The sequence below is a fragment of the Hemiscyllium ocellatum genome, chromosome 3, assembly GCF_020745735.1.
Source record: "Hemiscyllium ocellatum isolate sHemOce1 chromosome 3, sHemOce1.pat.X.cur, whole genome shotgun sequence".
Lineage (NCBI taxonomy): Eukaryota > Metazoa > Chordata > Chondrichthyes > Orectolobiformes > Hemiscylliidae > Hemiscyllium > Hemiscyllium ocellatum.
Window position 1 is genome coordinate 86,162,643 of NC_083403.1, and position 1,059,997 is coordinate 87,222,639.

The window sequence follows — 1,059,997 nt, forward strand, 5'->3', positions numbered from 1 at the left end:
TAGTTCAAGAAGGCAGCTCACCAATACCGTTATTTCACCCCAACCTCATTGAAGGGCAACTTGGGATGAGCAATAAACACTGGACCAGCCAGCACCACCCAGATTCCACAAATGAATAAAAAAATCTAGCCTTGCTTGTAATAATAACATATTAGTTCTTGTTACTTTTTTTTTTAAAAAACAAGTTACCGGGTTACAAGCTCATGACTCCTGTAAAGGAATATTTAGTTGCAGTATTGCTACACTGAAGCAATGCACTGAGGTATTTAAGCAAGTTATGGAAACAGTGTGTTTTAACGATCTACAACAAAGGCTTTTAAGTTAGCAAACATTTAACAGGGAAACACTGCACAACCTAAAGCTTGCGTGTTTGGATATGAATCATTGTACAAATTCAAGTTAACAGTAACATAAATGTAAGCTGAAAATTAAAAATGGTGGAATATATTCCAACATGCTGTAATTTTTAAGAATTGTCTGCTCTGTGTAATATTATTTAGAATAAAATATCACCTAAAACAATCCAGCATAAAAAAAAATCAACTTAAGCAATTATAGTTTCATTTTGAAACTTGCCAGGTATTTTAATGTATAAAATAACGCAACAAATAATGTACAACCCACTCAGTGTTGCTTTTGGAAACTAAAGTTGCAAAATCACACCAGCTCAGCATAACATGTGCAAAGTTGAATTTCGAAATACACTTCCATTGTAATGAATATTTTTTTGACTAAATTAACAAGATGTCCAACAGAGATGCACCATGTCATGACAGCTGAGAGGGCACTTTCTGGAGACAAAAATATTCTTATACACAGTATGCAGAAGGCACTTTCATGGCATTTTCTCATTGATTTATTTTCTGCCAGCACAAATTGCTGTTGGCACTAGAGCACAATCTTCTGAAATTCAGCGCAACTGGTAGGCTTAGGTCATTGGTAAGTCCTTTGGCTTTCTAATATAGGACTGAACACAGAAAATTGAATGTGACAGAGAAATGTTTTGAGACCTAAATTCACATTAAATTGTAAGTAGTTTCAGCGACATAAGAATGAAAATACATGCATGATTTGAGGTGCTGCAATAAATAAACCTTTTGCTTCAGTAGCCCAACAAATTGTTTGTAGCTAAGTATGTTGGTACAGTCCTTCTGTGGCTGTAAAGAAGTCCTCCAGAATACTCTGTAAATATTCAAATGTAGGTCTGTCTTCTGGAACCTTTTTCCAGCAACTCATCATGATATCATAGAGTTCATCTGGGCAATGGTCTGGGCACGGCATTCGATATTCACGGTCTAAATTCCGAATCACTTCAGGGTTACTCATTCCTGGAAAAAACAGAAATGCAGCCAATAAATACCTGGCACAGTAACTGTTCCAGTATTTGTATTCAAACTCGGCATACTTCCAGTCAGCTTTCATAAATGTATTGATTGAATGAAAGTTGAAAATTTAGCCTGGCAAAAGTGGTGCTGTGGTGGGCTGGGCTTCTGTCTGGATTCTGTCAACCTTATCTCTGCCCTGATCTAAATCCAATGGATTTCAATGCAATGCACTGCCATTTCATTGAGGTTAATTGGAGGGGAGTTAGAGTGAGGGACAGTGGTGGTAAACCGACAGGTCCAACTGGCCAAAACAATCCTGCCCTAAAAATCCTGAGTTCACAGGACTGCCATCTCTTCAGTTGGTTTGACTGTAAAAAATAAAAATTAGAGTTAATCGTATTAAACCAGAAGTAACTAACTTATCTCCAGTCCTATACTGCATGAAACAATTTTACAAATTGACTACACCTCACTGGCATACTTTAGCTTTTTGGTTCAGCCTAACACATTTTCATTTTATTGTACTTGATATGATAAATATAAAGAAAATATAAATGCAAAACTTAATGTATTTTTTTTAATTGTATTGCATTAGGGAGTGGTAGGTTGTGGGTTCACACTTGTCACTCCTATCACAGTGGGGGAGATTGTTCATTAACTATTCATTAGTAATGGTAGCTGAATGATAGCATTTTAGACATTGCCTAAAAGAATGGAATCTAAACACTTAATCGAGAATAGCTCTATTTTTCTTAAAACATAATGAAATGTGAAATAAGAAACAACCATTTGGCCCACCAAAATTAAATAAACTCAATGGTCTGCATTTCTATCAAACAGGACTCTACAATAGGGATGGAGTCACACTATTTCTGGAATTAATGAATTCCCCAACTATCAGCATTTGAATGGATTAGACAGAGAAGAAGGGTATCTCAGATTACAACAGGATCTTGATCAGATGGGCCAATGGGCTGACAAGTGGCAGATGGAGTTTAATATAGATAAATGTGAGGTGCTGCATTTTGCGAAAGCAAATCTTAGCAGGACTTATACACTTAATGGTAGGATCCTCGGAAGTATTGCTGAACAAACAGATCTTGGAGTGCAGGTTCATAGATCCTTTAAAGTGGAATCACAGATCGATAGGATAGTGAAGAAGGCGTTTGTAATGCTTTCCCTTATTGGTCAGAGTATTGAGTACAGGAGTTGGGAGGTCATGTTGCGGCTGTACAGGACATTGGTTAGGCCACTATTGAAATACTGTGTGAAATTCTGGTCTCTTTCCTTGAGATGTTGTGAAACTTGAAAGGGTTCAGAAATGATTTACAAGAATGTTGCCAGGGTTGGAGGATTTGAACTATAGGAAGAGGTTGAATAGGCTAGGGCTGTTTTCATTGGAGCGTCGGAGGCTGAGAGGTGACCTTATAGAGGTTCACAAAATCATGAGGGGCTTGGATAGGATAACTAGACAAAGTCTTTTCACTGGGTGGAGGAGTCCAGAACTAGAGGGCATAGGCTTAGGGTGAAAGAGGAAAGATATAAAAGAGACCTAGGAGGCAATTTTTTCACACAGAAGGTGGTATGTGTATGGAATGAGTTGCCAGAGGAAGTTGTGGAGGCTGATACAATTGCAACATTTAAAAGGCATCTGGTTAGGTATATGACTAGGAGGGGTTTGGAGGGATATAGGCCAGGTGCTGGCAGGTGGGACTAAATTGGGTTGGGATATCTTTTAGATTAGATTACTTACAGTGTGGAAACAGGCCCTTCAGCCCAACAAGTCCGCACCGACCCGCCGAAGCGCAAACCACCCATACCCCTACATTTACCCCTTACCTAACACTACGGCAATTTAGCATAGCCAATTCACCTGACCTGCACATCTTAGGACGTGAGAGGAAACCGGAGCACCCGGAGGAAACCCACGCAGACACGGGGAGAACGTGCAAACTCCACACAGTCAGTCGCCTGAGTCGGGAATTGAACCTGGGTCTCAGGCGCTGTGAGACAGCAGTGCTAACCACTGTGCCACTGTGCCACCTATCTGGTCGGCACGGACGAGTTGGACCAAAGGGTTCGCTTCTGTGCTGTACATCTCTATGACTCTCATATTAATTTAAGACTCAGGTTGGAATTTTCCCCATTTGAAGTTAAATATTGGAGGTTAGTGTTTAGGGTGGCCAAACATTCATGTGCACCAGGAGTGAATTATCTCATAGGATCATGTGCTTCTCAGCTCATTCCCTATGCAGGCAACATGCTGCTTCGGTTACTCAGCAATTCACATGGTGAGCAACCAGAAATTCTCACTTTGCCTGGGACCTTCTGAGGTTCAAGACCACAACAGCATATTGAAAAGCCTTTTGGACACGACTTCAGATGCTGCAAGCTGTAAGGATCACATCAGGCTGTGATGGGAACCATGAAACTAAACGTCTGACGTGAATCTAAATTAGCTCCAAGGTTTATGTTCAGGTATTCCTCGACTAAGTTTCTGACAGGAAGTTAGTACTCTTCCTGAATCACTAGAGATGATTACTAGATATCTCATCAGACATGTTCAGCCTGATCAGAGATTGCAGCATAATTCAATGCTATGGCTTCACTAAAGAAAGACAGGCAACAGTGCCAAAAGAAAGTGAATAACTTGCTGTGCTTTTTAAAAATTTACTCAAAGGATGTGAGCATCACAGGCCGGGATTCATTGTCCATCCCTAATTTCCCAGAGGACAGTTGAAAGTCAACCATATTGTTATGGGTCTGGAGTCACATATAGGCCAGACCAGATAAGGATTTCTAGTTTCCTTCCCTCAAGGACATCAGCCAACCAGATGTGTGTCTTTTTTTACCCTGACAATCAACAATGGTCTCATGATCTTCACCAGCGCTTTAAATCCAGATTTTCATCAAATTCAAATTCCAGAACATTGTCTGGGACATCAAATTTATAGTCCAGCGATAATAACATTAGGCCCTCGTGTCCTCCCTAAAGTAGCTCCACAAGAGAAATCAACTTCATCAATATCACATGCAAAATGCCCCCTCAAGGGCTCACACCCATCACTTCCTCAAAAATTATTAACCCTTCCTATTCTCTGCTCTTCCTGCTCACTACCTGCAACTGCCTCACCATCTTAAATGGCTATGATCGTGCACCCATTTCCATCACACTTAAGACTTCTCACATAATGGGCCAATCTTCACTGCAATCTGGTGATGAATGTCAAGACCAATAGAGGAACATAAGAAATAGGAGCAGGAGAGCTCCTGGACCAACAAAGGAATGGCAAACAGCAGGATTGTCACACCATTTTTGTATTCATACAGTTCTGGTCCCCTTACTTGAAGAAGGGTAGAACTACACTGGAGTCAGTTCAGAGAAGGTTCACTCGATTAATTCTAGCTATGAAAGGCTTATCGTATAAGGAGTCATTGAGCAGTTTAAGGCTGTTGTTGCTAGAGTTTAGAAGTATGGAAGATTTAATTATGGTATGTAAGATGTTAAGGGGGACACAGTGGATGTTTCCCCTTTTGGGACAATCTAGAACAAGAAGTCATAGATTGGCAGATTTAATACAGAAATAAGAGGAATTACTTTTTTCAAAATGCCATAAATCTGTAGAATTCACCACCCCAGAGTACGGCAGATGCTGGGACACTGAATAAATTTAAGGAGGAGGTAGACAGATTATTAGTAATAATGGGTTCACCATCAGGTGCGCCAGTGGCCCTTAGTTGACTGAAACAAAAGATACAGGAGTTCATCATGTTCTCAACACTGAGGTAGCTCTGGTATGTAAACACATGGAAAAGACAGAGGATGCTTTGGAGACCAGGTCCAGCTGTATATATTCCCTGTCTGCCAGTTATACACTGTAGCTCATGTTCTATCACTTTAAACATGGGTATTCACATCACTGACCAGGCGAAAGGGGGCCAAGGTATTCAATCCCACTCCATGTGTGCCTCTTCTATTTCGTTAGGCAGACTGGTGACAGACCAACAGATAAACACCCCAACAGCCTCTTCTCTTAAAAACTATAATGGTGCCCAGCCCCTCCAGCTTCCCCTGCTCATAACCACAATGTTTGCAATGAGTCAACATATGGAGGTTGAACTTGCATTTAGGCAGAAGATTCCCAGCAAAGTCACAGGTTAAAAGCTTTCTAGGACCAATCACCTAAATCTTCAAAGTTACCAAGGGATATTACACAGCAGGTTCTCTCCAACCCCACTGCAAAACTTGAGCCTGCACCAAGAAATGGTGGGAAGGCGAGGGAGGATAAGCAAGTTTCAAGGACACAACTGCAATTCAATCATTATCTAAAAGCAGCATTTTTATAAATATATTTCCCTTGTACTATTTATAAGCCTGCTGTACTATCACATTGTCACAACAGAACTGGTTTAATTGAAACAATGTGAGCATCTGCAAACTAATAAAAGGACATGCTACATTGCAATCACCAAACATTAATTGTTCCCTCAACCAACTGCAGATAGCCTCATCGTCTGAGGGCCTATGAGCCTAGGACTGCAACCAACCTACTCTAAATGAGTGTCAGAGACACTGAGACCAAAGGCAAGATGTAAGAGTTGTCCCCAGACATGTTGTTAGACTACTTTTAGTGACTGTACTGAGGTCAGCCAGGTGGACCTCATACAATATGAGTTGATTGGGCCAATTAATAGAATCCCCAGAGTGTGGAAGCAGGCCAATTGGCTCAGTAAGTCCATATCAATCTTCCAAAGAGCATCCCACCCCAATCCATCCCATCTCTGTAATTCCATATTTCCCATGGCTAAACCACCTAACCTGCACATCTTTTGACAGTGAGAGGAAACCGGAGCACTCAAATGAAACTCATGTTGTCATAGGGAGTTCATGCAAACTCCACAAAGACTGTCGCCCGAGGTGGAATCAAATCTGGATCCCTGGCGCTGGGGGGCAGCAGTGGCAACCACTGACCTACTATAGCACTCCAATCTGGTCCAGTCAGGGAGTCCCAGCTGACAAGCAACAACAGGAATATCAGACTTCTGGCTCTGACAAACCTGGATCAGTGTCAAGGACTCTTCATGTGTAAATAAAGAATGACTTACTGACAGGATACTAGCCTCTGTAGATTCATTTCAGTAGTGTGGTCAATCCCTGGATATTACATGGCGCAGCCCCTAGGACTAATTGTGCTCGTACCCACTGATTGACTAGACTCCAGTTTTATCCCACTAGACATTCTTTCTCTTTGATTTTCACTCACCAATGTTCTCTTTAAGCATTAACATTATATTTACTGCATCAGCATTACATTTGCCACATTATCTGTTGGCATATTCTGCACCTCTGAAGTTAACATGCAGTGCCCCAGTCCCTCCTGACTATTATGTGTTCTCTTCATTGTTTCCTACTGTCACAGGCTGCCTGCCTTTTATGGATGCTTAAGTTTAAGTTGGCTGCTTTTCACTCTGCACTAAAGCACGTCCTCTGAGTCAGAGGCTGCTGGCTGCTCCTGCTTACAAAAGCTTTGTATGATAGAATAAGTGCAGTCTGAACCTGTTGATGCCACCTATGTAACCTGATGTTCTGAGGCTGATGTATTGCCATTACCCAATTATGTGGGTAGAGGGTTCAGGGAGATGCTGTCCCCAGTAACCATGGAGGCACTAACTATAGTTGTAGCAGGTCCACTTAAAGTAAAAAGAAGAAAGATTGCTGACACATCCATGAGCTCACCCAGACTCGAAGTAGAGGACCTGACTCAACTGGTACTCAGTTTGTTTCGCTGTTGAGATTTGAAACGAGTGGCTTTCTCAACTGAGATTAAATAAATTTGGAAGGTAAAGTAAATATGACAACTTATTTAATTAATGAGATGCAAATAGGCTTCATGCCATCTAATGGCATGAATCTAATCTTCCTTTTTGTGGAATGAGGACTTGATTGCAAAGGTTTTTCTCTATGGTGAGAATTTAATGCTCAAACTCTCACTGAATTAAATCCTCACATTCAAAATTATTTTCACTATCTCAGGGAGGGGAAAATCATGCTAAGCAATTTAATTTCCTGTTACATCACAAACATCACCACGGACTGGTTGGATTGAATGACCAGTTTCTGTGCTAAGAAATTAGACAGGTTTGTATTGATATGACACTTTCCATGACCACAGGATGTCTCAAAGCACTTCATGGCCTAAGAAACACTTTTGAAGTGTAATTTTCTGAAGTGCAACTTTGAACTGAAATCACAGAGCCAGTTACCGCAAACACTAATGTGATAATGGCAAGATAACTTGTCTTAGTAATAGTTCAATAAGAGGTAAGTACTGGCCAAGATAACTTCCCCATTCTTTATCAAAATAGATTAGATTAGATTCCCTACAGTCCCAACCAGTCCATACCAACCCTCCGAAGAGTAACCCATGCAGACCTAATTCCCTCTGACTAATGCACCTAACACTATGGCAATTTAGCATAGCCAATTCACCTGACCTGCACATCTTTGGAGTATCATAGGATCATTTACCCAAGCAGGGAGATGGGACCTCAGTCTAATATCGCAACAGAAAGACAACACCTCCAACAAGATAGCATATCCCCAATGCTGAGCATCATTCTTGACTTTTATAATCAAGCTAAACTTGTTTTGTAACAAAGTTAAGAGAGCTGATCGAGACATTTACAATTAGAAGGGATTTTAATAAGGTATCACAAAATCACAGAATGGTTGCAGCAATGGGAAGGATAAATAATTAATAGTCACTGTAAAAAACAAAAGGTTATTGTAGGAGGTTTTTTTTAAAATATACATGTCCAATAGTTTATTAGGACATTAGATGTGAAAACTTTCTGTGAAAAACAAATCCACATAAACTCCAGTAAAGAGACTAGATGAATATGTGAAATGGAAAAATAAAGGGATTTGGAAAAGGATGTGGGAATGACACCAAGTAGAGAAATATTAGACATGGCTGAGATTGGTTACAATGAGTTAAAGGTCTCCCCTGAGCTGTAAAGTTAAGGGTGTAGCCAATTATTTGCTGAACTGTGCACTGTATATTTGCACATGGACTATAGCATTCCATGATTCTGAGGACCCATTCACACATTTCAAACCATGGCTTGACAGAGTCAGAGAGCACTATCTAGATATTGAGCTATGTGTCAGAGCATGCATCTGTTTTTAAAAGTGCTGTTTCAGCTCTCGCTGGGATTAACATGACATTGCCAGCTTTAAGTCACCTGTTTAATAAGTATCATTAGGAGTGGTGTTCAGCTACTCAATAGTACATTATATTACCGAATGCATGCTGTCACTGTTATCATTTCAATGTAAAATCAATCATACATCAAATCCATAAAAATCCAGAAATCCAGTGCAATTGCTACACTACCTGGATATGGCACTCTCCCATATGTTACAATCTCTGTTAAAAGTATTCCAAAGGACCAGACATCAGACTTAATTGTGAACGTGCCATAATTAATAGCTTCTGGTGCTGTCCATTTGATAGGGAATTTGGCACCTGTGACAAAAAGAAAATAAAAAATGTAAAAATTATTTTTCTTGCCACCAATTTTCATCTTTTCTTTCCAGAAGGTTTTAACTTATTGTGCATTGTGCTCTGGACTCAGGGGCAAGTGTTGTTGACTACCAAATCAGCTGTTCCAAAGTTTGTCTTTTGAGTGAAAATAACTGTATATCAAACAAGAATGAGAATATTTCCCGCCCATACTGTGTATATTGCATCAATAGAGCTGGGAACATTAAGAAAGAATAAGCCAGAGAAACTAGGATGTTCTTGAATGACTCAGTTCGACACCAGAAAATAAATTGACTTACTGAAGCAGAAGAAGCATTTGTACTTAATAAAAATAAATAACAACCATCCTCTCATTGAATTTTTTTTTTCATTTTATTAGAAGGAAACATCAACTAGACAGTGTGAGTGTATCTGATAAGCTGAACCACTTGAACTGCGATTTTTGTTCAAAACTTTCCAAGTACAGATAAGACACAGATATAGACACAGTTAGATCAACTCCAAATATAACACCAAACAATCCATCATCCATACAAAATTCTTTGACGCATCAATGGCCCAGAGCAGTGGTGAAAAATTACAATGGGGAAGTGGAGGTATTGAGGAATTCAGAATTATAGGGATTTCAGAAATGGGGAAAGCAGAAACAATGCTAGGTATATTATTAGCATTCTATACATTAGCATTCTTAGCATTCAAAGGCTTAGGAACACATACTCCTTGAAAATTTGTGAATACAAAACAAAGCCTTACCTTCTCTTGCTGTGTATTCATTATCTATAAGCCTGGCAAGACCAAAGTCTGCAATTTTACAGATCAAAGCATCTGATACTAGAATATTGGCAGCTCGCAAGTCCCTGTGGATGTAGTTTTTCTGTTCAATGTATGCCATCCCCTCTGCAATCTGAAAAATAGACATTCCAGTACTTAAAAATTGACAATAAATGAAATATCAGTTCTTAAAATCACTGGTTCTCAATGTTTTCCTTGATGTATTGCCAAATTTGGGATAGTCTCCTTTCAATCTTGCACACTTTCAACCCGATCTAAATCCCTTCATTACAGTTCAAATATACCTGTGAATTAAACCATCCAATTCACACTCTGGTTCTGTAAAATCCAACCCACCATGCTGATCAGATTAAAAGGAACACAAAACCTTCCCACACCCACAAACCTGGTCGACACTTACTTTTACTGCATCTGTATGAATTTAGTGTAAATTTAACAAAGGTGGCTTTCTACACCACTTTCTTATGAATTTCTCAAGTCCATGATAATGTAAAAATTATAGGTGCTTCAGAAAATTATGATATACTCAAACTCCTGTTACTTGGATCATTTCTCTCCAAACATTGTGCTGTGCATACCTATTCAATGTCATGATAATTCTTGCTCTGAATCACAAGGAATCTTGCTCAGCTTCTTCAGTAAGATTTTCAAGTAAAGTATGCTTTTACTTGAGTTACATACTTTTTTACAGCTGCCATTGTGCCTCAGCAATCCAGTACAACATTACAACCATGCCTTCCAATGAATCTCAATGTATTGTTCTGTTCCAAGTGCACCAAAACTCCATTCCTCACAGCTTAATGGGTGTGCCTTCATTACATGGACTGTTGTGGTCAAGAAAGCAGCTCAACGCAGTCATCTTAAGGGCGATGAGGGATAGATAATAAATGCTAGCATTGACAGCATTGCTCACAGATGAACTTTGTCAGTTTATGTATGTTCACCCAAGTCACATACACCAGAAAGAGTTGGGTTCTTACGTGACAGATGTCTTGAAGTTTATTTCCGAGACTAATTATTTACACAAACTGGTACACATTCTGGGTTTTGTGCTTACTGATATTACTATGCATTACACAGACCAAATATATTTTGGTGTCATGCAATTGTCTTAAAGGTACAGACCTATTTTGGCATTTAATTTGTGCTAGATTAGAACGCTTATAGCCCACAGATGAATAAAAAATATATATATTATGGCCTTGGCCACAAGTATTTCATCTTCATATATGGTTCCCAATAAATCAGTCATTCTACATTCTACTGGAACATCATTCATGGCCTATTCAATTGTATGATATTCTAAAAGCTGGGATACAACACCAAACCTTTCCTGCCACTTTGCAATAAGAGGAAGTAAGCACAGTTAGTGCACAGTCATTCTAGATTTAGGAGATGAATGAAGTTGTTTCTTAGTAGACTTTTCAATCCTATAGCATTGTATTTAAAAAATCTTTTCATCCTGTGGCACAAATGCCTGCACTCCACTCTGCAATCCAATGGGGCATTATATTGGTAAAGCCAATGAGCTAAAGAACTATATTTTACAGGAAGAATAAGTGAATTTTAAAGAAGGCCTCCAAGGACAAGATTGATCTGAAGTGACAAAGTGGAGTTTAAGAAGAGAATGCCAGATAGTCCATTTGTGGGAGCTGTACATAATGCTCCAGCAGGTGACAGAGGCAGAGATGGGCTGACAGCTGGGGAATTTTTTTATGTGAATATGTGTCTGTTGAATCAAGCCAATTGCCAACTCATCAGTGAAAATCCTTCAGTCTGAATTGACTAAGGTATGGATCAAGATCTCAGAGAAAAACAAGTTAAAATGAAGGCAGGAACAGGCAACCTTACAAAAGGGCAAAGTAGGCAATTTTCCTGAGGAAGGAATAAGGAATCGGAAATTCAACTTGGGCAATGAGAAGGTAACCAAGATTACAAAGAGTTTGATTCAGCCTGGAAGCTAAGAATTGTCTATCATGTCAGGCAGGAATCTTCCTGAACTAGCAAAAATACCATTTTCTCATGGTCAGCACACTTCAAGACCAATTAAAACAATTTAATTGGTCAATCATTTTATTACTGCTTGTGACATTCTGCAATTTGAAAACTTACTGATGTGACTTCAGTACAAGGGACACTGCCTTTGTTTTCTTCAGGAAATTGTCTTAAAGCTCAACGAAATAGTTACTGTTTTTCAACCTCTTCCAGAACATTGTTATAACTTTTGTTGTTTACTTGCAAACGGAAAATATTCCTTACTTAAATTCAAAACCTACCATAGCTTTTGGAAAATTGTAAAAACTCATCTTGTGACAAGGAGCTTAACTGTTGCCATAGCAATCAACTTGATGAGTATAATGGAATTCTACATTTTGGAGTGTCAGCACTGGGAATTCTGACACTCTATAACATTTGTGCAAATTGCTCCCCAAATCTTAAACAGACAGATGTCTGCATTATTTGATTTCTTCTCCTCAAGGCATTTTTTTTTCAAAATGTGCTTATCACAGTGGAAAATGGAAGCAATGAATTTATTTCCTCTGCTGATCTCACAATTGATAAGGAGCCGTAATAAAGCAGCAACAGCAGCAGCTTTTTCTGACAGACCGCTACTTCCTAACCTGTAACTTATCTTACTGAGAGCAGACTTCTAATTTTAGCAACACTGTAAATTAATTCTTTACATAGAGTCATAAATTGGATTACTGTGATGCAGTGCAAATTGAAATTACTCTTTTAGTAGATTCAATGATAATTATAAAAATATTCTTTCATTACTTTCTTACACACAATGTTAACCTGTTTTAATCAGTTATTCACTGCAACTGTGGGTGTTTGTCTCTCGCTCCTATTTTCCTCCGACCACTAACAGCTGTAGTAGTGTATTGATTTGAACTGACTCTCACACCTACTCTCTAACCCCAGAAACTCAACACAGCTCGAACATCTTACATACATGATTAAACTAAATATGTTGGGCTACGGAAAATATCATGCTCAAATTGCAAAGAATTCTAACTGCACAGATCGTTAAAAGTCGCAACTTTGAAAATCTTATGAATGTCTGACACCTAGGAAACAGGAAATCACCAACTATCAATAGGAAATGATCTTGGGGTCCTATTCCTTAATGACTATTTGGCCCAATAAGCCTGTCCAATTTTTGACATCAACCTCATCTTATCATTTTCTGACCATACCAAGCAATCCACTCTCACATTGATTATATAGTGGGTTTAGAGAGTGATAGATCTCGCACTAAACCATGATTTACTTTCTCCTAAGCCACCTCACATTGTTGATGAAGCTTCAATATGTAATCCATTATTAGTCTCCAGGTCACTTTTCCAATCCATTCCATTTAACAGATATCACAGAACATGTAAATTTGCCTGCTGTTTTATCCCCCACATTAAATGCACAACACTTTCTTCCTCATCTATCTAAATCAATCTGTGACTTTTTCAGTTGAAGATGGTTCCTTTATGCCAATATCTAAATTATTAACAAAACATGAGAAGAAGTGATATGAAACATTAAACCCTTCCTTTCTCTCGGCATGGATGTTAGCTAACCTTCTGAATGCTCCCAGAATTTTTTTGCTTTTATTTTAGAATTCCAGAAACACCAGTATTTTAATAGTTGCCTGTGTTTGAAGTCAGTCTGATCAATAAACCTGACTTCCAGGCTAAAGGGAAGGGTGGTACAACAAGAGGAAGGACAATGGAGGAAAACTTGCTGCTACTCACTGAGGGTGGGTGGGAATTGGGAGATCTGATCCTCATCCCAGGGTAGGTAGGAAGTCTAATCCCCGATATCAGATATTGAGTATACCTTGACGCCTTTGCAGTGAGAGACTGGGTGGTGCAATTGGAGACCAATGGGGAAGGAAGTCTACTTTCTTTTCCACCAATAATGCTCCAAAAACACAGAGTTTCTGTCTGATGCTGTCCTTGGCTATCTTTAACTGCCAGGTTTCCAAGAAGCCTGCAGAGTTGGTTAATTCAGAGGCTGCCAATCTTATTGGAATTGTGAAATATTCAACACAGTTCCCAGGAACAGGCTGGTGACCTGCCCATTGTCTAGCTGCCATTATATTCAGAAACAAGTATTCAAGATAATGGTTTTAGATTTTAAATCTATTAACTTACATGACCCAAACCCAACCATTTGGGGGATTAAGATTCACTTCATGAAGCAAATTTTAATAGCATACTTCCCACGAAGTGAATTTTATACACACATTTAATGCAAAGATCATGCTAATAAGGAGGTTCATTTCAATCTAGATTGTAATGAAAACCACTTTGTTTTATGCAATTGATAATTTGCAAGCTAGCAAGGTGTAGAAATTGCAACAGTCAAGGAACAGAAAATTCCAAGAGATTCTGCATTTATTTGACTGTTAAAAATATTAGCTCCATTCAATATTGCCTAGGAGTAAGGGCAGGTCTTCCTATCGGGTCTACACCGAACCTCTGGGGAGCATCTGATCCAGACCCAATACTCCCACCCTATCCCTGCATTTACCATGGTTAATAAACCTAGCCCACCTATATGAAGACACTGTGGCACAATTTAGCATGGCCAATCCACCTAGTCTACATATCACTGTCTGTGGAAGAAAACTGGAGCACCCGCACAGATCCAGCGAGAACATACAAACTCTACTCAAGCAGTCATCAAAGGATGGAACCGAACTCTGCTAGACAGCAGTGCTAACTCTGAGCCATTGTGCCACCCTACTTGATGCAAGGTTCTCAATGGATCACTCACAAAGCTCAAAGGTCAGTAAGGATCAATTCAATGGTTAAAGATAGTTGGTAATGTATGAGAGACAGACAAGCGGACAAAAGTAGGCTTCATGTTAAGCAGTGTTGTCATTTAGCTAGAAAGCTCAGAAAACAACTGAACTAAGTTGCTACTCAGGAACAAGTTCTAAGAATAGTTGTGAATTTCTGCGCTCCTAGGACTCACAAAAGAGTCTTAGGAACAACTTGATACAACTGAGCAATACTAGATCTCAGGGAAAAGTAAAGGGCAGGCCCTGCTTGCTGAAGCTAACTATTGATGGAAAGTTATCATTGTGAAAGTGAATAAGTACTAGAGTTCTAGTTCTCAAAATCCAGGGAAATGTACACCCAGGATAGGAAGGTGATCCATCAGAACTTCAGCAATAATTAAGGCAGTCCATGCAGCTCTTAGAGGACAGATCGTCAGAAGAATTGTGATTTATTGTGAAGTTTTGTTGAGATTTCAGACCTACCATATCATAGAGTTATAGATCATAAAGCATGGAAACAGACCTTAAGTCCAATTTGTCCACATCAACCAGACATCCCAATCTGACTTCATCCCATTTGCCAGTATTTAGCCCTTCTTATTCATACACCCATCCAGATGGCTTTTAAAAGTTATAAGTTTACCTGCCTCCACCACTTTCTCTGGCCATTTGTTCCATAAATGCACTACTCTCTACTTGAAAAAGCACCCTCCCTCACCCCCGCCCCACTTAAGCCCTTTGTAAATCTTCCCCCGTTCACTTTAAATCTATGTCCCCTAGTTTTGGACTCCTCCACCCTTGGAAAAAGACTTCAGCTGTTCACCATATCCATGCTCTTCATGATTCTATAAACCTCTAATGTCACACCTCAGCCTCTGCACTCTAGGCAAAATTGCCCCAGCCTATTCAGCCTCTCTTTATAACTCAAACTTTCCAATCTCAGCAACATCCTCATATATCCTTTGTATACCTTTTCAAGTTTAGCAACATTTTTCCTATATAAGGGAGACCAGAGTTGTATGCAATATTCTAATAGTAGATTCACCAGTGTCCTGTACCAATGAAAAGTGATATCTCAACTTCTATGTTCAATTTTCTTACCAAGGAAGGCAAGTGTGCCAAATACCTTCACCACCCTTTCTACCTGTGATCCCACTTTCAAGGAACTGAGCATCTGCACCACAGGTCTCTTTGACCTGTAACACTTCCCAGGCCCCATACCATTTACTGTATAAATCCTGCCCCGGTTTGCCTTACCAAAACGCAACTCCTCACATTTATCTAAATTAAACTCATCTGCCACTCCTTGGACCATTGGCCCTTCTAATCAAGGCCCATTGTACTCCAAGATGATCTGCTTCACAGTCCACTACTCCATCTATTTTGGTGCCATCTGCAAAGTTACTGTCCATGCCTTCTATATTCACATCAATATGACTTATATAAATGATGAAAAGCAGTGAGACCCAGCATCAATTCTGCCGCATACCATTGGCCACAGTCCTTGAGTCCAAAAACCAACCCTCTATCACCACCATCTAACTACTGTCTTTAAGCTCCCCCTGAATTCCATGTGTTCTCACCTTACTAACCAGTCTACCAAGCAGAACCTTATCATTAACATCCAGGACTGTTGAGAAATTTGATTTTTGATTGAATTTGCCATTTGATGTGCTCTGCGGGGTGTTTTATTTGTCTCAATTTGTCTCAATTTATTTTAGATGGGTATATTAATTATTTGTCTCAATTAATTTTAGATGAGTATAGTGCATTGTTCATTGAAAGTGGAGTTGCACGTAGACAGGGTATTGAAGATGATGTTTAGCATGCTTGCCTTTATTGGTCAGAATATTGAGTGTAGGAGCTGAGCTGACATGTTGTGGCTATACAGGACATTGGTGAGGCCAATTTTAGAATACTGCATTCAATTCTAGTCTCCCTTCTGTCGGAAGGATATTGTTAAGCTTAAGAAAGTGCAGAAAAGATTTACAAACGTTGCAAGAATTGGATTGTTTGAGCTATAGGAAGAGCTGAATAGGCTGAGGCTTTCTTCCCTAAAGGCTGAGGGGTGACCTTACAGACATTTATAAAATCATGAGGGATGTGGATATGGTGAATAACCAAAATACTTCTCCCAGGGTAAAGGAGTCTAAAGCTAACAGGCATAGGTTTGAGGTGAGAAGGGAAGGAATTCAAAGGGATTTGAGGGGAAACATTTTCATGCCAAGAGTGGTGCATGTATGGAACAACCTGCCAGAGGAGTTAGTGGAGGCAGCTACAATTACAATGTTTAAAAGGCATATGAATAGGAAAGGTTCAGAGACCAAATGCTAACAAATAAAACTCAATCAGCTTTGGATATCTCATCGGTGAGAACAAGCTGCACTGAAAGGTCTGTTTCCATGCTGAAAAAAAATCAATGATCTATGTTAGAAAATGATTTTTATATACTAGATTATGGAACTGTTCTAACTTTGGACTTAAACGTTTATTGTGGAATGTACTAAACCACTGAATCTGTGGCTTTAATCTGTTAGTAAGTATCTGGCATCTCATATTTTATGAACTTTACAAAAAGGATAGATCGCAATATAATTTAGGGCCCTTCTGGGAGTTGAAATCCATAGTTAAATATGAATGTTGGGTTGGGTCTTGCTACGCTTAAAGCTGAGAAGATTTTCATGCTGAAGTTAGTTGCACATATTGGAAATCAAAATGACTGGCTGTTGCTATGTCTTTTTCTGGACAGAAAAGACTTATCCTCAAATGATTTGCAAACAATGACCAAGGTTGTGCTAATCATTAGCAAGAAATTTGGAGTTAGAATTAAAAACAGGGCCTAAGAAAACATACACAGTTGAGTTAATAGCACAACATCTGGGACTAAAAGAAAAAGAGATTAACTCAAGGTGTCCACAGCTTGAATTAGCCAGAATGCAGTTGCAGATGAAACAGATTGAGGTAGAAAGGGATGCAGAAGTGAGAACAATTGAAATTGAAAAAGGCAAAATGTTTGAACTTGAACTCCAGAGAAACGTTGACTTGAGAGGAAAGTGATAAGAGAAAGAAAATTTCAAAGAGAGAAAGAAATCAGAAAACATGAATTCAAATAAGTTGAGGGCTGAAAGGGAGTCCTGTTCCATTTTAAAATTAACATAAATAAATCTTAATTTAGTTCTTAAATGTATTAAACAAAGTGTCAAGAAATATCTGCAAAAACAAGAATAGAAATTGCTGTAGAAACTAAACAGCATTGGTGTACAGAAAGTAGTGTCAATGTTTCGAGACCCGAGACCAGAATCCTTATTCCGGGAGATACTTTTTCTCATTTCAGAAAATTGCTTTAAAAAAGTTGAACTGACTAAGGGACTCACAAACCTTCTGCTACAAAATATTCTGGGCGGTAAGGCAATGGATATTTATTCAAGTCTTTTAGAAATACAATCCTCAGAGTATGAAACAGTTAGAAATGTGGTACTTAACACTTAGAAACTTAATCCTGAAGTTTACTAAGTAAGGTTTTACAACAGCAAGGATAAAACATTTATGGAATTCACTATGAAAACAGAAATGTAATCAGATTGATGGCTTTGTTGATTGGAATTAGAGCAAAGCTTTGAAAATGTGAAGGATATCATGATTATGGAAGAATTTAGGAATGGAATTTTAATGACAATTCAGTCCTATTTGAATGAGTGTCTGGTATCTTATCCATACTTGCCTCATGTTAATTTTGGATGTTAGGGTACAAATTAGTAGATTGTGCGAATATTCTGCCTGTGTATAGTAGGGTGTATAGTCAATTATTCAAAACAGTGGAATCATGTAACTTTATTCTCTTGGTTAGTACTTGGAATCTCACACTTTGTCAACTTTTTATAAAGTTCCTAATTCCTACCAAATTGTAACAAATTTGGAGACCTGGCCCAGAACCATTAACAAGCTTGAAGCCCCTATTCATTGGATAGCCTGCTAACAGAAACAATTAATGCATGGTCCAGTTCTGGTACTCACTGAATACAAGCAACTTGATAATCAAAACAATTTGCTTGATAATGTGGGCATATCCTTTATTAAGCTTCAACTTTTTTTTTGCATTAGAAATTAGAATTGGTACTTTTATCAGTCAGTTCCATAATGGTCTCACAACATTTATCCTATGATTTCTTTATCAGGTCAAAGTTAGGATATATTGTATTACAAAAGTTATCTTGCTAATCCCACCAATATCAGGTACAAAAAACATTCCAGGTGCTCAATATCTAACCTTAAACCAACATCTACATTTTTGCCGCACTGACCAAATGCACTTATGATAAAATCTTCGGATATCCGCTTCAATCAAATTATTAATTGCAGAATCTCAGAATGTCAGGTGCTGCAAGACTCATGAGCAAACTATGAAGGGGAAGGCCATTGGTGCTGCTTTTTCCAGTGTACAAACTTCTGGATATGGAAGAGACCATCTCTAAGTCAGAGACTAAAAGAAAAATTACATCTTCCAGAGGTACATCCTTTAAAGTGGGGCCCATGATGAATCATGTTATTCAGTCTTTGCAAGGAAAGGTACTCCTAAGGTCGGATGGTAAGTTCACTCAAGCAAAAGATAAACTGCTTAAAAACACTTTTAAAACAAACAGTTCAGAACTTGTCTCTAGAGTGGGTGGCCAACCATTCATCCTCTCTACAAGTAATGCTTGCTTCTCTCAGGGCAAGGAAAAATATAATGTTGTGGAGTTGAAGGTGTTGTACTGTACCTTTAAGAGAGAGTGATAAATTGAAAAGTTGGCAAGCCTGTCATGTAACTAACTGCAGGCACTGACTGTGCTGGATAATTTGAAGATGCAGTATGGGCTACCCAATGAGATTCAGTTAGACTAAGGATCTAATTTTACTGTTAGGCTGTTTAAGGAAGCCATGGATAGCTAAGGTATACAGCACTTTAAGTCAAGTGCGTATCTTCCTGAATCCCAGGGAGCTTTGGGAAGGTGACATCAGACCCTGAAGAGCATGTTAACAGCATACTGTCAGAATTAGCCGAACGATTGGGATAAAGGTATCCCACTTGTAATGTTTGCCATTAGAGGTGTCCCAAATGAATCTACTCAGTTTACTCCTTTTGGGTTAATAATTGAACATGAAGGGAGAGGCCCTTTGAAATTATTAAAGAGAAATTGATAGGGCCAAAGTCGGAGATTCCACAATTGGATTATGTATCAGTGATGAGGAAGAGATTAAATTGGATAGTTGAGTTAGTGAAACAGCACCTGAAGAGGGCACAGTATGGAATGACACAGGTGGCAGATAAAAACTCTAAAATATGGACATTTTCCTGTGCAGAAGATATTGTTACCAGTGATAGGTGATCCCTTCAAAGCCAGGTTTAGCGGTCCCTATCAAATTGTGGAAAAGTTAAGTCAGGTGAACTATCTGCCAGATAGGAGAAAACTGGTAATGTCATGTAAATATGTTGAAACCCTACTATAATAGAGAGAAGGGACTGGAGAAGCAGGTGTTAATTCTGCATCTCAGAGTGAAGAATCAAATCCAAATGTTATGAAATTTGATGTGCTTCAAAATATGTTAACCAATGAGGAAGTCCTTGAGGAGTGGGATAGGTTGGTAATCTATCTGTCTCAGGAGCAAAGAATGCAGTTGAAATGTTTGTGCACCAGTATGAGGACATTTTCAGGAATACGTTAGGGAGGATTAATGCTATCGTGCAAGAGATAGAAGTAGGGAATGCTGTTCCGATAAAATGACACCCCTACTGGCTTAATCCTTTCAAAGCCAGACAGGGCTAGAAGGAAGTGGAGGCAATGCTCAACGAAGGTATCATTGAACTGAGTCAGAGTGAGTGGAGTTTGCCAATCGTTAGTTTCCAAACCGAATGGGGACTCAATGATTTTGCGTGGATTATTGGAAGATCAAAGCCATAACCAAATCAGACTCATATCCTATACCAAGATTGGAGGACTGTGTAAAGAAAGTTGGACTCACTGCGTGGTTATTGGCAGGTATCTTTATCAGAGAAAGCAAAAAAAATTTTCACATTTGTAACCCCAAATGGGCTATATCAGTTCAAATTGATGCCTTTGGAATGAAGGAAGCACCAGCCATATTCCAAAGACAGAGTTGTGGCTGGGTTAACAAACTGTACAGTTTGTTTGGACGATGTAGTGATCTTTAGGGAGTCCTGGAATGATCACATGGTACAGTTGACAGAGTGCTTTAAATGATTAAGAGAAGCAAACTGGTAATAAACTTAAACAAAACTGAACAAAACTTAACCAAAGCTTTCTTCCTGACAGGAAGCGAAGAGTAGTGATAAACGGGTCCCTTTTGGAATGGCAGGCGATGACCAGTGGGACCGCAGCTATTTACAATATACATTAATATAGATGAAGGCATTAAAAGTAATATTAGCAAATTTGCTGATGACACAAAGCTGGGTGGCAAGGTGAAATGTGAGGAGAATGTTATGAAAATATAGGATAACTTGGACAGGCTAGGTGAGTGGACGGATGCGGATAAATGAGTGGTTATCCACTTTGGTGGCAAGAACAGGAAGGCAGATTACTATCTAAATGGAGTCAAGTAAGGTAAAGGGGAAGTATAGTGAGTTCTAGGTGTTCTTGTACATCAGTAAATGAAAGCATGCATGCAGGTACAGCAGGCACTGAAGAAAACTAATGGCATGCTGGCCTTCATAATGAAAGGAATTGAGTATAGGAGCAAAGAGGTCCTTCTGCAGCTGTGCAGGGCCTTGGTAGGAACGCATCTGGAGTACTGTGCGCAGTTTTCATCTCCAAATTTGAGGAAGGACATTCTGGCTATTGAGGGAGTTCAGTGTAGGTTCACAAGGTCAATTCCTGGAATGGCAGGACTATCATATGTTGAAATTTTGAAGCAACTGGGCTTGTACACACTTAGGTTTAGAAGGATGAGAGGCAACTGATTGAGACATAGAAGATTATTAATGGATTGGACACACTGGAGGCAGGAAGCATGTTTCCGTTGATGGGTGAGTCCAGAACCAGAGGACACAGTTTAAAAATAGGGGTAAGCCATTTAGAACAGAGTTGAGGAGAAATTTCTTCACCCAGAAGTGGTGGATATATGGAATGCTCTGCCCCAGAAAGCAGTGGAGATCAAGTCTCTGGATACTTTCAAGAACGAGATGGATAGAACTTTTAAAGACAGTGGAATCAAGGGTTTTGGGGAAGAGGCAGGAACAGGATACTGAGTGTGGATAATCAGCCATGATCATAATGAATGGCGGTGCTGGCTCGAAGGGCCAAATGGCCTACTCTTGTACCTATTGTCTACTGAATTCGCAAAAGCAAAGGTGATGTTCTTGGTCATGGAAGATTGATGCTAAGAAACACAAAGACGAAGGCCATTGCGGAATTTCCACGACCAACCTTGAAGAAAGGGATGCTTCAATTTTTGCGACTAAGAGGATTCTACCTGAAGTTTGTTTCAAACTTCAGCAGTGTAGTGGCACCATTAACAGATTTGCTGAAGAAGAACACAAAGTTTCTGTGGACAGAACATTACCAGGAGGCATTTGACAATTTAAAAGCAGTATTGACCACCGTACCAGTTTTAGCTACACCAAACGTTTTGAAACCCTTCTAAGTTGCAATCGATGCCAGTGACATAGGAGTTGGAGCTGTACTGCAACAGGAAGATGATGATGAAATCGAACTGCCAGTTAGTTACTTTTCAAAGAAACTCAATACCCACCAGAGAAAATATTCTACAATTGAAAGAGAATTACAAAATTTTAATGTTTATGTCATGAATAATGTGTCGGAGATGGTTGCGTACATGGATCACACTCCTCTTACATTCTTAGAATGATTTAAAGGCAAAACTGGGAGATTATTTCATAGGAGTCTTATGTTACAGACTTTTAATTTACAAATCGTACATGTTGTAGGTCATAAGAATGTAAAAGCAGATGCATTTTTGCAGATTTAACCAATAAACTATAGATGCGATTGACTAGATACAAATGTTTTATGTGTGCATGGACAGAAGTTACAATGAACTTAGATTAATGTCCTATGTATGTCATGGTAATGTGGTGAACAAATTGAAAAAAAATGAAGCCATCTTTTCATTATGATGATTCATTGTTTTTTAAGGGGGGGGGGAAAGCAAGATACCAAAACACAATCAAATTTGAAATGTACTGTTTTGACAACATCAACCAATGAGATGATCCAATGTTTTAGAGTATAAAAGCAGGCATTTTTGACAGTCAGAGGAAAAGCATTTTCTGCCATCGAATGACAGCTATCCAAAATCATTCTCTCTGAAAGGTACCTTTTTCATATGAAATATCTTTGAAGCAGAAAACCAAAGACAACCCAGGGAAAATCTGCAGAGGAGGATCGACACAGCTAGTTGGTTTTGAAATTTGATTTGCTGTAAATTTAATAGGAGCTTTATCGGACCAGTATATTGTTATAGAGTGGGAGGTAGATAAATCATTAAGACAAAAGAGGCTTACAGTTGTAGATAGTTGTTGTCTAATGTTCTCTTTTGGAATTAAAGAACAAAATTGTTATTTTTTTTCTGTATGTCTGGTTTAAATTAGCAGGGGGATTTACCATGTGTCGTAACAATACTTTATCAGGTGAAGCAAAGTTCTGTGTGTACAATCTAAGGGCTAAGTCATGGACTTTCTGCCTTTCCAGGGGTTCCATCTCTAGCCCATCACATGTTAATAGTCATGCAGAGGCTACATACTAAGAAGGCCATCATGGAAAAAAATCTCCTTACATCTAGGGGCTGACATCACTGTATCCTAGGTGAAAGTGACAACTGCAGAATGCTGGAATTATCAGAGTCAAGAGCGTGGTGCTGGTAAAGCACAGCAGGTCAGGCAGCATCAGAGAAGCAGGAAAATCGATATTTCAGGTAAAAGCCCTAAAGTTCACCTGAGTGGATATGGATTCCTCAACTGCATTCCTTTTTTCATTTAATATTTGACTTTTTAAACACATTCCATTTAGTGATATACCCACTGATGAACAAGCATTACTGCATTCAACCAGATTGTCATGAAATGAAACAGTCACCACTTGCATTATTAAATCTAATGCAGTTTATTTGAGCTTTTCACCAAACTCAATGCAATTGATCAGCAGAATTCCCAGTGAAGATATTGTCACTGACATTTATTTCTTGTCACAATAATATGGAAATATAAAAACTTACAGACCTCGGGTGAAAGAACCAAGAAGAGGAATTAATGAAGTAGCTGTATCAGAAATGTCATGAGCTAATTACATCCTTCTTTGATGTATCATTATATCATAGTTGCTGCCATGTCTCTTCCTTGAAATCTCTTGTCCATAGCTATTAACTAGACATTGAATGTTAAATTCCAGGTTCACAATGTTTGCCAAGAAAGCACAGAAAATAATCAGGTTAGGCTGGGTGCAACTTGAGCCACCCACTTTTCTACAGTCCTGGTCACAGTGATAGAGCAAAGTGAAACAGTAGTAAAAACATAATTCCAGCAGACTTACCTGTGCAGACATGTCAATTAATTTTACTAGTTGAAGCTTACTTCCTTCATCTGTCTTTAAGAAGTCGAGCAAACTACCTGCAGTAGAATAAGTCACACAGTGAAATCACATTACAGTCACCATCCGTGACAATCAAGGAAGAGAATGCCACATGATCAATAACACACTCCACCTTCATTCTATTTTTTTCAGGTAAGAAGTTCTATATTGGCAAGTAACCAAAAATTGGAGCACACATTGTAGAACTCACACTCATTGCAAAATAAATTGCAGCAAAATTTGGACTTCATTGAGCTTCATCGGCAGAAATCATGTGCAGCAAAAGTCAATTCTGGGAAAAGGAGTCCATCCAATGGGATGCCTGAAAAACACTTGACCAGATACTGAGTCAAGCCATATGTTTGTTATACCTGTCAGCTACCTACTGCAGGAGCCGAACCTTTACATTTGTAAATGGCAAATCCTGCTCTACATTTGCTTCCTCAAACTGGTTTCAACCTGAGGTGCTTCACTGACACAACAGTAATGTTGATCATCAATACCCTTCCTTTTGCCAGTGAGGAAAATGCCCCCAGATTTATTTATAGCAAGTGAGCAAACTTGCTGTGGAGGTGTGAGAGGTGCCAATAGTTCATCCAGATATTTTCAATAAAACTAGAGAAGGTCCTCTTGTGATACTGTGGTAGTATCCATATCCCTAAACCAGAAGACTTGGGTTCAAGTCCAACCTGTTCCAGTGGTGTGTAATAATATCTTGGAACAGATTTTTAAAAAGCATCAAAGAGGCTTGAGGCACAATTTCAAGTCTCTCAGGGCACATGCCCTATACCTAGTGCCAATATTTAGTTCCTAAACAAACCAACAGAAATCCCACCCCATTTCAATAGCTTTGTGCAAAATGACAGGGAAATAACATACAATTTGTTTAACTCCAATTTACAATGAAGTACAGCTACAAACCTGTGCATAAAATAAATATGTTAATTAATCAATATATCATAGATCAGGAAAATCACAGTTAATACAAAAAATGATAGCTATATTCAGCTTAATATGCTTCCACGGTTGCGATTGCATTAGATATCAGGCAGCAGCATCTTCACTATACCTTTCGCCATATATTCTGTCACTATGTAGATGGGTTCTTTCGTTACAACGGCATACAGCTGCACCAGCTTGTCATGTCGAAGTGTCTTCATTAGGTTGGCTTCTGCCAAGAATGCCTCAGGAGACATGCTACCTTCCTTCAGCATTTTAATAGCAACCTTGATGTTGTCCTTATAGTGGCCTGGGATTTGAAAAACAAATGCAGTCCTGAAAATTCAATTCAAGTATTTTTTGGTTACAGTCTTCTACAAACTTTTATGACTTAGGGATAGGAGTAAACCATTTAGTCCCTCATACCAGCTCCACCATTCAATAAGACCATGAGTTGCCATGAATACTTTACATTCCAACCATCTACTTTAAACTTTTACTACAGGAATATCAACAAACTAATTACCTTTATATCGAAAATAGTCAGCTTTTTGATGACGAGAGTTCCAAAACCTCACAAGAGTCCATGAGAAAGACTTATCCTTACCTCTGTCTTAAATGGATGCCCTCTTACTTTTAAACAGTGATTCCTAATTCCAGATTGTCCGACAGGACTGAACATCCTTTCTGCATCCACCCTACCAAGATCTCTCAGGAACTTTTATATTTCAGTCAGGTTATCTCTCACTCTCCCAAACATTAATGACAACAAACCCAATCTGTCCAAATCTTCCTTAAAAGACAATCCACTCATTCCAGTTATTAATCTGGGAGGCTTTCTCAAACAGTTTCCAACAAATTTACTTCCTTACATAAGGAGATTAATATTTTACACAGTACTCCAGATGTCGTTGTAGAACTGCAAAATAATATCCCTATCTTTGCATTCAATTTCCCTCACAATAAATGATAACATTCCTATTGAAATGCAGTTCCTGTACGCTAACCTCTTGTGAATCATGCGCAAAGGCATCCAGATCACTCTGCATCTCAAAACACTGCATCTTTCACCACTTAGATTTTATGTTTCTTTATTTTTCCTGCCAGAATGAACAATTTCACATTTTTCCACATGATACTCCATTTACCATTGCCCATTTACTTAACCTATCTATAATCCTTTTAAGCTTCTTTACATCCTCTTCACAACTTAGTTTCCTATTTATCTTACTGTCATTAGGAAAGTTAGCAACATAACCTTTCTCCTTTTCATCCAAGTCATTGATATGCATTGTGAAAAGTTAAGACGCCAGCAGTGACCCCTGTGGCACACCACTCATTACGCGCTGCCAATGAAAAAAAATGACCCATTTGGACATTTTCTCAATTTCCCGTTAAAGAGCTAAATTCTACCTATACCAATATATTGCCCTCTACACTATGTGCTTTCATTTTCTGTAATAACTTTCAACGTGATAGCTTATCAAATACTTTCTGCAAATTTAAGTACAGCACATCCACCAATTCCCCTTTAACCACACAGCACATATACCTCCTCAAAGAAATCCAACAGATTGTTTTCAGGAAGAGAAATCACATTCAAGTAATATTGACTCTGTCTGATAACCTTGGACTTATCCAAAGGTTCTACTAAAATTTCATTGATATCATCTTCCCCATGATAGATGTTAAGCTAACTGGACTATTGTTGCCTGCTTTTTGTCTCCTTTTATTTAATAAAGGACTTACATTCATTATTAAACAAATGGTTCCTTCAATCTAAGAAATTTTGAAAAATTAAAGCCAATGAATTAAGTGCTTCACTAACCACGTTTTTAAAAAATCTTAAGTGAAGTCCAGCAGGGTCTGCAGAAACATCGCCCAAAGCCAAAATTTTGTTCAGTACCAATTCCCTAGTGATTGTAATTTTCTTGAATTCTTCTCTCCCTTTTCTTGATTTACAGTTTTGTTTGTGTCTGCTATAGAGGAGACTCATGCAAAATATCTGTTCAAGTCATCTGTCATTGTCTTTTTTTCCATTATTAATTCCCCAGACTCATTTTCATGGGCCAATGCTCACATTGTTAGCCTTTTCCTTTTTAAAATATCTTTAGAAACTCTTACTACCTGTTTTTATATTCCTAGCTAGGTTTATCTCATATCCTAATCTTTCCTTTTTAAAGTTATCATTTGCTGTATTTTATATTTTGACCAATCTTCTGAATTGACACAATTTTCTTTTGTAATTATATGTTTTTCCTTTAAGATTGATTTTTCTTTAGAGTTAATCATGAATTGCGAGTTTTCCTCTTAGAATTTTCTCTCATTGGAATGTATCTATTCTGTGTATTCTAAAATACACCCTTAAATATCTGCCACTGTATTATTATTGATATTTGTATTCACTAACTTGTAAGTTCAGTTTAGCCAGCTCTACATTCATGCTTTCATAATTGCATAAAAATATTAGACTTGGCCACATTTTTCTTGCACTTCATTCACATTATGGTCAGAACTACCTAGTGGCACTTCACTACAATGTCATTAATTACTCCTATCTCTTGCACAATGCTAAATACTATGCATCTAGTAGTGCTGTGGAGGGTTCCAGAGGAATCAGCTTTTTCTCCTCTGTCTGGAATGCACAATCAGGCCAATCCCCACTTCACAAATTCAATCTAGAGAAAGAAATTGTTCCAGAGATTCAGATGCTCATTCTGGGTGGCATAGTCTTCATGGGAGTTGTGTTTGCTGCCTCAGGAAAGAGTTTAAAAGAAGTCACAGGGGCTGACGGATGCAGATGTGGCTGTTTGAACTGGCCCACCCCATCACCTTGCACGTTGTCATGGATATAAAATAAAAACAACAAATTTCCCTCAACCCTCACCCATTCCCCATGTCTCGTCAATGCTAAAACAAACCCACCTCATGTCCCCGCCTGTGATATTGTGCTAGATGATCACTTTGGTACTTTGTGGCATTTGCCGCCTCTACTAATATGTTGCACCAGCTTAAGAGTTGTTTGGGAAGTTCATTGCCGTTAATCCTCCTTTTTCTTTGTTTTGTCTTGGACAGATCTAGTCATTAGTGAGAGAGGATATACTACTATACAGTAATAACAAGAAGGTTTAATCAATGACATCAATTGGTACAACTACATTGGGTCAGGCACTATTACAAGGATGTTATGGAGCTCCTCTATCTGTATCTGTTCCCTCTAAAAGCTTGTAAGTTTGCAGATGATATCAAAATTGATACAGTGGACTGTGAAGAAGGTTATCTAAGATTACAACAAAATCTTGATCAATTGGGCAGGTGGAAATAAATTTGGATAAATGTGATGCATTGCATTTTGGTAAAACAAACAAGGGTAGGGCCTTGAGTAGTGTAGAACAGAGAGACCTTGAGATTCAGGTACATAATTCTTTGACGTTTGTGTCACATATAGATAGGGTGGTAAAGAAGGCATTTAGCATGCTTGCCTTTCTTGGTCAGACCTTTAAGTAAATGACTTGGGACATTATGTTGAGATTGTACAAGATGTTGGTGAGGCCTCTTCTGAAGTAATACTCTAGTTCTGATTGCCCTGTTACATAGGTGGGATTTTTTAAGGTGGAGAGGGTTCAGAAGAGATTTAACATGATATTGGTGGGAATAGAGGGTTTGAGTAATAAGAAGAGGCTGGATAGGCTAGGACATGTTTTTCACTGGAGCTTAGGAGGTTGAGGGGTGACCTTATAGAACTCATGAGGGATATAGATAAAGTGAATGGCAGGTATCTTTTCCCTAGGGTGGGTGATTTCAAGACAAATGGGCATATTTTTAACATGAGAGGGGAAATATTTAGAAAACCCACAAGGGCAATTTCTTTTATACAGAGAGTGATTCATGTGTGGAATGATCTTTCAGAGGAAGTGATGAATGCAGTTACAATGTTTAAAAGACATTTAGATAAGTACATGAAAAATAAATGTTTGGAAGAATATTGGCCAAGTGCAGGAAGGTGGGAACAGTTTAGTTTGGGATTATGGTCGGCATGGAGTGGTTAGACCGAATGGTCTGTTTCCGTGCTGTATGACTCTATGACACAACTCTACTTTTTTCCACCCACAGACTATATGACATCACTAGAAGCAGTGCTGCCAATGTCACATGAATATTAACTACTTCAGAACGAATTCTATCAGCAGCACCGCAAATTCCTCATGATCCCTCACAGCCTCCAAGCCAATGTATGATCCCTAACCACACTCCACAGATCTTCATATCGTCCTCACTCATGCCCCAGCTCTTTACAGTCTCTATATCAACTTAGTGCCAAAGTATGCCACCACCACCCCCCCCACTTTGCCTTAATTCCCCCAGTACCAACTCTCAATATCTATCACAACAGATCCCAAGAACAATACTGTGATTAAACAAAGTTAGTTAAAAAGATTTCATTGACTAAAAACTTACTGACAGCTGCTTGGAAATTCCACATCTATTGATTGGTGAGCCAACACACTGGTTTCTACTTTCTGAAGATGCTGCTGTAAATGAAACTTGCGCATGGGAATTACAGATTCTTGCAAGGTGTCATTTTCACTAAGACAAGAACCTCTCCATCTGATCAAAAGATCAGGTTTGTGTCTCTGAAAGTCCCAGCAAGTTGTTGTGGGTATCAGCTTATAGGAACTCAGTAACAGGACTAAGCGATTCACCCCCCCCCCCCCCAAGCCTGTTCCAACATTTATTGAGATCATGGCTGATTTGTGGCCTAATTCAATATTAGGGATACAGGTCACAAATCAGCCTTTGGCCTATATCCCTCAGTATCTTTGCTTAACAAAAAAACTATCTATCTCAGATTTAAAATGAACAACTGATCCAACATCCACTATTTTGGGGCGGCACGGTGGCACAGTGGTTAGCACTGCTGCCTCACAGCGCCAGAGACCTGAGTTCAATTCCCGCCTCAGGCGACTGACTGTGTGGAGTTTGCACGTTCTCCCCGTGTCTGCGTGGGTTTGCTCCGGTTTCCTCCCACAGTCCAAAGATGTGCGGGTCAGGTGAATTGGCCATGCTAAATTGCCCGTAGTGTTAGGTAAAGGGGTAAATGTAGGGGTATGGGTGGGTTGCGCTTCGGCGGGTCGGTGTGGACTTGTTGGGCCGAAGGGCCTGTTTCCACACTGTAAGTAATCTAATCTAATCATTTATAAAAGAGAGTACTAAGCATCTACCATCCTTTGTGTGTTGAAGAGCTTCCTAATACCTCTCCTGAGAGATGGGCTGAATGGGCTGGCCCTAATTCTTGTGTTATGCTCCTTACTTCTTGAATCCACAACCAATGAAAATAGTTCATCTTTATCCTACTTTGTCTCTTCCTATTAATATCTTGAAGACTTTGATTCAGATCACTCCTTAACTTGCTAAACTCTAGAGAAAACAATCTCTTCTCTGAACTTTATAATGAAGTCCAGGTATCATTCTTGTAAAGTTATGTTGTACTCTCTCCAAAGCCAATGTATTCTTTGTAAGATGTGGCACCCAGATTTGCTCATAATATACCAGATAAAATCCAACCAGGTTTTTGTATAACTGCTGAAAATGTGTTGCTGGTTAAAGCACAGCAGGTCAGGCAGCATCCAAGGATCAGGAAATTCGACGTTTCGGGCCAGAGCCCTTCATCAGGAATGAGGAGAGTGTGCCAGGCAGGCTAAGATAAAAGGTAGGGAGGAGGGACTTGGGGGAGGGGCGATGGAGATGTGATAGGTGGAAGGAGGTCAAGGTGAGGGTGATAGGCTGGAGTGGGGTGGGGGCGGAGAGGTCAGGAAGAAGATTGCAGGTTAGGAGGGCAGTGCTGAGTTCGAGGGAATCGACTGAGGCAAGTTGGGGGGAGGGGAAATGAGGAAACTGGAGAAATCTGAGTTCATCCCTTGTGGTTGGAGGGTTCCCAGGCGGAAGATGAGGCGCTCTTCCTCCAACCGTTGTGTTGTTATGTTCTGCCGATAGAGGAGTCCAAGGACCTGCATGTCCTCGGTGGAGTGGGAGGGAGAGTTAAAGTGTTGAGCCATGGGGTGGTTGGGTTGGTTGGTCCGGGTGTCCCAGAGGTGTTCCCTGAAGCGTTCCGCAAGTAGGCGGCCCATCTCCCCAATATAGAGGAGGCCACATCGGGTGCAGCGGATGCAATAGATGATGTTTGTGGAGGTGCGGGTGAATTTGTGGTGGATATGGAAGGATCCCTTGGGGCCTTGGAGAGAAGTAAGGGAGGAGGTGTGGGCGCAAGTTTTACATTTCCTGCAGTTGCAGGGGAAGGTGCGGGGAGTGGAGGTTGCGTTGGTGGGGGTGTGGACCTGACGAGGGAGTCACGAAGCAAGTGGTCTTTGCGGAGTGCTGATAGGGGAGGGGAGGGAAATATATCCCTGGTGGTGGGGTCCGTTTGGAGGTGGCGGAAATGACGGCGGATGATACGCTGTATACGGAGGTTGGTGGGGTGGTAGGTGAGAACCAGTGGGGTTCTGTCTTGGTGGCGGTTGGAGGGGCGGGGCTCAAGGGCGGAGGAGCGGGAAGTGGAGGAGATGCGGTGGAGAGCATCGTCGATCACGTTTGGGGGAAATTGCGGTCCTTGAAGAACGAGGCCATCTGGGCTGTACGGTATTGGAACTGGTCCTCCTGGGAGCAGATGCGGCGGAGACTAAGGAATTGGGAATATGGGATGACGTTTTTACAGGGGGCAGGGTGGGAGGTGGTGTAGTCCAGGTAGCTGTGGGAGTCAGTCGGTTTATAGTAAATGTCTGTGTTGAGTCGGTCACCCGAGATAGAAATGAAAAGGTCTAGGAAGGGGAGGGAGGAGTCTGAGACAGTCCAGGTGAATTTGAGGTCGGGATGGAAGGTGTTGGTAAAGTTGGTGAACTGTTCAACCTCCTCGTGGGAGCACGAGGCAGCGCCGATACAGTCATCGATGTAGCGGAGGAAAAGGTGGGGGGTGGTGCCAGTGTAGTTGCAGAAGATGGACTGTTCCACATATCCTACGAAGAGACAGGCATAGCTGGGGCCCATGCGGGTGCCCATGGCACCTCCTTTTGTTTGGAGGAAGTGGGAGGATTGGAAAGAGAAGTTATTCAGGGTGAGGACCAGTTCAGTCAGTCGAAGGAGGGTGTCAGTGGAAGGGTACTGGTTGGTGCGGCGGGAAAGGAAGAAGCGAAGGGCTTTGAGTCCTTCGTGATGGGGGATGGAGGTGTTCAGGGACTGGATGTCCATCATGAAGATAAGGCGTTGGGGACTGGGGAAGCAAAAATCCTGGAGGAGGTGGAGGGCGTGGGTGGTGTCCCGAACGTAGGTGGGGAGTTCTTGGACTAAAGGGGACAGAACCGTGTCGAGGTATGCGGAGATGAGTTCGGTGGGGCAGGAGCAGGCTGAGACAATGGGTCAGCCGGGGCAGTCAGGTTTGTGGATTTTGGGCATGAGGTAGAAACGGGCGGTGCAGGGTTGTGGGACTATGAGGTTGGAGGCGGTGGATGGGAGATCCCCTGAGGTGATGAGGTTATGGTTGGTCTAGGAGATGATGGTTTGGTGGTGGGAGGTGGGGTCATGGTCAAGGGGGCAATAAGAGGAGGCGTCCGCGAGCTGGCGTTTGGCCTCAGCGGTATAAAGGTCGGTGCGCCAAACTACTACTGCGCCTCCCTTGTCTGCCGGTTTGGTGGTGAGGTTGGGGTTGGAGCGGAGGGAGTGAAGGGCTGCACGTTCTGAGGGTCAGAGGTTGGAGTGCGTGAGAGGGGTGGACAGGTTGAGTCAGTTAATGTCGCGGCGGCAGTTGGCTATAAATAGATCGAGGGCGGGTAAGAGGCCAGCATGGGATGTCCAGGTGGATGGGGTGTGTTGGAGGTGGGAGCAGGGGTCGTCAGAGGGTGGGCGGGAGTCTTGGCTGTAAAAGTAGGCACGGAGGCGAAGGCGGCGGAAGAATATCTCATTAATCCGAGGGCGTAGGGGAATGAAGGTGAGGCCTCTGCTGAGGACTGATCTTTCATTCTCAGAGAGGGGGATGTCTGGAGGGATGGTGAAGATCTGGCAAGGCTGGGAGCTAGGACCTGGTGTGGGACTGGAGCTGGGGGTGGGGGCGGGGTTAGGGGCGGGGACATGGGCGGGGTCAGAGATCAACGTAGGGGCGGGGTTAGATGTGGTGACAAAGCTCGGTGTGGGGGTGGGGTTAAGTGTGGGGGGGTCATGCGTGGTGACGGAAGTAAGCGTGGCGGCGGGATTACGCGTGGTGGTGAAAGTCGGCGTGGGGGCGGTGTTACGCGTGGTGACGAAGGTCGGCGTGAGGGCGAGGTTACGTGTGGTGACGAAAGACGGCGTGGGGCGGAGACACCTGAGGCGTTGTGGTCGTGCAGGTTAGTGATGTCAGTGTGGGCGGAAGTGGCTGCGGCTACGGCAACCGAAGGGGTGGAAATGGTTGTGGAATCCATCGAGGACATGCAGGTCCTTGGACTCCTCCATCAGCAGAACATAACAACACAACGGTTGGATGAAGAGCGCCTCATCTTCCGCCTGGGAACCCTCCAACCACAAGGGATGAACTCAGATTTCTCCAGTTTCCTCATGTCCCCTCCCCCCACCTTGTCTCAGTCGGTTCCCTCGAACTCAGCACCGCCCTCCTAACCTGCAATCTTCTTCCTGACCTCTCTGCCCCCACCCCACTCCAGCCTATCACCCTCACCTTGACCTCCTTCCACTTATCACATCTCCATCGCCCCTCCCCCAAGTCCCTCCTCCCTACCTTTTATCTTAGCCTGCCTGGCACACTCTCCACATTCCTGATGAAGGGCTCTGGCCCGAAACGTCGAATTTCCTGTTCCTTATTTGCTGCCTGACCTGCTGTGCTTTAACCAGCAACACATTTTCAGCTCTGATCTCCAGCATCTGCAGACCTCACTTTTTACTCTTTTGTATAACTGCAGCATAACTTCTGTATTTTTATACCCCAGTGCTCTAGACATAAAGACCAACATTCCATTAGCTTTCTTGATTATTTCTTTATCTGTTCATGACATTTTAGAAACTCATGCCCTTGAACCCCCAAGTCTCTTTGGATGTCCATAGTATAAACAGTTATTCTATAAACTATCCACTTACTTCTGAGATGAAAAGGAATTTTTATCAAAGAGCTCATTAGCATTTCTACTTGGATGTCAGTCATAGAGTTATAGTATCACACAGCACAGAAACAGACCCTTTGGTCCAACTAGTCCATGTTAAATATAATCCCAAACTAAACTAGTCCCACACCTGCCTGCTCCTGGCCCATATCCCTCCAAACCTTTCCTATTCATGTACTTATCCAAATGTCTTTTAAGTGTTGTAATTATGCCCTAATCCACCACTTCCTCAGGAATTTCATTCCACACACGAACCACCGTCTGTGTAAGGTTAACGTGTTTCATGTTGCCATAGGACAGAAGATAAAAGAAATCATTTTCAGGTTACAGGCTTTCCTACAAACCAATGGATATCTCAGATAGATAGCAGAGGTTCTGTCTAGTTATGGACCGCCTCAAAATATGTTAAGAAGATAGCCTAGATGTTAACTTTTCATATTTTAAAGGCAAGTGCAAGGTTTTGCATTCCAGATGCAATTTTATTGGTCAAACTACTCAACTTTAAGCAAAACAGCTGCAAATGTGTTGCTGGTCAAAGCACAGCAGGTTAGGCAGCATCTCAGGAATAGAGAATTCGACGTTTCGAGCATAAGCCCTTCATCAGGAATAAGAGAGAGAGAGAGCCAAGCAGGCTGAGATAAAAGGTAGGGAGGAGGGACTAGGGGGAGGGGCGATGGAGGTGGGATAGGTGGAAGGAGGTCAAGGTGAGGGTGATAGGCCGGAGTGGGGTGGGGGCGGAGAGGTCAGGAAGAGGATTGCTGGTTAGGAGGGCGGTGCTGAGTTGAGGGAACCGACTGAGACACGGTGGGGGGAGGGGAAATGAGGAAGCTGGAGAAATCTGAATTCATACCTTGTGGTTGGAGGGTTCCCAGGCGGAAGATGAGGCGCTCCTCCTCCAGCCGTCGTGTAGTTGTGTTCTGCCGGTGGAGGAGTCCAAGGACCTGCATGTCCTCGGTGGAGTGGGAGGGGGAGTTAAAGTGTTGAGCCACGGGGTGATTGGGTTGGTTGGTTCGGGCGGCCCAGAGGTGTTCTCTGAAGCGTTCCGCAAGTAAGCGGCCTGTCTCACCAATATAGAGGAGGCCACATCGGGTGCAGCGGATGCAATAGATGATGTGTGTGGAGGTACAGGTGAACTTGTGACGGATATGGAAGGATCCCTTGGGGCCTTGGAGGGAAGTGAGTGTGGAGGTGTGGGCGCAAGTTTTACATTTCCTGCGGTTGCAGGGGAAGGTGCCGGGGGTGGAGGTTGGGTTGGTGGGGGGTGTGGATCTGACAAGGGAGTCACGAAGGGAGTGGTCCTTGCAGAACGCTGATAGGGGAGGGGAGGGAAATATATCCTTGGTGGTGGGGTCCGTTTGGAGGTGGCGGAAATGGCGGCGGATAATACGTTGTATGCGCAGGTTGGTGGGGTGGTAGGTGAGAACCAGTGGGGTTCTGTCTTGGTGGCGGTTGGAGGAGCGGGGCTCAAGGGCGGAGGAGCGGGAAGTGGAGGAGATGCGGTGGAGGGCATCGTCGATCACGTCTGGGGGGAATCTGCGGTCCTTGAAGAAGGAGGCCATCTGGGCTGTGCGGTGTTGGAATTGGTCCTCCTGGGAGCAGATGCGGCGGAGACGAAGGAATTGGGAATATGGGATGGCGTTTTTACAGGGGGCAGGGTGGGAGGAGGTGTAGTCCAGGTAGCTGTGGGAGTCAGTCGGTTTATAATAGATGTCTGTGTTGAGTCGGTCGCCCGAGATAGAAATGGAAAGGTCTAGGAAGGGGAGGGAGGAGTCTGAGACAGTCCAGGTGAATTTCAGGTCGGGATGGAAGGTGTTAGTAAAGTTGATGAACTGTTCAACCTCCTCGTGGGAGCACGAGGCAGCGCCGATACAGTCATCGATGTAGCGGAGGAAAAGGTGGGGGGTGGTTGCTATCTCGGGCGACCGACTCAACACAGACATCTATTATAAACCGACTGACTCCCACAGCTACCTGGACTACACCTCCTCCCACCCTGCCCCCTGTAAAAACGCCATCCCATATTCCCAATTCCTTCGTCTCCGCCGCATCTGCTCCCAGGAGGACCAATTCCAACACCGCACAGCCCAGATGGCCTCCTTCTTCAAGGACCGCAGATTCCCCCCAGACGTGATCGACGATGCCCTCCACCGCATCTCCTCCACTTCCCGCTCCTCCGCCCTTGAGCCCCGCTCCTCCAACCGCCACCAAGACAGAACCCCACTGGTTCTCACCTACCACCCCACCAACCTGCGCATACAACGTATTATCCGCCGCCATTTCCGCCACCTCCAAACGGACCCCACCACCAAGGATATATTTCCCTCCCCTCCCCTATCAGCGTTCCGCAAGGACCACTCCCTTCGTGACTCCCTTGTCAGATCCACACCCCCCACCAACCCAACCTCCACCCCCGGCACCTTCCCCTGCAACCGCAGGAAATGTAAAACTTGCGCCCACACCTCCACACTCACTTCCCTCCAAGGCCCCAAGGGATCCTTCCATATCCGTCACAAGTTCACCTGTACCTCCACACACATCATCTATTGCATCCGCTGCACCCGATGTGGCCTCCTCTATATTGGTGAGACAGGCCGCTTACTTGCGGAACGCTTCAGAGAACACCTCTGGGCCGCCCGAACCAACCAACCCAATCACCCCGTGGCTCAACACTTTAACTCCCCCTCCCACTCCACCGAGGACATGCAGGTCCTTGGACTCCTCCACCGGCAGAACACAACTACACGACGGCTGGAGGAGGAGCGCCTCATCTTCCGCCTGGGAACCCTCCAACCACAAGGTATGAATTCAGATTTCTCCAGCTTCCTCATTTCCCCTCCCCCCACCTTGTCTCAGTCGGTTCCCTCAACTCAGCAGCGCCCTCCTAACCTGCAATCCTCTTCCTGACCTCTCCGCCCCCACCCCACTCCGGCCTATCACCCTCACCTTGACCTCCTTCCACCTATCCCACCTCCATCGCCCCTCCCCCTAGTCCCTCCTCCCTACCTTTTATCTCAGCCTGCTTGGCTCTCTCTCTCTCTTATTCCTGATGAAGGGCTTATGCTCGAAACGTCGAATTCTCTATTCCTGAGATGCTGCCTAACCTGCTGTGCTTTGACCAGCAACACATTTGCAGCTGTGATCTCCAGCATCTGCAGACCTCATTTTTTACTTTAAGCAAAACACCCTTTATTTTTATACTATAATTAAAATACAGACAAATCAGAAAAAAAAATTGGCTTACCTGTATCTCTATCAAAATGCTTAACAAAATAACATATATATTAACTACTAATTAATTGTTGCAACATAGTAACACCCTATAAACACACCTTTGGCAAAGGCTAATTCAATAACATAGATGGTGTCACATACAATACCAGCAGCTAGAAGAAAACCTTAGTTTTTAGCTGTAACAAAGAGAGAAATAAGAGATTCCACATCCAGCTTCTTGACCCCAGCAACTACAGAAAGCTAAAAGTAAAAATCCTGATTCTGTGGGAACTTGACACCATCCATTCAGGCTGTTTCAATTGTTCCAACTTAAAAAATACCTAAGGCCTCACAAGCTGTTTACTTAATTGGTTTTGTGCAGACCGCTCTCTACCTCTGTCTCAGGCTTCCTTCACATAAAAAAAACTAGGACAACATACACCTCTTAAGCCATAGTATTGTCATAGTAGAGTGTAAAGGTTGGTGGACTTTGTGAGCTACCATTGCAAGATGTGGGAGGGAGAAAATTTCTAGTCCAAAAGCTACATTGTTCAGCCTTCTACAGATCCTGGGAAATTTGTTCTGGTATAACCAGGGACGAAGGAATATCAGTACAGGTTTTACTGCTGTTGGTAGATGTAAGAAGCTTTTCACAAACTGAGAAATGCATGCAAAGATGGTAACTCAAACTTATTACAGTACTTGGCTAATCAGGAATACAGGAACCCATTGGAAGATGCAAGTAACTGCAAACAGTTTGCTACAATAGTGTGATTCTGTGAAGAGTGAGTTGGGTAATAAGTATACAAGCAAGCTGTCATTTTCTGCTGTTTAAGTATAAATATCCTATAGTAGGAAAATAGTGCTTAGGTAACAGTTATTTTTCATCATTTATTATTGTCGAAATATTAAAGAATGAAATCATTCCAACCCATTCCTTCATCTAATAACTGGAAGATCAAATCTCTTTTTAAAAGCTACCAGCTCCAATTAGCTAGCATTATATCTATTTAACAACTTTCAAGGTCACAGGATGTTCCAATGTGCCTCGCATGTAGAACACAGAACATAGACCAGTACAGCATAGGAACAGGCCTTTAGCCCGTCATGTCAACGCCAAGCATTATGCCATTCACACCTGATGCCACACACATAAAGGGTGTTTTCAACTCACTTCTGGAAGTGTAGTGCTGCCAGAGAAAGAGCAGCTCGGGGAACAATCTTGTCCCTGGGTTCAATTCCTAGTCTGTTCTGCCACATGATGCTAATTGGAAAAGGAAGAGTATTACAAATATTGCAACACATCCTTGAATTGTGCAGGGGGAATCTCTGTAGTCATGCTCTTCATCATTATATGGTGATACCACTGGCTATGTGCATGGATGGATGCAGTATGAAAGCTGTATCTGCTTCAAGTGTCAGAGAATCAAACATGTAAATCATTGTCAGGACTCTGATGTAGCACTGACCATTGGACAAAATATGTTACCTATGGAACTATATCTCAGTGATTGGCTTAATGCTTGCAGGAATAAGAAGAAAAATGCGTGTTTTTTTTAAACAACAGGAATGGTAACGTTCTCGTGAGTTATACTGCAAATTGGAAGAAGGGTAAACAATGTGGGAATGCTTTGTAAAGCTGTCCCTCTCAAAATCCTACCTTTTTAGTTATAAGATTGATTATAGCATCGGGCTTACGCATAAAAGCGATGTAACTTTAATGGAATAATAGAATCAGCTTTGCACACATCAACATCTGTTAGTGGTAGTAGCATCCATTAGTTATCTAATCAGAACGTAAGATATTGGTCACATCATTTTTTTTAAAATCACTTTGCAGAAGGCAGTCTACATGTTCTATTGATGAACACTCTAATTTGGTTGATAGTTAAATGAAATACATATAATTCTTTGCACTTGATTGTGTACAACATAAACATCTTTGTTTGAACAAATTAAAGATGATAAACATCATCTAATTTGAATCATGAAATTCATTTAATTATTCTACGCATTCTCTTGGAACCAACATCAAGAAACATGTATTTTGTGATACTATTCTCAATAAAGAAAATACATTACATATCTCATATCTGACCAAGAACTGTTCACTATTAGTAAATAAACATATTTATCCAAGGACCAGGAGAGTCGATGTTTCAGGCATGAGCACTTCTTCAGGATTCCTGAAGAAGGGCTCCTGCCCGAAACGTCGATCTCCTGCTCCTCGGATGCTGCCTAACCTGCTGCGCTTTTCCAGCAACACATTTTCAGCTCCATGCTTATAAGCCTGCTTATTTTAGCTTTTATTTTAATTTAGCTGTATTTATCCTTACCACAAGAGGGTCATGAATATGATTATAAACATACAGATCAAATACCTTTACAAAAAGCTACAAAGAGTAATGAAGATGATTTTTATTTCCAGACACATACTACCCGATGTAATTTTCAAGTCAACTATAAATATAAGCTGTCATTCCTTGCTAAATAGTTCGTTCCCTGTTTATTTACTGATGACAAACTTTGTTGTTGAAGCCCTCTGCTAACTTGATAAGTGGTTGTGCTCTTCATTTCATATGTACCATGGAAATACTTGAATAAACCACTAACCAGATAAGCTGAATACCATTACTTGTAAGCAGAGCTTGTGGCTTTTTGCATCATGTATTTCTAAATATGTTCTGAAGAAAATCTACCAAACTCTCTAAAAACAGGAAATGAGATCAATACCAGCACAACATTAATATATAAGTGTATTTTTTTAAATGGTCAAATAGTCTGCTACATAAGGACTGATCATTGTTTTTTTTTCTCTCCTCAGTAATTTAATTGTTATTTACAATTTTTTTTCCAAGTTTACCATTAAAGTTACAATAATCAAAAGCCCAGCAGCAATTATATATTCACAGCATCATGAGTTATTGAAAAAGCTTGACATATCATATCTTACCCACTCCGTTACCTGCAATCACATCAATCTAACTTCTCTACTTCAAGTACTATCTATCCAAACGATGTACCTTTAATGAGACTATCAAATTCATTCAGATCTGACCTGGTAGACGTATATAAAATTATGAGTGGCATGAATAGGGCAGATAGTCAGAGACTTTTATCTCCTGGACGCAAATATCAAATATTAGGGACAAAGGTTTAAATTGAGAGAGGGAAAGTAAAAAGATGAGATAATGGATTATGGACCAAGTGCAGACAGATGGAATTAGTTTAGAAATGAGTCATGGTCAGCACAGAGGTGTTGGGGCAAATGGCCTGTTCTTGTGCTGTACAGAACTGTTCTGTGTTCTGCTGACTAGCATCCACTGATAGAGCAACAATTGGGAATTCCAATGTTGGGTTTTCCTGATCAGCTTTCACAACTGAGAACAATCGAGGTAGTGTCCTACTGGATGTATTCTATAGGGCAACAACTAGTGAGAAATATATAGAGAAGAGGGTGTACAGGGGAAACACAGAGATGATAAGTGGGGACTTCTATTGACCAATAATGGTAATATAGTAAATGCAGAGGTAAGGAGGATCTTTTCAGGTATATTAAGGAGACATTTCTTGATCAGTTTTTTTTAGTTCATGAAGGAAGAGACATTGTTGGGATCTGCTCCTGGTGAATGAGGAGCATTGAGTGAGTCAAATGTCAATAGAGTAATATTTTGAAATTGCAATCATAATATCTTAAGACTTTGATTAGCTATGGAAAAAGAAAGGAGCAATCCAGAGTAAATAGACTTAATTGCAGCAGGGCCAATTTCAACCAATGAAAACAGATTTGGATCAGAGCTCTGAGGATAATAATTGTTATAGAGAACAAGGTGCATAAGAAAATAGGGGAATGGCTTAGGTCAGGCTGACAAACCAAGAATCAAGCTCAATAAAGGCAATTCAGGGGGAATGTGGAATAAGCAATAAAAGGGACTCAGAGTATGAAAATAGACTGTTAGCTAATATAAAAAGAATCCAAAAGTCTGTAAGCAACTTGGATAGTGAAAAAAATAACAAAAGGAGGAATCAGCAGATTAGGGACCAAACTGAACTCCTATTGGTAGATGTAGGCAGTATGTCTGAGTTTCCAAGTGAGTAATTTGAGTATAAAACCCTGAGCATGTTGACATGGTGGATGTGGAAAGGATGTTTCCTGTCATATATGAACTATGTGGCACTGTTTAATAAATAGGAGTTGCCCTTGCAAGCCAGAGTCAAAGAGAATTTGTGGTCTCGGGGGCTGTGTGACTTTTCTGTCTCATAAACTGGATATTTTTAAATCAAAGGATAAATAGACCTAGTGAGGCAAGAGAATCATAGCTTATCAGGAACTAATCTAATTGAATGGCAGAACATGCTTGAGGGGTTGAATGGCTGATAGCTGTTCATTTTTTGTCTGCCTAATGGTGTGATGGAGGCTGATTCAATAATGGCTTTTGACACTCATCATATTTTTGAATGAGTACCTGAAGGGCAAAGAAAATCCAAAGCTATAGGAAAAGAATAGGAAATGAGATGAGCTAAATTGCTCTTAAAGAGAATTGGTGACAGTTGATGGGCAGAATTGTTTCCTTCGTTGCTATGACTGGGTCTATGATTCTATAGTTCTAACTTTTCCAGAACATTAAGAAAAATTATGCTGTTTCTCCCAATATCCTACACAAGGCAACATTAGCAAACACCAAAGATTATTGTACTCTGTTAACAGACACCATCTAATATTGTTGCGTCTCCATAGTCCATGTTGTAGAGTGACACAATTGCTCACTGTTTAGCACTGCTGCCTCAGAGCGCCAGAGACACAGGTTCAATTCCAGTCTTGGATAACCGTGTGGAGTTTGCATATTCTCCCCATGTCTGTGTGGGTTTCCTCCGGGTGTTCTGGTTTCTTCTTACAATCCAAAGATGTGCAGGTTAGGTGAATTGGCCATGCTAAATTGCCCACAGTGTTCAGGAATGTGTAGGATAGATGCATTAGTCAAAGGTAAATGAAGATTAATAAATTAGGGGTATGGGTGGGTTACTCTTTGGAGGGTCATGTGTGGACTTTTTAGGCCAAAGGGCCTGTTTCCACAGTGTAGTGATGAGCAACACTGCAGAGGTAGAAGTAGCTAATTTGATGATGGAGAGGGTATTGGGTCAAAAGTTCGAGATCAAATAGGTAAACTAGATTACTATCCAACAGCATAGATATGGTACAGCAAGAAAATGGGTCAAAATTGTATTTATGTCAGTTAGAGGTAGGCGGAACTGACCTTCTTGTAAGAGGGAGGAACCTATTAGTCACTCAATTTCTGAAGTAAATGCATTATATGGGCAAATAATGACGTCAAATCAAAATGATAATTTTTAATGCCCTAAATATTTTTTTAAGTTTCTTATGTTAATTTATTTCTTTTAGAGTCACTCATCCAAACATTTACTAAGCTAATTCTGAAAAGGAGGTCAACAACCCTCCCACATCAGCTAATATACCCTGTAATTGGATCATTCTCAATAAGCCAAATAGTCAGCAATCTACATAACACACCTGAGACTATCAGTTACCAAGATACTCTGCACATGCCAAACTTTTGTCAATAAACAGCATCAGAGATTCTGAATGAATAATTGCAAACAGGGCTTGTGGTGAAACAATGGCCTTGATATTCAACAGCTGCAAATGTGTTGCTGGTCAAAGCACAGCAGGCCAGGCAGCATCTCAGGAATAGAGAATTCGACATTTCGAGCATAAGCCCTTCATCAGGAATAAGAGAGAGTAGCCAAGCAGGCTAAGATAGAAGGTAGGGAGGAGGGACTAGGGGGAGGGGCGATGGAGGTGGGATAGGTGGAAGGAGATCAAGGTGAGGGTGATAGGCCGGAGTGGGGTGGGGGCGGAGAGGTCAGGAAGAGGATTGCAGGTTAGGAGGGCGGTGCTGAGTTGAGGTTCTGCAGATGCTGGAGATCACAGCTGCAAATGTGTTGCTGGTCAAAGCACAGCAGGCCAGGCAGCATCTCAGGAATAGAGAATTCGACGTTTCGAGCATCTGCAGACCTCATTTTTTACTTGATATTCAACAGTCTTTTTTTAACATTTTAAGTTCCAATGTTACAATTTTACAGTTTCCCTATCTCAATACCCATTTCATATCTTTCCAGCAGGAAGCCCCATTCACTGGTAAAATTCATGGAAAGAGCATGCCATGATTGACAATAGGTAATCCCAGTGGTTGAAGGCAGAAGTGTATATTTGTGAAATTACTTCCAATGTTTGCTGTGAGGAAGAACTGATTGATTCATCACTGACTTGATTCATGAAGCAGTGGCACTAGTACAGGGAAAAATCAGATTAATATCATTGGGAACATCGTACACCTGAATGGTGCTAGTGCCAGTGATCTAGCATGCCACATATCTAGTGAAGTAGAGAGTGCTTTAAATTAAATAGTGTGTGCAGTGGAGCAAACTTGGGAAGATGTAGTAAATCAAAGAATAGAGCCAAAGGTAGAATGAAAGGTATTAAAATGCGAAATGGTAAACAGTCCATAACAGAAAGGGATGAAGAGGACATAGAGTCATAGAGATGTACAGCATGGAAACAAACCCTTCGGTCCAACCCGTCCATGCCGACCAGATATCCCAACCCAATCTAGTCCCACCTGCCAGACCCGGCCTATATCCCTCCAAACCCTTCCTATTCATATATCCATCCAAATGCCTCTTAAATGTTGCAATTGCACCAGCCTCCACCACAATCCTCTGGCAGCTCATTCCATACACGTACCACCCTCTGCGTGAAAAAGTTGCCCCTTAGGTCTCTTTCATATCTTTCCCCTCTCACCCTAAACCTATGCCCTCTAGTTCTGGACTCCTCGACCCCAGGGAAAAGACTTTGTCTATTTATCCTATCCATGCCCCTCATAATTTTTTTAACGTCTATAAGGTCACCCCGCAGCCTCCGATGCTCCAGGGAAAACAGCCCTAGCCTCTTCAGCCTCTCCCTATAGCTCAAATTCTCTAACCCTGGCAACATTCTTGTAAATCTTTTCTGAACCCTTTCAAGTTTCACAACATCTTTCGGATAGGAAGGAGACCAGAATTGCACGCAATATTCCAACAGTGGCCTAACCAATGTCCTGTACAGTTGCAACATGACCTCCCAACCCCTGTACTCAATACTCTGACCAATAAAGGAAAACATACCAACCGCCTTCTTCACTATCCTATCTACCTGCGACTCCACTTTCAAGGAGCTATGTCTAAGAGTAAATCATCAGGTAAAGTTGGGAGATTACAAAAAGTATAAGAGGACAAAATTAAAGGCTATCTGAATGCATGTAGCATTCTGATTAAAACAGACAATCTGATATCACAAGCAGAAATTTTAAGCTTAAATATGTATAATTGGATAACCATTATGAAGACCTGACTGCAGAATGGCATAGCTTGGGAACCAAATTTTGAATGGTGCAATGCATTTTACAAGAACAAAAAGTTAGTGAAGGTGAATGAGTGGCTCTGTTAATGAATTACCATATTGGTGTAATAGATGGGAAACCAGAATATAGAAGTGGTCAGTGAGAGATAAAAATAATAAAAGCTTCCCTTGTCTATTAGGAGTGATGCACAAGGCTGTTAACAGTAGCCACACAAAAGAGTACGAAGGGAGAAAAATGGTAGTGCAGGGCAAATAATCAGGCCGTCTTATTCAATATATAGACTGGATAAATTAGACAAGAAAAGGTCACCTGTAGATACGTTCACAGGATGTTTCAGTTTATTTTTTTAGAACAGCTGACCAGACTAGTATTATGTAATGAAGTAGGATTAATTAATGACCTCACAGTGAGAGTACCTCTAGGAAGCAGTGATCCTACTATGATTAAATTTTACATTCAGTTTGAGCAAGGAGTCCAAGACTAATACTTTAGATAAAGGCAATTATGATAGCATGAAAACAAAGCTAAAGTTAACTGAAAATTACGTTAAGGGATATACCAATAGAAATTCAGTAGCAGACACTTAAGGGATGTTTCAGAATGTAGAATAGATCATTTTCAACAACAAAGGAGTATTCTAAGGATAAATCGCACCATCTACAGTTCAGCAAAAAAATGAAAGACAACACAAACATTAAAGAAGCTCACACTTGCTCAAAGATGGGTTGAAAGGCAAAGGGTTGGACAGAATAGAAAGAGAACAGCAGCAGATGATAAATAGATTAATAAGAAGGAAAGTAAACTTTGCAGAATTATAAAAAAGTCAGAAAGTTAAAAATCACACAACATCAGGTTATAGTCCAACATGTTTAATTGGAAGAGCACTAGCTTTAGGAGCGCTGCTCCTTCATCAGGTGATAGTAGAGGGCTCAATCCTAAGATACAGAATTTATAGCAAAAATTTACAGTGTGATGTAACTGAAATTATACATTGAGAAATACCTTGATTGTCTGTTGAGAAAGACTCAGCAGACAATCAAGGTATTTTTCAATGTATAAATTTCAGTTACATCACACCGTAAATTTTTGCTAAATTCTGTGTCTTAGGATTGAGTCTTTTTTTTAGATTAGATTACTTACAGTGTGGAAACAGGCCCTTCGGCCCAACAAGTCCACACCGACCCGCCGAAGCACAACCCACCCATACCCCTACATTTACCCCTTACCTAACACTATGGGCAATTTAGCATGGCCAATTCACCTGACCTGCACATTTTTGGACTGTGGGAGGAAACCGAAGCACCCAGAGGAAACCCACACAGACACGGGGAGAACGTGCAAACTCCACACAGTCCTCCACTATCACCTGATGAAGGAGCGATGCTCCAAAAGCTAGTGCTTCCAATTAAACCTGTTGGACTATAACCTGGTGTTGTGTGATTTTTAACTTTGTACACCCCAGTCCAACACCGGCATCTCCAAATCAAAAAAGTCAGAGTTTGTGTACATATTTTAAAGAAGCTGAAAACAGTGAGCATTGGTCTTATAGAAAGTGATTTTGGGAGTATAAAGTGGGAAAAAGTATATTTGTCCATTTTGGCAGGAAGAATATAAATAAGCATACTATCTATTTGGTGAGAGATTACAGAGCTGTGAAATGCAGAGAAATTGAGGTGACCTAGTGCATGAATCAAAAAATGTTAGCATGCAGGTACAGCAAGTAATTGGGAAAGCTTATACAATATTAATATTTAATGTAAGGGAATTTAATATAAAAGTACAGAGTGGTTATTTGATAATACTTGATTATTGCTGAAAAGAGACATATTTTGTCAAAACTTTTTGTCATAAAATCATCAGGACAATTCACAAGAATAACAATTCAAAGGGAAAACAACATGAGGAAACAGTGTTTATTGGTTTGCAAGTAGATTCTGATTGGCAGAGATGTTGCCACAGTGAATGCACCAATTAGCTGCCAGGTTTTGCTTAAATTTTAAACCATGGAAGGTAGTCTCTAAAATTGCTCCCCTTAACAGCCTTCAGATATGTCCTGTACTTATGAAATCTATCCTGGTGAATCTTTTCTTTCTCTTTGCAGGATTTATATAGGCCAAATTTCCTCAATCTCACGTTTTTTAATTTATTTACAGTAGTATTTGCTCAATCTGAGTTTGTTACTCTTGGCTATGCATATATCCTGCTTGAATTTAGCCTGCATATATACAGTGTTTTTCAGTACTTCTGGATATTTCAAAGTACTTCATGACCAATTAAGCAATTTTAAGTGCTGTCAATGTTACACTGTAAGAAACACAACTATGAACATGCACATGGCAAGACAACAAATATCAGTTAATGTTTAAATAACTTTATTTAGTAATGTTGATTGAGGGATAAATATTGGCCATGACACCAGGGTGAACATTTTGTTCATTTTTCAAAAGCGCTGTGACACCTTTTACATCAGCCTGAGAGTGTAGACTTGTCCCATTTGGGGTATTTGCCTTGAGTTCAACTCCTCACACTTTATGCTTTTCACCACATTTACTAGCATGTAATACCTTGTAAGGGTTGTTTGAGGTAGTTTACTCCCACCAATCCTTCCTTGGGTGCGTTTTGTCTTGGGCCTAGCTAGTGATTTGTGGTAAAGGATACATCATCACAAATTATCTACAGAAGACATACAGCTCTGAGGCGCCAAGATGGTTTATTGCATGATAGCAATAATACAACCAGTTTTGATAGATGTATCTGCTCTTTCCAAAAAATAGAGCAGAACACTTTGTCTCTATCCATAGACTGAGACATTAATGAAATGTGTGGACCCCCATGTAATATTAGCAGTTATTCATTCAGAACCATTATCTTATTCCACAAGTTTAATTTCACAGTTTCAGAACCTGAATTGTTCCACAGCTCGACAAGGTCATTATTGAAAATCATTCATTCAAAATCATCAGCAGCCTGGATAGATACAGTAAATAGGGAGAAACTGTTTTTGCTCATGAACAGAACAAGAAGAAAAAGGCACTGATTTGAATTGTAAACAGAGCAAGGTGAAGCAAGGAAAGTCTTTTTCACTCAGTGAGTAATTAGAGTATGGAATGCACTATCTGGAAGTGTGATGGAGGCAATTTAACTGAAGGGGAGTTCTTGAGAGGGAAGTATTCAAGAGGGAATTGAATAATTATTTGGTTAAAAAACAATGTGCAAGGGGTTTGGCACTAGATGATGCTTATTTAATGACCCAGAGTGGGCACAATAAATCAATTGGCCCCCTACATCATCATAATACTTCTGTGGCTCTGAGTGCAGTATTAAACTGCTGCGACAAACTGTTGCATATTAGTTAATTTCAGCCTGGATCTAATTGGCATCAGAGCAGATAAATAGACAAGAGTTTTTTTTCTCTTGTCACTTGTGTAGCTGTGAGAGAAGAGAATTAACGACTCAACACTTGCTCAGTCCATGAAATTATGGCTGGGTGGGCATCAATGGTACAGCACCAATGATACAGCTCCCTATTTTACAGATTGACATTTACCCAGTTGCAAGTGGCTGACAAAATTCAGCCAACAGATTCCATTGACTCTTATCAGCACTTTTGAAATTAATGATGTTGCCTGAGATCATCAGCAAACTTTCTTCTGTGTTGAGAAGTAGGGTCCAAACCTATACTTAACAAGAAGCCTAAAAGTGCTTTCACACCATAAATATAAAAATAGATGTGGTTTCACACCAGTGATGCTAACATGAGATGAGCGGTTGAGGAAATTAGAGGAGTTAAACAGTAAGCTTTTTTTTTCAAAAACAAAGCTGTGTACCTAAATTTGATTCAAGTCATAAGTGGACAAAAAAATAAAAAGGACAAGAGGTGGGACAACAGAATTTCATATCACATCAAGACTACAGTGTATGGGACTTTGTGGACAACGAGATTACATGGATTCCTAAATGTGCATGAAATAGCTGACTTTGGTCACTCTGTCTCAGATTCTTTGGGTGAGAAATTTCTCTCTCTGGAAGTGGCACAACACAGGATATGCATCACTAACCTGTGGCACCAAGGTGTCTCCAGGGAATCAATATAACTCTGCTTAGTGCCACATACGAACAAGCTAATTTTCAACTGAGAGTGAAGTAAAAACATTCCAACACCGTGGCCAAGATTTTTGAAGGGTTGTAGGGCTGCAAATTCCCACTGCTGGACAGCTTGACAATTTGCCATCATTTTCTTGCCTCATGGCTATTCACCCACAGGCAACAGATTGACGTTTAGTCCTAAAGAGCCTGTTAAGGGCACTCTCCTGTGATTGACTGGCATATGGGAATGACTATTCAGAGGCCAAAGCCTAGCTGAGAGATTGATGCGGTCTCTTGGCAGTACAACAGGGCCTCCACTGTGAAAGAAATGGAGGGTTATGTGAACAGAGTTCGATAAAGAAGTATAGGAGGAGCTGGTTATATTGCAGCAACTGGTTGGGCCAGCTTCTGTGCTAAATATTTAAAATAGTTCTATGCAAAAATGGAAATTAGCATCTAGGCTCATGCAATTGTGAAGTGAAGCGGAATGATATTCATATCTCTAGGTACGATTTGTGCTGTATTTATATTGCAACGGATGGATGCTAAAGATCTGAAATAAAAACAGTCAATGCTGGTAACTCAATCAGGCTGATTATATCTGTAGTGAGACATCAAAGTTCACATCTTAGATACATTGGACTTAAAATATTAACTATTTTTCCCTCCCCACAAATACAGCCAGACCTGCTGTATGTTTCCAACATTTATTGTTTTTAATTTCGAATAACTCTTAACTTACATTTCCATAGATGAATGGATTTATCTATAAACAAAGAAGTGTAACTATGTTTCTGTTGAAAGCTTTGGCAACAAACAGCAAATTAAATAATTCGAATCAATTTCCACTTACAGTGTGCCTGCAGAATACTTAGGACAAGTTTCTGTCACACTATTATTTCCTGCACATTTACAGGGGTTTGCATTACGCAGGTATTGTTGTGTCGGAATGATATTAACATGTTTATTATCTCATAGCAATAGATTAGGTAGCAGTTCTCATAAAATTCCTGGTTACTGTATGTGAAAACAATGGAGCTTCAAATACATAATACAGTTCCCCCTTTAAAGGTAAAGTCACGATAATTTTACCAGACCGTAGAGTTACTTCTCATGAGAGAGAGATGACTGATGATGGTTTAAGCTAAAGGTCACCATGCCTAAGACAAGGGAGGGGTTGAGAAGAAGAGTCTTTTATGGTAACCTCAACTGGTGCAGGAATTGCTCCCATGCTTTTGGCAGCACTCTGCATTGCAAATGAGCCATCCAGCCAACTGAGATAACTGGAACGTTGCTATTCAGTAAAGCATATTGAAGGTATGGGTCATGTGAATATTGGCCTGGGCAGATGCAACTTCAGCAATACTCAGAGAGTTCTACACTCCCCAGAACAAATCAGTCCACTTAACTGCCATCTCATCCATCACCTTAACATTCACTCCCTGCACCTGTAAGGCACAGAGGTTGCAGTGTGTACCAGCTTCAAGAAGACACTTCAGTAATTTACTCAGGTTTCTTTGACACATCTTCTAAATTTAAGACCACTACCATTCAGAAAGAGAACAATGGCAGCTGCACAAAAACATCATCATCTGCGAGTTCCCTTTCCTACTGCATACCATCCTGACTTGGAGCTATATTGCCATCCCTCCACTGCTGCTGGATCAAAATCCTGGAATTCCCATCCTAAGAGCACTGTGAGTGTACCTATACTACGTGGACCACAGCAGTTCAAGAATGAAATTCCCCAACACCTTCTCAAGGGCAATTAGGGATAGGCAATAAATAAGAACTAGGCCAAGCCAGTGACACCTGAATCACATGAATAAATAATTAAAAACTTACCCATCCAGACTTCTCCAAACTGTCCAGCACCCAGTTTAGTTAACATTGTCAAGGATTCTCTTGGGATTTCCCACTCATCAGGCCACCATGGCTTCTGAGGAGTGAGCATTGGGCATGGTTTAGTCAGACGTTGGCACAAACCATCTGAATTTTCTGAAGATATAGCATAAGAGATCAATCAATAAGAGCAGGCTGATAGAATCAGAATGAAATTCTTGCATTAATGGCTGACATACTTACTTGAATAATAGGAAACAAGTTTTTGTAAATTCGGGAATGTGACTCTGGGAGTGATATAATAACCACCAGTGTCAAGGGTTCTAATCTTGTAGTGCTTCACTATATCACCATGTTTCGAGTCACAATCCTTGATAGAAAGTGAAAAGCCACCTGTACATGATAGTCAAAGAGATAGTAAAACTCTTCGTGAGTGAAATATAATAAAATAAAGCTTGTCTTATACATTTCCCCTTTTTTAAATCATTTAAGCATTTTTAAAGTACTTTTGAAATATAAAGCCAGATTTTCAGGGAGATTCTTTAAAAAGGGCAGTCAGAACCCAAATCCAGACGTCCTGCCATCATTTCATGACAGATCACTTTTTTGCGAGGGGTGAGATGTGACTCAGATGTAATGGAAATGCAAAATCAGCCAGACTATTTGAACTGCTTAAAATAACAGCAGGGTGATATTTAACATTTTTGGAGACCAAAAAAGGCAAAAGAAAATTGAAACATTGAATTTACATAATCTTAAAGCAATCTTTCCACCAGTTATGGCACACTTGCAAAATGCTCAGTTTCAACAATTCCATATCTCAACCCAAAGGGTTGCAAAATATGAAACTTTTTAAACACCAAAAGACAGATTAGCAGAGAATACTGTGGAGAAAAGTCTGAGATGAAATATTCAGCAACATTTCAAGCCTTTTTTTTTATTACAGCTTGAATGTAGAATTTGAATTTTTATCTAATGAAGTATCAGTATGCTGACAGGAAATTTACGAACAATCTTTTATCACTGTATTTTCAGAAATAGCTTTCTTTTGTGAACCAATTACAGATCTTATACAAAGTAAATCTCACATTAAAGTTTCATATGCAGTCTGTATAAAGCAAATTCATATATCACCAACCTTTATTAGTTTCACTCGCTCGGATTAGAAAAGATCCTAACTTATTGCCTGGTGCTAACAGTTGCCTCTCAGCATCTTTGCGGGTTATTTCTCTGAAGAACCATCTGAAAATGAGTAAACAGAACATCTTTAATGCATATTTAGCCTGAGGATAGTCTCCCCTGTGTCTTGCGCTGAGAAAACCCTCACACTATTTTATTTACACCTCCTAACAGAGAGGGTAGCTAAGAGGGCACTGTAACAACATGCTCAGATCTTGTAATATACACTTTTTTTAAAAATTTGATTTGATTGTCTACAGTGTGGAAACAGGTTATTTGACACAACATGTCAACAACGACCCTCCGAAGAGTGACCCATCCAGACCCATTCCCCTACATTTATCCCTGACTAATACACCTAACACTATGGGCAATTTAGCATGGCTAATTCGCCTAACCTACCTCTTGCCCATTTTTAAAAAAGCTTGCACATTAAAATGTAAAACATGGCAGATATGTAATTTACTAGCCATAATGTCAATCAAATCTAAACTTTAACAGGTTAGATTGTATGTTTGTTGCTACTTTAATTACATCTGACACATAACAAGTATGACCAATATCACCATATTAATTTACATGATGTTTTTCCTTAACACTACCATGGAGGCCCTTCAGGAGTAAGGACAGAATAGGGGCTGCTTAATAAAGAAAGTAGGAGGGCAAAGAGAGGCTATGAAATATTTTTGGTAGAAATTACTAAGAAAAACCCCAACCATTTTACAAGTATATTAAGAATAAGAAGATTATGAGGAAACAGTGGCGCCTATTAGAGACCAATTGGGCAACTATACAAGGAGTCAGAGGATGTCTTGAATGACGAGAGCTCTTAAATGAATATTTCTCATCTGTATTCACAGAGGAGAAAGACATTGTATCTGGCAATTTTAGCTGGGATGGTGAGGTTCTAGAGCAAGTTAAGATTAATAAAAATAAGGTATTAAACGCTTTAGTGGGCATAACATAGAACATTACAGTGCAGTACAGGCCCTTCGGCCCTCAATGTTGCGCCAACCTGTGAAACCAATCTGAAGCCCATCTAACCTATACTATTCCACTTTCATCTACATGTTTATCCAATGACCCTTAAAATGCCCTGAAAGTTGGCAAATCTACTACTGTTGCAGGCTGGGCAGTCCACACCGTTACTTCTCTCTGAGTAAAGAAACTACTTTTGACATCTGCCCTATATCTATCACGCACTCAATTTAAAGCTATGTCTCCTTGTGCTAGCCACCACCATCCAAGGAAAAAGGCTCTCATTGTCCACCTTATCTAATTCTTTGATCATCTTGTATGTCTCTATTAAGTCACCTCTTATCCTTTTTCTCTCTAAAGAAAACAGCTTCAAATCCCTCAGCCTTTCCTCATAAGACCTTCCTCCATATCAGGCAACGTCCCAGTAAATCTCCTCTATACCTTTTCCAATGATTCCACATCCTTCCTATAATGCAGTGATCAGAACTGTATGCAATACTCCAAGTGCAGCCACACCAGAGTTTTGTACAGCTGCCACATGACCTCATGGCTCCGAAACTCAGTCCCTCAACTAATAAAAGCTAACACACCATATGCTATCTTAACAATCCTATCAACCTAGATGGCAAATTTCAGGGATTTATGCTCATGGACAGCGAGATCTCTCTGCTCATCCACACTACATTAGCCTGGTACTCTGTATTCTTGTTACTCTTTCTGAAGTGAATCACCTCATCCTTTTTCACATTAAACTCCATTTGCAGCTTATCTATCCCTCTGCAACCTGCAACATCCTTCCACACTATCCAAAACTCCACCAACTTTAGTGTCATCTGCAAATTTATTAACCCATCCTTCTCTGCCCACATACAGGTCATTTATAAAAAATGACAAACAGCAGTGACCCCAAGACAGAATACAATACACAATACAGTACACAATAGCAACTGAACTCAGGATGAACATTTCCCATCAACCACTATCCTCTGTCTTCTTACAGCTAGCCAATTTGTGATCCAAACCATTAAATCATCCTCAATCCCATGCTTCTGAATTTTCTGCATTAGCCTACAGTGGGGAACCTTATTAAATGCTTTACTGAAATTCATATACACCACATCAACCGCTTTGCCATCATCCACCTGTTTGGTCACCATCTCAAACAAGTCAATAAGACTTGTGAGGCACAACCTACTCTTCACAAAACCATGTTGACAATCCCAATCAACTTATTCCTGTCTAGATGATTATAAATCCTATCTCTTATAACCGTTTACAAGATTTTACCCACAACCAAAGTGAAGTTCACTGGTCTATAATAACCAGGGCTGCCTCTGCCCCCCCTGCTCGAACAAAGGAACAACATTTGCTATCCTACAGTCATCTGACACTATTCTTGTAGACAATGATGACATAAAGATCAAAGCCAGAGTTCTGCAATCTCCTCACTAGCTTCTTAGAGAATCCTAGGATAAATCCCATTCAGCTCAGGGGACTTACCCATCTTGATACTTTCCAGAATTGCTAACACGTCCTCCTTATAAACCACAATCCCATCTAGTCTAAGATTGTATCGCGCTTTAAATCACACAACACCAGGTTATAGTCCAACAGGTTTAATTGGAAGCACTAGCTTTTGAAGTGCTGCTCCTTCATCAGGTGGTTGTGGAGTACACAATTGTAAGACACAGAATTTACAGCAAATTGCTATAAATTCTGTGTCTTACAAATGTGTTCTCCACAACCACCTGATGAAGGAGCAGTGCTCCGAAAGCTAGTGCTTCCAATTAAACCTGTTGGACTATAACCTGGTGTTGTGTGGATTTTTAACTTTTTACACCCCAGTCCAACACCAGCATCTCCAAATCAAGACTGTATCTCAGTATTATCCTGAACAACATTGACTTTTTCCTGTGAGAATACTGATGATCCTGTCTCTTCAGACTTCATGCACAACTTTCCAATACTGTCCTTGACTGGCCTTAATCTTACTCTAGTTGCTGTTTTATTCCTGACATACCTACAGAAAGCTTTAGGGTTTTCTTTGATCCAACCTGTCAAAGACTTCTCATGTCCCCTCCTGCCTCTTCTTAGCTCTCTCCTTCAGTCCTTCCTGGCTAACTTGTAACTCTGAAGCATCCTAGCTGAGCCTTCTCATCTTTACATAAGCCTCCTTCTTCCTCTTGACAAGAGATGGCTGCCACATTTACTTCAAAAGGGTGACTACGGTTCAAAATTAATTTAAGGACTTTTGGATGTTTCTAAAGGGCATAAATAGAGGCATTGTGAAATCTACCAACTTAAAAGTTAGGGGCTATTATTACAGTACAGTGAAAGCCATCTAGACTTCTCATTTCAAATCTTATAATTTTTTAAAAATCTAATATCTTATACAGTTGTACTTAACAGTCCCAGTCTGCATTGCTGCTATCATGACTAAAAAGGATTCTTTCCTCTTGACCAACAAAAATAGTTTGAGTACAATTAAAGAATGTCCCTAGTTTCACTAATAAATATTTTACATGTTAATAGATTATTTCTCTATTTGGTGTTTAAATGAAGTGATTTAAGTGCCTAAATATATCCAACAATTTCCAACAATGTTCAGACTTTATTTATGCACTAGGATACAGTTTGCAAATGCTACACATTGTATTGATACTGTGAATAACAAAAATTTCTAAGTTGACTCCAAAAATGTCTTAATGCTGAGCAATTCATGACATTATTCAAATAATGTGGGAGGATGGACTTCAGCTTTGCAATGTATGATAGAAAAATGTCGAACCATTTAAAGAAGTGTTCCATTACTTCATTACAAAGAATGACAAAGTTTTGGCAGAAACAAGTCATTCTGCCCAACATTGTTCCATGTGAACCTCTTCTAACTCACTTCACCTTAGCCAGTTGACATTACCTTCTATTCCTTTTCCCCTTGTATATTTATCTAGCTTCCCATTAATTACAAGGAAATCTAATCACTCTCTGGCATTATACATAACACAAAGGATGGTTAGGTACACCTGACAAACTTGTACATTGTTCAAATTTGTCTATGTGAATTTAAGGTTCAGCCACAATTATAACTCTGACAAAAAAAACTTATCCCCAAAACATTATCACCATTTCTTAGATGCTAATGGATTTGCTGTGGATTGCCAAATTTTCTGGTATATTTTTGTTTTTGTTAACTTATAATCTTGTTAGATTGCACATAAATTGAAGAAAATCCATGAGGGACATTAGATGCAGTATATATAGTGAGACTGAAATAAAACTTAAAAGCAGCAAAATAAGTTTCAATTTCCTTACAAATAGACATATTCAAATTTCACATTTTCATCAGTGTTCTAACATTTGCAATGACTCTCCAATTAACCTTTAATGATTGTAACTTTTCCGGCCCAAGAATGGAAACAGTAAAACAGAATTTAAGAAATGGTGTTAAAATGTTCCACAATGATAAATTGATAATAAAATTGGAAATATTTACTTTTCCACTTCTAATGATGCCACCCTGGCTAGAAAGTTACTGGGGACAAATCCTTCTTTGCCAGAAACCAATGAAATTGCCTTCCACCAATCTCCTTGTCTGAAAAAAAAGGATAGTTCAGTCATTTTTGGAATTATTATGAAAACATTGAAATGCGTAATAATAGTTAATTCATCTATGAAAGTAATGTCAATATTATCTTTTCACAGTCTTAATATTTGCAACAGATATCTTGCTGTAATTTATTGTGTATTTTTGTAAAAAAAAGGACATCATTTAAAACATTAAGTAAATATCTGAGGGTGTTATATTTATGCCAAAAATCTTTATGTTTGTTCTTCAAGCCTCCCCAGTTAAGGCATGTTTAATTCACTTGACTTCACTGTGAGTTGCCATGCAAACTGATATTTTATAAAATTTATTGCACATGATACATCAATACATGCGCAGGAGGGCTCTTGAGGTTAGTGCCAAACATCACTGTCCTTCCTCTATTTCCTATTTTCTCTCAATTTAGCATTTTATATTTAATCTCTCAACAGTAAAGTGCTCTGGGTGCTTAACCTTCACAAGGAAACTAAAACACTGCAAAGTAACAAGTCAACAGTAAAGTCAACAGTCATAAGTAAACTACACTTTTTTTTTCTGAGAATCTAAACTTAAGCTTTAGAGATGCACACAACTGTGTAATTGGCAAATACATAGCAGCTCATATTTTTCTTTTAAAAAGTTGATAAATCTTGATCATGTACTGTTCAGTTCTTTAGGAAGTGTATTTAGGAAACATCAACCTTGCTGTTGTAAACTCACAGCAGGAACACAAGGACGGACAACACAGAATAGGAAATTGTCACAGCAATGCAAGCTTCCAACACCAAGGTCCGAGTTTATTGTTGATGCACAGCAGATGCAGTTTGCTGTTTTCTGTGTTGGATTATATGTGATCATGGTGTAAGTGAATCTGATGCTAGCAGCAAGATGTAGGAATAAGATGCCTCATCACCTTCTCTTGAGATTCACCTTGATCTTCTTCACCTGAGGGTGGCATGGTAGCTCAGTGGTTAGCACTAACGCCTCACAATGTCAGAGGTCCAGGTTCAATTCCAGCCTTGCGTGACTGCACAGAGTTTGTATATTCTCCCCATGTCTGAATGGGCTCCCTTTGGGCGCTTCAGTTTCCTCCCATAGTCCAAAGATGTATAGGTTAGTGGCTTTGCCATGCAAAATTGCCCATAGTGTCCAGGGATGTGCAGGCTAGGAGGATTAACCACAGGAAATGCAGAATTTGGGGGTGGGTCCGGGTGGGATGTGGTATCAATGGACTGAATGGCCTGCTTCCGCACTGTAGGGACTCTGTGCTTGGGAAGAATGACATATTATATGGGGTTTATTTTCTAGTCTTAAGCATTTAGATTAAATGAACTGCAGATCCATACAGGAAGGATTCATCCTTCCCAAACTACTTTCCATTAGAACACCTTTTAGATTAGATTACTTACAGTGTGGAAACAGGCCCTTCGGCCCAACAAGTCCACACCGACCCGCCGAAGCGACAACCCACCCATACCCCTACATATACCCCTTACCTAACACTACGGGCAATTTAGCGTGGCCAATTCACCTGACCCGCACATCTTTGGACTGTGGGAGGAAACCGGAGCACCCGGAGGAAACCCACGCAGACACGGGGAGAACGTGCAAACTCCACACAGTCAGTCGCCTGAGGCGGGAATTGAACCCAGGTCCCTGGCGCTGTGAGGCAGCAGTGCTAACCACTGTGCCACCGTGCCGCCCTACCTTTGTATAACAAAGCATTTCAGTCAATGACAGTAGCTATAAAACAAACGCATTCTTCTTAATTAATGTACTGATCTCAAAGATCAAATAGTTTTACCCAAAAGATCTTGAGATCTCCAGACATGGATGCCACCTTTGCCAAGATTACTTTCAATCTGCTGGTACACCAAGGAGATCTGCAGGCATCCAGCAACATTATTTCGTCATATCAGAGCAAACAATCAAGTCGAACAATTTTCAGTCAGTAAACCAGAAGGTTAATTGCATTGATTGTCTAAATTGTTTTATTAAATTTTAACAAGAGCGAACAATTAACTGGACTACACAAATTATACAAGTTGTTCTTTTATCACGTGCATTTCATCAGCATGCATTGGCTATAATGCAATTGATGAATTGTGGACATTATTTAGACAACTCAAACTTTCTACTGAATCTATATTTGATTAGTGATCTTCTTCAGCTTGATGTTCTATAGTGTGAGGTTGCAGAGGAAGGTAACTGTCGTGTTATAGCAGAACAACCTGTAATCTGAAAGACCATAAACTTTAACAGAATTTAAAACAATCAAATTCTATCTTACTGGAAACACAATATGCACAGAGAGACACTTTATAAGTAGTTATAGCATAGCATTGTTGGTAAAAATCCAGTTACTCCTCAGTGATAAGAATTAAATTTTTGTGGGATATTTATTTGATATTGCAATGTCCAAGAGGAAGTTCTCATCAGTTTAATGATTTTTTAAAAATGATATCTGTGGGGATTTCATCAACATATACTGGGATGGAGGAAGGAATGGATTTTTGTGTTTAATTCAGTGCTCTTCATACTTTTTCCCACTGTGGCCATGTTCTGAGGCTTGAAAACAATTGCAATCCCTAAGTAAACAAGGGAGAGCAGGAAAAGACTTGCTAAAGCAGGTGGAAAGGAAGCTCAGTGATTGCTACTTCATGGCTCAGAACTGCATAATTTCAGTTCTCAACCCCCACTTTGGGAAACACTGCTTTAACTGTTCATGCACTGATACCAGAAGTTGTCAGTTTTCCAGTTGTAACAATGGCAACCATAGACAGTTTTGCTGATATTGCACAGCAAAATCTGGGCCAATATTTCTTCCATATTGTACTGGACAAATACTACATCCATAACTAATGCAGCAATATTGTCTGATAGCATTAGTAAAACTTCAGGAATATGCTAGCAGTAGCTTGAATTGCATGGAGTACCTCATATTAGAAAGGTGAAGGAATGGTGTCATCACCATTGTCTCTTCATTATCTAAGATGTGTTAAGGATTACATTCCAGAGACTTAGGAACAAGTTGCATCTATTTAACTAAAAAGAAACTTACTCTGTTATGATGATAAGTTGTTCACCTTTCTTTAATCTTAGATCACGTTCACTTGTTGGTTCATAGTCATACAATGCTATAACTCTCTTTTCAGCTGGAAGAAAGACCATAAAATTGAGTTACTGCTTCACTGGTAAACAATTCTATTATCCAGTTTGTTAAGAAAATTTCTTTATCTTCTGAAAGCTCCCTTGACATCTCATAAGGAGTTCTCCCATGCCTCACTACTCCACACTTTTAGATTAGATTACTTACAGTGTGGAAACAGGCCCTTCGGCCCAACAAGTCCACACCGACCCGCTGAAGCGCAACCCACCCATACCCCTACATATACCCCTTACCTAACACTATGGGCAATTTAGCATGGCCAATTCACCTAACCCGCACATTTTTGGACTGTGGGAGGAAACCGGAGCACCCGGAGGAAACCCATGCAGACACGGGGAGAACGTGCAAACTCCACACAGTCAGTCACCTGAGTCGGGAATTGAACCCAGGTCCCTGGCGCTGTGAGGCAGCAGTGCTAACCACTGTGCCACCGTGCCGCCCTAACCCTAGGTTGTTACAAACTTTCCGCACGAGCAAAATTAAACAAAGAATGACAACTTGGAAATTTGGTGGTGGTAAGTTAATGAAAGTATCAACAAAAATCACACTTATAACATTCAATCAGATGTTGAAATGAATATTTTAAGGGATTCACTTCATGAAAAATGATTGTCGTGTTTTATTTTCACCCCCACAAGCTTTGTTCTCCAATTTATTTATTTATTCAACTTATTATTCAATTTATTCAACAAATGTCAGATCATTTCCTGATGATGTCATTTCCAATTCTAGCACCAAAACAATTGAATTGGAGAATGTCAGTACTATCATGAGGGCATTTTGGTGTTAACCCTAATATAATAGTCATGGCACTGAAGTTTACCAAGAGATAGTGCAAGGACAAGCCTTAAATCAAATAAATGCAGTTTAAGAGTTTTGGAGCTGAATCTTATGTTTGTTTGGCTAAAAAAAGTATAAGTTGTGTCGAGTTTCTTTTTCTCAGGAAATTCTGCCATAAGGCCTAGCAAGTTTTCTCACCATAACTTACAAACATGCTGTCTTCAATATCAACCTCACACTTAGGCTATCCATCATGTCTGACTCTGGCCCCAACCTGCCACACTATTCCCAAGACAGCTCACTAGTCAGGGGATATTTGCCAAATGGCTGGCATCCCTTATGCCTCTGTCATCTTCAAAAAGCTGCTATGACCACCCCCAGGGGAGTAATAATATTCCAAAGCTGCCTCACTTAGTCATGGACTGATTCTGAACATGTTTGACAAGGTGATAATGGCACTGTGATGCTCTGACAAGAGGTTTGGTGGATTGGCCATGCTAAATTGCCCACAGTGTCCAGGAATCTGTAGGTTAGGTAAATTAGCCATAGGAAATATAGGGTTACAGGGATAGGGTAGGGGAATGGATCTGGATGGGATGCTCTTCAGAGAGTTGTTGTGGGCTCGATAGGTTGAATGGCCTGCTTTCACACTGTAGGGATTCTATGATTCTATGACGAGGACCTGGAGGTCCTGGTGGAGGGGTGATGGAGAGGACAGTTGTCCAACTCTAGTAAAATGAGCAGAGGAGGCAACGCTACCAAACCCTAACATTGTGGTCTGAGGTCACCCACCTAGGTCAATTCCATCTCGACTACACAACAGTACCATGAGAAAGACTTCACTGCTGTGCCAGGTTAAGTTCCACCCTCTTCGCTCTGCCATCTCAGATTCAATATATGTCTGTTATTGTAACCACCTTCCGTCAACGTTCATGCTTTGCAATTCTCACTGTAGCCTGCAATGTCATCTCTCTCCCGCAATCACCCACTACCACATAGCACTTTCCACACCACTAACTCTGCACAGACTTTGCACCAGCAGGGTCACCATCTCTGAGATGAAACATCTGCACGCTCCCGACCCCACCTCCTCGACATCTGAGGATGTAAGTACCAAGGTCTCAGAGGGAGCATGGAAAAAGCTGCCTCCTGCAACCCTCTCCAATGCAGATACTGGAAATAAAGACGAAACATTTAGAACCAGGAATGTGGAATCAAATCTGGTGAGCACCTTGCTGCGAAAGGTCTGCAATTGGGTGAAGAAGAAATGTCCCAGTCGACTGACATTGGAGGATTAGAAGACTGAAGGAGAACAGGCACTTGACCAGGAGAGGACCCTGTGCTGTTGGAAATCATGGATTTCATTCACACCAACAGGGAGGAACAGGAGGTGAAGTATAATGGCCCTTACTCCCCAGAAGCTGCAGGACTGCAGCAAGTCATGTGACTGTCTGCCCCGGTGGCAGCCATGGAGATCCAGGTCCAGCCCCACCTCTGAGTCAGCTGGAGAGGCATAAATGCTTGCACTTCATTGTGCCAGCATTGATCCTGAGGACTGATGGCATAGCAACAGGGAGAACGGGGAGCATGGCATGCACTCCAAATGACCCTTCCTCACAAGTAGACAGGTTAATGCCAAAAGGTACCCAGTCAGCAGGAGGAACCACATATAGGCCCCTCAGAAGAGTCCAATCTGGATTTTTCACTTCTCTATTTTTCTAACAACTGTAGCTTAAGAAGCTGTATCTAGGGATCTTTGTTTCAAAGATGGTGCCGTAAGCGGCAACTTGTACATTTTTCACTGTACTCATTTGAGTACATGGGACAATAAAGCTAATTCTAATTCTAAAATTGAAGAGGTGGCTAAGACATTGACCTTCAAACTGCCTGCCATTTTGACCTTTGAAAGTTAGTGCTGAGGTGGGTCAACTTGCATCTGGCAATCACTACTGGGATCACCCATCCAAACCTTCAGGCCCAACACGTTCTACTGCAGCTTGCTATGGAACATGGGAGTATACTAAGATGTGGTATGGAAAGGAGAGGCAAACAAAAATTCACTGAGGGCACTTTAATGGCATGGATAACAGTGCACTGTGTGCTACTTGGCACTTTTTTGCACTTCCTCATATGACATCCCTGCTATTTTGTGGCCTCAGTGTCCAAAGATGTTCTGATATGAATGACTTGGTCAGTGATGTCATGGCCTGGAGTTGCAATATAAATAAATGGGGATGATGATTAGAATAGCCAGGGAATAGAGACCCCACTGGGGTTCTGTGTAGTGCATGGTCAGTGTGCCATGTTCTTTCCCATTGAAAGCCCTAACATTGTTTATTCTTGCAGCACACACCGTCACAGGTCAAGCCAGTAATCCTGTCAGTGCAAATGTAATTGCAGCCATTTCTTTCATCAATGCACACTTTCAATTTCCAACAGAGTGAAAGGCCATATTGAGCACTGCTCAGCCAGTGGCTCCAACCACCTTGTTTAATGTGTTCATTAGCCCAAGAACTGTCAAACCTCCTTCTTTGTAGCCCTTCCTATAAGCCCCCCTTGCCACCAAATCTCCCCAAACCACAAGCACATTTTACTCCTAATTTCTGCAGACAGAGCTACAGAACTGATCAAGATCCACTACCCAGACTTCAGAGACATTGACTCTCTTCATCAAGGCCACTGCAACTGGAAGCTTTACCATAGTCAATCTCCTGGACTGGTATCAGAGAGTGCCCTTGACTTACAGTACCAGGACCCCTTGACTGATGGGTCCCTCCGTGAACTTTGATTAGGACTACATCAAGACTTTGGGACATCACTGGGTGTTTGCTGTTCATGCTGTTTGTTTGCTGTGTAAGCTACTGGCCACATTTTGCAGGTGTGAGATTGACGTAGCAATGTGCCATATGGTAAAATATCTAACCCCTCTCCCCTGTGACTGAAAGTAACCAACTGGCAGGGCAAGCTAGCTGGTTGTGTGACTGTGCTATTTGGCATGGCATGGAAAAGCACAGTGTGAACATGCAGATCAGTGTTAAGTGAGTGAGTGCTAAGAGAGCAAACCTGCAGCTCTGATGTGTAGCCTAGTTCCATCCATGAGCTGGATATCTCTTTCTGTGTACAAAGCATCCCTGCTGCACCCTCTCAATGCTAGTTGCTAGCGCATCCTGCAATACAAGTCTGTCATTCCAGAGTGTCCTGTCAGTATATCAGAAAAATGCCATGATGGTCATGAGGGGTTAGTGAATACAGATTGCCAATTTCCTTGAATAAAAGATGAATGTTGCTGATGACCGCATAGGTCAGCCACATGATGTTCTTTGTTTGAACATATGACTGAGGTCCTTTGAAGAATGCAGCAAGCTGAATCCACCAGGAAGACACTCTGGTTTCCATGCCTGCTTTATCAATGTCTCGCTTGTAGAAATCTGAATATTAATGAGGTAAGTTGGGTCATCAATAAGGTACTTAACAAGCTATAACCCCCTTAATTAGTAACTCTCCAATGCCTAACAAGAAATTAGCAACAACTCTTGTCAAATACTAAAAACGTTACATGAGGTGTTCCTGACGTCAAGATAGGCCTTGCCAGACTTCTTGTCCAGATCTGCCCCATATCTCACTAGAGCCCATATCTGCCCCATATTTCATTATAGCCCATATCATTCAAACTCCTGTAAGATTCTGCCCATGATTATTGAAAGCTGAAGAAATGAAATTTCTGCTTTGAATGAATTGCATTCAAAATGCAAATTAAGATGGGCTAATTACATTTCAAGTACCCACTAACTGGGTGGCATGGTGACACAATGGTTAGCCCTGCTGCCTCACAGCGCCAGAGACCTGGGTTCAATTCCCACCTCAGGCAACTGTCTGTGTGGAGCTTGCACATTCTCCCGTGTCTGTGTGGATTTCCTCCAGGTGCTCTGGTTTCCTCGCACAGTACAGAAATGTGCAGGTTAGGTGAATTGGCCATGCTGGATTGCCCGTAGATTTAGGTGCATTAGTCAAAGGGAAATGGGTCTGGGTGGGTTGCTCTTCGGAGAGTCGGTGTGGACTTGTTGGGCCAAAGGGCCTGTTTCCACACTGTAAGTAATCTAATCTATATTCTGCAATTATACGAAGGGCCTGTTTCCACACTGTAAGTAATCTAATCTAATCTAAACATAACATATTCTATGAACCAGAGCAATTAAATGTATAGATGTAATTAAACTTGTAAAAATGACTGAGTAATAGTTTGCCTTCCCAAACTAATGAATTCTGAGGTATTCTAAATCTTCAAGCTGGTGCATATGCACTTAGTCCTTAAAAAAACCTTAAAGGTTCACAGGAAAGAGAAGAACAAGTGATTTCAGATGTAACTTTGATTTTGTTTCTCTAATCTTTCGTGCTGACTTTGTTGACTTCTGTCCTGATTGTGCTAATGGAAACAAACAGAAATATGTCCACTCAGCCTTCAGAAAGCTAGTCCAGCACACTGTCACAGGAAGTTCAGTGGAAATCCATCAGAAAGGCCAGAATTCAATATAATTATAGACTTAGAATCATAAGAAATAAGAGGAGTAAAGTATTCAGGACTTTGAGAATGTTCTACCATTCAATGATACCTTGGCTGATTTGATTACAGCCTAATACAACTTTCCTGCATGTCCCCCCTTAACACTTGGCTCCCCTGTCAATGAAAAATCTGTTTAACTCAGTCTTGAATGTACATATTCTATGACCCAGCTTTTACTGCTCTCTGGGAAACAGATTACCATTAAACACTGACAACAATCCAGTGGTGAAATTCCTCCTTTGTTCCATCTCAAATGGGAAGGCACTTATTTTCTCCTGTTCACATTTCAACATTCCACCAGGAAACTTTCCACCATAAAACATCTCTCTGCTTCTCATCTGTCAAGATTCCTCAGAATCTTATATTTCAATAATATCAGCTCTGATGCGTCAAAACTCTCCTGAGAATGCATCCAGCCTGTGTAACCTTTAAGGCAAGTCCATCATCTGAGGAATCTGTCTAGTGAGCTTTCTCTAATTCCATGTCAAGTCTATCCCTTTGGAAGTATGGAGATGAAAGTTGACACAGCACTATAAGTGTGGCCATACCAATGTCCTGCACAGCTGTAGCAAGACTTCCAACTTTTATTCTCCATCCCCTTGTGATAAAGACCAACATTCCATTTCCTAATTGCTTGCTCTATCTACGTGCTGATGTTTTGGTGATGTATGTTCAGGGATAACCTGATCCCTCTGTACTGCAATATCGTCTCTATTTAAATAATATTCTGCTTTTGTATTCTTCCTATGAAACCAGGCAACCTTATATCTTCCTACATTAAGTTCCATCTGCTTGTGACCATGTTCTATTTGGGTTTGTAAAGGATAAAAGCCAAGATAAGTGAGCTCAGCCTGTCAGGTAGTGGAGTCAGCAGTGATAGCTGATACACCAGATGCATATCAAACTGTTGAACATTGGATCTGAAAATTATTTTATTCGATCAGGGATATGGACTGTGTTTGCTTGGCCAGCATTTATTTCCCATGCATAGTGGCATTGAGAAGGTGGTGATGGGCTGCCTTCTTGAACAACTACAGACCATTTGCTGTAGGAACACCCACAGTGATATTGGGGAGGGAATTCCAGGATTTTGATCCAGTGACAGTGAAACAATGGCAATGTATTTCCCAGGTAGGGTGGTCAGTGGTTTGGAAGGGACTTTGCTCATCATGATGTAATGTATTTGTCGCTCTTGTGCTTCTAGATCCAAAGTAGTCGTCGTAGACTTGGAAGGTGCTGTCTCAGGAGCCTTGGTGAAGTTCTCCTGGCTGAAATTATGCAGAAAGCCTCTAAAGAAGTCCTTGAAATCAGGTTGCAGATGTCACTTCTACTTCACTGACAAAGTAAGCCACCGGGAGCAGTTTTCAGCACCCTTTCGTTTGCACATTAACCTTTGGACAGATCAACTGCACTAACAAAAACTGAAAGAACTGTGTGCTGGAAATTAGAAACAAAAATGGATATTGCTGGAAAAGCTCAACATCTGGCAGCATCTATGAAGAGAAATCAGAGTTAATGGTTTGTGTCTAATTCTGACCTGAAACATTAACCCTGATTTCTCTGTACAGATTCTGCCAGAACTGATGTGCGGTTTCTGTTTTTGTTGGCTTCACTAACAGCAAGCACCTTATATACAACCTCAATGGTCAGCTGTCATTGATACAGAGAGCAAGGACTTTGTCCTGACCCCATGGAAATTAATGGAGTCAGAGGTGCAGGACCCACACTTGCATATCTCCACACTTAGAATAGGATGCACCAAGTAGGATATAATAATTTAAATGCATGTTGCTATTTTTATAAAGATCATTGCAGACAAACAAAAGAAGGAGAAAAAATAAATGTGAAATTGGGAAAGAATGATCAGGGAGAGCTCGCAGTGCTCAGATTACACCTAACCCTTCGCTTTTTGAGACACCCAAGATTGCAAGAGAGCTCTTGTGAAAACCTAACTTCATGACCCAGCTGCTCCAGAATTATAACACTTCTGAACAGGATGATTTTTTAAAAAAATTGTACAAGATTGTAAATGTAAGATAACCAAGGCACATAACCAATCATCAATGTTAATATTACTTACACATAAATCACCAAACAATAGTATTCCTTGCAATTAAAAGGCAGGGAATTACTACGATTCAGGGTACTGAACTGAATAAATGCGTCCAAGAATCCTGAAGCAATAAGTTTGTTTGGAGTGCTTCCTATAAAATAGTTTAATGACTATCACAGCAATACTTAATGATACAAAGAGTATTTGTTTTAATTTGTTTTCATTTTTTTCTGGATTGGCAGTGATTGCTGACCATGACATCAGGATTAATTTAAAGTATTTACTGATTATGATCAATATCTTCACACTGTCCTGCTATCACCAAACAACATTATCTTAAAACAAATGAAATTTGGCTAGTCCAATCGCAGGAAATTATTGGCATAACATTAAAAAACATTTGATGTTATCTATGAGATAGAACCATTAAATTATGCCTTAAAGTAAAACATTATGTTTCCAACATCATCAAAAGCAATCCAGCAAAATTGTGATGATTTATGTCATGGTGCAGATTCCCAAACCACTGCAGCATCTAAAAGAAGCTAGTCATGCATTTCACATCAGTTTTCCAGTCTGCATGACTGACTTTGCTAATCTCATTGACTTTTTTCAGTAGGAGAAAGTGAGGACTGCAGATGCTGGAGATCAGAGCTGAAAATGTGTTGCTGGAAAAGCACAGCAGGTCAGGCAGCATCCAAGGAACAGGAGATTCGACGTTTCGGGCATAAACCCGAAAGAAGGGCTGAAGAAGGGCTTATGTCCGAAACGTCGATTCTCCTGTTCCTTGGATGCTGCCTGACCTGCTGTGCTTTTCCAGCAACACATTTTCAGCGACTTTTTGCAGTAGCTGAATTTTACAATTCCACCTTATATAAGACAGATGGAAATATATTAAATTACGAATCAGTGTTTTGTACATTTGAAAGACAATATTTGAAGGACAATATTAGCAGATAATTTTCCAATGATAAACTTAACATAGCTGTAATCATAATGCAATAATATTTGCAAGGAGCACAAGTTTCATAAATATTGGGTGAAATTCCAGATCAGCTAACACCCACAACCCACACACTGTCCTCACATCTATTTCCAAGCATCTTGCAATAATTCCTGGTGAAGTTTCCAGTGCCTTACTGGCAATGGCCATCACACCAGGTTGCAAAGCTGATAATGGAGAGCTGGTTTCCCAGCAGCTCTTAGGTGCTCTATTCTACTAGGAAATAAATCTAATGTGAAACCATACCATGAGTGAAGATTATGACCAGCAAAAGGGAATAAATGCTGGAAGTTGAGCTACGTGTACAAGTTTAAGCAAGTAGGAGAGGGAGACATTGCTGTGTCTTGTTCTGGCCATTTGTGCAAGTGGCTGCTTTATGGTCAAAATACTGCTGGTTATATCCAGGAGCGGGCCGAGGGGATTACCAGGCTTTGTTGAGGAGGGCGAACAGCAACAAGGAAATGGTAAGGTAAGAGCTTTCTTTTTCCCTCAATCCACTAGTTGTTAAAGGTGCAGTTGACTGTTAAGTGCATGGCAAGGAATGAGAGAAGACTGATGAATTAAATTGTACTTATTTCAATGCAAGAGGCCTAACAGGTAAGGCAGATGAACTCAGGGAATATGGGACAGGGATATTATAGCTATTGCAGAAACATAATTGAGGGAGAGAATTGGCAGCTCAATGTTCCGAAGGATAGCTGCTATAGAAAGGATTGGGGGGGGGGGGGTTGCAAGAGAAGAAGGGAAGTGGTTTTTTTTGATTGTGGAAAACATGGCAGCAGTACTTAGACAGTATATTCCTGGGAGATCATCCAGTGAAGCTATATGGGTAGAACTGAGAAATAAGAAGTGGGTGATCACTTTGATGGGACTGACAGTCAGTGGGAAATTAAGGAGCAACTATGCAGGGAGATCACAGATGGCTATGAGAATAATAGGGTTGTAAGGTAGGGGATCTTAATTTTCTCAGAAAATAGACTGGGACTGCTATTGTGTTCAGGGCTGGGATGGGGAGGAATTTGTTAAGTGTGTTCAAGAAAACCTTCTCAATCATCATGTAGATGATCCTACTAGACAAAGGGAAAAACTCAACCACCTCATGGAAAATAAGGCAGGAGAAAAGATGTTAGTAGGAAAGACTTTGACACTAGTGACCATATGTGAATTGGTTTCAAAATTCTTATGGAAAAGGATAAGCGTGGTCCACATTTATAGTTATAAATTGGAGCAAGGGCAATTTTGATGATAATAGACAGGAACTTTCAAAAATTGTTTGGAAGAGGCTGTTGACAGGTAAACGGATGCCTGGCAAGTGGGCAGCTATCAAAAGCGGGATAATGAGAGTTCTCAGAGCCAGCATGTTCCTGTCAGTGTGAAGCGCAAGGCTGGCAGGAGTAGGGAATGTTATCTGGCTAGAGATATTGAGGCTCTGGTCAAGAAAAAGGAGTTGTATCAGTTATAAGCAGCTGGGATGAAGTGAATCCCTTGAGGAGAATAAGGAGTATAGGAGTACAATTGAGAGCAATCAGGAGAGTAAAAAGGCAACATGATGAGGTTTTGGCAAATAAAGTTAAGAAGAATTCAAAGAAGTTCTAAAAATATATTAATGGCAAAAGAGTAACTAGAGGGTGAATAGGTTCACTTAAAGAACAACAAGGCCATCTATGTGTAGAACCACAGGAGATAGCTGAGATCCTACAAGAGTAACTTGTAACATTGGTAAGAGTAACAGGCGACTGTCTATGTGGAGTTTACACATTCTTTCCGTGTCTGCGTGGGTTTCCTCCTGGTGCTCTGGCTTCCTTCCACAATCCAAAGATGTGCAGGTTAGGTGAATTGACCATGTTAATTTGCCCATAGTGTTCAGGGATGTGTAGATCAGGTGCATTAATCAGGGGTAAATATAGGATAATAGGGTAGGGAAATAGTTCTGGGTAGGTTACTCTTCGGAGGGTTGGTGTGGACTTGTTGGCCCAAAGAGCCTGTTTCCACACAGTAGGGATTCTATTCTATGGAATAGTATTTACTGTGGAGAAAGATACAGATGCGAGAGAACCCATGGAAGCAAATAGTGATATCTTGAATAGAGTCCACATATCAGACTAGTAGGTTCTGGAGGTCGTAAAATGCATAAAGTTAGATAAATCCCTTGGACCTGATCAAATGTATCCCAGGACATTATAGGAAGCTAGAGAAGAAATTGTAGGGCCCCTTGCACAGATATTTGTATTATCAACAGTCATGGGTGAGGTAGTAGAAGACTGAAGGGTGGCAATATTTAAGAAAAGCTGCAAGGAAAAGCCAGGGAACTACAGATTGGTGAGCCTAACACCACTAGAAAGTATATTGTTGGAGGGGATGCTGAGAGAAAGGACCTACATGCATTTGGAAAGGCAAGGACTGATTAGGGATAGTCAGCATGGCTTTGTGCATTGCAAATCATGTCTCACAAATTTGATTTAGTTTTTTGAAGAGGTGACCAACAAGATAAATGAAGGCAGAACCATAGACATTATCGGCATGACCTTTGGCAAGGCCTTTTTAAAGGTTCCAAATGGTGGACCGGTTAGTAAGGTTAGATCATATGGAATCCATAGAGAGCTGGCCAATTGGACACAACATTGGCTTGATGGTAAGAAGGTAAAAACAAGGACTGCAGATGCTGGAAACCTGATTCTAGATTAGAGTGGTGCTGGAAAAGCACAGCAGTTCAGGCAGCATCCGAGGAGCAGGAAAATCGACGTTTCAGGCAAAAGCCCTTCATCAGGAATAGAGGCAGAGTGCCTGCAGAGTGGAGAGATAAATGAGAGGAGGGTGGGGGTGGGGGAAAAGTAGCATAGAGTAAAATAGGTAAATGGGGGTGGGGATGGAGGTGATAGGTTAGAGAGGAGGGTGGGAGAAGGTAGCAAAGAGTACAATGGGTGAATGGGGGTAGGGATGAAGGTGATGGGTCAGAGAGGAGGGTGGAGTGGATAGGTGGAAAGGAAGACAGGCAGGTAGGACAAGTCATGGGGACAGTGCTGAGCTGGAATGGTTGATGGTAAGAGACAGAGATTGGTAGTTGAGTGCTGGTATTCAAACTGGAGGCCTGTGACCAGCAGTGTGTTGCAAGGATTGGTGATGAGTCCACTGTTGTTCATCATTTAAATAAATGACTTGAATGTGAATGTAGGAGGCACGGTTAGTAATTTTGCAGATGACATGGTATTGTGGACAGCAAAGATGGTTTGTAAGAGTGCAATGGGATTTTGATCAACTGGGCCAGTGAGCCAAGGAATGTCAGTTGGAATTTAATTCAGATAGATACGAGGTGTTACATTTTGGAAAGACAAACCAGGGCAGGACTTACACAGTTAAAGGTAGGGCCATAGGGTGTGTTGTCAAACAGACAGACGAGGGGTGCAGGTACATAGTTCCTTGAAAGAGGTGTCATGGATAGGGGGATGAAGACAATGTTTAACATACTTGCCTTCATCAGTCAGAGCACTAAGTACAGGAGATCAGACATCATGTTACAGTAATATAAGACATTGGTAAGGCCACATTTGGAGTACTACATACAATTCTGATTCCCCTGCTATTGAGAAGGGTATTATTAAACTGGAAAGGATATAAAAATGATTTACGAAGATGTTACCGAAACTGGATGGTTTTAGTTTTAAGGAGAGATAGGCTGGGACTTCTTTCCATGGAGCATACATGGCTGAGGGGTGAACTTATAAAGGTTTATTAAATCATAAGGGGCATGGATGAGGCAAATAGTCCAGGTCTTTTCCCAGCATAGGGAATTCCAAAACTAGAGAGCATAGGTTTAAGATGAGAGGAGATAGATTTAAAAGGGACCTGAGGGGCAACTTTTTCACACCCAGTGTGGTAATTATATGGCACAAGCTGCCTGAGGAAGTAGTAGATGCTAGCACAATTTAAAAGACATCTAGATAAGTACGTGGATTGGAAATGTTCAGAAGGATAGGGGCCAAATGCAGGCAAACGGGATGAGATCAGTTAAGAAACCCTAATCAGCATGGATGAGTTGGGCCGAAGGTCTGTTACTGAGTTGTATGACTGTATAATTCCTTGGGTCTAAGAGAATGTTTACCTTACAATTGAATTATGCTTCCCTGAGAAAGCAATGTAGGATTCCCACCAGTTCTCAAATTAGTGGGTGGGATCCCCATTGCCATTTTTATCTTCAATAGTAACCTCAACTACCCAGTGCACAAAGAAAGGAAAAACAATCTTACCCTGAGAGTGTTCGATTAATGAAGTCTGATTATTAAACTGCACCTGCAAAATAAGCAATTAGTTTAATAGGAGAGGTCCTCAGTAAAATTATTTTATATTAAAAGAAAGCAAAATAAACCAGAATCTCCAGGAGCACAATTGGTATTTCAGATACAAAATGGTAATGCAAAGTAACCTACAGGCAGTTATTGTAGTGCAAACTTATATCTAATGCTAAAACACTGACAGGCAAAAGTTAATCTAGTACTAAGGAAAAAAGAAAAAGAATTTGCATTTGTATAGCACTTTTCACAACCTCAGGATATCCTAAATTACTTTACAGTGAATGAAATACTTTTGTAATGAGCATACTGTTCTAATGCAGGAAATGTAGCAGCCATTTTTTCCACAAAAACATCCTACAAATAGCACTAGTATAATGAGTAGATCATCTGTTTAAGTGTGCTAGTTGAGAAATAAATATTGGTCAACACACTGGAGAAAGGTCCCATGCTCTTTTTAAAATAACACCACGACATATTTTACCAGAGAAAACAGCTTGTGCTGGTGTTGTGTTCAAATGACACAGATAGCATCTGAAACCTATAGTCTGCTGATTCAAAGCCAAAATTGCGACCAAGGCTAATACTTATTGAGGGTTTAGGCAGTTCACCTAAAAAAAGGTAAAATATCTTCTATTTTATCCAAAAAAAGATATTTCCTAAAATCTATGTTTGTAATGTAGAATGAAGAGAAGAGGGCCCCTATTTTATGCTGATCAAATATCTTCACTAGATTAAACAAAATGGTCATAGGGCTTCTTTCTTTCTCTTGGAGGAAAAAACAAATTTCTTCTGTTTTCCCAACCTCAGTCTAATTTCTGTGTAGCCTTTGTGTAGATTGGGCTGAGATGCAAACACACATGCACTCTGTCTGAGGTTGGAATCCCCATTTGCAAATGTCTTTTTATTTTTCTGTACTTTTGATTGTGGACTGAAATGCAAAAATAACTTTTTAAAACTAAGGGTTGCTGAAGGACAACTATATGTTTTTGAAAAGAAGCAAGCTGCACTGTTTACAGAGCTGCTGGTTCTTCTAGTAGACAAAATTACAGACCAAATGGAGCATAGGTGTGAACAAATGGAAATTCAGCCAGTAACAGATAGCTGATTGACATGTGGATTGTGGTCAGTTATTGTTGACAAAAGCCTTCCGCATGCCATCAACTATGTGATTGGTTTTCAGGTATCTGAACAGGTTGGGGCTATGAACGGGATTTCTACCAGCCTAGGAGCTGTGTCTGTTATTTGCAGTAAAAACTAAAAGCTGCTTAAAGAAGAAAGAAAAACAGTTTATTTTCCCTTCAGCAGCTGCTGTAAGCTGTGACTTTTCATTAATTAGAGACCGTTTTCCCTCTCCCCATAACATCTATTTTTCTTCCTGTATGTGCATTTCTATGCAAGTACTTGTGTTGGGGAGGTGTATGAGTGGGGGGGAGGGGAGGGGGGGTTAGAGTTTTAACTGCCAGAGTGATTATTTTTCATAATTGTTGACCTATTACTAGAGTCTCATTACTTTTAAAAGTAATAATTATTGTTTAGCACAGAAACCTGGCCCTTGCTTTCTGTCAACACCTTGGTCTGACAGTCAGGAAAATTGGGGAATTCTGCCTACTTTTTACAGTCTTCAACTTTTGTAATGGCTCTGAGAATAGTTTTATTTTCAACGCATTACCGCAGTGAGATCTAACAGAGGGTCACAGGAAAATTGTATATTCTCCCACACATTTTTAGAAGATGGTGCAGAATTTGGGAAGGTCTAAAATAAATTTCTTACAAATAAATCACAAAGTAAAATTATTCCAACAACCTAAAGATGTTAGTCAAACAAAATTAACAGTTGTCTAACTTATCTGTTTGTCAAAACAAAAACCTCAAAATAATTCACTTACGAGTTTGAGCTCTTGGCTAAACACGCATTATGAAAACAGGTGTGAGAATTTTTTTAACTGTGATAATGAATTATTTTTGTGAATTTTTTTGTCAACGTATTGGAGGTGTGGTATTATCCCTACACTAGGAATCCAGAACTTCAGACTAATACCCTTGGACATGAGCTTGATTCCCACCATGGCAAATGGTGAAATCTGAACTACAATAAACAGTTAGTCTAATGTCAGCCATGCAATACTGTTAAATGTTACAAATATATATTTGATTCCACTCGTTATTTAGGGAAGGGAATCTGGCCGACATGTGACTACAAACCCACAGCAATGTGGTTGACTCTATATAATTCAGGATGGAACATAAATGCTGGCCCAGGCAACAAAGCCCATGTCCTGTGACTGAATGGAAAGAAAATGTCTCAATCTTTATTCATACAACACGAAAAGGTGCAAAGTGTTTCGAGCCTGGGGCATTTGGAGTTCAATCTGGAGAAATGCAAGATATTTTAGATTAGATTACTTGCAGTGTGGAAACAGGCCCTTCGGCCCAACAAGTCCACACCGACCCGCCGAAGCGCAACCCACCCATACCCTTACATTTACCCCTTACCTAACACTACGGGCAATTTAGCATGGCCAATTCACCTGACCCGCACATCTTTGGACTGTGGGAGGAAACCGGAGCACCCGGAGGAAACCCATGCAGACACGGGGAGAACGTGCAAACTCCGCACAGTCAATTGCCTGAGTCGGGAATTGAACCCGGGTCTCAGGCGCTGTGAGGCAGCAGTGCTAACCACTGTGCCACCATGCCGCCCACAAAGTAAAATTATTCCAACAACCTAAAGATGTTAGTCAAACAAAATTAACAGTTGTCTAACTTATCTGTTTGTCAAAACAAAAACCTCAAAATAATTCACTTATGAGTTTGAGCTCTTGGCTAAACACGCATTATGAAAACAGGTGTGAGAATTTTTTTAACTGTGATAATGAATTATTTTTGTGAATTTTTTTGTCAACGTATTGGAGGTGTGGTATTATCCCTACACTAGGAATCCAGAACTTCAGACTAATACCCTTGGACATGAGCTTGATTCCCACCATGGCAAATGGTGAAATCTGAACTACAATAAACAGTTAGTCTAATGTCAGCCATGCAATACTGTTAAATGTTACAAATATATATTTGATTCCACTCGTTATTTAGGGAAGGGAATCTGGCCGACATGTGACTACAAACCCACAACAAGGGTAGTGCTTATATAATTAATGGGAAAGCTTTACATAGCGTTGTAGAACAGAAGTACCTCGGGGTTCAAGTACACAATTCTTTGAAGTTTGGGTCACATATAGACAGAGTAGTTAAAAAGGGGGTTTGGCATGCTTGCCTTCATTGCTCAGCCCTTTTAGTACAGAAATTGGAAAGTCATGTTGAGGTTGTATAGGACATTGTTGAGGCATCTTCTGGAATACTGTGTCCAGTTCTGGTCGCCCAATTATACGAAGGATATCATTAAGCTGAAGAGGGTTCAGAAGACATTTACTAAGATGTTACCGTGTATGGAAGGCTTGAACTTTAAAGAAAGGCTGGATAGGCTGAGGCTTTTTTTCACTGGAGCATACGAGGTTGAGAGATGAACTTATAGAAGTTTATAAAATAATGAAGGGGATAGATGGAGTCAATGGTAACTGTCTTTTCCCCAGGATGGGGCACATGTTTAAGGTGAGTGGAGAAAAATTTTTAAAAATACATGAGACATTTCTTTTTTTACACAGAGGGTAGTTTGTGTGTGCAATGAATTTCCTAAGGAAGTCATGGATGTGGGTACAGTTACAGCATTTAAAAAGCATTTGGATAGGTACATGAATAGAAACTTTTGGAGGGATATGGACCAGGAGCAAGCAGGTGGGATTAGTTTAGTTGGGATTATGTTCAACATGGACTGATTGGACCAAAGGGTCTGTTTCCATGCAGTATGGCTCTATGAATGTTAACATCCTCACTATTTGCCACACAATAATTTGGAATTATTGCAAATTTTGAAATTTTACACTATGTCCCAATATCCACGTAATTTTACTAAATCAAACAAAAAAAAGATCTGGCACTGATCCTTGAGAACACTACTGTCTACTTTCCTCCAATACAATAGCTGGTTTATAACAAAATGAAATCAATTGTATTTACATATACTGTAGTACTCTTACACCCTCAAGGTATTGTTCACAACTATCGCAGCATTTTTGAAGTATCATTTTGTATTGCAGGCAGGCTCATAAGCCACAACATCACATAAACCAGAATAAGATCAATGTCTAGTTAATTTATTGTGTAAGATGTTGATTGAGAAGTAAATGTTGACCAATTCATCAAATGTTAGCTTACTAGCTCTGCATTGGTCAGAATGCTTGATGAACTGCCCGACCTTTTTGCTAGAGCAGCATGGGCTGTATGGCAGTAGCCCTCAGTTTAAAAATTTATTTGTTTGTGTTATAATGTAATCTTTTCTCAAAATTGCAGTGGACAGAATACAAAAGGCCAAAGTAAAGTTTAGGATCCACAACTGTCTAACTCAAAGCAAGAATGCTATTTCTGAACCAATGTAGGCACCTATTAATACTAACAGAACATCATCATATTAGCCATGCTGATGCATTGTTAATTTGAAGTAGTAATGAGAGAAATAGAAAATAAAATGACATGAATACAAAACAAAAGATTGTTTCAAAAAAATTAAAAATGCTGAAAATACAGGACCACAATGCACTGTTCTTAGAGGAATGATCGGTTAATTATTAGGACAGAGAAATCTTCAACACACTGGAATAGAATACTCCCCATTTGCAGAATGAGTGCAACTCCCATCAAACTCAAGAAGCTTGACACCATCACATCCATAAACATCCACCAACATTACCAACATTCAGTAGCAGTAGTGTGTACCATCTACAACATGCACTGCAGAAATTTACCAACGATCTTCAGACAGCATCTTCCAAAGCCACAATTACTTCCATCTAGAAGAACAAGAGCAGCCAAATACATGGGAACACCACCAGATCCAAGTTCCCCATCAAGCCACTAACCACCTTGACTTGGAAATATATCGCCAATCCTTTGCTGTCACTGGGTCAAAATCCTGAATTCGCTCCCTAACAGCACTGTGAGTCAATCCACAGTAATGGAGTCCAATGGTTCAAGAGGTGGCTCACCACCATTTTCTCGACGGCAACTAGGGTTCAGCAATAAATGCCCGTCCAGCCAGTGATACTCAGACCCATGAGTTATTAAAAGAAAAGCACTGTAACTCATCCATCTTCTTTTTCTAGATGTTAAATGACCCATTGTGCATTTTCAGTATTTCTCTGCTATTATTTAAACTCTTCTGTGTTTTTCCTTTAAAAGTCTGAGTAAAAGTGGAGCATGTTGTAGTTCTACTCACTTGCTGAAGCGTAGTTTCACCGGGCAGCTGATTCGTCTGGTCCTTGAGGGTAAAGCTATGCCTTCCCTGTGCACTGCTGGTGGCACAACCCATTTTTTCTGAAACAGAAGAAACAGAACATCAACTTGATCTCAATTTTGTCAAACTTAAAGTCCTCCAGAAATGCATTTTTCAACAACTTAAAAACTCACAGCAACTAACATCCATCATGTCTTCACCCAAATGGCAGTTATTAATGCTACCATTAATGACCCCCTACTTGTATGACCCTTTTCTCTCCCATGCTCTATTCTCACTGCCATTATTTACTGATTTGCTGCCCGTCCCCTTTTATGATTGTAATCCTCTCTGCATCCCAGGAATCTGCCTCCAGTTCCCATGCTTAGTTCCCCAACTACCCTTCCACAGCACTGGACATTTCTTAACTCTTCTTGACTTTTAGTGCACTCCCAGCCTAACTGTGACCAACTTATTGAGCAACGTAGCTGAAAGATGTGTTGCTGGAAAAGCGCAGCAGGTCAAGCAGCATCCAAGGAGCAGGACAATCGACGTTTTGAGCATAAGCCCTTCTTCAGGAATAAGGAAGGTGTGCGAAGCAGGCTAAGATAAAAGGTAGGGAGGAGGGACTTGGGGGAGGGGCATTGGGAATGCGATAGGTGGAAGGAGGTTAAGGTGAGCGTGATAGGCCGGAGAGGGGTTGGGGGTCCTTCGCCTCCTCCATCGCCAGACGACGCGAAGCGCAACACGACGCCTGGAGGAAGAGCGCCTCATCTTCCGCTAGGAACCCTCCAACCACAAGGGATGAATGCAGATTTCTCCAGCTTTCTCATTTCTCCTCCCCCCACCTTATCTCAGTCCCAACCCTCGGACTCAGCACCACCTTCTTGACCTGCAATCTTCTTCTCGACCTCTTTGCCCCCACCCCTTCTCCAGCCTATCACCGTCACCTTAACCTCCTTCCATCTATCGCATTCCCAATGCCCCTCCCCCAAGTCCCTCCTCCCTACCTTTTATCTTAGCCTGCTTGGCACACCTTCTTCATTCCTGAAGAAGAGCTTATGCCCAAAACATCGATTCTCCTGCTCCTTGGATGCTGCCTGACCTGCTGCGCTTTTCCAGCAATACATTTTTCAGCTCTGATCTCCAGCATCTGCAGTCCTCACTTTCTCCTTTTTGAGCAACTTAATCAGACATCCTTGAACAATGAATGACCAAACTTATATCTGTAAAACTTCCTAAGTGTGTTTACATGATTCCCCAGCACTGGACCCAGAGGGCTGACCGTGACCCCACTGTCCTGAAATGAAGAGATATCGGCACCCTGACTGTCACCATCCTGACTACACCCAAGCCCCTTGACCCACTGCTCCAGAACACCCTGACTGGAGGCTGTGTCCCCACACTTGATTAAGGACATGGCCAATTGGTTGTAACACATGCAGTGGATTAAAATGCAAGATGCTGTAGCAGTACTGCGAGCCTTAAAGCTTTGGCTGAGGGGAAAAGCTCATGCAGGGATGCCATGAGTATTCAGGTGGATGCAAAATGAGTGAACATTCAGAACACAAGCAAGCAGCCTTGAGATGCAGTCTGATCCAGGTGGTGAGATGGCTACCTGCCCCGTGTGCAAAGAGTCCTTGCAGCAGCATTACAAAGAGATGCTAATGCATTCTAAAGTGTAGCATTAAAGTGCAGATGCACACTGTAAGTAGATCAAAGTGGATGGTTGAGAAGAGGCTGGAACATGTTGAATGCCAATTTTGGTATATACGACATTCATGTAGCTGCTGCCCAAACATGCCAAGAGGCATTGATGCCATGTGTCCAAGATGGAGGTCCAAAGGAAGAAGTAGTGAACTAGAGTTTCCAGTTTCCATGACTTATATATCAGAAATTGGTGGCACGCAGCCCTGGAAAGATTCCACCCACAGACTTCCTGACATTGTAGAAATCTCATTAATTTATAATTTCTTCAACACGATATGCATATATATTATCTTATGTATGTTAACAGTTGACATAGAATTCTTGAATTTCTATCCATTTGGGACACTAGCTTGCAGTCGAGTGCAGACACAAAGCCAGGCAGCTTGTCAACTTTTGATACCCCTGAGAACAGCTGTAGTGAAATAACATACATTGAATGGTCTTCCTCATCTGGATGTAAAGATACTAGTGAGAGTGGGTCATGTCTCTTTGTAGCTAGTTGATGTTCATGTATCCTGGTGGCTAGTTTTCTGCCTGTTTGTCCAATGTAGTGTTTGTTACAGTTCTTGCAAGGTATTTTGATACATGAATATTAACTAGCCACAGAAAGACATGACCCACTCTCACCATTATCCTTACATGCAGATAAGGAAGGACACCACTTCACCTGGGATAACACATCCATCCTAGAACAAGGATGAGAATTCCTAGAAGCATGGCATTTCAACCAGAACTCTAACAACAAGCACATTGAATTGGATCCCATTTACCACCTCCTGAGAAAAATAACAGGAAATGATGTCACCACAGGAACTGACATCACCAACCCAAAGAAACCTAAACACATAATAAAAAGCAGGCCAGTGCTTCATCCGGAGGCTCACTGATGACGTTACCTAGTATGGCGACGAAACGTCTGAAAAATAATCCTTCCAGCTCAGCGAGCAAACCTCCATCCGGAACCTCAATTTAAGCTACAAATCTTCTCAAAACTCATTAGCATATTATACTCTCCTGGTCTCATATTAAATTTATGCTATGATAGCGCTAAAAATGAACTGTACGTTTTCAACTTTCATCATCTTATTTTAATACATATGACTTCTCATGGGCTAAGATGGTTTAAAAAAGTGAAAAACACTTACTTAAAATGACTGTAATGATAACCTGTCCACAGGTAATGCAACATCATGGAGCTCTCAATAAATAAGAATCAGCCTATATTGAAATTAACATTTTATCAAATTAACTAAATGTAGTCACTTAGATGTGTATCTCTTGTTTGAGTCACATCTTTCTTGAATGTTCACATAATGCAATGTAAGTCTAGCCTATTGTTTATCCAGTTGGAAGAAACAAGGAAGTCAGATACAGGAATACACACAGGAATGGTATTTTGGGAACTATTTTTGGGCACAGCAGAAAAAAAAGACGATAGATTTACAACATCAGAAGTGGAAGGTTTGTTCTCTTTGTCTCTCCCTGTTTATCTCCCAGCCTCTTGGTAAATAGAAACATCCATTGAATGAGAACTCAAAGTTGTCTTTGAAATTTTGCCACTGCAGAGAATATGTCATCATTTAAACAACTGTAATCTCAAGTTAATACTGACACTCCTCTTTTTAAACTTCATACCTGTGTTTGTAAGCATGTTTGATGTTGTATTGTATTGTTGCTCCAGGATTAATAAGCAATAATATTTATCTTTCTTTCACTAAAGAAAACATTGCAACTGACTCCTTCATTTTAAAACTACCAAATTTCTTTTTAATTAAATATGATGCATGCTAAAAGTCATAAAAAAATCTTTATTTAAGCAAACTGAAGGGTGTTTAAAAGAGGGGAGCTGATTTTCAATCCTCCACACCTGGTTTTAACAGCAATTATTGCAATTTAAAAATGAGCACAATTCACACAAAAAAACCTATCTGCTTCATCAGAGTTCTGAGTTCATTCAGATTTGAGCACTATAAACATAGAAAACATGCAGGAGGATGCCATTCAGCCCTTCGAGCCTATACCACCATTCAATATGATCATGGTAGATAATGCGATCTCAGTAACCCATTCCCACTTTCTCTCCATATCCCTTGATCCCTTTGGCTGCAATGGCCACATCCAGCTTCCTGTGGGAGAGAATTCCACAGGTTGACAACTGAGTGAAGAAATACTTCCTCATCTCAGTCCCGAATGGCTTACTGTTTATTCTTAGACTGTGACCCCTAGTTGTGGGCTTCCTCAACATCGGGAACATTCTTCCCACATCTAGCCTGTCCAGTCCCATCAGGATTTTATATGTTTCTATGAGATACCTCCTCATTCTTCTAAATTCCAGCAAGTACAAGTCCAGTCAATCCAATCTTTCCTCATATGTCAGTCCTGCCATCCTGGAAATGGATCTGGTGAACCTTTGCTAAATTCCCTCAACAGCAAGAATGTCCTTCCACACTACTCAAGATGTGGCCTCTCCAAGGCCCTGTATAACTGCAGCAAGACATCCTTACTCTGATACTCAAATCCTCTCACTATGCAGGCCAGTATGCCATTAACTTTCTTCACCACCTGCTGCACCTGCAAACCAACCTTCAGCAATTGTTCTACCATGACACCCAGGTCTTGTTGCATCTTTTCCTAAACTGCTGCCATTGATAATAATCTGCCTTCCTGTTTTTGTGATCAAAGTGGATAACCTCATATTAATCCACATTATATTGCATTTTCCCACTAGCCAGTCTGTCCGAGTCACCCGGCAACTTCTTATCATCCTCCTCACAGCACATGCTGCCACCCAGCTTAGTGTCATCTGCAAATTAGGAGATACTGCATTCAATTCCTTCGTCCAAATCATTAATGTATATTGTGATCAGCTGGGGTCCCAGCACTGAGCCCTGCAGCACCCCACTCACCACTTCCTGCCACTCTAAAAAGGACACATCTATTCCAACACTCTGCTTCCCTTCTGCCAACCAGCTCTCTATCCAAAAGCATGACCATTTGACACCAAATTGATTAAAATATATATGCTTTTTTGGAGATTCATTGAATAGTAAATGTCACTCCATGCATCCAAATAAAAGTAAAACTAAGTCCATAATACAGCATTTGTTAAAGTATATGATACATAACCAATAATAATGTCACTGTTTGCTGCACTTCTGTTTATACTCACTTGGTCATACATAACTTGAGTAATGCAAATAGACAAATGGACAAGCTTATCATTTTGCACACATCAGGACAAAATCTTAAGAATACCAAGGGAATCTCAAAGGGAACAACCATTTGTGTGGCATGGGAAGAAGGTGCTGATTAATTGACAAATGGAGTGTGTTTGACAGAGGCATTTCCTTGGAAAATGCACTAAGGAAACAGTTAACTGTCATTGTTTAATTTTAAATTCAATACTCTGATTGATCAACGATTTGCCATGAGGAACATACCAGCAAATGGCTGTCCCTCAAGCTTTGTTTACATGAAGATATGTTTTTCTGTTCACAAAAAAAAAGGCTCTGGCTGTAATTATAAGTAGTATCTAGCATATGCTGGTGTGCCCATACTGTGAGACCAACTGATGATCTAAATTTGTTGCTAATGTAATTCTTCAGCAGATACCAGGATAACAGCATCCTGTTAGAGGAGAATACCACCCGTGTTGATCGTGTATCGTAGCAGTGTGAAATAGCTAGCTTATTGCGGGTGAAGTTAGCATTTAACCAAGATGTTACTATGCAGTGTATTATTCTCCCCTAATAGGTCATTGTTGTCAAACCAAAAAGATATGCAGCCTGCCATACAAATTAATAATGCGGTATATGATTTCAGTACCAGTATGATCACAGATCATATTGAACAAGGTATTTACCAACACAGTTAAAACAATAAACAATGGGAGAAAACATTTCACATCAGATGGGCAATTGTATTATTGATTTGTTTATTCAATGCAATTTAAATTTTGAGATACCAATTGCCCAGACCATTTCCAAATTCAGAATTATGAGGTGTGTGGCTCTAGACCTTCTGCGCAGCATTTCTCCCTTTTAAACTCTAAAATTTACACATAAAAACAGATCATTGTATAGACATTTGTTCACTTCTACACTTTTTAAATTGTTTTTGGCATTTTGATTCCAACTAAACAGCATTCACTCAGTTGATAAACAACAAGGTAAAGCAGCATTGCCTGCACAGAGGATTCACATATCCTAATCCAAATGATGTCATTAATTGTGTATTTCTGAAAATTGATCATATCATCAAAATATGAACAGCCTTCTCAACTGAACCAAGTCCTTGAAATTCAATAATTTACTCAATTCACAATTCCTTATATTCAGAAATGTGCCTTGTGTTTGTCACAAAGTCCTCACTGCTTTCTTTCACTAAAATGGTTTTCTTCCATAGTGGTAAAAATCCAACTACTGACCTAAAAATCTCACCATTTAAAGTACATCAACTCTGAGTATTTTTTCAGAAGTGATATCAATTTTAAAAAATGATTCAAATACCTCCTGGTCTTTGATTGAATTTCCGTAAGCCTACTTAGTAATGATGCCTTAAACCCTGCAGTTGTGAAGTGGCTTTCTCACAGCACATTGTAAATCTAAGTAAACCACATTACTGAGACATTTGTCTCAATAAATTACTACTTGGTTCAAATTTAAATCATAAAACAAGCTGGCTGGAAAACTGATATTAAAGGCAGGTTTCCTGTTTTGTTTAAATGCTGCACTTGTGTCTTTAAAAAGCTCACTTTGCTCTTTACAATGGTATTTGAACTGCCTACCCTTCCTAGAAAAAAACTTTCCATTTAAGTAACTGCATTTTTACAATACCAGATAACAAAAATTCCTAAAAACAACATTGTTAGATTAATTTTTGAATTGTAATTAGTTGATTGGTTTTCTCATTGTGTGGGGTCTAGGGAAGTAACTTTCAGTTGGACAATGATTCAAGAGAAATTTATTTTCAAGAAAATGTAAATAAAAGGATTCAGAGTGCCATACATCCAAAACATAAGTAGAACATACTAGAAATGTTTACTGAATCAACCAGTATCTAAAAGAGAACAATAGGTAAAACTTCAGGCACAACGTTTCATATGAAAACAAGAGGACTTGAATTATAGTTTCTGATCTGGATAAATCCAATTTTACAGCAGAAAATGGTGTCTCTTCAGTGGACGTTATGAAGAATGTCTTAAAGGTGTCTTCATTCAGCAGGCAACCTTTTTTTAATAAAGGTTGCTCATTCTAATAATATCCTTAGAAATCTTTCTTCTTAAGAAAGCAATGGCTCGTGAAAACAAATCACCCTGGTCAAGAAGTAAACATTCATCTCATCAAGTTAGCTCTTTCCAAGATCACACATAATTTACCCCATCATGTCCTATCTATTGAATCTGTTTAAGGTTATTTAATTATTCTCTAAACCACAAAAAAACCCAATAAAAATAAGCACATTAGCTCCATCACGATTCACGTTAGCTTTAACCTGAAAAGGTCTCACTCTCTCTTGTCTAGTGCTGTGAAATACATACATTCATATCTGATTTTTCTTCATATTATAAACATACCATTGACAGACCCTTCACCATCTAAATAGTGCAGCAAAATACTGCATTTAAAATGCCAAGGCATAACAGGACCAAGCACAGGTAAATGGGCTTCGTAAAGTTTGGTATTGGTTGGTTGGCATAGACATGGCTGGCTGCAGGACCTGTTTTTGTGCTACATGACTCTACGACTAATGATTGGAACATGCAGGGAATTTTACAGAAGTGCCAATACCAAAAATCAAAGAACTCAAATGTTTGTTAAAAGCAAACACCTTGGGATGTAAACCCATTAATGCAAAGCTCAAAACGGGTTCAGTGAAAAAAACGATAAATTTTATAAACCAACATATTGCTAAGTTTGCAAAGTATTTATCAATAATTTTCATTACAAGAAACAAAAGGTGAGTACAATATGAAATTCAGTTTAATATATTTGACAAGTGTGGTAAAGACAATGAAGAGGAAAAGAAGTGACTGAAAAATAACTTTCCTGAATCTATCAAAGCCATTTTCCAATGTCATAGAATGGGCAACATTGAATATACTATGGCCATGCCATTGGAGAAAATGGAAAGGAAAATTAGACATGATAATCTGGTTAATTCATTATCATTACTTTATACACATTTCTCCTCCTTGAGTTCACTGCTTGAAGGTAGGTCTAACTCACAGCAGCAAATCCTCCACTACTGAAGGCAGGTATTGAATCCACTCTAGCCAGAATGGGGATTGAACCCTGTGGAGTTAGCACCAACCTGAATCACACTGGTCATCTATGACACTTTCTGTTGCCTGGCTAACCAGGCGCTTGATCCTGCTCTGATAGCTTGTCATCATAATTTATAAGGATTTGGAATTTGATATTCAAACTGTTTGGCTGCGTTATGAACAAATCTGCCTTGCCCTTATATCCTGGAATAGTCTTAAACACACATTCTGGCTCAGAGGCAAAGAAACGAGATCTCCTTTTTACGCCATTGCCTAATGGTAAATTAAGTTATAATTAGATTTAACGAAGAAGAAATCATTTGAAGTCTTTAAAATGAAGCTAATCTTTATGTTTCTGTGAGATTCCAATAAACTTGAGATTATGTAATTAGGTCACATTGAAATATGTACCAAATTAACATTTATATCCATGCGATTTCCTTCACAACCTCAAGTCTCAAAACACATCATAGCCAAAGTAGTGTTGCAATGCAGTAAAATGCAGTGACTAATTTCCATATAAAAGAATCCATAAGTAACAATGAGATAAATAACTGGATAATCAGTTTTCTTGGTATTGTTTGTGAGATACATGTTATCCAAGACAAGAGAAGAATTCCCCTGCCCTTATTCAAATAGTGCTGGAAGAAAGCAAAGTGGGCCATGTTTTAACCTAGTGACTGGAAGTTAGTACTTTCTAAACTGCAGCACTCCCTCAGTACTATACTGAAATGTCTGGATTATATCTTCAGATTCTGGTGTGCATACAAATCTATATTCTACGAACCCAAGGCTGAAGCTAACGCCAAAATACAAGATATTCTCACTTAAAGTTTTGATGGCTTTGTGATTATTTTACTGATGTAAAACATGCCTTAAATATCCAACATGTGAGAAGAATCCAGAAGAACATTCCACATCTGAAACTCACCATCCATTTTATTAATAAAAGCCCTTGCATTGAGGCCCAGATTGAAACCTGAAATAGGTGTAGGTCCTTTGTATATTTAAAGAATACACATCTGACCATGAAATGCGCTCTTAATATTGCACTGAAATGTCGGCTCAGATTGTTTGCCTCTCTTTCTGGTGAAGAGGTTTCAGCCTACAACCTTTTGATTCAACATCGCTTTCACTGAATCAAGGTTGTCATCTATATGTTCTTATTTTCTTTTTAAAGACATTTTAAAATTAAAACTACTCAAATTGCTTCATGTTAATACTTGATTGTCAAACAATATGATCGTACAAATAATGAAAGGAAACTTGTGGAGAACTCTGAAAAGATATTAAAATCTCCATAAAAATTAGAATGCTCCCCATATTTAAAAAAAGATATAATGTATGTAAAGAATGTGTCTTAGTTTATTGTTCACCAAACACAAATTTACTTCAGCAAAATTATAAAAGAGGAGAAGGTCAGGATGATACGTTCAGCATCAAGATTCTATGTGTAAAAAGTTTAGTAGACAACAGAGTTAAGTGAGATTCATTCTTTGCAGGTGCCATAGAAGTAGCGTATATCAATCAAACAATCAAAGCCAAGACAGACTGATCGTTTCTAAAGATCTAAATCATGTACACAAGCTGAGAGCGTAATTAGTGGAATTGGAATTGGGCTGTATGTAAGTGGAAGAGAATTTCAAAGAAGAAAAACTGCATTTATTACAAATGGAGTAAGATATTTATTTATTTTAAAAACTGTCATGTGAAATATACTTTGGCAGGTACAAATGAAAGGTATTATGGAAATATTTTGTACGGTGTGAGAGGATAGACCATATTCAGTGGCTAAAAGATCAAAAATTCCTTTGGGTGCTCACACTGCTGCTATCTCAGAGATTTTCAGGTAGAAGCTTGGTATTTAAGAACCAATCATTGGAATTTAATAAAGTACTAAATCCACGTGGAAATAAGATACATATTCAATGTTTACCTTTCAAAATTTTATGTTATAACTTTACAAATAAGACAATTAAATAATTTATACCACTGCAACCCGGAGAATGAAAACAGCATTGCGCACCCAAAATATGGGGTCAACTGGAGGCTAATTTGTGAACAATCAAAAATGCGACAGATATCAATGGCACATGCAAAGTTTAACAGATAAATAGGTTAAATTAAATTTTAAAAACAGGATCCAACAAATACTTCTACTAGTCTGTAAATGTCATTGAGTGCTGGTTGTGCATCTGAACATCTGATTTGCACTCCAGTTTGTGTCAGTAAGATATTCGGTTATGAAATATACTAGTTACATTAAAGCACTATAGAAAAACTTTTGAAAAATATTTTTGCACTAGCAAAAACACAAGAGAGGTCTCCTCATAATACATGCAGGGATGGCCTTTTATGAGAATTGAGTGATCAAATTATTTTTCAACGAAGGATAGATTAATCTTAAAGGATAGATTCATTATAAATACAGTCGGAAGAATTTTCATTTGCATCACATAATAAATAACTTCAGGCACATCCAAATACCAGAGATCGAAGGAAGGAAACAAGCTATTTTACAACTAGTTAGTAAAACAGTACCAACATTAGCAGTACATTTGATATTATGGAATACATCATACATTTTCCATACTTATTTTCCATTTCACTTACCTTTTCAAATTCCTCTTTTTCCCTTTTATCCAGAGTATCAATTTTAAACACACCTAATTTCTTTCAAATTCTGAAGCATTTAACATCAGGAAGAAAATCTTCCTATGCACCAGCTCTTCCTGACAGACTAGAATGCTTGCATATGACGGTTAGTTCTTGTCCATGTCAGAATTTCGCACAATAGCTGAGTCCTCCCTCAAATGAAGAGGTTAAGAGACATTTATCTATGATTTTAACCCAGTTCACCAGTTGAGGTACAATGTATGTAATCTTGTCTTGCACCATAGACCTGGACTCCCAAGATCCCACGTCTGGGTAAATGTCACAACGAATGTGTTGTTTTATTTGGTTTGATCTGAAACTGGCTGCAACCTGATAGCATTTAAAACAAATGTGACAAACTATTTAGGAACGTGCTTCCTGCTGTGAAACATATAGCATGAGTCTTGAAGGTTGGTGGTGGCAGAACAATTGCAAATAAAATCTACAGTACTTAGAGTCCAAGATCTTTCCATAGTAACCATTAATGGGGAAAAAAAGAACTGATAAGCTCACTGATGATCATATCACTCATATGTTTGACGGATCATTTGGAGATGATAAGCTATGTTGCGATGTATATGAGGAGAAATTGATAAACAATCATGTCTTTAAACAACCCAGCCAGTTTAAAGTAATTTCCCTGGTCCCAGCAAGCAAATTTAATTTTACATCATAAATAAAAGCAAAACACTGCTAATGTTAGAAAACTGAAAAAGGCTTAGAAACTCAATGGGTCTGGCAGCATTTGTGGTGAGAGAAATGAAGTTACAAATGGAGAGTCCTTTAAGGTTTTGAAGAAGAGCTACATCAGACTTAATACACTAACTCTGGTTGACAGAATTACTGTTTTGAGTGTGATATGGCTTTTCATGGTCATTAGATGCCTCATTGCATTTTATATTTTTTGTAGACAATGTGGTAGTATAAGGAATGCAGGAGCTATTTTGTGTATCATAAACTCACACAAACTGCAATCTGATAGTGACCAGATAATCTGTTTTGTGATGCTGATTGTGAGATAAATACTGGCTAGGACCCAAGAACAACTTTTCTGCACTTCATCAAAATAATGCTTTAAAATCTTACGCAACCACCAAAGAATTCAAAAGAGAATTAAATATTGGGAGTTGGTGATGTCGTAGCAATGTCACTTGGCTCAAAATGCAGTTCACCTACTCTCTTGAAACAGTATTTTGCGACCCAAAAGAGCAGATGGTGAAATTTAGAATTACAACTTAATGACACTTGACTATGATTTATTGTCACAAAAAACTTGGGACCTCAAGAGGAAACATAATTGATTATCCAGTTGGCAATTGTAGTTGAAGGTGGATGCTTTAGCTTTATCTTTTGTACTGATATGCTGGACTCCCCTGTAGACTCCTTCCTGATGTTCTTTAGGAGAGGAAATTTGCCATTCTAATGTGGTCTAGCCTACATGATTCAAAAGCCCTACATGGATCAACTGTTTTCTGAAATAGCCCAGTAACCCATTCAGCTGCATCAAACCACTACAATGTCTAAAGAAAGCAATGACTTGGATGGACGAGCCAACATTAACCATGAAGGCTTATGTCAAACATAGATTTGTTAACACTGAAAAGTACTCTGGGGTCTTGTGCCAAAATTAGCAGAGTTGTCCCACAGATTAGTCAAGCAACATTCTGATATAGTCATGTTTACAGAATCATGTCGCAGTCACACCATTATCATCACTCAGTATGTCCAGTCCTACTGGCAAAATTGCCCACCATAGGAAATAGTACATTGGTATATAGTTAGGACGGAGTTGACCTGGGAGTCCTCAACATTGACATCAGATTCTATAATGTACCATGACATCAAGCCAAACATGACAAGGATACTGATTACCTGATCCTGCTGATTACTGCATATCACATTCCTAACCTCTTTTGACTGATGATTCATTACTTCTCCATTTGAGAATAAGCCACTGTGGACCATCAGCAGCAACAGAAATTTTTCAAACTATAATTTACAAGCTACTATGAGCATTTCCTTCACTCTACTATTACCATCAAGTTGTGAAACCAACTCTGATTTAATGAAGATAACAGGAGAGCTTGCCTGGAGCAGCATCAGGTATACCTAAAAATGAGCTGTTAACCCAGTGAAGCTACAATGCACAACTAATTGCAGGCCAAATAGCAAAAACAGAATGTAACAGACATGGCTATGGGGTCAAGATTAGAGTGGTGCTGGAGAAGCACAGCAGGTCAGGCAGCATCTGAGGAGCAGGAAGATTGACGTTTCGGGCAGCTAGATGTAGCACTTGGGGTGAATGAGATCAAAGGTCATAGGGAGAAAGCAGGATTAGGCTATTGAGTTTGACAATTAGCCACGATTGTGATGAATGGCAAAGTAGACTCAAAAGGCCAAATGACCTCCTCCTGCTAATATAATTCTATGATTCTATGTTTCATGCTCATCTAGCCAATAATGCTGAATCAGTCTATTCGTGAACATCAGCAACAAGTCATCATCTATCAAACTGCACTTGAAAAGGAATAACTTACTCTGACACTCAGTTCAGATTCCACCAGGCTAATCACCTCCTGGTCTTATTATATCCTTCATTCAAACACGAGTAAAAGGGTTGAACCCCTGGTGTGAGATAAAATAGAATGGCTCTTGGCATCAAGGTTAACCTTTTACCCAGTATGGCATATGGGAGTTTCAGCAAAACTGAAGTCCATGGGTCTCAGGAAGAAAACGCTTCCCTGTTTGGACATATATTTAGCACAAGGAAGATGCTTGTAGTTGTTGAAGGTCAGTCATCTCAGTTCCAGAGCATCTTTACAAGAGTTCCTCAGGGTAATGTTCTAGGTGCAAATATCTTCAACTGCTTCAACAATGTAAGGTCAGAAATGGAGATTTTTGTGGAAGATTGCACAATGGTCATCACGATTCACAATACGTAGATGTTGAAGTAGTATGTATCTAAATGCAATAAGACCAGGAGAATATCGAGGCTCAGACTGATTGGTGAGAACTAACATTCACACAATACAAGTGCCAGCTAATAGTCTTCTTTAACAAGAGAGAACTAGCCATCATCCCTAGATCATCAATGACATTACCAACACTAAACTTCATATAAAACACCCCAATTGATTGACACCCCATTCACTACATTCAACCCTTCAGTAATGATGCACAGTGGCAACAGTATGTACCACCTACAAGATACACTGCAGTACCTCATCAAGACTCCTTCAATAGCACTGTCCAATCCCATGAGGTTTACCAAACAAAAAGAAATAGCTACTGAAATCCGATCACCTATAATTCCCTTCAAAGCCACACATCATCTTCACTTGGAACTATACAACCATTCCTTAATTGTTGCTAGGGCAAAATCTTAGGACTTCCTCCCTAACAGCAATATGGATGCACTTACCCAATCCAGTGGTTCAAGAAGGCAGTTCACCTCCACCTTCTCCAGGGTAATTAGGGGTGGAAATTGATTTTGACCAAAGCAGCGACACCCATATTTCATGAATGAATTTTTAAAAAACCATGAACTATTGCTCTAACTCTAAGCCCCATTCCTTAAATATTGAATTCATTCATTTTTCTGGCAATAGTTTGTAAGCAAGTTAGTCTGTTCACAAACTTAGCATTACATTTAACTCTGAAATAAGTTTCAACCATTATCACACCATGAAGGCCACCTACTTCCATTTCTAAGTTCTCAGCTCATTTGTCAATGTAATTATCATTCTTGAGTTTTACCTCCAGATTCAATTATTCCAATGCACATCTGACTGGCCTCACATAGTTTCCCACAAAAAAAACTTAAGGTCAAGAAACCAATCTTGGCTTAAATTGCAATAATTCCTGGTTCAGATACCACCCATGTGTGTGCTAACTTACACTGGCCCCCAGTCAACCTCTTGATTTCGAAAGCAGAGGTAGAAGGTCTCTTATTAGCAGAATAAATGTTTGGTCAATAACATCACCAATAATCTCACAAAAAACAGTAAACAACTCTCATACAAATTTCAATCATTCACATTTTTGTGCTGCATTAATTAATTTCAGCATTTAATCATTCGACATAATCTCTCCATCTATGCTTTAAAGTCATATTGTTTTCTAATGTTCCTGTGAAGCACCTTGAGACATTTAATAATGTTAAAGCTACAGTACTCCTGTTACTGTTAATTCACGGGTCTGATGAAGGGACACACCTAAACATTAATCTGTCTCTGTGTAAAGATGGATTGGCCTGCTATATATATCTATAACTTCCATATTACATTTTTCATCTCAGCAATAGCTATTCAATCTATGTAATTCAGATGTCATTGTAACTCTTTACCTCAATCTAAGGAACTAGATAGGAAATTAAACCACATTGTTCAAAATGATTTGTTGGGTGTTTAAATTATTTGTTGGGATATGGGCACTGCTGGCATCTGTAGCCCATCCTTAACTGCTCTGGATCTGAATAGACATTTCAGAAGACAGTTAAGGGTTAATCACATTGCCATGGGTCTAGAATCACATCTAGGCCAGATCAAGTAAAGATTACAGATTTCCTTCCTTTATAACTATTGACGATGGTTTCATGGTCAACCTTATTGATATTTATTTTGAAGATTTATTGATTGAACTAAAATTCTATCAGCTTGGGCTTTCGGATTACTAGTATAGCAACATTATTGCTATGCTGCTGTTTCTGCTTAGTTCTGTCCAGATTTCATTACTGAAAACTCAACCTAACTATTCTAATTCCATTTTCCATTTTCCAGCACTTGGCTCATTGTCTTGTATGCCTTGGCATCCAAAATATGCCTTAAATATTATGAGGGTTTCTGCCTCTATCATCCTTACAGGAAGTGAGTCCCATCAACTTCTGGTGAAAAAAATTTCCTCGCATCTCTTCTAAACCTCCTCCCCCTTATCTTAAATCTATGCCCCTTGGTCATTGCTCCCTCCACCAAAGACAAAAAATCCTTCCTGTCTATTATATCACAATTTTATACAACTCAATCATGCTTCCCTCGGTTTCCTCTGCTCCAAGGAAAACAACCCCAGTCTATTCAATCTCTTTCCATAAGTAGAACTCTCCAGTCCTGAAAACATTCTGGAAAAAAAATAACCGCAGCTGCCTCCCTAGTGTAATCACACCCCTCCTAAAATGTGGGTTCCAGAATTGCACACAATACTCTAGAGCTGTGGTCGAACCAATCTTTTACACAGTTTCAGCACAACATGCCTGTTCTTAAAATCCATGCCTCAGCTAATAATGGTATGTATCCTATATGACTTCTTAAACACTTCATCTACCTGTCCTGATGCCTTAAGAGACCAATGCAATTCATAACACTAATCCTCAGTCTTCACAAGGTCTTATAAAGTTATTAGATTATTATGGTTAGAGATCTACCAAAAGCTATCCATGAAATGGTTTCTTCCTCTATGAAATTATTTTTCAATAAACGGCCTATTGCGATAAGATGATAGCCATTTTAATGAGAAAATAATTTTTACAAACTGTACATAGATTACACATGATATTTAAAATGTAACTATTCATTCTAATAAAAAGATCATAGCATTAAATGGCTCATAAATTAAATCCATTATCAAATAAGGTGCACAGGGCTAAAAAACCGATGGTGATGTAACAGCACGTGGTTCATGTTTTATATCAAGTTCCTAACTCGCCCATTTGAATTGAATCACTTCTTCTAGACAATAGAGATCACAAAATTAAAACAGAAAGCGCTGGAAAAACTTAGCAGGTCTGGCAGGTGTGGAGAGAAAAAGAGAGTCACATTTTTTGTCTGATATGATACTTTTTGTTTCCCAGGAAATCATACCAGATTCAAAACATTAACTTTGTTTCTCATAGATTCATAAACACTTACAACTCAGGAGGGCGTCATCGTGTCAGTAGAGATCCAGTTATACTAACCCATTTCCTGGAGGCTATGGCAATGCAAATTAATCTATAAATGCTATTTAAATATTATGAGAGTTTCTGATTCACTCATTCAGCCAGTTCCAGGCTCCCACCTGACTCTGAGTGAAAACATTTCACCTCAATTCTCTGCTCCCTACCTCTTAGCTTACTTTTATGACTCTTGGTTATTGATCTGTCTACTTTTTCTCTCCACAGATGCTGCCCACACCTACTGAGTTTCTCCAGAATTTTGCGTGCTTATTTCACATCTCCAGAATCTGCAGTACTGTGCTTTTAAATGTAGAGGTCAAGATTTAGAAAGTGCTATCAAAGAATTCTTGGTGAGTTACCACAATGCATATCACAGATGGTACATTTACTGGTACATCAATGAAGGGAGTGAATGTTCAAGGTGGTGGATAAGGTGCTAATCAAATGGGCTGCTTTGTCTTGGATGATGTCAAGCTTCTTAAGTGTTGCTGGAGTTGCACCCATTCAGGCAAATGAGGAATATTCCATCACACTCCCGGCCTGTGTCTTGTAGGTGGACAGGCACGAGGTATATGGAAGATGAATTACTCGCTGCAAAACTTTTAGCCTCGGACCAGCTTTCATAATCACAGTGTTTATTTGGCTAGTCCAGTTCAGTTTTTGGTCAATGGTCAACCATTGTTCAATGGTGTGGGCGGCACAGTGGTTAGCACTGCTGCCTCACAGCGCTAGAGACCCGGGTTCAATTCCCGACTCAGGCGACTGACTGTGTGGAGTTTGCACATTCTCCCGTGTCTGCATGGGTTTCCTCCGGGTGCTCCGCTTTCCTCCCACAGTCCAAAGATGTGCAGGTCAGGTGAATTGGCCAAGCTAAATTGCCCGTAGTGTTAGATAAAAGGGGTAAATGCAGGGGAATGGGTGGGTTGCGTTTCGGCAGGTCGCTGTGGACTTGTTGGATTGAAGGGCCTGTTTCCACACTGTAAGTAATCTAATCTAACCACAGTGATGCTGACATCATTGAACACCAAGAGGTGATGGTCAAGATTCTTTCTCGTTGAAGATGGCTGTTCACTGGCAATTGTATGATGTGAATGTTACTTACCATATTTTTGCCCAATCCTTGATGTTTAGATGAAGCAATGCAGGTCAGGCAGCATCAGAGGAACAGGAAAATTGATCTTTTGGGCAAAAGCTCTTCATCAGGAATGAGGATGGGAGCCTTGGGGCTGGAGACATAAATGGGAGGGGGTTGGGCTAGGGAGAAGATAGCTGAGAATGCAATAGGTGGATGGTGGTGAGGGTAAAGGTGATAGATTAGAGAGGAGGGTGGGAAGGAGGATTGACAGGTAGAACAGGTCATGAGGATGGTGCTGAGCTGGCAGGTTGGAACTGGGATAAGGTGGGAGTAAGAGAAGTGAGGAAATTGGTGAAGTACACATTGATGCTATGAGGTTGAAGGGTCCTGAGGCAGAAGATGAGGCATTGTCCCTCCAGGCGTTGAGTGGTGAGAGAGTGGTGATGGAGGAGGCCCAGGACCTGCATGTCCTTGTCAGAGTGGGAGGGGGAGTTGAAATGTTCGGCCACAGGGCTGTGGAGTTGATTGGCACAGGTGTCCTGGAGAAATTCTCTGGCACGCCCTGCAAGAAGGTGTCCGGTCTCCACAATGTGGAGGAGACTGCATCGGGAGCAACAGATACAATAAATAACGTGTGGAAGTGCACATGAAACTGTGGAAGGCTCCTTTGGGGCTTTAGACAGAGGTGAGGCGGGAGGAGTGGGTGCAGGTTTTGCAATTCCTGTGGTGGCAGGGGAAGGTGCCAGGAGGGGAGAGTGGATTGGTAGGGGGCATGGATCTAACCAGGTAGTCACTGGGGGAACAGTCTTTGCGGAAAGCAGATAGGAATGGGGAGAGAAATATGTCCCTGGTGGTGGGGTCTGTTTGTAGGTGGCAGAAATGTCAGCGGATAATGTGATTTATGCTGTGGTTGGTGGGGTGAAAGGTGAGGATCAAGGGGGTTCTGTCCTTGTTACAGTTGGAGGGGTGGGGTGCAAGTCGGAGGTGCAGGACATGGATGAGATGCGTTGGAGGGCATCTTAACCACTTGGGAAGGGAAATTGTGGTCTTTAAAGAAGAAGGCCATCTGGTGTGTTCTGTGGTGGAACTGGTCCTCCTGGAAATTGGGAGGAATTGGGAATACAGATTAGCATTTTTGCAGGAGTTAGGGTGAGAGGAGGTGTAATCCATGTAGCTGTGGGAGTCGGTGGGTTTGTAGAAAATGTCAGTGTTGAGTCAGTCATCGTTGACGGAGATGGTGAGGTCCAGGAAGGGGAGAGAGGTGTCAGAGATGGTCCAGGTAAATTTAAGGTCGGGGTGTAATGTGTCGGTGAAGTTGATGAACTATTCAACCTCCTCGTGGGAGCACGAAGTGGCGCCGATGCAGTCATCAGTGTAGTGGAGGGAAAGATGGGGAGTGGTGCCGGTGTAACTCCAGAAGATGGACTGTTCTATGTAGCCGACAAAGAGATAGACATAGCTGGGGCCCATGCAGGTGCCCATGGCTATCCCTTTTGTCTGGAGGAAGTGGGAAGATTCAAACGAGAAATTATTGAGGGTGAGGACCAGTTCAGCCAAACGAATAAGCATGTCAGTGGAAAGGTACTGGTGGGGATGTCGGGAAAGGAAGATACAAAGGGCTTGGAGGCCCTGGTATTGGCGGATGGAGGTGTAGAGGGACTGGATGTCCATGGTAAAGATAAGGCGTTAGGGGCTGGGGAAATGGAAGTCTTGAAGGAGGTAAAGGGTGTAGGTGGTGTCCTGAACGTATGTGGGGAGTTCCTAGACCGGGGAGAATAGGACAGTATTGAGGTAGGTGGAGATGCATTCAGTGGAGCAGGAATAGGCTGAGATGATGGGTCAGCCAGTGTAGTCAGGTTTGTGGACATCCATGAAAGTTTCACCTGCACTTCCACATATTATTTATTGTATCAGTTGCTCCCGATGCAGTCTCCTCAATTTTGGGGAGACCTGGCGTCTTCTCGCAGAGCACGTCAGAGAACATCCCAGGGACACCCATGCCAATCAACCCCACTGCCCTGTGGCAGACCATTTCAACTCCCTCTCCCACTCTGCCAAAGAGATGCAGGTCCTGGGCCTCCTCCATCGCCACTCCCTCACCACCCAACGCCTGGAGGAACAACAGCTCATTTTCCACCTCGGGACCCTTCAACCCCATGGCATCAATGTGGACCACCGGTTTCCTCATTTCTCCTACTCCCACCTTACCCCAGTTCCTACCTTCCAGCTCAGCACCGTCCTCATGACTTGTCCCTACTGTCAATCTTCCTTCCTACCTATCCGCTTCACTCTCTTCTCTGACTTATCACCTTTACCCCACCTCCATCCACCTGTTGCACTCTCAGCTACCTTCTCCCTAGGTTCACCCCCGTCCCAATCATCTCTTCACCCCAAGGCTCCCAGCCTCATTCCTAATGAAGGGCTTTTGCCTGAAAGGTCGATTTTCATGTTCCTCAGATGATATCTGACCTGCTGTGCTTTTCTAGCACCACTCTAATCTTGAGTAAAAAGTGAGGTCTGCAGATGCTGGAGATCAGAGCTGAAAATGTGTTGCTGGTTAAAGCGCAGCAGGTCAGGCAGCATCCAAGGAACAGAAAATTCGACGTTTCGGGCACAAGCCCTTCATCAGGAATCTGACTCTAATCTCCAGCATCTGTAGTACTCATTTTTGCCAAACCTTGATGTTGCCCAGACCTTGCAGTATATATGGACATGAATTCCCCAATATTGAGGAGTTTGGAATGTTGTTGAGTATTGTACAATCATCATCAAACTTCCCTACTTTTAAACTTATGGAGGGAAGTAACTAAAGATGATTGGTCCGAGGACATTATCCTTAGGAAGGTGATCTTGAAGCAGCATGGTAGTGTCCCTATCTGTGAGCTAGGAGGCCTAGGTTCAAGTCCACCTGCTCTTGGGTACAATAACGCCCCTGAACAGGTTGAAATATAAAATACAGCGAAGAACACCTGAAATGATGTCCTGGGGCTGAGCTGACTCACCTCGAATAAGCACAAATTCTCCTCTATATTGGATATGACTTCAATCAGCAGAGAGTTTTCCCCATGTTTCTCATTGACACTCGTCGATGGCACGCACAGTCAGAGAGTCATAGAGTTATACTAACCCTTTGGTTCAACTCGTCCATGCTGATCAAATATCGTAAGCTAATCTACTCCCACTTTCCAGCATTTAGCCCATATCCCTCTAAACCTTTCCTGCTTATGTACCCATCCAGATGCCTTTTGAATGTTGTAATTGTACCCATCTCTACAACTTCCTCTGGCAGCTTGTTCCATAATGCAACAGATGTCTTTTAAATATTTCCCTTCTCACCTGAAACCTTTGCCTTCTAGTTTTGGACTCTCCTATCCTGGGAAAAAAACCTTGACTGTTCACCCTTTCAATGACTCTCATGATTTTATAAACCATTATAAAGGCACCACTCAGCTTCCGCTTCTCCAGGGGTAAAAGGACCTAGTGTATTCAGCCTCTCCCTCTACTCAAGCCCTTCAAATTTGGCAACATTTTTGTCAATTTTTTTTAACTCTTCCAAATTTAACAACATCTTTTCTACAGCAGGGAGACCAGGATTGAATGTAGTATTCTAAAAGTTGCCTCACCATATTCCTGTAAAGCTGCAACATGATATCACAATTCCTATCCTCAGTGCACTGACAAATGAAGACAAACGTGCCAAACACCTTCTTCACCACCTTGTCTACCATTGACTCCACTTTCACGGAACCATGCATATGCAACCCTCGCTCTTTTGTTTGGCAACACACCCCAGGGCTGTACCACTAACTGTATAAATCCTGCCCTGGCTTTCCTTACTAAAATGCATCACCTCACATTTATCCAAATTAAACAGTCCATTGGCCCACCTGATCAAGGTCTCAATCTACTCAAAGATAACCTTCTTCATTGCCTATTACACCACCAATTTTGGTGTAATCTACAAACTTACTCACCACCCTTCCAGTATTCACATCTAAATCATTTATATAAATGATGGAAATGTTGTATTGATATCAAGGCCAATCACTCTTACATCACTTCTGGAATTCAGTTCTTCTGCCCATGTTTGGACCAAAGCTCTAATAATTGCCACTCATCTTATGACCTTATGGAACCCAAACGGAGCATCAGTGAGCAGGTTATTCTTTTGCAAAAGTATTTTCACAGCAAAGTCATTGACCGATGCCAATGCTGTAGTTGTACTGGATAGCTTGCCTCGGGACATGATTAATTTTGCAACACATCTTCAGTTCGTTTGCCAGAATGTTGTCCGGTCCCTTAGATTTTGCAGTATCCTGTGTCTTCAGGCATTTGTTGATGCTTGTTCATTATTTGTTCACATGGGGTGAATTGGATTGTTTGAAGACTGACATCTGTGATTCTAGCAACCTCAAAAGGAGGCTGAGATGTATCATCCACTCGACACATCTGGCTGAAAATACAAATGCTTCAAAGTTGTCTTTGTACTGATCAGTTGGGACATCCATTGCTGAGGATTGGGATATTTGTGGAGCCTCCACTTCGAAATAGTTCTTTGCTTGTCTATCACCATTCATGACAGAACTTCAATCTGATCTATTGGTTGAGGGATTACTTAGACCTGTCTCTTGCATGTTGTTTTGGCATGTAAATCATCCTAGATTGCAGCTTCTCTAGGTTGAAATCTCACTTTTAGGTATGCCCGGGGCTGCTCTTGGCAAGTCCTTCTGTTCTCTTCCCTGAACCAGGGTTGATCTCCTGGTTTTATGGTAATACTTGAGTGGATCATATATCGGACCTTGAGGTCATAGATCGTAGCTGAATACAGTTCTCTAGTGGGTTTCCTCTCTCAATGTTATGCAGCTCACCTCAGTACATAAGCACCATGCCTCCATGAGGCCACTCACATAATGTTGCCACCACTAGGGCCTTGCAGGATTCCCATTACCAGCACCATATTCAAATTCCAGCTATGCAGCTGTTCAAATGCTGCAAACCAGGTAAAGCATGTCATATTTGTCTGGAAGATGACCAATACAGAAAAGTTGTCACTGAACTTTACTAACAGAGACTTGGTGGATGGTGTGGTTCCCTCTGCATTCCAGCATACTACATCACCCCAGTTAATTTCTTAAAATTTCCCACTACAGTAGTGGCCCATGATAAATTATTTGGCTTCAATGAACAAATTGACTCCCTCCCATCCAGGGACAGACTGTAGCCCAACACCCAACCCTATTCCCCCCACCCCACCCCACCCCCAATCAAATGGAATGACAGCTTCAACTAAAGACCCACCAGTCCACTCATGCAGACCTGTGAATTTTCACCTATCTCTGGACAATGATATAGAACCCCAGGCCTTGAACACACCGAAAGGCCGATTGACTGTGCCTCAACTCCGGACTCATATCATACAATGCCCTCAACTAACATTGTCAATACTACCTAACTGACAACACTCCCAGTACACATAGACAAAGAGGACCACCAATTTGACTGAGACAATATAACCATCCTAGGACAAGCTAAACAAAAATATGCACGGGAATTCTTACAGGCCTGGTTTGCAACTTGCAATGCCATCAACAAGCATGTTGATATAGATCCCATATACAAACCACTGCAAAGGAAAACTAGATATGATACCACCTATCTTAACAGACCAGGACATATAAATATCAAGCAGAGTAGAGCAACAACGCTTCACGGAAGTCACAATGATGGCGTTATCTAATATAGTGACAAAACATTTGCATGATGACCCACCAGCTCATTGAGCTAATCTACAACCACAAACAAACAACGACACTCCCAGTGGACTAGCCTGAGGAGTATGGCCCTTAGTCCTTGAGGCATGGCCATTTGGCCAAAGAACATTCAGTGTGTTTGCCATATGGTTTACAGGCATATGCTGCAGATGTGGCACTGACAAAAGCAACACACAACCCCACCCTCACTTGGCTGATCACTGTTGGCAAACGCATACAAATGAAATTGTCCTCATTTCAGGCATATAGCTTAAATATAAATGGAAATAGTTATTTACCAACCCATGCCTGAATGTTGTCTCAGTCTTGCCATTTTCTGGCCACAGATTGCATCAGTATCTGAAGAGTTGTGAATGATGCTGAACATTGTGTATTCATCAGCAAACATCCACACTGTTGACCAATGTTGAGAAAAGATTTCTGATGAAGCAGCTTAAAATGGCTGGGCAAAAGAAATTTCCCTGATGAACTCATACTGAAGGTTCTGAAGCTGAGATGCTTGGCCAGCCAAGAGGGAATTGGATTTATCAAGTCTAAAGGTAACAAAGGCAAGAATACAGATTTTAGTAACACATGAGCTGAGGCAGGAGCAAAGTCAGGCAATGTTACTGAGGTAGAAATAGGCATCTTTCGTGATCACACCATTTCTAGGCTGGAGAGATAAAAGTTTAGCAGTTCTAACATTGAATTAACTCTAGATCAATGAGTGAGCTAATTCTTAGCTGATCAGTTTTATTTCATAGTGGAAAGTTTGTAAGTAGTTCAAGCAGAGAAAAATAGAAGATTATGGGCAATGAAATTACTTTTATATTGCTATGTCAAACAGCTGGCATTGACACACTGACTTCAACACAAAATAACTTAAATACCTTAATATCCCCCACGACTCAGTTAGGGAATGACACAGCCAGACCAGGTACACCTTCCACTATTGTTGTACAATGGAAATGGAATGAGGAGGGTGTGCCAAGCAGGCTAAGATAAAAGGTAGGGAGGAGGGACTTGGGGAGGGTCGTTGGGAATGCAATAGGTGGAAGGAGGTTAAGGTGAGGGTGATAGGCTGGAGAGGGGGTGGGGGCGAAGAGGTCGGGAAGAAGATTGCGGGTCAAGAAGGCTGTGCTGAATCCGAGGGTTGGGACAGAGACAAGGTGGGGGGAGGGGAAATGAGAAAGCTGGAGAAATCTGCATTCATCCCTTGTGGTTGGAGGGTTCCTAGGCGGAAAATGAGGCAGAATATGGCAAGACTTCGACAACATTCAGGCATAGATTGGTAAATAATTATTTCCATTTATATTTAAGATATATGCCTGAAATGAGGACAATACTTCCTCCAGGCGTCGTGTTGCCATGGTCTGGTGATGGAGGAGGCCAAGGACCTGCATGTCCTTGGCAGAGTGGGAGAGGGAGTTAAAGTGTTCAGCCATGGGGCGGTTGGGTTGGTTGGTTGGTGCAGGTGGCCCGGAGGTGTTGCAGGGGAAGGTGCCGGGAGTGGAGGTTGGGTTGGTGGGGGTGTGGACCTGACGAGAGAGTCGTGGAGGGCGTGGTCTTTCCAAAACGCTGATAGGGGAGGGGAGGGAAATATATTTTTGGTTATGGGGTCTGTTTGGAGGTGGCGGAAATGACGAAGGATGATGTGATGTATCTGGAGGTTGGTGGGGTGGTAGGTGAGGACCAGTAGGGTTCTGTTCTGGTGGCGATTATAGGGGCGGGGTTAAAGGGTGGAGGAGCAGGAAGTGAAAGAGATGCGGTGGAGAGCATCGTCAACCACATCTGGGGGAATTTGCGGTCTTTGAAAAAGGAGGCCATCTGGGTTGTTCGGTATTGGAATTGGTCCTCCTGGGAGCAGATGCGGCACAGGCGAAGGAATTGGTTATATGGAATGGCATTTTTACAGGGGGAGACAGGCCGCCTACTTGCGGAACGTTTCAGAGAACACCTTTGGGACACTCGCACCAACCAACCTAACCGCCCCGTGGCTGAACACTTTAACTCCCTCTCCCACTCCACCAAGGACATGCAGGTCCTTGGCCTCCTCCATCGCCAGACCATGGCAACACGATGCCTGGAGGAACAGCGCCTCATCTTCTACCTAGGAACTCTCCAACCACAATGGGTGAATGCAGATTTCTCCAGCTTTCTCATTTCCCCTCCTCCCGACCTTATCTCAGTCCCAACCCTTGGACTCAGCACCGCCTTCTTGACCTGCAATTTTCTTCCCAACCTCTCCGCCCCTACCCACTCTCCGGCATCACCCTCACCTTAATCTCCTTCCACCTATCGCATTCCCAATGCCCCTCCCCCAAATCCCTCCTCTCTACCTTTTATCTTAGCCTGCTTGGCACACCCTTCTCATTCCTGAAGAAGGGCTTATGCCCGAAACGTCGATTCTCCGCTCCTTGGATGCTGCCTGCACTTTTCCAGCAACACATTTTTCAGCTCTAATCTCCAGCATCTGCAGTCCTCACTTTCTCCCAATGGAAATGGAAGCAAATTACTACCATAGCAAAGCTAATGATTCAAAGAGGTAATTAATTATTAGAGGATGCAATTGTGCAGAAGACATTTGTGGTTGAACATATTTTTATTGTAATTTCGCATTTCAAGAAGCTGAGTTTCAAAAATGCTTTTCAGTATAATCATGAATTAATATTTACAACTTTGGCGTAAGAAATAGCCGATCATAATTTTAATTTCCATGATGGAATATGTTTATGAGACTAAAACAAAACTTTTGCTGGTCAATATAGAATGAGACATGAATTTAATTAAATAATGTTTTAATGATGTTTCTCATCACTTTCCAATATTGTACACTGTACTTGTGTTATACAACTCATTACAATATACTGCACTGTCGTAGCCACCCCACTAACCAATAAATTGCTACTACTATTATCACAGAAATGGCAGCATGTTCATACAACATTTCTCTACCTGCACTTTTAACAAAGGCATTAATCTGTGATGCAAATATATCAATTATTGATCCATTGTGACCAATAGGAATTCTTGGGCTCATAAATTTGAGTTTGCTATTGTGTTTAAAAGATACAGCGTTAATACAGTGGTTTTCAAGGAGAAATATAATAAACAAATCAATCGAAATCCTTTTGAAAATGCTTTCAAAACAGTCCAATACTATTTCTACATTAATACAGGATATCTCTTTGGAAATAAATTCTGAATCAGCGCTTCATTGTGCAATAACCATAGAAATAAGAAATTAGATGCAAGTACTCTTTCTTTAGAATTTTAACACTATACTTTTGGCCAATTTTAAATTCAACATAACTTTTCAGAGCAACCTAAAATACCATTAGTTCTCATCTACCTGTTTGTAGCATTTACTTGCCTGGCATTCTAAAGCCAGGTCGCTTTCAATATCTATACTAAATGGCTGCATCTTTCACAGCATGTTCTATAGTTTTATAAACCACAATGGAAAGTGTGCAATGGTGGACAAACAGTTCAGCATACATGACAAAATGATGTGTTTTTTAATTTCACCAAACCACTAAGTTTAAGAATAACTCAAATTTTACAGATAAAAAAGCAGCAGATATACTGCAGCTTATAAAGCAAGTTATTAACAAGATGAATAGAAAGGGGTTGTGGAAAGTAATTCTCATCAGAGTCAGCAGTGGCAAAAGTGTAATTTGTATATTTATAGTTTCACATTTCCACTTTATTTTCAGTAATACTGAGCTCCTGCTTTTTCGGTTCCTGACAACAAGATGATGGAAGCTGTTTGTTTGATTTTCCTCAGGATGTCATGAAAATGCAGAAGCAGCACTGCTGTCAAACATATTGATTCAGGAAGTTAACATTTTACAACTATGCTGCATGCTGTAATGTTATGCTTGTAATGAAGATGCAAAAGATTTACCAAATGTTGCAAACCTGTACATGGATAAAATAATTCACCTTCTGTTACAATGATACCTTACTTCTATTGACTTTTAAACTATATATCTAAGGTCAGGACAATTAGTAGACAATTTAATGAAGGAATGGGTTTATAATGAAGGAGTTCTGGTTCTTCAGAAACCATTGCAAAATCAATAAATGTCTGATATATACAGGAGTGACTGGAATTAATTGAACCTGTGCTGATGGAAATGATTTGAATTTTTGAACCAGAACTATTATGAGTACCATACAATTATTATCAAAATCAACGACTAAGCAAGTTATAAACCACAATGGAAAATGTGCAGTAGTGGACAAACGGTTTTTTGTTTTTATTTTCATCAAACCACTAAGTTTCAGAACAACTCACGTTTTACAGATGAAAAAGCAGCAGATATACTGCAGCTTAAACTTCCACCCGTAGGCATTACTGGCATGGCTAGTACTTGTTACTTTTTCCTATTTGCCCTTGAAATGAGTGGTTTGGTCAGCCATTTTAAATAGCATTTTAGAGGCAACCACATGCCTCTAAACACATGTAGATCTAGTGTAACATGTAGGTCAAACAGCAGATTTCCCTCCCTAAAGGGCATTGGTGAACGAGATGCAATTCTATGACAATCACTTCCATGGTTAGTACTACTCAGATTAGCTTTCAATTCCAGTTTTTCTTCATTAATATAGAACATAGAACATAGAACAATACAGCACAGAACAGGCCCTTCGGCCCACGATGTTGTGCCGAACATCTATCCTAGATTAAGCACCCATCCATGTACCTATCCAATTGCCGCTTAAAGGTTGCCAATGATTCTGACTCTATCACTCCCACGGGCAGCACATTCCATGCCCCCACCACTCTCTCGGTAAAGAACCCACCCCTGACATCTCCCCATACCTTCCACCCTTCACCTTAAATTTATGTCCCCTTGTAACACTCTGTTGTACCCGGGGAGAAAGTTTCTGACTGTCTACTCTATCTATTCCTCTGATCATCTTATAAACCTCTATCAAGTCACCCCTCATCCTTCGCCGTTCCAACGAGAAAAGGCCGAGAACTCTCAACCTATCCTCGTACGACCTATTCTCCATTCCAGGCAACATCCTGGTAAATCTTCTCTGCACCCTCTCCAAAGCTTCCACATCTTTCCTAAAGTGAGGCGACCAGAACTGCACACAGTACTCCAAATGTGGCCTAACCAAAGTCCTGTACAGCTGCAACATCACTTCACGACTCTTGAATTCAATCCCTCTGCTAATGAACGCTAATACACCATAGGCCTTCTTACAAGCTCTATCCACCTGAGTGGCAACTTTCAAAGATCTATGTACATAGACCCCAAGATCCCTCTGTTCCTCCACCTGACTAAGAACCCTACCGTTAATCCTGTATTCTGCATTCTTATTTGTTCTTCCAAAATGGACAACCTCACACTTGGCAGGGTTGAACTCCATCTGCCACTCCTCAGCCCAGCTGTGCATCATATCTAAGTCCCTTTGCAGCCGACAACAGCCCTCCTCACTGTCCACAACTCCACCAATCTTCGTATCATCGGCAAATTTACTGACCCACCCTTCGACTCCCTCATCCAAGTCATTAATAAAAATTACAAACAGCAGAGGACCCAGAACTGATCCCTGCGGAACTCCACTTGTAACTGGGCTCCAGGCTGAATATTTACCATCTACCACCACTCTCTGACTTCGACCGGTTAGCCAGTTTTCTATCCAATTGGCCAAATTTCCCTCTATCCCATGTCTCCTGACTTTCCGCATAAGCCTACCTAATGGGATTTAAATTTCACTGGCTAACATGGTGGTGTTTTAATTTGTATTTCCAGAGCATTAGATTACTAATTATGACTATATCACCTTCTAATGCAGGAAAAGAAAAGATTTAATGTAAAAACCATGAATTCTGGTGATCTCATCAATTCCTTACATTATTTGTAAGGAATTCATTTTCAAAGATGAATACTTAAGAAGGTTTGCTCTGCTGAATTTATTACAATCATAAAATACTCATTTTTAAAGATTTTATTTGTCATTAACCTACTTTTGCAATTTCTAAGGTTTTTTTTAAATTTAACTCTACAAGTCAATCAGTTTCTTGCTAAATAAAAATATATTGCCATTGCAATTGCATACAAGTGTGGGACTTGAAAAAGTTGTAGACATGTTATGATGGCTTCAAATTTAATACTTCTTGTGGACTTGAGTTTGAAGAATTGTGAAGGATTATTCCATATAAGGAAAAGTTAATGAAAAGACAAGTTAAATTTATTCTTAATAAGGCATTTCTCAGAAACCATGCAATTCCAGATAATTACTAGTCTTTGTTGCTTGAACTCACTTCAGGGAAAACACCTGGCTTGGAGTTTGTCTTTGGAGAAAGTCTACTAAAAGCAAGCGACTCATTTTTGTCTCCTGCTTCTGAAGCAGCTTTGTTGTGAAAGCAGTGTTAAATCTAATTGTCCTCTTGAACAGTGATTGGAAGACTTCTCAATACACAGATTCCCCAAGCAAGTTGCACCTGTCAATATCCCAAAAACATCGATGTACATTGATGACACTAGTCTACACATAGCAGAATATCAGATTAACAGCCATTTGAACACTCCACACCTTAATCCTTTTGCCTTCAAAAACTGTTATACCCAAAGCTTACCGCTGCAGAGAGAAATCAGTGATTTTCTGTTTACTCAATATGTATATTTTGAGCTACTTAGAGAGGTAAAGATTTATATTTTCATACTACAACAGGGGGTCATACTGTAATGGTAATATCTCTTCATTTGTAATCCAGCAATCCTAAGCTTATGTTCTGGGGATGTGGGTACAAACCCTAGCATGGTAGATGGTGATCTTTGAATTCACTAAAATTATTGCGACAATTTGCAAATGGTTCACTAATGTCATTTAAGGACAAAGATTTGTTATCATTACATGGTCTGACTCCAGACCTAAACCAATCTAGTTGACTTTTAACTGCTCTGGGCAACTAGGTCTAGGCAATAAACACTGAACTAGCCAATGATGCACACATTCCATGAACTAATAAAAAATATGGGGTTGTCAGTTTTGCATCTTCACCGAATAAGTTCTAGTTTATACCAAATCAAATATTCTATGTTATTTGAAGAAGCATGTTTAATGCATCATTTTATTCTAAGTTGAATATGCATAACATGTATGACTGGAATATCATGAACAGGAAAAAACATATTACATTTATGTTGTTACCCACAAAGTGGTGAAACTAGAAAAAGACAGTGCACTACCCCATCTTGGTCATAACAACATTATAACATTTTCTGTAAAGTTATCAATCTAGCTGTTAACAAAGTAAACAAATGGTAATGTGAAATCAAAATACAAGATTTTACCTGCAATAGTTTGGTCTAAAAACGAATGGAAACTAACTTCTTAAATAAGTGTTATTTTAACCAGTAAGCTATTAATCAGCCTGTAAAATGACAAATTAAATCAAACCGTTATTACCTAGGTCCCCTTTGTTTGCACAGGATGTTAAAGAGCAAAGAGAATATTTTACATCAAAAAATGATTTGAAATGGTTCACAAATTTCTATCTGAGTGAATTTATAATAAGTGATTTTTTTTGTGCTTGTAACATGCATGGTATCTCTCATCAACGTGAGGGCAGTAAGAGTTAGCATGTGGTATGGAACTGTAATCTCACATACGTAAGATTGGAAAGCATTGATTTTTTTTTTCTCCCTGAAGGACATTTGATTTTTAAGACAACACAATAACTTTCATAATTATTAGATCTGCTGCAAAAATCAGCACACAAGTCACTGAATTTACTGAATTCAACTTTAGAGTTTACCATGGTGGAACTTGAATGTGTAATCCCAGTTTTTTTTTCTAATCCTGTATTATAACCATTTGCAATATCTTGCAAATGTGTAGTTTTTTTCTTTATTCTTTCTTGGGATATAGACACCACTGATAAGGCCAACATTTGTTACCTATTCTGAAGTGCACTTGAACTGAGTGACTTGCTAGGCCATTTCAGTGAGCAGTTAAGTGTCAATTGCTGATGTTGATCTGGAGTCACATATAGGTCAGACCAGGAAAGGATGGCAGATTTCCTTCTGAAGGGGTCATTAGTGAATTAGTTTGCTTTTTATAACAATCAATTGTAATTTCTTGGCATCATGAGACTAGCTGTATATTCCAAACTTATTCATTGAACTTAAATTCTGCCAGAATTAGTCTGGGTCTCTTAATTACTATTCAAGTGCCATTACCACCATTATCTTCCCCATTCATCTAAATAACCCATCTATATAAAATCTACTGACCAAACAGGGTTCCTCTCAGTTTCTTTCACCTTGTGAATTTATAGGCTTCCGTAAATTAAATGTTATTAAGAGGGCCAGCTCCCATAGCCCAACTTTATTAGTTGCCTACAATTAGCACCATTTTTTCTACTGAACCAATTTAACTGAAACGCTATCTTATCTTTTCACTTTGAAGTATTGCAGTATTCTTCATTTCTATTTCAGATTTCCAGATTATATTTTAACCACCCTAAAACTCAAATTATTGAAATAAAATCATTAAACCCTCTGTGCAGATTTAGTTTTTAAATGACTTTGAAAATCCTATATTAACAATTTTCAAATTATGAAATGGTCATTATTTTAATAGATATTATTTATATCTATTAAATCTAAGATAGTTTCTGACTCTAGAGAACAATTTACAGCCTTAGTTTCTTAGAACTAACTTTGAAGACAGGCATTTAGAGTCAGAATTATACGGTATGGAAACAGACCCTTAAGTTCAACTCATCCACACTGACCAGACTTCCTAATCTGGCCTACGCTTATTTGCCAGCATTTAGCCCATATCCCTTTGAATGCTTCCTATTCATATATCCACCCAAATGCCTTTTCAATGTTGTAATTGTACCAGCCTCCACCACTTCCACTTGCAGCTTGTTCCATACATACAGCATCCTCTGTGTGAAAAAGAAGCTCAGGTCCTTTTTTAATCTTTCCCCTCTCCCCTCAAACTTGTATTCTCTAGCTTTAGATTCCCAGACCATAGGTAAAAGACTTTGGCTGTTCATCCTATCCATACAATTAGAGAGAAGCAAGCACAAAACATTGTGAATAGAACAAATTCCTGGAGTTTTATTTACTTTATTAAAGTGTCAAATGCCTTCTGTATTTTTATTTGGTTTACTAAGTAAAGGTAAAGTCACCATAGTCCCAGAGGATCATAGAGAGACAAGACTGGGGCAAGGTTGAAAATGTAGGACTTTCCTGGCAACCTCAGACGGTGCTGGAATAGAACCCATGTTGCTGGTATCACTCTGCATTCACTCATATCATAGTCACAGAATAATGCAAAATAGCAGACAATGATTCAAACCATCACTTCTTTTCCAGCTCTTTGAAAGAACTATCCAATTTGTTCAATTCTTTTGTCTATTTCCTTATTGTTATTCTGCCTTCAAGTAATTGTCCATATCCTTCTTGAGGTATTTGACAATGGGAAAAAGTACAGGTACACAGTTTGATATGAATGCAATATACTCTGATGAAGAATCATCTTGACACAAATCATTAGTTTGCTTTCTCTCCATGGATGCTGAATGAACCATTGTGATCTCCAGCATTTTTTGTTTTCAATACAGATTCCAGCATCTATGGTAATTTGCTCATACAAAGGTTAGCAACTGCATTTTCTATAAACTTTGTTTTCTATACCAACAAAATTTAGTGAAGTTTTTTTTCTGTTGTTTAAATCTCTAAGTGAGTCACTTATATCCATTATGTAAGAATCTAAAATTTTGTCAGGAATATCAGACTGTTTCTTAGACTTAAACTTGCCCATAGATTTTCTGTAGCATTTTGCAAGGTAAGTAGCTGCCAATCAAATATCTAGCCAGTGCGGCGGGCATTGGGAACTCTAAGGACAGGGACAACTGTGTGTCCATTAAACCTGTCAGAATGAACAACAGTTGGTGTACAGGATGTAGCCTGAACAAGGAAAGGTAAGCTGGAATCTATGAACATTGTATTCAATGTTAAATCAGGTACTGAAAGTGGAATGAAGGGAGGAAAGCATTTGATTCAGAGAGAGGATAAAAACAGTTTTAAAAATTACTTTTCTTAGAACTTCAACTACATTAAAATCTTAAAGAATGAGATTGAATGGTTGTGAACAGTTAATTTTCGAAGTCACACAGGTTATTTGAGAGGATTTGTTAAGATACATTTGAATGGAATGAATTGACAACGTTAACCTTTTGTGACGAATATAGTACATGTATCATGCAAGTCCAGGAACCTTTTGTGTCGAATTTAGTATATATATCATGCAAGTCCAGGAACTTTACACCAGTCAACAACTTTGATGGAATATCGGACATAGTTGGCACGAGTACTTTAAAGAGAGATAGTGAATCCCAAGCAGCAACCTTCGGATTTTCATGTTTAATTGCCTGAAGTTGCTGTTCAATTTAAACTTGCCCGCTATTTGGTCTCACTGCTATTTTTACAGCAAAAAAAAATGATCATAGATTACCAACAATAATCGCAGGAATTCCAGATTAGTGACGAAGTGTTTAACATAGATGTTCAGCTGGACAGAGTAGAACAGAGAATAATACAGCGCAGAACAGGCCCTCGATGTTGCGCCGACCTGTGAACTATAAAAATGCAAAAATCTCACGGAGTTGTCCAGCCATTCAGTTTCCATTCATTTCCAGTTTTTTTTTCAATACAATTAACAATAAATATGTAAAGTTTCATACTATATTTATTTTACAGAAAGTCGGCATCTCTCCCCACTGGCAATTTCTTTAGTTTGGCTTGGTGCGTGCCGATTTGAAATGCTGGTGAATAACCAGATCAGAGATGGCATTTTTTTATATATAGATAATGCGTCAATTGGTGGAGGGTGCAGATTTCAATGAAATTTCACCGAAACTGCAAAGTGAACATCGTGAGACATTGCGTGAACTCTGTGCAACTTGGATGGGAGGGTGAAAGCTCGTTATTTCTTAGCTCTATAATAAACTCCATGGAGCATCCGAAACACTCAGAACGCAACGTCCAATGACATCGCCGCAACTTACCGTCAGGTTTTGAGTTTCCTTGGAAAATATTACTGGCAGTAAAACCCTTCATTCATGGTGACGCTGGCCAAGGGGAACGCTGGCGATGAAAAGGGGAAAAGCTGAAAGACGGTGTTGTAATATTAATGCTGGTCACACAGGCTTTCCATCAGCTGCACCAACACGCTTTACAGTTCTCGGAGCAATGGGTTACGGCGCTTTCGCAATGCTAACATCACAAGACCACAGACAGTAGTGTGTGCAAGATGATCCTCCTCAGTTCCATATCTACCGACCTTCCCCCTTGACCGCAGCCTGTAGGGGTTGACTCCTCTCTCGAACAGCCTAGCTGCTCACCCACGGTCTCTCTGACATATTGCTGATATGTCGCTTGCTGAAGCAGACACAGTTTTCCGCATCTACTTCTTATTTTAGTATCAGAGAAGCTCTCAGACTGCCACACAGCCGCTGACCGGAGGGAGGATGTTCCCCGTTTATTTGTGGGATGATACTCGTTGTAAAAATTAACATTCCTGAAGAGCTCATGTCCGAAACGTCGACTCTCCTGCTCCTCTGGTGCTGCCCGACCTGCTGTGCTTTTCCAGCACCACACTCTCAACTCTGATTCCAGCATCTGCCGTCCTCACTTTCTCCTCGTAAAAATTAACCCTTAAAGTCAGCGTACACCAGGGGTGGTACAAATCCCCTTGAAGAAAAATCAGTAAAACGAGTGACTGAGACATACTGGTGCTGCAATTTGGAGCTCCTGCGTGATCAGAATATTCATTTTCAGATATTACTGGGGGTTTTAAGAGCTTGTTTTTTATATATATAATTCGGTTTCCGTTTTCCCTTAGTGAACTGGAGATATTTCCACAATTAGAATGTTCCAGTGTTTAACAAAACACTGTCCATGACAAGGGAATAGCGAGTCTCAGAGAAATAGACCATGAGACTAGAGGACGAAATGTTGCAGGAGAAGAATTAGGCCATTCGGCCTATCAAGTGTGGTCCACAATATGATCGTGTCTGATATCTTCCTATTCTTGTTTTTTTTTCCCCCTGTAACTCTTGATCCGCTTACGAATCAAGAACCTAGCTGTCTCTGCCTTAAATAGACTCAATGACTTGGCCTCCACAGCCTTATGCAGTAAACGAGTTCCACAGATCCTGGAAAAGTTGCTCCTCATCTCAGCTCCAAAGTGTCATCCCCTCACTCTGAGCCTGTGCTATCAGGTCCTAGTCTCTCCTACTAATGGAAGCATTTTATTCAGGTCTCTCAGTAGTCTGGCATTTCAGTCAGATCCCTCATATGACAAGCCCTTCATCCCTGGGATTATTGTTGTCAGGCTCCTCTGGACAGCCAATAAGGCAAACGCATCCTTTTTATAGCCATGATTGAATGGCAGAATGGGCTCGATGGGCCAAATGGCATAATTTCTCATCCTGTGTCTTATGCTCATAATATTCAAAAGGATTTCTGACCAGAACCTCATACAGCATCAGCAGTACCTCATCTTGACAAGTCCTTTATCCCTGGGATCATTCTTGTAAACCTCCTCTGGACCCCCCCTCCCCAAGATCAATACATTCTTTCTAAGATATGGGGCTTAAAGTTGCTCACAATATTCTAAATACAGTCTGACCAGAATCTTATACACCCTCAGTAGTACAAACCTGCTCGTGTGTTCTAGCCCCCTCAAAATTAATAAAAAGTGAAGTCTGCAGATGCTGGAGATCAGAGCTGAAAATGTGTTGCTGGTTAAAGCACAGCAGGTTAGGCAGCATTCAAGGAACAGGAAATTTGACATTTCGGGCCAGAGCCTGCTGATGAAGGGCTCGAAACGTCGAATTTCCTGTTCCTTGGATGCTGCCTAACCTGCTGTGCTTTAACCAGCAACACATTTTCAGCCCTCAAAATTAATGCTAACATTGCAATTGCCTTCCCAAGTGACAACCAAATCTGTATGTTAACCTTAAGAGAATCCTAAACTAGGACACCAACTAGGACAACAAATTCCATTTGTGCTTCAGAATTTCAAAGTCTTTCCTCATTTAGAAAATAATCCATGCCTCTATCTGTCCTGCCAAAATGCATAACCTCAAGCTTTCCTATCTTCCACTACCATGCCCACTCTCCTTGCCTGTCAAAGTCCTTCTGCAGCCTCCCCACATCCTCAACACTTCTCTCACCACCTATATTTGTGTAAGCTTAGCAACAATGCCTTCAGTTCCTTCAATCAGATTGTTAATATATAACATAGATTGTTTTGGTCTCACCACTGAACACTGGCAAAACTCCTGTAATTTCCCATCTTTTGCCTCTTTCCCTTCTGAAACAAGAATATTACATTAGCTGTTTTTCAGTCCTAGTGATTCCTGAAATATCACCACCAAAACCTTCACAATCACCTCAGTAAGTCTCTTTCAGAACCTTGGGATGTCATCCATCCAGTCCGGTTGATTTATCCACCCTCAGATCTTCCCACTTCTCTAGAATGTTCTTTTTTAGAAATATTACCAACTAGTCTACCCTCATATTTCATCTCCTCACCTTTTATTGCTTGATTTATTTGTCCTCTGCTGGTTTTTAAAGACTTGCCAAATCATCGATTTTCCCACTAATCTTCACAGCATTGTATCCTTTCTCTTTTACTTTTATGCTATTCTGACATGCCATCCGTCAGCCATGGTTGCCTCTTCTGTATTTAGTATGTGTCCTTGTCCTTGGAGTGAATTTCTGCTGTACCTTCTGAATTACCCCTAAAAACTGTTGGCATTATTGGTCCACTGTCTTCCCTACTAGGCTCACCTTCCTATCCACTCTGACCAGTTCCACCCTTATGTCCTTATAGTTATCTTTACTCAACTGTAATACCATTATATCTGATTCAAAGCTTCTCCCTCTCAAACTGCAGGGGGAATACTATCATTTTATGGTCATTGCTCCATGGGGAGTTCCTTAACCTTTAGCTCCCTCATCAACTCAGCCTCATTACTCATCACCAAATCTGGATTCACTGTTCCCCAGTGGGTTCTACCAGAAGCTGCTCCAAAAAAAAACTATCTCAAAAGCATTCCACAAATTCCTTAGCTTGGGATCAACTCCCAACTGTTTTTCTCAATCCACTTGCATTTTGAAGTCCCCCATGATTATCGTAAAAAGCACCCTTCTTTTGTGCCTTTTCCATCTCCTGGTTTATTTCTGCCCCACATCCTGACTACTGCTCAAGAGGCCTGTACACAACTCCCATCATGGTCTTTTATCCTTGGCAGTTCCTCAACTCTGCCCAAACAGATTCTGTACCTTCCAACTCTATTTCACTTCTTGCTCTCAATTTAACTTCATTTCTCACCAACAAGTTTACCCCACCACCTCTGCCCACCTTCCTGTCCTTTAGATGGAAAGTGGGTCTTGAATATTTAATTCCCAGCCCCAATCCCTGAGCAGCTGCATCTCTGTAAGACTCATAATATCAAGGCTATTTACCTTGGTTTGTATACCTTGCACATTTATGTAAAATACTCTCAGTCCTGCATTGACTACCCCACTTCTCATACTTGTGCCCTTCACTGCCGTTCCTGAAGTTTCCTGACTTTGTCTATACTCTCTGCCCTATTACTTGTTCTGGAAACTTTAATAACTTACTGAGCTCTCCCCCTTTTAATTAGTTTGATGTACTTTAACCTTCAGCTACCTCAGTTTGCAGTCAGTTCAACTACCTTATTCTGAATGCTTATACATTAAGATACAAGATTAGACTTACAGTGTGGAAACAGGCCCTTCGGCCCAACAAGTCCACACCGACCCGCCGAAGCGCAACCCACCCATATCCCTACATTTACCCCTTACCTAACACTACGGACAATTTAGCTTGGCCAATTCACCTGACCCGCACATCTTTGGACTGTGGGAGGAAACCGGAGCACCCGGAGGAAACCCACGCAGACACGGGGAGAACGTGCAAACTCCACACAGTCAGTCGCCTGAGTCGGGAATTGAACCCGGGTCTACAGGCGCTGTGAGGCAGCAGTGCTAACCACTGTGCCACCGTGCCGCCCAAGGCGATTAATTTTGCTCTATTATCAAGTTTCACTATACTTTTATTGTTCCTTGGTCCAATAATGATATCCAGTCTATCCCCTGCTTTTATTTTGTGCTAACAATCAATCCCATCACTCACCTGCAATCCTATCTTCTCCTTTAACTTTGATTTTATAATTGTCCTTGTAACTGAATCCATTCCCCCACTATTTAGTTTAAAGTCTTAATTACGTGATTCGGGAACACTGTCTCAGCATGACTCAGGTGACGTTTGTCCCATCGGAATGGCTCCCTCCTGCCCCTGTAATTATACTAATGTCCCATGAATTTAAAGATTTTTCTCCTGAACCCATTTTTGAGCCATATATTTGCCTCTTTAATCTTGTTGACCCTATGTCAATTAGTTCATGGGTTAGGTAGGAATCCAGAGAGTACTACCTTTTCAAATCTGCTGTTTAGTTCATCCCCTCACTACTCATAATCCCTCAGCAGAACCTCTTTCCTCTTTCTATCTATATTGTCAGTATCTATATGGACCACAACAACTGGATTTTTCCCTTCCCACTCCACATTCTTCCGAAGCTCAGATGAGTGAATCCAGGCACCATTGAAGCAACACAGCCATCTCCATCCTAGCCACAGAGAACAGTGTCTATTCCTCTGACTGAATGATCCCCAATTACAAATAAATTTCTCTTTTCTCCACCCTCTTGAATGGCTCCCTCTACCATGGTGCTATGGTCAGTTTACTCAGCCTATGCTCTCATCCACACAGGGAGCAAGAATCTCAAAACTCTAAGACAAGCTCAAGGGCTGAGGTTCCTTCAGCACGATTGCCTGGATTCCTCTAACTGCTTCATTCTTGGCCCTCCTTTCACTGACCATTGATTGAATTCGAAGTAAATATTCTAAGGGGTCTGACTGGTCCCTGAAGCATAACATCGAGTTAATTCCCCCCTCCCATCTGCCCATCTGCCATCCTTACCTGGTCTGGCCCATGTGTGACTACAATGGGTTGACTCTCAATTGTCCTGTCAATGGAAACTTTTTCAATAGTATCTCAAAACAATTAAACCAGATGGACTATCCAGGATCAACTTAGGCATCTGAAACAATGGAAAACTTGCTCTGTCCATCCTGCAAATCTTTCTATCGAATATATGAGCACTAATGCCAAAATTAGGAAAGCTATCTTATGGACTAGTTAAGCAACAGCTGACATAGATATATTTAAAAACATACCTTGCTTAGGCATGTCCTGTCCCAACAGCAAGTCAGACTGGGCAGAGGTGGCAGCACAGTGATATATTATCAGGAGGGAGTTCCTCTTGCAGTCCCCAACATTCACTATGGACAGCATGAAGTGGGCGGCACAGTGGCACAGTGGTTAGCACTGCTGCCTCACAGCGCCAGAGACTCGGGTTCAATTCCCGCCTCAGGCGACTGACTGTGTGGAGTTTGCACATTCTCCCCGTGTCTGCGTGGGTTTCCTCCGGGTGCTCCGGTTTCCTCCCACAGTCCAAAGATGTGTGGGTCAGCTGAATTGGCCATGCTAAATTGCCCGTAGTGTTAGGTAAGGGGTAAATGTAAGGGTATGGGTGGGTTCCGCTTCGGCGGGTCGGTGTGGACTTGTTGGGCCGAAGGGCCTGTTTCCACACTGTAAGTAATCTAAACATCATACAGTCATACAGCATGGAATCAAACTCTTCGGTCCAACTAGTCCATGCTGACTATATTCCCAAACTAAACCAGTCTCACCTGCTTGTACTTGACCCATGTCCCTCCAAACCTTTCCTATCCATGAGCTTATCCAAAAGTCTTTTAAGCATTGTAACTTTACCTGCATTCACCACTTTCTCTGGCTGTACATTCCATGCATGAATCACTCTTTGTGTCAAAAAGTTGCCTCTTATGTCCTTCTTAAGTCTTTCTTCTCTCACCTTTAATATATACCCCCCTAGTTTTGAACTCCCCCATCCTAGGAAAAGGCCTTTGTAATTCACATTATTGATGCACCTCATGATTTTATAAACCTCAATAAAGGCACCTCTCAATCTCCTACACTCCAGTGGCAAAAGTCCCAGTCTTTCTAGTCTATTTTTTATATCTCAAACCTTCCATTCTCAGCAACGTCCTGGTAAATCTTCTCTGAACCCTCTCCAGTTTAATAATATCCTTCCTAAAACAGGCAACTAGAACTGGACACAATATTCCAAAAGAAGTCTCAACAATGTCCTGTACAACCTCAATATGATGTCCAAATTCCTATACTCAAAGGTCTGAGCAAAGAAGGAACATGTGCAAAATGACTTCTTCACCATCCCATCTACTTGTGACACAAATGTTAAAGAATTACGTATCTGAATCCCTACATCTCTTTGTTCGAGAACTCTACCTAGAGACCTATTGCTAATAGTATAAGTCTGAGATAAAGAGAATTTCTTTTATGTAGAGGGTTCTGAACCTTTAGAAATCGCCACCAGAGGGCTGGGGAAGCTTAATGTTTGACTTTGTTTGAGATAGTGATTGATAGTTTTCATATTTCCAGTGGTATTAAGGTTATGAGGACAGAGTGGGTAAAAGGCTTTAAATGTTTGATCAGTCGTGTTTGCTTTGAATGGCAGGTAATGGCTGAATGACCTACACATGTTCGTTTTACTGATAGAAAATCAAACTGGTCAAATATAAAGGTCATAGCTGTTAGACTGGATCTGCAATAGATGTGTTTTTTTTTGTCATACTGACCCTTATCCTGACCACTGCAGATGCATCTGACATGACAGAATTGGTGAAATAACTGCACAGAGGCCAATGTCCTGTCACCGTCACCCTTTATTTATTAGTGCACTGTACACTGACTGTGGCCAGCCAGCTCAGAGTCAGTCCTCAACTGAGGAGATTCAAGTCTCCTGGTCATGTTTTTCTTTATTTTTTCCTTTTTTGAAAAAATGTATCAAAACTGTACAAAAATACTAACAGTTAACAATAATCAGCAGTTTGCAAGAAACAGCAATTTACAGGGGAAAGGGGTGGTAAGGCCAAACACCAATCCCCACTCTACAGTTCACAGGGAAATGCAGACAAACCCCAAATCCCATCTTATTTTATCAAAACGGAAACAATAGGCAAACACATACAAACAGTCCAATCAACTGATCAATAAAACAGTGCGTAAAACAAACTCATCCCTGGCAACCTTAAATTCCTGCCGCTACACCCGTTCCACTTCTCTGTCCACCCCGTGCCCACTCCGGCTATTGGTCTGCCCTGACACACCTTCCAGCACGTCAAGGACAAAAACCTGTCTTATTCCCCCTGCCCCAGCACCCCCACCAGTATCAAAGATTTTGCAACTGGTGCTGAACAATGTGCAAACATCCACTTTTATGACTTTAAGGAGTGGTCATTGATATAGTTGAAGATGATTGGCCCTAGGAAACTGTCCTGAGGAATTCCTGCAGTGATGGCCTAGAACTCAGACAAATGGACTCCAAATACCATAGCCGAGTTCTTTTGTGGTAGGGTGATCCCCACTAGTTGAGAATTTTCTCCTGATTCCCATTCTCTTCTGTGGTCTCCTTGATGCCAACTCTTTCAAACAATGCCAAGGTCAGTCACTTTCCCTTCTGCTCTTAAATTCAGGTTTATTTGTGGATTCCAGTGGCTATATAGACAAATACTCAGGCTCAAGGGCACTCAGAATGTTTTTTGCAAATAGAACAGGATAATAAGTATGATCATATTTTAGATGTATTGATAGTTTAGGATTTTGTTCACCTTTTGCTTTTTTTGCCATTGCTTCTGATCTGTATTCACTTTCTAGGAGGACCACAGTTTTTTGTCATCTCATTAACATAAACTGAAGCACAGGCCAAGATAGGCAATATTGTGGGATTAGAGGTAAGTGCTGTCATGATAGGATGACTGGCCTTCTTCTGTGTAGAATTAATTATATGACTTTGTGAAGTTGGGAATCTTGATGGTGGAGGTCAGACACTCAGCTCAATGTTAAACAGGAAAGTGACGATACACGCAATGTGGTTCAGTCTCTGACAAAGGCCAAGAACTGGATAGCGTTGGTGACTAGGGAACAAAACATTGAATGGGAGTCAAAGACAATGGCTGTGGTCATTCTAATATTTAAGCAAAAGCAATTTCTAATTATCAGAATCTGAAACCACGGTGAGACAGCATATGGAGCAGGGCAATAACCTTTGCATAAAAGCTGTGGACACAGTATGGTGAGGGACACATAACCCTTCCATATAACATTTTATAACTCTGCTCAGAATATGTTTTCCAGCATGAACCACTGGCAAGTTATTTTTCAATAGTCTGCCACAGGCAGGAATATTAAAAGTAGACAGGCAGGAGCCTGAAAGAACACAGCAAACCAGGCATTGACAGGAGGTACAGAAGTCAATGTTTTAGGTGTAACCCAATCGAAATGTCAACTTCTGCACCTCTGATACTGCCTGTCTTGCTATGTTCTTCTAGCCTCCTGCCTGTCCACTTTGAATTCCAGCATCTGCAGGTTTTTTTTGTCTCTAACCAGGCACAAATACTGACAGTTTTGGGGAACCTTCACATTTTTAACCATTTCAGAGGCCTCCTGCAAGCAGCTAGGTACTTCAGGAGACCCCATCAGTTATCCAAAGAAAAGTATGCTTTCAGAGTAGAAAACAGTGCCCTTTTGTCCTCTATGCTTCACATTCATGTACCTACGCTTTAAGATCCACCCTTTTTGGTGGCCTGCTGCAGCAGCAGTTCCTGTAAGGACCACAAGATAGGCTTCAATTAGATATGGCTTTCCTGAACACAGCTACCACTGATTGTTATAAATGTGAGAATCTATTGGTGCACAGTTTATTTTTCATAAAGGTCCTGAGTAAGCATGTGGAATAGGATTAAAGTCTGGAATGACTGAAAAACCAAGATTTCAAAAACAGATTGACTTAAAGAAATAGAAAAATCTTCAACATAATGTAATACTGAACATTAGCCAAATGGCACAAACTTAATCAAATGCAGGCATGAGAAATATTAGTGTACAGAATACTTAGCGTAATATCTATTTTTAATTTTATAAAAACAATCCACGTTTATAATGGACGTCACTGTCAGTTGAAGAGATTCTATTTGTAACAAGAATCAACCCCATGTAAACAGGACATGTTCTGCTCATTTTATCTAAACATATTTTTAATTGTTTACATTACACTGCATGAGTGCACCACAAAACAGTTTGACACAGATTTTGCCATCATATTGAGCAATTGTCAATGTTGTCAAATTGTTTTTTTTTAAATTGAGTAAGTCACCTGACCTTTAAGCATTAATTGCAAAGTCACTTTGCAAACATGTATTCACTTGTTGTGTTGTTAAAAAAAGGCTGTGAAATAGATAGTGATGAAACCTTTCAAAGCACCAAATAAATAAACATTAAGTAAAAAGGATGGAAAGAAACTCAAAATGCAATTTATTATGTAGTTTCACCATGTGTAATGACATGGATCTGAGTCTTCTAGCAGTGGAAGGAGAGTGTATGCTGCTGACTGGGATTTGAACCACCCAATTATATTTTATGTTACATCTTTGGACTTTCTGGTTCCAACTCCAGCTTGGAACCAAACATGAACAGCCTAATTAAGTGTGGCCAAGTGTAACTAAAACAAAGTGAAGACCCATCTCATTATTAGGGTCTGTCCTCAGCTCACGGACCTACAGGATTTTTAAATTGACCTGTAAAAAGCTGGCATTGACCAGCCTCCACCTCTCAGCAAATGCTCAACTCCACCAATACTCCAAAATGCTCACCCACCTAACCCACCGAGGATCATCTATCCACTACCTTCCTGACATTGCTCAACCATTCCAACCCGGCAATACCAACAGAAACTCATTCAGTTTTGCATAAAGCTGTCAAGTACTGTAATTGTTTTGGATAAATTATGGTGCTATGATAATTAGAATGACTAAGTACTGGACATGATTTTAAAATGGTATAAATGTCTAAAATCAACAACAGTCAAAGAGACAGTCACTTCATGAGTTATGTCTCCTGAGTGCACATTTGCAGAATAAAACTGTTGTTTGTTCAGACCCTCAACTCTAATATCATTATGACTTAAACACTGCAATGGAGCAAACTACAAAATGCGATTACCCAATTGCAGTTGACTCTGAAACTGCCACTCAGTTAAACAGTAATTACGGATGGGCAACAAATGGGCCATGCCAGTGACAACCATATCCCAAGCAAGAAAAAAAGTCAGTGGCCGTACATCAATTTATCAGTTCTGAGACTCTTCTGTGTACAGGTCATTCTGCTATAATGTGTGTTTCATTAATGCAAATTTTCCATCACGTGATTGAACTGGGGACACTGAACTTTTAAAGCGTGTTGGATGTAATGCAATTACATCACCAACACTTCAAGCACAGTTTCTAAGGTGCGAATTTTTTGTAACACGAGGTTGCACAAGAACACAACCATCATGTTATAGAAGAACTACCTGTACCCAATAATGATGATAATCATACTTCAAAAGAACATTATCTAAAGTATGTTGGGAAATCATAAGAGCTATACTAAATCACAATTCAAGTTTACTTGTCTGGAACATACGATCATGTGTAGGCCATTGAGTCATTAAGCCTGTGGCTGATCATCTACCTTCATGCCATTTTTCCAGCAATATATGCATATTCCTTGGTCATTCATCTCCAGAAATCTATTAATTTCCTTCTCAAATATGCTGAAGAATTGAATTTACACAGTCCTCTGCAGTAAGGCATTCCAAACATTCACCATCCTCTGAGTGAAGAAATTCCTCCTCATCACAAATTTTAAATAGCCTACAACTTAATCTAAGATTGTGTCCCCAGTTCCACAATTACCAACTAGTGAAATATCCTATCAACTAGTGAAATATCCTACTAACTTGTGAAATTTTTACAGAATGTGACAGGGCAACCAGCCTGTCACACCTTGTAAAAATTTTATAAGTTTCAATTAGATTAACTCTGAATCTTCAAAGTGCTAAAGATTAGAGGCCTAGTTTCCTCAATCTCTCCTCATAATGTAATCCCACCATCCAAGGGATTAATCTGATAAATCCTGTGTTGCATTCCCTCTTTGACAAGGGCATCTTTTCTAAGGTAAGGAGATCAGATCAGTATTTAACACTCCAGGTGTGGTTCTACGATAGTATTATACAACTGCAGAAAGGCATCTTTACAGCTGAACTGAAATCCCCTTACAATGAAGACCAACATACTATTTGCCTTCCTCACTGATTGTTGTCTCTGCATGCTAGCTTTTAGTGAATTGTGAACAAGGACCTACAGATCCTTTGGGCACCAACAATTTCCAACCTTTCACTATTTCAGAAATATTTGTTTTTCAGTGTTTTTTTTCCCATTTAGTCACACCATTAAGTTAGCCTGTCCATGTCTGTTTGAAGCCTAGAGTAAAAAATGAGGTCTGCAGATGCTGGAGATCACAGCTGCAAATGTGTTGCTGGTCAAAGCACAGCAGGTTAGGCAGCATCTCAGGAATAGAGAATTCGACGTTTCGAGCATAAGCCCTTCATCAGGAATAAGAGAGAGAGAGCCAAGCAGGCTGAGATAAAAGGTAGGGAGGAGGGACTAGGGGGTGGGGCGATGGAGGTGGGATAGGTGGAAGGAGGTCAAGGTGAGGGTGATAGGCCGGAGTGGGGTGGGGGCGGAGAGGTCAGGAAGAGGATTGCAGGTTAGGAGGGCGGTGCTGAGTTGAGGGAACCGACTGAGACAAGGTGGGGGGAGGGGAAATGAGGAAGCTGGAGAAATCTGAATTCATACCTTGTGGTTGGAGGGTTCCCAGGCGGAAGATGAGGCGCTCCTCCTCCAGCCGTCGTGTAGTTGTGTTCTGCCGGTGGAGGAGTCCAAGGACCTGCATGTCCTCGGTGGAGTGGGAGGGGGAGTTAAAGTGTTGAGCCACGGGGTGATTGGGTTGGTTGGTTCGGGCGGCCCAGAGGTGTTCTCTGAAGCGTTCCGCAAGTAAGCGGCCTGTCTCACCAATATAGAGGAGGCCACATCGGGTGCAGCGGATGCAATAGATGATGTGTGTGGAGGTACAGGTGAACTTGTGGCGGATATGGAAGGATCCCTTGGGGCCTTGGAGGGAAGTGAGTGTGGAGGTGTGGGCGCAAGTTTTACATTTCCTGCGGTTGCAGGGGAAGGTGCCGGGGGTGGAGGTTGGGTTGGTGGGGGGTGTGGATCTGACAAGGGAGTCACGAAGGGAGTGGTCCTTGCGGAACGCTGATAGGGGAGGGGAGGGAAATATATCCTTGGTGGTGGGGTCCGTTTGGAGGTGGCGGAAATGGCGGCGGATAATACGTTGTATGCGCAGGTTGGTGGGGTCCCCCGGCACCTTCCCCTGCAACCGCAGGAAATGTAAAACTTGCGCCCACACCTCCACACTCACTTCCCTCCAAGGCCCCAAGGGATCCTTCCATATCCGCCACAAGTTCACCTGTACCTCCACACACATCATCTATTGCATCCGCTGCACCCGATGTGGCCTCCTCTATATTGGTGAGACAGGCCGCTTACTTGCGGAACGCTTCAGAGAACACCTCTGGGCCGCCCGAACCAACCAACCCAATCACCCCGTGGCTCAACACTTTAACTCCCCCTCCCACTCCACCGAGGACATGCAGGTCCTTGGACTCCTCCACCGGCAGAACACAACTACACGACGGCTGGAGGAGGAGCGCCTCATCTTCCGCCTGGGAACCCTCCAACCACAAGGTATGAATTCAGATTTCTCCAGCTTCCTCATTTCCCCTCCCCCCACCTTGTCTCAGTCGGTTCCCTCAACTCAGCACCGCCCTCCTAACCTGCAATCCTCTTCCTGACCTCTCCGCCCCCACCCCACTCCGGCCTATCACCCTCACCTTGACCTCCTTCCACCTATCCCACCTCCATCGCCCCTCCCCCTAGTCCCTCCTCCCTACCTTTTATCTCAGCCTGCTTGGCTCTCTCTCTCTTATTCCTGATGAAGGACTTATGCTCGAAACGTCGAATTCTCTATTCCTGAGATGCTGCCTAACCTGCTGTGCTTTGACCAGCAACACATTTGCAGCTGTTTGAAGCCTATGTACAACTTACAATTCTACCCAGTTTCTGTCATCAGCAAATTTGAAGATATTACAAATGGTAACTTCATCCAAATCATTGGTATTAATTGCAAGCAGTTGTGACCTAGCACTGATTCTTGTTCTGGGAACCAGTGTTCAAACCCCACTATGGAAGATGGTGGGATTTGAATCCAAAACTAATCTGGAATTAAAAGTCTAATGATGACCATAAACCACTGGCAATTGTTGGGGAAAAACGATCTGGTTCACGAATGTCTTTTAGGGAATGAACAAGGGTAGGCCATTCAGCCCCTCAAGACTGTTCCACCACCACTCAATGAGATCATGCCTGATCTGTAGCCTAACTCCAAATACCTCCCTTTCACCCAGATCTCTTCATACTTTTACTTAACAAAATTTGTCAATCTCAGATTTAAAATTAACAACTGATTCAGCATCTGCTGCCACATCTACCTCACTTTTTGAGTAGAAGTGCTTCCTAACTGTCTCTCGAACAATCTGGCCCCTAACCAGTTCTCGAACAATCTGGCCCCTAACCAGTTCTAGAATCCCTAACCAGTGGAAGTACTTTATCTACCTTATCTTTTCCTGTTAATACCTTGAAGATTTTGATCAGATCACCCCCTTAACCTTCTAAATTCTAGAGACAATGAGCCTAATTTAGATAATTTCTCCTCATAATTTAATGCCTGAAGGTATCATTCTTGAAACCTACACTGTATTTCCCATCAAGGCCAATGTATTGCCACCTGTCCTTACCTGCCATCTTTACCTGGTCTGGCCTACATGTGACTCCAGACTCGCAGCAATGTGGTTGCCAGTTAACTGCTCTCTCATCAATTAAGGATGGACAATAATTGCTGGCCAAGACAATGATGCCTACATCCTGTGAAGATTTTATTTTAAAAATCCTCAAATTCAAGAAGCTTTAACTAGCTTCTTAACCATGATTTGTCTTTCATAAATACAAGTTGACTCTGCCCATTTCTAAATGTCTGGTTATCACATCATTCATACCATATGCTAACATTTTTCCTGCATTGATATCAAACTAAAAAATCTGTGGTTATCCATTCTTGCTGTCTCCCTCCCTTCTTGAATAGTGGAGTTGTATTTGCCATCCTACAACATTTTGAAAGATTTTATCACTGTTCCTTCAGTCGCTGAGTCAAAATACAGTAGGTTTGCCCCATTGAGGTAAGGAAGGGATAGTCGGGAGAAGGAAACTTGGATGACAAGAGATGTGGAACAACTAAAGAGGAAGAAGGAAACGTACTTAAAGTTGAGGAAGGAAGGATCAAACAGGGCTCTAAAGGGTAACAAGGTAGTCAGGAAGGAACTGAAGAATGGACTTAGTAGAGCTAGAAGGGGGCATGAAAAAGCCTTGGTGAGTACAATCAAGAAAAGCCACAAGGTGTTCTACGCTTATTTGAGGAACAAGAGGATGACCAGAGTGAGGGTATGGCTGGCCAGGGATAGTGGAGGGAACTTGTGCTTGGAGTCGGAGGAGGTAGGGGAGGTTTTTAATGCTTCAGTATTCACCATTGAGAGGGACATTTGTGAGGACAGCGTGAAACAGACTGATATGCTTGAACAGGTTGTTATTAAGAAGGAGGATGAGTTGGAAATTTTTAAACTCATAAGGGTAGTTAGATCCCTGGGCCAGACAGAATACACCAAGGTTACTACAGGAAGTGAGAGAAGAAATTGCTGCACCTTTGGCGATGATCTTTGTGTCCAGATGATTGGAAGGTAGCAAATGTTATTCCCTTGTTCAAGAAACGGAATAGAGATAACCCTGGGAATTACAGACCAGTCAGTCCTACATAGGGATTGTTGGACAGGAGTCTTACAGACAGGATTTATGATCATTTGTAAAATCATAGTTTGACAACAGATGGTCAGCATGGATCTGTGAGGGACAGGTCATGCCTCACAAACCTGCTTGAATTCTTTGAGGATATGCCAAAATACATTGATGAAAGAAAAACAGTGGATGTGGTGTATATGGATTTTAGCAATGCGTTTGATAAGAGTCCCCATGGTTGGCTCATTCAAATAGTAAGGAGGCATGGGATACAGGGAAATTTGGCTGCCTGGATGCAGAATTGGCTGGCCTCTAGAATACAGAGGGTAGTAGTAGAAGGAAAGCTTTCAGAGTCAGGAGTACGATGCTGGAAGAGCACAGGTCAGGCAGCAGGAGATTCGACGTTTCATGCATAAGCCCTTCATCAAATGAGGCTTCAAGAAAGTATTCAGTCTGGAGCACAGTGACCAGTAGTGTTCCAGAAGGATCTGTTCTGGGACCTATCTCATTGTGATTTTATAAATTTCTTGGAAGAGGAAATGGATGGGTAGGTTAGTAATTTTGCTGATGACATGAGGTTGGTGGAGTTGTGGATAGTGTGGAGGGCAGTTGTAGATTGCAACAGGACATTGACAGAATGCAGAACTGGGCTGAGAAGTGGCAAATGGAGTTCAACCTGGAAAGGTTTGAAGTGATTCATTTTAGAAGGTCAAATTTGAACACAGATTACAGGCTTAAAGATAGGATTCTTGGTAGTGTGGAGGAGCAGAGGGACCTTGGTGTCCATGTCTATAGATCCCTCAAAGTTGCTACCCAAGTTGAGAGGGTTGTAAAGAAGGTGTACGGTGATTTGGCTTTCATTAGCAGGGGAATTGAGTTTAAGAGTCATGAGATTGTGCTGCTGCTCCATAAGGCCCTGGTCAGACCACTCTTGGAATATTCTGTTCCATTCTGGTTGCCACATTATGCGAAGGATGTGGGAGCTTTAGAGAGGGTGCTGAAGAGATTTACCAGATGCTGCCTGGAATCGAGGGCATGTCTTATGAAGAAAGGTTGAAGGAGCTAGGGCTTTCTCATTGGAGAGAATAAGGAAGGGAGGTGACTTGATAAAGATATACAAGATGTGGAGAGGCATAGATAGAATGGATTCCCAGGGTGGAAATGGTGGGAAGGGTGCATAATTTAAGGTGATTGGAGGAATGTTTATGGGAGATGTCAGAGGTAGATTCTTTACACAGAGAGTGGTGAGTGCATGAAATGCACTGCCAGGAATGGTAGTTGAGTCAGATACATTAGGGACATTTAAGCAACTCTCATATAGCACATAAATGATGGTAAAATGTAGGGTGTGTAGGTTAGTTTTGTTTTAGAGTAGGACAAACGGTCGGCACAACATCAAGGGCCAAGGGGCCGATACTGTGCTGTAAAAAAAACTTGGAATTCCTTCCCCAGTGGCATTGCGGGTCAACCCGTAGCAAGTGGATTGCAGTGTTGTGGGGAAAATCATCAGTCTCGGAGACAGAGTCGGGGTTCAATGACAGAGTTTATTGCACAAGGAAATACCAGAGCTCCGGTGAAGGAAAGACACCATCAGCACAGAAGTCAGCTGCGAGTATTCTCTTGACCCGAAAGCACATGTCGAGAAATTTTTATCCATCTTGTGATACAATAGGTCAATGATGAGATTATTGTCTTTGTACATGGTTTGTTTATATTAATTGTTACAGAATCATTGATACATTTCAATGCAGTCATTGTCAGTTTCAGAGTAGACATTGTCAGTTTCAATGTCTGCATGGAATTCCAATGCTGTAGTAATGGGCACTAATTACTTTTCCAGAGGACAATTACTGCAGCCCTGGCCATTAACATTTTGTATTGGGTCTATATCAAGTTGTTAGCATTTCTGTAAGAGGTGCTGGCTGGACCCAGACACTTCAGCAGGCAGTGTTCGTATCTGCTCATATTAGCCTTAAACTAATCAAGTGCATTGTGCTGGCATTCTGGTGGCCTCAGGCTGTGTTTATATCTACTCTGCTGTTTCTCTCCATGTTGTGATCTGGTAGTCATCTTATGTGTCAACTTAGCCAACTGATGGCTCAGCGGCCATCTTGTGTGTCCGTGTGCCTAGTGTCACCCTGCCCCACACCATCTCCCTCTTCAGCAGCAAATCAAGAAGGGACAGGCAAGCTGGCCAGCCAGAGATGCCTACATCCTACAAATGCATAAAATATAAAGACAGTCATCTTTACACCCGCTATTCCTGTGGTCATCTCCTTCAACACTATGGGATGTAGCTCATTTGATCCAAATGATTTATCAAGCTTCAAACCAGTTACCCTTTCAAGAACTATCACTTGACTAATTAGATTAGACTTACAGTGCGGAAACAGGCCCTTCGGCCCAACAAGTCCACACCGACCCACCGAAGCGCAACCCACCCATACCCCTACATTTACCCCTTACCTAACACTACGGGCAATTTAGCTTGGCCAATTCACCTGACCCGCACATCTTTGTGACTGTGGGAGGAAACCGGAGCACCCGGAGGAAACCCACGCAGACACGGGGAGAACGTGCAAACTCCACACAGTCAGTCGCCTGAGTCGGGAATTGAACCCGGGTCTACAGGCGCTGTGAGGCAGCAGTGCTAACCACTGTGCCACCGTGCCGCCCATAATGCCACCGTGCCGCCCATTGTGCCACCGTGCCGCCCATAATCTTCAGTTTCACAAGTCCTTTGGTAGCCTAAAATTTATGGGACATTATCATCCTTCGTGTTGACAAGTACAAATTAATTGTTTAGATTCTCTGCCATTTCTCTGTTTCCCATTATAAATTTGCCTATCTCAACATAAAATTGCAGCATATAGGTGCATTCATAGATGATTTCATGAATGGTCTTTACAGGCTATTGGAGAGATGTGACCATGGTAACTTAAAGTCTGAGTTCATAAAAGACCAAATTAGTGAAACTCTCCAACAGAGACACTAGAAAATCTTTACACAGGAATTCTGAGTAAAATGGTGTACATTGCCTTTTGTATCACTTAAAAGTTGAAAGAGGTTAAACAACAAAAGGTGAAAGAGAAGACTGTAGAATATTTTGCTGGGCTTTGTAAGTTTACCAAGCAGAAAATCCTGGAGCTAGTTACATAGGATTAAGATGTAGTTTTGTGACATCCATGAGAGGGAAAACTGTACTCATCATGGTTTGGCTGAAATGTTTTCCATTCCAATCAAAAATGAAGAGCTTCCAGATTCCAAGTGACAAAGTGTACGCAAGGAGGCAGCAGCCAAACCAACCACACCAATCATGAGGATGTACAGTAATAGATAGACGTGCCAGGGACTGATATCATGGTGCTGGTCCTGGCCCTGACTCCCAGCCATGCCCCAAACCAATCACAACAGCCTCACCACCAATGTAGACAGCAAGGACCCATCCTGATTCTAACACAACAACCCGACATGTCAATTTCGCACAACAGCAGCCCCTCCCCCATAGTCCCTAATCCCTGATGCATTCCCACACCATCCTTCACCCCATCTCAGTGAATGGAAGTATCTACAACTCAATTAAATCAGTTTGCTAAACCCTACATTGGACAGGTATCTGCACAGACTTGAGGCCTGCCTTTTGGGGCTGAGGTGATTAGGAAAGCACATGGTCAAGCAAAATGTTCAATCTTCCCACCTTTTCCTCATTAATAAAACTTAGAATACTGCATGCTTTATTAACTGTTCTCCATCTAGCCTAAAACCTTTAATTACTTGAGAAAATCCAGATCTCTCACTCCTGCTAGCCTTTAGAATGGTTTACTTTATACTATCGTCCCATGTTCTACCAAAATATGAACCTCATACTTACCTATACTGAACTTAATCTATCACAAATCTCTGTCAACTTGTCAATGTCCTTTTGAAGTTCTACCCTCATAGTTTTCAATGTTTTTACTAGATCACTTCTGGTTTGAAATAACCTATGTACTCAGTAAGCAATTCAGAATATCCATACACATACTGAAGCAGACCAGGTCCAAATACAACAAAATCTATACAATAGCCAGGCTTGCGCTGATCAGTCTCAAGTAACGTTAACACCACACAAATGCCAGGCATTGACCATCTCCAATGAGATAATCCATCCACTGCCTCTTGACTTTCAGTGGTCCCCCACTAACAATATCCTAGGGTTACCATTGACCAGAAATTCAACTGGCTTTAAGAGCAGGTAGAAGCTATGAGTACTGCACAAAGTTACTCACGTTCTGACTTGCCAAAGCTTGTCCGCCATTTACAAGGCACAAGTCAGGTTAATGGAATACTCCTCACTTGCCTGAATGAGTGCAGCAGCAAGAGCACTCAAGAAGCTTGACACCATCCAGGGCAAAGCAGCCCACTTGACTGGCACCACATCCACTTCCTCCACCACGGAAATTCAGTAGCAGCAGTGCGCATCTGCCAGACGCACTGCAAAAATTTACTAACAATCCGAAGACATCTTCTGAACAATGGCGACTTCTGTCTAGAAGAACAAGGGTAGCAGATGTATGGGTACACCACCACCTGCAAATTCCCCTCTAAGCTACTCAATCTTGACTTGGAAATATATCACTATTCCTTGACTGTCGCTCATTTAAAATTCCTGGCACTTTCTCGCTAATAATATTCTGAGTCTACCGACAGAATAGGGACAGCAGTGTTTCAAGAAGACAACTCACCATCACATTCCCATTGGTTAACTAGGGAATTGGCAATAAACTTGAGCCCAGCCAGCAATGCCCACGTCCCACGAATGAATTTTTAAAAAAGTTTCAAAAGTGAGACCCGGGCTTTGAGATGGTGCGGTTCAGAAAAGTGTGATATAAAGACAAATCTTTCTCTTATTAGAAACGTTTATGTTTATTTTTCAATAAGTGAGAATCTATGAGAGCTGAGAAATACTTGGCGCAGACAGAACTGGAATGATTCAACAACTGGAACTAGTTCAGCAGCAAAAAGCCACGTAACCATAAAGGGATTTCCTCATACTGTGGGCAGGGAAGTATTAAGCAGCCGGATCCATCAGAAATTGTAGGAAGGTAAGTATTTCAGAGAAATGGTGAGGAGGATAGCATGCTGAAGTGTAGGAAGTATTAAGGTCTTGCAAAAGTACTATCGGTTGGAAATCGCTGATACTGATACTGGGAAGTACTAGAGCCTTAAGCAGTTACTACTTCCTGTTCCCAGCCTGCATGGCTGCAATGTTGCTGAAGCCGAGAGCAAAGCGTTGTGTTTGCAGCACCTGAACCCTGGAGGTTAGGGATCAGCTGCAAGTTCCAGAGTACAGTGCAGACAGCTGGCAACCTGAGCTGTCTGCGGGACTCGGGTCTGAGCCTGAACCCTGTTTGAATGGGACCGAAGAAAAGGAAAGTGGTGACTGCCCGGCCTGGGGCGAGGGAAAGAAGGAGCGGGCTGTCTGTGCAGCTGCAGCCTGGTGTGGGACAGGGAGCGGAGCCGGAGCCCCGGGGCCATCTGCAGCAGCAGCTCCCGGAGGAGGCTCCGGTCACCAGCGTCTATTTCAACAAAGTGGCCCACCGCAGGCTGTCCTCGGGCTTCTTCAATCGGCCTTGTGTGACTTTGGCCAAGGAGTTTCTGGGTCAGGTCATGGTCCGAAAGTTTCCGGATGGTAGTGAAGTGAAAGGCAGAATAGTAGAGACTGAAGCTTACCTGGGCGGTGAGGACCAAGCGTCCCATTCCTGCGGGGGCAAACAGACTCCGAGGAATGCCGCTATGTTTATGACTCCAGGCACCATGTATGTTTATCAGATTTATGGGGTGTATTTCTGCTTAAATGTGTCCAGTCAGGGAGATGGTGCGGCCGTTCTGGTACGATCGCTGGAACCTCTACATGGATTGGACACAATGAGACAACTTCGCAGCAAACGGAGGCGAGAAGCTGGGAAGCCCCTGAAAGACCATGAGCTATGTAACGGACCCTCGAAACTGTGTCAGGCGTTAGATATCACCAAGATCTTTGACAGGGGAGACTTGGCTACAGGCAATGAAATCTGGTTGGAACCTGGCCCTGAAGAAATAAATGGAGCAGATATAGTGTCCACCAGCCGCATTGGGATAGGCTATGCAGGGGAATGGGTTAACAAACCCCTGAGATTTTATATAAAGGGCAACAAATGTGTGAGTGTTGTAGACAGGGACGCTGAAAAGGAGAAAGACTAGTTGGGTTATGCCGTTACGAAATCACTGTTATGGTGCCCTAATTTTTCATTGTCTGTTTCAAAGCTTTTATTTTTACTGGCAAAAGCTTCAGACATTGTTAACTCTAAGTAACTTAGTCTGTTCAAAACACCACGTATAGTGCAATATTGCAAAAATTCCGAACGTTCTGTTTTGCTTTTTACAGTCCTCATATTGATTGGCTGCAAGGGAGTTGAATTGAAAACATAGAAAACACAGATTAGTTCAAACCCATCATTGCGTTGAAGCCTCTTCTAAACCACCCTGAACAAATAAAATTATTTCATATACAACTGCATAATGATGCAGATTTCTGAGAAAATACTTTGAAATATGTGTATTATATATGTCTTAATTAATTTTCACAATAAAATACCTTTTTTTTGCAATGCTCTATTATGTGACTACAGAAGCCCTTTATCCCAACAGGTCTATACTTTGTCAAGCAATTCAAAATGGCAGCAGGGTGGCTCAGTGGTGAGCACTGCTGCCTCATAGTGTTTGGGCCCCAGGTTCAATTCCAGCCTACCCGCAGTGCTATGAGCTAGTGAGGGTAGGAACAGGAGGATAGAGCAGATGAATGTATGGCTGATGAGTTGGTATATGGGAGAAGGATTCACATTTTTGGATCATTGGAATCTCTTTTGGGGTAGAAGTGACCTGGACAAAAAGATTGGATTGCACCTAAATCGAAGGTGACTGATATAATGGCAGGGAAATTTGCTAGAACTGATCAGGAGGATTTAAACTAATAAGGTGGCAGGGTGGGACCCAGGGAGAATCTGAGACTAGTACAATTGAGAACAAAAGTGAGTCAAACAGTCAGGGCAGGCAGGGACAAGGTAGGACTAATAAACTGCATTTATTTCAATGCAAGGGGCCTAATAGGGATGGCAGATAAACTCAGGGCATGGTTAGGAACATGGGACTGGGATATCATAGCAATCACAGAAACATGGCTCAGGGACAGGTAGGACTGGCAGCTTAATGTTCCAGGATGGAAATGTTACAGGAAGGATAGAAAGGGAGGCAAGGTGGGGGGTGGCATTTTTGATAAGGGATAGCATTACAGCTGTGCTGAGGGAAGATATTCCCGGAAATACATCCAGGGAAGTTATTTGGGTGGAACTGAGAAATATGAAAGGGATGATCACTTTATTGGAATTGTATTATAGACCTCCTAATAGTCAGAGGGAAATTGAGAAACAAATTTGTAAGGAGATCTCAGCTATCTGTAAGAATAATAGGGTAGTTATGGTAGGGGATTTTAACTTTCCAAACATTGACTGGGACTACCATAGTGTTAAAGGTTTGGATGAAGAGGAATTTCTTAAGTGCATACAAGACAATTTTCTGATTCAGTATGTGGATGTACCTACTAGAGAAGGTGCAAAACTTGACCTACTCTTGGGAAATAAGGCAGGGCAGGTGACTGAGGTGTCAGTGGGGGAGCACTTTGGTGCCAGTGACCATAATTCTATTAGTTTTAAAATAGTGATGGAAAAGAATAGACCAGATCTAAAAGTTGAAGTTCTAAATTGGAGAAAGGCTAATTTTGACAGTATTAGGCAAGAACTGATACTTATTGTACTGACAGTATTAGACAAAAGCTGATTGGAGGCAGATGTTCGCAGGTAAAGGGACGGCTGGAAAATGGAAGTGGGCGGCACGGCGCAGCAGTTAGCACTGCTGCCTCACAGCGCCAGAGACCCAGGTTCAATTCCCGCCTCTGGCGACTGACTGTGTGGAGTTTGCACGTTCTCCCCGTGTCTGCGTGGGTTTCCTCCAGGTGCTCCAGTTTCCTCCCACATTCTAAAGATGTGCGATTCAGGTGAATTGGCCATCCTAAATTGCCCGTAGTGTTAGGTAAGGGGTATATGTGGGGTATGGGTGGGTTGCGCTTCGGCGGGTCAGTGAGAACTTGTTGGGCCGAAGGGCCTGTTTCCACACTGTAAGTAATCTAATCTATTCAGAAATGAGATAAGAATTCAGAGAAAGTATATTCCTGTCAGGGTGAAAGGGAATGTTGGATGACTAAAGAAATTGAGGGTTTGGTTAAGAAAAAGAAGGAAGCATACGTAAGATATAGACAGGATAGATCGAGTGAATCCTTAGAAGAGTAAAAAGTAAGTAGGAGTATACTTAAGAGGGAAATCAGGAGGGCAAAAAGGGGACATGAGATAGCTTTGGCAAATACAATTAAGGAGACTCCAAATTATATTAAGGACAAAAGGGTAACTAGGGAGAGAATAGGGCCCCTCAAAGATCAGCAAGGTGGCCTTTGTGTGGAGCCGCACAAAATGGGGAAGATACTAAATGAATATTTTGCACCAGTATTTACTGTGGAAAAGGATATGGAAGATATAGACTGTAGAGAAATAGATGGTGACATCTTACAAAATGTCCAGATTACAGAGGAGGAAGTGCTGGATGTCTTGAAACGGTTAAAGGTGGATAAATCCCCAGGACATGATCAGGTGTACCCGAGAACTCTGTGGGAAGCTAGAGAAGTGATTGCTGGGCCTCTTGCTGAGATATTTGTATCATCGATTGTCACAGGTGAGGTGCCGGAAGTCTGGAGATTGCCTAACGTGGTGCCACTGTTTAAGAAGGGCGGTAAAGACAAGCCAGGGAACTATAGGCCAGTGAGCCTGACCTTGGTGGTGGGCAAGTTGTTGGAGGGAATCCTGAGGGACTGGATGTACATGTATTTGGAAAGGCAAAGACTGATTAGGGATAGTCAATATGGCTTTGTGCATGGGAAATCATGTCTCACAAACTTGATTGAGTTTTTTGAAGAAGTAACAAGATTGATGAGGGCAGAGCAGTAGATGTGATCTATATGGACTTCAGTAAGGCGCTCGACAAGGTTCCCCATGGGAGACTGATTAGCAAGGTTAGATCTCATGGAATACAGGGAGAATTAACCATTTGAATACAGAAGTGGCTCAAAGGTAGAAGACAGAGAGTGGTGGTGGAGGGTTGTTTTTCAGACTGGAGGCCTGTGACCAGTGGAAGGCCACAAGGATCGGTGCTGGGTCCTTTACTTTTTGTCATTTACATAAATGATTTGGATGCGAGCATAAGAGGTACAGTTAGTAAGTTTGCATATGACACCAAAATTGGAGATGTAGTGGACAGCGAAGAGAGTTACCTCAGATTACAACAGGATCTTGACCAGATGGGCCAATGGGCTGAGAAGTGGCAGATGGGGTTTATTTCAGATAAATGCGAGGTGCTGCATTTTGAGAAAGCAAGTCTTAGCAGGACTTATACACTTAATGGTTAGGTCCTAGGGAGTGTTGCTGAACAAAAAGACCTTGGAGTGCAAGTTCATAGCTCCTTGAAAGTGAATGCAGGTAGATAGGTTAGTGAAGAAGGCGTTTGGTATGCTTTCCTTTATTGGTCAGAGTATTGAGTACAGGAGTTGGGAGGTCATGTTGCAACTGTACAGGACATTGTTAGGCCACTGTTGGAATATTGCGTGCAATTCTGGTCTCCTTCCTATTGGAAAGATGTTGTGAAACTTGAAAGGGTTCAGAAAAGATTTGTTGTTAGGATTGGAGGTTTTGAGCTATCGGAAGAGGCTGAGCAGGCTGGGACTGTTTCCCCGGAGTGTCGGAGGCTGAGGGGTGATGTTATAGAGGTTTACAAAATTATGAGGGGCATGGAGAGGGTAAGTAGGCAAAGTCTTTTCCCTGGAATCGGGAAGTCCAGAACTAAAGGGCATAGGTTTAGGGTGAGAGGGGAAAGATATAAAAGAGACCTAAAGGACAATGTTTTCACGTACGTGTATTGAATGAGCTGCCAGAGGAAGTGGTGGAGGCTGGTACACTTGGAACTTTTAAAAGGTATTTGGGTGGGTATATGAATAGGAAGGGTTTGGAGGGATACGGGCCGGGTACTGGCAGGTGGGACTAGATTGGGTTGGGATATCTGGTCGGCATGGCCAGGTTGGTCTGAAGGGTCTGTTTCCATGCTGTACATCTCCATGACTCTATAACTGTCTGTGTGGAGTTTGCACATTCTCTTCGTGTTTGCGTGAGTTTCCTCTCACAGTCCAAAGATGTGCAAGTCCGGTGAGTTGGCCATTCTAAATTGGCAATAGTGTTAGGTGCATTAGTCAGAGGGAAATGGGTCTAGGAGGGCCACTGTGGGCCGAAGGGCCTGTTTCCCCACTGTAGGGAATCTAATCTAATCCCATTGCTCTCTTTTCACCAAAATGCTTTGGTTTTTTTCTCTTTTTAAAATTTTTATTCAATTATCCTTAAAAGATGAAATAGTTTCTACCTAAAATAAGCAACTCCATTCCACATAATTATGCACATAAAGAAATTTCCCCATCCCCTCTGTCAATTTTAACTTGATTCTACTTGCTCATTGTTTTCAAGAGATATTCTTTCCCTATTCAATGTCCAAGTACAACAATCTTAAAAGATTCTATTGTTTCTTCCTCTTATTCATCTGTTCTTCAGTTAAAATTGACTCAGAATCTCAGGTTTATTTTCTTCATAACTGCAGCTTCCCATTTCGAGCATAATTGTTATCCACCACACCTATATTCTCAATGGATTTAATGTTTATTGCATGATATAATTGTCCTAAACTGTACACAATATTAAGTGGCCTAACCACTACCTAGTATCTGCTTCTTATTTCCATATTTATGACTGTATCTTCCTCCTCTGACTTTCAGAAAATTATGTATTTAAACAAGCAGCCTTGTTTATCCTACATCTTTCCATTATGTACCAACTCTCATTTTTTTGTTTCTCTTTGTAAAATGTATTTCATCACATTTCTACACCCTAATTGCATCCACCATGTCTATCCATTCATCTAAGCTGTCACTTCCCTGAATCTTTAAACTTGCTGCTTACAAAATCTGTATCCTGTAATGGATATAAACTGAGAACCATATAAACTTATTAATGCATATAAACTGGGAAGAATATAAACTTAGTAATGCATATAAACTGAGAACAAAAGTGGATTCAGCACGACACCCTCCTTTATTAAACTTTCGGCATTACTAAATCAGAGGAAATGTTCATAACCCTCTTCTCCTGTCAAGCAACCTTATCTTAATCCATTGTTAAATCTTGTACCACAAATCCCCAGTGTTTAACCCTTTTCAGACAGCTTATAAATGTTCATGACTGCCGTTCTCCTTTATTCCAATTCGTCATTTCACCAGAATTATTGCCTTTCATAATTCTGTTGGGTATTTCACCGAATTAGGCTGCTGCTAACTTTGCTTTTTGAGGCTTTTCAGTGCAGGCCTGTAGTTGATCTTCATGAAACTCACTGCAATTTGGTTGTTTTTTTAATTCTCAGGATAAGTAGAATAGTATAATTACTTGGAAATGTTTGACTGGGTTGTATAACTGTAAGAATTATGACTTATCAAGCCACAAATATGTTGTCTCCAATGAAGGAGTAATGGTGATGCAAACTGTACATCTGTTCTACTGTGTCTAGGGATTCCAGAGGGATGAATGGTTTATGGAAATACATATCCTTGGTCTCCCAATGTCTTTATTTGCTCATGTGGCACAATGGACTGATGTTGCTGAAGAATTGGCCATCCATCTGCAATGGAGAAAGTGAGATCTGCAGATGCTGGAGATCAGAGTCGAGTATGTGTTGCTGGAAAAGCACAGCAGGTCAGGCAGCATCTGAGGAGCAGGAGAATCGACCTTTCGGGCCACAGCTGCCTGACCTGCTGTGCTTTTCCAGCGACACACTCTCGATATCCATCTGCAATATCCAGTGTTGACATCTAAATGTAAATGTGTTTCAAACTTACGGCTGTTCCATTGTGCAAGAGCTCATAGTTCCATTAATGACATCCTGGGCTTTTGACAATTATGCCATTTGCTAGCTTATGAGAGGTCTCTAATGTTTTCTTCCTCAGAGGGATAGTGGTAATGTATTTTTTGCTCTTTCAAACAAATGGTGGCACAAATAGCTAGAAATGGTGGCACAGTGCTATCATCTCTCCTTTTAGAGCCAGAGGCCTGGATTCAAGTCCCAATTGCTATCCTTATGAACACATGAATTAAAAACATCTCCAACTTTACCAGATTGACACCTCATTTTAAGGTATACCTGGTGCTGATTCTGGAATGCCCTCCTGCACATTCATTGAACCAGAATTGATTCCTTTCCTTGACGTTGATGGTAGACTGTTGAATATGTTCAGGTGAGTTTAAAGATTGTGACTGAATACAAGTATCCTGCTTTTTGGCCTGCAGCACCTAATGGATGTCCAGTTGGAGTTGTTAGATCCTTTCAAAGTCTGTCCCATTCAGCATGGTGGCCTCAGAACACTTCAACTACAGGGAATCAATGTGGACTTCACCAGTTTCCTCATTTCCCCTCCCTCCACCTCACCCCAGTTCCAACCTTCCAGCTCAGCACCATCCTCACGACCTGTCCTACCTGCCAATCTTCCTTCCCACCTATCCGTTCCACCCTCCTGTCTAACCTATCACCTTCATCCCCACCTCCATGCACCTAGTGTACTCTTTGTTCCCTTCTTCCCAGCCCCAACACCCTCCCATTTATCTCTCCACCCTGGAGGCTCCCTGCCTTCAGTCCTGATGAAGGGCTTTTGCCCAAAACGTCGATTTTCCTGCTGCTCGGATGATGCCTGACCTACTGTGCTTTTCCAGCACCACTCTAATCTAGACTCTGATTTCCAGGATCTGTAGTCCTCACTTTTGCCTTCTTGTTTGGCATCCAATCCAACATTTTCAATATCTACTCCTTCCATCACTAATGCACTGTAACAGCAGTGTGTACTATCTTTAAGATGTACTGCAACATCTGATCAAAATTCTTAAACAGCACCTTGGAAACTCGAGATCTCTGCCATCTAGAAGGACAAGTGCAGCAGATATATGGCAATGATGCTCATTTGAAGAGTCTGTACAGGCACAATGGACTGAATGCTTCCTTCTGCACCATAATAATAACAATCATTACAGTGGCCAAAGGAAGCCATCTTTTGATTTTGGGACTATTTACACACTGTCACATTTACATACATGATAATATGACTCCACTTTAACAATATATTCATTACTGCTGTGAAACACTTCAGCTTATCCTGAAAACATAAGAAAGCATTAAATAAATGCAAGTTCTTTATCAGATAAGTTACCTGAAATTTATCACAGATTGACTACCCATTTGGAGACTTAGTGCACAAGGTTACATTGGTCAATCAATTGGACAATCTCAATGGCCATTCCTTACCCTTCTTTTCACAGAGATAAAGATTCTGTAGAACTTTATCGTTACAGAGTCCCATCAAGCAGGCAGATCAAACCCTCCATTCACAAGGTTCTGAAACAACCTGACAACAGTGTGTAGCAGTAACTAATCTGCATAAAATTATCAGTAGCAGAATGTAAATCATTTTAAATATATATGTGTAGACACTCACGACTTGACCTACTGTTATAAAGTCATGTTGCACCATTTGATTGTATTGCAGAGAAAACAAAGACTTTCCATAATGTGTGAGATGCGGCATTTTGGACAAAGAGATCTTGGAGTACAGGTTCATAGTTTCTTGAAAGTGAAGTCGCAGGTAGATAGGATAGTGCAAGCGTCATTTGGTAAGCTTCATTGGTCAGTGCATTGAGTATAGAAGTTCAGAGTTCATGTCATGGCTGTACATTGCATTGGTTAGGCTACTTTTGGAATACTGCATGCAATACTGGTCTCCGTGCTACAGGAAGGATATTGTGAACTTGAAGGGGTTCAGAAAAGATTTACAAGAATATTGCCAGGTGAAGGGTTGAGTTGTAGGGAGAGGCTGAATAGTCTGAGGTTATTATAAGGTTGACCTTATCGAGGTTTATAAAATCATGAGGTGCACAAATAGGATGAATAGATGCAGTCATTTCCTCAGGGTCGGGGAGTCCAAAACTGGAGGGCATGGGTTTAGGTGAGAGGAAAAGGATTTAAAAGAGAACTAAGGGGCAATGTTTTCATGCAGAGGCTGGTGTATGTATGGAATGAACTGCCAGAGGAAGTGGTGGAAGCTGTTGCAATTACAAATTTAAAAGGCCTCTGGATGGGTATACGAATATAAAGGGTTTAGAGGGATATAGGCCCAAATGTTGGCAAATGGGACTAAATTAATTTAGGATATCTGGTCAGCATAGACGAGTTGGACCGAAGGCTCTGTTTCCATGCTATACATCTCTATGACTCTATATGTTTTCCGAAGAAGAAATTACACCAATAAATTGAAACTTAATGCATGTTTTAATGTGACCAGGACCTGCACTTAAACATGTTGTGAAGAATTTCATTAGTGGCATTATAGGTATTATGGGATGAGTAGCCAGGGAAAACTATAAAGGATTGTATTGCTGACACCCTGAGGCCAATTGAGTAACAGCATGACATAATATGAACATGGTTATGTCCTTTCAGTTAGGGAGCTGACTAACTTAGTTGGCCAATTTGCAATTCAGCAAGGGTTTCATCCTATTCCTATTTAAGAAAACTTTGTACATGTTTCTTTATCCTGTGCCTTGAGAATGGAAGAGAATAGCAAAACACAACTGACAAAACTGTCAAGAAAATAGCTCGGAATGAAGCATCAGCAAATAAGTCAAAGGCATACCTCGGGGCAGACCATGAATAGAATTGCAGATGATTTTAACAAACCAAGCCTCTCGAACTGAACAAGGCCAATTGAAATGTTTTTCCTGCAATGGTCAGTTCATTAATGCAGCCCCTAAAATTAGCTATCTAGCACGCCTGCCTGATTACCAAAATATTCCTCCAGGTTCTCCAGCAGTTCTAACTAGAACAGGCTTCAGTGTGCATGGCACTCAATCAGATGCAATGTGACCATTATTTCCCCTGCAGTTCAACTGATACATTTGATCATTTGGTTGATTTTGCAGAAATCAACCTCACTGAGCAACATCTCCTTCTGGAAGAAGTGGATTGGTGAGATCAACTACTCATCACAGATCTAACTCAAAAATATTCCTGAAGAGAAGAGGACTTTTGTTATGCAGTAGTAATGCCCCTAACTTTGATCCAGGAGACTTGGGTTCAGGCCCCATGTGCTCCAGAGGTCTTTCATAACATCTCTGATCCAGGTTGATTGGAGGAATCTGTCTTTGTCTATGAAATAACAGTCCCTGTTGATCTCGGTAAGTACCATGACATTAATCATGGAAAACAGGTTTGTCAGCATGGAAACGGAGATGACTTTTAGGATGTACGTATTTTATGACTTGATTATCCCAATTTTAAACTCCTCTGGCATCAGATTTTGTGTTAATCTATGAGTGAAATCTCTGAGTTAAGTCATGCTGCAAGGTTGTTTTTGTATAGGAGAAGGATCAAACAAGCTCAAGCAAATTGCAGTAATAATTCACACCAAGTGACCACAAATATTATTTTTATACTACGCATTATACCATAACTTGGGTCTAGAATTGGCTGATTTCTTTCCATTGAAAGGTTAATAGTAATCCTTTCAACAACAATCCAATGGGATCATAATCACTTTGACTGATATCAGCTCAATTCAGTATCAGGTGTATTAAGTATAAAAGTTGGCAAATCATGTTATAAGACCATACACCATAACAGTGAGGAGTAAACTTAGGCCATTTGGCCCATCATATGTGCTGCACCATTTGGTATGGCTGATGGGTTTCTCAACCCCATTCTCCTGCCTTCTCCCAGTAATCCTTGACCCCCTACTAATCAAGAGTCTGTCTTAAGTGCATTCAATGACTCCACATCCTTCTGCAGCAATGAGTTCCACAGATTCACCACCCTCTGGCTGAAAAATATTCATCCTATTTCTAAAAGGTTGTCCCTTCACTCTGAGGCTGTGCCCTCAGATCTTAGTCTCTCCTACTAGTAGAAACATTTTCTCAGGTGCACTCTAACCAGGCATCTCAGTATTCTTTAAGTTTTAATGAGATCCCCCTCATCCTTTTAAACTCCATTGGCTAATGACACAGAGTCATAGAAATATACAGCATGGACACAGACCCTTCAGTCTAACTCATTCATGCCAATCAGATATCGTAAATTACTCTAGTACCATTTGCCACAATTTGGCCCATATCCCTCCAGACACTTTCTATTCATGTGTCTTTTAAATGTTATAATTGAACCAGCCTCCACCATTTCCTCTGGCAGCTCATTCCATTCGCGTACCACCCTCTGTGTGAAAAAGTTGCCTTTTAATTCTTTCCCCTCTCATCTTCAATCTATGCCCTCTAGTTTTGGACTCCCCTACCCTGGGAGAAAGACATTGGCTATTCACTCTATTCATGCCTCTCATAATTGTATAAACTTCTATAAAGTCACCCCTTAGCCTCCGACAGTATAGGGAAAATAGTCTCAGCGTATTCACCCTCTCCCTCTAGCTCAAACCCTCCAACCCTGGCAGTCTCTTTGTAAATTCAGAATTTTCAGAATTCTTTCAAGTTTCGCAACATCCTTTCTATATTAGGGAGACCAGAATTGACAGCCTTTATCCCAGGAATTGTTCATGTAAGCCTCCTTTGTGTGCAGTTTTGGTCCACACACTGCAAGAAGGATGCGGAGGCTTTGGAAAGAGTGCAAAAGAGATTTAACAGCCTCTGTCTGGGTCAGAGTGTACTAGCTATAAGGAGAAGTTGGACAAGTTTTGATTGTTTTTGCTAGAGCATTGGAGGCTGAGAAGTATATAAAATTAAGAGAGGCATATTTAGGGTGGATGGTCAGAGACCTTCTCACAGTGTGCAAATGCCAAATATAGGGGGTATGGGTTTAGGGTGAGGGGGGAAAGTTAAAAGAGATGTGCAAGGCAAGTTTTTTTTCACAAAGAGAGTGGTAGGTGCATGGAACATGCTGCCATGGGAATTGGTAGAAACAGAAACAAAAGCAATGGTTAAGAGGCATTTAGACAGACTCATGAATAGGCAGTGAATGGAGGGATACGGACTTTGTGCATTTTAGATTAACATCATGGTCAGCGCAGACATAGTGGGCTGAAGGGCCTGTTCTGCATTCAATTCTAGCTTTTTAGCTTAATTCAGTTTCTCAAACTGGATTTAGAAGTAATGTCTGAATTCCTACCTCTCGATTACTAGTGCAATATTATATCAATTACACTGCAGCAACCTATATGACGATGCTTATTCTAGATTGTCTGCTGTTTTCCTCTTTTCCATTCCTTAATTAAGAATTACCACTCATACTGGATTGATAAGTAGGATTGATAAGTAGCATATGTTTGATCTATTTGAACATCTCAAACAGCTTTACATAATAGACAAACTAATCACTTTAAGTTACAGAGTGACTTATATATACATCTTTGGTCTCACATGCTATTGCTTGGACTCTCATGGCTTTTGATCATGGGTCATCTTCTTCCTTGGCTTATTAGCATCATCAGCTCTTAAAACCATAAAAAAAACCTCTTTTTTCCCGCAAGTTAAAACTAAGTGCACGAAGAGTGAAAATACATATACATCAAGGAGTTTCAAAACTATTTATACATATCAAGGATTGAAGTTTTTTCAAGTTTAAGAGTCTAAGAGCTGAATTTTCCCAAAATGTATCCAAATTTCAGGGAATTTTATGGAGAGTTTCTCTCCTTGAGCCCTAGCAGGTTTGTCAGCTCAATTTTATGGCTCACCTCATTAAATATGCACGATGCCTGCAAGACAACTCTCGCACTACCTTATGCTTACCAGGCTGGAAATGTCTGATGCTGCTGGGATCTTCGGGCTTTTCTGTCACCAGCACCACATCTGGAGCCCAGCTGTGCACCAGTTCAAATATTTCAAGCTAGGAATCTAGGTTCATCCCTTGTTCATCCCAAGGGATGAACCTAGATTTCTCCAGTTTCCTCATTTCCCCTCCCCCCACCTTGTCTCAGTCAAATTCCTCGAACTCAGCACCACCTTCCTAACCTGCAATCTTCTTCCTGACTTCTCTGCGCCCACCCCCACTCTGGCCTGTCACCCTCACCTTGACCTCCTTCCACCTATCGCATTTCCAACGCCCCTCCCCCAAGTCCCTCCTCCCTACCTTTTATCTTAGCCTGCTGGACACACTTTCCTCATTCCTGAAGAAGGGCTCATGCCCGAAACGTCGACTCTCCTGCTCCTTGGATGCTGCCTGACCTGCTGCGCTTTTCCAGCTACACATTTTCAGCTTTGATATATATCAGGTCAGGATACTCTCAGTATGTCTGACCTCTCTAGCCATAAATGCCTTGAAGTCATCTGCCCAAAATTACAAAGCCAACAAGGCCCACTATCAAGCAGGGTCCCTACACTCCAAGCTACAGACCCCGGGTCTAAGCTTAGATGTAGTGAGAGCAAAAGGAACCATATGATGATACACAGTTGACTCTTTATTGCACACAGAATCTCATATTTACAAATATATTATAATTTTACCTCATCACCTGTCTGATCAACAGTCATTCTAGATGTGATTACAAGAATTAAACTAAACACACTAGCCTTCCTTAATACTGCACAATGTTATAGCCCTGTCTGAAGGATTGCTATCCTTTTCCTAATACACATACTAGCATAAAAGCCTTCCATTAGTTTGGAAGTTTAGCTTTTACTATTTTGCAATAAGCATTTAGAAACAAAATCAAGAAACTACACTTGACATTGAGAATAAACAGAAACTGCTTCCTTTGCAGAATAAATACATTTACAGCCAGTGAATGATAACTTCATCTCAATTGCATGAAAAGCAGTTGCAAATTAAGATCTGTCTGTCTTATGTCTAACGCTGCTTTACTTTATCACGGTGAGGATGATGGTTTTCCTAACCAATATTCTGAGACCTGGGCCTCATGCAAAGGAAACCAGCAAACTGCACATCTCAAGCAGGCATCCAGATGTAGCTCACTGGTTCTGGGCTGACATGTTACTGAAGGTCAACTGCACAGAGTCGTTAGGAAGATGCTCAGGAGGATTTGGGAATTTGGAAAGAGAAAGATACTTCAGTGGCAGCAGCCCAGACTATTTTTGATGGGCATGACAAGTTGTTTGCTCTTCCAAATTGCACAAATGTTACATTTTTGTTAGTTATTTTAGAGACTGTTCGCTTCCAGTACATTTACAGAGCTGTTTGCTGCATTCACTCCAGTTGCGAAAATTATCTCAGCAACTCTCCAGAACTACAAATAATCGTAAACCAAGAAACTCAGGCGTTAGGCATGTTAGTTTAATACAGTGGTGGACAGGAAAAAAAGCAAATAATGGACTGCTGTATATAACTTCCATAATGCCAATGGACAAGATATAATCCACACACTGAATTATTTTTCCACCCATTTTCTCACATGATTACTCGTAAATGACCACATGGTGGCAGCAAGTTACACGCCTCATGCGACTGTATGGAGTTTGCACATTCTTCCCTGTCTGGGTTTCTTCCAGGTGCTCCGGTTTCTTCCTACAATCCAAAGATGTGCAAGTTAGGTGAATTGGCCGTGCTAAATTGCCCATAGTATTAGGTGCATTAATCAGGGTAAATGTAGGGTGGTGGAGTGGGTCTGGTGGGTTATTGTTTGGAGGGTTGGTGTGACTTGTTGCGCCAAATGGCTGTTTCCACACTGTAGGTAATCTAATCCCTTCATCCTCTCAATTTCCTGCATTGTTTGACATTCAGTCTTGGATGGTTTGCAATTTCCTCATATTAGACCTTAGCAAAACAAAAGCTAAAGTTTTTGGCCTCTGAAAACATCCCTTGTTAGTCCATCCCTCTTCCTAGATACTGTCTCACTTTGAAGCTGACTGTTTAAAAGCTTCATGTTGTGTTTGGCGCAACCTAAGTTTCCAACCCCATGTTCCTCTCAATTAAAAGTAATTCTTCCTCCTACTTTCACCACATCAGAAATTTCACAGTCCACGCTGATGAAATTATACCTTTACTACCTTTTAGTGTGACTATATCAATTCTCCCTTTGACAGGTCTCACATTCTCCATAAACTTTAACTCTTCAAAACACTGCATCTGTCATTTACTCTGCATCATGTCATTCTCACCCATCGCCTCTCTCCTCCTGATCTCCAATACCGTGGAGAAATATTCGGGAGAATTCTTGGGACCTAGTCAGTGTTCATCTCTCAACTAGGACAATTAAAGCAGATTGTCTGGCCATATACTTTAGTTCTAGGAACTTGCTATCCCAAGGGTCAGCACACTGATGTATAAGAATATTTGAATTTAGTCTACTTCTGACCATTCTTCTGACTGGACAAACATTTAGCAGCAGCACAAGATTGTAAAATAGAGGACACAAAATATTATTAAAATTAAAAGAAAACGCTGTGCCATAAAAGAACTAGCTATATGTACAAATCACTTTCAGAGAATTAAATCAGACTACACGTGGGCGAATTTTCCCTCATGAATGATACATCAGTGAACTCCTTGATTATTCTGTGTAGTTTAGAGTGATTGATGTTACTGATGTCCCATTTGGCAAACCTAAGGCATAGAAAATAAGCTGTGGTTACTCTGACTTTTGCAAATTGTGTATGATTATCAGATTTGAGCAGAGGTGGCAGAAGGCTGCCGAGAATATCATTGGTTCAGTGAAACCTGGAAGTGGAAAAGGTGTGCACGATGATTTCCGATGCAGTCAATGTAAACTCAGATTATGTTTTACACATATGAAAGTTTTTAAGATAGAATGGATATAACATTGAAAGTTCAGCTCACAATCAAATAAAACACAATTACAAACAGCCTGGATCAAGCTGAGATAGTGGCCAGATTAGTAATTGATGCTAAGAATATGAAGGCTATAGCGCAGAATGCAGGTAAGTGCTTCATTAAGAAGATTACAGACCATGGAAGACCACGAGTCAAAGTAAACTTGACAATACCAAGGCAGTACAAAGGAGAAGGAATATGTTGTAGAGGCAGAATTGGATGTCATCAGCAGAATGGATCAATGATGACCAGAGGTAATGGTATGGAAGTTACTATGCTGAATAATAGATCTAGAAGCTTTCCTGGTGTTGTTCTGTCTATAATCAGAGATGTAAGAGGGTAACCAGGTGAGGGTAATCACATCTTGCTTGACAGTCAGAATGATCACAACAGGATTAAGTAATATAAGACCATAAGACATGGGACAGAAATTAGGCTATTCCACCCATCAAGTCTGCTCCACCATTCAGTCATGGCTGATAAGCTTTCTCAACCCCATTTTCCCACCTTCTCCTCATAACCTTTAATCCCCTTAACAATCAAGAACCTGCCTAACTGTCTTATATATACTCAATGACCTGGCCTCCATAGCCTTCTGTAGCAATGAATTCCATAGGAATCACCACTCTCTGGCTGAAGATTCCCCTCATCTCCATTCTCAAGGGTCTTCCCTTTATGCTAAGGCTATGCCCTCAGGCCCTAATCTCTCCTGCTAATGGAAATATCTTCCTAACATTCACTCTATCCAGGCCTTTTGGTATTCTATACATTTCAATTAGATTCCTCCTTATCTTTCTAAACTCTGTTGAGTATAGACCCAGAGTCCTCAAACATTCCTCATATGTTAAGACTTTCATTCCTGGGATCATTCTCTTCACCCTCCTCTAAATCCACTCCAGCGCCAATATATCCTTCCTGAGATGTGGGACCCAAAATTGCTGGCAATATCGAATGTCTTCCATTCATGAAAAAAAAATCAAGTGTCAATGTGTGGTTCAATAATGTGCAAAACACACTCCATTTATTTTAATTGGGTAAATGTTCTGTCCAATAAATTATCAAACAACTGGGTTTGATTCTCATTCTATGTTAGCTGATGTCAGGTAGGGCAATAATGTTACCATTTAAGATAGCTTCAGTACAAGTGGATTAGGAAAGAAGAAGATCAACTGTATAATAAAAGCATGGAACTGCAGATGTTGGAGATCTGAAATAAAACAAAAAGTGCTGGAGAATTCCAGCAGGTTTGGCAGCAGCTGTGGATAGGTACACAAAGTGAACATTTTGTGTTGGATATGAGTCTTCTTCAGAGAGGGGTAAATTATAAGCAATGTGGTCCCCTTGCATGTGACAATATAGGAGGATAAATCAATAACTTATTTTATTACAAAAGAGCAAGAAAGAAACTGATGGAATTGTTAACTGCACCACACCATTATTAAACTATACAAATCTGAAAACTTTTGGTTTCTTAAGCAGGTAAAATATATGGAATGTTTTTTACATCTTGTCAACCTGTTAATACAACAGTTGGACATGACAACCAACCTTAGTCTAGTCTTGGGCTGACCCTTGCCAAAACAAAAGCATATTTGAAAATGTCAGATAAGAACAGTATCTGGGCTAAGTCTTTATGGTGTATTAGGCTGCAGGAGTTCATTCGCAGGGCTTGTATGTGAAGATTGATTAGTTAGGTGAAAAATCAGAGTGGTTACCAGCATCATGCAAAATCAGACATTAGGAAAAGTGGGGAAACTAGCCAGAAAGAAGTACACAGAATCATATTCTATGTGAGACTGAACAATGTTCATGTTATACATGTTGAATGACAAAACATCCCATGACCCTTCATTGTTGAAAGTTGGATCCAAGCAAGAGTAAAAATGGCCCTCACTTGGTTACATTCTTACATTTCTCAACGCTAGAACAGGGGAGGACATGAGAGCTCTGGGAGGCTGCTAAATTATATACAGGAGGTAAGTTTGAAGGAGAGTTTCAATATCAATTTAATTGAATTGAATGAGTTTTATTGTCACATGAGGGAGTTTGATGATAGAGAGATCAGGAGTCTAAAAGATGCATAGTTCCAACACTGATGGGTGCAGCAGTAAGAGAGGGAGAGTGTGGTCAGTCAGAAGAGTGAGTGGTTCTGGAAAAACTTGAGGAGGTTCTGAAGGAGGAGCAGTGGGGCTGTCAGAAAATGAGATCAAGAACTTTTTAAAAATGTGTCCAGGGATAGAGAATTGGCAAAGGACAGGTTAATTAGGTGGCAGGAGTTTGTGTGGAATAGAACATATTAGCATGGCTTAATAATGGTGTCGTGCACATTTGTAAAGTAAAAATATGAGACTTTAGGAAATTTTAAGAGTTAAATTAGGAAGATTTAATTAGGAAACTTCAAACAGCTGACAATCCATGAGAGGGTGTTAAGGTGTTGAACAATATTTTACAAATACTTGGCGCGTTGTAGGAATACCTCTTTCTGCAGACAGTTTCAGTGAACAGACTGGCGTGTAAATAAATCGGTAGCACGAGGACCCAACCAGACAGCTGCTGTTGCATTCCCTGACAGTGGCAGAGAGCAGAGAAGGCACAGATAGGAGTCTGCACCAGTCACAAGGAGCAGGAAGGAACTGGCTGCAAAATATCTTTTATGGTCTCCTAGCAACATTCCTGACGCAGAAATCCCAGCTTTTCTCCCCCCACCCCAGAACGTGCGACTTGCATTCTGATAAAGCCACGGTGCTGACTGCAGGTGAATGGTGGGCTGAGTCAGTGCAGAAACCTGCAGCATGGATAACTGGAGCAGGACTGATCGGCTGCGTGCGATAATTCATCGGTTCATATCTCGGTAAATACAGGTGAGCAGAGCTTCTAACCCGTGCTATGTGAATAGAGGTTTACGTTTGGTTGAATTTACTGGTTCATCAAAACAGGCGTCCCATTGTAAGGGAAAAGTGGGTTTGTTTTCTGACTGTTTTTGCACCTACCTGAACGAATGGTGTCGAATGTTAGAGAGGGTGAAACGAAATGGGTTGGCGGGGTGGCATTTAACCCATTAAACACCCTTCCCGGAATCTGCGTCTGATTTCTTGAGTGCGCCATTTAGACGAACCACGAAGGATTCCCCTCTTTGGAGTATTTATTACAATGATAAGGATATGAACTAGTCAATTAAAGATCCACCAGTCTTAATAACTCCGAATTGTCTAATATTTAAAATATGCTTTATATTTAAAGTATAAATATATATTGTCTGTAAAGAAGCAGACTCTGAAAAAAAATCTTTAGATTCAAAATAGGAAACTAGTTATCTTGATGAGATATTTGAGGAGTACACCAGTCAGACAGCCCTCTTGACCAGAATATTCTGTTCCTTAGGATTGGAGAGCTATGAACCCACATAATGGTTACAATACGGGAGGAAGCCACATATCCCGCGGAGTTCTGTACCAGTTTTCTGCAAGAATAACTCAGCCAGTCCCATCTCTCCATTGTTACCATGTAGCCCTGCAAGAATGTTCACTACAGGCTCTTACCAAATTCCCTTTTGAAAGTCACAATTGAATCTGCTTCCACCACCGTGTGAAAGTGCATTAATCACTCACTGGGTAGTTTTTCCTTACACCACCCTTGATATTTTTGTCATTCGCCTTAAAACGATATCCCGAGCTTTTTGACCTTCTGCCAGTGAGAATATGTGCTCTCTAATCTGTCCAGATTCCTCATGATCTTGAATATCTATAGTATATCCCTCAGCTTTTCTTAAGATAACAACCCCAGCTTTCCCAATCCATTCATGTCTTGAAACTGAAGTTTCTCATTCCAGGAATAATTCTTGTAAATTTCTGTGCCTTAGAGCCAAAGTTCTAGAACTGGGCATAGTTAAAGCCAAACCAGTATTCCATCAAGTTTTACAATAACTTGCTTGCTTTTATGCTCTGTGCTTAATTTATAAAACCCAGGATCCTGTGTGCCTTTTAACCACTTTTCAATCTGGCCAGTCTCCTTAAAAGCACTCATAGCAAAAGGTGTTTCAGTATACACTGAGTTCTGCCCTTTATTTTGTATTGCCTTTCCTCATTCTTTATATTAAAATTTGTCATTGCAAACTTCACTATGTTAATCTGCTGAGTTTCTGCCCAATTCACCATGCTTTCTCTGTCCTCTTGAAGACTATCACTATCCTTCTCACCATTCACAATATTTCCAGCGACTAGTGGTAGTCAACACTTTCATGTAGCTATTTCTCCAAATTTTCAGGCAAACTTCAGGCAGCTCCAGTCAAAAACAGACAGAAACCTCATTCATAAATGCTAGTGAGACATTAAGGCCTCTAACACCAATCAGCAGCACAGCAGATGGGTGGCACAGTGGCTTGGTGGTTAGCACTGCTACCTCATAGCACCAGGGACCTGGCTTCAACTGCAACCTTAGGTGACTGTATGAAGTTTGCAATTTCTCCCCATGTTTCTGTGGGTTTCCTCCCAGAGTCCAAAAATGTGCCAGTTGGGTGAATTGGCCAAGAGAAATGCAGGGTTACAGGAATGGGGTGGTGGGTCTGGATGAAATGCTGTTCACGGAGTTGGTGTGGACTCAGGTCAAATGGCTTGTTTCTTGTTTCCACACTGTAGGGATTCTATAATTTTACTAATGTTTCATCCAGCCTCAGTACTCCTGCTCAAACATGTGGTGGAAGTCTCAACTGATAATTTTCTGAAAATTAGAGGGAGTCTCAGCTGCAATCAAGTAAGACTGGATACATGTTTCCAATTTTTTATGAATTTTGCATCTTAAAGACTTTCAACCTTAATATTTTAGTACTGTAGGTTCTATACATAAAGTACCTGCAACTCTAAGTGCTGCTTCTTTTCCTTATTGAAGCCCGTGCTGCTGTCCTTTCAGAAATTGGTGAAAATCTTCACTTTCAGTCATTATACATTAACCCACCCAATTGTCTACCACTAGATCAGCAAACTACCTACTAGGGAACACAAACAAAAACAGAAATTGCAGGAAAAAACTCTGCAGGTCTGGCAGCACCTATAAACAGAAATCAGAGTTAATGTTTCGAGTCCAGTGATCCTTCCTCAGAACTGGGGAGGATATTTTTGACTGGCAGCTCACCAACAGTTTTATAATAAAATAAACAAACTAAAATGAGTTGGGATTCACAATGATATTCATCATTCAATACCCTGATCACCTCTGGCCTTGACCATCCCATACTCTAGCCATCCTATGTCACGACCACTCTCTGACATGACCACATCCTACCCTGACCAGCTTCTTCCCTGACCATCCCATGTTCTGATCAACCCATGCCATGATCACTCCCTGCCCTGATCAACTCCTTTCTGATGCAATAAAGTTAAAATTTCACTTCTGTCTTCTAATAATTATCTCTCACTGTAATAAAAACTCTAAATTCCCCTCCAGTTTCTATTGATAATTCTGACATTGGAAATCCAAGCACTATTGTTCCGAATGTAAATGCTGGGGTCCACTGTAAGACGTCTCTAGATCAGGATGTGCTACTCCCTTTTAAATATTGCACTGCAATTTAAGAGTGCCATTTGGAAAGATCTCAGCTGCCTTAATGAAGACATAAAGTTTATTGCAGTGAGACTTGCTTCTTGAAAGAATTCCAGCATCAAGCTTATTGCTTTAGGCATCATTTCCACCATTCCTTGAAGTGTTCTGTCTGCAAAGCTTGGGTCATGTGGCAGGTCCCGATCACTGGATGGGCCCTACTTCTGCTACTCGAGAGCACGACACTTCCTTTTACCTGACAACACGGCAAGCAGCTCTCAACCTGACCAGGGAAATTCCCAGCTTGTAAAGCTGTCCTCCTCTTGCTTGATTTGGAGGTGTCAGTGTTGGACTGGGGTGTACAAAGTTAAAAATCACACAATACCAGGTTATAGTCCAACAGGTTTAATTGGAAGCACACTAGCTTTCGGTGTGACGCTCCTTCATCAGGTGTTAGTGGAGGGCTCAATCCTAACACAGAATTTATAGCAAAAATTTACAGTGTGATGGAACTGAAATTATACATTGAAAAATTGATTGTCTGTTAAGCCTTTCATCTGTTAGAATACAGTGATAGTTTCACTTCTTTCATGTGTAAATCACAAAATCTTTTTTTAAAAGAGTTACATTCACACTAGTTGCAAGCTAGTGTGCTTCCAATTAAACCTGTTGGACTATAACCTGGTGTTGTGTGATTTTTAACTCCTTTGCTTGTTCCATTGACACTGGTGATCATGATTTGACAGACTTAGGTTTTTCCCAAAGCAAGGCCTTGTAAAAATTGGCTGCACAGGTCAGGATTTGGTGTGCCTACATTTCTAGGCCTTCTGTACATTCCCACCTGACTATGGCTGGTAAATGTCAGAACTGACAGAGTTTTTCAGACCATACTTTATTAACAAATCACTAATATTTTCTTTACCCTTTCAGAATGTCTTCAGAGGTACGGTCTCTCATTTATGGCATTTTGATCAGTTATTTGCAGTATGTTTTCCTTGCCTCTCACATCATTCCTATAATGAAGTGCCTAGAACTTATAGAATACTTCAAAAGTGGCCCAGTCAAAGTTTTGTATAATTCAGAAGTCTAATTTTCCATTATATTCAGTGTTACTTTAAAATTCATAATCCAATCTGTCTTCTTGTGCACATCCATAATAAAAGTCTATGCATTTTCCATCATCTTGAATTGATAGATTCCATCATTTTAATAAGAATCTGACCATTTAGAATGTTCTTCCATTTACTATTATTTTCACATGAACAATATTTATAGCTTTGTGTGATGGCCTTGTGGAGCATTGGTCAGCATTCCCGCTTCTGAACCAGAAACTCTGGGTTCAGATCTTATCCATTACTTGATGGCCTAGGGAGGTGTGTCCATAATGAAGCTAAACAGATTGGATATTAATCTGCAAATCCTTCCAGCACAGACAGTAGGAGTTGAAAAGATTCCAGGTCAGCCATCTGATGGAAAGAATCTTGGACGCTCCATCATAGATGTTGCCACAGCACTCCGAGTGAACTGTAATATGCCACTGCCATATCACAGTTCTCTGTATTGAACTGTATATGCCATCCACCTGTCCAACAAATTAATCTATTTAAGTATTCTGTATTGTTACTCATTGTTTTTCTTGCCCTCAGTTTAGTATTACTTGCAAATTTTAATATCATTCTTTTTTGTGCCTATATTTGAATAATTTATATAAATGAAAACCAGATGAGATACCAGTGTACCTAAATTGGATGAACTGAAAAATTATCCTTTTAGCTTTTTTTAAAAATCTTTATTCTCTGAAGCGTGTTCTGCTCATTTCCATTTGGCTATATATTTTAATTTGTGTTTGACTGTCAAAGCAAACTGATTTGTAGCACAAAGTTCTCTGAAAGTGGATATATTAACCATTACACTGTATTTCATTTTGTGATTTCATCCAATTATGGTCATGATAAATAAAATTAACCAAAGAACTGCAGAAATCAGAAACACAAACAGCAATTCATGGCAAAATTCAGCAGCCCTGGCAGAATGTGTGGAGAGAAAGTAGAAAGTGATCCTTCTTCAGAACCTCATTGACAAGCAAGAATGATATTCAGTCATGGGAGGCAGTGCAGAAAAGAATTGCAGAACTAATCTCTGATGTCAAATGACTGAGCTGTGAGGAAAGGTTGAAATATATTAGGATTTTCAGCGGGAAATGAATTGTCCTTTCAAAAAACATTTAATAGGGGATCACAGAAAGCAAATCAAGAATTTGCTTTAAATCACATTGCAAGAGAAAAACAGTGGGTCACAAGTTAAAGTGAGTAAATTTAGGATCCATATCCAGAAATTCTTCTTTACAGAAATCGTGACCAAGGTAAGGACTGTACTGTCAGATTAGTGGAGGTCGAAATCCTCAGAAGTCTGCTTTTAAGTGCTGTAATATACAACCACCTTTGAAAAATGCCAAATGCATGGGCAAGGGTTATTTTCATCAAGTACTTGCAAGGCCATGATAGCAGCAGCTTTCCTGGCCAAATGTTTAGCTCTCTTGAAGATCAGCTTGGCTAAAGAATTTTATCAAACTGTAACCTCTCCTAAAAACATGCGATAAAATATAAAGCAGTAATAAAATTTGTTTTACTAATCCAAATGCTGTATCTTCCATATTTCTTCTCCCAAAATAATACACCAAAATAATGCAAATACTATTGAGGTGATGCATGAGTCTGTTCAAAATACAAAACCCAAGAAACAAGAGCAAGAATAGACTGATTTGTCAAGGCTTCTCCACCATTCAATAAGATATGGCTGATGTGATTATAGCCCTAACTCCACTTTCCTATCTGTTCCCTCAAAACACTCAATCCAATATAATCTGAATAATTCAGTCCTGCACATGCTGAATGACTACAGCACACTGGAGAAAAGAATTCCAAACAGTCAAAGAAGAAGAAATGCCTCATTTCTACCTTAAATGGGATACTCCTCATTTTGAGGAGTGCCCCCTAGTTCTAAATTCCCTCCATGAAAGGAAACATTCTCTTAACATCAAAGCAATGGAAAAAGGGGAGGAAAGTTTCACCAAGTGGACTACTCCTTTGCAGGACCAGCATGGTCTGAGTGGCCTCCTAGCTGTAACCATTCTGTGTTTCTAAGAAGCTCAACCACAGTAGTTGAATCCACAACTTCATTCAATGCACAGATTCAGCAGCTCAGAAGTGTTCCTGCCAACCAGGCAAATCTTCTTTCTTGTTATTATCAACAGGAAAGAAAGCTAATTAAGAACTAGCATGTCCAGACTACATAAGATAAGACTTGAAAGGTGATCAGATTGGCCTAGAGGATCCAGATCTAACTTTTATGGGAGGAGGCAGGCTGTGTACAAATGTGCAGCATTGATATCAAAAAGGATTGTTAACTTGATCAAACATTGGTCTGAATTGGATGATACTCACCAAAGGCCACAGTCAGGACATTCTCAGCTTTGAGTTTCACTGGACACTGTAGGGACAAGGGGCTGCCTGCCTTCCACTTTAATAGAAATTCAATTTCAGGCAGAAACATTGAAAATAAATGGAGTGAAATCTTCCCAGCTACAGCATGGGCAATGGTGAGAAAGGAGAATCACATGAAGTGCTTCTTGGCACTACGAGCCAGGAGTCCCATTTTCCAACCAAGCAGCAAGATGATTTTCTCTGTGATAAATGGTAAGAAGCTTATTAACATGCATTAACATCCTCATTATTAAGTCATGTCCCCTCACTTTTATGCAGTTTTCCATTTTCATGCCCATCAGATAGACAGTGACAATTCCCGACATGGAAGTCAGAACGATAACCTGGTGACTGCAAATTGCTCCTTGCCCCTTCAGGTTTTCAATTAGGACATGAAGCATCAATGTCTTTAGGGCATACTCCATGGACGGTGACCATGTATCCCCTGCCTACCCACACCTCCACGTTTCTCTGACAAAGCAGGTTCCCAGTTTCCTTCTGTCCCATATATCTGAGGCAGTTGACACAAATCGTGCAGAATAGCTGTAGATGTCTATAGCAGCGCACATACAGCTGGAGTTTAAGGATGGCACTGATGCCAGGAAACCTGGAAGGTGCTGGACATGTCCTGTGATGAGTGAGACGCCACAGAGGCTGACGGACAGGTGATGAGGAACACGTGAGAAGATAATGTGAGAAAACTCTCAGAGAGAAACTCTCCTTGAAACTCATTATAATTGACAATTAGCTGATTTCTGGTAAACTTTAGCCCAGAATTCCTTTCCGGAACAGTCTCCAGCAATACTTGTTAAGGGGAGGCAATTGTCTGATCGTATTATTGCTAGGCTATTAATCCAGAACCTTAGCTAACGTTCTGAGGATCCAAGTTTAAATCCTACCACAACAGATGGTCAAATTTGAATTCTTTTTTTTTAAAATGTCTGAAATTAAGTATCTACTGATGACCATGAAATCATTGTCAGGAAAAAAATCCATCTAGCTCGCTACTGTGCATCAGGGAATGAAACCTAGCATTCTCACTTGGTTTGGCTGACATGTGATGCTCAACTGCCCTCTGAAATGGCCTAGCAAGCCACTCATTTGTATTAATAGGGTGTCAGCAAAGAAATGAAAATGACTTACTACCTGGCCTGATCTAAGCACTGGCATCAACGACAGCAGAAACAACCCTGTCAACCCTGCAAAGCCCTCCTACCTAACATCTGGGAGATAGCTCTCCCAAATTTGGCACTATCTCACAGTCTAGTCAAGTAACAGCCTGTCATAGTCATATTCACAGAAACATATCTTACAGACAAGGTCCCAGACACCACCATCACTATCTCTGGATATGTCTTGTCTCACTGATAGGGCAGATCCACTCAAGATGGCATCATAGGTAGTGTCCTAGTGGTCCTAAACATTGACACCAGACACCATGAAGTCTCATGCTATTAAGTTAAATAAAGGCAAGGAAAGATCCTGCTAATTACCATATATCCGCTGATAAAAACAAATGGCCACCAGTACTGTTCCAGAATGTAGTGTGGGTACAGGACTTCAATGTCCACCACCAACAGTTGTTCAGTAGCTGACCAACTTGGTCAGGTCATAAAGGACATTGCTGCTGGACTGGGTCTGCAGCATGTGGTGATGGAAAACCATACTTGACTTCATCCTCACCAATCTGCCAGCTGCAGATGTATCTGTCCATGACAGTATTGATCAGAGTGACCATTGCACAGTCATTATGCAGAAAAAATCCCACCTTCACATTGAAAATAACCTCCATTGCATAGTGTAGCACTATCACTATTGTAAATGAGGCAGACTTCGAACAGATCTAGCAACTCAAGACTGGCGTCTATGAGGTGCTGTGGGTCGTCAGTAGCAGCAGAAACATACTTCAGCACAATCTGCAACCTCATGGCCTGTCAAATCCCCCACTCAACCATTAACACCAAGCCAGGAGATCAACCCTGATCCAATGGAGAATGCAGGAGACCATGCCGTGAGCAGCACCAGGCATACCTAAAAATGAGGTATCAATCTGGTGAAACTACTAAATAGGATACTTGCATATCAGCACATACAAAACTAAGCAATCACACAATAGATCAAATGTAAGCCCTGCAGTCCTGCCACTTTCTTTTGTGAATGGTAATGGATAATTAAACAACTTACTGAAGGTGGAGGCTGCACAAATATTCCCATCCTCACTAATGGAAGAGCCCAACATATCAATGCAAAAGATAAAGTTGAAGCCTCATCAAGTGATGCTCAGCATCCCCAGATGCCAGTTTTCAGCCAAGCCAACATTCCACGAGTGATTTAAGAAAACTTGTTGGTGGACCATTCAACAACCAGTAGAACTGACAACATTGTACATATTGCATTCTCTGCCCACTTGTATATTTAAATCATAATCAGTTTCTGACATCCAGCAGAGTACTCTATTTTCTTATTTAAGCAGCTGCAAACCTGCTTGAAGCAAGACAATTAAGAAGCTATTTAAAGGATTGTCTGAAAATTGAATCTACAGGGGGAATGGGTTTACAAAGTGCCAAAGTGTCATTTACTCTTTAAATGAAATGTAGCAGCTGGCTGTTGAAAATCCCTGACCTCTGAATCGTGGTGCTGACAGATAAGGTGGCAATTAACAAAGAACGAACTGCCTGTCAGAAGCAGGGCATCACATACATCTCATTCTGTGTGATCTGCTGTTGGTGAATCCAGAGATTCAGCATCAAGATAACAATTAATGCAGTGAATGCAGTGTATTCTGGTTTGGTGGTGGTGATGTGGGGGGCTCTCTTTATTCTCTGTTTTGTACCAATCACTTAAGCTGAGAACAATATCTACACAGCACAATGCAATACCTGCCAACTGTTTTGAGGCAGACAGTTTATCGCAGTCATTTTTAGTGGCCATGAATTCCACTTTTCATATTCCAATTTTCTTGAGTAGTTTTCATTTGCAGTCAGTGCAATATAGGTGGAAATCCTTGATGGTGATAAAAACATTTTCCAGCAATCCTTTATTGAATTGTGGAATTCTCCCAATCAACTATAGTAGCTTCAGCATAAAACCCAGTTATAGACATAAACAGGGTTTTCAACCATCCCCTGCCAAGTTTCTAGTGGCTGAATGGAAGAATCCACAAGTAAATTCATGATGTTCCTCAATGTCCACAGTGTGTTTTTTATATATCTTTGTTGTAACTGCACTGGTACTTCCCAGCAGAAATGCTGTATTATAACTAATGACTTTGTGTTTATTAATTGTATAGCTAGATCCGGTATTATTGTAACATCGGCAACCAAAGATGGTTAATAAAAGGGCTTTGAATTTGATAACATGTATTTACACCAACTATATTCTATTGTGTAATAATATCTGAATTTTGACTATCATTTGAGAGTTCATCATTATGTTGGGCAATCAACCAGCAATTTCAGTGTTCACTTGGAAATGTGCTGTGTGGAGAAGCACACAGCCTTACAGTGTGGCACTTAAAAATGCCAAGGGAAGTAACGCTTTGTCATTTGTATAGTATCTTTTCATTCTGCTTCAATTGATATCAGGATTTTTATCAGAACTTTTAGAAATCTATATTTAAAGAAATTAGCAAAAAATATTAAGCTATCATTGTAAAAAGGAAGTTATTTTAGTTCATAGCTAGGGTGGCACGGTGGCTCAGCAGTTAGCACTGCTACCTCACAGTGCCAGGGACCTGGGTTCAATTCCCGCCTTGGGCAACTGTCTGTGTGGAGTTTGCACATTTTCCCTGGGTTTCTCCCACAATCTAAAGATGTGCAGATTAGGTGAATTGGCCATGCTAAATTGCCCGTAGTGTTAGGTGTAGGGGAATGGGTCTGGGTGGATTGTTCTTCGAAGGGTCAGTATGGGTTTGGTGGGCTGAAGACTGTAGGGAATCTAATCTAAATAAGACAGAACTGTGAATGCTAGGAATCTGAAACAAAAAGTACAGGAGAAACTCAGCAGTCTGGCAGCATTGTGGAGCGAAACTAGAGTTGACATTTTGAGACCAGTAACCCTTCTTCAGATGTAGTTATTTTACTTCATGCTGTATTGTGAATAAAATGTTGCACTATAAAGAAAATAAAATGTTGCCACTAAAACAAACTCATAATTAAATCTTGTTTCTTCAAGTAATAGTACATTAATTGAAAAGAATTTTCAATACTAGGAGTTTGAAAATTTTCTAAACACAGCTCATCAGAATAGGATTTCAGAGAATCTGTTCTCTTTTACAGAAATCAGTTATAGTTTAACAAAGACACAATGGCTACGCAGTCTGTGCCGAAACTTGAAGTAAAGCTTTTCGAAGATGGACAGGACAACCCAGACAGTCAGAATGATGACCATCTGAGGAGTCTGAAAGCACTTACTCAAAAACTGAGGCTTGAAACCAGAAGACCTTCCTATTTAGAATGGAAAGCCAAACTTGAAGGGAAAGACTGGAAAAGCTCAAAGCTGGAGGACCAAGGGCTCATAATGACAAAGAAGCCTGGTGAGGAGCCCAGTAACTTCAAGAAAACACAAAGACAGTTCAGTGGGAGTTCTGTCAGCGATGGCAACTTGACTTCAGGAAAACTTAGTGGCTTTGAGAATATGGACGAAGCACTGAGCTGGCTCCGGAAGGAATTGGTAAGTTCAAACATGTTCTGTTTCCTTCTTAAGATTAAAAAGACATTCTTTTCTTTTCTGGTTCTCCTAAGGAACATTTCAGCAAAGTAGATAATATTAAGATGAACTGCTGTAATTATTTTTGCCCTGTTTTACTTCAGTTCAGTTTACTTCAGCTTTAAATGTTACTTCAATAATCTAATTACCGACTTGCCTCAAGTATTATGCTATTCATCAGTCCCTATTTTTGCCAAAAAGCTGATTGACACGTACACAGGGCTCAATAAATTTCACAGTAAAATATTTGCATCAGTGCATCATAAAAAGGATTATTTATCAGAAAAACACTGTTTACACACACCAACGCAGCAGCAACTTTGCATTGAAAGAACCCACACATTTGTAGCACGGTGGCTCAGTGGTTAGCACTGCTGCCTTACAGCACCAGGGTCCCAGGTTCGATTCCAGCTGCGGCGACTATCTGTGTGGAATTTGCACATTCTCCCCATGTCTGCGTGGGTTCGCTCCGGTATCCTCCCACAGTCCACAGATGTGCAGGTCAGGTGAATTGGCCGTGCTAAATTGCCCGTACTGCTAGGTGCATTAGTCAGAGGGAAATAAGTCTGGACGGGTTACTCTTCCAAGGGTCGGTGTGGACTGGTTGGGCCGAAGGGTCTGTTTCCACACTGTAGGTAATCTAATCTAATCTAAAGTTGCTGAGCAGTGGCCATTCATTTCAAAGCAAATGCCAAAATGGTAATGTAAATTCAAACATATCAATGGGTAGTGAAATATAAAATAAGGCTGCGTTCACGAACATCTGCATGCATGGCTTTAATAACGTGAGATAGAATACTCCATAAATGAGTTCAGCTCTAACAATGCTAAAGAAGCTTGACACCATCCAGAAACAATACAGTCTGCTTGATTGGCAACACATCCACAAATAACCATTCCCTCCACCTCTGATACACAGTAGCAGCAGTGCACCGTTGATAAGATGCAGTGCAGAAATTCACTAAAACTCCTTTGACAGCACCTTCCAAACCCAAGACCACTGCCATCTTGAAGGGTAAGGACAGCAGACACATGGGGGCACCACAAGCCACTCACCATCCTGACTTGAAAATATAACCCAGTTCTTTCAGTGTCACTGGATCAAAAGCCTGGAACTCCTTCCTTAATGGCATTATGGGCATACCACTGCCAACCCTCTTGAAGATAGAGTGCTACTCACCCTGGACCAAACCCCTGGCCCCCATTACACTGCTCCCACCCATGTTTTCCCATGTCACCCCTTTGCAAATCTTGCTGCCCCCTCCCCCCACAGTGGTATTGCTGCCCTGCTGACCCTGAAGCCCCAATCCCCAAGATTGACCTGCCACACTGTCCAGGTAAAAATGAGGACTGCAGATGCTGGAAACCCGAGTCTGGATTAGAGCAGTGCTGGAAGAGGTCAGGCAGCATCCAAGGAGCAGGAAAATCGATGTTTCAGACAAAAGCCCTTCATCAGGAATAGAGGGTCTACTCCTGATGAAGGACTTTTGCCCGAAATGTCAATTTTCCTGCTCCTTGGATGCTGTCTGACCTGCTGTGCTTTTCTTGCCACACTGTCCTGCAGCAGAGGCCATACGCTCCACCTCCCTTTAGTTTCTATGGACAGATCCAACAGACTGACTGTGGCCACTCCCTTGAGTGACAGAATCAGACATCCACGGGCAAGGTGTGCCCAGAACCCTGTTTGCTGCACATATTTTCCCACAACATGTTAGCCCAACCTACGAACATGTTGCTACAAAGCCAAAGGACTCACCCACTTCCCAGACTGCAGAGAGACAACTGCTGACCAGTAAAACACTGACCAGATTCCTTACCATGGCCAATTCCCTAGGCTGGTATCCGGGTCTATTCTTGACTTAATGTGCCAGAAACTCCCGTCTCCATGTAATTCAATAAGGATCAGTCCTCTAAGATTTTGAAACATGGCTATCTACTTGCAGCATGTTTGCTGCATAACCTCTGGTACATGACACAGGTCTGAGATTAATGTAGCGAAGTGCTATACAGCAATATGTGCAGCCCCCCAGGCTGAGAATTGCTTATTTTTGTGACTGCACTAATTGGCACAACAAGGCAAGGCAGAGATGGCATGAGCAACATTCCCCTAAACTGTACAGCTTCTCAGCCACTTGGAGATTTTTTTACACATCAATCTGTGTATTGGCATCCAGATCCAGAAGCTGCTGATGCATATGGTCCTCAGGATTCTATGCATCAACATGAAAATTAGAGGAAATGTATGCTATGAGCATGCATGTGGATTCTAAGTGAGTGAGGGCTAAGATGTAGTCTGATCCAGTCTGCAAGCTGGTGCCTATCCGTGCATGCAAAGTGTCAATGGCGTTCGATGTCAGTTGCTGATGAGCCCTACAGTTCAAGTCTGTGTATCCAGAGCATTCTGCCAATGGGTATTGCAAGTGGCAGTGTGATGCTTTTCAGAGGGTCGGTGTAGACATGATGGACCAAATGGCTTCCACACTATAGGGATTCTATGATTCTGTGACTGAGGGTCAGGCCTCCTCCACTCAGTAATAGAGTAGTGGAAGAATGCCCTTCAAGACATGCTGCAAGTCTGCATGTAAGTAAGGCTTACTGCAAGTAAGCCTATAAAGATTGAAGATGGGCACCGAATCGAGATAAGTTCCACACATTTTTGGTAGGGAGGAAATAAGGTGCCCCAGAGATGGGTGGGGCTGGCAGGGGGTATTGGAGTCAAGAGTGCAATGCTGGAAAAGCACAACAGGTCAGGCAGCATCTGAGGAACAGGAAAATCGACATTTTGGGCAAAATTCCTGATGAAGGGCTTTTGTCCAAAATGTCGATTTTCCTGCTGCTCGGATACTGCCTGACCTGCTATGCTTTTCCAGCACCAGGTTCTTGACTCTAATCTCCAGCATCTGCAGTACCCACTTTCGCCTGGCAAGGGATATTAACTGAAGTAGCATGTTTTATAAGGGAGGCACAAATAGTCAAAACTTTGTATGGGTGGATATGCAGTGAGTGCATTTCTTAAAGGGTTGCCCACAATATGCACAAGGTCTCCACAAAAGGATAAAAAATGGCATTCTCACTTGTGGCATCTCTCATGGTTTTATGACAGTGGACGTCTTAAGTGGGCAATAGCTGACCATGTAAGGACCTCATTAGACCTAAGGGCATGAAAACTAATGGATACCTTACCCATTCCTCGTATTCTCTGGTGGGCAGGAAGTGGTGATGTACCAGTATGACATATTTTACAAGCCTCCTTTCCCTCACACCCTGAAAACGCACGCATCGGCTGGGACTATAAAATCCAGCCTGTACATTTTCACAACCTTATTAATGCAAACATTTCGTCATATTGATTTGTGTCCCATCAATTAAAACTGATGTGAATTTGCTTTCTATTAAATTGATGCCAAATATTCATAAAAACTATAATTCAGCTACATTTCAACCAATCATTTTTTAATCATTCAGCAGATGTCCTTGCTATTGGCTGGCCCATTATCTATTGCCCATCCCTAATCACTCTTGAAAAGGTCATGATGAGTTGCCTCCTTGAACCATTGCAGTACATTTGGTGTTATGTGTGCTATTGCCAGGAGGAGGGGTGTGGGTGGGTAGAGTTTCAGGACTTTGACCCAGCGACACAAAAGGAACAGCAATATGTTTCAAGTCAGGATGTTGAGAGGCTTAGAAGGGACCTTGCAGATGATGATAGTCTCATGTATGTGCTGCTCTTATCTTTCAAAATTGTAGTGGTCTTGTGTTTGGAAAGTGCTTTCTAAAAAGCCTTGGTGATTTCTACACTGCGTCTTTTAAATGGTGCACACCGCTGCTAGTGTGTTTCGATCGTGAAGGAAATATATGTATTGGGGCTTTGGGGATTCAGGAGGCATGTTACTAGCTACAGGATCCCTAGCAACTGACCTGCTGTTTTAGCCATAGTGCTAGATTTATATGGATAGTCAAGTTCTGGTCAATGGTAACCCCCAGGATGTTGATAGTGGAGGATTCAATGATGGTATCATCATGGGGAAGTGGTTAGATTACTCATTTTGGAGATAGTCACTGCCTGGCATTTGCGTGGTATGAATGTTACTTAGCAGTTATCAGCCCAAGCCTGATATTGTCCAGGTCTTGAAGTGCCAGAACATGGATTGCTTCAGTGTCTGAGGAGTTATAAGTGGTGCTATACATTATGCAGCCATCATAGAATCCCTCCACTTTTACCTTAAGATGGAGGAAAGGTCATTTTTGAAGCAGCTGAAGATGGCTGGGTCAAAGGACACTACCCTGAGGAACTCTGGGTGAGTTGTCCTGCAGATGAGATGATTCATTTCCAACAAACATAACCTGAAAAAAAATCTTGAAGGATCTCAAGACCTGAAGACAAAAGGCATCATCAGTCGATGAACAGTGACATTGGGATAATTTAATGAATTTGAATATAGGCAAGGATAATAGACAGCAAACTGTTTGGAAACAATGAGGGTATGGAGTAAGAGTTCGATCATTCCAAAAAGGAGTAAGTTTATTCAGATGAGTGAATACTTGTATTTGGTTCCACATACAAGACTGATGAATCAATAGAAGGATTGACAGTTAGTGTTTGGCCTTACTGTTCAATTAAACTGCCCACCTTTAAAAATCACACAACACCAGGCTATAGTCCAACAGGTTTAATTGGAAGCAGTAGCTTTCGGAGCGCTGCTCCATCATCAGGCGGTGGTGGAGAACACAATTGCAAGACAGAATTTATGGCTAAAGTTTACAGTGTGATGTAACTGAAATTATACATTGAAAAATACCTTGATTGTTTGTTGAGTCTTTCATCTGTTCGAATACCATGATGATTTCATTCTTTCATATGTAAATCACAAAACCTTTTTTTAAAAAGTTGCATTCTCAGGTTAACTGCAACAATTGGTGTTAGCCAAACAATATGTTGAAGGTGTTAGCCCCCTGTGTTCTCTGTCTGTGCCATAATGTTTAGACTGATTCTAATCTAAAAAGTGAGTTAACAGAGTCTAATATGAATGCATGCAGTTTTTGAGCAAAGTACAATGTAACTCTGCAAATATAAATTCATCCCACAAACATATATGTATATGTGTGCATGTGGATTTGTGTCTGTCTGTCTGTCTGGGGTGGGGGTTTGTGAGTGTGAGAGAGAGTGTGTATGTGAGTGTAGAATGTCTAAGTCTGTGAGGGGTGAATGTGTGAGTGTGGGAGTGTGTGTGTATGTGTCTGAGGTGGGGAGTTGTGAGTGTCTGTGGGAGAGTGTATATGTGTGTGCGTGAGTGTAGAATGGTCTAAGTCTGTGAGAGGATGCATGTGTGAGTGTGTGTGCCTTTAAGGGTGTGTGTGCGTGTCTGTATGTACGTGTGTCCGTGTGTATGTGTGTGTGTGTGTATGTATAGTGCAATGGTGGTCACCCGTAGTGTGACATGAACCCAAGGTCCCGGTTGAGGCCCTCCCTATGGGTACTTAACTTAGCTATCAGCCTCTACTCGGCCACTGTTTGCTGCTGCCTGTCCCGAAGTCCGCCTTGGAGGATGGTCACCCGAAGGTCCGAGGTTGAATGTCCTGGACCGCTGAAGTGTTCCCCAACTGGGAGGGAACACTTCTGTTTGTTGATTGTTGTACGGTGCCCATTCATCCACTGCCATAGCCTTTGCTCGGTTTCCCCAATGTACCATGCCTCAGGGCATCCTTGCCTGCAATGAATAAGATAGACAATGTTGGCTGAGTCACATGAGTACCTGCCATGTACATGGTGGGAGGTGTCCCCACGTGTAATGGTGGTATCCATGCCCACACTCTGACACGTCTTGCAGCACCTCCTGTGAAAGGGGTTGTATGGAGTTTTGTGATTTACATATGAAAGAAGTGAAACTATCTTGGTATTCAAACAGATGAAAGAGTCAACAAACAATCAAGCTATTTTTCAACGTATAATTTCAGTTAATCACACTGTAAACTTTTGCTATAAATTCTGTGTCTTACAATTGGGTCCTCCACAACCACCTGATGAAGGAGCAGCGCTCTGAAAGCTAGTGCTTCCAATTAAACCTGTTGGACTATAACCTGATGTTGTGTGATTTTTAAACTTTGTACACCCCAGTCCAACACTGGCATTTCCAAATCATGACTGCCCACCTTCAGTTTGATAAGGGTAAGTAGCACACAAAGCCCATTCCCATTTGAGAATGTAATCTGCCAGAGGTAAAATAGTGAATTTTAAATGACCCCAAACATACTTTTCTAAATATACTTGCTTATGGCATGGATTTTATCAAGGGTGGAAGGCCCTTTCAGCTCATCTAATTTATTCCTGTTAACAGTCCAGGCATAACTCAAGATAGTGGCCCAATATTCGATGCTTCTGCTAAGAACAGCAGTTGAGAAAATGTGCCGGTTTACTGAACTCATGTGACTCTGTTTTTGCTGCTTGTACTGATCCACAGGGTTTATTTTTAAACCAGACAGAAATGCGTCTGCAAGACCAGCAGCTGGCAAGACAACTGATGCGTCTTCGTAGTGACATCAACAAGTTGAAGATTGAACAGACCTGCCACCTTCACCAACGAATGCTTAATGATGCCACCTATGAACTGGAGGAGAGGGATGAACTGTCGGATTTGTTTTGTGACTTCCCAGTAACCAATGCCTTCACTCTATCAGCACCTCTCAAACTTATTGGCGTTACTAAAATGAACATTAATTCCAGGAGATTTTCTTTATGTTAAAAATACTGAAAGTACTGTGCACTTCAGATTGTCAGCAGTTTCTCTTTGGAGATGACTACAGTAAGCTTCAGAAGTACAGAGAAAGTAATCTGAATTATTTCTTTTCTATGCTTTTATTGCCTGTTTTTTGCAATTTTGTTGTTTCCTTTTTATTCTCCCAGCCTTTTCTGAGCACAACTGTTGCTGTTGTATCGGACCATGTGTAATGGAAACACTCCAAATAGGGTAACTGCAGGCTATTTGACCACAAAGTCCGATCTCCTCCAATATAAGAGTAAAGGCTCTCATCATTAGAGATGAGAAGCGTGAAACCTGGGAAGACTTTTCCACTTTTCTTTTCCAGAAATCCCACAATCAATTGTGTCACCGCAGCCAGGTTCCTGTGATAAAATATCCAACCTTCTTTGTAATCAGGAGAGAAGGACCTTCAAACTGAATGCAGTACAGTAAGTTATGCTATAACACGTATTTCCTCAATGCAAATTGGCTTGACGTTGGTGAAGATTTTAGACAGTTATTTGTAGAACAGGAACTTTCCTTATCTATATTGGCTGTAATGTGATTCTGGTCCCATAATGTAAATGGGACAGCTGTTGTGTGGAACAAAAGCAAATTATTGCAGGTACTGGAATCTGAAACCAAAAGAGAAAATGCTGGAAATCTCAGCAGGTCTGGCAGCATCTGTAAGGAGAGAAAAGAGCTGACGTTTTGAGTCTAACTGCCCCTTTGTCAAAGCTCTTGTGTGATTTTCTTAAAACACAAGAACAGCATATCGTATTATATCAGAATCAACTGTATTAGAATATTCATGGAAAAAAATGTAAACAGTTGGTAGTTCCAGCTGGTGTTTGTAAATTTCTTGAAGGGTGTAATTTACAACTCTAGTATTGATAGAAACACAGTTATGGATTGGCTGCTCATTATACAGCCTGCCAAATTTTCCAATCTGGTGAAGGCAATAGGAAGAATAATTAAGCATGAGCACCAGTTTCCCTCATTGGTACTATAGCAAGCCAAAGCATATATGGTCAGAATGCCTGTAAATAGAACCACTGGGTTATCATGGCCCAACATTGATTTATAATTTTAACTAACACTGGGTAGTGCCCCTAAGAATTGTAGAAAATGCCTTGTGACACCATTCTTGCAGTCTCTGCAAAAATCGCTCTCCTCTTTACCCAGATCTAATCAGTCGGATTGCGAGCTCTGTTAGGGTACAAATTGGGATCCAGTAATGTTCACATGATTCAATTTTGTTACTGGAGTGTACTGTTAGAAAGCTGGAATTTTCAGAGCATTGTTCATGTCTAGAAGCAAATAATTTGCGTGCTCCTCAGATGTCCGAACTAAAATCTGAAAACGACAAACATACCTTGAAATGAGACTAGATCCCATAAAAAGGTTAATTAGTCAAATCTCTGAGAGACATTGCAGTAAAAATTCAAGTTAGATATATGGAATCAAACATTTAACAAATCCAATGCACTATAGTAATTATAAAAGGAAAGCAGTTAGATTAATTCACTTGTTGAGCATGATCCTGACAGTTGTGAAACAAAGGGAGTTAAAACATCAATGCATTGTAATGTGCAATATAGTGAGATGCAATTTTACAAAATGAAGAATCCTAAATTGGGTGGCAAGGTGACTCAGTGGTTAGCACTACTACCTCACAGCACCAGGGTCCCAAGTTCAACTCCAGCCTCAGGCAGCTGTCAGTGTGGAGTTTGCACATTTTCTTCTATGTCTGCATGGGTTTTCTCTGAATGCTCTGGTTTCCTCCCACAATTCAAAGATGTGCAGGCCAGTGAATTGACAATGCTAAATTGCCCATAGTACTGGGTGCATTAGTCAAAGGGAAATGGGTCGGTGTGGACTAGTTGGGCCGAAGGGCTTGGTTCCGCACTGTAGGTAATCTAATCTAAAATCTAAATTTTCGTCAAGATTTCAATACTAGATTGCCAACCATTGCCAAGGAATCACTAAGATCCTGTTGTCATAATCTCCTAAATAACAAGAAACAGGCAAGCATTAACCAAGGCTCGGGAAAGATTTGCTCGCCTTTGTTTGTCACCTGAAGGATGGGATATGATGTGTTAAAAAAACCAACAAAGTAAAGGTAAGAAAGTACAAAGCAGTGAACAAGAAATGTAAAGAAAGCTAATCAAATTAATCACTGATTTGATGCACATTTGTCTCAACTTGTGAAGTATTTCAATGCAAAGAAAGTCAAGATCTCTTGCGGACTTCACAAGTGTTTAAATTGATTCATTAAAGTTAATTTAATTAACAGGGCCATAGTTTTGCTGGGAAACAACTCCTTGAACCGTAAAGGCAGATAATAGGATGCAAATTAAGGAAATACCTCCTTTGTCATGGTAGAACAGAAAGCCTGAGTAATCATTCACAGAGAATTATTGCATAAGCCAAAATGGAGCAGTAATTGTATGCATAATTTTGGCTGTTTGTAGTACAGCTAGTGCAGAAGGGTGAGTATTCTGCAACTGCTGGTGGAAGATCTAGGCCATTATTTTAAGTTCCCATAAAACTTCAGTTTCCATTCTTTTCCTAGCTTTTCTCTGTCTTCTGAAAGCAGTGATTTATGTTGGAGAATGGTTCCCGTGGGATTAGTAACCATTCAGTTCATTTTAACTGGCTACTCTTCATGAGCCAAAGCAGAGTATTTGTTCAATCAAGCCTAATGCCCATACAAAACTTCTGGCAGTGTTAAAGTTCACTGGAAACTAATTAATAAACTGTAATGTTCCTAATCTGTATGGTTCAGTACCCAAACCATTGAACCTCAGGAGAAAAATTAACCTGAAATGTCATATTTTTCTCTCATGATTAGTACTGCACCAATTTCAATTCTTGATCCAGTTTTATATCATATTCTTACTGCATGGATAAAAATGGACATAGACAGTCATGTAAGATCAGGCTTGATGGGGGAAACTGATTGCAGCCTTATTTGTTACTGACTGACAAAAGGAAGCAAGAGTGAACACGTTCCAAATGGATATACCCTTCTCTGTATGACAAAATGCCTTCTGTATGTAAGTGTTCCAGGTGTTTTATTTAGATTTACATGGATAAAAAGTGAATATTTAACAGAAATGTCCTTGGAAAATTAGCATAGGTAATGCTAAATTAACACATAATTAAGAAATATTTGATAGAAAAAAGTGCATTAGAGAAACAAACGTCATGTAACCAACCACACCGTAACATCCTGATACAATACACTGCTGGCTATGGGTAAATGCTGTTATGACATTGATGTTCAACAGTGGTATTTCATGTCAGATTGTATTTGTTTCAAGTTCAGAAAGTCAATGACCAGCAGCAATACCTTGCTTTTTTTTCGTTCTTTGATGCCATTAGTAATTGTTTGGCTTCACACCAAAAATAGCATTATACTCTGACATGATTCCCACTGAAGAATCAAAGATCATTTCCGTTTCTCATTTTAAATTGATCAGTTATTTTTTAATGTCAATTTCCATTGAATAAAAACAAATTCCACCTCATCAGTAGCTTTAACTTTGTTGTACCATCATTGAAACTAATAAAATCTATGAGAGGAAACCAAAGTCAATTTGAATTTTTACTGATTCTGATCAAAGGTGGTTGGATTTTCCATAACTACAGGAAGAGAGAAATTCTGCACTGCTTGGATAAGTTCTGCAGTGTTGAGGCCTTCACTAAGCACAGAGTGAAAACTCTGCTTTCTCTCAGCAGATTTTGAGTTCTGCTGGACCACATAATTCCGTGGTTAACCCAAAACATTGCCAGGCAGCCTTAAAGTACTGATACTAATGCAGTGAACAGAGTCATCATCCATATCCCCCAAATCTGACTTTCTTGGAGATTTCATACGTGCTGGAAATTTGTGGTTCCAGGCCCTGAACTAAATTCCAAGCTCCCACAGGTTTTATCTTAGAACTACAGTTTCACCCTCATTATGTCAATCTGTTAAATTGTAGTTTTCTCCAGAAAGCGAGTTTTCTTGTACTTCAGTCCTGATGAGTACAAGGTACAAAAATTTGACTTCCAGTGTTATGGGCAATGTTTGTGCTGTCAAAATTATGCAAGATTCATGAGCATTTTTCTTTAGTACTGTAAATTACGTTACAACTAACTGTGTATGGCAGAACTGATGTCAAATAAGGATAAGGTTCCATCCATACAGCATGTAAACAGACCCTTCGGTCCAACCCATCCATGCCGACCAGATATCCCAACCCAAATCTAGTCCCACCTGCCAGCATCTGGCCCATATCCCTCCAAATGCTTCCTATTCATATACCCATCCAAATGCCTCTTAAATGTTGCAATTGTACCAGCCTCCACCACTGTTAAACAAAAGTTGACACCAAAGAGGACATTAGGAGGAGAGAAAGAAACTCGATCCAAAAAACAGACTTCTGTGCAACAAGCCATTCCTGCCTGCACTACTGTTCAACAAACATCATTACATGGGAACACCACCATCAGCAAGTTTCCCTCCAAGCCACTTACGAGTTGAGTTGTAAATATATCCGTTTCTTCACTGTCACTGAATCAAAATTCTGGAATTCCCTCAAAGGGCATTGTCGGTCTACTTACAACAAACGGACAGTAGCAGTTCAATAAAGCAATAATTGCCTTCAAGTGCAACTAGATGGGTAATAATTGCTGGCCAGTCAGTGAAGCCCACATTCCATGAATGAATAATAAAGTTTATTACGTTGTGACAATCTCCTGCTTTTCCACCATTCCCTTGCATACTATTCCTACCCAAAACTATAAGGTAGAGTCACAAGGGTCAGTCTAGAATTGAGACCCCTATGTTTCTGGCCCTGAAGGAGCTGACAGCATCCCCCATTCACTCAGTTGGTCTAGAGTCCTCACCAGTCCTACCTCCAGGATCCTGCTGGAGCTGACAGTCTATCCCACCAATCCTTGCTGGAGTCAACACCTCTTTGCCTGTCCCAGTTCTGCTGGCTGTGACAAATCCCCAGCCCTGCTAAAGCCACTGTTCTGACTGAACCTGATCCTGCTGAACTCAGCATACTGCTAACAGCACCGACTCCTGACACAATTCAACTCCTCTATGGCACACTCAGCACCTTATCTACCCACCACCCTACCCTCCTCACCCACTTGCCACGCTGTCTACCTGGCACACCACCCTTTAATCTATCACATAGTACCCTAACCACTCAGCTTCTCTAACACTGTGAAGGTGACTCTGGGATTTTTAACTCCTGAAGTACAGCAGTAAGTATTGTGAAAAGAAACATGTCTTGTCCTGAAACGTTACTTCAGCACTGAATGGATTTGTCCCTGATATTTCCAACTGATGCATTCAGGACAGGCTTTCTTTGGAATCTTGCTGAAAAAAATCAATGACTGGTAACTGGATAATTTTAAAGATTATTATTGTTGGTCAAATCTGATCCCACAGTAATTGGTATTTTGAGCCAAGAGAAGTCGCCAGTACTTCCAGCACCTTCTGCCTTTATTTCAGACTTTCATCTGCAGTAGTTTGCTTTTATTTAACTGGGGAACTTATAAATCATACCAGCACCAAGTGTCAGACAAGCAGCCTGACACAGTTGGTATTGAAACAGTAGAGGGTTCGAAAGAGGTGGCAGAGAGTTGAGCTGAGTGTAAATCATTAAAAGTGCTTTGTAAATACACCTTGTTGCTGTGGTAGGTGGTATTAATTGCTAAGGCTCAGGAGCAGGAACACAGATGTGTTTCTTTCTTTCCCCATTTGTCTCAATTATATATTGTATTTGATAACTGAGTGATGGGTGAACTTAATTATCTGTTGTTAAGATTAAAATATAAAAGGTGGTTGTTATTTTTAAGTAGAACTTTAAATCCATGCAATTCCCAACTGTGGTATTAAAACCATCACCTAAACATCTGTCACGGAACAGATAGTACCTTTGGATTGTACTTTGGAAACCATTACTTTCAGGACGGGAGTGAAAAAGAAAATATCTCTGTGGGATTGCTTTTGTTATGATGATGACCAAAATAATTGTCAGTATTTATACCATTAATTTTACCTTTGGATTGGGTTTAGCAAACGTTTTGTAGCTGCATCATCCTGTTTTGAAATTCTTTGCAATCAGGATCTATAACCAGCAAATTTTTTAGGTAAAATTGCCTACAGTATGGAAACAGGCCCTTTGGCCCAAACATGTCCACACTGTCTCTCTGAAGAGCAAACTGGCCTGCACATCTTTTGGATTATGGAAGGAAACCCACACAGACACGGGGAGAATGTGCAAATACCACACAGACAATTGCCCGAAGCAGGAATTGAACCCATTTCCCTGGCAATGTGAGGCAACAGTGCGAGCCACTGTGCCACCCATTTTAGGGAGCGCAACAGATTGGAGACATATGAGTTAAATTCTATCAGTTATAGTCTATATTATGATTCCATGCATGATATATCACTAACATGAAGCCAACATTTAATGTTTCAGAAGATGCTTTCATATTTCATTGTAAAGCTGCTATTGGCATTCAAGCATAAATATAAAAGGAGAGAGTCATACACAAAGAGTTGATCTGTTGGTGGCTTGGCTCAGTGGTTAGCACTGCTGCATCACAGCACTAGGGACCTGAGTTTGATTCCAACCTCGGGCGACTGTGTGGCATTTGCACATTCTCCCCGTGTCTGCGTGGGTTTCCTCTGGGTGCTCCGGTTTCCTCCCACGGTCCAAAGATGTGCAAATTAGGTGAATTGGCTGTTCTAAATTGCCCATTGTGTTAGGTGCATTCGACAGGGGTAAATATAGGGTAGGGGAATGGCTGCAAATGTGTTGCTGGTCAAAGCACAGCAGGTTAGGCAGCATCTCAGGAATAGAGAATTCGGGTCTGGGTGGGTTACTCTTCAGAGGGTCAGTGTGGACTTGTTGGGCCAAAGGGCCTGTTTCTATACTGTAGGGAATCTAATCTAATTAGAAAAGCAATAACATGCTTTGTATGGCATTGTAGCATTACTTGGGCAAATGGTCTCACATCAGAGCAACAAATGTTGAACTAGTCTGTTGCTGCAAAACAAGATATGTTTAGAGCTGCTCTATTAATAGGATGCAGTTAAACATGTCCTTGCCTGGTACCAGTATTGTTACAGCTGAGGTGTCTGTCAAGCAGGATATTGGCAGGAATATGTGGCAACAGTAAGTCACTGAGGGACGGAATGTGCAGATGCATGAAAGAAAACAAGTTGGCATACGAGGTCCAGCTGGTGTAAATCAACAAGTTTAAACATATAGGTTCCCAGGTCTGCCACTTCCAGTTGTACTTTAGGAGATAGAATGATCAGGAAATTATCTCATTAATCTTACCATTCCTGATATCAAATTTACACTTTGGGGTTATTTTCTGTCGGCACACCTCACTCTGACATTGCTAAGTGTATTCATATACTTTGTGATGCCCTGGTCCACTCCTCCATCACTGCTAAGACTTTTTCTCTCCCCACGGTACCATCACATTCAATCATAGACTGTACATTACATACCCAAACACCTCCCCCCACCTGACTATCCAAGACCCCAAATCTTCCACAGGTAGCAGCATTTCACTTGTACTTCTTTCAATGTAGTCGACTGAGTTCATTGCTCACAATGCGAACTCCTTTACAGTGGCAAGACCTAATGAAGACTGGGTAACTGCTTTAAAAACACTTTTGCTCTGTCTGTAGGAATGACCCTGACCTCCAGCTGCTTGCCAGTTCAATAAACCACCATTCTCTCATGTGAACATTTCTGTCCTGAGCTTGCTGCTAAGTTCCAATAAGGCAAGCTCAAAGAATAACACCTTATTTTTCACTTCAGCACCTTACAGCTTCTAGTACTCAATACTGAATTCCATAGCTTCAGAAACTTTCCACATTATATCTGTTCTCTACTCTTCTTACATTCTCTTCTCCTGCTCCCTCCACATTCTTGTTTGTATGCAAAAACAGAAATTGCTTGAAAAACCCAGCATGTCTGGCAGTGATCTTTCTTCAGAACTGATGGTAGCCAGGAAAGAGTTGCTTTTATGTAGAAGGTAGGGTGGGGGGAGGGGGTAAAGAGTAAACAGTAGCGCACAGTGTAACAGTAGTAACACAGAGTCCTAAGAGACCGAAAGAGAGTTGGATAGACAAAGAAGTGCATAACAGTTAGCCTTAGAGAATGAATGGCTGCTAATGGAAAGACTATTAGTGGTTAACAATGGATTGTGTGTAATAGCAAACCATGTGATCCAAGGCCCTAAAGGAGCCTTCCACATCCATCAAAGTTTTACCTGCACATCCACCAATATCATTTATTGTATCCGTTGCTCCGATGCGGTCTCCTCTACATTGGGGAGACTGGGCGCCTCCTAGCAGAGCGCTTTAGGGAACATCTCCGAGATACTCGCACCAATCAACCACACCGCCCCGTGGCCCAACATTTCAACTCCCCCTCCCACTCTGCCGAGGACATGGAAGTCCTGGGCCTCCTTCACCGCTGCTCCCTCACCACCAGACACCTGGAGGAAGAACGCCTCATTTTCCGCCTCGGAACACTTCGACCCCAGGGCATCAATGTGGACTTCAACAGCTTCCTCATTTCCCCTTCCCCCACCTCATCCTAGTTTCAAACTTCCAGTTCAGCACTCCCCCCATGACTTGTCCGGACTTGTCCAACCGGCTTATCTTCTTTGCCACCTATCCACTCCACCCTCTCCTCCCTGACCTATCACCTTCATCTCCTCCCCCACTCACCCATTGTACTCTATGCTACTCTCTCCCCACCCCACCCTGCTCTAGCTTATCTCTCCATGCTTCCAGCTCCCTGCCTTTATTCCTGATGAAGGGCTTTTGCCCGAAACGTTGATTTCGCTGCTCGTTGGATGCTGCCTGAACTGCTGTGCTCTTCCAGCACCACTGATCCAGAATCTGGTTTCCAGCATCTGCAGTCATTGTTTCTACCCTGTTTTAACCATGTGATATCAAGGCCTGGTGAGTGGGGGGTGAGGGAACATATGGCGAAGGTGCTCAAGCCCTAAAATTGCTGAACTTGATATTGAATCCAGAAGGCTGTACATTTCCCAAGCAGAAAATGATGAGCTGTTCTTGCAGTTTGTGTTGAGCTTCGCTGGGGCACTGTAGCAAGCCTGAGATAGAAATGTTGCACAAGTTCAGGGGCAGGGAACCTGCAGTCTTCTAGACCATTGTGTGTGGCCTTTTGAATGATTCCAAATTTTGCAGAACAAATCTTTTATTTTTTATTATTATGTTTTTTTCATCCTTTATTATTTTTATTTTAATCTTAAAATGAATATTTAAAATACCAGAGAGTAAAAGAAAATTCAACAAAATAATCCTCACAGACTGACCGCCACAACTAAAAAAATTGGTAATTCATAAGGCTCCTAAAGAGCTACAGATGGAATTGATTGAGTTCTCAGAAGATGCCTTTTTAAAGTTCTTATTTGACGCTAAGAAAGATCCAATAGAAATATGGAAAAATGCAATAGAATATCCATGCCTTCAGCAACATGCACGAAAAATGCTTTCTTGCTTTTCAACCACTTATTGCTGTGAATCTACATTCTCCTACTTAACCAAAATTGAGACACCCTTAAGGTCACAAATGATGGATACCCATCTAGAGGATCAGCTAAAACTGCAGACCTCCATGCTGCAACCAAATATTCAAATGCTTTCCTTCAAAAAGCAGTCACAACAAAGTCATTAAAAGGTTAGTTAACTTTAGAATTAACATTTTTTTTCTTTAGTTAGTACATTGTAGTTTGATTTTTACAAAATAATGTGAATTTTGAAGAATATATAATTGTAGTTTCTTGGATGCAGCCTTATTAGATTACAACTAACATAATGTGGCCTCCCAACATGAAAAGGTTCCCCACCTCTGCACAAGCTGTTTTCGTCACCCAGCTATAGGAGAGATGTTATTAAATTGAAGAGGGTTCAGAAAAGATTTACCAGGCTGGGAATGGAGGGTTTGAGTTGTAAAAATAGGTGCATAGGCTGGGACTTTTTTCACTGAAGGGTAAAAAGTTGAAGGGTGACCTTATAGAGGTTTATAAAATAATAAAGTGCATGGGTAAGGTGAATAACTAAGGTCTTTTCCATTTGGTGGGGGAATTCAAAACTAGGGGGCATACTTTTAAGGTGAGCGGAGAAAGTTTTAAAAGGACATGGGCAACTTTTTTGACACGAAGAATAGTTCTTGTGTGGATTGAACTGCCAGAGGAAGTGGTGGATGCAGGTACAGTTACAATGTTTCAAAAACATTTGGATAAGTACATGAATGGAAAAGGTTTGGAGGGACATGGACTAGTTGGACTGAAAGATCTGTTTCCATTCTCTATGACTGACTACAAAACTACAAATGAATAAAAATGAAGTTGGCTGACAAGTTGGAGATCTTAGGTTGCAAAGGTTTCTTGCTCTAAGCACAAAGAACTTCATTAAATGGATGTGCCAAACTGTTTTTCCTGGACAAAATACTATTTCCCGTTCTCTTCTCATTTCAAACTATGTTTTGTTCTGCTGGTTATGGATTCTGATTGCATAGAATTTCAAATCAAGATCACAAAACTACAATAAACTTTATTTAAGGAATGATATACACAATCTGTGATATAAACACTGATGTGATTATTTTGGCTGTCATTATAAACAGTCTCTGGGAGATAATTCCTCCCTCTATTTTTCACTTTTATCCTGAAACCAATGGCTCCTATAATGCAAAAGTTATCTAGTAATTGCTTAGATGGCTGTCTAAATCATGATGGCTAGGAGTGAGCTGCTCCTGCCTCACCATACATCAACATCAACCAGGTTTCCACTGCACTTCCAATAATGTTGTAGGAGCACAATAGAAGTAGCTTCGTGGAAATTTACTACCCAAATATCAGATAATCAGCAGGTCATTTATGATAATCTAAAAGCAAGCATTGATTGAGCGTCATTTGAAAATGTTGCTGAAACCAAATGTGTGCAACTGCAGCTTATCAGGATTTACTTTGGTCTTTTCTCATGGGGCCCCTCTTATATCTCTTGTTTTATATATTAAAAAAATTCTAAAAGATATGAAGCCTTTAATATTAAGAACAAAAGTTGAGTGATCAAAACTGAAGTCTCATGACACCACACAAAGCTCTGATGCCTCAAAGTTATGTAGATGTTGGCAAACCTATTATTTTGATGTCTGACATAACTACATTTTCATTAGACTTTTTTATATTGATTTCAAAGAAAAATTAGAGTAAGCATCTATGTGAAGGAAGCTGCTCCAAAAGAAAAGTGATCAAGTGAAGTCTTCTGGCTGGGAATATTCTTTCAGCATTTTCCTCACTGTCAGCAATTTCTAAATGCACAAATTCTAAATGTACAAATGCTATGTTCTACAAATACTGTAAACAGTTCTTCTGTGCATTTGGGTGTTTTCTCTATTCATTTGAGTTAATAACGCTTACAGCTTAAATTACAATAAGCCTATGTTCCTCTATCTCTCCAAACTAACTTTTTTAAGGCAAACCATTACTACCAGTTATTTTTATAAGTTTAATTACATCTATACACTTAATTGCTCTGTTCATAGAATATGTTATGTCTATAATTGCAGAAAATAGATTAGATTACCTACAATGTGGAAACAGGCCCTTCAGCCCAACAGGTCCACACTGACCCTCCGACGAGAAACCCACCCCCTATATTTACCCCGACTAATCCACCTAACACTATGGGCAATTTAGCATTGCCAATTCACCTAACTTGCACATCTTTGGACTGTAGGAGGAAACCAGAGCACCCGGAGGAAACCCACACAGACATGGGGAGAATGTGCAAACTCAACACAGACAGTTGCTCGAGGCGGGAATTAAACCCGGGTCCTTGGCGCTATGAGGCAGCAGTGCTAACCACTAAGCCACTGTGCCGCCCCCTCTATGTGTCATACTTTCTATATTTAATATTATTGTTTGAATATTTTGAATTTAATATTTAATATTATTGTTTGAATTGTTACTCTGTTTTTCTTAATTTTTTAGTTTAGTATGTCTATAACTGCCTCCTTATAAATACCTTAGTTTAACGCTGATCATAGGTTCACTTTTGTTAATAGGTCCTTAAAAAGGATTGAACACAACAGGCAATGACACAATAAGAGTAGTGTACTATTTTCTTGGACATTATAATAAATAAAAAGAGAAGCAAACAATATCGTCCTTTGAGCCAAATCAGATAATTTCCCACATTTTACTCACTTACCAGGCCTGTATCTAGTTGTAAGTGAGGACTGCAGATGCTGGAGATTAGAGTCGAGAGTGTGGTGCTGGAAAAGCACAGCAGGTCAGGCAGCATCTGAGGAGCAGGAGAGTCGACGTTTTGGGCAAAAGCCCTTCAGCAAGAATATAGATATATCTAGTTGTAACTATTATGCTCTCCTCAGAATTTACCTTCCTGCGTATCTCTCTCAGTGAACTTAGATATTTTATATTCCAAACCATTGCATATGTCACGAATACAGATTTTTAATACCTACATTCCAGGCCCTGATCCTAATAAGACTTCACCTTTACAACCTAACATCCTAATGAATATCTTCTGAAAATCTGAATACACTACATGCACTGGTTCCCCCCTAAGTAGTTGGCTTGCTGCACCCTCAAAGAAACATTAATAAATTAATCTAACATGATCTCCCTTTTGTAAAATTAAGCTTGGCTGTAGCTAACCATATTATGATTTTACAAGTGCTCCAGAATTACTTATTTGTCCTATAACTCATGTTGGGCAAATCGACCTAGAGTTCTCTATTTTCTATTCCTCTTTTCTTGCTAACTTCCAACCCATTGTATCTTGAAGGATCTTATGTTTGTTTTTGATAATCCCTTCCTTTTAACATACTTGTAAAAATGCCTGCTGTCTATTGTTGTGTATATCTGTTGCTAGTTATTCAGCATTTATCAGTTTTTGGGCATAATTTGCTTTTGTTTTTAAAATGCTTTTAATGCACATTTTTTGTTTGAATTGGAAACCTAATCTTCTAATCTAATACTATTCTTTTCTCTATACAGTCCTTGGCCTAGTCTTCCAAAGAAAAATCACATTAGCTTTGAAACATCAACTCTTGTTTTTTCTCTCCACAGATGTCGCCAGACTTGCTGACTTTTGCAAGAATTTTCTGGGTTAAATCTCAAAAGTGGGCTATAGTGGGAAAAGACACAGAATCGTGCCCGAAGTTCTTTGAAGCCTATCTCAATATTGGGAACAACTCACTGCACCTTATAATGAAGTTCTAGACTTCAAGGGGAGATTTTCACAAAGTAACAGTGAGTTGTCTATTAAGGGGGGATTATTGTTTGGAATGCAGATCTCACTTTATTAATATACAGTTCTCTATTATTCCACCGACTGTGAGCAAACTAGATGCCTAAAATTTTCAGTATGGAAGTCAAGGCAAGCAGCTGATGACTTTTACCACTATCTGCTAAGAGTTTCCATGCTGGTCACCAGACAACAGAATCTCATGGTCATGAGCTGCACATGGAAACATAGAAGATAAAAGCAGGAACAGGCCATTCAACCCCTCAAGCCTGCTCTGCCATTCAATATCATCATGGCTGATCATCAGGTTCAATACCCTAATTCTGTTCTCTCCCATATCCCTTGACCCCTTTAGTCATAAGAACTATATCTACCATATTCTTGAAAACAGTGTTTTGGCTTCAGCTACTTATATGGTAGTGAATTCCACAGACTCACCATTTTGGATGAAGACATTTTTCATCTTAATCTGAAAAAAAAACTCTTATCCTTAAACTATGACTCCTGGTTCTGGACTGCCCACCATTGGGAATATCCTTCTTGCATCTAACCCGGTCTAGTCCCGTTAGAATTTTATAGTTTTCTATGAGATACCATCTCACTTTTTTAAATGAAAACAATCTTAACCAATTCTAAATAATTCAATTGCTCCTTTTTAATCAGTCCTGCTGTCCGAGGAGTCAACTTAGTAAACCTTAGCACAAACATCCTTCCTCAGATAAGGAGACCAAGGCTCCACACAATATTCCAGGTATGACCTCACCAATGTCCTCTATAATTGCAGTTGTACATCCTTGTTCCTGTACTCAAACCCTTTTGTTATGAAGGCCAACATACAGTTTGCTATTTTTACTTCCTGTTGCACCTGTACATTTACTTGCAGTGACTGGTACATGAGGAAACACAGATCTCATGGAAGATTCTCCTCTCTCAACCTACAGCCATTCAAATAATAATCTGCCTTCCTATTTTTGCTACTGAAGTGGTCACTCTCATATCCATCCAGATTGTACTGCATCTGCCATGTATTTGCCCACTCACTCAGCCTGTCCAAATCCCATGGTAACATCTCTGTATCCTCCTCATAGCTCACCCTTCCATCCAGTTTTGTGACATCTGCAATTTTGAAACGTTATGTTTGGTTCCCTCGTCTAAACCATTAACATATATTTTGAACAACTGGGAGCTTACTATTGATCCTTCTGGTATCCCACTAGTGATTGCCTACCATTCAGAAAAAAAAAAGATTGCTACACTTCGTTCCTGTCTGGTAACCAATTCTCTTTTCATTTAAATGTACTGTCCCCAACCCCATATAATTTAATTTTACACATTAATTTCAAACATGAGGCTTCGTTGAAAGCCTTCTGATGGTCCAAATAAACCACATTCACTGGCTTTCCAAAATAACTCGACCTGTTATATACTTGAAGAACTTCAAATAAATTTGTCAAGCATGATTTTCCTTGTGTAAATCCATGCTGACTGTGTCTGATTCTACAATATTTTTCTAAGTGCTCTGCTATAAAATCCTTGACTGAAAATGTGTTGCTGGAAAAGCGCAGCAGGCCAGGGAGCATCCAAGGTGCAGGACAATCGACGTATCGGGCATGAGCCCTTCTTCAGAAATGGAAGGTAAGAGGCCAGCACGGGGTGTCCAGGTGGAGGCAGGCTCATGCCCGAATCGTCAATTCTCCTGCTCCTTGGATGCTGCCTGACCTGCTGTGCTTTTCCAGCAACACATTTTCAACTCTGATCTCCAACATCTGCAGTCCTCACTTTCTCCTATAAAATCCTTGATAATGGTCTCTAACATCTTCCCCACTACTGATGGCAAACTTTCTTGTACTTGTTTTCCCTCTACCACTCTTGTTAAAAAGTGGGGTTACATTGGCTACCCTCCAATCTGTATGAACTGCCCCAAAATCTAAAGAATCTCTTCTGTTTAAGAAGGATGGACAGCACCTGAATTGGAAGGAGATTAATATATTGTCAGGGAGATTTGCTAGAGCTACTCAGGATGATTTAAACTAGTAAGATGAGGGTGTGGGACCCAGGGGGAATAATGAGGAAAGTGATCAGTCTGAGATTGGTACAGTTGGGAAAAGGAGCAAGTCAAATCATCAGGGGAGGCAGGAACAAAACAGCAAATGAGTAAGGACTGATAAATTAAACTGCATTTATTTCAATACAAGAGGCCTAACAGGGAAGACAGATGAACTCAGGGCATGGTAAGGAACATGGGATTGGGATATCATAGCAATTACAGAGACATGGCTCAGCGATAGGCAGGTCTGGCAGCTTAATTTTCCAGGGTACAAATGCTATAGGAAGAATAGAAAGGGGGGCAAGAGAGGGAAAACAGCGTTTTTGATAAGGGATGACATTATGGCTGGACTTAGGGAGAATATTCTTGGGAATATGTCCAGGGAAGTTATTTGAGTGGAACTGAGAAATAAGAAAGGAATGATCACCTTATTGGGATTGTATTATAGACACCCTAATAGTCAGCAGGGAAATGAGAAACAAATTTGAAAAGAAATTGCAGTTATTTGTAAGAATAATATGGTGTTTAGAGTAGGGGATTTTAATTTTCCAATCATAGATTGGGACTGCCATAGTGATGAGGTTTAGATGGAAAAGAATTTGTTAAGTGTGTACAAGCAAGTTTTCTGATTCAGTATGTGGATGTACCTACTAGAGAAGGTGACCATAATTCTATTTGTTTTAAAATAGTGATGGAAAAGGATAGACCAGATCTCAAAGTTGAAGTTGTAAACTGGAGAAAAGCCAATTTTGATGGTATTAGGCAAGTACTTTGAAAAGCTGATTGGGCACAGATGTTTGTAGGTAAAGGGACAGCTGGAAAATGGGAAACCTTCAGAAATGAGGTAATAAGAGTCTAGAAACAGTATATTCCTATTAGGATGACAGGCAAGGCTGATAGGTGTAGGGAATGCTGGCTAGTTAAAGAAATTGAGGTTTTGGTTAAGAAAAAGAAGGAAGCATATGTAAAGTAGAGACCGCAAAATGAATCCTTTGAAAACTATAAAGGCAGTAAGAGTATATTTAAGAGGGAAATCAGGAGGACAAAAAGGCGACATGAGCTAGCTTTGACAAATAGAGTTAAGGAGAATCCAAAGGGCTTTTATAAATATATTAAGGAAATGAGGGTAATTAGGGAGAGAATATAGCCCCTCAAAGATCAGCAAGGCAGCCTATTGTGGAACCACAGGATCTGAGGTATAATAAATGAGTATTTTGCATTAGTGTTTACTGTGAAAAAGGATGTGGGAGATATGGAATGTGGTGAAATAGATGGTGAAATCTTGAAACATGTCTGTATTACAGATGAGGAGGTGCTGGATTTTGTAACATGAATAAAGATGGATGAATCCCCAGGACCTGATGTGGGAAGCTAGGGAAGTGATTGCTAGGCCTTTTGTTGACATATTTGGATCATCAATAGTAACAGGGGAGGTGCCACAAGACTGGAGGTTGGCTAACATGGTGCCACTACTTAAGAAAGGTGGTAATGAAAAGCCGGGGAATTATAGACCAGTGAGCTTGACATCGGTGATGGGCAAGTTATTGGAAGGAATCCTGAGGGACAGGAGTTACATGTATTTGGAAAGGCAAGGTCTGATTAGGGATTGTCAGCATGGCTTTGTGTGTGGAAATCATGTCTCACAAACTTGATTGAGTTTTTTGAAGGAGTAACGAAGAAGATTGATGTGGGCAGGGTGGTGGACCTGATCTATATGGACTTCAGTAAAGTATTTGACAAGGTTCCCCATGGGAAACTGGTTAGCAATGTTAGATCTCATGCAATACAGGATGAACTAGCCATTTGGATACAGAACTGACAATGCAAAACAGGGTGGTGATGGAGGGTTGCTTTTCAGTCTGGAGGCCTATGACCAGTAGTGTGCAACAAGGATCAATGCTGGGTCCACTGCTTTTCATCAATTATATAAAAGATTTAGATGTGAATACAGGAGGTAAGGTTAGTATGTTTGCAGATGACACCAAAATTGAAGTTGTAGTAGACAGCAAAAAAGGTTACCTCAGAATACAATGAGATCTTGATCAGATGGGCCAATGGGCCAAGGAGTGGCAGATGGAGTTTAATTTGTGTTTTGGGAAAGCAAATCTTAGCAGGACCTATACACTTAATGGTAAGGCCTAGGGAGTTTTGCTGAACAAAGAGACCTAGGAGTATAGATTCATAGCTCCTTGAAAATAGAGTCAAAGGTAGAGAGGATAGTAAAGAAGGCATTTGGTGTGCTTTCTGTTATTGGTCAGAGCATCAGATATAGGAGTTAGGAGGCAATGTTGTGGCTGTGTGGACATTGTTTAGGCTACTTTTGGAATATTGCATGCGATTCTGGTCTCCCTCTTATTGAAAAGATGTTGTGAAACTTGAAAGGATTCAGAAAACATTTATAAGGATGTTGCCAGGGTTGGAGGGTTTGAGCTATACAGAAAGGCTGAACAGACTGGGGCTGTTTTCCCTGGAGCTTATCTCTATCTACCCTGTCTATACCCTTCTTGATTTTGTAGACCTCAATGAGATCAGTCCTCAATCTCCTTTCTCCTAATGAAAACAATCCTAACCTACTAAACCGCTCATCATAGCTAACACCTTCCATACCAGGCAACATCCTCGTAAACCTTCTTTGCACCCTCTCCAAAGCGTCCACATCCTTTTGATAATGTAGTGACCAGAACTGTACATAGTATTCTAAATGCGGCCGAACCAAAGGCTTGTACAATTTTAACATGACCTGCCAGCCCTTATACTCAATACCCCGTCTGATGAAGGCAAGCATACTATATGCCTTCTTGACCACTCTATCCACCTATGCAGCCACCTTTAGGGTACAATGGACCTGATCTCCGACATCTCTCTGCTCGTCCACTTTTCCCAAGGTTCTTCTGTTTACAGTATAGTTTGCTCTAGAATTAGTCTTCCCAAAATGCATAACCTCACATTTGCCTGGATTGAACTCAATCTGCCACTTCTCTGCCCAACTTTCCACTCTATCTATATTCTCCTGTATTCTTTGACAGTCCCCTATGCTTTCTGTTACTCCACCAATCTTTGTATCATCTGCAAACTTACTGATCAGACCAACAATGACCTCTTCCAGATCATTTATGTATTTCACAAACAACAGTGGCCTCAGCACTGATCCCTGTGGAACACCACTGGTCACCTTACTCCATTTCGAGAAACTCCCTTAAACTACTACTCTCTGTCTCGTGTTGCTCAACCAGTTCTTTATCCACCTAGATGGAACATCCTGCGCACCATGTGACTTCACTTTCTCCATTAGTTTATCATGGGGATCTTTATTAAACACCTTACTAAAGTCCATGTTTAAGACATCTACAGATCTTCCTTCATCTATCAACTTGGTCACTGCCATAAAGAACTCTATTAAGTTGGTAAGGCGCGATCTCCCCTGTGCAAAACCATGTTGCCTATCGCTGTTAAGCCTGTTCTCTTCCAAAAATAAATAGATTTTATCCCTCAGTACCTTCTCCAGCAACTTTCCTCCCAGTGACATCAGATTCACTGGTCTGTAGTAACCTGGAATATCCCTACTACCCTTCTTGTACAGGGAGACAACATTAGTAACTCTCCAGTGCTCTGGCACTTCACCTGTGTTTAAGGATGCTACAATGATATCCTGTCAGGGCCCCAACTATTTCTTCTCTCACGTCCCTCAGTAAACGAGGATAGATCCCATCCGGTCCTGGGTATTTGTCCACCTTAATATCCTTCAGCCTACCCAACACATTCTCCCTCCTTATATCAATGTGATCCAGAGTAAATAAACTTCTATCTCTAATCTCAACATTCAACATGTCCCTCTCCTCAGTTAACACTGATGCAAAGTAATCATTGAGAATCTCACCCATTTTCTCAGGTTCGACACACAACCTTCCTTCCTTATCCTTTAGTGGACCAACCTTTTCTCTAGTTACCCTCTTGCTTCTTATGTATGAATAAAAGGCCTTGGGATTCTCCTTAATTCTGCTCGCTAAAGTTATTTCATGACCCCTTTTAGCCCGCTTGATTCCTCGTTTAAGACTGGTCCTACTCTTCCAGTATTCCTCCAGGGCCCATTCTGTTCTGAACTGCCTGGACCTTATGTACATCTTCCTTTTTCCCTTTGGCTAGTTGCACAACGTCTCCTGTCATCCACAATTCACGAATCTTGCCTTTCCTATCCCTTGTTTTCAAAGGGACATGCCTATCCTGCACTATGTTCAACTTATCTTTGAAAGTCTCCCACATATCAAATGTGGGCTTCCCTTCAAGAGGGATATGGGTCAAGTGCTGACAAATGGAACTGGATTAATTTCAGGAATCTGGGTGGCATGGACGAGTTGGACCAAAGAGTCTGTTTCTGTGTTGTATATCTCTATGACTCTAAGCTGATATTCAGGCCATTGAGCTGTAAGCTTCCCAGATGAAATATAACATATTGTTCCATCAGTTTTCATTTGGCCTCACTCTGCCAATGGAGGAGGCCAAAGATGGACATGCTGCCTGGGGAGTGGGAGGGGGAATCAAAATGGATGGCATTTGGAAGGTCTGGTTGCTTGCTGCATGCAGAGCGCAGATGCTCTGTGTCGATCCCCAAGCATGTTTGTTCTCCCTGATATAGAGAAGACCACATTGGGAGGTAGGTATAGGTGGACTGATTTGCAAGTTTGCAAATGACACTAAGATTTTGGAATAGCAGATAGTGAAGAGGACTGTTAGAAAATACAGCAGAATATAGATAGATTGGCGAGTTGGGCAGAGAAATGGCAGATGGAGTTCAATCTGGGCAAATACAAGGTGATATATTTTGGAAGATCTAATTCAAGAGCGAACTATAAGGTAAATGGAAACATCCTGGGGAAAATTGATGTACAGAAAGATTTGGGTGTTCAGGTCCATTGTAACTTGAAGGTGGGCAACACAGGTCAGTAGAGTGGTCAAGAAAGCAGACAGCATGCTTTCCTTCATCGGATGGGATATGAAGTATAAGAGTTGGCAGATCATATTACAGTTGTATAAGATTTTGGTTCAGCCACATTTGGAATACTGTGTACAATTCTGGTCGCCACATTACCAAAAGGATGTGGATGCTTTGGAGAGGGTGCAGAGGATGTCCACCTGGACGTTGCCTGCTATGGAAGGCACTGGCTATGATGGGAGGTTGAGTAGATGAGGATTATTTTCATTAGAAAGATGGATGTTGGGGGGGACCTGAGTGAGGTCTACAAAATCATGAGAGGTATAGGCAGGGTGGATAGCAAGAAGCTTTTTCCCAGAGTCAGGGACTCAATTACTAGAGGTCATGAGTTCATGGTGAGAGGGGAAAAGTTGAAGGGAGATATGCTTGGAAAGTTCTTTACACTGTGGGTGGCGGGTGTCTGGAATGCTTAGCCAGCAGAGGAAGTAGAGGTGGGCATGATTGTGTCATTTAAGATATATCCAGACTGATATATGAATGGCCAGGGAGCAGAGGGATACAGATCCTTAGAAAACAGGTGACAAGTTTAGATATAGGACCTAGACTGGTGCAGGCTTGAAGGCCTAAGGGCCTGTTCCTGTGTTGTAATTTTCTATGTTCTTTGTTATTTAGGAGCCCCGCATGCATTAGATGACATTAGATGAGACCTTCAGGAATGAGAGGTCATTCTTTCTGATGGCTGTGAAGGTAACAGCCATTGTAAATGTAGCAACTCGCTCCTTCCAGTGAGTGACATTTCACCTGCATGGAATCACTCAGTCGTATATCTATAAATATATCAGAACACTGATCAGTGCAATGTATGCAGCAACACACTGGTTTGCTTTGTTTCCCAATGACAAGATCTTTGCTACAGCCTGGGTAGTAGTATTCAGGAACATAGTTGGTGTCCCCCAGCTACAGAGTGCCATTAGCTATGTATACATGACGCTAAAAGGGCCATATCACAGCACTGCAGAATGCGTCAACAGGAGGGGTGTCCACTTGATTCATTTTCATGCGATCTGTGATCACCACTACCACTTCCTGGATGCAGCTGTCACGACTCCTAAAAGCTGGAACACTCTGCATACCAGTATGTTTGAGGATCTAGGAGTCTTACAAAGATTGGTCATTAGGGGAAGCAAGGGCTCCCCACTGTAACCATGGCTGATGACACTATTGTATAAATTCCTGACTCATGTGGAGCACAGATACAATGCTGTTCATGCTTCAGTCACAGCGATGTTAGACCAGACACTGGGGCTGTTGACAATGTAGTTCTGCTGCTTGAACCAGACTTGAGGGAGGCCAACAGTAAAGTTCAGACACAGTTTGCTGCATCATCTACTGCATCATCTTAGTTGAGGCAAAGAGGAAATGTGATAGATGTTAAGAAGCTGGTGAAATGGGAATAGTCTTCCAAGGAGGCAGACAAATACACTGAGGACAAGAAAGCTTGCCTTGCCCATGATGTGGCCCAGCTCTGTCAGAACTACAAGCCAGCCAAGACCCAAATGAGAGCTGAGTGGAGCTGACCACCATGAAATGTAAAAAAATGTCATTGGTGCCAGCATTTGATTTGCATTGTGGAGGCAAACCACAACCACTATTCAATTCATTGTGGTTACTTTTGCTGGTTTTAGAGTCATAAAGTCACACAGCATGGTAACAGGCCCTTTGGTCCAACTTGTCCATGCCAAACAAGTTTCACAAATTAAACTAATCTCACTTACTTGGGTTTGGCCCATTTCCCTCTAAAGTTTTTCCTCTTCATGTACCTGTCCAAATGTCTTTTACATGATGTAACATTACTCAGAGAGTGGTAAGGGTGTGGAATGCCCTACCTGGCAATGTAGTTAACTCTGCCACATTAGGGAGATTTAAACAATCCTTAGATAAGCACATAGATGATGATGGGATAGTGTAGGAGAATGAGCTTAGATTAGTTCACAGGTCGGCACAACATCGAGGGCCGAAGGGCCTGTCTGCGCTGTGTCATTCTATGTTCTATATAACTATACCTGCATCTACCACTTTTTCTAGCATTTGATTGGAATTGTCTGATTGCTTCCTAGGGTGCCCAACTATATGGCCACACAGCCACTTTGTGGGTATGCACACTTCGATGGACATGCCAATACCATTCCTAACACTGACCTCCACTTTCAGGCAGCCATAGTTATGCAGGGATGTCAGACGTTCATGAAGAAGAAAAATGTAAGAGAGAACATATCTTACCTGGATGTGATATTCTTCCACTCGACAATGAAGCTGCAAGTCTTCAAGATGCACTGGGGACAGAGGAGCTGTGACTTAGAGAAGGTGTTTGGATGGGCTATAGCAAATGGCAGGTTAACTGTGTGGCCCATTGGCTAAACTAGGCTGACAGAAAGGAGTCAGATGTGTAAGGGAGTGTTGATCAAGCTGGCTTTTTGCCAAAGGTAGCATAGCTTTGTGGCTGCTGTGCCATTACATTGTGGCTGCTGTGCCATTACGTTGCCAGTGAAGAGTAATGCCTGACTGTCAATGCTTGCCTGGTGCTCTGCAGCCTTTTAAAGATGTCATGAGTGCCAGGAATTCTGGACATTTGAGGAACATCTGGTGAATGGCAGGTGGTCAGATGTGGTTAGAATCGGACAAGGGAGAGTCCAAGGAGCAGGGTGGATCATTATTAGACAGGATTGATAAGATACAGTAAAAAAGATCAATAGACCTTATGAGAGAAACTCTCTGGAAAACCTGACAAAACTGGCAGCCAAAAAACAAACGTAAGATTCAAGATTCTGGTTTTTGTTTTTCTCTGGAAACTATAATACTTTGCTTTTATTTGCAGATTTAAATGGGTTGTGAAAAGTCCTTCATTATTCTAAGTCACTCTAATGCAACTCCTAAAACACAATCATTAAAGAGATTTTAAGGCCACTCTGATTGAGCTTTAATGTTGTTAAATCACATTATTCTTGGGCCTTTGTTTTGAAGGACATTTATCGACATTTTCTCATTTTTGTTACTTGTCCAGCCATTAGTAATCAGTTTGGTTATGACATTATTCTGAAACTTTTTCCTAAATATCCTTGTACAATAACATTCCTATTATAGATGATGATGTCACATAAATAATTAATAATCAAATAATTAATAATTAATTATCAAACTGGAAAGGGCATCATCAAATGAGCAAAGACATTGCAGTGATGGCCTCCAGAAAGCCACTTCAGTGATTTATTCTTGATGTCAGTACTAAAGAATCTGGCCTGCACTGCTGGCATTGCTTCAAATTTACATATGTTTCTTTGATCATTGTTACTATGTTGAGACTTTCAGCTGTTAAGATGAAGTATTCAATAAAAACTTTGTCAAGTATTTTGGAGAAGAAAGAAAATGGTGGAAGCGAAGTGTTAAATTCATTAAGGTGATGTTACCTGTTTCTAACCTATTCTGTTTCATCGCATCGCAAGTTCTGTGTTTATTCTGATTCTTTTAAAATTCAGTTTTCTGAACACGCTCCCTGAGCCATGGTTAAGCCAAAAATAATTCTTTCTGAAGTGTTTGTGTTTTGTGAGTTTGTTTCGAATCTTCCCCCTTTCCAGTGCCTCAGAGAGCAGCAGGTGCTGCAGTAGCTACTGTGCTCGCTGTCGTTGTGATCTTCCTGCTTTGGCATATTTTTGTAATACTGCCATAACTCTGTTGTCCTTGTTCCACAATGAAATCTGCCACATTGCCATTCAACATTTTACAAAACATCTCAAAACCATGGAGGAATGATATCTCCATCAGCCGTCTAAATTTTAGAGCCATCTGAAGGGCTAGCTAAGGATCCCCGTGAGATATTCAATAATTGTTATGGTCGTATCTTGGCTCTTAAAGTTAAGTTCAGTTTCTTTATATAGTTGATGTAAGGATTTCACCACTCATGGCAATAGAGGGCATCTATGTCTCCAAGGAACTCTTTTTTTCTGCATCTTCAGGCTATCTCATCTGAAATTAAAGTAAAGGCAAAATACTGCAAAAACTGAAATGTGTTCCCATGTTCCTATCTGAAAATAAAAAATAGAAAGATCTGGAACAGGTCAAGCAGCATCGCTAGACAGAGAAACAAAGGATGGAATCTTATCTGGTTCTAAGCAACATGAACTATGGTGAGAAGGGAAGTATAATCAGGCAAGATTTAGGACATCAAGTGGCATGGTGAGTCTCCAATTAACACTCATTATTGTTTGTGGAACACCTTGCTAACAGCCCATTTTGCCACAGATTACATTCTTACCAAACTCACCATACAATCTAGCCATCAGGAAAACTCGTAGGTTCCACTTGTGACTTGCTCCAAAGATGCTGGGCATTGGATAATGGGCACCAATGTCTTGGGCATATTCAATGGGCACCAGCTATACCCCATGAACATTGGCATCCAACATGTGCCAACTACTTTAAATCCTCATAGAACATCTATGATCCACTTGTATATGCCCCTGCCCCTCTTGGGCTGCACCCGCAATGATCATTGCAATACTGCTGCAAGGAAACTTGACACTGAGGACCTGTATTCATCTTATGGCTTGAATCAGGCTGCATCTCCAAGGCTTTTTATTCATTGTCATCACACTCAGTCATTCTGAGCCTACCTGGAATCTCTCAGCATCCCTACATTGCATTGCCTTGCCTCTTTGCACATGGCTCCCTCAGCCAGAGCTATCAAGCTCATATTGCTACTGACTTGCCATGCCATTTAATGCAACCACTAAGCAAGAAAGCTTACTACAGTTGTCAGCAGGCCTCCGTCCAATCAGGAGGGCCTTCAACAAGGCAGCCTTTGATACCAGTCTAGGGCCTTCTTGGGTGTCAGATTCAGGAGGTTCTGTGGATCCCTTTAACCTAGGAGCTTAACAGTTTGTGATAGTCTGTTTTCGAACCATAGACTGGGGAACATCATCTTGGATCTGGTTTTAAGAAGATATTTGGAACATATACAAATTGACAGGCTACAACTAGCAGGATACTTTCAGGATTCGTGGTAGGTGCTCAGCTATTCCAATCTGTATAACTGATTTAGACAAAGATTTACAAAAGGTCTCCATATTTGCTGGTGACACATTGGCTGGGTAAGCTAAGTAAGAGTGTAAGCTGTGAGGCAGATACAAAAGGCTGTAAAGTAATATAAATGAGTGAGTGAGTACCAACACACCAAGATTATTTACTTTGTAATAAGAACTGATAAGCGGAATGTTTTTAAAGGCCTTGAAACTTCTAAATAGTCATTGTCAGAGGAGATACTCACACAAGAAATGCAGAAAGCTGGCAGTGATGTATAGCAAGCAATTAGTAAGTTTCAGATGAAAAATGAGGGAGAAACATATTAATTTTTGAAGATTATACAATTTGCTATAAATTTAAAATGATCATTCTTAAATGTTTTGTTCCATTCTTCACCTATGTTATTACAACTCTGGAATTTGGCTCTGGAGCTATTTGGAGTTTTAAATATCATTGTGTATGTAAAGTGTTCCTCATCAGTACATTCATTTGTCAATTGTCTATGGTTTTATAAATCATGTTTTCTTCATTCTCATTAACAACTTGCATTTTTATTGTATCTTTAACAAAGTAAAACATCCCAAAGTAGTTCAGCAACATTCCATACCAAGATAATTTCTAAGCAATCAGTTCAGAGATATTATTGTTCCCCTCTGGAGAAGTTGGGGTTTGGCAGTTACTGGTTATCATTGGATTCCTGATTTTTTTAAATGATTTCCAATCCACCATTATTGGCAGTGTTTTGACTAAATCCTCCAGAACATTATTGGAATCTCTAGATTAATGGTTTAGTGATAAAACTACTTGACCATCCCCTCTCCTTTATGTTCCATATCAAACATCAAGAGATATAGACAGGTGACAAAAAGCTAATTGAATAAATAGACTTTAACATGAGTTTTAAAGGGAAAGGAGAGAGAAACAGAGAGGTTTAGGTAGAAAATTCTGAAGCCTTGGGCAGTTAAAAGTACAGCTGCAAATGGTGGAATGATAAAAATCAGAGATATACAAGAGGAGTGAGAATATGAGGAGTGAAAGATTTCAGAGGGTTATAGGGCTGAAGGAAGTTATGGGTGTGTGGGGCAGGGGGATGTGCAGAAGTGTGGGGGGAACAGTGAGTGCTGGTAATGATTTGAAACCCAAAATGAACATTTCAAAATGAGAGCCAATATGAGCCAGCAAATACAGAAGCAGAGGGGATGGTCAAGTAGTTTTATCACTAAACTATTAATCCAGAGATTCCAATAACGTTCTGGAGGATTTAGTCAAAACACTGCCAATAATGGTGGATTGGAATTCATTAAAAAAAAATCAGGAATCCAATGATAACCAGTAACTGCCAAACCCCAACACTTCAACTCCCCCTCCCATTCCACTAAGGACATGCAGTTCCTGGACTCCTCCATCGCCAGACCATAGCAACACAACGGCTGGAGGAAGAGTGCCTCATCTTCCGCCTAGGTACCCTCCAACCACAAGGGATGAACTCAGACTTCTCCAGTTTCCTCATTTCCCCTCCCCCCACCTTGTTCCAGTCCCAACCCTCGAACTCAGCATCAACTTCCTAACCTGCAATCTTCTTCCAGACCTCTCCGCCCCCACCCCCACTCTGGCCTATCACCCTCACCTTATCACCCTCACCTTATCACCCTCACCTTAACCTCCTTCTACCTATTGCATTACCAACGCCCCTCCCCCAAGTCCCTCCTCCCTACCTTTATCTTAGCCTGCTTGGCACACGTTCCCTATTCCTGAAGAAGGGCTCATGCCCGAAACCTCGATTCTCCTGCTCCTTGGATGCTGCCTGACCTGTTGCGCTTTTCAGCTCTGACTTCCTGCTAACCCAAGGACTGAATCTGCAGGACTGATTCCTCGACTGTATTGGTACAGAGCACAAGATTCTGAATGCTCCAAGTGAACGACTGATTGTGTCCAGGACCTTGGACTGGCATTGGATGATATCCTTGAATGACTGTGCCGGTACCTCCAATTGACTACGATCCCCCTGGTCTTGATTGTGGGCTAGTCCCTTTGGATTTTGAAGCATGGCCATTTGGTTAAAGCACATGTGACAGGTATGACAGTAATGTAACAAGGTGCTGTACACCTGCCACCTTCACTGATTACTGCTGGCTAACATGGCAATCTGCCTGGGTTTACATCTGTGCTATAAGGCAAATCAAGACAGAAGTGCTGTGAGGCTGCAAATCATGAATGAGGCAATAATCCACTAAAAGGTAAGGCAAGGCAGAGATGCTGTTAACATCCAACCAGATGCAAAGTGAGTAGTCACTAAGAAAGCTAGTGAAAAGTCTTATGATGCATCCTTTTCTGATACATCAGCTAGAGACCTATCCCTGTGTGCAAAGTGGCCTGGCATTAGCATTACAGTGAATGGTGTTGTTGAGCTTCAAAGTGCAGTATGGAAATGCTGAACTGTATTATTAGTGACCTATGCACAAAATTCAACTGTTTTTACTTGATGTGAGAATCTAATTTTTCAGTTCTTGCTATATTTTCTTAACTGAGTTGCCATCACCCGCATCATTCAAGTTTTGGGAATATTCCATCCATCTTTTTTTTTAATCAAAGCCAGAAAATAGAAACAGCATGATAGCTGCATGGACTTGGAGATTACAAAGTGTATTGACTGATCCCTCACTAGACCACTCAAGCCATGTGGAGATTCTCCCCATTGTTGTTTTACAGAGATCTTCCTTCAGCATCAGGAAATTGTTTAATCAGATTAAACAAGTTTTATGGTAATGTGTTTTTTTTAACCTTGTACATGGGATATGGTGTTGCTGACTAGGCCAGCATTTATTGCCCATTTCTAATTGCCCAGAAGAAGGTATTGATGAGCTGCCTTTTTGAATATCTGGTAAGATGCCTGAGTAGCCACCACTGTGGCAGCTTGTGGTTAGCAATGGAAGGTTGCCACCAAACCTCCTTCCTCTGCTAGTCTACATGACTGGTCAATAGTCTGTGATGGCTTTGGCCATGAATAAGTCTCAAAGGTTGAGACTTTTGTTTTAGAAAACAATTTGTAGTTTATTACAGAACAATGTAACAAAACAAGCTATATTGACTCAGGCATATTAGTTACGAGTACAAGAGGTAGAGAAGATACCTTTGCATCCATTGGAAGATTGAGCCAGAGTCCAACTGATTCTCCACTCAGATAAAGTAAGACTGTACGGAGTTCAGCACAGCTCAAACATTAACTCTTTCAAAGGTATTATCTTAGATAACAATATCTGCAACATTTGGAATGCATTTCACACAGGCGTTGGGACCCCAACATCAGGGCCAAATGTGGGTCCTGGACCCACCCTTGCGAGCAGGCCACCAGAGATGCAATCATCCAAACGGTATTATCCTAACTAGTCAGCTCTGTATTTGCCATCCTTAATGCTCTAGATCCAACCAGAGGCCTGGCAGCTCCTTCCTAGTGAAGGGCTTTTGCCTGGAATGTCGATGTTCCTTCTCCTTGGATGCTGCCTGACCTGCTGTGCTTTTCCCGCTCCACTCTAATCTAAGCTCCTAGAGTCTTAGCAGCCCCAAACCTCTGCATAACAAAACACTGTCAAAATGACAAAATCACCCGAATGATATTAACTGACTGCCCAAGTCCATGAGTAGTTTGACAATCCTAACTGCAGCTTGATCTCCAAAGATTTTCCAGCCAACCTAATGTGACTCCATTCTACTTGTCCCATATCTCAATTACTCATGTTTGTCATCATGGCGCTGGAAAATTTCAGCTCAAAATTTGAGTTTGCACTAGAAAGTCTCCTGAATTCAGGAGACCCAAAAGAAGCTATTGCTTTCCTTGCAACTGATACTTAACTTTTTTCTCGAGAAACTAGAAACTAGAAATATTGAGCATTGGCAACCAAAGCAACAAGGTCTCTCAAAGTTTGAATGATCAGATCCTTTAAGTAAGTTTTTCTCTCCTGTCTTCTGGAAGATAAATGTCAAGGTAAGGTTGAGTTAAATCTTAGAATCAGAGAGATGTACAATATCTTAGAGTCAGAGAGATGTACAATATGGAAACAGACCCTTCGGTCCAACCCGTCCACGCCAACCAGATATCCCAATCCAATCTAGTCCCAACTGCCAGCACCCGGCCCATATCCCTCCAAACCCTTCCTATTCATATACCCATCCTTGTAAATCTTTTCTGAACCCTTTCAAGTTTCACAACATCTTTCTGACAGGAAGAAGACCAGAAGTTCACGCAATATTCCAACAGTGGGTGAACCAATTTCCCATACAGCCACAACATGACCTCCCAACTTCTGTACTCAATACTCTGACCAATAAAAGAAAGCTTACAAAACACCTTCTTCACTATCCTACCTACCTGCGACTCCACTTTCAAGGAGCTATGAACCTGCACTCCAAGGTCTCTTTGTTCAGAATAACTCCTGAGGACCTTACCATTAAGTGCATAAGTTCTGCTAAGATTTGCTTTCCCAAAATACAGTGCCTCGCATTTATCTGAATTAAACTCCATCTGCCACTTCTCAGCCCATTGGCCCATCTGATCAAGATCCTGTTGTAATCTAAGGTAACCTTCTTTGCTGTCTACTACACCTCCAATTTTGGTGTCATCTGCAAACTTACTAACTATACCACCTGTGTTCACATCTAAATCATTTATATAAATGACGAAAAGTAGACGACCCAGCATCAATCCTTGTGGCACTCCACTGGTCACAGGCCTCCAGTCTGAAAAACAACCCTCTACCACCACCCTCTGTCTTCTACTTTTGAGCCACTTCGGTATTCAAATGGCTAGTTCTCCCTGTATTCCATGAGATCTAACCTTGCTAACCAATCTCCCATGGGGAACCTTGTTGAATGCCTTACTGAAGTCCATATAGGTCACATCTACATTCTGCCCTCATCAATCCTCTTTGTTACTTTGTGAGACATGATTTCCCACGCACAAAGCCATGTTGACTATCCTTAATCAGTCCTTGCCTTTCCAAATACATGTACATCCTATCCCTTAGGATTCCCTCCACCAACTTGCCCACACCAATGTCAGGCTTACAAATCTATAGTTCCCTAGCTTGTCCTTACTATCCTTCTTAAACAGTGGCACCACGTTAGCCAACCTCCAGTCTTCTGGAACCTCACCTGTGACTATGGGTGATACAAATATCTCAGCAAGAGGCCCAGCAATCACTTCTCTAACTTCCCACAGAGTTCTAGGTTACACCTGATCAGGTCCTGGGGATTTATCCACATTTATGCGTTTCAAGACATCCAGCACTTCCTCCTCTGTAACATTTAGCAAGATGTTACCATCTATTTCCCTACAGTCTGTATCTACCACATCCTTTTCCACAGTAAATACTGATGCAAAATATTTATTTTGTATCTCCCTGTTTTTTCAGCTCCACACAAAAGCTGATCTTTGAGAAGCCCTATTCTCTCCCTAGTTACTCTTTTGTGCTTCATGTATTTGTAAAAACTCTTTGGATGCTCCTTAATTCTATTTTCTAAAGCTATTTCATGTCCCCTTTTTGCCCTCCTGATTTCCCACTTAAATATACTCCCACTGCCTTTATACTCTTCTAAGGATTCACTCGATCGATCTGAATGCCTTACATATGCTTTCTTCTTTTTCTTAACCAGACCCTCAATTTCTTTAATCATCCAGCATTCCCTATACCTGCCAGCCTTTCCTTTCATCCTAACAGGAATATACTTTCACTGGATTCTCATTATCTCATTTCTGAAAGCTTCCCATTTCCAGCCATCCCTATACCTGTGAACATCTGCGCCAAATCAGCTTTTGAAAATTCCTGCCTAATACCATCAAAATTAGCCTTTCTCCAATTTAGAACTTCAACTTTTATATCTGGTCTATCCATTTCCATCACTATCTAAAATCTAATAGAAGTATGGACGCTGGCCCCAAAGTGGTCCCCCACTGACACCTCACTCTGCCCTGCCTTATTTCCCAAGAGTTTTGCACTATCTCTAGTAGGTACATCCACATAATGAATAAGAAAGTTTTCACTTCACAAATTCCTCTCCATCTAAACCCTTAACACTATGGCAGTCCCAGTATATGTTTGGAAAGTTAAAATCCCCTACCATAGCCACCCTAATATTCTTGCAGATAGCTGAGATCTCCTTACAAATTTGTTCCTGAATTTCCCTCTGACTATTAGGAGGTCTATAATACAATCCCAGTAAGGTGATCATCTCTTTCCTATTTCTCAGTTCCACCCAAATAACTTCTCCGGATGTATTTCCAGGAATATCCTCCTCAGTACAGCTGTAATGCTATCCCTTATCAAAAATGCCACTTCCCGTCCTCTCTTTCCTCCCTTTCTATCCTTCCTATAGCATTTGCATCCTGGAACCTTAAGCTGCCAGTCCTGCTCATCCCTGAGCCATTGCTATGATATCCCAATCCCATGTTCCTAACCATGCCCTGAGTACATCTGCCTTCCCTGTTTTTGAAATGCCACTGGCATTGAAATAAATGCAATTTAATTTAGTAGTCCTACCTTGTCCATGCCTGTCCTGACTGTTCGACTTGTTTCTGTTCTCAACAGTATCAGTCACAGCTTGATCTCTTTCTTCAGTATCTCCTGGGTTCTAACTCCAACTCCCACCCCCCCCCCCCCCCGCCCCCCCCCACACCCCACCTTACTAGTTTAAATCGTCCTAAGCAGCTCTAGTAAATCTCCCTGCCAATATATTAGGAGAAAGTGAGGACTGAAGAAGGGCTCATGCCAGAATCATCGCCTCTTCTGCTCCTCGGATGCTGCCTGGCCTGCTGTGTTTTTCCAGCACCACATTTTGCAACTCTGCCAATATATTAGTCCCCTTCCAATATAGGTGCAAACCGTCCTTCTTGCACAGGTCACCTCTACCCCAAAAGAGATTCCAATGATCCAAAAATGTGAATCGTTCTCCCATACACCAACTCCTCAGCCATGCATTCATCTGCTCTGTCCTCCTATTCTCGCCCTCACATGCTCATAGCACCAGGAGTAATCCAGATATTACTACTCTCGAGAACCTCCTTTTTAAATTCTTACCGAACTCTCTGTAACCTCCCTTTAGAATATCAACCTTTTCCCTTCCTATGTCATTGGTTCCAATGTGGACAATGAACTCTAGCTGGCCCCTCTCTCCCTTCAGAACATTCTGCACTCTCTCTGAGACATCCTTGATCCTGGCACCAGGGAAACAACACACCATTCTGATTTTTTACTGCTAGCCACAGAAACATCTGTCTGTACCTCGGACTAGAAAGTCCCCTAACACTTAGATCTCTTAGAACCTGACATACCCCTCATTGCATTAGAGCCAGTCTCAATACCAGAAACGTGGCTGTTCGTGCTACATTGCCCTAAGAATCCATCACCCCCTACACTTTCCAAAACAGCATACTTGTTTGAAATGGAGATAGCCACAGAAGGCTCCTGCACCAGCTGCCTACCTATCTTACCTTTCCTGGAGTTAACCTAACTTTGTGACTGTATCTAAGACTTTTCCCCCTTCTTATTACTGCCAATCATCGCATACTGTTGCTGTTGCAAATTCCTCATTGCTTCTAACTGTCTCTCCAACTGATCCATTTGATCTGCTAAGATTTGCAACCAACTGCATTTATTGCAGATATAATCCACAGTAACCTTTAAACTTGTGGGCGGCACGGTGGCACAGTGGTTAGCACTGCTGCCTCACAGCGCCAGAGACCCGGGTTCAATTCCCGACTCAGGCGACTGACTGTGTGGAGTTTGCACGTTCTCCCCGTGTCTGCGTGGGTTTCCTCCGGGTGCTCCGGTTTCCTCCCACAGTCCAAAGATGTGCGGGTCAGGTGAATTGGCCATGCTAAATTGCCCGTAGTGTTAGGTAAGGGGTAATGTAGAGGTATGGGTGGGTTTCGCTTCGGCGGGTCGGTGTGGACTTGTTGGGCCGAAGGGCCTGTTTCCACACTGTAAGTCTAAGTCTAATCTAATCTAAACTCCTACATCTGACAAGAAGCACATATCACTCTATTAAAGACCATTTTTGCTCCTTCACAATCTACAGACCCAGAAAATAATGCTGTCTTATTCCTCTACAAAACACTGCCCCAGGTTTCATTAATAGTTATGGCTTATATTTTAAGTTTAATCACGAGACATATCTCAAAAAAAAATCAAAAAGAACCCACTCTACTCACTACTGCAGAGTTTTTGAAGGTCACATTTAAAAACAATACACTTATCTGCTTCTGTGCTATGAACTTCACCCAAACAGTTCCTCCAAGAGCAGTTGTGAATTTCACTGTTTGTTAATTTTCCCAGCCGCACTCCGTTGTCCAACAATACATGAATTCAAACAGCAAAGGCAGTAACTGTGCAGGTTCACTGCTGTATCCGTTTCTTTTTCTTTCTCTCTCTCTCTCCTGCACTGACTTTACCATGTGCTTCCTTTGTCTGTTCTTCTCCCTTTTAAAACTGCTGTTGTTTTATCTTTTTCTTTCCCCAAAGTTCCAAAACAATGCAACAGCAAAAAAAAACAGGAATTGCTGCTCCTGGAATTTGAGGAAATCACCTCCAACACCTAACATATCTCAATAAAGGAGCAGCTGTTACAGCCAGAAATTTTTCCCATCTTCTATCTTGGATTACCCAGAATCCAGCCTCTAGAATAGATTTATTTGATGTTGAAAGTTGAATGAAAAAAAACTTTGTGAAACTTCACCCAATTTTTATTTATTTTCATCACACTTAAGGAGTAAACTATATGTATATGGCTAGCAAGATCCAGAATTCAACCAGTCATTAGTTTTCTGCTGGCTATTGGTTTGTAAATAGCTTCCATCAAGTGTTTGTATTATGTTCTGAAGAGGTCATATTGGACTCAAAACATTAATTATATTTCTCTCACCACAGTTGCTGCCAGACCTCTTGAGTTTCTCTAGCACTTACTCTTCTCATTTCAGATTTCCAGCATTCACAGTACTTTCCTTTTATTATATTGTGTGGTTGTTTCTGTGGTCAATTCAATTTCCCCAGGACAATTGGCAAATTCTCAAAAGATGGTGATGTGCCACGTAATGAAAGCTCTCAAAGGAATGACTTCATTGGTAAAATTAACAAATGAATAAACTAAAATACTAAACAGAAGATGAGGAAAACATTCATTCCACATGAAATTAACTTTCAACAGATTTGATGATTTAAAAAAAAACTCATTCTAGGTTATGGGACTAGTTTGCAAATGCCCTGAACTTTTATTGCCCAACCCTAGTCACACTGTGGAGGCAGTTGTGTCTGTCACTACTGTGATGGAACAAACTGAATTTTAAAGCCATTTTAGGGAGCCTCTGAAGGCAGTGTTAAGGCTTTTGACAATTGTTTTAGGCATTATTTTTAAAACTGCTTTGGTCACATAATTGAAAGCAATGGAAGCAGAGGTTTAGTCGCTTTAAATGGTTGATAGGTTATAGATTGTAGCTCAGAAGGTCAAGCAGTCACTTTGCCCACATTTTACTCCTAGGCCCCACTGTCTGTCTTTTTCAAAATGCTTTCAATGTATAATCTAATAGAAGCAGTTAATGCCCTGACCTGATACTAACCTTCTATCCAACTTTCCCATGACATGAACAGTTAATTAACAATGGATGTTTTCTTCTCTGGTATATCCACTGTTAGCTATTTCTGTCTTCCTAGTAAGATGAATTATCAATCCCAGTGAAACTGTTTATGCTGCTGAGTTGCTAATCTTTGCAAACAACCTCTTCAGATGGTAGTTTTTGTTTTATAATATGTAAATATTGATTATTAGAGTTCTAGTGTTTTGAAATTAGAAGGTTAAAGAGTTATTTGATTCAAATTTTCAAGAGATTGAGAAGAACAGAGATGAGAGAGAGAAATGATATCCTCTTCTTGGGAGATCAGGGCTAGGTATCATACCTTTGAGATCATCAAGAAAGTTAGGAAATGATTTTCAATCAACAAAAGCAACTTATATATGATATAGTTTTGTTAGGAGATGTATTTTAATTGTTGATTTTAAATCAGATTGATAGATTTTTGATTTTCTTTAAGCGATATGGGTCAAAGCAGATCATTGAAAAGCAGTCAGCCTTTATGTGGTTAAATGGTCTGCCCCTTAGACTTTGTATAATGCAGACTATTTCTGTAAAGCATGCTATGAGAAATGGTATTGTTAGTATTATTAGTTACTTTTGCAGAAAGCAATTTCTCTTAAATAATTTTGAACTTTAGTTAAAGTAAATTGAAATTAAAATGAATATTGCAGTCATATGTGAATAAATAGCTCTATTAATCTTTGCCCTTATTATGGATTGTTCCCTCCCATATTCCACATTTTTCTTTAGTTTATGGGTGTAAAATTGTACAGAGTTTTACAAAATCTAATCTGTGACATGAAGTTTGCAATAGGGCATGAGAAATATGCTGCTTTAATGAAAGTGTCCCACAATGACATGTCACAGTGGCTTCTCATATAGTAAAACATTAAATTGCACACAAGTTACCAATATGTCATATGGATGTTTTTAAAATGATTATTCATGTTTCTTTTTCAGGAAAATATCAAAACTAAAAGTACAGATGGCACTGCGAATGATAAATCAAGCATAATGGAAGAATTGTTCAATAATCTGTTAATAAAAGAAGGCAAATAAATTGTGGAGCTCTGACCTCATGTAGCTCTCCACTTGTCTCTCAATCTATGATCATTTTTCCTTTCAAACTGAGTTATCCTCTTCCTTGTTCTCTTACATTTGTAATGTTGTTCCTTACTGCCTGTCTTCTGACAAGATGTTGAAAATGTGACACTTTAGCAGAAAATGATGAAAATAAGCAGTAAGGTCGGTGGAGTTGTGGATGGTGATGAAGGATGTTGTAGCTTACAGAGGGACATAGATAAGCTGCAGAGCTGGGCTGAAAGGTGGGAAATGGAGTTTAATGTGGACAAGTGTGAGGTGATTCACTTTGGTTGGAGTAACCGGAATGCAAAGTACTGGACTAATGGTAAGATTCTTGGTAGTGTAGATGAGCATAGAAATTAGATTAGATTAGATTACTTTAGATTAGATCACTTACAGTGTGGAAACAGGCCCTTCGGCCCAACAAGTCCACACCGACCCGCCGAAGCGAAACTCACCCGTACCCCTACATTTGTCCCTTACCTCACACTAGTGGCAATTTAGCATGGCCAATTCACCTGACCCGCACATCTTTGGACTGTGGGAGGAAACCGGAGCACCCGGAGGAAACCCACGCAGACACAGGGAGAACACGCAAACTCCACACAGTCAAGTCGCCTGAGGCGGGATTTGAACCCAGGTCTCTGGTGCTGTGAGGCATCAGTGCTAACCACTGTGCCACCGTGCCACCCACTAAATCTCAGTGTCCATGTACACAGATCCTTGAAAGTTGCCACCCAGGTTGACAGGGTTGTTAAGAAGGCACGCAGTGTTTTAGCTTTTACTAATAGAGGGATCGCATTCTGGAACCATGAAGTTATGCTGCAGTTGTAAAAAACTCTGGTGCGGCCGCACTTGGAGTATTGTGTACATTATAAGAAGGCTGTGGAAGCTTTGGAAAGGGTGCAGAGGAGATTTACTAGGATGTTGCCTGGTATGGAGGGAAGATCTTATGAGGAAAGGCTGAGGGAATTGAGACTGTTTTCATTAGAAGAAGTTGAGATGTGACCTAATAGAGACATATAAGATAATCAGAGGGTTAGATAGGGTGGACAGATAGCCTTTTTCCAAGTATGGTGATGGCCAGCACGAGGGGGCATAGCTTTAAATTGAGGGGTGATAGATATAGGACAGATGTCAGAGGTAGTTTCTTTACTCAGAGAGTAGTAAGGGTACGGAATGCTTTGCCTGCAACGGTAGTAGATTCGCCAACTTTAAGTACATTTAAGTCGTCATTGGACAAGCATATGGACGTACATGGAATAGTGTAGATTAGATGGGCTTCAGATTGGTATGACAGGTCGGCACAATGTTGAGGGCCGAAGGGCCTGTACTGCGCTGTAATGTTCTATGTTCTGAGTTTGCATTTGGTGGCTGTCCTACTATACATTTGTTTCTGCCACATACAATTCAGTTAACATTGCATCAAGCATTTTGATTTTGTTTTTCAGAATGTTGTAATGCATCCTTCAGGATGTTTACTATCGTGCATTGTCTTGTGAAGAAAGATGAACAACTATATTATACATTGTGCAAGACTTCAAATGACGTGGTGATATTGGAAGACATACTACCTGTGATGAACAGTGAAACATATTTGGTGCAATTCCTTTAAAAACAATCTATGCATTCTCAATTTTCTGGTGCTGGTGTTGGACTGGAGTGGACAAAGTTAAAAATCACACAACACCAGGCTATAGTCCAACAGGTTATTTTGAAGAACTAGCTTTCGGACCATGCTTCTTCATCAGGTGGTTGTGGAGCAGAATCATAAGGCACAAAATGCATAGCAACAAGATTGCAGTGTCACAGAATGTAATATTAAACAAATTTAGCTAAAGTCTTTCATCTTTTAGAATGATCATGTTAGTTTCAGTTCCTTAATATGTAAATCCCAGAACTTTTTTAAAGTTAATTTCTCAAGATAGCTTTCACAATAGTTGCCATCTCAGTTCAGATAATGCATCGAAGGTGTGAGGTTAAAGTCTGTCTGTGTCCCAATGTTAGGTCAAATTGATTCTATTTCTAAAGTGGATTTACAGAATCTTACATGGATTTATGCAGTTTTTGAGCAAAATAAAATGTAATTCTATAAGTACAAATTCACCTCACAGACTTATATAGGTAAATATACTATTCTATGTATTGTGCAGACAATAGCATGGTGAGGGAGAGCCAAGAGACTGGAAGGCCTTCCGACCTATGCTATTGACAAAATATTTATGGGAGTAATCTACTGTATGCAACAGCTAAAAACAACTATTCAAAGGTTAATTACATGGCCAAAAATACCTTGGTTCATAAGCTTTCCAAACGAGCCAAGTGAAGTATGCTTAAAGCATAGTTATGGTTGAATTACTGGCTGTTGGAGAGAGATCGCCTAACTCTTGGATATGTACCTTGTCTTTGATAGTGTTCACCTCTTAAGGACTCCATTTGTAATCAAGAAATTATTCTATGATTCTAGACTCCATGTGGTATGTGTCCACAACATATGATTCTGCCTGGAAATTAGTCTGCTTTGGTTTTGTAAGCTGTGCACACATGAATCAATTAGTTTGCTACAAAGTCTGCTTTATTATTCATAATTTGTTTTACTGTTTTAAACAAACTAATTCATGGAATTAATCAATTCCTGATGACTGACTGCTTAATAGACCCTCATCATTGACATGACAAAAACCAGCACAGCTTGACCCATAGGTTTCTGAGCAGAATTATACCAGTGGTCAATCTACATAGTTACTAGCTCTCTCTCTCTCTCTCTCTTCCCATCCAACTACCACACTTCTACCCAGTCTACAACTGTGACATTGTTTCCAACCTTCAATAGTCAGAAACCTTTTAAAGAACAAAGTTAGTTCCACAACACAATCTCTAGATGGACTGAAAGGTCAATAATAGCTTTAAACCATCTCAACTGCTTTTACCTGCATACACCAAACAATGTACTGTGTTTGCAGTACGCACTACCATATAGAGTTGCACAGACAGTCGCCCGAGGCTAGAATCGAGCTCGGGTCCCTGACACTGTAAGGCAACAGTGCTAACCACTGAGCCACTGTGCCACTTTTCCTGGTTCAGTTTTGATGCAACTGAAATAGTGTAACACAGAACAAGGATAAAAGCTGGCAATTTCTGATCTATATAGCTCAAAACAACAATACAACTTCTCCACTTACTGAATAATTTCTGATGTAGAAGCTTGACCTCTAATTCAATTATAGGTAGTTTGATGATAAAGATTTTGCTGCTAAAACCATGTGTGGATGGCTTAAAGATCTGCCTTTCTTGTCTATTTCCTTGTTTGAATACAATAAGTTCAGTTCTGCTTTGGATAAGGATATCTTTATCTGTTTACTACACACTTGTCTGCATGGGTTTCCTCCCACAATCCAAAGATGTGCAGTTTGGTTGAATTGCCCATGCTAAATTGCCCATAGTATTCAGGGATGTGTAGATTATGTGCATTAGTGAGGCGTAAATGCAAAGTAATAGGATAGGGAAATGGGTATGGGTGGATTACTCTTCGGCTTGGTCTTGTTGGGCCAGTGGCCTGTTTCCACACTGTAGGGATTCTACAAATAAGTAATATGTTTGTAATTCCAGATGTGGGCAGTGTCTGCATTTATTGCCAATCTCCTGTTGAACTGAGAATCTGATTTAAGATGTTTCCTCTGCAATAGCAGTACACATTGATGAAGTTCTTACTGCAATAATGTACACTTAAGAATTTTTATAACTGTTCATGGTTTGGCAAAGTCAATAAAGATAAACTACTACACATGGATTGACAGACGGAGTAATAACTCTTTTTAGGAATAAATTGCTTCTTGAGATGATAGGAACAATGAGAAACTGTTATAAAAGAAGTTACAGTAACATGTGAATTGACCATCCTTGGAAAAAGGAGTCACATCCCTGGGAAAGAGGAGATAACACGGCTTGGTAATCTGCTGCCTTATGACAGATGGACAAGTAGACCTGTCATATTCTGGAGTTAAAAGGTTAATTGTAGGAAAAGTTTTGTTTTGAACGGACAGCTAACTCCAAATAGTAACAAGGAACAAAGGAATTATTTTTGTTGAGAAGTCAAACTGCAGACTTCAGTGTCCAAAAATATAATCAGTGGCGTCGATGAAAGAATCTAAAGGACATCAATAATGTCACACCACAAACTTGAAGGAGTGAAAATTGTATAAAAATCCAGCATCAAAACAATTCAGCAGCAAAATTTTGAAGAACACTGGACCAAGTCCTGGAAACTTCCAGAGGCAGATCACAGTCGGTTGAAATCCTGGCTCGAGTTCAGCACTAATCGGATAATAGGTAAATTGGATCGTAGGCTTATATTTGCTTACTTGAGAGGTCCTAATAAAGTTTAAATCATTGTTTCAGTACTTCATTGCCTGTGAAAATTCTTAATAGGTAGCTGAATTAAAGGTGACTTGTGGTGATTTATCCACAACATGATCATGTGAGAATTCAAACCTCTGAAAAGGTTTGGTGACATTTATCAAAATCACAGCACTCCATGATTTCCAGGGGAATATAAAGCTGGTAGTGTTTCCATGACATTGCAGCTAGTATCTTTCTTTGTGGTAGAGGTCACAGTGCAGGAAAGTGCAGTTGAATCTTTAGATTTTTTTTCTACAACAATAAAGCATAAACTCAAAACATTCTCAGCAACTAAGAAATTTTCAAAATCACAACCATACAAAAAGAAAAATGATGTCATTTATTTCTAAGTTATTTTGCACAAGAAAGAAAAGACCCCATGCACCCATCGATCAAGAGTCAAAACATGTTCTTGCTTGTAGCTCAAAAACAAAATCAATTGATAATTTATAAAGGAATCTAACATGTCTATAATGGCAACATATTACAAAGATCCAGAGCTCAGGAAATTAAAGTTCTCAACGATGTAAAACAAAAAATAACCTTAGAAAAATGATTTTGTATGTTGCTCATGGTTATTTTAGAATCATCATAATCAGTCTTTGTTGTGATTTGGAGATGCCGGTGTTGGACTGGGGTGTACAAAGTTAAAAATCACACAACACCAGGTTATAGTCCAACAGTCTTTGTTGGTTCTTGACACTCCATCGAAGGAAACAGGTTTTCTTTATGTTCTCCTGTCTGACCACTCAGGATTTGAATATCTCTATCAAATGTCCTCTTAACTTTCTTTTCCCTAATTGGAATGACCTGATGATAAGTACCTGAAAATTTTTTTAAAAATTGCTGCATCAAAAAGAAAGGATGGGGATGTAGGACTAACTGCATTGTTTTTATAGAGACACTGTGCAGTCTGGCCCAAATGGCTTTCTGCTGTGCTGTAAAACCAAGTGTATAAACTGAGAGGTAAGAAAATGCATGACGCGATTTCAGAAAATCTCTTTACATGTATCACATAGAGATTACATTCAACAAATAGAAGTACATAGCAGAAAATGAACAGTCAACTGATATTTGTAAAGAAAACACAACTAGACGCAACACTGGGAAATGGACCAGAACCTGATAGAAAACATGTTTTTTGTGATGCCTTGTTCATTAACATGTTCACACTTTTTTAAATTCTTACTTAGAAAGGAGCCATCAACAAGAATAGCAATTAATCTATGCCAAATCTTCTGAAGGAAGCTTTACATCATTGACATTATAGCATCAGTCTAATGTCAATGATACCGCAGCATGAATGAAAATGGGAAGTAAGTGTAAGAAGTATGAGAAAGGACAAATGATTTGGAAGAGATTGTCAAAGAAAAGGGACAGATTTACAGGATTTTAAAGTGACCTTAATATCAACTCTTGAGTGAACCCAATAATGCTGGTCAATGATGATGGAATTGTTGAAAAACTCAGTGTGTGAGGAACTTTGGCGTTATGTTTTTGTAGCATTCCATTTTTTCAGAGGTAGGCAGATGATCAAAAGATATATTGAAATTAAAATAGAAATTTCTGGAGAAACTCAACAGGTCTGACAGCATCTGTGGAGAGATTTACAAAATTAACATTTTGGGTCCAATGACTCTTTGGAGTCCAGAATTCATACTTCAGAATTTATTTCAAGTATCCAGCATCTATAATAGTTTGCTTTTAATAGAGATATTGTGATTGTTGTACAAAATGGCACCAAAACACTGAGGCTATTCTAGCTGAGAGTAGCGTTCTGGAGGGATAAACAATAAGGCAGTATATTGAGGACATGGTGATAATTTTTCTTCTAATCTGGAGTGAAACTTTGTGACAAACAACTGATAAATAAGAAACTGATTGGACAGAGTCCTGTTGATAAAGGAAGCCTCAAGAGATCCTGAGACCATGTACCATGACAATTGAACAAATGATTAGAAGTTTTGAATAGTAAATCAACCTGACAGGCTTGGTTAAGTGAGCAAGGAGAGCAAAGAATCTTCTTCAGTGAAATCAGATGAGCTAATGGAGTAGAAATCAATGACAAATGCGAAGTGAAATGATTCAAACCAATTTAGGAAACTATGAAAATGTACAGAAGTTATTTTGTTTATGCTTAAACTGTATTTCAGAAAGATAAAGAATGATTGAAGTAAAACAGTTGCAAAATATAAATGATAAATTTGAATATTTAAAAACTTTTTGATTGAAAGTGAAGAACCTTGGTGCTAAACTGTAGGGTGTTTGGGATTTTACAAGTGGCAGAAAAGTAGAGGGGAGCATAGAATGAGTCAGATTCAGGGCAGGCATGGTGTGTATTTGAGTGTCAGAGGGCAGGTGGAATGATGTGGAAAAGTTAGTCAGATGTCCTTGATAGGATAAGTGTGTTTGGATGTTTACGACAGAAGAGGTTGGATTGGATGTCCAGGAGAAATGAAGGTTCTGTGTAAGGATTAGGGAACAGTGTTTGCATGGAAGTTCAGTTTATAGGTAACCAGAGTTAGAGCAGGTTTTAAAATCCCAACCTTTTCCTGATTGACTATTAAGGTAAATTGTAAGTGTCCAAAGGCTCTGACTCTAACTCAGAGCTGGGGATCTTTTCAGAGGATTCGAGTGTTTGCCTATTGGAAGTTTCAACTTTTGCACCTTCTAGGATAAATCTGATCTCCAATTCCCTGGAGACTGGAGAGTCCTGGCCATTGTTGTAGCATGGATGGAGAAAACAGGAGAGAGGTGTTTACAAAAACATGCTGCATAATAAGGAGAAACTGCTTCCAAAAGCTCAAGGATTGAGATCTAGGTAAACAATTTCTATAATTAACATCTGTACAATGTAAAACAATACAGTGCAAAGGTTATAGTGTAAAAGTTTACAAAGTGAAGAGGGCATACCATTTCTAACAGTTTGAATTACAATTATCCACTGGACTTTTGTTGCAGTCTTTATACAGCTGTAAAATCTGCAGGATTTCTGTACATGAACCTCTAACAGTTACTGGAGTTTGATTATTCGGCTCCTGGGCACACTCAGCAGTGACCACTGCCTTCATTGAGACAATGATTTCTGCTGACCAAGTCATAACAGTTACATTCAGCTGAGAAGCTTATTTTGTTATGTCAATAACTAATGAAACAACTAGAAGAATGGTAGCATTTACTCCCACAATCTGAGAAACGAACAAAGAGAAACAGCCTCTGATATTATAAAATATATCATACCGACACAACTGAAGAATAAAACTACATCAAAAGAAGGATAAGCTTTGCTTGACATTTACAGAGTTACACCTGTGTCTTCCGACGAACCACTGGAGGAAAAGCCAAATAGCAGCATGTGGTAAACCACCAACATCCATCTCTGTATCAACAAGATAAAACTGTTGCTGGCAAAAAAAAATTGAGGCCATGGGTTAGCAGTATGGGGGAGGGGAAATCATTTGTTCTTGAATTCAAAGGTTTTTAAAGGAGCAGAATTCCTAGGCTGAAGGCAGTTGGAATTGGATTTGTATTTTTGAACACATTTGATTATTTTTACAGGCAGCATTATTTTCAGCTGTCAAAATCTTTGCGACGCTATATAGGCATCAATTTCAGCAGAGAGAATCATATTAAAAACAAGAGAGGATGAATAGTTCCTTAAAATGTGGTGGCTGAAATCATCAGTAAATGGGGCTTTACATCGGAATTACCTGCTTATTGCCCAATGATGTGTTTAAGTTAATATGTGCATAACCTAAGTAAATTCAATCTATAAATAACAATTATTGACTTAAGTTTAATGAAAATGATTATAGTGTCACCAGAGAAATAAAAGGCAAAAGATTTAGTTACAGTCCTGTCACATCCAGCCATGAATAGTGATGGATCATTAAACAACTCACTGGAGAGGGGGCTCCACAAATATCCCCATCCTCAATAACGGAGAGGCCCATCACATCAGTGCAAAAGATAACACTGAAGCATTCGCAGCAATTTTCAAACAAAAGTGCCAAGTGGATGATCCATTCTGGACATCTTCGATGGTCCCCAGCTCTACAGAAACCAATTTGATTCTCTCTAGATGATATTAAGAAATAGTTGGAAGCATTGGATACTGCAAAGGCCAGGGCTCCACAACATTCTAGCCACTGCTGCCTCAAAGCACCAGGGACACAGGTTTAATTCCCACCTCGGGCAACTGTCTGTGTGGAGCTTGCACATTCTCCCCATATCTGCATGGGTTTCCTCTGGGTGTTCCGGTTTCCTCCTACAATCACAAAGATGTGCAGGTTAGGTGAATTGGCTATGCTAAATTGCCCGTAGTGTTAGGTGCATTAATCAGGGATAAATGTAGGGGAATGGGTCTGGGTGACAAATCCAACCCAGCCAGTAACCACCTCATCAGTTTACTCTGATCATTAGTAAAGTGATGGAAAGTATCAACAGTACAATCAAGCAGCACCTGCTCAGCAATAACCTGATCACTGATGCCCAATTTGGGTTCCACCAGAATCAGACAGCTCCAGACTTTGTTACAGCCTTGATCCAAATAAGGACAAAATAGCCGAATTCCAGAGGTGAGATGAATGCCAGCTCTTGACATCAAGGCAATATTCGACTGAGTGCAGCATCAAGCAGTCCTCGCAAAATTCAAATCGATAAGTTTCATTGGCAAACTCATACCTGGCACATTGGAAAATAGTTGTGGTTATTGGAAGTCAGTCATCTCAGTCCAGGACACCTCTGCAGGAGTTCCTTGGGAGTGTCCTAGGCCCAACCATCTTTAGCTGCTTCATCAATGACCTACATTGGGCATATTCACCAATGATTGCACGATGCTCAGCACCATTCGCGATTCCTCAGATGCTGAAGCAGTCCATGTTCAAATGTAACAAGATCTGGACAATATCTGGGGCTTGGGCTGACAAGTGGCAATTAACATCTGCACAACACATATGCCAGTTAACTAAATCTCCAATAAGCAATGATTTAATCACCACCCCTTGACATTCAATGGCATTACTATCAATGAATCCCTCATTATTATCATCTCTGTACTTAAGAAAGCACATGCAATGTGCCTTACTGACTACCACCCAGTGGCTCTGACCTCATCATGGCCCAGTTCAACTCCAGTCTCCCAGCCTACAATTTGCCTACCAATGTAACTGGTCCACAGTGGATGCAGTATTCCTAACCCTGCACTCATCCCTGGAACATTTGGACAACATGGACATTTATGTGACCAACAGAGTGCCACAAGGATCGGTGCTGGGTCCTCTACATTTTGTCATTTATATAAATGATTTGGATGTGAGTATAAGAGGTACCGTTAGTAAGTTTGCAGATAACACCAAAATTGGAAGTGTAGTGGACAGCGAAGAGGGTTATCTCAGATTACAACAGGATCTTGACCAGGTAGGCCAATGGGCTGAGAAGTGGCAGATGGAGTTTAATTCAGATAAATGCGAGGTGCTGCATTTTGGGAAAGCAAATCTTAGCAGGACTTATGCACTTAATGGTAAGGTCCTAGGGAGTGTTGCTGAACAAAGAGACCTTGGAGTGCAGGTTTATAGCTCCTTGAAAGTGGAGTCGCAGGTAGATAGGATAACGAAGAATGCGTTTGGTATGCTTTCCTTTATTGGCCAGAGTATTGAGTACAGGAGTTGGGAGGTCATGTTGCAGCTGCACAGGACATTGGTTAGGTCACTGTTGGAATACTGTGTGCAATTTTGGTTTTCTTCCAATCAGAAAGATGTTGTGAAACTTGAAAGGGTTCAGAAAAGATCTACAAGGATGTTGCCAGGGTTGGAGGATTTGAGCTATAGGGAGAGGTTGAATAGGCTGGGGCTGTTTTCCCTGGAGCGTCGGTGGCTGAGAGGTGACCTTATAGAGGTTTACAAAATTATGAGGGGCATGGATAGGATAAATAGGCAAAGTCTTTTCCCTGGGGTCGGGGAGTCCAGAACTAGGGGTCATAGATTTAGGGTGAGAGTGGAAAGATATAAAAGAGACCTAAGGAGCAACTTTTTCACACAGACGGTGTATGTGTATGGAATGAACTGCCAGAGGAAGTGGCGGAGGCTGGTACAATTGCAACATTTAAAAAGCATTTGGATGGGTATATGAATAGGAAGGATTTGGAGGGATATGGGCCGGATGCTGGCAGGTGGGACTTGATTAGGTTGGGATATCTGGTCAGCATGGACAGGTTGGACCCAAGGGTCTGCTTCCATGCTGTACATCTCTATGACTCTATGTCAGACACCTACTCATTGATTATAGCTCTGTCTTCAAAACCATCATCCCCTCCAGATTGATATCAAAAGTCTGTGACCTTGGACTCAGCTCTGCCTTCTGCAACTAAATCCATATCTTTCTGATTCACAGAAGATAAGTTAATATGTGCATAGCCAACCGCACCTCCTCCATAATAACATTCAACACTGCAGTCCCCCAAAGAAGCGTCCTCTGCCCCCTACAGTATTTCCTCTACACTCACAACTGTGTTGCCAAATTCCGAGTGAACACCATCTGCAAATTCACTGACGACATCACAGTAGTAGGACAGATATCTAACAACAAGTCAAATTACAGAAAGGAGGTAGAGGGCTTGGTGACATGGTGCAATGAGAACAGCTTCTCTCTCAACATTAGCAAAACTAAAGAACTGATCATTGACTTCAGACAGAAAAGAGGAGAACGTGCCCTCAGCAGGATATATACCAGGGTGCATATCAGCCTGGTATGGTAACTGCTCTGCATAGGACAATAAGAAACTACAGAAGGTGGTGTACACAGCCAGACCATCAGGAAGCCAACCTTCCATCCATGAACTCCATTTATGTGGCATGCTGCTGTAGAAAGGCTGTCCATATCATCAAAATTCCATTGCGCCCCAATACAACCTCTTCCATCAGGCAGAAGATGTAGAAGCTTAAACACACACACACACACACACACCTGAAAGGTTCAGGGATAGCTTCTTCCTGGCCATTATTAGACTGATGAATGGATTCTCTAGCATCAATTAATGCTTATTTTGTTTGCATTGATCTTGCTTAGCGCATGCCCTGTTGCAATGTAACCTGCATGCCTATTTCTTAGTCCTTAGCAATTTGAATGACAAGAACAATAACTTGCATTTGGATAGAGTCTTCAATACTAAAGAACAGCTCACAAAGTTTTACAAATAGGCATAAATAAAACTGATGCTAAATCAGGAAAACAGCATAGGAAGAGAAACTGCAAGATTAGTTAACCAATTGGATCTTGAGTTGGAAAGGGAGGTACAAAAAGAAGAAAGTTTAGACAGTGAGATCCAATGACTCAGGCAGCCTAAAATTTTGCCATTAATAATGAAGCAAAGGGAGAAAAAAATGGTATTCATGACCAGAGTTACAAGAATGGAATGTTTGGGTGGGGATATGGTGGGGAGATGAATTAAAGTCAAAGAGAGGTATACTGTGCCACTGTAGTTAGCATTGCTGCCTCACAGTGCTAAAGACCTGAGTTCAATTCCAAACTTGGGTAACTGTCTCTGTGGAGTTGATATGGTTCTCCCCATGTCTACATGGGTTTCTGCAGGGCTTTGCTTTCCTCCTATAGTCCAAAGATGTGCAGGTTAAGTGGATTGGCCATGCTAAAATGCCCCATAGTGTCCAGGGATGTGTTGGCTAGGTGCGTTAGCCATGGCTAATGTTGGATTATGGGGATAGAGCAGGGGCATGGGTTTGGTTAGATGCACTTTGGAGGGCTAGTGCTAATTCTTTTGGCCAAATTGCCTTTTCTGCACTGGAGGGATTCTGATTTTATATGTATTGGGAAAGAGTTTTGAGGCCAGGATTGAAAGGGATGATGGACTAGGAAGATCTAATGTGAGGCAGAATGTTCATGCTATAGACTTGAACAAGCTGAATTTAAAGTTGGACATGCATGTTAAGAGTTGTTAAGTTTAGAGGTAAAGGATGTAAGGTCAGTGTTAGTGCCACCATGTCTTCATGAAAGAGAAATCGTGCCTGACTAATTTATTAGAGTTTTTCACGAAAGTCTTAACCAGAGTGGATAGAGTAGATGTGTTATGTTTGGACTTCCAGGAGCCATTCAACAAGATACCTTACAAAAATTTAAGTTAGATGACAAGAGCTCATTGTGTTGAAGCTAGGATATAGACATTGATTGAGAACTGGCTAATGGGTAGGAAACAGTGAGTAGGGATAAGAGATTCTTTTTCTGGTTGGTAACCTGTAACCAGTGGTGTTCCACAGAGATCAATGCTGGGAGTGCAACTATTTACAATATATGTTAATGATTTAGAAGAAGGAAGCAAATGTACTGTAGCCACATTGCAGGTGACACAAAAAAAGGTGGAAAGGCAAGTTGCGAGAGGATTACAAATAGTATGCAGAGAGATATTGACAGGTTTCTCTCAGTGGACTATGAGTCTTTTGAGCTCTTTGCTATAGAGAGCTATGGGAAAAGTAGGGTGGGCTTGTCTATAAAGAACATAGTACAGGCCTTTAGGCCCTCGATGTTGTGCCGCTTTTATCCTACACTAAGATCAGACTAACCTACATATCCTTCACTGTGCTAACTTCCACATGCCTATCCAAGAGTCACTTAAGTGTCCCTAATGTATCTGACTCTGCATTCCACGTACCCTTCCAATCTCTGTGTAAAGAACCTGCCTCTGATATCTCCCCCAAATCTTCTTTCAATTACCTTAAAATTACACCCCCTCATGATAGACATTTCCACCTGAGAAAAAGTCTCTGGCTACCCACTCTATCTGTGCCTCTCAACATCTTGTACAGCTCTATCAAATTATCTCTCATCACTCTTCGCTCCAATGAGAAAAGCCCTAGCTCCCTCAACCTTTCTTCATAAGACATGCCTTCTAGTCCAGGCAGCATCCTGGTAAGTCTTCTCTGCACCCTTTCTAAAGCTTCCACATCTTTCCTGTAATGAGGTAACCAGAACTGAACACAATATTTAAGGCTGAAATAGATAAATTCTTCATCAGTAGAGGAATCAAGGATTATGGGGAAAGAGCAGGAAAGTAGTTGAATGGAGTGTCAGAATTAATGGTGGACCATGCTCAAGGGGATGAACGGGCTACTCCTGTTCCTATTTCTTATGGTTTGGTCTTATGATATGGCACAGACAGGGAATGGTAGAAAATGGGAGTAACAATTGTATCGATAGTGAATGGGAGAGATATCAAGGTCAGTTCAGACTCAAATAACACACGTTATAAGCAGATGTAGCATGATAATATGGTTTAAGAAGTCAGTCGATATTAAAGATGAGAAGCCAGTTGTAATGATCTGAAGTAGTTTGCAATTCTGGAAGTGAGAATGAGATTCAATAGTACAAAATGTCTAATTCCAAATGGGATTTGAAGATTTGTGCAGGGGACATTTTCTAATAAGTTTAATAGTCTCCAATACTGCTGTGATTTCGTACAAAATTAATTGCTTATGCATGTCTAATTGATGAATATATTCTGGAGAAGGTATTCTTTGCAATTCCAGGGCTTTATTTGTGAAATCCACGATAGTTCATTTGTATTTCTAAGGAATTCAGCACATATTTTACTACAGAAACATTAAAGGAGGCGCTGGGTAGTGCTGAATACTAATAAGCAGTTTCTTGTCTTACTGTTAATCACATGGGTGAAGTTGACATAGTAACCTATTCATTTTGAATGAACACCCCAGGAAACGGTGCTACAATTGAGCTAATAGGAGCTTTCTTTTCACATCCCAATTTGAATGGAGACAGCCTTACTAGTATGTTCATATTTAGCTTTGTATGGTTTATATACTAGAAAGATATGCAAGCTGTATTGAATTCTAGAAAGCAAGTCATATGTTGAAGCAGCAGTACTTTTTCTAACAAATGGCTTATAATAATGAACTCTGGTAACTGGTTGGAGCAATTTATAGACTTCCTAACATTAGCTACTGCAAAAGATCTTAAATTAAAAAGGGCAAATTAGAAAGTGAGGGTAAGCTAATAATAAATATAAAAATAGACAGCTACACCTTCTATTTTAGATTAGATTATCTAGTGTGGAAACAGGCCATTCAGCCCAACAAGTCCACAACGACCCTCTGAAGAGTAACCCACCCAGACCCATTTCCTTCTGACTAATGCATCTAACACAATGGGAAAATTAGCATGGCCAATTCAGCTAACCTTCACATCTTTGGAGGAAACCAGGGCAGCCCCATACAGTCAAAGGGAGAGTGTGCAAACTCCACACAGACAGTCACCTGTGATGGGAATTGAACTCAGGTCCCTGGCACTGTGAGGCAGCAGTGCTAACCACTGAGCCACCATGCATAACCAATCTAGTGAACCCCCCTCTGCATCTTCTCTTGTACCAGTACATCCTTTCCCAAGTAAGGAGACCAAAGCTGCACGCAGTACTCCAGGTGTGGCCTCACAAGCACCCTGTACTCCTGCAATATAACCTTCCAGCTTTTAAACTCAATCCCTTTAGCAATGAAGGACAAAATTCAATTTATCTTCCTAATTACCTGTTGTACCTGCAGACCAGCATTCTGTGATTCATGCACAAGGACACCCAGGTCCCTCTGCAGAGCACAACACCACAACTTTTGAACATTCAAGTAATTGTGCCTATTACTGTTACTCCTACCAAAATGGATGACTTCACATTTATTAACATGGTATTCTATCTGCCAGACCTTTGCCCACCCACTTAAACTATGTTCCTCTGCAAAGTTTCAAAGTCCTCTGCACACTTTGTTCTGCCACTCACCTTAGCATCATCTGCAAACTTTGACACACTAAACACGGTCTTCAACTCCAAATCATCTGAGTAAATTGTGACTAACTGCAGTCTCAACACTGATCCCTGAGGCACACCACTAGTCACTGATTGTCAACCAGAATAAAACACATTTACTCCCATTCTTTGCTTCCTGTTAGTCAACCAATCCGCTGTCCAGTCTAATATTTTACCTGTAGCACCATGCATCTTTATCTTATGCAGCAGTCTTTTGTATGGCACCTTGTCAAATCCATCTAGAAATTTAGATACACCATATCTACTGGGTCCCTGTTGTCCACCGTGCTCATAATGTCTTCATTGAGTTCCAAAAGATTAGTTAAGCATGATCTGCCCTTTATGAACACATGCTGCATCTGCCCAAAGGGACAATTTCTGTCCAGATGTAGTGCCATTTCTTCCATGATAACACACTCAAGCATCTTCCCACTACAGAAGTTAAACCAACTGGTCTATAATTCCCCATATTTTGTCTACTGCCCTTTTCAAACAGTGATAAGATTCACCATTGCTGTTCCAGTACTGCCATAGGCACTAAACTGCCTTGATTTAATCATTGGAATATATAGAAAGAGAGTAGCCAGCTCACTTCTCTGGACTTCTGAATCACAAAACCGATGTGGTGCAGAAGGAGGCCATTTGGTCTGTTGTGTCTGAACCAGCTTTCTAAATGAGCATTATGACTTATAGAGTAATAAAGTCATAGAGCTGTACAGCATGGAAACAGACCCTTCAGTCCAACTCGTTCACGTCGACCAGATATCCCAACCCAATCTAGTCCCATCTGCCAGCACCCAGCCCGTATCCCTCCAAACCCTTCCTATTCATACACCCATCCAAATGCCTCTTAAATGTTGCAATTGTACCAGCCTCCACCATTTCCTCTAGCAGATCATTCCATACTGGTACCACCCTCTGCGTGAAAAAGTTGCTCCTTAGGTCTCTTTTATATCTTTCCCCTCTCACCCTAAACCTATGGCCTCTAGTCTGGACTCCCCACCCCAGGGAAAAGACTTTGGCTATTTATCCTATCCATGTCTCTCATAATTTTGTAAACCTCTATAAGGTCACCGCTCAGCCTCTGACACTCCAGGGAAAACAGCCCCAGCCTGTTCAGCCTCTCCCAATAGCTCAAACTCTCCAACCCTGGCAACATCCTTGTAAATCTTTTCTGAACCCTTTCAAGTTTCCCAATAACCTTCCGATAGAAAGGAGAACAGAACTGCATGCAATATTCCAACAGTGGCCTAACCAGTGTCTGTACAGCCACAACATGATTTCCCAATTCCTGTACTCAATATTGTGACCAATAAAGGAAAGCATACCAAATGCTTTCCTTTAACTTAATCACTGGAATATATATAAAGACAGTAGCCAGCTCACTTCTCTGGACTTTTGAATCACAAAACTGCTGTGGTGCAGAAGGAGGCCATTTGGCCTGTTGTGTCTGAACCATCTCTACACTAACCTATCTACCTGTGACTCTACTTTCAAGGACCTGCATTCCACTTTGTTCAGCAACACTCTCTAGGACCTTACCATTAAGTGTATAAGACTAAGATTTGCTTTCCCAAAATGCAGCACCTTGCATTTCTCTGAATCAAACTCCATCTGCCACTTTTCAGCCCATTGGCCCATCTGATCAAGATCCTGTTGTAATTTGAGGCAACTTTCTTCACTGTCCACTACACCTCCAATTTTGCTGTCATCTGCAAACTTATTAACTATACCTCTTATGCTCGCATTCAAATTATTTATATAAATGACCAAACGTAGAGGACCTAGCACCGATCCTTGTGGCACTCCACTGATCACAGGCCTCCAGTCTGAAAAACAACCCTCCACCACTATCCTCTGTCTTCTACCTTTGAGCCAGTTCTGTATCCAAATGGCTAGTTCTCCCTGCATTCCATGATATCTAACCTTGCTAACCAGTCTCCCATGGGAAACTTTGTTGAACGCCTTACTGCAGTCAATATAGATCTCATCTACCACTCTGTCCTCATCAATCGTCTTTGTTACTTCTTCAAAAAGCTCAATCAAGTTTGTGAGTCATGATTTCCCACACACAAAGCCATGTTGACTATCCCTAATCAGCCCTTGCCTTTCAAAATACTGTCCCCCAGGATTCCCTCCAACAACTTGCATCAGACTCACCGGTCTATAGTTCCCTGGCTTGTCCTTACCACCTTTCTTAAACAGTGGCACCACGTTAGGCAACCTCCAGTCTTCCGGCACCTCACCTGTGACTATCTTAGCAAGAGGCTCAGCAATCACTTCTCTAGTTTCCCACAGAGTTCTAGGGTATACCTGATCAGGTCCTGGGGATTTATCCACCTTTAGGCATTTCAAGACATCCAGCACTTCTTCCTCTGTAATATGGACATTTTGCAAGATATCACCATCTGTTTCACTACATTCTATATCTTCCATATCCTTTTTCCCACAGTAAATAGGATGCAAAATATGTTTGGTATCTCTCCTGTTTTCTGCAGCTCCACACAAAGGCCACCTTGCTGATCTTTGAGGGGCTCTATTCTCTTCCTAGTTACCCTTTTGTCCTTAATGTATTTGTAAAAACCCTTTGGATTCTCCTTAATTCTATTAGCCAAAGCTATCTCATGCCATTCTTCTGTCTTTTCATTGTAAAATAATAACTCCTGCCTCAACAAGATTGTTGAAGGTTGAAGGACACAGCTCTAACTCAAAGGCGACTGGGTATCATTTCAAATAAAAAAATCCAAGAATCTGATTAATGTATTATAATAATACAAGTAGTTAATGAGAGTGGTTTAGTACAGCTGTTTAAAATATTTTCATTTACTATTTAAATTCAGGCCACTCATGGACACTTTTATAAATCTCATATTTTGCTTTAAACACAATTTCAACTGTATTATTAAAATTGTACTAGGTCACCATCAGTCAAGGAATATTTAATAAATGGAGAAAAAAATGAATAATTTCTTACTATTATATTTCCAGATGATTCATGGAGGATTCTTTACAGTTTGGGCAAAGCAGTTATTGCAGAAATGTAGACCATATCTCACTTTGGAATTTGAGCACAATTTCAAGTGTAATTTTTGTTGAGATTTCTGGTTGTGTCCAAAGTAGAAGCTCAAAGCCAGGATGTTGGTATCAGATAAATATAATTCAAGCCCAGCACGTCATTTTTGTTTTCTTCGAAAGCAAAATAAAATAATATCAGAAACTAAAATACTTCTGCAAAGAAGAATATGATACTCAGATCAGTTGTTAGAATAGATAGTCATTTTTAACTTACTCTGTCAATCTGAATTTTCTGTGCTGACGGAATGGATGAGAACAGAGATTTCTTCACTTGAAGGGACAGTCTAGTAGGTAGCCCTATGCTTGGATACATCCTAGCAGTAGCCAGTCTTAATGGCTAGGAAAACAAACTCATTTGCTTTGTTGGCTAGCTGTTGGGTTGGTGCAGTTCATGTAAAGAAGGACATGAAAAATTCTTATTAAATTATGCAACATGTTTTGATGGTTAAACATGGATGGGTTACTCTTCAAAGAATCGGTGTGGACTTGTTGGGCCAAATGGCCTGTTTCTATACTGTAGGGATTCTATGAAAAGAAATATGCATGCGCATCTGCAAATGGAACACAGTTCTTGTGGGCAAGAAAATTGCAGAATTGATCATTAGTTTGTGCTAAAATTGACTGTTTGAATTTGAGATTTAAGTAGATTGGATTTGAAGGAGAACATATATTTCACATTGGAGCATGTAGACCATAAAACCATAAGATGCAAGAGCAGAAGTAGGCCATTCAGCCCATTGAATCTGTTCCACCACTCAATGACATCATAGCTGATTGGGTTATCCTCAACTCCACTTTCATGTGTTTTTCTGGGTTTTTTTTGCTGCAGTAAAGATTCCATAGATTGCCTTCACTCCATGAGGAAAAACATCACCTTCATCTCTATCTTAGATTTGCGATCCTTTAATCTTCGATTATGATCTCCCCCAAAAAGGACAACAACAACTTCTCTGCTATTATCCTGTCAAGCATCCTAAAACTCTTATCTGTTTCAATAGGGTCTACCTCATTCTTCTAAACTCCAATGAGAACCAGCCCAACTTACTCAATTTCCCACCATAAGAAAAGTCTTTAATTCCTGGGATCAACTTAGTGAACATTCTCTAGATTGCTTTGAATGCTAGTTTGTCTTTCCCAAATAACAGAACCAAACTGTTCAGAGTGTTCCACATGTGATTTGGCTTGCGCTTTGTATAGTTTTAGCAAGACATCTGCATTTTAGGATACCATTGTATTCAAAACAAGAGACAACTATGTATTTGCCTTCCCTATTATCTGCTGAACTTGGATACCTGTTCATTGTGATTCATGCGCGAAGACCACCCCTCCCAAATCCCTATGCTGCAGTTATCTGTATTCTTTCTCCATTTACATAATCAGCCCTTCTATTCTTTCTGCCAAAGTCCACAGCAGTACATTTTTTCACATTGCTACCCATCTTCCAAGCTTTTGCACACCCTGTTAACCTGACTATATTCCTCTGTAGGTTCTTTTTGCCTTCTAATTGCCTTCTAACCAGAGACCTGATAGAGGATTATGAGAGACATGAAAAAGGATAGAAAGCAGCTGTTCCCTTAGTTGAATGGTCAAAAACAAGGGGAGTAATTTTAAGGAGAAAGGCAGGAGATTCAGATGGGATTTGAGAAAATGTGTTTCACGCAGAGGGTGGTGGGAGTCTGGAATGCAGCTTGGGAGGGTAGTTGAGGTTAGTAACCTCACAGCCTTTTACAAAGTACTTGGATGAGCACTTGAAATGTTACGCTGTGGACCTAGTGCTAGAAGGTGGGACTGGTGTCATTTTAGTGTAGCCATGACAGTACGGACCTTTTGGGTTAAAACGCTTCTCCTAACTGTATGGTTCTATGATTCTATTTTTGTGTTATCTACAAAATTGTACATAATACTTTCACATCCATCATCCAAGTCATTTACATCTATCTTAACAAATTGTGGCCCCAGCATGTGGCACTAATTATAGGTTGCTATCGTGAAAATGGCTGCAAATGTGTTGCTGGTCAAAGCACAGCAGGTTAGGCAGCATCTCAGGAATAGAGAATTCGACGTTTCGAGCATAAGCCCTTCATCAGGAAATCCCCTTTCACCCAACTCTCTGTCTTCTGTTAGTTAGCCAGTCCTCTATTCATGCTAATATACTACTACCAACATTTTGCGCTCTTGTTTTATTAAATAGTCTCAAACGCCTTTTGAAAATCCAAAAGTATTACATCTTTATCTACCCTGCTTGTTACCTCCTCAAACAGCTGTAATAAATGTGTCAGCCATGATTTCTGTTCATGAAGTCATGCTGACGCTGTTTGATTTTATTATGCATGTTTAAATGCTTTGCTATAATATTCCTTGTAATAGACTCATCCCTATTTTCTAAATTGCAGATGTTAGGCTGTCTGATCTTTAAATGCCTGGTTTGAGAATTGCAACCTTTTTGAATAAAGGTGGCACATTTACCATTTTCCAATCCACTGGGACGTTTTGTGAATCTAAGAATTCTTGAAACACTACTACCAATGCGTCCACTACCCCGTAGTTATTTCCTTTAAAATCCTAAGATGCATCCCATCAACTCAAGGGGACAAACAGGGCTTTAACTTCATTAGCTTTCCTGGTAGATTTTTTTCTAGTGAAGTCATTGCATTTAACTCTTCACAGACTCCTTGGCCTCTTGATTATATAGTATTCCTGGAATGTTCTTAAACTCCTCTACAGTGAAGACCACATAAAAGTACTTATTCTAGATTAGATTAGATTAGATTTACAGTGTGGAAACAGGCCCTTCGGCCCAACAAGTCCACACCGACCCGCCGAAGCGCAACCCACCCATACCCCTACATATACCCCTTACCTAACACTACGGGCAATTTAGCATCGCCAATTCACCTGACCCGCACATCTTTGGACGGTGGGAGGAAACCGGAGCACCCGGAGGAAACCCACGCAGACACGGGGAGAACGTGCAAACTCCACACAGTCAGTCACCTGAGTCGGGAATTGAACCCAGGTCCCTGGCGCTGTGAGGCAGCAGTGCTAACCACTGTGCCACCGTGCCGCCCTTACTGTGCCACCGTCAGTTCCTGGATCCCTATTAATATTTTCCCCAACTTTGTTTTCTAATGCGGCTTCTCCTTTCTAGATGTTTAAAGAAGCTTTTACTCTCCACTTTAATATTGCTTGTTTGCCCCCAGCTTATTTTTTCCCTTTTTTAAAAATAATATTTTGTTGGCTTGTAAAACTTACCTGGCCTTCTGGTTGATTACTAATCTTCATCACATTGTATATTTTTCTTTCAATGGGATGCTGGCCTTAACTTCCCTGGTTAACAATGGTCAGTTTATGCCCACTCTTGACCTCTCTGTCTAACAACACCACCTCATACTGTCACAGAGCTAACCTGCCCTGTGCCTCGATCCCACTTTATTTTCTAACTTGTTTGATGTTCTAACTTTCACCTACTCATTGTCCCAGCTACCAGCTTTTCTCCTTCTTTGGTTTACTACTAGCCATCCCTTTGTTTGCTTTCCCTGGACTCTACCGTGTCCTGTCCACTCACTCCTTTCCCCCACCCACCATCATCAGCATTAGTACCACCTTTTCCTCAATATCTTGAATTTAGAAGAAGGGGGCACTGGACTCAAAACATTAATTCTGCTTGCTCTCCATAGATGCTGCCAGACCTGCTGAGTTTGTTTGTTGTTGTTTTATATTATTATGAATAGTTTATCCCTTTCTAGTGTCCTTCTTCTTCACTGGAGTATATCTTTGCTGTCAGTCATAACCATCTCTTCTGCTAAGCATGTCTTTCAGTTCACTTCAACCAATTCAAAGAAGCCCATTAACAGTGAACATTTTAATGCATTAATATCAACTTTATACCTAACAAACTATTTGAAAGAAAAAAAAAGACGAGAGACCTAAACTGGAATATAAAAAAGGTCTTTAGTTTAAGAACAGAAACACTCGCTAATCAGCTGCTTTAATCAGGTAAGCACAACAAAACCCATTTCTCCTTCGAAGGATTAATGGATGTAATTTTATTTCCATGCAGTTCAGTTTGACTTGCTAACAATCTAGCTGGAAAGGAGTATCGTTCTTGGGGAGATTTTGGTTAAAATTGATTAGGTATTTAAATCTTTTGAAAAGTGAAGGACTCTTCCAGCACAAGCTAAACTTCTGGGATAGCCAAGGTGTGTGAGTGTGAGTGAGAGTGTCAGACAGTGAGAGAGAGAATGAGAGAGAGAGAGAGAGAGAGAGTGTGAGAGAGTGAGAGTGTGAGAGAGTGTGAGTAAGAGAGAGAGAGAGAGAGAGAGAGAGAGAGAGAGAGAGAGAGATCTTAGATGCATTATTGTAGAGTTAAAGAGCAGTAGAACCAAAAGATTCCTGAAGCTGATAATTTTCTCCAGATCATTCCAATATTAGCATAGGTGCTGCTGAATCATAGAATCCCTACAGGTCATTCGGTCCATCAAATGTACACTGACCCTCTGAAGAAATCCCACCTAGACCTCACCCCACCCCCGAACAACCCCCACCCTATCATACCACATTTCCCATGGATAATCCACCTAGCCTGTACATCTTTGGACTGTTGATGAAGACTTATACCCAAAATTTTGACTCTCCTTCTCCTTGGCTGCTGCCTGACCTGCCACACTTTTTGACTCTGACTCTCCAGAATTTGCAGTCCTCACTTTCTCCATCTCTGGACTGTAGCAGGTGTATGGGAGAACATGAAAACTCTGCAAGTAAAAAATGAGGTCTGCAGATGCTGGAGATCACAGCTGCAAATGTGTTGCTGGTCAAAGCACAGCAGGCCAGGCAGCATCTCAGGAATAGAGAATTCGACGTTTCGAGTATAAGCCCTTCATCAGGAATAAGAGAGAGAGAGCCAAGCAGGCTAAGATAAAAGGTAGGGAGGAGGGACTAGGGGGAGGGGCGATGGAGGTGGGATAGGTGGAAGGAGGTCAAGGTGAGGGTGATAGACCGGAATGGGGTGGGGGCGGAGAGGTCAGGAAGAGGATTGCAGGTTAGGAGGGCGGTGCTGAGTTGAGCGAACCGACTGAGACAAGGTGGGGGGAGGGGAAATGAGGAAACTGGAGAAATCTGAATTCATACCTAGTGGTTGGAGGGTTCCCAGGCGGAAGATGAGGCGCTCCTCCTCCAGCCGTCGTGTTGTTGTGTTCTGCCGGTGGAGGAGTCCAAGGACCTGCATGTCCTCGGTGGAGTGGGAGGGAGAGTTAAAGTGTTCAGCCACGGGGTGATTGGGTTGGTTGGTTCGGGCGGCCCGGAGGTGTTCTCTGAAGCGTTCCGCAAGTAAGTGGCCTGTCTCACCAATATAGAGGAGGCCACATCGGGTGCAGCGGATGCAATAGATGATGTGTGTGGAGGTACAGGTGAACTTGTGGCGGATATGGAAGGATCCCTTGGGGCCTTGGAGGGAAGTGAGTGTGGAGGTGTGGGTGCAAGTTTTACATTTCCTGCGGTTGCAGGGGAAGGTGCCGGGGGTGGAGGTTGGGTTGGTGGGGGGTGTGGATCTGACGAGGGAGTCACGAAGGGAGTGGTCCTTGCGGAACGCTGATAGGGGAGGGGAGGGAAATATATCCTTGGTGGTGGGGTCCGTTTGGAGGTGGCGGAAATGGCGGCGGATGATACGTTGTATGCGGAGGTTGGTGGAGTGGTAGGTGAGAACCAGTGGGGTTCTGTCTTGGTGGCGGTTGGAGGAGCGGGGCTCAAGGGCGGAGGAGCGGGAAGTGGAGGAGATGCGGTGGAGGGCATCGTCGATCACGTCTGGGGGGAATCTGCGGTCCTTGAAGAAGGAGGCCATCTGGGCTGTGCGGTGTTGGAATTGGTCCTCCTGGGAGTAGATGCGGCGGAGACGAAGGAATTGGGAATATGGGATGGCGTTTTTACAGGGGGCAGGGTGGGAGGAGGTGTAGTCCAGGTAGCTGTGGGAGTCTGTCGGTTTATAATAGATGTCTGTGTTGAGTCGGTCGCCCGAGATAGAAATGGAAAGGTCTAGGAAGGGGAGGGAGGAGTCTGAGACAGTCCAGGTGAATTTCAGGTCGGGATGGAAGGTGTTAGTAAAGTTGATGAACTGTTCAACCTCCTCGTGGGAGCACGAGGCAGCGCCGATACAGTCATCGATGTAGCGGAGGAAAAGGTGGGGGGTGGTGCCAGTGTAGTTGCGGAAGATGGACTGTTCCACATATCCTACGAAGAGGCAGGCATAGCTGGGGCCCATGCGGGTCCCAGCCTTGCCGGATTTTCACCATCCCTCCAGATCTCCCCCTCTCTGAGGATGAAAGGTCAGTCCTCAGCAGGGGCCTCACCTTCATTCCCCTACGCCCTCGGATTAATGAGTTCAACACGCGGCGAGATATTGAACAATTCTTCCGCCGCCTTCGCCTCCATGCCTACTTTCACAACCCAGACTCCCGCCCACCCTCTGACGACCCCTTCTCCCGCCTCCAACACACCCCATCCACCTGGACACCCCGTGCTGGCCTCCTACCCGCCCTCGACCTCTTTATAGCCAACTGCCGCCGTGACATTAACCGACTCAACCTGTCCACCCCTCTCACCCACTCCAACCTCTCACCCTCAGAACGTGCAGCCCTCCACTCCCTCCGCTCCAATCCCAACCTCACCATCAAACCCGCAGACAAGGGAGGCGCGGTGGTAGTTTGGCGCACTGACCTGTATACCGCTGAAGCCAAACGCCAGCTCGCGGACACCTCCTCTTATCGCCCCCTTGACCACGACCCCACCTCCCACCACCAAACCATCATCTCCCAGACCATCCAGGACCTCATCACCTCAGGGGATCTCCCATCCACCGCCTCCAACCTCATAGTCCCACAACCCCGCACCGCCCGTTTCTACCTCCTGCCCAAAATCCACAAACCTGCCTGCCCCGGCCGACCCATTGTCTCAGCCTGCTCCTGCCCCACCGAACTCATCTCCCAATACCTCGACACGGTCCTGTCCCCTTTAGTCCAAGAACTCCCCACCTACGTTCGGGACACCACCCACGCCCTCCACCTCCTCCAGGATTTTCGCTTCCCCGGTCCCCAACGCCTTATTTTCACTATGGACATCCAGTCCCTGTACACCTCCATCCCCCATCACGAAGGACTCAAAGCCCTCCGCTTCTTCCTTTCCCGCCACACCAACCAGTACCCTTCCACTGACACCCTCCTTCGACTGACTGAACTGGTCCTCACCCTGAATAACTTCTCTTTTCAATCCTCCCACTTCCTCCAAACTAAAGGAGTTGCCATGGGCACCCGCATGGGCCCCAGCTATGCCTGCCTCTTCGTAGGATATGTGGAACAGTCCATCTTCCGCAACTACACTGGCACCACCCCCCACCTTTTCCTCCGCTACATCGATGACTGTATCGGCGCTGCCTCGTGCTCCCACGAGGAGGTTGAACAGTTCATCAACTTTACTAACACCTTCCATCCCGACCTGAAATTCACCTGGACTGTCTCAGACTCCTCCCTCCCCTTCCTAGACCTTTCCATTTCTGTCTCGGGCGACCGACTCAACACAGACATCTATTATAAACCGACAGACTCCCACAGCTACCTGGACTACACCTCCTCCCACCCTGCCCCCTGTAAAAACGCCATCCCATATTCCCAATTCCTTCGTCTCCGCCGCATCTACTCCCAGGAGGACCAATTCCAACACCGCACAGCCCAGATGGCCTCCTTCTTCAAGGACCGCAGATTCCCCCCAGACGTGATCGACGATGCCCTCCACCGCATCTCCTCCACTTCCCGCTCCTCCGCCCTTGAGCCCCGCTCCTCCAACCGCCACCAAGACAGAACCCCACTGGTTCTCACCTACCACCCCACCAACCTCCGCATACAACGTATCATCCGCCGCCATTTCCGCCACCTCCAAACGGACCCCACTACCAAGGATATATTTCCCTCCCCTCCCCTATCAGCGTTCCGCAAGGACCACTCCCTTCGTGACTCCCTCGTCAGATCCACACCCCCCACCAACCCAACCTCCACCCCCGGCACCTTCCCCTGCAACCGCAGGAAATGTAAAACTTGCGCCCACACCTCCACACTCACTTCCCTCCAAGGCCCCAAGGGATCCTTCCATATCCGCCACAAGTTCACCTGTACCTCCACACACATCATCTATTGCATCCGCTGCACCCGATGTGGCCTCCTCTATATTGGTGAGACAGGCCGCTTACTTGCGGAACGCTTCAGAGAACACCTCCGGGCCGCCCGAACCAACCAACCCAATCACCCCGTGGCTCAACACTTTAACTCTCCCTCCCACTCCACCGAGGACATGCAGGTCCTTGGACTCCTCCACCGGCAGAACACAACACGACGGCTGGAGGAGGAGCGCCTCATCTTCCGCCTGGGAACCCTCCAACCACTAGGTATGAATTCAGATTTCTCCAGTTTCCTCATTTCCCCTCCCCCCACCTTGTCTCAGTCGGTTCCCTCAACTCAGCACCGCCCTCCTAACCTGCAATCCTCTTCCTGACCTCTCCGTCCCCACCCCACTCCGGCCTATCACCCTCACCTTGACCTCCTTCCACCTATCCCACCTCCATCGCCCCTCCCCCTAGTCCCTCCTCCCTACCTTTTATCTTAGCCTGCTTGGCTCTCTCTCTCTTATTCCTGATGAAGGGCTTATGCTCGAAACGTCGAATTCTCTATTCCTGAGATGCTGCCTGGCCTGCTGTGCTTTGACCAGCAACACATTTGCAGCTATGAAAACTCTGCAGACAGTTGGCAGAGGATGGGATTAAACATAGGTCCCTGGCACTGTGAAGCAGCAGTACTAACCATGGTACTGCCCAAAGGACATCTGGACTGAAATGGGAGATTACAACCATGGGATGGTCCATGACGATTTGAAGAGACAACTTTATCAGCCTAGGAGGAAAGCCCAAGAATTCTCAGCTTTTATACGAACCTTTGAACTTGTACTGAGACCACACTGTTAATCTTCCAGATTCTGATAGTATTGGAGTAAGTTTTTTTGGGGCAGTTGGAGAGCAGGGATTGTTGCACGCTGCATGCATAGACAGGAAACTTGATTAAGCAGCTTGGTTTAGAGTAAACGTGACTGTTCATTGCCATTTGTGTACAAAAGTACAATTTTAGATTGTCAGCTTTCATGTTCTTTGATTTTTGTATTTCTTTTTGGTTCAAATCTTTTCGTAAATAAATGAGTTTTCATTTTTCCACATCCATGCACCCACAAAGATTAGTGCTTTTGGTCAATATTGAAATTGCAACAGTAGAAAGATCTGATGTAATGAATTGATGGCACAAATCATAGAGTCCCTCCAGTGTGGAAACAGGAGCTTCAGCCCAACAAGTCCACACTGTCCATCCGAAGAGCAACCCACCCAGACCCATTTCCCTACCCTATTACACTATAATTACCCCAACCTAATGCACCTAGCCTACACATCACTGAACACTACAGGCAATTTAGCATGGCCAATTCACCTAACCTGCAAATCTTTGGATTGTAGGAGGAAACTGGAGCACCTGGAGGAAACCTGCACAGACACAGGGAGAATGTGCAAACTCCACACAGACAGTCAATCGAGGCTGGAATTGAACCTGGGTTCTTGGTGATGAGGTAGCTTTGCTAACCACTGAGCCACCATGCCACCTCTTAAAATACAGGTTTTTATTGAATTCATATTTAGAATCTCTGTGGGATTTGAACTCCTATCCCCAGCATATTAACCTAGGGAGCTAGATTACTAGCCCAATGACATTACCACTTCACCATCATGTTGCCAAATCACTAATTTAGCTGTAGATTTCACTGCGCATAATCAGATGAAAACCTATTTAAGTGTTCTCTGACACTGAAGATGAATGGATGTAATGGACTGAACTTTTTTTCTTCTTGAACCTTTAGGATTTGAGGGTTTTTCACTCCAAGGCTTAACAAGCTTTCTCACCATAACTGACCAAATGAGCATCATTAATTACCATACCCCATTGACAACTCACATCCAATTCTGATTTAATCCTACCATGAGCCGTTCCCCCAGCCACTCACCACTCAGGATATCACAAAATTCACTGGCATACCTTGAGCCTGCACCATCTTAAAAAGCCTGTTGTGCACTCAGACAAATATTATCCGTCAGAGCTATCCTATATGTTTCCTGACAATTACCCAAGGCATGGAAAACTGACAACCACAGTGGAGAAAGAGACTGGAGGACCTGCTGGATGGCATAGTGTAGATTTAGATCATCCTCTTTTCCCAGGATCAGAATAGATCACAATAGATTGTTATCAGTCTGGTCCAATATTGCTGTAACCCTAGTGGCAGTCTCAGCTGTCTAGAGAAATGTACAGCATAGCAAGAAAAGGGTTAATGAGCTTCTACACTAACCATTATAAGTACCACTCACTCTCTCCTTTATTGTCTCCCAAAGCTTATGCTCTATCACTCACTATTCCTTGCAAAATTCTCTACTTCCTGTCACACTCACGTCACTCTGCATATCCTTCTCTGCCTACTCACTCACTCAGGACACCTTCCCAACAGCACCAAACAAAGCAGCTGTACCACCAACTTTCATCTACCTTACTTCCTCCTCTCTATTCCAGGAGGAAAACAGCCCATAGTATGACACAAAGAGTCAAGGTAGGTGGTAGGTTGCCCCCCACTTTGAATCCTCACCCCTTCTGTGGAGAGCTTCTCTGCTTTGGCAGGTCCTAAAGTGGCATTTATGGCTGTTGTTGAATTATTCTGCCAAAACCTTCTCAGTGAAGGCAATCTCCCTTGCCTTGACTGAGCCATGTTGACAACCATTCCCTTGTTGTCCACATTAACTGGTAAGGCAGACAGAAGTAATAAATCTGTTGTCTATGGCTGAGGGAACAAAGCACTATTATAGCAAGTTAAGAGCCCAGAGATGTAGTTTGGCTCTGTCTGGGTGCACACCATTCAGCACAGGGTCCTTGCTGGAGTAATGATAGTTACTGGTGCAACCCGAGCTGCAACATTGAAACGTCCTGCAAGTAGATCAGTGTTAGACCACACATTCTTAGAATCTGGCAAATATTGGAATCCAATATCTGTGGATATGAAGAGCGTATGGTCAGTGGCCACAGTGTGGCCTTAATTGGTGGTGTCTAGTGTCCAACAGATACAGATCCTTTGGAGCAAGCAGTAAGCTGGATCACCTAATAGCCTAAATTTTGCTCAACATCTAACTAGCACACTGATACTTAAATGGAGGTGTTTTGGGCAATTAATCAGGCATTTAACAAGGAATTAGTCCCCTTAATTAGCAACTTTCCAAAGAAAACTCACCCTGCCACTTGACAAAAACATAGATGATGGTAAGAGATGTTTACAACATAGCATGTGTCCGACTCACTCAAATCTTGCCATAGCCTACATCACTCAGACCCCTATAGCATACCAATTGTTAATTGTTTACCTGTGACTAATAATCTCAAACTAACAAATGGATTTCAACAAAACATGTTATGATCCAGAAATTTTAATTTATCTATCCAGTAGTATTATCAGATAGAGAAAATTGATATCTTTTTAAAAAAGTTTGTTTTACTTTGAATGTTGTTTTGTTATATCAGGTGGTTATAGATCATCTCAGCTGTTGTTGTGGAATTTGACACAATTGCTAACGTGTGAGCAGAGTTTTTTTTAAGAGCAGACAATTGGATGTGGATTTGTCTGAAGTCTCTGTATGGTATGAAAGCTCTTAATAAAAATATTTATTTTCTTGGCTATACAATTAGAGAATCAATTAAGTAATGAACAGCCTCCGGTAAAAGGTACAGAATCATAATATTATTCAGTTAACAAAGCATGTTGAAAATGTGCTATTGTGTGCCCTCCTTTCTCGCTTACATGATTTTAATCTAAGACGTAATATGTTGCTAAATTACTATCTGAGCTATTTTAACAAAGATGTTTTTTTAACCGGAGAAATTGAAGATTGCAACTTAGATTCATATGGCATTCTAAATTTAACAGACATTTTTGATGTTAAAATTTTATAACTATCAGGAAGTTTAATAGAAGTGATACACTATTATTCTAATATGAATTGAGAAAATAAAGAATAAACAATGAATGCACTTTTAGCAAGTTAATGTAAGGTTGCAAAAAAGGAAAGAATGCTTGTTAATCATACCTCCCTTGTTTATTTTTTCCAACACTAGCAGCCACATAATAACAAAATGAACTGATACATGGGAATAATATGTCATGACCTGAGGGCTGATAACGCTGACCTTGGACTTGTACTTTCAGCAGATAACGCATACAAGATGCTTAGCGTTGAAAGACCAAACATTCTCAATAAAGCAGACACTAGTGAGTTTTGTTTTTTTAAAAAAAACTAGTCAGCTTCTATAATTAAGCAGTACAACCTTTTTGACATAAAAGACTTTGGACTTTACTGAGTCAGATATTCATTCTAACAGTATTGAAAATTACTAAAATGAAGCCCTGTACTGTTTTAACTGAACATTAGAACATTGGAAAGTAGATCCTGAAGTCTGTCTGTTATTGAGTGAGATAATAGCTGATAATTGTAGCCCAACTCCATGTGTCGATCTTTCCAGCATTTCAATTTGGCTAAAAAAAATGTAAGTGTCAATTTTAAAAGTAACAACTGGTCTTCCATCAACTGCTATTTGTCAAGAGAGGTCCAAACATATTTTCACTTTGTGTGAAGAATATTTCATAATTTGGCTACTAAAACACTAGCTTTAATCTTTTGACAATGCATCCTAGCCCAAATGTCTCAACAGTAAAATCCTCCAATCTCCCTTAACCTTAGAGGTATAAATATGTAGAGAGATCATAGAAAGATGTAGGAGCTACAGGGTGGGAGTAATAGGAGATTTTAATTTTCTCAACATTGACTGGGATTCAATCAGTGTTAGAGGTTGAGATAGAGGAGAAGTTGTAAAGAGCACACAGGGGTGTTTTTATAGAGCAGTATGTAGATAGTCCAACTCAGGAAGGGGCCATACTGGAGCTGGTGTTGGGGAATGAGCCGAACCAGATGGTTGAAGTTTCAGTGTGGGAGTACTTGGGGAATAGTGGTCACAATTCCATAAGTTTTAGGATACCGATGGCCAAAGATGAAAACGGTCCTAAAGAAAGGGTGCTAACTTGGAGGAAGGTCAACTATACCAAAATTCAGCAGGAGCTGGGGAATGTGGATTGGGAGCAGCTGTTTGAAGGTAAATCCACATTTGATAAATAGGAGGCTTTTAAAGAGAGGTTGATTAGAGTGCAGGACAGACATGTCCATGTGAAAATGAGGGATAGAAATGGCAAGATGAGGGAACAATGGATAATAGGTGAAATTGTGAAATTAGCTAAGGGGAAAAAGGAAGTATACATAAGGTCTAGGTGACTGTAAAAAGACAAAGCTTTGGAAGAATATCAGGAAACTAGGACCAATCTGAAACAAGGAATTAAGAGGTTGAAAAGGCGTCACGAAATATCTTTTGCAAACAGGGTTAATGAAAATCCCAAAGCCGTTTATTCATATATAAGGAGTAAGAGGGTAACTAGACGAAGGAGGAAAGGTATGCTTGGAGTCAGAGAAGATGGGTGAGACTCTTAATGAGTACTTGGCATCAGTATTCAGCAAGGAGGGGGAAATGACGATGTTGAGGTTAGGGATAGTTGTTTGTTTACTCTAGGTCAAGTAAGCATAAGGAGGGGGGAAGTATTTGGTACTTCAAACGGCATGAAGGTGGACAAGTCCCCAGGTCCAGATGAGATCTATCCCATGTTACTGAGGGAAGCAAGAGAGGAAACAGTTGGGATCTTAACAGATATCTTTGCAGCATCGGTGAACATGGGTGAGGTCCTGGAGGACTGGAGAATTGCTAATGTTGTCCCCTTGTTTAAGAAGGGGAGCAGGGATACTCCAGGTAATTACAGACCTGTGAGCCTGACGTCAGTCATAGGGAAGCTGCTGGAGAAGATACTGAGGGCTAGGATCTATTTACATTTGGGAGGAAAAGGGCTTATCAGTGCTAGGCAACATGGTTTTGTGCAGGGAAGGTCATGTCTTACCAACTTAATAGAATTCTTTGAAGAAGTGGCCAAGTTGATTGATGAGGGAAGGGTTGTAGATGCCATATACATGGACTTCAGGAAAACATTTGACAAGGTTTCCCATAGTAGGCTGATGGAGAAAGTGAAGTTGCATGGGGTCCAGGGTCTACAAGCTAGATGGATAGAGAACTGGCTGGACAGCAGGAGACCGTAATAGTGGAAGGGAGTTTCTCAAAATAGAGAACTGTGACTAGTGGTGTTCTTACTGGGACCACTCTTGTTTATGATATTTATAAGTGATCAGGAGGAAGGTATAGGTGGTCTGATGAGCAAGTTTACAGATGACACCAAGATTTGTGGAGTAGCAGATGTGAAGGGGTCAGAGAATGCAACAGAATACAGTATAGATAGATTGAAGAGTTGGGTGGAGAAATGGTAGATGGAATTCAATCTAGACAAATGCAAGGTAATGCATTTTGGAAGATCCAATTCAAGACTGAACTATACAGTAAATGGAAAAGTCCCAGGTAAAATTGATGTACAGAGGGATCTGGGTGTTCAGGTCCATTGTACCCTGAAGGTGGCAATGCAGGTCAGTAGAGTGGTCAAGAGGCATACAGCATGCTTTCCTTTATCGGACAGGGTATTGAGTACAAGAGTTGGCAGGTCATGTTTCAGTTGTATTGGGCTTTGGTTCAGCCACATTTGGAATACTGTGTACAATTCTGCTCATCACATTACCAAAAGGATGTGGATGCTTTGGAGAGGGTTCAGAGGTGGTTCATCAGGATGTTGCCTGGTATGGAAGGTGCTAACTATGAAGAGAGGTTGAGTAGATTAGGATTATTTTCATTAGAAAGACAAAGTTTGAAGGGTGACCTGATTGAGGTCTACAAAATCATGAAAAGGTATAGATAGGGTGGATAGCAAGAAGCTTTTTCCCCAGAGTGGGAATTCAATTACTCAGGGTCACAAGTTCAAAGTGAGAGGGGAAATGTTTAAAGGGAGATATGCGTGGAAAGTTCTATATGCAGAGAGTGGTGGATGCCTGGAATGCATTGCCAGTGGAGGTGGTAAAAGACACCATCATGCCCGCCTCCAAGTTGTATCTAGACAGATACATCAATGGGCAGAGAGCAGTGGGATACAGATCCTTGGAAAATAGGTGACAAGTTTAGATAGATGATCTGGATCGGTGTAGGCTTGGAGGGCTGAAGGGCATGTTCCTGTGCTGTAATTTTCTTTGTCATTAGCTTTCTATTCTTCCTAACATTAGGTTGTTACAATCACCACCTTGTGCTCCCAGTACTCCAGCATGGTCTGCCTAGGGCTGTGTATCACTTGAGCATGATTCCTACAACATCATAGATGGAATGGTCTCTTATGCTGAAAATTTTCTTTACTCCTGTACAGTTTAGATATAATCACAGCATCCCTAGAATGCAGAAACAGGCCATTCAGCCCATCAGGTCCATAATTACCCTCCAAATAGCATCCCACCCAGACCCAGTACCCCTAACCTATCGCTTTAACCATGGCAAATTATCTAACATGTACATCATTGGATACAATTTAGAATGACTGATCCATCTGAACATCATTGGATTGTGGAAAGAAACTGGAGCACCTGGATGAAACCTAGAGGAGCAGCCCCAAGTCATGGTCCACATAGGCACCAACAACATAGGTAGGAAGAGAGATGGGAATGTAAAGCTGAAATGCAGGGAGCTAGGGAGAAGCTTAGAGCTAGAACAAACAGAGCGGTTATCTCTGATTTATTGCCCATGCCACATGCTAGCGAGGTGGGGAATAGTGAGCGAGAGGAGTTTAACACATGGCTATAGGGATGGCACAGGAGAGAGGGTTTTGGATTCCTGGATAATTGAAGCTCTTTCTGGGTTGGTGGGATCTCAACAAACAGGATGGTCTTCACCTGAACCAGAAGGGTACCAATATGCTTTGGGGGGGGGTTAAATTTGCTAATGCTCTTCAGATGGGTTTAAACTAGTTCAGCAGGGGCATGGGAACCTTAATTATAATACAAGTATACAGGAGGTTGAGAGTAGCGAGGTCAGAAATAAGGTTTCAAAGTCACAAGAGGGCATCAGCAAGCAAGAAATTGGTTAGAAGTGTGTCTACTTCAACATCAGGAGCATTTGGCATAAGGTGGGTGAATTTGCAGCATGGTTTGGTATCTGGGACTTTGATGATTTGGCCATTTCAGATACATGGATAGAGCAGGGACAGGAATGGTTGTTGCAGATTCCGGGATTTAAATGTTTCAGTAAGGACAGAGAAGATGGTAAAAGACAGGTGGGGATTGATGGTGTGGCATTAGTAGTCAAGGACAGTATTACTGTTGCAGAAATGATGTTCGAGGACTCGTCTACTGATGCAGTATGGGTTGAGGTTACAAACTGCTGGGAGTTTTGTATAGGCCTCTGAATTGTTCTAGAGATGTAGAGGAAAGGATAGCAAAGATGATTCTCAATAGGAGCAAAAATAACAAGGTAATTGTTACGGAGAGTTTAACTTTCCAAATATTGACTGGGAATATCACAATTGAAGTACTTTTAGTCAATGTGTATAGGAGGGTTCCCTGACACAGTATATAGACAGGCCAACAAGGGATGAGGGTCACATTGGATTTGGTACTGGGTAATGGACCCAGCCAGGTATTAGATTTTAAAGGTAGGTATGCACTTTGGTGATAGTGACCACAATTTAGGTATGTTTACTTTGGCAATGGAAAGGGATAGGTATGTATCACAGGGCAAGACTTATAGCTGGGTGAAAAGCAATTACGATACATTTAGGTAAGATTTAGATTAGAATCCCTACAATGTGGAAATAGGCCCTTCAGCCCAACACGTCCACACCGACCCTCTGAAGAGCAACCCACCCAGACCCATTCCCCTAACATTACGGGCAATTTAGCGTGGTCAATTCACCTGACCTGCACATCTTTGGATTGTGGGAGGAAACCGGAGCACCCGGTGGAAACCCACGCAGACATGGGGAGAATGTGCAAACTCCACACAGAGAATTGCCTGAGGCAGACACATAAGATGGAGAAGGAAACTGCAGGGGATAGGTATAACTGAAATGTGGAGCTTATTAGCTTGATAAGTAACATATCTGTCAGGCAGGGACGAAGTGGTTGAGCGTGGGAGCCGTGGTTTACTAAAGAAGTTGAATGTCAAGAGGAGAAAGTGGCTTATGTTAGGATGAGACGTGAAGGCTGTTAGGGTGCTTGAGATTTACAAGTTAGCCAGGAAAGACCTAAAGAGAGCGCTAAGAAGAGTCAGGAGGGGACATGAGAAGTCACTGACGGATTGGATCAAGAAAATCTAAGGCTTTCTATAGCTAGGTCAAGAATAAAAGAATGACTAGAGTAAGATTAGTGCCAATCAAGGATAGTAGTGGGAAGTTATGCATGGAGACAGAGGAGATAGGGGAAGTGCTAAAGTGAATATTTTAGTTAGTATTCACACTAGAGAAAGACAATGTTGTCAAAGAGAACATGGAAATACAGGCTACTAGATGGGATTGCTCACAAGGTGGAGGTGTTAACAATCCCAGAAAGTTTGACAATAGATAAAGTCCATTAGGCCAGATGGGATTTATCCTAGGATTCTCTGGGAAGCCAGGGAGGAGATTGCTGAGCCTTTGTCTTTGATCTTTACATTGTCATTGTCTACAGGAATAGTGCCAGAAGACTGGAGGATAGCAGATGTTGCTTCCTTGTTCAAGAACGGGAATAGAGACAACCTTGGTCATTATAGACCAGTGAGTCTTACTTTGATTATGGATAAAGTGTTGGAATAGGTTATAAGAGATAAGATTTATAATCATTTAGAAAAAAATTGATTAGGGATAGCCAACATGGTTTTGTGAAGGGTAGGTCATGTCTCACAAACCTTCTTGAGTTTTTTTGAGAAAGTGAACAAACAGGTGGATGAGGATAAAGCACTTAATGTGGTGTATGTGGATTTTAGTAAGGAGTTTTATAAAGTTCCCCATGGTAGGCTATTGCACAAAGTACAAAGGTACAGGATTGAAAGTGATTTGGCAGTTTGGTTCAGAAATTGGCTAGCTGAAAGATGACACAGGGTGGTGATTGATGGGAAATGTTCATCCTGGAGTTCAGTTACTAATCCTGAAACCAAGGATCTGTTTTGGATCCAATGCGGTTTGTCATTTTTATAAATGTCTTGAATGAGGATGTAGAAGGATGGGTTAGTAAATTTACGGATGACACTAAGGTCGCTAGAGTTGTAGATCGTGCCAAAGGATTTTGCAAGTTGCAGAGGGACATAGAAAAGCTGCAGAGCTGGGCTGAGAGATGGCAAATGGGAGGTGAATGCAGAAAAGTGAGAGGTGATTCACTTTGGAAGGAGTAACAGGAATGCAGACTACTGGGCGAATAGCAAGATTCTTGGTAGTGTAGATGAGCAGAGAGATCTTGATGTCCATGTACATAGATCCCTACAAGTTGCCACCCAGGTTGATAGTGTTGTTAAGCTGGCATACAGTGTGTTAGCTTTTATTAGTAAAAGGGATTGAGTTTGGATGTGGAAGCATGGGAAAGGTTCAGAGAAGATTTATTAGGATGTTAGTTGGAATGGAAGAAAGGTCTTATGAGGAAAGGCTGAGGGACTGGAGGCTGTTTTTGTTGGAGAGAAGGTTGAGAGGTGACTTAATAGAGATAAGATAATCAGAGGGTTAGATAGGATGGACAATGACAGCCTCTTTCTCCAGATGGTGATGGCTAGCATGAGGGGACATAACCTTAAATGGAGGGGTGGATTTAGTTAGAGGGTAGTAAAGGTGTGGAGCAGACTGCCTGCAACAGTAATAGACTTGCCAACTTTAAGGACATTTAAATCATCTATATGTCTATCCAATGATCAAGGTTAAATGGGCTTCAGATTGGTTTCACAACTCGGCACAACATGGTGGACCAAAGGGCCTGTATTCCACTGTAATGTTCTATGCTCTAACATGCAAACTCCACAAAGCCAGTTGACCAAGGGTGGAATTGAACCCAGGTCGCTGTTGCTGTGAGGCAGCAATGCTAACCAATGAACACTGTCCCACTCCATTCCAGAATTGTTTTCTGGAGCTTGGTCTATAAAGTACTAGAAGCGTTTCTTGAATTGTCAAGCCATTCCATTGGGACTCATCTGAACCTTTGCAGTTGGATGGTGTTCTCCCTTTTTTTAGCTCCACATTCTATAACTGTGATCATGGTAGACTGCAGCAGTGCAAGGTACAGAAGATCTATTGGAATTTCTTTTGTGGTGAAGGAAATAATTTTATAATGATCATCCAGTGCAAAAGAATATCAAGCTTACATTATTGCAATCGTTACACCTCTTTCAGCCAAAAGTATTCGAACACATTAAACGTAGGACTCGGTTGGCTATTTATCTCAGAACCACAAGTCTTTGAACTATTCATTGCAATAGGCTGTATGGTTACACTCCAGACTGCTGCTAACTTGACCTACTCTTGGGAAATAAAGCAGGGCAGGTGACTGAGATATCAGTGGGGGAGTACTTTGGGACCAGTGACCATAATTCTATTAGTTTGAAAATACTGATGGAAAAGGATAGAGTGGATCTTAAAGTTGAAGTTCTAATTTGGAGGAAAGCCAAATTTTGACAGTATTAGGCAAGAGCTTTCAAAAGTTGATTGGGGGCAGATGTTCACAGGTAAAAGGAGATGTTTGTAAAATGGGAAGCCTTCAAAAATGAGATAACGAGGGCCCAGAGACAGTAAATTCCTGTTAGGATGAAGAGCAAGGCTGGTAAGTGTAGGGAATGCTGAATGACTAGAGAAATTGAGGTTTTGGTCAAGAAAAAAAAGGAATCATATGTCAGGTATAGACAGCAGAGATTGAGTGAATCCTTAGAAGAATATAAAGGCAGTAGGAGTATACTTAAGAGGGAAATCAGGACGACAAATAGGGTTAAAGAAAATCCAAAAGGATTTTATAAATAAATTAAGGACAAAAGGGCAACTAGGGAGAGAATGGCTGCCTTGCTGATCTTGGAGGGGGAACTGCAGGAGATGGGGTAAATATTAAGCTAATATTTTGCATCTGTGTTTATTGTGGAGAAGTATATGGAAGATAAAGAATGTGGGAAAAGTAGATGGTGACATCTTGAAAAATGTTATTATAGACGAGGTACTGGATGTCTTAAAACACTTTTTAAAAAAACCCAATAAATTCCAGGACCTGGTCAGGTGCACCCTAGAACTATGTGGGAAGCAAGGGAAGTGATTGCTGGGCCTCTTGCTGAGATATTTGTATCATTGATAGTCACAGGCAAGGTGCCAGAAGACTGGAAGTTGGCTAATATGGTACCACGATTTAAGAAAGGTGGTAAGGAAAAGCCAGGGAACTAAAATTCGGTGAGCCAGATATTTGTGGTGGGCATGTGGTTGGAGGGAATCCTGAGGGATAGCATCTATATGTACTTGCAAAATGCAAGGACTGATTAGGGATAGTCAACATAGCTTTGCGCATAGGAACCCATATCTCATGAACTTGATGGAGTTTCTTGAAGAAGTAACAGTATTGATGAGGGCAGACTGGTGGACATGATCTACATGAACTTTAATAAGGTGCTCGGCAAGGTTCCTCACGGTAGAGGGGTTGGCATAGTTAGATCTCATAGAATATAGGGAGAACTAAGAACTAGCCATTTGGATACAGAACTGGCTTGAAGGTAGAAGACTGAGGGTGATGGTGGAGGGTTGCTTTTCAGACTGAAGGTCTGTGACCAGTAGTGTGTCATAAGGATTAATGCTGGGTCCACTGCCTTTATATCAATGATTTGGATGTGAACATAGCAGGTATGGTTAGTAAGTTTGTACATGACACCGAAATTGGAGGTGCAGTGGACAGCAAAACTTACCTTCGAGTACAATGGAGTCTTGATCAGCTGGGCCAGTGGGCTGAGGAGTGGCAGATGGAGATGAATTCAGATAAAATGTGAGATGCTGCATTTTGGAAAGGCAAATCAGAGCTGGACTTACATATTTAATGGTATGGTCCTGAGGAATGTTGCTGAACAAAGTGGCCTTGGAGTGCAGGTTCATAGTTCCATGAAAGTGAGGTGACAGGTAGATAGGACAGTAAAAACTGTGTTTGGTATACTTTGCTTTACTAGTCAGAGTATTGAGTATTGGAGTTGGTAAGTCATGTTGCGGCTGTTGAGGACATCGGTTAGGCCACTTTTGGAATGTTGTGCACAATTCTTCTCCCCCTATCGGAAGAACGTTGTGAAACTTTAAAGGGTTCAGAAAAAGTTTTCAATGATGTTGACAGGGTTGGAGGATTTGAGCTATAAGGAGGCTGGGGCTGTTTTCTCTGGAGTGTCGGAGGCTGAGGGGAGGCCTTAGAGGTTTATAAAATCATGTGGGGCAAGGATAACTCTGTGTGTGTGTGTGTGTGTGTGTGTGTGCGCGCGCGTGCGTGTTGGACGGAGTCCAGAATTGGTTTAGGATGAGGGGGAAGAAATTTAAAAAGGGGCAACTTTTTCACGCAGACCTTGGTGAGTGTATGGAATGAGCTGACAGAGGAAGTGGTGGTGGCTGGTTCAATTACAAAATTTTAAAGGCAACTGGATGGGTATATGCATAGGAAGGGTTGAGAGGCATATGTGCCAACAGCTGGCAAATGGGATTACTGTAGTGATATCTGGTTGGCCTGGACGAGTTGGACTGAAGGGTCTGTTTCAGTGACTCTATGGTGGGGGAATTAGTGTTTGGGTAGACTTGAGGTGGACCCTGAATCCACCATAATCTGAATGGGAAATTAAAGGTGTACTAGTGATATCAATCTGACAGTCAGCACCAAGTCAGTCCAGTTGGTACCGCAACATACACTTTGAAGCTTTTACTTGGAATGGTAGAGGTGTCATTTTTTAAGCCCAGGAAGCCCTCCAGCTCTTATTGTACCTTGGAAGAATTTACAGGTTGAGGAGCAACCTGCTTGCACATTACAAATAAATTTTCCTTAGTCATCAAGTCTTTCAGTAGGATACAAATCCATAACTCTGCCTCAAGAGGTAGGAATGCTGCTCAAGAGCTCCATATCTCAACATTTGAGAAAAAAAAGAGTAACTCATTTAAATTGCACATGGTGGCAGATGAAAAACAACTTTCAGTTCTACTGGAAAGACCAAGATTAAAGGGTAATCACAAACAATGGTTTGGATAAGAAATTACAAAAAATATAGAAAATGCAGGAAAATAATTCGCAGAGATTGACACATTCACCAAATTTCTAGTGAAGCAGCACCCACAAGTTATTTTTCAAGAACTAGACAGTTGCCTGAAAAGAATAACTTCAAAAGTTTTGCATGTAAGTAAATGGGATTGACTAAGTAACTGTAAGGGGGAAAAACACTGCAGACCCCATAAGATTTACTGTCCTTTTGAAAACAAAAATACTTGCATTACCTGTTATGAAACATTGGTGATCCAAAAAATCCTGCCCAATTATTCAACAGCAGCAATGTGTGTTGATACATATTATTTGAAAATACTCACAAAACTAATGCAAAATTCCTTTTGAAATAGCACAAAAATTAAGGCACAACCTAATGGGGACACAGTAATAGAGCATGCATGAATCAGCCAATTTTACCTAACCTGTGTGTTTCACTGAACTCGAATACATATCCACAGAAATCAGTGTAATGCCTGCTCTGGCAAATTGAAAACGATATCCCTATGCAAGTTCAAAGTATTAGGGCACCTCATTTGCAATTGAAACCTTAAGTACGAACGTTTTGAAGATTCCCCAATCATGACGGAAAATGCTCCTTTGCTGCACTCAGCTGGAAGTGCTTTAATACTGCAGTTTGCTCCAGGGGCTGCTAACCCAAGAATAACTTCTTTAAATTCTAAATTTATTTCACAGTAGTGCTTTGATTTTTCTTTTAAAATCACTAGGTTAAAGCACAATACAAAAAATGCAAACTAAATTAGCAATTGTGTAACTTAAACGCAGCTGGAAATTATTAGCACTGATATTTTACAATTGTCTATATCTCCCAGTAACTTTTGTGAAATCATAAAACTCCATGCATGGAAACATTTAGGCATTTTCCCAAAGTTTATGCAGATTTCGAACATCACAATAGGAATGTAGCGTAACTTGTAGAAGTTCCGAATTATTAATTGTGTGTGGGGTTGTCTAGTGCAGCCAAACCAATCAGTTGATAATTTGCAGAGTATAAAAAAAATCTTTATAGACTCTAACTGGTTTATGATCCAAGACATCAATATTGTGGAACCTGATCGAAGTAATAGTTCATCACATGCAAGTTTCAGCATTAGCTGTCACCCGCCTAAGAAAATGTAGCAGAACAAAACCACCTCATATTCACCTGCTATGGTGCAGCAGCATTCCTACCTCTTGACCAAGATGGCCTAGGCTTAAGTTCCTCCTGCTCCAGAAATGTATAACAACATTTCTGAACAGGTCAATTAGAAAACGTCCACAAGGGTGTTCCGTTATAACGCATTTTGTCAACGCGAACTAGCTATAACACAATTGACAAATTAGGGACACTGTTTCTAAAGTGCAAACTTTTAAAGTGTGTGTTGGCTGGAATGCAAATACAGCACCAACACTTTAAATGCTGCTTCTAAAAAGCAATTTATCTGGAACATTGGGTTGCACAAGAATGCAACCATTGCATTATAGAAGAACTGACTGTATTCATCAAATTTTTTTGTGGGCAGTTTGCAATGCAAGTCTGAATTCAAAAATGTGGTCAAGAAACTCAGCAGGTCTAGCCAAGTTTATTACTGCTCTCCCCACAAAGGCTGCCAGATCAAATCCTCCAGCACTGCTTTTATTTAATATCTTCATCTACAATATTTTGCCTTTGACCCATTGGATAGTAAGTAGGGACCAGACAATTAGAGTTTTTGCAGGAACATTGCTGGTTCAGCAATTAACTCAAATCATACACACTTAATGCTATGGTATTATGTTACATGCTGACACAATGAATTGTTAAAAGGTCAGTTGGAGATGGATTACAAGAACTGTTCATAAGTTCACTACTGCCTTCTACTTATGCTTTCTCCTAGTTTACGAATCTCAGCTTCAGCTCAGTATCATTCAAGCCGAGCTTTGCAGAAAATACAATAAAGATTATGGGAAAGCTGAGAAATAAGGTTGGTGTAACACTGCTATAAAGGTCTTCATATTAAAACAGAAAAAAATGCTGAACTCTTTTTTGAAGGCTTCTTACGTGAGCATAATACACTGGGCAGGAATTATCACTCCATTCTGCTGGAAAGGCAGCTTCGTTAGTGGAAATATAAAAGTGGCACGCTCTTACTGATGCAATCATTTTGCTACATTAGACTATACCAACAGAGTCTCACAAAATTCACGTCATAAGAAAATAAGAAATATGAGCATGAGTAGGCTATTTGGGCTCAAATTTGTTCCACCATGCAAAATCATGGCTGATTTAATTGTGACTAACTTCAATTCCCTGCCCAACCTCTTAACATGTAATCCCACTGTAAATCAGTAATATGTATGGCCTGCTGATTCAACAGACTTGGACTCACAATCAAAAGAATACAATTTCTGACCTAGATACTGTTGGGAAAAAAAAATCAGTTTCGATAGGATTTTTACTTTTTAAAAAATAGCAGAATTTTTTTTTCCTTTCCCTCTTGCATTTTTCAATTTGTATACAGGTTCACAGTAATCATACAATGCAGGGATAGCAAGATTGGCAATAGGGTAAGTGGGGAAGGTAACAAACGGTTAATTGAAGTACACATTAGCATTGATTGATCTCGAGTTGATGAGACGTCTGTTATGTTGCATTGTAGCATTTTGAGACAAGGAAAGTCAGAGATGCCAGTATTGAGACCTGACATTGTGGCTTTTTAACGATGCTTCCCAGTTGAGCTGGCAGAATGATGACCGGGGTGGAGTTTGGTTAAGTGTAGATCACAATACTGATTTGTAATCAGTTGGATACACACACTCCCAAAAGGATTATGCTATAGTCATCTAAGGAGGAACGCAAATATTTTCCAACTAATCCGGTCAGAGATTTATTGTACACATTACACTGGAGCAGGTGGAATTGAGCTTGGGCCCCCAGGCCAGAGATAGGGATACTATCACAAAGGTACCAAGAGTGACTGCATAGAATAGGGCTACAATTAGCACAGTGGGCAGTTACGTACATGGAATTAGATGTGCTAATGTATCAGGTGATAATGCAGCCAGTTAGGTTGCAAAGCACGATTTAGCACAGGGTTCTAATCAAAGTTAAAGATCACAAAATTAGGTTATAGTCCAACGGGTTATTCAGAAGCACTAGCTTTTGGAGCGCTGCTCCTTCATCAGGTGGTTGTGGAGTATAAGATCGTAAGACATTGAATTTATAGCAAACGTTGACAGTGTGATGAAACTGAAACTAGATATTGAAAAAGACCTAAATTGCTTCAGTCTCTCATCTTTTACAATGATCATTTTGGTTTGTTCTTTCATATGTATATCACAAAACTTTGTTAAAGTTCATGTAAGAATGTAACATTAACATTAGATGCCATGTTGGCCCAGATAATGCATTGAAAGTGTGAGGTGCCCTGTGTATAGCAGAATATCCTGGACCGCTTAAGTGTTCAGATGGATTCTAATCTAAAAAAGGGATTTACAAAATCTTATATGGATTCATGCAGTTTTTCAGCAAAATAAAATGTAATTCTACAAGTACAAATTCACCCCACAAACTTGTGTTCACGCCGGGGTGGGGTATGAGCGTCTATACGAGACGGTGTGTGTGTAACAGAGTGTAAAGAGGTGTAAGTCTGTAACAGGGTGTGAGAGTATATGTGTGAGCTATGAGAGCTTGCGTACGAGGGGGTCTGTAGGAGTGTGTGTCTTTGGGCACACATGTGTATAGTGCAGTGGGGTCACCTGTAATGCAACATTAACCCAAGGTCCCAGTTGAGGCCATTCCCATGGGGACCAATCTTGGCTATCAGCCCCTGCTCGCCCACATCGTGTTGTTGCCTGTGCCTTGGAGGATGATCACCCGAAGGTCCAAATCAGGATGTCCTAGACCGCTGAAGCGTTCTGACTGGGGAACACTCCTGTCTTGATTGTTGTGTAGCATCCATTCATCCATTGCTGTAGCCTCTGCTCAACCTCACCAATGTATCATGCCTCAGGGCATCCTTGCCTGCAGCACGATACAGGCGTGGCTGAGTCACACAAGTACCTACCATGTACATAGTGGGAGATGTCCCCATGTGTAATGGTGGTGTCCGTGTAGACACCCTGCCACATCATACAGCGTCTACTGTGACAGAGGTGTACAGTGTTACCCTGAAAGCTAGGCAGTTTGCTACAAACCTTGTTTGAGGTAGTTGTTTAAAAGGTGAGAAGTGGAGGCCTGAAAGTGGTTTTGGTGAGGTGCTCCTCTGCATTGACAGTATGTTGCATGCTGTAAAGAACATGGCATAGTTTTTCGGCTCCTGGGAAATACTGGACAATGAAGGGTACCCTGTCAGTTGCAACGTCTCTTCTGAGGTGGTGAATATGGTTTTTCGCTGTGGCAAGTCAGAACTAATGGTTGATGAGTTGAGCATTATACCCCATTTTTATGAGGGCATGCTGGAGTACTTCTAAAGTTCCGATCGTGTTGCTCCTCATCTGAACAGATCCTGTGTATGCATAGGGCTTGACTATAGAGGATGGCAATTTTAATGTGTTTCAGATGGAAGCTGAAGTGTAGCATTGTGAGGTTATCCTTGGGTTTGCAGTAGAGTGATGTGCTGAGGTGCCCGTCCATCAAGGACAGGCATGTGTCCAGGAATGAGACAGATACTGCAGAGTAATCTATGGTAAGTTTGACGGTGGGATGAAACTCATTGTTAGCATGTAGTTGCTTCAGTGACTCCTCACCATGGGTCCAGAGGAAGAAAATGCCGTCGACATACCTGGTGTATAGCACTGGTTGGAAATCCTGCATAGAGAAGCAGTCTTGTTTGAATCTGTGCATAAACATGTTGGGGTACAAATTTGGTCCCCATGGCTGTTCCATGTGTCTGGATGAAGAACTGATTGTCAAAGGTGAAACTGTTATTGTTGAGATAAAACGAATGAGCTGTAAGCGGTGCTCAGAGATTTGGCAGTTGTTGGTGTTGAGTAGAGGCTGTTGCCACAATGCTCTCATTGTGGGGGATGCTAGTATAGTGTTGAAACGTCCATTGCGACAAGAAATGTTCCCGGTTTGACTGGTCCATGGGTGCTGAGTTAATGCAAGAAATCTGAAGATGGGTTTCAAGATGCCTTTGACGTAGCCAGAGAGGATCTCACACAGGGTCCCACTGCCTGATACTGTGAGATGTCCTGGCATGTTGACTTTGTGCATCTTCAGAAGGCAGTAGAAGTCACTTACGCAACAAATACGTGGGATCCCACGTTGCCCCATGGCCGAACACTTCAACTCCCCCTCCCACTCCAAGGACATGCAGGTCCTGGGTCTCTGCCACCACACCCTAATCATGTGACACATGGAAGAACACATCATCTGCCTTGGCACCCTCCAACCACAGTATCAATGTGGATTTCACCAGTTTCCTTATTTTCCCTCCCTCCACCAACTTATCCCAGTTCCAATCTTCCTACTTGACACCACCCTCATGACCTGCCCTACCTGCCAATCGTCCTTCCCACCTATCCACTCCAGCCTTCCGTCTACCTATCGCACTCTCAGCTACCTTCCCCCAGCCCCACCTCCCTCACATTTACCTCCCCACCCCCTCGGCTCATCAGCCTCAGTCCTGACGAAGGGGTCTTGCCCAAAACATTGATTGTCCTGCTCCTCTGATGGTGCCTGACCTGCTGTGCTTTTCCAGCTCTCAACTGACCTCCAGCATCTGCAGTCCTCACTTTCTTCTAATGAAAGGTGCAGAGGAACAGGAAGAGTGGCAATGAAGACACTTGACATTTTTCTAGACAGAAAATGCTGCACAGCAATCAAAATACTCAAACTTCAGTTCTAGGGCAATATAATCAAGTGTGCATCTGATATAGTACAAAGGAATGAAAAACGAACAATTGCAGCTAGTGTTATTTAGTTGCTGGTTTCATTTGGAAACTTGAGCGCTGTAGACATCACCAAATATCAATTGATAAATGGGTAAAAGAGCAACCCACGCCGAGAGTACCAATAAGAACTCAGACTGATTCCATGAAAATATACATTACAAACTAAAAAAAGTCACATCCAGAAATCCATATTAAAATGACAGCAGTGTCATAACACTTCAGGATTGAAGTGTTTAAATATCAACTAAACCCAAAGTCATACACTTAATGTATTGTAAGCGATCTTGCTGGCACAGAAGGATTATTGCATGGTTACAAAGTGTGTTTGAGTTACACTTCCAAGATTGAATGACGAGTAGTACTTCAGAATTACACAATTTTATTACACATCAGTTGGAGTTGTCTGATTCTAAGGAGGTCAATAAACGGTACGCAGGTAACCTGAATGACAAGAGATCGGGAAGGGGTGTGGTTAAAATGAGATTAGGATATCTTAACACACCATTTACTGAAGCAAATATTTAAGCACATTAGGTGCTGAAGGCAACAAATAGTTTATTGGCCTTTATAGAGAAGATTCGAGTTTGGAGCAGATACTCTATCAACAAGACATTGTTGAAAGGACATCTGGAGTATTGTGTATAGTTTAGGCCTGCTTATCGGAGGATGGGTATGTTGGCTATGGGAGGGGGGGGGGGTATATAAAAGATTTAGCAGACTAATTCCTGAGGAGTTTGATGGGTTGGGGTCCAAAACTAGGGATCTCAGTTTAAAGATTCTTCAAGTGTGGAAAACCTGTGAAAGCAGTTGAGACCAAAACATTGAATGCTTTCAAGGAAGGCATTAATTTTGCCCTAAAAACACATTGTGACTGCTGCCAAATCTCAAATGTTCATATTTATATAACACAATTCCAAACATCCCGAAGTGCTTTTCAAACACTGGATCCTTCAGCCCTCTAACCTGTTTCAGCAATTAGGTAACAATTCATTTATATCTACCCACTTGACCACATTCCTTGAATACACTGAAAAATTGTCAAACGTTTGAAACATTCAATTCACAATCAACCTCGAACAGTTGATAGGTTCATTTCCAGATGTTTCGTTACCTTACTAGGTAACATCTTCGGTGGACCTCATGAGAAGCAATGCTGAAAATTCCTGCTATTTGTATGTTTGGATTTCTTTGGGTTGGTGATGTCATTTCCTGTGGTGAAGTCACATGGATAAGTTTTTTTTAAATCCATGCTTCTGCATTATCATTTTTGTTACTTTGTGTAAGTTTGTTTAGTCTTTTTTGCAGGTCTAGTTTTTTTCATTTTCTGTGTTTGTTGTGGTCTAATATCTATGGCTTGCTGTACTGTGTCTGCCCATTCATGGTCTGTTATATGACCAAGTAAAGATTTTTAATGCAAAATCTCCCTGTTGTATTTACTGAGTCTGTTGTGGGCATCATTAATCATTTGTCTAAGTGTTCTGCGGCCGTTTTGCTCTGCTATTCTTATGACTAGTAGGGTGTTAAGGGGAGGTTTGTATTGAAGACATTCTGGTAGTACCTGTTTCCTTAGGCATTTGTGCAGGAAGTACAGCTGTTCGCGGGTGGCACTCTGTCAGATGGCATTTGTTTCCCGTTTTCGGGCCAGTTTTAATGTTTTGCGCCCATTGGTCTTAGCAAGTTTCGAGAAAATTTGTAGTGCAAGTTGCGGTTTTGGATGTAGGTTTGTTCGCTAAGCTGAAAAAGGTTCATTTTCAGACATTTTGTTACCTTACTAGGTAACATCTTCAGTGGACCTCATGTGAAGCAAAGCTGAAAATTCCTGCTTTCTATTTATATGATTAGGTTTTTGGGGTTGGTGATGTCATTTCCTGTGGTGAAGTCACTTCTTGTTCCTTTTCTCAGGGGGTGGCAGATGGGATCCCAGTCAATGTGTTTGTTGATGGAGTTCCGGTTGGAATGCCATGCTTCTAGGAATTCTCGTGCATGTCTTTATTTGACTTGTCCTAGGATGGATGTATTGTCCCAGTCGAAGTGGTGTCCTTCCTCACATCAAGTTAGTGGACCTATGTTTTACTACCCACTTCACCTTCAACAACAAAATTTACAGACAAACCAACAGAACACCCATGGGATCTCCAACATCAGGGTTCTTAGCAGAGGCAGTAATGCAATGACTTGAGCAAACAGCTCTGCCAACCATCCAACCCAAACTCTGGGTCCACTACATGGATGACACCTTTGTCATCACTAAACAAACAAGTTAGAGGAAACCTTCAAGACCATCAATAACACCCTTACTGGCATAAAAGTAATTAAAAGAGGCAGAAAACAACAAACTGCCATTCCTAGATGTCACAGTACAGCGAACAGCCAGTGGGGAACTTCAAACCAGCATCTACAGAAATCAACACATACAGACTAAATATTGAACTACAGAAGCAATTATTCCTACATCCACAAATGAAGCTGCATCAGAACATTATTTCAGCGAGCCAACACACTACAGCACAGAGGAACTACGCAGAGCAGAGGAAATCACCTATAACGTGTATTCAAAAAGAATGGGTACCCAATTAACACAGTAAAAAATGAGGTCTGCAGATGCTGGAGATCACAGCTGAAAATGTGTTGCTGGTCAAAGCACAGCAGGCCAGGCAGCATCTCAGGAATAGAGAATTCGACGTTTCGAGCAAGACAAAACACGTCCAGAAACCCTAGCCACTCTCCCCTGCAAAGACATCCCAGAAATGACTGCCAGACTTCTCAGAACCCTTGGCATCATGGTAGCTCACAAACCCACCTACACACGAAAACAGCAGCTAATGAACTTGAAAGACCCTATACAGACGAACAAAACTAATGTCACTTAGAAAATACCATGCAAGGACTGTAACAAAAAGGCATAAAAGTAGCCAATAGGATACATGAACACCAACTAGCCACAAAAAGACATGACCCTCTCTCACTAGTATCCTTACATACGGATAAGGAAGGACACATCGACTGGGACAATACATCCATCCTAGGACGAGCCAAACAGAGACACGCACAAGAATTCCTAGAAGCATTTCAACCGGAACTCTACCAATAAACACAGAGTTAGACCACATCTACCACCCCGAGTAAAGGAGCTGGAAGTGACTTCACCACAGGAAATAACATCACCACAGGATATGACATCAACAACACAAAGAAACCCAAATATAAATAGAAAGCAGGTATTTTCAGCATTGCTTCGCATGAGGTCCACTGAAGATGTTATCTAGTAAGGTAAAGAAATGTCTGGAAATGAATCTTTCAGCTTAACGAGCAAACCTACATCCAAAACCTCAACCTGAGCTACAAATCTTCTCGAAACTCGCTACAACCTCTAATATTTTGATGGAGAAAGACCCAAATTTCCCCTATTCTTTGGTAATATCAGGAAATATTTCATAAAAACCTAACTAAAATTTTTGGACTTTGTGCCCTTGCTCAAGGCTCTTTACCATGGGAAAGTAGTTTCTTTATCTAGTCTGTTAGATGCTTGGATCATTTGGAAAACCTCATCTACATCAGTACTTAATCTTCTATTCTCAAGGGACTATTATGGCATCTGCCTTAATAAAGTAGACAGGAGGTCATTCTAGTGAATTCACAGTATGCCCCCTCTGAAGTGCAAGCACTACTGCAATGTAGGAAATGCTGCAACCAGCCTTCACATAGCAGGATCCCACAAATAGCAGTGCTCTAATTATTAAATTCCAGGATAAATGTTACTCAGGAGTGGTGATTGAGGACACGCATAGCTTCCCTGCTCTCCTTTGCAATACTACTATAGGACATCACATGTTAAAGATGATGTCTGATGATGCAGCAACCCCCAAACCCTTCACAGAACCCCAAGTCAAAGTCTTTATGCCAATACACTACCTCTCACTCCCACATCCTTCATTTCCATTGCTATCAAATCCTACCAAGTACAACCCCAAATGCTTCAAGAACTTGTTTTTCAAGGCCATAGAGCTAATTATGTCTTTCATAAAAGGTGCACTTTGTCCAAGTGAAGAAACTTCATTTACAGGTGAGATGAGTTTCAAATGAGGAAATTATTTTCTTAGAGGTATAAAGAAATAATGACTCAAAAGGCCCATTTAAATAACATGGAAAATTATCCATGATATTAATAAATTGGACTCACTGATTTTTTAAATATTAAATGATCTGTGAAACATGCACATTCCAATTGAAAACAAGAATAATTTAGGTTAGACCGAATCAGAGAAGTAGATCACATTCCCGACCTCTAATCAGAACTGGAAAAGGGTAAGAACTGCACAGATTTTAATCAAGTATGGGGCAAAAATGAAATGAAGGGGTGGAGAAGAAAGTCTATGATGGGATGAAAGATGGATCAAATTACAAATTGGATGATGGTGCAAGGAAAAGTGGTAACAGAACATCAAAAATTGATGTGTCGAGGGGCTATCACCAAACTGAATCATGACCACTACAGCTGTTTGGGGATTAAATGCAAAAGTAAGTGATTAGAAGAATTGTTGAACTGAACAGTAGAGTTTTCTGGATTCAAATTGCCAGAGGAGGTGTTATTTCTTAAGCTTCTATTGAACTTCACTGAAAAGCAACTATAAAAGACAACTGGAAGCTTAGAACCACATCTTCAGATTGCATGGAAAATCAAGTAAACAAGCATCCATCTGTACTGATCTCCCACTTCGGAGGGCGTGACACTCTTGACAGCAAACAATATTCAAAGCTTAAATAATTATTTTATCTGGAAGATGCACTTGGAAACCCAGTGTGATAGAGAAATAAACCCAAAATGTCATTTAGCATTTTTAAAAAAAAACATTTGCTCAAAGAGAAAGGGACAAGGGAAAAGGAAGACAATATATTTAAACGGTGGCAGAAAAGAGTGATGTGAATAAGGATACTGGCAAGATAGGAGAGGATAATGGGAAACTCAGGTCACAGATCTGGGAGGGAAATATATCATCAGAACAGATGCGATGGGGAAAAACGAGGAGGATGGGGAGAAAAGTCTTCAACAGGAAACAAGATGAAGTAACATATCTATAAAGATATAGTGAAAGGAATCAAAGGGGAGAATTAATGATAAACCAGTTGGTGAAGTAGAGGGGAAATCTGAAACAAAGTTGGTGACATTTTCCAGTTTGGCAGCTGAGGAAGAGTCATTAATAAATGTTAGGACTGAAAGAGTTTTTCCACATATCCCATGAAGATTCAGGCCAGTTACAAGACTAAATTTATTTTCATTGCAACATGTCTTATTTGGGGGAAGAGGACAACTAAAAAAGAACCTGTCATAAAGCAAACATTCACATCAGACAGATGGTAGCAGAGGGGACTGGGTGCAGATGTTTCCTGTGGATGTCCCAAGATGGTCAATTGTTTTCAGGTGTCTACTTCTTTTATGAATGCATACTTATTAATTGTTTATTATATCAGTTTGTAGATTGTTTAATCCACTTTATCATTGTATACTTCACAGTTTATAAACTGAACCAACAAATAAGCAAAGAGATGCATTTGGAGCACTGCGTTCAGTTATGGTCACCTTGCTTTAGCAAGATGTTATTAAACAGGAGAATGCAGAAGAAATTTACAAGGTTGTTGCCAGAACTTAATGGTCTGAGCTATTAGGAGAGGTTGGCCAAGCGAGGACTTTTTCCCTTTACAGCGTAGGAGACTGAGGGGGGAACCTTATAGAAGTGTCTACGGTTATGAAAGAGTGACCATCCAACCTTTTTCCCAGGGTTGGGGAAATCGAGGACTCAAAGGCATTAGTTTAAGGTTAGCAGGGAAAGAATAAAAAGGGAGCCCGAGAGGCAACTTTTTAAAAAAAAAGTGTGGAATGCATAGGAATGAGAAGTAGTTGAGGTGGGTACATTAACATTTAAAAAGGTATTTGAAAAAATACATGGATAGGAAAAGTTTAGAAGGATATGAGCCAAGTGCAGGGTAATGGGGTTAGCGTGGATGGACATGTTGGTCGGCTTGGACCAGTTTGGATCAAAGGGATTGTCTCTGTCCTGTAGGACTCTAACTCTACACTAAAACTATCAATATTTGATAAAGGTTTGTGCGAAGATTTGTAGCTCGGGTGCTTGTTGTTGTGGTTCTGTTCGCCGAGCTGGAAGTTTTTGTTGCAAACGTTTCGTCCCCTGGCTAGGCGACATCATCAGTGCTCTGGAGCCTCCTGCGAAGCGCTTCTTTGATGTTTCTTCCGGTATTTATAGTGGTCTGTCCTTGCCGCTTCCGGGTGTCAGTTTCAGCTGTCCGCTGTAGTGGTTGGTATATTGGGTCCAGGTCGATGTGTTTGTTGATGGAGTTTGTGGATGAATGCCATGCCTCTAGGAATTCCCTGGCTGTTCTCTGTCTGGCTTACCCTATGATAGTAGTGTTTTCCCAGTCGATTTCATGTTGCTTGTTGTCTGCGTGTGTGGCTACTAGGGATAGCTGGTCGTGTCGTTTCGTGGCTAGTTGATGTTCATGTATGCAGATTGTTAGCGGTCTTCCTGTTTGTCCTATATAGTGTTTTGTGCAATCCTTGCATGGTATTTTGTAAACTACATTAGTTTTGCTCATTACACTATATAGGACAAACAGGAAGACAGCTAGCAATCTGCATACATGAACATCAACTAGCCACGAAACGACACGACCAGCTATCCCTAGTAGCCACACACGCAGACAACAAGCAACATGAATTCGACTGGGAAAACACTACTATCATAGGGCAAGCCAGACAGAGAACAGCCAGGGAATTCCTCGAGGCATGGCATTCATCCACAAACTCCATCAACAAACACATCGACCTGGACCCAATATACCAACCACTACAGCGGACAGCTGAAACGGACACCCGGAAGCGGCAAGGACAGACCACTATAAATATCGGAAGAAACATCAAGGAAGCGGTTCGCAGGAGGCTCCAGAGCACTGATGATGTCGCCTAGCCAGGGGACGAAACGTTTGCAACAAAAACTTCCAGCTCGGCGAACAGAACCACAACAATATTTGATAAAACTGACTTCCTGCACACTGTGATCAAGGCACTGCAGATTTCTTTGGATTGTTATGGCTATAAAATTAAAAAAACAATTTTAAGGTAAATTCCTAGTACAGATATAAGCAACATGAAGGAAGGAAACATGGAGTTATGTTAAGAATTTGGCCAATAGGTATAACAGAAACATGACGAAGATGCAAAGTCTCCTTTATTAAACAGATTGGACATAAATAGACCCCAAAATAAATACGCATTTGACCTAAAGTGGAATATTACAGCTCTCGTACTTGTGCTAAAGACAGTCATAGTCCCTATGGTTAGGGAATAATATTGACCTGATTAATATTTTTGGCAAACATGGCCGGAATTTGCATTAAGCAAATAATGGATATTGAAAGCAAATCTGTACGAAGTAAAATTCAAATTATTGCATTAACATGCCTCACTGACAAATTATATCTATTTTATACTTGCAATGCGAAATGTACTGCTGTCCCAAAATACCCTGCAAAGATAAATTCAGTTCTGTCATCATGCCTTTTAACAGGCATCAGGAATAAATATTACATGAAATGTGCTGTTTTACTGTGTTATCCTTTATCACAATTATAATACTGCTACTTTTAAAGCAAAACAATTAAACTATCAAAATATGGAAAGAATTGTTCCACTCTCACTCACCATTACACCTACCTCTCCAGTTATCCTGAATTCATGTTATATTTATAACAAAGTGACCCCATGCAGAATGGGACAGGTGATTAAAATTAAATGTCCTGCATTCAAAGTAACAATTTCCATGTTATCCTTGTCCACCTCAATGCTCAAGTAATTATATACCAAGAGAAAATTTATTACCAATGCTGGAGGAGAAAATATAGTCAAAAAGTGTGGTGCTGGAAAAACACAGCCTGTCAGGCAGCATCCGAGGAGCAGGAGAGTTGACATTTTAAGCATAAGCGCTTCATCATTCCTGAAGAGTTTATGCTTGAAACATCGACTCTCCTGCTTCTCAGATGTGCGCTCTTCGACGCCACACTTTTTGACTTTGATCTCCAACATCTGTCGTCCTCACTTTCACTCAGGAAAGTGATGATATAGCTTGACATTCAACTTTTACAATAGCCCAAGCTAAAGGCTTTACTATTTGAACAAGCCAGATCATGAAACCGAAATGGTGCTGCACTACTGATATACAAGTCAAATGACAGGTATGTTTGTAGTAGCTTTCATGGTTAGAGTGCTTTTTCATTGAAGCAAACTGGTGTTGGAATCTCAGCTTTGGCTTATCTGTATTTTTAACTTCTGGGCTGTGTCAGATAAACCAGATGATTGATTGAGAATAGTTGGAAGTAGTTGGCTGATGGAACAAACAGTAGACTGCACTTTGAAAAAAGTAAAGCATTACAAAACATGCACAGGTCCTTTCCTGCTACAAATGTGAATTGCTTTTGCAGATATTTCTATACAGTGTAAAATGATAAATCACTAACAAGTCATACATATTTGTACATAAAGTAAATGGGCAACTTTCTGAACAGACTGGAGGAAACAAAAGATCAACTTCAGTCAAATGGAGAAATGGAACAAAACATCCAAGTAAAATCATGGCAAGTGATGCAGAAAACAACATCTAATATTCATATCCAAAGAGGGTAGCTTGATATCCCTTGTACCTGAAAAGTTCAAACATTTACATCTTCTTGTACTTGAAATATTTCACTGATATACAGTTGTATTTTACCCTACCTCCATCCTAATATTTAAAAGACAACAATCACCATAACGACATGGTACACACAGCCACTTCCTTCGGTAAGTACAATTAATTGAGCATCCAAATCGGGAAACCCACCATGCAGTCTGCCAGTACAATGCCAGTGGTTTTCAACTCATTAATATCTGAATTTACGACACTAAAATATTTTGAAAGGGACACTGAAGTGGATTTAAAAGATCTTGCTAGAGTATAATATTACATTTAGGTTTACAAACCAAGCATAAAATTAAATCACCTGAAGCACTGTTACCAAGTTACTTCACTACAAACGAATGAATGGGATATTGAAGCATCTGACAACACTCCATAAAAGTTAGTGGCTCCAAAGACCATTATACTGGCAGTAATAGCAAATCCATTCTTTCAGATTGATCTTGAGGTTTTCTTGTTTCCACATGCTATGCATATTAATTTCATACATTCTACCCACTGCACACTATCACATATACATACAATACAGTACATCTATTGGTAAAATGTTGAGTCATGCCAATAAACAAATAGAATATTTAAGAAAGGTTGTTTAAATGCAGTATAAATACAGCATCCAAATTGACTATTAACCAAAATTTGAAATTGCATCTCCAGTTTCATGAACATTTTTCTTTCTTTTAAATTTCATTAAATGGGAGAGTAAATACAGCATATTACATGAAAAATTTGCACGGGCTATGATTAAATAGCCCTTATTTTTTAATTAGAATTTAAAATTTAAAAATCCTTGCATTGGGTGTGCAGAAATAGAAAGGACATTTTGAAAAGTATCAATATACAGACACACCATTATGGTGCACCTTACTGTTCATTTCACCAGAACATTAAACCTTTGTATAAAACTCTACAAGTTTAAATGATAATGCTTTCCCTTATTTGAAAATGGAAGTAGAGCATAAATATTGCAGGAATAGCAGACAACTGCAGGAATTTTTAAAGCAAATATTTGAAAGCAGAACATAAAATCTGCAGCATGGTTCTCTGCATTTAAGAAAAATGCCAATTTTTCTTCTTTCAATTGTCTTTACCAAAATTTTAGTTATTTGCAATCACAATAATGCACTCCAACTATATACAAGCTCAACTTTCACAATCACATACCAGCTTTTCTGCACCTCCCATGAGAAGAATGGAAATATGTTGCCTTGTTTGGTCACAAGGCAAATTTCAGCAGCTACATTTGAACATGCAGCCAAGATTTACAGGAATTCAAAGTGTGCAGTATTATTTGCAAGCACCAGACATCACCTCATGCTGCAACACCATAGAGCAGAAATGGGACATAAATTTCAACTTCTTGGATTGAAAATAAAAAATCTGTCCAGAAGTGAATCAAATCATCCCTGACATCACAGTATACTGCAATATGTAACATTGTGCAGTTCAGATACAAAACCACGTGATATGACAAGGAAAGTCTTGCTCACGACTGGGAGAAGCAAGCCTAACAGGTATTTGCTTTGTTACAAAAGGTTTCAATACAAATAAGCAGTTTTTCAGCGATAAAAAAGAGTTATGGCCTGATTTCTTCATTTTTTAGAAATGTTTTAACAATCCATTTAAATATTCACATTGTAGTAAACTTCATTTAAGAACACATCGGTATAAGAAGGAAGTTTGACGGCTACTAACTGGATGTGCAAATTTCATTTCAAGATGAATCATGGTCCATACTGCAGCCAAGGGCCTCTATATCATGGCTAATATCAGAGATCATTCTATCCCATTCATCACCTTCAGAAGGCACAGACTGATCATCTGAGCCTGCAGTTGCTCCATTGCCATTTGTAGTTGAATTGGATGCATTACTCAAAGTCCTTCTGTATCGGCCAAAACTGTCTGTTATAATGCCCCTTCCATCCTTGACACCAATAGTTTCAAGGAAATTTTCAAAGTGTAAGCTGTCTTTTTCTGGAATGAAAGGTCGGAGTCCTGGAAAATAAACAACATGACTTTGTCACCAAAAAACAAAACAGAAGCAAGCCTCTTAGTAGAATTTTGAATTAATTTTTCTTTTATATACCCAACACCTCAACCCACATTTCTATTGAAGAGGAAGACAACTAAATCAGTCTGCATGCATTCAAATTAGTATTCAAATGTCTAAAATTTACAAATTGGACTTAAATATGGTAGAATGCATTGTAAAAATAATCAGATCTGCAAGTACACTTCCAGCGTTGCTAATTGTCAATTGTTCAAGACGAAGTCAGTCACTACAGTGCAGTGGTTGCCTTCAATTTACACTTGAAGGCTTCCCCACAATTAAAGGATCAAACTATATCATCACATAATGCTGCTATATCTTTTCATTATAATTACCTCAAGAGAGACATGCAACACTTCCCCTTTAAATTGATCCCAAATGAAATCCAAGAGAATTCTTATACAATCATCAGATACAGCAGCTCTAATGAAAATAAAGTTCAGGAACAACAACATTCACAAATAAATTATATAAATGCCAGGAAAATAAAGTTGAAACGTGATTTGCAACCAAAAAAAGACCTCTCTGAAATGATATTAAGTCAGGATTCCCAAACGTGAAAATTAGAACTCAAAGTGGGCTAACATTTAGTGGCCACGAGATCTGAAACAATAATATAAGGTGGAATTCAAACCAAGTTTAACAACCGTACTCCTGCTCTAATAGGTTCTCACTGAGGGGGTACAAAAACATTTAAGCTTTGAAATGCGGTTATATTAGGAAAAGATTTGGGAAGTGCTGTATCGAAGAAGGAAGAACCAAATAAAATAAGAGAAATCTTGGTGAAAAAGGAAATCATGGAAAATCTTTAAGTGAGCAAGAGAGTCCAACAGGAATTTATTCCATTAACAACACGATGATTATGATGTCCAGCTTGTTCTGCTATAACACATTTCGTCAACCCGAATTTGCTGCAATTGAATCAGGGACATTGTTTCTAAAGCACGAAGTCTTAAAATGTATTGGCTGTAAAACTATTACATCACCAACACTAAGTGCTGTTTCTGAAACACCATCTGTCTATAACTCAGGATTGCACAAGAACTTAACCATCAGGTCATAGAAGAACAGGCTGTACCTGCAAAACTAGAAAACTCAAATGGAAAATTAAATCTAAAAAGGAAGACATAAAATTCTTAGTATAAAATAGTTTAAAGGAATGCAACATAAGTCAGTCAAAAGGTGAAAACATTTTTCAATAAAAGTCACGTAGGGTAAAAGCCAGATAAACCCAAAGGAAAACTGACTAATGATTTTACCTCAGTACTTAAAAGATAATGGAACGTACATTTCATTAAATGACTCGATCAGACGATGAGTTTAAAAGGTTAATAGTGGGACAGGGGAAAAAAAAATACTGAAACAAAACTAAAGAGGCCAAGTCCCCAGAGTTCAGACGATATCCATAAGTGCATACTGAAGGAATCTAGAGAGAGGAGACAGCAGAGACACTAGTTTACAAATACAGAAAAAAAGTTCTGTAGAATCAATTGTATTGTTTTAGGAAAGGCAGATAATATCATTTTGATATTTAAAGGAAGGGGGAAGCCTGAAATTATTGGCCAATTAATTTATCATTTGTAGAACAGATGCTAGAATCCATATGAAATCAATACTAATATATAGATGGAAAATCTATGGATCAACATAATTCCAAAAAGCTAGTTTCGCTTAACTAACCTGACAGGATTTCTTTTGAAGACTTAAAATTGGCAAGAGTGATGCAGCAGATTGCAGTGTGTGGACTACCATAAAAAGAGCAAGTCAGGTATCTGAGTCAGGCTTGGGATAAAGGCTTGAACAAATGGAGGGAGAGAACAAATGGTTGAAAATAGCAAATTGGATGAAAAAGAAAATAAACAAGTGCAGAGTAAAGTCTAATTATCTGTTTTGGAATGCAGTAATCAGTGGTTCACAGAGATTAAACTTAGTCAGATTTTGCAAGTGATACTGAGTGACTGCTCCTCAAACAGTTACGCAATTAAGCTTAATACAAGCCAACATTAGAAAACTTGCAGAATAGGCAGTTAAGTGGCAAATGAACTTTAATATAAAACAAGAAATTTACTGCTTAACTGCAAAATTGGATGAAAAACTATTAAAGGATGTAATAAAAGCATAAATCGGATTTAAATTTAATATTGCATTAAAATGCAGTGCTATTTTAGCTCTAAAGTTAAACAAAGAATTGCAGATGTTGTTAGTAAGACAAAAACAAATTACTGGAGAAACTCAGCAGGTTTGAAAGTATCTGCAGAGAGAAAGCAGAGTTCATGTCACAAATTTAATGACCCTTTTCCAAATTTCCAATAACTAGGAAATAGTGGTACTTGTGCGGTGGCAGGCCTGGGGGAAAAGAAAAAGGGGAGGAGTGAGAGATGGAACCCACAGGGATACAAGGCAACGTAAGTAGGAGACAAAGCTCAGTGGAAAGAAAAAGTGGATAATGGGTACCAAAATAATGATGGAAATAAAGATTGGCATGCAGACAGAATGCAGATGTTTCACAAGGCAGTTGCTCAGGTCTGCGTTTCACCTCCCCAATGCAGAAGAGATTGCACTGCTCATAATGTGGTTTCAACACCGCCAATCCTTTTTCACCTACTTCCAGTCCCCATGATCAGGTTTTCTTTCTTCTGAGCATACAATTACCATCGCTCTATCTCCCTAACAGGCATTCTCTCTCTGGGCTCCATCTTCAACCATCACACACCTCCAACCCAACTGAGAATTCAGATGGAACATCATTTTTCAAACTTAAAATTAAGAGGAACAATATGGAAAGCTAGTGAAACAATATGGATAGTCATGTTTCTTTAGTGAAAGTAAAGAATTTTTAAAAGTGTCAACAATAGGGTGGCATGGTGGCTCAGTGGTTAGCATTGCAGCCTCACAGCACTTGGGTCCCAGGTTCAATTCCAGCCTCGGGTGACTGTGTGTGGAGTTTACATATTCTCCCAGTGTCTGCATGGGTTTCCTCCGGTTTCCTCCCACAGTCCAAAGATGTGCAGATCAGGTGAATTGGCCAGTGTTAGGTGCATTAGTCAAGGGAAATGGGTGTGGGTGGGTTACTCTTTGGAGGGTCAGTGTGGACTTGTTGGGCCGAAGGGCCTGTTTCCACACTGTAGGGAATCTAATCTAAAAAATAATGGAGGACATAATAGGTAAGTTGATCATTAAACATGACCTTTGTCATTACTCTTCGTAAATAATAGTTGGGACATTTCTTAGTATAGCTTCGTAAGTTGTACAGATATGAAATAAAAAAGCATGAATACTAGAAACATTCAGCAAATCAAGCAGCAACTGTGGAGTGAGGAAACAGTAAATGTTTCAAGGCTGATGACCATTCAGAACTGAAATTGCTTAAAAGATGCAACGGTTCTAAGCTGGAAGGATAGAATAAATGAAAAGCATCGTTTATGCAGAAGGCAGGAAACATTAAAATGACAGATAAATATTTTTCATTACTATTTTCCCTACCATCTATCCTGTTCCCAAAGTTTCCACTTCTTCCAACAGTCCCCTTTCTTGCTACTAGATTTCCAAGTACTCCACCACTGCAGATAAGGGATCAACGGAAATATTCTCATCTCTCTCTCCCTTTCCTCCCACCCCTACTCCACCCAAACCCCACCAAACTCCAAAACAGAGAAACTGCTAGAACTATCAACTACTTCAAATATTTTGTTCTTATTTCATAGTTAAAACCTCTGCAGTATTTTGTTCTTGGTGAGCCTGACCAGAAAAAATATAGACTAAGTTTGTTTCTAATGAAAGGTTAAATTACTTCGTGAAAATTATATTAAAACTAATATTTCAGTACCCCATTCAGTCGGCTTCTGCACAATTTGAATTATAAAAGATACCTGCTTTATATAGACATGGCTAACTTCTACTTCGAGTAAAAAATGAGGTCTGCATCGACGATGCCCTCCACCGCATCTCCTCCACTTCCCGCTCCTCCGCCCTTGAGCCCCGCTCCTCCAACCGCCACCAAGACAGAACCCCACTGGTTCTCACCTACCACCCCACCAACCTGCGCATACAACGTATTATCCGCCGCCATTTCCGCCACCTCCAAACGGACCCCACCACCAAGGATATATTTCCCTCCCCTCCCCTATCAGCGTTCCGCAAGGACCACTCCCTTCGTGACTCCCTTGTCAGATCCACACCCCCCACCAACCCAACCTCCACCCCCGGCACCTTCCCCTGCAACCGCAGGAAATGTAAAACTTGCGCCCACACCTCCACACTCACTTCCCTCCAAGGCCCCAAGGGATCCTTCCATATCCGCCACAAGTTCACCTGTACCTCCACACACATCATCTATTGCATCCGCTGCACCCGATGTGGCCTCCTCTATATTGGTGAGACAGGCCGCTTACTTGCGGAACGCTTCAGAGAACACCTCTGGGCCGCCCGAACCAACCAACCCAATCACCCCGTGGCTCAACACTTTAACTCCCCCTCCCACTCCACCGAGGACATGCAGGTCCTTGGACTCCTCCACCGGCAGAACACAACTACACGACGGCTGGAGGAGGAGCGCCTCATCTTCCGCCTGGGAACCCTCCAACCACAAGGTATGAATTCAGATTTCTCCAGCTTCCTCATTTCCCCTCCCCCCACCTTGTCTCAGTCGGTTCCCTCAACTCAGCACCGCCCTCCGAACTTGCAATCCTCTTCCTGACCTCTCCGCCCCCACCCCACTCCGGCCTATCACCCTCACCTTGACCTCCTTCCACCTATCCCACCTCCATCGCCCCTCCCCCTAGTCCCTCCTCCCTACCTTTTATCTCAGCCGGCTTGGCTCTCTCTCTTATTCCTGATGAAGGGCTTATGCTCGAAACGTCGAATTCTCTATTCCTGAGATGCTGCCTAACCTGCTGTGCTTTGACCAGCAACACATTTGCAGCTGTGATCTCCAGCATCTGCAGACCTCATTTTTTACTCGAAGATTTTAACCTACTGCGAATCCTCTTACAAGGATGCCTTCCTTGAAGAAGCTCTCTTCCTCCCTCTACAAGGATTTCAGTGAGTCCCTCTCTCACTGCACCCCCCAGGTCATCTCCTCTGCACAGAAGCTCTTCAGCCACGTTCTCAAACAGACCCGTTACCACAGCCACATCTCCTTCCTCAGCACCTGCCTAAGGAACCGACTGATCCCACACGGACTCCGAACTACATTCCAACCAACAAAATTTGGACCCAACCAGGACAACCTGTACCTACAACAAATCCGAAGCCTCCAGCAACAGACCTCCCTCCGGATCCTCCGCTCCACCCTTGCAGCCATGCGTCGCTACCTACACTCCCTGCAATCAGCCCTACCCCAGCTCAGGACAACACTCTCACAGACCTGCAAAGGACCCCTGCTGTTCTTCATCTACAGAAGAATCCACAAACTCAACAAACAGTTCTTCCTAGCCCTATCAGAGATTAAAGACAGTAAGTACCAAAAACTTTCATGTACTTACCCCCACACTCGTGGCCCCTCAACTATTCCAGAATCTTCCACAGGCCTGTCGGACGCCATTACACATGTGGCCTCCACAGCGCCCGCGGCACCAAAGGCCGCCGCCGACCGTGACGTCACTTCCGCCCCCACCGACCTCGGAGCCCCCGCGATCGCCGCCCCTACAACTGCCCCGGTGACCACCACACACACAACCGCTTCCACAATCGCCGACGGACCCGCGACCCACGCGGCCACCGGGAATGACCACCACTCCTCCGTCGCCGCAACCATTTCCGCCCCTCCGGTTGCCGTCGACGCAGCCACTTCCGCCCCCACTGACATCACTAACCTGCAGGAGCACAAATCCTCAGGTTTCCCCGCCCCCACGCCGTCTTTCGTCACTACGCATAACCCCGCCCATAACCCCGCCCCCACGCCATCTCCCGTCGCTTCACGTAACCCCGCCCCCACGCTTATTTCCGTCACGACGCATGACCCCGCCCCCACGTCGAGCAACGTCACCACGTCTAACTCCGCCCCTACTTCGATCTCTGTCCCCGCCCCTAACCCCGCCCCCAGCTCCAGCTCCAGCTCCAGTCCCACACCAGGTCCTAGCTCCCAGCCCTGCCGGATTTTCACCATCCCTCCAGATCTCCCCCTCTCTGAGGATGAGAGATCAGTCCTCAGCAGGGGCCTCACCTTCGTTCCCCTACGCCCTCGGATTAATGAGTTCAACACGCGGCGAGATATTGAACAATTCTTCCGCCGCCTTCGCCTCCGTGCCTACTTTCACAACCAAGACTCCCGCCCACCCTCTGACGACCCCTTCTCCCGCCTCCAACACACCCCATCCACCTGGACACCCCGTGCAGGCCTCCTACCCGCCCTCGACCTCTTTATAGCCAACTGCCGCCGTGACATCAACCGACTCAACCTGTCCACCCCTCTCACCCACTCCAACCTCTCACCCTCAGAACGTGCAGCCCTCCACTCCCTCCGCTCCAATCCCAACCTCACCATCAAACCCGCAGACAAGGGAGGCGCGGTGGTAGTTTGGCGCACTGACCTGTACACCGCTGAAGCCAAACGCCAGCTCGCGGACGCCTCCTCTTATCGCCCCCTTGACCACGACCCCACCTCCCACCACCAAACCATCATCTCCCAGACCATCCAGGACCTCATCACCTCAGGGGATCTCCCATCCACCGCCTCCAACCTCATAGTCCCACAACCCCGCACCGCCCGTTTCTACCTCCTGCCCAAAATCCACAAACCTGCCTGCCCCGGCCGACCCATTGTCTCAGCCTGCTCCTGCCCCACCGAACTCATCTCCCAATACCTCGACACGGTCCTGTCCCCTTTAGTCCAAGAACTCCCCACCTACGTTCGGGACACCACCCACGCCCTCCACCTCCTCCAGGATTTTCGCTTCCCCGGTCCCCAACGCCTTATTTTCACTATGGACATCCAGTCCCTGTACACCTCCATCCCCCATCACGAAGGACTCAAAGCCCTCCGCTTCTTCCTTTCCCGCCGCACTAACCAGTACCCTTCCACTGACACCCTCCTTCGACTGACTGAACTGGTCCTCACCCTGAATAACTTCTCTTTTCAATCCTCCCACTTCCTCCAAACTAAAGGAGTTGCCATGGGCACCCGCATGGGCCCCAGCTATGCCTGCCTCTTCGTAGGATATGTGGAACAGTCCATCTTCCGCAACTACACTGGCACCACCCCCCACCTTTTCCTCCGCTACATCGATGACTGTATCGGCGCTGCCTCGTGCTCCCACGAGGAGGTTGAACAGTTCATCAACTTTACTAACACCTTCCATCCCGACCTGAAATTCACCTGGACTGTCTCAGACTCCTCCCTCCCATTCCTAGACCTTTCCATTTCTATCTCGGGCGACCGACTCAACACAGACATCTATTATAAACCGACTGACTCCCACAGCTACCTGGACTACACCTCCTCCCACCCTGCCCCCTGTAAAAACGCCATCCCATATTCCCAATTCCTTCGTCTCCGCCGCATCTGCTCCCAGGAGGACCAATTCCAACACCGCACAACCCAGATGGCCTCCTTCTTCAAGGACCGCAGATTCCCCCCAGACGTGATCGACGATGCCCTCCACCGCATCTCCTCCACTTCCCGCTCCTCCGCCCTAGAGCCCCGCTCCTCCAACCGCCACCAAGACAGAACCCCACTGGTTCTCACCTACCACCCCACCAACCTGCGCATACAACGTATTATCCGCCGCCATTTCCGCCACCTCCAAACGGACCCCACCACCAAGGATATATTTCCCTCCCCTCCCCTATCAGCGTTCCGCAAGGACCACTCCCTTCGTGACTCCCTTGTCAGATCCACACCCCCCACCAACCCAACCTCCACCCCCGGCACCTTCCCCTGCAACCGCAGGAAATGTAAAACTTGCGCCCACACCTCCACACTCACTTCCCTCCAAGGCCCCAAGGGATCCTTCCATATCCGCCACAAGTTCACCTGTACCTCCACACACATCATCTATTGCATCCGCTGCACCCGATGTGGCCTCCTCTATATTGGTGAGACAGGCCGCTTACTTGCGGAACGCTTCAGAGAACACCTCTGGGCCGCCCGAACCAACCAACCCAATCACCCCGTGGCTCAACACTTTAACTCCCCCTCCCACTCCACCGAGGACATGCAGGTCCTTGGACTCCTCCACCGGCAGAACACAACTACACGACGGCTGGAGGAGGAGCGCCTCATCTTCCGCCTGGGAACCCTCCAACCACAAGGTATGAATTCAGATTTCTCCAGCTTCCTCATTTCCCCTCCCCCCACCTTGTCTCAGTCGGTTCCCTCAACTCAGCACCGCCCTCCTAACTTGCAATCCTCTTCCTGACCTCTCCGCCCCCACCCCACTCCGGCCTATCACCCTCACCTTGACCTCCTTCCACCTATCCCACCTCCATCGCCCCTCCCCCTAGTCCCTCCTCCCTACCTTTTATCTCAGCCGGCTTGGCTCTCTCTCTTATTCCTGATGAAGGGCTTATGCTCGAAACGTCGAATTCTCTATTCCTGAGATGCTGCCTAACCTGCTGTGCTTTGACCAGCAACACATTTGCAGCTAACTTCTACTTCACCAGACTGTGCCTTACAAATGGAAAGCTTCCCAACCAAATGTACCACATGGGAGTCCTTGGGCAAGTCAAAGGAGCCAGCCTCCTGATCAACACCTGTTGGTACTCTGACAGGATGACCCTGGTCAGTTACTATGCTGTAGACTTAGAACATCTAATGGTAAAGTGCTGACCCTACCACCTGCCACGGGGAGTTCACTTCTGGATGGAGTGGGATGTAAACTGCTGTCAGGATAGCAGAAGTAAAGAGGACACAATGAAATATACACTACAATAAAATAGCTTACTCATAGTAGCCAGGGGCTTCAACCAGTCCACCTCAAGAAGGTACTACCATGTATCACCAACAGGAATCCTGTCCCACCAGAGGCCCAAACACCCTGGACCTTTGCTATAGAACCAAAGATACCTACTACTCCATGCCCCATCCACATTTTGGTAAATCAGACGACAAGGCTATGCTCCTTCTCCCAGCTTACAAACAGGAACTGAAGTGCAAGGATCCAGAACAAAAAGTTGTACATTAATGATCTGAGGTAAAGGACGAGCATCTAATATGACTGCTTGGAGTCAGTAGACTGGTCTACATCCAAGAACTCAGCAGCCAATCTGAGTATGTCACTAGTTATGGACTTCATCAGTAACCATCTAGAGGTCTGTGTGCTAAAGAAATTAATCCAAGTGTTCCCCAACTGGAAATCACAGATGAACTGGGAGATCTACCCTCTACTGAAATCCAGGTCTGAGGCATTAAAACTGCGTGACCCTGACCCACACAGGATATCTCGTTATGGTCTTCACAAAGCCATCAGGGATGCCGAAGGACAATACCAAACTAAAGTCCCATGCTGACATACATCAACTGTGGCAAGGCCAGCATGATATAAACAGGCTATAAAAAGTGAATTTGAGTAGAATTACTGACAACAATGCAAGCCTCCCTGATTAGCTCAATGCATTCTATGCTTATTTTCACTGCCCTTCTGTTCAAATGAATCCACAGCCACTGATGTCAGATTGGCCTTCAGGTGAACCCACAGAAAGCAACTGACTTGGATGGACCCCCGACTAGGTACTTAGTTCTTGTGCGGACCACCTGATGGGAGTAGTCGCAGACATCTGTAATGTCTCCTCACTATAATGTGGTGTGGCCACCTGCTCCAATAAGACCACTATCATCCAGTGCCTATGAAAACTCAGACAACGTGCCTTAATGACTACTGCCCAGCAGTTTTGACACCCATCATTATGAAATGCTTTGAGAAGTTGGTCGGAGCACACATTAACTCCAGCCTTCCAGACTGCCTTGAGCCTTTGCAATTCACCTACTGTCACAATATGTCTGCAGCAGACACCATCTCCCGACCCTACCTTCAGCCTTGGAACATCTGGATAATAAGGACATCTATGTCAGGCTCCTATTTATTGACTATGACTTGGATTCAACATGACAGTTCCAATAAAACTCATCTCCAAATCAGGACCTAGGACTCTGCCTGCCACTCTGCAACTGGATCCTCTAACTCCTGAACTGCAAACCACAATCAACAAGGATAAGCAACACCATCTCCTCCATAATGATTCTTGACACCAGTTGTCTGCAAGGTTGTGTATTCTGCCTCTTTCAACACTCCTTACACAGTCACCACTGTGGCGAAATTCAGCTTATAAATTTGCTGATGACATCAACCTAAAAAGGGTTCATTGGACCTGAAACGATAACAGATTTCTCTCCACAGATGCTGCCACACCTGCTGAGATTTTCCAGCAATTTCTGTTTATGTTTTAGATTTCCAGCATCTGCAATTGTTGTTAATCTCCCTCTCAATGTCAGCAAAACAAAGGAGTTGGTCATTGACTTCAGGAAGCGGAGCGAAGGACATGTTTCTGGTTTGCATCCATGGTGCTGAGGCGGACGTGGTTGAGGGCTTCAAGTTCTTGAGACGGCATATCGCCAATGATCTATCCTGGTCCATCCACATCAATGCTACAATCAGGGAAACAATGACTCTACTTCCTTATAAGGAATTTTATAAGGAATTTTATAAGGAAATTCTACATCTCCACAGTGACTTTTATGTATTTTTAAAAGATACACCAAAAGAAAATACCCTATCTGGATGCATCACAATTGCTTTGTCTAAGACCACGAGAAATTATACAGCATTCTGAATGCAGCCCAGTCCGTCATGAAAACTAGCCTTCCACTGAATGTCTACACTTCCTGGTAGCTCAGGAAAGCAGCCAACCTAATCAAATACCCCTTCATCATGGTTATATGCTCTTCCACCCCTTCCAATCAGGCAGAAGATACAAAAGTTTGAAAAACACATACTAACAGATTTAAGAACAGCTTCTTACCAATGGTTCTCAGACGTATGAACATACCTTAGTTGGTTTTTCTCTGCGCCTTTTCTGTAGCTATAACACTATATTCTGCATTCTGTTTTATTACTCTGGTGTACGTAAGGTAGATATGATTTGTCAGGTTAGCATGCAATACAATACTTTTCACTATGTATCTGTACATCTGACAATAAATCCAAGTATCAATGAAACATTTACGACTTTATTAAAATTGAATTGGCTTTGTCAATGCGTGAGAAACACAAATTCTCATTACACACCAAAGCAAAAAAACATTAGTGTTTAACTCTAAATGGGACATGTAACTTACCAAGCAAAAGAAACTTTCTACCATCACCATACAACTGTCGAAGACTGATGCAAAATTCATGAATTGAGGCACCATTGCGGTACTCGTGTAGAAGTGTAGCAAACTTCTGGATTTCTTCAGATGTTAACTTCGTTCTCAGCTGCAAAACAGAATTGACAATTAACTACATAACAGCTCAAAATTTGTGACAAGAAACTATCAAATCATCCCTACACACCTTCCTTAGCAGAACCATACCTCCTTAGTTTGGCACACACTTTTGTACACAAACATGACTAAGCAACTAGAGCTGTAGTGGCAACTAAAGAGATGCAGATTCTGTAAAACAAATGTTTTCTGTTTCACTGCAGTGATCCTGACGCGAGACTTCCTATGGTCTTGCAAATTCTTCAGTCCAGCAATAGGTTCACTGTCACTGGATTACTGAAGTACAACGTGTAGAAGATTAACTTTTCTCAGGCACATTCAACCAAAAATCACAGAACTGGATAACTGTTCATATGACAATACAGCAAATCTATTAGATTATAGACAAGTATATGTCCATAAGCAACGAGCCTCAAATATTACAACTTTATTTCCAAACAAAGCCATTCAAGTTAACCAAAACCAGTATTACCTACGACCATTTGTCATCTTCCTTATTTAAAAAAATTGCACGTTGAATTTACATTGTACCCAGTTTAGGGTGGGTGGCTGCAGTACTGATTTGCCAGGTTAGTAGTATGAAGGTTTCACTGAAAAGAATTATACTTTCAAATAGCCAAAGTTTTCTGCATACAGAATATGCAGAAGTAGACCTCCTCTGCCAAATACTAGAATTTAAATACTTCTAGTAATAGCAGCAGTATACATAATTTCAAATATCTAAATCAACTCCAAGTTTTTAAAAACAGGAGAAAAATATTCAATGCCTTAAGCTGGATTCACTGTCACAAAGATAACTGTCAAACAATTGTGCAATAATGGTCAAGTTACAATATGAACATCAAATCATTTGGAGAAAAGTATTCTTTTGGAGAAAGAACACCTGGGCTCTTAAGATTCCTCAATTACAAAATAATAGTGTAAAGGTTTTAAGGCATTTATTATTGTTGGGTTTATTGAAACTGCAACTATTATCAATTGCACGTGTTACCAAATGATTTTGACTGTCTCATTAAATACAATTTGTGAGCTATAGCAAGCATGTCAAACCAAAAACACAACAATTGAGTGATTTAGAGGTGTTGGTCATTACAGACTGAATATATCCAGTTTAATGCATTTCCAGACTTTCCTACACTGCAAAATATTAACAATAAAAATCAAAATGGAGCATGATTAGACTTAGTCCATGAAAAAGGTAAAAATTACAGAATTCATAAGTCAAAACACCATATAACATTGTCATTGCTATGACTCAGATAACACATTGTACAGACATCCATCTCGTTTATTTGCACGTTAAAGAGATCAGATTTCAGAATTTCTTTAGCTTTTAATTTTATAAAAAAAAAAGTTCCAATTTCTCAGCCTACTTAAAAAAGGGAGACTATACCTTGAGTATATTCCCCAAATCAAGGCGAAGATATTTAGTCTGCTACACTAAATACCTATAGATCTTAAGCAGTGAAGCAGAAATATCCCAAAAAGTACAAGATCTATGATGTACAAAACATGCAATAGGTGAATGACAAACACATGACAACTCGCATTTCTTATTATTTTGTGAATGATTTACACCAAGTAGAAACAAGGCAATCAAATTTCAGTGCATGAAAAAATTATAAAGTTTAATCTAGAATGATGAGCAAAAAAACCCAGTAAAAATTGTTTGTAAACATCCTTTAAAACTGAAGGGTTTACATCATTGTTCTCCATGTCTTCATGTTTTCAGGACTATTTGAACGTTCTTGAATTTAGCATAGTACAGCTCCCCTTTCTGCTGGATATATTGAGGATGAACCAGGAGTCCTTCAACTCCATTGACCTTAAATGATAGGCAATTAGATAAACCACTACCACAAAAGTAATAATTTCAGTATGAAAGAGTATTTCGTTTTATCACTATAACCAAAAACTAAAATGTTTGTTTTGACATCAGGAGCAGCAACTTACTGTCATCATGTAATCCTGAAGCAATTCAGCTGCAGAAGTACTGAGCTCACTGTCACTGACATTTTTGATCTGAGGTGATGGTAGAGTTGAAGATGGTGAATTTCCTCCTGTATCTGAACCCTGAAAAGACCTGAGTGAACCAAAAGAAACTTGTTTAAAAATGCAGACCTAAACAGCCAAGAAGAATGAACTTGAATCAAAATACATCTAATTACCAAACTTTGACATTTAACTGTGATAAGCAAAACTCCAAGTACAAAATTACATAGAAAATTTCACAAAACTGCATAATGGGTCAATTGGCCCTATTAGTCCATGCCAATGTTTATGTTTCATATGAAACGTCCTGACCCAAGTCTACCATACCAATCAATGCTTTCTTCTTTCTTGCTTGACCAGGTTCCCCTAAATATCTCTGTACACTGTGCAACCATTCTGTAGTAGCAAGTTCCACGTTCTCTCATGTATTATACATTTCCAATTGGATTCCTCAGTAACTTTCTTAGACTGATGGCCTCTAGTTATGTTATTTCCCACAAAAGGCAAGATTTTCTCTGTACACAAAGAAAGCTGTTCATAATTTTAAATACAAGATCAGCCCTCTTCTCCCATCGAAGTCAGCTTGTCAATCTTTTTCCTATATATATGCGTGTTGAAAGTCTTCTCTGCGTCCATACCAGTATCTCTACATCCTTTTTATTGTACGTCTAGAATTGCACAACATGAAGCTCAGTGTTGGTTTACTTCTGTTTAAATGTCCATACTAACCTATGGCACAACTGTAGCAATTGCTGTATTTGAACCTCAACTTGAAACGTGCAAGCAATAACTGACCTTCCTATTCTTTCCAAAAGTCTACATCACAAGTGATCCTTTAAATTTAATTTTGCAATTACCTGCCAATTCACAATTATTAACTGCTGTCCTTCTCAGTCTGGACAATCATACCAATTTGGTGTCGTCCACATTTATTGTGTTTTTGATTCCAAAGTCCTAATCATTAGTGTAAATTGTGTACAGACCTTCTTCCTCCCTTTCTGCCAATCTGAGTAACTCGACTTCTGTCTCATCTGCTTCATCTGGAGGTCAGCTAGCCATTCATTCTGCCACTTGTTACCAATTCTACATTTACTGCCTAATTCATTAGCCCTTTGTGGGGGTTTTGAAGGAAAACATTCTAGACTAAATTGCATACAGATACAGGCTGCAGAGAATTTTATTCACAAAAAATAATTTTAAGCCTGTTTCAGAAGGCCAAGGAGGAGGACTGCCTTCATGATATGGAGGAAGTGACGACTGCAGATGCTGGAGATCAGAGTTGAAGAGTGTGGTGCTGGAGATCAGAGTTGAAGAGTTGAAAAGCACAGCTGGTCTGGCAGCATCTGAGGAGCAGGAGAATCAACGTTGAGCATAAGCTCTTCATCAGGAGATATGAAGATTTTCCTGCTCCTCTGATGTTGCCTGACCAGTTATGTATTTCCAGCACCACCCTCTTCGACCCATGTCCATATACCTCTACTTGCAGCCACCTTATACTTAACTGCTGAATTAGCAGCAAACTTGTGTTGGTATTATTTTGATACTACTTGCCCTACTGAATTTAAGCAGGAACTTCAGTCCCCACTTTTCAATTTCCATGCTCTATCTATTGCTAAAACAGTAGCCCTGTAAATTTCATTTCAAGCGTTCAGTTCCCCTCAAAAGTCACAAATGAACCTGCTCCCACCACATACGGTGCATTCCACTGGCTGCATAAAAATGGTTTTCCTCATGTCATCTTTGGTTCTTTATCTATTCAGCACAATCAACATTCCTGACAACAGGAACAGTTTTGCTTTATTCAATGTACAAAATCTTATGATTTGAGCACTGATAACAAATTTGCTCTGAACTTATGTAAACTCAGCTTTTCTAAATTGACTTAATTGACTTCATCCCTCAAAAGATTTTTGTTTCTTGCAAGCTTCAGGTTTCAAATTCTACCTAAATTTTGGTTGTCAGAATTCTATGCAAAACTCCAGTGGAGACCAAACTAGTGTTAAGAGTCAGTTATCACAGTATAGACAGGGACTTTATGGTCCATCAATACTATGTCAATTCTCCGCTGAGCAATGGAGCCAATCCTATTCCCCAACTGAGCATGGAAGTTTACTTCCTTTGAAACCATTTGTCTCTGGCTCCACTATGTATGGAGAGTTCTTGGTCATTACAATTCACCAAACTAACAAAAAAAAGTTATTCACATCTTCACTGCCTGTGTTGCTTAAAAGTTTAAAGTTTGTGTCTCCAGAGTGCATCTACCATTAATTAATAGGAACAATTTTTATGTCATTGTCTCAACAAGTTGTAATCTTGTACATTCAAATTCCCCCGACCTCTTTTGCATCAAAGAAAACAATACCAACTTCTTCAACCCAAGTCCTTCTTCCTGGAACAATTTCATTAAAGCTGCCTTGCACCCTCACAAGGTTGCATATAGCCTTCCTAAAATGTGACAAAAGTAGGCTGAAAAATGCTAGCTTTCACCTTCGTGCTTCATCAGGCTTCAATAGAACTCCTTGCTTTGTACTCAATGCCTCTACTTAAATGCTAATTGCACTCCAATATTTCCTTCATCTTTAAAAGGATCTATGCACATTAAACACACATCCCCCACTCCTGTATGATTAAGTCTATTAAGTCTCCAATTCTTCGCTCTTGCGCTTCTGACAAAATGCAACACCTCAACCATTGCAAATTCCACCCATCATGCTTTCTCATTGTCCTATATAATCTACGCTCATGGGCGAGGGGGAACTGATGTTGGATCCAAATGAAGGGAGAGACATATTGGAATTTCACAAGCTAGGAAAAGCGTGGTGGATGGTTCTGTTAATTATAAGGGAGGTTTAGTTCAGTACTGACTTCCTGAAGAAATGGAATGTAGAATCAGTTTGAATAGAAATAAGAAATAAAGATAGAGGTCATGCACACATTATAGGTCCCTTAACAGTAGTTAAAGTGCAGTAAATAAAGAAATAAAAAGTGAAAACATTTCCTGGAGAAATGTGTTTTCAAGCCAAGCCACCAGAAAGTTAATCTAGATCAGTTAATGTGCAATAACAGACAATCAAAATCTCAGTCAAGGAGCGTCTAGTCAATATGACAGATTTAAAATTCTATATCTATGAGCAAACAAGAGTTATTTGGTCCATCAAAACTGCTCCACCATTCAATCAGGTTTCTTAACCCACTCACCTGTCTTTTCCATGTAACCCTTGACCCCTGATCATGTAAGGACTGTTTAACCTTAATACACAATGACTTGACCAAGTAGGTTCGATATGGCCACCCTCAAATGCCAGCATGTTTCTTTAGAGAGGAGGCTCAAAACTGCTCAATATTCCAAATGTAGTATGACCAGTCTTATGCAGCCTCAACAGTACATCTCTGCTCTTGCATTCTAGCCCTCTTGAATTGCCTTCCTAACTGCCAACTGAACCTGCATGTTAACCTTAAGAAAACCCAACACTGAGACTTCAGATTTCTGAAGCCTTTCACCATTTGGAAAGGAGTCCATGCCTCTTTTCTTCCTACCAAAGTACACTAGCTTATACTTTCCCACATTGTGTTCAGTTCCTCATTACAGGAAAGCTTTAGAGAGGGTGCCGAGGAGATTTACTAGGATGCTGCCTGGACAGGAGGGCATGTCTTATGAAGAAAGGTTTGCTTTTCCCATTGCAGCGAAGGAGGATGACTTGAGAGAGGCGTACAAGATGATGACAGGCATAGAGAGAGTGGACAGCCAGAGACTTTTTCCCATGGTGGAATTGTTTATCATAATTTTAAGGTAACTGGAGGAAGGTTAAAGGGAGATGTCAGACGTAGGTTCTTTACTCAATGGTGGGTGCACGAAATGCATTGCCAGAAGTGGTAGTAGAGTCGGATACATTAGGGACATTTAAGCGACTCAGATAGGCATGTGGAAATTAGTACAACGAAGGGTATGTAGGTTAGTCTGATCTTAGAGTAGGATAAAAGGCCAGCACAACATTAAGAGCCAAAGGGCCTATACTGTGCTGCACTGTTCTATGTTCTATTACACTCCATTTGCCACTTCTTTGTCCACTCTCATCCGTCCTTCTGCCACCTCCTATTTTCTCAACATTACCTGTCCTTCCACCTTTGTGCCATTCACAAACATAGCAACGTTTGCCCTTAGTTCCTTCATCCAGATTAGTGTAAAACATGACTAGCTGTGAACTTAACACTGACTCCTGTAGAACTCCATCAGTCACTGGCTGCCATTTTAAAAGAAAAACACCCTTTATCCCTACATTCTGCCTTCTGCCAGTCAGCCAATCTATATACGCCAGCACCTTGCTCCGAACACCATGGGGTCCTGTTTAGCAATCTCACCAGCAAACGGGGTCCGGTTTAGCAATCTCACCAGCAAACCTGATGTCAACCTCTAGGGAAAACAGTGTCTTCCGCCAGCTGAAAAACTGTTAGGAAGACTTCAATGTTCAAGGACTAGTGGAAGCCTGGAGTTGTTCTTGCGAGCATAAATTGCTGCTTGATCAACGACAGATTTCAACAAAGTTCACTCAACTTATATTGACCCAAGCTTTAAAAGGATACAGGGCACAATTAGTTGTGTTGAGTTAGGTGACGTTTTCAGTATAATCTCACTGAATGGCGAAACAGGCTTGAGGAGTGAAATTCAAAAAAGTGAGTCTTTTGGAGCAACAGCAATTACATCACTCTTAAAAAGCTGTCACACAAATATGGTCAGTGAGGAGTTTGAGGGTTATCAATAGGATTGAGCAAAAGCATTAAGAAGTGTTTTGTGTATTTGGGTAGTACAGCCCAGCTCACAAACCAGACCCAGAGCAGAGAGTTAGGGCATACTTATTTAAAAAGATCTAGATACAAGAGCAGAAACGTACTCCTGAGGCCGTATAAGGCCCGGCAGCATTTGGAATATTTCACGCAGTTTTGGGCTCTTTGTCCAAAAGGATGCATGTGCTGCATTGGAGGGGGTCCAGATTATTATCTAAAGAATCCAAGATGGAGGACCGGAAAAATTTCTGTCTGTGACAGTGCTCCTTTTATCAGGTATTTTAGGGGCTGGAGGTGATTTCCTCAAATGCCAGGAGCAGCAATTACTGTTTTATATGTTGTTGTATTGTTTTGGAACCTTGGGGGAAAAAAGTGAAAACAACAGCAGTTTTAAAAAGGGAGAAGAATAGACAAAGGAAGCACATGGTGAGGTCAATGCAGGGGGAGGGGGAAAGGGCGAGAGGGGAGGGGGAAAGGGAGAGAGAGAGAGAAGGGGGAAAGGGAGAGAGGGAGGGAGAGAGAGAGAGAGAGAGAGAGAGAGAGAGAGAGAGAGAGAGAAAAGAGGGAGAGAGAGAGAGAAAAGAGGGAGAGAGAGAGAGAAAAGAGGGAGAGAGAGAGAGAAAAGAGGGAGAGAGAGAGAGAAAAGAGGGAGAGAGAGAGAGAAAAGAGGGAGAGAGAGAGAGAAAAGAGGGAGAGAGAGAGAGAAAAGAGGGAGAGAGAGAGAGAAAAGAGGGAGAGAGAGAGAGAAAAGAGGGAGAGAGAGAGAGAAAAGAGGGAGAGAGAGAGAGAAAAGAGGGAGAGAGAGAGAGAAAAGAGGGAGAGAGAGAGAGAGAAAAGAGGGAGAGAGAGAGAAAAGAGGGAGAGAGAGAGAGAAAAGGAGAGAGAGAGAGAAAAGAAGGAGCGAGAGAAAAGAAGGAGCGAGAGAAAAGAAGGAGCGAGAGAGAGAAAAGAAGGAGCGAGAGAGAGAGAGAAAAGAGGGGGAGAGAGAGAGAGAGAGAGAGAGAGAAAAGAGGGAGAGAGAGAGAGAAAAGAGGGAAAGAGAGGGAGAAAAGAGGGAGAGAGAGAGAGAGAAAAGAGGGAGAGAGAGAGAGAAAAAAGAGAGAAACTGCATAGTTACTGCCTTTGCTGTTTGAATTCATGGATCTCTGGACATCAGAGTTCATCTGGGAAAATTAACAAACCGTGAAATTCACAATTGATCTTGGAGGAACTGTTTGGGCAAAGTTCACAGCACAGAAGCAGGTAAGTGTATTGTTTTTAAGTGGGACCTACAGAAATTCTGCAGTAGTGAGTAGAATGGGTTCTTTTTTCATTTTTCTTTGAGATAGGTCGCTTGATCAAACTTAAAATATAAGCCATAACTTATTAATTTAACCTGGGGCAGCGTTTTGTAGAGGAATAAGATGGTGTTATTTTCTGGGTCTGTAGATTGTGAAGGAGCAAAAATGGCCTTTAGTAGAGTGATAGCGCTTCATGTCAGATGTGGGAGTTTAAAGAGAGTTTAAGGGCTACTGCGGATTATATCTGCAATAAATGCTTTTGGTTGCGAATCACATCAGACCGAATAGATCGGTTGGACAATTAGGAGTAATGAGGAATTTGTAACAACAACAGTATGCGATGGATGGCAGCTATGGGAGGGAGGGAGGGGGGGAGAAAGTGTCTCAGCCACACATAGATTGGTTAACTCCATGAAAGGTAAGAGAGGTAGGCAATTAGCGCAGGAGCCTTCTGCGTCTATACCCATTTCAAACAAGTATGCTGTTTTGGAAAATGTAGGGGCTGACAGATTCTCAGAGGAGCGTAGCACAAACAGCCAAGTTTCTGGTATTGAGACTGCCTCTAATGCAATTAACAGGCTCCAAGAGATCAATTGTGTTAGGGGACTCTCTAGTCCAAGGCACAGACAGACATTCTGTGGCCAGCAGCGAAAAATCAGAATGGTGTGTTGCTTCCCTGGTGCCAGGATCAAGAAGGTCTCAGAGAGGGTGCAGAATACTCTCAAGGGGGAGAGGAGCCAGCAAGAGGTCATTGCCCACATTGGAACAAACGACATTGGAAGGGAAAAGGTTGACATTCCGGAGGGAGATTACAGAGAGTTAAGCAGGAATTTTAAAAAGGAGGTTCTCGAGTGTAGTAATATCTGGATTACTCCCAGTGCTATGAGCTAATGAGGGCAGGAATAGGAGGATAGAGCCAATGAATGCATGGCTGAGGTGGTGGTGTATGGGAGAAGGATTCACATTTTTGGACCATTGGAATTTCTTTTGGGGTAGAAGTGACCTGTGCAGGGAGGATGGTATGCACCTAAATTGGACGGGGACTAACATACTGGCAGGGAGATTTGCTAGAGCTGCTCTGGAGGATTTAAACTTGTAAGGTGGGGGAGTGAGACCCAGAGAGATAGTGGGGAGAGAGATCAATATGACACTGGCACAGTTGAGAACAGAAGCGAGTCGAACAAACAGTCAGGGACAAAATAGGACTAATAAATTAAACTGCATTTATTTCAATGCAAGGGACCTAACAGGGAAGGCAGATGAACTCAGGGCATGGTTAGGAACATGGGATTGGGATATCATAGCAATTACAAAAACATGACTCAAAGATGGGCAGGACTGGCAGATTAACATTCCAGGATACAAATGCTATAGGAAGGATTGAAGGGAGGCAAGGGAGTGGCGTTTTTGATAAGGGATAGCATTACAGCTGTGCTGAGGGAGCATATTCCTGGAAATACATCCAGGCAAGTTACTTGGGTGGAACTGAGAAATAACAAAGGGATGATTAGATTATTGGGATTGTATTATAGACCCTATAATAGTCAGAGGGAAATTGAGAAACAAATTTGTAAGGAGATCTCAGCTATCTGTAAGAATAATAGGGTGGTTACGGTAGGGGATTTTAACTTTCCAAACATAGACTGGGACTGCCATGGTATTAAGAGTTTAGATGTAGAGGAATTTGTTAAGTGTACACAAAAAAATTTTCTGATTCAGTATGTGGATGTATCTACTTGAGAAGGTGCAAAACTTGACCTACTCTTGGGGGAAAAAAAAAGGCAGGGCAGGTGACTGAGGTGTCAGTGGGAGAGCACTTTGGGGCCAGTGACCATAACTCTATTAGATTTAAAATAGAGTGATGGAAAAGGATAGACCAGATCTATAAGTTGAAGTTCTAAATTGGAGAAAGGCCAATTTTGACAGTATTAGGCAAGAACTTTCAAAAGCGGATTGGGGGCAGATGTTTGAAGGTAAAGAGATGACTGGAAAATAGGAAGCCTTCAGAAATGAGATAATGAGAATTCAGAGAAAGTATATTCCAGAAAGATTTCTGGACCTCTTGCTGAGATCTTTGTATCAATAGTCACAGGTGAGGTGCCAGAAGACTGGAGGTTGGCTAACGTGGTGCCACTGTTTAACAAGGGTAGTAAGGACAAGCCAGGAACTATAGACCAGTGAACCGGACGTCGGTTGTGGGCAAGTTGTTGGAGGGAATCCGGAGGGATAGGATGTAAATGTATTTGGAAAGGCAAGGACTGATTAGGGATAGTCAACATGGCATTGTGCATGGGAAATCATGTCTCACAAACTTGATTGAGTTTTTTGAAGTAACAAAGAGGATTGATAAGGGCGGAGCAGTAGATGTAATCTATATGGACTTCAGTAAGGCGTCAACAAGGTTTCCATGGGAGACTGGTTAGCAAGGTTAGATCTCACGGAATAAAGGGAGAGCTCGCCATTTGGATACAGAACTGGCTCAAATGTAGAAGACAGGATGGTGGTGGTGGTGGATTATTTTTCAGACTGGAGGCCTGTGACCAGTAGAGTGCCACAAGGATCGGTGCTGGGTCCTCTACTTTTTGTCATTAACATAAATGATTTGGATGCGAGCATAAGAGGCACAGTTCGTAAGTTTGCAGATGACACCAAAATTGGAGGTGCAGTGGACAGCGAAGGTGGTTACCTCGGGATTACAACAGGACCTTGATCAGATGGGCCAATGGGCTGAGAAGTGGCAGATGGAGTTTAATTTAGATAAAGGTAAGGTGCTGCATTTTGGGAAAGCAAATCTTAGCAGAACTTATTGTAAGGTCCTAGAGAGTGTTGCTGAGCAAAGAGAACTCAGAGTGCAGGTTCATAACTCCTTGAAAATGGAATCACAGGAAGATAGGATAGTGAAGGCGGCGTTTAGTATGCTTTCTTTTATTGGTCAGAATATTGAATACAGGAGTTGGGAGGTCATGTTGCAGCTGTACAGACACTGTTGGAATATTGCATGCAATTCTGGTCTCCTTCCTATCGGAAAGATGTTGGTGAAACTTGAAAGGGTTCAGCAAAGATTTACAAGGATGTTGCCAGGTTTGGAGAATTTGAGCTATGAGGAGAGGCTGAACAGGCTGGGGCTGTTTTCCCTGGAGCGTTGGAAGGTGAGGGGTGACCTTATAGAGGTTTACAAAATTATTAGGCGCATGGATAGGATAAATACACAAAGTCTTTTCCCCGAGGTGGGGGAGTCCAGAACTAGAGGGCATAGGTTTAGGGTGAGAGGGGAAGGTACGTGTATGGATTGAGCTGCCAGAGGAAGTGGTGGAGGCTGGTACAATTGCAACATTTAAAAGGAATTTGGATAGGTATGTGAATAGGAATGTTTTGGAGGGATATGGGCTAGGTGCTGGCAGGTGGGACTAGATTGGGTTGGGATATCTGGTCGGTATGGATGGGCTGGACCGAAGGGCCTTTTCCCATGCTGTACCTGACTCTTACACATTACTTTTTTTAAAAAAAAAGTTTAGATGAGCAATTATAACGCACACTCAAATGAATTGAAATAGACCCATGCACACAGTGGTTAGCACTGCTGCCTCACAGCGCCAGAGGCTCGGGTTCAATTCCCACCTCAGGCAACTGTGTGTGAAGTTTGCACATTCTCCCCGGGTCTGTGTGGGTTTCCTCCAGGTGCTCTGGTTTCCTCCCCCATCCAAAAACTATGCAGGTTAGGTGAATTGGCCATGCTAAATTGCCCATAGTGTTAGGTGTAGGATAATGGGTCCGGATGGGTTGCTCTTCGGAGGGTCGGTGTGGACTTGTTAGGCCGAAGGGCCTGTTTCCATGATGTAAGTAATCTAATCTAATCTAAATTATGGAACACAGAATAGCATACGAATCCCAGATCACTAGTTGGGAGGCTATGTAACTGATCCAAGTTCTAAAGGATCATTTAAGTACCGGCAAAAAAGGGCAACGTACATTCCAACAAAATGAGTTTGCAAGTCAAACTACTTTACTTGTTTTCTGAAAAAAAGAGACCTTTATAGTGACCAACAGTTGGCAATAGCTCTGGTTGAGCAACATGTCTGATTAAGATTTTAAATATCTCATGTCTTTATTCAGGAAAAGGAACATTTGACAGCATGAATTTAATTGACTATTTCTCATTCAATCTAGTTGAACAAAGGCCATGTAGTTCATCAATATAACAAATATACTTTACACAAAAACTAGGTTCCCACAATATGCAGATGGTCAAAGAGAGCTAAATTATGGGAAATACTTACAAGTTACTGATTTCTGCATCATACGGCTCTTTAACGTCCGCTTTACTTGAATCATCTGTTTCCAAAAGACACATTAAATTGAGTGCAAATCAAATATGAAGTTCAAGCCTTGGTGTGAAATATGTAATCAAAGCTTCATCTTTTGCCAGCTGGGTAAAGACATTTTTTGGTACTGTACTTGGCCATAACATCATCAAATCCAGTTCGAAAAACAGAACCAAATGATTAAATTTAAATTGGAGATAACTTTCATTTTGTATGATCTGTGGGATATGGTGTAAATTAGTAAGGTAATTCAAAATGCTTTAAGAAGTAAACATTTCATATTGTTTTGCTGCATCAGATAATTACTTCAAAATTACATTGGCCATCATTTTTGCCTCACTATAAATCACTGCAAAAAAGGCATAATAGCTTCTCTCAGAAGTATATTAAGGTAAGGGCAAAATATCTTCTCATCTGATCTTTAATTCCAGGTATAACTGCTAAATTAGTTATCAGATGAGGAGGTTGATTCAGTGAAAAAAGAGGGGACAGGATGAAAACATTAGCATAAACAAAATGCATAACCTAAATTACCATTCAATCGCTTGCCAGATTTACTGGAAGTAAAATGTAAGATTTTCGCTTTAAGAAAATCTTTCAATGAAGAAATTGAGTAAGAGAATACTTTATGTAGAGAGAAACTGATTGGAGACTCAATGCAAAAAGGATAAGGATCCAATATACCTGTTTGGAATATTATTAAGGTATGGACAGGACATGGTACCATTTTAATAAAATATAAAAGAAAGAAAAAGAAGGTAAGATATGATTAAGGCTGCCTTTTTACTCAGCAGACAGAAGTATCATTGGCCAATTAGCTACCTCCTTCTGCAAAATTCTAAAATTACATTTAGTAACTCCAGTGATGGCCAGTGAAGGCATGCTTAATTTTAACGACACTAGGACTGAAAGTCTTAGCAACTTTGAAGTTCACCAAGTATGGTTACATGGAATAGAAAACTTCACCTTCAAAAGCTAACTTCTTTTCATTCTAGTAATTGTTTTGTGAAAGAATTCTGGTCCTAACAGATTGCTGGGCCATGCTAAACTGTGATTGCACTAGTGAGGAGACTGCATTAGAGACAGAAGGAAGGAATGCCGATTACTTTAAAAAAATCTCTCAACACTAAGTTATAATCCAAAAGGTTTTTTTTGGAAGCACTAGCTTTCAGAGCGCTGTTCCTTTACCAGGTAGCTGAAGCAGCGCTCCGAAAGCTGAAGCTTCCAAATAAACCTGTTGCACTATAACCTGATGTGTTATTTTTAACTTTGCCCACTCCAGTCCAACAGCGGCTCCTCCACATCATTCATACACACACACACACAAACACACACACACACAAACAAAAAGCACAAGTCATGTTTTTCAAAAAATGTTTTAAATTAGTCACACAGCATTCTGACATTGAAAATTAGTTTAACTGCTGAATCTCACTCCTTCACATTTTAATAACTGGAACACAAAAAAAAAATGCAAGTTCCATAAAAAACCTTTAAAACATATGTCGCTCACCACATCCACTTATCCCACCTTCTGGACCTGATGTGACAAGCAAATATTCTACTTCTACTTACTGTAACATACTCTGCAGTATGAATTGTGAAAAGGCCAAAGTAACCTGCCCTGTTTAAAAAGATCATAGACTTAGCCAAGAATGACTTACAAAAAAAAGGTTTTCTAATCCTTGTAAGTTTCAGTACAATATCCTTTACAAAAGCTATGCACATGTGCAAGTAACAATGGTGCTGTTTGAAAAGGCCAATATATTAAGAGTATAGGTTACCATCAACAAGTCTTTTTCAGGTTAGACAGCTGTCCAAAATAACTCTGTTTTCTACTGGGTACCTTGTCAAGTTTGCTACTTTGAACATTACTGAGAAATACAGGCCAATTTGATCTCAATAAATGTTAGCCATTTCAGGAGTGAAAGTACTGAAATACTTCTCAGATTACCAATCCAAGGCTGAAGATGCCAAGGATGCTTATAGTCATTGCAATTGCTGGTGGAAAATGCACATTCAAGTGGTATGCCAGACCGGCGAAAGCTCGGACTCCACCCACCTCCAAACCCAAGGTCAACACAGATAAAGTTTATTTTAAAGTAACCAAACACTAAAATAACATGATCTGAAAACTTCTAGACAATCCAGCATGGTAGCAAAAAAAATCCTGAAAACTTCAAAATACCGTGACAAGGACATAACTGTAACAAAAATTAGTAACGATCAGTTGGAAACTTGACTAAATCTTGGACAGTTTATTACATGTTGATTCTGACTTGCCTTTGTGGTATTCAATGGAATAAATGGTGTAACAATTTACAAAACAATAATATTAACCACAAGGTAAAGTTGACTTGTTAACTGTGTACATACTTAAAACTGTACTTCATAACGGATTACATTAAAGTTTCTGTTAAGAAGCATTTTCCAAACGGAACTAAAAGCATAAAATCTTGATCAACGCCATTCTAACAGCAACCACGAACCACTGTGGATTACCGTAAAGACCAATCTGGATCAATGTCCTTTAGGGAAGGAAATCTGCCATCGTTACCTGGTCTCGGATACATGAGACTCCTGACCCACAGCAAGATGTTTGATTCTTAACTGCCCTTTGGAAGCCCTTACATAGAAATCAGTAGAAAAGGCAACTATGATGACACATCAATGGTAACTGACTGCTCTTTTCGGTGAAAGATGAATAAAGTAGTTAGATCTGGCCATGAAACACTTGTTATACATGATTTTCGTTTGGCCAGCACTCGTATATTATTTCTGGAGTCCAGATGAATGACACTAAAATATCAGACTGGGAAGAATTTAAATTGTCTGCTGATGTATCATTTTAGCAAGCACAAATTTAAATACCAATTGTTTGTCAGGGTGACATACCCTGAGTGTTTTATTTTCATCCCAGATGCTGCCATTATAATGGCTGGGTGGCACATATTGTATGGTTTCCTGATGTTTTTGGTACTCTCTCTCTCATCCACGTTTCCACAAATGTAAGCAATTCAATATTTAAATCCAGCACCCCAGCTGAGCTCCAGCTATACAAACTAGAAAATCTATGGATTTTCATAACTGTGCAAAGCAACCAGGATTAGATTTTTGAAATAAATGAACTCCAAATTTGATGTTCAATATACTTTATGTGGACATTACAAAATGCTCAGCATGGATAAATTCAGCTAGAGCCAAAACCTCAAGAACGCAGAATTCTAAATACTTACCACTGTATATAGACATGTGCTTAGTTGGGGTAGATGCACCATCAAATATTGCTCTGTCCAAAAAGTCTATTGTGGACTCTGTGTAAACAACTTGGAAGACTTGACTAAGAAGAGAACAGAGTTCTTCTGCAGCTGCCTACAGGAAAAATGAATGGATATATTAAAAAAACTGATTAAAAAGGTGACAAAATTGTTTCTGGTAGCATAACATACCCTCATCCTTAATATACCAATGTGCTTCAAAGAATTTCCTTCTATGCACAAACATTGACTTGCTAATATTAAATATCCAAAATGTTTGGATTAGGCAACAAGAGTTTATTCAAAACTGACTGCTTGATTTTTGAATATTACAAAAGGTCATTGAGAAATTTGGGCACAGTGGAGGAAGACGGAGTTGATCTGGATCTGTCATGATCATTCCTGATGAAGGGCTTCTGCTCGAAACGTCGAATTCTCTATTCCTGAGATGCTGCCTAACCTGCTGTGCTTTGACCAGCAACACATTTGCAGCCATGATCTTTAATGACCAGCATAGAGTGTTAAGGACTGAAAGATAGACATATTTATGTCCTTCATTAAATTTTACTGGCTTCAGATTCAGGAAGGCCATCTAAACTTTGTCACTTCAAACATTTTAATGTTTAAAATGTTATAGTGGCATTCATTAAAAGAATGCACATTATTACTGAGAAATGGAACTCACTCTCATGAAATCTATACCAGCATTATGTATGCATGCTTCAAAATTGCTTATGTGGAGAACAATCTACTCCAATATGCACTGACCTTTAAAAAAAAATCTCTGCCAGCAGAAAACAGATAAAGCCTGTCAAGATTAAATTTCACATCCATCAATGCAGCCAAATCTGATCTCACCTGGATTTAAACCCTTACCTACAGATGAAGATACATCTGAAGCCTTAAGTCAAGCAATTTTACTAAAATGTCTGTTTAACAGCAAAAAACATTCTATGCAGTCTGAAGTGGATGAAACACATACTGTGTGTTGTCAGGAAGCCTGACAGTCCTTAGTTTGTGAATACTAAGCTACCACTTGCTGATTGCAAACCTCTTCTGCAAGTTACTCATGAAGTTCATTTTGTCCTGGCAAATTTTGTAGCCTATTTTAAGTTAAACAAATGCTCAAATTAAAGAGTTTAAACAACCTTCAACAAAAGCAAAACTTTTTATTTCAGATCTCTAGCATCCATGAATTGGAGAAACTCCATAGGTCTGGATGTACCTGGACAGATTAAAAGAATCTTTCTGAATTGAAATGTATATGGCATAGCCATGAGGCAGTCCAGCATTTTGCCCTTCCCTTTTAGTGCCAAATTGGACTCAAATTAAACCAATTCGCTCTTCCCAGATGCCACTAGACCTGCTGAGCTTTGCCAACATGTCATTTCTATTATTTTAGAAATATCATAGTCTGACTTCATCAAGTTGTTACATAGCCGTCGACTGTATGCAAGATGGTAAACCCTCTCACTTCCCTAAGCTTCCCACAGAGTTCTAGCGTATACCTGATCAGGTCCCAGGGATTTATCCGCCTTTACACATTAAGACATCTAGCACCACCTCCTCTGTGATATGGACATTTTTTGAGATGTAGCTATTTATTTCCCCACATTCTCTATCTTCCATAAGCTTCTCCACTTAAATACGGATGCAAAATATTTATTTATCTCCCTCATCACCTGCATTCCACACAAGCTACCTTGCTGATTTTGGAGGGGTCCTATTCGCACCCTTAGAGTCATAAAGTCATAGAGACGTACAGCATTGTTACTCTTTTGCCCTTAAAAGTATTTGTAGAATCCCTTCGGATTCTCCATAACCCTACTTGCCCTCCTGATTTCCCTCTTAATTATACTCATACTGCCTTTTTCCTCCAACCAAAACCTCAATTTTTCTAGTCATCCAGTATTCCCTACATCTACCAGCCTTGCCCTTCACCCGAAGAGGAACATATCATCTCTGGACTCTCGTTATCTCATTTTTGAAGTATTCCAGTTTTTCAGCCATTCCTTTACCTGGGAACATCCATCCACAACCAACATCTGAAAGTTCTTGCCTAATGTCCTGCCTCCAATTTAGAACTTTTAACTTGGATCTGGTCTATCCTTTTCCATCACTATTTTAAAATAACAGAATTATCGTCACTGGTCCCAAAGTGCTCCACCACCTCAATCATCTGCCCTACCTTATTTCTCCAAGACTAGGTCAAGTTTTGCATCTTTGAGTCAGTATATCCACATACTAAATCACTTAAACAACTCTGCATCTAAACCCGAAACACGATGGCAGTTTGAGTCAACGTTTGGAAAGTTAAAATCTCCTAACATAACTATCCTATTACTTGTACAGATAACAGATTTCCTGTCAAATCGGATTCCCATTTTCCTGCTGACTACTGGGGGTTGGGGGGGGGTGGGTGGCGTGGAGTCAGGTCTATAGCACCCTCCCAATAAGGTGATCATCCTTTATTTCTCAGTTCCACCCAAATAATTTTCCTGGACATTTTCCCAGGAATATCTTCCCTAAGTTACTAGCAGTGTTCCGCAAGGATCTGTTTTGGGACCATTGCTGTTTGTCGTTTTTATAAATGACCTGGAGGAGGGACTAGAAGGTTGGGTGAGCAAGTTTGCGGATGATACGAAAGTCGGTGGAGTTGTTGACAGTGAGGAAGGATGTGGCAGGTTACAGCGGGATATCGATAAGCTGCAGAGCTGGGCAGAAAGGTGGCAAATGGAGTTCAATTTAGGTAAGTGTGCAGTGATTCACTTTGGTAAGAGTAACAAGATGGAGTACTGGGCTAATGGTTGGATACTTGGTAGTGTGGATGAGCAGAGGGATCTTGGTGTCCATGTACACAGACCTCTGAAAGTTGCCACCCAGGTAAATAGTGCTATGAAGGCGGCATATGGCGTACTGGCTTTTATTGGTAGAGGAATTGAGTTCCGGAGTCCTGAGGTCATGTTGCAGTTGTATAAGACCCTGGTGCGGCCACATCTGGAATATTGAGAGCAGTTTTGGTCACCATACTATAGGAAGGATGTGGAGGCACTGGAACGGGTGCAGAGGGAGTTTACCAGGATGTTGCCTGGTATGGTAGGAAGATCGTATGAAGAAAGACTGAGGCACTTGGGGCTGTTCTCACTGGTGAAAAGAAGGTTTAGGGGAGATTTGATAGAGGTGTACAAGATGATTAGGAGTTTAGATAGGGTTGACCATGAGAACCCTTTTCCACGTAGTCAGCCATTACGAGGGGGCATAACTTTAAATTAAGGGGAGGTAGGTATAGGGCAGATGTTAGGGGTAGATTCTTTACTCAGCGGGTTGTGAGTTCATGGAATGCCCTGCCAGTAGCAGTGGTGGACTCTCTCTCTTTATGGGCATTTAAACGGTCATTGGATAGGCATATGGAGAACAGTGGGCTAGAGTAGATTTGGTGGGCTTGGATCGGAGCAACATCGATGGCCAAAGGGCCTGTACTGCGCTGTATTTTTCTTTGTTCTATAAGTACAGCTGTAAGGCTATCCTTAATCCAAAACTCCCCTCTTTTCCTCCTTTTCAATCTTTCCTATAGCTTCAATACCCTGAAACATTATGCTGCCTGTCCCATCCAACCCTGAGCCACATCCCTGTAATTGCTATGATATCCCAGTCCCATGTTCCTATTCAAGGAGTTTGTCTGCCTTACCTGTTGTTAGGACTCTTGCATCGAAATAAACGCAGTTTAATTTATCAGTCCTGTCTCGTTCTCTACTTTGTTCCTGTCTGTCCTGTTTGACTTGTCCCTTTTTTCCAACTGTACCAGTTTCAGACTGCTCTCTTTCGGAGACTTCCTGCCTCCCAACACCTTATCAGTTTAAATCCTCATGAGCAATTCTAGCAAATGTCTCGACCAAGGATATTAGCCCCCTTTCAATTCAAGAGCAACCAGTCCTTCTTATGCAAGTCACTTCTACCCCAGAAGACATTCCAATGGCCAAAAAATGTGAATCCTTCTCCCCCGCACCAGCTCCTTAGCCATGCATTCATCTGCTCTATCCTCCTATTCCTACCCTCACTAGCTTGTGACACTGGGAGTAACCCAGATATCACTATCCTTGAGGACCTCCTTCTTAAATTCCTGCCTAACTTTCTATACTCTCTCCACAGAATCTCATCCTTTTCACTTCCTATGCTGTTAGTTCCAATGTGTATAATGACCTCTTGCGGATCCTGCTCCCCTTTGAGAATATTTTGAACCATCTCGGATATCTTTGATCCTGGATCCAGATAGGCAACAGACCATTATGATACTTTGCTGCCTGTGCCTCGAGAGTCACCGATCACTATTGATCGCTTGGAACCTGGTATACCCCTCATTATATTAGAACATGTCTTGGTTCCAGAAACCTGACTGTCAGTGCTACATTAGAGTCCATCATCTGCTACTTGTTCAAGATATGGATAGCCACAGGAGATTCCTGTATAACCTGCTGCCTTCTCCTTTCTTTCCTGGAAGTTACCTATGTACCTGACTGTACCTTTGGTTTATCTCCTCCCTGCAACTGCCACCTGTCACAACCCCTAGCTCTTGTAAATTCCTCACTGCCTCTAATTGCAGCTTCAACTGACCCGTGCAATCTGAGGATTTGCAACCAACACCAAAATAAATCAGTAACATGGAAACTCTCCATATGCTCCCATTTCCAACAGGAAGAGCATTTCACTCTACTACAGGCCATCTTTGCACCTTAATCTACAGACCCAGAAAATAGCATACTCTTACTGTTCTAAAACAAGTGCTCCAGACCATCTTAGTATCTATGTTTTCATTTTTTAAAGCTTAATTAAGACATAGATCTCAACAACATATAATCAAAAAACCCACTCACTCTATTGTAGATTTATAAAAGAAAGCCAGTAGGGTTACACTTTAAAAAGCCACTGAAGTTGCTCCCTTGCTCAGAACTCCCACAGACAGATTTCTCCAATGTCAGCTGTGAATTTTGCTGTATATTTTTCTCAGAATGAACTCCTCTGTCTAGAGACTTAAAAGCAGGCAAATGGAGCAGCTGTGCAAGTTACACTGCTGTGAGCCAGCAGTATGTTTTTCTTCATTTGCACCACTACCTATGTAGTCACATGACAAAAAGCAGTGGACCAAACACCGATCCATGTGACACATCATTGGTCACAGGCCTCCAAGCCTGAAAAGCAACCCTCTACTACCATTGTCTTCTATTTTCGAGTCATTTGTGAATCCAAATGGCTAGCTCTCCGTATTGCAGGTGATCTAGTCTTGTTAGTCAGTCTACTATGAGGAAACTTGTCGAACACCTTACTGAAGTCCATGCAAATAATATTTATCAATCTTTCATCAATCATTTTATTCACTTCTTCAAAAAAATCATGTCAGTGAGACAATTACCCACACAAAGTTGACTATTCCTAATTAATCCTTGCCTTTCCAAAATCTTGTCCCTCAGAATTCCCTCCAACAACTTGGCCCTCACCAATGTCAGGTTCCCCAGTCTATAGCTCCCTGGCTTTTCCTTACCAAATTTCTTATAGAATGGCAACATGTTAGCCAACCTCCAGTCTTCCAGCACCTCACCTGTGACTATCAATGATACAAATATCTCAGCAAGGGGCCCAGGAATCACTTCTCTAGCTTCCTAGAGTTCTTGGGTACTTTCAGCAGATCCTGGGGATTTATCCAACTTTATGCATTTAAGTAGTCCAGCAGCTTTTCTTCTGCAAGATGGACGTTTTCCAGATGCCACTATTTGCTCATGTTCTCTATCTTTTATATCTTTCTCCACAATAAACAATGATGCAAACTACTCATTTAGTATCTCTGCCCCTACAACATCGCCTGGGTTCTGGATTAATAGTTTAGCGATACTATCACTAGGCCATTGTCAACTCTTATGGTCTAGTGGTTTTATTTTTAGGAGTGGATTAGTCTGCTATTGCTCTCATTTGAATATTTCAGGAAAAAAAAGCTGGCTTTTTCTCAGTAAGTGAGATTGCGCGGAGATTTAGATTTAAAGTTGAAGACCAACTCTTCCCACAGACAACACAAAGACCATAAGTAATTTTTTTTAAGTCAAGAAGTACAAAGAAACTGCAAGAATTCTGTTTTGTACAGCAAGTGGAAATAGCCAGAAACTTTCTATCCACAGGAGTTGTGTGGATAGAAATAAAATTTCCAAAGAAATTGGATGGGCACTTGAAGAAATAAACCTGCAGGGCTACTGGGATGGAATAGGACCGTGACAATGACTGGATTGCTCCATGGGTGCTGGCAGAGTTATTTGTTCAAATGACCTGTGCCATAAATGATTATGACTTTAATGATATTGCAATATGAAATACAAGATCAGCAGGGAAACAATTTTAAGCTACAAGTGCAATTGAATGCGCAAATAGGATCAAAACCAAAACTGTTTGGCATAATGGGGCCTCCTTTACAACTGAACGTCATTTTAAAAACACACTGCAATTCAATTAAAATCATGCTTCAATCTCGGATACTTTCCATATCCTGTAGGCACTATAGAAAAGTGTTGTTGAGAGAGTTGTACAACAGAAAATAGCCATTCAGTCCATGAGTGCAGTGGCTAAATAATTTAGTCACTTATTCTAATTCTGCTTCCCAGTTCGTAGTCTCGCACTTTGGTGGCAGATCTGTTTGTTTTCAACGAGCTGAAGGTTTCTGCCTCAGCACAAAGTCTTTTGACTCATAATAATGGACAGTCCACTAAATTATTGACAAACAAAGCTAAGTTACTAAATTAGCTTTTAATTAACAGGTAAATCCTTTGAAAGTTTCCTGGTATCATATCTAAAGTATAATTTTGCATCAATTAATCTGGACACATTTCTAAATATTTGGACAAAAAAAAATTACTTTATTCTCTACAACCACCACCACCAGACTACACGGTTCCATGGTTCCTGCTCCACTTTCTGACACCGACATCTGTATTTTAGTCGAATCTTCAGTGCTTTGATTGGTTGAATTCCCAGATTCATTGGCTGAAAAGGAAACAAAATATTTGTAATTACTTCTGTTGCTTTGAACAGTTTGTTCTATTAGAATGACATTTGTTTATATAGTAAATACTTACTATGGAAGGGTTATTGGATTCAAAATGTTAACGTCTCTCCACAGATGCTGCCAGCCCAACTGGAGTTTCTCCAGCAAATCAGTTTTTTTATACTATTAGTTGCCTTAGTATTCCAGTAGAAAATTACAGTGCATTCCAGAACTAAGAACTTCCACCAGGAAGTAAACCATATAACATTTTATTTTCTACAGTGCTTTATTTACCAATGTTTTACTTGACATTTGGGTGTCAGCATTCTTTGTGGCTGAAAGTTCTTGCATTTCTGGTATGTAGCTACCAGTTTGCATCATCTTTGCACAACGATGAGTGGACAATGAATTACCAACTACAGCACAGGATGACAATTACTAGTACATTGGAACAGTTAAGAATGGCAAATTCTTTTGCCAGAGAATATTATGATCTGCCAGACTTAAGTTAGCTTCACAAATTGTGCAGTGTTGTTAACCTAGTGAATAAGACGAGGACAGTCTTATGGCAATTCGTAGGTAACATTTCACTTTTGTTAAAGCTACCAAATTTCTTTAGTCATATCACAGAAGTTCAGAATCACTGAAGTGTAGAAGCAGGCCATTCAGCCTAGAGTCCATACAGACCCACTCCCTTCATAAAATACTGTGCTAAGAACTAGACTTAAACTGGTTTAAAAACCTCAGATAGGGCATTAAATTCATAATTAAAATTTCCTTTCTTGCAGTCGATATCTCACTTTACAAGGCCCAGGATGCCATACACCAATGATCTGGTCTCCCAAGTCCTTGCATCACTAATTATACCCTTCATTTACAAACAGAAGGAGTAGAATACATAAGCCAAACTGCTTTCATACATGATCATGGCTCAACTACTTCCTCAATTCTACTTTCCCACCTTATCCTTTGGCTTCCTGCGATTAAAAGTATGTCTCAGTCATAATTATACTCAATGAAATTTCCATACCCCTACTGGGTAGAGGATTCCAAAGAATTCAGGCAGTAAAGAAATTTCTGATTTCAATCCAAAAATGATAAGCATAGCTTCCAGACACACTGTCCACATCATGTGATACTGTTCTTGGATAATCGCATTCCCCGTTGTCTTTAATGTTTGCTCCAAAATCTTACCAACACTCACTTCTGTATCAAATGTCATTAGCCACATATCTGCCCATTTCACTAACCTTCCATGCCCTCACTTACACTCATCCAACATTGGGTGCTGGTCCAACATGAATAATTAGCATCAATGAAACATCAAGAGGGATTTTGACATGATGGCGCTAGGAGATTGTCAGTGCACATATGAACACCTTTTGGATCATGGGACATTGATATGGCCCAACTTCTCGTGGGCAACTGTGGAGAGGACAAAATCATGTTGGCCAGCTAGCAATATCCATATCACACAACTGAATCAAAGTAGTAAATTTAAAGTTCTATAGTTCTGCCGTAAGTTATGAACAACAAACAATTATGAGACGAACAAAAAAAATTTGTTTAGATAACACAGTTCTCTCCATAACTGACCGCTATCTGCACTGGATATAGTGAAAGCTATAAGTAAAAACAACATCCCAGATGTATTGAAGACTGTATGCCAAAACTAACTGGACTTCTGGCCAAACCATTTCAGTGCAGCTAGTTACAAAACTGACATCGACCCAACAAAGTAGAAAATTATCCAGATATTCCCAAGTCCCATGGGGGAGTGATGGCTTAGTGGAATTATCGTTGGACTGATAATCTAGGGACGCCATTAATACATCGTGGGGAATCTGGGTTCAAATCCTGATGGAGGAATTCAAATTCAGTAAAAATCTGGAATGAATAGTCTCAAGATTATGAATCCATTGTTGATCATCAGAAAAGCCCATCTGGCTCACTAATGTCCTTGGGAGAAGGAAGCTGCAATTCTTACTTGGTCTGGGCTACATGACTCCAGACTGACAGCAATGTGGGTGACTCTTCACTGCCCTCTAGACAATTTGGGACAGGCAATCAATACTGGCCTTCTAGTAATACCTACATCCCATGAAGGAATTAAAAAATACAATTCTTAAAGCAAAATCAAAGACAGAGCCATACAGATCAGAAACAGAAGAAACTTTGGTGGCCAAACTCAATGCCAGCCAAGCTTCCTAAACTGAACTATTCCCATTTGCCATACCCATCTAAAGCTTTCCTATTCAAGTAGCTGTACAAATGTCTTTCAAATGTTGTAATTGTACCCATCTCTTCCACTTCCTCTGGCAGTTTGCTTCATATACACACCACCCTCAGAGAAAGTTACTCCTCAGGTTTCTTTTACATCTTTCCTCTCACCTTAAACCTATGCAACTTCAGACTCTCAATCTGGGGAAAAGACCTAGGCTATTCACCTCATCGATGCCCTTCATGATTTTATAAACCTCTATAAGGTTATTCCTCAGCCTCCTCTGTTCCAACAAATGTCAGGTACAATTCTTTAACAGGATGTCCCAATTCCTATACTCAAATGCTCTGAGTATTTCTAAGTGTGCCAACTGTATTCTTCACCACATGACACCACTTTCAAAGAACTAGGTACTTGCAGCCTTAGGTCTCTGCTCAAACTCTAAATCCTGTTCTGGTTTGTTTTAAAATGTAAAATCTTTACAATTATCAAAATGAACCTCCGTCTGCCATTCCTTGCCCCCCCCCAGCCCCAGCCCAAGATTTCTGTTCACTGTATCACCAACTTTGGTGTCATCTGCAAACTTACTAACCATGCCTCCTATATTCTCATTCAAGTTGTTCACATAAATAATGAACAATAGTGGACTCTGCACCAATCCTTGTGGCATACTGGTCATAAGCCTCCAGTCTGAACAATAACCCTCTATCTCTTAGCATCAAGCCATTTTTGAATCTAATTGGCTAGGTCTCCCTGGATCCTATGCAATCTCACCTGTGTCTAGCATGCTGTACCTTGTCAAAGGTCTTGCTAAGGTCCATGTAGATAAAGTCTACAACTCTGCCTTCATCGACCTTGTTGGTCACCTCTTCAAAACATAATCAAATTTTAGTGACAATTTCCCATACACAATGCCCAGCCTTCTGAACCTAATCAGTCTTTATATGTAGACCCTGTCTCTCAGAATCCCCTCCAACAACTTACTTAACACCGATGTCAGGCTCATCAGGCTGTAGTTCCTGGTCTTTTCTTTGCAGCCTCTCTTAAATAATGGAACAAAATTAACCAATCTCAGTCTTCTGGTACCTCACCAGTGGTGGCCAATGATACAAATATCTCTGCTAAGGGTCCCATAGTTTTGCCCCTCACAATGCCCTGGGATACACTTAACCAAGTCTCAGGATTTATCTACCTTTATGCACTTCCAAGACCTCCAGCAAGTCCTCTACAATGTGACTGTTTTCAGGACATCAGTATTTATTTCAAGTTCCCTAACTGCCGTATCTTTTTCCATAGTAAATATTGGGATCTCACCCATCTCTTGTGGTTCCACAGGAAGATGGCCTTGTTGATCTTTAAGGGGCCCGATTCTCCCTACTTACTCTTTTGCTCTTAATATACTCAGTCAATCTCTTTGGATTCTCCTTTACCCTGTCAAAGCTCTTGCCTGAACCCTTGAATTCAAGGGATTCACTTGATTCCAGTTGTCTATACCTGACTTCTGTCTTTTTCTTGATTAGAACCTCAACGTCGCTAGTCATCCAGCGTTCCCCACTCCTTCTCTTCACATTAACAATAACATGCTGGCCTGAACACTCATTATCACGCCATGAAAGCCTTCCAAGTCCACATTTTCCTTTAACTGTGAAAAGCATCCACTCATCAACTATTGAAAGTTTCTGTCTTATACTATCAGAATTGATCTTGCTCCAATTTAGAATTTTAACTTGTGGACCAGGCCCATAGCCAACCAGAAAAATACCCATTTATCCTCACTTTGCTTTCAGTTGGTTAACAGGTCCTTTATCCGTGCTAATACATTACCTGTAACACCATGCACCTTTATCTTACACAGCAGCCTGAATGCCCCCGTGTAAATCCAAATATACCACATCCACCAATTCCCCGCTGTCAAATCCAGTAAATTAGAATAAGGAAAAATACAGCGCAGTACAGGCCCTTCGGCCATCGATGTTGTGCCGACCCAAGCCCACCTAACCTACACTAGCCCAGTATCCTCCATATGTCTATCCAATGACCATTTAAATGCCCATAAAGAGGGAGAGTCCACCACTGCTATTGGCAGGGCATTCCATGAACTCATGACTCGCTGAGTAAAGAATCTACGCCTAACATCTGTCCTATACCTACCTCCCCTTAATTTAAAGTTATGTCCCCTCGTAATGGCTGACTCCATATGTGGAAAAGGATTCTCATGGTCAACCCTATCTAAACCCCTAATCATCTTGTACACCTCTATCAAGTCACCCCTAAACCTTCTTTTCACCAATGAAAACAGCCTCAAGTGCCTCAGCCTTTCCTCATACGATCTTCCTACCATACCGGGCAACATCCTGGTAAACCCCCTCTGCACCCATTCCAGTGCCTCCACATCCTTCCTATAGTATGGCGACCAAAACTGCACACAATACTCCAGATGCGGCCGCAACATGACTTCAGGACTCCAGAACTCAATTCCTCTACCAATAAAAGCCAGTATGCCTTCTTCACAGCACTATTTACCTGGATGGCAACTTTCAGAGATCTGTATACATGGACATCAAGATCTCTCTGCTCATCCACACTACCAAGTATCCGACCATTAGACCAGTACTCCATCTTCTTGTTACTCTTACCAAAGTGAATCACTTCACATTTACCTACATCGAAGTCCATTTGCCACCTTTCTGCCCAGCTCTGCAGCTTATCTATATCCCGCTATAACCTGCCACATCCTTCTTCACTGTCAACAACTCCACCGATTTTCGTATCATTCGCAAACTTGCTCACCCAACCTTCTAGCCCCTCCTCCAGGTCATTTATAAAAATGACAAACAGCAATGGTCCCAAAACTGATCCTTGTGGAACACCGCTAGTAAGTGCACTCCAAGATGAACTTTACCGTCAACTACTACCCTCTGTCTTCTTCCAGCCAGCCAATTCCTAACCCAAACCTCTAACACACCCTCAATGCCATACCTCCATATTTTTTGCAGCAGCCTACCATGGGGAACCTTATCAAACGCCTTACTAAAATCCATATACACCACATCAACCGCTTTACCCTCGTCCACCTCCTTAGTCACCTTCTCAAAAAATTCAATAAGGTTTGTGAGGCACGACCTGCCCTTCACAAAACCATGCTGACTATCCTTGATCACATTATTCCTATCCAGATGTTCATAAATCCTATCCCTTACAATTCTCTCTAAGACTTTGCCCACAACAGAAGTGAGACTCACTGGCCTATAGTTACTAGGGTTATCCCTACTCTCCTTCTTGAACAAGGGAACCACATTTGCTATCCTCCAGTCTTCTGGCACTATTCCTGTAGACAACGAGGACATAACAATCAAGACCAATGGCTCTGCAATCTCCTCCCTTGCTTCCCAGCAAATCCTAGGATAAATGCCATCAGGCCCAGGGGACTTATCTATTTTCACCCTTTCCAGAATTTCCAACACCTCTTCCCTACATACCTCAAAGTCATCCATTCTAATTAATTGTGACGCAATATTCACATTGGCAACAATGTCATGTTCCTGAATGAATACTGACGAAAAGTATTCATTCAGTGTCTCTCCAATCTCTTCAACCTCCACGCACAACTTCCCACTACTATCCTTCACTGGACGTATTCCTACCCTAGTCATTCTTTTATTCCTGACATACCTATAGAAAGCCTTTGGGTTTTCCCTAATCCTGCCAACCAAGGACTTTTCATGTCCCCTCCTTGCTGCTCTTAGCTCTCTCTTTAGATCCTTCCTGGCTACCTTATAACTCTCAACTGCCCCAACTGAACCTTCACGCCTCATCTTTACATAAGCCGCCCTCTTCCTTTTTAACAAAGGACTCCAATTCCTTATTAAACCATGGCTCCCTCACACGGCCCTTTCCTCCCTGCCTGACAGGTACATACTTATCAAGGACACTCAATAGCTGCTCCTTGAACAAGCTCCACATATCGATTGTGTCCTTCCCGTGAAGCCTACTTTTCCAAGTCATGCATCCTAAATCATGCCTCACTGCATCATAATTTCCCTGCCCCCAGCTATAATGCTTGCCCTGCAATGCACACTTATCCCTCTCCATCACTAGAGTAAAAGTCACCGAATTGCGGTCACTGTCCCCAAAGTGCTCACCTACCTCTAATTCTAAACACCTGGCCTGGTTCGTTACCCAGAACCAAATCCAGTATGGCCTCACCTCTTGTTGGCCTGTCTACATATTGTGTCAGGAAACCCTCCTGCACACATTGGACAAACACCGACCCATCTAACGTACTCGAGCTATAGCTTTCCAAGTCAATATCTGGAAAGTTAAAGCCCCCCATAACAACCACCCTATTACTTTCACTCTTCTCCTGAATCATCCTCGCAATCCTTTCTACATCTCTAGGACTATTAGGAGGCCTGTAAAAACTCCTAACAAGGTGACCTCACCTTTCCTATTTCTAACCTCAGCCCACCTACCTCAGATGGCAAGTCTTCATCCATTGTCCTTTCCACCGTTGTAATACTATCCTTGACATTAGTTGAACATAACTGTCTTTCACAAGCCCATGCTGTGACTGTCCGATAGGACAATGTCTATCCAGGTGTCTCATTAGTTTCAAGCATTTCCCCACTGCACAAGTTATCAGCTGTAATTAGCCTGTCATTTGTTTACCTCTTAAAAACCAGTGGCCTCACTTTTGCGGTTTCCCAATCTACCAAAACCACCCCAGAGCCCACTGAATTCTGATAAATTACGAGTGCATTTGCCAATGACCCATGCCATTTGTTTTAGTATCCTGGGATGCATTCCAACAGGGCAAAGAGACTTAACCCCATTCGCTTGCCCAAAATTATCCCTTTAGTGATAATGACAGTTTCTAGGTTCTCATCTGCCATCGCCTCCTTGTCAGTTATTGGCATGTTATTTGTACCTTCCACTAAGAAAACAGACAAAATACCTGTTCAATGCCGCAGCCATTTCCTATTATTACATCTTCTTTCTCATCCTCTAAGTGAGGAATGTTTACCTTAGCCACTCTTTCATTTTATATATTTGTAGAAACTTTTCCCCGTTTTTAATATTCTGAGTTAGCTTACTCTCAATCTTTCCTTTCTTTATAGCGTCCGTAGCTGTTGACCTTAGTTAAACATATAGGTAATAAAAGCCCTTTCCTACAGTCCATCCTTTTGCTGATCACTGAAAAGTCACTTTGAAAGTCCTCTACTGTTCCTCAATTGACCCACCATATTGTCTTTGCTAAATAAAAACCAAAAGGACTGTGGATGCTATAAATTAGAAACAAAAACAAATTGCTAGAAAAGTTCAGGAGGTCTGGCAGTATCTATGGAGAGAAATTAAAGCTAACATTTCAGGTCAAAAGACTCTCAGGGGCTTTGTTCCCAGTCTACTTTAGCCAACTTTGCCCTCATCCCATTGTAGTTCCCTTTGTTTAAACACAAGACACATTGGATTTTAGCTTCTCACTCTCCATCTGTATTTTAAACTCAACCATACGGTGTTTGCTCTTTCAGAAAGGATCTCCAACTAGGATAATGATTAATTATTCCTGTCTCATTACACAGGACCAGATCTAGGACAGCTTGCTCCTTTGTAGATTCCATTACATGTTGATGAGGAAACTATTTCAGATACATTCTATGAACTCCGTCTCAAGGTTTGACAGATTTGATTTAACTAAATATGTAGATTAAAATCCCTCATAATTGCTCTATCAGTTTTATTATTTCTTTGTTTATTGTCTGTTCTACCATGAGGTTATTACTTGGTGGCCTATAGACTATGCTTATAGATATTTTTTCCTCCTTATTATTTCAAATTTCCATTCACATTTTTCTCCTTTGAACCTATATCATTTTTCTGATGCCATCTTTAATTATCAGAGCCAAACCTCCCTGTCTGCCTTTCCCAATGGTTAGAAATCCCTGAATATTTAACTCCCAGTCATGACCACCCTGCAACCACATCTCTGTAATAACCACTACACCACACCCATTTGCAATGATTTGTGCATTAACTTACCTTGTTTGGAATGCTACAAGCATTCAGGAAAAGTACCCTTATACCAGTTTTTAAAGTTTTTTTAAAATCTTAAAACTGCCACAAGAAGAACCTTTGTTTTTAAACATTCGCTCCTTTTCTGGCACTACCTGGTTTCCACTCATTTTGTTGCTGACACTGATCAACTGCTCCTTGCTTTTTATTTACTATAATTCCATTTTGCCTGAAAACCTCACCCACCCTAGCTCACTCAGAGCCTTCCCTTAGGTTCCCAAACACCCTGCCAAACTAGTAACTACCCATACCACAGCATACCAATAACCTCTTCAGATGCCCAGTTTGGTTCTGCCAGGTCAATTTGAAACCAGATCCCATCACAGCTTAATTCCAAGCAGATTAAGTAGCTGCATGCAGAAGTGATAAGGAGAGGATAACTGCCTTTCATAAGATAGCTACAGACAGAACACAATAGTAAGGAACTCCAGTAAAGCCGAAATTGACTTTTTTAAAAAAAAAGTTTTTCAGCAATCTTGTCGGGAATTTCAAATAGTGGAAATGGAGGTTAGGGCAGTTCAACATTCCTCCTGCAGAATGTGGGAGGTAAGGAATACTAGTAGCGTCCCTGCTGACTGCACCTGTTGCAAGTCCACCCAACTCCAGCTTCTCAAAAAGCGCATTAGGGAACTAGAGCTGGACCTTTAACTTCGGATCAGTTGGGAGGTGGAAGGGGTTATTGGCAGGAGTTAGTGAGGTAGTCACACCTCAGGTAAAAGAAAACGGTAGATGGGTTACGGTCAGGGGATGGAAAGGGAACTGGCAGACAGTGCAGGGATCCCCTGTGGCCATTCCCCTCAAAAACAAGTATACAGATTTGGATACAATTGGCGGTGACAACTTACCACGGGTAAGCAATGGGGGACAGGTCTCTGGCAGTCTGTCCCTGTTGCTCAGAAGGGAAGCGGGAAAGAGGATCAGAGCACGAGTCATTGGGGATTCCATAGTTAGAGGGACAGCTTGGTGGTTCTGTGGAAACTCGAGAGACTCATGGTTGATGTGTTGCCTCCCAGGTGCCAGAGTTCACTATGTCTTTGATTGTGTTTTCAGGCGGAGGGGTGCAGCCCTAAGTCGTGGTCCACATAGGCACAAATGACATAGGTAGGAAAAGGGATCAGAAAAGCAGAAATTCAGGGAGCTAGGGTAGAAGTTTAGAGCTAGAACAAACAAACAAACAAACAAACAAACAATCATCTCTGGTTTGCTGTTGATGCCACGTGCTAGCAAAATGAGGAATAGGGAAAGCGAGCAGTTGAACGTGTGGCTGCAGGGATGGTGCAAGAGGGAGAATTTAGGATTCCTGGATAATTGGGGCTAGGTGGGACTTCTATAAACAAATTGGTCTTCACCTGAACCATAGGGGTACCAATATCCTGAGTGGAAAATTAGCTAATGCTCTTCAGGTGGGTTTAAAACTAATTTTAGCAGGGGGATGCAAACCAAAATTGTAGTTTGAATATATGGGAGGATGAGTTTACTGAAGTCAGAACTAATATTTCAAGATCGCAAGGCGGCACTGGCAGGCAAGAAATTGGGGTTTGAAGTGTGTCTGCTTCAATGCCAGGAGCATCCAGAATAAAGGTGGGTGAACATGCAGCGTGGGTTGATACCTGGGACTTCGATATTGTGGCCACTTCGGAGACATGGATGGAGCAGCGACAGGAATGGTTATTGCAAGTTCCAGTAAGAACAGAGATAATGGTGAAAGAGCGTGTGGTGTGGTAGTGTTAGATGGAGGACAGTATCATGGTTGCAGAAGGATATTTGAGACTCCTCTACAGAGGCAATATGAACGGAGATTAGAAACAGGAAGGGAGGGGTTACTCAGTTGGGAGTTTTCTATAGGTCTCCAAATAGTTCCAGGGACGTAGGAGGATAGGATAGCAAAGATGATCCTCAATAGGAGAGAGGGGGTCTTCAACTTTCCAAATATTGACTGGGAATTCGACAGTTCAAGTACTTTAGATTGGTCACTTTTGTCCTGTGTATGCAGGAGTGTTTCCTGACAATATGTAGACAGGCTAACAAGGGGCAAGGCCGCATTAGATTTGGTACTGGGTAATGAACCCGGCCAGGTATTAGATTTAGATGTAGGTGAGCATTTTGGTGATAGTGACCACAATTCGGTTATGTTTACCTTATTGATGGAAAAGGGATAGGTATATACCACAGGGCAAGAGGTATAGCTAAGGGAAAGGCAATTACAATGTGATTAGGCAAGATTTAGGATGCATTGGATGGTGAACGAAACTGCAGGGGATGGGCATAACTGAAATATGGAGCTTATTCAAAAGGACCAGCTACTGCAGTCAGGTCTTTGTAAAGTATGTACCGGTCAAGCAGGGAGGAAGCTGTCAAACACGGGGGCAGTGGTTTACTAAGGAAGTAAAGGGCTTATGTTAGGATGAGATATGAAGGCTCAGTTAGGGTGCTTAAGACCTAGGTAAGCTAGCTAGGTAAGACCTAAAGAGAGGACTAAGGAGCGCCAGAAGGGGATATGAGAAGTCATTGACGGATAGGATCAAGAAAAATCCTCGGGCTTTCTATAGCTATATCAGGAATAAAAGAATGTCTAGACTAAGATTAGGGACAATCAAGCAGAGTAGTGGGACGTTGTGCGTGGAGTCAGGAGATATAGGAGGAAAAGCGTTAAATGAATAGTTTTGGTCATTATTCACACAGGAAAAGATAATGTGGTCGAGGAGAATACTGAGATACAGGTTACTAGACCAAATGGGATGGAGGTGTATAAGGAGGAGGTGTTAGCAATTCTGGAAAGTTTAAAACTAGATAACTCCTCTGGGCCATATGGGATTTATCCAAGGATTCTCTGGGAAGCCAGGAGATTGCGGAGCCTTTGGATTTGATCTTTATGTCGTCATTGTCTATCGAAATAGTGCAAAGACTGGAGGATAGCAAATGTTGCTCCCTTGTTCAAGAAGGGGAGTAGAGTCAATCCTGGTAATTATAGACCTGAGAGTCTTACTTTAATCCATTTATTCCTTTCTAGATGATTATATATCCTCTCTCTTATAACCCTTTCCAACATTTCACTTAGTGATAGTCAACATGGTTTTGTGAAGGGTAGGTAGCGTCTTACAAACCTTATTGAGTTTTTTTTGAGAAAGTGACTAAACAGGTGGATGAGGGTAAAGCAGTTGATGTGGAGTATATGAATTTCAGTAAGACATTTGATAAGGTTCCCCATTGTAGGCTACTGCACAAAATATGGAGATGTGGGATTGAGGGTGATTTTGCAGTTTGGATCAGAACTTGGCTAGCTCAAAGACAACAGAGGGTGGCGGTTGATGGAAAATATTCACCCTGGAGTTCAGTTACTAGTGGGGTACTGCAAGGATCTGTTTTGGGTCCACTGCTGTTTGTCATTTTTATAATTGAGGATGAGATGTAGAAGAATGGGTTAGTAAGTTTGCAGATTTCACCAAGATCGATATAGTTGTGGATAGTGACGAACGATGTTGTCGGTTACAGAGAGACAAGAGATAAGCTGCACAGCTGGGCTGAGGGGTAGCAAATGGAGTTTAATGTGGAAAAGTGAGGTGATTCACTTTTGAAGGAGTAGCAGGAATGCAGACTACTAGGCAAATGGTAAGATTCTTGATAGAGATCTCTCTGCTCATATACACTATGTCCAGATACATAGATCCTTGAAAGTTGCCATTCAGGCAGATAGGGTTGTTAAGACGGCAGGGAGTGTGTTAGCTTTTACTGGTAGATGGATTGAGTTTCAGAACCATGAGATCATGCTGCAGCTGTACAAACCTTTGGCATGGCCACATTTGGAGTATTGCGTACAGTTTTGGTCACCACATTACAGCTTTGGAAAGGGTTCAGAGGAGATTTATTGGGATGTTGCCTGGTATGGAGGAAAGGTCTTATGAGCTTGAGGTTGTTTTTGTTAGAGAGAAGTTGAGAGGTGACTTAATTGAGACACAAGGTAATCAGAGGGTGAGACAGGTTGGACAGTGAGAGCCTTTTTCCTTGTATGGTGGCTAGCACGAGGGGACGTAGCTTCAAATGGAAGGGCGATAGACATAGAATAGATGTCAAAGGTAGTTTCTTTAGTCAGTAGTAGGGGCGTTGAATGCACTGCCTGCAACAGTAGCAGACTCACCAACCTTAAGGGCACTTGAATGGTCATTGGATGTGCATATGGATGAGAATGGAATAGTGTAGGTTAGAAGGGTTTCAGATTGGTTCCACCGTTCGGTGCAGTACTGAGGGTCAAAGGGCCTGCACTGCGCTGTAACGCTCTATGTTCTAGCAGAAGGAATTTGGGGGTGAGAATTTCCATCGATGGCATTGTCAGAAGAAATGTAGTTGCCTTATTCTTTAGTAGGAGAAGTGTTCAGAATTGGGCCAAAAATTAACGTGTGTGACATGATACTACCTTAAAATGCTCTTTTTGCTTATAATTTATGCTGTTGGTATGTGACAAACACTTGCATTATGAAAACAGTCTATTGCCAATAATGTGTAGCAGATACAAAAGTTAAAAATTTTTTTTAAACAATGCACTTGCTTTTGTCTTAGATGTCAGGATGACTTGGGAGAATATCCTACCGAAGCACAAAACTTACCAGTTTTAAAAATGACCAGGTGAAGGGAATCATCTCTGATATAAGAGACTGCTGCAATGTCATGGATTGGAAGTCGGAGGATAATATCTTCACCATCCCGCCACACCAATTTAACATTGTATGCAGACACACTAATCACGGCATCTTGTTCTGATGTTAGTGGTCCTGGAAGCTGATGTGCCCTCTGAAAATTAAGAAAACATTTGTAAATAAATTGGCTTATACTTTAATTCTCCAAGAATAAGTTACTAATCCCCTTATCAGACATGAAAACGACCAACTCGAACTAGTTAACCAAACTAGTTATGTGAGCAGCTAGCTGAAAATACTTTCATAATTTCATCAGACAGGGAGTATAATATTAGCTTTTCAGATTGCACACAGAAGGTGCTTAGTTTCAAATAAGGCCTAAATAATCATCAACATCATTGTAATAACATGCCATTTCTCTAATCCCTTAAAACAATAATGCCCTGAAGCATTTTACAGCCTAGGATGTTTCTTTGTTTAAATTATAGGCAATACCATAGTATAAGAGAACGCAACGCCACATAGCAATACACCATTAAAGCAATGAGATGAAGGTGACCAACTAATCGGTTATTGTGATGCTAGTCAAGGAATGTGTTAGCGAGGACACTGGCAAAAGCTCCTTATTTCTTGCAAGATGCTTTGGAAGTTTAATAATCCATTAGGGATTTAAAACGCCAGGTTGCCTTTTTGTAGAACGTAGACCTGGTTTTATGTGCAGTAACCTTCCCAAATAGAACAATCAAAGCATTACTCACCCTTGCATTATCTAACAAGTGCAGTATCTCAGTTCGACTGGATGGATTCAGGTAACCAGGCACTGACGTGAGTTGCCCTAAATACTACAATAAAGAGAGGACGCTAATCAAGCGACTAATAAATCCATGAAATTTGTTGAATGCAGGCAAATAAAGTACAAATTAGTGGAGGTACACAACGATATTAAATAATCAGTGATCTCTGCATATAAATCACTAAGTAACAATTTTAAAAGAAGACTAAATAAGAGCTTACATTTGAAAGACATGAAACAAGACAGATCTTACATAATTTTAGTTAATTATACAGCAATTCCTCAAACATGTGAACAGAAGTGAGATGATTCTGCACCTTTAACAAGGTTAGGTTGTCCTTCATTATTTTTTCCAGAGTGGTCATAAAGGTACAGGTTCCAGAAGGTCTAGGGTTTTATGGTCAATTTGATTATAGCTAACAGATACTGCCTCAGGCAAAATGCTTTCAAGTTTAAAAATATTCTTGTACAATGAAAGGGAGTGGCCAGTTCTCCAAGTTCACCTTTTCTCTGGTCTGGTTTGGTTTGAGCAGTCTGCGTGCTTTAGGTGGATAGTCAATCAACTTTGAGGCTACTGGCCCAAGAAATAACTACATGGAAGAAGGGGTTCCATGCTGAATCTTTCTGCTGTCTCTCTCTCTTCCCTGTAAGACCCTGTGTTTGATTTTTACCTTTTGTGCCAAAGGGTGTTTACGGGGTCTCTTGCAAATATGTGGAACAGCATCAGTAAATTGGGATAATTTGTTGGGGTTTTGGATAGGTTAGGTTATTAAGTATTCTGTTCTTTTGTTTGTTTCATTCGGTAATCTTGTAAATAAGTTCTGTCTTGTTTAAAAAAAAAGTGGTTTGACCAGGGGCATCACTCCAGGAAATATCCGTTTTACACCTGCTTAAAACAATTTGCAAAATTAGGGTCCGGGCTACTATCTTTAAACATTTTGAGGAGTCTGACTTGGTCTATAACAGACTGGAGGCGGCTTTGCAGGACTTATTCTGTAGCTCCAATTTCGGATCAGAGTTGTTGAACTCAAAGGCAGCGAATGGTGAGGGTTAGTATCTTTTGTTCCAGGTGAATTCAGTTGGTTTAAACAGTGCTTGGGATAATAACGCTGAAAATGTGTTGCAGGAATCCTGAAGAAGGGCTCATGCCTGAAACGTCGACTCTCCTGCTTCCTTGGATGCTGCCTGACCTGCTGCGCTTTTCCAGCAACACATTTTCAGCTCTCATCTCCAGCATCTGCAGATCTCACTTTCTCCTTGGGATAATAATGGCTCTTTCAGTCACTAAAGAGTTTTCTAGGGCTGAAAGAAGTGAGAGTGATTTTTGAGGTTTTAGAGAAGGTGGTTAAGGCCAAGCTGCTGGAATTAGCAGATAAACTGAAGTCGGAGCTGTCTCCTTCTGTAAAGAAATGAGAGATAATTACAACAATAGCTCAATATTTAAATTTGTTGGAAATGCCATCAGAATCTTTAGCGATGGCTGAAATTCAATTGAAAATGAAGCAACTGGAGTTAGAGGCAAAAGTCAAGGAAAAAACAACAAAATGAAACGGTTTAAATTATTAAAAGAAAGGAAGAGAGAAGGAGGAGTTTGAACTTCAGAAATTGGCACTTAAAAAGAAAAGTCAGCTTAAAAAGGACTGATATGAAGGCTGAAGATAAGCTTAGTGAGGAAGAGTGTCAGGATGAGTAAACCCATGGTAGCCAAAGGCCTGAAAAGAAACTATTTAAATATGTTCAAGCACTGCCTAAATTTGAGAAGAAGAACGTGGAAGCCTTTTTCATCTCATTTGAAAAGGTAGCTAAACAAATGTGGTGGCCAATTTGTAAACAAAATTTGTAGATAAAGCTAATGAGGTAACTGAGGCATATGAGGTGGTGAAGAAAGCCATCTTAAGTGCATATGGGCTACAGACAACGTTTTAGGAATCTAAGGAGGGATCTTGGTCAAACCTACATTGAGTTTGAAAGGATCAAACAAAGTAATTTTGATAGGTGGAGATTACTAAAAATTATTAATAAATATTATTAAAAATAGAGCAAACTTATAATGTTCTTAGAGAGATGATTATTTTGGGGGAATTCAAAAATTCACTTCCTGAAGTAGTGAGAACTCATGTGGAAGTGCAGAAAATTAAAATGGCAAGATTAGCAACTAAAATGGCTGATATTTATGAATTGGTCCATAAATCGAAGTTTGGCTTCTACATCGATTTCAATCCGAGAGATATAGAAATTAGGGAAGAGAGAAATCCTCATGCAGAAAGAAAAAAATTTGGAATTTAGGGAAAATCATAAGGATAACTTACTGCAGGACGAAAAAAAAGGTAACAGAAGCAGAAAGAAGTTAAAAAACTCTGGTGTTTTCACTGCAATAAAATAGGCTACGTGAAATCAGTATTGGTGGTTCAGGAAAAACACTGGGAAACAGGATGAGCCAGGGAATTTTGTTGGAGTGGTAATAGAAAGCACAGTGGAGGTTTGAAAGCTGCACCAACCTGGTTGGAGGTTGGTTGAGGAGGAAGTGCCAGACCTTCTTAAACCATATATCTGTGAAGGTAAAGTTTATTTGCATCGGCCAGGAGCAGCAGACAAAAGGCTTACAATCTTGAAAGATACAGGATCCTCCCAATCTGTGATGTTGAAAGATGAGGAGAGATTACCTCTGAAGGACTATTGCCAGAAAAGTGCCAGTAATGGGAATTTATAGTGAGACAAGTGCTCATTTATGTAGAGTGAGGTCAGAGTGTCCAGTAAAAAATGGAGAAATCATGGTTGGAATACTGGACAAACTGTCAGCTCCAAGAATACAATTTGTCCTTGCTAACGATATAGCAGGGTTACAGGAGTGAACCGTAGTTGAAAGACTAGTGGAAGCTCAGGCAACTGATCTATTACAGGACACGTTGTGGGATCTTTCTCGACATGTTCAGTAACGAAGTCACTGAGTCACCATTTGAAATAGGAGAGATCAGAAAGTACAGATAATAAAGTTGAATTGTAATTAGCAGAGACCCTGTTTGATCAGATGGTTTGCATAAGCCAGGATCAGATAGATGATAAAGCAGACATCTTTAGCTCAGATAAATCAATTGAGTTATAGCAGAAAGATGGAAATTTAAAGCAACTGTATTAAAAAAAATACACAGAAAAAGAATCCAAATGTATTCCTAAATGCTATCTTTAAAAACAAATCTCTGAAGGAGGAAATGGAGACCATCACATATTCAGGCAGATGAGAAATGGGCAGAAGTTCTTAAAGTCGTATTGCCAGTGGATTTCGAAAGGTGGTGCTGCGAGTAGCGCACAAACTGCTAGGGGTTACTTAGGGGTGAGAAAAACCCAAGCTAAAATACAAAAACATTTTTACGGGCCTGGATTGCATAAGGATGTAGTTGAATTTTGTAATTGGAAAACCACAGGCAGTAATGAAGAACCTTTTAATTGATTGCGTCTGTTCTCCTCTGTTTGTGTTTCATTTGGTAATCTAGTAAATAAATTGTTTTATTTAACATTGAGTGGTTTGACCAGCTGCTTACACTACTTAAAACAACTGGCAAAGTTGGGTCCGACCTACTTTCTTGAAATGTTTTGAAGGGGTCTGGCCTGCTTCATAACAGAACTGATTCTTTTCTAGCCCTACTCCTCCACTTTAAATTTAACCAGGTTGATATGGTCAACTGCATAAGTTTAGATTGTATATAGTTTGCAATTCAGCCAGGATCGTTGTTTACAAATAATGCTCCATAATGCTTCCTGGTTATGGTGTCAAAGGCTTTTGTAAGGTCAAAAAGGTGGCCATGTCCAGGGTAGGTTCTTTGCATAATAGCTGCAGAAGAAATGCAGAGAAGTGAAAATGTCGATTGTACCCCTCTTTGGCCAAAGGCTGCACTGCAATTCTGGGAGACATTCCTCAGCCACAAGGAGATGGTGGAGGAGGATCTTGGCAATGACTTTTCCGAATGGTTGACAACAGTGAGATTCCCCTGTATTTATCACAATCAGGCATGTTCTTTTTTTGAAAATGCTCACGACTATGGCATGATCTCTCCCAGAATGCTATCCTCCTCCCAGAGAAGACGGACAAGAGCATGTAGCTGCAGCAAGAACTCTTTACCTCCACACTTCAATGCCGCAGCAGGGCTACCATCTGATCCAGCAGCCTTGTTCTTGAGCGGGCAGATGGGCTTCTCTATTTAGTGTGTGGCTGGGGTGTTGCTGAGCGTATGGTGTATCACAGTCAAGGACTCTCAGATCGATGACAGAGCTCTGGTTGAGGTCTCCCCTAATGTGCTCCCTCTTCTTTGCTTCTTTTTCTTTGATAAGAGTCACTCAGTCCTTGGCCAGCAGTAGGGTGGGGCCTTAGATGTTTGATCCATAGGTTGTTTTAGCAACACAGAAGAAATCCTGCACACCATGGTTGTCGGTCATTCATTGGGCTTCCAGTGCTTTCTCCATCCACCACCTGTTTTTTTTATATCGCAGGTTCACTGTTTTACACTCAAATGCCATGCACTTCCAGCTCATTAGTCATTAGTCATCTCCTGATCATTTTCGTCAAACTAGTCCCAGTGGTTCCTGCTTAAGTGACTGACTGGTTTTGCAGACAATGATAGCAACCTTGAGGGCAGACCACAGACAGTTGGAATCTTGCAACCTGGTGTCAGTGAGGACTGCTAGGTTTGTGGAGAGAAACTGGTTGAACGAGGCTCTCTTTTCTGGGTCTGAGAGGGCCTCAACATTGAGTTCGTGTGGCACCACTTCTGTTGTCTCTGTTGTGGCGTGGCTATATTTAATGTTAATCCTGGCTCAGATGAGGCGATGGCTCATCCAGTCATCAGTTCCTGGCAATGCACAAGTGACTCTGCCATTATCAGAACAAGGGATCAGAAAGATGTTAAAGTCAAGGTGGGGTCAGCATTTGGAGCTCGGGTTTTGCCACGTCTTTTTTTTTTGTTTGTCACTGGCTGAAGAGTGCTGGTGGTGAGAACATTATGGTCAGGAGAAGAGCTGGACATCTGCTTCCCTACTTTCTCTTTCCCAATTACATCATCCCAGAAATCTGCACTTTTGCTGACCTTGATGCTGAAGTCACTGCGGATGATTAGTTCGCCCACTGCAAGGACCAGAGACAGACTGGTCAAGGCTGAGTGGAATACTACCTTGTCCTCAGCTGCTGCCTTCAATGCGCCCTTGAGCCCTGCCCCTCCAATCGCCACCAGGACAGAACCCCACTGGTCCTCACCTACCACCGCACCAACCTCCATATACATCGTATCATCCATCGTCATTTCTGCCACCTCCAAACGGACCCCACCAGCAGGGATATGTTTCCCTCCCCTCCCCTAACAGCATTCTGAAAAGACCACTCCCTCGTCAGGTCCACACCCCCCACCAACCCAACCTCCACTCCCGGCACCTTCCCCTGCAACTGCAAGAAATCCAAAACTTGCGCACATACCTCCCCCCTTACTTCCCTCCAAGGCCCCAAGGGATCCTTCCATATCCACCATAAATTCACCTGCACCTCTACACACATCATTTACTGTATCCGCTGCACCCGATGTGGCCTCCTCTATATTGGGAGAGGGGCCGCCTACTTGCAGAATGTTTCAGAGAACACCTCTGGGACACCCAGACCAACCAACCCAACCACCCTGTGACTCAACACTTCAACTCCCCCTCCCACTCCACCAAGGGCATGCAGGTCCTTGGACTCCTCCATCGCCAGACCATTGCAACACGACGGCTGGAGAAAGAGTGCCTCATCTTCCGCCTAGGAACCCTCCAACCACAAGGGATGAATTCCGATTTCTCCAGTTTCCTCATTTCCCCTCCCCTCACCTTGTCTCAGTCCCAACCCTCGAACTCATCACCACCTTCCTAACCTGCAATCTTCTTCCTGACCTCTACGCCCCCACCCCCACTCCAGCCTATCACCCTCACCTTAACCTCCTTCCACCTATTGCATTTCCAAAGCCTCTCCCCCCTACCTTTTATCTTAGCCTGCTTGGCACACTTTCCTCATTCTTGAAGGGCTCATGCCCAAAACGTCGATTCTCCTGCTCCTTGGATGCTGCGCTTTTCCAGCAACACATTTTCAGCAAATGTACCAAATACCATTTCAGACTGGTTCTGAGCAAGAGGAGTTGGAATGTGGCGGTCACTTATTCTGCAGAGGCTAAAGTTGGCCCACCCCAGTCTGTGATGGCGAAGTCAAGTCCATGGATGTGGCATTCTTCTTTGGCCTTATCTTCCCAGAAAGACGACTGGTCACCACCACCTCCTCTATCCACTCCACACTATCACCATCAATGCCCACCTGCATCTATCACCTTCCCAGGTAACATTTCCCCAGCCCCACCCTATTTATCTCCGTCACTCCCCCCCCGCCCACCATATTCCAAAATGTCGATTCTCCTGCTCCTAGGATGCTGCCTGATTCGTTGTGCTTTTCCAGCGCCACACTTTTCGACCTTGCTCTGAGGTGTTCTTCACCTGTCCGCTGAATTTCACTCAGGGTGGTGATATCAATATCACAGTGCTTGAGTTCCCAGGCAATGGTGGTGGTGCAGTGTTCCAGCCCATCACTGACAGGACCGTCCATAAGGTTTCTGATGTTCCAGGCCCCGAACTTCATCCTGAGGGCGTAGAGAAACCATTGCACATCGACTACCAGCGGCGAGGGGGGGTCCAAGACAATTGGAATCAGGCACGACTGCTTGGCCTGAGGTAGAGTGCAGACAAATGGTTCAGTAGAGGGGAGCACCTCCTGCTGAGGCAGTGAGAGATCAGAGACGAGACTAGTGGGAGGAAGGAGAGAGGATAAAAAGGATAGCATGGCTGCTACCGTTGTACTTAGTGTGCTGGTCACTTCCACCGATCACAAAATTACTGAACTGGCAGGAATTTATATAAACACTGGGGCTGGGATTTTAGAAAATGGCTGGGCTGGGGAGTTACATCTGTGGGAATACTCTGCCAGGCACCTATCTACCATAGCCTGCTTCGGCACTGACGTTAACAATAACTTCAGAAGTTAGCAACACCATGGAGTCACTGAATTTTATTAAACCTTCACAAATTCAACCAGTGGAGGAGTGGGATTTCTATTAAAAATTGTTACTTAATGTAAAACAAAGAGCATGAGTGAGTTGGAATGCGCCAACTCCATGCTTCACTGATTATGGCCTTGACAGCCCAGTCCAGACATACTCTTCCCAGTAAATCACTCAAAAAGGTAGAAGACAGAGGGTGGTGGTGGTGGAGGGTTGTTGAATCAGTGCCACAAGGATCGGTGCTGGGTCCATGACTTTTCATTATTTACACAAATGATGTGGATGGGACCATAAGAGATATAGTTAGTAAAGTTTGCAGATGACACCAAAATTGGAGGTGTATGGACAGCGAAAATTACCTCAGATTACAACGGGATCTTGATCAGATGGGCCAATGGGCTGAGAAGTGACAGATGGCGTTCAATTCAGATAAATGCGAAATGCTGCATTTTGGGAAAGCAAATCCTAGCAGGACTTATATACTTAATGGTAAGGTCCGAGGAAGTGCTGCTGAACAAAGAGACCTTGGAGCGCAGGTTCATAGCTCCTTGAAAGTAGTGACAGGTAGATAGGATAGTGAAGGTGGCGTTTGGTATGCTTTCCTTTATTGGTAAGACTATTGAGTATAAGAGTCGAGTGGTTGTATTGAGGCTGTACAGGACATCGGTGAGACCACTGCTGGAATATTGCATGCAATTCTGGCCTCCTTCCTATCGGAAAGATGTTGTGAAACTTGGAAGGGTTCAGAAAAGATTTACAAGAATGTTGCCAGGGTTGGAGGATTTGAGCTATAGGGAGAGGCTGAATAGGCTGGGGCTGTTTTCCCTCGAGCGTCAGAGACTGAAGAGTGATCTCAGAGGTTTACAAAATCATGAGGGGTATGGATAGGATAAATAGACAAAGTCTTTTCCCTGGGGTAGGGGAGTCCAGAACTAGAGCGCCTAGGTTTAAAGGTGAGAGGGAAAAGATATAAGAAAGAGATGTAAGAGGCAACTTTTTCACAGAGAGTGGTACATGTATGGAATGAGCTGCCAGAGGAAGTGGTGGAGGCTGGTACAATTGCAACATGTGAAAGGCATTTGGATGGGTATATGAATAGGAAGGGTTTGGAGGGATATGGGACAGGTGCTGACAGGTGGGACTAGATTAGATGGGGATATCTGGTTAGCATGAACAGGTTGGACCGAAGGGTCTGTTTCCATGTTGTACATTTCTATGGTTCTATGGCAAGGCACCTCTCATCTTCACTAAGAGGGGATGGACCTAGATCGTTTGGGTGGTCAGCAATTCAAAAGCACAGGTTGACATAGGTGTAGCGCCAGTGCTAGTGTTTCACTTTGAACCCTGTTACCTGTAATGCATCTACCTGGGTACAAACTGCATGATACTCCTCAACCTTGGAAGACTGAGCCAAAAAGTCACTGACAGTAGTAAGACTGCTAACAAGGAGATACTGTTTCAAATCAGATGGAGATTCTCACTGTAGCACAAAACCCTTCAACCTTAGTTGAATGACTCAGAACAAGGGGGCACACTTAAAATGAAAAGCATGAGGTTTATAGTGGATTTGATGAAAAGCTTTTTCAATCAGTGTGGTTAGGGTTTGGAATAGACTGAGAGGATAGTCAAGGTGGGAAACGCCTCAACCTTTTTAAAAGATACTTGAATGAATACTTAAAAGTGTCATACGTTTACGGCTAGGGTCTAGCATGGGAATGCGGGACTAGTGAGAGTAGCAATACATTCTTGGCAGTACAAAAAGACTCGATGAGCCAAAAGACCTCTTCTATACTCTGTGAATCTATGAATTTAGGAGAAAGAGAAAAGTGGACAGAATTAATGGAATAGCTGTTCTTTACTCATTTGATGATTCCTCATCTCAAATCTAAAAAGCTAAAAAGACAGCTTCAATGAACTCCAAACAGCAGAATACACAAAATTATGATTTTAATTCTCCATGTCTGCGTGAGTTTCTCCGGGTGCTCCGGTTTCCTCCCACAATCCAAAAATGCACAGGTTAGGTGAATTGACCATGCTAAATTGCCTGCAGTGTTAGGTGAAGGGGCAAATGTAGGGGAATGGGTCTGGATGGGTTACGAGTCGGTGTGGACTTGTTGGGCCGAAGGGCTTGTTTCCACATTGGAAGTAATCTAAAAGATCTTAAAAAAAGCTTCAGGAGAAGCTATTAGGCTTTGAAACAGTTATGTTCAGTTAAATTTTGTTTAATTGAATCTTGTAGTCAAAAATCAGGAGCTAAGTGGAAATGCAAGTTGTCACGTCATTAAAGATCAATTTCACGTCAAAAATGTGACAACACTAGGTTTCCACGGTCAGTGGAGTCAGACTATTTGTACTTATGAAGTGACTTTAACTGAAAATGCATGATACTCAGCAGGTAAAATGCATCTTAAAAAAAAAGCTTTCACCTCAGATACAGGTTAAGATCAGGGAAGACAAAGCATACACTTCATCTCAGCACCATTATAAAAAAATTCCATGAGATAAGAATGCTTGGTAGACAACAACTCCTTTTTGGGACAGATGCCACTAATCATTTGCAGCAAGTACAGTATGGTGGCTGCAAATTTCAGTAGAGCTTATCTCTGCCAGTCTGTCATCTCTCAGCTACTGAAAACTCCTAACAGACAGCCTGCATGGTTTCCAATTAGATTCCCATTAGTTTTGGGCTTTCATGGCTCTTCTATCCACATTATAAGCTGCCTTCCTAATGTCAACAGTACGCACATCTGCGTAAACTGTTGCCACTTCTTAGTACAATCTTTCAAATAGTAGGGAATGGGCCATGCATCCATCTTGCTTCAAGTTCTACCTCACTACACTTTCGGCAGTACATTCACATGATCTGTAAAACTGATTAATTACTCAAATGAGTAACTGGAATGTTAAGTTGCAGAAAAGAACATTTAAATTGCTTATTGGTAAGTGGCCACTTTGAGTCAACTGACTTGAAAACAGTATGTCAATATTGTTCTACCTTCCCATGTACATACATTGAACATTTTTAGATGAGCGTTTAAACTTCAACTCAAACGTCCTCTAAACGTTGGATCCTGTTTTAAATAGGCTCTTAACACCCAGGCCCCAACACTGCACAGAACGGCCACAGTGTTTGGTCCAACACTCCTATATCGACATGCTTTGAGTTGTGCATGTTCAATTAGGCTGAATAAAAAGGAACATAGGTATATTGGTGCTGACTTTTTCCTTAATGCCCCATCACAGGTGTATCAATTTTTTTTTTAACGTGAAGCTTTTCTTTTGTTGCTCCCCATTTAATCAAGTTTAGTCATAAAACCACATTTTGGGCTCTCAAAATTTCGTCTCTTAATCCATCTCACCTCAGTCCAGTAAATGCGACTGAGGCAGCTGCCTAATTAGGCCAGATCATCCTCAAATCTCGTTCAGAAAATAAAGTTGCACTTCAGGAGTTAGTTCAATTATTTAAAGGTTAGTTTACCTCCATTGGACATTAGAATAATGAAATGCAAATAATCAAATGGTAAAAATAAAATCAATAACTTTCTACTCAAGAGTTTTAAAAAGGGGCAATTAGTCTCCACGAAGGCAGCAAATGAGGCTCCACTTGAGTGATGACCAGAGTAAATGAGAATATGATAGGACAATTTTCAAAATAAAACTCAATAAGCAATCGGAGCCTTTAAACAAAGGAAGGCAGACTGAAAAATGAAGACATTGCTTTCATTTTTCAAAAACGAATGTGCTCAGTAATTCAAAATGAAAAGTTAAATAGATTGGATGCAGACCCAGATAGACTATTTATATTATGGTTCCTCTTTCTCAGCCCCTCCCAAAAGAAAGTCCATTCATGCAAGAGAGCGCAAAAACAGGATGTGCATTAACAATGGGTGGCAATAATTTTAAAAGGCAACATATGCTTCCAAAGGATCACAATATATAGTTGCATTATACACGTTTTTAAGAAAACGGATAGCAAATTTTAAAAAGTTACAGCTTATAATGAGAGAGTAGTTTCAGAACTTCAGTTCTACCTTTACTTCCTTTTCAATATAATCATTCAACAGAATCTCTGGTTCAACTCTGTGATCTGGCAAGGCCAGGGTAACTGTATGCAACGGTCTTCGTTCTGTAACCTTTTCTTGTGCCTTCTTATCACGTCCCTTCTCTCCTTTCAGGAAAACACGCTTAAACGGTGACACGATTCCAGGCTACAAATGCAAGTACAGGAGTTTCAGTTTAACATTATTGCTAATCAGTTGTTAAAAACATTGCATGAAACTACATTAAGTTTGCTTGAGGTTATTAAGGCCACCTGGCCTTAAATCAGAAATACAAATTTATTGTAGTATCACTGAGTATTGATAATTTTTAATTTGACAAAATAAAAAGCCATTGCAAATGCAGTTAAGATATAAGAAGACTCTATTCCCAAATTCCAAAATATAATTCTGCTTTTTGTAAAGTGTTAGCATTTGAATATCTTTTATTAGGTTTTGATTTCTGCTTTTGAATCTAGAGCATTACATTTTTCTGATAATTATATTTGCTTCCAAATTCTTTGCAGATTTTAAAAGGAATAATTATCAGCATGGTTTGATCTGAATAATGATGGCAAGTTCTGAACTGGAATACAGTTCATGCTAAAATGTCACAGCGCAATTTGGACTGGGAGCAGTCTGCAGCAGAAAATGGAGCTTTTAAAAAAAAGAAAAAAAAATCAAGATCTTGATCAGGAAGGTTCGTCAGGCAAATGCTTCAGCTAGACGTAACCGCCAAGAAAATGGGACATTAATGTAAAACTGAGCTCAGAGATGCCAAGATGTTCGGAGAAGAACAACCGAGTCACTAGTTAAAGAGTGACAGGAACCACTGAGAAACAGGGAAGATGACGTTCTCCAGATGTCACTAGACTAGATATTCTGGAGTCCAGGCAAGATTTTATTTCTTCATTAGGATGGTGTTAGCATCACTTGATAGGTCAGCATTTACTGCCCATCCCACACTGCCATGCAGCAAGCAATAGTGAGCTGACTTCTTGAATGTCTTCCATCTTTGGCTTGTAGGGACACAATACAGGTTAAAAGGTGGAGTTCCAGGAATTTCATTCAGTAAATAGTGAATAAATGGCAATAAACAAATGCTTGGGAGGTACCTTGCAGGTGGTGGTATTCCTATGCATCTACCACCTTCAAGGCAAGAGTGGCAGAGGTCAAGTGTTTGGAAGTTGCTGTCACAGGAGCCTTAGTGAATTACTGCAGTGCATCTTCTACATGGCACACACAGCTGCACGGCAGTGAACATTGAAGATGGTACATGCCTGGTTGTTGAACTTTACTGTTGGAGCTACATTCACCTAGGCAAGCAGAAGTATTGCACTCACTCCACTTGTGATTTGTACGGCACGGGCAAACTTTGACAAGTTAGGTGATGTGTTACTAAAGAATTTCGAGCTTCTGACTTGTTCTTATGTCGGAACCAACTTTTACAGTGGTTATAATGAGTCAGTTCCATTCTCTTGCGATCTTAAGAAAACAGTGCAATAGCCGTGTCATTATAACCGCGCAGTGCCGGAATCACGTTCTAACCAATACAGGAAAGGAAAGGAAAGTTCATGTTCTACAAATAATGGTCTAAATTCTTCAATTGCATGAAAACCAATTCAAGTTGAAAAAAACATGTGTTATAGCAGAACATGTTTTTGTTCTGGCTAGAGTTGCTTGGGTGAGGTTTGGTGATCATGAATACGTAACTTCACAAAACATGCAGATTATAATATACCGGAACATTGAGAACAAAAAAAGGCCTCAACTTAGGGAAATTAATAGTCACCTGGAATGATGCAGAGAGTCATCCACAGCTACAAAGTGCATCCCTCAACTTCTTTGAGGCTTCAACTTGATTTTCAAACTAAAACAAAAAGGCTCGCACCTGAAGTTGGCAGACTCTTCCGTCCTCCAAAATCAAGCTACATGACCATCTGAATACTCCCTATGCCCACTTGCCTGCGTGGTTAGGCATTTTCTAAATCAACCTATTCAGAGATGTTAGACATCTGTGCAGCAGGTAAGATGTGAATCCAGGCCTTACGGCCTGACACTGCGCTGCCATAAAGGGCCTCATATATGGATGCTTAGGTGATGCTTAATTAGTGATAGGCTGAAACTCCTGCATTGCTAGGAAAGGAAAAAAAACATTTAGCCTGAGCCATACAGTTGAGATCATGTTTCATTTGAAAATGATCTAGGCTGCTAGTTCAGTCTTCAGGGAATGCTATGCTGATGTGCTCTCTTTTCAAAGGACATTAAAATCAAACACCCACAAAATTCCGAGGTGAAGACAGATTTCTGAAAAGCAGCAATTAAATCATTCCACTGACCTGAAGAACGTTTATCCTGTAAATCAACATCATACAAATCTGATTTGGTCATTATCATGTTCTGTTTACAGTACTTGCTAGTGCACAAATTGACTAATACACCTCAAAATATTTCATTGGCTGCAAAGTGTTTTGACATCCTGTGGTCACGAAATGCGCGATGTAAAAACACAATCATGGTTTCCTGCACCTTTGGCTCTCAAAGCCATACAAACGTCAGGTAGGACTGTTCAACTGAATGTCAGACATACATTGAAAACATGTAAAAATACAAATTTAATTTCAGACAACATCCCCATGAAACTATCATCCAATTATATAAAGGAATTGTGGACATCAACCCAGTGTGCAGCCTACCATTTAATAATAGATTGCCAATATGGATCGGATAAATCAATTACTTTTTAAGCTTTTATTTGAATCAGAATTTGCTAACTTTCTGAACTTTCCCAAATCGTTGCATTATTCAATCTTGGGATAGTGCAAACACGAGCAATATAAAACCAAAACAATGGTTACAATACTATTACCTGTCTTGAGCTTTCATTTTCCATTTTTGCCACTTCCGAGTGCGCACACATCAAAATATGACCAATGCAAACAGCAAGAAAATAATGGTTCCTAAGTCAGAAACAATAGACTCGACAAGCAAATAATCACGAAGATGACTCCACAGATACTCAAGTGTAACTGCTACAAAACTTGCTCAGTAACTGAATGCCCAGATGGCCAAAAAACCCATCTTCCGTTCCAAAGCCTTTTCCCTCATTTCTTAAATCACCAACACTCCAAGGAGAGAAAAAAGGCAACACACCCTAGGGCTGTCTTTGAAGCAAGGCAAAATTGACATTAAATGACAAGGAGGAGATAACTTGTCCATCAAACTGTATGTTTTGAGCTGTAACATCTTAAATAAATGCATTGGATAAAAGTTCAAGTAGCAGCAGCTCAGGATGCCTTGTCCCAAAGGTATGCAAGATAAACCTGTTCAGATAGGAGATGATCCATTTGGAGACCGATCCTCAAATAAGACAACTGATTTACCATCACTATTATGAACAAATTGAGAACTTTTACCATAAAATCAATTTGAAACTATGGATAAGGAGTACAAACTGAACTGTTTATCAATGAGGCAGCTTAAATTTATGCATGAGAAGTGTTACAAATGCAAACTATCAAATATGCATTGAAAAGTGAACTTTGCAAACTGCAGATCAAGAATCAGACTATCTTAAAAGTTGTAACAGCAGCATAGAACAGGAAATACTGTCACCACAGCTTCCTTCTGTAACTAGTTTTTATGGTGCTCACAATATGTTCTTTACATGTAAACATTAAACTCCGATAACCCTGTGTGCCAAATAGGCACTGGATAAATCCAAGGTATTAATATAAACTTGCACTGCAACAGATTCGGATCTTTTAAAAAAGATCTGAAGTCACTGTTACAATTGAAAATTTGAAATTGATGTATAAATACTGTCAAAATTACTTAATAATGAACTTAGAATTGGATTTCAGTGAACACATGAGTTTTAACACTTTCCTTGACATCAAGTAAAAGGTGGTACCAACTTCAGACTGGCCTCAAATCTGGTATAGCTCATGACTACAACTAATAGTATATGAGGTCATGTGACTTTCTTGATGACCTGAGGCAAATCCTGACCAGATCAGCAGTTCAATGTTAGAAAAAAATTACAAATTGAATTAACAAAGTTGGCCAAACTTCCACAAGCATAAAATTCCAGTTTTGCACAGAGTTAAAATTGTTGCCCACCCATTTAAAAAGAACTTTCTTCTGCTGCTTTCCATATCAGATGGGGCAAAGTCACTGTGCAAAAGCATATCATTTGGGGCATGATAGATTAAAATTTAGCTGAATCGTGACAACCACCAGATTCCAGCAAACTTACTAACATAAAGCTGGCCATTCCATCCAATAGCTGCCAGCCGGAAAAATCTAAAACTAAATTCACTATCAGATTCCTTCCCAATAATACTGCAATTTCCCATGCTTCTAACATTCGAAGTATTCCCTTGGATTTTCTTTTTAAAACTCAGGTCTTCGTTGCAGCAAAACTTTCCAAGATAACTGTGCTATCACAGCCCTGGCAGGTGCTTTGAACCCATACCCATCTTAGTTTTTCTAAACTGTCATATCAAGTCTTAGTTGCATTAATTTGTATCTACATTTACAGAAGCATAGAGATGTACAGCATGGAAACAACAGATCGGTCAGTCCAACATGTCCATGCCGACCGGTTATTTTAACCTTATCTTATCCCATTTGCCACGTAGGATGGGAAAAAAAGATTTGTGGCTGTAAAAACTGCTTCTTTGAGGTATTTTAGATGTTGGAGGTGAGTTCCTCAAATTCCAGGAGTAGCATTACGATTTTATATGCTGTTGCACTGTTTTGGAACTTTTGGTTGGGGGGGGGGGGGGGGGGGGGGGGGGGGGGGGGGGGGGGTGTGCAGGGAGGAGAAAGAACAATGTCAAAACAACAGCACTTTAAAAAGGGTGAAAGACAGACAAAAGACACCAAAGCACATGGTCAGGTGGGACAGAAAGAAACCTACATTGCTAACTGACAGCAGCAGTGAATTTGCAGTTACTGTCTTTGCTGTTTGAATTCATGTAGTACTGGACATCGGGGTGCATCTAGGAAAGACAAATAAACAGTATAATTCATAGCTGACCTTGGAGGTACCTGTGTGGGTGAGCTCACAGGACAGGAACAGATAACTACAGTTTTCAATTTACCTTGCTGGAAGTCTAAATAGTGAATAGAGTGGGTTCTTTCTTGATTATGTTTTATTTAAATGCGTCTCAGTTAAAATTTCAAAAATATAAATCACAAGTTAGCCTGGCACACGTTTTTAAGAGCAAAAACGATGGTGCTATTTTCTGGGTCTGTAGATTGTGAAAAAGCAAAAATGGCCCTTAGTAAAGTGATATGCTCTTCCTGTCGGATGTGGGAGTTCAGGGAGAGCTTCCATGTTACTGATGATTATGTCTGCAGGAAATGACTTTGGTTGCGAATCCTATCAAATCACATGCATCGGTTGAAGTGACAGAGGCAATGAAGAAATTACAAAAACTCATGGCTGCGACAAATGGCAGTTATAGGAAGGGAGAAAAGCCACAGATACACATCGATGGGTTAACTTCAGGAAAAGGTAGGGGGGTAGGCAGGCGTCCTCAGTGGCTATCTCCATATCAAACAAGTCTGCTGTTTTGGAAAATTTATGGTGTCATGGACTCTCAGGGGAACGCAGCACAAACTGCCAAGTTTCTGCTTTCATGACAAGCTCTAATGCAATGAGGGGTACGCCAGATTCCAAGAGATCGATTGTGATAGGGGACTCTCGTCAAAGACAGACAGTCGTGGCCAGCAGTGAGAAATCAGAATGGAGCAAGATCAAGGATGGCTCAGAGAGGGTGCAGAATATTCTCAAAGGGGAAAGTGACCAGCAGGAGGTCATTGTACACACTGGATTTAACAGCACAGAAAGAAGTGAAAAGGTCAAGATTCTGTGGAAAGAATACAGAAAGTTAGACAGGAATTTAAAAAGGTCCTCCAGGGCAGTAATATATGGATTACTCCCAGTGCCATAAACTAATGAGGGTAAGAATAGGAGGATAGAGCAAATGAATGCATGGCCGAGGAGCTGGTATATGGGAGGAGGATTCACAATTTTGGATCACTGGACTCTCTTTTGGGGTAGAAGAGACCTGTACAAGGAGGATGGATTGTACCTGAATTGGAAGGGGACTAATATACTGGCAGGGAAATTTGCTAGAACTGCTTGGGAGAATTTAAATTACTAAGATGTGGAGTGGGACACAGGGAAATAGGGAGGGAAGAGTCTCAGATTGATCTTTTTCACCCATCATAGTTTTATTCAATACGAACAAGGAGCTGAATTGGGCTCAAAAACTAAAATGCGGACAGAAACATGTACAGAGGAACCTCGATTATCCAAATGACACAGGCAGGGTTAACAGAATGCCAATTAACAGTTTAGCCAAGCATCAGGACCTTGCGATCTTGTCTAGATAATCCAAAATTTAGATAATCGAATGCCAGATAATTGAGGTTCCTCTGTATAGTTTTAAGTTTGATTGTTAATCCCACAACAGAGAAAAACCAAAAGGAAGGACTTAATTTTATTTGATTTGAATGTGATAGTAGTGCCTGGAAGGGTCTGGTTTAAAATCAGGCATCAGCCCAAAATGTTAAAATAATGTCTGTCACTATAAATGCTACATCACCTCAAACTGTCTCTAACTTAAGTCCCTCAAAGAACCAAAACTATACATAACACTTCAGGTGACACATGCAGTTACAGCAACACTTCCCTACTTTTATACTCTATTCCTTTAGCAAAGATGCTAAAATTTCATTTGCCTTCTTTGTCACATGCTGTACTGCATATTAATGTTCTGTGATTCATACACAAGGACACCTAGATCTCCCTGCACTTAAGCATTCTGAAGTGTCACTTCATTTAATAAGCTGTCTTTCCATCCTTCCAATTAAATTCGATAACCTCTCTGTTATCCACGTTCAACTCCATCCGCCAAAAATGTCTGTATTGCAATTTATTTTCCCACCTATTTTCATGTCATCTACAATTTTGGCTATATCTTCTGCTGCTGCATCCAAGTCATTAACATGGATCAGAAATAGTTGGGTCCCTGAGGGCAGGACATTGTGTTACCCTATTAGTTATATTTAGCCCACCTGTAAATAATCGTCCATTTATCGCACATCTGCCTTCTGTTAGTTAGACAATCCTGACACGATGTAATGATCAGTGCTGGCACAGCAGCCTTGTGATTTTATATACAGAACAACCTCGATTATCCGAACAAGGTCTCAAGGTCCCGTAAAAACAGCATTGGGCAACTTAACATTCAGTATCAATTAAATGGCACGATGGCAGCATTGCCAGAAAACATAGGCATGCTCGGATAACCAGCACTCAAATTACCGCTTGTTTATGATCAGATCAGTTATCCAAACAAAATATTCCTTGCCCATCTCATTCAGATAATTGAGGTTGCGCTGTAAATGATTTGGATGTGAATACAGGAGGAAGTATTAGTAAGTTTGCAGATGACATCATAATTGGTGGCACAGTGGACAGAGAAGGAGATCTCTAGAGTACAACATCGTTATCAAAATTAAAGCATGGCAGTACCATGTTTACCTGAAACAAGAAGGAGCTGTTGAGCATTCTGGTAAGGGAAATTAATATAATCAAAAAAGGTGCTCGGGAAGCAAAAACAACATTAGGTTTTTTTTTTAAAAAAAAGAGACTGCCACTTGTCATTTTGCTGTGCCAAGACATTTGAGTACACCTACAGACAGATAACAGTTATAGAAAGTTTTTAGGAACTCGTGCAAAATATCAATTAGGACATCTCCTGAATTCTTAAGATGTCTATCATTGGCAAGGACAGGACAGACCTACTTGTATAGATTCCCCTTTCTTGGAGCATCATTTCTCTTAAATACAAATTAATAAGGTCAGAGGCAGGAAGTATAGCATTATGAAGATGCATTAGCCTTGTGGACAACAGCCTATACGAACAAAACATTTCCTTTCCAGGAAAGAAATGAGACAATGGATTAGAACTAGCTAAAATAACCTAATTTTAGGCAAAATTTCAAATATAGTTTTAGTCTATGCAAGCACAAATTACAATAAATCTGTTTATATTTTGTGAATACTAAAATGATGGCACCCCTCAAATAGCTGTCAGCCAACTGCTAAGCTAGCAAGACACAATTCAAGTTATATTGTAAAATATTTTGTTATAGAATTTATTGACATCTTTTGATCCAGTGTGAAATAAAAAAACCCTACCAACCTCAAAATACGAAACATGATTGCAAAGGAAAAGATCTTTAGATAAGAATGTTGCTCAGTGGCAGAATTGCATGAAATATATAGCCAAGAATGGCTCTCAAGTCATCGAGAAGGTATCAGACTTCTTAATGCCATGTTTACTTCTGAACTGATGACCCCAGAAGCATATCTGAAGGTTATACAAATTAAGTTGAGTGAAAAGGACAATGTTTAAACCCAACAGAAATAAAGCTTGAATTTATACTGATAGGATAATTTGACACCAACAAGTTTTAAACTCTGCTGCAATGCTTTCCCAGAATACCAGCATTCGAATGAACTGATCCTCAGAAGCTACAGCAATTCTTAAGTATTACACTGAACTCAAACATTAATTGTCTGTCACGAAGAACACTACAGCTACCACATCGGGACCCTACAACCACAAGGTTTCCAAATCTCCCCATCCCAAATCCAGCCCTCCAACTCTGCACTGCTCTCTTGACCTGACCTATCTGCCCATCTTCCTTCTCAGAGACCTATTACAATCACCTCATACCTGTGTTCACCTATCACCAACCCACCTACCTCTCTACCACCTCCACTGCACCCCCCTCATCCCTCGTTTCTTAGTCCCCTTCCCCAGTCTCGATGAAAGGTCCTGTCTGAAACAGGAACTCTCCAGATCCTCAGATGCTGCTCGACCTGCTTGTTTTATCCAACACCACACTATTTAGATTAGATTAGATTTTTAGATTAGACTTACAGTGTGGAAACAGGCCCTTCGGCCCAACAAGTCCACACCGACCCGCCGAAGCGCAACCCACCCATACCCCTACATTTACCTCTTACCTAACACTACGGGCAATTTAGCTTGGCCAATTCACCTGACCCGCACATCTTTGTGACTGTGGGAGGAAACCGGAGCACCCGGAGGAAACCCACGCAGACACGGGGAGAACGTGCAAACTCCACACAGTCAGTCGCCTGAGTCGGGAATTGAACCCGGGTCTACAGGCGCTGTGAGGCAGCAGTGCTAACCACTGTGCCACCGTGCCGCCCACAAACTCTGACTCTTCAGCATCTGCAGCCCTCTATCTCCTGCCCACAGATAGTGTCGGATTTGCTGTGTTTTTTTTCAAAATTGGTTTATAATTTAGCACATTTTTTTTCAGCCAAAAGTTTGTTTCTCCTCCTCCCAACTTGGATTCCAAGCATGTCATTGTTGGGAACAAAACACTAAGTTTAGATAGATGTAAAACTCAGCATGGTTAAGAGATAATAGTCATTTGGTCAGAGATTGGGATTGATATAACCTTACTTCATCTCCCTATTAAAATATATCCTATTCCCTTTTTCATGTATTTGTCTACTCCTATTTGACTAGATTCAAGCAATCATCTCAAATACTCCATTTGCACAGAATGTCACATTCTCACCACTCAACGTCAAAAATCTTCCCAAATATATCTTTTTGGAGTTAATGACAGATCCACTACAGCCAAACAAATACATACGCTCAGTGGGAACATAATTGGGTTATCCTAGCCTTGAGAGCAAGATAACCCAGTTTAGTCTTTCCAGATAGAACTGTTACACAGTTACAGTTGGAAGGCTAGGACATGCATAAGACCAAAAAAAAAACGAAAGAAAGAATTAAGCACTTTGTGTACATTTACCAAGTGTTTGAATGGTATTGCATGAGATTAAACTTTACAATGGAACAAAGAATTGTTGAAATGCCAAATATCAAAAAGCCAAAATGAGATAAACCAAAACTACAGGTTGTTGCATAACGCAAATGATGAACTGGGACACTTTCTAAAGCACAAACTTTTAAAATATTTCATTAACATGAATTTGCTGTAATGCAATTACATTAGAAACAGTGCTTAGTGTTGGCAAAGCATTATTTTTCCACAACATGGGGTTGCACAAGAACACAACCAACTATTGTGTTATATTAAAAAAACTACCTGTATAGCATATATACACATGTATAGGTCAATGTATAAGCCTATCCCGAATTTTTGGCTGAAAAATCTTGTATTTTCCATATATTTCATGTATAAGTTGACCCTAGCTCTTCAGTTACAGATCAACATTTGAGTCAGCGTGCCTGCCCATTGCGCTCCACTCTGGCTTTTCAGTCTGCAGGCTGCACCGCTCCATTCCAGGTCTCCCAGTTCGCTAGCCATCACACTCCATGCCACGTTTGCAGAATTACTGACATCTGCGAGTTTGTTTTCCAGTTTCAACAACACGCAGTTTACTGTGGCCTGAACATATTACAGGGATGATTCCAGAACCAGTGAACGGGGGGGGGGGGGGGGGGGGGGGGCTGCCTGAAAGGTAAATTTCCTGTTTACATTACCTTATGAATATTGACTTGTTTGCAATTGTCTTTCTCGCTAGTACCTAACTTACTACTCTAAGGTGAAATGCAAATGACAATCAAGACTTGAGTACAAACTGTTTTCTTCACCACGTATCCTCTACTCAACCACTGTAGATATTGACCTGTCAGTATAGAAGTATTATAAATGGTTTTAGCACTTTGTACATGCTGGGACGATTTTTACTTTGTTTAACTTTGCTAATACCCAAGAAAAACAAACAATACAAAACGTACAAGAGACTTGAGAGCAGCATACCATCATATGACTGATGTAATTACAAGTCTTTCCGCTGAATAATATCTGCGTCTACGAGCAAAACAATTCTTTGGATTATTTTACATCTCAAGTTAGTTCTAAAAATTCAATATGATATAAATTATGCCACTTAGAACAGCTTTAGATATGCTTCTGTGGTAGGTCTTGGAACGTACCCCTGTGGATACTAGGGTACTACTATACCATTCTACCATAGCAGGCAGAATAGAGAGTTATTCGTGGATAAATGTTCAATAATGGCCATAATTCTTTTTCCCTCTGTTGTTTATGATTTTATACAGAGATCTGGCTCTTGCTTGTCCATTTTTTGGACTCATATCAAGCATGAATTTAATTCCCTCAAAAACAATACCTTGTATTAGTCACCTCCCTAATTTCAGCTTTTAAAAAAAGTCTCCAAAATTCAACCTATGCACAAGTATATATGGTAGTTAAGATTTAGGGGAAAAAAGGACTTTCACAGCTGTCCCACATTTTTTTTGTTTTATTTCACAAACTTTAAAAAGCTTTCTTAAAACATGGACTATTCTATAATAAGACTTTGACAAATTTACAAAATTCCTATCATAGCCAATTATTCACACACAAAAACAAATTGAGCAAAGTCAACTGTTTTTCTAAAACAAACGTATTGCAGCGCTGTGCAGTTCATGAATTCAAAACATAAAGGATGATGTAATTGAGTTGTGGATAGTATTTAGAAATTTCACATTTAAAATGGAATGGGAGGCAAGTCAAGTTACATTTGTCTTGGCAACAGCAACAAGTTTGTATTTTCCTTGGCTCTATTGCTCTCGCAGCAAAATGCTGCATTTTCAGTTGTACCTAAGAATGAGCAGGTTCCAAACTGGCTAATGTTCAATGACTATTGGAAATTCCAGTGGAGAAACTGTATGAGAAGCCAGACTTTAAAGCTTAGTTTTGTCATTTAGCTAAGAATGGTTTAAAGACACAGTCATATTAAAGTTTAACATGCATGCCTTAACAGTATTTGAGGATGGTGTTGACATTCAACAGAAATCAGTTGAAATGTTTTCTCCCCCTCCTGATAGTTCAAGTGCTGGCAATGTTAATGGTCAGACTGAAGCCTCCATCGTATTACACTTTTAAAAGGTTTGAACTATGATAACTCCATAATTTTCTCACACTTCCAACACTTCCAAATAATACATGTGGTGATCAAATTTCTAGAAATAAGTCTAGATAACCCTAGTACAATTTAAAAATGTTTCATTTGAGTATACACCAAATGTTTCAAAATTAAATGTAAAATTGCACATTTTCATATGCTATTAATAAATAGTTCATTATAGAGAGAATAGATCATTCATAACCAACTAAGCAAACCCATACATTTATATTTGAAGTAAATCAATGTTAATATATTACAAACAGATGTTCAATAGCATTTTTTTCAAACTTAAAGCATTTTGGAGTTTTATGGGTCAACAACTTCCAAAAAAATGGGTAGTCAATGTGGTGGCTTTGTGGTACAGAAAGTGACTTTCATATTTACTTACAAATCAGGGACTTGACATCTAACTTTTTTTTTGATGTGAAGTGTTTTGGAACATAATAGTTATGAAAAACAGCATATCCGTGAAAGATGAAGTAACTACACACAAAGAACCTTAACACCAGGTGTTATTTCAATATTTCTACTACACAATTACTAACGTTGCAACTAAATCCAGATTGCGTTGAGGTTACATTTCTAAAAAAAAAATCAGTACAACAAATACTCGCTATTTTTCCTTTAAGTGAATTGCGAAGATAGAAAATATGGGTGCAAGATGAGTATTGCAAATGTTCGCTAAACTCGACTCAAGGGAGACCTTTGTGGACATAGCCTGCATCTGTGACACAAAGAAAGGCAACACCACAAATAGCCAAAAAAGGTGGATGCAGGGAGTAGCCTGTAGAGTTAGATGGGCAAGGTTACGAGACTTCCTCTTTGCAGAAACCTTCCATCCAGTGGCATGCGACATGTATGCATTTTTATTGAAGGGTGCTAGGGCTGGTGGAGGTAGGGCAGCTTGAGTCAGAGTAAGGAGAAGAATGAGGGAAGGGGCAGAAAAAGGCATCAGAATCTTTTTAAAAACCTAATTGCTGACTCTGGATTTTGGAATGTACACACCTTAGTCTCTATTAATTCAGACCAGATGGTGAAATTTATATATTTCTCAAATGAAAAAGAAAGACTGCTGCACAGTTTGCAAAGATTTTAGGAAAATTATTTCCAAAGACAAAATGATCCCCAGTAACCTTTATTGCTCTAAATGCAACAGCAAATAAAGACAGTTGTAAAAGGAACTGAAAATGTGAGCAGAACCTTAGATAGCATTCAGAAAGTAGTGAGGCAGAACATGCAATAGCAGATCTATCATGTTGCACATTCAGAACTAAGTGCATGAATCATTCATAGTTGCTAGCTTACCACTGCCAGACAATACAATCAAGGGTGGAGAGAGAAGACTGCATCAAAAGACAGACCACATTGGCAATTATTTAAATAAAAGCAAAATGCTGCAGATGCTTAAAACAATTCTGGAGAAACTCAACAGATCTGGCAGAACATGTGGAAAGAAAAAAAAGATTTCAGTAGGACTCTTCCTCAAAACTGTTCTAAAGATTGCCAGACCTGCTGAATTTCTCCAGCACTCTGTTCATGATTTGTCCATTTTCACATTGAGTCCTTCAAATTTTATCTTTCTGCACCAGATTCTCCTACACACCCCAGTTGAAAAATATAAACTCATTTATTACCACATGGAATTTGCTGATAAACATAATTTCCTCTATAATAAAAAGGCCAAACAGGTCAGGCAACATTTAATTATCTTGTGCCTTTCACTTTAATTTCCCATTACATCAGGTGCATTTTTGACTTTCCAACAAAACTTGAGGAACACCACCTCTCCGCATGTGACCCTTTTCAGACCTTGACCTTCAAGAATCACATCAAATGGCTAGGACATGCATTTTTAAAACATTTGTTAACCACTATGTTCTTTTGTGTTCTGGTTCATTCTGTTTTCTTTTGTGAGGACTGTACTACCTTCCCTGAACCCTTAAACCATCTTCAGCTGTCTCTTAAATGTATAACATCTTATCTCATTATCACTTCAGATGTTGAACTAAATTTTCTTCGGCATGTTACCAACATATCTCTATGTAGTTCTTTCCTCTTTCATTCCTTTGTAACATCAAAAAAAAGACTATTCAGCCTCAAGTTTGCTCTGCAATTCAATATAATCCTGATCATCCTACTTGGTACCCTGTCCTCTCCATACATCCTTTGATTCTTTTGTCCCCAAGAACTATACCAGCTCCTTGATTTAGCCTCAACTGCCATCTGTGGCAGAGACTCTGGGTGAAAAAATTCTCAGTCCTAAATGGCCAACCTTTTATCTTTAGGCCGCGTCCCCCGATTCTGTATTCTTTGGTCATTAGGAACATCCTTCTTGCATTTATCCTATCTAGTCCTGTTGGAATTTCAAAGGATCCTCTCTCTGAACTACAGAAAATGTAATCCAAGCTAATCCAGTCTCTCTTCGTACATCAGTCCCACCACTCCAGGAATACTCACTTAGTTGCTAGAACATCTTTCCTCAGGGACAGAGGCCAATAATGCATACAATACTCCAGGTGCATCACCAAAGCTCTGTATAATTGCAGTAAGGCTCTGTACTAAACTAATTTATCCTTGAAGGCCAACGTACCATTTGCATTCTTCACAACCAAATGCATCAGAGTACTTAATTTCAACAACTGTTGTACAAGGACAACAAGATCCTCTTGTTCTGAAGGAACTTTTCCAAATCCTAAGCTAGTATCTACTCAGTTTGCCAATGGTTCCACTAAAATAATACTTTTCGTCCTTGATTAGGAGTTGTGCATAGCGTATCATGCCACAAAGCAGCAGACTGAGAAGAGAGAGGAGGAGCCAATGCTTGTGAAACAGCTGGAGTAGCAGCTTTACAAAGAGCACATGAGAGTAGGGACAGCAACTTAAGATAATAGCAGACCTACACAAGAACAGCAATAATGGCAGGTGACTTAAAAAAAAACCTGCTGAGAGCTCTTTCAACTTGTTCTTTCCTACAAGAGCCACAAGTGAAACATTACAGGAAAGTAGGGAGATGATTGGTGGGTATTTCTTCCATATTTCAGTTGGCCAAATGATTGCAAATAGGACAGTCATACAGTACTACCATATGGATACAGACCTTTTGGTCCAAACAGTCCATGCTGAACATAAACCCAAACTAAAATAGTTCTACCTGCCTGGTCCACATCACTCCAAACCTTTCCTATTCAGGTACTCATCCAAATGCCTTTTGAATGCTGTAACTGTACCACATCCATCACTTCCTCAGCAAGTTCATTCCACACTTGAACCACCCTGTGTAAAAAAATTCACTTTTGAAAAAATCTTTCGTCTCTCACCTTAAAAATGTGCCCCCAGTCCTGAAATCCCCAACCCTATGGAAAAGACACCAACTTATCTGTACTCATGGTTTCATAAACTAAGGTCACCTTTCAACCTTATACACAGTGAAAAAAATCCCAGTTTTTCTTTGTAACCTTCCACAACTAGCAACATTCTGGTAAATCTCTTCAGAGGCCTTTCTAACTTAATATCCGTCCTATAACTGGCAGCCAGAATAGGACATAGCATTCCAGAAGTGGCCTCACAAAATGTCCTGTCCAACCTCAACATTAGAACTAAGTACAGTTAATAAATTCATCCTTAAAAATATTTTACAGCAAATTAATTGGTTAGAGATGGCTGGACAGCTGCAGCACGAGCACAATGATGAATGGCAATGGGTTCCATAATGACTATATCTGCAAGTATATGCTGTTTGAGGAATGTAGTTCAGAACTGACGAAATGGAGTCTGAGCTGGGGACACGAACACACAGAGGAGAAGTATCTGTAAAGCTACCTTTGTCAGGAGGCAGTCACATCCTTTAGATTAATCACATTAAATTTGGTCCAGGGTCAGGGACTGAAGGGTGTGACTGTGAGTAAGGCATACACAAGGATTGAAAAAAATTTAGCAGTGGGAGGAGTCTCAACCATGGACTGGATAAAGCCAACAGGCACGAAAGGTTCTTGGCTCCTGGCATGGACTGCAAGGAGAATGAAAAAAAAAACTGACTACAGCACTATGGATGAGAAAAGGTAAAATAAGGAAATAAATAACGATGTTCTCTGCAGTACAATTCTAAAAAGGTTTAGACTACCTGATGCCCAGGTTCACAACATCTCTTCTGATTTGGAAAGGGATTGACAGAGGAACTTGGAGTATGAGGGGAAAGATCCAGTTGTTACAGTCCACATAGGGAAAAGATTCTCATGAGGAATCACAAGCAGCTGAGGGCTAAATTACTTGTTTTTATTCTTTTTTAATCTCCAGATTACTACCTGAGCTACATTCAAATTGGTGTAGGTTAAATAAGATTTAAAAATTAAATGCATGGCTCAAAGACTGGTTTGGGAGAAATACATACAATTCAGGGCCACTAGCAACTATTGGGGAAAGACAACTGTTCTGTTGCAATAGGGTTCAATTGATCCATGCTGGGACCAGAATCCTGGTGAAACAAAGTAACGAGAGAAGAGGTACAGAATAGCAAAGAGGTGAATAATAAACCAAATATGCCAGCAGAACTCAAGAACTAAACAGTGTAATGGTTAAAGATCAAGAGTCTTTGAATGCATGCAGCATTTACATCAAAGGACAGAGTTGATGACAAATGAAATGCAGAATGTGACTTATTGGCTATTAAGAGCAGCCAATAGTTATAGGATGACCAAGGCTGGGAACTCTATTCAAGGGTATTTGACATTTCAGAAAAATAGGCGAAGGACAAAGACTGACCAGCTTAGTGTAATTATGATGTTAAATCACTTTGGGTGGAAATCAGAAATGAAAAAGAAATAAAGTCGCAGGTAGAGATCTACAGAGTACCAAAACATTGCTTCACTGTAGGAGAAAGCATTAATTGAAAAAGACAGGCATGTAAGGACACAATGAATTGTCACTAGCAATTTGAAATTTCTAGACCAGTTTCTTGAAGCAGTATATTTCAGAATCTACCCTAGTCTATTTGTGATCTAGTAACGAAGAATTAATAAGAGATTAAGAGATCTCATCAAGGGTAGTCCAGGGACCAAATCATAATAGAATTTCAAATTTAGATTGAGGGAGATCAACGCAAGTCTCAAACTAGGGTCCTCAACTTACATAAGGAGAATGACATATGCAGATTTGACTAAAACAGGCTGAGAAAACAGACTAAGGGGAAAAATAAATCAGGATGAGCACTGACAGATGTTTAAGCAGATATTACATACCGTTCAATAAAAATGTATTCTGCTCAAAAATGGTTGGATAAGGATGCATAACCAACTGTTAACAAAGGCAGACAAGTAGCCAAAACTAAGGCATACAATGCACTAAAAACTACTGGCAGGCCAGCAGCATTGGGAGATTTAAGAAACTAGTGACTAAGAGTTATTGAAAAGGAGAAAATTAATTGGCAAGAAAAAAAAAGTGAACTGCAAGAATTTCTACAGAAGCATATGAGCGGCTAAATTAAATATTAAACCTTTGGAGGTCGCAACTGGGGACTTGTTAAATGGGAACAGGGAAAGGGCAGTAATTGTTTTTTTAAAAAAAATCAGTACTTTTCCCAAATGGAGAGTACGAAAAACATCTCAAAATTAACAGATAAGCAAAGTTCCGATGGGAGGAAACAAACCAGTCTATATCTATTTGACAAACTAAAATGGGACTTGAGGCAGACAAACTGCCTGGATCAGATGGCTTTCATTCTAAAAGGGTTTCAAAAGAAGTGGCTGCAGAGGTAGTGGAGATCAAAATATTTTAGTACTCCAGATTCCAGCAGAGTACATGTTTTACAAATTGCTGGAAAGGTGACGACCCTATTCGAGAAGGGAAATAAAGCAGGAAACTGCAGGCCTATTGGCCCAACATTTGTTGTTGAGAAAATGTTGTTTCTTCTTTTATAATGGACTCTAGCAGGACAGTCAGAAAAGTTTAAAACATAATCAAGCAGAGTCAACATGGTTTCGTGAAAGGGATAAATCAGATTTGACAAATTTACTACAGTTATTTAATGATATAACAAGCAGAGTTGAAAAAGGAGAACAAGCTGTGGAGGACTTGCAATTTGCAGAAGGCATTAAAAGATACCACCAAAAAAAATTATTGCACAAGATTGGAGCTGATGACGTTGGGGCAACGTACTAGCATAGATTCAGTATTAATGGGTCTCTTTCAAGTTGGAGGAGTGCCACACAAGGATCATAGAGATGTGCAGCACGGAAACAGACCCTTCGATCAAACCCGTGCATGCCGACCAGATATTCCGACCCAATCTGGTCCGTCTGCCAGCACTCAGCCCATATATCCCTCCAAACCCTTCTTATTCATATACCCTCCAAATGCCTCTGAAATGTTGCAATCAGCGTCAACTATTTACGATCTCTATTAATGATTTGGGGGGGGTGGCACACAGCTGGCATTCTACTATATCCAAAATTTCCTAATGCAATATGGGAGGAACCGATGGTGTGATTGAGGACAGAAGGAGTCCACAATTGGATATAAACAGGTTCAGTGAGTGAAAAAACAAGAAACTTTGACAGATGATGTTTAAAAGTAGGAAACATTAGATAATGATTCTTCTTACCAGAGCGCAAGGCAGACTATGTAAAGATAGAAAGCAACTTCAAAAAAAGGAATCTAAGCATTCTTGTGCATGAAATAAAACATTCGCAAGCAGGTGCAATTAAGGAGGCAAAGAGAATTCGGGCTTCATTTTGAGGGGTGGTGGGAATTTAAAAAAGGGGAAGTTATCTTACACCTGGATAAGGTTTTGGGAAGGGTACACTACTGTCTACAGTTTGGCCCCATATTTTCAAAAATGATTGAGTATCGGAGTCTATTCAACAAAAAGAGATTCACTCATCTGATTCCTGGAATGAGGGCTGACTTATTAAGAAAAGGCTAAATAGTTTAGACCTGCGTCATCAGGATTTAGGAAACAGGCCTTTCAGCTATTTGAGATTGCTCCACCAGCCAATGATCATGGCTGATCCTCTATCTCAGTCATGTTTTTTGATGCGTTTGATGTATTTAAAGCATACCTTTGATATATTCAGTGACTTGGCCTCAGCCTTCTAAACCGGGAATTCGACAGGTTCATGATGGAACACATTTTTTTCTTAAGTCCTAAAAGGCCTACGCCATATCCTGAAATAATGACTGCTGCTTCTATACTCCAAAACAATTCACCTCTCCAGCCCTTTGAAATAAATTCTAACAGAGCCCCTCATTTTTCTAAAATCTACTGAACACAGGCTCAGTCAAGCCAAACTATTCTCTCCACATTGGACAGTACTACTATCACTAGTATGGTAAACTTCTGCCGCACTCTTCATAGAAAGTATGTCCTTCCTACTGAGGAAAATAAAGTGGCGTGCAATCCTTCAGGAACGGGCTCACCAAAGCACTGTATAACAGTAATAAATAAATTCTTACTGCCGAACTCAAATTCTCCTGCAATAGAGGATCAAATGTACATTTGTCTTCCCAATTACTTGTTGCACTAACCTGTTTACTGTTTTGTACACCAAAATCAATGAAAAAGACAGATTAGAATCAGATTCTAATAGGCTTGACTGGGCAGACAGATGATATTTCCACTAGCAGGGAAATCTGAAACAAGAGGACAAAAGTTACAGATTGGGGGGGGTTACCTCAGGAGAAACTTTGTTCAGAGGGCAAACATCTGCCAATCGTACAGTGGCACTGCAGCAAATCACCAAGATTTCTCTGACAGCATCATCCAAACACATGACCTCTACCCTCTACCACACAAGAGACTGAGGGGTAGTCATTACATTGGAACCCCACTTGCAAGGGACACCATTCTAACTAATCACCATTCCTCCATGCCACAGGACAAATTCCTGGAAATCCTTTCCGAGCAGCACAGTGGATGCCCTGAACAAGGAATGCTCATGAAGGCAATCCACTGCTGCCATCACCACCAAGATAAACAGGGATGGCCTAACAAGCAGCATCCATATCTCATGAACAAATAAAATCAATACTCTCAGGAATCCCTAAATCTAGACATCAAGAGTCAACACGAATACCAACCTCTCCCCTTATTTGCCCTTTCTCAACTTAACAAATCAAATCAAGTATTTAAAAACAAAAATATATTTGTTATTTGTATTTACACTTATAATTTCCAATATATTAAACATAATATTCAATGAAAGTGATTACACTCCAGTCACAGATTGCAATTTCAACTATTAATTTCAATGAAATCAAAATCAATCGCAATTAAAGACAGTATTCCTGTCCAATGTCTATGGCACGCAACCACTATATATGCAAATGCTGTTAAATAACATTTATTGCCATTGTGCTCAAGAGCCCAGATCTTTGAATAATTAACAGCTTGCAGTACCTGGATAGGGCAATTTTCCAGAATGCAGGTACAACACTGCAGGTGGTGGTGAGCTGTAGCTAGACTCAAAGCCATTAGGGACAGAACTCAGGATTTCGACCCAATTACAGTGAAGGAGTGGCAATACATTTCCAAATCAGGATGGCGAGTGGCTTGGACAGCAACTGCAGGTGCTGTTCCTGTATCTGCTGGCCTTGCAAATGAAAGTGGAAGCGGTCATGAGCTTGGAATGCGATGTCGGAGAATCTTCAGCAAATTTCTATAGTGCAACGTGTAGATGATACACACTGCTAAACACTAGGGGAGGGGCGGATGGATGTTTGTGGGTGTGTACCAATCAAATGGGATTTGTCTTGGAAATTATCAAGCTTCTTCAGTGTTGTTGGAACAGCACCTATTTAGGCAAACAGGCAGGTATTTAACTGCATTCCTGACTTGCGCTTTGTAGATGGTGGACAGGTTTAAGTGAGTTAAGTGATTTACTTGCCTTAGTATTCCTAGCCTCCGACCTGCTCTTGTAGCCACTATGTTAACATAGCAAGCCGAGTTTCTGGTGACTGATACCCCCTCCTCTAGGATGTTCATAGTGGATGAAATTCAGTGATGATAATACCACTGAATTGTCTCTAATTAGAAAGAGTTATTCCCTGACATTTGTGTGATGCAAATATTACTTGCAATCTGTCAACACAAGCCTGGATATTATTCAAATCTTGTTGCATTTGAACATTGCACAAACATCCCTACTTCGCACTTTTTGAATGAGGGAGGTTATTAATGAAGCAGCCAAAGATGGTTGGGGGCCTAAGACAGTACTCGGAGGACCTCCTGCAGAGATGTCCTATAGCTGAGATCACTGACCTTCAATAGTCACAGCTATTTTCTTATGTCAGGTATGAATCCAACCAACCATACTGATTAACTCCACGTCATGTCAAGACTGATTGGAGGCAATGGCTATGGGCCCCAACACCACTTTTGTCATGAGTACTAAAGATTCGTGGTCCAGAACTTGCTGCTGCTCAAGCAAACCGATCGAGTAGTGATAACACTGGTATCAACCTGATTAAAATGTAGAAAATTTCCCAGGTATGCCCTGTATATAAAAAGCAGCACAAAACCAACCTGGCCAATTACCACCCAAATCTATTCTCGATCAGTAAATTAATGGAAGGTGTCAAAAGTGATTCCCATTGTTTGAGCAAGCTCAATGGAGGTTACATTTGCTTAAATGCAGTCTTGATATCCATGGCTGTCATTCACTCAAATTCAGTGCTTTTGTCTATGTTTGCACTAAGTCAATAATGAGCGGCTGAGGGGTCTTGGCAGAACCCAAACTGGGCATTACTGAGCAGGTGCTTCTTGCTAGCACTATTGATGACACCTTCCATCAACCTACTGCTCGTCAACAGTATACTGACGGGGTGGTAATTGGCTAGGCTGGATTTGTCCTGCATTTCATGTACAGAACATAGCTGGGAAACTTTCTACATCAAATCAGGCAGATATCAGTGTTATAACTGTACCGGATCAGCTTGGCTTGAGGAGCAGCAACTTCTGGACCACAAGTCTTCAGTAGCATTGTCAGGGCCCAAAGCTTTTGGAAGCAATGGATACTGCAACCATTTCTGGGCATGGAGTCAAATTGGTTGAAGACTGGCACCTATGATACTGGGTACCACTGAAGGAGGCAGAAATGGATCAACGTGGCTGAAGATTTGGGCTTCATTCCTAAGCCCTGTCACTATTTCTCAAGTGGTTATCCAATGTCCATGAAACTGACTTTGAATCTCAGCTTTCAGCACGTTCAATGGGAGAGAGATCCAGATCATTTAAGTCCTATTCAACTTCTCACTATGTATTCCACAAAATGCTTCCAGGATTGGAAGAGTGTCTGGGTGGAGATTGCATGTTCTCTCCACATCTGCATAGGTTTCAAATGGATGGTCCGGTTTCCTCCCACAGTCCAAAGATGTGCAAGTTAAATGAATTGGCCATGCTAAATTGCTCCACAATGTCCAGTGAGGTGCAGGCTAGGTGGGTAAGACATGGTAAATGTGGGTTTACTGGGATAGGGTGGGATGTTCTTTGAAGGTTCAATTCAGACCCAATGAGCCAAACGGTTTCTTCCCACACTGCAGGGATTCTATAAAAGTGTGCGTAACCTCTCAAAGGAACAGACAGGAGCAACTTGTGGCTAATTTACACAAACCAATCACATTCCTGAAGAAGGACTCATGCCCGAAACGTTGATTCTCCTGCTCCTTGGATGCTGCCTGACCTGCTGCGCCTTTCCAGCAACACATTTTCAGCTCTGATCTCCAGCATCTGCAGTCCTCACTTTCTCCTACACAAATGTATAAAAAAATCAGGGATGGCATGGTGGCTCAGTGGTTAGCACTGTTGTCTCACAGCCTTGGATACCTGACTGTATGGAGTCTGCATATTCTCCCAGTGTCTGCATGGGTTTCCTCCGGGTGCTCCGGTTTCCTCCCACAATCCAAAGATGTGCAGGTCAGGTGAACTGGCCATGCTAAATTACCCATAGTGTTAGGTGCATTAGTCACGGGTAAATTAGAGAGTAGGGGAATGGGTCTGGGTGGGTTACCCTTCAGAGGGTCTGTTTCTATACTGTAGGGAATCAAAAGAACTTCCCTGAACATCCTTTCCTCCAAGGAGAGGCCCCGGTTCTATCAAATTTCAACCACTTCACATCTTTAAAAAGCCTCATATCCTTAAAGTATGGCAATCATAACTGGACACAATACTCCAGTTGTGTCCTAACATCCCTAAGAGGATTCACTCCACAACCCGTGGTTTTGTTTATAAACTATTTAGCAACCCCAACATTCTATGATTTGCTAACCAATAAAAATTGCATCTTGCCACCTTTATAGATAGAGATTCATGAAGCCTCTGGTCCCTCTGCTCCTGCTTATCTGAGAAACTGTCTGACTTTAAAATTTATATTAACTGTCCTTTCTGTCCCTTCACCTTGAACAAATTAAATTCCTTCTGCCACTCCCGATTGCTATCATCTTCACTGTTTGCCACATCTGCAAAGTTTAGTTTCGCCAGCAGGTGAGCTGGAGGAACAGGGAGAAAAATAAACCATGGTCATTGTCAGAGGGCAACATTACGGTTTTAACACTGAGCTATTACTGAAAAGATTAACATGGGAGTTGGAGGAAAGATGGGCTTGAATGAGGGAGGTAGCATCACAAGGATTTGACAAGTTAACGAAGGTTGGAGATGCTGCGTACGTCCATGAGGATAAAATAAAACAAAAGGGAGCTGGTTAGTTGAAGAGAGGGCAATGACAGCAGTTCTTTAAAAAGAAAATGAAAAAAGGGACAGTTCCCAACAGGAGGTAACCATTTTACTGTGCTCCAGGAAGGGTATTTGAGTGTTCAGTACTTTACTGGGAATTTGATCAAGAAAGCACGAGTGTGTTGAACAGGTAAGGACTTTAAGACAATATCAAGATCAATGTAAAAATTCAAGGTATCTGGTGAGCAAAGAAAAACGAGTGTTGACTTTTAAGCCAAGGTTGAAAATTTTATAAAATATTTGAAGAAAGTTTCTGCTTCCCAGTATTCCCTATTTGTCACATCCTTCCTAGTTTATCTTAAGCCAAGACAATTTTTCCAATTTATATTGCTTTCTACATATCTGCATATTTCCAGATATACAAGAATGAAAACTTAGGAGCCAAACCATGGTTTAAACCATGTTCTGCCTATTTGAGCATACTGTACTATGCTTGAATGATTAAAAAAATTCAAATCTCAGTCAGGTTAAAACCCAATTCTTCTGTCAATTTCACTTTTAAAGATCCCCACACCATGAAAAGTTCTTAAGTCACTAACTTTTTGTGGGTTTCATATAATTTTAAGTTTGCTATGTTATAATACTTAAATTAACTTCAGGGACCAGTTCACAAGAAGGCTAGTGAGTGCCCCAGATTAATACTATCACCACAGATGGAATTCCTGAGTGAGGAACAGAATCTTTTTGTGTCATCATAGAGATGACCAGATGATGTTATTTAGACAGCAGTGTTAATTAAACACATCCATCTTTCAGAAGAGGATTCTCACCTTGAGAATCAGCTATTCAGGTCTCAACCAACATTTTAACAAGAACGTTTAACAAGGACCCCTGCAAATTTTAACACTTGGATCACAGCACCACAGCAGCCACTGCTGCCTAACCTTGCTACGGACCAAAATAGTAGCTCACATGGGTCATGGCCTACAGCGTGGGATGCTCTGGTCCAAGGGTTGCACAACTGATTTCAGAGACAATTAGTTCACCCCACATCCAATAATGTGTAAAAATGTCATACTTTCTGAAGCAGTTAACACTAAGTTAAAAATAAATTCCTGTCCAGCTAAAGTTGTGCATTCAAGCTCAGCATCAAACGGTCAAGTTCAAAGTCTGAAATGCAGTAACTTCGAAGTGCTTCAGGCTAAAAATTTGGCATATGGATCACTTGACAATTATCATCAAGCCAGGAAATGCATTAGAATGCTTGCCACCTTCCTGAATGCAGGCAGTTCCACCCATTCTGAAGCAGGTTTTAAGCGTTTCAGCAAAGGGCAGTTTACTGGATTGGCACTCAGTCCAACTTGACCACTGACAGACTTGCCAACCCCTTAACACAACCTGAAAAACCTGTACCAAGACAGCAAGGGTAGCTAACATATGGGATGCCACTATCTGAGATATCCTTCAAGCCAGATACCATCTTGATTTGAAGTTATCTTGTCATTCCATAATCCTACAATTAGGACGCCAAGGACAGGCCTGCTTGTAAAATTCACATCCCATGACAAAAGAAAGTTTTCCTTTTTCTGTTGTATCATATGGAGCTTCTGAAATTGTTAACAGAGGCCATGCTAAATTGCCCAGTGTTAGGTGCATTAGTCAGAGGGAAATGGGTCTGGGTGGGTACTCTTCGCAAGGTCGGTGTGGACTGGTTGGACCGAAGGGCCTGTTTCCACACTGTAGGGAATCTTTAAAAAAAAAGCTGCTTAACAATTGGTTGACATTCTCCAAACATGAATGCATTAGTGTTCCAAAATAAGACATTAAAAACAAGCTCATGTTTTCTGATTGGGTACCATGCCACAAAGTCAACAACACCGACTGCCAAACAATGGCAAGATATCATTCCTCTCTAGTTGCAAGGGTCTTCGGTAGTTCAGGTTTTTGCAATTATTCCTTTCTTTTCTGAAATTGAAAATTATAAAATGTACTTTAGTTTAAAAGCTACGTACTATAGTCTTTAAAAAGGGGTTCAAAGAGGCAGAAGCTGTCTCGCTCTAAACATAGGTAGAACTAGCCTAGTTGAATAAAACAGAAAAGAGTGGAAAGGTATTATAGCTTGCAACAAGTGAAGGTGGATATCTTAAATTGATGTGTTTCAATCAATACCCTACAGCTTTTATAGATTCAAACATTAAACAAATTCAGCGCAAGTTTTGTATGGGATTTTGTTTTCTGTATTGCTAAAAACGGAGACTGATTTATGAAGTCACTTTTAGTAGTCTCAGACATTTGGGCTGGACACTAAGTGCTGGTTGTTCAGCTTAGATTTGTTACTATATAATCAGATCTTTATTAAAATGCTCATTTTAGTCATAATTTCAGAATATTGATCAAAGCCTCAAATATAAGTCTTACTCCTGCAGTTTAAGATCAATTTAAAAAGCAGCTCCGAAAGAAACAGTAACATTCTTGTGCAAACTGCATTGTTGAAAAAAAGAGTTCCAATACTTTTAACCACCGCTTCTAAAGCAACGTAATCGTGTTACAGCCAATACACATTTTAAAAGTTTGTACTTTTGAGACAGTGTCCTCAATTAGTCAAATCAGGTTCGTGAATTCATGTTAATGAAATGTGCTATAGCAGAACGACCTGTATGCGACAAACAAAGCTGACTTAAAAACAAAAAAGGTGCACAAATTAAGAACTTACATTTACATTGCCCCAAGGCAATTCACATAAGTGACACAAAGCGCATTACAAGAGATGTTACGCAGATGAGCAAAAAAATTGTTTAAAGAGATCACATTCTAAAGCAGCATCTCAAAAAAAACGAATAAACAGAAAGATTTAGCAAAGTAATTCTGTAGATTCGCACCTTGGCATTTACAGCATGACCACTGATGGACGATGTTCAAGAGTTCTAAATTAGAAGAATATAGATCTCACAGCAGTTTATAATGTTGGAGCAGATTAAAGATAGGCAAATGCATAGTCATGGAGGGATTTGTTTGACTGGGAGATACGTTAATTAACAGAGTGATGGACGGCTTTGCACTGTTACAGATGCAGACATAAATTTGAATAACCAAGTGTGAACATAAGCATGGGAGGCCAACTAACAAGGTGGTGTCAAAGCATTTAGGTCTAGAAGTAACAAAGGATGTATGATGGTATCAGCATTTCACAGTAGGTTAGACCATCGAAATCCAAGAAAATAAATTTCATAAGCTTTGCTTTAAGGCATGGTGACAGTTTTTAAAGGAGCATGATGATTTTAGATTGAATGAGGTTGAACAGTTTTTAAAACTAAAGAAGAACTTGGATTCCTGACTTAAGATAAGACTTTTTCCCACCCAATTGTCATCCATACGGAGGGACTCAGCTTGCAGTTGAGATATAAGAGGCATTTAATTATACAGAATCTGTGGAGCTCAGAATGATTACCACAGGGAGTAGTTGGGGTAAACACTTGTGGAAAAAAAATAGATAAATACTTGAAGCAGATGTAAATTGTTCCCAGAAGAGATCAAGGCAGGCACAATATCTTAACATATTCCAAAGCACTAGTGAACATATTCTAGGTCAATAATATGTCTAAATATTACTGGGATGCAGATGGGGTAGGCAAGACCAGCATTTAATGATTACCCTTAAAGTTATAAAGCATGGAAACTGAGCCTTAGCCCATTTCATCCATGTCTTCCAAGTTTCCTAAAGTGAACTAGCCCGATATCCCTTTAAATCCTTCCTGTTCATGTACAGGAAGGATTTAAACGTCTTTTAAATGTTGTAAATGTCTCTTTCTATCCACAGTATAACATTCTACAGATCTTTTGCAGACAGAGGCAGAATTTCCATCTACAGGAATATTTGACTATCCTCCCTAGTAAAAAGGCAGCTTGGAATTACATTAAAAATATACACAGTACTTTGGGGTTATAACCTGCAGACATGACATACCAAAGGCTGGATGCAGTCTAGGTCTTTTTACATATTTCACATCGATAGATGTGAAGCTGGAAGAGAACTGCATTCTGGGCCAAAACCTTTCCTACTCCTTGGGTGCTGTCTAATCTGCTGTGTTCTTTAAGTTTCACATCTGAAACCTCTGACTTCCAGCATCGGCAGTCCTTATGGTTTCCTGCGCATAGATTGCTTCAGTGTCCGAGTACAGATGGCATGGAATAGTGTTTGAAGTCCAGATACTCCTAGTTGTGACCTCACAATAGAGGAACTAATTGATGAAGCAGCTGAAGACAATTGGGTATAGGACACTACCCCAAGGAACTCATACAGCACAAACACTGATTAAGGCAAAGGACCAACGACATGTACAAAAAAAACATTGGTGTAGCAATTAAGTCAATTGCAGTACTGTGCCCAAGTATTGATAATCATGAGGAAAGACTAATGTTTTAGAGAGAGATCAGTTGCATGGATAAACTGGGCAATCTGAAGTATTTTCCTTGAAGATCAGAGGGTATTTAATTTTTCAAAATAAAAGGTTTTGCTAGGTAGAGGAGCAGTGAGAGAAACTGTTCCCTCTGTGGAACAAAAGATTAAGAACCCAAAAGATTGAGTTAAAAGGTAAGACAAATGCACAAGTGAAAAGAAATTAAGTGCAGTAACTAATTAAGATCTGGAATATACTGTCTAAACAAGTAAAGGCAAGTTCAATTTTAATTACTTGCTTTGGTGAAACCCTTTTGAAGGGAGAATAAAAATGGTCAATAAAAGGAAAAGCTAAAAATTGTACAGAGATGACTGGCTGAATGGTTTCACTCTGTATTAAGGCCATTCTATGATTTATTGCTGTTATGCCCATCTCACTATCCTAATGCATTACTATCCCTCAGATTTACTGAGAAAACATCTCCATGGAGACCATATTAATGCTAGTTAGTGAGCTGAAGATTTATAGCTTAGGCTGAGGTTCTAGGTTTAAGTATGCTCACAAAGCTAGATGGTTTATTGTCAGATGTCCCCTCACCATACTAGGGAACAACACCACTGAGCCGCTGGTGATCCACTTTCTATATATGCTTAGGTTTCATTGGGTTGGTGATGTAATTTTATGTGGTGATTTCAGTTTCTGTTCTTTTTCTCAGAGGGTGGTAAATGTGGGCCAAGTCAGTGTTTGTTAAGGGTAATCATTAAATGCTGGTCTTGCCTACCCCATCTGCATCCCAGTAATATTTAGACATATTATTGGAATGTCATGCTACTAGGAATTCTTGTGCGTCTATTTGGCTTGTCCTAGGATGGACGCGTTGTCCCAGTCAAAGTGGTGTCCTTCCTTATTTGTACGTAAGGATACTAGTGAGTGTGAGGTTTTTTTTTTGTGGCTAGTTGATGTACATGTATCCTGGTGGCTAGATTTTCTACTTGTTTGCCCAATGTAATGTGCTACAGTTCTTGCCAGGTATTTCATAAATGAAATCAGTTTTGCTTGTTGTCTGTAGAGGGTCTTTCAAGTTCATTAGCTGCTATTTCAAAGTGTTGGTGGATTTGTGGGCTACCATGATGCCAAGAGGTCTGAGTAGCCTGGTAGTCATTTCTGAGATGTCTTTGATGTAGGGGAGAGTGGTTATGGTTTCTGGACACTGTCTGCTTGTTTGGGTTTGTTGCTAAGAAATCAGCAGACTGTCTTCATGGAGTAACCATTGTTTTTGAATACGCTGTATGTGATTTTCCTCTGCGCTGCAGTGTGTTATGGCTCATTGAAATAATGTTTTAATGTTGGGATCTTTCTGTAGTTCAGTATTTCATCCATATGTGTTGCTTTCCTGTAGATGCTGGTTTGACGTTCCCCATTGGCTGTTCGCTCTATTGTGACATCTATGGGTTGCATTTTGTTGTTGTTTCCCTCTTTCGTGAATTTTATGCTCATAAGGCTATTAATGGCCTTTGAAGTTTCCTCTAATTTATTTCATTTCATGACGACAAATGTGTCATCCATGTAGCGGATACGAAGTTTGGGTTGGATGATTGGCAAAGCTGTTCGAGTCTCTGCATTACTCCCTCTAAGAACCCCAATATCTTATCCTGACATGACCCATTCTCACTAGTATCCTTACATACAGATGAGAAAGGACACCACTTCGACTGGAACAACACATCCATCCCAGGACGAGCCAAACAGAGAGACGAGAATTCCTAGAAGCTTGGCATTCTAACCGGAATGCTATTGACTTGGACCCCATTTACCACCCTCAGAAAAAGAACACAAAATGACAGCACCAACCCAAGGAAACCTAACCAAATAGAAAACAGATCACTAACACCAGTGCTCCAGAGGGTGATTGATGACATTACTAATATGGTGACGAAACATCTGAAAATGAAACTTCCACCTTAGTGAGCAAACTTACATCCATTACCTCTAGTGAAGATTTAAAAAAGGGACTTCAGTGTCAAGATTTCTAGTCTAAAGACATTTAGTGTAACTAAGATTAGAGTGATCAATTAATTCGAGAAAACCACTGACATTAAATTTAAAGAACAGCCAATGTCTTTGCACTACATTACCGTAATAAAATCCCAAGACGGGGAATTCATGGTTTTGTACAGAAAGAGGTCAACCCAACTTCAAATAGGACAAGCTACAAGACTGTTCAGTTCAACCTGCGATGCAGACTAGGGACAGAAGTGCAGCATGGAGCATTACATCTGCACGTGTAGTTTTTGCAATAAGGGCAATGAGTGCAACATCCTGAGATTCCTGTTGATTTATTGTAAAGCCTAGAAATGTGAAGATATTAGCTTCTAAATATCAGACACAATGCCAAGGCTCAAAGGAAATGCTTCACACCTGACAGTCTACCCATTTTCCATTGAATACTTTCCCCACAATGGAATACTAGCATGGTATTGTTAACTTACAGCAACACAGGCCAGAGACCATGCTGGTTAATGCAAAACTAGTCACGAGCACAGTTGAACTTCAGTTTGCCACCTCCTTATATTAAGTTTAGAGCCAGCTAATAGGAACATAAAGTTTCTATTTGTATCTGTTGAAAGAAGCACTATGAACTAGCAACCAGCCAGTCCATCCGCACAAGTGCAAATATTAAGACACCTCTGAATAAGAACTTAGGAGGGTTTGAGCTATGACAGGCTGAATAGGCTGGAGCTATTTTCCCAAGAGCAGCAGCCGAGGGTTGACCTTCGCGATGTTTCTAAAATCTGAGGGGCATGCATACGGTGAACAGTCAAGGCGTTTCCCCAGGAATCCAAAACTAGAGGTTTTAGATGAGGGGAAAAGATTTATAAGGAACCAAACAGGCAAATTTCACATAGAGGATGGTGTGCATATGGAATGAAGTGCCAGAGGTAGTGGTGGAAGCTAGTACAATTGTAATACTTAAAAGGCATCTGGATGGATAAATGAATAAGGTCTACAGGAATACAGGCCAAATGCTAGCAAATAGATTAATTTAGGATATCTGATTAGTGTGGACAATTCGGACCAGACGGTCTGTTTCCATGCTATTCATATCTATGATTCTGCTGCATTAAGAACTGCAAAGCACAAATTAACTGTTTGGAATTCAGATACCGTAAGAAATGCAATCTAGCAAACAGATAAGATTCCAAGTTTGCAGACTGGAGGCAGATATCTTTCAAAATAAGTGTGACATTGTCAAGTTTCCAGTGAAATGTTACAGCAGAGTGACCCTAGTGCACAAAATTATAGTTAATAACAATATCAAATGAGTGGCTAAAAAAAATCTGACAAAAGCACAATGCTGTAGATGGTGCCAACTTGAAAAAGGTGCTGTAAATTCATTGGTCAGACAGCAATGTAAAGAAAAATAGTTCATGTTTTAAACTGATCTGTCATAAAATTCTTGACTTTGTATCTAAGGAGCATAATAACAAAAGCAAAAGTGAATCATGAAATAATGAGATACCCAGCATGCATCTTTGGGCACCCAAATTAGAGGATAGAACATGGTATAGATTTGAACAGAAATAAATAGTAGGACCTAAAAGGTTACAGCATTTTTCACCCCAATATCTGAAAGTCTAAATGAAAAACGTTGCGAAGGGATAAAAAAAACTGCTGACTTGAGCAGAAAGGGTGAAAAGATTTAAGGTAGGTAAATATAAATATACATTAACTAGAATGTAAAATTATTGATTTTCGAATACTCAAGGAGAACAAGTGACTGAGTGGTTGGCACCATCGCCTCACAATGCCAGAGACCCCGGATCAATTTCAGATTTGGCCGACTGTATAGCATTTGCGCGTTCCAGCGTCTGGATGGGTTTCTAAACCAGGTGCTCCGGTTTACTCCGACAGTCCACAAAGATGTACAGGTCAGGCGAACCTAGGGTTAGGTGAGGGTCTGGGGTAGGATCTTCGGGAGCGTCGATAGAGACTTGACGAACATCTGCAAGGATTCCAGGATTCTAACAATTCTCAGCGCTTGAAATGAGAACACGGTTAAAGCGGTTTTACGTGAAGACACAACTAAATTCGATGGACCAAAAAGCTCATTTCTATACCGTATAGAAATTCCTAAAAACGCATAACGTGCTAGTGCGACCGACGAGTCCTCTGAAATAATAGTTCCGATCAAAAAGTTCGCAAAGAGTCACTGTTTTGGACAACTGCCTAATCAAGTTGCACAAAAAAACTCCGCATGAGATTGCAGACTTCTATTACAATATACAACGCCACCGTTATCAACTGAATGAAACAAGAACACACTAACTACAATATTTTCACGTGAAGCTGTTACTTGAACAGCTAAACGCTAATTCTTCACGGCAAAAAAAAAGTTCGCTGTCAAATATCTCTAAATAAAAAGCAAAGTACTGCAGACAGTGGAAATGAAGCAGGGCGTGCTGGAAATTTGTTTACATTTCGGGCTGGGTGGGAAGACACCGTGGAGTTGCTCTCGATCAGTTTCAACAGCAGCAGCCACTGAAGTGCCTCCGCCTCCAGCTCCCAGCGGACATCAGAAAAAAACTCACCGTTGAAAAGCAGCCCAACCCAAAGGAGTAACAAAATGCCTTTTACTGATCATCTCGAAAGTTTAAACAACTACATCTGAAAAACTTTTGTTTTCAAAAAAAAAACGTAAATCCTTCAGGTTTCGTCTATTTTAAGACGAGGCAATACCAAAATTACAAACTACAGCAACCCACCCCTCCCCTTTTAGGGTGAAAACACAAAATTTCGTGTTTAGCAATTTTGAGAAGCTTACCTACCTTACCTACCCTCCCCCGCGGTCACAGGCCCTTGTTGGCCCCAATCCTAATGAAGTGCTCCAGGTCAACACTCCGGCCACTTAACAGACCCACACCCAGGACTGGCGATAACCAGATACCGCCGATAATTGGGGGCCTCCCTCGTTCTTTTATCACCTCAATTTACACCGCGGACGACTCTCACCTTTTTACCTTTCTTCGCATCATCCTCCATTTCTAGCTGAAGAACCAGCGGTAACTCCTTACAACCAGGGTGACGGCGAAAAGAAAACCGACTCCCGCCCACACTGACATTACGGCAGCGACATCAGACAACCACTCCAACCCAGGCCTAGCCGCCCATTCGTTGCGTGGACTAGACACTGGCTTCCCTGGACCACACTGTCCCTTCCCTACCCACCCCGGTCAGAGCACACACCGCCGAGAACAACTTTTCAATCCTGCCGCCATCTTGGGCGTGCCTTCCCAGCTCACACTGGGTCAGTTCGAGGGGACTATCGCCTCCGCTGCAGCAACTCCTCCTCCAGGCCGCCAGGGGCCCTCAACCGCTGCTCCTCCTTCTCTTCCAAACCGCCAGGGGGCCTCCGCCGCCAACCCTCCTCCTCCTCCTCCTCCTTCCGGCCGCCAAGAAGTTTCCACCGTTGCACCTCTTAATCCCTGTCTCGACCGGAAGGGGGCATCCGCTGCCGGTATTCTCCGCCCTCGACCAGCAAGGGCTGAGTGCGTTTCACGTCCGCCGTGGTTCATCAACCGGCCGGCAGCGACCAATCACCTTCAGGGCGCCACCTTCCGGAAGACTGGGGTACGATATGAAGAAAAGTAAATAGGACGGTCCTCACTCGTCCATCACAGCTGAGCGTGATGAAAAGAAGCGGTTTTTATCCATTCCGCTCAGTTACTATTCAAATTCTACCTCCAGCTTCAAAACAATCCAGATCTGAATGCAAATAATGTGAGCTTTGTCAGAAAAGTAAATTTTGTTTCACTTGTATTGGGGAAAAATTGATAGGTCTTAAGAGGCAATACAAATAAAAACAAAATACTGTGCATACTGAAGGTTGACAACGCTTACAGCACGTGAAGAAAGAGTTCATATTTAAATCCTGTAAGACGTTTCAAGAAGTTTATCCAATGCTTTTTGTTGTTATTTATAGGAGGAAAACAACCATGGTCAGAGAATATGTTTGGCTAAAAAATGTTGAACTTTTCTATTAGAAGTGCAATCTAATGAATTACTAACATTTTAGGTTTCTAGTTTTTTTTGGACTAAAAGAAGAAATAAAATAAATAAATGACATTTGAATTTTTCCAGCAGTTCACTTCTGAAAAATTTACCATTTGGGTTTGGACTTATTTCAGGAATTTATGCTTTCAAGAAATATCACTGTGAAGCAATAGAGGGAGGTGATGGCTTAAGTCATCTATTAATCCACGATAATATGGATGTAAGTTAACTTGCTGAGCTGGAAAGTTTGTTTGCAGACATTTCATCATCAGTGAGAGGCACTGGTCTTGGTTTCTTAAGGTGGGTGATGTCATTTCAGGTTCTTTTTATTTAAAGTGAGTAATGTTCTGGGGACCTGGGTTTGAATCCCACCGCAGCAGATGGTGGAATTTAAATTCAATAAAAAAAAATCTAGAATTAAGAGTCAACTGATGACCATGAAACTATTGTCAATTGTTGGAAATACCCATCTAGTTCACTGATGTCCTTTAGGAAGGAAATCTGCCATATTTACCTGGTCAGGCCTATATGTGACTCCAGAGCCACAGCAATGTGGTTGACTCTCAGCTGCCCTCTGGGGTAGGGACATTACCACTGTGCCACAAGAGGCCCCAAATCACACAACTGACCTATTTTTCCAATCAGTTGATACACCTTAAAAGCAGGTGGGACTTGAACCCAGACCTCTCAGTCCAAAGGTAGGGACACTACCAATGCACCAAAAGAGGGCCTATCACACAGTTGATTTTTAAAAAATTCTAATCAACCTATTCATGAATGTTATTACACACCTCTGGAGCAAATGGGTCTTGAACCCAAGCCTCTCAACCTAGGGGTAGGGACTCTATCACACAACTGAATGGAGTTTTCCACTATCAAATCACCTGTGGCACATGTTGAGTATTAACTACCACCATTAAATCACCTATGTTTCCAATTATTCAGTTTATGAGAACAGCCATTAAGGGCAATGCAATAATAAGGCTAACTTACAACATATTTTTCTAATTAACCAGTTTGGCGATGTTGAGAGGGTGGTGCTGGAAAAGCACAGCACCACAAGCTCGACTCTGATCTCCAGCACCTGTAGTCTTCACTCTCTCCCTGTTCAGAGATATTCTTACACTCCTCTGGAGCAGGTGAGACTTGAACCCAGGCCTTTCTGGTCCAAGGCAGAAACACTATGCCAGAGAGCTCACAATATTGAAGTTAAAAATCACGCAACACCAGGTTAAAGTTCAACAGGTTTAGTTGGAAGTACTAGCTTTTGGAGCGCTCTAGGACGATAACCTGGTGTTGTGTGATTTTTAACTGTCTACCCTAGTCCAACACTGGCACCTCCACCTCACAGCTGCCACAATACTGTATTGAAAAGCAAGAGTAAATGAGATGACAGCTCTCCAATGTAACACCAGCAATTCACATAAATGTTTCTGCTGGTTTCAAACCAGCACCCTTTCACATGTAAAGCCAATGTGCAAACCACTACACCACAGAAACAATACACGACTAATTTTCAACTCCAAATTCAGTAAATCCTATCAGCTGCCATGGTGTGATTTGAACCCAAATGCCCAGAACCTGGCCTTTATGATTATGAGTTCAGAAGATTACCACTGCATTATCTTCTTCACAGTGTGACAAAGAACTGACTTCTTCCATAGATTGGATATTTCTTGGTTATTCAACAGCCTTTTCTGCACTCCAATAATTAACAAATTAAATTATTATGCAAAAACAACTCTGCAAACAAAAGTTATTTCAGTGTGCCTCTGAATTTTCTCTCAGTGTTTTTGCATCACTTGAAATTAGTTTTTAAGTAGGCACAAACATTTATAGTCAAATTAGCATCCTTATTACATCAATACTTGTAGAATTACTAGTTTCTTTTCAACAAAGTCTTTAACAGAATCAAACTCTTCACTACAGAAACCCTCGGAAAGGACAATGAACTGATAATGTGTCAATGTGAACCAAGGAAAATAAAAATAAACTTGTCGAGCCTGACCTTATGATCTGTTTATAGTCATTGAATATGAAAGTCTTATTGAGAACTGTTTTCTCTTGAGTTGAAACGGTAGATTTGCATCTGATAGTTTCTACTATTTGAAGAATAAATATGTTATTTACATGAAATTTGCCTGTTGTAATTTCACTAAAATCCTTTGAAGAAATCAATTTCCTAAATTCCAAACTTCTTTCATGGTAGAGTTCGTACTTGGGATTTAAGATTCAAAGCAACATCACCGCTATTAGTTCCTTGAGTCTTAAGTTTGAACAGTGGCATGTGTTAGATTGTACAAAGGCTTGGAGGGTATCGACCTATTTATTTAAAGAATTAACTTACGTAACCTGGAGGTACCAGAAGACTGGAGGTTGGCATACGAGAACTCTGTGGGAAGCTAGAGAAGTGATTGCTGGGCCTCTCGCTGAGATATTTGTATCATTGATAGTCATAAGTGAGGTGCCGAAAGACTGGAGGTTGGCAAATGTGGTGCCACTGTTTAAGAAGGGCGGTAAAGACAAGCCAGGGAACTATAGACCGGTGAGCCTGACATCGGTGGTGGGAAAGTTGTTGGAGGGAATCCTGAGAGACAGGATGTATATGTATTTGGAAAGGCAAGGACTGATTCGGGATAGTCAGCATGGCTTTGTGTGTGGGAAATCATGTCTCACAAACTTGATTGAGTTTTTTGAAGAAGTAACAAAGAGGATTGATAAGGGCAGAAAGGTTGATGTGATCTAGATGGCGTAAGGCGTTCGACAATGGTCCCCATGGGAGACTGATTAGCAAAATTAGATCTCATGAAATACAGGGAGAACTATCCATTTGGATACAGAACTGGCTCAAAGGTAGAAGACAGAGGGTGGTGGTGGAGGGTTGTTTTTCAGACTGGAGGCCTGTGACCAGTGGAGTGCCACAAGGCTTGGTGCTGGGTCCTCTACTTTTTGTCATTTACATAAATGATTTGTATGGGAGCATAAGAGGTACAGTTAGTAAGTTTGCATATGACACCAAAATTGGAGGTGTAGTGGACAGCAAAGAAGGTTACTCACATTAAAATGGGATCTTGACCAGATGGGCCAATGGGCTGAGAAGTGGCAAAAGGAGTTTAATTCAGATAAATGCGAGGTGCTGCATTTTGGGAAAGCAAATCTTAGAAGGACTTATACACTTAATGGTAAGGTCCTAGGGAGTGTTGCTGAACAAAGAGACCTTGGAGTGCAGGTTCATAGCTCCTTGAAAGTGGAGTCGCAGGTAGATAGGATAGTGAAGAAGGCGTTTGGTATGTTTCCTTTAGTGGTCAGATATTGAGTACAGGAGTTGGGAGGTCATGTTGCAGCTGTACAGGACATTGGTTAGGCAACTGTTGGAATATTGCATGCATTTCTGGTCTCCTTCCTATCGGAAAGACGTTGTGAAACTTTAAAGTGTTCAGAAAAGACTCACAAAGATGTTGCCAGGGTTGGAGGGTTTGAGCTATAGGGAGAGGCTGAACAGGATTGGGCTGTTTTCCCTGGAGCATCGGAGTCTGAGGGGTAACCTTATAGAGGTTTACAAAATTGTGAGGGGCATGGATAAGGTAAATAGGCAAAGTCTTTTCCCTGGGGTCAGGGAGTCCAGAACTAGAGGGCATAGGTTTGGGGTAAGACGGGAAAGATATAAAAGAGACCTAAGGGCAACCTCTTCACACAGAAGGTGGTACAGGTATAGAATGAGCTGCCAGAGGAAGTGGTGGAGGCTGGTACAATTGCAACATTTAAGAGGCATTTGGATGGGTTTGGAGGGATATGGGCTGGGTACTGGCAGGTGGGACTAGGTTGCGTTGGGATATCTGGTCGGCAAGAACGGGTTGAACCAAAGGGTCTGTTTCCATGCTGTACATCTCGATGACTCTGTGATTTAACAACGTTCTTAAAACTTTCTCATTAATATCTTGTGAATCTTTAACTTTAGCATGAAGGATGGCTTTAGAATAATAAGTTTGGTTGAAGATCATTTAAACTCAAAATACTTTCTCTTCATGGATGCTACCTGACCCACTATGATCTCCAGCATTTTTGTTTTCAGTACAGATTTCAGCATTTGCAGTAATTTGCTCCTATACTAAATTTCATAATGACTCTGATCTTTCCCCTTCTCACAACCCCTGTAAGTAGCAGTTCTTTGGCTAACTTGACCATCCAATTAAATTTAAATATAGTTGGTTATGCCTGAACTAAACACACAACCATGCCGATGATGGACTGGGATGGATAAAGTTAAAAATCAGACAACATCTACCTGACAAAAGAGCAGCACTCCAAAAGCTTGTACTTCCAAATAAACCTTTTGGACTATAACCTGGTATCATGTCATTTTTAACTCAACGCACAGCAGTATACGCTCACATTGTGATACAGGATCTCAACTTCACTCTTTAACATTTTGGTAGTGCCTGAAACACCTTCATTGGTCAGTGCCATTGTGATCCTGACTGCTGAATGTGGCTAGCGCCGGGACTGCTGAGGGAGCCAGCATTCATTGCTGAGGTGATTCGAGGTAACGCTTGCACATACTAATCTCCTACATATTGTAAATTAACAACACTAGAGGAATATGAGAGACAAGGACAAATTCCAACACTTCTGTCAGATTCTCTCCCTTCCAATTTTAAAGAAATTACCTTCATTGCTACCAGAAACAGTTGCACACAAATATAAACAGATGTACTGTGAGATTCAAGCATGTCGACAACCAAATATTGTGAATCAGGGATTTGTCATTTCATTGGCATCAGGACTTTAGAAACATGAAGGGAAATTAAGGTTAAACTAATGAAGCATAGTATTTACATGGAGTTTAGCCCATTGTTCACATCATGATTGAGGAAATCCATTGTCTGTCTCTCCCTCTCTGATGCTTCTTTCTGACAAAGACGCTCAGTCCTCCAGAGTGCCTGATCAACAGCTAGAGCTCCCCTGCTCAGTGTTGTTACTCGCCATTGCCTCCTTTTGCTGGAGCCCCAATTTATAGACATACACAGAAAGTCTATCTTTGGAGAGAGGACATATCAGACTTTTGTAGCTGAATGTGCATGACCATGGTACACAGTCAGGAGAGTACTGTCCTAGGAGTATTCAACATTGACAGCTGACCCCATCAAGTATCGTAGCATCAGGTCAAGCATGGGCAAGGAAACCTCCTACTGATTACTGTCCTTCTGGGCTGATGCATCAGTGCTCCGTCATGTTGAATACCACTTGGAGGAAGTACTGGGGATGGCAAGAGTGCAGGATGTATTCTTGGTGAGAATTTCTATGTTTACCACCCAGAGTGGTTTGGCAACTGCTTCAGCTGTTCAGGTTCTAAAGGACATAGCTGCTGGATTTGGTCTGCAGCAAGTGGTGAAGGAACCAACTGTCACGGGATCCATTACTTCTTCATGAAAAGACTCGATTCCTCTGTGGAATTTTACCTGATTATATTATATTGTATAAGATTAAGCTTAACAGCAATGATGCTATTAACTCGTTAAGTGTCATGGGATCCGTCTACTTCTTCATGAAAAGACTCAATTCTTCTGTGGAATTTTACCTGATTATATTAGATTGTAGCAACAATGATACTATTAACTCTTTATTGTATTTTAGCCTAGCAACAATTAAGTATAACTATGACTACGTGGCAGCTGCTCTTTACCAGCTACTTATCAGCTACTTATTGTTTTCTCAGCTAATTAAGTGTTTAACGCGACCTTTAAACAATGCTGACCGAGGCACAGTTTGAGATTCCAGTTCTTTAAACAAATGATGTAATTGCTTAACTTAGACTGTAAGGGATAAAAGCAGAGCTAAAACAGACAGAACTCACTCTTGTCTTGAAACACAGCCAATGAGTCACCCAACCATCTCGGCTTAACTGCAGATCCACTGAACCACCAGGCTTGCAGAAAAGACACATTTGTGCAAAATACAGACCGATCGGATGAAGCATACGGACGGCTAAGAGCTTGCTGAAATACGCCTGCCTAAAAGATTCTCGGTTGAGGCACTGCATTCTAGCCTGAAGAAGATACAATCTGAACCAACTAGCTGAAACACGCTAGTCTAAGAAGATCCCATTTGGGACACTCAGGTATTAAGCTCTGCTTTTATCCTAGGTATCTTTTAAGAACATTCAAAAAGGCTGTAACGATTGTGATTAACTGAAAACATCTGATTGTGAGTATTCAACTTATTATATTGATAAATTTCTATTATATTTTACACCACACACTTCGTATTCGCCGAACCTTTATTTGATAAGATATGTTTACCTTTGTGTTGGTATGTTAAGTCTAGAACTTAGCTGAGAAGGCATTAGGATTGACTTAAAGTGAATCCCTCTCACTCCTAGGTGAAAGGATAAACTGAAGGGACCTAGAGACCTGCGATAAACCCAGCCGAGTTTGTAGCTATCAGGACCATACAGTCAATAGGGACCACTGGTAAACTTGACAGGTAACGGCCTCAGGTATATGCCCGAGGTACTGTAGTTTAATCCGGTAGTAACCCATACCTATTGAGGATATCCACCTGAATAACATAACAATTGGCGCCCAACGTGGGGCTCGAGAGATTGCACTATCTTGAACCTCACGGCGTAAATATTATCTTTGTCACCAAATAAACTCCTTCTGTAGGGATATAGCGAATAGTACAAAAAAAAATAAAAGCCCCTCAAAAAGAAAAAGAAAATGGCCAATATACCTGCCTATTATTTTAGAAATGATTGGGCAGAAATAGTCGCAGCAGGAAACGACAATATAGTCTCCCCACCTAACCTAAGAGGTCAGGAGGTAAGACTGAGGGCAGATGAGTCAGTCCTAGAAGGACTAAACAGACTCAATGGAGAACCTATAGCAGCAAGACTCCGATACAGGTTCAGAATAGAATATGTAGATGGAACTCACCATCACTATGATGGATGTATACCAGCAGATGGAACTGGAAACCCCCTAGAACCAGCCCACCAGCATACCGCTGGCGTTCTACCAGCTCAACATTCGGTAACAGTAATTAGAAGAGAAACAGACCTAAGGGGAAGAGAAGTACCGCTAGTACCAGGCATGTCAGAACATGCCTGGGCAGAAGATATAGCTCAACAAATTATAGTGGCAGCAGACAGAGTGCTCCAAATACCCCAACTAAATAGAGTAGCAGCACAATTCCTAGTGGCGCAACATGCTGTAGAAAAAGCCCGATGGCTAATCAATAATCCCAGGCCCGGACAAGCCGGACAAGCACCACAACCGGTAGCAGCCCGCCGTGTGTACGGTGATCCCTCACTGAAGAATTTTAAAATCTGCTTCCTAGACTTTCCCTCAGATGACAGAGCAGCAATAAAATATATAATTCAACATTTTGAAAAACTAAAAGCCTTCTTGGAAGGACTAACCCCCCAAGAAAATTCAGATTTATTTAAAGCCCTGGATTGTCCTGCTTTAGATCAGGAACCGCACACCACCATAAATCTAGTTACCATACTCCATGAAGCCCACAATCGGGTATATGGAACCCAGAGAGCAGAAGCAGCCAACAAGATATTCAAAACACTCCTGGAATCAGGGAGAACAATGCTCCAGGTAGCACAATCCGCTGAAGATCTAGAAATAAACTATGTCCAAGTCAGGTCGCAATTATTCAGACAATTCCAGAACGAAGGCCATGCAAACAGGCTCAGGGAAGCCACAAACAGAGCACTAGGACAGGGACAAAACCCATGGCAAGTATTCAGACAAGAATTAATCAACTTAGGAGAAGTCCTCAATCTATCCCTAGATAGAATAGGAAAACAAAATCCCCACGGACCTCAACCAGAAGCCAAGCCAAGGAAAGGAAATCAGAAAAACCTAAATCAGAAACCCAGAAATCCAAGGCGCAAGGACGCCAACAAAACCAAAGAAAACCAGGGACATACCGACCCCAATATGAACCATTGGTTCAGGTAGTGGAAAAAGTCCAACCCAGAAACCAGGGACCTCCCCGACAGCAGCTACCTCCTAGACCAATTCCAGGAGTAAGCCCAAACTATTTAGGGAGAAACCCCATTCCGAATTATCAAGACCCAAGAGCTAGAGGGGGATACCAACCTCCACTACAGCCAGCCTAGCAACCACAACAACCTAGGGAATACAGGCCACCCCAACAAAATTTTAGACCTAGGCCTCCAAATGGACAAGTTCAACAAGAACGATACAACCTGAGACCCAGAAACAGTCAGGGACAAGCAATAACCTCTGGATCAGCCAGAGTGCAAGCACAAGGGGACGAAAGGAATACAGAAGGGCAAAGAATCCACCAGACAGGGATGGTGAGAAAACCCAGACAGACAGCAGCAGAACCATGCTACCCTCAAGAACAAGGAAAAATAGAGGGGTATAAACCCCACAGACAGCAATGGCTCACAATAATGCTAGACACAGGGGCAGAAATGTAATTAATGGACAAAAGTTTGGCAGAAAAACTAAACATACCAAAAGTAGGAACAGAACCTTATCAGGGCATAGGAGCACCTGTAAAATGGGCAGATGTAGGAAAAATCAAATTAATCCTAAAAAATGGAAAACAAATAGAGACTAAAGCTCTAATTATAGAAGGTCTAAAAGACCAGGGAGAACCAGTAATATTAGGATGGGAAGACATTAAAGGACACAAACTACTAGAACAAACAGAAGACAAAAGAACAGAAGACTTAAAAGAAATTTTAGATAAAGAAAGCAACCCCAAAATCAGAGCAAAAATAAAACACCTAGTGCAAACTCACTGGGAAATCTGGCAAAAGGACTCATACCATTGCGGTAATCTAAACATTGATCCCACTCCCACAGGAATGGGACACTTCAAAATCAAAAAGAAGTATGGCATCAACAAACCAGAGATAGCTAGGGAAATCCAAAAAGTCATAGAAAGACTTGAGGAACAGGGAGTCCTAATAGAAAAAGGATCCCCATACAATATACCCATAATTGGAATACCAAAGCCTGATAAGCCAGGAAAGTACAGACTTGTCTGTGACTACCGAGACTTGAATTCAGGATCAGTGCCCTTCTCGTCATACTTTAAAGGAGCTCAGACTACATTGAATACCTTAAGAAGGGAGAAATATAAAACTACCCTAGACTTATCAAATGGATTTTGGAGTCATCCAATCCCAAAAGAAGAATGGCCATATACAGCCATAACAGACACCCTAGGGAGACAATTAGTTTGGACCAGACTCCCTCAGGGATACCTAAACAGCCCAGTAATATTTTCTGCAGAAGTCAGAAAAACAGTACAAAACTTAGCTCCGCCAGGACAAATAGAATGCTATGTAGATGATATTTATATCACTCATGGTGACCTAGAAGAACATTTTGCCTGCCTACATAGAATAATGGAACACCTGTACCATAAGGGATATATAATTGGACTAGCAAAATCCCAGATCGCCAGAGAAAAGGTAAAATACTTAGGAGTGGAACTAACCAATGAAGGGAAAGGACTAACTGAAGAATACAGTGAAAAAATAGCTGATATTCAACCTCCTACCAAAATTAAAGAATTACAAGCAATATTAGGCCTATGTAACTATGCCAGAGACTTTGTCCCAGGATATACAGAAATATCTAAACCCCTGTACAAAAAACTAACCGAGAAAGTATTCTCATGGACTGAAGAAGATCAAAATAACCTAAATGAACTAATCAACCAATTAAATAAAGCAGAAAACATGGGAAAGCATGAACCAGGGAAAGACATTACACTAGAAGTAATTATAGGGCAAGAAAGCGCCACCGTAAGAGTAACCAGTCAAGGACAGAACAAACCCTTCCAATATATCTCTTTAAACTTTACAGAAACAGAGAGGAAATACCCAAAAATAGAAAAAACATGGGTAGCCATAACTAGAGCAGTGGAACCCATCAGAAAAATCCAAGGGGAAGGAAAGATAATAATCCTCACGGATTGGCAGAATTACAATCCAAACAACAAAAAATAGAAAGGAACCAAAGGGTCCACTCGGCCAGGTATGAAAAATGGGATATCCTACTAGCTGACCCCACTATAGAAATACAGCCCCTTACAGGAAAAACAGATACTTGGTGGACACCGAAATATAAACTAGCTGCTACTGAAGAAAAAACTGAATTCAATCCAGATATGTACATCTATACAGATGGTAGTGCCCAAAGAGGCCTGGATAAACAAGGTAAAGAAGAAAAATTAACAGGAATAGGAATAGTAATCGGTACAAAACTAAACAATGAGTTCCAAGAAGAAAAGGTCTTAGAAATAAAAGGACCACTGGGAGGTTCAGCCCAGAAAACAGAAGTAAAGGCGTTAGAATTAGCCTTAAAAAAAGCAAGCCAATTTCCTGCAGAACTCCAAATTCTCGTTTGTACAGATAGCTCTTATGCCAGTAGAGGCTATAACGAGGAACTAGATAAATGGAGTGAAAAAGGATTCCATGATTGTAGGAATCACCCCATACAATATAGACAAATATGGGAAGAAATAGCTAGATTAAAAGAAAACCTCCCAAATGTAAAAGTAATACATGTCAGAGGACACCAGAAAGAAGGTGAACACAAAAAAGGAAATGATCTAGCTGACCGAGCAGCCAAAGCCGCAAGTTTGGGAAAAGAATATAAAATAAGAGTAATAACTAGGCAAATGAAAAAAGAGAATCAGGACAAAGAATTGGAAGACTTACTTCAGGGCAAGGAAGTAAAAGGATACCCTAAAAATCAGGACTACTGGGAAGAATCTGATGGGGTAGTCAAAACCAAATTTAAAGATCAAACCACAGAACAGGCTAAGATAATACCCCCTAGGAAAGGGAGAAGAGAACTTATCAAGACGGCCCACGAAGGCTTAGGGGCCGTGCATCCAGGAATAAAAACCACTCAGTCACACCTAAAGCAGAAATACTGGTGGCCTGGGATGAATGCAGAAGTTAAAAGATATTGTAATGAATGCAAAACTTGCCTAAAATATAATATCAAGGGAGGAACTAAAAAAGAACCAAAAATTATTCGGTCACAAAATATGGAGCCCGGGGATAAATGGATAATGGATTTTATCGGCCCATTGCCGACCTCTCACGGGAAAAAGCCATTTAAAAGACCGAATACATATTGCCTAGTATGTATTGATGAATGTACCGGATTCACCACCCTGATCCCAACAAAGAGTTGTAGGACACAAGATGTTATAGAAGCTAGTGAGTTGATTCTGGTCGCTAATGGGCCTCCCAGAGTAATTCATACAGACCAAGGACCTGGCTTTAAAAACCAGGACTTTAACATGTGGTGTACCGCTCATGGGATACAGCTTGAGTTTAGCACACCTTACCATCCTGAATCAGCAGGAAAGGTAGAACGGAGAAACCAAGATGTCAAACTAGCCTTGGCAAAATTATTGTGCACTCGCGGTGGTAGTTGGAGACAATGTTTGAAGGACGTGCAGCTGGCCATCAATAACACACCCATAGATCTCTTAGGAGCAGAGAACCATATAACTCCGCACTATTTGAGATATGGAGTACAAATGAATACAGAAAATAAGCCTGAAATAGAAACCCAAACTAAACTTAAAAAAGAATGGATAGATCTCCTAAAAACTAAAAAAAGAAGAATTAAGACAACAAAGGGAACAGAAAATTCAAGAAGACAGAAAATTTTGGCAACCTAAAGTAGGAGATTGGGTACAAGAGAAAAAACAAAATAAATCAGGAAGAGCCTTTAAAGCCCGCTATCATTTGCCTCAACAAATAATCCAAGTAGGAAATAGGACAGTGACAGTCGGGAAGGAAGGTAAAGAAAGGACTTTATCTGTAGATAATATAAGACCAGTTAACAAAGACTAAGAACATGGCAGATGGGATGGCTGTATATTTAGGAGAAGAAGAGAAACACAGGGAACAAATGGAGGGATTTTTAACCTCCAAGAGAGATGTAAACAGCAGAAATGAAAAAAAAAATTGGAAACAAATATTTAAAGAAAAAAAACAGAACAATATGGAGTTAGGACAATTAGGGAAAGGCAAAAGGATACCAAAAGTAAAGAAACCCTCCTAAACTTAAATAAAAAAAAACCAAGAAAGAAGAGACTAAGACGATTAAACAAAAGAAACTCACGGCAGAACGCTGCTCTAAGTGTAATATAGTTCAACACACCCTACTATTTATAGTATTAGCCTTTCTAACTATAGGATGGATACTTCAGGCAGTAATAAAGCGCAGCCTGGAATGTAACACAGGTAATAACCCCGACAGCAACAGTAACTCAACAAATTCAGCAGGAATGCCTCTAATAATAGGAGGATTAACCCTATCTAACATGGCCCTAGTAATGTTAGGACTAATTACGATAAATGTTGCGCAAGCTCAAAAATATGAAACTTGGACAGATCCAAGACCCTCAGCAGAAATAATAGGAGAAGAAATTATAGGACACACATACACCTTAGACATAATAGTCTTAAAACAGGAGCTTGGGAATGAAAACCAAGAACAAGATCAAAGACTAGATAATCTTATACAAAATTGGATAGACGAATTACTATCTTATAGTATACAAAATGTTACAAAAAATGAAGAAACCTCAGAGAGAGATAGATGGCTCTACTGTTTATACAAAACGTATAACTGTTCAGACTATCAGAGTCCAGGATCGAAAAACCACTATAACTGCTCCTATCCAAATATTCGAGTAAAAAATGAGGTCTGCAGATGCTGGAGATCACAGCTGCAAATGTGTTGCTGGTCAAAGCACAGCAGGCCAGGCAGCATCTCAGGAATAGAGAATTCGACGTTTCGAGCATAAGCCCTTGAAGGGCTTATGCTCGAAACGTCGAATTCTCTATTCCTGAGATGCTGCCTGGCCTGCTGTGCTTTGACCAGCAACACATTTGCAGCCTATCCAAATATTGGCAACCCCCTAAATAATATGAACACTCACCAACCGATAATACTATATGTAAACTCTACTTGGCACTACCAAGAAGGAGGTGACCAAGGACAAAGATGGAATGCCACAGGTGACACGGATCAGGTTTACCTCACCCTACTAGGACAAGATAATACGCAAGTTCAAGGATTAGGAACTTATTACCTTAAGAAAATGTTTAAAGAAAACGAAACACTGATAATATGCGATCCTACCATCTTTAACCAATCCAAGTCCAGAGAAGAAATAGGAGAATTACTAAAGAAACCAGTAAACTTTACGAAGTTACTCAGACAAGATATAGATGTCTGTAACCACTTTGCCTTAGGGTATGAAGCAGAATTATCCTTACCTAAAGAGACCCAATGGAAAGAATGGGAAGATGTAAACCACAAGAGACAAACAAATGAATCCTGTTACTATTATTATAAAAATAACACCCATATAATTGGATGCACCAATAAAGCCACACAATGTTATAGTCCATCAGGATACAATACCGCTCTCCTCCAAAACCGCCCAAATGATAATAGAGCAAAAAGAAATGAAACCCATGGACCATGGTCCTGCAAAATTCCCAACTCAGGAAAAGTAGTATATATAGAACACGGTAGATTTAAATGTGGATACACTTATGAAGTTCCTTAGGATAATTACTATGAAAATAATACCAAAAAGTATAACACTGAGGCAGAAAACCCAGATGGAAATCAAACATCTAAATGGAAATCAGTATATCAAGACTGGGAAAAATTAAAATACTTCCTAAAAGACCCACAAAGATAGGGAACTGAAATAAAAGTAGAAAATACAACTCTGTACTGCTACCATTGGGGCAGGATGTACTGCTACAAAACAAAGCAGAATGCCACCTTTTGGGAACAATCTTCTCCTGATAGATGGCTGGTGATAACCACAAATCAAAAAAGCAGTAACAGCAACAATAATGATAATAATAATAATAATAGACAACAACAGGCAGAAGCATATATTAAGGATTTATTCAAAAATCAGAAAATACAATGGGAAAACTCAAAAAACCTAATAATAGAGGTGATAACAATCAAAAAAAACCAAGCCTGGCAAATTGCCTTTAATGACCTTAGAAATCAATTTAATGTAATAACTAGACGATGGTTACATAACACCGTAAGAACAGAAAACAGGACAATAGCTGATTTAACCTCAAGGGTATACATATCCCACGTGGAAAACAAAGATCAGCAACTAAAGATCTCACTAGTAGAGAACAAATCCATTCTCACAAACGAAAATTACGAAACTAAAATAAAACAACCAATTTGGCAAAGCCTAAAAAATGGGTGGCTGAAAAAGGAAAAATGTATTCAAATTAACAATCAGCCTCAACTGATCGAATTCTCTAATTTAATCCTATTAAAACCCTGTGATAATAACACGGTTCAATATGTTAAAAAAGATTGCCAGATAGAGTACTTCCCATCTGGAAATACCTGGCTAACAAACCAGTCAGGAGAATTTAATGTTACGACAGGACATGTCGGATGTAATGGCAAAATTGTGAGACAAAACAGAGAAACTTATAAGAACCCGGCAGAAAAAATTAATCTAAAAATAGAAAAACCCAAACCTGACCTAGAACATTTTGAAAGAATGCTAACCATCTATTCAGAAAAGCAATGGATGGAGATAACCTTCTCGGGCCCAACGGATGACGAGAAGCTAAAGACCCTCCAGAACCTAATATCAAAAGAAAGGAAGGCTGACCAAAAAACTCTACAGGAAGAGATAAAAATATGTGTAGAAGAATCAAGAAAAAATTGGTATGATAACTTGCATATTAATGCAGGGACTATGTCAGTATTACAAACTACTGCAAACATTTGGGTGCAAATCTATGATTGGATTTATTGGATTCTATCATGGCTTGGCCTAGAACAATATACACCGCTCTTAGTGGGACTTATCCTACTCTGGGTGTTTGTGGTCGTAATTTGGCCATTTCTCAAGCCATTAATCAAGGGATTGATTCCAGAACGAAAATAAACCACATTCTGCTTCCTCGACCGGCAAGCATGGATGAAACCACAACCAAATACCAAGAAGTCCTAGACTTCCTGGGAAAACAAAACCAAGACTTACTTGGGACTCTGAACTATTGTGAAGAAATGGGAATTCCTCGAACCAATGTGGTATTTTCTCCCACATGAAAGAACAATTTAGCCCTGTAGTCATGCCCGTAGGTCTATGGGACGCCTACTGCCACCACCTACCCATTATAGGAGGAAACATTCTGATAGGACTCCAGCTCCTTTGGGGCTTGGTAGAATATAAATGGGTCCATTTGACCCTAGGTATAGGACTAATTCTCACAATTATGATTGGCTTTGAATTTAAATGAAGAAAATTTGGAATTACTAAGGGAGAATGGGGATCGTTTTTAACACTGATCTCCTCAATCATAATCATATCTTTTAATTACGAACCAGAATGGGCCATTTATTGTGCTACCATTCACTGGATTCTAAAAACATTAACTGTCTGTCATTCGGTCTTAACACAGACCTCGAACCAGGATAAACCTTCATTTGTCCAAACCAAAAACCAAACCAAACCTTTGAAACACAGACGCGACCCGTCTCTGGGTGACGCTAAACTAGAAAAACAAAATAAGTCCAAGCAGCTACCACCTCGGAAGAAACCAAAACCACAGAAAACCTGCGTACCAAAATGGAACCAAAAACTTACATTACTGGAACTCAACAAACCCTCTGCATCTATGCGAAAAAAAACCAACCTCAATATTCCTTTATCAATATCCAAAAATTAAAGAATGGGTAACTAGAAAGAAGGAAACCAACACCACATGGAATACGGATGGTGGACTGAGCCAAGAACAGTTCTAAAAGAACACAACATTGGACAATGTTTAAATTGTAATGGACGTAAAAAGGCACAGAGACTAATATGCACATTTTTCTCAATGCTATTCGAAGAATTGAATATGAACATATTACTTTCTGTATGCAAACCAACAAAGATGTTGCCAGACCCAGATTTGATCAAAGGGGAACGCATTCGACAAACACCCCTTTCAAAAGAATATATGGTACAGTATGACCGTAGAAGAGGCCATAACCTGGCTGAACACTTAATGATACTCTCCAAAGGAAAATATACCTTTGTGGACTGTCTGAACTATGTTGCAAAACTACAAAAGCGGAATGAAGAAAACCTAACTGACCTAAACATGCTCCGATCCAACATAAAACAAGACGTGTTTAATTATGTAACCAGAGAAGCCAACAGACCGTTACCTCATCCACAAATCGATATGATAACCGAATGGTCAAAATGGACATGGTCACCTAAAGCCATAGAAACGGTGGTAACTTATACATCACCGACCCATGATTGGAAATGGACGGAAAGAGAATATAAGAACCCACCTGGATACAATGACTGCCTCCTGAGGGAACTCCGGAGACAACACAAAATATCCCCGTACATGGCATGCGAAAGAGACCGCAAACAGGATCTCAAAGACTACCATGAGTACAAAATGAGGATTCTGAATGAAAGACCAAAACGGATGGTCCAACAAACTTCATGGTACAGTTGGAAACAAGATGGCTGTCAAGGCCCCGAACCAAAACCAACATGGAAACCAGAGGTCCGGCTCTTTGACCACCAACATGATTGGAAACGAAATCCACTGATGAAATTCGTCGGAACCCCAACAACTGAATCTGATCATGAAACCCGCCATGGGAAGTCTGACTCAGAATGATTTCGCATAATTAAATGAAATGTATGCGTTGATTTAATGTTGCCTTTTCCGCTTTACTCACAATAGCTCTCATAATAAGAGCGTCAACTGCAACAAACTACACCGCTGATGAATAAAGTGAAGATAATAATAATGGAGCGCAGAAAAACGAAAAATTCCTGATACATGCTGCTATTGGTACAACAATCATTGTAGAACTCTGTTCAGCTATCATTTGAACTTTTTAAAGACACATGGGGAAATCTCGCTTTTCAAGAGGGGGATGTCACGGGATCCATTACTTCTTCATGAAAAGACTCGATTCCTCTGTGGAATTTTACCTGATTATATTATATTGTATAAGATTAAGCTTAACAACAATGATACTATTAACTCGTTAAGTGTCATGGGATCCGTCTACTTCTTCATGAAAAGACTCAATTCTTCTGTGGAATTTTACCTGATTATATTAGATTGTAGCAACAATGATACTATTAACTCTTTATTGTATTTTAGCCTAGCAACAATTAAGTATAACTATGACTACGTGGCAGCTGCTCTTTACCAGCTACTTATCAGCTACTTATTGTTTTCTCAGCTAATTAAGTGTTTAACGCGACCTTTAAACAATGCTGACCGAGGCACAGTTTGAGATTCCAGTTCTTTAAACAAATGATGTAATTGCTTAACTTAGACTGTAAGGGATAAAAGCAGAGCTAAAACAGACAGAACTCACTCTTGTCTTGAAACACAGACAATGAGTCACCCAACCATCTCGGCTTAACTGCAGATCCTCTGAACCACCAGGCTTGCAGAAAAGACACATTTGTGCAAAATACAGACCGATCGGATGAAGCATACGGACGGCTAAGAGCTTGCTGAAATACGCCTGCCTAAAAGATTCTCGGTTGAGGCACTGCATTCTAGCCTGAAGAAGATACAATCTGAACCAACTAGCTGAAACACGCTAGTCTAAGAAGATCCCATTTGGGACACTCAGATATTAAGCTCTGCTTTTATCCTAGGTATCTTTTAAGAACATTCAAAAAGGCTGTAACGATTGTGATTAACTGAAAACATCTGATTGTGAGTATTCAACTTATTATATTGATAAATTTCTATTATATTTTACACCACACACTTCGTATTCGCCGAACCTTTATTTGATAAGATATGTTTACCTTTGTGTTGGTATGTTAAGTCTAGAACTTAGCTGAGAAGGCATTAGGATTGACTTAAAGTGAATCCCTCTCACTCCTAGGTGAAAGGATAAACTGAAGGGACCTAGAGACCTGCGATAAACCCAGCCGAGTTTGTAGCTATCAGGACCATACAGTCAATAGGGACCACTGGTAAACTTGACAGGTAACGGCCTCAGGTATATGCCCGAGGTACTGTAGTTTAATCCGGTAGTAACCCATACCTATTGAGGATATCCACCTGAATAACATAACACAACAAATGGGAAAAACAAACTTGACCTCATCCTAACCAATGTGCCTGGCACTGATGCGTCTGTCCATAATAGTATCTGTAAGAGTGACCACCATACAACTCTTGTGGAGTCAAAGTCTGAATTCATATAAATAAAACCCTCCATTGAACTGACCATGTGGAAATTTGCCTAGGAATGTCCTGTACACAAAAAGCAGGACAAATCCAACCTGGCCAATTAATGCTCCATCAGTCTGTTCTCCCTCATCAGTAAAGTGATAGAAGACGTCATCGACAGTGGTATCAAGCAACACCTGCTTAGCAGTAACCTGCTCACTGAAGCTCAGTTTGGGTTCCACCACTTGGATTTGGCCTGATTACAATCTTGATTAGATTCCCTACAGTATGGAAACAGGCCCTTCAGCTCAACAAGTCCACACCGACCCTGCAAAGAGTAACTCACCCAGACACATTCCCCTACCCTATATTTACCCCTAACTAATGCACGTAACACTATGGGCAATTTTGCATGGCCAGTTCACCTGAACTACACATCTCTGAATTGTGGGAGGAAACCAGGGCACCCAGAGAAAACCCACACAGACACGGGGAGAATGTGCAAACTCCACACAGACAGTCATACGAGGCGGGTATTGAACCCGGGTCCCTTGTGCTGTGAGGCTGCAGTGCTAACCACTGAGCCACCATGCTGATTAATTAGCCAATCTTCTATTGTTATTATCCCCAACACCATGACTTCTTATTGTGTTACCTTTTATCTGATACCTTATTATACCTATAGAAAATATAACAATAGTCCAATAATAACAACCATTTTATTAAACATGATTTCCCTTTCACATTCTACCAATCAATGTTCAAGGTTTGTGTGAAGATTTGTAGCTCAGTTGCCAGTGGTCGTGGTTGTTCAACGAACATACCCACAAACGCAACCATTCAATGTACCCAGAAAAACTAACTACTCATGAAATATTCTCTCAGAATCATCCTAATATCTCTCTGATCTGCTTGGAAGATGTTTGAAGAGGTATTATGATGATTACGAGGGCCTAGCAATTACTGGATGCTAACATTGTGGATGAGTGATGCATATAGATGGTGTTTGTGAGTCATACCCTGAGCTGTTTTTGCATGTTGAGAAACATAGAGGCTTTGATAACCAGCTGCAAGCTGAAATCAACAGGTACCTAATTTGCCTTCCATATTGAGAATTCTCAGAACCTAGTTTGCTTGTGGTGGGTAGTAGGATAGGAAGCTGTATATGAATGAAGTGATATATGCTGCTAATAAAGGTGATAAACAAGCAATTATCCAGCCACTGCTTTGTTACAAGATGCATTAGTTGATCCTAATGCGAGACAGAACTCACCAGGCTTCTCAATGAGTTCTCGTGCAGTTCTTGGCATAGTTCACTTTCTTTAGGCCTCTATAAGATTTCCCCTGTTGACTTTGTCTTAAAGTATAATGACTGTATCAGCTACAACTCCATAATAATGGATTCTAGCATTGTCCCCATTGACAGGTATTAGGCTAACCGGATTGTAGATTTCTGCACTTAATTCTCTTCCTTTCTTGAATAGTAGTGATACACTTATTGTTTTCCAATACGCTGGAACCTTGCCAGGATCAATCAATAATCTCGGGAATATTTGAAGATTTCAACCAATACATCCTACATATCTGCAGTAATTTCTTTTCTAAGGACGACTCGACAAAACGGGATATAGACCCACAAGAAAAGATTAAGTCACTCACATCCGAGACTTTCTCAGGCATTTTCTTGAGTGACAGTCTCTCAAAAATCCCTTCCCACTTGTCAGTGTGTAGACTTGGCTGGCCTACGTCATAAGGCTGTCATTGACATCCTACCTAGATTGGTAACATGTTGAATAAACCACCACCATTTAATAATACCAATGCTTCAAACTCCAGTCGGTTGGTGGGACACTGCAGGTTCGTATTGTGCATTAAAATTTACCTTCTCAAGTTTAAATAGCACAAGACAAGGTAATTTCTCTCTATCTTGTTAAGTTTTTAATTAGCCTGTTAAAGACATGTTATGATAAGAATTCTGACTTTCTGGCCCAAAAGTAGGGAACATTATGTTTCAAGAATCTCTTTTTTTTCCAAAAAAAACAGAGACTTGAGACTTGGACTCCAAGTAACAATGCAGCACATCTCATTGGTATGAGCCCTCAAAATTTCATGAAACAAGTTAACTGTGAATTAACAAACTCAAATTTAAACACGTTTATTCAATTAGAATTCAAAGGGCTCATCTTGAAACATTGTGCTGTCCTGTCTCTGAGCAAATGGCTCTCAAACAGAAAGATAACAATATACATTTTTAAAATCTAAATCTCATCACTACCCAAAAGGACATGCAGTTAGTATATTGGTCCAAACATGAATAAAATAATTAAATTCCAGAGGTGAAATGACAACTCTGTGTGGTATCAAGAAGCCTAGCAAAACTGGAATCATGGGAATCAGAGGGAAAGCTCTCTACTGACAGGAGTCATTCCAGGTACATAGGAAGATGATTGTAGTTATTGGATGTCAGTGATCTCAATTTCAGAACATCTCTGCAGGAGTTCCTCAGAATAGTGTCTCTGACCAGACCATCTTCAGTTGCTTTAACAATGACCTTCCTTTCATTATAAGGTCAGAAATGGCGATACTCGCTTATGATTGCACAATGTTCAGCACCATTTTTATCTCTCACCACCCCCAGTCCACAAGCCTCATTCCTGATGAAGGGCCTATGTCGAAAATATTGATTCTCCTGCTCCTCGGAAGCTATCTGACCGGCTGTGCTTTTCCAGCACCATACTCTCGACTCTGATCTCCAGCATCTGCAGTCCTCACTTCCTCCTACCATTTTCAACTCCTCAGATACTGAAGAATTCATGTCCAAATGCAGCAAGAACTGCACAATATCATGACTTGAGCTGACAAGTGGTAAGTAATGTGCATATCACACAAATGTCCATCTCTAATAAGAGAGAATCTAACCATTACTGTTTACAGTCAATGGCAATATCATCGCTGAATCCCCACTATCAATACTTGAGGTTACAACTGCCTAGAAACCAAACTGGACTCACCATATAAATACAAAGGCTAGAAAAGCAGTTCAGAGCCTAGGAATGCCGCTGTGATTAACTCACCCCCTAACTCCCCAAAGCCTGCCTACCACCTACAAGGAATAAGTCAGGAGTAGGAGAAATATTCTTTAATTGCCTGGATGAGTGCAACTTTAATAATACTCAGTAAGCTTGACACCATCCAGTTGAAAACAGCCCACTTGATTGGCACCACATTCACACACTACTTCCAGCACTCAGTAACTGTGGCATGTACTATCTAAAAGTTACAGAAATTTATCAAAGATCCTTAGACAATACCTTCAAAATCCACAATACTCCCATCTAGATGGCAGCAGATCCATAGGCAAGTTCTCCTCTAAGCCACTCACCAGTCTAACTTGAAAATATACAGGTATTGCCATTTAGTCAGTGCTGCTGGGACAAAATCATAGAAGTCCCTCCCTAACAGCATTTTGGGTCTATCCACAGCATATGGACTGCAGTGATTCAAGAAGGCAACTCATCACCATATACTCCAAGACAACTGGGGATGGGCATCAAATGCCGGTTGAATTTGGGACATCAATATCACTGAAGGGATTAAACAAAAACATGCTTCATCCTTTACTGCATTCCCTATGCAAACTTTTGTGCCAGGCTATGTACATTGCAGCAACCCACCAACAGACACATTTTTTTGACTCACCAATCATAACAATTGGAAGCAACAAAAACCGAATATTATAATTTTAGAATCTTGGTGACTGCAGGACAAGCTCAAATTCTTTTCAAGTATCATTTTCAGAACTCTCTATCTGCTGATGAAACTCCCAAATCCAAGCAATTTCTCATCACCAACATAACTGGCATGAGAGGTGCAAAATGAAGCAGATCAGGTTGCTTTTACTTCTATTTTAACAGCATTATTGTGCTGAAGTGCCAGCACCATACCAAAATTGTAATCTCAACATGTATGTAATCACAGGAAAATGTTGACATCCTCTTGAGCACTACATGGCCTTGTGCTTTTTAACTCAAAGGCTGCATTAACGAGCAACTGAAAGAGCGTACAAATTAAATTGCTTCTCCAAGAAAACAATACATGTTCTTATCTACTGACCTCTGAAGTGCTTCCATTTTCTTGAGCATACATTGAATTTACTTAATGGCACGTTTCAAGCTACGTACATCTTCAACAGAGCAAAATGTTTTTCCTTTGTTGTCAATGACACTGAACTGTTCTGTTCTTTGGAGTTCCCCGTGTAACTGAACTTCTTTGCTGGACTAGAAATGAAACAAACAACTTTCATTTCCTTTAGCACACATGTTAGTTATGTCTTGAGTCATTCTTCCGCTTTAACTGATCGTATTTCTGTTGAATTCTGCCACTGCTACATTCGCATGGAATTTTTATTTTGTAGGTTTGTGGTTATGTCTAATTTTTGCATTTTAGTTTTTATATTTTTAAGACAATACTTGTCGACCTCTCAGCCAATATAGCTTACAATGAATACCACTGTATTTTACAATTGGTCAGATCAGCAAAAACTCCTTATGTTCCATGGTCCACAAACTATTAATATGACACTGGTATATTTGAAAATGATTGCTCCACACATAGATTTTTTTTTCTCCCCGCCTTACCATCCTTTTCTTCTTCTTCATTTGTCACCTTGTTAGGGACCAGGCCAGATCCCCTCAAATATTTTAAGAAGGTAGCCTAGACCCTAACTTTTTCTTATTTTAAGGGAAGAAGTGAAGTGTGTGTTCCAGGTGTGATAACTGGTCAAATCAATTGGCTTTAAGCAAAACACAATTTATTTGAACACTACAATTAAAACATGAACAAAGGAAGGCGGAATTTAGAATTACTTAACTTGTAGAAAACTTAACCAAATACTCGATACAGTAGCTTAACTAACTGTTCCAATATAGTAACGTCCCATAAACACACCCCTTGGCAAAAAGGTAAATTCAAACACAAATTCTTATAAGCAGGAGGGAACACACCAGAGTGATTTCAGGGAAAATCAGTCAGGAATTCTTTACTGAAGCTTGCAACATTTCTGGACTCCAAAATCTGGTGACTGCTACACCTAAAACAAACTAAAAGAACCTGAACTGGGAGAACTGGCCGCTCCCCTTTCATTGGTAAACTAGACACTTTGGCACCTCAACCTTTACAACCTCTCTTTAAAATAAAACCAAGGAAAAAATAACCTTTTTAAAGTGACAGCATAATCACACCTTGCCCCTTAGAACAAAATGAATCATCAATATACAAAGATGGCTTAATTTTAAATCTTTTAGTCTTACTATAACACATATATATTACATTCACTCTAAGCATGCAACCATTCACTATTACATTCTATTTCCATCCGTTTACTCCTGCCACTGAACGCCTCCAAGCTTTCTTCATCCAACTCTCGACAATATGTTGGCAATTACATTTTCTCATCCTGCCACATGTATAATTTTCAAATTGAATGGTTACACTAATAAGCTCCATCTAAACGGTCTGGATTTTTTGTCCTTAAATTTCTCCAAAAACTTTAATGGATTCTGATCAGTATACTCAATTGTCTCAGATACATTACTGGCAATATAAATGTTGAAACGTTGTAACGCAATCACTCAACTTAAGGTCTCCTTCTCAATTGTGGTATATTTATGTTGATAAATATCTAGTTTCCTGGAGAAATATCCAACAGGTTGTTCTATCTTCTCGTCATGTTATAAAAGTACAACACCGACATCAATAGCAACCTTAAATGGTTTTGCGTAATTAAGGCGAGACTAACACTGGGGCAATGGTTAACACAGCTTTCTAACTGTCGAATGACTTCTGACATTCCTCTGTCCACAGAAATTTTCTGCACTTCTTCAATAAGTCAGTGAGTGGAGCAACCATATTGCTAAAACCCTGCATGAATTTCTGATAAATTCCATTCAACCCAGAAAGCATTATACCGCTCTTTTCTTCGATGGTATGGGAAACTCCCCAATAATCTTTATTTTCACATTTCATGGGGGCACCTGTTCATGTCCAACAACATTGCCCAGAAATATGACTTGGGCTTTGGCAATTCGCCCTTAGCCAGGTTTATCACCAAGCTCGCTTCCCGAAGTCGATTCAATAATTGACATAAACGCTGCAAATGTTCCTTCTAGGTGTGACTAAGCATCACCAGGTCATTGAAGAATACTATTTGGCAATCCAGAAATGACTTTTTTGTTAGTCTTTGGAAGTGGCTAGCACATTTTTCATACCAAATGGCATGGCATTAAATTGATACAATTCATTCAGTGTTGCAAAAGCTGAAACTGTCTTCACTCTTTCTTTTAAAGGTACCTGCCAGTATTCTCTGAGTACGTCCAACTTTGGAAATATCAACAGGTATCCAGCTTAGGAAATATTCAATGCTTGTCCCACCTTTCCAATACAGTCTTCCAAACGTGGAATCGGATATCATTCAGACTTTATAACTACATTGACTTTCAAAAGTTGACACATAATCATTGGGTTCCATCTGGTTTTGGCAACATGGCTGTGACTGAGTTCCAGTCGCTGCAACTCACTTCGATTATGTTGTCATGAAGTATGCATTCAATCTCTTTTAGAGCCTGTGCCAACTTTGGAGAGTTAAGTCTACAACAATGTTGCTTAATTGGGACAGCGTTTCCTATATCTATATCATGCATAATTAGATTAGTACTCCCCAGCTTATTCCCACATACCTCTCCATGCGATAGTAATAATTCTTCCAGGTCATTTCGATTTTCCTCTGGAAGGTAATTCAATAATTTATTCCAATCTTTGAGAACTTCTTCATTGTCCAATCTAATTTGTGGAATGTCCAATTCAGAATCCCCTGAATTTGGTTCTTCTGTATTGTAACAGTAACAAATTCCCCTTTGCTTTCCTTCCCTATCAAAATATCTTTTCAGCATAGTCACATGAAATCCTCTGTGAGATTTCTTTCTATCTGGAGTTCTTATCAAATAGTTCACCTCACTCAATCTCCTTTCGATTTGATAAGGTCCACTAAACCTTGCTTTTAAAGGTTTACAGGAAGTAACATGAACACTTTATCTCCATGAGGAAAAATGGCGAGTTTTTGATTTCTTCTCTCCTTCCTGTTTCATCAAATGCTGTGATATGTTTATATGCTGTCTGACCAACTTCCCCTCTCTATTTAATTAGTCCCTAAAATTTGACACATAGTCCAAACATGTAGTTTCTGGATTCTGACTCACTCATTTTTCCTTAATTAATTTCAATTGTCCTCTCATCTCATGCCCAAAAAAGTGTGGTGTTGGAAAAGCACAGCCGATCAGGCAGCATCGGAGGAGCAGGAAAATTGATGTTTTGAGCATATGCTCTTTGTCAGGAATTTGGGGGAAAGGGGGCCCCAAAAGGGCTGAGAGATAAATGGAAGGGGCATGGAGCTGGGGAGAAGATAGCTGGGAATGTAATAGGTAGATGAAAGTGAGAGGTGATGGTGATAGGTCAGAGTGGGTGGGTAGAGTGGATAGGTGGGTAGGAAGATAGACAGAAAGGACAATTCAAGAGGGTGGTGCCAAGTTGGAAGGTTGGACCTGGCATAAGGTGGGGGGATGGGAGATGAAGAAACTGGTGAAATTTACATTGATCCTGTGGAGGGTCCCAAGGCAGAGGTGTTCTTCCTGCCTCTATTCCTGATGAAGGGCTTTTGCCCAAAACATTGATTTTCCTGCTCCTCAGATGCTGCCTGACCTGCTGTGCTTTTCCAGCACCACTCTGATCTAAACTCTGGTTTCCAGCATCTGCAGTCCTTACTTTTGGTGAGGTGTTCTTCCTCCAGGTGTTGGGTAGCTAGAATTTGATGGTGGAGGAGGCCCAGGACTTGCATGTGTTTGGTGGGGTTGAAGTGTTCGGCTACAGGGCAATGGGGTTGTTTGGTCTATGTCCGAGAGATGTTCTCTGAAACATTCTGCAAGTTGGCATCCGTCTCCCTAATGTAAAGGAGACCACATCAAGAACATCAGACACAGTAGATCTGATGTGTCGAGGTGCAGGAAAATCTATTTCTCATGTGGAAGGATACTTTGGGGCCTTGGAAGTGAGGGGGCAGATGTGGGTGCAGATTTAATTCCTCTTATCTCATACCCAAACACTAACTCAAATGGACTGAATTTGGTCAATTCATTTGGTGTATCCCTAATGACAAAAAGTACAAATGGAATTCCTTTATCCCAATCGCCTGGATAGTTTTGACTATAAGCCCTTAACATGGTCTTTAAAGTTTGATGCCACCTTTCTAGTGCTCCTTGTAATTCCGACTGGTATGCAGTATGCTTGAATTGTTTCATTCCTAAGTTATCCATAACTTCCCTGAATAATTTTGATATAAAATTTGACCCTTGATCTGATTGTATCTTGGTGGATAGTCTGTATCTATTGAAAAATTTGAGTAGCACTTCTACAATCATTTTAGCTGTGTTATTGTATAATGGAATGGCCTCAGGAAATCTAGTGGACACATCCATTATTGTTAACAGATACTTATTCCCACTTTTTGTTATAGTTAGGGGTTCTACGCAATTAATTAAAACCCTTGTAAAAGGTTCCTCAAATGAAGGAATGGGTATTAAAGGTGTTGGTTTTATTAGTGCCTGTGGTTTCCAATTACCTGACAATGAATGATATGTCTGGCAAAAGTCAGCTACATCTTTATGCAGTTCAGGCCAGTAAAAATGTTTTTATATTTTAGCTTGAGTTTTTCTTACCTCTAAATGACCTCCTACTGGTAATTCATGTGCTACCTGCAACACTTCCTTTCTGTAACCCACTGGTAATACAACTTGATGAACTGCTCCCCATTTCTCATCCTTTTGAATATGTGATGGCCTCCATTTCCTCATCAAGGCATCATTTTTAAGATAGTAGCATTTGGGTATACAATCAGATTCTTCTTCTGTGTATGGTTTTCGATACAATTGCTTCAGTTTCTCATCCTTCTGTTGCTGCTCATTTAACTTCTTGGAACTAAAAATATCTACTTTGTCCTCCAACTGTCCTTGGTTGTTCTTAACCATTCAATCAAACATGGTCTCTGTTGATTCTACTTCAAATTTCTCATCTGTAATCTTTGATTTCTCCTCCTACTTCAACTGATGCTTTTGAGACCTTGTTATCACACAGTCAGGAAAAATCCCAGGATATACTTGCCATAAAACTTCAGTTGCCTCCTTCTCCATTGGCTTTTGTTATGACATGGGGGATAAGCCCCTCTGCTAATTTAAATTGGACGCACAAAGAAGCTCACCTTACATTGTAATCTGTTAAATTTTGAGAGGCAAAGAACTCTCCCAGATTTCACTATTTAAAGCAAAAATTAAGCCCAACAGAGAACATTAAAACAAAAACTATTTACAACTCCTTTCTCTTAAACCTATCCTTTACCTCCCACTCTACAATAGTGGTCCGATAAAGTAAAACCTTGATTAAGAATTACAAAAAAAGAAACCACTTTTCAAAACCAGTCTGCTTTGTCAATTCTTCTTTATAGATTTTTCTCTGTAGTTTCCTGAGTCGTGTTTCTTCGATCTTCTGCTGCACAACGTTTCTTATGGACAGGTCCCTTTCAGAGAGCTATTCAGCTAGCAGTCTGTACTTGTTGGTGCCCATTGCTATTCTCCCCCTAACTGTTCAAAGTGTCCAGTTTTATACCCCAAAATATCAGAGCATTGATGTCATCACAAATAGTAACATTCAATTTCGATTGGATTTTGTTATCTGGCTTATAATTTAAACCGATTGGCCAGATTGAATTTGTTTTGTTCCATGGCAACACAACTCCAGCTATCTGTTTCAACCAAATGTTACATTTTTAGATTGTTCAGCACACTCTGTGCTTTCAGGCAGTCCTTGACAGCTTCCTCTCTCTCTTAAAGGTACAGTACATACCTATACCTTCATAACACTTTTCAACCACGGTTAGCAGCACTCCTATCTGTGATCCAGCTATATCTAGGTATATTTGGGCAGCACAGTGGCTCAGTGGTTAGCACTGCTGCTTCACAGTGCCAGGGACCCAGGTTTGATTCCAGCCTTGGACGACTGTCTGTGTGGAGTTTACACTTTCTCCCCCTGTCTGTATGGGTGTTCTCTGGTTTCCTACCACAGTCTAAAGATGTGCAGGTTAGGTGAATTGGCTGTGCTAAATTGTCCATCGTGATCAGGGATATGTAAGTTAGGTGCATTAGTCATGAGTAAATAGAGGATAGTAGAATAGATCTGGGTCAGTTAATCTTTGGAGGGTCGGTATGGACCTGTTGGGCTGAAGGGCCTGTTTTCACACTGTAGGGAAATCTATTCTATTAGAATATCATTATTAATGACAAATTGTGTTCCTGGAGCTGAGAGTTTCTCAAGGATTTCTACTACCACTTCTTCAATTTTCCTGGACACTTCAACCTCACTTTGCATAATGAAACACTTTTCATCTCACTGTGAATTCCACATACTAGTACTTTTTCTGGCAATAGTCCTTCTAAGTTACATATCTTCTCATCTATCAACATCAAAAATTAACTCGATCTCTTGATAACTTCTTTATCAGCTCCTTCTGGCCTATGCAACTGAAATTTACCTTCGCACGTAAATGTTTAAGAAGATCTGACACATCTTTCTCAACTAACCTCTGACCAGGTTGTACATTTTGGTGCAGCTTTTTAGCCTCCACTGTGCTTTCCTTTACCACTTCAACAAAATTCACTGGCTTATCCTGTTTTCCTATATCCGTTTTCCCAGTGATTTTTGTTAACCACCAATGCTGTGACTTGATATGGCCTACTTTACTGCAGTGAAAACCCCTGAGCCTTTTAACTTCTCTTCCTCTTCATGGGTTTCCTTTTTACCCTGTGGTAAGCTATCTTTATTATCTTCAATGAGATCCACTTCTCCCTTACCATCTAAGGATTTTTCTTTTCACTAATTTCTAACCCTCACAGATTGATATTGATGTTGGAAGCCACTTCATTTGTTTAGCCACTTGCTCAAATGAGATGAAAAAGGCTTTTACATCCTTCTCATCAAATTTAGGCAATGCTTGAATATATTTCAACAGATTCCCATCAGACCTTTAGCTACGATAGGCTTGCTCATCATCACTATCCTCCTCAATAAGTCTATCTTCTTCCTTCACTTTTACCCCTTTATGCCAACTCTCTTGTCTATTGCCAACTTCTGAAGTTCAAGCTCTCTTTCTTTCTCAGTTTCTTCTATTACAGCCTTCCTCTTCTTTTCTTTTGCCTCAGATTTTAACCACAAAGTAAACTGTTTCAGTTCCCTATCACATTCAAGCTGCTTCATCTACAATTGAATTCTAACCATTTCTAAAGATTCTAATCATATTTCCAGCAAATTTAAATGTCAGCAATTACTGTGATTACCTCTTCTTCTCTCATAGACGAAGGCAACCCCAACTCCAGCTTGCCTGCCAATTCCAGCAGCCTTGCCTTGCTCACCTTTTGTAAAATACCCAAAGTCACTTCTTTGACCCCAAGAACACATTTAGTGACTGAAAGAGCCATAACTACACAAAGCACTGTTCAAACCAATTGAATTTGACAACCGAAACAAAAGACACGAACACATACTCCTTGCCACCTTTGAGTCCAACAACCCTAAACGCAAATTGGAATTATAAAATCATCCCAGATGATGCCCCCATCCTGTTATGGATCAGGCCAGACCCCCACAAAAAATTTAAGAACATAATACATCGAACATTACAGCACATTACAGGCCCTTTTGCCCTAGATGTTGCGCCGATATGTGAAACTAATCTGAAGTCCATCTAATCTGCACTATTCCATTTTCGTCCATATGTCTATCCAATAACCATTTAAATGCCCTGAAAGTTGACGAGTCTACTACTGTTGCACGCAGTGCGTTCCATGCCTCTACTACTCTCTGCATGAAGAAACTACCTCTGACATATGTCCTATATCTGTCACCCCTCAGTTTAAAGCTATGCCCCTCACGCAAGCCATCACCATCTGAGACAAAGGCTCTCACTGTCCACCCTATATAACCCTCTGATTATCTTATGTGTCTCAATTAAGTCACCTCTCAACCTTCTTTTCTCCAATGAAAACAGTCTCAAGTCCCTCAGCCTTTCCTTGTAAGACCTTCCTTCCATACCAGGCAACATCTTAGTAAATCTCCTGTGAACTCTTTCCAAAGCTTCCACATCCTTCCTATAATGCAGTGACCAGAACTGTACGCAATACTCCAAGTGTGGCCGCACCAGAGTTTGTACAGCTGCAGCATGAAAAGAAGGTAGCCTAGACCCTAACTTTTTCTTATTTTAAAGGTAGATATAAAGTAGGTGTTCCAAGTGTGATACAACTGGTCAAACCACTTGGCTTTAAACAAAACATAATTTAGATAGGGTAGGCAGATAAATTTAGGTAGATACGGTGAAATCAAGAGAAAATGCTGGAAAATCGCAACAGGTCTGGCAGCATCTGTAAGGAGAGAAAAGAGCTGACGTTTCGAGTCTAACTGACCCTTTGACAAAACTTCGACAAAGGGTCAGTTAGACTCGAAACGTCAGCTCTTTTCTCTCCTTACAGATGCTGCCAGACATGCTGAGATTTTCCAGCATTTTCTCTTTTGGTCTCAGATTGCAGCATCCGCAGTAATTTGCTTTTATATAGGGTGTAAATCAATGTGTATATAGATGGAGTTCTGGTTAGAACGCCATGCCTCTAAGAATTCTCATGCGTGTCTTTTCTTTTGCCTGTCCTAGGATGTGTGTGTTGTCCTAGTCAAAATGGTGTCCTTCTTTGTCTGTACGTATAGAATCTCTAGGACACATGACTGTTATTTTTTTAAAAACTTACGATCTTAAAAAGGCCAAATGCACTACTTGCAGATACCAACACATACCAGCAGGTGGCGATAGACCCAACTCCACAGCTATTAAACAGAATCTCATCCTGTTAACAGCACTTAAAAAGTCAGGGGAATTAAACAGGGCAGACTTCCAAAACATGAAACCAGATGGATCCAACACACCATGCTTCTATGGATTACCAAAAATGCACAAATCAGAGGCCCTTCTCAGACGCATAATCTCCCTACTGGTATACCAACATACAGACTAGACAAAGAACTCCACCAGAAAATAAAACAACTAATTGAAGATTCATGCCACTTCATTCACTCCACCATCAAAGACACCAAGATAGAAGAGGACGAAGTAAAGGCCTCCTTTGATGTTACAGCCCTTTTCACATCAATTAACATCAATCCGGCCAAAAAAAAACACAGGCATCACTACTAGGAAAACCAAGACCACAAACACCAGACAGCACCAACATCATCAGTAAAGATAACATTCTCATGCTAGTGGACCTGTGCCTCAACACTCACTTCACAATCAATAACAACACCTACAAACAAGTCAACGGAACACCTATGAGATCACTAATATCAGGGCTTATAACGGAAGCAGTAATGCAGAGACTTAAACAAGCTGCCCTTCCATCTATCCAGCCCAAACTTTGGGTCCACTATGTAGATGATACCTTTGTCATCACAAAATGGAACAAATTAGAGGAAACATACAACACCATCAATAATATCTTGACAGGCATAAAATTCACAAAAGAGGAGGAGAACAACAACAGACCCCCATTCCTAAATGTGACAGTTGAATGTAGAGTTAATACAAAGCTTCAAACCAGTGTCTACAGAAAAACAGCAATCACTGACCAAATATTTAACTTCAGAAGCAATCATCCCAACACCCACAAATGGAGCTGCATCAAAACATTATTTCAATGAGCTATATCACACTGCAGCACTCAAGAACTACAAAAAGCAGAAGAAAAATATTGACACAATGTTTTCAAGATAAACGGGTACCCAATAAACACAATCCACCAAACAAGCCCAAACAAGCAGACACAACGCAACCAAATTACATCAAAAACATATCAGAAATGACTTCCAGATTACTCAGATCCCTTGGCATCATGGTAGCCCACAAACCTACCAACACTTAAACACGACTAATGAATCTAAAGGATCCAAAAGATACCACCAAGATACCATTCACAAGATACCATGAAAGAACTTGCTATCAGGATACATGAACACCAACTGGCCACCAAAAGACATGACCGACTATCACTAGTTTCTATACGTACAGACAAAGAAGGACACCACTTTGACTGGGACAACATACACATCCTAGGGCAGGCGAAACAAAGACACGCATGAGAATTCTTAGAGGCATGACATTCTAACCAGAACTCCATCAATAAACACATCGATTTAGACCCTATCTACCTTCCCTTGAAGAAAAGAACCAGAAATGATATCACCAAGACCTGTAAATAGAGAGGAGAGACATACCACCAGCATTTCATCAGAGACTCTCATTGATGATGTTACCTAGGATGGTGATGAAACATCTGAAAACAAACCTTGAAGTGACCTAACTTACATACTTACTACAGTTAAAACACAAACAAAAGAAAGCGGAATTTGGAATAACTTAACTATTTGAAAACTTAACCGAATACTCAATACAAACTTATCTAATTAACTGTTCCAATATAGTAGCATCCCATAAATACACCCCTTGGCAAAAAAAGCAAATTCAAACAGATTGTTACAGGCAAGAGGGAACAACATCCAGAGAGATTTTAGGAAAAGTCAGTCAGGAATTCTTTACTGAAGGTTGCAACACTCCAGGTCTCTAACATCTGGTGATTGCTACAGCTAAAACAAACTAGAAAATGACTGATCTGGGAGAACTGACCATTCTTTTTCCATCTTAAACTAGACTCTTTTGCACCTCTGCCTTTATGACCACTCTTCAAAAAAAATATGGACAAAATAACCTTCTTAAAGTGACGGCATTGTCACAACTCCCATATCGCTTCTGGTCTTTCTTTTCTGACCTTCATTGCATTTTCTTCCCAATTTCTCATCCTTCCATTCTCACTTTTCCCTTTTTGTCTCACTTCCTCTCTACTTTGTCATCCCTCTGTCACCTCTTTTGCCTTATTTCTTATCCTTGATCCACTGACAGAGTCCTTTCATCTTCCTATTTTTTTTTCACCTTCTTGACCATTTATTTTCCTGTTCCTTGTCATCTCTTTGAAATCTGTTTTTCTCTACTCTTGCAAATATCTTTCTACTGGCATCATTGGACTGGATTTCATAACAGCGCAAGGATTCTTCTAATGAGGTCAAAAGTAGAGAGGGGAATGGAAAGGCTGTTTTGACAATGCCCAGAACTTGAGAGCTCAGGACACCAAGGACTGCCAACCAACCAGAGAGTGGTTCCACTTCTGGGGCTCATCTGGCAGCAGAGGATACATTGGTGAGCACGTACCTTCACATCCTTCACAATAGGAGGTGTCTTAGAGAGGCCAGGTCATTTTCAAGGGATCCTTGAAAGCAGAAGTTAAAAGTGCTAAGCACAGGCATTTAGCAGTATTAGAGTCATAGAGATGTACAGCATGGAAGCAGACCCTTCAGTGCAATCCCTCCATACCGATCAGATATCCCAACCCAATCTAGCCCCATCTGCCAGCACCCAGCACATATCCCTCCGAACCCTTCCTATTCATATACCCATCCAAATGCCTCTTAAATGTTGCAATTGTACCAGCCTCCACCACCTCATCTGACAGCTCATTCCACACAAGTACCAACCTCTGTGTGAAAACGTTGCCCCTTAGATCTCTTTGATATCTTTCTCTCTCACCCTAAACCTATGCCCTCTAGTTCTGCACTCCCTGACCCCAGGCAGCTATGAACCTGCACTCCAAGGTCTCTTGGTTCAGCAACATTCCTTAGGACCTTACCATTGTGTATAAGTCCTGCTAAGGTTTGCTTTCCCAAAATGCAGCACCTCGCATTTATCTGAATTAAACTCCATCTGCCACTTCTCAGCCCATTGGCCTACCTGGTCAAGATCCTGTTGTAATCTGAGGTAACCCTCTTCGCTGTCGACTACACTTCCAATTTTGGTGTCATCTGCAAACTTACTAACTGTACCTCTTATGCTCACATCCAAATCATTCATGTAAATGACAATAAGTAGTGGACCCAGCACCGATCCTTGTGGCACTCCACTGGTCACAAACGTCCAGTCTGAAAAACAACCCTTCATCGCCACCCTCCGTCTTCTATCTTTGAGTCAGTTCTGTATCCAAATGGCTAGTTCTCCCACTATTCCATGAGATCTAACCTTGCTAACCCATCTCCCATGGGGAACCTTGTCGAACGCCCTACTGAAGTCCATAGAGATCACATCTATTGCTCTGCCCTCATCAATCCTCTTTGTTACTTCTTCAAAAAACTCAATCAAGTTTGTAAGACATGATTTCCCACGCACAAAGCCATGTTGACTATCCTTAATCAGTCCTTGCCTTTACAAATACATGTACATCCTGTCCCTCAGGATTCCCTCCAACAACTTGCACACCATTGACATCAGGCTCATTGGTCAATAGTTCCCTGGTTTGTCCTACCACCTTTCTTAAACAGTGGCACCACGTTAGCCAACCTCCAGTCTTCCGGCACCTCTCCTGTGAGTATCAATGATACAAATATCTCAGCAAAAGGCACAGCAATCACTTCTCTAGCTTCCCACAGAGTTCTTGGTACACCTGATCAGGTCCTGGGGATTTATTCACCTTTATGCATTCAAGACATTCAGCACTTCCTCCTCTGCAATATGGACATTTTGCAAGATATCACCACCTATTTCCCTACATTCTATATCTTACTTTTCCTTTTCCGCAGTAAATACTGATGCAAAATACTTATGTTGTATCTCCACCATTTTCTGCAGCTCCACACAAAGGCAGCCTTGGTGCCCACACCTCCTCCCTTACCTCCATCCAAGGCCCTAAAGGAGCCTTCCACATTCATCAAAGTTTTACCTGCACATCCACTAATATCATTTATTGTATCCGTTGCTCCCGATGCAGTCTCCTCTACATTGGGGAGACTGGGCGCCTCCTAGCAGAGTGCTTTAGGGAACAACTTCGGGACACCCGCACCAATCAACCACACCACCCCGTGGCCCAACATTTCAACTCCCCCTCCCACTCTGCTGAGGACATGGAGGTCCTGGGCCTCCCTCACTGCCGCTCCCTCACCACCAGACGCCTGGAGGAAGAACACTTCATCTTCCACCTTGGAACACTTTAACCCCAGGGCATCAATGTGGACTTCAACAGTTTCCTCATTTCCCCTTCCCCTACCTCACCCTAGTTCCAAACTTCCAGCTCAGCACTGTCCCCATGACTTGTCTGGACTTGTCCTATTTGCCTATCTTCTTTTCCACCTATCCACTCCACCCTCTCCTCCCTGACCTATCACCTTCATGTCCTCCCCCACTCACCTATTGTACTCTTTGCTACTTTCTCCCCACCCCCTTCCTCCTCTAGCTTATCTCTCCACGCTTCAGGCTCTCTACCTTTATTCCTGATGAAGGGCTTTTGCCCAAAACATCGATTTCGCTGCTCCTTGGATGCTGCCTGAACTGCTGTGCTCTTCCAGCATCACTAATCCAGAATCTGGTTTCCAGCATCTGCAGTCATTGTTTTACCTTGTTGATCTTTGATGGGCCCTATTCTCTCTCCAGTTACCCTTTTGTCCTTAATGTATTTGTAAAAAACCCTTTGGATTCTCCTTAATTCTATTTGCCAGAGCTATCTCATGTTCCCTTTTTGCCCTCCTGATTTCCCTCTTAAGTATACTCCTACTGCCTTTATATTCTTTTAAGGATTCACTCAATTTATCCCACCCATACCTTACATATGCTTCCTTCTTTTTCTTAACCAAACCTTCAATTTCTTTAGTCATCCAGCATTCCCTATACCTACCAGCCTTTCCTTTCACCTGAACAGGAATATACTTTCTATGGATTCTCGTCATCTAATTTCTGAAGGCTTTCCATTTTCCAGTCGTCCCTTTACCTGCAAACTTCTGCTCTCAATCAGCTTTTGAAATGTCTTGCCTAATACTGTCAAAATTGGCCTTTCTCCAATTTAGAACTTCAACTTTTAGATCTGGAATATCCTTTTCCATCACTATTTGAAATCTAATGGAATTATGGTCTCTGGCCCCAAAGTGCTCCCCCACAGACACCTCAGTCACCTGCCCTGCCTTATTTTCCAAGAGTAGGTCAAGTTTTGCACCTTTTCTAGTAGGTACATCCACACACTGAATCAGAAAATTGTCTTGTACACACTTAACAAATTCCTCTCCATCTAAATCCTTAACACTATGGCAATCCCAGTCTATGTTTGGACAGTTATAATCCGCTACCATAGCCAACCTCTTATAATCTTACAGATAGCTGAGATCTCCTTACAAGTTTGTTTCTCAATTTCCCTCTCACTATTAGGGGGTCTATAATACAATTCCAATAAGGTGATCATCCCATTCTTATTTCTCAGTTCCACCCAAATAACTTCCCTGGATGTATTTCCAGGAAAATCCTTCCTCAGTTCAGCTGTAATGCTATCCCTTATCAAAAACGCCATTCCCCCTCCTCTCTTGCCTCCCTTTCTATCCTTCCTGTAGCATCTGTATGCCGGAACATTAAGCTGCCAGTCCTGTCCATCCCTGAGCCACATTTCTGTAATTGCTATGATATCCCACTCCATGCTCCAACCATGCCGAGAGTTCATCTGCCTTTCCTGTTAGGCCCCTTGCATTGAAATAAATGCAGTTTAATTTATTAGTCCTAACTTGTCCCTGCCTGCCCTGACTTTTTGACTCTCTTCTGTTCCCAACTGTACCAGTCTCAGATTGATCTCTTTCCTCATTATCTCCTTGGGTCCAACCCCACCCCTCCTCACTATCTCCTTGGGTCCCACCCCCACGTCCCCCACCTTACTAGTTTAATCCTCCCGAGCAGCTCTAGCAAATCTCCCTAACAGTATATTAGTCCCCTTCCAATTTAGGTGCAATCTGTCCTTCTTGTACAGGTCACTTCTACCCCAAAACAGATCCCAATGATCCAAAAATGTGAATCCTTCTCCAATACACCAGCTCCTCAGCCATTCGTTCATCTGCTCTATCCTCCTATTCATGCCCTCACTAGCTCAAAGCACCGGGAGTAATCCAGATATTACTATTCGCGAGGACCTCCTTTTTAAATTCTGACCTAACTCTCTGTAATCTCCCTTCAGAATCTCAACCTTTTCCCTTCCTATGTCGTTGGTTCCAATGTAGACAATGACCTCTTGCTGGCCCCTCTCTCCCCTGAGAACATTCTACACCCTCTCTGAGACATTCTTGATCCTGGCACCAGGGAAGCAACACACCATTCTGATTTTTTGCTGCTGGCCATAGATTTTTCGCTGTCTGATTTTTCACTGTCTGTACCTCAGACTAGAGAGTCGCCTAACACAATTAATCTCTTGGAACCCAACGTACCCCTCGTTGCATTAGATTCAGTCTCAATGCCAGAAACTTGGCTGTTCATGCTACATTCCCCTGAGAATCCATCACCCACTGCATTTTCCAAAACAGCATACTTGTTCGAAATGGGTATAGCCACAGAACACACCTGCACTAGGTGCCTACCTCTCTTACCTTTCCTGGAGTTACCCCATTTATGTGACTGTATCTGAGATTTTGCCCCCTTCCTATAACTGCTATCCATCACAAACTGTTACTGCTGCAAATTCCTCATTGCTTCTAACTGTCTCTCCAACTGATCCATTTGATCTGATAAAATTCGCAACCAACAGTTGCGAATCTATTCTTACATCTCGGTGCCTAGTTTTTCTTTAAAACATTATGTCACAAAACATACTTTAGCCTTGTAAGCTCAATCAGGAGATAGTGGGCTGCACGGTGGCACAGTGGTTAGCACTGCTGCCTCACAGCGCCTGTAGACCCGGGTTCAATTCCCGACTCAGGCGACTGACTGTGTGGAGTTTGCACGTTCTCCCCGTGTCTGCGTGGGTTTCCTCCGGGTGCTCCGGTTTCCTCCCACAGTCACAAAGATGTGCGGGTCAGGTGAATTGGTCAAGCTAAATTGCCCGTAGTGTTAGGTAAGGGGTAAATGTAGGGGTATGGGTGGGTTGCGCTTCGGCGGGTCGGTGTGGACTTGTTGGGCTGAAGGGCCTGTTTCCACACTGTAAGTCTAATCAACAGCATTTATTGCAGATATAATCCGCAATAACCCTTGAACTCTCTTTAAACTCCTACATCTGACAAGAAGCACATATCACTCTACTAAAGACCATTTTTGCTCCTTCACAATCTACAGACCTAGAAAATAACACCGTCTTATTCCTCTACAAAACACTGCCCCAGGTTAGATTAATAGTTATGGCTTATGTTTTAAGTTTAATCAAGAGACGTATCTCAAAAAACATATAATCAAGAAAGAACTCACTCTACTCACTGATGCAGACTTTCTGTAGGCCATTAAAAGAATTAACTTATCTGTTTCTGTGCTGTGAACTTTGCCCAAACAATTCCTCTAAGATCATTTGTGAATTTCACTGTTTGTTAGTTTTCCCAGATGCACTCCATGTCCAGTGAAACATGAATTCAAACAGCAAAGGCAGTACTGTGCAGGTTCACACTGGTGTCAGTTTCTTTCTCTCTCTCTCCTGCACTAACCTCACTATGTGCTTCCTTTGACTGTTCTTCTCCCTTTTAAAACTGTTGTTGTTTTGACTTTTTTTTCCAAAGTTCCAAAACAATGCAACAGTATATAAAACAGTAATTGCTGCTCCTGGAATTCGAGGAAATCACCTCCAGCACCTAAAATACTTCAAAAAAGAAGCAGCTGTTACAGCCAGAAATTTTTCCTGTCCTCCATCTTGGATTACCCAGAATCTTAAATGGTATATCTGCAAACACAAGAAGTATAGCAAATGAAGCCGATGAGTTGAGGGCATAGACGGACACATGGCAACATGATATCAATATTATTACGGAAATTAGGCTTAAAGAGAGATAAGAATGGTAGTTCAGCGTTTCTGGATATAGAGGTTTCAGATAGAATAGAGAAGCATGGTGTGGTATTATTGTTTAAATAATGACTTACATCTGTGATAAGTGATGATATACAAATGAAATGCTGGCAAATTTCTGAGTGCAAGCAGAATAGGGCAATCGTTGTTGGGAATTTTGTCATAAGTGTACTTAAAGCAAAATTCAATGTTTTCAAATTCACTGCTCCCACTCACAAAAATAAACCATCTGTATGTAACATAATGATGCCTGAAAGAGTGACAGGATCTGCTTTCACCCGGAGACAGCCCAATTCTAATGAGATTGACTTTACTGAGAAATACCAAATTCTAAAAGCATCATTTAGGCCGTACATGCGTTTATCTAGTATCCAGAGTGCCTGTCTATATTTGGGCATTCATTTAGAGGGTGATGAAATATTACCTTTGAGCTTAACTCTTAGCAGAAATGCAGCTTTATTATTAATTTATCTAAATTCCCAAGTATTAGTTGCGAACAAAGCAAAGAAGATCTTCAAAATTGCTCTTCCTGCCATAGGTGAATCTATTCTTACATCTCGGTGCCTAGTTTTTCTTTAAAACATTATGTCACAAAACATACTTTAGCCTTGTAAGCTCAATCAGGAGATAGTATTTCCATGCACATCTATTAATGTGATAAGGATAGCTGTCTCCTAACTGACACTTCGTGCATCATACTATAAATTATCTTCAGCTCTTGCTGTTTGGCAGATTTTGTTAGCTTGTCTTCTAACTTCTTTGTCATCACTAAAACTTCACAATCAAATAGGCTTCTGCTCCTGGTGACATTTCTGCTCTGTATTATATTTCTTGACCTTATTAAGGTACATCCTTTAGCTTGCTTCCATCTCTTTCTTAGATGTTAATGTTTGATCTCCCCCTTCTATTAATAGGATTCCTTTTAAAAACTCATTATGTCTTTCCAGAAATATGTTCGCTCCCCGAAGTGCTGTCTGAGCTTAGATCACATTTTCTTGCCTTCCATTTTAGTATTTCACGTTCCCAATCCATATGCCTAACCTCTTGCCCCTCAGCCTGTCCATTCAGCGAGTTGTTATATATTCTATTGGCCTACCCCGCTCCACTTATAATAGCTTGATTTCTTCTGGTTCATGTTAGACTTCATTATATACTTTTGCAGCTGTCTTCTGGGACTGATGGCCTCATTTTGATCATCAGAACTGATCTGTCCTTCATCAGACAATCCAATCCTCATAAAATATGGTTTTCAGAAGTACCTGGTTCCTCATTACCTTGTAAAAATGCTTTAGAATGTAAACATTTACAATCAATTTGATCCAATCTTGAACAGTGTAACTGGTTCCCAAGCTGTACAGTTATTATTTTAAAACACTTCCCTTTTCAAATAAACCCTGCCTTTTGTTTGGAATTAAGACCCAGTGAAATATTTCTGAGATTTAACGAAGGCATTTCTGGCTGTATGTAGTGTATTCAAATATTCAAAAAAGGTTGACCTAATTATAGTCCCTTCCTAAGCTGGGAACTGATCACTTATTACTGACAGAACATGAGGATTTCTGAAAAAAAACCTTGCTGATATGGACTACACCCTTGACTAACTGCATGAATTCCTAGCATGGACAGTTAGTGCAGAGGATAATTTAACTAATTTGCCAAAATGTAATGAACCATTTACTCTACTATTATCTAGTTCCTTTTACACAACTTGTTGATGGTAAGTGTCCGTTTTGCCATATTAATAACCATTATTTCCATATTTGCACTCACCTGTTGAAAGAACAGTCTGTAAATTCTTCTTTCAAACATGCCTTCCCAAAAAAGAGTGAGAAATCTTGTGAGTGGTCCAAGTCCCATTCCTATCAACTTTTCCACAACTTAACCTGAAGATAAGAAAATATCTTTCCTATGGCTGAATTTTACTGTTTTTGGCCATGTCCAAGTTATGTTGAGATTTTTGGAGAATCTTACTGCAAGATCAAATTACTAATTGCACTGTAATAATTGCTGGCCTTGGCCCTATGTCAATCCGCACATCTGATTTTCTACCTGTCTTAGCATTTGCCATTTACAGAAGAACTGACATCTGGGACCTGCCCTGTTTGGTTTTGGAGACAGTGAGGAAAGATGGCTGAGAAGGGGAAGTTGACGTCAACTGGAATTTTCAGGGGATGCTACACCACCAGGTGATGGAAGCCGGGTTGGAGGTTACCATTACCATCTCAAGGATGAAGTGGCCCAGGCTGCAGTGCTTAAAGAAAGTCAATGACTTCTTTGCTTTGCTTTCCAAGGGCAAGTGCCATACTCTAGTCTCTGCTACCTCACACACATTCCACCTATGCCACTTCACCCACCTTACATCTATGTTCATGCTCTAGTACCTGCTCTTTTGTACGTAACCTTCCCTCTCTCACTCTTGTTACCTCTTCTTCCCACACTATTAGTACCCCTCCATGCTGCCTCCTCACTCCCATGGAACACCTCAACACTTTTCCTCAACATGTTCCCACATGCACGCCAGCCTTTGCTCGTGAGGACTGGGGGCGGCACGGTGGCACAGTGGTTAGCATTGCTGCCTCACAGCGCCAGAGACCCGGGTTCAATTTCCCCCCTCAGGTGACTGACTGTGTGGAGTTTGCACGTTCTCCCCGTGTCTGTGTGGGTTTCCTCCGGGTGCTCCGGTTTCCTCCCACAGTCCAAAGGTGTGCGGGTCAGGTGAATTGGCCATGCTAAATTGCCCGTAGTGTTAGGTAAGGGGTAAATGTAGGGGTATGGGTGGGTTGCACTTCGGCGGGTCGGTGTGGACTTGTTGGACCGAAGGGCCTGTTTCTACACTGTAAGTAATCTAATCTAATCTAAATATGGGGCGGGGAGGGAGCATTTAACCTCAGTCCAGGTGCCCCATTCTCACAAGGCAGTGTCAGGAGATATCCAGTTAGTGAAAGAGCTCATCAGTTCCACTTAGGATACAGCAGAGATGGCCGTGCCATCTACCTCCAGCCTTTTCACCTTTAGAAGTTCAGGAAAAAGAGAATCAATGTGTAGACCCTCAGCTTGTCTGCACAGTCCAGATACAAACATTCTAGGCTCATCGCCACAACCTCCAGGCCAAAAGCCTCTACTGTCAAGCAAGCAGCCTTTGTCCCAGTTGCAGATCAGGGGAGCTCCCTATGACACAGCAAAAGGGAGAGAAAGAAGTGATGATGGTGAAGGTCAAACTGCTCTGTAAATAGTTGATAAATGAATTATAATTGTTTCTATTTCCCATTTATGTGGTTGCTCACATCTCTGTGGTAACATCATAGGGCACTTATGAGGTGCAACAAATAGGGAATGTGCTGATTGTCTAATTCTTCATGTTGGAACAGGGGAGCAGTGTGCATCCATGTCATTGGTTCATTTTAATAACTTAGGCGCACCACTCCCTCCCACTCCACAACAATTTGACACTCCCAACTGTTTAACTGGCTGTGTGCACAGGAATATAGCTCTTAGAGAATTCCCCAGCAGTGACAGGGGGCAGCAACACACAGAGAGGGTCACCTCTGCAGCCTACAAAACTGTGTTATGGCCAATGCATGATCTGTGTTCTTCCCCGTTAAAACTTATAAGCAGCAGTCCTTTCCCTTACACGTCAGCTCACTAAACCTTGTCCATTTTGAGTGTGGTTCCAACCGTTTTCTTTCCAATTGCATATTTCCGTTAGAAATAATGGAATGAAAGAAGGCGTCACCATCCACTCTCTCAATGCTCATCCCACAGGCTTCACATATCCCCAGCACCCTAAACAACCTGTTTACATACCTTTACTCCTGTCTACCTTTCCTAGGCCTCTATGGAGACAAAGAATTGATTGTGAACTGCTCCCTGAAACACGCAGGCTTTTGGACGTGGCTGACTGCTTGCAGCAGATGCGATGTGCTTGGCACGAACAATTGCTGCCACATGGAACAGGTGTGACACTAACGTGGCACATCACCAGACAATAACATGTACATACTTTTGTCTGAGGATTGCTGAGCATCATGGCCAGTGCCTGGTTGTGAGACTGTGCTAATTATCACGTCAAGACACAACAAGGCAAGGTAAGCATGGTTGTAGGTACACCATTTGACACCAGGTGATGGTGCACACAGAGAGCAAGTGAGGAGCCTGGGTAGGCAACATGGTCCAAACTTTGGGCTTTGTGCCTGTCCCTATGTAGTAATTGTACTTGATGCATCTGGGCATTTCTCGTACTGATTTGCCTGGCAATGCCTACGTGTGCTTCTAGGGCTCACTGCCAGTGTACTGGATATGCACCAAAATCTAGGGTTCACTGAATGTTGATGCCAATATCCATGGAAGAAGGATGAATGTGGCTGGTGACTATGGATCATGCCCAGGGTTACACTTTAGTCTTGGAGAAAATAGAGGGCATTCACAGGAAGCAGCCAGCTGAATTCACCAGGCACCACTCTACTTTCAGTACGTTGTATCTTCAGCATCTGCAGTATTTTGCTTTAATAGACCAGCACTATATCCCCAGTTCCAGTTGGTCTCAAGCTACAAAAGCACTATTGGATTATAGCACCAAGTCCCAGTGTCACTGCTAGCAATGACCTGCATATGATGTCCTCCAGTTCTCAGGCTATCCATGAATTGAAAAGTTTCTCTTTCTCAATGCTCATCTCTCTCTCTGGATCTTCTCTTCTTCAAAGAAGTCAGCCCCACCCCCTTTAATCTATCTGTACAATTGAAGTTTCTCATCCCTAGAACCATTCTTATGAATTCTTTCTGTACTTAATCTAATGATTTCAAAACCAAAAGAGAAAATGCTGGTAATTTTAATGATTTCAAAACACTTTCTAAGATACGGTGTCCAGAATTCTGTTAAAGCCAACCTAGTATTTAAAGTGAGTTCATCATAATTTCCTCACTGGTTGCCACAGACTCCTGTATGTTTATTAACCCATTTTTAAAATTATTATTTAATTTTTGCCACTTTGTCAATCTACACTGCTATCTTCAATGATTTATGAACAAATGCACCCAAGTTTCTCTGCTCCTTTATATATTAAAAAAAATTCATGGAGTGTGAGCATCACTGGTTGGTCAGCATTTATTTCCCATCTTTACTTGCCCTTGAGAAGATGGTGGTGGGCTGTCTTCTTGAACAGCTGCAATTCATTTGGCATTTGTGAACCCAGAATGCCATTAGGAAGGGTGTCTTAGAATTTTGATCCAGTGATACTGAAGGAACAGAAATATATTTCCAAATCAGGACGCTGAGTAGCTTGGAGTTGAACTTGCATGTTTTGGTGTTCCCATGTGTCTGCTGCCCTTGTCCTTCAAGGTTGTGGTCATGAGTTTGGAAGGTGATGTTCATAGAGCTTTGGTAACATGTTGCAATGCACCTCATAAATGGTATACAATGTTACTATTGTGCATTAGCATTGGTGAGACTGAACATTTGTGGATGTTGTGCAAATCAAGCCAGTGATTTTGACTTGCATGATTTCAAACTTCTTATGTGTTGTTGTAGTTACCCTCATCCAGGCATGTGGGGACACTTCTAACTATTACACTTCTAACTTATACATTGAAAATGGTGAAAAGTCTTTGGGGAGTGAAGAGATGAACTACTTGCTGCAGAATTCCAGGCCTCTGACTGCTCTTGCAATGATAATATTTATATGCCCAATCCAGTTCAGCTTCTGGTCAATAATAACCCCACAATGTTGAATGCCGGGAATTTCGTGATTGTAATACAATTTAATATAATGGTTAGATTCTCTCTTGTTAGGGATGGTCATTGTGTTGTGCAAATGTTACCTACCACTTGTCAGCCTAAACCTGGATATTGTTCTTAATTTGTTGCATTTGGGACATAGACAGCTTCAGTATCTGAGGAATCACAAATGGTGCTGAACATTGTGCAATTATTGGTAAACATTCACATTTCCATCCTTATGATGGAAGAAGATCATTGTTAAAGCAGCTGAAGATAATTAGGCCAAGGACACTACTTTGAAGAACTCCTGTAGAAATGTTCTGAAGCTGGGATGACTGACATTCAACAATCACAACCACCTTCCAATGTGTCAGGTCTGACTTCAATCAGCAGAAAGTTTTCCCCCGATTTCCATTGATTTCAGTTTTGCTAGGGCTCCTTGATGCCACACATGGCCTTGATACAGCCTTGATGTCAAGGGCTATTCTCTCTCACATATCCTTTGCAATTCAGTGTTTTGTCCATGTCTGAAACAAGGCTGTGATGAGGTCAGTAGCTGAGAGGCCCTGTCAGAACCCAAACCAAGCATCACCGAGCAAATTATTGCTAAGCTGGTACTCATTGATAATACTTGTATATAGTGGAGAACTTCTGATTTAGATGAAGGCTCATTCTCCCTGACTGGAGCTGTTGAATGCAATGAAGTTACAGGTGCATTGACCTCTCATCTTGCCATTGTTGCTGTGCTATCCTGGATACAGAAATACAGTATCAGCACATATTGGACAGCTGTCCAGCATTCTGCTGGCCACCTCCTTGGAAATATGCATATCCAAGCCACCCCATTAGTGAGACCATGCAAGGATTTTTCCAACTTTCATTCCAGATTACTGACGACCCCTGACAGATCTGCTTGATGTTCCCATGCCTGCCATTGCAGATTGACTATATCACTTATTGCAAGGAGACACAAATGCTGTATGACACTGATCTCCAGCACTTGACTGAGTGTCAGAGTGGGGTGTTTCCTTCTCCTCCAGCTGCCTGGCATGTTTTTCAGTGATGTTGTCACCACAATGTGCCAAGTGTTTGTGGTGGGCAGAGCTGTGCCAGTGCATACTCTGAGCTTTACACTCGTCCTCCAAAAAGTCAGTGTTGGTGAAATAGGGTTCAAGCCGTGACCTCCTCCTCACTGAGGTTTCCTCTGTTCAGTTAGTGCCTGCATAAGAAAAGAGATAATTATTCTGTGAAGGTGCAAAGCAAAGTGCTCATCCAAGACAGAAAGAGCATGAGGTTGCTTATTGGGTTCCCCATTGTTCTCTCTATTTCACCACATGAGCAGTACTCGTCTTCTCTTGCCAGTTCTATGATTCATTACTCAAATAGGGTAAGGAGCATGATGATCCTCCCCAACTTAACCCACTGGTCTTGGCCATTTGGTCCCGTTGTGGAACAATCTTTCCTGCGTTCAGATGAAGAGAAAGCTTTAGTGTGATGAGAGCGAGTACAGGATCATACATAACCATGTGAGGTGTAAGGCATTCCCAGTGAGTAAGTATGAAAAGCAGACAAGGTTAGTAGATTGAGAGGATGAGGTGGGCATAAGTCCACATGAAACATGTAATGCTGAAGCTTGCAGTCCACCACCCTGAGTGGGTTGTATGTACAGTGACACAGTTAGAATGAATGATGTACTGGTGAGTGCGAAGTAGCAGACGTTATATCACTAACTCTTGTGAAGCTCAGGAAATCATTTTTTTTTGCAGCACAATTTTTATTGTGGCCTCAGCACTGACATATGCTGCAAACACTGCTGGGCTGCATAGTTCTAATGGACTGGTCTTCCTGTCCAGTCAATTGGAAGAGGACAGACCTTTTCTCCATTATGTTCCTGAAATCTTTTGAAATGAAGCTGAAGGTTATGCCCTCATAGTTGGTAGTATTGAAACTGTACAAAAAACTAGTGTTGTGTTGATAAAGTACTTAGTGCCCAAAAAACTGTCCATTTGCCTTTAGCACAATTTACTTGCCAGGAAACTATACCACAAAACACCACCACCCTCCTATTACATCTCAGTAGTCTTATCCTTGCAAGTTTACTATTCTGCATCAGAAAATAGAAGTTGTAACATGTAGACTTGCTATCCTTAGTAATGTGTGACCTGACCAATTGAGAAGGTGAGAATGTGATGCAACTGTATCGTAAATTGAGTATTACAGCTCTCGTTATGCAGTGGTATTGTTCTATCTCTAGACCAAAATGTCTAAGTTCAGGTCCCATCTGCTTCAGAGGTGTGTCAAGACATGTCTGAGCAGGTAAATTAAAAATAATTTACATTGGGTATTGTTGAGCTCAGAGATCATAAGGTAGTAATCATTGGACACAATGGTCACTCATGAACCACTTACTATAAGTGGTTCATGAGTGACCATTTGAATTGGAATATGAAGAATGTTGACATCCAAATAAGCTGTGAACTGAAGCAGAAGAATGACATTGTTTTTTCATTAGAATCTTAATAGCTGCATTGGCCTTTAGTCAGGCTGACATTTCAGTACTCATAGAATCATAGAATCATTCAATACAGAAGAGATCTTCCCGCCAATTGAGTCTGTACTGTTACACTTTGCCACTTTGAAAATGCAGTTTTGTCCACTTTGGTCAAGGTGTTTTCTGGGTTAAGACATTATTGTGCTGATGTTATTCAGATTAATGCAGTGAGGTTCTGATTTCGCATTTGAATGAGTGATTTGCAAGTTCTAATTGTGACCCTTGAATTATTGCTTCCCCAATTCTTCATGTCATCTATTATGTTGTGATTTCTGTACCTTCTATGACGTTCACCATCTCTCCATTTTGTTTGAGGCCATTTACATAACAATTAATGTTGTTGTTACATGTAATATAATGTTGCTTTATTCCTAAAGTCAATGGCTTCCAAGAATCCTGTGGCCTTGCTCCTTCTGCAACCTCCCCATGCTGAGGTCAGAATCACCATGAATTATCTGGACCCTCCCTCTTTGAGACCATGCAGACCCTTTACTTTACTACCAGGTCCCAAACTACTCTGTCCATTTGCTCCTTATCACAATGAAACTCAATATATTGATGTCAATCCTGAGATTATGGGCGGCACGGTGGCACAGTGGTTAGCACTGCTGTCTCACAGTGCCTGAGACCCGGGTTCAATTCCCGACTTCAATTCACGTGGAGTTTGCACGTTCTCCCCGTGTCTGCGTGGGTTTCCTCCGGGTGCTCCGGTTTCCTCCCACAGTCCAAAGATGTGCGGGTCAGGTGAATTGGCCATGCTAAATTGCCCGTAGTGTTAGGTAAGGGGTAAATGTAGGGGTATGGGTGGGTTGCGCTTCGGCGGGTTGGTGTGGACTTGTTGGGCCGAAGGGCCTGTTTCCACACTGTAAGTAATCTAATCTAATCTATTAGGGCATGTTCACAGACGTGATGATGGAGCGACCCCTCAAAAGACCCCAGATCATGTGCAATCTACCCTTCCTGATGGACCATGGTCCATATCCTGTATTGACTTGGCAAGACAATCCCAAGTGACTGTGACCCATCCTTAGGACTGATTTTATTATAGTTCCCCTAACTGACAACCAGCCAAGCACAGACTGCTTTTATTTATCTACAAGGACTGACGTTGGCCTAATAACTAGACAACAAGAGTATGGTTTCCTATATTTTTATAAGACCTATTGCCTGACTGATACACCTGAGTTTCCTACAGTTACAAGCTGCCTCCCTGTCCCTCTGTGCTGAAGGACTAGCTCTAAGCTACAAGATACTGGCTGCTCCTGCCCATAGATATTGATTCTCAGCCAATAGGCACTGGTTTTCCTGCCTGCAAATAGATCTGAAAACCAACAAATGCAATCTGAGCCTGCCAGATAGCAAACAGCCTGATGTTCTTAAACTGATGCATTTCTGTTGCTCTTTTCATGGATAGAGGGCTCAGTGAGACTGTTAATCATGACTGAAGTTGTATCATGAATAGAAGGTGGTTGACACAGTTGTGAATTCACCAGGACTTAATTCAAAAGATTCAACTCAGCAGGCACCAGACTAGTTCTTTTGGCCAGTTTTGGAGGCATTGAGTTTTTGAATTGTGGAGAAGATAGTTAGGAAGGGGATGTTAATAGGCAAGTTGTGTAAATAATGAAATGCAAATTGCCACCTGATGGTGAGAACGTTATCTCATCATCTAAGAAGGATAAACCTAATTTTGAGAGTTTCTCTCAAATTAGATTTTTGGTTTCTCACCCAATTAAGTTTTTCTGCTCACCAATGACACTGTCACCTCACGGAGGATAAATTTGTCCCCATATCAACCATTTCCTGTTTGACCATGGTATTTGTAATTTCCTGAAAGACTTTAATAAAGTTAATCAAACACGACTTCCCTTCACAAAACCATGTTGATTCTACCTGATTGCATTGTGATACTTTTAATTACTTTGCTATAACTTCCTTATTTATAAATTCTGAAACTTTACCTATGACAAGTATAAGGCGAACTGGTCAATTGTTACCTGATTTCTGCGTCTCTTCCCTGTTGAATAAAGGAGCTATATTTGACCTTCCAGAATCAAGAGAATCTTGGAAAATTACAGCAAAAGCATTTACAATCTCAACAGACACTGCTTATAAAACACTTATAGAGTCTATCAGGTTCTGATGACTTGTCAACCCTTAGTTCTAATAATTTTATAATAACAGCCTTTTGCTGGCAATTGTTTAACTTTTCTATTTTCTCCCAATCTCTCCTTCATTTTATCTTCTCTCCTTCTGTTCTTCTCCCCAAAAGTCCCAGCTCCTGCTACAATTTCCCCTCTCTCTCCTCCTCATTCTCTTAGTCATCCTTCTTCTCTCTTCACCTATTTCCCCCAACACCCTATCTAAGTAATTGTTTTTTTCTCCCCACCTTACTTATTCTTCCCATCTTTCCTTATCTGTCTACATTTTGCTCTTACTTTCTAACTTTTTCTATCTGCAGACCTTCCCCTTTATTTCATTTCTCCCCTTTCTGACCTTTTCCTTTCTACCTTTATTCACAATTCCCATTTCTTCCTTTCTTGCCTCACTTTGCTTCCTCTCTTTTCATCCCTTTTTTCTTTACATCTCTGCTTTTTGTCTTTTTTTAATCTGTCTCTCATGTTCTCCCCTCTCTCTTCCTTATCTTTCTGTTTATTTTTCTCCTTCATTATTTTATCTCCTCTGCACTTTTGATCTCAATTTCTATCTGCTTTTTCATTCCTACTGTGTCTCTTTCTGTAATATACCACCTGCTATCTTTCTTCCATTTTTACCACTATCCTCTTTTTTTCACTTCCTTTCTTCTTCTCTCCTCCCTTGGATGTCCCTTGTGACTGAGGATGACTTCCTTCCATTCTAGAGTTGTGTGTCCTGAGGTGTCTAAACAGTCCATTGTTGGACCGGCAGTTATTGTAACAGCGTATGATTAGGGTGTTTGGGTTTTTGCATATTCCTTTGTTTGCTGTTTGCTCTTTGATCTTATCTCTACCTGGGTTTACTGGATATGTGCAAGATGGTTAACATATTCATGGATGCTTCTTCTGTAGTTTGTGTGATTTTTAGCAAGAGAATTCTGTGAGTTTGTGGGGAAGTTTGACTTTCATGGAAACTGTGAGGATGTCCTTGAAGAAATTTCTCTGCTTTCCGGGTGACAGCTTGCTCAGATTAAGAGAGCTTGTGTCAGGCATATGGGCAATTTAACCTCCTAACATGGTTGATTGATCATGACCAGTTTCTTTGTGCTGAGAATGTTGACTTAAAAAAGGACACTGATGTTGAAGTACCCTGTACTATCATTGGATTTTCAGGATTTTGCAGAGGCTTCATTAGAGATATTTCTCTCAGGATTTGGGGTGTACCTCCTTGTTGTGTTCTCTTTTCTCTACTTTCTTTGTTTTACTCTCTTCTTTTCCATACTCTGCTATCTTTCCTCATTCGTCCCCTTTCTTCTCTCTTTTCTCCTTTGTCAATTCTTCCTATCCCCCTTTCATTTCCCCATATCCTGTATAGATGGTGGTATTGTGTTTGCAAATATGTGGTCATTGTTTTGTATTCCATCATCTATAATAATATTGACAATATTTAATATCTGGACTATTTTTATCAGGCAGGTTAAGGAGCACATTTGTTGATGGCCTTGTTTGGTGGGTGGTGCCTGGCATAAGCCAACACAGGTGTGCCATGTGGAGGACTCAAGTGCACATGGCTGTCAATTGTTGGGTGGTGTGGTCATTGGGCAGAGGTTTGGTTGGTGGGAAAGTAAAAGTGCAGGAGGTAAATCAATCCCAAAAACAAAGTTACTAAGTTACCCTAGTTAAAAAGATTGTTTTCATGACGGATGGATGGGATTGAAGAGAATATTGAGGATAAAAAGCATGATGGGGTGTCGTACTGATGGATGGAAGTTATTAAGTTATCCTAGTTAAAAAGATTGTTTTCATGAGGGATGGATGGGATTGAAGAGAATATTGAGGATAAAAAGCATGATGGGGTGTCGTATTTGATGGATGGAAAGAATCAGATGGGGATGACACAATATGGGGAATATATGGGAAGTTGGGGATGACATGGGATGGGTGACATTGGAGATGGATGGATGAATTGATGGAGTTGGTCAAATGCAGCAAAATAACAGGACAAATTTTTACCATGATCTATTATTTGGAAGGTATTCTGTGTATAAAAAGTGAAGGTTCATTGGGTTTGAGTAAAATGCATCAGAAAAGCTGTCAGTAAATTGCAAAGAGTACATCAATCTTGATTCAATTGACAATGAAGGTGATAAGTCTATACCCTACAAATTCAAACAATGTAGCACTGGAAGAACACAGCAGATCAGGCAGCATCCAAGGAGCAGGAAGTTGATGTTTCGAGCATAAGCCCTTCATCAGAAATATGGGGGGCAAGGGGGCTGACATATAAATATTTGGATGGGGATGGGGCTGGGGGGAGGTAATTGGGAAGGTGGTAGGTGGATGCTAGTGGGGGGGTGATTGTAATAGGTCGGGGGGGGGAGGGTGGAACTTATAGGTGAGAAGAAAGATGGAGAGATGGGATAGGTCAAGAGGGTGGTGCCGAGTTAGAGGTTTGGGTCTGGGATGAGGTTGGGGAAGAGGACATTTGGAAACTAATGAACTTGATGTTGATGCTGTGTAGTTGAAAGGTCCCAAGGTGGAAGATGAGGGGTTCTTCTTTCAATCATTGAGTACTTGGAATTGGCAGTGGAGGAGGCCCAGGACTTGCATGCCATGGTGGACTTGGGGGAGGGAGTTGAATTGATCAGCCACGGGGTGTTGGTATTATTGGGTGCATGTGTCCCAGAGATGTTACCTGAAATGCCCCACGAGTTGGCATCCTGTCTCACCTATTAGAGGAGTTCACATCAAGAGCAATGGACACAGTAAATGAGGTGAGTGGATGTGCAGGAAAATCTCTGCCGGATGTGAAAAGATCCTTTGGGGCCTTGGACAGAGGTGAAGCAAAGGTTTTACACCTCATGCGGCAGGAAGGGAAGATGTCCAGTGTGGAGGGTGGGTTGGTAGGGGAAATGGACCTAATGAGGGAGTCACAGAAGGAATGGTCTCTGCATAACATAGATAGGCGTGGGGAGGGAAGTATGTCTTTGGTGATGGGGCCTGACTGTAGGTGGCAGAAAATGTGTCTTGTGGTGTTAGATTTCTTACAGTGTGGAAACAGGTCTTTCGGCCCAACCAGTCCACACCAATCCTCTGAAGAGTAACCCACCCCCCTCTGACTAATGGACCTAATACTATGGGCAATTTAGCATGGCCAATTTACCTGACCTGCACATCATTGGACTATGGAAGCACCCAGAGGCAAACCCACACAGAGAATGTGCAAACTCCGCACAGACAGTCACCTGAGGCTGGAATCAAACATGGGACCCTGGTGTTGTGAGGCAGCAGTGTTACCACTGAGCCACCATGCCACCCTTGTCCTGCAGTGTATAATAACATTTGTGAACAGTTTGATAAAACGACTAATGCAGAGGCCCAGGTAATGTTTTCGGGAATTGAGTTCAAAATTATTCCATGGCAAATGATCACATTTGAAAGGAGTCTTGTGGCGGTCAGTCATAGTGTCTCCACCTGTGAGCCAGGAGCTGCAGGTTCAAGTCCAACTTGTTCCTGAGGTGTGCACTGATGGCTCTGAACAGGCCGATTAAAAAAATATTACATTCTTTGACTACAGGTCACAAAATTTGTATTTATGTTCCTTGGCCTGGTTTTGCAGATGGATAACTTTATGTTGCTTTTTCCAGTGTAAGAATTTTGATTTTGTTAAAACATTTGTTGAAAGAGTAACTAGATTTCTACTTTTTAAAGGATTGTTGCAATAAAAACACAAATTTGATTACAATTGTTTTGCAGGACTCAGCTTGTGTACTGTAATTTAGTATATAACTAAAATACAAAGGTATTGCACCTCTAGATGTTGTGATGAGCATAAAACGTGAAATCTCACATTCATCTAAAAGTATTATCTGTTTTGAGCTTCCTGACACATAGCACCTCAGTTGGTTTCTGAATACTCATATGCTATAAGGCTTTCTCCGAATACCATTGCCCTCTTTTGCATTCTTTGCAGATTTGTGCTGACTTCCTTAATGCAACTTTGTCTCTTTGCTTGGCAACCTCAAAAGTGGTTAGAGTATCATCTCTAACTAATACGCTAAAATCAACAGTGACAAGACTGCAGTGTCCTCGGTCCAAAACTGGTAAATAGACAAAACCAAATTCTTTTCATTTTTCTCATCAGTTACAGTATATGACTTAAGTCATGCGACCTCACTGAAAATCAGGATGTTTCTCAGCATTTGAGATTATAACAGAAAATTAATTAATTTTAAATAAAATCTAAAATCTGATATCAAATGGCATTGTGAGTTCACTGGGTGTATAAATCAATAATTCATTCATCAAGAAATGAAAGAATTTATTTTAAGAAGATGAAATACAAATTTCAAAGGCTGATTTTAATTTGACAAAATTGGCAACAATTATGTAGTAATGGCTTCAAAATTGACAGCCCAGTTAATGCCAAACCTCTGACCATTACTATTTCTGCAGAGTCCTATCATTGACACTGATTGATAGTTTAGTGAAAACTCAGTATGCCACGAAATCTCTGCCTATTTTTACTGTCTATATAAACCAAGAAGCCTCAGTGAAGTAAATTTTAGATTACATCTCCATATTCAGGAGAACCATGATCTATGATTGGCATACCTTCCCTGCACCCTAAGCTACTTGTTGGGCAGCTGTTGGCCCACAGGGCATAGTACTATCCTAGATCCAGTGAGTTACCTTGGTCACACATGGGATAGACAGTTTGTTTGATCCAGTGAAATGAGGTCCACACTTTATCATTACTCAGGTCTTTTCATGCCGCATTGTGTTGCTTGCACATGCTGCCTATCAGCATGCAATGTTATAAATTGAACTCTGTGATTCCTCGTTTCATCTGTACATTATGCCATGAAGTGAGGAAAATATCAGCAACATTGTACATTCTCAGGAATAAAGAGTTACTGTATTAGAATTCAATTAACATATTTGTAATCTCAGACAGAATTGAATTCACATTGCCCATATTGTTCTGGTTTGTTGTCTTCACCGATGCTGTGTATACCTAATATTGTGAATTGTGAGGCTAAGAAGTATTCAAATAAACATTTGTAGTTTTCTGGATATGTTTCTCACCTGGCAGGATTCAGTAAATTCTTGGAATTTGGATAGTTTAGGAATCTGCAAATCAGACCAAGAATGCCAAGAACTAGAAATTAAGTAGCCCAGTTGAGTGTGGCAATCACAAATCATGAACTCTCTACACTCATGCCTATCAGGATAGACATAATGGAAATTTGATGTATCCATCCCATCTCACCTGCTCTCCCATGCAATAAGGTCATGGTTGATTTGTGTATGATCTTAATTTGTTGCCATAGTTAAATACGACAAAATGGCGATTAAGGGTTTTCTTTTTCACTGACATAGACAAGTGAAGGAAAGTTAGCTGATATAGAATTTCATATAAGATCAAATCATGGCCTTTACAGTCAGATGACAAGATGCCTCCGAGACTTGATGAGGAGTGACTACAATGCAGTAAGACTGTGCTAAGGCAGCTCTGATGAAAACCATCTGATATGTGATTTCTGATTTTTATGTGACGAGCTTGTCCAAGTTGATTAGACTTACAGTGTGGAAACAGGCCCTTCGGCCCAACAAGTCCACACCGACCTGCCGAAGCGCAACCCACCCATACCCCTACATTTACCCCTTACCTAACACTACGGGCAATTTAGCTTGGCCAATTCACCTGACACGCACATCTTTGTGACGGTGGGAGGAAACCGGAGCACCAGGAGGAAACCCACGCAGACACGGGGAGAACGTGCAAACTCCACACAGTCAGTCGCCTGAGTCGGGAATTGAACCCGGGTCTACAGGCGCTGTGAGGCGGTAAAATAATTAGATTACTTACAGTGTGGAAACAGGCCCTTCGGCCCAACAAGTCCACACCGACCCGCCGAAGCGAAACCCACCCCTTACCTAACACTACGGGCAATTTACGTGGCCAATTCACCTGACCCGCACATCTTTGGACTGTGGGAGGAAACCGGAGCACCCAGAGGAAACCCATGCAGACACGGGGAGAACGTGCAAACTCCACACAGTCAGTCGCCTGAGTCGGGAATTGAACCCAGGTTTCTGGCGCTGTGAGGCAGCAGTGCTAACCACTGTGCCACCGTGCCGCTCTAAAGATGAGACTTTTAAAATAATTATAATTACATATAGGAGTAGGCACATATTCGTATAAGAATAGAAGTTTAAACTTATTGGAAGTTGGGGAATTAAAATTTCTGAAGGCAGTTAGCCTTTGATGCAGAGACTAGTTACAATAAACACCCTTGAAGAAACTATTTTTTCTGTCAGCAAGTAGATTAGAACAAGAAACGGTGTAAACAAGATAACCTTGTAAGAGTACCAAGAGCCAAATAAGGTAGAAAGGGGGGCAGAAACAATTTTGAAATAGGGTCACTGTAACCTCAAGAGAACAAACAACTGCTGCTTTCCTTGGATAAAAGGGAAGCTGTTCCCAAAATTGTTAGCTTTGTCACAGAATCATAGTATTATGTTTAACTATGTAAAACTTAATGAGTAATTTTGTATTAGAGCTGATATTAGGAGTATTATAACAGTTGGTAGAAATTATCATCATTTTAATCTTCTATACTAAGATCAGCAAAGGCTGTGACCAATTTTGACAAGTCATTAGTAATAAGCAAATGGCTGGAAAATGTCTAGGAAGGAACATAACAATCAGTGTTGGAATGCAGTCAATGATTGTAAGATCCCAAGGAAAGGTGAGATGATGAGATGATGAGAGAACCTAATGTGGACCATGAAGTTGTTCATCTTTGATTGTGTATTCATGTAATTGAGTGTGTAGGTCTTCACAGATTTGGCAAGCACTGATGTCAATTTTGCATGGAATCATTGTAATGCAGTAATGGCCAGAGGTCATCTCAGCACCCTGGGTTCCATCTCCTTGTCATTTTACAAACTAAGAAGCACTGCTCCAACTGCCCCATACCAGTTTCAGTCTTTCTGTGGGTACTTGCCTTTTCTTCATATTGCCCCCACCCCCCTCCAATCTGTCCCTGGCGACTCTCCCCTCAGGAGGAATGCAGCATCACTTTCAGGAACACCCAAAACTTTTCAACTAACATTTTACTGTAAATACTGCATTTGAAAGTGTTCCAACAATTATCCAACCTGCGAATTGTATGTCTTGTTCGAAATAATCCTTGTCTTGATACTTTCAACCAACTCCGTGCTTGTTTATAGAGATTAAGACAGGGAGACTGCTTGCACACATATTGACAAATGTGGAATCCTGGAATCACATTAGCTGATTGGGTTATTTTGATGTTAGGATTAAGTTAATCAAAGGTCAGTTAGTGCATATAAGAAAGGTCACAGGAGGTGGCTGACGATACAAGACAGGCAGGTAGAGCGGTGCAAAATGTTTTTCCTCACTAGTTGAGGCATAATCTGATTTTTCAGAATCTTGTTGCCTTTCAGTTTAGAATATATCCAGGGATGGTTTAATCTTCTGCACCAATAGCAGCAGAGAGATGGAAGAACAGATTGGACAGATCTTGGAAAGGTTCAAATGTAACTGAATTCTTATGGGTGATTCAAACTTCACCAATATTGTTTGGATCGTCCTTAGTGCAGATATTCTGGATGGAGCCAATTTTGTCAGGTGTGTCCAGGAATGATTCCTGACTCAATATGTTGCTGGCTGGCTAGCACTTAATACCAGTCCCTGGTTGCCTTCACGAAGGTGGTGGTGATGACCTGCCTTCTTAAACTGCTGGAGTCCACGAGCATTGACCCACAATGCCATTAGAGCGGGTCTTCTAGGATTTTGACCCAGCTATTGTGAAGGAACAGCGATATATTTCTGTATCAGAATGGTGATTGGTGTGGAGAGGATCTGAAGGTGGGGTGCTCCCATGTATTTGCAGTGGGCTGCAATATACTACAGCAGAAGACCTAAATGAGGATCTGGATAGGGTGGAATATGCATGAATATTGAATGAAAATATTCAGATCCAGCCTGAAGAAGGGCTCATGCCCGAAACGTCGATTCTCCTGCTCTTTGGATGCTGCCTGACCTGTTTCCAGTAACACATTTTCAGCTCTGATCGCCATCATCTGCAGTCCTCACTTTCTCCTCAATATGTAGATAGGCTGACTAGTGGAGAGGCTATATTGGATTTGGTGCAAGGCAAGGAGCCAGGCCAGGTGTCAAATCTCTCGGTGGGAGAACATTTCGGTGACAGTTACCACAGTTGCCTTACCTCTAGCAGAGTCATGGAGAGGGATAGGAACAGACAATATGGGAAGGTATTTAATTGAGGGAGGGGAAATTATAATGCTATTAGACAGGAACTGTGGAGTATAAATTGGAAACAATTGTTCCACAGGAAATGCACAACAAAAATGTGGAGACTGTTTAAGAAGAACTTGTTGTGAGTGTTGGATTACTTTGTCCCACTCAGACAGGCAAGGAATGGTATGGTGAAGGAGCCTTGGATGACAAGAGAAGAGGGGCTTCTCGCCAAGAAGGAGCTTCTATTCAAGAGGAAGAAGGAAACTTACTTAAGATTGAGGAAGCAAGGATCTGGCTTTAGAAGATTACAGGGTATCTAGGAAATACTCAAAAATGGATTGAGGAGAGCCAGGAGGGGGAACGAAAAAGCCTTGGTAGGAAGGATTAGGGAAAATCCAAAGGTGTTCTATACTTCCGTGAGGATGAAGAGAATGATCAGGAATAATGGAGGGAACTTGTGCCTAGTCTGAAGAGGTCGGGAACGCCCTAAGAGAGGTAGGGGAGGCTTCAGTATTTGCTAGAGAGAGGAACCTTGTTGATATTGAGAACACCGCAGACCAGGTTAATAGGCTTGAATAGATTGATATTAAGAAAATGGATGTGCTAGAAATTCTGGGAGGCATCAAGATAGATAAGTACCCAGAGCCAGACCAGATATATCCAAGGTTACTACAGGAAGTGAGGAATGAGATTGCAACAATCTTTGTATCCCCATTTCTCATTCTCCACAAGAGCAGTACTGGATGATTGGAGGGAGGTGAATGTTGTTCCTTGATTCAAGAAGGGAATAGGGAATTCCCTGGGAATTACAGACTATTTAGAAAAACATAATTTGATTAAATATAGCCAGCATGGCTTTCTGAGGGTCAGGTAATACCTTACAAGCCTTATCGAATTCTTTGAGGATGTGACGAGACAGGTTGATGAAGGTTGAGCAGTGGATGTGGTGTATATGAATTTCAGTAAGGCATTTGATAAGATTCTCCACAGTAGGCTCATTGAGAAAGTTAGGAGGTATGGGATACAGGCAAATCTGGCTGTCTGGATATGGAATTGGCTGGCCGAAAGAAGACAACGAGTGGTAGTGGATGGATAGTATTCTGCTTGGAAGTCGGTGACCAATGCTGTCCCACAGGGGCCTCTGCTCTTTGCAGTTTTTATAAATGACTTAGATGAAGAAGTGGAAAGGTGGGTTAGTAAGCTTGCCGATGACACAAAGGTCAATGGTGTTGTAGATAGTGTCGAGGGCTGTTGCGGGCTACAACAAGACACTGACAGGATGCAGAGCTGGGCTGAAAAGTGGCAGATGGAAATCAACCTGGATAGATGCAAAGTGATTCATTTTGGAAGGTCGAATTTGAATGCTGAATACAGGGTTAAAGACAGGATTCTTGGCAGTGTGGAGGAACATCGGGATCTTGGAATCCACGTACGTAGATCCCTCAAAGTTGTCACCCAAGTTGATAGGGTTGTTAAGAAGGCATATGATGTCTTGGCTTTCATTAACAGGGGGATTGAGTTGAAGAGCTGCAAGGTCTTGTTGAAACTCTACAACACCCTGGTTAGACCACATTTGGAATGTTGTGTCCAGTTCTAGTCACCTCATTACAGGAAGAATGTAGATGCTTTAGAGAAGGGGCAGAGTAGATTTACCAGAATGCTGCTGGATTGAAGGGCTTGTCTTATGAAGAGAAGTTGAGTGAGCTAGGGTTTTTCACACTGGAGAGAAGAAGGAAGAGAAGTGACTTGATAGAGGTGTACAAGGTAATGAGAGGCATAGATAGAGTGGATAGCCAGAGATTTTTCCCCTGGGCAGAAATAGCTGTCACAAGGGGTCATAATTTTAAGGTGATTGGAGGAAGATATAGGAGAGATATCTGAGGTATGTTCTTTATGCAGAGAGTGGCGGGCGCTTGGAATGTACTGCCAGTGATGGTAGTAGAATCAGAGACATTAGGGATGTTTGTGCAACTGCTGGACAAGCACATGGACAGCAGTAAATTGAGGGGCGTGTAAGTTAGGCTGATCTTAGATTAGGATAAATGCTAGGCAAACATCGTGGGCCAAAGGACTCATACTGTGCTATACTGTTCTATGCTCTACGTTCAAACCTGAGATGAAAATCCAGCCCCTGGACTCACAAGTAAAACTCTAACAGACTGCACAAACCGGAGTAATGTTCTCTGAATTCAGAAGAATAAAGAGTGGATTGACAAAGTTTTCAAAAGATAAAGGGGAACTGCTAGGGTAGATAGAAATAAATTATTTCCACTGGTGTGGAACCTAGGAATATAGGCCATAGTTGAAAATTAGAGTTAAGGCCTTCCTGAGTGATGTTAGGAAACACTTCTTCTTTAAGATGGTAGTGTTTTAGGGCTCTCTTTCATAAATGATAGTTGATGCTAGTTGAATTGTTACATTTAGCTCTGAGATTGATAGATTTATAACCATAGTGTCAGAGGAAGTATTATGTAGTTCTGCAATGTACTCAGTGAATTTCAAAACAAACTCAAGGAGTTAAATGACTTACCCCCATTTCTATGTTCTTTTATTAGATAATCATGCTCAAAAAAGTTTATATCTCTGATGTTCTTGTCCTGCTTTAGAATGAACAGATAGAGTCGAATGGTCAGTGAGATACCCATCAATCCTAAATTGGCAGAATATAATTTTAGCTTCTGCAGCTCACACTGTCGTGTATTATTTGGGGTGTAGCTTCATGAGAATATGAATAAGTTCAGCTGTGAATTTAACCAGTGGAGTCCCATATAAAAGAAATGAGGAAACACTGTTCACAAATATTTTAATTATATTACATGTCCACCAATGAGCTAGATATTTGAAAGTGCTTTAATATAAAGGATTCTTTGAATGTTTATTTCATAAAATACTTGGCCCATAAAGAACACACCGCATGGACCTTGCAGGAACTCTTTGTGGGCTATTATCTATGTTATTGTATGGGGCTTGCCAGTAACTGCAATGTGCATTGATTTGTAGGAGCCCTTTTTGAATAGATTTGCTATATTTAGCACTTCTTTTGGTGCTGAGCAATGTTGTTATAGAAAACCTTGCAGACAAGGGTCTAGACCAAAGGAATCCTGTGTTAAATTATGCAATAATAAGCTGAAGAAAATAACACAAAAACAATAAACAGAATCTACAAAATCAAACAGTTACCAATGAGTCAAATTGCAATACAATCCTAATATGTGAATTCCAGGATTAAGAACCTAATTCAGTATCAAACAGGGAAAAAAAAATTAAAAGACCAACTAGCCCTTCTAGTCTTCTGATCCAGAATATAGTCTAGAAAAACCATTGACATAACTTACCTCCTGACTTCACTTTCTCCCCAATCCTGCCAACTCTTAAGAGAAATAAGGGGCATAAAAATCTCTGGGAAATTTCTCTGCCCCTCAAAATCAATGTAGCAAGCTGCAGAACCTTTAGGAGATCACACAGATTATCCAAAACTCAAGATATCACCAGTCTTAACATAGCAAACAGCATGGCTTTGAAGACAGGCTCCAACTGAAAACTTTCAATGAACAGTCTTAAATTACATCTAATTTACTTCTTTGTTGATCATCTCAAAGTTAAGATTTATGGATTAATTGATGAATTAGCAAACTAATTGAAAGCTAGCCTAACAATAGGAAGCAGAAGGGAACAATCAATTGACAATAATTCTGGTTGCAGCAGAGTTCTACAGTATTCCAAATGATGGCTCTCACAAGGGAAGCAATTTTTTGTATAAACTTCATTAGCAGATGATGATTGTAGGAGAGATAAGCAATATTTAAACAGATCTGCTGGTGAACCAAGTAGCTTAAAGAAAGATATGCATTTTTATATAAGTATTGTAATGTAAGCTAGTTATGCTGGATCAGAAAGTAGTAACATGTAATGTGATGAAATTTTGTTTATTGTTTTGCATTACTATCTTCTGCTGTTTATTATTAGATGTTTTTGTACTGCTGTAAACTGGTAAATGTCCTTCAGCTCCAAAATTAATGATCTTACTTTCTCTGTAACACCCGCTAAAGGAAGATATCAAAGTTGCTATGTTGAATGGAGCTGTTCTATACTTGTTACCTTCCAGTGATTTTCACCCTCCTAGTGGTATGACAGCTATAATGGTGACTCAGTGGTTAGCACTGCTGCCTCATGGTGCAGGGACCCAGGTTCAATTTCAGCCTCAGGCGACTGTCTGTGTGGAGTTTACACATTCTCCCCGTGTCTGTGTGGGTTTTCTCCGGGTGCTCCGGTTTCCTCGCACAGTCCAAAGATGTGCAGGTTAAGTGCATTGGCAATGCCAAGTTGCCCATAGTGTTGTGGATGTGCAGGCTAAGTGGGTTAGTAATGGGAAACGCAGGTTGACTGGATGCTTACAGGTGGATCTGGATGGGATGCTCTTTGGAGGGTCAGTATAGATTCAATTGCTAGCCTCTATGCTGTAAGGATTCTCTGATTCTATTTTTCATGCTTCCAATATTACAGCAGACAGTAAGCTCTAATGCACTGTCCAAGACCCATGCTATTAACTCTCTCAGTAAAAGTTGAACTGACTCATACGAAGCAGAAGTGGAATGAACTGCCAGAGGAATTGGTGGATGCAGTTACAACGTTTAAAAGACATTTGGATTAGTACATGAGTATGAATGATTTGGAAGGATATGGCTCAAGCACAGGCAATTGGGACTAGTTTTTTTGGGAAGATGGTCGGTGTGGACTGATTGGACCAAAGGGTCTGTTTCTGAAATGTATGACTCTATGACACTATAATCAACAACAGGAATCCTTTGGCAAAGACCTTTAGCTACAAGGTTATATCAATACTGCTCAGTATCAAAATAAATGCAAAATACTGCAATTATGAACCTAAAACAGTGCATGCTGGAGAAACACAGCAAGTTTGGCAGCATCTGAGGCGATGAAAAACAGAGTTAATCTTCTGAGTCTGGTATGACTCTTCTTCAGAAATAACTTTGCTCCTCTCTCCAGACGTACTGCCAGACCTGCTGAGTTTTTCCCAAATTTTGTTTGTTTGTTTACTGCTCATCGTCAGCTTTCCACAAATTGTCAAAAGAAGAAAAGGAATTCAGGCAGAGAAAAAAGACAGGTCCACTTGTACCTGAGGTAGCTGGCTCCCAATCAGAAATGTTTTCACATCAGGTTGCACTGACATTACTGGTCTTTAAAGTACTTTTTAATTCACTTTATGACGGAAGCGACTAGTGAATTATGATATCAACTGGAACACAAATAGTGACACAATTTAGATTTGCCTGATGCTGTAAAAATCAGCACAGGATAGAATTTTTATACTGATTATTTTATTTCAAACAATCACTGATAGCATTTTCTACATTGATCGCTTTTTGTCTGACAATAAAACAGATGCTTTGTTTGCAAGTGAAAAGCCACTGTGTATTGCCCCATGAGAAGAAACGGATGACACAAGAAGACATAACACTTTTACCAAGCTGCAGACCCTCTTAAAGACTTTACTAAAGCACCATGTTGCTATCAACAATCCATTATATATATAGATAGGAAAATTTCCATTCCATCAATGTGCAAATGGTGTTAACCACAGGAACAGATTAAATCAATTGATGTATGATACCTCAGCCGCATTTTAATTTAGCAACAATTCATTGTGCCAACACTATTTTAAGGAACAGACAGACTGTGGATCGTTAGGCCAGAATTACCCATCGGGGCTCGGGCTACTTATGACCAGAAAGGAATCCCAAAACAGAAGGTATAATGATATGCAATGAGACTTGTGCCTTTGATTTGATTCTGGTGAAACGTACAATTGGCGTTATGAAAGAGTGACTAAATGGATTAGGTGTGAAAAACTGGTCAATCATCTATAATCTGTATATAGGTTTGTGTAAGTAGAGCTATAGTCCTTATAATATGTTGGCTACTTAAATGAAAATAAAATTGGCTAATCACCAACATTATCCTTCTTTTGTGTTCACTATAAGCTGTAATATTACCTTATTGAATTAAGAATAATTTTCCTGACTCAGCAGCAGTCAAGATTCCTATCACAAGCTATTTGTACTGCCCAGGAACATTCCCAGTGAAGGTTTATTATCTGGGAGGGCCCACAAAATGGGCAAAAAACTGAGAGGTAGCTTCAAAAACTGAAATTGCTGGTGAAACTCAGGAGTCTGGCAGCACCTGTGGAGATAGTGTCTAGCAGCTAGGAAAAAGTGGCTTGGGGTGTGGGATGGGGAAGAGGTGAGTGAACAGGTAAAGGTGTTTCTCGGCTCAATGGCCACCTATCTACATACCTCTAATCAAACCCCTGCAACCTCCTCTGCAGCATAAATACCACATTTTCCCAGTTGCTGTCAGTTCTGTTGAAGAGCCACCAGACTCAAAACAATAACTCTGCTTTCTCCCCACAGCTGCTGCTAGACCTGTTGTGTTTCACCAGCAATTTCTGGTTTTGTTTCAGATTTCCATCATCTGTACTTCTTTGTCTGTTTTAGGGTAGTTTCAGGCTTTTGATATCAGAATGTGGAAAGCATATTTACTTAATTTATTATAATGGAAAGTATAACAATCTGTGGAATAGACCATTCTGAGTGAAGTTGAAGACCTTGGAGAATATCAAGTAAAGGATCATTGAAATCAGGAAGCATTTAAGCACAAGGATGAGAATTTTAAATTTAGAGCATTGGAAGTGAGTTTTAGTGTACTATGGGGGACATGCCTAAAGGTTCCAGAGAAACCGAAATACACGTCAGGCTGAGGGTTTGACAACAAGTCTGGCTAGGAGTGCACTAGAACTTCTAAAATAAGAAAGTAATAAAAGCATGGGTAATATAAAAAAGTGCTGGAGAAACTCTGTAGGTCTAGCACCATATTGAACATAAAAACAGAATTAATGTTTTGAATTCATTTATTCTTCTTTAGTTCATAATAACAGTCATTGGATTCTTAAGTGATAAGCGCTGAAAATGTGTTGCTGGAAAAGCGCTGCAGGTCAGGCAGCATCCAAGGAGCAGGAGAATGGACGTTTCAGGCATGAGCCCTTCTTCAGGAATGAGGAAGGTGTGCCAAGCAGGCTAAGATAAAAGGTAGGGAGGAGGGACTTGGGGGAGGGGCATCGGAAATGCAATAGTTTGGGCTGAATCTTATGTTGTTTTGGCAAAGGTTGATTTGCATCATGTTTCTTGGAAGGATTCCTGCCACAAAGCACAGTGCCAATTTTTGCTGTATATCACTAAACACATTACATTCCTGATGAAGTGCTTATGCCTGAAACATTAACTCTCCTGCTCCTCGGATGCTGCCTGACATGTTGTGCTTTTCTAGCACCACACTTTTCGACTCACACCTCATCAACCACCTACCTTGCCCTAAAGGCAGCCCTCACATCTGATTCTATTTCCATCTTATCATGTGTTTTTCTCAAAACAACTTCCCACTCAGCAGATATCCACCAAAATACTGGCATTCATTGAATTTGCATCATTTTAGAAAGGCCACTGTGCACTAGGGTAAATGTTGGTAATCTAGTGTTGCCCTTCACTGGCAATGTAATGACATGGCAGCCACAAATCCAGGCTTCTCACGGACATAGCTAGCACTCTTCACTCTCTCTCACATGTACATACTGATTCTCTCATCCCAGTTACCATGTAATCATGATAGCACACAGTTTTCCAGTCATTAGCTGCATCCTGTCAAAGTCAACATGCCTACTGCATACTGTATCTTGTCACTTATCCAGTAGGGGAACACCACATACATATAGGCAAGCAATCAGACAATTCCAAACCTAAGCTTTTATTGACAGCCAGCAAAAGGGAATAGTAAGTAAATGAAGGGTCATGTATAGTAACTGAAGAACTGAAGTTCTGAAGAAGGCTCACACTCGAAGTGTCAAATCTGTTTTTCTTTCACCATAGATGCATCAGACCTGCTGGGTTCTTGTTGAAATTTCTGTTTTTGCTGGTTTCAGATTGACAGCATTCACTTTTCTTTGCTTTACTATTGTTGACTGTAGCTTGTCAACTTACCCATACCTTTAATAAATGCAAAATCAATTGTGTGCAGAGCTTTCCATCAGCTGCATGTTTTTGCAACTTGCAGAAAACATGACTAGTACTTTTTGCCTTTAGACTCAGGGGCCAACACATGTAAAGCAAGGTATGGATGCCAGGAGCATTCAGAAGACAGTAAGGACTGCAGATGCTGGTAGCTAGAGTCAATAGTTGTGGAACTGGAAAAGCGCAGCAGGTCAGACAGCATCCGAGGAGCAGGAAAGTCAACATTACAGGCTGAAAGCCTTCATCAGGACTGGTGAGGTGGAGAAAGTCTAGAAGTATATACAGGTTGTTCTGCTATAACATGTGTTTAGTCAGCATGAATTGACTAAAATGGTTTACTACGATTGGTCAGTGGGAAGGATGGAGTGAATAGGCGAGTAGGAAGATGGACAGGTTAGAACAGATCAGGGAGGTGAGGAGGAGGCGTGGGACTAGACATGGGATCTTTAGAATATAGTTGAAAAGCTTCAGAGCAGAGGACGTAACCTGGGGTGGTAGTGGGAAAGAGACTCACTGAGGTATCTTCAGAGGGAGAAGGAAAACCTCTTCAAGGTCGACATCCTTAGAAGAGACTTTGCAGTGTTGACTTTCAGTGACTCAGAGACAGTAAGGACTGCAGGAGCTAGAAGTCAGTTAATAGAGTTGGAGCTGGAAAGGCACAGCAGGTCAAGCAGCATCTGAGGAGCAGGACAATCGATGTTTCGGGCTGAAACCCTTCATCAGGAGTGGGGAGGGAGAGGGAGCCCAGAAGTATAGAGATGGAGCGGGTGTGGGTCTGGGGGAAGGGTAGGTGGGATGGTAATAGGTGGATGCAGGTAGGGGGTTATTTTGATTGATCGGAGGGAAGAATGAAGCAGATAGGTCAGAAGGAAGATGGTCAGGTTAGGACAGGTCAGGGGAGGGGTAAGGCTAGACATGAAATCTTCAGAATGTTGTTGAAGAACTTCAGGGCAGAGGAGCAGGTAGGTGCTCAGTAAGTGAGCACTAAGATAGCAAATGAACAGGTCTGAGATGCAGCCTGGTCAATTCTGTTAGCTAAATATCTGTTCCTGCACAGCAATTTGCAGCAACATTTCAAAAACAGTTGCCAGGATGCACCAAAGTGTAGCTTCTTTGTACAAGTGGATCAGAGACACTGGTATGTTTTGGATGGCAGCATTTGTGAACATGGAGTGCATGTGACTAGTGCACTGGAGCATGACCCGAGAATTTGCTGCCAGGTGTCCAAAATGGCAGCCCAGAAGAGCAAACAGTGAGCTGCGGTTGCCATTATCTACTCTGACTTTCACATCAGCAATTCTCAGCATCTGATTTCTCTTTATCCTGTGGTATGATGGGAAGTTACTAGTGTTCATCTTTCACAAGAATCTCATCGAAACATCTGGAACTCATGTGGAAAACGCAACTAATTGCTCTCAACTTCAAGAAAGGCCTCGCTGAACTTTTTACGCTTCTCCCAGAAGTCATAGCACACATTTTTCAGGACCCCCTATAAGATTATGCTCTATGATTATATGTATAGTTTGATGACTTGGTTGCGTTGGAAATGCCTGAGAATGAAACATGCAGGTTTAGTTCAACGCTGCATTGAAACCTCACTTGATCCGAAATTTCCAAAGGTTGCTTGCAAAGAATATTTTCTGGAATTTATGTGGCTGTTCAACATTTCACTTCTCAAGGATCTGCATTTTCCCCAAATTGTGTCAGAAAAGATAGTGGTATTTCTCAAAAATAGTAATCTTCTTTCATGTTATACTGATGTACAATCATAGATGATCCTTTCATTTTCACACTTTTCTTGAGTAGCATCATCATTTAACAGGTTCAAAGCAATAAATCTGACTGTGCTATCTTGATAATACTTCTTCTGAACTGTATCAAGAGTTAACTACTAATCCTAGGTTTTTGTAGTGTCAAGGATGTTCAATGGTCAGGTTTTGATGATTTCTTTGCACTCAGAGGACAGTGAATATTTCTTCCCAATCCATAAAATCAGTAGCATCTTCTGATTTCTTAATAATGAAGAAGTCTCATACGCAAATCAAATTAATCTTGAGCAGTGTGTATTTTCTGTTGGATTAAGTGAACATTCTTCTGAGACCTGTGAAGATTTCCTCTTGTTCAAAAGAATAAGATTGATAATTGGCATTTGGTTTCAGAGCTTGCTGAAGTTCTTCAACATATGGTAGACTGGTTAACTAGGTTCAGTTACATGGAATACAGGGAGAACTAATCATTTGGATACAAAATTGGCTCCCGGTGAAGGGCTTTTGCCTGAAATATCGATTCTCCTACTCTTTGGATGCTGCCTGACCTGCTGTGCTTTTCCAGCACCACACTCTTGACTCAAAGGTAGGTGGTGGGAAAGTTGCGTTTTTTGGACTCAAGGCCTGTGACCAGTGGTGTACTGCAAGGATCAGTACCAGGCTCACTACTTTTTGTCATTTATATAAATGATTTTGATATGAATGTAGGAGGTATCGTTCATAAGTTTGCAGATCACACCAAAATTGGTGTTGTAGTGGACAGCGAAAAAGGATACCTCAGAGTACAACAGAACTTTGATTAGATGGGCCGAGGAGTAGTAGATGGAGTTTAATCTTGATAAATGTGAGGTTCTACATTTTGGCAGGGAAAGTCAGGGCAGGACTTATATACGTACTGGTAAGGTCCTGAGGAGTGCTGCTGAACAAAGAAATCTTGGAGTGCAGGTTCATTGTTCCTTGAAAGTGGTCACAGATAGACAGGGTAGTGAAGAAGGTATTTGGTCTGCTTGCCTTTATTGGTCAGTGTATTGAGTATATGAGCTGGGACATTATTTTGCGGCTGTACAAGATATTGTTTAGGCTGCTTTTGGAATACGGCATGCATTTCTGGTCTCCCTGCTATAGGAAGGATATTGTGAAACTTGAAAGGATTCAGAAAAAGATTTGCGAGGAGGATGTTGCCAGGGTTCGAGCTGTGGGAAGATGCTCAATAGGCTGGGGCTAGTTTCCCTGGAGCGACAGAGGCTGAGGGCGACCTATAAAATCATGAGGCATATGGATAGAATGAATATTCAAGGACTTTTCCCTGGGATAGGCAGTCCAAAACCATTCAATAAAACTAGAACACATACGTTTAAGGTGCGAGAGGAAAGATTTGAAAGGGACCTAAGGGATAACTTTTTCACGCAGAGGATGGTGCATGAATGGAATAAGCTGCCAGAGGAGGTGGTGGATGCTGGTAAAATTACAACATTTAAAAAGCAGCTGAATGGGTATGTGAATAGGAAGAGTTTAGAGGGATATGGGCCAAATGCTGGCACATGGGACTATATTAAATTAGGACAGCTTGTTGTCATGGATGAATTAGACCAAAGGGTCTGTTTCTATGCTGTACATTTCTATGACACTATACTGTAAAACTTTAAGAGTGAAGAATGTATTTCTGCTTGAACAAGTTGTTTTCAATGATACATACCTGTTCCATGTGATTACTGCATTTTATGACTGCTCTCATCATTCCTTTTGAATACTGTTCTTCCTGTGCTATGTTATTCTTTGTCAGAAGGTTATAATTTCATTGTCTTCAATCAAGGTTTTTTTTCCTGTCACATCTGTCTCCATGTCAAGTTTAAAATGAGTTGGATCACTGTTAAGCTGTATCTTCTCCATTATATCTGTTTCAGCTGAGTCACCTGTTTTCCCAGGAATATTGTGGCACATGCAAACATGTGAACCAAGAGCTGGTGTAGGCCCTTCAGAACCTACTCCTTTATTCAATAAAATTATGGTTGATCTGATTGTAACCAAAATCCACATTTCCTTTTACTCTATTGCTTGACAATAATCCATCTATGTTCCTTGAAATTTTAAAGTGCTCTGCTTCCAATACCCTTTCTGGAAAAGTGTTCCAAAAATCTATAATACTCTGACAGAAAAGAAATCACATCAGCTATGTTTGAAATGGTGACACCATACTGTTAAACTTTGAGCCTTAGTGCTTCATTCGCCTGTAAGAGGAAATATCCTTCACACATCCAAACTATGAAGACACCTCAAGATCTTATGTTTTCATCAAGTCACCATGAAATTTTCTAAACTTCTAACCTGTTAAACCTTTCATCATAAATCATAAGCAACAATTTCACATACCAGTCTAGTAAATCTTCTCTGAACTGCTTTCATGCATTTGTATCACAATGTGAACAATACTATAAACAGTACTTGAGATATCATTTCACATCGACTGTTTAACTGAAGCATAACCTCCTAACTTTTGTATTTATTTTGCTTTGTACTCAGTTCTTGCATCTTGCTGTAACAGCATATCAACCTTGCGTGTTTCATTCATTCGGACACCTGAGTCAAAGAGGTGTATAGCATGAAAACAGATGTATCTTTCTGTATCCTTTTGTAGTCTCTTTATGCCCTCTTCACAACTTCCTTTCCATCCTTTCTTTATGTCATTAGCCAATTTGGCAATCATCCAGGTCATTTAGGTAAATTGTAAGCAAATCAAATCCCAGCACCAAATCCTGTGGCACATCACTCTTACATCTTGGCAATCTGAAAAGATCCACTTACGCATAACCTCTGTTAGCCAACCAATCTTTTCTCTAATGCCAATATGCTATCACCTACTCAAAGAGCTCTTTCCCAACCTCTGCAATATCTTCTTTTGGAAATCTAAGTATGGGGCATCCACTAGTTCCCCTTCATCCACAGTACATTTTAGGCCTGTGACCAGTGGAGTGCCACAAGGATCTGTGCTGGGTCCTCTACTTTTTGTCATTCATATAAATGATCTGCATGCGAGCATAAGAGGTATGGTTAGTAAGTTTGTAGAGGACACCAAAATTGAACATCGAAGAAGATTACCTTAAATTACAATTGGATCTTGATCAGGTGGGCCAATGGGCTGATGGAGTTTAATGTAGATAAATGTGAGGTTCTGCATTTTGGGAAAGCAAGTCTTAGCAAGACTTATACACTTAATGGTAAGGTCCAAGAGAGAGTTGCTGAACAAAGCGACCTTGGAGAGCAAGTTCATAGCTCCTTGAAAGTGGAATCGCAGGTAGATAAGATAGTGAAGAAGGCGTTTGGGATGCTTTCTTTTGTGTTGCACCAAAGGATCTGTTTTCATGCTGTACATCTCTATGACTCTAATTTCAGTAGATTAGCAAAACACGCTTTCCCTTTTGCAAAACTTTATTGATTCTGTCTGATTTCTTTAAGCTTATCAAATTGCCATGCTGTAATTTCTTGAGTAACATCTTCTATATTTTTACCATGACAGATATTAACTAAATTGGCTGTATTTTCCTACTCTCTGTCTCCATCTCTCTTTTAGAATAAAGGAATTGCATTTCCAATATAATGGAACTTTGTTTGAATCAATGGAGCTTTGGAAAATTAGGACAAATGCAACAACTATCTCACTTATTACTTCTGTCAAGAATCTAGGTTGAAATCTATCATCACCTGGATATTTGTCAGCCTGCAGCTTCATCAATTTTCTCAGTATCTCTTCTCATTATAATTTTCCTGAGTTCCTCTCTCCTTCTCAGTCCCTGATTTATAGCTGCTTTTAGAATGTTCTTTATATCCTTTACGGTAAACACAGATGCATCCTCTAAAGATTCTACATCACCAACGTAAGGATATGAGGTAGAGATCTTATGACATGATAGGTAGCATCTCTGCATCTAACACATCAGGAATTCATAGCCGAGTTCATAAGTGTGGTCAGCCAGGTTGTATCAATTTGCAAATACTTCCATCATATGACAATGGCAAGTGGTGAGAGCAGCCCTGGTCAGCCATGTGACAGAAAGACTGTTGGAGCCTCTACTAAATCTATTGACAGTTCTGAACAATAACACTGTTTTAGGACTTTTGTGGAGCAATAATAGTTGTCCCAATTCTTGTACCCCAGCAAGTTGGACAAGTCTGCTGATCTTCTTGCCCTAGGTTGATATTCTATTCCAGGTAGAAGTGGGTACTGCAGATGATGGAGATTAGAGTCAAGATTAGAGTGGTGCTGGAAAAGCTCAGCAGGCCAGGCAGCATCCAAGGAGCAGGAAAATCGGTGTTTCAGGCAAAAGCCCTTCATTAGGCTTTTGCCCGAAATGTCGATTTTCCTGCTCTTTGGATGCTGCCTGACCTGATGTGCTTTTCCAGCACCACTCTAATCTTGACTGGTTTTCTAACCCTATCATTCTCATATCTATTGTTTGATTTTAGCTTTTACCACAATCTGGGTAGTTCTATTCAGTGTGAGATCCTCTTTTGATTGCATCATATATAAAAGAAATGTATTAGTAATTCCAATGTCAATTTTGTCTCAAATTAGCTCTGTGTTAAATCATCATCACAAAATGCTGACAATGTGTGAAGATTAGCAATACAATAGTTAACATGTTCTTCTGGGAATCTCTTATTATTAATTCTGGTTATCTTCATTATATATGAAATAATTCCAGGAAACCAGCGTCCTATCACCAAGTCACTCTTTATTTATACATTACACTGACACAGATAGCTCAGTGCCAGCTCCTGGAGTGAGCTGAACCCTGACACTCTTATTTACATCTGTAAGCCAGGACACCTTGATTGGACCCGGTTAACAGCCCCAATCATGGAATTTATATTCTACGGGGTCCATCTGACTGACCTTGTTCCAATCACTATATCCCTCCACGTCTAAGTCCTAGGATGTAGGTCCATTCTTTCTCCTGTAGTTCCTCCTGGGTCGTTCTTGAACCAGGTCCGGTTTCTCTTCCTCTGCCTTGGATACTGGCAGCATGGACAGGACTGGAGCCCATCTCTTGTGCTCAGACCATCTCAACCAAAGTTCACCTTCATCAGGTGGTTGTGGCATTGAGGTTAAGGTTGTGGCATCTGCTGTGACCATCTCATCCTCTGAGATCTCTTCAACACTAGGCAGAGGGAGAGAACCCACATGTTCTGACAGTCTTGTTGAATATGAGAGGCTGGAATATGTTTTGCTCCTGCTCTATTTGGAAGGTTGTTGCATTCAGGTGATCCACATGCTTGTTCCCGACTGTCATCCCCACCCGAATTTTGTACGTATGGGATCTGACCTCATGCTCACCATGCCTCATACCCATGTAGGCCCATTCCAGTGGTTTCAACACTAAACTTGGTAACAGGATTTTTGTCTCCGGCATTGGCATTCCTGATGCTGTTTCACCCCCTCAAATTCTGGGAAGATCACGTTTAACCTAGTACAGAGTCCACTCCCTATTAGCAACTCTGCTGGAGCTGTCACTGTCGTGGGTGGTCTATAATCAAACAGGAACCGGGACAGTTCAGTATCAAGTGAAGGTGTACATAATTTCTTTAAGCTTGCCTTCAAAGTGTGGACAGCTCTTTCCACCAGACCATTGGACAATGCATGGTATGGAGCTGTCCCTTCATGCATGCTATTTAACTTAAAGAAATACTCACATTCCCAACTTGTAAATGATGTTATCTGTGACCAACATCTCTGCATCTTGCAGAAGATTAGATTACTTACAGTGTGGAAACAGGCCCTTCGGCCCAACAAGTCCACACCACCCGCAAACCACCCATACATTTACCCCGTCATCTAACACTACAGGAAATTTAGCATGGCCAATTCACCTGACCTGCACAACTTTAGACTGTGGGAGGAAAGCGGAGCACCCGGAGGAAACCCATGCAGACACGGGGAGAATGTGCAAACTCCACACAGTCAGTTGCCTGAGGTGGGAATTGAACCCGGGTCTCTGGTACTGTGAGACAACAGTGCTAACCACTGTGCCACCGTGTTCGCAAACTTTCAATTGTTGTCCCCGTGTTTGACAAATCAACTCTATGCATATCCAACCACTTTGAATGGGCATCCACAATGACTAAAAAGATAGAGCCCATGAAAGGACTGGCATAGTTGATATGTAACTAAGTCCAGGGTTTACCTGGTCATTCCCACAAATTTGAGGCAGTAACTTTTGTCCTTGTTGGCCCTTCAATGCAGCTATGTCAGCAAACAATCTTGGCCACCAGATACAACTTCTTGCCAACACATCATTTTCGAAATCCCTGGATGACCCTGGTTGAGTTCAGCCAGTATCTAGTGGTTAACTTTGCTCTGGACAATCACTCCTGCTCCCCATAATAAAATGTCATCCTCTGTGGTGATCTGGTCTTGCTGGGTCCAGGGAAGTTTCAATTCTGGTTGTTTATAGTCCTTTTGTTTCCCCCACCACCAGCAGCTGTTTTAGTTTTGCCAGAACAAGATCTTTTGTGTCCACAATCTGATATTATCAGTGGTGACTGGAAGGGAGTCCAGAAAGTTTTAAACCAGAACAGAATCTTCTACTGGTGGCACCATTGATGGTGTATCCAACAGTGGGAGGCTGCTGAGGCATCTGCATGTACTACTTGACCACTCAGATGACCTTCCAACTTATAATTACTCAGCATAAGAGCCCACCACTGAATTTGATCTGAAGATATGAACAGCACAGCTCTGTCCTCGTTAAGTAATCCCTAGCAAGGGCTTATGGTCTGTTACTATTACAAATTTATATCCGTAAAGATATTGTTGGAACTTTTTCACACCAAGGATGACCACCAAGCCTTCCTTCTCTATCTGGGCATAGCTTCGTTCGACATCAACCAAAGTTCAAGAAGCATACATTATCGGGTATTCTTCGTCGCTAGACCACCAGTGAGCAAACACTACCCTGATACTATACCGGGCCTTAGATGATGATAGCTGCTTCTTCACTTCCCTAAAGGATACATGTTGGCTATGAAACCATTTCCAAAGCTGAACCTTGTTCAATAGCAAATGTACCAGTGCCAGGATGGAGGCCAGGTTACATATAAATCTTCTGTAATAATTCACCAAACCAAGGAAAGACCTAAACCCCGGTATGGACGTGGGAGCTGGGGCACCTTTGATTATGCTCACTTTATCTTCCAATGGGTGTAACCCAGTCTTGTCAATTCTGTAGCTCAAGTAGGTCAATTGAGGTGCTTGGAACGTGCATTTTTCCCTTCTAAGGTGTACACCCACCTTGGAGAAATGTTTAAGCATCTTTTCCAAGTTCTCTAAATGCTCTTTATTGTGTTCCCAGTTATAGCCCATCATGTAGATAAATGGCGGTCTGTGCTGATCTTGTAAAATGATCTCCAATATCCATTACAAAATGGCACAGGCTAATGATACCCCAAAAGGCAGTCTTGTATATTGATACAAACTCTTATGGGTATTAATTGTAGCATATTTCTGGGAATGCTCATCTAACCACAATTGCAGCTACACTTGGCTTATGACCAGATTTGTGAAGGATGGGCCCCCTTCCCCTACCACTTTTGCATATAAGGGATTAGGTATTCATCCAGCTGTGAAAAATGGTTTAGCATTTTTTGAAATCACCACAAATGCAAACCGACCCATCTGGATTCACAATTAGTACAACTGGTGCTGCCCTTTCCACAAACTCTAACAGCTTGATGATTCCTTTGCTTTCCAGCCTGCTGATATCTGCCTCCAATTTTGCATGTAAGGCCAATGCACTGGGCAGGGCTTGTCGAAGCATGGAATTGCTTGCTGGTCAACATGCAAGGTGATCATGGCTGCTTTGATAGACACCAGACCTTCTTGAAAATCTTCTGGGTATTTCATTAGGATTTCGCTCAGGCAGCCATTTTCTAATGAAAAAATGTTCAGCCAACCAAGTTGAATCTTTCTCAACCAATTTTGCCTCATCAAGCTTGGGCCTAAGCCTTTTTCGATGATCAGTGGTAACTGAACCAGTTGCTTCTCATAAGAGACCAGAACGGAATGTAATTTATAAAGGTTTCCTTGTATAGGTTCTCAGCCTGGCTGATGTATTATGCAAACTTAAGGATGGGAGTCCAGAGTGAATTTTGGTAAAGACTGGTTTCTCAATCACTGATACAGCCATGCTAATATTGACCTCCATTAGAACGGGGTGACCATTTAACCAGATGTTTATTGTGATTGGTTCTGATCTAGATGTTGCTAAGCAATTTAACTGTTCCAAAGCTCATAAGGCAGATTTATCAGAGTATGCACTCTCCTGGACACCATCCTATGAGTTCTCTTGCTCAATTCAGGGCTAGTAGGACACTTTAGCCATCTCAAGTCCAATTAAAATGGCCAGCCTGGCCCGGATCTTTGAGAAATGTTTAACTATTTGACTGAGGCCTGGCTTTGTTTTGGGTTTTGCTGTGGGCTGACCAAGAGTTCCTCTGTTCAGGATATGTCTTGAGTGAGGCTATGTAATTGCTTTCATTGAAATGGTGTTCCCCGAGCTCAGTTGGCCTGGCAAGAATGTCCACCTCTGTCAGAATACCCTGTAACTCTTAAGCTCCATGCCACTTTTTCTAATGGCAAAGACAGTTTTATTTCAGTTGGGCTTCAGCTTATAGGTGCTTTTCCTTGGTCACATCATTAATCCTACATACCAATCATTCTCTCAGCATCTTACTTAGGGTTAAACCAAAATCACATGCCCTTGCCTGTCATCTTAACCTTGTCAATATTCTTAGCTAAACCTGTCAACTCTTGAAAACTTTTAGAATCGTAATTGTTTTGCTTTTAGAAACTATCTTCAGGGCAAGTTAGGCTTCTAATAACCAAAAAAGGTGGGACTCCACAAGCTGTCAAGAGAATTAGTTGCTGCTTTTCATCTGCCTCAATGCTATTTGCCCAGAAAAAAAACGTATATTCTTTCTACGTACTGGACCGGTCTTCGATGACAGGATCAAATGAGTCAAACTTCTCAAATAGCAGCATGGTGTAAGAAATGCTTACTCCAACTCAAAGACTGTTGCAAACAAATCTCTTCAGAATGTGTTTTTCTCTCATTCCCACTGAAATAACTCCATGAAGGTTAGTATCCTGCCCACGGTCACCCTGTATTTACAAGTGCATAGTGACAGTAACCCAGCTAGCTCTGACGCTCCTATTTATATCTGTCAGCCAGAACCAGCTGGTTGAACTAGGTTAATAGTCCTAATCAGGGACCTTATATTCTATGTTATCTACTAGCTGATCAAATTCCAATCATACAATATGCTTGCTGATATATTTGTTGTATAACTTGCAATGTATTTTACTGTTTTAAATAAACCAATACTGTCATTAATCAATCCCCGAGAAATGAGTGATTATTAGACCAATATCATTAATATAGTAGAACATAAATGGTATGGACTTTCTTGTTTTAAAACCTGGAAGTAATCACAATGTGAAGAACCACAAATATTCTACAGAAAAACAGCAAATGAACATTCAGTACAGCACACCATGTGAATAATCCACTAGTACAGCAAAGAAAATGTGGCAGACAGTACAATATAGCAGTGGATATATTTTTAATGAAATACAGAGAGTCGTTGGGTCATAGAGATGTACAGCATGGAAACAGACCCTTTGGTCCAACCCGTCCGTGCCAACCAGATAGCCCAACCCAATCTAGTCCCACCTGCCAGCACCAGGCCCAGATCCCTCCAAATCCTTCCTATTCATGTACCTATCCAGATACCTTTTAAATGTTGCTATTGTACTAACCTCCACCACTTCCTCTGGCAGCTCATTCCACACACGCACCACCATCTGTGTGAAAACGTTATCCATTAGGTCTCTTTTATATCTTTCCCCTCTCACCCTAAACCTAGTTAAAAATCACACAACACCAGGTTACAGTCCAACACGTTTATTTGGAAAAACCCCCTTTCACAGTGCTGCTCCTTCATCGGGTGATTGTTGAGAATAAGATTGTAAGACAGATTTTATAGCCAAAGAAACCAACGTGGTCATTATAAAAGATGAGAGATTTAACAAACAATCCAGATCTTTTTCAATATAAAATTTCAGTTACATCATACTGTAAACTTTTGCTATACATTCTGTGTCTTACATTCTTCTTCTCCACAATTACCCGATGAAGGAACAGCATTTCGAAAGCTAGTGTTTTCAAATAAACCTGTTGGACTATAACCTGGTGTTGTGTGAGTTTTAACTTTGTACACCCCAGTCCAACACCGGCGTCTCCAAATCATGACCTAAACCTATGCTCTCTGGTTCTAGACTCTCCCACCACAGGGAAAATACCTTGTCTATTGACCCAAACCATGCCCCTCATGATCTTATAAACCTCTATAAGGTTACCCTTCAGCCTCCAATGCTCCAGGGAAAATAGCCCTAGCCTACTCAAACTCTCCCTATAGCTCAAACCCTCCAACCCTGGCAACATACTTGTAAATCTTTTCTGAACCCTTTCAAGTTTCACAACATCCTTCCAATAGGAAGACCAGAATTGCACTCACTATTCCAAAAGTGGCTTAACCAATGTCCTGTACAGCCGCAACATGATCTCCCAACTCCTGTACTCAGTACTCTGACCAATAAAGGAAAGCATACCAAATGCCTTCTGCACTATTCTATCTACCTGCGACTCAACTTTCAAGGAGTTATGAACCTGCAGTCCAAGGTCTTTTTGTTCAGCAACACTTCCTAGGACCTTACAATTAAGTGTATAAGTCCTGCTAAGATTTGTTTTCCCAAAATGCAACACCTCGCATTTATCCATCTGCTACTCCTCAGCCTATTGGCTAATATTTCAGAAAATAGCATACACACAGCATGAGAAATTTGCAAGTATGCAAACTGAATGCTTACAGGAGCACTGAATTGGAGCTACGAGAAAATGTTTTCGAAGTTATAACAGACCTGTAAGATCAAGGAAAAGATTTTGAGGTTTTACTTTTTTTGTCTAAAAAGAGGAATGTAAAATAAAATTGGAAATTCTGCTGCATTTTAAAATCAAGAAAAGGTGCAAATATCAAACAAACACTGGAGAAACTCAACAGGTCTGCAGAGAGAAAAACAGAGTTAATGCTTCAAGTCGAGAATTACTCTTCTTAAGATCTGATGTGAATCTTTTGTTTTTAAGTTAAAGGTAAATAAAAAAGTTTATCCCACTGTTGTTTCAAGAGGACTAAAAAGAGTTTAAAGCTTGAAAATGTCTTGAAAGAGATTCAAAAGCTTCACTCGAGCAATATTGCTGCACTTGAAAAATCTTGATCTTTGATGCAACAATATTGTTACATTGAAGAAGTTTAATCCTCAAAGAATTTCAAATCACAGCAGTGTTGTCAAAAAATAACATTTTGGAAAGACAACAGCAGGAAAGCTTGTTTGCGTGCTAACTCAATTGCCAGCAAAGTAAGATCAACACCATTTGGTCAGAATACATGCAAAATTGTCCAGTTTAGATCGGGACACAACAGACTTCCTAACAAAACATAAAATACTTAAACATCATTCAGGACTATGGAACTGAATCTTACCAGTTATTATAGCTAAATGTCATTTCTGGCAAGTTTCAAAAAGTGTTTCCTTAGGCATCGCTTTAAGCTTGGAATCTATGGAATCAGTCTATGATCAGAACTGCATCAGAAATTGCAGCAAGCTACTCAAGAAATTCCTGCAGAAGTGAATCTGAAGTAAGACTGGATCATTACACTTTTTTTCTGAATTAGTGGAACTAAAATCTCAGCCTCCCCCCTGTTGTACAGAGAAAACAAAAGCTTCGAAAGCAAAAATTAAACATCAAGCTTAGGATAAATCTAAGTTTGAGAATACCATTTCAGGGATGATAACATCTTTAAGGGACACATTTGCTTGGCTCACAAAGACGAACAAAGAATTCAATAAACAATAAGGGAGCAAGATTAACTTAGGTTATGTGTACCAATTCAGTAAAATTATTGCCACATATGGGAAGACACGGAAGAACTTGCACATGAGGTAAACTAGGCTCAATATAAGCAGTTACTGAAACATTGGTTTAAGCTTAAAATGATGCCTGAGGAAATGACAAACTTGCAACACACACACACACACACACACACACACACACACACACACACACACACACACACACACACACACACACACACGGATCTGCAAATCTTTTTCAGACAGTTGTTTCAAAAGTAAATAACAGTAATGATGTTCCATCGAGAGAACTCAAAAGGGACATAAAGAAAACCAAACATCCACAAAGCAGAAAGTGGAACCTATTAAATTAACTTGATAAACAAGAACTACAGACAGTATTACAGATGATTGTGGGAATCAGCAGAACTCCAATCAAAATCATCAAAATCATCAATATGTAGGTAATAAACTACCTACATATTATGGAGTCTTATTGGCTCACTTGTTATTTTAAATAGTTAAAATTACTTTGGAAAGGAGATGAATGTTGCATGTATACCTTTGTCTTTAAGAGGCTTTACCTTTCAAAGACTCCAAATATTGTGTCTATCTATATATGGCTACAATTCTGCTTGGCAGTCAATCTGACTGAAGGCACGCATTAAACTAAATTGCTCTTCTGTAATGTTTGTTTTGTAATGTAAACTGCATTTTACAGTTTTCAATTTAGCCAAGAAATACAATTAGTCAATCCCTGAGGAGCAACTAGTTATTAGATTAATGTCATGAATATAATAGCATCCTTTTCTAACAATATGGATGGTTTGCCCGTCTTCTGCTTCTTCTAAGTGAGATTTGCACCTCTTTAACAGAAAGATGGTGTTACATTGTTTCATGTGTATATAACTATTTTCTGTTTCACAACTGCAACATTTTCAATCCATTTAGTCAACTATACAATTAATAACTTTCTGAATGTCTATTTTTGTCAAATATATTTTTGCAGTTTTTTTCTGACAATTTTAAATGACTGCAGTGATGCTCATTTACTAAATAAACCAATTTAAGACTTTGTTTAGCTTCTCAAGGTAAATGGTGTCAACCTCCCCTTGAAGGGACTGAACTTAATCTGGCATGTTGAGTGTTTTTCCCAGGTTTATGAATCAACTTTTAACCGCCTTGTAGCTGTGGTCAGACTTTGCAGTATTCACAAGGTTTTTTTCAGTAAATTTCACTATTTCTAGCTGTTTTGAATGTCTACAGACAAGGCTTAGTCCTGCTATTGCATCTGCAGCCTTTTCAACCACTGGGTGTCATTTTCACAGTAACCAAATCGCTTGCTCCTACAAACTGTTGAACATTTACAATACAGTCAGTTTTCCTCCTGGAATATTTCCTTTCTTCTCCTCAGATGGTTATAGTGTTTGCATTTTTTCTTCAGAAGTCCACCATAGCTAAAATATTATATGAGACAGTGATGCCCACATGTTGCTACCATGGTATATGTTGTGGTCATGTATACTAAAACCATCTGAAATACCTTGGGTAGATTCACAGTCACCAATCCTTCTTCTTGCCCATTAGTCTAAATTACTGATACCATATGGAGAATGATGCCCACATAAAGTCTGCAACAAAAGAGAAACTTGGTCTCGTCATACAGATTTATTGATTTATTGTATCATATTTACCATCTGGTTACACCTGAGTCACATAATCGACTCCTGAGAGACTGCAGGTTGGACTTATTCTAAGGTACACACTAATGTTTAGTTACATAGAAAGTAGTATTACAATAACATTTTTATGACTGGCAACCAAACTGGATAGCTCCTCCCAGGAACAATCCTTAATATCCTGATGGGTAGGGCTGGTCTTGTTATCTGTTCACCTTTTAATTTACTAACTACTTTATACAACACACCTCATTCCTTCTTTAACCCCCACACAAACCTTGCCCATTTATTCATCACCCGCTTACCCACCTCATCCACCTGTCCACCTACTTACTAATCCACTTGCTAACATTGCAACTGAAATTTTAGATGTACCATACTGCAGCCAGTGTACTAAAGAATGGACATGCCTCATTTCCCCTAACTCTACCCAGCTCCAACATTTCCTAAGGGGTACTACTCTGCGCATTTCTGAGAGCTGGGGGAAGAAGACTGGTAGAAATCCATAGCAGTGTTGAGTCAGGGGAATTTACAAGAGTAGCTGCAGAAATCTGACAAATATTTTTGCCACTTGGAAAATCCAGATCAATATTTTTTGCTCTCAATGGCACTGCATTAAAGAAATTAGCTAGAGTGATCCATGTACCTGAGACACAACTAGTGGTCACTAATCATATCTACTGGCACTGTGACACCTTTGTGACTGACACCAACAGACTCAGAGCCTTGCTATTTATTGGAAAGATAGCTACAACTATTATTTATTTGATTACAGAGGAACCTCGATTATCGGAAGGACAAGGTGTGGAGAATATCGTTCGGTTAATTGAATGCTGGATAATCAAGTGTCGGATAACATAGTTAGCTGAGTATTGGGACCTTGCAAACTTGTTCGGATAATCCAAAATTCAGTTAATCGGATACCGGATAATCGAGGTTCTGCTGTATATTAAGGTCTTGATTTTCCCCTGTTATCTTATCCTAGGTCAGCTATGATAGCTATAAAGAATAGGGAAAAGCAGACAGCAAGAAACTGCTCTACCAGTATCACAATCTTGCCTTTCCTCTCTCACTGAAAATGGACAATTGTTTACAATGCCAAACAAATGCCAGTAACAGTGTTACATTCCCAGTCCATATTCAGGTTGTGGATTGCTTTTACCACTACTGTTTAAGACCATCTGATTAAAGGCGGCACTAAACAAGTAGTAATCTTGATAATAGTCACAATAGTTATGAATGGAGGAAAATGGGCCTAACAGAGCCCTTGGCAGTCTTCAATTACTTACCTGCTGCAGATGTTGACTGAAATCTTCTGTGGCAAATTAATTTCATTTTTGGGGTGTGTTGGCCTTGGCATGTATTCCTGTGTCTGTTCTGGTGTTGTAGTGAAATTGGTGCTTGGGCTGTTTGGTTCCACATGTAGTCAAGTACAATGCTGATGTCAACGGCAGCTGTTTTCACAGCTTCTTTGGCATTAGCTTATATGTTCATTTTGTCTCTGGATCAAGACTGTCATGAGGTCTAGAGCTGAGTCGCTATGACAAAATTAGAATTGAATTTTGTTATCAATCAGGTTAATGGTGAGTGGATGCCACTTCAGTGCACTATTAATCACTCCATCCATTCCTCAGGTATTTGGAAAAGACAGATATTACAGTGAGTGTTGTATATCAAAATAGCTTGGCTCAACAGGTGGGCACTTTGAGTGCACAGACTTTCAGCTAAGATATTAGGATACTGTTAGAGTTTACAGATTTTGCTATCTGTCATGCATTCAGTTGCCTCCTATATTGCTTGGACTGAATTAGCGAACAGCTGCTATAATAATAGAATCCCTACAGAGTGGGGCCACTTGACCCATCAAGTCCACACCAACCCTCTGAAGACAATCCCACCCTCGACCCTATCCCTGTAACCCTGCATTTTCCATGGCTATATCACCTAACCTGCACTATTTTGGGCAGTGGGAGGGAACCAAAGCAAACCCATGCAGACAGTTGCCTGAGGGTGGGATCAAACCCAGGTCCCTGGCACTTTGATGCAGCACTGCTAACTACTGAGTCGCTGGATACCTCATTAATGTAAAAAGTAGAATTGTTCATTGCAAAGTGCTTGAAAACATTTAAGACTTGTTTCTTTTACTTGGGTACTGGATTTCTTCACAGTTAAAGATGAGATTGTTCTGTGGAACCTCCTATTCACATTAATTGACTACATGTTCTGAAGCATTCATGAGTGGATATGCTGGGGCTATATGGATTTGCTTTGGTTTGTTGTTTGAAGGAATGTATAGCTCTGGCTTTTGATGTATTGACAGGAGTCCCTTCAGCTTCATTTGATTTCTTTTCATTCTAAGGTATTCTTCTATTGTTTTTAGTTAATGATTTGAGATTGGTCTATTGGCTTGATAATGATCAAGAACCAAAGGGTGAGCTTGGCCATAGGATTATGATTATAGTAGCACTTGATACCACAGCTAATAACCCACATGAATATCAATTTATGTTTTTAAATCTGTTTTCAATCTGACAACAGAATATATGCATTCCGAAGACCGTTCTACTAATCGTATCACTAGCAAATGTGCATGTAGAATGTAGGTTAATGAGGAGAACGTCAAGTAGAATACTCCATTGTATTGACTCCTTCATCACTGGGCACAAAGAGGCCTGTTCTGCCAGATAGAATTCAAGACTCATCTCAATCATTATAGCTCTGTATTATTCCCCAGTCAATACTAGCTAATTTGCCACAAACCAGGAAGTGAGCTCAGATTTCTTTGGTCTGTATAACTGAAAGACTTGCCAAGCGACACCTTAACCCATTGGATCAAGTGGAGAACTACAACACTTTAATGGGAAGAATATGATATCCTTCAAAAATTAATCACAGCCCAAATTATTTTAAGATCACAACCGAACACTTGCCCATTACCCATCCCGGAATACAATTAATTGGCTGATCCTAATCTGCATCCACTGTCCAACTGAGACAGGTTCATGAGACTACATGTCTAGTGGGTCTACAACCTTGATACGATGGCAGCCCCACTGACAGAGATGGGGCCAGCCCCTGTGGTATGGGAATAATGAAGTGTCGCCATCTTGAGCAATCCTCTGAAGAGGGTTGAGACTTCTGAGTGAGGCTTTACAGAACCCAAAACAATTACTGCAGTCACCTCCAAGTACCTGCCAGGTTTTGGCCTTAGCATGAGGTCCATCTATCCCTGGGATAAGTCAATAGGACACAGTCCTCCAATCTGCCCACAACTGAATGCTGAATTATATAAAGCACTGTAATTACACACAGCTGACATGTTCATAGGTCTTATGGATTTCAACCACTAGCCTCTCCATTTCTAGTCTAAAACCTTCATCAGTGAGGCTAGGAAGATTCCACCCAATTTATCAAGACAGAAGGAATGTTTATTCTGGCACCAAAACTGACTCGTACAGTTCAGTTTGTTTTAGAACAAAATATACTAGGCAATGATGATGTGAACAAAGCTTTTGTACTGTCTGTAATCCTGATCATTGAAGTGAAAAAGGGCAGTTTAAGTTCTGTGGGCTCGATGGACTTTGGGAGAAAGTGTATTAATTCTGCATAGTGTTTGTGTTATCAATCTGTACTACACAGTCATAATTGTTACCATTTAATGTAAAAGGAAACTGATGAAACCAAGTCATTTAAGTACTTGTATAATTATCTTGAAACATTTTGAAATTTCAAAACTTAGTTTGCGCTCATACAGTAAAAGTCACAAGAACAATTTTATAAAATGAAAACTGTTTATATTTTTTTCATTTCAATCAATACATCATATAATGTATTAAAATGGAAAGGTACAAAATTTGAAATAAATACTTTCTGATTCATGTATAAATCTTTTGTCCAGATGATTTTATCTGCTCATGTTACAATAAAACATTTTAAATGGCATTTCACTTTTTTTTAAAATGTGTTCTGTGAAACAGAACATTAACAAATACAACAACAAAAAAATTGTTTCGGCGTGATGTCTTGACACACTACGTTCCCCAAAACCACGTAAATAGTGGCGAAAACAGTAGAATTTAAATCTGTTAACTGAACATACTTTTTAAAACTGCAATTTCCAATCAGTCTAAATAAGCAAGCCATGTTCTGCACTTAGGATACATACATTCATTAATGTCCAAGGGAAGACAGCCACAGACATTGAAAGTGTTGGTGAAGGTCAAGAAACATTATTTGTTTTTATGGCTGCAGTGACAATATATACATAGAACAAAAATTTAAAGATGAATTATTTAAGAAACAAACATTAAAAATACTTGAATTAAACCAAACCTGAAAGGTCACTCACTCATTACTTAGGCTTGACCAAAATAAGCTTTGTATTGTGTGCATATGATTTCTCAGTACTGTAGATAATGATATTTTCAATTCAGGTCATTTGTAAGCATTTGGCTTTGTGCTTAGTGTGCAAGTGCTGGACCCACTGGTAAATTTGTGGAGCCTTTTTTCTCATCCCAAAGTACCCTACATAGAAAGCTAAAGCAGCCATTCAGTTCTATTCATTACTTAGATCCAAGAACTTAACAATTGTTGAAGAGCCCAATGCTGAAGTCAAATATTGATGAGATGAGCAGGCCTCTGATTCTTCCAGCATGGTGACCGTCAACAATAATTAAGTTTAATTAATTTTTAAAACTCTTTTTATATGGAGTCAGGAGGAGATGCCATGTTCTTCTTGACTCCACAAGAGTTACGAATAACCACACCCCACCCCATCTGGTAGTCCATTGCAAACTCTGCCTTGGAACTTACCTGATGGCCAGGATGGGTGAGAAAGGTGATCTGACAATGTTCTCTTCAGCATGGATGTGGATGCAAACTGAGTACAAATTGCCATTCACAGCTCCCTCCTCCCCCCAACATGCTTCTCAGTTTGGGTGAACACTTGTGCACTGCCAAGACTACGTCCTGCTGTATTCCCACTCAAATGCCTACCCTTATGGCAACACTTTAAAAATAATAGTATGCTTAGATTATCAAAAATAGGACCACAACTTGGAAATTACTTTTTGTAACGTTAGCAAGTAAATGATTAACACATTCAATCCCCTCTTCACTAGTTTAACCATTAACTAGTTTATTTCAACTGGGTTAAAAGTTTCACTAAACATTGCACCAAGGAATCTCATTTCAATATATTAAATTACTTCTCCATCTAGAATACCAGACAACAGGGCATAAAATGCCTAATAAAACAATCATTCAGAAAATATGCTCCGTGATGTCAAAATGTAAAGTCACAACATAAAGGTAATTATCAGATTTTGTTATTTTATAATTTTACAGTAATTATTTTTGCTGGCCATACTTGTTTTGTACTGTTAGATTATGGAGGTGCAATTCCATGCTTAAGGAACATATTTATTTATTAAAATATATCTTAAAGAAGTCTTTTTTCAAATACATTTTTTCCAATGATAACCTTTTCCATAGATTAACAAGTTTTTGTAATATCAGTTTAATAATGAACAAAATTTAATCTCAAACATTTCAATGCAAGTATAACTAGAACTGAATTTAAATAATGCAAAGGCTATGCATGATTCATGTAACTGGTGTCTATTTCCTAAAAAACCTTCTGATGAAGTTATTCAGCAGGGTTTAAGGGGTGAGGAGAACAAACAAATTTGTTGTTTATTATTTGCATGTGTGCTTTCATTATTTTGTATATGTATTAAATTAATGAAATTGCACAGATTTTGCTTTAGCTTCTATCTCAATGAAATAAAAAACCTTTGAAGAATTTGGTTTAACTCAGTTGACTACACCTCAATGACAAAGTTGCTATTGAACAAAATAGAAATAATACTGTGGTTCTTGGACAATAATTTGCCAAAGACTGCTTTAATTTCCACAACCTGGTTTTAAGGAACAGTATTAAAATACAGTAGATGAACTTAAGAAAAGTCCTAGCTTGAGACAAGATGCAATAAAAGGATAAAAGAGTTATTTTCTGGTCAACAACCAATCACCATTATAGTCAAAATGAAACCATCCTGTGCACTGAAGACCTCAACAACATTTCTCAACATTTCACTAAGTACATCTGACCATGCAAGATTACACAAACATCTTTACTAGTTTTAAACTTTTAAACACTGACATTATGCAATTTTTCATAATTATACTGGTTAAATTAACAGCTAATAGCTGCCAAATATCAGATACATCATATACATATACTTTTTGTTTTTTTTGTATATAGAATCTGGACAACACAACATTACATATATTATAGAAAACACTTCTTTCTCAAAGAATAGGAAAAATATTTGCTATCAACTTAAGTTTACATGAAATAATACAAAATACAGTACAATAAAGATCAACGGGCTCAAAACAATATACATCCACCTTGCTTTGTGGCTTTTAAAAAGCTAATAAAGGACTAGACAATGACACAGCACATATAAGGCATATTATCAAAATATAGAAGCATTAACATCATGCTGTCTGATTCATATTAACATTTCCAACTTTTGTGGGCAGATTATTAACCATGGATCCTGTTAACCCATGAAGCATTGCATACTGTCATCCCTTGGGCAATACACGAGAGGTAATGAAAGACTAATACTAGTTTTGATTATTTGAACATCTTATTTGATTTGCTTTTCCGTATGCCACAAACTTTGGTAACAATTATTACACAACTGTACAATTAATAAGTGCCAGATTATTTTCTAAAAGAATTTATTCACACTTCATTCTTAATGTTGCAAATTTGGGCTCTGTAAGTGTTAAACCTGGTATTAGTTCTGTTGGCTTGCACGAACTGGCTGCCACATTGTATGTTGGATGAAACTTAAAGATTATGCTCTTTTAGCATCTTTCAATATGTAAGTAGAATAAATCCAAACTGCACCAAAACTGTTGATTAATCTGTTATGTTACCATTTGAAGATGAGGAAAAGATATCTCGAAACTAACCTTGAACAACCAATCCACACCTCAAATTAACAGTGAATTGGAGATATTGAAAAGAATACATCAGATTATATAACTGAATTGAAACATTTTTTTCAAAAATGTGATTCAGTAGGTCAGTTTTCAGATAAACTTTGCAATTTGTTGGATAAGAGTATAGGTTCACTGTTGCAATCTAGTAGTAAACTAATACAAAAATGCCATATGTATATACCTGATTCATTTACATTGATCTCTCATTTCAATAGCAATGCCCATCCCAATCAATACTAAAATCATAACTGAATATTGTCATTGTTTTGTACATATTGTTTTCATGTTTGAGTCATTGCCCAGACTGACAGCACTGGAAACAATGCATATGGTTATTATGAATATAAAAATCCTATTAAAGTTCATTTCTACATTGTTTAAACAGGACTGTTCACACTGCTTCCAAATCAGTACAAATTGGGTCCAATAACTTTAAACAATATGAATATTTTCTTGAAAGATAATCGAACAGTAACAATCAGTGAAGAGACAGGCCTTATATTTTAATCTTTACTATGCAGCTATCATTCTTATTGGAATGAAGAAAAGTTTCGCAAATAATTTATCTGCATTTAAATGATAGATATTATCTCTGATATATGCACCAATTATTGAGAAATTCAGCACAGTAAAGGTTAAAAGAACAAGTATATTGTTTCACATTTACAAATGATACAATACAATCAATTTTTCCAAACTGCTTTCTTAATTAATATAGTGACATTTAAATACAAAGAAAAATGATACAAAAATCACAACTTAATAATCAAATATCCCTTTTAATTCAAGCGCAATATAACTCCATTGTGCTCTATAAGTTTGATGTAATTGATTTTCAATAATAAATGTTAAATTATCAATGTAAGGGACATTTCCATACTCTGAAGTGAAAATAGATAATATGTACCATTATTATACTTATGTCAAACCAATTGGATTGTTTTCAATAAGGGGCTATAACTTCCATGGCAAAATAATTACAATGTAGACACTGACATAATAATGTGTTTGATTTTATCATTTGAATGATTACTGGTTAGTACTTTTTATGTGCATGAATTGAACACAACTCTGCTTGACTGTAAGTGAACAATTTGCATGAACTATTGTCTTTAATGTATGTGAACAAGTCAGTCTTGTATATAGATTGTCTGATCATCCAATTTACCAGCATTCTTGTAGTATTAGGCATGTGTACAGACCTTATCTTTCCAAATAAATTGATTAATTAGCTTTAAAGAACACTATCATACTTATATCTTTGCATGGATTTCAGGTTGTTGCTTCTTAGAGAAGTTAATATTCAGAAATGCCCAGATAATTAGAGCTAGAAGTTGACATGAAAAACTGCTAGCAAGCACCAATATCACTTTTTCTGACACATTTTATGTAGTTATCATTGAGAAATGTGCTTTAGATACAATATGACTATTTTAAAGTTTAAATGATAATGATAAGCCATAAATTCAACTCTTAAGTTTAGATTACTCATAAAGAATGTAAAATAAACAGTTTTGAAGAAAGACAATGTTAGCACTATAAATATTCAAGTTTTAAATCAATAGGCAAATTAGCTGTGATGAGGATGGAGCACCATAAATTCTGCCTCAATCGAGGTCAGAAACAAAGGCAAATACTGTCACTTTGGCAGATTGTTATGCTTAGATCTCCCTATTATAATTTAAGTATATGTTGTACTGTTTCATGATCACAATATTTTCACAAAATTGGATCATTCCATAATTTGCATTAGGAGGTTTGAGTAATTGCAGTTGCTATATTTTGAAGATTAACCTATTGTATATGAATAAATGTCAATAATTTAAGATATTGAATATCTAGCCCTTATTAAAATAGCACTTTAAACAAAGAAGAAAATATCATATCTGGGAGAGCTCTGTGGATTTGTATCAAGAGTATTTTCCTACATGTTAAAACACAAGTACAGCATTTGCTTGATAATTAGTTGTACCTGAGTATTTCTAATTGATCATGCTTACTAGTCTGGATCTGTATAACTTGCACCAGGTATAAAACATACCATTTGTTTTGTAAGGTGTGTGTGTGCTTATGTGTGCATGTGACATAACAGTCATTTTGAAATGAAGTATAAGGCAATTTGTCATTTTGTCAGTTTCTATTTTTCACATACCTAATATGTTTTGCAGGTGACTGTACTATTACTTATGATTTTATTTTAAAACATATAGCACAAACTGCTGTTGTGATGTCAACAATGTTCTTTACCACAAGACAGTTGATCTCCTGTAATCTTGTTCATGTACTGACAGATAATAGTAAAAGCAAGGTAGATGTCAGAATGGATTCTGCCAAACTGACCTTTGGTTTATAGAATATGTTACATTTTGATGTGATGTCACTTCACCTGCTGAAGAAACAGCACTCTAAAAGCTTGTGATTTCAAATAAACCTGTTGGACTATAACCTGGCGTCATGTAACTTCTGACTATGCTTTATTTTCATCTGAATTAAAACTGGGAAAAAAATTGATATGAAAAAGATGACATAAGCAACTCTCTCTTCAAATATGCTGCAAAAGCATAACCCATTCATTGCTGAATATTCTCAAAATAGTGTGGGTGAACATAATTAAAAGCATAGCTTCAAATAGGAAATAACATCATCACAAAGTGGTTGGACCAAATGGTGTTTTTAATATTGTAACTTTATGGTTTTTATAAATTAGAGATTTAGAGAAGTACAAACTACAACAGTAAATATGACAATGTAACCATTTCTATGAACTAAAACTATGTGGCAAATGTAAATTCTAATCCATTTAAAATTAGAAATGTCAATATTACATAAAAGTGAATCAAAACTTTCTGAAGAAAATCTTGTGTTTGATAACTTACAGACAAATGCATTTTAATTAATTGTAAAAGAATGCAAGAAATGTTACTGCTTAGATTTTCTTGGACATAAATTTGCTTCATGTGAGTTATTTCTGTTTGCAAAAGGGATGGTCTGAGTAGTATCTATCTATCTATCTATCTATCTATCTATCTATGTACTATCTGAAGTTCTGAAAGTATGAATACCAATTTAGTTTCTGCCAATTGACAAAATTAAAATTATCTTAAGAGTATCAAAACTGCTGGATTTAAAGATTACAGTTATTTAAAATGATCCCACAAAGCAACATTTTTACCTATTAGACAAATGGTACACAAAAGTATTTAATTTTGATTAATTTGGATCACAAGCACAATATTTTGTTTTTTTCAACTATGTAAAGCTTGACCTGTCTGGTAATTACATTATAATAGCAAGTGAGGTGAGGTGATATTTATCTTGTAAGTTTGGGAAAGGTACTGAGCAAAATATGAACATGCCATTAAGACGACCTTGTGAACTAATTCAAAATAGCTATCCACTAATTTGTGAGTATATGATTAAATCATGCTATAATATATATTACTTATACATTACAGCGAAGTACACACACCTGCAAAAGTATAAATTTAAAACATAACATTAACAGTACTGAGTTGTTTAACCATTCCATTTTCTTCAAATTACCAGACTGACCACCAGTATTGGGTGCACAGAAATTCTAACGAAGTATTGGGAAGACTGATGTAATTATCTTTGATCGCCACTACATGCTCTGTTCTTAGGCCACAGATCCATCTTTCTGTGCCAATTGTCTGAGGCATAAACATATGTTTTGCAAATTTGGTGTCATCTTTAACCCTAGAATGAGCTTGCAATGATATATCTGCATTACACCTACGACTGGTTACTTCCTCCACTGTAAAATTGCCTAACTCCACCCCTATCCTACATCATTTGCTGCTGAAACCTTCAACTGTCCATTTGTTAATTCTGTGTTTGAATATTCCAATGCATTCCTGGAAGGCTGTCCACACTTTATTCCCTGTAAATTTGATGTATTTTTAATTTCTGCTGTTTATACGATTATATGATTAAAGACTTGGATGCTATCTCTGAAAATCTGTACTCATTTATTTACATTGGTTTCTGATTAAGTAGCACCTTGATTTTAAAATTTTTATCCTTAATATCAAAGTCTTTATTGTGGAATGCCTGAAAACATTGTGGAAGCAGATTCAGTCAGGAATAAAGTAAGCATCTTTAGCCAGAATTTTCAGTGCTACAAAGGAAAAAGTATGGGAGTGGGGCTTGCTAAATTGTCTTTGCAAAAAGTTAGCATAGACCAACTAAGTGCCCTTATTCTGTAACCATTTAGTGATTCAAAATGCCTCCATGGTTTCACCTCACCTTCTCTGTATAATTTTATCCAGTCACACAAATCCCAGAGATATTGGTTCTCCCCTATATTTGGCCTCCTGAACACTCAGATTTTAATTGCTTCGTCATTGGTTGCTGTATCATCAGTTTGAACCAAAAACTCTGCAATTTTCCACATGAATCTCTTTTCCTCACTTTCCTCCTTGAACTTATTCTTTGATCATCCACCCAAATATCTTCTTAGGTGACTTGATGTTAAATTCTGTTTTTTAATGTTTTTATGAAGTGTTTTGAGAAATTTTATAGTGTTTCATTAGAGGTTATACGAGCACAAATTTTTGCTGCGGTTGAATTATTTATTTATGGTGATTGTAATAGAAATGCAATTTAAAAATATTACTTATTTCTTTGCAAAGCCTAATTTTGTAAAATGCAAAAAGTCAGGTATTAGCTATATATGTACATTAACGACTAAACGATAAAAAACGTTTCAAAAGAAATTGATATTAAAACAGCTAAATGTAAATTTTCCTAAATTCCTCACTTTAATTTTAAAACTGATTTAAAGCTCATTGAAAGAAGTCAACATATTCGCCTGATCTAAGTATGACCAAAGTAAAACTGTATACATCACAAAAAAATCCAGTTCAAAAATTTACTGCTTTCTGCAACTGAACTAGAATCAGCACTTCCTTCATAAATAAGATACTCATTGGATATAAAGAGCATTTTATCTGTGGAACCTTTTATTTCTAGATCCTGAATTGGGTATTGCATGGACAACATTGGAGAACCAACAGAAAAGAGCTTGGATTATCATTACAAATAAATTTGGAATCAAAACTAATGTAAGTATACATTAATTATTGAATTAGAACAATTTTCATCTTATATAGTCTCCTTACATTTGAGTTCACTAAGCAGATCCAATTGTTTTGTACTTCATCTTTATTTCACAAGGGAATTATACAATTACCTAAGTTATGTTTTGGTGTCAGATGTAAATTATATATACTTCATGACAGGATTATAGTAAATTAACATGTTTGTTAGTTATACTTAATGAGACTGTATGTTAATTAAATCATAAATAATTGACCCCTTTAAGGCAGTTGTGTTGAAGAAAGAACAATGAACTGATTTTGTTAACTACAGATGTTAGCTGAAATGGAAGAGAAGCCTAACTGTAAAGGTATAACATATGTTGCTACATACCTGACTAAATATTAGCAGTTCAGAGGGACAAATGTGTATGGCCTTGTTCAGACAAAACATTAGTAATTACAAATTGTTAAATCTTTTTACATGTATAGTTTTGCATATTGTTAGTTATTAATTATAATTAGTTTATACACATAGTAATGGAAAATAATGGCAGCACAGACTGTTTTTTTCACAAATAATGTTCCTTGTACATCCAGAACAAACACTTCAGGTGCTCAGAAAATGAAGCTTTCAAATTAACAATATATTTCTGTGGATAGTGCACAAGGGAGTGACATAGCTTCAACCAAATGAAATATTTGAAAGTTTATTTTCAAGTATTCACCACTTTTTCTGATATCATTTTAATTCCATGTTCCAACTAAAATCTACTATCAGTTTCACAATTCTACCTTCTGCAGACAGTTAATGTAATACACAAGAAGAACTGACAAAAACTTCATTTGTCAATAATTACAGAGACCACTTACTCAATTTATTGATATCACATCCCAATACAAGCTTTTTGTGAAAAAGCATTTAACATTGCTTATTTTTAAAAAATGTTATTCTATATGCTATTTATAATTATTATACATTACTGTATATACTGATTGGATTGTTGAGTTTAGGAATAAGACATATGCAACTCCAAAAAGACATTCCAAAATGATTTAACACCATATTATACTCTAATTATATGATTTCTCATAGAACATACTGGACAGCGTGCTTTAAGAAAAAGAAAGTAGGCAAAACGGTGTCAGCTTATACCATGTAAAGGACGCCACAGAAGAAAATGTGGTATACGTTACAGGAATATTTTAATTATAATTGGTATCTAGGCGATTGGGGGCACCAATATTGAACAGCCCACTAGAATGTGAATCAGTGGTGCAGTTACTTGTCATTGTTAGTCTTTTCCTTATGCACACTAGAAAACTGATGCGAAATTGCAGTCATTTAAAACAGGAACATAACGTATTGTGTATTTTTAATATTATTAGTTCAAGTCATAAGTTATACATAGAAATTTCATTATAACTGATTGTAATTATTACAGGGGCCTGTCAAGACTGAAATCTGTGTATATAGCTTTCAGGTTTATTGCAAAAGCAAAACAGTTTTATTTAAAACTATCTACCAATTAATTTTTAAATCTCAAATGGAAAGCAAACTAAAACTACATCAAATCAGAGAAATTATAATGAGGTAGATATAACTATGATAAAGTAAAACTGAAACTATACAAAATGGAAAAAATCTGGCACAGTTAAAAGATGCCATTTCATGTTGTTACCATGAATTAAACATGTATACTTCAAGAAAAAGTCACTTAGCATTTTCACCTTGTTGATACGAAACATTTGCAAGGACAAACTGTTTGAATATGGGGAAAAGAAAGTTTCCTAAAATTTGGAGGTTTCAGAGACTGGGATATTGCATAGTTGGGAGCTGGGGCTTCGTATCAAGGTGAAAAGAGCACGGTCAGATAAATATCCTTTGAAAATCATTTTTTTCATTTGACTTTTTAACTGTATATCTCACAGAGGAAATGTATGTACAGTACACACATGCTCACAAACTCCTGACATTTACAGCCATATAAATATCCTTTCTTAATTACTTCATGCACATTTTTGTTTGATAAATTTGTCATCACTTTTAAGCCTGTGAATTTAACTCACTGGCCCACCTCTTCCTCAGAAAGAAGGGAAAAAAGCACCTGGGCAAAGTTCAGCTTCACATAGATTGCTGTAACTTGAAATAGGAAAAAAAAACTTCTCAACTGTCTTGAGGTAAGAGTAGTTCACTAACCAAACATACATCTGAACATATAACATTACATTATAGGAAATAGCAAAGTTTTCTTCCATACATTATTTACAGTTTCTTTGTGTTGTTTTTGGATAAACAGCTATATCAATCTACAGTAAGGCTTCACAGGAAGTATTCGGTTTATTTTTTGTTTTCTAAAAACCACACTATAAAACTGAGGTTCGATGTTAGCACCTTTGATTATTGATGTTGCTCCCATTAACACAGTAGCTATTTCCTGTTGAGAACCTTATGTTTTTCAATGTGTTTGTTCCTGCAGGAGAAATACAAATTTTCCATGCAGCTGCACTAGAACCTCACATATAATATACATACATACATACATATATATATATAATACAGTGATTCTTTTATTTTTACTGCACTGGCACATAATATGAAAAGGTACTGGCATTGTTGTTTGCTGTAAGTGGCTGCCTTGATAGGAGTACCATAAGCACCTAGAAAAAAGGCACCACAAGGTTGAGAAGCAAAGTGTTTTTCCTTTGTCTTTTTAAAATCACATCCTAAGCTAAGATAATTTAAGAACATAGGGCTTTCATGGTCAGCAGAACAAATAATACATTATTTTCATTAACACAGATAACACTTTAAAAGATTGCATGCCAGGGTTAGTTAGCACAAGGAAATATGGAATGGCTGTGTTTGGTTTTATTTCTGGGGTCCCCTCAAATGGAAGAGATTTGGACTCAGCCACAACTCATAAGTGACTATCCATTTCTACCTTTTGAACATAAGAGATAAAATGGGAAAGGAGGTAGAGAGAATTTTAAATGATTTTGCATGATGCCTGGTCATTTTTGGACATTTGTTCAAATGAGCAATGTCAGAGTCCTCATTATTTTCAGAGAGGATGTCCTGTTTCTGAGAGCAGTTGGCCAATCAGATGCTCAGCAGTTCTCCTGTCCTAGTGAGATCACAAGGCATTGCTGTGATTGCACCTATCCTGGGATCAAACTGAGGTCAGCCTTACTAGGACCAGTCAGGCAACTCCCAGCAATTTTCAGGTTTGTGCTTGGAGTGGTGGCAGATGTGATCAGTCAGGGTGGGATGGTTTTTATATGGGATGTGGAGCACAGCCTCCATGGGCACATGGGCCCCAATCAGATGGGATTCCTAAGTCGACATAGTGTTTTATTATTTAATTGTGTTGTCTCCCCAAATGAGTTTGCCAGCATGGTGGGAGATGATCCTTATTTAGCCACTTAAGAGCCATTGGGTAGTCAGACTGATTTCCAACATCCCCACTGCTGAGAAAATCTCAGTTGGGAAGGTGATAAACAACCGGCCTCATGCCTTCCATGCCAATTCTCTAGTCCCACTGTTGTCTCCTAACTGACAATTAATGGCCCCATTAAATTTGATCCTTAATTTCTTTGTTATTTTAATATTAGGTTAAAATGCATTGGAGTACATGACTCATAATTGAAGATTTATTTAAAAATTGCTTTCTTATAATAACATTGCTCAGGAATATACCATACAATATAAATAAGCAACAGATGATGCAAAATTATAGGATTCCTTTCTTTGCTATTAATTTTAAGCATCCCAATTTCTTATTCCTGCTCTCAATAATACCATTCCAAATATGACTGGAAAAGAACCAGCCAATTAAAAAGAAAATTACCTGTAATGAAGGCTGATAATGCAAAACCTGATCTGTTCAATGTTTGTTGAACAGTATAGCCACAAAGGCAGTACACATGTTTACAAATTTATATTTGCAAATACATTGTCCTATATTAAGTGAAGTCAGTATTAATTCATGGCATTTCTGAAGCAAAGGTGGTAATTGATCATTTGCTTCTTTTGTAAATGAAACAAATACACCAAACAATAGTGTGACACATTAATCCAAAGTCTGAAATGCATGTGTTGTTAACTAATGGTAATCAACCAATATCCTATTTGCTCCTAGCAGACAAATAACTGGGCCTTTCATTACTTTCATACTTAAATTTTAGCATTGATTGCTCAACATTGTGGTTCATCTGATGACAAGTCACTGTGGCAGATTGTAAATTGCAACTAGCATATTTGCAAGTTGCTAGCACCAGTCTGAAGTGTTTGGCTTTGGCCCACTGCTGTACAAAGTACTTCTAGCTGGATATTACCGAAAAGCATAAAGCCCAACCTATTGTCTTCTATAAATTTATGAAATGATCCCTCAAATGCTAGTTTCCTAGGAAGACAACCTCGACTATTGCTGCCTTATAAAAATTAATTAAAATAGCAAATTCATTTACTAGTATTTTATGATTTATATGATATTTGAACTAGATAACAAGCTGACCTTGAAAGCCCTTTAGATGATTCATGATTTACTATCTAGGTCCTTTGACTGCTGCAAAATTAGAGTTGCTTGCACACTTTACATCATGCTGCAGCACATGTTCTTGTGTATATAAAGATATAATCGTATTATATATGATGAAATATGATGACACAAATGACTAACTTGCTTCAGTGATAAGGAACATAAATGTAATGATTATCAGTGGTAATGCGTGCCAGAGTTAGGTTGTCTTAAAGTGCAATTTACCAACTAATAATGCATACCATATTGTTCATTACCACTATTATATAATGCCTCAGAGCATTAAACGTCAGCTTATAAAAATAAATCATACTATTTGTCATTAAAAAAGTACACCAATTTAGTGTGTTTTGAAATTTAGCACCCTTGCAATTTGCTGTTTCAAGGAAGGTATGCTTTTGTGTTTGCTAATACACACCTGTCAGCCAATCACACTAGGTAATATAGACGTTGGCATTATATAATTAAATTAAATTATTGTAACCCCTTGGGTGCTGAAAAGAATTTGTGATTGTACATTTTCAGCTAAATGGCAGATTATTATCAATGTTACATATGATTTTTGACTATCAATTAAGATTTAATGATACCAAAATCCTTTGTGGCATGTTTTCTTTCAATTCTAAAAGGAAATTAATCTATTTTCTCAGTACACAAAGGGTTAACTTACTAACGTTGCGTACAGATATCATACTAAAGATTCTAGTATAACGAATCATGACTATTGTGCTAGACAGTCCAGAAAGAAAAAGGCAGATTTTTTTTTGTTAGTGATAAGCTTCATCTTGCTTGAGTTCATTAGACTCCCCAGCAAACAACAGTGCACCACAGTCTGAATTAAAAAATATTCCCTAATAATGTGGACAGATATTTCACTACGTTAAACAATGGCACACATGAACTTTAAAAAATTGCAACAAGTTGTGTCTTACGCAATCCATTTTTCTCACCACAAAATTGGCATGATGGCACCAATTTTGATTGTCTTTAAAAACAGATATAGCTGGTCAATTAACTTAATCTGTCTCACTTCATTTGTTTGTAAATGGATTGTAGCTGTAGTCAACCTTTGCTGTGTGTAAACATGTTTCAATGTGTATATAGAAAAGATTTTACAATTAAATTATGCCTCAGTATTTTCCTGAATTTTTACTTCCTTTCATGAGATACTTTGAAAAATGCTGAACTTAAAGCAACACTGAAATAGTGTCTCAAAATCGTATTTCTGGTTGTATTCACTGTCAACTGTTGTAATGTGGGTCTCTGCCTTATCAGTCATCAAGTTGCTATGAAATCACTCAATGTGATTGTTTGGATTTTGTGGTGGAATTGATGGTAAAACTGTCAACATTTACTGTCATTCCTCCACTGAAACTGACAGTGATGTCTGGAATCTTGACACGTAGAATAATTCAGAGATCCAGAGGTTGCTGTCATTTAATTTTATTCTTTTCTTTTTAATTTTATTCAGAGGTACACTGTTAAATATCTCATACTGTGACTAAAAAGGAAATGAATCACGTGGGAGAGAACATCCATTCTTATGCTGTTAATCTCACGATAAAAATTCTTGAAAAGTTTGCATTTTGTTGAGTGAAATGGAATTAGGATTTTAATAGCTTACTGTTTCATGGTTTTTGTTTAGCACCCATATCAATTTTATATTTGTAGAATGTTAAATTTTTTAATGATTAAAAAAAAATCACTTTTTTGCAATTGAATGTTTGTATTTATCATCTTCATTAACCCAATCATAATAGTTTATTTCATAATTTGAGAATTTAACTTAAAAGTGAAACATATTAAGTGTGTATAGTTTTCTAGCTTGTTCTTCATGAATACTTCAATGTGATTGCTGACACCACAGTTATTACAAACCAAATATCCCCCTTCACTTAGCAACTGCCACCAAGAAAGGGAAAACTTTGCTCAGCAAGTGTTGGATCTTTGTGGACAGCAAACTCCAAGATAACCACCCTTGCTTTGGGACTGACAGGAAAATCCAGGCCACTGTGTTTGGGAATCTTCCCGGCAAAAATCAAACCGTATGAATATGATATTATGTTACACATAGCTGCTACCTCTAGCGAAATAGCTAAAGCGTAAAAATCAAAGACAGAGGATATAAAGACTTTCCTTTACATTGGAGAATATCATGTCATGTGCCTACAGATCTATGCTGGGAATTCTCTTAGCTTTTCATTTATGAAAATAATGTAGATATAGGCATGAGGGAAATTGCATCAACGTTTGCTGATATCAAATAAAGAGAAGTCTGAATGTCAAAATTGAAATGTTAGCTGGTTAAGCATGGTAGCTTCAGTTCAAAATGGACAAATAAAGAAAAGGAAATACAGCTTAAAGAGTAATTTGAGAAGAAAACTATGTTCTGTGCGTACAGATTGTAGATGAAAATGGGCATTGAAAAGCAAATTTAATTTGTTTTTCATACTTGTTTGAATGGAAGTTGACTGGGACTGCTATAGTTTTAAAGGTTTAGAGGGAGAGGAATTTCTTAAGTGCATATAAGACAATTTTCTGATTCAGTATGTGGATGGACCTACTCAAGAAGGTGCAAAACCTGACCTATTCTTGGGAAATAAGGCAGAGCAGTGTCAGTTGGGGAGCACTTTGGGGCCAGCGACCATAATTCTATTTGTTTTAAAATAGTGATGGAAAAGGATAGACCAGATCTAAAAGATGAAGTTCTAAATTGGAGAAAGGTCAATTTTGACGTGTATTAGGCAAGAACTTTCGACAGCTGATTGGAGGCAGATGTTTGCAGGTAAAGGGACGGCGGGAAAATGGGAAGCCTTCAGAAATGAGATAACAAGAATCCGGAGAAAGTATATTCCTGTCGGGGTGAAAGGGAAGGCTGGTAGGTATAAGGAATGCTGGATGACTAAAGAAATTGAGGATTTGGTTAAGAAAAAGAATGAAGTGTCAGGTATAGACAGGATAGATCGAGTGAATCCTTAGAAGAGTATAAAGGAAGTAGGAGTATACTTAAGAGGGAAATCAGGAGGGCAAAAAGGGGACAGAGATAACGTTGGCAAACAGAAATAAGGAGAATCCAAACGGTTTTTACAAATATATTAAGGACAAAAGGGTAACTAGAAGAGAATAGGGCCCCTCAAAGGTCAGCAAGGCAGCCTTTGTGTGGAGCCACAGAAAATGGGGGAGATACTAAATGAATATTTTGCATCAATATTTACTATGGAAAAGGATATGGAAGATATAAACTGTAGGGAAATAGATGGTGACATTTTGCAAAATGTCCAGATTACAAAGAAGGAAGTGCTGGATGTCTTGAAACGGTTAAAGGTGGATAAATCCCCAGGACCTGATCAGGTGTACCCGAGAACTCTGTGGGAAAGCTAGAGAAGTGATTGCTGGGCCTCTTGCTGAGATATTTGTATCATTGATAGTCACAGGTGAGGTGCCAGAAGACTGGAGGTTGGCAAATGTGGTGCCACTGTTTAAGAAGGGCGGTAAAGACAAGCCAGGGAACTATTGACCAGTGAGCCTGACTTCAGTGGTGGGCAAATTGTTGGAGGGAATCCTGTGGGACTTGAGTTTTTTGAAGAAGTAACAAAGAAGATTGATGAGGACAGAGCAATAGATGTGGTCTATATGGACTTCAGTAAGTTGTTTGACAAGGTTCCCCATGGGAGACTGATTAGCAAGGTTAGATCTCATGGAATAAAGGGAGAACTAGCCATTTGGATACAGAACTGGCTCAAAAATAGAAGACGGAGGGTGGTGGTGGAGGGTTGTTTTTCAGACTGGAGGCCTGTGACCAGTGGAGTTCCAAAAGGATCGATGCTGGGTCCTCTACTTTTTGTCATTTACATAAATGATTTGGATGTGAGCATAAGAGGTACAGTTAGTAAGTTTGCAGATGACACCAAAATTGAAGGTGTAGTGGACAGCGAAGAGGGTTACCTCAGATTACAAAAGAATCTGGACCAGATGGGCCAATGGGCTGAGAAGTGGCAGATGGAGTTTAGTTCAGATAAATGCGAAGTGTTGCATTTTGGGAAAGCAAATCTTAGCAGGACTTATACACTTAATGGCAAGGTCCTAGGGAGTGTTGCTGAACAAAGAGACCTTGGAATGCAAGTTCATAGCTCCTTGAAAGTGGAGTCACAGGTAGATAGAATAGTGAAGAAGGCTTTTGGTATGCTTTCCTTTATTGGTCAGAGTATTAAGTACAGGAGTTGGGAGGTCATGTTGCAGCTGTACAGGACATTGGTTAGGCCACTGTTGGAATATTGCGTGCAATTCTGGTCTTCTTCCTATCGGAAGGAAGTTGTGAAACCTGAAAGGGTTCAGAAAAGATTTACAAGGATGTTGCCAGGGTTGGAGGATTTGAGCCATAGGGAGAGGCTGAACAGGCTGGGGCTGTTTTCCCTGGAGTGTCGGAGGCTGAGGGGTGACCTTATAGAGGTTTACAAAATTATGAGGGGCATGGATAGGATAAATTGACAAAGTCTTTTCCTTGGATCAGGGAGTCCAGAACTAGAGGGCATAGGTTTAGGGTGAGACGGGAAAGATATAAGAGAGACCTAAGGGGCAACATTTTCACGGAGAGGATGGTACGTGTCTGGAATGAGCTGCCAGAGGATGTGGTGGAGGCTGGTACAACGGCAAAATTTAAGAGGCATTTGGATGGGTATATGAATATCAAGGGTTTAGAGGGATATGGGCTGGGTACTAGCAGGTGAGACCAGATTGGGTTGGGATATCTGGTCGGCGTGGACAGGTTGGACCGAAGGGTCTATTTCCATGCTGTATATCTCTATGACTCTAAGACTCAATGAAGGCAGTGATGTTGTATGCATTGATAAAGATACACTACATTATAGGAAGGGAATAGGAGCCATGCAAAAGTCATTGGAATAACACCAAGGGAACTGTATTCTAGTCATGAAGAGATGCTGTGTCAAAAATGCTAAGAATTGATTTGATGAAAGTTTTCACATTGATGAAGGGATTTGAATAGTTTAATATTGAAAGAATGTTAGAATGTATTCAACAAATGGTTATTAAGGCATGGAGTATGCCAATTTAAAGAGAATTGGTAAGTATTTAAAACAGAAGAATATAAAGAGACAGAAGAAAGGACTGACACATTAGATTGATATAGACAGTGTCAGCTTAAAACTCACACCAACAAAGGCACACTGGACCAATTGTCTTCTGCAACGCTATAATTTACTAGTCCATAAGAGATGGCTGGAAGCAAATGGTCTGTGCCAACTGCTAGAAAAAAATTGAATCTATGTTGGTGGGTAAGTATTTTGGAATAGAAAATAATACATAGATGTGTTAGGTCATCAGATGAATCATTTTTTACATTATTTCCTTATAAAATGTCTTTGGCTATTTATCTATCAAACAAAGTATTTTGATAATTGACAATGGTCTACCGTGAGAAAAAAAATAAGATGCCACCAGTAACAGAAAGGGTTGATCTTGCAGAATAACATGGAGTCATTTAATAGTTACTGTATTGCAGATGTCTTTTTTTTGAAGAGCTATATCATAAATTTGAATAACTTCAAGGAAAATAAACTATAAATTTCATAAATTTGAATCGGAGTTTATACAGTTCGATTAAAATTTGCTAATGTGATATTGAAGTGACAACATGTATGAGCATTAAGAATAAGCAAACAGAGCAAAAGCATGGTGATGTGCATGTTCCAGTGCTGTGACATTCTATGGTTCTAACCACTGTTAATTAAATGATGCATCATTTAATGTGGTTCATGTCTCTATCAAATACAAATACTGGAGAAACTCAGCAGATTGTGAAGAGATAAGACTGGATTTGAAACTTTGACTTTGTTTCTTTTACGACAGATGTTGACAGATCTGCTGAGCTTCTCCAGCATTTTGTGTATTTGTTTCAGATTTACAGCAGTGTGTTGCTTTTACTAAAGTGTTTGACTATCTATTTGATAGATATGAACTAACATTGTGGTTTACAAAACATTTCAAAATATCTCATGGAAATGTTCTCACTGAGGCGTGTGTGTGTATATGTATTTTCATAGATAAGATATATCTCCCCACTGGGAATATAAGATAAATAAAATTGCCTCAAGATCTGTTACAACGTTGCTTATTTAAATAGCCTAGGAGAAAGTGAGGACTGCAAATGCTGGAGATCAAAGTCAAAACATGCAGTGCTGGAACAGCACAGCTGGTCAGGCAGCATCCGAGGAGCAGGAAAAGCAACGTTTCGAACTGAGCTTTGCTCGAAACGTCGATTCTCCTGCTCCTCGGATTCTGCCTGACCACTGTGCTTTTCCAGCATGACATTTTTCGACTTCTTTAAATATACAAACAGTTTCTTCAGAGAATCAGTGATTCAATGATTCAGCTTTTTAAATAATAAAGTGTGGAATAGAAGTTTGAAGTTTTCTTTTAAAATAAAACCATGTGGTACATTTACTCCTCAATTTTTCTGAATGCTGTATTCTTAATGAGATGTCTTGTAATATTCATAATCTTGGATACAGCCCACGTAATTTGGTTCAATTTTTAACCACGACTGCATTGATTGAAAAGGAAATCAATGTGTTCTAAAGGATGGTAGGTGTGTAAAAATATAAAAAAAAATGTTCTAATAGGTTGGTTAGCACTATAAAACTCTAAATCGGTAAACCAAATACGGTGGATGAACTAAATGCATACATAGAAAATAGTGTGGCTAATTAAATCTTTGTTCAATGTATTTTTGATTTGAAATGTATGAGTAAGAGAAAGAAAATGTTTCAGTGCAAAATAATTTGCTAATGTTTTAAATAAGTTTGGAGAAATTCTATCATGCTAAAATGCTTCGAATTTAGGAGGGCCTATGATGTGAATGGGGTTTCGTACATTTTTAAATATGAAATGAAATATCCTGTAAAGTCTGAAAGAAATTTGTTTTATAGATAGTTTCCTTAAATTAGATTATGTCCATTGAGTTGTATTAAAAAGAAAGTAGTCTATGTCCAAGTATATTTGCAATACTTTTGCTGCACAATAAATAACATTGTGATAATATTTGACATTGCTTCATACTAGTAAAATCTCAATCCACATTATCCAAGGAAGCCTTTAATCTCCTAAGCCAAAGCTATCTGGGAATCTCTGCACCAGAATACACCTGAGCTGCATAAGGAAGTCATAAGAGTCACCCTATTCCAGAAGTTTGCATGCACGTTCCTCATGCAAAGGCCTGATTAGGCACACAAGGGTTAAAAGAAAGCTAGGTGTTGGAGACTGTAAATTGGCTTATTGAATCTCACCATATGGCTTTGGCCAGAGTATTTTGGCCTGTCCGTTTATGGCAGACAGCTGTTATGGATTTAACATTATAAAAACCTGTTATATAATTCTGCGGCTCATGTGATTGTAAGCAATTAATCAGGTATATTCAGGTAAAGAAAAACTCCAGTTTTTTTTTCCCATGCTGCAAGTTATAAAATTGATAAATTTTCTGCAACTATTCAAATTAAAAAAGCACTCTGTAAATTACAAAACCAAACAGCATTATTTCAGTTAAAAAAGAAAAACTATATGTCAAAGATCTGATGCGCTGTACTTGACATATGGTTGCACCTTAAATGGTAATAACAGATTGTTATTACTTGAATAAAAAGCTCACGTACACAAAGAAACATATAGTATTTACTTAGAAACATGACTTTTTTTGCCAAGGATGGGATTGTGGAACTGAAAAAACCCCACAAGCTCACAAAACCCTGAAAGGGATTTAAAATTGCACCACTTATAAATTTTCTTATTAATTGATGTATGATTTGCTTTTTCAGTCCCACCTACCGTCAGTCCTTAAATGTTCTGCATACAGGTAAATGGAGTGTATGTAAATGTATTACTTATGCTGTATCTGTGTCTGTACGTGTGCATGTATGCACTGGTATTTGTGACTTTTTAAATAACTGTTGGAAATTCCTAATGAAGACTTTTATCTTTAAATATACAGTATAAATACTGTATTTTGCCATGTAAAAAGATTTTTTTCACTTTTTTTGTTACTTACAAAACATATATAATATCTTTATATACAGACAGCTACCAGGAAAAGGAAAACATATCTGTGAGCTTTGTGTTTTGGGAGTTGTATGAGAGTGTCTGAGTGCCTGACGTAAACATAATTACTTCTTTGTCAGTGTCAATGGGTGAAGCTTTAAAGTGAAGATTCATACTGTAGCAGCTCATATACAAGTGGCCCATCTCTATACCTAATACCTACAGATGTGGGAGTTACATACTGTAATATATTAACTGTTCTCCTCAGCCTTCTGTCTACAAAGTGGGCATCCCAGGCAGGATATCTTTTCCTTGGCATGTCAATCTTGATGATTGGTCCCTCCGGTAGGTAGGGTCGGCCTGATGGTGTAAGTGGCACTGTGGGTCGCACTTGGAATACAGGCAGGCAGGTCTCTGCTGCATCCTCCTCCTCTTGATCACCTGCCACTCTGGTTGGTGTAGTCTGGGATCCTCTAGGTGCTGCTGGCGTTGATGCCATAGCCTCCAGCTCTGGAGGCAGAGGGATTCCCCAGAGGAGTTCAGCACAGCAAGAACTGGTAAGGATCCTTGTCCGTGGTCCCATGGGATGAAGTAAACCATAATACAGGAACATGAATGCTGCCCCGGCAACAAAACTAATAAAAACTGTACACAGTGCAGTTATGGCATAAAAGTCAGTGGTTGTGGGATCTCTGTAAAGATACCAAAGAAAAGTCAAGGCAGCATTTTCTGTCAAGATTACAGTATAATAGGCAAACATTCGATATCGTGTCCGGCCTTCTTTGACATTAAACCAGCAGAATATGTATACGATTCCTATCACCATATTGAACAGAATTTCCTCCCACTTGGACATGCAGAAATCTGTTCCTCCATGAATGATCCAGAATGCCATTGCACACCAGTGCACAACTACAAATATTCCAAAATATAACTGAAAAATAGAAGCAAACAATGCAAAAGAAATGACTCTGGATGATATGGTAAACAAACGCCAAAAGATGTGGATTAGGGCACCTCTGTAGCTCATGCTTTTTTTGTCATCCCTGGAGTCCCGCAGCAATTTGTGGTATGAAGCTAGCACCCAGGCAAGGGACATCAGGGAGGCCATAGAGGACAAACCTGGCATGACAGAGAAGAAAACATGGTTATAATAATTACAGCACTAAATTCTCTGGTTCCAGTATATCTAGTGAAAAAAGTGAAATCAGGATGAAAATTTATGCACAAATGTAGAAATATAAATTTACATAAATAACCGTAATGTGCCTGATATAACTGATACACTGTTTCAATTTTCTCAATCTAAATGAAGAGTTAAAATCATTATTAACAGAAACACAGATTCTTTCACAACTTTTTTCAATTTTATCTTCTAGGTTTTGTGAACAAACCCAGTAATGTGGTAATTTGCGATGATGCAACTAAAACCAAGTGACAGTGTAACTGGATTGTGCAGATCTTTATGAGCAAACAACAAAATTTAAGTCTTCTATTACACAGACTGCAAAATCAGAATTTGTAAAATATTTGAATTAACTTTTTATTAATTATTAACTTTAATGGAGTTTCAATAAAACAAACTCAAACTTGTAAAATAAACCTTTGAAGTTGTATTTTAAATGTTAAAGTTGCATTCTAAAGTACAGGGGAACTTCAATTATTCGAACGAGATGGGCGGGCACTATTTTGTTCGGTTAATTGATTAAATGCCCTCCCTCTGGTGCTCGGAATTTTTAAAGTCTGCTCCCGTTCAGGAGAAGGCAGCAGTTTACAGCATGCGAGCCCCTGCCCCCAACACTGCCCTCCGTCCAACCTCTCCATCCAACACTGCCCCCCCGCTTCCCAATCCAGGCCAACTTCTCCCCCCCCCCGCCCGCTCCCCAACCCTATCCAAAATCACCCCACCCTGCTCCCCAATCCTGTCCAACACCAGCCTGCCTCCAAACCCCGTCTGCCCCCACCCCTTTCCGGGGCAGCCGGACTGTACACCAACAATAAGACTGTTGCTGCAGCTGCCTGTGTGGGGTAAGTCTCTAAATAGTGCACACACACACACACACACACATACACCCACCCTTTTACTGCAACCTTTTGAGAGGTTCCATGTTTGCCCTGTACAAGACAATGTTAGAGAGATTATCTGGGGAAGGAGGGTTTAGGGTACACCCCTATGTAGAACACCAGGGAAAGTGTGCGGAGAGAGAGGGCAGGAGGTCAGTTATTTAGAAACCGTGCCTATTTAATCACTACAAACAAAAGATGCAATCACTGTTGGAAATACATCTTTGATGTAATGTTTCCATCGGGATCTTGAGACTTCCTCCGCATAATTGATATTCGGATAATCGAGGTTCCTCTGTATTGAAAAAGTCTGGTACTCCCAGCATAGTTATTTTGACTTGAAGAAATCAAAACGCAACCTCTGGAGAATGCTGTAAAATATGAGATTCAGACTATACATCTAAATTACAGGTTATTTATCAAGAAATAATCCCATTAAGCTAAAGTATGAAGATCACATACATTATGGATATAGTATTTATTATAAATAACAAACTTGATAACTTGTGCTGTATTAAAACAAACTAATACAAATTAACTAAAAATATGAAGTAGTTTGTCTCATTAGCATACAAGAAAGTAATTTGAAGACAAAATGCAAAATCTAAACAACATAGCTAAACCATACAGGTGCAATCATTTAATTCAGGATCTCATTTGAATCTTTAGAGTAGGTTAAAATATCTAATTACATTCAATGACACTTATTCTTTATATATTTAGTTCTCAGAAAAGGAACCTATCTCGGTTGAAGTTGGAAGGCCCAGATCTTCCTAGCAGAATTGATGATGGTCAGATTTCTGCAACATCATCTATTGCACCTGCACCTCCACACACATCATCTATTGCATCCGATGCACCCAATGTGGCCTCCTCTATATTGGGGAGACAGGCCGCCCACTTGTGGAATGTTACAGAGAACACCTCTGGGACACCCGGACCAACCAACCCAACCAACCCAACCACCCCGTGGCTCAACACTTTAACTCCCCCTCCCACTCCACCAAGGACATGCAGGTCCTTGGACTCCTCCATCGCCAGACCATAACAACACGACGGTTGGAGGAAGAGCACCTCATCTTCCGCCTAGGAACCCTCCAACCACATGGGATGAACTCCGATTTCTCCAGTTTCCTCATTTCCCCTCCCCCCACCTTATCTCAGTCAAATCCCTCGAACTCAGCACCGCCCTCCTAACCTGCAATCTTCTTCCTGACCTTTCCGCCCCCACCCCACTCCGGCCTATCACCCTCACCTTGACCTCCTTCCACCTATCACATCTCCATTGCCCCTCCTCCAGTCCCTCCTCCCTACCTTTTATCTTAGCCTGCTGGACACACTTTCCTCATTCCTGAAGAAGGGCTTATGCCCGAAACGTCGAATCTCCTGTTCCCTGGATGCTGCCTGACCTGCTGCGCTTTTTCAGCAACACATTTTCAGCTCAGATTGCTGCAACACTCAATAACTCCCAATTTGATTAAAAATCACAACACCAGGTTATAGGCCAACAGGTTTATTTGGAAGCACAAGCTTTTTGAGCGCTGCTCCTTCATTAGGCGGTTGTGACGTATAAGATCATAAGACACAGGCTTTATGGCAAAAGTTTACAGTGAGATGTAACTGAAATTATATATTGAAAAAGACCTGGATTGTTTGTTAAGTTTCTCATCTTTTAGAATGAATATGTTGGTTTCAGTTCTTTCACATGTAAATCATAGAACTTTTGTGCATTATTGAGCGTGAATGTATGGTTCTGTAAGTGTGTGTCTGTGTGTGTGTGTGTGTGTAGTGCAATGGGGTCACTTCTAGTGTGGCATGAACCCAAGGTCCTGGTTGAGGCCATCCCCATGGGCACTGAACTCATGGGTCCCCATGGGATGGCATCAACTAGGACCTTGGGTTCATGTCACACTACAGGCGACCCCACTGCACTACACACACACACACACACACACACACACACACACACACACACACACACACACACACACACACACACACACTCCTACAGACCTATACACCTCTGCAAATCCTCTCTCATACACAAGCTCTCTCTCATTTGCTCATACATACACTCCTACACTTGAATGCACACACGCACCTTCTCACAGACTTATACTCCTTTACATTTACACACTCTCTCACAGACACTCATAACCACCGCACCCCCCCTTCCCCCTTCCACCCCCCCACCCCCACATGCGCACACACATATAAGTTTGAGGAGTGAATTTGTACTTGCAGAATTGCATTTTATTTTGTTCAAAAACTGCACAAATCCATATAAGATTCTATAAATCCCTCTTGCAGATTTACAGACCCATACACTCACGCAGACCCTCTCTCATACACAAGCTTTCTCTCTCATACGCTCACACATATACTCCCATACTCACACGCACACATGCACCCTCTCAGACTTATACCCTTTTACAATCACACACATGCACATGCTCTCTCATAGACACTCATAAAACCACCCTCCCAGACACACTCACATGCACACACACATATAAGTTTGTGGCGTGAATTTGTACTTGCAGAATTACATTTTATTTTACTCAAAAACTGCATAAATCCATGTAAGAATCTGTAAATCCAATTTTTTTAGATTAGAATCAGTCTGAACATTGTGGCATAGTCTCACACAAACACCTCACGCCCTCAGTGCATTAACTGGGCTGACATGACACCAATTATTAAAGTTCAGTTGAGAATGTAACTTTAAAAAAGTTCTGTGATTTACATATGAAAGAACTGAAACCAACATATTCATTCTAAAAGATGAGAAACTTAACAAACAATCTTCACTAGCTAGTGAAGATACAACGATCTTGGTCATGGCCCCGGCAATCTCCTTTCTTGCCTCTCTGAATAACCTGGGGCAGATACCATTGGGCCCTGAGGACTTATCCATCTTGTGATGGCTAAGTCCATTACAGTACAGCAAAAATGACTGACAACAACCCCAAGAAGCTTTGCCTTACATGTTTAACAGAAATTACAAAATGTGAGAAACATTTGTTTAATGTTTTCTCAGCAGAGGACAATGTTTCCTCAGTAAGATTGAATGTGCAACATTTTTTGCTACCCTAACAATAAGAACATTTCATTTAAGGTTTGTCTAATCAATCAGTTATAATACCACAAGTAGGCTTCAATTAAGAGTCTTCAAGAAATCACAGATATAGTTTCCATATAAATTATAAACTTAACACATACATAAATATATATATATATATAAATCACTAAACAAAATACTAGAAAGAAAGATTTAAGAACTAATTACGAGTAATAGATAATAGAAAAAGGACTCTCTATCGCTTATCAAGGAGAGAGGTGGAATGATGGGAAATCTCATAGAAGACTCTGTTACAGTCCTGAACAAAATAACTGACACAGACGTCATAGTTGAGAGATAAAAATTCACAAGTGACCATTAGTTTCCCACATATCAAACGGTGCCCATTCAGATAACAGCAACAAGACTACTATTAGAGTGTTATAGTCGAAATCCATAGGTGAACAACCCAGCACTAACTAACGAATAGTGTACAGGGGGAGGGAGTATGGGCTGTCATGTTAATGTTACAAGAAAACTGTATAAAGACATTTTACTTGTATTTGAAATTAAAGTGTCATTGACTTATCTTCCAATCTGATTAAGAGGGTAATTGAACCCTCGTGTCAAGGCCAGATTTGAAGGATGTCTTTGGCCTCTTCCTGTATTGTATCAGTAGAATGCATGAATAAATTACTATGTGCCTTGAGCTCTGCTGTCTCTTGCAAATTTATTATCTTCATAAAATTCATTCCAGCAGATTTGAAACACTCGACTGCAAATAGGGTGTTCTGCCTGATACCTACGTGCTAGGAACAGCAGAGTTGGTGAGTATTTTAATTTACCACTCTTTAGACAGATGGCAGTCAGTGTGTAAATGTGCTTATAAGTCAGAACACAATTGGAGCAAATACGGAGAGAGCAGTGTTAAAGGGTGTGGTAATTTATGGGGTGCATGTAAAAATACTGGGGTGACAAAACCACTGCAGCGCTAAGGGCTACACAAAAAAAGAGAAATATCGGGATGAAGAAACCATCGAGGTGTAAAAGAATACACAAAAAAATCGAGGAGTTAATCTTGACAGACAAACAGTATGGAGCAGTTGAAAAAACTGTGAGCACACTGAGTACTGAAAAACTCTGAGCACACTGTATGTAGGGAAGAGGTCTGGGGAATACTGGAAAGGATGAAAATAGATAAGTCCCCTGGGCTTGATGGCATTTATCCTAGGATCCTCTGGGAAGCTAGGGAGGAGATAGCGGAGCCATTGGCCTTGATTTTTATGTCGTCATTGTCTACGGGATTAGTGCCAGAAGACTGGAGGATAGCGAATGTGGTCCCCTTGTTCAAGAAGGGGAGTAGGGATAGCCCTAATAACTATAGGCCAGTGAGTCTCACTTCTGTTGTGGGCAAAGTCTTAGAGAGAATTGTAAGGGATAGGATTTATGAACATCTGGATAGGAATAATGTGATCAAGGATAGTCAGCATGGTTTTGTGAAGGGCAGGTCGTGCCTCACAAACCTTATTGAATTCTTTGAGAAGGTGACCAAGGAAGTGGACGAGGGTAAAGCAGTAGATGTGGTGTATATGGATTTTAGCAAGGCGTTCGATAAGGTACCCCATGGCAGGCTAATGCAAAAACTACGGAAGTATGGCATTGAGGGTGCATTAGAGGTTTGGATTAAGAATTGGCTGGCTGGAAGGAGACAGAGGGTAGTAGTTGATGGTATAGGTTCATCTTGGAGTGCAGTTACTAGCAGTGTTCCACAAGGATCTGTTTTGGGACCATTGCTGTTTGTCATTTTTATAAATGACCTAGAGGAGGGGCTTGAAGGCTGGGTGAGCAAGTTTGCGGATGACACGAAAGTTGGTGGAGTTGTGGACAGCGAAGAAGGATGTGGCAGGTTACAGCGGGATATAGATAAGTTGCAGAGCTAGGCAGAAAGGTGGCAAATGGAGTTCAATGTAGCTAAGTGTGAAGTCATTCACTTTGGTAGTTGTAACAAGAAGATGGATTACTGAGCTAATGGTAGGCTACTTGGTAGTGTGGATGAGCAGAGGGATCTTGGTGTCCATGTACACAGATCTCTGAAAGTTGCCACCCAGGTAAATAGTGCTGTGAAGAAGGCATATGGTGTGCTGGGCTTTATTGGTAGAGGAATTGAGTTCCAGAGTCCTGAGGTCATGTTGCAGTTGTATAAGACTCTGGTGCGGCCTCATCTGGAGTATTGTGTGCAGTTTTGGTTGCCATACTATAGGAAGGATGTGGAGGCATTGGAACGAGTGCAGAGGAGGTTTACCAGGATGTTGCCTGGCATGGTAGGAAGATCATATGAGGAAAGGCTGAGGCACTTGGGGCCGTTCTCATCGGAGAAAAGAAGGTTTAGGGGAGATTTGATAGAGGTGTACAAGATGATTAGGGGTTTAGATAGGGTTGACAGTGAGAACCTTTTTCTGCTAATGGAGTCAGCTGTTACTAGGGGACACAGCTTTAAATTAAGGGGTGGTAGGTATAGGACAGATGTTAGGGGTAGATTCTTTACTCAGCGGGTTGTGAGTTCATGGAATGCCCTGCCAGTAGCAGTGGTGGACTCTCCCTCTTTATGGTCATTTAAGCATATGGAGGTTATTGGGCTAGTGTAGGTTAGGTAGGCTTCAGTCGGCGCAACATCGAGGGCCGAAGGGCCTGTACTGCGCTGTATTTTTCTATGTTCTATGTTCTTTGTGATCTGGTTTGAATGCACTTTTGCTCATTGGTTGCTTTACATTGTCTTGTATAACTTGTACTGTTTTGTTGTCTGGAGCTCAAAATCTGGAGATACTTTGTATTTTGGGAATGTATAATAATTTGAAATTGCATTGCGTATATCTATTAAGTTTGGAACATGCATGATTAAAATGACATCACTTTAAGAGAACGAGTCACGGTTATGAAAAAAAAACTAATATAAATTGTTGATTTGGAATTTGTGTCTTAAAGCATGGTAAAAGTTTCTTAGAATTGGTCACAGTTGATTGAAAAGGAATTGAAAATCAAAAAAGACATAACTTACCCCCTACTCCTTAAATGTCTCAAAAACAAAAGCCTGCGCCAATAAATACACAAGGACAGACAACAGAACTGTCTCAAACATAAACATGAGGAAAGAAGCTTGGTAAATTTTAATCTCAGGAATCCTGTTTCATGTTATCATGTTTGAAATTTCATTTTCAGGCCAGAATGAACTTCAAAACATTGTTTTAACACACAGTTCTGGATTATAAGATTTACTCATTGCAAATGTACTTTGCTGTAAAAATATCCAAGTTGAAAATTGCAATTCTCTCTGGGCAATGTGTTTTTAAAAAGGGGAGAACTTAACAAAAGAGGTGGGCTTTTCCATTGCTAGAAATATAACATATTCATTTCCTTGCAGGTGGAGGAGAGATGGATGATGTAATTATATGCAGGAATTTATGCCCCATCTCCTTTTTAATTTGTATTGGATCAATACTAATTCATCCATTCTGCTTGATGTGGAATGGATGGATACTGTTTATTTTTCAGAAATTTTTAGTCCATGTATGATGTTATTTTACTGCTACTGACTGAAGTAAACTGTGGAAATAGAACTGGAGGATAAAAAAACAAACACATATTAAGGAACCTGAAAAATATTGAATCATAAAGCAAATTATGTAAATAGATTAACTAAAGAAGAAATGCATATACCTGATATTCAGGTCGCCTCAGTTTGGTTACCTTACTGGGTGTGGACAGATGCAGAGTAATCTCCAGCTGGTCACCAATGGCAACCAGAATCAACAGGATGACAATTAACTACAGACGAATTTCAGAAACTAATCAGGCACTAATGACTATTAGCGTCCCTCAGAGAAAGGGAATGGGATAACCTGATATATATTGATGCACTATTAGCAGGCTGGCAAGGCAGCATGTTAATAGACACCAGAACCTATATCTCTACTGCAGATCCGCATTTATCTTTAACAAATAAAACTGTGAAAGTACAGGGTGTAAGTGGTGGGACTCAAATGGCCACTCTGAGCCAACTGATTGATATGAGAATTGATAATTATATAATTAATGCTCATATTTATGTGTGCAAAAATAATGAAGGTAGTATTGGGGATAGACTTATTGAAACAATTTGGAACCATAATTGATGTGCAAGAAGCAGAAATTAAATGGACTCACCAGTTTAGATTTAGGAAGTTAAGGATTGCATGCTTCCTTAACAATATCAGTGCTACCTGGGCACTAAAAACATCCTCTCTCTAGACACAACTGGGGAAGGTGAGATTACATTCCCCACACAGTATATTCTAGCTATTGGAAGCTGGCAGACTGAGAGGTGTTACGGACAGGTTGGTGAGCCAAATGGGAAGCCGCACCTTTGCCAGGAGATAAGCATGTTGAAGTGGCTAAAAACAATAGAGAGAACCCAGCAAGCTATGCGCAATAGGAAGGAGAGACACATGATTGTATCCCTCTCATGGAGCAGGAAGAAGGGCGACAGGGTTGAGTTAAGGAAGAGCCATGAGAGGGGCCGAATGTGAAATACATACCTGTAGATGGGGCACAGAAGTATAATGACTGTGAGGTCTGGATGGTGTGGGCTGTGGTTAGTTTAAAAGGGAACCTTTGCAGGAGAAAGGATAGATGGATGTCACTTCACACAGGCAGCTGAACTAAAAGCATTTAATGCTGTCCTCCATCCAGGAAAAGAGTAAAGGGTTAACATCCACACAGACATAGATACCTCTTTCATGTGGTCCACGACTACATGATGGCATCAGCAAGGTGAGGCTATATTACCTCAAGTGGAAATACAATTTAATATGAGACTCTAATGGAAGCAGCTATTGAATCAAAAGAGGCACAGTAATTAAAATTAAAGCACTCAGAAAGATCCAAAGGCCAGAACAGATAGGAAACAAATACGCAGACAGTGCAGCAAAAGCAATGTTAGAAAGGAATTGATAACAGTAGCAAATGTGAAAAAAACAAGAAACCAAAGATGACGAATAGAATATTTTAAGTTTGCAAGCAGCAGCTAGTTTAGAAGGGAAAAACAGAATGGATTCAAGATGGGGCAGTGTTAGCACCAGTTGATGTTTGGAAGAAGGAAGGTAAGTTCCCACATTCTGTCAATGGACCCTAGGCAATGTTTACCTTGAACTAGAGCACATAGGGAGGAATAAAATGATACAACTAAAATCGAATTGTTTGTGATGGAAAGGAATGGGAAAGCATGTTGCTAAATTTTGTCAGTGATATACTGCATGTGCACAAGCAGGACCAGGACAATCAATTAAAATTTTTAAAAAAGCCACCAGCCCCATCCAGAGGAACCATGGAAACACATCCAAATGGACTTTATAGGTCATTCCCACAAAGTTAGAGTAAAAAATCCTGCATGGTTAACCAGTTCATAGATGGGTTGAAACCTTCCTCACAAGGGATTTTATAGCAACCACAGTAGCAAGAATACTTGTCACGGAAACAATATGAAGATGGGGAGTTCCTCTACAATTGGATTCAGACCAAGGCACCCACTTTACAGGCAAATGTCTGAAAGAAGCATCCAAACTCTTTGGAATAACACTGAATTATCATAGCCCCTACCACCCACAAAGCTCAGGTATGGTAGAGGGAATGAATAGAACTCTGAGAAATGCCCTGACTGAGGCAAAGTTAAGAGAAGGGGTTAAATGGACCCCATCCTGACCAGCCATTTTAATGGCTCAGAGAGCAATACACTTGAGAGCCACTGGACTAACACCCTTTGAACTCATAGCAGGAATGGTAAAAACACTCCCCTAGGACCTGATTACTGGGGGATCAGAACTCACTAACAGGAAGGAATAAGTAAGGAACATGAAGTCCCTCTGTCAGCATTTACACATACTTATGGACAAGCACAAGATCAGCAGCTTGTCCAAGACTGGGAATCTCAAGAGACACCCAAAACAAACAGGAATTCCAGCTCTAGGAGCAAAGATCCTGGTAAAAATAATCTCAAGCAAGAGAGTCATTTGCCCCTGATGCGATGGACCTTATGAAGTAATATTAACAGGTAATAGGTATGGTGCTTGTTAATGAAAATAAAATTGATAAATGGAAACATCCTGTACAGTTAAAGGCATATAGAAACTTATAGCCATCAGCAAATCTGGTATTTTCTTTTCCTTTCTCTCTGTCAGATCACAGCATGCCCTCTAGCAACATCATCTCAGAACTTCACGAACAATCAATATCACTCTGCAGATCTCGAAAAACAGATTGTGATGTGGTTGCACTGTGGTAATTGTATTAAAGAATAATACTAATTAGCATGAAAATGCTACTCTTCTGTAAGGCTTCTCTTGACTTTGATCCCACTGAGAACAGATGAGCACGTGGTAAAGAAAGAATGTTAATATATACCTCTATATGACATATACTTATGCCAATTGTATAAATGTCTCCAATTGCTGGGTTTGTTCAGACATTCCCATACATTCAAAGGGCAGTATCTTTCTGAGACCAATTCCTTGCCTCGCATCTGAAGTGGCAGAATGGATCATTCACCAAAATGAATCCCCAATGGCTGGGGTTTGCATGGCTGACAAATCTTCTGCAGTGATCAGGTTATATAGGGTGGACATTAATAGTACATGAGAAGAATGGTTATCAGCAGTTTGCAGCTTTCCTGCTTTTGAAGGCTGGTATCTCCCATACCTCAACAGTTATCACCATTACTGACACAACAAGGGTAGAAAAACTGGTTGCTTCTATTTGCCTTATTAGATTCAAGCTGGAGATGGCCTGCAGGTCAGAGTAGTAGTATTCAATATTTTAATGTTACTTTGCCAACATCTAAATTTACTTTTACCAACCTCATGTCAGCAGGAACCTTAAAACATGAATGATTTTTTGAATATATAACTCATTTTATCACATACAATGGTACTTACTTTGTGTGTGAATGCAAAGTAAATGCATGGCTACTGCCATCTTGGGCAATGTCATTTACCTAGGTTACATTGTGCCATTTGTATGGCAGGAGAGATCACTGAGGCAGCCATTAGAGAAACAAAAATGTTCTTTGCCTTTGTGTTTGCCTGGTATGGTTGTGGCAAAGCTAGCTATCCTAGAACAGATAGCAAACCTTGATAAGGTTAATGCTGAAATGGTTGCCATCCAAACGACAGTACCAAGAACAGGATAGACCTTGATTGGCTACTAACAGAAAAAGGGGTGCTAACAAACCCCAGTCTCAAGCCAATGAAGTTGGCCCATGGGATGGCTGAAATCCCTGGGGACACCTTTGGTCCAGGGAATCATAATCATTGTTATTATGATTATTTCTTTTTATAATACTGTAAATTTGTCCAAGTAGTGTTTGCAGACGCTCAAAACCATCTCCACATCCTTACATTTAATGAAGGATGAGGAACAATGTTATAGATCAGGCCAGACCCCCTCAAAACATTTTAAGAAGGTAGCCCAGACCCTAACTTTTCTAGTTGTTTTAGGTAGATGTAAGGTGGATATCCCAGGAGTGATGCAGTTGGTCAAACCACTTGGTTTCAAGTAAAACAGAAATTATTTACATACCACCGAATGAAACGCAAACAAAATAAAACAAAATTTAGAACAACAACAATTTGAAAACCTGACCAAAACAATATCCCCCACAACTTAACAAGGAGCTGTTACGATTTCCTGCAACATCTCCATAAACAGTCCCATTGGCAAAAAGTAAATTCAAACACAGGTTCTCACAAGAGAGAGAGAGATAGCAGAGAGGATCAGCTAGGGATCATTTGCTGAAGCATGCAAACTCTTTTCACTCCAGCAGCTTCTCTGGGTCCCCAGCTAAAACTAAACAAAATGAGAAGAATCCCTGACCTGGGAGAAGTGGCCACATCCCTTTCATTGTACAAGTGTTTAAACAAAACCTAAAAGCCCTTTTCCCTGATTGTTGCCTTAGGCACTGTTAGCCATAATCAAAGTGGCCTAAACCCAGACCAACTGGAACCTCTTTCTTTTATGACCCCTAATAGTGTGTTGTACTAGAAATCCAATAATAGTTGAATAACCTAGCACTAATTAACCAGTAGTATACAGGGGGAGGAAGTATGTGCCATCATGTTAATGTTACAAGGTAAAAGTATAGACAACACTTTATTTGTTTTTGACATTAGAGTGTCATTGACATTTCTTCTGATCTGCACTGATTAAGAGGGTAATTGAACCCTTGCGGTGAGACCAGATTTGAGGGCCTCCTTGTATTGTAACACTAGAATGGAAGAATAAATTACCTCATGCCAAGAGCTCTGCTGTCTCCTGAAAATTTATTATCTCCATAAAAGTCATTCCAACACACCTTAATGCTCTTTAAGAGACCCAACACTGCTTCAAAATGCTGTAGCATATTAGCATCCTCCACATAAATGTCACTATCTTCCGTATCCTTCTGCTGGGTGAATACCAACACAAAATACTCATTTAGGATTTCACCCACATCCTCTGCCTCCAAGCAGAAGTTCAGTCCTTTATCCTTGAGTGCCCTACCTTCTTCATAGTTATCCTGTTGTTATTGATGCATGTATAGAATGCCTTGGGATTCTGTTTAGCTCCCACCTATTGGAAGGATGTTGTGAAACTTGAAAGGGTTCAAAAACGATTTACAAATATGTTGTCAGTGTTGAAGGATTTGAGCTAAAGAGAGAGATTGAATAGGCTGGGGCTGTTTGCCCTGGAACATCGGAGGCTGAGGGGTGACCTTATAGATGTTTATAAAATCATAGGGGCATGGATAGGATAAATAGGGTCTTATTTCTAAGGTGGGGGAATTAAGAACTAAAAGGCATAGGTTTAAGGTGAGAGGGGAAAAATTTAAAAGAGACCTAAGGGGCAACTTTTTCACATACAGGTGGTGCTTATATAGAATTAGCTGCCAGAGGAAGTGGTGGAGGCTGATACAATTACAAGATTTTAAAGGAATCTGGATGGGTATATGAATAGGAAGGGTTTAGAAGGATATAGGCCAAGTGCTGGCTAATGGGACTAGATTATTTAGGATATCTGGTCGGCATGGACGAGTTGGACTGAATGGTCTGTTTTCCATGCTGTACATCTCTATGACTATGACTTGCCAAGGCCATTTCATGATCCCTTCTTGCTCGCCTCATTCCCTGCTTGAGTTCTTTTCTGCTTTCTTTATATTCCTCATGGGCCCTGTCTGATTTTAGAATCCTAAACTTTACATATGCTTCTTTTTTCTATTTGGCTAAATTCACAACCTCCCTAATTATGCAAGGGTCCTTTACCTTGCCATTTTTGTCCCTTCTCCTTACTGGGACATGCTGGTCCTGAACTCTCCTCAGCAGGTCTTTAAGTAATTCTCACATGTCAAGTGCAGACTTGCTTGATAACAGTTCCTCCCAATTAACACTCCCTAGCTCCTGTCTAGATCAGAGTGGTGCTGGAAAAGCACAGCAGGTCAGGCAGCATCTGAGGAGCAGGAAAATCGATGTTTCGGGCAAAAGCCCTTCACTCCCTAGCTTCTACCTAAAACTGATGTAATTTGCCCTCCTCCAATTTTGTACTTTGCTGCAATGCCCTGACTTATCCTTATTCATAGCTATCTCAAAACTTAAGGAGTTGTGATTACTGTTTCCAAAATACTTTCCTACTGAAAGATCAGTCACCTGGCTAGGTGACATTATTTTCTTGTTGAATAGCACATCATGTATTTAACACTACTTCTTGCAAATCCACAAATGATCAGGAATCTATATTTTAGTCTTTAAAATAAATGGAGACAGTAGGCTGTTTGCCAATCCTAGAGCTCCTTCGAGAAATTGGATCGGAATTTTAAATGGATCAACGGAGAAAATGGCAAAGCCTAGACGGAATATTTTTTAAGTATATATTTTGGATTCCTTTGAAGTCTTGGAGAGACTCAACTGTAATTTTAACTGGTATCTTGGTAGGAAGCTAAATTGAGTTTGTCATCAGGCCAATCTAGTAGGTAGTAAGAATCAGGCGGAATAGAAGTATCTTTCTAGGCTTACATGAAACTGTGAGCATTCCTCACTCTCTGCTGCTGTTTTCAATCATTTCAGTCCTTAGGATGATCCTAGCAGTGAATCCCATCACTTAACAAGATGTGGTGAGAAATCTCATAATTGTGAACGGTTCTTGCCATGAAGTCAGGCTGGGAGATTTAAAATATACAGTCATTATTTCTCTAACTATTGGGGAGTAAACTGAGGTGAAACAGTGTGTTTGCAGACAGCAGTCTGAAATTGTTTGTGTATCAACCCACCAGGAAGACAATGATTAAAAACTTGCTACATTTGGAAGTAGTTGAGGCAAATCATATATATGCACTTAAGGGAAGGCCAAGTTAGCATGTGAAGGTGAAGTGATCAGGGTGATGCTAACTGAGTTGGATAGGCAGGGAGGGGAGGAGACTTAATTGGATTTTAAATGCTGACAATAGGATGCTTGACCAATTTTTGTGGTTTTTAATATTACCTTTTGTAATAAGTAAACAAAAGATAAACTAAAAATAGTCCGAGCACAAGACAAGACAGGAGATCCATGAAGTGAAGATTTTGAGTACAAACTAATCATTCACAATGCAAATTTTAAAGGTTTTAAAAATCATTCTGATAGCTTTACTAGTGAGCTAATAGTCAACTTCTTACTTTGCTAATGCTTCAAATTTGTTACTATTATATGCCTTTTTAATGGAGGAAACTTTTTCTATTTTGATTAGTTTTATCCTTATTTTTATATAATTTTTTGCAAAATGTTTCTGTACTCTTTTCTTTACAAAAGTAAAATTATAACAGTAACCTTCTCTTTTATCCAATGTCAGATAGTTCCAAGTATCTATTTAAGAGATGGTTCTAATTTTCTGAACACTGTCTCTGCAATTTTCTAACATTAAACTGAAATTAGACAAGTTCTCTTGTGTATTGTATCAGCAACCAATATTCAACAGCATTAGATAATTTATGTAATATGCAACAGAGTTTAGGCAACTTTCTGTAAATTAGAAACATATATTTTGTTATGCATTTTATCTTAAGAAATTAAATGATGCAAGAATACCATGAAACCAGAAGTAACTATGTCAGAATTAATCTTTTGTAACATTGACTCTGGTATTTGTTAAGAATGCAAAGAGATGGAAAAGAATTATCTCAGAATTATGAAAAAGTTAATATCAATATGCAACAGCAACAAGAAGTAGCCTTTTATCACAGATAAAGAATTCCAAAAATCTCAAAATGATCTGATTTAATGTTTTATTGAAGCACAATTCTTTTGAAGGGATTTGTTTAGTAACTTGTACACAAACTATTTCATTGTGTGAAATCTTCTAGGCTGACAGAAGTTGAGGAAGAAGGCAAGAAGCCTTGAAAATGAGGGAGTTGTCATTAATACCAATTCCAGTCACTGCCTCCATGCAATTACGTTACAGGCAAGAATACCAATGAGCAACTTTCTCATCTAATGTCCATTTAAGACTCTGGTCATTAAGCAACCACTTACTAACCTCTTCTTGCCTCAGCTGCCACTTTATGTCATGCAGACCTACAAGACTAGTGAAACTGTGTTGCTGCATATCACCTGGACTTACTTGTGCCTAAATGAGACATGAATATGAGGATAGAGACTTGCCACTAAAGAGTCAACATCTTGCCTTCTCTTGCTTCCAAATTCCAGGGCCTCACACTTCCTCTCAACTTCACATAATCTCTGCTCTCCAACAATACTTACTTTCTCTCTGAGATTCCAGGTATACTCTGTCAACATAGCAACAGCCACACCCTTTTGCACTGTGCTAAAGTTGCCAGCTTCTGAATGATTAGAAGCTCTAAGTAGATGCAGTATCCTCAATCAGGAGGAATGCCCAGTATCAGGTGACCTGCAGGGGCAAATTCTGGCATGTCTTCCTTATAAGTGTGAGCCTTTGTGTTCCATTGCTTTTTTATGCAAAGCATCTGCCATATATATATATATATATATATATATAATATTTGTCCAATAAAACAATTACAGATACTGTGCAAGCTTTTCTGGTACAAGTAGTTTTCTTTTCAGCTTTTTGATATTAATTCAAGTTCCCTTGCTTATTCTTATTTTTCAGTTGCTTTTGGGTTTTCTTGCTCAGAAATGTTAGTTTCCTTTATCTTGAACTTCTAAATGCTCCTGTTCCTTTCTCTATTTCTCACATGGGCTGATAGTTGGCAAATAACATTCAAAACATACAAGTGCCAGGTAATGACCATCTCCAACAAGAGGGAATCTAACCATCACCCCTTGACATTCATCAGCATTACCATCACTGAATTCCAACAGAATCAACTTCCTGGGGTTTACCATTGATCAGAAACGGAATGGACTAGCCATATAAACACAACAGCAACAAGAGTAGGCTAGGGGTCCTGTAACGAGTAACTAAATTCCTGACTCCCCAGTACTTATTCACCATCCATAAGACCATAAGACCTAGGAGTGGAAGTAAGGCCATTCGGCCCATCCATATGGCTCAAGTCAGGAGAGTGATGGAATACTTCCCACTTACCTGGACAAAGCTTCCAGGAAAAAAACTTCCTTTATTTCTGACATTGCAACGATGTTTTCACCTTATGTTATATATTCATTTTAAAATTAATTTATTACTACTCAATCTCCCATAATACTTCGACTTTTCAAATTCAGATGTTCTGAAGGTTTCATTATTCTTCTTTAATATGTTCACTTTAGGCTTGAAAGAATGGTAGCATGGAGTATAGAAGATAGTTGTCTTGGTCTGTCTTCCTAATGGTTTGAGTTCTGGGGCTCTCTACGGGAGGGCCTTTAGTGTCTTGATTTTTTTCATGAAGCATGTGGGCTCTACTACAGTAGCTGCAAATGTGTTGCTGGTCAAAGCACAGCAGGCCAGGCAGCATCTCAGGAATAGAGAATTCGACGTTTCGAGCATAAGCCCTTCATCAGGAATAAGAGAGAGAGCCAAGCAGGCGAAGATAAAAGGTAGGGAGGAGGGACTAGGGGGAGGGGCGATGGAGGTGGGATAGGTGGAAGGAGGTCAAGGTGAGGGTGATAGGCCGGAGTGGGGTGGGGGTGGAGAGGTCAGGAAGAGGATTGCAGGTTGGGAGGGCGGTGCTGAGTTGAGGGAACCGACTGAGACAAGGTGGGGGGAGGGGAAATGAGGAAACTGGAGAAATCTGAATTCATACCTTGTGGTTGGAGGGTTCCCAGGCGGAAGATGAGGCGCTCCTCCTCCAGCCGTCGTGTTGTTGTGTTCTGCCGGTGGAGGAGTCCAAGGACCTGCATGTCCTCGGTGGAGTGGGAGGGAGAGTTAAAGTGTTGAGTCACGGGGTGATTGGGTTGGTTGGTTCGGGCGGCCCGGAGGTGTTCTCTGAAGCGTTCCGCAAGTAAGCGGCCTGTCTCACCAATATGGAGGAGGCCACATCGGGTGCAGCGGATGCAATAGATGATGTGTGTGGAGGTACAGGTGAACTTGTAGGCACTTTTTCCTTGTGCAATGGACATTCAAAAACAAGTGCTAAAAGTGAGGGGATGGCTGGGGCAACAGAACAGACTCTCACTGGAATAAAAGGGCATCATTTGAGTAAGTTGGGCTGACGTGCAGGCAGGCAAGTGGGAGACTGGAAGAACACAGCAAGCCAGACAGCATCAGGAGGTGGAGAAGTCAACATTTCAGTTGCAACCCTTCTTCAGGACATGCAATCAGAACAGACAAAAGAATTCACAGAACACAGAATATTACAGCACACTACAGGTTCAGCCCTCGATGTTGCGTCGACCTGTGAAACCAATCTGAAGCCTTTCTCTCCTACACTATTCCATTTTCATCCATAAACTTGGTGAGTCTACTACTGTTACTGGCAGTGCATTCCACGCCCCTTCTCCTCTGAGTAAAAGAACTATTTCTGACATCTGCCCTATATCACCTCTCAGTTTAAAGCTATGTTTCCTCATGCTAGCCATCACCATCCGAGGAAAGAAGCTCTCACTGTTCACTCTATCTAACCTTCTGATTATCTTATATGTCTCAATGAAATCACCTCTAAACTTTCTTCTCTTTAATGAAAACAGCCTCAAGTCCCTCAGTCTTTCCTCTTAAGACCTTTTCTCCATACCAGGTAACGTCTGAGTAAATCTCCTCTGAAGCCTTTCCAAAGCTTTCACATCCTTCCTATAATGCGGTGACCAGAACTGTATGCAATACTCCAAGTGCTGCCGCACCAGGGTTTTGTACAGCTGCAGCATGACCCATGGCTCCAAAACCCAGGCCCTCTACTATAAAACCTAACACACCGTGTTCCTTCTTACCAACCCTATCAACCTGGGTGGCAACTTTCAGGGATCTATGTACATGGACACTGAGATTCTCTGCTCATCCACACTCCCAAGAATCACCTCACACTTTTTCACATTAAGCTCCATTTGCTACCTCTTAGCCCAACTCTGCAGCTTATCTAAGTCTCTCTGTAACCTGCAACATCCTTTAGCACTATCCACACCTCCACCAACCTTAGTGTCTTCCGCAAATTTACTAACCCATCTTTCTACACCATCATCCAGTCATTTATAAAAATGACAAAAAACAGTGGAACAAAACAGGTCCTTGTGGTACACTAGTAACTGAACTCCAGGATGAACATTTCCCATCAACCACCACCCTCTGTCTTCTTTCAGCTAGCCAATTTCTGATCCAAACTGCCAAATCACTCTCAATTTCATGCCTATGTATTTTGTGCAATAAGCTACCATGGTGAACCTTATTAAACACCTTACTGAAATCCATTCACACCACATCAACTACTGTACTCTCATCCACCTGTTTGGTCATCATCTAAAAGAACTCAATAAGGTTTGTGAGGCACGACTCATCCTTCACAAAACTGCGTTGACTATTCCTAATCAACTTATTCCTCTCTAGATGATTATAAATCCTATTTCTGAGAATCTTTTCCAACACTTTACCCACAACCAAAGTAAGGCTCACTGGTTTATAATTACCAGGATTGTTTCTACTCCCCTTCTTGAACAAAGTTAAAAATCACACAACACCAGGTTATAGTCAAAAAGATTTAATAGGAAGCACTAGCTTTCGGAGCACCGTTCCTTCAGGTGGTTGTGAGTTGTACACCCCAGTCCAACACCGGCATTTCCAAACCATGCCTTTTTGAACAAGGGGATAACATTTGCTACCCCCTGTCTTCTGCCAGTAATCCTGTAGACATAAAGATCATAGCTAAAGACTCTGCAATCTCCTTCCTGGCTTCCCAGATAATCTACAATAAATACCATTTTCACACTTTCCAGAACTGCTAACACCTCCACCTTGTGAAACTCAATCCCATCTAGTCGAGTAGCCTGCATCTCAATATTCTCCTCGACAACATTGTCTTTTTACAGTGTGAATATTGATGAAAAATATTGACTTTGTGCTTCACTTACCTCCTCAGACTCCATGCATAACTTCCTACTACTATCCTTGATTGGCCCCTAATCTTTCTCTAGTCATTCTTTTATTCCTGATATACCTATAGAAAGCTTTAGGGTTTTCCTTGATCCTATACACCAATGACTTCTCATGTCCCCTCCTGGCTCTTCTTAGCTCTCTTTCAGACTTTCCTGGCTAATATGTAACTCTCAAGCTCCCTAACTGAGCCTTCAAATCTCATCCTAATATCAGCCTTCTTCTTCCTCTTGACAAGAGATTTAACTTCTTTAGAAAATCATGGCTCCCTCGCTTGACCACTTCCTCCCTGCCTGGTAGGTACATACTTATGAAGGACATATAGTAGCTGTTCCTTGAAAAAGCTCCACATCTCAAGTACGCCCATCTTCTGCAGTTTCCTTCTCCATCCTATGCATCCTAAATCTTGCCTAATCACATTATAATTAACTTTCCCCCAGCAATAACTCTTGTCCTGTGTTAAATATCTATGACTTTGCATCTCTGCAGTAAACATAACCGAATTGTATTCACTATCACCAAAGTGCTTATCTACCTTCAAATCTAACATCCAGTACCAAATCCACTGTGGCCTTGCCCCTTGATGGGTTGCCTACAGACTGAATTAGGAAACTATCCTGCACACTTGGACAAAAATTGACCCATCTAAAGTACTTGAACTATAGTATTTCCAGTCACTATTTGGAAAATTAAAGTCCCTCATAACAACTACCTTGTTACTCTTGCTCCTATTGAGAATTAACTTTGCTATCCTTTCCTTTACACGTCTGGAACTATTTGGAGGTCTATTGAAAACTCCCACTCCTTTCCTGTTTCTAACCTCAGCCCATACTACCTTAGTAGACAAGTCCTCAAATGTCCTTTCTGCCACCATAATACTGTACTTGACTAACACCCCCTCTTTTACCACCTTCTTTGTTCTTACTGAAACAGCTGAATTCCAGAACCTGCAACAATCCAATCATGTCTCGGAAATGGCCACAACATCAAAGTCCCAGGTCAAAACCGATGCTGCAAGTTAACCCACCTTATTCCAGATGCTCCTCACGTCGAAGTAGATTGACATCAAATCACCTTCCTGCTTGCTGATGAACTCTTGCAACCTTGAAACCTCATTTCAGTGTGAAGTAGACACACTTCAAATCTCACTAATCTCAACCTCCTGAACACTAAAACCTACCCAAAGAGCATTAGCGAATTTCCCCACGAGGATATTGGTACCTCTCTGGTTCAGCTGTAGCCCATCCTGTTTGCAGAGGCCCCACCTAGCCCAGAACAAGCCCCAATTATCCAGATATCCAAACCCCTCCCTCCTGCACCATCCCTGTAGCCACGTGTTCAACTCCTCTCTCTCTCTCTATTCCTCACTTTGCCAGCACATGGCACGGGCAACAAACCAGAGATAACAACTCTGTTTGTTCTAGCTCTAAGCTTCCACCATAGCTCCCTGAATTTCTGCCTTAAATCCACATCCCTTTTCCTACCTATGTTGGTAGTGCCTATGTGGACCACAACTTGGGGCTGCTACCCCTTCTCCAATTCCTCAGCCCAATGTAACTATTGTAACTAGTTCCTCATTTATCTTTAATTTATCTTCATGTTTGTGAAGGCCTAATGTCACTGAAATAAAGAACCTTTGCTTTACCACCATTGGGCTGGTCATGTGTTCAAATCTCATTTTAGATTTGCAATATCTTGAATCTTTAGACATTACTTGTGGAGCAATAGCATGGGAAAGTGTGGAAACACTAACTGCACCTTCTAGTTTTCCACATTTAACTGCTCGCTGCAGATGTTGCTGTCAGTTTCATATCAGCAATGACAGCAAACCCTGTCAGTTAATACAGTCTTAACAACTGTAAAATCCAGATTGTTGTAAGATAAAGGTCTGAGACACTCTCTATACAGGATTAAACAAGAAAGCATTTAGTGTTTCAAAAGCCTTTAATCACTAAGATTTGCATCATCAATCAGGGTTCAGTTATCAATCCAAAAATATAACTTAGCCATTTGCTCAAAGTATTATGTTAGTCACAATACCCTCACATTCTATGTCATTTCAGATGTGCAGGTTTAAAAAGACACTTGTCAACAGATTCATATCAATAAGTTAGCAAATTATACAAATGCACAAGCATGTTCCCATGGTTTCTTGATCAGCTTTGTGCTTTCAATGCAAGTACAGTATGTGTCTTACTTCCAAGTTTGCATAATTTTCAGTGTTTTTGTCATTGATACCCAACCCAAGTATAAACTGGCACGTTAGTAAAAGTTTCATTTCTATTTCATGGATCTTACCAGATAGGTGGCCCAACATTATGATCTATTTCAATTTTTTACAGTTTTTAAAATGCTGAATTTGCAAAGCACTCAGAACAAGACGGACACCGTTTTTGTATATTATTCAGATAATATGCTCAACAGACCTACAAGAAATCATACGTCTAAAACATCTCTCTACATGCTGGTTGGCAGATTTCACAGACTGCTGTCATTTCATGGAACTTCCATAATTCTTTTTAAAATTAGTTTGTTGTGTCAATAACAAACCTTGTGCATTTAAGATATGGCTCTTTACTCATGTTAAAATATAACATATTTTAGACAATGGGTACTTTTTAGCTGAGTTGTCTTTTTTTTTAACAAAAAATCATAAATTCATGAAGAGAAGTCTCTAGGAAAAGTGCCTTCAATGAAGCCAGGTTCCGAGTTCTTTCCAGTACTAACCTCCCTTCCAGAGTAAGAAGAAAAACTGGACGTCCAGATAAAAATCTGAAACCTTTGTAACTATTTCATATCATGATAGAAGAGTCTACTGGAGGTCATGTGCTTGTCAAAGGCACCCTTATTCCATTTATTAAAACTCTACAACTGAAATTACTCATGCATGAAAATAATCTTATATCTCAGATGGCACAGAAGGCTAGTAAATATTAGGATTAAAGTTCAGAATTGATTTCACATCTTCTTCAAAGACTAAATTCTAATTTATTCTTCCAATTTTAACATTTGTACAGCTCAATTGGATCGAGCAGAAACTTGAACTCACAGTAAAAGAATGGTATTTTTATTCCTTCAAAGATCAGCCATCTGTTTGCAAACCCAAGGATAGTGTCTGAAAATTTAACCTCAGTAGGAGGTACCTCTCACATTTTATAATAAAAGATAAGTTGAACTTTTAGCATTTTTTCTGTTCGCCTGTAGAGACAGGAGAAGACAATTTAACTTATTGAACCTGTTCAGTCATTCAATAAGATCGTGGTTGATCTGTGACCCAACTCTACTGATTCTGCCTTTGTTCCACATCCCCCAGTAGTTTAATATTCTATACTATCTAATTGTGCATTCACTCAGTGCAACAATGCTACTTCAAACTCTTTAGGATGGATCAGCAACCATATTTTTGTAGGGGCATACAGAGTGTGTGTGTGTGTGTGTGTGTGTGTGTGTGTGTATACGCGCGTGCGCTTAACTCATGGTCTTGCAGCCCAACCTGGCCTGATCCCAATAGTACAGGGCAGTGGGTAAAGTGCCTATTGAGCTGCTCAACCTTAAGCCAATAACTGGCCAATTATTGCTCACTAATGCTAATAATCTGGAGACAAAGGAATGAATTTTATGCTCAACTGTGGGGCAAGTTCAATGGGAAGATAAATGCAAAGCCCACTCGCTTCTGTCCTCTGCAGTTAGATTACATTTAATCAAGCAGTGGCCAACCAATGGGCATTGTACAGAAGGAATTATGGTAAATCAAGTCATTAGGATTGGAATTTGGATTTAAAGAGATTAAGCTGTGAACCAGGAGTCAGTCCCATTCACCATGCTGTCACTGGCTCTCTCTCCTTGGTTGGTATATTATCCCATAAGACCAGAACAAATCATTTATACAAACAGCTAAACATTGTCACCTTCAGTGGTAGACATCTATACTAATCCCTTAAGGTATTGGGACAAGTCGATTGAGTGGTAAGGAAGGTATATGGTATACTTGCCTTTATTAGTCAAGGCATGAATTTTATGATCAGGAATATTATGCTGAAACTGTATAAAACGTTGGTTAGGCCACAGCTATGAGTATTGTGTGCATTTCTGGAGAAACCACATTATCGGAGGAATGTGATAGCAATGAAAAAGGTGCAGAGGAGATTTACCAGGATATTGCCTGGGCTGGAGAATTTCAATCATGAAGAGAGTCATAGAGATTGGAACAAAGACAGAAACTGTTGGAGAAACTCAGTAGGTTTGGCAGCATCTGTGGAAAGAAAGTAAAATTAACATTTCAGATCCAGTGACCCTTCTTCAGAACTTGACAGACTGGGTTTGTTTTCTTGGAGCAGAGGAGGTTGAGAGAGGACATCATTCTGATTTATAGAATGATGAGGGGCACTGAGAAAGTAGACAGGAAGATACTTTTTACATTGGTGGAGAACTCAATGACCAGACAGCATAGAACATAGAACATTACAGTGCAGTACAGGCTCTTCAGCCCTCAATGTTTCGCTGAGCTGTGAAACCAATCTGAAGCCCATCTGAAACACTACAGTATTCCATTTTTATCCATATGTTTACCCAATGTCCATTTAAATGCTCTTAAAGTTGTCAAGTCCACTACTGTTGCAGGCAGGGTGTTCTGTGCCCCTACTGCTCTCTGAGTAAAGAAACTATCTCTGACATCTGTCCTATATCTATCTCCCCTCAATTTAAAACTATGTCCCCTCATGCTAGCCATCACTATCTGAGGAAAAAGGCTCTCACTGTCCACCCTATCTAACCCTCTGATCATCTTATTTGTCTCAACTAAGTCACCTCCCAACCTTCTCTTTAATGAAAACAGTCCCAAGTCCCTCAGCCTTTTCTCATAAGACTGAACGTGGAATAAAATACTACTGCGACTATTAATACGATTGTCATAAAGAACTAACGTCCTTCAGAGAGGAAATGTTCAGTCTATATGTGACTGTATATTCATGGTTATGTGGTTGTCTTTTGAAATAGCTAAGCTAGCCATTCAATTGAAACAAACTCACCTCACAGGCAACTAGGACATGCACTAAATGCTGGGTTTGCATTAATGCTCATTTCCCAAAACAAGTCCAATAAAAGTCTAAAAGATAATATAACATTCCTTCAAGGCTGGTAATCTGAACAGATAACGATGTGGAGATACTGGTGTTGGACTGTGTTGGACAAAGTTAAAAATTACATGAGATACCAGATTATAGTCTGACAGGTTTATTTGAATGTACAGCTTTGGGAGCACTGCTCCCTCATCAGGTAGCTAGTGGGATAGGGTACATAGGACTCAGAATTTATAGTAAAAGATACAAGTGTCAGATGAGATGTATTAGACAAATCTAAGTCTTTAAATATTTAGAATGGGAATGCAGGGTTTGATTGATTAATATGTAAATCCCAGAATTTCTTTCAAGTCACAGTCCCGAGATAACTTAAGGTTCTATCAGCACATTAAAAAAAGGCGACATCTCAGCTCAGACAATGCATTAAAAGTACAAGGTTAGAGTCTGTCTGTATTCCAACTTCGAGTCAGACATTCCAACCTCGAGTCAGACTGGTTTTATTTCTAAAGTAAGAATTTATAAAATGTCACATGGACTGACTGCCTACAGATTGTGTGCTTTTTGAACAAAATAGAATGCATCTGCAAATACAAATCTGCAACACAAATTCACCCATAAACGTATCTGTGTGTGCGCGTTAACGGATAATGAACTACAGTACTAAAAATGTTTGCTGCAATACAAAAGGAATCCACAATGTCATTTTTTTTGTATAAGTACTGAGATTTTTTTAACTAGATTGGAAAGGAATGTATTATATACAGTTCTATCAGAACCCCAGGACACGCCAAATCACTTCACAGCTAAAAAGTACTTTTCAAGTATTGTCATTGTTAGGAAATGAGTCAGCCAATTTACACAAAGCAAACATTCTTAAACAGCACTAATATTAGTCAGATAATCTGGTTCTTTTACCCAAAACCACAAATTGGTTAGGTTTATGATTTTCTCTGAAAACTTTCTTTTCATCAATGTCCAACAGATTCAGGACATTCATTTTCTGCCATAGTATACTTTTATTACTCAGTTTGCTTTGTTTTACACATTGTTAATTGATACAATTCAGGGGCTACAGTTACTTAAATCCTTGTCCAATCCCACAAAATCCAATCAGAGTTCAATGAATAGGGATAAGTATGTCATTTGTTAGCCCTCGGGTACCTTGAGGACATAACTGAATCCAAAGAACAAAGGGTAAAGTTCATCATAAAGGAACAATAGGAACCATGATTGAGAACCAGGAAAGTACTTAAATTCCAAAATTGTAACATGCTTCATGTGGCAAAGTTCCTTTCATGGAAAACTGCTATTGTGTCTGCTGCAAGGGTAGTGAGCCTTCTGACTTAGTCACTGAATATCCCTACCTCATCTGTTATGAGGACAGAGCAGTGCTTAGTCCACATCCAAACATTTGTGCCCAGAGTTCTGTCTGAATTCCAAGTGATGCATGAAATCACCATTCCATCTTCCCTTCTCGACAATCGTCTGAAATGGAATGCAGTTTGAAATCATGTGGATATGAGGACAGTTCTCTGTTACTATGTAGAAAAAGCTGAAATTGTCAGAATATCTACAGCTACTTTCTGTGAAGGTAAACCTATCACTAAAAAAAAGAACTGCTCTATTAGTAGTAGAATGTATTCCATATCATACCCAGACACTGCTCCATCTGGCTGGACTAAACCATTCTGAAGATAACGTGTCAGTATGTTACTAATTTTCAGCATATTTCTTAAGAAAGGCAATCAAGTGAATAATATTCCCACTATAACCAAATATCAGTGTTAGAATTGGCCTGAAATAATGTATGTGCAATTCGTTGGAGCTGAATTATCTTGGCTTTAACCCCTTAACCAAACAAGCCACATCTCTGAAAGTGATATGGCATTGGAAGAATTGATGATTTCACCTTGAGAAATATTAATAAAGAGACACAAATTCCACACCTTCACAGTATTCCTAACTGCCATCTTCAATGACCAAATTTAGTAACTTTAATCCATCTGGGTCTCACTGTAATATATAAACTTATTCTAAGCTTTGATATCTGTATTGTGCTAAATAGTTAAGTGTTTGAAATTAGGGATTCTCCTTCTCAGCCTCTCCCCTCTCCTGTGGTGTGCTGACCCTCAGATTAAGTCAATGTCGGTCATCTCTCAGTTCATGGTCTGATTAGGCTGTGGTGAGTATACCTTGTACTGTAGCCATGATGTGGAAGTGTTGGTGTCGGATTTGGTGGACAAAGTTAAAAATCACACAACACCAGGTTATAGTTCAACAGGTTTGGGGCAACACGGTGGCTCAGTGGTTAGCACTGTTGCCTCACAGCATCAGGGACTCGGATTTGATTCCAACCTTGAGCAACTGTCTATGTGGAGTTTGCACATTCTCCCTATGTCTGCATGGGCTTTCTCCGGGTGCTCCAGTTTCCTCCCACAATCCAAAGATGTGCTGTTTAGGTGAATTGGCCACGCTAAATTGCCCAGTGTGTTTGGGGATGTGTAGGTTAGGTGCATTCATCGGGGGTAGGTAGAAAGTTATGGGGTGGGGGAGTGGGTCTGGTTGGGTTAATCTTCAGCGGTCGGTGTGGAATTGTTGGACTGAATGGTCTGGACCCACACTTTAGGGGTTCTAAAGGTTTATTTCCTGTTGGACTATAACCTGTTGTTGTGTGATTTTTAACTTTACCTTATACGGAGCATTTAAGAATTCTTTTTGTCTACAGACAGAAGTTGATAACATCAGTTACTGAACTACTTTATAATTTGAAAACCAATTGAAATAGGAAAGGTAAAGGGTACCAGTGTCAAGTTTATAATATTAATTCAGATGGTATGTTGTGTACTTACTGCAGGTGGACGAAAGGAAATTGCATCCCTGTTTTCCATAAAATTATTCTGTACACAATTAAAACTTGATTTGCCTAATCTTTGGCATGTTGAAAGTTTGAATATCCGTTAAAAATCTACATGGAATCCCTACAGTGTGGAAGCAGGCCATTCAGCCCATACAGTCCACACTGACCATCTGAAGAGCAACCACCCAGATCCACCCCTCTACTCTATAACTCTGTATTTCCTATGCATAATATACCTAGGTTGCACACCATGGGCAATTTGGTATGGTCAATTCATCTAACCTGCACATCTTTATTGTGGGAGGAAACCAGAGCACCCAGAGGAAACCCGTGCAGACATAGGAAGAATGTGCAACTCCACACAGATGGTGCAATTGAACCTGGATACCTGATGCTTGAGACAGCAGTGCAAACCACTGAACCACTTGCACAGTATATTTTTATGTCCATAAAATAGCATTATGTGACATACCATATATATTGTACAGATAATATGATCAAAAAGGTTTCTCTAAAAATTAGCATTGACACAATGTAATAATCTAATTTCTCTGGCAAAATTAGTAGTTTAATGATTTTACAATAAAAGTAGATACTCCACAGTATACATTCAAAAGGGAATATACATAAAATAAAATGTGCCATGGATTTAAATTTTTAATAAAATGTTATCAAATGGCTAAGGCAACTTTCACCAAGCTAAATTATTGCAGAAGTTACATGGAATTTTGAGGCAGGTGCGATACTTTAAATATAGTTTGCTTGCTTTGTAACACTGTAGCATAAAGAATTCCATTATCCCCCAATATTTTCAACATGCCAACTTGTGGATCAGGAAAATTAATGCTGAAGTAACCAGAACCACTGCATATCACTTCTCTGTTTTGTACATATCTCTTACAAAATTAATTATGTCTATAATATTAGACAAAAACAATCACTGTGCAAATGAATATAAAACTAGTTAAAATAAATATTGTGGCAGTCAGGATTTCATTTATAGATACATTTATATCTACTATCATTGTATGTCATATGTAACTTGTTTGGTGATGTAGTAAAGAGATACTTCCATATAAGTGATTTAATTTGTGCTGTATTTAATCTTAACAAACCTATGGTAGGGAAAAGAGCTTTGTTTTCTTTGTTGTTGAACAGATTAATTGTTGACAGGATGTATTTTGTCAAAAAAAAGTTTTATATTGAATTCTGCTTGAAAGAACTAAATTTCAACATGGCTAAGATTTTCAGAGGAAGTACTTGAGAAGAGAAATGAAAATCTCTTAGATCACAGATACATTTTAATTTGACCCATCAGATTACATAATTTTATCCAGGATTGGCAAAGGATAATCCAATTCAAAGAGTAAAGGGGACTACTTCTGAAGGAGTAATTAACATTGGATTAATTTAATCATGGTAAAAAATCTCCTTCCATATCCGCCACAAGTTCACCTGTACCTCCACACACATCATCTATTGCATCCGCTGCACCCGATGTGGCCTCCTCTATATTGGTGAGACAGGCCGCTTACTTGCGGAACGCTTCAGAGAACACCTCTGGGCCGCCCGAACCAACCAACCCAATCACCCCGTGGCTCAACACTTTAACTCCCCCTCCCACTCCACCGAGGACATGCAGGTCCTCGGACTCCTCCACCGGCAGAACACAACTACACGACGGCTGGAGGAGGAGCGCCTCATCTTCCGCCTGGGAACCCTCCAACCACAAGGTATGAATTCAGATTTCTCCAGCTTCCTCATTTCCCCTCCCCCCACCTTGTCTCAGTCGGTTCCCTCAACTCAGCACCGCCCTCCTAACCTGCAATCCTCTTCCTGACCTCTCCGCCCCCACCCCACTCCGGCCTATCACCCTCACCTTGACCTCCTTCCACCTATCCCACCTCCATCGCCCCTCCCCCTAGTCCCTCCTCCCTACCTTTTATCTCAGCCTGCTTGGCTCTCTCTCTCTTATTCCTGATGAAGGGCTTATGCTCGAAACGTTGAATTCTCTATTCCTGAGATGCTGCCTAACCTGCTGTGCTTTGACCAGCAACACATTTGCAGCTTAATTTAATCATGAACTTATGCAGAATAATTTGAATGTATTTCAATCAGCACACACAAACATCAAAACCATCTCCCAAACAAGATTTAATAAATGATATGGGCTTTAAGAGTTTTGTACCTCACAACAAATGTTTAAGCTTCCAGAGCCCACACCAGCTACAAGATCTTGCATTCTTATCTGTTTTTAAATGGCAGGGTCAGAGGCATCGGGTTAATAATAACAAAGCATTAAATACTCCAACCTAGAATGAAAATAAAGGTGGAGGAGGATCAAAATCTTAATGTGGAGATTGAAATGCATTCATCATGGAAGGAAGAGCGAGTTTTGAGAAGATTTGGAGCTCAGGTTGAGGTTCTGGATGTTGGCTTGCTCACTGAGCTAGAAGGTTAATTTCTCAGACGTTTCTTCACCATACTAGGTAACATCTCCTGACATTTCCTGCTTTCTATTTATATGTTTAGTTTTCTTTGGGTTGCTGATGCTGTTTCCTGTGATTATGTAATTTCCTATGGTGATGTCATTTCCTGTTCATTTTCTCAGGGATCCAAGTCAATGTGTTTGTTGATAGAATTCAGGTTGGAATGCCATGCTTCTAGGAGTTCATGTACTCTGTTTGGCTTGTCCTAGGATAGATGTGTTGCCCCAGCTGAAGTGGTGGTGTTCTTTGTTATCTGTATGTAAGAATACTAGTGAGAGAGGGTCATGTCGTTTTGTGGCTAGTTGATGTTCATGTATCCCGATGGCTAGTTTTCTGCCTGTTTGTCCAAAACAGTGTTTATTACAGTTCTTGCACGATATTTTGTAAATGACATTAGTTTTGCTTGTTATCTGGATAGGGTCATTCAAGTTCATTAGCTGCTGTTTTAGTGTGTTGGTGGGTTTATGGGCTACCATGATGCCAAGGGGTCTGAGTAGTCTGGCAGTCACTATTTGAGATGTCTTTGATGTAGGAGAGAGTGGCTAGGGTTTCTGGACACGTTTTGTCTGCTTGTTTGGGCTTGTTACTGAGAAATCAGTGGACTCTTCATTGGGTACCCATTCTTTTTGAATACACTGTATAGTTGATTTTCCTCTGCTCTGTATAGTTCCTCTGTGCTGCAGTGTGTGTTGGCTCATTGAAATAATGTTCTGGTGCAACTTCGTTTGTGGATGTTGCTACGATTGCTTCTGTAGTTCAATATTTGGTCTGTATGTGTTGTTTTCCTATAGATGCTGGTTTGAAGTTCCCCATTGATTGTTCGCTCTACTGTGACATTTAGGAATGGCAGTATGTTGATGTTTTTCTCCTCTTTAGTGAATTTTATGCCAGTAAGGGTATAATTGATGGTCTTGAAGGTTTCCTCAAATTTGTTTTGTTTGGTGATGATCCATATAGTGGACCCAAAGTTTGGGTTGGATGGTTGGCAGAGCTGTTTGTTTGAGTCTCTGCGTTATTGTCTCTGCTAAGAATCCTGATATCAGAGGTCCTGTGCAAGATACAAAATACCATGCAAGAAACACTATATTGGACAAACAGGCAGGAAACTAGCCACCAGGATACATGAACACCAACTAGCCACAAAATGACATGTCCCTGTCTCACTAGTATCCTTACATACAGATAAAGAAGGACACCACTTTGACTGGGACAACACATCCATCCTAGGACAAGTCAAACAGAGACATGCAAGAGAATTCCTAGAAGCATGGCATTCCCACTGGAACTCTATCAACAAACACATTGACATGGATCCCATTTACCACTCCCTGAGAAAAAGAACAGGAAATTACATCATCACAGGAAATACATCATGGATCCAAATAAAGCATATAAATAGAAAGCAGGAAACATCAACAGTGCTTCATCTGGAGGCTCATTGAAGATGTTATCTAGTATGGTGACAAAACGTCTGAAAATGAACCTTCCAGCTTAGCAAGCAAACCTATATCTAGTAGAAGGAAGAATTTATTTCAGTATAAATAAAGGACATTCATTCATTGGACATCAATGTGAAAGTGAACTACACAATTTAACAAGATAGCAATCAAGATTTAATATTTCTAACAATGCAACACATAAAAGTTGCTAGAGTGCTTGTTGTCATATCATATCAAGTACCCTTTTGAGAAATGAAGCATGTGGTGTCAGGTAATATTTTAGCAACACAATTTCCTGAAAAAATATAAATTGTAAGCAACTTAAGGGTAAAACTATGGATATCATATTTGTTTCCAAGTGGCCTATGGTGCATCAACCTCTGGAGTTTGAAGTTCATTTTCTGTGTGAGCAATAGAAATAAACATAATAGCTTTCAAAGACAGAAATGCATAATTACACAAACCACAAATTCAACTGAATTAATTAATTCCTTAAATGTTTTCTGTAAAAAGAGCACATGCACCAAAGTCTACCTTATACTGCCTAATTCCTCAGTAAATGTGGCAAGACCCAAGGTTAAACAAATAGTTCCTGTCACTGTATTCTGACTTAATACAATATATTTAGAAAAAGACTGAAGATGCTTGGGCTCCTTTCAGCTTCAAAAAAATGGTCTCACATACTCAGACAGTGGAGGTAATTTCCTCCTTTCATACAAGGAAGGTAGCCCAAGATTTCCTCTCAATTGAAGAATGTCAGGGCTGGGGAAGACCAAAGCCTTCTCATGTAGCTCAGTGGAGTACTCCTGTTCACAAAGAGATCTAAGACAAAGATATTTTGACATTCACTTGGACCTCTTTTGTTATGTTCACTTGTTGCTGCGGCCAGACAGTTGAAAGCATGGACTTCCCCAAGTGAAAGGTAAAATTAGTTTCTTGTACTGCTGAGATCAAAAACCTTTGATTTTATATTTCAAACATACCTCCTCCATTCAATGAGAGCTTTGTCCAAGGTGGTTAGTAGTTTGTTGAGGCAACCTTAATTTTTAGGATTATAGTTCTGAATCCAACACTTCCAAAACTATTGAGGAGTGTTTTCAAAATTGCACCCATAATATTAAATTCATACCCTGTTTTATGTACTGACTTATCCCCACTATAAATGATTTGGATGTGAACTTAAGAGGTATAGTTAGTAAGTTTGCAGATGACACGAAAATTGGAGGGGTAGTGGACAGCAAAGAAGGTTACCTCAGATTAAAACTGGATGGGCCAAATGGCTGAGGAGTGGCAGATAGAGTTTAATTTAGATAAATGTGAGGTTCTGCATTTTGGGAAAGCAAATCTTAGCAGGACCTATACACTTAATGGTAAGGTCCTAGGGACCTTGGAGTGCAGATTCATAGCTCCTTGAAAGTAGAATTGCAGGTAGATAGGATAGTAAAGAAGGCGTTTGGTATGCTTTCCTTTATTGTTCAGAGTTTTGAGTACAGTAGTTGGGAGGTCATGTAAGGGCTGTACAGGACATTGGTTAGGCCACTGTTGGAATATTGCATGCAATTCTGGTCTCCTTTGTATCGGAAGGATGTTGTGAAACTTAAAAGGGTTCAGAAAAGATTTACAAGGATGTTGCCAGGGTTGGAGGATTTGAGTAATAGGGAGAGATTGAATAGGCTAGGGCTGTTTTCCCTGAAATTCAAAGGCTGAGGGGTGACCTTATAGAGGTTTAAAAAATCATGAGGGGCATGGATAAGATAAATAGACAAAGTCTTTTCCCTGTGGTGGGTGAGTCCAGAACTAGAGGGCATAGGTTTAGGGTGAGAGGGGAACGATATAAAAAAGAGACCTAAGGAGCAACGTTTTCTCACAGAGGGTGGTACATGTATGGAATGACCTGCCAGAGGAAGTGGTGGAGGCTAGTACAATTGCAACATTTAAAAGGTGCTTTGATGGGTATATGAATAGGAAGGGTTTGGAGGGATATGGGCTGGGTTTTGGCAGTTGGGACTAGATTGGGTTGGGATATCTGGTCAGCATGGACAAGCTGGACTGAAGGATCTGTTTCCATGCAGTATATCTGTATGATTCTAAGTGATGCTCGGAGTATTGCAGATCAGTAGTGATGATGTAGTGAGATCATATACGCTCATCTTAACAAGGCTGGGTGTAAGGAACAATGTCTGAAATTGCTAATAAGGAAAAGAAATCTTGCAAATAAAATACATTTATTTTGAAGGGCAGTTACTGTTACTGTAAGAAATATAGCAGATAATTTGCATGCTACAAGGTCCCACAAAAAGTAATATAGATATGTTAAACAATAATATGGATAAACATTTTTTAAAGTGACAAGAGGAGGGATGAAGCCAAATCAGGATCAAAAAGGGGATTTCAGTATTGAAGCAGAGGGGATGTCTGAAGTATTAAATGAATACTTTCTAACAGCCTTTAACAAAGAAGACAATGTTGTCAAAGTCGTAGTGATGGAGTAGGTATTAAGCCACTGGATACGCTAAACATTTACTAAGAAGAGACACTGGAAAAGTTTCTTGTACTAAAAGTTGACAAGCCACAAGCACTGGGGAGCTGTATCCATAGACATTCAAGAGATAAGGGTGATCATTGACGAGGTATTGTCCATAATCATCCAATTCTCCTTCAGCAATGAAGTAGTGCCAGAGGATTGGAGAATTGCACACGTTACACCCCTGTTCAACAGATAAGCCCTGTAGTACAAGTAAATCAGTTTAACACTGGTGATGGGAAAGATCATAGAGATGATCATCAGGATAAAATACACAATAATTTAACAAATGTGGGTTAAGAAATGGAAGCCAGCACATATGTAGTAAAAGCAAATAATGTTTGACTAATGTCATGAATTTATAGGGTAAATAAGTACGATTCGATTGTTATAGTGCACTTGGGCATCTAAAAACACTTGATCATAGACATGTCATTCAAGTTAAAGGTCCCAATAACAGTGACAGTGACAGCATGGATATGAAATTAGCTGAAGGCCATGAAAAATAGAGTAATGAACAGTTGTTTCTCAGACTAGAAGAAAGGATTAGGAAGTAGGTCTGGCAGCATTGTTTTACTTGATATGGTGTATATTAATGACATATCCTTGGATATACTTGGTACAGTTTCAAAATTTGCAGATGATACAAAATTTTGAATTACTGCAAACTGAGGAGTATAGTCATAAACTTCAAAAGTACAAAGACAAGCTGGCGGAATGAGACGGTACATGATATATAAAATTTAATAATGAAATATATACAGTCATATATTTTATAGGAAGTATGAATGAAGAAATAATAAGGTAAAATTCTAAAAAGTGTGGTGAATCTTGAGGGATTTTATGTGCAAATCTTAAAGTTGACAAGCCAAATTGAAAAGGTTTTAAAAGACATACTGGATCCCCAGTTCCATAAAAAGAGGTATAGATTATAATATTATCATGAAAATTTAGAAAGTGCTTGTTTGGCCTCAACTGGAGCAGTACAGATGCCAGATTTTGGAAAGGATCTTATTGTTTGAGAGAGGGCACAGAAAAGATTTACAAGGTGTGTCCAGTTATCTGATTGGCAAGGCTGAGTTATTTTCTTTAGAGAAAAGGCTGAGCCACTGTAATAGAGCAGCCCAAGCTCAAGAGAGAAACTGTTCCCACTGGCATAAAGATAGAGAACCAGACAACATTGATTTATGATGATTGACAAAAGAATCAAGAGTCACATGGTTATTCTTATGCAGCTAGTGACTTGCAAAAGGGTATTGAATAAGTAGCTGAAGAGAAAGTGTTTGTGGGACTCAGAGAAGGTAGTTACCTGGAGTTGCTCTTGCAGGGAGCCATAAAGGACAAGAAGACCTGAATCACTTTCTTTTGTGATGTACCAATCATCAAATGAAATAAATCTGTTTTTATGAATAGATTGATTGAAGGATAAGTTTTAACCAAGACACCAGGAGAAAATCCTGTTCTTTTCAAATAATTCAATGGGATCTTTTACATCTATGGGGAAGTAAAAGGGAGCCTTGGTTTTATGTCTTATTCAAAGACAATACCTGTAACAGCAGGTCGAGAGCAAGAAATCATGGACCCTTCTGTTCTCTTGTTTCCAAGGCTCTTACCGCTCCCACCAAGTGCCTTCAGAATATGTTTAGAGTTCAGTAAAATGTAACAGTGCAGCACAAGAGGAGGCCATATAGTTCAGTGAGTCCATGCCAGTTCTTTTGAAGAGTAACGCAGTCTGTTCTACCATTTACAGCCTTACACCCCTAGTCCCCAACAATTCTTCCTTTAGTTTTTCTCCAAGTATGTATCTAATGTTTTTTTTTGAACACTAATCTGAATACTATCTGCTTCAATTAAAAAAAACATTAAAAATCTGAGGCATTCTTTGGGCAGGGGGGGAAGGCCTGGATTCTGACTCAATGACCCCCACAACTGAACCTATCCGGAGTAAGTGTGGTAGAGAAACAGCCTGCTATTGGAGAGACATATGAGAGACAGATTCTCTGATTGAAGTAACTGTTTCTTACAGCTAAAACACTATTGATGCTGGAAATTGGAAATAAAAACAATGTGCTGGAGAAATTCAGGCAGGTCTGGCCGCACTTTTATCTGTAGGTCCCCTTACAGCCACCCCCAGACCTGAAGAAGGGTTACACCCAAAACATTGACATCTCCACCTTCTAATGCTGCCTGGCTTGTTGTGTTCCTCTAGCCTCCTGCTCGTCTACTTTGGATTCCAGTATCTATGTTTTTTTTGTCTCCAGCATCTGTTGAGACAGCAACAGAGGTAACACTTCAAGTCCAGTATGAATCTCCTTCAGAACTCTTCTTCTGTCTGTCCCATGTATGGGGAAAACCTTGTTTGGTTGGTTAAAGGGGCAGTGCTGACCATGTCTAGTCCCCTCTGATTAGCAGCACCAGCTTTCCTGGTCCCAGCTCAGCACTCACATATACCTACATTAACATGTCAACCTGGATTATTTCTCAAGGTTCTGGAACAGATCTTGAACATGCAATAATTTGATGAAAAAGCTGGAGCCCTTCTACTGAAGCAAAGCTGACAATCACCCAAAATCCACAAAGCTAGTCAAGAGAATGATTGCTGCATATCTGAGACAAATCCAGGAACATTTTATAGTTGTGAATGTTAATCTCTTCCATTTTTAGGATTCACAGGTGTTAGAATATGCTGCAAAAGCAACTATCATCCCTTTCACTCAGGGCAGTGCATTCCCCGGTGGTAATGCCACTGAAAATATTTAAATTTGCCTGACCCCAGAAAACTTGCTGTTTGGGTAGGGTAGTACTCTCCACCACCACACATCTGGCAGTTTTGCTTTTTGAGTGAAAAAAGAAACTAATGAGGCATCTCAAATAGAAAGCATGAGAGTGTGAACTAGTGACAGGATTCAAATTGCATTTGCTCCTATGCAGATGCAAGCATCAAACATGTCTTGTAAGTATGTCCTGTGGTGCTTGGATTTGATGATATGGCTTGACTTATTGATCTGTTCCAAACATTTTGAATCATCAGTTTGACTGAACTCTACCCAGGAAAAGTAGCAGCAATCAACTCACACAGAATGTTGTAGACACCCTTAATGATTATATTAGATTACTTACAGTGTGGAAACAGGCCCTTCGGCCCAACAAGTCCACACCGACCCACCGAAGCGCAACCCACCCATACCCCTAACCTAACACTACAGGCAATTTAGCATGGCCAATTCACCTGTGGGAGGAAACCGGAGCACCCAGAGGAAACCCACGCAGATACAGGGAGAATGTGCAAACTCCACACAGACAATCGCCTGAGGCGGGAATTGAACCCGGGTCTTTGGCGCTGTGAGGCAGCAGTGCTAACCACTGTGCCACCGTGCCGCCCACAAATGGTGCTGCAACAAACTATAACTCTCTTAGCAACATGTATAGTTGTCCAATAAATTTCAATTTGCACAGTTCCTATGCCCTTTACTTCTTTTATTATCTGTTCAAGTCAGATATTCCAGTCAAACTCTCACTCCAAATTCTTCTGCAAGTCTTCAAATCTACATAATTTTACCTTTCACATAATGCTTAATGTATCATCTTTGTGTTATTTATATGGGATTTAAATGTTCCTGCCTATTTGTTCAAGATAATCAAAAAATGGACAATCTTTTACATCTAGATTTGCAGTCTTATTTCCCTTCCTCCCAGAATCGCATGAACTGACATAGCTAGTAGGCCAAAGATCAGAAAACAAGTCCGATAAATGAAGTTGTCATCACCTTTCAATGTTGTGCTAAGTTACTATTAATGAAGAAGGAAAAGAAAATGAGGTAGGACATAAAATAAGATTCCCTTTTACTCATGTCTAAGACTAATTTAACACCACTGCTTTCAGTGACAGTATCATAACACTGGATGGGAGGACCAGCTGAGTTTCCAATAGATGAATATCTATTGGTGGGAATGGATTGATATAAAGAAGAACATAGCCAGGGATTTTTATTAAGAACAATTAAGTTTAACATTTTACACATCTCAATCTGTCCAATTTCCTGCTCATGCGTAGGTAACTGAATAATGTCACTTTTTCTCCAATAATACACTATGTGGCCAGGAATATTTAGCATTCAGATGTAAGATGGAATGTTGTAGTAATAACACAAATTAGACCAGAATTCAGATATTTTTGATTAACCTGTTCAGACATGTTATAAGACACCATTGGAGCATATGGGATATGAATCCAGGCTTTCTTGTCCACAGCAAGGGACACTACAACTATGCCACACAGGCTCTTAGCTCAGAACTTATATGTTGGTCTTATTGTTGCCAAGAAGTGAACTTTGGCTTTGCCTCAATCGAGGTTATTAATATGATTGGCCAAATTCCATGTTTTCCAAAGGGAGGAGATTCTCTGATCCTGGTCTAATTAACACTGGTAAAGAATTAACAGCTGAGAGGAAGAGGCATAATGATCTCAGCAATTACAGTGATACCGCCGACAATGATATCCATGTGCATATAACTGTCTCGATTCAGGAAGAGAAGGATTTTTACATTTTTTTTCCCCTTCAGCATGTCTTTGCAAAGAAGCTGCCAGGGATACAGACAATCTTTTTGGGGTATGTTTGGATTAAGACCATCTTGTGACCTGGCCAGTAATGATCCATTTTGGGTACAACAACAGAGGTAATCAGTGTTATTCTTTCTCTTAATTTTCAGATTTCAGGCTTTTACAGCATGCTACTTTTGAGAGCTTCAAATTAATTATTGAGAGCAGATATTTGTATCAACTTGAGAGTGAATGTTTCTAAGGAATGACTGACAGCAGGATGCCTAAGTGGTAACTTTAGAACTTAACAAAATTTAGGAGAATGAAAGAAGGCCAAAATCCCAAAGCAACCTCTGACAATATTCACAGTCTCCTCACTTCCCACACAGTCTCCTCACTTCCCAGAAACATCTTCTGGACCTACTGAATTGCTTCAATAGCATTCCATAGAAACTAATTCTCGAACTATCTTACTCTTTATGTAAAATATTCTCATGATATTCTTTTGATTCAAACTTCCCATTTCAATTTTTGTTCATGGATATTTAATCCCTTTAGTATAGTAAACTGTTTGCCATCAATTTTGTTAATTCTGTTGACATTATTAAAGCTTAAGTTATACAGTCTATTTACTTGTGAATATAGGTTCACCTGATAAAACTCTCCATGTATTCAATAAAATTGTATCCTACTTGCTAGGATTTCGCAAAAAACAGAGAATAGTTCAACATTAATTTTTTTATATAAAACTATTTGATGCAGTGACTCCCCATTTCAATTCACAATAATTTGCAAGGTCTGTATAATATGTAAATTGCTTTTCAGGTTTGCACTCAGTTCTTAACTTTGAACAATTCCATCTAAAGTGTTAACTAAATTCTGTTGTCACAAAAGAGCAACATGGATATATAATATATATATATATAGAGCAAAACCTTTGAGTTATGGATGCTGAAAATACCTGTTATTATTTCAATGACCTAATCCACATAATTACATATTGTAATGTGCTATGTATTTTGAAAGCAGATCAGGATACAAATGCCAAATATTTTTAATATAGATAATGTAATTTCTGAAAATGGACACCATAAAATGAATGTTGACTTCATAAATCATACACTTAGCAGTTATAAATAAACAAAGATATGGAAGATAGAGACTTACATGGTAAGGTTTCTGCCCGGTTTTTCTGGATCATTATGCAGAGTTGTAGCACCAGTTGTGGCGCACTCTCCAGGAAAGTCTCCAGAAGGCGCAACATGTTCACATCTGCATACTCATACATCATGGCCCAGTAAAATCGGCGCTGGTGTTCGTTCTTCCTTCTGCTCTGAATGCCCAAGTACATTGTACGGATATACCTGGAAAAGCAAGATTTAAACTAGAGCACATCGCACATCAGGAATATCATGACAGAAACTGGAATGACTGAAGCATCTTCTGAAATCAATGATTTTAAACAATCTTCGAACAAAAAATGATTCAGTTATTACCTTTGAACTGAAAAATACAAAAGAGGATTTTCAAATGTAAGCCATCCATCTTTCATGTGAAAAATTGATTCCTGACATTAGTGATTGTTGTGGACACTCATTTTTCCACCAGCTTTAATTTTCAAGCCTGCAACTAAATAAATGCTCAGCATCCCTCCCCAAATTAAGCCAGAGGCAGTTTCAGTCTGAAATTCTCAGTCTGATGTCAGTTGTAGGAGTCTGAATACAACTTCAATGAACAAACAAGCAGAGTGTGTACCATGCATCAGGTTTCAGTTGTCGAAATCTTTGAACACCTTAACCAGCAATGTTTATATGGATTACATAAAAAAGATACATTTTAACTGCTTTCTTTTTCTGGAACAATTTTATGTCATCTTCTGATACATTGCAAGCTTGTTTTCAACATTTCACCCATCAAACAAGAGCTTCTCTGCTGAGCACATCCATGCAGGTACATTTCCACTGTTAATTTAAGGCCCATTTGATACTCATGTGTGTCCTGAAAATGATTTAAATGCTCTCCATACACTGTCAGTTCTTGGCTATTATTGAAAGTATTCTTCCCCCACCTGATTTACTCTTCTAATTGTACAAAAGCAGTGGTAGCAGTTCAATTGTCCCATTATAAAACTCAGTTTCCTGTCCATTGATTTCAATTGGACAGGTTTTTTTTAATGAGGGAGAATCAATCTTCAGCATTGCTGTAAGTGAAAATACAACAGATAATAAGTTATGCACTGCAACACTTAAATGACCCACAGTGATAGTGAACCTCTCATAACCATTCTTGATCAGGTTAGGTGCCAATTACCTGGCTATTTTGGAAAATTCAGTCCACTTTCACAGTCTGTGTCAATGCAATTATCTTAATCATTCTCTATACTTACCACTTTAAACATGTTGATGATCTCAGGGAAATAGAACAGTTTTTTTTTTACACTTCCACTGTTATTAATTTGAAACATAAGGAACTGATGTAGGTCATTCAGCCCTCCGAGCTCCATCAGTCACTTAGTTCATGGTTGATCTTCTCCTCAATTTCCTTCAACTCTTTTTGCTCCATATTCCTTGATATACTTAACTAACAAAAATCATTTTCAGTGTTGAAACCTCCAATGCCCAGGGAAATAGGACAACAGTTTCAACAATTGTTGAAGTTCAAAAGTTCTTCTTGATTTCACTTCGAAATAATCAAATTTTAATTTTAAGCTTATGAGTCTTTGGCCTTGATTCTCCCAAAGAAAATAATTCCTTTGTATATACCCCCGACCCAGGTACAAGCCAAGTTCATGCAACACCAATGGCTAGTGTGTAGGAGCTGATTTCCCAGTTGTACAGAGTACTCAGACTTCATTATTTCTTGTACTGGGTGGATGTGAAATAACATCTGAGTGGTGAAGCTGTTGATTAGAAAATAAGTGCAAGTATTTACTTTCGGGGTTTTTTTTGTCTTAGGACTCCAAACAAAAGTGAAAAAAAGCTGGCAAATAATGTCCTAATTCATTTTTTGATAAATCTGAGAGTGGTTATGACAGCATATAAAAAAGTGAGCGGCGTGGTTAGTACTGCTGCCTCACAGCGCCAGAGACCTGGGTTCAATTCCCGCCTCAGGCGACTGACTGTGTGGAGTTTGCACATTCTCTCTGTGTCTGCAGGTTAGGTGAATTGACCACACTAAGTTGCCCGTAGTGTTAGGTGAAGGGATAAATGTAGGGGAATGGGTCTGGGTGGGTGCGCTTCGGCGGGTCGGTGTGGACTTGTTGGGCCAAAGGGCCTGTTTCCACACTGTAAGTAATGTAATCTAATCTTTTGTTCAATATACAGGTGATGAGTGAGATGTGATTAAAAATATTGAGAATACGTTTTGGTGTAAGCAATGCAAATGACACTTATTTATTTCACTAATGTTCATTCAATTTAATAACACAATCTAAGGTTAATTTGGGATATTAGCATCACAGAACACATTTAAATACAATAATCCAGAGTATTTAACTTTTCAACGACTGATAAAATATTCAATATTGGAATGAGTGGTCTATTGAATTCAGTTTTCTTCAAAAAACAAAAATAAATGTATACCGTAGATGCTTTTAGTGTTCAGATTTTAGCAATTTATGCGTGATAGGTAAGTAAACATATTTAACTGGAAAATTGTGTCTTGCATGAGAGAGATTTCTAAGAGAGTTTCACTGCTTGAGAAGAGATAGAAAGTGTGTAGGTGGGAAAGCTAAAATTGTAGTAACCCTAACCCACCTCAAAACCACCCCCAGTCCAGCCACCTGCAGTTCTCAGAGGGGAAGGGTCAGACAACAGGTGACCAATTCATTATCAGAAGGTTGATTCATCAATGAAATCTTTTATTCAGGAGACTGTGAGTCTTCATTTTAACTGGATTTTTAATTTTCATGGAGGCTAGGAATCACAGCACTCTAGAACCTGAGAGAAAAAAGGAATTGATAATGGTCAGGTTAACAAAATAAAGGCCTTTATTGCATTTCTGTAAGGTTGAAAAGAGCAGTAGGCCCAACAAGCGTGCCTCCTCGTAAGGGGATCAGTGTGATCATTTGACCTCCAAATCCCAACAATATTTGAACTGCCTCTATTATATCCAATCCATTTTGACAGAGTGGCAAAGAGAGAAGGTGGAGTGAAGCGAGGGCTGCCGGGAAGGGTAGGTTTTCCCATTTTTTCCTGTCTGGGAGCAGCGGGAGACACAGCGGAGGTGGAGACCAGGAGAGTGCCGGGAAGGTAAGGACTTAATATTTATTTGGGCATCAGCTAAAGCCGAGATACTGCACGTATAGTATCTTCCCTCCCTCCCCCGTCTCCTCTCCTCTAACTGGAAGGAAAAGACTCTGGAAGGTAAGGCTTTTATTTTTTCTTTATCTTTCTTTTTCAAATATTTAAGTGCATTGTTTGGTTTTAGTTAGTTGATATAAAGCTAAGCTTACAATGGCAGGGGACCTCAGACCCGTGGAATGTGCCTCTTGCTTGATGTGGAAGCTCAGGTACGTGGCTGACGTTCCTGACTCTTACACTTGCAAGAAGTGTGTCCAGCTGCAGCTCTTATTTGACCGCATGACGACTCTGCAGCTGCGGATGGACTCACTGTGGAGCATCTGCAATGCTGAGGAGGTCGTGAATAGCAATGTTGGGGGAGATGGCTCACCAGGAGAGGGCAGCAATTGCCAAGGTCATGGCACTGTGGCAGGCACTGCTGTTCAGAAGGGCGGGAAAAAGACTCATAGGGCTATAATCATAGGGGATTCTAGTATAAGGCGAGTAGGTAGGCCGAAAACGGGACTCTTGAATGGTTTGTTGCCTCCCAGGTGCTCGGGTCAGGGATGTCACCAATCGACTGCACAGCATTCTAAAAGGGGAGGGTAAACAGCCAGTTGTCTTTTGCATATAGGCACCAATGGTATAAGTAAAAATAAACGAGATGAGGTCCTGAAAGAAGAATTCAGGGAGCTAGGAGAGTAGTTAAAGAGGAGGACCTCAAAAGTAGTGATCTCAGGATTACTACCAGTGCCATGTGCCAGCCAGCGTAGAAATGATAAAAAAAAATAGGCAGGATGAACACGTGGCTTGATGGATGTGTAGGAGGGAGGGGTTCAGATTTGTTGGACATTGGGACCAGTTCTAGGGAAGGTGAGACTATTACAAAATGGACGGTCTACATCTGAACCAGACTGGAACCAATGTCCTTGGGGGAGGTTTTGCTACTGCTGTTGGGGAGGTTTTAAACTAATGTGGCAGGGGGCTGGGATCCAGAAGAGAAGATAAGTCGACAACGAGGTGGAAACTGGGGACTGTAAGAATCATGAAGATAGCATTAATAAGAGGAAGAGTAGGGAGTGAGCATATGAACACAAAAGAACTGGTGGCCTGAAATGCATCTATTTTAATGCAATGAGTATAGTGTGTAAGGTGGATGAACTTAGGGCTTGGATTGGTGCCTGGGAGTATGACATTATTGCAATCACAGAGACTTGGTTGAAGGAAGGGCATGATTGGCAATTAAATGTTCCAGGATATAGACGCTTCAGACAGGATAGGGAGGGAAGTAAAAGGGGGGTGGAGTTGCATTGCTGGTCAGGGATGATATCACAGCTGTGCTAAAGGAGGGCACTATGGAGGGCTGAGTAGTGAGGCATTATGGGTGGAGTTGAGAAATAAGAAGGGTGCAGTTATACTGTTGGGGCTGTATTACAGGCCTCCCAATGGCGAGCGTGAGGTAGAAAAACAAACAGGTAAACAGATTATGGAAAGATGTAGAGGCAATAGGGTAGTGGTCTTGGGAGATTTTAATTTTTCCAACATTGCCTGGGAAACACTTAGCGTCAGAGGTCTAGATGGGGTAGAATTTGTAAGAAGCATCCAGGAGAGTTTTCTATAGCAGTATGTCAATAGTCTGAAGAGGGAAGGGGCTATATTGGACCTGGTTTTGGGGAATAAGCCAGGACAGGTGGTAGAAGTTGTGGTGGGGGATTTCTTTGGGAACAATGACCACAATTCTGAAAGTGTTAGAATACTCGTAGACAAAGATGAGAATGGTCCGAAGGGAAGAGTACTAAACTGGGCCAAGGCCAATTATATCAAAATGAGGCAGGAGTTGGGAAGTATGGATTGGACACAGCTATTTGAAGGAATGTCCACATTTGATATGTGGGAGGCTTTCAAAGATATATTAATGATAGTGCAAAATAGACATGTCGCATTGAAGGCAAAGGATAGAAAAGGCAAGATTCATGAACCATGCATGACAGGAGAAATTGTATGACTAGCCAAGAGGAAAACGAAAATGTACATAAGGTCTCGGCAGCTAAGAACAGAATGGGCCCTGGAGGAATATGGGAAGAGTAGGACCAGTCTTAAATGAGGAATCAAGTGGGCTAAAAGGGGTCATGAAATAGCTTTAGTGAGCAGAATTAAGGAGAATCCTAAAGCCTTTTATTCTTATATAAGAAGCATATATAAGAATGTATAGAATAAGGATAACCAGAGAAAGGATTGGTCCACTAAAGGATAATGAAAGAAGGCCATTTGTTGAACCTGAGACAATGGGTGAGATTCTGAATGATTACTTTGCATCAGTGTTCACTGAGGAGAGGAACACGATGAATGTTGAGATTAGAGATAGAAATTTGATTAGTCTGGATTATGTTAACATAAGTAGGAAAGATGTGTTGGGTAGGCTAGAGGTTATTAAGGTGGACAAATCCCCAGGACCGGATGGGATCTATCCCAGGTTGCTGAGGGAGGTGAGAGAGGAAATAGCTTGGGCTCTGACAGATATCTTGTGGCATCCTTGTGAGGTGCCGGAGGACTGGAAGGTAGCTCATGTTGTCCCCCTGCGCAAGAAGGGTAGTTGGGATATTCCAGGTAAATACAGACCAGTGAGCCTGACGTCAGTGGTGGGAAAGTTGCTGGAGAAGGTGCTGAGTGATAGGATCTATTTATATTTAGAAAAGAATGAGCTTATCAATGATAGGAAACATAGTTTTGTGCGGGGGAGATTGTGCCTTACCAACTTAATAGAGTTCTTTGAGGAAGTGACCAAGTTGATAGATGAAGGAAGGGCTGTTGATGTCATAGACATGGACTTTAGTAAGGTATTTGATAAGGTTCCCATGGTAAATTAATAGAAAAAGTGAAGTCACATGTGCAGGGTGTTTTAGCTAGATTAGTAAAGAACTGGCTGAGTAACAGGAGACAGAGAGTAGTAGCTGAAGGGATTTTCTCGAAATGGAGAAAGGTGACCAGTGGTGTTCCACAGGGATCAGTGCTGGGGCCACTGTTGTTTGTGATATACATAAATGATCTGGAAGAGGGCACTTTTGGTATGATCAGCAAGTTTGCAGATGGCACGAAGATTGGTGGAGTAGCAGAAAGCATAAAGGACTGTCAAAGAATACAGGAGGATATAGATAGACTGGGGAGTTGGTGGAAAAGTAGCAGATGGAGTTCAATCCAGATAAATGTGAGGTGATGCATTTAGGCAAGTCTAATTCTCAAGTGAATTATACAATGAACGGAAGGGCCTTGGGAAAAGTTGATGGGAGTGCAGGTCCATTGTACTAGATTTAGATTACTTACAGTGTGGAAACAGGCCCTTCGGCCCAACAAGTCCACACCGACCCGCCGTAGCGCACCCATCCAGACCCATACCCCTGCATTTTACCCCTAACCTAACACTACGGGCAATTTAGCATGGCCAATTCACCTAACCCGCACATCTTTGGATTGTGGGAGGAAACCGGAGCACCCGGAGAAAACCCACGCAGACACGGGGAGAATGTGCAAACTCCACACAGTCAGTCGCCTGAGGTGGGAATTGAACCCAGGTCCCTGGAGCTGTGAGGCAGCAGTGCTAACCACTGGGCCACTGTGCCGCCCATACCCTGAAGGTTACTGCACAGGTGGATAGAGTGGTCAAGAAGGCATATGGTATGCTTGCCTTCATTGGACGGGGTATTGAGTATAAGTGCTGGCAAGTCATGTTAAAATTATACAAGACATTGGTTCAGCTGCAGTTAGAATACTGTGTGCAGTTCTGGTCGCCACATTACCAAAAGGATGTGGGCGCTTTGGAGAAGGTGCAGAGAAGGTTTACGAGGATGTTGCCTGGTATGGAAGGTGCTAGCTATGAGGAGGTGTTAACTAGGTTAGGTTTGTTTTCATTAGAAAAAAGGAGATTGAGGGGGGACCTGGTTGAGGTTTACAAGATCATGAAGAGTATAAACAGGGTGGATAGAGATAAGCTTTTTCCCAGGGTAAAGGATTCAATTACGAGAGGTCACGCTTTCAAGGTAAGAGGTGAAAAGTTTAAGTGGGATACATGCGGCAAGTATTTCACACAGAGGGCGGTGGTTGTCTGGAACGTGTTACCAGCAGAGGTGGTAGAGGCAGTCACGGTAGATTCATTTAAGATGCGTCTGAACAAATGCATGAGTAGGTGGGGAGCAGAGAGATACAGATGCTTCGGAATTGGGCGACAGGTTTAGACAGTAGACTTGGATCAGTTCAGGCTTGGAGGGCCGAAGGGCCTGTTCCTGGGCTGTAAATTTTCTTTGTTCTTTATATATCTCATGTCCCTACAATACCCGATTCATTCAATACCACCCCACCCAAATGATGAATTTGCTGGATGTCAGACAGGAAACCTCTTTGAAAAATTTAAATATCCTGCGGTTAACTCTATAGAACATCTGGGAAGCCTATACGTCAGGACTTGTTACCTGAAAATCCTCTCCACAGATCTGCTCACAGCTGTGCACAGGCCTTGAAGCCTGACAATGTCTAACTTCTTTCATTATTAATAACTATTAAGTATTTGCTCTGAATTCCTCTCTGCAACATTAAAAATGGAAATTAACTACACTAGTGCCCCACAGTGACTCAATATAAATACTCAAGATTACAAATGCAAACTAGCTTGAAGGCTGCAATGGAGTCATCCAACTTATGTGAATCAAGTTAAGGAAATGTGGCAAAAGCAGAAAATGTGGAATAAAGCTAGATATCTAGATCTAGATCTTAGGTTCTTAATCTCACAAAGTCTTTTAAGTGACACAAAATGTGCAATTCAGTTTTTGCAAAGGATATCAATCCACACTACCAGCTATTTCAAGCAGGCAGTCAGCATGTAGACGACTGCCAAACAGTTTTTGATCTCAATGCTACATATTTTGTTATTCTTTTCAAAGAGGCTATATTCAGTCAGCCACTTTATCATAAATGATATTCTCCATTTGGTAACTTGGCAGATAACGCAAGGGGTGTATTACATGTGACTGCCAGCTCCTTCTCAATAAATAACTCTTTCACAGCAGGTTGCATTATTACCATTTCATCCTATCAGAAAGATAGAGTTTCACAACTGGCAACTTGATTATAGAGAACAGGGAGAATCCGAGAAACAGAAGAATAGTACTCTGTTTCTGTAAACCTGAAGTAGAACATTAAAAAGTATATTTAGTATGTATTATCAATGTCTTGAGAAAAATATGTATTTTCAATAATTTATTTCAACATTGCAATGGTAATGCAAGTAGTCTTGTCAAATACAGATGACAATAATTAAGAGGCTTAAGTTTTATCAGGCAGTAGAGGGTGAAGTTGAGTCAGGCAACCTGAAATCATGACAATTTTTGGCTGCAAACCAAATATCCTCTGTTTTCCAAAAGCCTTGCTATTCTTGTCTGGGCTATTCATAAATTGGGAAGATCTTGTCTGCAAAATCCACTTTTCTGAAGGCAAGGTTACCGTTATGGTGACCACAAGAAATTTGAGTATCATCCTGATGCTACAGCAGATTTTAGAAGCCAAATTAAAAAAACCTTAATGAATTCAAGGTCACTGGGGGATGTCTGCTGAGGATCCAGGAACATTTTGGCAGATAATTGAAGTGTTTTGACACCTTCAAATGTCACTACAAAATGATATATTGCAATGTCTATATGATTTTAATGCAATGATTGATCATAATGTTCTTTCTTGAAAGATATGTTAATCATACTTAGAATACCATTCTATAATAACATGCATTAACATCCTTGTCCAATCGGGAGATGATGCCCAATGGCATTGTCAATGAACAAGTAATCCAGAAATGCAAGTAATATTCCAGGTTCAAATCCCACTAAGGCAGATGGTGTAATTTGAATTCAATAAAAATATGGAATTAAAAGACTAATGGGGGCCATGAATCCATTGCTGACTGTTGCAAACACCCATCTAGTTCATTAATGCTGCTTAGAGAACTGTCATCTTTCATGGGTGTCCTGACCCACATAAATGTGGTTGACTTTTAACTGCCTTCTGAAATTGCATAGCAAGCCATTTGGTTGTGTCAATTGCTACAATAGAAAAAAAGGAATGAAACAAATCGGACTATAACACATTGACTAGAGTACCGGAAGTGAAGACAGCAAACACAGCCCTATTAAGCCTGAAAAAGTTCCATTCTTCACACTGAGAATACCCTCCCCTGTGTACTATGCTACTATCGGCATGTTTAATGCGACAGACTTCAAAGACTTCTAGTAAATCAAGACTGGCCATCCAAGAAGCACTGTAAAATTATCATCAGCAGCCAAAATGCACTAAAACACAATCTTTAGCTTCATAGTATGGCATAAACCCCACTCTACTGTTACCATCAAGCCAAAGTATCAACATGGTTCAATGAAAAGCATAGCAGGACATGCCAGGAAAGCATCAGGCATACCTAAAAATGAGGTGAAGCTACAAAACAGGACTATTTGCATGACAAACTGCAGAAGCAGTGAGTGATAAATAGAGCTACACAATACCACTACCAATGGATCAGATCTAAGTTCTGCAATCCTGTCACATTCAGTCATGAATGGTGTTGGACAACTGAACATCTCACTGGAGGATGAAGTTCCACAATTATTCCCATCCTCAACAATGGGGGAGACCAGCAATTAGTGCAAAAGACATGGCTGAAGGATTCACAACAATCTTCATCCAGAAATGTCAAGTGGGTGATCATGGCCTCCTCCAGAGATTCCAGTATCACAGACGATGGTTTTCAAATGATTCTAATCAGTCCGTGTGATATAAAGAAATGGTTGGAGCACTGGATACTGCCAAAGCTATGGGCTCTGACAACATTCCAATCAAAGCGCTGAAGATGCAATTCAGAACTTGTCACAAGCCTTGATTGCCCTTGATATCAAGGCTGCATTTGACCAAATATGGCAACGAGCTCTAGAAAATATGAGTCAATGAGAGTTGGGAGCAATTATGACTCTATATGTGGTGGATTAATACCCAGCACAAAGGAAAATGGTGGTAGTGGTTGGAGGTCATTCATCTCAGCTCCAGATCATCTCTGTAGCAGTTCCTCAGGGGCAGGAGTCTTGGACTAACTAGCTGCAGCTGCTTCATCAATGTACCTCTCTTCATTATAAGGTTAGAAGTGGAGATGTTCACTGATAATTAAATAATGTTCAGCACCATTCATGACTTCTCAGACACTGAAGTAGTCCGTGTCTAATTGCAGCAAAACCTGGATAATATCCAGGCTTTGGCAAATATGTGGCAAGTACCATTCACATCAGTGCCAGGTAATAGTCATCCCTCCAACAAGGGTAAATCTATCATCCCTTGACCTTTAATGACATTACCATCACTGATTCCCCACTATCAACAGCCTGAGGATTACTATTAACCAGAAACTGAACAGGATTAGCCATACAAATGCCCCAACTCCTGACTCCCCAGAACCTACCATCTACAAAGTACACATAAAGATTGTGATGGAGTACTCTCCCCTCATCTGGATTAGTGCAGCTCTGACAACACAAGAAGCTTTACACCATCTAGGACAAAGCAGTCCATTTGATTGGCACCATACCCACAAATATTTATTTCTCCTATCCGTTTTCCTTCCACAATCCAAAGATGTGCACTTTAGGTGAATTAACCATGCTAAATTGCCCAGTGTTCAGGGATGTGTAGGTTATGTGCATTAGTCAGGGGAAGTGTAAAGTATTAGGGTAGGTGAATGGGTCTGGGTGGGTAACTCTTTGAAGGGTCAGTGTGGACTTGTTGGGCTGAAGGGCCTGTTTCCACACTGTAGGGATTCTATGAAAATCTACATCTAGTAACATCTAGAAAAACAAGAGCAGCAGAAACATAGGAACACCAAAATCCTTAAGTTCCTCTCCAAGATATTCACTATCCTGACTTGGAAATATATCACTGTTCCTTCAGTGACACCGCATCAAAATCCTGGAACTCAATCCTTAATGGCATCTCTACAGCAAATGATGCAGTGAGGGAACTCACCATCCTTTCAAGGGCAACTAGGGACTGGCAATAAATCCCAGCCAGAGATGCCCACATCCCATGAATAAATTTTAAAAAGTGCCATAACGTATTCAAAACAGTGGAAATATTTTTGGGCAAGCTGTCATGTCATGTTTTGGACTGTGACTTAGTCAGAGACACAAAGATATACAACATGGAAACAGACCTTTCAGTCCAACTCTTCCATGCCAACCAAATATCCTAAATTAATCTAGTCCCATTTGCCAGCATTTGACCTATATCCCTTTAACCCTTCCTATTCTTATATACATCCAGATGCCTTTTAAATGTTGTGATTTTACGAGCCTTCGTCACCTTCTCTGACAGCCCATTCCATACACACACCACCCTCTGTGAGAAAAAGTTGCCTCTTAAGTCCCATTTAAATTGTTTCCCTCTCAGCTTATACCTATGCCCTCTCATTTAGGATTGCCTTATCCTGGGGAAAGGATTTTGGCAACCCACACTATCCATGCTCCTCATGATTTTATAAACTTCTATAACGTCACTCTTCAGCCTCCAATATTGCAGGGAAAATAAACCGAGCCTATTCAGTCTCTTTCTAGAGCTCAAATGCTCCAACCCTGGAAATGTCCTTGTAAATCTTTTCTGAACCCTTCCAAGTTCCACAACATCTTTCATAGCAGGGAAACAAGAATTAAATGCAGTATTCAAAAAGTGACCTAACCAATGTCCTGTACAGCTACAACATGACCTCTCAATTCCAATACCCAGTAAAAGCAAATATATCAAATACCTTCTTCACTGTCCTATCTACCTGTGGCTCCACTTTCAAGGAATTAGGAAACTGCACTCTTTGTTTGGCAACAACCATTACCATAAAGTATGTAAATCCTGCCATGATCTGCAAACTGACTAACCATCATATCCAAATTATTTATATAAATGACAAAAAAATTGGACCCAGTATTGAACCTTGTGACACACCACAGGTCATAGACTTCCAGTCCGAAAAGCAACTGTCCACCATCACCCTCTGTCTCTTACTTTCAAGTCAATTTTGCACCCAAATGGTTAGGTCTCCCTGTATTCCATATGATCAACCTTGCTAACCAGTCTACTATGTATGCTTATTGAATGCCTTAGAGATGTCCATATAGACAACATTCACCACTCTGCCTTCATTAATCTTCTTCATCACTTCTTTAAAGAAGTGACACATGATTTCTCATTCACAAAGCCATGTTGACTATCCTAAATGAGTCCTCGCCTTTCCAAATACTCCAGAAATATTTTATAAAAGTGTCAAACTATTAAATATTAAGAAAAATCTAACCACTTGCTCCATTTCATGGATCGATAACTAATCTGCTTTGAAATAGAAACATCACTATGGATGAATTGATTTTTTGAATCAAAGAGTGGCATCAGTCTAAAGGTTGGAGATATATCTGTTTAGTGCATGGCAGCTGTCTCATATGATTTTAACTTCCTCATTTCATATACATACATGAGGATGCAAATCTTATGAGTAGGAAGTTCTGAAGCTCGCTGGGACCTCTCATATTCCAACTTCTCGATATCATATTTAAAAAAGTATCCAGTCAGGTCTTTACGTCCAGTAAACCAGAAACATCTCTTTTTCTGGTGTCTTCCACCCACCTCTGGAGATGTCTGATACCATCCACATCTCTCGAAGTTTTTTTGCATGCCCACAAGATAATATGCAAATACTGTTTCTGTGGGATACAAAATGAGCCTATCCTGACTGATTAAGTTCACCATGGATGTCAGTGCTCATGGTTGGCTGAAAAGAAGCTGAATTCAGGACCATTTATGACGAGGGTAAATGCCACTGTTTACTCACTGCTTGACACGTCGATGAGTACAAACTAGGAGAGAAAGTTTGCTTTGCAGAACAGCCTCATACACCAAGACTCGGTGTCAAGCACCTCCATCAGGTGCCAAATATAGACTGATTGTGTCTCAGTTAACTGGAGCTACTGATGCTGCTGCTCCTTACACAACAGTCAGAGTCACATAACACCAGGTTGTCACCCAGCAGGTTTATTTGAAATCACAAGCTTTTGGAGTGCTGCTCCTTTGTCAGGTGAAGTGACTGGTGTCATGTTATTTCTGATTTTGTTCACCCCAGTCCAATACTAGCATGTCCATATCATGGTCACACAACAGTGGTACTACCTCTCACACGTCTGTTAAAGTTCACAGATAAAACATAAATCTTGCTCCAACGTTCAGAAGCTAAGGTACATCAGTTCACTGACATCTTATCTCAACTGGAAAAATTAACACTTCTAGTAACTTCTCATGAAAGATTTGTTTGGTACAAGGATACAATCATAAAATGTGGCTTTGGCCAAAACTCCTCAGAAGTATCTCATGCATACACAGCACATAATTTGGAATTGACCTCATCTATTCTATGAATTCTTGCTTATTCATCCTGATAACTTCAGTGGTCCTTCTTACCAACCTGTTGTACACACACAGTCTTCCAACTCTGTTCTGAGCATCTCAAGCAGCTCACAGAACCCATTTCTTGTTTAAATAGTTGGAAATCCTAGGCCGTGCGAAACTGCAAAAGGTCTTGACTCACATTTTGCTCGTCCAATAGGAACATCTGGACTCTAGTTCTAACTGTTTAATGAATGATTGGTAGAATTCACAGAACAATTCTGATTTTATGCTAAACTGTGTCTATAACTGGAACAGAATGTAAAATATACAGACACTTAAGTGATATCCTAGAAACTATACATGATTTATATGTACAATATAAATTTTTCATATGTGAACAACTTGAATTTATAGCAAGTGTAACATAATAATAACTTAAGGTACTTCACATGAAAGTTGGCAAATACGAACGCCTGAATTTTTGTTCCTGAGGTGAGTGTGCTCTGCATGTCTGCTTCAGATGGCCAGACGTACCTTCTGCAGGTTTTGGGCAGATGCTGGAGTCAGTCTACCTCGCTCAGAAACAAATAGTCACAGGATCTGTGGGGTGCTGATGTGCACAGTTTAAAAGACCAACTTTGTACCTCCAAGCCTACCGCTCCACATCATGTCACTCTTCCACTCACTTCTCATGCTCCAATCATGTCAACCATGTCCCCACCCATTCTCTCATGGCTCCTTACTCCCTCCATGCCAAACTATTCCCTGTACCCAGGGAAATTACTCATTTCCACAAACTTTAATAGCCCCTATGCCAACTTAGTGCCAGCTCATTCTAACAAAACTAACAACATTTGAGTACAGAAAGAATAAGTTTATAAATGTTCTGCAAATCAGTGATCACCACTGCAAGTCTCGGCCAGGTTTGCAGGTAGCTGTCACTATACATTTTTCTTCCAACATTCAACCATTTCTCTACTAAACAGCCTCTCAAAAAATTAAAAGATGGCAACTCAAAAACAAAATCTATCTCCTTCACTCATAGCTGATGTCACCTTTCTGTGAAGGCAGCAATTCTAACAAGTAGAGCCATTTGAGCAGGACAATGATCACCAAGAACAGTTCACAGAAAAGAATCACTCCATTTGTTGGCTTTTTACTTTTAAAGTCTATCTATTTCTCTTCAATTTTCATGGTTTGCAGTCTATGCATTTATGAATTTCTGTACTTTGTAGGGAAAGCTAAGAAAATTGACCTTTTCTTCAATTATTATGTCAGCATGTTTAAAATAACACTGGGGCGGCACGGTGGCTCATTGATTTGTACAGCTGCCTCACAGCACCAGGGTCCCAGGTTCGATTCCAAGGCGACTATCTATGTGGAGTTTGCACATTCTCCCCGTGCCTGCGTGGGTTTCCTCCAGGTGCTCCGGTTTCCTCCCACAGTGCAAAGATATGCAAGCCAGGTGAATTGACCATGCAAAATTGCCCAAAATGTTAGGTGCATTAGTCAGAGGGAAGTGGGCCTGGGTGGTTTGCTGTTTGGAGGGCTGGTGTGGACTGGTTGGGCTGAAGGGCCTATTTCCACACTGTGGGGAATCTAATCTAATCATAAACCCCATATGTTTGAATATTTTCTAATCTGAAATTTGCCCTGGATTTTTTTTTTGTTATGTTATCACATTTCTGAGCATACTCTCACTTGTTCAAATCAGATGGGATCAAGACAACAAAGCATGTGATTAAAATCATGGTGTCGATCTGCTCTAAGTAGGAATCCAACTGAAAACTCATGTTGGTTTAAATCCTTCTCATAAATATTTATGATTAGATCACCTTTCTTTTTAGATTTGAAATTCATGGATAAATATTTCTGTATCAGACACTATACCATCATATTCTTCACTGGGCTGTTTAAAAATATTGATGATTCCAAGATCACACAGAGCTGCAGATGCTGGAGATCTAAAATAAAAATGCTGGTGAAACTCAACACGTCTGGCAGCATCTATGGGAAGAAAACAGACTTAACGTTTTGAGTCTAATGACTCTTCATCAGAACTGATGTTCTGTTTTGTTTCAAAAAGAGCACTCACAGGCAGAAATAACTAATAAGACCATTTTATTAGTAAGAGCATGACAGCAATTTAAACACTCATTTATCTGACTTGTTCATGTGAGACTTAGCAACAAACAAAAGGCAAATCAGAAAATGGTGATGATGTTCCTGGGATAGTAGTTAATTGAGAGCAAATGGAGGAGACTGTTGACTCAATGTACTGATGTGGCTTGTTCAGTTCCCATGTGGTTTACTGGGACAGAATGTGCAAAACCTTACTGTAGTGTTATGCCTACTCTAAATCTTGGGTAATTTATTGGAAAATTTTGTGGCTCTGATATAACCAGTATATCTCCCATGAGCAGTTCAGGTTCTGAATAGCTGATTCTAATGTTAACTTGAGTCTTAAAGCAATTTATGTATTTTATGACCTACCTGCTATTACAGACCTCTGGAGGTGAGACTTGAACTCAGGCTTTTGATTCAGAGGTAGGGACACTACCACTGTGCCACAAGAAGCACATCAAAGCAGCCTACATTTGACACCTCTATAATACAGAGGTGAAGCAAAAGCTCACATTACTAACACAAATAGAAATGTTAAACTGTCCAAAGATGTGCAGACTAGGTGGGTTAGCTATGGTAAATGTGGGGTTAGAGATTTAGGGTGGGGGCCTGGGTCTGAGTGGAATGCCCTTTGGAAGATAGGTGTGGATTTGATGAGCCAGAAAGGCCTCTTCCCATATTGTAGTGGCTCTTTGATTCTATGATTCTTAGAAAAGTGGTTGAGAATAGTGGACATTTTAAAGCAACTGGCAGCGTTAACAATGTGGCTTTAAAATGGCAATAGCAACAGACAGGACCAACAGCTAAAGTTTACACTGCAATTTTTCAGAAAACCACATCCTGTTTCCGTTAATTAAAATGTGTGTTAATCACAGCTTTCTTGGCCACAGCTTAACAAATTTACACCAGCTGGTGGATATTCCCAGTCTACATATAGGAACATTGCCTTCTCTCAACTCTTCCTGAACAAAATCAATGAGAATACATTTAATGAATTATATGGTTATGAAATATAAATGTTAATTGATTAGAGAAAGAAATATCCCAAGTGAAGGGGATTTTTTATAGTGAAATGAAACACACTATGCTTCCAGTGTTTACTATGATTCTGAAAGTAATATTTTAAGGCATTTTTTACACTCACTGAAAGCTTATCTGTTAATTATACGACATGTATCACATGTCAGATTCAAAGAGAGGAACATGTAGAACAAAACGACAATAGCGGCAGAAGATGGCCTATGAATAGATTACTCCCTATTTTCACGAGTTCATTCCTGACTGAGATTTTAGTGCTCCATGCTTATGATAAAGTGAGAAGGTAATTGTGAGACAGGGACATTTTGGGAGAGCATGGTAGTATGGGGTTAACTCAGCAAGGCAGAGGTCCTGCCAAATTTAACAACAGGACTCAGTGCAGCATAATTTGTTTCGTAATTCCACCCCTGACTTCCTCTGGCAAATGTCCAAATTGAGCATCTGGCTGGCTGCCAAGCAGGATAACCAACAGCTGACTCTTTCAGTCAAGGACCATTGGAGGACAGCACTCAAAATCTAGAGGCTGACTGTAAGTCCAACTTGAGAGAAGAATGAAATCAATGGAAATCTGGGAGAAAACTCTCCACTGTTTGGATTCATAGTTAGCACAAAGAAAGGTGAATGTCATTGTTGCAGTTCACTTCAGCTCTAGGACATCACTACAGGAATTCTTTCAGCTGCTTCACCAACAACCTTCCCTCATCATAAGGTCAGAAGTGAGGATGTTTGCCAATGTTTGCACAATGTTCAATGACTCACCAGATTCATGCCTCCTCAGATACTGAAGCAGTCTATGTCCAAATGTAGCAAGATGGGCAACCCCACTGTGCAGTTGTGCTGTTGCTGTGGCTCCTCTTTCCAGACCGTTCCATAGGAAGATGGTTAAACTGAAAATTTAATAGAAAGGGATATCTAGAAGGACATGCAGCCTCCAAAGCAACAACCCATGGGCTATATTTGTAGAGAATGTCATCCTGAAAATGAAATTAAAGCAAGAGATCCAATCCAATGCCGAGAATGTAATTACGAGAATAATGTACAAAAAGAGAACAAAGAGATTGGTTGTTTTTGATGCCCAATGAAATTCAACTTCTTTTAAACTTTCACCAGAAAGAATTGCTGGTGTTTGTAGTCTAGTGTTCTCTCACATGTAAATTTCACCATACAGGAAGAATCTTATATTTTTGTTACTATTTCAGTTAGAATATTTCTTGCATTCTTCAAAATAAGACCAGTTATGTTTTATTTGATGGAGATAAATTCCATCTCATGGGGGCAGCACAGTGGCTCAGTGGTTAGCACAGCTGCCTCACAGTACCAGGGTCCCAGGTTCTATTCCAGCCTCGGGTGACTGCCTGTGTGGAGTTTGCACATTTTCCCCTTGTTTGCGTGGGTTGCTCTGGTTTTCTCCCACAGTCCAAAGATGTGCAGGTCAGGTGAATTAGCCATGCTAATTTGCCTATCAGAAATAGGTCTGGGTGAGTTACTCTTCAGAGGGTCGGTGTGGACTGGACAATCTAATCTAAATTGCTTCGGATAATTAGAAACAAAGACCTGGATAACATGGGCTGATAAGTGGCAAACAACATTTATACCACGCAAGTGTAATGATCACAGCTGATGTTACTACTGGACAAGTCAATGCCCCAGACTGAAATCTGGCTTGATAGATCAGATTTTGTTTTGCTTTCATTTAATGAGATGATCTGTTACTGAAATACAAGCATCCAGAGCTGCAGATTCAATTTTAGTTCATTATGAAAAATAAAAGAAGATAAAATCAATCAAGAGTTTTTTACATAGAGTACAATTTTGAAGATTTCACAGTACCCAGTAAAAATACTGTATTAAATCTATCCCTGTAAAGTACTCAAACACCAAAAAATAAATTCCCTCTGTATCACATCCAGAGGTTTGACTCAATTAGATTAGATTAGATTCCCTACAGTGTGGAAATAGGCCCTTTGACCCACACTGACCCTCCGAAGAGTAACTCAACCAGACCCACTTTCCCTCTTACTAATGCACCTAACACTATGGGCAATTTAGCATGGCCAATTCACTTAACTGCACATCTTTGGACTGTGGGAGGAAACTGGAGCACCCGGAGGAAACCCACGCAGACACAGGGAGAATGTGCAAACTCCACACAGAGAGTTGCCCAAGGCTGGAATCTAACCTGCGACCCTGGTGCTGTGAGACAGCAGTGCTAACCACTGAGCCACCGTGCCATAGTTGCTTTAATTCCTGATCTTAAGAATCTGAAATCCCTTCCTTAGACTTTCTTAGCTTTGAATAACCTCATCAAGATGCTAAACAAACATTTCTTGTCTGGAAATTTCAAACTAAAACCCCTACACTGAGGTACACTTCCTGAAACAGTCAGGGAGAAACTGTTTCATATATTCAGATTTGATCACCTTTCTACAAATTACCACCAAAAGGCTTCCACGTTATGCATTTTTGCCAAAGCAAAAAAACAAACGATCCCGGATCTTTCAAACCAAAAGCAGGTTAACGGTTATCAATTCTGAAGAAGGGTCACTGGACCCAAAATGTTAACTCTGCTTTCTGTCTGACGTGGCCAGATCTGCTGAGTTTTTTCGACAATTTCTGTTTTCATTTCTGATTTCTAACATCTACAGTTCTTTCAATTTAATGCTCTTCAATGTTTAATCCATCCACTCATAAGCAAATTTCCATCAGCATTCCAGAAACTCTCTGCTGCTGGTTTCAAAAACCAACAGTCCAGAAACACAAGCTATATCTTAAACCATCTCATACACACTAAGCAAAACCTACGTGCCACAATCACACACAAGTAACAGGCAATGATCAATTCCAAAAGGAGAATCTCACTGTCTCTTGTTGATGCTGAATGGCATTATCATTGGTGGATCCTTCACCAGTTATATCTTAAGGTAAGGTTAACATTCACTGGAAATGTGACTGGACTAGTTATATAAATTCTGGATCAGTGGTGCTAGAAGAGCACAGCAGTTCAGGCAGCATCCAAAGTGCAACAAAATCGACGTTTCGGGCAAAAGCCCTTCATCAGGAATAAAGGCAGTGAGCCTGAAGCGTGGCGTGATAAACCATGCTTCAGGCTCACTGCCTTTATTCCTGATGAAGGGCTTTTGCCTGAAACGTCGATTTCGCTGCACTTTGGATGCTGCCTGAACTGCTGTGCTCTTCCAGCACCACTGATCCAGAATCTGGTTTCCAGCATCTGGCAGTCATTGTTTTTACCTAGTTATATAAATACTGTGACTTTGAAACGTCAGAGGCTGGGAACTTTGTAGTAAGTAATTCACCCCCTGATTCCCCAAAGCTTTTCCAGCAATCACAAGGCAGAAGTCAGAAGTGTGATGGAATGCTGCCTGAATGAATGCAGCTCGGACAACAGTAACGAAGCTTGACACCATCAAAATAAAGCAGCTCTTTATTCAAAGATCAAGCTACCATATAAATCATTCACTTGCTCCATCACTTCCTGAAAAGGCTAATATCTATAAGACTGGGCAACTCTTGCCATTAGATTTTCCATGTCAGACACTGTGGGATGAAATTTCAATTTTATTTGTGAGACAAAGTCAGCAGTGCCGGATCAGCTGCTTGTCAGTGGAGTGAAGTTTTTGTAGAGTGTTTAAAGAGCAAGCAACCTGTCATTACCCATTTCCATGAAGTAATTGATCTCAACCAAAATGACCACTGGAAGAAATCTTCACAAATATTAATCTTGCAATGTAAAACACTCAACATTATATAGATACACTGATACAAAAACAAATAATTGCAAATGCTGGAAATCTGATCTAAAACCATTATTCAAAATAGTCAGCAAATCAGGTAGCATTTGTAGAGAGAAACAGAGAAATTATGATTGAATCTTAGGAGCCAACGGTGGTTGAGGAAACAAATTGGTGGATCTACAAATTAGGGGGCTGCACCATCAACAGCATGCCCTCTGCTAACCTGCTCCCGCTGAAATTTTACACGTAATCAATCAAGCGTTTGGTAGGCTGCTTTTTGGTAGCCCTCCAGAACCACCACAGTTTTGTATTCCTGGATGCAGCCTGCCCTGTTCAAGATCCTGATGAGACACAGAGCTGCTGGACTCCCAGTGGCTTGCAGTCGGCCAGCAGATCTATAATACAAGACATTTTGGAGATGGACAAAAGTTCCATTTAAAACAAATTAAAGGGCCATCATCCAAAGAATTAAAACCATGTGAGACAGTCAACAGAGGCAGGTTGAACCCAATAATTTAATTGTGTGCAGGGAGCCAAGTCTCAATATGTAACTCAATAATTTAAGTTGACAACCTTTCTTCAGAACTGGAGAAAGTTAAAAACATCTTGCATTATATAAAGCATTTTAAAGGGCATCTTAATGTGCTTTACAGTCATTTTGTGCATTGCAAGTTCTCACAAACAGCCATTCCATAATAACAACTGTGTTTTCTTGTGATGTGGATTGGGGAATATTGATCAAGACCCTTGCTCTTCTTCAATATGGTATCATGCTTTTAAGTCCACCCGAGAGCTTAAAGGTCCCCAATGTAACACCTTATATGCAGGACCGCACCTCTGGTATTGCAACACTCCCTCAATATGCATTGCAGTATCAACCAGGAATGGGACTTGAACGCAGAACCCTTAAGAGTTACAGGTGACTGTGTCAGAGAAGTAAAAGATTTAAAGCAAACACAGAGGTAGGGAAATGTGAGGAACAAATTATGAAGAGAGGGAAGGAAGAAGAGATCAATTATCAAAATGGGCGCAACACAAAAGGAGATGGTCGAGTAAAAAATAAATAAGATTTGAATCCAGAGAGAGTGTAAGTGGGAAAAGCAACCCTAATAATCATAAACAGCTGCTGTCCAAATACAATAGTGGAAGCAGGGACAGAGGTTATACCTGAAGTTGATGTATTCAGTGTTCAGTTTGCAATATTGTAAAGTGGCTAATCAAAAAATTCTCTGACATCTCAGTCCTCAGCTTCCCACACACTTCTAACTAAAAGAAAGCCTTGGATTTATATGATGACTTTCACAATATCTGGACTTCCCAAAACACTTTAGAGCCAATTAATTATTTTCTTAATTGGTTACATGTTCTAAGTTAGAGAATGCAAAAATTGAGTTGGAGTCAGGCAGCATCTGAGGAGCAGGAGAATTGACGTTTTAGGCATAAGACCTTCATCAGGAATAAGGGGGGACAGGAAAAGGGGATGAGAGATAAATAGGAGAGTGGAGGTGGGGCTTGGTCAAGGTACCTGGGAAGGCGATAACTAGATACAGGTGATAGGTGATGGTGATAGGTCGGAATGGAGGGTGGAGTGGATGGGTAGAAAAGAAGATGGACAGGTAGGACACTTCAAGAGGGCAGTGCTGAGTTGGAGGGTTGGGTGTGGGATGAGGTGGTGGTGGTAGGGGGTATGAGGAAACTGGTGAAATTGATGTGATGCCATGTGGTTGGAGGCCCGAAGGCAGAAGATGAGGCGTTCTTCCTCTAGGTGCCGAATGGTTGGATTTAGTGGTGGAGGAGGCCCAGGACTTGCATGTCCTTGGCGAAGTGGGAGGAGGAGTTGAAGTGGTCGACCACAGGGTGGTGGGATTGTTTAGTGAGCACAACACAACAAATAGAAAAATGATAATCATAGAATGTTGGCAGTACAGAAGGTCATCTGGTCCATTGTGTCCATAGTGGCTTTCTGTAAGAACAACGCACATAATCCCCTTTCTTTTCCATGTAGTCTTGCAAACTTTTCTTGTTCAGACAGTTATCCAAATCTCTAACAGCTCCAGATTCAACAATCTACCCGAGCAACTGAAGTTCCTCATCCCTGGAATTATCATTTTAATTATTATCTGCATATTTTCTAATGACATCACATTCTATCTAAAGTGTGTTGCCCTGAACTGAACACAAAATCCCAGATGAGGCTGAATGAAGATTTTTTAATAATTCACCACAACTGTCTTGTTTTTATACTTGACACCCTTAAATATAAAACCCAGGATCCTCTATGCTTTTACAAACCACCTTCTCAACCTATCCAGATACCTTCACAAATTGTGCATATACAGTACATTGCCAGGTTCCTGTTCTCCTGCATCCCATATAGGATGATTTCCTTCATTTTGTATTACCTTACTTTATTCTTCCTACTAAAACTTCACATTTCTCTGCATTATATTTAACCTTCCATGTGCCTGGCCAATTCCATTTAGGCTGTCATCTTGAAGTCTACCATTATCATTCTTACAGTTCTTGATACTACTCAGTTTTGTGTCAACAGCAAGTTTTGAAATTGTATCATGTACACTCAAGCCTGTGCTATTAATATTAATCACAAAAAGCAGTAATACTAGCAATGAGCTGTGGGAAATCCCCAAAATATTTGTTCCTCAAGTCCATGTGAAATAATTCATCAACACATTTTGTTTCTTTTCACTCAGGTGGCTTTTGAAAGTTCATGCACATCATATCAACCACATTATTGTCATCAAGTTTCTCGCTATTTTTTCAAACAACTCAATCAAATAGTTGAGAACAATTTGCCCTCAACAAATCTTTGCTGCCAATCCCTAACAAATTCACAATTACCAAAGTGACATAATTTTTTTTCCCCAATTAACAACTCTAAAAGCTAACCTGCCACTGAGATTAAAATGACTGACATGTAATTGGTGGATAAAGCCTTATTTCCTTTTTGTTGATCAAGCAGTATCTTTGCATGAGCAGTGGCAAACATTCAAGCAGACATTTCATAACGCTTAACAAAAATGTATTCCAGTCAAAAAGAAGGACTCAACATGAAGGGTGAATGATTCATGATTAAAAAAGGTGGTCAAAGAGAATATCCACATGAAAAAAAAACTAAGGTGTACATAATATAAAAAACTAGTTGTAGGCCAGAGGATTGGAAATTTTGCAGAAACCTACAACAAATAAATGAAAATTTAATAAGAGTGTGGGGGAGAAAGGTGTAAAATTGATTATGAAAGTAAATTGCAAGAAATATAAAAACAAACAGCAAAAGCTTCTACTGACATTTGAAAAGAGTGGCTAAAGTAAGTAGAGGACCATTGACAGAATAGGCTAGGGAATTGATATTTGGGAACAGGGAAGAGGCAGATAATTTTAATGAATATTTTACATTAATAAACAACACTATGAACATGTCATAAATATTAAATGAGCAAGGTGAGAATGGAAGGAAATGTCTTGTAACAGTATATAAAATAAAGGACAAAGTATTTGATAAATTAATGGGACTGAAGACAGAGAAATTACCAAGACCTGATGGTCTGCATCTCAGGGTCTTAGAGGAAGTGGTTGCAGAGATAGTTGAGGCATTGGTTGAAATATTCCAGCCACTAGATTCCAGGAGTATTCCAATAAACTGGCAAACTGCAAATGTGATATCCCCTGTTCAGGAACAAGGCAGAAAGCAGGAAACCACAGTCCAGCTAGGGTTAACATCTGTCGTTGGAAAAATTCTAGAGTCCATTATTATGAAAGAAATAGCAGGATATTTAGAAAGGTTTTACATAGGTAAACAGAGTCAGCATGGTTTTGTGAAGGGAAAATCATGTTTGATAAATTTTCTAGAGTTCTCTGATGACATAACAATCTGAATTGATAAAGAGGAACCAGTGGATGTAGTGCATTTAAATGGAATTGAATTGAAGTTATTGTCATGTGTACCAAGGCACAAGGCATTTGGTAAGGTGCCAGATTAAAGAATATTGCTTAATATAGGAGCTAATGGTATTGGAAATAATGTACTAGCATGAATTAAGGGATGATTAACACACAAAGACAGTGGGCTAGGATTAATGGATTTTTTCAGATTGGAAATAACTAAGCAGTGGAGTGCCACAAGAATCATTATTAGGGCCTCAATTATTTGCTCTCTGTATCTTAGAGGAGGCGGCAGATCATAATGTATCCACATTTGCTGATAGAAAAATAGGTGGGACAGTACATTGTGATGATGATATAAAGAATTTCCAAAGGAATGTAAATAGGTTAAATAAATGGGGAGAAGCTTGGCAAATGGCATTTAATGTAGGAAAGAATGAGATCATTTGATTTGGTAGGAAGAGCACAGAGGGATCTGGGTGTCTTGTACATGAAATGCAAATGTTAGTCAACGGAACAATTAATTACACAAAAACCTAGAAGATCAGAGCAAGAATAGGCTATTTGATCCCTTGAGCATGCTCCATAATTTAATATGATCATGACTGATCATCAAACTCGATGTTCTAATTCCACTCTCCCTCATTTCCCTTAATGCCTTTAGCTACAACAGCTATGTCTACCTCCTTCTTGAAAATTCTGTGTTAGTGAATTTCACAGGCCCATCAGCTTTGAGGTGAACAAAACTTTTCTTAACTGAATCCTAAAAGCTTTACCCTTACCTTTAAATTATGGCCCCTGCTTCTGGACTCCCCCGCTATCTGGAATACCCTTCCTGCATTTAACCTAACTAGTCCCATTAGATTTTTATGGGCCTACATAGATTCATAAATATGAACATCTGCATATGCACAGAAACAGACACTTCGGAACAATTTGTCCATGCTGACCAGGTATTGTAAAGTAATGTAGATTCATGTGCTAGCATTTGGCCCATATCCCTCTAAATCCTTCCTATTCATGTATCCATCCAGATACTTTTTAAATATTGCAATTGTACCAGCCTCCACCATTCCATACACACACCAGCCTCTGTGTAAAAAAGTGGCCTCTTGGGTTCCTTTTAAATCTTTCCCTTCTCATCTTAAACCTATGCCATCTAGTTTTGGACTTCCCTAGCCCGAGGAAAAGACATTGGCTATTCAACCTATCCATGCTCCTCATGATTTTGTAAACCTCTGTAATGTCACCCCTCAGCCTTCAATACTCCAGGAAAACAGCCCCAGCTTATTCAGCCTGTCCCTTTAGCTCAAATGCTCCAACCATTGTAACATTCTTGTAAATCTTTTCTGAACCCTTCCAAGTTTCACAACAACTTTCTTGAAGCAGGGAGACCAGAACTGGATGCTGAATTCCAAAAATGGCCTAACCAATGTCCTGTACAGCTGCAACATAATGTCGCAATTCCTATACTCAATCTACTGAGCAACAAAGGCAAGTGTACCAAATGCCTCCTTCATTATCCTGTCTATCTGCGACTTCGTTTTCAAGGAATTCTGAACGTGTACCCCAAGGTCTCTTTGATCAGCAACTTTGATCCCCCAGGACTTTATCATTAAGTGAATAAATCCTGCCCTGATTTGTTTTACCAAAATGCAGCATCTCACGTTTATCTAAAATAAATTTCATCTGCCACTCCTCAGTCCATCTGTCCATCTGAGCAAAGATGTCTTGCTGCAATTCTATGAGATCTACCCTCATCTTCTAAGCTCCAGTGAAAACAAACCTAACTGACTCAATATTGTCTCATATGTCAGTCCTGCCTTTCCAGGAATTAATTTGGTAAACATTCCTTGCACTCCCTCTATAGCAAGATCATCTGTCCTCAGATAAGGAGATCAAAACTTTATTCTTTATTCATACAGGAGGTGAAAGCATCACTGGCTTGGCAGCATTTCTTGCCCAACCCTAATTGCCCAGAGGGTAGTTAAGAGTGAACCACATTGGTGTGGGTCTGGAGTCACATGTAGGCCAGACCAGGTAAGGATGGCAGTTTCCTTCCCTCAAGGCCATTCGTGAACTGCACACAATATTCCAGGTGTGGTCTCACTAATATTCTGTGTAATTGCAGCAAGAAATACTTATTCCTGTACTCAAATCCTCTTGCTGTAAAAAGAGGTGCGCATACCATTTGCCCTTTTACTATCTGTTGCACCTGTGTACTTTTAGTGACTGATGCATGAGGACACCGAGGTTTCATTGATCATACCCCTCTCTCAATTTCCTATTTTCCTTCCAAAGTGGATACCCTCATATTCATCCACAATATGCTGCATCTGCCCACTTAGTCAGCCTGTCTGAATCACATTTCAACATTTATGCATCCTCTTCACAGTTCAACCTTACATTCAGCTTTGTGTCATCTGCAAATTTTGAAATATTACATTTAGTTCACTTATCATTAGCGTATATTGTGGACAGCTAAGATCCGAGAAACAATCACCGCAGTACCCCACTAGACACTGCCTGCCATTCAGAAAATAGACCCATTTATTCATATTCTTTGTTTACTGTTTGCTAACAAATTTTCTTTACATCTCAGTCCATCTGCTTTAATTTTACACATTAATCACTTATGTGGGATTCTGTTGAAAACCTTCTGAAAGTCCAAATAAGCCTCTAATAAACTCTACTTGTGACATCCTTGAAGAATTCCAGTAAATTTGTCAAGCAAGATTTACATGTTGACTGTTTTAAGTGCTCTGTTATACAATCCTTGATCATGGACTGCAGCATTTTTCCCACTACTGACTTCAGAAGCACTGGGTCTATAATTCCCTGTTTTCTTTCCACCTCCATTTTAAATAGTGGGGTCACATTAGCTACCCTCCAATCTGTAGGAACTGTTTAGATGTCTAAAGAATCTTGGAAGTTGGCCACCAAAGCATCCATTATTTCTCGGACCACTTCCATCAGTATTCTGGGATTAAGAAATCCAATGGAATTTTGACCATCATTTCTAAGGATTTGAAGTTTATAAATAAGGAAATATTGCAACTGTACAGAATGTTGGTGAGGCCATACCTGGAGAACTGCTGAGATTTGGTCCCCATACTTAACAAGGATATACTGACAACATACAAGATTCTGTGGAGGCTTTACAGGGTGGATGTTGAGAAGATGTTTCCGCTCATGGGAGAATCTCAAATGAGGGACATAGTTAAAGAATAAGGGGGGATAATTTCTTCTCCCAGATGATAGTGGATGTCTGGAATTCTCTACCTCAGAAAATTCTATTTAAAAAGTTGGCAGTTTCCCACACCTACTACCGAATCAGTGATGTTCCCTTTTGTTTTTCAGTTTTCTTTATTTCCTAACTCTGCACCTTGGTTAAAACCTATTACATTCTCTAACTTTATCAAGTCTATTACCAATATGAAATGTAAATGCTGTTTTTCTTGCTACAGATGCTGCCAGGCTTGCTGTTGAGTAATTCCGTTTTTGTATTGTTTAAAAATATAACTTCTAAAGTTAGAATAGATAACTCATTCAACACAAATACTAAATGTGTGAGCAAAGCTGAAAAAAGAAACAGTAGGAAAAGCTCAGTAATTTTTCAGCGTGTGACAAGTTTACACATATTTAATTGAAAGAAAGATTGTTAATGTGACTCTCGTATAATATCTATTCTGTAGGAGACCAGCAAATGCTCAACAAATTCTTTCATTGTTATTCAAGTGCTTGGCCTAACTGTCCACTTCAATGAATTGTCCCCCACTCCCCGTGCCCCACCCCAAGATATCATGAGTTCACACAACTGTGCTGGTCCCTTATAAAGCAGTTGACTAATAGAGGTCTCGTAGTACAATGGGTAGTCCTTACTTCTCAGCCACAAGCTCTGACTTTAGGTCCCACCTTAGAAGCTGATGCATTTTGATGACCATGGAAGATGCTTTCAAAACACAACCAAATGGGGTGAATATTAATCTATATGTACCTCCAAGATTCACTAATGGCGGGAAGGAGTGGAATAGATTCTGATTGGTGATAGAGATATATGCTGAAAAACTGAGATTAAGTAAATAGAATGTGAGGAGACTTAGAAATGGTATAAACCCCAGCAGAAATTAGTTGGTCTGAACAGCCTGTTTCTCTGTGTTTTTTCTATTTGAAAGACGATATATTCCGTAAGATCAGATTTATTCTAAGTCAGTACATTCTATGCATTATAATTCAATTTACTTTTATATTTATGTTTCAAAGTACAGTGAAAAATGTCTTCATAAATCATTGTTTTTTGGCCAAATTTCTGTTGAGATATATATTTTCACAAGATCCATTGAAGAAGGCAATTTTGATAATTTAAACTTACCCTTCCAAAACAACAGGTCAGGCAGAAAATCGATGTTTCAGACAAAAGCCCTTCATTTGCCCGAAACGTCAATTTTCCTGCTCCTCAGATGCAGCCTGAATGGTTGTGCTTTTTCAGCACCACTCTAATCTTGACTGTAATTCCCAGCATCTGCAGTACCCACTCCTGCCTTCCAAAACAACAGCCCTATCATCTTCCTTTTGCAATTTTGCATTGTTTCCTAAATAATTATCATATATTTCTCCTACTTCAAATGAGTAAAGTAATTTATCATTTCATGGTACCCTGACGTACCCCTTTTCAATGAACCTTCCTTATAACTGTTCCCTCTGTCACAGTATGTTTGTTTCATTAATCTGTATTACTTCATGTAGTATGTAGTATTCACAACTTCACCGATGTCTCTCACAGACTCAGCCAAGATAGTATACTTTGTTTTATTCATTCAAAGGATCTGGGTGTCATTAACCAGCATTCATTGTCAATCCTTACCTGCCCAAAGGGCAATTAAGAATCAACCACATTGATATATGTCTGGAGTCACATGTAGGCTGGACCAGGTATAGCTAACAGATTAATTTATGTAAAGGACACTGGCAAACCACGTATGTTTTTATAATGGTCAACAGACGTTACATGGTCACTATTAGGCTATGATCTTTTCCATATCTCGCTTGAATGCAAATTGCATCAGCTGCCATGTTGGGATTCAAACCCATATCCACCAAACTGTAACCTAGAAATTGGATTACTAGCCCAGTGACATTACCCCCATGTCACTGCACACCCCTTATCTGTGAAACTTAGTGATAGTGTGTGAGTAATAAAAGTATTGATCATTATTACCTATTAACAAGTCAGTTATATTCTGTAACCAGAGCAAGGTTTCTCCTGAATATTAAGGAGGCTGCTTGGGAAACTCTCAGTGTCATATGAAAGAGTTCCTGACACTCTCTGGGCATTTGTTATGAAGATGTGAATGTACTTTAAGAGAGTTAAAAGCAGCAGAACTATCAGACACAACAACAAGTGTTCTCAATAAGGCAACAATGTATGTAACATCGGTCGAACAACTTGATTAGCTCATTCCTTGGAGACTAAAACAAATTTGAATTTGGTCAATCGGTTTAAATTATACTCCAAAAAAGTATTAATTTCCAATCAAGCCTGAATTGAGTATATTGACAATCTTAAAAACCAACCTTAAAAGACAATCTGATGCTCTGGAATATAAGACCGGGGGAAAATTGAACAGTTGAAAGGAGAACTGCCAAGTCCTAGCATGTAACAGACTGCTTGAAAAAGTATCTCTCTTAAAAGTACCTTTTTGATCAGTAACCTGTAATGCAGAAATTCTTAACAAGGAGAAAAGAAGTCACAGGAAGATCTGAAGACAAGAACCTAAAGCTGCCTGGTTTTGAGATAAGAAGTGTTGTTTGTAAATCTTAATTGGGAGTTTTATCGGACTAGTATTATAGGAGGGAAGGTAAAAGATAGGTTAGAGAAAGAAATTGTAAATAGTGGTTAGTTAATTATTTTCTGTTATGCTTTAAGAAACAAAGTTGTTAATCTTTACATGGTTCTTGGCCACTTTAAGTTTTACAGATTACTGCACAGGATAAATATTTTCTGTGTTGCTGGTTTTAAATTAAGCAGGAGAATTTAACCAAAGTCATAACACATTATAGAGACAATTTCTGCCATGTTTCTGCAAGGTAGTCACGAATTTGCAAATATACACTTGGAATATTCAATGTGAAACACCTCTACCCTATATCCAGTGGGGTTAACAGTGAGGAGTGTATATGGGCTAATCCATTGTAACTGCTCAGACCTTGGTCTGCTCATTTTAAGGACCTGAAGCTGATTCCAACATACCCTTCATTGAAACATGGGCTCGTTTTTGAAATTGTAGTTGATTTAATCAGTTTTTAGTTTTCACATAACTCCTGAAGGATCAGTCATATCTCATATTTCAGTCATTATTCTTTGATTGCATTCTCACAAATGAGCACTCCAGGGTTGATTACAGAGTGTGCCTATTCATTTCAACTTACAGCTACTTTGTAGTAATTAATATGACAGGTTACTGTGGCAGCAGTCACACATAGACTGTCCATTTCAAATTATATTACATCAAATAATACCATTGGGGTAATCATTTTTTGAAAAGTAAATAAATCGTGTTCAACACTAGAGACCCAGTCAATGGCTAACTGTCATTCTTACTTTAGCAGCTAATATCAGAGTCATAGTGTCAAAGGGCAGTAAACACAGAAACAACCCTTCCATCCAACTCATCCATGCTGACCAGGTATTCTAAATTAATCAAGTCCCATTTGCCAGATTTGGCCCATATCCCTCTTATAAGAGTTTCATCTACCCATCCAGATGCTTTTTGAATGTTGTAATTCCACCAGTCTCCACCACCTGGTGTTCATTCCATACACCACCACCCTCTGCATGAAAAAGTTGCCACTTAGGTCTCTTATAAATCTTTTCCCTCTCACCTTCAACCTATGCCCTCTAGTTTTTGACTCCCTACCCTGGGAAAAATACCTTAGCTGTTTACTCTATCCATGCTCCTCATGATTTTATAAATGTCTGAAAGGTTACCTGTCAGCCTCCAAAAGTCCAGGGAAACTAACTTAAGCTTAATCAGCCTCTCTCTATAGGTTAAACACTCCAACCCTGGCAACATCCTTATGAATCATTTCTGCAACCTTTCAAGTTTAACATCTTTCCTGTAGCAAAATTGAATGCAGTATTCCAAAAGTGGCCTAACCAATCTTCTGTACAGCTACAACATGACCTCCCAACTCCTATATTCAATGTATTGAGCAATAAGGGCAAGTGTACTAAATACTTTCTTCATTTTCCTGTTTACCTGTGAATTTCAAGAAATTATGAACCTGCACCCCAAGGTCTCTTTGTTCGGCAACATTCCCCAGGACCCTACCATAAAGTGCAGAAGTCCTGTCCTGATTTTTCTTAACAAAATGCTGCATCTCACATTTATCTAAATTAAACTCTATCTGGCACTCCTCAGCCCATCAGCCCAGCTGATCTTAATGGCTTTAGTGATAGATCCACCATATCCTTCTTCTGGGGGTCATGGCCTTAAAAGAAAATCTCAGTTTTGATCTGATCTTAAAAGTGCTTATGGAAGAGGGGTGCCTGCTGAATTCTTCACAATGACCAATAAACATAAAAATAAAATTGAAAGAAGTATTACATAACTGGAATTGTTCTTAGGATGAGACAATAAGTGAATAGGAACTAGATGTAGGAATGGGCAATTCAGCCCCTTGAGCCTGCTCTGCCATTCAATATGATTATGGCTGGTCTCAGCTGCAACTCCACTTTCCTGCCCACTCTCCACAACACCTTAACCCATTACTAATTAAAAATCTATCTATCTCTTCATCACAGTTACTTAGAGTTCAGGTAACCACCAATTTCTGGGGTAATGAATTCCAAAGATTCATGATTATTTGAGAGAATTTCTCCTCATCTCTGTTTTAGATATGATACTTTAATCCTAAAATTATGACCAAGTTCTAGTTCTAGATTGGGCCAGAAGGTGTAACATCTTCTCTACATCTACTTTGTCAATCCCCTTTAGCATCTCAAAAACCTCAATTAGATCTTCCCCTATTCTTCAAAACTCTAGAGTGTATAGGCCTAAATTGCTAAATCTCTCTCTCCTCTGGAATCAATCTAGTGAACCTCCTCTGAATTGTCTCATTGCAATTACATCCTCCCTCAAGTGAGGGGACCAGAACTGTACATAGTACTCCAGATGTGGCTCACTCCTGCCTTTATAGTTGTGGCTACACTTCACTACTTTAATACTGTATTCCTTTATCAATAAATACCAAACGTCCATTTGATCTCTTATTCCCATTGAATAGTTTTCCATGATTCATGCATCAGTACACTCAGATCCCTCTGCAGTGAAGCGCTCTGAAATTTCTTTATTAATTTATGTACGCTAAAGGCACCAAGAGGTATTAAAAGGGAGTAGGAATATGGTTTAGAGAAAAGAGCAGCCAGAATGGCAAGTTAAATGGCCTACTTCTGTTCCCATTTTCTGTGGCTCCATTCAGAAAACCAAAGGAAGCCATTCAGCCCATTATGTCCATGTCAAAAATACAGAGGGACATCGATTATTCGGCATTCAACTATCCGAATATCGGATTATCCAGCAAGATCACAAGGTCTCGATACCTGGCTAAACTATATTATCCGGCATTCAATTATCCGGAATTCGATTAACTGGATTGACGACTCCCCGCCCATGTCCTTTGGATAACCTAGGTTCCTCTGTTTTTAGAGAAGACACACTGCCACTTTCACAGAGAAACTTTTTATGATGGCCAACTTCACCAAAATCCCCAAACCAAAATTTAAAAATGCATAAATAACCATAACTTGGATAAATTTCTGCAATGAAACACAATGATAAATCAACAACTTTGGAGTAAGATAGTGAGTAATAATGGTTGCATTTATAATTCAGCTCTTCAACTCTTCAGCGTGCTGTAGGAGCTTCAACATTGACCTGAATGGCAGTGAGTATCTTCCAAAATTGTCTACCCCTGAGGCAAGATTGGAAATAATTAGATTTTAGATTTAGATTTATTTTAATATTGTCACTTGTATTGAGGTACCGTGAAAAGTATATAATGTTGCCATATTCTGGAACCATCTTAGATTATAGAATAAATTGTTAAATGGTAAAATACTGAACAAATTAATACCAAATTGGTATTACAAAAACTGAAACAGCTTCAAAAGTTCATCTTTCCCTCTTCCTCTCTAATTGAACTGGCCTATAACATTTGCCACACTTTTATTCTTCAGAGGTTTGAAGAAGCCAAGGCAGCGCTCTTATATACTCATCATAGAATTGTGATTTATGGGTGATAATAGATTTTGTCAAATGTTACCTGAAAATGAATGAGAATAGATTTATTTTGCACTTATCTTGAAAAGAGTGCATTTAAACACGCTAATTTAAATACTTTTTAAAAATTGTCCATACATCCACAGCTATTTGTGGCATTTCAATTTACAAAATGAATCTACTAGGCAGCTTTTGCATTTCATTCTTGTAAAACACACAGGAGTGTTCCATTTTTATAGGACCAAAAACCCTCAAAACTAAAATTATGATTTTGCATCAAATACATTCAAGTACAGTGGAAACTTGATCATCCGAACAAGATGGGTGGGCACTATTTCATTTGGACAATCAATTATTCAGAAAATCGATTAAATGCCTTTCCTCTGGGGCTCGGTTTTAAAGTCTGCTCCTCGTTAAGGAGACTGCAGCAGCACATAGCGTGTGAGATCCCGCCCCCAACACCCCCCCCCCCCCCCCCATCCAGGTCCAACTACTCCCTCGCTCTCCGCCCAGTCCTACCCTGCCCCTGCCCCCCAACCGGTCTAATCCTGCCCCCTGCGCCCCAAACCGGTCCAATGCCGCCCTCCCCAACCCCACCCCCAGAACAAATTGCACGTGCCCCTGCCCCCAACACAGCCCCCTGCCAATTCCCCCGCCCCCTCTCCGGGGCAGCCGGATTGCCCACCAACAAGACTGCTGCTGCTGCAGGGGCCTTTGAGGGGGTAAGTCTCCAAATAGCACATACGCACAGCCACAGCCACACACACAACTTTTTACTGCAAATTCTTGACAGGTTCTACGTATGCCCTATACAGGACAATGTTGGAGAGATTATTCCTGGGAAGTAGGGGCAGGTGGAGGAGGTTAGGGTACACCCCTCTGTAGAACTCCAGGGAAAGTGTGGAGAGAGAGAGAGAGGGCGGGAGGGCAGTCATTTGGAGACGTTGCCTGTTTAATCACTGTAAACAAAAGACGCAATCACTGTTGGAAACACGTCTTTAATGTAATGTTTCTCTCAGGACCTCGCAATCTCCTTTGGATAATCCGATTTTCGGATAATTAGCGTTCGGATAACTGAGGTTCCCCTTTAATGTACTGTTTCCTTTGTGTACCAACAAGATATGGAAAATGCATGTTTTGATTCATGTAAATTTTTAACTTTGTTTGACATTTTTACATCACTGAGACTTCATTGGCAAAAAAACACAATTCCAGGGTAAATTAAGTTTTATATGTTGAGACAGAATACAGGCATTTTCCTTTATGATTCCAAGAGAAGTATTCAGAACATCAGTACAAGGATTAAATCACTTCAATGCAATGCAACAGTTTCAAGTGATTCAAGCATGTAACAAAACAGCATGTTTTGAATTCACATTGGCTTTCTATCATTAAGTCAATCAGGACCCGGTATGAGCAGTCTCGTTTCTCCTTTTTGTTATGACATGGTATAAACCCCTCTGCTAATTTAAACCCCTCTACACCCAGAGAAGCTCACCTCACACCATCATCTGTTAATTTTGAGAGGCAAAGAACTATCCCAGAGGACACTATTTAAAGTAAAAATTAACAATTTTATTGTTTAAGTCCAACAGAGAACATTGAAACAACAGCTATTTACAACTTGTTTCTCTTAAACCTATCTTTTACCTCCCACTCTACAAGACTGCTCCGATACATTCCCTCTTAAATTTACTGCAAAATCAATTTCAAACCCAGATCTTCAGATGTTGAACTTTCTCTGTAGATTCCTCCAGGTCGACTGTGGTGTTCTGCTGCAAAACTTTCTTATTGACAGGTATCTTTCAGAGAGCTATTCAGCTCACAGTCTGTTTATTAGTGCTCTTTGCTGTTCTTCCCCTTAGTGTTCAAATTGTCCAATTTTACACCCCAAAACATCAGATCATTTCATTGGTTTGATGCCATCCCAAACTGTAAAATTCAAATTCGATTTGATTTAGGTATCTGGGGCAAAATTTAAACTGATTGGCCAAATTTGAATTTGTTTTTGTTCCATGGCAACTCAGCTGCACTATTGGTTTCACAGTCAAATGTGATATTTAGATTCTTAAGCACTCTCTGTGCCTGCAGTCAATCCTTGCCAGCTTTTCTACTCTTAAAGATATCGTACATACCTACACTTCATAACACTTTCTTTCCCTAGGGAGAAGTGATAAATGGGAAATGTTCTCAGCTCTATTGAGCTGGCATGCAATGTTGTGGTGCTGGAGATCAGAACTGATTAATACCAGAGATTTTGATACAAATAGTGCCTGAAAGTAATTGAGCTGGAAGTCTCCTGAGGGGCAAACATGCCAAAATACTGTAGAAGACAGAATGTTGAACAGCATGAATAATGTACCCTAGCTTTAGGTAATACTTGATTTGCCAGATAAAGAGAAGACTTTCTATAGCTAACTGTTCCTTTCATGTATATACTTTATTTACATTATAGGTTAACAACATTTTCTGATTCTCCTCCTCTCATGCCTACACAGACTTAACTATACATAAGGCTATTTCTAAGTGAGAGATTCTAAATCTAAAATTATTTTTGGCTGGCTATATTCTGCCAGTAGTATAATAATATTACCTCCATTATTGTGTACCTCATCTGTTTCTTGACTTCCCTGTGTCAACATCAACACAGCAGTATCAAAACTTACAAATATTGGCACAAAATAAAAACCATTTTGGATATAGAAAGCATGTGAGTAATCATTTGCAAAGAGAAGTGAAGAAGGTTACCTAAGATTACAAAGAGATTTTAATCAATTGAATCAATGGGCTCAGAAGGAGGAGATGGAGTTTAATTTGGGTAAATGCAAGATATTGCATTTTGGTTTTAAAAAAGCTTTGACAAAGGGTCAGTTAGACTCGAAACGTCAGCTCTTTACTCTCCTTACAGATCCTGCCAGATCTGCTGAGAGTTTCTAACATTTTCTCTTTTAGTTTGGGATTATGTTTGGCATGGACTGGTTGGAGTGAAGTGTTTGTTTCTGTGCTGTATAAATCTATGACTCTCGAAAAGGTAAACCAACATTTTGATTCTAAAGCTTTTTCAAAATTGGTTTGGTTTCAAGGTGGTGTCACAGTAAAATATATTGAATTGAGTTGAATTGTATTGAATTAGGTATCTTGTCACATGAGTTCACAAATCGCCATAATGGCACCATCTTAGATACAAGGGTACATAGAACATAGAACATAGAAGGATACAGCGCAGTACAGGCCCTTCGGCCCTCGATGTTGCGCCGACCGAATCCTACCTAACCTATACTAGCCCAATAACTTCCAAATGCCTATCCAATGCCCGCTTAAATGACCATAAAGAAGGAGAGTTCACCACTGATACGGGCAGGGCATTCCATGAACTCACAACCCGCTGTGTGAAGAATCTACCCCTAACATCTGTCCTATACCTACCACCCCTTAATTTAAAGCTATGTCCCCTAGTAACACCTGACTCCATTAGCGGTAAAAGGTTCTTAGTATCTACCCTATCTAAACCCCTAATCATCTTATACACTTCTATCAGATCTCCCCTAAACCTTCTCTTCTCCAATGAGAACAGCCCCAAGTGCCTCAGCCTTTCCTCATAAGATTTTCCTACCATTCCAGGCAACATCCTGGTAAACCTCCTCTGCACTCGTTCTAAAGCTTCCACATCCTTCCTATAGTATGGCGACCAAAACTGCACACAATACTCCAGATGAGGCCGCACCAGAGTCTTATACAACTGCAACATGACCTCAGGACTCCGGAACTCAATTCCTCTGCCAATAAAGCCCAGTACACCATATGCCTTCCTCACAGCACTATTTACCTGGGTGGCAACTTTCAGAGATCTGTGTACATGGACACCAAGATCCCTCTGCTCATCCACACTACCAAGTAGCCTACCATTAGCCCAGTAATCCATCATCTTGTTATTCCTACCAAAGTGAACGACTTCGCACTTAGCTACATTGAATTCCATTTGCCACATTTCCGCCCAGCTCTGCAACTTATCTATATCCCGCTGTAACCTACCACTTCCTTCCTCACTATCCACAACTCCACCGACTTTTGTGTCATCCGCAAACTTGCTTACCCAGCTTTCAAGTCCTTCCTCTAGATCATTTATAAAGATAACAAAAAGCAATGGTCCCAAAACAGATCCTTGTGGTACACCGCTAGTAACTGCGCTCCAAGATGAACATAATCCATCAACTACTACCCTCTGTCTCCTTCCAGCCAGCCAATTCCTAATCCAAACCTCTAATGTATCCTCAATGCCATACCTCCGAAGTTTTAGCATTAGCCTACCATGGGGAACCTTATCGAACGCCTTACTAAAATCCATATACACAACATCTACTGCTTTACCCTCATCCACTTCCTTGGTCACCTTCTCAAAGAACTCAATAAGGTTTGTGAGGCACGACCTGCCCTTCACAAAACCATGCTGGCTATCCCTGATCATGTTATTCCTACCCAGATGTTCATAAATCTTATCCCTTACCATTCTCTCTAAGACTTTGCCCACCACTGAAGTCAGACTCACTGGCCTATAGTTGCTAGGGCTATCCCTACTCCCTTTCTTGAACAATGGGACCACATTCGCTATCCTCCAGTCCTCTGGTACTATTCCTGTTGACAACGACGACATAAAAATCCAGGCCAATGGCTCTGCTATCTCCTCCCTAGCTTCCCATAGGATCCTGGGGTAAATGCCATCAGGCCCAGGAGACTTATCTATATTCATCCTTTCCAATATTCCCAAAACCTCTTCCCTGCATATTTCCAGGGCATCCATTCTAATTATTTGTGATTCCATATTCACATCAGCAACAGTGTCCTGTTCCTGAGTGAATACTGAGGAAAAGTACTGATTTAATGTCTCTCCAATCTCCTCCGCCTCCACACACAACTTCCCACTACTATCCTTGACTGGACCGATACCTACCCTAGTCATCCTTTTATTCTTGACATACCTATAGAAAGCCTTTGGGTTTTCCCTAATCCTACCAGCTAAAGACTTTTCATGTCCCCTTCTCGCTTCTCTTAGCTCCCTCTTTAGCTCCTTCCTGGCTACCTTATAACACTCAATCGCCCCTACTGAACCTTCACGCCTCATCTTTACATATGCCGCCTTCTTCCCTTTCACAAGGGACTCCAATTCCTTACTAAACCACGGCTGCCTCACAAGGCCCTTTACACCATGCCTGACTGGTACATACCTATCGAGGACACGCAGTAGCTGCTCCTTGAACACTCCCCACATCTCATTAGTGTTCTTCCCTTGAAGCCTGTTTTTCCAATCCACACATCCTAAGTCATGCCTCACTGCATCATAATTTCCCTGCCCCCAGCTATAGCTCTTGCCCTGCGGCACACGATTATCCCTCTCCATCACTAAAGTAAAAGTCACCGAGTTGTGGTCACTGTCCCCGAAGTGCTCACCTACCTCCAAGTCTAACACCTGGCCTGGTTCATTACCTAGAACCAAATCCAATATAGCCTCCCCTCTTGTTGGCCTGTCGACATATTGTGTCAGGAAACCCTCCTGCACACATTGGACAAACACCGACCCATCTAATGAACTCGAGCTATAGCTCTCCCAGTCAATATCTGGGAAGTTAAAGTCCCCCATAACAACCACCCTGCTACCTTCACTCTTTTCCTGAATCATCCTCGCAATATTATCCTCTACTTCTCTAGGACTATTAGGAGGCCTGTAGAAAACACCTAACAGGGTGACCTCACCTTTCCTATTTCTAACCTCAGCCCAAACTACCTCAGATGGCAAGTCCTCTTCCATCGTCCATTCCACTGCTGTGATACTGTCTTTGACAAGTAATGCCACGCCTCCCCCTTTTTTACCCCCATGTCTGATCCTACTAAAACATTTGAACCCTGGAACGTGCAACAGCCATTCTTGTCCCTGTTCTACCCACGTCTCTGTAATGGCCACAACATCGAAGTCCCAGGTACCAACCCACGCTGCAAGTTCACCTACCTTATTCCTTATACTTCTGGCATTGAAGTATACACACTTCAATCCACCTTTCTGGTTACAGGCACCCTCCTTAGAGATCGCTGCATTATTCCTAACCTCCCTACACTCAAGGTCCTGTACCCTAAAGCTACAGTCCTGGTTCCCATGCCCCCGCGGAGTTAGTTTAAACCCTCCCAAAGAGCACTAGCAAACCTCCCCCCAAGGATACTGGTGCCCCTCAGGTTCAAGTGTAGACCATCCTTTTTATAGAGGTCCCACCTTCCCCAGAAAGGACCCCAGTTATCCAGAAACCGGAATCCCTCCCTCCTGCACCATCCCTGTAGCCACGCATTTAACTGCGGTATAAAGGTACTGAGGTATAAAACCTTGGTACAAAGCAGAAAAATAAAGAAAACAAAGTTAAAAAGTTAAATAATTTAGTCCTTACTAAAAAGTAGAAAAACAAAGAAACACAGTTAAAAGTTCAACACCACAGTCCATAAGCACCTAATAGGTGAAAAGGCAGGTGGCAAAAGGGATACAAACAGTTCACAGAAAGATATTGATAAGTTAAGCAAGTGGCGAAAAGTTTGCAAATGGAGTATGATGTGCAAAAATGTGCAGTTGTTCATCTTTGAATGTAAAACAAAAGAATAGAGTATTATTTAAACAGAGAAAAGGTGCAGAAAGCTGCAGCACAAAGTAAGTTTGGGTAACTGCACACAGAAAGCAAGCGCACAGGTGCAACAGGTAATCAGGAAGGCTAATGGAATGTTGGAACTTCTTTCAAGTGGGTTGGATTGTCGACATAGGGAAGTTTTACTCCAATTGTACTTGGTGCTGGTGAGATACAAATGGAATACTGTGAGCAGTTTTGGTCCCCTTTCTTTTATTCATGATTGGATGAAACAGGATTGTAGAGCTTAGATCAGATCCAGTTTTGTGGGATCACTTAGCTCTGTTAATCGCTTGCTGTTTACGCTGTTTGATATGCAAGAAGTCCTATTTGGTAGCTTCACCAGGTATATATCTCATTTTAAGATATGCCTGCATTGCGCCTAGCATAGTCTTCTGAGATCTGCATTGAAACAGGTTTGATCCCCTGCCTTGACAATCATGGTTGAGAGGGGGCTATGGCAGGCCATGATGTCATAGAATGTGCTAGAGTACAATTCTGCTTTTGTTGGTGGCCCACAGCACCTCAAGGATGCTGAGTCTTGAGTTGCTGGGTCTGTTCAAAGTTTAGCATGGTGAGAAAATATTTTGTTTCATTAGAGGCAGTTCAGAGAAAGTTCACTTGGATGATGCCCAATATGAAGGAATTGTAAAACAGGTTGGTATTCTATTCATTGGAATTTAGAAGAATGAGAGGTGATGTCATTAAAACATATACGATTCCTAAGGGGTTTGATGGGGTAAATGCCGAGAGGATGTTTCCCTCATGGGAGAGTGTAGGATCAGAGGGCAAAGATTCAGAAGTTAGGGGCACCAATTTAAGATTCAAAAGAGGAGGAATTTCTTCTCCCAGAGGGCTGTGAACCTTTGGAACTCCTTGCCACAGAAAGCTGTGAGGGGGCAGAGTCCTTGTGCAAATTTAAGGCTGAGATAAGATTCTTGATCAGTAAGGGAATCAAGAGTTATGGGAAAAATGCAGGAAAGTGGAGTTGAGGAACGTTGGGTCAGCCATGATCCTACTGAATGGTGGATCGAACTCCAGGGGCCACACAGCTTACTCCAATGCCTATTTCATCTGTTCTTATGATCTGATCACAATAAACCATATAGGCCTCAAATCACATCAAATAAAGAGGAACGGTGGTGGCAGAAATGTTACAAACAAGCTTCTGCAGCTTGGAAAGTAAAAACCAAATATGGTAGAGCGGCTTGGCATTCTGGTATTACAGAGAAATAAATACTAAAACGTAGCATCACAAAATAAAGGTCATAAAGGGCAAAAACAAATAACTAGCTTTCATTCCAGATGAATAGGTTACAAAAAGCAGGGGGATAATTTTAAAGCTAGTTCAACCCTTGAATCGACCACACTTATCAGAACTACTTATTGACATCAGTCAGACAGGCAGGTGACATAAGGAATTAGGAAGGCAAACAGAATCTTAACCTTCATTTCATAAGAATTTAAGCTCAGAAGTAGGGTTGGCTTATGACAGTTATATAGGGCTTTGGTGAGAACACACTTGCAAATGATATACTTGCCATAGAGTAAGTGCAGTGAAAGTTCACAAGGTTGACACTGAGCATGTCTTATGAGGAGAGATCGGCTCAATGGGGCCTGTATTCACTCAGGTTTATAAGAATGGGAAGGGAGCTGACTGAAGTGGATAAAATTCTAACAGGGCTGGACAGACTAGAACCAGGGATCACAGACTCAGGAGGCAGCTGGTGACAACAGTGGGAGCAGGCAGCCTAAGCAGCCAACGGTGAGAATGGGAGCTGGCAGTTCAATGCAAGTGATGGTGAGAGTAGGAGCAGAAAGCCTGGGGCAGTACCAACAGGAGCAGGTAGCCTGGAGTAGCCAGTGGTGAGAACAAGAACATGCAGTCTGGGCTGCAAATTTGGCTACAGTGTATTTTTTTCCTTCCTTCAAGTCATTAATATATGTTGGAACCAATTGTAGTCCCAGCACTGTTCCCTGTGGAACCCCTCTGGTCATGGGTCACCAAACTGAAAAAGAAACCTTTACCCGCTACTTGCTGTTTTCTGCTCATTAGCCAATTCTCTAACCATGCCAATATACTACCTCCAACATCATTGGCTTTTAACTTATGATTTATCCTTTTGTAAGGTACCTTGGAAGTCCAAATACAACACATCTTCTGGTTCTTTCACTCTGGTTGAGACTTCCTCAATAAACTATAGTAAATTAGTCAGACATGATTTCCCTTTCATGGCTTCATGCAGCTTAAAGGAACTACCACAAGTGAGTCTTATGAAGAGGTTCTTGCTTAATGACATGTAGTTTATTGTACGGTGGCAATTTGGTGAAGGTTACATTAGCTAGTTAGACATTGTTACCAAACTATCAGTATCATGGATGATCTATTCTCCCCATCATGTGATAGAGCTTAATGCATGTCCAACATTAACTCTTTCATAATGATTGCCTTATGCAACATTTCAGTTGTGTAAACACTTAAATGGCTGTTTCCAAAAGAAGTATGCAGTGCCTATGTCATACCTTGCTTTAACAACCCACAGAGCTGAAACAGCCTATACTTCTTCTGTTTTCCTTAGCCAAATCAACCCTTGCATCTCACCTCTCATTTCCAAATGATGTATTTTGCTTGTCTTTGTTAATAGTTGCAAAGTCTTTTGTTTGTGTGGATTTAAACATTAAGATTGATGTTTTATCGCTGTTAGATTCTTCAGTGCCATTATCTTTGCTTTTATAAAGAGGTGATACAGAATAACAGGAATGTGACTGACAATGATGCTTCTTACCACCCATCGATTTGAAAGGCTACTCATAACCAGACATATATAGAGACTGCATTTAAACACCATGCTTTTATGAGTGGCAAAACGAAATCTGACAGAGAATATTTGCATTTGCAATAATTTGGAATGAACACAGTGAAAATCATTCCTTCTGGAGGATCCCCACAAAAAGGACAATTTCAGAACACACCAGATGGTTCCTTCTTTAGAGACTGCAATTTTCCTTCCCACATGGTTAAAGATGTCCTCCAACACATCTTGTCCACATCCTGCACCTCCGACCTCAGACCCCACCCCTCCAACCGTAACAAGGACAGAACCCCCCTGGTGCTCACCTTCCACCATACCAATCTTTGCATAAACCAAATCATCTGCTGACATTTCTGCCACCTCCAAACAGACCCTACCACCAGGGATATATTTCCCTCCCCATCCCTTTCTGCCTTCCGCAAAGACCGTTCCCTCCATGACTACCTGGTCAGGTCCACGCCCCCCTACAATCCATCCTCCCATCCTGCCACCGCAGGAATTGCAAAACCTGTGCCCACACCTCCTCCGTCACCTCCATCTAAGGCCATAAAGGAGCCTTCCACATGCCTCAAAGTTTTACCTGCACATCCACCAATATCATTTATTGTGTCCATTGCTCCCGATGCAGTCTCCTCTACATTGGGGAGACTGGACACCTCCTCACAGAGCGCTTTAGGGAACATCTCTGGGAAACCCGGACCAATCAACCACACCGCCCTGTGGCCCAACATTTTAACTCCCCCTCCCACTCTGTCGAGGACATGGAAGCCCTGGGCCTCCTTCACCACCGCTCCCTCACCACCAGACGCCTGGAGGAAGAACGCTTCATCTTCTGCCTTGGAACACTTCAACCCCAGGGCATCAATGTCAACTTCAACAGTTTCCTCATTTCCCCTTCCCCCATCTCACCCCAGTTCCAAACTTCCAGCTCAGCACTGTCCCCATGACTTGTCCGGACTTGTCCTACCTGCCTATCTTCTTTTCCACCTGTCAACTCTACCCTCCCCCTCCCTGACCTATCACCTTCATCCCCTCCCCCAGTCACCCATTGTACTCTATGCTACTTTCTCCCACCCCCACCTTCCTCTCACTTATCTCTCCACCCTTCAGGCTCTCTGCCTGTATTCCTGATGAAGGGCTTTTGCCTGAAACATCAATTTTCCTGCTCCTCGGATGCTGCCTGAACTGCTGTGCTTTTCCAGCACCACTCTAATCTAGACTCTAGTTTCCAGCATCTGCAGCCATGTTGTTACCCAATTTTTTTCTACTGTCCCAGCTATGAGACTGAGAAGATAGGAGAGATAAAGAGGTGAGACATCTTTTGTTCCTTTAAGATGTGCATGAGTAGAGTAGTTTCACTTAATTTGGCAAATTTTGTGAAGTTCTTAAACGTTGTGAGAAAACTTGTGGGTGGTGTACTTGTTGTATACAAGTCTGAAAGAATTAAAAAACTATTTTCCAATCAATATGATCAGTGATGTTATTCCAACCACTGGACCAGATAGAACTTGAACCCTGACCTCCTGACTCAAAGGTGAGCTACACTGAGAAGTGCCGTAAGAACCATTCACTATGATGATGTCATATGGATCTGTGAACAAAATAGCATAGGACCTCAAAGGAGTGAGGCTTGGCCCCTCGCAAAGTCTTTGTAATAATCTTTATCATATTAATACAACCTGTGATTAGTTGCTTTCGTGCAATAAACTATATCTTATTAAACACAAGACAATCTTTTAGTTAGACAGAAAATGATTTTCCTTCACGAGGTGTAGAATAAGGTCAGGGCAGGGGTCCAAACTTCTAGGGGCACATTGTGCTCTGGTCAGAGTGGAGCTGGGAGTATGGCTCTGGAACAGCACCAGGACCCATGATTTATATCCTTGCTCCTAAAGTATCGGACCAAGCAATCTGTGCTGTTTCCTTCACTTAAGCGGAAGGTGGCAGCAACCTTTATCATGAGCAAAAATCGATACAGTACAGCAAGCTGACATGTCCATACAGCAGAGATTAGAATCACTCAGGTGTATTTCCAATTTTGATATTCAAGAGATTATGGGTTGGGGTATCCTCTACTCTGCAATGCAATCAGTATTGTCATGATTCAAGACTCAGAATGGGTTTCTCCCTTATATTGAGTTTGTTAACTGCTCGCTTTAAACATGTCCCTTATTGACGGCTTGCCAATTGTGAAGATGGGAAATCTGAAAGGATGGTCAACATTGATTGGTTTGCTCCAACATCTTTAAAGAAAAATGGAAGCATTGAGAGTGGAAGAAAGTAGCATGAATAGGGAGTAGGGAAAATATTTTCAAACCTTCAGAAGCAAGATGAGTGAACATAAGAAACTTTATGTATTCAAAAGACACAAGCCATTTAGTAAGCTCAGCATACAACCTGACGGCAGCTTTGCATAATTTTACAAAGATGTTTGTGAGTGGCTGTTTCCCAATATGATCATTAATTATTTAACTGCCAAAAAAACATGAATGATAAAAATAGTGCTGGGGATATGTGGTGTTTGGGACCAGATTGATCTTGTTAACTACAAGGTTCTTGATTGGGGTTGTTACCTAAGTCAATTAGGAAAGCGTTGGCTGGCCAATATAACCAGGAGATTAGAATGTCCTCAGTTGAGGATGGACTCTGCACTGTTGGGCTAGCGAGCTACAGCCAGTGTACAGTGAGGAGGAAGAAATTTCCCTAGGCTAGGGAGATATTTGGCTTCTGTTTTCTATTTTAAAAAAAGAAAAAATATATAAGCAAATAGAATAAAGGAGAACCCTAAAGCTTTCTATAGGTATGTGAGGAATAAAAGGATGATTAGGGTAGGAATAGGGCCAGTCAAAGACAGAAGTGGGAAGTTGAGTGTGGACACTGTAGAGATCGGAGAGGTGCTAAATGAACATTTCTCATCGGTGTTCACTCAGGAAAAGAAGAATATTGTAGAGAAGAAGAATGAGGTATAGGATATTAGACTTGAAAGGATTGAGGTTAGTTACGCACAGGTGTTATCAATTCTAGAAGGAGTGAAAGTAGACAAGTCCCCTGGGCCAGATGGGATTTATCCGAGGATTCGCTGGGAAGCTAGGGAGGAGATAGCAGAGCCTTTGGCTTTGATATTTGAGTCGTCATTGTCTAGAGGTTTAGTACCTGAGGACTGGAGGATTGCAAATGTTGTGCCCTTGTTCAAGAAGGGCAGCAGAGATGACCCTGGAAATTATAGACCAGTGAGCCTTACTTCTGTTAGGAAAGGTTTTGGAAAGGATTATGAGAGATAAGATTTATAATCATCTAGCAAACAACAATTTGATTTCAGATAGTCAACATGGTTTCGTTAAGGGTAGGTCGTATCTCACAAACCTCATTGAGTTTTTTGAGAAGGTGACCAAGCATGTAGATGAGGGTAGAACAGTTTACTTGGACTTCAGTAAAGCCTTTGATAAGGTTTCACATGGTAGGCTGATGGAGAAAATGCAGAGGCATGGAATTAGGAGTGCTTTAGCAGTTTGGATTAGAAACTGGCTTTTTGGAAGAAGGCAGCGAGTGGTGATTAATGGAAAATATTCAGTCTGGAGTCCAGTTACTAGTGGTGTGCCACAAGGATCTGTTTGGGACCACTGCTGTTTGTCATTTTTATAAATGACTTAGACGCAGGCTTTGGTGGATGGATTAGTAAATTTGCAGACAACATTAAAGTTGGTGGAGTAGTGGACAGTTTGGAAATATGTTCCAGGTTGCAGGGGGACTTGAATAAACTGCAGAATTGGCAAATGGAGTTCAATACAGCTAAATGTGAGATGATGCACTTTGGGAAGAATAACAGGAAAGCAAAGTACTGGGTCAATGGAAAGATTCTTGGTAGTGTGGATGTGCAGAGGGATCTTGGAGTCTATGTGCATAGATCACTGAAAGTTGCCACCCAGGTGGATAGTGCTGTTAAGAAGGCATACGGTGTGTTAGATTTCATTGGTAGAGGGATTGAGTTCCAGAACCGCAATTTCATGTTGCAACTATACAAAACGCTGGTGCAGCCACACTTAGAATATTGTGTACAGTTCTGGTCACCTCATTACAGAAAGGATGTGGAAGCATTGGAAAAGGTGCAGAGGAGATTTACAGGATGTTGCCTGGTCTGGAGAGCAGGTCTTATGAGGAAAGGCTGAGAGACTTGGGTCTGCTCTCATTGGAAAGAAGAAGGCTAAGAGGGGATTTGATAGAGACATACAAGATGATCAGAGGATTAGAAGGGGTAGACAGTGAAAGACTTTTTTTGAGGATGATGACGTCAGCTTGTACGAGAGGGCACAACTACGAATTGAGGGGTGAGAGATTTAAGACAGATGTCAGAGGCAAGTTCTTTACGCAGAGTAGTAAGGGTGTGGAATGTCCTACCTGCTAAGGTAGTCAACTTAGCCACATTAGGGAGATTTCAATAATCCTTAGATAAGCACATGGATGATTTTGGGATCGTGTAGAGGGACGAGCTGAGAATAGTACACAGGCTGGTGCAACATCGAGGGCCGAAGGGCCTGTTCTATGCTGTATTGTTCTATGTTCTATGTTTTATGAGATGAGAATCTCCTCAATTAAGGACTGATCAGTCCAGTGCACTCATAAATAAAGGGTAACTTGGTGACGGGTCCTGGCCTCTGTGCAGTTATTTCAGCAGTGACAAGGATGTGCCTGAGAAATGGTTGCTTGCAAATGTCATCTTGAAGGTCAGGTAAGCATTTCTGGCATCATGCCTCATTTGGCAAACTTCAATTATTTGACCCTGCAGTCAAAGACTGTGTCCAGTCTGTTGCAAAATGTGAGATTGTTTTCTGGGCAAGTAACATTGGGGCAGATGGAAAGTAATGAGTAATCCTTCTGACTGCTTGTGGACCTGCAGCATTCTCAAAGGCACCGGACACTAAAACGTTCCAAGAGTTGACAGAATTGGCTAAGAAATATCATGATCCCAAACCTGCTCTAATTCTGAGATGCTATTGGTTTTATTTGGCTGTTAGAGAACCGGGAGAATCCATATTGGGACTTTTTGATGAGGTTAAGATGACTGGCACACAACCCTGAGAGAATGTGTGGTGTGTGGGATTAATGATGTAACCGTGCAGAAGCACTTACTAGCTGAGGCCTAACTGGACTTCAAAAGGCACTGCAGCTGGCCTTGTCATTTGAAAATTTGAAAATTTGCAAATGGAGCATGAGCTACAAGGCATCCTAATGGAAGTGGACACTGTCACATGTCCAATTGAACTTGAGGAACACCACATGAGTGTAAGCAATCACAGAGCCTCATGCAGGAGCAAGTCCTGAGCAGAAGGACCTGAGGCCAACCCACAGCAGAACCCACAACAAAGCGACCAAGTAGCTAATCATTTCTTCAGGATCTCGGCCAGCAAGCCATTGTAGTTGCTGCTAGTATGTGAATTTGAGACAGCAAAGGAGTTCTAAAAGATCTGACTTGGGTGGGAAAACTTGAAGGCTAGTATCCTGGTAAGTGCACACCCTGGAAATGGGCACACCCTGGAAACTCTATATATGGGTAGGAACAATTAAATTACTCAGTGACGCGCAAAACAGAGCGAATTAAAATTAATGCTTGGTTAAATGGTCACCCAGTTACCATGAGAGTTAATGCTGGCGCAGCTGTATCTGTGGTTGCAGAATCTGTCTAACAAGATTTGCTTGGGCCTCCAACTCTTTAAGCTTGTGCAAGACCTCAGCCAGACTGAGAACATACATGGGGAACATTTGCAAATTAAGGGTACAACTTCAGTTTTGATCTCCAAAGAGAAGCAGTTGGTGCACTGACCAATGATGGTAGTAAAAGGTTCAGGCCCAAACCTTTTGGGGCAGAATTGGATAAGAAAGATTCATCTTGATTAGATCAACATTTTTCCATTGGAAAATACCTGTTTCAGTGAAGTCCTAGCAAAATACCCAGGAGGTTTTCAAAAAGGGCTTGGGACTATCAAAGGGGCCAAAGCCACTTTACATGTTGACCAGGATACAATTCCAAGAGTTTGCAAAGCTCACCAAGAGCCATTTGCCTTGTGGGTAAAAGTAGAGGTGGAAATCAGGAGGTTGGAGAATGAAGGGATCACCAAACCAGTGCAGTTTGCAGAACAGGCAGCAGCAGTCATGCTGATTGTGAAGCCTGGCAGATTGGTTCACCTTTGTGGGAATTATAAGCAAACAGTAAATCACTTCTCACAGCTGGATAAACATACCCAATCCTTCACATAGAGGACTTGTACCTGAAGTTGGAGAGGTGGGCTGTTCTTTACAAACTAGACACGAGCCACATTTACCTGCATTTGTGACTGGATAAAGATTCCTAAAAGAATGCTACAGTTAATACCCAAAAGGGTTTATATCAATATACAAGACTGCTACTTGGGCTATCATCAGCTCTTTTTCAGCGGACCATGGAGAACATTTTACAAGGGTTACCACCCCACGTTGCCATTTATCTGGATGACATACTAATAACAGGGAAGACCAACAAAGGACACTTGGAGAATTTGGATATGGTGCTTAAACATTTCTCCCAGGTAGGCGACGGGAAACGCGTGTGTTCCAGGTGCCCACATGACCTACCTGGGTTACAGAGTGGACAAAATTGGGTTACACCCATTGGAAGAGAGAGCAAGAGTGATCAAAGGAACCTCAGTTCCCACGTCCGTACTGGAGCTTAGGTCTTTCTTTTTGGGTTAGTGAATTATTTCAGAAAATTTACACGTAACTTGGCCTCCATATTGGCACCCTTACATCTGCTATTGAAAAAAGATCAGCCATGGAAATGCTTATGAAGCCAAGAAGCATCCTTTAGGGAAGTGAAAAAGCAGCTATCTTCATCTAAATTGTCAGCACATTATGATCCCAGGAGAGAAGTAGTGTTAATATGCAATACCTCTCTGTACGGTATCATGGAAGTATAGCCCAATAGAAAGGAATATCCGATAGTGTATGCTTTCTGGACTCTGTCTGATGTTGAACACAAGTATGCTTAGATAGAGAAGGAAGGTTTGGTGTGAGTGAGTTCCATCAGTATCTTTTATGGATGAGAATTTGTCAGCAGTGACGCACATAGCTTCTGGTCAAATTCAGCATTGGGCCCCTCTTCTCAGCATGTACATGTTAGAACACCATCCAGGAAGCAATATGGCTAATGTGGAAACCTTGAATCACTTCCCACTGGCAGATACTCCACTGGTAGTCCCTCCCCACAAGAGTCTGTTCTGGTTTTAAACTTTCTGGACACATTTCTAGTCAACGTGGGCAATATCCGACTGTGGAGACAAAGGTCTTGTCCTAGCGAAACTAAAACACCCGGTGGTAATGGGGGAAATAGAAGGGCCGTCGCAACCAGGATTGAAACCTTTTTGAACCTGCTAAGATCAGATCACAGTTGAGGACAACATATTACTGTGAGGAGCAAGGGTGATTGTCCCAAGTAAAGGTGACTGCCAAAAACTGGCTAAACACCACCAGGGTCATCCAGGGGTTTCCAAAATAAAGATGCTAGCAAGAAGATATGGGTTGGATGCCAACATAGCTGCATTGGTGGAGCAGTGTCCAGAGTGCCAAAAGTTCAAAAGGACCACTCCCTCCGTGACTCCCTCATCAGGTCCACACCCCCAACCAACCCAACCTCCACTCCCGGCACCTTCCCTTGCAACCGCAAGAAATGCAAAACTTGCGCCCACACCTCCACCCAAGGCCCCAAGGGATCCTTCCATATCCGCCACAAATTCACCTGCACCTCCACACACATCATCTACAACACGACAGTTGGAGGAAGAGCGCCTCATCTTCCGCCTGGGAACCCTCCAACCACAAGGGATGAACTCAGATTTCTCCAGTTTCTCCAGATTTCTCCAGTTTCCTCATTTCCCCTCCCCCCACCTTGTCTCAGTCGAATCCCTCGAACTCAGCACCGCCTTCCTAACCTGTAATCTTCTTCCTGACCTCTCCGCCCCCACCCCAGGCCTATCACCCTCACCTTGACCTCCTTCCACCTATCACATCTCCATCGCCCCTCCTCCCTACCTTTTATCTTAGCCTGCTGGGCACACTTTCCTCATTCCTGAAGAAGGGCTTATGCCCGAAACGTCAAATCTCTTGTTCCTTGGATGCTGCCTGACCTGCTGCGCTTTTCCAGCAACACATTTTCAGCAAAGTCAGAAGTCACATGATACCAGGCTACAATCCAAAGGTTTATTTGAAATCACAAGCTTTCAGAATGTAGTCCCTTCTTCACTTCACCCAACAAAGGGGCTTCACTCTGAAAGGTTGTGACATCAAATAAATCTGTTGGACTATAACCTAGTCAAGAGTGTGGTTCTGGAAAACCACAGCAGGTCAGGCAGCATCCGAGATGCAGGAGAATTGATGTTTCGGGCATAAGCCCTTCATCAGGAATGAGACTTGTGGGTCAGGCTGAGAGATAAATGGGAGGGGGATGAGGTTGGGGTGAGGCAGCTGGGAAAGCGGTAAGTGGATGAAGGTGAAGGAGAACGTGATAGGTCAGAGGGGGCAGTGATGGACAGGTCCAGAGGGTGATGCTGGGTCGGAGGCTTGGGACTGGGATAATTTGGAGGGAGAGGAAATGAGGAAGCTGTTGAAATCCACATTTATCCCGTGTGATAGCAGGGTTCCAAGATAGAATATGAGGCGTTCCTCTTCCAGGCATCAGGTGATAATGGTTTGGCAGTGGAGGAGGGGGCAGTGATGGACGTGTCCAGATTAGATTAGATTAGATTACTTACAGTGTGGAAACAGGCCCGTCGGCCCAACAAGTCCACACCGACCCGCCGAAGCGCAACCCACCCATACCCTTACATTTACCCCTTACCTAACACTATGGGCAATTTAGCGTGGCCAATTCACCTGACCCGCACATCTTTGGATTGTGGGAGGAAACCGGAGCACCCGGAGGAAACCCACGCAGACACGGGGAGAACGTGAAAACTCCACACAGTCAGTCGCCTGAGTCGGGAATTGAACCTGGGTCTCAGGCGCTGTGAGGCAGCAGTGCTAACCACTGTGCCACCGTGCCGCCCACGAGGGCTGTGCCAAGTTGGAGGCTTGTGACTTCTGGCATATCATATTCTTTAATTAAAGAAACTCACAGGCAATGTGGATATGGTGAAATTTAAAAACCAACTTTCTGATTTCTGAAATGTAGATCTGCAAACTTAGCAATAACTACAGTGCAAACATTATAAAGCATTTCTTTGTAGCCACTAGAGGGAGCACATGTTTCTCAAATCTTACTTCACACTGACACAGTAATGTGAACTTTATCCAATTCATTAAATTGTTTAAGGAATAATTTTGCAAAATTATTCTGCTACCTTCCCTGAGATAAATCAAGTAAGCCTTCAGAATATCAATATAAGTTTACATTTTATATCGTCTGTGATTGTGATGCTCTACCCCTCTTGGTCCTCTCCCATTTCTGCAACTTTAACACATTTCGTCAAATGTTTCATTACATCCTCCCGTTGGCTAGTTAAATGGGATGCCATTATTGGCTTCCACTATTAGCCATGCATTTCTACCACTGCTTTCCTTCTCATCCTTATTCTGCAATTTCACAATGATTTGTCGTTAATCCCTAATCCACAATATTTCCCTTGGCAACAATATTCCCAGGCATTGGACTAGAAACATTACCTCTTCACGAGCTCTTTAGATTGTGTCAGATTACTTATTCAAACTTTATTCTTGGATTAACCTTGCAGTTGAACCCTGAGAAGATCAACACAAACTTTTGCTCGTCGCTTACATTATCTCTCTTCTGAAGCACTGACTCAAAACCATGGCTTTATTTGACCCTCAGCTGGGTTTCCAAACCAAATGACCTGTATCACAAAGAAATACTCACTTCTACCTCTGTTGCAATGCACAGTTGTATTTCAGCTCAATTACCACTGAATACCTCATACATTCTATGTGTTAGTAGAGGGAGTTATCATTCTTAATTGACCATGTTAAGTGACTAAATTGGGGTCTTGGGACGAAGTCAGGCAGATCAATAGCTGCAAGCAAAATCATGTAGTGATAAGATCCCAAGCAAGTTTTGCCAGCCTTCTTGCTTCCCAGCCGATTCCAAGACCCCAATGTTGAAACCAATTATTCCAAAGGTCTTCTTATACTACGCACTGTAAACTTTCATTCTTCAAAACTTTTCTGCATAAAGCCCATTTCATCTGCTTGCTTTCATCCACATAAATGGTTCCCAGTTCAACAAAACCTGAAGTGTTTATTTTTTAATCCTTGTTTGAAACTCTTTAATGGTCCCACAACCTTATAAATATAATTCCTTTCACTTGAATGTTCTGTTTCTCTGACTCTGGCCTCCTGTACACACTTCTCTCTTCTTTAATCTATCTTAATCAGGGAATGATTTCAGCCAAATGTTTTCCTTAGTACCTTTTACCATCTTCTCCACTTTTCAAGGCCCTCCTTGAAATCCATTTGCTGCAGCAATGTTTTGGTCACAATCCCTAGTCACTCTGTCCAGAAATTCTTTAGACTGTTTGTTTTATAATTAAAAGGGTTTTATATATGCACACTTTGGCAATATAATCTACTAACCAGTTACTTTATTTAGCAAGCTATTTACTTGGCCCTATTTTGTCTGTCACATCGCTTGACTGGCATCTCTCATTGGCAGTTTCCTGTGGATTGTTGTGTTTTCTCTCAATGTAATATCAAAAGAAAAAAGGAAAGCATATTTTAAAGCAGTATGTCATAACAGGAATTTAACTACTAAAAGAAAGAATCTACTTTAGAACATCTAATGATTCTCTCATTTCCAACATTTTAATTTTAATCTATATCTTCAGAATTATGCTTAAAGTGTGTCACATTGAAAAGGCCAACTCAAGAGATTGTGGGAAACATCTGTCAGCTCTACTCTGTAGACCTTCATTGTAATGGATAACTGAGCACAGACAGGAAGAGTCAGCCCAGGGTACAGTCCTACATCATATAGAAAATTCATGAATTTGAAAGGAATTGAATACACTGTACTGAATTGAATACATTTTCCTGTTCTCTGTATTTATTTTTGTTTCAAGGAACAGTACTGCCCAATTTTCCTTTGTCTATAAGTAACAAAGTTGAAGGTTTGGTCTCATTCCTGGTCATGAATGCACTATTCACACTGGTGTGCCAATATATTGCAGAAGAATGCATCAGGTAGGCCATCTTTTTTTTTCTTTTTTTTTGAAACACAGTTTTGTTTGCCTATTCCAGTGGTTCAGACTACTATTACAGATCACATGACATTATTTGAAGCAAATTGCAACAAGAATTAAGAACAGGAGTAGGCCAATCAGTAAGGTCATGGTTAATCTGCACTTCAATTCCATTTTCCCACTCTTGCATCCTATCTCTCAAAAGTCTTACCTAACAAAAATCTATCAATATTAAATTTGACTGACCTTAAACGTCAGTTATGAGTTTGATCTCTTGTGACCGAACATTTTGTACTTTAATGCTTGAATACCCTTTACTGTTCTAGAACAACTTCAGTGTTTTCAAAGTCAAAGTAACACTTCAAAGTCACATTGAAACCAGGCCACATAAGCATTGATGATTTCCTTCTGTAAAATGACATTAATGAATCAACTGAATTTTTAACAACAAGTATCGATAGTTACATAGAGACTATAACAGGCTAGCTGTCAATTTCAGATTTGTTATTTGAATTCAAATTCCATTTACTACCATGGCCTAAGCCCCTGGATTACTATTCCAGTGACAGTCACCATCTCCCCTCATTTCTCCTTATCCAAGAATCAGAGGTGGATAAACCTACAAACCAGTTTAGCTTGTGTCAACTATGAGCAATATCTAGAAGATCCCGACTTAGATATAAATTTAGTGCGCCGTTAACAATGTATAAGTTAATCAAAAACATCCGACATTGATTTTTTTGAAGGAAAGTTATAATTGTCAAATTACTTTGGAGATTTTTTTGAAGAAATTACTGATTGGATAGATAACAGAACAAAAAAAAAACCAAAAAAAAAATACAGTACAGAGAACATTTAGGCCATGGAGTACTTAGTGCAATGTAACAAAAGTACTGCGGATGCTGTAGATCTGAAATAAAAACAGAAAATACTGGAAAAATGCAGCCTGTCTGGTAGCATTCAAAGAGAAATAAACAGAACTTTTACATTGAGTCCAACAGGAATCTTCCTCAGAACAAATACCAAGTGCAGTTTAGATCACCTCCACAGAACATTAAAATAATGGAGAATGTGCAAATTAAATTCACCAAAGATAAAACAATGAAATTTTATGCAGAATAAATTGAGATACTGGTAATGTTTGTGCTGAGTAGAGTAGATGAGGACAAAATTTAATAGCCTTGTTTATATAATGCATAGGGAAATACAATTTCCTCCTTTTGGGGGTTAATGAAAAGAGTTCATAAATTTGTAATTGCTAAGAAGAGAGCAGGACAGAGCTGGGGAAATTTTCTTTTTAATGTGTAGAAGGTCATGGTAATATGGAACACTTTACAACAGGGAAGGTCTAGGCTAGAGATCATTACGTTTTTTTAAGGGAAAATTTGATAAATATTCAAAGCTGAGGAATACGCAGGGCAATGGAATGATAACAGGATAATTAATTAATTTGAACTGCTGCTACTTCTTTAATTCTAAACAAACCATTGTAATCACTGCCAGACCTCTTTAGCTCAAAGTAGTGTTGTTTCCTCTTGTGGTGGGTTGCTGATCTGAAGAACAGGTAGATACAATGCCTCGAGTTAACATTTTATTCTATATGGCATATCAACATGTTGAAACTGCAGCCAGTTTGGTTGTCATTATCACAATGCTCTTTGCATTTCAAAAGTGGGTCAGTTCTCCTGTGGAAGGACGGCACCATGGTCCTCTACATTGCCCTTCATTAAAAAGTTTCACCCTCATGTTCTTTCTATTTTTATGCTTCATCAGATGGCACCCAAATCCCCAAGTAGCTTCAAATCTTCGCTAAACCATAGGAAATCAATTACAAACAGCAAGGTCATTTAGAAGTAGTCTGTTTCCACAAACTATCATTATGTGAACATGTAATACATTAACACGCTCACCAATCTCCTTCCGTCATGATCCCAGGTTTTCTCAGTGGATTTTATTTATACTCCAGGTGTTTCTATAAATAGATTTGTTATTTTAAAACTGGCCAATTCCCTTTCTGTATCTTTCTGTGGCAATAAAAAAAGGAAGGAAATCCTTGAGAAAGCAAGTCTGCATAAGTTCTTGTCAAATAGAATCTACGTTTTCTAAGTTAACTGTTCCCAGTTGAATTTTCTGGCAAAATGTGCATTAACACTTCAATTTGCTCAAATTCTTTTCATTTATTTTCTCTTCCATTCCCAGTGGTGATGGCTCATTTCTCTCCTCTGAATCATAAGTTTGCAGGTTCAAGCACTAAGTTTAGAGGTGACATTTTTCAAATTAGACAACAAACCAAGACCCATCTGCTCACTTGGGTGGACATGAAACATTTCAAAGCACAAAAAAAAGTGGAATTTATGTAGAAATTCAGTTGTGAACGTATTGAAAGTAGAGAGCCAGACTGATGACACATATAGCTTACTTCTTATGTTGCTAAAACGTTGTTATGGATCAGTAAAATAAATCCTGAAGGTATGCTTCAATATCAGAGCTTTCACTTCAAATATAGTGATTTGTTATACAATATCCAGAATTATTATGTTTATTGTAAGTTTATCGCAAATGCATATGGCTTAGTAGTAGCATTTATTGAGTAGGAAAGTGACTGGTTTGCCATCCTATTCAAGACGGCCTGAGGCACCTAAAACATAATGTTCAAATATTAGGTGCCTCGGAGAGGGGTGTTGGGGGGGGGTGGAGGGGTATTCTTGCATCCCACAGAATGGGCTCACAAATTGCATTCCCATCTCTTAGTACGATTGGGTTTGACCATACTCCAAACAAACCTGAGAGCTGGAAATACTCTTCACATAAATTTTGTATCTGATGCATGCAGATACAAATGCAACCCACTCCCTCATTGTAAAGCCTATGTAAGGTCATTGTAAAAATGGTTGTAATTCAAAGAGAAAGATCTCCTTCCCTCAGGTAAACAGCTACTCTTGTAAATAGGTCAAAGATCCCACAGACAACAACCTTCAGCCAGAAGTGCTGAATGGTTGGTAGATCTTAGCCTTTTCTTGAGGTTTACAGCATCACAGATACCAGTCTTCAGCCAATTCAACTCAATCTATGTGGTATCATGAAATGGCTAATGAACTCTTGTGAAAACTATACAAGGCACTTGTTTGATTACATCCGGAATACTGTTAACAGTTTTGATCTCGTTATGTGAGGAAAAATATACTGGCATTGGAGGCAGTCCAGTAAAGGAGGCTGATTGTGCGTATCTAGGGATTTTCTTGTGTAAACAAGTTGGGTAGGTTGGGCTTGTACTCACTGGAGTTTAGAAGGAGGAGAGGAGACCTTATTGAAATATATAAGATTCTTAGACAGATTCACCGGTGTGTGTGTGTATGTGTATGGCAGGGTTGGGGTGGAGGGGGGAGCATAGAGAGTCTAGGAGGAAGCCTTAGAGAAAGAGGTTACCCATTTAAGACAAAGAAGAAGAGGCATTTCTTTTCTCAGAGGGTAGTAAATCTGTGGACTATTTTCTACTGCAGAGGGGTGTGCATGTTGGATTGTTCAGTATATTCAAGGCAGAAAGATTATTAATTTGTAAGGGAATCAAGGGTAATGGGGAAGAAATAGAAAAGTCGAGTTGAGGGTTATCAGGTCACCTAGGCCATCATTGGTGGAATGCACTGTTGGAGTTTGGACTATTCCAACAATAATACTGAATGCTTGGGTTCCAGTACCTGATGCACCACTCCCTGACTCCCAGCCAAGCTATTCCTGTACAATTACAGCACTGGCACCTACCAAGCAAAGTGGAAAATTGCCCAATTTATGGCAAAAAACAGAATAAAATCAACTCAGCCAATTAAGGGTAATGCCAGCATTATCCCAAAGCACTACAGCGCTGCTTTCTCATAAGAGAGAGAGAGAGACACCTCAGGCCAATGTGAAGCCGAGAAGCCAGGACATTCATGGTGAATTCAGCTGAATAGGGAATTTGTTCCTCGTCAGTTTACTCTTAATCATCAGTACAGTGATAGAAGATGTCATCATGCTGACATGGCTGACACTCAGTTTGTGTTCTGCAGGGCCATTCACTACTGTGCTCATTAGAGCCTTAGTTCAAACATGGACAAAAGAGCTGAATCCCAGAACTGGATCTGTCAAGACTCTGGTGCCAGCATGTTTCAGGTGGGGACCGTACCATTGAAACAGCTTCCTCTTTCCCTCATTCTGGTGTCAATGTCCCAAGAATTCAATTCCATTTCTCCCACACCAATCTTTGGTTAGATTAGATTTTTTACAGTATGGAAACAGGCCCTTTGGCCCAACAAGTCCACACCGATCCTCCGAAGAGTAACCCAGCCAGACCTATTCCTCCCTGACTAATTCACCTGACACTATGGGCAATTCAGCATGGCCAATTCACCTGACCTGCACATCTTTGCAGTGTGGGAGGAAACTGGAGCACCCGGAGGAAACCCACACAGGCACGGGGAGAATGTGCAAATTTCACACAGACAGTTGCCCGAGGTGAGAATGAACCCAGGTCCCTGGCACTGTGAAGCAGCAGTGCTAACCACTGAACCATCGTGAACCACATGTTTACCTTATTTATCTTGCTGACTCTGTGCCAATTAGGTCATGACAGAGGTAGTAATCCAGAGATTATTACCTTTTTGGTTCTTCTTTTGATTTGGCCACAGCTGCTCATATTCCACGAGCAGGGCCTTTCCTCTTCCTACCTATAATGTTGATACCTATGTAGACTGTGACAATGGGATCTTTCCCCTCCCACTCCAAGTTGTTCTGTTGCCCAGATGATATACCAGGCAGGGTGCATAGCCTTCAGGAGTCTCGATCCTGGCCACAGAAAACAATCTATTCCCCTGACTATACTATCCCCAATTACAATTACATTTCTCTTTTCTCTCTCCTCTTGAATGGCTCCCTGTGCTATGGTCAATTTGCTTATCCTCCCTACAGCTCCCACTCTCATCCATGCGAGGAACAAGAATGTCAAATTTGTTAGACAAACTCAAGAGCTGATACTCCTTCAGCTCTACTTCCTGGATCTCTCTAACTACCTTGCTTGTTGTCACACCCTCCTGTCCCAATGACCAAAATCAAGGTAAATAATCTAAGGGTTGTGATTGCCTCCTGAAACACGTAACACTCCTCTTTCTGATGTGTTGCAGTGTTTGAAGCTCAGATTCCAACTCATCATTTTTTCCTTTCTTTTCAGTTTCTTGGTCCTCCTTTTTTATATTCTATAAACTTCCCAAGCCTCAGAATTACTGCTATCTCTGGCAACTTTATGGGCCTTTTGCTTTTATCATATACAGTTCTGAACTTATTTTGTCAGCCACAACTAGCAGACCTTTTTCTGTGTTTGTGCATCTTGTAAGAACTAGGAGAAAGTGAGGACAGCAGATGCTGGAGATCAGAGTCGAGAGTGTGGTGCTGGAAAAGCACAGCAGAAGAATCAACGTTTTGGGCATAAGCCCTTCAGAAGCACTTATGCCCAAAACGTCGATTCTCCTGCTCCTCGGATGTTGCCTGACCTGCTGTGCTTTCCAACCTCTTGTAGGAACGTATAGTTGCTGTAAGTCATGTTATAATTTTTAAAGGCTGTTAATTGGCCAAATGCAGTCATACCTTTTAATACATTTCCCAAATTTACCTCAAACAATTTGCGCCTTATGCCTTCATAATTTCCCTTATTCAAATTTAAGATCCTTGCTTCAGAATGAATTACCTCACTTACAATCATAATGGAAAATTCTATCTTAGTGTAAAATTCTGTCATAATGCGGTCAATCACTCCTAAAGAAGAAGAACAAGGCTGTTCATTAACCCTTTTTCGTTACAAAATACAAGATTGAAAACAGCACTTGCTATTATATGCTTCTCAACATACTGCTCTAACATCCAGAACAAACCCCAAAAATTCATATCCCCTGCTTTAGCACTCAATTTGTTTACCTAGTCTTTATGGATATTGGAATCATTCATGATAACTGTTGCTCACGCTAGAGACTTTTTTTCATCTCTTGATTAATACCATGCTTCCACTCTACCAGTATTATTTGATCTCCTATAAATAACTCCATCCAACGTCTGTTCCCTTTGCTGTTCCTTAGTTACATCCAAACAGACTCCACACATTTTTCTTCCAATCTGACATCCTCCTTATGAGTGCACTGATCCCATTTTTTATTATCAATGAAAATTCATCTACTTTTCCTTTTTGTCTTTCCTTCCTAAACATTGAAAATCAATGAATATTTATTTCCTAGACCTGCTCACGATGCTGCCAAATGCATTTGTGGTAATTTTCCAAAATTCACTGAACTTTGGGGCAGGTCCAGCAGAGTGAAAAACAGCAAATATGATGGCACTGTTTCAAAAAGGACATAGACAAAAAATGGGGAATGAGAGATTGGTTAGCTTAACTTATGGGGAAAATTTTTGAATCTATTATCAATGAAGAATATTTTCATGCAGAGGGTGGTGCATGTATGGAATGAACGGCGAGAGGAAGTGGTGGAGGCTGGTACAATCACAACATTTAAAATGCATTTGGATGGATATATGAATAGAAAGGGTTTGGAGGAACATGGGCTGGGTGCTGGCAAGCAGAACTAGATTAGGTTAGGATGTTTGATCAGCGTGGATGAGTTGGACTGAAGCTGTTTCCGTGCTGTACATCTCTATGAGTCTAAATAGCAAGACTTCTAGACAGAAATTGTCCGGTTAGGCAGACACAGTGTGAGTTCATGAAAGATAGATCATGCTTAACTAATCTACTGGAATTCTGAGGACGGTGGACAACAGGGTCCCAGCACATGTGGTGTATCTAGATTTCCAAAAGGCATTCGACAAAGTGCCACACAACTGGCTGCTGCATAAGATATTTTTATGCATGGCATCACGGCTAATGTATTAGCATGGGTAGAGAATTGATTAACAAACAGGAAGCAAAGAATGGGGATAAATGAGTGCTTTTCTGGTTGGCAATCAGTGACTGGTAGTGTGCCTGAGGGATCAGTGTTAGGCCTGCAATTATTCATAATTTACACAGATGATTTCGAGCTGGGAACCACATGTAGTGTGTCAAAGTTTGTGGATGACATTAAGATGAGTGGTAGGGCAAAGTATGCAGAGGACTGTGAAACTTTGCAGTGGGACATAGATAGTTTAAATGTGTTGGCAAAGGTCTGGCAGATGGAGTACACAGTTAATAATTGTGAAGTCATCCATTTTGGTACGAAAAACAGTAAAAAGGATGACTATTTGAATGGTAAAAAGATGCAACATGCTGCTGTGCAGAGGAACCTGGGTAACCTTGTGCATGAATCACAGAAGGTTGGTATGCAGGTAAAACAGCTAATTTTGTCCTTCATTACTAAAGGGATTTAGTTTAAAAGCCAGGAGGTTATGTTGCAGCTGTATAGGGTGCTGGTGAGGCTACATCTTGAGTACTGCGTGCAGTTTTGGTCTCCTTACTTGAGAAAGCATGTACTGGCACTGGAGGAGGTTCACTAGGTTGAGTCCAGAGTTGAGGGGGTTGTCTCATGAGGAGAGACTGAGTAGACTGGGATTATATTCATTAGAATTTAGATGAATGAGGGGCAATCTTATAGGGACATATTAAATTATGAAGGGAATAGATAAGATAGAAGTAGAGAGGCGGGTGAAACTAGGATAAGGGGTCAAAGCCTCAAAATTCGGGTGAGCAGATTTAGGACTGAATTGAGGAGGAATTTCTTCACCCAGAGGATCGTGAATCTTTGGAATTCCATGCCCAGTGAAGTAGTTGAAGCTTCTTCATTGAATGCTTTTAAAGCTAAGATAGACAGTTTCTGGATCAGTAAAAACAGTAAGGGTTATGGTAAGAGGGCAGGTGAGTGGAGCTGAGGCCACAAAAAGATCAGTCATGACCTTATTGAATGGTGGAGTGGACTCAAAGGGACAGATGCCCTAATTCTGCTCCTATTTCTTATGTTCTGTAATTGATTGAAGAATAGCCTAAATATCTTCAGCCATGATCAGTTTGTATTCAGTTATAAAGACTGGCTTTATATCAAAAAAGACATGAGTTTCTGGCATGGGTCTTCATGTGACTGAACAAGTTGATTCTCGACCTACAGATCTTTGGACATGGAGGCAAGATGTTTCATTAGGTAGACTCATCTAGAAAACAAGATTTGCTTTATTTTCATTGCTGCCACTTTGCCTCATCATTTAAAGCATTTCGACACCAAAAGACCTAACCTCAAGTCTTTACCAACTGGAGACCATCACTTTCAAAGACTGGAACAGCAACCCGGTGACTGGAAACTGTAGTTCCTCAGGTGATTGAAAATTTCATTGAATCATAGTATTCGTACAGTGTGGAAGCAGGCCATTTAGCCCATTGAGTCCACACTGACCAACCAAAGAGCATCCAACCCAGACCCATCTACCATCCCCTATCCCTGAAAACCTGCATTTCCCGCAGGCAATCCACCTAACATATACATCTTTGGGCTGTGGGAAGAAACCAGAGCACCTGGAGGAAGCCCACGCTGACACAGAGAGAACATGCAAACTCCACACAGACAGTCACTCAAGGCTGGAATCGAGCACAGGTCCATGGCGCTGTGAGGCAGCAGTGCTAACTATAAAGCCTCTGTGCCACCCAAGGTACATCTGTTCCACTTGCCCAAAACACACCCTCCATCTGTCACACTCCCTCCAATGCCAGCTTTCCACCAGTTATAATTTCCCCTTTCATTTGTTCTCTAGCACACACACTCCAACTATTACACTCCCTATTGCACTCTACCTCCAACACAGAATTTCCACCTGCCACACTCTCCAACAGCCACTTTGAACCTGTTACACTCAACCAACACAAACATTCCTCCTGTCACACATGCCCCAATATCCAGTTAAAATATAGTTAAAAGTCATGCAACACCAATTACACAAGGTTGTACTTTCAAATAAACCTGCTGGACTGTAACCTGGTGTTGTGTAATTTTGAACTTTGTCCATCTCAGTCCAACACTAGCACATCCAAATAATTAAAACATGTCACCCTCCCTTCTTCTACCATACACAACCACCCAACACACATCTTCCATGTGTCCCTGGTGCTATGAGGCAGCAGAACAATCCACTAAGCCACCTTGCCACCCATTTATTTAACTGTACCTTATAAATTCAAAAGCATTAAATGGAGCTGGTCACCCACCCTCCTCTGTCACACTCCTCCAAAACAACCCACCTTATGTTCCACATACTTCAAACTCACATCCTCTTCCTGTCTCAAACTTTCCAATACATATATTGCACCTCTCACAGTTCCTCCAACATTGATATTCCACCTGTTAGATTCTCCTCAATATCTAATTTTCACCTGTCCCACTCCTCTACCACCAAACTCCCTCCTGTCACACTCCCCCAACACACACCCTTCTGACTCCACTCCACCCAACACCCAGTTTATACCTGTCACACTCCCCTCAATATCCCATTTCCACCTGTCACATTCCACAGCACCCACCCTCCACCTGACACTCTCCCAGACCACATTTCCTTCTCCTTTCACGCTCACCCAATAACCAATTTCCACCTGTCACACAACACCAACATGCACTGTCCTCCTGTAACATGCTCCCAACATGTAACCTCCTGTCACACTCATTGAACACCCTAATCTCACTAATTTGATTGGAATTTTTAAAGAAGTAACAAAGAGGATAGATGAAAGCAGAGAAGTGGACTTTTTTTTTGTTAGATTAGATTAGATTAGATTAGATTAGATTAGATTACTTACAGTGTGGAAACAGGCCCTTCGGCCCAACAAGTCCACACCGACCCGCCGAAGCGCAACCCACCCATTCCCCTACATTTACCCCTTACCTAACACTACGGGCAATTTAGCATGGCCAATTCACCTGACCCGCACATCTTTGGACTGTGGGAGGAAACCGGAGCACCCGGAGGAAACCCACGCAGACACGGGGAGAACGTGCAAACTCCACACAGTCAGTCGCCTGAGTCGGGAATTGAACCCGGGTCTCAGGTGCTGTGAGGCAGCAGTGCTAACCACTGTGCCACCGTGCTGCCCAGTGCTAACCACTGTGCCACCGTGCTGCCCAGTGCTAACCACTGTGCCACCGTGCTGGATCTATATGGATTTCAATAAGGTGTTTAACGAGGTTCCGCATGGTAGACTGGTTAGCAAGTGTGGAATACAGGGAGAATTAGACATTTGGAGACAGAACTGACTTGAAAGTAGAAGACAGAAGGTGGTGGTGGAGGGTTGCTTTTCAGATTTGAGGCCTGCTACAAGGATCAGTGCTGAGTCCACGGCTTTTTGTCATTAGGAGGTATGGTTAGTAAGTTTGCAGGTGTCACCAAGATTGATGGTGTAGTGACAGCCAAGAAGGTTACCTCAAATGGGACCTTGCTCAAATGAGCTGGTGGGCCGAGAACTGGCAGATGGAGTTTAAGTTAAATAAATGTGAGGTGCTGCATTTTGGAAAGGCAGATCAGAGCAGCACTTATACATGTATTACCCAACTAAGAGAGCTTAGGATGCAAGTTCATAGTTCCCTGAAAGTAGAGTCAGAGGGAGATAGGATAGTGCAGAAGGTGTTTGGTATGCTTGTCTTTATTGGTCAGTGCATTGAGTATAGGGGTTGAGAAGTCATGTTGCAGCTGTACATGACATTGGTTAGACCACTTATGGAATACTGCATTCAATTCTGGTCTCCTTACTATAGGAAAGATGTTGAAAAACTTAAAAGGATTCGGAAAAGATTTGCAATGATGTTGCCAAGGTTGGAGGGTTTGAACTATACTGAGAAGCTTAATAGACTGGGGCTATCTTCCTGAGAGCATTGGAGACTGAGGGGTGACATTCTAGAAGTTAATAAAATCATGAGGGGCATGGATAGGGACAAGGTCTTCTTCCTAGAGTAGTGGAGTTCAAACTAGAGGGCACGAAAGTCAGAGGGAAAGATTTAAAAGGGATCTAAGGGGCAACTTTTTCATGCAGAGGATGGTACACGGAATGTGCTGCCAAAGGAAGTGGCAGAGGCTGGTACAATTACAACATTTAAAAGGCATCAGAGAGATATGGGCCAGGTGCTGACAAATAATTAATTTAGGATATTTGGTTAGCATGGACAAGTTGGACCAAAGGATCTGTTCCCACGCTACATAGCTATATGACTCTGAAACACTCTCCCAAAACTCAGCCTCCAACTGATTCACACTTCTAACACTCTCCTCCTGTCACACTGTCTCCAATACACACCATCCTTCTGTCATACTTCCCCCAATACCCAACTTAAACATGTCACCCTCTCTTCTTCCACTCTACAAACTCTCCCAACACACATACTCCATGCGTCCTTGGTGCTGTGAGACAGCAGTGCTAACCACTGAGCCATCATGCCACTCATTTGTTTGACTGTACCTCATAAATTCAAGTCAGCTTGTCTCGAAAAAAACATCAGAAACGGTCACCTTGAATATAAATGGATCATCTCCTAACTCATTCACAAAACAGTCAGGCAATCACCAGGGTACTCAATTGAATGGGGACCAAGCGTTATATATAATCACCTCCAAAAATATATCTAGAATCTACATGACATGACCATGTCTAATAACTGATCAGTTGGTGACAGGGGATTGTATAACAAGCAAACTAGCCCTCTTTTATGTTTAGGAAACTGAATTGTTCCAGCTGAAAGAAATAATGCTGAAGCAGCAGGACTGCTCAATGAACCATCCTCTCTCTTCATCCAGCCTGAAAAGTAGAGGCAATGTTTTCGGAATAAACACAGCAGCTATTGCCTCAACAGGGAAAAAAAATCTGTCAACATTTTCAAATTGTCTCAAATTTGAGGGCAATATGGAGCTCAACTTGTAACTATCTAAATCATCAATTCATCAACCTGTAAGATGTATGTACCACTAGAATTAGAATTACGTTTATTGTCATGTGTACTCGAGTACAGGGATACATGAGTACAGCAAAGTGTACAATGTCAGCATTTCTGGCACCGTCATTAGAACAAAGTTAAAAATCACACAACACCAGGTTATAGTCCAACAGGTTTAATTGGAAGCACACTAACTTTTGGGGCGACGCTCCTTCATCAGGTGATTGTCACTACCACCTGATGAAGGAGCGTCGCCCCAAAAGTTAGTGTGTTTCCAATTAAATCTGTTGGACTATAACCTGGTGTTGTGTGATTTTTAACTTTGTACACCCCAGTCCAACACCGGCATCTCCAAATCATCATTAGAACAAAGATACCTAGATACAAAATCTTAGATATAAAATTAGAAAAATGAAAAAATAAAGTTAAATGATCAGCTTTGCAGTTCTTATAAAGCAAGGTAAAAGATACAGAGATGCAAAATCTTAGGTATAAAAACCTCTCAAAAGAAATATGTCTCAGGGCGTACATTGTAGTTTGTAAACAGTTCAACACTTACTGAAATTGCAACCATATCTTTTGTGGATATAAATAACGGAAAAATTGGTGCCATTCCATATCTGCCCATTTGACCACAACATCACATTGAATGGCTGGAAAGTTTATTTTTCAAAGCCAATGATTTTTACGACAAATTCGGTCCATGAATTCCATGGTTTGAAGATTACTCGGTGTTTCTTAAGTCATCAATACTTGTAGCACAATTGCTTCTCAGACCCTATTCCTGTCACAGCCTTAATCTAATACACAACCTGTGTCATTCATATTCGTCATATTCCCTCCAGTACACATTCATTCCAATACACCATCCTATCACAACTCATCAACACATATCTTTCACAGTTACTCTATCTTACATCCTCCACCTGTCACACTGACTCTTACACATACCCTCACATGTCCCAAGACTCAATTTCCATCTGTCATGGTCCACCCAGCAACTATCCTTCATGTATTACAATCCGTCAGTTCAAACTTTGACTCGCTTGAACAGATATTCTCCTGTACACTCCACACAACACCAAAATTGCACCTATCAAGCTCCCCCCACCACACTGCCTCTACTTATCACATTTCCTCAACATACCCCCCAATGCTTTCACAATCCCCCAACACACACCCGCCACCTGTCACACGTAGGCAACACATAACCTCCTCTGTCACACTCTGCACCAATACCCATTGTCCACCAGTCACTCTCCTCCAAGCTCCCAACACTACATTGGTCACATTCCCCCAACATGCACTCTCCACCTCTCACACTTGGCTAAGACACATTCTCCTCCAGTCACAATCCACTAATACATTCTCTCCTCCTTTATACTCCCCAATACTTAATTTCTACCTGCCACACTTCCTCAACACACACCCTTCTCATGTCACACTCCCCCAACACATAACTTCACCTGTCACAATCTGCCAACACCTAATTTAAACATGTCATACTCCACCAACACCCTATTTCAGCATGTCATATCACCCCAGCACATACTGTCCTCCTGTCACATTCTCTCCAACATATATCCTCCACCTATCACACTCCCTCTATCACACACTGTCTTCCTGTTACAGATTCCCAAAACACAATCGCTACCTGTCACTCTTCCCTCAGCATATACCCAAAAAACATACAAAAAGCTCACTTATTTACAAGATTCTAAGTGAGTACTACGCATGGGTATTCATCCAGGACAGGGACATGGAGGATAGTGAGATTTGTATGGATTATACTAATGTGCTAGGGCACTTTGAGATCAAGAAAGAAGTGGTGTTGAGTCTTTTGAAGAGCACTAAGGTGGATAGGTGCCCAGAGCCAGGTTATCAATAGAGGCAAGAGAGAAGATTGTTGGGTTCTTGACCAAAACCTTTGTATCTTCGCTAATCACGGTGGCTCAGTGGTTAGCACTGCTGCCTCACAGCACCAGGGATCTGAGTTCGATTCCAGCCTCAGGCGACTGTCTGTGTGAAGTTTGCACATTCTCCCCTTGTCTGCTTGGGTTCCTCCAGGTGTTCCAGTTTCCTCCCACAATCCGAAGATGTGCAGGTCAGGTGAATTGGCCATGCTAAATTGCCCATTGTGCTAGGTTCATTAGTGAGGGGTAACTATAGTGTAGAAGAACAGGTCTGTGTGGGCTTGTTAGGCCAAATGGCCTGTTTCCATACTCTAGGGAATTTAATCTAATCTATAGATCAATGAGTCTCTCATCAGTGTTTGGGAAGCTATTGGAGAAAACTCTTACAGATAGGATTTATATGCATTTGGAAAAAAATGGCCAAATTAGCAACAGTCAGCATGGCTTTGTGCAGGGCATTTCCATGTCTTACTAACTTGAATGAATTTTTTGAGGAGGTGACAAAGGATATCAATGAGGGTAGTGCAGTGGATGTTGTCTATCTGGATTTTACTAAAGCTTTCGACAAGGTCCCTCATGATAGGTTCATCCAGAAGATTAAGATGCATGGGATCCATGGTGACTTGGCTGCGTGGATTCTGAATTGGCTTGCCCATAAAGGTACAGGATAATGGTGAATGGTGTTTTTCTGGCTGGATGTCCATGACTAGTGGTGTTTTGCAGGGTTTTGTACTGGGACCTCTGCTATTGGTGATATGTATAAATGACTTGAATGAAAATGTCAATGGGTCAGTTATCAAGTTTACAGACATTACAAAGATCAATGGAATTGTGGATAATGTAGATGGTTGTCAAAGGATACAGTGTGATAATAGATCAGTTGCAGATGTGGGCAGAGAAATGGCAGACGGAGTTTAATCCGGCTAAGTCTGAGGTGTTGCACTTTGGGAGATCAAATGTTAAGGAAAAGTATATGGTTAATAGCAGGACTCTGAACTGTATTGATGTACTGAGAGATCTTAGGTTTCAAGTCTATAGCTCCTTGTAAGTGGCCCTGCAAGTAGATATGGTGGTAATGAAGGCGTTTGACATGCTTGCCTTTATTGGTCGGGGAAGTGAGTACAAGAGTCAGGATATCATGTTGCAGCTTTATAAGACTTTGGTTATATCACACTTAAGTATCACGTTCTATTCTGGTCACCACATGACATAAAGGGTGTGGAGGCTTTGGAGAGGGTATAGAAGAGATTTACCAGGATGCTGCCTGGATTAGAGGATATGAACTATAAGGAGAGGCTAGAAAAACTTGGGTTATTTTCTTTGGAGCGATGGCCACTGAGGGGAGACTTGATAGAAATCAATAAAATTATGAGATGCATAAATAAGGTTGACAGTTAGAATCTTTTTCCCAGAGTTAATGTGTCTTAACTAGGGGGCATGCATTTAAGATGAGGGGGCAAGTTCAAAGGAGAGATGAGGGCAAGTTTTTTACACAGAGAATGGTAGGAATCTGGAACAGGCTGCTAGCGGTGGTAGTGGAAGCAGATATGATAGAGATGTTTAAGGGACATTCAAATAAGCATATGAATTTGCAAGAAATGGAGGGTTCTGGACCATGGGCAGGCAGAAGGGATTAGTTTAATTTGGCATCATGTTTGACACAATATTCTATGTTCTGTGTTAAAAACATATCTTTCACCTGTCGCACCCTCTCTAAAATATATCTTCCACTGTCCCATTCCCTCCACCACCAATTTCCACCATTCAGGTTTCCAACACCCACTTTTCACCTGTCATATTCCCCTAAAAAACACTGTCCACCTGTCACACTTCCCCAATACGGAACCAATCACATTTCCCCAGCACACACATTCTCCTGCCGTATTCTCTCAAACACATATCCCCATCCTGTTACACCTCATTTTCCATTTGTTACTCTCACACATCCTCCAACACACAATATTCACCAGTAACACTCCTAAACAGATGTCTCCTGCTGTCACACTTACCCCCCCCCACACATACTCTCCTCTTATCACACTCTCCCTCCAACACCTAATTTCCAAATAGTCAGAAGCCACATGATAACAGGTAACAGTCCAGCAGGTTTATTAGGAATCACAGGTTTTCACGGATACACACACACACATCCCGGTCATTATCATTCCAAATCTTCAAATCTCCATACCTCCAATCGCTTCATTGCAATCAGACCAACATGGTCCAGAACATTCATTTATAGGTTGGGAATTGTTACCTCTTTATGCTTTTACATTGGACGTACAATGATAAGCTCCCCACCCCCACCATCCTCTAGCTTATCTCTCCACGCTTCAGGGTCTCTGCCCTTATTCCTGATGAAGGGCTTTTGCCCGAAACATTGATTTTACTGTTCCTCGGATGCTGCCGGAACTGCTGTGCTCTTCCAGCACCACTAATCCAGAATCTGATTTCCAGCATCTGCAGTTATTGTTTTTAACCTATTGGACATACAATGTTAAGTCACACAGATTTATGGTCCTTAATTTACAATGACTAACTAAGATGAATCTAATCCATCTCCCATGATAAAATATTTTACAGCTTTATGTGACTACTATTACCAGCTTTAAAATCAAAGTACTGCATAACAAAATTCCTCTAAATTCATCAATTTTCTTCTAAACCCCCTTGTAGGGTAGCCATAAAGGTTTTGACATAGAATGTTGAAAAACATTGCTTGTGAACCAATAAATTTGATGATGATTTCATTTTTGTTTATACATCTGTCAGCTTCTTATTAAAAAAACATAGCATTTTCTTTAGGCATTTCATATATGTTCCAGTTTACCTGTTATCCTCCAGACACAACTATTCGTTAGACTACATTTACATAATTAATATTTCATCAGGCCTGAGGATTCTATATTTGAGGTCTGATTAAAATACAGGCAGCTGCTGTTGAACTTGGTCAATGGATTGAGGTTCTATTACTGAACCTTTATAACAGGATTAAAATTCTTAATATTTGCTTATTTTAAATATTGACCATGTTAACATAATGTTCCTACAGCAGGCACCTTAAAGCCTTTTCATGTCCATTAAATGCCATTCCACAAAATATTTCCCTCATGACCTAGTTTCCTTTATTTTATCATTCCTCAGTGAGGTATTCACAGTGCACAAGCACCAATAGCCTCCCCCTATCTTGCCCATGAAGATCTTCTTTGTGTGTCAACTGAGGCACTGAATGACAGCAGATTGTTCATCTGGGAAAGCTGAGGGTAGGAGCCAGCCGAATCTAGTACTACTTAAAATGAAAGAGTTTATCCCTATTTTATTAGACATTGGATGTCATACAAATATGTTAAATGTTCATATGCTAATATTGCCAGCAAATAATTTCTAGGTTAATGGGTTCTGTGCAGCTGGGATCATGAATAAAATGTCTGTGGAAATCAGCTTGCCAGGCTTGAATAATGAGGTGTACATTTTTTGGACTTTTACTAAAGTATGTTAGAGATTAGAGAGGAAACATGCAAAATTTTCCCTAATGAGGTTAAATAGATTAGATAGAGATATGAATCAAGTGAAGTGTGCCTGTTGGAAGGCATATGTTTGATGATCTTTTCTCAAAAGGCCATGCTCCTGCATAGCTAGGTTCAGGAGTTTCTTCAACATGAACTAATATGACACAATGCAAAAACAATTAAAACTTTGAAGAAAAATTCTGTTTTATATTTGATGATACAAAACTCTCTTTTGAAGGCACTGTTGCTTTGATTGCTGGATTCTCAAAAGGGCCTCAGATGGTCATCATGCTTGTTTTAGGTGACCGCCAAGTACATTTGAAAAATAGGCTGACCCATTATTGGGTTGGATGTTCCTTAAGCATGGAATATTAGCCCTGAAGACTGGGCTTCATTCAGCCCACTTTGCAAATAAAGATTGATGCAATGAGATGCAATTTCTATCCACCAATTATATATGATTTCTTTTTCTTTAAGTTTGGATGGTTAAGTGGAAATCTTCGGGTAAAAAATGAGGTCTGCAGATGCTGGAGATCACAGCTGAAAATGTGTTGCTGGTTAAAGCACAGCAGGTTAGGCAGCATCCAAGGAATAGGAAATTTGACGTTTCGGGCATAAGCCCTTCATCAGGAATGAGGAGAGTGTGCCAAGCAGGCTAAGATAAAAGGTAGGGAGGAGGGACTTGGGGGAGGGGCGATGGAGATGTGATAGGTGGAAGGAGGTCAAGGTGAGGGTGATAGGCCGGAGTGGGGTGAGGGCGGAGAGGTCAGGAAGAAGATTGCAGGTTAGGAGGGCGGTGCTGAGTTGAGGGAACCGACTGAGACAAGGTGGGGGGAGGGGAAATGAGGAAACTGGAGAAATCTGAGTTCATTCCTTGCGGTTGGAGGGTTCCCAGGCAGAAGATGAGGCGCTCCTCCTCCAGCCGTCGTGTTATGTTCTGCCGGTGGAGGAGTCCAAGGACCTGCATGTCCTCGGTGGAGTGGGAGGGAGAGTTAAAGTGTTGGTTGGGTTGGTTGGTCCGGGCGTTCCAGAGGTGTTCTCTGAAGCGTTCCGCAAGTAAGCGGCCCGTCTCCCCAATATAGAGGAGGCCACATCGGGTGCAGCGGATGCATTAGATGATATGTGTGGAGGTACAGGTGAACTTATGGTGGATATGGAAGGATCCCTTGGGGCCTTGGAGGGAAGTGAGGGAGGAGGTGTGGGCACAAGTTTTACATTTCCTGCGGTTGCAGGGGAAGGTGCCGGGAGTGGAGGTTGGGTTGGTGGGGGGTGTGGACCTGACGAGGGAGTCACGAAGGGAGTGGTCTTTGCGGAACGCTGATAGGGGAGGGGAGGGAAATATATCCCTGGTGGTGGGGTCTGTTTGGAGGTGGCGGAAATGACGGCGGATGATACGCTGTATAAGTGGAAAGTATTGAAAAAGTGGAAAGTGGTTAAGTGGAAAGTATTGAAAAACACAATTGATAATATTAAACATTTTAAAATGACCTATGGTGTGGGTATACCAATGAAGGCAAATCTTATTAAATTTGACAGGTATCTCTGTGACATTTCCATATGGTTCCTCTACATAGAAGACAGAACAGGCAAGAAAACAAGCCTACACATTGGTTTGTTGTCTGGCAGCTCTATAACTGGGCACCCATAAAGAGTCCTGTTCAGAGACTCCATCCCAAATCTACTACAGGAAAAGAAGCAATAGTGAAGACACTATCGATACCAAACACCAGCCACTTGTTAAAAGCATGGTAGGAGGCTATCTAGATGGATACACCAGAATGAGTGAGACATGTGCCACCAGTGACATCTGCTTTTGCAAATGTGCATTTGATAACAATAGAAACTTTCAAAGTAAATGTTGCTCTTTTCTTTCAAGACAATAGCATGTAGAAGGGTTTAATCCTTTGTGAAATATTCCCTTTTGTAACAGATGAAAAACACCTCACCAGCTATTCTTATGCTGATCATTCATTTAGCGATCATACCTAATATCACAAACACAATGTAATTTGATGGTGACATGGGCCTCACGGTAATTTACATTTGTTGTTGGATACAGATTCCTAACGCAGGTGATTGCAAAGGAAGGACTGAGCCTTCCAAAAGCCTGTTGGTAATTGTTTCAGGAACTTCATGCATTGTTGCCTCTGTAAACTAATGTATGAGAAAAGCATCATGAAGACTTCCTGCTGTAATGTGTTTCAACATCAGGATCATATTATCAAGGTTATAAACCAGCTAAACATTCATATTGTGCTTTCTGTTTACAAATGTACTGGTTTCATATGTGGAACCCTGTAGTCCATATGCTTTTCATTTATAATACCCAAGAATCTTGGGAAACTTGCCAGCTGATAAAAGTCTGTCCCTTTCCTTATGTCTGCTTTCCACTGGGAAAATGATAAAGTGGCAAACATGGCGTCAAATACTTGCTGAAACAGATATAAATGGCAGACTACCTTATCTGGCATAGTTCCCCTGGGATGGCTTGGAAGGATTCCTTTACACAGAAGTCTAATGCTGCTGTGACCTTCACAGTGATGGGAAATGTCGACGCAGATGTGTAAGTAAGGTTACATAGTGGCATAGTTCAGTTTTTGATTTGACTTTGAAACAATGATAGCAAAGTAGGATCCTCTCCTATAGTCAGATAGGAGTGACATACAACATTTTAAAAAAAGAGAAAACAGGTCCTTAGTTGTTTACAGCAGTGAGTAGACTACTTGAAACATTCTTTGATATAAAGATTTTGTTGTATCATGAATACAAAGCAGAAAAGAGCATATTGTAAATTCAATACATAATTGGATACATCCTCACTACCAACAATAACTGAAATATCAAACTTAACAACAGTTATCTGCTGATCGGAAGAGTAAGTGTAAAGAGAATGCATTTTGTGTTTATTAATTTATGGAGTGTGGGCATTGCTGGCTAGGCCAGCAGTTATTTTCCATCCCTAAACACCCTTGAGAAGTTCTCTGCTTAAAGCGAGGCAGTCCAAGGTAGGTAGGAACACCAGCGGTGCTATTGGGAAAAAGGTCCCAGGAGTTTAAAGATTGTTGTTAGACTATGCAGATAGGAATTTTTTAACATTCAGAATATAAGCTACTTAAAAAAAAACTGCAAAAGGAGTGGCAAGTTTGTCAATACTTTAGTAGCAACAGAACATCAGGGACAGTTTACAATCAGAATGGGGGTGGGGAATTGTCAGAATACTCACAGTAATTACCTCTACTGTGAGTAGCAAACTGAATGAACTGAAGCTTGTAGCTTGGGTGTGGCTCCAAAAATGTATACAAATAAACAGAGGGGTTCTGTGTGCAGTGGTAGTGTTCCTACCTCGAAGCCAGAGGGCCTGGGATCAAGTCACAATTTCTCCTGCTCCTGAGGTGTGTAAAAGTTTAGTAAATTGTCTTTAAATTAAGCTTACAGTATTTATGAAATATTCCCTTTGTGCTTCAGTGTATCAAAGATTATTATATTTGTACAGAACTGTAAATGAAAATCTGCACAACACAGTAACAAATCACTGAATATGCAACTGGGTTTCCTACTAGCATATACAAACATTATGTAAGCCCCCTACCCAGGTTTGAATATTCATCAAACGTAATACAAATTTGCACCAACTTAGACCATTTAGAATTTGGATGCATTTCAGATGGCCTGTCTCTTTAACGGGGCACTCACACACAGAGTGAAAAACTTCCATTGCCAAATGTTGCTGTGCCTCCAGCATGCCAAGCATATGTGCCTTGCAGTGAATTCCAAATGTAGAAACAAAATATTTCCGCAACGTAGATATTTATATTTTTGTACATTTTTATAACAATATTTTAATGGCCAATTCTAGGATATTAAACCAAAATGAAGTTTAAAGTTTTCTGGTTACTTAAAAAATATAAATCTGTCAAAAGTCTCAAATCATGTAGTTATATTACAAAGATTTCAGAAATGCAGCTGCATAATCTGGACCTTCACTTAAGCATTGCCATAGAAAGAGGTTTCTTCATATGCTTAGATAGGATTTTCTCCAAAGTGATAACTTTTCTGCTTGAAACAGTACATCAAAACTGCGATGTTATCTCATCACTATCCTGAGGATATTAATACATACATTATTTTAAATATAAGCAGATCTCCTGTGGCATTGCCTATGGTCACTTGGACAATACACTCTTTCTTAGCTCTTCACAGGCCCCTCTGTGAGGTAGTTGGAAAGATGTCTGATTCTGAATGTACACAAAGAATTTCCAGCAGTAATCAGGTGTAGAAAGGTGCTTGAATGTTTAACTACAGTGAGACAAAGTTGTAATGGTTTGGGATTGTGGGAGAGAAATTGAAGTATTAAAGGTGGCGACTTGGAAAGTAGGAACTGGGTATGAGAAGGGTGTTGCAATGTTACAGTACAAGAAAGTCAGTCTTTGGACCATAGATGAAGGAGCAGAAGTAGACTATTCAGACCATTGTGTCTTCTTTATCATTCAATGAGATCATAGGCTGATCTGATAATCCTTAACGCTGCTTTTCTGCCTTTTCCTCATAATCTGTCATTTCCTTACAGATTAAGTTTCTGTCTATCTCAGCCTTGAATACATTGAACAACCTAATCTCTTCAGCCCTCTCTGGTAAAGAATTCCACTTAGTTTCCCATTATTATTTCCCGCAGTCTTATTTTCAGAGAGGACTATGTTTACTTTGGCGTATCTTTTAAAATATATATTTAGAGAAGTCTATTTTGATATTACTTTCACATTTACCTTTGAGTTTATTTTCTCCCTCTCTTTTTTTTGGTGAAGAGTTGGGGGATATCAGGTTATGATTGAAAGGGAGATTCACCAGTTGGGTATCAGTGGAAAGGTTATGCTAGGTCTTGGATCTGTACCATGAATGTTGATGCCTGTGAGTACTGAAGGGTATCTCAGATTCTCAGCAAGAGAATGGTTATATAGAATGGAAATCAGCTAAGAAGTAAATTAATGTCAATAAATATGAGGTGATACATTCTAGTAAAAAAAAGACTAACAGCAGTAATTATTTATTGAACAAAAATAGGCTCAGTGCCACAGAAGGGGTAAGACATAGGGAGATACAGCTGCATAGTAAATTTAAAGCAGCGTGTTTAAGCAGAAAAGCTGTAAAATGCTAATAGAAGTCTAGGCTTTATTGCATGACATATCGACTATGAAAGCCAAGGGGTGCGATAAGCCACACAAACTATAATAATACCTTACTTAAATTCGAGAGTATCATACTGTACTCCTCACTTTTCAAACAATATTAGAGTTTGATAGAAATCTCTGGGATAATATATGCTATAAGGAAATACAAAAATGCAGAAAGACTTGAAAAATTGAACTTATTTTCTTAGAACAATGTAATTATGTTCACTAATGTCCTTTAGTGAAAGAAATTGCATCCTTACCTGATGTGGCCTACACGCGACTCCAGAACTCACATCAGTATGATTGACTCTTAACTGCCCTCTGGGCAATAAATGCTAGCGTAGTGAGCAACACCCACATCTCATGGATGATTTTTTAAAAAATGGACATACTGCAAGTGTTCAAAATTAGGAAAGGGTGGTGCTGATTAGATCAGAAGAGGTAGGTGAGGTCGCACATAAATACGTTGTGTCGGTATTCACCAAAGAAAAGGAATTGGCGGAGGGTGATCTCAGGGAAGTCATGATGTGGAGGTGCCAGTGTTGGATTGGGATGGACAAGGTCAGAAGTCACATGATACCAGGGTATAATCCAAGAGGTGTTTTGAAATCACAAGCATTCAAAGCACTGCCCCTTTGTCAGGTGAAGTCATTTCACCTGCCAAAGATGCTGTGCTCCAAAAGCTTGTGATTTCAAATAAACCTGTTGGACTACAACCTGGTATTATGTGACTTCTTATCTCAGTGTAGGGAGTATCGAATTTCGAAATGAAGTCACTATTAAAAAAGAGGTGTCGTACGTTTTAAAAACTCTTCAGGTAGATAAGTTCCTTGGGTCCTGATGGGATCGATCCTAGAATATTGATGGAGGCAAGACAACAAATTGCTGGAGCATTGACAGTTAACTTTATATCCTGTTTGGTCACTGGTGAGGTCCCAGAGGACTGGAGAACAATCGATGTTGTCCCTTTGTTTAAGAAGGGGAGCAGGGATATTCCAGGAAATTACAGGCCTGTGAACCTCAAGTTGGTGATAGGGAAATTATTGGAAAAGATTCTCAGGGACAAGATCTATATGTGTTTATTGAAACAAATGGACTTATTAGTGATAGACAGCATGGTTTTGTGCAGATGAAATCACGCCTCACTAACTTGATCGAGTTTTTTGAGGACGTGACCAAGATAAGGGATAAGCAATTGATGTTGTCTATATAGACTTCAGTAAAGCCTATGACAAGGATCCTCATGGCAGACAGGTACAAAGGGTAAAGTCACTTGGTATCAGGGATGAGCTGGCAAAATTGATAAAGAAGTCATAGGAGATAGAGGGTAGTTGTGGAAGGATGCTTTTCAGAATGGAGGGTTATGACTAGTGATGCTCCTTAGGAATCAGTGCTGGGACCTCTGCTGTTCGTGATCTACGTAAAATGATTTGGAGGAAAATGTAGCTGGTCTAATTGGTAAGTTTGTGGATGAAACAAAGATTGGTGGAGTTGCAAATAGTGAGGAGGATTGTCAGAAAATACAGCAGGAGGACCATTTGGAGGCATGGGCATAAAAATGACAGATGGAGTTTAGTCTGGACAAATGTGAGATAATGTATTGTGGAAGGTCAAGTGCAGGTGGAAATTATACAATGAATTGTAGAACACTTAGGAGTATTGATATGCAGAGAGATCTGGATGTGAAGGTCGACAGATCACTGAAGGTAGCAGCACCACTAAATGAGGTAGTAAAAAATAGTCTTATGGAAGGGGGCATCATTGGAAGGGGGCATTGAGTATAAGGATAGGCAAGTTATATTGTAGCTTTATAGAACTTTAGTTAGACCACACTTGAAATATTGCAGACAGTTCTGGTACAGAAAAGGCTTACCAGGATGTTACCTCGTATGGGGGATTTTAGCTATGAAGAAAGGTTGGATAGACTGGGTTCATTTTCACTGAATCACAGGAGGTTGAGGGATGACCTGATTGTGAATGGCTAGGATAGAGTGGAAATTATGAGGTTTTTTCTCAGGGAGGAGTCAATTATTAGGAGAGGAGGAGTTTAAAAGAGATATGGGAGGCAAGTTTTTCACACAAAAAATGGTGAGTTCCTGGAGCATGCTGCCAGAGGAGGCAATGGAAGCTAATACAATAGCAGCATTCAAGAAACATCTGGACGAATACATGAATAAGAAGGGAAAAGAGGGATACAGATCCTGTAAGTGAAGTCAGTTTTAGTATGGAAGGGCATAACATGTCAGTGCAGGTATGGAGAGGTAAAGGCACCTGCTCCTGCGCTGTGTAGTTCTTTATTCTAGATAAAAACAGATATGTCAGTTGACCAACAAGAATGTGAACTACCAATTGGTATATTGTTAATCCAAAACACATGAAGAAAACTGTTACTGAAAACAACTATCAGATCAGACAAATGCTGACATTTTTATTTCTAAATTAAAAATTTTGAGATAGGTTTGTAGTAGAAAATAAAACAATTACAAAATATACAGCATAATATGAAATATGCTTGTATATTTTTTTTTGTCACTTAAAATGTTTGCCTTATTGATATTGAAAGTTTGTCTTTCTTTGAATTACTCAGAACTGATACAGTCAGCTTAAGGGACTCTGCAAGATGGCAGGCAACAAATTCTAATGTTCATCCAATGTCCAACTTCCCTAAGGTTCTTTAGGATTAACAGTAAATATGACCAATGTTTGTTGACAGTAAATCTTGCTCTTTCTTCCCTATCTAATAGATGAATGACTGTAGTCTCCAACTATTAGATCAGCCATTATTATTATGTCTAACTAAGGTTATTTAAATTTATTATTTCTTCAATTGTACATAAGTTTATGCTACACAATGTCTTGATGCTTAAGAATTTTATAAAAAGCAACTTTCACAGGAAGTGGTGAAAGTTGCTATATTGAAGGTGTTGTTTACATCATAGCTGCAAACTCTGAGACAACTGCAGCCCACAATACTGGCAAATGGCTGTTTTTCAAATTATAGAGAAGTATACAGTAATGTTCCGAAGGGATTAATATCAGAACCTTTGTTCTTTATGTTATATATTTGTGGCTCAGACTCAAGGATTATAAAGTACAATTTGAGAATGTGCAGACGGCCCCAAACTTGGGAATGAACCAACTCGAAGGATGGTAAGACATAAAGTAATGTACGTAGGCCAAGAAGTTTTGGATGGTGAGGTTTTCTGGTTCTCCATCTGGAGAAACAGTGGGTAATTTATTTCAAGGAGCATAATTTGCATGGAGATGGAAGATTTCCTCCTTGCTCAGGAGAAATCTTGCCTCAGAGATCTCTCTCATCCCAGCAGTGTCAGAAGTGGACAGCTTATAATGTATTTAGGAACAAAGTTTCACCATGAAAGAGATCATTTCCATCATGGTGAAAATGGCAGTATTGGCCAAAAATTGCAAGTCCCATTGCTGACCACACAATTTTCTATGCTGGCAATACTGCAGACAGGCCAGGTTTGCACATCCACATTTTATTGAAGTACCTGGCCATTTAAACCAGTTGCCTCCACTAAAAGGGAATTTTGGCATCCATGTTGTGTGAAATCTGAGGTATGCCCATTAGACCTGCCAAGAACAGAGCTGAACTTTATAGATTTCTTTCTGGGGCTCCTCATTCTTCCTCCAAATCACTCATTGAAATTTGTCAGTGCCAGGGCAGAGGGACATCAAGCGTATGCTGCTCAGAGTGTGATTATTCCCCTGGGCAAAGCAAATAAAGAGTCCTGCTACTGAACCTGGCAGCAGAACACCTACCTAGGTCCTTGTGAACCATGAAGATTGCCAGCCCCAATTCAGACAAGTAGAAAGACAGACAGAGAGATAGACATACATCAGCTGTGTCAAGATGCTTATACGGTAGAATGTACAAATTATTGTCCTGAAATATGTACCACTTTGTTGTGAAATTATGCAAGCATTCATAACAAAATCAATCTGAAGACCTACTTTAATTTTGCATGAAACTTCTACAATTGGAGCCCTATTTCATAAACTGCAGTTTCCAACAGATGTCACACAATATATTTGCATAATTGTTCCAGGATTATAAAAAAGAGACTCCAACTTAGTCATCGAAAACAGTCATTCATAATTCATTCCTTCGCCTTTGGTGTTGATTCCTTCTGTAGTCCTGGCAGTACTATTCATCATGAATCATGGTCATTACTCATGATCGGAACTAATGTAATGTTATTATTTACTAGTTAGTCTGACACTGTCATCACTTTGCAAATATACCACCAGGAATGAAAATGATATCAATAAATTAAGTGAATAACAGTAGGTCCTTGATCAGAATCAAAGGCATATGACACACAACATGAGAGAGTAACTTAAATACATCCTTAGTCTATTGATTATATGAAAAAAAATCCTTGTAACTATGTCTGAAATCAGATGGAAAGAATATCATATAGTTTTCCACAATGCTGATTTTTATTCCACAGGGGTGAAGTCTAAGGGCACAGATTCTTCAGTACACCACATCTCTCTCCTTCACCACTATAGAAAATTGGTAAGGGCATAGCTGATTTTAAATCTTGCTGACGTGCCACAATAATATACAAGGGGTGACCTTACTAAGGTAAGGTGCAACTTCTGCCTCTCAGGGAGACAGTAAGTTTTCCCTTCAGGAGCTGATGGACAACCTGTTTTCCCAGCAACTCTACTGTCCCAACAGTATCAGAACTCAGCAGTTGCTGCTGCTGAAACTACTCAGAGTTCACAGAAACAAAGAATATTTAAGGTCTTTAGGTAGACTTGTGTGTTTAGTTCAGGGAGAGATTGGAGATTCCAGTGAAGTGACGGAAGAGCAGAATTCACTGTTTAGAGGCAATGGTGGCAAGCAAAAAGGAGGGATCAGACTTTGGGAGGGGGGTAGATGAGGTGCCTCTGATGGGCTTTGGGGCCTCTCCTGTGTCCTGAAGGGTGAGGAGGTACCACCTTTCCTTCTCACCTTTGCTTGTGCAGGGAAACCTGTCAGCTAGCCATCTTATTCCTGGCATCCGCAGTTGCACGTGTCATAGCAGTAGAGATGGACAAGGTCTTTAAGCGATCATTAATTGGTGACTGATGAACCTCAATAGGCCCAAGTGTAGAAGTGGAAGTGGGGGTGGGGGATGCTGCCTGAAGTTTTATTGAAGCCCCATAATATGGGGTACAGGCCAGGATGCTGGTTGCTCACTTTATTTTTTGTGTTCCCCCTTCACTCTCCCTTTACATATGTCGGTATGGGTTAGGTTCTTCGCCAACATAGTGTTCTTGGGATTTTAAATAGCTAGAGACAAACCAGAAAATAACAATAGCTACTCTTTTCCCTTGCTCTTCCTTACAGCTCCCTTTAGTGTTATTTTTCTGATTACAGCTGCAAGTAAATGCTATGCAAGTTTACACTTAAAGTTAAATCATTTAGCATTGCCTCATGTTAATATCATTAATAAAGTACAATAAATTTATCTATTTAATGTTGCCAGTTTTGTTTTAAGATCATGTGCTACAGGCTTCCTGTTCTAAAAGACCATAAGACAGGAGCAGAATAGATCATTCAGCCCATTAATTCTGCTCTCCCATTCAATAATAACATGACTAATCTGATATTGAATTGAATTGAATTGGATGGGATTTATTGTCATGTGTACCGAGGCACAGTGAAAAGCTTTGTCTTGCGAGCAATACAGGCAGCTCACAGAGTTAAATAGCATAGATAAGTAAATAATAGGTAAACAGTGCAAAAACAAAAACACAGATGCAGGCGAATGTTAAGAGTTTGTGAGTCCATCAGTTTCTAACAACAGTAGGGTAGAAATTGTTAGGAAACCGGGTGCGTGTATTCAGGTTTCTGTACCTTCTCCCTGATGGTAGAGGTTGAAGAAAAACATTAGAGTGGTGCTGGAAAAGCACAGCAGGTCAGGTAGCATCTGAGGAGCAGGGAAATCAATGTTTCAGTTAAGAGCTCTTCATCAGGAACGGCTCTGATCCATTGAAGGGCTCTTGCCCGAAATGTCATTTTTCCTGCTCTTCAGTTGCTGCCTGACCTGCTGTGCTTTTCCAGCACCACTCTAATCTTGACTCTAATCTCCAGCATTTGCAGTACTCACTTCTGCCTTGTACAAAAACATTGCCAGGGTGGGATGGATCTTTAAGAATGCTGGTGACTTTTCCTTGACATGGGCCTGTAAGAAGGATTCTACAGATGGGAAGTTGGCCTTTGTGATTGTCTGGGCCAAGTTCACCACTCTCTGTAACCATCTCCAATCTTGAATGGTACAGTTGCCATACCAGGTAGTGATACATCCAGACAGAATGCTCTCGATGGCGCACCTATAAAGGTTGGCAAGGGTATTCGCCATCATGCCAAATTTCCTCAGCTGCCTGAGGAAGAAGAGACGTTGTTGGGCCTTTGTAACCAGTACGTCCACATGATGATTCCGAGAAAGCTTGTTGTGGATGACCACTCACTGGAACTTGGCACTTTCCACTCGTTCCACCTCTGTGCTGTTCATGTGTTGGGGGGACATGAGTAACATCCCACCAAAAGTCAATAATGAATTCCCTGGTTTTGCTGGCATTGAGAGCTAGGTTGTTCTCAGTGCACCATTTTTCCAGGTCTTCCACCTCCCGTCTGTAGTCTGCTTCGTCACCTTCTGAGATTTGACTGACTAATGTGGTGTCATCAGCGAACATGCAAATGGCATTAGTCTGGTGTGTGGGGACATAGTCATGGGTATACAGTGAGTACAATAGGAGGCTGAGTACGCCTACCCTGGGGGGTTTCAGTGTTGAGTGTTAGTGAGGATGAAATATTGTCCCCAATCTTCACTGATTGTGGCCTGGGGTCAGGAAACTGAGAATCCATTTGCAGAGAGTGGGGCTCAGTCCAATCACGGAGTTTAGTAATCAGTCTCGAGGGGATAATCCTCAATTTCACTTTCCTGCCTTTGATCTGTGGTCTGATTTATACCTTATACAGTTTTAGCAAAACCTCCCTAATTTTATAATCCACTCCCTTTGAAATAAAGGCCGACATTCCATTTGCATTCCTTATCATCCACAGAACTTGGAGGACATGAGAATTTTGTGATTAGTGGAATTTCCTCCTTAACAGCATTGTGGCTCTATCTACAGCACAAATACTGCAGCAGTTCAGGAAGGCCACCACCACTTTCCCAAGGGCAACGAAAGATGAACAATATATGTTGATTCAGTCAGCAACATCCACATTCCACAAGTCAATAAAAAACGAATGAAGAATCCCAAATTGATTCAGGCCCAGCACTGATCCCTGTGGCACAGTACTAGTTACAGTTTGCCAGCCTGAAAATGTCCCCAATCCCAACTTTGTATGTCTTTTATTAGTTATCCATTCCTCTCTCCATGTTAATATACTACCTCCAACACCATGGGCTCTTGTCTTATTAAGTCGCCTCATGTGTATACCTCATCACATGTCTTCTGAAAATCCAAATATGTTGAAGCTTCTGATTTCTTTTTATCAATATTGTTTGATGCAGCCTCAAAGAATTCTAATAAATTTGTTAGGTATGATTTCTTCTTCATGAAGCCATGCTGACACTGCATGATCATGTTATGTATTTCTAAATAATCTGCTATTTCATCCTTTATAACAGACTGAAATTTTCTCAACCAAATACATTAAGCTAACTGGTATGCAGTTAGCTGTTTTATGTCTCCTTTTTTTTAACAGATGTTCCATTGGTAGTTTTCCAATCATCTTTGATTTTTTTCACAATCTATGAATTCCCTTTAGCTGTAAAACCATAAGACTATAGGGATTAGAAACAGAAGTGGGCTGTATCGAGCCTGCTCCACTATTTAATAGGATCATGGCTGATCCAATATTCCTCATACCCACGTTATACACAGGTTCCTACATTTTCTCCCTAGCCCTTGATTCCCAACTGATCAAAAATTTGTCTATCTCAGCCTTAAATATACACAAGTACTCTACCCCCACGGGTCTCTTTGGCAAGGAGTTCCAAACACTCTCAACCCTCTTAAAGAAGAAATTCCTCCTCATCTCAGTCTTAAATTGATACCCCTTTACTCTGAGACTATGCCTTCTCGTCTGAAACTGTACCATAAGTGATAACATCCTCTTAGCATTTACCCCGTAAAACCCCTTCAGAATCCTGTATCTTTCAATAAGATCACCTCTCATTCTTCTAAGCTCCAGTGAGTAGAGTCCCACCCGTTTAGCCTTTGCTCATAAGACAATCCCTCTATATAAGAGATCATTTGTGAACCCTCTCTGAACAGCCGCCAATAAATAACATATTTCCTTAAATAAGGTGACCATAATTACTCACAGTACACCAGATGTGATCTCACCAGCCCTTTGTACAGTTGCAGTAAGATTTCCCTACTCTTGCACTCTACCCTCTGGAAATAAGGGCCAACATTCCATTAGGCTTCCTGATTGCCTGTTGCACTTGTATGTTTGCTCTCTGTGTTATTGCACAAGCACCCCAAGTCCCTTTGTGTTGCAGCTTTCGGTATTTTTTCTTTATTTAAATCCTATTCTTTGTTTCCCCTTCCAACATGAACAACTTATCTACTTTCTCTAATATCCTAGGATGCACTCATCAGATCCAAGGGACTTATCCATCATAAGGCCCATTACTTTTCCTAACACTTTTTCTTGAGTGATAACTGTTGTACTTATTTCCACTCCTGCATGTCTGCACACGTGACCTTTTCCCAAGCTCTTCCACTCTTGCCCTCAGTACGAGTGCCTCCTCTATGGCTCCTTGCTTCCCCACTCAACCTGCACCCCTGCACCACCCGCCCCCCCCCCCCCCCCCCCCCCCCCCACTACTCCCCACCCGCTCACCTTCCATCTTCAGTTCTTAACTTTTAATGCTGGGATGTATTTGCTCTTGGTATTGGCCATCACTCCCATTGTGATATCACACTGAAGTTATGGTCTCCATGCAGTGGCAAAATTTGTTTGGTTCAGGTAGTCCTAGGAATTAACTTGAAAGCTACATGAACCAACTGCTGTCACTAGTCGACTCGTCAATCTAAAAAAAAACTGTTCAATTACTTCATTGTTTTACCGCATATAATTTTATTTCTTTTACATATAATGATGTGTGTTTTATGTTGCAAGTTATTTCAGATAAGACTGCACAGCACTGATTTGCATGGTATAATATTTTGACTTGTATACTTTTTTCCCCAATTATAGCTAGAACCTAATTCTAGCTTTAATACTACTTCCTATGCGAATCTGTGATTCACTTAAACTTGTTTCTCAAAAATGCAACCTCAACTTTAAGTGAGGACTTACTTATACAAGTTATTATTCCAAAATAGTACAACATTGCATTGCTATAGTTATTTGAAGGTTTGAAATAGTACTTATCAATGAAAGATTTTTGTTCCCATCAACCTTGTTTTTCCTTATTTAAAAGCCATGGAATAATTTCTTTCCACATGGCCCAATAATATTTTCTCAGTTATTATTTATCCAATATCTAACTGAAAGGTACTTCTCAATTTTCTTCACTGCACTCCCAATCACAACTTTATGAAAACATTTTGTGGATGTCGGTTTGCTTGCTGAGCTGCAAGGTTCATGTTCAGACATTTCATCACCATACGAGGTAACATCTTCAGTGAGCCTTCGGACGAAGTTTAGCTGTTGATTCCTGCTTTCTCGTTTTATGTTTGGGTTTCTTTGGGTTAGTGATGCCATTTCCTCTGGTGATGTCATTTCCCATGGTGATATCATTTCCTGTTCTTTTTCTCAGGGGGTGGTAAATCGGGTCTAAGTCAATGTGTTTGATGATAGCGTTCCAGTTGGAATGCCATGCTTCTAGGAATTCTCGTGTGTGTCTGTGTTTGGCTTGTCTTAGGATGGATGTGTTGTCCCAGTCAAAGTAGTGTCCTTCCTCATCTGTATGTCAGGATATTAGTGAGAGAGGGTCATGTTGTTTTGTGGCTAGTTAACACTTATTCATTGGATGTGGGAATTGCTGGTGAGTCCAGCATTTATTGCCTATTCTTAATTTCCCAAAGTCAACCACGTTGCTGTGGACCTTGAGTCACTTCTAGGCCAGACCAGTTAAGAATGGCAGTTTCTTTCACTAAAGGATATTAGCGAACAAGATGATGGTTCTTTCCCAACAATCATTAGACTCTTAATTGCAGATTGCCTTGGCTGGATTTGAACTCAGGTCCCCGAACATTCTGTCTTTGGGTTAATAGTCTGGTGATAATACCTCCTATTTCAAGGACCCCAGTTTTCCCAAATAATAAGTAATGCTCTCCAGAATATCTCCTCCACTTCCTGCACCTCCACCCTCGAACCCTCCCCCTCCCCCCCCCATCTTCCATCCCCCTCCTCCTCCCCCCAGAAACCACAACAAGGATAGACCCTCTGGTCCTGACCTTCCACCCGATGAATCTTTGGATACAGCACATTATCCTCCACCATTTCCGCCACCAACAGTCAGACCTCACCTCCAAGGATATATTTCCATCCCCACCTCTATCTGCATTCTGCAGACAGCCTTCCCTCTGCAACTCCCTCTTTAGGGTCATGTCACCCACCAACCCACCCTCCACACCATGCACCTTTCCTTGTTACCACAGGAGGTGTAAAACCTGCACCCACACTTCCACACCCCTCACTTCCATTCAAGGCCCCAAAGAATCATTTGATATCTGGCGGAGATTTCCCTACACATCCACCCACCTCATATACGTTCCTCTCGATGTGGTCTCCTCTACATCAGTGGAGACAGGACACTAAGCAGAGCAGTTCTGGAAACATCTCTGGGACACACATATCAAACAACCCCACTGCCCTGTATCCAACTACTTAAACTGCCCCTTCCCACTCCCTCAAGGACATGCAAGTCCTGGGCCTCCTCCACTGCCAATTCAAAACCACCTGCCAACTGGAGGACAAATACCTCAACTTCCACCTCAGAACCCTATACAGCGTCAGCATCAATTTCATTAGTTTCCAAATTTCCTTTCCCCCCCACTTCATTCCAGATCCAACCCTCCAACTTGGACCCACCCTCTTAATCTGTCCTAACTGTCCATCTTCCTTCCCATGTATCTGCTCCACCCTCCCCAATGACTTATCACAACTACTACCTCACCTGCATCACTATTATGTTCCCACCTACCTCCCCCCAGCCTCATCCCACCCCTCTATTTACCTTTCAGCCCCCTTACCCCTCCACATTCCTGATGAAGGGCTTATTTCCTGCTTTTCGGATACTGCCTGACCTGCTGTGCTTTTCTAGCATCATCCTTTTTAAAACTGCTGATAATATCACTAGGCCATCACTATGCGCATGTTAAAACAAAAATGTTGCTTCTGTGTTCTTTTGCCAAACACCTTAGCTCTATGGCATAATTACCAATCCTTCTTATTTCTGAAGAAAAGTCACTTGACGCCAAATGTTAACTCTGATTTCTCTCCACTATTCCTGCCAGACTGCTGAGCTTTACCAACAATTTCTGAGTTTTTTTTCTGATTTACAGTCGCTGCAGTTCTTTTGGTTTTTATTGCTTATTCTCCCCTTCTTTATACAGTTGCAACTTTTTTTCATAAATACAACAAAGAACAGCATAGCATAGTACAGGCACTTCAGCCCTCAATGTGCCGGCCTTGTATCCTACTCTAAGATCAAACTAACCTACATATCCTTCATTTTACTATCTTCCATGTGCCTATCCAAGAATCACTTAAGTGTCCTTAATGTATCTGACTCTACGACCACCGCTGGCAGTCCACTCCACACACCCATCGATCTCTGTGTAAAGAACCTACCTGCGACATTTCCGCAAACTCTTTCACCACTTACCTTAAAGTTATGCCTCCTCGTGATAGACATTTCCACCATAGGAAAAAGTCTCTGGCTATCCACTCTATCTAAGCCTCTCAACATCTTGTACACCTCTATTAAGTCACCGCTCATTTTCCTTCACTCCAATGAAAAAAGTCCAAGCTCCCTCAACCTTTCTTCATAAAAGATGCCCTCCAGTCCAGGCAGCATCCTGGTAAATCTCCTTGCACCCTCTCTAAAGCTTCTACATCTTTCCTATAATGAGGCGACCAGAACTGAACACAATATTCCATGTGTGGTCTAACTAGGGATCTATAGAGCTGTTGCTTAATCTCGAGGGCTCTTAAACTCAATCCCCTTCTTAATGAAAGCTAACACACCATATGCCTTCTTAACAACCTATCAACTTGAGTGGCAACTTTGAGGATCTATGGATGTGGACCCCAAGATTCCTCTGTTCCACCACACTGCCAAAAATCCTGTCTTTAACCCTGCATTCTGCATTCAAATTCAACCTTCCAAAGTGAATCACTTAACACTTTTCTAGGTTGAACACCATCTGCCACTTATCAGAATGTTCTGCATCCTGTCAATGTCCTGTTGCAACTTACAACTGCCCTTCACATTATCCGCAACTCCACCAAACTTTGTGTCATTGGCAAACTTAATAATCCACCCTTCCACTTCCTCTTGAAAGTCATTGATAAAAATCACAAACAGCAGAGGTCCCATCACAATCCCTGTGGAACACCACTGGTCACTGAGCTGAATACTTTCCATCTACTACTACCCACTGTCTTCTATGGGCCAGCCAATTCTGTATTCAGGCAGCCAGACTTCCCTGTGTCCCATGCATCCTTACTTTGTGAATGAGCCTACCATGGGGAGCCTTATCAAATGCCTTGCTAAATACTATGTGCACACATCCACTGCTCTATTTTCATCAATGTGTTTTGTCACATCTTCAAAGAATTCATTGAGGTTTTTGAGGCATGACCTGTCCCTCACAAAGCCATGCTATCTCTAATCAAACTATGGTTTTCTCTCAGAATCCTCTCCAGTATTTTGCCCACCACTGATGTAAGACTGACTGGTCTGTAATTCCCAGGATTATCCTTATTCCCTTTCTGAACAAGGGAATAACATTTGTCAAACCCCAATCATCTGGTGCTACTCCAGTGGACAGTGAGGAAGCAAAGATCATCGCCAAAGATGCAGCAATCTCTTCCCTCACTTCCTGTAATAATCTAGGGTATATCCCGTCTGGCCCAGGTGATGTTTTTCAAAATTTTCAGCACATTTCCTTTGAGACATGAACCTGTTCAAGCACATCAGCCTGTTTCACCCTAGCCTCAGAAGCATCATGGTCCCTCTCAATAGTGAATACTGAAGCAAAGTATTCATTAAGGACCTTCCCTATTGCCTCCAACACCAGGCGCAAGTTCCCTCCACTATTCCTGATCAGTCCTACCCTCACTCTGGCCATCCTCTTGTTCCTCATATAAGCGTAGACTGCCTTGGAGATTTCCTTAATCCTACCCACCAAAGCTTTTTAATGCACCCTTCTACCTCTCCTAAGTCCATTCTTCAGTTCCTTCCTGGATGCCTTCTAACCCTCTAAAGCCTTGTCTGATCCTTGCCTTCTCAATCTTAAGCAAGCTTCCTTCTTCCTCTTGACTAGATGTTCCATATCCCTTGCCACCCAAGGTTCTTTCAACCTATCATCCCTTCCTTGCCTCAATGGGACAAACCTGTCCAGCACTATCAGCAAGTCCTCCCTAAACAACTTGCACAGTTCTGTCATGCATTTCCCTGAGAATGTCTGTTCCCAATTTAGGCACCTAGATCCTGCCTAATAGCACTGGAATTCCCATTTACCCAGTTAAATACTTTCCCATACCATCTGCTCCTATCCCTCTCCATGAGTATAGTAAGGTAAACGTCTTTATAAAACCCTCTCAATGTTCTCTGTTCTAAAATAACAACCCTAGTTTCTGTTGGGTCTCCAGATAACTGCAACCCATCATTCCTCATGCCATTCTGGTAAATTTCTTCCTCTCCAAAGTCTTGACAACATTCCTAAAGGGTAGCATCCAGATTTGGATACAAAACTCTCACTGATATTTAACCAGCATTTTCAATGGGTTGAGCACAACTTCAATGCTTTTGAATTTTGATGGTGAAACTTGAATATGATAAAATATGAAATCAAGAACTAGCCGAATGACAACCATGTAACTACTGCCATTGTTGCAGAAACCATTGTTGGCTCACTAAAGTCCTGTGGGAAGGAAACTTGCCATCTTTACCTGGCCAAGCTTAAATGTGACTCCAGACCCACAACAATAGTGACATCTAACTACCTCTGGGCAATTAGGGATGGGCTGTGATGCTGACCTCACCAGTAACACCCACATCCTGTGAACAAATAAAAAAGGAATCCACTTTATCCACACTGGACAAGCAACATTTTCTTTTTCTGCACAAAATTAATATTATGCTTTCATTTGTCCTAGACTGAATCTCAACATAATACATCCATTCCAATAAATACTATTACCGATGGCTAACAACCTTGGAACTTCTGCACACCTTTCTTGAGAATGAGTTTTTTTCTCCCTTAGCAGATGTATTCTCAAAGCAGGATCACTTAAGCTAAAATAGACCTATCTCTATGAGATTATCTTCCAGTTTTCAAAATCATACAACTCTGCAAAATGTATCAGCGTAGTCACCTCTCGATCAAATTGAGCCTTTAAGGCCTTCAGACTGGCTTTTCTGCTCCTCAGTGAGATCTATGATGCAATACAACCTGTACTCTTTCTCCAGCATTGAGAATAGAGTTAGTAATTTCATTTGGTCAGGATTGTCATTTAATTCTGTAGTTACCTCCTAATTTTGCCAGTGACACTGGAAGAACTTCTAATTCTGTCTCATATTATCTTTATCTCCACTGCACATGATTTGGCAAATTCGATGCCATCCTTACTCATACAATAATTCAAGTCACAGAGTCCAGTTCCAATTCACGGTGTTCTTACAGTAGCTGACTCTTTTATGACTCTAAAAACATATAAAATTTCAGCTGGCTGCTTCTGAAATCATGTTTCATGTAATGTGTTTTAATGGCTATTACAGAGTGAAAAGACTTACCGCAGACATAGAGGTCATTTGAAGCCAGCAACCAAGCTAATATATAAGGTAAAAATGCATTTCTTCAGATAAATTTGATCAGCCATATGTATCCCCATTTCACCTGCATATGTTATCCTGAAATGTTTTACTCTCTTTTTCATTAATTACTATAAATTTCAGTTTCTTATCAACTGCATATTTTAACATTATGCCCTGCATATCTAGGTAATTGACATATATCAAAAAAAAAGTCGGCGTAATAACACAATTATATGGTTCCTTCCAGTTATTTTAAAACAAATCTACTCCATTACTGTCTGGTTTCTATTATTTTAAAAATTTTATATCAATACTGCTGCTCTGTCCTTAATCCCATGGGCTCCCATTTTGCTAATTTACTCTCTTGAAGAACACTTCCGCAAGCACTTGTAAAGCTCTAAAATCTTGTTCAAGATGCTATTATTCAAATGTGAGCCCTGGCAGTGAGTGCTAACAGACTATTTGAGGGCAGTGCACTTCAGTCAAATCCAGTCTTAGCCTCATCTGAATACTTCCAATGGAAGTCACTGGATATTGAGCAGCAACTGGAAATGTAACCATTTTCACTCTAACTCAATCACACTAGAGTAAATTTGAAAATAACTATATCTTTCTTTGTTTAATTTCGTTAATAGTACAGAATGGAGAATTGAACCTGGAATAACCCACTGTATATAATTCCGCTACTCAGTGGATAAATGCATCAAGCCAATAACTGGGTTCAAATGCTGCTTCAATCCTCAACACTCTTGAGATTAATTGTTACATGACGATTGTAACAAGAAATATGTGACACTTTTGTGATTCTGTGATAATTTAATTACATGAATGTGATTAAATGTTGTTTCTAAAGAGTGCAAAATGTTGGCCTACAACCTTACGTTGGAAGCAATGTCGCTTTAAAATAAGAATGATAAATTAATCATAACTGTTGTGTGGACACATTTGAGATGGAATGAAAAAAGTAAATAACTGCTTCCTGTTAACTGTGCAGTTGTATATTGCATTAATTGGTAGAGAGGGAGTAGTGATTACCATAAAAACCATCATACATACATTGTTTCTCCATTTCTGCTACCCTGGTTAAAATTATTTTATCTTCGGATGAAACAAACAGTAGATTTCTGATTTGATCATGGGAGGAAAAGCTTCCACAATTCTCAGATAGAATTTTCAGATTTTTATAAAGTAATACATTTGAAAGTTTTGCAACAGCCAACAAACATTCTATTAATTGGTATTTAGATCAAGATGCAAATACAATATCAGCTTTAATAATTTGATGAACTTTTTCATTTCTCAATTATTTATTTAATGATGCCTGAAATGTCGCTTCACTTATTGCTGTGATCATTTTTCAGCATTGAGGAGGTTATCTAGGCTGTATTTATTGTATATTTTACACCTGTGCAAGAAAGAATTGCTGGTGACAATAAGCAATGGTTGAAGAACCTTATTCAAATAAATGTACTTCTTACGTTCTAAAATTGATTAAATTAAGGCATTCATTATGGAACAAAAGTGAAGGGTCAAATGTAAGATACCACCAATATTTAAAACAGTCACAAACAAAATAAATCTGAATCTAGGCATTAAGTATCATCAAGCTTGGGTTTTAAACACTGATTATTGTGGCAGAAAGTAAAGTCTCAGGGATTCCAATGTTCACATCTTCAAATAAATGGATTATCAGAGTAAGAGAATGCCTGTAAAGTCTTGTGTGGGGCAGCAAAAACATTAGTAGAAAGGATGTGAAGCTTAGAAAGAACTAACAAGTAATGCTGAGAACTGCATTTACTGCTGTACTATCAATAAAATTGAGGGAGGCAATAAAAGTTTGAAATAGACAGAGGTTATTTCAGCATTGGGGAGGCGCAGTCATTCTCTCTGAAATCAAAGGGATAGTTAGAATAAGAATGCTGATAGGTGGTTAGACTTAAGAGGGACTTAAATGAAGTGTGCCTTTTGGGGGTTTGATAGAAAGAAGGCATTCATTGTGCTATTGAAGGTTATTAGGAAATCAAGCCATAGTGACTGAGATATTGCACAGTGATATTGTGTATTGAGGCTGTGATCTAAATAAGATTAGTAGATGGAAAGAAACACTCAGAAAAAAAGAGTAGGTAGGGCATAATTTGCATGATATTAATTCCAGGTGGTGCCCATTTTCCTCCAACATGCCCACATTTTTCCACATAGAATTAGAACATAGAACATTACAGCACAGTGCAGACTATTTGGCCCTTGACGTTACACCAACCTGTGGAACCAATCTGAAGTCTATCTATCCTGCACTATTCCATTTTCAACCATATGTTTATCCAATGACCATTTAAATGCCCTTAAAGTTGGCAAGTCTACTTCTGTTGCAGGCAGTGTGTTCCATGCCCCTACTACTCTCTCAGTAAAGAAACTACCTCTGATATCTGTCCTATATCTATCACCTCTCAATTTAAAGCTATCCGAGGAAAAAAGCTCTCACTGTCCACCCTATCTAACTCTCTAAACATTTTATACATCTCAATTAAGTCACCCCTCAACCTTCTTCTCTCTAATGAATATAACCTCAAGTCCCTCAGCCTTTCTTCACAAGACCTTCCCTCCATACCAGACAACATCCAAGTAAATCTCCTCTGAACACTTTCCAAAGCTTCCACATCCTTCCGATAATGTGGTGACCAGAACTGTACACAATACTCCATGTGCGGCCACACCAGAGTTTTATACAGCTGCAGCATGACCTCATAGCTCCGAAATCCTATCAACCTGGGTGGCACCTTTCAGGGATCTATATATATGGACACCGAGATCTCTCTGCTCATCTACACTACCAAGAATCTTACCATTAGTTCAGTACTCTTTATTCCTGCTGTTCTTTCCAAAGTGAATCTCTTCACACCTTTCCGCATTAAATTCCATTTGCCACCTCTCAACCCAGCTTATCTATATCTCTCTGTAACCTGCAGCATCCTTCAGCACTATCCAAAACTCAATCCAACTTAGTGCCATCATGTCTATGCCCTCATCTAGATCATTTATAAAAATGACAAACAGCAGTGGCTCCAAAGCAGATCTTTGTGTCGACCACCAGTAACTGAACTCCAGGATGAACGATTCCCATCAAATACCACTCTCTGTCTTCTTTCAGCTAGCCAATTTCTGAAACAAAATATGTTCTATTTTGTGCAATAGCTTACCATGGGAAACATTGTCAAATGCCTTACTGAAATCTGTTTACACCACAACAACCACTTTACCCTCATCCACCTGTTGGTCACCATCTCAAAGGTTTGTGAGGCATGATCTACCCTTCACAAAACTGTGTTAACTATCCCTAATCAACTTATTTCTTTGTAGATGATTATATATCCTATCTCTTATAACCTTTTCCAACACTTTACCCACAACTGAAGTAAGGCTCACTGGTCTATAATTACCAGGGTTGTCTGTACTCCTCTTCTTGAACAGGGGGACAACGTATGCTATCCTCCAGTCTTCTGGCACTATTCCTATAGACATAAAGATCAAAGCCAAAGGCTCTGCAATCTCCTCCCTGGCTTCCCAGAGAATCTGAGGATAAATCCTATACAGTCCAGGGGACTTAACCAGTTTCACACTCTCCAGAATTGCTAACACCTCCTCCTTGTGAATCTCAATCATGTCTAGTCTCATAGCCTGTACCTCCGTATTCTCCTTGACAATATTGTCATTTTCCAGTGTGAATACTGAGGAAAAATAAACATTTAGCACTTCCCTATCTCCTCTGACTCCACACACAAGTTCCCATGACAATTCTTGATTGGCCCTAAGCTTTCTCTAGTCATTCTTTTATTCCTGATGTATATATCAATAGCTTTAGGATTTTCCTTGATTCTATCTGCCAATGACTTCTCAGGTCCCCTCCTGGCTCTTCTTAGCTCTCTCTTTAGGTCTTTTTTGGCTAACTTGTAACTCTCAAGCACCCTCACTGAGCCTTCACATCTTATCCTAACAAAAGCCTTCTTCTTCTTTTTGACAAAAGATTCAACTTCTTTGGTAAACCACAGCTCCCTCGCTCGACCACCTCCTCCCTGCTTGACAGGTACACACTTATCAAGGACAAGCAATAGCTGTTCCTTGAATAAGCTCCACATTTCAATTGTGCCCATCCCCTGCAGTTTCCTTCCCTATCCTATGCATCCTAAATCTTGCCTCATCACATCCTTTTTGCCTTTCCCCCAGCAATAACTCTTTCCCTGTGTTATATACCTCTCAGTTCCAGCGTATCCATCAATCCGCAGTTGTATTTCCTCCTATTCATTTTCACAGGGTCTGCTAGTCATTAAAGACAGTTAGAAAGTTATATGTAGTGTTTGTAGACCAAAGAACAGAATCTGATTTTTCTCTCCAAATCCATGATGACACCACTTTTTAGGCAACCTTGTGCACTGTTTTACCTTATCAAGTCTACATTAAACATCTGCTTCGCATCAGTAAGGGATTGTGCAATGGTCTCAAGAGCCATGGTCACAGTGGATAGCCCTTGGCCCCAGTGACCAACCTTTTAATGTCCTGGACCCTTAACTGCACCAGGTACATGAGAATTCTTCAGCATGTGGGAGCCATGGTACCATAGCAAGCATACATCTCCAGGAAGTGGTAACAATGATCACAGATCACCTGTACAATAATTAAATGGAACCCTTTCCTGTTCACGAATTCCACAGCGCTGTGATACGGCCCTCTCAAGGCCATGGATGCGCAGTCGATAGTACTCAAGATCTTGAGGAAACTATGTTTCCAAACTCCACTGCCAGGGCTGCAGCACTGGCCTCATCATTAAGAACAAAATGGATCAGTCACTATCCTGATACATTTATGGGTACACAGCTGAGGGATTCCATATAGGTTACCTTTTATTGTCTGGAAGGACAGACAATGACACCCCTCTTAACTTGACTGAGAACTAGCCCCAGCAGTTTCTACCATGCAGTGTGTTTGCCATGGTATTAGCAAAGCATTTAACAAGTATGAATCCCCATCAACTGATATCCTTCTGCGGCTGTCTCAGGTTGCCATTCTGGTGGATGCCCCTCCCAAATCATTCATGGCAAGCAGTTTTCTTTGTGTCTGCACTAAAAAGCCCTTTAGAATGGCAGTGATGACAGGCAAGGAAATGCAATTCAGTGCAAATTAAGGCATAAATTGTGTGCGCTTGTAGGCACATGTAAAATGAGCAAATGCTATGAGGGCGAAGAATCAGCCATGAATGCAGTCAGGTCCATTCCTTAACCTGAATCCTGCGATGCACACAGTGTCCCTGTTGCAGCTTCTCAATGTTAGTTGCTGTCGAACCTTGTCGGTGCCTCGTGTGCAGCCTGCTAGTGTATCGAGGCCAGTGTATTTCTAGATGGTTTAGCAGGTGCCAGATGCCACTGTCCATAGACATTGAGTGTGAGCAACTGGTGCCTGTGGGTTGTGCCCTAAGCCGTTGTTCTCCAGTGTCCAAAATGGAGGTTACTCAGAACAAGTGAAGCTGAATCTGCCAGGTTCACTCTCTAGTTTCCTTGTCAAGTTTTCCCAATGTTGAGTTTGTTTGGCAAGTTTGGTAAGGTGAGAGTGTGAATATTAATGAGGCTAGTTTTGGCAATAACAAAATATTTAATAAGCACAAATTCCCATCAACCAAACCCTGCTGCTGCCTAGCAAGAATTTCACCCGCCTCTTGTAAAAAGCATAGAAGGTGGAATTAAATGAGCTGAATGTCCAGATGCATCTTATCAGATTTGTTATCAGATTCTGACACACATTTTGCCAGAGTCCACATCACTCAGACCTCTTTCCACCCTATCTTTCCACTGCAGAACTGGGAAAACATGACTTTTATTCTGGCATTCCCTGCAGTATATAGTTGTTGTTATAGATGGTTAATAGCTTTAATGGAAGAGAAGTAACAAGATAGACAGTAAACATAATATAAATGACAGTACTATTCACTGAGACAGTCAATCTGCTGTCATTTTTCTTTCCACTCATGTAATGTGGCAGACAACAACATATTGCATTGCTGCACTAATGCATACTGTTAAAAGTGACATTTACTTGTTCAATATCACATATTGGTACATTGTAAATTTCCGTCAAAATAAAAGAACTGTGAATGCTGAAGATCAGAAACAAACAAAAATAGCAATTGCTGGAGAAACTCAGCAGGTCTGGCAGCATCTGTGGAGAGAAAAACAGAGTTAACATGTTTATATTCTTCAACATTTTCTGATATAGATTCTCACCATGTTGTTGGAAAGAAGTACCAAATGGATGTCTAACTCTTTTGGAGGAAGGGCATGGCAGCAAACGGATAAAATCGCTTTCCCGTCAATGAGTGTCTTAACATTTAATTTAACTCCTCACTCTTACATACAACCAATTAATTGGCTTAGTAACATGTACAGCATAAGTCAGATGTATCATAACAGTGCTATGATGAAAATCATATTATCTCAAATACAAAAAACAAATACCAAACTAAATATTGATTATTTTCTGCACATCTGGAAAAAGATTTTGGTCAACCCTTTGCTAAATGCATAGAATTAACCAACATTACTGCATATGCACTGGATAGCAGAGAATTGTAGATGATGTTTTCAAACTGTAAACATAAAAAAAGTTCCTAAGAAGTCAAGTAAATGAAACTAATTATTTTTAATTTCTGACTAGGCCAGAGACATATTTCCATTATTTTATTTTCCATTCACTCATGGGACTTGGTCTGGTCAGAATTTATCATTAATCCCTACCTGCCATTGAGATGGTGATGGTGCCTTCTTGAACTACTGCAGTACACATGCTGTAGCTTGACCCGCAGTGGTCTTAGAGATGGAATTCCATTATTTTGACCCAGTAACAGTGAAGGAACAGCAATCTATTTCCAAGTCAAGATGGTGAGTGGCTTGGAGGGAAACTTTCAGGCGGTGGTGTTCCCCTGTAACTGTTTCCCTTGTTTTTCTAGATGGAAATAATTGTAGGTATGGACGATGATGTTTGAGAATCTTCAGTGCTTCTTGTATACAGTACACACTGCCACTACTGAGCATCAATGGTGGAGAGAATGATGATTATGGATGTAGTGCCAATCAAGTGGAGTGCTTTGTTCTGGATGGTTCTGGAAGCTTCTTGAATGTTGTTGGAGCTACACCTATTCAGCAAGGTAGGGGACATTTCATCACACTCCTGACTTGTGCATTGTAGATGGTGGACAGGGCTGAAAATGTGTTGCTGGAAAAGCGCAGCAGGTCAGGCAGCATCCAAGGAACAGGAGAATCGATGTTTCGGGCATAAGCCCTTCTTCAGGAATGGTGGGCAGGCTTTGGGTAGTCAGGAAGTGAGTTATTTTCAGTGGTATTCTTAGCTTCTGATCTGGTCTTGTACCACTGTGTTTGTGTGGTGAGTCTAGTTGAATTTCTCATCAATGGTAACCCATAGTTTTTGATAGTATGGTTTTAGTGATGGTAATACCATTCAATGCTAACAAGCAGTGGTTAAATTGTTTCTTATTGGAGATGGTCATTACCTGGCATTTGTGTAATGCAAATGTTACTTGCCACCTGTCAGCCCAAGCCTAGATATTGTCCAGATCCTGTTACCTTCGTACACAGACTGATTCAGTATTTGACAAGCTGCAAAGAGTGTTGAACATTTTGCAATCATCTACAAATATCCCCACTCTGATCTTATGATGGAGGTAAGATCATTGATGAAGAAGCTAAAGATAGTTGTGCCTGGGACATTAACCTGAGGCATTCCAGTGGAGTTGTCCTGGAGCTGTGATGATTGACGTCCAACAACATGACCATCTTCCCATGTGCCAGTTATGACTCCAACCAGTCAAAGGTTTGCCCCCAATACTCATTGATTTGAGTTTTGTTAAGGCCCTTTGATGACACACTTGGTTGAATGCAGCCTTGATGTCAAGGGTTGTCACTCTCTCTTTACCTCGGGAGTTCAGCTCTTTTGTCCATGTTTGAACCACAGCTGTAATATGGTCAAGAGCTAAGTGCCTCTGGTGGAACCCAAACTGGGTGACAGTGAGCAGGTTATTGCTGGGCAGTTGTTGCTTGATAGCACCGTTGATGACACCTTCCATCACTTTACATTTGATCAAGAGTGGACTGATGGGTTGGTAATTGGCCAAGCGGAATTTCATAGAACCCTATGTGAGGAAGCAGACCATTTGGCCCATTAAGTCCACATTGGCTCTGCAAAGACCTTCCTACCCAGACCCACCCCTACTCTAATCCTGTAACCCAGCATTTCCCATAGCTAATCCACCTAATTTACACATCTTTGGACAGTGGGAGGAAATCACCGCACCCAGAAGGAACTCACACAAACACAGGGAGAATGTGCAAACTCCACACAGATAACTACATGAGACTGGAATAGAACTCCTGTCCCTAGCACTGTGAGGCAACAGTGTTAACCATTGAGCCACTGTGCTGCCCTTGTTCTGCAGCAGGTGGTGAGGGAAAATATACTTCATATCATCCTCACCAATCTCCTGCTGCATATGAACCTGTCCATGATAGTATCAGTAAGAGTGATCACCACAGGCTCCCTGTTGAGCTGAAGACATGTCTTCACAGTGAGAATAGCCCCTATCATGTTGTCTGGCACTATCACCAAATTTGTTCTGCGTTTTGTGTACAGGACGCACCTGAGCAACTTTCTACATTATCGGGTAGATGCTAAAGTTATAACTGTGCTGGAACAACTGGGCTAGGGGAGCAGCAAGTTCTGGAGTACAAGTCATTGCCAAAATGTTGTCCGTAGTATTTGCAGTATCTAGTACCCACCTAGAAACTGTAATGTGGGATATCACTCAAGGAGGCTGAAATGGATCAGATATTTGGCACTTCTGGCTCAAGGTTGCTGCGAATCTTTCAGCCTTATCTTTTGCTCTGATGTTCTGGACCTCTCCATCATCGAGGATGGGAATATTTGTATAGCCACCTCTTCCAGTGACTTTTAAAATTGTAGACAATCGTTGCTATGGACCAAGTCAGACCCCCTCAAAACATTTCAAGAAGGCTGTTTTAAGCAAGTATAAAGTGAATATTCCAGGAGTGATGCAGCAGGCCCAACCACTTGGTTTGTAACAAAACAGCATTTATTTATTCAAACAAAAAGCAAATTTGAATAACCTAAATTATCTGAAAACCTAATCAACTGCATTGCAACTTAATGATGCTGTTCCAAAAACCTGTGACATCCCATAACACATCCCTTGGCAAAAAGGTAAAATGAAACACAGGTTCTTACAGGAGAGATGTCAAAGAGAGAAAGAGAGAGAGAGAGAGAGGATCAGCAAGGAACTGCTTCTTTGGGTCCAGCAGCTGCTCTGGGTTCTCAGCTAAAACTTGACCAGCAGTTGCAAACAAAACAGCTTACTGAAACCAAATCAAACCAAACCCTGAACTGGGAGAACTGGCCACTCCCCTTTCATTGTACAAATGTTTTTAAAAAACACTTAAAAGCTTCTTTAAGAAGATAAATTCAGACATATTGGAACCTCTGCCTTTACGACCCCTCTAAAAACAAAACCAAGGGTAACATAACCTTGTTAAAGGAGTAGTATCATCACACCATTAACGATTAGATGTGGTGGGACTGCAAAGCTTACATCTGATCCACTGTTTACGTAAAAACAATGACTGCAGATGCTGGAAACCAGATTCTGGATCAGTGGTGCTGGAAGAGCACAGCAGTTCAGGCAGCATCTAATGTCAGATCACGTAGCTCTGTCTATCACTTACTGTTTATGTTGTTTGGCACGCAAGGTAATCCTGTTTGGTAGCTTCACTAGGTTGATGCCTAGGTCTGCCTGGTACTGCTCCTGGAATGTCCTCCTCCATTGTCCAGAGGTTTGATCCTCTGGTTTCATGGTAATGGTGGAGTGGGGATGTTACAGATTGTGCTGGAGTACAATTCTGCTGCTGTTGATGGTCCACCATGCCTCATGGATGCCCAGTCCTGAGTTGCCAGATCTGTTTGAAATCTGTTCCATTTAGCACAGTGACAGTGCTAGATGGCATAACGGAGGCTCCTCTCAATGTGAAGTACATCTCCACAGGGACTGTTTGGTGATCACTCCTACTGAAACTGTCATGAATAGGTGCATATGCAGCAGGAAAATTGATGAGGATGACGTGAAGTATGTTTTTCCCTCACCATCTGCTGCAGACCCAGTGTGTTAGCTATGTCCTTCAGCAGCTGAGCCCATCTTGGTGGTGGGCATTGCATTCCTCTACCCAGAGTACATTTTCCACCTTGATTTCCTTAGTGATTTCTCCAAATGGTATTCAACATTGAAAGTACTGATTCATCAGCCCAGTGAGGACTGTACATAATGATCGACAGGAGGCTTCCTTGCCCATGTTTAACCTGAAGCCATGAGGCTTCATGGAGTCCAGAGACAATGTTGGGGTCTCCCAGGGCAACTCCCTCACAACTGCATACAACTGTGCCACCACCTCTGCTGGGTTTGGCCTGCCCATGGGACAGGGCAAATCCAGGGATGGTAATGGTAGTGTCTGTGGCATTGCAAGATATGATTCCACGAGTATGACTATGCAGGCTGTTATTTGACTAGTCTGTGAGATAGAGATCCCAATTTTAACACTTGTCCCAAATGTATGTAAGGAGGTCCTTGCAGGGTCAACAGGATTGTTTTTTGCTGGTGTCTTTTCTGGTGCCTACATTGATGTCTGGTTGAGATTTCATAGTGATTGATACAACTGAATGGCTTGCTAGGCCATTTCAGAGGACAGTTGAGGGTCTCCCATATTGCTGTGGGCCTGTAGTCACATGTAGGCCAGATCAGGTGAAGATGGTAAATTTCCTGTCCTGAAGGACATTAGTGAACCAGCTGGGTTTTTCTAACAATCAACAATGGTTTCATGGTCATCATTAAATTTTTAATTCCAGACTTTTTATAATTTAATTCAAATTTCACCATCTGCCATGACAACGTTTAAATTTGGGTCCCCAAAACAATGACTTCTTGCTTTAATAGTCTAGCGTTAATATCACTAGGCCATAGCTTTCTCCATTATTCAGCCAAAAAGGACTGATGCATTGGAAGGACTGCATAAAAATAAATGTTCCCACTACCAGATAAGTTTTAAAGTGGATAAAATTAATAATTCCATCCAAAAGTCAAGTCTGATTGTTTTTATTCACAGGATGTGGCTAGGGCATTTCTTGCCCATCCCTAATTGCCTAGAGGGCATTGCCTTGGCCCTGGACTCAGATGGAGGCCAAATCAGATAAGTATGTCAGATTTTCTGAACAAAGGAAGGACTTTAATGAACAAGCTGGGTTTTTAACAACAATGATAACATTGGTGACATGGACATCATTATACTAACTTTTGTTGAATTCAAGCTTTGCCATCTGCCATCTGCCATAAAACAGTACAGCACAGTACAAGCCCTGCGGCCTCGGTGTTGTGCCGACCTTTTATCCTACTCTAAGATCAAACTAACCATGGTAGGATTTGAACTCTTGTTCCTAAAACATGAGCCTGATTCTCTGGATTGCTAGCTCTATACCATTACCACCATGCCACTGCCTACCCCACAGCTCACATGAGTCACATTTATAAATACTTATTATTACTACTTCATTGCAATCCAAGGATTTTGGACATTTCCAGGACTAAAATTGATAGGGTGGGGGCAGTCATCAGTTTGTGTGGTAGTGTCTTTTAGGAGGCTGTAGAATCAGGCGATTGTTAGGGCGCATCGGAGAGATATATGACTCCTTCCTGGTCATCTCAGCGATAATTTCTCTTAACCAAGCCTAAAGTGGCATTCCAATACCAGAGACTGAAATTCTGTTTTGGGCCCTTTCTACCCCCACATGAAGATGGAACACTTTTCTTTTTGTGTGGAACCAGACACAGACACTTCTGCATGATTCTCCTCACATCATCCATGCCCTGAACCATTATGCCACTCCGCTACCCTGAGTAATAATTCTATCCATTGGCCTCAGCAAACAGCAAATGTTATAAAATCCAGAAGACAAGTTCATTGAAGCTATGTAGTGTATTTGCCTCACTTATTTTCTTATTCAACTATTATTGTCACTAATAATACATCTGCAACAAAATAAATTACAACGACATTGCTCTCTTCCAAAACAGATGTAACTGGATAGATCACCTTGTTATTGAAATAACTGCCATCTATCCTAGCTCAGAAGTAGCATTCTCATTTTTGAATCAGAAAAACATGAATGTAAACCTCACTTTAGAGACTTACAGAGAGAGAGAGAAACAGAGTGCTGTGGAGTTGGAACTGAGTTGTAAAATTTAAATTTCACCTGCTCTTTCAAGTGGGTATCAAAGATTCATGATACTACGAAGAAGAGGATGAGAGTTCCCCAGATGACCTGGTAAGCATTTAGCTATCAACCAGTGTCTGTAGAACAAATCTCCTTGTTTATTAACTGATTGTTTCTGTGGTTTCTTGCTGCTCACTCATTTGATGCTGGACTTCCTTGCTTTATATCTCATTCCCTGTGAAGAGTTTTGAATATCTCTGAAAAATCTCGAATAAGTACGTCATTTCATTTGGGATGGAAGACAATTAGATTTCTTTATACATTCGCATCGTTAGATAATAGCATCAGGCATTTTCATTAGACATGTATTCACATTAATTTCTGCAATGAGCCCAAAAGATTGAATATTCAATGGGATAACGCATAAATAAAACAAAGAACAGTTAATGTTGGAAATCTGAAACAAAAACAGAAAATACTGGAGAAACTCAGCAGGTCTGGCAGCATCTGTGGAGAGAAAGTAGAGTTAATGTTTCAGGTCCAGTGATCCTCTTCAGACCAATATTTAAGTGCTTTGAAATTATTTTGATTCCAATATAACCAAGTAGTCATTAATGATTATCCTTTAGCTGTGAACATTAACAAATCCCAGCAGCTTATGCAACAGTTTACCTTGAGAACATAAATATGGTTAAAAAACAGAAAGCATTTTCATTGATGCAGATTTTGAAAGATCGTCAACGATTTTAATTTAATATTATTGCCCCATTTGCAAGGAAGGTCTTGTAGCACATCATCCCTACTCCTAAGTCAGAAGCTCTGAGTTCATATCTCAATCCAAACTTTAATGACGATGCAAGATCTTCAGCTGTAAATCCTGCGAACACACCAGTAGAAAATGGTAAAAATAGGAGAGATTCCTGGGCAGCTAAGCTATACTTCCCAGTCTCAGAAAAATGGTGAAAGGCTAGCAGCAGGAAAGATACATAGCTGCAAAACCAACCACGAATTCGGGTGATGGTTGACACCAAGATAATCAGCTAGCATTGCTGTGTCACCTATAATCATGGGAAATACTGAAAAAAATTGTTCCCCATACTCTTTTGGCTTAATTTCCTGTTTTAGTCAGTTTTTTTATTTCTAGGTTTCCCTATGTCTACCTTTTCCTGAATGTTGTTACCTGTCTTCTTAGCCCAGCAGACTGCAAAACTTTAGATGTTTTGTCTTTTTTTCTTGTACTGTAAAGGTAGGGGAAGGTGTCAATTACTAAGATAAACTATGTCAATATTCAGAACCTAAAATCTATCTCATTGTATCCCTTATATCCCTCTAGTGAGGGCTAAAGACACAAAACATTTTGGGGAACTTGACCCCATGCATTCCCCATAAAATGATAGCTGGTTGGAGACCAAAACCAACAGTCTGCCTGCCATTTAAAAATAATTGAAAACCTTCAATCAGAAGCACAATTTTGCATGTGTAACTCAGAGCAAATACCCACTGCCACAAAATCTCTGCCTCAATTTCCATTGTCTTCCCAGCCACTGCCTCATATTCAGATTAATTTTGAATATTATATTCTCTCTATCACAAAATTGGCTTTGTTCCAACTCCATAAAATAATGTTCCTCACTCTGAAACTTCCATCAATGCATTTTTTCCCGTAGAACATATCAGGCTGGTCTCCTTGAAATTCAGCTCACACAGAACTCTTCTGTCCATTTCCCAACCCACATAAAGCCATTCTTACAGGTTGCCCCATACTCGTTGAACTGTCGTGGTTCTTGTCCCCCAGTGCCACCAATTTAAAACTTTCATCTCACCTTGTGGCTTCTCTTCTCCCTAAACTTAATTCCTTCCACCCCTATAACAACATGAAGTCTTTCTGTTCCTCCAACTTTGACCTCTTGGGAATCTCTCACTCCATTCTCCCATTAGTACCTGTATCTTCAATGATGGTTTCAGCTCTGAAATTTGTTCTCACAACCTTTGCATCTCTTCACCTTTCTCAGTTTCTTTAAAAACTTACTAAAACCCACTTTTTTTTTTAGTTCATTCACTACTTCTTTTAACAATTGCTTTTAATCACTGTTCCAATATCAGCTTCTTTGTTTTGGTGTCAATTTTTCACATGAACATGACTCTTTTAGTTTCTTGGGAAATTCTCATTTTGCAGTAGTAACAAATAAAATTGGGTATGACATAAAACAAGCTGCTGGTGAAGGATGATTTGGTGCTATTAACTTGCGATTCATTTCGAAAACAGCAACATACAGTTTTCACAATATTGAAGCAAAGGGTTTCAGCAGGTTTACCTGGCAGACAATTAACTTGTGAGAGCCAGAGGTTAAGCTGTTTCCTTTTTTTTTGTTTAGTCAAAAATATATTTCACAGGACCATTTGCAGGGTCTGCTGACTGTGTGGAGTTTGCACATTCTCCCTGTGTCTGCGTGGGTTTCCTCCGGGTGATCCGGTTTTCTCCCACGGTCCAAAAATGTGCAGGTTAGGTGAATTGGCCATGCTAAATTGCCCGTATTGTTAGGTGCAGGCGTAAACATAGGGGAATGGATCTGGGTCGGTGTGGACTTGTTGGGCCAAAGGGCCTGTGTCCACACTGTAAGTAATCTAATCAAAAGCATTTTACTTCAGCTGGAGTCAGTCCTTATCAGAATATGACTAATCAGGAAGGTGAAGAGTTATCCAATAACACATAAAAATGGATAAATCCCTAGGACCTGATCAGGTGTACCCTAGAACTCTGTGGGAAGCTAGAGAAGTGATTGCCGGGCCTCTTACTGAGATATTTGTATCATCGATAGTCACAGGTGAGGTGCCGGAAGACTGGAGGTCGGCTAACATGGTGTCACTGTTTAAGAAAGGTAGTTAAGGACAGGCAGGGAACTATAGATCAGTGAGCCTGATGTCGGTGATGGGCAATTTGTTGGAAGGAATCCTGAGGGACAGGATGTACATGTATTTGGAAACGGGGCTGAAAATGTGTTGCTGGAAAAACGCAGCAGGTCAGGCAGCATCCAAGGAGCAGGAGAATCGACGTTTCGGGCATGAGCCCTTCTTCGGGAATGAGGAGAGTGTGCCAAGCAGGCTAAGATAAAAGGGAGGGAGGAGGCACTTGGGGGAGGAGCGTTGGAAATGCGATAGGTGGAAAGAGGTCAAGGTGAGGGTGATCGGCCGGAGTGGGGGTGGGGGCGGAGAGGTCAGGAAGAAGATTGCAGGTTAGGAAGGCGGTGCTGAGTTCGAGGGATTTGACTGAGACAAGGTGGGGAGAGGGGAAATGAGGAAACTGGAGAAATCTGAGTTCATCCCTTGTGGTTGGAGGGTTCCTAGGCGGAAGATGAGGCGCTCTTTCTCCAGCTGTCGTGTTGCTGTGGTCTGGCGATGGAGGAGTCCAAGGACCTGCATGTCCTTTGTGGAGTGGGAGGGGGAGTTGAAGTGTTGAGCCACGGGGTGGTTGGGTTGGTTGGTCCGAGTGTCCCAGAGGTGTTCTCTGAAACATTCCGCAGACCATAGCAACACGACGGCTGGAGGAAGAGCGCCTCATCTTCCACCTAGGAACCCTCCAACCACAAGGGATGAACTCAGATTTCTCCAGTTTCCTCATTTCCCCTCTCCCCACCTTGTCTCAGTCAAATCCCTCAAACTCAGCATCGCCTTCCTAACCTGCAATCTTCTTCCTGACCTCTCCGCCCGCACCCCCACTCTGGCCTATCACCCACACCTTGACCTCCTTCCACCTATCGCATTTCCAACGCCCTTTCCCCAAGTCCCTCCTCCCTACCTTTTATCTTACCTGCTTGGCACACTCTCCGCATTCCTGAAGAAGGGCTCATGCCCGAAACGTCGATTCTCCTGCTCCTTGGATGCTGCCTGACCTCCTGCGCTTTTCCAGCAACACATTTTCAGCTCTGATCTCCAGCATCTGCAGTCCTCACTTTCTCCTCATGTATTTGGAAAGGCAAGGACTGATTAGGGATAGTCAACATGGCATTGTGCTTGGGAAATCATGTCTCACAAACTTGAGTGAGTTTTTTGAAGAGGTAACAAAGAGGATTGATGAGGACAGAGCGGTAGATGTGATCTATATGGATTTCAGTAAGGCGTTCGATATGGTTGCCCATGGGAAACTGGTGAGCAAAGTTAGATCTCGTGGAATACAGGGAGAACTAGCCATTTGGATACAGAACTGGCTCAAAGGTAGAAGACAGAGGGCGGTGGTGGAGGGTTGTTCTTCAGACTGGAGACCTGTGACCAGTGGGGGGCCACAAGGATCGGTGCTGGGTCCTCTACTTTTCATCATTATATAAATTATTTGGATGTGAGCGTAAAAGGTATAGTTAGGAAGTTTGCTGATGACACCAAAAGTGGAGGTTTAGTGGACACCAAAAAAAGTTACTTCAGATTACAACAGGATCTGGATCAGATGGGCCAATGGGTTGAGAAGTGGCAGATGGAGTTTAATTTAGATACATGCAAGGTGCTGCATTTTGGGAAAGCAAATCTTAGCAGGACTTATACACTTAATGGTAAGGTCCTAGGGAGTGTTGCTGAACAAAGAGACATTGGAGTGTAGGTTCATAGCTCCTTGAAAGTGGAGTTGCAGGGAGATAGGATAGTGAAGAAGGCATTCGGTATGCTTTCCTTTATTGGTCAGAGTATTGAGTACAGGAGTTGGGAGGTCATGATGCGGCTGTACAGGACATTGGTTAGGCCACTGTTGGAATATTGCGTGCAATTCTGGTCTCCTTCCTATCGGAAAGATGTTGTGAAACTTGAAAGTGTTCAGAAAAGATTTACGAGGATGTTGCCAGGGCTGGAGGATTTGAGCTAGAGGGAGAGGCTGAACAGGCTGGGCTGTTTTCCCTGGAGCATTGTAGGCTGAGGGGTGACCTTATAGAGGCTTACAAAATTATGAGGGGCATGGATAGGATAAATAGACAAAGTCATTTCCCTGGGGTCGGGGAGTCCAGAACTAGAGGGCATAAGTTTAGGGTGATTGGGGAAAGATATAAAAGAGACCTACGCGGCAACTTTTTCACACAGAGGGCGGTATGTATATGGAATGAGCTGCCAGAGGAAGTGGTGGATGCTGGTACAATTGCAATATTTAAAAGGCATTTGGATAGATACATGAATAGGACGGGTTTGGAATGATATGGGCCAGGTGCTGGCAGGTGGGACTAGACTGTGTTGGGATATCTGGTCGGCATGGACAGGTTGGACTGAAGGGTTTGTTTCCATGCTGTACATCTCTATGACTCTATGACAAGAGAAGAGTATGCTAGGACACATGTGAAATTACAATATCCACTAAACTTAATGACCAATATCTAGCATCCAGCTTGCTTATGAGTTCAACTCTGGATCCATAGATTTTAGCAGAAAATCTAGAATGTCACTCTAATCCAGTAGTAAGGGAGCGCTGCACTGTTGGAAACATGTCTTTCATTTGATCACATTTGGTATCTCAAGTAGATATTGTGGTATTACTTTGAAGAAGAGGAGGTGAGTTATCCCCTGTGTCCTAGCAAACATTCGTCCCTCAGTCGGTATGACTCAAAAGAAAATCTGATCATTATCTTTGTTCTTTTTTGTGGGTGCTTATTGCACACAAATAGGACACATTTCCTACATTACAACAGTAACTTTACTTCAAAACTGTAACGTGCTTTTAGATATCCTGCAGTAGTGAAAGGCATTGTGTAAACACAAGTTATTTCTTCTTTTGAAGATAAAACAGAGATGTCGCTAGTTTGGGATAATGCTTCAGTACCACAACCAGATGTTGTCAGGGCCAATAACTTCTGCTATATATTGTCAACGATGTTTCCTGATATCACGTGGCGCGAATCAAAATGGTTGAAATTTGGCAACTGCTTAACTGGGGACCTCAGGAGGAGATCAAAGGAGTACATAAACCTGAAGAACAAAACAGAAGTACTGCACAGGAACAAGCCCTTCAGCCCTCCAAGCCTGTACCAATCATCATGCCCTAACTCAACTAAAAAACAAACCTTCTGCCCTCTATTTCCTACCTATTCATTTAACCATAATGATGCCCCTTAAATGTCACCAATGTGCCTGCTTCCACTATCTCTTCTGTCAGTTTGTTCAGGCTCCTACATGAAAAACTTCGCTGTGTGAAAAATTTGCCTCACATATCTCCTTAAATCTTCCCCCTCTCACCTTGAACCTGTGCCCTCTTGTAAATGAAACTTCAATCCTGGGAAAAAGCTTCTGACTATCCACCCTAGTCTAAGCCTCTTGTAATTTTGTAGAACTCTATCAGGTCTCTTCTCAGCTGCCATCTTTCCAGTGAAAACAATCTTAGTCTATTTAACCTTTCCTCATAGCCATGTCCTTGAGACCAAGCAACTTCCTCGTGAACCTTCTCTGCAATGTCTCCAAATCTTCACATCCTTCTGGTAGTGTGGCAACCAAAACTACATACAATATTCCAAATGCAGCCTAACAAAGGTTTTTACGTAGCTGCAACCTGGTTTGCCAACTCTTATACTCCATGCGCCGGCTGATGAAGACAAGCTTTTAGGAAACTGTGGACCTGCACGTCCTAATCCTTTATATTAATGTTCCTAAGGGATCTGCCATTTACAGTATAATTCACACCTAAATTTGATTCTCCAAAATGCATCACCTCGTATTTATCTGGATTAAACTCCATCTGCCATTTCTGTGCCCAAATCATCAAACTATCTATCTCCTGTTGTATCCTTGCACAATCATCAGCATTATTAATTATCCCATCAATATTTGTATCATCTGCAAACCTACCATCAGACCACTCACATTTTCCTCTAGATCATTTACATACACAACAAACAACAGAGGACCGTAAACTGATCTCTGTGGATCTCAATTCTGGTCTCCATTCTGAAAAACACTGTTGCACTGCTACCTTCCATCTTCTATCATCAAGCTAGTTTTGTGTCTATCTAGCCAGCCCACCTTGAATCCTATGTGATTTTAGTTTTTCTACCAATCCATCATGTGGGACTTTATCAACTGCCTAACTAAAGCCCCCATAAACTACTTCCATAAACTTTCTCTCATCAATTATCTTTGTCACCTCTTCAAAAGAATTCAACCAGGTTGGTGAGACATGACACCCCGCCCCTACATCGATCTCTGTCCCCGCCCCTAACCCCGCCCCCACCCCCAGCTCCAGTCCCACACCAGGTCCTAGCTCCCAGCCTTGCCGGATCTTCACCATCCCTCCAGACCTCCCCCTCTCTGAGGATGAAAGATCAGTCCTCAGCAGAGGCCTCACCTTCATTCCCCTACGCCCTCGAATCAATGAGTTCAACACGCGGCGAGATATTGAACAATTCTTCCGCCGCCTTCGCCTCCGTGCCTACTTTCACAACCAAGACTCCCGCCCACCCTCTGACGACCGCTTCTTCGCCTCCAACGCACCCCATCCACCTGGACACCCCGTGCTGGCCTCTTACCCGCCCTCGATCTATTTATAGCCAACTGCCGCCGCGACATTAACCGACTCAATCTGTCCACCCCTCTTACCCACTCCAACCTCTCACCCTCAGAACGTGCAGCCCTCCACTCCCTCCGCTCCAATCCCAACCTTACCATCAAACCGGCAGACAAGGGAGGCGCAGTAGTAGTTTGGCGCACCGACCTTTATACCGCTGAGGCCAAACGCCAACTCGCGGACACCTCCTCTTATCGCCCCCTCGACCACGACCCCACCTCCCACCACCAAACCATCATCTCCCAGACCATCCATAATCTCATCACCTCAGGGGATCTCCCATCCACCACCTCCAACCTCATAGTATCACAACCCCGCACCGCCCGTTTCTACCTCCTGCCCAAAATCCACAAACCTGAATGCCCCGGCCGACCCATTGTCTCAGCCTGCTCCTGCCCCACCGAACTCATCTCCGCATACCTTGACACGGTTCTGTCCCCTTTAGTCCAAGAACTCCCCACCTACGTTCGGGACACCACCCACGTCCTCCACCTCCTCCAGGATTTTCGCTTCCCCGGTCCCCAACGCCTTATTTTCACGATGGACATCCAGTCCCTGTACACCTCCATCCCCCATCATGAAGGACTCAAAGCCCTCCGCTTCTTCCTTTCCCGCCGCACCAACCAGTACCCTTCCACTGACACCCTCCTTCGACTGACTGAACTGATCCTCACCCTGAATAACTTCTCTTTTCAATCCTCCCACTTCCTCCAAACTAAAGGAGTTGCCATGGGCACCTGCATGGGCCCCAGCTATGCCTGTCTCTTCGTAGGACATGTGGAACAGTCCATCTTCCGCAACTACACTGGCACCACCCCCCACCTTTTCCTCCGCTCCATCGATGACTGTATCGGCGCTGCCTCGTGCTCCCACGAGGAGGTTGAACAGTTCATCAACTTTACTAACACTTTCCATCCCGACCTCAAATTCACCTGGACGGTCTCAGACTCCTCCCTCCCCTTCCTAGACCTTTCCATTTCTATCTCAGGCGACCGACTCAATATAGACATCTACTATAAACCGACTGACTCCCACAGCTATCTGGACTACACCTCCTCCCACCCTGCCCCCTGTAAAAACTCCATCCCATATTCCCAATTCCTTCGTCTCCACCGCATCTGCTCCCAGGAGGACCAGTTCCAACACCGCACAGCCCAGATGGCCTCCTTCTTCAAGGACCGCAGATTCACCCCAAACGTGATCGACGATGCCCTCCACCGCATCTCCTCCACTTCCCGCTCCTCCGCCCTTGAGCCCCGCTCCTCCAACCACCACCAAGACAGAACCCCACTGGTTCTCACCTACCACCCCACCAACCTCCGTATACAACGTATCATCCGCAGTCATTTCCGCCACCTCCAAACGGACTCCACCACCAGGGATATATTTCCCTCCCCTCCCCTATCAGCGTTCCACAAAGACCACTCCCTTCGTGACTCCCTCGTCAGGTCCACACCCCCCACCAACCCAACCTCCACTCCCGGCACCTTCCCCTACAACCGCAGGAAATGTAAAACTTGCGCCCACACCTCCTCCCTCACTTCCCTCCAAGGCCCCAAGGGATCTTTCCATATCCGCCACAAGTTCACCTGTACCTCCACACACATCATCTATTGCATCCGCTGCACCCGATGTGGCCTCCTCTACATTGGGGAGATGGGCCACTTACTTGCGGAACGCTTCAGAGAACACCTCAGGGACGCCCGGACCAACCAACCCAACCACCCCGTGGCTCAACACTTTAACTCTCCCTCCCACTCCACCGAGGACATGCAGGTCCTTGGACTCCTCCACCGGCAAAACATAACAACACGACGGTTGGAGGAAGAGCGCCTCATCTTCTGCCTGGGAACCCTCCAACCACAAGGGATGAACTCAGATTTCTCCAGTTTCCTCATTTCCCCTCCCCCCACCTTGTCTCAGTCGGTTCCCTCAACTCAGCACCGCCCTCCTAACCTGCAATCTTCTTTCTATCCTCTCCGCCCCCACCCCACTCCGGCCTATCACCCTCACCTTGACCTCCTTCCACCTATCACATCTCCATCGCCCCTCCCCCAAGTCCCTCCTCCCTACCTTTTATCTTAGCCTGCCTGGCACCCTCTCCTCATTCCTGATAAAGGGCTTATGCCCGAAACGTCGAATTTCCTATTCCTTGGATGCTGCCTGACCTGCTGTGCTTTAACCAGCAACACATTTTCAACTGTGATCTCCAGCATCTGCAGACCTCATTTTTTACCTTCTCACTAACTAGTCCATTTTCTTCCAAATGTACATATATTTTGTCCCTCAGTATCTTCTCCAAGAACCAGACATGAGGCTCACTAGCCTAAACTTTATTGGATTATTCCCCACTTCCTTTTTTGAACAGGGGTACAACTTTGGCTGATCTTCAGTCCTCTGGAAACTCGCCTCCAGTCAAAAAGGTGGTCATGTCCCAGCTATTTCTTCCCTTGCCTCCCGGAGATACCTGGGATAGATCCCAGACCGTGGGGACTTGTCTACACGTACATATTGTACATATTGATTAATTGAGACACTTAAATCTGCGGAAAAGTATTAACTCTTTTACTGCTAAGAAAGTTACCAAAAAATGTAACGTATTGCTAATCACAATTACATGCACACTAAATGTAGAGGCATCCTATTAACTATTGGATGGTTTTATCAATTGTGAATGTTTCTCTTTCTAACTTTTACACACCTATAATTGGTAAATTAGAAAAAAGTTTGTTACATTTATACAGAATAAAGGCTCTTTGTCCTCTCCAGTGTGGAAATGGGAGCGTAGTTTGCATGAATTTCCTGTTCCCAAAACAGTGGCACATATAAATAGTTCACGGAAAGTTATCCCATTCACAAGCCCTGTCTTCCTTTACAAACAGACCCAGTTAGAACTGACAAAAGTGCAGAACAGAATTCTGGCTTAAGTCTTGTCAGGAAATAATTAAGATCTTGTATTATTTTATCTCAGTGCCTCCCCTTTAATCAGAGCTCCTTGTAATGCTCATAAGCATTTTACCATCATGAAAAAAATGTACTTAATACACAACATTGAATTAGCCTGAAGTGTACCTTAATATACATACTGTAAAATTCTTATAAAGCATGGACAATCTTAATTTCCAGGTATCTCTGAAAATACATGGAAAATAACTAAAATATTTTTTCAGTGACTGTTAATGTTGATATGATTAGTTTAGCAATACAAAATACACTTCCACTGCTCATATATTCGCCTTGCTGGGAACTGATTGTTAAACTATGTAATAATGTTTCAAAGTATTAATGGCTGACATTTTGTAGAAATGTTACTGTCAAGCATTGAGTACAATAAGGCAATCAATATTAAGTAAGGAGGGTTGGTATGAATAAGGTCTTCACTGAGATTCTTCACTGAGACCTGTTAAAATATATTTGAGTCTTTATTTTAAACATATTTGTCAAAGGAATTTCAATACCATAAATTTTATAATGATAACTAAAAGTATGTTCAAATCTCAGACTGCATTTTATATACATTAATGAAATGATGACACAATGGAATGAGGAATTAGCATTTCAATCTCAAGCATTGTGCTTTCAAAAAAAGAGAGATCTAAGAATAAGGAGAAGAAAAGTATAAGAGATGCAGGAGTTGTACAACTTAGAAGCCCCAGAAAGGGGTGGCATTACAATATGGGCGGCACGGTGGCACAGTGGTTAGCACTGCTGCCTCACAGCGCCTGAAGACCCGGGTTCAATTCCCGACTCAGGCGACTGACTGTGTGGAGTTTGCACGTTCTCCCCGTGTCAGCGTGGGTTTCCTCCGGGTACTCCGGTTTCCTCCCACAGTCCAAAGATGTGCGGGTCAGGTGAATTGGCCATGCTAAATTGTCCGTAGTGTTAGGTAAGGGGTAAATGTAGGGGTATGGGTGGGTTTCGCTTCGGCGGGTCGGTGTGGACTTGTTGGGCCGAAGGGCCTGTTTCCACACTGTAAATCTAATCTAATCTAATGTCACATTATAAATACCAATAAGTTCAACATATACAGCAAATTAGGATAGCCCATTTGGAACGTGGAAGGAATAAGCAGCAAATTCAAAGGACCCACTGACTTATGTTTACTTATAATAAAGAGAGAGAAACAAAAAAGATTATGAAGGAGAGAGGAGGTTAGAGGCCTGACGGGAGTGAGGTTTTGCCTTGCAATTGACAAACTCTTCTTTTAGTTTGTCCAAGATCCAGGAAAGAGGATTGCGAGAAACATTTAAAGGTAATGGAATAGCAGTAAAATCTTGAACACCCTCAACTTCATAAAGTTAAGGATTTCTTAGAAAAGAAAATAATTTTCCATACGAGACTAAAAACACTCACCTTCATCAATTAGGGCATTGAGTATGGAAGTTGAGAAGTTATGATGCAGTTGTACAGGACGTTGGTGAGACCACACGGAGTGTTGTGTTCCATTTTGGTCACCTTGCTATAGGAAGGATGTTATTAAACTGGAAAGAGTGCAGAAGAAACTTACAAGGATGTTGCCAGGATTCAAGGTCCTGAATTCATGTGTGAAAGGCATGGACTCAGTCTTTTTTCCAGGTTTAGGGAATCAAGGCCGAGATGGCATCAGTTTAAGGTTAGAGGAGAAAGAATAAAAGGGAACCTGAGGGGCAATTTATTTTACACAGAGAGTGGTATGCATGTTGAATGAGCTGCCAGTGGAAGTGGTTGAGGCAGGTAAATTAACATTTAAAAGGCATTTGGGCAAATACATGGATAGGAAAGGTTTAGAAGGGTATAGGCCAAATGCAGAGAAATAGGGTTTGCGTGGATGGACATTTTGGTCAGCATGGGCCAGTTTAGGCCAAAGGGCCTGTCTCCTTGCTGTAGGGCTCTGTGATTTCATGTTTTGATCTTGTTCTCACAATAGCGTAGATGTGAGAATTCAGTGCAAAATTGCAGTTGATAAGGGAATTTTAAAATAAGGATTAACTATTTGAACTGAATCCAATAACCATAGCCATGGTGGACATGTGGCTGCCGAGTGAAATTTAGTGAAATAGTGAAATTTAAATATTTCAGGGCACTTGACTTTTAGAAGCAGTAATACTAAAGGAGGTATTGGTGGATTTGATATCCCTGATTCTAAAGGGGTGGCACAAGTGGTTAGCACTGCTGCCTCACAGCACCAGAGACCCGGGTTCAATTTCCGCCTCAGGCGACTGACTGTGTGGAGTTTGCACATTCTCCCCGTGTCTGCGTGGGTTTCCTCCAGGTGCTCCGGTTTCCTCCCACAGACCAAAAATGTGCAGGTTAGGTGAATTGGCCATGCTAAATTGCCTGCAGTGCTAGGTGAAGGGATAAATGTAGGTTGCGCTTTGGTGGGTCGGTGTGGACTTGTTGGGCTGAAGGGCCTGTTTCCACACTGTAAGTAATCTAATCTAAAGGATGGAATGATATGGCAGAAAGGAATAACCTTAATTGGTAAATTAATGTCTGGAATAATTTTGTGTGGAGCTAGGAATCAATAAAAGGTATATAACACTAGAGATAGTGGTTTATAGCCCCCCACAAGAGTACAGAACAACCTTGATTATCCAAACATAATTATCTGAATATTGGATTATCCAAACAAGATCTCAAGGTCCCGTAAAAATGCTATCAATTATCTGAACAATCCGTTATCTGAACTCTCAGTTATCCGATCAAAATACTCTCCACTCGTCTCATTCGGATAATTGAGGTTGTTCTGTAATTAGCATTTTTGGCAGACTGTAAATCAGGAAATAAGTAATGTACACAACAAGGTAATATACTAATTGCAGGTGAACGTCCATCTTCATATAGCCTGGTCAAACTAAATTTGCAGTAAAACGCCATGAAATATTAGTAAATGAAATGTATTCAAGGTAGTTTTCAAGATTAGTACATTGCAGAGCCATCTCGACATCTGCTACATTAGATTTAGCACTCTGCAATGGGAAAGAGGAACCTGGACAACGTTCCTTTTTATTTTCCTTTGCTGTATTCAGCCCATTTCTTGCACTATGCAGTCTCTTTAAGATTGTCACATAGCTACACATGCTTACATTCTAAAAGAGAATGCTACTAGTGCATCATCTGTTTTCCTCTGCACATCATATTTCCAACTGCGTCACTTAAAATTTACATGCAGGTACTGGGATCTGTCAAAGAAGCAAATTGTACATTAACCATTATTACAAAAGGTTTGAAATATAAGAGGAAAGAAGGTTCACTTCAAAAATGTATAGCCTTTGTGAGATCATACCTAAAGTCCTGTTACAGTTTTGCTCTCCTTAAGGTAAGGGTATCCTTTGGGCAAGATTGAGGGCACCAGAAGTATATTCAATAGAGTGCAGATTTGCAAACCTTACATATTGTATACCCTCTTCCATATTTTCCAGTTGACAAAGCACCCGAACATCATGCAGATTTTATCGTTTAAACCCTAAAATGCTGAAGGATATGAGCTCCCCTGAACTGTAAAATCATAAAATCTAAAAGTTCTTAACCTATGGACACGACTTTGAACTGTAAAGTATGAATAGCTCAACCTCAACACAACCTACAGAGGTGATCTACATAGGTATGTAGGTATTATTGATATATGTATTATTTGTATTCTCACACAAGTACGGTCCAGCTGAACTCTGGCTCATTTAAAGAGAGGAATTAATACCATCACAAACGATGGTTAAGGAAACTGTCACCAGCTAATGCAGTACCAAGCTGGAAGATATATTCTTATGAACAAAGTAACAGAAGGAATATTCACATATCCATCAATCCTGGAGTTAGATACCACTGAAGTAGGGTAGGGATTGTAATGTTTTCTGTTATGGAAACAACATTATGTCTAACTAATTCTGTCTAAAACAGAGCATGGAATAAACAAAGAATTACAGGGTATGACAGCAGGAGGTTTATTTGTGATATGGATCATCATAAAAGGAGGACAGCACCAAAGTATGGTTAGTACCATTAGGAGAAGAAGAATAGAGACCTGTCAACTCTAGATCCAGATCTACAGTCAAAATGGCACCAATTAGCTGTGTGGTTTATTGTAAGTTTCATTCACACTAGAGAGCAGTTTGTACTGGTGGAGTTTTAAGTTTCAGTCAAATTATGGAGGAGTTTGAAGTGTAATAATTTGTGTAAATTTCAGTCAACCCTGAATCGGGAGCTTGAATTGTGGGTTTAGGGTAAAGTTCTGGAAAAGTCACAGGAGAATGTGCAAACTCTACACAGACAGTCACCCAAGGTTGGTGAGTTCAATAAATAAACAAAGCTGAGGATGAGCCAAACATTGTGTGCATTTCAGGGGCAAATTATTGCAGATGCTGGAATCTATACTAAAAACAAAAAAATGCTGAAGATCACAGCATCCATGATGAGAAACCAAGCTAATATTTTGACTCCATCTGACACTTCATCAGGGCTGACGTGAAGCGTAATACGGGTTATTCTGCTATAACGCAATCGTTGTGTGCCGTTGCAACCTCGCGTTATAGAAAATCAAGTTATGGGAAACCACTATAAAAATCATGCTGTAGAAGATCACACTATGCAAAACCCATTATACCTATTCAGCAGAAAGTTTGCATTATGCAAACAACATCCACAATTCATCAATCAAGTTATAGCCAGTTCGCACTGATGAAATATGCATCTTAGAAGAACTACCTGTAGGTGGGAGGTGGGAGGTGGGAGGTGGGAGGTGGGATGGGGGATAGTTGGAGTGCTGGGGAAGATAGGATATTGATAGTTCAAATTAAGTGATTGGAATGTATGATAGGCAGAACAATGGTGTGTCTGACTGCCAGACTGGAAAGAACAGACAGTCCCACTGAGGTGGGGAAAGGGGAGAGAGGACATGGTGACAGAGAATATAACAATCCCTGGTCTCACTTTTCACCTCACCAGCCTTTACATTCAAAGGACCATTCTCTGCCATTTGAGACAACTCCAGTAGAACACCACCAAACACATCTTTGCCTCACTCCTCCGTGTCAATTTGGAGGGATTGTTAACTCTGGGACACACTAGTCATTCCTCGATCACCAACACCACTGCCGTTCGCATGGCAACTTCAGAATTAAAGAAGTGCAACTCCCTTTCTGCCCCAGGACTCCAAACAGCCCCCATCCCTCCCCGTACCTACTGCATAAATTCTGTCCCCTCCACATTTCAATTCAGCTCTGATGAAGAGTCATCTAGATTTGAAATGTTAGCTTGCTTTCTCTCCACAGATGCTGTCTGACCTGATGTGTTCTCCAGCACATTTTTTAGATTAGATTCCCTACAGTGTGGAAACAGGCCCTTCGGCCCAACCAGTCCACACCGATCCTCCAAAGAGTAACCCACCCAGACCCATTTCCCTCTGAATGATGCACCAAACACTATGGGAAAATTTAGCATGGCCAAATCACCTGACCTGCACATTTTTGGACTGTGGGAGGAAACCCACGTAGATACAGGGAGAATGTGCAAACTCCACACAGAGAGTCACCCAAGGTGGATTCAAACCTGCCACCCTGGAGCTGTGAGGCAGCAGTGCTAACCACTGAGCCACCGTGCCACCCGCAATTGTTTTCAATTGTGTGCAATTTGTCCTTTTAAATTCTTAAGTCCAAGAACTATTGTAAGGGCAAACATGAATGGAAACCCTTATAATAGCATTGTAGAAAATTGAATGTGCAAATTATGATTTGTGTATATATTGTATTCCTTGACATCAATATGACAGATAAGGTTTTTTATTCAGGTACACATATAATGTTTAGAATTACATTTTGATAATTTGAGTCATAGGGTTGCTTTATATAACTTGGTTTTATTATCTTCCTTATCTCCTTTATATTATGATTCCAGCTGATGTTATTAACAAGTCAAATCTCAGACAAAATCTGGCTTGAGAATTCATATTTTGTTTTGTTTAGGTTTTAGCAAAGTCTCTCATTGAAACATGAATATGCAATGTCGCAGATTTGTTTTGAACTATAAGACAGAAGTTCATTAAGCAAAAGGAAAGATAAAATAGGCAGAAGATTTACTTATTGCAAACGTGCCATTACAAAACATATGCAGTGAAATATAACCCCAAAAATATGCATTTACAGATCCTAAAAGACTTCTGTACAGTAACCAAAAGCACACATTGAGCAGTACTCACACCAAAAAATCCTTTTTTCTACTATGTCAATGTGTCTAATTTGACCCAGTATGGAAAATCTGAAATTCTTCCTGGAGCTATTATGAACATATGTTTAAATGTTCTCAGCTTCAGATAACCTCTTTTGGGTTTTTATCCAAGTAGTTTGTCTAGGACTATCACTAACTCCTTGTTGTAACTGAAACAACTCCACAGAAGCTAGTGTTCTGTCACCAAGTCACCATTTATTGACAAGTACATAGGACTTGACACTGGTCTGGCTTCCTCAGTGCCAGCTCTTATTGTGAACAGAATCTCTAACATTCCTGTTTATTTTTTTCTTCTTTGTGGGGCAGCTGGTCCAGGGATAGTCCCTCTGACGCCTTCAAGGAGGAGAGTCCTTATATGCACACACGCACACTGATCCAGCTCCCTCAAGAGCCAGCTCTCAGAGTGAACAGCACCTCTGACACTCCGATTGTTTTTGTTTCTTTTTTTCCTCTTACCTCCCACACTACCGCCTAACTGCGGTAGTGCTTTTTTGTCCCCCAGCACCCATGTTGTGTGTGTGTGTGGGTGTGAGACACAAGGGTGTATGAATCTTTATTCCATTTCCACCACCAGGAAGAAAGGAAAACACCCGAGTGGCCAATGACAAGCAGTGCCCTTCACAAAAGGCAATGCTGTGTGAAACATTCCTGTTTATATCTGTCAACCAGGGCTCCCTGATTAGATCAGGTTAATAGCCCCAATCAGGGAGTCCATATTCTATGATGCCCACCTGGCTAACCTTATTACAATGACTACATTCCTCCCCATCTTAGGCTTGTTCTTTTTCTTGTAGCCTTTCTTTAGCAGTTTTGTATCGGGTCTGGTTCCTCCAACTCAGCCTCGGATGCCAGAGCGTACCAGCCTCTTAGCCCAGAGCACTTCAGAAGAAATTCATCCTCTTCTTCAGGCAGTAAAGGTGTTGAGGCTGCGACATCTGTTGTGTCCATCTATGGGGAGAACCCACTGGTTCTGCCAGCCTTTCCAGCTGTTCTGAAGTGCCAGGTATGTTTTTGCTCCTGCCCTTTAGGCGGGTTTTCATCTTTCATGTGGTCCACGTGCTTGTTCAGGACTGGCTAACCGACCAGACCTTTAGATTAGATTAGATTCCCTACAGTGCGGAAACAGGCTCTTCGGCCCAACCAGTCCATACCGACCCTCTCGAAGAGTAACCCACCAGACCCATTTCCCTCTGACTAATGCACCTAACACTACGGGCAATTTAGCATGGCCAATTCACCTGACCTGCACAATTTTGGACTGTGGGAAGAAACCAGAGCACCCGGAGGAAACGCACACAGATATGGGGAGAATGGGAAAACTCCACACAGACAGTCATCCAAGGCTGAAATCGAACCTGGGCTCCTGGTGCTATGAGGCAGCAGTGCTAACCACTGAGCCACCGTGCCACCCAATTGACCATGCCTCTTATCCATACAGGGCCAGTTCCGTGGCTGCATCCCCTGAAGTAAACTGTCTCTCTCACTTAGGGGAGTCTCAAGCCCGGTTTTGGTATTCCTGATGCTGATTCACCCTCTCTACCCCAGGACTGGGGAGATCAGATTTAACCTAACATGGACTCTTCTCCCGATTAGCAAATCTCCTTGAGCTTTCCTTCATCCCTTTGGTTGCATGAGGGGTGGTCCTATAATCAAACAAAACTGGGCCAGTTTGGTATTGAGTGAAGATATTAGCCGTTTCTTTCAGCCTGCCTTAATAATTTGGACTGCTGTTTCTGTAAGGCCATTTGACAGTGGGCGATGGTATGGAGCTCTCCTTATATGACAAATATTATTTGACTTTAGGAAATACTGAAATTCCCTGCTGGTAAATGATGGCTTGTTGTCTATGGCCAAGACTTTTGGGAATCAGTGTATTACAAAAGATGCTTGCAGTTTTTTCTGTTGTCATCCCTGTGTTTGTTGAATGAACTCTATACACATTCAACCACTTTACGTAGGCATCTACAATGACTAAGAACATTGGGCCCATAAAAGGGCTGGCATAATCAATATGTAACCAAATTTAGGATTTACACAGCCATTCCCACAATGGTGGGAAGCTGCTGGCAATAGCTTTTATCCTGTTGGAACATTGGGCAATGCCCCACTAATGAAGGGCTTATGCCCGAAACGTCGAATTTCCTGTTCCTTGGATGCTGCCTGACCTGCTGCGCTTTAACCAGCAACACATTTTCAGCTCTGATCTCCAGCATCTGCAGACCTCACTTTTTACTCAATGCCCCACTAACACTGCATCCAATCCTGGTCACCCGACGTAACTTCTCACCAACATCTTAATTTTGGACACCACCAGTGGAGTTCAACCAGTATCTGATGGTGACATTTGCTCTGGATAATCACTCTTCCTCCCCATAATAAACCTTGATTCTTTACAGTGATCTGGTCTCGCCACATCCAGAAAGGTTTCAGTTCCAGTTGTGATGGCCCTTTTGTTAATCTAATCACCACCAGCTGTTTTAATTTTGCCAGATCCAGATCGTTTTGCATCCACACCCTGATATTGTCAGTGGTGACCAAAAGGGTGTCCAGAATGTTTAAAACCAGGAAGTTCTCTTCCAGTGTCAGCACCATCAGCACAAGGCACCTGCTTTTACCACTTGGCCTCTCGGACGATGTTCCAATTTGTAGTTGTACTCACTTAGAATGAAAGTCCCTGCTGAATGTGACTTGAAGCTATGAGCAGCACAGCCTTTTGCTCTTTGAGTGGGTCTAGCCCGAGCTTGTGGTCTATTACTATTACAAATTTACATCCATAAAGATATTGATGGAACTTTCTCACATCAAAGATGACTGCAAAATCTTCCTTCTCTATCTGGGTATATTTGTGTTCTGCATCAGCCAAAGTCCAAGAAGCATTTATTATTGGGCTTTCCTCTCCATTGGGCCATTTGTGAGCCACCAATATCCAATACAGCACTATACAGCATGTCAGGACCAGATCTTGCTTGGGATCATGGTGTGCCAACACCTTAGGCCATGATAGCTACTTCTTCACTTCCCTAAAAGGATACATTTGGCTCCGAGATCGTTTCCAAAGCTGATTCTTTTTCAATAGCAGGTGCAAGGTTGCTAGGTTGGAAGCCAGGTTAAGTATGAATTTTCCATAATAATTCACCAGCCCAAGGAAAGACCTATGCTCCAGTACAGACGTGGGAGCCAGGACACCTTTGATTACCCTCACTTTAACCTCCAACAGGTGTAAAACAATCTTGTTGACTTTGTAGCCCAAGTTTAGGGCTCCCAGAACACACATTGTTCCCTCCTAAGGTATATACTCACCTTGCAGAAAATCTAAGGACTATGTCCAAGTTCTCTAAGCATTAATTATTCTTTTTCCCTATTATTAGCAGATCATCCAGATAAATGACAACCTGGGGTAGACATTGTAAAATGTTCACCATCGTCTGCTGAAAAATGGCACAGGCTACTGATATCCCAGATGGATGTTAGTTTGCTGACTGAGCTGGACAGTTCATTTTCAAATGTTTTGTCACCATACTAGGTCACATCATCAGTGAGCCTCCAGTGAAGCATTGGTGGTATGGCCCATTTTTTATTTGTGTTTAGCTTTCCTTGGGTTGGTGATGTCATTCCCTGTTCTTTTTCTCAGGGTGTGATAAATGGGATCCAAGTCAATGTGTTTGTTGATAGACTTCCAGTTGGAGTGCCATGCTTCTCGGAATTCTCATGTGTGTTTCTGTTTGGCTTGTCCTGCGATGGATATGTTGACCCAAAGTGCTGTCCTTCCTCATCTGTATATAAAGAGTGAAGTGGGTCATGTCTTTTTGTGGCTAGTTGATGTTCATATATCTTGATGGCTAGTTTTCTGCCTGTTTGTCCAATGTAGTGTTACAGTTCTTGCAAGTATTTTGTAAATTACATTAGTTGGTGTTGTGTGATTTTTAACTTTGTACACCCCAGTCCAACACCGGCATCTCCAAATCATGACTACATTAGCTTTGCTTGTTGTCTGTATAGAATCTTTCAAGTTCATTAGCTGCTGTTTTAGTGTGTTGGTGGGTTTGTGGGCTGCCATGTAACTAAGAGGTCTGAGTAGTCTGGCAGTCATTTCTGAGATATCTTTGATGTAGGGGAGAGTAGCTAAGGTTTCTAGATGCGTTTTGTCTGCTGGTTTGGGTTTGTTGCTGAGAAAACGGCAGACTGTGTTCATTGGGTACCTGTTCTTTTTTAATACACCGTATAGGTGATTTTCCTCTGCTTTGTGTAGTTCCTCTGTGTTACAGTGTGTGGTGGCTTATTGAAATAATGTATTAATGCAGCTCCATTTGTGGGCTTTTGGATGATTGCTTCTGTAGTTCAGTATTTGATCAGTATATGTCATTTTCCTGTAGATGCTGATGTGAAGTTCCCCATTGGCTGTTCGCAGTACAGCGATCTCTAGGTATGGCAGTTTGTTGTTGCTTTCCTCCTGTTTAGTGAATTTTTATGCCAGTAAGGCTATTATTGATAGTCTTGAAGCTTTCCTCTAATTTGTTTCATTTAGTGATGACAAAGGTGTCATCCACGAAGTGGACGCAAGGTTTGGGTTGGATGGTTAGCAGAACTGTATTACTGCCTCTGCTAAGAACCCTGATATCGGAGATCCCATCAGTGTTCTGTTGGTTTGTCTATAAGTTTTGTTGTTGAAGGTGAAGTGGGTGGTAAGGCATAGGTCCACTAGCTTGACGATATTTGTCCTTGCTGATGAAGGTGGCGATGTTTGGTATGTGTGTCTTTGGTTTTTCTAATAGTGTAGTCAGTGTTTCCTTGGCCAGGCTGATGTTGATGGATGTGAACAGGGCTGTTATGTCAAAGGAGACTATTATTTCATTCTCTTCTATCTTGGTGGCTTTGATGGTGTTCAGGAATTCTTGGGTGGAGTGGACGGAGTGGCATGAGTCTTCTACTAAGTGTTTTAGTCTTTGGTGTTCCTTGGTCAATCTGTAAGCTAATCAAAACTCACTAATATCCCAAATGGCAGTCTCTTATATTGGTACAAACCATTATGAGTGTTAACTGGAGCATACTTCTGGGAATTCTGATATAACTGTTATAGCAGGTACACATGGATCATGTCCAGCTTCATGAAGGATAGTATCACACCCTCTCCCACCAGTATTGCAAGACCTCTATGCAAGGGATTGGGTATTTATCCAGCTGTGAGAAGTGGTTCACCATATCAGGTATAGACAGGATAGATCAAGTGAATCCTTAGAAGAATATAAAGGAAGTAGGAGTATACATAAGAGGGAAGTCAGGAGGGCAAAAAGGAGACATGAGATAGCATTGGCAAATAGAATTAAGGAGAATCCAAAGGGTTTTTCCAAATATATTAAGAACAAAAGGGTAATTAGGGAGAGAATGGGGCCCCTCAAAGATCAGGAAAGTGGCCTTTGTAGGGAGCCACAGAAAATGGGGGAGATACGAAATGAATATTTTGCATCAGTATTTACTATGGAAAAGGATATGGAAGATATAGAGTGTAGGGAAATAGATGGTGACATCTTGCAAAATGTCCAGATTGCAGAGGGGGAAGTGCTGGATGTCTTGAAATGGGTAAAAGTGGTTAAAAGTGGATAAATCCCCAGGACCTGATCAGGTGTACTCAAGAACTCTGTGGGAAGCTAGAGAAGTGATTGCTGGGCCTCTTGCTGAGATATTTGTATCATCGATAGTCACAGGTGAGGTGCCAGAAGACTGGAGGTTGGCAAACGTGGTGCCACTGTTTAAAAAGGGTGGTAAAGACAAGCCAGGGAACTATAGACTGGTGAACCTGACCTCAGTGGTGGTCAAATTATTGGAAGGAATCCTGAGGGACAGGATGTACATGTATTTGGAAAAGCAAGGACTGATTAGGGATAGTCAACATGGTTTTGTTCATGGGAAATCATGTCTCACAAACTTGATTGCATTTTTTGAGGATGTAACAAAGAGGGTTGATGAGGGCAGAATAGTAGATGTGATCTATATGGACTTTAGTAAGGTGTTCAACAAGGTTCCCATGGGAGACTGATTAGCAAGGTTAGATCTCATGGAATACAGGGAAAACTAGCCATTTGGATACAGAACTGGCTCAAAGGTAGAAGACAGAGGGTGGTGGTGGAGGGTTGTTTTTTCAGACTGGAGGCCTGTGACCAGTGGAGTGCCACGAGATCGGTGCTGGGCCCTCTACTTTTTATCATTTACACAAATGATTTGGATGTGAGCATAAGAGGTACAATTAGTAAGTTTGCAGATGACACCAAAATTGGAGGGGTAGTGGTCAGTGAAGAGGGTTACCTCAGATTACAACAAGATCTGGACCAGATGGTCCAATGGACTGAGAAGTGGCAGATGGAGTTTAATTCAGATAAATGCGAGATGCTGCATTTTGGGAAAGCCAATCTTAGCAGGACTATTACAGTTAATGGTAAGGTCCTAGGGAGTGTTTCTGAACAAAGAGACCTTGGAGTGCAGGCTCATAGCTCCTTGAAAGTGGAGTCGCAGGTAGATAGGATCGTGAAGAAGGCGTTTGATATGCTTTCCTTCATTGGTCAGAGTATTGAGTACAGGATTTGGGAGGTCATGTTGCGGCTGTACAGGACATTGTTAGATCACTGTTGGAATATTGCGTGCAATTCTGGTCTCCTTCCTATCGGAAAGATATTGTGAAACTTGAAAGGGTTCAGAAAAGGTTTACAAAGATGTTGCCAGGGTTGGACGATCTGAGCTACAGGGAGAGACTGAACAGGCTGGGGCTGTTTTCCCTTGAGCGTCGGAGGCTGAGGGGTGACGTTATCGGGGTTCACAAAATTATGAGGGGCATGGTTAGGGTAAATAGGCAAAGTCTTTTCCCTGGGGTTGGGGAGTCCAGAACTAGAAGGCATAGGTTTAGGGTGAGAGGGGAAAGAGACCTAAGGGGCAACTTTATCACGCAGAGGGTGGTATATGTATGGAATGAGCTGCCAGAGGATGTGGTGGAGGCTGGTACAATTGCAACATTTAAGAGGCATTTGGTGGGTATATGAATAGGAAGGGTTTGGAGGGGTATGGGCCAGGTGCTGGCAGGTGGGACTAGATTGGGTTGGGATATCTGGTCGGCATGGACGGGTTGGACCGAAGGGTCTGTTTCCATGCTGTACGTTTCTATGACTCTATAAACCTAAGTCACCTATAGAGATTTCAAACTTTAATTACAATATGTGTGCTTCTGTTTAAAAGTACATGTAGCCAAATGTTGAATGCAGATGTAAATTTAGTGCCTGCTGAGAGAGAGAGAAGTTTCAGAATGTTACAGCTGATAATGTGTCAAAAAAGCTTCAACGGGAGAAATGGATGACATTAAGAGACATGTAATCTCCTGGGGGATTTCTCACACTGTGAATGTTCTGGTAAATAAAACAGTAATTTGAATAAGAGACATATTTGCATTTTCCCCCTTTACCTTCCTTTCAAAAATAGAGATGGGGTTAAAAGTTCACCTTGGTTAGGGTGTGTTGGTGTGACTTCCTCATATGTCGACTAGAGTGCTGAGAGTATTACAGGTTTAAGAACAGCCAATTAAATACTCCTACACAGCAGGCACAGAAAAGGGAAAAGATTCTTCCTCACTTCAATCACTGTCAGGCAGCCACAGTCAAAAGGAACCTAGACAAAAGTGTTTCAATCAACCTACAAAGCCAAAGCTTGAAATCTCTCTCTTCAACAACATTCACTGTAACAACCATAATGTTCCACTCTTCAAACAACTTTGCTATGTAATGCTTTTAATTTTTATCGTATTTTGGAATTACCTCTCATATCTAATCTATATGTGTTACATTAATATTCCTTCTCACGTTTCATAACTAATCCACTCACTCTACTTGTTGAGAAAGTGTGGTGAAATTGGGCCATTTTAAAGCTCAAGATTATTTGGGTCTGGGGAAAGGTATCCACAAGGAAAGGGATTTTTTTTGGTGTGACTGACAGGGGTGGGTGAGTAACCAAGGTGAGACAGTTAATCCCTCCTCAACCAGGAGCTTAACAGTTTAAAGAATCCACTCTGAAACTGTAAAAAAAATTGGAAATTTTACACACATGAAAATCGTATGAACTTCTTAACCAAGATATAATTAGCTTTTCTTTGTGATCCCATCAGGCACAAATTTATGTAACACGTACATGATATATTCTGTTAATATAATGTTAAATAGCATGTGGATTGTTTTGATTCAGAGATATTGAGAATAAAGTTTCTTTTTAATGCGATGCTCATCATTCCCTGGAGTCATGCAGGTCTCTGAGTGTCTAAAATTGGTGGTTGAGATCCGTGGTCTGATGCAGTTGATAAACCCCTACTCCAAAAGCCGGAGTTCAATATCCAGTCTGGAGTCTCATGCTGCCAGGCAATCATTGTCAGTCAGTAACTTAACTTACTTTTCCCAGCAAAGGGGCAAGAAAGTACGAGTGATGGGGGACTTGGCTTCCCTGAGGGTATGCTGCCTCAAGTGACCCTGTTAGCTCCTAGCAGTGTGGCAAAGGACGAAGGTGACACTAAACCACAGCTAGGAAATTCAAAAGCAGGACGAGGAGTTGCTGCTGACCAAATAACAGAGAGATCTGTCCCCTGGGACAATCCTACTAATACCTGTGCCAAAGGTATATCACATCTTCTTGCGTTTGGAAAAAATGAAACAGGCAGAGCAAACATGCACCAGGAAAAATCCTAACATTTTCAGCTTTTACTCGTGCAATGAAATTAAAATGGCTCAGAACATCCTGTCTCCAGATGGTCAAAGACAGGACTTACTCCAACAGACAAACTATGGGATCCCTGGAAAGTCTTACTGCACTGACTACTGACAATTGCCTTAGATGTTTAAGCTTGCATTAGAAGATTATCAGGCATCTGGAACCCTATGTGAAAGTCCCTACCACTGAGTATTCTGACTTATTAACTTTAATAATTGGTCTAGAAAATTTAGAGAAATTAAGACCAAAGTCGTCACTATTTTCATCACAACACTACACCCACAGTCACTAATGCTACACGAACACCTGACTTGACCCCAATATATTTTTGACACTTGAACTGACCCCTACACCCAAATCCTAGGCCCGTCACTTGAAACCTTCACACATCCTAGGCAAATCAACTGCTTCCCTCCCAACACCAACATAATCCACCAAGTATCTGACCATTACCTAACACACAACCCCAGTCTTGATAACAAAACCCTAAGACCCAATTAAATGCACCAATGGCAACCACCAACACAATGCCCTGAACCTGCCCATTCTCACACCTACCTACCACTTTTATATCTTCCCCACTTACCACCCTACTCTCTTACCTAACTGGCATACTAACCATTCAAACACATGGCACCCTACCCCTCAGTCATTACATCCACTCCAAACTCTGCTCCCTCACACAGTTACCTTACAGATATTTTGTAATCAATCTTTTAGAGACACAATTACACCTCTAAAGCAGTTGGAATTTGATCATAGACCTCAACTGATGGTCTTTGCTTCTCTCCTTCTCAAAGAGAATTTGGGTCTTCCATTGCATTTTTTTCCCATCATTCTCAGCTTTTTGAGAGAATGAGTTGAGATTGATAGCATGCTTTGTGTGGGGAAAAAGTGCTTCCTCATTTCTAAATACACTGGCTCTAATCTTAAGATTAGTTCCCTTTTTTTGAATACTCTCACCAGAGAAAATTGTTCACTTACATCCAAATAATCAAAATCTTTTACCATATTAAAGGCCACAACAAAATTACTCTTAAAATCATTACAAAACCAAGGTTAAGAGAGATATAAAATTATGAGGAGCATAGATAGGATAATAGGAAGAAATATTTTGCTTTCATGGAGAGATCAATGTCCAAGTGGCATACATTTAAGGTAAGGGGCAAAAAGTTTACAGGAGATGCAAGGAAAACCTTTTTCCAGCCAGAGATTAATGGGAATCTGGAACTCACTGCTTGTACAACTGGTGGAAGCAGAAACCCTCATTACACTTAAGAAGCATTGAAATGTGCACCTTCAATTCCAAAGCATACAAGACAATGAGCCAAGTGCAGAAAAATGGGATTATAATAGTTAAGCGGTTATTTCTGACTGGCATAGATGCATTGGGCTGAAGGGCCTTCCTTTGTGCTGAAGTTCTTCATGACTCTATGACTGTTACACAACCTTGCACTCATCATGTAATCTTTGATGTCCGGTATCAGGTTGGTGAATTTTCACATGCCCCCTTTAAGGACAATATATTTTACCTGAACTGAAGTTCCCAAAACTGAATGCAGTAGTCAGGATAGGTCTGGTCAACGTTCTGTATAACTCAAGCACATCTTTGTATTTTAAAAGGTTTTCTTTGTCTGAAACAATCTGTTTATATTAAAATACTGTGTTACATCACAACACCCAGTGGCTTAAATATTCATATATTGCAAATTGATTTATGTTCCAGTAATTGGATTTTTATTAACAAGTGACTCTCATGACCAATGACTTCAAAGACAACCCTTCAAATATGTGTACTACCCTTGAACAGCGATTCAATTTTCCACCTTTGAAATGGTGCATTGTTCATTGTATAAAAGGTACAGCATGACAACTTATATATTGTGACATAAAATTAATGTTTGGACCACAAATTATCTTTTATTCTGCAATTTTTGTGCAACTATATAATATATATTTATATCTAATATGTAATAATTGGACAGAGGCTCAATGTTTATTTTAATATTCATATACTTTAATTTTACCTTTCTCACTACATTGCACATTCAAATTTAATAAACTGAATTTTCTTCAATTTTTTGCTGTATTAACTACTTGACTATTAAACAATATTTGATACAAATAGTTGCACTATTTACATCAATAGGTTTTATGCTAAGAAATATTTTCAGAATTGTAGAATGACAAGCTTGATAGACAATATTAGTACAGTCTGACTTTTCAATCATTTACCTGGCCTCTCTTCTACAATTTATTTCTATGAGATAGCTACATCATGTCAGAGGAAATTTCACACTACATTATGATGGTTTACTCCAAACCATGAAGTGGGTGGCACGGTGGCAAGCACTGCTGCCTCACAGCGCCAGAGACCCGGGTTACATAGAACATAGAACATAGAAAAATACAGCGCACTACAGGCTCTTCGGCCCTCGATGTTGCACCGATCCAAGTCTACACTAGCTCACTTTCCTCCATATGCCTATCCAATGCCCGTTTAAATGTCCATAAAGAGGGAGAGTCCACCACTGTTACTGGCAGGGCATTCCATGAACTCACGACTCGCTGAGTAAAGAATCTACCCCTAACATCTGTCCTATACTTACCACCCCCTAATTTAAAGCTATGCCTCCTCGTAATATCTGACTCCAAGGTTCTCATGGTCAACTCTATCTAAACCCCTAATCATCTTGTACACCTCTATCAAATCACCCCTAAACCTTCTTTTCTCCAATGGAAACAGCCCCAAGTGCCTCAGCCTTTCCTCATACGATCTTCCTACCATACCAGGTAACATCCTGGTAAACCTCCTCTGCACCCGTTCCAGTGCCTCCACATCCTTCCTATAGTATGGCGACCAAAACTGCACACAATACTCCAGATGCGGCCGCACCAGAGTCTTATACAACTGCAACATGACCTCAGGACTCCGGAACTCAATTCCTCTACCAATAAAAGCCAGTACACCATATGCCTTCTTCACAGCACTATTTACCTGGGTGGCAACTTTCAGAGATCTGTGCACATGGACACTAAGATCCCTCTGCTCATCCACACTACCAAGTATCCGACCATTAGCCCAGTACTCCACCTTCTTGTTACTCTTACCAAAGTGAATCACTTCACTCTTAGCGACATTGAACTCCATTTGCCACCTTTCTGCCCAGCTCTGCAGCTTATCTATATCCCGCCGTAACCTGCCACATCCTTCCTCACTGTCAACAACTCCACCAACTTTCGTATCATCTGCAAACTTGCTCACCCAACCTTCTAGCCCATCCTCCAGGTCATTTATAAAAATGACAAACAGGTTCAATTCCCACCTCAGGCAACTAACTGTGTGGAGTTCGCACATTCTTCTTGTGTCTGCGGGGGATTCCTCCGGGTGCTCCGGTTTTCCCCCACAGTCCAAAAATGTGCAGCTTAGGTGAATTGACCATGCTAAATTGCCCATTGTGTTAGATGAAGGGGTGAATGTAGGGGAATGGGTCTGGGTGGGTGGCGCTTCGGCGGGTCGGTGTGGACTTGTTGGGCCAACAGGCCTGTTTCCACACTGTAAGTAATCTAATCAAACAACTTGCATTCAGCATTTAAAGTATCGCCTTTAGGAAAGCCTGCATATCCTATTATTCAAAAGGCCCAGTATCCAGTAAAATCATAAGTCCAAAGATCAAATGAAAAATGCTAGTTATGCAATCTGTCTTGGTTTCAACAGGAAGCAGATATAATATTTCCTGAACTGTGGTTTAGGCTGTACACTGACCAATGTATTAAATTGTAAATTGCAACCGGCTTAACAATCCCTCCTTGACATACAGAAGGTCATTAGTTATACAAAACTGCAATGTGATTTAGACTAAACATAAGGTCACTGGCTGTTGTCCTTTACGTGTTATTTTGTAATTGAAGGGAATTCAGCCTGTAAAATGACTTCAGATGAACTATTCAATCAGAACAAGACAGACTCAGAAATACTGTTTAAAGTATGCCCATTCATAAAAAAAAGCTCTTAAACTTAAAAAGAACTATCAAATAAATATTCTTTCATCAGAAACCAAATCAAGTCAATGGGCGGTTGCTGGGTGAGATTTAGCTACCAAGTGCTCTGATGTATCGATCCTAAGACTAACCCAAATTGCAGCAAAGGAAAGATGGAACATGCCTCTACTAGATTTACATTTGTGTTTTAAAGACACACTCAGCTGTCACAACAGGTGTCTAGCTTGTTTCAGTTTTCGTGTGTAGCAATCTATATCAACATATTACATGAAAAGACTGAGTATAAGGTATCATCAGCAAACCTGCATACAAAGTTAAGTGAGCAAATAAATTTTGAGGAGTTATGAAACAGCTTCCTATAATACCTTTATACTAAAGTTTGGTGACACCACATTCGAAATACTGTACATAGTTTTGATCTCCTTACCTTGAAGAGAGTACAACACAGGTTCACTAGCTTGATTTCTGGAAACTTGATTAAACTTACTTTCCAGGTGTTAAAAAGAATCAGAGGTGATCTTATTCAAACAAATTACACTCCTAAAGGTCATGACAAAGCGTATGCCAGAAGGATACTTCACATGGCTGGAGAATCAAGAGATGGGGCCAATGTCTCATAATAAATGTTGAACATTTTGTACTGAGAATAATAGAAATTTCACCTCTCAAATGTTTATATTTGAAACTGAACAAAGAACAGGACAGCACCGAAACAGGCCCTTCAGTCCACCAACCCTGCATTGAAACATGACGCCTTTTCAAATTAATAACCTTTTGTTTCTCTCTACCTTAGAGAGCTATGGATATGCAGTTGAGTAAACGCAAGACAGAGAATAATTGATTTTTGGATACAAAGGAATCAGGAATATTTGAAGACTATTAAAAGGTGATGCTGACATAGAAGATCAACCTTGATCTTACTGAATGACAGAGCAGGGTCAAAGGTTCAATAGCTGATTCCTGCTTGTGCTTCTTATGTCCTTATAACTGCAAGCATTTCAAACCTCACATTACTTCTTTTTTTCCTTTCTGACACAGTAGTAATGTGTAACCAGATCAATATGTGCTAGTCAAAATCATGCAGTTCAATTTACCAACAATTGCAGCAGTAGAAAAGCCATGGGTGGCATGGTGGTTCAGTGGTTAGCACAGCTGCCTCACAGCGCCAGGGACCTGGTTTGAATCCAGCCTTGGGCGACTGCCTGTATGGAATTTGCACATTCTCTGTGAATCTGTGTGGGCTTTCTCCAGGTGCTCCGGTTTCCTCCCACAATCCAAAGATGTACAGGTTAGGTGAATTGGCCATGCTAAATTGCTCATAGTGCTCAGGAACATGTAGGTGAGGGGTAAATGTAGAGTAATAGGGGAGGGGAATGGATTTGGATGTGATACTCTTCAGAGGGTTGGTGTGGACTTGTTAGGCTGAAGGGCCTGTTTCCAAACTATAAGGATTCTATTCAATATAAAAAAGAAAGATACAGAAAAATAATATGAAACAATGATGCAATAAGGAATGCATGAAATACTGCAAGACCAGTGTAGGCTCCAAGTTGGAGGTTTATTCTGTGTTTAATGCAACTATGTTCAAGGAGAAAATTGATTATTATTTCTTGCAGAGATAATGTAGTCTGTTCCTGAAGAGACTTTAGCACTAAATCATGATACAGTATACAACATTCTGAGAATTAAAAAGAAAACTGACCAGAAGGATGAAGTTGATATTTGCATTGTGCAAAAATATAAACACTCTAGATTGACTTCAAGGCTGTAACTTCAGGCAATAATTCAGGTGGCTCGAGTAAACTGCTTTGGTATCACTCTTCAAGACTTATGGTAAAATCTCAGCCCCTGTTAATATTACTGTATTTTCCTCCCAGGAGTCCATTATTCTACATATTATTCAGTTAAGGGGTTACAATGATATCAAATCACAAAAACATAGCCCAGTTGTTTCAAGAATATCACCAGGAAATTGAGATTAAATTACAGCTGTTAACCAACCTCTTTCAAGCTCCTGACTTTTTATGTAGACAGATATAATTTTAAAATAGCATTTTAGATTGTAATGATATTGCTGCATGGAGAAATGGGAGAAATTAGTGGTTAATCAACATTTTAATTCTTCAAACAATTGGTATCATTGAATGCACATACCCTTATATTCACATAATTCATGAACTGGTGTAAATGTTGAACATGTTATAATTAAGGTTGTTTTGTGTTGGATACTACTTTTCAGGAAACATGGTTCAAAACAAAACCGCCTCAGTTTTCAATTTTTACAAGACTATGCTGATGTCACAACAGTAGACAGGATATACTCCACATATACTCCGTGGGCGGCACAGTGGTTAGCACTGCTGCCTCACAGCGCCTGAGACCCGGGTTCATTTCCCGACTCAGGCGACAGACTGTGTGGAGTTTGCACGTTCTCCCCGTGTCTGCGTGGGTTTCCTCCGGGTGCTCCGGTTTCCTCCCACAGTCCAAAGATGTGCAGGTCAGGTGAATTGGCCATGCTAAATTGCCCGTAGTGTTAGCTAAGGGGTAAATGTAGGGGTATGGTTGCGCTTCGGCGGGGCGGTGTGGACTTGTTAGGCTGAAGGGCCTGTTTCCACACTGTAAGTCTAATCTAATCTATATATGGTCCCAATGCCCATGATGTCACTGACAGCGATGTCCAGGGTATCTGCCTGTATTGATAACAGTCGAGCTCAAACAAAGATACAAAAAAACACACAGAACTATTCTTGCAACCTTGTATTTCCCACTGCTTTGTTTCCTCCACCCTCCACCCCGCTCTCTTCACTGCTTCCACCCACCACAGTCATCCAACCTCTGTGCTGTGTTCTGCTTAAGCGGATTGGCAAAAAGATTTGGGTTGAGGGAAGCCAAGAAGAGAGCAAGCGGGAGCAGCAAGGAGAGCGAGAGTTGGCAGCAAGTTAACGAGGCAGTGTAACAGAAATCAGGGAGTAAGAAACAATGGAATTGACAGCATGGAGTGGATAGCAGGGAGTGGGGAACAGGAGAATGAGATGTAAAGGGTCGGATGTTTCTTAAGCACATGATAGATAGCAGATGCACAACAGTAAGAGAAATAGTGTATGTACCAGTGGATGGAGTGAAAGCCAAGCTTTTTTCTTATTCGCAGGATAAAGGTGTTGTTGGCTATGACAGCATCTGTTGGTCCCTCTTAATTATCTTGGTGTGGATGCTAGTGAGTTGAAAATGTGTTGCTGGAAAAGCGCAGCAGGTCAGGCAGCATCCAAGGAGCAGGAGAGTCAACGTTTCGAGCATGAGCCTACTTCAGGAATGAGGAAAGTGTGTCCAGCAGGCTAAGATAAAAGGTAGGGAGGAGGGACTTGGGGAAGGGGCGTTGGAAATGTTATAGGTGGAATTTCCAACGCATTTCTAATGCCCCTCCCCCAAGTCCCTCCTCCCTACTTTTTATCTTAGCCTGCTGGACACACTTTCCTCATTCCTGAAGAAGGGCTCATGCCTGAAACGTCGACTCTCCTCCTCTTTGGATGCTGCCTGACCTGCTGCGCTTTTCCAGCAACACATTTTCAGCTCTGATCTCCAGCATCTGCAGTCCACATTTTTTCGTGGATGCTAGTGAGCCACCTTCGTAAATCATTGCAGTTCATGGGGTGTACAAATTGCTAAAATGCCGTTAGTGAGGAAGTTCAGGATTTTGATACAGGAAAATGAAGGGACAATGATGCAGTTCCAAGGATGGTGTGTGGCTTGGAAGCGAACTTGCAGACAATGGTGTTTCCATACGTCTGTTGCCGTTGTCTTTCTAGATGTAATGATCATACGTTTTGAAGGAATCTTGGTACGTTATTGCAGTGTGTCTTGTAGATGGTGCACATTGACGCCACAGTACGTTCCTGATGAAAGTAGTGAATGTTGAAGTGGTCAATTGAGCAAACTGCTTTATCCTGAATAGTGAAGTTTATTGAATATTATTAGATTTATACGCATCTCAGGAAGTGGGGAGTATTCCACCACACTCCTGATTTGTGACTTTTGATAGTGGACATGCTTTGAGCAGTGAGGAACTAAGTTACTTGCAACATAATTCTGTGTTCCGGTGAAGAGTCACCAGATTTGAAATGTTGACTACGCTTTTTCGCCAGTGATACTGCCACACCTGCTAAGTTTCTCCAGCAATTTCTGTTCTTGTTACATAATTCCTAACCTCTGATCTGCTCTTAAAACCACAATATTTCTGAAGAATTCCTAGAGTAATGTCCTGGGACTAAGGTGATTGAGCTGTATACCCATAGACATCTTCCTACGGGCCAGGTATGAATCCAGCAGAGAATTTTCCCCTGAATCCCATTGATTTCAACTTTGCTAGGCAAACTTGACACTCAGTCAAATGCAGCCATTATGTCATGGGTAGTAACTCTCAACTCATTTCTGGAATTCATCTCTTTGTCCATGTTTGGACCAAGTCTGTAAAGAGGTCAGAAGTTCACAATGCCTGGTAGAACTCAAATGTAATATGCACGTTATTGCTGAATAACAACTGCACTTTCCAACACTTTGCTGGTGATAATGGAACAGTAAGTGGCCAGGTTGGAATATTCCTGCTTGCATGCAAAGGACTTACTTAAGCAACTTTCCACATTACCAACGTTCCACAATACATGCCTGTGTTGTGGCTGCACTAGAACAGCTGAGCTAAAGACTTGGCCAATTTTGAAGCACAAGTCTTCAGTACAGTTGCTGGAAATGTGGTCAGCCTTTGGAGTATTCAGTGGTCTTCAGTCTTTTCTTGATATCACGTTGAGCCAAATGAAATGGCTGAAGACTGGCAGCTGTGATGCTGAGGGTCCTCAGGAAGAGGCCAAAAGGGATCATTCACTTGGCACTGTGGCTGAAGGTGGTTCCTGTTTGGCAGCAGGATTTTCTATGTTTTCTGCAACTAGCGTATCACTGATCCTTGATCTGTGGAGTAGAGTTTAACCTCCTTACCAACAATCAAAACATAACCAAGTAAATAGTTAAAATTATTTAAGCTGACCTAATTTCTCATAAACAATTGCATATTAAAGGTGTTTATGTCCTAACATGGATCATTACCTAAAAATATTAACATGTGGAAATATACACATGAAGTTTAAATAAAGAATTAAATTGAAATTAAGAATAAAATATCTGCAGCAATGAGACACAGTACCATGAAACTTTCATTAAAATGTCTCATTTATCTTATTTGTGAATCCCATGTGATCCTCAAATATCCAGAACTAAGCATGTTTGCAGTTGCATCTTTCCCACAATCTGGTAAGGGGCATATGTTTCCAGTTGACAGGACATACATCTATTCAAGAAATATCCTGACCCCATGGTATTCCAGGGTCCTGGAACCACTCCAGTGATAGGGATGCTAAGCTTTTGTCACGGTTGCAATGGTCCAGGCACACAGATGTGTTGTGACAGGCCTCAACAGTACATAAGCATCCAACAACTTCATTTAAAAAACAAATTAGCAGTTCAGTGGTAGATGTTACATTTCCATGTTGGTGACTGTGCACATATGCATGGAGAGACTGATTGTATGGGTTGTTTTTCTCTTTTTTTTGTCAATGGCTTCTTCTAACGACATTTGTATGTTAGATATCAAGGCCGAACAGACAACTTCAAAATTGTGATTTCAACGTGTACTTTTGGCAGGAAATTGACTGATGTATGTCCATCATTCAAGTATTGTTAGTTATCTTGACTCAATAGGTTTTTGAGAGAGACTTCTAGATTGTTAATAAGATTGGTGTAGAGAAACGCTTTCGACATCACCCCTGAATTACTACTTCTAATTTTATGTTGATGAACTGTAGTTCTGAACTTTTCCATTGGAAAATGAAGTCTCGCTCTATCAGTTGTATCAAATACTCATTATCCTGATTTGGAAAATATCACTGTTCTTTCAGTGTCACTGGGTGAAAATCTTCCCTAATGGGATTACGGATCTACTAACAGCAAATAGACTGCAACAATTAGAATAAAATAGAATACCCTTTATTGTCACATGTATTCAAGTACAGAAATACAGGAGTACAATGAAAAGTTTGCAATGTCGGCTCACGTGGTGCCTTCTTGGGCACAAAGTACCTAGGCACAGTTCTTAGATACAAAATAGAGAGATAAAGGAAAAAAAAGGAAAAAAAGTTCCATTACTTACAATTATTCATAGTATAAGTTAGAAAATGGGAAATAATATAAAAAGATAAGTCTTATAGTCTTTCTACAATGGGCCTGTCATTGATCAGTGCAGGGGGCTTCCACGTGTGATCTGACCATGCTCACAAGCCACTGACTGCCCACAACAGTCCCCAGTCCAACAACGATAGCACTTTGCTCAAACCTCCAGCCCACTGGCCATCCCTGCATCGCTCAGGCCTCCAGCCAGTTGGCTGTCCCACCTCTGCTTAGGCCTCCAGCCCACTGGTCGACCCCACTCTGCTCGGTTCAAGGAGGTAGCACCACACCAACTTCTTAATGGCAACTAGGGATGGACATTTATTGCTCTGCCAGCAATCCCTACATTCTGTGACTGAGTTTAAAAAAAAGCTGGCCTCACCATCAATGTATCAGATGACAGAACTAAAAAAGATGAAAATTTGATTCACCAGAAGGTTAAAACTTATTCCAATGTGTTTAGCAAAATGTAGTAGGATCCTCAAAATATAATTTGTATTTTTCCACAGAACAGAGGAGTTAAATTAATCTTCTGTTGACCAGATAAATAGTAAAATGATCTTTCCAAAACCTGGAACTTGCAGTCTCTTCCCTGATCTGTGGTTGATCAGCCTGCATGTATTGTAGAGCTCCACGCACCCCCAAAGAAGGCAGCTTGACAAGCGTGAAAATGAATACTCAACCGTTAAAAGAAAAGAAAATTCATAAATCAAAACATTTTGTGCTTCTAATCAAATTCAGTCACTTGTTGGTCGTGTGAAACAAGATCATGTCAAATCAATAGTAACAAAAAGCTAGAGCAGCAGTTTGTCTGCAGAAGCGATGAGGCAGGTCCACTTGAAAATTGTAATAAGCCAGTACACAGTCTGCTGTAACCATTCAACGTACTGTATCCAACTGTATGCTTTACTGATGACAGTTGACAAAATCATTGAGTGACCTATGCTCATTTGTTGACAGTGATAAGTATTGATCTGGCCATCTCATCTACGAGCAAAACTATTCTATTCCCAAGCTACTATTTCTGGCCACCATTCAAGAGCAGAAAATTATAAAACCATATTGCCCGAGGCTAACAAGGTAGTGGAACATATTTATTTTGCAAACATAAAAACAGAGAAGATACAGTTCTAGCTGCTTTACTTCTTCTGTATCGTGATGAAACATATGATTCAGATAAGGAGAGCATTGACATGGTCACATCATCTAAATTGGCATCTGTTGTGGTATAAGTAACTCCATTTCTACATAATTTTATTTCAGGGAATATGAACATATGAACATATGAATAAACATTTCCACTAGTTTCCTATTTTTGCCTCTTCATTTATCTTCTAGCTTTACTGTGACAATTTGTGTCCCCTAACCAGGAATGGTTTTCAGACTCTACAATGTTTCCTTCTTGACACCAAATTAAATAGGAATGTCAAGCTTTTCCCTGATGAAAAAAATCCATGAGCAAAATGTGCAAAACATTATTGCCAATATGATCCCTGTTTTAAAGATCTAAGGATTGTATTTGATTAAAATAAAAGGCTTGCAAAGAAATAATAGTAAATCTGAGGACTTGGAAGCTTTTATAATACAGCAAAAAAGGCAAGTTTTGAGAATATTTATAGCTCAAATTGAGGCTCTGGATGTAAGTTTGCTTGCTGAACTGGAAGGTTCATTTTTAGATGTTTCATCACCAGAATAGATAACATCATCAGTGAGCCTCCAGATGAAGCACTGGTGATATGGTCCGCTTTCTATTTGTGTGTTTCGGTTTTCTTGGATTGGTGACGTCATTTCCTGTGGTGACATCTTTCCTGCAGTGGTCATGTCCTATTCTTTTTCTCAGGGGGTCCTAAATGGGATCCAAGTCAATGTGCTTGTTGATAGCGTTCCAGTTGGAATGCCATGCTTCTAGGAATTCTTATGCATGTCTAGGTTTGGCTTGTCCCAGGATGGATGTGTTGACCCAGTCAAAGTGGTGTCCTTCCTCAGCTGTATGTAAGGATACTACCGAGAGTGGGTCATCCAACATCCACAAATGAAGCTGCATTAGAACATTACTTCAACGAGCCACCACACACTGCAGCACAGAGGAACTATGCAGAACAGAGGAAAATCACCTATACAGTGCATTCAAAAAGAATGGGAAACCAAAGAACACAGTCTGCCGATTTCTCAACCGCAAACAAAACACATCCAGAAACCCTAGCTCCTCTCCCCTACATGAAAGACATCTCAGGAATGACTGCCAGACTACTTAGACCTCTTGGCATCATGGCAGCCCACAAACACACTAAAACAGCAGCTAATGAATTTGAAAGACTCCATACAGACAACAAGCAAAACACTAATGTAATTTACAAAATACCATGCAAAAACTGTAACAAACACTACATTGGACAAACAGGTAGAAAACTAGCCACCAGGATATATGAACATCAACTAGCCACAAAAGACTTGACTCACTCTCTCAAGTTTCCTTACATACAGATAAGGAAGGATACCATTTCGACTAGGACAACACATCCATCCTAGGACAAGCCAGAGACATGCATGAGAATTCCTAAAAGCATGGCATTCCAACTAGAACCCTATCAACAAACACATTAACGTGGATCCAATTTACCACCTTTTCACAAATGTAATCCCCTAAGCATTCCAGCCTGCTCCCTTCAAACCTCACAGTTGACTTTCCCAATATCCCACCATAATAGTGACTCCTGATAACACCTTTCAGTCAACAGTTGCCCTTCACAAGCTATGGCCCACATCCCTGAATGACCTAGAAGGGCAGCCTTGATTGATGAAGGAGCAGACACCTGACATTTATCAGAGCAATACCCTGATGAACTTACACACTCGCTGGACTGGTTGCAAAAGACCTGCCGGATTGATCTTGGCACATTTCCAAAATGTAAGGATGCTGATCATCCCAAATGGCCACGTCCAAACTCCCAGAGAGTTATCAGAAATGACTTTTACTGACTGATGCTCCCTGACCTATTGCACTACCCCTCAAATTGATCGACTACACCCCTTCAGCTTTCAAAGTAGGCCCTGTGGCTTAATTACACTTGGTGTTGTGTTGCATAAGTTGCTGTCAGATGGTGCTGTGCAGCAATATGCCCGCCCCTATTGACTGATCACTGCTGGCAATCAACAAGCTGCTTGGCTTTGTGCCTGTGCTGTAAGCCAAAGCAAAGCAGAAGTACTGTGAGGTCTCAAGTTCAGAATGAATTACCAATGCACAAAATAAGGCTATTCAAAGAAAGGCAGAGATGCCTTGGAAGCAGAAGCCAACATGTCATACACAGAACCTCCCAACAGCTGCATACTCACTTGGCATAGAGGGAACATTGACATTGACTGTGAGCATCTAAGTAGGTACAAAGTAAGTTTGCCAAGAAGAGCTAAGAATTCTGTGATGAAACCTGTTCCCTACGCACAAAGCAGCCTGGCAGCAACATTGCAATATAAGGTGTCATTGAACCCCTAAATGCAGGATTGAAATAGTGAAATGTATTCTAAATGGGTTGGAGATGTGCTATGATGGTGTAGTGGGGCTGGTGCATGTCTGATGCCAATGTCTTTGTCCAAAGGCTGCAGGCAGTCATTGCCAATGGAGTGTGCCCTGACGTGTTCTGGAATGCCAGCCAAGGTGGAGGCCAGCAAGTGGCAACCTGAAGTTGCCAGATACTTGCTCAGAAATACATGTCAGAAATTGTTGCCATGTATTTCTTAGCCCTGCCAGGGAAAGTAGCAAATTGCATATAAGTGAGGTGAGGTTTGGTAATAGTGAGATATTACTGTATGCAAATAACCTTAGCTGCTGACTAGCGAGATTCTTGTCCCAGTTTAAAACATTGGGTGGAAAACCTGACATGCTTCTTTCAACATCAAGAATTTCATTTCTTCAATCTCACCATGTTCTATGAATTGACTCACCATTGTCCATGTTGTTTAGGGGCTGAGATGATTCCACTCAGTGAAACCATGAGAAGTTTGTACAATGGAAGTAAACCCCACAAGAGAGGAGGGTGGATAACGGAGGGTAAAGTCATCAATAAGGTTGAAGGTCAAAAGTGAGCAGTGTTAAACAAAACACTGCAGTCATAAAAGAGTTGCGAAAACAAATATTTCTTTCTATTGTATTTACACACAAAATAGGTTAGCACATACACGAAAATTGGGCTGACAGAATCAATTATACACAATGGAATACCCCAATTTTTCAACAGTGTTAGATGAATGAATAAATAATAATATAAGCTTAAAGATGTACAATCCTTCATGTCCATAAGCAGTCGAAAAAATCAGCTCTAATAACTAAGAAGGAAATTTAGACATCATGAAGACTGACAAATCACAGTGTATTCAGTAGATATCATATTCATGTTAAAATAATATTTACAAGCATTGAAGTATTATTTTTGAAATTTACAATTAAATGTTTTGTTGTAGTATCATGGATTTTAGCCACTTTTTTAAAGCTATAAAAGTGAAACATTCTTATGTTAATGAACTCAGTTATGACTTCTTGGAGTATATGTTAAAAATTCTGATAGTATTGTGAAAGTTTAATTGCTCTCTCCAAATTTTGTCTATTCTCTTTAAGACACTACCTCCTGCTGGGGTAGTCACTTAGTCATTGTTTTATTTGAATGGCAAGTTTTCAAAAATGAAGCATTAGGGGTTATTTACCTCAGTTGGCTGGATGCCTGGTTTGTATTGCAAAGGGATCCCACCAGCTTGAGTTCAATTCCTACACTGGCTGATGTTATCACAAAGGACTTTCGTTCTCAAGTTCTCACCTCACCTAAGGCTTGATGACCTTCAGTTTAAACCACCACCAGTAGTCTCTGTCCATTTCAAGAGAGGAGCCCATTGGCTTGGTAAGAATATGACAACCTTCCCCTTTATAATGAAGCAAGGTAGTGAAGTCTCAGCAAGCTATTCAAGCAGAGCAGAATCTGAGTGAGATTGTGATTTCACTTCACATCCAGATGTGTGCACCTCACATCTAGATAACTGCACTTTCTAGCAGGATTAGAATCCAAAACCAATCTTCCAGCTTGCTGGAATATTATGATTCATACTTGGGATCATATAACTTGCTACAGTCTGCTGGTACAGGTATTCTCATTTCTCTCCCTGATCATTATAAAGCAGAATTCTATAAATTAGAAAGACCACAACCTTCAAGCATTGGCAATAAATTTTCCATCTTAGAACACTGACACTTTGTTCAATAAAGACTTTTATAAGATATTCTTGGTTTATAGCACATCATAAGTCATATTACATGTTACTTTCAGATACTTAAAGAAATATTGTTTCACGTCCATACTCCTACCTTGCAATATTAGGCCAATTAATGTGCCAGAATCATGAGAATAATACATAATTCTGTGTATTTCAGGAACATCAGATATTGATAAACCCTTTTTTATGCGTTAAATAGTCAGACTGGAAGGGAACGTTAAATGGTTCACTGGGACCTGGATAGGGCAATACTTGGACGGTATATAATCTCTCAGTTTATGGTTACAAGTGGTGGAGACTGGATCACCCAATGAACAACTTGTTCTGACATAGGCAAGGAGTTTGCAAGAGTATGGGTAAGATTAGTTTGAAGAATGGGGTCAAGACATTATGGTATTTATGCAATTCTATTGTATTTACGCATTGAAATACAAGGGTCTTGCAGCTGAGAAATTCACAGACATTAAACAAATTCTGGTGATAACATAGAAACAAGCAATACAGTCCATGTTAATCCCAATTGCAACACTTAATGCCAGTTTGTTTACATGTTGAGATTTTCCTACTACCTTCTATATATGCCACATTTTCCAGAATTGCATTACATCTTTCTGATATCTTGGCCAGGTAAAATGTCTGATTTTCAATTGTTAAGTTTTCCATAATTCTACATATCTTGCTGAGGAATTTAATGTGCTACTCGCAATATCTCCTTGTGATATCTGGACAGTGCCATTATCTGATGAATAACCATCCATTTCTTGTCAGTAGGTTTGTGATGGTGTGCCCACTTCACCTTAGGCACCCTGCCTTGATTTTAATAGCACTCCAGAACTCCTTTCGCCTCTGAAGGAACCCCTTCAGTGCTAAAGTGGTTTGATGTGAAAACTCCTTGGAGAATGTGGCAATGTTTTCAATCATTCACAACACCAGAACGGTATGGCATAAAAATCACGGTTTACACTTCAGGTGCAGTGAAATGACCATAAGACATAGGAGTGGAAGTAAGGCCATTCGGCCCATCGAGTCCACTCCGCCATTCAATCATGGCTGATGGGCATTTCAACTCCACTTACCAGCATTCTCCCCATAGCCCTTAATTCCTTGTGACATCAAGAATTTATTAATCTCTGCCTTGAAGACATTCAGCGTCCCAGCCTCCACTGCACTCTGCGGCAATGAATTCCACAGGCCCACCACTCTCTGGCTGAAGAAATGTCTCCGCATTTCCGTTCTGAATTGACCCCCTCTAATTCTAAAGCTGTGTCCACGGGTCCTAGTCTCCTCGCCTAACGGAAACAATTTCCTAGCGTCCACCCTTTCCAAGCCATGTATTACCTTGTAAGTTTCTATTAAATCTCCACTTAATCTTCTAAACTCCAATGAATACAATCCCAGGATCCTCAGCTGTTCCTCGTATGTTAGACCTACCATTCCAGGGATCATTCGTGTGAATCTCCGCTGGACATGCTCCAGTGCCAGTATGTCCTTCCTGAGGTGTGGGGACCAAAATTGGACACAATACTTCAAATGGGGCCTAACGAGAGCTTTATAAAGTCTCAGTAGCACAACGGTGCTTTTATATTCCAACCCTCTTGAGATAAGTGACAACATTGCATTCGCTTTCTTAATCATGGACTCAACCTGCATGTTTACCTTTACAGAATGCTCGACTAGCACTCCCAGATCCCTTTGTACTTTGGCTTTACGAATTTTCTCACCATTTAGAAAGTAGTCTACGCTTTTATTCTCTTTTCCAAAGTGCAAGACCTCACATTTGCTCACGTTGAATTCCATCAGCCATTTCCCGGACCACTCTCCCAAACTACAGCCTCCCACTTCCTCAGTACTACCTGCCTGTCCACCTAACTTCGTATCATCGGCAAACTTCGCTAGAATGCCCCCAGTCCCTTCATCCAGATCATTAATATACAATGTGAACAGCTGCGGCCCCAACCACAAAGAGCTGTATGGTTTGTGGAGACTTGGTATACTAATCAGCAGAGAACTTGCAAACAGCTTGACAGGTCACCTTAAGCCACGTACTTGAAAAATGGTGTTCTTATTTCACCTTGTTTAACTAGCCAGCCCTTTTACAATGTGAACTCGACTTCTCATGCATTCTTGTTAGCTCCTCTCGATAGAAAGCATTGCATCTCATTGCGATGTACCTCCTGTCAGGCATATAAATTCCATTCTCTTGGGACAGTGTAAGGGAGCATATTCCTCATAAACTCATGCCATTGCTGGAAGCAACATTGGGATAGTATTTGCTGATACAATGTAGTTATTGAGTCTTGGGTTTCACTAGAATTCATTTGTCTACAGGAATTGCAAAGACTGACAACTTGCAAAAACTATTTGTGAAACTTTAAGAATGCTTGTTTATGCAGACACTTTTCCTTAGGTGACTACATCTATTTAATATTGAGTAGCACTATCCACTTGATTACACTTAGTGCTGAAGGCTGAAGCAATATGGGTTGATGTATTTATCTGTACTTCAGAAAGAGTTCAAAGCTCAAATAAATCAAACAGTTATACTAATATCATTATCCACAACGAGAAAACAGATATATGCAAAAGCAAGCTTAATTTTATAATAATTTTCTACAATCACCAAAAACCTTAACTCTATGTTAGTGAATTACAATCTTTTAAGTTATGTAAATTTAGCTGTTAATTAAATTCAGCAAAACAATGATTTTGGAACAACAATTTCTACTACAGTTTTAAGTAAAAATAAAATTCACATCATTTAGCAACAGGGAAACAAGGATGCCAGCAGGAGCTGGGAAAAGTTGCAGAGAGGGAAAAGGACTATAAAATTAACTGGGTCAGTTTTCAACATATTTTTGAGTTAAGATCAAAACAATATTGACATGGGGAACAGATGGCAAGCAATGCTTTAGATTTGGTATGTGAAAGGCCTGAACATAAACATTTGACCTGAGAAAATTACTGAAATGAATGAAGTTGTGAATAGATTTGAGACAATAACAAATAAACATTAGTTTCTGAGAACAGAAATGCTTGTAAAACATTTTCTGCGATTGTATATTTTTAAAAAGTACACTTAACCTGCAGTGTGTCATATTTTTGGATTGTAAGTGTTTGATACATCATATTTTTCAATTGTAAGTATTTGATTTGGTAAATTACAGCTTACAGGAATGCTTACTTTGGAACAGCTGAACAAAAGAAAGTAGAGTGCAACTATACTGATGTATATTACAAATTCTTTGTGAGTGCCATTCATGTCACCAACAAAACCAAGATTGTGAGAGATTACTTAATTTGCTTCCTTGGTAAAGTGAAGTGCCACAAAATTACATTACTTATGTCGACGAAATGGGAAGTCATTCAAAGCACAGGAACAATTGAAAATTGAGAGTAAAAATGAATTATTAATCATCCAGAAGCATCTGAGGGCATTGTTTTCTTGATCACAGTCATTACTCAGCAGTTAGGCTCTTTTTCTATTGTATAATTATTTGCGTATGAAAATTCCAAACTGTAAAAAGGTTACTACATATAGAATAACATCTATCAGTTATTGTTATATACAAATATTTTATCTCCAAAGCAGAAATGATGAACATGAATTTTAATGATGCAAAAATTACATTAAATGAAAACACTTCATTCAAAGGATCATGTTCCTAAAACTTTCTCTCTTGGATGTCAACTATTTGAATTTGTTGGATTGTGGAAAGTACGATTGCCATCTCCTGGGAAAACAGTAATAATGCACATAAGGCAACAGGCTGCCAACTCAGCAAAAGAATGCTTTAAAGCACTGTATTCCCCAAAAAAATCAGAAGTCACTCAGTGCTGAGCAGATCTTCCAGCATCACATTATCCATTCAGTTTCTATGAAGTAGTTTGTTGCATGATGCTGCTATAACATAGTGACTACAATTCCAATTGACTGAAAAATGCCATTGGTCTTGGGAACAGTGTCAAGAATTATTCAATTATTGCCGTGCTGTAGGTAGTGAAGATGTAGGTGACCCAGAATTTGTTTTGTGATTTCAGCCCACAAGTGGACAACTACAATGAACTTGAAAGCTTCATGGAATCTCAAGGCCAGTGGCTTGTAAAAGTTCTTTGGGTCATCATGCCATATATATGAAAGGCTTACAGGAATCAGAAGGGAATTGGTTGTATTTTCTTCTCTGAGAATGTGTGGACAAATGATGGCTCTGTACAAGATTGTGGTGTGTCATACAATTCAAAAGACGTAGTTACGTAACTTTCTGGAAGGCAGTTTACTCATGCATTAAAATGTTATAAAATGCCCTAAAATATTCACAAAAATAAAATCAGAAATCACGAGGCACAGAATTTTCATGCTATGCTTGTTCACCTTCCTAGCTTTGTAGCATGATTGCAGCATAGAAAGAGGCTATTGGAGGCATTATTGTCATTAGAGTTACTATCTCTGAATGCATAAATTCTTGGAGCTTTGATCTCATGACTTAGTGACTTTATAATATTTGATTTGAAAGATATTGCATCAATAAATACAGTTTACACTTTGCATTTAGTAAGAAAAATGATCCAGCTTTGAAGCAAATTAATTTGATGCCCCAACAAATAATGTCACAATGTAGCATTATAATCTACTGGGAGAAAGGAGTCTAAACACATTTCAGACTAACAAAAAAGTGCTAATTACTTACAACATCCAGAATTAATAGCAATTTTCTAATATTTTTACATAAATAACTTGAGTATATTTTTGTCAGTGATACAATAGAATGCATGAAAATATTACTCAAAGCAAGTATTGAAACGTGTGTATCCAGCTCAATATCTTAGCTCAAAAGTATTTCTAACCATGGTAAGACTTGTAAGATTTTACATTGATTCAGATTACCTCTCAACTTTTCTTATCTCATGAAAATCCCAGTATTCTTATAGTTTTCTTTTAATAGGCTTATTTGATTGAGTCAATCCCCAGCACCCTGTGACCTGCATCACCAAATCCCACTTATTGTATACATTATTCAGTTTCTTAAAAATTCAAAATATAGTTATGGCTCTATTTATTAATCAAAAACTCCAACTTAATGACACCAAATTGTATTTGCCATGCTTTCTCATTCCCTTGTATTATTATATCCTTGCAGCTTGCTGTGTCCATCAGCATTAATTGTTGTGCTTCTTAAATTCATATAATCTGGAAACTCAAAACACCATACCCCCTTCGCTCTAAAGGTGATTTATAGCATACACAGTGAACAGAGGTTCAGAATGTGAACCCATTGGGTTTTCAGCTTACAGTGAGAAACAAACTCTATCCACCTCCACAACACTAGTAATAACCTCTAAATCCAATGCATTGAAAATAAAATTTATTGTATGGCCTATGATAAAAAAATCTAAATGGGGAACATCTGCTGCCTCTGAACAATATCTTTTGAAGCACTGTCCATCATCACTGCCTTTTGATACAAACTTTTCTATTGTGTCCAAGTTTAATGGCAGACTAACTTGAAGTTGAGGTGATAGGCAAGGAACAGGAAGCAGATGCAGAAGCTTCCCAACCAAATTAGAGAGTCACAGCCACACTGCAGAGGATAGTACTATTCCCACGAGACCATCCCCAGCATTGTTTCTTCTTTAATTGATATATACACCATGGATTGCCATTCAATATCAATATCATAGATGCTTCCTAATTACAACCATTGATATGTGTAAATAAATCTTTGCAACCAAATACGGGTGTCCCCATTATCCGAAAGTACAGCTTCCTATGAGCGAAGAAACAATTACCATTAATTTATATGGGAAAAAAGTTTGCGTTTTCACAGACTCAAAATTTAATCGACAGAATCACACCAAATAAGACATAAAACCAAGGCTAACACTAATATATAGTAAAGGCTAATGGAGGTTGGGATGGTGGGAGATACAGGATACCCGAGGACATATCTTGCTAATGGATGCACAAAATAAATTGAGATAAAGCACAGATGCTCAGTTCAAAGCTATGGAGACTAGATGCTGAGTGTAGTTCCCAGAGAAGGTGCTTGGCAGTGCCATTCTTGTCGCGCGTGTTTTTTCGTAAAGTGAAAATCGCCTTTCGGTTAGCGAAAACAAGTACTAAAATAGGTCTTGCATAAAAGCGAATTGGTGCAAAGCGAACGTTCGAAAGGTGGGGGATATCAGTACCACATTTTCGGAAGGTAGTCGATGCCCACATGGTTACCACATATGACACATTGCATTCAATCAAACCTCAAATACCCATTGAAAAATGTGCTCTCTGACAAGTTGATGTTGCATTGTAAACACAACATTTGTCAGCAAGTTTTGAGAAGACTTGTAGCTCAGGTTGAGGTTCTGGATGTAGGCTTGCTTGCTGAGCTGGAAGGTTCATTTTCAGACATTTCGTCACCATGCAAAGTAACATCTTCACTGAGCCTCTGGATGAAGTACTGCTGGTGTTTTCTGCTTTCTATTTATATGTTTAGATTTCCTTGGGTTGGTGATGTCATTTCCTGTGCTGATTCATTTCCTTTTTTTTCTTAGGGGGTGCGAAATGGGATCCAAATCAATGTGTTTGTTAATAGAGTTCTGGTTGGAATGTCATGCCTCCAGGAATTCTCGTGCATATCTCTGTTTGGCTTGTCCTAGGATGGATGTGTTGTCCTAATAAAAGTGATGTTGTTCCTTATCTATTTGTAAGGATACTAGTGAGAGAGGGTGTCAGAGAAATTTGGTCCAATAGGTTAGAGATCACAAAACACAGCTCGAAGTGAAATTGACAAGCATATTGCAAGCGATATCGCTGAAGAGAAATTGACTGGGCTGACACAGAACTGACAGTCTATACACGTAGATCAGATTTCTCTTCCCAGAGCTGAGGATGAGACCAGTTTTATAGCAATGCATACAATGTGGCTTATTAAGAAATAGGAAACTACAATGTATCTGGAAATGGAGTAATCTAATTACAACGATGCTAATTGAAAAACAGTTATCGGATGAATGTCCTGTTCCTTCACACAATGCAACATCCTGACAGTATCGATGGTTCCATTCCTCTTCACAGTTAGGTGCTAATGTCTCCTCTGAAGTGGTGAGGTGCTTCCATTGTCCTGATCCTGGAGCACGTCCTTGCTGGTGCCTCTCTGTCTGACCTGCTCTTTGTGTGGCTTTGGTATTGCTGGGTTGTGGAACTTCCCTTGGGGCTTTGAGATATCTGTGGTGCTTTGTCATTGTTGACGAGCTTAAAGTGTATCCTCCTGTCTGTGTGGGCTGTCTGATTTGGCTTGTGAGTCTGCTTGGGAATTCTTGGTGTTTTTGGTACAGTTTGGCCAATTTTGCTTTTGTGGGTCTATTGTGGGTTAGCAGGTCTTTTCCCACAGAGGGTCATGTTGTTTTGTGGCTATTTGGTGTTCATGTATCCTGGTGGCGAGTTTTTTGCCTGTTTGTCCAATATAGTGCTTGTTACAGTTCTTGGTATTTTATAAATGGCATTAATTTTGCTTGTTGTCTGTATAGGGTCTTTTAAGTTCATTAGCTGCTGCTTTTGTGTGCTGGTGGATATTCACCAGGATACATGAACATCAACTAGTCACAAAACAACATGACCCTCTCTCACTAGTATCATTTCATACAGATAAGGAATGACACCACTTAGACTGGGACAACACATCCATCCTAGGTCAAGCCAAACAGAGACACGCACGAGAATTCCTAGAAGCATGACATTCCAACTGGAACTATATTAACAAACATATTGGATTCCAATTAGCAACCCTTGAGAAAAATAACAGAAAATGATGTCACCACAGGAAATGACACCACTGACCCAACTAAACCCAAACATATAAGTAGAAAGCAGGAAACACCAGCAGTGCTTCATCTGGAAGCTCACTGAAAATGTTAACGAGTATGGTGACGAAACATCTGAAAATGAACCTTGCAGCTCAGCAAGCAAACCTACATCCAGAACAGCATTCGTCACTTGCCTGATAATTTTATTGCCTGCAGACTGCTAGATCTCATACAACCTCACTGCAATGTACTAGAAGAGTCAAATAACTTAGAGGTTTCACCCATCCAAAGATCCTCCATGGCTTGCACATTCTGAGGGAGAGAAACCACTGCTCTTGGGAAGTGTATCATGCAAATAAATGCCAAGAAAGAAAGAATTGCTTTATGTCTTGTTACGTATGAAGATATACATTTGGAAGCGTTTAAACTAATTCAGTAAGGGAAGGGAACCTAAATTGTAATTCCAGTGTCCAGGAAGTTGAGAGCAGTGAGGTCAGAAATATGGTTTCAAGGTTGCAAGAGTTCGCCAGAAAGCAGGAAGATGGTTTGAAGTGTGTCTGCTTCAACACCAGGAGCATCCGGAATAAGGTGGGTGAACTTGCAGCATGGGTTGGCACCTAGGACTTCGATGTTGTGACCACTTCGGAGACATGGATGGAGCAAGGACAGGAATAGTTGTTGCAGGTTCTGGGATTTAGATGGTTCAATAGGAACAGAGAAGATGTTAAAAGAGTGGTAAGTGTGGCATTAACAGGTGGGTCAAGAACAATATTATGGTAGCAGAAAGGACATTTAAGGACTCGTCTACTGAGGTAGTATGGGCTGAGGTTAGAAACAGGAAAGGAGTGATCACTCTATTGCGAGTTTTCTACAGGCTTCCAAATAGTTCCAGAGATGTAGGGGAACGGGATAGCAAAGATAATTCTGGATAGGAGCAAGAGTAACAGGGTAGATGTTATGGGGGCCTTTAACTTTCCAAATGTTGACTGGAAATACTATAGTTTGAGTACTTCAGATGGGTCAGTTTTTGTCCAATGTGTATAGGATAGTTTCCTGACACAGTATGTAGACAAGCTAATAAGGGTGAGGCCACAGTGGATTTGGTATTGGGTAATGAACCTGGCCAGGTGTTAGATTCAGAGGTAGGTGAGCACTTTGGTGGTAGGGACCACAATTCAGTTATGTTTATGTTAGCAATGGAAAGGGATTGGTGTATAACACAGGGCAAGAGTTATTGCTGGAGGAAAAATTATGATGCGATTAGGCAAGATTTAGGATTCACAGGATGGGATAGGAAACTACAGGGGATGATCACAATTGAAATGTGGAGCTTATTCAAGGAACAGCTACTGCATGTCCTTGTTAAGTATGTACCTGTCAGGCAGGGAGGAAGTGGTCAAGCGAGGGGGCTATTGTTTATTGAAGAATTTGAACCTCTTGTCATGAGGAAAAAGGCCAATGTTAGGATGAGATGTGAAGGCTCAGTTAGGGCGCTTGCGAGAGGAGTGGACATGAGAACTTGTCAGCAGGTAGGATGAAAGAAAACCCTAAAGCTTTCTATAGGTATATCAAGAATAAAATAATGACTAGAGAAAGATTAGGGCCAATCAAGGAGAGTAGTGGGCAGTTGTACATGGAATCTGAGGAGATAGGGGAAGCACTAAATGAATATTTTTTGTTTGTATTCACACTGGAATAAGATAACATTGTCAAGCAGAATACTGAGACACAGCCTACTCGACTAGATGAGATTAAGGTTCACAAGGAGGAGGTCTTAGCAATTCTAGAAAGTGTGAAAATAGATAAGCCCCCGGCCAGATGGGCTTTATCCCAGGATACTTTGGGAAGCCAGGGAGGAGATTGCTGAACCTTTGGCTTTGATCTTTATGTTGTCATTGTCTATAGGAATAGTGCCAGAATACTGCAGGATAGAAAATGTTATCCCCTTGTTCAAGAAGGGGAGTAGAGACAACTCTTGCAATTATAGACCAGTGAGCCTTACTTTGGTTGTGAGTAAAGTATTGAAAAAGGTTATAAGAGATAGGATTTATAATCATGTCAAGAGGAATAAGGTGATAGGGATAGTCAACACGGTTTTGTGAAGGGTAGGTTCACAAACCTTACTGACTTCTTTGAGATGGTGACCAAACAGGTGGATGAGGGTATTGGGATTGATATAGTGTATATGGATTTCAATAAGGTGTTTGATAAGGTTCGCCATGGTAGGCTATTGCACAAAATACGGAGACAAGGGATTGAGGGTGAAATAGCGGTTTGAATCAGAAATTGGCCTGCTGAGAAAAGATAGAGGGTGGTGGCTGATGGGAAATGGTCATCCTGGAGTTCAGTTACTAATGGTGCACCGCAAGGATCTGTTTTGGGGCCACTGAGGTTTGTTATGTTTATAAGTGATCTAGATGAGGGCCTAGAAGGATAGATTAGTAAATTTGCAGATGACACTAAGGTCGGTGAGTTGGGCTCAGAGGTGGCAAATGGAGTTTAATGCAGAAAAGTGTGAGGTGATTCACATTGGAAAAGAACAACAGGAATAAAGAGTACTGTGGTAATGGTAAGAGTCTTAGTACTGTAGATGAGCAGAAAGATCTCGGTGTCCATGTACATAGATCCTTGTAAGTTGCCACCCAGGTTGATAGGATTGTTAAGAAGGTTTATGGTGTGTTAACTTTTATTGGTAGAGGGATTGAGTTTTGGAGCTCTGAGATCATGCTGTAGCTGTACAAAGCTCTGGCATGGCTGCACTTGGAGTATTGCATACAATTCTGGTCACTGCATTATAGGAAGGATGTGGAAGCTTTGGAAAGGGTTCAGAGGAGATTTACTAGGGGTATTGCCTGGTATGGAGGGAAGGTCTTATGAGTGACTTGAAGCTGCTTTTTTTTTGATTAGACTTACAGTGTGGAAACAGGCCCTTCGGCCCAACAAGTCCACACCGACCCGCCGAAGCGAAACCCACCCATACCCCTACATTTACCCCTTACCTAACACTACGGGCAATTTAGCTTGACCAATTCACCTAACCCGCACATCTTTGTGACTGTGGGAGGAAACCGGAGCACCCGGAGGAAACCCACGCAGACACGGGGAGAACGTGCAAACTCCACACAGTCAGTCGCCTGAGTCGGGAATTGAACCCGGGTCTACAGGCGCTGTGAGGCAGCAGTGCTAACCACTGTGCCACCGTGCCACCGTGCTTTCATTAGAAGGAAGAAGGTTGAGAGGTGACTTAACTGAGACTTATAAAATGATCAGAGGGTTAGAGAGGCTGGACAGTGGGAAGCTTATTTCTCGGATGGTGATGGCTAGCACGCGGGTATATAACTTCAAATTGAGGGGTGATAGATATAGGACAGATGTCAGCGGTAGTTTCTTTACTCAGAGTGGTAGGGGCATGGAACACACTGCCTGCAACAGAAATAAACTTGCCAACATTAAGAACATTTAAATGGTCATTGGATAAACATATGGTTGAAATTGGAATAATGTAGGATAGCTGGGTTTTGGATTGGTTGCACAGGTCAGCGCAACATCGAGGGCCAAAGGGCCTGTACTGTGCTGTAATGTTCTATGTTCTGTATATAAATGTAGATACTCCGAATGTGATAGTTTTAGCCAGAGAACCTAAGATTCTATGGTATCTGCATTTATCAATCCTGTAAAATACCTCTTCTTCATTTCAATTATGCAGTGCAAACAAAACCTCAAAAGGAGTACCTGTCCTGAGCTCTTTGTCTGGAGTGATTTAAGTAGCAGCAGAACTAAGAATAAAATACTGAAGAAAGAAGCAATAAAATAGAGAAATACCTGAAAAGAAAGTTAAAGAGCAAGGTAGCTAATCAGGCCAAATCCTAGATCTGGGGCTCCACTTACTTAACATGTGCTTGACATAATGTGACCAAAATATGTCCAGATCTTCAGTTTCAGATCTTCTGCATTTGTCCAATTTCCATCCACTTTAACTTTAACTTCCATGCCCTTATACTCAGAAGTTGGGGGAAAATAATAGCCACTACCCACTCAATGTATTATCAGGCCTAGGGGAAGTTAATTTTTTTGGATAAGACTTTGAGCCTTGCTTGAAGATTTTAACTTGCAACAAAAAACAGTTTGTTCTAAATATCAAAAAATATATAATATATGTTTGTGGTAAGCATTCAGATTTTTCCTGTAAATTATCTGTCAGAAAATCCAACACCTCATGCATCAATCATGTGATTTTTTTTACTATATTCCATCCTGGCAATCTGACCCAAATGCTTCACAAACCAACAAATTAAATTCCTCAATAATTCAAATCCAATCTTTAAAAAGATTAAAGACTTTATTTGTTAAGCTAATGACAGAATTAATAGAATCTGAACAGTAAGCCCCATTTCCAGCTTAAAAATTAGGTTAATTACAATATAAAATTCTTTCTGTAATTTAAAATGTGAATCTGATCCTGCACTGTAATTTTTATTATTGTAACTCCTTGTCCTTAAGTTTTCTAATTCTGTGCCTCAGTCAGCGTCTATCACCTGCTACTTGAACACATGAGAAATTTAAACGTACATGATTTCCCAGATTCCCAATCTGGATCACTACCAGAAGTTTAATGTTAGAAAAATACCCCTATTGGGTACTATTCTGATATTGGTACTATTCTGCCATACCCAAACCCTAACAAGATGCCACAAATTAACATAAGATGCTGAAAGCTGTTTTTTTGGCATCTTTCAGGCAGCACTATGTACATTACAGCAGATTGTACAGCTCCTGGGAATTGGTGGGAGAGTAGCCCACAGAGAGAATTAGGTTTGAGGTTTTGGATCTGTAGCCACGGATTTCCCAACCATAAATTTAAATGAATGGAAATCTGAGAGTGTAGGTTTCCTACTGTACTCCTTAACTAGTGCAAATAGAAAATACCTTTCCACATTAGCAATAACTAATTGGATCGTCAGTCCAAGGGGTTAGTTTTAGACACAAACACTAAATATCTTAAGAGAGTATCCAGAGAGAAGCCGCATTTATATTGTCTCATTCCACTGGGGTGATATTATAAATTCTGTCACCGGCAAAGAGGCTCTCTAGATTTAAGCATAGATTGTATTTACAAGTATATCATGCTTGCATAATATACTATTTCCCAACCACACTCACCATTAGTGCAGTTCTGTGTGAACAGCAAAACCTTATCCAATTATCTTCACACGCTCCAATCTAAAGATTTGCATTAAACTTCTGTCAAAAATTATTCTTCTGACTCTAGTCAACTTTACATTTAAAATTCTCAAACCTCTGGAATACCACTTAGGAAACTTGCAGTGGATCTGATGCAAGGCAGCATTTTTGCTTTCTGAGAATGTTCCCCTGACAATACTTCAGACCTTAGTTTGTTGACATTGATAGAGTATGAGTGTGTGTTTGGGCCATTTTTGCAACACTCGAGAAGTCACTTTAGTTGGGAGAGGGACAAATCTACGTGATTATTGAAAGTTGACATTTATGAGTGTTTTGACAATTCATAATAAAATTGATAACATTGTAATCAATTATGTTCAGAAAATATAATCATGTTATTTAAACCTCTCTAAGGTCACCCCTCAGCCTCCGATGCTCCAAGGGAAACAACCCCAACCTAGTTAGCCTCTCCCAATAGTCCAAGCCCTCCAACCTTGGCAACATTCTTGAAAATCTTTTCTGAACCCTTTCAAGTTTCACAAAGTCCTTTCTATAAGTGGGAGACCAGAATTGCACACAATTTTCCAAAAGTGGCCTAACCACCTATTTTTGTATAATTTGCAAACTTGGGTATAGTACATTCACTTTCCTTATCCAAGCCATTAATACATATTGTAAATAACTGAGGCCCCAGCACTGATTCCTGTAGCACACCGCTAGTTATAGGTTGCCATTTTTAGATAGCCTGGAAGTCAGAAATATAGCAGATGTTACAAAGGACATTATTTGGAGAGATGAACATACCCATTGAATTATAAAGTAATACAGCATAAAAGGAAGTTATTCTGCCCATCAAGTCTTAGAATCCCTACAGTGTGGAAACAGGCCCTTTGGCCCAACAAGTCCACACCAACCCTCCAAAGAGTATCCCTCCAAACCCATTCCCCTACATTGACTCCTGACAAATGCATTTAACCTATGCATCCGTGAACACTATGGACAATTTAGCATAGCCAATTCACCTAACCTGCACACCTTTGGACTATGGGAGGCGACCAGAGCACCCAGAGGAAACCCACACACAGATGGGAGAATGTGCAAAGTCCACACAGACAGTGACCCAAGGCTGGGAATGTACCTAGGTCTCTGGTGCTGTGAGGTAGCAGTGTTAACCACTGAGCCACCATGCCGCCTCAGCTTCTCCAGTTCTTTTGAAGTGAAATTCGGCTAGTTTGACTCCTCCACTGATTATTCATTTTCCTTTTTCTACTTCAAAGTTTTATCCAGTACCATTTCAAAGTTTACGAATTAATATGTATCCATCAATTTATCAGACTATGCATTCAATCCAAAGCACTCATTGTTTAAAGAGGTTCTCCTCATGTCTCCCTTAGCGCTTTTGCCAACACCTTACCATGTAGTTTGTGGTTATGAACTCTTCAGTTACTGGAAACAGTTTGTTTTTGTGGAACAAAAACAGAAATTGCTGGAAAAGCTCAGCAGGTCTGGCTGGACCCAAAACATTTCTCTTCATGATGTAGCCAGAGCTTTTCCAGCAATTCCTATTTTTGTTTCTGATTTACAGCATCTGCAGTTCTTTCAGTTCCTCTTCATGTACATTATTTAAACCCTCATTACATCTATCAAAACATTTAGTTTTTAACATTCTCAGGAGACATCCCACCTTCTCCAACCTTTCCCGATAATTACACTCTTTCATCTCTGGAACTATTCCAGCAAATCTCCTCTATATCCTGTCCAAAACATTCATAAATGTGAACTATAGTATCCAGCACACAGTCCAGGTCTCTTTCTTTTTATATCCCTTTGAGATTGTACCATTTAGTATCGTCTTGCTCATCTAATGTCCTCTTGAAACTGGTTATTATCTTCTGCACTGCTCATTACTTCCAAGTTTTATGTCATTTGTAAATTTTGAATTGTGCCCTGTCCACCAATGTCCAAGTCATTAGTTTTTTCAACAGCAGTCCCAGAAAGGATATTTAGGGAACTCCAGTGTATACATTTTTTTAGTTCAAATATTATTCACCACAATCCTGTTTTCTACACCTGAACAAATTTTGAATTTGGCCCCTTTGTCAAATGGGCTTTAATTTTGCTAACAAACCTAATATATAATACAACATCAAATCTTTTGAGAATCCATACACACAATACCAAAACTGTTACAATACCATCACCTTGCTCTCTGTCCTCAGCAAAAACCTAAATCTACTGGGTTAAACATCATTTTTATTGAACAATTCCATCTAGACTCTCCATTATTAATGCATGCTTTGGCAAGAAATTGTTCATTTTACAATGGATCATTTTTAAAAGTTTCCCATATCATTGATATGAAACTGTCTAACATATAATTAGACATAATTAAGGGGAAGTGACAGCCAAGCAGTATTATAGCTGGACTGTGTGCTGATGAAGGGCTTATGCTCGAAACGTCGAATTCTCTATTCCTGAGATGCTGCCTGGCCTGCTGTGCTTTGACCAGCAACACATTTTCAGCTGTTAATCCAGAGAACCAGGTAACATTCTGGGAATTGAGTTCAAATCCCACCCTGGCAGAAAGTGGAACTTGAATTTAATAAAAGTTTGCTATTAAGAGTCTAATGATGACCATGAATCTCTTGTCGATTGTCGGAAAAACCTACGTGGTTCACTAATGTCCTTTAGTGAAGGAAACTGCTATCCTCACCTGGTCTGGCCTACATGGGTCTCCAACTCCACAGCAATGTGTTGGCTTTTAACTGCCCTCGTGACAATAAGATGCCCTCATTCCATGGATGAATAGTCAAAAAAAATTGCCCAATTTTTTGCCTCTACATTTTGAACAGGGATAAAGAATTGATAATGCTGCAAGTATTTGACAGTACTCCTGTTGTTATGAAATGTCTGTTAAAATCATTTCTTTTGATAGCTGAGATTATAAACTATGACAAATGGCTTGATCTATTTGTATGAATGAACTTAATAATTAATTAGGTCACACTTGTTAGAATCATGATTTTAAACCAGAATATATCAGAGAGCAGATAACTGAAGGTCTCCTGGAGTGTTAATGATTTTTTTTAATTCTGTGTGATTTATTTTAGAAGAGGGAAAAAAATCATTAAGCAATTAGCTTAGCGTAATTTAGAATTACCAAGTTGTTTTAAATAAAAAGTAGTCAAAAATTTTGAAATCAGTTCAAATGAGACCTGACTGAACTTAGATACAAGAATAGTTTCTCTTAGATAAAATGAATTTATTCAGAGCAGTTAAGGGAATAAGTTACTTCAGTGTGAGGGTTTCATTTTGTAAAAAAAATCCAGGCAAGGAGTGTATGGTTGGAAATTTGCATTGGTTATTCAAAGCTGAGAAAATCTAAGATCTCAGTTGTATGAATCATTGACAAAGATTATATGGCTCAAAGTGCCAGAACTGAAAAAAAACAGATAACTCAACCTACAGATTTGATAGGGAAGAAAAATTTCTCAGAGTTTTCATTAAATGAAACGTGATGATGTTGGGAAGTAGATGGGATTATGTTTTGCTGGGTATTCAAAATCTTTTAAACTGAATTATTTCTCAATAGCTTATTTATTTTTAGTTTTCTTTATTTTAAATAATATACATTTATTTTATTGTTAAAATTAGATCTGTAGTCTGGTGTGCTTATGCTTCAATGAAAAATGCACTGCTCCTATATACAATCTTTCAGTGTTTCATTCTGGTATCTGATTCATCCAGTAGTAAAATCATCTGGAATCACAACAGTGCATTGAAGGAGGACTGGAGGATCACCATCTCCAATTCTTGAATTAGTACACTTATTCTACCCTTACCACTGTTACTTTCATCAAACTGGTAAATTATCCACATTAATTACTATCAGGCTGTCTAGTATCTTTTTCATCTACTCTTGCCTCATCCAATATTCTGGCAGTCTCATTTACCCTGGCTGTTCTTTGGTAAATACCAAAGCAAATAATTAATTTTATACTTCAGCCATGCCTTCTGCCTTCACCATCTGTTCTTCATTCAAGTCATGAATTGGTCCTCAAAGAACCCTTTTATAGTCAATACACCAATTGAAGACCCATGCATCCCATTTTACGTTTGACTCCAAGTTATTCCAGCACTGTTTTTTTGCTTTGGATTTCATTTTATACTTGTCTACTGTATCGTTTATATCTGTTTTGCTCATAATTACTCTTTATCTTCTTTTTGGCTTTGGTTGTCCTCCCTTTCCCTTTGTAGAGATACACATGAACTGTATGAAAAAACATCTTCACTTGAAAGGACTCCAAGTTATATGAGCCAGATTCCTTGCCAATTTGTCAAAATCATCCATCTTCTAGTCAAGTTTTATTATTTATGTTGCACCCTGTCATTCTGCATAATTAATCTAAAATTTTACGATAATATGATCACTATTTATGAGGAGTTCCCTGTCTATGACATGAAAAAGCTGCATTGAACACAGTAATAAATTGAAGTTATACATTTTGATTAGAGTACTGAGGAGACACAACTTAAACTAAGAGCAAAGACATTATAAGCACACAAATCTTTGAAAATGGCAAAATTAGTTGAAAAAGCTGCCAAAACAAATCCTTCGCTATATGAATAGTGGCACAGAGTGCAAAAGCAGGAAGCAGTGATGAACCTCTACAAAATACTGAAAAGGCCTCAACTATAGTCATATATTTACTTATGGGTATCACAGAAATGATAGAGAGATGCAGAAGAGATTTGTCACAATGGCGGAAGAGATTAGCCACAATGGTAGGAGAGATTTAGGAATTCAGTTATCTATAGAGGATGGAAAGGTGAGGAGAAACTTCTGATGAGTTTGATTTATTGTTGTCACATGTACTGAGATACAGTGAAAAGTATTTTGTGTCCCATACAAAGTGTATCAGGGTAGCAGAACAGATTGTAGAATACAGTGTACAGCTGCAAAAAAGGTGCAGAAAGATAGAGATCAGAATTAATATTTTAGAGTCCATTCAAAAATCTGGCAACAGTGGGGAAGGAGCTGTTCTTGAATCTTTTCAGTGATTGGCAACATGGTTTTGTGCAGGGAATGTCATGTCTTACCAACTTAATAGAATTCTTTGAGGAAGTTACAAAGTTGGTTGATGGGGGAAGGACTGTAGATGTCACATACATGCACTTCAGTAAGGTGCTTGATAAGGTTCTCCATGGTAGGCTGATGGAGAAAGTGAACTCGCATGGGGTCCAGGGTGTACGAGCTAGATGGATAGAGAACTGGCTGGGCAGCAGGAAACGGAGTAGTAATGGAAGGGAGTTTCTCAAAATAGAGAACTGTGACCAGTGGGGTTCCACAGGGATCAGTGTTGGGACCACTGTTGTTTGTGATATACACAACTAATTTGGAGGAAGGTGTAGGTTGTCTGATTAGCAGATTTGCAGATGACACTAAGATTGGTAGAGTTGCAAATACTAAAGAGGTTTGTCAACTGAAGGTGGCAATGCAGTTCAATAGAGTGGTCAAGAAAACATATGGCATGCTTTCCTTCATTGGACAGGGTATTGGAGTACAAGAGTTGGCAGGTCATGTTACAGTTGTATAAGTTTGGCCACAATTGGAATACTGCGTACAGTTCTGATCACCACATTACCAAAAAGATGTGGATTCTTTGGAGAGGATGCAGAGGACGTTCACCAGGTATGGAGAGTGCTAGCTATCAAGAGAATTGAGTAGATTAGGATTACTTTCATTAGAACGATGGAGGTTGGAGGGGACCTGATTGAGGTTTACAAAATCATGAGAGGTATAGACAGGGTGGATAGCAAGAAGCTTTTTCCCAGAGTGGGGGACTCAATTATTAGGGGTCATGATTTCAAGGTGAGAGGGGAAAAGTTTAGGGGAGATATGGTGGAAAGTTCTTTATGCAGAGGGTAGTGGGGGCCTGGAATGCCTTGCCAGTGGAGAGGGTAGAGGCAGGCACGATAGCGCCATTTAAGATATATCTAGACATATCCATCAATGGGCAGGGAGCAGAGGGATACAGACCCTTAGAAAATAGGTGACAGGTTTAGACAGATGATCTGATTCAGTGCAGGCTTGGAGGGTCTAAGGGCCTGTTCTTGTGCTGTAATTTTCTTTGTTTTTTGTTCAAATGTGTAAATAAACTTTGATATCATCTGCCTGGTGAAAGTGGGTGGGAGAGAGTGTAACCAGGATGGGAATGGTTTTTGATTATGTTAATTGTTTCCCTGAGCAACTCCAGCTCTATGAGTCAATGGATGGTAGGTTGGTTTGAGTCATGGATGGAAGGTTGGTTTGTGCCATGTACTGGGCTGTATTCATGACTCTCTGCAGTTTCTTGTGGTTGTGAGAAGAGCACCTGCCATACTATGTTGTAATGTATCCAAATAAAATGCTTACTATGGTTCATCTATAAAAATTGGTTAGAGTCTTTGTGGATATGCCAAATTTTCTTAGCCTTCTAAGGAAGTAGAAACATTGTTGTGCTTTCTTGACCCTAATGTTGACATGGGTGGACCAGGAAGACTGTTGGTGATTTATGAGATGTTGAAGAGGAGATTTCGCGGAGGTATTCAAAATTATGAATAGTTTATAGAGACTGAATTACAAGACTGTCCACTGTAACAGGTTCAGTCATCAAATGGCACAGATTCAAGATGGTTGGCAGAAGAATCAGAAGCAGCATATAGAAAATGTTCAGCACTTTGAGTTGTGATCTGGAAGAAAACCCCTGAAACTTCAATGAAATGTGATTCAACAATAACATTTCAAGGAGAACTGGGAACTTTGAATGGAAAATAATTGCAAGATTACAGAGAAGCAGTCGGGTAGAGGAAATAACTGAATAGATCCTCAAAAGGTATTAGTGTAACGTGAATGGGCTAAATGGCCTCCTTCTATGTTATATTCATTGGCAATCACTTGTCAACCTAGTAAATTCGATGCCATTGCTCACAGGTTCTGTTGGTCCTTGCATGGATAATGAGCCTGATCCTACAGCCTCAACTTTAATCACATAATTGGCATATGTTTCTGGGTGGTGGAATTGGTCCTTGGTCTCAAGATTACTGACATTGCTTTCTCCAGTTCCTTTTCCAGACTTCCACTTGCCAACAGGCATTCTTAAAGAACTGTGTCTCTTCATACAGAGATTTCCTCCAAGTAGGCTTCTCTGAACAAGCGTTTCCCATACTTTGACATCTATGTTGCATTTCTTGAGAGAAGCCTTCAGGGTATCTTTGAAGCATTTCTTTCTTCCTCATCTCAGTTGAATGCCTTACTTGAGCTGAGTAAAAAGTTTACTTTGGCAGTCGGAAGTCAGGTATCCTAAAGTCATGGCTGGCCCAACAATGATTCTATGGGTGCAATGTTAATGTTTGTTTGAAATCTTTTACACTGTGTTCCATGTAGATAGTTTGTTTTGTTTAATTTTAGTTTGCTTTCTTTTGTGTCCTAAAAAATGATCTCTGCCTTCCAGTTTTGAGCATAAGGTCTTCATCAGGAATGTGGGGGAAATCCAATGAAGAACAACTCATCTTCTACCTTTGGACCCTCCAACCACACAGGATCAATGTTGATTTCACCATTTTTCTCATCTCCTCACTCCCACCTTATCCCAGATCTAACCCTCCAACCCGGCACCACCCTCTTGAACTGTCCTACTTGTCCATCTTTTTTCCCATCTATCCACACCACCCTCTGCTCCAATCTATCACCCACCTTCATCTACCTATCACATTCCCAGCTATCTTCCCCCAACCCCAACCCCCTCCCATTTATCTCTCAGCCCCTTGTGCCTCCCCAGATGAAGAGCTTATGTTCAAAATGTCCACTATCCTGCTCTTCGGATGCTACCTGACCAGCTGTGCTTTTCCAGAACCACAATTTTTAACTTTGATCTCCAGTATCTGCAGTCCTCACTATCTCCCAACCTTCCAGTTGCTTGCCATGTCAACACATTTTCTTGCTCTGATAATTAACATTTCTGTCTTAAGTATTACAATGATGCTGAATAACAACCAGGTAAACAATATCTCATTTTCCACTTAAGTACTTAACAGCGTTCAAGACTCATCATTGATTTCAACAACTTAAGATCATCTTTATCCTCAATTTTGATCATCAGACATTCCATCTGCACCCCACCCCCTCCACCACCCCCACCCCCACCCCACCAATGTCATGTTTGCAAAAGTTGCTCTCAGAAGAGCAAAGTTATTTTCTGATATGAATAACTACATACTCTTCATCCATATCACTCCTCTATTACTATTAGCACCATCATTAGTTTTTGGTCTAGGGCACTTAGATGATCTGTTCCACTTATCCCTCCTCCTCCTTTTTCCTCCAACATAAACCTACAATTTTTCCAGCCCTTTCAGTTTGAAGAGTCATGTTGGACTCAAAAGTTATCTGTTTCTCTCTCCATTGACACTAAGTTGCATAACAGAAAAGAATAGAGCAGGCAATTTGTTTTTTTTTAATGGAAAGTTGAATATTTAGAGAAATGTATTTGTACATTGCTCAGTTGTGGCTTGACCACAGTCATATGACCACTGCTGCAACTTGTAGTCACTTTAAAAGTAGTAGTTATTAAAACACATTGCATGAAAGTAATGCTGCCTTAAAGAGAAGTAATCAAAATCTTCTTTTATACTTCAATGCCTCCCTGATGTGCAAAATAGTGTTCTCTGGTTCTGGAAGCAGTCACCTGCACTGAAGAGCAGATCGTCATGGGCCTGGTATCAAGGAGCACTTAAAGCCCAAACACTCTGTCACAGTTGTCTTTCACTCCTCCTCTGACCTAAAATAAAAGAGGGTGCTTGGGGAGCAGTGCTAATGCAAAATTTATTGGTAGTAGAGCAAGAAGTAAAGCTTTGGATCAAGAGGCTTCAGAGAGCAGCGGCTCAGTAGAAAGTACAGGTAAGCTCAGGTCCTTTTAAACGTCCTTTTATCATTCCTGTTTAGTCTTACAGCATTTGAGATAGCAGTTCGGGCAGTCGTATGTTCCCCCTGCAGGATGTGGAAGCTCAGGGACAATTCTATCATCCCTGATGACTGCATTTGAGGGAAGTGCACCCAATTGCAGCTCCTGGGAGACTGTGTTAGGGATTTGAGCTGAAAACACTCAGGATCATCTGAGATGCTGAGCGCTTCATAGATAAGAGTGTTAGTGAGGTGGTCACATCTAAGGTGAAGACAGAGAGTAGCTGGGTGACCACCAGGAAAGGTAAAGGGAGTAGGCAGAGATTGTAGGAATCCCCTGTGGCCATTCCTCTTGAAAACAAGTATACCATTTTGGATACTGTTGGGGGGGGGGGATGACTGTTCAGGGAAAAGTAGGAGTAGCCAAATCGGTAGCGCCATGACTGGTTCTGAGGCACAGCAGGAAAGGGTAAAGTTAAGCCAGATCTTAGTTATAGAAGACTCAATAGCTCAGTGGACAGACAGGAGATTCTGTGGCTGCAAATGGGAATTTAGGATGGTGTGCTGCCTCCTGGGTATCAGGATGTCTCGTAGCAGCTGCAGAACATTCTCAAGGTTGAGGGGGAGCAGCCAGAAGTCATTGTGCACTTTGGCACAAATGACATAGAGATATAGGGATGAGATCCTGCAAAGCGATTAAAGAGAGCCAGGAAAAAAGTTTAAAAACCAGGACCTTGTCGGTGCCAATCTCTGGATTACTTCCAGTGTCATGTGCTAGTGAGGACAAGAACAGGAGGACATGGTACATAAATGCATGGCTACAGAATTAGTGCACGGAGCAGAGATTCAGATTTTTAGATTATCGGAATCTTTTCTGTGGCAGACATGACCTGTTCAAGAGGGATGGGTTACATCTGAACTGGTGGGAGGCCAAAATCTTGGCGGCCAGGTTTGCCCGTGTTACAAGAGAGGGTTTAAACTAGATTTGCGGGGGTGTGGGATCCTCAACAGCAGTGAGGCAGGTGCAAGGCTGGAAGGAGATAATCAGAAATTATACAGCGAAGAGACAGGTCAGGCTGGAACATGACAAGGAGCAAGGAATGCCTGTTGGCTTAAATTGCATCTATTTCACTACGAGAGGGCTGACAGGTAAGGCTGATGAACATAGGGTGAGGGATATTATAGCCAACACAGAAACATAGCTAAGGGAGGGACATGACTGACAGCTCAATGTGCCAGGGTACAGGTGCTTTAGGTGCAACAGAGATGGTGGAAAGAGGGGGAGGGGAGTTGCATTTTAGATTAAGGTGAGTATCACAGCAGTAGTCAGAGATGAAATAATTGAAGATTTATATATGAAGCTTTGTTGGTGGAGCTAAGAAATAAGGAGGGGTGTATGAGAGGCCCTCAAATAGTCAACGGGAATTAGAGGAACAAATATGTAGGGAGACTGAGGAGACTTGCAGGAGCAATAGGGTTGTCACAGTATGGGACTTTTACTTTTTTATATTGGACTGAGTCTACAATTAAGGGCCTAGATGGGGTCAAATTTGTGAAGTACATTCAGGCAAGTTTCCTCAAGCCATATATAGAGTCCTACTTGGGAAGGGGCAAAACTTGAATTAAGCTTGGGAAATAGGGCAGGACAGGTGACTGAGATCAGTGGGGGAGCACTTTGGGACCAGCGACCATAGTTCTATTAATTTTAAAATAGCTATGAAGAGAGACAAAACTGGTCCACAGGTTTAAGTTCTAAATTAGGGCAAGGCAAATTTTGATGGAATTAGACAGGTGTTTGCAAGGTTTGACTGGAGTAGTTTGTAGGCAAAGGGACCAAGAGGGAGGCCAGTAAAAGTGAGAGAGCTACAGTTCAAGGTTATGTGTTCCTGTGAGGATGAAGGGCAAGGTTGACAGGAATAGGGAACTCTGGATAGCAAGAGATATTGAGGCTTTGACCAGAAATATAGAGCAGGTATGGCTTAGGTACAGGCAGCTGGGATCAAGGGAATCCCTGGAACTATACAGGAGATATAGGAGTTAACTGAAGAAGGCAATCAAAAGGGCAAAAATGGGCACAAGATAGTCTTGACTGAGAAGATAAAGGTGAATCCATAGAATAGAGTGAAAAAGAATAACTAGACAGAGAATAGGACCTCTCAAAGACCAAAGTGGGCATGTATACGTAGAAATGCAGGAGATGGGTAAGGTCCTCAATGAATATTTCTCCTGTGTGTTGACTGTGAAGAAAGACATGAACGCGTGCGAATTTGGGAAAGTTAGCGGTCATAAGGTAGGGGAATGAGTCTGGGTGGTTACTCTTCAGTGGGTCGGTATGGACTTGTTGGGCCAAAGGGTTTGTTTCCACACTGTAGGGATTCTATATCTTGGGGATAGTCCATATCACAGTAGAGGTGGTGTTGGATGTATTAGTATGTATGAAGGTGGATAAACCTTCTGGTCCTGACCACATTTTTCCAAGAACATTGCAAGAGGCTAGAGAAGTACTTGCAGGGACCCTGGCTGATATTTTTGCATAATTGATAACCACAGGTGAGGTCCTGGAAGATTGGAAGGTAGAAAATGTTGTGCCCTTATTCAAGAAGGGCTGCAAAGAAAAACCTGGGAACTATAGACCAGTAAGCCTAAAATCTGTGGTGAGTAAGTTACTTTTAAAGATTATGAGATAGAAGATATTGGAAGGACAGAGTTTGATTAGGAATAGTCAGCATGGCCTTGTGCATGGGAGATTATGCCTCACTAATTTCTTACAGTTTTTTGATTAAGTAACCAGGAAGGTTGATGAGGGAAGGGTGATAGACATAGTCTATATGGATTTCAGAAAAGCCTTTGGCACGTTCCACATAGTAGGCTGCTCTGGAAGGTTAGATTTCATAGAATCCAGGGGGAGCTGGCAAACAGGCTACTTAATTGGCTTGATAGTAGGAAGCAGAGGGTAATAGTGGAAGGATGCTTGTCGAACTGGAGGCATGTGATGGTGCTGGGTTGCTCAGGAGTTGGTGTTGGGCCCATTACTGTTTGTTATCTCTCTCAATGATTTGGATGAGAATGTACAAGGCCTGATTAGTAAGTTTGCAGGTGACCCTAAAATAGGCGGTATTGCGGACAATGAGGAAGGTTATCAGAAATTGCAGCAGAACCTTGATCACCTGGGGAAGTGGGCCAAGAAATAGCAAATTGAGCTTAATATAAAGTGTGAGGTCTTACATTTTGGAAAGTCAGTCAGGGTAGGAGTTTTGTGGTGAATGGTAGGCCCTTAAGGTGTGCAGTGGAACAGAGGGACTTTGGAGTTCAAGTGGATGGTTACCTGAAAGTGGAGTCACAGGTAGACAGGGCAGTGATGAAGGCTTTTGGCGCACTAACCTTCATCAGTTAGAGCACTAGTACAGTAGTTATGAAGTTATGTTGCAGTTGTACAGGGTGTTGGTGAGGCTGCACTTGGAGTATTGTGTTCAGTTTTGGTCACCTTGCTATAGGAAGTGGAAGGAGTGCAGAAGAAATTTACAAGGATGTTGCCAGGACTTAACAGTCTGAGCTATAGGGAGAGATTGGACAAGCTAAGACTTTTTTCTTTAGAGAGTAGGAGACTGAGTGGAGATCTTATAAAAGTGTATAAGATCATGAGAGGCATAGACAGGGTGAATGCACTCAGTCTTTTATTTTCCAGGGTTGGGGAATAGAGGACTAGAGGGCATCAGTTTAATGTTAGAGGGGAAAGAATAAAATGGAACCTGAGGGGCGACTTTTTTACACAGAGGGTGGTACACATAGGAAATGAGTTGCCAGCGGACGTGGTTGAGGCTGATAAATTAACAACATTTAAAGGCATTTGGGTAAATACATGGATAGGAAAAGTTTAGAAGAATATGGGCCAAGTGCAGGGAAATGGGGTTAGCGTGGATGGACAGTTTGGTCGGCATAGACCAGTTTGGGCCAAAGGGCCCGTCTCCGTGCTGTAGGATTCCATGACTCTGAATGTCAGTGGTCTATGAGAGGGAAGATGAAGAAAGTGAACTTGAAACTGGGGACTGTGCTTAAAGCATTTCCGTTCTCCATCTGTTATCTTCAGACAGTGTCCATATGCTTCTTCATGTTCTAATAGTCCTGCCCAGTTGCAGCCGTCTTTGACAGGTTTCAAATGCCAGAGGATTTCAGCCAAGAGCAACTCAGCAGCCAGAACAGAAATCTGAACAGCCTGCCTCTACCCACACACACTGGAACCCCAGAGGCTATGCCACAGGAGAGTACAAAAACAAAGAGTAAATATTTATAGCAACTGTAGAAAGAAACCAGGGTTAATGTTTTGGGTTGAAGGATCACTCTGATTTCTTTCCACAAATGCAGCCAGACCTGCTGAGTTTTTCCAGCAAATTCTGCTTTTGTATCACATTAATACATTGTTTAAGCTTCGGTTTAATTTTTGACAAACATACAAGTTGCTTGTTTGTATCCCTTGACCATTTTTAGTTGCTGCTTGGAAAGTGGCCCCGTATGCAGAATTTCATAGATTCCCTACAGTGTGGAAGTAAGCAATTCAGCTCATCGAGTCCACATTAACCCTCTGAAGAACATCCCACCTAGACCCACCTGTATTTCCCAAGTTATATCCACATCACCGACATCCCTGGACACTTTGGGCAATTTAGAATAGCAAATTCACCTCGCCTGCACATCTTTGAAATGCGGGAAAAACCAGAGCACCCTGAGGAAACTCACGTTGACACAGGGAGAATATCCAAACTCCACACAGACAGTCGCCCAGGTCCCTGGTGCTAACCACTGAGCCACTTCTTGGGATGTGCACATCACTGCAAAGCTAACATTTGTTGCCCATTGCTAATTTGCATTGAGAAAGTAGTCATGAACCACTGTCATTCATGCTGTATAATTACAATCAGAGTGCTGTGAGGAAAGGAGTTCCATGAGTTTGACCCAGTGCCAGTGAAAGAGAGAAGACTGCTGTTGCTCTTGCTGGTGTTGTTCCTGCTATTGGTCTCTTTAGGGGCACTTTTCTTGCTGCTGTTCATCTTGGGTTCTTATATTGTCCAAGGTAGAACAGCACAAGTAATGCAGTTTTCTTCCATTTTTTGTTCTTGGAATGCAGACTTTGCTGCCAATTTATTGTTTATCTGTAATTGTCCCCAAAAGTGTTCGTGAGCTCCCTTCTTGAACTGCTGCAATCCTGATGTCATAGATACAGTCAGAATGCCTTTAAGGGTGTTCCCAAATTTTGCCATCGAAAGAACAATGGTACAGTTCGAAGTCTGTCTGGTAGGTACACGTCCATGCTGATCTGACGTATGCCAGTTGGGAAGTAAACATTAAATGCTTAAAATTCTGAAGTACAGAAAGCCACCTCTAATGTGATGAATGTGCTTTCATTACAAGTACCATAAACAGGAACCTTTCACTTAAGTATAAGCTCTCAGTACTTAGGTGATTTTTCTTTTGACTGTTTTCTCTTGAGCTACCTCAAATGTCACTGCGATGTCACACTGCCTACTAAGGAACTTTAGGAAGCATGAGAATTTTATGTACCCAAAAGTTGGAAATCTCTGTTCTGTAATGTTACGACACGGGTAAACCCCCTCTTTTAATTTAAACCAGCAACCATGCAGTAATCTACGAAAATTCGAGAAGCTAAGAACTATTTAAAGTAAAAAGAAATAACTATATTTCTTAAAGTCTAACAAAGAACAATTAACTAGCAACTATTTACAACTCCTTCCTCTACCTATCATTTATTTTCCCTTCTATAATATTAGTCCAATAAAACCCCCAATTAAGATTTACTGTTGGTACCCAGTCCGGCTGCCCTGGGGTGGGGTACTACAGGGGCTCATGAGGGCTGACTGGGGTGGAGGTGCACAAGGGGGCATAGCTGGGGGCGCAGATAGTGAGTGGGGTGCGTGGCATCAGGGGTGAGGGTGCTGACGGGGGGCCATGTTGGATGGGCTTGGGGGATGGATAGGGGCAGGGTCAAACAGGGTGGGGGCAGGGGTGGGGTCAGACTGGGGTGGGGGGAGGCCCTCGCGTGCAATGTGCTGCTGCCTAGTCTCCTGAATGGGGAGCGGACTTAGCAAGTGCTCGCTGCGTCAATCCAATTGAACTGATTGGGGGTGGGGGGCAAGAAGGTGAGTGGTATTTGGCAGGAGGCTTCAGCAATGCTGCAGGTCCCTTAAACACAAGTGTGAGTCTGCTCAGAAACAAATGGTAGATATTGTTCTTCTTTGAAAAGTAAGCAACTGGCAGTTCAATCCCATGCTCATCTTTCTATAAGAGGACAGCTCCAACTCCTATGTCACTAGCATCGATGGTAACTTTAAAAGACTTTGAAAAGTTTGGTGCAACTAAAACTGGTTTGGTGGTTAATATTGATTTCAAATGGTAAAATACCTCTTGGATTGGTACTGTCCACTGAAATGTGGTGTTCTTCTTCAGCAAATCGGTTAATGGTGCCTAAGTTTGGAATAAACTTCCAATACAACCTGCCAAGTCCTAACAATCAAAACACCTCTCCCTTCAAGGATGGTTGTGGAACTTTCTCGATGGCCTTTGTCTTTGCATTCCACGAGGTCAACCTTCCACGACCAATGTTATTTCCCAAGAACATCACCTCAGCTTTCGCAAATTCAGTTTTATTTGTGTTTATCACCAGTTTTGCTTCTCGTAGTCATTCAAAGAACTCTGCCAACTGTACCATGTGATCTTTCCAGGACTTACTAAAGATCATTGCATTGTCCAAATAGACTGCACAGTTTGTTAACCCAGCCACAACTATGTTCACGAATCTTTGGAATGTGGCAGGTGCATTCTTCATTCCGAAGGGCATAATTTTAAACTGATAAAGCAGAAATATCTTTTGCCATCTCTGATAAAGGTACCTAACAGTAACCACTCATTAAGGCCAACTTGGTGATGTAACTGGCTTGTCCTACTTTCCGATACAGTCCTCCAATCACGGAATTGGATATGAGTCCGATTTTGTAATGGCATTGATCTTCTGATAATCCATGCAGAATTGTTGAGTCCCGTCTGGTTTGGTAACTAAAACGGTCTGCTCTAGCTCGGTTCGATGATATCCTTGTCAAGCATGGCCTCCACTTCTGACTGGACCTGCCTTGCTTTGAAAGGATTAAGCCGATAGGGGTATTGTTTTATCTAAGCACTATTCCCTATGTCTACTTCATGTGCAATAGCATTAATCCTCCCCAACGGATTCTCACCTAGTCCTTATATTGCAGAAAGGAATCTTTCAACTGAATTCTATTCTCATGAGACAGATAGCTTATTAACCTATCCCACTCCTCAAGGACTTCTTCCTTTTTTAATCTATTTTGAGTCACATCAAAATCCACACCATTTGGATTTGCTTCCTCACTCTGTGAGGTAGTAACTAACACCCATTTCTCCAGTTCTTTCTCTCTAGTATGATACGGTTTCAACATGGTCACATGACACACCCGAAACCTTTTTTTTCTGTCTGTGATCTTTACCAGATAGTTCACCTGACTCAACTTTTTTTCAATTTGATAGGGACCACTAAACCTGGCTTTGAAGAGATCTCCTATCACTGGTAACAGCACTAGCACATCATTCCCTTGGGAAAACATTCGCATCTCAGAGTGGTTATCTGCCACCTGCTTCATTCTATACAGTGCCCTCTTTACGTGCTGTTTAGCTAACTCACCTGCTGTTTCAATCTCTTCCTCACTGCCGAAATATAATCTAAGTTTGAGGTCTCTGAATTTAGTCCTGTCAATTTTTCTTTAAATAATTTCAAAGGGCCTCTTACTTCATGTTCCGAACATTAACTCGAAGGGAGTGAACTGAGTAGATTCATTTGGGGCATCTCTAAAGGCAAACAATATGAATGGGATACCTTTATCCTAATCATTCGGGTAGTCCTAACAGGTCTCAACATGGTCTTCAAGGTCTAATGCCACCTTTCTAAAGCTCCCTGGGATTCAAGATGATGCGCACTGAATTTAAAGTGCCTAGTACCTAAGTTGTCTATAACCTCCTTAAACAGCCTAGCAGTAAAATTTCACCATTGGTCTGACTAAATCTCTCTGGGTAGCCCATACTGTGAGGAAAGCTACTAACTCCTCTACTACCCTTTTTGCCTTGATACTCCGTAATGGAGTTGCCTCCAGAAATCTATTAGACACATCCAATATGGTTAATAAGGGCTAGTTCCCACTTTACATTCTTGGGAGGGACCTACACAATCAATTATAACCCACATGAAAGATTCTTCAAATGCAGGAATTGGCAACAAAGGTGCTAGTTTTATTGCCACCTGTGACTTACCTACCATTTGAGATGTATGACACATATGGCAAAAGTTAACCACATCCTTGTGCATTCCAGGCCAATAAAAATGTTTTGGTACCTTAGCCCGAGTCTTTCGTAACCCGAGGTGACCTCCTACAGGTAGTTCATGTGCTAGCCGTCACATCTCCTGTCTATATGCTACTGGCAACACAATCTGGGTGCATTTCAGCCCATTTTTCCTCTGCACTAACCTGCCATCATCTCCATTTCCAACTTAGGATTCTATTGTTCAGATAATAAACCTCCAGAATATTCTCTGCCTCCTTTTTGGAGTACACATCCACATATATATCTTTTATGGTCTTATTGCAAGTCTTTTAGCCTTTCAGGACTAAACACTTCGGTCTAATCCTCTGCCCGTTCAGGTTTTTCCTGCACCACTACATAAAGCAGGGAGTCCACTAACCGAATCTCAACTCCATCATCTTTCTCTTTACTTTTTGCTTCATGCTGTGACTTATGGTAGTAGGATCTGGTTACTACACAGTCTGGGAAAATACCAGGATATTTATGTTTTAACTCCTCAGTTTCTTGGGCTTCTCCACAACAAAGGGTGTCACTCCCACCTTGGATCCTGTAAAATAATTCCCAAGAACAAACTGAATTCCTTGAACCGTCACTCCCATTGTAACTCCCCAGTCTTGAGTTGGTACTTCAACCTGATCTTTACAGAGGGGAACGCTAAATTTCTGTCCCTCTATCCCACAAATTACCACATTCTCAAGTAACAGCAGTATGGTGGCTCAGTGGTTAGCACTGTACCTCACAGCACCAGGGTTCAATTCCTACCTCGGGAGTTTGCACATTCTCCCCGTGTCTGCGTGGGTTTCCTCCGGGTCCTCCGGTTTCCTCCCACACTCCAGAGATGTGCAGGTTAGGCTAATTGCCCATAGTGTTAGGAGCATTAGTTAAGGGTAAAGGTAGGGGAATGGGCCTGGGTGGATTGCTCTTCAGAGGGCTGGTGTGGACTTGTTGGGCTGAAGGGCCTATTTCCACACTGTAGGTAATCTAATCTAACAGATCAGAAAGACTGCATATTTACTCATCCCCAGAGACTGGTTAGATCCTGTATCACTCAAAATATAACTTCTTGTCCTTCTCCCCCTGTTCTTTCTGAGTAAGCTTTACCCACAGTGGGGAATTCTTTGTAGAGATCAGGTATTAACTCCATACTCAGCCCCTGCCTTTGCTGTGCACTGTCCTGCAGCTCCTCAGCTCTTCTTGGTGTCTCCTTCACTTTCTTCACTAATGCCGCTGGCTGAACTTCTTTTACCACATCTTTTTCCACACCATCTTTCTTTAATGACCAACTCTGTGACTTCACGTGCCCCACTTTACCACAGTGGAGGCACCTGAGGCCTTTCATCTTCTTTCTACTCGTTTGGGCTTCTTTTTTATCCTGTGGTAAATTCTTACCAGTGCTCTCTACTCTTGGTTTCGTCGTGTAGGATCGCCCCTTCTCCCAACTTCTATCCCTCACAGGATGAAATTCTGGCCGGAAGCTTGTCTTATACACTAACCTGTATTCATCTGCTAATTCTGTCTTCCTTCTCACTTCCTGAACTTTCTGTTCCTCCATGTGAATTCTTATCATCTCTGGAAGTGAGTTTTTACATTCCTCCAGCAGTGTAATCTCTCTTAGAGCTTCATAGGTCTTATCTATCTTTAAGGCTTGCACCCATCTATCAAAATGACTGTTTATTTCTTTCAAATTCAATGTAAGTCTGACCTGATTCTTTCTTTGTGTTTCTGAATTTGCTGTTTATATGCTTCTGGTACCAATTCATAAGCATTTAAAATAGCCTGTTTAACCTCTTCATAATCTCTTGACCCTTCATCTGACAGTGCAGCAAATACCTCACTAGCTCTGCCTTCCAGTTTTGTCTGAACTAGCATTACCCATAAATCCTTGGACCACTCCATCTGCCTAGCCATTTTTTTCAAATGAAATAAAGAAGGTTTTAACACCTTGCTCATCAAAATGTGGCAGAATTTTAATATATTTGTGTATATCACTACCTTCTCTTTTAATCTCCGTCGTGTTAGCTTGAATTGGCTGACTTCATCGCAACTTCTCAGGATCAAATTCTCTCTCTCTTTGCTCAGCTAAGAACCTTCGCGCTCTCTCTCTCGCTTTTCCTCTCTCTCGTCCTTCTTTTCTCTTTCCTCTCTCTTTGTATATCTTCGAACTCCATTTTCCTCGATTACAATTTAAGTTTTACTGCCTCTGCTGCACTTGTCTGAGTGTCTGACACACATAAGTGTTTGAATAATTCCCTTACAATTTCAGCTTTACTTTTGTCCTTTAGCAATTTTAAGAGCCATTTCTCTCACTTTTAATCAACCACAAGTCTCTGAAATTAAACAAATTGTCTCACCTACATTTTATTTGAGGATCCAGGATACTAACCTGCAAGTGTTTAATCTGCTGGGATTTTTCATACCTCAAATCTATTCAAATCTATCTAAATCAGTTGAAATAACAAATCCTAGACGTACTGTTCAAATCGCAGTCAAAAGCCCCCAGACCATTCAAATCCCAACAACTAGGCCCCAAATCTGTTATGACACGAGGTAAACCCCCTCTGTTAATTTAAACCAGCAACACAGAAAAGATTGGGGTGGCATGGTGACTCAGTGGTTAGTACTGCTGCCTCACAGCACCAGGGTCCCAGGTTAGATTCCAGCCTCGGGCGACTGTTTGTAATGAGTTTGCACATTCTCCCAGTGCCTGTGTGGCTTTCCTCTGGGTGCTCTGGTTCCTCCCACAGTCCAAAGATGTGCAGGCCAGGTGAATTGGCCATTCTAAATTGCCCATAGTATTAGGTACATTAGTCAGAGGGAAATAGGTCTGGGTGGGTTACTCTTTGGAGGGTTGGTGTGGACTTGTTGGGCCAAAGGGTCTGTTTCCACACTGTAAGGAATCTAATCTAATCATTTATCCCATTTGTGAAAATTTGTGAGACGAGAACTAAAAAGTAAAAACTTTATTTCTTTAAGTCTAACAAAGAATAATGAACTAACTATTTACAACTCCTTCAGCTAACCTATTGTTTATTTTCCCTTCTATAATATTAGTCAGATAAATTGCCCAATTATGATTTACCAAAATTCAAATTTCAAAACCAGGCAACTGTCAAATCTTCCCTTTGTATCTTCCTCTGTAGACTTTCTTCATCTTAGGATTTCTCTTTCACCATTGATAGATAAAGGTACCTTTAGGAGACCTAATTTTCCAGGCAGTCTGCAGATGTTGGGGGCTTGGCAGTTCTCTCTCTATTGTTCAAATCTTCCCAGTCTTATACCCCAAAGCAACAGAATGTATCATTGACTTTTAATGTTGTCAATACACTAAATTCAAACTTGAATGGAGTTTGGTATTTTTTGGGGGTATAATTTAAACTGATTGGCCGCATTCGAATTTGTTTTATGTATCCACCCAACCAACTATTCTAGTTGCTGGACCACATATTACATTGTAACTTCTCCAGCATTCTGTGTGCCTAAGTCCTTCACTCTCTTTAAGGTACAGTATATTTCTACACCTTCATAACAGTAAACTGCACATTATTTATTAGCAAAATGAAATTGGCAGCCCTCCTATTGCTTGCAGGCTGACTCACTGCAGCTAAATGTGGAAGTCAGCAGCTTGGGTCTGGCTTCCTGACATGCTGACAATTAGAAACTTTTGTCTGTCCACTAACACCGCATTCTCCTGGAAATCAAAACTCCCTCTATGCATCTGCCTTCTTTACTAGCCTCTTTACAGCAATTTCATATGTCTGACATTTTTTCTGAGACAGAAATTGACGGTAAAATGTCAGATGTGATATTTTACTACTTTTGAATGAAAATTCCAGTTACCAATTTTTTCAGGATCTATGATAGAGACAACAAAGATTAATGGTGCTGGAAAAGTTGATGTTTCGAACATAAGCACTTCAGCAGGTTCTTCATTTCTGACGAAGAGCTTATGCTTGAAATGTTGACTCTCTTGCTCCTCGGATGCTGCCTGACCAGCTGTGCTTTTCCAGCACCACACTTTTTGACTCTGATCTCTAGCATCTGCAGTCCTCACTTTCTCCACAACAAAGATGTAAACATTTCTTAATACTACTCCAAATTCCTCGTTTCAATGACAGTACAGCAGAGACCTGTGCAATGCTGCTAGCAAAGCATGCATGTGACTAATACGAATACAAGCATAAAAGGCTGAAAAGGCTACTGAAGTGCTTGTACACTGTTTTAGAAGGTGCGTTGCAGGACTTCAGGCCACTGTACAATTTGGTGAAACTACTAAGAGGCTACCATTCAATTTGCTCTGCATTTTCATTTAGAAGACATTAGAAATAATAATCTGTACAGTTATCAGAAATTTAGGATGTCATGTCGTTTGCTCTCATCCAGCATAATGAGGTTCTGGAGGTTCCACAAACCACAGTTCTGTCCGTATTAATGCACCCAGGTTCTCTGATCAACATCCTGCCCAAGTGTTAACAATTTTATGCAAACATCTTTGAAGTAGTCGATCCATTCTCACAAAGGAAAGCAGGGAGTCTTGGTAATTCTTTGGCAAAGGGATTATTAAGTGGTACTGTGCCATCTGCCAGCCCCAGTAAACAATCTCTCAATGTGGAATTCGATAACAGTTTCCATTTTTACACACTAAAGGATCAAAGCAAAACCAATTCAGCACAGTGAATATCAGAAGGTTATCAAATTAAAAATACAAAATTTAAAATGCAAACAAATACTTTTAACAGACAGGATAGATCAAGTGAATCCTTAGAAAAGTATAAAGGCAGTGGGAGTATACTTAAGAGAGAAATCAGGAGGGCAGGAAGGAGACATGAGATAGCTTTGGCAAGTAGAATTAAGGAGAATCCAAAGGGTAACTAGGGAGAGAATAGATCAAAAAGGCGGCCTTTGTGTGGAGCCGCAGGAGATAGGGCAGATAGTAAACGAGTATTTTGCATCAGTATTTACTGTGGAAAAGGACTTGGAAGATATGGAATGTAGGGAAATAGATGGTGACATTTTGAAAAATGTCCATATTACACAGGAGGAAGTGTTGGATGTCTTGAAACGCAAAAAAGTGGATAAATTCCCAGGACCTGATCAAGTGTACCATAGAACTCTGTGGGAAGCTAGGGAAGCGATTGCTGGGCCTCTTACTGTGATAGTTGTATCATCGATAGTCACAGGTGAGGCGCGGGAAGATTTGAGGTTGGCTAACGTGGTGTCACTGTTTAAGAAGGGTGGTAAGGACAAGCCAGGGAACTATAGACCAGTGAGCCTGACGTCGGTGGTGGGGATGTTGTTGGAGGGAATCCTGAGGGACAGGATGTACATGTATTTGGAAAGGCAAGGTCTGATTAGGGATAGTCAACATGGCCTTGTGCTTGGGAAATCATGTCTCTCAAACTTGATTGAGTTTTTTGAAGAAATAACAAAGAGGATTGATGAGGGCAGAGCCATAGGTGTGATCTATATGGACTTCAGTAAGGCATTCAACAAGGTTCCCCATGGGAAACTGGTGAGCAATCATGGAATACAGGAGAACAAGCCACTTGGATACAGAACTGGCTCAAAGATTGAAGAGGATAGTGGTGGAGGGTTATTTTCCGGATTGGAGGCCTGTGACCAGTAAAGTGCCACAAGGATTGGTGCAGGGTCCTCTACTTTTCACCATTTATATAAATGATTTGGATGTGAGCATAAGAGGAAGTTTGTTGATGACACCAAAAGTGGAGGTGTAGTGGACACCGAAGAAAATTATTATCGCTTGCAGATGTCTGATTTATTTTGATAAGACCCAGGGATAAATTTACTATGCTCCTTCAGAATCTCCATTCTGACACACCCACACAGCAAGCAATCAGAATCTTCAAAACTTTTTCTCATGCAGAACTCCGTGGCTGAGGGAGTTTAAGTTCAATTAATCATTAAATAGTGAAGAAAATGCTGGTCTGGGCAATGATTATAAAAATATATTTGACCTTTTTGTGATCAGCCTTAAGCTTGTGGAATTCCTCTACATGGGATGTAAGAACCCCAGCAATGCACTCTGAAATAGCCTAGTAAGCAAGGGCAATAGAATTTGTCTGTCAATGACAATCATATCTGAAAGTAGATGAAAAGATACATAGAAGATGCAAAACCTGTCCTTTTATTTCATCTCTTTCTAATGTCCCAGGCCACAAAACATCCATCTGGTCAAAATCGTGATTTACTTTTGTGACTTCTTTCAACATTGGTTAGGACATTGGTTAGGCCACTGTTGGAATATTATGTGCAATTCTGGTCTCCTTCCTATCAGAAAGATGTTGTGAAACTTGAAAGGATTCAGAAAAGACTTACAAGGATGTTGCCAGGGTTGAAGTATTTGAGCTATAGGGAGAGGTTGAATAGGCTAGGGCTGTTTTCTCTGGAACATCAGAGGGTGAGGAGTGACCTTACAGAGTCTATAAAATCATGAGGGACATGGATAGGATAAATAGACAAAGTCTTTTTCCCTTGGGTGGGGGAGTCCAGAACTAGAGGGCAGAAGTTTAGGGTGAGAGGGGAAAGATATAAAAACGACCTAAGGTGCAACAGAAGGTAGTACATGTATGGAATGAGCTGCTAGAGGAAGTGGTAAAAGCTAGTACAATTGCAGGATTTAAAAGGCATCTGGATGAGTATATGAATAGGAAGGGTTTGGAGGGATAGGAGCCAGGTGCTAGCAGGTGGGACTAGATTGGGTTGGGATAGCTGGTCGGCATGGACGAGTTGGACCGAAGAGTCTGTTTCCGTGCTGTATATCTCTATGACTCTAAATTGTAAACATTTGCATATGTTAAATGGTATACATTTCATATCTTATACTGACTGAATTTTTTACTTAATAACACAATGCAATATAAAATTTGCTTTCTTGTTTGCTACTCCATAACAACTGGGCAATTTGAGATTTAAATTTATCATTGTTGCATCTATTTTACAAGCCTAAAATGGGGCAATATCCTGAGGCAGTGGCCTGCAATATCTCTGGGAACTCAACCCAAATGTTCCTTTCAATTCAATGCTTGGTGAAAATGACAGCCCCTGACAGTTGATGCACATTATTATCGCTTGCAGATGTCTGATTTGTTTTGATAAGACCCAGGGATAAATTTACTTTGCTCCTTCAGAATCTCCATTCTGACACACCCACACAGCAAGCAATCGGAATCTTCAAAATTTTTCCTCATGCAGAAATCCGTGGCTGAGGGAGTTTAAGTTCAATTAATCATTAAGTCATGAAGAAAATGCTGGTCTGGGTAATGATTATAAAAATATATTTGACCTTTATGTGATCAGCCTTACTCTTGTGGAATTCCCCTACATGGGATGTAAGAACCCCAGCAATGCATTCTGAAATAGCCTAGTAAGCAAGGGCAATAGAATTTGTCTGTCAATGACAATCATATCTGAAAGTAGATGAAAAGATATATAGTTGATGCAAAACCTGTCATTTTATTTCATCTCTTTCTAATGTCCCAGGCCACAAAACATCCATCTGGTCAAAATCGTGATTTACTTTTGTGACTTCTTTCAACTTGGCATACAGTATTCACTCAAAATTGGAGAAACCGAATGATAATTGGCTGATTACTTCCTATCTATCTGCTCCACCCTCCCCACCAACCTTCCCCCCCCCAGCCCAACCCCCTCCGCTCTATTTATCTGTCAATCCCCCTCCCCCTCCACACTCCTGATGAAGGGCTTATGCTCAAAATGTCAACTCTCCTTCTCCTCAGATGTTGCCTGACCTGCTGTGCTTCTCCAGCACCACACTCTTGACTCTGATTATTTTACAAAACATACAAACTAAAAACAGAAGTAAGCCATTTGGCCGGACAAGCCCGCTCTGTCATTCAACAGCATAATGGCTGATCTGTTTATATCATGAATTCCACATTTCAATCTACCTCTGATAACCTTTGAATCCTATACCGAACAAGAATCTATCTCCACCTTAAAAATATTCACTGACACTGCTTTCTGAAGCTGAGAGTTCCAATGCCACTCAACTCACAGAGAGAAAAAGACTTATTATTTTTGCCCTAAAAGGGAGACTTTTTAAATACTGTCCCTAGATTTGGATTCCATCCAAAAGACAGATACACCATCTAAGTCCATCATGTCAAGATTGTTCACAATCTTACACTCTTCCATTGTCACCCTTCACCCTTCTAAACTCCCGGAGAAAAAAGCCCAGACTGTCCAATGTTTCTGGTCATGCAAATTGTGACAACATGATTCCCTTTGCTTATCATTTGTTTATAGTATGGAAAGAGGCTTTGTAGCCCATTGCATCTAAGTTGGTCATCAAGCATCCATCTATTCTAATCCAGTTTTCCAGTACTTGGGCCTTCGCCTTATATTCAATGGCCTTTTAAGTGCTCATCAAAATTATTCTAAAATGTCTTGAGGGTTCTGCCTCTACCACTTTTAAGCAGTGAGTTCCAGATATTGACAACCCTTTGGTTGAAAAATGCATTCCTCAAATGCCTTAAAAGAACACTTATTTCTTACTATAAAACTTTGTCCCCTAGTTACTGACCCCTGTACCAAGGGGAAAAGGTTTCTTCCTACCTACCTTCTTCTTACTCCTCAGAACTTTGTACATCTCAGTCAGATTCTCCCTCAGCCTTTTCTGCTCCAAGGAAAACAACCCCAGCCAATCTAGTCTTCTCTTCATACCTGAATCACTGAATATCAGGCAACACACTGGTGAATTCTGTTGTGCAGCCACCTCTCTCCTGTTGTGTGACTACATTGACCTATATTCAGTTCAGGTAATGATCAAGCAAATTCAAGAAATAGCATTTTCCATTTTGACTAATTACTTACAGCCTTCTGCATTTAAAAATGAGTTCAACAATTCCAAACAGAACATTTAAACTTTTTAATGTTAGTTTTTAAAATCCATTTACTAATCCTTTCAGAAACTTTTGTTTTACTTGTCCCAATATCATCTCATTTTACTTTGAACTACCAAACCTTATGTGATTTAATCCTTTGTCTTCTACTTTCTCAAAAATTTTCTGTTTTTTTCTTTCATTCCCTCCAACCTTTGTGTGTTCAGTTGTTACTAGGATTAGTAATATGGTATATGATTTTTAGGTCAATGTATAACGAGGTTTGCAAGCCATTGCTGGTGGATCAAATGAAATAGCACATCGCTTTGGTTTTTGCAATTGGCTCAAGTAGCTAATGTTTGTAAGACTCAGAACATGATACCTAACATTAGATGAGATTCCGCAATTTTACAGCACTTGCTTAATAATCATTCTCAGTTATTAGTGAATGATCCTTGATTGTCATAAGTCATATATTTTTTGTTAATTTAACTAATGTGTCAGAACTAAACTGCTGCTTCTTGGCAAATATAAGATTTATCCAAAGTTCCTTATGAATGGTTAACTGTCTATCTTATGAAATTGTGGTCACAATTAGCCAAAATCTAACAGAGGCAACACATCTTCAAACACAGGTACACATCGAAGCAAGTTCAGACACTACACCTTCTTTGAATTAATAAAAACCAAGGGGAACAATTGTTCTCCAGTATATTTGCCATGACATCATCCTAGATTCACCAGAGTCGACTTACTAACAAATCAGCATCATTTTCTCATGTAATATGAATTGTTGCTTTTGTTTTAAATTAGGCATTCTGTTCTGTTGAATGCAAAATGAAAAGCTTCAACAACTAGTCTTGTTTTTACAAGCAAAACTCATTTTCTGGACTACCAAACATCTAATTGTTTCTTCCCATATTTGGTTGAATGCTGATCCCGAAACTAATCACAAAACTCCAAATTTCAAAAGAATTGCACCCCAGATTTGTGGTCTCTCTGCAAAAATTTATCACTCATCCCTCAGGTTTCTTTCTTCCTCTATTCTCCTTCTCCAGTTCACGGTTATACCCAAAGCAAACATGCCATTCATATGAAAGACTCCTTATCTCAGAGGAAGAGCCAATTCAAATCCAACACTGATATTTTAACTTAATTCAATTGCAGCTTTCACGACAAAGTGAGTCTGTTATTCCAGCCAGACTCAAGGCTGTTTCCCAATAATGAGCTTATCTGTGTTATGATTTACCTTTCATGCAATGATCCCAGATGGATGTATTTGGTTTAAGGAAGAAAATACAGTGTGTTGGCAGATATGACAAAAGTATGATGACCGCTAATGACTCAGAGTCATAAAGCATGGAAAGAAACTGCTTGGTCCAACCAGTCCATTCGAACATAATCTCAAATTAAGCTAATCTGTAAAAAAAAAATGCAGCAGATTGTGTGCACACCCAGACCATCAGGGAAGCCAACTTCCAATCCATGAACTCAATTTACACTTCTCGTTGCCATGGAAAGGCTGCCAACTTCATCAAAAGACCCCTCTCACCCTTGTAATGTTCTCTTACAACTTCTTCCATCAGGTAGAATGTACAGAAGCTTGAAAACATACACCAATAGGTTAAGGAACAGCTTCTTCCCTGCTGTTATTAGACGTTGAGCTTGTTAACGTTGATCTTGCTTTGCATACCTCCTGTGCAATGTAACCCATACGACTCACTCTGTCTAAGCACCCAATGATTTGTATGTTCTTGTTTGCTATGATCTGCCTGTACTGCGTGCAAAACAAAGCTTTGCACTCGCATTTCCCTGGATTGAACTCCATCTGCCATTTCTCTGCCCAACTCTCCAATCTATCGATATTCTGCTGCATTCTCTGACAGTCCCCTTCACTATCTGCTACTCCACCAATCTTACTGTTATCTGCAAATTTGCAAATCAGACCACCTGTACCTTCCTCACAAACAACAATGGTCCCAACATGGGATCCCTGTGGAACACCACTGATCACAGTTCTCCATTTTGAGAAATTCCCTCCCTACTACTCTTTGTCTCCTGTTGCCGAGCCAGTTCTATATCCATCTAGCTAGTACACCCTGGACCCCATATAAATTCACTTTCTCAATCAGCCTACTGTATCAAATGCCTTACTGAAGTCCATGTACATGACATCTACAGTCCTTTCCTCATCACTCAACTTTGTCACTTTCTCAAAGAATTCTACTAAATTGGTAAGACATGACCTTCCCGGCACAAAACCACGCTACTGATCACTGATAAGCCCATTTTCTCTGTAAAGGAAAAATAAACCTGTAGGGCTATTGCCTGGTGTTGTGTGATTTTTTTTATCTATAATCAATGATTTGGAGGAGAATGTACAAGGCATGATTAGTAAGTTTGCAGATTACACTAAAATAGGCAGTGCTGTGGGCAGTGAAGAAGGTTATCAGAAATTGTGTTCATGGAGGAGAGAGGCGAGAGTGCGAGAGCGTATGTATGAGCGATTGAGAGAGAGAGACAGAGACGGGGAGGGGGAAGGGGAGTGCATGTGAGTGTGTGGAGATGCCTTTGTTGGACTGGGGTAGATAAAGTTAGAAATCACACAACACAAAGGATATTGGAGCAGGAGGGGGAGGATCCAGTTGTTGTGGTCCACGTTGGTACTAACAATGTAGGCAAGGCGAGGGTGGAGGACCTGTTTGGGGATTACGAAGCACTAGGCAGGAAACTGAAGTACAGGTCCTCAAGGGTCATAATCTCTGGATTACTGCCCGAGCCACATGCAAATTGGCATAGGGACAAGAAAATTAGGCAAGTAAACATGTGGCTAAGGGATTGGTGTGGGAAAGAGGGATTCCACTTCATGGGGCATTGGCATCAGTTTTGGAACAGGGGGGATCTGTACCGTTGGGATGGTCTCCACCTGAACCGATCAGGTACCAATGTTCTAGCAAAGAGGATAAATAGGGTGGTCAGTAGGACTTTAAACTTCTGAGTTGGGGGGAAGGGAAAGTGAAAGCGACAGGGAGTATGGAGTTAAATGGAAAGATAAGCAACAGGATAGCATATGTGCAGGCGGATCTAAACTCGAGGCAGACTGGGAATGCAGCAAAAAGGAAGGATAACATTGGACATCTTAAGACTTCCAATGTCTCTAATGATAAAGTTAGCATTAAGGCACTTTACCTGAATGCTCGGAGCATTCATAACAAAGCAGATGAACTAATGGCACAGATCATAGTGAATGATTATGATGTGGTAGGCATCATAGAGACGTGGTTACAGGGGGGGTCAGGACTGGCAGTTAAACCTCCAAAGATTTTCAACTTATCGAAAAGACAGGGAGGTCGGCAGAGGGGGTGGGGTTGCCTTGTTAGTTAAGAACAAAATGAAATCTATGGCACTGAATGACATAGCGTCAGATGATGTGGAGTCTGTGTGGGTGGAATTGAGGAACCATAAAGGCAAAAAAATCATAATTGGAGTTGTGTACAGACCTCCTAACAGTGGTCAGGACCAGGAGTGCAACATGTACCAGGAAATAGAGAAGGCATGTCAGAAAGGCAAGGTCACAATGATCATGGGAGACTTCAATATGCAGGTGGACTAGGTAAATAATGTTGCCAGTGGATCCAAAGAAAGGGAATTCATGGAATGCTTACAGGATGACTTTTTGGAACAGCTTGTCATGCAGCCCACAAGGGAGCAGGCTATTCTGGACCTATTGCTTTGCAATGAACCAGACTTTATAAAAGATCTTAAAGTAAGGGAACCCTTAGGAAGGAGCAATCATAATATGGTAGAGTTCAGTCTGCAGTTTGAAAGAGAGAAGGCAAAATTGGATGTAATGGTGTTACAGTTAAATAAAGGTATTTATGAGGGCATGAGAGAGGAACTGACAAAAATAGACTGGACGCAGAGCCTAGCGGGGAAGACAGTAGAGCAAAAATGGCAGGGGTTTGTGAGTATAATTGAGGACACTGTACAAGAGGTTCATCCCCAAGAAAAGAAAGATTATCTGGGGAGGGATTAGACAGCCATGGTTGACAAAGGAAGTCAGGAAATGTATTAAAGAAAAAGAGAGATCCTATAAAGTGGCCAAGAGCAGTGGGAAATCAGAAGATTGGGAAGGCTACAAAAACAAACAGAGGATAACAAAGAGAGTAATAAGAAAGGAGAGGATCAAATATGAAGGTAGGCTAGCCAGTAATATTAGAAATGATCGTAAAAGTTTCTTTCAATACATAAAAAAACAAACGACAGGCAAAAGTAGACATTGGGCCACTTCAAAATGATGCTGGAAGCCTAGTGATGGGAGATAAGGAAATAGCAGGAGAACTTAACAAGTACTTTGCGTCAGTTTTCACAGTGGAAGGCATGAATAATATCCCAACAATTAAAGGGAGTCAGGGGGCTGAGTTGAGTATGGTTGCCATTACAAAAGAGATAGTGCTAGAAAAGCTAAAAGGTCTTAAAATTGATAAATCTCCTGGCCCCGATGGGATACATCCTAGAGTTCTGAGAGAGGTGGCTGAGGAAATAGTGGGGGCATTGGTTGAGATCTTTCAAGAGTCACTGGAGTCAGGGAAAGTCCCGGATGATTGGAAGATTGCTGTTGTAACCCCCTTGTTCAAGAAAGGACCAAGACAAAAGATGGAAAATTATAGGCCAATTAGCCTAACCTCGGTTGTTGGTAAAATTCTAGAATCCATCATTAAGGATGAGGTTTCTAAATTCTTGGAAGAGCAATGTCTGATTAGAACAAGTCAACATGGATTTAGAAAGGGGAGCTCATGCCTGACAAACCTGTTGGAATTCTTTGAAGAGGTGACAAGTAGGTTAGACCAGGGAAACCCAGTGGATGTGGTCTAGCTAGACTTCCAAAAGGCCTTTGATAAGGTGCCACACGGGAGGCTGCTGAGCAAGGTGAGGGCCCATGGTATTCGAGGTGAGCTGCTGGGATGGATTGAGGATTGGCTGTCTGAAGAAGGCAGAGAGTTGGGATAAAAGGTTCTTTTTCGGAATGGCAGCCGGTGACAAGCGGTGTCCCGCAGGGTTCAGTGTTGGGGCCACAGCTGTTCGCTTTCTATATTAATGATCTGGATGAAGGGACTGGTGGCATTCTAGTGAAGTTTGCTGAAGATATGAAGTTAGGTGGACAGGCAGGGAGTACTGAGGAAGTGGAGAGGCTATAGAAGGATCTAGACAGTTTGAGAGAGTGGTCCAGGAAATGGCTGATGGAATTCAAAGTGAGCAAATGTGAGGTCTTGCACTTTGGCAAAAAGAATAAAAGCATAGACTACTTTCTAAACGGTGAGAAAATTTGTAAAGCCAAAGTATAAAGGGATCTGGAAGCGCTAGTTGAGGATTCTCTAAAGGTAAACATGCAGGTTGAGTCCGTGATTAAGAAAGCCAATGCAATGTTGTCACTTATCTCAAGAGGGTTGGAATATAAAAGTACTGTTGTGCTACTGAGATTTGAAAAAGTTCTGGTTAGGCCCCATTTGGAGTACTGTGTCCAGTTTTGGTCCCCACACCTCAGAAAGGATATACTGGCACTGGAACATGTCCAGCGGAGAATCACACGGACGATCCTTGGAATGGTTGGTCTAACATAGGATCCTGGGATTGTATTCATTGGAGTTTAGAAGATTGAGGGGAGACTTAATAGAAACTTATAAGATAATACATGGCTTGGAAAGGGTGGACACTAGGAAATTTTTTCCGTTTGGTGAGGAGACTAGGACCCATGGACACAGCCTTAAAATTAGAGGGGGTCAATTCAGAATAGAAATGTCGAGACATTTCTTCAGCCAGAGAGTGGCGTGCCTGTGGAATTCATTGCCGCAGAGTGCAGTGGAGGCCGGGAAGCTAAATGTCTTCAAGGCAGAGATTGATAGATTCTTAATGTCACAAGGAATTAAGGGCTACGCGGAGAATGCGGGTAAGTGGAGTTGAAATGCCCATCAGCCATGATTGAATGGCGGAGTGGACTCGATGGACTGAATGGCCTTACTTTCACTCCTATGTCTTACGGTCTTATGGTCTAACACCAGATTATAGTCCAACAGGTTTATTTGGAAGTACATGCAAACACTCACACTCCCACACATTCACAATCATTCCCTCACATGCACGCACATATATGGGGTGAATTTGCATTTGCAGATTTTTAATTGCAGATACATTCTATTTTTTTCAAAAACCACACAATCTGCAGACAGTCAATGCAAGCAGTCAACCCATGTAACATTGTATAAATTCCTACTTTGGAAATAGAACCAGCCTGACACAAGATTGGGATACAGAAAAACTCTAACCTCAATCCTTTAATGCATTGCCTGAGCTGAGATGTCACTTTTTGATAAAACATTAAGTTATTTTGAGAATGTGACTTGAAAGAAGTTCTGGAATTGATATATCAATGAACCGAAACCTGCAACTCCATCCTAAAAGGTGAAAGACTTCACAGCAATCTAGGTTTGTTCAATATATCGTATTAGTTGCACGCATACACTGGTTTTTACTTTAAATTCTGTGTTTTATGATCCTGTTCCACAGCTACCTGATGAAGGAGCAGTGCTGTAAAAGCTACTACTTCCAAATAAACCTGTTGGACCTGCTATTGTGTGATTTTTAACTAAAACATGGCTTTTAACATGAGATACGCATTTAACATGAGAAAGGGAATGTTCATAGGAGATGTGAAGGGATTTTTTTTTCATTTTACACAGAATGGTAGGGGTATGGAACATGCCACCAAGAGTGGTGGTGGAGGCAGATACAATAGGGGTGTTTAAGAGACTTCTAGAAAAGCACATGAATATGCAAGGAATGGAGGCTTATGGACCAAGGGCAGGCAGAAGGGATCAGTTTAATTTGGCGTCATGTTCAGCACAACATCATGGACTGAAGGGCCCATTCCTGTGCTGTATAGTTTTATGTATTATGTTTTAAAGTCCAAGTGAACAACATGTACTGCTCTGCCCTCATCAATCTTTTCAGGAACTTCCTCAAAAAGCTCAGTCAAGTGTGAGAGACTGGAATTTCTGCACACAAAACCATGCCAACTATCCCTAATCAATTTTTGCCTCTCTAAATGTCCATAAATCCTATCTTTTAAAATCATCTCCAACAATTTACCTACAACCAAAGTCAGACTCACAGGTCTATGTTTCCCTGGTTTCTCATTACAACCTTTCTCAAACAAAGGTACATTAGCCATTCTCCAGTCATGATACACCTCACCAATAGTTATGTCTGTAAAAGGTCTCACAATTTCCTACCTTATTTCCTACAATGTTCTGGGATAAATTAGATCAGGTCCTGGAGATTTATCCCCCTTTATATTCTCTCAGACTTCCTGAACTTCCACTTCTGTAATGTGTACTGTTTTTTTAAAACATCAAAATTCATTTTCCTTATGTTGACAAATTAGCATTCACCTTTCTGCATACTAGTTCCAAGCTAGATTTTTCATATTCACCTTTAATGCAAAGCTTCACCATGAACCTCCATCTTTAGAGAGGAGGGTGGAATGTGTGTAGAAGCATCCGTGGAGATTCTAATGTGTTAAAACTAGGATTTCTGAGCAAACTGATTTAGACAACGTGATTTGTCATTACAGCAGTATTCTCAAAATTTTATACTAAGTTGTGATCTGAGTGTGATACAAAATAAAAGATTTCCTTGTTTCAATTCAATAATTACCAAAAACAACATGTGGCTATAAACACACCACATTTGTCATTAATTTTTTCAACATAGTAAATTTTTAAAAAATTATTTACAGGATTTCAATGAGTAATTTTAATTCATAACTGCTAGCATCAAGCCAATAAATCTCAGTTTTCTTCATTGTAATTACTAGTACTTAAAATAGATATCACTGAGAGATGGAGACACTAAAATTATGTAACACAATTAAAACTGCCACATAAAATTATCAATAAAAGTGTATCTTGCTGTTAAAAGTTCCCGCTAATCTGCTCACCAAAATAATTTAATGATCTTATTTAGTTATTTCTGTGAAAATAAATAAACGACAAATCCAGATTCAGGTGTTCACTCCAACTTTAGGTGTGCACAATATGACTTCCCAGCTCAATGAATCCACCACCATGTGGTGCAGATAAAATGCAATGATTTAGTAAACTCACTGGATGAAAGATAAACAATCTATTATCATTAGCCATGCACCTGCCACCCATTTATCAGAATGCACCCGCACGGTGGGCTTGCGAACTGGTCTCTGTCATCTGCACACCATTATTAAGACTGAATAAACCTATTGGCCTGTCGGTCATTGCTGAGCACATCATGCTTCAAGTTATTGCTGAAATATACATGGCACCAAGCATGTGTGCAGCTATTTTCTCCAAAAACAATTAGTAGTTCTTGTTGGTGAAATGTTGAAAATTATTTGTGTTTGTAAGCTCATTGAATTGAATGACAGCAATGTAATCTAAACTTTTTTTGTGTAACAAAATCAGCCAAGTGGACTTCTTAGAATATGAGTTCCCAATTAGGACTATAAATCTGGCTCAATCAGGGAGCCATGGCTGACAGATATAAACAGGAGTGTCAGAGGTTCATGTTCACTCTGACAGCTGGCTCTGAGGAAACTGGATCAGTGTCAAGGACTTTCCATGTGTAAACAAAGGGTGATTTGGTGATGGGATACCAGCCTCAGCTTGTAATCCTTTTCATCTTATATTTTTATTAACATAATGGCACACAGAGGAGCTGCCGAAGGAAGGCTTGTGGCTAAAATCCCCAGGATTCTAAGACCAGGACCTGTAGCTCTTAGTATAGAGGAGAATAGTTATAAACTCTGCTGGACATTGGCATCCATCTGGCGATGAAGTCCTCCTGTTCCTTGTCAGGTATGACCACTTGACCATGACTCTCAGCTGCTCTACCCATACATGAGCTTCTCATCCTCATCCATTTGAAAATTCATAGAATGCACAAGGGCTTCCTCCTCTTCTTCTTCCTGCTCAATGGCTGTAGATCTTCCTGTGGTCTCATCATCAATTTAGATCTCTGCCACACAATTTAGTGCATCAATAACTATTGGTACAATCTGTGCTCAGGCTTTTATATATTCCACCAAAGTAACCAAGAGACTTGAATCTCACCTGTAATTTACCAGTGGCCTTTCCAATGCTTACTTGTTGTAACTGCATTATGTCTGGAATTGGGGGTTCCTTAAACTGGTCATCAGGCAAGCTTTTATTGAGTAGTCCACGTCCCCTGGACCAGAACCATGGCTTTGAGTTAGTGTCTGAAAATAACTGAAAGGAGTTGTGAACCTTTTATTATGAAGAGGTTGTGGCAGCTTCTTCAGAATCTTGCACATTCTTGAAGACACATTTTATTGTGGTCACAAACCACCTTGTCACTGACAAAATGAAGTTAGTTCATTTGATGAAGGTGGCCACATGATTTTGGGACTTCGTTTCAACCTGGCTGAATCAATGACTGCCCATATCTCAAGAAAGCCCAGAATTTGGGGGAAAGCAATGGCTTTCTGTAACTGAGATGCTACTTAAGGTTCTCCCTTAAGAACTTAAGGTTCTTGCCCATATGAATAAACAAAGGATTCATTACTGTTTTGATGTAGTAACATTACGTGCAGTAACTGGGAAATACCGCCCTGGAGACATAGAAATTTAGTGCAGTAGTGACCATAACAGTCACAGGCAGATCTAGTGATATGTGGCTCCAGTTGATGCTAACAACCCTTCTGGCTCAATGTAAGTCTCTGTTCCCAAAGTGTAAAATCTACTTGTTATCCCTCTCCCCCTCCTCCTCCTTCATGGTGCTCAAAAGGCAGCCTGTTCCTCCTGAACTTCAGCGTCACCCCGCCCCATACCCCCAACCTCCAGTTGTTTTCAATCGACAGTTGCAAAGCTTTGAAGTAAAAAGGTGCCATACCTCTTCTCAAAACTCTTTTGCAGTATAACTCTTAACAATAACTGACATGACATGACTGCATGCAGCCCTTTTGAAATTGAGATTTAATAAGTAAATGTTAGGAGTCTCGCATGATGAGCTAAAGTGAAAAGGATCTGGATTGATTTGTTCCAGTCAAGCTTTGCTGCTGCCAGTAGCAACACTGACCGTTAATGCCATCTGCACCTTTCAAATTAACCAAATTCCTTTTGAATACTGCTGCTTTTCTCAAGAAGCAACATCACTCCAATAGTTTCTCAACATTGTGGAAACTTGCTTTGAAGTCTGTTTGGCACTATCAATTCTATCAAAAGCCTCGATATGCATTTTCTGAGAATGTGAAAAATTCACCTGATAAAGGAGCAGCGCTCCGAAAGCTAGTGCTTCCAAATAAACACGTTGGACTATAACCTGGTGTTGTGTGACTTTTAATTTTGTCCACCCCACTTCAACACCGGCAGCTTCAAGTCTTTACTGAGAATGCACACATTTACTGTAATGGGAAAATGGTTTATTTGATTAATGTGAGAAGGAACAAAACTGAAAACGGTTTATGGATATATGTGCAAACTAACCCAATGACATACATTATTTATCTTTATTAGTACAAGATGACACAAAGATGGATGAATATGGTAGCATGGGCCTGGGGTGTGGTGAGGCTGACTAAATGTTGAAGGAGGACAAGTCAGCAAGAGGCAAGGGCACATTGGATTTGGTACTGGGGAATGAACACGGCCAGGTGTTAAATTTGGAGGTAGATGAGAACTTGGGTGATAGTGACCACAATTCAATTCTGCTGACTTTAGCGATTGAAAGGGGAAGGCATCTTATGCAGGGCAAGAGTTATTTCTTGGGGAAAGGCAATTATGATGTGATTACGCAAAATTTAGGATGCATAGGATGGGGAAGGAAAGTGCAGGGGATGGGGACAATTGAAATTAGGTTAGATTAGATTACTTACTTACAGTGTGGAAACAGGCCCTTTGGCCCAACAAGTCCACACCGACCCTCCGAAGAGCAAACCACCCAGACCCATTCCCCTACATTTACCCCTTCATCTAACACTACGGGCAATTTAGCATGGCCAATTCACCTAACCTGCACATTTTTGGACTGTGGGAGGAAACTGGAGCACCCCGAGGAAACCCATGCAGACACAGAGACAACGTGCAAACTTCACACAGACAGTTGCCCGAGGTGGGAATTGAACCCAAGTCTCTGGTGCTGTGAGGCAGCAGTGCTAACCACTGTGGAGCTCATTCGAGGAAAAGCTACTGCATGTCCTTGATAAGTATGTACCTGTCAGGCAGGGAGGATGTGGTAGAGTGAGGGAGCTGTGGTTTACTAAAGAAGTTGAATCTCTTGTCAAGAGGAAGAAGGAGGTTTCTATTAGGATGAAACGTGAAGGCTCACTTAGGGCACTTGAAAGTTACAGGTTAGCCAGGGAAGAGCTAAAGAGAGAGCTAAGAAGAGCCAGGAGAGGGCATGAGAAGTCATTGTCAGATAGGATCAAGGATAAACTGAAGACTTTCTATAGGTATATCAGGAAGAAAAGAATACAAGAGAAAGATTATGGCCAATCAAGGATAGTAGAGAGAAGTTGTGTGTGGAGTCCAAGGAGATAGGGAAAGTGCTAAATGAATATTTTTCATAGTATTCACATTGGAAAAAGACAATGTTATTGAAGAGAATACTGAAATACAGGCTACTTGACTAGGTGGCATTGAGGTTCACAAGGTGGAAATATTAAAAGTTTTGGAAAGTGTGAAAATAGGTAAGTGCCCTGGGCCGGATGGTATTTATCCTAGGATTCTCTGGGAAGGCAGGGAGGAGATTGCAGGGTGTTTTGCTTTGATCTTTATGTCATTATTGTTTACAGGAATAGTGCCAGAAGACTGGAGAATAGCAAATGTTGTCCCTCTGTTCAAGAAGGGGAGAAGAGACAACCCCTGGTCATTATAACCAGTGAGCATTACTTTGGTTCTGGGTAAAGTATTGGAAAAGGTTTTAAGAAATAGGATTTATAATCATCTACAGAGGAATAAGTTGATTATGATTATTCAAACAGTTTTGTGAAGGGTAAGTTGTGCCTCACAAACCTTACTGAGTTCTTTAAGAGGGTGACCAAGCATGTGGATGAGGGTAAAGTAGTTGATGTGATGTATGTGGAATTCAGTAAGGCATTTGTGATTTAGTGGTTAAGATCAGGAATTGGCCAGCTGAAACAAGACAGAGGGTGGTGGTTAATGGGAAATGTTCATCCCGGTGTTCAGTTACTAGTGGTGTACCACCATCTGTCTTGGGCTAGTGCTGTTTGTCATTTTTATAAATGACCTAGACGAGGCATAGAAGGATGGGTTTGTAAATTTGCAGATGACACTAATGTTGGTGGAATGGTGGATAGTGCTAAAGGATGTTGCAAGTTACAGAGGGACACATAGATAAGCTGCAGAGCTGGGCTGAGGGGTGGCACATGGAGTTTAATGCAGAAAAGTGTGAGTGATTCACTTTGGAAGGAGCAATAGGAATAAAGAGTACAATGCTAATGGTAGGATTCTTGGCAGTGTAGATAAGCAGAGAGATCTCGGTGTCCATGTACATAGATTCCTGAAAGCTGCCACCCAAGTTGATAGGGTTGTTAAGAAGGCGTACGGTATGTTAGCTTTTATCGATAGAGGGATTGATTTTTGGAGCCACAAAGTCATGCTACAACTGTCCAAAATTCTGGTGTGGCCACATTTGGAGTACTGCTTATAGTAGTGATCACTACATTACAGGAAAAATGTGGAAGCTTTGGAAAGAGTGCAGAGGAGATTTATGAGGATGTTGCTTGGTATGGAGCGAAGGTCTTATGAGGAAAGGCTGAAGGACTTAAGGCTGTTTGTTCGAGAGAAGAAGGTTGAGAGGTGACTTAATTGAGACATATAAAATGTTCAGAGGGTTAGATTGGATGGACAGTGAGAACCTTTTTTCTCGGATGGTGAGGAAACATTGCTTTAAATTGAGGGTTGATAGATATACGACAGATGTCACAGTTTCTTTACTTAGAGAGTAGTAGGGGCATGGAACGCACTGCCTGCAACAGAAGTAGACTTGCCAACTTTAAGGGCATTTAAATGGTCATTGGATAAACATATGGATGAAAATGGAATAGGGTTGGATAGATGGGCTTCGGATTGGTTCCATAGGTCGGTGCAACATCGAGGGCTGAAGGGCCTGTACTGTGCTGTAATGTTCTACATCCTATGTTTTATGAGGAGGCATCTGGTTGCAATAGCAGCAGTGGCAGGATGAGGCAGACATGTCCCCACTCAGCCCAAGGTCTCCCACCAGGCATGGAGCAGATCCTCGACTTAATCCACCAGTCCTGACACTCAGCCTGAGCAAAGGTCTGAGAGCAGAGGTAGCAACAGCAGAAAGTTTGGTCCCAACGCAGAACCCTGTAGCACTGGCAGCTGCATCGGTGAAATCAACCAGCATAAGCTTATGGTGGTGGCAGCATTGGTGAAGGAGAGATGTTGTAAGAGAGTAGTGACTCTTTGTTCCAGCGTCAGCAGTGCGGTTACAAGTGTCTTTGGTTTAACTGTGGGGACTTAAGAATCAGAGTGTAGGAACCAGACTCAGGCCCATGGCTGAGCAAGAAGCAGGAGCTCTTCCAATGACCAAACTTTATTGAGATAAGACGATAAAATGAAATTTATTGTTTAATTTTTCTGGCTTTGCATTTTGGTTTATTTTCTCTATTTAAGATGGTGTCAGAGAATGGTGGCACTAACAACATGTTTCACTGTATTTGTAATAAATACATGTGACAATAATTAAATAAAATCACAAGAGTTTCAGGGAAATGACAAACTGATAGGGAAGACAATGTTGACAATAACTCAGTATCTTTGGAGACAGTAACAGAGTTATTATTTCATACTGGTGCATTTGTCATGGATAATCCACTCAACCTACACATCCCTCGACACTATGGGCAATTTAGGATGTCCAATCTCTCTTACCTTCACATCTTTAGACAGTGGGAGGAAGCCAGAGCACCTTGCAGATACAGGGAGAACACTTAAACTCCACGCAATCACCCAAAGCTGGGATTGAACCTGAGTCATACAGTCACAGAGGTGTACAGCATCAGTCCAACTCATCCATGCCGACCAAATATCCTAACCCAATTGGGTCCCACTTGCCAGCACCTGGCCAATATCCCTCCAAACCCTTCCTATTCACGTACCCATCCAGATGCCTTTTAAATGTTGCAATTATACTAGCCTCCACCACTTCCTCTGGCAGCCCATTCTAAACATACACACCACTCTGTGTGAAAAAGGTTGCCCCTTAGGTCTCTTTCCCCTTTCACCATAACCCTATGCCCTCTAGTTCTGGACTCCCCCATTCTAGGGAAGGTACTTTGTCTATTTACCCTATCCATGCCCCTCATGATTTTATAACCTCTAACCTCAGCCTCCAATGTTCCAGAGAAAACACCCCAGCCTATTTAACCTCTCTCTATAGTTCAAATTCTCCAACCCTGGCAACATCCTTGTAAATCTTTTCTGAACCCTTTCAAGTTTCACATCAACCTTTTGATAGGAAGGAGACCAGAATTGCACGCAATATTCCAAAACTGGCCTAACTAATGTTCTGTACCAGCCACAACATGACCTCCTAGCTCCGTACTCAATATTCTGACCAATAAAGGAAAGCATACCAAATGCCTTCTTCACTATCCTATCTACCTGTGACTCTACTTTCAAGGAGCTATGAACCTGCACTCCAACGTCTCTTTGTTCAGCAACACTCTCAAGGACCTTACCATTAAGTGTATAAGTCCTGCTAAGGTTTGCTTTCCCAAAATACAGCATCTCACACTTATCTAAATTAAACTCCAGCTGCTACTTCTCAGCCCATTGGCTCATCTGATCAAGATCCCATTGTAATCCAAGGTAACCACCTTCGCTGTCCCCTACATCTCCAATTTTGGTGTCATGTGCAAACTTACTAATGATACCTCTTAAGCTCACATCCAAATCATTTATATAAATGATGAAAAGTAGTGGACTCAGCATCGATCCTTGTGTCACTCCACTAGTCACAGGCCACCAATCTGAAAAACAACTCTCCACCACCAACCTCCGTCTTCTACCTTTGACCCAGTTCTGTATCCAAATGGCTAGTTCTCCCTGTATTCCATGAGATCTAACCTTCTCCCATGGGGAATCTTGTGGAACACCTTACTGAAGTCCATATAGATCACGTCTACTGCTCTGCCTTCATCAATCCTCTTTGTTACTTCTTCAAAAAACTCAATCAAGTTTGTGAGACAAGATTTCCCACACACAAAGCCATGTTGACTATCCCTAATCAGTCCTGGCTTTTCCAAATAGGTCTTGGTGCTGTGAGGCAGCAGTGCTAACCACCAAACCTCCACAACACTTTTTCATTATTTTGTCACTTTGATTTCTTCAGTTTTGACTGTCCAATTGTTTTCCCCTCCCATATAATCATTCTTAGACTCTCCTTTATCACCCTGTTTAATATCTGATGGTGGAATTAATCATTTAATTGTGAAGTGATGATGTCACTAAATTAGTAACCCAGAAAAATATGCTGAGGTTCTGGGAGATGGATTCAAATTGCATTATAGCAGATGATATGATTTGAATTCAATAAAAACAAAGAATAAAATGCTGTTCTATGATAATCACAAAATCATTGTCAAAAGTTGTGAAAACTCATCTAGTTGACTAGTGTCTGTTTGGGAAGGAAATCTGCCATCATTGCATCAACATCATAGAAAGCTGCAGCACAGAAAAAGGGCCTGCAACTCATCACATCTGCACCAGTCAAAAACAACCATCTAAATATTCTAATTCCATTTCAGCATTTAGCTCAGAGCCTTGGCATCACAAGTACACATCTAATTCTTCTTTAAATATTATGATGGTTTCTATATCTACCACCCTTACAATCTGGCCTGCATGTGACTCCAGACTCTCAGAAACATATTTGGCTCCCAACTGCCATCTGGGAAAGTAAGGAAAAGCAATTAATGCTGGTCTAGCCAACCGACATGCCATGAACAGAAAGTATCCAGTTGTGGTTGCATCACAATGTTAGATGGTAATGCATTTTCTAGCATACTAGGAACTGTGAAACAAATTGCAATCCAGTGACTTTAGTGGCAGTGCCCAGCCAACTCCATTTGTAAGCAAGTAGTCAGGAATGTCAATAACCAAAATGGTGGTTATAATTTTTTTTTGCAGCAACTTATAGTCATTTGCACTGTAAATCATGTAAAACAAGCAAAATAGTTGATTACATTGGGCTGCTTGCATTTCTCTAAAAATATCTACTTGAAGTTATTCCCATGGTTTTGTTGAATATGGGGTCAATTGTAGAAGTACAGGATACTGGTGGATCTGAGTATAGAAGCTCCACGATTTCTAATGAACTCTACTGTTCTTTGTTCTATTGTTGGCCTCTAGATTTTGATCTTATGAAACACTTTTCATCTTAATGGCACCCAGCTGTCTTTTGTGGGCAAGATGCAATGCAGATTACTGTATCATTTTCAGGATAATGGCTTGAGTCCCATAGGTGATATGGTTCTCATTAGGCAATGTGTGCTCTTTGCAAATTCAGTAATATGGAATCTGTTCTTCTAATTTGTGAAGCCACTTGGTTTTAAGCATTGGCTTACCTCATGTAATGCATAGTGTATCATAGAATTCAAGTCCTACCATATTATAAAATTCATGGTCACAAATGATATCAGCGTGATCGCCTTCAATGTGTAAGCCATCTTACTATCACTAACACTGCCTGCAACAGTATTATCACTTCACATGTCAAGTTGTGTGAAACCTGTGAGATACTGAATCTCAAAGCTGCACTATTGAAGGTAATTTGACCATGTGTAGTTATTGATGAGCTGATCCTCAATGGCTTACAATGTAGTCAATACTTGAGATTAATAGAGTGAGTTAATTTTGTACCATAGCAATACATGTGCCAGTGTTGACAAGACTAGGTGCAGGCTCACAATTCTTGCTTTGCAGTAGAGTATCTGCATTCTGACAATGGGTGCAACACTTCATCAACTGGTAATTTGTTTTCTTTGATATTCTATGAGAGGAAACTCATCGCATTTCTTGATGTATACGATGTAACATTTGCATACGTTAGCTGAAAAGTGTAAAGACTGCCAGAGATACTACTTCCACCTTTAATATGTGTGTGTGATTGTCCCATTGTACACCTTTGAGTAGCTCTCCTCGGCATTCTCTGTTTATTCAAGAACTAACTTTATGATAAGAGTTAGCTTCAGTTCTAAATAATCAGCTCCTTATCCTTGACTAGATTCTTTAGCCTGGGGAAACAGCCATCTGCCGTGACCAGCCCCTTCAGAATCTTGCATGCTTCAATAAAATCACTCAAGAGAATACAGGCCCACTTTATTTAGGCTCTCCAAAAGACAAATCACTGATCCTAGGTAACCACCAACTGAACATTTGCTGAACAATTTCCAGCTGGTAGGAGTATTCACAGACACTTTCAACTTCTCCTTACTATGATCTGAAGTCCGCACCATCAACCCAGTGCCAAAGAAAAATCATGCAACTTGCCTCAATGACTATCACCTGGTGGCTCTGACATATGTTATGAAGTGCTCTGAGATGCTGGTCATGACTCACAAACTCTAGCCTCCCAGACTGCGTTGATCCTTGCAGTTTGCCTACCAGCACAACTGGTCTATGGTCGACACCATCTCCCTGGCCCTACATTCATCCCTGAAACATCTGGACAACAAGGATACATCAGGCTCATACTTGTTGCCTACTGTTCCACCTTCAAAACCTTAATTCCAAACAAACCTATCTCCAAACTCTGGGACCTAGATCTCTGCTCCTTCCTCTGTAACTGGATTCTCGATTTCCTGATGAACAGTCAGTAAGGATGGGCGGCACGGTGGCACAGTGGTTAGCACTTCTGCCTCACAGCGCTTGAGACCCGGGTTCAATTCCCGACTCAGGCGACTGACTGTGTGGAGTTTGCACGTTCTCCCCGTGTCTGTGTGGGTTTCCTCTGGGTGCTCTGGTTTCCTCCCACAGTCCAAAGATGTGCGGGTCAGGTGAATTGGCCATGCTAAATTGCCCGTAGTGTTAGGTAAGGGGTAAATGTAAGGGTATGGGTGGGTTTCGCTTCGGCGGGTTGGTGTGGACTTGTTGGGCCGAAGGGCTTGTTTCCACACTGTAAGTCTAATCTAAAAAAAACACCTCTGAAATAACTCCACAGAGGCCAATATCCCATCACCAAGTCACCCTTCGTTTACACATGCAGAGAACATAACACGGGTCCAGATTTCTCAGAGTCACCTCTCAGAGTGAACAGAATCTCTGACAGTTTTGTTTATACCTGTCAGCCAGGATGCCCTGGACACACCAGAAAATCCACTTGGCTGATCTCGTTAGGTTTATTGTGATCCTCCACAATAAACCTTAACACCAGTGCCCCATAAGGGTGTGTATTCAGCCCTATTATACTCATTACACACAAATGGCTGTGTGGCTAAATTCCACACCAACCCCATTTACAAGTTTGCTGATGACATCACTGCTGTGGGTTAGATCTCAAATAACAATAAGACAGAGTACAGGAAGAAGATTGAATGCTTAATAGCATGGTGTACTGACAACAATCTCTCCATCAACATCAACATAATGAAGGAGCTGGACATTGATTTCGGGAAGTGGAGTGGAGGGCACACCCCTGTCAATGATGCTGAGATGGAGGTGGTTGAGAGCATCAAGTTCCTGGGAGTGACAATCACCAACAATCTGTCCTGGTTCACTCACATTGACACTGCAGTCAAGGAAGAAGAGCAATGCCTTTACTTCCTGAGGAGGCTGAGGAAATTTGGAATTTTCACAAAGGTTCTTACAAATTTTTATAGATGTACCATAGAGAGAATCCTATCTGGTTGCATCCCAGTGTGGTTTAGCAACTGTTCTTCCTAAGACCACAAGAAACAGAGTTGTGAACACAGCCAAGTCCATAACGCAAACCAGCCTCTCAGTAAGTTTAATACTGAACTGCTAAGTGCAGAACTGCAAACATATAAATGTCCAAGTAACACAAAATTTATGTGTGACTTGCACGAGAAGCAATAGGATGTGGGTTGATCACACACCTCAGCATGTTAGCCAGGTTCACATGAGATTAGCACCATTTAAAATGAATGTGCACCTTTTAAGAGTGAGGTACGTCCTAACTGCAGAACGTCCTGGAAATGACTGGCAAAGTGTTTAGGACCTACATGAAGGTTGACAGATGGCACAATAGCAAAAAAAAACATGCTTCAATGTCCTCATTTGCTTTTGGCTCATGGACTCCCAAACTGCAGTTCTTGCGAGCTTGAAGGGGTTGTTCTATGATTTTTGGTCGCACTCAGCCCACACCCCTTACCTTCAGCAATTCGTTGAGAAGAGGGCCAGTCAGACTGAAGACTCTCCTGGGGGTCTGCTCCTGTATCTGGTAAAGCATCAACACGTCTAGACAGTAGACCAAGGAGGAGGATGTTAGACATAACAGCCTGCCTTTCTTCTGTGGTTACATCAGTGTCCAGGTGTCCCTGTGGTTCAATAAAATAATATGAAGAGGCGTTTGGGTTCGGACGGCATTTTCTCAAACCAAAAATAACTTTTTAATTTAATTTGATACTTTTTTGTTACAGTGTTCCTTAATGATCTGTCACTCATTAATTTTGTTAGTTCTTTAATTTGGATCCTATTGTTGTCAAAAGAATACAGAGACACAGCACAAGGAGAGTATAGGCACCAGATATAACAGGATGTGGGAGAGAGAGAGAGAGAAAACACCAGAGAAAACAGCATCAGAACAGAGAGAGTAGACTTCAGATAAAAAGATCAAATAGAAAAAAAGCACGAGATTCAGAATGTAAATACCAGAAAGAGATTAGGAACTTGGTAATACAGCTTAAGATGAAACAGTAGCAGCCATATTAAATATAATGAGAAAGAGAGAAAGTAGACATCAGATAAAAAAGCACAAGGGGTGGCCCGACGGCTCAGTGGTTAGCACTGCTGCCTCACTGTACCAGGGACCCAGATTCAATTCCAGCCTTGGCGACTGTGTGTGGAGTTTGCATATTCTTCCCATGTCTGCATGGGTTTCCTCTGGGTGCTCCGGTTTCCTCCCACAGTCAGGTCAGGTGAATTGGCCATGTTAAATTGCCCATTGTATTAGGTGCATTAGTTAGAGGGAAATGGGTCCGGGTGGGTTACTCTTTGGAGGGTCGGTGTGGACTGGTTGGGCTGAAGGGCCTGTTTCCACATTGTAAGGAATCTAATTTAATCATAAAGAGAGAGAGCAGACCAGGCAAAGTAGCTCAAGACAGTGCAGAAAATAGACAAACCTGCATGTGGAGCACGAAAGCAGGAACCAATAAAAACAACATGAGAGAAAGAGGACCAAAGAAAACAGCAAATGAGAGAGAGACTGGACAGCATATAAAACTACATGAGCGAAAGGGGAAACCAGAAAACACAAGATGGGAGAATGTGAATGCTGACACCAGATAATACAATGTCTGGGGAGACAACAGATTAGATTAAATTGCATGAGAGAAAGCAGACACCAGGGAAAAAAACTGCTTCAGAGAGAGCAAATAGACTTCAGATAAACTAACATGAGGAGAGGAAGACAGAGAGCACAGATGCCAAAGAAAGAAAATTGTGTGAGAGAGCTGAAACCAGATAAAGTGAAAGAGTGGACAAAGATAAAATATCTTAGAGTGAAAGTATACACTGGATAATATAGAGAACGGATGAAATAAAATAGCATGAAGAAGAAAAGGGGGGAGAGAAAGAGAGAGAGACAAACATCAGATAAAACAGCATCACAGAGGGACAGCAGGAACCAAATAAAACTGCACAGAACAGGGAGCACCAGATAAAACATTGTGAATGAGAGAGAATGAGATAAAATAGAGAAAACAGACATCAGATAAAATTGCAAGAGGACAGAGAGCAGGAAACAGACTGAAGTGTGTTTATGTGTGCATGTGTGTGTGAGAGAGAGCAGAAACCAAATAAAACAATACAAAGTGATGAAGTGCTCACACTAGATAAAACAGCACAGGGACTGCAAGTTTAGACACCAGATAATACAATGCATAAAACTAGATAAAAGTGTTGCAGAGAATAAGAGTGAAAGAGTGGAAACCAGACAAAATAGCATCAGAGAGAGAGAGACAGCAGCAATCAGATAAGACAGCATAAGGGGGCAATTTATTCGGTGGCAACTCCTCCATTAGTTGGAGTTATACCGAACATAAAGATAGATGATTGTGGTGGTCGAAGGTCAAACTTCCCAGCTCTAGGACATCTCTGCAGAAGTTCCTCAGAGTAGTGTCTACAATATCCATGCTTAGGTTGAATCATTCACACCACACAAATGTCAGGTAATTACCATCTTCAATAAGAGAAACCGAACCAATGCTTTGACATTCAATGGCATTACCACCAGTGAATCAACATCCAAGGTATCACTGTTGACCAGAGGCAGGGGGAACTTATGTTTGGGAGAATTTCCTGCAGCAGTACATGTTCAATTCAGAAGAAAGAGGATATTGTTGGACCTTATTCTTGGGAATGAGGTAGGCCTCAGAAATCTAGTGACACTGAAAGAATATTTGGGGGACGTTTATCATCATAACATGAGGTTTAGGACGATGGTGGAAAATAACATTGATCAATCTAGAGTGAGACTAATCAACTGATAGGAAGATGAATTTGACGGGACAAGAACAGAGCTGCAGTGGATAGACTGGAACTAAGGTTTGGCAGGAAAAAAAATGGGCTATTTTCAAAGCGGAGCTGGTTTGGTCATGGTCATATATTCCATTAAATGGAAAATGTAGGTCAAATAAGTCTAATACTCCCATGCTGATAAATGAGATTAAAAAATTTAGTTTAAAAAGTAAAAGAGTTTATGACAGGCGTCAAGTAATAAATATAATTGAGAACTATGCTAAATACAGGCGTTCAGAAGAGAGTTGAAAAAGCAAATTAAAGAAGCAAAGAGGGATTGTAAGCAAAGACACTGGCAGCAAACATTAAGTGAAAATCCAAGTTTTTTGGTAAGCACATTAGTAGTAAAATACAGGAAACAAGATGAGTACGACTGACTGCTTTGAGACCAAAAAAGAGATTTAATCATGGAGGTAAAAGGCATGGCTAAAAGAGCACTTTGCATTTTTCTTTACCTACAAAGGAGAAATGTTGCCCAGGTCATCATGACAGAGGAAGCTAAATTTAGAAGAGATATGTCAAGGGAAAGTATATCGAATGAACTTGTTGGAGTTCTTTGAAAAAATAGTATAGAGGATTAATGAAGGCAATGCTGTTGAAGTAGTAAAAATAAACTCCCCAAAGGTGTTTGATGTAATGCTGTAAATTGTGAGGAGTGTTTGGGGGTAAAAAGCATAGTAATAATATGGATACAAAATTGGCTGAGTGATATGAACAAAAGGTTAATGGTTAATGGGTATTTTTTGTACTGAAAGAAAGTTTGTCATAAGGTTTCCCACTGGTTGATGTTGGGATCCTTGCTTTTCATGATATATAAAAATGATCTAGATTTTGATATGAAGGCTTGATTTCAAGGGTTACGGATGACGCAAAACTATAAGAATTATAAATTGTGGAGAGGACAGGGCCGAATTTCAAAAAGACAAGTTTGTGGAGTGGGTGGACAGATGGCAAATTAAGTTCAATCTAGACAAGTGTGAGGTTATATACCTTGGTCCAAAGAGCATGGATAAAATGAAACCTAGTCTTCTAAAGGGTGTGCAGGACCATTGTTTATTAAACGTGGCATAAAAAGTGGGGAGAGCTGCTAATAAAGCATTCAATTTTCTAGGCTTCATTAATAGGGGTATAGCATACAAGAGTAGGGAGGTTATGTTATGTTTCTGGTCCACTCTTGACAGTTTGCCTATATCCAAGCAGGTAGAGATCAGCCTAAACTACTGCTGCCAAAATAAGATGGTGCAGTGCAAAGCTGAACATTGGTCAAGGTTATTCTGATAGTCTATCTGCAGTTTCCACATTTAAAAGCCAGTAGATTGTGTGTGACTACAAGGAATGTGGAGTGATTATGGTGGAGAGGTTATTCCTATAATGTTGATTTCTAATGTAATTTCTATACTGTGAGAATGTTGGAATGGAGGAAGGTACATCTGGATTATGCAAAGCAACTGGTGTCTATTAGAAGAGTTAACACTGTAATTCCTTACCCAGGCACATTACCTGAGTTTAACATTAAAGCTAGTTAATTTTACTTTGTGGTGTGGTGGAGCAGAAAGATAGTTGTGTCATACTGCCAGTAGCTGCCCTTGTGACATGTTTTCACTTTTATCACTGTTGGTCACTGCTGAAAGGCAGGAAGGTGCTGAAAAGTGTAAATTCCAATTTTCTCCAGGAAGCATGCCCAGATTGGTGAAAAAAATCTAGAAATGTAAAACTTGCATTGTACCTCTCAAAGCAGGGCTTGAAGGTTTTACATCAGAGAAATTATCTGTACTTGTTTTTTGCCCTCTCCTCTGATCTACTGACCTGTGAGCAAGAGCAATTGTTGATTATGAGTAAGGTGAGATCTATAATAAATTAGAAGGATTCAAGAAATTAGTTTACCAAAGGTGAACGAAGTACTGGAATCTGACAGGATATGGCCAGGAATCCCGAGAGAAATAAAATGGAACCCAGAAATTATGGAGGTGATTTTAATTTGGCCCAAATAACTGAGCAGGAGCCATGATTGTGTCATCTCATCACTCATGCAATGGCTACTTTACATTACAATTATATAACAGAAACTTTGGCTTTTAAAGCAATGCAGTGACTAAACAAGAAGCTGGCCTGCCCCACTGCAGCAGAAAACCACATCATGCTAGTGTTTATTTCTTCAGCATTGTTAGTCTCAATATTAATGTCATTGGCAATATCTCTTCTTCTGGCCAGAGGAGAGCATTCAACCCAGCTGCACAGGCTGACATTTTCTGCTTCCTGGTCTATACAGAATAACTGAACATACACAGTTATGAGAAGATTCAAGTGTTCAGATCTTTTTAATAGTTACCACCTAATTATACCTTGAATATGTCCAGCAGTCTTGAAAGTGCAATATCCTGTAATGTTAATTCCACAGTTCTAACCTCAGCATATTATACAATAATTATTTGAAATAGTTTAGTAATTAAAAGGTGCTTTGTAGACTGGTTTTGATAGCATTTGCGATCTGTCTCTGGAAATGAGTGGGTCTCTGGGAATGAGGCTTGTAAGTGCACAGAAGACAATCCTTAAACATCAGGTGATAACCAGGTATGCCATAACAACAAAATGGAGAGCATGTTGCTCAGCTATCAAGAACATAATCTGCATACAAAAAGCAAAATATAAAGTTGGTTGCTGCTGCTACCCCAGAACCTCAACTCTAAGACTGAAGAAGGTAACAATGTACCAATTTATAGAGGTATTCCAAGAACTGAACATTCTCACTCGTGAGTAAATGCCCTTTTGATGTTACCAGATGTTTCCTCTACTGCTGTATAGTGAAGCTGCTCAGCTCCCCTCATCTCCATAAAGTAACTGAAAGCACATCTTACAGCACATACTAATAGATGCTAACATCCATTATCAATGTTTAAAAGAAAGCCCTCACACACACTACTAGTATAAAAATCATTGTTAGCAAGTGAATGTAATGAACATATTGAATGATAAATTCGTGAGCTAGATGCCAAAGAAAAACTACAACACACTAGTCGATAAATAACTATTATAGGTAATTATGTTGCAGTTTTTATTTTGAATGATTAGAAATGCCTAGCTCACCATTGTATGGTATACCATACCTTACAAATACCTTTAATGTCCTGGATCTGAATCATCTTGCAACACAATGATCATGAATTGTAATGAATTATATTTTTTTCTGAGCAGAACTGTGCCTCAAAAACTATCAAGCACAAACTGCTGTAAGGATATTGAGAGACTAGAGTAGAAAAGCATAATAGTTAAACCACTCATATTCAAAGTAGTAATCCTGAAACAGTAAGCCAGGATGCTATAGTTGTTCAATAGATGTACAAATGTATTTAGAATTATACAGAGACCTAGGGCAGTCTTAGTCATATTACACCGACAGTACTCATGAAAAATCCTACAGAGCAAAAACAGAACTCTGCATATGTTGTAATTATATCTGATTAGAAATAAGTATAACTTATTAGATAGAAGACACAAGTTGGAAAAATATTTAAAGATAAAGATACATGTAGATCAAAGATTCCATTGCCAATAAGAAAAATCAGTAAGGTCCACTTTGAAATTAGAATATAACTAAAAAGGGATATGGAGACACTACATGTACGCCGTTAATTAAATAAATTGCCATAAAATGAAGAGTATAAATAATAGTTTAAACACTGAAAAAAGGCTTGGAAGGAGACATAGAACCATAATACTTGGGTGTGAAAATAAGATGTTCACAACTGCAAATATACAGGAACCGTAAAAGTGTCCAATTGAAAAGAGGGAACAAGGATTCTATTCACATTAACATCATTAGACACCAGAATCAAACAACCCTCGTAAAGGCAGATTAAAGAAGCACATTATTTTCTAATAAACTTTAAAAGGGTGTTTTTAAGATTGAAAAAATAAGGGAGAGAGAAACAAATTTCTATTTAAGAGTGATAAAAGATCACAAACAAATTGAGTATATGAGTTCATAACTTCTTAAAGGAATCTTAACTAAATAATTAGGAAAAAATGTAAATGATACAGCATCACATGACAGTGAGAAGAACCGATTTAGATACCAATATTTGCAAAGCAGGAGGGATCCAAATAATATAAAAGCAAAACTCTTTCACTGAAAATTCAGTGTTAGAAATCCTCTGAAAATAGTTCTTAATAGATATTTTTCACACCGGGGAAGATAATTTACTCGCTCATGGCTTTAAGGTAAAACTTTAACTGTAGGTGGATATTTATCCTTAGATGTTATAAGATATTTTATTTTCAGATATTCTTGAATAGTTATAAATCTCATCAAATTGAATTCTATAAGAATTGGCATTAAATCTTTTGATAGTCCTCCTGGACAATAGAGCTACTCTCTCATTAGAGAGAGATGACTGGTAGTGGTTTAACCTGAGGGTCTCCAAGCCTCAGGTGAGGAAAGTGGTTGAGAAGGAGAGGCCTTTGTGGTAACCTCAGCTGGTGCAGGAATTGAACTCACGCTATTGGTATCATTCCACATCACAGACCAGCCATTTAAACTATATATTCTCCCTTGAATATATATATATTCAAGGGAGAAATTGCATACCTTAAAATATGTGGAATGCTACAGCACAGCCAAGACTTTTGAAAAATATGCAGGTTATTTAGAGGAAAGTAACATTCTCAGGCAGCTTCTTCCCCTGTGGTTATGTAAATCTTCCAGACTCAAGACAAAGTGACACCAATTAACTTGAACTACAATGGACAGAGGTTATCGAGAAATACATTGATCAAAATTAGCTCTAAAAGTTAAAAGCTATAATTCACTACAGTTCCAGTTGCTTCTTCACTTTTAATGACCTCGATTTTGTGATCAGAGTGTCATTTTGCACAGACTTTGTTTTTGTAACAACTTGATTTTGCGTTGGAACTTTCAAATGACGAGTGAAGTAAAATAATTTGGTCATGCTCTTCAGTGGGCCAAATGTGGCAAATAACTGTAAGAATACAGCAGAAATATATAGGCTCAATATTTACCAGAGTATGGTTTTGGAGTTGAGGGAGAGGAGGTAAAGTTTCCAAAAAGTTTTGGAGTTTGATTCCATGGCACGCCCACTCCTTTTTAAACTGATTGTCCTTTTAGAAGCTAGTTTAAATGATAGTTAAGCTGACTATTGAATAGCAAAATTATTGGCCTCAATTCCTGATGAAGGGCTCTGGCCCGAAATGTCGAATTTCCTGTTCCTTGGATGCTGCCTAACCTGCTGTGCTTTAACCAGCAACACATTTTCAGCTCAAGGCCACAGTCCAGGAGCAGAGATGTTAACATAAAAAAAAATGCAGATACTGGAAATCTGAAGCCAGAAACAGGACTTGAAATGTTAACTCTACCCTTTCTCCGTTAACGCTGCCAGACCTGCTGAGTTTCTCCAATAATCTTTGTTTTTGTAGCAGGAATGACTCATTGTTTTAGGATTAGAGATCACAGATGGCTGGGAGTGATTGGAAGGGTTCATTGATCATGAGCTGTCAGTTATCAAGTCATAGAATCAGGCCATTTGGCTCAGAGTCCAACCTAACTCTCTGAACAGCATCTGACATAGACACACCACCCTACTCTAACCCTGTAACTCTGCATTTCCCATGCCTAATCCACCAAGCCTACATATTCCTGGACACCATGGGCAATTTAGCATGGCCGAGCAGCCTAACCTGCACATCCTTGGACTGCAGGAGGAAAATGGAGCACCCAGCAAACCCATGCAGATACACAGAAAGAATGTGCAAACTCCACACAGGCAATCACCCAAACTTAGAATCAAACCTGGATCCCGTGCACTGTAAGGCACATGTGCTAACTACTGAGCCACTCAGCTGCAAGGTTGATATTCCTGTGAGTTTGGTCATTAAAACAACTATGACAGATGTGTTTCGGAGAAGGTTTTGCAAATCGCCATTGGTGGGGTGATGTTTTTCTGTAAAAGCATTGAGCCAGGAAATTTTCCTGTCCCCGCTAACCCACAGGTAGTGCTGCAAATGTACTTAATGAACAAGTCCAGCTCTCTTCTATTTAGCTTTGCTATCATTTAGAAATCTGGCTGACTGTTTAAAAAAAAGACAATAAAAATACCAAAATGTGAGGAGCCTTTTTAAAACCTAGCAATGGTGTAGTGACTGGAACCAGGTGGACCTCATTGACTACGATACTCCTGTATGGCCCAGGTTAACCACCCAATTGAGAACCTTGTAGTCAATCCTTTCCACCTGGTTCCAATCACTACAAACATCAACCCACATTTTCTGAGCAGATTGGTCAGCGACAAATTGTCTTGATTTTTGATAAATGTGTTCAAAATTGTTATTGTTTTTGTGTTCAGATCTTAATATTGTATCTTCCCACCTGAATCAAAATTACTTACTTTGTGAAGACCAAAATTAGCCTTCAAAGTCAGAATCAGAAATTATAAATTTGAATATTTAATTTAAAGTCAAATTACACACAGAAAGCAAAATAAAGAGAAGAGAAAACAATAAGATCAAGATAAAAGGCAGAACATTTTAGAAAATATATAACTTCACAAACGTTCAAAGTCTCCAATGATTCCAATTTGGAAAAATGAAGATCCACAATTGTAGAAAAAATTATCAGGGCAATAATGTTTCTCTCTCAAAATGAATTACCCATCATAGATAGAATAGTCATAAGCTTTCCTAGCCAAACTTGGTTTCATAACAAACATGGAGAAAGCGAGAACTGCAGATGCTGGAGATCAGAGTCGAAAGTGTGGTGCTGGATGACACAGCAAGTCAGGCAGCATCCAAGGAGCAGAAGAATTGATGTTTTGGCAAAAACCCTACATCAGGAATGAGGCCTCAAAACATCATTTCTTCTGATCCTTGGTTGCTGCCTGTCCTGCTGTGCTTTTATAGCACCACACTCTCAACTCTTCACAACAAATATGGTTATACTAAGAGGTACTATGTCTGTAGAGAGTAAGATTACAGTCATCAAATTGCACTGCATGGAAACAAACCCTTCGGTCCAACTTGTCCACACTGACAAGAGATCATCAATTAATATAGTTCCATTTGCCAGCATTTGGCCCATATCCCTCTAAACTCCTTCTAATCATATATCCATCCAGATGCCTTTTAAATGTTGTAATTGTACCAGCCTCCACTACTTCCTGTGACAGCTCATTCCATACACACACCACCCTCTGCGTGAAAAAGTTTCCTCTCAGGTTCTTTTTATATCTTTCTCCTCTCACCTTAAACCTATGCTGTCTATTATTGGATTCCCCTAATTTGGGGAAAAGACCTTGGCTATTCATTCTATTCATGCTCCTCATGATTTTATAAATATCTATAAGGTCACCCCTCAGCCTCCGATACTCCAGGAAAAATAGCCCCCAGCCGATTTAGCTTCTCCCTACAGCTCAGGTCCTCCATCCCAGCAAGATCCTTGTAAATCCTTTCCAAACCCTTTCAAGTTTAATATCTTTCTTCTAGCAGGGAGACTAGAATTGAAAGCAGTATTCCAAAAATGACCTAATATATGTCCTGTGCAGCAACAACATGATACCCCAACTCCTATACTCAATGCACTGACCACTAAAGGCAAGTGTACCAAATGCCTTCTTGACTACCCTATCTACCTGTGACTCCACCTTCAAGGAACTATGAAACTGTACCCCGAGGCCTCTTTGTTAGTAGTAAAAGGGTAGTAGTAAAAAGCTGTCTTCCAAAAAGCATCAAAGCTCAAGCTACATTGGTTAATAAGGTAATTGTACAGTAAATAACACGACAGTTTATATCAGTGTTTACAGTCATTAATCGCACACTGTGACTTGCCTTGAGTTGTATCTAACATAATCTAAATTTTGCATTGCCATCAGCAACGCTTTTTAATGCAGTCTACATACTTGCATATGACTTTGCTCCCTGCTCGGAGTATTCACACTGTGTACCTTGGGAATTAAAGATGTTGATTTCATTTCAACAAATAGAAGCTCATGAATTCACATTTAGAATTTCACACTTAGAATTTCTATTAGTTTACAAATATATGCTAGCAATGCCACATTGCAAATTCACTTCTACAGAGTATCTTTTATGTATCATCAGATTAAATAGCAGAAGAAATAATTCAGAAATTCACAACTAAATATGACAACAACTTGTAGTTAAATAATTTCTTTAAGGTAGAAAATCCTCCAAGGGCTGGATAATGCAAGAATGAAGATATATATTAATAATTTGATGCAATGTAAAAATTCAGAATTATTATTTACCAACCATTTACAGTGCAATCATTTATAGTATCAAACATTGCTATCAGATCTCCACTGGGCTTCACTTCTCTCAGGGGAATAACGTCTGCTTCTTCAGTCTATCCAAGTTCATCTCTGGCATCATACTTCTTGCCAATCTTCATTAAACTCTTCAAGTCCTTCCCTAAGTACAAAGCACAGTATACAGCAGGTGGGAGAAAGTGAGGATTGCAGATGCTGGAGATCAGAGTCAAAGAGTGTAGTACTGGAAAAGGACAGGCAGTCAGGCAGCATCCAAGGAGCAAGAGAATTGACACTTCGGGCATAAGACCTTCATCAGGAATGAGGCTTGTGGGTCAAGGGGGCTGAGAGACAAATGGGGGAGGTGTGGGTTTGGGAGGAAGGTAGCTGGAAGTGCAATAGGTAGATGAAGGTGATAGGTTGGAGATGAGGGTGGAGCAGATAGGTGGAAAGGAAGATGGATAGGTAGAACTGTTCAAGTGGGCAGTGCCAAGTTGGGATGTTGGGACTGGGATAAGGTGGGTGGAGGGGATATGGGGAACTTGGTGAAATCCAGCTTGTTCCCCACAGCCCCACCCCCCATCCATTTATCTCTCAGCTCCCTTGACCCATAAGCCTCAATCCTGATGAAGGGCTTATGCCCGAAATGTAGACTCTCCTGCTCCTTGGATGCTGCCTGACCGACTAGCACCAATATCACAGCAGGTGTCAAACTAAGGTTTCATATAGTGTCATGCTTAATACAGGTATTTGATTTAATTTATGATGGTCACATGTACCAAGTGCAATGAAAAGCTTTGTTTTATGAGTTGTACAGGCCGATCATAGCAAACAAGGACACACAGATCACAGAGTCTTTAGACGGAATGAAGCGTGCAAGATATGGTTGTGCAGGAGGTGCACAAAGCAAGGTCAACATTAGATTTGAAATTAGTCAGGTCCATTCAGCAATCTAATATCAGCTGGAAAGCTGATCAACATCCCGTTGGTACATGTGTTCAAGCTTCTGTTTGATGGAAGAGGTTGGAAGAGAGTATAACTGGAGTGGGAGGGGGTCTTTGATGATGTTGGCAGCCTTTCCACTGCAAGAAGAACTGTAAATGGAGTCCATGGATAGGAGGTAGGTTGCTGTGATGGTCGAAGCTGTGCATACAACTTTCTGTAGTTTCTTATGGTCTTGGGCAGAGCAGTTGCAATACTAAGCTGTTATGCACCCTGATAGACTACTTTCTATGGTGTATCTGTAAAAGTTGATGAGGGTCCTTATGGACATGCTGAATTTCCTAAGACATCTGAGGAAGAAGAGGTGTTGTTGTGCCTTTTTGACTGTCACATCTATATAGGAGGTCCAGGACAGATTGTTGGTTATTATCACTTAAAGGAACTTGACAGTCTTGACTTTCTCGCCCTCAGCTCCATTGATTTGGATAAGGGTGTGTCCTCCACCCTTCTTCCTGAAGTTAATTATTGTCTTCTGCTGACAAGAAATGTTGTCATCTTCATAATTAGCAGAAGCTTAAACCTTTATTCACTGACTGGGAATCAAACCCAAATTATGGACTTAATTATTATAGCCATAAGGCATAAACAGAGATCATAAATTTTCCAGATATTGCAGTTATTGACAGTAAGAGTGTGAGAATAAATAAGCCTCTTTAGTTTTTAAACTCACAATAACATGCGGCTGAACATTTGAATTGGGATGCACATTCCAAGAGTAAGAATAGGCATGCTTCTTCCCATAATAGATTGATCACAAGTAATAAGATATGACGATAATCCTCAACACCAGCACCCTGCAAGGCTGCATTCTCAGCCCCTTACTATACTCCTTATATACTCATAAATGTGTGGTTAAATTTCACCCTAACTCCATTTATAAGTTCGCTGATGACACCACCGTCGTACGCCAGATATCAAACAATGACGATACAGAATATAAGAAAGAGAGAGTACCTGGTGGCATGATGTAAAGATATCAATCTCTCCCTCAATGTCAGTAAAATGAAAGAGCTGGTCATTGATTTCAGGAAGCAAGGTGAGGACACACCCCTGACTACATCATTGGCGCTGAGGTGGAGGTGGTCAAGAGCATCAAGTTCCTAGGAGTGATGTTCATCAACAATCCGTTCTAGTCCACGCACATTAAGGCGATGGTAAAGAAAGCACAACAATGCTCTAATTCTTCAGGAAACTAAGAAAATTCGGCATGTCCGAATGCATCATTGTTTGGTATAGCAACTGCTCTGCCCGGGACCAAAAGAAACTAGACAGAAATCTGAGCATAGCTGAGACCCATCACACATGCTAACCTTCCATTCTTTGACTCTATCTATACTTCTCACTGTCTCAGGAAAGCAGCCAACATATTCAAAGACCTCTTCTATCAGGATAATTTCTTCCAATCTCTTCTGTTGGAAGCTTCTTCCATGCTGTTATTAGACTTTTGAATGGACCTCTCAAATTTTAAATTTAATGGTGATCTCTGAGAATCTCTACAAATTTCAAAACTGTGTCCTGTTTCCCTCACATTCCCCTGTTGTACACTATTAATGTATATCAAAGTCAGTATCACTCCTAGCTCTAAATCCAGGAAATACTGCAATATATCCCTTTCCAAGCTATAAAAAAAGTCATTACAGCTTTGCAGCCCATCTGTCACCTAATGTTCTATGCCTGCTAGCACCTCTTTTATTACATGATTTCAGTTTTGCTGATAAACTTAATATATGGTAATTTTTCAAATGACACTTGAAAGCCCATGTGCATAACAGCAACAACACTGCCCCCATTCACTCAATATTATTTAATCAAGTTAGTTAAATATGATTTCCTCTTAAATTGGTCCAGGTTCTCCTTTACTGGACTATGCTTGCTGAATGGGATCTATTCTAACTCCGTTGTCAGATAATAAATTGAGAACTTATTCTAACTTTTGCAATTATACTTGGCGATGCTAGAATCTCCTAAACTTTTTATTGTATAACATACTTTAAAAGTTCTCACTGACTGCAATGTAAAGTGAATATTTCCATTTAAAACTTTATACCATAACCAGATCTCATAGGGGTTGGAAGTCCACCTTTTGGTTTATGGTGTAAGGCAGCATGGTGGCTCAGTGGTTAGCACTACTGCCTCATAGCACCAGGGACCCAGGCTCGATTCCAGCCTTGGGTGACTGTCTGTGTGGAGTTTGCACATTCTCCCTATGTCTGCATGGGTTTGCTTCCCACGATCCAAAGATGTGCAGGTTAGATTAACTGGCCATGCTAAATTGCCCACAGTGTTCAGGGATGTGTGTGTTAGGTGTATTAGTCAGGGATAAATGTAGAGTAATAGGGTAGGGGAATGGGTCTGTGTGAGTTACTCTTCAGAAGGTCAGTATGGACTTGGACAATGGACTGTTTCCACACTGTAGGGATTCTATGATATCCAGTCATAACATTATACTCAATTAAGCATAGCAATACACATTAGTGGGTGTGACATACAAACATATTGTGGAGTGTGATATCTTTAAGAGTTTAATTAAGCTAAATGGATATCCAGTATATACAGCAACAAAATTTATCACATCTTGCCAGCCTAGTTTCCAATTGCAAACTTTAAACTGTCACATTTCTACTTTACTTAACGCTGTGTTTTGCTTGATCAATTACTTAATTGATCTTATGATTTGTCAAATTTCAGATATTGATCTTTACGTTACACCTGAATGTGTAAAATACAAGCGATTCATTTGTCACACCTGAGCTGCTTCAGGACAATTCTTTCATGTAATTTGTGTATGTTAACATAGAGAAGGTTGTTAATTAATGTTTAAAAAATGAAATTTAATACTGCTATCGACTGAAGTGATTTTCAAATGCAATATAAGATCCAATGAAATGTTTCTAAGTCACAGTCATAATAATTGTTGTGGGATAACATATTGCAAGGAACCTTGTGGATACAGAACAACATGCACTACATAGCACATTTAAAGCAGTGAAGTATCCCAAGGCATTTCACAAGGGCATTAGTAAGCTGCACAAAGCTGCATAAGGAGAAATTAGAACACTTGGCCAAATACCTGATCAGGTAATTCAGTCTTAAGAAGCTTTTTAAAGGAGAGTATTCAGAGTTCAAGTTTTAGAATATTTGGATCTAAGGAAAGGAGATAAAGTCCAGATAAAGAAACGGGAGTGGAAATGGCAACTCACACAATGAATATTACGGTCTTTGAAATTTCCAAAGGTTAAATTCAAAAGTGGATTCAAACCCACATGTAATGCTTTTCTGCCCGCCTGTGCAAGCTTATTGGAGGCAGCAAAATAACAGCCAGTCTTCCACAGTATTATCCGATTAAGATGGAATAGGCACTTCTACCAGCTGCCCTGATAAGGGAATCTGCAGCAACATCATTCTGTGTTCCACAGCATAACTGCAGCAAGTGCAAGGTACACAGCTTTACCTCAAGAGGAATGTACAGATATATGGACAAGATATATGAAACTGTAATGAAATCCATTTCTTGGATGTCCAATTGTACTAAGGAAGACAGCAATCACTATGAAATATAACATTGCAAACTCACTTGATTCCAGGGTTATTAGATGATAACATTCACCATTCCCCTGTGTTAGGGAAGATGTTATTATAGGTTTGTCAATAAGTCACTCAGAAAAGTTCAATGGATACTGGAAAGCAACTCAGTGACACAGTTTAGTTGGACAGAGGTGGAGATGGATTCAATGGGAGTAGTGCTGTTTTTTTGCTGTCCTGTGTTGTTACAAACTCAGGAAGAAGTTTCAGAAATTATTAAGCAGGAAGTCCTGGGGAGCAAAGAGAGTGGGCGTTGAAAAGCCACAAAAAATATTTGCTTTCATAGGTCTGAGTAATATTAGAACTTGGGGAAAGCCCAAAGATATATATATTGGAAAAGTGTCGGCAAAATAGTTGGAGTTGTACTTGTCAATAAGAACTGGAGTGTAGTTTGAGTCAAGAGGAGCGTGAACACAGGACAAGAAGGTAAACAACTGGAACAGGGGCAGTTGGTGAGACAATCTATTACAGAGCAGTTCTTAAGAGGAAGTTTCAAGGACAGATTAGTGAAAGTGAAGAATTGTGATCCCTTATGAAGCTTAATAAGATTTGATGACTTATTGCGTCGATAATGTCCAGGGTGGGGGGACCAACAATTGCTCAGATATCCACTGGATTGGTGTTGATAGCATTTGCTCTTGGATGCACAATTTGGGATTTTCGAACTGTCACACATATGTTAAGAAATGCATTGGGTTATTCACCAAGTAATTAGGTTTTGTTATACTAATGATTCTGAATTTAATTGGCAGCTGTTTGGAATTTGTTGGGGTGACTGAGCACTTCTTCAATGAAACTGAAAGGTCATGAAGGTTTGGATCAGTGATACAGAATGCTGCAGCCCTAGCCAGGTGAAAGGCCCTTGCTCACAGCACTCCTTCTCAGAGAGTACTCCACAAGCAATAACCATCTTCTTAGAAATCACATAAGCTGCATTGGACTATATTCACATTATTCTGCACCTCCTTGCTGTTACTCTTCACCATGGCTTGGAAACAGCTTAAGCAGCTCTTCCTAACATTTCAAAAGAAACAGCAGCAGCAACTTAAACTACAGCAGCAAGGGCAGGAGCAATATCTTTCTAGCTGTGTTCTTCTCAGCCACAAACTATTTCTAAGTAAGAGGAATGAATATGGATATCGAGCTCCAAAGACCATGAGCTTTCTCAACATCTTTGAACATTAGTCCCTCAAGAAGCTGGAGAGGTTTTCATGTCAGTCAGTCCATTGCTGGCACATGCAACCACCTGAATTTTGACCTCCTTTACAGTGGATTGGCTGGACATGCAGTGCATGTGACTGTCAAGGTGCCTGTCACAGGTTTCTGTCTCTTCCTGATTTGTGTCTCTCTTCCTGGAAGGAGAAAAGACAGTGAGGTGTGTGTTTAAGACAGCTTGAATGGAGAGGAAGGAAGGGTGCCATTTCTGGCCAGTGACTGTAAAACATGCGTTCAGAGAGCAAAATGGTCTGTGTGAATATTAGCTGTTCAGGAAGGAAATGTGAGGAGATGCCTCCAGTGAGAAGACAGAGTGGAGCTACAAAATAAGCTATTCTGAGCACTGATGTGCAGAAGAATGCTAAGAAAGTCAGGAGTATGAGAACTGCCATCTGAAATTGAAATATCATTCAAATTTCCACCTCTTGAGATCCTTAACCATCTTGGTGTGCCATCTGCAGATTCCAAGGACCACAATCCTGCTGCTGATTTCCTCAACTACCTCTATGTACATCTGCTTGACTGGAGATGTAATCTATTTTGTGCCATCCTTGGTAAAAATTCCCTTACCGCAGCCTTTCAGATCCCACAGCAGAAGAAAAGGAAGAATGAGAAAGCTGAGGAGCAGCATTCCCTGATTGCCTCTCAACTCCTGTGGTTTATGCAGATGGTTGTTGTAAACCATGCTCAATGCCCCATCAGAAAGCCTTCAGTTGACAGATCCAGCATGTAATCCCACTTGTATTCTCTGATTGGTTAGGGAGCCTACAAATGAGTGGCACGGTGGCTCAGTGGTTAGTACTGCTGCCTCACAGCGCAAGGGACCAGAGTTCAATTCCCGCCTCAGATGACTGTCTGAGTAGCATTTGCACATTCTCCCCATATCTGTGTGGGTTTCCTCCCACAATCCAAAGATTGCAGGTCAGGTGAATTGGCCATGCTAAATTTCCCATAGTGTTAGGTGCATTTGTCAGGGACAAATATAGGGTACGGGAATGAGCCTGGGCGGGTTACTCTTCAGAGAGTCAGTGTGGGCTTGTTAAGCTGAAGGGCCTCTTTCCAAACTGTAGGGAATCTAATCTAAAAACTGTGTCAAAGACGTGTTTCTGTTAAAGAACCTTGGGAAAAATGTTCTGGTGAGTCCCTGATCTGATCATCACTCTGTTATGGTGATAAGGATGCTGTTTATAAAATTGCATTCATGTCATGTTGCTGGCTTTTCACATATGAGAGTGTTAAAGGTATGGGCTGGTTTATCGTGAAAGGAACATCTATCATTAGATTAATAGTGGGATGGTCTCCATTATCATTTACAGCTTCACCAGACCATCTCTTCTTTCTTTATGTCTTCCATTGAATTGTGTCCCCAATAATTGAATTATTCTTGACTTTCATCTAATCATTTTAGACCTACCATCTTATCCTTTTCCTGTCCCCATTTCTCTGTTTCTGTACTAGCTTAAAAACAATAAAATTCTGTTAACTTGTATTTCTAAAAGGTCATCAACTTGAAACAGTAATCAACTTAAAATATTAATTCTGTTTCTGTCTTCAAGGGTAATCACTGACTTGTTGAGTGGTTTACAAGATTTTCTGTTTATGGTTCACTAGAAATGAGACAAGTTGAACTCCCAGTTGATACTAAAAAGTGATCAAATGGCATTGAAAAACATAATGAAAAAGACCAAAATACATTGAATGAATGAATGAATGTATGGAAGCAACACCACCTGCAAATTCCCCTCTAAGCCACAGACCATCCTGACTTGGAACTATAACACTGTTGCTTCACCATCAATGAATCAAAACGCTGGAACTCACTTCTAAACAGTACTTTGTACCTACACCACAAGAACTGCAGGAGGGCAAGAAGGAGGTCCACCTTCAACTGCCTTGGAATATGAAAAGAAATATCATGAGTCAATGGAGAATGATGCACACAATAATAAATAATAATTCAAAGGATGTGTTTACAAATTCCCAAATTGAGCTTCTTGTAAAAGTACCTCCTGATACATTTATAGTTCATGGAGTTACTTGTATGATATATTAATTGACTGTATTGAATGCTGGGGTGACTATATTGAATGACAGACAAACAATATATAGCTAAGTCAATTTGAAAAAAATCTTAACGTAAACAGCAAAAACATGGATACATTCTTTTTCTCAACAATATCCTTCTATGATACTCAATTTTAAAGAAATATTCCATCATTAACGTTTTAATTTCTTACTTAATCAACTCTTTCCAGTCCTTTGAAACAATTTTAATGCTTCTTTCCAGTTTTGATGGTTAAAATATCTTTTCAGTTCTGACAGGTTGAAAACTTCTATGCAGTTTCTTACAGCTTTAAAACTCCACAAACATACCTACAGTTCTAATGGGATAGAAATGTTCCCCTGAACAAACAATCTTATTCTTCTGGACAGAGTTCATAATAAACTCAGTGTTCCTTATTAACTTTTTCTGAATATTATAAACTCAGCAGTGTAAACACTCTGTCAATTAACATTACAGATATCTTGTTATGTATTTACTAATTATATACTTTCTTTGAAATTGTGTTTCAGTCATTTTGCTACATGACTTTCTGACTGCTTAAAAAAGGTTTCTATAATTTCACAGAACTGAAACCAAAATCAATCTGTATATCAAAATTCCACATTTTCAAATGACAATAATATTGTACAATATTGTCACAGGATCAAAGGTATGTAAATGCATTTGAGTTACAGATCAACCAAGGTTTAATCGAAGAGTGGAACAAGGTTAGATTTGAACATTCATTTTCTTCTTGAACTTTCCACATTTGATGCAATTCTTTCTCCTTAACGTTTATAAATATATAAATAAATGTGTTTTGGTTCGCAGATGGTTAGCAAGTACTTTTAATGTTGAGCTAGACAAATTCTTAATTGACAAGTGTTTCGTATGTTATGAGAGTACACAGGAACGCACATTTGAGAGCACCATCAGATCAGGCCACAGTTCTATCAAATATTGAAGCAGGCTGGAGAAGCTGAATGATCTATTCCTATTTTGTAGATTTGCATGCTTTTGGGAGATTATCTGAGTCCTTTGTTTGTTTTACCGTCTGGTAATTTACTTTAAGGTATCCAATAAACGTACCTGCCTCAATGGGAGTGAAAAAGAAAGAAAAATGGAGTGCACACACATTGGAATCAATAATTAATGGCCAATCATTATGTGTGCACTCTGAAAGAGTGCAAAGTTAAGCTAAAATTCAAGGAACGTTTCAACCCTGTTAAATATCACTCAAATGACAACGAATTCCAGTTGTTTTCTCACTCATGTAGAAAATCATTCCAGTTCATTCTTGCCTACAGCATTGAAGCTTATCAGTCTCCAAGGAGCATTGTGAATACACTTTGGCAGGATTGTAATCATGTGTACCTTCTTTCACAACCAATGTATTTAGAAAGCTACAATCTCTATAACAATGAATTATCATTGGCCATCCACTGGCCTATTCCTCCATTTCTATTTTGGGAGAAGTGTCTTTGGAAAAAATACTCTGGTTTTCCTGAATTAAGATCTATATTCAAGATTACAGATGTCAGAAGAAGTCCTTGAGTTCTTATAATCTAGCCCTTAAAGACTAAATAATTCTTTGCACTTATATATTTTCACTTGCTGCTGTTTGTTCCATTCAAATTTTGCGAACCTGTAAATTTAACTTTTTGACACTATTGCTTCATTGTTAAATGATTTCAAAGAACACCAAGGTGCATTATGACTCTGACTCTATATAGCATGGAAACAAACCCTTTAATCCAACCAGTTCATGCTGATCATAATCCCAAACTAAACGAGTCCCACCTGTCTGCACTTGGTCCTTAACCGTCCAACGTTTTCCTATTCATGTATCTGTCCAAATGTCATTTAAACATTGTAATTGTACCTGCATCCACCACTTTCTCAGGAAGTTCATTCCACAAGTAAACCACCCTCTGTAAAAAAAAGTTTGCCTCTTATGTCTTTTTTGAATCTCTGTCTTCTCACTTTAAAAATGTGCCTGCTCATCTTGTAATCCCCTCTCCAGGAATAAGACAACCAGTATTAACACTATTTGTAACACTCATTATTTCATAACCTTCTGTCAGATCACCTCTCAATCTCCTATACTCCAGTGAAAAATGTCCCAGCATCTCCAACTTTTCTTTATAACTCAAACCTTCCATAACATTCAGGTAAATCTCTTCTGAACTCACTCCAGCTTGATAATATCCATCCAACAACTGGGTGACATATCAGAAACTTGAGATCCATGCAAATGAAAGAACCTTACATTTACCTTTACACGTGAGTCCCAAGATTGTGTAGCATGCCTTTTGTTGTTCACAAAATTGGGCATTCCTGCTCCAAATACTGGGATATTGGAATGCACATTAATTCATGAAGTACCACAGCAATGGCTAATCTTAGAATTTTTCACGTAAATTGAAAATTCTATTGAAATGTTGGCTTTCAAAACCACCTGCATATTTAATAGAAAAGAATTTTGATTTGATTTATTATTGTCACATGTACCAAGATACAGTGGAAAATATTGCTTTGTTTGCTCACCAGACAAATCATACCTTTACTAAAACACAACAGGGTAATGGAAGAAAGTGAGGACTGCAGATGCTGGATATCAGAGTTGAGAGTGTGGTGCTGGAAAAGCACAGTAGGTCAGGCAGTATCAAAGGAGCAGGGTAATAGAACAGAATGCAAAATATAATGTTACAGTTACAGAGAAGGTGCAGAAAAAGATCAACTCTAATATGTGAGAGGCTTGTTCATAAGTCTGATAACTATAGGGAAGAATCCATTCTTGAATCTGTTGGTACGTGTTTTCAAACTTTTATATCTTATGCCTGATGGAAAAGGGTAGAAGAGAGTATAACTAGGGTGGAAGGAGTCCTTGATTGTGTTGACTGCTTTCCCAACGCAGTAGGTGGAGTCAATGGAAAAAGACTGGTTTTTGAGATGGATTGGGCTGCATTCACAATATTCTGTAATTTCTTGTAGTCTCGGGGAGAGTGGTTGCCATACCAAGCTGTGATGCAACCAAGTAGGATGTTTTCTATGATACATCGACAAATATTGGCACGTCATTGTGAACATGCGTAATTTCCTTAGACTTCAGAGGAAGTAGAGACATTGGTGTGCCTTCTTGACTATAGCATAAATGTGGATGGACCAGTATAGATTACTGGTGATATTTACTCCTAGGAACCTGAAACTCTTGACCACCTCCATTTTAGTACCATTGAGGACACAGGGGTGTGTCCTCCTCCACTCCACTTCCTGGAACTGATCATCCACTTCTTAATTTTGCTGACATTGAGGGAGAGGTTATTGGTATGGGCAGCACGGTGGCTCAGGGGTTACCACTTCAGCCTCACAGCACCAGGGATCCAGATTTGAATCCAGCCTCGGGTGACTGTATGGAGTTTGTACATTCTCCCTGTTCTGCATGGGTTTCCTCCCACCGTCCAAAGATGTGCCAGTCAGATGGATTGGCCATGCTAAATTGCCCAGAGTGTCAGGTGCGTCATTCAGGGTGAAATGGGTCTGGGTAGGTTATTCTTTGGAAGGTCGGTATGGATTTGTTGAGCTGAAGGGCCTGTTTGCACACTGTAGGGAATCAGTCTATACACTATTCAATTAAGCAATCTATCTCTTTTCTGTACTCAGTCATTGTTAAAATTGGGCCCACTACAGTGGTGTCATCAGCAAATCTGTTAATGGAGTTCGAGCTGAATTTGGCCGTACAGATGAATGCATAAGGAGTACAATAAGGAGTTAAGTATTCAGCCTTGCAGGACACTGGTGTTGAGGATTATTGTGGAGAGCTGTCCTTGCCAATCCTAACTGATTGTAGTCTGCAGGTCAGGAAGTTGAGGATTCAGTCATTCGGGGAGGGAGAGGGTGAGGTAGCAGAGTCCTAGGCCTTGGAGTTTGGAGATGACTTTTGTTGGAATCATGGTGTTGAAGATGAAGCTAAAGTCAATAAACAGAAATAGGCGGCATGGTGGCTCAGTGGTTAGCATTGCTGCCTCACAGAGCCAGAGGCCTAGGTTTAATTTCAACCTTGGGTGATCGCCTGTGTGGAAAATGCACATTCTCCCTAGATCTATGTGGGTTTCCTCCAGGTGCTTATGTTTCATCCCACTGTTCAAAGACACGCAGATTAGGTGATTGGCTTTACTAAAATTGCACATAGTGTAAGATGTGTAGATTAGGTGAATTAGCCATGATAAAAAAGTATGTAGGGTTACAGGGATAGGGTAGGAGTTTTAGTCTGTGTGGGATGCTCTTTGGAGGGTCAGTGTGAACATGATGGGCCAAATGGCCTGCTTCCACACTGTAGGCATTCAATGATTCTATACTCCTGTTATCTTAGTGTTCCAAGGATGAGTGTAAGACCAGGAAGATGGCATCTGCTGAGGAGAACTAGCTCCACTCTTTGGTAAGTAACATCTGGCTACTTTCTAAATAATGCTCAGATACATATAAAATTGTGAGAATGTTCTAAATTCAGGAAATAAAACAAAATTAAGCAACAAAGACTGAATTATCAAATTTTCCAAGCTATAAGTAGCAGGACTTTAAAAACAATTAGGAGATGGAAGAAATTGAGTACATTATGGCTGAGGGAGCACAGCAGTTCAGGCAGCTCCAAGCTGTGCTCTTCCAGCACCACTAATCCAGAATCTGGTTTCCAGCATCTGCAGTCATTGTTTTTACCTACATTGCAACTGAGGGCATGCATAACAAAGGGGTATGTGCCAGAAATTAATCATAGCAGCTACTGGAAGCCTGACAGGCTTGAAGAATTCGTGCCAAACCACCATCCAGAAAATCTCAAAAGGCTAACACATGCTTTACCTATTTTAGCAGGTCACTTTGTAAAACTGATTCCCTAGTTCATTGCCTTGGGAAAGCAACAATACATCAAGACTTTGAGAGAGGGAAATTGGGACCTCAGTACCAGCTCCAACTTCTGTCAAGGCTGTGATTCTACAATTTTCGATCAGGACCACAGAAAGTCTCTTCTGCTAATTCATGAGCGTTTTTTTTTCTGATGTCCCAAAGTGGAAGCAAAAGTATTGAAAGGAACATTGTAAACAGAGATTTATGCTGAGTTTGCATTTCTTTATGCTCGAAACATTGATTCTCCTACTCCTCAGATGCTGCCTGACCGGCTGTGCTTTTCCAGTAACACACTCTTGACTCTGATCTCCAGCATCTGTAGTCCTCACTTTCTCCTGTACAGATTAGAAGTCAGTGGAAGCTTCCAGAAAAAGACAAATCAACATAAAGGGTCTGGCTAGCCAAAGCAGGTTTATCTTGATGTCAGAATTGCAAGTGAGCTGACTTTCAGTTACTTCTGCCTCTGCCAATAATCTATTTTCTCTACTTATTTGCCAGCGTGTATGTGGTAGGGGGGTGTTTGTAAGGGATTAGACTTTTAGTTAGTTGCATGATATGTGAATGGTTTATTTCCATTTACCTGTAGCTATAGTCTAATAACTTTATCAGAAACAATAATGCCTGTTCAGTCCAGAAACATAGTCTGTACTTCCTATCAACTTTGGTCTGAAAGCCTGGTAAATTTGGGTCCTGTATGTATCTTTAAAAAAAACTTCAACATTTGGCACAACACTGGGAATAGCAGGCTCAATTTATGGGACATTACCCCAGTCGGTCAGAACACAGGTCATGCTGCTGTCCTCTAGAGAAGATTCACTGGAGTCAAATCACCAACAAGGTTAATCACACCTACTGTATTTATCAGAAAGTTGATTTCACCACCCATTCAAATGTGCTTGAGAGATGTAATTGGTTCCATTTGTGCCTCCACATTCTTGCCTTTTGTTACTACATCTCCTGCATATCCCTCTTTCTCTTTCAATGTCAGGTTTCTGTAAGTATCATTTTCAATGTTATTCTTTCCTCCTCTTTTCATCAGTTACAATACCTCCCTTTGCTGTGTCATAATACACAACAAAATAAAAATAGGCTCCCTTTATCTTGCAGCACTGTTGTTCACAGCAAATCTCACTTTACTGCTGCCAAAGTGAGGTGACTCAGGATGCTAAGAATCACCTTTAAAAAGTGATCTTTCCAAAGTATCACCTGAATTATCAGTCACCAACCACAAATAGAAATATTATTATTGGCAATAGTACCATTCTTCTCGGCAAAGAGTGTACCTGCCTGGGCATGCAATATGCTAACTAATATGCTGGCAATATGCTCAACCTTGTACAATCATTGGAAGAAGTTAAACAGTCAGAACTCAAGCAGCAGATCAGGACTGCCAATTTGATTTGATTTGTTGTAGTCACATTTACCTAATTCAGTTTTGCGAGCAGTACGGGCAAACAACGACCCACAGATCATTAGGTGCTTAGACAGAGTGAAGCAGACAAGGTTACAACTGCATAGGACGTGCGTAATGCAAAATCATCATTAGCAAGATGAATATTAATTGAAGTTAGAAAGTCCATTCAGCAATCTAATAACGGTAGGGAAGAAGCTGTTCTTGAACCTGCTGGTGCTTGTGTTACAAGTTTCTGTATTTTCTGCTTGATGGAAGAGAGCATTATCAGGGTGGGAGGGCTCTTTGATGATGTGGCAGCCTTTCTGTGGCAACGAGATGTGTAAATAGAATCCATGATGGTCTGGGTGGTGCACATAACTTTCCGTAGTTTCATTCTGGGCAGAGCAGTTGCTGACCAGGCCGTAATGCACCCTTATAGAATGCTTTATACGGTGCATCTGAATTTCCTAAGCTGCCTGCAGAAGAAGAGGTATTGTAATGCCTTGACCATTGCATCTACATGGTAAGTCTAGGACAGATTGTCAGTTATCGTCACTCTTAGGAACTTGATGTTCTCGATCTTCTCCCCCCTCAGCTCCATTGATGTAGATTGAGGTCAATGATTAGTTCTTTTGTTTTGCTGACATTGAGAGTTTGTTATCATTGCACCACAACACCAAGCCATCTCCTTCCTTTACTCTGACTCATCATTGTTTGATATCCATCCTCACACGGTAGTGTCATCAGCAAACTTGAAGATTCTGTTCATTTGGAATTTGGCTATACAATCATGAGTGTACAGAGAGTGCCAACCACTTCCCTCCAAGATTGTACTTACAGTATTGTTTATTTATTATTGCTAGTGTTTAACATGGATAGAGGAAGAATTACACAACTCCAGGTTGTTCAGAACCAGTTGTAATTCAGGTGGTCGGGGATTGAGAGTTAAGTGTTGCAAGTTTCACACCTTTAAAGTCTGCAAAGGATTTTATGTCTTCTTTTGAATGAAAGAATTGATATGGGACACTGTAGGTTTCTCCTCAGATCACGAGCTCACTCTTAACAGCGTTCATCAGTTGCTTTCCCCGTTGCTGTGATAACTCTGCTAATGACAGCACATTGGTACATCTAGAATGCAATGTGCTAAAAAGCAAACGGCAAATATGGGAAGTGATAATGAGAGAAAATTGTGAAGCAAAATACAGCAAAGAAGAATGTTTACCAGAAATGTGTCCAGTCTAAATTAACATATTTTATGTTTAATAAATGTTAAGAATCCGAATTACCCTATGTTGATTGGTTGAACTGTTTATTTATGAAGCTTCCTCTGGTGACTAGACATAATCCACATAAAGTGATGAAAATATTGCATACCACATCGACTGGTCATGAGATAGTATCATCTGCTGCACTTTAACTGAGATTCAAAAAGATCAATCTGTGAGAAACAGGTTCTGCCCCAAGTCTGCACCTAAAGTGTTTAATAAATGTTTTGGACTGTTTTTGTTGTTAGCATCAGCTGCCAAGACTGCTGAACATCAAATAATGTCACAATTTTCCTCTGCATCAGCATGTGTATTCAAGAATTCATGTTTAGGACCTTTTATGTCATGCTTGCATACATTTCTTTGAGCATCTCATTGATTTCTCTGCCTAACTCACTACATGGAAAATTCTGAGATACGCAAACATTTTCAATCCCTCAAACACACCTGCACCAACAAAGTCACGTCTGTTTGATGAGTAACAACTTTTGGAAGCTTCACCTTTTGAGTGGTATATTTGACCTTCCATGAAACGTCCAGAAGACACCACAATCAGCAAAGATGAAAGTGTCATTTCTCAACAGCAGTAAATAGTCAATGTTTCCTGACAGAAAATCGGCTGAGAACACAGAGTCAGTCAGAAATCACATGACACCAAGTTAAAGTCTAACAGGTTTATGTGAAATTACAAGCTTTCAAAGCACTGCTCCTTCATCAGGCAAAGTGCTCGAAACCTTCACATCAAAAGTAGTAGTAAGCCAATAGTAGTGGCTGCTTTTCCAATACACGTTGGGTTCTGCATTAAGAAACAAATTGTTTATAACCATGGATTCAAGGTAACAAAATGTGTTAACCACTTCTGTTATTTCATGTGGTGAGAAGTGGAACTCTGTTCCATGACCATAGTTTACCAGATGCTTATAGTCAGGGAGAAACGTTGTAAAGAAAATCCATGAGTTTTTGTGGTTAATTGCTTCACTTGAGATTAAGTACTTACAAATGGAGGACATGGATTAGTTTTTGTTTTGATAGTTTATAAGGAGACAATTACTGGCAGCAATAGAGAGGAGTCAGGAGGTATATATAGTACCATTTTATTCTATGAACAAATCTGTCCCAAGCAAAGATTGGATCTAACTGGCATCAGGATTATAATGTTTGAGTTTCCATGCGAGTGACTGATGCAGCAGAGAAGAGTTTGTTAAAGGCATGAAAAATGTTTTCATATGGATAGACTGAACAGCCTGTTGCCTGACCTAACATGCAGGTAAACTACTTCCAGATCTGCACGTCAGTCAAAAGTCAGGAACATGGAGAAGAAAATATCAAACAACCTGGGGGTTTGAACATAACCTTATTTTACTCCATTCCCCAAACTGTACAATATTCTTTATGTTGACATGACAGGACACTATTGTGAGCTGCACTCCCATGAAAAGGCTATTTTGTAGTTTTCAGTTGACATTCTTTCCATTTCTGTGCTGTATGACTCTATCACTATGACTCTACTATTGACTTAAAAGAAGAACACTCATCACTTGAGTTCAAAACCCATTGATTACTAAGCAAGCAGAAGAGTATGCAGCTAGGGTGAAATATCAGCCAAACTGCTTAAGCAAATACAATCCCATCTACTACAACACCTGTATGTTCTCCTTCTCTGGCGGAAGGTAATGAATTAGTGATTTTATTATCATGTGTGTGTTACAATGAGAAAAACAGTAAAATACAGTGAAAAGCTTTTCCACTAGTATCATTTTGAACAATTTAAAGAATAAGAAAAAGATATAAGACCATAAGACATAAGACATAGGAGTGGAAGTAAGGCCATTCGGCCCATCGAGTCCACTCCGCCATTCAATCATGGCTGATGGGCATTTCAACTCCACTTACCAGCGTTCTCCCCATAGCCCTTAATTCCTCGAGACAACAAGAATCTATCAATCTCGGCCTTGAAGACATTTAGCGTCCTGGCCTCTACTGCACTCCGTGGCAATGAATTCCACAGGCCCACCACCCTCTGGCTGAAGAAATGTCTCCGCATTTCTGTTCTGAATTGACCCCCTCTAATTCTAAGGCTGTGTCCACGGGTCCTAGTCTCCTCACCTAATGGAAACAATTTCCTAGCGTCCACCCTTTCCAAGCCATGTATTATCTTGTACTACCATGTATTATAATTTAAACAGAGCCCATCAGCACTGAGCCAGCTCCCCTAACCATCCTCCACTGCCTTGCCATCATCTGTACCATGCTCAACCAATGTTGAAATCACCACTCTTCAGGTGCCATGGACGAAGTTTTCTCTGCCACAGTTTCACCATCGCCTGCATTGGACCCACCAATGTCAGAGTTGCATCTGTTGCCACTGGGACCATTATTCAATGCCACTGTGATTCCATTCCGCCACTGCTTTGACACCACCAGCACCGGACCTAACCAATGATGAAGTTGCCAATACTCGGTTGCCATTGTTCGCTGCTGGGTCTACCTTGTGGGTATCGCCACTGCCAATGTAGCAATAATTCTGCTATCAGGTCCCAAGCTCATCCCAGAAAACTAAGTAAGGGCTCAAACAAATCTGCACTGGGCTCATTTGCCGCTGCCATAAAGTACACAGATGCTGTCTAAGCTCAGAACAAGAGGTGAGTAAAGGAAAGAAGCAGCTGGACCAAGCTCATAAAGAAAATCCAGGGAGGAAGCACAACCTTTTGATATAAAATGAAACAGAGATCTTGAAGAGACTCTACCTGTTCAGGTGGATATAAAACATCCCATTATTTTATTGGAAGCAGTATAGATCATTTTAGGGAGCTTTGCATACAGAAAATGCAGGAGGAGAGGTCAACATATTATATAAAGGAGGTATTAAATACAAAAAAGGGTGAGTAATGACAATTTGGAGGCGATACTACTTAGAAATTACAAATACTGTCAGCAATTTTGAGTGTTTCATTAAAGAATGCATATTAAAACCATAATAGGGTGATACAGGATAAGAAATAATAATTAAGATAAAAACACATCATAAACAAACAACACACATTCACTAGAGCAGAGGTTAACAGGGAATCAAATAGAAGTTTTGAAACAATATGAAAATGTATTTAAAGATTATTTTACCAGAGGATTGATATAACAAAATATCCATTTATGATCCAAATTAAAATCACAAAAGAGGAAGTGAGAAGATTATTTTCATGCACAGAGTTATTGGAATATGGAACACAAATAACTACAAGGCTGAGTCAGACACGTTAGAACTAGCAGTGGCACAATAGGTTTAATTGCCTCCTTCTGTATTGACATTTCTATAATATCAGCAATTGAAGTATAGTATTAATAGAGCTAATATCACTTTCCCCTGCCTCTGAAATCATATCTAGCAGATTGAAGTGTCAGACGGCCCATTGTGCTGTTTGTAGAATAGACATTAATATGGCAAGTTGTTAGTTACATTTTAATGACAATTTCCATTTCAGTACATCTTGCTTCTGCTGCAAACCAGTCTTGGACTCAGTAATGGAATCAGCATAGTCATAATAGAGGAGCTGAAAATGTGTTGCTGGTTAAAGCGCAGCAGGTCAGGCAGCATCCAAGGAACAGGAAATTTGACGTTTTGGGCATAAGCCCTGCCCTTTTTATAGTCACACAACTAGAATGCTAGCCAACTTGGTCATTGAATGAACAGGAAAGGGACTAAAGATCAGCTATGATTTCTGTTGGTGAGTCAATGTTGTTAAAAATTCCAGATCCAGTGTGGGAAACCAAAAAATACCACAATTATTTTATAATAAATATTTCCTATATAACATATAAAAAGAACATGCAGCGAAAAGAAGCTTGACTATATTTCAATTTATTCCAACATGCTGACTATGTGTAAGAACCCAGATTTTAAACTTTAGTTAACCTGGCTCCAGCTTTATTCAATTAATGGAGAAAGGAATTGGGGATTGGGTGCACCTAGAGCATGATCTATTGTCGAGAATGGTAGCTGAAGGGATTGTTTAAAGTTTGCCAGTAAACAGAGTTTACCTGGGGAATGATTTGGTTGCAGCGTAAGTAGTCATGAAGATGCCAAATGAATTTAAGGAAACTGAGCAGTTACAGGAAAATGAACCAGGAGTTTTTCCATCATGTGTAGTGATGTGAACAATGACTGAACAAGTTCCATCATCAGAAGTCAATTGGGCACCAGAGACAGAGATGTGGATGCCTGAAACTTCCTTTGGGGATTTTGATAATCTGAAGGAAATTATCAATCAGTCCTTTCTGACTGAGGCTCAGCAAGCTGATCTAGAGTTCTGCAACACAATCGATTCAAACTTGAGCTGAAGCAGAGGGAGTTTTAAATATTACTACATCAAAAATGGGAAACTGATGAGGAAGTGAAGACCTTCTCAGTATTGACTCAATGAAGAACATTCAGTACTTCACCAGAGCATCCAAAAACATCAAAAGATATTAAGGAAAGCCATGCAATTCCTATGGCAAGGCATGTAGGAATCCAAACATATGCAAGTTGGCATTTTTATTGTCCAGGCCTTTGTAAAACATGGCACATATGCCAGATAGCTACAATCTGCAATCAAATTGGAACGTTTGATTCCAATACCAGATTTTGGGGAACCATTTAGTAAGGAATTGGTTGGCTGTGTGTTATCATATAATAAAGTCCAAAGGGGTACCTAAGATCAAGAAAAATGAGGATACTGGTGATAGATAGATTAGTTAAATATTATTTGTGTGTGAATTGGTTGTACAAATATGTAGGACTAGTAACTAGTGGAGTGAGAGTTTTATGGAGGATAGTTCACTGAAATAAAATTCTGACTTAAAGTGTGGACCTGGACTCTGTTTAAAGACTTATAATATATAACATTGGTAGTAGAGGATATTGAATCAAATTGTAATGTTCTGGGACATCAGTGCCACCCCAGTTTTCAGAATAGTGGAAAAATGAAGTACCATGAGGACCTGGGTTAATTCTTTGCCTTAGAGGATAAAAGGTATGGCCTTAGCACTTTTGTTACCATATCGAAGCAGGACACGAAGGAATGTTACATTTTAGATTTGAAGCCTGATGATTTGAACGCAGATGAAAATTTCAGTAGTTTCTTGACTTTCATGAAAAAAATTGATCAAAAAATGATTTCATTGATTGCTTGCGAGGTATGGTCAAATGTTGGCAACTTTAGGAAGACTGAAGATAATACCATGAAAGAGAACATAATAGAATTCTTTGGAATGCATGCAAGACTGCAGAAATTTCATTTGAAATTTCCCAAATCTCTGCTGCCATTTAAGTTATTAGATTGTGTTAAAGTATCAAGTATGGGCTGACTTTTGGTCTTCACAGGAGTAAAGTTTGCAGATAAACATACATTGCTAGAACAAATGTCAAAAGCATTAAAAAGAGGACAATGGACAATATGACAGAAAATGAAGGGCAAAATCATAGAATCCCTACAGTGTAGAAACAGACCCTTTGGCCCAACAAATCCACACCAATCCTCTGAAGAATAACCCACCCACACCAATTCCCCTACTCCACATTTCCTCGAATGCACTTAACCTTCATGTCTCTGAACACTTTGGGCAATTTAGCTTGGCCAATTCAATTAATCTTCACATCTTTGGATTGTGGGAGGAAACCCACGCAGACACAGGCAGAATGTCAAACTCCACACAGACAGTCACCCAAGGCTAGTCTCAAATCTTGCTTTCAAAGGTTCACCTACACTAGTAGCAATACTAACATTTTATCTCTTCTAGCAAAACTATAAATTTGTAATTTCTTGTTTGATTCTTGTTTCATCACTTGCTGTGCTACTTCCAAATGCAGTCCAGCCAATTCACCAAATCTATTTAATCTTTCCTTTAAAATTTGACACAGAGTTAAAATATGTGGTCTCTAAGTTCTGACTTATGAATTTTTCCTGAATTAATTGCAGTGTTCCTCTCATTTCATGTCTAAAAACTAATTCAAATGATTTGAATTAAGTGCATCGCTGATTGCAAAAAGTACAAATGGAATTCCTTTACCCTAATCCTCTGGATAGTTTTGACTCTAAACTCTCGACATGGTCTTTAAAGTTTGATGCCATTATTCTAATGCTCCTTATGATTCTGGATGGTAGGTAGTTGATTTAAATTGTTTTATTCCTAAGCTATCTATAACTTCTTTGAATAACTTTGATGTAAAATTTGACCCTTGATCTGATCATATCCTTGTGGGTAGTCTGTATCTCATTAAAAAAAATTGAGTAATTCTTCTACAATCCTTCCAGCTGTGATACTGGGTAATGGAAGTGTACCCGAGACCAAATGGAATAAGGGACAGCTGATGTATGTTGCTTAAGAGTTAATGGTGTGAATTGATTATATAAATACGGGAAACTAGTAATCAGTATTGCAAGAGTTTTATGGAGTATGTTTAACGGAAGTGCAGATATTGCTCAAAGCTGGAATTTTTGAAAAAAATATTTATCTTCCTCTGTACAACTTATGTATGTCCTTTACTGAAAGTAAAAGCAATGGTGGACTTTGTACTATAGACCAGTGAGCCTGACGTCAGTGGTGGGCAAGTTGTTGGAGGGAATCCTGAGGGACAAGATGTACATGTATTTGGAAAGGCAAGGACTAACTAGAGATCGTCAACATGGCTTTGTACATGGGAAATCATGACTCAAAAATTTGACCGAGTTTTTTGAAGAAGTATCAAAGAAAACTGATAAGGGCAGAGCGGTAGTTGTGATCTACATGGACTTCAGTAAGGCATTCGACAAGGTTCCCCATGGGAGACTAGTTAGCAAGGTTAGAATTCATGGAATACAAAGAGAACTAGCCATTTGGATACAGAACTGCCTCAAAGGTAGAAGACAGAGGGTGGTGGAGAAGGGTTGTTTTTCAGACTGGAAGCCTGTGACTTTTCATCACTTATCTAAATGATTTGGATGTGAGCATAAGAGATATAGTTAGTACATTTGCAGATGACACCAAAATTGGAGGTGTAGTGGACAGCGAAGAAGGTTACCTCAGATTACAACAGGATCTTGACCAGATGGACCAATGGACTGAGAAGTGGCAAATGGACTTTAATTCAGATAAATGTGAGGTGCTGCATTTTGGGAAAGCAAATCTTTGCAGGATTTATACACTTAATGGTAAAATCCTAGAGAGTGCTGTTGAATAAAGAGACCTTGGAGTACAGGTTCATACCTCTTTGCAAGTGGTGTCGCAGGTAGATAGGGTAGTGAAGAAGGTGTTGGTAAGCTTTCCTTTATTGGTCAGAGTATTGAGTACAGGAGTTGGGAGGTCATGTTACGGCTGACATTGGTTAGGCCACTGTTAGAATATTGCGTGCAGTTCTGGTCTCTTTCTTAGGGGAAAGATGTTGTAAAACTTGAAAGGGTTCAGAAAAGATTTACAAAGATATTGCCAGAGTTGGAGGACTGAGGTATAAGGAGAGGTTAAATAGGCTGGGGCTGTTTTCCCTGGAGCGTCGGAGGTTAAGGGGCGATCTTATAGAGGTTTACAAAATCATGAGGGGCATGGAGAGGGTACATAGACAAAGTCTTTTTCCTGGGGTGGAGGAGTCCAGAACTAGAGGGCATAGGCTTAGGGTGAGAGGGGAAAGATATAAGAGACCTAAGGGGCAACGTTTTCACGCAGAGGGTGGTACGTTTATGGAATAAGCTGCCAGAGGAAGTGGTGGAGGCTAGTATTATTGCAACATTTAAAAGGCAGTTGGGTATATGAATAGGAAGGGTTTGGAGGGATATGGGCCGGGTGCTGGCAGGTGAGACTAGATTGGGTTGGGATATCTGCTTGGAATGGACAGGTTGGACCGAAGGGTCTGTTTCCGTGTTGTACATGTCTATGAATCTCTGATGCTATAAGGCACATTTCAGATTTCTTTTTCATCTACCAATTCAGTCATGTTATGGCACACATCCGGTGCAGATTTGGATTTGAATCCACACCTCCTGGCTCAGAGAGCCATTTTGCTTTTTTAGGCACAATCATTATGAAATGCCATGGGCATGTCTCATCATGGATATGGTCCTTGATTTATAGTTATTTTAATCAACCTGCTCAGATAACATACCTCCAATTAAGGTGGGACTTGAATCACTATCAATGCATTACAAGATCCTGAGAATAATGGCAGGTATTTTTACTCTAGAGTAAGGCACACCACCTTCCCTTCCAGAAGTCAAAAGGCTTCTCACTGTAAATATTTTGTAATACACTTGTTCAGAGATTACATACCATTTGAATCCAGTTGGGACTTGAACCCAATCCTCTTGAATCAGATGGAGGGACACTATCACTCTCCCACAAAACCCCTATTTTTAGAATTTCAGATGTTTCTAAACATACTGAAATTTTGGAGTTCAATGTATAGATTCGACCTTGTTTGAATTTGTACTATTATGGAAACTCTGTATAGTGTAATAGAGAGACCATTAACCAACTGCAACAACTCTCCGGAAAGCATCCCACCCTCTCCCAGCATTTTACCATGGCGAACTTATCTAGCCTGTACATCCCAAGGCAATTTAGATTGGCCAGTGCTCCTAACCTGCACATCTTTGAATTGTGAAAGGAAACTGCAGTACCTGACAGAAACCCATGCAAGCATGGGGAGAACATGCAAACTTCACACAGTCACCCAAAGCTGGTATTGAACCTAGGTCCTTGGAGCTGAGAGGCAGCAGTGTTAGCGACTGTGCCATAGTACTACCATAAGTCATAATTATTTTAATTAGCTTTTTTGGATATGTTATAATACACATCAAGGGCAAGTGGAACCTTGAACCCATACCTCCTAGCCCAGATTTAGGAACATGACTAGTGTGCCACTAGAGCAATCTTTATTTTTAAAACTGCAGATTTTCTACATATATGGGTTTTGGAGCTGCATTCCTCCAGGCAAATGGGGAGTACTCCATCATTTCTCATACTTCTGCCTTGTGAAACGGAGGAGTATTGAGGTTATAGGAAGTGAGTTACTTGTTGCAGAATTCTCAATCTCTGACCTTTTATTGTACCACAATATTTCTATGACTGATCCACTTCAATTTCTGGTCAATGGTAACCCCCAGTTAGTGACGAATTCAGCGATGGATATGCAATTGAAAGTGCAGCGTGCTGGTTAGATTCTCCCTTACTGGAGATGGTCACTGCCTGACACTTGTGTGAAGCAAATGTTCATTTTCACTTATTACCCAAGCCTGGATATTTTCGAAATCTTGCAGCATATGAATACAGACAGTGCTTGAGGATCAGTGAATGATGCTGAGCATAGCCTGTCCAGAGGAAAGCTGCCATGTCTTGGGAAGTTGTACAACTAAGTGGAAGATGTACTGACCAAGCACAGCCCAGGTTTCTATGTCGTGAAAACCATGCACTGTGTTGCAATGTACAAATCATCAGACGGTGAAATGAAGGGTTAATCATACTGTTACTCTGACAATAGATATTGAGCATGTGAGGAAGGAGTTGTGATGTCATTTTCCATGTACATTGCTACGAGATTGGGCCAGAAACAGATGGGGAGGAAACCAGCAAGAAGGAAAAATATACTTGACTGCATCCTCACCAAATTACCTGCTGTATTACCTACAAAGTGCAGTGTAGAAATTCACCAAAGGTCCTGAGTCAGCTCATTCCAAATTCATGATCACTTCTATCTAGAAGGATAAGTGCAGCAGATACATAGAAACAGTACCATCTGCAATTTCCCCTCCAAGCTGAAAATGTGTTGCTGGTTAAAGCGCAGCAGGTCAGGCAGCATCCAAGGAACAGGAAATTCAACGTTTTGGGCACAAGCCCTTCATCAGGAAGGCTTGTGCCCGAAACGTTGAATTTCCTGTTCCTTGGATGCTGCCTGACCTGCTGCGCTTTAACCAGCAACACATTTTCAGCTCTGATCTGCAGACCTCATTTTTTACTCGAAGAATTTCCCCTCCAAGCCAATCACCATCCTGACTTGGAAATATGTCACCATTCCTTCAATGTCACTGAGTCAAAATCCCTGGAACTTCATCCCGAGCAGCAGGATTAACTGCATCACATGAACTGCAGCGGTTTAATAGGTTGCTTATCACCTTCTCAAGGGCAACTAGTATTGGGCAACAAATGCTGGTCCAAACAGAAATGCCCACATCTCGTGAACTAATGAAAAAATAATTAGGAAGTCCAGCTATCAGCAGTTATACAATTGATTCCGAGAGGTAGGGAAACAAAACACAAGGCAGGCAGTGTCCGAATGCAATTGATACAAAATATTTGGAACTTAAAGATCACTGAATAATATTATCTGATAAAAAAAACATTATGCTCAATGAGTCAGAAACTCAGAGTAAAGCTTGAAGGAAAAAACAAAATTATTTGTTTAAGGTTCTCGGAACTTAACATGGAAAAGTGAGCCCATTTTAAGGGTGGATATCACCTGCATAGAGAGAGTGATCTTTTGGAAAAGGCTTAGAAACAAATCAGGAAGTGTCCATCCAACTGTCCATCCAGTGTGTAGATTACAGTCCTATGCAGCAAATTATTATAGATCCCAATCCCTGACAGAAAATGATGCACTTATGCATCAATTCCAGAAATGTCCCTGTCTGCACACATATGTTTACCCACCCAGCCAAAGACATTGATGGTTGAACAGGGTATCATGAAAGAACTTAGGGAGAGATGTAGAATATCTTGCTGTGAAAATAAAGCTTATTAAAGTTCACTCTTAAGGGTGTAAACCATAAGACCATAAGACATAGGAGCAGAAATTAGGTCATTCAGCCCATCGAGTCTGCTTTGCCATTGAACCACGGCTGATAAGTTTCTCAACCCCATGCTCCTGCTTTCTCCCTGTAACCTTTGATGCACTGACAACTAAGAACTTAAGTATCTCCATCTTAAATATGCTCAATGACCTGGCCTCCACAGCCCTTCTGTGACAGTGAATTCCATTGAATCACCACTCTCTGGCTCAAGAAGTTTCCCCTTATGTCCATTCTAAAAGGTCTTCCCTTTACTCTCACACTGTGCCCTGAAGGCCTAGCCTCTCCTACCAATGGAAACATCATCCCAACATCCACTCTGTCCAGGCCATGCAGTACTCTGCAAGTTTCAATTTGATCCCCTTCCCCTGCCCGCCCCCACCCCCAATCATCTTTCTAAGTGTAGATTTTTTTTACATAGTCCTTCCAATCTGAGGAGAATTTTAGACTAGGCAGAAGTGGAAATGAAAAACTTGCAACAAAATTATTTGGATACTTAAATTTAAATACAGATTAAATCCTGAGAAACAAACACAAATTGCTGGTTAAACTCAGCAGATCTGGTAGCACCTGTGTAAAGAAAGCAGATTTAACATTTCAGGTCCAGTGACTTTTCATCAGAACCTCAGAAGTTTTCAGAGTTTCTCCAGCAATTTCCAGCATTCGTAGTTCTTTGTTTTAGAGTAAAACCTGAGAAATCCTGGGCTGTCACCTACATTTAGATTATTCTGCTTGCCATAAATTATATTTTCACTGCTGAGGTCCCAAATGTATGTCTTACCACTGGCAAATGTGTACAGAGTATGATTTCAATAAGGTTGGAGAAATTTGGGTGTAAGTTTGCTTGCTGAGCTGGAAGGTTCATTTTCAGATGTTTCATTACCATACAAAGCAACATCCTCAGTGAGTCTCCAGACCAAGCACTGCTGGTTTTTCCTGCTTTCTATTTATATGTTTGGGTTTCCTTGGGTTGGTGATGTCATTTCCTGTGGTGACATCATTTCCTAAGGTGATGGCAATTTCCCGTTCTTTTTCTCAGGAGGTGATAAATGGGTTCCAAGTCAATGTGTTTGTTGATAGAGATCCAGTTGGAATGCCATGCTTCTAGGAATTCTCATGCGTGTCTATGTTTGGTTTGTCCTAAGATGGATATGTTGTCCCAGTGGAAGTGGTGTCCTTCCTCATCCATATGTGAGGATGTTAGTGAGAGAGGGTCTTATCGTTTTGTGGTTAGTTGATGTTCATGTATCCTGGTGGCTAGTTTTCTGCCTGTTTGTCCAATATAGTGTTTGTTACAGTTCTTGCACAGCATTTTGTAAATGACATTAGTTTTGCTTGTTGTCTGTATGGGGTCTTTCGAGTTCATTTGCTGCTGTTTTAGCGTGTTGGTGGGTTTGTGGGCTACCATGATGCCAAGAGGTCTGAGTAGTCTGGCCGTCGTTTCTGAGATGTCTTTCATGTAGGGGAGAGTAGCTAGGGTTTCTGGATGTGTTTTGTCTGCTTGTTGGGGTTTGTTGATGAGAAATTGGTGGAGTGTGCTCTTTGGGTACCCGTTCGTTTTAAATACATTGTATAAATGATTTTCCTCTGTTCTGCATAGTTCCACTGTGCTGCAGTGTGTGGTGGCTCATTGAAGTAATGCTCTAATGCAGCTTCATTTGTGGATGTTGGGATGAACCATTCTCAGTAGTATCCTGACACACAGGTGAGGAAGGACACCACTTCAACTAGGACACACATCCATCCTAGGACATGCCAAACAGAGACACACAGTTGAATTCCTAGAAGCATGGCATTCCAACTGGAACTCTATCAACAAACACATTGACTTGGATCCCATTTACGAGCCCCTGAGAGAAAAAAACAGGAAATTACATCACCACAGGAAAGATGCCACCACAGGAAATGGCATCACCAATTCAAGGAAACCCAAACACCTTAAATAGAAAGCGGGCCATACCACCAGTGCTTCATCTGGCTTACTGAGGATGTTGCCTAGTATGGTGATGAAACATTTGAAAATGAACCTTCCAGCTCAGCGAGCAGACCTACATCCTGAACCTCAAACTGAGCTACAAATCCTCTCAAAACTTGCTTGGAGAAATTTATCATTCTCTGCCTTTGTCATCATTTTCACCTCCACAATGTACCCAGCAATGCAAAGAACTTCATGGTGTTATTTAAAATTCAAACAGCCATTTTCTTTCAGCTATAATGCAGAATGGTGTATTTTAATTTAATGTCAATTTGAAAACTGGTGTCTTTTTTTAAAAGAGCAGGCAGCCAACCTGTAGTGCAGTACAGCAACACATCTCCATTTACACATTAAATGTTCTGAAATAAACTTGTCTGAAATAAGCATGTCCCCCAATTCTGGATATATTTGGTGTCAGAGGGTATATGTAAGTTGGACTGATGCTCTGAAAAACATGCATGCTGTTGATATTACTATTTATTTTATTCAGTGTGGCAGATTGGTTGTTTAACCACCAGTAACTGTGATTTCACACTTGAAGTAACACTTATCAACCTGTAATCACACTTCATGCTCACTTCAAAAACCATTTGATAATGTGCTTGAGACTCAGTAAAAACCTATCCAATACCATGATTCACAGCCTCAGCTTTTCCAGGTATTTTTTTCACACATATGGAGATGTATCACAACTGACTTGTGGCTGTGTCTGTTGGATCTCCCAGACATGTAAGCAATGAGATATCTATAGTAGATAAGTAATGACACCAGGTTAGCAGTGAAAGACTACTTCTACTACTCACACTGTATAGCTTTCCTTCATCTCAAGTATTGTTTCCATACTGTCATGAATATTAATTTGGAGGAGCCAGTGTTGGATTGGGGAGAACAAAGTTAAAAGTCACACAACATCAGGTTATAGTCCAACAGGTTTTAGATTAGATTAGATTCCCTATAGTGTGGAAACAGGCCCTTTGGCCCAACCAGTCCACACCGACCCTCTGAAGAATAACCTACCCAGACCCATTTCCCTCCGACTAATTGACCTAACACTATGGGGCAATTTAGCACGGCCAATTCACCAGATCTGCACATCTTTGGACTGTGGGAGTAAACTGGAGCACCCAGAGGAAACCCACGCAGACACAGGGAGAATGTGCAAAATCCACACAGACAGTCACCCAAGGATGGAATCAAACCTAGTATCCTGGTGCTATGAGGCAGCAGTGCTAACCACTGAGCCACTGTGATTTATCTGGAAGCACCAGCTTTTGAAGCGCTACTTCTTCATCAGATGGTTGTGAAGCAGGACCATAAGACACAGAATTTATAGCAAAAGACTAGTGATATAACGATAGATTGTTAAGTCTTTCATCTCTTACAATGGATTTGTTGTTTTTAGTTCTTTAATATGTAAATCTCAGAACGTCTTTTAAGTCACATTCTCAAGATAATTTAAGATTTTATAACAAAAGGTGACACCTGAGCTCAGACAATGCATTAAAGGTGTGAGTCTGACCAATCTTGAGTCAAACTGGTTCTGTTTCCCAACTGGAATTTGACAGTATTATATGGATTAACTGCCTGCATTGACTGCTTGCAGGTTTTGCACTTATGAGCAAAATAAAATGGGTCTGCAAATACAAATTCACCCCATGCAGTGTGCGCGCATGCAGGAGAGAGAAACAGAGTGAGTGTGTGCATGTGAGTGTACGGGAGACAGTGTGTGTTTACATGTGTGCAATCTTGGGTGTGTGTGTGTGAGCGCGAGAGAGATGGGGCACAAGCCTGTGAGACGGTGTGTGTGGGTGAGAGTGCAGGAGGTGTGTGTGTATGAAAGAGGTCTGCATGGGTGTGAGAGTATGTAAGAGTGCGTGTGCGCGTGTGCATGTGTGTTGTGCAGTGGAGTCACGTGTAGTGTGACATGAACCCAAGGTCCCAGTTGAGGCCATTCCCATAGGTACTGAAATTGGCTATCAGCCTATGTTCAGCCTATTTATGTTGTTGCCTGTCTCAATGTCCACCTTGGAAGATGGTCACCCGAAAGTTCAAGGCCAAATGTCGCCGACTGCCAAGGTATTCACAGACTGGGAGTAAACATCCCTGCCTGGTGGTTGTTCTGCAGGATCCATTCATCTGTTGTCTGCGAGACAACATCTACCAAGCATCTACTTGGTCTCGCCGACGTACCAATCCTTGGGGTATCCTTGCCTGCAGCATATGAGATAGACAATGCAGACCGAGTCACATGAGTACCTGCCATGTACATGGTGGGTGGTGCCTCCACATATAATGGTGGTATCCATGTCGACACTCTGACATGTCTTGCAGTGGTTGCCATGACGGGGTTGTACAGTGTTATGGTCAATGTTGTCCTGAAGGCTGGGCAGTTTGCTGCGAACAATTATCTATTTGAGGTTTGGTGGTTGTTTAAAGGCAAGAAGTGGAGGTGTAGGGAAGATCTTGGCGAGGTGCTCATCCTCATCGATAATGTGTTGCAAGCTGTGAAGAACATGGCATAGTTTCTTGGCTCCTGGGATGTATTGGACATTAACCCTATTGGTTACATCCTGTGTCTGTCTCCTGAGGAGGTCATTATGGTTTCTCACTGTGGCACATGGGGACTGGCAATCGATTAGTTGAGCATCGTACCCTGTTCTTATGAGGGCATCCTTGAACACCTTCAGTTGTCTGTCACGTTCCTCCTCATCTGAACAGATCCTGTGTGTGTGAAGGGCTTGCCTGGAAGGGATGGCTGTCTTAATATGTTTAGGGTGGGAGCTAGAGAAGTGTAGCATCATGAGATTATCCGTGGGTAGAGTGAGGTGCTGAGGTGTCCATCCTTAATGGAGATCCATGAATCCAAGAATGAGACAGATCCTAAAGAGTAGTCCATGGTAAGTCTGATGGTGGGATGAAACTCATTGATATCACTGTGTTGTAGTTTCAGTGACTCCTCGCCATGGATCCAGAGGAAGAAAATGTTGTCAATATATCTGGTATATAGTGTTGGGTGGAGGTCCTGGGTAGAGAAGCTGTTTTGTTTGAACCTGTGCATGAAAATGTTGGCATATTGGGGTGCATATCTGGTCCCCATGACTGTTCCATGTGTCTTGATGAAGAACTGGTTGTCAAAGGTGAAAACTTAGTGGTCAAGGATAAAGTGGATGAGTTGTAGACAGTGCTTGGAGATTGGCAGCTGTTGATATTGAGTACTGAGGCTGTTGCCACGATGCCATCATTGTGGAGGATGCGGTCGCTACAGATTTCTTACAGAAACTCAGCACCCCAGACTAATTGAACCAGGAACATTCCTCATCACAATGGATGTTTCAGCACTCTACATCAGCATCCCCCATGATGGCATCATGAATATTGTTATTCTTATTATTAGCCTCTTTGCCCTGCACTCAATGCTTCCAAAAATGGGATTGGTAGACTTCCTGTTAACTGGCATTGTGGCTGGCACCATTTTAAAAGGGAAGAAAGCAACAGGCACTCAAAACTGCCAGCTGTAACAATAACTAAAACCTCAATTGCCACTTCAAGTTGGAGTTAAGGAAAATATACTTGATCTTTCATGCATTACTGATGAGACCTCTTGTTGAGTATCTTCTTCAATTCTGGACATCACCTCTGGGAAAGATATCATGAGGACAGAGAGAAGATTTCCGAAAATGATTGCAGGAATGAGGGACTTTCATTATCTGAAATGACTGGAGAATCCGGGTTGTTCTTCATAAAGCAAAGGAAGGCAAGAGGAAATTTAACAGAGACAATTAAAGTTATGGGGAGTTTTGACAGGTTAGATAGGGAGAGTGGTTCCAGCCATAAAGATTTAGTTTCCAGAGGATACAGATTTAAAATAGCTGACACAAAAACCAGAGAAATGATTTTAAATTCTAATTGAGAATAAGGTGAATAGTTGGTAGAAGTAGATTCAATAATAATTTTCAAAAAAATTACTCAATTACCTACTTAAAACAGAAACATTTAGAAGGCAACAGGAAAAATGTGAAAGGAAGGGACGAATTAGATAGCTTTATTTTCAACAAACTGTTAGAGATGGGCTGATCAACCTTCTTCTGGACCATATTAGCTGGATCTGACTGAAAACATAAACTAAGTTTGGGTTGTGATCAATTCCATGAGCATCAGAAAAGAAAAGGCCTAGCAAAACTAAGATCTGAATTATGTTTTGGGCCTGGAGAAGAAGGAGTGATCTTTAGGAGGCCCACAAAAATAATCTGGGTAAAAACAATGACTGCAGATGCTGGAAACCAGAGTTTAGATTAGAGTGGTGCTGGAAAAGCACAGCAGTTCAGGCAGCATCCGAGGAGTAGCAAAGTCGACGTTTCGGGCAAAAGCCCTTCATCAGGAATACAGGAAGACTCTGCCTATATTCCTGATTAAGGGCTTTTGCCCGAAACGTCGATTTTACTGCTCCTCGGATGCTGCCTGAACTGCTGTGCTTTTCCAGCATCGCACAAAAATAATCTGGACAACCCTTTCCTAGGATTCGATCATCCACAAACTGAAAGCAACCACCAACAACTCCCTTTCCCACATCCATCTCCCTGCCTCCAAAATTTGCTTTCTCAATTCAGCTGCAGCGTTTTTACCTGGTCACAAATTTGGCAAACTGCTGCAGAGAAGCTTTTTAGGTGCTTGAAAAATGTAAATGAGGCACAGTCTTCAAATCGCAGTCTCTTATCTGCTTGAAAGGGTATCTCCAGTCAGACTCCCCAGTCAATCTAACCAGTAGGCATCCCAGTCAAACTGGAAAACACTGGGAGAGACCACAAATGACACTGATGTCCATCCTGAATCAGCACAAGTTTTGATGAAAGCTCACAATTTTTTTTAATGCTTTCACTCTCCACATATGATACCAGATTTGCTGAGTCTGTCCAGTAATTTCTGCATCTCTAGTGACTTCAGCATCTTCAAATCTCTAGTGCCCACAGCATTTTGCTTCTGGCTTCACTAAATTGGATAATTTTATATCACCAAACTAGCCAAAGGAATAAGAGCTGTCTGGATTCCACTACTAACTTTTATTGATGTATTTTGTACAAGTATTAGATTGTCAAGATTAAAAATGCAATATTTTGTGACTCTGGAAAACTCAAGAGTGAAAAAAAGTGGCTTAATGTTACACAAATTAGAAATTCTGAATGCAGCTATTTGACTTAAACTGCAAAGTTTGTTTTCATGCAATGAAGGAGCATAGTTACATTAATACTAGGAATGTGTGAACTAACTTAGAACATTAAAGAATCAGGCTTTTCTATTTTTACAACCATTTTATTTCTAACAGTTGGGTCAGTTTTAAAAACATGTAACAATCGCACTTTATAAAGATTTATTTTATTAAGATGAAATATCTAATCCACTAACTGCGCATAATCCTTTGGAAGAAATGGGCACTCTCAATCCAGAGGATACTGTTTTGCAAATGAGACTGAAATTTTGCTCCTTTCGGGACTACATCAGGGACTGGAGATTGTTAGGTTACAACTAGCTCAGGGCAAAGGAATAGCCTCTAAATGCCAGCACCTACTCTTGCCAACCCAATCATGTCCCCCCACCTACCCCATGAAAAGTAAATTAAACGCTGGTCCTGTGTCTAAGAAAGTCTACTTTACTGATAACCAGTCAAGTGAAGAGCTGACTTTTGAAGAGGGCTTCTTCACCTATCACATGACTCGACAGAGTCTCTCATCTCTAAGCTTATTCTTCAAGGGTTCAACAGTGAGAAGTTTGAGGCGTTTAATTTATTTTTCATGGGTAGGTGGGGAGACATGATTGGGTTGGCAAGAGTAGGTGCTGGCATTTAGAGGCAATTCCTTTGCCCTCACCATCAATGGCACTTCAGGAACTTTGTTGCTGATGAACCTTCTCACCCAGCATTTAATTGGTGAGTGTAAGAAGGGGCATGGCCCTCTTCAGGGCCAACTCATCCAATTATTTCACTTTCTCACCAACACCAGGGGAGAAAGATTAATGTCCCATATCTCACATTTCAGGGAACCATTAATTCATCGCAAGTAGCGATGAAAGACACAACAAAATTCTCAAGCAAACAAATGTCAGCTTCATGAAATATGGCTGGACTGTGCTCATTGCACCAAAATCTAAATCATCTGACAGTGCACTTTGGAAACTAAAATAATCTGGATTCAAGGAGTGTATGTTGCAACTTTGATATTACTGTTAATTTTAAAAATAGTAGATGTGGAAAAATCCTGCATCGACAAAGAAGTAACAGGAAGAATACTGAGCCTCTGACAAATAGTAGGAACAGTAAATTCACTAGTTTGCTGTAGGGCACAATCCCTTACTCTCAATTCTTCCACTGTATCTGCTCCCAAGAGGAGCAATTCCATTGCGGGTCATCCCAGATGCCCTCCTATTTCAAGAACTGCAATTTCCCCTTCCATGTGGTCAATGCCCTGCATCACATCTCCTCCATTTCCTGCACCTCTCGAACCCCATTCCTCCAACCGCAACAAGGATAGAACCGCACCCTGATCCTCACGTTCCACTCCACAAATCTCCAGATACATTGCATTATCCTCTTTCTTGCTACCTACAGTCAGACCCCACCACCAAAACTAGATTTCCCTCCCTACTCCTATCTGTGTTCCGCAGAGACCACTTCATCTGTGATTCCTTCATTAGGTCCACACTCCCCACCAACTCTTGCTCCATACCAGGCACCTTCCCCAGACGCAACATGTGGTACAAAAACCTATGCCCACACCTCCCTCTTCACCTCCATCCAAAGCCCTAAAGGATCATTTCAAATCTGGCAGAGGTTTTCCTGCACATCCTCCCACCTCACTTACTGCATCTGTCAACTCTCCTAATCCTCGTACGTTGCCTGATTCCAGCACCATGCTTTTCGACTCTGACTCTTCAGTATCTGCATTCTTCATTTTCCCTAGTTGCTGTAGGAATATATAAATTACTAATTGGAGAGTGTTCAGAAAATATTTACCAGGATATTGCTGGGAGTAGAGGGTTTGAGTTATAAAAATAGGCTGGATTGGCTGAGACTTTTTTCGCTGAAGCAGAGGAGGTTGAGGGGTGACCTGACAGAGGTTTCTAAAATCATGAGTGGCATCAGTAAGGTAAATAGCAAAGATCTTTTCCCTAAGGTGGGGGATTTCAAAATGAGGGGGGCATATATTTAAGGAGTGAAGAGAAACGATATGAGGGGCAACTTTTTTTACATAGAGAGTGGTTCTTGTGTGGAATGAACTGCCTGAGGAAGTGGTGGATGCACATACAGTTACAACATTTAAAAGACATTTTAATAAGTACATGAAAAGGAACGGTTTGGAGGGAGATGAGTCAAATGCAGGCAAGTGGGACTTTTTAAATGTGGGAACATGGTTGGTATGGACTAGTTGGACCAAAAGGTCTATTTCCAAGCTGTATGAATCTATGGGCCTATGACTTCTTTATAAATTTCCTTTAATATTCAGCACTGTAAAACATTACCTTGCCAAACTTCTTGCTGTGATGCTGCTGAGTCTGGAAAGTTTAGAAATAATATACTGAAGACCTAAGTACAGTGGCTCACAGATTCCCTCTCCATTTTATGACTTAACTCATTTACTTTTACAATTTGTTTCTTTCTAATTTTATCATGTTTATTATTCAGTATAATACTTTGTAAATAATCAACATTTTGTGCTTGCATTTAAGGTGAAAGGGGGAAAGTTCAAAAGAGATGTGAGGGGCAAGTTTTTTTACACAGAAAGTGGTAGGACTGTGGAGCACACTGCCTGGGGTGGTGGTGGAGGCAGTTACAATACAGTTGCTTAAGGACTTTTAGATATGGGCATGAATATGCAAGGAATTGAGGGATATGGACTAAATGCAGGCAGAAAGGATTAGTTTAAGTTGGCATCATGTTTGGCACAACATTGTGGACCAAAGGGCCCATTCCTATACTGCACTGTTCTATGTTCACTGGTTTATTTTACATATTTTAATTCCTTGCTTTTGCATCAGCATAATTAAACAGGGAGAAACTTACTTAAAATTCTTAATGTAAAAGATCTCGCTTGGTAGTATTCTCTGTTGCTCCTTTATTCACTTTGTCCAGTTTTTGACCATGTCTTTTTAAATTGAGATTTTTAACCAGACATGACTCTGTGGAAAGCCACAGGAAAACAACATTTTTTAAAAATAATACCTTCCCGTAGTCTAACTTTACTATAGGAGAATGACATTACTTATTAATAACGTCAATTACACCAATATACTCCAGTTTCTTTTAACTGTCTTTTTTCAGCACGTAACAGTTGCTCAGAGTTCATTATAGTTACTTTTTATCAACCTATTCAGATATGTTATTATGCCATTACTGAGGCAGGTGGGATTGACCTAGGCCATCTGGCTCTGATCAGCTTCTGCATCAGGTATGAAAACCTCATCCTCATTAAAACAATACAATTAGACATTCTGATTAAGGGTTAGTATGGTTGACCCACAAGGAACACAAGGCTCTCTCTTAGCTATATTTACCTTGTGATCTTATGATAGACAACAGGTCCTATGGTTCAATTGTCTGAATTAAACTGAAGCAATTTTGGACTTCTTGATTTATATTGCAGAGGCAATAGATTTTATTTCACTCCATTCTGAGACAGAATGAGTTACAGTTGAAGACAGATTACAGATTTGAACACACTGAAGGCTCATAAGAAAAAAAAATGTGATGGACAGCATATTTTGTTGGTAGAATAAACAATTGAGGACATGTTCTCAATACAATAGAATGGCATGAAAGGGGAATGGAACTAGAAGCTAGAGATGGAAAAACAAGTGCTCAGCAGGCGACAAACTCTTCTTTATGGCGTCAGTACCAAGGGAGCACTGAACTGCCAGAGGTGGTGTTTCTCAAATGCTAAACCAAGGTGGACCTAAAAGATCCCAAGCACCTATCTTGAACAGACGATAGTTATTCCCTGTGTTCTGAGCAACATTTATGTCTCAACCAACAACACAAACAGAGATTTTACATTGTTGTTTGTTGGTGTTTGCTGTACAAAAATTGGCATCCTTATTTCTTACACTACAACAATGACCAGATCACGAAAAAATTAACTGGCCATAAAATGCTTTGGGAAATCCAGAAGTCCTGAAGCACACTATACAAATGAACTCTTCCATGTTGTAATTTTATCCATAAGGGAAAAAAAAACTCTCAATTATGCAGTATTCAGTCAATATAGTCAAGGAGAGTAGCAGAGATTGTAGCTCCATGGTTGGTCCTTCTTCCAGGAACAATGGCACTTTAAGCTACGCAACAGAAATGACATTGTGGCTGGTAATTATGGAAGAACTATAGCTGCTTGCTTGCACACAATTGAACAGCAAGTGTAGAAATAAATTACAGACCTGTCACATCATTTATACAAGGTTTATTACATAATTAGAACATTTACTGCCTACTTGGAATCCCACAAAGAATGGAAAATATTACCTTAATTAAGTGTTTGTTTCTTCAGCAACCAGCTTTTCAATATAGCTGGTGGGAAGAAAACTGGGGGAGTGTATGAATTTGAAAGAACTTGGGTGGTTAAACTAAAATTTCAGGGAACTGCTTGCACTAAAAAGATAAGTATCTTTGGCCAGCCCACTCTGTGGCTTCCACCACAATGCTGCCAATGGCCACTCAAGGAAACCATCAGCCTCCTGCTGATTTGTGTCCTCTCCCCCCCACCACTTCATTTTCTGCTTTAATTATCGATACCCAATTACTACATCACAGCTCCCCCATGTCGCTGGTCTGCCTTTTTGACCTTCAGCAAGGTAGTCAATTTGACAAGAAACTACAAACAGGTCCTGTTGTTTAATCCAATAGCACTTTTGTGTCCTCGCACTTGCCAAGTTGCTTTTGATCTCTAGTCACACATCCCTTTCTCTAAATGTCAAGGCCATAGCTTATGCAAAGGATCCAACATTTTTTTAATGCATAAACTATGCTGCTGTGATAGTTGGCAGATCTCAGGTGGCTTTTTTTGACAGGAAGAGGAGAAAAGTAACCCACAGTATTCATCAAATATATATTTGGTCAGTTTGGCCAATCCTGATGATTAACCAGAGTTATCTGAACACATTTGCAGCCCTTCATGGTGGTAATCCCTACTTTCTCATGGAATATGACATTCATTCACAGTGACTAGCTAGTCAGGAGCCAGGCAATCTTGAGAGAGGTGGTCACCCAATAAAAGTGCCATAACTGCTTAAAATGAGCAAGTTAAAGCTCTTTTCATTTTAAAAACAGCATAACACAGCTCCTGGAATATTCTTCACTCTCTCATCAATTCAAACAGACATTCCTTACAAATTCTCCTCCTCCCTCCAACTCTCTCAGTTTCTACTTCTTAATCTGATTTCAAACATTCTCCACTTGCACCCTCTGTCCCTCTTCTTCAAATTAATTTCACCTTCGATCTCTGCCCTTCATCACTCGAATTTAGCCTGGTATTCTTTTTCTCCCATCACCTCCCTTCCAGCTTGGGTTGATTCTCTCTCCTCATCTCCTACACAACTTTGTTTCCTGCTCGTCCAGTACTCAGTGACATTTCCAACTCCCTCATCCCACCAGCAGTTACTCAAATGTGGCTACTTATTGTGGATGTAAGTTTGTAATCTCCCAAAAACTCACACTCACAGGCATTCTACTGAAGTAGCAGCAAGAGAGAGGAGACTGAGAGAAGGGACTGGAAGTGTTGTTGAAGGGGAGAAATAGGAGCAGCGGTAAGGGACAAATTCAGCAGAAACACAGTGGTTCAGTGGTTAGCACTGTTGTCTCTCAACACCAGGGACTTGGGTTCGATTCCAGCCTTGGGCAACCATCTGTGTGGAGTTTGCACATTCTCCCCATGTCTGTATGGGTTCCCTCTGGGTGCTCTGGTTTCCTCCTATAGTCCAAAGATGAGAAGTTAGGTCAATTGGCCATGCTAAATTGCCCATAGTGTTCAGGGATGTCTAGGTTAGGTGCATTAGTCACAGGTAAATGTAGAGTAATAGGGTAGGGAATTGGGTCTGGGTGGGTTACTCTTCACAGGGTTGGTGTGCACTTGTAAGGACAAATGGCCTGTTTCCACATTGCAGGGATTCTATGAATCACTTGCAGACCAGCAATAACCCTGACTTTTTGATTTGCAAACAGCTGAAAGCACTTTAAGCATTTCTGCAAATTGTTGCAATGGAGAGAATAGAATTGGAATCTTTGGACCCGTTTGAGGTTTTGCTTCTCAGCATTACAATGTAATTTCACAGGCAGAAAAAGAACACTGAAGTGATTTAATTTGCAGAGATGAATATTGATTAGACAGCACTACTTTTGCATCTTGCTGAAGTAGAGATTTGAAAGAAACCTACTGTGAAAAAATTGCTTTCTATTAAACAGGATAAATAAAATTTTAGCCAAAGGTTTTTTGCACTTGTAGAATATCAGTATTCATAGCAACAATACATGGCATGATTTTCCTCTGATATTCTCCGACACATCTTTTTCATTAAGTGCAATAGCTGCATAGGCTTGCTTTTCCAGTCTCACTGCAGGCAGTTCTGTTGTCATGAAATTATCTCTAAAAGCCATGGCTCATAGAATAACCATAGGTCATGTGCAACATTCCCATCTATGGTGATGTATGTATGAATTGTATGTTAAATATGAAAAATAAATTCTTGTCTTCTGAAAATGTGATCATTATCTGGGAACATTGTATGTGACCTTGAGTGAGTCCACATCTGCAACTTAATCTTTGTTGAAATAGTCTGGAGTTGGCAGTCAACTGCGACACTGCATACAAACAGCAGTTATGTAATTTGGGACTGTATATAAACAGAACTGTGCTCAATTGCATTGCACACATAAAAAATATTCAGACAAATCACACTGTACACAAACAGCATTGCATACCTCTTCGAACTTCACACAAACAGCACTGGAGTGCTCACACACAGGACTGCATATAAACCATACTGCTGAAACAACATTGCACACCTACAACCCATCATACATACAACTCTGTATGCAAACAATCCTGCACCCAAACAACAATGCACACTTGCAACTGTACACAAATCTTATTGCTTACAGAACTGTACTCCAAAAGCACATGCACGCATATGATACTAGATACAAAACAATAATATGCAAATACTATTTTCATACAAGCTGTTCCTTAAAATATCTCCAGAAGTGTTTGATGTCCAGCTCAATTACTTGCAATTTCAATAAAGCTTAATGTCATATATCCGGTCCAAAACTTTATATTCAATAATCTTGAAGTAATGTCTTGTTTATTTCTCTCCCATCTGCTCTCTTGCATAACATGATACTTAACGGCATTACTTGCCCTAAGTACAAGTTCCTAAGTAACTATCACCAAAGTTCAACAATTTAGGAAGATGAATGTCTCACAGCTAAAGTCAAAGCCACTGCCTTCTGGGCCCTCACATAGCACACGGATTTTGCTGGCAGTTGTTTGGTGGCACTCCTTTACCAAGATAGTAAGAAGACACTGCCAAAGTGCTTCACAGGCACCTTTTTGAATGCTAGGAAGCCTTGTGGAACATAAAAAAATGGACATACTGAGCCCAGATTCTGCCCCTATTACCACCCTTGATGAACCAGTCTGACGTACTAATATGCTTTGGAGTTTGAGGTTATGAATTCACACATCACTCCAGGGTTTGAGCACAGAGGGTATCACTACAAAGTTAAAAATCATACAGTTATAGTCCAACAGGTTATTTGTAATTAGAAGCTTTTGAAGCACTGCTCCTTCATCAAGTAGCTAGTGGAATAGAATCATAGGACATAGAATTTACAGCAAAAGATCATAATGTCATACAACTGACGCCATATATTGAACAAAACTAGCTTGCTGTGAAGTCTTTCATCTTTTAGAATGGGTTGCAGGTTTCAATTCATTAATATGTAAATCCCAGAACTTCCTTCAAGTCACATTCCCGAGATAACAAGATTTCGGCAGTGGAGCTGAGTAGGAGTGGTCGATTTGCACTCTGAGAAGGTGAGTGAACTGATATATTTGGATAGTGGCTAAACCTGAGACACTAAATGTATAGTGTCTCCCACACACCCATCCTTCTCCTCTAACCAAAATAAAAAGACTCTGTGGTGTACTAATAAGGCAATGATTTTTGTTTTCTTTTTTTATCATGTGCTGGTAAGCAGGGTGATTGGAAAGTTTTTTTAAAATTTCATTTCATTTATCTATTTGTAATTAGATTAGATTACTTACACGTGGAAACAGGCCCTTTGGCCTAACAAATCCACACCGACCTTCTGAAGAGCAACTCACCCAGACCCATTCTCCTACATTTACCCCTTCACCTAACACTACAGGTAATTTAGCATGGGCAATTCACCTAACCTGCACATTTTTGGACTGTGGGAGGAAACCGGAGCACCTGCAGGAAACCCACACAGACACGGGGAGAATGTGCAAACGCCACACAGACAGTTGCCTGAGGACGGGAATTGAACCCAGGTCTCTGGCACTGTGAGGCAGCAGTGCTAACTACTGTGCCACCATGCCACCCATACCTATTACATATTATATTTGGATTAAGTTAAGCTTAAGAGTAAAAATGGCAAGAGATCTCATGATCCATGCTATGCTCCTCTTGCTCAGTGTGGGAACTCCGGTAAGCAGCTGATGTCCCTGACACCTTCACATGCAGGAATTGTGTCCAGCTGCAGCTCTTGTTAGACCACATGACGGCACTGGAGCTGCAGGTGGACTGACTTTGGAGCATCCAGGATGCTGAGGTGGTCATGGAGAGCACATTCAGTGAATTGGTCACATCGCAGATTATGACTGCTGAGGGAGAAAGGGAATGGGTGACCAAAAGGCAGATAATGAGCAAGAAGGCAGTGCAAGTGTCCCCTGCAGTCATCTCTCTCCAAAACAGGTATACCGTTTTGGATACTGTTGGGGGAGATGGCCCACCAGGAGAAGGCAGCAGTAGCCAGGTTCACAGCACCATGGCTGGTTCTGCTGTACAGAAGAGCGGGAAAAAGAATGGAAGGGCTATAGTCACAGGGAATTCAGTTGTAAGGGGAGTGGATAGGTGGTTCTGTGGTCGAAAACGAGACTTCCGAATGGTATGTTGTTTCCCAGATGCATAGTCAGGGATGTCTCAGACCAGCTGCAGTATATTCTGAAGGGGAGGGTGAACAGTCAGGCACCAATGATATAGGTAATAACTGGGATGAGGTGCTACAAGCAGAAGGTAGGGAGTTCGGAGCCAAGTTAAAAAGTAGGATAGTAATATCAGGATTGTTACTAGTGCCACTTGCTAGGCAGAGTAGAAATGAAAGAATAGGCAGGATGAATGAATGACTTTAGAGACGGTGCAGTAGGGAGGGCTTCAGATTTTTGGGACATTGGAATGAGTTCTGGGGGAGGTGGTTTACAAAACGGACGGTCTACACCTGGGCAGGACTGGAACCAACGTCCTTGGGGGTGGTTTTGCTCACGCTGTTGGGGAAGATTTAAACTAATGTGGCAGGGGGAATGAGAACGAAATGAGGAAGATAATAAACAGTAAGGAGGTAGTAACTAAATCCTGTAAGGAACTAGATAATGAAGTCAGTGACTAAGGGGAAGAGTAGGCAGGAAGCAGATAATGAATATGAAAGGACAAGTTTTCCGAGGTGCGTTTGTTTTAATGCAAAAAGTGTAGTAGGTAAGGCAGATGAACTTAGGGCTTGGATTAGTCCCTGAGAGTATGATGATATTGCTATTTCTGAGACTTGGTTGAGGGCAGGGCATGATTAGCAACTAAATATTCCCGGATATAGGTGCTTCAGGCAGGATAGAGAGGGAGGTAAAAGGTGTGGAGGAGTTGCATTACTGGTCAGAGAGGTGATCTCAACTGTGCTGAAGGAGGGCACTATGGAGGACTTGAGCAGTGAGGCAATATGGGCAGAGCTCAGAACCAGGAAGGATGTGATAATAATGTTGGAGCTATACTACAGGCCTCTCAACAACAAACATGAGATAGAGGCAGATTATGGAAAGATGTAGGAGCAACAGATATTTTAATTTTCACAACTGACTGGGATTCACTTCGTTTTAGAGGTTTAGATGGAGCAGAAATTGTAATGACCATCAAGAGGGTTTTATATGTAAATAGTGCAACTCGGGAAGGGGCTATACTGGACGTGGTGTTGGGGAATAAGCCTGGCCAGCTGGTTGAAGTTTCAGTAGGGAATTATTTTGGGAATAGTGATCACAATTTCATAAGTTTTAGAATACTCATGGACAAAGACGAGAGTGGTCCTCAAGGAAGAGTGCTAAATTGGGGAAAGGCCAACTATCGTAAAATTCGGCAGGAGCTTAGGAATTTGGATTGGGAGCAGCTGTTTGAGCGTAAATCCACATTTGATATGTGGGAAGCTTTTAAAGAGAGGTTGATTAGAGTGCAGGACAGACATGTCCCTGTGAAAATGAGGGACAGAAATGGCAAGATTAGGGAAGCATTGATGACAGGTGAAATTGTGAGACTAGCTAAGAGTAAAAAGGTAGCACACATGAGGTTTATGTGATTGAAAACAGACGAAACTTTGGAAGAATATCGGGAAGAAGGACTAATATGAGGGCTAAAAGGAATCATAAAATATCTTTAGCAAACGAGGTTAAGGAAAATCTAAAAGACTTTTATTCATATATAAGGATCAAGATGATGACGAGAGAAAGGGTTGGCCCTCTCAGGACAAGGGAGGGAGGGTATGCGTGAAATCAGAGAAAATGGGTAAGATTCTTAATGAGTGCTTTGTGTTGGTATTCACCAAGGAGAGGGACATGACCGATGTTGAGGTTAGGGATAAGTGTTTGATTACTCTCAGTCAAGTCGGCATAAGGAGAGAGGAAATGTTGGTAATCTAAAAGTCATTAAGGTAAACAAGTCCTCAGGGCTAGATGGGATCTATCCCAGGTTACTGAGGGAAATGAGAGAGGAAATAGCTGGGGCTTTAACAGATATCTTTGCAGCATTCGTAAGACACGCGAAGTCCCAGAGCACTGGACATTTGCTAATGTTGCTCCCTTGTTTAAGAAGGGGAGCAAAGATAATCCAAGTAATTATAGGCCAGTGAGTCTGATGTCAGTGGTCAGGAAGCTACTGGAGAAGATACTGAGGGATAGGATCTATTTCCATATGAAAGAAAATGGGCTTATCAGTGATAGGCAACATGGTTTTGTGCAGGGAAGGTCATGTCTTACCAACTTAATAGAATTCTTTGAGGAAGTGACAAAGTTGCTTGATGAGGGAAGGGCTGTAGATGTCATATACATGGACTTCAGTAAGGCATTTGATAAGGTTCCCCATGGTAGGCTGATGGAGAAAGTGAAGTCCCATGGGGTCCAGAGTGTACTAGCTGGATGGACAGTAGTAGTGGAAGGGAGTTTCTCAAAGTGGAGAACTGTGACCAGTGGTGTGCCACTATGATCTGCACTAGGACCACTGCTGATTGTGATATACATAAATGATCTGGAGGAAGATTATACGTGGTCTGATTAGCAAGTTTGTAGATGACCATCCAGTCCTGGTGGAGTAGCAGATAATGAAGGGGACTGTCAGAGAATGAGCAGAATATAGAGTAATTGGAGAGTTGGGCGGAGAAATGGCAGATGGACTTCAGTCAGGCAAATGCAAGGTGATGCATTTTGGAAGATCCAGTTTAAAAGTGAACTAATGATAAATGGAAAAGCCCTGGGGAAAATGGATGTACAGAGAGATCTGGGTGTTCAGGTCCATTGCTTCCTGAAGGTGGCAATGCAGGTCAATAGAGTGATCAAGATGGCTTATGGCATGCTTTCCTTCATCGGACAGGGTATTGAGTGCAAGAATTGGCAGGTCATGTTACAGTTGTATAGGACTTTGGTTCGGCCACATTTGGAATACTGCATATAGTTCTGGTCACAACATTACCAAAAGGATGTGGATGCTTTGCAGAGGAGGTTCATCAAGATGTTGCTTTGCATGGAGGGTGCTAGCTATGAAGAGAGGGTGAGTAGTTAGGATTATTTTCATCAGAAAGATGGAGGTTGAGGGGGGACCTGATTGAGGTCTAAAAATTCATGAGTGGTATAGTCAGGGTGGATCACAAGAAACCTTTTCCCAGAGTGGAGGACTCAATTACTAGGGGTCATGAGTTCAAAGGAAGATATGTGTGGCAAGTTCTTTACGCAGAGGATGGTGAGTGCCTGGAATGCATTGCCAATGGAGGTGGTAGAAACAGGCACAATAGTGTCATTTAAAATGTATAAAAATACATGAATGGGCATAGAGCAGAGATACAGATTCTTCGAAAATAGACGATAGGGCCTGTTCGTTTGCAATAATTTCCTTTGTTCTTTGTTTCATTTAAAAAGGTGACATCTCAGCTCTGACAATGCATTAAAGGAGTGAGGTTAGAGTCTGTGTGTATTCCAATCTTGAGTCAGACTGGTTCTATTACCAAAGTAGGAATTTATACACTGTCACAAAGATTATAAAACAAACATTGACTGCCTGTTTTTTGAACAAAATAGAATTTACCTGCAAATACAATTCTGCAAATGCAAATTCACCCTGTAGACTTATATATGTGTGCGCGTGCAGGTGAGGGAGAGAGAGGGAGAGAGAGAGAGTGCGTGTTGGGGGGGTGAAGGGGGAGAGAGTGTGAGTGTTTGTGTGTGTGCATGCTTTATAGAGTGTGTGCAAAATTGTGATGGAGTATATGCCTACTGGAGTGTGTGCGCATGCGTGTGAATGTGGGGGGTGTGTGCATGCCTGAGGGGGGGACTGGAATACATACAGACTCTAACCTCACACCTTTAATGCATTGTCACTTTTTTTTATAAAATCTTAAGTTATCTCGGGAATGTGACTTGAAAGAAGTTCTGGGATTTACATATTAATGAATCAAAACCTGACTCCTGTTAAAAGATGAAAGACTTAATAGGTTTATTCAATATATGGCATTAGTTGTATGATACTATGATCCTTTGTCAAGAGTGTGGTGCTGGAAAAGCATTGCAGGTCAAGGCAGCATCTGAGGAGCAGGAGAATGATGTAAACCCTCCACTATGACAGTTTGCAATAAATTCTGTGTCTTATAATCTTACTCTGCTAGCAACCTGATGAAAGAGTCACACTCCAAAAGCTTGTACTTCCAAATCATTCTGTTGGACTATAATCTGGTGTTGTGTGATTTTTAACTTTGTCCATCCTAGTCCAACACCTGCATGTCCACATCATGAGTGTCACTACAGTGCACACAGATGGATCTTTGAGTTTTGAGAGGAGTCATCGTGAGGCATCAATACTGGCTGCCTATTCCAGTTCAGCAGTATTATGATACCCAGATTTGCAACTTTTCTGAGGCAATGAACTGTCTGAATCAATGATATTGCAGATCTAGGCCAAATATACTTTGGGCATAGTCAGGAATGGAGATTAATCCTGTCTACCCATTGTTGGATATGCTTGAATTTTTAGTCTTTTGCCTTGCACAAGGATAAACTTATGGCTATGACACAGGTGAATGTGGACATCAGATTTTAACTACCATTGTTGCTCATTTACTATAGGAAGGATGTGGAAGCTTTAGAACGAGTGCAGAGGAGGTTTACCAGGATGTTGCCTGGAATGGTAGGAAAATCTTATGAGGAAAGGCTGAGGCACTTGGGGCTGTTCTCATTGGAGAAGAGAAGGTTTAGGGGAGATCTGATAGAAGTGTATAAGATGATTAGGGGTTTAGATAGGGTAGATACTAAGAACCTTTTACCGCTAATGGAGTCAGGTGTTACTAGGGGACATAGCTTTAAATTAAGGGGTGGTAGGTATAGGACAGATGTTAGGGGTAGATTCTTCACACAGCGGGTTGTGAGTTCATGGAATGCCCTGCCCGTATCAGTGGTGAACTCTCCTTCTTTATGGTCATTTAAGCGGGCATTGGATAGGCATTTGGAAGTTATTGGGCTAGTATAGGTTAGGTAGGATTCGGTCGGCGCAACATCGAGGGCCAAAGGGCCTGTACTGCGCTGTATCCTTCTATGTTCTATGTTCTATTACACCTGAGACCTTTTATGGACTAAACAGTTTACAAAAATGAAAAATAATGTACCTAAATTTGTTGCAGTGATCACCTGACCACAGATTGCATCATGCTTTGAGAGTCCAATTTGGAATAATCAAAACCATTTGCATTAATATTACAATTTTATCTAAAAGGCATTGAAATCAGGGCAACTGAATCATTATCAAGAAATTTATATCCCTGACTAACTTACATGCGTACACTAGTTTCATATTATTTAGAATTGAAAGGATCACCTGCCAGTTAGTCAGTTTAAACAGACAATGGAGCTAGGCTCAGGAATAGCTACTGAATGGATATTGCACTGCTGCTCCAGAACAGCAAAGAGAAGAAAGAAAAAATACATTTTCTCACTGCCTGCCTGTTTCTCTTGTCATGTCAGCCGCTGGTAAGAAAACAGACTGGGAAATAATCATTTACTGAGAATTCAAAGATATCAACAAAGTGTGCTACAGCTTAGGACACAGGCCAACAATGGGTCTCAGATTAAAAATCTAACACCTCAGGTTCTTGAAGAACTGTTAATCTGGATATTCCTGTCATTACAAGGCACTCTTCCTTTTAAACATACCACATATCAGAATATGTGTTTGACGTTATTTTTATTATTTTTTTTCTTGATTAAAACTTTTTCCAAACATACATATAACTATACTTTGGCACATTTTGTCAATTCTACAACTGTACAAATAGGTAAAACAGAGTTTACAAGATTAATGTGTCAAACTTTATTGTAATGATGTGAAGGTTTGACAACCTGACCTGGTCTGGTGATTATATATCCAGAGAGGTACAGGCTGTTCTTTCCAGTTCTGGGGAAGAGTCACTTGATTCAAAACATTAACTCTGATTTCTCTCCACAGATGCTGCCAGGCCTGCTGAGCTTTTCCAGCAACTTCTGTTTTCTGTTGCTGATTTACAGCATCCGCAGTGCTTTTCATTTTTATTTACATGCTGTTGTTTGTTGTGAGAGTTTGGTAACTTGCTCTTCTTGCCATTGATTGCTGTCATCAATATCACCACACATTCATCACTGCCAGTGTGTTCTTCCTCACTCTCTTTTTGTGCACCAATGATGTGCCATGCATTATTTTTAACTGACTTTAATTCCTTTATAATTTAAGATCATGATCAGTAATGACTTTATATCATAAGAGCTTGATACATAGTCTTTTATGCTTTAATGCTTCCCCTAACGTCTTTATTTAATGATGAACGTGGGTCCTTCCTTTTAGAATTCTTTTTACTGTAGGAATACGCTTATTCTGAAATATTCCTTTAAATGTCTGAAATCTTCTCCCTGTAATATGCTCTACAGCTACATTATGTAATTTGAATGTAAAATTTCAGACTAAACTTTTTTTGTTGTTTGAATTTGCTGGTGTGCATGTATTTGTACTTGCATATTCTATAAACTTAGACTGATATATAGGCATTTGTATCCAACTTGTGCTCTCTGAGACCGTAATGCCGGTAGTTCACTAATTGCACTCAACATGTATCTTTTTCACTCTCTTTTGTGTTTAAAGAATGTCCTGTATCTCAGAAGATTAAACAATTGCTTGCTATGCAAATTCGTTGACAGTGTTCTGCTAAGCATAAGGTATGTTGGGAATGATAATTGCTTCTCCATCATGCACATAACAATGTACTGTAAAAGTAAATGGTGCTGTTGTAGTACAGTGATAGTGTCTCTACCTCTGAGCCAGGAGACCTGGTTTCAAGGTTCCACTTGCTCTAGAGGTGTGTAATATCATCTCTGAATAAGTTGTTTGACAAACTGAAAAATTTGCTTTGTTTCTTGACACTCACTGATTGTTGATTGTTCTATACCTTACATCATTGTTTCTCAACAATTTTCAGTATTAGTGAACACTTCAATGAAACAAACAATTTCCTGGCACACCCACCTTTTTCATACTGCATGCACGGTCGATAAGGGTGCCTGGTGTAAGCAGATACTGCCTTCAATAATAGACACTGAGATTCTGGGGAAGATCAGAAACACAGACACAGCACCAACATGCAAGTAAAATGACGCTGAAAATTTCATGGCACATTTCTCACATTGTCATAACATGAGATGAAAACCACTTTCTTATATTCTGCTCACTGCTCAAGTGTGGATAATGCATTGACAATGCAATATGGTCACTCGCTACTTTGTGTGTCTTGAAAAGGTTGGGCAATTTGTTGCAATCTGTTGTCAGATACTAATTGATCTGAGATAGTGAATAAAGTGAAAATAGCGCTCATCATGTCATGTTTGTGGTGTTACTAAGTTGTCAAATAAATGAGATATTTAGAAGAAGTCCATCACAAGGATGTAATCTTCCTCATACATGGTGAATTAGTCTGTTCCCACTTTCATCCCAGCAGTGGATGGAACATCATGTATTCATCATGTACAGGCTCCCTCTGTTGGGGTTGATATGTGTGCCATGCTTCACATGCATTCACAAGTCATTACATATCTTGACTCATCCCTACCCTGTACATTATCTCATGTGCCAGTAATTTTGTGTATTCAATATCCATGTACCCCTGGTATAACATTGGCATGGTATCATACTGTAATGCTTTTTGTATCAGGATTAGTCTGTCCTTGACAAGAAGCTTTGTCATGATATATCAAGGTCGTCTCTGTCTCGGCATGGACAAAATGAATGTATCCTCTTGGGTACAACTTCCACTCTGTTACTCTCATAGTTGCGCATTTTTGGCAGTTGTCAGGTGCAACTGTTCACAATTTTGTCCAGAGGTAACGTAAGTCATTAACCTTGAGAACATCTTTAAATTCATAATTTAAAGCAATAATTTGGTTATTGTTTGGTTTGTGTAATCGTGCTCAATGTATCAGGCTTAATCATCCTTGGATATGGCTTGCAACCTTGTAGATCTTTGGGTGAATTAATTGCATCATTTGTGGTCTACTTCACCACAGTGGATGAGGTTTGAATCTCATTAATTCTGACAATCTGTGAATTCTGGTGGTCCTACCACTACTGAATCTCTAATATTTACCAGGTAGATTTTGGAAAGCCAAGATTAGCTTGCAAATTGGCACTGCAGTGTGATTCTGTTAGTGCATGTAATTTGTCATCTATTACATACAGTGAAAATGGACTCTTGTATGTTGTACCATGGAGCGCCCTTTGTTGAGGCATGTCTCTTTCAGGACAGATGGTGGTAATATGCTGGTACTAGTGCCTGTCCTGATTTTAGCCTTTAGACTGTGTTCTCTGCTATGATATTTAAGGTTGTAATAGCTTCAGATCATTTGTTATCATCAACATGTTACATGAGGTTAACAATATAGAAAACTTGGTCATGTTCTGAAATTTGCCTTTCACTTGGTTGACTCTGAACCTCCATTAACTTGGTTGTATTTCTGCACCTTCTTACACTTTCCTTGCTGCCAGTTTTGTGGTGGTCCATCATTCGTCCTCCACCTGTGTTTTATTCTGGGATCTAGCTTGGCCTTTGAAAGAGAGTTCTTAGAGATACAAACCCTACAGTACAGGACTTTGGTTAGTTCACTTTTGGAATAGTGTGTGCAATGCTGGTCTCCCTCCTAACTGAAGGATGTTGTGAAATTTCAAAGGGTTCAGAAAAATTTACAAGGATGTTAGAGTGGAGTAGCCTTTTATTTGTCACTTCTATAATATACAACTGAAATAGTAAAAATGAGACAGCGTTCCTCCAGGACCGAGGATGCTACACGGACGGCAGACTACACACTCGTACATGGCATAAAGTGCATAAAAAGTGCAAAACACTCAAGTCATAGTGTAATAGAAGAATGATAAATAATAGACATTTTTGAGCAGCAATTCAAAGTTGTGCAAAAAATTTCAGATGGGAAAGTGTCGAATCATACTGTGTTAAGCAGCCTGATGACTTGGGGGAAGAAACATTTGCACAGTCTGGCCATGAGAGACCGAATGCTCCAGTATCTTCTGCCAGATGGCAGGAGGGAGAAGAGTTTAAGTTAAGGGTGTGTGGGATCTTCCACAATGCTCTTAGCCTTTCAGATGCAGTGTGTGGTGTAATAGAGGTATCAGAAACCCCAATGATCCTCTCAGCTATCCTCACTATCCATTGTATGGTCTTGAATCCGAGATGGTGCAATTCCCAAGCTGGGCAGTTATGCAGCAGCTCAGGGTACTCTCAATGAACCCTCTGTAGAATGTGATGAGGATTTTTTTTGGAAGGAGGGGGGCTTTCCTCAACCTACACAGAAAGTAAAGACGCTGCTGGACTTTCTTGGCTATGGAGCTGATGTTGAGGATCCAGGTGAGATTCTCCACCAGCAAGAAATTTGGTGTTCTTCATGATCTCCATGAGGGAGCCATCGATATTTAGCGGAGAATGATACTTCCTTGCTCTGCACCAGTCCGTAAGCTGTTGCACCTTTTCTGTGTATGCTGATTCATCGTTCATGCTGATAAGACCCACTACAGTTGTAACATCAGCAAACTTGATGATGTGATTCAACCTATGCATCACTGCACAGTTGTGTGTCAGCAGGCTGAATATCAGTGGACTGAGCACACAGCCCTGGGGTCCCACGCTCAGTGTAATGGTGTTGGAGATGCTGTTCCCAATCCAGACTGACTGAGGTCTCCTTTCAGGAAGTCCAGGATCCAGTTACAAAGGGAAGTATTTAGGCCCAGGAGACTCAGTGTTCCAATCAGGTGCTGAGGAATGATAATGTTAAATGCCGAACTGAAGTCTCTGAACAGTAGTCTGACATAGGTGTCCTTCTTCTCCAGGTGGGTGAGGGCCAGATGGAGGGTGGTGGAAATGGCATCATCTGTTGAGCAGTTTGGTCAATATGCAAACTGCAGGGTGTCCAGTAAGGGGTGCAGCAGGGTCTTCATGCAGCAGGGTGCTTCATCACGAGCCTCTCAAAAACACTTCATGATGAGTGAAAGCGGAAAGGGGCGGTAGTCATTGAGACAGAATGTTGAAGACTATTTGGGCATGGGGACAATGGTAGCAGCCTTGAAGCATGTTGGAACTATGGCACAGCTCAGGGAGATGTTAAAGATGTCCATGAGAACATCCACCAGTACGTCAGAGCATCCTCTGAGCACTCTGCCAGGGATGTTATCTGGTCCAGCAGCCTTATGTGGGTTAACTCTGCATAGGGTTTTCCTCACATCAGCCCTGGTAAGACACAGAACCTGGTCATAGCGAAGGGGGGTGTGGACTTCCTCACTGCCATATCATTTTATGCCTCAAACTGTACATAAAAGTTGTTCGATTTATCCGGGAGGAAGGTATCACCAGCACAAGCAGGCGATGCTGTTCTGTGGTTGGTGATGGCCTGGATACATTTCCACATGCTCCGCATACCGCCGCTGTCCTGAAAGTGGCTGTGTATCCTCTGTGCATGTGTACGCTTTGCTTCTTTGATGGCTTGGGTCAGGTTGGCCCTCGCTGTTGTTAGGGTCGCTTTGTCATCTGCTCTGAAGGTCCTCAGCAGCACACACACCTTTGTGATCATCCACGGCTTCTGGTTGGGGTGAGAAGGGATGGTCTTGGACACAGTGATGTCATCAATACACTTGTTAATGTAGCAAATCACTGATGCCGTGTACTCCTCTAACTTGATGGACCACCTCCCTGAACACATGCCAGATGTACACTCAAAACAGTCTTGAATCACTCCTGCAGGCAAGGTTTTCACCTGCTTCACCCTGCAGGCAAGGTTTTCACCGGTTTGACACATCTGATGAGCGGGCTGAATGCTGGGATTAGCAAACCAGGGATGTGGTCTGAGGAGCTGAGGTAGGGCCGGGAACCTGCCCTGTATGTGTTGGGTTTGTTTGTATAAACCAGATCCAGTGTGTTCTCCTCTATCATCACAAAGTCCACATGCAGATGGAACTTAGGGAGCACAGTCTTGAGATTTGCATGGTTGAAATCTCCAGCAGCAATAAACAGTCCATCAGGGTGTGTGCGCTGCAGTCCGCTGACAGCCACATATAGTTCATAGAATGCCTCCTTAACATTAGCACTAAGAGGACAATACACCCTGACTAGAAGGACAGCAGTGAATTCTTGTGGCAATTAAAATGGTCTGCATCTAACAGTCACAAACTCCACCAGTGATGAGCAGTAATTGGAGACTAGCACAGAGTCTTTGCACGATTTTGTGTTGATGTTGACACACAGACCCGCACCTGAGCCTTATTGCACAGAGCTGCATTTCTGTCGGCATGAAACAAGGTGAGTCCGCCTAGCTAGATGGCAGTGTCTGAAACTCTGTCACTAAGCCATGTTTCCATGAAAACAACAATGCAGCAGTCTCTGAACTCACACTGAGGCATCAGTCTGATGCAGTCCAGTTTATTGTTTAGGGAGTAGACATTGGAGAGCAGAATGGACAATAGAGCTGGCAAGTTAGGGTTGGTTTTTAGGACTCCTGCAAGCTTACCATGCCTCTGTCCCCTCGCACACCACTTTTGATGAGTCAACATCCGGCTACTGGCATCAAGTGAGGCTGAGGACTGCGGGCCTGGTCTCTACAGCAAACTGAGAACTCCTCCATGCTTAACACACTGCCACCTTCTCGCACACCGTTTCCGACCCGGCGACTAGCATCAGGCGAGGCCGAGGACTGGAGGCCTGGTATTCAATGCAAGCTGAGATTGCGTAGCGCCTGCTGCAGCTTTCCATCTAGGTACGTTTTCAGCTGCTTCCTGGGCTGTAGCAGTGTTGGTAGACTGCAACAGTGTCTGCAAACACTGAGTTTCCTGTTTCTCCTGGAATTTAGTAGCTCTTGGTCCAGAGGGGCCGCTGCCCCACCGCCATCTTGCACCTTTCACCAGGGTTGGAGAATTTAAGCTATAGGGAGATGTTGAATAGGCTGGAACTGTTTTCCCTGGAGCATCGGAGGCTGAAGGGTGACCTTATAGAGGCTTATAAATTCTTGAGGGTTATGGATAGGATAAATAGACGAGGTCTTTTCCCTAGAATGGGAAAGTCCAGAACTAGAGGGCACAGGTTTAGGGTGAATGCTCTCTTTTAAAATTAATTCATAGGATGAGGGTGTCACTGACTAGGGCAGTGTTTAAAAGTGACCTAAGGAGCAATTTTTTCACACAGAGGATGGCGAGTGTATAGAATGAGCTGCCATAGGAAGTGGTGGAAGCTGGTATAATTACAATATTTAAAGGGATCTAGAAGGGCTGAGAGGGGTATGGGCCAATTGCTGGCAAATGGGATTAGATTGGGTTGGATACCTGGTCGTCATGGATGAGTTGAACCAAAGGGTCTGTAACAGTCCTTGAAACTAACCTGTCTTACATATATCAAGGAAAGCTGGACAGTTGTTGGGTAGATGCAACAAATTGCATCTGCTAAAGATTTTGTTGATTTGACTCAGTTTTCCGACAGGACCAATCGTATAGACTATACCTAAGGTATGCAGTTGTTGTAGTTGGTTTATCAGTATGGCTTCCTAATCACATACTCAAGTAATGTAAAAATGGTATGCCTCTTTTTTGTTTCAAGAATCCTTCCTACAATATACTTTAATTAGTATAGAGGTGATGACTAACTTAAAATGTCTTTTTGATGCTCCTCTTCAGAAGTCAGTTTCATTCCCTTTGCTATGGCATCTTCCAGCAAGTTGGTCAATAGTATCTTGGGCTTGCTGTCTGTATGATACAAACTAAGGTATGGCAATCTTGAATTTAATCAATACTTTGAGCTAGTCTTTGAGAACATTTTGGATCTACCTGGATCTTTCTGCCTGTCCATGGAAAAGTTGGATATCTTAATTCTGCCAACCATCTCCGTGCTAATGGCAAGCAAGATGGAAAGCAAGATTTTGAGTTATTTTCATGAGATTAGCTATCACTTGATCTGTAAAATGTAACTGCATATGTTGTTTGAACAGTTGTAATTCAGTAAGAGTAAAACTTGATGTGGTTTCTGCTATACATGATTCTGCACTGTAACCTTCAGCTGTACGTTGCTGAATTTGTGTCAGTGTACCTTCTGTATAACAAAAATTCTTAAGATGTCTTTTATAAGATACTATTACTTATGTATCAATTGTCAAAAATAGAACATTCCACCCTTACAGCTTTCTGTATTGCATTGTACTGTTCTGGCTTTGTGTTTGGCTGAAGAGTCCACTTCAGCCTTTTTAATTTCAATTCAGGCAACACTGGAACTTTATTTGTCTGGAAAGAACTAATGTGCTAATCAAAAAGTAATTGGTTTAGCATTCTTGGCAGTTAATATTATATCTAAAGACTTGTATAGCTCAAAGTTCTCACAAAGACTGCTCAAATATGAGTAACTCTTGCTTTGTCAGAACACACTTTGTCCAAAGCTGCTGCCCAATTTGTCTTCAATTTGTGCTCCAAATATGTATCACCAAGGTATCAGAATTTTATTGTAGACAGTCACCACAGCTCCCATATGGCACGAGTTTGCCATTAGATGTGGCAATGTTTATGTCATCTCCCATGACATAAACTGGAGGTGAATATTGTAATATTGATGAATCCAAAAGACTGTTATTGAAACTAACTATTATGCATATACATTACATTCCTCGGGCACAGAAGTATCCAAGCTAATATTAAGCTACCTTTTAAAATTCATTCATGGGATGAGGGTGTCACTGACTACGCCAGCATTTCTTACTCATCCCTAAATGTCCAGAGGGCAGTTAAGAGTCAACTACATCTAGATCAGACCAGGTAAGGATTGCAGTTCCTTTCCCTGAAAGATATTAGTGAACCAGACAGGTTTTTATGACAATCGGCAATGGATTCATGGTCATAATTAGACTCTTAATTTCAGACATTTAGTGAATTCAAACTCCACCATCTGCCATGGCAAGATTCAACCCAGGTCCCAAGAATATTACCCGGTTTCTAGATTTTCCCATAACCCCAGATATGTCCTTTCCAAGCTCATCTGCCCTATGAGATTCACTCTTGTTCCTTTGACCCTCTTCTCACTAAACTGCTAATCACTTCTCCTTCCCCTCAACACCCCATTATTAGTTGGCATTATTAACAGTTTACAGTGCTGAGATGTTAGAAGAAAGTAAGGACTGCAGATGCTGGAGCCCAGAGTTGAAAAATTTGATGCTGGAAAAACACAGCAGGCCAGGCAGCATCCGAGGAGCAGGAGAATCGATGTTTCGGGCATAAGCCCTTCTTCAGGAATGATGTTGTTCCCCCCTCACCTCTCCAAGGCCCCAATGGATCCTTCCATATCCGTCTCAAATTCACCTGCACCTCCACACACATCATTTACTGTATCCATTGCACTCAATGTGGTCTCCTCTACATTGGTCAGACAGGCCGCCTACTTGCGGAATGTTTCAGGGAACATCTCTGGGACGCCCGCACCAGCCAACCCAACCATCCCGTGGCTGAACACTTTAACTGCCCCTCCCACTCCGCCAAGAACATGCAGGTCCTTGGCCTCCTCCATTGCCAGACCCTGACTACACGACGCCTCATCTTCCCCCTAGGAACCCTCCAACCACATGGGATGAATGTAGATTTCTCCAGTTTCCTCATTTCCTCTCCCCCCACCTTATCACAGTCCCAACCCCCGGATTCAGCACCGCCCTCTTAACCTGAAATCTTCTTCCCGACCTCTCCACCCCCAACCCCTCTCCGGCCTATCACTCTCGCCCTCACCTCCTTCCACCTATCGTATTTCCAGCGCCCCTCCTCGAAATCCCCTCCCCCTTCCTTTTATCTCAGCCCGCCTGGCACACCAGCCTCATTCCTGAAGAAGGGTTTATGCCCAAAACGTCGATTCTCCTGCACCTCGGATGCTGCCTGGCCTGCTGTTTTTCCAGCATCATATTTTTCAGTACTGAGATGTTGTTCTCTTACATAAATTTGCTTTCATCATCCACTCATCAAAGAAACACTACTTTTCACACCATCATACTTGCAAACTATTTTCACATTATGAAAATCACTTTCCTCTCCTTAAACATGTTGTCATCTTCCAAATCCATGTCCTTCTTTCCCAGAACAAAGTATGAATCTCTCTAAACAATTTTCTGCCACAATATCAAAATGGCTCATATCAAAGACAAAAATCTGGCTATCTGACTGCGCCAAAGATAAGTATCTCTTCCTGTCCTTGAACTACCTTCACTTTTTGACAGTGTTGACCACACCACCTTCTTTACTGCCTAACAAGAATCAAGCTTCACCTGCTTTAAAAACATTCAACGTGCCTTCCTCCACCGCCTTCTGATGCAGACCGTTCCAAAGTGGCAAAACCCTCTAAGTGGAAAAAAAATGTTCTCCCCATGTCTATGCTTAAAGGGTGACCCCTAATCTTTTATACAATGACTCCTCGTTCAGGACCTCACACTAAAAAGGAATTATCATTTCCACAGCCACTCTGTCAAGACTGTTCAGAATCTTACAAACTTCAACAAACCATCCCTCACTCTTCTTGATTCCAATGGGAACAAACCTGTCTGTACCATCATTCCTCATAAGGCAACCCACTCATTCCAGGTATCGCCTAGTAAATCTCCTTTGAACTGGCTCCAATACACTTTTATTCTTCTTTAAATAAGGAAGGCAAAACAGCATGGAGTATTTACATTTTGATCTTACCAAAGCTCTGTATAACTGAAGCATACATCTTGAACAAAGGATAGCATTCCATTAGCCTTCTTAATTACTTCCTGGACCTACATACTAAAATTTGAGAATCATATATAGTGCTAGAACACTTAAGTCTCTCTGTATGTCAGAGTTTTGCAGTGGTTCTTTGTTTAAGTAATGCCGTTTTTATCATCCTTCCTGAGAAAGTGAACAATTTCTTATTTTCCCACATTATATCCCATTTGCCAGATTTTCACCAACTTACTCATTATAATTACATCCTTCTGTAAAATGCTTACATCTTTTTCACAACATACTTACCTGCCTACTTTGTGTAGTTTGCAAAGCAGCCAGTATTCCTTTGCTCCTCTCCTGCAAATTAGTGTTGCGTAGTGTATAAAGCTAAGGACCCAGCACAGTCTTCTGTGGGACTGCATTTGCCACATTTGCCAATCACACAAAGACCCATTTGTGCATATTCTGCCAGACAGGCAATCTTCCATCTGGCCAATATATTACCCACTACATAATAAACTTCTATTTTCCAAAATAGCCTATGATGCGTCAATTTACCAAATGCCATGGAACATAGATCATAGAAAGGTACAGTACAGAACTGGCTCTTTGGCCCACGATGTTGTGCTGAGGATTAATCCTAATGTAAAATAAAATAACTTAACCTACGCCCCCTTAATTCTCTGCTATCCATGATCATGTCCAGCAGTCGCTTAAATGTCCCTAATGACTCTGCTTCCACCACCAGCACTGGCAACGCATTCTATACATTCACAACTCTCTGCGTAAAGAACCTTCCTCTGACATCCCCTCGATACCTTTCTCCTAATATCTTAAAACTATGACCCCAGTCAATCCTGCCCTGGGGAAAGGTCTCTGGCTATTGACACTATCCATGCCTCTCATTACCTTGTATACCTCAATCAGGTCACCTCTCTTCCTCCTTCTCTCCGAACTTAGTCAACCTCTCTTCATAAGGCAAGCCCTCCATTCCAGGCAGCAACTGGTAAACCTTCTTTGCCCCCTCTCCAAAGCCCCTGTATCTTTCCTATAGTAGGGTGACCAGAACTGGACACAATATTCCAGGTGTGGTCTCACCAGGGACTTGTAGAACTGTAGCAAAACGTTGTTGCTCTTAAACTCAATCCCCCTGTTAATGAAAGCCAAAACACCATATTCTTTCTTAGCAACCCTATCCACTTGGGTGGCAACTTTGAGGGATCTATGTACTTGAACACCAAGATCCCTCTGTTCCTCCACACTGCCAAGAATCCTGTCTTTAATCCTATATTCAGCATTCGAGTTCGACCTTCCAAAATGCATCACTTCACATTTATCCAGGTTGAACTCCACCTGCCATTTCTCAGCCCAGCTCTGCATCCTGTCTGTTGTGCTGCAGCCTGCAATAGCCCTCAATACTATCAACAACATCTCCAACCTTTGTGTCATCTGCAAATTTACGAACCGACCCCTCAACCTCCTCATCCAAGTCATTTATAAAAACTACAAAGAGCAGAGACCCAAGAACAAAGCCTTGCGGGACGTCACTCAATGCTGACCTCCAGGCAGAATACTTTCCATCTACAACCACTCTCTGCCTTCTGTCAGCTAGTCAATTCTGAATTCAGACAGCCAAATATCCCTGTATCCCATACTTCCTGACTTTATGAATGAGCCTACCATGGGGAACCTTATCAAACGCCTTACTGAATTCCACATACACCATATTCACTGCTCAACCTTCATCAACCTGTCTTGTCACCTCCTCAAAGAATAAGATTTGTGAGGCATGACCTGCCCCTCACAAAGCCATGCTGACGGCCTTTAATACTTTTCCAAACAGTCATACATCCTAACCCTCAGAATTCTTTCCAAAACTTGGCTGACCACAGACGTAAGACTGACTGGTCTGTAATTGCCAGGGATTTTCCCAATTACCCTTCTTGAAAAGAGGAACAACATTTGCCACCTTCCAATCCCCCAGTACATCTCCCGTGGATAGTGAGGAAGCAAAAATCTTCGCCAGAGGCTTAGCAACCTCCTTTCTCGCTTCCTGGAGCAGCCTAGAATAAATCTGGTCCGGCCCTGGGGACTTCTCAATCTTAATGTTTGCCAAAACTTCCAGTACATCAACTTCATCAATCTTGATCCTTTCAAGTCTGTATTCGAGCTCCTCAAAGTTCTCATTCACAAGGTCCCTTTCCTTAGAGAAAACCAAAGCAAAAAACTCATTTAGGTCTTCCCCTATCTGCTCAGACTCCACGCACAAGTTCCCTGTGCTATCCTTGATCGGCCCTACCTTCTCCCTCATCATTCTCTTATTCCTCAAGTATGAGTAAAATGCCTTTGGGTTTTCCCTAATCTTTCTTGCCAAGCCTTTTGTGTGCCCCCTCCTGGCTCTCTTCTGTCCATTTCTGAGCTCCTTTTTAGCAAGCCTGTAATCCACTAAACCCGTCCTTCATGTACAGGCCTTCTGGAAATTTACTGGATCGTCTTTATCTATCTCACAAGTTAGCAAAGAAATCTCCAAAAAATGGTTAACATGATTTGCTCTTCAGAAAGCGATGTGCAAATTTGTGCAGGTTAGGTGGACTATCCTTGCTAAATTGCCCCTTACTGTCCAAGGATGTGCGGCCTAGGTAGATTAGCCATGGTAGATATGGTACACAGGGATAGGATGGTGAGCTGGAACTGGGTGGGATGCTCTTCAGAGGTTTGGTGCAGAATTGATGGGCCAAACTTGGAGGAGTTTATGATCCTAAAACAATGTTGATTCTTCCTGATTGCCTTAGTCTTTCTAAGAGTTCAAATATAACCTCCCTAATGATTGAATGATGGGTTGATTGATTGATTGATTCAAACCCTTTTGATTAATTAATTCCATCCACATAGACATCAAACTAAAAGGCCTATAAGTTTCATGTTTATTGTCTTCCTCTGTTCTTAAATACAGGAGGTATTTTTGTTGTTTTCCAGTCTGATGGAATCTTTCCTGAATGTAGGAAATTTTGGAAAATTAATACCAATGAACCCAGTAGCTCATTAGCCACCTCTTTAAGGACCTAGGATGAAGCCCATTTAGACATGAGGCTTCTCAGCTTACAGCTCCATCAGTTGGTTCAATCTGCTTCCCTGGTGATTGCAAATTTACTAAGTTTTTCTCTGCTAGTTCCACCCTCTGATTCATACCCATTTCTGGAACAATTTTTGTCTTGACTATAGTCAAGACTCTTAAAGGGAATATTGCTAAATTGCTGAATTACTAAAATCAATAATTTTAATCACATCTTCACAGTGGAATAAATTTCACTTTTATTTGTTTTGGGGTGTTAAAGGAACGGGATTGAAATGTGATTATGTCTAATGTGGTTACTCATCAATGGTCTGAAAACATAGATGAAATATGAAAAGGGTTGATATTAGTTCAGATTAGAGGAAACTTTGGCTGCAAGAATAAAAACTCAGATGCTGTGACATTATAATTGACAAGACAGTGTAATTAGAACATGATGAGTTTACATAAGAATTTTAAATTTAAAAAGTTTGACAAAGAAGTGTGACAAAAATATGACATCAGGAAATTAGGTTTTATAGACAGGAAATGTGTACAGACACAAGATTGTCATTACAGTGATCTTTACTGAAACTATTATATCCATTCAGTTACATAGCTGACAAAAAGTATCACCACATTAAATATAAGTCGTAGAAAGTAGAACTAATTGGCATACTGGTAACACTGTCTTTTACCATATAATTTCAGTTAATAACTTAACTCTCTTAATAATCCTACCACAATTCAGTTATCATTTACTCACAGTTTAGACTATTCAGAATGCTCTTGTCCCACTAGCAATTCAGCAAGTTAAGAATACTCCAAATGAAGCAAAGAAACAGTAATGAATAAATCAGTTTTACAAAAAGAATTTTTATTGTGACAAGTGTGTGAAAAATTTAGCATGCAGTTAAATAATATTCACATAATGATGATCAGATGTGGTCCAGTATAAAAAGTTGTATTATGTCCTTATTCCTTCGGTGTAACCCTCTATGTCAAACAAAAGAAAGGGGTTGCTTTGAGAGCAAGGGGTTAATACAGCGGAAGGAGCTGATAAACTGGAAGCTACTAAGCATAGTAAATCTTCCATGAAACGTGAAAAATTGTATATGATGAAAACTCAAATCATTTAAAGGCTGCTGTGTTCCAGGAAAAGATGCTTCTTGGGCTTCATGCCCATGTCAGCACACAAACTGCTGATGTTTCCTATTCCAGTCACGTCTCTCACTCCTCGCCAATATATCCATCAGAGTCAGAATGTACCACTGAACTGGCATGATCGCAGTTCTTAGAAAGCTCAGCTTAAATCTATTTATTTCATTTTACTTGTCCTGTAAGTATAAATATTAATATATAGTGCCAAATCAGGTAACCTTAAACATAAATACAGCAGGCTTAACAGCCTTAACTGGCACACTTCATTCACTGAATGAAGATATGGTGGCTCTCACACGCAGTGGTGCATAATTTCTCAGTTTGGCACTTTTTATGCAAATCTCCATTCACCTGCAAGAGCCATTTACACAACTGATATCAACCCATTTCATATTTTATCTATGTTTTCAGACCATTGATGAGTAACCATATTAGACATAATCACATTTCAATCCCGTTTCTTTAACACCCCAAAACAAACAAAAGTGGAATTTACTCCACTGTGAGGATGTGATAAAATTATTGATCTTCACACAGGAAAAGAAAAGCACTAGCTTGTAACTCCATCCAGAAGCAAGAATGTGTCAGGTCAAAGCAAGGAGAATTATCTCCTGTAATTAACTACCACTTTATGTCCACATCTTGAAGCAAATGCAACAACTCTGTAATCTTTCCCAGCACAATCCAAAAGCTAATGTATGAACAAGGAACAAGAATAGGCCATTCAAAAAGATCATGGCTGATCTGATTTTTAACTTCAATTCTACATTCCTGCATAGCTTACATTGGGAGGTTTTTACAAGCAAAGAAACTGAACAGTGAGTCATATTTATAGTTTTAAAAAATCAAAGTATGATCCTTTATTTCTTTTGATGAGGAGAAGCACCCATAACTTGAGAGAAAAACATTTTTTTAGTTTCAGTTTGGGGCTTTTTGCAGAAGCCTTGGCTAAAGCTGGATGTGATCAACAATTGCATCTCAGAAAGGGAGTTAATTTACAATTGTTAACAAAAAAGGTTACCACAGTATAAGGAATTTAGTTTAAAACCCTGAAGGGGTATGCAATACTGAGAAAGTCCTGAGCTTAGTTATCTGACAAAATGAGAAAGCGACTAAAAACAAAATCATGACAGGGCATTGTCTAGTCAAATCCTATGTAGGATTGAGAAGGGAGTTTGAGTACTATAATGGGATGCTGTTGGGATTATGGAAATGTATGCAAAGAACAAAGAAAATTTACAGTCCAGGAACAAGCCCTTCAGCCCTCCAAGCCTGAGCTGATCAAAATCCACTGTCTAAACCTGTCGCCCAATTCCCAAGCATCTGCATCCCTCTCCTCCCCACCCACTCATGTACCTGTCCAGGTGCATCTTAAATGAATCTACCATGCCTGCCTCTACTACCTCTGTTGGCAACATGTTCGAGGCACCGACCACCCTCTGTGTAAAGTACTTGCCGCAAGTATCCCCCTTAACCTTTTTACCTCTCGCATCGAAAGCGTGACCTCTTGTTATTGAATCATTCACCCTGGGGAAAAAAGCTCATCTCTATCTACCCTGTCTATACCCTTCATGATTTTGTAGACCTCAATCAGGTCCCCCTCATTCTCCTTTTTTCTAATGAAAACAATCCTAACCTACTCAAGCTCTCTTCATAGCTAGCATCTCCCATACCAGGCAACATCCTCATAAACCTTCTCTGCACCCTCTCCAAAGTGTCCACATCCTTTTGGTAATGTGGTGACCAGAACTGTACACAGTATTCTACATGCGGCTGAACCAATGTCTTATACAATTTTAACATGGTCTGCCAGCTCTTATACTCAATACCCCGTCCAATGAAGGCAAGTACACCACATACCTTTTTGACCACTCTATCCACCTGTGCAGCAACCCTCAGGGTAGAATGGACCTGAACTCCCAGATCTCTCTGCCCATCAACTTTTCCCAAGACTCTTCCGTTTACTGTACAGTTTGCTCTAGAATTAGACTTCCCAAAATGCATCACCTCACATTTGCCTGGATTGAACTCCATCTGTCACTTCTCCGCCCAACTCTCCAGTCTATCTATATTATCTTGTATTCTTTGACAGTCCCATATGCTTTCTGCTACTCCACCGATCTTCATGTCATCAGCAAATTTGCTGATCATATCAACAGTGCCCTCCTCCAGATCATTTATGTATATTACAAACAACAGTGGTCCCAGCACTTATCCCTTGGAACACCACTCGTCACCTTTCTCTATTTCAAGAAACTCCCTTCAACTACTACTCTGTCTCCTATTGCTCAACCAGTTCATTATCCATCATCTAGAACACCCTGCATACCATATGAATTCACTTTCTCCATTAGTTTACCATGGGAAACCTTATCAAAGTCCATGTATATGACATCAACAGTCCTTCCTTCATCTATCAACTTGGTCACTTCCTCAAAGAACTTTATTAAGTTGGTAAGGCATGATCTCCCCCGCACAAAACCATGTTGGCTATCACCGATAAGCCCATTCTTTTCCAAATATAAATAGATTTTATCCCTAAGGACATTCTCCAGCAACTTTCCCACCACTGGTGTCAGGCTCATTGGTCTGTAGTTACCCGGAATATCCCCACTACCCTTCTTGTACAGGGGACAACATTAGCAACCCTCCAGTCCTCCAGCACTCACCTGTATTTAAGGATGCCACAAAGATATCTGTCAGGGCCCCAGCTCTTTCCTCTTTCCTCCTTTGGCAACCTGGGATAGATCCCATCCAGTCCTGGGGATTTATCCACCTTCATAACCTCTAGCCTATCCAACACATCTTCTCTACTTATGTCAACATGATCCAGAATAATCAAACTTCTATCTCTAATCTCAACATTAATCATGTCCCTCTCCTCAGTGAACAATGATGCAAAGTAATTATTCAGAATCTCAACCATTCTCTCAGGTTCAACAAACAGCCTTCCTTCCTTATCCTTTAGTGGTGCAATCCTTTCTCTAGTTATCCGCTTGCCTTTTTTATAAGAATACAAGGCTTTGGGATTCTCCTTAATTCTACTTGCTTAAAGCCATTTCCTGATCCCTTTTAGCCCGCTTGATTCCTCATTTAAGACTGGTCCTACTCTCCCGTTATTTTTCCAGGACTCGTTCTGTACTTAGCTGTATGGACCTTATGTACACTTCCCTTTTTCTCTTGGCTAGTCGTACAATTTCTCCTGTCATCTACAGTTCACGAATCTTGCCTTTCCTATCCTTTGCTTTCAACAGGACATGCCTATCTTGCACTATCTTTAACCTATCTTTGAAAACATCCCACATATCAAATGTGGACTTTCCTTCAAATAACTGTGTCCAATCCACAATGTTTATGCTCCACAGGAGCCTCCTCTGTAGTTCATCAATCCTGTCAGCTCAACCTATTCTTTTGCGGCACGGTGGCCGCCTAGGTGCGGCACGGTGGCACAGTGGTTAGCACTGCTGCCTCACAGTACCAGAGACCTGGGTTCAATTCCCGACTCAGGCGACTGACCGTGTGGAGTTTGTACGTTCTCCCCGTGTCTGCGTGGGTTTCCTCCGGGTGCTCCGGTTTCCTCCCACAGTCCAAAGATGTGCGGGTCAGGTGAATTGGCCATGCTAAATTGCTCGTAGTGTTAGGTGAGGGGTAAATGTAGGGGTATGGGTGGGTTGTGCTTCAGCGGGTCGGTGTGGACTTGATGGGCCGAAGGGCCTGTTTCCACACTAAGTAATCTAATCTAATTTTCTTTCTTGTGTGCTTATCTAGCTTGACCTTGGTTCCTCAAGTTCTTGGCATGCAAACACATGACAGTACAAATACAGACTAGGTTGTTGTTATCCTGTTTGTTATTACCATGTACTGAAGAACCTTGCAGTACTTCTTATTGCAAAAACACACCAGAAGTGTGCATACAGCTGTGTCCAATGCCTTGGCCCAGTTTAGTACTCTTCCCTTAGGACCACTCTCATCTTTGTCTACGAGTATTCTAAAACTTACAGAATTGTGGTCACTATCCCCAAAGAAATCCCCCACCTCAACTTCTACCACCTGGCCTGGCTCATTAGCATGTAATTAGAAATCTTTAATTGTGAGTTTTATTTAATAATTTGATTTATTCTTTTTTTCTTTTCATTTATTTAGCTTCTGTATTATTGTTAAACTCATATTCAAAGCATATTTTAGTGAAAGACTGTTAAAGCCAAAGAAATTCAAAGTATGCTCAATAATTCCAGATTGCAGTCTGAGACCTGACTGGTCCAACAATAGTATCAACTGGGATAATGGCACAGACACCTTGTTGGCCACTGGCTATGTCACTGGTCCACTGAGTAGGTGTTCTTGCACTATGGTGATTTAGATGACAGCAGCAATGCCTAGCTAAACCTCCTTAACTGTACATACTTGCATAAATTGGGATAACATACAAATCCTATATTGGAGGTCTTGACTTTTATCACCTGTTTCTCAATGTTGACCCACTGTGCCTCTGTATGGGTGGGTCTGTGTGGCACCAGTGCCAATTTTTGAAAAGTGTTGCATTGGAAAGCTGCTTATTGTAAAACCTCAACAAGGAGAGTTGTGCAGCTGCATAGCTGCTCCCCATGACCCTGAAGGCTGAATGCAGAAAAATGGATGGGTGAAGTTCTGGATGGATGAAATACCCTCAAAGGTGCAGCCAATCACCTGTCAAGCAGCAACAGCACTCTCTGACAAAGGAATGCTTTTCAAAGCAATTTTGCAACCTAGCCATTTCTGCAGCCTCTCAGCCTTCACAACTTCTCAGTTTGGCTGAGACAGTCCCTCACACTGTGCATTCACTTTCTTTCAAATCAGGTTGGAAACAGACTGCGACACTTCTCCACTGTTGAGAATGAGGAATTTAATTCAGAAAAACCTTTCTAATTACCTTCTTAAATGACTTCAACCACCTCCCTGCACAGCCAGGTTTCCGGATTTCTTTATTTACCAAGAAAAGCTGCCAGAGTACATCAGCAAATCAATCGGTTTTTCTAATCTTCCAGCTTTCTCTTCCACCTCCAAAAGCTTAGTAAAACTCCCTTCCAAATGATTTTTTAATGCGATTTTTCATTTCATTCTGGTTGCACACTTCTGGTGTGTTTTTGCAATAAGAAGTACTGCAAGATTCTTCAGTGCAGGGTGATAACAAACAGGATAACAACAACCTAGTCTGTATTTTTACTGTCATGTGTTTGCATGCCAAGAACTTAAGGAACCAAGGTCAAGCTAGATAAGCATACAAGAAAGAAAAGAATAAGTTGAGCTGACAGGATTGATGAACCACAGAGGAGGCTCCTGTGGAGCATAAACATTGTGCATATCTGTTCAACTGTACTTTGTCAATGTATGCTCTATGTAATTCAACATGAAGGTGAGGTCAGTTATGAGTATCAAATATGAACCTGCTGATTACTTTTTATACATAAGCTGAATTACCATTCAAATTGTTTCCAGATTTTAAAAAAAAGGCAACCAATGTGCCAAAATAATTCAGAATGCTGTAACATCTGATATCCTAAGTTCTCGATATTGTGGTGCTCCTTTAACAAGATTAGGTTGTGTTAAGGTTTTTTTTAGAGGGATCATAAAGACAGAGGTTCTATTTTGTCTGCATTTATCTACTTGAAGAAGCTTTACGTTTTAAAAAAACTTATACAATGAAAAGAGAGTGGCCAGTTCTCACAGCTCAGCTTTTCTCTGGTTTGGTTTGGTTTTGGTGGTCTGTCTGTTCAGAGCTGCTAGTTAGTTTTTTTTTAGGCCGCTGGTCAAAGAATTAGCTACATGAAAGTAGACATTCCATGCAGGATCTCTCTGCCATCCCTCTGTCTGGCATCTCTCCTGTAAGACCCTGGATGATTTAACCTATTTTGCCAAGAGGTATTTATGAGGATTGTTGCAGGAGTTTGGAACAGCATCATTAAGTTGGAGTAGTCTGTTGGGTTTTTGGAATAGGTTAAGCTATTCTGTATTCTGTTCTCTTTTGTGTTTCATTCGGTACTCTGTAAATAAATTCTGCTTTGTTTAAAACCAAGGGGTTTTGACCAGCTGCATCACTCCTGGAATATCCACTTTAAACCTGCTCAAAACAACTTGAAAAGTTGGGGTCTGGGTTACTTTCTTGAAATGTTTTGAGGGGGTCTGGCCTGGTCTATAACAACATCAAGTAAACTAGCCACTTATTACTGTCCATTGCAAAATTTATAATTTAACTGGTTTTGATTTAAAAAGTTCACAAAGAACAGTATTGGCAGAGTCATTTTAAAAAACCACATGCATCAGGAAACAACAAATGCTGGAGATCACAGCAGGTCAGGCAGCGCCCATGGAAAGCAAGCTAATATTTTGAGTCTAGATGACTCTTCATCAGAATCATCGAGTACAGATTCCAGTATCTGCAGTAATTTGGTCCTACACATTAATCTGGATGTTGCATGTTGTAGTGTGTTGTTAGAAACAAAAATGTTTTGGTCTTAATATTTAATTTAAAAGGAAAACAACTGGGAAGGTCAGCATAATTCTTTATGTGCCCAAAAGAAAAAAAAGGAATGCTTTGCCGATGTCTAATTGTGAAAGAAGAAAACGTTGCTAAAACTGATTTCATTACCACAACAGCAAAATAGTAGACTCAGTTTTGCTTTGGATTTAGAATTCTATCATCCATATTAGGGAGTTGATTTTGTCAAAGCAAACATGGAGACTTGGAACAAGAATATAATTTCCCTTGGTCTGAACTAAGCAAGTGGCAATCTTAAAGAATTGTTCAGAAAACAGACAAAATAGAAAATGTTGCAAATAGTCAACAGGTGTGGCAGCATGTGTGGAGAGATAGCCTCATGGTATTATTGCTGGACGAGCAAACCAAAGGCTCGGGTAATTTTATGAAGACCAGGATTCAAATCCCACCACAGATGGTGTGTTTTGAACTCAATAAAAATCTAGAATTAAAATTAAATTAAATAAATCCATTGTCATAAAAAAAAACATCTGGCTCTTTAGGGGAAAAAAGACTGCAATTCTTACCTGGTCTGGAAAGACCAACAGCAACGTAGCTGTCTCTTCAATGGCCGAGAAAGCCATTCAATTGGATCAACAAGTAGAAAGTCTCAAAGAAAAGAAATGAACCAGGTGGACCATCAGTCATCAACCAAAGTACTGGAAATGACAACAGCAAACGCTGCTCTGTTGATTTGCAAAGTCCTCCTTATGGACATCAGTGGGCTGATGCTAAAATTTGGTCAGCTCTTTTCATAACAACCTGCAATGGTCATACACATGGAATCATGTGGATGAGGGTAGAGCAGTGGATGTAGTGTACATGGATTTTAGTAAGGCATTTGATAAGGTTCCCCATGGTAGGATTATGCGGAAAGTCAGGAGGCATGGGATAGTGGGAAATTTGGCCAGTTGGATAGAGAACTAGCTAACCGGTCGAAGTCAGAGAGTGGTGGTAGATGGCAAATGTTCAGCCTGGAGCCCAGTTACAAGTGGAGTTCCGCAGGGATTAGTTCTGGGTCCTCTGCTGTTTGAAAATTTTTATGAATGACTTGGAAGAGGGAGTCGAAGGGTGGGTCAGTAAATTTGCAGATGATACGAAGATTGGTGGAGTTGTGGATAGTGAGGAGGGCTGTTGTCGGCTGCAAAGGGACTTATATATGATGCAGAGCTGGGCTGAGGAGTGGCAGATGGAGTTCAACTCTGTCAAGTGTGAGGTTGTCCATTTTGGAAGGACAAATAAGAATGCGGAATACAGGGTTAACGGTAGGGTTCTTAGTAAGGTGGAGGAGCAGAGGGATCTTGGAGTCTATGTTCATTGCTCTTTGAAAGTTGCCACTCAGGTGGATAGAGCTTGTAAGAAGGCCTATGGTGTATTAGCGTTCATTAGCAGAGGGATTGAATTCAAGGGTCATGAGGTGATGTTGCAGCTGTACAGGACCTTGGTAAGGCCACATTTGGAATTCTGTGTGCAGTTCTGGTCGCCTTACTTTAGGAAAGATGTGGAAGCTTTGTAGAGGGTGCAGAAGAGACTTTGCCTGGAATGGAGAATAGGTCGTACGAGGATAGGTTGAGAGTGCTAGGCCTTTTCTCATTGGAACGGCGAAGGATGAGGGGTGACTTGATAGAGGTTTATAAGATGATCAGGGGAATAGATAGAGTAGACAGTCAGAGACTTTTTCCCCGGGTACAACAGAGTGTTACAAGGGGACATAAATTTAAGGTGAAGGATGGAAGGTATAGGGGGGATGTCAGGGGTAGGTTCTTTACCCAGAGAGTGATGGGGGCATGGAATGCACTGCCTGTGGGAGTGGCAGAGTCAGAATCATTGGTGACCTTTAAGTGGCAATTGGATAGGTACATGAGCTAGGACAAATGTTCGGCACAACATTATGGGCCGAAGGGCCTGTTCTGTGCTGTATTGTTCTATGTTCTATATTCTATGAATCACTTTAAGCACCATGTCCCAGACACTACCACCCCCCATAATGCATGCCATATCTCACCTGAAGAACTGACTAACCAGAAGTGGTGGCTAGTATACAGTCAGAAGGGAATTGCTCTGGAAGTCCTCAATTATGACTCTGGAACCCATAACATCTCATGCCATCAAGACAAACATGGGCAAGGTAACCTTCTGCTGCTTGGATAAAGAGTAGAGCTGGAAAAAGCACAGCAGTTCAAGCAGTATCAGAGGAAAGGAACCGATGTTTCAAGTCGGAATCTTTTATCAGTCCTCATTGGCATTAACATGTGAAATGAGACAGACCCAGCAACTCAAGACTGGGCATCCATTAGGGCTGTAGTTTGCCCTTCATATCTGCCCCACAAATCTATGGGATCACAGCTGATCTGCCCCTAGCCTCAGTTCTTCTTTTGTGTCAGTTCCTCATAGCCCTCAACACTATGATAAATTTTAGAAATATCTACTCTTTTTAAGTGTTTGCAGTGATCTAGCCTCCACAATTCTCTGAGCAGAGAATTCCAGACATTTACTATCCTCTGGGGGAAGAAATTCTTTTACATCGCAATTCTAAATGAGTATCTCCTTTTATTTTGTAACAGTGCCCCTAGTTTGAGATACCCCGACTCATGAAAACATTTTGTCAACATTTATGCTGTCAAGCACCTCAGGATCTTGTATATTTTAACAAGATAACACTTAATTCTTCTAAACTCTGAATACATAAAGTCTAACCTGTTTAGTCATTTTAGATATGTCAACTCCTTAATTCCAGGAATCAGGTTGGTAAACAAAAAACAGAAACTGCTGGAGAAGCTCAGTAGGTCCTTCTGTTTTTTTACACTTCAATCCCCTACAAAAATAACCAAAATTCCAATTGCTGCTTTAATTGGTTGCTAAACCTGCTTATTAACTTCTGTGTTTCATGCACAAGAACACCAAGACCAATCTATCCTATCCTTTTTTGGAGTCTCTCTCTCTCTATATATATAAAAACAGCCTGACTTTTGATTCTTCCTACCAAAGTACATGACCTCACACTTATCTCCTATAAATTCCATCTCCCAAGTTTGGGCTCAGTCGCTCAATCGGTCTACATTCCTTTGCAGACTCCTTATGTTCCCTTCTCAACATGCATCAGCAAAGTCGGATATATTATTCTGTCCCCTCCTCCAAATCATTAATATAAAAAGAAGGTAAAATGCTGCAAGGCACTGTCCGGGCACATAAATTATTTACTGTGTCTCTACAACTTGAGAAAGACTTATTGTCTTCTGTGTGTTAACCAATCCCCTTATCCATGATAATTCATTACATCCAATGCCACGAGTTCCTATCTTGTGCAATAATCTTTTATGTGGCATCTTACCAAGTATCTTCTGGAAATAATTCTGCATTTTTTTTAGATTAGATTACTTAGGTGTGGAAACAGGCCCTTCGGCCCAACAAGTCCATACCAACCCTCTGAAGAGCAACCCACTCGGACGCATTCCCCTACATTTACCCTTTCGCTTAACACTATGGGCAATTTAGCACATTTTTGGACTGTGGGAGGAAACCGAAGCACTTGGAAGAAACCCATGCAGACACAGGGAGAATGTGCAAACTCCACACAGACAGTTGCCTGAGTCAGGAAATGAACCCGGATCTTTGGCGCTGTGAGGCAGCAGTGCTAACCACTGTGCCAACGTGCCGCCCACACTCTGCAGCCACAATGTGCCATTGGTGCAGGGGATTAGATATGGACTCTTAGCAGCAATCTCACTGATTCAGCAAACTATTTTGTGCTGAATGGTATCATGTATCTAAATGTTGATGTCTCTGCATCTCTGCAGAGGAATGGTGAGTTTTCAAATCTACACCTGACCTCAGTCTAGCAAATGGGAAAATCTGTAACAATTTAGAAGTGGAACCATTCATTGTAATGCACCAAATCTACATGCTGATCTTATAAACGGAAAGTTGAAAGGGCACCCAATTGAATGTGTATCGTTTTCACCAACTACAGGCAGTTCGTTAGTTAAAAACTGTTGATGCTGGAATCCCAAGTAGACAAGCAGGAGGCTGGAAGAACACAGCAAGCCAGGCAGCATCAGGAGGTGGAGAAGTTGATGTTTCAGGTGTAACCCTTCTTCAGGGCTGGAGGTGGGTGTGGGGGAGCTGCAGACAAAAGGGATAGCGGGGGCAGGATGGTGAAGACAGGCAGAGGGTACGACCTGGTTGGTCAATGAGAGGAATTAATCCACTAGGTGGCTGGGAGGAGTGGGAGAGGGGGAGGAGCTGGGGACGGAGTCAGAGGATGAGAAGGGAGGTTATTTGAAATTGGATAACTCAAGGTTGAGTCCTCCAGACCATCATTTGCCAGGCAGATGAGGTGTGGTTCCTCCAATTTGCAATCGGGTTCATTGTGGCAATGGAGGAGGCCAAGGATGGTCATGTTGGAAAGGGAGTGGGAAGAGCAATTAAAATGGGCGGTGACAGGAAGGTCTGCCCAGCTGCAATGCGAGTCGAACCATTCCCTACGTGAACATTTAGTCTCCCTGGTGTACAGAAGACCACGTCTGGAGCTGGGTTGGAAGAGAGGCAGGGGAACCTCTGTCTCACCTGGAAGGACTGCTTGGGGCCCTGGATGGAGCCGGATGAGGTGGTGCATCTTTTCTGGTTGCAGAGGAAGGTAGGTGGGGGGGGTTTGGTGGGGAGAGTGGCGCAAATCAAGTACTGCCAAAGGCAACATTCCTTGCGGAAGGCAGAGAGGGGTGCGAGCAGGGAGATGTTTTTGGTGATGGGGTCTAGTTGGAGTTGGCGGAAGTTGTTTAAGGATGGTGTGTTGGATGTAGAGACTGATGAGTGGTAGCTGAGGACAAGGACGACTCTGTCTTTATTGCATTTGGAAGGGGGGGTTGAGAGCAGTGTAACAGGGAATAGAGATCGTGCGATGGAGGATTGTCTGGATGACAGAGGAGGAAAAGCACGTTGCTCGAAATAGGTGGCCATCTGCGATGCTTGGCAGTGGAATGTCTCATCGTCCAAGCACATGTGTCAGAGGCAGAGGAATTGGGAGAATGGGATGGAGTTCTTACAGGATACTGGGTGGGAAAAGGTGTAGTCCAAGTAGGTACAGGAGTCTATAGGTTTGTAGTAAACGTATGGAGATTGTTGTTGGAGGTGGAAATGGAGAAGTCAAGAAAGGGGAAAGAAGTGTCCCAGATGGACCAAGTGAATTTGAGGGCAGGGTGGAAGTTGTGGGCGAGCTCAACAGCCATGTTTGGAGACCCAAAACAGAAGCTGTAAGGATTGAGCCTGAGCTAATTATATATAATCCGTAAATATGCTTGTTAAGCATTGGAGGCAGGCACAACAAAAATAACAAGTTGGAAAAAGTGATAGTACAGCATTCCAGTGAATGCATTCCATGGACATGAGTATTAAAAGATGTGAGATTAATATATGTTCTACCAAGTTACATCAAGCAGTTCCAAAGTAAGGGCAATATTGTACTACTTTCTTTTTTAGCCAACACGAGATAAATTGTTGCACTGGTATTGAACTAAGTTATTGGGCAGCCCCATTATAAAGGAAAATTCAGTCAGTCGATTGAACTCAGAGAAGCTTTATCATCAGTCATTAAAGATCTCGCTCTCAGTATCAATGAAAAAGGAAAGAGGAAAAGTTAGCAGGTACAAACCTTCAACAATTTTTTTGCAACCCTGGTTGTGAATGTTGTAACTTGGTGTCGATATTTTCTTTAAACATGCAAGAAAGTGAACCTTGAGAGTAACATCATTTACCCACCATTTGTGGCAAGGCCCACACAACATAATAGACTACAAAGCAAAGCAAAATAGAAAGTGGACAAAAATATATATCCTTTTCCTGATGGGTTCAATGCATTTGACACTCATTTCAAACAGAAAATCAGTGAAATGGTGTCACCTGTCCTAACAGCCTCAGATGCACATGTTCCCTCGGTCACCACTGTTGATGTTAGATCAGCCTTTTTGAGTGAATCCACAGAAAACAACCGGCCCAGATGGAGTCCCCAGCCATGCCCTCAGATTCTGCACATATTTGCTGGCAGAAGTACTTGCTGACATCCTTAACTTCTGCTTGCTACAAACTGAAGTCTCCACCTGTCTCAAGAAGACCACCATCATCCTGGTACCAAAGAAAAGGCATGTAAGATGCCTGAATGACTATCTCCCAGTAGCTCTGATCTCCATAATTATGAAGTGCTTTGAGATGTTGGTAATGGCTCCTATCAACTCTAGCCTCTCAGCCTGCTTTGATCTCAAATTCACCTACCATTATAACAGGTCCACGGCAGACTCCACCTTCCTGGCCCAAAACTCATTCCTAGAACATCTGGATCATAAGGATAACTATGTCAGGATCCTACTCATTGACTTCAATTTCATCTTCAACACTATAATTCCAACCAAGCTAATCTCCAAACTCCAAGACCTAGGTCTCTGCTCCACCCTCTGCAGATCCTTGACTTCCTGGCCCAGAGACCACAATTAGTGAGAAAATGCAATAGTGCTTCCTCCATTACAATCCTTAACAATGGCACCCCGCAAAGCTGCCCCTTACTTGACTCCTTGTATACTCATGATTGTGTGACCAAATTTCATCCTGACTCCATCTATAGGTTTATTGACAACACCACCATTGTAGGCCGGATTTCAAATAACGAGAAGACAGAATACAGGAAAGAGATAGAGTGGTTGGTGACATGATGTAAAAATAACAACCTCTCCCTCAACATCAGCAAAATGAAAGAGCTAGTCATTGATTCCAGGAAGCAAGGTGGATGGCACAACCGATCTACATTAGTAGAGCTGAAGTGTAAGTGGTCGATAGCATCAAGTGTCTAGGAGTAACAATCACCAACAATCTGTCCTAGTCCACAGACATTGATGTGATGGTCAAGAAAACACAATGCACTTCTACTTCCTCAGGAGACTCAAGGAAATTCAGCTTGTCCATAAAGACTCTTAGCAATTTTTATAGATGTATCATTAAAAAGTATTCTATCTGGATGCATCATGGCTTGGCAAGGCAGTCAGTGTAATCAAAGACACCTGCCATTCCACTTATAATCTCTTCTAACCCCTTCCATCGAGCAGATAATACAGACGTTTAACCACATGTACCAACAGATTCAAGAACAGCTTCTTCCCACTGTTAATGGACTTCTGAATGGACGTCTCAAATTTCAAATTTAATGCTGATGTCACTCTTTGTAGATCTACTCTGCAATATAATTTTGTATTCTTTGTTCTGTTCTATCACCCTTATGCACTTTGTATGTTATTATCTGCTTGTATGGCATGCAAAACTTTTTCACTGTACCTAGGTACATGTGACTACAATAAATCAAATCAGAAAATGTATTTATACTACATGTGAATAAGTATCACCAAGTGCTTTAAAATATTGAGTACTTTGGTCACATGAAAGGAGCTTGGCATCTGGAAATAGAGCTTAAATTTGCTGCAATAGAGATAAATGAAAGTTTAAGTGTTTTTTGTTTCAATTTCCAAAGTCCCAGATAACAGTCAGAAATGTAAATGCACGTATCCACCATGAAATGTACAAAGCATTGATTATAAGATCACATTTGGAATAAGTATATATTTGAGGGATTTTGGAGCAGTGTAGGAATTCAGTGCAGATGACAGATGCACTTTTTGCTTACTTTTTTGTTTCATAGTTTGCATAAATTGAAGCCCAGGATCAGGGACACAACCGTAAAGAAAAGTGCATCACAAGAACACCATAAATTCATTGCTTGGTAATAGCTGCTAATTTGATTATCTAGTAAATTTTTAGATTGAAGGAATCTATTAATAGATTTAGAACTGCAACAACAGTGTGAAATTTTTAGAAACACAAATTAAGAACTAAGAAAACAACAAAAGAGATGCCAGGCCAGGAAATTTGTTGTCATTGATGTGAGAACTGGTGGTGGCCATTGTAGTTCATCTTGACCACATTTGCAGCAAGCGTTGGTTCCTTGAGGAACTCCGAATCAGAGACTTGGAGTCTGAACTTCAAACACTGTGACACATCAGCAAGAGGCAGAGTTACTTGCATGCTGTCGTTCAGAATGTAATCACACCCCTTAGATTAACTACCCCAAATTCAGTCAATGGTCAGGAACAGGAGGATATGACTACAAGGGAGGCAGGTAGAGGTGCTGCTGAAGGAGCCTTAGCCATTGCATTCACCTACCAGATTTGAGATTCTTGTTCCACTCTTGTGAACAACAGCAGGGGCTATAGGTAGGATGAACAACCTGACCACAGCATCATTGTACAGAGAGCCATTAAAGCTGAGGAAGAAAAGAGAGAAGTAGCGTAATCAAGGATAATATAATTAGGGGAATAGACATCGATATCTATGGCAAGGATCAAGCATCCTGAAGGCTCTGCTGCCTGCCAATGCAGGATTTCTTATCCGGGCTGTAGAGGAAGTTGGAGTGGGAAGGGAAAGATCTACCTGTCGTAGTCTATATAATTATCAATGATACTTATATGTACAATGATAAGTATCAAGGAAGCTTAGGAGACTATTAAGTTGAAATTTTAAAAAATGAAATAAATAAGGAGAATACGGAGATACAGGCTACAAGATTGAGATTCACGAGGAGGTGGTGTTAGCAATTCAGGAAAATGTGAAATGGGCTGGATGGGATTTATGCTATGAATCTCTGGGAAGCCAAGGAGGAGATTGTAGAGCCTTTGGCTTTGATCTTTATGTCGTCATTGTCTACAGGAATACTGCCAGAAGACTGGAGGATAGCAAATGTTGTCCCCTTGTTCAAGAAGGGGATTATAGACCAGTGAGCTTTACTTCGGTTGTGAGTAAAATGTTGGAAAAGGTTATAAGACATAAGAATTATAATCATCTAAAGAGGAATAAATTGATGTGGGATAATCAACATGGCTCTGTGAAGGGCAGGTCATGCCTCACAAACCCTATTGAATACTTAGAGGAAATGACCAAACAGGTGGATGAGGATAAAGTTGTTGATCTGGTGTATATGGGTGTCAGTAAGGCATTTGAAAAGGTTCCCCATGGTAGACTATTGCACATACGGAGGCATGAGATTGAGGGTAATTTTGCGGTTTGGATCCGAAATTGGCTTGCTGCAAGAAGACAGAGGGTGGTGGTTGATGGGAAATGTTCATCCTAGAGTTCAGTTATTAGTTCAGTTAGTACTCGTGGTCCCTTCGTGACCCAGGTGAGGGTGTAGAAGGATGGGTTAGTAAATTTGCAGATGACACTAAGGTCGATAGAGTTGTAGTCAGTGCTGAAGGATGTTGTAGGTTACAGAGGGACATAGATAACCTGCAGAGCTGGGCTGAGAGGTGGCAAATGGAATTTAATGTGGAGAAGTGTGAGTTATTCACCTTGGAAGGAGTAACAGGAATAAAGAGTACTGTGCTAATGGTAAGATTCTTGGCAGTGTAAATGCGCAGAGAGATCTCTGTGTCTATGTACATAGATCCCTGAAAGTTGCCACCCAGGTTGACAGGTTTTTTTTTAAGAAGGCATACAGTGTGTTAGCTGTTATTGGTAGAGCAATCAAGTTTCAGAGCCACAACATCATGTTGCAGCTGTACAAAACTCTAGAGCAGCCACACTCTAGTATTGCATTATAGGAAAGATGTGCAAGCTTTGGAAAGAGTTCAGAGGTGATTTACTAGGATGTTGCCTGGTATGGAGGGAAAGCCTTATGCGGAAAGGCTGAGGTATTTGAGGCTATTTGTACTAGAGAGAAGATGATTGAGAGGTGACTTAATTGAGACATTTAAGATAATCAGAGGGATAGATAAGGTGGACAGTGAGAGCCTTTTTCCTTGAATGGTGATGGCTAGCACAAGGAGACATAGCTTTAAATTGAGGGGGTGATAGATATAGGACAGATGTCAGAGGTGGTTTCTTTACTCAGAGAGTAGTAGGGGCATGGAATGCCCTGCCTGCAACAGCAGTAGACTTGCCAACTTTAAGGATTTTAAATGGTCATTAGATAATCATATGGACGAAAATAGGAATAGTGTAGGATAGATAGGTTTCAGATTGGTTCCACAGGTCAGTGCAACATCGACAGCCAAAGGGCCTATACTGCATTGTAATGTTCTATGTTCATGCAAGGAGGCCAAAGTTAGTGACAGCTCCAAAGACTGAAATAAATTCAGAAATGGAGGACTAAAAAGATATCAAAGACAAAGAAAATGAAGTGTGAGGGCAAACTAATGAGAAATATATAAAAACTGATAATAAGAGCTGCTTTAAATATACAGAAAGGAAGAAAGAGGTCAAAGTAACATAGACCTCTTTGAAAACAAATCTGGGGAGATGGGTTTCGGAAACAAGGAAATAGTAAAGAACTTATCAGATATTTTGCTTCAGTCTTTATGATGGAAGATACTTTGAACATTCCATTAATTAAAGGATACAGGGATGGAATGAAGGTAGAAAGGTAATGGGACTAAAGGCAGATAAGAAGCATGGACCTGGTGGCTTGCATCTTTAGATCCAAAAGAGGTAGCTATAGAGATAGTGGATGCATTGGTTGTAATTTTACAAAACATGGTTGGATTCTGGAGAAATACTAGTGAATTGGTCAATTGTTAACTTGACACTCCTATTCAAAAAGGAATAGATGCAAAAATAAAACAAGTAATTATAGGCCAATTAGCCTAACATCTATTGTTGGAAAAGTATCAAAATCAATTATTAAAGAAGCAATGGCAGAACATTTGGAAAATTATGAAAACATAAACAGAAAATGTGAGAAACCTCAGCAAGTCTGACAGCATCTGTGGAGAGAAATCTGAGTCAACATTCCGGGACCAATTACCCTTCTTCAGAACTGATGGTAGCTTGGAAAAAGTTATTTTTTTATATAGAAGATAGGATGGAGGGAGGGGGTAACGAGTAAAGAATCCGTGGAGAGAGAGAGATCAAAGAGAGAAAACAGTTGGACAGATGAAGGAGTGGATAATGGTCAGGCAAGGAGAATGATGACTGTAAAGAGGGACGATGAGTGGCTAGCAATGGCTAACATTTGGAAAATCATAATCTAATCAAGCAGAGTAAATATGGCTTCATGAAAAGGAAATAGTGTCTGACTAATTTATCAGAAATCTTTGAGCAAGTCTCAATGAGAGTTGTGGAGGGGAACTAGTAGATGTTATATTTGGACTTCCTGAGTGCATTTGCCAAGGTACCTGATAAAAGATTATGTCATAAGGTAAGATCTCACAGTGCTGAAGATTATATGTTGGCACGGATAAAGAATTGATTCATGGGCAGGAAACAGCAAGTGTGAACAAGGGGTTCTTTTCAGGTTGACAACCTATGGCCAATGGGGTTCCACAGGGTTCAGTGCTGGGACCACATCTGGTTACAACAAATATTAATGACATGGAGGAAGAAAGTAAATGCATTGTGGCCAAATTTGCAGATGACACAAAAATAGGTGGAAAAGCAGTTTGTGAAAAGGATGCAAACAACTTAGAAAGCGCCATAGACAGGTTCAGTAAGTGGGCAATAAGTTGGCAAATGGAGTATAATGTAAAAAAAGTGAAGTTGTGCATTCTGAAAGAGAGAACAAATGAACAGAATATTATTTAAATGGAGAAAAACTGCAACACAAAGGGACATGAGGGCATTTGTCCATAAAACACAACACAGGTGCAGCAGGCAAACAGAAAGGCTCATGGAATGTTGGCCCTTATTCTCACAGAATTGGCACATAAGAGTAAGGAAATCTTACTGCAATTGCACAAGGTGTTTGTGAGACCACATTGGAGTACTGTGAGTAGTTTTGATCCCCTTATTTAAGGAAAGACATAATTTCATTGGAGGCAATTCAGAGCATGTTCACTTGGATGATCCCCAGTATGGAGGAGGTGTCTTATGAGCAAAGACAAAAAAGATCAGGACTCACTGGAGTTTCGAAGAATGTGATCTCATTGTAACATTGGGATTCTGAAAGGGCTTGACTAGGTAAGTGTTGAGAGAAATTTTCCCCTTATAGGAAAGTCTAGGATCAAAGAAGCACCAATTTAAGACTGAGATTAGATTAGATTAGATTAGATTCCCTACAGTGTGGAAACAGGCTCTTCAGCCCAACAAGTCCACACCGACCCTCCGAAGAGTAACCCACCCAGACCTATTTCCCTCTGACTAATGTACCTAACACGATGGGCAATTTAGAATGGCCAATTCACCTGACCTGCACATCTTTGGACTGTGGGAGGAAACTGGAGCACCTGGAGGAAACCCATGCAGACACGGGGAGAACGTACAAACTCCAGTCGCCTGAGGTCAGAATCGAACCTGGGACCCTGGTGCTGTGGGGCAGCAATACTAACCACTGAGCCACCATGGGGGAATTTCTTGTGTCAGAAGGTTGAAAGCCTTTGGAACTGTTTGCCATAAAGAACAATGGGGGCAATGTCCTTGTGTATATTTAAAGCTGAGATAGACAGATAAGATTAGATAAGATTCTTGATGTGTAGGGGAATCAAGGGATACAGGGAAAACACAGAATAATAGATGTTGCGGTATGTTAGAGTGAGTGGTGGAGCGGGCTCAAGGGCCCTAATGGCCTACTCCTGTTCCTATTTCTTATGGTCTTATGTTCATATACATACATCTTGTGTGGCAGTCATGCAAATACTCTATTATTAAAATAAATCAGAGTTTTGTGATATATAAACATTGTCGCTAAGCTTTGCCAAGGCTAGTACAGTGTGATTAAACACGTGGCATAGAAGTCAGTATTCAAGCTGGTGAACCTACTGATCAACAGATTAATAGTAGCACATCACACCTCAAACCTCTTATTGCTTTCATACCCTAGCATTACTTTGTGTAAAACACCAAGTAATAATAGTGATGCTTGGGCAGCCAGCTTGTTGCCAATGGTAACAATGCTGCATAACAGTGCTTTGCACTTTTGCTCATCTCAGTGTTCAGAGATGGTATGTTATTATCATTTTGTATACTACAGTATCACCCTAGATTTTACTGCAGCAATGACAGTGACACTTGAGATTTTGTAGTTGACTCAAATGAAACTGACAGCAATAATGGCAGTTTGAAAATGTGCAGAATAATGCAGAAAGTCAAAATTTTGTGACAATTCCTCCTCCATTGTTGAGGTTCCAAAGGCTGCTTTTGCCCTTGCAAAACTGATAAAGTCTTGGATGCTAACTTTGTGCTAACATTATCTAAACCCTAGAAAAGGTTACACATGTTTGACCAAGGACCTTTTGGTCACAACTTTATAATTACTACAAAGCATCATTACTAACTCTGAAAACTTGCTAAGTTCTCCTTCCTTGTTATTTGTTTGTTTTTAAAACTTCCCTTATTCTCTGGTTTATTACTTATCCTGGCCACATTGTATGTTTTTTTCTTTCAATTTGAAGCTATCCTTAACTTCTTTGATTAACAATGGCCAGCTTATTCCCTTTCTGGAATCCTTCCTCACTGAGAAATGCGTTTGTTTGCAAGGCATGACATATTTTCTTCAACAGTTGTCAATGCTCCTCAACTGTCTTTTCATTGGAATCATAGAATCCCTACAGTGTAGAAACAGGCCATTTGACTCAACATATCCACACTGACCCTCTGAAGAATAACCAGTCCAGACCCATTCTCCTACATTTACCTCTGACCAATGCACTATGGGCAATTTAGCATGGTCAATTCATCTAACCTGCACATCTTTGGACTGGAGAGGAAGCCAGAGTACCCAGAGGAAACCCATGGAGACACTGGGAGAATGTGCAAACTCCATACGGACAATCGCCTGAGGCTGGAATTAAACCCGGGTCCCTGACACTGAGAGACAGCAGTGCTAACCACTGAGCCACTCCAACACCCTTCCGCTAACTCATCCCTCATCCTTAGGTAATTACCACTATTTCTCACTGTCAAATTGACTGCTGAAGTGAAACATATTATGATCATTGTTTCCTAAGAGGATCTCTTTCCTGACCTAAAATTGCCTAATGCCCAACTGGATACACAATGTTTTGTTCTAAAAAACCATGCTACTTTTACTCTATGAAATTTCCTCATCACAACATTTTCCAATTTGATTTTCCCAATCTACATGAAGATTGATCACATGGGCCAATGGGCTGAGAATTGACAGTTGGAGTTTAATTTAGAAAAATGCAAGGTGCTGCATTCTGGAAAAGCAAATCACAACAGGACTTATACACTTAATGGTAAGGTCCTGGGAAGTGTTGCTGAACAAAGAGACCTTGGAGTGCAGTTTCATGGTTCCTTGAAAGTAGAGTCGCAGGTAGACAGTATAGTGAAGGCAGCATTTGGTATACTTTCCTTTATTGAGTTGGGAGGTCATGTTGCGGCTATACAGGACATTAGTAAGGCACTTTTTGGAATGTTGTGTGCAATTCTGGTCTCCCTCCTGTCGGAAGGACGTTGTTAAAATTGAAAGCATTCAGAAAAGATTTATAAAGATGTTGCCAAGGTTAGGAGATTTGAGCTATAGGAGACTGGGGTTGTTTTCCTTGGAGTGTTGGAGGCTGAGGGGTGACCTTATAGAGGTTTACAAAATCATGAGGGGCATGGATAGGATAAATAGATAAGCTGTTTTCCCTGGGGTGAGAAAGTCTAGAACTAGAGGGTATAGGTTAGGGTGAGGGGGGAAAGGTATAAAAAGGACCTGGGGGCAACTTTTTCACAAAGAGTGTGGAAATGAGCTGCCAGAGGAAGTGGTGGACACATAACTCTAAATATTTAGTACATGATTTTGATCTCCTTGTACCCATGTCTTCATAATGGCAATAAGATCATGCCATTTAATCTCAAAGTGTGCTGCTAATTTATTTGTTTTTTTTCAAATAGTATGTGTATTTAATAAAGAACTATGGTCAGTTTGCTGATTTTCATTGCAGTCCCTACTCTCTTGCAAGAAATTCAAAACTGTTGAATAATTGCAGAGGCTGAAGCTCCTCAAGGACTGCCCTTATCTCTGGTACTGTACTTCATTTATGCAGGCAAAATCTTCTCCAATCATCTGCCCCTGAGTACACACTATCCTTCCTGCAGCCTGAGTTTCCACTGAAGTACAGAAATGTCCTGTGAGTGGATCAGTGATTGTGTCATGAGTGGTGATTAAGGATGGCACATTTTGAATGCCAGTGTCCATGAAGTGGGCTATATGTGGTTGGTGGCCATGGAACATGAGTGAGATGTTGATGCCCAATATCAACAAAAAGGTCTTTTGGAGCAATTGGCAAGTTCAACCTACCAAGAACGCTTCCTCCACCCTGATTCCATGTTGAGTGTCCCTGATGTTTAGTTTGTTATGGTGAGTTTAGTAAGATTGCATGTCGTGGAGAGTTGGCCTGTTAACAGGCATTTGACAAGCATAATGAGCGTCAATTGGGAGGTCACCTCTGACTGGCAAGAATCTCACCACTTGAGGAAAAAAAGTGTACAAGAGGTGACTAGTTGATCTTATAATTCATTTAGGACTCACAGAACACCTCCCACATTCTACTACTCACTTCACTATTGTCCATTTCTCTCAGAGTATAATAACATTCTGCCCAAAATTCAGAGCATTCTACCTGAAGGCACTAAGTGTACAGATGACCCAAAGACACAATAGAGGTAAATGTTTATCATATAATTGCCAATACACAAACATGCTTACATGAGAGCTGGGAACTGAATATTCAAGGATATTTGATGTTTAGGAGAACAGAGAAGTAAAAGCAGATAGAGTAAAACTGATAATATGAAATGGGATCGATATATTAGTAAGGAAGGATCTATAATCAGAAAAACTGTTTGGGTGAAACTAAGAAACAGCAAGGGGCAGCAGACATTAGTTGTAGTTATTGAAAGACCAAATAGTAATGGTAACATGAGGCATGGTTTAAATCAGGACATTTGGAAATCTTGACATGTGGGCAACACAGTAATCATACATGACTTCAATCTGTATGCAGATCAATGAATGAAGTGAGCACGAAAGCTGAGCAAGATTCAATCTTTGGATGCATTTAGAGTTTGAAAATCCTTGATCATCAATGGAATGTGGAGAAAAGGGAGATGAAGTGTTTGATCACCCATGATAATATTAAATGGCAGGGCAGGCTCAACAGGTCGAATGTCCTAATCCTGTTATCATGCTGCAATGCTCTCATGACAGGAATGAGAGCAGGAAAGGAGAACCACAATGAGGATTGCAGCTGGCTGGAACAGAACATCAGGAACTCGAACGTGTGTTTGCTTATGGAAGAATTTTCAAGTATTGAGCTGACTTTTTTATTGCAATACATTTAGCTGAGTTTGATAGCAGAATGTGTGACAGTAATAATGAATGCCTTCAAGAGAAAATGTTTCTACTCTCTGCCACCTTGCCCCTGAATTCAGTTCCACCTTCTAATGTTCCTTCCCTCAAAAGTATTCGTTTTGATTCTGGCTGCAACATCTCACTTATCAATAAAATTGCCCAAAAGTAACTTCAATTTTGTTTTTAAAAATCATGTTACGTATGTACAAAAATTATTTTTGTGATGAAAGTTTTAGAAAGGTAGGTTTAAATTAGATTTGATTCCCTAAAGTGTGGAAACAGGCCCTGCGTCCCAACAAATCCTCACACAACCCTCCAAAGAGTAACTCATCCAGACCTGTTTCCCTGAATTTCGTCCTGACTAATGAAATTTAGCGTAGCCAATTCATCTGACCTGCATATCTTTTTGGACTGTGGGAGGAAACCGGAGCACCCAGGGGAAACCCACGCAGACAGTCACCTGAGGTGGGAAGCGAACCCAGGTCCCTGGCACTGTGAGGCAGACGTGCTAACTACTGAGCCACCATACAAATATCAAAATGAATGACCACTTGTTTTAGTATTGGTATTCTTTTATGTTCTTTTAGTACTTAAGAACTACTTCCTGAAGTTGGTAATAGCTTTAAATTCTTTCACTGTATGTGGGAGTCGCTGACAAAGTCAACATTAAATGTTGTATCGTTTATTGCCCTTGAGAATGTGTTGGCCAGCTACCATCCAACTGCAACTGAGTGACTTCCTGGGCCATTTCAGAGGACACTTAAGAATCAATCATATCGCTGCAAATCTGGATTTGTGTGTATTCCAGATGAGGTATGGATAATAGATTTCCTTCCCTGAAAGGACCTTAGTTATCAAGGCACAGGAACCAGCAGCAATTACACTATTAGACAAATTCTAAAGTATCAACAATACAAAAACAAAATGTATAACAACCACAATATTGAAAAATGAAAAGATGGCAACTGAAATAAATAGTTGTTACTGGAGGATAGAAGGAATATTTCAACGGCAACTATAAATTGAGAAATGTAAGTGAGGCAGGAACCCAGGAAAATTACAATCACCAGGGAAGTGATACTGAGTAAATTATCGGAGCTGCACGGTGACCAATTTCTGTTGTTCCTCAACAATCTTAAAAAAAGTGGCTAATGATACATTTGATGCACTTGTTCTAATTTCCTAAAGTTCCTTAGATTCAGGGACAATCCCATTAGTTTGGAAAACAGCAGTATAATTCCTTTATTCAAAACAGAAAGGAGATAAAAATCTTGAAACCACAGGCCAGTTAGCTTAACGTCTGTCATGGGATTAATATGAGAGTTATTATTTAGATAAGTTATCAGGCACAGTCAACATTGTTTTCTAAAGCAGAAATCATATTTGAGCAATTCATTGGTTTCTTTTGAGGACATAGAAGCGAATGATAAATTGCAAATGACACAAGCATTGGCTTGGTGGTTAATAGTGAGGAACAAGTTCTTAGGTGAGAGAAAGAACGAAGCTGATTGGTCAGATCAGTGGAAGGTGGAATTTAATGCTAAGTATGACTTCCAAAAGATTTCCAAAGATGCATTTTAGATGAAGTAACAAATCAAGGCAGTATTCAATGTATGACGAACACTAAGAAGCTCAGAGGAACAAAGAGGTCTTGAGTGTTTGCCCATAGATCCCAGATTAATAGGATGTTTAGGAAGTCATATGGGACACTTATCAACAGAACTACTTGTTGGAGTAAGACACACCGAGTCTTGTGTTGATACTATATTAATTTGAAATTTATCTCTCCAACAATGTTGATGTTGTGCCATTTATACAAACCACAGTCCTTCGATGGTTTTGGAGTAATTTCAGGGTATAAACTTACATTTGTCTCAGTGAGGTTTAATTCTCCAATCACACATTTTAAAAATCTGGAAAAGACTATGTTTGTTGAGGTTACAGTTTCAATCTTCTTTAGGAGGAGGTGTGAAGAAAGATGTATGACTTATATTTATGAATTTCAGTTTCAGAGTTTCGATTTCAAAATGATAATAAATGGACCAAAGACAGAACTTGCTGGAGAATCTGAGCAGGTCTGGCAGCATCTGTGAAGAGAAGGCAGTGTCAATATTTTCCATCCAGTGACCCTTCTTCTGAACAATTGACTATTGAAAAAATATGCTGAAAACAAGTTGTCTCTGGATGTAAAACATTGACTCCATTTCTCTCCACAGATGCTGCCAGACTTGCTGAGGTTCTCCAGAAATTTCTGCTTTTGCTTCAGATTTTCAACATCCACAGTGTTTTTGTATTTTGTTTACTGACATGGATGTTGGTTATTTCTGTAATGGTTTTTGTTTAAAGGTCAGAAATTTCTTCTGGAATAGTTATGGGATTTCTAGCAGGTAGATTAAACAGCAAAGGTCATTAGTTCAGAACAATCACGGATTGCTTTTAGTTCAGAAAACCCAAACATTGGAAACTTTCATAGAATTATAAAGGCACAGAAGGAGACCATTTGGCCTATCATGCCTGCATCAACTCTTTTACCAAGTACCAATTCCCTGTCTTTTACCCATTTCCCACCCTGGTAATGCTCTCCTACAACCTCTTCTAACAGGCAGAAGATACATAAGTTTGAACATACTTATGTATGAACAGCTTCTTCCCTGCCATTATTGGATGCTGAAAAGACTCTTTAACTTCAAATAATGTTGATCGTGTTAATGTTGATCTTGCTGCGCACATCTCCTGTGCAGTTGTAACCTGTATGCCTCACTCAGTCTAATACCCGATGATCTGTAATTCCTTGTTTGTTATGATTTGCCTGTACTGTTCACAAATCAAATCTTCTCACTGTACTTAGTTACATATGACTACAATAAATCAAAACAAATCAAATATCCCTGTCTACAATGACTATCCAAACATTCTATGCTTTCTTGAATGTTTCAATTCAATATGCATCTACCACATTTTAAGGCGGTATATTCCACATTTTAGCAGCATGCTGTGCAAAAAAGTATTTTTCTTACATCGCTCTTGCTTCATTTGCACATTATTTTAAACCCAAGTTCATTCTTGCTTCTTTTACAAGCAGACACATTTCACCTAATCTTCAGCCTGCTCAAGATTTTAAAAACATCAATTAGATTGCCTCTCCTCCTTCTTCTCTCAAGTGAGGGGCAACTCAGAGGCGATCTGACTGAATTCAGAAGCAAATCTAGTTTAGTCTTCCTCGCAGAAGTAATGGACAGTTTGGAAAAAGCATAATCACCTCATAGAAAAGTTTCATTTGTGAAACTTCTACGAAAGTTTGGTTTGAAATTTGCAGGTTATTAGAACTGAGCAATGTAGACTCTCAAAGAAGAGCTCATGTTGTTGGATTTGGGGGAATAAAAATCTCTTTGAATTGTCTCCACAGTCCATGAGAAAAAACTAACAGAAGCCAGTGAAGTGGAGCTGTAAGAAGTTGAGAGATGGGGTGTAATTTCTCTGGATTTGAATCACTCTAAATTGATGATTTTGTGAAATAGATTGAAAGTATCTGATGAAGTATCACCAAACCCAAAACGTTAATTCTGCTTGGAAACTAAAAATGCTGGAGATCTCAGCAGGTTAGGAAGTATTCATGGAGAGAGTCATCTAGACATGAAACACTAGCCTGCTGTCTCTCCATGTATGCTGCCTTACCCAGCACTTCTCTGTTTCCAGTACAGATTCTAGCATCTGCAGTAATTTACTCCTACATTGCTTTCTCCCCACAGACACAGCCAGACCTGCTGAGTTTCACCAGTAATTTTCCAATTTTGCTTTGCGATTGAAGACTTGTTTTGCATTGTGTTTAAACTCTTTCCAAACTGTCCAATATTAAGGTCACTTGGTTTTTATTTCTCCTCATGTGAAATAGACTTCTGTTCTGAAAGAAACTCTGCAACCTTGTATATCTATATTTTAGTGACTGATAATCACTTTACAAAGGTAAAATTAAAATCTTTCAAGCCAGATCTAATAGAATCCCTGCAATACAGATAGAGGTAATTCAGCTCAAGTCTGCGTCAATCTTCCAAAGACCGTCCAACCCAAATCCACTCCTCGACACTATATTCCTAACTCTGCATTAACCATGGCTAATCCTATACATCCCTGGAAACTACAGGGCAATTTAGCATGGTCAATCCTCCTGCCCATCTTTGGGTTGTGTGAGGAAGCTCACGCAGACATAGGGAGAATGTTCAAATTCCACACAGACAGTCCCCCAAGGTTGGAATCAAACCCAAGTCCCCGGCTGTGTGGCAGCAGTGTTAACCACTGTATCCGCCATGCTCTGCAACAGTACAGTCAGTTCTGATATAACACAATAGTTCCGTTCTGGTGCGATCGCATGTTATAAGAAAATTGCTCAATAGCGACACCATAAAAACTAATGGGGCTGGAATTGCATTATAGCCAACATAGGTAAGGAAAGTTGGTGTTCTATAAATAAAAGTCCAAATTTTTCAATCGTATATTGCAACATCTGGATGGGTATATGAATAGGAAGGTTTGGAGGGATATGGGCCAGGTGCTGGCAGGTGGGACTGGGTTGGGTTGGGATATCTGGTCGGCATGGACAGGTTGGATCGAAGGGTCTGTTTCCATGCTGTACATCTCTATGACTCTATATTAAAGCCAATTTGCATTGAAGAAACATGTATTATCTCAGAACCGACTGTACCACCAGCTGGGATCATAAACACATCACATAGCAAACAAGTAATTGACCACCTAGCTGCAGTCATCAAAAATCAGATCCTCAAAGGAACAAGGAATGATCTTGGTTTGTTATTTATTAATTCTCAGAATAAGAAGGCAAGCACATATTGTCCAAGAAATATTGTTTCACATCTGAGGACAGTAAGGTTTCTTTCCCTCAAGGACATGGATGGCATGGTGGCTCAGTGAATAGCATTACAGCCTCACAGTACCAGGGACCCAGGTTAGATTCCAGCCTCGAGCAACTGTCTCTGCGGAGTTCGCACATTCGCCCAGTGTCTGTGTGGATTTCCTCTGGGTGCTCTGATTTCTGCCCACAATCCAAAGAAAGATGTGCAGGTTAGGTGAATTGGCTATGCTAAATTGCCCATAGTGTTCAGGAATATGTGGGTTCGGTGCATTCGTCATGGGTAAATGTAGAGTAATAGGGTAGGAGAATGGGTCTGGGTGCGTTAATCTTCAAGTGTTGGTGTGGACTTGTTGGGCCAAATGGCCTGTTTCCACACTGTAAGGATTCTATGATATAGTGGATATTTTATTTTTCTGATAAGAGCTTTATATTGATATTTTTAATCAAAACCAAATTCAAATTCTTAAACGGCCATGTTGGGATGTAATCTCAAATTCGCCGGATCCTAGGCTTCTGGATTACTAATTTATCATATAAATACTACACTACCATCCAGTTGAGAAACCTTCAGGCACTCAGAAATCAATGAAGTTGAAAAATCACGGCTGCACTGTGCAGGAAATAACACAACTGGTACTGAGAAACTGGAGGTCTTGATGCCTGCCACAGGAAGAATAGAAAATTGATCTCAAATTGCAGGATTCATTTTCAATTCTTTCATGATTTCCTGGGTTTGGTAAGATTTCATTAATTCTCCAAAATCGGCATAATTTCCAAATAAGGTTAATTAGGCCACAACAGCATCTTCATATAGCTTATTCCAGATAAGTGAATAACTAACAACCTAGTGGTGGCTTTGAGATACGTGAATAGAAACTAAAATGTCAATATCATTTTCACAGCCACTGCAGCCTCTGACATTATCACAAATCTCCAGTATTGAATTTTAAGGTGGTGCTAGAGACACTTCTTCAGGAGCAATTCTGATTTAATATTGTATCATATGACAAATGGAGCAGATCTGTTTCATGTTATCATATTGTGAACAAAAGGAGGCAAAGAGAAACTAGAAGTCAGTTTATTTTAAAAGCGGATTACTATGAGGGTAAGCTTCCACCAGGTACAGATGGAGAAGACGACAGTCATTTGTTTAAATTAAGCAAGATGACCCAGTGTTGTGATGAAAAAATTGTATGCTCCCTATTTTTGTATCGTTATCCAGACACAATTATACTGATTGAATGATTCAGTGTTAACTACAGCCATGCACATTCACTAGCTGTGAAATTAGCAGGTGTTTCTCAGTCCACCTTTAAAAGATTGGAAATGTTTTTGGGGCATTTTCGAAAGATAGGAGACTGCAGTTCAGACCCTAAAGATGGATAACAGCTTTAGCGAGAAATTACACCACTGAATAAGTTTTTATTCAGCAGTTTGAGTTTTTTCAAATATATGAGACTGTGGGATCAATTTACAGGATTCAATCTAACTCTGGTCTCACATTCTTGAAAGTCTATTGAAGAAACTTAACCCATAAGCACTGACAAAGGAACGGAAACAGACAGCTGCACGGTTTAATGATAACTGTCTGTATAACCTCCTCCATTCTGCCACTGAACAGCAGGAGGTTTTTCTCCCAAAGAATGACAAAAGGAAACCATGCCATCTGATAAACCAAGCCCAGCTGGAAGTGGCAGACATGGAGAGTAGTTCAGAGGTCATCTATAGTCGTCAGCTACAAAGCAGGAAAAGGTTAAATGACTTATATTCTGCAAGGATTTGTGAGGAAACTTACTATGAATATTCTTGCAAAGTTAACAGAAGGTTTACATATGTTGCATGTTGAAGGGGTGTGGATATAAAATGCTGTCACACTCCCAATGTCAATTGGGGGAGTGTTGAGACCAGATATGGCACTTGTATCATGTACACTCACCCACCTTATTGACTCTAAGGGTCTGGCACGAACGTCTGAGGAAAAGGAGGGACCCACAGAGGTTGCAACTTTCTCTTTGTTCTGCACATGAGCACCAATGTAGATATTGGCACCTCAGTGGAATATGTTCATGTCTGGTGAAGAGACTGTGACATTTTGTTTGAACATTGCACAGCTGTTGGAGGTTGTGACAATTCAGTTTCTGATACTCCGAAGAGTGTTGGAAACCAGGAAAATGTTGAGAACCAGGCAGATGAGCCTTTGGAATCATTGCTGAGTTGTCATATGTTGGCTGTCCAAAGGGAGGTGGGTGAAGATGTGAAAGAAATTTCAGATGGTATGCACACTGGGCTCAGACAGCAAGGGTGCGTAATTACCCTCTCTTCTAAATACATTACTTCCTCCATTGAGAGACCGGCAAGACACATGGAGAGCCAAAGCCAGGACATATTTAGTGGATGTTAGGTACGCATTCAGATATGCAAGCCCTCTTATGATCAATGACCACATGTAAGCATTATCAGAATAAGAGAAGGATAGGACACATGGTACCCTTACTGGTCCTTATTCATTTCCGGTAAAAAGGGAAGGCCGGATGTACCCATGTTGGTGACCAAGCACTGGCTTTCTCCATCTGGGGTCTCCTCCCTGGGATAGTCTTAACACTCCAGGATGCAGAGGATGAAGAATCTATAACATCCAGAAGCATGTGAGCATATAGGCACCAGAACACATCAGTATTCTGTAAATACCTGCAACATAAGCAGACAGTGTTGACAGATAATTTGGACATTCAAGGAATAAACATTTTTCTTTGTTTATTAAACGCTTCTGGTTGATCCATTGATACCCCAATAGCCATGGCACTATAAATATCCCTGATGCCTTATACCCCCTCTGTCCAGCTTTTATCATCAGTATGAAGGCTTTCAAGCTCCTGAACAATGTCTCTCCCAATGTTTTATAATAGTGGTGATTTGAAGATTGCAAAATGCTGCAAAGATCTTCTGCTGGTCCCTGAAAGGATCCCGAGACATGGATATTTGGGGCCACTGTAACTTTCAGTATGACAGGCATGTAGTTGGAACTGAACTACCCAGCAATCAAGTCAGATTAGGATGTCTCTATCTTTCTGGAAAGACTGTGTCTTCTGTGACATTGGTGCTCACACTCAAATAATTAGAAAGTTGCTGAAAGTAGTTGGAACATGGTTTGTAGAGTCTTCTTTCAGGACAGCATCTTCTCTTTAGAACCTGTCTATGGTTCCTTCATTGGATTTCTGGATCTTTAGTGTCACCATGATGCTTACATTGTTAGAGGGTTGATTGTTGCTGCTCTGGCCAATAGCCCTCCTCTACCTCCTTCTCCTTTTCTCTTCCTCAGTGGACACAGTGGAGTGAACTATTTCCATAGCACCTTTGGCTTTTGTTGCTGTTGTCTGCCCTGTAATCCTTGGAGTTAAGATCTTCCTCCCAGTGAGTTCATCACAGATGACCCTTTCACTGGCTCAATTTTCCACACATTAATCACAGGAGAACTCTATTGCGTTCTCCTGCAGACTCAACTGCAGCGACCTATTTTTGAAGAGTCACCAGATTCAAAACATTAACTCTGTTTTCTCCCCACAGATGCTGCCAGGCCTGATGAGTTTTTTCAGCAACTTCTGTTTTTGTTTCAGGCTTTCAGCATCTACAGTTCTTTGTTTTTTCTACCTCTTCTTTAATGTTCACTCCTTAGCCAGTTGTTATCAAACCATGGATCACTTTAAAGAATCTTATCCTAATTTGGCCTACCCTTACAAACTTTGATACTTTGCAATGGTTGCATAAAATATCAATACATTTATAAATAAATTGTCTAAGCTATTTCAGAATTGGCCGTAAACGGAAGAAAGTGGGTGGGCTTTGAATTTTGGACTCACTTGTCTTCTGTGATAGCGGAATTGAACATAATTAAGTTGGTTTGTAAATGGTGTATTGTTACATCAGATGGAAGGTGGGGAGGGAAAGTTCACCCACCCCTTATTCATAAAGCTCTGTTCCATGTCAATGCATCATATCCAAAAGAGAACTGCAGATCTGAAATAAAAATATAAATTGATGGTGAAACTCAATAGGTCTGGCAGAATCTGTGGAGAGAAAGCAGAGTTAATATTTCAAGTTTAGTAACTTGGTGTTCTGGTGAATAGTCATGAGACTCGAAACGAAACTGTGCCTTTTTCTCCATCTGCTGCCAGACCTAAAATCATACAGCATGGAAAAAGACCTTTCAGTCCAACCCATCCATGCTGACCAAGTTTCCCAAACTAACCTAGTCCCATTTGCCTATGTTTGGCACATGGGTTTTTCCTATTCATGTACCTGCCCAAGTGTCATTTAAATTTTGTAAGTGTACCTGCATATCACTTCCTCTGGCAGTTCATTCCACATACAATCCACCCTCTGTGTGAAAAGGTTGCCCCTGAAGTTCCTTTTAAATCTTTCTTTCACCTTAAAAATATGCCTCCTAGTTTTGAACTCACTCACCCTAGGAGAAAGATCTTTGCTGTTCACCTAATCTATGCCTTCAAGATTTTGTAAACCTCTGTAAGGTTTATAATCAACCTCCTACACGCTAGTGAAAAAGGTTGCAGCCGATCCAGTCTTTCCTTATAACCCAAACCCTCCAGTCCCTGAACCATCCTCATAAATCTTTTCTGAACCCTCAACTTAGTAATATCCATCCTATAGCAGAGCAAACAGAACTACACACAGTACTCCAAACATGGTCTCACCAATGTCCTGTACAACCTCAAAGTGACATCCCAACTCCTATATTCACTGGTCTGAGCAATGAAGACAAGCGTGCTAAATGCCTTCCTAACCAAGGGTCTACCTGTGATGCAATTTTCAAAGAATTATGTAACTGAACTCCTAGTTCGACAACACTACCTAGGACCCTACCATTTATTGTGCACTTGTTCATTTTACCAAAACGCAATATCTCACATTTGTCTAAATTAACCTGTCTGCTATGCCTCAGCCCATTGGCCCAATTGATCACGATCCTTTTGTAATCTTAGCTAACCTTCTTCACTGTTGACTATCCCATTAATTTTGGTGTCATCCACAAACTTACTAACTAGGCCTCCTAAATTATCATTCAAATAGTTTACATAAATGACAAACAACTGTGGACACAGCACTGATTACTGCAGAACAGCATTCATCACAGGCCTCTGGTCTGAAAGAAGCCCTCTACCACCACCCTCTGTTTCCTACCGTCAAGCCAATTTTGTATCCAATTGGCAAGCTCTCCCTGAATCGCATGAGATCTAACTTTACTACCATATGAAACTTTGTTAAAAGTTTTGCTAAAGTGCATGTAGACAACATCTGTCGCTCTTCCCTCAACCATCTTTTTGGTTAAGACATAAAAAAACTTAATCAAGTCTGTGACAGATGATTTCCCATGTTCCATTAGTAATTTGTTAGTAGTTCACCATCTTCAAAATAAATATCTTTGTGCCAAATACTTTCCATTAAATAACTATTGAAATTTTAACAGCTAATCTTCAGTGGTAGATATATATCAGAATATATATATATCAGAAAGATGAAGTTTCACATTTTGGTTTTAGGATGACAAGTGTATCTACAGAAACTACAGCTTAGCTGACAACAGAAAAATCTATCGAGAAAAGGTCAGAACTACAGCAGGACTTTTAAGGGCTGCATGAACAGTCAGTAGGGGCAAAAGTAAACTAACCTGAAAGAGCGTATTGAGTATGGCATCTATGACTGATTAATTTTCTGGTTTGCTCTTTTATTGAAATAAATACTTTGGATAAATTTCCCACAACTGTCAACACTATTTCCTGATAAGCAGCAGCACAAAATCAGTAAGATTCACCTCCCTGCCAGATCTTGCCAATGGCCTGCTCAAGGCCATTTTCAGGCTGGATTAAAATAGGTTCTCAGTACTTAAGTCCAAAATACAGAGAAAGGTTTAAGTATCTAAATAGCAGACTATGTGCATTGCACAACTCTGATGGGATTTCTTTGGATCATTGTGTTTGACCTGTGCCGTGCATGGCTCATCAATTGATCTTTGGAGTAGATCAGCCTAATCAACCTTCCTTAAATCAACTATGCCATACCACATCAAAAACACTGAGGAAGAAACATCTCCATAGAAGTGCTTCTCTTACCCCCTCAAAAAACCATCCTCAGCTGCTGATGATCTGTGCATCCCTACCACATTCTCTAATAACACTGTGCTGTCTTCATCATTCAGGTCTGGCCTCTTGGCCAGTTCAGTGTAACGTCTAGCTAACTTTCCACTTTCCTTCAAGATCATTAGAAAGTGCAGCATTTGTGCAGAAATGAAGCAGATATAAAACCAAAGAGTGTAGATTCCAATGAATGCAATTTAGAGCATTAACATTGCTTTCTATTGCAGTTGCACACAAATCTTTTGATTTCAGTATAAGCTTTTTATTTATCTCCTGAAGTAATGTGGGGTTTGGTGTCTTTCAATTGTAGTTAACCACATTATCTGTATTGGTACAGAGCATTATGACTTACTTTAGCATTATTAGTACAGTGCTAATGTCAGACCAGCCTTTTGTTTACACCACTAGTAATACTCTCTTAAAAACACTGGAGTTCCACAAATTTGCGGTTGCATGATTTTGTCAGTGTTGTAGAACTGGAGGATTTCCAAAGTGATTATCCATAGTTGGGTCATTTAAACATCATGGACAAAGATGGTTTAAGCTCTCATGTTTGCAACTTTTATTGATTTGCATTGGTGCTTTCTAATTAATTACTTGACTGGAACTTTGGTTGAGCTTGTGAAAATGTATTTTTTTTTAAAAATTAGTATCAACTTTCCGGTTCATTGCATCTCTTGAAAGATTGTGAACATGCATAAGTGCAGCACATGGCTACATTCCTGGTGAATAGGGCAGGCTCATTGTGGCAGATGCTCTTCTCCTACATTTCTTTTAGTTTACTTATACATTCTTTTTAATTTGTTAATCTTGCTAATATAATCTTTTTTAATCACATATAATCTTGCTATAAAGCAGAAAATTGCCAATCTGGCAAATCCAACATTCAGATTTGCTAGCAGTTGTAAATACATAATTGTTTTGGCACATAAGACATTCTGAATTGAAACTGTTTGAAATAGGATCACCCAAATAGTATTGCAAACATAGTTAACAAGGCTAAATCTTTTGCCAGCAGCACTTGCCAAGTCTGTAACAAGATTTAAGAGGATTTATGTACTCAAAGGCTGCCCGAGCATTTGGTCTGCACTTTTTATTATTACCATCTATTTACATAATAGATAAGAGTCATAGAGCCACGCAGCACTGAAACAGACTGTTTGGCCCAACCAGTCCATGCCAACCATGTTCCCAACCAAAACTATTCCCAGCTGCCTGTGCTTGGCCCATGTCCCTCTAAACAGTTCCTCAAGTACTTATCCAGTTGTTTTTTTAACAGTGTAACTGTACCTGCATACACCACTTCCTCTGGAAGTTGTGCTTCATATGCGTCAGTTCAAATTTACCGAGAGGTTAATGACATGGGTTTTGTACAGTACATTAGAGCTTACTCTCTGCTATAACATGACTATATTGGAAGAATGAAAGATAGAATCAGAGTCCTTACTGTACGGAAGCTAGCAATTTCGCCCATCAAATCCACACTTACCCTCTGAAGAGCATCCAACCCAGACCCACCTTATCCCTGTAACCCTGCATTTGTTATGACTAATCCATCTAGACTATACATCCATGAACACTATGGGCAACTTAGCATGGCCAATCCTCCCAACCTGTACATCTTTGGACTATGGTAGGAAACCAAAGCACCCAGAGAAAACCCACGCAGACATGGTAAGAATGTGTGAACTCCATGCAGATAGTTGTCAGAGGGTGGAGTCGAACCTGGGTCCTGACATCATGAGGCAACAGTGTTAACCATTGAGCCACTGTACTGCCCCTAAGATGTCACCATTATAGCTGCCATACCACTAGGAGGATGAAAATCACTATGGAAGGTAATTCAATACAGCAACTTTGATATTTTTCTTTAGCAGATCTTACAGAGAAAGGTAGGCCATTAGTTTTAGAGCTGAAGAACATGTACTAGCTTACAGCAGTACAAAAGCAGACTGGATAAAGGTGATTGACAGAGTGAATGCTGTATTGTATATGCAACATATCTGGAGGGGGGAGAAAGGAATCTTCAACTATCAGGATATTTATCAAGCTTCATTAAACATGATACTTTGTAATATGTAATGACAGTAGCTCTTTGTCATAATAAAGTGGGAATTGTGTCTTTCAGTAAATGGACTGAAATATTTAATTGAGATCGCACCAGGTACAAACATTTAAGCTGTAACTGCTTAACGATTGTAAGCAGATCTCTTTATCTTCTTTACCTATCCCTTTATGGAAGCAAATAACATGAAACATTTCTCATACACAAGTCTACTTGAAATAAGCTGGATAGTAGTAGAAATTGATAGAAAACTCAAGTAATTTGATATACCGTGATGTTTATCTAGTATACCCTTCTCAATCTCAGCTAATGACCAAACTGTTTTAGCCATATCAACAACATGGATACAAAAACAACACAAATACTTTATCCTGCAATGAATGGCTTCTATCTTGACTTATACAAGTCACTTTATGGTGGCATTTCTCGCGAGACCATGGATCTGTACTGGGGAAGTCTTGCTTCAATCTTTGTTGGTATAGCAGCATCTGTTGTGGCTGTAGAAGCCCACACGGGAGTGGCAGTCTCAGCTGCAATGACTGCATTTGAAGGCGTTGAACTCTGGTGTTGTCTTTTTTTAGATTTTTTTCTAAGATTCACTACAGTGTAGAAACAGGCACTTCGGCCCAACAAGTCCACACCGAACCCTCCAAACAGCAACCCACCCAGACCCATTTCCCTACATTCACCCCTGACTAATGCACCTAAGACTACGGGCAATTTAGCATGGCTAAATCACTTAACTTTGGACTGTGGGAGGAAATCGGAGCACCCGGAGGAAACCCACGCAGACTCGGGGAGAATGTTGCCTGAGGCAAGAATTGAAGTCGGGTTCCTGGTGCTGTGAGGCAGCAGTGCTAACTACTGAGTCACTGTGCTGCCCGTCTTGGTGTAGTTTCTTTCAGCGGGTGGGCTCTTCTTTAGCAGCAAGCCTCAACTTCTTTTCTCCTCTTCTTAGACCACTACGCAATTCCAGCCTCCAGTGAGAGCGATTGCTTGCAATGGCCTCCCACCTCTTGATGTTAATGTTCAGTGACCTCATGTCTCTCTTGCAGACATCTTTACAATGAAGATGTGGCTGCCTTTGTGCATTCTTGCTGAGGCCAGTTCCCTCTACAGCAGGTCTTTTGGGACCCTCCCAAATGACATGCAGTGTATGTGGCCCAGTTTGCAGAGACAGCATCGTTGGAGCAGGGTGAAGAGGCTTGGTATCTGGGCATGGGCCAGGACCTCATTGTCGGTGAGTCAGTCCACTCAATGTCCAGGATGTGTCTCAGCCTGCAAAGGTAGAAGGCATTGAGATGCCGCTATTATCTGAAGTAGAGGCTCCAGGTCTCACTACCGTAAAGCAGTGTTCTGAGAATGTAGGCCCTGTAGACGACAACAGGTGTGCACTGTCAGCTTTCTGTTCTCCCAGACTCTCTCTGTCAACCTGATGAAAATGGAGGCTGTTCATCCGATCCGTCTGTTGTTCTCGGAGTCCAGGAGGCGACTGCCCATGGTTATGGAGCCAAGGTACATAAACTCGTGGACTACCTTCAGCTCATAGTTGTTGATGGTAATTACAGGGGGGGTGCTCAAAGCTTTGACCCATCATGTTGGTCATTTTATAAGGTTCAAGTCAGGACAATAATTGAAAAGTAGACACTTACCTAGATGGGAAGTCTGACTCTGCAACATTCAGAGGATTGGACATAAGAACATGCAAGCTAGAAGCAGGATTAGGCCATTCGGCCTTCGAGCTTGATCCACCATTTAATAAAACCTTGGATAATCTGAATGTAAATTCAGTCCACCATCTTGACTATCCCTGATTAATCTTTCACCCCCTTGATCAACAAGAATCTATTCATGTCTCACGTTAAAGCCAGTGAAAGATGCAGCTTTTCTTTTAGGAAGAGTTCAAAAATTCAACTTATGGTACTCTCAAAAAATTGGTTTGCCTAGTCTTTGACTTAAATGAGCAGCTATTCTCAACAGTTGAGAACAAAGAACTTAAAAATTAATTTCATAGATGGATAGTAGAAATAAAGAAACAGACAGGTGGCATGGTGGCTCAGTGGTTAGCATTGGTGCATCACAGCACCAGACCTGGGTTTGATTCCAATCTCGGGTAACTGTCGGTGTTGACTTTGCCAGTTGGTTCAGTTTCCTCCCAGAGTCCAATGTTACACAGGTTAGGTGGATCAGCCATGTTAATTGCGCATAGTCTTTAGAGATATGTAGGCAAAGTGGATTAGCTATGATAACTGTGCGGTTACGGAGATAGGGTGAAGGGCTGGCTTTAGGTGGGATTTACTTCAGAGGGTCTGTGGTCAGACTTGATGGGCCAAAATGCCTCTATATACACTGCAGGGATTCTGTGATGCTAGGATCTCAAAACTGATTTTCTCCTATGAGAACTTCTTTCCAGCAGAATTATTTTTGGTTGTTCATGAACGTTATTGCCAGACAGTGCAAAAGTAATTGTCATCTACTCTTTCTGCTGATATAAAACAAAATATGTATAAAGTCACAAAACTACAAAAAATATTGCCAGGTAACATTATTGTCTGCAGCTCAGAGCTTGTCAAACTGCAATAGTGATTGCAAGCAGGTTCTAACTTTACAAAAGGAGCACCTGCAGTAGTAAATGTTGGCCATCACAACGGTTTGTAGCGTGGGTGCATCAGTTGAACAAAATCCATCTCTTTAGGCAAGGTTCTATGAAAAGAAGCCTTCTATCCAGTTTTCAAACTTGTTTCAAACCAAACCTACACTTGTAGCAGTTGGGATCTTGAAGAAACAGAATCACCTTGAAGTTGACAGAAAGGATCATGCTGAAAACATCACAAAGAGCAACATCTTCAGTAGGTTAATGCTGTGTCCAATTCCGGGGAGGAACAAGAAAAACAGAAAATATTTTAGGTATTCAGCTAGCAAGTGTTTTGGGAGAGAGAAACATGGCTAACATTCCTGGTCGGTAATCTTTCTTTCAAAGATTCATTCTTCTGAAATATTAACTCCACAGATGCTGCTAGACTTGCTGATTATTTCCAGCATTTCCATTCTGATTTCAAATTTCCAGCAGACAGGTGCAGGATGTATAAGGATCTAATCATACCGCATTGGAATATTGTGAGCTGTTTGGAATCCTATATCTAAGGAAGGATGTGCTGGCATTGAAGAGGGTCCAGAGGAGTTCTACAAGAATGATCCCGGGAATGAAGGGCTTGTTATATATGAGGAACAGTTGAGCACTCTGCCTATATTCAATGAAGTTTAAAAGGATGAGGTAGATCTGATTGAAATTTTTAAAATGCTGCAAACCCTGAATACAGTGGATGGAGAGGATGTTTCCACTAACTGGAGAGACTAGGACCCAAAGGCACAGCTTCACAGAGAAAGGACAACTCTTTAGAACTGAGATGAGGCAAAAATTTTTTCAGCCAGAAGGTATTGAAACTGGGGAACACATTGCTGCAGAGTGCTGTGGAGGCCATGTCATTGAGTGTAGTTAAGACGGAAAGAGGATCAAGGTTTACAGGAAAATGCAGAAGAATGGTGTTGAGCTATAGATTGAATGGTGGAGCAGAGTTATAGAACATAGAACATAGAAAGATACAGCGCAGTACAGGCCCTTCGGCCCTCGATGTTGCGCCGACCGAATCCTACCTAACCTACACTAGCCCAATAACTTCCAAATGCCTATCCAATGCCCGCTTAAATGACCATAAAGAAGGAGAGTTCACCACTGCTACTGGCAGGGCATTCCATGAACTCACAACCCGCTGTGTAAAGAATCTACCCCTAACATCTGTCCTATACCTACCACCCCTTAATTTAAAGCTGTGTCCCCTAGTAACACCTGACTCCATTAGCGGTAAAAGGTTCTTAGTATCTACCCTATCTAAACCCCTAATCATCTTATACACCTCTATCAAATCTCCCCTAAACCTTCTCTTCTCCAATGAGAACATCCCCAAGTGCCTCAGCCTTTCCTCATAAGATTTTCCTACCATTCCAGGCAACATCCTGGTAAACCTCCTCTGCACTCGTTCCAATGCCTCCACATCCTTCCTATAGTATGGCGACCAAAACTGCACACAATACTCCAGATGAGGCCGCACCAGAGTCTTATACAGTTGCAACATGACCTCAGGACTCCGGAACTCAATTCCTCTACCAATAAAGCCCAGTACACCATATGCCTTCCTCACAGCACTATTTACCTGGGTGGCAACTTTCAGAGATCTGTGTACATGGACACCAAGATCCTTCTGCTCATCCACACTACCAAGTAGCCTACCATTAGCCCAGTAATCCATCTTCTTGTTACTCCTACCAAAGTGAATGACTTCACACTTAGCTACATTGAATTCCATTTGCCACATTTCTGCCCAGCTCTGCAACTTATCTATATCCCGCTGTAACCTACCACTTCCTTCCTCACTATCCACAACTCCACCGACTTTTGTGTCATCCGCAAACTTGCTTACCCAGCTTTCAAGTCCTTCCTCTAGATCATTTATAAAGATAACAAAAAGCAATGGTCCCAAAACAGATCCTTGTGGTACACCGCTAGTAACTGCACTCCAAGATGAACATAGTCCATCAACTACTACCCTCTGTCTCCTTCCAGCCAGCCAATTCCTAATCCAAACCTCTAATGTATCCTCAATGCCATACCTCCGTAGTTTTAGCATTAGCCTACCATGGGGAACCTTATCGAACGCCTTACTAAAATCCATATACACAACATCTACTGCTTTACCCTCGTCCACTTCCTTAGTCACCTTCTCAAAGAACTCAATAAGGTTTGTGAGGCACGACCTGCCCTTCACAAAACCATGCTGGCTATCCTTGATCACGTTATTCCTATCCAGATGTTCATAAATCTTATCCCTTACCATTCTCTCTAAGACTTTGCCCACCACTGAAGTCAGACTCACTGGCCTATAGTTACTAGGGCTATCCCTACTCCCTTTCTTGAACAAGGGGACCACATTCGCTATCCTCCAGTCTTCTGGTACTATTCCCGTTGACAATGACGACATAAAAATCCAGGCCAATGGCTCTGCTATCTCCTCCCTAGCTTCCCATAGGATCCTAGGGTAAATGCCATCAGGCCCAGGAGACTTATCTATTTTCATCCTTTCCAATATTCCCAGAACCTCTTCCCTGCATATTTCCAGGCCATCCATTCTAATCATTTGTGACTCCATATTCACATCAGCAACAGTGTCCTGTTCCTGAGTGAATACTGATGAAAAGTATTGATTTAGTGTCTCTCCAATCTCCTCCGCCTCCACACACAACTTCCCACTACTATCCTTGACTGGACCGATACCTACCCTAGTCATCCTTTTATTCCTGACATACCTATAGAGAGCCTTTGGGTTTTCCCTAATCCTACCAGCTAAAGACTTTTCATGTCCCCTTCTCGCTTCTCTTAGCTCTCTCTTTAGATCCTTCCTGGCTACCTTATAACTCTCAATCGCCCCAACTGAACCTTCACGCCTCATCTTTACATATGCCGCCTTCTTCCCTTTCACAAGGGATTCCAATTCCTTACTAAACCACGGCTGCCTCACAAGGCCCTTTGCACCATGCATGACTGGTACATACTTATCGAGGACACGTAGTAGCTGCTCCTTGAACAATCCCCACATCTCACTAGTGTTCTTCTCTTGAAGCCTGTTTTTCCAATCCACACATCCTAAGTCATGCCTCACTGCATCATAATTTCCCTGCCCCCAGCTATAACTCTTGCCCCGCGGCGCACACTTATCCCTCTCCATCACTAAAGTAAAAGTCACCGAGTTGTGGTCACTGTCCCCGAAGTGCTCACCTACCTCCAAGTCTAACACCTGGCCTGGTTCATTACCTAGAACCAAATCCAGTATAGCCTCACCTCTTGTTGGCCTGTCTACATATTGTGTCATGAAACCCTCCTGCACACATTGGACAAACACCGACCCATCTAATGAACTCGAGCTATAGCTCTCCCAGTCAATATCTGGGAAGTTAAAGTCCCCCATAACAACCACCCTGTTGATGGCCCAAATGACCTAAATCTGCTTCTATATTTTATGGTCAATTATCTGCAGCATTTTGCTTTTGTGTTTGTGAAACAGCAAACAGCTAATACTTTGTGAGCATACAAGGACTTTATCAATTCTTCCAAGGTTCTAGAATGATTTTTCATGTATCATGACTTTTGGTAAGCAGAAGCAGGAATATCAAGAGGAAAATCCAATGTGGACCTTAACTGCACCCTGACATCCCCCATCATCAGACAGGAAGAATGATGGCGGGGGAGTGGGGAGAGAGGGAAGAGAAATCCCGGTGACCATTGTGGGGCAGCAATCAGCCTTACTGTCCAGACTGACCATCACCCTTCACTATATTCTCAGACTGAATGGCAGAGGGGACGTCTTCCAATGTGAACACATTAAAGCACATTTCTACTGTAAATCAATTCAAATGTATTCTATGGTAGGCAGCCATTGATTAATATGCAATAACTCATTAAAATTTATGTTTCATATAAAGATTTAGTAACCCATTATAATTGAATGAGGATTGCCAAATGAATCAATAGAGTAGTGTAGCCAGTTAGTCATTGTCTGACTATAAGGGATGAGCTAAGAGGGAATTACTCTTTAGTGCTACATTCAAAATACTGGTGATGATAGAATTCTGGAAGAAAAACACAAAATGTTACAAATTTTCAATGAGTCAGGCAGCACATGTGGAGAGAGAGTGAGTTATGTTTCAAGTCAATGACCCTCCTATACATTAGCTGATAGCACATGGGGACATATGGAAAAGATGACTTGGCTCTGACCTATATCTCTTTTGAGAAGAGTTCCTTTGTTACACGAAAACAGCATGGCAACAATGACAAAAGATCAAAAATTCACGAAATCTGAGCCTCGGCATTGTGCCAACAAAATCCTGAAAAAATTACAGAACATCATTCATCAAGAAATATGGCAGGATATTTTTAATGTGATCTTTATTGAATGCAATAAGGATAAAATACTTTAAGTCATTAAATTCAGTTTTAGCTTAAGCTCAAGAAGGTCAAACTGGATGGATTACTTTATATACTTCCTGAATTACTCCAGCTTCACTAGACCATGTCTAAAAATGACTATATAACATTTAACAACATAATCATTTTATTATATCACAAGAGCAACTCCTTCCATTTTCTCCTTGTGCGGTGTGTGCCAGAAGTATGGATACACATTAAGTATAATTTTCATGGGTTAGTTTAAATGATGGAACGATTATGAGAATACAAGCCTGAATTTCTGACATTACTTCTGCAGTTGTGCAACCTGTGCTATGTGACTCTATGACTGGACCACACAATTTGGGTGACTAAGAGGAAGACTGCATTGGAACTCAGCATAGCAGATGCAGAATTAGGTTGGCTGAGTTGTATGAAGTTCATTCACCTCAGCAGAGGGAAAAAGATTGGTACAACTTTGCAAGTAGTAGGGGAAGGATGTGGGTGGGATAACAAAAGAAATTTCTTCAGGGTCCTTTGTTCACCATCTGATGATTCTGCTAGAACGTACAACTGGACAAGCTTCATGTGATATCACTTCCCACCAGAGCTTTCTCCCTCTCTCCTTACAAGTGGACAACTTGTTGATATTTTTGTCGAGTCTGCCATCTGAATAATGACCTTTCATGCCAGTATTTGAGAGCAACTGAAGTTCACAAACATGTCCCTGTACACATCAGCATTTTCTCATGAGGAGGAAGACATAAACGTATCTTAAAGAATTCAAGAAGCTGCTTAACTGGAGCAAAACTCAGTGAGTACTCTAATGAAGAAAATGTATTAGTTAAATTTCAAACTTTATTCAATGAAAATAAAATGTTATGTGCCATTTGAATAAGTGTCAAAAGCTAGTGAGTAAACATTGTTTGGAAGTGTGAGACTCAAACAGAACTTGACAGTCTAACTACTGAAAAATAGCCAAATGCCTGTAACAAAAAAGACTGGTCAACCTCAAGTATTCATAAAAATGACAGTTGCAAAGTAAAACATATTAAAAATGATGGCTTTAGGGTCATACAATGAACAATGAAAGCCTGTTCAATAGCCACAGAGACAAGTTGTTTGTTTTAAAAACCACACAGCGATTAGATCAATCATTTTTGGACATAAGAGTCAAGTTTATCAGCAACTTCCTTGAAGTTTGAGACAAAGATATCCTAAAGAAATTATATTAGATTGAGAGTATAGTTTTCTTTAAACCTTGCTTGTTTGAATATCCAAAATTTTCTTTTGAAAACGAATTTAAATATTGCAAATAAATTTAAGGTAGGATAGTCATTGTTATAAGTAACATTCATTTTTGAGAGAATACAAGTTTGAATAGTTTTCTTAGCATGGTATTTATTAATACATCCACTCATTGTCTGAAAGTAGCATCTTTTCTATGATACAGTCTTCATTACATTAGTATTATCAAAAATTGATTTTTCAAAAAAAATTCATCAGCAATTACTGAAGATTTGCAGTCTTGCATCCTCACAAGACCACATCAAAATAACAAAATCCTTGCTGAATGCGGATATTGGTAAACTTTAAAAAAGCAATTATTTTTGTTATAACATGCCTGCAGATATATTCTACTGAGTTAAGTTTGCAAACTCTGAGAAGGGCAGAGATTTTATCAAAGAACTTAAAAAGTGTGCACAAACTTTATTGCATTTATAAAAACACACATATACATATTGTGCGCTAGAAAGCAAGAATACATCTTCTAAAAGGTTTCAGTGGAAATGCACTCCTGCCTTAACAAGACCTTGGGAGAATTGCAGAAAGAAAACACTCAGAGAATCAAGCAATACTTGTTTGATTTGAAGAGTTAAAGCCTTGAGGAATTCCAGGATGACTTCCTTGATAAATTATATTAACTGAAAGCAATCTGATCTTTCAGTCACTGCATCAAACACTCAACTTACAAACAACTGATCCGATTGATAAAAGCTCAGAGGCAACATCGTATCTGGCAAACAGCCAATAATTTCATCTCATTGAGAAACTGAGAAGACATAGCAAGCACCACGCCAGAACCTCACATTCAGCCTAACAAAATCTTTACAGTCATCTGGACAGCAAACTCTCAGTATTTAATATACAAATTACCAACAAGAAAGGCCATGCTGAACACAATCTGTTGTAAACATGCATTCCAAACCTTACACAAAAATGATCAAAATTTAATCAGGGAACAGTAAACTAAAATAAAAGCTGCTCTAAATCCCAGGAAATTATTTAGATTTCAATTTCTCTTGATTGATACATGATGCAGTTAATTAGGTACTTTGTGAAACAAACTTAGTATTTCAGCAAATTTATAGTTGTAGTCACTGCATTAAGACAGATGGAAGGAAGATTTAAAACAAACTCTGTAGTTAAAGTACCAAATGGCAGAAATATAGTGAAAGGAAAACGTAGTGTTTGAATTGATCCATTATCCCATGTTATAAAGTCAAATATTGCAGACTTAACCAATGATTCTCCGTTTTCTCTTAATCTTCTGTTTCACATTTTAGAAATAAAGGTTAAAAGCATCTTGGGAGGAGGAACAGTTTTTTTATAAAAACTCCCTTCATTTAAGCTCGCAAGGATTTTATCCATGACCTTAATCCACTGTATTCATTTATTGTATTGCAATACTCTAGAGCTCCATTTCACAAATAAAGATGTTGCAGTTAACAATAGAAGTATTTATTTTCACACTGTCTTAGTGCAACAGTTTTAAATGTAAAGAAAGAAGAAGAAATTAATGAGGCTCACATAACTGCACATCCAACTTCCTTTAAAATTTATAGCTAAAAAAGTAGAGTAAACTTAGTGCAATCTTGAACAGTCTTGATCTTGTTTTGAAGCAGAACTTCACAAAAACAAAAATTAACATGAAGCATTTTACAATGTTTACCTGGGCTTCCTGCAGCTCTTTTAATGAAATTGCAATGGATGGGTCAACAATATTATACAGAATTCAGCCAACCAAGTTTCACCAGTGTTGCTGAAAAGTTTGCTGAATTTTTGATGCTTTGACAGTGAATATATAAACCAACCAATGATGTAGGAGGCACATTTGCTGACATCTAATCTTCAGAAGATTGTTTTGTTCTACTAACCTCCAGTGAGCCATGCTCTTCCCACAACACCTATGAAATCTTTAATCCCGACCACCAAGAAGGACAAAGGCAGCAAATGTAAGGGTGCACCCCTACCTGTAAGTTCCCTATCAAGCTACACACCATCCTGAATTGGACTTATATCATCATCCCTGTTAGTAGGTCAAATTCCTGGATTTCCCTACACAACACACTCTAAAACACTGATGGTACAAAAATATTTTCCTGTTCCCAAAGCATATGTATTTGAAGGATACATCAGCAAATGACTACCATGTGCTATTGTACATTTTAAAAACCACTCATGAACAAGATAACAGTTACTACTTCTGCTATGAAGGGGCAGGTTGTATATATAATTGTGTGCGTGAGAGCGGTTTTCTTTGTGGATCCCTACACAAGCTTTCTGACATGGAGTGTGATGCACTAAGATGATCATCATGACCTGATGAGTTGATTAGGATAACATGTTTCTTTAAATAAAGGGACAGAAAACAAAACCATTTGCTACAGGACTCCTGGACTATATGGAGGGTGTGTGAGATACCAATCTGACTGCCATATGTTCACACACTGTTTGGACCAATGAAAACTTCGTTACCATAATCCTCTAATTAAAAAGAATTTTCATTGTGTCAATTTCTTAACATTGCATTAGCTATTACAATACTGTACTTGGAACAGGACTAAGTGCAGGAATGATATGAGGAACAAAAAAAACCAAACAATCTTGCATTTATTTGAAATGTAGACGGCCAGAAAAAGTGTATCTTTCGCTTTTCCAACTAAGAACTATTTTCAATTAATTAACAGTTGAAGACTTGAAGTCTTCTTCCAAATGGCCACGGGAAATGTTAAGATGGTGAACAACATCACGGATGTGTACAACACTGCTGCTGCTGCAAAAATCTGACTTTCCCATTTTATATTTGGATAATTTGGCATTTTTCAACCATACTTCACTGTGACCGTCATGACAGCAGCTCAAATGAAGCATCAGTGAATACTGCACTCAATGGTGATTCCGTTTGGTAATTCTTGACATCCATCTATTCAACCATACTAATAGCTCTAATCAATGTAAATATCAATATGACAACTTTGCTTCAATGGATCAACAGAACAACTAATTAAAAGCTCACAGACAGTTTACTACTTTACATACACTTATTAATCCTTATGAGAAAAAGGGCATGACTTCCTTATGATTTTCCCTGGAGCCATAAAGCCATGTGGATGAACCTGGACTTAACACTATTTTAATTTTGATCTGTGACAGGCACAGAATCTCAGCTAACAGATTGGTGAAATCCTATGGTAAAATGGCGGTGGAGTAGAGCTTCTGTGCACGGAACTTGGCCATTCCATCCATTTTTCTTTCTCTTTTCTCATTTTTAAATGTTGAAAAGCTCAGGAGCTCACAGCGACTGAATGTAGGCCCAGCATGGCCTTGTGGCAGTCGACAAGTAGACCCAGCGCATACTTGTGGCTGGGGGGTTGGAGAGAGCTTAGCTGCATCAATGAAGCGGTCCTAGCATGGACTCATCGCTGCTGCAGTTTGGGTTCCTGATGGTGTCTGTGTCCAGCACAGATACATGGAAACAGCGATGGAGGCACGTTTGCACTCAGTATCATGACAGTGGCTGCACTGGCAAAGTGGGCTGGAAGTGGATTCATGGCGACAGCAGAGCTGCGATTGGGCCCGTGCAGGACCTGCCCATTGGTGGCATCTGCACTGGCAAGGTCCAGCAAGGACTCAATGGCGAGATCATTGTGCCGGTGTGATGGTACTGAGAGTGGCAGCTTTCAATGCAGTGATGGTGGTGTGGCGAAGGGATTCGTGACTGGCCACCAGGCCTATGGCCTATGGTGGAACACTTAACAAGAAAACTGTAAAGTTGCTCACTTTTTCTTTACTCCTTTATTTTTACGCTTTTAAATTCTATGATTTGGTTTATTTTTCTGTGTCTTAAAGTGGCGCTGGAGGGTGGCGACACTTTTCACTGCATTTTGGAACAAACTAAACACGACAATAAACAAATCAAATCAAATCATTAAATGTACCTTGCAGGGGTCATCAAAACTCCATCCTGAAACAGAGGATTCCATTTATATTTTAGTTGACGAAAAGGACATAATTTCAATGAAAATTTTTTTTAAAAAGAGGCAGGGCTATATTAGGTTTAAAGATAGGATCACTTTTAAAACTTCACACATTAATGAATAATTTCATAAACTGTTACTTTGTTTCCATATGAATTAGGTAAACCAAAGACAAAATTTGCCCTTTCCTTGAGAGATGACAAAATAGATGAGTTGGCCCTGGAAAGAAACTTATCTGCTTCTCACCAGCACAGCAATGAAATGGGGCAAGATGGTCCATTGGGAGCTTTATCAACTCAACAGCCATTGAGGGCCTGGTTACCAAATAGCATCTTATGGGCCTCAATTTACCACCTCCAATTCACCTGTCTCCCAGTGGATGGAGAATGTTGGCTAATTTGTTGCCAGGTTTGGGAGGGTGAGGGAGGTGGTGTGCCAGGCACAGCCTCCAGTTGCCACAATCTGTTAGTGAATAGAGGCACAGATGGGATGGGTAATCGGATCACCTTCAAAAGACCCCTCCGCATTTGGTTCTGCTTCTGGTTCTACTGGAAAGGTGGATGTATCAGACATATATCATTATATTGCAGTTCTACATTTTATTTCTGTTGTTGCAAATAACAAAATATTGTCAAACAACTTTAACACTGTATATCCTTAACTGTGTTCATGTAGCTAAAAAATGGAAGTCAAGTTTTGTCTTACTTTTCAAAAATCTAAATTTGAACACAGTGAAAACTCATCACTGCAGGGATGGATTTCATCCATTCACAGAAAAAGATTTCATGAATGATTTATGAACATCCGATTCAACACTCGATGCCGGAAGAGCAGATGGAGATGCTGCTAAAACAACCAAAGATATGTTAATGTTCATACTTTCTTGTCAGAGAATCGAACTATTTTAAAGAGAAAAATCTTGTCTGGCATTGAAAGTCATTATCTTTACCAGTAAATATTTGGGAGGCTTTTATTCATTTGACAAATGTGGACAGACTTCCCATGAGATGATTCATAATAATCAGATACTTTCTCTTTTTATATCGGCAGAGTATTTATTAAATGCAAAGGCCCAGAGTTTGTGGTTGGTGGTGAAACATAAAAGCTCATGACTTACTACCACTAAAGTCTTGTTGATTGATCCACAGTTCAGTCTGACGAGAGTTTTCCTTCTATCATTGTACAGCAAAACGGCAATTAAGTATAAGGTGCTTCAATTGGAATTCCCATTGTGCAACAGTAGGGATATCACCATTCTGTTTAAGCAGCAAACCACTTAGAAGAATTTTCATAATGGCAACCAGGAAACAAAAGGCAGTAAAATAAAATTATATTTGAAAACTTTTACATCGAACATAGAGTGTGATGAAGGTGAAAATATTATGATAGCTACTCGTGCAAGAAATTTTTTTTTAAAAATTAACTTGACAAATGTATTAATCTGTCATAGTATCAATAGACCTAATGGCTTCCTTCTGTAATGCAAATAAATCTAATCCATCATTTAACAGCACTTCATGATTTTTTTCAGGGATCGTTCTGGTGTTCAACACAGTTTAATCATCACATCACCGCTAAAAACCCAGTTACACGTGCATGAACAAAATATAACTTTCGGAAGAGTTTCTCTAAGCAATGTAGGAGTGGGAAAATTGAAATTCTAATTTCAGTGACTGCCAACTCTGGGAGTGGCTACAGTGCAGGTGAGTCAGGGTACAGAGCGACAGACTACATTAATGTGCATTTTCCATCAGACTCATCTCAGGTATGGAGAGATTGATTTAAGAAGAGCCGTTGAGTAGATTTAGGCCTATAACCATTGGAATTTAGAAGAATAGAGATGACCTTATTGAAACATACAAGATTCTTAGGGTATTTGATAGGGTAGACCTGATGAAGGGCTTATGAATGAAATATCAATCCTCCTGGTCCTCGGATACTGCCTGACCTACTGTGCTTTTCCAGCGCCACCCTTTTTGACTCTGACTCTCCAGCATCTGTAGTCCTCACTTTCTCCTAGAGGCAGAAAGGTTGATTAGATTAGATTAGATTAGACTTACAGTGTGGAAACAGGCCCTTCGGCCCAACAAGTCCACACCGACCCGCCGAAGCGCAACCCACCCATACCCCTACATTTACCCCTTACCTAACACTACGGGCAATTTAGCATGGCCAATTCACCTGACCCGCACATCTTTTGGACTGTGGGAGGAAACCGGAGCACCCGGAGGAAACCCACGCAGACACGGGGAGAACGTGCAAACTCCACACAGTCAGTCGCCTGAGTCGGGAATTGAACCCGGGTCTACAGGCGCTGTGAGGCAGCAGTGCTAACCACTGTGCCACCGTGCCGCCCATTTCTTCTTGCGGGAGAGTCTAGAACAAAAGTGCATACTCTCAAAATAAATGGTGACAAAATTTCTTCTCTCAGAGGCTAGTGAATCCCTGGAATATTTTACTTTAGAGGGTGCTCATGGCTACATCGTTAAGTATATTCAAGGCTAAGATTGTCAGTAAGGGAACCAAGAGTTATGAGGAAAAGGCAGGAAAGCAGATTGAAGGATTATCAAATTAGCCATGATCTCATTGAATGGAACAGGACATGCAGGTCCTGGGCCTCCTCCACTGCCACTCTCTCACACTACCCGACACCTGGAGGAAGAACGCATCATTTTCCGCCTCGGAACACTTCAACCCCAGGGCATCAATGTGGACTTCATCAGTTTCCTCATTTCCCCTCCCCCTCCCCCCCCCACCTTACCCCAGTTCCAACCTGCCATCTCAACAGCATCCTCATGACCTGTCCTACCTGCCAATCTTCCTTCCCACCTATCCGCTCCACTCTCCACTCTGACCTATCACCTTCATCCCCACCCCCATCCACCTATTGTATTCTTTGCTACCTCTCCCCAGCCCCACCCTCCTGCCATTTATCTGTCTACCCTGGAGGCTCCCTGACTTCATTCCTGATGAAGGACTTTTGCCCAAAACATCGATTTTCCTGCTCCTCAGATGCTGCCTGACCTGTTATGCTTTTCCAGCACCACTATAATCTAGACTCTGATTTCCAGCATCTGCAGTCCTCACTTTTGCCCAACACACTCAATGGGCTGACTGGCTTACGTCTGCACCTATGTCTTATGGTTTTATGGTCTGACAACCTGAGGTTGCAGTCAGCATCAGAGAGTTAATGACAGTTCATTGTTAAGCAGCCCCCAAATGCACCTTATACATCTGTTCTTGAGGTAAAACAATATCAAGGCCAAAGCAACTAAATGTGTAATGCTAGACCTCCACTGGTCACATGTATTCATTACATTTAAGCACACGTTCAAACATTCATAAAGGTAATTATGGTTGGACCCAAACTTTATTTATGTTATAGAATTTTTAAAAAAATTATTGGCAGTGCAAACATTTAATTCTCTTAGTCATGACCATCGCACAATAGAATTCATATGCATATAAATTTACAAAATATTTCAAAACAAACTGAAAATTTAGAAATAACTATTGTCAAGTGTACCATGTATGCTTTATATTATTGTACTTGGGAAAGGGAAATACTCATTCTTCACTTCCCAAGAACCAATTAAGAATTTTTTTTCTCATTGCCAACATATTCTTGGAAACTTTTTTATAAATTATTTCAGTAGATATCTGTATTTATTGCTGATAAATTGTCGAACACTACGAAAAGTTCTGTGGGCTGTTTTATAAAACAACAATAGCATATTATGGATTGGTTATGTATCAAAGCTAATTTAAAAATATTTATTTATTGCCATTATTTATTTTAAAAGGAATAATCAAACATAAATTGTCTATTACCTCACCAAAGCTTCTTCAGCAGTTTTTTTTCCAAATGCACAACTGCAGCTGCACGAAAGGATAAGGACAGCAGACTATGGGAATATCACCACCTCAAGCTCTCGTGAGTCATACAACATATATTTCCTTCATTGCTGCTGAGTCAAAGCCCTGGAACTCTCCTGCTATCTTCATTGTGGGTGTGCTAATACCAGATGGACTGTAGTAGTTCAAGAACTCAACTCACCACCATCTTTTCAAGTAAAAAATGAGGTCTGCAGATGCTGGAGATCACAGCTGCAAATGTGTTGCTGGTCAAAGCACAGCAGGTCAGGCAGCATCTCAGGAATAGAGAATTCGACGTTTCGAGCATAAGCCCTTCATCAGGAATAAGAGAGAGAGCCAAGCAGGCTAAGATAAAAGGTAGGGAGGAGGGACTAGGGGGAGGGGCGATGGAGGTGGGATAGGTGGAAGGAGGTCAAGGTGAGGGTGATAGGCCGGAGTGGGGTGGGGGCGGAGAGGTCAGGAAGAGGATTGCAGGTTAGGAGGGCGGTGCTGAGTTGAGGGAACCGACTGAGACAAGGTGGGGGGGAGGGGAAATGAGGAAACTGGAGAAATCTGAATTCATACCTTGTGGTTGGAGGGTTCCCAGGCGCTCCTCCTCCAGCCGTCGTGTTGTTGTGTTCTGCCGGTGGAGGAGTCCAAGGACCTGCATGTCCTCGGTGGAGTGGGAGGGAGAGTTAAAGTGTTGAGCCACGGGGTGATTGGGTTGGTTGGTTCGGGCGGCCCGGAGGTGTTCTCTGAAGCGTTCCGCAAGTAAGCGGCCTGTCTCACCAATATAGAGGAGGCCACATCGGGTGCAGCGGATGCAATAGATGATGTGTGTGGAGGTACAGATGAACTTGTGGCGGATATGGAAGGATCCCTTGGGGCCTTGGAGGGAAGTGAGTGTGGAGGTGTGGGCGCAAGTTTTACATTTCCTGCGGTTGCAGGGGAAGGTGCCGGGGGTGGAGGTTGGGTTGGTGGGGGGTGTGGATCTGACGAGGGAGTCACGAAGGGAGTGGTCCTTGCGGAACGCTGATAGGGGAGGGGAGGGAAATATATCCTTGGTGGTGGGGTCCGTTTGGAGGTGGCGGAAATGGCGGCGGATGATACGTTGTATGCGGAGGTTGGTGGGGTGGTAGGTGAGAACCAGTGGGGTTCTGTCTTGGTGGCGGTTGGAGGAGCGGGGCTCAAGGGCGGAGGAGCGGGAAGTGGAGGAGATGCGGTGGAGGGCATCGTCGATCACGTCTGGGGGGAATCTGCGGTCCTTGAAGAAGGTGGCCATCTGGGCTGTGCGGTGTTGGAATTGGTCCTCCTGGGAGCAGATGCGGCGGAGACGAAGGAATTGGGAATATGGGATGGCATTTTTACAGGGGGCAGGGTGGGAGGAGATGTAGTCCAGGTAGCTGTGGGAGTCAGTCGGTTTATAATAGATGTCTGTGTTGAGTCGGTCGCCCGAGATAGAAATGGAAAGGTCTAGGAAGGGGAGGGAGGAGTCTGAGACAGTCCAGGTGAATTTCAGGTCGGGATGGAAGGTGTTAGTAGTTCTAAAAGCCTTTATTGTCATATATAGTCAATATATAGTCAAAGTTTATACCATCAAAAATTACAGCACCAATTTAGAAACAACAGTACCTAGGCACAGTTGCTTTAGTTACAAGATTTAGACAGTTCAGAAATAAAATGTCCATCATTACAGAAATAAATGTTCAATACAGCAGACCATGCTGGCACCTAGTTCCAGTCTGCACCAAGCCCTAGCTCCACACTGCGCCAATGACACACCACGCAAGAAATCCCAATCTTACTAGCAACAATCATATACCAGAAACAACTAAAAAAATTGCCAACTTCTTTCCAGATCTTTATCTATTCAATAGTGCCATCAGAACTGATCCTCCTTTATTTTGGCAGGTCTACATTCCACTTTACAGATCTGTTGTCACTGAGAGTATATGTGTGTAAATTGATTGACGATCACGTTACACTTGTTTGATGCTGCCAGTGGTTAAAAGCCTTCTTTATATTTACTATCCATATTGACATATTAGCAGAGACAATTTTGGCAAAATATCTGTACATAATTACCAGCTTCAAAGAAGTATATACAACACAGACATGAAATTTCTGATTGATAAAATTGGAAGGAGGATAAAGGCTTTTTTTTAAAATAGGCAAACATATAATCTATCACAGCCTTGTTTGTAATTCGTGTTACCATAAATAAACTGTTGCGTGATTCTTCAGTGTTTGCCATTTTTCACATTATGACCTGGACTTCAACCCAATGGGAGATAGGAAATTTCCCAAATCAATCTGTCTGACTTGGGATAAAATGCCTGCAAAGGCAGGATTGTAGAAGAAGGGGAAGAAGCCTTAACAGGGCTCAGGTCTGCTGTCCCTAAAAAAGGTGCAGAGGCAGCTTCGAGTGTTGCTGGGCATGGAGATATGCAATAAAACAGAAAACCTATCTTGGCTCCCACACTTCCCACATATTTCTTCTATGCCAATCTACGCCGCACAACTGACCTCCACTGGACTCCATACCATCTATGCCAACTTACACCCTTCCACACAAACCACATGCACACTACTTTCTATGTGACAACATTTCCAGTCACCCAGTAAACACATTGCACAGAACCAATTCACCTTGTAGTAGCAATGTCACGTGAATAAAAGCTTTTAGAAAGGTGATTCAACCATAATTTTCTTTTAAAAAAATTTACTTCAGCTATATAAAGACATCAATCAACGAGATCTTTAAAGCACGAACAGCAGAAACTGCAGTACTTGAAACTTCTATATCTTGTGTAAATAAACATGGAGCAATGGCACGGAGTCTTTGGCAAGTTCTTTTGAATTTGCCTTCAGAAGTTTTGTTCAACTAGATAATGGTTCCCAATGCATCTGAGGGGGCTAGAAAATGCCTGTCCCTATAATACAGCCAGCCAGGTTGGACTTGCAGGGTGTGGGCCTGCAATACATATCTTAAACTCACTTTGACAAAAATCTGAAGGTGCCAGTGAGAGGACCGCGACTCCAAGAACTGGGTCCTGGTTGCCATTTTCTAAATAACCATGGAATGTTCCTGACTTTGAAAAATCCAGCCCCACGTGATTGATTTCCCATCAAGATTTTCCCACTTATATATGGCTTGATGGAAAGAATGTGCTAAGTCTGGAAAAACGTTTTAAGCTGTGGCTAATGGTACCTTTGCAGAACTCATAGAAGGTATCGACCTGAAACATCGACTTCCCTCCTTCTCTGATGCTGCTTGACCTGCTGTGCTTTTTCCAGTTCCACTTTTTATCCACTCTGACTCTCCAGGATCTGCAGTTTTCACTATCTCCAAGTTGCTGAAAATCATTATGTGAAACCTCTACCAAGGATGCCAAACCTGAAGAAAATTTCCTCCTCCCTCCGCAAAGATCTCAGTGGGTCTCTGCCCCACTGCAACTCCTTCATCATCCACTCCACCGTGAAGCTCTTCAACCATATCCTGAGATAGTCCCACTACTACAGCCATATCTCCTTCCTCAGCATCTGCCTACATAGCCAGCTTATCCCATACAACATTCAGACATTGGGAACTTTCTCAATTCAACAGCCATTAAGATCCTAAAGCGATCAATGAATTGCTCCTTATGGACTCCTGTTCACCTGCCTCCTGGGAGGTGAGAATGGTGGCTCATTTGCCAATTGGCTGACCTGTCAGCCAGGTTCATGGAAGGGTGTGTAGCCCCCAATTGCCACAATCTGTTAGCAAACAGTTGCACAGTAGGGAAGGGTAAAGGAGTGACCTCTCAAAGAACCTTCTGCACTAGGTTCTGACTCTCCTGAGCCCCACTCTTTTTGTGGCCATCTCTTAATGATAAAAAGATTTTTAAAAATAACTCTTGCTGCTGCATCCCCAGAGAAAGTTTCCCCCCCCCCCGCCCCGCACACTCAAATGCTAGACATTAGGGTGGCCAGTATCGAGGAGTCTGATTCACTTGGAAGCATGAACTTTCTCTGCTTATCAGCTCTTAATGAGACAATTAGCAGAAGATGGGGTGACCTTTGCTATTGATGGAGATGGCTTGTTAGTCGTCACTTAACATGGTCACTCCGCTCTTCAAAGAAAGTTGAGAAAATCCTGAAGACAATCAAGACTATTCTTTGTTCATAAAAATTCATCCAATGCTCCTCAGAAAGATTCTTTCTTACAAATTGAGGATTTGCACCACTTCATTCAATGATTCTCACTCAAGTTGCTTTCATTTTCATCAGAGTGTTTGATCTTTTATTACTGACTCAGCAGATTAAAGCTAGGCAAATTATAAAACTTTATATTCGAGTGATTGCACATATTAATTTTCCTGCCTATTTTTCTTCACCTATCACATAGAAGAACTTCTAAGTTTCTTCAGCATTGCATATATAATCCGACACTACATTTTGTTAATTGGTTCTAAATTTCTGAAACATGTGCACTAATGTGTGTAAACTGGCAAAACAGTTCTGCATAAACATATGGTTTCTCTTCATGGTGAGATAATTTTGTGCACTCACTGATCAGGACTTTCATGCAGACAAGATACTGTGTTTGCAATGTAAATGGAAAACAGTCATGGAGACCAGAATACTAACATGGAAAGATATACTTATTAGTGAAAGGAGCGAAACAAAAATAGAATGCTACCAGCCTCCAAAATGTTCACAAAGTACTGTCAGGAAATTGAATTATACTTCTTAGTGCAGGGAGAGTTGCGCTGAGCAATGTGAGAAATTTGATTATGAACAGGAGAGCCAAAGATTAGTTGCCATCCTGTGATTAGATTAAACAAATACTAAATGAACAGAGTTGGATGAGATGTAAAAATTAAAAATCATTCAATTCAAATGTTACTGATCATCCTCAAACTTACACACTTAATCATTGATTCAAGTTTTAGCTTTACTCTTGAACTCACAATTGTAAGTGAAACAACTTTAAGTGAAAATCAGGTATTACAATTTGTGAACATTTCTCCCCTGGAAAAAAACACTGTGCAATATCAAAAATATTTTAAAAATTGTGTAGTGCTGTGCATTTCTTACTAAAACAACAAGGAAGGAAAAATGCACAAGAAAATGCACCCTTTTAGGGAGAAGAACCAAAAAAAGGATGCTTCCAGATTCAAAAATGTTCAAAAAGCACTCACAAAATAAATCACTAAACATAAAAGAAATACTACACAAATTCAAATTAGATAACATTCACCAATCTCTCCTGTCTTTAGCAGTCCCTTAGGGCCTAGGATGACTAGCACCTATTCTCGTTCAATGGATTCTGAGATGGCTGATCAGTCCAAAGCATGATCTGATTGCTCTGCCACAGGCAATGCACGAGTCCACTGAAGGGTTCATTAGGGCAGCTGTTGGATATTTTTGCACTCTCTGCATCATCTCTTCTCTCTACGTTCTTGACAAACTTTTTTCTGTATTTGGTGCCAAACCAAATTAATTTTCCCCTAATTTGATTGGTTACCATGAGTCAATGCAGATATTTGATCTGTGCAGGTATGCTTTGAGGACATCCCTGAAGATGGAACTCTTGAGTGATTAGTACCTCAATGCTGGCCTCTCCTTCACCTGCTGCCAAATTGAACAAAGGCCAGATTTGGGTCTTGCAACTCTTCGTTGAGAATGTGACCAAACAGGTGGATGAAGGTAAAGCAGTTGATGTAGTTTAAATAGATTTCAATAAGGCATTTCATAAGGTTCCCCATGGTATATGATTGCACAAAATATGGAGGCATGGGATTCAGAGTGATTTAGCGGTTTGGATCAGAAACTGGCGAGCTGGAAGAACACAGAGGATGGTGGTTGATGGGAAATGTTCTAGTGGTGTACTGCAAGGATCTGTTTTGGGTCCACCACTGTTTGTCATTTTATAAATGATCTGGATAAGGGTTTAGAAGGATGGGTGAGTACATTTGCTGATGACACTGAAGATGGTGGAGTTGTGGATAATGATGAATGATGTTGCAGGTTACAGAAGGACATATATAAATTGCAGAGCTGAGCTGAGACGTGGCAAATGGAGTTTAACGTGGAAAAGTGTGAGGTGATTCAGTTTGGAAGGAGCAACAGGAATAAAGAATACTGGGCTAATGGTGAGATTCTTGACAGTGTAGATGAGCAGAGAGATCTCACTGTCAATGTACACAGATCCAAGAAATTTGTCAGCCAAGTTGATAGGGTTGTTAAGAAGACATATGGTGTGTTAGCTTTTATTAGTGGAGGGATTGAGTTTCAGAGCCACAAGGTCATGCTGCAGCTGTACAAAACTCTGGTGCTGCCACACTTGGAGTATTGCGAACAGTTCTGGTCACCGCATTACAGGAAGGATGTGGAAGCTTTGGAAAGGTCTCAAAAGCAATTTACTAGGATGTTGCCTGGTATGGAGGGAAAACCTTATGAAGAAAGGCTGAGGGACTTGAAGTTGTTTTAGTTAGAGAGTAGGTTGAGAGGTGACTTAATTAAGACATAAGATAATCTGAGGGTTAGATAGGGTGAACAGTGAGAGCCTTTTTCCTCAGATGGTGATGGCTAGAAGGAGGGCATACAACTTTAAATTGAGGGGTGATAGATGTAGAACAGATGTCAGAGGTAGTTTCTTACTCAGAGAGTAGTAGGGGCATGGAACGCACTGCCTCCAACAATATTAGATTCGCTAACTTTAAGGGCATTTAAATGGTCATTGGAAAAACATATGGATAAAAATGAGTTCAGAAATTAACCAAAATGTAAAAGTTTCAGAATTCCAAACAAAAATGAATCCTTTAACAGCATTTGAGCATTACTTGATTCAGAATAACAGATTAGATCATGTGACATGACATCAGATCAACACAAATAGAAATATGAAACTGTGTGAAGCAACACAGAGCAATGGTGCATCACCATACACAAAACTACATGAAATCAGAGCCAAAGATTCATACCATTATGACTGTTTAGTGAAATGTAAGATGCCAATCTGATAAAGAACAAAAAGCCACAGCATTGAACAATTATCTGCCCCCTACATTTGATGAGAGTTTTCACATTGGTGTTTATCACCCTACTAGTTGTCAGAGCTTTTATAGAAGCATTAAGTGGAGGCAGATGGTATTCAACTCATCAAGCCTGGTCTGCCAATGCATAGATCATAACTGATCAGCACTTCAATTCCATTTTCACAGTTTCACATCTATTTAACATTTAAATACTTGAATCAGAAGTACCCAATTCCTGTTTTCCAGGGAAGCAGAAAAGAATTATCTGCAGCATGCTTTAATAAATTAACCCTCAATGCCCAAGTTTCATTGTGATGGAAGGATTGGACTAAACTATTTATCTAATCAACCTGTTCAGAAATGTTATTACAGACCTCTGGAGCAGGTGGGACTTGAACCAAACTTGAACCTGGTTCAGGGGTAGGGACACTACTTCTGTGCCATAAGAGGGTCCAATCCCAGTTGTGAGATTTTAAGTCATGAACTATATAAATATGAAATTCTAATCTTTCTTATTATAATCTACTAAAAAAAGATATTGATCATGTCTCTGCCATGTCTCAGCCTGGCAATGCTACGGGACTTCCCATTAACTCTTCTGTAAAGGAGACTGGTAGAACTCCTAAAATAATGCAAATGAAAGGAGAAAACAAAAAGTAACACCAGTTGTTTCCTTAAAAAAAATCCACAATATGTATATCCTTTTCATGCAAATACACACCTAAACCACACGAATCTCTTACATGTTGTACTGGAATGATCAATAAGCAAACCATTGGAACTCTAGGTGAATTTAGAGATGTGGTAGTACCAAAATTTGGTTTCACCGCATTGCATTTGGATTTGTTTCTTATTCAGCCACAGAAAACCACCCAGGTTTCATTCCCCAGGCCAATATTGTAACTTTAATAGGTCCATTATGGTGATCAAGTATGAGACATTATTTCGACCTCAGGTGAAGTATTGGGTACAGTCTGCACACCACAATTCAGGAAAGACATTGGAGGAAGCATAGACATCATTTATGAGTTTGGTTGCAGGAATGAAAATTTTCAATTATGAAAGCACATTGGAGAAATTGGGATTACTTTCCTTGGAGAGGAGTTAGGTAGTGGATATTTTTCAAAGTATTCAAAATAATTAAAAGTCTCAATAGATTTCATAGGGGAAATTGATCCTGTTCATGAAAAAAAATGGAGAACAAGAGGGGACAGTTTTAAAATAATGTGCAAAAATAATCAAGTGTAGTGTGAGAAAATCTATTCACACAATGAGCAGTTAGAGTCTGGAAGGCACTTCCTTGGAATGTGACAACCAAGGTATTCATGGCTATGTTAGATGATTATCTAAATAGAATTAACATTACGAGATATGGGAAAGGTGGGGAAAGGAGAATAGTGTTAATCATAAAACTCAGTTGAAGTGCAGGTGCACATATAATGGGCTGAATGGCCTCCTTTTGCACCATAACATTCTGTGATTCTGTGAATTATAACCGAATACAAATGAAACCAATCCTTGAAGTTTGGAACGAGGCACCTGTCTATCCTCTCAGTCAGGTTTTGGTGGGTGGAACAGGTGAAAGCAATAGAAAATGGAAACAAAAAGGAATTAGATATTGATTCAGTTTGCATTACAATTACATCTGTCAGTGGGAAAATTTTGGAGTCTATTATATAAGGTGCAAGAGCAGAGCATTCAGAAATACATAACCTAATTTAAGCAGAAATTATGTGGATTCATGAAGGAGAAAGCTTGACTGAATAGGTTATTGGAATTCTTTGAGGAGGTAACAAGCGGAATTGATAAAAGGAGAACCAACGTATACAACATATTTGGATTTCCAAAAAGCATTCAATAAGGTATGACAGGCGAGGCGACATAATAAGATCAGAGCTGAAAATGTGTTGCTGGAAAAGCGCAGCAGGTCAGGCAGCATCCAAGGAGCAGGAGAATCGACGTTTTGGGCATGAGCCCTTCTTCAGGTTCCTGAAGAAGGGCTCATGCCCGAAACATCGATTCTCCTGCTCCTTGGATGCTGCCTGACCTGCTGTGCTTTTCCAGCAACACATTTTCAGCTCTGATCTCCAGCAACTGCAGTCCTCACTTTCTCCTAATAAGATAATACCCATGGTATTGAAGGTAGTATATTCAGATGAGTAGAGAATGAGCTAAATCAATAAAGGGCAGAGAATTGGAATAAAGGTATCATGTTCAGAATGGCAATTTGTAACTACCAGAGTGCTACAAAGATCAGTACAAAGTCACTATTATGCATAATTTACATTAATGACAGATGACTTAAGTGAGTGCAACATTGCTAAGTTTGTGAATAAGAAAAGGTGCATAGGCAAGTAATGAAGATGAAAGAATGATTCTACAAAGAGATGCGGACAGGTTTAAGTGAATGGGCAAAATACTGGCAAATTAAATATAATGTGGGAAAATTTGAGTGTATGCACTTTGACAGGAAGAGTAGGCGGGGTGAATATTATTTAAAATGAGAAAGACTTCAAAAGGCCGCTGCAGCAAAGAGGGGTTTTGGAATCATTGTGCATAAATCACAAAAAGCTAGCAAACATGTTCAGCAGGAATTGGGGAAGGCAAATGGAATATTGGACTTTATTTCAAAGGGAATAGCATATAAAATAAGTTGTCCTGTTAAGACCAAACATGGCACGTGTTGGACATCACCTAGAATACTGTGAACAGTTTTTGTCCACTCATCTAAAAGCAGATATACTGACATTGGAGGCCACGCAGAGAAGATTCATGAGATTGATTATGCATTTGTTCTTTCTCTGCTTGTAAAATAAACATTGATTAGAACATTGAGATTAGCTTATTCCAGAGCTTCAACTTGGTTGCTAAAGGTTCAGCCAGTAATGGTACATAAAATAAAATTGGTGGTTGCAGAACATGCCAAAATTGAAGAAACTGAACTGTTAGTTTGCCAAATGGCATTTAAACCATGGTAGCTATTGTATTTGAGAAAATCTCTAATTTTGCATACAAGTGAAAAAATACTTACACAAAGATTTACAGAATTATTTTGAAGTAAAAGGATTCATTAGCTTCATGGTATTCCATCTTTCACACAACAGAAGTAAGATTGCAATTCAAGTTTCCTGATAATTTTTGGAAAGTTATCAATTTTGCACAGCAGAAACTCAATTATTAATGTTTTCAATTTTTTTTTGAAGTGACATGCTGGGTGCGGAGTGGTTGACATATAGTCCTCCAATCTTCCTGTCCTTCTCAGCACCAGGTGACCGAAGTTCAATGTGAAGGACGAAAACTATAACCAAACATTTAGAAGCAGCTACTTTAGATAATTAAAGAAGTTTAAGACCTATAATAATCTTCATAAATATGTTCCATGGATTCCTTGAAGCAGCAAAAAATTCCAGATATCTTGGGAGTCTGTGAACTGACTCAATCTACAGTTGTGTGGGACCACAGTGTACAACATCCTCCAACCAGGTCCCCAACGGTAAGTAATTCTCCCTTCAGTGTTGAATCTAATTATTAGGATAATTATTAATGATAAAGGATAAACCATTGACGAGTCTTCACAAGAACACTCTAAAACAAGATGTAGAGTGTTGCATCATAGCAGTCAGCCCAAAATACACTTACTTAAGTTACTTAGACAGAGATAACCGTTCTGACTCCATCAGGATTTTGAGCAAGACTGCCTGATTCTTCAACCAAAGACTGTGTGACATCATCAGATTGAGTGGAGCTTAATGTAACTTTAACAACAATTCTTTCAGAACCATTACCTTTTACAATAGGTAGAATTAGCCAAAATAAATATCTAAAATAAAATGAGTCTGAGCACCAATGTGTATTTCTACAGTTCCTTTCTGTATTCTGAGGACCATGAGTGTTTTCTGGTGCATGGTACATTTAAGTTTGAATTGGCTATACAATTTTGAGAAATGTGCATATGGGAATAGTGTATTTTATCTTATATGTGATTTAATTACCACTTTGATTTGAGTATTTATAATTAAGATAGGACTTTTCTAACTAGTTGGCTTTGCACTGTCAAATCAGCTGCAGGTTACCTTTTTCATATTGCCAAAAGCTGCATGTAGTAAGTATTTGTCATCTTAAACTTTGGAAATACTGAATTTACTCCATATCTATAACATAGTACAACCAGATGTATTTCTGGATTACAAGCAGTCTGAAAATCAGGCAGCTGTGTACATTCACCATCAATTTGTGCCAGTTGTAACCATGGCAACTTCCTTGCCATGATTGCCCCAAGCTCACTGCACTGTCTGTACTCACTGATGTCACCAGCTAATCCAGAAAAGAAGTGAAACAATGCACAAACATGTCAAATAAAGCAAAAGAAAAAATTCCAAAAAGATAGGTATATAATTATTACTGCATACCCTCTTGACAGCTAGATAGAAAATGATGATAAAAACAGTGAAGATAAATATTATGTCAGTTGATATTATTAACTATAAATGCCAGAAAGAACCACTTAAGTCATATTGTTCTCATGATACATCATTTTTTGTCAATGTACATTTTCCTTCCCTTTCAATTTTCTTTAACTGTCAGTGGCTTTATCCGGATGATTCACACAATTATTATTCATTGGGAATAGTAGCCCCTCCAGGAACTCATGAATGTGGCCACATCTTCAAGCAAGTACTCTTATTTTAATTGTGGAGCCTACTCAGCTGTGGAACAATTACAGCCTATCAGATGTTCATCCTGACATCTATATTCCAGCAGTGCTTGTATGCTTGCAGAATGCAGCTATTGGTGAAAATTTTAAATGGAGACAGTGAGTTCTTTTGAATTAAAACAGGATAAATAACTAAAGAGATATCTGATACAAGGTATGAGAGGTGTCAAGTGATACACATGCTATAGTTTTTATAAATTAAAAAACAGTTTCCAGCAATGAGGTATTTACCCTGTCTAATCTGGAATATATGCATGTGATATTTTGTTATATTAAAGATGCAATGTCCATACATAATATACATATGTTTGTAATGTATACATTTTGAAAACTGGCAATGAATAGTGGATTGGAATTAACTAAAATTAACATAAGAAAACAATTCTTGAAAATATAAGTGACATTAACATTTAGTAAATTGCCAAAACTTGAGGAAATTTCTAATACTTTAGCCAAAATCTTCCAAAGTTGTTTGACTCTTTTGCTGTTCTTTTAGACTGAACAATATCAAATGTTAAACACCACAATTTAAGAAAGGGGAGAGAGTATGATCAAAAAAATTATAGTCCATCAGTGCTGGAAAGATCTCTTTAGATGCACAGATACTGGTAGCCACATTTTAAAATGTTTTAGATACAAAGGAGTATTTACTTTACGAACCAAATGACCAACTCAAATCCATGACTTTGCCTCAGAGACAAAATGCTACCAATGCATGGTTTTCCCATGTGTTGTTTCATTATGGTTAGCACAATCTATTACTGATACAGCAGACATTAAATTTACTTTGTGTAAGCCTCCATTTTGTCTATGTCTGCAGATTGTAATTGCCCTATTTGCTACAAGATATTACTAGATTTTGCATAAAGCTTCAGTATTATGGTCCTCCCAAGTAAATTATATCTTCTAAATGTCATTTGCTTAGCTATCAAGTTAAAAATTCCAGGACAATTGAAAACCAAGTGTGATTATCTCTAATCATTTCAAAAGCCAAAAAGGACCGAAATAAAGATGATCAAATGGAAACAGAACATTGCGAATCAAGAAAAAAAAGCTGAAAAGAGAGATTCACACAAATCTTTAGTAAACCTGCAGAATATCAAGAACTGATTTTGTCAGTTATTTGCTCAATTAAGGACAGATGATGGAGTCACATTTACTGTGGTCATATGGATTTCTAAACCACACTTCATAAAGAGCTACAGGATAGGTTGTCAATAATGATAAAACCCATGGAATAAATGGAATGGTGGTGGCATAGATCTGAAGTCGGTTCACTTACAGAAAACAGTAGCAGCAAGTTTGTTTTTGGGGCTAAAGGAAAGTAGATTACATGGTACCCCAGGGATCAGTGTTAAGATTAATATTTTTCTTGAAATCCCAATTATGTAAAGTTGGGTGCACTGGACATAATTTCACAATTTGTAAATGAAACAAATGTGGAAGTATTGTGAACTATGAGTCGGATAGTTAAAGGGGACATAAGCAAGCTGATGAAGAGTTGGGCATGGATTGTCCAATCAGGGTTTGAAACCCTGGGTTGGATCTAATGTCTATTTTAGTTAAGACAGAGTTGAGTTGAGGTTTTTGACTTCTTTTTGCTACAAGGCATAATGAGATTTCTCACTTTCCTGAGCATGATTGCATCGTTTAATCACCTACCATGCACCTATAGCATTAGCAAGTTTTGAGAAGATTTGTAGCTCAGTTCGAGGTTCTGGATGTAGGTTTGCTCGCTGAGCTGGAAGATTCATTTTCAGATGCTTCATCACCATACTAGGTATGATCTTCAGTGAGTCTCCGGACAAAACCTCTTCCAGCTCAGCAAGCAAACCTACATCCAGAACCGATAATATTCCTTGTATCTAATTTCCACCCCATTTTATCAAATGGTCATTCCAGGAAAGATAGATATCTGATATCAGTGTGGGTGAGGAGTAGAATGTCTGGTGGTGAGGGAGTAGTGTAGCAGGAAAATGGATGAGTGCTCAGGGACCCTTAGGAGTACAGACAGATTGGAGGGGAAGTTGGGGCTATCAAGGCAGTATGGTCAGAGGCATAGGTAAAAACAAGGACTACAGATGCTGGAAACTAGAGTCTAGATTAGAGTGGTGCTGGAAGTGCACAGCAGGTCAGGCAGCATCCGAGGAGCAGGAAAATTGATGTTTCAGGCAAAGGCCTTTCATCAGGAATAGAGGGTCAGAGGCATGGTCTTTGTATAGTGGGGTGGAAACCCATCAGGTCATGCTGGGTCGACGGGAAATCAAAGAAGGTCAGGTTGGTGTTGCATTAGTGGTCAGATTGTATCCAGCAACATTTTGTGGGTTCTGGGAGGTGATCAGTGGTAGTCAGGAATAAGTTTGGGGTCAGAGATCTTACTGGGTCTGGGGTTTGGGTCCAGAGTGCATGAAGTTGGGCCAGGTCCAGCTGAAACAGACGGTGGTCAGGTGTCCATGGAGCTTGGAACCAGGCATCAGTGATGAGATAGGTCAGTTAAATATTCATTCAGGAGTTACAGGAGGTTTTAATTCCCCTAACTCTATTTGTGTAGCTATTCAGGTCGGACAGTCAGAACGCTTGAAGGTCTCTAATATCAAGTGAGCTGGGAAATCTTTTGAAGACTTACAGATTCAGGGTCATAATCCATTAGAGATTTCAAAATCCAGGGAATCATCTCAGCTAAGAATGCACCATGATTGGTGAAATTTAATTCAGTGTGAGAAGTGATACATTTTGGGAGATATATTTTTATACAACAGATGCAGTATAGACTATAAGATACATTTTCTAAAAAATAAAGCATAGTGATAGAGAACCTATTCGTATAAATGAAGGTGGCAGGTTAGATTGAGAAAATGGTTAGAGTAGCATCTGGGTTCAGGTTATATTGGCATAGAATGCAGAGATACAGAAGTTAAAATGAACCTTTATAAAACACTATACTCCAGTCGCAGCAAAATTAAAGTTTAATTCTGGGCAATACACACGGAGGCTGGTTGTGAAGACTTCAGAGAGGCCGCTGAAAAGATTTATGAAAGTGCTTTCAGGGACAATATCCAGAAGAACATAAAAGGACTATTATGAGATCTTTGCAGAGCATAAAAAAGACATGACACAGCAATTGGAAAGGTAAACCCTTACTCTGGTATAGACACATAAATAGCCATCATACAGTACTATTGCAAAGACATCGAAACTAAGTCCTTTTGAAGCACTGACGAGGATCCTGAATATACCTTTCTCTCTGATGCCAGGGCTACATGTGACAGCAATACTAAAAACTCACTAAGGAAAAGGAATTTGATAAAAACTAATTATCATTGGAACTAATGGCATAGCAAGGTGCAGAATTAAAGTCCTGCTAGAGGGATTTTCAGAAGTGAGGCAGTAAATGGAAGAGCATGACACCAAGGATAATAATTGTTTTTAAAATCAGTCCTGATGACATCCATCAATTAGTATAAGATTGGTAAGGTGAGCAAAGTCAGATTTGTGGCTAGGAAGAAAGTATTGTCATAGAGTCATAGAGTCATAGAGATGTACAGCATGGAAACAGACCCTTCAGTCCAACCCGTCCATGCCGAGGACAACTTGCAAATTTCTGCGACATTGGATTCAATGTTAGGTGAACAGGTAGTATAATGAAGCCTCAGACATTTAATTAGTGAACTATTGCCACATGTTATTATGGAAAGTCGTGAAATAATAGCAGAAATTAGTAAATTTCATGCAGGATTTAGAGCTGAATTTTCTCAGCCTCAAAAATAAAGTAGGGAAAAAGATTAGCAACATTAAAGAAAGACTCCATGTAGCACCAAAGAGATTAATCTATTTGATTAGCATTAAGCAATCAGAAGGGAACTGTTAAAGCAGACTGCAAAGCAAATAGGAGAAGAGATATGCAGATAAGTAAGAAAAAAATTGCTCAAAGATGGAGCCACAATATTGCAAGACTTTAATTCTGTAAAGATAGAGTAGATTAAATGCAATGCAATTGGCAAAACAGGGGTGGAGTTTATGCATGTATTCGGAATTGCTTTCTAGATCAGTATAGTTTTTATTCACCAAGGAAAGGTCTATGTTTGATAAAGATTCAGGACTGGATTGTCACATTAATTATCAATAGTGAAATATGAGCATAAAGTTGTTAGAAATAAGAACAAATAATCTGAAGAAACTCAGTGGGTCAGGTTGCATCAGTGCAAAGAAACATATTTTACAGCCAGGATTTTCACCAAGTTGGAATGATTCAGGAGGCCTTTAAAAATGATGATTAGGTCCTGAATCCCAAATTTAGGAACTCAATTCCCAAGTTTGCTGACTCTCATGAGGACCTTTTAATGGTGCAGGCTGATTTGGATTGTGAACCTACACCCTGCATCCACAACTTGGCCAGTTCCATGCAAAGATAGGCATGTCTTTCACCTCTGCAATTTTCATGGAGTTAAGCCAGCTTTGAAAGGACTTATGGTTCATGGTGCCCTAGCGGAGTTTTTAAAGGCAAATTCAAAAATGTCCTCATGTCCCCATATTAGGTTACAAACATATCAAAGTATGATCACACCTCTTACACTCTCATACTCTCTGTACCAAACTATGCCTGTCTACCCTCATGAACCATTCTGAGCTATACCCCTCTGATGGGCTTGTGGTCTTTCATGCCACACTATGAAACTTCATTGTCCAGTTACTCAATACACAGACAGTAATTGAAGCAATCAACATGACCGTGAGAATAGTTTATTTCTTTAAAAATAATTACTTATTTTCTATTTGTAGAAATAGATAGAAACATAGAAAATAGAAGTAGAAGTAGGCCATTCAGCCTTTCATGCCTGGTCTAACATTCAATATGATCGTGGCTAATCATCCAATTTAGTACACTGTTCCCACTTTCTCCTCATATTCTTGACCCATTTAGCCCTAAGAACTAAATATAACTCCTTCCAGAAAACATTCACAGGTTTGGCAACAACAGCTTCTTGTGGCAGAAAATTCCACAAGCTCACCACTCTCTGCATGTAAGAAATTCTCCTCATCTCAGTCTTAAATTGCCTACCCCGTAACCTTAAAGTGTGATTATTGGTTTAGGACTGCCCAATCATTGGGAATATCTTTCCTGCATTTACCCTGTCTAGTCCTGTAAGAATTTTATATTATTTTTACTACAATAAAAATGTCAATGGTCCAGACCCTTTCAAGTAGCAATAATAGAATGTGCAAGTCACTTAACCTTGTGAAAAAGGTCATTGCAAATTGACAGCAAAGATCAGAGAGAAAGAACCATCTTTCAAGCAGGGATTCAGGTGTTTCAACAGAGAATGGATTTCTGGGCTTTCAGCCTAAACTTATTATGCACTCTTGGCTGACTAAATAAGACATTGAAATGAGATGTCCAAATTTTGCTGCTTTTTCTTCATTTTGTTTCTTTCTTTACACCATGATGCTGCATGCAAAAGTTTTATTTTAATGTGACAATTCATGCCTCGTTTTGAAACAATCGTTTTGATTCCTTCACTGAATCCCTCCACAGAAGCAAATTTTCTTGCTAAGTTTCTCCAGGATTTTTTTGTTCTTGTTTCAGATTTCCAACATCTGCAGTACAACTACAGAAAAACAGAAACATGGAAGAATAGACGATAAAGAACAAATTTCAATAATGAGGGAGTAGCGTGGATAAATTGGAAAGAAAATTGATGGACAGACAATGGAACAAAGTCAAAAAGAAACATTCAATTAAGACATGATTAGGGTATCAATTAAGCATTCCCACAAAGAGTAAATAATGTTTTCATGCAAAAGAAGATTAAGTGGAATTGAAAACAGCACTAAAAAGGGTTATTTGACACATTGCTCAGAAAACTAAAGAGGCTGCACAGATACAATCAGCTATATTTTAAAATAAGACTGAGTCCCTGTACTCTGAACTCTAATTTATTATTTTGCCTTGATATACAAGTGATCATTTCACTTGAAAGTTTCCTCAGTTGGCTTGTGTGTGAAAACTATTGTTAAAATCTTACTCAGATTCCAACAGAATCAGTAATGACTATTTTCTCCTGTTTAATTTCAGGTTGCATTTTCATGTGTAAAGAAAACAGAAAAGTGTTGTATGCCTGAAACACAAAACAATAATTTAGATGATACATGAAGAAACGCAAGTTAAGACCATTTAGAGAATTTAAATTAATTCAATTGGTATAGACCAAACATAGGGTGTTATTAAACACTGATTCAGTCAAAGGAAATGTTTGGATTTCAAGAAGGCTCTTCAGCAGAATTAACCATGCCCAACTATTTAAGGAAAATAACATGTTATTTGACTCCAGCTGTCATGCACTCGCAGAAATTAACATTTTTTGTTCTTCTCTGCACTAATCCTTGCTTTCTTCCTTTCATCTCAAGCAGCTGATGTAGGAGATAGTACTATGCTGACTTTCCCATGTCTTCAGCATGAAATAACTCTTTACCCATGAGCCTAACAACAGAAAACCCACATAAGTACAGTGAACAAGAGCTGCTAGATAACAATCAACCATGAAATCTCTGGCTGCTTCTTTTCCTCATCAGTAACTTAAAGATACTGATGTCAAATGTAAAGCACATGGCCCAAGATCAACTGCAATTGTCTTGGTATGTATGATTTTAAAAGTAAAACTAAATGATAATGAACGAACAAAGCTACAAGTGCCTAAAATTTTATTCACTTGTTGCAACATTCCCTGAAACAGGTTGAAATTACTCTTCAGTGTATCATAGAAACCAGATTCAGATGTGTGGTATGTTGTTAGAAAATCTCAGAACCCTTATAGATGTCTTGTGAGAAAATTAAACATTCTATTAGTAATCACTATTTCATCATATCATGGTATTCGGTCAATCATCTCGTTCTTCTGAAATACTCAAATTTTTTTTAAACTGTACAGTTGAACAGAATTTGAATCTACTAATTTTTTAAAAAAATGTTCAAAAATTATTATCTGACCCATTCTGGAAGCTTCACTGGGATTTTTGTAGAAGTTATACCTTTGCTCTACATCTCCCTGCTCCCCAAACCCAGAAAAGGTGGTACGGTTAAAGGGGTGTCTTGATTTGTTAAAAGTGCCTAAAAACATTGAAATCAATGTGTCCTTACAAGAAATTGCTACATCAGTACTATCAGCTGTTCATGAGTTTGTTCTTATGTAAGAAGAAAAAAACATGTTAACACTTGAAAACACAATTAATTTATGTCATTCAGGTGAAAAACAATTCCACGCATATATCTACTTTGCCACAGAGACTACAACATCTGTTCTTTCAAAACTGACAATCTTCTCAGGCCATCACAAGAAGCTGGATTATGTATTTTGATGAACATGAAGATTGTTGTGATTTTTGTGAGCATCCATGAATTTTATGCTTCCAGTTACTCGTGACATTTCTTTCTCGTTGGTTAATTCTGTGTTTCATTTTATCTTTCAAACCAAATTTACCAACCATTCAAGAAAAATTGGTCTTTTCCTGCTAGTATGTCTTGCTCTCTCAGATAACATATTTCAACTACCTTATCACGTGATAAGTGACATTATTTCCTGTTGATGAGTTCCTCAGGGAGATGTTAGAATTTATAAAGAGGGTATAAAAACTCGTATAAAGGCACTTTATCTGAATGCTCATAACATTTGAAACAAGGTAGATGAGTTAACGGCACAAATCATCATGAATGAGTATGATTTAGTAGCCTTCACCGAAACACGGTTGCAGGATGGACACAACTGGGAGTGAAATATCCAGGGTTATCAGACTATTTGGAATAACAGACAGGAAGATAAGGGAGGTTGTGGAGCTCTGATATTTAAGGATGGCATCAGGATGGTGGTGGGAGATGATATAGGTCTATGGAGAATAAGGTTGAATCCATTTGTGTGGAAATTAGAAATTCTAAGAAGAAAAGGTCACTGATGGGCATAATCTATAGGCTACCAAATAACAATATCACATTGGGGTGGGCAAGCAAAGAAATAAGTAGTGCCTATAAAAATGGAACAGCAATTATCATGCAGGATTTTGATCTGCATGTTGATTGGTCGAACCAGGTCACCTAGAGGAGGGGTTCATTGAATGTATCCGCAATAGTTTTCTTGAACAGTATGTAATGAACCGACAAGGGAGCAAGCTATCCGAGATCTGGTATTACGTAATGAAATTGGCATAATTAATTATCTCATAGTTAGGGATCCTCTTGGAAGGAGCAATCACAGTATGGTTGAATTTAGAATACAGATGGAAAATGAGAAGATAAAATTCAATACCAAGATCATGTGCTTAAACAAAGGAGATGACAATAGGATGAAAGAGGAGTTGGCTAAAGTAAACTGGAAGCAAAGACTTTATAGTGGGACAGTTGATGAACAGTGGAGGACTTTCAAAACAGTTTTTCAAACTGCTCAGAAAAAGTATATACCAGTGAAAAGGAAGGACTGTAGGAAAAGGGGTCATCTGCCATGGGTGTCTAAGGAAATAAGGGAGGCTATCAAATTAAAAGAGAAGGCATTCAAAGTGGCAAAGATGAGTGGGAAATTAGAAGATTGGGAAAACATTAAAGGTTAACAGAAAACAAAAAAAAAACTATGAAGAAAAGAAAGATAGATGATGAGAGTAAACTAGCTCAGAATATAAATGATGTGGAGGTACTAGTGTTGGACTGGGGTGGACAAAGTTAAAAATCACATCTGATTAAAGTCAGTTGGCCTACCTCACATGAGGACCTGGAGTACAGGTACAGCTTCTGCTGTGCATTGTGCCCAGCCTAGAGTTGCAATGGTACATTGTCATTCATTTGCATTGTGCATGATTTAGCTGACAATGACTCAAAGCATATTCCAATTTGTCATTTGGGTTGACTCTTTGTCAAAGGGTCAGTTAGGCTAGAAAGGTCAGCTCTTTTCTCTCCTTACAGATGCTGCCGGACTTGCTGAGATTTTCCAGCATTTTCTCTTTTGCATGTCTTTCTAACATTTCACGTTGATTCTGTCACTTATGATATCTCCAATTTCAATAGCTTTTTTTTTGCTATTGGAAGAGGAGATTGGGTGTAGTGAGACATTATTATTTCTACTGGACTACTTTCCATGCGTTCAGTCAGTATTCTTCTCCACTCAAGGATGATTTTAAACTAACCTTCCCAATTTCTTGATCATGCTTTTGCCACTTTTCACTGTCCCCTCAGCCGTTCAATTTGACAGAGATAATGTGGAGGTGTTGTATGATGTTGAATCTCCCAAACCTTTAGAAAGCTGGTGAATTCTTCATTTGAAAACTGACGGCCACTGCCACTCATCACGATACTTAGAGTTCAGTAATTACTAAAGTGTGCTTTCAGGCATCCTACAACCACACAAGGAGTCATTAAAGTCAGTTGACCCACCTCACAGCAGTCAGATGAGTCGTCTACTGTGACACAATAATCAGTTCCTGCGAGAATCACTCTCAACATCACTGTGATTTGTCTGGAATGTATGTGTCATCAGAGGTTCTCTCGCTTGTTTAGTTTGGTACTCATTCCAAGTACTAGCTAATGTGGCGTCTGATTGCGTTATTTATGTTTGGCCAGTTGAGCACTTATCATCTTCCTTAGACACAACTCACTTATTTGACGGTTTGCATGATGCATTTTAACATTTTCCTGTCAACTCTTCAAGGATAATGACTCTATATCCTTCTTACAATATGCCATCTTGAGCTGTCAATCCATCTTTGTATGCCAAATCTGTCCTTATTATCACCGGTGCACTTGATGATCTTGAGACATCGTTTCATCTCCACATCTCGTTTTATTTTGAAAGTTGCATCTGAAAGCTTGTTTGCCATCTGTGATCTTCATTCTTGTCATTCCTTCATTCGCTCAGCATAATCTGTTCTCAGCATGGACATGATGTAATAATTTAGCCTCATACTTTTCAAGGCTTCACACTTGGATGATCACGTTGATCCATTTTGTACAGGTCTGTGAAGGGCATGATGCTGCATGGCACTGTGTTCATCTGACATTGTATGTTTTTATTAAATTATTCATTCATGGAATGTTGGCATTGCTGACTAGGCCAGTGTTTATTACCAATCCTAAGGTGCATCGAGAAGGTTGTGGCGAGTTGCCTTCTTGAATCTCTGCAGTCCATTTGATGTAGGTAGACTCCCAAAGCTGTTAGAAAGGATTCCTAGGACATTGACCCAGCAATATTGAAGAAATAGTGATATTTCTATGTCAGGCTGAGGGTGGCTTAAAGGGGAATTTGGTGGTGTTTTCATGTATCTGCTGCCCTTGTCTTTCTGGATGATAATGGTAGCCGTGTGGGTTTGCAAGGAGCTATTGAAGAAGCCTTGGTGAATTTCTGCAGTACATTTTGAAAGTCTTTCCTCAATGCTGATAAAGATGCAACTACTTGTAAGTACTCTGAAAAATTATTTAAATCTGTTGAGCTTTTGCAGTTTTGTCATTGGGGACAGTAAAATTGCCAGTTCTGTTTCATATCATCTTTCATTTCAACTGAGGCAGGAAAGGAAAGGTTACAGTCATTATATCTTACCCAGTCAATTCAGCTGTAGCTTGTTTCTTCACTCCTTTTCAGTGGCTTTTTTAAGCTTTGGTCACTGTCTGTCTTTCAGAAGCTGGACTTCTGAACAGCTTTTCAACATTCAATCTCAGCTTTACTCTGACATCACATGACATTCTTGCAGTAATAACTAACCAGCTTCCTTTTTTAAAATTGAACTAAGGTGGATGCCACCAGTCAGTGACGCATGGAAGAGATCACATGACAATGGCAAGCCTGGGGCATATTAGTTTCCAATGTAGTATTTGTATCCCATAAACAAGCAGGAAAAAAATAGGTGAAATGAAAGGTGTCATTTGACTTGTTTTGAAATCTGCTTGACTTGATTGTTAGAGATGAAAGCAAGACTGTTTAACAGAGAAGTAGGCATAAGGTACTTAAGTGTGGCAACAATGACAGCAGTCTAAATTTACAGTTAGACTCATAAAAATAACACATTTCTGAGTTTTTCAGAGACAGAGTGGAAAGAGCTGTGCTGCAAACTTTCTATTTACTTCGAAAATGAAGGGTCATAGGATCAATTAAATTGTAGTGTAAGTTTAACATGCAAAATAGCCTACTCCTACTGCTAATTCATATGCACATATCGAGGACAAATAATTTCTACTGGATAGATGGTTAACATGTTTCACAGTGTCATAGGGAAAGAGAATAGAGGGAACTTCTGTTGAGAACAGGTAACAGAACAGTCATCACTGCTAAGGATGGATCGGAGAAACTTATGAAAAACCAAAGAAAACATCGGGAGACAATTACTTCAAATTTCTACTCAGCAAAAGGTCATATATAGAATCGATTAAAAGGTGAGAGCAACAAAGGACTGTGATAAGGATTGTAATTCTGTGAAGAATGTGATTTAGTTTAAGTACATAAAGGGAATATTCCCCTCAGTATCTTAATGTAAAAATTGCTAACAAAAAGAATAGTTTCTCATCATTGTGCTTGTAATTATTAAAAAGATTTGGAAAGACCGTGACTTCCGTTCTTTTGTATTTTCAATGATGAAATGAATGGGAAAAAATAACAAGGGATTACTGCAAGTTAACCACACTTTGAGTGTACTGTTCACACTGGTACTTATTCAATCAGTGGGGACGTTGAGTGGCAGATGATCTGGCACCAAAAGGATGTGCGCAAAGTGAGATTCAGATGGCAACAAGTAGCTGATTGGTCTGTGGAGTGGCGACCAGTTGTCAGTGACAAAGGCCTTCTGCCTACCAACAGCTATGCAATTGAGTCCCAGAGAATCAAACAGCTTGGCATCTTCTCTATATATCCTTTCATGACTGAAGTATCTGATGTAATGATTCCTATGGATTGTTGGTGTTTCGACATGCCCCACCCCACCCCCCATTCCAGCAACACCACCTTAGATCTATCTTGAAGTATATTCAATGCTGTACAATTGCCATAGATGGTCTTCAAACTATTCTGAATGAAATTCCAATGCTTACCTTTTGATGGGAGAGTTGAAGCAGTGTTTCCAAAACGACAGATGACCTTCAGTACCAAAGTTTGAAAGACTGCTTTCAGAGTGTCTTTACCTCATTTGTATTGCCTATCTCCATGTCATTTGCCCAGACACAGCTTCCCATGGAAGATCTATCAATCTCGTTTGTAAAATCAACAATTAATCTAGCATCAATGAGTTTCAGACTCCTATCAACCTTTGCATGAAGAAACACTTCCTAATTTCAATCCAAAAAGAGTTGGCTATTTATTTTTAAGAATATTCTTCTTTGTCTTGAATTCTCTGAAGCATTGGATGTCTCTTTATTCACCTTTTGTCCTTCATATTTCTGAGATCTTAAGCAAATCATCATCAACCTTCTAAATTTCAAGGAATATCATTTTATGTAGTCTCCTGAAGTTAATGTATTCCAGTAAATCTATTCTGTACTCTTTCCAAGACCATTATATCCTTATATATATTATATTATAGCCCAGAAAGGCTCACTAAATTTTTGGTTGGTCCAACAAGGTTTTTTTTCCATAAATAGCTGAAACTTCACGTTTACTCCCTGGTATTCTAATTGTCTCAATACAAAGATCAGAATCCATCAACCTTTTTGATTATATTTGTGACTCATTTTAAGTGTCTACACATCTGGACGATCTTAGTACACCATTGTTTCGAGCTTCTCACCATTTAAAAAGAACCCCTTCTAGAATTTTTAGATTCAAAGTTGGAAGACAGTGCATTTATTCACAATAAAATCCACCTTAATTTTTGAAGATTATTTAATTCTTTCAACACTTTGTAATTTTATCTGTCCATCTACACTTTGCTGACCATCTTTCTCTCATTGTCTGTCCTGTTATTGATTAAATTGCCAATCACTTAAGACAAAAATAAACAATGAACAGATGAGGCCCCAAATAGAACTTGCTACTTATTACACTGTACCAGATAGACAGTATGTATATTATACTCCTACTCGGTTTGTTCTTAACCAGGTCAATAGCTAAAGTTGAAGCTCATGGAACTGAAAACAAAGACTCCTTTCTGAGGGATTTTATCAAACATCCTTTGAAACTTCTTCTAAAAAAAGCTCCATTGATATTCTTGGACACACAAGCTTGGTCACTTCTTTAAGAACTTTCATCAGATTTGTCTGGTATGACCTTCAAATCAATTTCCCTAACAACGCACTGAGGACAGATATTAGGGTAGTTGGTCTACAGTTCCTTCTCACTCATTTCTAAACTAATGGAGGGATATACACCATTTTTTTCATCACAAACCATCATAACTTCAGAATACCATGTAATGATACCAAGACTTCAGAGGTTAAGTTATAAGGAGAGATTACACAAATTAGGCCTATTTTTAAAAGAATTTAAAAGGTTAAAGGGTGATCCAATTGAAGTCTTCAAGATATTAATAGGAAAAGAAAGGGTAAAGATAGACTATTTCTACTGGTTGGAGATTCTAGACCTAGAGGGCACAATTTGAAAATTAAAGCCAGACCATTCAGGAGCGATGTTAGGAAGCACTTCTACATACAAAGGTAGGTGTTTGGAACTGCCACAGACAGCAGGAAATGCAGGATCAGTTGTTGACTTTAAATCTGAGAAAGACACATTTTTGAATCATAGAATTTGGGTGGTACGGTGGCACAGTGGTTAGCACTGCTGCCTCACAGTGCCAGAGACCCGGGTTCAATTCCCGCCTCCGGCGACTCTCTGTGTGGAGTTTGCACATTCTCCCTGTGTCTGCTTGGTTTTCCTCTGGGTGTTCCGGTTTCCTCCCACAGTCCAAAAAATGTGCAGGTTATGTGAATTGGCCATGCTAAATTGCCCCTAGAATTAGGTGAAGGAGTAAATGTAGGGGAATGGGTTACACTTTGGCGGGTTGGTGTGGGCTAAGTAATCTAATCTAATGATAGAATCTCTACAATGTGGAAACAGGCCCTTTGACCCAACAAACCCACACTGACCCCTTGAAGAGTAACCTACCCAAACCGACTCCCCCCACTCTAAATTTACCACTGACGAAAGTACCAACCTACACATTCCTGAACACTATGGACAAATTTGCAGAGTCAATTCAACTAAATCTGCACATCTTTAGATTGTGGCACAAAGCCACAGCACCTGGAGGAAACACATGCAGAAAAGGGGAGACTGCGCAAACACCAGACAGCTGCCCAAGGCTGGAATCAAACCTGGGTCCCTGGCAATGTGAGGCAGCAGCGCTAACCACTGAGCCACACTGCCACCCCATTTTTTGTTATGTAAAGGTATTAAGAGATATAGGCCAAAGGCCTAAGGAGTTAGGCCACAGATCAGCCATTATCTCATTTAATGGTGGAACAAACGTAAGGGATTCAATGACCTCTTTCCTTGCCATTTCTTATGTTCTAACAATTTGGAATCTGCAAGGTCCTCACCTACTTCCTTTCGATTCTTGCTATGGAAACAATCTGGTCCCTGACACTTAGAGAATTATAGAGTCATCGAGATGTACAGCACAGAAACCTTTGGTCCAACTCGTCCATACAGACCAGATAGCTCAACCCAATCTAGTCCCACCTGCCAGCATATCCCTCCAACCCCTCCCATTCATGTACCCATCCAGATGCCCTTTAAATAATGCAATTTACTAGCTTCCACCAGTGCCTCTGGCACCTCATTCCACACACTACCCTCTGTATGCCCCTTAAGTGTCTTTTACATCTTTCCTCTCCCACCCTAAACCTATGCCATCTAGTTCTGGACTCACCCCACCCCAGGGTAAAGACTTTATCTATTTATCCTATCCATGCCCCTCATTTTATAAACCACAATAAGGTCACCCCTCAGCCTCCGCACTCCAGAGAAAACAGCCCCAGCCTACATAGAACATAGAACAATACAGTGCAGTACAGACCCTTTGGCCCTCGATGTTGTGCCAATCCAAGCCCACCTAACCTACACTAGCCCATTATCCTCCATATGTCTATCCAATGCCCGTTTAAATGCCCATAAAGAGGGAGAGTCCACCACTGCTACTGGCAGGGCATTCCTATTCAACCTCTCCCTATAGCTCAAATCCTCCAACCCCGGCAACATCCTTCTAAATCTTTTCTGAACCCTTTCAAGTTTCACAACACCTTTCCGATAGGAAGGAAACCAGAATTGCATGCAATATTCTAAAAGTGGTCTAACAAGTCTCCTGTACAACATGACCTCCCAACCCCTGTATTCAATACTCTGACCAATAAAGGAAAGCATACCAAACAACTTCTTTACTATTTTATCTACGTGCCACTCTACTTTCAAGGAGCTATGAACCTGCACGTCAAGGTCTCTTTGTTCAGCAACACTCCCGAGGACGTTACCATTAAGTGTATAACTTCTGCTAAAAACTGCTTTTCTAAAATGCAGCACCTTACATTTATCTAACTTAAACTCCTCTGGCACTTCTCAGTTCATTGGCCCATCTGGTCATGATCCCACTGTAATCTGAGGTAACCTTTTTCACTGTCCACTACACCTCCAATTTTGGTGTCATCAGCGAACTTGCTAACCATACCTCTTGTGCTCAAATCCAAATCATTGACATAAATGAAGGAAAGTAGTAGTCCCAGCACAAATCCTGGTCATAGGCCTCCAGTCTGAAAAACAACCCTCCATCACGACTCTCTGAGCCAGTTCTATATCCAAATGGCTAGTTCTCCCTCTATTCCATGAGATCTAACTTTGCTAACCAGTCTCCCAAACAGTCTCCCTCTGTCTTCAACCTTTGAGCCAGTTCTGTGTATTTTCCCTGTATTCCATGAGATCCAACCAATCAGTCTCCCATGGGAAACGTTGTCGAACGCCTTACTGAAGTCCATATAGATCACATCTACCGTTCTGCCCTCAACAATCCTCTTTGTTACTTCTTCAAAAAACTCAATCAAGTTTGTGAGACATGATTTCCCACGCACAAAGTCATGTTGACTACCCCTAATCAGTGCTGAAGATGTGTTGCTGGAAAAGCACAGCAGGTCAGGTAGCATCCAAGGAGCAGAAGAATCGACGTTTTGGGCATGAGCCCTTCTTCAGGAATGAGAAAAGTGTGCCAAGAAGGCTAAGATAAAAGGTAGGGAGGAGGGGCGTTGGAAATGCGATAGGTGGAAGGAGGTTAAAGTGAGGGTGATAGGCTGGAGTGGGGGTGGGGGCGGAGAGGTCAGGAAGAAGGTTGCAGGTCAGGAAGGCGGTGCCGAGTTCGAGGGATTTGACTGAGACAAGGTGGGGGAGGGGAAATGAGGAAACTGGAGAAATCTGAGTTCATCCCTTGTGGTTGGAGGGTTCCTAGGAGGAAGATGAGGTGCTCTTCCTCCAGCCGTTGTGTTGCTATGGTGTGGCAATGGAGGAGTCCAAGGACCTGCATGTCCTTGGTGGAGGAGGAGGGGGAGTTGAAGTGTTGAGCCACAGGGTGGTTGGTCCAGGTGTCCCAGAGGTGTTCTCTGAAACATTCTGTAAGTAGGCGGCCTGTCTCCCCAATATAGAGGAGGCCACATTGGGTGCAGCGGATGCAGTAAATGTGTGTGCAGGTGCAGATGAATTTGTAGCGGATATGGAAGGATCCCTTGGGGCCTTGGAGGGAAGTAAGGTGCGGGGGGGGGGGCACAAGTTTTGTATTTCTTGCGGTTGCAGGGGAAGGTGCTGTGAGTGGATGTTGGGTTGGTGGGGGGTGTGGACCTGACGGAGTCACGGAGGGAGTGGTCTTTTTGGAATGCTGATAGGGGAGGGGGGGAAATATATCCCTGGTGGTGGGGTCCGTTCGGAGGTGGCGGAAATGACTACGGATGATACAATGTGTATGGAGGTAGGTGGGGTGGTAGGTATCCCTAACCAGTCCTTGCCTTTCCAAATATATCACATCCTGTCCCTCAGAATTCCCTCCAAAAGCTTGCCCACCACCGTCGGGCTCACAGGTCAGTAGTTCCCTGGCTTGTCCTTACCACCTTTCTTAAACAGTGGCACTATGTTATCCAACCTCCAGTCTTTCAGCACTTCACCTGTGACTACCAATGAAACAAATATCTCAGCAAGGGGCCCAGCAATCACTTCCCAAGCTTTCCACTGAGTTCTAGGGTACACCTGATCAGGTCCTGGGGATTTATCCACTTTTACATATTTCAAGACAACCAGCACTTCCTCCTCTGTGATATGGACATTTTTCAAGATGTCATCATCTATTTCCCTACATTCTATATCTTCCATGTCCTCTTCTACAGTATACAATGATGCAAAATACTCATTTAGTACCTCCCCCATCTCCTGCAGCTCCACAAAAAGGCTGCTTTGTTGATCTTTGAGGGGCCCTATTCTCTCCCTGGTTACTCTTTTGCCCTTAATATATTTGTAAAATCCCTTTAGATTCTCCTTAACTCTATTTGCCAAAGCTATCTCATGCTGAAAAATGTGTTGCTGGAAAAGCGCAGCATCCAAGGAGCAGGAGAATCGACGTTTCAGGCATAAGCCCTTCTTCAGCCCTCTGATCTCCAGCATCTGCAGTCCTCACTTTCTCAAAGCTATCTCATGTCCCGTTTTTACCCTCCTTATTTCCCTCATAAGTATACTCCTACTGTCCTTATACATTTCTTCGGATTCATTTCTCCAGTGTCATTATTTCCTTCAAAGCTGTTTATTTTGCTTATGATGATTTTGATGAATTACTGCCCCTAAATCAGTATTAATATCCATGAAAAGCTGGGAAGCCATCTTCCTTGTCTGTTGTAAATATTGCAAAGTTATTATTCAGTTTGTCCACCATTTAGGTTGTCAATACTATCATCAGATGTCAACAGGATCACATTATCCTGACCATCTTCCTTTTCGTAATATCATAGAAAAATTGTGATTTTATATAATTTATAAGTTTCTATTCATAGTCCCTTTGTGTAGTTCCATTTTGATAACTTTGGATTCTTTGTATCTTTCCATTTCACCAGGATCTATGCTTTCTTCCGCATTCTTTTGGTGGATAATTTCAAGTCTTACTTATTCAATCATTCATGCTTCTTGACAAGTGAGCTTTTTCCTCAAGGGTATAAACTAGTTCAAAAACACATTCCTTTAACTGAAAATCTCCATGTCTATTCTTTAACCAGTAGCTAAAATTTCCCACATTGCAGCAGTTATTACAAGAACAGAAACAGCTGGAGAAACTCAGGTATAGTAGCATCTGAGACAGAACAATCAAATCAATGTCTTGGGCCCAGTGACTTTTCTTCAGAAAGGGTGGATTCTGAAGGGTCACTAGACCTCAAATGTTGACTCTGCTTTCTCTCTTTGGATGCTATCAGACCTGAGTGTCTCCAGCTATTTCTGTTTTTGTTTCATATTGCCAACATACATAATTCTTTGTTTTTTTTATTGTTGTCTTATCCCAATAAAGTTAGAATCAGTGAAGCTTAGTAGCTGTTTTATTTTTCCCTGTCTCAAACATAATGCTGAACTTGATCACATGATGATCATATGAAACAAATGATCATTTACTATTAAACTCGCAGCTAAATTTGGCTGATTACTCATGACAACATCTAAAACTCTAAATTTCTCGAAAATAGTTATGCAAAAAAATGTGTTTTGTATTAGAGAAATTCATACATTTATTATACCTTCCTCATTGAGAAAAGGGGGTCATGGAGACTGCCAATCATTGCTACAATCCCATGACAACACCTTAATCAAGCAGAAGATACTGCATAAATCTGAGAACTAAGACTGACAGTTAACTGTTCCCACTGTGTCTCCATGCCAAAGAAGGCCTAAACAACCAATACTCTTCTCTTATGCTGCATAAATTGGCGCCCCTTTCTTCAAGTCTTTTTTTTTTGCAACTTAATTCTGAATCATGCAAGTTTCAACTTCTTTGGTCTTTTCAGCAATCGTTAAGTCTCTAAATGACATAAGAGCTCTGTTTGCATCAGAATCAGTGCAGCTAAAGTTGGACTGTTCCCTGGGATAACAGTCTATGATGAGATGCCAACTTAATTGGACCAGTGTTCAGAATTTCGAGGACTGAGAACCATTCTAATTGAAATATATATAATGCTGAAGGGACTTGAGACAGAGGTTGTTTATTCTACCTGGGGAATCTGGAACAGAATGGAGTCGTCTCCGGATAAGGAATTGATCATTGTGAGGTAAAATGAGGAGAACTTTCACTGAAAAGATTGTGAATCTTCAGGTGTTGCATCATTGATATTTAAACTGGATCAAATGTCAAATACTTAGTCTCTCAGGAAATGAATAGTTGAAGCCCAAGATCAGCCAAGATTTTATTTAATGTTGGAGCAGGCTTGAAATACCATATGGTCTACTCCTAATTATAGTCCTTTGTGTAATCTTGTATATGTGGTGTAAAAAAGTTTGAAAAAATAAATCTATTTTGATACCATTTAGCCTTATGTGTTGAGTGTCTCTATATAGTACTCTGGTTCATCAATTAAGTCAGAAACTAGAGATGGAGGCATACAATAAAGCCAGTCTTACTGTCTACAAGTTCTGCAATGCAGACACAAAACCTAGTCTAGATCATTCATATATTTGTTACTTCACTTCTTTTTGTTGTTTTTCTGCACACTTAACTTGCGTTAAGCAGAAAATGCTGGATAAGAAAGTTAAATAATTGTTGATGGAAGATTACAAGAACCAATACAAATATTGCACAATAAATCAGTGCTTCCTTCCCTATTCTCTGCATCAAATTTCCACTTTCACCAGTTTTGACTTTTGCACTCAATTCAACCTGTATTCTTTCATAACAACTGTGCAATCACAAATGATTTAATGATATTTTAATAATTTGAACTTTTAGGTACAGTAACTATTGCATTGGAGATTTTACCTAATTTACAAGCAATTCACAATTGAGAAATCAATGGAAAGCCTGTTTCTAAAATAACTGAAATAGAAATCACATGATTTATTTCATCTCAAAAGATACTTTTGAATAAGGCACTTAGAATCAGAGATATACAACATGGAAATAAACCCTTCAGCCCAACTCATCCATTCCAAACACATATCCGAAATAAATCTAGTCCCATTAGCTAACATTTGGCTGATGTTCCTCTTAGCCTTTCCTATTCATATACCCATACAGATGCTTTTTAAATGTTCTAATTGTACCAGCCTCTACCACTTCCTCAGGCAGCTCTTTCCAGACACGCACCACCCTCAGGGTGAAAAAGTTGCCTCTTTGCTCCCTTTTAAATCTTTTCCCTCTCACCCTAAACCTATGCCCACTAGTTCTGGACTCCCCAACCCAAGGGAAAAGACCTTGTCTATTTATCCTCTCCATACCATATCCTCTACATATCCTCTCCATTTTAGCAACCACTATAAGATCACCCCCTCAGCCTCCAACACTCAAGCCAAAATAGCCCAGTTTATTCAGCTTTTCCCTATAGCTTGAACCATTCCAAGTTTCTGAACCCTTCAAGTTTCACAACATCCTTCTTATAGCAGGGAGATCAGAATTGAGCACAGTATTTCAATGGAGGTCTAATCAATGACCTGCACAACCGCAACATAATTTCCCAACTCGTACGCTTGATTTATTGCAGAATCATAGAGTCATAGAAATGTACTGCATGGAAACAGACCCTTCTGTCCAACTTGTCCATGCTGACCAGATATCCCAATCCAATCTAGCCCCACCTGCCAGCACCTCGCCCATATCCCTCCAAACCCTTCCTATTCATATACTCATCCAGATGCCCTTTAACTGTTGCAATTGTACTAGCCACCACCATTTCCTCTGGCAGCTCATTCCATACACGCCCCACCCTCTGCATGAAAAAGTAGCCCCTTGGGTCTCTTTTATATCTTTCCCCTCTCACCCTAAACCTATGCCCTCTAATCTGGACTCCCTGATCTCAGGGAAAAGACTTTGCCTATTTACCCTATCCATGCCCCTCATAATTTTGTAAAGTCACCCCTCAGCCTCCGAAGCTCCAGGGAAAACAGCCTGTTCATCCTCTCCAACCCTGGCAACATCCTAGTAAATTTTTTCTGAACCCTTTCAAGTTTCACAATATCTTTCCAATAGGAAGGAGACAGAACTGCACACAATACTCCAAAAGTCGCCTAACCAATGTCCTGTACAATTGCAACAAGAGGATTGATAAGGGCAGAGTGGTTGACATGATCTATAGAACATAGAACATAGAACATAGAAGGATACAGCGCAGTACAGGCCCTTCGGCCCTCGATGTTGCGCCGACCGAGTCCTACCTAACCTATACTAGCCCAATAACTTCCAAATGCCTATCCAATGCCCGCTTAAATGAACATAAAGAAGGAGAGTTCACCACTGATACGGGCAGGGCATTCCATGAACTCACAACCCGCTGTGTGAAGAATCTACCCCTAACATCTGTCCTATACCTACCACCCCTTAATTTAAAGCTATGTCCCCTAGTAACACCTGACTCCATTAGCGGTAAAAGGTTCTTAGTATCTACCCTATCTAAACCCCTAATCATCTTATACACTTCTATCAGATCTCCCCTAAACCTTCTCTTCTCCAATGAGAACAGCCCCAAGTGCCTCAGCCTTTCCTCATAAGATTTTCCTACCATTCCAGGCAACATCCTGGTAAACCTCCTCTGCACTCGTTCTAAAGCTTCCACATCCTTCCTATAGTATGGCGACCAAAACTGCACACAATACTCCAGATGAGGCCTCACCAGAGTCTTATACAACTGCAACATGACCTCAGGACTCCGGAACTCAATTCCTCTGCCAATAAAGCCCAGTACACCATATGCCTTCCTCACAGCACTATTTACCTGGGTGGCAACTTTCAGAGATCTGTGTACATAGACACCAAGATCCCTCTGCTCATCCACACTACCAAGTAGCCTACCATTAGCCCAGTAATCCATCATCTTGTTATTCCTACCAAAGTGAACGACTTCGCACTTAGCTACATTGAATTCCATTTGCCACATTTCCGCCCAGCTCTGCAACTTATCTATATCCCGCTGTAACCTACCACTTCCTTCCTCACTATCCACAACTCCACCGACTTTCGTGTCATCCGCAAACTTGCTTACCCAGCTTTCAAGTCCTTCCTCTAGATCATTTATAAAGATAACAAAAAGCAATGGTCCCAAAACAGATCCTTGTGGTACACCGCTAGTAACTGCGCTCCAAGATGAACATAATCCATCAACTACTACCCTCTGTCTCCTTCCAGCCAGCCAATTCCTAATCCAAACCTCTAATGTATCCTCAATGCCATACCTCCGAAGTTTTAGCATTAGCCTACCATGGGGAACCTTATCGAACGCCTTACTAAAATCCATATACACAACATCTACTGCTTTACCCTCATCCACTTCCATAGTCACCTTCTCAAAGAACTCAATAAGGTTTGTGAGGCACGACCTGCCCTTCACAAAACCATGCTGGCTATCCCTGATCACGTTATTCCTACCCAGATGTTCATAAATCTTATCCCTTACCATTCTCTCTAAGACTTTGCCCACCACTGAAGTCAGACTCACTGGCCTATAGTTACTAGGGCTATCCCTACTCCCTTTCTTGAACAATGGGACCACATTCGCTATCCTCCAGTCCTCTGGTACTATTCCCGTTGACAATGACGACATAAAAATCCAGGCCAATGGCTCTGCTATCTCCTCCCTAGCTTCCCATAGGATCCTGGGGTAAATGCCATCAGGCCCAGGAGACTTATCTATATTCATCCTCTCCAATATTCCCAAAACCTCTTCCCTGCATATTTCCAGGGCATCCATTCTAATTATTTGTGATTCCATATTCACATCAGCAACAGTGTCCTGTTCCTGAGTGAATACTGATGAAAAGTACTGATTTAATGTCTCTCCAATCTCCTCCGCCTCCACACACAACTTCCCACTACTATCCTTGACTGGACCGATACCTACCCTAGTCATCCTTTTATTCTTGACATACCTATAGAAAGCCTTTGGGTTTTCCCTAATCCTACCAGCTAAAGACTTTTCATGTCCCCTTCTCGCTTTTCTTAGCTCCCTCTTTAGCTCCTTCCTGGCTACCTTATAACTCTCAATCGCCCCTACTGAACCTTCACGCCTCATCTTTACATATGCCGCCTTCTTCCCTTTCACAAGGGACTCCAATTCCTTACTAAACCACGGCTGCCTCACAAGGCCCTTTGCACCATGCCTGACTGGTACATACCTATCGAGGACACACAGTAGCTGCTCCTTGAACAATCCCCACATCTCATTAGTGTTCTTCTCTTGAAGCCTGTTTTTCCAATCCACACAACCTAAGTCATGCCTCACTGCATCATAATTTCCCTGCCCCCAGCTATAGCTCTTGCCCTGCGGCGCACGATTATCCCTCTCCATCACTAAAGTAAAAGTCACCGAGTTGTGGTCACTGTCCCCGAAGTGCTCACCTACCTCCACATCTATATGGACTTCAGGAAGGCATTTGACAAGGTTTCCATGGGAAACTGGTTAGCAAAGTTAGATCTCATCGAAAACAGGGAGAACTAGCCATTTGGATACAGAACTGGCTCAAAGATAGAAGAGAGAGGGTGATGGAGGAGGGTTGTTTTTCAGACTGGAGGCTCGTGACCAGTGGAGTGTCACAAGGATCAGTGTTGAGGCCACTACTTTTCGTCATTTATGTAAATGACTTCGATATGAACATCGGAGGTATGGTTAGTAAGTTTGCAGATGACACCTTTGGGAGACACCTCTACTTGAGACTAACTGTAGGAAAAATAAATCTAAGTGTGACATAATAGGAAAACAAAGTTTACTGGTTGGTGAGAAGCTGATATTAGGGAGTAACTCTAAATTGTCTTAAAAATGCATAATTTACAAAACAGCAGCAGCTACTTGAATTTCAGTAAGAACTACAACAAAATAAGGTAAAATTAAATCAAGTCAAAATAAAATGAAAGTTTTTCTTTTGAAAAAGAGAAACTTATTGCAAGTGAAATAAAACTTATGTTAGAGTAAGATTTTATATAGTAGGCTTAAATTTATTCTACAGCTATCAAATAATTTCAGAGGTTCAAGATGGCACGTCAGCTAAGGCAAATGAAATGCCCATCGTGTCGTATGTGTGTAGTCTTGGATTTACCACGTATCCAAGACAAACACATCATCTGCAGAAGGTGTCAGACTCCACATGAGCTTAAACTCAATAGTTTTGAAAGTTAAGCCGCAGCTGATTTCACTGTTGTGGATCTGCGAGGCAGAAGACTACGCAGATAGCATGTACGGAGTTTCTCGGATCACAGATTAGAAAAAGTGTAGAGACAGAGGGGGAAAATGGTTGTCTACCAGACAGTCTAACAAAATCAAGCAGTTAATATGAGACTTGTCTGAGTAAATTGTGCTCGCCAATGATATTCCATTTTGGAAACTGGAATTAGGGGAGTGAAGCTGAACTGTGCAGGGAATTAAAGAGAATGACAGTGCAAGAGTGATAGGGGATTCCATAGCCATGTGAGTTTCTGCAGCTTTAAATTGACTCCAGGCTATCGTACCAGGGTCAAGGATATTATGGAGTGACAGCATGCCATCTTTCTTGGGGAGCAGGATCATGCAGAAATCATGGCCCATATTGGTACCAATGATAGAGATAGGAAGAGAGATAAAATTTCAGTGAGTTAGGAAGGAAATAAGAAAAGGACATTGACAGCAGCAAGTTTAGGATTATTCCCAGTATGTGCTAGTGAGAATAGGATTAGGAGGAACAATTTGAACATGTGGCTGAAGAACTGGTGTAGGAAAGATGGCAACTGATTGAGACATGAGGACTAGTTATAGGGCTGGTATGATTGTATAGGTTGGACTGCTAACATGTTGATGGGACTAAGACTCTTCTCCTCAGAGGTTGATCTGCTACTGCTGTTGATTTAAACCAAGTCCAATTTGTCAGGTGTTGGGAACCCGAGGGGCATACAAATATGGAAGGAAATAAAGTTGGTTATGGGAAGTAGAAAAACTGCTGGGGAGAATAGAAGATTGCAGAAACCTAATTGTAGTTTATACTTTAGGCCTTCTAATACCCAGTGGAAATTAGAGCAACAAATAGGTAAGCAGATCATGGAAAGATATAAAAAACAAAAGGAGTTTGGGAGTGGGTGATTTTAACTTACCCAATATTTACTGGGATTCCATCAGTACATAGATAGGGAAAAATTTGTTAAAGCACATCCAGGATAGATTCTTGAAACAATGTGCAACTAGTTCAACTAGGAAAGGTGCTATTTTATACTTTGTACTGGAAATGAGCCTGTGATCGAAGTTTCAGTGGGAGAGTATTTTGAGATGTGATCATAATTCCATAAGTTTTAAAACAGTTATTAAAAGGGACTGGTCCTTGGGTGGAATTGCTAAATTGGGGCATGGTTAATTGTGACTATATTAGCCAGAACTGGAAAAATTAGATTGGGGTAACTGTTTATAAAGGTAAATCAACATCCGACATGTGGGAGTCACCAGTTAACCAGAGCTCAGGACCAGCATGTCCCTTTGAGGATGCAAGATGAGGATGGCAAGCTTTGGGAACCATAGATGATGACAGATGTAAGTATAAAGAGGAAAATGAAGCATATGGAAGATTTAGGAATAGAAAACAATCAAGGCTCTTGAGGAATACAAAGGAAGCAAAAAATAAATTAAACAAGAAGTTAGGAGGGCTCGAAGGGGCCATGAAATGTCCTTGACGAGAAGGATAAAAGGAGAATCCTAAGCACTTTATGTACATACATATTAGGATCAAGAGAATAAAGCAATTCAGCAAGGGAATGGGAACTGAAATTGTTGTTCGAGTGTACGGGAGATTGAGAGTAGTGAAGTCAGAACTAAGATTTCAAGATCACAAGAAGGCACCAGCAAGCAAAAAGTTGGTTTCAATTGTGTCTATTCCAATGCCAGGAGCATCCGGAATAAGGTGGATGAACTTGCAGCATGGGTTAATAGCTGGGATTTTGAAGTTGTGGCCATTTCACAGACTTGGGGAGAGCAGGGACTGGCATGGTTTTGCAGGTTCCAGGATTTAGATGCTTCAATAAGAACATAGAAAATGGTGAAGAGGAGGTGCTGTGGCACTGTTAGTCAAGGACAGTATTACATTGCAGAAAGGAAGGTTTGAGAACCCATCTACTGAGGTAGTTTGGGCTGAGATAAGAAACAGGAAGGGGGAGGTTACCCTGTTGGGAGCTTTCTCTTGGCCTCCAAATAGTTCAAGAGATGTAGAGGATAGGATAGCAAAGATGATCTTCAGTAGGTACGAGGGTGACAGGGTAGTTGTTATGGGGGACTTTAACTTTCCAAATATTGTCTGGGAATACTATAGTTTAAGTACTCTAGATGGGTCAATTTTTGTCCAATGTGTGCAGGAGGGTTTCCTGACACAATATATAGACAGGCCAATAAGGGGAGAGGCCACATTAGATTTGGTACTGGGTAATGAACCCGGCCAGATGTTATATTTGGAGGTAGGTGAGGACTTTGGTGATAGTGACCACAATTCGGTTATGTTATAGCTGGGGAAAGGTAATTATGATGTGATTAGCCAAGATTGAGGTTGCATAGGATGGGGAAGGAAACAGCAAGAGATGGGCACAATTGAAATGTGCAGCTTATTCAAGGACAAGCTACTGAAAAGTATGTACCTGTCAGGCAGGAGGAAGCTGTTGAGCATGGGAGGCGTGGTTTACTAAGGGAGTTGATTCTCTTATCAAGAGGAAGAGGGCGGCTTATGTTAGAATAAGATGTGATGGCTCAGGTACAATTAAAAAATGTGTTGTTGGAAAAGCAGAGCAGGTCAGATAGCATCCAATGAGCAAGAGAATTGATGTTTTAGGCAAAGACCCTTCTTCAAGAATGAGGAGGGTGTGCCAAGCAGGCTAAGATAAAGGTCGGGAGGAGGGACTTGGGGAAGGGGCATTGGGAATGCGATAGGTGGAAGGAGGTTAAGGTGAGGGTGATATGCCAGAGAGGGGGTGGGGGCGGAGATGATTGCAGGTCAAGAAGGTAGTGCTGAGTCCGAGGATTGGGACTGAGATAAGGTGAGGGAAGGGGAAATGAGAAAGCTGGAGAAATCTACATTCATCTGTTGTGGTTGGAGGGTTCCTAGGCGGAAGATGAGGTGCTCTTCCTCCAGGCGTCGTGTTGCCATGGTCTGGCGATGGAGGAGGCCAAGGACCTGCATGTCTTTGGTGGAGTGGGAGGGGGAGTTAAAGTGTCCTACTGCCCCCTTGAACATGACCCCACCTCCCACCACCAAACCATCATCTCCCAGACCATCCATAACCTCATCACCTCAGGGGATCTCCCATGCACCACCTCCAACCTCATCATCCCACAACCCCATACTGCCCATTTCCACCTCCTGCCCAAAATCCACAAACCTGACTGCCCCGGCCAACCCATTGTCTCAGCCTGCTCCTGCCCCACCAAACTCATCTCTGCATACCACGACATCGTCCTGTCCCCCTTAGTCCAAGAACTCCCCACCTATGTTCGGGATGCCACCCACCCCCTCCACCTCCTCCATGATTTTCACTTCCTCAGCCCCCAACGCCTTATCTTCACCATGGACATCCAGTCCCTATACACCTCCATCCCCCATCACGAAGGCCTCAAAGCCCTCCACTTCTTCCTTTCCTGCCGGCCCAACCAGTACCCTTCCACTGACATCCTCCTGCGACTGACTGAACTGGTCCTCACTCTGAACCACTTCTCTTTCCAATCCTCCCACTTCCTCCAAACCAAATGAGTAGCCATGGGCACCTGCATATGCCCCAGCTATGCCTGCCTCTTCATAGGATATGTGGAACAATCTGTCTTCCACAGCTACACTGGCACTACCCCCCACCTTTTCCTCCGCTACATCGATGACTATATCGGCGCTACCTCGTGCTCCCACGAGGAGGTTGAACAGTTCATCCACTTTACTAACACCTTCCACCCCGACCTCAAATTTACCTGGACCGTCTCAGACTCCTCCCTCCCCTTCCTAGGCCTCTCCATTTCTAATCTCGGGTGACTGACTCAACACGGACATTTACTATAAACCGACCGACTCCCATGGCTACCTAGATTACACCTCCTCCCACCGTGCCCCCTGTAAAAAGCCATCCCACATTCCCAATTCCTTCGCCTCTGCCACATCTGCTCCCAGGTGGACCAATTCCAATACCGAACAACCCAGATGGCCTCCTCCTTCAAAGACCGCAATTTCCCCTCAGATGTGGTTGACGATGCTCTCCACTGCATCTCCTCCACTTCCCACTCCTCCGCCCTTGAACCCCGCCCCTCCAATCGCCACCAGGACAGAACCCCACTGGTCCTCACCTACCACTCCACCAACCTCCAGATACCTCGTATCATCTTTTGTCATTTCCGCCACCTCCAAACAGACCCCACCACCAAGGATATATTTCCCTCCCCTATTAGCATTCTGAAAAGACCACTCCCTCCGCGACTCCCTCGTCAGGTCCACACCCCCCACCAACCCAACCTCCACTCCCGGCACCTTCCCCTGCAAGCACAAGAAATGCGAAACTTGCGCTCACACCTCCCCCCTCACTTCCTTCCAAGGCCCCAAGGGATCCTTCCATATCTGTCTCAAATTCACCTGCACCTCCACACACATCTCTTACTACATCCGCTACACCCGATGTGGCCTCCTCTACACTGGGGAGACAGGCCACCTACTTGTAGAACATTTCAGGGAACACCTCTGGGACACTCACACCAAGCAACCCAACCGCCCCGTGGATGAACATTTTAACTCCCCCTCCCACTTCACCAAAGACATGCAGGTCCTTGGCCTCCTCCATCGCCAGACCATGGCAACGCCACGCCTGGAGGAAGAGCACCTCATCTTCCGTCTAGGAACCCTCCAACCACAAGGGATGAATGCAGATTTCTCCAGCCTTCTCATTTCCCCACCTTATCTTAATCCCAACCCTCGGACTCAGCACCGCCTTCTTGACCTGCAATCATCTTCCCGACCTCTCTGCCCCCACCCCCTCTCCAGCCTATCACCCTCACCTTAACCTCCTTCCACCTATCGCATTCCCAATACCCCTCCCCCAAGTCCCTCCTTTTATCTTAGCCTGCTTGGCTCCTCCTTCCTGAAGAAGGGCTTATGCCCAAAACATCGATTCCCCTGCTCCATGGATGCTGCCTGACCTGTGGCGCTTTTCCAGCAACATATTTTTCAGCTCTGATCTCCAGCATCTGCAGTCCTCACTTTCTCTCAGTTACAAGTTAGCCAGGGAAGGCAGAAAGAGAGTGCAAAGAAGAGCCAGGAGGGGACATAAGAAGTCGTTAGTGGATAGAATCAAGGAAAACTCTAAGACTTTCTATAGGTATATCAGGAATAAAAGAATGACTGGACTAAGATTAGGGCCAATCCTGGATAGTAGTGGGAAGTTGTGTATGGAGTCAGAGGAGTTAGGGGGAAGTGCTAAATGAATATTTTTTGTCAGTACTCACACTAGAAAAAGACAATGTGGTCAAGGAGAATACTGAGATACAGGCTACTAGACTGGATGGGATTGAGGTTCACAAGGAGAAGGTGTTAGCAATTCTGGAAAGTGTAGAAATAGATAAGTCCCCTGGGCCTGATGGGATTTATTCTCAAATTATCTGGGAAGCCAGGGAGGAGATTACCAAACGTTTGGCGTTGATCTTTATGTCATTGTCTACAGGAATAGTGCCAGAAGACTGGAGGATAGCAAATGTTTTTCCCTTGTTCAAGGGGAGGAGAAAATCCAGGAAATTATAGACCAGCAAGTCTTATTTCAGTTATGGGTAAAGTGTTGGAAAAGGTTATATGAGATACGATTTATAATCATCTAGAAAGGAATCATTTGATTAGGGATAGTCAACACGGTTTTGAGAAGGCTAGGTCGTGCCTCACAAACCTTACCAAGTTCTTTGAGAAGGTGACCAAACATGTGGATGAGTATAAATCAGTTGCTGTGGTGTATATGGATTCCAATAAAGGTGTTTGATAAGGTTCCCCATTGTAGGCTATTGCACAAAATATGGAGGCATGAGATTGAGGGTGATTTAGTGGTTTGGATCAGAAATTGGCCAGCTGAAAGAAGACAGAGGGTGGTGGTTGATGGGAAATATTCATCATGGAGTTCAGTTACTAGTAGTGTCGCACAAGGATCTGTTTTGGGTTTGTCATTTTTATACATGACCTGGATGAAGGCAAAGAAGGATGGGTGAGTAAATTTGTGGATGACACTAAGGTTGACACTAATAGTAACACTGGATGTTGTAGGTTACACAGTGACATAGATAAGCTGCAGGGCTGGACTGAGAACTGGCAAATGGAGTTTAATTTGGAAAAGCGTGAGGTGATTCAGTTTGGAAGGAGCAACAGGAATGCACAGCTTTGTGCTAATAGTAAGATTCTTGATATTGTAGATGAGCAGAAAGATCACTGTGTCCAGATACATAGATCCTTGAAATCTGCCAACCAGGTTGATAGGGTTGTTAAGAAGGCATACAGTGTGTTAGCTTATATTGGTAGAGGGATTGAGTTTCGGAGCCACAAGATCATGCTGCATCTGTACAAAACTCTGGTGCGGCCACATTTGGAATATTGCATATAGGAATATAGGAAGGATGTGGAGCTTTGGAAAGGGCTCAGAGGAGATTTACTAGGATGTTGCCTGGTATGGAAAGAAGGTCTTATGAGGAAAGGCTGAGGGACTTCAGACTGTTTCATTAAAGAGAAGAACGTTGAGAGGTCACTTAAGTGAGACATAAAAGATAGTCAGAGGCTTAGATAGGTTGGACAGTGAGAACCTTTTTCCTCAAATGGCAATGGTTAACATGAGGACATAGCTTTGAACTGAGGGGTGATAGATATAGGACAGATGTCAGAGGCAGTTTCTTAACTCAAGAGTAGTATGGGCGTGGAACGCACTGACTGCAACAGTAGTAGACTCACTTAAGGGCATTTAAATGGTCATTGGATAGGCATATGGATGTGAATGCAATAGTGTAGGTTAGATGGGCTTCAGATTGGTTCCACAGGTTGGTGTAACGTCGAGGGCTGAAGGGCCTGTACTGCATTGTAACATTTTATGTTCTATAACTTGGGCAAGAATAGGTCTTACTCAAGATAAAGGAGGGAATTTATGTTTGGAGCCAAATAAATTGGGTGAGGTCCTTAAAGTGTACCACACAATTGTTTTCACCAAAGAGAAAGACATGGATGATGGTGAGTTTAGACAGTGGTTTGTTGATACTCTGGAGCATGTTAATATTGAGGTGGTTGTGTTGGGTGTCCTGAAATATATTAAGGTAGGTAAGTAGCCAGGCCTGATGGGGCCTATCGCGGGATAATGAAGACAAGGTGGGAGACTGGTGGGCCTTTGATAGAGATCTTTGTATTCTATTTAATCACAGGTGACGTCCTGGAAGACTTGGAGAACAGCCAAAGTTGTTCCTTTGCTCACGAAGCATAACAGGGATAATCCAGGTCATTACAGACCTGTGAGGTTTGCATCAGTGGTAGGGAAATTATTGGAGAAGATTCTGAGGGACAGGATTTACTTGCATTTGAAGAATAGACTTATTTGGGTTATCAGCATTTTATTTGCAAGAGAGGTCTTGTCTCACAAACTTGATTTTTCTGAGAAAGTGAGATAATTGATGAGGAAAGGGTAATGAATGTTGTCTACATGGGCTTCCATTAAAACAGTTGATAAGGTTCCTTCCTCATGATAGGCTGGTCTAGAAGATCAAATCACATGGAACACAAAATTGGCTTGGCCATAGAAGAGAAAGAATAGTTATGGAGGAATGTTTTCTGACTGAAGGTCTGTGACGGGTATCCTCCAAGGATCAGTGCTGGGATGTCTATTGCTGGCAATGTATAAAACTGATTTGGATGAAACTGTCACTGCTCTGATTATAAAGTTTGCAGATGACACCAAGATCGATAGAGTTGTGAATAGTGAAGAAAGATGCAACAGGACATAGATCAGCTGGAAACTTGAGTAGAGTCATAGCATATGGTGTTTAATCTGGACAAATAAGAGAGGATGTATTTTAGGAGGTCAAACGCAAGAGCAAAGTATTTTGTAAATGGCCAGACTCTTAAGAGAGCGATCTCAGAGTGCAAGTCCATAACTCCCTGCAAGTAGCGACACAAGTGGATAAGATGGTAAAGAAGGCAGAGAGCATGCTTTCCTTCAATGTTCAGGGCATCAAATATAAAAGTTAGCAATTCACTTTACAACTACATAAGACTTTAGGTAGGACACATTTGAAGTATTATGTGCTGTACTACCCTCTAAGATGTGGAGTCTTTGGCGAGGATGCAGAAGAGATTTACCAGGGTGTTGCCTAGATTGGAGTGAATTAGCCATAAAAGGACAGGTTGAACAAACTTGGATTATTTGTTTCCGCTGGAGTGTCAAAGACTGATGGGCACCCTGGCAGAAGTATATAAAATTATGAGAGGCAGAATAGGGTGGATAGTTGGTGCCTTTTGCCCAGAATGGAACTGTCAAATGCTACACAGCGCAGGTTCAAGGTTAGAGGGTGACAGTTTAAAGGAGATGTGCAAAACCAAACTTTATTTTTTCTCCACAGAGGTTAGTAGCTGTCTGGAATGCACGGCCACAGAAAGTTGTAGGAGGAGATACAATACCAAAGTTTAAGTGGTGTTTACACAAGACACATGAACAGGCAGAGAACAGAGAAATTAGAGCCATGTACAGGCAGATGGAGTTCATTTAGAATAGCATAATGGTCAACATCGATTTGGTGGGCGAAGGGCTTATCCCTGAACAGTACAGTTCTATGTTCAAAACAAAGCAGAGCTGAGTACACCTTGAATGCAGAACAAAATCAATAAAATAAAGTTAAGTGCACTTCATGCACAGTATTTGTTCCAAGATAGATGATTTAAAGGTATAAGTTGAAATACAATCATAATGATCTAATTGCCATTACAAAAACATAGTTACATATTGACCAGGACCAGGAATTGAATATTCAAAAGGATATTCAACATTTAGGAAAGACAGACAAGGAACAAAAGATGGGATAATGCTGATAATAAGATCTGGTCACTTCCTTAATAAGGAGAATCTTCAGACCTGAAGAATAATGTCTGGAATCTATTTGGGTGGAACTAAGAAATAGCAAGCAGCAGCAGACACTGGTTGGGGCTTTTTAGATTAGGTGACTTACAGTGTGGAAACAGATTCTTCGGCCCAACAAATCCACACCGACTCGCCGAAGCGCAATCCACCCAGACCAATTTGCCTACATTTACCCCTTCACCTTACACTATGGGCAATTTAGCATGGCCAATTCACCTAGCTTGCACATTTTTGGACTGTGGGAGGAAACTGGAGCAATCAGAGGAAACCCACGCAGACATGGGGAGAATGTGCAAACTCCACATTGCTCTGCATTCAAAGTGTACTCAGCTCTGCTTTGTTTTGAACATAGAACTGTTATTGAAAGCCGCAAAAATAATAAATGATAGTATGGAGCATGATATAAATCAATCATCATGCTTGACTTCGATCTGCACATAGACTGGGTGACTCAATTGAACACAAAGGCTAGTGGGAACAGGTTTCTGAAGTGTTTTAGGGACGATTTCTTGAACGGTTTAGTGAAGAGCCAACAAAAAAACACAGGCTATTTTAGATCATGTCATGAAAAAAGGCTAATGGATATGCTTGTAAAGAACCTTTAGGGATGAATGACCATTATATGATAGAATTTTACATTTATGGTTGAAAATAAGGTTGTATACCATTCAGATTGAAATATTTAAATAAGGGAAATTATAAAAGCATGAGGCACAAATTGGCTGAGTTAGGGTGAAAAAATGCATTAAAAGGAGTGATGCTGCATAAGCAAGAAGAATCTTTAAAGAACGTTGTTTAAAGCAACTATACATCTCTGCAAGGTGTAGTGATGCTTGTAGGGGTAGGGAGGAAAGTTGGAATCTCAGTTTAAGGTGGTTGGTGGACATATGTAAGGGTTTGGTCAAGATGGATTGTAAAAGGAGCTCAAGTTAGAAAGGAACATAGAGGCTCAAGGGGTGAAGAACACCTGACAACCAGGCCAAACCTTGTACTCACATTGCTTTCCATGATTGATAATTGCTTAAAGAAATCTACAAATATAATATAGCTGGAACCAACCCCAAAATTGGTTGAGCTAGCATCAGTTTGATGCCCAAAAATGGGCATGTCAAAGGCCCTTTAAGAGGCACCTATCATTCACTGACAGAGTCTACGTTCATTTCAGTTGCAATCAGACCATCGTGGATGTGAAATGTATGCAATGTACAAATACTTGGGGCTCAAATGCTAGTCACAGGCAATGTTATTCGTGTCACTGGTCCTTGCAAATTGCAGAAGGTATCTCTGTGGAACAGAAGTAATCACAGGTGATCATACAAGTAGCACCTGCAGCTCACCACATAGCTAAGGCAAGACAACCTAGTGTGCAAAGAACCATGGAACTGATTAACTCTTCACTTAAACTGTAGACAAAATTGAAGACTATTCTCTGCAAAGATGCTTTTTGTAGTGATGTGAGGGGCAATGCTTTTTTTTAAACTGAGAGTGGTTCGTGTGTGGAATGAACTTCCAGAGGAAGTGGTGGATGCAGGTACAGTTACAATGTTTAAAAGATATTTAGATCAGTAATATTTGGAGGGATATGGACCAAGTGCAGGCAGGTGGGACTTGTTTAGTTTGAGATTATGGTTGGCACAGGCTGGTTGGACTGAAGAGTCTGTTCCATGCCGTATGACTGACTCAGTCTTCCCGCAGTACATTCCGCAGTACTTTCACTCCACTACTCTCTCCAGCCAGACCAGTAGACACACATCAAAATAAGGTCTCATGTCAAATTAGCAAAACAAGTAATTCCATGGCCCTCCATGTCAGAATACATCTGACTCAAGAGGTGAGCATAGCGTTTTATAAGTGACATGACTGCTGATTGTTCTCATTGTCAAAAACATCTTTTGTCCCTGACACAGATTCATTGCCAGCTATACCAGGTGTCATCATTGCAGATGCTGCTCTGTAAAAAGGATGAAGGAAGATGGAGCAGGGATAATTAAGCAAACTCTGAACCAGCGGAAGCTGAACAGCTTCCACCACTGGTTATAAGCTGATGAGTTTGTAACAATGTGTCACAGACAAAGAAGCCTTTTATCCTCAGTACAAATTCCTTTGGATGAGTGAAGTGCATTGTTGGCACAGGCTTAGGAATTCCTGAGATGCTGTCATAAATTATGCTACTTAGATAAGCAGACAATACACCTTGATGACTACCAGAATACGATAGCCACTGATTGTCACAAACTGCTGGCTGCAGGAGCGGTACCGGTAACCTGAGGCAAAGAGAAACTGCTGATGCTGGAATCCAAAGTAGACAAGCAGGAAGCTGGAAGAACACAACAAGCCAGGCAGTATCAACAGGTGGAGAAGTAGAGGTTTTGGGTATAAGTCTTCAACGCCACATCTGCAGTTTTTTTGGCTTTCCTATTTTTTGGGAATCAGTGGGTATCCTATTCTGATAGCCGTTTAAGGTGATGGCTGCAGATAACTTGTACATGATTGCTTATGATTGATTCCTTCCAAGAAGCCTGGAGACAGATTCTACTTTCTTTAAAGAACAATTTTGTACCGGCTGTGTTTGAGGGCATTGATACAGTATGCAATCATGGTTTATGTCTTGATCATGCAACCTGCTATTTGAGGTGCAGCAGAGATATCAAAGAAAACCCATTCTTCAATCACAGCCACGGTGGAGCAGATGGCAGGGCTCCTGAAGTTGAAGTACAGCTGCTTAAACTTGTCCGAAGGACTGGAAGACTATTCAGTCTTCCAGAAAATATACATCTTGTATTCCCAACATGCTGGGTGGCACGGTGGCACAGTGCCAGAGACCCAGGTTCAATTCCCACCTCAGGCGACTGACTGTGTGGAGTTTGCACGTTCTCCCCGTGTCTGCATGGGTTTCCTCTGGGTGCTCCGGTTTCCTCCCACAGTGAATTGGCCATGCTAAATTGCCCGTAGTGTTAGGTGCAGGCGTAAATGTAGGGGAATGGGTCTGGGTGGGTGCGCTTCGGCGGGTCAGTGTGGACTTGTTGGGCCGAAGGGCCTGTTTCCACGCTGTGAGTAATCTAATCTAATCCAGTTGTGCAGGACAAAGAGAGAAGGTGTTGAACACTGAGGAATTGTGAAACTGAGAGCAATCTTGAGGATAAGGTCATTGAGCTGAAAGAACATCATAGAAAGAAGTGCCACATCAAGCACAAAAAGGTAGGCAAGACTTCATTATTGGAACTGGTGACAAACATGAGCTCAGTTTAGTGACCACTTATTGACTATAAAAACACATTTTGCTCAACAAGAGATAATTTAACACTAGTTGGGAAATTTTGATTTCTGTTTACTTTGGTTTTTGTCAATAAAAGCTGACGTTGATGTTCTAAAATATTCGACACCTAGAGGAGTTCATAAAATAGGAAGTGATGACAGACCAGTGAGACTAGGTACTAAAAGACCATGTTGGGAATGTGCAATTTTATGTGCAAGTGTCAGTCATGCTACATGCATGCAGGGAGAAATGTCGATTAATGGTTTCTGCGCAACTATGTTGAAAGTGCAGGGCAGCTCTGGACAGCTAGCACTTGGCTAGTTGGAGCTGCAAAATAGCATCAACACCAGGGTACCTGCACTTCTGGGATATTGCAGCAATGGCAAGTTTTTTCAGCAACAGTGAGTGGCAGAATAGGGCTAGAATCAGATAAGACACACACCTTTGGGATATGGTGCATATTTAATCAGGTAAGTTTGAGATGATCGAACACGAAAATTCTAGGTCTCGTACATAGTTACCCTCCATGAAACTCAACGAAAAAGACATTGGAAGGTTCAGTATCGAGTCATAGAATCATTGAATCCCTATATAGTTTGGAAGCAGGCCATTCAGCCCAGAGTCCACACTGACCCTCTGAGGAGCATCCCACCCAGACCCATCCCCCAATCCCAGTCATGTGTTTCACCATGGTAAATCCACGTAGTCTGCACATCCCTAGGTGCCCCATGGACAATTTAACATGGCCAATCCACTTTACCTGCACATCTCTCGATTGGAAGGAAACTGAAGCAGTTGGAGGAAACCGACACAGGCAGGCAACCAATGCTGGAATTGAACCCTGCTCCCTGACTTGATGAGACAATACTGCTAATCACTGAACCACCCCCTCTCAGAAAATCATGTCAGATTCATCAAGTTTGCTACTTTGTAGATTAGGTATACAATGAAGCTGTCACCAGCTTTGATAAACACACACACAAGATTGCATTCCAAATTAGGCAGATTTCACTTTTGTCACTGAAATAATCAAAATGTGAAATAAACAAAATAAAGGTCTTTAAATAAATCATTTAAAATAGAACGGATAAATCAACATTTGCTTGAACCAGAGAACTAGGCAAAACGTACTGCTGAAATATTCTCTGGCATGCTTAGACAGGGTTATAATTCTATTAGCTATAAAAAATTCCTTGGAAAAATATCCAAGACACATTTCTAGATGATGAAGCAAGATGTGAAGAGATGCACATAGGTTTTCCTTGCTGAAACTGAAGCCTTCAAGCAAAATGGCAGTAACAAATTCTGGAAAAGCAAATAAGATATAAAACACAATGTAGATATCCATCAAAGGAATCTATTAAAAGCAAATCACATTATCAGAAGACTCTGGCATTTGAGCAACATTGACAAAGTTCAGAGTGCAATAAGGCAAAAAACTTGGGGAAAAAAAACATTGTATTTTTAAGAGAACTGAATGCAGACTCAGCTGAAAGAATACAATGGATTGGACTTTAGTGCCATAAATAGATCGTGGCAATGCTGGCTTGTGTATGTAAAATGGAGTGAGATAGCATTCGTTCAGCAATCTGACAATCAGCATCCGAGATGGAAGACAAATGAAGCCAATATGAGGTGTTGGTTAAGGCACTGTTATCAGGACCACGGCTGTGTGCAGAAACAGGGTCTATGGGTGAAGATTTCAATGGTTTGCTTGTAACAGACTTACTTTCTTCATTTATTTTTAAAAACACAGGAAGATGTCTGTCAAAAGAAGAGAGTATCAAGCACTAGTTTGAAGCACTGGTCATTCATGTACAGCCTTCCTGGCAGTAGATGCCATTCATAGCCTGCTCCAGTTTCAGTCGACCAGGTAGCAACAAAACATTTTAAATGCAGCAGTACAGTATCTTCTTTAATGGAAGTACGAAAGCTCCTAAAAAATAGAACTCGGTCTTAGTCTTCACCCTTCTTTCTCCTTAAAGTGTCTGACCTTCCCTATCCAATACTAACCTAATTGGAATAAGTTAACTTTCTGAAAATGGCAGTATTGCAGGCACTGTTGTGTGCCCTCTTACAATATACTGGGGTAACCAGTTATAAGTCATACCCCTCTATTCCCTGAGCTATACTAAATGTTGACATTTTTATTTGAAGTATGCACAGGACTCTAATTTATCTGGCTTCCAGCCCAAGGTTGATAGAAAGCATGGACCATGTTTCTGTAATAAGCACAAATTATTACAAAAGCAACTAAATTATATCCACAAAGAGATATAAACCACTGACCCGTAAGATTAATAATTCAAACTCATCCCTTGTAAACTCATCTTTAAACAACACATTGCCTGTTTTCAAACCAATCCAAATGAGCCCCAAACCTTGTCATGACTTACTGGGGCAGTGGACTGTAAATAAAGCCCTACTGTTCCCAGAGTTGTATCAAATGTTAAAGTTATATTTAATTTCCATAGAGTGTTCCAATTTACCGGAGTTTCAGACCAAGGTTGGTAGAAAGCACAGGTTTGGTTTCTGCACGAAACAAGAATGATTATTTATAAGTAACTAGACAATAGCTACAAATAAACAGATGTAAACCATTGGCATCCCGTCATAAACACCCCCTTATAATACAAGGAGCTAGAAAAACCAAACTGAAAAATCAGTCATCCTGATTTCAATGATGAGCTATTCATACTTTGGCTAACCAGAATCTTGGGGTTTAATGTTATTTCTTTGGAAGCTTCCACTGGTTTCTAAGATATACAGAGTGAGTGATTCACCTGGAAAATATCTCTGAGTATGAATTCAAAAGCCCCAGTTCTCAAAACCTGCATGCAAAATAACTGCCTTTCTTCACACTTAAACTAATTTTTAAAAATACTGCAGAGGACAGGCTTTTTTTTGTAGAGAATAACAAGAACACATACTTCTGTGTCTTTCTCTCTCTGTACTTGTAACTTGTTTCCAGTTTCAACCTGCTCAATCAGCTGAGAACCATTCGGCTTCTCTTGTGAGCAACTCCTTGGACAGGAACCCACATCCACAAAAAGTAAGTTTACACTAACTATCAAATGCTGTGAAATTATGGGGCCATCCTGGGAAATCAATTTTTAAAAATAGTTCAGAGTTGCAGTTCAGAGTTTTGAAAAGACAAAAATAACATGTCCTTTTAGTACTTGACTCCACAATACAGCAGTCTCAGAAGAACAAATCTGGAAATGCAATCTTCAATGGGAAGGACTAAATAACTTGAGATTACCCAGACTTTTAATTTCACCATGCTTGGACTTCTTTTTTTCTTCAACAATTCCGACCTCACGTATGTGGAGGAAAACTAAGCAGCAGCTACTAATAATAATTGGTTTGCCAATATTTTTCAAATGGAAAATAAAAATTGATGTCAACAGCACATTATTTTCTGGTAACAGATTGAAAAACTCTATCAAGAGAAACAGGAACGCTTGCACAAAGAAATCTGCTTTCATGTTATCTCAAAGATTCTCCTGAAAAATTAAGTACCCTTTTGGAAGTGAAAATATAGAATCATAATATCTCTGCAGTGAGGAAACAGGCCATTCAATCTATCGATTCCACAATGACCCTCAGAAAAGCATCCCACCAACCTATCTCTGTAATCCTGCATTTCCCATGGCTAATCCAACTAGCCTGCACATCCCTGGACAGTATGGACAATTTAGCATAATCCACCTAACCAGCATATCTTTGGATGGTCGTAGGAAACTGGAGCACATGGAGAAAACCCACATAGATACAGGGTCAATGTGTAAACTCCACAAAGATGCAAGAATGAAATCAAACCTTGGTGCTGTGAGGCAGCAGCACTAACCACAGCCACTGTACTGCACCAAATATGATAGCTTTCAAAAGATGCCAAATATTGTCTCTCACTTTATAGAATCATTGCATAAGTTAATTTAACTTACATAATCTAAAACATAAAACAAAACATTGGTTAAAGGTACTCGGCAGCAAATTACTATTTGCTGGCCCCAGGGAAACCTCTATACAAACCAGATTGAACCAACTGGTATTCTCCCTTAACTTGAGGTGATAAGGCCAGTGTAGTACCTCTATTGTTCCAGCTTGAATTCAGCTAACTCAGGTCACACTGAGCGTTTCAGCTCTTCGCAGTTAAACATGATAACTTTTCATAAGCAAGGTAATGAAAGTTGAGAAAATTAAAATTGAATTTTGATGCTTTAAACTTGCATGTAAACTACCTGGAAGAATTAAAACAGCAATTTTGGAATTTACCTTAAGTATCAAAATTCCATTCCGCTGCTCCATTCGAGTCCTCTGAAACGAATCTTAATTTAGAAACAGTTTGCCAATTTTGACTCAATGAATGCAAACTGTTTTAGTACTATAAAGATTCAAGAGAATTGTTTGCTTTCGTGTACTAAAGATGGAACATGTAACAGCACCTACCTTCAAATATGAGGTAATTATAGTTATGCATGCACAAAAAAAACCCTAAAAAAAAAACAGATATGAACTGAGGAGCAGTGAACAGGATTTTCTAAAAAATTCTTATAGGAGTTTCAGTTAACTCATAAGATTTTCTGACACACCATGATTTTTATTTGTGTGCATCATACACCAGATCACAATATACATAGCATGTTTTGGAAACACCAATTAAAGTCCACTGACAGCAGTATTGCCAACTTTTGTTTTTCTTTAACCTTGTTAATTTCTACTTTTGCTTACCAGCTTCTGTTAGGCTCATTTTTCTTTTGTTGCGCAACTGAAATTTTCAAATACAAGAAAATGAAGAAAAGCAATTTTTTTTATTTCACAGCATTCAGCACAATAGCCCAATCTATTCATTTTCCAAAATCTGAACAATTCCATACTGTTTTCTCTTCTAATGTGATGCCTGAATATGAAAGTAACATTTTCAAGAACATGCTCCTGACTTTCAACCTGAAAATGAATGCCTATTATTTGTATACATTTTGATATTGGCCTTCCTGTAATTTCACAACATCTACAGCAATCCATTAACGTGAAGCTCCATTTTTGCCATTTGTTGTCCATTCAGAGAAGCTTCTTCCTGGAAAATCAAACTTGTGCAATTAACATTTAACAATGCCCAGAAGGCACAATAAAACCCAAAATCTTGATCTCTTCACTGTCCTTATTTAAAGTGTTCATGTCTTAGCTTCAAAGATACTCCAAACATCTCCCAGCCACTCTCCCTTTTAAACGTTCACTTTCAGTTCCTCCATTTTCAACAAGGGTTTACTTGTCCTAATCTGTCACACTGATCAGGCTCAAAATCTAGGTACAAATTCTTTCATTTCATTGTCATCCAGTGTCAGATAAGAGAATTACATTGTAATAATGAAGTGTAACTGACAGTTATTGCTTTGTTTAAACAAAAGCTGCAACACTCTTCATAGATGTGAGGACACACAATGCAATACCAAGAAAGGAAGAAAAAGATGGAGGAAACAGGAGTAGAATCGCAAAGCAAAGTATGGAAAGAGCATGAAATACCAAAGTAAACAAGGATGTGGTAGCAGGCAATATGATCAATTTGGAAAAGAACACAGGAAGAGTTTGGCAAAAACTGAATGTTTATGGAATGTTAAAGATTGAAGATGAGCATTAGAGTACGAATGTCTGAACATAAAGACTTCAAGGGCTTCAGTGTCAGACAAACTTAATTATGACAGTGCATAAATGATATGGAGAGAGAATGTGGAGTTTAAAAGCTTACTCAGGACTGAACAGGATGACAAAGCTACAAATGGTCTGATTCAGCTGAAGGCAAGGAAGTGGAGTTTACGGCAAGGACTGAAGACAATAACTTTTATTTCCTCAATGTTGAGTTGCAAATTCAGTTAATTCAAATCCTTTCAGATGGTTGGCAAAATATATTAGACAATGGCCTCAAAGGAATAATGCTGAACATTATTAGCTCGAGTGCAGGCTAATCTCATGGCAGTCTGAAGATGAGCAAGTGGAGATGTCAGACGGTGGATTCGTGGAGATCTCTGGATATGGCTCTAAAGAAAAGACAACAAACTCCTGTTTGAAATGTCAAGACTTTGATCAGTGGCTATGTGTAGACTCCCAGCATTTGAAGGTATAGAGGTTGAGTGATTAAGGAATTGAGTAAGAAAGGTGTAAAGAAACAAGTGATTGATCTTATGGATAACAAAAACTTTACAGACAAGACAAGAGAGATAGAGAATGAACCATATAAATGGAAAATTAGAGATATATAGGGATAAAAACATTCAGGAAAAATGTACAAATGATAGGGTAGAAACAGGAGACAGATTGAGTTGCCAGCTAGTCATCGATAAGCTTGCATTTCAGAATGATTCTGTAATTATACATAGGGATAGTGAAGCAGGGATATGTTAGATGCTGCAATTGGTTTAGCCAGATGCATGCCAAGTTTGCTCCATGACTAAGGGAGGAAGAGGCTGCACTGTGTGAACAGGAAGGGTGCAAAATGCTACAGGAAGGATAGAAAGGGAGGTGAGAGAGGAGGGAGAGTGGCATTTTTGAAAGGGGATAGCAATACAGCTGTGCTTAGGGAAGATATTCCCAGAAATACATCTAGGGAAGTTATTTGGGTGGAACTGAGAAATAAGAAAGGGATGATCACCTTATTGGGATTGTATTATAGACCCCCCAACAGTTAGAGGGAAATTGAGAAACAAACTTGTAAGGAGATCTCAGCTATCTAAGAATAATAGTGTGGTTATGGTAGGGGATTTTAACTTTCCAAACATCGACTGGGACTGCCATAGTGTTAAAGGCTTAGATAGAGAGGAATTTCTTAAGTGCATACAAGACAATTTTCTGATTCAGTATGTGGATGTACCTACTAGAGAAGGTGCAAAACTTGACCTACTGTTGGGAAATAAGGCAGGGTGTCAGTGGGAGAGCACTTTGGGGCCAGCGACCATAATTCCATTAGTTTTAAAATAGTGATGGAAAAGGATACACCAGATCTAAAACTTGAAGTTCTAAATTGGAGAAAGGCCAATTTTGAGGGAATTAGGCAAGAACTTTCAAAAGCTGATTGGAAGCAGATGTTCGCAGGTAAAGGGATAGCTGGAAAATGGGAAGCCTTCAGAAATGAGATAACAAGAATCCAGAGAAAGTGTATTCCTGTTCGGGTGAAAGGAAAGGCTGGTAGGTATAGGGAATGCTGGATGACTAAAGAAATTGAGGGTTTGGTTTAGAAAAAGAAGGAAGCATATGTCAGGTATAGACAGGATAGATCAAGTGAATCTTTCGAAGCGTGTAGAGGTAGTTGGAATGCACTTAAGAGGGAAATCAGGAGGGCAAAAAGGGGACATGAGATAGTTTTGACAAATAGAATTAAGGAGAATCCAAAGGGTTTTTACAAATATACTAAGGACAAAAGGGTAACTAGGGAGAGAATAGGGCCCCTCAAAAGATCAGCAAGGCAGCCTTTGTGTGGAGCCACAGAAAATGGGGGAGATACTAAATGAATATTTTGTATCAGTATTTACTGTGGAAAAGGATATGGAAGATATAGACTGTAGGGAATTGGATGGCGACATCTTGCAAAATGTCCAGATTACAGAAGAGGAAGTGCTGGATGTCTTGAAACAGTTAAAGGTGGATAAATCCCCAGGACCTGATCAGTTGTACCCGACAACTATGTGGGAAGGTAGAGAAGTGATTACTGGGCCTCTTGCTGAGATATTTGTATCATCGATAGTCACAGGTGAGGTGCCAGAAAACTAGAGGTTGGTAAACGTGGTGCCATTGTTTAAGGAGGGCAGTAAAGACAAGCCAGGGAACTATAGACCAGTGAGCCTGACCTCAGAGGTGGGCAAGTTGTTGGATGGAATCCCGAGGGACAGGATGTACATGTATTTGGAAAGGCAAGGACTGATTAGGGATAGTCAGCATGGCTTTGTGCATGGGAAATCATGTCTCACAAACTTGATTGAGTTCTTTGAAGAAGTAACAAAGACAATTGATGAGGGCAGAGCAGTAGGTGTGATCTATATGGACTTCAATAAGGCATTCAACAAGGTTCCCCATGGGAGACTGATTAGCAAGGTTAGATCTCATGGAATACAGGGAAAATTAGCCATTTGGATACAGAACTGGCTCAAAGGTAGAGGGTAGTGGTGGAGGGTTGTTTTTCAGACTGGAGGCCTGTGACCAGTGGAGTGCCACAAGGATCAGTGCTGGGTCCTCTACTTTTTGTCATTTACATAAATGATTTGGATACGAGAATAAGAGGTACAGTTAGTAAGTTTGCAGATGACACCAAAATTGGAGGTGTAGTGGACAGCGAAGAGGGTTACCTCAGATTACATGATGATCTGGACTAGATAGGCCAATGGGCTGAGAAGTGGCAGATGGAGTTTAATTCAGATAAATGAGAGGTGCTGCATTTTGGGAAAGTAAATCTTAGCAGGACTTATACACTTAATGGCAAGGTCCTAGGGAGTGTTGCTGAACAAAGAGACCTTGGAATGCAAGTTCATAGCTCTTTGAAAGTGGAGTCACAGGTAGACAGGATAGTGAAGGCGGCATTTGGTATGCTTTCCTTTATTGGTCACAGTATTGAGTACAGGAGTTGGGAGGTCATGTTGCGGCTGTACAGGACATTGGTTAGACCACTGTTGGAATATTGCGTGCAATTCTGGTATCCTTCCTATCTGAAAGATGTTGTGAAACTTGAAAGGGTTCAGAAAAGATTTACAAGGATGTTGCCAGGGTTGGAGGATTTGAGCTATAGGGAGAGGCTGAACAGGATGCGGCTGTTTTCTCTGGAGCGTCGTAGGCCGAGGGGTGACCTTAGAGAGGTTTACAAAATTATGAGGGGCATGGATAGGATAAATAGACAAAATCTTTTCCCTGGGGTCAGCGAGACCAGAACTACAGGGCATAGGTTTATGGTGAGAGGGGAAAGATATAAAAGAGACCTAAGGGGCAACTTTTTCATGCAGAGGGTGGTACGTGTATAGAGTGAGCTGTCAGAGGATGTGGTGGAGGCTGGTACAATTGCAGCATTTAAGAGGCATTTGGATAGGTATATGAATAGGAAGGGTTTGGAGGGACATGAGGTGGGTGCTGGCAGATGAGACTAGATTGGGTTGGGATATCTGATCGGCATGGACAAGTTGGACCGAAGAGTCTGTTTCCATGCTGTACATCTCTATGACTCTATGCTGCAGTGTAATTGGTAAAATGTTTAAAAAGAAAACAGTGACAAGTACTTTAGATTGAAATGACTGAAGTTATCACTGGGTGCAAAGGTTAAGAGAGAAAAGGAAACGCAGAGGAAAAAAAAATGAGGCTTTTGAATGAAAAGCACAAAATGCAGGAGAGAATATGAATATAAGATTTCTCACTGAGCTGCAAGGTTCATTTTCAGACGTTTTGTCACCATACTAGGTAACATCAGCACTGGTGTTATGACCCGCTTTCGATTTGTGTTTAGGTTTCCTTCACAAATAGAAAGCGAGTCATATCATCAGTGCTTCCCCAGTGTTACCATCACTCATTTCTGATGAAGGGCTTTTGCCTGAAACATCAGTTTTCCTGCTCAGATGCTGCCTGATCTGCTGTGCTTTTCTAGCACCACACTCACGACTCTAATCTCCAGCATCTGCAGTCCTCACTTTTGCCTCACTGATGTTACCTAGTATGGTGACGAAATGTCTGAAAACTAATCTTCCAGCTCAGCGAGCGAAATTACATCCGGAACCTCAACCTGAGCTACAACTCTTCTCAAAACTCCCAAACAGGAGAGAATGCTGAAGCAGAGAGGCTAATGGCATAACTTGAAGACAAAGGCCTTGACATTTATACAGCTGCTTGAACAAGGCAAAAAGTAAAACCTATTGCTAAGCAGTGTGACATTTTTTAAATAGGAGAATGAAATGCTACCAAAGTGTTTTTTTAAATGTCTGTACTAATGTCAATTCAATCATCCATAATGAAGCCTCTATTACTCTTCCTCAAGAATAATGCAATATCATAAAGAGAAATACTGAAAATTGTAACAATTGTTAATGAGCCAGGATGTAAAGGCAAGTGTGAGTACAATATTGGATCATATGAAAAGAACAAAGAGGAAGTTGGACGAATGTCTCAGAGGAGAAGACTGGATGTGAAGGTCAGCGAGAGCAGAGAATCAGGCAGTTGAGTTTGCAGCTCTTTCGTATGAAAACAGATGCAAATATATTTAAGATAAAAAGGATGTGGGGAAAACTAATTGTTAAACTGGTCAAACTTGAGATAAAGTTCATCTATACATGTCAAAGCTCAGGAAGAAAATCACAGTAACTATTAGATATATAAATGTAATTAGAAAAACAAACATGCCAGAATGTTACAGGTAGAACAAGTCCAGGAAACTGTGAATCAGCTAGCTTAACATTCATATTGATTCAAAGATCAAATAGATAAAGAGCAGAAACCATGAGTAAAAGAATTGTAAGCATAAATTTCCAAACAGAACGGCAGAGGCAAATCTTTTGAATTATTTGAAAAAGTAATAGGAAGAGTAAATAATGATAATGTACTAATTGGGATATTTGGAGTTTCAAAAGGCTTCACATGGTGGGCACATGACTAAGATCAAACCAAGCAGAATCAGAAGACAAGCAGCAGGGTGCAATATAGTAGATTGGTTAAAATGTTATTTTAATTAAACATCGATGATCGATCCAAAGGTAAAGAATATAAAATGAAAAGAAAATTTGTGCAAAGTAGCTGAAGAAAACATTTAGAAATTGATGTAGTTTCTGGTGAGATACCTATGCTGCTAAGTAAACACTTCCATGAAATAATCAAATGAAACTGGACATGGAAGACAATAAAGGCACTTATTTTTGGGAAATCTATCAATTTGCAAGTTACCCAGTTGGACAGGATTACATCCCCTAAATAAAAGCCAATGTGCTCTCCGCAGACATAAATTAAACCAGACCCAATACTTTGGACATAAACTGACTGCAGGAGAAACAGCAATTTTCTCAGAACTGTTTCACTTGGAATAGATGGTGTCAGAAATGTCAAAGGCACCAGGAATATTTTCTCATTGGGTTCATAACCTCCAGCTCAGTGAGGTGCTGCATATCTGTTACTTGAAGATAGACACATACTGTCTTCAGAGTGAGTTGGTGTGTAGTTAATTGTCATTCACTTGGAATTTGTCAGCCAATGATGTCATCAGGTGATAAAATGATAACACAAAGCAAAAGCCTTAAAGCTGTGAAAACAATTTGCCCACCTTCTTATCAGCAGTTAAAATTCCGGCTAAAAGAAACAAGTGACTTAATGAGGAGATTGTGAAACTAATAAAAATAAGGATAACTATCTCAAAAGAGGAAATTGGCCAGTTAAGACAAACAAAAAAATCCTTCACTCGAAGTGCAGTAGCTCTTAGGAATTCTCTATCCCCATGGCTGCAAAAACAGTCTGGCAGAGATTGATGAATTTTTGGATACTGATGGAACCAAAGAATACAGGATTGGATGGGAAGATACTGTTAATGTGGAAGATCAGCTATGATTCTATTAATAGGCAGAGACTGTACAGAAAAAGTAAAAATAAAATTATTTCAAAAGGCTTTGAGGCACACAGGATGCATCCCTACGACTGGGCCAGAAGGTCCACATCAAGTCCCCCTTCAAACCTTGATGGCTATGGAAGGTGTGTCACAACACAAACAAACAAGTTGATCATCAATCTGGAAAGTCTTCCAATGTGCTTATGGCAAGAGTTAAGAGCATGAGCAACTGCTTTTCAGAAAAAAACTATGGTTACCAGCACAGGATATATGCAAAGTAGGAAGGGCATTCAACTGTAAAAACAGTTGCCAAATCCAACAAATTGACTCTCAGGTGATTGGTCAGAATTATGACAAACCCAGAAAACATGGAAAAAGCTGGAAGAAAAAAAATTGGAGAGAGTACATAATCTGTTAATCTGCTATCAATTGGGTGATAATTACATTCAAGGAATGGACATGAGATAGGAGCAGAAATGAAGTATTTTATTTTATTGAAAGTGCAATGTGTGTCATTATAAATAATAACATTTTAAGTGATTAGTAAGCTCCAATGTTCTATCCTTGACCAACTGACTATCCAAAATTTAATTTACTAATTTTTTTTCTTGAAACTGTCAACTTTGAAAACATGCTATTAAGTTTTACATTTGGACAGCAACAGATAACTTATTTTCAAAAGTGGCTACCATTGCATAGTCAAAGTTGAATACCTTCAAGATTTTAATCTTATGATTACACGAACTGTCAAAATATTTGGGAATTAGCAAATCTTGTACAGATCTTTCTTCTTTTACAAACAGATGATCAAACTTAGAAATGTCAGTCAAACTGTTCAAGTTTTGTTTTGAAACAAGTGATATGGATGACTATTAAATGATACAGATGACTTGTGTGTGTACTTTTAACCTATCTGTTCTGATATAAAATGACATATCCACTGGGGTGGACTTGAACAAAGGCCACTTGACCAAGTGGTTAGGACACTAACACTGTGCCACACAAGCCTTAAGAATGCAAGGTTCTGAGATCAGACATTTTCAGACCAGTATGGCCAGTAGGCAGATTACTTCGTAAAGTTGCGCTAAAATATGTACAACTTGATGACATCCAAGATAACTATAATATACAAAAGATTTTTTGAGCAGTCATAACTTTACAACAGTCAAGTCAATTTTTATATAACTTCACATATTAACATACTTTTCTCTATATGATGTTTATACAACTAAGAAAGGGACACAGGTGATACTTTCTCTCAAATTAATTTTCCATGCTTTAAAATCAATCAAGATCTCTTTATGGAAGAAGGTAAGTCCATACACCACTATTTCAACTGACATCATGGCAATTTGGGTCACGTGTGGATAGGTTCTCCCTCAGTGGTGCTGCAAATGGGAAGAAATCCATCTGACTGCCATGTTTTCATTTTGAAAAAAATGACTCAACTGCCTTCTAAAATTGCTTCCAAAAGGAAACACATCTTCTAATTAACTGTCCTGTTTGCTTGATCCATAGAACTGCAAACAGTTAAAAAAAGGAACAGAAAAGATCAAAATCCTATGAAATGATCAAAATTCTATGCAAAATCAAGTTCTAGAGATCTTAAATTTAGGCTATTTTTGGCAACTTGTTAACTGTTCTCTTCAATTTTGGCAACTGATTTAAAATTTGCACAATACAGCTGAAAAATACAAGTCATCAACATGAAAATTCTAAAATGGCCAAATGAATAATGGGGGTGGCACGGTGGCTCAGTGGCTAGCACTGCTGCCTCACAGCACCAGGGTCCCAGGTTCGAGTCCTGCCTCGGACGACTGTCTGTGTGGAGTTTGTACATTCTCCCTGTGTCTGCCTGGGTTTCCTCCGGGTGCTCCGGTTTCCTCCCACAGTCCAAAGATGTGCAGGTCAGGTGAATTGGCCATGGTAAATTGTCAGGAGCATTAGTCATAAGGGGGTGGGTTACTCTTCGGAGGGTTGGTGTGGACTTGTTGGGCCGAAGGGCCTGTTTCCACACTGTAGGGAATCTAATCTAATGTTAGTACACAAAGTTAATAGATAAAGGCAATTTGTCACATTTATGGAACATTAGATCTTTTATTTGTAGAAAGCGAAGTACTTCCAACTTCTGAATGGTAATTATTTACACCCTCAATTATAACTACAGAAGTCAAGCACCTACGTAACTCATTTTCCATTGAACTTCTTGCAAAACCTGTAATACTTCTACTTTTAATACAAAAATGGTGACCATGTTCTTATGAGTGGACATCAGTGAAACTCTGTAAAACCTGAAAGGAGAGAAAAGGGAAAAACAAAAACATTAATTAAAATGAAATCAGCATAGGAAACATTTAAAAAAAGACAAATTAAAACAAAAATAATGTTAAAACTAAGATGTATGAGTGAAAATACTTAATTTACACAATGTTTCTTAAAGGAAGCAACTGACAAAAATACATGCTCAAAAGTGAAAAATATCACTGTCAGAAAATATCCACAACCACTTTCCCTAGTTTTGGTCAACTAAATCTGTTCTATGCTGTCAGCGTGGCCACATTAATAAACAGAAACCTCTACCTTCAACTTTCATTCCCAAATTCAAGGTCTCACTGGTTTCAAAGGCCCATTTTAAATAAATTTAGTGATCAACTGTAAACAGAAGAGATAAAAATAATCTACTTTTTAAAAGTTTTCCAATGTTAAGCAATTTAATTACATTGATACCCACATTAATATTAAAAGGTATTATAATAGTTAACTTTCAATGAAACGTTGCCAACTACCAGATTCATATCTCCTTCCTTTTTCAAACTCTAGACACCAAGCAACTGGTTAGAAAAAAACCATGCAAGCTCTCCAGCCTCAAAATCATAACTGTATTGTGATTAGCTGATGTGTGGTTGGCAACATTGTTAAGTGCTGCTGAAACAAAGTGATTGATGTACCAACCTATGCAGGATGTGATACTTTACCACCTATAAAATATCATTCTTAAGAACAAGACTCATCAGAAAGTATTATGCAAACCCAGGATCCACATAGTGCTGCATAAATGAACTTGCCACCACAATGGTTAATTCAGCTTTCTTAAAATGTGTGTTCAGCCTTAACATCCCAACCAAATACATCTTACCAAATTAAAATTGTAGCTTCCACCTGAAAAAGCTAACATGACTCCAGAGATATCCAGGGCCATTCAGAAAGTCACAGGTTGAAATTTAAAATTCATTAAAATTAACATGACAGGTGTGGCTTGCTGGACAACTTCAGGCGACTGTAAGGTTGTAGAGAATGAAGAACTTCCTCAATGGTCAACTGGCAAAATAACTACTCAAGACAACAATAATCCATACAGGAGAATAAAATCTGAGATTCAACTTATGGTTTATGCTTCAAATTAATGTCCAGTATACTAGCAATAACAATATAGTATTTTAATGAGAAATTGGAAAAGCCAAGCACACAGTTGTGAAGTTGCCAGAGAAAAATATCACCTAATAGCCTCTTCTTTTACTTAGTGTCTTCTCTATTATCATTCATTATGTAAATGTTCATCTCTTCCTGCTGGGCATTCCAGAGACTGACTTCAGCTTCTTTTAGACTAGAGACACTGATCATTATATCGCTGCCTTCATTTCTCCGATCAACTGCCACAGAAAAATAATTGATGAACCATGATAATTGGCAGCATCTCTTAAAAATAGAGCAACATCTGTAATAATAGTTTTGAATTTACTACACTTTCTGCTTCATAAGCAACCCTGTAAAACTTACAATTATCATTGTCAAAAACTAACCAAATGAGCAACACAAAGTTTTGAATTTGCATCCAAGCAGCTTCTGACAACATTCTGCTCATCAGCTTTATTGTTAATAAAAAGAATCACACTTGTAAGTGCAAAGACCACCATATTTGAGGAAATAAGTGATCTTCTAATTTTAGGGAAATGCATAAAATGTATGTCATACATAAGTGTAAAATGTAACATATATTCCTCAACATCCCAACTGAATTCATTGATATCAAATTAACACTATACCTTTCCTCAAAATAGCTAACTCCTGAAAGAGTCAAGGCTATTCAAAATAACTACCAAAAGCAACAATAATCCCCATACAGGATAATAATCTGAGATTCAATTTCTGGGCTATGCCTCAAGTAGTCCAGGACACGATAGCAGGAGCTGAGCAAGACAGGAAGAAAGAGAGAGATCGGGAGAGAGAGCGAGAGAGTGGGGGGACCTCTGATGTGATCTCACTCTGTTAATGGGATTGAGTGTCTGCCAGTTTGGTGTGATCAGGATCTGGCCCTGGCCTTGGCTCTATAACATGAAGGACTCCTTCTTCACAGCGAAAGGAATCTCCATCAAAAAATATTCTCTCAGCATCAATGCAGCAAAGGCATCCATTAGCAGTGACAAATAGGCCGAGCAGTGCAGATTTGTGGAGGCAGTGGAGGATAGTTTGGGATCCTGGCAGCTTCTGATGAGGTGTGCCTGTCGCTGACTCATTGCTGCCGAATTGGAGAGGAGTCTGGGCTCCCAGCAATACATGCATCAAGCGGAGGTGGCGGAGGCAAGTTTGGGTCAAGTACAAAACCTGGTGGCATCAGCAACGACTGCATCAACAAAATGGGCATGAAATGGACTTACAGCAGCAACGGAGTCAAGTTTGGTATGGTATCTGGTGGCATCTGCATTGGCAAGGCCAGAAAAGGACTCAATGGTGAAGTCGTTGTTGGAGGACAGTTGCTACTGAAAAGTGGCAGACTTTTGTTCCAGTGGCAGCGACGTGGTGAAGGGGACTTGTGTCTGGCCACTAGGCCCAGGGCGGAGCATTTGGCAAGGAGGAGTATAAAATTGAACATTTTTCTTTATTTCTTCGCTTTCCAACTATATTCTGGTTTATTTTTCTATAATTTAAGATGGCACTGGAGAATGGTGCAACACTTCTCACTGTATTTTGTTGCAACATACACATGACAATAAATAAATCGATACCAAGACAGTTTAAAATGTATTGGCTGTAAATTACTTTGTGGCATCTAGGAGGTGTCAGAAGTGTTACATAATTTGCAAACCAGACCTCATTAACAAACATCAGCTGATCAACACAAAAAGCACAACAGAGAACAATAGAAAACATTGAACTATGTTAGGGGGCTGAGGAAATGGAACAAGAATCACCTTCATCTCTTTCAGGTTTATTCTTGTTCAAAATTCCTCAGAACTATGCAATTATTTTATTACCATTTTGCCATATTTTAGTGAACATTGCAAACATGAAAGCAGAACTGATTTTGATTTGGCTGAGTCTATCATCAATACTTGCACTAATCACGACGTAAAAACTCTACAGCAAAACATTCACTGTTTTAAAAGAGAAGCGCACAACTATTCTTGCAAGAATCACTCAATAATACATTACTTAACACATCCTATTTCTGACATACAAAAGTGAAGCCAAAGCACTGAAGAAGATCGTAGGAATTCCTCGTGTGGAAACAGGACCTTTGGCCCACCAAGTCCACATTGACCCTCCGAAAAGCAACCCAGCCAGACCCATTCTCCTACCCCATTACTCTACATTTTAGCCCTGATTACTGCACCTAACCTACACATCCCTGAACATACTGGGCAATTTAGCATTGCCAATTCACTTAACCTCTTTGGATGGTGGGAGGAAACCGGAGCACCTAGAAGAAACACACACACACAGGGAGAATGTGCAAACTCCACATAGTCATCCAAGACTAGAATTGAACCCGGATCCCTGTCACTGTGAGGTAGTGCTAACTGCTGAGCAACTGTGCCGCACTAGATAGAAGATGATTACAAAAAACAAGACATCAAATAGGAAAGCCCTTTGAAAGTTACACTTTTAAAAACACCTTCAAAAGATTTTAAACAATGGACAAGCCTAGGCTCAACAGACAGGAACTGGCTAAGTATGTCCAATATAGCTTAGCCTTGCTGTGCATGCAGAAATAGATATGGCTGATTTATGCACATGCAAAAACTAGTCCCTCAATGAATAGCATCATAAAGCAGCGTAACACTGTACTAACAGAACATCAGCTGCTGTAATTAAAATGAAAGAAGGCAACAGGCCTTCATAGAATGGAGGATCAAATCATAGGTAATATATTTGAACAAATCACAATGAAACAAAGCCTGTAAAACTAACCAAATGCTATGTTTCTTTGAGAAAATCAGTCTTGACAAGGCTTCGATTTTAATTGTTTTAAAGTGAGGTCTGCACCACATATTTTGTACACAGTTAATCTATTATATTAGCCATGCTTATGTTAAATACACCTAGGAAAGTATGAACTGAATCTTCCTATTAAATATCAATGCAATCTATGCAAGTTTCTTTATATAAAAAAAAAGGCCAGCCTAAAATATAGACATTATCTTAATGCAACAAAACAGGTTATTTTTAAAAATATGCTTAAATTAGGTTACACTTAACCTAGTCAAAAAATGATTGAATCATGCACACATACATCAGAACATTTGATGGAACTAAAGCTACCTGCATGTTTCCTTCGAATGGAGTTCACAGTCCATAGCATCTGACATGCAAATCTAATTTTGAAATATGATAGTAGTGCATAGACACAGAAAGATCACCAACGTGTGAAGTGGTTTCACCTGAATAATAACACCATCAAACTTGTGTATTGCAATTTGAATGTCAAGGACTGAATAGACTCTGAAATGCAGCAAACAAAAAGCTCAAGTTTTTCACTCTTCACTCTAAAGTCAGTCATACCCCACTCTTCAGGTTCAGGTTTAAACGACATTGGAGCTACATCAGTGGGGAAAAAAATTCTGGACTTGCTCTCAATGACTCAAAATGCAGTTTTGTTTTATTTAATTTGGATGATAACGCTGGGACAACTGATTTCCAGTGCACATGTAAATATCCATAATTTCTGAGTGATGCTTTAAGTATCAGGCTTTTTGGAATGATGATTGAAAGTAATAGAAGGGTTGTCACAAAATTTCAAGGAATGATTTTGACTAGATATACATTGTTTACCTACAGAATTAATTTTTAAAAACCAAGATATTTTAATGCTGAAGGTCCTTAGCAAATCAGAATCCATGATGTATTGACTGGACATGATACCTGGCCTATAGCAGCACCAAGAAGAGCATGAGGTACTTGGGTCAGGCAGCCTTGCCATTGATAGCACTTGAGAGGAGATCTGGAGTTTGTCAGCATTTGGGAAAGATGCCAGAATCAAAAATCAAAATGACTTTTGATGAAATTAAGATGAGAATGTGTGCAAATATGATAAATTTATGTCCTCTGTCAGCAAAGAGGAGAATGGGAAGGAATGGGCATCACAACCGAGGAAAGCAAAATCCAGGACTGTGCAAATATTGAATTCGGTGCTACTTGAGTTGTGGGGATATATAGAGACACATAACAAAACATAAGTCTCGTTAATCATAATCCTGCTGTTTGCCTGACAAGTTAAAAATAATTCAAAATTAATTTGTTTAATTTGAGGAAAAAACTCAAAAATGAACAAAGACAAACTGATGGGTTGTTGCACTCTTCCTTTGCCCAGTTTTTTAAAAACCTAATTAAATTCGTTGTGTATTTTATATTCAAATCATTTTGCTAGTGTTGGCACTGTACAAATTAACCTGAAGAATGCTTTTGAGTTTTATCATCAGTCTTTGCTTAAAATCTTTTTGAAAAACATAAGCAGACAGATGAAGAACAACAACAGAATTGTTGAAGTGACAAATTCCACTGACCCAAGTTTGGAACTGGAGAATTACTAACATGCTTCGGATGCAGAATTGTTTTAAGCTTGCAGTGAAACATTCTTGGAAAATTATGCAGTCATAGAATGGTAATAACAAAGAAGATGGCCATGTGATCTGTTATGCCATTTCTACAACAGAAATTTAACTTGTTCCAGTCTTTCACCGTTCTCCCATCACCTTGCAAACATTCTATCTTCAGCAGCTTATCCAATCCCTTTTTAAAAAGCATTATTCAATCTGCTGCCACCATCCAATGTGGATTCAAGCCACATTGTAACTTTGAACATCTCCAATGAATCTCCTCTCAACCTTCTCCAAAAAGAGCCGCAGCTTCTCCAATCCATCCAAGAAAGTGAAGGCCCTCACCCCTGGAACTATACTAAACTTTTTGCTCCACCCTCTTAAACATTCACATTCTTCCTAAAATATTGTATTCCATATTGAGCATAATACTCCAACTAACGTTGAACCATTGTTTTATAGGCATTCACAACCTGCTTCTTGTTGCACTTGATGCCTCTCATAACAAAGCCCAAGTTCCAATATCATGCTCTCAACCATATGTGCCCACAGTTTATCAGTGTTGAAGAAACAAATAATTCATATGGGTGCCTATTATGTGAATGCTTGGATTTGCTTCATTTAGAAAAACAAATGAGCAATGCAAAATTCTTTATAAAAGTGGATAAAATGGCCTTACATAAAATGATTTGCAAAAACAAGATCATTTAGTAAACAGTATTACCATTAAATCAAATTAGTAATTGCACACCAAATATTTTCAAACTATGGAAACAGAAAACTGAATATACCAAGTTTCACAGCTTTACATTTTCTGACAAAGCAAATGCTGTCGATAGAATGACAGAAAAACTTAGCAAACAGGGATTCAACCCTGGTTCATGGAAAGATGTAGAAAAGCATGCCAGGAGCAGCACCAGGCAAACTTAAAAAATAATATGCAAACCTGCACGCATGCTAAACAGATGAAACAGCAAACAATCTTATATTAAACAGGCCAAATTAAGATTCGGCAGTTCTGTCACATCGAGTCATAATAGCATTGGACAAAGAAGTAACCAGAAGAGAAGGTAGCGAAACAATTAGCCCCATATCCAATAATGGGTCGTCCTGTACCTCACCACAAAAAGATGAAGCTGAAATATTCGCAAACAGCTTCAGCCAAAAGATCCAAATGGATGGTTGTCAATAACCTCTTCTTGAGATCTCAAGCTTCACAAAAATGCCTGTGTTCAGATGATCTGATTCACTCCACAAGATATCAAGAAAGAGCCAAAGACATCAGATATTACAAAAGCTATGGACCCTGACAACATCCCAGTTCTAGTATTGAAGTTTTTACTCCAGAACGAGCTATGGTCATAGCCAAACCAATCTACCTAACAATGTGATAAAACTGGACAAATGAAACCAATCCCTGCCATATCAGTTTACTCTTAACCATCAGGAAAATTGCAGATGCTTTTGATAGTGTTACTAAATGGTACTATATTCAGCAAAATCCCACTCACTGATATTCAGTTTGGGTTCTGCTCAGGGAAAATCAGCTTCATTCCTCATTACCTCTTTGATCCAAAATGGCCAAATGAGCTGAATTGATCCAAAGTGGCCAAATGAGCTGAATTACAGAAGTGAGGTGACAATGACTACGCTTAATTACCTCCAACAAGAAAGCCATCACCCCATGATGTTCAACAGCATTACCATTAATACCCTCAACTAATGAACTGAACCAACCATATAAATATTGTAACCACAAGAGTAGTTCAGAAGTTAGGAATTCTGTTGCAAATACCAAGCTCTCAATTTCTCAAAACCCACTCACCGTGAAAATGACACAAGACACGGCTGCAGTAAAATACTTTCCACATGCCTGCATGAACATTTCTCTAACAGCACTCAAGAAACTCAACACCTGTCCAATCAGCATCCCATCCAGCAGCTTAAAACATTCTCTCTCTGCACTACTGGGTGCACAGCAGCAATGTGGATCACATTCAAAGTGCACAGCAGAAATTCACCAAGATACCTACAACCTTGAAGTGCAAGGAAAGCCAACCACTACCTGCAAATTCCTTCCAAAGCTACACATCATTGAATCAGTACTGTATTGGCATTCTTTCATTGTTAGAAAAACCTGGAACTTGTTTTATAAAAAACATATCCTGTCCTTGCATGCAAAAGCGCAGTGGGAAGGGAGGGTTGGGGGGGACAGAAGATTTCAAAAATGAGGAACAGCATAGAGTAAATGATTCTTTGAAATGCTGCAATGGGAGGAGAGATTCTGTCTGTCTGTCAGTGGTTCTAATCCAGCAGTGGCAGGAATAACAGAATGGACTATTGAATATGGGCAATAATAGAACAGGAAAGTAGAAGAATGCAAGCATGAAATTAAGATTACACAGAAAGTGGGCTGTAGAAAGTATAGTCATTTGATCTATCACCTCAAAAATGTCTTGATAGGATTTCTCCAGACTACACTGGGAATCTATTCACAATTACACACTCAATCCAATTACAGTCACAAAGAAAGATCTGAACAGATTGAGGGGAATTATTGAAGGGGATTGAGGACCTTATTTTTTAAAAAAATACATTCTTTCTCTCTAGCTCCAGGCATTGGTTACCCAGCAACAAAATGTAAAACCAGGATTTTTCTTCTTTTTTTTGGGCCAATAGTAACATTAATCATTCAGTGCCTCAAGCAAAATACAAGTAAGGATTTGGATGAAACACATAAGCAGGAGTTTCAGGCAAATGGAGATTTTCATTTATTACCAGAAGCCAAGTGGAGTTATTATTTTCGACCTCTGTATTGCTCACGATCATCTTTACTTGTCATCCAAATCTTAACATTATTCCATTATACTTCTACTAATTCTAAGATTTCAAATAAGCTGTTAATATAATTGCCAGCATTAAACAGAGGCCAGGAAATGGCATTAAAACTATCCTACAAGACCAACTTGTGCCAAAATTAATTTTAGCAATAATGACTAAAAATGGAGCCATTTGCTATTAAAATGCTTCAGTCTTTTTAGAAACCTTAAATGATCAGCTTACAGCAAGAATCTAAACTTTCTGGTTTGTTTATACTTATTCCATGCTGACCCAGCTCCCCATTTCCACATTCCTCCTTAAAACTCAGAGGTCAAATGTTCAGCAAATGGCACTAAGTGAGATGCCCATCCCCAAAGGCCTCAAATCTTAAGTAGAACATGAGGTACTTTCATGGAACTGCCATAAGGCACCCTACACCCATATTGGTGTAGACATTGTATTGCTATCAAACCTTCACCATTAGATATTTTGTATATAAACACTACAGATTGAATTCACCATTGGCTTTTATAGTTTGGAAATTGGGTGAAATTTGGAATAGCTTCTGGCAGAAACCCCAATATTCTGATAGAAAGGATATCAGGGGAGTTAGAACATAGAACATAGAACATAGAACAATACAGCACAGAACAGGCCCTTCGGCCCACGATATTGTGCCGAACATCTATCCTAGATTAAGCACCCATCCATGTACCTATCCAATTGCCGCTTAAAGGGCCAATGATTCTGACTCTACCACTCCCACGGGCAGCGCATTCCATGCACCCATCACTCTCTGGGTAAAGAACCCACCCCTGACATCTCCCCTATACCTTCCACCCTTCACCTTAAATTTATGTCCCCTTGTAACACTCTGTTGTACCCGGGGAAAAAGTTTCTGACTGTCTACTCTATCTATTCCCCTGATCATCTTATAAACCTCTATCAAGTCACCCCTCATCCTTCGCCGTTCCAACGAGAAAAGGCCGAGAACTCTCAACCTATCCTCGTACGACCTATTCTCCATTCCAGGCAACATTCTGGTAAATCTTCTCTGCACCCTCTCCAAAGCTTCCACATCTTTCCTAAAGTGAGGCGACCAGAACTGCACACAGTACTCCAAATGTGGCCTAACCAAAGTCCTGTACAGCTGCAACATCACTTCACGACTCTTGAATTCAATCCCTCTGCTAATGAATGCTAATACACCATAGGCCTTCTTACAAGCTCTATCCACCTGAGTGGCAACTTTCAAAGATCTATGTACATAGACCCCAAGATCCCTCTGTTCCTCCACCTGACTAAGAACCCTACCATTAATCCTGTATTCCACATTCTTATTTGTTCTTCCAAAATGGACAACCTCACACTTGGCAGGGTTGAACTCCATCTGCCACTCCTCAGCACAGCTCTGCATCATATATAAGTCCCTTTGCAGCCGACAACCGCCCTCCTCACTGTCCACAACTCCACCAATCTTCGTATCATCTGCAAATTTACTGACCCACCCTTCGACTCCCTCATCCAAGTCATTAATAAAAATTACAAACAGCAGAGGACCCAGAACTGATCCTTGCAGAACTCCACTTGTAACTGGGCTTCAGGCTGAATATTTACCATCTACCACCACTCTCTGACTTCGACCTGTTAGCCAGTTTTCTATCCAATTGGCCAAATTTCCCTCTATCCCATGCCTCCTGACTTTCCGCATAAGCCTACCATGGGGAACCTTATCAAATGCCTTCCTAAAATCCATGTACACTACATCCACTGCTCTACCCTCATCCACATGCTTGGTCACCTCCTCAAAGAATTCAATAAGACTTGTAAGGCAAGACCTACCCTTCACAAATCCGTGCTGGCTGTCCCTAATCAAGCAGTGTCTTTCCATATACTCATAAATCCTATCCCTCAGTATCCTTTCCATTACTTTGCCTACCACAGAAGTAAGACTAACTGGCCTGTAATTCCCGGGGTTATCCCTATTCCCTTTTTTGAACAGGGGCACAACATTCGCTACTCTCCAGTCCCCTGGTACCACCCCCATTGACAGTGAAGACGAAAAGATCATTGCCAACGGTACTGCAATTTCCTCTCTTGCTTCCCACATAATCCTAGGATATATCCCGTCAGGCCCGGGGAACTTGTCTATCCTCAAGTTGTTCAAAATGTCCAACACATCTTCCTTCCTAACAAGTATCTCTTCTAGCTTACCAGTCCGTTTCACACTCTCCTCTTCAACAATACGGTCCCTCTCGTTCGTAAATACTGAAGAAAAGTACTCATTCAAGACCTCTCCTATCTCTTCCAACTCAATACACAATCTCCCACTACTGTCCTTGATCGGACCTACCCTCGTTCTCGTCATTCTCATGTTTCTCACATACGCATAAAATGCCTTGGGGTTATCCTTGATCCTATCCGCCACGGATTTTTCATGCCCTCTCTTAGCTCTCCTAATCCCTTTCTTCAGGTCCCTTCTGGCTATCCTGTATCCCTCCACTGCTCTGTCTGAATCCTGTTTCCTCAACCTTATGTAAGCCTCCTTCTTCCTCTTTACTAGACATTCAACCTCCCTCGTCAGCCAAGGCTCCCTCACACGACCATTTCTTTCCTGCCTGATAGGTACATACATATCAAGGACATGTCGTATCTGCTCCTTGAAAAAGTTCCACATTTCCACCACATCCTTCCCTGACAGCCTATGCTCCCAACTTATGCTCCTCAAATCCTGTCTTACAGCATCGTAATTTCCCTTCCCCCAATTGTAAAATCTACCCTGTTGTGCTCACCTATCTCTCTCCATAACCAAGGTGAAAGTCACAGAATTGTGGTCACCATCACCAAAATGTTCACCCACTAACAAGCCTGTCACTTGTCCCGGTTCATTACAGAGTACCAAATCCAATATGGCCTCCCCTCTGGTTGGACAATCTACATACTGAGTTAGAAAAGCTTCCTGGACACACTGCACAAACACCGCACATTCCAATCTACTTGATCTAAAGAGCTTCCAATCAATATTTGGGAAGTTGAAGTCGCCCATGACTACGACCCTGTGGCTTCTGCACCTTTCCAAAATCTGTTTCCCAATCTGTTTCTCCACATCTCTGCTGCTATTGGGGGGCCTATAGAAAACACCCAACAAGGTGACTGCACCTTTCCTATTTCTGACTTCAGCCCATACTACCTCCAAAGGCAGATCCCCCTCAAACTTCCTTTCTGCAGCCGTTATATCATTTCTAATTAGCAATGCCACTCCCCGTCCTTTTTTACCACCCTCCCTAATCTTACTGAAACATCTGTAACCAAGAACCTCCAACAACCATTCCTGTCCCTCATCTATCCACGTTTCCGTGATGGCCACAACATCGTAGTCCCAGGTACCGATTCCACACCTTAACTTCACCCACCTTATTTCTGATACCCCTTGCGTTGAAGTATACGCACTTGAGCCCATCTCTGTGTCCGCAAGTATTCCCTGTCAATGCTACCTTCTCCACAGCCTCCCTACATTCTTGGACATCCTGACAAACAGCTAGCTTACTTGCTGGACTACAAGTCCTGATCCCATCCCCCTGCCAAATTAGTTTAAACCCCCCCGCCCCCCGAAGAGTGCTAGCAAACCTACCCCCCAGGATATTGGTGCCCTTCCCAGAGGTGACTCAGTGGTTTGCCAAAAACAGCCTAAGTAGTTAAAAATCACAATACCAGATTATTGTCCAACAGATTTATTTGGAGCAGCGGAAAGCTCATACTTCCAAATAAACTGTTGGACTATAACCTGGTATTGTGAGATTTTTAACTTTGTCCACCCCAGATCAACACCAAGACATCATTCCTAAGTAGCGAAGAGGAAGTCATGGTTAAGATTCTTGAATATTGTTTGCAGCGTGAATACGTACAATTGCTGTAAAATTAACTCACTTTAAGGTATAATGACAATTTAAAATGACAATTATTGTAAATAACAGTCATGTCAACTTGCTTCCCTCCACTACAATTCTGGACACAAATGCTATATCTAATACTTGGGTTTCTAAACTGGTGTGCCTGAGTAATAGAAAACTAAGTAATTGAACGTCTAGCCACCTGTTAATGGTTTTGACAACAACTTGATTGATACTATATATTCATGCACTACTGGAATGCTAATATTATTGTTACTACTAAGCAATTGTACTATATCTCCACTTGTAACTATTTGGATAGTTACTACCCTACTATGTACACTTTTTGTTAAACATATTGCCAAAGAATGGTTTTAAGAACACATCACAGAATCATTATAGTACTAGAAGCACTCAGCCCTTTACATCTGTGTCAGCTCTCTCAAACAGCACTTCACCAGTACCATTCCCCATCTTCCCAAAGTTGCACATTATTCCTTTTCAGATCAAATCTAATTCTCTCTGGAATGAATTCGATTGAGCCTGCATCCAGTATTCTCTCAAAGCCACAATGATGAAAGTATCATTACAATATGAATTTGTGAGCAGGCCACTGTAGCCAAGTAGTTCTCGTGCCATTAGAATATTGGTATCAAGCCAACAATATGGAAAATTAACCAGGTCTGTCCTGTCCTAAAGAGCAGGACAAATCCAACCTGGCCAATTATTACTATCGATTTACTATATCATAAGTGATGGAAAATGTAATCAATAGTGTTATCAAGCAATACTTAATAAGGTCAACAATTACCTATTTACTGATAAAAACTGAAAGAACTGCAAATGCTGTAAATCAGAAACAAAAACATAATGCTGGAAAAGCTCAGCAGGTCTGGAATCTGGAAACTGACTGATGATCAGTTCAGGTGTAACTGGGTCATTCATGCCTGACCTAATTACAACTTTGGTCCAAACATGGAAAAAGGGCTAAATTCCAAGATGAACAAAGAAAAACTGCCCTGGACATCAACACAATATATGATCTCGTAGGGCATCAAGGAGCCCACGCAAAACTCTGTCAATGGGAATCGCAAGAAATTTCACCACTGGATGCAGTAATACAGGTAGTGTTGCTTGTTTTTGTTGGAGGTCAATCACCTCAGCCCCAAGACATCTTTGCAGAAGCTCCTCAGCATAATGTCCTAGGCCTTCAGCTGCTTCATCAACAACCTTTCCTCAATCATGATGTCAGAATTGGGGATGCTTCCGTTGATGATTGAACAGTGTTCAGCACCATTCATAACAAATTGGATACTGAAGCAGTCCATATCCTGGAGAACCAAAAAAGCAAGGATAGAAAGGGGGACAAGAGAGGAAGGGGAGTGGCATTTAAAAATTGGGTGGCACGGTGGCACAGTGGTTAGCACTGCTGCCTCACAGCGCCAGAGACCTGGGTTCAATTCCCGACTCAGGCGACTGACTGTGTGGAGTTTGCACGTTCTCCCCGTGTCTGCGTGGGTTTCCTCCGGGTGTTCCGGTTTCCTCCCACTGTCCAAAGATGTGCGGGTTAGGTGAATTGACCATGCTAAATTGCCCGTAGTGTTAGGTAAGGGGTAAATGTAGGGGTATGGGTGGGTTGCGCTTCGGCGGGTCGGTGTGGACTTGTTGGGCCGAAGGGCCTGTTTCCACACTAAGTAATCTAAACCACTAAACCTGGCAGATAAACAGCAAGGAGCATTCAAGCTTCATATTTGCCAGGCAATGACCATCTCTAACCCTAAGAATCAACTTAGGGCAGCTTATCTGAGCTGCCTACTAGCACTGGACCTTTATTTCAAATGTTCTATCCATGCAGATGATTCTAAGTGAAGTTCCTTGTTATAGCTACAATTATCCCAGTGTATTTTTTCCACCTTCTCTAATGCCTTTATACCCTTTCTAAAACGTGGCACCTAGGACATGATGCAATAATGTAGTTGTAACCAAATCAAAGTTCCATATAAACACAACGCACTCTTGCTTTTATACTTGAACGATTTATATGGCATCTGAAGCTCTCTCAATAATGGCTTAAACACTGTCAACTTGCCTTGCCACCTTCAATGATTTATGCCCATTTACAAACAGGTTCCTTTGCTCCTGAACCCTATTAAAATTAGTATCCTTCATTTTATGCCTTTTTATGTTCTACTTACAAACATGAAACACTTCATACTTCTCTTCTCTTCATAAAATTGTATCTGCTACTTGTCTGGGGAGAAAGTGAGGACTGCAGATGCTGGAGATCAGAGCTGAAAATGTGTTGCTGGAAAAGCGCAGCAGGTCAGGCAGCATCCAAGGAACAGGAGAATCGACATTTCGGGCATAAGCCCTTCTTCAGGAAATCCTGCCTGACCTGCTGCACTTTTCCAGCAACATTTTCAGCTCTGCTACTTGTCTGCCCATTCCACCAACTTGTCTTTTTGATGTTCGACACAATCTTTTTTATGATTCACAATACTTTCAAGCTTTCTATCATCCACAAATTTTAAATTTGTGCCCTGAAAATTAAAGTCAAGGTCCCAAATATAAATCAGGAAGACCAATGTCTTCCATCCAATAAACACCTATTTACCACTAATCCATTTCCTGTCACTCAGCCAATTTCATATCCATGTTGCAACTGTCCGTTTTGTTCCATCAGCTCTAAATTTTTCCTACAAGTTTGCTGCATATCACTTCAACAAATGTTTTTTTGGAAGTCCATGCACAACATATACTCAGCAATGCCCTCACCACTCCCTCACTTTTACATCTTCAAAGATTTCAGCAAGTTAATTAAACATATCAACCATACATACACTTGCTTGCTTTCCTTATTTAGTTTCCATTTATCCAAGTGAGTAGCACTTCAGGGAAAATTAAATATGTTCAGTTACCACTAGAAGTAACTGATCAAGATAGAGATTCAAGCTTGATTGTCAATTATTTTATACAAGTATTACAGGTAAATGAAATTAGATTCAGATATCCAGGATCCAAAGATTTTTGCATTTATTCAAATGAGATTTATGATGCCTTCTTAATATTGAATATAAAAATAGTATCTACTGTGTACTGAATTTGTGCAATGCATCTAATCAGTCATTCTACAAGACAAGAAATATTTCCTTTTTTAGAAATGAGGGTCGTTCCCTTTCTGTGAATCAAATCAGTTTAACCAATTTGTGCCTCCATACATGTTCCTGTTTCCCAGTATCCCTGTTGTGACTCTTATTCATTGAACAAAGGATGCCACTTACAACATTGCTACACAATGATTTTATTCTTCAATAAACTGAATTACTTGTTGCAAGCAGTTGATTCCAGAGCTGACTGGTGGTTTCCAAACAATAATGAAGTCGAAGCAAATAGGTGGCACCATCAGATGGACACTATTAGGCCGGTGTTAATTTAAAAAGCAAGCATTGAAAAATTCAATACACTTATCCCTGACTGCACATGAGCTTGACTGAAAATGTATTGCTGGAAAAGCGCAGCAGGTCAGGCAGCATCCAAGAGCAGGAGAATTGACATTTCGGGCATGAGCCCTTCTTCAGAAGGACTCATGCCCGAAACGTCGATTCTCCTGCTCCTTTGATACTGCCTGACCTGCTGCGCTTTTCCAGCAACACATTTTCAGCTCTGATCTCCAGCATCTGCAGTCCTCACTTTCTCCTGCACATGAGCTTGACTATCAAGAATCTGCCTTTAGGTTTCTTTCTGTTAAAGCAGCTGACCATCAAAAGGTGGCTTTTCTCTTCCAGTTATCAAACGAAATTCATCTTCTGTTGGAAAGATCCATCCAAATAAAACATGCACAGTAAAGTAATTTGTATTGAGAATAGAACTTTTATGATGAGGCAATACTAAATTAATGCCTAATCTACAACCAAAAGTTTTAGATTAGAAAGAAGAATTCTAATTCAAATTACAAGAACAATTAAGTTGAACAATCAAATTATCCTCCACATTTTTGACTGCATCCTGTTAAATTCATTACTCCAACATGTAAATATCAACTGTCTCAATTTCCATGACATCAAACAATCCTCTCCTGCACTAGGAATTTTACTTTTGTCAGCCAATTAAATGGAGCAATGAAAGGCAATTTATGGAATTTGACCTCAATTCCCCATTCTATTAAGCTACTGACCTGAACTCTGCTGCTTTGGCAGATGCTTTGTGGAAACATACTTGTTTTCCATAAGGAAAAAGAATAAATTGGATGCAAAATCTCCACCTCTTATTCTTCTTACAAAATGAATATTTCTTTGATACATATTGCACAATAACTAATTTATGTTCCTGCAGTCACTTTAAAATTAATCACAATGTCTTTTTTTTTGGGTTTTGACTTTGGCAGAGCAAATGCAATAGCAAGGTCATCATTGTGTGTTTGGGTTTAACAATAAAGACTTGACGTAGATTCAGCTTCAAAGACCTAACCTACCTTCTATTGAAGTTTTGTTTTCATCTTTCTGGTACCTTGATGAACAACAATAAGATCTAAGCCTCTAACAGAGAACCCTAGCTATTACATTCTGATTTAATGGACTGTCACTTCGCATTTCTCTTCATCTTCAGTTGGTGGACTGAACATACACACCAATAAACTAAGACTCAGCCAATAAACTAAAAGATAACTTATTTTAACAAGAAAAATGGTCATGATTTTGACAACTGTAGATCACTACAGTGCCCCCATACACAAATTCTCAAAACGTGTCAAATGAGTTTTTAGTATTATAAATTACAAGATCTAAAAGCAAAAAAAAACATAATAAATCACAGTTTAGGCCTCAGGTGAAGAATTGTGGACAATTCTGGGCATCACACTTTAAAACAAAGACAGAGGGTTACTAGCCAGTTATTATGGATGTGTGGCTTAAGTCACGAGCAGAGTGTGGGAGACGTTAAGGCTGCTCTCCTCTGGACGAAGAAGACTAACGATGACTTAGTAGAGCTTGTCAAGATGCAGATAGATTTCATAAAATAGATGGAGAAGATCAATTAAAAAAAAACGACAAAAGATCTGGAAAGGAGATAAGTAGAAATACTTTCACTCCAAATTGTCAGGATTAGAAACATGCTATGTGAAAAGATGGCAGTAGCAGTTTCCATAAATATTTTTAATAGAGAATCAGACAGGACTTGAAGATGAGGAATTTACCAGGTTATGGACAAAACCCAATAGATGAGGCATAATTGCTCTTTTCAAGAGCTGTATAAAAACGATGGGTCACATTCCCTTCACCTTTTGCTGCATGATTCAATTAAATGAATAAGAGTTAGTGTAAGTGAGAAGTCAATATTAAAATGCCCCTCAACAGATTTCAAAACATTAAATATGGATACTCCCACGTGTTTTCAACAAATACTACATTTGGAAGGTAGACAGTTCCTTCCAAAGTGGTGAACTGCTGCAAGGGAGTCAAACGTACTCCACATTCTCTGTTGGTTAGGGACCTTAAACTCTAAGAGCATAGTGGTGGAAAAGCACAGCCGGTCAAGGAGCCAGAGAGTTGACATGTCGAGCATAAGGTGTTCATCAGCTTATGCTCGAAACGTCAACTCTCCTGCTCCTCAGATGCTGCTTGACCGGCCATTCTTTTCCACCACTACATTCTTAGACTCTGATCTTCAGCATCTGCAGACCTTAATTTTTTCCCCACTTTAAACTGTAAGCCAGTCAACCAAAGATAAAAGCTCATTCTAAAAATTTATGGTCACATCAAACAAGCTGACAGACATGGACTTTAATCCATTTCAGATACGTGACAATAAAAATCTAAACTGCAAGCAAATCTGTCCTTTAATCTGTCAGAAGGCGTTAAAAAACAAACAACACACGACCTCCTTTTATTTAAATGGATTCGACACCATTCTTCAAATGGACAGAATGTTTGGAACTGAACAGAATCTGAACCATAGCATGGTTAAGTTACTTCACCTTTAGTCCTTTAAAAGTTCTCTACAAATTACTATCTAATTTTCTTTTGAAAGCTACTGTTGTACTGGTCTTCATAACACTCAGGCAACACATTCCAGACTATAACCATTTGTAAGTATTTGGAACAGTTCTTCATGTTATTTCCAGTTGTTTTGCCAACCACTTTAAGTAGGTGTCATCTGGTCCTCAACTCTTCCATCAATGAGAACAATTTCTCCCCATCCACTTTGTCCAGCACCCCTCATGACTTTGAACATTTCTGTCAAATTTTCCATCAACCATTATTTAACAACCACCACCTCAGCATCATAAGTCCATGCACATAACTGACATCACTCGTCCTGCAACTAGGATGCCTTCATAAATTTCCAGAAGATATAATACTTCAGTTGAGAATAAACCAATGCATTATGAAGGTTTCCTTGCTTTTAGAGTAGATATTTCCTGTTCTTTTGTGAAATCTGTTCTTTCATGGGACGTGGGCATCAAGGTCAAGGCTAGCATTTGCTGCTCATCACAAATCGTCCACATGGAGGTGATCGTGAGTCATTTTGATTAGATTAGATTAGACTTACAGTGTGGAAACAGGCCCTTCGGCCCAACAAGTCCACACCGACCCGCCGAAGCGCAACCCACCCATACCCCTACATTTACCCCTTACCTAACACTACGGGCAATTTAGCATGGCCAATTCACCTGACCCGCACATCTTTGGACAGTGGGAGGAAACCGGAGCACCCGGAGGAAACCCACGCAGACACGGGGAGAACGTGCAAACTCCACACAGTCAGTCGCCTGAGTCGGGAATTGAACCCGGGTCTCAGGCGCTGTGAGGCAGCAGTGCTAACCACTGTGCCACCGTGCCGCCCATTTCTTGAACCACTGCAGTCTAACTGATATATGTACCCAAACACAGCACTGCTCAGAAAGGAATTCTAGGATTTTGCTGAAGTGACAATGAAAAAATAGTGACAGAGCTCCAAATCAGAATTGTGCGAAGTTTGGCAGGAAGCTTGCCCATAGTGGTGTTTCCACACAACTAACATCTTATTATTCTACATAGCAGGGGGCCACAGGTTTGTAAAATGATGTTGAAACAGCCTTGCAGAGCTGCTGTGGTGCATCTTATAGATGGTACATAGTACTGCCTGAAGGATGTTGTGAAACCTGAAAAGATTCAGAAAAGATTTACAAGGATGTTGCCAGGGTTGCAGTATTTGAGCTATAAGAGGTCGAATAGGCTAGGGCTGTTTTCCCTGCAACGTCAGAGGGGTGACCTTATAGGAATTTATAAAGTCATGAGGGGTGTGCAAAGAACATAGACGAGTACAGCACAGAACAGGCCCTTTGGCCCACGACATTGTGCAGAGGATTGATCCTAATGTAAAATAAAATAACTTATTCTACGCACCCCTCAATTCACTGCTATCCATGTGCATGCCCAACAGTCGCTTAAATGTCCCTAATGACTCTGCTGGGGAAAAGCCTCTGACTATTGACTCTATCAAGCCTCTCATTATCTTGTATAGCTTGATGAGATCACCTCTCTTCTTCCTCCTCTCCAGAAAGAAAAGGATAGGATAAATAGACAAAGTCTCTTCCCTGAGGTTGGGGGAGTTCAGAACTACAGGGCATAGGTTTAAGGGCGAGAGGAGAAAGATGTAGAAGAGACCTAAGGGGCAAACTTTTTCACGCAGAGGGTGATACATGTATGGAATAGGCTGCCTGGGGAAGTGGTGGAGGCTAGTACAATTGCAATATTTAAAAGACATCTGGATGGGTGTATGAATAGGAAGGGTTTGGAGGGATATGAGCCGGGTGCTGGAGGGTGGGACAAGATTGATGTTGGGATATCTGGTCGGCATGGGAGAGTTGGACCGAAGGGTCTGTTTCCGTGCAGTACCTCTCTATAACTCTATGTGGAATGAATTAATATGTGAGGTGGTAGATGAAGTGCTGATCAAGCAAGCTGCTTTGTCCTGGATGATGAACTTCCTGAGTTTTGTTGGAGCTGTATTCACAAACCAAGTGGGGGTATTCCATCACACTCTGTAATGTACCCTGTGCATGGTGGATAGGCTTTACATCGTCAGGAGATAAATAATTCATTGCAGAATTCTCAGCCTCCAAATGTTCCTGCAGCCACTATGTTTATGCAGTTCGTCAAATTCAGTGTCTGGTCAATTATAATCCCAAAATATTGACAGTGGGGGATTCAGCTATGCTTGTGTCAATAAATGTCAAGATGAGATATTCAGATTTTTGTTTACTGAAGACAATCATTGCGTGGCTGGCTTAAATATTACTTATCAGCCCAAGCCAGGATGTTTTCCAGGTCTGGCTGTATATGAACATGGACTGCTTTCATATCTGAAAAATCAGAAATGATACTGAATGTTGTGCCATCAGCAGTATCTACTGAAAATGGCTGGGCCGAGGGCATTACTCTGCAAAACTCTTGCAGCAATATTTGAGCATTGAAGTGATTAAGCCTGTAACAATCATCTTCCTTTACATTAGGTATGATTTCAATCACTGGAGACCTTTACCCTTGATCACTGTGAAACTCCAACTTTGCCTAGGATTCTTGGATATTGGGTCAAAAAAACAGTGGCAACTCTCAGCTGACCCCTCAAACTCAACTCTTTTGTCTATGTTTGGACCAAAATGACAATGAGATCAGAAGTTGAGCAATCCTAGTGGAACCCAAACTGTTGTATAAATGTCATGAATGCAATATCATTGGCTTGTGCTTCTACAAATTCCACTACTGCTTCACTCAGTACTCAAAGATATGTCTAACCTGGCCCTGATGACATCAACGTTAAGTGCAGCCAGCTTTCCTAATACCTCTTGAACAAACTTTAGTCCAGCCGGTGACTCAACTACCTCATCATTCATTTTAATAACATGAACTACATGTTTTTCCCTCAGTAAACATAGTTGCAAAGTATACTTAACCATACTGGTCTTCATGCATAAATCCATCTTTGTATCCCTAATTGACTCTACAGCTCCTTTTACCAAGGAAAAGCAAAACATTCAGATCTTTTGACTACCTTTTGCTATTTGTATGCCTACAAAAGCTTTTGGATTTCTTTTTATGTTCAGACATATCCTCTGTTTCTCAATCTTTTTCCAATTCCTCTTTGAAGTTTCTATATTCAGCCTAGTTCTCAGCTTGCAATACTAATCAAGCATTGTGGGATGTGTGCGTTGCTAACAAGGCTAATTTTAAATGTCTTTGAATGAATAACTTGCCAGATCTTTAATCACCCTCCAAAAGAAAGATATATTGTGTGCAGTCTTGAGTCACATCTCAACCAGGCCAGATTAGAACAGGAGATTTCTTTACCTCAAGGTTATGAATGAATTGCCTTTCCAATCGATTGAGAAAGTGAATTCATAGTCTCCAGCTGATGGATTTAAACTTATGTAACAAGATTACGAGCCCAGGCCTCTGGATTACTTGTTCAGAAGCAGAACCATTGTGCTACTATTCAATCTGATCAAAACTTCCTTTCTTTTGTGCATTAACTGTAGCCTATGAATGTCTTCTGCACACCACTTAAAATTTTCAACTAAATATTAAAAACTACATAGCACCATATATTTTTGAAATTCAATGCAGACAACACCTTCAATGACTTGCAAAAAGAACTCTGATATTTGCCAGTCACAGCTTTGTTTATGACAAGTCATGCTAGCTGTCCTAAATGAACATATGGGCAACCTCTGCGTTGCAAACGAGTTCCAATTCTCAGCATGTTCACATGTTGATCTATATGCAAGTCTGAACCCAATGCAGAACAACATAAAAGTAGCAGTTCATAAGTACAGGAAATATATTCCAATGTTTGAAGATGCGCGTGAGGCAAGTACAAGCATTCCTAAGTTTGACATTTGTAAACTGGGGACCCTCTGTAAAGCATTTGAATTCTATCCTGTATTTTTGATCTCTAGAACTTAACTTGTTAGAATAGCTGGTCTATAATTATCAAGTTTTAAACTTTCTCAACTTCTGAGCAGATTTGCTAACTGAAATTGAACTTGTCACTATTTCCATATCCACGGATATTTAAAAGATTGTTCTCAGAGCTTCTGTTATTTTCTCTCTAACCCCTCAGCACTTCACAATGCTTAAAACTAGAGTTCAGTGCCTTTTCCAATTTTCCCATGATAATCTTTTTTTCAGTCGTACCTACAGTTAGTCAGTCCAATTGTCTACCTCTTTCCCTTGTAACTTGCCAATTCTCTTAATGCCTTTCAAAATGAAGACGAAGACCAAATATTCATTCAGAATCCCATCATAATTCCTGCATGATTGGACACAATGAAACTTGAGTGCGGTGAGGAAAAATACATTTTCATATCAATTCAGACCTTTTATTTTCATTATATTATGGTTGCGAGTGGAAATACACATATACATCAAACGTAAAAACACTGTACATGGCAAACCCACACTGTATAAAACACTGTCATAACCATTCATAGGGTCATAGAGATGTACAGCACAGAAACAGACCCTTTGGTCCAACTCATCCATGCCGATCAGATATGCTACCCTAATCTAGTCCCATTTGCCAGCACTTGGCTCATATTCCTCCAAACCCGTCCTATTCATAAAGCCATCCAGATGCCTTTTAAATGCTGGAATTGTACCAGCCTCCATCACTTCCTCTGGCAGCTCATTCCATATGCACACCACCCAGTGTGTGAAAAAGCTGCCTCTTCACTCCCCTTTATATCTTTCCTGTCTCACCTTAAACCTATGCCCTCTCGTTCTGGACTTGCCCACCGCAGGGAAAAGACCTTGACTATTTATCCTATACATTGCCCTCATGATTTTCTAAAGCTCAATAACGTGACCTTTCAATCTCTGATATAGTATAGTACGAAAGATAATCAGCACTTCAAACAATGCAATGATAACAGGGAGAACAAGTGAAATAAAATACTTAACAAGAGTTCTCGCTAACTTGAAAAAACTTGACACAACAGTTCATTAATTACATATTTTGTCATGTTGGTGATTTGACTACAACTAATTAAATATAACAAAAACTCAGATTCCATTGCTTCAGGTACATGCTGCAGGCAGTGTTTTTATCCTCAGCTTATTTGTTAATTTAGACATCTTTTACTTCAAACCTACCAATCCACTTTCCCAAATGCCTATCCTTAAGCAGGTGTAATCCTTCCCCTTTCTGCTGAGAAAGTTCTAGCTGTCAATATCAGACAAATTGATATCATTATTCTGTTCGCCAAGCTGGGAATTTGTGTTGCAGACGTTTCGTCTCCTGTCTAGGTGACATCCTCAGTGCTTGGGAGCCTCCTGTGAAGTGCTTCTGTGATGTTTCCTCCGGCATTTATCGTGACTTGTATCTGCCACTTTCGGTTGTCAGTTCCAGCTGTCTGCTGCAATGGCCGGTATATTGGGTCCAGGTCGATGTGCTTATTGATTGAATCTGTGGATGAGTTAAAAACACAGAAATAGAGAACACACACCGGATCATCAATGCCACACTCACAGGAATCCGATTCCTGGACGTAATGGTACAGAGAACACCGAATGGAGAATTCAGCACGAAGGTATACAGGAAAGCAACACACACAGACCAAGTCCTAAACTACGAAAGCAATCACCCCAACACACACAAAAGAAGTTGTATCAAGACACTGTTCAAAAGGACCACAACACACTGCAGTACACCAGAACTGCAAAAAGAGGAAGAGGAACATCTACACAATGTATTCGCCAAAAACGGATACCCGTGCAATTTCATCAACAGATGCCTAAGGGGAGGACAACAGAATGAGGACATGCCACAACCCAAAGGACTAGCCACACTACCATACATCAAAAACATTTCTGAACAGACAGCCAGAATACCGCGACCACTAGGACTCATAACAGCACACAAACCAACAACCACTCTCAGACAACAACTCACCAGGACGAAGGACACGATACCCAGCATGAGCAAAACCAACGTAGTGTACAAAATCCCATGCAAGGACTGCACAAAACACTACATAAGACAAACAGGAAGGCAGCTAACGATCCGCATCCATGAACACCAACTAGCCACGGAATGACATGACCAACTATCCTTAGTAGCCACACGCTCAGATGACAAGCAACATGAGTTCGACTGGGACAACACTATTCTTATAGGACAAGCCAAACAGAGAACAGCCAGGGAATTCATAGAGGCATGGCACTCATCCACAGATTCAATCAATAAGCACATCGACCTGGACCCAATATACCGGGCACTGCAGCGGACAGCTGGAACTGACAACCGGAAGCGGCAGATACGAATCACTATAAATGCTGGAGGAAACATCACAGAAGCACTTCACAGGAGGCTCCCAAGCACTGAGGATGTCACCTAGACAGGGGACGAAACGTCTGCAACACAAATTCCCAGCTCAGCGAACAGAACGACAACAACGAGCACCCGAGCAACATATCTTCTCCCAAACTTTGAAATTGATATCATTTCTTGGTTGCAAGCCCAAAACTCCAAGTCAAAAGTTGAAACTCTGATTTCAAAGGGTCACCTTCTAATTTCATGCTCTCTTTGATTCTCTCACTATTAACTTCAATTTGTCTTAGTTCACTGAACAGAATATCTAAAAATGCAGTGTGCAGAAGTAAACTGCTAATTTGAATAATATTGTCAGATATTGTCATAATTAAAAAGATCTCTTTGTTTCTAACAAGAATGGAGCAATAATTTAACAAACAGGATAGAAGTAACTCTTCCAATAGCCACTTTTAACTTTCAAGTGTAGCAAAGGAAAACCTACTGGCTCTTTTATTGAAAATTTAAAACTAGTTTGAATGGAGCATTTGGGGAGTTCTTAGAAAACACTTGATTAACAACTTAAGGGACACACAAGGCCAAACTACTAGGCCGAAAGGCTTACTTTAATAGACCCTTATTTTTAAATTTTAGTTTGCCTAAGCCACTCTGTTGTCACATGAACTCTTATATAGTGGTTAATAAATGGGTTGTTTTTCTGCCCAACATCCATCAATGTCAAATCCAGTCAAGACAGCTATGTTGAAAGGTTTCCTCTCTCTCTTGCGCGATAGGACATGCTATGTAATTTTATTATGCGTATTGTGTGTGGAGCCACAGGAAGTGGGAGAGATCCTTTGTATTGGTATTTACAAAGGAGAAGGTCATGACTGATGTTGAGGTCACAGATCAGTGTATGAATACTTTTGTGAAGGTCAATATATTTGGAGGAAGTTTTGGGTATCTTAAATTGCATTAAGGTAAACAAGACCCCAGGGCCCGATGGGAATCTATCCCAGGTTTCTGCGAGAGGCAAGGGAAGAAATAGCTGTGGCATTAGCAGATATCTCCACATCCTCTTTGACCAGAGGACTGGAGATTAACCAAAGCTGTAACCTTGATTAGAAAGGAAGCAGGGATAATCCAGGAAATCATAGATTCGGTGATTAGATTAGATTAGATTACTTACAGTGTGGAAACAGGCCCTTCGGCCCAACAAGTCCACACCGACCCACCGAAGTGCAACCCACCCATATCCCTACATTTACCCCTTACCTAACACTATGGGCAATTTAGCATGGCCAATTCACCTGACCCGCACATCTTTGGATTGTGGGAGGAAACCGGAGCACCCGGAGGAAACCCACGCAGACACGGGGAGAACGTGCAAACTCCACACAGTCAGTCGCCTGAGGCGGGAAATGAACCCGGGTCTCTGGCGCTGTGAGGCAGCAGTGCTAACCACTGTGCCACCGGAGTCTGACGTCTGTGGTGGGAAAGCTCTTGAAGATACTGAGGGACAAGATATTTGCACATTTGCAAGAAAATCGACCAGTTAGTGACATACAGCATGATTTTGAACAGGAAAGATCATATATCATCAACTTGATGAAATTTTGTTGAAGAGATGACAAGATAACTGATGAAGGAATGGCTGTGGATTTGGACTTACCTAAGGCATTTGATAAAGTCACAACAGCAGAATACTACAAGAACTAAAATCCCGTGGGATTTGGGGTGGGCTGGCAAGATAGGTACAAAACTTGCTTGATCATAGATGACAGAGGATAGCGGTGAAAGGGTATTTTTCAAAATGGAGACCAGTAACTACAGCTATTCCACAGGGATCAGTTTTAGGTCCTCTGTTCTTTGTAGAATATATAAACAATCTGGAGAAAAATGTGGGTGATCCGATTAGTGAGTTTGCAGATGACATGAAGATTGGTGGAATTGCTGTTAGTGCCAAAAATTGTGAAAGGATACAACCGGATATAGATAGATTGGCGACTTGAGCACAGAGATGGCAAAATCCCGAAAAATGTGAGGTGATGCATGTTGGGGAATCAAATTTAGGTGTGAATTATACTGTTAACGGCAGAACCCTTAGGAACATTAACATATAGATGGATTTGGACACACAGGCCCCTTCCCAAAGGTAACAACACAGGTGGCCAAGGTGATTAAGAAAGCGAATGGCATGCTTGTCTTCATCAGCCAGAACATGGTGTACAAGAGTTGGCAAACCATGTTGCAACTATATTAAAACCTTGTTAGGCCACATTTGGAGTACGTATGTGCATTTTTGGTCACCATACTACCAGAAGAATGTGGAAGCTTTGGAGATAGTACAGAGAAAATTCACCAGAATATTGCCTGGTCGTAGCCTTGGTTATGAGGAAATGTTAAAAAGACTGGGATTATTTTCACATTATCCTTCTTATAGGAGGAAGACCAGAATTGCACACAACATTCCAAAAGTGGATAAAACAATGTCCTGTACAGCCACAACATGACCTCCCAACTCCTGTACTCAATACTCTGACCAATAAAGGAAAGTATACCAAATGCCTTCTTCCCTATCCTATTTACCTGCAACTCTTACTTTCAAGGAATTATGAACCTGCTCTCCAAGGTCTCTTTGTTCAGCAACATTTCCCGTAACCTTACCACTACACGTCTAAGTCCTGCCCTGATTTGCCTTTCCAAAATGCAGCACCTCACATGTATCTAAATGAAACTCCACATGCCATTCCTCAGCCCATCGGCCCATTTGATCAGTCCATCATAAGGAACCTTGTCGCACACCTTTCTGGAGTCCATATTGATCATGTCCACTGCTCTGCCCTCTTCAATCCTTTTCATTACTTCCTCAAAAAAACAAGATATCCCATGCACAATGCCATGTTGACTATCCCTAATCAGGCCTTGCCTATCCAAATACATTTAAATCCTGTCCCTCAGGATTCCCTCCAATAACTTGCCCACCGCCTATTTCTATTCATCTCAGTGTCAAGCACCTTAAATGCAGTAAACTGATTAGCTCAGTATTTCAGAATTTGGGAAACAAAGGATTAACACACTGAAATCCTTAATAAAATCATTTGTAGTGTTACAATGGTATTTAGTCATTGTAACATCGATCAACATCATCATCAATTTGCACTGTGCCTCAAACAATAATGCCTTCTTCAGTGAACATGAATATTTGAGGGCAAAAATGCAAAAAGGTTCCTCCCTAGTGCCCTGCCAATATCTCATTCAGTCAGTATCATTAGAAAAACTCTGGTCATCATAATTTTGTTGTTTATGAATGCATTGTGAATGAAAAGTAGTTATCATATATCCTACATTCCTTTATATGCAGACTAGGTATAAATCAGCCCCCTTTTAAATTATTGTGCTGTACAACCGTACCAAAAAAATTAAAGAAATCAATCGTATATCTGAATAGAAAGAAGAATTAACTCACCATGGTTGCAGTTTAATCAGCAGTGGATGTGATAGAAGGTTAAACTAACCCTGAACTGTGCTTAGAGTTTGGAGGAGGCTTTCGGGAAGGGAGGAGGAGGAGCAGGCCATAGTCACTAAAGCTGTTCTAGTGTTGAATATGATCATGGCTGAACTTCAACTCCACTATTCTCATGTTGCACTATTGCCCTTGTTACCAATATGAAAAAATTATGAAATTATCACATTTTGAAACGCTCTTCAATTTCAGGCAAAATAGAAAAATAAAAGAAGTTGTACAATTTGTTCTGAACTCAGCCAATAAGCTTGGTTGTTTGGTAGTAAAAGAGAATGGGAAGCCTTTGCTAGGAAGCAGGTACAGGTTGTTTCCACCTGGAGACAATGGCTCGTAAATCTGTAGTGACTATGTATTGGCTGTACCTGAATACAAGGCCATGGAGATGAGTTTCAAGAGTGGAAGAGTCAACAGAGAGCCATTGTAGTATCAGGACGCATGGTTTATCTAAGATACATTGACAAGAACAAGAGAGACATAACATACAACAAAGCAGGAGTGCGGGCGAATAGACGGAATGGATGGTGTGCACAACTGAAAACACGCATGTAAAGAAATGATAGACTGTTTTTGCAATGTTACCTTATGTTGGCATGGACTACTTTAAGATGAGGAAATGAATGGTGCTGCTTTCAACAAACATCCTCACTTCTGACCTTATGCTGGAAGAGACAATTTTTTTGTTGATGAAGCAACTGCATAGTTAAATTAAGAATGCTAAGGAACACTAGCTGTGTCGTTTTGATAGAAAAGCGACACTGATTTTTAATTCTGCCAGATATGACCCAAATCACAGGTGAGTATTTCTAATAATTTCCAATTCATTTCCACATTACCAGGGTACTTGATGTCACACCTTCTCAATATCACCTTAATAACAAGGCTCGTCACTTGTATCTCAAAGGAGTATAGCTGTCATGTCTATTTTTGGCCAAAACATTATAATGAGGCCAGTAACCAAGTGTTTAGAGTGGAGGCAAAACTGAATTTGGTGAGCAAATTCTGCCTGTTAGCACCACAGATAATTATTTCCCAACACGTAGATGATTTAAGCAGAATCATAACTGCCTGATATGAATTTCTCCTGTTTTTGGTGAACAGGGCATGATATAACTTTTTTAATCCTTACATTGTCAAAAAATTAAGTATCTATATTACAATAATGCTGGCAGAGTTGGGTCAGCATCACAGCTTTTGTTTTTAAAATCTACACGAAAGATGGGCATTGCTGGCTGAGCAATCCCCAACTGTCCTGCAGAGTGTGATGGTGAGCTAACCACTGCAGTCCTTGGATAGAAAGACCTACATTCGCTCTCATGACTTTTTCTGCCGCATGGTTTTCCAAGGTCTACGTGCAGCATTGGCCTCTGGAATTGGAAGCCAATGCACAGTAAAATCAATTGGTGCATGCAGAACTATTAAACAGCTGCACTGTTGTGCAGCTTAAAGGAAATACTACTCGGGACTCGTGCTATTAGAAAAGGACTTCTAGCATTTTATTGTCAGGCCACTGAAGGAACAGCGATATAGTTTCAAGTCAAATTAGTTTGCACTCAGAGGAAAATTTACAAGTGGCCATGTTCCCAGACAACTGCAGTCCTGGCATTTCTAGATGGTCAAAATCATGGTTTGGAAGGTGCAGTTGGAGGAGCCTTGATGCAGCACTTCTTGCAGATGTCAGTCACTACTACCAAGATGTAACAGCTATGATGGAGGTGAATTTTGAAGGTGGATATCAATCAAGCAGGCTACTTTTCCAGAATGGCTTCAAGCCTCTTGGAGTCACTTTGTGACAGCACTCAAACAGGTGAGTGAGATGCATTCCATCACAGTCCTGGCACATGCTTTGCAGATGATAGACAAGCAATGTGGAGTCAGAAGCTAAGCTACACCCAACAGAATTTCAAGCCTCTGTCCCGCTTATGTAGCCACAGTATGTACATCGATGGTCCAGTTTCATTTCTAGTTAATTGAAGCCTCTAGGATGCTGAAATATTCTAAAGGACAGGTGTTCAACAAGAATGATCTTCAGCATTGCAACTGAGCTACCACTGTCTTCCATAACTTCTGTATCTAATGTGCTTAGCCATTTATTATGCTAAATCAAGTGAATTGAATGAGCTACAGGCCATCAAGTTGGTGGCCACAAGAGGAGATGCTTAGAGATTGTCCCTTCAGAATTTCAAATGTTCTGAGTCACTTGCTCCAACTGTGGTCCAAGATGACCAGTTGCTTTGGGAGTCTTTGGCAAGCATATGAGTGACACATCCCATCCAATGGAGATGACTTTAAGTGGTTAGCACCAGCAAAGTGGCTTGAGTGAGGATGCTGTTGTTGGGCCACTTTTTTTCCTATCAAATTTGAAGGATCCTCAAAGGCACATATGGTTTTGCCAGTGCTTTGAAGTGCCTGCTGAAGCGCTTCTATTTCTCCAAAACACAAAAGTGGGATGTTTCCTGCTGCCAAGCAGTCTTTAGACATTAGTCTTAGGTCATTGACCTGTGACTCAACTCGTAATTAACCAACCATTGCAAGTAGTGGGAAGCTTACTCGTGCAAGGAAAAAAAAAGCCATGGCATACGGGTATTGCAGGGTGGGCCAGCTTTTATTGCCCAGCTGTAGTTGCCTTTGAACTGAGTGGCTTGCTAGGTCAGGCAGCAGTTAAGAATCAACCACATTGCTGAGAGTCTCGAGCTAGAATGTGCAGATCAGGTGAATTGGCCATGCTAAATTGCCCGTAGTGTTAGATAAAGGGGTAAACGTAGGGGAATGGGTGGGTTGCGCTTCGACAGGTCGGTGTGGACTTGTTGGGCCGAAGGGCCTGTTTCCACACTGTAAGTAATCTAATCTAATCTAGATTTAGGTCAGACTAAGCTAGGACAGCTGTTTTTTTTTCCCTTAAGGATATTTGTAAACCAGCTAGATTTTTTACACCAATCAAACATGGTTTCGTGGTCATCATTAGACTATTAATTCCAGATTCTTATTGAATTCAAATTCCACTGTCAAACGCAAGTCTCCAGAACATTACCTGGATCTCTGGATTAATAATCCAGCTACAATACCATAAGATCATCACCGCCCCTTTACACCAAATATTTCAGAACCACTGGAAGTCCCAAAGCATACTACAAACAAAAAACAAAAGAATGTCTGCATTGCTTCATGGAGGGATTTTTTTAAAGCAAGACAGGCAACAGATAATCTGTTTCAGTTGCAATGATTGAGGACTAAAGGTTGATAAAAACACTAGGAGAACTCACCTTGTTCAAAAAAAACGTTGACTGTTAGTTCGAGCTCGTTGAAATCTGTCCAAGCTACATTGCAAGAAGAGGAGTCTTTTCCTGCAGATAATGTGCGCACCTTATTTTGGCCAAAATATCAATATGGATTTCATAGTATCTAGACTTAATATTCTTTAACATAATAATGAGTTAAATTTGTCCTCGCCTGTACTGACTGAAAAAAACATACACTAATTTATGTAAAATCATGCCTTAAACATTTTGTTCCTCAATTATAATTCATGTATCAATTAGATGACACATCAGTTCCTGGTGCAGCTGCCTCTCCACCCCACTCCTGGACAGCTATTATATGCTAATAACAATGATCTCTAGGCATAAACTAAGCTGCGGTTTGATGGACTGTGAAGTGGCTTGCTCCATAATGTTAAAAAATATTTTAATTTCTCTATTCAACTTGAAACATTAAACTTGCAAAACAGCAAACATTCTGAAAATATTTCTCTCTTCATTAACAAAAACATTTTTGGGAGGAAAAATTCAAATCTAAAACTTTAATTTTCAACTAACGTACCATATAGTAAAAGATTTCGTTCCAAGAAAATGCAAAAATTCAAATGGCACGAAGTATCAGAGCTGTAAAAATTGTTTCAAAATCATCAATTGTACAACTAATCATCATTATCATAAATGAGAAGGAATCTCGGTGCTGTAAGATCTCACTCGGCAAGTGCTCACTGCTGCTCATGGGAACCTTGCGTCCTACCAGGATATGCAAGAAAACACTTGCTGTGAGCAACGGATAAGCAACAGTAATAACTCAGCAAGACATCACAGACCTGACTTCTTACCATGTTCAACATTACCTCATTTGTTGGGAATCAGATTTAGATCAAACAAAACTGAAAGCATCCAGAGAGATAATATCTTCAATTAATTCAGCATTAAGATATTTTCCTGATAATTGAATCATACTCTTAAGCACTTTGGAACATTCCACACATTGCTATTTGGAAGGTAAAATTCACAGCTCTGCAATAGTGCAAGCTTAGATTAGTTTAGATTAGATTCCCTACAGTGTGGAAACAGGTCCTTCGGCCCAACCAGTCCATACCGACTCTCCGAAGAGTAACCCACCCAGACTCATTTCCCTCTGACTGATGCACATCGCACTATGGGCAATTTAGCATGGCCAGTTCATCTGACCTGCACACCTTTGGACTGCGGGAGGAAACCGGAGTTAATATCAAAAAGATTTTTCCCCCTTTTCCTGTAGAAGGCTAGAAACAGCTAGCCCCAACTAAAGAGATTAATAACTCTCAGAGGTGGTTAACTATGTTCCAAATCTCTGACACAGTCCCATAAATTTGTATCCAACAACCCAAATACGTGTACTCCTGCATTCATTAATTTGGTGCTAACTGCATTAATTATTGTGGTGTTAACATCACAGCTCATGTTTAATTACATTTACTTAGAAATGAAGTAGAGGTATGGTATTAACTGATTTATTACATGATTTTAACATCCTGTTTCTCATATCGAAATATGGAGCTAGACATACAAACACAAAGAACTAAAGTTTGGACCTTGAGCATTTGTAAAACTGGAGCCGTAGAAGCAGTGGCGGCAACGGTGTCTGGCTGTGGCTGAGCGGTGATCGATAGCCGGCAACGATGGATGGCCGCAGCAGCAGCAATCGGCCACGAGGGACAGTGGCTGAGCGACTGGGGCCAAAGTCTTTCAAGCAGCAGCAAAGCCTGGGCAGATCTTAGCCCAGTGAGTGTGAATGCATACCCATTCAGGGAGGCCCAATGTGGAGCATCTGCAAGTCCATGGCTCAGGAAAGGACTGTAATGTTGACACTTCAACTTTTATGTTTATACAACTGTAGTGTTGAACTTTTTTAAAAACTTATTTTTCTAACTAAGATTTTTAACTAGGTACTTTGTACCTAAGGTTGTGCCACGTGTGGTGATATTATACACTCTTCACTGTACTCTTTTAACTGAGTACATATGACAACGAAACCAAAATCTAAATCTAGTCATTTGGGATTGACTAACAAATTTATATATCATGGACAGTTATATCCAAGTCTGAGCGGACTGATAATTCTCACATTGCATATTAAAATAAGCAGCAAGTACAGTGAAAAAATACTCATGTCATGACTCACTGGGATAGCGCACTAGAATCAAAGCCACATTATTCCAGAGTCACCACAAAAGTTAAAATATCTTAAAATAATTTATAAGTACTCTAAATTCTTCAATTTACCTGATTTTCAGATCAAGATTGATAGATTGATCAGGTTTCTGTACTTAACAAGAATTACTGATTATTATAAGTAATTAGACTTTAGCCACAGGTAAAAAGTTACAAACCTTCAGCACATTAACACTACAAATTAAAACACTAATCCCCTTACAAACTTCCCTTTACAACACGCGATCAAACAAAAACAGGGGAAAATAGGTATGGACACAGGAAAACTTGGAAGACAGTTCAATGATTATTTTTCACAGGTTGCTGAGATCCTTACAATTCTCATGCTGGTCAGAACTATGATCTTGAGAAACACAAGTTGGCTGGTTCACTGCCACACGTCCTATCACACTCTGGCATCTTAATTTTGTCTTGCTTGGGAAACACTTCAACAATGTTTCAAAATACCCATTTCCCAGTGAAAACACAGGGTGAGAAGAAACCAGAGTGGACGAGGAGAAGAGGTGAAATGGCACTGTGGCTTGTATCGTATGAAAAAATCTCCAAGACGATTCTTTAGACTTGAACTGACAATGGTGTTTTCCTCTTCACAGATGTTTTCAATGGCATTCTTGCTAATTCATCTTCTGTGGGGTCTGCCATGTTCCATTCACGACAGCGGCTTCTGGAACTGGAAGTCAATGGTGTCAGCCATGTTGGCATGCTGACTGCTATGTGCAAACCCTTGGAGAGGCTGTGTACTCACATAGCTCCAGATTTGATTGTCAGATCTGGAGTTCTTCCAGCATTGTTATTATTAAATTTTCATACATATTTGATTCAATCATTAGATGAGGATGCAGCTGGCTCGGCTCACAAGGCATCAGATGATTTTATTGCTCATCCTTAATAGCCCCAAGAAAATTGTGGTGACATGCTTTCAGAACTGCTGCAATATTTGTGGTATCGGTAAATTCAGAGTGCTGCCAGAGTGTTTCAGAATGTACCTTGCAACAGTAAAGAAATGGAAATACAGTTTCAAGTCAAGATAGTGCTTGGATTGAAGAGGAACTTACTGTTGGTGATGGCCCCATGCATCAAGTGCCATCTTTCAAGGTGGTGGATTTGGAAGCTACTAAGGAGCTTTAGTGAGTACCTGCAGTGAATCTAGTGGACCTTGTGCACTCCGCTGCCTCTGTGCATCTGTGGTGGAGGAAGTGAACATGGATGTGGTATCAATCAAGCCAGTTTGTTTATCTAAGATGATGTTAGTGTTGTTGGAGCTACACTCATTCAGGCAAGTGGGGAATATTTCATCCCCCACCACCAGGGATATATTTCCCTCTCCTCCCCTATGAGCGTTCCGAAAAGACCACTCCCTCCGTGACTCCCTCGTCAGGTCCACCACCACCACCCCCACCCCCCCCCCCCCTCCACCCACCCCACCAACCCAACCTCCACTCCCAGCACCTTCTCCTGCAACCGCAAGAAATGCGAAACTTGCGCCCACACCTCCTCCCTTACTTCTCTCCAAGGCCCCAAGGGATCCTTCCATATCCGCCACAAATTCACCTGCACCCCCACACACATCATTTATTGCATCCGCTGCACCCGATGTGGCCTCCTCTATATTGGGGAGACAGACCGCCTACTTGCGGAATGTTTCAGAGAACACCTCTGGGACACCCGGACCAACCAACCCAACCACCCCGTGGCTCAACACTTCAACTCCCCCTCCCACTCCACCAAGGACATGCAGGTCCTTGGACTCCTCCATAGCCAGACCATAGCAACACAACGGTTGGAGGAAGAGCGCCTCATCTTCCGCCTAGGAACCCTCCAACCACAAGGGATGAACTCCGATTTCTCCAGTTTCGTCATTTCCCCCCCCCCCCCCCAACCTTGTCTCAGTCAAATCCCTCGAACTCGGCACCGCCTTCCTAACCTGCAATCTTCTTCCTGACCTCTCCTCCCCCACCCCACTCCGGCCTATCACTCTCACCTTGACCTCCTTCCACCTATCGTATCTCCAATGCCCCTCCTCCCTACCTTTTATCTTAGCCTGCTAGACACACTTTCCTCATTCCTGAAGAAGGGCTTATGCCCGAAACATCGATTCTCCTGTTCCTTGGGTGCTGCCTGACCTGCTGCACTTTTCCAGCAACACATTTTCAGCAATATTTCATCATATTCCTGACTTGGGCTTAACAGATTGTTAAGCTGTTCCTCAAAGACATGAGAAGAGTTACTTGCTGTAGGAGCCCTAGTTTCTGACCTGCTCTTGGCTCAGTTTCTGGTCAATGGAAGTCCCCAGGATTCTGCTAGTGGGAGATTCAGCAATGGCAATACCATTGAATCTCAAGGTACGCTTGTTGGCAATCGTCATTCCCTGGTACTTCAAAGACATGAATGTTATTTTATTTATCAATCCAAATGTGAATGTCCCCATTTTCACAGGAAATAAAAGCAGTAGTAGGTTAGTCAGCCCTTTGAGCCTATTCTGACATTCAATATGATCGTGGATGATTATCCAACCAGTATCCTGTTCCCATCTTCTCTCCATATCCTTTGACAATAGCCTTAAGAACATATCTAACTTTTCTGGAAACAGTGTGTTTTGGCCTCAACTGTTTTCCATGACAAACAACTCCACAGTCTCACCACTCTCTGCGTGAAAGAATTTCCTCATTCAATTTGAAATAGCCGACACTAATCCTTAAATTGTAATCCCTGGTTCTGGATTCCCCAATCCTCAGGACCATCCCTCCGAAGCTTACCATGTCTAGTCCCGTCAGAGTTTTATAGCTTTCAATGAGATGCTCTTTATTCCTCGGAACAAGTGAATATAATCCTATCCAATCTAGTCTCTCTTAATGTCAAACCTGCTATCCAAGAGTCAATCTGGTGAAACTTGGTTGTATTCCCATAATAACCAGAACATCCTTCCTCAAAAGGAGACCAAAACTGCACACAATACTCTAGATATGGTCTCACCAAAGCCCTGTAACCATTACAACAAGACCTGTTCCTGTACTCGAATCCTCTTGTTCTGAAAGCCAACATACCATTTGCCTTTTCACTATCTGCTGTACCTCCATGTTTACTTTCAGCAACATGTATTGCAATTCAGATAGTAATCTGTCTTCTATTTTACCTTATATATCCACATTATACATCACGTGTCATGTGTTTGCCCACTCATTCAGCTTGTCCAAGTCACATTGAAGCATTCCTGCATCCTCGTCACAGTTTACTGTTCTTCTCAGTTTTGTATCATTTGCAAACTTGAACATATTACATTTAGTTCCCTTATTCAACAATAAATACATTTTGCAAGTAGCTATGGTCCAAGCAATGATCCCTGTGGTACTCACTCAACACTGCCTGCCACTCAGAAAAAAAACAGTTTGTTCCAACTCTGATTCCTGTCTGCCAAACAGCTTTCTATCTGTCTTAATACACGAGCGCCCGGTGCCATGAGCTTTAATTTTATATGCTTAATCTCATCAAAAGCCTTCTGAAAGTCCAAACAAACCATATTCACTGACTCCCTGGACAACTCCACTAATTACATCCTCAAAGAATTCCAGGAGATTTGTCAAACAGAGTGTCCATTTTGTAAATCCATGCTGACTCAGTCCAATCCCATATCTGTTTTCTAAGTGCTCTACTAAATATTTTATAATAATTTCCCCACTACTGATGTCAGGCTAACTGGCCTATTATTCCCTGTTTTCTCTATAGCTACTCTGCAATCCACTGGAACTGTTCTGGAATCTACAGAATCTTGAACGATGACCATCCATGCATCCATTACTTCTAGGACCACTTAAGTACTCCAGGAAGTCAATTAAATCATGCTCTTAGGTTTTATTGCCTTTAATCTCATCAATTTCCCTAACACCATTTCTCAACTGAGACTGATTTCCTTCGGTTCCCATCTCTCACTAGTGTTCCCCAACATTTTTGAGACATGATCTCTCTCCTTTGTAAAGGCAGAACAAAAATACGTACTTAACTGGTCTGCCATCTTTGTTTTCAATCATAAGGCCTCCTGTTTCTAACTGAAAATGACTGACATTTGTTTTCACAATGTTTTTCCGCCTCTTAAATCAATTCCCCTGTCCTCCTTTGCAGAAATCTAAACAGCTCCCAATCCTTAGATCTGTTGCTTTTTGCACAAATTTCTTTGTCCCTTCTTGGATCTAATATTATCCCTAATTTCCCTTGTTAGCCATGGTCAGGTCACCTTTTCCAGGAATAAACAATTGTTATAATTCCTCCATCCACTCTTCAAAATGTTTACCCTTCCTTATCTACATTTATCCCTTTATGGAAATGTCCCCAATTTATTGTAACCAGCTCACACCATCGTAGTTTCCTTTATTTAGAATCAGGACACTTATCTCAAAACCAATTACATCACTCTCACCCTAATGAAATTTTTATTGCTTGTATTTGTAATTTCTTATTTAATGGCCATCCCAACATGACCCCTCCAGCTTGGATATTCATAAACAATCCCCACACTAACTTTCTGTCCCAAGGTATTTGGAAGCTCTATCTGTAAATTCCACTTCATTGTAGCTTCTCCGCTCAGAACTTGGTGCAAATAGACAAACTGCTTCAGTATCTGGGGAATTGCAAATGATGCTGAACACTGCACAATCCTCAGTGAGGATCCCCACTTCTAACCTTAAAAGTTGGTTGGATCTAGGTCAAGACCTTGAGGAGCTCCTGGAGAAAAGGCCCGAGATGGAACTGATTGATCAACAGCTTGACAGTGCCTCCCCACCCTTGCCTTGTTGATAACATATTCAATTAAATGTTAGTTTTCTGTCAAAGACAGTTAGACTCACTTCCCCTCTCTTTTGTTCACATTTTTATCAAAGCTGCAACAAGCTGGAAGGCCTGACAGAACCCAATTGAGTATCAGTGGACATGTTATTGTTCAGTCAGTGCCACTTACTGAAGGGGGGGGGGAGAAGAAGAGACGACAGGAGGGGACATGACAACAGGTGCACATGATTGTGAAAGTGGTGTTAATTGTGAAGGTGGGGTTTGGCATGCTTGCCAAAGTGCACTGAGTATAGGAGTTGGCAAGTCATGGTGCAGCTTTGGAAGTTTATGTGCAATTCTGGTCTCTCTCCTATCAGAAGGATGTTGTGACACTTGAAAGGATTCAGAAAATATTTGCAAGGATGTTGCCAGGGTTAGAGAGTTTGAACTACAGGCTGAATAAACTGGGGCTATTTTCCTTGGAGCATTGGAGGCTGATGGGTAACCTTATAGAGGTTTATAAAATCATGAAGGACATGGATAGGGTAAATAGGCAAGGTCTTTTCCCAGGGTGGGGGAGTCCAAAACTAGGGGGTACAGCTTTAAGGGGAAAGATTTAAAAGTGCCCTAAAGGGCAACATTTTCACACAGAGGGTGGCAGGTTTGTGGAATGAGCTGGCAGAGGAAGTGGAGGAATTGGTACAATTACAACATCTAAAAGGCATCTGGATGGATATATGAATAGAAATGGTTTAGGACTGATATAGGCCAAATGCTGGAAACGGGACTAGATTAATTTAGGATACCTGATCAGCATGGACGAGATGGATCAAACGGTCTGCTTCCATGGATTCTGTACATTTCTATTACTCTAATCAAATGATACCTTCTATCATTTCATTGATGCTTGAGAGTAAACTGACAGGGTGGTAATTGGCCACATAGATGTCATGGTTGTAACTGCACTGGAACAGGTTGCTGAGAAGCACACAATTTGTTTTGCAATGTTGTAAAGACCCAGAGCCTTTGCAGTATCCAGTGCTTTCAGCCATTGCTTGATATCACATGGAGCAAATTGAATTGGCATACCAGGGAACCTCAGGGGAAAGTCAAAACTAGTGATTCGATTAGCACTTGTAGCTGAAGGTATTTGGAAATACTTCAGCTATGCTTCATGTCCTGATGTACTGGACCTCCCAATCACTAATGAATAAGGACATTTGTGCAGCCTCCTCCTTCAGTGAGTTCTTCAATGTCCACTAACATTCACAATGGTTTGTCATGCTGCCCACACTGTTTGGCATGCAAGCAGTCAGGTGTTGTCAATTCACCAAGCTGGTATCTCATCTTTAGATGTGTTTGGTGCTGCTTCTGGCATGGCTTAATCAAACTAGGATAGATCCCTAGCCTGAATGATATTAGCAGAGGGAGTGATACACTAAGCCATGAAGTTACAGGCTGTATAAATTTTGCTACTGGTGATAGCCAAGAGCATTTCATAGGTGCCCAGTCTCAAGTTGCTAGATCGGTTTGCAAACCATCCGATTCATCATGACAGTAGTGCCACACAATACCAAAGTATCCTCAATTTAAAGGCAGGATTTCATCTTCTCACGATAATGGACAGATATCTTTGCTAGAGCTAGATTGAAGAGGGCAATGTCAAATATAACTTTCTCTTTGGTACACCCACCACTAGCTGTATGCCTCGTCCAGCACTACATTCTGTCAGGGTTCTTTATTCTGTTCTTTGTGTTTTATTGTGTAATTTTGTGAATATATTTTTTGTTTGTTTTAAAATCTAGTAATCAACCTAGCTATCTTACTCCAGATAACTTTCATTGTACACTTACCGAAACAAATTGCAAAGTTAGGTCAAGGGCTGCCTGCTTAACAATGTTTTGAGTGGTCTGGCCTAGTTCATAACAGTCAGAATAGGGAATGGCTTAGAAATGTTCAATACAGAGGAGCACTGATTCATCAGCCAAGACAGAGGACAGTCTGCAATAATCAGTAACTTGTTTCCTTGAGTAAACAGTGAGGTCTGCAGATGCTGGAGATCAGAGCTGAAAATGTGTTGCTGGTTAAAGCACAGCAGGTTAGGCAGCAGCATGTTCCTTGGATGCTGCCTAACCTGCTGTGCTTTAACCAGCAACACATTTTCAACTTGTTTCCTTGTCCATGCTTGACCTGATACCTTAAACATCGAGTGACAAGTCGACATTTCAGGATGGAACCTTTCATCAGGGTCCTGATGAAAAGTTCAGACCTGAAACATCAACTCCCCTGCTCTGATGCTGCTTGACCTGCTACGCTTTTTCCAGCTCCAGACTTTGACGGTCCAGCATCCACAGCCCTCACTATCTCCCTGATACCTTGGGATCTGAAGTCAAATTTTTAGGAACCCCATGGCAACACCACCTTGACTACATAGCATGTCCAGTGGATCTGTCGCCCCATTTCTCCCTCAGTCGAAGCAAAATGCTAAGAGCCACAGTATAGTCTTACCTCAATCTTTATTCCGAGCCCTGGAGGGAGAGAAAGTAATCGTTCATGGGCGCAGGGACATGAGTTCCCAGTCTCCTCTGAAATTGCAGATTCTTAATGAATTGTATAGTCATTTCACAGGGAGGAGCATCCAGATAAGGCAACATACATATTGTAACAGTCACCCATTCAACCAGCAAGTGTCAATAGCAGAGACGAAGCCCCTTTACTGTTATACAATGAACGTTCTTAACCTTATTAACTGGATTCATACAATAGATACTTTACCCCTTGCTAGCTGACCTTGCATACCAAATGCTTCCAATATTCTGGATGTAGGTTTGCTCACTGAGCTGGAAGCTGAAAATCACCTATACCTATTCAAAAAGAACGGGCACCTAATGAACACAGTTCGCTGATTTCTGAGCAACAAGCTCAAACAAGCAGACAAAACACACCCAGAAACGCTAGCCTCTCTCCCCTACATCAAAAGACATCTCGGAAATGACTGCCAGACTACTCAGACGCTTTGGCATCATGGTAGCCCACAAACCTGCCAACACATGAAAACAGCAGCTAATGAACTTGAAAGACCCTATACAGACAAGCAAAAAATAATATCATTTACAAAAATACCTCGCAAGAACTGTAACATACACTACATTGGACAAACAGGCAGAAAACTAGCCACAAGGTTACCACAAACATCAATTAGCCACAAAAAGACACGACCTACTCTCACTAGTATCTTTTCATACAGATGAGGAAGGACACCACTTCGACTGGGACAACACATCCATCCTAGGACAAGTCAAACAAAGACACGTGCGAGAATTCCGAGAAGCATGGCATTCCAACTGGAACTCTATCAACAAACACATTGATTTGGATCCCATTTAGCACTCCGAGAAAAAGAACAGGAAATGATGTCATCGACCCCAGGAAACTCAAACATATAAATAGAAAGCAAGCTACATCACCAGTGCCTCATTCAGAGGCTCACTGACTCTGTTACCTAGGATGGTAATGTAACATCTGAAAACGAACCCTCCAGCTCAGTGTACAAACCTACATCCAGAACCTCAACCTGAGCTACAAATCTTCTCAAAACCCACTGGCTTCCAATATTGTTAAATGGCTCTACATAATGACTGCTTTTCCACCTTATTAACCCATTACCCTTGCCTCAAGCACCCCAGTGTTAACTGTAAGTTCTTATCTGATCTGAGTCATGCTCAGCTAAACCTCGTTTCACAAAACTCAGACCTTAACTCTTTCCCTGCCTACATACACCCTATATACATTCTCATATCCATCAGCCAGACAGAACATAGCCAGAGATGGTGACAGTATCTGGGACAGAGTCAAGCTCATGTAATCATAAATGAGAAATACCTTAGTCTGTTGCTTGACTAATCCATCAAATAGGTAAAAACAAGGACTGCAGATGCTGGAAACCAGAGTCTAGATTAGAGTAGTGCTGGAAAAGCACAGCAGGCCAGGCAGCATCCGAGAAGCAGGAAAATCGACACCTCAGGCAAAAGCCATTCATCAGGAATATTCTCTAAATAGTTCTCCAATTTTGTCATAAGGTCCCAAATGATACGAAAGGATATCTGTGCTGTTGTCATGTCCAGTACCTTTGTAAATGCTGGGTGATTCACCTGGTTTAATTCCTTTCATCAGGCATTGTAGCAGTTAAATACATAGCTTGCTAACTATTTGAGGGCACTTACACATCAATTACATTATTGTAGATCTGGAGTCACATGTTAACCAGATTTCTTTCTTTAAAAGGACAGTGGATCAGATGTTTTTCTTCTTTGAAAACATGAATCACTTCCTGGTCACCATTGGACATGATGTATTAACTGAATTTAAGTTTGATTATCTGCCGTGATGGGATTCTAACATATATCCCCAGAACATTAGTCAAAGTTTCTCAATTACATGTCCAGTGACAACAAAAATACACCCCACTTTGCAGGACACAAGGACGTGCCAAAGCACATGATAGTCAGTCAATTATAGTTACTAAACAAGTATATCACACTGCTGATTAATTCCAATAACTAGTTTTGCAATTAATTTGTTTTATTTGTCAAATCATCCTTCTGCGGTCAATATTATTCAAAGGAAAGTTACTGAGTAGGAAGTGATGCAAAACTGAAAAGAAATAACCACTGTATGCATCCTGGAAAATAAGAATGTTAAACAATCCAAATTCAATTAAAATACCTTATTCTAAATTAATAATATCAAAGCCAATTACAGATGTTAGTTTCTTTCAAAGTTTTCAGATAAAACTTTAATCAATGCCTGGAATGATAGATTCAGTGAATAAACTGAACAGTGAATTGCAATATACATCTTTTAGTTTAACTGTTTAATTTGGACACGGGAAATTTCAAAACGATAGGGGCCACATATGCCAAATACAAAAGGAATTCAGCCATAATTTCAGACAGGTTGTTGAAACTGTGGTTGGACTGCAGAGTGCAAGTTTGTCAAGTCAGGAACATAGGAACAAGAGGTCAAGACTGCTGCACAATTTATTACAATCCTGGCTGATTGAACACTTCAATGACTATTGAATTGAATTGGCTTTAATGTCCTGTGTACTCAAACGAGTACAGTGAAAACTTTACAAGTCACCATTTGCAGTGTCATCTGAAGTACAAGGTAGCTAGGTATAGATTTATTCAGTTTAAGTCCTTACTAAAAACAAATGAACAATAATGAAATTAAAAAGTCCAGCATTACAGATCAGAGGAACAAATTCGAAAAAAGAGAAATGAAAAGTTCAGAACAACAGTCTTTAAACCCAGTCCACATCGGACCTTGACTTTGGATTTTGCTGGGCTTCACCTCCAGGTTGGGAGATTGCATTAGATACCCTGAGATTGGAATTCTCTGTTGATGCCATGTTGGGCCAAAAGACCGCCACAGACCACCAGGAGGACACCCTGTCAGGCCAAGAGGCAGGGAGTCAGAGGCAAAAGGTGTGGTGCTGGAAATACACAGCAGGTCAGGCAGCATCCGAGGAGCAGGAGAGTCGACATTTCGGGCAAAAGCTCTTCATCAGGAATGTTGGTTGGGGAAGAGTGGAGGTGGGTGGGGGCGTGCAAATGGGCTGACAGAGATTTACAGATCCTTGTGGAGGGAGGAGGAGAATGTCTTCAAGATGAGCATCCTTGGAAGAGGTTTAGCAATAAGATTATAACAACGAGGAGAAAATGAGGACTGCACATGCTGGAGATTGGAGTCAGAGGCCATGCTGACCAACACTACTACGATATTTAAATAAAACTTCAGTAAATGCATTTAAAAGCAAATGCAGTGAATAAACTGAACAGCAATATCCATATTTTAGTTTAACTATTTATTCTGGACATGAGAAATTTCCAATTAGGGCAATTTTTGCTATGTATGAGAAGAAATGAGGAATAATTTCAGACAGTTTATTCAAATTTTGTGGCAGGACTGCATCTATACTAAAACTACCCCAATAACCGCTCATATTACTGATGAAAAAAATTAATCAGCCTCTACTTTAAATACACTCAACTTTTCCAGGTCTCTTAGGTAGAGAATTCAAAGATTCATGACAATCTAAACAAAAAGAAAATTGCCATCTTGCTCCGAAAGCCCTCCTTATTTTTAAATCATGCCTTCTCATTCTAGACTACCTAAACAAGGTAACTATTTGACCTGCATTCTACTCTAACAATGCTTTATAAGCCCACTATAAATACATGCAACTAAATTCATTGAAACGTGAGCAGAAAAGTATAATAAAGAGACAAATTGCACAAATAGCATGAATTTTAATGTACAAATGTAAATAAACTGCCATGTCTGAGATATTAAACTGAAGTTTCGCTTGACCTCTCGCTGGATGCAAAAGATCCCATGTCATGGGGAACTGGAAAATTCTCCCAGTATTCTGTTCAGTACTTATTTATCCCAAAGCCAGCACCTAAAAGCAGCTTACCAGATCGCTGTTGCTCTGCTATTTTTGCATAAGCACGGTAACACAGACTGCAACATTCCTTGCAGAACAAAAGTAACCGCATTTCAAAATATGCAGTGTTTTGGGTTTCAAGGTTAGAAATGTTGGTCAGGCCTAAATAAGATGCAAGTTTTTTTTTGAAAGACACACTCACACCCAGCAATGAAGCTGCAAAAGCTCTACTGTTGCATTCATGAGTCCTATTATTTGAAACCTGGGTAATTTTTAGAAAAAGTATTTTGACCCCATAACACTAAGTTTACATTCTGTTATAATGCGCATTTCATCAACGCAAATTTGCTGTAACACAATTGACGAATTGGGGACACTGTTTCTACAGCGCAAACTTTTAAAATGTGTTTGGTTGAAACGTAATTATAGTGCCAACACTTTCAGCGCTGTTTATAAAGTATGATTTTTCTATAACGCAGGATTGCACAAGAATGCAAGCATTGCATTACAGAAGAACCAGCTGGAGTCAGAAGTGTGTCATGTTTGATGGAAATGGGTGGTGCAATTTGAGGCAACAAAGAACATCACACTTTAACAGATTGGCAAAAGAGCAAAAGAATGTTGGCTTTAGTCCAATTTATTGATTAATATTTTGCAACTTTGACAATAGCCAAGGTTCTTGATAAGAAAACAAAAAAAGTCAAATTCCAAGAGAACAATGACATACAAACAGTGAAATTGTTTTTTCTGTTAAGAATTGTGCAATCAGTAATTACAAGATAGATGGTTGCATCCAAAGCATCTACATCAATTTCACAGGTCCTTGATATTTCATCAGCTTTACAATATAACAATGCTATAAAATAAGCAAGATTTCATACAATCTCTTGGGATGCTAATACATGAGCAAGATTCAGTCCAGGAATGCTGGAGTGCAGGGCATTTAAAATTCAACTGCTAAGTAATAGTCATTAGTCTGTACAGTTAGCTTTCTGAAAACCGTCAGTTTTGGAACCATAACAAAGAGTTTAGCATGGTGACAATTTCTCAAAAAAAGTTACTTTTTTTTTGGTAGTTTTTTTTTCCCTAAGAATCATCCACAATTAATGTAATGTGTTCAGCTCAGTAAAGACATCAAATTAATTTTTCTTTGTATTTTCATATAATTTTAATTAACATAAAACATCAAATATTAAAGCCAGTTTGCATTTTATCATACAGCATAATAAAATATCCATTGGCATAACCAATCAACAATTTGAAAGATCTGGTCATCATAAAGGAAACATTTCAAAAGTGGAAACAAAAAAATTAAGCTTTAAGATTGTCCAAAGTTTAAAAATTAATAATATACTATTATAGTGTTTGAAAATCAAATCAGTATGAACGTATGAATTGTTGGTATTTTTCACAGCTTTGGTCAGATTGTTAATAGCAAATTAACCTGATGTAACCAAATCAGGATCTATTTTAAAAAGAACTCAAACCGAAGCTGGAGATGTAAAGCAGAAACAAATATTCTGACCTGAGCAGCTAAGAACATCAGATCAGCATCTTAACTCCAATTTACCAACATATTTCTTGAAGGGTCAGAGTAAATATTAAGACCAACTAAAGCAAAGAACGTGACAAACTGACATTATCCATAGGATTATTTATCTTTACCAAAAAGTTCTGTTTCACATGGTTGCTTTTAACGTTGTACTGCTTGATACAGCTTTTCACCAGAGATAAAATCTTAATTTTTAAAGAAAATTTGGATCAAAAAAAGGGGAGAAAATACATCAGAAACAATTAGACAGTATGGAGCACTGTGTTATTTTTAAGTGGTAAATTTGCTGGACACATGCATTATCTGATGGCTTTGTCGTTTGCCAAAATGTCATTTAAAACTACGTAAAACATACAGAGAAATAATCTCTTAAAATTAGTTTTTTTTCCAAAATAACACAACATAGACAGCATTGTGTAGAAAAATAAGGCTTGCACTCAAACCAATAATGTAATTAATTGCCAGAAGTGAAAGAATTTAAGGTGGGTGTTCTGAACTCAAATTAAGAGGGATCGTGACTCAGAGGTGCCAGTGTTGGACTGGGTAGGACAAAGATAAAATTCACATAACATCAGGTTATAGTCCAACGGAAAGCACTAGCTTTCGGAGTGCTGCTCCTTCATCAGGTGGTTGTGGATCAGTAATTGGCAAACGCACTTGCCCATAATATGCACCATAGCTTTTCGAAAAGCCATAACAATGTTAGCATCATTTAGACTGCATTAGCTCGGACTAGACTGGCCCGTGATATGATCCACATGTTGGTCATGACAGAGGATCGGTTTTATCTGAAGTATCTCAAAAGATGTCTTCCTTTGTCTCAATCTCATGATACAGGTGTTACAACTACAAACTTAATTCTACATGAATTATAGTCTATGTAGGAATGCAAAAGAACAGATAATCCCAGGAACAGGGAACACAAATAAGTGGTAATTTTCAAAAATTTGCCAAATGCCAAATCTGGCAACATCTTTGGTGAGAGAAACAGCTTATACTTCAGGTCTGGGAAGCTAGAGAAGTGATTGCTGGACCCCTTGCTAAGATATTTGTATCATCAATAGTCACAGGTGATGTGCCGGAAGACTGGAGGTTGGCAAACATGGTGCCACTGTTTAAGAAGGGTGGTAAGTCAGGGAACTATAGACCAGTGAGCCTGACCTCGGTGGTGGGCAAGTTGTTGGAGGAAATCCTGAGGGAGAGGATGCGCATGTATTTGGAAAGGCAAGGACTGATTAGGGGTAGTCAACATGACTTTGTGCGTGGGAAATCATGTCTCACAAACTTGATTGAGTTTTTTGAAGAAGTAACAAAGAGGATTGATGAGGGTAGAACGGTAGATGTGATCTATATGGACTTCAGTAAGGCGTTCGACAACGTTTCCCATGGGAGACTGATTGGTTGGATCTCATGGAATACAGGGAAAATACACAGAACTGGCTCAAAGGTTGAAGACAGAGGGTGATGGCGGAGAGTTGTTTTTCAGACTGGAGGCCTGTGACCAGTGGAGTGCCACAAGGATCGGTGCTGGGTCCTCTACTTTTTGTCATTTACATAAATGATTTGGATATGCGAGCAAAAAAGGTACAGTTAGTAAGTCTGCAGATGACACCAACATTGGAGGTGTAGTGGACAGCAAAGAGTTACCTCAGATTACAACAGGATCTTGACCAGATGGGCCAATGGGCTGAGAAGTGGCAGATGCAGTTTAATTCAGATAAACGTGAGGCACTGCGTTTTGGGAAAGCAAATCTTAGAGGAGGACTCATACACTTCATGATAAGATCCCAGCGAGTGTTTCTGAACAAAGAGGCCTTGGAGCGCAGGTTCATAGCTCCTTGAAAGTGGAGTCGCAGGTAGATAGGATAGTGAAGAAGGCATTTGATATGCTTTCCTTTATTGATCAAGAGTATTGAGTACAGGAGTTGGGAGGTCATGTTGCAGCTGTACAGGAGATTGCTTAGGCCACTATTGGAATATTGCGTGTAATTCTGGTCTCTTTCTTATTGGAAAGATGTTGTGAAACTTGAAAGGGTTCAGAAAAGATTTATAAGGATGTCGCCAGGGTTAGAGAATTTTAGCTGCAGGGAGAAGCTGAACGGGCTGGGACTGTTTTCCCTGGAGTGTCGGAGGCTGAGGGGTGACCTTATAGGTTTATAAAATTATGAGGGGCATGGATAGGGTAAATAAGCAAAGTCATTTCCCTGGAGTCGGGGAATCCAGAACTAGAGGGCATAGGTTTAGGGTGAAAGGGGAAAGATATAAAAGAGACCTAACGGGCATTTTTTTCACACAAAGGGTGGTACAGATATGGAATGAACTGCCAGAGGAAGTGGTGGAGGCTGGCACAATTGCAACATTTAAGAGGCATTTGGACAGGTATATGAATAGGAAGCGTTTGGAGGGATATGGGCTGGGTGCTGGCAGGTGGGACTAGATTGGGTTGGGATATCTGGTCAGCATGGACAGGTTGAACCGAAGGGTCTGTTTCCATGCTGTACATTTCTATGGCTCTTTGATGAAGCTTTACAACGACGAAATGGTAACTTGTTTCTCTCCCCAAAAGATACTCCAAACCTGAACATGACCACTATTTTCTGTCTTGATTTTAATTTAACAGCATCAATGATTTTTGCTTTTATTGCAGAAATAAGTTGCATATTAAAGTTTTTTTTCTTAAAATGACTGTTCCATGTCCTATTTCAGAAAACAACTTTTATTGTTCAAGAACTACAGGAAAATCGCCAGATTTCACATCATTGACATCCCACCTAGACCTTCCAAAGAACTAAAGACTTTCCTTGAGTCATCCAGTTTCCGTATCAGTTGAATCAAACTCAAGAGATAAAGTATGGTTTGACCTTCTTCATCTTTATTCCGAACCCTGGAGAGAGTGTGATCGTGTATGTACACAATGACATGAGTTCTGTGTCTTATCTGCAGAAACAGCAGATTCTTAAGGAATTATATAGTCATTTACAGGGAGCAGCATCTAAATAAGGCAACACCTAACAGGGTGACTGTTACAATCAGCAAGCATCAACAGTAAAGATTGTCATTTGGCATTACACAATAGATGTTCTTCACCTTGTTAAACACTACCCTTGCCTCCAAGACCTCATTGTTTACGGCAAGTTCTGATCTGGTCAAAGTCATGCTAGCTGAGCTTTTGTCACGCAACCCCCAAACTTAACTCTTTCCCTACCTGCTCATACCTTATACACATTCTCATTCCCTCCTTTTATCATTCAATGTTAACCACCTAGGTGGTAAAACCAGCTTTCATAAGATTCTGACAGCCAGTATTTAAGCAAGTTATTGACACACAGCGCACAACAAAAGTTACTAGTCTATGCAGTAGATAAGATCCTCTCCACATGAAAAAGAAATGCTCAAGAGTAAAGTTCTTCAATCCACTGTCCTTAGTGATCACTCCACCCCCTTCAAACAGAGTGGAAACCAGCCAATTATCCAAAATCTCCTTCCAACCTGAAAACAAAATCCACTATGTCCTTGCACACCACTCCATGGAGAAATCTGAATTCTTAAATAAGGGCAGTTAAATATGCAATGAGGCTGAGGAGACTTCCATTCTTGCAGAGATGCTTCAGATGGAGGATATCAGCGTACCTACAGCAACAGAGTAGGTGAAAGCAGCATTCTTTGCTACTCCTGCTCTGCAGTCAAATTTAACAAAGCCAACTGGGTATTTTGATGTTAAAAAATCACACTGCACCAGGTCATAGTCAAACCAGTTTAATTGGAAGCACACTAGCTTTCGGACCGATGTTCCTTCATCAGGTGATATGGTGGGCTCGATCATAACACAGAATTTAGAGTAAAAATTTACAGTGTGATGTAACTGAAATTATACACTGAAAAACTGATTGTCTGTTAAGCCTTTCATCTGTTAGAATACAGTGATAGTTTCACTTCTTTCATGTGTAAATCACAAAACCTTTTTTCTTCAAGTTGCATTCTCTGGTTAGCTAAGAATGAACAAACTCCAGCGATGATGTTAGCTGCTGAAAGTATTTGTGATTTCCTCTCTCATTCCTTCCTTGCCAAAGCATGAAGACAGTCACACATTTAACGACACTAAATTGTGTCTGCCTTTTTCAACATTCTCAATCTTCTCGAAGTCTGTTATTCTGTTCACTATTTATGTCATTATCAAGTTTTATACAATACATAAACTTCTAAGTTGTACAGCCTAAACAATTCAGTCATTTACAAATAACAATTAGTGGCCCTAAAATCAAACCCTCGGGGGACCCCATTCAGGTTATTCAAAAATGATTTTCCTTTGACAAATTAAAACTTGGCTAATGTGAAAGTGGTCAGGAAAAATATTTCAAAAATCTGGAACAGCAAAAAAACAACAAAATATTTCCTGAGCTTTAGCCATTGAAGAGGCAGTTTCAGTTCAGATTTAAATCTCATTTGTGGGAAACAAATGCAGCATATATTAAAATATGTTCTCCAAATGAAAACTTTCCAAATACGACAGTTGGAATCATACTGGTTACAGACCAGTAACTGTACAACTTTGCTAGAAATCAATATTCTCTGAATTTGCAATACGAAGCGGGCCAATGAGGTCTTAACAGTAAATGACAGAACTTAAACCACTCGGCCTCAAGCTCTAATATTCTCTAAAATTGTAACACATCAAAATTAAAATGTACTCTTCTATATGTGAACACTGCATTTAAAAAAAGCAAAGATATTTTAATACAATACTCTCATTTGGCTAAAGCATGACCACTGACAATGGCTTTTTTTAAAAACAGACATTGTAGAATTTCAAACAAATCAGCAGCTCAAGGTGTGCAATTTGTTTTAAAGTCACATGCTTGATAATTTTTTAAAAAGGACCAAATGTTGCATAATGTTGATGTAAAAACAAAATATGCGCTATTACATAGCTCACAAAACACAGGGAATTGAGATCTTGATTCAAACAAGGCAAAAGTCACTTAAAAGCATTTTCTGAACCATTATTTTAGCAAACCAAAATATTTAAATCGTAAAAACTCTCAGAATGGCATAATTTACATTGAAACTTCCTTTTTCGACCCAAGTATTAGTACAACCTTAATTTCTGTGTTTCTCTTTTGATTTTGCATCCTCTCAATGAAATTACACTTAGAGGAGAAAACCCTCACAGCGGACCACACAGAGCCGCAGTCCAAGCCACTCCCTTCCCCCAGAAGAAGGACGTGCAGAGTTGAGTCCACAGCCCATAAACTGACACTCCCACAACAAAACACCGGACACAACTTCCTAGGTAGTCAATGCTCTTCACTATCGGGATCCGAGCAGACCGGCTCCACTTTCTCCTCCATTTCCCAGTGATGCCATGTTGTCCTCAAAGTACTTCTAAGGGGAGGTGTGGGGAACAAACTTTAAGTATTACCAAATATTGTTTAAATGTTTTTCTTTGAAGTTCATCATTTCTAACTTTTGGTTTAATACTTTTGAGCCTCAAACCTCTTGTCTGTAGTACTCCAAACTCCTTTTGCATATGGAACTTTACCCTCTTTTACCTCGGAAACTTGAACCCCAATTAAGTCCAAGGGACTCAAACCTCCTTCTCATTTTACTTCTCACGGGGACTCGAACTCCTTTTCTTACTCTATGTGTCTGGGAACTAAAACCCCAATTAAAACCCAGGGAACTCAAACCCCTGCTTGTCAGTTCGTTTATGAAACTGCATCTCTTGACTAAACTAATTATGGTTCAAGAAGTCCATAAAATATAATGCGATTGAACGAGGGGACCATTTCAGAGACACAGAAATATCGAGAGGTTCCAAGATTTAAAATCTTACCTAGTGAGCCCGTCCATCTCGAGATAACGGTGCTCTGGGCAATCATTGAAACCGTCTGACGGCAACTATTCATTTGGACTCCTGCGTGACTTGACAATATTACCGTCCCATTTCTGTATCAGTCGAAGCAAACTCTCAGAGACACAGTATGGCTCGACCTTCTTCATCTTTATTCCGAGCCCTGGAGAGAGTGTGATCGCCCATGTACACAAGGACACGAGTTCTCGGTCTTCTGTGCAGAAGCAGCAGATTCTTAAGGAATTATATAGTCACTATCCAAATAAGGCAACATCAATATTGGGTGACTGGTACAATCAGCAAGCATCAACAGTAAAGATCAAGCCATTTGGCATTACACAATAGATGTTCTTCACCTTGTTAAACCCGCTACCCTTGCCTCCAGTACCTCATTGTTTACTACAGGTCCTTATCTGGTCAAAGTCAAAGGCTAGCTGAGCCTTTGCCACTTAACTCTTTCCCTACCTGCTCACACCTTATACACACTCTCACTTGAGGCTATTAAACCATCATCTTTGATTCCCTCAAGCTGCAACATAACTTATTTATATGCAACTGTCCCCAGACCCAATACTTCATGCAGAACCTCAGCATGCAACTCAAACTGAAGTTCAATTTCCTGCTCTTCATTGGATCAAAAATCCAAATTGATAATTCTCTCAATTGTAGTTCAACTTCTTTATGACTTTCATCAGCCTTCCTACTTTGACTTTCCAAATTATGAGTCACTCAACTATTTTAGGATCTGTTGAACCACTGGCAACCAGTATTTTCTACACTCTAAACACTTCAATCTTCATAGCTCTTTCCTAGCTCTTAAAAAAGTTGTGCGTCTACATTTGGCCCACCCCTTAATGGTTGCTTTCATTCTCTTTATCATCTACTGTCAAATCTCTGAATTACTGCAGAGAATTGCATTTATACTAAACATAGTAAAAGAAATCTCATTGCCAAATTAATGACAGTCAACATAAATACCTGAAGTGTACAGCACAAATCTGTAACTAAATTCTCAAAAAAGGATATAGTTCTGGCAAATAAAAACAAGATTACAGCATTCATAGAAGACAGGAGTTTGTACCGTATTTGGACCTGTATTTACACATACACAAGAAAATAACTGGGTTGTCACTTTTTCAACTATCCTGCTGACCCAAATCACAGAATATGCAAGATCCATGTACATTCATTTAAAAATTCAAAACGTATTAAAATCGGACATCACATTTACGCACATGAAAACAAAACAATATTTTTAGTCAGCTGAGAAAAAGCCCTGCAATGTGTTATTTACCACAGTAACAATGTTTGTCACAGCTGGATATCATGAGCCACCTAATTCACATAATTACTGCAATTAAAACTAATTGCAGTAATAGTAACCAACTCTTTGAGCACTCATGTATAAGAATAACCTTTGTTGACATGACCCCCATATGACATGACACAGATTGTTACAAAACATGCTACAAGAGTAATTGCTTACTTCAGACTGTAAACGTTCTCACTTCCTTATACTTACAAAAATAACACAAAAGGCAGTTTCACCGTTTAATCATATACATTTCTCAATAAAAATCAGGTACAAAACTCATTATTTACCTGCCCTGTAATGTTCACACTTCAACAATGACATCATTGCCTTGCAACAGTGACCCCATTTACACTGCAGGAAGATTCAGCCTCCACGGATAACTGCACAAGACAGACTGGATGGGGAGAGTCAAAAGAATGAACATTTCATTTAAAGGCCTTCAGTGTGGTTGTTATTACTTGCTGCCAACCTTATGAAGGAAACCCCTTTTAAAAGGTTACTCTGACGGCACTATCACTGTTATTTAACTAGCATGCGTGCTTTAAGAGGAAACCGTGAAAATAAATTGGTGTATTTCAATGCCACAATATAGATCGTGCACACTGCAACCTTCTGATAAAGCGGTTTGTAACATTCTGCATTCATTCCATGTTCTACAGGATTGGTGACTCTCAATGAATATATGCCTAGATTTTTCAAAATGTATTATTTTGTGGACACTGGTGGCTTCACCTGCATTAATTGCCTCTTCTTAAATTGCCCATCAGAAAGTGATTGCTGAGCCAGTTTCTGGAATCACCGCAGTCTATGTGGATCTGATCATTATGTGTGCCTAGATGCTAGACAAAGGAGGGCCAATGGACATGATCTATTCGGATTTCCAGAAGTCCTTTGACAAGGTGCCACGTAGGAGACTGCTAAATAAGAAAAGAGCCAACTGTCTTAAGGGCAATGTACTAACATGAAGACGACTGGCTGACCAGCAGAAGGCAGAGTAGGGATAAAAGGGGTATTTTTTCAGGATGGCAGACAATGACTTGTGGATTCTGTGTTGTAACCACAACTATTACATTATATATTGAGGACTTGAACAAAGGAACTGTTGCTAATTCTGCAAGTGACGAAGCTAGGCAAAGGGATAGATAATATTGAGAAAACAGTGAAACTGCAGAAAGACTTTGACAGACTAGGAGAGTGGACAAAGTGGCAAATGGAATACAATGTGGGAAAGCATTCGGCTGTTCGCTTTGGCAGGCAGAATTGAGGCACTACTTTCTAAATGGGGAAAGGCAGTTGGGAAACCTAGTTCAGGATTCTCTTAAGGTTAATGTGTAGGTTCAGTTAGCAGTTAGGAAGACTAGGAAAGGTCAGCATTCATTTTCAGAGGGTAAGAACACAAGAGCAGAGATGGTAAGGCTGTATAAGGCTCTGGCCAGACCACAATTGGAATAATGTGCAGAGTTTTGGGCACCATGTCTAAGGAAGCATGAGCTGGCATTGGAAGGCATCCAGCAGAGGTTTCTAAGAATGATCCCAAGAATGAAGGGCTTGCAATATGAGAAGCAGTTGAGGAGATTGGGTCTGCACATGAGGAGTTTAGAAGGATGAGGGGAAAGTTTCATTTAACTTTACAGAATACCAAGATACATGGATGGAGTGGATGTTTGAGAACATTTTTACACTAGTAGCCTCAGAGTGAAGGGACAAGCCTTTACAACTGAGATGAAGAGAAATTTCTTCAGCCACATGGTGAATTGGCGGAACTCACTGCTGCAGAAGGCTGTGGAGGCCAAGTTATTAAGTGTATTTAAAGCAAAGATTGATAGGTTCTTGATTGGTCAGGAGATGAAGTGCTGAGAGGATAAAGCAGGGTAATGGGATTCAGAAACTTATTAGCCCTGATCAATTGGTGAAGCCTCAACAGGGCCAAATGGTTTCATTCTGCTTCTCTATTATACGGTCTTATAAATGATATTTATCTGGCATTCGCAACAGTCACTGCAGGAGGCCTTGGTCTAGATGTGTGTCATAACATCTGATTAAAATAACTGCAAGTGTTATTGTAAAGGTTAGACACTTTGAAGACACGAGTACAACCACAGTTTTGTCATCAAGAAATGTTCAGAAATCATCACACACACGCATAAACTATAAACATGAAGCACTATACTAATAAGGTTCCAGAAAAGAATTAAGAGTACAGTATATGACTCGTTTTGAGCAAAGGTGTACGCAAGTAGAAGAAAAAGAGGAGAAAGCGAGACCTGCAGATGCTGGAGACCAGAATCAAAACGTGTGGTGCTAGAATAGCACAGATCAGGCAGTACCCAAGGAGCAGGAGAGAATCGACATTTCGGCATAAGCCCTTCATCAGGAATGGGAGAGGGGCCAAGGAGTCTGAGAGATAAATATTAAGGGGATTGGACCTGGGACAAAGTGGGGGGAGGGGAAATAAGGAAACTGGTGAAATTGACATTGATGTTGGAGAGTCCCAAGGCAGAAAGTGAGGTGTCTTTCCTCTCGGCGTCGGGTGGCTAGGATTTGGCAACAGAGGCGGTCCACGAATTGCATGTTCTTGGTGGAATGGGGAGTTGAAGTGGTCAGCCACAGGATGGTGCGGTTGTTTGGAGTGTGTGTGGAACATTTCAGAGAACATCTCTGGGACACATGCACTAAACAACCCCTCTGCCCTGAGGCCAACCATTTCAACTTCACCTCCCACTGCCAAATCCTAGCCACTTGATGCTGAGAAGACGAACACTTTCTTCCACCTTGGGAGAGCCTCCAACCACACAGCAATGTCAATTTAACCAGTTCCCTCATCTCCCCTCTCCTTATCCTATATCCAACCCTCCAACTCAGCAGTGCCCTCTTGAACTATCCTACCTGTCCATCTTCCTTCCCACCTATCCACTCCACCCTCCACACCAACCTAACACCATCACTCTGCCAACTTCATCTATCGCCTCTCAAGTTACCTTCCACCCAGCCCCATCCCTCTTACTATTTATCTCTCAGCCCCCTTGGCCCCCACACTCCACATTCCGGATGAAGGGCTTATGCCTGAAATATCAAAGTATCAAAAATGAGGTGGTGGGGGGAGGGGGAATTTCATTGAAATTCACAGAATACTGAGAGACATGGATGGAGTGGACTTTGATAACATGTTTATGATACTTCTCAGTTTCTCTACAGTTGCAAATAGGCATTTTTTTCCTAATTCTAGAAACTTTATGTTAATTTTGAAGCACCAAGAGAGTCTGATAACTGATCAGACTCTCATTCTATGTTGAAGGAAGGATTCTAGACAAGTCTTTCCCCTTTGCACCCGAGGCAACAGTTGCCCCAGACTTTTGTGCATCTCACAGAACATAGTCAGGGACATTGGAATGTGCCATTCTGCAATATTCATCAAGTTGATGGTCTTCCAGGTGCAGTCAACGTTCAACTTGATATACATCCTGGGGAACAGCCTGTAGAGCACAGAGTCCTGCATTACAGAGCTGCTCAGGATGCATCTTAAAAACCAATGTATTTTTCTCCAAACCTTCTTTGCAAAGGCACATACCAAGTGATGCGTGACAGTCTCTTCACCAGCGCAGCTGCTTTGAGGGCAGTGTGCAGTGGTGTACATGGACTAAGCATTCATGATGGATCTGCCCATCTTACCATCAGCCAAGCTCTGTCTTGGGGCTTGTTGGAAATGTTCTGGTCAGGAAGCATTCTGCCAAATGACTTTGATTAGTATGCTCAGGGAACTACATGACAGAATCCGCCCTCCCCTTTTCACACAGGGTCAAGGATGCTACATGCTGACCACTTCCTGATGAACATGGTCATCAGGGCAATATGAAGTTACATTGATTCAGAAGTCACTAATTTCCTGAATTAGTAGAAAATGCCTGTTTGCAACTGTAGAGAAACTGAGAAGTATCATAAACATGTTATCAAAGTCCACTCCATCCATGTCTCTCAGTCTTTGTGAATTTCAATGGAATTCCTCCTTGTTTTTGATATTTTGACATTTCAGGCATAAGCCCTTCATTCGGAATGTGGGGTGGGGGGGCCAAGGGGACTGAGAGACAAATAGTAAGAGGGATGGGGCTGGATGGAAGGTAGCTTGGAAGGTGATGAGTAGGGAATGAGAGGGGGATAATGTTCACTTATTTTCACTCTTTGAACTGCAAGCATTTGTGTTCCCAAATCTAGGTTCCTGTCACTGAACTGTTTTCCAATACAAAAACAAATGAAGCTACAATAGTAGAAATGGATACCAAGAAGGTATCACATTACATGAATGATCTCAGCAAGCAGAGTGGCCACATATGCAATTGCATTCTGGAATGGCTATGGAGGCATCAGTACTTAGGAGGGAAAAGGATGGGAAAAATAAGCTGTGCCAAGGTACAACAAAGGTAACCCTGAAAAGGTTTCTCTCCTGTTGCTGACAGCAATGCAGAGATGAATTCTCATTTCCTGGTGACTTAAACTATCTAGATGAGTTGTCAAGTGCAGTTCCAGCCAGTACTAAGTATTGATATGCAATCTATGCAGATTTGAAAGGAAACCAGAAGATCCACTAATATTGCTGTCACTAAGATTATTTAACAAAGGTAAAGTCCCCATAGTCCCAAAGGAGTTGGAAGGTTGACCTTATAGAGATTTATACAATCATGAGGAGCATGGATAGGGTAAATAGACAAGGTCTTTTCTCCAGAGTAGTAGAGTTCAAACTAAAGGGCATAGGTTTAGGGTGACAGGGGAGAAATCTGAAAGGGACCTAAGGGGCACCCTTTTCACAGGGGATGTGATGCGTACTGAATGAGCTGCCAAACAAAATGGTGGAGAGTGGTGCAGTTATGACATTTAAAAGGCATCCAGGTGGGTATATGAATATGAAGGGTTTTAAGGGATATAGGCCAAGTGCTGGTAAATAGGACTAGATTAATTTAGGATATCTGGTCAGCATGGACGAGTTGGACCAAAAGGTCTGTTTCTGTGCTGTATATCTATGACTATGACCACAGGGCTGTTCCCTCTTTCGAGACAACTAATGGCACGTTCAATCCGAAGGTCAGCATATCTCAGGTGAGGGGCGAGGTTGAGAAGGCAGGACCTTCACGGTGACCTCAATTGGTGCGGGAATCAAACCCATGCTATTGGCATCACTCTACATCGCAAGCCAATTGATCTGACTGACCCTCATTTAGCATAGTATTACTCATTAATAAATATTTAATCAATAAAACACAATAATGTGTCAACAAATGAACTGTTCAACATTTTTCACCTGATCATCTCACTTGGGTTCCATTAACAGTACTTTGCTCAAGCATTATAAATCTCTGAACTTAACAAGAAGCTCATCACCACTACGAAAACCCACTCTGAAATTGTGAAGGGCAAGCTTTAAAATCTAGGTATTCTATAAGTTTCTTTTAATTTATTTGATTCAAGGACCATCATCCAACACACCCAAAACTAAAACTTTAGTAGGATTCACTAAATGGCAGCATCGCTCTATCAATCAAAAGTAACATTTTGTTATATCCAATGGATGTAAAAATCAGGATTCAGGTGCCTTTTGCACCTAGAAGTGACCACAAGATAACTGTTCAGTCTTTTTTTGTGTGGCAGTACAGTTTGCATAAGAATGTAAATAGGATGGAACCCACACATCAACCATTATTTCAACAGCTTGATAATGAAAAACATGGTATCAGTTCAATAAAACTGAAGACAAGCACCATTTTGTTCCCACACTCATACGAGGTAGATTTAAATAAACACAAGGAACTTCAATTCTAAAATAAAAATACAGTGCCAGAGAAACACAACAGACTGGCAGCATCGGTGATGAACAAACAGAATGAAATGTTTTAAGTTGAAGGGTCACTGCAGTCAATGTTAACTCTTTTCTCATTGCAGACCTGTTACATGCCTCCAGCACACTGCTTTTGTTATCAGGTTAACTTAAATTAGATCAAGCCATTTGTGTACTTGTGCAAAACAAATTCCCACTCCGGTTTAATATTTTCATATATTAAATGCTTGTATTGAGCAGAAGCGAGCTCGCCAAAGAGCTGAACAAAGACAAGAATGCAGGCTGGAGTTTGATTTACATCGACTGCAGCCAAAATGCCAGGAAATAATTAAGCAGCGTTGCAATTTCATTTGGTTCGACAATTGTCCAGAGAACTAAAATATCAACATCTTACCATTTATATTTTATTCCAAAAATACAAAAGTTTTCTGCAGAAGTTACCCCACAAGTACTACCCAGCTTGAGGCACAGCAATCATTGCTCACAATTGATTTTAAATGAAATAACAATAAACACAATGCCATTTATTCATGTACTTATTTGGAGATTGCCTCAAGTTTACAGTTCAACCACAAAGCTGAAAATGTGTTGCTGGTTAAAGCACAGCAGGTTAGGCAGCATCCAAGGAACAGGAAATTCGACATTTCGGGCCAGAGCCCTTCTTCCTGATGAAGGGCTCTGGCCCGAAATGTCGAATTTCCTGTTCCTTGGATGCTGCCTAACCTGTTGTGCTTTAACCAGCAACACATTTTCAGCTCTGATCTCCAGCATCTGCAGACCTCACTTTTTACTAGTTCAACCACAAAGCCACATTTAAAATACTCTTCAGTTTTAAGAGTTAAACAACTTCTCAAACTATGCATGCTTGAATTAAAATTATACAATAATTTGTATAAGGGCTGAAAGCAGAGAAAAAACATGAACACAACTGACGGTCTGTATTTGGTTAGCTGACATCAAACCATTTCATGTGAATGCATACCATAAAGCATCCACAATTAAAGGGAGGGATTCTTCCAATGTTCTGTCAAGAAAAACTTCATCAGGCAGCAGCTGAAAGAAGGGATGAAATGCATATAACAAAAGGACCTAACTCAAGAATTTTTTAGAGATAAACCACCCTCAATTTCAATAGGTTCAATAACTAATAAGGCCATATCTAAGGTGATAAAGATAATTCCAAACCTACAAATAGTTGCAAACAACAAAGTTGAGAGAAAACACAGAGCTTAAGATGGAGGTATCCACCCAGAGCTTAAGATGGAAATTTAACTCTACTTTTCAACTATGGACTGTAGCAAAAGCTCAACAGCCTTGTTAAATTGCTAGTTGATCCTTCTCTTTGACAGCAACAAGTTGGTCAAATCTATCCCCAGAGTACACGTGTACAGTAGGATTACCCAGTGAAAAAGAGGAGGAGGGATTTTCTCATCCTTGACAAATAAAACAACAAACTTAATGTCATATACTGCATCTCAAGAACACAAAGATCAAAAACAAGGTTTATCGCAGATCACGGGAGCTCACAATTTGTTACAGTGATTGTATTTGTTCATTGACTCATGATGGACATGCTCATTGCAACACAGCTGTCCATAAGCTTCTCTGTCAAGAAAAATCCAATCTTTCACTCAGTCACGTACCATAATATCCCAAAGAAGAAACTACCTCTCATCTTCGGCAAAAATCATGGCACTCATGCTACATGCTGAGGTTTGTGTGGAAAATAATGATAATCCAACTATCATAGCATGTTTGAGAGAGGGGAAATGTAGGCTTGCAAAGGCTAAGCTTAAATAAAGGATAATTAAAAAGCAACGAGATCAGAGCTGGCTATAGCAGAGTGGGACAGGAAATTAGCAGATAACTATTACTGTTGAGGAACAATAATAGATATTTAAGAATGCAGTTCATGCTTACACAGATATATCCCAGTGAGAAAGATGAATTCTAGGAAGAGGATAAGTCAAAAATAGTTAACTAGGGAAGTTAAAAAGCAGCATCATATTGAAATAGAAAGTAAACTTTTGTGGCAAAGACTAGCAGTAAGCCGGAGAATTGAGAAAATTTTAAAAAACAACAAAAGACACCAAAAAATAAAGTGAGAGAAGATAAACTTTGAGGATAAACTTGTAAGTAATATCAAGGTGCACAGACAGAGCTTCTTTCAATACATAAAAAGGGAGAGAGAAGCCTAAGTTAATATAGATCCCCAAGAGAACAAGGCCAGGGAAATAATAATAATAGGGAGCCAGTAATAGAAGAGGGATTGGACAAATACTTTGCTCCAGCCTTCACTGAAAAATGCACAAAATCACTACATAACCAAGGAAAATAAAGGAAGACAGGAAATAAATACAATAACCATCATCAGAGAAAAAGCAGAAGGGAAAATAAAAGGCCCCCTGTACCTGACGGGATGCATCATCAAATGTTTCAGGGTGTAGCTACAAAAATAATGAATGCACTGGTAGTAATCTTCGAAAAATCCTTCAGATTCTGGAAAATTCCCAGAGACAGGAAAACTACCAATGTCACACCATTATCAAAAAAGACTGACCTTTGAGAAATACAAAACAAACTAAAGAGAACACTCCCTACAAAACAATAATGGAGGGATGCGAGCGCAAACAAATGACACAAAGCAGCATCGAGAACTCCTCTGTGGGTGTAATAATTATCCATCTCATTCCGAAGTGACAGCCTGGCTCAGTTAGTAGCATCAATGCTCCAGTCAGGCCTCACAAAGGGCACAGGAACACTGCCATGTCTGTTTATTTGATGCAGTAGTAGCAAGTATTATCTTTTCTGATAAAGCTGAAACCAATACAATGTCCTGATCAGGAGTCAATGGAGGCAGAAAATACACAATATGAGTGCAACATGCTAAGATAAGGATAACAGAGACATGGATTAGGGCTGGAGCAGTGATGTTTCTGCAAGGTGGATGTTAGGAAGGCAGCAATGGAATGAAGTGACAATGACATGGTTCACAATTTTACGAAGTTAAAAAGTAGGTGAAATAGACATCATAAAGTAGCCTTCAGCAAATAAGCTGAAATAGATATTAAAGGTCCCAACAATTCAGGATGATACAACCGACATTTTCCACTTCAAGGGAAAACACCTCCTCTCAATCTTAACTCGCTCCTAATTAATATCTGCAATCATGAGCCAGCCTACAGAACAAAAGACAGAAGGACAAAATTACACTTTATTTTTGAGTGACAATGTATGCCTTTTGTCACCACAGAAGTGAGTTTTTAATGCAGATCAAATTAACCTGCAACATCAAATTTGCATTTCTTATCATCTGCTGCACCAGTGCATTAATTTTTGAGAATCTCGTACTGGTTTACCGGGTTTTCTGTCTCCCTCCTCTCAAGTAGGGGAGTTATAGATTTTATTTCCAATACGATTGGACATTTCAGGAACCTTCGTAACGTTTGAAATTTATTACGTATGCCTCCTTTCTCAGCAACCATTTTTGTTTTAAAAATTCTGGGATAAAGTCATCTTCCTGGGAAATGTAATCTTTTAATCTTCTTCATACCTTTTCCTGGTGATTTTAATTGTTTTAAGATTCTGCTTTCCTTGGACCCTTTGATTCAGAATCATTTCAGCTGTTATTTACATCCATTAATGAAAAATAGGTGTTTGATTCATTCACCATTTCCTTATTTTCCATTAGTAATTTCCCAAACCCATGAGGCTTCATGTTACTTGTTCTTTTCTTATTAAGTACCTTAAGGAACTTTGAATGCTTAAATAATTCTAGCTAGCTTTCTCTCATTCTCTGCATTTTTCCTCATAAGTATTTTTAGTTATTTTTCGCAGTTTTTCACACTTCACCAGAGTAGTATAACATATCAAAAAACTCCTATTGCATCTTTGAACTATCCAACTATCTAATTTCCACATTAATTTCAACCAGCTGTCTTCATATCGTCCTGACTGCCCCTATAGATCATTAATTAATTGGTATCTTGTTGCACAATACCATATCTATAACAGTGTGCTCCCTGTTTAACTCTAGAACATATTGTTTTCAGAACAGTTGTGTGAAGCATCACAAACTCACGTACTAGATTACATTTGACAATCTGACTCATCCAACTATTACACTAAAATTATCCATGACTATCAACATACCTTTCTCACAAGCTCCCAAATATTTCTTCTTGTATGCAGTGTAGGTATTATTCAGGGGACAATGAATTACACCCAAGTGACTTCCAAACTTAACTTTGTGTCTAACAAAAATGATTACATCTTGATCTTTAGGACTAAAATCATGTCTGTCACTAAAAAACCTACTTTGCAACATTTTCCTAGTTTGCTGTCCTGCTGAACATATTCTTGAATAACCAGATCCTGGTAACCACACCTCTACAATAAGCATTAGATCCATTTGAATTGTCGAATTATCCACTTTGTTACCAAACTACAGGCATTCAAAAACACAGCCTTTTGTTCTACCTTATTACTAATTTTGCAACCTATATCTGCTGAGATTTCTTCTGTGCCTTACAGCCACATTCTGATTATCATTTCCATTATTGTTACCTTAGCTTCTAATTTTATCTCATCTTTCCTCATTGATCCCTTGCCTGCGCCCAGCATGGTTCAGGTGAAGACCATCCCAATGGTCCAGTTCCCGTACTCCCAGTAGCCCATGAATCATAACACATTTTTGATTATCCAATGCCATAATTAGCAATCCATAGATCATGACCTTTCTCCTGAGCCCTCATACTCATCAAGCAGAACCATTTTCCTATACCTATCCACATTGTTGGTACCATGTGGCTAGCAATGATTGGATTTTCCCCTTACAAGTACAAGTGCCTCTCCAGCCGTATATCACAAATCCTGCCACCAAGCAAGCAACAGAGTCTTCTGAACTCTGTTTTCTGGAGCCAGCCTATCCCCCTAATATCACTTTATTCCTGAAATCCAAACACTAAGGAAACACTAAGGGATCTGGTAAATGTTGCCAGATCTGTTGAATTTCCCAAAACTTTGCATTTCTGATCTCCAGGACCTGAAGCATTATGATTTTATTTTACTGCCACATTCCAATTTGCTGTCCTGATTTGAGCAACATCATGTAGCATATTTGATTCAGCAGTCCAGCAGCCCCCAGTTACATTCATATAAGCTGCAAAAACCTTGACTTCATTACACAATTGCAAGAAATGTGATTCCTCCATTTCTAACTTCTCACTCATTACCTGTCTCACTTGTCTGTGTGCCTGCAGCTCTGCCTCTAGTTCATTGACTGATAGCAAGGGCATTTGAAGAAAATGGCTTGGGCTATGGATCATTGTCCACCAGAAATGGTAATACAAAATGTGAAACTGCATACCATAAACTCAAAAATGACACGATATTTTCAAACAAGTTTTAAAAGATAATGCCAAATATTGCACTCTTAAATAAAAACCATCAAAACAGTTTAGATCTGCCAAGTTACATTCATATATACAAAGCAGCAATAAAGAGAGTGATTACACAAATTACCATTTCTCACTCAGCACATCAGTCATGTAGTATGAACAAAAATGTTGATATTCACAATATATATTAGAAGCAGGATATTAAAAGGGCCAAGGACAGAACACAGTATTTTCCCAGTAGTTTGCATTTCTGCACAAGATGACTGCAGTACCACTCAGAGTGGAATGCAAATTCAATAATCATGCCGACATGGCATCAAAACTTTGATCTGATTATGAAAAGTAGCTCGCTGATGATGTCACCTAGTATGGTGACGAAACATCTGAAACTGAACCTTCCTGCTCAGCAAGCAAACTTACATCCAGAAAAGTAGATGTGTCTGATATAACATAGCCACTTGAGGAGTTACTTCTGAAGATTTCAGCAGAGACACTCCACATACGCCCCCCCCACCCCCAAACTCAGGTTATTTTCTGTTACCTACATGTAGCGTGACCATTGAATCCTCCTCTTCCCATTCTAAGTTAGTCTCCAAACAGATGTCCCAAACCTCACCATCAAGCAGTTAAGAGTCTCTGGACTCTCCATCATGGCTCCAGAAAGCTCTATACCCTTTGACCATACAGTCACTAGTAACAACTACAATGCTATTTAATCTCCCCATTCAAGCTTTTCTTGTGCCATGGTTTGTTCACTCAGCCACGCTATAACCCGCTTCCATCTGCACAGGCTAGAAAAACCCGTGATTTACTTGGAAAAAAGAGAATGGCAATAAAGTGAGTTCATATATTTAGATTTCCTGATGGAGAAACAGGATAACACTTTCTCAAAATTCATTCTACAAATAGCATCATTGACATGCTGTGGTCAAGTAGAAAATACAGTGTTCTTAAAATCTTGTGATAGCCCATATACAACAATGATTGTCATGAATTTCACTCAAATAGTCATAGCTACAGGAATGTTTATCAAAGGCAGCTTCACTTCATAATAACACATGAAATGTGCAATATTTGCATAAAACTAAACTACTTTTTTGCAGCACAAATAACATCATCAGTCGGTAATATTCAATTTAATCCTTATTAGGATATTTAAGCTGCCCATCCAGATACTGCACTTGTGGATGATTCTCATGTAGCCAATTTCTACACTGGGCACTGCTACTCAATGCAATTTAGTTGGGTAAAGAAAAGTCCCATTTTTCTATGAGAGGTCTGACAATCTCATGCATTTATCCAAAATCCCCTTCACTTACTACTGTATACAAATGTAACATGACAAGTGGATATCACCTCACTCCTCCACTTCGATTATTGCAAAGAAATAGTTTCAATACATTTTGTCATTTTTTTCTTCCCACACATGCTCTCCACATAAATGGTGAAATATTCCAAGAAAACAACGGCAGTGCTCTCCAGTTTATTCTCAATGGGTGTGCCACCCACGTATTTCGAAAGATCAGTCAGAATGCAGTTTCACACATTTCCCTTTTATCCCCCAACTTGAGTGTGTAATGTCCCCACCTAACTCTGCTGCAAATGCCTGCATCGTACATTCCGCTTCAATAAATTCATAGCAAGTAAACTGCGTCTTTTTTCGTTTGTTATTCCTGTCCCAACAGTATGCTGTTAATGACTAATGCTAATAACTTACTGCAATTATTAAAGTTAATACATGAACAGTGATAACTGAGAAATCATTTGCTCAAGCCTCCTCAAATATCATACTTTTATTTATTAAATCACAATGGCCACCTTTCAAATGGTTATATGCAACGGTCATATTTAAAATATCGCTTCATTCTCCAAAGGCAAATCCGAGACCGTTGCAATATTACGCACTCTTATTACCTTTATTCTCATCTCACTACCAGAATTTATTATTAATACGCATTTACGGTAAACTCGATTAAGCTCACATGGATCAATGAGCATTTTTTTTAAAAGTGGAAGTCATCACATAATATTCCAAAAGCCAGAATGAGAACCACCGTTCATGTTCTATGATTCATTCTCACCGCTGCGCCATTTTTATGCTAACTGCAGAACGTTCAGTACCTGTGGTGAGAACCGGTAACTATAAACTCAAATACCGTTTTTGACGGATAAGAAATCGCAGTGACTTTCCAGACTAAATCTCCAATGAGAGTAAAAAAAAATCCATCACTCATCTTTCACAGTACCGATGTACTTGTTCCAGCTGCAGCACACGAACGTCCAACCAATGTTCCAAAGCAATCTTGCATTACCTTTTTCCCATTCACTCGGGAGACATGACCCTCCTACATCAATTTAGACGATGAGATGTGAGGACATCTCCCCCGCCAGAAGTACACATTTAATGTTTTATTTTAAATACCCCTCACTCACCCACCCCCGCGCACACGCACACAAATACCTCCACACTTGTCCCAGCTGCAGGATGTGAATGACCGACTGCCAGATCCACACCGAGGTCCTGCAGCAGCGGTTGTAGCCGGTGACGCCGGGTCGCCTGCTGCTCAGTCCCTCCACACCCCCGAGTCCCCCGCCGGCGTAATCCTGCATGAACCACCTGAAGCTGAGGATCTGCACCAGGACGGACGGCACCAGCACGAAGAAGAGCGTCAAGCCGAACCACCAGTAGTCCTGCTTCAGGTAGTAGTCGGCCGCCAGCCAGAGGTCTGTGCCTACGTCCGAGAAGAAGACGAGCAGCGCGATAACGATCCAGACACAGTCCAAGACGGGATGGTCCCCCCCTTTCAGGTTGCACAGCGATCTCCTCAGGCAGGCGCTCCGGCAGCCCCAGTAACACGATGAGGTGTTACAGCAGTGACAGATGTGGAATGAGCTGCTGGCTTCCGGCCCCCCGTCCAGCTGCTGCTCGTCACCCCCCTCGGTCACCGATTCGTCCAGGTTGTGCAGCTGGGCGAAACCGGTAACCCCGACACCGTCGGATTTCGCGGCCATCTTGGTGGGTGCCTGGCGCTCTCAGCTTCCGGGGTTACCCGGCCGAGCGGAAATGAGGGGGTGGGAGCCGCACTGTTACCTCACTTCCTGGATATGATGGGACGGGGTGGGGCCAGTGGTGGAAGAGTTTTGGAGACTTCTCCTGTTTGGAGTTCAGGTGAGCTTCACATTCCTTACTATATGTCCAGGTACGTGGGGAGGGGGCAATCTCCTCCCCCCCTCTGCCTTGCCCACACTCTTTCCCCTGTGTCCCCTCACTTTAACCCCACGTCATCCTCTTCTACTACTCCCAATCCGAAACCCTCTCCTCCACTAACTCCCACTTATTCTCACATCCTCATTCCCACTCTCCATCAACCCACTCCGTTCTCCCTCTCTCCTTATTGCCTCACTCCCCTGCCAACCCTGTCTTTTTGGCTCTCCATCCTCCTCTCTCACTCCCACCCTCCTCCAAACACACACACACTAATCTTCCAGCCTCTTAGAGAGAGATAATACCTGCGTCCAAGCCATCACAAACTCATTCCCCGATCCCCACCGGCTCAAATGCGGACAGTTCAGTGGGTTTACATCAAAGAACCGAAGAGTCATTGCAGAGCTGCGACTTGAGTTTGCGAAATCCATTCAAATGTTAAAACTAAGCCTCCTCCCCTGTCATTTATGAGCGATAGTTGCGGCTCTAAATTTTACCTCAAACGCCTGATTGGCTTCTCTCTCACTTGTGAACCAACAGTTAAAAGCATGTATCAGGAAACGATAAAAGATCCATGTTAACATTCAAAATAGACAGATAGAACTATGGGGGAGGTAAAACAAGTTAAGTTAGTTAGTCTTGACTGCAAAAACGAACGCGTTGCTGCTTTAAAGCCCCGTATTTTCTCACCGAGCTACTTTATGATTTTAGTCTTGTTTGCGATTGGTTACGGAACAACTTTGGTTTAACACACCGGGCCGGGTTATTCAGTCACAGCTACTCCAACGAAGGGTTCCATTGAATAGATTAACTTGTCTTTTTGCTTTCCAGATGCTGATTGGTCTGTGTGTTTTAATGTTCTATTTCCTACCAAGGTTTCTCTATTGTCCAGCTTGGTGTGGAAGCCTTTTCTTCACAAATAAGGTTTATCTTAACTGACATCATCTGTAAGGAGTCAGCTTCCACAAAAATGCTGATGACCCAGGTCCAAGTCTCCAGTTTCCTATGGCAAACGACTTGAGGAACAAATCATTGTATTCATACTCTAACACAAACTCTATAGCTGGAGGCCATTCTAATTGCTTTCCCAGCTACTGCCTTATGCTGCCTTTTGCAAGTATCTGACCCTATAATCTCTTCAAAACAATACCACTTGTTTGCATAACAATAACATTAATCCCATTGCTCCAATCTCAGTACATCGTTAAACTCTTGTGAATGCTTTGGTAATTTTCAATTTGATAACTTCAGTGTTCTCCTGGCTGGCCTTTCGTTCTCCACGTTACATATGTTACAGCTCATCCAAATCTCTGCTGCCTATATCTTAACCAACAATACCTATTGGTTTCCAGTGACTTAAAGTTTAACCCAGGTATTGAAATTCACCCATAATCTTATTGTCTCATAATGTCCATCACTTTATTTTATAAACTCCTCCAGTGCCAATATCTATTACTTCTTTGAAGAGATAATAAAATGTCAAATAGGGGGTAATGCTGCTGATACATTCCAGAAGGTGTTTGACACAGTACTACACAACAAACTGGCCAGGGAAAACATGGTATAAAAGGAACAGAGGCAAAATGGATCCAAAATTGGCTAAATCATAGAAACCCAGAGTAATGGCTAATGAATATTTTTCAGACTGGTGGAAGGCTTGTAATTGAGTTCCTCAGAGTTTGGTATTTGGATCATTGCTGTTCCTGATATGTATTATTAATTTTCAGATGAGACAAAACTTGGATGTATTGTCAACTGTGAGGAAGATACAATGGAACTCCGAAAGGATATTGACAAGTTGGTGAAGTGGGCAGATACGTGGTTCAATGAAGAAAAATGTGAGATGATGCATCTTTGTTGGAAGAACTTTTTAAAAATTGAGATGTGAAATTCTATAAGTGGTGCAGGAGCAGGGGATCTGAGTGTATATTTGCAGAGATCATTGAAGGTGGCAGGGCAGGTGAAGAGAGCAGTTACTAGGTGGAAAAGCATACAGTGTTTGTAGACTTGTATGACACGTACACAATACTATAGCTGATGTCTAACAATTGTGAATGCATTGGAAAAAGTGCAGAAGTGATTTACAAGAATGGTTCCAGGAATGATAACCTTCTGAGAATAGTTTGAAGAAGTTGAAGCAGTTTTCCTTGGAGAGAAGTCTGAGAGGAGTTGTGAGCGGGCAGGACAATATAACGATGGCAGAGATTTAAGCTGATGTGTGAATGAAGCTAGGGTGATACTGGAATAAAACTTTTTTACACCGTGAATAGTTAGGGTATGGAATACACTGCCTGGGACTGTGTGGAGGCAATTCCATTGAAGCATTCAAGAGAGCATTGGATAATTATTTAGACAGACATGGTGTACAAGTGATTTGGAGGAAAGCCAGGAAATTAACACTAAGTCATAGAACTGTATTGGCACGTTGGGCTGTATGGCCTCCTGCATCATAACATTTCTGTGTTCTTTTGGCATATCTGCACTTTCTTTTTCCCTTACTTGGACTTCATATACTAGAATTCATTGCCTCAATTTTTCGTCATGTCCAGCACTCTCTTCCTTTCAGACCCTCCTCAAAACTCATTTCTTTGTCCAAATGCGCACTTGTTGAGCTCATTGGTACATTTTTCTATGTCAAAGAGGCTGCAAGAAATAAAAGTAATAGGCTGATCTTATGGATGTTTCCTTTGTGTTCCTGTTTTATGCTTAAAAACTCCAACTTAGATGTAATTTGATTTTTTGTGAGGAAGACCTATCTCATCTTCGAAAATCCACTCAACCCATTTCTCAGAAAATTCTGAGGAACAGTCACTCGACCCAAAACGTTAACTGTCATATCTCCCCACAGATGCTGCCAGATCTGCTGAGCTTTTCCAGGCATTTTAATTTTTATTCCTGTTCTACAGCATCTGCAGTTCTTTAAGTTTTCATTTATTTTTCAATTTATCTCCATTCACCATTCATTACAGGTTTCCAACAGTATATTCAACTGCTACGGCTCTAAATCATTTTCTTTAAACACCACCATGTTCCTTATCAGTTAATTGTAAGCATCTTAGTATAAACTCAATGTTTTTATTCAAAGCCAAATCGGTTTTCAAAAGCAGAGAAATAAAAGATATTGACGCTGTCAGATATCAAATCTATCTGAAAAGGGGCACTTTTGTTTTCTATTAATTTTGGTTTATTCTGTTACATGTGCATGAAAAGAGTGCAAGCTTAAAATAGAAAGAGAAAGCAAAATCTGACAGATTATGGATCAAAAAGTGAGAGTTGAGCTGAAAAAACCATCCAAACCATAGCAAAGAGTAAAACTCAGAAGTCATAAATAAAAACAGCTGGATCACCATGGAAGCCTCCAGTTTTAAGGTTGGTTTTTAAGTATAATTTGGAAGTTGTGAATATCAACTGAATTCATGCCATTCATGAGTAAATCTTTCAGTTTCCAAACTATTGCAGATTTTCTTGTGTGCATTCACTACTTAACAGACAGATTTTTGAAATAGAACCATTGTATTTCAAGGAATATGCATCAATTTTTCTATGAATTATCAATTGATGGGTAATTTAAATTTTGAAAATGGCTACTTGATTCCAAATGATCACAACAATTTGTTCTCACTGATGAGGGGGGAGACAACAATAATAAACTATCTACATTTATATTTGACTTCAAGTGCTTCATGCAGTGGGTTTTGTTTGCTTGATATTGGGACAACTCTATTCCTAGCCAAAACAGACATGATTAACAGTGGCATTAGCCAATCACATCTGGAGACAATTCTGCTGCAAATGACGAGCATTTTCGATACACGGTCAGCGCTAGTAGCAAAATCCAGAGGACAATAGGGCTGCTGTCATGAGAGATGACTGGTGATGAGTTTAATCTGAGGGTCATCACACCTCAGGAGAGGGTCAAGGTCAAGAAGTAAGTGGAACTTGCATGGTGACCCCACATGCGCGCACAATTTACCACATGTAAAATTTTGTTTCTGAAAAATCACAAGACCTTGATTGTGTCGGTGGACGTTATGATTGTTTTGGCCTAGGTAATACTTTTTAAAGAAACAGACTGCAAACTGTTGTAAGACTGTCTGTTTGCCATAAGACCCAACTTGGCTCTTATCTGTTTGCTGTGTAAAACGGACAGTTTGCCATAAGTCTTGCATTTCTCCAACTTACTGGCAGTAAACGTTATAATTATTTGGTTGATACATTGAACACTGTGACATCCCTTGATACAGGGGAAGTTGTAATTACTTTAAAATGACTGGAGAATTTTTAATTGTTTTGAAAAGATTGGATGCTTGCACTGGAAGCAGTGTCATAAGAAGAACATGGACGTATGGACATCATTTGGCATGCACATAAGAACACGGAGACCAATTTAAGAAAGGGCTAAGAGTTGACCAAGTCCCAGAAAGAAGAATGTCACTTAAGTAAGATTGCATGCATTAAGGGAACCCAGAAGCTGATATCTGCAGAGAATTGTTCAAGAGAGAGACTACAATTCTACTTAAAAGAACAGTGTGGTGAAGCTGAGGTCATAGGTGGAGTGGACAGTCTTCTATCTCCTTGGATACTCTTTGCTATACTTTCTATTCCAAGTGTAAATTGTTTTTTGTAACAGATGAGAAATTACCAGCTAATTCATGGCTAATTTGCATTGATTCTAATTCATGTGAAAGTTGAAAGAAATGAAATGTTGTTTAATTCTTCGTTCATAGCTTTGGTTATTATGGTTCATTTGACCCCACAGGGCTTATAACAAGAGACAACTTTGGATTTTAGTGAGAAGTACAAATGAAACATTACTTGTTGAAATGAAAACAATTTCTGAGAACTGTCACCTAATCCAGCAGCAGTGTTAGAATTATCCCAACCTTAGTGCCTTTAAAACATTGAAGATGGCAGCATTGGCAAAGTAGGCACCGTTTGGGCTCTGGACCCATCTGTTCTAGATGGCCGCTTCCTCCCTAACTCTCTTGTCTTCATTTTCTTTTTCTTCATTGTCTTCCTGTCAGTAGCGTAAGAATGACATCATGGAGGGGAACAGGTGGCAAAGCGGTGGCAGAAAAGCCAAGGACTTTTGGTTGTGAATCTGGAGTGGGGGCTCCAAGCATTGGTGACGTGGTGGTTGAAGTGGCAGTGGTGTGGTATGCTTAGAGTGGGAACTTGAGGTGTTGGCAAGGTGGTGGCCTTAGCAGAGCAGAGGGCTCCTGGCGGTGGGCCCAAAGCAGGGACTCTCGGCATCTGCAAGGCGGCAGCAGAGCCAGGAACTTCTGGTTGCAGTATGCTTGGATCAAGGATTCCTTGCTATCGGCATGGCAGTGGCAACAATTCCTGGTTGTGATCGTCCCATAGCTCAGGTCTTCTGGTTTGTCAGTGAGGTAACAGTAGCAGCAGAGCGGGGGGGGCTTATCTTTGTGGGAAGAGTGTGGGTCCAGAATGGGATCCGGCATCGACAGGGTGGGCCCAGCTATGAAGAGATGGCACCTGAAGAGTGATGACTCGGACGTTGAGGAGTCTGGTGCAAATGATGGTATGGGTGTCATCAGTGGAGCAAAGATGAATTTTCTTTCAGCTTTGTCTTTTTATTCTTGAGGTATTCGAATAGTGCCGGATTGTGGCGACAGTTGAAGTTTTCACTGTATTTTACTGTGTTGTTCATTGAAGAGTATAAGTAATAATAAGTCATCATACATTCATATTAACATAATTAGCTGCAGGAACCATTGAGCCCACAGTCTGGATTAGCATGCCCATATTTTCATGTAAATAAAATGCTAACTATTATGCTATAAATAATTTCTGTAGCAATTGGTTTGTGATGCTGCAACACTGAAACTGACATTCAGAATCTATGCCATATCTTGCCAAGTAGGCAATCTGTGCCCAGGAATAGTGAGATAATTTGCATTGCCTACTGTGTGATTTAGCTGCTGGTTATGTAGCTGCTCATTTTTATTCTACACAAAATACCTGGCATTTTACTAATCCAATATAAATAGAATCCAAGTAATCAATTTTAAAGTCCTCTACAGCATATTTACTACAGACAGATGCTATTATATGGAGTTGTGATGCCAAATACCAATGTGTTTTCCTGGTGCCTTTCAATGCCATCACTACTGTTCATATCATTGGCAATTTTCCAAAAGACAACATACTAAGCACACATTGTCAATCAAGATTACAGGCAAAATTTTTATCATTAGATATGATTTGTATAGTTTTACTGAATTTCAATATCCCTTCTTAGCTAGATATTAACAGTTAGTTAAAGGCATTAGACAACAACTAAAACACTTAACCTGTTTTCACTGAGAGACACAGTTTCATGTCATAAAACGATCAGTCTAATCAAGGGATTTCAGATTGGAGACAACTAAGTCTTTACAAGGATTTGTAATCCATATGATCAATTAATATCATAAGTTTTCCACCTACAACAAGTCAGGTTGCAGTGATGGAGCATCAAGCAGGATAGATGACTGGCGTAGGGACTGATTTAGTGACTCAAGATTCTTTATTGTGAAACTGAGAAACTAACTCACATGGAGCATTCAGCATATTCAAAGGCTTTTTGATAAGTAATTCCAACATGGTAGGTTACTGTGTGGCAACAGTGTTAGTCGCAAACAATCGATGTTGATTTCTTTGGGCCTCCACTTTAGATTATTGCTTTGTTAAAAAAAAATCTGGATACCATTTGTTTTATTATTAACAGTGTAGTGCAAATATAATGAAATATATATAAATGCATACTTGATTTATGTTTGCAAATTGTAACCCAATATTGCGCCAATAGACTTTGATTGGCAGCAGAGACATTTACTCCGTGTTTTTAATCACAATGAATTAACATGTACTAATATGATGTGACAGTGAATTTATTCAAAAATGCAACAACTCTTAGTTCCTTTTGATAGCAGATTTCCTTTATCAAAAGTGGATCACTGGTTTAAGCTGCTGGTGTGGCATTGATAAATGTTTGCTTGTTGATGGTACAAATCAAAAAAATGTATTTCTATTTATTAAGGTTTTTAGAAACTAAAATTGAAACTATCTGATTCTCTCCCATTCATCAATAAATTATACTCCCCTTTTCTCGAAGCATGGTGGACAAATGTTTTGTCAGTGTCTTTCAAGTAACTGAAAGCATGTATAATGTTTACTCCTAATTTATGATTAATCAATTTTATCAGGCAAGTTATTGTTGCAAAGGTAAACAGGAACTTGGCACATACTAATTCAGTAGGGCAATATTGCAATGAAGAGATTAATAGTTACCCATGAGGTGTACACATTTGTCCTGATAAGAGCAGTTTTTGAACATTTACTTTGCTTAAAAGGCATGAACATCCATGATTAGAAAAAAATATTTCTCAGAAAAGTTGTTTATGTATAGTACAATTTGATCACTCAATTGGTTTGCTTGTTTAAATTGTAATGTATAATAATGGGTTGTACTTGATTGTGCATCAGCACGCAAAGTATTAGTAATGGAGAAGTAACAGTCATGATAACAATAAATGAATAACATTCCCATTATTGATCTGATCTTCAACCAGAATAGACATAAAAGTTTGTTTAATCACTTCTCGTAATTGGTGAATACTCGGAAGTCTTCCTCCTAGTGGTAGAAGATTAGCATCACATTAAACAACAAACAAGGTTTGTTTTCAAAATGTAGTTTCAGAGAAGTAAAAGATTGGGGTACACACCTTCCCTCTGAGCATCTAAGGCCCTAAAGAATCTTTCCAAGTCTGGCAGAGATTCACCTGCATTTCCTCTAACCTGATTTATTGCATCCGTTGTTCCCAGTGTAGTCTCCTCAATATCGGAGAGACCGAACGCAAATTCGGGGACCAGTTCAGTGAACACCTATGGTCTGTATGCTCCAGTCAAGCCCATCTTCTGGATGGCAACCATTTCAAGTCTTTCCCCCACAACCCATTCTTTTGACAACATATCCTGGGCCACCTCCACTGTCAAAATTAGGCCACACAAGCTGGATGAAAAACACCTCTTTTTCCACCTTGGGAGCTTGCCTTAACATAGAATTCACCAGTTTTCAAAGCTTCTTTCTCTCTTGCCCCCCCCCCCCCCCCCCCCCCCCCCCCCCCCCGCCACGTCGTGCGTGTCTCCATTAGTCCTGTCCTAGGATAGATGTGCTGTCCCAGGCGAAGTGGTATCATTCCTCATCTGTATGTAAGGATACAAGTGGTAGTGGGTCTTGTCTTTTTGTGGCTTGTTGATGTTCGTGTATCCTGGTGGCTAGTTCTCTGCCTGTTTGTCCAATGTAATATTTCAGTAGTTGTCTAATGCTACTAACAAATGCTAGGTATGAACTGTCACCCTTAACATTTGGTGACATTGCCATCACTGAATCCTGCACTATTCACATCCTGGGTGTTACCATTGACCAGATACTGAACTGGACCTGCCACATAAATGCTGCGGTTACAAGATGTCAGGCTTGGGGTTCTGCAGTGAATAGCTCCTCTCTGGATGACTCAGTGCATCATCATCATCTACAAGGCACAAGGTAGGGGTGCCCCAGCTATGCCTGCCTCTTCGTATAATATGTGGAACAGTCCATCTTCCGCAACTACACTGGCACCAACCCCCACCTTTGATGACTGTACCGGCGCTGCCTCATGTTCCCACGAGGAGGTTGAACAGTTCATCCACTTTACCAACACCTTCCACCCCAACCTCAAATTCACCTGGACCGTCTCGGATTCCGCCCTCCCCTTCCTAGACCTTTCTATTTCTATCTCGGGCGACCGAATCAACAAGGACAACATGAATCAACATCAACATTTACTATAAACCAACTGACTCCCACAGCTACCTAGACTACACCTCCTCCCACCCTGCCCCCTGTAAATGCCATCCCATATTCCCAATCCCTTCATCTCCGCCACATCTGTTCCAGGAGGACCAGTTCCAATACCGTACAGCGCAGATGGCCGCCTTCTTCAAGGACCACAGATTCCCCTCAGACGTGATCGACGATGCCCTCCACCGCATCTCCTCCGCTTCCCGCTCCTCCGCCCTTGAGCCCCACCCCTCCAACCGCCACCAGGACAGAACCCCACTGGTTCTCACCTACCACCCCACCAACCTCCATATACAGCGTATCATCCGCCGTCATTTCCGCCACCTCCAAACGGACCCCACCACCAGGGATAGATTTCCCTCCCCTCCCCTATCAGCGTTCCAAAAAGACCACTCCCTCGTCAGGTCCACACCCTCCACCAACTCAACCTCCATTCCCGGCACCTTCCCCTGCAACCGCAAGAAATGAAAACCTTGCGCCCACACCTCCTCCCTTACTTCTCTCCTAGGCCCAAAGGGATCCTTCCATATCCACCACAAATTCACCTGCACCTCCACACACATCATCTATTGCATCCGCTGCACCCAATGTGGCCTCCTCTATATTGGGGAGACAGACTGTCTACTTGCGGAACGTTCAGAGAACACCTCTGGGACACCCGGACCAACCACCCTGTGGCTCAACACTTTAACTCCCCCTCCCATTCCACCAAGGACATGCAGGTCCTTGGACTCCTCCATCGCCAGACCATAACAACACGACGATTGGAGGAAGAGCGCCTCATTTTCCGCCTAGGAACCCTCCAACCACAAGGGATGAACTCAGATTTCCCCTCCCCCCACCTTGTCTCAGTCAAATCCCTCGAACTAAGCACCGCCTTCCTAACCTGCAATCTTCTTCCTGACCTCTCCGTCCCCACCCCTCTCCGGCCTATCACCCTCACCTTGACCTCCTTCCACCTATCACATCTCCATCACCCCTCCCCCATGTCCCTCCTCCCTACTTTCTATCTTAGCCTGCTGGACACACTTTCCTCATTCCTGAAGAAGGGCTTATGCCTGAAACGTCAAATCTCCTGTTCCTTGGATGCTGCCTGACCTGCGCTTTTCCAGCAACTCATTTTCAGCTCTGATCTCCAGCATCTGCAGACCTCACTTTCTCCACAAGGTAGGGGTGTGATGGAATACTCTCCACATGTTTGTATGAGTACAGGGTCAATGACACTTAAGAAGCTTAAAGCCTTCCATAAAAGCATGCTTGACTGGCGCATCGTTGACCAGCTTCAGTTTTGCTCCATCCACTGGCACATTATGACAGCATCTTCAATTTCCATGATCTAAAACTGTGAACAACAGCAATCAAGTAGGAACTCCACACCTGCAAATTCTCCTCCAAGTGACTCACTATCATAACTTGGAACTATATCAATGTTACTTCATTTCCACTTGATCAAATTATGAACATCCTTCTTAACACAGTGTACATACACCACATGGATGTAGCATTTAAAAGGGCAGACAGCCACTACCTTTTCTCAGAGACGAAAGAATTGCAATGCTGGAATCCAAAGTAGACAGGCTGGACGATCACAATAAGCCAAGCAACATCAGTAGGTGGAGTCGAAGAAGGATTGCACCCAAAATGTTGACTCCACCTCCTGACACTGCCTGGCTTGCTGTGTTCTTCCAGCCTCCTGCCTGTTTACTACTTTTTCTCAGGTGAAAGTGAGTACTGCAGATGCTAAAGATCAGAGTCAAGGTTAGAGTTGTGCTGGAAAAGCACAGCAGGTCAGGCAGCATCCAAGGAGCAGGAAAATCGACATTTCAGGCAAAAGGCTTTTGCCCGAACTGTCGATTTTTCTACTCCTCGGATGCTGCCTGACCTGTGCTTTTCTAGCACCACTCTAATCTTGACTACTACCTTTTCTCAGGCAATCAGGGATGGGTAATAATTACTGATGCAGCCTGCAATACCCACATTCCATTAATTAGTTTTCTAAAAACATTCAGTTACATCAAACTATACAGAAAGGTTGATGAACAATAAAACCAGATGGATCTCCAGATGTCAACTCGGGGATCAGAAGTGACAAAGGCATACCTACACAGTAAACTTTGCAAGGTCCTCATCACTAAAGTCTGGGAAACATATCAAACTTGGGAGCATTTTCCCAAAGACTGGTCATATATCAATATTGTTACCATCATTAAGTAAGTCATGTCACACCACCAATCAGGTGTACCAAATATGGTGATATCGTGATATTAAGCCAAGAGGGAGTTGCTTTGAGTGTCGTCAGCATTGCCTCTAGATCCCATGAAGTCTTATGGTATCAGGTCAAGCCTGCTAAAAAGAAACCTGAGGATTACCAGCCACTATCCTCACTTAGCTAATGAGTCAATATTCCTCCATATTGAACACAATTTGCAAGAAATACTAAAAGTAATAAGAGCACTTTGGGTGGTTTACTTCAATAATCATCATGAAGCATAACTTGGTATCACGACTAACAACTGAGGTGGCTGAGTTTGAAAGACATATTTTCCAAACTGGTTGGCAGCAGCTGTTTCAGAAACAATATGAATGAAAGAACTGCTCAACTTTGTTCACAACATTCTACCTGTTGCAGATGCATCTGTCCATAACAACATTGTTGGGAATTATCACCTCGCGATCCTTGTGAAGAAAGGCCAACCTCCAGTGTATTATGTGATGCTTTCACCATGCTGAACAGGATGGATTCAGAGTAGGTCCAGCTGTTCAACACTAAGCATTCTCAAGGCTCTATTGGCTATCAGCTGCAACAAGATTGTATTTAGCCTCAACCTGTAACTTCATGGCCTGGCATTTCCTTCAATTTACTATCAGTGAACCAATTCTGACTCAATGTGTACTCTGGCATTACAGGAGTAGCACCAGGTCACTGAAGCTAAATCCACACCCTTAAACATTCTGCCTTCACTAATATCTCACAGTGACAGTGGTGTGCACCATCCACCAGATTTAGAGCAGAAACTCACCAAGGATCCTTCCAAACCACCTTTCAATTCTGTGATCTCTTAGAAATACTAAACCAGCCAATGCATGGGAACATCACATCCTAGAAGTACCTTTACAAATCAATCCTTCATTGGAACAATATTGCCATTCAATCATTTTCACATATCAATATCCTGGACTTCCTATCTAAACGTTAGTGTGGGTGTGACTGCACTAAATGTAACGTCAAGAAGGTGACTGAATATCACATTCTCCAGGGAAATTAGGAATGAGTGTTAAATACATATGTTGTCAGCAACCTTCACATCCCACAGATGAATAAAAGAAATCCATTTTCAAAGGGGAAGACGTTGAAATACTGTTCATCAAACTAAGATTGAGTGAAAGACATACTTTGTTACAATTATATTTCAATTTTACTTGGTGGCAGTTATTGAGCAGCCAGTTATGCTTGGTACAATGATGAATCATGACCTATGGTTTTGAAGTGGCCATTTCTCCCAAAAGTGCTCTTCTAATGCATTATATTGTTCTCCAATTTTGCTGCTGAGATTCCAATTAAATCCTCCTACTCCGTGTTTTGCCTTGTTACAAAGCACAACTTTTTCACATGCAGCTTTTGTATTTTAAATAAACTTAATTATTCACAGAAACAAAATCTGCCTCTCACCCCACATTATGGTTTACTGTTGGAATCTTGTCAATAATCCCACCTCATTTTATCAAAGTGTTTATGTGAAAAGGTTTTAACATATGTTACTGTTCCTAGTTTAAATCACACCAGATATTCAGTGTACTGACATGTGAAAAGGTTAGTCATTTTATGAAACCTTGTGAAGAACTCACAGGCTGTTGAGAGGTTTAACATGCGGCATCAAACTGTCTATTTCTTTCAGTAGCTGTTTGACCTGCTGTGCATTCCGCATGTTTCTTTTCATTCCAGAAAATGTAGCAGTGATACTTTTTTCAGAGAATTGTTTATGAATGAATAATCATCAAACAGTTGTGTTCATGTTTCTACATATGGTGCAAGCTGTGAAAGCAGCCAATTGTCACAATATCATTAAAACTATTCCAAGATTTGATGAAGAAGCAGCCAGCCTAATTGAGGATGTGCTGAATGGAGCTGGGAGAAGTCTGCATTGGAAATTTGATGTACAAGAATTTTTTTTAGCCTCGTTCTACAGTTTCCTGCGATAATTTCAAAACTGGCATTAGCCAGTGATTTGAAATTTGATGACAACATACTCAGCCAAGGAACAGTGTCACACAACAGTAAAAGAACTCAGAAATGGTGAGCCTGTGAACTCAAGTCTGAAATAAGATTAGAAACCAGAGCAGGCAGAGGAATTTAACTTAATTAAGCCCACCCTGTCATTCATTAAGATGATGGCTGATCTGCCTAGGCCTCAGGTCCTCTTTTAGCTCTTCATAGTGTTCATTTTGATATTTCAAAAATATATCTACCTTCTCTTTAAATACTTTCAGAGATCTAATTTCTGCAGCACTCTGACAAAGAACAGTACCGCTCAGGAAAAAGCTCTTTGGCCCACCAAGGCTGCACCAACACATGATGCCAATTTAAAATATGAAGCTTTTTCCTCTAAGCAGTCCGTATTTCTCTATTACCTGCGTATTCATGTAGCAGTTAAGATACCTTTTATATAATGCTATTGTATCTGCTTCTACTAACAGTGCATTCCAGGTACTTACCATCCTCTGTGTAAAAGACTTGCCTCTCACAGCTCTTTTAAACGTTCCTCTTTTTGCCTTAAAACAAGCCTTAGTAATTGCTTCTACCCTGGGGAAAAAAAACCCTGATTATCCATTCTATCTATGCTTCTCATAATTTTGGAAACTTTTATTAGGTCACTCTTTAGCTTCTGACATCCAAGTGAAAATAAACCATGTTTGACCAATCACTCCTCATAGATAATGCCCCCCAAACTAGCCAATATCCTGGTAAACATTTTCAGCACCCTTTTCAACTCCTCTACACTCTTCTGGTAGTGTAGTGACTTGATTGTATGTAATAAACCAAACGTAGCTAAACTAAAATTCTATACATCTGCAACATAACTTGTTAATTTTTATACTCAAGTGCCCCAACTGATGAAGACAGGCTTGCCATATGTATTCTTTGATATTGGCCCACTCCTTCAATCCCATAATTAATGTGCAAAGTGATCAGTTGTCTTAGTGCCATCCTGCCCTCATGCCTTAAATGCATCTGTTTCTCTTCTCAAATTTAAATGTCTTTTTAAGATCTATCTGGTGGATTGCGCATTGAGTCAAGACTTCTAGCTTCCCCAGTGCAATACAGTACCACTTCTTCACCATTAAATGCTCTGAGCTATTTTAAGATGCTCTGTCACAACCAGACTCGGGCATTATTATTCATTAGCCATGATACAGTTTTCATTGCTTAAAAGATAATATTTGAGTTTATGAGTTTAAAAATTGTTGTTGCAATTCTATTCGAAAAGTTCAGCATGCTAAATGTTCTTCTTAAATGCACATTTACTTTCATAGGGCTTTGCTCAAGTAAACAGATACCTGACTACATTGGGCTGGAGGTGCATGGATGCTGAGAGTCTGTGTAGAGCTGATTATCTGACAGTGTTTATGGGTGAATACATGATAGAGCTCTATATTTATGGATATCTAACAGAACTACACATGAATGAATACATATAAATGGTGGCTCAATGGTTAGCACTGCTGCCTTCCAGTGCCAGGAACCCAGGTTCAATTTCAGTCTCGGGCGACCATCTGTGTGGAGTTTGTACATTCTCCCCATGTCTGTGTGAGTTTCCTCCGGGTGCTCCAGTTTCCTCCCACAGTCCAAAGATGTACAGGCTAGATGAATTGTCCATGCTAAATTGCCCATAGTGTTCAGTGATGTGTAGGTAAGGTGCATTAGTGAAGGGAAATGTAGATTTATAGGGTAAGGGAATGGGTCTGGGTGAAATAATCTTCAGAGGGTCGGTGTGGACTTATTAGGCCAAATGGCCTGTTTCCATACTGTCGGGATTCTATGAACATAGTACTGTGTGTTTACTCATTTTGTGGGATGTGGGCACTACTGGCTGGCTAGCATTTATTGCCTGCCCCTAGTTGCCCTTAAGAAGGTGGTGGTAAGCTATCCTCTTGAAATGCTGCACTTCACCAGCTGTAGGTTGACCCACATTGCTGTGCGGGAGAGAATTTCAGGATTTTGACCCAGTGACAACAAAGGAATGGCAATATATATCCAAGTCAAGATAGTCAGTGGCTTGGAGGGGAACTTGAAAATGATGATGTACCCATATATCTGCTGCTCTTGTCCTAGGTGAAAGTGGTTGTGAGTTTGGAAGATGCTTTCTGAGGATCTTTGGTGAATTTCTGCAGTGCATCTTGTAGACAGCATGCACTGCTGCTAATGCATTGGTGGTGGAGGGAGTGGATGCTTATGGATGTGGTGCCAATCAAGCAGACTGCTTTGTCCTGGATGGTGTCATGCTTCTTCAGTGTTGCACTCATCCAGGCAAGTGGAGAGTATTCTATCACACTTCTGACTTGTGCCTTGCAGATGGTGAACAGACTTTGAGAAGCAGAAGGTGTGCTACTATCCACAGTATTCACAGCCTCTGACCTGTTCTTGTACCCACTGTGTTTATGTGGTAAGTCCAGTTAAGATTCTGGTCAGTGATAACCCGAGGATGTTGATAGTGAAGGATTCAGTAATGGTAACACGATTGAATGTCAAGGGGCAGTGGTTATATTGTCTTTTTTTGGTGATGGTCATGGCCTGGCATTTGTGTGGCGTGAATGTTACTTGCCACTTGTCAGCCCAAGCCTGAATATTGTGCAGATCTTGTTGCATTTGAACATGGACTACTTTAATGTCTGAGGAATTGCAAATAGTGCTGAACGTTGTGCAATCATCAATAAACATCTCCATTTCTGACCTTATGATCGAGGAAAGGTAATTGATGAAGTAGCTAAAGGCGATTGGGCCTAGGTCACTATCCTGAGGAACTCCTACTGAGATGACTAACCTCCAATAACCATGACCATATTCCTATGTGTCAGGTATGACTTCAACCCCTGAAGAGTTTGCCCCCTGGCAGCCATTGACTCCAGTTTTGCTAGGGCTCCTTGATGCCATACCCAGTCAAATGCAACCTTGATGTATAAGGCTGTCATTCTCACCTCACCTTTGGAATTCAGCTATTTTCTACATGTTTGAACCAAGGTTGTAATGAGGTAGAGAGCTAACTGGTCCTGGTGGAACCCAAACTGGGTGTAATACTCAGCAGGTTATTGCTGAGCAGGTGCTGCCTGATAACACTGTTGATTACACCTTCTATCACTTTACCAATGATCTAGAGTAGACTGACAGGCCAGTAATTGGCTGGGTTGAATTTGTCTTTTTTTTTGTGGACAACACATACTTGGGCAATTTTCCACATTGTTGGATAGATGCCAGTGTCATAAGTGTACTGGAACAGCTTACCTATGAGAGTGACAAGTTCTGAAGCACAGGTCTTCAGTACTATTGCTAGAATATTGTCAGGGCCTACAGCCTTTGCAGTATCTAGTGTCTCCAACTGTTATTTGATATCACATGAAGTGAACTGAATTGGCTGAAGGCTGGTATCTCTTATGCTGGAGAACATGAGAGGAGGCCAAAATGGATCATCCATTCAGCACTTCTGGCTGAAGATTGCTGCAATTGCTTCAGCCTTACTTTTTGCATTGATGTGCTGGACTCTTCCATGTTTGAGGGTGGGGATATGTGTGGAGCCTCCTCCTCCAGTGAGGTGTTTAATCTTCCACCACCATTCACAACTAGATGTGGCGGATTGCAGTGGTTAGATCTGAGCAGTTGGTTGTGGGATCGATCTACAGATCTGCCTGGTGCTTATGGTAATGGTTGAGTGGGGGATATGCTGGACCATGAGGTTACAGGACACCCCCAGAAAACAGACAAAGCTTTGGAAGGATATTGGTGTAGGACTAATCTGAAACTAGGAATTCCTGGCTCAGGCGACTGACTGTGTGGAGTTTGCACATTCTCCCCGTGTCTGCGTGGGTTTCCTCCGGGTGCTCCGGTTTCCTCCCACAGCCCAAATATGTGGAGGTCAGATGAATTGGCCATGCTGAATTGCCCATAGTGTTAGGTAAAGGGGTAAATGTAGGGGAATGGGTGGGTTGCGTGTTGGTGTGGACTTGTTGGGCCGAAGGGCTTGTTTCCACACTGTAAGTAATCTAATCTAAGAGGGCGAAAGATATCTTAAGCAAACAGGGCTAAGGAAAATCCCAAAGCCTTTTATTCATATATAAGGAGCAAGAGGGTGTCTAGAGAAAGGGTTAGCCCACTCAAGGACAAAGGGAGGAAGTTATGCGTGGAGTCAGAGAAAATGGGTGAGACTCTTAACAAGTACTTTGTATCAGTATTCACCGAGGAGAGGGAAATGATAAATGTTTGATTACTCTAGGTCAAGTCAGCATTAGGAGGGAGGAATTGTTGGATATTGTAAAATGCATTAAGGTGGACAAGTCCCAGGTTACTGAGGGAAGCGAGAGAGGAAATAGCTGGGACCTTAACAGATATCTTAGCAGCATCCTTGAACATGTGTAAGGTCCCAGAGGACTATAGGATTGCTAATGTTGTCACCTTGTTCAAGAAGGGTAGCAGGGATAATCCAAGTAATTATAGATCAGTGAGCCTGATGTCATTGATAGGGAGGCTGCTGGAGAAGATACTGAGGGAGGGATCTATTCCCATTTGGAAGAAAATGGGCTTATCAGTGATAGGTAACACAGTTTTATGCAGGGAAGGTCATCTCTTAACAATGTAATAGAATTCTTTGAGGAAGTGACAAAGTTGATTGATGAGGGAAGGGCTGTAGATGTCATATACATGGACTTCAGTAAGGCATTTGATAAGGTTCCTCATGGTAGGCTGATGGAGAACGTGAAGTCATATGGGGTCCAGGATGTACTAGCTGGATGGATAAAGAAGTGGCTGGGCAATAGGAGACAGACAGTAGTAGTGGAAGTGAGCTTCCCAAAATGGAGAACTGTGACGAGTGGTGTCCACAGGAATCCATGCTGGGACTACAGTTGTTTGTGATAGACATAAATGATTTGGAGGAAGGTATAGGTGATCTGATCAGCAAGTTTGCAGATGACACTAAGATTGGTGGAATAGCAGATAGTGAAGGACACTGTCAGAGAATGAAGCAGGTTGGTTGGAGAGTTGGGCAGAGAAGTGGCAGATGGACTTCAATCGGGCAAATGCAAAGTGTTGCATTCTGGAAGATCCAATTCAAAAGCGAACTGTATCGTAAATTGAAAAGTCCTGGGGAAAATTAATTTACAGAGAGATCAGGGTTTTCCGGTCCATTGTTCCTCCCTGAAGGTGGCAACGCAGGTCGATAGAGTGGTCAAGAACGCATACAACTTGCTTTCCTTCATCGAGTCATAGAAATGTACAGCATGGAAACAGACCCTTCGGTCCAACCTGTCCATGCTGACCAGATATCCCAACCCAATCTAGTCCCACCTCCCCATATCCCTCAAAACCCTTCCTATTCATATACCCATCCAAATGCCTCTTAAATGTCCCAATTGTACCAGTCTCCACCACTTCCTCTGGCAGCTCATTCCATACACATACAACTCTCTGTGTGAAAAAGTTGCCCATAGGTCTCTTTTATATCTTTCCCCTCTCACCCTAAACCTATGCCCTCTAGTTCTGGACTCCCTGACCTCAGGGAAAAGACTTTGCCTATTTACCCTATCCATGCCCCTCATAATTTTGTAAAGTCACCCCTCAGCCTCCGAAGCTCCAGGGAAAACAGCCCCAGCCTGTTCAGCCTCTCCCTATAGCTCAAATCCTCCAACCCTCGCAAAATCCTTGTAAACCTTTTCTGAACCATTTCAAGTTTCACAACATCTTTCCGATGGGCACAATGGTTAGCACTGCTGCCTCTCAGCACCTAGCACTGCTGCCTCACAGCGCCAGAGACCTGGGTTCAATTCCCGACTCAGGCGACTGACTGTGTGGAGTTTGCACATTCTCCCGTGTCTGAGTGGGTTTCCTCCGGGTACTCCGGTTTCCTCCCACAGTCCAAAGATGTGCAGGTTAGGTGAATTGACCATGTTAAGTTGCCCTAGTGTTAGATAAGGGGTAAATGTAGGGATATGGGTGGGTTGCGCTATGGCGGGTCGGTGTGAACTTGTTAGGCCGAAGGGCCTGTTCCCAAACTGTAAGTAATCTAATCTAATCTAATCGATAGGAAGGAGACCAGAATTGCACGCAATATTCAAACAGCAAAGGCAGTAACTGTGCAGGTTCTCTCTCTCTCTCTCTCTCTCTCTCCTGGAATGGCCTCACCATGTGCTTCCTTTGTCTGTACTTCTCCCTTTTAATACTGCTGTTGTTTTGACTTTTTTTTTCCAAAGTTCCAAAAGAATGCAACAGCATCTCAAACAGTAATTGCTGCTCCTGGAATTCAAGGAAATCACCTCTCGCACCTAAAATATCTCAAAAAAGGAGCAGCTGCTACAGTCAGAAATTTTTCCCGTCCAGTATTGAGTACAAGAATTGGCAGGTAATGTTACAGTTGTGTAAGATTTTGGTTTGGCCACATTTGGAATAGTATGTACAGTTCTGGTCGCCACATTACCAAAAGGATGTGGATGCTTTGGAGAAGGTGCAGAGGATGTTACCTGGTGTGGAGGGTGCTAGCTATGAAGACAGGTTGAGTCAATTAGGATTATTTTCATTAAAAAGATGGAGATTGAGGTGGGACCTGATTGAAGTCTACACAATCATGAGAAATATAGACATGGTGGATAGCAAGAAGCTTTTTCCCAGAGTGGGGTCTCAATTACTCAGGGTCATGAGTTTAAAGTAAGAGGGGAAAAGTTTAAGGGAGAAATGTGTGGAAAGCTCTTTATGCAGAGGGTGGTGGGGGCCTGGAACGTATTGCCAGTGGAGGTGATAGAGGCAGGAACGATAGCATCATTTAGGATGTATCTAGACAGATCCGTGGAAGGGCAGGGAGCAGAGGGATACAGACCCTTAGAAAATAGGTGACAGGTTTAGATATAGGATATGGATCAGTGCAGGCTTGGAGGGCCAAAGGGCCTGTTCCTGAACTGTAATTTTCTTTGTTCTTTGTTCTTAGTTATAGATTGTGCTGGAGTACATCAGCTGCTGCTGCTGCTGATGCTTCTTGGATCCCCAGTGTTGAGTTGCTGTATCTGTTTGAATTCTATCCCATTTAGCACAGTGATGGTGCCAGACAACAAGATGAACATAATTCTCAAGGTGAAAGTGGGACTTTGTCTCCGAAAAGACTGTGCAATGGTCACTCTAACTCATACCGTCATGGACAGATGCAGATAAGGGCAGGTATGTTTTTCCCTCTTGTTATTCCCTCACCACCTGGCATAGACCCAGTTTAGCAGCTAAGTCCTTTAGGACCCAGTCAACTTGATCAGTGATACTGCTGCTGAACAGTGCTGGACATTGAAAGCCTCACCCAGAGTAAACTTTGTGCTCTAACCATCCTCTGGATGTTGTTCAACATGGTGGAGTACCAATTCAATAGCTGAGGGAAGATGGTACATGTTAATAAGCAAGAGGTTTCCTTGCCCATGTTTAACCAGGAACCATGAGACTTCATGCAGTCTGGAGTCAATGCTGAGGACTGCGGGGCAACTCCCTCCCAACTGTATACCACTGTGCCACTATTTCTATTGAGTCTGTCCAGCCAGTGAGACAGGACAGGCCCAGAGATGGTAATGGTGGTTTCTGGGACATTGTCATACTCACAGAATCATATCTTACAGACTATGTCAGGCTGCTGCTGAGTAGTCTTTTACACAGCCCTTCCAATTTTGGGACGAGCCCCCAGATGTCAGTAAGGAGGAGTTTGCAGGGTCCACAGTGCAGTTTGTGCCATTGTCTTTTCTCATGCTTGGGTTGATATGTGGTGAACCATCTGGTTTCATTTCTTTGAGATTTTGTAATGATTGGTGCAACTGAATGGCTTCCAAGAGTCAACCACATTGCTATTGGTCTGGAGACCAAGTGAGGATGACAGAGCTCCTTCCCTGAACTGGATGGGCTTTTCTGAAAATCAACAATGATTTCATGGTCATCAATCGATTCTTAATTCCAGATTTTTTTATTGAATTCAAATTCCACCATCTGCCATGTCAGGATTCAAACTTGGGTCCCCAGAACATTACCACAATTTCAGGATTAATAGTCTAACGATAATGTCACAAGGCCATCGCCTAGTGTGTCTGAATGTTGAACAGTTTGGGCTATGTGCATTTTTATATGAGATAATAATTTTTAAAATGGAGCAACAATTAGGCTTTTTATAATTTTGGAAAGTCTTCTGAATTTTGGAAGAGGCTCCACCACTGAATTATTTATTTTATGTTGACATCAAAAATAGTTGAATAAAATGAGAAGGGGATAACTTCAGGACTGGGTTTGTGGTTGCACTTGAGTACTCACTCAGTGTGAGAGAACAGCAATGCATTCAGATTGGTCATTGGCTACGTTTTAAGGCTCCAGACACAACAGAAAGTTGTTTAATGCAGAAACACTATCCATAGTGCAGAAACACTATCCATAGTACAGAAGCCAAAAGAAACATGCAGCAGACAGTCGGCCTGCCAGCCACACTGTTCCTAAAAGCATGAAATGTCTCCTTATCAGGGTGCAAAAGTTTGGCATCTTCCACAGCTCTGAATGTTGCTAATGACGCATTGGGATTACCAGTCACCAGGATATCAAAGACACAACATTCAAAATAGATGTCTTCCACCTGCAGTTTCTCTTTGCATTTGGCTTTGGCCTCTTCTTCATTGTCAATGGGGGAGTTCAAGGGAAGTCTTTCTGTGAAAGGACAGCCTGATACACAGAGCTGCTGATCCTGCTCCTCTGTATGTGAGCTTGCTACTTCTTCAGGCATGAGGATAGCAAAGCCCAGATGCTGCCCCACCTGGCGCACTAACAGAGTTGTACCAATGTAACTCGCCTGGATTTCCACATGGCCAGCATCAGACTTTTCTTTGATCACAAGACTGTTGGCCCCATTTCTATCACCACCATTTACAGATCCATCTACAAATGCAGCTGGAATATTGTCAATTTCAGCTTGATACACTTTCTGGTCAATGCATTCCTTGGAATTCTTGAAAATAGCAGTAACCTGAAAATCAGTGAGAGAAATCATAAATGTCTGATTATGACAATCTGCGTCACTTACATTTTATGAATTACTCAGATTCTCTCACCCTCTCACTCTGTCACACTTCACTCTGTCGCCCTCCACTTTTATTACTGGTCACTCATTTGTAGTCTATTCCTCACTCGCTATTGATTTTACAATCTCTCTACTCTTCCCATTGAGTACTTATTGCTTATGCTCTATTCTCTTTTCCCTCCCAGGCACTCAAAGTTTGTCACTCACTCAACATTCCTCATGCCTTTTCATTTCTCTAATTTTCTGCTTTTTACATTTTGACTTTACTCATAAATGTTCTGTTTCTCTTGCTCACACTCAGTTTCACACACTCCACTTGCCTTTCACTTGCTGTCAACTTACCTATTGATCATTCAATTTTCCTTCCAACTCACTTTGTTCTGATTTTGTCTTCCTTCATTTTCCATTCCTCATTCATTGTCTGCTCTTTGTCACTTCTTATATTTTAAATACTGTCTTAATTACTCATACTGCTCTTTACTCACTCACCCTTGAGGTGAACTTAAGGTAGGATTTAAGTGGTTAGCCTGACTTCAGTTGCTCCAGGCCTGAGTGATTTTAAATCTTGTTTTTAAAATCATGTCCCTCACTTTTTTTTTGTAAAATGTCCCCACTCAAAAGCTGCTGCTAGTTGCATATTCAATTTCCCAGGCTCCAAAAGCATAGGTGAGGTAGGAGGAGATTATAGCAGGCAAAGCACAAACACTAAAGTAAGCACAAAGAGCTGCAGTTACTGGAAGTCTGAAATAAAAACAGAGTGCTGAAGAAACACAGCAGGTCTGACAGCATCTGTTGAGAGTTAGTATTTCGAATCCAGTGACCCTTCATCGAGCATGACTGCTGACTTCTTCCCCAGCCAAGACTGTGAAAAAAGTGCCCTCATGCTATTGACATGAACACGTGATTAGCATATGTAATGCAGTGAAACTCACCAGTTTCCAGCTAGTTCCTTCTGTTTGCTCAGTAGGAAAGGCCAAAACTGAACCAGTATGATGAATGTGGAATGTTGATAAGTGAGTCTCAGAGTGGGTCTAACTGCCCACACATTTGGCTTCAGGCCTACATCCAGGAGAAAAATTTCCATTTCTCTTTTATTCTCTGTTCCTATTCATTCACTGCTGTCTGATTTTCTCCCATTTAACATGGTGACAAGAAAAGCAACAAACAGGAATCATTTGTGGGCGGCACGGTTGCACAGTGGTTAGCACTGCTGCCTCACAGCACCAGAGACCTGGGTTCAGTTCCCGCCTCAGGCAACTGTATGGAGTTTGCACATTCTCCTCGTGTCTGCGTGGGTTTCCTCCGGGTGCTCCGGTTTCCTCCCACAGTCCAAAAGTGTGCAGGTTAGGTGCTAAATTGCCTGTAGTGTTAGATGCAGGGGTAAATGTAGGGGAATGGGTCTGGGTGGGTGCGCTTCGGCAGGTTGGTGTGGACTTGTTGGGCCGAAGGGCCTGTTTCCACACTGTAAGTAATCTAATCTAATCTAATTATCATCAGACTCATTAATAACTGTCAATACTTTACTCCTGATGAACAGTTACATAATTGTCCTATGGACCATTATTGATTCATTTAAAGAATACGACCACCTCGCTGCCACAATTGCTCTGTGACCATTAACTCTTTTCAGTTAGTGCACCCTTCCGTTCCTGACAAATTAATAAAATTCCCTTAGTAATTGTCAACATCATTCATTTACTGAATATTACTGTGCTTCTTTGAGTGTCTATTCATAACACTACTTACTGTTTATTAATACAGTTCTGTTTGCAACATTGTCCCCATGCTGTTAGTAAAAATCAATCCAATTCTGTTAATGAATATTAAATATTTTCTGGTATTGAATGTTAACACAATCTTATTTTTACTATTCTTTCAATAAACATTAATGCAATTCCTTCAGTGAATTTTAACATTATTCTTTGGTTGATTGTAAGCACCATTCTTTGAGTAAATGTTTGCATGATTCTTCAGGTGATCGTAAACATGATGTTGTTACTTACCATGATCACTATTCTCTTTGTGATTGCAAATACTGTTCCCTAACTGAATATCAACCTTTCCCTTAGCGACCATTAACAGCAATATTATTGATTAATGTTTACATCATTTTGTTAATTCAGATAATTGAAGTCACCCAAATGTATGCTGCCATTCAAACTAATACGATGTGCCACTCAGCTTTCACTTCTATGCTCACTAGTTTACAATGGCTCACAATTAAGCAACACTTTGATTTTCATCCTTGGTATCCGTTGTGTTGATCCTTTCTGTTCTCTGTGATCTCCTGCAGCTCGACAAACTTCCACAATATCAGTTCTGAAAAATAGTAATACCAGGCTTGAAATATTAAATTCTAGCTCTCTTTCTACAGATGCTGCCAGACCTGTTGAGTTTCTCCAGCATTCTCTGTATTTGTTTTGGAGTTCCAGGTTCCATAGTTTTTCTCTTTTAACCCAAAATATCTTCACCATTCCAGTCCTGGCATTTGCACATCCAAAGTCTAAATACTCCATCATGTTCAGCCATGTTTACAGCCAACCAACCAAACCACAAGCTCTGAAATTCTCTCTCTAAACCCTTCTTCCTCCAGTAAGTTGTTCCTTAAGACCTACTCCTTGGTCAAGCTTTGATTAGTTTACTTCATCCTTCCTTGTGTGGCTCAGAGTCAAAGTTGATAATATCCCTGTTAAGATGACTTATCACATTAAAGGTTCCAAAGAAGGACAGTTTGTTGTTATTTAATGTCAATACCATTTCTGCTTGTGACTATTAACATAAGCCTTAGGCAATATTAAAGTGAAACTAGTTGAAGCTAATTAAATGTGGCAATCTTTCAGTGAATTCCAATATGTTAACAATGATGAGGTTGCACTACACAATTCAATCCATGGGACACTTGCATCAAAACTTCCATCATACAAACTGTTTCATTGGGATGGTTTGTACCTCAACTTAGCTGAGACCAGTTTCTCGTGAATTGAATATCAAGGGATACAAATAAGGCTTTAAGCTATAGCAAGGGTTAGGGAATGGAGGGGAATTTATAAAATCTTCAGTGAAAAGTTAATGATGCAGAACAGTGCAGCAATTTGTAAAGGTAAGATAAACACTATAGATGCTGGAAATCCAAAATGAGATCAAAATAAGATAAGCATCTGTGGAGACTAGTTAATATTTCAGGTCAACAGATTTGGAGAGAGAAATAGTTAACGTTTTGAGTCCAGCATAACTCTTCATCAGAAATGAAAGATGTCGGAACAATGACAAAGAAGGGCAAAGGGAAAAGATGGTGTTGAGGGCCAGTGCAAAGGACAAAAGGGTTGTTCATGCTGGTAAGAGAAAAAGAAAGAGATTTAAAACAGGAAATTAAAGTATGAAGAGGAGAAATAGATTCTCTCTCCTGAGATCAAAATAAACAAGACAAAAGATATTGGGATGGTGTAGGAGGAGGAATAAGGAAAATGGAGAACAGACATCATGCAGCAGCTTTGAAGCCGTGGGATTCAAGACTGAGACCTAGAAGTTGTAAACGACCTAAATGGAAAATGAGGTTCCTTCAATTTGTACTGAACTTCATTGGGATATTGCAGTAGACATAGGACAGAAATGTTAGCATAAGAGCAAGTTAGTTTATAAGTAGAGAAATGAGAATTTCTGAGCCTGTAGAAAAGTGAAGAGTCAAGAAGAAAACAGGAAAAAAGTTAGTGATAGGTTGGAGGTCAGGAAGATTAATTGAATAAAGATTTCATGACAAAGCAACTAGAAAGAGTGATTATGGATATAGTGAAAAGAAAACAATTATTGTGTTCAAATGAATTATTACATAAAAATATTTTAATGCAACATGAAGGGATGAAGAAAGAAACAAAGGCCAATCCAGTAAAACAAAAAGGATAAAGAACCCATAGAGCAAGATGGCTGCAGAAGCTGTGGTGTCAGTCCAGCAAGCTGTAGTGTGTTGAGGCAAAAGATAAGATGTCGTTCCTCATGCCTGCACTGATCTGAAGCACTGTAGCAGTCCAAGGATAGAAATGTCAACATCGAAACAATGTATGGAGAATTATATGTCAAGCAACTGGAAACTCAGGATCATGATTGTGAATTGAACAAATGTGTTCTACAAAGCAGGCACGCAGTCTGCATTTAGTCTCCCAGTAGAGAGGAGACCGTTATTGTGAACAGCAAATACAGGTACTAACTTGAAAGAAGTATGATAAAATTAATGTTTCACTTAGAAGACATATTTAGTAAAAGGGGGAGTAGACAGTAGAAGGAGAATGTGAATAACCAGGTGTTACATCTCCTCTATTTGCCTTCCACTCTTCTTCCAACCTCCTCCCCACTTTAGTGGCACAGAACCCCCTATTTTTATATTTTCCTTATTTATATAAATGACTTGTTTGTGAACGTAGGAGGCATGGTTAGTAAGATTGGAGGTGTAATGGTCAGTTAAAAAGTTTACCCCAGAGAATGATAGGATCTTGATCAGATGGACCAAGGGGCTGAGGAATGAGAGATAGAGTTTAATTTAGATAAATGTGAGGTGTTGAATTGTAGAAAGGCAAATCAGGATAGGGCTTGTACACTTAATGGTAAGGTCCTGGGGAGTGTTGTGAGCAGAGACCTTGGAGTGCAGGTTCATGGTTCCCTGGAAGTGGAGTCGCAGGTAGACAAGATTGTGAAGAAGACATTTGATGTGCTTGCCTTTATTGGTCAATTTACTGAATATGGAAGTTGGGAGGTCATGTTCAGCTATATAGGACATTGATTAGGTCACTTTTGAAATAGTGTGCAATTCTGTTTTCCCTGCTATAGGATCACCACTAATCCAGAATCTGGTTTCCAGCATCTGCAGTCATTGTTTTTACCAAACACAAATGAATCCAGCCCCAAGATGGATTTTACACTTTTGGCCACACAACTCCTAGATTCTTGCAGACAGTGTGGAGACAAAAGGTTTACTGTGACAATTACCAGCATCCAACATTAGTCCACACTATTAACACACTTCTCACCATCGAAAAATCAATTCAACCGATCAAGCACTGAAAGAGAACAGTGACAAGACAATGCCCCAGAAATCTGGTGCAGAGATTTGTAGGCCATGCAACAAATATAACTAAGGCCCCTATCTCACATTGAGAGGTATCTAAACATTGAGTGGTATCCAAACACGTGACAGACACAATGAAGGAAAAAAACCATTGTAACTGATGACGCTAACCAGGACAAAGACCAACAAAAATTTGAAGCAATGATTAACCTGACCAATGCTTCAAGTCTTCAGACTCACATTGAGGTGAAGACTGCACCTGACAAACCAGCAAAAGTAAAGAAAATCAAATATTTACCCAATAAATTAATACACACTTAACTGCATCTGCAGACTGAACCCAGACTGAATGGTTGTGCAGCTCGAAATCCTCTAACATGCTTGGGGTATGACAAGCCACATCACCTGCATCAGGCGAATTTCAAAACTGTGTTCAAAGTGGTGAACATAATCCTGAGATCCCAGAGTTCCAACTTAGTTAGTAGAAGGAGGTAGGTGGTATCAGTGTTTTGTGATTCAAATATAGTAACTCTAATTAATCATCTATTTTAAATAATAGTGCATCCCGTACAATACATTATAGTTATTTTACCCTTTTCTAGCATTGTTGAGTTACCTTTAGTTGTATTATGTTACTTTTTCTGTACATAAATAAACGCAGAAATTCTTTTGCCCTCAAAGATTGTCTGCTGTCTTTTCATTCCATCCTGATTAATAGTCCAGTGTTCAGAACCAGGGGTTGGGAGCAATTTGAAGTGCTTAGAAGTCAGGATTATAACTGAGGGAGAACCATACCCCTACAAGGTGTATCCCAGAACTTTGTGGGAAGATGGGAAGTGATTGATGGGCCCCTTGCTGAGATATCTATCTTCAATAGCCATAGGTGAGGTGCTGGAAGACTGGAGAGTGAAGGGTGCCATAATTTGAGAAAGATGGTAAGAATAACCAAGGAATTATAGACCACTAAGCCTGAAGTTAGTGGTGAGTAAGTTGTTTGAAGGGATTCTGAGGTACAGGAGGTACATGTATTTGGAAAGGCGAGGGCTGATTAGGGATAGTCAACATGTGTTTGTGCATGGGAAATTGTGTCTCACTAGTTTGATTGAGTTTTTTTGAATAAGTGACAAAGAAAATTGGTGAAGGCAGAGTGGTGAACGTTGTCTATATGGACTTCAGCAAGGCATTTGACATGGTTCCACATGTAGACTGGTTGGCAAGGTTAGTTTACATGGTATCCAGGGAGACCTAGCCATTTGAACATAAAATTGGCTTGAGGCAGGGAATTGTTGGTGGGGAGTTGTTTTTCAGACTGGAGGCCTGTGACCAGCAGTGTGTTGAGAGGATCAGTGCTATGTCTACTGCTTTTTGTCATTTATAGAAATTACTTGGATTTGAATATAGGAGAATTGGTTAGTAAGTTTGCAGATGACACTAAAATTTTTGGTATAATGACAGTGAAGAAAGTTATCTCAGAGTACAATGGGACCTTGATCATTTGGGTCAATGGGTCAAGAAGTGGTAGGTAGAGTTTAATTTAGGTAAATGTGAGCGGTGCATTTTGGTAAGGTAAATTAGGGCAGGACTTGTACAATTTATGGTGTGCTCCAGAGATGGGCACCAAACAGACCTTGGAATGCAGGTTCATAGTTCCTTGAAAGTTAGGTCACAGGTAGATGGGGTAGTAAAGAAAACATTTGGTACACTTGCCTTTATTGGTCAGTGCATTGAGTATAGGAGTTGGGATGTCACGTTGCAGCTGGAGAGGACATTAGTTAGGCCATTTTTGGAATACTGCATTCAATTATGATCTCCTTGCTATAGGAAAGGTGTTAAAATTGAAAGGCCGCAGAAAAGATTTACAAAATGTTGTTGGAGTTGAATGGTTTAAGTCACAGGGAGAGGGTGGGTAGTCTGGTGCTATTTACCCTAGAGCATTGAGTGATGACCTTGCCGAGGTTTATAAAATGGATAAGATGAATTGCCAAAGTCTTTTTTTCAAGGTATCAGAGTCCAAAACTAGAGGGCATAGGGCTAAGATGAGAGGGGAAAGATTTAAAAGGGACCTAAGGGAGAGATTTTTCACATCGAGGGTGGTGCATGTGAAGAATGAGTTGCCAGAGGAAGTGGTTCAGGCAGGTACAATTACAACACTTAAGAGGCATCTGGATTGGTATATGAATAGGAAGCATTCAGAGGGATACAGGCCAAATGCTGGCAAATGGGATTACATTAATTTAGGATATCTGGTCTGCATGGACAAGTTAGATTGAAGGGTCTGTTTCCATGCTGAACCGCTCTATGACTCTCTTACTCAATAACAATGGAATTGATCTTTGAGGCATCCAATAGGCAATGTGGAGTTGATTCTCAACTGCTGTTTGTCTCATGAATGAGTTTTTAAAAATCTAATTGAATTGTGCAGTAGGAGAGGAGTGTTTACTGCTATTGGGATTTTGCAACATTCATATTGTTAATGTCATATTTGAAACCAGCCTGTACACCACTTCAGACAGTGCCGGAAAGGAACTGCACTTCTCACTGTGCTGTTCTACCATTATTGCTGAGTAAATGGCCCAGAAAGGGAACTTGGTACCCCTCTTCTCTGATAGGGACCTGGAGATGCTGTGAACAAAGTGTTGGTGAGGAGGGCCTTTTTTCCTACTGACTGGCAACGGAGGTATGGCAACAATCTTAGCCAGTCTGTTCTGAGATTGTGACCCAGGTCAGTGTGTCCCGAAAGAAAAGTAACATAGAACAGTGCAGGAAAAGGTTGATGCTCTCTGCACTCTGCAATGCTTAGTGCCATCATTTTCTCACTGCTACCTCATGTTCACAGGTCTAACACTGACCCTAACTCTGCCACAGCACACATATCTCACCAAGGCTCGTGCCAGATGAGAGTTTATTATGCAAAGTAGGAGCTCATGGTATAGGCATCAGAGACAGGAACAGAAATCAGAGGACTCGGTTTTATTTCCAGCCAAGGCTTCCAGTCTTGCCCTTGCTCCCCCCCTCTCCCCAACCAAATGTTTGTGCCCTAATGAACATACAACTCACAGGCCCTAGTCCTGGGAAATGTAGGAGCATAGACAGACGATTGACTAGATGGTAAAAGAATAGAGATAATGCTTAAATTGATATTTTCCAGAGTGGTAGAAGGGTGTATGGCTAGGGTCTGTGCTGGGGTTCAGCACTTACAATTAACATCAGTGGCTTAGATAAGGGGAGTGAAAGCACAGTAACTAAATCAACATGATGCAAAGATAAATAGGAAAGTATGTTAAGAAGAAAATATAAAGAAGTTCCAGGCAGATATAGGTGGGTTCAGTGAAGGGGAAAAATCAGGCTGGTGGAGCACAATATGGAAAAATGTGAAAATGTTCATTTTTGCAGGAAGAATAAAAAACAAAATGTTACTTCAATGGAGAACAGCTGTAGAATTCCAAAGTGTGAAAAGATTTAGAAGTTCCAGTTCATGAGTCAGAAAACATTGGCTTTTGATGTCAAAAAAGCAAATGGAATACTATTCTCATTTGAGGGGAATTGAAGATTAAAGTAATGATGTTATGCTTCAGTTATACATGTGTTAATAACATCACAAATTAATGGAATATTATGTACACTCTTAGGTCTCCTTACTTTTAAGGTTCAGGCAATGTTTACTAGACGGATGCCCAGAATCAACAGGTTGTCAAATGAAGAAAGCTTTTTCACACCAGAATTTAAAAGAATGAGGGGTGGTTTGATTTAAATATATAAAGTCCTGAATGGTCTTGATAAGATGGATATGGAAATAATCATTCCTCCCATGGGAGAACCCAGGACAAGAGACAAATGTTTAGATTACTTACAGTGTGGAAACAGGCCCTTCGGCCCAACAAGTCCACACCGACCCGCCGAAGCGCAACCCACCCATACCCCTACATATACACCTTACCTAACACTACGGGCAATTTAGCACAGCCAATTCACCTGGCCCGCACATCTTTGGACTGTGGGAGGAAACCGGAGCACCCGGAGGAAACCCACGCAAACACGGGGAGAACGTGCAAACTCCACACAGTCAGTCACCTGAGACAGGAATTGAACCCAGGTCCCCGGCACTGTGAGACAGCAGTGCTAACCACTGTGCCACCATGCCGCCCTATTAAAAAAATAGAGATCATCTTTACCAGACAGAGCTGTGAGTTGATTTTTTCTTAATGGATTATATAATTTTGGAACCATTTGCCTCAGAAAGTGGTAGAGGCAGTTTCTTTAAAATATTTTAAGGCAGATGTATTCTCACTAGACATAGAAATCAGAACTACATAAGACCATAAAACATAGGAGCAGAAATTAAGCCATTCAGCACATCAAATCTGCTCTGCTATTCAATAATGGCTGATAAGATTTTAAACCCCATTTTCCCACTTTCTCCCTGTAACCTTTCATATCCCTTGGCATTCAAGAACTTATCTATCTCTGTTTTAAATATACTCAATGACCTGGCCTCCACAGCCTTCTGTGGCAATGAATTCCACAGATTCACTACTTTCTGGCTGAAGAGGTTTCTCTTTATCTCCATTCTAAAAGGTCTTCCCTTTAATCTAAGACTGCGCCCTCAAGTCCTCATCTCTCCTGCCCAATGGAAACACCTTTCTAACATCCACTCTGTTCAGGCCATTCAGTGTTCTGTAAGTTTCAATCAGATCCCTTCTCATCCTTCTAAACTCCATTGAGTATAGTCCCAGAGTCCTCAAACATTCCTCGTATGTTAAGACTTTCATTGCTGGGATCATTCTCTGGAACCTCTGGACACACTCCAGGACCAATACATCTTCCTAAGAAATAGGATTTAAAATTGCTCACAATACAAGTTATCAGGGTTAGATAAGAATTTGGAATTCAAAATGTAAACAAACCCACCACAATTCTATTGAATGGTGGAGCACTCTCAAATAGCTGAACAGAAATTTAGAAATGTACAAACTCGTAGCATAATCGGGCCATTTGAAAATTGCTCAGAATTGACACACTACTCCAGTTGAAGCTAAACCAGCATTTTATAAAGAGCACCATAAATTCCTCATTTTTGAACTCTTATGCCTCTGGTTTAAAAGCATAAGATCTTGCATGCCCTTTAAAACCATTTTCTCAAATAACCCTGCCCTGGCATCTTCAACAACTTTTGCATATAAAGCTCCCCACGTCCTGTGATGGAACATCCTATGAAGTTATATTCTTCATTTTATTTTTTTTAATTCATTCACAAGTCATGGACATCACCAGCCAGGCCAGCATTTATTGCTCATTCCAAATTGTTGTGAGTCTGCAGCCACACGTAGGCCAGACCACATGAGGATGGCAGTTTTCTTGCATCAAGGACATTAGTGCACCAGATGGGTTTTTCCAACAATCGATAATGGATTCTTTGTCACCAATAGATTCTCAATTTTAATTTTTTGCTAGATTCAAATTCCACCATCTACTGTGGTGTGATTCAAACCTGGGTTCCCAGAACATTTCTTGGGTCTCTGTCCAGCGAATTGCCTTCTCTTTTTTATGATAGTCACTATATTCTCCTCCTTTAGAGGACAAATATAAAATACTCATTTAATAATTCAGTCGTGTGTCTTTTCTCCATTTGTGAATCTTGTTTAGGTCCTAAGTCAAACCCAGTCTTCCTTTCATCATCTTTTTATCATATATTTGTTTGCTTGTAGAAGACATTGATTATTTGTTCTGAAAAAGGGTGACTGGACATGAAATGTTAACTCCACAGATACTTTGTCTCCACTGTTTTTCCAGCAATTTCTGTTTTTGTTTCCTTTTCTTTTATTAGCTACCAGTCTGTTCTCACATCCTCCCTTTGCTGGTTTATTAGTTATTCATTTCCCTTTCATATTCAAGCTTACCAGTGACACAAAGCTTGGTGGCAAAGGAGGCTGTGAGAAGGACAAGTGAGAAGATTGCAAAAGGGCTAGATATATGTTAATAAAAGCAAAATATTGAGGACAATGGAGATCTGAAATAAAAACAAATTGCTGGAGAAACTTTTTTGAAATGAAGCAGATTCATTGGCCTTGAGATGTTAGCTCTGTGTTTCTCTCTAGATGTTCTCTTTGAAATGAAGCAGATTCATTGGACTCAAAACATTAGCTCTGTTTCTCTCTACACAGATGTTGTCAGACCTGCTGAGTTTCTCCAGCACTTTCAGTTTTATAACAAATATGGGTTAAATAATTAGGTAATAACGTGGCAAAAAGAATATAATGTAGATAAATATGAGATTAGTCACTTTGGTACTATTTTAAATACTGCTGTTCAGAGGGATTTGATTATCCTTCTACACAAAATTGAGGAAGTTAACAGGTGTAGCAAGCAGTTGGGAAAACACATGATATTACAAGTACTTTAGGTTTTGGCGAGATCATACCCAGACTATTGTGGACAGTTTTGGTCTCAGTAGGTAAAGAATGATACGCTTGACTTAGACACAGTGCAACATAAGCTAATAATCAGAGGACTGTCCTGTGAAGAGATACTAAGTAGAACAGGACCATATTCTGTAGAATAGAAGAATGCGAGGGCAAACATATAAAATTATATTCCCCCATTTGAAGAGACTAGAATTAGATCTATTGACTCAAGATATATGGGTTAGCCATTTATTACTTAAATGAGGAAAAATTCCTTCTCTCAAAAGGCTATAAAATCTTTTGAATTCGCCATCTCATGGAATGTAAATGAAATGTAGAAGAATAGAAAACAAGAGCAGGAGTAGGTTGTTTTGGCCCATTGAGCCTGCTCCACCATTCAATATGATCATGGCTACTCATCTAATCATTACTTTTACATCCCTAAACTTTGATTCCTTTCACCTTAAGAACTGTATCTAACTCCAACTTGAAAATAATCATTGTTTTCATAGAATCTGTACAGTGTAGAAACAGGCCCTTCGGCCCAACAAATCCACACCGACTCTCTGAAAAGTAACCCCCACCGGACCCATTCCCTACATTTTACTCCTGAGCAAGATGGGCAATTTAGCATGGCCAATTTAACTAACCTGCACATCTTTGGATTGTGGGAAGAAACCAGAACACCTGAAGGAAACACACGCAGGCAGTGGGGGAGTGTGCAAACTTCGCACAGACAGTCACCTGAGGCTGGAAGTGAACCCAAGTCCCTCATGCTGTGAGGCAGCAGTGCTAACCATAAAGCCACCATGCCACCCCAACCACTTTCTGTAGCAGAGAATTCCACAGGCTCACCACCGTTTGGGTGAAGAAATTTTTCCTCATCTCAGTCCTAAATGGTCTATCCTGTCTTCATCTCAGCCCTAAATGGCAATATTGTACACTCTTCACTGTAATCCTGTACTTTAATGTGACAATAAAATCTAAATCTAAATCTGTATTCTTAGACTTTAACTCCTTATTCTGGACTCCCAGGTCATTGGGAATATCCCTCCTGCATTTACCTTATCTAGTCCTGTCAGAAATATATTGGTTTGTATGCGGTCCCTCTCATTCTTAACTTGAGTAAAAATAGTCCTAATCGATCCGTCATGATGTTTGATCATTTAGTATCAAAGGCTTTTAGGTTTTTAGGAAAGTAGGAATATGGGGAGTTAAATAAAAAAGTGGAGTTGTGGTCAAAGATTAACATATAGCTTAATCCTGCTTATATTTCTTTTGCCCTTATGTTTAAAATACCCCGTAATCATCACCTTTCTGATTGTTGATATATTCTGATGTGCTGAGATAGGCACATTAGTCATTTGCACAGAGAGGTAATTATTGTCGATCACTGGCCATGCACCCTGAACTCGGCATGTGTGAAAATCATTGTAAAACGTCCTGATGTGGAGATTCCCAAAGACATCACAGTGCAGATAAGTTGGTTTCTGGTGTTGTTTAAAGTAAAAGCTCTTTTCATATTTGCAGGTGTCTGGCAGGTGTAAATTCTCCTGATTTTCTGCTGGGACACGGGGACGAGGTAGTGAAACTGCCCCTTCCTTGGAGCAATTATGCTGAATCATTAAGTCCTCAATTCCTTGCACAGCAGAATGGTATACCAGGTCACCACGGCAGAACCAAGCACTTCGTTGGGTACAGAGTGAGTAAGATCGTAAGGCAATACAATAATCCTCATTCAAAGAATCGTCAAGGTGATTTGTGGCAAAAAGATATTCAGAGTTGCATCGAAGAATTCTGCATTGCGACAACACTGTAAATGATAATAATGGGTTAAAATCCTTCATAACAATACAGCAACGTTCAATTGGGTATGTTAACAAATAATACCATCACAAATACATCGTTACTATTGGTAGAAATCAAAGTTCAGATCATTGGTATACCATGATTAAGGCCAAAAATAACAATGAACTGAAGATAAAATAATAAATAACACCACAAGAACACTATTACTGATAATGAACTCCACATGTACAAAGTCACTAAGGATAAAATCAGTAATAACATCACAGGTACACTGGAACTGAGGGTAAAGTCGTTAATACCATCACAAGTACATTGAGATGAGGACAGAATCATTGCTAAATCCACAGGCATAATGAGACTTTGGGTAAATTCACAAATACACCACAGATACACAGGAACTGAGGATAAAATCTCTAACAAAATCAGAGGTCATTGAGTCATAGAAATATACAGCATGGACACAGACCCTTCAGTCCAACTCATCCATGCCAACCAGATATCCCAACCCAATCTACTCCGACCTGCCAGCACCTCGCCCATATCCCTTCAAACCCTTCCTATTCATCTACCCATCCAAATGCCTTTTAAATGTTGCAATTGTAGTAGCCTTCACCACTTCCTCTGGCAGCTCTTCTATACACATACGACCCTCTGAGTGAAAAGGTTGCCCCTTAGGTCCCTTTTACGTCTTTTCCCTCTCACCCTAAACCTGTGCCTTCTAGTTCTAGACTCTCCCAAGCCAGGGAAAAGACTTTGCCTATTTATCCTACCCAAACCCCTCATGATTTTACAAACCTCTATAAACGTCACCCCCTCAGCCTCAGATGCTCCAGGGAAAACAGCCCTAGTCTATTCAACCTCTCCCTATAGCTCAAATCCTCCAAGCCTGGCAACATCCTTGTAAATATTTTCTGAACCCTTTCAAGTTTCACAACATCTTTCCAATAGGAAGGAGATCGGAATTGCATGCAATATTCCAACAGCGGCCTAACCAATGTTCTATACAGCCGCAACATGACCTCCCAACTCCTGTACTTAATACTCTGACCAATAAAGGAAAGCATGCCTAATGCCTTCTTCACTATCCTATCTATCTGCGACTCGACTTTCAAAGAATAATGAACCTGCACTCCAAGGTCTTTTTGTTCAGCAACACACCCGAGGACCTTACCATTAATTGTATAAATCCTGCCCTGATTTGCCTTTCTAAAATGCAGCACGTCACATTTATCTAAATTAAACTCCATCAGCTACAACACCATTGGCCTATCTGATCAAGATCCCATTGTAATCTCAGGTAACCTTCTTTGCTATCCACCACGCCACCAATTTTGGTGTCATCTGCAAACTTACTAACTATACCTTTTTTGCTCACATCCAAATCATTTATAGAAATGACAAAAAGTAGTGGACCCAGCACCGATTCATGTGGCACTCCACTGGTTACAGGCCTCCAGCCTGAAAAACAACCCTCTATCATCACCCTCTGTTTTCTACCTTTAAGCCAGTTCTGTATCCAGTGGGAATGAGGATAAAATCATTATTAAAAACACAGGTACATTGGAACTGAAGTTAAATCATTAATAACACCGCAGGTACAAAGTTAAAAATCACAACACCAGGTTATAGTCCAACAGGTTTAATTGGAAGCACGTTAGCTTTCAGAGCATCGTTCCTTCATCAGATGATAGTGGAGAGCTCAATCCTAACACACAGAATTTATAACAAAAATTTACAGTGTGATGTAACTGAAATTATACATTGAAAATTTGATGGTATTCAAACAGATGAAAGACAACGATAGTTTCACTTCTTTCATGTGTAAATCATAAAAACCTTTTATTAAAAAGTTGCATTCTCAGGTTAGCTGTTAACAATGGTGATAGCTAGACAATATGTTGAAGGTGTTAGCCCCCCTGTGTTCTCTATCTATGCCATGATGTTTAGATTGATTCTAATCTAAAAAGTGAGATATTGGAGTTTTACATAAATTCATGCAGTTTTTGAGCAAAGTACAACGTAACCCTGCAAGTACAAATTCACCCCACAAAATATATGTGGGTCTTTGTCTGTCTGTGTGTGTGTCTCTGTCTGGGCTGGGAGTTGTGAGTGTGAGAAAGCATATGTGTGTGTGTAGTGAGTGTAGAGTGTCTTAAGTCTGTGAGGGGCTGCATGTGAGAGTGTGGTTGTGGGTGTCTGTGTGCGCGTCCGTGTATACGTGTGTGCGTGTGTATATCTCATGCAATGGTGGTCACCTGTAGTGTGACATGAACCCAAGGTCCCGGTTGAGGCCCTCCCTATGGGTATCGAACTTAGCTATCAGCCTTTGCTTGGCCACTTTTTGCTGCTACCTGGCCCGAAGTTCGCCTTGAAGGGTGGTCACCCGAAGGTCCGAGGTCGACTGTCCTGGACCACTGAAGTGTTCCCCACCTGGGAGGGAACATTCCTGTCTGTTGATTGTTGTGCGGTACCCATCCATCCGTTGTCGTAGCCTTTGCTCTTTTCCCCAATGTACCATGCCTCCGGGCATCCTTGCCTGCAACGTATAAGATAGACGGCGTTGGCTGAGTCACATAAGTACCTGCCATGTACAAAGTAGGAGGTGTCCCCACGCATAATGGTGGTATCTATGTCCACACTCTGACACATCTTGCAGCGCCTACCATGACAGGGTTGTATGGAGTTGTCCTGACAGCCAGGCAGCTTGCTACAAACAATGATCTGTTTAAGGTTTGGCGGTTGTTTAAAGGCAAGTAGTGGAGGTGTGGGGAAGGTCTTGGTGAGGTGCTCATCCTCATTGATAATGTATTGCAGGTCACGAAGAACATGGCATAGTATTTCAGCTCCTGGGAAATACTGAACAACGAAGGGTACCCTGTCAGTTGCAGCATGTGTCTGTCTCCTGAGGAGGTCATTACAGTTCCTTGCTGTGGCATATCAGAACTGGTGGTCGGTCAGTTGGGCATCGTACCCTGCTCTTGTGAGGGCATCCCTGAGTACTTTCAGGTGTCTGTCACGTTCCTCCTCATCTGGGCTTGTCCATAGGGGATGGCCATTTTAATGTGTTTTGGGTGGATGCTGGAGGAGTGTAGCATTGTGAGGTTGTCTGTGGGTTTGCTGAGGTGTCCATCCTTGATGGAGATGCATGTGTCCAAGAATGAGACAGATAGTCGAGAGTAGTCCATGGTGAGTTTGATGGTGGGATGAAACTTGTTGATGTCATTGTGTAGTTTTATCAGTGACTCCTCACCATGGGTCCAGAGGAAGAAAATGTCGTCAATGTACCTGGTGTATAATATGTGTTGGAGATCCTGCATAGAGAAGAAGTCTTGTTCGAACCTGTGCATAAAAATGTTGGCATATTGGGATGCAAATTTGGTCCCCATGGCTGTTCACTATGTCTGGATGAAGAACTGATTGTCAAAGATGAAGACATTGTGATCAAGAATAAAGCGGATGAGTTGTAGGATGGTGTTTGGAGATTGGCATTTGTTGGTATTGAGTACTTTGTGATTTACACATGAAAGAAGTGAAACTATCATGGTATTCAAACAGATGAAAGACTTAACAGACAATCAATTTTTCAATGTAAATCTTTGCTATAAATTGTGTGTGTTAGGATTGAGCCCTCCATGGGGGGGGGGGATGACTTACCAGGGGAAAGCAGTGGGGCACCTGCTGCTCCAGAAGGGAAGGGGGAAGAGGAACAGAGCAGTAGTCATTGGAGACTTGATAGTTTGGGGGACAGATAGGAGGTTCTGGGGGGACGAGAAAGACTCACGGTTGGTGTGTTGCCTCCCAGGTGCCAGGGTCCGTGATGTCTCTGATCGTGTTTTTGGGATCCTTCGGGGGGAGGGAGAACAGCCCCAAGTCATGGTCCACATTGGCAACAATGACATAGGTTGGAAGAGAGACAGGGACTTGAGACAGAAATTCAGGGAGCTAGGATGGAAGCTTAGAGCTAGGACAAACAGAGTTGTTTTCTCTGGTTTGCTGCCCATGCCACGTGCTAGTGAGGTGAGGAATAGGGAGAGAAAGGAGTTGAACACGTGGCTACAGGGATGGTGCAGGAGGGAGAGTTTTAGGTTTCTGGATAATTGGAGCTCTTTCTGGGGTAGGTAGTTCCTTGACAAGCAGGATGGTCTTCATCTAAACCAAAGGGGTACCAATATCCTGGGTGAGAAATTCACTAAAACTATTAAGATGGATTTAAACTAATAAAGCAGGGGGGTGGGAACCAAAATTGTAGGACTGGTACAGAAGAGGATGACAGTAGGGAGTTCCCAAATCAAGTATCTGACACTGGCAAGCGAGAACCTGGTTTGAAGTGTGTGTACTTCAACACAAGGAGCATCTGAAATAAAGTGGGTGAACTGGCAGCGTAGGTTGGTACCTAGGACTTCGATGTTGTGACCATTGCGGAGACATGGATAGAGCAGGGACAGGAATGGCTGTTGCAGGTTCTGGGATTCAGATGTTTCAGTAAGAACAGAGAAGATGGTAAAAGAGGGGGAGGTGTGGCATTGTTGATCAGGGACAATATTACAGTTGTAGAAAGGATGTCTGTGGACTCGTTAACTAACGTAGTATTGGCTGAGGTTAGAAAAAAGAAAGGAGAAGTCACCATGCTGGGAGTTTGCTATAGGCCTCCGAATAGTCCCAGAGATGTAGAGGAAAGGATAGCAAAGTTGATTTTCGATAGGAGTGAGAGAGGCAGGGTAGTTGTCATGGGCGACTTCAACTATCCAAATATTGACTGGGATCACTACAGTACGAGTACTATAGATGGGTCAGTTTTTGTCTAGTGTGTGCAGGAGGACTTCCTGACGCAGTATGTAGACAGGCCTACAAGGGGTGAAGCCACTTTAGATTTATTACTGGGTAACGAGCTTGGCCAAGTGTTGGATTTGGAAGTAGGTGAGCACTTTGGAGACAGCAATCACAATTCTGTCAGGTTTACTTTAGTTATGGAAAGGGATAGGTGTACTCCACTGAGCAAGAGTTATAGCTGGGGGAAGGGAAATTATGATGCAATTAGGAAAGATTTAGGAATTGTAGAATGGGGAAGGAAACTGCAGGGGATGAGCACATTAAAAATGTGGAGCTTATTCAAGGAAAAGCTCCTGTGTGTCCTAGATACGTATGTACCTGTCAGGCAGGTAGGAACATATAGAATGCGTGAGCTGTGGTTTACTAAGGAAGTGGAATCCCTGGTCAAGAAGAAGAAGGTAGCTTATGTTAGGACAAAATGTGAAAACTCAGTTAGGGTGCGTGAGGGTTACAAGGAAGTCAGGAAAGACGTAAAAAGAGAGCTCAGAAGAGCCAGGCGGGGACATGAGAAGTTGTTGGCGGATAGGATCAGAGTTAATCCTAAGGCTTTCCTTAGGTATGTCAGGAATAAAAGAATGACGAGAGTTCAATTAGGGCCAATCAAGGATAACAGTGGGAAGTTGTATGTGGAGTCAGAGGAGATAGGGGAAGCACTAAATAAATGTTTTTCGACAGTGTTCACTATAGAAAATGAAAATGTTGGTGAGGAAGATAGAGATACTTGCATCTTGACTAGAAGAGATTGAGATTCACAAGGAAGAGGTATTAGAAATACTGCAGATTGTGAAAATAGACAAGTCCCCTGGGCCAGATGGGATCTATCCTAGGATCCTCTGGGAAGCAAGGGAAGAGATTGCCGAGCCTTTGGCATTGATCTTCAAATCATCATTGTCTACAGGAATAGTGCCTGAGGACTGGAGGATAGAGAATGTGGTTCCCTTGTTCAAAAAGGGTAGTAGGGACAACCCTGGTAATTACAGACCAGTGAGTCTCACTTCAGTTGTTCGTAAAGTGTTGGAAAAAGTTATAAGAAATAGGATTTATAACCATCTAGAAAAGAATAATCTGATCAGGGACAGTCAGCACGGTTTTGTGAAGGGTAGGTCGTGCCTAACAAATCTTATTGAGTTTTTTGACAAAGTGACCAAACAGATAAATGAGAGTAAACCAATTGATGTGGTGTATATGGATTTCAGCAAGGCGTTCGATAAGGTTCCCCACAGTAGGCTATTACACAAAATGTGGAGGAATGGGACTGTGGGAAACATAGCAGTTTGGATCAGTAATTGGCTTGCTGAAAGAAAACAGAGGGTTGTAGTTGATGGAACATGGTCATCTTGGTGTCCACTTACTAGCAGCGTTGGTGGTGTTGGATCCACTGCTGTTCATCATTTTTATAAATGACCTGGATGAGGGCTTAGAAGAGTGGGTTAGTAAATTTGCGGACGACACTGAGGTCGGTGAAGTTGTAGTCGGTGGAGTTGTGGATAATGACGAAGGATGTAGTAAGTTGCAGAGAGACATAGATAGGATGCAGAGCTGGGCTACAGGTGGCAAATGGAGTTTAATGTGGACAAGTGTGAGATGATACACTTTGGACGGAGTAATCGGAATGCAAAGTACTGGGCTAATGGTAGGATTCTTGGGAGTGCAGATGAGCAGAGAGATCTCGGTGTCCTTGTACACAGATCCCTGAAAGTTGCCACTCAGATTGACAGGGTTGTTAAGAAGGCATACAGTGTTTTGGTCTTTACTAATAAAGGGATTGAGTTCCGGAACCAGGAGGTTATGCTGCAGCTGTACAAAGCTCTGGTACGGCCACACTTGGAGTATTGCGTACAGTTCTGGTCACCGCATTATCAGAAAGATGTGGAAACTTTGGAAAAGGTGCAGAGGAGATTTATTAGGATGTTGCCTGGGATGGAAGGAAAAGCTGAAGGCCTTGAGGCTGTTCTCGTTAGAGGGAAGAAGGTTGAGAGGTGACTTAATAGAGACATACAAGATAATCAGAGGGTTAGAAAGGGTGAACAGGGAGAGCCTTTTTCCAAGTATGGGGAAGGCAAACACGAGGGGACACAACTTTAAAGTGAGAGGAGATAGGTATAAGACAGATGTCAGAGGTAGTTTCTTTACTCAGAGAGTAGAAAGGGTATGGAATGCTTTGCCTGCATCGGTAGTAGATTCGCCAAGTTTAAGTGCATTTAAGTCGTCATTGGACAAGCAAATGGACATACATGGAATAGTGTAGGTGGGATGGGCTTCAGATTAGTATGGCAGGGCGGCGGAACATCGAGGATCGAAGGGCCTGTACTGTGCTGTAATGTTCTATGTTCAAATAAGACCACAAGTGAAATGCAATTGAGGGTAAAATTATGAATAACATCACAAATACAATGGAACTGAGGGTAACTCATTAATAACATTACAGTTACAATGAGACTGAGGGTAAAATCATTAATAATATCACAAATAGACTGCCATATTTTCTATTAACTCAAACTGTGGGCATTACAAGGCGAGTATTAACTATTTGTATCATGAATTGCCTTTGAGGGGGAGATAGTGAGTTCTTTTCTGAGTAGCTTGCTTGTCCATTTCAGGGATAGTTAAGAACCAACCACATTGATTTAAGTCTGGAGTCACATGGAGGCCAGGCTAGTTAGAGATATAACATACCAATGCACTGGAGCCTAGTCAAAAAAAGGTTTACTAGACTAATACTTGGAATGAGAGGACTTTCTGATGAAGAAAGGTTGGAAAGGCTAGACTTATTTTCACTGGAGTTGAGAAGAGTAGAAGGTGACTTGATTTATAAGATCATAGGGATCTTTATAGGGTAGATGTAGAGAGAATGTTTCCTCTTATGGAAGAATCCATTATGAGGGATCATTACTTAAAAATCAGGGGAGTCCATTTAAAACAGAAATTAGGTGAATTGGTTTTCTCAGAGGGACACAAATGTTTGGAATTCTCTTGAACATTTTTAATGCATATATATATATATATATATATATGGATTTTTGTGAAAGGTTATCAAAATAAGGGGGGAATACAGAACAGATTAGCCATGATTTTCTTGAATGGATCAGGTCAAGAGGCTTGAAGGCCTACTCTAGCTCCTAATTTGCTTGTTTTTATTTCCTTCCCTAAAACATATTACTGAACTCAACATGTTTTTAACGATGATCTGGTAATTTTGTGGTCACTGTTTACCAGTCACCATAATTTGTTCTTTGGATGTAAGTATCACTGACTGGGTCAGCAATTAGTGCTCATCCTTAATTGCTTTGAGCAGGTAAACTGCCTTCTTGAAACTGCTGCAGTTCTTGTGGGATAGGTACCCCCCACAATGCTTTGAATGATGAGTGATGTTTTTCTGTCAGCATTTTCATTAATAACACAGCAGGTATATGGGGATTGAACCCAAAAAAAATGACATGTACACGAGAGCTAGGTTAAAAAAGACATTAATAACTGAAAAGGCATACTGTAACTGTCAAGAAAATCATTAATAATATTAGAAGTAGGACTGAGGGTAAATCATTAATGATATTGCAAATACTCTCTTACTCCATTTCAACCTTTCTCGAGCCTTCCCATCTTCTTTCAAAATAACTGCATCCAATATGTATCTGAACATTGCACTCCTGTCTGGTCATTTTATTGCTTCTCCCTTCCTATTTACTTCATGCCTGCAACAAATTTCATTCAATCTTATGAATTAGAAGCAAGAGAAGGCCATTTATCCCCACCCACCAGTTCTGCCACTCAGCAAGATCATGTCTGATCTGACTGTAACCTTAAAAATGCATTCCTGTCTATCCCTGATAATCTTTCAACCCCTTGTTTACTATAAATGTAGCTACCTGTGACTTAAAATGTTGAAGGACTCTGCTTCCACTGTATTTTCTTCAAGAGTTCCATGTAACCCCTAATTTGTAAACAGTAGTCCATAGCTCTAAACCCTCCCATAACAGGACACATCCTCTCCACATTTACCCTGTAAAAATCCCTCAGGATCTTGCACGTTTTAATTAAGTTGCCTTTACTTTTTTAAAATCCAGCATATTCAACGCATCCAACCTAACCAATCCAAAATCACTTAAAGAAAGCTTCTCATTCCAGATATTAGTCGAGCATCACTGAATCACAGAATTGTTATAGAACAGAATGTGGCCATTCAGCCCATCATGCCTGCACTGGTTCTATTACTTAGTGCCGACGTGCTGATTCTCCCATATGCCTACACCATTTTTTATCCAAATTGTCATCCAATGCTCTCTTAAATGCCTCAATTGAACATGTCTGTACATACTTCCAGGCAATGCTTTCCACACCCTGTGTGAAAAAGATTTTTCTCACAACAATCTTACTTCACTTGAACATTATTTTAAATCCATGCCCTTTCATTCTTTTTGCTTTTATGAGTGAGAATAGCTTTTCCCTCGTAAATTGTCTTTGAATTGTCTCCTACACATTTAACTATTGTGACTAGCATTGTTAAACTGCTGAAATCTATGCAAAGTATGATTTTGTGTGGTGAGTGCCCAGAGCATGGTGTCATCCAAGATTTAGTTTATAGTATGCTTGCCTAGGAGTCACAGGCTTCTGACTTCAAGATCAATTTCAAAGTCCAAGCACAAAAATTAAGGCAAACATTTCAATCAGGTATTGAGGTCGTGCTGTGTTGTAGAAGGTGAAAGATGTCAAACCAAAGGGTAGATTTGATAAAAGATACCATGATATTCTTTCAGAAAAGAATGACGGAGTTTCCAAGCCAATGTTCCTCAAGCAAGATCACAAAAACACAAAAAATGTAACCAGATTGCTTGTTGCAGGAGTTTGTTGTATGCATATGATTGCTACATTTCCTAAACTACAAAAATGACCGCAGTTCAGAAATACATAATTGACTATGACGTTTGTTGAAACAACCAATGGTCATAAATAGCACAATATAAATGCCAACCTTTCTTTAAGAAATCTATAGGATATAAAGATCCACATCTTTGTACCAATACTTACACAAACTTATTAAAGTCAAGGTTTTCTGTGTCCAATTGAGTAACAGTGACATTCAGTATTTACATCCTTCATAAATTTTATTTGTATTGCAATCAAGTTGTAGATAGAACATAATATATCCATAAATGTACTTGCATGTGGATCATCATCATGTATGCACATGTAGACAAACACACAATTACAAATCATTCTAAAATGTATACTGTCAATCATAATTAAGTTAAAAATCACACAACACCAGGATTTTTAACTTTGTACACCCCAGTCCAACACCGGCATCTCCAAATCATAATTAAGATATTTACCTGTGTTACAGAAATAAAAGACCAGCACGATCATGAATACAATACTTGGCAGTCGCTGTGAAGTACAGGAGCTGAATGTCTCCATAATTTTCAAACTGTAGCACTAAATATAGATCAAAGAACAAGGTTTACAAGTCATTACATCCACATTCCAACCATACACCATCATTGTTACATATGCTACCCAAGCACTGTTACCGATGGTTAGACATCATCATTAGTCCCCCTACACTGGCCACTCCTGCACCTCCATTACACTCCTCACTGTCTCCCTCAAGCTAAATGACAACGCTTCACAATCCATTCAAAATGCTAGACTGTTTCTATCCGCAGTGGATGCATCAGCAAACTGACCATCGCATGTAAATATATCAGAATAATTTTGTACTCACAATCTGACTGGATGTTTATTCCTCTGCAGTATTTGATCCTTTCTCATTTTATAGATTTGCTAGTTTTGATTGTGTGGCTGCCTAACTGGTGTCTTCAATCACCTTTAAACAATTATCTAAAAATTTCATATGCTGTTAAAACTGTTCGTGTCTGACTCAGTGATTCAGCATTGCCTGACTGACTGTACCCCATGTACAATCCCCTCTGGACTTTATATGTTTGCAGAAAGTGAAATGTCTCTTTCTGTGTAAATATGCAGAGTAGATAATAATTAATCTGTAATATAGTTTTCATGATTGCGAAAGAAAAGTGAAGTATCCAAGATCTACAGTGCCAAACAGTAACAAATCTGAAAAACAGAGGAAAGTTTCGCTAAGTTAGCAAATATTAGACCTGAATCTAGTTTGCTTTTAAAACTGAAAACAATACAGGAATCCAACCAGGTCTTATTTTAATTCATTCACAAATGCTACGCCAGCATTTATTGCCCATCCCTAATTGCCCTTAAACTGAGTCGCCTGTTTGACCAGATTGGAAGGCAGTTAAGAGTTAACCACATTGCTGTGGGTCCAGACTCACATGGAGGCCATACTAGGTAAGGACGGCATATTTGCTTCCTAAAGAACATTGGTAAAACAGATGATATTTGTGACAATTGACAATGGTCGATTTTTATTGAATTGAAATTTCATCATCTATCATGATGGAATTCAAATCCATGTCCCCAATACATTAGCGTGGGAATTTAGATTACGAATCCAGACATTACCACTGTGACATTACCTCTCATTAAGTACATAATCTTTTGATTTTAGGGTGAAGCAAATACTTCATAGCCCATAAAAATCATGAGTCAATCAAGCCAGCAATGTAAGGACTGACTTTAACTTGCAGCAGGAATTGTAGTTGTGACCAGTGAACCACACAACTTCGCTGAGGTATGAGGGTCAGCCACGAACTCCTAACCTTTATTTGCATACTCTAGCCCTCAAGCTGAGAGAACATCATTGCTGATATGTTGGCATCATAATTAGTGGGGACACACAAAAATAGTTCCCAGTTGGGACTTCTTTCACTGCAGCAAAGGAAGTTGATGGATGACCTTATCAAGGTTTATAAAATCATGATGGACATTGATAGGGAAAAGATTGTTACTATTTACCTTAAGGTAGGTGAAATAGCTTCAAGGAGGCAGCTATCCCATCACTAAGTCACCTTGTATCGATGCACACACAATACATTGACTCTGAATAGCTTGCTCAGAGTTAGTCTCTCGATTGAGAAGACTCTCTGAATCTCCGGTTTTTTGCTTTAAGATTTTTACTGACAAGTAATATTGTAAGATACAGGATTGTGTGACTGATAGTCCTTTTATTCCCAATGCACAAAGAAAACGCTTACATGATGTTAACAGGATTGCATAGTATTCGAAGGCACTGACTAAATTCAAGGCCAAATGAGAGGTCAAAATGGGATTGATTTGGAGATGCCGGTGTTGGACTGGGACGTACAAAGTTAAAAATCGCATAAGATCAGGTTATAGTCCAACAGATTAAATTGGAAGCAACATAGCTAACGGAGTGCCGTTCTTTCATCAGGTGGTAGTTATTAACAGCATATAATATTAAAAAATCCTTTTGTTTATAATATACAAAATGTATTATTATAATCTCAACCCCTAGTTAAACTGCAATTTCCTACTTACTTCCAGTAGTTAAGCATGCATGAAAGGATTTTTTTTCAATTATTCCAGGGCAAATGATTTACAAAAAATAGTACACAAGGTTTAGATCATGCACAAATTTCTTACATCTTCTGTTAAGAATATTTAATACCTGCAACATTGTCAACTATATATCTACCAACCCTGAATAGGAGTAATGCACATACTAACTTCTGAAAGTTAACAGAATAGTTGTCCACAGACTACCTATTTATACTTTCTATATTACCATACACCCCTCTCGGAGGATGAAAGCGTGTTTTCACCATCCCTCTAGAACTACCCTTCTCTGAGGATGAAAGATCAGTCCTTGGCAGAGGCCTCACCTTCATTCCCCTACACTCTCGGATTAATGAGTTCAACACGCGGCGAGACATCGAACAATTCTTCCACCGCCTTCGCCTCCGCACCTACTTCTTCAACCAGGATTCTCGCCCACTCTCTGACGACCCTTCTCCCACCTCCAACACACCACATCCACCTGGACACCTAGTGCTGGCCTCTTACCTACCCTCAATCTCTTCATTGCCAACTGCCGCCGCGACATTAACCGCCTCAACCTCTCCACCCCTCTCACCCACTCCAACCTCTCACCCTCGGAACATGCAGCCCCCCATTCCCTCCACTCCAACCCCAACTCACTATCAAACCGGCAGACAACGGAGGCGCAGTAGTAGTTTGGCGCACCGACCTTTACACCACTGAGGCTAAACGCCAGCTCGCAGACACCTCCTCCTACTGCCCCCTTGACCATGACCCCACCTCCCACCACCAAATCATCATCTCCCAGTCCATCCATAACCTCATCATCTCAGGGGAAGTCCCATCCACCACCTCCAACCTCAGTCCCACAACCCCACACCGTCCATTTCTACCTCCTGCCCAAAATCCACAAACCTGACTGCCCCGGCCGACCCATTGTCTCAGCCTGCTCCTGCCCCACCGAACTCATCTCTGCATACCTCGACACGGTCCTGTCCCCCTTAGTCCAAGAACTCCCCACCTACGTTTGGGACACCACCCACGCCCTCCACTTCCTCCAGGATTTTCGCTTCCCTGGTCCCCAACGCCTTATCTTCACCATGGACATCCAGTCCCTGTGCACCTCCACTCCCCACCACGAAGCACTCAAAGCCCTCCGCTTCTTCCTTTCCCACTGTACGAACCAGTACCCTTCCACTGACACCCTCCTTCGACTGACTGAACTGGTCCTCACTCTGAACAACTTCTCTTTCCAATCCTCCCACTTCCTCCAAACCAAAGGAGTAGCCATGGGCACCTGTTTGGGCCCCAGCTATGCCTGCCTCTTCATAGGATATGTGGAACAGTCCATCTTCCGCAGCCACACTGGCACCACCCCCCACCTTTTCCTCCACTACATCGATGACTGTATCACCATTACCTCGTGCTCCCACGAGGAGGTTGAACAGTTCATCCACTTTACTAACACCTTCCACCCTGACCTCAAATTTACCTGGACCATCTCAGACTCCTCCCTCCCCTTCCTAGACCGCTCCATTTCTATCTCGGGCGACCGAATCAACACGGACATTTACTATAAACCGACCGAATCCTACAGCTACCTAGTCTACACCTCCTCCCACCCTGTCCCCTGTAAAAACGCCATCCCATATTCCCAATTCCTTCATCTCTGCCGCATCTGCTCCCAGGAGGACCAGTTTCATACCGAACATCCCAGATGGCCTCCTTCTTCAAAGACCGCAATTTCCCCACAGACGTGATCGACGATCCTCTCCACCACATCTCCTCCACTTCCCACTCCTCTGCCCTAGAGGCCCGCCCCTCCAATCACCACCAGGACAGAACCCCACTGGTCCTTACCTACCACCCCACCAATATCTACATGCATTGTATCATCCGTCGTAATTTCCGCCACCTCCAAACGGACCCCACCGCCAGGGATATATTTCCCTCCCCTCCCCTATCAGCATTGTGAAAAGACCACTCCCTCGTCAGGTCCACACTCTCCCACCAACCCAACCTCCACTCCCGGCACCTTCCCCTGCAACCGCAAGAAATGCGAACCTTGCGCCCACACCTCCCCCTTTACTTCCCTCCAAGGCCCCAAGGGATCCTTCCATATCCGCCACAAATTCACCTGCACCTCCATATACATCATTTACCACATCTGCTGCGCCCAATGTGGCCTCCTCTCTATTGGGAAGACAGGCCACCTTCTTGCGGAAGATTTCAGAGAACACCTCTGGGACACCCGGACCAACCTACCCAACCACCCCATGGCTCAACACTTCAACTCCCCCAAGGACATGCAGGTCCTTGGACTCCTCCATCGCCAGACCATAGCAACATGACAGCTGGAGGAAGAGCGCTTCATCTTCCGCCTAGTAATCCTCCAACCACAAGGGATGAACTCAGATTTCTCCAGTTTCCTAATTTCCCCTCCCCCTATCTTGTCTTAGTCCCAATCCTCGAACTCAACACCACCTTCCTAACCTGCAGTTTTCTTCCTGACCTCTCAGCCCCCATCCTGACTCTGGGCTATCATCCTCACCTTAACCTCCTTCCATCTATCGCACTTCCAACACCCCGCCCCCAAGTCCCTCCTCCCTACTTTCTATCTTAGCTTGCTTGGCACACTTTCCTCATTCCTGAATAAGGGTCATGCCCAAAATGTCGATTCTCCTGCTCCTTGGATGCTGTCTGACCTGCTGTGCTTTTCCAACGCCACATTTTCAGCTCTGATCACCAGCATCTGCAGTCCTCACTTTCTCCTACCATACAATCCCACAAGCAGTGTAACAAAAATCTCCTGTTTTTTTTTTTCTTAATGCAAGGACACAGAATCAGTCTTCACTCCTCTTTTCCCTGTGTTAAAAGAGCAGAGTCTTTCACTTCCACTTTGATCCAGCTCCCTCAGAGGCAGCTTCAGAGTGAATGGGATGTCTGACACTCCTGTTTTTTTTTGAGAGACACAGTGAAAGACACAAGATGTACAAATCTTTATTCAGTTTCCACCAAGAAGAAAGGAAACACCCAAGTGACTAGTGACCAGCAGTACTTCTCTCTACAAAAGGGCAATGGTGTGTGATCAAACAGTGAAGGGGAGGGCAGGGACGAAATCAAAATAGAGTTGGAGGAGGAAACAATACACTCCACACCACTTCTTCCTGAAGAACTCCAGGGTGTCGGTGGATACCATGTGCTCCTTCTCCAGGGACACCCAGGCTCTAAGGTAACCACGGAAGAGGGGCAGGTAGTCAGCATTAACGACCCCCTCCACAGCCCACTGCCTGGACCTGTTTATCTTCTACAAGGTCTCAGTCCAAACACCAAAGGAAAAGTCCAAGGGCCAAGCCCTGCCACAAAAATCAACATTTCTTTCACTTGAGAAAAGGATAAACAGTAACACAGGCTGTAACCAGCCAGTAGCCAGTGAAACAACAATTCCCTAATGAGAACAGAGTTACACCTGAAACACTGCACCAGGAGTTTAGAAATCAGTCCTCACTAAAGGAATATCACTTAAACTGACCTAATAATTCAGAGGCATCAGGCATCCCAAAAAAGCAGAAACCAATAGTAACATACTGATTGTGGCACAGAGTCAGTCCCCCAAATTAAGGCTCTCAATCTCTAAAAAATTTTTTTTTAAAAAATTGTTTAATAAGAGGTAACAGAAAAAGTTAACATATACAGCTGTACACAACAGCAATCTTACAAGGGAGAGGAGCAGCAAAGCTAGGCCCCAAACCCTACCGTTCAACCAGTTTACAGGGAATAGAGGACAAACCACAAATCCCAGTTTCAAATATAAAAAGACAGTAACAATGACATTTATACACAAGACAATCCTGTTACATTAGAGTGCTGACAATACAGACCCAGCAAGCCCCTGTCCCTTCCACCACTCAAGGCAGCCCACCCCTATGCACCTTCTGGCGCTCGGTCCACCCATGCCCCATCCAGTTCTTGGTCTGCCCTGACACCTTTCAACCACCTCTAGGACAACCCACCCCAGTACCCACCCAGGGTGACAGCTACAAGGACAGCTACCCACCTTCTGGCTCTTAGTCTGCCCCTATGTACCATTGGACTCTCACCCACCCCAATGCACCAACCAGGCACCTTCCAGCCACCTCTAGGGCAGCCCATCCCCTTCCCCAAGGAAGGCAGCATGTAGGGTAGCCCACAAGCCTTCCAGATCTCAGCCTACCCCTACATGCCTTCTGGCTCTCAGCTGCTCTGACTCCTTTCGATCACCTCTAGGACAGCCTGTCCCCATCACCCCTTCTCAGGGGAAGGGTGCTCAGAATGGCCTACCCACCATCTGGCTCTCAGGGAGACTGGCATCAGGGTGGCCTACCCACCCTCTGGTTCTCAGGACAGCCTACGAACCTTCAGGTTCACAGGATGGCCTACCCACCCTCTGGCTCTCAGAATGACAGCTTTCAGGACAACCCATGAGCCTCCCAGCTCACAGTAAGGCCTGCCAGGCCCTGGGACAAGACAGTGCAGGTGATAGACCAAAGAAACACCACAATACAGTTAATTACCAAAAAACAGTCCTTTCTGGTACACAGTCCAATTGTATAGAGTCTTCAAAATATAGATTCCATTCCCAGGAATGGAGTCCACTCTAGTATACAAGGTGCATTGTCCAAAATGGTGTCCACTCCAAACTGCAGAGTCCACAACCAAGGGCAGAGTCCACTCCTGAAGGCAGCAAATGCACACCCCACAGCACACAGGTGTTCAGCCTCCATGGGGTCCTGGTCTAGCCTTGGAAAACTAGGCCCACTCACAGCAACATAGCACATTGTACAAGTGCAGTTAACTCACAGGGGGTTTGGTCCACTCCTGAAAGAAAGACACACACACACACACACACACACACACACTTCAGAGGCCCAGTCCCAGGGCTTGGCATCCCCACAGGAAACACCAAAAACAGTGAGAATACATACAAAAACTAGAGTCCAAGGGCTAAGCCCTACCACAAAATTAACATTGTACTTTTCTCAAAAAAGTATAAAGCAAAATGAGCAACACAGGCTGTAACCAGCCAGTGAAGCAACAATCTCCTAATGAGAACTGAGTTATACCTAAAACATTACATGCATCAGGAGTTTAACAATCAGTCCTCATTAAAAGGAATGCCAGTTAACAAACTGGCTAAATAATTCAGCCAGTTCAGGGATCAGGTTTCCCTGACCCAAAAAAGGAAGCACCAGCCAGCCCAGAGTCAGTCCCCTAAACTAAGGAGGCTCTGAATCTCCTGTTTATATCAGTCAGCCAGGGCTTTCCTGATCGTCCAGGTTAATAATGCCAATTAAGGATCTCCTATTCAATGACATGCACCTGGCCCTCATTCCAATCACTCATCCTCACCCACCACCCCTCCCCCCATACCATTCTCTGCACCCTCCACTGGTCCAGGGATTGTTAGCTTCTTCTTGTAGCTTCAGATATTGTCAGTTACAGTCAGATATTGTCAGTGGTAACTAGAGGGGTGTCCACCAGAAACCAGAATGGACCCTTCCAGGAAAGGCACCACTGGTGGAGTATCTGGCAGTGTAAGGCAGCTCAAGGCATCCATATTTGCCACTTGGCCTTCTTGACGGTGTTCCAACTTGTAATTGTATACACTGAGAATAACAGCCTACCCCTGAATTTAACCAGAAGCTATGGGCAGCATGGCCTTGTCTTCTTTAAGTAGCCCTAACAGGGGTTTGTCATCCATTACTATAACGAATGCATGTCTGTAAAAGTATGATTTGAACTTTCTCACACCAAAGATAACCTTCCTTCTCTGTCTGGATGTATTTGTATTCGGAATCTGCCAAAGTCTGGGAAGCATACGCTCTGACGCATTCCTTTTATTGGGTCACTAGTGAACGAACGTTACCCTGATATTGAACAGTGAGGCATTGCATGTGAGCACCACCTCTTGCTTGAGATCATACTAGGCCAACACCTTAGATGATGATAGCTGCTTTTTCACTTATCTAAAAGTTACTTCTTTCCAAGGCTGATCCTTTCTCAATAGAGGTTGTAAAGGTACGAAGATGGCAGCCAGGTTATGTAAGAATTTCCTATAATAGTTCACCAATGTGAGGAAAGACCAGTGCAAATGCGGGAGCCACTGTACCTTTGATCACCCTCACACTATCTTCCAAGACATCGGTCTTATCAAATCTATAGCCCAAATAAGGAGTGCATCAACATAGTTCCCTTATAAGGCGTACACCTGCCTGGGAGAAATGTTTCAGTGCTACGTTCAAGTTCTGTAAATACTTTTTATTGGTTTAGCCAGTTATTAGCATGTCATCCAGATAAATAGTGAACTGGGGTAGATCTTGTAAAATGTGCTTCACTGGAAAATGGTGCAGGCTGATGATACCCCAAATGGCAATCTCGTATTTTGGCACAGACCTTTATGGGTACAAAACGTAACATACTTCTGGGAATACTCATCTAATTGCATTTGCAGGTACAGATGGGTCATGTCCAGCTTTGTGAAGGATGGCACCTACCCCCACATCCCTCCCCCTATTGCCACCATCCTCTCTGTGAGGGATTGGGTATTTATCCAGCTGCAAAATGCAGTTTACCGTTTGTTTGAAATCCCCACGAAGGCAAATGACCCATCAAACTTCACAATCAGTTCGATCAGTTGTGGCCATTCTGCAAATTGTACTAGTCTGATGATTCCTTCGCTTTTTAGCCTCCTCATTTCAGCCTCCATTTTTGCAAATAAGGCAAATTGCACTTGGCAGGCCTTGTAGAATTGGGGAATTGCTTCCTGGTTGACATGTAAAGTGGCATTACTTCTTTTCACAGTCCCTAGACCTTTCTGAAAAGCCTCTGGGTATTTAATTAGGGCTTCACTCAGGCAGCCATTTTAGAATCAAAAAATGATGAGCCAATCGAAGTGAATCTTTCTCAAACAATTCCGCACCATCAAGGTGACAGTACCGACTGTAAAAGATGGAAGTCAGTGCCAATAGATGTGGAGCTGGAAAAGCACAGCAGGACAGACAACATCCAAGGGGCAGGAAAGTCAAGGAGTTGGATCAAAACCCTTTCTCAGGACTAGGAGGAGGAGGGAGCCCAGAAGTATATACATGGAGGAAGGTGGGTCTGGGTGAAGGGTAGGTGGGTGTAGGTAGGGGTTTATAGTGATTAGTCGGTGGGAAAATGGAGTGGATAGATGGATATGGACAGGTTAGAGGATACGTCAGGGAGGAGAGGAGGATTGGTGGGGCTAGACATGGGATAAGACTGAGAGAGGATGAGCATAGAAGCTGGTAAAGCCGATGTTGAAGCCATTGGGCTGTAAGCATCCCAGTGAAATCCCTCTGCTCAGGATATGTACTGCATGAGGCTATGTGATTGCTTACATTCATGTGAGGATTCCAGAGCTCAGTCAGACAGATGAGAATGTCCACTTCCATTGGAATACTCTGTAGCTCACAGCTCCACTTGATGCATTTTCTAATGATACAGCCAGTTGTAGTGCCTATTTGAAGTTCAGTTGTGCTTTAGCTTATAGGCACTTTGGCATGGTGATGTAATTAATCCCACATAGCAATTGATGTCTCAGCATTTCACTCAGGGGTTAAGCCAAAATCACATACCTCTGCCAGTCATCTTAACCTCATCAAAAATCCCAATATGGATTCCCCTTGTTCTTGAACTGCTAAATAAAACCGATAGTATTGCAGAATTAGAGGAGGCTTGGGGTCATAATATTCCTGAACTAAATCCATCAACTCTTGAAAGGTTATGTTAGACTCCTAATAACTGAAAATGCTGTGGGTCCACAAGCAGTCAGAAGAATTATTATTGCTTTTCACCTGCCTCAATGTCATTTGTCCAGAAAAAATAATGCGTTCTTTCCACATAGTGGGCTTGATCTTTGATGGCTGGATAGAACAACTCAAGCTCCCTAAATACAGAGGAACCTCGATTATCTGGTGTTTGCTTCTCTGAATATCGGATTATCTGGCAAGATCGCAAGGTTCTGATGCTTGGCTAAACTATGTTATCCAGAATTTGATTAACTGAATGAAATACTGCTCACCCATCTCCTTCAGATAATCAAGGTTCCTCTGTAAAGTCATGATGCGAGAAATGTTTATAGAGGATTGTTATAGAGTCATAGAGATGTACACACGGAAACAGATCCTTCAGTCCAACTCATCCATGTCAACCAGATATCCTAAATAAATTTAGTCCCATTTGCCAACATTTGGCCTGGATCCCTTGAAACCCTTCCTATTCATTTCCTCATCCAGATGCCTTTTAAGTAAATGTCCCAGCCTCCACCACTTCCTCTGGCAGCTCATTCCATACATGTTTCACCCTCTGCATGAAAATGTAAGCCCTTATTTCCCTTGTAAATCTTTCCCCTCTCACCGTTGCCTATGCTCTCTAGTTTTGGACTCCCCCACCCCAGAAAAGAATTTGTCTACTCACCCCTAGCCCCACATGATTTTATAAACCTCTGTAAGGTCACTTCTCAGCCTCTGACGCTCCAAGGAAAACAGCCCCAGCCTGCTCAGCCTCTCCTTATAGCTCAAATCCTCCAATCCTGGTAACATCCTTGTAAATCCTTTTTGAACCCTTTCAAGTTTCACAACATCTTTCTGATAGTAAGGAAACCAGAATTGCACACAATATTCCAACAGTGGCCTCGGCAATGTCCTGTACAGCCTCAACATGACCTCCCAACTCCTGTACTCAATACTCTGACCAATAAAGGAAAGCATACCAAACGCCTTCTTCACTATCCTATCTACTTGCAACTCTACTTTCAAAGAGCCATGAATGTGCACTCCAAGGTCTCTTTGTTCAGCAACACTCCCTAGGACCTTATCATTAAGTGTTCAAGTCCTGCTAAGATTTGCTTTCCCAAAATGCAACACCTTACATTTACCTAACTTAAATTCCATCTGCCACTTCTCAGCCCATTGAACCATCCAGTGACGATCCCGTTGTACTCTGAGGTAACCTTCTTTGCTTTCCACTACATCTCCAATTTTAGTGTCATCTACAAACTTATTAACCATGCCTCCTATGTCATTGTGAGTGAGGAGAAAGATTTACAAGAGACCTGAAAGGCAACTTGTTCACACAGAGGGTGCTTCATATTTGGAATGAACTGCCAGAGGAAGTGTCAGATGCAGAGAAGGTTATGGCATTTAAAAAACTACTTTAGTTTGGGAAATTTGGTTGGAATGGATGATTAGGACCAAAGGGTCTATTTCCATGCTGTATGACTCCCTGACTCGTGTCAGTGTACTGAGGAAGTGTTCACTCAACCGCTTCGGCGGGTCGGTGTGGACTTGTTGGGCCGAAGGGCCTGTTTCCACACTGTAAGTAAAGTAATCTAATCTAATCTAATCTAAACATTAATTCTGATTTCTCTCCACAGATGCTGCCAGACCTGCTTAGCTTTTCCAACAATTTTTGCTTTTGCTTGTGTAGGATGAACCTTTGTTTTGCTGCTATGTTCAAAGATTTTTCTAAACTTTTTGCTCCTTGTGAAATAAACTTCTTTCTGTTGTGAAACAAACTCTATAGCCTTGTGCGGCCTACATTTCATCAAAAGACCACCACATTAAGTAAAGCAGAATTAATTCTGACCTGTCTAGTCGCAAGCATCAGCTGAGATCATAAGGATCCTCCAAAAACTTAAATTTATGTTTTCTACTTCCATGTCCTTTCTATTGCTATAATAATAAAAAGCTCCAATTCATTTCATTTTTATTTATTCATACCAAGCAACATTAAAATAAAATCTGTTTAGTGGCCTCTTGAAGCCCTGAGTACCCTTTTAACGTGTGCCCAATGCATTTCTAAGGTCAAATTAGCTTGATATGCTGCCTTTGATAATCAATATCTCAATGAGTCTCTGTTATTTCACAGTGGAAAGCCTACTTTCGGACAAATATAACTGATATTGAAGCATACAATTCTGAAAAAAATCATTATCAAAGTGTAAAGTACAAGTGCTGGCCAATTTGACTTTGGCACAATTGACATGTTCCAGGAGGGTTGAAATTTAGATTAGAGTTCTGATACACCAGGTCTTTCTATTCTTTCTATTCTTTCCACTGATGCTGCTATTTCTGTCAGCTAGTTACACTCGACGCATCACATGACAATAGAGACATAAAGGCACATAACCATTGCTCAATGCAAATACACATACAGCTGCACTAACAACTCAAAGTGAATCATTACAAATGAGCCTGCATAGATTTGCAGTACTTCTGTTGACAAAATCTAAATCTAGTCAAAGGCAGTCAAAGATAGATGATACGAGTGTTTTTGTTGAGTATAGATTGAGATTCGTAGGTGAGGTTTCAAGAGTCTGAGCACAGTAAAACATTAGGAATTATAAATTTCTTTGGTAACATGCTAGAAACATAAATAATTTTAAGACTGAAAGAGAACTCAAGCCCATCGACTCTGCCTTCCTGATGTCCATAGGGTGCATAACAGCACAGAATGGATCTAATAACATGTCTCTCTTTAGGATGTTTATCCAGTTTCACCCTGAAGAGAGTATGTTTCTGTAACCTCATCACTACATTGCTCTGGAAATTGATCATCTTCTCAGTAAAAGGGTTCACTTACATCTTTGTACTCTTAACTTTGTTAGATGCATTTAACTCTGATTGAACTTGTTCTTTCCTTAGCCTTACTGATTTGAAAACATCAATCAAGATGCTGCATTTGCATAAACCTCCAAACAATATACAAGATTTTTTTTTAAATTGTGCAGAAACCATTTCAGAAACCCCTAAAAGCAAAGGTGCACCTTGCCTACCTGTTCTGAAGAAAATACTGTAGATGACAATGCAGTTAAAATAGCAATGTTCAGTCCTTGTGAGCTTGTCCCAAGGAGAAATAGATTGCACTTGAAGTGGAGAGCCAAGATCAACAACACCATCAAGCAATGAACTGAGAGGGTGTGTGGAAGATGTTACAGCTACCTGCAAATGTTGCATGAAGTGGTGATGCAGTCTCATGTATCATGATTTGCAGCTGTGCAGCTTGGGACGCAGCCCATAAGTGCTTTTGAAATTTCACAGATACCATTCTCTGGAAAGCACATCAATGTGCAATTCACCAAAAAGCCATTGACTGCACACATATGGTTCTCAGAGCTTCCTGGCATCATTAAGCTAGAATTATGAATAGCAAGAGATTTCACTTGTTGATTGTCCAGCTCGTATATGATCACAGGCAACAAATTCTGCAGATGTGGCCCCACTATCCAGGAAGTTGTTATAATGCTTATTATTCTGCAAAACTCCAAGGTGCTTCAAAACATTTGCTCCCAGGTCTCTCTTGTAAGTGAGAAGGGCAGCTCCAGAAGACCTGGATAATAGGACCAACATGGAATCCCCAAACTGATCCCATACAGTGGTTTAAGGCTGCCTATCTATTAGCATGGGTGAGTATTGAATAGACTATTCATCTATTTAAGATAAAGTTCCATTGTCAGAATAGTTCTAAAGAAACCCTCATGTACTGGTAGGAATATGTCTTCAAGATTGTGTTGGCTTGTTAAGCCCTCCATATCTAAGCAAAATGTCAGGGCAAGAATTCATCAAAGGAATAGATGAGCAAGCCACATGTGATGAGGAAGAAGGAGTGGGTTTTGGAGATGTTGGACAGGATGATTCTGATTATGCTGCCAGGCATTAAGAAGCCAAGAAGGTAGTGAGAAACAGAAGACAAGTATTAAAGAATTTAACAGCAAGTAAATTTGAGGCTAAATAAGTTTCATGAAAGTATGTGAGTATCCAGAGCTTTGATCCCAAGATGACTGAGAGACGCTGTTATCCTCAAGACATAGAAACAGAAAACCTAGGAGTTGGAGTAGACCATTTAGCCCTTAGAGCCTGCTTCATTGCTCAATATGATCTTGGTTGATCCGCTATCTCAAAGCCAGTTCCCGTATTCTCCCCATATGCTTTGATTCCTTTAATATCTAAAAATTTATCAATTGCTTTCTTGAATAGTCTTGATGACCCAGTCTCCATGATCTTCTGTGATAATGAATTCCATAGGTTGGCCACTCTCTAAGTGAAGAAATGTTTTCACACCGTATTCATAAATGATCTATGCCATATCATGAGAGTATGATCTCTGGTTCTAGACTCCATAACCAGGAGAAATAGCCTCCCTGCATCTCGTCTGTCTAGCCCTTGCAATTGAATCAATCTCTTCTCATTTGACATTCTAGCCTTCCTTGATATTAGCCTAATGAGCTAATTGCACTGTCTCTATGGTAAGTATATCCTCACCTCAGTAGAGAGACCTAAAATGCTCATAGGACTGCAATTTTGGAGTCTTGATCACACTTAGACCTGTTTAACTGCAGTAAGACATCCCTATGTCTGAACTCAAATCCTCTTGCAATGAAGGTCAACATATCATTTGCCTTCCTAATTATTCACTGCACTTGCCTGTTTACTTTCATTGCCTGATGTACAAGGTCTCCCAGATTTGCTAATGATTCAAATTAAGTATCCCAATGAGCATCCATATTTCCCAATATATCACAATTTAAATAATGCCCTGCCTTTCTATTTTTCACACTGAAGTGCAAAACTTTACATTTATCCATGTTACAGTGAATCTGCCATGTGTTGTCCACACACTCAACTTGTCTAGATCACCATAAAGCCTCCTTGCTTCCTCCTCACAATTCACAATCCCACCTAGTTTTGTATCCGAAATATTTCATTTCATCCTTCACCTAAGTTATTTATTAATGTTATGAATAGCTGGAGCCTAAGACCTGCTCCCCATAGTACTCTGCCAGTCACTGCCTGTCATCATCTGTCATTCTCTGTTTCCAGTCTATCAATTCTCAATCCATGCCAGCATACCGCCACCCTGCCCACCTCCCACCACCCCCCCCCCCCAACCTATTCTATGTACTTTAATTTTGCCCACCAATCTCTTATGTGGGACCGTCTCAAAGTCATCTTAAATACAACTTATCCACTAGTTCTACTGGTTGCAATGTGGAGGTGCCGGTGTTGGATCGGGGTGGGCTAGGTCAAAAGTCACACAATGCCAGTTTATAGTCCAACAGGTCTATTTGAAATCACAAGCATTGCTCCTTCATCAGGTGAAGTGAAAAGAAGCACACAGGCACAGAATTTATAGGCAGAGAGATCAAAAGATTATACAAATGGTGTGAGTGAAGTGTCAACAGGCTGAATAATAAGTCTTTGGAATTGATCAAAAGGGTGAACAACTGAATTGCAAGTGAAGGGATGACCTACAATCTGATTAACTGAGGCAGAGAGATAATTGCAACAAATTAAAAATAATATGGCTCTGGAAATGTGCAGCTAAAGCTAAATGCCTCCCCAAGGTCATATTCCTTTGAGACAGCAACAGAGATTGGCAGCCACAGAGTACTGTGGCACAATTCTGCATGGTGTTCATGTGACCACCAATGGTGATCAGCAATTTTCAACTGTAATAGAAACAGAAACATCGGCACCCTTATCAGATAGAATCACATGACATTAATGTGATGCAGCATGTTATATTTTCCTGCAGTTGTTCTGCTGTAACATTCATTTTGTCAGCACAAATTGGCTATAACACGATTGATGAATTGTGGATGTTGTTTGGATAATGTGAACTTTCTGCTGAAAGAGCATAGCGATTTTCTATTAGCAATCTGCTGTAGCTCAATTTTCTCTATCGGCTTTCTATAGTTCAAGGTTGCAGATGAATACAACTGTCGCGTTATAGCAGAACGACCTGTACAGGGAAAAGTATTGCTTTGTGTGCTGGCAAATCACACCTGATAGAAGTACATCAGGGTAATAGAACAACAAATTAAAAATATATATTAAAAATATAATTTTTAATTTTTAGAAACAGAATGCAGAATATAGTGTACTGAAAACAACAAATGCTAAAGATCGCAGTAGGTCAGACAGCATTCATGGAGAGAGAGAAGGCGAATGTTTCAAGTCTCGAAGACTCTTCATCAGAGCTTTGATGAAGAGTCATCTAGACTTGAAACATTAGCTTGTTCTCTCTCCATGGATGCTGTCTGACCCGTTGTGATCTCCAGCATTTGTTGTTTTCAGTACAGATTCCAGATCTGCAGTAAATTGTTCCTGCAAAATATAGTGTTACAGCTATAGAGAAGGTTCACAGAAAAATTAACTGCTGGTGCAGGATATGGAGAAAACCCTTGACCGTCTTTTGAGGTCCCAACTTCATTTCCCAAATATGTTAAAGGTGGAACTTGGAGTGGTGGGCCTGTATGATTGGTGAACTGTATTCTCCTGTTTTGTCCAGAGTCGGAATTCTCTCCGGATGCTGCATTGAAAAGTATAACAAATGATGTCCCTTATCATTACATTATGCTTTCAATAATAGCTTGTCTGTTTGTCATTGATTTTGAGAATATCTTTCTCGATGGACTGTCTATGTACATTCGGCACACCGCAAAAATAATTGCATGCTCAGCATTACTCATATTGAAAAATTATCTTGAACAGTCAGGAAACAATAAATTTATATTATAGTACATTCTCAAATTTACAGGATATCCTGAAACAAGATTTTAACTTAAAAACTCAATTGAAATTGTTATGAAGTTGAAGGTATGTGCTGTACCTTTAACAGAAGGTAAATGCTGTTCTGAACTGAGAGCTTACAAGCACGTGTGTATGTGATTAGATGGCAGTCCCAGTGTGTACTGGAAAATTGAAAATATGTAACATTTGGCTGTGAAATGGATACCTGAGTTTTGGTTGCTTTTTTGACAACAATTTGAATTTAACCAATCAGTTTAAATTATGCACCAGAATACCAAAAATCCAATCAAGTTTGAATTTATTGTTTTGCCAACATTGAACCAATGAGATGATCCGATGTTGGGGATATAAAAATGCAGGCACTTTGAAAATTGGAGTGAGTGCAACTGCCATTGAGTTAGATCCAAGAACTTAGGAAACACTCTCTATCAAAGGTATCTTTTCATATGTAACATGCAGCTGGAAAAGTGAAGTTGTAGAAGGTAAAGTTGTGTGGTTTTGAAATTAAGTTGATGTAATTTTAACAAGTGTCTTTTTGGAACGGCATATTGTTCGAGAGTTGGAGGCAGGTAATAGCAGTTAAGAGAAAAGGGGACCTAAAGAGAGAAAGAAGAATAGTTGGACAGACAAAGGAGTGGATACCGATTTGTCTAGGAGGGTAAATAGCTCTTAAGGGGGACTATTAGTGGCTAATAATAGGTAGTGTGTAATGGCAAAGGGGCTCATTTACCTCTTCCTTCCTCAGTATTGAGGGGCCCAAACATACCTTCCAGGTGAAGCAGCACTTTACCTGCACTTCTCACAATCTAGTCCACTGCATTCGCTACATACAATGTGGTCTCCCCTACAGTGAGGAAATGAAGCATAGACTGAGTGATTGCTTCGCACAATATCTACATTCTGCTCACAACAAAGACCCTGAGCTTCCTGTTGCCTGCCACTTTAACACGCTATCCTGTTCCCTGTTCAATATTTCTCTCTCAGGCTTGCTGCAGTGTTCCAGTGAAGCTCAGCACAAGCTGGAAAAACAACTTTCACTTTTCCACTTTCCACTTGGGGACCCTGCAACCTTCTGGACTCAATATCAAGTTCAATAATTTTAGGGCCTGAACTATCCCATGTCTGAACCCCCTACCTCACACCCCAGGCCTTGTTATCACATAATGATATTACAGACGACCTATTGTTAGCCACTAATTGTGTCTATTATCAGCTATTCATCCTCCCAGCCAGATCACTATCCATTCCTTTGTCTGTCCAACTGTTCTCTCTCTTTGAGCTCTATCCCCACCTCTATTATTTACTCCTGAATCTCTATCTTCTGCATATAACCCAACATTTTCTGAGCTATCATCAGTTCCGAGGAAGGGTCAATGGACCCAAAACGTTAACTCTGATTTCTCTTCACAGAGGCTGCCAGAGCTTTACCAGCAACTTATGTTTTTTTTGTTTCTGATTTACAACATCTGCAGTTCTTTTGGTTTTTATCATCAAGGACAAATCAGACCAATCACTTGACATCCCTTCAACACTTTCCCTCTCCACCCCTTTCACCACCAAGGCATAGCGGCAGCAGTATATACCATCTACAAGATGCACCTCAGAAACTCATCTGGTTTTCTTTCCCAATACTTTCTAAACCTGAGACTCCCACTACATACAAAAAGTAGTAGAAGATATATGTAAACAAAAGCTTCTACACATTTCCCTCCAAACCACATATCATCATGACTTGCAAAAATATTGTCATGTCTTCACTGTTACTGGGTCAAAATGCTCAAATTTCCTTCCAAGCAGCATTGTGGATGTATTTACACCACAGGAATTATAGCAGTTCAAGAAGGCAGCTCACCATCATCTTCATGGCCAGGTAGGGATTGGTAATAAATGCTGGCCCATATTTAGCAAATTATATGCAAATAGTGGCCTATGACAATTAATTTTTTATTTCAAAAATATACTTTATTCATAAAATAATTTGATGGTCTGTACAGTTGGTCATGCCATACATATGTAAACATTTGCATACACAGATTGGAATTTATCATTGTTATATACAGGTCTGTACATTTTTCAATCATACACCCATATATTTAGCTGAGGCGTCAGCAGAGCCCAAATGACTGCATGGGCCCCCTGTTCTTCTTTAGGCAGGCAGATGTTACACGGTGGTCTTTCCCCACCGCGCCTTGGCGGCAGCTGCCCCAAGCTTCAGCGCGTCTCTCAACACGTAGTCCTGGACCTTGGAATGTGCCAGTCTGCAACACTCAGTCGGGGTCAACTCCTTCAGCTGGAAGATCAACAGGTTTCGGACCACCCAGAGAGCGTCCTTCACCAAGTTGATGATCCTCCAAGCGCAGTTGATGTTCGTCTTGGCGTGTGTCCCGCGTCACGGCGCTGCTCGGGACGAACCTCGATAAACACCACTGCATTCCTCTCCAGACTTCTTCTGCGTAGGCACATTCCAGAAGGAGGTGTGTGACAGTCTCGTCCCCCCCGCAGCTGCTTCGAGGGCAGCGTGCGGTGCAGCTGAGAGTCCGGGCGTGCATAAAGGATCTCACAGGCAGAGCCCTTCTCACCACCAGCCAAGCCATGTCTTGGTGCTTGTTGGAAAGTTCTGGCGATGAGGCATTCTGCCAAATGGCTTTGACAGTCTGCTCAGGGAACTGCTCAATAGGATCCGCCCTCTTCTTTTCCTGAAGGGTCTCAAGGACACTATATGCTGACCACTTCCTGATGGGTATGTGGTCAAAGGTGTTTTTCTTCATAAACTTCTCCACGAAGGACAAGTGATACGGAACAGTCCTACTACTCGGAGCATTCCGCAGCAGTGAGGCCAGGCCCATCCTTCGCAACACTGGGGACAGGTAGAACCTCAGTACTTGGTGTTTGCGTACCAGGGATCCACGCACAGCTTGATGCAGCCGCACACAAAAGTGGCCATCAGGGTGAGGGTGGCATTGGGTGTATTTTTTCCCCCATTTCCCAGATCTTTGTGCAGCGAGTCCCTTTGGACCCGGTCCATCTTTGACCTCCATATAAACTGAAAGATGGCCCAGGTGACTGCAGCGGCACAGGTTCTGGGAATAGGCCAGACCTGTGCCATGTATAAAAGCAATGACAGTGCCTCACACCTGATGACCAGGTTTTTTCCTGTGATGGAGAGCAACTGCAGCTTCCATCTGCCCAGTTTCTGCCTCACTTTGCTGATACGCTCCTCCCAAGACTTGGCGCACGCCCCAGCCCCCCCGAACCAAATACCCAGCACCTTCAAGTGGTCGGTCCTGACGGTGAAGGGGATCGAGGATTGGTCAGCCCAGTTCCCGAAGAGCATGACCTCGCTCTTGCCTCGGCTTACCTTGGCCCCCAAGGACCATTCGAACTGGTCACATATGCACATGAGTCTGCGCAGGGACAGTGGATCCAAGCAGAAAACAGTGACGTCATCCATGTACAGGGAGGCCTTAACCTGCAGGCCCCCGCCGCCAGGAATAGTCACCCCTCTCAGGCTTGCAAAACTTCCTGATGGACTCGGCAAATGGCTCTATGCAGCACACAATCAAGGCAGGAGAGAGAGGGCAGCCCTGCCTGACTCCAGATCTGACTGGGAAGCTATCTGATTCCCACACATTGATTGAGACTGCACTGACAATGTTGGTGTAGAGCAGTCTGATCCAATTGCAGATTCCCTCCCCAAAGCCCATTTTGGAGAGAACATCTCTCATATACGTGTGTGATATCCTGTCAAAGGCTTTCTCCTGGTCCAGGCTGATCAGCAGGTGTCCAACCCTCTGTCCTGCACGTAGGCGATCGTATCCCTGAGGAGTGGTAGACTCTCAACGATCTTCCTGCCCGGCACAGCACAGGTTTGGTCAGGGTGAATCACCGACCCTAGAGCAGACCTGACCTGGTTGGCGATTACCTTTGACAGGATTTTGTAATCTGCATTCAACAATGAGATTGGTCTCCAATTTTTGAGTTCCTCCCTCTCCCCCTTCCGCTTGTAGATGAGGGTGATGATGCCTTTCTTCATGGATTCACTCATGGTACCTGCCCGAAGCATACTGACATACACCTCCAGCAGGTCCTGGCCAATCAAGTCCCACAGAGCAGAATAGAGCTCGATCGGTAAGCCTTTGCTTCCAGGAGTTTTATTCTTTTCGAAGGACTTGAGGGCCTTGATCAGCTCGTCCAGAGATAGCGGCTGGTCCAGCCTCTCCTGTGTTCTGTCGTCTAAGACCTCCGTGATAGAGGACAGGAACGACTGGGAGGCCGTGCTGTCGGTCGGCTTCGCGTCATACAGACTGGCATAGAAGGATTTACTGATCCTCATGACGTCAGCCTGAGATGACGTTATTGAGCCACTTTCAGGCTGCTGAGCACAGAGCTCTCTTTGTGCACCTTCTGGAAGAAGAAACATGAGCACGTCTCATCCTGCTCCACCGAGCAGACCCTGGACTAGAAGATTATCTTGGAGGCCTCAGAGGCAAAGAGCGAGGCTTGCTGGCCCTTTACCTCCTTGAGGTCTTCTGTGACATCGACCCCCATCGTCTGCAGCAGGAGCAGGTTCTGCATACTTTCCTGGAGCTGGGACAGTTTTCCCTGCCTCTCTCTCGCCTCCTGAATACCTTTGAAGATGAAGAACCTTTTAATGTTCCCTTTTACTGTTTCCCACCAGTCTGCTGGGGACTCAAAGAGGGGCTTCACGGTTCTCCAACCTGCATAGTCCCTCTTGAGCTCCTCAATGTTTCCCGGGGTCAACAGCTTTGTGTTCAGCTTCCACGTTCCCTTACCAGCCTGCTGCTCGTCCTGTAGGTGACAGTCGGCCAACAGGAGGCAGTGGTCAGAGAAGAACACCGGTTTGACGTCAGTGGATCTGACCGAGAGCATTCGGGACACAAACAGGTAATCTATCCTTGAGCGGATAGACCCATCTGTCCGTGTCCAGGTGTATCTACGCTGCGCTCCGTCTGCAGGGGTGCTGAAGATGTTGTGCAGCTTGGCATCTTTTACTATGTCCATCAGGGCTCTGGACGTGGCGTCCAGTTGACTGTCCCCCTCGCCGGATTGTCCATCTGCATCAATGATACAGTTGAAGTCTCCGGTCTGAATGACCGACCTGGATGTAGCCAGCAACAGTGGAAGCTGCTGCAGGACGGCCAACCGTTCAGTCTTACCCACTGGGGCGTACACATTAATCAGTCTCAGGGGAGCATTCCTGTACATGACGTCGGTGACGAGGAGGCGCCCGCCCATCACCTCCTTAACCTCGGAGATGGTGAAGTTGCCTCCTCGCAACAGGATACCCAGGCCGGAGGTGCGGCTATCGTTGCCCCCCCCGACCAAACTGACGGCCCATGGGCCCACAAGTTTGACCATCTCCTGTAGCTGCTGAGGTGCGGTATCCCACACTCCTGCAGAAACAGGACGTCGACTTTAATGTTGGCCAGGAAAGCCAATGTAGAAACACATCGCGTAGCCGATTTGATGCTACGCAGATTGATGCTGGCAATTTTTAACCCCATTTTAACAGTTTACGAGTTTAACAGTGTCCATTTACTGCTGGTCTTGTCCCTCTGGGGTAGCTGTGTGCATCCCGGTGGTGACGGCAAACTGCTGGACCTTCCCAGGGCTGAGGTAGCTGCCCGACTCCCTGCTGGAGCCATTTCCCCGCTCTGGTGCCTTTGTGTCGGGCCCAGGGTCCGCACTGTCCAGTTCTCCATCTGACAGCGGGGCTGTCACAGGACCGCTGCTCCCAGTTACCTGGAGCTGTGGGCCAGTGGGTACCTCTTGGTTCTCACCGGGTGAGGGGAGGCCTTTACCCATCCCCTCAGAGGGATCGTCTTTTCCTGCTTGGGCGGCGCTGCCCTGCTTTTTCCTTACGGTGCTCTGTCTCTTCCTCTGGTGACGACCCTCCTTGCACCCGTCCTCACCGCCGGAAGAGCTGCCTGTATCCTCGTCGTGTTGGTGTCACTTCCCCCTTCGCTGGGTGGCTTTGGGGCCCTTGAAAGGTTTCCTCTTCCTGCTTTTGACAGTAATCCAATCCTCTGCCTTCTTTGATCCCTCATCTTCCATTTCCTCCACCTGTCTTGGAGCTTGGATCGGCTGCTGCATCTCCCCGCTGTCTGCCGTCTGCTCCTCTACAGCCTGCCCTTCCTTCTGGGTGCCTCCAGACACCATTCCCATGCTGTTTTGTGGTACCTTGCTGGTCTTAGTCGGTCCATGGCTCGTGTTGCCACCTCCGGCCATCTGTGCCTAGGTGACGGCTCCTCGTCTTGGGCAGGCCTTGTACATGTGGCCCGCCTCTCCGCACAGATTACAGTTTTTGGCCTCCTTACATTTCTTAGTCAGGTGGCCTTCCTGCTTGCAGTTTCGGCAGACGGTCACCTTACAATCCGCCACCATGTGGCCTGACCTCCCGCAGGTTCGGCACACATTCAGCTGCTCTGAATATGTCAGGTAACCTCTGCTTCCTCCGATGGCAAAGCTGGAGGGTGGGTGGAGGATGTTCTCACTGGCATCGACCCTCAGGGTTACCCTGACCTGTCATTTGCTGGTCCAGATCCCGAAAGGATCGACCACATCTGTACTCTCTCCCTTGACCTGGACGTATCTTCTCAAGAATGTCAGGAGATCTGCTGCTGGAACGTGAGGGTTGTACATCTGGATTGTTACAGCCCGACTCCACTGCGCAGGAAGCACACACAACGGGACCGCCGACAAGATGGAGAACAGAAGTTCCCCTTCCTTCTCCTTGAAGACCTTCAGGAGCTGCTCGCAATTCTTCACGCTCCTGAAGGTCACGTCGAAATAGCCTGTCGCAGGGAAATCCTGCAGGCAGTACACGTCCGCTGCTTCAAACCCATAGCACACCAGCAAAATCTTCTTCACGAACACCGTCCGATCGACTGGTGTGTGCTCCTCCACCTTCTTCACAGTCACCCTGACTGTGTTGCGAATGCCCTGGCCAGGGCTGCGAGCGGCTGCTGAGGTGTATGACAACTAACCCTCGAGGGAGGAAGAGTCTCAGCAGCTCACAAACTTCCTAACTACTTTTTAAGGCTTTGTTCAACAGATTACCCCTCAACATCATATCATCAAAGAACAATGTCAAATGTCCTACAAGCACTGGATGGTCAAATGGACTGTGTCCTGATTTATTGATTCACTCAGACAGAGCATGACATTAGACTTAGTGTTTTATTTCAGTATTTACAGGAACCAAGATTTAAACTCAGCAACAAATGCAAATTCTCATGATCTTCTGTCAAGTTTCGTGCACAATTGCAGATGGTTTTCATGTTAGAATTGATCCACAGAAAATAAGAACAACGAGGACTTTCCATCTTATTGAAACAAACTCAAGTCCAAACATTCTTGATTATGGTAAATCAAGTCAGAAATGTTCTTATCCAGCTGAGCTGTTATCAATGAACCTCTCAGTCAGCATTTGCCTGATTATCATATTATACACATAGCCACTCAATAGTATGCTCATCTGCTCACTGCTTGCATTCCCAGCTGATGCAGTGTGACACTTGGTAAATCTTCAACACCAAATCAGACACACCTCTGCCTGATTTGAACCTAGAGCTGCCCAATGGTTTCCATTAATGACAGAGACTTTACATAATATTTTATCACTTGCTATGACTGTATAACATTGCATCGTATTTACATATACCAGAGACAAAAGTAACTTCTTATCCTAAAAAGACCATTGTTAAAGCCCTGACTCCCCACCCATCCCCATTCCTGTGGTTCTCATACCTGCAGCATCTCATCAAGTATATCCTGTTCCTGGATCAGGATATACTTGATGAGATGCTGCAGGTGTGAGAACCACAGGAATGGGGATGGGTGAGAGTCAGGGCTTGAACAGTGGTTTTTTTTTAGGATAAGAAGTTACTTTTGTCTCTGGTATAAGTAAAACTGACTGGAACCCACTGTATGCTAAATGAGCAAAAATTTCAATATTAAAAGTTACAGTTTTATTTAATTGGCTATATTGGGTATAAGGAGGTCCCATACCTCGCGGTGTTCAAGAAATATTGGCTGTAGACGTAGATTTAGCTTATCAGCTGAAACCCAGTGGTTGTGGGTGTACTCCAAGAAGTTTATAGTGACAGCATTAAAAATTCTGGAAAATATTCAGGGCCAAATCCTTTCAGTCTTCTTTTAGTCTTCTAAAGGTAGCAGAATATTCATTCACACAGTTCATGCTGTAACTTTTGATCATGTTCTTTAAAAATACAAAGTAAACAGTGTCAAAACAATAATACAGCAGATTTCTTCAGGTTGTGATATATAACATACAGCTTAACCTGGAATTTTTCCAGTATTTTCTGATTTTATTTGAGCTTTGTAGCATTCACAGTACTTTTTTTTGTTCAACTTTTCAGTTCACAGAATGAAAAAAGACGTTGTGCATTGTGACCTATCTGGGCTGAGGAGATTATGGAGGCATTGTTGGTGATCTTTCCGGAATCACTGGCGTCAGGGAGAGTCCCAGAGGGCTGGAATACAAGAGCAGAAGTGTATTGGTGAGGTTTTTTTAAGGCTCTTGTCAGATTGAACTTGGAACATTGTGAACAGTTTTGGGCCTAATGTCTAAAGAAGTATGTCCTGATGTTGGAGATAGTCAGAGGAGATTTACATGAATGATCGCTGGGATGAAGGGTTTGTCAATATGAGGAGTGGTTGAGGACTGTGGGCCTGTATTTGATGAAGTTGAGTTAGGGTGAGGGGAGAACTCATCGAAACTTACAGGATACTGAAAAGCCTAGATAGATTGGATGTGGAGAAGATGTTTCCACCAGTTGGAGGGACGAGAATCTGAAGAGACAGCCTCAGAGAAAAGGGAGGACACTTCCAACTGAGAAGAGGAGGAATTTCTTCAGCCAGAAGGTGGTGAATCTGGAACTTATTGCCACTGAAGGCTGTGAGGCCAAGTCATTGAGTGTCTTTAAGACAGAGTTCAATCAGTTCTTGTTGAGTAAGGGGATCAAGGGATATGGGGAGAAGATAGGAAAATGGGGTGGTGAAATATATCAACTTTGATTGAATAATGGAACGGACTTCTTGGACTGAATGGCCTACTTCTGCACCTACATCTTGTGGTCTTATGGCTATACAATGTTGGACAATTAGGAGAAAGTGAGGACTGCAGATGCTGGAGATCAGAGCTGAAAAATGTGTTGCTGGAAAAGCGCAGCAGGTCAGGCAGCATCCAAGGAACAGGGGAATCGACGTTTCGGGCATAAGCCCTTCTTCAGGAATGTTGGACAATTGTCAGTCATAAAAGACTGTTGTGTGTGAATGAATTTACCTTGAAAGAACTTGTACAATTTGCAAACAGATTCTTTTCTGGGTAAAAATTCTTACTTGCCCTTCAATCTCCAAACACTTAAGATATCAATTACATCTAAATGCAGCTACCAAAAATGGAAGCAGTCAATGTGTCAAAGACCATTTAATGTTAATTTAGACCAATAATAATTATTCTCCAACTCTGCTTTTGACTATAGATAAGACTTTTGCCGTTTCAGACTTCAGTATTTCAGTAATGTCCAATGAAACTAAGCTCTCCAATTTTTCAAAGGCTCAACCATTTATATTAAAGAGACACATTTTCACTGAAGAGCTATGGGCCAAGGTTGATCCAGTATAAGTCACTGTAGCATTTTTAGATTCCAGATAAAGTTTGCTGCAGTAATTAATTCATCCACTATCACAATTCCATAAATTGGTCTTTAATACAGTCGTTTCTGTTATAACACAGTAGTTTCATTCTCATGCAAACCTGTGTTATTAAAAAAAATCACATAAAAGCAGCACCATTTAAACTAATGGGGCCAGAATTGCATTACAACCAATACACTTAAAAAGTTTGCACTTTAAAAACAGCATCCCCAATTCGTCAATTGCATTGTAGCAAATTCGCTTTAACAAAACATGCACTAAAGCAGAATGACCTGTAATTATAGAGGTAGATTGAGATTAAGGGTCATTAGGAGAGAGTGCAAGAGGAAAATCATGTTGAGGGATGATCATTACTGCTTTATTTTCTGTTCTTTTAAATTATGAGATTGAATTTGTCAATAATCCATGTTCAGGCATGCAATGTAGCTGTTTTGTGTGCTACTATTAATTGGGACAAAAGTCATTGTTGTAACAGTTCTTTCTGTTCTGCCACAATTGATGGAAAAAATTCTGAGAAAACATAATATGAGACAGTCACTTAAGTCTGGCAGAACAGGAATATAAAAGTTCATGAGTCTGAGGAGGTCAAAGTAGTTGATTTGCAGTGCGCAGGTATTGGTGTAAGAGGAACACGAAACGCATTGCTACATGGCTGCCATTAATAATAACTAGTTTTTAACAAATACAACAGCGGAAAGGAAGCTGGGTAACTGTGGTGTACTTCTGTCCCTCTTAAGTAAATAAGCGATGGAGAGCTGCCATCAGGCTTTTTCGCAGATGCTACTGCGTTAGCCTCCAAAAGCAAGAGGCACAAAAAGTGAAGATGTTGGTGATAATAGCTCTTATTTTTCTTCTGACCCAGAATTTTTGGGAGTAATTATCATTGATCATTGGCACATAGGTATGGGAAAGGTTATTGATGAGGTGTCATGCTAGTGGAAGATACTGCTTGATGATATCATTGCTCATATATTTTTGTTTAATCTTCTATCACTTCAAACATCAGAGACCTGTATTTGATGAAAATCAAAACTAATCCATATTATTTATTTTAAATTGACTCATCAATTGCAATAGTAGTCTGTAGATCACTTGGAAATGTCTAATGGTGTCTCGTCTTTGCATAAATGTTAGCTTTGGATAGGCTGATTTTCACATCTTCTTGTATTCATCTATTCTACCCCTGCAAAAATCTTGTCAGTGTTTTGGTTGTAGCAGTTACACCCACTATTGCAACCTAATTTCATACCATTCCGTTCTTTCCATATTATCTCTCCAATGCATTTTCTTCCCTTCTTTGCCATCCCTATACAATATCCAACCCATTCTAACTTTCCCATGTCACACTCATTGTAGCAGAGACCAACAAAACACTTACAGTCAAACTAACATCTTATTTGTCTATAGAATCAATACCAATATACTCTTTTAATTCAGTAATATATTTAAAAAAAGAACTGCAGAGGCTGGAAATCTGAAACAAAAACAGAAACATTTGTTCACTAAACTTGAAACATTCATTCTGACTTTTTTCTCCACAGATGCTGCTAGAGCTGCTAGGTTTCTTCATCAACTTCTATTTTTTAATTCACCTGACAATTTTTCTAAAAACTCTTTATTCAGTGAATCATAATTTTTAGCACAACAAATGAGTCAAATTGAATCAACATTGCTTTTGCCAACTAGAAAACCAACTGCTCAGAAAAACACAATTCTCTGAAATTGCAATTGAATCACCCAATTTTTCACCCCTAGAATTTGCCCTACAGTGTCCCCAGGAATCTTTTATCATAGAGTCATAGAGATGTACAGCACGGAAACAGACCCTTTGGTCCAATCCGTCTATGCCGACCCGATATCTCAACCACTTGCCAGCACTTGACCCATATCCCTCCAAACCTTTCCTATTCATATACCCATCCAGATGCCTTTAAAATGTTGCAATTGTACCAGCCTCCACCTACCAGCTCATTCTACACACGCATCACTCTCTGTGTGAAAAAGCTGCCCCTTACGTCCCTCTCACCCTAAACCTGTGCCCTCTAGTTCTGGTCTCCCACACCTCAGGGAAAAGACCTTGTCTATTTATCTTATCCATGCCCCTCATGAGTTTATAAACCTCTATAAGGTCACCCCTCAGCCTCTGACGCTCCAGGGAAAATAGCCTCAGCCTATTCAACCTCTCACTATTGCTCAACTCCTCCAACCCTGGCAACATCCTTGTAAATCTTTTCTGAACCCTGTCAAGTTTCACAACATCTTTCCGATAGGAAGGAGACTAGAATTGCATGCAATATTCCAAAAGTGGCCTAACCAATGTCCTGTACAGCCGCAACATGACCTCCCAACTCCTATACTCAATACTCTGACCAACAAAGGAAAGCATAACAAACGCTCTCTTCACCATCCTATCTATCTGCAACTCCACTTTCAAGGAGCAATGAACCTGCACTCCAAGGTCTCTTTGTTCAGCAACACTCCCTAGGCCTTACCATTAAGTGTATAGGTCCAGCTTTCCCAAAATGCAGCATCTCACATTTATCTAAATTAAACTCTATCTGCCACTCCTCAGCCCATTGGCCCATCTGATCAAGATCCCATTGAAATCTGAGGTAACCTTCTTCACTGTCCACTACACCTCCAATTTTGGTGTTGTCTGCAATCTTACTAACTATACCTCCTATATTCACATCCCAATAATTTATATAAATAATGAAAAGTAGTGGACCCAGCACCAATCCTTGTGGCACTCCACTGGTCACAGGCTTCCAGTCTGAAAAACAAACCTCCACTACCACCCTCTGTCTTTTATTTTTGAGTCAGTTCTGTATCTAAATGGCTAATTCTCCCTGTATCCCATGAGATCTAACCTTGCTAACCAAACTTCCATGGGGAACCTTGTCAAATGCCTTACTGAAATCCATGTAGATCACATCTATTGCTCTGCCCTCATCAATCCTCTTTGTTACTCCTTCAAAAAACTCAATCAAGTTCGTGAGACATGATTTCCCATGCTCAAAGCCATATTGACTATTCCTAATCATTCCTTGCCTTTCCAAATATGTGTAAATCCTGTCCCTCAAGATTCCCTGCCACAACTTGCCCACCACCAATGTCAAGCTCACCGGTCTATAGTTCACTGGCTTGTCCTTACCACCTTTCTGTTGTTCAAAACGAAGTGGTCATCTTGTGGTTCATGAGAAGGGTAGATAAATGAATATCTCCTCCAATCACCCTGTATATAAACAGGTTGTACCTTACTCCAGGTGCTTAGTATCATATAGGTCAAAAGATTGCTCTACTCAGTCCACTCAAAACTTGAATATTATAACAGCATTTTCAAATATCGAAATAACCAATAGTTACTGCACAGGTTTGCTAGCTAGGCAGTACTCATGAAATAAACTCACCACCAGATGCACCCCTCAAACTGACCAAACCTAATAGTCTGGACAGGATGAAAATTGTACAGATATTTTACATGTCTTTTGCCATCTAAATTGAGATATGTGCTTTCACAGTCACTGAACGTGTTATCAAATTGATAAAGGGAAGCAATTCTTTATTTTTATCACAATAAAAAAATTGAATACCATGAATGAAATTCAAGATAAAACACTTCAACAACTAACATACACTCCAGTGAATAGTAACAGCTAAATCTATAAACTGTTCAGAATAGACCCTCATTTGTTTGAGAATGAAATACCAATGGAATAAATAATTAGCCATTTCAGAGTCCTTACAGTGTGGAAACAGACCCTTTGGCCCAACAAGTCTAGTCTGAAGAGTGTCCCACCCAAACTCATTCATTCCCCATTACTCTATATTTCCCCCTGACTAATGCACCAAACCTACACATCCCTGAACACTATGGGCAATTTAGCATGGCCAATTGACCTAACCTGCACATCTTTAATTTATAGGAGAAAGCCAGAGTACCCAGAAGAAACCCACGCAGACATTGGGAGAATGTGCAAATTCTACACAGACAGTCAACCGAGGCTTGAACCGAACCTAGGTCCCTGCTGCTGTGAGGTAGCAGTGCTAATCACTGAGCCGCCATGCTGAATCACTGAAAACTGAAATATAAAACAGAAAATGCTCAAAATGCATGCAAGTCAATAACATCTCAAAGAAGTGTTTAACATTTCTGCAGAATTTCTCCATTCCAGTTCATGAGAAACCAAAATTATGGGTGGCTTTTTATTGGGGCCTGAATGAGTTGGGCTATGGTGAGATATGTGGTAGAATCACTTGTGAAGTCTGACGATGCCTAACACGACATTGAGAACAACTCATCTTTTAAATAAGTTTGGAATGTCGACATGAGATTCTTGCTAGGGAGAAGTGTGTTGCCTGTTACTACTCGTTTACAACCATATTAACTGCAGATTTTGCCTCATTAATGTGCAGCTTCCCATCCTACCACCTGTCATTAGCAAACTAGTTGCCAAGAATTCAAGATGTTGACACTTGATTTGCACAGTGAGTGTGAATTCAGCCTGCATTTGTACCTTTTGTATTCCTTTTTCCTGGCTGATGTTCATGGTTGGATTTGTGCAAATGCTTCCAATATGTGATGTTCCCCTTCTGGACAATGACAAGGTGCGGCTGTTGAAGAAAGAGTATCAGGGACTCAGAAAGAGTTTTTTGACATTTATCTAAAGATAAGTAAATTGTATGGTATGAGATGTAGGTAAATTAATGTTACTTCTGCAATTATAATTACTGATACAAAATAAATGAACTCTCACCAGTGTGTAATTGTTTCAGCCAAGAGCTGAGTCAACAAGAATGGGAACCATGTGGAGGAAATGCATAATTATTTTTGTATTAGCTAAAAATGTATGCAAGAAAGAAACGGGACTGCAAAACAATGGTAGAAATACAGGCCCTAGATAAGATGCTGTGAGGAGAGGCAGTTAAACTAGATATGCCTGTATAAACAATAGGCATAAACATCTGTTTCCCACTTTTACAGAAACACAGGAACAAACCCCAATTAAAAGGGCTTAGTGATAAGATGCTGTGAGGAAAGGAACAGAGGGAGGGAGTAGATAATGGTAAGCAAAGGATGGGATGAGGTCAAACGGCCTTGTGAGGCCAGGAATAAGCATTTTGTCACAGACAAGGCTGGATAAGATAAGAGATAAACAGGAGTAATGGGTACCGGTCTTAGGGAAGTGGTGAATGCAAACAGGGGTGGGGAATACAATGAAATTTTAAAAAAATGTAGGAACCAAATTATATAAATATAAAGTATTTGTTGAATTCAGCATGTTTTGTCCCTGCCTTGTGGACATCACACCCACTTGCAAGTGTGAAATAAATGACACTACTGTTTCAGATCTTGTCTCAGACTGAAATTATTGATGTGAGTGAGCTTTGTTTCTCACAGTGACATGATGTTTAAACAGCCACTAGGGTAAGAGAATGAGGTTCTCTGTGTGAGGGAGTGTCAGCTACACTGGCTGTTTGTCATGGACAATTGTGGCTACTGTGCCATTATGCTGCCAGTGTGTTGTAACAGTAGCTTTTCAATTATTGTCTGGATGCATAACATTGTCTCAAAGATGACACAGTTTGAGAGGATGTCAATCTGTTGGTGGGTTTCCACTGAGTGATGATTTGTTCTGGAATGGTGTACGGTAAAATTGAGCTAGACTTGGACATGAGTGATGCGATAGGAATGAGATAAGTAGTTAATGTATCATGTTTGGTAAGGCATGGTAAGAAATCTCACTGGGTTTCATTGCAAGAATTGCTCCAAAATACTTAATACAGCACACACTTAGGTAAACAAAATGAAAGATTTGGCCCATTGTTTCGCTTTCAAGTGTTGTTAGCTTTTACTGGATAGGTTTCAGTTTTTTAAATTTTGTTTTAAATACTTTTATGATGACTGATGATGGAATAGTTAAGATTTCTGAATGTCGGATTGCATTTAATAATGAAATCTACTTTATTGTGTGGACTGAGAAATATTCTTACTTTTTTGCTAGTTTGTGAATAATTTTTGTGTGTTTATATTGCTGCAAGTTAATTTATGAGTAGTTAAATGGAGATTTAATTGTGACATTATGGTAAGGTCCCTACCCCTGGATCAGGAGACCTGCATCCAAGTCCCACCAGCTCTAGAGGTGTGTCATGACATCTCTGAACAGATTGATTAGGGAAAAAAAGATTTTAAACTTATCAAATAGTGATTTACTTGTGAAGCAGGATGTTGTGTGATTTGGAAATTAAATTGTGGCAGAGGTGTAGGGTTTCCATGATGTGGCTTCCTTATCTATTTAGATGGTAGCAATCATGCATTTTAGAAGTTAAGGTTATCGAAGACTTATTGAACTGAATTTTTATCTTAGAGGTGAATAGAAGGAATTTGGACATTTCCCAGCTACGCATGCCTTCCTTGGGACTGAGTTTCATAAGAATTACCATGAAGTGTTCAATACAGTTAATAATATGGAAAAGGTCTTGTATTTCCCTCCACCTAAAAATAAAATTATAGAACAATAAATACATTTGATTCGTGCTGAAGCAGCAGCTGCAGTTATAACACCACGTGAAGGCACTGAAAGTGGATATGAGAGCAACCCAATGACAGATTAAATGGTGGGTTAGAGATTTGTTTCCCAATTACATCTCTACACTACTGTTAATTCTCATTGGAAAACACTTATTGTTAATTGGATGGGTAGGGACACATCTATTTCTTTGAATGCAATTTACATATTCAAGGAGGTTAATTAATACTTAAGTACACACCCTCTACTGATGTAGTGCCAAGAAATAAATTACAGAAATAGATTGTAGCCTACACTGTGAACTAACAAAAACCTTCTGCCACAGTAAAAATAACTCAGTGACATTGACACAATGCAACTGTATTTCCTTTAGAAATGATTGAAACTGCAACTTAGCAATAATAGGGAATATATTTACTTTTCAGAGAATAACATTAATACAAGGTCCTAGAAATTAAAATTCAGGGAATCACAGGCCATATAATCAATTATCATTAAACAACTGCAGCCACTTGAATTCCTAAAGCTCGTTGACAGAAGGTGAGGAATTCAAGATTAGGTACATTTGAGGGAGAAGGAGTCAGTGATGGAATAGATTCGGGTGATAGGCTCATGAAAATAGGAGCTTGGAACAGCTACCAGCTGGGAAGAACCATAATTCAGGTGTTAAATGAAAGGAAGATCTAGATCTGGAAGCTGTCAGAAGAGCATGTGTCTTTGAGTGTATATGGCATTGATCTAATGGTAATAGAGAATGATGCAGATGACAATGTAGGAATCATAGTACAGTATTAAAGACAACACAAGGAGCAAAGAATCAAGAATCAGACATCTTTATTTGTTCATGAGATAGGAACTAGACAGGCATTTTGCCCAAAAGGTGATGGTCATTACCATTTCAAACCACAGTAGTTTGTGGGTGTAGGTACAAGAGCGCTCTCTAGTGGAGACTAACAGAGGGAGTTTCAGGATTTTGACCCAGTGAAAAGTGATCAAATAGTGATTTATTTCCGAAGCAGAGCATTGTGTGATCTGAAAGGTGATTTTATGAGGGGAGGGGGGGCAAGGTGAAAGGGTTTCTGATGATCTGGTCTCCTAAACAACTTAGATGGTAGAAATGATGTATTTCAGAAGTTGATGTCATACAAGACTTAGTGAGCTGGATTTCTATCTGACAGATGGGTAAAAGAAACCAGGACGTTTCCCAGCTGCATGTTATCTTCTTGGGATAAAGGCAGGCTAATTTTCATTCCAGATGGAAGCTGCAAGCTGGAGACAGGTGCACCAAGCTGTGCCACAATTGAAAATGACCACAAGGGCTGCTCACACAGGCTGGTTAAAAGGTCAGCCTCTGTTTTCTGGGATTTCATCCCTGTTGTGTAGGAAAAGCTTAGATCCTCTAAACTTCATACCCTCTTACCCCTCCAATCAATCTATGCAAATTCAGGTTAATATATGCCCTGCACCCAGACTCCATCAATACATCCAAACCAACACATGCCTCTCCGCGATGTTTAATAGCTCTTTATTCTTTCCACGGAGCTGACCTCTAATAGTTGTGGCAACAGCTGTGTACATTGTCTAATGGACAGTTTTCATATCTTGTATCTATTTTGTCAATGGCTCAATATCTATTGAAAAAAAAAGATGAAGCAGTACAAATGTTCATTATTTCTGCTATTAATATTGATTTTGGCTAATTGACACTGTTGATATCTTGCATTAAAAGCAGTTGTTTTTTTAAGGAGGTTCTGAATAACAGTTTAGAAAACCTATTCCACACAAATTCTTGTTAGTACTGAATTATTTGGTTCTTGTCAGTATATGGACTGTAACATTTTATTTTTGTTTTTAAAAACTGTGAACTGAAATGAAGAAGAATTGTTTTAAACAACAATGTTTGAAAGGGTAGCTGCAGTTTAGAAAAATGACATCCATGGCAATTGTAAACCACTGTTTGAATAAACAGGAAATGAAGTTCAGATTGCAGATGATCTAGAGCTGAGGGTATGTACCAATGTAGGTTTGTTGGCAACAAGAAGTTGATTGGTCAGTGGACAAGTGACCAATATCAATGACAGACAATTTTTTGCTTGCCAATAACAGTGTGATTGGTTCTCCATGGCTGAGCAGCATGGAGCTGGAAACAATTACAAAAGACAGAGAGAGAAAGAGGAAAAGAAAAACGTGGATATGTCCGTTTTGGAGTCAAAAACTCAGTTTAAATTCAAAGAAAAACAGAAATGTTTCAAAAAGTAGTTGCTGTAAACTTTGACTTTTGAATTTGTAAATCAGAGACACTTCCAAGTTCATAAATTACTCATTACTTCTTAAACCAGTGGAAGTAGCCAGAGAAAGACAATTGAACAACAAGGCATGTGTCCAGCCAAAGAAGGATTATTTCAACATTAGTATTGGGAAGCAATGACTATTGAACTGACTTTTCATTTTTCTACCTCTGTCAATAATCTACTGTGTGTGCACGTCTTGTGTGTAGAGGGTCTTAATTTACAGTGTGTGACTCCAGTGGGTCATAACATCAGAGTCAATGACCAAAGGTCAATGTTTGTGAAAGTGCTGTGGGATGACATGGAGGCAATAGTTGGCATATAGTATATGAGAAATCATTGGAGGTGGTAGGTGTACATGTGTTAGCATGGAGGGCATGAGGAGACATGGGGTGGCTTGAGGTTTGGATTTGTATGAAGGGCATGGGTGAAATCCTTTGAAGTCATCATTCAGAAGATTTCCACATCCAGACTAGGGTTTATAATTTCTATGAGGGGCTGTAAACACAAGTCTTTGATAAACAGACTGAATTTCACAATTATTGTGGGGGGCTAGGATATGTTTACCTAAGTCTGGGTTGCAGGTTTTCTGCCATATCCTTCCATCATTCTGGCAACAATAGGGGTGTGTGGAAATAGGGCTGGAATTGGATCCTATTTGCCATTTAATGGTAAGCAGAGACTTCATACTCTACAAAAGTCAAACTGGGTAAATCACTGCTGTACACCTTGTACGTCATTCCAACTGCCTCTATTGCATACTAGATGGAGTGAATATTTATAGACGTGGTTGAAGGGATGCCAATTATATGTGTTTCTTTATCTTGATGATGTTGATTTTCTTATCAATTATTGGATCTGTATTTACCCAGGCAAACAAAGTCACACCCCTGACTTGTGCCTTGTAAGTGATAGATAATAGATAAAAACAACATAAACATTCAAGTCTCAGATGCAGCAGAGCTGGTTATACATCAACACTGCAGTTTGAGAGTTTATGGATTTGCACAGATCCATCCAATTTGAACCTCTTCAGCTCAAAGTCATGGAGTGCAAATGGGAAACACTCCAATTCAAATGGTCAGTGTTCACACGATTTTGACTTAATATCTGGACAATTTGCTCCAATCCCGATGTGCAGGTTCAGAATGTGCTGTGTTTGACTAATAGTGTGAAGAATAAGTGCAATTCCGGGGAGATAGAGAAGGAGAATGAGCAGAAACTGAACCTCTCCAATTGATACAATATACTTGCTGTCACGAGTGTGAGGCTGGAAAAGCACAGCAGATCAGGCAGCATCCGAGGGGCAGGAAAATCGACATTTCGGGCATAAGTCCTTCAACAAGAAAGCCCTTCCTGATGAAGGGCTTATGCCCAAAATGTCGATTCTCGTGCTCCTTCGATGCCGCCTGACCTGCTGTATTTTTCCAGCACCACACTCACGGTTCTGATCTCCAGGCATCTGCAGTCCTCCACAATATATTTGTTGCTTATGAGACTGTCAGAAGTATAGCCAGAATATGGAGCATAGCACTTTATATCAGGAGGCTAACAAAAGCAGGAAAAAGTTAAAAATCACACAACAACAGGTTATAGTCTAACAGGTTTATTTGAAAGCACTAGGTGGTTGTGGAACAGAATCATAAGACACAGAATTTATACCAACAGGATTGCGGTGTCATGGAATGTAATATTAAACAAATTTAGCTTAAGTCTTTCATCTTTTAGAATGATCATGTTAATTCTGGTTACTTCATATGTAAATCCCAGAATTTTTTAAAAGTTACTTTCTCAAGATAGCTTTAACAGTCGTTGTTTTCTCAACTCAGATAAATGCATCAAAGGTGTGAGGTTAAAGTCTGTCTGTGTCCCTATGTTAGGTCAGACTGATTCTATTTCTAAAATGGGATTTACAGACTCTTACACGGATTTATGCAATTTTTGAGCAAAATAAAATGTAATTTTGCAAGTACAAATTCACCCCACAAACTTGTGTGTGCGTGCAGGGCAGACCGAGTGTGTGCATGTGGGCATGTGTGTGGAGGTGAGTGTCTGTGAAAGAGTGAGACTGTGTGTGTGTGTGTGGGGGGGAAATATAATTCAGTGTATGAGAAAGGGTCTGTCGGAGTGTGTGTGTGTGAGTGAGAGAGAGAGAAAAAACAGTGCAGTGGGGTCACCTGTAGTGTGACATTATTGAAAAGAAGAGAGGCAATGTAATCTGGTAGTTGAAGGGATGTCAATAAGGGATCAATCCATCTTTTATAAGCAAAATTGAGACTCTCACATGATAGATTGCCTATCTGATGCTAGGTGCAGATCATCTTTTAACCAGATTGAAAGGATATTGGAGAGGGTGAGGAGAATAAGATCATCTGGCCCAACATTCAACAGGATCATGGCTGATCCTTCCTCACATCTGCATTCCTCCCCTTTCTCCATAACTTTTGATTCCCCTACTGATCGAGGTTTCATCCATCTCAGCCTTAAGTAAACACAAGAACTCTACCCTGATAGCTCTCTATGGCAAGGAGTTTCACAACCCTCTCATCTCTGTCTTAAATTGGCAACCCTTTATTCTGATATTAAGCCTGCTGGATCTTTACTCTCTCATGAGGGGAAATATCCTCTCAGTATTTACCCTATCAAGCCACTTAAGAATCCTATATGTTTCAATGAGATCCTTCTAAATTCCACTGAGTAGAACTCTAACCTGTTTAATCTTTGCCCATAAGACAATCCTTCCATACTATGGATGATCCCAGTAGACCTTCCTCTGAACTGCCTCCAATCAAATGATATCTTTCCTTAAGTAAGGTGACCAAAACTGCTCACAGTCCTCTAGATATGATCTCAACAGCACTTGTCTACTCTAATACTCCAACCCAATTGAAATAAGGACTAACATTCCATTAGCCTTCCTGAGTTGATGTTAGCTTCCAGTGTTTCATGCGCAAGTGCCCCCAAGACTATTTATGTACTAGCTTTATGCAGTTTTTCTCCATTTAAATAATATTATGTTGTTTGTTCTCCTTGCCAAAATGAACAACTTCGCATTTTCCCACGTTATACTCCAGTTGACAACTTCTTTCCAACTTCCAATCTTTCTCTGTAAACGGTTAATATGGCTCTCATACACTATCTTTCCCCCTAAGGTAATGCCATCTACAAATTTGGATTCAATGCATTCACTTTCTTCCTCCAAGTCATTAATATATCTTGTGAACAGTTGTGGTCCCTGTGGAACTTCACAGATCATGGGTCACCAACCTGAAAAGTAATTCTTTATCCCCACTTGCTGTTTCCTGTGTGCAACTGCCTCCAACAACATGGGCTCTTAGCTCATGACTTCACCTTCCATGAAGTATCTTGTCGAACACCTTCTGGACATCCAAAATAAAACTTGACCCCTCTATCCTCTCTGACTGCTATCTCCTCAACATACTGAATAAATTAGTCAGACACAATTCCCTTTCATGCTGACTCTGCTTGATTTGATTATGATTTTCCAAATAACCTGATATTATTTCCTTAATAATTGATACTGATAGTTTTCCAACAGGGAGTGCAGATGAAGTTTAATTTAGATAAATATGAGGTGCTGCATTTTGGAAAGGCAAATCAGGGCAGGACTTAATGGTAAGATTCTGGGGAGTGTTGCTGAACAGAGACCTTGGAGTGCAAATGGAATGGCTGAAGGTGGTGTTTGGTATTAGATTATTTACAGCATGGAAACAGGCCCTTCAGCCCAACAAGCCCACACCGACCCACCGAAGGGAAACCCACCCAGACCCATTCCCCTAACACTACGGCAATTTAGCATAGCCAATTCACATTTTTGGATTGTGGGAGAAAACCCACGCAGACACGGGGAGAATGTGCAAACGCCTGAAGTGGGAATTGAACCCGGGTCTCTGGCGCTGTGAGGCAGCAGTGCTAACCACTGTGCCACTTTCTTCTATTGGTCAGAGCATTGAGTATAGGAGTTGGAAGGTCATATTGCAGTTGTACAGGAGATTGATTAGGCCATATTTGGAATATTGTGTTCAATCCTGGTCACCCCTCTATAGGAAAGATGTTTTCTTGCTACTCCCAGTGTAGCCATCTCTTTTAGGTTCTTAGGATGAAGGCCATCAGTGCCAGGAGATTTAGTTGTCTGTCACCCTATTAATTTATCTAATACTTTTTCAATTGGTGGTGATGTTACTTAATGCCTCCCCTGTATTCTTCAATATGAATGGAATGTTTAAAGTATCTTCCTCCATAATGATTTATGCAAGATATATGTTTAACTCATCTGCCATTTTCTTGTTCGCCAATACCGTCTCCCCAGATTCATTTTCTAAGGGGTCATGCCTATTTTGACCTCTCTCCTCCTTATTGTATATTTAATTAAGCCTTTTTTGTCAGTTTTTATATTCCTTGCTGGTTTGCCCTCATTTTTTTTTCTGTCTTTATTATTGTTTTAGTCTTCCTTTGTTGGATTCTGAATTTATTCCAATTTTGGGGGCTATCGCTGACTTTGGCCTCCTTATTTATGCTTTTTCCTTCGAATTTATTACTGTGCTTAACTTCCTTAGTTTGCCATGTTGGTTTCTCTCTCTCAGAATCTTCCCTACTGGGAAGAGGTTTGCTGAGAGTTATGAGTTACCTCCTAAAATGCATGTCCTTGCTTACTGTCATTCCTGCCAATCTATCCACTTAGTTCACTTTAGACACGTGTATCCTCATTTCATTGGAATCACCTTTATTAAAACACTTGTGTCCAACTGAAGTTTCTTATTGTCAAATGAATATTAAATTCATCATGTTATGATGACTACTTCCAATGAGATATTTTCCTCTGAAATTATTTATTAAATCTGCCTCATTTTCATTATCAGATCCAAAATAGCCTGCTCCTGGTTGGCTCCCCAGGACACTATGTCGAATGCACGCTATGAATTCATTGTCATAACTTTACAATTTACAATCTGCCCAGTCCAGTCAACATTAGGATTGTAGTCACCCATTATTATTCTTTATACATTTGTTGGTTTATAGCCTTTCCCACAGAGTGGTTACTGTTTGAGGGTACGTTTACTGTTCCTACCATTTCTTCTTTCCCTTACTGTTTGTTCACCCCCACCCAAATGGAATCAATAGCATCTGAGCCTAAATCATCTCTCACAACTGTTCCCACTTCACTTCTATTAATAGTGCTTTCCATTACAGATAAATAAGAACCACAATTGGACGATGTACAGGACAGCTCTGATGAACCTGTACACCAAGATGCTGGGTACATTGACTGACAAGCAGCATTGAGAGATTTAGATCCCTCTACAACCTCTGATCCATCTCACTTTTTTCATAGCCACAACAGATGCCATTTCTGCAACTAAACCTGCTGCCTTTGTGTATATTTGTCTGACTTCTCAGCCATTCCTGAGCAGGAACAAAAATGTGTTGCTGCCTGACTTGCTGCGCTTTTCCAGCATCAAAGGAGCAGAAGAATCAACGTTTCGGGCATAAGCCCTTCTTCAGGAATGCATTTATCTAAATTAAACTCCATCTGCCACTCCTCAGCCCACTGGCCCATCTGATCAAGATCCTGTTGTACTCTGGGGTAAGCTTTTGCTGTCTACTACATCTCCAAATTTTGTTGTCATCTGCAAACTTACTAACTATACCTCCTGTGTTCACATCCAAATTTATATAAATAATGAAAAGCAGGGGACCCAGCACCGATCCTGGTGGCACACGACTGGTCACAGTCCTCCAGTCTGAAAAACAACACTCCACCACCCTCTTATGCCTGAACCATCGATTTTCCTGCTCCTTTGATGTTGCCTGACCTGCTGCGCTTTTCCAGCAACACGTTTTTCAGCTCTGATCTCCAGCATCTGCAGTCCTCACTTTCTCCTTAGCAGGAACACCAAGACACTTTCAAATTCACCCAGAGTACTTTCACTTTCAAATGAAATGGGTTCATTAAAGTTCAGTCACTTGCAATCAAGATTCCTAGTGCTTAAATAAAGTAACTCTGCTTTATTTGCAAGAATGGGCAATTAGCAGGGCCTGCACGGTGTTTAAAACAAAACAGAAGTTGCTGGAAAAGTTCAGCAGGTGATCACCATTAGTGAATGCAATCTTCCCACCACATCAGCAGTTTCTCACAATGTTCAGTACACAACATCTCCATTGTTCACCCTGCAGCCCTCTCTGGCATTCAAGAATCACACCTAACATATGAATACCTGTACTCCAGTTCACTCTTGCACATCTACCAATGGTGCCAGCTTCACATTCCCCAACCATTCAACTTGGTGGAAATATGACAAACACAGAGCAACACAACCACCATAATTCTGATTTCTTTCTTGTGAGACAAGGTGGCAAAGAATAGCAGACTGCAGAACAAAATCAGAGAGACCAGGATACTTACAATTCTTGCAGCCTCGACAAGACATGCTGCTCTGACCTCAAACAAGGCCTCCAGCATCTGACATTGCTGATAACTATGACATCTTATGGCTTTACATCGCCTTGCAACCCTCAGAAGATTCTCATCCTGCTATTTCACATGATGTCCAAACTGTCAGTTGGACGATCATGGACGACTTGCTTTCCAACCTAACTCATGTCCTTCATGAATTTCTTATGCGTTCCTGTGTTCAGACACCCAAGAATGACCACCTACCTAACCCATAGTTGCATAACAAAATGAAACGGTCTTGTCACAATCTGACAGTCACAGCCACCCGCTCAAATACTGGCTTATCTTGAAGACAAGTAGCAAGTCATAATCTGTATTTGGAAGTAATTCTGATCAGGTTTAAAAAATGGTTCAGCTGTCTGCTCACTGAACAGAGGATGGTGTAGGGGCTTCACAAATGATTTCTGTTACAGATAAAGAACCTCAATTGGACAATGTACAGGACAGCTCTGATGAACCTGTACACCAAGATGCTGGGTGCATTGACTGGCCTGCCTCTTGTCACTGACAAGCAGCATTGAGAGATTTAGATCCCTCTACAACCTCTGATCCATCTCACTTTTTTCATAGCCACAATAGTTGCTATTTCTGCTACTAAACCTGCTGACTTTGTGTGTATTTGTCTGACTTCTCAGCCATTCCTTAGCAGGGACACCAAAACACTTTCAAATTCACTTAGAGTACTTTCACTTTCATTAAAGTTCAGTCAGTTGCAATCAAGATACCTCGTGCCTTAAATAAAAAGTAACTCTGCTTTATTTGAAAGAATGGACAAGTAGCAGGGCCTGCACTGTGAAAAAAGAGGTTGCTGGAAAAGTTCAGCAGGTCTAGCAGCATCTGTGAAGAGAAATCAAAGTTAATGTTTTGAGTTCAATGACCCTTCCTCAGAACTGGCCTGTATAAAATTTGGTCAGTGACTGATTGGCCACTCACCCTGTATTTGTCATGATGCTATGCAAATGAACTTGCCACCCTTCATGTTTTTGTTAGATCACCTTCAGTCAATGATTTATCTCTTCATATTCCATGAATCTTGTGCACTTTGTACTCTCTTCACACCCTTCTCAGAACAAATGAGCCCAAGATAGAGCATGATACTCTAAGCAAACTATAAATTGTAACAACTTTCTTCCAATTCCTTTGCAATAGTGACGAAGACACAATTTGCTTTACAAATAATTAATTTCTATAACTTGTGCAAGGTCAAGATTCCTCTGAACCTCAATATTTCCTATGTCATTTATAAATTTTTTTTGTTGATTTTTGTTAAAAGACTTGTTAACAGATCCAACCAAGACGACGAAAAAGCAATAGGTTGTACTGCAAATATCAGTGCCAAACATCTGTTCCTTTTTCCTGTCAAAGTGAATCATTTTACAAGTACCAACATTATGTTCTATCTGTCACATTTTGTCCAGTGATTCAACCTGTTTAAATCCTTTCCAGGCTCTTTACATCCTGCTTTCAGCTTTTTTACCCAGTGACTTTGTATTATCAGCAAAATATATCACACTTTTTGCCATTATCTAGACCTAGATATAACTCATGAACAACTGAGGCTTTGGCATTGATATTTGCAGTACAACCTGTTGCTTTTTCCTCTTCTTGGTTGGGTCTGTTAACAAATCTTTAAGCCATGCTAACACATTACCCTCGCCCACGAGGCTAAATATTATAAAATAACCTGTGTGTGGATACCTCTTGAAAATCCAGCTCCATTTTCCCTCTCTCAAACTTTACTAACTACATCCTGGAAGAAATCTAATCTTTTTTTAAAATGTGATTTCCCTTTCTGAAATAACTCCAAGGAGGCAGGTATCCTGTCACCAAGTCACCCTTTTTTAAAATTCCTCACACTACCACTATACCAAAGGGGCCCCAGCAATGGTGTTTATATTTTCCCCACAACACCTGTGGTTCTGTGTGTAGTGATTCAGTAAAAATATACCACATTGCAAGAACTTTATTTTATACTTTCCACCAACAGGAATGCATCAATGTGGCGAGTGAAACACTAACAAGCAGAGACAAAAATAGAATTTGCTGGGAAAGCTCAGAGGTCTGGCAGTATCTGTGGAGAGAAAACAGTTAATGTTTTGGTCAAGCAACACTTCCTCAGAACTGATGGTAGCTAAAAAAAATGTTGGGTTCTTTTTTGTATGTATGTGTAAGTGCACGGACTCAGTAAAAACAACGTTTTTATTCAAGATTTCCACCACCAGGAAAAGCAATCCTGCAGCCACAGCCACCAGCCAGTGAAACAGTGATGGAGGTGCAGATTCTGAGCAATGTCTCTCCGATGATAGACACTATTCCTGACAGTGAGTGAGCTCGGTGTGAATACACCATGTTCCAGACACTGATCGGGTCCTGGTAAAAGAGAAGCAGCATCCTGCAAGCAACCTGCAGACCCTTGCAGTCAATAAACAGGAGCTGTGTGTTGTAATTGAGGTCATGTACCCAGTTGAAAAAAATATCACCAGGATGCACCATCTAAAACAAGGCTCAACATAAAAAGGTACTGCTGCAAGGTCTGAAGGTGGAAAGTCACCAACTGAGTGTGGACGCACACCAGCAACTGACCCCCACCTCAAAAGGGAGGCTCAATCTTAATCTCTGCCATGACCCAGTGCATCCTTTTGTCCCAGGATAAATGAACTAACCTTCTCTGGACTATTGTGACAAAATCAGGAGGAGGGACCAAAGGGACCAGCTGGTGCCACAACATGAAGGTTACCAGCACTTGGAGCAGTCCTGTCCAGCGGCTGAAGCAAGCCAAGACTTCAACTCTTGCCAATTCGCTGGCCAGGATTTACCAGCCGAGCTAAGGTAGAACCCCAGATAGAGAAGATGGTTGATGCTCCAGCTGAAGCCCACTAACTCCTCTGGCAAAAAATCTACTCGCCACGTACCAAACAGAAGTCTGGAACATTTGGCCCCGTTAATCCTGGTGGAAGATATCAGAGTACTCTGGCTGGCACTCCCGTGTCCTCATCAGGTCAGCTAGGCTGGTGAACACGAGTACATTATCAGCATAAGCCAAAAGAATCTCCCTTATATGTGGCACATGCAGAACCAGCCCTGACAACCTCCTTTGCAAGAGGCATAGGAAAGGCTTCATGCAAGGAATGCAGTTTGCAAGTCAAGGTGCAGTCCTGATGCACTTTGGCAATGCACAAAGTTTGGAACTGTGATGAATTGCATCCCAAAATGCAGAGTCCTGAGCAGATACATATGATGACCCTGTCAAACACCTTCTCTTAGTCAGGGACAAGATGGCACTCAACAGACTAGTCCTCTGAGAAAAACGGATCAGATTCCAAACTAGATGAACATTATTGTGGGTCCTCCAGCCCGGGACTTTGTATGACAGCTGTATACAGAGAAACAACAAATTTACAAGGGAGAGCAGCAAAGCCAAAATCCAAACCCCGCTGTTCAACCAGTTTTTGGGGAAAATGAGGACAAACTTCAAATCCCACTTTCAGTCATCACAAAACAGTAACAGTAACACATACATATAAGACAGTCTAATTAGATAAAAAAAAGTACATAGGATTTGTGTCATCCCAGCAACCCAACCGTCCCTCCCACCTTCCGGCCACTCTAAGGCAGCCCACCTCTACACCCCTTCTGGCTCTCGGTCCACCCCATGCCTCCTCTGCTCTGACACACCTTCCGGCTACCATTCAGTTTCCCCATCCCTTCCACCCCCTCCCAGGATGACAGCGATCAGGATGGTCTACCCAACTTCCAGCTTTCCTAACTGCCCTGACAACACCTTCCGGCCACCTTTAGGACAGAACCCCTGGGTACCTGTCCAGGGTGACAGCGCTGAGGACAGCCTATGCACCTTCCGGTTCTCAGTCGAGGCCAATGTACCAACTGGCTTTCACCCACCCTGATGTGCCATCCGGCTTGTGACTGCCCTGAAACATCTTCCGGCCACCCCTCAGACAGCCCGTCCCCTTCCCTGGGGAGTCCACAAGACTTCTGAATCTCGGCCTGCCCCTTTGCACCTTCTGGCCCCTTGGATGCTCTGACGCGCCTTCCAACCACCTCAAGGACAGCCCGTCCTGATTACCCTTTCTTAGGACAACTGCGCTCAGAATGGCCTATCTACATTCCGGCTCTTGGAGCAACTAGTAGGGGGCTGGCCCACCCACATTCCGGCTTTCGGTGCAGCCTACCCACCTTCAAGTTCACAGGATGGCCTACCCACCCTCCGGCTCTCAGGGTGACAGCTTTCAGGATGACCTGTGAGCCTCTCTGCTCACAGTAAGGCCTGCCACACCCAAGGACACACAAGACAGTGCAGGTGATAAACCCAACAAGCAACAAAACAGAGTGAATTACCAACAGAGTCCCTTCTGATACAGGGTGTCCATTACAATAAACAGTTCTCTTCGAAATGTAGAGTCCATTCCCAGGAACAGAGTCCACACCAGTGTACAAAGTGCATTGTCAGAAATAGAGTCCACTCCGAACTGCTGAGTCCATTGCCAAAAACAGAGTCCACAAACAAGGGCAGAGTCCACTCCTGAAGGCAGCAAATGCACACCCCACAGCGCACACACACAGGTGTTCAGTCTCCATCGAGATCTGGTCCATCCATAGAGAACAAAGGCTCATTCTCAGGAACAAAGTACATTGTAAAGGTGCAGTTAACTCACAGGGGTTGAGTCCACTCCAGAAGCCAGAGTCCATTCCAGGATGCAATTGCTAACCTCCCAGCGTGCGTGCACACACACACGTTCAGTCTTTACCCCCAAGGGGTCAGGCCTACCCATACAGGAACAGCTCATCTGGAAAGATGCATTTTCTCACAGGGGGTCAGTCCAAACACCACAAAAAACTGAAAACACATTTTTAAAAAAACCAGAATGCAAGGGCTAAGCCCTGAGCCCTGCCACAAAATCAATATTGTCCTTTTCTCAAAGTAAAAGAGAAAAAAAAAGAGTAGCACACAGGCTGTAACCAGCTAGTGAGATAACTGTTCCCTCACGAGAAATGAATTACACCTGAAACACATTGACTGTGTAAATTAGGCAGTTTAGAAACCAGTCTTCAATAAAAAGGAATACCAGTTAACAAAACTGGCTTTGTAAACCAGCCAGTTTAAGAATCAAGTTCTTTCAAAAAAAAAAGCAGAAACCAACAGCAGCAGCAAGACACTGACTGTGGCCCATTCAGTGCAGAGTCAGTCCCTACAATGAGCAGACTCTTGGGCTTTTTTTTTGTTTTATTATACAGTACAATTTACAAACAATTAACATTAACAGCTGTATATAGAGAACAGGAACTTACAAGAGAGGGGAGCGGCAAAGCCAAACCCCACCATTCAATCAATTTTTAGGGAAATGAGGATAAACCTCAAATCCCACTTTCAGTCATCACAAAAACAGTAACAGGTACCTACAAGACAATCCAATTAGAGAAGAAATAGTGCATAGAGTATAGACGCACCCCTCCCCCAGTAACTCAGCAAGCCCCCGTCCCTCCCACCTTTCAGCCACACTAAGGCAGCCTACCCCTACACCCCTTCCAGCTTTCAATCTGCTCTGACACACTTTCTGGCCACCTCTAGGACAGCCCATCCTGTTTCCCCAACACCCCCATCAGGACAGCCTACTCACCTTCCAGTTTCCCTAATCACCCTTCGCACCTTCTGGCCACCTCTAGGATAGCCCGTCCCAGTATCTGCCCGGGGTGACAATGCGGAGGATGGCCCACTCGCCTTCTGCTCTCAGTCTGCCCCTACGTACCATCTGGCTCTTGCACAACCTGACGTGCCATCCAGCCTGTAGACTGCCCTGACACACTTTCTGACCACCTCTAGGACACCCCGTCCCCTTACCTGAGACAACAGTGCGCAGGACAGTCCACAAGCCTTCCGGATCTCGGTCTGCCCCTATGTACCTTCTGGTTCTCAGCCGCTCTGACGCACCTTCCGACCATCTCTAGGACAGCTCGTCCTGATTACCTTTTCTAGGGATGACAGCGCTCAGAATGGCCTATCCACCTTCCGGCTTTCGGGATGACCTATGAGCCTTCCAGACCTAGGGACATAAGACAGGTCAGGTGATAAACGCGACGAGCAACAAGAGGGTCAATTATCAACAAACGGAGACCCTTCTGGTACAGAGTTCATTACGATAAACAGTTCTCTTCAAAATGTAGAGTCCAATCCCAGGAACAGAGTCCACTCCAGTATACAAAGTGCATGGTCAAAAACAGAGGCCACTCCAAAATGCAGAGTCCATTACCATAAGCAGAGTCCACAACTGAGGGCAAAATCCAGTCCAGAAGGCAGCAAATGCACACCCCTCAGCACATAGGTGTTTGGTCTCCATACAGTCCTGGCCTATCCATAGAAAACCAGGCCCACTCACAGGAACACAATATATTGTAAAGGTGCAGTTAACTTACAGGGGTTTGTCCACTCCCAAACTCCAGAATACAGCAAATGTTCACCTCCAAGCCCACACATAGGTGTTCAGTCTTTACAGAGGCCTAGACCTACCTACAAGAACAGCTCATCTGGAAAGGTGCATTTTCTCACAGAGGGTCAGTCCAAGCACCAAAAGTGAAAACACATACATTAAAAAGCAAAGAAAACCAGAATGCAAGGACTAAGCCCTGCCACAAAATCAACATAGTCCTTTTCTCAAAGTAAAACAGAAAAGAGCAACACACAGACTGTACCCAGTCAACGAAACAACAATTCCCTAATAAGAACTGAATTACATCTGAAACACACTGACTGTGTAAATCAGGCAGTTTAGAAATCAGTCTTCAATTAAAAAAAGGAATACCAGTTAACAAAACTGGCTTTGTAAACGAGCCAGTTTAGGAATCAGGTTCTCCCAAAAGAGAGTCAGTCCCTAGAAGGAGGAGACTCTCTTACTCTCCTTTGTTTTGTTTTACTAAATAATACAATTTACAAAACAATTAACATTATCAGCTGCATAGACAGAAACAGCAATTTTACAAGGGAGAGGAGCAGCAAAGCCAAGCCCCAAATCCCATCGTTCAACCGGTTTTCAGGGAAATGAGGACAAACCTCAAATCCCACTTCCATCACAAAACAATAACAGTGACAAATACATATTAGACAGTCCAATTAGATAAAAAAAAGTGCACAGAATACAGACTCAACCCAGCAACCCACCCAACTCTCTCACCTTCTGGCTAATCTAAGGCATCCTGCTCCTACGCACCTTCCAGCTCTCGGTCTGCTCCATGCCCCTCCTGGCTCTCAGTCCGCCCTGACACACGTTCCAGCCACCTCTATGATAGCCCATCCCCTGCTCTAGGACGACGAAGCACAGGGCAGCCCACAAGCCTTCTGGATCTCAGTCTGTCCCTAATCACCGTCTGGCTTTCGGTCACTCCAAGATACCTTCTGATCACCTCGAGGACAGCCCATCACAATTACCCCTTCTCAGGACGACAGTACTTAGAATAGCCTATCTACTTTACGGCCCTTGGGGTGACTGGCATCAGGGTGGTCTACTCACCTACCAGCCTTCTGGGTAGCCTACCCACCTTCTGGTTCACAAGATGGCATACCCCTCCAGCTCTCGAGGTGACAGCTTTCAGGATGACCTATGAGGTTCCCAGCTCAGACAGGCCTACCAGACCCAAGGACACAAGACAGTGCACGTGTTAACCCCAACAAGCAACAAGACAGAGTCAATTACCAACAGAGTCCTTTCTGGTACACAGTCTCCATTAGGTTAAACAGTTGTCTTCAGAATGCAGAGGCCATTCCCTGGAAAAGAGTCCACTTCAGTATGCAGAATGCATTGCCAGAGATAGAGGCCACAACCAAAGGCAGAGTCCACTCTGGTATGCAGAGTCATAGAGCCATAAAGATGCACAGCATGGAAACAGACCCTTTGGTACATCTCATCCATGCTGACCAGATAGTCTAACCTTACCTAGTCCCATTTTCAGCATTTGGCCCATATCCCTCTAAATCCTTCCTATTCATACACCCATCCAGGTGCCTTTTAAATGCTGTAATTGTACCAGCCTCCACCCCTTCCTCTAGCTGCTCATTCCATACACGCACCACCCTCTGTGTGAAAAAGTTATCCTTTAAGTCCCTTTTATATCTTTCCCCTCTCACCATAAACCTAAGCCCTCTAGTTCTGGACTCCCCCAGCCCAGTGAAAAGACCTTGTCTATTTATCCTGTCCATCCCCGTCATGATTTTATAAGCCTTTATTAAGTCACCCCTCAGCCTCCAATGCTCCAGGGAAAACAGCCCCAGCCGATTCAGCCTCTCCCTTTCGCCCAAATCCCTGGCAACTTCTTTTGTAAATCCTTTCTGAATTCTTTCCAGTTTCACAATATCCTTCCGATAAGAAGACCAGAAATGTATGCAATATTCCAAAAGTAGCCTAACCAATGTCCTGTACAACCGCAACATGACCTCCCAACTCCTATACGCAATACTCAGACCAATAAAGGAAAGCATCCCAAATGCCTTTACTAACCTATCTACCTGCAACTCTACTTTGAAGGAACTATGAACCTGTACTCCAACGTCTCTTTGTTCAGCAACACTCCCCACGTCCTTATCATTAAGTGTACAAGTCCTGCTCTGATTTGCTTTTCCAAAATGCAGCCCATCACATTTATCTAAATTAAACTCCATCTGCCACTCCTCAGCCCATTGGTCCATCTGATCAAGATCCCGTTGTAATCTCAGGTATCCTTCTTCGCTGTCCACTCCACCTCCAATTTTGGTGTCATCTGCAAACTTACCTAACTATACCTGGACTAAAAGGCCTGTTTCTGTTCTGCATGACACTATGATTTAAAGTAGGTTTTAAGGAGAAAAATGAGGTGCAAAGAGAGAATTCCAGCAGGCCATGGGGAAGGTGCAGCCTCAAATGTTACAGCAATGAAAATTGGAAATGTACAGAACACCGGAATGAGAGGAACTCATATCTGAGAGGCCTGTGGGTTTGGAAGATTACAGAAATAATAAGGGGTGAAACTATTGTAGGGAGTTTGATGACAAGGATGAGAATGTTAAAATCTGGACATTGTTTGAATGTGAGTCATTGTAAGTCATTGAATGCAGCAGTGATAGAGGATTAAGACTTGACAACAAAGTTTTGGAATGACTTCAAGTTTACAGAGAGTGAACTTGCAAGTTCATTGAGCACAGCATTAAAATAATTGAGCATGGAAGTTAAAAATTGAATAAGGGTTTTAGCAGCAGCTACTCTGAAATAGAGACAGGCTCAAATGGGATGACAGAATTGAAACAGAGGTGGTCTTAGTGATGGCGCAGATAGGGAAGCAGGAGCTCCTTTCATTATCAAATATGACACCAAGTTGTAAACACCCTGACTGAATCTCAGTGAGTTCGAGAGAAGGATGCCAGCCAGTAGGTCAAGAATGCAGATTGAAGCAGGGATTGGAAATTGTGGCTTAATTCTTCCCAATGTTTGATTACAGTTAATACTTCAGCATGAAGAGACTCAGAAGCCAGAATGGAACACAAGACTAATTCCAGTTTTAATTTGATTTGAGCTGGAAAGAAGGAACAATGGGAATACTTGCAAATTAGGAGAAACAATCTTCATATGAATGGCTCCAGCAGTGAGAAATTTCAGTCATAAACTTGGATTGAAGAAAGCGGAGGAGATATTTAAAAGAAGTTTTCAAAACCATGAAGGATCTATACAGAGTATATAATGCAAAGCTGTTCCCATTGGAAAAAAAAATTGAGAGTAACAGTACGGATTTCAAAGTCCAAAGATGTGCAGGTTAGGTGGATAAGCCATGCTAAATTGCACATAGTGTCCAGGGATTTGTAGGTTAAGTGGATGAGCCACAAAGTATGCAGGATTACAGGGATAGGGTAGGAGATGAGTCTGGGTGGGATGCCCTTTGGAGAGTTGGTGTAACTCGATGTCACTTCTACACTGTAGGGATTCTTTGCTGCTTCCAAGAAATGGAAATGGACTACTCCAAAATCTGACGAATCAAAAATGGTGCTGAATATTGTGCAATCGTCAGTGAACATCTCCATTTCTGACTTTACAACATAGGGTACATCATTAATGAAAGGTAGTTGGGTTAATGACAGTATCCTGAGCAACTCCCGCAGAGAAGTTGTGGAACTGAGTTGGGTGACCTCCACCAACCATATCCATCCTTCCTATTTGCTAGTTATGACTACAACAAGCAGAGAGCCTGATTCCCACTGACTCCAATTTTGCTAGTAGTCCTTGATGCTACAATCGGTCAAATGCAAGTCACTCTCACTTCACCTCTGGAATTCTGTTCTTTTGTCCTTATTTGAACTAAGGTTGTAATAAGGTCAGGATCTGAGTCACCCTGGTGGAAGCTAAACTAGGCATCAGTTAACAAGGTATTTTGAAGCAATTGCTACTTGATAGCACTATCGTTGATGCCTTCCAACACTTTACTAATGACTGAGGGTACAAATTGGCCAGGTTGAATTTGTTTTGCCTTGCGTGTGCAGGACAAAGCAGGGCAATTTTAAACATTGTCAGGATGATACCAATGTGTGGCTGTACTGGAACAATTTGGTTAGGGGCACTGAAAGTTCTGGAGCAGATGTCTTCACTGCTATTGCCAGAATATTGTCAAGGCCCATAGCATTTTCAATGTCCAGTGCTTCCAACCATTTCTTAACATCATGCGGAGCGAACCAAATTGAGAGAGGACTGGCTTCTGTGATGATGGGAACCACTGGAGGAAGCTTGTGTAGATTGTTGCAAATGCATCGGTCTTACTTTGGCCGCTGATTTACTGGGCTCCCCATTGTTGAGAATGAGAATGTTGGTGAAGTCACTTCTTCCATTGAGTTCCCAATTATTCACCACCATTCATGATTGGATGTGGCAAGATTGCAGAGATTAGAGCTGATCTGGAATCACACATCATTTCAGCATTTCAACACTTTGGCATTTAGGAACATCTACAATTTGTGTGTTTCTACCAGGTCATTTTGCACACAGGGTCACACATGCATCTAGATGGCAGCTTCTTTCGGCTCTTACACTGCTTTCTCTGCACTCACCTCATTTTGTGCATACTTGGAGGCAGTCAGCCTTTGCATATTTCACACAGCTTTCTTAATGCACACTCACTGACTTCAGCAGCGACTTACAGGTTTTCCGGTCTTTGTGACTCACATTGCTTTCTTACAGAGTCCTCGGAATTCAGTTACAGTGTGCCAACCTCTGTAGCTTGCATTACATTTTAATGCTGGGATGACAGGGTTTGAAATATTGGGAGAGGCTGAATACACTGGGGCTTTTCCCCCCTGGAGTGTCAGAGGCTAAGGGATAATCTTATAGAGATTTATAAAATTCTGATGAACATGAGTTTAAGTTGAGATGGTGATGGTGGAGAGCTCTGAACAGTCAAGGAGATTGGACTTGTTGCTGTGTAGAACCATGTTACATCAATTGCAATGGATGTGAGAATTACTATTCCTTCAATAAAATTTGGTATTTATCTGTATTCCGCACAGATTATCTGCTCACAGATCTCACGTGAAGAATGCAGTACCTGAGATTATAGTTATACAGCATGAAAACAGACCTTTCAGTCCAACTTGTCCATGCCAACCAGATATCCTAAACTGATCTAGTCCCATTTGCCAGGATTTGGCCCATAGATGAAAATGAGAACTGAAGATGCTGGAGATCAGAATCAAGTTTAGAGCGGTGCTGGAAAAGCACAGCAGGTCAGGCAGCATCCGAGGAGCAGGAAAAACGATGTTTCGGGCCTGACCCCTTCATCAGGAATGGGGTCATAGCCATCTAAACCCTTCATATTTATGTACCTATCCAGATGCCTTTTGAATATTGTAATTGCACACACCCCCACCGCCTCCTTTGGCAGCTCATTCCATTTATGCACCACCTTCTGCATGAAAAAGTTGCCCCACAGGATCTTTTTGAATCTTTCCCTCTCACCTAAAACCTTTGTTCCTTAGTTTTGGACTCCCCTACCCTGGGAAAAAGACCTTGGTTATTCACCCTATACACGTTCCTCATGATTTTATAAGCCTCGATAGCCACTCCTTTTAAAATAGTCCTGATCTCTGCAACTGGGTTGGAGGAAGCCTGTTATATGGTTGATCCAAAGATTTGGGCAGTTGTTCCCTGGTGTCTTTAGGTCTAGATGACCCAGGTCTGCTGACAGTATCCAGCCAAGGTGCAGGCTAGTCCTCCTCAAATCAAGCCTTAGCTGCAGTCCTTCATGTCATATTTTAAGGATTGCTGAGATTATCCACATTCAACCAGTCAGTTGCTTGTGAGTGATGAACAATACTTGGCAATCAGAACTTCTTTCATTTTGGGGTTTTGGAAGATGCTGCTCATCTCTCACATTGATGATACTTAACCAGGTCCAGTAGTAAAAATGATACTCAATAGATATTTGAACAGTGCAAATGAACATATATTTACAAAAGTGAAAGGTGTTTACAATTTTTCCCCTAAATCTCTGAGATGCCCGCAGTAGTTTTTTTTTCATTAGCCTGACACTTCTTTTAAACGCAGTTCTGACCTCTGCAACTGGGTCAGAGAAAACATGTTATGTGGTTGCTCTGAAGATTTGGGCAGTTGTTCCCTGGTGCCTTTTTTAGAT

At 40.8% G+C, this 1,059,997-nt stretch overlaps 6 protein-coding genes and 1 long non-coding RNA gene across 10 annotated transcripts; 3 read left to right on the forward strand and 4 right to left on the reverse strand.

Annotated features, from left to right (window-relative positions):
- Positions 1-1,011: 1,011 nt before the first annotated feature.
- On the reverse strand, positions 1,012-112,172 carry LOC132806709 (tyrosine-protein kinase Blk-like). The gene is made up of 13 exons (XM_060821265.1): positions 112,010-112,172; positions 77,585-77,682; positions 72,214-72,256; positions 59,465-59,558; positions 56,314-56,412; positions 51,802-51,905; positions 50,907-51,056; positions 50,667-50,819; positions 25,101-25,280; positions 23,993-24,069; positions 9,626-9,776; positions 8,723-8,854; positions 1,012-1,328 (listed from the first exon to the last, which is right to left on the reverse strand). The coding sequence occupies exons 1-13, from the start codon at positions 112,059-112,061 to the stop codon at positions 1,129-1,131; spliced, it is 1,533 nt and encodes a 510-aa protein (XP_060677248.1). The 5' UTR covers positions 112,062-112,172; the 3' UTR covers positions 1,012-1,128.
- A 20,031-nt stretch (positions 112,173-132,203) lies between these two features.
- mpg (N-methylpurine DNA glycosylase) lies at positions 132,204-133,612 on the forward strand. The gene has a single exon (XM_060821266.1). The coding sequence runs from the start codon at positions 132,378-132,380 to the stop codon at positions 133,203-133,205; it is 828 nt and encodes a 275-aa protein (XP_060677249.1). The 5' UTR covers positions 132,204-132,377; the 3' UTR covers positions 133,206-133,612.
- Positions 133,613-150,742: 17,130 nt separating this feature from the next.
- fam167aa (family with sequence similarity 167 member Aa) lies at positions 150,743-168,420 on the forward strand. Its single transcript, XM_060821267.1, has 3 exons — positions 150,743-150,820; positions 161,251-161,644; positions 168,157-168,420. Exons 2-3 carry the CDS (start codon positions 161,279-161,281, stop codon positions 168,418-168,420), a joined length of 630 nt encoding a protein of 209 aa, XP_060677250.1. The 5' UTR covers positions 150,743-150,820; positions 161,251-161,278.
- An 89,810-nt stretch (positions 168,421-258,230) lies between these two features.
- On the reverse strand, positions 258,231-377,256 carry ccm2 (CCM2 scaffold protein). Of its 3 annotated transcripts, none has more exons than XM_060851534.1 (10): positions 377,170-377,256; positions 320,678-320,854; positions 309,554-309,637; positions 308,766-308,949; positions 295,746-295,873; positions 288,833-288,968; positions 285,552-285,606; positions 275,174-275,303; positions 273,074-273,212; positions 258,231-261,746 (listed from the first exon to the last, which is right to left on the reverse strand). In XM_060851534.1, exons 1-10 carry the CDS (start codon positions 377,200-377,202, stop codon positions 261,466-261,468), a joined length of 1,347 nt encoding a protein of 448 aa, XP_060707517.1. In that variant the 5' UTR covers positions 377,203-377,256; the 3' UTR covers positions 258,231-261,465. The 3 variants fall into 3 exon arrangements, with proteins under 3 accessions (XP_060707517.1, XP_060707535.1, XP_060707526.1); XM_060851552.1 differs by lacking the exon at positions 377,170-377,256 and adding an exon at positions 353,768-354,035; XM_060851543.1 differs by lacking the exon at positions 377,170-377,256 and adding an exon at positions 353,760-354,035.
- Positions 377,257-461,080: 83,824 nt separating this feature from the next.
- LOC132833356 (XK-related protein 6-like) lies at positions 461,081-959,943 on the reverse strand. 2 transcript variants are annotated; one of them, XM_060851575.1, is made up of 4 exons: positions 959,359-959,943; positions 501,669-501,865; positions 488,845-488,850; positions 461,081-462,045 (listed from the first exon to the last, which is right to left on the reverse strand). In XM_060851575.1, exons 1-4 carry the CDS (start codon positions 959,907-959,909, stop codon positions 461,081-461,083), a joined length of 1,719 nt encoding a protein of 572 aa, XP_060707558.1. In that variant the 5' UTR covers positions 959,910-959,943. The 2 variants fall into 2 exon arrangements, with proteins under 2 accessions (XP_060707558.1, XP_060707550.1); XM_060851567.1 differs by lacking the exon at positions 488,845-488,850.
- A 58-nt stretch (positions 959,944-960,001) lies between these two features.
- Positions 960,002-967,218, forward strand: LOC132833366 (uncharacterized). Its single transcript, XR_009647074.1, has 3 exons — positions 960,002-960,066; positions 963,313-963,471; positions 964,401-967,218. It is a non-coding gene; the product is annotated as an uncharacterized LOC132833366 (long non-coding RNA).
- A 14,352-nt stretch (positions 967,219-981,570) lies between these two features.
- LOC132835717 (repulsive guidance molecule A-like) lies at positions 981,571-995,537 on the reverse strand. The gene is made up of 2 exons (XM_060854844.1): positions 995,004-995,537; positions 981,571-982,179 (listed from the first exon to the last, which is right to left on the reverse strand). Exons 1-2 carry the CDS (start codon positions 995,535-995,537, stop codon positions 981,571-981,573), a joined length of 1,143 nt encoding a protein of 380 aa, XP_060710827.1.
- Between the last annotated feature and the right edge of the window lie 64,460 nt (positions 995,538-1,059,997).

Coding starts and splice junctions, on each gene's coding strand:
- mpg (XM_060821266.1), top strand. CDS start 132,378: ATGGGACCGAAGAAAAGGAAAGTGGTGACTGCCCGGCCTGGGGCGAGG.
- LOC132806709 (XM_060821265.1), bottom strand. CDS start 112,061: ATGAAGGGTTTTACTGCCAGTAATATTTTCCAAGGAAACTCAAAACCT. Junction 72,257..77,584: donor GTGAAACTACGCTTCAGCAA/GTGAGTAGAACT, acceptor CTTATTTTGCAG/GTGCAGTTTAATAATCAGAC. Junction 56,413..59,464: donor CAACTTATCATCATAACAGA/GTAAGTTTCTTT, acceptor CTTTTTTTTCAG/ACAAGGAGATTGGTGGAAGG.
- LOC132833356 (XM_060851575.1), bottom strand. CDS start 959,909: ATGGCCGCGAAATCCGACGGTGTCGGGGTTACCGGTTTCGCCCAGCTG. Junction 501,866..959,358: donor CAGCTGGGACAAGTGTGGAG/GTATTTGTGTGC, acceptor TTGCTTTTCCAG/GTATATCCGTACAATGTACT.
- fam167aa (XM_060821267.1), top strand. CDS start 161,279: ATGGCTACGCAGTCTGTGCCGAAACTTGAAGTAAAGCTTTTCGAAGAT. Junction 161,645..168,156: donor GCTGGCTCCGGAAGGAATTG/GTAAGTTCAAAC, acceptor TTTTTAAACCAG/ACAGAAATGCGTCTGCAAGA.
- ccm2 (XM_060851534.1), bottom strand. CDS start 377,202: ATGTATGCTCAAGAAAATGGAAGCACTTCAGAG. Junction 309,638..320,677: donor ATATTGAAAAGGAAGTAAAG/GTAGAACTGAAG, acceptor TCTTTATTGTAG/TATTTAGGGCAACTCACGTC. Junction 285,607..288,832: donor GCACATGTCTATATACAGTG/GTAAGTATTTAG, acceptor TTTTGGAAACAG/ATGATTCAAGTAAAGCGGAC.
- LOC132835717 (XM_060854844.1), bottom strand. CDS start 995,537: ATGAAGGATTTTAACCCATTATTATCATTTACAGTGTTGTCGCAATGC. Junction 982,180..995,003: donor ATATATCAACAATCAGAAAG/GTGATGATTACG, acceptor ACTGATTTTCAG/GTTACTGCTATTTTCAAGAA.